We start from the raw sequence: 1,108,912 nt of genomic DNA on the forward strand, positions 1-1,108,912 counted from the left end.
CCAGGAACAAACACTTTGGGTCAGAATAAGTGGACTCTGCCTGACTGCTCAGTGGGAGAAGCTGTTCAAAATGGTAGTTATCAAAAGGTTATTATCAAAGTACAGGGTAATGAGGAATTTCCCTTTATCCTCTTCACCCTGCACCTGCCTTCTCTTTGTCCCAGGGCATTGTCTGCCAAGTCTAGAACTTCTCACCTTTTTGGTGGAGCTTTGCAGCAGTGAAGGACTGGTTTGTGATTCAAGTGACTCTTTTAAATGCCTTGATTTTGTTTTACAAGAATTCAGATCTGAAACCATTGTTGAATTTTGTAAAAACAAAATTATTAATTCAAGGCTGAGTTTTGAATAAAGAATTTTAATGAAGAGATCCTTACCCCCACAATCTCCTGCATGGGCAAGCGTTTGAATATTTCATAATCAATATTAATAACTTTTTAAGTTGCTGCAGTCTCATAAGAACAGAACAGATGAGCTCTTGATAGAAGTGAACTGTCAGTCTGAACACTGTGACATTAGGAAATAGCTCCATTTCCAAGTCTAGCTGTGTGAAATGTCCTTTCTTGCCAAGGGAGCAGCAAAGTATAGTTTAAATGTGCCTTATTATGACATCTCATGAGTATAAAAATTGGGAAGGGTATTAAAGATGAATAATTAAAAGTGGAGACTGATAGATAATGGCAAATAAAAAGCAGGTAACTACTGCACTCCCACTGCCCTTTTGATTTGCAGAGATTCAGTGCTAAAGACCAAAAGCATGTTTCTCATGGGCCCCAGCTAAAATTCAAATCCAATAGACTGACAGTGAAAAATACTGTCCAAAAAAAAGCTGTCAAGTTGTATCAAAATAAGTCATAATATTACCTCCCTTTATCTGTCAAAGACATTGATTATTTTCAATAGAGGAGCCCTCTGACAGTTGTTGAAACTGAAAAATCCTGTGTTGGAACGTTTTGGTTGACACATGTCACTATTTCTTAAACAGATAAGTCAAATATGTTATTTTTGACTCTCTGTAGGAAAAAGTGTATTTATGTAGTAGTTTATGAAGGATAAATAATGCAGAAGGAAAGGAATATGCATTAGCACTGCATTTTCTCAGCTATTTGTATCAGTGGATATTTTGTTGCATCTTTCAAAAATGTTCTTTGCATAAAATAATGTCTTCCTTTGGTGGCTGTGATACATTGCAGGGATTTTGTAAGGTACCCTGAAGTAATTCAGATAATCAGTGAACCATATTGGTGCTGTTCTTGGTTGCAGCTGTCAGTTCACTGTTGACTGGGCTGAACTTGAGTTTCCCACCAGCCACACGTCCCTAGCAGTGATTCAGACATGAGTGTCCTGCCAAATGCCCGCTTGCATTGCACATGGACAAACTGAGAAGGGCAAAATAAGGACTGCATCTGGGATTTACTGCCAGTTTTTGGAGTGAAACTGAGGCTGAGCCTCTTCCCAAACTCTTTCTGTGCCCGTCAGTTTACAGGTGTTGGATTTGGACAGCCCTGGTTTACAGGTGTTGGCTTTGCAATCCTACAGGGCGTGTTTAGCAGAAAGGAAAGTCTGTTTTCCAGCTCAGTTCTTATGTTTGGAAATAGGGGCCTCTTTCCAGCTGAAACCTTAGCAAATGGAGAATGTTTCCAGTATGGTCCCAGTGTTGAGTGGCAGAGCCATTGTGACTTGCTAACACCATCAAGAAGGTGAGAACTGGCTGAGGCAGCAGCAGCAGCCAGAGACAGGCTAATACCTTGGTAGACAGTCTTTATTATTCATTAGCACATATTGTACTTCCTCCTAAATATAATTCAGCCTACACTTGTATCACATTAAGGTAACACTAAATCTTTCTGTAATTTGAAGGAAATACTACTCCCAGCTGTTGTTGCAGAAGTGAGCTAAACAAAATCCGAAGAGGTGCTAAAGGAACAACCATAAAACTCCAACTGCATTTGGCACACATCTCCTTTGGTGCTGTTTATCACAGAAGTGGTTGGAAGCAAAACTCTACGTCTGCGAACATGACGATTTTGTGCTCCTGGCATCTCACACCTTGGGAATTACTCTGCCAAAATGAAGCAAGCTCTCAGACACCTCAGGTACTTGAGCACTTTGCTGGTGTGGGGGAGTGGGGTGACTGATGAACTGAGCAGTGAAGTTCCTGGAGCAGGTTCTTTGAGGGACACAACAGTCCAATAATTTGACTGCTGGTGAAAATAAGGTGCACAGGGACTGAACTTCAGAGACATCTGGGTGCCTAATTCTGTCTCAGTGTAACAGAAGTGGGCCCCTAAACTCCAGGGATGAGCTGGCCTGTGCAGCCTGGCTCTGCCTGCACCAACTCAGCCTGAATGAAGGCCAGCATTTAAACAGCTTCTCTGCTGCAAGCTTGTCCTAAGAGCTGTAAGCTCATGTCATTTTGGTTTGCATTTTTACAGCATTTAGTGGGATAAGGTTCTTACCCATGTGGCTGCTCAGGAGCTGTCAAGATGAATTACTATTAATGGTAACAATAATAAAAATAAACAAGTGTAAATAGGGATAGCGACAGGCTCGGAGTTCTGACAGACCTGGAAAGCTTTGATCTTGTGTTGGTAGAGATCAGGATGTGCTGCCTCCCCAGATGACAGGCTTGGATGGAGGAAAGAAAAAAGAGCTGTAAACATTGCCTGTAAATTGTGCCTCCACCATCCTCCTCAGACTCCCTCCCCATTAGCTCTGATGATTTACTAAGAGTGTGTGTCTAAGTACCAGCAAAAAACCAACTCTGAAATTAACCCCAGCAAACTTACAGTCTCACACCTGACCCCAGAAGTGTGCTGTGCTGATCATCCAAGTGGTAATAGATGGCTCAGTGTAAAGCAGAGGAGAAATGTGCCATTAAAAGGGAAGCAGGGACTGAGCTGCTGAGTGGTGACAGCTGTGACAAGACACAAACCAGCGTGGGGTTCTCACAGTGTGGGGAGTTCACAAGATAGAGAGGCAGAGAGAGGAGAAAGAAAAAAAGGGGTGTCTGTGCATATGGCCAAAAAGGAATGGTAGCATAAACCAGAAATTACAGTGTGTGGATGGGCTGCCTCTTGGGGTGGGAAGCACCAGCCTTTGGGGGCTGGCACTGGCCAAAAGCCTCCTGGATATAAAGGGAAAGTGCTGCAGGAATCTGACTGGCAGCAGGTGCTACCCACTGTCCATGGATTTCCATGGACTGAGGACAGGAAAGGAGCCTAATTTACAGGGAAGTGGCAGACTATAATTTTTGTCTGTGTGCAGATTTGGTTTCTGAGCAAATCAGATTTATGCTTCTTTCAGACAATTTTGCTAATAAGCCAATGACTCAGAGCCTACAGCAGATGGGATTCTTTAGCTGAGGTAGAAACTATTGCTTTTGTCCTAAAAAGAAAGTTGCTATTTTTCCTTTCTAGAAAACTGATCTCTGGAAAATGTGATGATTTTTCCTTCCTATCAGAAATACAGCTTTTTAAATAACATCCAGCTATGCTTATGGATTCTTATCTAATATGCAGAAATTCTCATTAGAAGAAAGTTACTTGTGACAACTTAGTATGTCATATGCTGGGGAAAATATTTTTTAAAATAAACTCCTGCAATTAATAATATCCCAGAAGCCACTGCCAACAGGCACAGCACTAACTGGTGATTTGTGGTGAGCTCTCCAGGGGTCTGAACAGCAAGATGCCTTCCTGCAGGAGGCTGTTGCCAAGCACTTGGGAATATTTCTGTGGTGGGAAGAAGGCTCTCTATCTGCTTCCGTGCCCTTGGTCACTGACGTGACACCCAAGTGGAGACCAGTGAGGAGTGGAATTCTTGAAGGTTGGTGCTGAAGCCACTGCTGTGCAGTATTCCTGTTGGCTGTACCTCTCCTACAAAGGCAGGCTGAGAGAGCTGGGGTTGTTCAGCCTGGAGGAGGTTTTGGGTACCCAAAGGGTCTATGGGGAAGTGGAGGGGGACTTGTTGCAAGGATGTGTAGTGGTAGAACAAGAGGAAATGCATTTAAACTGAGAGTGGGTTTATATTAGACATTAGGAAGAAGTTCTTTCTGTGAGGGTGGTGAGGCATTGGCACGGGTTGCTCAGGGAAACTCTGGATGCTCCATCCCTGGAAGTTCAAGACCAGACTGGATTGGTGAAAGGAGTCCCTGCCCATGGCAGGGGGTTTGGAAGTGGGTGATCTTTAAGCTGCCTTCCAACCCAAACCATTCTATCATGAAATCCTTGGAAAGGGACATCCATATAGATGAGAAACTGCTGAAGATTCCCTTCACTTCTCTTCGTCCCCCTGTAGATGTTCAAAAACTTGATTCCTTCTAAAGTAATTCAGCTTCTTTTTTTTTTTTGACAGAAAAGCATCCACTCTATAGGAAGTTTCTGATGGATGGCAGCAAGCATGAATATATCATTATAAAAAGACATTCTGAATTCAAAACCCTTATGTAGTCTGAATTTCACTGAGGGGTATCTCTTTTCACAGGCTATAGAAGTGTTTGGTACAAGGGGTGGTGAAACCTTTCCTGACATTGTTTTGTTTAAATCCCTTTGAAGACTGTCATGTTCACCTTTCTTGAAAATTGTGTTACAGCAGCCAGAGGAGGAGGGTCTGTTTGGCTTGGTGATGTGCATGTGAATGCACCCTGGGAAACGACAGAGGCTTTACTCCTTCCCTCTTTGTAGACTTGTGGTGCAGGTACAGAAAGTCAAGGTTTGAGATTTGAAAATGCTTTAAAAATAAATTAGGTTTTTATTTATGTTATGATACATGCATTCTTTGAAAATCATGTCTCTGTGGAGAGCTTCAGTAATTACATATACAGACATCTGTATGGCAGGCACCCCTTGAGCCTGTACTCAGTCTTTTATGATCTGAAAAAGTAAGTAGCAAATTGCTGAAATTGGATGCTCCAAAATTTAATCAAATCTAAGTGTGACTAAGAATTTCCTTTGAATTTATCAAAGCTGTATTAATCAAAATACTGATAATAAAATGCAATGTGAGTAAAAGAAAGTATTACTATTAATTGGATGGAACAGTTGATTGTCTAATGGGGTGAGTCTCAGAACAAAAAAATATCTCATAGAGCTCAATGGAAAACATCTGCTGAGGTCTGAGCAGTGATCAGGAAAGCATAAATATGAAATGGCATGACATTAATTTGTTGAATAGAGGACAACACTGAAAATATGACAGTGTTGTTCTAGAGATGGTGATGTGGCCTCACCTTGAGAAGCATGCTTGGTTTGGTTACCCTAATTAAAAAATGATAGAGCAGGAAATAGAAGAGGTTCAGTGAAGGGCAGAAAACCTAATCAGAAGCATAGAAAATACTTTAGAGGGAAGATTTGCATGCAGCAGAGACTGCAAAGGTTAAGTCTGTTTATTTTAGGCAGAACAATACATGGGAAGTGCTACTGAGAGACAGGCCATGATGGATATAAATAAAACACCAACACCATGGCTTTTTCCTCTCTTGGAGAAGAAAGAGTGACAAAAAATTAAATTAGAAGTCAATGCATTGAACAGCTTTGATAGGAAGCACTCTTAACCTAAGTTTTAATTAGCCACTGGGACTCCACAAGGTGGGATATTGAGACTGGCAGATTGGCTTTGTTTGTAGGATTGGCAGCATCACCTCCAGCTGGGTGGGGATGCAGCTCCATCCCCTGCACTTTGGGCTGCCTGCTGCACACAGCTTATCCCCCAGGCACGCTGGTGTACAATTCTCCTTTATGGGATTTTACAGGGCCTTTTGAAGCAGCTGGCACATGTTGGTCTCTAGGCCATTGCTTGACTCCAGGACTTTGAATTCTGTGTTAGTGACAAGGACTGGGTAATAATTCCTGCATAAAAATAAACAACTGCAGAAATTTGGATTGTTGAGGTTTCCCCCCACCTCACCTTTTGGACTTCCCTGTGAGTTGACTGAGTACATCAGCTTTGAGGAGAGATTTTGGCTTCCCATGGAAGGTGTCCATTTGCCCATTCTGGATCGATTTATTTCGCTTTCTTTGTCCTCTTAATAGCTTGCATCCCTTACAGTCTTTAATTATTGCACATTTTGGACTTTTTCACTCCAAACCAGCTGCCATCAATAAACTGGTCCAGTAATTATTTCTCTGGCTTCAGAAAATGGCTATCCTGAAGTCAGAGGCAGTAGGAACAGGTGGGCTGCAGAATGCCTGTTTGATTTGGTAAACAGCATTAAAAAATTGGCACTGTGACTTCCTCCTGTAACAGACCAGTTCTACAGCTTTTGTTGATCACATGCTGCCTGTTTTCCAATGCCACAGCATACTTTCTTTGCCATTGCAAGACATTAATTGCTTTTTTGGTTTTCTTTTGAAAATGTAGAAAGTTAAAAACATATTAAATATCCATGGGATGGAAATCCTTCAAATGTACATTGGTGTTTGGTTGGGGATAGCCCTTTGGGAAAAGGGGAGGGTGCAAATGGATTGACAAAGTCAGAGCAGGCTGAGCCTGGGGTACAGCACCAGCACAGATGCTCTGCTCTGTACAGCTCCAACTCTGTGCCCAAAACCTGTGCTCTGAGGCACTTTGTGCTTGTAGGAGAGTTTAGCCTAATGCAGAGCTGGTGACCTGGCACACAGGAGTCCTGCAGTCTGTTCTTGGCTCTGCTCAGGCCCCCTCAGTGAACTTACGGAAGTCACTGCAGAAACCTCAGTTCTCTCCAGGATGGGGATTGAGCACCTCCAGTCCCACAGAAGGGCTCTGTGAGCTGCTGGGGAACAGTGAGACTAAATTTGGGCTGAGCTGGTTCCTGCCCCTCCTGAGGATGGGGCTGTGCATGGGCCATGTTGGGGTGCAGTCACCCCAGCAGCCCCCAGTGCTGTGAGCTGCCAGCCTTCCTGCCCCTCACAGCATCACAGTGCAGCTTCAAATAACACATCTGGGCTTCTTTGCTCATCTCCTCTTCCTGCAGTCTCACATTTTATCCCATGTAACCCCCAACAGTCACATTTGGAATTGCTGTTTTCCATTGAGGCTCTCTGTAACGAGGTCCTCCTTACGAGCCTTCCTCCGTAACGAGCAAGGGCTTTGTGAGGCAGCTGATACTGAGGGGCTCTGAGGGGGCCATGGCTAATGAGAGAAACTGTCCTGTCCCTAAAAAAGATCTAGGGGACTTCAGTTCCCTTGCTATCCTCTCCACATTGCCTGGAGAGCAAACTTCATCCCTCTGGGAGAGGAGGCAGCAGCTGCTCCTCCTGAGAGCACTGAGCAAAATTCATTCTCCTCTGCAGGTCACAAAGGAGCAAGTAAATAGATTCCTCTATTATTGTCCCCAGGAGTGGCTGAAAGTGGTGACAGTGGATTTGTTCCTCCTGCCACTGCTTAGAGCACATATGTGGGAATCCTGAGCCATAAAGGGTAAAGAAAGGGGAGAGAAGCTCTTGGGGGGCTCCTCCTGCCCACAGATAAGAGATTTGCTTCTTCCTAGCACAGCAATATGGTGATTCTTTATCTTAAGGGCAAGCTAGATGACAAAAGTGGGCCCATACCAGCTTTGTATGAAACCTGGTGGATTTTAAACAGAAGAGAGCTGTGTCCCTGCACACACAGACATCTAAAGATCCTGTTGTTGTGCTTCCCATGCCAACAGGGCAGCTGTTAAAGCTCTGCAACATTTTTGGACAAAGAGTACAATGTTCCTGTGAGATTTTAAAAATGAATTAATAGAACATTGATTTAACTTACTGGCTTTTTGCAATGCCTTTGTTTCCAGGCAGTAAAAGTCTACTTGCCAGTTGTCCAGCCAGAAGCCAGTATCCATAAAAACCTGCCCCAGGCAGTTCGTGGGGGCCTTAGTTAATTAAGATATGCATTATCATCTCTGCTTTGGGCTGCTTGTGAGAGAATGTAAAAAGCACAACTAGACAACTGTCTTTTCCTCCTGTTTTGAGACTCATTCTTGATCCCACTGTGATTGCCAGCAGCAGACAAGGAACACAGCCAGAAGAGTGAAAATTAATAGTGGTGACATCTGAAATCTCCATCCGTGAGCTTAAAAGCAATGCCTGCTTTAGATTGGGCCTTTATTTGCAGGGGGCAGCAGCTCATTCCCCTACTATGAGTGCTGGAAAATGTAAAAATAGAGTGTGAAGACCCCTGCTGCCATTCTGCACAAGGCTTCAGACAGCACGTGGACTTCTTTGTGATCAAAAGGGATCTGTCCTGTTGTCTGTGTAACTGTGTCTGTTCAGCCATATGCATTCTACAGAGTGGCTGTTCTTAATACTCAAGGGTAAAATGTTATCCTGAGGAGCTTCTCCTCAAGTAGTATAGGTGTTGGGTTCTTGACACACAGTTTTAGTGAATGAGAAAGCAGCAGTGCTTTGTTCTCAGGCTCCATCTTCCCCTTTGCCACCTTTCTTCTCTCACAGGGACTCTGCTTCCCTCCCTCTGGCTGGTTTGCACTAGGGCATAAACCATCCTTGTCCTCCCCAGGGGGACTTCCCCTGCCTGCACACCTTTTCTGCTGCTTGCCCAAAACCTCAGAGTGCCCAAGGAAGATCTGCTTTGCACATTTTACATTCTTCATGTGTGGTGGTGTTTGCAGGGGTCCCAGAATGAGGGAAGAGATAAAAATCTTGACTCCGTGTTTCAGAAGGCTGATTTATTATTTTATGATATATATTATATTAAAAGAAATAATAAAAATTTATATACTAAAACTATACTAAAAGAATAGAAGAAAGGATTTCATCAAAAGACTAGCAAAGAAAGGAATGGAATGATAACAAAATCTTGTGACTGACCAGAGTCCGAGACAGCAGTGTTGTGATTAGCCATTAATTAAAAATGATCACATGAGACCAAAGATGCACCTGTTGCATTCCACAGCAGCAGATAATTATTGTTTTTCTTTTCCTCTGAGGCTTCTCAGCTTCTCAGGAGAAAAAAATCCTGGCAAAAGGATTTTTCAGAAAATATATCTGTGACATTCATGATGCAAAAGTGGTTGGGAGGCAGCTGGCCTGGGCATGCAGCAAGCTCCCAGCTCCAGCATTTCACGTGCACTCTTTGCTTTGGAGATTAATGTATCAGGAAAGGTCTGCTTGGGTATGGGCACGTGGTGCCAGTGAGATGCTCACTACCTCTTTCCTAGGCCATCAAAACTTGTCTGGTTTCTTCAGCCTGCTATGGTTGAGTTGTGTTTGACCTAAAAAGGGGTTAGGGAGGGCTCTGAAGGCAGTCAGCAGCTTCCTGAGCCAGCTGTTCCCCAGGGAGGAAGGAAAGCTCCTAAGCCCTAGATAAAACGCTCATCACTTAGACAAATGTGCAGAGATCCTCAAATCCTCCCTAGAAATAGGGGATTGCAATATTAAACATAATTATGAAATGTCTATAGAGCTGCAGCCACAGATGGAGCTTTATGAGTGGTTTGAAGTAATGCTGCACCAGCATCAATTATCCCCAGCAACTGCACAAAGATATTTTTAGGGTGATATTTTCATTGTACAGCAGCACTCGGTCACTTGCAGCCACCAGCCAGGTGCCACCTCACCATTTGCACCCCAAGCATGCAGTGAGCTCAGCAAAGCCTGGCCTGTCCTGTTCTCTTGTCTCAATAATCAACAGCTCAGATGAACATTTTCCACTATCTTGGCACCTCTGCTGTCAAAATTGCTGTGAATGAGGGAGCCTGCCTCTCTTTTCCTGCAGCTGTGAATATTAGCTACAGAGTAGCACTAAATCTTGTTTAAGCTACAGTAATTCCACCCAGTGATGAATGTCACTACCTGAATAATTTGGGTAATTTCCTGCAGCTCTAGTGTGCTAGCAGAGAAATGAATGTTAATTTACTGCTAATTTAGTATACTAACCCTTAATTAGCAATGAGCAAGTTCTGAAATATTTGATTCTGAAAGCTCATCAAACTTTTACCAGAAAAAAAGAAATTCTCCCCTCCCAGCTGAACTCTTCACTCTATTTGAGGTTATTAGCAAAATGCTATGGGTGTGCCATTCATTACCTCTCACTAGGATATATGTGGCTGGGAACACCCCCATTTTCCACTCTTGCTGCAGAAATCCATTAAGGAGATTCTTGCTCTTATGCAATATATTCAGCTGTTGTAGGGTATTGCTGTGTGCAGAGATGCTGCAGCTTTACTGACAGCCAAGATTAATCATGGAATCATTCAGGTTGGAAAAGACCTTTAAGATCATTGAGTCCAGCTGTAAGCCTTACACTAATTGCACAGATTATCAATGACTGGTGTCTAAAGAGGTGAGAGAAGGGCTGAGTGTGCCTAATGGGCTGGGCTGGTGCTGCAGGAGGCAGCACATGGCTCTGTGCAAAAGCTGGATGTGACATGACAAGATCATCTCCCACTTTTCTCTCTGGGCTGTTTTGCTCTTTTCCAGTCAGGTCTGGTATATCCTACTCAGTAGTTCTATAGATTTTAATTTTATTCTTTTTGTGGCATAATTTGCAGAATAAGGCACAGCACAGGCTGAAGAGGGGCCTGTGTGAGCAGAGCATCACAAGCAGCCCTGGCTGTGAGTGGAATGTGTGCATGGGGTGAGTGGTGGTGGAAGGTGGTGGGGCAGCAGGAGAAGGGACTTAGGAAAGGAAAGCAAAGAAAGATGTGCATGTCAGCTGAACTGCTGAAGCCAAGCCAAGCACTGAGCTGGGCAATGGGCCAGCACATGACTTATCTGTGTTGTACTGGAGGAATTTTTTCTACTCTGTGTTGGTACTGGAGGATTTTTGCAGATGAAAGACCGAACTGTCAGGTGAATTTTGCTGTTGCTGGAGATGAAGTCGAGCAAAGCCCCATAATGCTGGGGTGCTCTGCTAATTGTCCAGCAGAAATTTCCCCTGCTGTGCAGGATTATTGGTTTGTCATCCAGCCCCAAAGCTCAGTGATGAGGGGAAGAGATTTCAGTGGTGAAGAAAGACACTGTGTGCCTTTCCTGTCCCCAGAAAAGGTGGAACAGCCTCAGAGGGGAGAGAGGGTGGGAACTGCTCATGGTGTGGTTTTGTGCCCTGACTGGGGACAGGTTACCCAGCACCCATCACTGCAACTCAAATTCCTATAGCAAACAAATGAACTTTCCTGTTTCAATCTTTGCAGATCTATCCCTCCAAAGTGCACTCCTGGTGTGGGCTGCTTTGAAGTTTCTGCCTGGGACCCCAGAATTTATAAAAATGTCCTCTCTAATACAGGGTTCACTGAACAGCTTCAGTCAAATCTTTCAGGAAATATTGGAAAGTCTTCTCCTGGAAATGACCAGTGCTGGATATTCAGAGAAGTGGCCATGGCAGATAAGCTCCAGTTTATCTGCTGTGGGGTTGGGTGTGTGCAAATTGAAGCCTTTCCAGCTGGGCCAGGACTGCTGCAGCTCCAAATGGGCCAAAACCACCAAACTGCAGAATTTCACAGCCTTGCCCAGTGCCTGGGCAGCCCCTGGCAGGACACAGCTCCTTGCCCTGCATCCATAATGCCATGTTCCACATCCTCCCCACTGCCATGAGACCAACTCCAGCTTCCTTGAGAGGAATTCACAGTCAGACAAGGGCAGAAGAGCTGTGCTGAGAAAGGAGTCCTTTCTGAGGTGGGGGAAGCTGTTGGATGACAAGCTGATTTAAAATGTTGGCCAACCCTCTCCTGACCACATCCCTCTTCCCTTCTCTCCCTCTCTTTCCCACTGTGTTTGTTGCCCCTCCTCAGGTCTCACCAAATTTCTCTGCAGCTGATGAACAACACAACACTTGAAAATCCAACACTTTTTTTTCCTTGTGTAAATGTCCCCATTCATGCCAGAGGATACATTTCACCCCAAAGCTGACACCAGCACATGGATGACTCTCTTACTCTCAGTCCTTCATAGAAGTGCGTGTTCAGGGGCTGACATACACAAATTTATGCAAATTCTACATCTTCCTCACAGAATTCTCACCACTTTCTGTGCAGCTCATGTAGCTGTTTGGCAGGATAAACACCCAAATGCCTGGTGTAATCCATCAGCATGGCAGGCACACCTCTTCCATGTCATTTTTCTGAGATGTTCTCTGTCTTTAGGAGATCAGCATTGCTCCATTAGCTGCTCCTCTGCCCCTGCCAGGAGGAGTGGGGAACTGTTTTATTTGCATATTAGGAAAAACAGATGAAAAATGGCTGTGTGTGCCTTCCATTCAGCTTTCTCTTTAAAACTTTTTTTGATTTGTTGAGCCTTTCCTTCACAGACTATAGTTTTCCCAAGGAAAATTTTGTCATTGCTAAATGAGCCATTCCACAAAATAGAGAAATGTTGCTAGACTCTGATCTTTTCCTGCACCTGTAGGCAGAAAATGACTGTGATCTTCTTACACAGGTGAGAGAGATACATTCTGCACCCTCCTTGGTGCTGCTGACCCTGTTGGAGAACCAAAAACCATCTCTGTGTGCCTCTTCTTGGGAGGGGCAGGTTCTACCCAGCTATTCTTTACTAAGTCTGAGCTGGGAGAACTCCTTACTCACTTTTGTCTAGTTAGAGGCATGTAAGAGCAGAATCTGACACCAAAATTAGCACTTAAAATATATTATTTAAAGAAGTATGCACTTCCATATTTATGTGATGGGTGTTTTACTGCTGGAACACTTTAATAAGGGCATACATGATGCTTTTCTTATCTGCACTGTTTTATTTAACTCAAAGGCTGAGACTCACCTAACCTGATGTAGTTGTGTTCATCTTAGTTCGGACATGTAGTTTCTACTACAGTCAGTGAGAGGAAGCTGGTACTTTACAGATGTCATTTATCATCCAAAAAATAGATGTGTAAGAGCAGAGAGATGAATCCTAAAAGCACCTTTTCCACTCTGTTGATCACAAAGGACATTTTGGGTTCTGGGCCCGGATGGGTCAAGTCTGCAGTGAGGTGAATTCTACCCCACACCAGAGTCTTCTGCAGAACTCCAGGAAAGAAAGGGCCCTGGTGGACTCAGGAAGAGAAAACTTGAGTTTAACATGTGAAAACTCTCTCTTTTTTTGTGTGTATGTTTGTGTTTTTTTAGTTGCTGTTTCATGTAACAGATATTTTTAGAATCTCTTTTACTGCAGCCAAAGAGGGACCAGTAGTCAAGTTTATAGAGTGAGAATTGCTAACCCTGGAAACAGTGATTAAAGTAAAGTTTAGAGCACAAGTTAGATAACCTCAGGGATGGGAGAAAGTCCAATGCAATGTTGTGGTCAGAAGTTACAGAGCAGATAATTGTGTATGTTAACAGGACTCTCAGTGAATTGGTGCTGCCCTAATATCTGTCACTGGGTGCAACCACATCCTGAGCTTGGAAAGCATGATGAGATGGAACAGCCCCAGAGGACCATGAGGGAGCTCATGGCCTCTTTTCATTCCCATTTAATTGAGAAAGTCTGGAAGATCACAGCCCTAGTAATGAAAACTCTCTCACCATCTGTAAGTTCCTGTACAGGGAGCAAGGCCTTGCCAAATTGCCCTTGATCCAGCAGAAGGGAAGGCCAGCACTGGGTGGAGCATGGAGCTGAACACATCAGTGGTGGAAAGGAGCAGGGCTCTCAGTGGGAGCCCCTGGTACAGCACACCCTGATGACAATGGCTCCTGACTCACTGCCAGTTTTATAATCAGGATGGGCTGTTTTTCCAAAAGAGCTGCTGTAGTTCAAAGAGGAATTAATTCAGGGGAGTTTGTGCTGTGCAGTAGGTCAATATAGCTGATCACAACAGACTCTATGGGAAAAAGGACTTTGTCTCCATAAATCATGGCTGTGGTTTTGTCCAAATGGTTTGGAAGCAGGCTCTTGTTTACTAAGCTGTAAAGTCTTTAAGCAGAAATTTAAATTTTCTTTCTGGAAGCTCTTTAAAATTGATTCCCACAGTAAACCCAGCTTCAGGAAATCCGGGACAATGCCAGTTAATTAATTAAGGCAATTAACAAGTAAACTGGTGCTTCCTTTGACTGTGGGCAAGCAGTTGGTATTTTAGCAAACTTTTTCCCATAATAATAGAAATTCTTCTTGGGGCTGTCACACTGTCCTCCCCCACCTCCACCCGTTCCCAATTATGATTCTCTTCTTTTGATCATGGAAATGTTTTTTTTTTTTATTTTTTATTAATCTAAAATATGCTGCTTAGAGATGACATTTTGTGAAATGTTCATTTTAATTATACAGGGATGGTTATCACTGCAGGGATGTTGGCACTGGCTTTCGATGCAAAATCCTTCTTTTTGCTGATTATATTGAGAAAGCTCTGTGAGCCTTAGGCACCTGAAAATTGTAATGCATCATTGTTCACTACTGAGAGCAGCAGGGAGCAGAAATTAAAGCTGAAGTGGGAGGGCAGTGTGGTGGCATCTGGATCAGCAGTCCGTGAGGACACTGGGGAGGCTGGCATGCAGGTGTGCTGCTCCTGGGGACTGTTCCCTGTGCACACACCAGGGGACCAGGGTGGTGGTAGTGCCCACCTGTAGAGGCCAGAGCCACGTGTCCCTCCTGCTTTGTTGGCTGCTAAAAGTGAGGGAGGAGTGGAGCCATGAAGGTTTTCCAGCTGGAGGAGCTGGAGGAACACTCCCCAGTGCAATGGCTGCAGAGCTCATGGCTGGCCGTGGCTGTTTGGGCAGGGGTGTAGCACCAATCTTGGGGTGTAGCACCAGGTCCCCAGACAGCTGCAGGGCACAGCCCTGTGCCCCAGATGTGTGTGAGGAGGGCAGGTCTCCATCCTCTGCTTGGTGCTGCCATCAGCCCCTCTGACAGTCCCTGGCAGAGATTTGCCTTGCCAGCAGCAGGCTGGCACAGAGCTGATGCTGGGTAAGGAGTTGCCCTCTCAGGTGCAGCAGTAGAGGTTTCCTCTTCAAAAGACACTCTTGTGGCAGTGGTGTTTACTCTGGGCCAGCCTGCTCCTTCCTGCATATCTAATACTTCTTGAGGCTTTTATCCATCTCAGTGGGACTGCCTGAACAGCAGAGTGCTCCTTGACACAGGTAGGGTGGTGTGATCTAAGCAAGCAGCAGCACTCTCCTCAGCTTACAGCTTTCATGAGCAGATATGAAAACAAATGAGGCTGGAGCAGTTTTTCCTGTGCTATGCCCAGGGCAGACATGTGAGAGCTGCCCTGGGACCCAGGCAGGCAGCTGTGCCTCTCACCCATCCCACTGGATCCAAAACATGAGCTGTGCTCATCCTGGGCATGACTTTAAAACAGCATTATTGCAGCTCTGGGAGATCCCCCCTGTGTTCAGAGGAGTTTCCTTGGTGTCATTGCCTGGGTTTAGGTTTGGCCCAGGTACCCACATTAGCATTCCTGCTTTAGTGCCCAGCCTGTCTGATGGACCCCAGAGCCACGAGGGTTCTCCTTGCACACTGCAGTATGGGCTCACAGGGAACTGAGACCTGAACTTAATGCTGGACAAACATGTGACTAATGGCAGGCCCTTCCCTAAGGACTTCATCTTAAATAGATTCCTCTTCATATTACTAAAACTTCTGGTTTGCTGCTCTAGGTGAAGATAGAGCTGAGTAAATCGTGGACGTTTTGGACCTGTAGTAAAAAATGAAAAATTGGCAAGGTGGAATAAGCAGCTATAGTTGAGTGGCCAAAAAGAAATACTCTGTACTCTGAAAAAGTACTTAGTTTAGTTTTAGTGCTTTAATTTTTAAAACTGTCCTGTCTTTTAAAAACCCAGCTCAATATTTAATTTTCAAATGGCATTTTAAAAATTAATGGTGCTGACAGTTTGTTTCCTTTTTGGGGCAAGACGAAAGGCAAGAGAGTGACAGAAGCAACTCATTGCAAGTCTTTTTTGTCCTTTCATTTCTGCTCTGCAAGAAATTTAATATTGAGAAAAATTAATAGATCTCCACTGGAATAATAACATAAAATGAGGCCTGTCTGTCTAATGCCACCCCACTGTTTTACTAGCATGGAAAAGAAATAATGAATTTCATTCATAAATGTAACAAGTGACTGTAAGTCCTTGGTATAAGCTACAGCTGTTGCATCAGGCCACACAGGCAAATCAGCTATTAACTGAGATAAAGCTGCACTAAAGGAGGGGATCATTAGAAGATCAGCTGAAACTCCTTCATTATTAATGAAAACTACTTCTACATGTTAAAGACTCCAAACACCTTTTTAAGAATGAAGCATATATCACTTGGAGAAGAAAGCTGAGAAGTGAAAAGGTAACTCTAAACCCTTTTTGTCTTAACACAAAACCCTCTGGATTTCTTGTGCAGTAGGATGTTTTGCCTGACTGATATATTAGAGTGGGAGCGGAGTGGGCAGTGAGGGAGCTGCCATCACACAGCAGTTCCAGCTGGGCTTGCAGGAGAAACACGTTTGCAGAAAGGTCCAGGATGGCAGAGTGCAGCTCCACAGGCTTGAGCAGGAAGGGCAATGGGAGATGCTGCTGCCCTGAGCAGGGGATTACAGGACCCCTTTATACTCGAGGGGAGTGGGGGAAGAAGGGCTGGTGCAGTTCAGGGCCTCATCTCAAAGCCCCTGGTGTCAGTGGGAGCTGCAGAAGAAGGGCAGAGCTGCCTGTGCAGTGCCCTTTCCTGCAGCTCCACAGCTCCTGTGACTCTGGTTTGTTATAAAATGGAAAAGAGCTATTATCTAACTACCCGGAAAACTAATTAACCTATTGTAGCACAAATCCTGGCTTTACTGTTAATCTCATTCAAGGATTCCTTCTGTCCTGTTTGGCCTGGAGCTTAACACCAGGAGCAGCATGAGCTGGAAGTGTTCAGCACCTTTGAGAAAGAGACCACATGCAGGTAGCCTGCATTAAGGGATGCTGGAAAATAATCCCCTGGCACATTAGCTCATGGCTGTGTGTGTTGGCAGAGATCAAGCCAGCAGTTCATGCTGAGCATCTGAATTCACAACAAAACCCAAATTCTGTAAAATAATGCTGGCTTTTTTTAAATCCATATTTATTTCCTGCTTTCAGGCGCTTACCTAGATATTGGTCTGATCAATGTGAGTACCCTTTTGGACAAACAGGCTTCTTAAAATGCCTTAAAAGCTTCATTATTAGGATAATGGAACCAAAGTTAAAAACAAATCAAACAATGCACGTGTAAAAGGTTTCCCCCAGACAGCTTGAAAATAAATTGAAAACAAATTCAATTAAAATAACAATCAACCTTTTTGTTCCTTCAGTGGTATGATTTCTCTGAGGCAGGTATACAATGATAAGAGATTTCTTTGAAATGCTGAAGATAGCAAACCCATAGGCAAGCTATGACAGATCAAAGCAGTATTTGTGCTAAAGAACAGCCTACTACCATTAAGTTTTGGGGCTGCAATGTTTCTTTTTTTTTTTCTTCTATTTTTTTTTTCCTTTTCAGTCCCAGATGCTTTTGCATCTGTTACTGTTCTTTCCTCATGCCTTTTACTTCACTGAGCCAGGCCCTAGATCTTGACCCAAAGGAAATGTCTTGTCAAAATTTCCTTTTGCATCTAGCATTGTATTTTCTGTGTTGTACATGACCGGAAGTTTCCTTTTCTCTGCCTACTTTGTTACCCTTGACCTGGGATTTCTGTGTGCCATTAATCTTTTACACCCCAGCTGTAGTGGAAATGGGGCTGTGCTGGGAGCAGTGTTGGCAAGCAGTGTGGCAGAGGCTGGGCTGTGCAGCAGGGGCTGGTCCTGCCTGGCCCAGGCTGGTGTGCCAGCAGCACTGGGGCACTGAAAACAGCCTGCCAGTTCCTGTCACGGTCCCCTTGAGGAGGTTTTGCTGTTGCACACAGAATTACAAGCGGGCTGAGGTTTTTGCTTCTCTTTTGTTTGGCACGGTGCTTGTGACCCCACATCTGCAGCACTGTGTGCAAAGGTGAAAGTAATGAAGGCAGCTACTGATGAGCTGGTTTTTTTTGCAAATGATTGTGCTGTGTTTGCTCAGAGCAGTAAGGACATCCAGTTATTTACTGTTTTGTATGTGCCACAAAGCACCTTGGCCTTGCAGCCATCCTGGAAAAAACACATTTTCTGTTTAAACCAAGACCTGGCGCTGCAAGAACCATCCTTGTATTATCCATTGATTAGGTGCCCCTTGGGGTTGCCTGTGTTCCTGTAAAATAGGAGCCTCTCAGCCAGGCTGGTGATGCTTTGAGTAAATTACAGTGCTGTCTACAGAGAGCACCTGATGCTGTTTGCAGGAGAAACTTCCTGGTTTTGTTCACGCTTTTTGTTGCAAATTTTCTTGATGGCTGCTCTTCTCTGCAAAGAACCTTTTAGTCTTGAAGAAGCTGATGGGCTTTCTGTTTTGAAGATCCACTAAAATGAGGTATGAAATACTCCTCTATTATGTAGTGTGTGTTGGGACATCATGTTCCCAGTGCTGTAACCAGAATGGGTTTGGATTGGTGCTCTGCACAGGTGAGTGTTCAGTTCCCTCTGTTGCCAGTGCACTGGTGGGCAAGTAAGGACCTGTTACACTCTTTTAGCAGAAGCAGAGATTAGAGGGTTGAGGGCCATGTCTTCATCTCCTTGTTGCTGCAGAAATACAGCCTGCTCCAAGAGCACCATGTTAGACACTGCAGCAAAGTGCTAACTGGGACAGTCTTGGATGTCAAGGCAGGGCTCTGTAGTTTCGTGAAAGCCAGGCAAGGAGTTGGTTTTGCAACACTGATTTCAGCAAGCATTTTTAATGATTCAGGAAAGCTGTTTCACCTGCTAGCTCCATGTAGTGGCTGGGTTCAGAGCTACCTCTTGTTTGGCTTGAAGGAGGGCGTCACAGAAGTGTGGTTGTGGGCAAAGGAAGAGCCTGCCTTGTTCTGAATGCAAAGTGTGTTCCTTGCTATTCCAGGCACAGTCACTTCCACAATCACAGATTGTCTTTGGAGTCCTCAGAATTGATTTTTATGCCCACTAATTACTGCCATGTCTGTTCCTGGGAAACCATGGGCAGTGAAGGCGCAGTCCATGGGCATTGGGCTAGGTACAGTTTATATTCGGATGAGTTAATACCTGGAAGAATATTTGATTTTAAATAGCTGAAGAGGTCTTGCAAGGTTGCTTTGAAAAATACTATGGTTGCAGTTACTGTTCTGCAACTTTGCTGTTTCTTTCCTCTTCACTACATTATCCAATCAAACTGCAAATCAGCTGGCACCAATTGCATATTACTCCAGCTCTATGTTTTACTAGTTTTGCAGAGGACTCCCAATAAAATGGGATTTTAAGATAATTTTGGATGATGTTTCCTTTCTGTTGACTCTTGTCAGCAGGCCTCCTAGAATAAAAATATGAATTTGGGCTGGTGATGGATTTAGAACTGTGCTTGGATCTATCAAAGAGTCAGAATATGGCACTAGTAGGGTGAAAAAAGTCACTGTGCTGCATTCTTCTGCAAAAGCAGCCAAATCTGCAGGATGCTCTAGAGTACCAGAATAAGTTCTGGTAATAGGAAGATCTTGGTAATTAAACTGGTTGTACTGGGTGAGAATCCAATGGGGATATTATATGGGTAAGATACGTGGTGGGGGTATCTGGTGGTGATATCTGTTTTATGGCTGCAAGGCAAAGGGAAGCAAAACAGGTATTGGGTTTATTCTGCTTTCAAACAAATTTAATTTTTCCTAAGACTCTGTTTCCACACCTTCTGGAACATTATGCTCCTTTCAGTGATTATCAAGCCTTTCTTTTTGAACATGCAGAACACAGATTTATATGAAATTGATGGGAGCACTTGTGATTAAGAGATAAACCCAGGCAAGCCAGCTCTTAACAGAGTCTTCTCTTTGGTTAACTCAAATCTTTGGACAAGTTTGAGATCTGAATCTCAATCTAAATTTCACAAATAACCTTTCCTTTCAAGTGGCTGAACCAATGTTCCAGGTCCTGCAAGCACTGGCTCTGAATATCAAAGCTTGACCCCATCTACAATGATGGAAAAGAATCAGTTTATCCTTCTCTTGAGTGTAGCCATTCCTGGGTGAAATGGCAGGAGGCTCTTTTTTAACAGCATAAAGCACAATTTTATGTGGAGAGCAAATGATTTCACAGCCTACTCTGAAAGTAATTAACAGAAACAGGGTGTAAACACTGGCTTCTGTGCTCTCTGAAGTAAACAAAATAAGAATTTATGCTATTGACCTTGTTAAGTAACTAACATTTTTCTCCTCTGCAGTAGCTTTTGCTTTCTTCCACAGTTCAACCCCCCCGAGCCCAAGGCCGCTTGCTACACCAAAATGTTCAATCCCACATTTGAATAAACTGAATAAATCCAGCCATACTGCAAAACATATGGTAAGTAATAGCATCATTAACAATAGCATAGTGTGCATTTGACAACTGAAGGGATTTGGCTGCTTTGTGCCAGAGGAGTGACAGCAGAGGAGCAGTCCTGGCTGCTCCTGCCATCCTGTCCTGTCCCTCCCTCTGCCCCTGCCTTGACCTGCTTGACAATTTGAAAAGCTGCCCATCTTCTTACCAGGGACTTGGGCTCTTATCTTACACTCTCAGCTGTGAGGCTCCATTTCACCTTAAGTGTTGCTGTTTATTCTGCCCAGGTGGAGATGGGAGTGTGGAGAGGAACAAATAAATACCTTAAGCATCTGCTCAGGGTGATTGCTCCAGGGATGCCTTGGCCCTGGCTGTCCATCCATGGCTGAGCACTTCTTGTGACATTCAGACAGACTGTGACACTCCAGGGAAACCAGAAATTCCAGCTACTGCAGCATAGGGAACTGGCCCATGGTGTGTTCTCAGCTCTGAGCTAAGGGACTGGCAGCCTGGGCCATGTGGGGGGATTGTTGGAGTGGTGTGTGCTAATTTTGAACCTGTTCAGGAAAAAGCACATCTCTTCCTTATACCCTCTCCTGGAGGCACAGGGGCTGTTGTGGCAGTAGAGCCCCAGAGGATGTGCACAAGTCCTGCCTGTCCTCTGCCAGCAGTGCTGCTGGTGGCACCCTGCTGCAGGATGCAGCCTTGCTCATGGGTTTGTGGGGTGCTTTGGCCCCCAGAACCTCAGGTGTCAGGATGGGTTGGCAGCCACTCTCTGTTGGCTTGTTCCTGTTCTTGCTGCAGTCACTGGTAGCACCCCATGGCCCCTGCCTTCCCTGCTGCCCTTTCCTGCCCTGCTCCATCTTTGCTTCTCCTCCAAGATGTCCTTGACTTGCTGTCTCTCATTTCTCCTTCTCTCCTTATCAGATTTGAAGTCCATCAATGCATCAATCCCAATCCCTGCCCATCTGTAGACCCAGGGAGTTACCTCAGTTCTTGCAGAAATACCAGGCTGCTGCATTCTGCCCCTCCAAGGGCAGCTGGCATTGCAACTGTCCCTGCCCATCACCCTGGGCCTCAGCAGCAGGCTGCCTTGTGCATTTGTTTCAGAAATGATTTTATTTTGTACCTCCATGCTGTTGCTAGTCTGGTGCCTCATGAAAACACCCACAGCCATGTAAAACTTTTCTCTTTTTGATAGCCAGCTTTGCTAATTCTTTTGGACTCCTACCCCTGGAAACAGCAGATGGCTTCTGACCAAAAAGTCACTCCATCAATATAATGCTTAATGCTAGGGGATAAGACTGCTGCTTTACTATGCATCCTGGGTGCATAAACCCAGCTCACTTCATCATCTCTGAGCTCCCTTCACTTGCCACCTGTTATCCTGCTCCTGTGGATCAGTGTGCTCCCAGGGAATAATCTCATTTTCCCAGTGGTGAGGTGGGCAGAGCTGAGCTGGCTCAAGGGGCTCAGCAGAGGCTTCTGCAAATGCTTCCTGCTGCAAGAGGTTCTTCCCAAAACTTTGTCTGGCAATATTCATGTCCCAAACTTCTGAGTTTAAAGCCATCCCTGAATGTTACAGATCAGTCACCAGGTCACCCAGTCCCTCTGTTTTGGTAGTGCTCTCAAACCCTGCTGGCTGCTGAGGTAATAGAACACCTCCAGAAGTTACATTCTTTTGCTTCTTTATTTTCAGCAGAACATTTTTTTTCTATAAATCAACGTCATGTTGCAGCATTTGCAATCCAGATGTTGGTGCTTTTTGTTAATGAAAAAGGACACTGAAATTAATTGGCTGTAAGGTGATGATATGTTAAAATGTAAAAACAAAGCCAAGAAGTCAGTTCCTGTATTTTCTGTATTTTGCATTGGCTGAGCTCTTCGAAATGCAGGAAGAGAATAAAGCACAGTAAAAAGAGAAGTTAAATGCAAATGTCTATTTTTTTTTTTTACTTGAATCATTGAATATGCTCTGAATAATAATCAAGACCAGGACATTTTTTTTTAAATAAGAGGTTTTAAACAGATTGTTTCAATGCAAAGCCATGCTATGTTGCAGGGGAAAGACACCATTTTATTAATCTAACTCTACACTTATTTCTGAAGGAGTATGAGTGTGTAGGGGCAGAGTAAGATACCACCCAGGAGCACTGGAAGGTGTGTTTGGATGTGCCTCAGGTCTGTTTGTCTGTGCAATTTACTGTGTGTATATGTGACAAACCAGAACAGAGAGCAGGTAGTGGTAGAGACTCCCTAGTAATAGTTGAAAACTATTGATGCTGTGGGCTGAAAGTAAAAGCAAGATTTGTGTGCCACCAAGAAACAATACCAAAAGGAGGTTGTTGCAGAGGGGTTGTGATTCTCAGCAAGGAGCCTGGAATCTGTGGGAACCTGGAAATGCACCTGGGCAAAGGTGTGTGAGCTGACACGGGAGGTGGTGCAGGAGTATTGGGGAAGGATGAGGAGTGCCAGGAGGGTTTGTGTGCAGCCTCTGTGCCTGTGCAGCCCCCTGTGCATCCCGGCGGCCGCCCGATGGATGAACGGAGTGCCCGATGCCGGGGCCACAGGCCTCGCATTTGTGGCTGGAACTGGGTGTTCCTTCAGCTCCCACCCTGCCCTTGTCCTGGAGCGGGAGCCCAGCAGATGGAGCAGTGTTCCTGCGCTCAGGGATGCGGGGCTGGATGCGCCTCATGGTGGGGAGCGGGGCCGGAGCAGCGCTGTCAAAGGCAGTGGGCTTGAGCTGATCGGCTCCTGGCATCTATAAAACACAGAATGAAAGCTTCAGGGTAAAAAAAAAACATGTTAAATTCCCATTTTTGGTGAGGGGAGTGCTCTGTGATTATATATATATATATATATATATATATATATATATATATATATATGTATATATATTACATGATATATATTATAATGATTATATATTTTATCATATATATATATATGATTAACGTAAGAGTTTGTATAGAAACACATTATAATTTCCAAACTTTATATACTCTATTGTAGATTGTTTTTACCTGAGCTCTAATTTACAGTTGAAACTTAGACAAGGGCATAACAGAATAATCCTTTTGATCACATTGGTATTTTTTGATAACGATATACTTTATTATTTTTTATAAAGCACTAGTAGCTGCTGTTAGCAGTATTCCCACAGCAGCAGCCATGAGTTCTGGCACAAACAAGAACAGAGAAGCCTTCTCCATCTCTTTTTTTCTTAATAAATAATTGAAGGAGAAAACGAGAAAAATATGGTGTAGGATCCAAACAATAAACAAAAACCAGGGTCAGAAAGCAGGGCACATGCTTTCTTCTCTTTTAAACCTAACTACCCATATTTTTTTTTCTTACTGTGACAGAGAAATGTACTCAGCTCTTTTTGTAATGAATTGTATCTTCAAACAATATTTTTATATATGGCAGTGCTGAGCAGCATAACAGGTCTAATGGCATATTTTCATCTGTATTACTGAGACAGCTCTCCTGCCACGCAAAGCACAGCCCTGCTCCAATTATCAACTCGTGGCTGTGCCTGCCCTCAACTACCTGCTGCTCATCAGAATGGTTGTTGCACCCAGGTAAGTTTGGAATAAAAGAGGTCAGCATTTGGCCCCTGCAAGCTAATGGGAATCCAGCCCTTTGTAGATTTTCTCATGTTTCTCTTAACGTCACTGTTGGGGCAATAACACCATCAGTGCCTTGCTGTGTCTGTGCACCTCCTTCCTTCCCAGGCTTCCTTGCTCCAGTGCATGTCCTTTGGACATTTCCTAATTTTCCCCTCCGACACTGCACTGTTCTGTTGAGATCTCCCTCTGCAGAGCCTTGCTGTCAGTTTGTCTCTGGGTACAAGATACCCAGGCTTCAGTGTTAATTCTGCTGCATTTCAAAAGCATTAGAAGTTTTCAGTTGCAAAGCAGACCTAACAGGAATGTAGAAGTTTCCTCTGAATGTAGGTATTTTACATTAGCAAGGCACATCTGTTTGGCAGGCTTCCCTCCATTTCAGGAGGACTAAATTTGGCTTCTTTTCAACCATCCTACCTGGTTACACAAGGTAAGACGTAGAACTGAACTTTGGATTGTTGTCCTAACCATCCTGTATGCGTTTCATTTGCCTGGTATCTGTATTTCTAGTTTGTGCCACCCAAACCAGTGGTCCTTATCACATAATTTCAACTCCCTTTAAAAACTAATGGGAACTGCTACAAAATCTTAGCTAACAAATAGATTTAAACTTCAGTTTGACCTCCTTAGCCAAGAAAAACAAAAGCTGAGAAGGGATTAGTTTTCTGTGAGCACATCAAGGGGCAAAAGCCCAAGCGGGTGGGAAGGGCAGTTTCAGCTGAGGATAATACTTGCAGGAGAACAAAGAGGGCTTGATTTGTCCTGAATTAATTTAGAATGCCAGAAGCTCCTTCATGTCTGGTCAGGGCAATTCTGGGACAATGGCACAGTAGGAACATCAGGCAAAACCAAAGCTGCCTTTTTAAAGGAGAATCCTCAGGGTGTGAAAGGGATTATGGGGGTGAGTCCTGCAGAAGCCCAGACTCACTGCCCAAGGAGTCCTTCACAGTCCACTCGTGTTTATTCCTGTGTTAAAACCATTTAATGCTCCATTTGGAATTACTCTGAGGTATAGAAAAAAACATTTCTTGTGGCTGCATTGCTTGGGAAGAGCTGCTGCTGAGCTGGGAGGAGTTACCAGCAGCTCCCAGGCTGTTGGCAGATAGGTTGAGCTCATGTTTCTGCTGCATCTGGTTCAACCCACTGCCTGCTCTGAGCCCTTTCTTGCCTTTCCATATAATACTTCTGACTTTGAGAGCCACTCTGTACTCTGTCCTTGCCTCCCTCTCTGGAAATCTTACCCTTCAAACTCATGCACACCCCAGCTGCCTGTGATCTTCCCAGGAGCCATGGTCTGTATCTTTCATCTTCAGGGGACTCATTTGGACCCACAGCTCTGTTCTTTAGCAGCTGCTCCTCCTCTGAGTCTCCCCCACTGCAAGCAAATGCTGCACACCTGGAATGCCTTGATTTCCTTCTTCCCCCTGTGCTCTGCATCTCCTGTCCCTGTGCTAGAATATCTCACACCTGCTCTCAACAGGGTTCTGTGGACATTGGAGCCATCTGAATGTGCCTGGTGGAGCATTTTGAGATGGTGTATGCTTGGGTCAGTGTTGATGACACTTGCTCAGAGCTGCTTTGCTGAATGCATCCCTAGCACTCAATTTAGTTACTGAGTGCTCTGTTTGAAGTTGGGAACAGGGAAGGAACTTAAATCAGTAGAATTGTGGGTGTGATGGATGTGTTTTCTGTGAGAAGGTCCAATTAGGGTATCAGATGTTTCTCTGAGCCTCTGTCTTTGATATTTTATCAACTTTGCCAGCAGTTGGAAGCCATGAGAGCAGATAAGGCTTGGTTCAGAGCAGTTCTCTGTAGGGTTTCTGTGAAAGTGATGCTTCTCCCATGGTTTCCCAGTGTAGTTGTTGTGCCTGAGTCTGCCTGTGAGCGTCTGTGGGTCAGCAGTAGCCTGGGACAGACCCATGGATCACCAGCCCATGGAGCACTGGTGCCATTCTGCAGGGCAGAGGGGACTGTTGTGCAGTCAGGCACTGCAGCAATTCTGCATGCAGGGCAGAAATGTATTCCAGCTTTGTACTGCTGAAATGGGGGGCCAATCTATCTGATCCATCTGCTGTCAAATTAATGTCCAAAGCTGCCTTTTGAATTCAGGTCTTTCACGAGGAGCAGCCTGAGTGACAGCTACGGGAAGAATACAGAGACGTGAATTTCCTGCACTATAACTCTTGGAGACTAAAATAGTTGGTATTCATAGTTCAGCTTAGCTTTGGCAAGATGCTCTGAAATCATAAGTTACACAAAGGAGAAACCATGTGTGCTCACATACACTAGATCTTTTTTTATTGTTATTGTACTAACTCTTCATTTCTAAGTAGCTGCATGCCAGGTGCATGCCATTTCCCATCCCACTTTACAACAGAATTTTAAATTATGAAAACATTTTTTGTTTGAACTTTGGCTAAAGGACATCTAAAGCTCCATGAGTATTGCTGGTCTCCTAGAGACAGAGTCAATAAAGTTCTGGCACTTTGCAAGTACCACAAAGTAATATTTTACTTCATTATGAAGCTTGTGCACCTTGCATTAATAGTACTAATACCTCAGAGAATTTTTAGCATTTCATTTGCATAAAGGCTGAGTTTTTTACCTGTTGAATAGGTACCCTGGGGGTCCTTTGATTTGCTGTGGAGCTCTGTATGGCATGGAAATAGCACAGGAATCAGTAGCATTAGTGGAGTCTGGGCACTTTCTGGCTTGTCAGAGTAGTGCCACTCGAAACCCATTGACATGTCTCCTGCAGCTTAAGTGGCTTTGTGAGTTTTTTTGTAGTGTTGCTGATTAGCCAACCATTAAGTGCAGAGAGAAACCCCTGATTTCAAGGCAGGCTGTGGACAAAAGTGCATTTGGTAGCAGGGTGCTGTGAGCCCTGGTGTCCTGAGCCCCCAGACTGGATGGGCATTCAGCAGGTGAAAAAAAATTGTTTTGTGGGCCTGTCTTAGAGGAAATGTGGACCAGAGAGGGAGTTTCTCCATCGTGCCAGGCAGCACAGCAAGTGAGTGAGCCCTGGAGCCATTTAGCAGAACAGCTCTCAGTGCAAGATCCCAGCCAGGATGATGTTGATGGCCTGGGCAAGTTCCTCAGCTCTCACTGGGGCTGTCCAGTAGGAAATATGAATTTTTGTTGGAAATATGAATCTCAAAACAGTATTCTATTGCTTGGTGCAATAAGCTAATCACAAAGCAATCCTTACCCTGCTTATCTGCATTAACAACTATTCCAGCATGGAAACAGTGGGCACAATTTGTTCACCCATGTGCAAAAAAGAGTTACCATGAATTTGTTCAAGAATCTTTGCTACATAAAGGAATGCAATATCTGAATAATTATTTTTTAGTATTACATGTATAGTTTGACACTTGCAAACCTAAAAAAAAGAGGAATGTGTTGTGGTGACATAAAGGGGAAGTAATGAAAATTAAGTAGATACATACATTTAAAGGGAGCTAGTTAAGCTGCATTTAACCTGAGTGTGAACAATCATTCAGAATTAGCAAACTCTTCATTTGCTATAATTTACTTTGAAAGTGGATGAAGGCAAATTGAATTAAGGCCTCTTTAATTTTAAATAGATGCATCTACATAGTGATGCAATTAAACTAATATGTTCTGAGGGTTGATTTGAATAGCAGATCCAGACCAATGAAAAAGGCTATGGGGCACTTTGAAGAATTCTATTAAGATGGGCATTGGAAAGTATTCCTGCAGAGATGCAGGAAAACATCCTTGGAACAGGTTCCCCCTGTTCTGAGCCACGTAAGGACTCTTGGACATCATCTGCAAAACCTTTCCAAGCCAACTCGTGCCCCTCAAGCTGTGGATGCTCTGAGCTGTCTGGCTCTGGGCTCCTTTCCTCATGAGCAGAACTCAGCAGTGTCTGGTCACAGGGCTGTGACTTCAGAAGCGAACAGAAACTCAGAGAAGGTGGCTGGTAAGAGTTATTTCAACTTTTCACCGAATTTTGAATGACTGAATATGTAAAGTTGTCCTTCTCTGGTTGCAGAGCACAGAGTAAATGTTTGCTTCTTTCAGCCAAACTTTTCTCTGTATTCCAGCCCAAGAAGGAGCACACAGGTGCAGTGTCTGTTCTGCTATAGACTGATAGATTCTTTTTTTTCCCCCCCAAAGACTACACTTGTCTTAATTTCCTCTCAATTACACTCAGGCATTAACTAATGCTGACTAACTATGGCCCAAAATAATTATTGCTATCTGTTCTCTTTGTAAATATAACTCCAGCGTTGAGCTAGAAGAATAATGGCATATTTACAGAAGGCAGCTAATTAAATTGAGCTTCAATTGCTTTCAGTTTGCCAGAAGGAGCCATTTTCACAGCAAAAAATGTGTGCAAGCCTGCATGCTTACCAGGAACAACTTGGTATAACATAATTCAGAGTTCCCAAGACAAAAATTCAGTTCAAGACAAATTTACACTGGCAATAAAAATCTCATTAAGGAAGATATGAAGATCTCTCTACTACACCACGACAGTTAAAAGAGGTTATCATTTTTTCAGTTTATTTAAGGAACAGTATATATTTCATTGTTCCAGAGCAGCTGTAATTGCAAGTGTCTTTCAAACACTGCTTGCAGTGATGCATTTGTCTTTTGACTGTAACTTCAGAACCTGCCTGTTGATGCATCTTCATCAGGACAAGAGAAAATGCTGAAGTTTCCAAATTCTCCAATGCTCTGCTTCAATTTTTCCCTATTTTCCAACCCTGAGTCCAGAAAAGTCTCTCTCCCTGCTATTATTCAGCCACCTGGAAAAAACTTCCAGTGGTCACAACTTGTCTCCAAGTGTTTGCACTCTTTTTTGTTTCTTTGAGATGTTCAGCAAAAACCATTCATGATAATGACAAAGCAGCATTCCTTTTGCAAATCAGATTTTGAAAGAACCATTCTTGCTGAAGCCTGTTGTTACCAGTCTCCAGGGCCTTTTCTGTTCTGCAAAAACAAGGAGATTGTTTCAGAGTGGTTTTTTCCTCTACAACAAAGATTGTGTTCCTCTTGTTTCAGTGTTCAGATGCAGAAGTCTGGCCCTGATTGTTATTTACAGTTTTCCTTGCTATAGTTCACTGCATTGCTGGATGGAAAGCTAATTTTCTTCTTCTGTCTGCACATCATTCCTCAATTTGTTTTTATCTGTTGGAAATAACAATTTGGCAGACATCAGCACTTTTCCCATGTTTAATTAATTCATTTAATTTTGTGGCAAATGAGAATAATGGGGCTTAATTTTACTATTTATGTATTGATTGATAAGTGTGGAGTTCACAGGAGATTTGGCTTTGCAAACCAAAATTAAGTGACCTCTCCATGAGGATGATTTGGCACATGTCCTTCACTCAGTGCATGGAAGTGGAGATGGCACAGAAGCAAATGTGGCTCTGTTCAGGTTACAGGAAGATGAAATGTGAAAATTTGTAATGTAAAACTCTTCTCATGTGAATGGAAATTAGTACCAAGTGGGAAACACAATCTGCTGGGCAAAGACTGTTCTGACCAGCTCCCCCTTTGATACAGCAGTGCTTTCCTGTATTGAACAGGAGCTGGGCACTGCTGTACCTCAGAGGGCCAGGGAGTACTGGAAATTCAGATAAATGGAATTTTGGATTGTAGGGGCTGTCTGAGCTGAGGATAGCTGGTTTTACTTTTTTTCCCCTGTTTCTGAACCACAGAAGACTTCTGTGCAATTTAGCAAGTTTCGTGGTATTTTTCCTGTCTGTAGTGTTGCATTCATAATATTTTTGGTCTACCTTGCCTAATTTGAGTGTCAATTCTTTGTGAAGGGATTTGGAAAGGATTTGTCATTGGAAGGATGTAATAGAGGCAGTCCTGGCTTCCTTAGGAGCTTTTGAAACAGAGATGGAAAACAACACCACAGGACTTGCAGCAGCATTTGGTGGCTGCAGTTTGTCCCTGGTGAGCCAGGACCTGCTGGGATGGAGATGTGGTAATGAGCCCTCACCATCCTGCCCCTGCTGGTGAGTTGGCTTGGGAGAAATGTGGAGTTTTGTTTGCACACTGAGCAATCATGGGCTGAGCTGCACCTTCCTCTCAGGTGAGTTTGCAGGGCTGGTTTGGCCTCCCTGGCTGGTGCTGCTGCTGGCCCCACACAGATGGGCACTTGGGCTCTGGGATGAGGCACAGTGGGCTCAGAACACAGCAAGACAGAAGAGCTTTTGTTACCCCCTGCCAGCAGCATTCATGTATTGAGGGATTGGGAAAAGCTACACGAGTTTCTTTGAATTTAACCTCAAAATCTAATTTCAAAGGTAACCGCTTTCAAATTTCCAACTGTCTTTAAGTCTTAGTATTGAAAGCCCCTTGCATTCCCCCAGTGGCAATGCTCAGCAGCCCTTGAAATTATTTCCAGCATGTATTTTAAGTTTCCAAAGAAGAAAGCACAGGGAAAAAATAAAACATCTAGATTCTCCTCAGTGATGTTGCATCAATACTTGGCTGATCTGTGCAATGTGAAGCACAGCAGAGCAGAGCTGAGCTACCAGGAGCTCGCTAACGAGAGGATTAGATGTGCCTGCAGATGGGCTGGCATAACTTAAGCAAGGGAGCAAACGTGGAGTAAAGTCAAACGGGCTCTGGGTGAAGGTGATACAGCTTTTCCTCTGAAGAGCATCTGCTGCAGAAGCAGCAGGCAGGAAAGCAAAGCAAAAGCAATTGTTTGGCCAGGGCTTAAAGGGCTTCTGCACTGAGTAAGTGCAGCTTTGCTTTGTTTTTTTTTACTGCTACTAATTGTATTTATGTTCCTGACCAGCCCAAGTGCTCTGAGGTTTAGATGTGATAGTCAAATCCAATCAAAATATACTCACACTCTCAAGTAGGATCAGTTTAACAAATAACATCCTCTGAGGTGGGCTGGGGAACAGGGAAACCAAATGGACAGCAAAGAGTTTTCAAAGCCAAGAAATAACATAGCAGTGCCTTTTCTCATTGGCCTGGGGAAGGGTAGGGATGAGACCCCAGCCTGGGGATGTAGGGGGGATGAGTGCTGTGGTCACCCTGCTGCTCAATATGGGGGTGGTCCTGAATTTCTTGGAGTTTTTTTGAGGCTTCCTCATTGAATTCAGATGATTGATTCAAAAAAATGTGGCTGCTCCAGGGGGATCTTTGTCAATTATTTTGATAGTCTGCAGAGCAAATTATTAAATCTCATTAAATGTTTATATTAAATATCTATTTAAAATCTGTTCCTGTTGAAATAGAAATTGTTGCCATGTCTCTGTAAAAGATGAACAAATTTTTCACCATTTTAAATATAGGACAGAAATGCTTGTAGTTTATTTCTGTATTTCCTGCATCATGTCTGACAATTTTTCCATCCTCATCTATTATGAAATTTGCAATCTGGCTAGGGTTTAATATCATGCTATTATAATAAATTTCCATATTTTTATTATTCTACAAGTCTTAGAATTTACATTGATACCTTTAGGTTCCTTTTTCTTAATGTCTGCTCTTCCTTGCTGCTGATCTATGTTCCTTGAGATCACAGCCATGACTTCTTCATTTGTAATTGCATTTAAAAGCATTTTTACAGCTTTCATTTTAATTGGGTATTTTTCCTTTTTAAAGAAACCTTCTTTCATGGTTGAAAGGGTTGTTTGTTTGTTTCTCTTGTCTCCTGTTTATTATTCACTCAGTTTATTTGCCTGAAAAGCATTTTCAGTTTCTATTTTGCCTTGCTGGTTTTCTGGAGTACCAGCAGCCAGCATTAATGGTCAAGCAGGTATCTGCAGAGCAGAATGAAATGTGGCCATGATTACTAGCAGAGAATCCATGATGAATATTTAGCTTGGTGATTCGTTCTCTTCATCTGTTTTTTTATCCAGGGAGATTGACTGCTGAACCACCTCAGTGCAAACACTGTATTTTTTTCTGTTAGAATGTTATCAGTTTCCAAAGTGTTTCCTGAAGTTGAGCCCCTGTGGTAATGTAATTTTTTCCTCATGTCATGGTGGATGTATTTCAGTAGGTCTGGAGGGGTCTCAGAGGGACAGCTCTCAATGCACCATGGTAGCATCCTATAGTAACTGGGTCTTAAATTTAAAGGAAAGACTCTGATTCTGTTTTCTTTATGTTTAGGAAGCAAATACAGCTGTTTTAGTCAGGACAGAGTAGGAATTACAGCCATGGGTGATAAAGAGGTAAAAGGTGCAAATTCAGTAAAGGACCAATAAAAGCTGTTGACTCAGGAAGGGCCAGGGGCTGAAATTAGCTGGATTACCCAGCTAAATAAATGATCTGGAAAATCCATCTGAATTAGCTCCAGTTGAGCCACGGTCTGATAAGTGGGCACATCACTCTCACAGGCTGGCAGGTAGGAGATGGACATGGGAGAGACCATCAGCCCTCCTGGAGGAAGCAGCAGAGGCTGAAGCTTCAAGCACCCAATTTTGCCATTTATGTATTGATAAATATACAAATGTGTCTATTTATCAATACATAAATATACAAAATATACAAATATCTCGTGCTGAGGCTGAGGATGGGGCTGGTGGGGGTTAGGGTTTGGCTGTGGGAGCAGAGCTGGCAGGTCAGTGCTGCTGTCTCCCTGCTCTGGGATCCAAGGACCTGCTCCCTGGGGCTCTGCAGGCTGGATGGAGCAGGGGAGGGTCAGCTGTGAGAGCTGGTGGTGGTAGAAATGAGAGAGGAAATCATAATTGCAAATAGCAGGTGAAAGCAGCTGAAATTAATTAGCACTGCAGTGCGAGGTGAAGGTGCAGAAAGGTGCACACAGTGCTGTGTGTAACTTCCTGCTGATTGCCACAATCTCTTTGTTTGTCCACAATCCCTCAAGGCAAATGGTAGCCCCTTCACATGAGGAGTTGGAGGAACAATTGTATTTTGGTCTCAGAGAGAAATTCTTGTTAACTTGAGCAAGTAAAGCATCCATGCTGCTTATTCTATGCTTTTCATACACTTGCTGGCTGTTAGTTTGCCATTTTACAAGTAAAGCCATGAAGAGATGACATTCTTTTTTCTTTTCACCATTTTTAAAATAAATTTATTCTTCATGTCTCTGCAGAAACCAAGCTTCCCCCCTATTGCTCTTGTTATTGACATTATACATAGATAAAGCAATTTCAGAAAGTATTTCTCCTAGTTAGGCAGAGCAGAGTTCCAATATACCATGGGCACATCTGTCAACATGATGCCCCTGCCTGTCTTTATTTTCTCAGTTTGCTTGTGGTCCATTTAAAATTAGATTACGACTGATTGGTTCCTGCATTCAAACTGCTTTGAACAATGCTCCATCCACAGGCATATAAAACAAAACTGAGGTGACTGGAAAGCCTGAGGGATCAATTCCAAATATCACTCTGTAATAAAAACTGTATTTCCTTAATTTTTTTATTGATTCAGCACTCATTCTCCTGTAATGTTGCCGTGGTAATATTAAAACCCAGTGACTGACACTGGCATCCCATAGAGGTAATTTAAATAGCTGTACCAGGGAAGAAAGCAGGCTTTGCTTTTGCAATGATTTTGCTCAGACTGGCACAGAGCAACTCCCTTGGATGGAGGGAATAGCCTGGGCACCTTTTTCCTTTGAAAGATGTCATTGGTATTTCTTGTAGCCCTGTCTATGCCTGTGAAGCCAACAGGATTCCTGCTGTTGGCACAGCTGGGTGCAGCCTTTGAAAGCAGATAGGAATTTTTGGGTTGTAGGTGGGAAGAGGTTATTTGTGTAGGGCACAGGGCTGCTGTCTGTTCAAACAAGCCCCAGCCTGTTCTTCATGTAATTCATGAGACAAAGCAAATGAAAAGAGCATTCCTGTGAAACTGAAGACCTTTGGCTAATTAATAGTCACAAAAGATGTGTGTCCTACAGGTGGGAATTTCAAAGGACCTCGTGAAGTTTGGATTCACAGAGCCAGTCAGTGAAGTGGGAGCTGGACCTGAGTCCTGCAAAATTCCTGGGAGTCCTTGCTTGCCCATGGAAAACAGGATGGAGATTTTGTTACATGCTGTGAACCTCCAAGATCTGTAACACTGCACTGGTGAGAGGCATTTCTCAGTCTCCACTGCCCATGAGGTGCTTGCTGGGGAAAACAAGGTATTCCCAGCACTCCAGCTTGGGCTTCTGCTTCCTGTGGACACACACAAGTAAAGGACATTGCTAAAAATGAAATAAAACTTGAAAGTAGATGTATGAGAGCTCCAGAGGCTGCTGGATGGTTTCTCTTTCAAGACAGGTTAGTTACCAATCTGCTTTCATAAGTGTCCCAGAACCATAAAAATGACATGTCCAGAGTCTGTTTCTGGTCTGGGAAAATTTTAATGGAAATAGTCTCCTGCAGGAGGTCCCCAAGCTCTGGCAGAGACAATATTTCATGTTGGGTTAGGCATAAATCTCCAAGATGTTTGTAGTCCACAACTTGGAAACAAAAAACAGGGAAAAATTTGATCAAAGCTGTCCAGTTGAGGTGTACTAACCAGAATGATTCCCAGAAGCAAAACTGATTAATGGGCATGTTTGAAATAACCCAAACCCATTTGGGGGCAATTCATGAAAGAGGACTGTGACAAAGTGTTTGCTGGACTGGGTGCTAGGAGCAAAGCCAAAGGTCTTCTGCCTTGGCTCAGCCTGGTTAAAAACCAAATCCCACCCACCCACCCACCCCTGAGCAAAGAAGGAGCTGAGGTCTGGTCCCAAATCAGCATCTCTGCACTCAAGAGGGGAAGTAACACCTGTTTGACACTGTTTCATTGCTCTGCAAGCTGTGCTTGTTGTTGCCATCAGATGCTAATTAAGAATGGAAAAAACACGGCTCAGACCTTGACTGGGTGGCATGAACGTCCCCTTGAGCTGTGCAGAGCCTGGGCATCTTTGCCTTGGTGCAGGACAGGTGGCAGTGAGCAGTGCCACACGCTCAGCTGAAGAGGGGGACAGAGCCCCCTCCACCTTCTGCCACACCAGGGACCTCTCCCACCCTGTGCCCAGCCAGGGGGAGTGCCCTGCCCCATCCCTGCTCCCCAGAGTGGGGGGCTGCTTCCTCTAGGCTGGTTTGCTGTTGGCTGAAGTCAGGCAGTGGTTTTGTTCTGGTGCAATGCTGAACGAATATTGAGTGTGCCTCTAAGATAAAGTCATTATTTAGGAGCTCATTAAAGTACTGGCCTTGAAAAAATTTCCCACTGCTAATATCCTCTTCCATCACTGTGTCAGGGATTGGAGCTGTTTAGAGAAAGTTCTCTGTGCTCTGTGGCTCTCTCCCACCTCTTACCTGGGGGCCACCAGGACCAGGGCTGGGATAAAACTTTTTTAAGCCTAGAGCTAAGAAAGGTGTTAACATGAGCAGTAAATTGCTAAATAACCCTGGCAAAACCCCTCAGCACCTTCATTTCCAGAAAAGATCCTGAGGCTGTTTTCTCTCTACTCCTCCCTTCAGTGAGCTGGGGCACTGCTCTGTGCTGTGGAAGCAGAGTCCTCCCTCCCTGCTTTTCACCCCCATTCCCCACTTTTCCTCCTCATGCTTCTGGAATTCACCTCTTGCTGTACCTGCAGGTTTTGCAGTGGGAAGGGAGAAATCAGCCCTGCCATTCCCACACATTTCTGTCCTGTGTGCTGGGAGAGAGTTGGAGCCCCAGGGGACAGCTCTGCCCCTGGGGCCACATCTGAGCCTGCAGCTTGGGAAGCAGCTTGGGGCTGTGTCCAGAGCTTGAAGGTTAACTTCAGAAAGGTCAAAAATGAGTTGCTGAACTTCACTGTCAAGAAATCGTCCCTCAGAGCCCCAGTGTGGTTTCCTAGGTGGGCACTGGCAGTGTTATTGCTGTGTTGGCAGGTCCCAACTCACTGCAGTGGGATTCAGGAGAACATCAAATGTCCCTGCTGGAGAGCCTGTCCACAGCCCACCTTTCCTCCATGCAGTGTGCAAAGGCCTGCTGGAGCTTAAATAAATACTAATTTGCAGTAATGATATTTAATCCTTTTCAAACCCTAATTTACAGTATCAGATTATTATCACAATATCTTATCTGCAGTTCCTAATGCTTTATTGTTATCCCATTACAGGGAGTTCTGCTGCCAGTGCATATTGTCTATTTCTCTTACAAATGTTCTACAGAAACCTTATTAATTATTAGTCTCATAAAACACCTGTTAATGTTACCATTTTAATAAATCTCCTCCTTAATTGAATTAGGTTGTTCTGATAGTAATCCTCTAATGTCCACTGCCTTTCTGTTCTCATCATAGTCTGATTGTAGAGTGGGAAGCAGCATTCAATTATAATTGATGTAGGTCATAATTCAGAACCAAATTATAACATATAAAGCCATATGATCATTGAGGAATATAATAGATCTCTATACTAAAGTGTCATTTGGATTGATTAGTGCTGTTTCTACAGCCTTGTTAGAGGTGAGAAAAGGCTTAATTCAAAAGGATCTTTTGTTTTGCTTTTCTTTTTCTCTCTTTTTGTCTTGCATTTGTGTACAGCAGCATCTAGCTCAGCTGCTCTGGGACAGTGCTCATGACTGCTTTCCCACTCTTTCCCACTGGTGTTTCAGTTCTAAAGCTGAATTTTTTTTTAGTATTTTGTAAAGGCAGACCATGTGATGATTTTATTTAATGATTTAATAAAACCTTTCCTCCTGAGATTATTTGCAAGAAATCTTGATGCTGATCTATTACTGCTGCTACCCAAGCATGAAAGTACAGTTATATATGATGCAGCAATGCTAAAGATACAAGAAAATACTTAAAAGTCTACCAGAATGAAGACCTTACCCTGGCTGTAAGGTTGGCACCAGGAAGGTTCCCCAGACTGGCTCCAGGCCAGTCCCTCTCTGCTGGGCAATGTCCCAGGGGAGCCCTGTCCTGGACCTTGCTGGTCTCAGCTCCTGTTTGCATGGCAGGCCTGGGCACCCCTCAGCCTTGGCTGCTTCTTTCCAGCTATCTGAGCCGAGCTGTGACACGTTCTGTGGCATTAGTGGTGATCTCTGCTCTTGCAGGAAACCCTGGGACAGAAAGCAGAGCTTTCCCAGCACCACAGTCAGAACCTGGCTCTCAGCTTTTCAGATATTTTCTGGGAAAAAAACCTTGTTTCAGTTGTTTCACTGTCTGCCTCTCCTCCCATCATCCTCATTTTCCTTCCTCATGACAGCTACAGTCATTTATTGCCCAAGAAAGCAATGTAGCAAAATGTTATCTGTGGTTTTGATTGATTTTATGTAATTTAGAAGCTCAGGTCCTTTTCAGGGTTTTCCCCTTGCCCATCTTCTACCTCCCTACCTCCACCTGCTCTCCTGTGGACTTCAGTATCCAGTCCCTGTGGATTTCACTGACTGCTGTCCTTAGTAGGATATTGGCTTCTTCTGGCCCCATTTAATGAGGTGGGTCCCATCTCTCCCCAGTTATCCTCATTTTTCAAGGGGGGATTCCCATGGCTGGAATTTCTGAATCATTTTTTAATTGACCAAAGGATGCTGTAGCTACTTTGTATGTGATCTGATCCTTAAAAAAACTCCCTTTCATTCTTCCTTTTAAAACTGAATTACACACCAGAAAGATTTTGGAGAGAAAAAGCTACAAGCTTCATTTGGATGATGCTGAAATGAAATACTTTACTTTTTAAAATGAAACATGTTGGTTTGTTTGGATTATTTGCCTTGTGTTTTCCAACAATGGAAGTATTTTATGAACTTTTATTCTTCATTTGCTTGTAGTTTGCTGTAATTGTGTTATTTTGATTCTTTCCCCAGTATTGGCTTTGGTTTCTCATTTGCTCAATTCCAGATCCATCAGTTCTGAAGTTTCCATTCCTGCCCCATGTGTTATCCACAGTATTTAAGATATGGATGCAGAAGGTGAGTACTGCAATCCCAAGTCATTAAAAAGGAAAAATAAGTGGAAATCCATGGAAAGGAGCTGTGGAATTTGGACTGTTAAGGTGTAGGTGTGACACAAGTGACTTGAAAAGCCCCAGGAGCAAATGAAGGAGTTGTTTTGGTACCTCTGACCAAATTGCAATCACTCTCTGGCATTTTTCCTGCTGCAGGCCTGCAGGGATTTTTAAGAAGCAGATTCTGCAGCAGAGGCTTGCAGTGAGGCATTGGCTCCTGGAATCCATGGTGGATCTTCCTGTGGGAAAGAGATGGTGGCTCCTGCTCTGTCCCCTGCAAAGAGCCCTCATTCACTTGTGCACAATGTGATAATTGAGAGGGAGTTTCCTGGAGCTGAATGCTGCCTGCCCGGGGTCAGCAGCTGCTCTTCCATCTTGCCTTCCTTTGACATCCCTGATGAAGCCCCAGCATGGAGTTGGAGCTGAGCTGATGAGCCTTTGTTGCTAAGAGACATCTCCTGGAAGAGCAGCACTCATCAGCTTGTTGGGAGTGGATAACAAACTGTGGGTTAAGCTAGTTGGAAAATACTTCTCTACATTAACTACAAACAGGAAAATTATCCTGAAATATGGGGTATTCTGGTTGCTCTTGAGCCATGGAGGTGTTTAAGCCATGCAGAGTGTGGCAGAGCCCAGCATCTGCTGGGTCCTGTCTCTGCTCTCTCCCATCACACAGAGACATGCAGAGACCATTAACAGGTCACTGTGGTGCTGCTCAGAGCTGTGTGGGGCCCAGCCTCACTGAACTTTGGTAGATGAAGCGTGGCTGCTGAGTTATAGTCCTACTAGAGAGAGATTCATTGCTCCTGCTAGGAGATAATGCATTTCAGGGCATTTTTTGGAATGTCACACATCTCTGCTGGGAGAGCGGAGGCAGGGCATGGAGTCACTCATCCCAAGCACACTGCCCTTTGTGCCTCACCCTCCCCAAATAATTCTTTGGTCCATTTAACATCAAAAAAATCATGCCTGTGAGCCCTTTGCAAGAAACAGCATGGGATTTGTGCCTGGTGAGGCCTCATCCTGCCAGGAACACCTTCCTGGCTGGCAGGGAGCCCCCTGGGCAGGGCAGCTGCTTCTCTCTCCTTCACCCCCGTGTGTTTTAGGGGCTTGGGAGGGGAGGGGATGTCTCCAAATGACTGGTGGGGCAGAACTGCATTGCTTCTGCTCTGGCACAGCACAGAGCACAGCACAGGGTACAGGGCACAGGACACAGCACAGAACTAGGCACAGGGCACAGCACAGAGCACAAGGTACAGGACACAGCACTGGGCACAGCAAAGGGCACAGGGCACAGGGCCCAGCTGTGCTTTGCAGTGAAGCACCTCTCCCACGTCCTGCACACTCTCTTGCTGCACATTAGTGGGACGTGGTGGAAAATTTATGTGCAATTTCTCTGCCTTCAGATGGAACAGAAATGCCATTCTGCCAGAGAAGTGGGCTGCCACAGAGCTGAATGGCTCAAAGAATGGTCCCTATCAAGGCTGATAATCTTCCCTGGCGATAACACAGTGGATTATACAGCGATTGGATGTTGAGAGTAGCTGACCTTAATCTCCCTTAACTTTGGTTTTCTTTCCCATCTGATAATAATGGAGAAAGTACAACAAGTGCCACAGAAGATTACACACATCCTGCCACACTTTGCAGATGGCTGATACAAAAATCAGAGACAATGCTGAAATAATTAAAAAGCTCACAAAAAATGAAACAGTGCACTCAGCTCCTTTTGTGAGGCTGTGGCTAAGGAAACAGCCAGCCAGCCTGAAATGGACAATATAAATGTAAGTAGATCTTATTAAGATTCTGTGTGGCTGTTAAATCATCCTCAGCCGTTTCTTCTAGCTTAGCATCACTGCTAATGGTGAAGAGAGGAAGAGATTAGTTTAGGCTACTTTGAGACATCTCAGATATATGTGGGAGGCATCCTCTGTTTCTTGAACTTGTATTTCTCTGCCCTGCTATGTGACGAGCAGAGTGCCAAAAATACAGAAGAGTTGGCACATAAAATCCACGTCTACTCTAGCTACTCTGTCAAGGCTAAAAAAAAAAAAAAGTCCTGAATGAGCCTTGGAGAGTCAACAAATCACTAAAATAGCAGCTAAAAGAGGAAGTTCAGCACGAGTTCAAGTCATTAAAATTCCCTCTAATGTATGCTCTTGCAGACCAGTGGGCTGAGTGTGATCCTGGGGAGGGGAAGGATGTGTGTGAGCTTCTGTGCAGGGGAAAATGGACAAGGCTGATGGTGCTGACCTTCAGTGTGCAAGTCTGATCATTCCTATTGTTTGAGATGGCTGGGTGGGAAGAAAAGGTCAGTGGGGCAGCTCTGAGCTGGAAATGGGGAGAAATGATCTTTAGCATGGCTTTCTTGGGCAAGTCCCCACCTGTGTGCAGAGTGTGGCACATTTTTGTCTTGGACTTTTGCTGGTACTTGCACAAGGTCTCAAGGGAAAGGCAACTAGGTAAGGGAATGGATGTGGTGGAGTGTAAACATAGATTCTTCATTTAGGAAACACTCTTTCCTAATGGTAATATTTGGCTTAGGAGCAGACAAGGCCTATTAACTGTAAATGTGTTCTTTTTATGTTCTTCCACACAGGCAATGTGGGGATAAGAAGGAGACTTACACCTGGATTGTCCATGTTAGCAACATTTCTCATTGCCTCCAGAGGGAGTTCTGTTCAGGAAGTGCAAAGCAGGCCTGGTAAATATATTTCCATTTATTCAGTAGTTCTGAGATTGAAAACAACGGAGAATGGGCAAAAGAACTATCAGGGGTATCTCATATCCAAGTGTTGCTTCATTAAACATCTGAAAACGGCAGTGAAAAAGCAGAGATAGCAGAATGAGATTACTAGGGAGCAGGATGATAACATGAAAGCTTCAGTCCTCTGCTTGTACAAATACACAAGTTGTCAGAAAAATAAAGGCAGCAAACTATCTTACTATATAATAGACAAGGATTTTCATAGCTGTTATTTGGGATGCATAGAAAGTGGAAAATGGCTTTACACCAGAGAGTCACTTGTTAACTTTGGATATGTGATATGTGAATGTATAGCTGAGATAAAAAATCATCTGGTTTCATCCTTCTTGTTAGGCAATATTTGCATTCAGAAGCTCCCAATGTAACATTGAGCAGCTAAAGAATAGACGACAGAATATTGTAAAGCTAACTGACATTGTGCAAAATAAATTAGTTTCCTTTTATTGCTAAAAGATTTGATCAGTCTTGGCCTTCTCAATAGGCAAAAAAAGGTGACTGTACCACAGATGCCTGTGCAGCTGCCTGAGGTCGTGGCAGCTGCTGGAGGAAGGGTCCCTGGTGGCAGAGTGTCTCTGCCACAGGAGAGCAATGTGTGACAGCAGCTTCTTGGGACCATGTTCTAAGAGCTGGGGTTTAAACCAGTTTTCCCACCATCCTTGCCAGTCCAGTGTTGGCATCATCCCTGGAGCAGAAATCCCTGACCTGTGGCACATTCCCCCCCTGCCCCTTGATGCAAACTCCTCTGAAGTCTGGGAGCTGCATCACCTTGGGAGCAGAGGCAGGAGCAAGAGTTGGACCTGTTGGGGACACTGGGGTGCAGGGACCTGCCCAAGCCATGCCTGTGTGTGGGTGACTTGTCCTTCAGCTCAGCTCAACCTCCCAGACCCAGCACTGCCCTGAGGGCTCCTAAACCAGCTCTGCTGTGGTGGAGATTCTCCAAAAGCCTTTTCCAGCAAGGGAAAATTTGTAATGTAAATTCCTATTTGCACACGAGTTTTTGGGGTTTTTTAGATTTTTTTTCTGTAGAAGCAAAGGGATATTTTTTTGGCTTGTAGTTGTTTGTGTCATTAGGTCCTGAGGCAGCAATGAAAGCTGGAACTCCAGCTGTGTGATCTGCTGCCATCCAGATGTGATGGCACACATCCCTGCTACCAAATCTCCTGAGACAAAGTACCTCCTTAACCAAATTCCAGCCCACTCACTCTCTGGGAAAGAGCTGCCCCTGACCTCCTGCCATCCTTTTGTGTCCCCCTGAGGGGCTGAGCTGCCAAACCAAGGGAGCAGATGGGGCAGGAGGAGTCCAGCCAGCACTGGCAGCTCAGGTGTTTGGTTTCAAGCCTCACCTGCTGCCCAGGTGGGCTGCTGCTAAAGCTGGGGCTTGTCTGCATCAGCTCCCATGTGCTCTTCACTGGTTGTCATCATTTGCCTTTTCATTTTCACTGTTTAAAGGGCCTTTTAAAATTAGGTTATTGATGATTTATATCTGTACAGCATTTCACAAGTTCCAGTGGTTTCCTGAAGCCCTTTGGTTTTTGTGGTAATTCTGTAGTTGCAGTGATGAGGGGGCTCTCCAGGAGCTGCCAGCCTTGCCAGGTCTCCCTGCTGGTGGCACCAGACTGGCTCTGGGCTCACAGGAGGTGAGAGCAGGAAGGTGAAGATGATATATGATGAAGATGATATCTCCATTCTTGCACTACCATCCAGCCTAAAATCAGGCTGGGCAGTAGCAGATATCCCAGTGACAGGGAAGCCTGCAGCCTCTGGAGTCCAGGTGCATTAGAGCCTGAAGGGAGCTGAGCTCCCTAATGAACACACGCCGTGGTTTTGAGCATCCTGCATCCTCTGCTGATTGTCTGCTTTCAGCCCTGGCTTCCAGCAGTGCTGGGCTTCCCCCTGCACACCAGCAGCAGCTCTTCCAAACTTCCCTGATTGTGTCTGTGCCTGTTGCTTGGTGCTTGAGTGATGAAATGGAAGGCAGCAAGAGTGACAAAGATTAAATGAGCAGCGAGAGGAACCTGAGCTGAATTTTGGGAGAGTAATTAGTGGTGCCAGTGGCTCCAAGCAGAATAAGGGGATTTGCTTTCTGCTATTATCTGTGTGGCACTGGAGAAACACCAGGCAACTCCCTCCTGATTCTCCTCTAATTAAAAGGTTTTTATGTGGAAGGTCTGTAATGTACGAGGATGTGATAAATTAAACGTCACAAGTTCCCCACGCCAGGCTCCTGCTGCCGCAGGAAATAGATTCTGCATCTCACAGCCAGGCCAGGGAAGAAACTGCTCCTTTCCCACTGCAAACAGGAGCTTGTGGCACTGCCAGCCTGGAGGCATCCTGCCAGGTTTGCTGTGCCTGGGGACAGTGGCCAGTGTGAGCCAACTGGCCGTGGGGTGGAGGAGCCATCCCTTGGCTAAAGGCAGCAGAAATGCTCTGAGTGTGGTAGGGCTCTGCTGGCGTGAGTCCAGGAGGGGAGAGCAAAGGCATTGTCTTCTTCCAGCACAGAGAAAGCCACAGTAGAGCTGCTTCAAGCAGTTGCTGCAGCCTCTGGGCTGCACTGGCCTCTTTCCCAGGGCACAGGGTGGAAAATGCAGCTTTTCTGCCCAGCTGCAGCAGCTCTGGCTTCTTCCTGATGGCTTCCCTCATGGTGGGCTGGGGAGCTGGGAGGAGACTGGCAGCCCAGAGGGATGGAGCAGGAAGGAATTGCATCCATCTGGCCCCCAGGGTGTGATATCCCTGCTGGGAAAGCTCCAGGGACCATCCAGGGGCTGCAGCCAGGAGACACCACCCTGTGCTCCCAGCTGCCCTCCTGAGCATTGGGAAAACAACCAGTGCCATGTCCTGGGGGGCTCCCAAATTTATCTCAAACAGGAGATGCACTAAAGCAAAATGCACACAGACAAAAAAGGAAATGCTTAAAGATGATCCTAGAGGATTTTTTGGACGTTTTCTCTGACATGTCAATGCTTTTATACATTTTTAAAAGGCTTGGTTAGATTGAAAGGGAGAAGGGAGGTTGTTTTCCTGTGGCTTGGGGTCAGTGGTTAAAAAATATAGCTGTAGGTGAAAAATAATTGCAAAACAAAATTAAAATCTGCTCCTCAGTGCCAAAAGAATGCCAAAATGTAACTTTTAAGGTTTTAAGACCAGGTTTTAAGCCTGACCAAAACAACTCAAGAGTTCAGTATCATGTTGAAATGAGTGAATCCAAAATTGTGTGTTCTAGAGAAAAAGCTTCTTTCCAAAAAAGTTCGTTAAGCTCTCCATAAGCATCACCTCCTGGCCTGTCCTTGCAGTAATGGTTTGTTATTATCATTCTGAAGGCTTCTTTTTATTTTAATAGGTAAAACTCGTGCACAGTGTAAACACACCAAAAAGCACACACCCTATTGAATTTTCAGAGACAGGTATTTTAAATCTGGCCTTTTTCAAAACTGCAGGCATGCATTATTTACACTGGAGAATTATAATTTAACAAAGCTGTATTAGATTAAAATTGTTCCATAAAATATTGTGATTATGATTTTTTGTAACTTGACTTAAGGTAAACAATTTATACAAAAATATGAATTATTTTCTGTTACAAAAAAATTATTCAGTGTGGGCTCTGTGTATTACAGTTATTAATCTTTCTATTTAAATGCAAATTTTTCCTTTCAACTGAGAGCTAAAGATACTTTTTATACAACTAATAAAACACAGCTCTGATCTTCTGATCCCTCATAAGGGAGATGGCTTTTTCTGCTGTGTTTGGGATGTCTGTGCTGGAACATGGTGTTCCTTTACAGCAAGGATGCTCTCCATAAATACATGGAGAGTTACCTGCTCAAAATGGAATTCTCATTTGTACAGCAGGGCGTGACTTGGACAATCCTCAGTTGTGTGGTTTTTGTAAAAAGAGGAAAGAGCTGAGAAGAGCAGTGACCTGTTGTGCCCATGTGCTGGGCCTGCAATCTAGGAGGGTCATTTATCCTTGGAAAATCTTGGTTTGCATCTGAGTGGGTTTGCTGCTATGAGAAACCTGAAACTGGGGTTTCTTTGAGAGGCTGGAGTCAGCTCAGGTGGGAGCTGGTTGGGTGCCTCTGGCAGGGGACTCAGGGGAGCTGCTCAGAGGAGTTTCATTCCCCTGTGGAGCAGTTCTTGAACATCTGCCAGGCTTTACAGTCACCACAGTGTTTGTGCTGTTCAGAAACTGCAGGGAGCCTCATTTCAGCCCCAGAATGCCAGATACCCCCAGTACCACCACAAACTCCAGGGGCATGGGCACAGTTTGCTCTGCATAAGTGTCAGAGGTACCCTCAGTGCCACCACTCCAGGGGCATGGGCACAGTTTGCTCTGCATAAGTGTCAGAGACTCTGTCTGAACAGCTCCCATTTGCAGGAGGGAGTGGAAGTTGTCCCGTTGGACCAGGAGAAGATTTCCAGTGTCTGATCCCTGGGAGCTGCAATCAGCTGAGGTTTCTGCTTGCCACACGTGCCTGAATGTGACAAGGAGAGAGGTAACTCCTATCTGGCAGCTTGTGTCCTGAAGCAGAAATCAAAGTTGTTTATGTGATTTCATTTTCGGTAACAATTTCAGGCTAATTTCTGCCAATTTTTCATCTGACAAAGTGCTTCTATTACCCTGAGCAACTCCAAGGACAGCTTCCTTAATAATGTTTATGTTGTTCAAATTTAGTTTAGTATTAGCAAAGGAAGTGGAAAACAACTCTGCATCTCCATCTTTCATCCTTGCATGATCACAAACCTCCCAAGCAATGCTGTTTCCTGCCAGTGGAAAGCTTTCTGAGGGTTTTCCAGGTTCTGCATGGTCTGGCAGAGTGTGTTGTCCCCTGGCCACCCCTTGGTCTCCCTTGTTAGTGGTGCTCTGACTCACCCTGGATGGGAGCTTGGCTGCTCCAGCTGCTGGAAATGTGGGTAATTGAAAAGGCTGAAGTAGTGAGTGCTGTTATAATTAACTGTCTGTATTAGGCATTTTACAGTTCTGACACTCTGCAAGAGTGGAAGTTTAATGAGAATGGAGAGAGCCTCAAAAGCAATCCATTTTCCCAGTAAAGATTGTAATGAAGGTGTGAAATGATGCACAGCTAACTAAACCTGTCTGTAATAGGCTCTCTGTTATAATGTAGTGATCTGACACTTTGGAAAAACAATACAGTGCATATGTATAAATATATATTATATCTATATCTATATCATCTATATCTAATATATCTATATCATCTGTATCATCTATGTCAATCTATATCTATATTTATATCTATATCTATATCATCTATATCTATATCTATATCTATCTATATAATCTATATCTGTATCTATCTCATCTATATATCTATATTTACTTCTGCATCTATATCTATCTTTCTTTGCAGTATTAATGTAATGTATCATGCAGCTTGACTGGGTGTGCCATGTGTAGGTCAGGTGCCAAAATGTGTAAAGAACTGATTGTTGACAAAAAATCCTCCTTTGCTGTGTAAAGATGAATGAAGCCCAAGGAAAGTCCTAGAAAATGTCCCAGAGAGGACATTCAAGTGGAGCACAAGGGGCTGTGAATGCCTGTGCCAGGGCCAGCTGTGGCACAGCACAAAGGACTTCTGTGACCCTTTTGCACCAGCCCAGCCTCCTCACTGCACTCCTGCCATGAATTCCTTGGGATCTGCCCTGCAGGGGCAGGAAGAGCAAAGAGAGTTTTCTCACTATTGCTTCAGAAGAGGCTCAAGGATGAAAGATGGAGATGCTGAGTTGTTTTCAACTTCCTTTGCTAATACTGAACCAAATTTGAACAATATGATAGCAATAGTTTTCTCACTATTGCTTCAGAAGAGGCTCAGTCTCTGACTGTCAGTTTAAAATCCAACAGCAGCAGTAAGCAGAGTGCACTTTCCCCAGCAAACCCCTGTAGTCTTCCCTGTCATTGCATCTCTGCATTTGGAGGAATGCCTCAGATTCAGGAATGAGGATGGCACACACCATGTGGCATCTGGTGGCACTTGGGAGTCAGTGGCCCTCTCAGGTTATTCTTGGAAGTGGATGCTTTCTTTGGGATTTTGTCTCTCCAGATTTCACCTTCACAGGTTTTTATGCCCTCCCCTGCAGGGTTTCACTCTCAGCTGGCGAGGAGCCCTCTGCACACCCAGGCTGTGGTGCATGGTCAGGAGGTCATTTCTGCCCACAAACTGGCCCAGAGCTGTGCCCAGCATGGAGCACTGAGGGCTGCTGCAGATGTATTGCACTCACAGGCAGGTTTCCTTTTGGATGGGTAAGTTTGTTTGTTTGTTTACCTGGGAGCTGTTTGTCACCATTGTCACCTGTGCTCTGAGGCAGCTCAGCATCCTCACCTGGTGGGAACAAGGGGCTGCTGCCAGCTCTGTGTTCCCAGCCAGGCTGAGGGCGCTGGGGGCCAGGTCTCTGAGAGCTCACAGGTCTGATATTTGCTGTGCTGGACCCTAAATGCTGACAGGCATGAAGGGCTGCTTCCATTCTGTGCAGCTCTTGCTCCAGTTTGATCCCAAAAAGCTTTTCCTGGCTGACCTGAATTACCTTCTCCTTTTTTAAATATGTAATTTCTATGACTGATATAAACGTCAAGCACATAGATGAAGAACAAAAATAGAGATAAACACCTTGTTAATTGTAATCATTATGGAAATACCTGAACCCATAAATTTCAATAATTAGTTTTACTTTCTTTTTTTTTTTTCTCCTTACATGAATATGGCTGAGCTTTCTCATAGCTGCTTGTAGGATTGAGCCTTGATTGCTGCACTACATGAGTTTTGTGTGTGGCATATGGTGAGGTCTCATGAAACATAATTGTGGAGCACTAATGTTCAGCTCTCCTGTGGGGAGTATCACATCCTGAAGGGTGACTCCTTTCAGCAACACCAAGATCCTATAGGAAAAGAGCTTCTTTTAAAGCTCTCAGCCATATGATTTATGGTAAATAACACTTGTATTCACATATTATGTGTTTCTGCTCTTGAGGTTTGCCCTTGTTGGTGCTCAAAATTGTTTTTGTTTAGCATGTCACAGGACTTGGAGCAATACAGTTTTGCCAAACTGCGTGGGAAGGCTATGTAAACACCATCCAAGCTTTCTATACTCTCTGCATCCTCTCCAGTAGGTTTAAATGTTCCAGCTATGCAGCTGAAATACACCCACTAATACAAGCTAATACAGAGACATGGTTATATAACGGAAGCACTTTAACTAGAATTTTATAAAGAGAACAAGAGGATCCCCTGAGAGATTGTTGTACAAATAACAAAAGACAGAAGCTCAATTAGTGGAAGCATGGAAGTGAAAAGTGAGACAAAAATAATGTAGAGTAAAATTCAGTAGGTATATTAGTTTGCAGAGTGTACTTTCTTATACATTAAAGGACTGCATTGAGGAATGAATTACCTGCTTTCTCTATGACAGGTTTCTAAACTGAGGTTGTCAGAATTTTTTTGCAGTGTTCTGACTCAAGATAGAAAAAGTCAATTCCTTAATTCTACTGGATGGAGGTGTCACTTTGAAACTTCCATTTACTTTTTTCATTACAAGAGAGCAGAAGTTGTCCAGATTTTTTTTTTTTTTTGCCATTTTGTGTTCCCCAGGGACTCCAACAATAACCAGTGATAGTTTTTTTAAATTCCATATTATTTGAAATTAATATTTTCCAAACAGCAATATCTAGAAGCATGAGACTCAACAGTTGGTTAGCAAGTAAAGCAAGAAAGGATTTGATTTACAGAAATAAATCTAATTCCTATTCTTTTTCCTTAGAAGCTGACAGTGTGTTTCCAGCAAGGTGAGACTACATAACAAAATGTTTCACTGTGGCCCATGCCTGCAGAGTTCTTTGGTAATGTGACTTCTGAAGGCCTTTATGCCTTTCCTAGAACAAAGCCCTGGTTTCCTGTCTGATCTCCTAAGAGAGCCCAGGAGCCAGCAGGGCTGCCTGCAGCATGTGCAATGTGCAGTTTGCACTGAGCTCAGACACTCCACAGCCTGATTTCATGCAGCCTCACATGCTTTAATCCTGCTCCTGTTCTCTCTCTGGGACTGCCAAGTGTCCACACCAGCCACTGGTCTCATGGGGAAAGTCCATTTGTGCAGAATCCTGGGAATAACTCTTGTAAAATACAGCTGCTAAGAAAAAAAATGAAATTATCAGTCAAAAGTGTTTCCCAATTAGTTGGTTCAAAATGATTGGTTTTGGCAACCTTCTTCTGTCAGTCACTGGTCCTGTGTATTTACATAGGGCTTAGTGATGAAACTACTTGGAAACGTGTGAAATTATGTATTTTGCAACTTAAATCACCCTTCACCAGCTAAAAAGGAAATCCAAGGAGAATACTGACACTGGGAAAAGCAGGGTTTGTAAGGGAACTTTTCCAGGGTGAAGCTGGAGCTGTCAGGACCAGCTCCTGGTCTGGGGTAATACAGTTGTAATCTCATTGTGCAGGGCAATGATATTCAATCCAGTTTTGTGGCATTTGGCTGCAGCCTCCACCTCTGTGTGCTGCTACCCTGGAAAGAGAAAAGACATTTTCAGAGCAAAGGTTGTCTGTGTAAAGAACCTTGGAAGAATGTTTGAATGTGTCTTTTTCTGAAATGGCAGTTTGTTTCTATATTGCCTTTTTTTTTGTTGTTGTTTTTATGTGGAATTATAAATTATACAATTCATTTGACTTCTTAAGTCACTGTCTTATTAAATGTTTCAGAACTTGAGCCACTACTTTGCCTGTCACTAAAAATTGGCAGCTCACTGTCCCCACTACAAAGATGCTGTGAGCCAGGGCTTGTTTTGATTAGGGTCAATATCAAATTTTAGGGGTTTTATTTTTTTAATTTTTATTATTTTATTATTTTATTTATTTTTTTTACTTTTAATTTTTTTTTTTTGCCAATGTTAGGGTTGGATTTGCATGCATGAAGACACATTCGTGTTCTGCTCTGAGCTCTGAAAATGCTGCTTCCCTATGCAGGACACCCAGAAATTTTCTCCCCAGAGGTGATGCACTGCCTGGCTGATGGCAGAAGTGAAGCAATATGAGCAGCATTGCTTGATTTAATAGCATGAGATCCTCACAATGTGTTTCAGTTTATAATATTCTGGAGATAAGAATCTTTAAATACTGAAGGAGCATGCAGTGTACAAGCATTGTATTGACATTTTTCTATGCTATCATAACCACAGATTCATCTGCTTGTCCTTATGTTAGCAATTTAATTTTAATCCAGGGCAATAATGAAAAAGTGCATTACTGGAGAAAAACAAACTCTTCATAGCCTGTGTTCCTGATATTTTTAGGGAATTGAATTGCATTTTCTGTTGACAATAGTAGGCTATCTTTAGGTCTTCTGTGAACATCCATGAACAACAAAAATGTGTCTGCTAGTGTATTGTCAGCCAGAGGAAAATAGAGCATTTGTAGCTCTTGTATTGGGGGGCGGATCTGGAGCCCCGTCTGTGCCCTTGGCACTTTTACTCTGCAATTTCCTGTGGGGAATGGGAGCAGCTTTGGGAGTGTGGGGAGGCACTTCTGGATGTGCTGAGGCTGAGCTGGGAGCCTGCCCTGCTCTCAGGTGTCTCTGCCAGCTCTGGATGGGGATGGAGCTGCCCCAGCCTCGGGGGGAGATGAGGGTCAGGGTGGAGGAGCTCAGGCAGGGGTGGCTGTTTCTGCTCAAATGGGTTAAAATTCCCCACATCTCTGAGAGTGATTTTAATTGACAACAGTGAGAGTCCATTCTGATGCTGTAAACCAGATCCTTTTTCTTATTCTTTTTTTTTTTTCTCTGTTTTTAGGAGCAGTTTGGTAGTATGGGTCTGTGACAAACACTGGCTGTTCAGGCACAGGTTTACCTTGCCACAACACAACCCTAGCCACAGATTTGTTAAAAACTGGGAGCAATCAAGTGCTCAAAAGTGTTGTAGAATAATTTGGATTCCATTTTTTAATAATTTAATGTATCTTTATATCTAGAGATAGAGGACTCAAAAATCCTACAAGAAGAAGCACAATATGAGATTTATTTCCCAAAGCTGTTTTTTTTTTTTCTAAGCTCTTGCCAAGAATCTTCTACTACAATTTTGAGCTTTATTAAAAAAAATCCTAGGAGAAATGTGTACTATTCTTCATCAAACTACTTAGGACATGTTCCTAAGAGTCACTCACACTCCCACACACACCTTTCCACAAGTGAGATAAATTGAGAATGTCACTATCTTTAATGTTAGAAGTATTTCCATCTTCCACTGCAAATATGCAGTGATGCATCTAGAATAGCACTGTCAGGGGAAGAAATCTTCACACCAACAGAATTTAGCTATTTGTGTTCTCTTTCTAGATGCACTTAGTGTTTTTTTCTTCAGTGGGATCATGTTGGCTGCAGGGAAATGGGGAAAGAAAATTGTTTCTTTAGATGTGAGCCTGTTCTGAGTCCTGCCCCTTGGCCAGGCTCTGGCAGTCTGCACCCAGTCCTGAGCCCTGCCAGGCTGTGGGAGATGCTGAGTGCAGGGCACTGCTGACACCCAGTCCTGATTCCAGCCAGGCTGTGGGAGATGCTGAGTGCAGGGCACTGCTGACACCCAGTCCTGATTCCAGCCAGGCTGTGGGAGATGCTGAGTGCAGGGCACTGCTGACACCCAGTCCTGATTCCAGCCAGGCTGTGGGAGATGCTGAGTGCAGGGCACTGCTGACACCCAGTCCTGATTCCAGCCAGGCTGTGGGAGATGCTGAGTGCAGGGCACTGCTGACACCCAGTCCTGATTCCAGCCAGGCTGTGGGAGATGCTGAGTGCAGGGCACTGCTGACACCCAGTCCTGATTCCAGCCAGGCTGTGGGAGATGCTGAGTGCAGGGCACTGCTGACACCCAGTCCTGATTCCAGCCAGGCTGTGGGAGATGCTGAGTGCAGGGCACTGCTGACAGCAGGGTGGGTGCAGGGAAATTGCTTTGACACGTCCTGGTGGGGCAGAGCCTGGCCTTCACCTCCTGGGTCTGCACAAAACTGCTGGCTCCACTGGGGAAGCAGATGGGAATGAGGACTTGAGAACTAATCTCCTGTCTGTGCTTCTGCCTCTGTGACTAATTGCTCTGAAATTTGCACATGTAATAGCTTTCACTTTTCCTAATACCTCTTACTAGGTTAGCATTTTAAAAAGATGTATTTTCTTGTCATTAACAGCACTAGATGCAAATGGGGAAGCAGATAGATATACATTGCTTATTAATTAAAATAGGAGCACAGATTTTGGGCAGTGCAGTCAGGCTCCAAGGAGTACCTGATCCCCTGTCCAAGGCAGGGGATGCAGCAAGAAATGCACCCCTGCACCTCCTCTGTGGGAACTCACAAATTAGAAATTTCAAGGGCTGTTGAACACTGTGAATTTTCACTGGGGATCAGCACAAAGTTATTTGGCATGGGAGGTTCTGGAACTGTGATACATTGGGAAAGTTCATACTGTGCAATGGCCCTAAAACTCACCCATCCTCCTCTAGTATGCAGAGACCCAGTGCTCAGATGTGTTTAATATAAAGCAGGTAGGAGATGAGCTGACTGGAGCAGTTTTTCTGTCTCTTGTTGCCTGTACATTATTCATCTTAGGATCATCTCCTGTGCTATTTATATTCAGCATAAATAATAATTAAACCAGGGGACAGAGGTGTGGTGTGAATGTGAAGAACAACTCCACGTCCCTGATGTTGCAAAGTTGGAAAGTTAGCCAGGGCTGGGGGAGGCCTTAGGAAAGGTGGTGTGTTGGAAATGCTTGCTTCCTACAGGAAAGCATTAACATGCAAGCACTACTCTTAAGTGGCCAGAATGTAGTGATTAAAGTGCTCTTGCTGTGTGATCTTGGGCCTCTTGCCCTTTCTGTTCCTTAATTAATTTCCTCTATGATTTATGTATTAATAAAAACAAATTACCTGCTTCACGGGAGGTGAGAGGGTTTATTCATTTATGTTTGCAAACAATGTTGAGATCCAAGGAAGGAAGGAAGGAAGAGGCTGCAGAAGTGAGAGTGCTGTATTTAGTGCATGAATGATATATGACAAGGTTTTATTCCTTGGCAGTCTGATAATTTGACATAGCAGTCAGTCTTTTTCCTTTCTATTGTTTAACTTTCTTTTTCTGACATTGTTCTATAAGGCATTACTTTTGCCTCTAGTGTGATATGTAAATGAGTAGATGTATGGACACTTTGATTTTGGGTTGATCACTACCTTTGTTTCAGCCTTCTTTCTTTCATGATCATTTATGGAGAAGGGCATTGCCCAGTGACTGTGGAATCATCTACCAGCAGGTCATGTATTAGCAAATAATGCTGGGATTAAAAATTGTTTCCATGTCCCACTTTCATGGAATAAACACAGATTTCTCTCCTGGAACAGTGCTCTGTTTTCTGCTATTACTAACAGGGTAGCAGCTCTGGGGGTTCTCCTGCATGGGACAGGGGTGCACAGACAGGACAGTTCCAGCTAGACATGGAGACCTGGTTCTTGTCTGCTGACACAAATCTCTACAACTCAGATTTTTAATTTCTTCCTTAGAAAATGAACTGGATCAAGCTCTTACAGTCTACATGCAACATAGCTCTGGGCAGATGCTGCCTGTGACAGTTTTGCTGCTGGAGTTGAGCAGAGGCTGATGCCTGCCCAGGAGAGAGAGAGCTGTGCTATCAATGGGTGCTCCTGGCACCTTCACTCCTGGTGAGTAATGCAAACAAACACAACATTTCTTCCTATCTGTGCAAACCAGTCTCAGGATGGAAGCAACATGAAAAGCCAGCATCTCTTCTCTTGTAATGTCTAATAGCAACATCTAATTCTGGATTTTCAAAGCTCTTGCCTTAAGGTGCTGCTGTGATATGGAGTGTGTGTGTGCCCAGGCAGTGCCGGGAGAGCAGCTCAGTGCAATTCTGTATGCAGAGAGCTCTGGGCTGGGCTCCCCTTGGAGTTCCTCAGCAGGCACTAAGGATGTGTCATCCTTTGAGTTATCTCTTACTTTTAACTCAGATTTCCTCCATGAAAGCTGTTTTGGTCTTGATTCCAAAACACTACACAGAATACTGCATTTCACAGTGTGCTGTGCCAGGGGAGCAGTAAGGAGATGAGAGCTGCCTTTGGGGCTGTGCCTGTCTTCACCCCTCACGTGTGTTGTGCCTTTTTCATCAGCAGTTTTCTTTGTGCCCCTCCTAAGTTTGCTCCTCCCAGGGATTTTAAGGAATGGCCACTGCCCTCTTGGACTGAGCTGTGTGGGAGAGGAAGCTCAAGTTGCTCTTGGGTGTTTGCAGTTTGCCCCTTAAATCTCTCCTTGCAGGAAGCTGCTCACACCATCTCCAATCTTGCATTGACCTGAAGTGTCCTGTTGCCTCTCCCCTCCTGAATGTGCAGGCTTTATGTTTCTTTTGTGCTTGTGACTGAGGTTCACCCTGGGGCTGAAACCTTTGTGGGGCAGGGAGAAATGGGACTCTCTGTTTTGCAGTGTGAGAGTGCTCCCAGGGCTCCCACAGCAGCCTCCCCTCATTTCTGGGGAAGATTTCCCAAAAATCAGGGTGGTGTCTCAGCCTCTGGCACTGAAACCCCCCTGGACAGTCTGGCTGAGGTGCAGCCCAGCTCCCCAAAGGCAGCAGGAGCCCTGCACTCCTCTGCCAGCTCTCAGGCCAGGACCCTGGGCAGCCTGGAGTGGTGGGCTCCTGTCACCCAGCCCTGCAGAGCTGAGTCCTGCTGGTGGTGGGTGCAAAGACCTCAGGCTGCTGAGGCCACGGTGCTGCTCCAGAAATGCTGAGCTAATTGCAGGAAAGGTAAAGCTCCAGCACAGCAGTGACTGATTCAGCCTCAGGCCCTACAGCTCATGGAAACCAAAGACCAGGCCTGTGATTGCAGACCCTTAATCCAGCTGAAATACCATGATGCCTGACCTCATTAGAAAGAAGTCACAAAACACAAAACTCCCTGGATTGCTCCTTGCTGTGTCCAGTGAAACAGTGGGAGCTCAGCCAAGCAGCCAGGCATCCCTCCCTCTCCTGCAGAGTGCTGTGTGTTCCTCTCTGCCTGGGAAACACTGGGAGATCCAGACTGAGCTCCTATAAGCTCATGGGGAAGAGAATTTATAACTTACTAATTAAGAAATAAAGTGATTACAGCCACAATGCTAAAGCTGATGCTGGCTGTGTAGGGTGAGGGAGAGTAAGGCAAACAATAAAGTCACATACAGTGTCTTATCAGGGGCCAGGAGAATTTTTACAGGTTAGGGTTAGATTCTAATATAATAGGGAACTTAATGCAGTGCCAGTGCACAGTTGCAGCCTTCCAGCTCAGAGTCTGGGATAGCCCCTGGCACAATTGTCCCTCCCCAGCACACCTGGTACACTTCAGAGCATGAGTTTGGGTTGCACATGGATGGGATGGACTTTGCAGGTGGCAATGCTGTGCCTTTGCTTTCAATGCCCTTCAGCTTCCCCAGCACAGACAAGTCCCTGCTGCTAACAGCAGACAGCTCCTACTCCAGCCTGTTTGGATGCTGAGCTCTCTTTGGATGCTGAGGTATTTGAAATTCATGTATGGGAAAGAGGGAGGAATACTGGCATTTCCATGCATGTATCTTAGTTCTTTACAGTGATTTTCTGCAACCCCTGAATCATGGATGAATATTCCTACAAGGCAGCTTGGTCTCTACAGAGGCTCCTCTGCAGGGAGCAGGGCGCTGAGCACCAGCACTGGGGCTTTTCCCTCTCAGCTCAGCACACGGAGGAGATCCTGGCAGTGCAGGGTAATCCTCCCTCTCCCAGCTGGGCTGCAGGCAGGGGATGGAGGCCTGGGGGTTTGGCTGCATTTGTGGGCTGAGGGTGACTGATGCTGCCCTGTCACTGACACGGCACCAGGCAGGGCCCTGGCGCAGCTCACTGATTTGTCCTGGTCATTGGCACGGTGTGAGGCCACGGGCTCCTGCTGGGCTGTAGCACTGTGGGGTGCTGAGCCCTCTGGGGCACCCAGGCAGCAGCAGCAGCTCCCCTCTGCAGTGCCTCTGAGGGGCTGGGGAGGGTGGATGGCAGCACAGCATCCGCTGGAGAATGATTGATTTCCTTACTTGGCGCTCTGCTCAGCAAAGATTTGGATCTGTGGGGCTTGGGCTTAATGAGAGCTGGGGAGATGAGGCTATTACAGCAGCAGAGGAAGCCATCAGTGCTTCAGGCTTTGCACAGCATGGCACTGAGGCATTTATTTAACCTGCTGCATGGCAGGAGCCCTTTGCCCTCCCACAGCCAGAGTTTCAGGTGCTGCATGGAGAGAGCTCTGGGAAGTTCAGCTTTGGAGGCTCTGGTCTCAACCCAAGCCTTACAGCAGCACTGCTGGGCTGATACAGACCCTCCTTGCAGCAGTTTCTCAGTTGTGCTTCAACTTTTGCTTTGCTGCAGTGCACTGGAGGAGGAGAGTTGTGTCATGGGCTTGGTGGAGGAGGAGGAGGACAATCCTGGGAGGAGAGTGGCCCTGTGTCACCAAAGGGGTACTGGGGACAGGCAAAGGTGATACAGAGACTCCATCATCAGAAGGCATGAAAAAACACTTTATTATTAGAAATCTACAGTTCTTATAGAAACAATGGTGGACCTAAGACCTGATTGGCCTTTAGGAATCTTCTCTCACACTGTTGGTGAACTATGACTAGCACACTCTGGAGAACCATATCTGTAAACACAGTTACAGGAAGAGAGATAATAATTGTTTGAATTCTTCTCCCTAAGTTTCCCACATCTTCTAAAATCCTGGGAGATCTATGCCTCTTTCTGTTCAGAGGATCTGTAATTACTACAGCCCTGGGGCCACCTTGCCAGCCATCCTAACCAACTTAGTAATTTGGGAGACCTGGTGAAATGCCTGCTAGCATGCCTCAACACTAGCTTGGACAGAGAGACCCAAGCTGAGTCACCCTGCAAACCTCTGGTGGGATTTGGCCCAAACTCCATGTCTAGGCTTTGCTGTGGACCCTCTGGATCCAGGGTTCTTGTCTGTCCTGGTCCAATTTGGTAGGAATTGCCAGGCCTACTCAAGCCTGTGCCTCTTGGGCTCTGAGAGAGGGAGATGCCCTGCTGGGAGTTGTGGAAGGGCCCGGGCAAGCAGCCAGATGAAATCCCTGGGGAGCTGTCACTTCCTGGCAGCAGTGTTTGGCCTGGAGCATCAGCTTTGTCTCAAGCAAAAATCCTGTAAAGCACAGTCATAAAGCACAGAAATTGTTAGAAAATCTCCTGTTTAAAGCACTACCTAAGGAGAGCAGCTGCTCCCCCTTTCAGCTGACTTTCCTGCATGAAAGTTGGAGCCATGTCCCTCCTCCTCCAGACAGTCTTTGCCTGGCAGCAGTGGCTTTGATGGGACTGCCTGGCTCTCCTGCATGTCTCTAGTCTGCCAGGACACCCTTTAGTTTAATTTCCTCCTCTGTGCCCATGTACCACCAAATTTGCTGAGACTGTTTCTTGGCTGCAGCTGCCAATCTGAGTATTTACCTGGAAAACCAAACCAAACCAAAGCTCACCTCTATTAGGAGTAGCCAAGTTGTTAATACAGACAGATCAGGTGGGGATTGTATCACCTGAGGGCTCAGTAGGATGAAGAACTTTGCTGCTTAAGAGAGGGATGTAGAATTGTGAGGGTGAGCTGGAAGGCAGCTGGAAAAGAGACCTTCATCTGTAGGATGATCTATCCACCTGTGAGAGGTGTCTGCAGTCTGCCTAGTCTGCTAATATCCCACTCATTGGGTGGGTAGGAGAAGAGAAAAATGAGTGGGAATAAATCAGAAAAGCTGGAAATGTAGGGTGTTATCTGGAAAGTGCAGGTGGAAGAAATGTGTTCTCTCTTAAAGACTTCCCACAGATTTAATTCCCTTGTGTCTTTTCTTTTAATGTCAGTGCTTAAAAATAGGACTGAAGAAGGAATATAACATTTTTGCTAGTGTTCAGATGGCAGCTAGTTAGTGCTGGCTACTTATTGTATAGGCCAAATTGCTCAGATGAGACCTGCTTTATGGAGGTGCAAAATGGCTGCTGCTCTCAGGAAGCAGGAAAATTGGGAATCTTTTATCTATTTTACTTCTTAGGTGGCACAGTGACCTGCAATGCCTTAGCTTAGAGTAATGAGTCTCTTGTATCTGTGCTTACCCACCAGATAACAGCAGGTCAGCGTGGCTCCTGGTAGAGCTGGGGAGGCTTAAATAAGGACAAGCAATTCCTCTAATGATCTCTGCTGCCCTCCTGGGGGAGGCTCACCTAGGATAATGCCATCCCCTGCTGAGTGACCACTATCATCCTTTATTTCCAAATCTGCCTCTTGCACTTCTGTGGTTAAGAAAGATTTAAGACCATTAGCAGAAGGCAGTGTGCTGTCTGGGAGAGGTTTGGCCCTGTGATGTGCTTCCTTCTCCGTGCTGGTTGGAGCTCTGTGCCCCTGAAATACCCAAACACAGGTTTAGAACCTCTGTGGGGAAGGACTCTGCATTTGGCAGCTGTTTGGTTTAGCTGCCTCCTGGAGCAGAGTCTGCCCATCACTTCTGAGGTGCTGGGCTGTGCTGGCTGGAGACTGGACATGCTGCTGCTTTTGCTGTGCATCTGATTTTAAGTTCAAAAGTTACTGGTTTGAGGGAGTGGTGTGACTGACTGGGTGGTTTTGTGATGGACAAAGGGAGCAGGAGAGCAGCTGGGGTCTAGCAGTGGATGTGCAGCAAGGTGAGCCTGGGCTCAGACTCACTGGCTGAGCTGAGGGAGTTAAAGGCAGGGAAAAATGGTGACATGAGGGCAGGTAGAGAAAATGGGGACACTGTGTCTCTCAGGGGCTCCCACCCCTTCCTCCACCAGTGGGTGTATTGGGTAAAGTGGTTTACCCAATAAACTAAATGGAATGAAACTAAACTAACTTAACTAAACTGATTCTTCCAGCCTGGAACCTTCCTTGGTGTGATGAGGAGCCCTGGACTGAGCTGCTCCCCTGTGCAGGTGTGTTCTGTGCAGTGACTGACTGGAGCTTGGTGACCCAAGGAAAGAGATAACAGAGGAATAAATCCTCCATGGGTGAGCAGTGCTTCCCTGCAAGGACAGCCCCCTCCTGTCAAAATCTTTAGAGAATTGGTTTCATTTTAATTTAAAATGCACTTAAAACTCTCAGTGAGGCAGGATGGGGTTCCTCTTTTCAGCTCCCTTCAAACCAGCTCTTACATCCTGCTGCTTTCCCATCGCCAGCATGCCAGCACAGATATGCTGCAGAGCACAGATCCCAGTGGCTGTGGGAGAGGCAGACAGAGCTTGTCTACACAGCCCCTGCTGTCTGCAGTCTCCTCAGGCCAGTTCTGGGCCAGGCAGGCAGCTCTGTTCACTGGTAGCATCAGGGCATGCCTTTTCCTCCTGCAGGCCAGGCACTGGCACACCCCATTGGCACCAGCAGCTGCTGGCACTGCCAGTTCAGGGGTGCATAAAAAACATTTGTGGTGCCTCAAGAAAATATATCCCTCTTTCTGAAAACTATATGAGATGGAGCAGCACCTTCTGTTTATGCTGCCTCCTGCCAGGCTTTTTAGCATTATTTATCAGCTGGAGAAGAGCTCAGGAGCCAGCAGCACCTTCCCTTGGAGCCCTGTCCATGCTGTCCCTCCTCGTGGCATGCTGCCCACTTGCCGAGTGTGTTTGCTTTGCTGTTCAGCTGTTTTAAGGCCCTGTCACCAGCTAGGATTTGGAGAGATTAATAATGTGTCTTTTCTGTACAATGTCCTTGACAAGCCAGAAATTCACCCATTTGCTGTTCTGAGCAATTAAAATGATGACATGGACATCCACCCCCATGCAAGCAGTTGGCGAAAGCGCCCTGTGCTGGAGCTGCAGAGCTCGGTGAGTGAATCTGTGCAGCCTGGCACACAACAGCCCTGCTGACTTCCCCAGCCCTCACTGCTGTGTTACTCAAACACAAACATCTAAACCCAGCACTGGCACTGCCAAGGGCAGCTGCTGCTGGTGGGTAATAAACCAGCACGTTGGGTTTGCTGCTTTCACTGGGAGCCTCGATGGATGGCAGGGCTTCTTTATTGATTGCCCTTCAGACCAGGATGGGTTCACAGGGAGGAAAACCATTCTGAATGTGCTGTAAGTGCCCCTTTGCAGGATTGGTCAGCAGGAAATGATAATGTGTGTTTACAGGGTGCACAGAAAAGCAAAAGCTGGTAAACTTGCTTGGGTTCCCCTTCCAAAGAAGAAATTCTGCTTCAGCAGAGATGAGGAAATACTTGCTCTAATAAATGTTCCTTTATTGCTGGGGTCTTACAGCAGAAAAGAATCTGTATTCTTACACAGAAGTTTTGGGAAAATTGGCAAGTATTTGAAAATATGAGGGGAAACAATAAACAAAAAAGGGAGATGGGGAGTTAGAGTTGGCAGAAATGGAAACCGTTCCTGTTGGCTCCTTCTTCCCTCTGGGCTAGTTTGCAAAAGGCATCAAATGAATGCTCTGCTCTTATTTCCTGCATAGCTGGGAAGTATTCACCAAGCCCAATGGCTGAAAGTGTCCAGCAGGGACAGGTTCCCCTCTCTGTAGCAGCCACAGAAGCATTCCCCTGAGCCACCTCTCACTGTGCCACACATTCCCATCCTCAGCAGCTGGTCTGGGTGGTGTGAGAGAGCAGAGCAGGTTCTGATCCCGTTTATCACTTTGTTGAGTGTTTGGAACTTCACTCCAAGGTTTTGTGTGGCTCTGGTGTACTTTTGAAATGCCTGGGAGAGTGGCTGAGACACTGATGCACAGATGTGCAATGAAAGTATAAAAGCTGTGTTGTCATTTTAGGAACGTGTGCTGTTCCCCTGGTTTGCCAAACTCCTACAATAATCCTAACACCTGCAGCCTTCCTGCAAAACAGCCCTGGATGCTTTTTTTCCTGCTTGCTCAGCTTGTTTCTGGCTGCCTGTCACCTGGGAGATGCCCTCCAGCACTGTGGTTATCGTTCCTGGAGCAGCTCCTGGGAGCAGGGTGGGCAGCAGGGGGGAGCTGGGATTATTCCCTGCTTCCCTGGGGCATTCCATGATCCTGGATGAAGGACACAAGTGGCAGGCACAGCCAGGGATTAGCATTAGTAGAAATGCTGAATTTTAGGAAAGCCTAATTTCTTTGGGACCCAATTCCTTGCAGAATTGTGAGTGAAATATTTGGAATGTTAAGGAAACAAGAAAGATGCTGGAATTTTGCAGTTTGCGGGGCTGGTGTTGGAAGGGCAATGAACTCATCTGCAAAGCCTGGTCTGTTTTATGTGATATCACCATCTGCTTGCTTCCCCCTTGTGTTTGTCCACCCAACACATTCAGTCAGAAATACAAGCAGCTTGGACAGGGGATGTTTTCCTTTGTGTTTGCAAAGCCTGGAGATCTTGGGCTTTGACACTAAAAGAGCCTGGGTGATCTGGTGGAGATAGAGCTGACCCTGAACTGAAAGATTATCCCTGAGCTCCCTGAGCCAGACTCAGACCTCAGCAGCCTCAGCCCTTTGCCATGCTGGGACTTTTGAGACAGGGTTGAAATCTCCCAGCATTTTCTGGGAGATCTCTTGGCCCACCCACACGTGGGTGTCTCCTGGGCCATCCACCTGGAGGCAGCTGCCCCAAATCCACCCTGTGCTCTGAGATGTGCTTTCAGGATGTCTTGGCAGGCCTGAATACACAGGGCTGGGCTGTCTCCACAGGGCTGGGCTGTCTCCACAGGGCTGGAATGCTCTGGTGAGGACCTGACCACTTCATTGTGAGAGCCACCAGTTCAGCACTGCTTGAGGAACTGGCCTTGAGAGATCTACACTCGGGCTTGGACCACCAACCACTTTTGCAAATGAGAGGGCTCTATTTTTGTTATCCAATCCTTCTTTGGGCAACATGAGTGATTTCTTATGCACACAGAGGTTTGTGATGCAAGTCTGCATTATCCACCCTACTTTGTTACAAATGAATCATAAAATAATGTAACAAAGCACACAAAAGTAGAGAGGTATTTGGATTTGCTTGGCTTGATGTTTTCTTTCTTTTTTTCTGTCTTTCTTTTATTTTTTCAGTTTGGCAAGTACTCTAAGGTTTTTATCCAGCTTGTTCCCTTCATGTTATCCCTTTAGTTTTACATGGATCACTCCAACATACAGAAGACTCATGTAAAACAAAGAGAAACAGACAACACTGAGGTGAAGACAGACCAGGTATATCAGGGTGTATTCTTCCAACCAATGTCTTTTGAACCCATGTGGGGGTCTTCTTGACAAAGAAGTTGAATTTCTATAGTTGTGGGTGATTTTTTCGGGGTTTTCCTTGTGCAGAATGCTTTGTTTTGACTGAAGAATATTGCCATGCAGCATTTGGGCCACCAGCTATGGAAGGCCCTGGCTGGGGGGCTCTCCTAGGGCACATCCAGAGCCTCTGATGCCTTCTGGTGGGCCCAAACTTATTTTTCTTAATGAGAAGCCTCTCAAGGGGCCACAGGAGAGGACTGTCTCACTTGGTGAAGAGAAGCGCAAATAAAAGCCACAAGAAAAAGGAATGGAGAATTGTTTTCAGGTCAAGTCTGCACTAGAAAAAACATTTGTGTTCCCTTGAAAATCAAAACCGCACTCTGGCAGTAGAGAGCCTGCTTTGGTGAGGCTTTCTTTCTGTTACCTCAGCAGAACAAATATACTCAGGGCATCTCTCACTCCATGCACCAGGTAAGAAGGCAATGAAACCATTTGCAGGTGACTTTTGATGCCTTTTAGCAGCAGCCTGGCTGCCAGGAGCATCGCTGCTGCCCTGCTGGGAGCTGAAGTGCTGAGTGCCTGGGGCAGGCACAGCTCGGCAGGCCTGGGCTGTGTCTGTGCTGTGTCTATCTCTGGGCAGTGCAAAGGCTGCAATCATGTAGAAATTCAGTCTGGCAGGGGTGCTGAGGGCTCTCAGCTTGCTTGAGCCTTCAGGAGGTCTTAGTCCCAATCCTAAGCACTTGGAAAGCTCTGTGCTGGGGGCCAAGCTCACTGCCCTCAAAATGGGTGCCAAAGGCAGCATTGATTTCAGAGGATGAGTGTGGTTATGTTTGCTGCTGCCTTGGATGCACCTGGGATCCAGCCTTGGATCACCTGGAGATGAAGCCTGGCCCCAGCGTGTCCTGGGTGGCCGCTCTGCAGGCAGAGCTTTAGTCTGGTGGAGCTGAACCTTGAGGGTCCAACCCTCAGCAGGCAGGAACAGATGCAGTTGTTGGTGCTTGTGGAAGAGCTGGGCCATCAATTATGGATGGAGCATGTGTACTTCTGTTCCAGGGGACCCAGAGCAGGAGGGCCTCTGCCTCTGTACAAGATGTCTACAGGCCCACAGTGAAACACAGCCACAGCTAAATGTTAATGCTCAGGATCTGATTTTTGGCTGTCTTCCTGCATTTCTGTATGCAGATGTGAGGGGGTTTTTTTTGTGTGTGTGTGTTTTTGTTTTTTTCTTTTTTAATTAGAAAAGAATTCCTGAGGAACAAAGAGCCTGAGAGCTCTGAGTCTAAGATCTGAAAGCTCTCCTAATCAGAAAGGAGGGGGGAATAATTTAGAAGCCAGCCAAAGAAAACTCAGGTGCCTATTACAAAGCAAACAACCTTCCAGCCACATTTGGAGTGGTCTCTTGCTTGCTGCAGAGAGAGCAGCATCTGTGTGAACCTTCCAGTACAGACATTGGAGAGTCACTTTTGTCCACATTGACCTAATGAGCAGGCCATTGGATTTGTTTTCATTATAATGGGACTTTGATTAGTCCTTCTCCGTGCATCATAGTGAAGTCATGAGACTTCTGGACAGCCTACAATGGTTCTTGGCTTCAATATGTGATTCTTGGATGGCTAATTGCACCCAAATACCACCCATTTAGAGTTGCTTAAAGGAAATTAAAGCCTGGGTAATCAGTGAAATAAGCCTTTTATGTACTCAGAGCAATGTAATGTTTGTTTTTTGTTATTACCTAACAAGAAACACAGCAAAACACATGGAAAATATAAATTGTTTTATTGCCCAGGCAGTTGTTTGACAACTTATGAGCAGCACTGAGGTCACACAGATGAGCAGTGGCAGAGAGGAAGAGCACATTCACCAGGTGCCTGTGGCCACAGGAGAGGGAGGCAGGGACAAGCCCAGCTGGTGGAGAGGCTGCTGGAGCCCAGGCAGGCTGGGGGTGCCTGTGCTGCCCTGCAGAGTCCCAGCTCAGGGTGGGGCTCATCAGGGGGATCTGGAGCTCAGCTGGGCTCACGTGTTGCCGGTGTGATGTCGTGGTTTGCCTCAGTTTCTCCCTGAAGATTCCCTCCCCAGGTGTGGCAGCCACCTCTCCTTTCCCCTGCCCAGTGCTCTCTGTCAGTCCTGGCATTCCAGAAGGGATTGGGCAGATTCAAAGGATGCCCCCTATCCCTGGGGGACATTGGGCCATCCAGGGGTCCTTTGTCCCTTTAGACCTCCTCTCATGAACCTGGTTGGTGGGATCCCTACCCCTTCCCTGTCCCTCTCCCCAGGGTTAAAAGGAACAGCAACCACGGGGTTTGGGAGTTCTGTTGGAGCTGTTGCTGGATTCAGAGGCCTGTGGGCCAGGAATAAAGCTCTGGATCCAAACCCTTTCCTTCACCATCACCTTAAACTTCTCCACCAAGGTAAACCTGAGCTCCTGCCAGCCTGGACTTGTCCCCAAGTGCCCAGCTGCAGCACCCAGCATAGCCAAAGGTGTCTCTGGGGTGAAAACACCACAGTGCCAATATTTGGTCAGCAGCAAGGGCCAGACAAGCTCAGGCACTTCCTGGCCATATTGGGAAATATTCCGATACTCCTGGGCCCTGGAGCACGCTGTGAGTGGACAGTCAGGGAGCCTTGGGATTTTCCAGCTGCTTTTGTGGAGATGGGAACCTGCCAGGCAGCCTCATTAATTGGGGATTTAGCAGGAAGTTACTTTTCCAGAGCATGGTGTTGGTGGTTCTTTTGCCCCTCGTTTGGATGAGTCTGTGTGTGATGGATCTCTGAGGCAAAGGGGGATGTTGTGCCTATCCAGCCAGGTTTTAACCCCCCCTGTCTTTTTGTGTGTATGTGATTTGTGTTTGGGTCTGTATGTGATTTGCTCCTTTCTCTTTTGTTTGTTTGAGTTTTTAAATTATTTCACTTAGTATTACAGAATGGATGCATTTGTATAATTTTATAATCAGAAGTGTCTAATTACTAGAAAACCACATGAGAAAATTGGGCTTTTGTCCCAACATTCTTATGCTAATGTAGAAAAAAGAATCATATTTAAACATCACTAACTCTAAAACACATTTAAATTGGGACCATTGAACTTCACCTCCTATTTGTGTCAAGGGCTCCTAAACATATCTTTTCTAAAATACAAGAAGTAACATAAAAGCCTAAGGCTTCTAAAAAGTCATCTCTGGAAAATAATCTGGATTTCAGCTGGAGGTTGCTAGAGATGCAGTGAACCTTTTAGCAATGAGCTAAGCAACCCTGAAAATTAGGTTTATAGTACTTGTATCAACAGATTTGCTATAGAAGTTCAACTTCATTATCATGGCAACATTTTACAAATAAGTGGTGGAGCTGTTAGAGAGAGGCTGAGATGGTGCAGTCCCACAGATGAGCTGGAAGTGGCTGGTGAGCTGTCATTGTACCCATTTCTGGATTAACCAAATCGCTGTCACATCCACAGGGCAAAGAAAGGGTCTTTGGGAAGCAGTGAAAAGCAGGAAGCCTAATCTGTAGACCAATAAGGCAGGCAAAACCTCTTTCCTTGTTGGCCCAAATTCATCCCAGGCTTGCATAGGTAATGTTTGATTAGCCTAATGAAGTGGGGAAAGACAGAGCAAACCTATTCCTCTTTCTGATTGCATTTTGGCTGGGAAGAAGCGTGTGAAGAGGCAGCACTGAGCCCCAGGTTTCCAAGGGGCTGCTTGGGTGACTCTTGCTCAGGGGTGGAACTCAAGAGCTGTTATTGATGTAAAATGAGCCATGCACCTGTCCAGGGGAGCTGCTGCCTGGGCCCATGCTAGAAAGCAATACAAGCTGGTGAGCAGGCAGGATGGGGAAACCAGCCCAGCATGGCAGCTGTGGTTTGGGCAGCTGCCAGCCCCCAGTGGGGATGGCAGAGGGGACACAGAGGGGCCACGGTCACCCCACCCGTGAGCAGATGTTCTGCTGCTGCCCTGCTCCTTTAGAGCAGCAAAGGGCACAGAACAGGACACAGCAAAGGACACAGCCTGGCACTGCAGGGCTCTGGGGACACATGGTGACGGTGCAGGAGCCACCAAGAGCCTGCATTAACAATTTCTCCTGCAAGATTCCCCCTTGCCTCTCCAGTCTTCAAGATCCAGATGGTCCTGAGCTGGGTTTGTCTGTCATGGCCACTGCGTTTTCCTACCTCTCACTTGGCCTCTGCCAGAGGAGAAGGGAAGTCCTGGCACAGGCAGCTGTGCTGTGCTGGGGAGCAGGGACAGGGGAGCCTGGCTGTGCTCAGAGTCTGCTCACACAGGAGTTCACCAGCTCTCAGTGAGTGTAATTGCAGAGACAAAGTAGGAGCAGCCTGAAAATCACAGGGATGGCAGAACATCCTGCCGAGGAGAAAAGGCCTTTCCGAGGTCCTGCTCCAGTGTCTGTGTGTGCTGTGTGATGTGTGAGCACTCAGCCACTCTGCTGCCAGGTAGAAATGAGAAATTTCAAGGGCTATTGAGCACTCTGTGAATTTTCACAGTAGCTCAGCGCAAAGTTATTTAGCACAGGTGTTTTGGTAATTGTGATGCATTGGGAAAATTCACGGTGCTCAATGGCCCTCAAACTTCCACCTGCTTGGTGTGGTGGTTAAGTATTAGTGCAGTGGATTACAGGATAAAATATGCAGGAGATACTTGCTGGCTGCAGGAGTTTTTTTAGTGCTGGTTGGACTTGTTCTACAGTGGGTTTGTTTATCTGATGTGTTCTAGAGGACAGAAAGTTGACTTCAGAAGTTGAATGTTTTACACCTGATGGATCTACACCTCCTCAAAGCCCAGGTGAGAGCTCTGGGGAGAGGAAATTGGTCTCTGGACCTCATCCCTAACTGTGCTCAGCAGCACCTCTGGAGATCAATTTTGGGGCTGCAAACACACAACCATGAGGCCTGGAAGGGCAGAGGGAAGGAGAGGGGCCTCTGCCCACACTTTCTAAATGTGTGCAACTCTACAGGGGCTGCAAGTGCTTGTTGTCATCCTATTGCAGGGGTTCCATGCTGTTGTCTCCTTATCACAACAGTTTCATAACTTCCTGGTGTTTCTTGTGGGCAGCTCCTCTGAGCACTGACTCTGCAGGGGCTGCCTTTCAGCCCCAGTGCCCTGGGCAGCTGGAACATTGTGCTGGGTGCAGCCCAGTGGCTGTGCAGGCTCACTCCAGGTGCTGTAAAAGCCACCAGAGGAGCTGCTCAGTTCTGCTGCTGCTGGAATCCTATTTGGGTCTGTGTGTTGCATAGCAACCCTAAATTATTAGAAGAACCCTCAAAAGGCTATTAATGCTACTTATGCATAAATACACTCTGTCTTGCTCATTTGTGAATTGTTTTTATGCTGTTTCTCAGCCAAGTGAAGGCTTTCATCTTCCTGAACAGTGAAACTCAATCTGTTTCCAGAAGGCTCCTGGCTCCTGCTCAGTGGCACAGCAGCTGTACCTGGTCTTTCCCAGGGCAAATTCCCTGGGTTTCATTATAAGCAGGACTTTCACTTGTTGCTTATTCCTCACTGCTGACCAGCCTTAGCTCCCACTTGTGAAATGGATTTCCTGGCAAGCATCAGCAGAGGTTGTGTTTCAGGTGTGGGAGTTTCCTGTGTGAATCCTCACTCCCAGATAGAAAGCACTTGCAGCTTGTCTGTCTTCAGTTCTTCCAGGAAAAATCGTCCCTGAAAGCAAGAGATGTATTTTGCCTTTTTCTCCTACACTTTGAAAACTGTCAGTACTAATTTAATTAGTTGATGCATAATCACAGGTTGTAATTTCCAAGTCTAATGTATTATAATATTGTTTGTACTGATTTGATGATGAAAGGCCTTGTCAGAGAACTTTGTTTCTTTTCAAAAAGAAAAGGTATTTATAAACCTTAAAAAAAAACCCCAAAACAAAGACTTTGTTGTTATGCAAATGAGACATACCAGATTAGGGAGGTTTATTTTACCTGAACAGGTAATTGCTCTGCAGCATGACCCTGTTTTGCACAGGGTGTTTCCCAGGGCTGCTCCCCATGCACGGCTCCAGCTGAGGGTCCCCAGAGTGCTCAGTGCAGGCACAGGGGGACTGTGGGACACAGCACCAGTGGGTCAGGGTGTAAATCAGTGTGTCCAGGGGCAAAAGGCCCAGTTTGGAGGCTGAGGGAGCTCTGTGATGATGCAGGAAGTGCTGGTGGTGGCTGTGACCCTGCCTGGCAGAGAGGGGCTGTTCTGCCTGAGCTGATGAGTCCTCTCCAGCTGCCCCTCTCAGGACCACAGAGCCACCAGCAGCATTTTACCAGAGTCCACCTTATTTCTCCAATCTCCTAGCAAGGAACATCTCCACTTTGCATCAGGGTTGGACTGAAGATCCAGCCAGGTGGAATGGGAGTAAGCAGCACAGAACAGGAGGCGCCTCTGCTCTGAGCAGGATACTGTGCAAACCCTTCTGTTTTGGGGGGATCTGCTTCATTTTGCATATGGTGTCCTCCAAGAGATGTCCATGGCTGCAGGCTGTGTGTCTGTTCCCTGAAAAAGCAATATATTTCTCCACCTTCCTGCTGGAGTCTTCACTGTCAGTTTTCTGCCACCGGGTGAATGACCGTGTGTGTCTGTCACCAATTGCACAGTCTGTTATTTAAATTACAAAGCTCATTCTTTGCATCAGCTTATGCACAGCAAGTTAGCAATCTATGCATAAAGTCCCAGCAGGCAATGATTGTCTCCTAAGGAAGGCAGAAGGAAAGGCAGCCCACTGGATTGACAGAAATATCACTGAATTCAGATTTGCTTCTGGAACAATTTGGTTTTCTTTCGAAGAAAGTTGGCATTAACACGGTTGTGACTGAGCATAGGTGAGCACAGTGTTGAAAATTAGGCTGCCAACACAATTACAATGTGGTGTAAAAAACCCCCAGTGTTATCAGCTTGTTTATGACCTCAGTAAAAAACAAACTCCAGACCTGAAAAATTATGCTAATTCTGCTTTGATTTACAGCAATGATAACCAGCAGTGTGCTGCCAGAGCTGCCTGATGTGTGTGCCCAAGGAACCTGCATGGATCTCAGGGGCTTTCTGCAATGTTTTTCCTTAATGGTTCATTAAGATTTGGGTTCTGGTTATCATAACTCCCACTCTGGGTATCTCCTCCACCCATGAGTGGTGTGAGCTCACTGACTCATCATTACTAGCAGGGTGAATGTGGGTGTGACCCAGGTAAGCTGCCAAAAAATTGTTATTTTCTTTAATTGCAAGCCATAGCAGGGCTGTTCTCTCCTAGCTTGGGCAGTGGCCAGGCAGGAAGGCAGAGGAGACTGTTGTGGCTCATTTCTCCTCTGTGGTGTGGTTTCTGCAGGACACTGCCAGCAGACACGTTTAAGCCGTGCTGGCCTTTCCCCAAATCCTTGAGCTGCTCTCAGACCAGTGCCCTGCCCCACCAACCTGCCTGGGAGTGTGGTGGAGTCACCAAGAGCCCCTCCACTCCTCCAGAGGGGCTGAACCACCTGGATCTTGGAGCTTTCTGTGGATAAAAAGGCTCTTTTCCCAGCCATCCCTATTTACACTTTCAATTGTTAGACAGGAGTTACAATTCAAAACTGACTGAGCCCTCCCAGACCTTTTCTAGGTGTCCTCCCCAGAGAGTTCTGAGGTGTGGCAGGTTAAGCTGTCAGGGACTGAGGTGTGTGTGCATCTCTGTCTGTACACAATGGGCAGGGAGGTGCCCTGGAGGCCCTGAGCTGTCCCTGGCAGCTCCAGGGAGGGCACTCTGGGCTGGGGTTCAGTGGGTCAGTCACCCAGCAGTGTCACCTCCTCCCAGCCAGCCTCCCCTGCATTCTTGCCTTGTGCTGAATTTGCTGTGCTGCCCTGACCACAGCTCATGGTCACCTCCCTCTCTGGGGTTCAGCTGTGTTTGCTCTTGCTCAAATAAACCAGAGGAGGCAGCTCCTGCCCTGGAGCTCCTGCCCTGGAGCTCCTCCTGTCCCCTGGCCAGGCTGCTGCAGTGGAACCCACTCACCCCCTCCACACCCTGGGCAGTTCTGAGCACGTGGACAAGACCCCCATAATATGTTGTGAGTAATTTCAACCCCTGGAGCAATTTCTGGATCCCTGGTAATGCTCTGTCTCCTTGCAGCAAAACGATTTGGGAAAGGCTGCCCTTCACTCTCAGGTTTCAAATGAGCTTTTTTCCCCCCTCTGACAGAGGGATAAAATAACAGAAATTAGTGTGATAACTTTTGTTGTTTGGGGGTTTATGATGCAATATCTATTGGCTGGTGTGACATTTCCTCTTGCTGGGTGGAGCCTCTGTGTGCTTTGCCAAGCAGTCTCTGAGCCATGGCCTTACAATGGCACATCTTAATCTAACAAGTTTAAGCACAAACAGTTATTATTTCTAAAGGAATACATGCTATTAAGTGCTATTAAACTTCTGTAGATATTATTATAACATTGGATGAAAAGCACTGGAAAAGGCTGAACTCTCACCTGCAAAGAGGCACATAATGCAAATCAAGAGAGCTGCATTTCTTCACTGCTTTATTGGCTGACAAACATGCAGCCTGTAGGAGTCCTTCAGGATGCCCCCCCCCTTCACAACTCTATTTATTTCCAAACACAACTAAAGGAACAGTTTTTTCCCTCAAGGTAATTGCATAACTTCCTTCTGTTTCACACACTAAAAAGCACCATGCACATCAGTGGACTGCAGAGAATGTTTAGATATCTCTTACCCTTCGCTAATGATGTTCAGTAGATCAATCAGGGGGAGAGTAATTTATTTTTTTTTCTTCCTTGTAGAGGATCTTGATCTTTCTCTGAGGGGAATGACCTTGACTTGATAATGCAGCTAAACTGGGAAAGCTGTTCTGCTATTCAAACTGAATTTAGACTAGCTAAATAAGCAGCAGGCAAAAGAACAAATCTTTTCCCCTAAATAAATGTAAGATATTAAGACCTGGCTTTGCAATGATTACAGTCTAATACACAGCTTGCTGAGAGGAGGTATTTTGCCCGTGTCTCTAACCCTGAATTTTCTATTCATCTCTGTGGAAATGCTTCCTTTTTACTGTACATATTGTGCATACAAAGAACAATTTAAAACTTACGTGGTATCAGAGATACCTAACTGGCTCTTTGGAATCCATGAATTGTGCTTTTTTTTTTTTTTGTTAATACAAACACAAAACAAGTCAGTGGCACCACATTAATCATTCAAGCCGATTGGAAAGTCTCCAAGCACCAGCTGAGTTAAAAAAAAACTCCAACAACTTAACAAAAACCCCACACACTTTGATAAGAGCCAACTGGGAATGAGATTCTTTTTTTACTCTAAGTTTCATAAAGAACAACAACAAAAAAAAAACTGTTCGAAGAATTGGCAAGCAAACAAATTGAACTATCATGGCCGGTTGTAAGGGCCATGCTTTGGCTCTGGAGAAACAATTCATAAATATTCATTAGCCTGGGGAAACATGAAAAACAGGATTAGACTTGTTCGTGGGAGTTCATCTTTAGGGTCAATGCTGGGGTGAAAGAGCCAAGACAGGCAAATTGCAGTTTTATAACGCATTTCCCGGGACAGACAAGATCTGCAGTCTTCTCTCTTAAAAACAAAAGGAAAAAACGACCTCAAAAGACAGCAAAAAAGCATTTTCACTTCCTCCCACAGCAGAGATGCTGTCTCAGCTCAGGCACACCCGGTGTGCTCCCCAGGTGCCATGGGACAGCGCTGGCTCTGTGTCCCCAGGGCCTGTCCCCACAGGCCATGGCACTGCTGCCATGCTGTGTTTGACATGACAGGAATGGTGGATTTGTCTTTACAAACAAGCTGTGGGTCTGCTGGTAGATAAAACTAGCACTGGGAAATAAAGGAAACAATGGGAAGGATTCCGCTGATTGATGAATGGAAGAAGATTTTTGCTTTTACAAATAAACTTTAGGTTTGCTGAGAAATGAAATTAGACATTGAAAGATGAAAGAAACAATGGGGAAGAAAAACCCTAAATTCCATAAGAATTAAAAATTCAAAGGGAGGGTTATACATTAGAGGGAAATCTTTGGTATCAGGCATATTGGGAAGTCTATATCAGGCATATTGGGAAGTCTGTACCTCTCAGGTACCTCAGAAATGGGGAAAGAGAGAAGGGAAATGCGGCCGGGAAATTGGGATAAAAAGGGAGGCTGCATCCTCCAAAAATTTGAGAGATCCCAGGGAAATGCCCCATGGCCTCTCCCTTTATTGGAATAAAGTAAAAGGACTCCTCTGTCTCCTTTTTTGGACATAAACCTCTGGTGTTTGTGGACTAATTTTCCTAAGAGACACTTGTGAGGTTCCCTTATCCCATATTCATTGCTGGCATGGGGGATGCTCCCAGGGCTCAGTGCCTGTGCTGTGCTGGAGCTCTGTACAGAAACTGAGGTTTCACTGAAGGAAAAGGCCCCATGGTTCTGGAGCTGGCAGGGTCACTCCTGGAGTCACACACAAAGTCAGTGCACAGCAGAGAGCTGCTGAGCCCAAAAGGCAGAGAGGATGGGAAGAGCCCACCGTGCTTCCAGGAACCACCCCCAGCTTGCTGGGGAACAGAAAGCTGTGACCTCTGGCAGGATGGCCAGGAGCAGGAAGGTGTCCATATGCCACCTGTCCCTGCCAGAGGCTGAGAGGAGGAGCAGAGAGTCAGGGAAATGCAGCCAGGTCCAGATGACAGCCCTGTACTGCAGGACTTGGAGCCTCTGCCTGCCTCTGCTTCCAGGGAAAGGCTGTTCTTCTGTTTGCTCCTGCATGCCTTGCTTTGGAAGGTGACATTGGTACTGCCTGTTGCCAAATGTGTGTGTAACTCCTTAGCAAGTGCTCTCCACTGCCAGGATGGATGGCTGTGTGCTGCCACGAGACACACACTGGCATTAGAGGCACCCCTGTGGAATCTGAGTGAGCCCTTGTGCTCATAGGAAAAGGAAAATACAACAGTGACTAGAAACAATGAAAAATCAGCCCCTCCACTTTTCCCTCCATTGCAGCATGCCAAGTTGATTGTGTTTTAGTGCCTCTAAATTGGGATTTTAGTGACTTTATCCTTTATCTGTTCAGGACAGATATACCGTTTGTGATTTCTACACTTAGAATCTTAAATCCTGCAATCCTATCAGGTCTGTGTGTCAAGGTTTTGGTAGCAGTGGGGCTACAAGGGTGGCTTCTGTGAGAAGCTTCCAGAAGCTTCCCCAGTGTCTGATAGAGCCAGGGCAGAGCTGCCACTGGCCAAGGCTGAGCCCATCAGGGGTGCTGGAGGCTGGCAGTGCCTCTGGGATAACAAGTTTAATAAGGGCAGAGAAAACCAAACCCCTGCACGATTGCAGCTGGAGTGAGGGGCGAGCATCTGAGAGAGGAACAGCTCTGCAGAGAGCAGGAGGTGCTCCAGGCACCAGAGAAGAGATTCCCAAGCTCCAGATATCCAGCCTAACACCCACCCAGCACAACATGAGGAAATTTCATCTTGTTGCTTTTTACTTGGGAGAAGCAATGAACCTCTACCTGGTTATAACCTCCTTTCAGAGAGGAATAAAATCTCCCCTGAGCCTCCTCTTCTTCAAGCTAAAAACCCCCAGTTCCCTCAGTTGCTCCTCATCAGATTTGTGCTCCAGGCCCTTATATTGCATAGGAATATGATCCTTAAACCCTGGTAGCTGGGACAAGGTGTTGGAGCCTCTCTGCCATTGGACAAGTGGCTGGAATTGCAAAACACCTCACAAAGTGGGGGTGAGGAGGTACAGCCTAAGAGTCTGTTGGAGTCAGAAATTGCACCAGTTGTGTTGACAAATAGGGCAAGGATGAAGCTGAATTTAGGAAAACAGTAGCTATTAATATTTTCTGCTTTGCTGTAAGTAAAAAAAAGGTGGAAGTGAATTGGTTAGTCTGCAGGATCCAGCTGTTAAACAGCAGCTTTCCCAGTTCCAGTGGGAAATGCTTTGCCTTGAGGTACTTGGGATACTGTAATATTGCCTTGCATTTGTTTTATATCTGCAGAGTCATTTCCTCCATCTTTGCAGTTACTCCTGTCATCTCTTGTTCCTTTTAATATTCCACAGTAACTCTCAGCAGAAGCACCAGAGGGTGAGGGGAAATTGGGCTTTCTCCACCAGAGCCTCTTTGTGCAGGGTTTTCTGTTTGCTGATTACTATCTTGAACAAGCAGAATCCTGACAAATGAAGGGAGGGGGGAAGAGGCTGCTCCCGTTGAGCTTTTGTACCTTTTCCAGGTTGTTTTCCTCTGCTTGCTGGGTTGCAGAGATACAATCACAAAGCTTTAATACTCTTGCTTTGGGGTGAGGGATTTCTAACTCTGCTAGGTGGATTTCACTGAGCTTGATGGTGCGGGCAGGCAGAGCTGCAGGACAGGCTGAGCAGGGCTGCAGCTCTTCCCCAGGGTGATCAGAGCTGATCACCTGCTGGGTGAGGATAACGCTGCAAGCAGGGACCAGTGCAATGCCAAACAACCCATGCACTGTTACTAGAGAGGATTTAAACAGCTGCTCTGCAGTGGGTCATCCTGAGTCTGGTTTTATCCCAGTCCAGGTGTCTCACAGGAGTTTGGGTACAAGAGTTCTGGGAACAGCACCCTGACTCAGCCTGATGGGAGTTGCTGGTTTTGAAGGGCACACAGCTGCTGTTTTCCCTTCATGCATGGTCAGGCATTCCCAGTTATGAACAGGGAGTCTGAGCCTCATCCTTCCCTGCTCTGTGCTTGCTTTAGTCTCTTGCTGTTTTCTTTTTCTTGCCCTGCATTGATGCTTCCTTCACACTTCTGCTGGTCTTCCATCACCAGCAGCCAGGGCATTGCAACTGTCTATATTTTAACTTAAAGTGAGTGGCATCTTTTCTCCTGGCAACAAGCTGCTTTGCTTTCTTTGCCTCTCCTTCAATAAAAAGTGACAAGTGCTCCTTCACAGAGCAGTGCAATCAAAGGAGCTGCTCACAGAGAGCTGTCAGGAAGTTGTGCACTCTCTGCAAACTGTTTCACTGTGGGACCGCTTAAATAGAGTTCACATCCTTCCCATCTCTCTCCCTCTTGTGACAGTGCCTTGCACCCTTTCTGATGATATCACAGCTTATCTCATCGTGGCTTATCTGAATAATCAGCGCTGGGTTTTTGAAACCACCTCAGAGGGATTTTTGTGGCTCTGCAAGGCTCCACAATATGGTGGATGCACTGAGAGCTGCACAGAGGGCTCTGCTCCCTATTCTGGCACCAGCAGGCTGCTAATTGCTGGGTCAATGTACAAGGACGATTCAGGATGCACTGATGTGCATCTTCAGCAGTGGTTCAGGCAATCACAGCCACTCTTTGGATGGAGGGTCTCATCTTGCTGAGTGCCAGCTCTGCCTAGCAGCAAAGGAGCCTCTCAGCAATGCTGCAAATCATTAATGTCTCTAGTTCTCCTCCAAATTCCCTGGGAATTTACCTCTCCCATCCGTCATCTCCAGCAGTGTTCCTCAGCCCTGGTGGGCACCTCTTACCCCCTGTCTCAGTGCCAAGCTCTTGCCAGTATGTGGTGGAGGCACCTGGGTTGAAAATGCTGCTGTTCCTGGCCACAAGCAGCTGAGGATCTGTGTCACCCAGGGCAGCCCCACTCCCAAAGGCAGAGTTTGCCAGGCTCCTTTTGGGCTGCAGTGGCAGCCCTGGCAGTGTGGCAGAGGATTCAGCAGAGACCATGGGTGGTGGGTATGGCTGTGCCCCTTTGCTCACCACAGTGCACAAGGGCAGGGCACAGGTGGGGCATAAGCTTGACATTAAATGAATGAATAAATCCACTCTGGGTAAGGCTGCCTTTGTTACCTGGCCTAGCAGTTGGGAAGGGGAAGGACTGCCAGAGCTATGTGTGCTGGCACAAACCAGTTCCTGGTGTGGAGATGTTGGCAGGAGAGTTTGGCACTATTGCTGACAGAACAATGCAAGGATGGAGAGTTCAGAGATGGCTTTTTGACTCATTCTTAGATCTGAGTCCAGCTAATTCCCAATAAATTTAATTTTAATTTGTTTGGACCAAGTGCATTTTAAAATGAGATTAGAGTTCAAGCTAGTCACAAAGTCTCCCACCTTTATGTGAGCAGCCATTTCATTCTGGTCTGTGTTCCCAGAGATGACCCAATAGGTGCACTGGAATCCAGCATTTCTAGGAAGGCATTGCTCTCAATCTTTCTTTGTTTTGTCTTGTTTTCTAATTTGTATCTACAGTATTGACACAGTTTAATCCCAACTGAGAACCCACAGTCACTGGTTCACTCCCTGCCCTCCCAAGTGCAATGGGGAGGAGACCTGGAAAAAAGGTGAAATAAGAACAGTTTAATAATGTAAAGAACTTTAATAGCAATATTAACAACAATAGTAACAACAACATGATGATGTTGTTGTTGTTATTGTTATGAAAAGAAAATAGTGGAATAAAAACCAGGATGATTTTATTCCAAGTGATTCAAAGGACAATCTCTCACCACCCACAGATGGATGCTCAGCCTGTCCCCAGGCATCAGCCAGTGGCTCCCCCAGGTAATGCCCTGAGCATGTGGAACATCCCCTTGGCCAGGTCAGGACAGTCCCAGCCAGGCCCCTCCCAGCTCCTCATGCCCCTGCTCAGTGCCAGGGCATGGGACTGAAAATTCCCTGACTCAGAGTCAGCCCTGCCTGGCCACAGTTCAGCCTTGGTGTTCTTGGTGTTATTCTCCTCCAAAATCCAAACACAGCCCTGCACCAGCTACTGAGAAGATAATTGACTCTATACCAGCTGAAACCAGGGCAAGTATGTTTCAGTGAGTTATTACCTTCATTCTTAGGTTATTTTTTTTATGCTGCTAATTTAAATGAATATTGCTTTATCGAGCATAGATGTACATTGGTATGAGCAGTAGGAAGCTCAGAAAACTACTTTGCAAGGATTCTCCTTCTGCTGCTGTGCTAATGAAACTGAAACACCCTTGCAGTGGTCTGTGCAAGATAGCTGGACTTTTTACATTTTGTAATTAGTTTCTAGATGATTATCTATTAATATTTCATGCTTGATTCTATGCCAATGGAATCTGCTTTTGGCCAAGGTCTCTTTTGACCATCTTATTTTGCATATTAGTACTAAGCTTCTGGTGAAAACACTGCTTTTACTGAAATCTGGGAGGCTGCACTTGCTGAGCAGACTGGGGTAGCAATTTGGGAACTTCAATAATTACTCCTTTGTTCCCAAAAGTCTGCTTATACAGCACATAAATGTGAACTAACCTTTAGGAATCCTCTGAAGCTCTGACACCTAATATCAAACTTACACTTTGCAACAGGACAGAGAATGTATAATTTATGAGCTAGTGAAGTATCTTTAATTAAAACAGTATTTTCTAAATTTTGACTGAATTTAATTCTAATCTAACAGAAAGAAGCAATCCAAGTCCAGCTGATGTTTTCCTTAAATACCATCCTTGTTATCTGGGAGACTTTGAATCAAGTAAGATAGATGGTTTTAATTTCCATGTTCTCAGTGTAACACTTGGGGTCAATGTTTGCATACTTATCATAGGCAGTTTACCACTGACAGCCACTGTAATTGTTCAACTTTTCCTTGGTGAAGACCTGATTGACTATTATGCACTGTATTTATTTTGTCTCACACTAAAATATAGAAGATTGATTATTCCATTATTCTATTGACCAAGGCTGTAACAAGGTGTGACAAATATGTGCCATTGCAGTCCATAACCAGCTGTGCAAGGTGGTGCAGTCAGGTAGGAGAATTTTAATGCACACATATCTCTGGAAAGCCTTAGAAAACTTTCAGGACACTTCATTTAAAAGATGTTACCTGAATGAATGGTCTTCATTTCTGCTAGGTACTTGCTAAGGATGAAAAAAGAAAATAACAGGTCCTGATCTGAAAAGCTTAAAATATGATTGAGAGTCCATGGGAGTCAGGGAAATTCTTCCAATGAGTTGCTGGGCTTTGGCAGGGTCCTGAGGGTAATCCTTCTGTTTACTTCACTGAGAGTTGTGTCAGCCCTGAAAAAAATCTCCATTTGTTAACTGCATTAAAATGTGCAGAGAAAGAAATGTCTTCTGTCACTGATGTGGCACATTAATGTGAATTATATGCACATATCAAGGGGAAAGAGAAAAATCCTGTATTTTAAAGCTCTTTATCTGCAACTTGGTATTTGAAATACATAATTTAATTATCTTTGAACTACTTTGTTCCTTCTTAAAATAAATAGTATTTAATTTTCCTTTTAAATATCATGCATTGATGGACACAGCACTGGGGATTGTGGCAACAAAATGGTGTTGAACCAGCCACTGGAAATTAGTACTAATAAACAATGCATTTGCTACCAGTCTGTCATATTAATTAGTCTTCAGGATGTGTCAGTGCTTTTCATTTGTATTTAACATTGCCTGAGCTTACTGCCAATTAAATACAGTGTTGTTATCAACTCACACGTGATTACACTGGATTAATATGGTTATTTTCTTTGATCCACTATAATTAAAAATCAGAGTTGTGATTTTAAACAAGTGTAAAAATACAATTAGTTTGTATATGCAGCTGCCTTTTCCTTCTAATATACTCTAATAACATTCACCTCCATTTAACAGCTGTGGAAACCCTGGGCCCTGTTTAGCAGCTCAGAGGAGACTGAAGCTTTTTGGAAGTGCTGGAAGAAGCCCCTTGCCTGTCCCTATCCGCACCCTCTGTCCAGATGTTTTGGATGATGTTTTGGAGTGAGACCTGTGACCCTTCAGCCCCCAAATCCTCCATGAGAACTCATGAGAGGCAAGCTGAAAGGAAACACTGCCTTAAAATTCCATCCTGTGTCCCTTGAAGGCTGATGGCTGCTCCGTGCCTAAACCCCGGGGATGGCTGGGAGCACCACAGGGGGATGTGCTGTGCATCCTCCCTGTCCTGTGCCCCAGCAGCCACAGAGCCCAGGGGCACATGGAGACATGGGCTGGTGTAAAATGGGCCACTGGGACTGTTGAGAGGATGTGAACACCTGTGTGACAGCCCCACAATAACCAGTCTAGCCCAGAATAACCAGTCTCTTGGCTTTGGAGGCTCCGGCGTTTCGCTGGGCTCGAATTTGGGACCTGCCACCCAGCTGGGGTAAGGACCAGACAAAATGCCACCACTCAAGCAGAAGGACACTGTTTCCCATCACTTCCCCCTCCTCTGCTGCTGACAGACAGGGCTCAGGCAGCGGAAAGGCTGGAGGAGGCTGCTCTTCTGCTGGAGCAGATAGAAGTAATTAGTCAAATCACTGCGGCGCAGAGAGGGAAGCTGGCCCATCTCCTGTGCACCACAAATGACTCATGGCATAACAACTTCAGCAAAGGGGGATTTTTTTTCCCTCTTCTACTTCAAGCAGGGAAACAGAGAGATGAGCTTTTCAAAAGGCCATCAAGGCTTTTGTTTGAGAGCTTTGCCTTCCAGGTCTCCTAGGAGCACTGAGAAAGTCATGACCTGGATAAATGTCATCAGCAGTCTCTCTGGGAGGCACGGACACCGAGAGCATTTCTGCCTTTTGAAGGAGCACAGCATGACCTGGTGAGCAGCTGGCAGATAGCTGGTGACTTGTTATCCCCCAGCCTGATAGGCCATTTACACCAGCACAGCCCAGCAGTGCTGGATCCTGTGGGAATAGGGCAGCACCCCCTTGTCCGTACCAGCCACGTGGCGAGGGCACAGCAAGGGCATGCAGCCCTGCAAAAGCACTGCTGGCTGGAAGAACATTTTCCCAGCAAGCAGAAACAAAGAGAGACTTGCTCTCTTGCTTTTTGCCTCCCTTCCCAGGCAGTGAGGAGCAGACAGTGCCGTGCCTGCTGAAACTTGCTCAGTTCAGCTGAGTCTTGCCCACTGCTGTGCTCCATTGGCTGCCACTGCGAAGGGCAGAGTCCCGCAAGAGGCAGAGTTTGGCTGTCCCACCATCCTCAAAGCTCCCCCCATGCCCTTCCTCACCCATTTCCAAAGCAGAGGAGCAGCAAAGAATTAAGGCTGAATGAGCAGAAGGTAGTGAAACATGAGCCACGCCTTGCTGGCCCCTCAGAAAGTGACAAAGAGTCCTGCTGAGGTAGTGCTCTTTGTGCACATATTGTGTAGTGTTCCAGTGAGATGAAACCCCAGGCTCCTGAATCAGCTGATATTTCTGGCAAATTGTTGACCTACTGCAGTTTATTCAGGATTTTTGTTGTCCTGGTAGAGTGGCTCTAACAGTGACAGATTTGTCATTCTGTTTCTAACAAATACGCAGCTTTTGTGACTCTGAAACTTGTACCTTGAAGCATCCTGGATAATAATTGCTTCTGTGTTCCACAGTAACACTCTGTGTTTATAGGCAAGGAGAATAATTAATTTAACATTAATTAATAAGATTTAATATAGCCAGTGCTAGCTTGTGTCATAGAATAACTCACAGGGACAATTTTAATTTCAGCTGATGTTGATATTGATGGTTTCTCTCCTGGGCTGGAACCAGAGGATGGAATTGCTGCACTCTGGGCAGTGAGAAGGGCAGCTCTGCTAACAAGAAGTGGCTGTGGGGAAAGGGTTCAGGAGAGCCAATTGTCACCTGGAAAAAATTTAAAGGAGAAAGTAGCAAAATGGCTCTTTTTTGGTTCACCTTGTGAAGGAACAACTGCAGAAGCAGTCTCCTTGCCCGGGTGTGATGCAGTGGGTTTGATGATTAAATGCTGCTCTTTTAGAATTTTCCCTGCTTTATTGTAGCATGAGCAAAAGGACATTTCTTATGTCACTTCAAGGAGGAGATGTGTCAAATCATAGAGCACCAGGCTGGAAGTGACCTCAAGGATCACCTGGTCCAACATTTCTTGGCAAAAGCAGTGTCAGACAAGAAAGTCCATCACCCTGTCCTGCTGAATCTTAGAAGTGTCCAGTGTCAGGGGATCCACACTTCCCTGGGGAGGTTATTCCACTGGCTGATTGCTCCTACTGTGAACAAATTTCCTCTTGTGTCTATTTGGAATCTTCCCAGAAGTAATTTGTAGCAATTATCCCTCCCTTTTCCCTGGGACTCCTGTGAAAAGGGAGTCTCTGTTTTTTTTGTAGTCACCCTCTAAATATTGGAGCATGGCTATAAATGCCTTCCCCAAGGCTTGTTTGCTCAAGGCTGAACAAACCCAGCTCTCACCCTTTCCTCACGTGGCAGCCCTTCCCAATCCTTGGCTCACCTCTGCAGCCTTCGTCTGGACTCTGCCTGGTCACATCCTTTTGATGTCACAGGCAGGACTGAGCACAGAATTGCAGGTGTGGGCCAGCTAGGGCTGGGTAAGGTGGGGTAAGGACTGCTTTATCTCTGCTGGTGATGCCCTTGGGGCTGGCACCCAGAGCCAGCCTGCTGCAGTGTCCCCTTGCTGCAGCCATGCTCTGCTCACTCACCCTGAGCTCATCGTGCAGGGACAAACCAAGTGCTGCCTTGTGCTTTGCCACCTGTCAAAGCCAGCAAGAGGCTCTGATCAAACCCCTTCTCTGAGAGCTGCTGAAAGGCTTTTATTAGCAGTGAGATGCAGCCTGCAGGGACCTGTCACAGTGATGTTTCCCTGACAGGGGTCAGAGATCAAACAAACTTCCTCAGTGATCTACGTCCAAGCTGTGTTTCATATCCTTTCAATATCCTTTGGCCTCACATTTCATGCCACATTAAGGTTTTTCCAAAATACTCATGTTTAAGATGAAACTCAGGCTGGAGGTTGTACCAGCCCAGAGGTGTGCCTGGGCAGTTTTACACTTTTTTGGGGTGTTTTCCCTGAAGTCAGGCAGTGCATCCTTGGCTGCCATGGGCTGGATCTCCATTGCAGCTCAGCCTGCATGAGTGAGGATGCTGCAGACAGCTGAGGTCTTGGGAATTGCTAATGAAACCAACTGCTCTGCCAGCAAACTATCCTGGGTCCCCCACTGGCTGTGTAATTAAAATGGGGACTGGTTGGGTGTGAAGTTAATGCTGTATACATAATGTATCTGTCCCAAGGTAAGCCTTCACATCTGCTCTCTGTACAAGTGTAAGTGCAGGGTATAATTGAGTGAGGAATAGTTGGAGTGGAGAGCAGTGCTGTCCACCTCTCTGAAGAAAGCAGTGAGTCTAACCAGCCAGAGTTAGAGCTGGCATAAAAACAGGCTGGAGGTGCTCCTGGTTAAAAACATTCATGTGTTAGTTTTTAAATTTTTCCACTTAATTTTGTCATTGAGGACAAAGAGAAACATCAGGCTGTAAATGCCACCAGTTCTCCATTTCACACTGATGTTCCCAGGGACAGCAGAACTGCCCATAAAGTGTCTGTCATCAAATGAAAGTTGGAAAAAAAAATCTTCCAGGTTTCTGCACACCTCTCGCTCGTAAATACATTGTTACTTAACCCTTGCTTGCCCACCTCCCTCTGCAGCTGGAGCTGGAGATGGTGACAAACTTTGCTCAGCCACCCTGCTCTTCTGGGTGTGGGAGAGCTGCTGCAGTTCAGGGACAGCTGCTAATGGCAGCAGAAACAGGGGGAAATACCTGTCCTGGCATTTTAGGACTGGAAGTGTCTGCAAGTGCATTTGTGGAGTCAGAAATGCTCATCCAAAAGATTTGCAGCTGTAGACAAAATCTGAACCCACCCAGGCTTTTCTTCCCACCTCTCCTACTTTTATTTTCTTTTTTGCTAAATGTCAGTTTGCTTGTCAGCCTCTGGCTGGGGTTTTCATGTTGTTCCCTCAGTTCTTTCAGTAGGATCCCTTTGCCAGAGAAGGAGAGAAATGTCACAGCATGACAGCTCCTCTGTCCCAGCTGCACCTGGGAGCGGGGGCCTCTGGCAGCAGCCAGCCACAGCACCTGGACAGACAGACAGACAGACAGACAGCACAGTTCCTGATGGGGGCAGCAGGACCAGAGAGGGGTAAGGGCACCTGTCACACCCGAAGGCAGCAGCCCATGGATTTAAAAGCGAGATGTGCAAATGTGGTGGCTGCACTTGGGTGGTTTCTCCTGGCACAAAGTGGGGTTAAACCAGATCCACCCTGGCCTCTTTTTCTGCCCCTCCATCACACCCCAGCACTGACTCCTCAGTACTTTGAGATGCATGGTCATATTAGGTAATTTAATGGTTTATAGTATATGTATATCTAATCATATTTATTGCTTATAATAATTTAATGTCGTATACTTATATAGATAAGTAAAGCATATAAATATATATATCCATATATAGCCCTCTAAAAGACCTTTATAAGACCTTTATATGTTTATATATTTAATATATATGTAAATATTATATAATAGAATATAGAATAATATAATAGAATATAATATAAATATATTTAGGAAGATGTTATACATGCATATGCATGTATTGATAAAGACCTTTTAAAAGGTCTTTGTGTATATATACATATATATACAAATATATATATATACAACCACCATATATATATATATATATATGCAGACATTTTAAACATTAAAAAGCATTGGAGTTTAGATATGTAAATATCTTTGTATATATAAATACCTGAAAACATTCTATATCTGTATTCAGTGAATATAAGCCTTTTGCAGAGGCTGTGGCTCTGGTGCTTGGCTCAGCTGTGCTCAGCAGTGCCCATCTCACCTGTCCAGAAGGTCTGGGGGAAGTCCCCATCTCTGTGGGCTGCTGCTGCTGCTGCCCCCTGTTCAGGGACCTGTGACTGAGTGCCCAAAACACCCTTGGCTGAGCTTGTGCCTGAGCATTTGTGTTTGTTTCTCTGTCCCCTGATGCCACTCTATAAACAATGAGATTTCAGTTCCCCCTCTGCCACCCCTGTGAGCATTTCCTGGCATCTGTCTGTGTTTAGCCTGACAAACAGGGAGTGTGCTGCCGTCTGTCCTGTGGGAGATGCACAGGTGTGCACACACCCAGGCTTGCTGTCTTGCCACTGTTAATTTTCCCTCTTGTTTTCCTGACAGTCAGTGTCTCAGCCTAGTCCAAAAGTGACTCTGGAGGGTGGCTGGGGACAAGGCAGAGCCAGGTCCCTGCTGCAGGGCCAGCAGAGGTGGCTGGGCCTTTGGACAGGACACCCAGGCTTAGGAAAGGGATGCTTTGCTTCTCAGCTGATGGATTTGACCAGAAATCTTCTGTTTAGTGTCTGTAGCACAGATACTGATGGGTTTTTTATCATCTGCAGCCTGGTTTACATGAGGAGAGGCTTGGGATTCAGTGTTCCCTTCCCTTCTGGTTACAGGACTCAGTGGGGCTTGCAAGTGCTGCTGGATAAATTCAGGATGGGGCAGTAGCTGGAAATGCAGCTGGGGCACACACACCTGGGCAGCTCAAGGCAGTGCAACATTCTTGCCTACATGCAGCCAGCCAAAGCTGTTCTGTTGATTTTCTGCTCCCTGGAAAGACTTTTCTTTTGGCCATTTTTTTGTTTATCTCTGGCTCAAAATTTATGAAGTGCTTGACCACCCAAGGAGCTTTGCAACTCCACCATCTGCATTGTCACTCAGCAGGCAGGTCCCACCTGCTCCTGATCACTTTAAAAGGAAAAAAAACAACATCTAGGAAGGAACTGGAAGCAGAATTGGATGAAAAATATGTTATTAAAAAGAACTAGAATTAGCAGAATCTAAGTGGCATAATGAAGGAAGCTTTGGCAATAAAGCAAGCTGTGTGAATAGGTCAGGAAGGGAAGGATGAAGGGACACTTGCTGAGATTTAGACCTTGGGAAGACTTTTCAAATGCTCAACTTCTACAAACACAGGGCATGAGGAGCACCAGGGAGAGCAGGCTGGAGGGAGAGCAGCTGGCTCAAAGCACAGGACAGGAGAATATGGTTATGTGGCTTCTTCCTCAAAGTGGGAAAAATACCTGGCTTTTGGATGAGGAGGAAGATTGGGAGAAAAATTGGAGGTTAAGAAAGATGTGCAGAAATGAAATCCCAAACACATGAGCCCATGCTGAGCTGGGTTTTATAGATTCTGATCAACCAGCAGGAACTTACAACAGGACATTTTGGAGGTATTTTATGTAAATAAAATGTTTGCTGGGTTTATTGGACACCTAAGGAGCAGGCTTGGGCTCCCAACAGCAGAGACTGGGCAGTCTTTCTCCTGCAGTTTTCAAGGTGGGTGCTTGACCATCTTATAAGCTCAGGGGTGGGATTTTGTACAAGCAGTGTGTCCCATGTTGTGCAGGTATTTAGGAAGGGCTTGCTGGGTCCAGTACTGAGAGCTTGGTCACAGTTTTCTGAGAGAAAGACCATTTACAGAGACATGAAGGCAAATGGGATAAAATGCAACATGATTTATCAAGCTAGATTAACCTGAAATCCCTAACTGATCTTGTAGATAAAGGAAATCCAACAGTTCCCCTCCTCCAGGATTTCAGTGAATCTCCTGCTTTTGTGCTCTGAATATCTAAGAGTGTAAGTCGTGCTGGAGAAGATGGGGATTAATTAAATAACTCAGAAATAAGTGAGGAATTGGCTAATAGGGCCCAGTAATGGTAAGGGAGCTTTTTCAGGGACTGGGCTGCAGCTTACTTTGATCATTCTCTATCTGCATTGAAGGCCTCAGCAGAGGAACAGGGGTGTTTGCTGAGGGAATCTGGTGGGGATGAATGGCAAACACACAAGGAGCTTTGGGATATTTTAGTGAAAGGACCTGGAGGACCATGAACACACAGGAGCTCAAAACCAACTGGTACAGCAGGGTAACAGGCACTCCACTGTCCCCACAGCCCCATGGCAGGAGGGAGCACACTCAGTTTATCCCATGTGGTGCACCAAGGCTCTGGATTTCCTCGTGCCCTGCTCCATCCCTGTGCCTGGAGGCTTCTGCAGCTGATGCTGGATGCTGTCAGATGCAAAAAGCTGTGACATAATCCAGCAATGCTGGTGGTACCATGCCTGGTTCAGCACCCCCTTGTTCACAGCTACCAGGGAAACCTGTCACAATCACGCTCTGGTTTTCCTGCTGTACTTCTCCCTGCTGTCACCCATCTCTCTGCATGCCTGATTTCTGACTAATGTAAATACACACCCCCTTCTTTAGCATAATTGAATACTAATTCCTTAATGTGTGTTATTTTCCACTGTATCTCCATTTCCCTGCTATCCGTCTTAAGAGTGCCAACAATTGCTATCACTGTTTGACTGCTGTGTGTATATAATTAGAACAGTTGGCTCAGGTAATTTCTTTTTTTCTTTTTTCAGTTCCTTCCTCTGATTTCCTCTGGTCTGCCTTTTGGGGTTTTTCTTCATTTCAGGCTTTTTGTAGGAGGTTTTCAAAGCAGGGTGTGTGGCTTTTAACTCTTCCACCCATTGGATTGGAGGCCACCAGCTGCTGAACCCTCTAAAACCTCTGAGGTTGTTAAACTCTCCTGAGCAGCCAGCTCCTCTCATTCTCCATTTCTTATCTCTGAGGCTCTAAGTGGAACTTTGTAAATGATGTTTCTGCAAGTGAATTGCCTGATTGAAGAAATTGCCTGGCTGGTTTTATTCCCCCACCGTTGCCAAGCATCTGCTGGTGTCCAGCTCACCCCCAGTGTGCCCAGGGAAGGGACGTGCCAGGACCTGGGTCTGCCCATCACCTCCAAGCCATCCTTCCTTCAACAACAGGGAAAGGAAAACACCCAGTGGAGACACAAGGCAAACCCACTCTGGAGAAATTCCCACTCTCTCCCCATGTCAGAATTTGTCTTGAAAGATTTTCTTTCACAGGGAAGTACCTGTTTAATTACAGCTATTGCAAAGACAGTTAATAGCTGATGAACACAGCAGTATATTTTAATTGAATATATTGAGCACTCTGAACAAAAAGCACAGCTCTTGACCTTTCTCATGAGTGAAATGTTAGAACAAGCTTCTCTACATTCTGAGCCCATGGAGAGCAAGGAGGGGACCACCCACTGCTGTTAACGGAGCCACCCATGTAAATCCTTTTATGACAGCTCAACAATGGGCTGCTGAATGTGCAATTAGTTTCATTTCATACCGTTATTGTTCATGTTGGAGGGTAAAAAAGTGGGAGGGATGCTCTGGTTAAAGCAGAAAGCTCCAGGTTGCTGTCTCTGGCCACTCCAGCCTCCGCCATCCCACAGTAACACTTTTGTTAATATCAGGAAGACTTTGGGTGGTTTAATGCTGGTGGATGCAGTTTGTCATTGCAGTGGGACAGATCTGTGAACTAACCACCCTCTCCTGCCCTCCAGGATCAGGACAAGACAAATCCAGATTTATGAAGGATGCCAGGATGCCAGGAGCTGTTGCCCCAGTGCCCAGCTGGGTGTAGGAGCTGCAGAGATATGGGACCCACACCCCTCCCTGTCTGCTCACCCCAGCCAGCTTCTTTATTGATTTCTAAGCCTGTGATTAAAGTCTGCTCGTGCTGTACCTTCCTCAATTGGCACTTGGGTCCTTACTCCAGCAAAAACTCCCATTGATCCGTGCTGGAGCTCAGCCTGAGTGAGCCCTCAGGGACCAGCTGTATATTTGCAGTGTGGTGCTCTTCAGACACATGACAATTTCAGCACAATTTAGGAACATTAAAACAGCATTACCAGTGTGTCTTTAGCTGGCCATAAATAGAAACCTTGACTTGTCTACAGTGGTTTGATATTCCAAGCTAGACAAGAACATTTAGTCCTGGCTTGCAAGCCATTTTATCACCAAAAAGAAATTTTGCAGGTTAGGAAAGTCAAGAGCTTGTTCTTGCAGAACTTCAGCCTGTGTCTGTGAGCTGCAGTGAAACTGTATCTAATATTCAAGTGCAGCAAAAAAAGGAAAAGCTCTTTTTAAGGCTCATTAGTGATGGCAAAAAGATACAAAAAGACCAACGCCATTTTACACTTGTAAAAATACCCCTAGCAGATTCTATTTTTTAATCTTCAGTACAAAAGCTCTGTAACTAAGGCATAAGTTCCCAATGACTAGCTAACCTTTTTTTCTATAGCCTCTGGCATTAAAACTCTCAGTGAAAAGACACTTTACAGCTACTTCGGGCAGTTCATTTTCTGTCAATCAGCTCTTAGGCTGGAAGTATAAAGGCAGCAATATGACAAGATTTCTATTTTAATATCTTTACTCTTGATAAGATAATCCTAGAGGAACGGTGGTGATCAAATATTTACAGGCAGTGCTCACTGACACAGTCTATTGTAAAATTAAATACATAAAATTATGTGGGGATAATGTTAATGTTGTGATAGAAGGACAAAAGGCAGCGTGCTCAAAATGAAGGTTGACTCTTCTTAATATATCCTCTGAGGCAGGACCAGTGCTGCTGGTGTGGGGAACAGAAGAGCTGCTTTCATTTCACATTTTGTGACCTTTCCCTGCTTTTCAGTAGCTTGTTTGCTATTTAAACACATTTGCTTACCTAATGATCTTGATTTTTAATATGTATTTGTGTGTGTGTGCTGGGTGTCTCTCTGAGATGCACTGCATGGCTAATGGGGCCTGGCAGAGAGCAGGGTTTGGTACTGAGGCACCCCCTTGGGAGCCCAGCTTTGGTCCCAGCCCAGGTTTGGGGCTGTGCAGAGCAGAGGGCACAGCCTGGGGGCACGGGGGGATCTTTTCCCACTCACTACATCAGTGAGGGAGAACAGTTCCCTCTGGGGAGCTCTTCCTATTGCCCTGCAGACAGGCACATGCCCCAGGACAGGTGGAACTGCCCAAATTCCTGCTTTTATTGACCTTGAGACTGAGCAAATGCACTCAGGGAGAAACCTTTGCAAATATAGTTGTTTTTTTTTTTGTCTTCCCCTTCTCTCTCTGCATTCTTGGTGGGACATGAGGTGAGCTGAAGGCCCTGTCCCTGCCTCAGCTGTCCCCAAGGAGCACTGGCAGCACCACAAAACACCAAGGCTCCTCTGCCACTGCTCCTTAATGGTGCTCCAGTGATGCTCAGCCAGAGCACAGGGAAAATGAAGTGCTGATTTAGGCTGAAAAGCCAGTGCTAGCTAATATGGGAAATTACTCCAGCAATCATCACTCTTTTCTTGTCACTATGGTGACAAAAGACATGACAAAAGCCTGAGCAGAAAGATATGGTGACACAAGTAGAGAGGGACAGGGCAAATGCTTGGCAGCTGCAGGTGGGTCAGGACAGATCCAGGAGGGCACAGGCAGAACAGGAAACCTGTGCTGGAGCCATTGCTACTGATGGATGCAGTTGTGTCCCACACAGGGTTTGCAATTTGACACAAGTACCAAACCCATGTTGCACCAAGTGTCACAGCCAATGCAGCTACCACAGACTAAAAAATATAATAAAATACAATAAAAATATTAAAAACTTATAATAACATGAGTCATACAAGACCTTCATGCCACAGCTTTAATCCTAATGCACTAACCATTGATTTTTGCACCACCTTCCTCTGCAGGACCTGTTTGCCACCTGCCCTGGGGGGGTCTGCAGCCCCCTCCCCACAGTGCAGCAGCTGAGCATCCTTAGAGGACACAGAGGGACTCTGCTCTTCCCAGCCAAAGCCATTGGAAACAGCTGCCTGCAATGAGTGGGAAAGCACAGGGGGCATGGCTGGAGGGGGCCCAGGACTGTGAGGAGCAGCTGAAGGGACTCTGGCTGCTCAGCCCCTTGTCTCTGCAGCACTGCTGCTCAGGTTTCCCTGAGGCCATCCCAGCATCCCCATTCTCACCATGCACAGGGACAAGGTACCAGCTCCCAGGTGCCCAAACAGCAGGCTGCTGTGCTGCTCAAGGAGAGAAATCTATCTCAAGAATGTCTTCTCAAGAAACTCCAGAGAAGAAACTGGGCAGTCGCAGCAAAATGTGCAGGTCCAAGGACAACTTGCTCAGGAGTCTCTGGTGGAGAAGGTGCCAGTGCAGTGACAGTCCAAGGCCTGGGGGCCAGGAGGAGTCACCAGCAGATCAAACAGCATCCAATGTCTTTGCCATGTCAAGCTGAATTTTTATTTTCTTGGAGTCAAAGAAGGAAAAAAGGTGAGGAGCAATGGGGGAGCAGAAGAGGGTTCTGGAGAGAGAAGTGGGAAAAACCTGCATCCTGAAACACACCCTCTGCCCCACCTCATCTTTTTTCTTTCTTTTTTTTTTTCAGGAGGGAACAGTGTATTTTCCAGCCAGCTCTACTCATGAGTGATTGTGCAGAGCTGTGCTAATGGGCTCTGCCAAGCTGTGGTCACCCTACGGAGCTATTGGCAGGAGAGGTGGCAAGTTGGAAAGGACTACAAGGGAACTCTGCATGATATTTTTTGATGAGCTGATTATTCAGAAATTCCACAAGAGCTGAAATATATCACTCTGTTCTGAAACTCACAGCCCTGCCAACACACAGGACAGCTTACATGAGCAGCAGCATTTTCTCCTTCACAGAGCTGCTGGCCTGCACGTCAGGATGCAGGAATTGGACAAGGCTTTTCAGCAGCCATCGACCACAGTGACAGTGAGAGCTGGGGAGTGGACGGGAGGACACAGAAAGCTGGCATAGAAATTATTTTGGAACTTTCATGGCTGTCACTCTGTGGGTATTTGGGCTTGAGAGTTTTTCATTAGCTCTGTGGGTACTGGGCATTTAGATTTTATTGCTTTATGGCTGGGTATGAGATCTCACCGGATTCCACATGGGTTCAGGTATTTTTATTTCAGGAGTGCTCAGTCCCTGGCCACATTTCAGGGTACTGTCACATGCCAGGAGCTGACCTTGACTCCCCCCACTGCATCCAGGACCTACTGTTGTGGCATCAGCCTGAGCCTGCAGCCCAGTCAGGCTCTCACAGAGCCAGCAGAACATTTTCCCTCCTCTCCAACATTACCTAAAAACCAAACACTGGCTTATTCGAGCACAGCATCAAAAGAGAGCCTGATACCTGGGGGGTGGGTGAATGTGTGCTGGGGGAGGTTAGAAGCAGCACAGCTTTTTGAATTAACACACAAAGTCCTCAAGGAGCTGACACAGCCCATTCCCAGCCCATTGATCTCTCAGCTCACACCCGTTTTGGGCTGCCTGGGGTGGCATCAGCTGTCCTGTGGAGAACCTGGAGCTGGTACATCTGCATCTGGAGCAAGAACAATGCTGAACTGCTGAAAGACAAATAACAAACATGCCCATGCTGCACTCACAGCCCTTGCTGAAGGCACCTGAGCTGCCTGGCATGGCAGTGGATGCGTGGGCTGATGTGTCCCCATCAGATCAAGCTCCCAATAACCCATCTGCTCTCCTGTGTGTGTCCTCAGACACCTCTTCTGCAAGTTCCAGGGCACTCAGGGGACATGTGGAGCTCCCAGGCTGCTCCTACAAGTCAGTGAGGAGAGCTGTGGCTGAACCATATCTGGTTTACTCATGGAAAAAGAGGCACACAGCCCTTGCAGCCCTTCAGAGGAACTGCTGCTTCAGGAAAAACTCTTTGGAATTGAAAAAATTAGGGAAATTTCCTTCTGTGTAAGGGTAGGGAATGAGGGTCTGAGCTTATGAAGCCACCCCACTGGGACCACTCCTCTTGTGCCACGTCCATCTGAGCCCCTGCACTGGTGATTTTTCCTGTGTTTCCTGCTTTGGGTGGGGGAGCTCAGCACTGCAGCATTGCCCAGCCCATAGGCAAGCCCCATGAGGGTGAGAGATGAAGGCTGAAAAGGACAAAGATGGTTACAAAGTTCACCAGTCTCTTCAGCACAGCATCTCCTCAACATTTCCAGCAACAGCACCTCTGCATATATCTCCTTGCCCATGGAAAATTAACTCTGTAAGAATATAGAAATGATCCAGACAGCATCTTCAAGGTCCATATCTTAAAAAACCCACTAGGGTTTACTCCACATACTGCTGCAGGATGTCATGTACCTCATGATCTGCCTTTTCTAATCTCTCCTTATCTCTCACTCCAATCCTTTCTCATGTCCCTCATCTATTGCAAATTCCCTTTTTAAGCTGGAGCGAAGCACATAAATATTTTCATGCTGCATAAAGAGGTTGTTTTGTGCATAATGTCACAGGAGGGCTTTTTTAAAACCAGGACCTTTAGTGCTGTGATAACGGGCTCCTCATTTACACAAATGAAATCTTCCATGGAGCTCAGCACTCATCTGCTCTGCAGCCCCCATGCAGAATGGCTGGCACAGAGCCTGCTCATCACAGGCTACAGAATTAATACAGAATATTCCATAATAAATAGGAAGCCATTGAGCAGCAGGTTTGAAAATGCCTTGCAAATGTAACTGATGCTGAGGTTTTTCTTTAGTGTTTCCCAGCAGCACAACCATTGTCTTCCTTCTGTGTGAAATCACAGCAACTTGAAATGCTAAAGTGCAAAAGGACAACCATTTATGTTGGCCCATTTGCCAGCATCTTTGACCATTCTGTCTGCTCACCTTACCTTCTCTGTTGCTTCTTGCTCCCTGACCTTCATTTCCTGTTTATTCAGCCCTTGCTCAGGGTCTAAAAAGTGCAGACTCCATCAAAATGGACTTTTCATTTACTCTGCACAGGAAAAGAAATAGTGTTACAATCTGTACAGTTTTTAAAAGGGCTAATGGAAGATACTGGGGGCCGGACTGGGTCATGGTAAAGTCTTTGAATCAAAGTGGTTTTCAGGGGCAATATTTAAATAGCATGACAGTAAAAACTGGAATCAAACATCAGTGATTTTGCTCCAGTATTTCTATTTAATTTTGACAAGCATAAAGACTTCAAGCCAATGGACTGCATGGCTCTGCAGTGGAGAGCAGAGAGAGCCTTGGTGAAAATGATGAGAACTCATCCATTGTGCATTTTCATACTGCTCAGGTCAGGCTGTAACCCTCCAGGACAGACTATCCTGGAGCAGCTGAATTTGTTCTGAGCATGATCACACTGTGCTGCCAGGCAGGGAAAGCTCTACCAGGCTCTGGTTTGGACCTGCTTGACCTCCTCAAGCCCTCAGGCAGGCTCTGCACCCATGGCCTCCCTCAGCATGACTCTTATTGAAAGAGGGCATTTTGTTTTTCATCCTGACTTTGTGGGACACAGAAAGCTTTGGTTTTTTTGCTTTCCTGCAGTTCCAGAGGAGGATTATGGGTGCTCTTTTCATGCACATCTTACAGACTCATTTCTTCTCTCTTCCATCTGTTGTTTGACTTCTTTTCCTGCATTATGTGTTAGCAATCAACAACTAACCCATGGTGGGTTTCTTCCTGTGCAGGGTTCTGAGCACAGCATTTCTTGCCCAGGGATTGCTCCACGTGGGAAGCTCCCACTCGTTGTTTGTGGCTGGGAGCAGCCATTCATGCCAGCCTAGCCCTAATGTGATTATTATCCCATGAGCAACTTCCCATATTAATTGTTTTACAGAAGTGTTTTGTGTCCCTTAAAACTCCAGAGGCCTTTTCATAATGCATTAAAAGAACAGAAAAAAGAAAGATCTCAGGAAGCTTAATATTTCTTATAGAACTCACCTGAAGAAAAAGCAGCTTTCCATGTTTATCTTGGCTAGTCTGTAACAAAGTCTTGGTTTGTATGAATTGCCACACTGCTAAAAGATCTAATTTTTCTATGATAAAATAGCCTCCATACAGTAACTGAATCAAAGAGCACAACATGGAGTAAACACTTTATAATGTACCTAAACACAGTAGCTACCTGATTTTCCTGGCACTTTATTTCTATTTAGGCCAAGGGACAATTTAAAAAGATTCATTCCCAAGTACACAATTCAGAAAAATATGAGTTACAATTCAGAGCAATATTTTGAACCAGTGCTGTTTAGTTGTCTTAGCTGGAATTCAACCTTGATGATATCCAAAGGTCCAATAAAATTTTTCATGGAAGAATCCCATATTTGTAGAACATAATAAAATTGTCAAGCTGCAGCTCCAGGGCCACTGAGAACTGGAGAATGAGGTTTTTCTTTCTGGGGACTTTCTGGTGTCATGGGACTTGTTCCAAACACTTTGTTACCTGAGAAGTATCAAACATAACAGATCATTACATATAATAGCAGCTTTGATCTTTGTTAGTAAGACAAAATGCGAGGCTGTTTATTACTAACGACTTAGGTGCTCATTAGTGTGTTCTGACAGGAGTCACTGACAGCAATAGGCAAAAGGAAATGTTCAGTGTTAAACCCCCACACAGCACATTGCAGCTCCTATTACAGCCCCAGCAACAGAGGAAGAAGAAAAGCCTTGCACACAACTATTTTAAAATTATTTACCAAAGCAAGAAAGAGATTTGTCCAATTTCTTATCTGCTTTTTCAATAAACCGCACTTGCAAATAATAGTAATGCCTGCCTTTCACATCGTGCTTTTCATTCCCAACTCACAAAGCACCCTTGGACAGAGGTCAGGATCATTTTACAAAAAACAAACATGAAGTGAGGCCACCTGTCTGATGTCCCTGAGTAAGGCAGCACAGTCCCCAGCTCTGCTGACCGCTCCTCATAGGAACAAAGGATTAGAAAGGGCATCTTGTGTCATCAAATCCAGTTTCTTACTCTTCAAATCTATTTTGCTGTAATAGCCTCATGCAAGACTCTTTGGGGCTCATGATCTCTTATATAAGCTCCTACAAATAATCTTTCAAGACTATCATCTCTTGTTTATCCTCCTCCATCCTGACCATGTGGTGGGACTCTGCCTAATGCCAAGGAATTACAAACCAGTGATTTGGGACCATCACCCAGAAAATGCCCCCAGCCTCACATGCTGGAGAATTAATGGGGCATTTCTTGCCATGTCTGCTCCAATTTTATACATCTCTTGGTGGTCCATCCTAGTAAAAGACCTGTAATAGGTGCCATGACAGATGTGAAGGTGTTCTTGAAGCAGAGAAATAGAAATGCTGAGAGCCTGAAGCTGTGGAAGCTGTTTGTGAAATCCCTGCACAAACTCTCGGCACAGGTGCTACTGCAGTGGTAGCTGGAGGCTTGCAGCATTCCCAGGTCCTGACACAAGTGGGGCACTTGAGTTTATCCCTGCAATTCCTCTGCTTTTGTGTAGAGACTGACATCCTGGCAAACAACAGAGCCTCAAGTACGCTCAGTCCAACATATTTCCAATATCCATCACCCCCTTCCCTTCTCAAATAACTGCTTACTGCAGGAGTTATTAATGCCTTTCCACCTACACAGCCTAGATACGACACTCACACAAAGGCAGTGCTGAAGCTCTGAGGTCATGTAGAGCTGCTGGTTCCAATGTCTCTCTGGGCAGTTCTATTATGCAGCAGCTACAGCAACGGGATACCACCATACAAACCTTTGCTTATAATTGAGCACGAAATAGGCTTTTGGCTTGGTATCTTCAGTTTTGTACCTTCACTTCAGAACATGTTTAGAGCTGGCTTCAATACTGGGGAAATTATCTCAGCTTATTAAGCACAGAGCTGTTACCCAAGTGTTAGATGAGGGCACGGCCCCCGAACTCGCTCCCGGGCTGCGCGCGAGGCTCGGCTCTTGCCGCTGTTGTGGCTGCAATTCCCCAGCCACCCACTCCTTTGTTTGATTGTCTCTCTCACTGAAACATATGTTTCCCATTCCCACGGCATTTCGAGCAACAGTTTCCATTGTGAGCCCCTCGTGAGTGACAGTTCGATGGCAGCCTGTGAATCACTTGGCACGGATTTTGTGAATCTGCTTCGAGGAGGGTCTGGCTGCTCGGGAGGAGCATCCTCTGGCAGCTTTGGGGGCAAGAGATTTGCACCATTTTAGCACAGGTTTGGGTGTAAAAATACCCGGTCACAGTTGATATCATCCTTATTTGAAGCTCAGCATTGTCCTGCACCTCAGCTCTTTCACCCCAGGTCCTCAATCAAATGTCCACCACTTATGCTCAGCTTCCCCCATTTTCCTCTCGGACAATGAGACACACCAAGCCAAGGATGAATCAAGAACTGATCCCACTGACAATATATGATTTTGACAGGCAGCCCAGGTAGGCATTCAGGCTGCTGGATGTGCAGGTTAAGAGAACATTTGGCTGTCAGCTTTCTTCACCAACAGAAACACATTTGCTGCTTTGCATTTCTGCTGTAAAATCGTGTCTGTGTCCCTGGCCCTGATGTTTCTACTGTAGCCATAATTACAGGATCCAAGCAGTGCTGTATGGAATTCATGTACTGGACAGCTGAATTAAATGGCCACCTATAGGGAAATTAAATACCTTTGTATAATAATGTATAACTTTCAGGACAGTGCTACTTTCAGCCTCAAAACAGAGCCCTGGAATGGGTGTGAGGAGGACATCATTGCCTCCCACAAGAGGATGACATTTCATTTATAACTCCAGCTAGCTCTCCTGTAGCTCTGTTTTCATAAGAAATAATCACATGCTTCAACCAGAAAAATAATCAACCTCAACACTGAGGCTGCTGTGCATTAGCAGAGCACATTTATTTGGGGAAGCCTTTTGCCCTGAGCTTTCCAGTCTGGGTGTCACTGCTGTGCAGTCACTGCACCACTTCTGGCTGTTTACACCTTGAAGAGGTAATGTAATTCCTGTGTAAACCTCCTCCCTGCTGCAGAGTTGGAGAGTCTGGATATTTTACACTTAAAAATTACCAGCAAGGGCAGATTATGTTTGTTGGATTGGTGTTGATAATTAATTTTCCTTGCATCCCATTGAAATGACAAAAACATTACTTTATATGTACTTACTGCAGAAAAAAAGAGAGTTTTGGGTGGAAAAGCACAGACCCTATGATCTGATCCATCTTCTCTTTGCTATTTCCAACTACTTAAAGCATAATGTCACACTGAAATGCACACTTGGAGTGCTGCATTCTCTTCTGACAGATTTTTATGATATTTTTCAAGGTGACCTTCATAAAATGTGTTTCTTTTGAAGCTTGTACTTCATTCCCAGGTCATAATAGTTTCACACAGGCAAGCAAACTGCCAGCTCCTGCTTTCTAATTAATGCTTCTTGGAGGCTTCTGAGTGGGGGATATAATTAATAGCACTTAAGTCTGGAGTGCAGAGAAATCTATAGCAGATTACTGGGATGTGTATTTACTCCAGGATTACACACAAATAGCTCCCAGACCATGCCCTCTGGGAATTGCCCAGCCCAGGCACCACCTGGCTCTAACTCCAGTGTAAGCACTCAGAAGGTTGCTCAGCTTTATCAAGTGAGGCTCTGAAAATACTGAGGGTTTCTGCTTGCTGCACCCTTGTCCCTGCTCCCATGTCCCATGGCCCAGCCTGCTGTGCTCCTCAAAGCTGCCCAGTGACTCTGCTTTGCCAACAGGCAGCACCAAGTGCAGAAAACACCTCTGGCCATGCCTGTGGTGCCCAGCCAGGGGTCAGCCTGTCCTCACTGCATCCCAGATTCACCCTGTGGATCACAGACACAGCCATTTCTTTGGGGGTTTATGCAGTTTAAAGTACCAGAAATGATAGGAGGGTTTTTCTTACAGTAAAACAAGCAAAGATGGGTGTTGCAAGTCATTTTGTATACTTGCCTAAATTTAAGGAAAGTGATGGGATTGCTCTGGTGTTCACTCTCATGCATGCAGCATGGATTGTCACACTCCAGAGGTGCTGGAGCAAAATCAGATGCAAGTCAAATTGCCAGTTTAAATTCCCCCCTGGCCAGCTGCTGCTATCAGGGGTAATTTCCCTGCTGAAGGCAATAGAACAGCATTTTTTCACACATGCAGAATCTTGGTGCAGAACAGGCAGCTGTGAGGCAGGATGAATGCTCTCAAAGAATGAGTGGGGGGAAAAAGGAATAAAATTTATACATTTTAGAAAAGCTGGAAAGACTATATTATCCAGAAACGTTGCCAGACTGGGGACAAGGGGGAGAATTGACACCAGAAATCCTGCAAGACTGTGCAGGACACGTTATTTGAAGGGATTTCTTCAAGAATTTGGCATGTTGCAGGACACAAAATATTCAGGTGGTTAAGCAATTAAAAGCTATTGAATATTTGTAACTCCAAGCACTTGGCAACAGAATATCACTGTCAACTTCTTTATGCAAAGGGACATTTTGACATTGTACTTAAGACTGACTACTTTTCTAATGGCATAAAAGTATTACTTCAGTTATGCACAAAATAGGAAAACTACTGAAACTTGTGCAGCCTGGTTCTTTCTTCAGAAATAACAACACAGAGTGAAGCTGCCTTTGAAGAGAAACATTTTTCACATACTATCTGAAGGTTAAAGTCTTTTAATCTTTAGCCTTTTTGCTGGCATGTGCAATTTAAAATGCTCAAAACAGACTATCAAAACACCCAGCTATACATAGCCAGAAAATTCAAGAGGCACATCTGAAAATAGGCTTGGAAATTAGGGTGCTGCATCAAATCCTGCTCTTTGAGTAGGGGCCTTTTCCCTGTGCATCCACCTCAAAAAGCAACCAAGTTATCAAACACAGCTGACCAGAGGACAGCCAACACAGAATGAGAAACAGCTCCCAAAGAGGCTGTAAAAAAGTAAAATCCTGGTGCTACTAACAACAGAGTGACTAACTGGGGAAATTCTATATTAAATATCCTCCCCTAGAAAGTTTTTCTTTCCTTTTCTTTCTCTCTTCCAGAGTCACATGAAGTTCTCCTGAGCTTTAGCTGTGCAGACACAGTTCTGTGAGCAGAAAGAACAAGTCCTTCTAATGAGGTGGGATACAGTGGCATGGGGACACCCGGGGGAAGAGCAGAAACACATGCAAAGCACAAATTCCTTCACTGATATTGCACACAGAGATAAAATATTTAAAGATAAGCATTTTCTCAAGGGTGGAACTTAGCAAGGCTAAATGTGTTCGTTTCCTTAAGCAAGTGGGTGGATATTTTGGGTCATCTGGGGACTGATGTAGAAGCACTTAACTGTAGTTAGGCAGCCAAGAGGGAACAGCACCAGCATGTAGGGAGAGAACTAAGAGCTGCTTGCCTTATTCAAGTATTTATTAGGAAAAAGGTACATGCAAGTCCTTCTTGATTAGATAGTCTCTAAATACATTTAAAAGGTGCTACTGGACCTTGTCCACTCATACAGGAGTTGTGGCAGGTGGAGAAGGGCTTGTGATAAATGTGAGAGTAGCTGGAAAAGCCCTAAACACAGCTCAGTCTGCCCAGGCTAAGCTAGCCAAGCTGGGCTTCTTTAAACAAAACAATGAAGTACAAAAATAATGCATGAAGCCTTAAAAATTGCTATTAATTGGCTGCAGAACACCCACATTCAGCTCTTTCTGACTTTCCCTATGCTGCACGAAAAAACCTCAAGTCAAGTGTCATTCAGGTAAACCCACAAATGGCAAAATAAATCCTTTGTAGGTGAAATGCAAAAATAGCTTCAAAGAAGGATGCATATAACCTTGTTAATTTGCCAAAAGTTTTCAATCTTCATGGCTTTAGAAGCAAGGTTAGGAGAGAAGACAAAGGCTGAGAAATGCAGAATGCATAGATACACCTTTATCTCAGGTTCAGAGCCTTAAGCTTCAGAAGCAAAATAATGTTGGGGAGAAGAGATTGACAGTGATGCCTGATGTTGGGAATCAAGGGCTGGAAGGACTAGGCACTCTCATGATAATGATGCCAGGAAGATTTAATTTACCAGTTTGTTCTAGGAAAGGTAATGACCTTAATATCACGGGAAACGTAGCAAGAGGTCATCCATGCAGACACACACTGACTCATTTTCATAATAAATGGAAATAGATGTCCAGCCACACCAATTTGCTTGCAGGAAAGGATTTATATCATCTGTCCAGCTTGTGTTTAATATCAGAAGAGATAAAGAACATTTTATTGATATGTGGGGATTTAATTCCAACTCCTTTGAGAATCTCTAGGAAAAAATGCATTTCCAATTTATTTCTGAGGAGACCAAAAAAAAATCCCCCCAAAACCTACCAAATCAATAAAGGGAAACAATATCACACTGGAATAGGGATGTGCCATTTTCCCCTAAGTACTATTCATTGGTTGCTGGGCCACAGATGAAGCACCACATAATGCCTCTGTTAGAGAAGAGTGCTTACACATGCATTACCAAGGATATGCTCTTCCTGCCTGAGTAATTCACATTTCAGCAGCATATTTCTGAGAAGGTGAAAAGTGGGTATCTAAATGCAACTCCAGCAGCCGCTGCAGAAATGTGACTGTGTAGGCCAAACCCTGCTGCTCCAAACCCTGGAGGTCCCAGCTGCTGGGGAGGAATTTCCTTCCCAGATGGGAATAAATGTGTTCCATGGCTTTTTCTGTGCACCCACAGAAGGGCGGGCACAGCTACTTTGGCTGGAGAAGACAAGAGCATGGTCACGATGCAAGAAAAAAAAAATGGAAGGGGAAATCTGCTGAACTCCAAATGGAGTCATCCAAAATGCCATCCAAATAGCATTTGAATTTGCCATTTGCATGGCACAGGAGATGAGAGCTGCCACCTAAGTGTGCCACCCATACAGTGTGTGGTTTAGCTCAAGATTTCTCAAGCCAGGCTGCAAGCAGTGAGTCACAGAGAGAGAGGAGAGTTATTTCTGGGATTTTGGTTCTACAGAGGGAAAACATGAAACAGCCAGAAATGACAGAGAAGTGAGAGTGCTGGATGATGGCAAACAGCATAGGGGAGCAGGGGAGAGGGAGATTTGGCATCCTTGCTGCAGTATTACCCCCCAGCCTAACTCACATTGATCTCTGGAGGCCAGCTCATTTCTGCTGGAAGAATCTGGCTCCTGGGACTCCAGGTACAAAATGAAAAACTCTCAATTTCTAGAGCACCAATGTTAGTGTTTGCCAAGTGTTTTCTCTTTTCTATTCCTCCCTGCAAATCTTTCTTTTAAGGTCAGTGAAAATTTAGCAGAACAGGCAGTTTTGCAGCAGGCTTAGTTTTGGAAGTTGAATGATCAAATAATTTAATACTTGACAGGTGAGGTTAGAATTTATGCCCACTATAGTCTGAATTCTGATGCAATGTATAGGTGCATATGCATATGTGGTTGTACACAGACACACCAGTTCTAGCTCTGTGTAGAGGTACCAGGGCTGTTTTCTGTCCTAAAAACAGTGGGAGGATATGTTAGGACAAAGACTCCTCTTCAGTAAATGCTGATGATTCTAATTTCTGGATACACCATTATTTTTGCTGTCTGGAAGCAAAATGCTCTAGGACGGGTGCTGATTTGTTCAAGAAGGAGCATGTCATTTCAGCCACTGTTGGAGTGCTGTGACCTTTCGGAAACAACACAAAACTAAGAGCTTTGTTTTCTTTTGTTTCATTCTAGATATTTGCCCTGTTGTCTTCAAGAAGCCTCTGGAGACTTGAGCAAAGGCTTGGGTGCTTCAGGAATAAGTCAATGGTCAGATCATTACCTCTAATTTTCCTGGAAATACTTCTTCAGAATTTCTGCTTCAGCTGCCATTTCTTCTTCTGTCCTCCACTTGTCAGGGGAATCATCTTTGTCGTGGCGCTGCAGCTTTTTGAGGGAGAAAAGAAAAAGTCAGTTTATTATTTTTTCAGTTTTAATGTCAAATTTAGGGCAATCAATCAAACTATTCCATGTGCCTTCAGGATGGATGGACCTGGTGATGAAGAGAGGAAGGGTGAAGGTTGCTGGTTTAGAGTGGTGACAGTGGCTGCATTTACAAGGACAGCACCAGGGTGAGTGACAGGCAGGGACAGGCTCAGCTCGGTGGGCTGATGCTCAGACACTTTGTTGGTAATTGATGCAAAGCTGGCAGATAAACCAACAGGAGAACACTCAGGTCTTTTGAAGCACCCACCCCACCAGAGGAGTGAGCTGGACACCTTGTCACTATTTCCTGTGAATTTTTCTCTCTGTCTTTTCCTCTGCCCACCTTTCCTATCAAAGACCTATTGTGATAAGGCCCTGTTGCAACTGCTTCCCACCAGCAGTTTATATTAATATTTTTTTCATTCGTTCTCTGCATACATCTCAATCCTTCCCTGCCATTGCTGAAAGCAAGACACATCTCTGGTCTAGAAACAAAACCTGTTATTTTAAGCATGATTATATTTAATTGATTTCTTGGGGGAAAGAAAAGTATAAGAAACATAATTTTTGTGTCCAACTGGCACACTATGCCCACAACCAAATGCAGTAACTGTTACATGATATTGTCCCAGACATGATAATTTCTTCCTTTGCCACTCAAGAAGAAGGGAGCAGCTGACAGCTTTGCTGCTTTCCTGAAGAGGGGAGCTCCACATTAGGGTAAATACTGGCACTTGAGTGACAATTTGTGCACATGTCCCTTCAAAGAACGCCTGACACTTGTCAAGTGAAGGCAGCATTTACACCAGACAGCAGAAACATTTACTTAACAGATCAAGTGTTGAGATTCCAGTGGTTCTTGAGGTTTAGAGCACAGCACAGACTGCATTAACAGCACCAGTGCTTCTAAGGAACTTCATAATACCAACTTCCTGTTAATGTCGCAAAAAAAAATTTGAAAACTAATGAATTTACACCTCTTATTGCAGGAAAAATTATAATATAGAAGATGAAGTGGTGAGAAAACAAAGATGAAGCCATCATGAACCTTCAAGCAAAGTGCATTACTGGATATGGAATGTTAGGATTGTTAGCACACCTCCAACTCACAAATACTTTTATTTATGTTATGTTTCTCCTACTCTGAATTTTGCTGCCAGCTAGAGTCCCATGTAGCTTTACACTCTGCAGCACAGATTTCCCCCTGCTCAGCAGATGAAGCTGCATTAGAAAACCATTTCCTTTCATGCCAATACAATGACAATGCAGTAGCTGTAGGCAAATTAAAGTGTATTACTGTTCGACTCAGAGAAGACTAATCTTCATTGTTACATTAGTACTAAGTATGTTATAAATCAATCTTGTAATGATGCCACAGAATGAGAAAGATTTAAAAGGCAGGGACTGGTGTGGTGTACACACTGTCAGCACATGCCCTGGGTCCACAGCTCTGCTGTCACCCTCTGCTCACACCCACAGGGTGTGGAGGCACCACAGCTGACCTGCCATGAGTTATTGGAAAGAGTTTCCATCACCCTGTGCTTTCTATGGACTGGGAATGCTCACACCTCACAGGAGAATGCACCAGGACAAGGCAAGGGGTGGTAAATCCGACTGAGGTGTGAGCTGTTCTCTGAAAAAAAGCAGAGTTTTGCTCATTCAAACTAATGCTGGTAGGATGTGCAGCAGGCAAAGGCTGGAAGGCAAGGAGAGCTGCCCCTGCTCCTCAAGGTCTCCTTGTTTAACCCAGAATTGCTTTTAGTGACATGATTTGGCTGCTGCTCTCCCTTCTCTCTCATTTCTGCACACTCCAGGTGAGGCTGGCTCCATGTGGACACTGGTGCAGTGGGGGTGGGACTGGTAGGTGGTGATTTTTTTTTTCCTCTTAAAAAAACCTGGAGTGAGTTGTAATAAGGAGGGTTAACCTGCAATGGCTGTTGTTGTTGTCTAAATTAAAACTGTGCAGTTACAGACCACAGTGACTTCTTGAAGCTGGCAAAGGTGAGGGTTTCTTCTGCTACATAACTGCTAACCTTTAAAAATAATCAATCTTTGAGGTTCAAACAGATGTATGGAGAGCAGCAATGAATCCTGAAACTTGCCTGGAAGCCCAGCAGCCCTGGCTGCCATGCACAGCCCCCAGGACACAGAGCAGCCCAGCCAAAATACTACAGAGACTGTCTTAATCTCTCTTAATTAAAACAAACAAAAACATTTTACATAAAGTACAAATTTACATAAAGTAAGATTTTACATAAAGTAAAAAAAAAAGTAAAAAGCAGCTTTAGCTTTAGCTTACAGAGGTCCTCATGGGGAGAACTGAAATGTGGCTGAAAAGTTGTAAAGCTGCTTTCAGGAGAGGAGAACATAGACATTTCAGTAATGAATTGTACTGATTCAGAATTCAGGTGGGGAACAAACATAACAGTTGAAACTTGTTTCTTAGGGACTTCTGTGCCTCAGAGTGTGCTCATGTTGACACATACACGCAAGTCCCAGCTGTGAATCTTTGCAAACATCTGACTTGTATTGAAAGTTTGGATTAAGCTGAGGAAGCAACACTCTCTTGCACCTCGAGAACACTCCAAGGTTCTGTTCAACCTAAAGGGCAAAACAGTGCCTCTATTTGCCAGATAACTATTCATAAAAATAGTGATTTATCCATCTTGCCTACCCCTGTCAGAGTACAAGCTGGATAAGCTGAGCAGACATCCTTAATCAGACATATCCAAACACAGACTAGCTTGAAGTTTGTGCTACTTTCTGTACAACAGTTCTACTTCTGCAAACTCAGAGCACACCAAGGCAAGGTGAGCCTATAAAACCTTTTCTGTAGGGCTCCAAATTAGTTACCATTTCAAAGCAGCTGATATTTGGCCTGTTTTCATAAGAGAAAGGTGATGCAAAAGCATTGCACCAGGTGGACAAAATGTTTTAGTGCAAAACTCCAAAAGCCCCAAATTCTCTGAAACCAAACCTGTTTGTAGGCATTTTACAGGAGTGTCTCTGAACCCTGAGCATCAACAGGAAGGTGAGCAACGCCCTCAGCAGAGCTTGGATAACTCCAAAAGGAGGGAACAGGATGAGAGAGCACGAGCAGCTCTTTTAGACAATCTCTATTATGCTAAATTTTACTTTTAATCTTCTGAACAAGCACTGGCACATACATTAGTCAGGTCTCTAATCACAGCTGCCCAGCAAATTACACACTGGATCTGCTCAACATTCCTCAAGCACCAAGGCTTGTGTTTATAACTCCAAACACCTTCTTGCCTTGCAGTACAAATAAATGCACTATTTCTAAGATATGCCCTTCTTCAAGCAGATCATTACTGATGTCTGACTTCTTGGGCTTCCTGATAAATTATCCTCTTCTTTCACCTCAAGCAGAAAATGCTCTTCCACTGATAATCTATGACTGTCAGTCTTGATTACATGTAAACAGTGCAGCTCTTTGAATATTTCTGCTTGTGAAAAGTGTTCATTTTCTCCCTCATGTCTCCCAGTGTGAGATGCTGGCAGACCTGACAGCTGTGCTTTATGTTATTTTATTAAAGTTGCTAGTGCTGCAGAATGGGCTATGTTTTTATCACTGCAATTCTTAAGGGAAACACAATATTGTTTTATAGCACATTCACATTGGGGGACCTCTCCTTCTTGCCCTTTGTGGAGGGGCCCAGAATTCTCAGCAGAGCAGACTATAGGGGACCTGGGTCTATGACTGGCTGTTGCTTGAAGTGATATGTATATTTTTTTTTTCTACTTATGCCATAACACCATCAGCAAAGCAACCTGTGTAAATACAGAGCACTAGCCAAAATTATTGGGAAAAAGCTTTTATGGTAGTTAGAACTATTCTCACTCCCCATGAATATTTATAGTTGATAGTTAAGAGTTTATAACCTCCAATGCATTTAACTAAAAGAAAAATTATAGTGATGGAGAGTAATTACACAAAACTGCAGCAACATAACAAAGCTCAGCTGCTTCAGCAATTATAAAATATAGTATTATCAAAACCAGTAGCTACAAAAAATAAAAAGAATGAATTTTTGCCAGTGGCTTGAATCAGAGATCAGGCATTACCCAGCTGCTGGTGTTCATTATTACCAACACACCTTGGGATATCCAGGCATCTTTTCCATAGTCAAATCACACTGTGGTGAAATATTCAGAGTGATATCTCAACATCAGATTAACACATGAACCATGAGGAGGCTGAAAATCTAATTTCTTCTCACCAGTAGCAACCATTTCCAGAGGCTGGAGACAAACTTTATCCCAGGGCTGCTGCTACACCTTGCTTCCCCCAGCTCCCTCAAGGCAGCAGAGCTGTGTGACCAAAACACTGCAGAGCACACCCCTGCTCCTCTTCTGGCACTGCAGCTGTGGGGAACCTCCACCTCATGGGGGAAAACTCCTTTGGTGATAGTGGGACGGTCCTGGTGATGGCTTCCAGCCATCTAAGCCTCCTCTGCTACTGCTTTTACAACTTAACTCCTGAATTGTTTCCTTTACCCCGCTCTCCCTGGTCTTGACCTCTTTGCTCTTTTCCCCCAGTGCTTTCTTTCCTTTCACTTCTCTTTGTATTTCACTTACAAGCTCAGAGTAAGACTTCATTTCCACCCCACTGCACAATGTGATTAAATGCAGCATTTACTGCTATTATCTGCACCTCCTGCTATGCTCCAGCCTTTCCTCACTCTCTGCTGCCTTGCTGAAAGGAGTGGGAGCTTTTTGGTAGGTGCCCTCCTCTGCCAGTCTGAGCCTCCTGCCTCCATCCCATTTGCCTTCAGCTGTGCCTCAAGTCCTGACTTGACTTGCAATGTAAAATGAAAGAATAATGGATGAAACACAGCAGTTTCACAAAGCAGCTTCTCAGGGATGCTGGAATCACATGCCCTTACACATCCTGTTCCACCTACCTGGGAAAAATCATGGTGGGGAATCATTGCAGCAGCTCCCAGCCCTGGGCTTGTCTCCCAGCTGAGATCACCCCAGTTCTGCTCAGAGCCCAGGAAAGGCAAGAACAAGGCAGAGACCAAGCCCAGCAGGCTCCCCCTTGAGCACACACAGCACCCAGCAGACTCTGTGTTGATGCAGTGCTGTGGGATCAGGACCCCTTTCCAAGCCCCTTTCCCACTGCTCCCCCTCCCAGCCTCAGCAGCTCAGGCAGTTCAGAGCTTTCCACATCTCTGGGCCCATCTCCATATTTAATTACAGCTACAAAACTGCTGTAATTTAATTGCTCTAATTTACAGTGAACACTGCAGAAAAAACCCACATCCTATAATTTTCTCATCTGCTGACTTTGCTTATGATTCTATATCATACAGATATCTGTGTTTGCATGAATCAGAAATCCCTGATTTTGGGGTGGGTTTTACATGCTGCATTAAATCTGAATTATTTAAGGAGATGGGAAAAAAGCCTAAATTATCTGCATTTTATAGGAGACAATTTTTAAAGTATCTACTGGAAAATCCTTCTCCAATTTTTTTACTGCTTCTGCATGAAATATGCTGCTACCTCACAGCTGCTGATATTGCTGCAAAGCACATATTCCATTGGAAACCTCAGTTTATCAAAAGTGTGTTTTAGAGAGTGGTGGTTCTTTACCCTCCTGTTGACTCTTTGTCCTAGTGACTGCAAATATTTTTCCAGTTTTATTGTTGTGCTTTGAGGAAAGACTTGAACCCCACACTTTACATATGAATAACTGCACCCTATTTAGCACTTAGATGAAGAGAATTTTGTGGAAACACATAAAGGTTAAGTAAAACCCTTAAGCATACATGTTTAAGTGCTTTGCTAAAATAAACTCTGCAAACCACCGTTTCTAACAATTCTGATAAAAAAAGACTAAATATGAAAGGAATCTTAAGAAATTTGCTTTTGAAAATATAAAAGACAAGCAAGCCACAAGCAGAACGACAGTTGCAGGTTTACCATCAGTGAAATATGTAGATTGCACTCTGAAGAGCTCAGATCTTGACAGACTTCCAGTTTGGCTCCAACTGAGATAAAATTCTTGGAAAGTGAGCACATTATAAAGAAGATACCTGAAGGAATATCCACTGGGGTAAGAAGACTTGCCAAAGACTTGGGGAACTGCTATTTACAACCTGGTTTGAATCCAGGCAAGAATCTATAGAAGTGTTTAGATACATTTTCACCATGCCCATTATTCTCCTAATTAGCAGATAATGTTACAAACACCTCTGTAGTCTTCCTCACCTGGGAAGAGAAGGTGGATTTTTGTGGGGAGCTTCCTAATGGCCTTGGCTACAGAGGGCTGCCTACACATGAGAAATGTGTCACACAGAGACCTGGCTAAGAAATGGCAATGTCATCAGTGTGATAATGTTGGAAGAAACCTTATCCTGCGTGCACAGCCTGTCATGCAACATTACTCATTTGGAAAAAGGCTATTTTTAATCAAGGAAAAGCACTTTAATCAAGGGTAGAGTCAGTGATTCAAAAATTTCATGCAGGTGCATGCATTACTTGACTGAAAGCCTCTTCCCAAGAGGTCAGAGCTGCAGAGAGATGTGCATGTCCCACTCCAAAAGCAGAGATAACCTCGAGGTGCCTGAATCAGGGTGATGTATTCTGGCTCCTGCTGCAGTGAATTTCAAAGTCACTACTTCCCTCAGTAATCTTCTTAACTTTAGACAAATATTTGCCGTACTCTCAATAAGATTCACGACATGCCAAGGAAAACACATGTGTGTTAAGGAGGTTGATTTGGTTTATTTGCTTTCTTTGTCTTTTTCTGACAGCACAAAGGATATCAGCTGCAGGTGCTGTGGCATTGGCACAGAGCCAGTTCACCACCAAGGGGAATGGGAGCATGCCCTCCTCTCCAGGGGGGAGTTCCACCTCTCTCGCCACATCTCTGGGATGTGCAGGAAGAGCCCATGGTGGACAGCGTGTATTTCTTCTTCTCTGGGGAATTTGCTTATTGCTATTAAAAAAATTCCTCACCCCTGCACCACTTTGTGAAATGAAGATGAAAACATTCCATCAGTGTGCTCTGGAGTAACTCATACTCTGAGTCACTCCCTCCACTGGCTGTAGGAGGATTTCAAGGAGACTTCAGGGTCTGAAATGACACTGTGGTGAACCACAGGGGCTTCACAGCCTGATTGTGTGTGTGCTTCTCAGGGGACTCCTCACTCACCAACAGACCTTCCCAGGATGATCCTGCCTGCTCTGCTTTCCCAGGGCTCAGGATCACAACGCTCCTGGATAAAGCTACATCCCCAGGGCAGCCTTTTCCCCCAGGCACCCCTCAAGTACTTCTCTGGCTTTCAGCCTTGCAAGGCTACTTCACCACCTAGATTGCCTCCCTGGGATTTAGGCAGCCAATACCCTCTAGTAAGTAGGTAGTAAAATAGGTTGAAGAGTAAATTGCTCTCATTTAACATTCACTCAAAAAAATATGGCTGCATTTATTATGCAGCATATTGTTTTATATACTGTTTTGTTATAATAAGTCATGTTTAAAATGTCATGACATTTAAATCAACAGCAGTAAGAGGGAAATGCTGAAAAAGAGCAAGGTGATCAAAAAGAATCTGGAAAATCCTGATGAGTCATTATGGGCCAAACACTCTCATTACAGTAAAAACAGTCACAAAAGAGCTTGAAACACACCTGTGAGAAACCCACTGTAGAGAAACCCTCCCTGCCCAGGCCTCTGTGTCCTTGTGATGTCCCCAGCTCTGTCACAGTGGGTGGTGGCAGCTGCCTGTGGCCAAGGGATTTGGGCACCTGCTGCCAAGTTCTCCTGGTGCTCTGCATCCCCTTGCAGGTTCATCCTTTCTCTGTGCTGCCCTGTGCCCCTGAGCCCCTGCAGCACTCTGGAAATCTCTTGGATTTCCACACACCTTGGACCTTGTTAATGCCACTTGGCTCAGTGAGAGCTGGGCTTCAATGCCCTGTCACATAAATGAACTTTACAATTTAATATAAAAAACTACTTTAATGTGGCTTCATAGCCTTTGAGGAGGCACAGAGCCTACCACATCTACTACTGATGAGCCACATGCACAATGGCAGATTTTCACCAGAAGGACTTTTAATGTTAAAAAAGAAGAGTGTGGATCAAAGGAGCTACTCTGCTCCTACAGATTCACTGCTCCTCTTTTCCATCAGGTCTGGGCTCATATGCCAGCATCCCTCCCTGCTGCCTTCAGGCTCCCTCACCCCCCTCCAAGGGAAAAAACAACAACAACAACAACTTCAACAACAAAACAGATGGCAATGCAACGAAACATTAAACTTGAGCCCAATACCTGAGCTGTACCATGAATATTTCACTGAGGCATGGGGTAGAAAAGACAACAAAATGACCTTTTCTACCATCTTAAGGGATATCTGACCTTGTAATTGCTATAGACACATTGAAGAAACAAGAGAGAGGCAAAGACTATTTGAAAGAAGTTGTGTATATTTTTAAAAACTACTGTCTCAATGTTCCCATTACATCCTGCCAATATGAATGACATTTACTTTTGCTCTGAGAAATGAAAGAAACTCTAAAATACAGACTGCATTAAGAATCTATTGATATTCCACTGACCTAGTGGGATAAGAACCAAACAAATTTTATCAAGGGCTAATGCTCCTGAGTCTGTGAATTCATTTCTTAAAGGGAAGAAAATCTTCAATACCTAGAACAGTTTTTAGACCCAGTGGAGGCTCCCATGTCTCAATAACCCAGTGGCAGTGGATAGTACCAGACCCATATATGGGAGCAGAATTGGAGATTTCAGATGGCCAATCCCCTCTTCCAGTTTATCCAGCCCATTAATATTGCTGTAAAACTTATGCAGGAAGTTGTCCTATTAAGGGGCATCACAGGAGGTTTTGCCCATGTAATTTTTTCCCTATTGTACAAACGTCACAAAGATGTATTTGTGTTGCAGTGTTGGCCTTCTGTTGAAATCCTTCTTCTGGGGAATAAGTTGTACCCACATAATGCCCATGCAGAAAAATAAGGATGGCATAATAGCCATGGAATAGAATATTCTGAAATTAATTTAAGTGAAGGGACTGTGAATTTGTGAAGAATTAATTTTAGCTGGATAGACTGGCAGTTAATTAAGGCTGGTAGCTTCTACTTGTAGAAAGGTGTTTTTGATGAAAATATATTGAAAATATTATTAAACTGCCTAGGAAAAAACAGTTGCTATTGCCCATGCTAAAACCTCCCAGACACCCCATGTTTCTATGTAGAAATCAAAAACTGATAGCATTTGCATAACAATTATTATTTAATATGTAGACTTCAGTACCATTGCTTTTGGACAAAATTAATATTAAAACCTTTGAGCACAGATATTTTAAAAATACGCATCTGAAAAGTCACAGGAACTTTTTTAGTTCGCAATATTTTTGCAAGTTCTGTTCTGGTGATGATATCCTGGCAGCAGATCACCACCTTCTCTTTGCATAATCCACAGGACATGCTCCAGAGCTACAGAAAATCCCACACTGCTTGGAGGGGGAGCACATCACCATGCAGGATGGAGGGTAGGAAAGGTACAAAGACAACCTAAAGCAACCCTAACACTCCCAATTTCCAGAGACAAAAAAGTAATTTTGTATGCTTTCAGCTCAATCAGTTTGTTCATGCCTTAGGAAACAATGAGATCAACGGAAATGAAAGCAATTTTCAGCAGATATGGATAAAACACGTGGCTCTGCTGAGAAGAACTTGCACGTTATTCCAGAAGCACAGTCAAAAACTTGTGGATTAAATGCTGAGAGAATGGATCATGCATGGACTTGCTTCATCTGAATTTACCAGACTAGGGCTTTGCAGGTTTCTCACTCCTCCTTCAGGATGGAGTTGATTGGGGAATCAGTTGTAAAGTCACACACTTTGTGGAGAACTTGCAAAATAATTTTATTTATTTAGAGACATTTTGAAATTGCAATACGAACTTCTTTCACAGGTCTTTTGTTACATTTCTCTCCTTTCTTTAGGGCTTTTTTATTTAAACTATCTTCTTCAAGCAAAACTTTCTTCTTCAAGCAAAGTTTAAAAAAAAAAAAGAGACCATGTTCTCAGTGTGTTTCAGGGTTTTCCTGTGCACATTCTGTGCGGTACAAAGGCACACAAGCTCTCCCCATTCATCCTGACCCATAATCATTATTAAACTTAATTGCAGAAGACACTGCATTCACAGCTTTATTTCTCATATGACATCTTGTGAATTGCTTTTAAGAAAAGCCATTTACACAACTTCTATATATATGTAAACTAGTACTCTAATGTCACATTCTTGTTTGCACATTCCCTTGTATTCATGTCAGCTAGCCCTAATGCTAAAGCAAGTGGCCCTTCGTGTATTTCAGTTAGGAAACAGTAGCATGGATTTTCATAAAACAAAAGTTTGACTGATACTGTGCAAAATCTGTTCCACTGAAAAATTGGCATCTTGCCCATCATCTTCCACAAAGTTCAGTATCTTTGTCGGTGCTCATCTACTTGACTTCTTAATTGTCTGTGTTCACTGGCTGTATCAAATGGAGTTTTCTTTTTGCTTTTGCTCGCTGCATATTACATCTTTTAATCGGGATATATAATTACTTACCACAATCTGCCATGCCAGATTTTCTAAGCATTAGTCTAATTAACTTAAGCTTGATAATTATGTTTCAGATATCATAACAGTACGCACAGAACTTGCAGATTATGCTATTGGTTTAGCTGTTTCTGGTAACACTTTTCTCCTATTCTTACTTTTTCCTTTTGCTTTTTCTCTTTCTGTACAGGGTGGGAGCACAAGCAGAAAGAAGGACAGTTTTTCTCTTTAAATGATTCCAAGGTTCTCCAAAAACAAAAGCTGTCTGTTTTAAATAGGAAGCCATCAAAAATAAGTCAACACAAATGAGAATAGATCCATAATGCAAAGATTTCCTCTTTTTATAAGAATAAAAGATAAATATGTCACTGAAGAAAGAACCTTGAGCTTCTGATAGCGGAAATTGTGGAGGATTCTAGCACAAACCTACAGCATTTATGGGCTAATTATGAAAGTACCCAGACTTTCCACAGGTCTCCAGCCTGAGCCACTCTAATTATCTGCCTGTTGGCGACAGGCTGCCGCCAGGGAGGCAATAAATAAGAGATAACATGCATGGGACCTGGCACAGGCACCTCTCCAGCACAGAGAGACCATCCTTCACAGAGTGATGCAGCCCATCTGGGCAAATGAAATATGCAAGCCTGAGACCCCAGGTAAGAGTAAATAGATGCAGAGGACACTTATGTCACAGTCATAAATAAAGGAAAGAAAAAAAAGAAAATCTGTGACAGGCTATGGGTTCATATTTGGGTTTCTGGTGTAAATCAGCATTTCTCTTCATTCCTGACAGCTCACCTTGGTGTTCTGTGGAGAATATATCCTGCATTATTTGATTTGCCTTACTCCTGGCTGAGGGCACGGACACTGTGTCTGCCCACATGAATGGCCTCTGCCCAGGGGACAGGGCCAGGAGGACCAGACCTCCTCTCCCTGCTTCCAGAGACCCTGGATCTGTCCTGCTGGCTGGCGTGCAACAGGTCCTGCTGGGTCACAAAGGCACCCAGACCACATCTGGGTACTCAGGCTGCAAATCCACTGGTGTCTATGCCAAGAATTGCCATTTGTTGGAAATTTGGTGCAATGGTATATAAATGCTGTCAAGCCCACACAGAGAACCACACCAAAGGCTTTGCATTTGCTCTGGAGGTGTTGTGAGGATTTCATCAGCTGTGAAACACTGAAGACTGCTCAGCTGCTCCTGTGTTTTAGCAGACTTCATGGATAGAGACAGGACAGGCAGCCCTTGCTGAAGTTCCCTCATTCAAGCCCTTATTTTCAGATGATTGAAGGGCTGTCACCCTTGACAGAAAATATTATCAGCAGTCAAGGAAGTAATAAGGGTGGCAAGTACATAAATAAGCATAGCATAAATCTGAATATTGGTAATTAGCATTTCATTCAATCAGATTAAAAGTGTTAGACCACTGTAGCAGTGATTCCTTATAGAAAGCTATTTAACATTCCAATTATCTCTAATGAATTAACCTGAAAGTATGGCTGAGGTGCAACACCCTAAGAATCCCTTTGCTCATCTACAGTCCACTTGCAACTAATTTCACTTCACAAGCCTACCTCAATTAACATTTTTCTGTATTTCACACATCAGTGACTGCAGTGCTGAAATACGCACTCCTTTCCCAAATTTAATAGCTGAGATACTTTCATTTTTTTTTGATTCTACAAATGAAGGAAAATCATTTCCTGCTACTATCTCAAACCAATTAAAATTCTTTTAATATTGGCTTTGCATCTTTTCAATACACATATGAACCAAAAAGTCCTACATTTTTCACATAGTAATTACTTGGAATTGATCTGCTATGCAGCAACCCAAAGACAAAGGGATTTACAATTAGCAAATTTTAAAGTTTAGTTTACATTTTTCAGCTCTAGAGCTTTTAAAGAATTCTTTTTGCTTGAAGGTTTTATAATAGGAAAGAAAACTCAATCAGTACAATTAAATTATTTTCATTTAAAAGAAAAAAAATGGAAAATACAGATTTATGGATAGGTCTGGAAGGAGAACAAAGTGCCTTTTAGGCCACTGTGGAACTACAATTACACAAAAAAGCTATTGTGAAATAGAAAGTTTTATCAGTACACCCTGTTGATGGTGTGGCACTGGTGGAAGGACAGATCTCTGACAGAGATCTCACAGAGTTATCAAATACCTCTGAGATAGGGGAGCCGCTGAGCAGCCTCAACAGCAGGGCAGCTGCTGGGCCTCATGGCCTTTCCCTTCTCCTTTCCTTGTTTTTCCTGATGAATTTTATAAAAAGACAGTGTCATTTAATATCATTCCCACTTTAATGGGGAAGCATGGTGAGGAGGCTCTTGCTCTGCATCACGGTTGTGGTAAAAGGAGCAGCATTTGTGAACAGATTACAAATCTGACGTTATTTTCCCTTTCACTCCATGTTTGCAGCATTATTTTAGAATTAAGAAAAATGAACACACATGTAAGATAACAGCATCCAAGCAGCAATATGGCATAGCTGCTATTCCTCTTACAGGCATCCAATTTAATTTTATCATCAAATACCACACAGCACCAATTCCTGTGTTCTATTCCACACTGATTTTAACCTCAGTGTAGAGCTCAGCATTTTGTGCTGTGCATATCATCTAGAGCTCCCTGTGAAGAGGAGCACTGCCAGCAGAGTGTGGCAGTGGGGATGCAGTACAGGGCTCCTTCTCATATCAGCAATGCTGGATTTTCCTTCCCAGCTGAAGCACCCACACGATGCCACAGAGCTTCACTGCCATTCCTTCTCTGAGCTGCTGAGCACTGCTATAATTAAGTTATGCAGATAAGACACAGGCATAATATAGCTTGCCCATATAGATACATAGAGTTTGTTTTGTATATTAATTTTTATAATAAATAGGGGCATGCATGGCCTATTTGGTTACATGAGCAAATCCGTGCCCTGAAAGATGATGTTCTCATTAAGAGAAGCTGCAAGCCCAAATCTTATCTGAAGTGCTGTTTACTTTGCTGGCAGAGCAGCCAGCATGCTGCAGAGCCTATATCTTCCACTGTGCCACTCAAAGTGAGAGCATTCCATAATAAATTCTGAAAGCTTAAAAAAAAAAAGCCAGTAAGAGGAAACAAATATTAAAAATCAATAGCTGCTTAATTTAGCTAACATTATAAACTAATATTTTTAGATGGAGTAATTTTTTTTCTTATCACATTACCACAATAACATTCTTCTCTGGTGTTTTATCTACTCTCAGAGAATACTGAATATTGTAACATTTTGCCCTTACCTGAATTTTTACCAGCCCTTGGTTTTTATCACATACAACACTTTGGAAAGTCTAAATAGTAGTTAAAAATAAACTCTCTGCTAACATTCTATTTCCACTTCATCCATTTATAACCAACACCACACTACATTTATGCATGAATCTGTTCTTATGTCAAAACCCGTTTCAAGCCTGATTTTACTCATACTCTTTGTCAAGTGTCTCTGGGCTCCTGGGGTGCCTCTGATCCCCTCAGCCAAAGGGGATCCTTCTCTCTCTGGGGAGAATTCTTTACATGAAATGGGCACTTTTATCCCTGAGCAGGTGTTCTGGACCAAAGCTCTGGTTGGTGCTCCACCTGAGCAAAAGCCCTCTCTGGATTCCACCCACACTTCCTCCTGGCTTTGGTGCCCAGCCAGGGCCATCCTGCCTCCAGAAAAGCACTGGCAGGACTCTCAGCTGCCTTGGAGCCAGAGAGAGCCCACAGGGCAGTGATTCACTGCCCCCTATCACAGCTTACTGGCACTATCTGAGCTGATAATTTCATATTTATTTCCTTAAGAGTTTGCTGCAGATGACAGTGCCCAGAAACTGGAGACATTTCAGGAGAGACAGCCTTGAGAACATTAGGAAAGCTGTAAATTCTCTCCTAGGGATTATTTCAGTGGCACAGGTTGAGTCAAGAGTTTTGATCCTTTGACTCATCTCTGGGGTTTTGGAACATCCATAAGAATTTGGATAAATCTGCTATTGAAAAAAAAAAATCCCAGTTCACACCTAAAGAGCCTCCTGAAAATTAACATTGAGAAGTATCTCATGTTCATTCTTTAATAAAGGGAGTGGGAAAGGTGACAATAAACTAAAGAAAGCAAAATAGTGTGTGCCAATCTGCAGTTTGTGATGTGAAGACAGAGCTTGTGCTGATTTTGGCGCCAGTAGGAAAAGGAAAATCTCCAACTCCTGTAATAGGATCCTAGGTAGGAAGGGCATTCTCTCTGGACAAATTTGCCAGTAAATATGAAGCTAATTCATGTCCCCATTCAGCAGGGCATTTAAGTTTTCTTTCAATGCTTAAGAGCTGTTTGAACTCACTTAAGCTGATCACTTCTTAAATGCTAAAATGCTAAAGTGGGATTGCACTGAATACCAGTAGGCACATCTATAATTAAAAAAACCCTTCTGAGCCTAAAAAGCAGAGCTGGCTGTGTTACTCATTGTCCACATGTGAGAGTAAGGACTCCTGCTTTAATTAAAGTGATCAAGTGAAGACATCTGAATGCTCACAGAGAAAGAAATTAAGTCATAATGTGAGTCAGAAAATTGCATGTAGGACTGTATTAACATGGGAAAAAATATGAGACATTAGATGAAATTCTTCATGAAAATATTATTTGCTAGTACAAACCCAAACATTCTAACAAATTTTAGGAAAACAACATTTCCTTCATTGTTAATGTTTCTTCTCTTGCATCTTCAGAAGTTTCTCTTATTATCACTCTTCACCACTGTCATCTTTCAGTTGTTGCTAATAAACATTTGATCTTTTTTATAAAAAAAGATAGGAAATATGCACGGTGCTTAAGGGGTAAAAAGAGCCCCAGCAAGGAATGACCACATCCTGCAGTGTTTACCCATGAGCATTTCAATAGCATGCCCTTTGACCTGCAGTGATAATTGGGGTCTGCAGGTCTTCCATAATTGTTTCCCTCAGCACAGGGAAATGCAAGGTTTAACACAACCATCTGGAAAACTGTAACAATCACTGCTAATAAAAACAGCACAGAAAGGGAGGAGCCTCCATTCATCCAAACAAGACAGCTTTGTGTATAAACTCAATATTGTGATTAACACAGGATAAATTAGTGGATCATAATTGGCACAATTTACATTAATTACACAATTACATTAATTTTGTGAAAATTAAGGTGAATAACACTGACTAGTATTTCCATGTCACTTTGGAGCTTCAAAAGGCAGTGTGAGAACAAAAGGGGTGAAGCAGGCCCCAGAGGAAGTGAAGAGAAGACTCACTTCTGCCTCAGATATGCAGTACCAGCCACAACTACACTGAGGCCAGCATATTTGTCAGACTATAACTGCAGCTTTTGAAGGAGATCCACCACCATCCTGACCATCCTTCCCTTCCTTTGTCTATTTTCCCATGCTCCATTATGATTTTCTTTTTCTCTCAGTTTTATCTGATGCCCCAGCAGATGCTGTGCAGCACAAGGTACCTAATCCACAATCCTAATCCAGAGGTGAGAACCATCAGGGCATCGGGTTTTTCAATGCAGGAAGCAAGAACTGAGAACCACTGATTCCCAATCAAGTTCTGGTGTCCACAGCATCGTTTCTTCTTGTTTCTAAAAGCATGTTCCTGTTAAACCCCATACATCACTTGGCACTGATGTCAGAATGACATGTGGAGCTAATTCTCTGTATCTGTCTGGGAGAAAAGGTGTATTGCTTCCATTTCTATCTGCCACTGTAAAGCTGCCCTGCAAAGTGAGATGAAGAATTCCTGCTGTTTCTGAATGCCTACAAAGCCCAAGCTGCACAGCTCTTCTCTTTAAGGACACATTTTTAGCAGGGTTGAACGAAGAAATGACACATTTGTGTATTTCCCCCAGCAAGCATTAGATCAGCCTTTGGCTGCCTGGGCAAGGAGTGAAATCATCCTGGGGCTGAGGGAAAGCAAACACAGCCCATCCTGCCAGCAGCTCCCCCTGCTCACGTCCAACAGGAGGCCAGGGCATGTCTTGCTGTTGGTTATTCTGCATTATCCAGGATCAGCCCTGGAGCCAGCACAGGAACTCTGGATTTGCAGAGCTGTAATGGGGCTCTGACCTCATGTCACAGGAGAGCCAGGGCCCAGTGGCAGCAGAATTTGACCCAAGCAGGGTCTGCTGCATTCTGCAGCATCCATTGGCTTCACTGGACGCTCGTTCTGTGCTTCAGTGCCAGCAGGGAAACAAAGCTCAAAAGGTCACACAGAGAAAACATAAAGGGGAAATTGTTTCAAGGCACAAGGAGCTGCTTCAATTTTTTTGTTCAAGCTGGTCTATCAGTTTGATTTTCAGCAGAGCACTGTGCTTTACCACGCAGGCTCCCCTAACTAACCAGGCAGAAGTATGATCAGCTTTAAAGAAAATCATGGGTTTGTCTGCAGACAACTCAATATTTCACTGCATCAGGCCCTGTTCTCAAACTATTTCTTATTGATCAGAATACCTCAGGCTATTACCTTTATTAATTAAATGATATTTTTTTTTTCCTGGTGAGTATACAAGGAGATAAATGTCTCACAAATAAACTCAGAGCTTGCAGGCTGAGTCATGTGGTGATTTAGAAGTCATTTATCTTTTTCTCTCCCCCTCAGCAAAAAGTAATCATTGTCACAATACTCTGCAAGGCTAATGTGGCTGTGAAATGTGCAACATAAAGAGATATTTTTCATTTCCAGCACAATTATACCAGGCTTTTATGTTGTACTAATTTGTAATTGCAATGCTAACAAGAGGATATGGATGGCTGCTAATCCATTTAAGCACAAACTACCACCCTGGTGAAGCAGGGCTGGATCTGACCCCATTGGCTGCAGCCAACCTCGTTGAGGCTGAATTTAGATTCAAGTTTCTCTGTTCTTCAAAAAAAAAAACCTGTTTGTATATGCCTGAATTTTCACTGCTATCTTGAGCCAGGCCTGAGGTTATCAGGTGATGCTCTAAAGATGAGACACAGCAGCTCCCTGAAGAACCTTCCCCCAGTGTTTTTCCCTGGCTGAATCAGTGCAGAGCACTTTGATGGGAAACAAGTGCCTTTTACCCCACCAGCAGCCCTATAGCAAGCAGAGAAGTTGATCAGGTGCCTGCTAAGCATGAAAATACCACATTTCTTGGATCAAAGCTCTAAGCAAACTGTGGCTGCCCATTGACACCAAATACAAGGGTCAAGTAAGAGCAGAAACTCAGAAAGAAATGAAAACCAATGATTTTTGCACTTTTTGTTCTAAAAATTGAAGCTTTCTGTCTATCCTAGAATGTGTCAGGATATTCTTAGAAAGTGATATGTACAGAGAAAGGGACATAGAAAAACAAAAGAATTTGGGAAAAATGTTAAACTCTTGAGTACAAGTCGGACTGGAGACTCAATCTTTTTTCCCCAGACCTTTTTTCTCTGATACAGTTTTGCCCAAGTAAAGACAAACTAAAAAGTCTTCAAGATTTGGCCCATACATTTGAAAACAAAATACTAAAGATTAGTTTATTTTCTTTAGGATTTACTAATCTTTTAAAAATCACAGTTTTACTTCCTGTTGATGGTACCCATGGTTTTTGGGCAGGCTGAACTAGTTTGGTCTAAGATAGTTTTGAATGAGACATTGCAAATCAGCCTAACACAAGAAGAGCCTTATCCTCCTGAGTTTGCAGTGTTGCTCTACCAGTTTGGAAGGGAGCTTTGCAGAAAGAGACAAAGGCAGCAAAGGCAATGTTAACAGAAACATACTTTAAAATAAATGGCACATCAGAAACAGGGAAGCCTCTGATTTTTCATTCTGCAAGCAAGCAGCTGTCCAAGCAGCAGCCCACAGGTGGTCAAGGTTTATCTGCAGCTCCCTGGGGAGGAAAGTGGCTGTTGCTCCAATAACAGTAAGCCTCAGAGACCCTACTGACATTTTCCAGCTGGAAAGCAGGGCACAGGGCTGGCAGTAGGCACATGTGCACCACATACAAGTCCTTTGGCCTGGAGCACAGAGACCGCGCTCTCCACAAATCCACAGCCATCACACAGCTCAGGCTGCTCCATGCACTCTGAACCAGGCTGCTTCCATGGAAGCACCTCAGGGGAACTTCTGCAACATCCCATCCTGCTCTCCAGAGCTTTTACTTACTGTTCCAAGTCAACATCTGATACAGATTAAAAGAATCATAAAGTGTTTAAAGAAATCAAGATCATACATGTCCTGTGACAGCTTCACTGAGAAGCAGTGATGCTGCACTGAGTGCTAGTTTGTCAACCTTTGCTACTTACACAATTCACAGCCAATTTAATTAAAAATATAACAGATCTGAAAGCTGCTAAAATGCTTGCAATGACTATCAGTCATTTGATAATGGTATGAAAGAGCCATTAGAAGTGAACTGTAAGCAAACTTTTTCAAGATTGAATAACAAGGGCATTTCAGTTCCAGCCATTAATGTCACACTTTAAAAAAATTAGCTGTCCATCTTGCCTTAAAAACTGAAGCATTTTTATCTCTCACACATTTACAATCAAAACATGCTTATAAAAGGTACAGTAAATTTCATAGTTATGAGCTGCACATTTTGCATTCTGAACACTGAAACAGCCTCCACTGACTCACTTCATCGTTTGGTTGATTTAATACAAAAGCTCTTTCCTCCCCTTTTCTGCTTGTTGCTATGATGAATACTCTGTGTTCATTAGTAATCAAATACAATGGCAAATGTAATATTGTTGCACAGATGAACTCTTTTTATTACCAACACTCTCATGTTTAAATTATTTTCTTTAAATAGTTGTCTCTCGTTATTCTAGTTTGGCTTATGAAGTTCAGACAAACAGCAGCTTGGACAAAGGATGCAAAATTGAATAAGTGAAGAAAAAACCTCAGAGAATCAACATATATTGGTTACACCATTAAAACAGTAATGTTTAGCCATACCCACAAGCCTTTGGCATTTCAGGATAGTCATGGGATGACCAGGAACAGGATTCTCTGAGCACAAACCATGTTCAACTGCTTTTGTCCCCTGAACACTTAAATACTGATTGCCTTTGCTTTGGGGGATGGATTGGCCCCAGCAATCCTGCTCAGCCCTGCAGGGCCCCCTGCCAGCAGAATGGACTCACGAGATCAAAATCCAGCATCCACAAGCTATGCAATCCTGAGGGTGTTGGAAAACCTCAGAGCTCTCAGAGGTTTGAAGGGGTGGAGACTTTCAGCCCCAGGAATGCACTACTGGGAGGATAGAACAGCATTAGTGCTGTTATTTGACTGATGAGATTTCTGAAAATCAAATTTTGAATTTAATTCTCACTTGGACAAACAAAGCCACAGGTATTTGTTTTATGAGGTACATTTCTCAAATCTGTCTTATAACTTGAGGAATTCAGATTACCTGCAAGAGAGACAAGCAGGTTCAGAGTAGCTCAGGTGTTGTGCCAACAGCAAACTCCAGCACAGAAGTGCAGATATAAAAGGCAGCCTGCACTCCTGGGAGCCAGGACAGTCAGATGCAGAGCTCCCCTGGTGAAAGCCTCAATTTTCAAAATTGTCAAAAAGATGAACCAAAGGAAATAGAAGAAAGCAATGGCTTCCTTTGATCCCAGAGCTCCAAGAAAAGAGATTTTTAACAATGCTGCATTATATAAAAATAGATATGTACACACAGACACATGTACAAATATACATTTAAATATATTATATATAAATATATATAAGTACATATTAAACATATGAAAAACAAAAGTTAACAAACCTTGTCTTTGACCCCTGTTCTTAAAGGTCTCGAGTTCTGTTTTGAAAGTCATTGCATACATCTTATCACTTAATAATTTTCCTGTTTAAAACTAGCCCAAATGATTTGCTTTGTTGAAGTATTGCAAAGTTAGAGTATTTATATGTATAGCAGCAGATGCTGCTGTCTCTCTCACAATATAATACAACTTTACAACTTCCACTGCCTTTCATACCAACTGCATTCCCAGATGGACAGCATTAAATAGAAGGAAGAAGTGAATTCAGGCAATGCACAGTAGATGTGTGTATTGTGATACACTGATGTAAAGTGCTGTCAAGACACTGTTTGATGAATAAATTAAGGCACTGAGCAACAAGGCCAATAAAAAAGAGTGAGAAAAAAAATTAAAACAGAAGCATACACAGATGAGAAAATCTACTTAAGATAAAAAGACAAAAGTTGAAAAGATGAGGAGTTGATGAGGCAGAAAGATACACTGAGGCTGCTCCAGATGGTAGAAACAACAGCAAGGGTTCCTAAGCTAGTATGGCAAGAATACGTACAAAGGAGCATGGCATGGTTGCAGAGCCTGCAAAAAGACATGCAAACGCTGCATGCATTGCTGAGATGCATTACTGCTTTTGGAAATAAGGAGGGACCCTGAAAATGCTGCAGCTTTTGCTCTCAGCATGGTCAGATTGCTTAAAGGCTCCTGATACTGTGGTTGTGAAAGGGTTCTTGAGGAGCCTCTATTTCCCCATTCAGGGAAGGGAACATGCAATTACACAGTCTGCCAGCCACTGATAAACAACTGGCACACACAGAAATCTCCATGAACCACACAAGGACTGCACATGCACACCAGGAATCACTTAAGCTACCACACAAACTCTGTATCAAAGTTTGCCCAGGTGCAGAGCTGACCTGACCTCTCAGCAGTTCACGCTGCACACATATGTCAGATTTGTCTTATGGGCTGCTGTATTTTACATACAGTGTAGACAAGTCCATCCCTAAACATACCCTGCTACCTGAGGAGTTTTCAGCACAGACTGAAATGATGCACGAGCATCACCATATTGTTTTATATTTTGAAAAGTCAAGCATAACTGCACTACGCTACACTGTTTTAAAAATATTAATAAACAAACACTAAACAATCTCAAATTTAGCTCTTGGGCCTGAAGCTATGATACATGAGTGGCAAAGTGGCATAGATGTGTTGGCCAGAAATTACTCAGTTCTAACTAAGTGGCAAGAGTGCTACTTGAAATCACCAAGCATACGCATCCACGGATCCCTTTCACTCTCAAGTTGTCAGTGTGAGAACAGTGCTGAAAATAAACATCCCTCCCTTGACCTCCATTAGCAAGTCTCCACAACCTTTAGGCTTTCAGACTAGCAAGGTCTAGTGCTCACACATAGCTCCCACAGTGGCATTTTCAAGCAGAGAACAACAGCAGTGACACTTTTAAGCCTTGTTCTTTTCCATATCCAGCTTTGTTTCCTTGCCCATCATCTGCAGCCTGTGCCAGCCCACTCCCAAGAAGATCCTGGTGTATCAAAACAGGATTTAGCCACAGTGCTTGTACATGTAGTCTTGCTCACCTCAGAACACCCAAATGTAAAAATGCTGCGCTTAACATTCATCAGACAGATCCAATAAAGCTGTAAATGAAAAGAAATTGAAGCAACTTTGTGGCCAGGAATAAAGTTAAATTAAGTAGCAAGTGTTTAAAAGATCAAGACCTAAACCTCAAGTGCCTACAACATGGAATCAGTCACTCTGGCACATCTGGGCATTCAGTGGCCAGAAATGAGCTTGATTCTTATGCAGAAACCCAGTAAATAACCTACAGGTAATTTAAAAGCTCTCAAGAGGGCACTCAGGAAAAGCCCAAGTCACTTACTGAATTACTGGTGGGACTCTGCACAGTGGCTCAGCATCCATCTCTCTGGTGTCAGCTGTGCAAGGCAGGGATGTGATCTGTCCAGAGTACCCAAACAAAACAGCATGCAAAGAACTGGCAGCAATATAGATTCACTTTGCTGGCTACCTCTTGTTTTATGCTCAGATTTGAGGATGATGGGTGATTACAAAGGACTTGCATTACACAAATAATCTATGATGTGCTACTGGCTCATACTCATATGAACATGACAGGCCAGAATATGAAATACAATGTGGATGGATTCACTGAAAAGTAACAAATCAAACCTAAATCATCATTCTTCATGTTGAAGATAAAACAGTGCTGTTTTATAAGAAATAGCCCTTGGAAAAAAGTTACATTTTTCATCTATAACCTACCTAACACAGACTTTAAATAAGCTTCAGTAATTATTAACTCAGGCACATTAATCTGTTTTGCTTTTACTTTTCAAATAAAATTCTCATTAGTGGACCACTGGATTGACTAATTAATGACACAGTGCTTCAAAGAGCACACAAATGTCTTGTGTGTCCAATGCCTGTGCAAGAGAAACACAAATGTCCCCAGGACCAGAAGAATTGTATGTTTTCATAATGAATTTAGGATACTGTCAGTCATGATCCTTTGCTTGGAATACCATGCTGAGATCCAGCTGAGATCCCCAGACTGAGCAGGGGCTTGGGCTGTCAGAGCAGACCAGATCTGAACCCTTTGAAAAGGATTAGGTCCTCCTCGGAGTCATGGGCAGGAGCTCAGTGCAACCCCTGAGGAAACCACAGCAATCTCTGTCCAAGCCTACAGAAAAAACAATTCTGTCGAAAATAGAAGCAAGATGCAAACAACCATGGCTAAAGATCATGCACAATTTCGTAAAAAGAAATCAGCCACCACTGTAGGTAAGCTAGATGCATTTATTCAATCTGATTGAGCAGAAAGAGCATTATTAAAAGAATTAACACATCCCATCCTGAGATTTATTTGTATGGAACCAACTTGTGGGTGAGATCATTTAAGAATTTATTTTTCTGCCCAACTTAAAATAGGTATGAGAGAAAAAATATAATTATTTGACGTGTCCAGAAAGTCTTAAGCAAAACTAAATCATAACTAAAATTCACCCAGTGCATGTATACGTGTTATCAAGGGGTGGTAAAAGTTGCTGTAATGGATAAATTATTAAATACTTTTTTAAATTTTATTTTAAAAAGTATATCACATATTTTGAAGACACTGGGACTAACATTAATTCATTTACTAACTAGGTCAATAAAAATTGCTGTAGCCAAGAGCTCTATTAAAAGTCCATAATGTTATCTTAATGGAGGAAAACTAATAGAGTTCTTTGGAAGTTTTCCATAAAATTAATATTGTAGAATTTCAGTGGATGTCTTAAATAGTTTAAATAGGCATTTTTATTAACAGACTTAATAATAGAATTAAAACAAATTAAAATCATTACTTTCTCTAAGAGCAAGTATTTACATTCCTAGCATCTTAATGGAATTTATTCTTGACAGAATGTAGAAACAATGCTCATTATTCAACATTGTGAAGTGGGAATTGGCTATTTGGCATCCACACATAGAAGATCTGCCAATTTGCAACTACTATAGCACTTAGTGGGAGCCTCTCTGTCTAAACCACTTTGCATGGCAGCAATCCAGGACCTCGACCTGCAATACAATCCACCTCCTTGTCAGGAGCCTTTCTTCTTGGAAAGTGTTAAACTCAGCCAGCAACCAAGCAACAAAAAATTAGTAATTAAAAAAAAAAAAGAAATCTGTGTAATACACAAGGCAATAACTGAGGAAGTTATTGTATCAATTATCTGCTCATACCCTGTTTCCCTGGGCTTTCCCCCTCTTACAATTATCCCTTTGGTTTATATCAGGTTATCCCATGTTCCTTATTTCTCTGGCTACTTGCTTATTGAAGGTCTGTGTACATTTTCAGCTGAATGAAATCTTCCTAGTTCAATTGCACTTTCTACCTGCTAATGGGGTTAAAACACCCACCAGGCCATGCAGATGAGCTGTGTGAGCCTTAGAGGGCTGTTGAGGTTGAAGGGCAGCATGCACAGTGCTGGAAATGACACATCCCACAAATCCAAGCACAGCACTGGAGGCAAGGTTTTGGCAAAGGGAGGGTGAAGGAAGAGCTGTGCAGCCAGAGGAAGCCCAGGGTCATGGGCAAAGCTGGTCTGGTCACCATCCTTAACTCCTGGTGGTGAGCAGAAATCATTAATTATGATACAGCTAATGTGGCCAGAAGCAGCCATGCAGCCTGTGCCTGGAACTAAAATCCACAGAATAACAGAAAAATTTTGCTTTGAACTCATGCAGGCATTTCTCAGGGAGCTCATGGAGAAGAGGGAAGCCCTGACCTGACAGAAGGGTACTGAGGCAAGTTTACTTTCCTACTGAACTCAGCAGATTTCCAGTTCTGTTCCTAAATGAAGAAACTCACGAGTTTCTGATGAAACCACTGCATTTAACATCCAAGCACTGTACAAAGGCAATTGATACTAATGTTTCTGGAGTTCTATTCACCTATGAACATTCTCAATGGTTTTGGGTTAGGAGAGTCCATTTTGCTGACATGCCAGATTTGATTATAAAAGACATCACAAACACCAGTTTTGGACAGCAGAGTAACACATGCACATGCCTTCCAAAGTGATCAGAAATTCATGTTCCACCCACACCTTCCTCACCTTCCCATCAGTCAGGGGGAGAGGAAGGTGACCATGAGAGCACAGCGAACACAGCCTGCAGGGGAGCCAGCACAGCCAGCACCAGGCTGGGCACCTTCAGTGGGAATTTTGAACAAGAGCACGTCTCCTTTGTGCAAGGGGTGGCCTGACTGCCATGAAAACAGGGCAGTGTGCAGAAGTTATTTGTCACTGTGTAATCAGCAGAGATAACCAGGCTTTGCTTCTCGTCAGGGATGTTAGGCTGGAACAGACAGGGGTAGAAGGTGTAATAATGCATTGTAATTGCTCCTAACACTGGAACATCCTCCCCCCACTCTGAAATGACTTCCCAGAGAATTAAAGCCCTTCCACAGAAATTGGCAGCATTGTGACATTCAGAGAGCAGGCCAGAAAACTGAAGTTATTTCAACCATTACCTTACCAGACACATTAAAGGACCAGATCCAAAGGCCATAAAAGTTCCAGGAAACTTTGTGTAGTCTATAATGAGGTTTGTATCAGGCTCCAGAGTCGCAATCAGCCTTCCCTAGTTTTGGTATTCATGTTTGCTAAAATTACAAAATGTCCTTTCATTCCAGAGAATCTTATCAGAAAATTGATCTCTTTATATATAAAGTCTTCAGCCAAGGTAAAGTCCTTTCAGGAGTTTTATGGTTTCCTATCATTCTTTTCAAAACCCTCTGGAAACTGGAAAATATGCTGATACTGTTTCCATGTTTAAAAAAAATGGTTAAATAAAATAGAAATATAGTTCTCAAGTGTTTGCAAATATCCAGCATTTTATACTCTCTTTGGCAAAAATGGCAAAGGTTAACAGAAAACAGGTAAAAAAAAAATTCAGAATTAATTTAGAATGACACAATTATTTACAGAAGTACCTATCTGAGGTGATGGGAATGAGAAGATTATCTCATTACCTTACTTATAAGACCTACAACTGTGCTCTATGTATTTAAATTAAATTATCTAATGCAAATGTTATATATGAACAGCTCAGCAAGACACTGTATTGTATCAACACACCTTATTTTGTGTAAAAGCAGATTGCCAGTCCTGGGATTGTAAACGTGTCAGATAATAATTTCATTGCTTTGCAGGTAGCAGAACCCCCAGTGTTCTTGTTCCCAAATGGTGATTGAGTAACAGCTTTTAATATTGTCTAATGATCACAAACATGTGGATCCTTGTGTTAACATCTGCTTTATGGGTAAAGTCGCACACAAAACTACTCACAAAACAAATAACCCCCTGCCCTCCAAAAGGTAGAATTAATAGAACAAGAACATGTTCTTTTATTACTGAAGAAGAAGTAGCAGGGCGTGCTGCAAACATTTATAGGTATGGTTTATGTAGTGCAACTAACTGAACAAATCACTTTGTTCAAAAAATTCTTAGAAGTCACAAGCTCTAAGGAGGGAAAAACAGTTTGTCAGGAACACTGGAGGAAGAAATAACCCCAGAACCAAATCTCATAATTCTGAGCATGGCAAACCTTTCACTGCAGACAAGGAGAGCTTTGCCTAAGGGCAGCCTTAGCCAGGAACATGTGATGTCCAGGCAAACTCGAGAACTTCTGAAGGTAAAAATAAAACCCCCCATGTCAGTTGTCTTATCCTTATGGCTCATTTTTTTATCAGTGAATATCACATAACAAATAAAGCCTCAAGGAATATTAGAAATCACCCTACTTGGTTACAGCTACTACAATTCTAGTTACAGATCTTCTACAAAAGTGTATTAAACAGGCTCTACTAAGGACTTCCCAGTCTTACCACATTTATTTCAATATCCCAGATACTGCACTCCCATACGTTTTTCGCTTCCATGGTTTACTTTGTTCTAGCCCAATTCTTTTGCCTGGGTGGACTTTTTCCTAGTTACCCTGCTCTTTCCAGATGTGAGTTCACAGCCCAGAGCCCCATCATGGTATGGCTTCCACAGAAATCACTTTGCCTCCAAGGCCTCTGCCCAGGGCTAGGAGTGCATGTGAACAAGCCCCTCACAGCTCCTTTCACAAACCTTAGGCCAACTTCCACCTCTTGCTGGGCTCTCCTGGAGGGGACAGGAAATGTCTCAGCCCTGGGGGAGCAGAAACTGCTGCACTGCAGAGATGCAGAGGATGTAGAGGAGTTTGCTATGATTGTTAAGGACTTTGTGGCCATTTTGCAGGCATTTCTAGGGAACCATCTTGTGTTCAGAAGATTGGGAAATCCAGCCTGCAAATCTCTTAGTACTGAGATGCAGAGAATGAAATCCCCTGAGCAGAGAGTGTACACAAGGGCTGTTCATTGCACACCCTCTGGTGCACCAGAGGTCTCACCTCAGTAACTCTCACACCTGGGCTGCAGGTGCATTGCAAGGATCCACCAAAGCCAGTTTAAGCACCAATGCCGACTTGGCTACACCCTGCAGGAAGGTACAGGTTCTCCCAGTCCCCAAAGCATCTCTTTCAGACAAGTTTCAGAAGGAAAAAGAAAAACAACAGTGTGAAGAATGCTCTGGGTAATAGAGAGAACAATCTTCAGCATCACTGAAGCTGCCACCACCCAGCCCGTTATTACCAGGATCAGCAGGGCACAGCTGCTCTCCCACCCCAGCAGCCAGCACCCCTTTCTGTGCCCTGTCTTCTGTGGAGGATGGCTTTTTCAAAATCCAAAAATTCCATAGCTGAGACTTGGATGAGACTCAGAATCTCTGTCCTCTAGACCCTAACATATGCATACATTCCCTTTCACGCTCTCACCCCTGCAATTAATTGAAGAGTCATATATTTTAACAAACCGGTTAATTGAACATAGCTAAGTTGCAAAATTTAAGAAATTTGCCACATTTACATACATAGTAATGAGATCAATTACTTTCAGCTCATGTAGACATATTGAGAACTAATGAGGTACTTAAAACGTGTATGGAGAAAGTCTACTTTCTATTTCCATGCAGTAACTTAGAGCTTGTTAGGGATTTAGCTCTTTATCAGTTTGAGCTATGGCACTTACACTGATAGAAGGCCTGTTAGCTGTGGCTCCCCACTGCATTAAAAAGCCCTTTAATGCAGTTTTGTAGTGGCATACATCTCATTACAGTGCAAAAATGGGCAAACACTGAAGACCACGTTGCTGGAAAATACTTTGTCTGAGAACACAGCAAGCAGAAAGCTTATCCTTTGAAGGATAACATCCACCTCACTCATAATTTAGATAAGTAATTCAGAGACCTTTATTATAAGAAATCCTTTATCATCATTTAAATCTATTGAAAAAGACCCACGAAGGTAAAGTGCCAAATTCTGGAACTGTTATCTTTATGGGTCACTTACAACAACAAAACACTCTTTCTCCCAACACAAAACACAGTGGTAATTTATTTCTTCAAAGAGATTGCACTGAGAGAACATCTACAGCACAGTACACTGCATACACTGAGCTCTAGGTTATTACATAGGAAGCCAATTTTCAGGCAGTGGTTTCAACATCTGAGCACAGCCCTGGATACAGCTCCAGGCACATCCCAGGTTTCTCATTAAGTTGGACATGCAATGAAAATGTTGGAAGTTGTTTAAGGGTGAGGAGAAAATGGACACCAATATTATAAAGGTACAAGAAAAAACAGAGACAAGCGGAGAAACCTCTGACTCTGGCATGGAGAATTACAGGTGAAGTGAGTCCAGGAGAGTCTCAGGAGGTCCCTGTGACTGCACAAGTGTGCTGGCCAACCTACAGCAAAGCTTTAAATCTTGCCACCTAGCAGATGGAACCAGCTGCTTTTTAACCATAGTTCTGACTATTTTTTCTGCCTATCAAACCCTCTAGACATTTTATTTCCCTGGCCCAGATATTAAATGACACCCTATGTATGCAATTGCCCTCAGCCATCAGGCTGAGGTCAGTACAATGCCTCTCCCCAGGGGATGGGGGCTCCTCATCCACAGGGGGAATACTACTGGCACATATCTCAGCCTGGCTCCTGGGGTCACTCAGGTTATTGGGGACACCTCTGCAGCATGACTGTGAGCTTCAGGCTTCCGAGAGATGCACAGAGCAGCTTTTTACAGCTTTATCAATCTGAAGTCTCCCCTTCCCTTTTTCAGTTAAAATGTCTCAACAACTTAATTTTCCTCCTGCATTTGTTCTCATTTGAAATGTCCATTTACAACGTGACAACTTCCACCAGGACAGTACCCTTCAAATGCCAGCTGAATCCTGGGTGTGAGGCTGAGGGCAGGAGCCCCAGGGATCACTCTGTGCAGAGATTTTCAGATCCAACCTTCAGCTGCTGAGGGCAGGAGAGAAACCCCTTACCCAGCCATGGCTGAGTGAAACAACCCCTCTAGAGCAGGAGAGCAGCAGCAAAACCAAAAGCTGCCAGAGGAGGAGGTAATCAGCTGTCTCAGGATGCAGCTGTGATCCATGGGGGTCACCTGCCTGCAGCACAAACTCCATCACCCAGCCTGGGTGGAAATGTGACCCTCTGGCACTAGAGGGTCACAACACTGTTGTTGTGAGCCAGAAAGCAGCTTATCCTCTGGCTCACTCCAGCTCTGGATTTGTCTGGGGCTGGTGCTCCCCAGCTGTGCCACAGCTGCCCCTGGCTTTCAGCACTGACCTCTGCCATTCCAGGCCAAATCAGCTCTGTGAGATTTTTTGGGCTGAGAGCTGGGCAAAGGGCCTGGCTCCCAGTTCACTGTGAGAATTGGGAGCAGGTATGGGGGTCCATCAACTCCTGCTGCCCACAGGAGATGAGAACCTGCAGAATGGAGGAGGAGACAGCCACAGGCTCCCCTGGCTGTGGATTTCCTTACACTCAGAATGCACGTGCTCATGTGCATTATGTTCAGCCCGAATATACTGCTTTCTGTGCCACTGATCATGCATTTGCTTGTCATTACAGTGCCTATAAGTAAATACAGAGAAATAAATAAGAATACTAAGCACTTTAAGCCCATTAAAGCACTGGCAAAGTTTCACATGAGATGGTCTTTAAAGCTTGATGTATGGCAATAAAATTAGTTCAGAAAGAGACAGCTGCATAAAAACAATGTATGCCTCCACATAAAACTGTGAAAAATATTTTGACTGGCACAGATTTTAAGGTAGGCTTATTTATTGGAGCTGTGCTTCAGTAATTTAGAAAATACAGAATGGGAAGAAGAGGAGCATGGGATGCTCGCAGAGGGGCAGTTCCAATGAGCACTCATTGCAGCTGAGGAGTCTGAAATCACACCAGGAGCCTGAAATCACACTTTGATTTTGAAATAGCAAAGATTTGTACCCAGTGTTGGGCAATGACTACACTTTACAGAAAACTAAGAGCTAATGAAGTAAAATTAAAAATAAGTGGAGTGGTAGGTTGAAAATATTATCTAAAAATAGAATACAAAAGGAATATCTGATAACTAAAGAGTAATTATGCTTTACAAAATCTGGGAGCATCAAGTTTGAATTAAAACTAATGCACATTTTTTTAAATTGTGCTTCTGGACTACATGTGTCAGAAAAAGCCCCATCAAATCTGTGTCTTTGATCCAGTTACCAGTAATAGAAAACATTTTCCCAGAGAGATACAAAAGAAAAACAGATTCATGAGAGCCTCTACTTCTTATTTATAGCTTTATGCAATTTTTATCTCATATCCTACTTCCTGTCCTCTAATTGAAAAGGAAAATTTATACCTAAGAGCAACAGTGCAATGAGAGATGGTGCCTGCAGATTGGATTTGAGTCTCTAAAGTGAACAGAGTCACATGAATGATGCAGTGTTCTAGTTTTGCTGTGCTCTTTGCTATCTGTTAATGATATCGTGAGACAAAGACACAGGACCAGCAGCAGTAGGCTTAGGTAGCTCTTTCTTAGCCTGTTTTAAAGTGAGGACTGTGGTGGACTCAATTCACACAGGCCAAGGAAAAATAGGACATCCTACTCTTTGGAAAATGTAAAATGAGACAGAAATTTCCTATTTTTAAACAAATATTAAAGGTTTATTTCTTTTGACAAGAACTTGGGCTTAAGAAAATAGATTGCTTTGCCTTTTCATATCAGATAAAAAGTTTCAAATAGTCAGTGACAATTTGTACTGGTTTTCCACTTAAGCCTGGACTACCACTGAGCCTGTCTCGCATGAGCAAGGTCCTATTCATGTATTCTCTTAGTTGTCATACAATGAATTCTCATTACCAGTTGAAGCCTGTGCAGCCACATTAAAGTCCATTTATGTTCTGATATGTACATAGGCATTAATTCAGATTATATCCCTCTAATTGCACAAATTAATTGCTCTCTGATGAATTTTACAACACCTCATTTCTAAGGGTTTCTCCTGAAAGTGGAGTGAAAAGGTCAACAACACGATCAAACACTACCCTGTTCAACATGCTTTGAAGATTATAATTATATCCAATTAGAAGTTTTTGCAGTTATCACATATTGTAAGTTTTACATTCTAAGAACTAATAAGATCCTTTTGTATTTATTTATCCTGCCAAATATGTGTGCACACAGCACCCAACTATGGTTTTTGATGGATTGTTTCAGCTCAGTGGGGACAATGGGATGTCACAGTTATTTGCTATTTTTCTCAGCAAAAGATCTTCTGCCTGGGAGGTTACCCCCAGTGTCTGCAGCCTGACCAGCACTCTTGGGACAGAAGAAGAATACAAATGAGCTGATATTTAATGTCACAAGAATTAGTAGTACTTCATGCCTGTGTGCAATTTTTTCATGGAAACATGCTAATGTAAGGAGAAACTCCCCAGTTATTGGGTTCTCCATGGTGACCACTGTACACAGCCTCTGAGCAAAGGAGAGGCACGAAACCAATGCATTTCCCAGTCTGCCAGAAGGCACATTTTTATCATTCAGAAGAGTACAGATAACAGATTAGTATTCCAGGTACTAGTTGATTTTCAGCTCTTCTCGGAAAGCTATGTATGCACTTGTACCCCAGAGAGCAATATAAGAGCAAGACTGTCAAACTTCATCTTTGCTGCAGACTAATTACAAAACCTAGGAGCCTGGTTTGCAAAACTGGGCTTCCTTTGCTGCCTCTCCATGCTATTTTATGTAACTTAACAGTATGGGGTTGTTTTATTATAGTAGCAGATATGCTCAGTTTCTGGGTCTCTTCAAAACAGCAAAACACACCAGTGCCAGCAGCAACACCAGGAGGAAAAGCTGGCAATGTGCTCAGCTTTCCTCAAATTAATTACCTGCTGAAATCACAACAACAATTAGTTTGTTGATTTGAATTTTACCCACAACACAAACACAGAAAGAAAAGATTACAAAAGCAAAAAGCAGGAATGGTGAAATGGAGGTTTGGTTGTCATCTCTTGAGAGAGCATCTCCCTCTAATGCTCCAACACAAACACACATGGCTGTGATTGAAAGCCCATGGCTCTCAGGAAGATTTGATTACTTTCCAAACACAAGAAGGAAGCATCATTCCTCAAAAACCTGTCTTCCACAGTATACCTGGGGCTTTCACATCACCATTAATTTAGGGTAGCAACTCTCAACACTGCCTGTCCCACGGCAGCTTCATATCCAACTTCATTTAGAGAATGGCTTGTCTCTGCTGGCTGAGGCTGCCCCAAACCTCCCAGAGAGCTAATGACTAATTTAATGAACAGATTTTAATATTCCTGAGCTGCCACCACATCAGCCTTTTTGCTGGACTGGATTCACACATTTCTACAGAGCCATTTCTATATCTATTTGTACATACTCAGGCACACTCTGTGCCAATTTGCTCACTGTCTTGGTTGTAATATCTCTTTGGAGCACAAAGACCTCATTATAAATATCAATAACAATAAAAAGCCTTTTATCTCTCTAGGCAAATTTCCTTTGAACCTAGATACATTTAGCATGTATGTGGGTTCCGTATTTCAGCTTGAAGAATTACAAATGTATTTACTGAGTGTTGGCAAAACTCTTCACATCAGTTTATATTCCTAACATGCACACCCAACAGAATGAAATCTCCTTTTGTGGAATCCATCTTCCTCACCAGCAAGGGAAAGAGGAGTCAGGTCTCTCATCAGAATTGTTTCATTAAATCCTTCCTAATTCTCCTAGAAAATTCAGGAAAAATGAAATTTCATCCATTGCTCAGCTTCAACCAACTGTGACAAAACTTCTAATTGAACTTGATATTTGAGAACTTCACAAGTTGGCAAATTACTAAGAGAACCTATAAGTCAGGCAGGTTAAGAAAAGTCAAATAGTGAATAGCAAGAAGTGCAACAGATCCAACAGTATGTAAATTAGGAATTGTATTTAAGCCAACATATTGCATTATGCATGAAAAGGTGAGTAATAGCAAATAGTTTAAGACATCTGTCTACAATTAATGAATCCTAAATAGCTTTATTAATGTAGGTCAAATTCCTTCTTCTTGTGGGAATTTGACATTTACTAATATGCCTCTCTGAATTATTCGAAGATATATTTCATATATATACAAAATTGTATTGAGTATGCTCTTCACAAAGGCTGCATTATATTTGTATTAAAAACCTATAGGGACTACTTAATTTCTAATCCAGTAATCATTAAATAAATAATATTTAAATCATACTCTAATATATCTAAATCCAAATGTTATACAGAAGTCTGCAAAATATTGTTTTATTTGTAGCCCATAGCAGAATGTCATCACCCATCACAGAGCAGGTATTCAAATTCTGATTTTTGTTCTTGTAAAACATAAACCTAGTATCAATTCCCATTGTGAAGAAAAACTGTGATTAGTAATTAAATTACAGTGCACTAAATTTACTTAGGTTCACCAGCTGGGAAAATTCTATGCCTCTGGGCTTAACAATAACTCCTAATCTTGCTGCTGCCTGTACCTAATTTTTTAACTTGTATTATAATTTTCTTTATTGGAATTTCATTAAAAATGGTAATGGCATTACTCCTGTTAATGCTCAAAACCAACACCATAATCCTGAATTTTAATTAGTAATTATAATTAATCATTATTCATTAATGAAATGTTTAGTTGCTAATTGTCTTTGAGCACCCCAGTCCCTAGGCTTATATGCATTTCACAACACATTTAATTTCTCACAGTTTCTGTTTAAGTGGAAGCATCAACCTGACTCACATTCAACAGTTCTGTGTGGTGCAGTACTTCTGGTCTTTTATCCCCTCCTTACAGGGTTCAAATGTAGGTTTGAACTCAGGTTTGGAGTCCTGATTCGTGTTCCATTAGGGAGAATGGTCTGACCACAAATCCCTCCAGCCCAGGACCTGTCTCCATGAGAGAGGGGAATTGGGACCCAAGAAAAGCATAAAAGAGCAGGCTGAGCATATGTTGGTACTTCCCCAAACTCTCCTCCTACCCTGAATTTCCTGCGTCAGGCTTTTCTAAGTTGCTCACAAAAGCCTAGAAATGGTTAATAGTTATTACATGTAGAGACATGAATATAATGCATGAGACATGGTCCTAAATACAACAAAAGAAAGCCTTAGAGATTATGGTGATAATTATTTTTTGAAGCTGTGGAGCAGTATAACAACTGGCTCCCTGATGAACAGATATATCACTGCTAACACTAATATATTAACCTTTAATTTATAAATGGAACTCTGCATGGAGTGTAGCCAGTTTGATCTGCAAAAGGGGCTGTGAATCTTACAGGGAATGACTGATATTCTGTGTCACCACTTCCTGAGTTAGGGTTCACAGATTACTGACAGCCTGTGCAGCCCTTGCTGGAAACCTGATCTGGCCCACAGAGACATAACACCCTTTGGGTATTTTAAATTTAGTGCTCCTTGATGAGTCTGCATGCTATCCCTAAGAAATTATGGGCACTGACTGACAAACGGATGCTGGCCCAAAAGGCTGGAAAGCAGAATTGTGGGTTTATGCTGGCATTGAACAGTATGCTAAACCAACATTCAACTCCTTGGAAAGTCAAAATCAGAATTAATCTGAAGCTTTGGTAAAAATCTGATACTTACACTTCTGCACAGATTTTGTTCCAGGAGAAGTTCAACAACAGAAACAAATACATTTTTAAACACATGTATTTTACAACAATAAAATAGTATTATCTTAAATTAAACAAGTTAAATATCTGCTTGTCTTGTGAATCCACAGACACACACAGAGCATTCTTGGTTGGGGGCATATTTCTGTAATTTATTTTTTACTTATTTTACTTTAACTGTTAGTAATCATTTGCAGTCTGTTACAATGAAGTACAAATGACATTTTCTCCTTTTTAGAACATGATTTTAGATGTTTGATGGCTACCCATGAGAGGGTCAGCAAAAGTGTCTAGAAATTTGGAGGAATTTATATATAAAGAAGTGCTGGATTTTGAAAGAGGCACCTCACTCAGCTGGGCTTCAATTCCACTGGCACAAGTTGGAGTTGGAATATTTGTCTTAGGGATGAAGGTTTAGAACAGAAATCTCAGCCCCAATGCACTCAGGGACAAGAACTTTATGAAGTACAGTAACAAAAACTAGACTTCCTACTGGTTCACCATCTGGACATTATCTAATTATTAATTAGGAGGTAGAGGACACGAAGGAAGCTCACTGTCTGCAAGGTGTGGTCTCCCCCCATGAATATCTGACAACATTTCCAAACCCATGATGTTAGCAGACAAGGACATCTACTTGAGATTTTCTTGGCTGCACAGAAAATAAACCTGCAGAAAGCCAAGAGTTGTTTCTGTGCTCTGGTGGCTGAAGGGTGACAGAACATCTCTGCTTGCTGCACCTCTAACAGCAACTGGGAAGCTGTGCTCTGTATGATGTTATGTTACTAATGTAGTACTTGATTCAGTGAGAGAAATCCTTAAAAGATAATTTTGAGGCAGATGGGGGATCAATAGTTTCCTGTACAGTCTGTACTCTCTATAGACCAAATAGTATTCATACATCTGAAGTTTAGCAGATGGTGTTTTTGCATTAATTTTCCAAACTACCAACTGTAGGATACTCTGTTTTCAGAAAACCAGTTGCCTTAAGGCTTGAATTTTTTAAAGTATTTCAAATGTTTTCATGTGTTGTAGGCACACCTCTTTCTCAGGTTCTTTCTCCCAAAGGTGCCGTTCTGATTTTGGATCTCAAAAAACCAAATGGGCAACAGGCTCAGCCGTGCAGGTTCACACCATGTTTGCAACAAACCATGGAATATGACAGCAGCATCTCTCTGCAGGACATTTGCTCCTCTCTGCTGGACACAGAGCCATCCCCTCTGCCACTGAGCACTTTGCTACTTACAAGGAAGGAAACCACACTGGTGGGTGGAAAGTACAATAGAACCATTCAACATTCTCACAAGATGCCAAGGACCATTTGCTTCTGTTTCAAATCAGTCCCCAAAGCCCACTCCACACTTGGAGCACCTGTTTTCATCTATCTGCATTTCTTTCCTGATTTAAATTATTTATGCAAACAAATAAACAAAAAAAAGTTGAGGAATTATGAGAAGGCATAGTGCCTCTGAATATTTTAAGGAGACTGAATTTTTTGGCCAGCTGTTGCAAGCAACATTGTTGAAAATTTGACTAGAGATGTACATATATCAGAGCAGAAAAAGTTGCATAGAAGTCACTATATCATGGATTTTGAGTTCCCAAAGAACCCCCCAAAACTGAGATGCCTTTGATCCACTCCAAAGGGGGAGTAAAAGAAAACTTCAAAGAAGAATGAAAATCCTGCTACTTTGCACCTGCTTTAGCTGCAGCCAGTGTGTATTATTTATCATCCTCACCTCACTCCTGCATTGCTCTAAGCATGCTGAAGTCATTCAATTTAGCTTTGCAGTTTGGTCAGCCTGCCAGCAAGGAGTAATCTTGCCTTCACCTTCCCCAGCCCTCTCCTGAACGCAAATATAGAGTGACTGCTAATTTGTTGATTTATACAAGGTTTAATCCACTGGAGTCATAAAATATTAAAGGAATCTTTCTTCAGTAAATTTACAGCTAAATAAAACTGTAGCTTTCAAGTCTTGCTAGAAACAAGAGTGGCATTTTATTTGCTTGAAATCCATTTTCTGATTCAGTGAGGTGGACTGACATGGGCAGCCTGCTTATTTAAGCCACAGCATGTGCAGGATGCTTGGGTGGAGTCTTTCTGAGAAAGGAAATGTTTTATTATTTCTCAGAATAATGCAGCTAATGCATTCATCTCATCTTTTGTTGTTACTACTAAAGAAGTGTAATGAAAGACTAGCTACTTTCTGCTACAATTGATGCAAAATAATTAAAAGAAAACCCTGCATTAGTGCAAGATGGAAGCTTGCCTGACATTGGCTGAAAATACATCCCTGAGCAATCTGGAAAAACTTGAAATAAGATCTCTCCCTTCTCCTCACAATTAACAACTAATGAAGTCAGCATCCATCCCAGCTCCAAAGTGAAGACAATGATGGAAATACCCAAAAGAGCAGATAAAGGTGATGAAGTTTCCTAGAATGCATCTTCAAACACTATTTCTATCACTGCATAATTGTGCAACCAGCAGCAATCTGGGCAGCACATCAAGCCAAAAAAAATAAAAAATTGCCCCCTGTATATTTCAGATTGGAGGGATGTCAAAAAAGGCATATGAAAAATAATTTTATTTTATAACTATCAATTTAAGTGTTACCCTTACCTTCCATTTTTATTTCCATGTTTTTAGGCTCTTCCATTTTGCTTTCCTGAGTATGTTACAGGAGGTCAAACAAAGCATTTTCATCTGTTAGCACCTAACACTGGAATTCCATTACACAGGATTATACACAGCCCCATTTAAAGGGAAAGAAATCAATATGCGGTTACATTTTCTTTTTTGCCTAACAGAGAATGGGGAAATGCCCTCTAGATTTCTGGATTTTAACATCCCAATAACAAGTTGGACCATAGGATGTCACTTGGGAACTCCAGAGAGTCTCCTATATAAGTGCTCTGCATATTTTTTTGCATTTTTTCTCCGGGAAATCTGCTTAGGCACTTGTTGTAAGTTCCTTCAGGCAACAATATTTCTGGGTAATAGGCATTTATGGAGATTCAGTCCCTTACTAAAATGCCTAAAAATAAGATTAAAGAACAAGTCAAGTACCTATATTAGATTTGTTGAAACAGATTATTCAAGAGTATCAGAAAAATATTAGAGAATTTATGTATTTAAATATGCAGTTTATCAATGGGAAAACTAACAGCTTCCATTTTAAATTATATTTATTCAACAGTCCATTTGTAAAAATTATTATTTTCAATAAAATCTGATATTCATATTAGAATAAAATGTCTTTGTAGCAAATATGATTTAGTTAAAAATCAGAATTGATCCTTAGCAAGGTTTGGAGGCCCTTACTGACAAAGTCAAAAAATAATTAAACATTTAAATCTTTATGTGTGGTAGACTGGCTTTGCTGATTTTCAGCCTACAAGGCAGAACACCCAGGACACCAAATTAACAAGCAATTCCCAAAATCCTGTATTTTCTATGCAATTTTCAGAATTTGTCAGTTTCTGAATCCACAAACTTTGCAGCAGTACTGAGGCAGATCTATTCAAAGTAAATCTGTTTTGCTCAAGATAATCTCTTTGATATAACAATACCACAACAGAAAAGAAAAAAAAAAAAAGGTCTTCTTTCTCTGAAGTTTTTTTGGAAAGGGGATTAAAAAATTACCATCTTTAGCTGCTCTTCTAAGAGCAAGCCTGCATCAGAAGGGATAATCTCCCTTGCTTCTTCAGCACAAAACACGAGTGTCTCCTTAAGGACACAGTGCAGTGAGTAGAATCTGATTTACAGAGGAGATCACTCCAGAGTGTACTCTAAGCTTTCAGAGCTTGCTGGACATGCAGGTAAAGTGCATTTCCACACCTCTGCAGGCACGGGAAGCCCCAGCCCTGTCCAGCTCAGCTACAGCATTGCCAGGGGGGTCCCCACAGCCCTGCTGAGTACAGGATCCCACATCCCTTGTTCTCATCCTATTGCAGGGGTTCCATGCTGCTGTCTCCTCATCACAAAAGTTTCATGCCTCCCTGGGGTTTCTCATGGGCATCTCCTCAGAGCACTGACTCTTTCTTCTTCACAAAGCAGCCAAATGACTCCAGGTCCCTTCTCACCCAGCCACCCCACTCTTTTATAGCATCTTCTTCTCATTGCTTACAGCTGTGGCCTGTTAAAGTCAGGCCTGTTCCTAATCTTTGATAATTGGCCCAGCTGCAACTCCTTAGGGGTGAGATTACTCTCTACACTATCTTTATTTTCTTATATTCTATCCCCCTACATCCCTCCCAAATCTGAGTCTTGCACTAGCCCTAAACTCCTTTTCAGTGACCACAGTGCTGGTTCTCCCTGAGGCTCCAGCCCCAGCTCTGTGTGCAGGGGATGGTGCCTCGCTCCATCACACACTGCAGCTCTCACACAGCTCTGCCACACAGCACAGAATTGCCAATACATATTTGCAGCACTGCTCAGCTGCTGAGGATCCTGAAACTCCTTAAAAATTTCAGGAATTCATTTGTCAATTGACATGTCCTCCAAGCACTGCTTTTGCTATCATTGTGCTTTTCATTCAAACTGGGATTTCTTTTTTCTCTCAGAGCCTTCCTCTCTTACTGCTGGAGTCACAGCTTGGTCTGACACCATTTCCATCATGCTGCCCATCACCTATTCACAAACAATATTGCAGCAAAGATTGTTGGAACATCCAGCATTTGGGTGTTCTTGCAACAGAATTTATCCACCAAGAGACAAATTTGATTTATGTGTTGCAGGCTTTACACCTTCCATTCTGTTTTGGCATTGGCTTCATACATTTAATATTCATTCCTTTCACTCTTATCCTGGCAGTTGTAGAGTTTATAAATCCTAATCTGTCTCTCTGAGATGGCAAGGTTGTATTGCACCTTGTGTGATTCTCTGTCTCTCTCAAGATTTGTACCTTTTCTTAACTATTTGCAAAAACATGAGATTGGAGAAAAGCTTTAATGCAGGGCCATGGATTAATCATGGTTATCAAAGCTCCTTTTTAAAATGGATAGCAACACAGCATATACACAGAGACTGCACTTAAAATTGAAACTGCATCACAAAATTCCTTTTTCCATTTATATATAAATTATGGATCTAAACAGAAGTGTTAATAATTTATTAAGTTGCTCAGCTAAATTCAGATCTTAATTAGTCTTTAGAATATCTGCAAAGTAAAAATATGTTGATTAGAACATGTAAATTTATTATTTGCCTTTTCAGCTCTTAGCATCAAGTAAAAATTTGGGGTTGTTTTTTGGGGGGGAGTTCAGGTACCCCATTCACCATGCATACTTGATATTTTGTTGCTATTTTCTCTTATAGGCAACAAACAGGAAAGAACAAAAAATATTTGAATAAATTCAGAATTTTACAGGTTTTGGACATGCTTGGGGTTTTCACTGTGAAACACTGAGTGAATAAAGATTTACTGCTATGGAACTGGCTGTGAGGAAATAGTCTGGAGCAAAACAATACAGCTGTATTAGAAGGACTAGGTTCAACAATGGGGAAATAATGATGGAAAAAAAGGCACTGAGCTAAAAACTGGAAAAGTATTTCAAAAGTTACTTCCTTTGCCTTCACAAGCACAGTTAACCCAACAGTCCCATGCTCCTTCTTTGCTCTCTGACCAACAAGAGATGCCTGGCTGCTTGCAGTGGACCTTCTTTTATTTAAATATCCCATGTTTCTAAGGGGTCCTTATTCAACTGAGTTTTATTTGAGGGTGGAGAGGGCAATAATTTAAATACAAATGCACAAATGTTGTGCTTTGAAAGAACCCAGGGATGGTTTAATAAGAAAGTTGAGAGTAGGCCCGCTCTTCTTAAGGTTAGAAAGTTGAGCATGGGGCTAATAACAGCAGGAGGCACTGACTGTGCCACTGCAATGTCACATTTTGGGAGGTCCAGCCACACTCTGCAGGATGCTGATGTGGCATCCAAAGGGGTCTGGGGACACCTGAGGGTGGTGGAGCACCTCAGCAGGGCTGTGGGTGGGCACAGCTGGCCCTGCCACCCTCAGAAAGGTCAGCTGGGAATGAATCCCCTAAGCTGTGACAATGGTGACATTGTCCCTAATGTTAACAGCTCAGCCAGGGGAGGCACTGGAGCCTGATCCTGCATCCCAGTCTAGTCCTGGATTCATTTTGCCTTTTCATTTGTCTCAGCTGGACCAGGCTCTTCCTGCTCCCCCTCCAAGAGGGACTGTGGCTCTGGGAGCCTCAAGTCCATTTTCTGTTTTCCTCTTTGCAGTCAGTGCTGCAAGTTTTCCTCCCTTGGAAGCAGCTTCTCCCACAGCATCCAGAAATACATGTGGGGTTTTGTTTTGTTTTTTTAACTTTGTACATCTAAGACATTTCTGTAGACTTGTGAGCTGTGTTCTCCAGTACAAAGAAAGTCCTTCTTGGTGAATTGTAAGAGCTTTTGTCTCCCAGCCCTGCTTCACCCACTACTGGTACTGCTGCACTTTCAGAGATTAATTTTTCATCCTCTGCTTCCACTACTTTTTTCCCACAAGTTTGATAAAGGCATAACTATGGAAAGTTTCTAGTTACTGCTCTGCCAGTTTAAAGGTATATTTCATCTCTTTAGTGCCTTACTTCCCAAAATGTAAAAATTATAGAAACAGCCCCCACATCCCTCAATAACCAACTTTGTGCCTCTGTTGAAGAATATGTATGTGTACACACAGAAATACATCTGGAGGTGAGGAAATGAGCTGCACTCATAGTGTGTGAAGATGAAGTTTTCTAGACTAAATTCTCTTTGACAGAAGTAGTCCTGCTTGAGAGAAAAAAATGTAACAGTAACTGTTAACACAAAGCTGTCAGGATTTCCATACAAATTATGAAAGAGGAAGAGCAACCATTAGCATCCAAATGAGAGAAATCTGCCAGTCTTCATCATCTAGAGACAAACTTCTAAATTTGAAGATTTTGCTAGGAAGTTTCCAAACAACAAATACATCACCTTTGCCATCCACCTTAGTTCATAATGTCTAGCTTCATGAATAAACATTCTGAAGTCATGAGATACCAATCATCCAGTGAGCAGTCCTGTGAATTTGCTGAGCTCCCACATTACAGTAAAATTCAGATGCAGTCTAACACTAGAGGACCTCAGCCCTCAGGAAAAAAAAAAAAAAAGCTACTTCTCCCAAATTACAGAAAAAAAGATAGGATATCTGCCTCATCAAACAGCACAGAGATCCTAGAGGCTGAGTTATTGCAGTTAATGAGGCAGTCTCAGAGCAAGTACCCTAACCTAAGAGGTCAGAAATTGAAAGTGAGCCTGTAATTTTCAAAGTTTTTAATTTAATGTTTCAATTTAAACCCCTCCCTCGCACATCTCTTGCAGGTCAGGGCACTTTGATCCCCTCAGAGGACAAACACGTGGCACCTCTGTTGTACACGAGCAGGTCCCAGGTGTGGCAGGGGAAACCTGGACCTGGGGAAGCTCCACTGCAGACACGTTCATTCAACAACCAGCGACCGTCCTTGCCAGGGCTGACAAATGTGCGACTGAAAGGTTCCCTCAGGAGGCTGCTTTGCTTCTTCTCCCAGGCTTAATGGAGGTGATTAACAAAAAAGTGGGGTTTTTGTGGCTTTTTCCCCCCAGATTTAACCCTTTGAGTGCTTCCCTGACAGCACTCATTATCCAAGGGTCAGGGACTTCCCCCCGAGTGCAGTCACAAAGTCTGTGCCACAGAACAATCCTAAACGAGCAGACAGCAGTTTGGGACTCAGTCCGTAGTTTGGGGGGCTCCTTTTCTCACTCTCCAAAGCTGAAGGAGAGTGAGGGCCCAGCATGGCCACCCCAGCACTCTGCCAAAGCTGCTCAGGGCGACAAATGTGAATCCTCCCCCACACAGGAGCCACAGCCACGGGCAGGGCCAGGAGATCCAGCACAGCCCCAGCACCGCTCCCACCCTGCACAGCTCAATAATGCAACACCTAATTCTAGAATTTGTATCAAATATTCTGCTTCAGAATTCCATCACATGTCCTGCCCTTTCTTCAGAGGAATAGTGGATAACCCTCTCCTACTCACCCTCTCCATGTTTTCCTATGATTTTTAGAGATATATTTCTTTCTTTTTCTTTTTTCCAGCCAGAGGACCTTGACCTGTTCACTCTGCCTTCCCAGGGAAGTCATGCAGATTCTCCTGAAGCTGTCTGGTTTAATGGATTTCACTGAAATTTCCCTAAATTCAAAAAATGCAGTGCTGTACTTTGCCCAAATATAATAAATGCCATATGCCCAAGAGGAAGTTCTGTTCATAGAAAACTGAGTTCTGGGAAGAAAAGGGAAAGAAGATTACAATGGATCCTGAATTTCAAGATAACAAAAATGTCTCTGATTTCTTCTGCAATTTTCCATCTTTGTTGTGTGTCCCAACCATAGCACTGTAATTCTCAGTTCTTCTACAGTTTAAATTAATATCTCAACCAGCCTTTTTTAATTAGTAAGAATATTTTTTTTCAAAAACTATTACATCTTACAAGGTTACAGTGAACTTAGCACTTGTGCAACTATCATCTCACCAAAATCAATGCTCTGGCCAGAAACTATGCTTTAGCTAAAGACAGAATCATTTGCAATCCTGGTTTGGGACACAGTAGTTATATTTAAAAATACTTCTGAATAAAAATTCTTGCTAGATTTAGATTATGAAAAAAATCATATATTTTTAAAATTAATTTGGAGGGATGGAACAGCTAAGATTAAAATTCAGGGTTAGGCACATACCTATGACTGATTATAATTTACATCTCCAAATTGTTTTAATAAATATGTAATGCCAAAGGAGGGATACTGTTGCTGGTCATTTAATTTATATATATATTGAATAAGTTATTTAAATTATTTACTAAAATTTTTAGCAGCTCAGGTATATCTTGTTCACATATTCTTTCAAATCCTAATCTTTTATAAGAAAAACTGGGTCTAAACATTCTGGAGACATCCACATAAAAATCTGGAACAGGAGGAGGTTTGAGGACAGCAAGTCTGGTTTGAGGCATCTAATTCAAGTGACATGTCCCAGCACCCCTTCCCCTGCCAGCAGGACAAGCTGAGGTCTCTGTGGCTGAGGAGGGCATGTGCCCACCTTGGGCAGATTTGCACGGATTAATACAAATACAACACATCACTGAGCCCTGTGAAACACTCAGAGACAAATGAGAAACAAGTCTAAGGATGAAACTGAGCCCCTTGCTTATTTGCTCACTCATTTTGTTAATTAATCTTTTGCTTTGCAGCCATGGCAGCTCCTCCTTCCCACAGGAAGCTCAGAGTGAGCGCACCCCATGCAGGAGTGAGCCAACCTTGGAGCCAGATCCTCCAGGCAGGACCCTTGGTCCCCTGCCACAGGAGTTTCTGCACCTTCAGAATTATTTCAGAAGTGCATTCAGAGAGCTCATTTTACCTTGAAGCACTAATAGGAGGTTATGATGCCATTGACTTCGTTTGCTGGGAGAGTGGATTAATTGCCTTTGTTACCATCACTGAGGAATAAAAATTACTCTCACTGCAAGTATTTCCTCCAGGCACCACCAAGTTATCTTACAATCTCTTAACTTGTTCCTTTAGTGGTAGAAACATCATCATTTTCCACTAATTTATATATACCCATAGATATTTTCTATATAGAAATATATATATATATTTCAGACCTGTAACAGGTATCTTGTCCAACATCTTGCAGCCCATCAGGGTTAGTAACAAGAGCTTTAAGCCATGGAAAACTACAAATCTTATTTTCACAGTAAAATATGGCTTTATTTCTAGCCTTGAAAGGCCATGAAATGATAGGCTATAAATTGCACGTTTTAATATCTATTTATAGGCACTTCCATGGAGCACATCTATGTATAAAAAAAACTTTCTGATTTCTGAAGTTCTAAAATATATTACTGTGCTCTACTTTCAAGGTCTTTTTTGAGGAAGTCACAGATTAAAGGAGTCATGGTTTGCAAATGGCAGGGATCCATATGCCATGGGTAAATTAATGCCAAAGTACCAAACTGCTGCCCCAGAACTACATTCTGTTACAGACATTATCCACACCAGCATCATTTTCAGAGTAATTATCCCATGAATATCCAAGGAAGCATTTCCTGGCAGGCTGTGCCTCTGCATCTCCAGCAAATGCTGTTCGCTCCAGCTTTGTACACGCTGCAGTGACCCAGGGTAGGGAGGGCTCCAGACAGCAACCAAACCACTGAGCAAACCTTCTCCCTGAAATCAATATTTGTGCTGTGCCTCAGGAGTTTCTCTTGGACTGGGGATCATGCAAGGCAGAGTGGAGCTGGAGAAGCAGAAATTGTGTGGGTGTTGTCAGGGCTGTGAGGAGCAGGCAGTTCCTTCAAGCCCCTTCTTGCAGCCCTGGTGCCCACAAAGAGCTTTCCCTGAGTCCCAAGGCTGCAGTACCTGGGATGAGCAGTGTGGAGCCCTCCAGAGATGGAGCATCAGCCCAGCTGGGCTGCACAGTCCCACCTCCCTTCGCTGGGGCAGCACCACCAGAAGCAATGCTGCAGCATAAACCAGAGAGCATTCCCAGAGAGCATTCCCCAGCTGCAGGGGCCACGTCAGCCTTTGCAGGAAGGCTAAAAGCCACCAGGAATGAGGCTGGCTCTAATGCCAGCTAATGAGAGCTGGGAACTGGGCTTTTATCCCTCTTTGCTCTCCAGGGGAGCTGTTGCAGGCCTGTGGCTGTGACCAAAGCAAAGGGCAGTGGCTGTGCTTGGCAGGACCAGGCACACCAGACAACAGATGCAGAGCAGACATCAGAACTTCAGATGACATCTTTTCCCCCATTTTTTTTTTATATTGACACAGGCCTGAGCAGAATGCTTAATGCTGGTACACACAGCTACCAGAGCAGAAGATTTATGATTATTTTCATAACATAGGCCTTGTCAGGGATTTTTGATTTGATTTTGGTTGGATTATCTATTGCAATGCCAATAACATTTCACAGTTTTTAGGATGCAATGCAGTCAAGGCTGGTGGAAAGCAGGGACAGACCCACTTAAATGCAATTTGTTAGCATCCTCAGTTCTAGGAGCTGCTCCCCAGGGGCAGCAAAGTTTGAAATGCTCTACAAAGGAATTTCTTAATATTTTTTTTCATAGACAACTACTTCCATTAATTATTTGAATAAGATTTAAGTGAGATGAAAGGCTGTGCTCTGCCTTTGATGTGAACACATAACTATCATTAACATTTCATTATTTATGGGAGCTGGGCACACACAGTGGGAAGAATAGATCCCCTCTTATTTTAAGCTAAAGCTTTGTCTCTTTTCTCCACCATTTCTTTCACCTCTAATAACTAACCCAAGCCTGGAACAGCTGGACAGGTGCCTTAGTTGTGGTGACAGCCACAACACACCCTTGCAGTGATGGGAAGCATTTGCCAGCCCCAGCACAGAGGGGGCAGAGTGACTTGCAATGAAGTTTCAGCTCTTGAGCAGCATCCCCATGGCATGGGGATCACATTTTGCCTGGCTGACCCCTGCACCATTGTATACCCCTTGCTGGAAAGTTTAGCTATTCATTTGGCTGTTATTTTTCATTCTAGAAACACAAAAAAAAAAAAACAACCCAAAACCAGACTTTTTCCTGGGAGGCCTCTTTGTTAAAGTCAAGTACAAGCTGCCCATCCCAACCTTAGGAAGCACTTATCCCCTGTGAAGACCTTACTCACAGGAGGATGTGGGACTATGAACATGATATGGAAATTTTCTGTATGAGAAAGCAACTTCAGGAAAAATATAGTCTAGAAAAAGATACATTGCAGTGGTATAACTATGGCAATGCAAGTATTTTACTACACTACTGCTGACAGACCTACAGGTGTGGACAGGCTTTGGATCTGAGACATGCAGAAGATATTAGGGAAAAATTAAAGAGTACAAGAACTGGAAAAATGATACTAACTGCATAAGTAGGGCTGCCAACTCAGGAGTTTGGTCAAGCCTTAAGCAAGATCCAGTTTCCTCCTAACAAAAATACATTTTCTCATTCCATATCTATTCTCCTGCTTCAGATAAGGAGATTGTGCTTCTTTCACTGAAATACCATGTGAGCAAATTAATGAAGCTACCAGAAACTTAACTTTTTCATTTCCAGACTATATCATTTTAACTGTCCTGATTTTATGGTGTATTAATGTTGTTGTTGGCATTTATATGGCATATTAATTACATTCACTCAGTTATTTTCTCTGCTAAACTTAAAAGGTCATATCCTTTGTGTATACTTTTCTATATGGAAATTTGATTTCTTTAGCACACCAAATAGACACTAAATCAAGGAAATAATGTATTTTCTGTGAAACGAGTAAATAGTATTCTGTGAAAGGACAGTTAATCTACAGGCTTGTTGTGAATGTGGGAGCAATGGAATAAATGTTTTATTCTATTTCCTGCAGGAGAGGAGCTGTGCAGCTCCTGTACACCACACACATTCTGCCAGTGCCAAGAATGCTTATTCCTGAAAGAGAAAATATGAGGGAGTTTATACAGCTTTCTGTGTGCATAGTTTAATGCACAGAATAGAAATACTTTCCCCAAGAAGATGGCAGCATAGAAGACATCTGATATACTACAGGCTATTAAGTTGTCACTATGTCTACCCTGTATATCTTCCCTCGAGTACAATTCTTGGATGTTTACCTTTAAAAAAAAAAAAAAGGTTATATTTTACCCCCAAAAAATTTCCTGCAAAAATGAAGATCAATGGGGTGAATGGAGAAGTGTAAATATCATCTAGTGGAAAAAGCAGTCAATGCATAAAAGTTTTTGACAACAGCTTGGGCAATACAATGATTTTGCTCAGAGATGAGGCCATTTCATCATGAAAAGTTTTTATACCAGGAAAATATTCATTGTGCTAGGGACCTGCTATCTAGCATTCCTCACAGATTTTCTTTGTCCCACGAGCTGACATGTAGGGCACTACAGTGAATTGCAATGATAATGTGCTTTTTGATTCTTAAATTTCAGAAGGTGTGTATGAACAACAGTGCTCTGCTCCTGGGCTTGGGTTTATTTAGGGAGCAGAGCAGAGGCCCTGGGGTCTGGGCACTAGGTCCTGGGAGGAATGACCCCCTGAAATCCACAGAAATGGTGTCTGAGGGAAGCGGGGTGCTGGCAGCTCCTATGGGGTGTCAGAGCTGTGAGCACAAACTCTGCCCAGCTCAGGGGTTGTGTGTGTGCCCCCATTCCTCCAGCTGCAGAAATTGCTCTCATCTACACAGGGAGGTATTTAATCAGCCACCAAATGGACAAGAACGTGAGAGAAACGCACAGGACAGCAGCAGCATGGCCAGGGGACAGCGTGCAGAGCTGCGATGGGACAGTGCAGGGCCAGGCTGCCTCTGCCTCCCTTCCCTTCCATTGGGATAATCCTGACATTCCCAGCCCCTCCAGGACCTGGGAACTGCCCCACCACAAACAAACAATGCTGCACCATAAACTGGTTACATCACAGAGTAATAACAGTGTGAGGCTCTAGTGGAAGCTGAGCTAAGTAAGTTACTGAGAGACCTGGTTTACAACTGCAACAAGACTTCGTACTATTTAACTGTCTGACTTGAGACAACATCTGATACACATTTCTTCTGGCTGAAAAGTGGCTTAATTTCCACCAGCCATAAAATATGACACTAGTGCCTGGTGCTTTGCAAGAGGCACTATGCAGCTGCCACTTACAGCTATTCCTGCTACTGCCCTTGTGCACTGCTCAGGGCAGCTGCTGGGTCTCACTGGGACATGCTCAGTACAAAAGACAGAGCTTGTACATGGAGAGCTGCCCCAGAGCTGTTGGTTGGGTGGCTTTCCCCATCATACACTTTTTTCAGGCAGTTTCAGCACCCAGCACTGTCACATTGTCAGGGGTAGGTACTTATGGAAGGGTGTCTAAGGCTGGTGAATTAAGGTCCTTAAGTTTTGCCTTTTTTAGCACCCATCCTGCAAGGCACAAAATTTCATCTTTTCACCACGAAGATGGGGAAATCAGGAGGGAAAAATTAATACCACAAACTTAGGTTTTCTTGTATCTGTTTTCCTTCTTATGACAGGTTGAGTAATTTGTTTTTCTATTTCTGCTAAATAAAGAGACATTTAAGGCTGCAATTAAACCCCAATTACAAATTAGAAAAGGAAACGGAAAATAATGACATTTATACTAAATATATATGATATTTACTAAAACCTTGGCAAGCACACTGAGCTTCATCATTCCTTCAGCACCTTGGGCTTTTTAAATATATATCCTTCAGAGGGGGTGGTTCCATACTATCACAACAAATATCTTGAAGGGCAGGGAACTGCCAGCAGTGGCAACAGCAATATATGAAATTGCTTCTCAATTCTTCATATCTCCAGTATGCCAGCAACTGTAAATCTAGCAATGTAAAAGCAGCCTGAACCTGCTGGGCTCCAGTTGTGTTTATTGTAGTGTGGAATGGCCAGAAACCAGAAGGGAATATATAACCCAGTGACCATGCTTGTGCCAGGCTCCTCCACTTAAATAACCAAGGCTCTCAGAAAAATTTGGGCAAAACATGATTGCCTTTAATAGATCCATTTGCTCCTTTTCATTCATTCTGCACTGGGAATTTATGTTTTGTTATGAGGCCAGCTGTTCCTCCACGATGCAGGGATAGGGGAGGAGAGGTCTAAAGCCTTCTGTTGCTTGAACTGGGGCGTGTAACAGGAATTTTCAGGAGGCATGACTCCCTCTGGGGCAATGCACCTCGTGTTACTGGGTTGGCCCTGGTTTTACCCCACATTTTGGCCATGGGGCAGCAACATCAGGACTGTCACACCCATTGGCTGCACCAGAAGCATCTCCCATTCTTTTCCAATTCATCCAGTCCTCGTGCATCCTCCAAAGATGCTCCAGAGGATTACTACATTATTCCTCCCAGCTGAGGAAGAGGAGAAGCAGATGGCAGGGGATGACAGGGAGAGAACAGCTTTCTTCTGGCTGCTAAAGCAGGGCTGTGACTTTCAGGGGAGATGGGAGACAGGAAGGGGGTGAGCTCTCCCAGCCCGCAGAGCTCTGTCCCTCCCCTGGCATGTACAGCCTGGCCTGCCTGCAGCAGGTGTAGCTGGCTCTAAATGCACAGGCACTAACTAGGTCTGCAAGGCACAGGCTCGTGCTCACACACATTTAGGAACAGGCTGGAGCCCTGTTGGATGCAATGAGACTTAACAAGAGCTCAAAGCTGCATCAGCAAAGAACAGCAGGCTCAGGGTCCTGCCCAGGCACTGACTCTGTCCCCACACAGCTCTGTCCAGAGCCACCACACACCAGTCCCTGCTCTGAGCACAGCCAACCCCACATTGCAGCCTCCCAGGATTTCAACTTCCTCAAAGAAATAAAGAAGAGATGATGAAATTAGAAAGGGCATTTCTCTTCACACTTCTGGTGGCTTATCAACAAGAGAAACTTAAAATAAATTAATAATACTAGATTAGTACTACAATGGAAAAATTAATTCAATCTTCATTTTTTTAAAAGTTCCTTTTATGCTGTTGGTGCCACTGTGATATGAACACTGCTGAAGCATGAATCCTACCCTCCATGAAGCATAATTGCATGCTGTGTGCTACCTATTCTATCCACATTGGAAATGCATCCTTAAAACATTTCAGCTTAAGCCTTGTCAGTGCTAATCCTAATGCCTGATGCTGAGATGTGTATTTTATTACTGTGTGTAAATGAAAATGGAAAACCTTCATGGAGGATTACAGGGAGTAATAATGACCTCCACAGCATTACAGCATGAAGATGTTCCCAGGCACCAAATGGGATTCTGGGATAAAAGTGACATGTGTCTATATAACCTTGGCACACGCTCCTGCTACACATGTACCTACCAGCTGTGGGATTGTAAACATATGTCCTTTCTAGTGAACTGAATTTTCATTTATAAGGAGGCTAAAAGCAAGGAGTGAGCAGGGGAGGTGGATTTTGGCTGAGGCAGCTAATGGGCTCCAGCTTCCCCCCAGCTGGGGAAAAGGCTGCTGCTCTTCTGTGCTGTCAGTGTGGACTGAGGGAGGGCAGAGAGTACAAGAAGAAATGGCAGGAGAATGAGAAAATCAGAGTTGAACAAAGCTGGAGTGGTAGGCAGGAGGAGGGGCAAAGGAAATAAAGGAGGGTAAAGGAGGAGGAGAGGGAGCTGGAAAATGCTGGGGGTGGGGGATGCACCTCCCTGCTTTCATGTCCCACCTCTCCAAGGGGACAGTCCCTCCTGTGCAGTTTAGGGATGCTCTGGAGATCAGCTGTGGCTGATCCAGCTTGGGCTGGGTCACTCCAGTGCAGTGCCTGGGATTGCTCCAAAGGAAGAGGAGGAGCACACGTGGGGAAAAGGAGACAGGGAAGCATGGAAAGAGGCAAGGTTTGTGGCATCTGTGCTCCCTTAAAACAGCCCTCACCGCCTTTTCCAACTGCAGTGAAATGGAAGTGAGATGCTTTGGAACCTCATTTTATTTGGCCCAGTTTTACTCTAATCTACCCTGGGGCCAGAAACACAGCTTTTCAATCTGCCAGAGAGTTGTTCTGCTGATCCTGAAATGTCAAACTGTTATAGGGGGCTGAATCCAAAATTGATTACTTCAGGGATCAGACAATAGCCAATTTTAGAGTGATTTTTTTTTAAGTCTTTCCTATGAACTTAAAAAAAAAAAAACCAGAAGAGAGAGAGAAACAGCCACTTAGCAGCAGTGGTTCTTTGCAGAGGAGGGGAGGACGCACAGACCAACCCAACATTTTCAGGAATGGGATCCCAGGATACAGCACACAGGGCAGATGTTTAACCCAGCACTGGTACACAAACACTGCTCAGGGGTGGATGCATGCCTTGGCTGACCTGCCAGCCTGTTTCCATCATGAGCTCAGCCCCTGCAGACTTGCAGAGAGATATGTTCCTTTTCCCTCCAGCCCACAGCAATTCCAGTGCTTTGGGACACATCCTGAGAGATCCACGGCTGCAGCAGCCACTGCTGAGCTCACGGGGAGAGCCTCATCCCTCTGCCAACACCCCTTATTCCAGCTCCCCTTGAGCAAGGAGAAATGCCCTCAGGAAGCATTTCTGTTCCTGTCTCAGCTATTAGCCCATCACAAACACCGTAATCTCTGTGTTTATACTGTAGTAAACAAGTGCTCTTGCTAAATCTCAGCAATTATAAGTGCTTCATCCTTTTCTTTAGCCAGCCAGCAATAGAAATACATTTAATTAGTTAACACCCCCTGCCAATTACAACATCTGAGGAAAGTATTGCTGAGATCGTTGGTCCTAATTATTTTAATATTCAGGAGAACCACTTTAACATAACAAGATAATTACTCATGGATAAGAGTTTATGAGAGCTGCAATCCTTTTCTTTATTTTCTACAATGCAAGTCTAGGCCTAGTTAAATTTCTGGACACATTTTCAATTTAAGATTAAAAATTGCAATTTGTGAGAAATCATCAAAGCGCCACATGCTGGAAGAAAAATAACTATATGCAATCTCAAAAATGTTAACACTATAGTAAAATACATAATGGATGCACCATGTATTACATGCAATTAATAGTGGAATCTAAGGGGTTTGTTTCTGTTTAAAAAGATCTTTTCAGTGTACTGAATTGATCAGCCACTCAGTTAGGAGAAAACCCCTGACTGTTCCTCATTTTAGAGAAAATGTGAGTTGCCCTTTCCTAATGCAGCCTGCATCCTTTTGTAGCCGTAAGAATCCTCCTTGCCTGCTCACAGTCAATGGGAAAGCTGAGCTCTGCTGCACATCTGAGAAACCCTTGGCTCACATTTCTGCTGTTTGCAGTGTCACCATCAATGGAGGAGTTTTTCAGTTGAGAAAACGTTGCACTTGGTACCTGTTATATTTTAACACTCTATCATACCCAAAGAGATATCCCACAAGGGTTTTTCACATGCCAAATCCCAGAAATATATGCATGTATTCATCAAAAAAGAGTTTGGCAGGGACTGTTGAACAATAAACTGTGTGCTGTTCCTTTCATGCACATTCAGAAAAAAAACCTTTCTTCCACGTCCCTAAAGACAGCTTCAATATATAGGCAGTGAAAGATTTCAGCGTTTCTGGTTCTGTATTTGTACTCATGGAAGTACAGCCTGTTCACAGTGGAAGCCCATTTTCAAAGGAAAATTTCCTTTAAGAAAGTAATTTGCCCATAAGTCTCACATTATGTATTTGCTTGGTCCCTTTACAATGCACTGGTGAGGAAAATGGGAAGATGAGAGATGAGCACCACCATTAAATGTCTCCATTTGCTCTGTGCATAAAGAAAGCACCTGGTGGCACAGCTCCTGCTTATGAGGACAGGCTGTACTGGCTTTTAGGTTATGCCTACCCAACCATTTAAAAATATACTCAAGAGATGAATAGCCAGGCACCAACTCAATATTCAAGATAATCATGAGTTCTGCTCCTCTCACCAATGCCACCATCAAACTTTAGTGCTAATCTTAGGTAAAAGAAGTTGGCTGTTAATTAGGTGTTTAAATCTTGAGAAATATTTTAGAATTTGACAAAACAAAAAACAAATGCCAGCACTACCATTAATTTTATTCTACGATCAAAATAATTTAAATTGATTTACTAGAATATTTGCTAATTTTACAGCCAGCTACCAGAGCACACACAGAAAAAACCCTGTCCAAGTAAATATGTAGTAACAGACAGGGAAAAGAAATCCATTTGATTTACTGAGGCAAACTTCGCCTTTAGCCCAACAAGTGTGCTTTAATTCAGTTGTAAGGATTATAAAAACAATGCATATCTAAACAGAGGTGATAAATTAGTGGAATTAATCCAAATAATAGGCAATGTTAGGAGCAACATATGTAGAATGACTGCAAAGTTAGATTAATTTAAAATAAAACCCTGGAGTTATGTAAGCAATTACAAAAATTGCATTTAGCAGTAAAAGAGCAATTAAAACAACAACAACAAAAAAATGCCCTAGCCCCAGACATTATGTGCTGGGGACAGGACAGGGCTCATAGAGAACTTGGAGATGAGCTGGAAAAGCAATTGAACAGAAAGTTTGTCTGATTTTACTCTGTTATGGAATCAATGTGCTCGGATATGGCCTCATAATACACAGATGAAAGGCTCATTTCTCCCCAGATGGGGCTCAGTAATCAGATATAGAAACAGCTATTTTTAATGAAGACCTGCAAAATCATAAAGGCTTAGATGTTGCTGGCTGGAGTAAAGCAATGGGAGGCAGACAAGGCAATTCACTAATCTGCCTGGTGGCACAAAACCAAGGCTGATCAACACATTTTTCACAGCAAATCACATTCCTTCAGTAAGGCTGGCCCAGAATGGCAGCCATGCCAAGCCAGAGGGGAGCCTGGTGCCAACTGGCACACGCGTCCCTCAGGTGGGAGAGCCCAACTGCATTACACAGCCTGGTACATTAAAAGACAGAAAATACCTGCTGGATTTTTCACTCCATCATCCTGACAAAATGCTCCCATCGGTTCAACTCTTTTTTGCTTTTCCCATGTATCTAGCCCAGTCTATTTAAAATCTTTCCAACTGGGGGTATTCATTGGGAATGCAGGCAGCCATCCCAGTAATTGCAGCAAAAGTGAACATCTCTAACTTAACCCCTTATTTTCTGTGTACAGACTTCATATCCTTTGAATACAACGCGCCCTGATATGCATAGCCCTCGATGCTTTTTAAAATTGAGTACTATCTCCTAGTGGTAAATATTTTGAAAAACAGTGGCAGAGAAGATTGACTTCTCTTTGCAGCACACTAGAATGCCAACCAAGGGCCACCACACCAGAGAAACAAGCACCAAATTCCTAATAAAAAACTTAGTGGAATAAACACAGTCTCAAGAAAATCAAATAAATAATTTCAAATGTGAAAAAATGTGTATTTTCACACTAAGCAAATCCCTGATTAAGTTAGTGTCCAAACCAAGTTGAAGTTTTGCATGAAAGGGCCTGCAGGTTCTCTGTGGCACCTGCAGACACAGTTTGTGCCCTGGGCACCTGAGATCCACCAGTGTCCCCCACCTGCTGTTAAAACACTTTGATAACAACTCTGCAATATAGAAGTGCTGTCAGATTTCTGGCAAAACAAAGTCAGGCTGGCCTTGCCAGGATAGAAATGAAAGCAGGAGATCCTGGCAAGGCAAAGATAGAAGCAGAACTCCTATTCTGTGGGAAAAAAACCCCAAAATCCAGGAAAAAACCTGGAAAAAATACCCTCAAAATTAAAGATAAACAAACAAAAAGCCAAACCCCAATTTTACAATAATTTTGGCAATGAAAATATATTCTGTGGGTTTGATTTCCTGACAAGACAATCTGGCACTTGCAGACAAATAATACCACACAGACATGGGCAACCACTCAGCCCATGCTACTGAGTTGCCAGCCCATCACAAATCAAAAAAGCAAAGATAAACCCCACAGTAGTTCCACAAAACCCTTTGTGATTCTTTGTGAATCCTTCCTAAGTTATGCCTCTCATGCCCACAACAACCTAAGTCCAGCTCTCCCAATGGAAGGTTTGCTTAGCAGTGGAAAACTGGAGGTGGAGGCAGGAATCCATTATATCCTCATTTCAGCAGGGCCATGAGTGCAATATTCCCATAATAAAGAAATTAAGAAACATAACTAAGTTTCATAGAAATGTTAAGCACTATTAGCAAGAAGTCAGGGTATGGACTTCTCAGCACAAGTGACCTCAGATCCATTAAAAACTAAACTCATGGCTGTGAGAGATGCAAGGCATTACAACACATCCATTAGCAAGGGCCAGTGAGCTGTGCTAAGTGGCTGTCGAGCCTGCAATGAGCAAAACTCAATATCTGTCTATAACCTCACTGGAGTTCAGAGTTCTCCTCACCCCCTTGGGTGAAAGTCTGGCTTTTGGACACCCTGTTCAGGCTTTTTCTGCTTCAGATTAAAACCTCCCTACTGATACTGGATGCCAGAAATAAAAAATCAAAACTTGCATACAAAACATTGTTTTGATGATGGCCTATCTTACTGTTGGCAAGATGTACTGTTTTAACATCTGCTGCTGCTTCCTTGTCAGGTACCTATGAATAAGGCTGGGGATGTGTGAAGGAGGAAAAATCACAGAAATCATGCTACTTACAGCTTTGTACTGAAATGATATTTACCTTTCAACTCTTGGTAAAACAAATAAAATAAAAAGGAGGTAATTTTAGTCCTAGAATACTGGTGATTAAATGAAACTGTGAAATTTTTTTCACAGCCTTTACTGTGAAATAAATGTTGGAGTAGCAGAAGCAGGGAGGGAGTGCTGTCAGCCAGGGACCCCAGCAAACTGAGCTGAAGTCAAAGAACTGTGTTGTGGCTGATCTCACTTTGCTGCCTGGAAATGCCAGCAGGGCTTCCCTGCCAGAACCCCCAGCTCCCTTTCCCTTTTATCCTGTACACACCCTCAAGGTGCAAGGGTGAGGAGAAACCCCAGCACAGCAGACATGGAATTGAACTGAGAAACTGAGAGGCACCCAACTGGATTTATTATGAGAGCAGTGTTTAATCTAAAAGAAAACTCCCTGCAAATGCAGAGATCCCCGTAAGGAGCCTCTTTCCTGGTTCTCTTCAGTCTCTGAGATTTTGATCTCTGTTCCCAAGGTGGGCTGTGGCTCAGCTTTATGCATATCAAAACTGCCAGGCAGTGCTACTGCAATTTTGGGTCATCACAGGATGGAGCCCTCACTCTAAGTCTGTAGCCAGGTTTTCCAGGCACCAGCAAGCAGTTATCCAAAGCCATCAAAGGCACAGATTTTTACTAAAAACCACCTTCTTTCTTGCTGCATCAGTGGTGCTGGTTTATTTTGGTTTGTGTTTATCTTTCTCAGTAGTGAAATGAAATGCAAGAGTAATGAAAGCTTTCCTTAATGCAAATTAGAGGACAAACATGTTTGTTCTTTGTAAACCCAAATAAGTTGGGCTGACTGAAAAATTCTATTTTAGAAACAGGTAAAACCTAAGTGACTGAACAGAACTCCTAAGAGAGTCACAAGTTGCAATTTGCCAGCTCATAAAACAAAGTCTGAGAAAACACTCTTCTGCAAGATCCAGCAGACTCCATGACCTGATAAAATTCAGTCCTCAGGCCCAGGAAATTCTTCTGTGTCAATGACAGCAAAAGAGAGATGCCAACAGCCCAAGAGTAGGAGTTCTGCCACTTAAGTGAAAAGGAAAGAGAGGGTTCTGCAGTGTTACATGTACTCAATGGAGAATTTTTAATTCCAGATCCCAGCCTAATGCTGAGCAAGCTTAGTAGATCGTCACACTGGTTTAACTAGGAATGGGATTGGACTCCAAGCAGCCTGTGTGAGCACATTGCTCACAACCACAAAGCAGGAGCTTGTGCTCTGCATTCCCACTGTCAGGCACTGAACACCCCATATGCTCTCTCCACCAAGAGCATTAGGCACCTTCAGAGTTCAACATTAATTCCTGATACAGCCATAAATGAGTTCCCAGCAATAATCTGCTCTTCTTCTTTTTTTTTTTTTTTTTAATCTTGCTCTAATTATTAAGGAGCAAAACACTGATGAACAACACTGATTGCATATTCTAGAAAAAAAAATACCACCCTCCAGCTGCTCTGCTAGTGAATCCCTTTCTTGCTGCTTGTTGGGATTTACTTTCAGCCCTTTGCATCTGAAACTAATTACTGCAACACCACCCTCAACATTAATTCCCTTCTTCTCTCTGGAATTAGAAGCAATATGGTACATTCAAAGATAATTTTTCATTTCTCTTCCTAAAGGAAAGATCTCAGCTGTTCAATGAAGATAATGGTAAATGAGTCACCAATTTCAGAAGGTGAAACTTTCTGACATCCTTTTATCAGAAACCATTGTCTGAAATTTCAGCTGGTGATTTAGGAAACTTTTTTATATGAATGTCACCAAGGCCTAGCAAAATCTGTCAGCTTTCTGTGTGATCCTAAAAACAAATTGCAGCAATATCTTGTCAACCAGCTCTGTTAAACTTACTTTGCTGTGTATTCTCCTTGCACCTGTTTCACTGTTAGCTTTTCTCTCACAAAACATTTTGCCCAAGTTTCTTCAGGAATACTTGCTGGAATTTTCATATTTTTATTCATTTTTAATGAAGACCTTTTGTGGTCAGTGAGGAGAAGCACTTACTAAGTGACCAGAGTTTTCAGGAAGTTGCAATTATGTTGCTGGACTGTTCAATAGAAAGATTGTGCCATCAGGTCCAATATATCTGTGAGATGCCCTGTCAGATTTGGTTTCAAGAAGTAAAGCCAGCCCTTACCCCTCTCCAGAGCTTACTCCTGTCTCCTATCACCTCATCATCCCCGTTCCTGTATCTGCTGCCCTGGGCCAGGCACCTGAGGAGTGGCTTTGTAAGAGGCACAGCCCAAGAGATACTGCTACAGAAAATGGGTACTTGTACATTTTCTGCTGTTCAGTGGGATGCTGAAAATAAAAGGAAATGAAAAATCAGTAACTCATTCAATTCAACAAGCAGATGCAACTTTGCCCTTCCACACAGACTTCCCTATGCTAAATATTAATCATAACAATTAGACTTTCTAGAAGATGACATTGTGCTTTCTCAAACTGATGCAGAACACTAAGACTCGTTCCTCAAGTTCTCTGATGCCTGAACTATTGCATTGCTATGCATAACATCAGAAGAATGAAACAATTCCAAACTATACTGCTATGACCAAAATGACACAACTGAAGCAGTGCTCAGCTTTTGTGTGTGCTCTCTGAGTACAATCTGAGCCTTTGTTCACAGCATTACAACCTGACAATACACTACAAAGAAAGTTAGAAAAGCAGCAACAAGATAAAACCAAACCCAGCTGAGGATCAGACCTCCCAAATCATTTAGTGAAGATGAGAGTGAAAAGCTGTATCATTTCAATTAAACTCTCATCCAAGTACTCGAGATCTATCTACTCTATTTTTTAAGCTATCTGGTTGAAATTAAGAACTGTTTGACCCCTGGTTTTTTCACTATGTTGACTGAGAGCTTACATTTGGCACCGGTCATTTGAAATAATGCAGCCAAATTTTCACTGGATAAAACTGAAAAAAACAATGGAATGAAAGAAACTTTCATGCAAGTCCTGAAATAAAAGCTGTTTGTGTAGAGTTTATTCTGGTTTGATCCTAAACTGAAACTTGAGTCAAACATACATCCTCTCTAGAGGCTTATTTAGATTGGAAATTAAGAAAAATTTCTCCCCTGAAAGTGTTGTCAAACAGGCTGCCCAGGGAAGTGGTTGAGTCACCACCCCTGAAGGTTTGTAAAAGATGTGTAGAGGTGGCACTCAGGGACATGGCTTAGTGGTGGCTTGGCAGTGCTGGGTTCATGGTCGGATTTGATGATCTTAGAAATCTTTTCCAACCTAAATGATTCTTTGAGTCTATGATTTTGTGTCAGTGCTGCCATGTTCATTCCCTTGCACGGACAAGCCCTTATTAATGCCATGCACAGAGATGGCAAACAACTCTAAATCTCCAACAGCAACATCCCACTCTTCTTCTTGTCCCCTTCCCCATGTTTGTGGGCTGTCAGGTGAGTCACTGGCTCTTTGAGGTGACTCTATTTCATTAGGGGCTGTAATTTCCCCCTGTGTAGCCACTTGTGTTGTGAGCACAGTTTTCACGCCCACACTTTGGAACAGGAGAGCTGCAGAGCCGACAGCCCAGCTGAGAAAAAGCATTGAGTGTGAGAATTAGAAGAAATTTGAAACGTTGTGTTTGCAACATTTTGTACTCCATTGTTCCCAGAGATAATGCCTTCCCTTTTACTTGCAAGATCTTTGTGTTCCTCACTACAATCAAGGAGAGGAAATCTGACTGTAAACCTCTTTGTTCTATATTATCATTTCATGTTGGTTTGGTGTGTTAATCAATGTGTCAGTAATGGCTGCAAAGAGAACTCATTCAATCCTCAAATGAAGAGAAATCTGAGCTTTCTAACACTGGCACATTTTCTAGTGGATAAGCTTTTTCACAGAGTAATTATTTCATTTTCCAGAAAGATTACTGATTACATCACATTGGAAAAAAACTAAGAGAGGGGCCCTTTATCTTCCCCATGTTTCTGCAATTCTTGTACAAACTTATACTTGTTACCAGGAAAAATGACAAATTTGCCATCTGATCAAAATGTTAACAAGGTAAGTGTCAGTGAGATGGATCACTGACTGTCACTGCAAGCCAGAACATGAGGATACATTGATATTTCTCAATATATTCACTGCTTCCCCAATGTTCGCTAACAACATTTCTACTGTGAGTGTAATAAATCACACAGAAATAACAAGCTGCACAGGATCTCTAGGATATGATAGATTTGTCGTAATAGCAGCATTTGCAAGGTAGAAAACAATTGGTAATGATCTATAGAAAGACCTAATCAACTGTCATTTGCTATAATGTGGCAGACGAAGCAAAGATATGAAATCCATAACACTTCTTTAGCCACTGCCCTCCCCATACACATACACACGTGTCAATTGGGGAATAGTAAAAAGAATTAATGAGCTTTGGGGTCACAGAAGTAGAAAAGAAAGTTAATAGCATGCCCTGGATGCAATCATTAAATTATACACTGCTGAACAAGGCAAGGGATAATCACAGAAGCTGCAGAGTCCTGTGACAGCAGTAAAGGCTTTTAGCAAGGCTGTGCCTCCTCCTTTGCTTTATTTCTTTTACATCTATTTCATTATTTTAAAAAATACTTTATGCCAAAGTGGGGCTGGATAAGCAAAGGAAAAGCACCCTCTAAGTTCACAGAGGACTGAAGTCTGTATGTGCCAAGGCTCCTGCAGCACAGGAGACCAAATTCAAATGTCTGTTTTGCACTGGGCTGTGCCAGGTCCCAAAGTGGCTGCTGAGGCTTTAGTGCTCCTTTGCCAGCTCCCATGGGGGAGGGAACATCCACCTTCCAGAACACACCAGAACACACCATCTTCCAGAACACACATACAAGATGTGCACCTTCAGTTTTCTGAAACATGAAAGTCTAATAGAACTGCCTTCCTGGGAGCTTAAGTGCTGCCTAGGGTTAAAGCCTAAAGTCATGAATTTTAGATACTGAAATATCCTCTCTGCATCACATCCTCCATTGCCACCTGCCTACAATAACTTTCAGGTGAAGAACTAACACTCACCTAGAAACCCAGAAGCTTCCAGAAGGTTACACAAACTGCTCTGTGAAGACTTTTCTTGCTAGCCACACCAGAAAAGGCTCTCTGGAAAACAAGGCAGTATAGAGCACGCAAGGGGAATCCTGGGTCTAAAATTTCAAAAGTAAAATTGTAAAATTCACTCCATTTCTATGAGGTTCAAATCAATATTTTGCTTTTTTTTTTTTTTTTTTTGGTCTTGTTTTGTTGTGATGGTTTTTTGTGTATTTTATTCCCCAGAAAGATTGGTAGAAGAATAATGGCTGCTTTGTGCTACTTTGCTTACAAACCACATTTTGCTAAGTGAATGCATTTCTGAGAACACAGGAATTGCTGTGCTGCCTCAGCACAGCAGTGCTCTGCCCCAGCATCCTGCCTGGCAGCTGCTGCAGGAGAATGTGCAGAAAACCTCCTAGTGGGCAATTATGGGAAAACCTGTTCAGATCCAAATTTTTTTCCAGCCCCTCTATCAGTCAATAAAATTGGCACATCTTGAAACGTGGAGGTTTTTATCTTTGCAAGCATTTGTTTCAAGTCTTTCCCAATGTTTGGAACTTAGTATTTTTCCACATCAGAGAGCTTGCTAAAATCTACATTTTCAAAAGTCCTTATCTTCCAGCCTGGCACCAAGCAAAGCTGGACAGATTTTGGAAAGGCTCAGCTCCTTGGTGAAATGGAACTGCTGAGTTCTTTTGCAAATCTGTCCTTAAAGGGTCACAACAGGAGCTGCTCTGTTTAGAGCAGTTTGAAAATCTTTCCTCAGTGGGAGGTGCTAAGCCTTCAGAAAGCTGGTGCTCAACACTTTTGATAATACGGGCCCCAAGTTAAGTATCAGGGGCCAAATTAAGTGATTTAGAGGCAGAAATACCCTACTGACTGCAGTGGAAATTTCCACTTGCCAATGAATGGCTCAATAGGATTCTGGAATAACAGAGCCATGAAAAATGGATAATACAACAAACAAACATCAAAGGGTAAGACTTTCCTTTTCAATCATGTCTGCCTGTGCTCTGCATAAAAGGACGGAAATATTCTGACATGAAAAAGGAGAAGGAATGGTTAACTGCACAGCCATGCACTTCCTTCTGAGATGAACACACAGAATTTCTTAGGAGCAGTGATTCCTTAATATTCATATGATATAGTTGGTAACAAGCATACCTGTCTTACATGATACATAAGACACCAGTGGTACATGAACTGATCTCCTAGACTAATTTCCTCTTCCTATCATAGAATTATAGAATGGTTTGGGTTGGAAAGGACCTTAAAAATCATCTAGTCCAATTCCTCTGTCGTGGGCAGGAGCACCTTCCACTAGATGAGTTTGTTCCAAGCCTCATGCAATATGGCTCTCAACAATTCCAGGGATGGAGGCATGCACCAAAGAGAAAACAACAGCCTTCCAGTTCTTTTCCATTCTGGGAGTGAAGCTTTGCCAGCCAAGTTTTTTTGCTTAGGAACAAATGACTTCCTTCTCTGTCCCTTAGATATTTTCATTCAGCCACTTCCATGCTTTCATCCATGATTTTGATCAAAAGTGAAGTTTGCACACAACCATTTTATGAGTGCTTGTGGCATTTTTGACAAAGAATTTCAGGGAAACTTACTGGTATCTTAAATTAACTTGGCCACCACTGGGCTTGAATCTCAGGCCATTTCCCCACATTCCCATGGCAATTTTGGTTGTCCTTACTAGCAGGATTAAGACTTCTGTCCTTCAGTTCTGATGGAATACCCCATTAACAAAGGTTTCCTGCATGTTTAGAGGAGAAGGCTTGAGCATGAAGCTAAGGAGGGTAATTATGTTGTGGGCTGGATGGAAGTGTACCATGTTTCCTTCATGGCTTCAGGTCTCTTCCAAGGCCCTGGACAGAATATTGGTATTTACAGCTCCATCTAACACAACTGCAGGGGTACAGGATTTTTGGGGCCATAGGAACAGTCTGTTCAGAGAAGCTGAAGACATCATGTTAGTAGGCAAGCAGGAAGGTATCAGAGTAGCTCATCAAGGAAGAAAACTGGGCACCAGACTGATTATCAGAACAAGGTTATTTAGCAAGTGTTAATACCAGCCTTCTGTTGCAGAAATTATTTGTCTTGGTGAAGCCATGAGGTAACAAAGAAGAGACTGAGACATGAAAGACACTGAACACTCCTTCCCCCAAAGGGAGAGAGCAAGGCAGAGGATGAACATTTTCATTTCACCAGAGGAAATCTGACTATCAAGATGTAATCTGTTAATAAATACTGTTCCATGTAATTAAAAGAAAAAAAAAACAACAAAAAAAAAAAGTGCCACAAAATAACTTGTGGACCAGCAGGAAACAAGAAACTCTCCATGGAGAGTGGCAATTCAGAGAACACCCACCATGTGGCCCACCTTCCCTATTCCCCCTCTAGAAACAGACCCATTTTACACATGGTGATTAAGGCACTAAAGCAAAAAGTATTAACATGATTCACATGTAGAAAACAAGGTTATTAGAAGTAGGGATCATTTCAGCATATTGTTCTCCCTAATAAGCATAGCAATGAGTAATTGAGTTTCAGGCAATCTCCAAGGTGGTGCTTTGTAGAGAAAACGGAACTTGGCATGATGTCTACTTTTCCTTTAATTACATTGCCCTAATGAGTAACTTTCTTTACTCTCAGCAAATTTATTTCTTGAGAAGAAGCAACAGTAATAAACACGTTAAAAGGATCACCAGGTAGCACCTGAGAAGAAACATCAGCAGCTCAAAATGACAAGAGGTTGCTAAAAGTGCTGGAAAAACACCAGATTGTTCTCAGCTTCATTATGCTTATCACTCTTTAAAGCAAAGTAAAGGATGTCAGTGGAGCACATTACCTAACCTGGGAAGTGTCCTTGCTCTGCTGTTATTTCCCTTTTGCACATGTTCCTGAGAACAACCCAGAAACACGAAGTGCTGATACATCAATCCACAACTGCTCTGCTCACGCAGCAGCAGAGGGCAATTCTGCCTCATGCCCTTGTGCAAGATGAAAAGAGAAAATCACATGCCAATAACATCCTGCTGAGTGTCGATATTGCCACTGCAACCTGATACAGAGGATAAAGGACTAGCTTTTCCAAAGTCTTTAAGGCATTCAGACATCTGACTCTTGTTGAAAGTCAGTGGCTGTTTTGCTTATCCTTTATTAGAAAACCACCTGAGAATCCACTTATGGCAAAGGACTCCCTGAATCTGCCTTTATGGAGACAAAAAGCCTGGGACATTTCATACATACGTTCATTCTTCTCATTTTTTCCCTAAGCATTTCCCTCCTGGTGTCCCAGGAGACACCATACCAGTGAAGATAGACCCCCTTTTCTACAGCTGGGTGAACATGTCACCTCTTGTTAAAATACTTGAGGTGCTCCCCTTCAGAGAGCAGCAATTGCTGCTGCTCACAGGCCTTGGCTGAATGAAGCCAGTGCACTACCAGGTCACAATCTGAATTTTTAAATGTCAGTAGTATTATTCTTCAGGGGGGAAAAAATAAAAAAACAAACCCAAAAATGGAAGCAAAATTCTCGAGAGTCATTCCAGTTTTCAATGTTGCTGAACACTGGGGAGCACATCCTGGAATATCTACCAGCTGTCTTAGGATCATACTTTCATACAGGGAAGCAAGGACTTCATATGTTGTATTACTCCATGTAGCTGTAGATGGGTGATCAGTCCACCTTTTGCTTGTTCAGGGATTCATGGATGTATCTGCACTCAGCTGTTTTGCCCTGACTCCAGAACTTCACAAGGTCTCTTCACCTCTCTGCATCAAACCTGCAAGTACTGTTACTTAATGTATTCACAGAGGCAGGAGGAAACTTCATTTATATACATTAAAAAATATACTTGGAGGTCTTCAAAAACAGGCTCTTCAGATGTAAAAGTGTGAAATGAAATTATCTTCAAATAGAAAATCCGAAAGTGCCAATGGCAGCAGACACTGAAGACCTTAAGTGTTTATGCAGCTTTATGTATTGTTATTTCTTCAGAGCCTGCCATGGAAATGGCAAGTGTAAGGGAAGAAAGTATGTTAGCACTTACAGTCTACTCATAAATGCATTAAATGCAACTATTTTACTGAGAAAAAAGCCAGGAAGAGAGCAGAGGCCCATCTCCTACGGAGCTAATCTCAATTACTGCTCCAAATCAAGCCTCAGCTGAAGAGAACCCTGCATAGAGCCCGTGCTGTACGGGACCTGGCAGTTGTGTGCATTTGCCCCTTCAGAGACATTCATGTAATGAATGAGAATAGATTTTTCCTTACAGAAAAAGAAAAAGGTCATCGTTCAAAGAAAAGAGAAATTCTAAAACAGGCCTTCCATTAAAACTCTATTTATTGCAAGACCTTCCCACTTCCACAGAGATTACAACCCCTAGAAGCAAGATACCAGTCCACTGAAGTAATTTATGTAGCAAAAGAGAGACACAAATGTTTAGCTGGATTTGCTTGTATGTTTACCACAAACCTATGATCAATTTCTGCAATTAAAGGCAGGAGGGGATTCTTTGGCAACCTCATACACCATGCTCCAGTTCTCTGGCCAAAGTGGGACAAAGGCTGCCTTACTTCCCTGTTTCCCTGTTTTTTGGAATACCTGTGCTTGGATAGCTATAATTGGGTTGTAACTCAGCCAAGTGGGATTTTGAAGCTTTCTTTTGCTTGGAGCAGTAAATGCCACTGCTTGATGTGGGCACCAGTTGTCACTTTCTCCAATTTGCAGGACACAAAAGCTGAAATGGGAAAAATGCTGCACTGTGCTACTTGAAACCATTCCAGGGGTTCCCTGCAGCATGGGGAGGCACAGGCAGCCAGAAGAAGTTGTAAGCTCACTTTGCTAGCTGCAACTCTTTAGTTGTCAGAAAGAGAAAAGTTTCCTGCACATGCGAAATAGCAGCATGAGCTGTTTTTGAAAACAGATCGTACATTTCTGGTAATTGAATTTTGGAGATGTTTCTCTTCTGGCCCCCAAGGAAATGCTGTTAGCTCCTCACTTCTGAGCATCCTGTGTGTTTTAAAACACACACTTAATTCCATAGAGAATATTCCATCGGGGATATCAGTATGTTAAAATTCTCTGAGGAGACATCACCCAGTGTGCAGTCACAGCTCTTTGCTCCCCCAGCCCCCACAGGTCCCTGTGGTTCAAAGCTGGGCATTTGGTCACCGTGGCACTGCTGGTCCCCACCTGCCCCTATGGCACCACAGAAACACTGAGCAGGGCTACAAACACTGTCTAATAAATCTGAGGGCTGGAAAACAGTAGGAGAGAGTGGAGCAGATTCTCACATCATCAGGAGGGAAATAGGCTTTTAAAAAGCTAGTTGTGTCTGTGCACAACAATGAAGCTTTATGTCTATATAAACTGACAAGTCAGATTGTCCTCCTGGGCCCAATTCTCAACATCAGTGCCATTTGAGGCGATGGCTGCCTCCTGCCTCTGCAGCCAAATGGCTCTGTCTGCCAGCAAGGGCAGGCAGGATGATTAAAATAAGCATTAACAGAATGGTTGGTGATTAGCTTCTCCCTCTCTCTTTTTTTTCTCTCTTTGCTTTCTCTTTTTTTTTTTTTTTAACATATAGCTTGGGCCCACCAAAGATTGCTAAAGCCTGTTCTTCATTAGCAGTGTACTTAACAAGTGTGAATTTAAAGTATTCATTTTCTTAAGGCCAAGGATTAAAGCAATTAAGGAAAACTGCTGCAAACTAGCACCAAAGTCAATCCTTAACACGGAAAAGAAACAATGGTGCTTAATGTATTTAAATAAAACCAAATTGTGCACAATTATGCTAACACTCTGTTAAACTAAATTCTCACTCTGCTGTAATGTATTATTAAAATTTCCTTTCTCAAACTGAAATAACACTTTCTTTGCCCCCAGTATTGCAACAGATCTCTGGTTACTTTGCATTGCTTTCCTGGCAAAACCACTGCAACAAAAGATTAAATCCATTCTCATTCTATCCTCATTTTACCATCAGCTTCTCTTCTCTTCTGGCCTTAATCCCTTGCCAGGTCTTCACTGGATTTTGGTGTGATTTGGTTTGTGCTTACCAACTACCTCCTCCAATATCCTGAACCTTAAAGAGAACAGGGGAGCATTTCATTTGAAGTTTAAGGCAGCATTTAAATTTGGCAAAGAAAAATCTCTCTCTAGAAAATTGCAGCTCCCTGATAGGTTTGTTTGCTTTCCATATCATCAATTCCAAAAAGATGAGTACCTAGGATACCAATGGGGATGTTCTCCCCACCAGAATGAGTTCAACCTCCAAGGATAAGCAGAGATCTGAAGACAGCTTTACCTCAGGGCTGGGAACACACAGGAAGCAGCTGAGCAAGTCTAAGCACTGACAGCATGATCGGACCTCAGAGACCATGTTCACTTTAATCTTCTTATCAGCAAGTTGTCCTTGGTTGGAGGTTTTTTGTCACAAAGTCACTTGCCAATGAAGCACCATCAAGGACGCAGCAGAGCAAATACTCCATGAGCTAAACACAACAAACATCCTACACAAGGAGCCAAGAGATCCTTTGCAATGGTCACAAAAATTTGCATCTACTATATTATAGATGAAATGTAAGTGGATCCTGGCAGCCAATGTCTTTTAACCTGGAAGGACAAGGATTGCAAAACCCCTGAGGCAGGAAAGGATAAGAAGCATCAAGAGCAGTGATGGAATGCAGAGAGACAGCCAGAGTAGAGGGCAATGAGGCTGATCCATGGTAGGTAAAATGCCAAATGCACGTTGCCTTCCAGACAAAGCCTAGGTGTAAAGGGCACGTGTGTGATCATGAGGGATGGCTGCCTTAATGGGAAACCTTCTACCACTTCTAATTCCTTTCTATAGCTGAGTTCTTTCCATTTCTCTAGATCCTATAGAAGATCTTCCATAGGATCTAGAGAAAAGAATGAAATGGCTCTTAATCAGATCAGATAATGATACCCTGCTATCTTAAAGTAAGTGCAGCAACACGGACAGCATAGAGGAAGGTCTCAGAGATTTCAGGTGTCAAATTAAGAAATACCTGACAGGGCTGGAAAGGCCAGAAATTGCCACAAACAGTGGGGGTTTCACCAAGGGAGATAAATGTGACCATAGGATGTCTTCCAGTATTGATACTGGGCCTTACTGACAAATTTGTCAGTCTTGCCTCATGTAGGTTGAGGACATGGAATAGGCTTGCAGGGCATACCAGCATTACCCAGGGGATTTCCAATCCTAATCAGACAAAATATTACGGTCCAGAAAATAAATTATCCTGTTTAAAACAAAAGGAAATTCATTTGATGGGAAAAAAAACATTGTTTCAGGTTAGCTAAAAATTTTTTTTTTGTCCATCCATCTACTAGATCAAAACCACAATTATTGGCACAGTTCTAGGTTCTATTGCAATACTCCCAGCTGGAAATATTCACACACAGTTCATGTGTCCTGCCCTGCTGGAATCACTAAAATATCACAAGACTCAGGAATCAGCTGGGAAGGGCTCATGCTCCTTGGCTAGGAGAACCTCCTCTGATGCTTGCAGTCAGAAAAAGCAGCATTGGCAAGACCAGGGTAAAATCTGAAGCCTACTGGGGAGAATTTATTTGCTGCTGCATCAGGAGATTAGGAAATAAACTTGTACCTGGGAAACTAGAGCTTTAAAAAACACCCCATAAAACTACTGAGATTCTGTGCTGCTTCTGTCCTTTTCTAGGGTTTAATCAAGCAGGGTGCAGAGAGAGCAGGGTCTGGCCCCAAGGGAGTTCAGACACAGCAGACTGATCTCCCAGCAGGCTACAATATGTTCCCATAAGGTACAATATCATTCTGAGGCCAAGGAACAGCCTATTAGCTCTGCATGCCATTAATTTTCATGAATAGTTCAATCTGATGTTCACAGGAGCTGTTGGGCATCTTTCCATTTTGTCTCACAGACCTGGATGAGGGCTTATTTATCTTTTTACTTCATTCCTTACCTTTAAGCCCTTTAAGCAGCTCAGTGCAGCTGTGCAGGTTTCCAGCCCTGTGCCAGGCTCAGTGCCCAGCAGCAGGCAGGACGCTGTCTGCAGCTCGGAGTGATGGCATGTCACAGTCAAAGCCATTCAGGGAGAATTAAACTTCAGGCTTGTTTGACTAAACTTCTGAATTCACCACAGTTCCCCTGTTTTGCCAGCCTGAAGAAACAGCCCAGCAGGTTCTTGACTCATATGCCAAAATGCCTCCTTCATCCTTCCTGGAACTGGAAATGATTACTAATAGGTATTCGTGCTGAAATGATTTAGCATAACATGCTGAATGAGATCACTGAGTCAAAGTACCTTTTCCTAAGTGAGTCTCTCACTGCTTGCCTGAATGCCAGAGGGGAAGGAGGATAGCATGAAGCAAATTCTTTTGCTGGCTTTTTACAAAATTTCATAAATTACTGAAGAACTCGCAGTAGGAAGTTTCACTCAGGTTCATTAGAAGAGATCCATGATGCAGGTCTGGCAGGCAGAGGAGGATGGAGACACAGGACAGGCAGAGGAGAATGGAGACACAGGGGTTTGGATTAACCTCTCTCTTTCACACTTTTCCCCTTTTTCAGGGCTCTCCAGTCCTTCAGTGCCCTCCCAATTCCAGCTGGGAATTGCAGGCAGGCAGTGCAACAAGGAGGGCACAAGAGCAAGGCTGGTGAGGGGCTGGGCACTCTTTGCCCTGTGTGCACAGCCCTGGATGTGCATTGCTGTGGCAGCTGCATCTGTTACAGGAGGCTGCAGGCACCAAGGGAAACACAGAATTTGGGGAGGAACAGGGGTGTGCACCACAAAACTCACCTCAGCATGCCAGGGATGCTCAGGGTTTCACTGAGAGGCCAGGCTGCCCTTACCCATCTGAGTCTGTCAGCCTCAAAATTAATTTCTTGAGGTCAGCACTCATAACAGGAGTGCAGAGTTTTGATTGAGTCTTCCTTTCTGAGAGAGCCCCATCGTCTCTGGCCCAGTACAGCTATTACCTGCCAGCCTAAAGGATGATGAATGTTATTTATATTGCAGTAATGGCTAACCACTCAGTGGAGACCAGGGACAGGCTGTGCTATGGACTTTTCAAACACCCACTGAATGAGGGCTGCCCACAGATGCCTGGAAGTGCCAAGGCTTTTCAGGATAATGTTCTTGAATGTCTTGGACACGATGACCTCCAACAACTGCAGTACTTGTGCTGACTGCAACAACACTGGGGGCTGCTCTACAGTAAAGATGTTCTTTCATACCAAATTCTTATCAGTCACTGTGACATGCCCTTATAATAGCAAAGAACTCATCTACTTCAAAGCAAGCAACTACTTCATAACAGGCTTTTAAGTTCCTTGATTAATAAATGTGAAATATAATCTCTTTCAAACCAAACAGAAAATACATAGGTATAAAGAGTTATTCTAAGAGCAGGTTTTCCTAATATTTAGCTGCTATTGTTCTGCTGTCCAAGAAATAAAGCATCAATGAATAAGAACTACTCAAGATGAAGATGAGAAAAGTAATCTAGCAATAGCAAAAGATGAAGAGCCTGATCCTATAAAAAATCCTGTAAGACCAATTTAACTTTGGCATGTGCACACTTGCAGGATTAGGCTTCAAATAATTGCAGAGAAATGTAAGAACTGATAAACTATAGCTTTAGCTTTCCACTACAGTGAGCCCAGAGAGTGGATAACTAACACTTCCCAGGAAATACCCTTCCAAGAAATAGCCCTGCAAAGATGTAGAGGAAATACATCTAAAATATTAAATGCAGATGGTTTTTTACTATTAGTGATTCTCTTTGTATCTTGGAAAAATCACACAGTGACTTCTTTCATATGCACTGAAGTAAAAAAACCTAAAATGTTGTGACACATTCTACCAAGGAGTGCCTTAGAGAAGGTGCTGTGAAATAAGTGTCAGACCCTGTTTTATTCCTTCTACAATTAATTTTCCACTACCACAGATCTAAAAATATATCCAGAAATCAGCAGACAGTTGTGTCCATCAGATACCTGATTAAAATACAAGTGCTAAGAAACACCCTTCCCTTAATTATACTCTTTACACTAAAAAACTGCATTAGACAGGGCTGTGTCAGAGCTTCAGAGCCAAAAGCCAGAAGATCTCAGAGCCCAGTAAACAGCCTAAGCAGGGAACAACCTGATGTGCTTTCTTCTGCCTTTTCCATCAGGTGAGTGGTCACTCCAAGACTGAATGGGAGAAACTAAGCACACAGAGACTGCAAGCACTTTCTGGCTGTCTCAGTTCTAGAAGGCTCCTAGGAGGAGTGATGGCTCAGCATCTGGGCATTCCTTGCACTGTCAGACACTAAGAGCAGCGGGATTTATCAGCAATCTGCTGAGCATATACAGATGACAACTGCAGAGCTTGGAGAGCTCAAAGGCACTTACAGATAGAAAAGGGTTTGCAAAAGACATGTTGAGCCAGAGCTGAGACCTAGAGGCTGTGAAAATTGCTCCCAATTGCTGTTAAACCTTTAGCTGTGGTAGCTAACCCAGGCACCCCAATATGCACAATTTATCTTCAGTGTGCTTTACAATTGCACAGAGTGTTTGATCAGCCTCCATGTCACATTTTACAAGGAAAAGGCCAGTGGGATGATTTTAGAAGGTGGTCTTTGCTGCCTAAACTACAACTCCATCTATCACGCAAATACATGGAAATGAAGTGTTTATGAAGGGGTTTTGGATTTTTGAAGTACAAATTCCATGAAAAATAGATTTAAAGCTCTCTCCAGCACCCACATCTCACCTAACGGTACTTTATCCCTTGTCGAATTCCAGCCTGTTGCCCCACCATGATCTACATATCTTCCTAAATCTTTTAAAGTATCTTCTTGTCAAAAGGATATGACTTACTGACATCAAACAGAGATGCAGTATATAAAAATGTTTTTGCTGTACTGACATAAGCTCCAAATTATTTCCAAAGTCAGCTGTATTTTCAATAATTTGTCCCTTTTTCATTTTTCAAAATAGCTTTATTCACCTGTGATAGCAAATTTCTTAAGTCTCTCCATCCTCAATCCAGACAGTGACAGAACTCGGTACCAAACTTTTTATAGCAGCAAATGTGTTTTTGTTTCCCTGTCATCCTAAAAAAAATTAAATCTTTCTTCAGCTACAGTCTGTACAAAAGTGTGTTAGCTCTGTAGTGTTCAAGAATAGCTAGTTAGACTCTGAGGCTATACATTCTTCTGCTAAAAGATGCATTATCACATCTATGTCTAAATATTTATGGTTCCTGTTTGCTAAAAGCAACACCTACAATTGCTGTAATTGGAAATGACAAAATAAAAAAGAAATTCTTCCCCAATTTGCCACCCTTTTGCATTTAACAACACTAAATATATAGTCTAGTTTATCAGAGTTTTGCCTGTTTCTGTTTAGCTATAACAAGGGAGAAGTAATTGTGTTAAAAAAGAAGCAAATGGAATTGTAAATATGACAGAAATGGAAAGAGATTTGATGGGTTGATGCAGCATCTGAAACCCCTTAACACATGTGAAAAGGAAAAGATCACAGAACCATACAATCATTTAGGTGGAAAACACCTGCAAGGTCACTGGATCCAACCATCAAGCCAGCAGTGCCAAGCCCATCGGTAATGCAGGGCCCTGAGAGCCCCACCTACACATCCTTTAAATAACTCCAGGGATGGTGACTCCACCACTTCCCTGAACAGCCTCTTCCAGTGCCTGACAACCCTTTAACCCTGCTAACTTTTGTCTCATTCAACTGCTTTTAACCACCACGCCAGCAAAGATTGCCATAATTTACTTCCATTGGATCTCCTTGCTCAGCAGTCTCATTAAGCTTTTACCCAAACTAGTGGAGTTTTCAGGCACTACACTTCATATAACCTGTCACTAATATGCTTTCTTCTTCATTTTTGCATATTTAAGTAATTGAAAAACTTTAAAACACTCCACCATTTTTTTTTGTGAGTGGGGACTTGTCATCATGTAGATATCACAAAGAAAAAAATACCAAAGCAGAAAATGTCACGATGTCTCTTTCAAGCAGATGGTATTGCAGTAGCACTGAACAAGTTTATATTAATTACTTTCAGGAAGAGAAGGAGATGTCATGTTTCAGAAAGAGGATCCTACCAAACCCACAAAGAACAAGCCATAAATTTAACAATAGTGAGATTTTTTCATAGAATCATTATGACAGCTGTCAAACTGGGGAAAACTTTTTGTTAATGCCAGTACAATTGTTCACTTAAACAAAAGCCAGTGATTCAGTCACACTGGAACAGCTCATGAGCCGAGCTCTGCTGCACAGTCTGCACACATGCAGATATTCCATCTATATGCAGAGTTGCTCTTTAGTTTCCACCTTTGGGGCTACAATGTGATTTGTCCAGGGCTGAGCAGAGCCCTACAAAAATCAGGCCAGAAGGCAGTTTGTGATTGAGCTGTAACAAGCTGCCTGTGTTTTCTCTGGTTGGAAAGGGGGAGGTTTGGCACCCCAGGTGAGCAGCTGGTGTAGGACACCCTCCCTGCATGCCAGGCTGACCATGTGGTCACCCTTTTTCCCTGTGCTGTCAAAATAAGAGACCACAATTATTTGTAGAGATGCACCCTGTGTGCAGTGACAGACTGAAGTCCCAAAGGTGTCAACTGTATCCTCCCACAGAGAGGGAGCTCACAAAGAAATCCCAGTATAGATTTTGGTGCTGCCACAGGATCTTTGCAAGCAATAAAAATGCAGAGATCCCATCCCTACATCCATGGGAGGGGCTGGACCACTAAAGCAGTTTACTAAAAGCAAAACCAACTCTGAAGAAGAGATGGAGTGTAAATCTTACCTCCTCGTAGACATCATCATTCCTGCTGAAGTCTCCAGCCCTCCTTGGCAGCACATGGACATGAACATGCTGAAAACGTGAAACAAAATAATGGCGATTATCAAGTTCATGACTTTCTTTTCTGAACTGTCAGCATTATTCTCAACACACACAAGTAACTGTGCACAGGCTCCCACAGCATTATATTCAGAGGAAAATACATTAACCTGTTCCATAACTGTATCTCAAGTCTTTGGAGAATATAAAAGATGAAAAACATGAGAGAGCAGCCCTGGTGTATTATATGAGCTTCAGAGTGAAATGCCTGGAAGTTTAGGGGCTCTGTGGAATTATTCATAGTTGTCAGTCAGAGACATATTTAGCCACAGCTTTGAAATAACAATGTCCCTTGGAGCTGAGTGTTGTGGCTTTGGAACAGAGGGAAATTAGAAGGTGCTGGAGATGGGATGTGGGGGCAGAGCTCGTGTGGGCAGCCTGGGCTCAAGGCTCCCTTCTGGGGACAGAACAGCTGCCATGCCATGGACAGCACGTGGGCAGAAGGGCTGGCAGAAGAGGACAATGCCTCTCACAAGGTTAAAAAGACTTTAATGCTTCCTTTCCTCCCTGGAGGCTGCAGCCCAAACACAACAAATTGAAACCTGTGGGGCACAAGCCTCATGCTGGGGACACACCTGCCGGGACAGAGTGCCAGGTGGCCCAAAACCTGTGAGGCACAAGGATTATAAGCCCAGTTTGGCAGAGCCTGAACTGTGTCCCTCTCCTGGCACAGGGCAATTGCCCACGGGGTAGCAGAGCTGAGCTGCACAGGCAGCTTTGGGTTACCCAGTTTGGGAAGGAGGTGAATGGTGATGTGTTTTCATCAAAAATGCTGATGAGATCTGAGGAATACAAACAAAATTATGGGCAAGAACACAAATATATGACTTGACACCTTAGTGTTGTGTCATTACTATTACCTTTTTTTTTTTCTCCCACTGTTCATACCATAAAGGAAGGTCCTCAAGACCCAAACTCTACTGGGAAAAATACTTTTCTGCAGTAAGTTCAGCTACTAACAACATTGCAATGCATTCTTTTTTCTTTTTCCCTTTGTCATTCACTCTTTAGTAAAGAAAAACAATAACTGAGAATAATTCTTCAGGGACAAAACCCCAACACCTCAGTGAGGAGAGGCAGCAAATAATCTGAGTGATAGATCACATTTATGCACCTTCAGATCTTTTTAGATGGTGCCTAAATCCTTTTAAAAAATGTCTGAAAATCAGAAACGGCACCAAATGGTTTGCAAAGAATTTAGATAGCTTGCAACTGATTCAATTTGATGAGGTAGAAATCAGCTGAAACGCCTGCAACTCATGGAAACATTCTCAAAACATGGCTTAAGTCTATAATGAAATATGAAATCAAAAAAGGTTTTCTTAGGCTATTTGTAAGAAAAGTCAAACACACCTATATTGTGTTAGCTTCTATCCATAATAACATTTGCTCAGTGAATAAAATGAAAACACAAGGATGTTTCAGTTAATGAAATATTCCAAATACCACACTATTTTTTTCCTCAGCTTTACCCTAGAGAAACCGAATATGTGATTTCTTATTCTTATCATTATCCACAGCTTTCAGTGTATTCAGACTAGAGATGAGGGTGAATCTTGAGGGTCAGAAACTGTGTTTTTGAGTAATATATCAGTGATAGTGTTCTGATAGTGTATTATACTAATATATCATAAGAGCAAAAGTGCTCCTGTGATGTATTAGTGCAATGTATCATCTGAACATCACTGCTCACATGATGTATTGCTCAAAATCACAAAGCAACTTTAAAGACAGTCTTCAGTAGCCCTAGGCCTGAAATTTCGCTTTTGGACAGACCTTCAAGAAAAATAAAAGTGTAGATTAAAGTTTGCAGGTATACTGTAAAATTTCACTACTGTCTCACACCTGTTGTTCTCATTAGATTTTAAATTTATTCATAAGAATAGAGCCAGTTCATCTGCAGTCAGTTTCCTTCTCTTCTGCTACAAGGAATGATAGTTTTGCTACAAGTATCAATTTACAGGAATTTCTCTTGATGATACATATAAAACCTAAAATCAGCTATCAACAACCGTATCCCCAGAAGTTTGGCCACCTTTAAGCATAATTTTTATCTCTGGTGCAGAATGCTCCAGGACACACAGAGGAGAAGATCTGTGTATACCCGTGACAGAGGATTTGGAATATCAGAAAACACGCAGGGATGAGTCCAAAGCTCAGAGCAGAGATGCTGCACTGCAGATGCACAGAGCAGCACAGCAGGTAATGAATGAGCCTAATGTGATCTTCTACCCAAAATGGGCTCTTATGATCAGTGTGGAAAAAAAAAAGAATAAAAAGTGTTTATGACAGCATATGGGCCACTTGGCATCGGTGGGGATGTTCTCACAGGTTAGTCACCTTTACTACAGGCATTATGTTCTCACACACTGCCAGCCTGCACAGCAGAATCCATCAACTGTATCACAAAACAAATGAATATTCCCAAGGTTTGAAATAACAACAATCAATTTAAAAGAGAGTAATTTTTCCAGTCATCCATTTTTGGTTTGTTTTTGTTTTTTGGGTTTTTTTTTTTTTTTTTGTTTTTTTTTTTTTTTAATTCAGTGTATGGCAAAGAAATAAATATCTGGATTCTCCCCACTGTTTGTATAACAGAAACAAACAGGATCAGCAGCAGTGTCTCATATATTTCCCTTCTATTCAGTTTTACCAAGAAATACAAGCAGCACAGAGCTGTGGCTACCATGCAGTCAGAAACACTGAACAGGGAGATTTCACACCTTCTCCAATCTGCCTTTCAGCTTCTGCCCTTCTCAACTCAGTGGCTGATACTTTGATTCATTAGGAGATCTTTAATTGATCATTTTTGCTCCTTAGTACTATTTGTTACTGCTAAACCCTCAATCCACCAAGGCACTTAAGCACCAGCTCCATTTCCAACCTGTGAATTGGTTCAGTGGGAATATTCACATCCCAAATGTTTTGTTTATGTCTCAGTGTTTTGCATCCACTGCTGGCTACGGAGAGGTCTCCCTAAATGGCAATAGCAAAAATAACTTCAAGGTGCCCACAAATTAAAGTTGTTTCCTTTAATTTGTTTTTCCAAGCAAAACAAAAACCTGCACATCCAAAAAAAACCCATTTGCAATTGACTGAAATATGTCAGATGCAAACAAAACAAATTTTGTTTTGGCAAACCTTCCATGAAAACACTGCTTGAACAGAAAACATCTAAACATTGACCAAAATTGTCAAAATAAAGCATTTTATTTTTTTTCCCCAGTTATTGTGGGGAGCCTCATGCCTGGTGGGTGGCAGACAGCCCCATCACATTCCAGCAGCCTGTAATCAGTCACTGTTGATGGTATTTCATTTTTTTTCCTAAAAAATTGCTTTTCCCTCATTTTGCATGATTTTGATTAATAAGCAAGGAAAGCAACACACAACAGCCAAGACATTTACATTAATGGACCAATCAATATCACCCACATCAGGGCAGAAAAATGCAGGCACACACTTGCATTGCTTAGGTCCATCCCCTGCTCCTCAGGCACTGATGGAGGAAGCAGGACACTTCCACAGTGTGTATGACAACAGTGCCAATGTGAGGATGCAGTAGAAATCCCCAGGTGGGGTCACTGTGTGAGTTAAAGATGCCTGAACCCTGCCAGCTGCTTCTGAAACTGGAGGCAAGATTTCCAGTCAGGGATATTTAAAACAGCAGTAGCTGGAAGGAGGCTGTGTGAGCTGGATTTTATAGGACCTTCAAAATTAAAATTATTAGACTGACATTTTTCTAGGGTAGGGACTGCAGCTCTCCCTGCTTTGCAATGTAAATAAAATCTCAGATTGAGAAGCTTCTAATGGTGAGAGCTATCAGGTGATGCAAAATCACTTGTAAGAGAAGTTTCTTCAAGACCTTTATACCCAGGATGACAGGAGCATTAGAAAATTTACTGCAAAGAACAGATCTGTAGCACCATGAGGAACTAATGAGCCAGAGCCAGGGTGTGAAGCCTCTGGCCTCCCAGTGCAGCAAGAGGATGCTCTGATGAGCTCCATGCATTCCAGGACTGTGGGAACACAGGGCTGCTCATGGGCACTCTGGCACTCTCATCCCACCACTGCCAAAGTCTGGCTGCATCACAGGCATTTGTGGGATTACACCACTAAAGCTGCTCTCCAGTGAACCAGGGCTGCAAAATGCTCAGAAAGTCTCAGCCAAAAGACCTGGAGCTTGTGTTGTTGGAGAAACAAGCATTCAGGTCAGGTGAGTTTTACTTCAGCACTCAAGGCCATGCAGAAAGCAATGTAACTGGTTACAGCTGGTTTTACACACTGAGTTATGGTCAAATAACCAACGTGTCGCCACTGCACTGGATTTAAAGTGAAAATACCAGTCAAAAATAGACAGTGAAAGAGATTTCCCAGGTAGACTAGAACAGTGAAGAGCAGATGACCCTGCCACACACCACTAGGGAGGACATGGGCGTTGCCTGCAATAATTCATGGACATTATGTTGTGTTCACTCAGCTGCTGTGCTGGTTAGCAGAGCAACAGAGCTCAGCTTCCAGTTGAAAGGAAGATAACAGTCTGCACACGAGCTGCTCAGCACCCAGGGTCTATTAGCAATACATGTTCTTACAGCATGAACACATAAAAGCTGGCAAAGAGTCATGCAACCCCTGAGGATGGGGGGCTGCCAAAATGTTGGCAGAGGAAGGGCTGCTCCGCACACATCTGCAAAAGCAGAGCGTGGCTGACCTGTGCCTCCATGCAGCAAAACCAGATGCTTTCAGCAGCTTCATCCTTTCCCTTGTTACTTTTAATTTTTTCTACATCAAAGCTTGGCAGCTGTGGGTTTCCACGGTCTCAGGGTGCAGCAGGACAGGAAAAGCTGTGATCTGCTGTGGTTGTGGCCAGGCAGGAGGAAGGGCTGGAGGGGAATCAGCAGCTCCAGGCAGCAAGACCAGCTGGCCAGGAGACTCTGACCAGCCAGTTCCCTGGGAAAAGGGATGGTGCTCTCAGGTAAGACCTCACTTGCTGCCAAGTGCCCTGTCCATTACAGAGACAGGGGCTTCCTATGGGAGGCTGTGATAATGCTTCTTCTAAACTACCAGATTAACTGTAGAAATTCCAAACTAATAACCATTCTCCAAGTGAGACTGTTAGTGGGTGATAAAGAAAATCAGCCATAATACAGAGATAGCCACATGAAAAATAGGGCAATTTTGTCCTCTCTGTAAACTGGGCTTCCATGGAGCCCTTGTTTGCTATTCTTGATTAACTGCTCAATTGTCCCTGTTACAAAGTTATTCCATGGAAAGCTCTGCCTGTATATCCACAGCTCATTAGCAGGAAGCTCTCCCTCTGCTGCCCCTGAAAATCCAGCATGTCACCAGCCACAGGCACACCTGCTAACACTGCTCTTTCTAGGCACTGGAAGCCCACTTCCAGGGCCCTGGACCTGCAAGTCCTGGCAGATATCTTTGTGGGAAAACAGTCTCTATTCAGTGAGTATTTATGAGTTCTTGATGATTTTCCAAGTCCTGAATTGGTTTAAGATGGAGAAACAAATTTAAAAAATTTTAAAAAGTCCCATCCAACATTAAGAAAAGAGTTTTGGACAACTAAACCACTCAATTTTAACAGCCTTTAAAATTGTCTGCATTAGTAGTGTTTTTTTTCCGTCATTTAAGGAGTTCTAAATTAGTCAAAGACAGACCACTTTAAAGGAGCAAATTTTTATAAAATAATAAAACATGACAGGAAACTGCTTGAAACCTTTCCTTTCCTAAAAAACTGCCCCATTTCTAGGAATCAGTGCTTTCTTTTCCAACTTTACTAAAGCCTTGAGCATGAGGCTGCACAGATGCAGGCCCTGGGCTTCTCCTCCCCAGCTGGCAGCTCTGCAGTGCTGGGGGTGAGGACTGCTCCAAATCCAGGGGGGCTGCATGGCCTGACACACCCCTGTAGCACCCCTGGCTCTGGTTTATTTAAACACAAACCTCAGGTTTGCTTTTCTGCTGTTGTGAGGACCATAAGGCCGTGGTACAGAGGGAAAGGAGTGGCACAGACTGCCAGGCTGGAGAGCAGGGTGTGCAGAGGAGCAGATTGATGGTTGCAAGGGAAGGACAGGGAAATCCATGCCTGTCTCAAAGGCCAGGGCAGCAGAGGAAACAGCAGAGACAGATGTGAGGATGGACTGGAAGAGCCACTGGAAAAAAGGGAGGGTTGAAGCTGTTGATAGAATGAAGGCAGTGGTCAAAATTTTGTGACTCAAAAATGGTGCTCAGAAAGAGACTGCAAAGAAGGAAAACAAGAAACTGGAACAAGTCTTGGGAGAGAAGGTCACACAGGCTGTCCATGTGCTACCAAGCTGGAGTGTGAGGGTCCTTTGTGTAAATCTGCATCACACTGTGCAGTACAGGCATCCTTAGGAGGAAAAATAAAGCTCTGCAATGATCCCTACCAACGCTTACACCACGGATTTGCCTCTGGAAGAGTAATTATCCAGATACTTGCACAGCACAGAAAACAGGTACTTTGGAAAGCAGCAAAATTAAGAGAATTTGCAAATGTCTCAGAAGCCAAACCAAGTGGGGGACTTGCAGCAGAGTACATCTTTAAACATGTAGGTTCAGAAATGTGCAGATTCAGCATTCTCAATAAATAATGCATATGTCAACTGCTATGAAGTTTAAAGAAATGAGCTGTGGGTGAGCTAGAAAAGGGATGTAGACCTCATGAAAACAAGCACAGAAAGATTTTTTTAAAACACTTGATATCTGGAGTTAGAACTTCCATGGCTGAAGGCAGCTTTTAGCACTTGCAAAAGAAGTGCCAACCCTGCCCCTTCAGCCCCAAACCAAGAAAACTGGCACAATAATGAGGGTAATAAGCCTGCTGGTTGGAAGTGGTAATCCAAATGTATATCTCTTTGAACATCTCTTTAAGAGATCCTCTTAGAAAGGCAGCAAATGGATAAACCAATTGGAAATAAAGATTGATTAAATCTTTGAACTTGTATTTCCTGACCTCTAAGCTGCTCTGCAATTCAGAAACGAGGGTCCATGCATGGTGGTGGGAAGGTCAGGCCAAGGACCATCACCTGCCTTTCCTCACTGTCCATCCCCTCTACAGCACTCACCTCGGCAGACCTGCAGGAGCAGCAACCATTACTCTGCAAAAACAACCCCAAACCCTGACAGTCCCCAGTCCCATACAGATGGGAATGACAAGTGAAGGTGCCTCTGAAGTTCTTGGAAAGTGGCACCTGCTCAGGGGTAGCTGGAGAGCACCTGCCTTGAGGCCCTGTGCCTTCCATCAGGCTCACTTTGCCCAGGTATTTTTGTGCAAATTTGGTGTTGCTGAGATGAAAACAGAAGCACAACTGCATTTCCTCCACCTCTGATCTTTACTTAAGTCTTGATAAATGCATATTGTTTGAATACTTGTGATATGTATAATTAGGGTTCTTTAATTTATGTTTCAATAAAATGTTCTATAATAAACATTTACTGCTCTGTGAATAAACATTTAAATGAAGCTCCTAATGGGGGTTACACGTTTCGAAGCAGTTCATGGCTTTGCTGAAGTCTCTGCCTATATTTAATGAGAGTCATTTCCATAATCTGTGCATTATTGCTTAAGCCTCCCTTTAGGAATATTTTACAAAGTAAAATTGTGTGAAATATTATCAGCTAAAAGAGAAAATGCTAAGAGGATTATCAAATTGTCCTGTTAAAGGGACAGCACAAACTTTCATTTCCCCCCTGAGATGCCAACACTGTAATTATATAAAATGTGCTTACTAATCATCACACCGGTGTGTTTTTACTGGGTTTTTCCCTCAGAGACCCAGGCTAAATTAAAAGGATAGGAGACCCCTGAAAGGGCTGATATGAAGGGCAACATAAAGCTAATTTACTTTCTGATATTAATAAGAGGAAGGACCAAATCCCCCAGGCAAATCTTACAGATGTAAAAGAACATCCGGCTCGGTCAGGGCGGGCTGAGTTCTGCACAAAGCTGAGCACAGCTGCTCCCACCACGGGGCCCTGCAGCCCCACAATTAACACCCAGGGTCTCATCCCCATTTTTCTGAAACTTCCACCCATTTTCTCTCTGACTCCAGTAATAGCAGGACTCAGTCTCCCACATGAGATATAAAGCACACTAGGTCAAGGGAAAGATTGTTGTTGGAATACAGAGGGTTTTCAATTCTCTGGAGTCTCTGCAAGAATACAAACACCTGTAAGGTACTTCTTCCATATGTCTGAGTACATTTGAGGAGAGCATAAAACTGAAATATATCTTCTCTGCTCTAGCAGGGAATAAGAGCATTATAGCAGCAATGGCCCACTCCCCCTTTAATGCAGGGAGTGGGGGAGAGGAAGAGAAAATAAATCAGGAACGGATGTGACAGGGGGAAGACAAGCCTTACATACCAGCTATTCTGAGAGGGAAATCATTATCTCTAATTTTTGTGGCTATTTTGTGGTCCTTTTAGACAACTGCTGCAATCTCTTCTAGGATGATGACAAAGTTCCTGCAGAATGAAAATACTGTCTCTGTCTCCTCTTTCATTTTTAAGGATGTGTACTGGGTTTGTATGGCCAGGTTTTGGTAGCAGGGGGCAACAGGGGTAGGCTTCTGTGAGGAGCTGCCAGAAGCTTCCCCCATGTCCAGTGGAGCCCATTCCTGCAGCTCCAGGATGGATCCACCACTGGCCAAGGCTGAGCCCATCAACGACAGGGGTGGGGCCTCAGGGAAAACAGATTTGAGGAGGGGAGAAAAGCCCTGTGCAAAAGCAACTACAGCCAGAGAGAGGAGTGAGAGAAAAGCCCTGCAGAATCCAAGGTCAGAGCAGGAGGGGCAGGAGCTGCTCCAGAAACAGCAGCAGCAGCTGCTGCAGCCCCTGGTGCAAAACATGGAGAGGGAGCTGTGCCCCTGCAGCCCATGGAGGATCACAGTGGGACAGGGGATGCCCAAAGAAGGCTGAGATCTCATGGGAAGCCCATGGTGGTGCAGGTTTTCTGGTCTCCTGTGGGAGGGAATCCCACACTGGTGCAGGGGAGCAGCATGAAGAGTCCTGCCCCTGTGGGGGAAAGGAGCAGCAGAGACAAGTAGGATGAATTTACCACTGCCCCCATTCCCCATCCTCCTGTGCCACTGGAAGGGAAAATCAGGAGTGCAATTGAGCCCAAGAAGAAGGGAGGGGTAGAGGGAAGGCGGGTTTAAGATTTGGTTTTGTTTTTCATTACCCTACTCTGATTTGATTGGTAACAAATCAAATGAATTTCCCCAAGTCAGGTCTGTTTGCTGATGACAGTAAATAGTGATTGATCTCTCCCCATCCTTATCTCTACCTACAAGCCTTTTGGTATATTTTTTTGCCCCTGTCCAGTTGAGGAAGGGGATTGACAGAGTGACTTTGGTGGGTACCTGGTATCCAGCCAGGGCCAGCCCACCACAAGATGGAAGAGAGGTGCTGCTGCACTGAGAAAGAAATGGTTTCTGATGATGGCAATGTGACCAAGTTCATAAGTTTCTGTGGAGGATGAAATGCATTCAAGCCATGCTGCCTCTCATCACAGAATCCATCAGTGCTAAAGGAGATTTCCAAGGCTCTGTGTCAGTACTACATACCCTTAAGAATACATTTCCCAGGAACTAGCAAATATCTCAGTGCATACCTGTGGCACTCACTTGACTGTATTTAGTTCTTTATAATATTAAAATAATATATAGCAGCTATGGGTTCCAAAACATGGGCTATTTCCCTGTTTTATTGCCAAATGTGCACATTCATCACTAAGGTTTAGCTGTTTCAGTTAAACCTTTTAAATGTAAATTATTTTCTGTTATAAAAAGCTGATTGTGGGAGTTTTAGTATTTCAAAGATGGTAATTTATGTGACTGGAACAAAATAAAACATTCAACAGAAAGAGAATTTTACTTGATCAGAAACACTTTTATGTTTCAGTATAGTTTTCTTTTCATATTTTTCTCCTGCAGCAGTGGCCTCTGTCTTTCAATTAGCTAGAAACATAAGATCTTACATAAAACCATAATTTAATGCTATTTGCATATGCCTAATTCCACAACTTCTTTGCCTCTCATTTAAAGTATTTTTAAGGTGTCATGGACCAATGCCTGAAATCCCTTGTGCAACCACCCAGGTGTTCACCCCTCAACAGTCCACAGAAGTCTCTGGGGCCACGGGGAATGGACCAGTCTCCAAAAACCCCTCAGCATTAAGTCTCCTCCCTCGTCACCTCAAACCATTTCAATGACAGTTGAAAATGAAGAAAGCAGATTTTCAGCCTGAATCTTATGACTGCAGGTCAATCCCACTTTTCTTTGACTTACTTCCCCCACTCAGTGTTGAATTTGGGATACAAAAAAGCCTCCTTGAAAATCATCAGACTTCACAGGGCACCTACAACATCACCCAAAGGGGACTGAAATCCCTGGAACAACTCCTTGGTTCCTGTTGGATCAGGCTTTGCAGAACACTGTGCTAGCAGCAGTGACACCTTTGAAGATTCTGACAACAACTTTTACAGACCAACATCTTCCCCCAGGCTACCAGTGCCAAAGTACTGTCCTTGACTTCCCAAATAAATAGAATTTTTCTCACCATCTTGCATAATATCCGGCCCTGCTTCAGTTCTCTTTCTGCTCAAGCCAGTGGCAACACACTTATTAATTTCAGCTGAAGTCCTTCCTGGTTTGACTAAATCTGGCAAACAGATGGGCTAATAATGGCAAAGGATATACAATAGTATGTCCACAGACTTCACCAAACTTCACCAATGGAGTGCAATTAAAATGCACTCCATTGCCTTTATTCACTGTGTGTAATTTTCAAGTTAGTTTAGAAAATGTACCAATATCCCTCTCTCAAACATTTTATTACGTTCTTAAGGTACTTTTGTAAGCCCTTGTGTGGCAGGCAACATTTGCACAGCTCCCACCTAAGTGTGGTGAATGGCTGCAAGGTCAACACTGATAAACACCCAGAAATGTATCTTCCATTGAGCACCTGCTAAAACAAGAACTCGATCATTTTAACTTACCAGTTTAATTAGAGAAATGTATTATTGATTCCATCTTTCTTCATATTCATGAGCTGGCTAGAGAGAAGAGTGAACTGTTCTGCTCAGTACACTTTCACCTTGATAAACATGAATTACCCTAATTGGGAGAGAAGTTATTTCAAAATTGTTTAAATCCACAGAATCCTTTCAACAGGGAACTTTGGTGGATTTGTAACACAGGCTGGTGTTTGCCAGGAGGCCAGCTGAAACCACCAGACTTGCTGTCCTGGAGACCTTTCAACAGACACTTTGTCCAAATGGACTTTGACTGTGACAAGCAGGGCCATATGGGCAGGGGGGAGCAGAGGTGAACAGTCTGTGATTAGTCCCTAAGTCATTTAACCTTCAGAATTACCATTCCACACACTCTGCCACCCAACAGGAGGCTGTACAAGCAGGTAAAAAGATAGATGTCTATTCCTAATGACTGTTTAGGAGACTGCTGAGCTCTAGTCTGTGCCCATGTTGGTTCAGTTCATTAATGTAATTAACCAACAATCAATCTTTTTAAATTAGTTACACAAAAACAGCTACAGCCAGATCAGCTGGCATGAAAGGTAGGTCACGGTCCATTTCTGCACAATTTAACATCCACACTGGAACAGAAGACAGGGCATGGAAGCATCAGAAACTGGAGCCAAATTCCTCTGAAGTCCCACAACTTCATTAAAGCGTGTAAAACTTGTGCATCTGCCTTGGTCTTGTTTGCATGGCCTTTGTGCTTGCAGCACAACACCTTGATGATATAGAAACTGCTCAGAAAACAAGAGGGAGGGAGGAAGGAAATGGAAGGAAATGGAAGGAAATGGAAGGAAATGGAAGGAAATGGAAGGAAATGGAAGGAAATGGAAGGAAAGAAATAGTAATGAAGGAATTTAAATAAATTTAAACAGCATAACTTTATGTAGAACTTGAAACTGTACTTGAACAACAGTCTCATGATTCACCAGTAGCTCTTCACAGAATAAAATGAAAACAGAAGGAGCTGCAGTCACCATTATTTTCTGCTCCCTTTCCACAGACTAGGAAAAGCCTAGCAGAGCAAGTTGGATTTTCACTGAGCACAAAGGTGACCTGTGAGGGGTTACAGCACAGCTCCACCGCCAGCCTCGAATGCTGATCTGCTGCCCTGGGATCAGAGCTGCGAGCAGCTTGGAACTCGGGTCACAACCTGGCTCCTTCCCCTGTTCTCAGGGGGCTGGGAAGGGATTTGGTTGGCCCAAACCCGGTGCAGTTCTCCAGGAGCGATGGCCGGGGGTTGCTGAGGTGACCGAGCCGGGGCCCTCCTGCGCTCCCAGCCCGGCGCTGCGGGGCTCGGTGCGAGCAGCAGCCCTGCAGGGTTTGCCTCGGGCTGCAGAGAGCTGCCATTGCACAGACGTGCCCTGCCTGCGCCATCTGAGGGCTGGGCTCGGGAGGTGCTGCTCAGGACCCTCGGGCTGTGGCTGCCAGGCCGAGGAGCGGCCCCAGGCCCCTCAGGGAATCGGGGTCGGCCCGGCCGCTCCGGAGCAGCTGCGAGCTCGGTGCGGGCGCGCTGTCAGCCCGGTTTGACGCTAATCGACAATTTCTTTCCCAAACCTTTAAGCTGAACCTGAACTAAACGGCTTTCAATTTCCCCAAAAGGCCAAGTTTGCAACTTCGCCGTATGTTTGTCCATTAAGAGAGCATCTGGCTTCTTTTAATCCCTTGCACTAACGGAGTTGATCCGATTGCTTCCTCCAGAGACGCGGCAACGCAGGCACAGCTGCTGAATGACTGCCATGAAACCGCGATCTTCCTCCGAAATCCACCATGAAACGGGTGGGCAAGAGGCTCCCTGCGATGCAGGAGAGCACAGCACTGCCTGGGCTGGGAGCCTGAGTGTTGGAACCCAAGAAATTCCTCTGGCTGCCCTGGAGGACTCGAGCCCCTGCCCAGCGGGCTCAGAGACCTTGGCACAGAGCCCAAGACCCCAATGCCTTTGATTTAGCCCTTGGAAAAAACAATTACCAACCTTTATATGAAGATTTACAAGTCAAGAGAGTTTAAGTAGAATAGTAGTTTGTAACGGGGTGAAAAATAGATTTTTGTGGTATTTAGAATGGGGGCTCGAGGTCCCAAGATGGAGGAATTTGGGCATACCTTGTCCTTTTTCCTTCTTCTTCCTAGCCTCCATCTTCTCGGTGATGATGGCATTTTTAGATTAGTTTAGAGTAGAAACTCACTGTCTAACATAGGCGGTAGGTATTGGAAAGTTATTGTAAATATTGTACATGTAGTTTTTAGTATAAAAAGATAACACTGCCCCAAGGACAGGCAGCGTGCCTCAACCCAACCTGCCAGACAGACCTCAGCGGGTCAGAGAAAGAATTTTATAGATAAGAAACAATAAACAACCTTGAAAACAAGAATAGAAGAGTTCTGACTCCTTCTTTGACTGCCGGGCTGGGAAAAGAGACTTTCTAATGCATCTCGGGGTCAACTCTGACCAGCAGAGATTCTGAGAGCTGAGCATTTTGCTCAGCTCCTTCCCTGCGCTTTGCCAGCGCAGCGTTTGAAGGTGGCAGGATCAGACCCACAGCCTCCCCTTGGCTGAAGTGTGAAACACTCACCCGATTTCCACTTCTGTGAAATCAGGCAACTCGGCTGGTGCAGCAGAAAAGGACTGGGAATTGCGGCAGATGGGGAAGGATGCCTGCTCAAGTTTCATTATGAAAACTGTGCGTAAATTAGCATGACTGGAGGGGAAAAAAAAGGCAATTCTAGGAGACCAAGGAGGAATATGCAACCTGTCATTTAACACTCCCCACCCTCTGCAGCGTTTCTGCCAGAAAACCACCAGAGCAGGTGCCTCCGGAAATGAAACTGAAGGAGACGTAAGTGAATTTAAAACTAATAACAGCAAGAAACTTTAATGAAACTCTCTCTGACTAGCTCAAGCTGCTTTTCTCATATAGGATTTTCTGGAGCTTTCATAACTCTGCACTCAAAAACCATTCTCAGAAGTTGCAGGCAGCATATTATCACTTTGTGCCTCTGTGAACACAAATGCACCTTTTCTGCAGCACACCTATAACAGCAAAATGTCAGGAGTCCATCACAGCAAACTCTTGATTCATTACCACAGCGATCTCTATTTTCTTGGCACATATGCAATTCTATGTCATTGCTCTAAGATATAAATGCTGCTAATTGTATTGGCTGCTTTTATAGCTGGAGGACCAGGTTGCAGGAGCTGGGGGAGTGGAGATCTTGCCCCAGTAAAGCTCCCAGTTTGGTCTGGATCTGCCTCATCCCACACGCTGAGCAGGCAGCCTGAGCTCTCCATGGTTTTTAGTATCCAACATTGCTGCCAGAGTCATAAGCAAGCTGCAATGCACAAGGAATACAAAATAGGGACCTAGAGGGCAGGCAAAACTTTCATAAAATCAGTTCATCTACCAACATTGAAAGAATTAGTAATCAGAGGAAGAAAGCTACAGAAGTGTTAACATTAATTCTACTCTGCTACAAGCCACGTGGTTAACACCATGACACCTTACCATTTACTGAGGGAGAGCTATTTATTTATGTAACCTATAGCTCACATTTAAATAATTAGTCTGCCTGATAAATTTTAGAACTTGCAATCTGTGTGCCACATTTGCATAAGCACAGCATATTTAATGCAGGTACGATTGTTTAACACCTCCAGCATCACATTAAAGAGTTTCATGTAATTAGCAGAGTTGGGCACTCCAACTTTCAGGCCAGTTACACATTAAAAAAAAAGGTGCTAGTTGTACAGTGTGAAGCTGCTGCTCCAGAAATGTAGTCTGTGCTCCTAACAAGGGATGTTCAGAGAGCAATATGTGCTGCCTGGGAATAAGCAAATCAGGTCAGCTAAGACTGGACTTGATCCAAAGCTCCCCTCAAACCTTCTGTTATCTCTGAGAGTCTGAAGCTCCCCAGATCAGTCTGCAGTCTTGGGTTTTCTCTCAGCTCACCAGGAGCAAAGGCCTGAATTTTAGAGGTACCAACTACTTGTTCCTCTCTCCAGCATCAGCAGCTCTATGCTTCCCTGCAGCCAGGTGCCAGAACAGCACCTGCAGACAGGCATTTTTACATGAGAGCACATTTCTAGAAGGTGAAGGGTAATGCTCCTGGGGTGCTGCTCTGCACGCAGCAGTTCTGACTCTAATAAGCAGCAGCAGCTACAGAGGGAAGCTCCTAATGAGCTCTATTTACTCCTCAGCAGAACAGTCCCTGCTTCCAGGAGGTGCATCAGGGATAGGCTTGGTCTTTATTGCTATTATTTTGTTATAGTCAAGTAAGCAAAACCCCAGTTGTGTGAATCATATCATGGCAGTCTCTTGGCATCTCAGCAGATTAAGAATGCAATAAATACAAAACCTCACAGTTCAGGTTGTAAACATAAAAATAAAACTGAATTTTAGCTTCAGATTTAAACACTGGAAGAACCTGAAGCGAAAGCCATGCTCACAGAGAGTGGATGCCATTGGCATTCCTACTACATAGGAATATGCTAAACAACATGAACAGAACTAGCCTCTGTGTTAGAAGTTAGAGTGTGCAAAGTGACAACTAGCAAGCAAAGTGATATTCTGAAACTCAAATCACAAATCAAGAAATTACAAATGCTCATTTAAGAGCTTTCCCTTGGGCATCTAACCTGAAAAGAAAGCAAAAATAAATCAGTTTATTTGCTTCTTAGGTAGCCATTGCTCTTAAGCCACATCATCAAACATCCAAATTTAAAGCCAAATTTCTAAACTCACTCAGCAATGAGCAGCAACTGACAACAACACATCTTGTCAGATTTTCAAAGCACTTCAACGTTCAGCACACTTCAAAGAAATTAGCCAGCTGCATTATTGCCAATCAGTTCTGAAAACCCTGTTTCATCTGTGTTAAGCTCTCATGAAAACTTCTACCTATATGTCTTTTTCCAAGCGGTGTTTAGGCGCTTCAGAAGCTATTCTTTGAATATTTTAGAGACACGTCAAGGCTCTTTTCACAGGGAATTATTTTCTAGTTCAATCTATCAAAAATTGTAAAGAAACTGGGATCAATCCCAATGTGTCTATTTATCAAAAATCTTCTATCATCACAGGACCTTCATCTCAGATAAGTAAAATGAAGACAAGCTTCAAGTTAAAAATAGGACTACACAGACTCCTCTGTTGGTAACTCAGCTGCTGGGAACATTTACCTCTACATTGTTCCAAACTGAGTCAAGCAAACAAACCTCCTCTTGCTACTGCTGGAGAGAGGGAGCAAGACTAGCTATTAAGAGAATCTTGATAACTCTGGGAAAAGAAGTTCTTGTATTTTCCAAGGAGAACTGCCACAAGCAACTCTTAGCAGGAGGTGTGGGAGAGCAGCACATGCTATATCCAGGGATATAAAATACTCTTATACTGGCAGAAGGAGAGCATAAGAAGATGAAGACAGGGATGAAGTATTCCATATTCTTAGTCATCAGAAAGGAAGAGGTCCATATTTGCAAGTCCAAGGAAAGGAGGTGCCTTTGGGGAAGCACCACACAAAATATGGCCAGGGAAAAAGAAGGACCCTCTTTCTCCACAAGGAAAATAAAAATGGAAATGAATTAAGTTACACTAAACTTAGCAAGAATTTTAAGTCAATGTTTTTTCCCAAATTTTAATGGGAAACAACAGTTTAACAACTTAAAAATAACTTAAATAAGTTCCCTCCCCTATTTCTATGAGGAAACAAACTCTCAATTTTGTACTTCTCCAAGCATGGAACCAGATCCTTGCCCCTTCCATAAGAGGGAAAAGCTGGGGAGATACAGGACAGGCAGGACAGACAATTCTCTTTGCCTCTTTAGAGAGCTTTTTCACCCAGAGAAGCAGGGACTGCCCTGCCAAGGAAGGAGGACATGGAGTGAGGGGCTGATGCTGGGATGGCAGCAGGATAATGAGCAAGGCTGAGACCATCCAAGCAGGGAAACTGTGAAGTCCAGCAAGGAGGAGCATCTCAATGTCACAAATCCTTCTCATGGCAAATCAAAGCAAGAACAAATATAATGGAGCAGGCTGGGAAATCATCCTTTGTAATCTGCAGCTCACAAAAACCAACCACCCAAGGGGGTATTCCAAAGCAGCTCCTGAAGCTGTTTGACAAAACCCCTCAATTTCTGAAATGCTAATCAGGGCAGAATTAGCTGATCAGGGAAATGCCAACATGGATGAGGACAGGAGGCCAGCAGCAGATTACAGGTTTAAATAGACTTGTTAACATCTGCTTAGGGTAAACTATAATTAAGAAATCTCGTTTCCTTGTTTGGGGGTTTGAGAGTTTTGTTTGTTTGGGGTTTTGTCTCTGCTAGTTTTCTGCCTTTCCAGTTCTGACAATGAGTTTCCTATCAGGACTCTGGGGAAGCAGAGCAGACTTTCAGCATTCACAATCAGCAGAAGCAGAAGATCATGGCAATGGAAAGGCATTTGAGTCCCAGAGTTGTTGCATTCTCTCAGAAGCTTTTCATCTTATGAATACAAATCTCTAAAAAACTCTCTTTACTTGCAGGTTTACTTCTTTGGGCAGTTGCACACCTAAATTTACACAAGCAAACAGTTGACCAGTTGTCCATACTCCTTCTACCACTTCACTCAGTTAAGAAATCAGTTAAAGACATCAATTCCTTCCATGTGTATAGTTAGAAGCAGGTGTCCAAACTACACAACCCTCAATTGATCACTTTTTCTCCTCAAAACTATGGAGTAAATCAAAATTTATGGGTAGGATACAAGTCTTCATAGTGCCCAAATACATTTAAAAGGGAAGATTTAGAAAGACAGATGTTTTTTGGACCATCCTGAGCAGAGGACATGCATTGTTGATAGCCAGAAAGCACATATTGGAGGGATAGTGGCTGATGTCAGAAAAACAGGCCACAGGTTCACCCAGACAATGTAAATTAGTATTTGTTTTTGGTAGGTAAATGTAGACCTTTCTAAGCAATTTTTAGGGGCCTACTTTGTCTTTAGACTGTTGAACCCAGTAGGTGATTTCAGCACAAGGAGTGGGATGGAGCTTTTCACAGGGAGCAGCTTGCTGGGACAGGAGGACATTATAACATGAATATCTAAACATAAATTCCAGCCTTTTCCCTCCATGGAAAGGAAAGCAGAACTCCAAAGGGTAGAGAAAAAACATATAATCCAGAGTAATTCTACAGGACTCAGTGATTAAACTGGGCTGGCCAAAGTGAGGTATCTGAGCCTAAATTTAGCTCCCTAAATGATCTGGTTTGATTTTCCAAGGTGATGAATGCCTCCAGCTCCTGTCGACTTCAGGTGCCCACATTTGAAATGTTTGGCCTTTAGTCTTCAACTTGAACTAATTGAAGGATTTAACATTTCAAAGCTAAGGGGTTTTATCCAATCCAAAGTGCCATAAAGCTGCAGTTCCCAGGCATGAGAGATATGACACACGAACAACTCAAAGGCAAAGCAGGAGAGGAAAGATGATTATTCCCCAAAGTGCATACACTTGAAAGACAGGCTAATGAGTTCTTAAATGACATCATTTAATCCAATGCTTCTCAAATACAATGCTGGAGTTTTCCCAACCTCAGTCATTACAGACTGCAGAAGGAAATTTTGACTGTGCTTCCTCTGCCCATTGAAATACTGCAAAAATGTGTTGCTCAGTTAAGTTCCCCCTGAGCTGCATAATAGATGAAATTAGCCAAAACCAGCCCTGCATCACAGCTAGGCAGGAAAGCAAGCCAGAAGGATCCTGTCCTCCCAAAGAGCAGAGACACTTTTTCACAGAGATCCAGGGCCACCAACACTGGAACAGAGACCTGTACAAGAGCATTTCCAGGGGTCACAACATGCTTAGAGACACCTCCAGAGAGGGGAAACTGGTGCACATGATCCTACAGAGGATTAGGTCCTTGAGGTGCTCACACCAGGGATGAGCAGAATTTCAGGAAAGCCTTGTGAGCCATTTAGCATCCAGTTCAACAGCTGCAGGGCAGAGGTTTTCACCAGGGGCTGTTCCAAGGAGACTCTGCCTACCAGGATCCACACTGGCTTTGAACCAGCTTCACATTGGAAAATTAAATTTTCATCAGTCTATATGATGACAAGCAATGCAGTATAGATGCTCAATTATCAGTTAAAACATTTAATCAAAGGCAAGAACAATGAAAATGCTGTTTCAAGAAAGGTGTGGTATCATGCAAGTTCAAGAGAGAGTTCTAACAGCAGACTGAGGTTAAGTGAGGCTTTCTGTGATATGGTCCTTGCTCTGTCTGGTAGAGGCATTTCAGAAAGCACAGCAAATTGTGCATGAGGCTGCCTTATTTAAGGATAAATCCATGGATAAGGTAATCAGACAGCACTTTATAGAAGTGAGCCTGTCCTTTTCTCTGCCACAGTTTTGCACCACTGGGAAAGTCACCTCAGCCAGAACATCTCACTGTTCACTGTTGGTCACCTTCTGGGCATCCACATGAAATACACTGGACTGCTCTGCAGAAACCCTGAGCAATGACAAGTTTAACTGTAGTCTCTAAGAGCCATAAGCTGAATCTGTCATTTAGGTTGCTAAGTATGCAAAAGAAATCAAGCTCTAAAGCTAAGTTGTCACCCAAAGAGAATGAGCATTACTTAAAGTATAAAATATGTGTATTAATGCTTCAGAGACATTCAGATACTCTGCTGAGAGGCTCTGTGTGAAAGCTCAGAGGACATTAATAACCTTGTATTCAGGGCAGAATTTGGATGGCATCTGGAACTTCACTGAACTATGCAGATAAAAATAAACACTTGATCTTGTCCACCCTGAGCACAGAATAAAGTAACAGCTTGTGATCGAGTTTTTAAGACTGTATCGCATTCATCTTCCAAATTAAAGCTACACAGACAGCCTTAATTCTGCCTTTTCCTAATCCCTCAGAGTTTAATTTTACAGTTCTAACTTTCTTTAAACATAGTCGTTTTTGCACATCAGTAATAATTCACCCATCTCTGGCAAGAATGATTTACATCCAGTATACTAGCACAGTAAATCCTAATGGAATGATCCCATGAATCATAACATAGCACTACATTTAATTGCTATATTCATTAAATAAGAACATTGGATCTTTTTAAAATTAGAAGTTTTGAGGTGCTATCAAGTAAGATTAAACTAATGAGATAAGATTTAATAGAATATGTAAGTTGTGTAAATAAGATTTTATGCTGTGCTCGATTCTAGCTCAATTTTAATTTGATTTAGGACATCAACATCAAACTTTCAGCCTTCAGATTTGTTTCAGTTAATCTCATGCTAGCTTTAAGAAGTTGAGTCTAATAACGATTGCATTGATATTATATTGATTTCTTTTCCTGTTACACATTTTCTGAGCAACATCACAGAGATGATGGGCAGGATTTGTTTAGTTGCTTATGATGAAGGGCTTATATGTAGAGCACAGGATTAATTTTGCAGAGATGTTTCTGAGGCATGTAATTGCAATTCTCACCTGTGTGCAAAGCTGCTCTAGATGGAGGCTCCTCTGGTGACAGCAAGAGTAGAGACAAGGTAGCTGCTGTGCACATTTGTACAGAATAACCTCTATGTTTCTTACCTCTCTAAAACAGTGCTAATAAATATGTGCAATTAGTGAGGGGAACTCCAACAAGCACCATTTCAACAGCTCTGACAAGCTTTTGCCTCTCTTTTCTGAAAGTTCAACAGCTGTTCACTCTGTTTAAAAAAAAATGACCAGAAATGAGAACACAGAAGCAGGGTGTTTCCATTATTTAGGGAGCTCTAACAGGCATCTGCAGGCTGTTGAATTAGACCTGAGTTACATGGACAAACAGTGTAGCTGAAGAACACAGGAGCACCTGAGGAGCATGAAAACAAACAGTGCAGGCTGAGCAAACCATTTGGGCAAGAGACAGGAAAACAGGGGGTCTCTGGAAAAGGGACTTGAAATGGTGTCTGGAAAAGAGACTTGCAATAAGCCAAGTGGGAGCAATCTTTGGCTGAATCCCTTTTGTAGTTGCAGGCAGAGACACTTGACACAGAACTTCAGAGGCATTAAACAAATGTTATCTCCAAGTCTGATGCACCAAGAAGGCATCAAACAGCAGCAAGAATCACAACTGAAAACACTCTCAAGATCATCAGCAGCACAATGGGAGCAGAACAGCACCATAAAGAGAAATAAATAGACAGTTTTGTAACTGAAATCAAAGCTGTATAGTTTGTTTTATGCTGATTTAGATTTTTGTAATTCATGTCAGAGAAAGGATGTGGCTTTTAGTAATGCTGAGCAATTGAAAGCAAGCTCAAGGACATATTCTTACTAAACCTCACTTGTTTATACACTCCTTGCAGGCACAGACTGAACAACAGCATCCACAGCCGGGCCTGCTATCTTTGTAATGCAAAATTTACTTTAGCACTTCCTGAGCTTTTTCACAGTGTTGAAATTGCACACTCAGATACAGACATTTGTAATTTCAGTAGATCCATCTGCACTTCTTAAGGACTATTACCCAGTGCTCTCCACTTTTGATCCAACTATGCCATCTGTAAAGAGAAACAATCAAACAAACCAACCAAACACCCTAATATTTTTCAATTTTCTGCCCTATTTATGTATCTTCAAAACATGAATGTGAAATCTGGACAAATCCAACGGCTCTAATACTGTTTCTTCCCCTGCATTCCTGGCATAGTACTGACAGAAAGGTAGAGGGCATTGGAGGAAATCTGAATGCTGATTAAGGTTTCCTCTCTTGCCTAATATATGTAGAGCCATAACACATACACTTTGTTACCATAGCTTATCAACCCACTTACAGAAAATAAGCCTTAGAAAATGCTTCTTGATTTGAAAGGAGAAAATACCTCCTGTCAATCAGGACTAGAAAACCCCTCATCCTCCAGCTTTAGGTCTGTCTACAGCCTTTTGAAGAATACAGGAGCTCGCTGTTTGCCTGTCCAGACAGTGGGATGCAGGCCAGGGTAGAGCCACGTACCAGGACCACAATTCAGAGAGAACCCAGCCCTGGTTTCCAGGTTCATTAACTGGAGTTCACCACGGGGCTAACACAGCCCCAGGGCTTCTGGCCCAGTGCTTCCCTGCATTCCCCTGAGCTGCAGCTCAGGCAGACTCCCAAGTATGTGGGTTTTTTTTAATTGGAAGAAGCTCTTATTAAAATGGAAACTCTTTTTGCATTTATACATAACTCAGCTATTATGTGATGTTGTCATCCTATTGCAGGGGTTCCATGCTGTTGTCTCCTTATCACAAAAGTTCCACACCTTCCTGGTGTTTCTCATGGGCATCTCCTCAGAGCACTGACTCTTTCTTCTTCACAAAGCAGCCAACTGACTCCAGGTCCCTTCTCACCCAGCCACCCCACTCTTTTATAGCATCTTCTTCTCATTGCTTACAGCTGTGGCCTGGTAAAGTCAGGCCTGCTCCTAATCTTTGATAATTGGCCCAGCTGCAACTCCTTAGGGGTAAGATTACTCTCTACACTATCTTTATTTTCTTATATTCTATCCCCCTACAATGTGAAGCTCCTCTAGATAACAGCATGTGGAGAACACAGACAATGAGATTGTTTGGCAACCTCTCTGCCATACAGAGTTATCTTGTCATGGAGGAGATGCACATGCTTGTGATAAGAGTACACAGAAGGTCATACTGATATTGAAGGTTTGATAAGTCCCACAGTGCAGAGGTGTCACTTGGTTGCACCATTAAACAGTCCTGGTTTTGTCTGCTAAACAGAAATTTACTTCTGTGAGACATTTCAATAGAACTCCTGGCCACAGGATTCCCTTATTGTTGGTTACACTGATTACTGCATGAGAAGCAGCTATTAGCCAATGAGAAGATTTCTTTCATCTTTGGGGAAAAAAATTAATCACATTCCAAGTACTTCAGCACTGCTCAGTTCATGATTTCTGGTTGAAGTTCTTGTGTGTTTTGCTGAGGTTTCTAAGAAAGCCCAGGATACACACTTTAGTTGTACAAGAAATGAAGGGTTAAACAAAACCAAAAAAGTTTATCCTAACTTTTTCATAGAGTTAACATTTATCCTTCTTGTCTGCATTCCAGATAAGAATGTTATCTTGTTTGCTCTCTATTGTCATTTTTCTGTTTGTGCAGATCTTCAAGGGCTGTATTTGCATAATCTACACTGAAGTAGCAGGAATACTTGATCTGTTTTGTGCAATATGAAAACATTTACAAATTTTTCAATTTTTTTTTTGTAACACTGCTGAGTATTTCACATTCTTTCATAGAAATCTCTATGGTGGTGGGTTCTGCCTCACTAACATTCAGTTTAGTCTACTCTTCCAGTTTATGTATAGGATTAATTTAAACAGAAATTGTTATTTAAAGGAGACCAACCTGCTGTTCATCCAGGCCACTCTAAAACTGAATACTACCTAACTCTACAACAGGACAATTTGTGGAATAAAGCAGCACTCACTGGAACTGTGGTAGGGTGAAATCCAGACCTTTGTACTGCAGGTTTAAAATGTGAGTATTTATGATCATTCCAAGCAAAATGAAAAATATAAGTGCTTCATTTTCTGCAAAGTAAAACCACCTTCACCACAATCACTACTCTAATAATTTGCCACTTGGTACTTTCCATTCAGGTGTAGGTAGAAAGAACAAAATTACTCAGTCAAAGGTGGCAAAATTCAGTGCAGATTAATAACTCTGTGAAAGTAAAGGAGGAAGATAATTACAATCTTTCCAGCACAGAACTATTCTGTGTACAGAACAGCTTTACCTAGTTTCAATCCACATATATTTTCATTTAAATACAGTCCTCTGCTAATTCTACCACTCTCTAAAGTTTACTGCAGGGAGCATGAAAAAGATGGTCTTTATGAACAGATGGTCTTTTCAAGGAAATGTAGTTACACTTAAATACAGACAAATGCACTGCAGACTAATGGTCCTGTTAGAATGCAAGTTCTGAAAAGGGAAAATATGGGACCACATAATATGCTAGCCCTTAATTACAGTTGTTTCTTTCCCCTTCTGAAGACAAACTAATCACTAATGAAGCTTAATTAGCAGTAAACAGGTACCAGTGTACAGTCATTCATGTACCAACAGATGTCTATTGATTGTATTTGACTGAATACAAATGTAAGTAGCTGTTGTTTAGGTATTATTAGTATAGGATGGGAAATTGTAACACAACAGCTCCCTCCTCTATGACAAGTGGACAGATTCAGTCTGTCAAGCACAGCTGCATTCCTACCTGAAAGGATCAGTTTATACCCCAACACCTGGAGCAACCTCTTGTGTCCAGCATGCTTTGCACTGAGCCTGGCTACACTTGGCAGCAGATGTGGAGAGATTTTACCAAGCCACAGCCCAAATGAGCAAAATGCTTTCTTTTATATACTTCTGAGACACCTCCTAATATTTGTTGTTTTCTGCATTTTGGCAGAGATCCTGCAATTTTGTGAATGCTGCCTGGGCCAGCCTGTAATGCTAAGTGCAATGCAGGAACAACTGGGACAGAAAAGTCTTTTGGGGTGGGTTTTTCTTTTTTATTTGTTTGGGACTTTTTTTTTCCTGACAATACGTGTTTGTCCTGGCTGTGTAGATATAATACCCTGAGCACATAATCCTCCACCTTTTAGTTCTGTGGCTGATCAGATATGAAATTTCCACTTGGCTCATTAGTGTAGGATGAAAACAGTAAAATACTGACTTACTTGAAGTCATCAAATGGGTCTCTGGCAGTTATTTCTGTGGAGACAAGAATGAACTCTTTGGCAGCTTTTAAGGAAATAATCAGCATTGGATTCAGCCTGTGCTGTAAATGCTGGAAGTTTAATTGCAGAAATCAGACAAGGGGAGATAGGATGATGATAAACACTCAAAAAAATATCCTTTTACTAAAAAATATACAATAACATCAATGCTTTGACCATTGTCATAAGAGAAACTTAGTTTTCTCTCCTACTTTAGAAAGTAAACACATAGAAAGTTAACAATGTCTTTAGAATTTTCTTATTTCCACCTGAAGAAACAGAACAGGACAAATTGATAGACATTATTTAAGAATCTCTAGTAACTTTGCATAAACTTCCCCTTGGATTTGACTTTGATTCACAAGTACCATCATTTGCACTGTTCCTGAAATAGGTGACACGTAGTAGTCCTGCACAATTTGAGGTTTACAGATTCAAGACGCATTTGTAACTGGTCCTGTAGCAGAGCCTCAGATCAAAGTGATGATTAAAATCTAAGTTCTGGTGGGAGTTCAATCACTTCAAAGCCTATAGATAGCAACATTAGCATCCAGCCATGCATAGTTTTAGTGTGTGGCTGGGATCAGAAGTCCCAGAGGGAAATGAGGCAGCCTTTCTGTGGAAGCAGATAACACTCACAATACTCAAAGTTTTAAATCTCAGCTACTGTCAAACCCTCCTTGATGGTGAGGAGTCCTTTTGTGTTTATCTCAAGAAGACCAGCATTTTAAATTTTTTTTCCATTCCTGAAATAGTAGCAACAGAATTTCCATATATGAGATTAAAAGCACTGCTGTTACCACACGAGTACAGTGCAATCTTTGCATCACTTGCAAGTAGACATCTGCTCTGGAAATTCCCCCCCACTATTTAAAAATCATCATTTTCTACTGCAATACTTAGGAATGTTCCCATTGTATTCCTTTGTTGTCTCATTCAATAATACCTCTGCACATAAATGGTACTAACACAATCAGTTTACCTCTGCTATTATTTATTATTCATGCTGTGGGAGCACATAGAAACCCCAGCCCTGGTGCCTTGATCTTATTTGTACTTGCTGAACAAATACATCCTAAGAGACAAGTTACTGTCCTGAAGAAACATTTTATTTTCAGCCTAAACAGACAAGACAGTCAAAGGGTGGGAGAGGAAGTAATGAGGGATGGCTTGTCCACAGTCACACCACTAACCACTGACTTACAGAGGACAAGCAGCAAGGCTCTGTGGAGCCCAGGAAAAGAGCCCTGGTCCATGGCAATGCTCAGAGAGTGGCACTGCCCTGCCTGCAGCCAGAGCTTTGATTCCATCTCCCTTTCACAGACAGAGCCCTTTCCTGGCACTCACACAACCCCTCACACCTCAAAGGCTTTTTGCACTGGAGCCTTGCAGAGCAGTTTAGGATTCAGGAGCTCCATGAGCCTGTGCTGACACAGCTGTGGATCAGCAGCACAAGTTCACCCTGAGAGATGCTCAGTTCCTCCAGCTGTCCTGCATGTCACACAATAACCATGGGGGATCCCTCTTGGGATCCCCCACAGAGTTACTGCTGAAAGTTTGCCTGAACAGTGCCAAAAGTGCATTTATTCATGCCTGTCTCAGTGGCATAAGGAGCAATTACTGCTTATGGGGATTGAATGAGGAAGTCTGCAGTGATTAAAGAGCAGAGCATGGAGAGCAGCTCGATCACCTTCACCCCTCCTGAAACACTCCGGCTCATTAGGCTCATCTGTTCATGCAGAACAATGTTAATTCACCCAAAAAAGGATTGTAGGAAAGGTGAAAGGTTGCTACATGTCCCCAGAGCTTACATATGGCACTGATAAGCTACAAGAGACAAAACCCCCAAACTGCAAATGAGTGGAAAAGGGCCTTGGATCACAGTGTGGCTGGAGGTGAAACATCTGTTACATCCAGCTATCTACAGAAGCAGAAAGCTCATTTATTAACCAACTCTCCATCCAGAGATTTCTATGCACAAAAATATCAACTAGGTGAATGATGTGAAACTGAATAGTTGCAGGTAAAAAAGGGAGAGAGACAAACCCTCAGCAAAGCTACAAGGCTGAATTTCTGTCTCCTGCTCTTCCCAGATTAGATCCCAGCCCTCTGTTCTGTATCAACACCAACATCCTGGGCAGGTTACGAGTGAAGGAGAAATACCTCTCCTAATTTATATCCCACTCTCCCACCTTTTAACCAGCCATCAGATTTTTCTTATGACCTTTTCCTGAGCTGCTTTTAAATGATAGCAGTGTATTTTTCCAAAGATGTGGCTCTGTTTTCTGACAGATGGAATAATTTTAATATATCATTTTACCTGCCTCACCAGGGAGCTCTGCAGCGTAATTAAAACACAGGACAGATGAAAAGGTTTATAGCACAGCTACATCACTGCAACATAATGTTCACTTGAGCATCACTTACACCCTGCTGCTTCCCAAGGATGCAGCAGAGAGTGCAGTGCTTGCTGTGTGCCAGCCTCCTTGGGCTGGGACTGACTGGAGGGCAAAACAAATGCAGTAATTCTGCCCCAAAGCTGCTGGGCACAGGCTCAGCACCTAAACCTCTGTTAGACACTGCCAACTCAAAATAACACCCACATCAGACAGAGCAGCTCTATGAAAGCTGTGAAAAAAAAAAGCTATAAAGTTCTATGAAAGATAAATCAGGTGACAGGACCTCACAGTGGAGACTTTGCCTCATCCCCAGAGCACTGACAAAGCAGCTTCACAACACAGGAAAGACAAGAGTAGTATGGCAAGGTTTTTTTGCTGAACAAAGAAAACAGGAAATTTGTAGCATCTTATTTTTTTTTAATTAGCTTAGAACAGAAATTAAGTATAAAAGCTTTGGTAAAGTCAGCAAATCACCAGAAACCAGGTATGTGGATAAAGCACGTGTGAAATACGTAATTCAAATGGGCATTAAGTAGATGACATTAAGTTAAAAATCCATAAAGTAAAAAAATAGTGGAACACACAAAGGCTTTACAGAGGGATGCTGTTACTGAGGTCAAAACCCAATTTACCTGGGCCCACTTTGATAACCCATCAGGATCACAGATATCTGTTCAAGAGTGTGTAGGCAACTGTAGGATCAGCAAAAGTAGAAAAAGTGATTGATTATTATTAAAAACCAGTTGACATGAAGTCCTCTGCAAACAAGCAGCACTTAGGACCAGAGATACACTCAAGGCTGATCCTTTAGTGGAAAGATGAAACACTAAATTCACTATTCAGACAAATCTCTCTTCTCTCATTTGCCTTGGAAGTATCAATATTCTGTAAGAATATCAAGGAATATCTTTTGTTGGAGAAGATACAGAATATAATTTATTCTGCTCAAATTTTAAATTTCACTATTGTCATTATAAAAATTTCTGCAAAGTTCTGACATAGTATTATAAGAAAGGGGCAATGCTAAAAATAAATAAATTTAAAAAAACTCTTTGTAAGGCAATATCCAGAGGAAGCAGAGGGAAAGGTGTGGTTATTTCTGTGTGTTAGCAAATGAAGTTAACTATGTTGTCAAGTAAGTTTTCTACTATGATTTTATTTTTAAATAATTCATGCTCTTTTTTACCTCCTTCTTTTGCCAATAGGCTTATGGTTCCTGGTTTTGTGTTTAGCAAAAACAAAAAGTGTATTTTCTCCTGTAAAACTAAAAACATTCTGGTGTGGTTGGTTTTTTGACATGCATCATGACATTTCCTCTACAAAAAGCCTTTGAGACACTAGGAAAGAAATGCAACATTCAGGGACAGATTCCTGTTCAGCTATCTGCAAAAATCAGATCTCAGCAAACCTACAGAGCAACAGGATTTCTAATAAGCCCTTCTGGCCATAAACATAGTTTATTGTAACATAAATATGATAATGTGAGGAGTTCTTGGCTGTTGTATTTCCAGCTGTCTTTTCTTAATGAACTCTCCTTTAAATCCTGCCCTTCTCTTGCCAATAAAAGTCAGTCTTCTCTTGGGTCACTTTCTACTCTTCGATTTTCTCTAAGTATATCTTTAGAAAATCTTTCATTTTCCTTGTCATTTTCTCTCCATGCTCTGTTGGATCCTTGGCTCCCTCCCTTTCCTGGGTAATGTCCCCATGCAGAGCCTGTCCCACTCCCCCAGGGACAGACTGCAGCTCATCCCTGCCCAGCCCAGAGCCACTGCTGCCTCGCTGGGCCAGGGCATTGCCTGAGGTCACAGCAAATTTCATCTCCACCTACCCCAAAATCCTGTAAACATCTTCCCTTTGCTGGTTATTTTTAACATCCTGCCTCTCTCTTTTCATCCCTGCATGAGTTCACTGTCTCTTCTTGATTTCACCAAAGTTTTTTCTCTTGTGAGAGACATCTCTATCACTTCCTTATTGCATTCTCTTCTGCTGTCAAATATTTTATTTTAAGATAAAGACAACATTTGTATAATTGCAAGCATGATTATAAGACTTCTGCTATGACAGAGGCAATGCCTGGCAATAATTTTGTTTTGCTTTTTAAGTAAAGGAAATGGATGTACTTATGCTTTTTAGTAAAGAATTAATTTCTGCCAACATTTTCAAACAGACAAAATTACATCAGCCAGGCACATAGAGAGTTCTGATAGGCAGAAGCTGAAATATCATCCATCTTCATCCACTGAATTTGTATTATGGAATATACTTATTCTGTGCTTAGAGGGTAACTCTGCATTATTTCCTTTACATATGACAGATGTTCATTCCTCATTCTCGTTTTAGAGTAGAAATTACTGAAAAATACCACTGAATAGCAGAATTCAACCTCAGATTTTGCCCTCTAAAACCACAGTGTGGCTTTTATCCTCATTTGTTCTAAAAATACAGTAATCCACTGCTCTCTAGCAGTAGAGGAATGTGGGAACAGGCAATCTGTTGCAGCCAGTTCTGTGTCAGGCTTGCTGGGTGGTAACAGAGCTGTCACCTGGGAGCAGCTGCAAGGTAAGCAAAACCACTCATCTCTTTACACTTAGCTGATGTGTAGGGGGGAAAAAAATGTCAGCACTGATCTGGTACTGCTTGATACTTTCCAGATATTATTTTGGCATTTATCACTAAATTTGGTGGCATAAAGCCTGATGCTCTTCTGTCAAGCTCTCTCCCTACTACACTGCAGAGTTACCAACTCAGCAGATGGACCTGTGTAGTTGCATGAAAAACCTGAATGCATTAAAGTGTGGTGGAGTGACCCTGGCTGGATGGCAGGTGCCCACCAAAGACACTTGTCACTAACTTTCCACAGCTGGAAAGTCTTGTGGGTCAAGATAAGGATGGGGGGAAATCAATCACCAATTATTGTTACAGGCAAAACAGACCTGGCTTGGAGAAACTGATTTAATTTATTGCCAATCAGATCAGAATAGAGTAACGTGGGTCTCTCGGAGACACTACCCCTGGTGCTGATGGCCTCAGCTTTGGAGGGCCCCTGTTGGAAATGCTGGCATTGGCTCCATCAGACACAGGGCAAGTTTCTGGAAGCTTCTCTTGGGAGCCACCCCACCCTGCCACCAAATCCACTGCTATTAACCAAGCCCTTATGTGATTTGCAAGAGATACAAGACAAACAGAACCAGCAGTGCCATGATAAGAATCCTCCCTCTGATCTAACAGCTTCCCCTTTTCATCTGAGATGCAGCAAAGAGGCAGCTCTGACTTCTCTCACCTTGAACACTGCTGGGCCTACAGGAGAAAGCTGAGGAGCATCAGTTAAACACTGCACCCACAGCATGCCTCAGCTAAATCATTTTTACAGAGACGAGCACATGTAAATTCAGCAGAGGCTTTGCCTTGCAGGGTGAGCTGGGCTCTGGACTGCAGAGAGCCCTAATTGAATTCTGCTGGGAGCGTGTGCGAGCGCTCTCTGCCTACCTCTCGCTTGGGGGGCTAAACCTAAGCATCATTAAATTGACATAAATGCAACAGACTTCAAATAGGAAGATAAGCATTAGGCCTAGAACAAAATTCTGAAGCTATCTTGTCTGGACCCCTACCCCTGCAGGATTGCTGCCTGTGGTATGCACTGAAATGCTGTTTTACCTGCTCCTGGTGTACCTTTTCTTCACTCTTGTATAACATCACCTTTTTAACATTCAAACAAAACAATATCCAAGGCCAATACTGAGTGCATTAGCAGCACCCTGTCCCAAGACACCACCCTGTTTGGAGACATTTGTAAACCTAAACCTTGATATTCCATTTTTAATTAACAAAGAAAGCTTAATATGCAATTTTTTTTTCATCCATCTGGCACTAAAGTTGCTGAGTTGCTTTGTTGCATTTTCGAGAAGAGTTTGGGACTATTAGAAGAAAATTACAATATATTTCTCTCTCTGTGGTTCACCTGTTTCAAAAGTAAAGTGTGTTTGGAATTGAGAAAATAAATGCTAGAGAAGATATTACCTATGCACATACTTTAATGCATTCTTTCTACTAGCAGCATAAAGGCCTTTTTTCCTTTCCATGTGTTTTATCTGTTCTGTATCAGGTCTTGGCATTTCCCCCCCATCAGATCTTAACACACAAGAGGACAAAAACCAAATCAAACCAAAAAATTGCTATTAATGCCTTGTCCATAGCTTGACACAGGCTCAACTTCTCTGCTCCAATTTAAAGACCCTTTTGTGGTGAGATAACTTAAAAGTAGAATATTTTTATCTTGCAATCTAGCACTTGTTCTCCTCAGTGATTCCTTTATCCTCTTGGGGGTATCTTCAGGGATTGTATATTGAGTTTTTAAATTAAACTCTCTCTGACTCTGTTCCTTCTGTTGCTTTTAAATTTGTTGGTGAAGGAAATGTTTTTGAGCTTTGCAGGGACTTCTATAGTACTTCTTGGTTGTTAAAGATACATCAAGTACCACATTAAAAAGAAATTCAAAGAAACCAGACACAACTTTGTCTCTAACTGAAAGCAGAGATGGAAGAACATATAAGGAGCATGTTAGGAACTGCTCTTTTTCTGACTTAGTTTCATTAGATATCCCGGTGGAAATATAATATGGAACATATGTTCATAAATAAAGTGAACATCTGATTAATTCTGTTTCTATGCTTTTAATTGATCCATTTCTCAATACATAATGCACAAATTACCATATCTATGTTGCACAAAAGAAGGAAAGCCCACATGAAACCCTCGAATATGCAGTGGAAGAGACTTCTGGGATTTTGTGGCACAAGGTAAGTTTTAACTAAGTTCAGACCCTTCCCTTGCTCCTTTCTGAAAGGCCTCCAGCACATCCCATTTTGACACCAGTCCCCTGAAAGGCACCACCCTGTGACACCCTTCACACCAAAAGTGCCACCACCCCCAGCCAGCCAAGCAATCCACCAGGACCAGTCTCTTGCTGTGGGACTGGCAATTGCCAGATGCTGCAGCAGAAGCTGAATATCTCTTAACAGCACATCTAATTATCTATATTATCCAGGGGAGAAAGAAGAGCTCTTTATATCTCCACATGGCAATCAATAGCTGCTGAACTTGGAGATATAATCCTTGATTTGACTATAATTTGTAACTTGTGCCATCACAGATGTCATGCTTCAAAGAGAAGCTGCCCAACATCAGATCCAAACTTCTGAGTTCATTACTGCAGCCACTGACAACAGCAGCAGGGTTTTCCTTCCCTGGTGAGAGGGGTGTGTCTGCACAGCTATCAGAGGCTGAGTGCTAATTACCGTCCCTCCACAGCCATTACTGCAGGACCAGATAGCTCCTTCTTTAAAAGAAATCAGAGAAAGAAGGAAAAGAGAATTTCAGCTCAAGGAGGTTTTGTTTTTCATGGTCTTTCATGAAAATTGCTGTGCAAAGAGCAAACCCACAAAACTATGGACTCCAAAGCTGTCAATAAATCTCCAAGATTTCTAGGATGTCCTTGAGTACCAGGGAAATTTTCCTAAAAATCAATTTATTTATATGAATTTCGTTGTTTATGCTGGGCCCCAACACATTATGATTATTTAAGTAACCCAGGATTAATTATTTCAGTCATTTGCAAACCAAATCAGTACGTTGTGAAAGAACGTGAAAGCAAGAATCTTTGTCTAAAAAAGCTAAAAGAGAAAAGGCTGCATATCTAGGCCCACTCCAGAGTTTGCTGTAACCTAATAAAAAAGGACACAAAATGATGCAGCATATTCCCCTGGAAACAGGAATTTAAATTTACATTCATTTAATCCGTACACTTCAAAAGGAACATCTTAGAGCAGAATGATATTCTCCAGTTCATATGGCAATTACTACAGGGTCATATTGTCCATTACTGTGGCTCTCCTCCTGCACTGAGTTTCCATTGCTTACTAATTACAGGAATGCAGAATCAATTAAGAGAAAATAATGAAAGGGAATATATAATTTCCATAAATAAAAAGAGCCACTTTCTTTAGGAAGATTACATAAGCAAATGAAGGAAAGCAGCTTTAATTTAACAGATGGCAATCCATTTGAGGACACTGCTCACCACTAACCCACACTTCCTAATTAAAGAATTCTGTCACTGTGAACCTTTATGTTTGACTGTGTTATGATCTCTCCTGCCTAATCTGCTTTGAAGGGCTAATTAATACTAACCCACACTAGCCAATACACACAGACCAAAGTAAAAAGAGAATTAGATATACATTATCTGGAAATAATGCTCACTCTCTGAAAAACAGCTAAAGAACTTTATTGACCTAAATTATTTAACAAATGACACTTAAGTAATTCATTGACAAGGCAGAACAATGGCAGGACTAAAAGCCTATTAAATAATTTTTTCTAACAGACATCACACTACGTTGGCTGTAAATTCCTGGTGTAATTAATTAATTAAGACTTAAATATTTCAGTGATTAATTTCTATTAAAAATTCATAAAATATAATGACACTTAGGGAAAGAGATTATGGTTACTAGCATGTATTGACTGGGCTATAAAAAAACCCAATCTATTTAGAAGAACTCTCCTAGTTCAGCCTCAGAACACCGAAAGCATTTATTGCAAACACTGTGAAAGCAAAGTGCTGATATTGCTCATACTTCTGGTGCATTTTCATTTTTCATTTGAGGACTGCTTTTAGCAGATGTTATTTAGGGACACTTATAGAACTCAACAGAAGCACACAGAATTTCCAAGTGGTCTGATCCCAGACCTACAAGGATTTGGCTTAAATGGTGAGGCACCTTGCCCAAATATCTCAGTGTTCCCTGCTGACCTCTTGCCACATCCAACCCAACCTGCAGGCAGGACCCTGCCACCCTCTCCCACCTAATCTCAGCTCTGTGTCCCCCTCCATTACTTTTGAGCCTCCTCTCCTCTCTTCTCTTCCCTTCCCAGCCTCATACTTCAGGTACTCCTCCCAGTATAAACTAAATTCTGTCTGCAACAAAAGGTAGAGTCCTTTTTCTTTAATTTTTTTTTGTTTGTTTGTTTTACCACCTTGGAGCAAACTACTCAGCTCAGCCTTCCCATAAAAACAAAGACAATTTGTTTTTATCCCTTTTCCTCACTGAAGCCCCAGTCACACCCAGAGGGACCTGGATTCCAGTGCACAGAAGCAGCAAAGCCACAGAGGCACACGGTGCCGACACAGAAACATTTCCCTCCCATCTGCAGGAGATACAGTTTTTACAGCCAGCAGGGGACACCAGATTACCCACACTGACCTCTGTTTTACAGCACATTAGATTCCTCCCAATTACCATTCCACTGAGATCTGCAGGTTTAGCCCAACCAGCTGACTTTGCAAGAACAGGGCTAACCTGTTCCATCCCACAGGAAGTTATAACAAGAAAAAGAAACTTAGAGGAGAATCAAAAGAAAATAATTTCCTGGCATTCCAGGCTTAGCTGTTATCAATGCATATTGCATTTCACTTTGTCTTCTACAAAACTCTCAGCATATTCAGCACCTTGATGGAAATCAGCATGGTAGAATGACAACAAACATACCCAGGACTCTTCAACCCTCTTGGCTGTATCATTCTATTTATCTGTTGTCTGCCTAAGTCCCTTTAGTGTAAACTCTTTCTTGAGGCTAAACATTAATGAGAGATATTGCTAACTCAAAGCTCAAGTTTTCTGCAAGCTCAATAGAATTTATAATCATTGCAAATGCTTTTTTATATAAAAAGCTAATATTTTTCATCTTTTTTCTTTTTTGAATTAAAAGCCTCTTTTATATTTGATGTAGAAACTGTATTAGCATTTGTTCTCTATGAATATCAAATATTGGTGATAATTATTTGCATGTTAATGCTTATTAGTACATCCAACTGGATGGGAACAATAAACAGAGAAAAGTTTAAAGTGCAAAGCACTTCACATCCTATATTTCTGGAAAAGGATGGGAAGCTGTAATTACCAATGGTTGCAGCCAAGCCTGTAATAATCAGAGTTAAATCTAAGGTGAATCTAATATGAAAACCTTAAAGTGGTTTAACATAAGGTAGAGGGTTAAATTAGTTTATTAAAATTGGCTAGAAAACAGAATAAATTTAGTTTCTTTACATTTCCTCAGGTACAGCAATTTGAGTAATGTAAGCAGTTAAATAACCTGTAGCCTTCCTTAATTCTTTCAATAAAATTCTCCTGGTTTTATGCTTGGATGGCTTTGCTTGTTTATTCCAAAAGGAAAAAGATTATTTGGGGTTGAATTTCTCCTGCTAATGCAGGAGAATCTTGCTCAGCTTGTTTTTTGGGGTCACTGTCTCTCCCTGTCCTTTCCTCTCAGTTTTCTTCCTCAGGGATGTTCTCTCCTCAGGGACCTCCCTCTCAGGTCCCTGCAGGGTTTCTCCTCCTCCTTCGAGCCCAGCACCATCCCACCCTGTGCCCATTGCCTGGCCAAAGGAGGGAGAGATGCCAAAGGGATTCCCAGCAGCAGGAGGGGCAGGATCCAGCAGAGCTCTCACCACCCTGTCCCCTTCCATTTACAGGGAATTCTCAGTCCTTTGGGACAAAGTCTGTGTGCTGGTGCCCAGGCTCAGACAAGGAGCCTGGCTCTGCATCCCACTGAGCTCTGGGGAGCAGCTGGTGCAGGGCTCACCCCACATCCACCCCACAGAGACACCCCAGCTGCTTGTTCCGCCTGGGAAAGGGGAATCTCTGCTCAGGAAAAAGGGGATTTATTCCATGCTGGTTGCTTAAACAAAAGCTGCTATGAGACAGTGAACACTTGGACTGCACCCAGTGGGGTTTGGGCTCCAGTTCTTGGGGGCACTGAAGAGTCTCAGCACAGCCCCAGTCAAACCCAGCTCCCTGGCCTGAGGCAGGACCTGACCCCACAGTGGCCCTGGCCCCAAGGCAGGGACACCAACACCTGCACTGTGACAAGATAACCTCCTCTTTCTGTGTGAAAGCTGAGTTTAATTGCAGTTTCATTCAAGATAATGACCTACATAATTTTCAATAATTGGATACAATTTATCTTTTCTTAATTAAAAAAGTGGAAATTAGCAAAGGGAAGGGATACTGGAAAATGCTTCATTTGAAACCTCTTCATTAATTATCACGATGTCTAAACACCATTTTGAGAACTGCACTTACAGAACCAGAATCCAAATAATAATTTTTTCGTTAATCTGAGTTTACTGTAATTCTCCAATTAAAAAACAGCACCTTCTTCTAGGAGATATCTGTTTTATTTGGGTACTGTTGGCTTCACTGCTACAATGAGCAACAAATCCACACATACATTGTTGAGCAGGTAGCACAACCACGAGTATAAATGTGAATGTACACTCTGAACTCATTAAATGAAGATGCTTAAAACTCACTGACAGTCTTATAAATTGCTTGGATCTTCCCAGAATTTTTAGTGGGCTTGGTATCAACCACAGAATTCTTTCAATCCTTATTTTAAAATTAATTATTATAATTCATATCATGTTTTTTATAACTAGATCTGGCACCAGCATTTGATGGATGAAACAAAACAAGCCAGCCTTGCAGACATTGGGTATCCCTGTTATGTGGTTGCATATGACAAGGGTTTATAAACTCAGTGTAACACACTATATTTACCAAGTCTCATTTTACATTTGTGGAGTTACTAAATTACTTTGACATATCCCCAGTTTATGTTCTATTACTGAAGAATAACTACACAACAGATGGCAGTGTGTTTGCATAACAATTTTGTTGGGCAGGTCAATCTACAAGGTAGTTATAGGGATTGATATATATTGGTGAACATGGGGATTATTTTTTGCACTATCAATCAGAAAGTCAGTCAACAGAGTAATTTCTATATTGCAAAGGAGAGGTTTAGCAAATATGTATCATTATGGACAATTCTTTAAAGAGCAAAACCATAGTACCAAGAGGAGAACCAGTAATGGAACATGATGCTTCTAGATAGAATCTTTTTCCTGAGGTACTTCAAACCTCCAAATCTTAAAAATAATGTTAAAATGACTATAAAATCATACTGGGATTCATTTGGTGTATGAATAAATATCTATAGCTGTATCTACTGCACTCTTCAGCATTAAACAAGAGATAATTATGGGCTATGTTGTGTCAAGTGAAGATAACATCTTACAAATAAGGTAATAATTATACAGGAAAGTTATGCTGCTCTGAGAGCCTCGTTATTTATTTATTAAAAAACAAAAAAGCAAATCCTAACTAAAACTCTGTAATACTGCCAAAGATATTTGAATCAAAAGTTGCATTTTCTCCTTACTTTTTAGTCTAAAGAGAATGAATTTGGTTGTCTTATGCCAGCCACCACTCTGCAATTCTACATAACCTGATGGCACTGGTTAATTCATTGGGATTGCCTGATCCTGGGTTAAGGTGGAATGACTGGAGAGAGGAGGTAGAAAATCAGTCAACCTGCACTTCAGGATGTCTGGCTTCAATTTCCAGTCCTATCCTGGTGCTGTGGCCTGGATTCAACTATTTGCATGTCAACAACTGGGGCAGTGATTCATTCTCTTTAAGAATGTAATGCATTATATCAAAGTGAGGAAGGGTTGTCACTTACACTTGATATACATTGTAAGTGGATATTCATTGTAAGGGCTTCTATTTTGTCCGCCTGTAAGAACTGAGGAGTGCCATTCCAACTAACATCCAAGGACACAATATTGAGCAATATTGATGACTTTGTGTCAAAGCAGTGAAACAAAATACCGAAAGAGTTAACAAAGCACTGCTAGCGTGTGTTCTTTCAGGGAACAATACAAACTCCTTATTAATTAGTGCATATTTTAAAAAAGAACATTTCTTTTGGCATCCTACTGCAATGTCTGGCTGCCATTGGGGAGGGCAGGGAACAGCTGTTTTCCATGAGAAATCCTAGCTCGTCTCTGTGGGTGAGTATTTCTATTTGTATGTACCCTGCTTAGTGCCAGACCACTAACTTTTAGTAATGTGTGCTCTGTCTTTGAGGCACAAAAAGGGTGAGATGGTGTAATTTGGAGGCTGAAAATTCACTGCTTGATGCCTCCTGTAGTAAATTTGACTCTGGAATATTAAGGGGTGTTAAAAAAATTGGACAAAGAGGTGTTTGGGGAGTAAAAGTGCCAGACACACTGCCATGAATGAGCAATTAGATGTTCAGGAACCAGCTTATCACAAATTACATGCCTACAATATCTATTACTGTAATGACCTTGAGAGTTGCCTCATATTCTCCCTTAACCTAATGAGCATGCTGTGTATAATCAATTACATCTGCAATTAAAATTATAATTTGTCTAACAAACTCTTCTTCACTTTCTGACAATTTTTAACAAAGTCTGTTACATACTGGTAAAAGATAAATATTAATTTTCTGTTGTGCTCTATTTTTTTTCCTTACTCTGTGCCTAATTTATTAAATCATATTACCGCTCTCCATTATTTTTTAAGTTTGCAGCAAAATTTATTTAAGTTTCAGTCCTGAATGTCATGGGATAATTACAACATTTAACAGCAATTTATCATTTCCCAATAGGGTTTGCAACCTGTCTTTGCCTGCTTACTGAAATTTGTTCGCTTGTTTCTCTCAAGGGTTACTGCAAATATTCTGCCTTTCACTTCTGCACAGATATTCCCTGTTTTACTGGAGTGACCAGAAGATATTCTACTGAATAGAGCTGACATCTGCTTGCCAGCCCAGACCTCCTGAGGTCAAGTCAACCCAACATCAGCAAAACACAGCCCTGCCCATTAAGGAACAGGATGTCATTCATTGCAATCTGCTGCTAATTACAGAGTCACCCAGGCAGGCTACTACAGAGCAACTTCTTTTTGCTCCTGTATCCAGGTGTTCAACAAATAGAAAGATTCATACAGAAATTGAATATGCTAATCACAAGAAAATGGAAAGACATGGAAGAGGGGTTTTAAAAATGGGTCCCTGCATTTCATGTGCTGAAGAAGCAAAGCAAACCCTTCCAGCTCTCAAGGAAGGACAATGTTGGCATTTCCCATACACAGCTTGTTCAAAGGGCCCTGAGAATTTTGAGTGAATCCCTGTATCCCTAAGCCATCCCTCCTCTCTCCACAACCATCACTGTTGTCATCTTATTGCAGGGGTTCTCTTGTCTCCTTATCACAAAGGTTCCACACCTTCCTGGTGTTTCTCATGGGCATCTCCTCAGAGCACTGACTCTTTCTTCTTCACAAAGCAGCCAACTGACTCCAGATCCCCTCTCACCCAGCCACCCCACTCTTTTATAGCATCTTCTCATTGCTTACAGCTGTGGCCTGGTAAAGTCAGGCCTGTTCCCAATTTTGATAATTGGCCCAGCTGCAGCTCCTTAGGGGTAAGATTACTCTCTACACTATCTTTATTTTCTTATATTCTATCCCCCTACACATCACCATGGGCAGAGCCAGGGTCCTGCCCCTGCAGCAGCCTCAGCCCAGGATGGGCACAGCCAGCCAAAGTCTCCAGGGTATCACACAAATAAAGCTGGAACATTGCTCTGCCCAACCTTTGGGCTCTCCTAAGCCCTGCCCCAAGCCCAGCTTTGGGAGCCAGCCCAGGACAGCACATTCCCAGCACACCAGGACCATGCAGATGTGCAGAGCCCTAGAGCAGAATAAGATCTTGTCTCCCCACCCCAGGCAAGTCCAGCAAACCCAAGCAAAATTTTTTCTTTCCTTCAAAAGCAAGAGACTGAAGAGTGGTTATGTATTGAAAGAAAATCCTGAGCAGCAGCACCTGATTCAAACTCAGAATAATTTATTTTAAAAATCCTAATCCTGAACTGCCAAGTTATCTACAGGAACTTCTCTCCAGAAAAAGCCAGGCAGCTGTGCTGAACTGCACCCATAGAGGCTGATTTCTTTTATGTGATCCAAAGCTGAGAAGAGACCAAACATCTCTAAAGCTGATCCATGAGAGGCAGGGTCTGCCCTGAAAGGTGCTGTAAATTCCAGAGCCGGCCAGGGAGGCACCCCCTGAGCCCCAGGCTGAGGAGTCTCACCCCAGGAGTTTGCTCACCAGGACAGCTCTGCTTTGGCACCAAGCATCGTTCATACAGAAGGGAATTGGCTGAAAGACTCATTTCCTGCTCCCATGATCTGCTCTTAAAGCTCCCAATTAAGTGAAAGTGTGTCAAACTGGAGAGCTTCATTTGCTCACTCTCCTACTCCAACACAGCCTTTCCCTGGGCTTACACACAGTTAATGCTGTGAAATATCGATGCCTATCCAGAAATGAGACGTGATGAAGCTGTTAGCTATACAAAATGAATTAAGGATCCCACAGAAATGAGTTTTGAGTCCTCCTGATTTTGTACCTTTGGAATGTGCTGCACCTGGATGGGCTCTGAAGGATGAGTGACTGCTGTGCAGGACTGCTAAGAGCAGAGGAAGTGGGGAAAAAAAGGCCCTTAAGGTACAGAAATACCCATGAGCCACTTCTCTTAATATGCAACAGATAATGAATAAACTACCCTGTATTTTGTATTTATTTTTGTCAACAAAATCTAATCAAAGTTCATTTTTTTTAGAAACTCAATAGTTACATTAAATTAGATTACATAGAAAATTAAATCATAAATCCATGTAACTAGACCCTGCCTCTGTCTTGGTTGCTCCAAAACACAACTTTGCTCTCTTGAGCACCTCATTTAATTCTGGGAGGCTGAGCTTCCAAACTAGTTATGGATTTGATCATTTAATAACATGAAACAAGTAATTGTGTGGGGGAAAATTTATGATTTAATTAGGCCTTACTGGTAATCAATAGCAATCTATTAATTCATTAATTTGCATATCCCTTGTTTTTTTGTGTGGCCACAAATTCTGTCAGCTTTTTTTTTTTTTGAATTTATGAACTTTTTACCTTCGCTGTGCTAAAGGAGGTGCTCAAACTGTATGTGTTGAGCAGAGGAAACAACTGAGCAGTGGGAATGCCTGTCTGCCCTATAGAACTGACTGCAGGACAAGATTTAGTACTGAAAACAAAGATGAGAAATAAAACAACAGGGCCTACTCTTCCCAGGATCCATGCACAATTCTCATAATTGTTAATAAAAGATAGTAAATGGATGTGCACTGAGGGGAGTTTATTAGAACATAATAAACACTGGTATTTTCCTTCTTTATTTGTATTTTCTTTTTACTTTATAGTTATTATAACTGAACTTCTCCAGGTGAAGTGAAACATATTTAAAGAAAAAAATAAAAATATTCTATTGAATTATGCTTGATAAGTTATTTTCTCAAAATGCTATTTTTCATTCAGAATTATTAGATTTACACACATCACTAATAACTGTAGGCTTAAATTATACACTATATGAAATCAAAATATTACTATTGTAGGATCAAAAATGTTTGTAAAGAAATGGAAAAAGCCCCATTGATTTACTTCACATGTTTCCACAAGTGAGTTGAACCATTTATACCAGAGAAAAATCTTGCCCCAGACATCAAGGTTGTGCTACTTACATCAGGCTCAGACAATCGAAGACAGGTTATAAATTCATATTCTGCTGGATCATAATTCTGAATTTAACTCAGGGTGGCCTCACCAAAAGGCACAATTGAAAGAATGGCTTTTGTTGAGCACAGACATGACTTATTGTCAGGCAAAAAAGGATTGATTAAATGCAGTGTGAACTGATCCACTCCTCAGTCTGGGCAGGCTGACCACTCCCTAAAGATAAATCCCCTCCACCTGAGGTGCTGGAAGGCCAGCTGAGGAAATTAGTGATATTACCTTTTCTATACCTTCTCAATAGGGAATTAATAAAGTTCATTCACAGATCCATTAAAAAAAGTGTTACCTCTGGGCATTATCTTTACTTCAAATACTAAAAATTATAATTGAAATCTGAGAAACTCAACATTCATGAAATCAGAGGAATTATTCATCATTAGAGATTTAACATATTTACAAATAAGATCAAGACAATCATTCACATGAGCACTTTCCATCTGGTCTACTTTATTTTCTTTCAGCCTCTCACAGAGAGAATTCTGATCACTGATGCCAGGCAGACGATGTGAAATGAAGATTTCATGGTAGCAATGAAGGTGGTATCTCTCAAAAAATACAACTTTCTTTTCTTTCACATTTTCTGTCTGTAATCTCAGTTAAGGAGACAGTGTAATTGTTGATAGATTAATTTTGGGTTTTTCCCCAATTTATGTCAATTGTGGCATCATTACTAAAATACTCAGAGATGCTTTTAATTTACAGAACTCGCTATGCAGAAGTTTCAGTGAAATTTTTTCTTTCCTTCAAAAGCAAAGGATTGAACAGTGGTAATGTGTTGAAAGAAAATCCTGAGCAGCAGCATTTGATTTAGACACAGAATAATTTGTTTTAAAAATCCTAATCCTGAACTGCCAAGTTGTCTACCAGGAATTTCTCTCCAGAAAAAGCCAGGCAGCTGTGCTGAACTGCACCCATAGATGTTGATTTCTTTTATGTGATCCAAAGCTGAGAAGAGGCCAAACATCTCAACCCGATTTTAGCAGGTTACTGCCTACATTTATGGAAGAATCAGGCTATGTTTTGTGACTGTTCCTTTCTCTTTTTAAAGGCACATCTCCTAACATTTGCTACGTGTGTGTGTGCACAATCCACTTGGAGGGAGATTTCTGCCAAAGAGAAGGGTTGGGTGCTTCTCCCTGCAGGGAGTGCTGCACCTCCCCTGCCTGGAAAAGCAGCACAGTGCAAGCAAGAGAGGATTTCTCAGGAGCCATCCCTGAAACTGCAAACCAGGCAGGCAGAGGGGAGCCCAGAGCTCCAAACCCCACCCTGGCTGTGCCCTGGGGAGTCCCCAGCTGAGCTGCACTGCACAAGGGCAGCGTTTTACCCCATCCCTGCGCACAAGGGAAAGCCAATGTAAAATGTGAGCACAGGAGCTGAGGATGAAGCTCCCTGAGACTGGACTTTAAAGGCATATTTCAAATTCTTTCAAAGGACAGCTTAGCTTTATGCAGTGAGCAGAGACCCAGCATATGAGTGGCCTTGCCAGAGGGCACCCAAGCAGCTTTCAGGAGAGATTGGGCAAATGAGCCTTGAGAGAAGGGTTTTGCTGTTTGCAGGAAGCTCTTGGCTTGTCCAATGTGAGCATGAACTGAAACACACTGCAGTATCCTGAATTATTGGCTTTTTAATTTTTTTTTTAACAGTAAAAATATTACCTACTTTTCACCCTGTCATCCTGTCTGGAGCTTGCTGAGCAAGTTTTATTCTATTATTTTAACCTTAGTTTTCCATTTCTAAATCACTTCAGACAGAGACTTTTCTCTAAGAAAGAAAGTCCTGCATGGGCTAAGACGGTGCTGCCAGAACAGACTAAAATGGGCTAGGTCAGATATTCCTGTATTTCAGATGTGCTTTCCACAGATTACAGGGCAGTGACAGGGTACTGGCTCTTTCATGTGGCACAGGAACACAGGGCTAGGAAAGGCCTCCATTCCCTTGATATTACATGCAAAATGTTACACACACTCCTTCTTTTTGACATTTTTAAGAAGCAAACTCCTCCAAGCTGTGCAGGCTCTTTGGAAATTTGCAGGGGCAGCTTTAAGTACACACTTTTTTCCTTTTCAGAAGAGGAGGTGACTTTCAGGAGAAAAAAATATGGAGCCATTTTTTTCCTTCTTGTTGCACTGACAAGGCACCCAGGACCCTCCTGAGTGGGCTGCCTTTGTCTGGCCAAAACTGGGTGAGCACCATGCACAAAGAACCTGACCCTGCCCTGGCACAGCATCCACACAGACACTGGGCCACCAGAGTTTAGCTCAGATCAGTCAACTGAAAATGCCTCTGGGCAGGAACACCCAATAAACCCAACCATGAACAGTTTAAATGTGGGTTAGTGCCTGCTTGTGGAAGGCACACACTGGCATGAGGCAGAGAAGTCTTTTCACATCCCTTCTAATCTGTGGTCAGCAAATGAATAATTTTCTGTGGGTCTTGGGAAAAGCAATACCTGGGAGGTAAGAATGTAAAGACAAATGTGCAAAATCACACAAGACCAGAGCACAGTCAGGTCATGTTTCATTTTAAAGCATTATATTACTTTTTAGAAAGAGTTAGTCTTTTTAAAACCTATTTAACTGAAATCTAGCTTTACAACACTTGCTTAATAAACAATTTTCACCTACTACAAAACACAGAAAAACATCAAGTTACATGTCTGAATAAAACTGGAATAATTTTGCACATTTCTTGGTGAGATACATTTTAGTCAAAAACAATGTTTTGTAACAGAATTGAAAAAAAAAAAAAAAGAAACAAAACAAAACCAAACATTCCCTCTTTGGTGAAGAGTTTTATAAGATACAAGACTGACAAAGAGAAGTATTATGGATGAGATGGAGCTTGAAAAGAAATTCATACACTAACCAGACAAAAATTAATCAGACAGCCTTGGCTGTGCTATTAATGATTTTAGACCTGATGCATGGGATTTCAAGAGGTTTTACATTTCAAGTACAATACAGTATTTGTAGGACCTGTACTCAAGAGTGGCATTTGATTGATTGAACCTACTCCAAGACAGAGAATGCTTTAAATGCAAAACATATTGCTGTAACAGGGGAACAAAGAAGTGAAAGATACTTTCTAATTAAAACAGAGGATTTTTGATCCTAATCTCAGTCATTGAGGGGCAAATAAAGAGCAGCATGTCATGGATTTCTCAACACCCCTCCCTCTATTGGTTTTGTTTTTTTTGGTCAAAACATGTCAATTCAATAAAACAGCATTTCCAAAGGAGGTTTTGTTATCACAAAGAAAAAGTTTTTGTTGTCAAATACTCAGTTATAACATTTTCAGAGGAAAATATTTCTATCTTTTCGCCAGAAATACTTTTTCATTTTGAAATGCAACTCTGTTTATTGAATAAAAAAAAAAAAGACTGATTTGTTCAAGATTCTTCTGTCATGAAAATTGCAAATATCTGAACATATACCAGGGGAAAAAAAATAAAAAAAGGCTATTTAAAAATCTTTTGTCAAAGCAGGAGCAGGCTGTCCTGGAGCTGCAGAGGGGCAGAATGCAGAGAGCCCTGGCAGTGTTTAACCCTTTCCTGTGGGAATTGATCAGGTCTCCCAAGGCGACTGCTGGGTTCACCTGGAGCAGCTGCTGGCAAAGCCCCTGGGCTCTGCTGAGCTGCCATGGGGCTGGGACAGGCTGGGACAGGCACATCACCCTCCCAGGGACACTGCTGGCAGTGCTCACTCCCCTCCTGTCCCACGGAGCTGCAGATTCCATGGTCCAGCTCCCACCCACCAGACCGGGACAGGAAAACCCCAGTGGCAGCTCTGGGGCTGAATGGGAACGTGCCCAGCCAGGAGGAGCTGGATGTGGCCAGCAGAGCTGCAGGACTTTAATATCTGCATGCCAAAGCAATTTAAACAAGCATTTGAACCCACTTACTTGCTTATTATAGTTTAATTTAGACAGTGTCAATATCTGTGACTAGCTCTGGGGATATTTTTGGAATTAAACTACCTAAAGAGAACATTCATCTAAGAAATCCATATGGCAGGAAAGAAGGGTAGAACTGCTAGCATGGAATAGTAAAATGTTCCTTTTCATCACCATTCTTCAACTTAAATCTCTGGAAATTTCATTTACTATCCTCATTTATACTGGCCTATTTTTAACAATGCTTTGTTGGGTGTTTGTTTTTTTGTTTGTTTGGTTAGGTTTTTTATATTTATAGTCTATAGAGACTATTCTGTGTTTGTACAGAGACAGAGGATTATATTGCTTTACAAGTCAGAGGTACAGCATGCCATGACACTCACTACTGGAAATTCATAATAATCTAGATTCAGAACTATCATAATTCACTGCTAAAGAGAATCTTTGAAAAATTTCAGTCCCCATCCCTTCAGGGAACTTCACAACCCAGTATTTCTAGATCAGACTTCATTATCCAGGTCATCATTTCAATTTATCAGTGCCTTGGGGCCTTTGGTATTCACAGCTAGGATGGTGTTATGTCCATCAATCACTAGGCTCTTTCCACATTCCCACTTTTCTTTCATCTTCTTCAGTCTTCAAAACAATCTCTTAAACTTTCCATGGGTATATGCTGGACACAGACACCTCTTACTTCTGTCAAATGTTACATGTTTGAAGTACATGTACAGATCAGGAACTGATCTGTACAAATTATGCGGGCCAAAAGAACTGTTTTCATTCTAGGCCATGTAAATTATTATTTGTTTTAGGGAAGGGTTTACCGAGTTACCAGTGCCTCTTAAATATAAGCCTGCCAAAAAAAAAAGCAATATGGTTTTTCTTTATTGTTCAGTCAAAACCTAAATGCTACATGTTATGAACAGAACTAAGGACTTTACAAAGCAAAGACTTCTTAGGACTTATGTCTGGCCTTAGGACCACATGTCTGGCCAAAGGACTGAAAGGAGATTTAGACCAACACAAGGCAGATTTTGAAAAAATTTCTGAAGGAAAGGGCAGGAATTATTATTTAGAGTGAGTAGAAACCATAGAGCTGGCAAAAGACTTCAAGGAAGCGGGGGAGAAACTATCTGGATGATCCTGCTGCTTCTCTGTCTCTGTAAGGGGCAGTATAATCCTAGCTTTGAAAATACACATCACTAACCCCAAACCACCCCAAACTAAATATAGTACTGAAATAGAAAGAAAATTTTGAGCTCAAACCAGACATAGCAGCCCTGAGACTACTGAATTTGCTGTACCAATTACCTGTCCACAATATTACATAGTCTCCAACCAAATACTATTAGTGTGGTTCTCAGAGTAATTCAAAGACACTGCTGCACTTCCTCACATCATTTTTGGACGTCACACAAGCTTCCAAGAGAATCATCATTCTTAAGGGTAAAGCACAGGAGATGATTTGTTCACATGTTTCAGTACAATCTGGTTTTCAAAAATTTGTTGCTTCCACATCTTTTTGTATCTGAGTTTTTAGATTTGTTTAAAGGTAAGAAAAGTCTTCACATTTCTCAAACACCAGCTTTTTTTTTGTTCTTCTAAAAGAGCAAAAGAGGGCTTCTAGTACTTCACTAAACCAGGGCTCACTTCTGTTGGTCTGCAGGGAAAGAAGGCTGAGGCATCAAAAGCATTGCAGTTAGTGAATTTAATCCTTCCGATGCAATTAGTCTGCAATGAGATCTGATTAAATTTAAAGACTCAAACCTCAAGTCCAGTACTTTGGGTCAAGACATAAATAGACAAAGAGGATGAAAGAGAAGTCTGCTGTGGGCTTAAATGAGCCCTGGGCTCCACAGCTCAGGCTAAGATTTCTGAGGAATGCAAGCCAGGTGGATTGATTTAACACAGCATTAAAAAACATCTGGAAAAGAAAAATATGTACATCAAAAATAATCATGAGACAGTCTTCTCAGTGTAAAATAACCAGTGGAATGTGTGACATATAAAATAAGTTTCTGCACACATACCCACACTGCCACCATCAGCTTTGCTTTCTCATTTATTTAGGGGAACCTGCAATTGGCAAACAGGCCCTTCCTTTCCCATGGATAACAGAGGAGGTGCTGAGCTGCTGGAGACTTCAACACTGCTGCAAAATAGAGGATGTGTTCATACCTGTTTGTGCAATGGACACTTGCTGTGCAATATTATCTTGTCTCTACAGATAAATTAGTTGCTTCATGCTCCTGCCAGCTTGATTTGTTTAGCCTTTACAGAGTACAGAATCCATGGAGTTTCTTGTGATTGAATCTCACGTAAAAGGTAAACCTGAGAGCTTATTCTACACTAAGCTATACATCCACCCAGGCAGCCAGAGCATTTGCTGACTTGATGATGAAAAGAAGGCTATAAAACATACCAGGGAAATCTTGAAACGTCGCTCACTTGACATAGCAATAAGAGCCCAGCATTAAGATGCAGAGCTGATTTCCCTGATCCATGAAATTACCTGGATATTTAAGGCATTCTCAAACAGAACCAGCATGAAACTCACCCTCCGTTCCTGGCACAAGGACACCGTGGGTTTTGTGTTCTCCAATAAAAAGAGAGCTCAAAATTGCAGAGATTAATAGTCTTTAAGGGAGCACCTAAACACAATTTCCTCCCTTTCTCAAATAATAAGAAATAAGTATTCAAAATCTCTTGAATGCTAAAAGAAGGTTTTGCTTGATGACACACTGTTCAGGTGCCTGAGATACTCACGTTCTCTGTTGTGAGTGGTTCAAGAACCTCTCACAATAAAACAGTGTGCAATTCTGTGGCCATCTTTGGAGAAGGACAATTGTTTCTCTCATAAACAGGTGACAGGGCTGGAATAGGTACAATAGGTGGAAAGCTATGAAAAATGTTATGAAGGAATATATTGCATTATTTTGCTGTCTGAGACTGGGGACATGGTTCAGAATTCCTTACCATGTGTACATTTCCAGCTGCTAAAGGGTGGGAAAAGACCCATCTATACTTACAAATATTGGTGAACTGAGGGTCAGGTACAATTACTTCCAAAGACCCATCCAGTGAAAACACACAGTAAAAGGGAATTTGCAAGGGCCATCAGCTGCCCTAGAACATTGACTGCAGGCTCTGCTACCTTAGATGCCAAGGAGGAACAGAGCACAGCAATAAAGAAACTAAGTTAGATCATGAACAACTTCCCATTAGGGAACTAGAAAGGCTTTAACACAAAATGCACATTTCACACCACCAAAAGGGACATGTAACACTGGCAGACAATCTTATCACTGATTTCTAGCCAAAATCACATGGAAAGGGTCTTCTCCTTCCAACCTGCTGCATACATTGCACATATAATTTTCAGCATCTCCATTGCTAAGACAGACCTGAGACGCACATTCAGGTTCAAGATTTTTCTTGTACATGGATTACCATTTCTTCTTGTGGACAAAGGAGAATTCCTTTATCTTTTTCAGTCTCAGCTTTTGTCTTCAGCTAGGCTGATAGCTCTTCCCATTTTGTAGTAAAATTTTGTAATGAGCAATTGAAAAGTCAATACTCCTCTGCTTCCTGTATTTCTGTTCCTCCATAACACATACAGTATTTATTTATATATTTACACAGGTATACAGAATTACAAAAAAATACAACTGGAAAAGACTCTTGAAACCATCTGGTATGTAACCCCATTCAAAGCAAAATCAGCTACACCTAATTAGCTCCTGAGATACGCTTGCCTACCCTACTTAAACAGTCTCCACAAACTCCCTTGGATATTTGTGATGTTTTGCTATTTTTACTTTTAGAATGTTTTTCTAATGTTTGGTCTGTTCCAGAAATTTTAATTAAAAGCTCTCTCAGAGGAGACTGGATTATTGTGGATTCTCATACATGAAAAGAAAACCCCAAATAAATCCACATCCAGAAACATGACACATTGAATTCAAGGTTCATAAATTATTTGTAGGTCACATAGGTGTTGTTTCAAGCTTTGTGATTCAGAAAAGTTTAAATGAAACCAGCTATTTATGTATCCATGCAATTGTTCACTTAAAAGAAGATCTTGATCACAGTAATTTCTTTCCTGATTGAAGTTTTGAAAGCTCTAAATTCTCTGAAGAAAATAGTTGTTGGCATTTTTGGATGATAAACATCCCAAAGCGATGATGATAAATTACAGTGTTGCCCAATGATGCAGAAAAGTAGAGAAATTTAAACTGATAACCTCTGATTTATGAATACACACTCATAATTGCAAAGTCTAGGGGTTCACAGTGTAAGCACGGGTCATTTTCATCTCAGTGTTTATTAAAAGTGTGAGAAGGAGGCTTGAAGGGTGGCTGCCATTTTGTAATGCACACTTAATGCTCTGTGTTTCCAGTACAAACCCAAAGCAAAACAGAACTTCCTGCCTTTTTAAGGCCTACATAAGCATTTGTTACTGTTCACAGTCACATCTTTTTACATCTTTGCTCACTCATATAAATAATTCTTCTCACATATAACCATTCCTATATACCTTAATAGAGAGAAAAACACTTGTCCAAATTATTAAAATAAATGCTCATTTTTTCATCGTAAATCATACTGGTGATAATAACAAAATTTACTTCAAAAGTATTTTAACTAATTATTTCACCTATCAACCAACGCTGCCAGTGAAACCCACACAATGCACTCCAAGTCATGAGTCAAGGAATCTGTTTTGTCACAGTACAGAAATAAATCATATTATATTCCTTCATCACATCCCAAGCTTGGTGATATTCTAATTTCTTCTTCTCTCTCCCTATTACCTCTCTGTTAAATATTCAAAGTAGGCAGCAAAAGGCAGAAGGAAAAATAAGGTCAATTCAGCAAATTGAAAAAAAAGTAAAATGTTCCTATCCACCATCATTTGGTTGTTACAGTTATCTTAATCAACTCAAACAGGTTCTCTGAGACATCTTATTTGATTTTACAAAGTGCTAACCCATAGCTATATTTGACTTTCCTCTGATTCCAAATGCAAAAATAGTCTTTATCTAACGTTGAGGCATATCATCTAACTACACATGCAATTGCATTTGCATTATGAGGCAGTGAAACATGGCTGGAGAGACATCTTGCATGTTATCTGTGTTATTACTCAAGTGGAGAATATAATCATAAATCCTTCTCTTCCCTTCCACCCCCCCACCTTTTTTTTTTGGAAGTACACTTAAAATCTGGTTTTTTGCTTCACTGGGCCCATTACATTTAAACTTCAGTAACAAGAATGTGATATGAATACACTGAGAGAAAGCATAGAATAGACAAAAGGTATATTTTCATAATGTGGTTCAGTTTAACTGTTCCTACAATTAGCTACAACTCATTAGGCAATAAACAGAAAAACAAAGAGATCCTGAATGGAAGGGCAATATTTTCTCCATAAAACAAACAAAAAACAGAACCAGATGCCTTTTTCATGAGGCTTTCCTTGCATAAATACACCCAGCAGCTTAGAAAAGATATTTTCTTGATTGAAAATTTTTGTCCAGGAAGAAAACATGTAAACATTAGCTTGTGCAATTTCAATAAAAAGTATTTACTGCTATTGTACACTTGGGATTTTTTGATCTCAAGGATAAAGTCACACTACAGCAATGCACTGCAGATGACGAGCTTTGATCTTTTATTAGTTCCTATAATTGTGTCTTAATTTGTATTCTGCATAATGAGCACGCACCTTCACTGTTTGTCCAGCTTCAGGGCCATCCTGTAAGCAAAGGGAAAAGTCTCAGGTTAGAGGATCTAACAAGGATTACACAGTAATTCAGAAATCTTACTCAACAGTCATTTACATCAATTACACTGTCTGTTAAATTAGCATATTTTTCCTCAGGACTATTCAACACTAAGTTTTTGGACAAAGCTCCTTTCCATATCACACCCCAGCAAGAGGGAAACTATCTCATATCACAAAAACAAGTTTCTATTTTTCATTTTTTCAGATTATATTTTTCAATAGCTAGCAATAGATTTCTGATCCTTGTGAACATAAATCCACACATGGAATAAGAATTTAATCAAACTGTGCTTGCTTAAATTCTGATTCTAATGAATGGGCTTAGTGTCCTGGTTTGCTTTAAACAGAGTTCATTTTTGGTATAAAAACACCCAGCACAAACAACTGAAAGGTCAGAATTTATAATGTATTTACATGGCTAGAGATCTCTGTCTGCATATAAATATCTGTGAGGAGGGATCACCTATCTCAAGTATGTACAGTGGGTTGTGTGTGCAACAGGGGCTGTGGCTGCCTTCTCCAGAGGTCAGCCCTGCCAACACTTCTTTGAAGGAAGAATATTTCCTGAAATACTCACAAACAAGCACAGCATTTGAGAGTGTTTGCTGGCTTTCTCCAAGGCTTTGCAGTCAGTAATTAACCACACTTTCCCACTGGTTTCCTCTTTAGATTTCTCAATGGCAAATCTGGAATACTGCAATGCAGTTATTTGGCTTCTTGTCTGTTATTGCTGTTATTTTGCATTTATTGCTCCTTGAAGTTCCTTTTGTGATTGGGCTGGGGGAAAAGGCTGAAAGCTTGATAAAACAAACCATTAAACCTTTCTCAGCTGACTGCTTTACCAACCTGGATGGAAAAGGTGAGAGAAGTGCCACAGAAATGTTTCTCCACCACGTTGCCGACCCTTTGTGCCGTACGGAACAAATCAGCCACTTCCTCGGGACGCAGGTCACGGAAACGCTCCACCGGCCGCAGGGGACAAACAAGGACATCTGAGGGTGGCAGTGTCAAGGCTCAAACACAAATCTGAGTGCTCTCAATCCCCAGCCTGGAACCTGGTTCTGATCAACCTTGAATTGTCTGAGCTTTTCCTCTCTGGTGACACAGCAAGAAGCACACGGCTAATTACAGGGAATTATATGATGCTGTGTTCAGAATTCTTTTCCTCAAATATGGACGAATATTCCCTCAGATTTGGACAAAATTACCAAGGCTCTTGTGCTGTACTGAGACCTTTAAGGGAAAGCAAATTTTTCACAGACTCAAATTTACCATCACAATGGAGAAATGCTGGTATTTATCTCCTGTGAAAGTCAGAGACATTTTCTTTTGTGATTAAAAATGGAGGAAAGCCAAAGCAATTTAAGAGGGTTTTGGATGTGTTGTCTGAGACAGGAGTTTACAATGCTTTTCCCCATATGTGATATATTTTTTTGAAAATCTTGATCTGACCCCTCTAATTTTAGGCACCTAAACATGACAAGCTGGCACTATGCTGATCATAGCAGATCACTTATTTCTACACATTATTTACAATTCACGAGGAATGCTCACCTGTTGTAACTATAACATGTATTTTTAAAAATACATTAAGATAATTAAGACTATTTCCTTTTAAGCAGAGTGTTCACAATCCTGTAAATATACTTTGATTTAATTCTACCTTGGTGACTGTGATTTGACAGTCAGTGAAATTAAGTTATAAAGTAAATAATGGAAGTACACAGATGCTGCTTACAGTCATCTGATCTGCTGTGTTCACAGTAATTAATAATTGCTATGATTCCTCACTTGAAAGTCAATTATGCAACATTACTAATGGTCCAGAATTCTTAGCAGAGCCTCAGTTGTGTAGATCCAACAAGCAAGTACTTGATTCTCATTTCAATTCCCTGCAGACAGAATTCTTTGCTGACTTACAGAACAGAATTTGCAGAATGAAGACCTTAAAGTAACCTTTAACACCACTTGAACTTTCATGACCAAAGGCTATGAAAATTATTTTTTCCAGTATTAAAATAAGTATTCAAAAGACTATTTGAAGAAAATTAAGTTCCATGCCATTGTATTACAGTCATCTTTATTTTTACTGCATCTTGAAGCCTGCAGGTGTTCAGGAATATTCTCTATAATCCAGGAAAGGTAACTAGGAGCTGCTCTGCAGTTAACAGGTTCACAAAAAGGTTACATCAACCTGATTGTCAAGAACTATGTGAGACATTTGAAATAAGATTAATACACGTGAAAGATCAATTATTTCCATAAGCACAGAGGCAACATGTTTACGTACACCAAGGTTATATTATAAAAATCACACTTATCATTCTGATAGGACAGAAAACCAGACATTTTCTCAAAGTAAAGATTTAGTGGCAGGTTTTGATTATTTTTCTAAATCCAGATGAGAACAGACAAGTCTGTAATGGATATTTGCTATAGTGGGAGCAGAATTGAGCAAGCTCTACCTGTAGCAGCTCCCAAGAGAACAAGAGAAGACTGGTCCCAGCTGTGGGTGCTAATCTGCTTTGAAAATCTGTCTCTCAGGGGTTTTTTGTACAGAATCAGCTATGCCACTCCTATTCTCCTTTTCGCTTGTTACAGCTTATGTTATTAACATTTAAGAAAGGAAAAAAATATATTTAGAAAGCAGGTACTTGGAAACAAAACAATCCTGGATGGAGACAAAACTCCTCATTTTGTGGGGTTTTAGTTCTGCAATGCTGTTTCCCTTGGTAAATTACCAGGCATAGTAAACCCCTTGTAATTCAGTTGTGCCTTCCCAGTGCATTGTACAGAGCACATCCATAAATGATGCTATTGGCTAAACTTGGAGCCTGAAGGAAGAGCTGCAAAGTTGATTGGCAGACCTGATTTCCATACCAGGAATAAAGGAATGGAAAAACTAATTAATTTTACTCATAAGAAGGAAATCCATGTCAACACTAAAACAGGAAAAAGGACATTTGTTTAATCTGAATTCATTTTTCCAAAGGAGAGAAGGGAAGCTTGTACCCTTAGGGCATCTGATACTTAAGTAGATAATTATCCTTCTTCTGCAGCACTGCTTTATTATCATGGCTCAATAAACCATTTATAAATGAAGAATTTCCCCTCACTTACCTCTAGCAAAACTGCTGCTTACATTATGACAAGTTTCCTTTTCTCCTTTCGAGTTTTCCCCAGCAGCATCTCACCCTCTCAGACTCGTGCACGTCTCACCAGCAGTTGTTTGTTCTCTACCTAGCTCAGGGCCACAGCCACAATTTTTGTATTAATGCTGGTTCCTACAATCTGATGTTAGCACTGTACTGTTTGCCACTGCAATGGGTTGTGGAAAACATGAGGCAAACAGTTCTTGGGAGAGCTTTTGTTCCCATGGCACATCGCAGAGGGAGCGATGGTTGGTTCTGGCCAAGACAGGGACAGGTTTTCCCTTAATTTTATCACTAACCTGCACTGCCATTTTGCAAGTTCTCTGTATCTCTCTTTGTCTGTCCTCTTCCATACATCATCTATCTTATCTGCTTAGACAGCACTTGCCAGCTGGTGCAGTGGAGGTTTCTTATTAACCAAGAACATCTCTGCTCATGTTGGGCCCCCAGTGCTCCTGCAGTACCTAATGCTGCACCCATGGCATTCTGCAAAAAGGACTTGCACTTCCTCCTTACATTACCAGAACTCATTTACAACTCAAACTAGATTTTAGCTATATTTCTGTCTTTGAATTTTATAAATAATTCAAAGGCACAATCATAGAATGGAGCATCTTCTCTGAACTTTCCATCATTTCAAAACAATTCTACAAAGAATAATGATAGAAATTCTGAATCAGAGCTACATTAACATGAGAATGTAATTAGGACAACATTCAAGTTATATTTAGCTATGAATATATTAAAAGGAAAATGTTAGAATGAATTCATGAATTAGAGGTCATTAGGAAAACAACCATCCACTGCAACTTTAAATCATAGTTTTAAACTAAAGTTTTTGATGCTAGAATAGTTTTTAATTTTATACCTGGTTTGATTTTAAGCTCTACACCTGTTCCATTCACCTCAGAATTCTTACTAAGTTTAAAATTAGATCAACTGTTCATTACTTTCTACAATAACCCACTGTAAACCCGGCTATGAAACCACTTCAGGTGACTATGTATTAAAATGTGAGAGAAAGTGAGTCTGTGCTTATGTTTATGTGCAATTACTCCTTAGACTGAAGCATCCACTGCCATCTGAGATGCCTCAGGGCATCCAGCTGCCACTCCAGAAGGGCTGGAGTCTCCCATATGCCCAACATCATAACACCATAACTCAGGTGGGACCCCTGAGTCCTCTTGGGCTATCTGAAATGGCCACAGGTGCCTGTGTGTGTCCTTTAACAGTGGCTCAGCAGGACAAGGTGCTGCCACCCAGCACAGACATGCTGCAGCACTGCTGGCAGCATTCAGCCTTCAGAAAGTTTGAACTTTAGCTTTCCTTTCTCTAAGCACTGTAATTAATAAGTTTTTGATTTCTTCATCCATTCTGAACTGCTACAGCCTGATGAAGTTTCTATTTTTAAGCTTTGATGTGCACAGCTGTTATTTCCTTCAAGTTCTCTGAGTCAGTCCACATCACTAGAGCACATGCAATTTAATATGTCAGCTTCTCCATTTTAGGGAGTGAAAAACCTTTACACCTTATTATAATCTGTAACAACACATTTCTCTCTCTAAATCTTGCAGAAGTCTCTCAACAGCTTTACTTCTCTCCCTAACACCTAAATATGCATACACAAATCAATCTGTGTTGGAAAAATCCCCCTTGGATTTGTGGATTGAAGGATGTGCTCACCCTGGGGATTTTGGGGCATGACTGAAAAGTGAGCACGTGCTAACTGCACGCTGGCTTTGAGCTGATCAGAGAGAGAAAAATCAGATTCTACAAGAAAATCAGAACTCCTGGCCAACATCTGCATGGTGACCACTTCAAATGTAATTTTCCTTCCACTAATACACACAGAGTGAAGGCTGAAATTCAAAGGCTCAGCAGTAATTTTTATTTGCTTTATATGGATTTTGACTTAGAAGCTTAAATTATTGTAATTGTGTATTTAAGGCCTAGGCCAAGCTCTCTGTTCACTTCAATGGGACTCCACTCAACCCCACAAAGTGCCTATTATAAATTTTCACACATAACTATCAAGGTACACATGTTCTGTAGTTCTGAAATGTTGGAAAAATGGCCTTTGGGGGGGGTCAAAAAAGAAAGAAAACCAAAAAAAAGAAATCCCAAAGAGGTTAAAATTCCTTTTATGTGACAAGCTTTAGAGCTGAACACAGCTTTTTCCTGGTTAAGTCCATTAATTTGCTATATAGAAACATACCTTCAGTTTTGACTCTTGTTTTATTCCTGAATTTGAACTTCAAACAGAACAATTCAAAGCTTTAAAAAGGAAAAAAATAAAGGCTCTCCAGATACTGACACTCTAACAATAGGAATAAAGTTCTTTTTTTTCTCTTTGTCTTTTTGAGGAACCACTTAAAAACATTAAAATTGACAGGTTTTCTTAATATGTTAGGCTTTAAAAGAACAAAATACAAGGGAAAAAAGGCAAAATATCTAAAAGTGAAAGGGTAATTGCTACTTTATGAAGCTCCTGGGTTTCACCAACGTTGTTAGCTTTCTATACCATTTGTTATAAAATTTTTTAACTTAGGAAAATTATTTATTTCCACACAGTCAGGAATTCATAGGTCACATTAGAATAGAAACATTTCCTGTTTCATTAAACAGTCTTCCCTCTCACAAGAGGGAGTGCAAGAGTCAACATCTAAGAAAACAACAGCAAATCAGAACAATAGCCAACCATATAACCAAACAGCAAACGACAGCAACCAAAACGCCTCACAAAAGCAACCAAAGACATATTTTAATGACAAAAAGTCAAAATCTCCAAAATAAAATCTCTGAAAGTTTAAAACAAAATCTCCAAAAGTTTTAACAGTTTAAAATTTCTATTTTTAGCATTCTAGTTTTTTTACCTAAAAAGTGCGTTAGTTAATACTCAAAATTTTCCTTAATGATTTAATTTTGGGAAACACCTCAAAAATTACTTTTTCATTAATATTTTGGTTTTGACTAATTGGTTTTCATTAAAAAAACTGTCCCAAGCTATAGAGACCTAATATTCCTGCATGCATTTCATAAACTTAGGTATAAGTAACTTAAAGCACAGCAGCCTCTGCTCTCCCTCCAGGCTGGAAACACCCCAGTCACTCACAGAGCAGCCCCCAGCAGGGATTTCCTCCTGCCTTGGAAATGGGGCTGTGCTCACTTTAGGGTCAATGCAGATTAGGTATTGCCACCATCTCTTGGTTCCAGCAGGAAGAACTCGATGGACATGGGCGATGTCCCTCGGGAGCTGCTCAGGGGCCAGCCCAGCCCGCAGTGAGCAGCGAGGGCTCTGCCTTGGGGGGTGCTGGGAGCCCAGGGCCTGGAACAACCAGCTGCAAAAATTATTACTAGAAAACTGTAATAAATGATTACTTCCAACTATTTCATGCACCTGTATGAAAGAACCCTTCTGCACACCCCTAGGCTGATGGGAATGCAGAAATAATGCGCCGTAGGGGGCAGAGGGAGGGATGGTTCTTTTCTTACAATGTTTTACATGAATTTGCATCAAGAGCCCCCAAGCAGAGAGAATCACACAGACAAAGCTTCAGGTATTAAAACTCACCACAATGTCCCCAGATTCAGCTGAGGAGTGTGGGCAGGGGTATTAAATTCATCATTGCATCTAAGCAGAAGTTTTCTTTGTTCAAAAGCTCTAATTGCTCAGAGAAAGAAGTCCCAGAGCTCTGAAAAAACACAGGAGAATGCATGACTAATAAAATTATTATAACTGAAAAACAACTGCCAGTCATTTATCTTTTTTCTGCCCTTGAACGATTCTTCAAATTTTGAAGGCTATGGGAGCAATTTCTCTGTGTGAGGAAAACAATAATGGTTTCACAGATGCTGCCTGTAGGAGGAGTTAAGAAGGAGAGAACACTGAAGTAGCACACACGTACACACAGAGGGCATCAAAAAAGCCTTTAAAAATTAATCAAATGCATATTTTGCTTCATTACAACAATGTGTCAAGGCACCCATTCAGTTCCCAGTAAAGCCACAGAATCAGGACATCCATAAACCTGTAGCAATGCAAAACCTGACATTTCCCCCAGCCCAGAACAAGCCTTATTCAGTAAGATGGAGGGACTGACTTTAGGGAGGAAATCTGTAGAGCTGTTTGGATTAAGAGTAAATATCTCATAATAGGAAAACATGAAGGAGAACTCTTTAATGGATTTTACATGCAGAACTGTATTTAAATATATGTTAGAGGAGTGCCTTGGTACAATGTGGGAAATAATAGTACATCACAGAGTTTGCTAGTTTGGGAAAAAACTCTGAACAATAAAGATGATTAAGAACCAATGCAAATGCAATAAAGTTACAATAAAAACTTAAAAATTGCTTCAGACTATTAAACCCACATACAACTTTTTTTTAATATATTGCTCTGCCACAAATTAGCATTAATAAAAAAAAGCCATAAAGATAAGACAAATTATCTAAATAATTTGATCTTGATAAGGCAGCTCAGTACATGTTTACACTAATGCAGAAGATCAGATTTATGCAGTATATCAGAGAACTAGTGGTTCCACTAGAACAAAGAGCAATCACTGCAAATCTTTGACATGGATCTCTCCACACTATGAGAAGTACACTCTTTGAAGACCACATTGCAGCTTTTATACAGAGGGGTTTTTATTCTACTTGATCTTCTCACCCCACTGAAAGGACTTAAAATAACTTTTCATGGCAGTGAAACATGCAATAGTTCCAAGAAAAGAACAATAAACATTACTTTTAAAAGTCAATACATCTAATTTAAATATAGATATGGCTTATTAATTTAAATATAGGTATGGCTTATAGTCTGAATCTTGCTGGATAGAACAGCAGAGTACAAAGTCCTGCTACACAAAGTACAGTGACTCCACAAGACACAGGGCCACAGTGGGGAAATGTGAGATTCAGAACTGCTCACTTTTCATTTAAACAAGTCTTTCATATATTTGATATTCCCTTTAAATGCCTTTAGGGTATGTCAAGTAGGTCAACTAAAAGCTCAGTTCCTCATAGCAAGTGGTATTTTACTGCAGGATTTGTCCTTTTCTGCTGGCTCCTGGCCTCAGGGACAGCCTCGGGCAGGAGCAGGTACCTAAGTGGAGCCACAGTGAGAGCAGCTGTGGGAGTTTGTGGCTCAGAAACCACCTCTGATCCAAGTCCCATTTGGTGGAAATTTACTCAAGATCTAAACTTACATTTGTAACAGGAATCATGACCACATTCTTAGAGTCACAACAAGCTTCTGATCTTGGAGGGCCCAAAAGCAATAAATAACCAGGGACCAACAGAGAAATGCAGAAATTCCAATATAGAAGGATGTCATCTCTAACTGCTGTGATGCTCTGGAACCTGTAAAGAAATCCTGCTGTACAGCAACCCATTTCAGCTAAGAACTACATCTTTATTGCTCCAGTTGATACATATCTTTTCTAAATGGATGACAAAACTGGTCACAATCACATGAAGCTATCAATGCCCCTATGGCAACTATAAATGTACAGGACCACTGAAACAAACAGCCACACCCAAAGGTGACAGCAGAGACCAAACAACATTTGGGGTGCAACAGTCAAAAACCAGGGCTTTGCCTTAAATATTGGAGTGATGGCATTTGTCATAGTAACTGATTTATTCATGCAAAGCTACTCAGCAGCTACAAGTCTTGTCCAAATGACCTGCACCACCAGAAAAATTCAATTTACCAAAATAACCCTGCTGGAATTACAACATTTTAACATGCCATTGCAATGCCTCATTTCAAACAGAGAAAGTGAGTTTGTGATCCAACCCCTCCACCTGAGAATATTGTGAGAAAATGCTTCAGCGTTTGGTCTTAATTAAGGCTGCAACACCATCATATTCAAAAACTAATGTGATCATTATGAAGCTATATTCTAGGTCATGATTCAGGAGCTATAATGAGGGAATAACTAATGACTAAATATTAGTTATGACAAATTTACTTTCTTGAAATTTACTGGATGCCATACACCAGACAATAAGTTTTCCTGGAAACAAGATTTTACATGGTAGAAAGATACCACATATGTGGGAATTAAGGTTCTGTACAAACCATAAGCTTTAGTGACATTTTTGTTATGGAACTTCAAAGTACAATATTTTTTCTGGTTCGGGCATCTATGGTGGGTGACAGTAGTAAATTAATCAGATTAATAATTGGTGAATCACCCTGGGATTTCTCTCACCTAATTTTGAGGGCAAATTGGTTTGACCAGAGTAAACCAGTGGATCTGGAACTGTGAAAAGGCAGATCTTTATTGGCAGTGTTGAAGTACTTTGCTGCTTAGGAAGTTTCATTTCATCCTCTTCTATTTTCTCCAGAGTTAAGTCAAGAAAGGTCCTGTTAGACCTGGAGAAGTTGATAACAGCTCTACTTTCTCCAAATACCTATCAATGTAATGATTAAGAGCTTTCCATGTACTCTTTGTAGCTCTGCACCAACTTTATGCTGAGCAGCACAGAAAAGACAAACCTGTAGTAGCACGTGGCAGACCAACAGTGCCTTCATTCTGTAACCACTGAAGCATCAGCTGGAGCAATGCAGTACAAGATCAATTACCAGAGCATCACAGGGGACAACAAACATGTCTGGATAACCAAGGTTTCAGGTAATTAAGGTAATTTTGAATGTAATTTATAGATAATGAGAAACATGAATAACAGGGAGTTTTGGAAAACTGAATTTGGATAATTCAGGCTATCTTACACTAAGTATTCCTCAAAGAATATTGTAATGTATGCTGGGATTTTCAAAGTTTTTAAATAGACTAAACCACCTGATTCCCATTAATTTCTAGGATTGGTTTTCCACCTGGTTCTGTTGGGGCATTCAGAAAACTGCTCCAATTAAAGTCAATGGAGAGCTGTGTTTGCCTTAAACTGGAAGTGCTCATGGCATATTTTACATGAGATGAAATTGCATCTAAAGCAACAAGGTAGGCTATGCTGTTCCAGGGAACTATTCCATGAGAGTAGGAGGAGCCTAAATTACTACACCCCTTGCAGGTATGGCTTAGCCCTCTGTTAAAGCATCAGCATCTTTAGGAACAGTCCAAAAAATGACAGAATCTTCTGTCTCCCTTGTGACAGAGCCATTCATAACATATGCATGACAGAGAGACAAACTATAATATCTCTGCCCTGCAATATCACATCTTTGATGTGATAAATGTCCCAGTGTATTTTCATCAGTTCCTTTGAATCTTAAAATTGCAAAGTCCATGATAATGGATGTGGATGTCTACTGCATTGGCCACCGTTGAAGTAGATGTAGTAGAGAAATGACTTTCCAAGTAAGAGAGTTGATTACTGGCTTTGTAAATGTAAATTCCCTTGCTGTTTAGCAGGACTACTGAGAGCAGCCCTGTTAACACCCAAAGGAGTTCTGCAGCATTCACCAGAGAGGCCCAGGTGCACACACACCCCTGTGTGTGTCAGGAGACCTTGCAAACATTAATAGCTGGATGACAAGGACACTGAAAGGGTAAACAAGGGAAAGGCAAGTAGAGGCTGACACAGGTACTTCAGAAGGAAAAGGGATAGAGCAATAGTCTCTTCTGTAGTTTATATCTCTGGGGATTAAAACCACGAGCGCAGCTAAGCAGGGAATCAGCCCTCACTCAGCTGCAGTAGAGAGAAAGGTGGGGTGGAAATATCAAAGACCCTGTGTAGCATTTAACCAGAGACTAAGAGGCAGCTCAACATGAAAAGAAATTATTTTAAGCCACTATTCTTTAGCTGCTTAATTTTGACAACTTATTTCATACCTGCTTTAACACAAAAAGCTTGGTGTCGATGAGAAAGTTCAAAGAGAGGGTGTGTGTCAGGACAAAATGCTCCCAAAGGTGCATTTTTCTTCACCTGCCAAGGGAGTCAGTTTTGAGAAAGTCATACTTAAGGGCTGAGAAAATGTAAAAGAGATGTGGAGTACATCTTCAACATGAAACTATCCGTGCAAAGCACTCCTTTTAATACAAAATAAAACTCAAGCAGAGATGCTAAAACATAGCTTACAAAGCACCGAGACAATGAAAGCTATAAAGGAGGGGGGAATCAGAAAGTAGGTCTCCTTCCTGTTTTTCACTTGCATAATAAGCTCTCTTGGATAAGGACAACAGGGCCCTGTGTCATGATTGCCTCTGTAGATGCTGTTCTAATGCTATTATTGTCATTAATGCACATTGTTCCCAGCTCTGCTGAATCGCTCCGCCACGCACGGTCCATAAATTCATACTCTCATGCAGAACTCCTGCAATATTCAAGAACACGGGAATGAAGAAGACAAACTAGCAGCTTAACTGAATAACCTTATTTTGTGTGAGTGTCATCTGAAACCATTACTTTAATGTGATTATCTGTTTTTATTATTTCCTTTCTGAGGACTTGGAATAAAGACACAACCGAGACTCTCTTAGACACGGTCATTGGCATCATTACAGTCTTTCTACTGTCAGCAGCAGAGATCTGATCTGTAAATCAAGTTAGACTGTAAGGGCTACTGAAAAGCAAGCACTCTTTATCATCCTATTACATACCCAAGCTACTGCTTCCTCTGGCTCACTGAGAAAAACAGACTGTTTTAGTTGCTTTACATAACCAGAGGAGTTCTTAATGCACAGATTATTGACTTAGTGGAGTTTTATCATGTCCCAGTGTACCAGGGGATTTTTAATCCAGGACTTCTTTACATGATCTATTTTCATGGCTCTTTTTATTGTCACAGTCTGTCATTATAATGATTTGCAAATCCAGAGCAGCGTATGCTTAGCTCTTTAACAGGTGCTCATGGAGGAGATGGGGGGGAAGGCATCTCCCCCCTCTCCTCTGCCCTCTGTAAGGGCCGAACCTCATCACATGCAGCACAAAATCCCTTCAGGGCCTGTGCAGCAGGAGCTGGTGTGGCTTGCTGCCCACAGGAGCACTTCCACTCCTGCCACTTCCATGAGCCCATCACCTCCAGGAAAGCAGCTGGGTGCAGATCCTTCTGTGCTGGTGTCAGCCACAGCCAGCTTTGTGGAGAGGCACAGGAATGCACACATTCCTGAGGAGGCAAGTCTAACAATGGTCTCCTGCACAACATCAGTTTCTTGTAAAAGCCACTGATGTTTTCTTCCTCTGTTGACACTATGGAAAGCAGCCAAGGATGTTCATGCCTAGCACAGGGTCACTTCTGGGAAAAACAAATGTTCCAACACACAAGTAGCAAGGGGAGACCCTGAATGTCTTGTAGTTGTGAGATCAACACAAAAATCAACCATACATGGGGTATGAAAGGATGTTTTCAGAGGTGAAATCTTCTGTGTTTATGACTATGGTTTCTGCTCTGCAGAAACTCAAATCTGCTCTCCTCCCTTCCACTCCCTTCTCCACTTTTTTGCAAAGCTCCAGATGGAAACACCCTTATGAACCTCAATACCTGCATGTAGCTCCCTGTAAGTCCTGTAGAGTGTGAGGTTTTCAGATACTTTAGGCTGATGCCCATTAAGGGAAGCATCTGGTTTTATGGCCCTTCAACCCTTACGTCCTACCTCACCCTCAGCAGTAGATATTTCCCTTTCCACTGCTGGAAACAGTGGAAAAAGTATTTCCCTTTCCACTGCAAGATCCCTGTGCACTCCAAATTAATCCCAGTCCTGAAAGTCTCACTGGAGCAAGATCTGAGTAGCTGTTAGAGTTCCACAGCATGTCTACATATCCCCAAAGATTTGGGCTGTGATCTTTGGTTTGGAATTCTCTGTGTTACCATAATATGAGCTGATAACAACAATATGTCACTGCACTTATTTCCAGTAGACAGTTCCCCGAAGGGAAGGAAAAAAAATGGTTTAAATCTGACATGCTATCAGTGTTAAAAGAGAAAGTAAATATATGCCAAAAACAAACAAACAATTGAAACAAAAAACCATCAAAGGTGACAGTATTCTAACTGCATCCTGGATGTGAGGGAGAAAATTGATGTTGAATTAGGTATCTGCATATGAATTTCCAGATTTCTGTGTTTCTTCCTTAAATTACAAGCACACAGCATATCTTGGGGGTTTATGATCACCATCAAAGCCATCTTGCTGAGAAATGTGAATTTCTTTCTCTTTCTGAAGGTCACAAAGTAGATATCCCATATCTAGGGGCTGAGAGAGCAGGAACATTTGGTATTCCTCCAAATGAAAGCATCTCCAGTGCCATTTGTTCAGCCTCCCCTTGCTAAGCTGCTGGATGTGAATCACTCAGCAACCTCCCAACATGTCAGTGATGGCTGTGTGCAGCTGGAGAGCTCAGTCTTGCAGAAGTGATGTGCAGACTTGCTGCTCTGGGAATTAAACATGTTCTCTACAGAGTCCCCTTGAATGGGGTGCCTGCATTTCACATGCAGCCCCATGCTGATCCTTACCACTGGTGTGAAAAACACTTGAGAATCATTTTTCCCTGGGCTTTACATTACTATCTTAGGATTCTTATCAGGCCACTCAGAAACTGGTGGCACAGTCATTACTGGCTGCATGTCACTGATAGAGAATGGAAGACACAAGAGATGCCTAAGCATAAGCAAGCAAACTGCAGTATAACTAAAAAAGGCAGAAAACACTGCTCTTTTTTTGGTTATTTATAGGAACTTCAAAGTTCTCCTCAGTTATAAATCATTCTGAGCTACCAGTCTGCCTAAGGATGGCTGTGCTTTTGAAGGTGAAAGCTGGAAGATCAGACCTTGGGTGATAAAAAGAATGTTGGTTCCACTACAGACAAATTCGATTGCAGAGGAGATAAAATGGTGCCCAAGAATACGACAGATGAGGCTGAGATGTTTTTGCCATGCAACCAGTCATCAAGAGATAAAAGTGCTTCTACAGGGTAGATTTTCAGTGGGAGAAAATTAACCTCTCTTAAACCATATTTCCCATCAGAAAGAGTAAATAAAATTTCCATTTGACTGCCACTATCTTAGGACAGTTGATTAGAATGGAAAGTTAATGAATAAAAACCCCAGCCTTTTAAACCAAACTTGAAAAAAAGTTAAACCAATAGTGAAAAATTTTAAAAACCCCTTGCAGCCATGATGCCAGATCCAATTGTATTTGTACTGCTAATTTATATGTGCAAGATAAGCAAAGTTATGAATGGAGATGAGAAGCCAAAGAATTGTAAGTGGCAAGGGAAATCGCTCTATAGCAAAACATGCTTAGGCTGTCCTCAAAAGAGGAACCAACAAGCAATTTAATGTTGTTTCAGTATCTTCTGTTCCAGAAGCAGACAGCACATCAGGCTGTGTATGAAAAAAAAAAGAGGAGTGGCTCATAAAACTTTCAGACAAACTATGTTTAGAAAGCGTTAAAAAACACAGCAGCAACAAAAAAATAAGCCTCTTCCTGGAAGAAAAGGATTTGTATGCAAATATACCCCAACATTTGTCACCAAAACTAAAGGATTTTGAAGTGAGAGAAGGATTTTTTGAAGATAGTTTACCACTACTTTGATGAAATGAGATGCCTGCTGCAAGGTTGCTGCTGTCTCCTTTAATAGCAATTGGGAGGCTGGGAGATGGAGCTGTGGCTTGTGCTCACAGGCAGAGCTGACACCACACATGCAGCACAATTCTGACACCTAAACCTCCAGTGGCAGCAGCCAAGACATCAAGAGGCCCAAGCTTGGAAGTAAAACACTGCACTTACTGGCAACCTCTATGACCTGAGGTACTACAAAATGCATGAAACACTCAGTATCACTTATAATAATTTAATGTTTTCCAGTGGGAGGAGGAATGGGGAACCAATGTTTGAATAAAGCTAAGAGCAAACTCTGCTGCTGGGAAGGAATGGTCGGACTCGTTTTGCTTTACACGCTTTCATTTTCCTTGTTTGTTCAGAACAGTGTGTTTGCCCTTGGGCAGTTTCACCCAGGCCTTCCAACCAGCAAGGACTGAGCAGGAAAGAAGCATCAGGAATTACATTTGGTAGCCATGCCTCCCTCCTTAAGGCCCAGGGAAGGGATGAGCCCTCCAGCACGCTTTAAAGGTCAACAGGAGCAGACAGAGGCCAAAGCCATGGGGGCCACTTAGACAATGCCTTGAGAGCAACTCTGTCTTACAGACTTTGGATTTGGAAACATTTGGTGACAAATGAATCCTCTGCATTTTCATCTGCACTTACAGAAATACTAAAATAATGAAATTCTGCAGTTACTCAAGCTTCATCCTTGAGTTATTTTGCCCTCAAAAAGTACGAGACCATTCAAAAGCCTTGCTCAGACTTAGAAAACTGTCCCTACTTCCAGATGCTATCACCACTGCTCTGCAATAGTCAATTGCTGATTGATTTCCTTTAAACTTGTGTAAGCTATAGATATATAGATGTGTACGTGCATTGAAACCCATAGCGTGTTTCCTTGTTCAGAACTCCAATATCAAAACATCTCCAATCTCCCCAGGTGTGCTCTAGGACAACCTACAGGACAAAAGGAAATCAGTTTTAACAAGGCAGGAGTGATTCCTAGGGTAATGAGCATCTTAAAATACAATTTTAAATTTTTTTTCTTGCCTTAACTCACATAGGCACACAATTGTGTTTTGGAGGATGACATTTCTGAGACTGCCACTGATCTATCACAAAACTTCCAAAATTTACCAACAACTAAAACTCTCTCTTGGAGATTTAGCTTATGTGCCTGCATGTTCACACCTGCTTCCTCTGTTTGCATGCTATAAACATTTTTCAGAAATAAAAGCCCTAATATGTGAAGGCCAAAGTCATTAAACATAATTTTGAATACATCAGAGCACAAAATGTTCCCACGCTGGCAAGTGCTATGCAATAGAATAGATCTGCACATAATGGCAAGCAAAACATTGTGGAAGCAGATGTCAGGAAAATTATTTACCTTGATTCAGATTCTTCAAGGAGAAGGATTTCAAAATATTTTTCTGAAACATGGTTTAGCACTGATGAAGAAGAGGCTGGGCTGAACAGCCGGGACATTTGCAGCCCCATTCTCCCATTACACCTGTGTGGGTGGAAGAGCATTGGGACCTCTTCCCCTGCCTGGGCACAGCAAGGGGAGCCCCAGGCAGGGCTGGATGTGCTGCTGGCACACAGGAATCCAAGGGCAGGAGGGTGCAGCACAGTGGGACACAGCCCTCACCTCGGGTGTCTCACCTTGGGCATCCTGACCGTGCTCAGGGAGCTCACAGCACAAATCCAGCAACAGAAAAACCCACCTGAAATATCTAACATTCCACATTATGTAGCTTTCACCACAAAAATAGCTGCATGCACAGCACAGGCTCCTCCAGAGCTGTCAAACAAGATTTGAAACCCAGTTCCTCTGGCATGGGATGCACAAATCTTCTGCAACAGCTATAGGAGATCTTGACTGACAGCAGGAGCAGCAAGCTGATATTGTTTGTTGTGCACTCAACACCACACAAAGCAGAAACAGTTTGGGGACTTCAGCTTTACAAAATAGTTTTACTGTTCAGTAATGCTAACCCTTGAGATACTGCAAGAAAAAAAAAATAGAAAAGCAAAAAAGTTTTCCAAAGTAACAACTTTTTTAGCTACTAGAATGCTTTAAAGCCCCCAAAAAAGTAAAGAAAGGAGTCTGGGATCCATACATCCTGCTGCACATAATCCCCAAACAGACTCTGTGCAATACGAAAAATATTATTACTTAATATTTTTGCCTTACATAATTCAGTACAGCACTGGATGTTGCTAAACCTTTTAACCCCTCTTTTTTTTTTTCCACTTTCAATTTCTACAAAAACTGGTGACTTTTCTCTAAGGAAGTAAGATATACAAGTTAATAAGTTGAGTAGCATTTCATCCTCACATGATAAAAATTCATTAAAAATTCTTTAAAAAACAAAGAAGGATGAATGGATGAATCCCAAAGAGAGGAAAATCAGTAGTGCTGAAGCTTCCATAGAGGGCAACAGAGATGGTCTCACTTGGAACACAGCCCTTCACTCAAAAGAAAAATCAAGGGTATCTATTGCATCTTGTACAAATGCACCATGGAATCCGCAAAAAAAAGTAACTGTAACACTATGCCAGGCAATGTAAATATGCAGGTAGGTGTCCAATTACTTCAGCTTTAAAGATCAGTGTAGTCTTTCTCTTTATAAGCAGAGAGGGTGCACACAGGTTTTGATACACACTCTTGATGTATTACCTTTGAAATCTGGCACTGCTGGGGACTGTTGTTGTTCAACCAAAGTGTATGCATGCAAAAGCTGGATCATTTTCATCATGCTGTGTGGTGTATAGTTGTGCTTTTCAGAGTAAATATCTATACTGCTGAAGAAAATGCCCTTTTTCTTTTGATGTAGCAGAGTACAAACCTCCAAGGTTCATTTCTTTGCAAAGACTAAGGCCCTAATGATCACAAGCAACACAAAATTACAGCAGCTCCAGAGTTACAGAGAATATATCCCAGGCAGGTCCTTGTCAATACAGCTCACAGCACATTGCAGAGAATAAAGTTGGTATAAACTATTCATTCATATGTTACTTCATATTGAAAGATATACTGGTGACCTTCTCCAGCTTGACTGTTATAATAGTAATAAAACTGAATCCTGGAAGATTGCACTTGTGGTCAAAGTAGTAAAATATGACCTTATGCTATTCAACATTGACATTTATTATATCAATTCAAACACAAAAACTGCATTAAAATGATGTTAAGTGTCTGGCTTTCAAGCAAAACAGCTGAGAAATTTGATCTGCCAGTAAGATTTCAATACATGAGACACATCATTTACCAAATCTGGTAGTTTAGGCTCTTTAAATAAAAATCTGCTTGTATCTCAGCCACAGGAATCATGGCAGAGGTGACACCATGTAGTGAATCTGCAGTGTTTATACAAGGCAGACTCAATATGAAAACAAAAGTAAAATAAATCCCCAGAATCAGGAGTTCATCTTTGCTCTCTGAGTGGAAACACAAAGGGCTAAATGCAAAATGCTGACCACCCGGTTGCAGCAAGAATTAAATTTTTCACAGTCATTTTTAATATCACAGCAGCACATCCATTTCAATCACAGAAATAAAACCTGGTCTCAGGCCAGCAAGGAAGATCGAGGATTCTGCAGCCCCACATACTCTGAACTCCCACTGGTTTCCCTAAAAATACAGGACAGAGAGCAGCATATCAGAGCAGAGATGTGCACTGCAGATCTCAGAGCAGAATGAGGTCTAGAGCTATTTTGGGATACAGTAAAAGTTGAAGAATAGAGCTATCTGGCATTCTTTTTTATTTTTCCGATGCAGTTAGTGATGGTTCACAAGTAAATGTTTTTCAGGGTTACAAAACAATGACTAGTTAAAAATAAAATAAAAGAAAAATTGAGATTCCAGACTCTAAGTGATCTCAGATCAGTCAAAAATATGGGCATTTGAGCATTTATTTGGAGCCTGGTAATTCTGCACAGAGACCTGTCTCCTGCTATGAGCATCCTGACTGTTCTGTGCTGTGTTACACACTCTCGGTGATTTTTAATGAGAAACTCAACAGCCATTTCAGAACAACAGACAGAAGCACATCAACCATTTTTTCTCAGAACAGAATTCTTACTTTTAGCCAGCCTAAATTTGAAAATGTGCTTAATTCTCAGAATTGAATGAGAACATTAATGCCTCCCACCATGCTGGCAAGTTGCGAATTTTCAGACAGTAAGAGAAAAACATTGGATTTTTATAATCCAAGTTGCATAATCTGTCAAGAACAATGATTTGCGTCTGGCAAATGCTGATACGCATTTTTAGTAGAGCTAAGCAACATCAGCTCAGAGAAGAGAGAAAAATCCCCCTGCCTTTGGGCCAGGCACTGCAAAATGAAGCTTAAAAAAAAAAGAAAAAAGAAAGGAAAAGTGGGTTTGTCATCAGGGTGGCAGACAACGACAGCTACTTCATTTCAGCTCCCTGGAATACAGACTTTGTGTTTTCAGGCTATGACTGACAGAGCTGCAGCTCCCCTGTAGTAAGGGTGACATCTCATTTGAACAGCAGCTTCACCCCAAGACATCCTCCAGGGTAGGCACCCCAGGCATCCTCCCTTCCCAGAACCTCCAGCTTTGCTGGAGCATCTCAATGGCACAATTGTGCAGGAGATCTCCTGTTCTGCCCTGGCAGAAGCTGCTCCTGTGGTGCTCAGTGTCTACACAGATCCTTTTATTTGGTTCCCTTCCTCTCTAAGGGGTGCAACTGGGTCAGGCTTTTTCTTTTTTTCAAACTCCTTTTGGACACATTTGAGCAGGTTTCTCCTCATCCACCCCATATTCCTGCCTCCTCTTCACACAGCGTGCTCTTTTAACAAAGTGTTAAAGATGCACAGCAGGCCCTCACACCTGGATACAAAAGCCGCCTTTCTTTGCTCTCTACCTCTTCTCCTACATTATTTGCATCCAACTATGATTCATTTCCTCTTATTTAAGAGGACAGAAACGTGACTAGTAAGGCATGGTATGAAGTAGAGTATTTCACAAAAAAATCTGCCAAGCCCTCCACGGCCAAACTAATTATAACTGTACTCTCTGCAGCTTGATGAAGCTAAATGGAGATCTACAAACTGCTTCAGTAAATAGAAAAACATGCAAGTGAAAAACATTCATTTGGAGAAATATGCATCCAACATTGAGGCTTCAGGAGCAGCAGTTTATAGACCCAGTTACCACTACATGCATTTTAAAACTGAATGCCTCCTCAGTATTCATGAAGTGTACCACAGTTCAATAGTTGTTTTCATGAGTTGTGCCTTCATTAGGTGAACAACATTAAACACCTGGGATACTGTTCAAACTAGTCCTAAGGGGCAAATTTTCATGACAAATGAGCTGAGATAAATTTTACAACTGAAAAAAAAATCTCATTTTTGCAATGGTAAATTTACTACTTGTTTCAAAGAAATAAAATAAAGCAACAAAGACACAAAGTTAATATTAATATTACTTCTACAAAATCCCACAGAAAAGATTTCAGTTTGCTCTGCACATAAGAACACTTTCAAATACCTGAAGGAGAGTAAATATTTATTGACACATGCTTTTGTTTCCCCTTTCAAGTTAATGGGGTTAATTCCCCACTATCTTTGCAACCTTCTGTATGTTCATTATCAGGATGGCTTCTTATGTCTTTATGGCATAAGTATCTTACAGATTTTGTTCAAATCTGTTCCTTTCTTTATTTCCTAAGGCCTGCAGCATGCTTGTTTCAATCCTTACTTGGACAGTGTACCACTGGGGATGTTAAATGTACATTTCTGTGCACCCTTTCCTTCACTTGTTCAGAACTGAGTAAGAAGTGCCTCAGTGCACACACACATCAGTCTGGCTCTCCCACCCACAAGACTTGGGAATGCTCAAACACAGCTGATTGCAAGGAATTCCTCTTGCCCTGCAGGCTGCCATGACTTCCCACAGTTCTGGCCATCCCACTGCACATGTGGGAATGCTTCATTCCCTCTGGTGCTGCTCTCAGGAGTGAAGAACAGTTTGTATTTGGGGTTTGCTTCTCTCTACTCGCAGCTGTCCCTGTCCCTTGACAGCTGACTGGACTGGAAAAGACTTGGAACGACTCAGACTGGGGGTCTGACACTCCAGGACTTGGTGTCAGTGCCATGGAGCCTGGCTGAGCCAGGGGATGTTCAGCTGTGCTGGGGCCTCAGGCCAGGCTGCTTCAGGCACCCTCGGTCCCACACCCTGCAGGGAAACACTGACATTGTCACCCTGTCACCATTGTCACCTGTGTCCCCAGCTGGCACTTGGGCCAGAGGCAATGAGGACACAGAGATGCATTTACAGCTCCATTTTGTCCAGACACCAGGGTCAGAGAGAGGACGTGGTGGGAAGGAAGAAAGGACAGGGAGAACCATCCTTCCACTCCTACAGCAGCTGGAATCCTGCACAGGAAGATTCAGCCTGTGGTCCTTGCATTTTGTGCCTTCTTGCAGGCACTAAAAGAGCTGCAAATAGGGAAAACCAGCTGCATTTTCAGATAATTCTAACAACAGTTATTATTTCCATAATCCTTTGTTCTTGCTTCTTAAGTCACAATTTCCTCCCACATCAATGACACCATCACAGGAAGGTAATATGGTCCAGTTGAGTAATTTGTATAGATGCACAAACATCCCTAGCACAGTAGAAGCTCTCAGAACATTTTCTTCTCTGCCTCTTTTTACTGTCTTTCTGGTTTATTTTACCCTAAACAATCCCCCTCTCAGGAGACCTTCCAGCTATCTTACAAGCAGGCACTGAGCCTTTCATACTTTAATAAAACATAAAAATTAAAGCAATGAATATTAGAAATATCCATCTTACTCAATTAGATGCTCCATAGTGGACTGTAAACCTTTGAATGTGGTTGGCTAATCCCATTAACTGGTCAAACAATTTTCTCTACTGCTTCCAGGAGCACAGAGCTCACTAGAAAATACATTTAGAACCATGCCCACCCTTTAGATTAGATTAAGCTGCCTGTAGAAGTCCAAAGTGTTTCCTTAAGGTTTAAGACCTATATATTAATCCCTGTATTTTTCACAATTCACTGGGTATGCACTGCTCCTAAAAATTACTACAGGCTTGGTTTCACTTAATGTTGACCTTCCTCCAAAGTCCGAGATACGGTGGAATTACAGGCCAAGGGAACAAGGACTTTCTTTAAAGATTAATAAAATTATATTTTTCCTCATAGTGAGAAAGAATTCCTCCAAATTTGGTTTATTAACAAATTCAAGGAAGGCTTAAAAAGGAGCAGTCTGGCTTTGGATTGCATTTCAAAACCTCCTGGCCCCTGTTGTACAGGAGGCTGCAAACTGTGACCCAGCTCCTCCCTGCTGGTTCCCATTTATAAGGGCCTGTGCTTTATTGCTGTCAGTTCACACTTCCAGCCCTTCCTGAGAGAAAAGGGAGATGAGAAGGGATACTCAGAGCCTGCCTCCTACATCTCCATGGTCACCAGGGAGCCTCTGGACATATTCCCCTTCCTTTCCCACCACTGAAGACCACTTCCCTCTCAAAGCTGGTCAATGGGCTCCAAGTTCCAGGGAATGCTTAGATCTGAATCCAGTTTTGCTCTTGGTTTGAAGGCAGACAAGGCAGATGGTTCATTATCAACATCAGTTTGTTGGGTTTTTTTTTTTAATCTGTGCTATAAAATCCCTTTAGGCCCCAAAAGCTAAACCTGAGGCAAGGTGTGAGGTCCTGCACAGATGTAGTAAGAAATAGTCCCTGCTCAGAAACCATGCAGGAGAGACTGGGGACAGGAAGACAGAAGGAGAAGAAGTAAAGCACACGTTCAAAACAGAGGTATGCAGCACTAGAATATAAATGCCATTTCCTAGGGAAACTGTGCTAAACATCTTCCATAATCTAACTCAGCAGAACAGTGCTGCAGATCACTAAAGAATCCAGCAGTGTTTGCAATGTGAACCCTCCTATCCACGTGGACTCATTTTCAAACAACATAAAAGCAAATCAGTACCAAAGCTTAGTTATTTCCATCAGATAAAAATGCCAAAAACATGTTATGTTACTTTGTATTTTATGTCTAAACAAAGGATGTTAGACAAGCAGAAGGAAGATATATAAAATCAGGAACTAGAAAGGCAAATTATTTTAATTTTAAAATGGTGGCATCTTGAAGAGTGTTTGAATGAAGGTTCATAAATTGGCTGGAATTAAAGCAGAGTTTAGCTCAGAATATTCTTCATAGTTGAATTATTCAAACAACATGAGGCTACTGAGAAAACATTGTCTGAGCTAAACCCTAATTACAACAGTGCAAAACAAACCACTTTAACTAATAGAGCACATCTTTCAGTGATGTCTGTTCTGAAAAATGCTACTTTTTGTAATATGTGTGAACTCTAAATTTTTCAGGAAGCAGTAGACTAATAGTAAATATTTGGCTGGCACAGCTTCAGCACACAGATCACATACCTGAGATTTGAGAGCTCTCAGACAAGAAAATGCTTCAGTGAATACTTAAGTTTGAGTAGTTACATATCAGCTGTCTGGCCACAGTTACTCCCCACAAGCCCCCTGCATGACAGCACAACCTAGCAGGCTCTGCTCCAGCTAAATTAAAAGCAGAGGATGCTGGAAATCATGAATACCTGCAGTGTCTGCCCTAAACAAGGATTTAAAGGTCCTTATTTTCATAAACGAAACATTCTCATAACTGATACACGAGTGAGGACTCATGCAGAAAAAGGATGGACTGCAGAAAATATGCCACATCATAGGTGTACAGGAAAATCAACTGCACCATTTGCCTGAGAAAGAAGACAAACATGGATAAGATTTTAATAATCTCCATGTGGTTTTTTAGCAGAATGATGCACTTAGAAATATGTAGGGCTCCTTTGAATAAGAAGGCCCATGTTCCCCGAAGTCAGGCCCAGCAAGCAGAGCACACACACAGGGTCACAGGCGCTCACGGTGCCGCGGCTGCTGTGACACCTGCAGCCCCAGCCCAGGCAGTGCCAGGGACGCTGGAGCTGCCAAGGCAGGGGCTTCTGTCTCCAAAGGCAGCTGCTGAGCACAGGCCTTGTCCTGCCATTGCTTCACCATCCCCTAAACCTGACAGCACCACAGCCTGGAGCTGTGCTCTCTAAACCTTGGTCACTTCTGGCCCAAAGAGTCCGGCTGAGCTCTGGCACCACCGAGGGTCCAGATCATGATGGGTCCTGGTTGGAATGAGGGGGATGGATGGAGCTGGTATGAGAAATTCTGGACACTGAGAGAACAGAGTCCATAAGCCAGGCAGAACACGGCAGCCACACCTTTTATCTGCTTAGCAGAGTTTGACATGTTAAGGGAGCCAGCACACGTAGAAGAGAGAATGCATTTCAGTCGGTGACATTTTCACTACAATAGAGTTAAAAATGCATTAGCAGTAACTTTCCATCTATCAAAACCATGAGGCAGGAAGCAACACTTGCCTGGCAAAGTCTAAGAATGCTATTAAATGTGCTGGAGACCAGACTCTGTCCTTTTTTATGATCCATTTGCATAAGTAGGACATTTTCATATAAGTCTACATGGCTTTAGGGCAGCATAACTTGCCACCTCTCTACTCGACTGCTACTTGCCCGACTACCAAGCATCAAGAGCTGACTAAACGTGGTTTTTACAAAACTCTTATTTCCAGACCCATACAATGTTTGCTCATTACCTGAGTTTTTAATATGTAAACAACAAATAATTGCAAAACTGCCAGGGACACAAAACTACCACACCTCAGCTGAATCACTGTAGCCATACAGCACATTCTAGCAGCCCTCAATGAATAGAAGGGACTTAGCTTGTGGTCAGGGAAATATTCCTGTTTAGCTATGAGGTGCAGAAAGCCCTTACATGCTGCTGTGTGTTCACCTCACCACAGTCCTGTCTTTGTTTTGCAAACCCATGAAGAACCCTGTCCCCCCTGCTCATTTCCAGTTACACAAAGTGCAGATCACTTGCTGTACCGCCAGAGCAGCTCCCCACTGGAGCAAACACTGCTCATCTGAGACCAGCAGAGAGCTGTGGATGAAGGGAAATAAAATACCACTCCATGTGGCATCTTGTATGGAGTCTGCCCAATGCACAGAGGCTGTGAATTTTGTCACAAAATGCTACAGTACCCCAAAGTTGCACCATCAAACATGGCCCGGTGCTGCCCATAAGAGTGGCCAGGGCTTTTCTGGTTTGGCTGCCAGTGCTCCACGTAAATTAGCTGCTCCTTCCCAGGGGTTTCTGTGTTTATAGAATAAACACCAAAATTCAGTATCCTGTGGTACACAGTGCACTCAGTTAACTTCCACCTGCATATTTAGCTCTCTACAGAAGACTTGTGTAAGAGACTTTCAAAGAAACTTCTTTGAAGAGGTGTAAGGTAGAAGCCAGCCACAGGCACGTTTGCTCCTGCTCTCTGTGGGAGGAAAGGAGGAGGACAGGAAAATACCCTCAGTGTCACTCCTTTCTCTGCTGTTCTAATGAACGTTCCTCACAGGCACCTTTCTGACAGAAAGCCTGCAGTTTCTTTACATAATGACTTCAGAATAAATTGCATGGGGATCAGAACAGAGGGAAAATTATAACTTGCAAGTACAGTTCCCCATCAAAGGCTTCTTAGTTACTCCCTTATTTGGCTCATTCTCACTGTGCTCCTGATGATACACAAACGTGTGCAGTGCCTTTACCACACCTGGGGGTTACTCTGGAGTCAAGCCACGTTTGTGTGGGCAGCATTTCAAGTAGCTAGGTGCCTAACTGTGAATAGAATAAAAACAGGTGTCCCTGCCATTTCCTCAGGGTCCCAAGAGTTAATCCTAAAGCCTGTTACCTGACACTGAATTTTAGACACTACTTGAAAGCAGCTCTCAACTTCGGGAGTAGCTAAACTATCTTTTATTTCTTCTTTAGGTGTCCCTGTTGAGTGATATACTCTAGGAATTGTTATGGGCTCCTAAGAATCTGGGCAAAGTAGGATCTTCCCAGATAATGTTCTTGCAGGCAGCGAGACAGTCAAGAGCTGCTGCAAGTGTTGCCCAGTAGCACTTGGAATGGCAAAGCTATTTCTGTTACTGAGGCCAGGGGAAGGGCCTGAGAGCAGTGGTTTAGAAACATTTCTAGCCCAGGCAGCTTCCTGCTGGTTCTCAAGATGCTAAAAAAAAAAATTTCTGTTCATGAATCCAATAGATGCTGCAGGGTGAACCAAGGGAAAATTCTCCTTGGGTCCTAAATATGAAAATACAGGAGTCAAACTTTCCCACTCATTCCATGCTAAACCTTTTGCTCACTTCACCTAACTTTAGCCATCTAAATATTAGGATAGTTTAAATGTGTGTAAATCTAGTTTATAGCCACCCCTCAGGGGGAAAAGCAAGATTTCCTAGAATGCAATTTTCCTGTCCTGTGGCAGCTATCTCAGGCAACCAGGATAAATTGCCTGCTGGAATCTGATTCTTTTCAGCCTGGATAGCTGCCAAAGACCAGTGCTGACCCATGGGGAAGGAAGGGCTGGGTTCTACAGGGTGTGAGTGTGTGAGGGGATATTGTGCCCAGCAAACAAACGGAGATTGCAGCCTGCCCCAGGAGGAGCAGGGTTGTGAGGGGACTCAGCCTGGCTCATGGCTTCATCCTAGGACTGCTTTCTGATCAAGGAGGAAAAGGCTGCCCCTGGCTCCTAAAGATCAACAGCCCCAGACCTTACAGGCTCCAGACAAAAGGGAAAGTCATCAGTTCCTGTCTCCCACAAACTGTAGTGGGGTAACAGCTGACAGCAGAAAGCAGAAATGGTGGTGGTGTCATGAGCTTGTGCTGAATTACAGTCAAGTGTATCGGGACAGCAGCCAGGCAGGCAGGGTGTGCTACAAAGGCACCAAAAAATCTGGGAGTAGGTCCTGATTTCTAACTCTTAGACTAGGTAGTGTGTCCAGGTGTGCTCAGTGTTAGGGAGTCATTCCCTTTGTTATTTGTGTCAGCCTGGTTGGTGTAATCTGCAAAACTGAACAGAGTCCAGTGCCTTCATCCCCACTACTGACAGAAATACCAGAACGACAAGTGAAGCCAAGTTAAAGGATACATGGAAATCTTACAGCAGTATTATCAGCTTTATCAGCTTGAAATCAAATTTAAGTCTGCCCAGCCAGTCCCACAAGAGCCATTTGCTCCAAATTTACAGTGATAAGCATCATCTTCTTTTCATTTCATCAGCATTATTAATTAAAACTTACATCAATCTCTCTGTTATTTTGTCAAAAAAGCCCAGCTTACAACTTTTAAATAGTACCACAACATTAGATTTGCTCTACTCTTCTGGAAATCAAAGCCTTCAGAGTCTTATTAACAGTCAACATTAATGGTCAATTCTTAAAAAGCTTAAGAATGTAAGCTACATGTTAAATGTAACAAATAAAACCAAACAATGCCTGACTTTTTCCTGACTACCAAATTATTCTGCAAAATTTCAAGTTCCTAACTGGTAATCCCTGTTCTATCATTATCATGTAGAAGTGGATGAATAGCACTACCAGGAAAACCTGTCCTTATCCTTCCCACATCACATTTCTACCAGTCTGAGCTCTGATTTACAACAAAATACCAAGCATTTAAAGTCGCATGAAATTTTGAGATAGTTTTGATTTTTCCTAATTATTTTGTCACAGATCATAATTTAAAGTTTAGAAATAATTAAATTTAAACCTTCCCCCCGTATTAAAGTCACAAAATTTCCATAGACACCTAGCTATGTTTTTAATCACTGGGATATAAAGCTTCAGGGAGGGAGAGCAAAAGCAAGGAAGCAGAATGGCAGATATATTTGCAGGAACCACATACATGTCTAAATTGATAAATATATCTGCCTGCATAGGCATTTATCTAACAAAAAGAAACGGAGATAAAACGTGCAAAGAGAAACAGTAATTGTAAATAACAGTCTCTCTGCTTTCATTTCTTCTTAAAATTAGCCAATTTGATTTCTGAGGTCTTGATCTACATTTTCTGTTGTGGGCAATTTATTCCAAGCGCAAGAAGTCAAAGCATCTACAAAACTTCAGTCTATTAACCTTGGGACTGGCAGCTTATTAAAAGTCATAGGTTGAGTATTCCAATTATCAGCCAAGGAGATAGAAAGAAACAAATTAAACATTGTGGCAAACAACAAGGGTCTTGTGGCCCACTGCAGGCAGTAAGATCTTGCTTTGTCTAGTGCCTATTATTTTGGAACAGAGTTCTCAAAGGGCTGGAGATTGAGAATATTGTGCTCTTATTCAGAGATTCTTGTATGTTTGTCTCTGTTATGTAAATCTCAGCACACACCAGGGATGAAAACTATTAATAGAGATCACAAGGACTGAGAAAATGGCATATTTCTCTTCCTGTACTACTTTAGACTTTGATTCTCTGAACACTAATGCACATTAAAAAAACCAAACACAAACTTGCAGTACCTGAAACGTGCAGTGTCCATGCCAAGACAGGCTGTATTTCCTACCTTACATCTCACCTGCTCACAAAGCTGGTTTGTTCATTTCTAACTTCAGACTTTTGGAGCATAGCATGGAAATTCTTGCTCTGGAAACCTGTCAGTTCCACAGGTCACGTGTCAGACCACTGACCCTGTTTCATTAGCTTGATAAATTGCAAATATTAGTTATTTAATGCCACATAAAGATCATAGTTGTTAGATTATATCATGTCTGTTATGGGACAAAAGTAAGTGTGCTTGAATATGTAAGAGAAAACTTCCAGGAGCTCTGTATTTTACAGCATCCTGATTGCCTTTTTATTACTTCCTATTCAAATCATCTACACAATTTTGTACCCACAATCATGCATTTATGCATGATTTGCTTTGCTTGTATCCAAACAGCTTACTGGTGGGACCACAAATGAAGCTGCTCCTGCTGAAAAACCAAGTGGCAGGCATGAAGAAACTGCAGCTCTTGCTTCCTCTTATGCCAGCTTTGGCCCTCCACAGTGAATTTGTTAAGCTGATGCACTGTGGAAAGAGTGGCATTTTCCTTTCCATGGAAGGAAATCATATCTAAGACTAAATATTTTTTATTCACCAAAGCTACTCAGAATTGCAGTGTGTTTTTTGGTTTTTTTTCCTACCCAGCATTAAATAGCTAGTTTGTTGGAAATGGTGCTACTACAAATAGGGATAAGATGCACTAGAGAGAAAAATCTGAGGTATGTTTATGCCCCTTAAGACCTGAGCAGAAAATCTAAATCAGTCACTCACCTGTTATCTACATTTTGTACTGATTTGCAGTGCACTATATTTCAGAAGCATTTATTCAAATTTCTGCTCAGGTATACAGTGGGTAATCACAATGCCAGATTGAGAAGAAAGAAATAGCCTTAGAATGAAATGGAGAACAGAATTTCCTGCAGAAGAATCCTCCTCTTACTAATTGGAAGTCAGAAATTACATCATCCAAGTGTAGAGAGGCAGTTCCTGTTCCCCACTTGGAACAGAAGCCCCACAAAGTTAGGGAGAATTATTGCACTGCATACAAATGAGCCATGGAAAACATTTGTATTACTCCTGAAGTGTCACAATTAAAATGCAGGAGGGTATAACAACATATGAAGAGTGTTATAAATGCATAGTTCATCATCACTCTGAAGATTTTTTTTTCTTTATATATCTCTTACTACTATTCCTGATCTTCAATTCTGGTATTAATTTCTTATAGCCAATCGCATTGCTTAGTGACTCAGAGAGAAATGATGAATAGTTCTTAAAATAGCCAAAAATCCAAGAAAGCACAAATTTTCTTGCCTTACCACACCCTTAAAATATGAAAAAAGCTGAAAAAGGATTGTTCTGCAAAACAAATGGAGGAGAAGCCCCCTAATGTGGAACAGCCTCACAGCACAACAGTAACAAAAGGAGTAATAAGATCTGAATGTCATCTCATAATATGATTCTCTACAGAAACAAAATACTTTATGAATAATAGAACATTCCCATTCAGAATTACAGTCTCATTCTTTTGTATTTTTAACCTCTCTTCTTATGTGATAAGGAAGGTACCCTTGACTGCTTTGTACTTCTATCCTCTTGAAGCTGAAATGCACTGGCACATCCTCTGTGAGGCACAGAAGAGACTTCATTAGCAATTCCAGATCCAGGATGCTATGAACTGACATCTCTAGTGTGCATCTCCTTGTCACTTTACCCTGCCTTAGCACAAAGAGAAAAAAACTCCTGTCAAACACTCTTCTAGACACATGAGTCTCTAGATGGAAGAGAGTATTTTAAAACAGAATCCTCTACCCAGAAAAGGCAATGAGAAATGTGGTGAGTGATGCACAGTTCTAATGCTCCACATTGATTATGAATCTTCAAGCCCAGTGGCATTGCTCTGAAGGTTTCCTCTCTTCCATACAAATACTTAAAGTAGCTGCTTAAGTATAAAGAAATCTATCTACAGAGTAACAAGAATCTTTATGAACAAATAAAACTTTGTGCAAACACTCGAGAGCAGAATTACACATTGGAGATGTCCATAACACCCAGGAAATCCATCACAATGGCCATTGAATAAGCTTTCAGTTCCCCCATTCTTTGTGTACAAAAATAAGCAGTTATTTGTTTATTGAATATCCTTCACTCTGGTACAAAGACAACTTATGTTGCCCAATCAATTCTTTTGGCTTTAAAATATATAATGGCCAGAACATAAACAAGAACCTGCTTCCTGCACCAGATGGGCTTCCTCCCACACTGAGCAATGCTGAGAGTGGCCCACCTTGCCTTGGAAAACAATCCCCATGGACCTGCTCTACCTACATGTACAGACAACTGTCAGTCACAGGAAGACAGGACAGTTCTGGCATTAAAATTATTGAAATATTTTAAAGAACTGGAAAACAAAATTTTCTTTTAAGGGAAAATTCTGGGTGTTCACCATTTGTTTTCACCTTGAATAGACAGAAATGAAAGCTCCCCCAAAATATTGAGATTTTGACACTGAGTGAGATAGTTTTTGCCTTTTAAAATAAAAATACAAACTTGATGGAAAGCCTGAAAAATGTAATCAAGCCAGATGTTACATGATCAGAATCCCATTTTTAAACATAAATGATTTGCAGTATGACATGGTAGAAAGATCTGTGCTTTTTAAATACCTTGGTCTGAAGAAAAATCTATATATAGTCAAGTTTTTTGAATTAAAATGTTTAGATAAGGGCTAATACTAAGCTTGTAACAGAATCTTTGCACTTCAGGTTTATATATTGCTCCTAACAGTTTCATCTAGAAGATAGATGGCACTTTGCATTCACAAAATACCATGCAAAGCATTAATCACATAATCTTCACTGTCTGCTCTGTAATACATATCAGAAAAAACATTTCACAGAGAGAGAAACTGAGCAGCCAGACAGCTTGACCACAAGAAAAGCTGTCATTTATGCTTAAGACTTTCTAATTCCACCCTTGACCCAGCTCTATGCCCCTTCTGCAGTGCCTGTACTGTGCACAGCCTTCTCAGTAACACATCTGCAACTTCTCAGTACTTACAGGCTCATTTCCAGGTAGTTTTGCTTATTCCAGAATAAAATACTTGAGAACAGAGGCTCAGCTAAGCAGAGCTGCCAGAAGGGTGCTCTGCCCAGCCCAGGAGCAGCACAGCACCCACTTGCACAGCCAGCTAAACTACCCAGGTATTTCTTTCTGCCAAAATTACAACCCAGGGCCAGGTTTCAAGAACCTGTAGCCCAAGGACTAGTTTGGAGGAACATTGCTGGGTGACCTTGGTCAAGCTTTACTGAGAAAACTGTTGCTTCAACTGGCATAGAGAAGATGAGCTAAAGCCATGCAAAATAGGAACAAAAAGATCAAAGTGTAATTGTTGAGTTCATAATTATTATCCATGCAATCAAAAGCATTGAATTGAAAATATATAAAACTATAAGAAATAAGAATTAAAAAAGCAAAAGACTGAGCTCAGCAAGCCTGAGGATCAGCCTCTTTGAAGAGAAAACAGAGGTCAAGCCTTCCCTCCTGCCCAGCCCCAGAAGCTCTGTGGCATCTCCTTGGTGGTGATGCATACTGTTAGCATAATGATAAATACTTCATGCCCACATCAATACATCTGTAACTTCATGAAGAGTTGAAAAACATTTGGCTTGAGGTGAGAGAGCAAAGAAAGATATTTCAGTAATGGATTTGAGGAGGTACAAAGAATGTACAAAGAATTCTATTTGGTAAGGCAGTGAGACTGCCATAGCAATAGGGGTCTGCAGCACAACATCTAAAACCAGTGTGATCTCAATCTCTTCAAATCCAGATGTGATTTAAAATGAAATTTATTTCATTACTGTTCTTGGCATAGTAGTGAATACCTTTTGTGCCAAGACTTCAGATCAAGAGCTCAAGTAAACAGTCTTCCAGTCAAGAAAAAGTGACAACACATTTTCTTTTACACTTAGATGGGGGTTTCTCAAGACAGCACACAAATTATCTAAACATCTTTTTAATTCTCTTTTCAAAAGCCAGAATGCAAACTATAACACAGATTTGAACTTAAAGCCTAAGATGATGAATTTCTAGAACCAATCTCAATGAAATTTAATTTCACTCCATATTTTGGGACTTTCTTTCAGCAAAATTAATCCATAGCTTACCACACTTCCCTGGTAGCAATATTGGGTACCAAGGCTGATTTCAAAGAGCTAGGGAATGACTACACAAAAGTGGGAAGAAGGCCAAAAAGCAATTAATTTTTGTTCTACCATTTCATTATATTTACACATACATGGAAATACAGAGCCAAATATCCTTCCAAGGTTTCCTTTAATCAGGCTAAACAAGCAATGCTCAGCAGATGCCTAGTGGGCAGCAGTCAATGAAAAGTCATGTTCTGGACTGAGGCTTTCCTGACTGCCCCAGATAATTTGATTTTTTTTGCCACACTGGTATTCCCAAAGTGGAATCCCTGCACACCTACCTAAGTACAGGTGTCTTAACTACTGCTGGATTCTGACAGCCCAGTCTGAGCTTTCTATTTAGTGCTTGATTACTGGTTTGGATTTGGTTTGTTGAGATTTAGTAGTTTGTTTTGGTTTTGTTTTTTTTTTCAAAATAGGGTATTTTCACCATTCTTACAATTTTCTGAGAGTTTTCCAAAGTCACTAGAAAGGTTTTCAGTGAATTTCCTGAGTTTCAGGCCAGGTCCTACAGAGCTTATTTTGACTAAAGAGTAGCACAGCTCCAAGCAACAGATGAAGAACAGGCAGTGATAGATTTCCTCTAGGGAATTGTACCTACTGATTGTAGGGGCAGGGGAGAGAATACATTAAATAGTTCCTGAAATGGTGTTACTTTATATGATCAAGTAGATAATGTGTCAGAAAATGGGAGTATAAATAATATGCCTATAACAAACAACAACTCAGCTGTTCATAATATCTCCCTGAAGCGAGGCAGTGAAATCTGAATAACAAAGTTATGCATATCATGTAAAATATAAATGAGACAAACTATTTTTAAAAAGTGCACTTCATATTTCAAAGGTTTATCTAAGTAACCTATTTCCTACTATGTACCTAATACTTCACTAACTGCAATGGCAGCAACATAAACTAGACTGATTACACTTACAGGAGAGATGTTTCCAAGAAAAATTCCACCCAGTTTGGGTGCCAGCAGCTGACCATTTCAATTGACTAAATTAGCAAAATCAAACTTTTGTCTAAATATTATAGAGGTCAAAATTTAAATAGCTTAAAAATACTTTTCTGAAAGTAGGAACTTTATATGAAATACAGTTATATAATATTTTTATATGTGTTTTGGGTTTTTTTGATTGCCACTTCTAAGGACCAAAAGAGAATGAGTAATTCATTCAGCTGTACTCACCATTAACTTATGGTAACTCCCTGTTTGGAATTAAAACCATTGGCTTCAGCAAAATTGACCGTAGAAGCATTGCGAGTCAAATTTATACCATGAAAGCCATTTTGAGAAACAATTATATAACTTATGGGGCTCATTTGAAGACATGTCAGACTCCTACATTTTGCAAAGTGCTGTGCCTAAATTTTCTGGAGGTCAGTGTCCAACATTTCTTCTTCCAGGTTCCCCCAAATTTAATCAGTTTTGGTTTAATCTGAGACAGTATTTTTTTCCATTATAAAACCCAGTTTGATTATTCCACCTCTTGGAGTCCTACACTTTTGTGGCTTTAAAGTGTTTCATTCTTAATTGCTTTCAGGCAGACTTTAGAAAGAACTCAGGATAATCCTTCACTGATGGAAAACCTCTGCTCTGTTGAGAGGCCACCAAAAAATGCACCTTTTTCCTTTTGCACCCAAATAATCAGCACACAGAAACTGTGTTTAAGGACATTCACATTCTTAGGAACATCCTTTTTGAACTTAGCTTCCCACTGGCATCTCCTGAGTGATAATTCATAGCTCAAGATACACTTCACAATACTGTCCTAAATAGTGTTAAATTGGTATTCTCTGCTCCACTGGGCAATCTATCTAGATGTGTAAAGAAAAATCAAGACAGTCACAATTATTTATAGTTGACAGACACTGGCAACATGAAATTGCACAATAACCCTTGGAAAGCTCTATACCTTGTTTGAACAATAAAAAGATGAAGTTTCACAGCAAATGGGTTATTATGATTAGAAGGAAATAATAACCACCCCAAGCCAAACAAGTATCTCAGCAATCAAGTGTCACTTAAATTGCTTGAATCATTTGACATATCTTTAGTGTGTAATACATATTAATAAAACAAATCAGGAATACCACTGAGATTTCAGGGGACAGCACTACAGTACAGCTGGAGAAAAATCAACTTAAAATGAATTTAGATCATGGAATCGATATCTAGGGATTTACTAAGGATCACTGAATCCTTCATTATTGATCCATGAAAATACCATCCTTTTACTATGCAGGGCACAATTATTAGTTATTTTTACAAATTCACACAATAAGAATCAACAAACTGTGTACTGATTAAAATTCAGTGCTGAATATATTACATAAGGAATTAAAGTCATCTCAAAAATGAGAGCATGCTACAAAATTCATAGGCTTCATGCTCTTAACTGGAGATATGAAATGCATGCTTGCTTCCTTGTCATTTCAGTCTTTCTGGGAGCTTGATGCTAATTGGACCTCTACATCTTCTAACATAGAAGGAGAATTTTAAATGAAAATTATTCAAATAAACTCTACCAAAAAAAAAATCACTATATTTTTCTACTTTATAAAGACAACTGGCTTGACTGTTTTCTGCTAAAACCTTGTAAACAGACCACATTGTATTTGTGTAGTTCAATCTCTTATTTTATCAGTGACTCACTGCATTGCATACAAAGAACACTGCCACTCAAATTGTATTGCTAATAAATTATATCATGCTAGAATATTTTTTAATTATATCATGCTAGAATATGTTTTTTTCTCTCAGTTTTGCACCTCACCCTCAGAAAATATTAAAGGGGGAACAAGAGGTACATGAGAAGAATTTAGTTTTTTGAAAACAGCATTAAACAAATGCTGTCCCCCATCAATAATTTTCATCTCCACAGAGCAACTTTCCAGTGCCAAAGAAAGTCTGGTCTTGCATTCAGGTCTCCAATGCCCTGGGTGAAAAAACATCAGGGCACACTTGAGATAAATCAGCCTAAAACCTTTCAAATCATGGAGGCTGCAACAATTAGCCACACTTTGAGAAAAACAGAATAAAAGATAATAATCTAAAAATCTACCACATGTACAGGAATAATAAATGCCTTATAAGGACATGACCAACAGGTTTTAAACAGGAATCTCTCAGAATATCTAAACTCTTTGCTATCTATATCTGAAATAATAATTATTGCTATTATATTCATATCAGAATCCCACAGGGATGTTTTAGTTGCCCATTTTTGTGCCAGTGAGAACAGTGGACTGTGCTACAAGTTATGGTTTGCACAATAGCCTCAACCAGAAATAGAGCACACTTTTTATGTCTAGTTTATATTTGTCTGTTTTCAAAAAGACTAAAAGAAATCTGTTGATATGTAGCAAATTTCAGACAAAATTGCATTGAGACCCATTACTGTGAAGTTTGTACAAACAAAAATATTTACACCACAAGTATGCAATGAAAACAAAACCCAAACAACACAGGAATGTTTACCCCATAATATTCTCAGCACAGTCATATATAGACGTTTTTGGTTTCTAAATAGATGCAATTCCAGAGCATGCAGTCAGTCAAACAACAGAATGTGCCAGGAAAAAAAAGAGAAAAAAAAAAGAGAAACCTAAAAAAACCCACCAAAGAACAACAAAAAAACTTAAAAAAAAAAAAAAGAGAGTGAGAGAGAAAACAAAGTCAACAAAGTCCAAGAAGTCAGAACAAGTTTTGGATAGCGAAATTTTCTCACATCCTATTTGTTAGAGTAAAAAGAATTAGGAACATTTCAAGTGTGCACAATAATGTCATCCCACAACATGGAAATCACATAAAACAAAAGTGCTTTATAGCTAATTATAAAAAATGGTAAATTAAATTAGGCAGTTAGGAGAGGCAAATACTCCCACTACCCTGCTAAATTATCATGCCTTATATGCAGAAATCAGCCTCCAATGCTTCTCAAATCTCACCTTGCGAGGCTCAGTTCCCAAAGGATGCCTCTAAATACAGCCCTGCTTTACAGCTTTCTACTCAAATAAAAGAGCTGTTGCATTGCAAGTAAATTTAATTTCTAAAATTTCATTCCCTACCACAATCCCTCTCTCTTTTAAACTTTGAAAGAAAGACAAAGAAAAAATAAATCATTTTGTGGAGGCAGTAAAACAATATAGTTTATAATTTTCCTTTTCCTGACCTTTGAATGTGTGCAGTTCTCTCTGAACTTACTCCAGCGAGCTGTGCAGTGGTTGGCATTTTTCAATTTGAAGCAGTAATGAAGGAGTGTAACTATGACTAATGTGCTGCACTTGCTTTGCTCTGTTCTGTCATTTCCTTCCATCCTGAACAGGATCTACCCTGCATCTGAGCAGAACACACAGAGGCCTTTCAGCACTGCCTGCTCCTGCTGTAAACAACCTGCCCTGATATCCACCAAGGAAAATGGGCTGTGCTGCACTGAGACAGGAGCAAACACAGGCACACCACAGGGACAGGCCACAGGAGCTGTAAACTTCTCCCATTTTTCTTCTGTATTGCTTTTACATAATGCATCTTTAATGTATCACAAAAGGTGCAACGTTTTCCAAGTCAATTTTCTGGGGAGGTGAAGGGCTGAATCCTTAACCGAGTGAAAATGCAGAAACTTGGAAACCTGTGCCAGTGTATTCCAACAGAAGGTCCTCTTCAATAGCTGAATTATCCCTGTAATCTATATTTCTTTACTACAGAAGGCGAGTGTAGCAAATCACAGCACATAAGTTATTTCTGTTGGGTTCCTTCTGGAGATTTCTCCATATTGGTGCCAGCAGGGTATACTGGGAAAAACTGATAAATTTAATCATGCATTATCATGCCAAATGAGACCTCTTCATAAAGGGTGGGCTAAAGGAAGTGAAATTACAGCAATATTTGAGTTTATCTTACCAGAGAAGAGCCCCTTAACTAAGAACGTTTTTTCCCCACACAGTTGGAAAGCAATCCCTAGTTCAAGACTACTTTGTATGTTAGCTCCATATTCTCACTGAAATCAACTGAGAATGTATCTTACTAAATAAATATTTCTTAAATTCAATATTATTAAATACACTATGTTTCAAGGCAGAGCAAAAGCACTTTCATAATGATCTCGCCATTGAAATGTTTACTTTCCAAGAACTGACCTTAAATGCTATTAAACTCCAAAACAACAAAATCCAAGATTTTTCTTTGTATGATTACAAAGCTGAATTCCCTTTAAATTATTAATGAAGAAATATGATTAAATAGTTAATGCTCATAAAATACTGTGAAAATGTTTTAAGGAAGAAGTGAATTCCAAAGGAGAAATCCTCACTGTCTCCTCCACCTTGGGTAGTGTGACATTTACCACTACTTCCAACAAAATAAACTGGGAAAACTCTAACAGATGTCTAGAAATCATGCACTGCTTACTTATAAGTGAAACTTTATTTTTCCTGAGAAGTTTTGTGGAAGAGTTGAACACTGACTATTAGTGTTAAAAGCCTCTCAAGAGAAACATGAATGAAATCTTCCATCTCATTAGAATTGCATCCTTTCCCCAAAGTATTTGGTCCATTTCTTTTGCCTGATAGTAAAGAAAAAGAGCAAGGTCCTTCCCTCAGACTGCAAGACTTATCTGAATTTTTTATGTGATCTTACTGCTAAGTGTGTGCTCTGGAGGAGCTGTAGACTCCTGATCTCCTCAGAGGAAGAAGCCCAGGCAATAAACCTGCTCTGTGTCCCTTGCTCTGGGCACCAGCCTCTCTTCCCCACATTTGCCATCCCCAAATGCCTTGACCTTCAGCAGTGGGGTTTGATACACCTCAGCAAGGAACACTCTCAACATAAAAATTCACAGATATCCCACAGCAATTGGCAGGAGGAGAAGAGAGTGTTGGAGATAACATCACACTGAGAGAAAGGCTGGGGACAGCAGCAGCCACAGCCTCTGAGAGCTGCTGGGGCTGCTTGGCACATTTGCAATGTCAGGGATGTTGGACAGGATGTGTTCTCCATGTGTTATTCCATTTTGGATCAGACAGCTGCTCTGAGAAGTTTGCAGTTTAGGTTTCAGACCGCAAACAGGAGTAGGGGGAGATGCAAAACATGGATCAGAGAAGGACCTTTCTAAACTCCCCCATCACAAGTTCTGGGTTTGGGAGAAGCCAACACAAGTGCCTTGAGGGCTCTAGCTAACCTGGAGAGTCTGAAGATCTAAAGAGAAATATTCAACACCCCTGGAGAATGGGAACATTCAGACTTTCTGAGAAAACAGGTGTGTGAGGAGGCAAAGTGCTGCAATAGCCCTCTTCTGAGAAAGGGATGCATCATCCCCCAAGCACTCAAAGCAACAGTAGCTCCCTAATTAGGACCATTAGAAAAGGAACAGACCACTCTCATTCCCTCTCTGATTTCCCTTAAAATGTCACATAACTGAAAGAAATTTCTAAAACTGAAACCATCATCCCCATTAGGCAGGGCCCACAGGGTGCAGCAAACTGCTGTTTGCTCATTGCTTGTTTGGAAGGTGCTGTACACAGGTGAGAATATTTGCATGGCTCTTGCTTTATCACAACTGCATTTCACACAGCACTGCAGCTCCCACCTTCCTGCACACTGCCAAAAGAGAGAACCCTGCATTTTGCAGCAATATTGAATAAATGTGTCTGAGCAGAGCAGACATTCTCTGGCCTCTCTGGTCAGAGCAGCTCTCCTGGCCACGTCAGCTCTTCACCCCACAGCAGCTGGGAACAGGAAAACTGTTTTATTTCAGCAGGGAGGATATTACAGCCTCTAATACTATTACCCAAAAGAGGTTTACTAGTGGGAATCAACATCTTGTCATATTTGCAGAGGCTTTTCTCATCCCCTATCTCATTTCCCTCTGGGCTCCCATTAAATGAATATATTAAGCCAATGTTGTGCCAGTGGTACTGGAAATAACCTGTGAGTACAACCTATTAATGTGGTGGTGCATTGCAGGGAACCTTGCTGAGAGTGATGACCATAAGAGCTGCCCTTCATTTGGGATACTTTGGGGGATCACTGAGCTCACTTACAGACTCAGGAGGAAAAAAACTGCAACAGGTTCCAGCCCTGGGACACAGCTGTGCCTCCACACAAGCAAAAATAAGTTTTCTGATCATTTGACTTATGTGTGTCACACATTTGAAAGACAGAAAGGTCAGAAACAGATTAAACAAAAAGCACAACCCAACACAGCTTCAGCGATCCTGGGACAAAAACTCTGGGGTAATTGCACCATGATCAGCAAATTTTTTTTGGCTGATTCCTTCAGTGCAGGATTGGATTCTTTTTTTTTTTCTTTTTTCTCTGAGTAATCTCCAATGGATCAAAGGATTCAGTGGATCAAGCACCAAATTTAGCTTCTAACTGAGATAACCTCTGGAGATCCTAAATTTAGGAAAAAAAGTTTGTCTCAAGACTACAAAACTGCTTTTCTTATACACTCCATTTATATAGCAACTCCAGAGCACTTCATTTATTAGGAGAATTGTCATATTTTCAGAAGTAACTGGCAAAAAATCCTTTAAATTTTGCTTTGGATGATGCAGATTGTGGATTTGGAAGTTCCAGAGTCTCCAATAATATTTTTAATTGCTTTTACTCTATAGAAAGTCTAAATGCTTCCAGGCCATTACCTATATATGTATATATATATATAAAACTTGCTAATAATTATCAACCTTAGTGAAAGAGCAGCATGGGACAGGCAGAGGGAAAGGAGAAGGTGTCTTGGCTAAAGAGCTGAGCTGAGGCACTGGAGAGCACATCACACCATCTCCTCATCCTTCAGCCTCCCTTGGGCTCAATTCCCAGCTCCCTAGGGATGGGGCAACAGGACCTTCAATAATTATCATTTTTACATTCCTTTTTCTTTTAATGGATTTCAGCTCAAATAACTGGGGACTTTGGAGGTCCTGCTCTAGTTTAGACAAAGTTTCCTCTCCATTTCAGCCAGATCCAACCTAAGGGTCCACACAGCATCTTACTTATGTATAATTTTATGATACATCTTTGAGTGTCTGCCTAACAGGCAGAAGAATATAGCTTACCATACTTTTTGAGCAGCAAAGCATGCTGTTTGTGCTCAGACTAAAATCCTTTATTATAATTTTTCCAACATTCTGAGTAGCCTGCCAGGAGATATTTAGAAGAATAATAAATCTTACTGGTGCCAGGGATGTGGGAGAAGGGCTCAGGACTAATGCAAAGATCTGTTTTATGAGTGTCATCTGTTCCTGTTCTGCCAAAGGAAGAATGGCATATTGAAATTACTCTGCTGTAGGCAAAAACAGCAAGGACAGCACATTATCCTCTGTTGGCACCCAGGGAGGAAAAAAAAAAAGAAAAGAAAAAGAAAAACATGGAAAACACATTGATGCCATTGATGCCAGTATTGGGAAATACAGCAGATAATGTGGTGCAAGTTAAAATATTAAGGTACTCAGTCACTGAAGCAGCAAAAATTCCAGGGAGTTGCATACTGTCAGGAGAGTCCATAGTGAGCCTGCTGTTCCTGCCTTTTTTATTTTTCTTCTTGTGGTAGGAAAGATTTTCAGTAGCATTACAGCAAATAAGCACAATATTATGTGAGCAGGAGAGTGGCAGGCACATGCTAATAAAACCAAAATGCCTCTCAATGTCTGCTAATGCAGGCAAAGGATCCTGGCATAGCTGAAGCAACCAACACATATCAGCTATCCACAGGAGGATGTAATGAGCTTGGAGAGAATTATTGCAAAATTAAAGAGATCTTGCACATCTTGGCAAAGAAATCACAACAAGGGCAGCTATTTCTTCCATGCTATATGTAAGAACATCTAGAAGATGTGAGCATTTAAACCTGTAAAGGGAAGGACAGAATAAAGTTGAGAACAGAGGAATTTTACTACTTCTGTTTATCATGTTTTGGTTGTACAGCACGTACAACACCTCTATTAGTGATGTTCATTTACAACAAGCAGTCACACATCAGTGACCACTGAGCTCTTGAAAATTTCTTCTGCCTAGAGGGAGGATGCTGAAGGCTTTAGATAAAAATCTTAAATGACATCACTGGTAATGGGCTAGAGGAACCTAAGGAAGGAATATAACAATCTTGAGGTATATGTAGATCTATTGCAAAGAGGAAACACTGTTTTGGTGTGTCTGGCCAGAAAACATAATGAACCTAAACTGCAACACAAAGGGACCACTAGAGAAAAGAAAATGTTTCTTTTGAGGGCTACCAAGTAGTGCTCAAGGGCAGATGTTTCTAGAGAGACTGAGGAATCTTGCACTGGTGATAAAAGCATAGGTGACAAGTCCTGGGACAGAGACCAGATTAAACAATACCTGAAATGTCTTTGGCATGTTTTTTATATAATTCTGGCACATGTCACATTCATCACGATGGGGAAGCTGTAAGATTTGGAAAAGCCCTAGCAAATGGTTCCCATAGCAAGGTGAGGAATGCATCAATTCCAGATAACACCAGATGTTATGAAGGAGAACTCAAGAGATGTTTCATTTTCCATTGAACAATTAAAACAATTTAGAGTCACTGGCTATAAAACAGATATTTGATGCAATGAGGTCAGATTGGTCTCATCATTGGGCACATTGTGCACACAGAGCTGCCAAGACAGCAAATGAAGTTTTGCCAAGTACAGAGGATAAACTACAGACTAGCACTCCTGAGACTTCCCTATGATTTTATCTAGGATTTTGGTCTTCCTTTTTTTTTTTTCCCCCAGAGACCCAGAAAGGCAGAAAGGAACAGACTGTTTTCTTCCCACTGCAAGATTTAGTACACATATTGACATGTTTTCCCAACTTCAAAAAGGTATAATTTCAGTCTGTAGGAACAGGGTTGGCTGGTTCTTAGGACAACCACATCAAGTGACCCATCAACAGCAGAAACTCATTTCCAAAGACATGGCTTTCAGCACGGCTTTCATCTCCCAAGGAGGAGAAGAAAGAGTTGTCTTTATTTAAAGATCTTAAACGCAGTGCCAATTACTTCTAAGATTCATCCAGAGAGAATCTTCAAGCAGAAGCATGGACACACAACAACTAATATATCAAGTGAAAATGTATCCTGTTTTGCTCAAGAAACCCTGAAAATTGGACAGCTCCATATTTTAATATTGTCCAGGGTGTGAAACCCCCAGATTCACAGGCCACTTTTCCCTGCTCCAATGCTCCGTTTTCACCACCATTCAGCTGCTTTTTTGTGCACCACAGAAACAGCACTGCAAGTGCTCCTCATACAAGCTCATTCAGAAAACAAAACAAAACCAAAGGCTTACCTGTAACGAAATAAGAAAAGGAAACAGCAAAGCACAGACAGGTGTCAGAAAGTTGCACTCTTAAAACAAAAAAACTCTATTTTTTAACATGACAAGGAAGTGATACTTTCACAGATTGAAATGGGATCAAATCCTCAGGCAATGCACTGTAGAAAAGCAGGCACCCTCACTGAAGCATTCTCATTAAAACACCCTCCCTCTGCCAATGTAACATTAGGGTTTTTTTTAAAAGGAAAAGGAAAATCAGCTTTCATTTTCAAGTGACCTTTTTAAAAAATCTTTCTTAAAAAATATTAAAAGCATTGGTGAATACAACAACTCCAATTTCTGTGCTGACAGAACCACGAGTTGATTACAAACCTTTGTGTTTCTTCCTGTATTAAGGCAGCATTGTGCAATCATTGCTGACCTGGGATGAAAGGAAACAAAACAAAAACATACAAGCATAAACTCACAGCTATCATTATCCATGCAGGCTCACCAGGCAGAGGCTGGGGTATTAGCTGGAATTGTGCAAGGATGAGAGAGGAAGGGACTGTGATAGATGAGGAGATAATATCACACAATGTCACCCAGCAAATGGTGAGCACTCTGCAGCCCAACAGCCACACTGATCCCCAGCAGCAACATAATTATATTTCAAATTAGTTTTCTGCAATGCAAAAGGGGAAATAAGAAAGATCATCTGATGTGATCATGATACAGAAAGAGACCTGAGTGATATATTAGGGTTTCTGGCCGATTATTATACACAGAAAATGAGGCTGTACAATCCCAGTTCATTTCTGAAGGTTCAAGGTCATCTTATTAGGAACAACATATTTACTGTGAGTCTGAAGAACCAGTATTGATTTGAATGTAAGTGCTTATGCTTGGTTTTGGGATCCCTCCTTTCCTGTGCTGTTTCCAATGAGCCATGAAAGGAGCCTCAGCTAAATCAGAAATGCCCAAGCATAGCTGGAATAGACCTTCTCTCTGTGCTATTCTTTTGACATCGCTAACATGGAAGGATCAAATTTCCAGCTCAAAGGTTTTCAGGAAGTACTGGAAACCAGCAAGAGGATATGGGAACACCAGGATTAATATGCTGCAGCAAAAAGCCTAACAGGGGCACAATCCAGGCCTGACATATCCACGTAATTCCAGGACCAGCCAGGTTTTGTGCTTTGTCTCATCCACCCAAACAGAAGAAAGCCTGGAATCAGTCTGTATGGACAGAAATGTTTTGCCAGATAATAATGTCAAGACATGTATGCATGTAGAAAGCAGAAAGAAGAGAAACACCTTAAAGCTTTTAAGTGCTAACATCCCAAAAGTTATGCACTAAGAACAAAACTGGTAATTTGCCCTGTGAGACCAGAAACAGAACCTTTGACTAAAGCCCTAACCAAAAAAGACTTGGCTTCACAGAGAAGTAGCCTTGTTATCTGCTGTCTAATGTGTCTGGAGAAATGGGTCACAGGGTGCTTTCTTTGTGAATAAACTTGATGGCTGCAAAGAAATCCAGTCTGGCTCATCAGCTTCCACTCCCTGAGGAAATAGTCTGCTAGACTCCAGGTGCTGCCTACCTTCTCAGCAATTCTACTGATTTATGCCTCTAGCTAGTTTTAAGCCCAGGCACTGTGCTTAAGTAGCTCACTAATGACAACTGCATGAGATAAAGGAGAAAATATATTTTTACAAATAATTTCCTTGTGTTTTGGTAGGGAACTGTTACGGATGCTAATGCAGAAATGCACGAATGCAAGCTACAAGGTGATGGTGCCTTTTAAAATGTAGGGGTTTTATCTACCAGGACCAGGCAAGCACTGAGGGCTCTACTGAGCTCATTGGCAAATCTGCTGCCTCCTTCCTGTATGCCCTGGTCAGACCTGTGCTTGTGAATCCCATCACACAAACAAGCTTTGCAAAATAACAACACAGGGCTGGCAGCTCAGGAGCACCATGAGGCCATTGGGGGCAGAAGGCTTTATTTCATTTCATTTCTGAGGACATCATCCTGTCTCCTTCTTTCTGCTTCCATTCTTTTTCTATCTGCCCAGAACCTTTCTGTCCATTTATTCTGCATCCCTCCCCATCTGTTTCTCTGCTGTCATCTGTCAATGTTTTTTGTCCCACCCTCTCATCTTTCTGTCTCTTCTTTTAAAGAAGCAGTAATCAAGGGTAAAAAAGACGATAAAGAAAAAAGGAAAAGGCATGGAAAAAATCTGAAGATTGCACTCACTCCAGTTTATAACTCATTTCTATGGCTCCCCCTGAATCCTGCAACATTTTCTAGTCACCAAGGAGTCACAGTAAAATACAACCCCTGACTATAGGGTGAGAAAAGCAAGTGGCACAGAAAACTTGGTAATTCTCATCTAAGGGCTGCAACTACCTATTGGCAGCAGGACTGCAGTGACAGAGTCTGATTTAGGCTCCTTACCAGAATCTACACTGGTGTTAAACCAACTGATAAAGAGTTGCAACAGAGATGTGCTAATTATATTTTTCCACTTGAGTGTGTACTGAACATTGTAAACTATCATTTAGTGTCATTATTTTAATGATATAGTATGTTGATAATACAATCTGGGTTAATTCCCAAAAGCAAAATCTAGGGGAAAAAATGCTTCTCTGATATTTTTAAAATGCAATTTCTCTTTAACCTTAAACCAGAAACTACTATAGACCCAGCTCCAGGAAAAGCCTTAATTTTCCATCAAAGGTAGCAACTATAATTATTATGGAAACAGTTGTCACAAACCAATTGCCAACTCTCTTATTTTAGCAGGGGAAAATACCCCAAAAGATAAAATCAGAATTTTATATGGTAAGGCCCATAATTAAGTGCCTTCTATTAAGGGATGTCTCATCTTTTGCTGAGAGAGAGCAAACAGTCAGCAGTGTATTCAGCACTAGACAGAAGGAGAAAATAGATGTATGCCTGTCCCAAAGGTAAGAGGATATCAAAGTGTAACAAAGTGAAAACAAAACACATCATTCTGATCATTCATCTTCCCCATCATTTTAAGCAGTAAAAGTCACTCCATACTTTAAACAGCATTTATCTCCCCTGGCCTCTTAGCCTGCAATTAGCAATAATTATTATCTCTGAAATTCCACCTGAATCAAGAGACAGGTCTTTTCTTACACATTTAGGCAATGACTCCAACCCAACCCTGGGTGTGAAGGACAGCTCACACAGGTATTTGTTTACTATTTTATACCTCATTGTCAGGCATCCCTGGATGACTGCAGAAGCAAGGAGCCATTGGGGGCCTCCCTGACCATCAAGTATTTCACCAGTTGTCCAAGGACAAGATGAAATGTTTCTTAGCCTGATCATCAAAACCGCATTTTCTTCAGACAAGTAATTTTACCTTGGTCTTATGTATTTCTGATTAATAGCCTCATATCTCTCTAAAAGAATTTAAAGATTGTATGTAAGATTTAAGCTTTTAACATGCTTGAAAGTCACCACAAAAAACCAACCAAACAAATAAACCTGTTAAAAGTGTATGTGTTTGAATGTCCTCTCGACCTATGAACAATGCCAAGAGCCTGATACTTACTTCCCTAACACTCATCAGAAAAAACCACCCTGAGTAACAAAGGGATCTGCTAGAACAGGCTATGCCAATAACAGAAAGTCTGAGATCTTTGGTATCTTCCTCTGCTTCCTGCAGAGGCAGCTGTGGGAGCACGGATCTGCTGCAGATTGGCAGAATAATCTCTCTGCTGAACCCCACACACCTTTTGTGCCAACTACTTGTTAACAGAGCCCAAACAGACTCATTCAGTGTTTATCAAACCACAGAAAAACAATGGTTTTCCTCCGAGGGAGGCAGAAGATTTCAAAGGATCACAAAGCGCTGACATTAACCACGGCTGGCAGAGCTCTCCGGGACAGAGAATGAGTCTTTGCTGCTGAAGCCACTAATCACTGGGGGCAGGTTCTTGTCCCCAGCCCTGGAGGAGCAGCTGCTCCCAGCAGTTATAGGCAGCCAAAACAGTTTGAAAAACAATAGATTTTAGAAATTCAATACATTGGAGAGTGATTAAGGCATTTTGCTATCACATCAAAGGCAGGGTTTGATTCTCACTTTGGACTGTCACGAGCTGACCAAAGCAAAAATAGACCCTCATCAAGGAGAGAGGCAATCCAAATCCCAAATCCCTCTGATTTATCCTGTGCTGTCCTATTTTTACCCAAAATCTACCCCAGCACAGGGAAGATGTGAGAACTTGCAGGTTGCACAAGGCTGTGTTTTCACAGTGCTGCTGGGTGCTGTGATGGCTATAATTGTGATACACTGAGAATGTTTGCAGCCTTCTGCAGATCTCACACTCACACTTCTGCCCAACTGGTGTGATGTGCTTGTGTTATAACAGTTCAACATGTTGTAACCAAAAGCTGTTGAGAATGCTGGTTCAAATGATTTCTCTCCAAGCACTGTCCTTTGTTTAGATCTTTATAGCAGTGAGTAGGGGATGGACACTGTGCTATTCACAGCCTGATTCCCTGTTGCAGCACTGGGAAATCCATCTCATCTGTGTCTCAGCGTCCTTGGTTGTCAGTCTGATGCACAATGCTCAGCTCAACAAGGCTTTGGAAAGGAAGGATCTGGTGGGTGCCACCTTTCTACAGATAAATTAACTATGTAAATCAGGTGGAGGTTTATGATAGATTAGGTATTCCAGGAAAATTAACAGTCTTAGTGATCCTGGTCATACTGCAGAGCAGTCAGCTGTATTTTCCACCAATTTTCCACCAATATATATTTTAATATATGAATAAAAAGAAAATGTTTCCCAGCAGCTGCACTCAGACAGAAGAGCAAACATTCTTAGCAGAAGATCCTGACTGTAGTGTCCAAACCATGCTGAGTCTGGAGAGGAACTAACAACAAATGAAATCTCTCAAAGTGAGCCATTCGTTTCCAGCTCAAAACACTGCTGGACTCACATATGTTGCCTGGGGGATGAAGCAGGGGGATTTGTTTGAAATTCTCTTGATTTGTCTGAATTTTTGCTCCCCTCAGACTCTTTGACCCCTTGGGAAGCTTCTGCTCTGTCAGGCATGTAATCAAGCCCAAAGGGAAATCAAATGGGCTCGCTCACACAGTCATTATTGGTCCCTAAAAAGCTCAAGGGGCTCATGCTTTCTGACACTTGTAAGATAAATTGGGAAAGGGTTATAAAATAAAGGAAATAAAGACAGGAGAGAAGTTGGAAGACTTGATTGAAAAGCCTTCAAAGAGGCACCCCACTTTTTGCAGCAAACCCAGCAGTCTCTGGTGAGATTTGTTGTAAGACAAGAGCCATGGGTGTGAACCATTAGTCCTTTGAAGAGTTTTTCCAATGTGCACCCCATGCATCACCTCAATGCTCCAGCTGCAGACAAGTCAGTGTCATTTTCTCACAAAACAGTTTCTCTGCAAAGTGCCAGGGGAACAGGCATAACCTATTAGAAAGGGCTGACAATAAATCCCTTATCTTTATTAAGATTCAAATCTTGCTCCACCCCACACTTATCCAATCTATTGATTTCAAAGTAAACAAAACCCTCTGTATAGATTGGCTGTACGTGAATCTTGGATTTAATCTAAGTGTGTAGGTACCATGATTTAAGCAATGGAAAATTGAACCATCACAACAGGCTTGGAAATCAGATAGAAGAATTTGCATTCAATCAAAATGTATGCTATGTATGTTATTTGCTATATTGTGTCCTTATAATTTTAACCCCTCATGACTCACACAGCTAAAGAACTGTGATACATTTGTACATGAAAATCTAGGAAAAAAAATAATGATGAGTTGATTCATGATTTGTTTTGGGAAAAAATTGTTATCCACTTGAAGCCATCATTGGAGAAATTGCTTTTCAAATCTATTACATCTCAGGCATACTAAGTACACTCTAATGAGTTCAAAAACGTGTAATGACACTGCTAATTCTATGGCTAGCTTCAAATCAAGACTTTTTCTTTTCTTCAAAGGAAAATAGGATTATTAAGTGCACTAGGAGAATTTCCTTAACATGATTGATAGGAAGAAAGAGTAATCACCTTTGAAGTGCCACTACGTATAATACCTCTCCAGTGTTCTCCTTCTCCTCCTGACACCCGTGAGTAATTGAAAGTAAAGAAGCTGCTTAGTGTGATCAATGAAGCCCAGATGACAGCCTGTTCTACAGCACCTACCAGCACTGCAGGGTGACAACAGCCTCATCTTTGATACTTTGGGGTTGACACAGGGCAGCACATTTTGAAGTGCCAGGCTCCAGTTTGGCAGGAATTGCAGTGCCACGATCACTAATGACTTGCATTAGGTGCTCCTCTGTCAGCATCAGGGGCCTCTCACTCTGCAGGAAATAATGCTGGAAGCCAGGCTGGAAACTGGGCCAGGCACTGCTGGGTCTGGACTCAGGCTCACAAACCAAACAGGATTCTGCTGCAGAGAAGCCTCAGGAGCCCAGGTTTGGGACTGTTGGTGCCCCTGGCTGCAGCACATCAGGGACATCACCTGGGACATCACAGGGCAGCAGCTCTGGCAGTGCCACAGGGCAGGGCAGAGCAGCAGTGGGTACTGCCACAGCCCCCAGAGAGTCACAAACACCAAGAGGCATTTTTCTGTTAGTCACAGATTCTGGGAATTGGAAAATTAAACAAAATTGCTGCACCCAAGTAGACTGCGGTTGACTCACCGCAGGTTTCTGAGGGAATAAATGATCTAAAAAAATACCTGTATAGATTGCTTCACATTCATCCATGTAACACTGTTTTGGTATTAACAGCTTAGATATTTATAATGAATCAATTTACAATTATATAAGGAACTAGCAAGCAGCTGTGTCTATTTTACTGAGTTCTTTGCAAAACATCAGGCTGGTCTGAGCTGACTTCTCTGAGAAAAATTCCCATAAAAGATAACCTAAAAATCACCAAAATGTGTACAAATTTGGCTTCTATCCTGAGCACTGGGATAAAAAAAAAATCTCCAACCTGCAGAGCATCTCTCTAAAAACATTAAATGCAATTTTATTGATGTTTCAACAGCTGAGATGAGTTCTATTGTTTCACAGTCCTAGGCATTGAAATTGGAGGTGGTACACCAAGGTTAAATCACAGTAGTGACAGTTTCTTGTGTCAGACACCTGTCAAAGTGTAATAAGAAATCCGTGAAAAGAAATAAGATGCCAAAAGCACATCACAACAGGGTTTTTCATTTTCATACTTCATGATTCATAAGTCACAGAAACTGTATACCAATGAAAAGAAGGTGGCAGCTACACACCAACACTTCCTGTTTGGCAGAAAATTAGACTGGGTAGAATGTAAAGACAGGTCCTGCCCAGCCATGCTTAAGAAAGGCTGCGTAATCCCACCCTGGAATAATTTACACAAGACAGTGGGCAGGGGACAATTTGTGTTTCATCTGATAGGCCCCTGGCAGAGGAGCAGAGATGACTGAAGTGTGGCCAAATCAACACCCCAGCTCAGCACCCCATAAACCCCCCAATAATAAGGGATTGATGAATTGTGGGCAGGATTTTAAGTAGGATTTGTCAATAGGATTTTAGATATCAGCAGGATTTTAAGTAACACAGGTGCAATTTGCAGCTAGACACCCCACACCTGCAGTGCCTGCAGATTCTCCATGGGGTCTCCCTCACACCTATTTTCCATGGGCACACACCAGAAACCTAAGCTCCCTTTTCGTTACAAAAACCCCAGTGAGTGTCAGACACACTGACACCAAACAATGAAATAACTTCAGAAAAATCAAAGACATCAAAACTGAGCCACACCAACATGCTCAAAAAAAAAAAAAAAATCTTTGGTTAATGCATTTTATAGGAGACCTATCAAAGGGACTGAGATAAGTGGAGCAATCACAAAGATGGACAGTTTCAAATCTGCACATGGGCCCATGGCCACAGGAAGGAAATGGGTGCACAGGTGTAGCACTGGCTCCTTTTTGTAAAAAGGGATTTTTAAATACCTGTTCTTTGAAATTAAAGGGCAGACTTTCACACAGATGGGCTGTCTGAATGTTATCCGTGTTATCAAATGAAGCAGTCACAGAATAACTTAGGTACCATGCACACCTCTGAGCCTGCAAGCCTGCTTAAACAAGTCCTAGCTTTACAGCAATAAGTAAATTTCAGTAAATCCCCTCTTCCCTCTTACATTACCTTAACTTATATGAGACAACTAATGGAAACAGTGGCCAAAACCATGCATACATTGAGGAGAGGCAATATTCATCTCCATGTAAAGATGTCTTTTCTTTCAGAGTCTGGGCAGCTTTTTCTGGTTTGTTTTTAAATAGCCCTACTCTGCAATATAGGCCAGTGCTGCATTTGCCTGAAAGTCTGCTTCTTGAAGCTGATTTCTTTAAAACTGTGAATGATACAGTCTGTTCTGAACTACCTATGCAGAGCTTTGGCAGTAACACTCCTACTAGCAGGAAGGGGAGTTTATAGCTGCAGCTTTGCAAGAAACAAATAACATTTTCCTGTGACTATTGATTGCCATCTATTTTTATGACACATCTGCGACTTTCAGTGACTTACACAAGTGTTCTGCATCAATAATATATCTGCTCCAGTTATTTATATATTTACTTGAGAAATTAAAAAATACATACTAATAAAACAAGTGTAAGGTTCTCCAGAGAGGAAAATATTAAATGACTGCTTTTATATGAAAGGCTACAGAGCAACATCCACTGAGAGACCCATTTATTTTCTGTACACACACATGCAGGCATGTCACAAATATCAGTGTATATACATGTCCCCTGCCTTTTCCTCCCTCCCCTTTAGGTGGTTCAGTGACCTGCAGCCCCTCCCTTGCCAGAAGGGCCAGCAGCTGGGCTCAGCACCTCCTGTCCCTTCAGGGGACACAGAAGATGAGATTCTGGGCCTTAGGCCTGACCTTTACCACAAGCGATGTGAAAGGGACAAAGTTACCAACAGTGGTCATTTCCCTGAACCTCTTCATGCCTTTGATATTAGCAGCCTTAGAGAGACCTGCCACAGAATAAATACTGCTATTTACTTTTTATTTTCCTGGCAATTTCTAAACAGCTAAAAAAATAATTAAAAAAAAAAAAAGTCTCACTCAGCTGGATGTGCACACACACAAAGTCTGTGACTCTCCAAAGCTGTATTGTGCTGCTTCTCTAATGGCAGCTGCAAGAGACAGAAATATCCCTTAATCAGAGTTATCTTAAAGTCATCTGCACTTTATAATTATAACATACTAGCCAGAAGGAAATGTTAGATTAACTAGTGCCCACAACATCTTTGAGCTGAGATTTATAGAGAAAAAGTAATTTTAAACTGAAAGATATTCCAATCCATTCTCAAGAGTCTGCAGAACATGAGGGGAAGTGTAAAGAGAATAGCCAGAGCTAGTCATACAGACTGCTACTGTCAAAGATGATGAAAATACAAAGTTGTGTATTCCAGTTTTTAGAGGAAAAAAGATTCTGCCTCAGCCTGCCAGATAACCCTGGAAAAAATTCCATCTGCACCTCCTATTGCAGAAAAATTCCTTATCTCCCCCTCTCTGCTCACGTGGATTTCCTTTTTTAAAAAAGTACTTTAAAAATCTCCTGGCTGTTTTGAGCCTGTCTTTGTGAGGCTGGGGATCCACATAATGGGTTGTAATCTGCCAGGAAAGTCCCTTGATCCAGGTCACCAGCTCTGCCACCACACACAATGGGTGGCTTGCAGTGGAGAGCAGGAACCAGGGCAACATCAAGGACAGAAACCATTAAGCTGTGACTAAATGTGAAACCACAGCCCAGCTGAAATAAATGGGGCATATTTCCTGTAAAACCATGAAGCAAAAGAGTTCAGCCGCCAAGCTGCCAAGAGGAAAGAGCAGGAGTCAAAGGCACTGTAGCATTATATGTGTATCTGAGTTGGTTTATATGCTTGTAAAACTGCCTACTTCTTTTCACCTCTAAAATCAGGCTCTTAAGAGAAGCCTCCTCATACTGGGTGACCTCAATGGTCTATTAGGAAATGCTTTCATCCTGTGGAAATGCTCTTGTGTGCCCACTGGCCGTGGAAAAAGCATTCTGGACTGAGGTGCTTTAACTCCACACCTGCTGCCAAACCAGATGAACCCTGAGCCCAAACATCCTCTTCCATATTCAGAGAGATGTTTCTGGTCATGCTATGGAAACCAGTGCTGTCCTCTACAGAGACTCAAAGCTGCATTAAATATGTTCTTTTACCAACTTTCCTCCTTTCAGTGTTAGGACCATTAGGAAAACGGATGCTGGCAGGCTTTGCTCTTGACCTCAGTTCAAGCTCCCTGTGTTTTTCTATTAATCCCAAACAAAGAGGTAAATGCTAAGGGTGGCTTACAAAACACTAAGGTCTGGGGAAAGAGTGAGGAAAAATGCTTATATTATCACACTGCACTCCAGTTAATAGATGCTGCACTTTGCATGTTATAAATCTGGAAGTTTCAGTTTTAAATTCCAAGGCAAATGCTGTTCAGCCAACCTTCTCTTACCAGCCCTTAACAACTGCACCTCATCCTTAGTCCTTCATAGCACACAGCTAGGAAAAACCAGCAGCTGCTGAAACTTAGTCACTGAGTCCTGTCTCAAAAAACAGGCATTTAACTCAGGACACTGCAAAGATGAATAACAGCAAAAGGAGAAGGGGTCAGTACTCCTTAGGTCCTTCAGTTTTAGCTCCTGGTTTTGAAATATATCTGCCTTTCTAATTGGATAGGGGCCTGCTGTTATTTTCTTAATTGTTTTACATATATCTATTCACTCTAAACAGATTAAGGTGAGAAAATGGATCACACACCTACAACTCCTGAACAGACAGCACCTACCCGAGTATTATTTGCATGCGTGCCATGCTGCACTGAAATCAAATGCATGTTCCATGGCATGTAAACTAAATCACTACAACAGAAGAAAAAAAGGGAGCTAATTAAAACACAAAGGTGAAAGACAAATAAACAGAACAAGCAATGAGCCAGATGACAGCATTCTTTAGGTCATTACAAGGAGGCTGCTCCTCCATAGTGCTTGGTAGAAGCACCTATCTCTGATAGAGAGATTTCTGTTGTTCTCTGTAAAGGCTTTTGCTTTTATTGGCACTAATCTCACGTTTCAAATGGACAATACATGGGTGAAATCCATTTTGGACTACTCATATAGCTTGTCTCAGTGAATGTTATGGGCAGAATAGTCTCCTGCTTCATCTTCCTGGAGTGCTGCTCACTGTTGCAACAGTTGGATTTTCTCTTTTGTTGCTGGGATAAATTGCTTTAGAATATTCCTGCTTTTACCGAAAATACAAGACTTATTTTTTATTCTTCCTGATTGATAAGAAAGCCTGAAAATCCATCTCAATGCACCCAAAATGTTCAGAAATTAAAACACAAACAATAGTAAGTCCAAGGTTATTCTTTCTCTTTCCTCTGAATCTCCTTATTACGTCAATTTTAGAATTTTCAAAGGCAAGCCCATGCTTCCTAGAACTTGAAGAATGTTATTCCCACTATTAAGCCCATTTAATAATGGTTTAATGGAAGCTCCCCTTTTGCAAAGGAATTTTCATGTTTTATCTCCGGATGCTCTGTGACCAAGACGAGACATTTCTCTACTTAACTTGAGCCCCAAACAACTTCACTGTGTTTTCTCATCTCTAGGGTTCTGCTCAGGAATTACAAACTGACTGCACAGGCAGGTGCCCCTAGAGCCTGGCACCTGTCTGTTCTCTCCTTCCCACAGGGTCACTGCAGCAGCCCCTTCCCAGCCCACAGCAGTGCCTGGCTCTGAGCACACCGAGCCTAAACCCCAGCTGGGGTCTGTAGGGTGGGCACTGAGCTCAGCCAGCCCCCAGCCCACTCCTTTCCACACCAGCTGGGGGAGGCTCAGGCTTTTTGCCTGTGTCGATGACTCAGAGCCATCACTGCACAATAAAAGCTCAGAGTTAAAAACACAGGAGTTCATCTTCCCTTGTGTTACCCATACGCCTGCAGCCAAACAGAGAGACTAAAGAGAGTTTGTCTCTTAGCTCTTAAATATTTAATCCACACCTTCTACATGATATTCTAGCTTCTAGATACAATCCTGTAAATCACTGAACATCTGTAAGAAGTTACACTATTCTAGATTTTTTAATATTTCCTTCTGTGGCACATCCACATACGATGTGAAGGCTGATTAAGTTATGACTTTACATATTCTGACAGTGCTCAGGAATATTTCAGGCAAGAGAAAAAACCAGTACTGAAACACAGAAACCTGCCAATTCTCACCTTTGCAGATAATCTACCTCAAGTCCATCCTAAATGCTAAATCCTTCAGCAGAACAGATGCAGGATGTAATTGTACAAGAGAGGTACAGATAAGAAAGAAAAAAAAGTGGGTTTTTCTCCTCCCCAAAAATTTTTGTTTCACTACAAATACATAATTGAAATTAAGTGTCTTTTCAAAAGAGAAGCACATTATACTGACAAATTAAGTAAAATGCTAAAGGACCTTACCCCAAGAAACCTGAGTCATCACTAGTGATGGCTTCTACAAGGACATTGCTGTGTCATTTTGTAAACGACATTTTGTTGTCACTGCATTTAACCACAGCTGAATAATAAGGGATTTATGAATTGTGGGCAGGATTTTAAGCAGGATTTGTCAGCAGGATTTTAGGTGTCAGTAGGATTTTAAGTAACACAGGTGCAATTTGCATCTAGACACCCAGAGAATGAAGGACAAATGTCCATTTTTCCTTTGATGCAGTTAAGGTTGTTTGATAATGCAAAAATAGGACTGTGTCCTGAACAGTGCTTTTGCCTATAAAAGATGTGAAGAGACAGGATGATGCGTTGCTTGAGAATAAGGTATGGCTGAGTGCTTGACTGCTCAGAAACTTACAGTCATTTCTAGAATAGTCCTTTCCAGAAGGGAGTTACCTACCATTTTCTATTGTGAAACAAATAGCTGCATTTTCCACTTTTGTTCCCTAGAGATGAGGTCCCCTTGTTCCTCAGAATGAAAGACTAGGCACATGTAGAATTTTAATTTTTGTTTCTACTCTTTTGTCTTTTTGTTTAATAGTAAATGCCCTGACTGCTAAATGAAACTAGAACCAGAGGATCTTTAAGGTCTCTTGCAGCCCAAGACTTTCTATGATTCTATGAATACGTAACCAAGCTCCATTGGCAGGGTTGAAGGAACTTTTGCTAATGTTAGTAGTCAGAGTTTTTTTTTCCACATTTATAACATCCTGCAATAGGTTTTCAGGATAAATTTGTTTATTAATTGAATCTGTCACACCAGGAACACAAAGAGCATTCAGACTGGGCCAGGCTGGATGGAGCTCTCAGCAGCCTAGTTGAGTGGACACTGTGCCTGCCCATGGCAGAGAATTGTAACAAGGTCTTTAAGGCCCCTTCCAACCCAAAGCATTCTATGATTCTGTGATTCCCTTTTAGAAAAAGACAGAAAAACCAATGTCACCTGCTGGCTATGGAAGGGAGAACAGAGTAATCCCCATTTCCACATTTCCTGTATCCATTAGACCACTTCAGGTCACACAAGTTTGCTGTCACACATTAAAGGAGCGCAGAAGTATCAAGGTACTAGAGAGCCAGTGAGTAACAAGATGGGTTCTAAGATAGGATTAAAAATTCCAGCTATATGTTACTTGCACTTATTTCAGTTCTCCTAGAGGGGATCTACTGTCTCCAAGTCCTAAAATTAAAAAGTCAGCAAAAGAATGTGCTGAATCCCAGATGTTAATTGCACAGACTCACTGCATTAGAACTTCAGATAATTAATTGCCGAATTTTAGTACAAGCTGAACTAAATGGATGATAAGATTTCCAGTAGGTTGTTCTGAGGTCCAGAAGGGGAAGATTCTTTCTTAAAATGTGAGAGCCCTAGAGGCCCAAGTAATCTAAAATGTCTGATTTCAGGAAGTTAGAGAAGCTTGGGAGACTAGTAGAAGGGCAAAGTGAGGATCTGTAATACTTGAGTGCAGCAGCTCAAGAGAGCTTATGTGCTGCTAAATTCCTTCTGGTGAGAAGCAAGCAACTTTTCAGCTTTTAGAAACTGTGAGTAGTTGTTAGCTAGGTTTCCTATAAGATCAGTTATACACAAAATTTTCTAGATTTTACATTAAAAAAAACAAAACAAAACCATGGAATTTGCTGTTATGATACTGTAACCTCATCATTCCAGTTCTCAGGAATTCAGTTTATCAGTTAAAACTTAGAGCAAAATGACAGTAGAATTTAAGTATAAACCTTTTAAAGGGAAAAATACCTACCTTTATGAGGACATTTTTATCTGGAAAGTACATGAGGTTAAAACAACAAGACCAATACACAGAGTAATTATTTTATCACCTGTGCAATAGAATACGTGAGAGAGTTCAGCTCTGATAAAAGCTACACTGTACTTCATGTTGCCTGCTCATTAAAATCCAAATTGAAAAGGAACAGCAAAAGTAAATTATGGGACAGGCTTTAAGACACACATAGATCAGGGAACTGATCCTCAGCCTCAAGTCCCCTGCTTGGTTTAAAAGCCACTCTTTTTGAACTCCATACATGGGAGCACTACCCCATCCCAAGTGGCCTTCCTGGTGTCTTCTCTGACATAGAATAAGACCTTTTAATTTTTTTTTCTCTCCAGAAATGTGCTCTGGAGACTCTCAGGCTGAAATTCACGGGTGCCTGCCATGTGTTCCTAGAGTTTTATTAGGAACTATGACTGAGAGGTATAATTTGAAACTATTCTTATACTGCTAAGGCCAGGTTTATTTTCCTGCAACAGGTGACCCAAGGAAAGTAATTTCCTGTTTGAGGAGACACCTAAATGACATTTAGCTGTGGGTATCAGAATAACATGCCCTACAATTAGATTTTTTAAATGCTGAGCTTATTTTGGCTGGTGCCTGATGCCTTTTGAATTTCACTTCATCCTTTGCAGCTCCTTTTCAAGGAAGTTTCAGAGTGTCTGGTTTGAAGGTTCCTGACCTGGAGGTCACCTTTGATATCAGCCCAGCTTTTGATTATCAGTTTAGCTACATAACAAAAACTTCCACGTCTGCAGAGGACAGTAAGTACAGCCACAACCAAGGCTGTCTCAGGAGGGTGCTAGGCTGTCATTCATGCTTTCATTACGTCTCAGCTGGATTATCAAAACACTTTGTTCACATGCCTTCCAGACCAGGCACTTCACAAACTGCAACACAGCAAAAATATTGAAGCTGGAGGGATAAGGAGCTGTCAGTGAGCACAACCCACTGCACCCATGCTGAGAGCTAAACAAGAACCTCAGGCAAGGCAGAAAACTGCAGCTCTTGTCTCCCAACCCACCTCTAATAATAGTTCTCCATACCTGCACCAGCAGCGAGCCCAAGAAACAGATTTGGCCCCTCTGGGTGTTATTTGGTTATTAATGACATGGCAGAGAGAGGTTCAGGACTTGTTGAGCACTGTGTGGTGCTCTAGACATCAGAATACTGATTTCCCCTACCCCGGGAAAAAGCAGATTTGCCTTCACACCCTCCCAGAGCCCAGGGATTCTCCTGTCAAATTCAGCCAACAGACCCACTCTTCATCTGCTCAAACCTATTTATTTCACTAAAAGGAAAATATTCAAGACTGGCCAGGCTGTCTCAATTCTCCTAGAAATCACCCAATTCACCCATGTAAATCCCAGCTCTCTAGTTTTGAATGAGAATCATTTAAAAAATTAATATTTCAAATTTCACCACTTTGATATTTTATAGAACATTTTTTTTAATGCAAGAAACTTTACTAAGAAGATGCTTAACATATTACTCAGTTGTGGGGTTAAAGATTATCTATCTGTATTAGCAGAGGGCTGCAGTGATTCCTCCCTAAAGTCAGCCTGGAAAAACAACTAAGGGATACCAAATACTCTTGGAGAACAAAAATTAAGACAAGCCAACTATGACTAGCACCAGGACTGGTGTGTTAACAGAGTCATGAGAGCTAATCATGCAGAATGTACTTTAACAGAGAGTTTACTCTGAAGTGAGGTGAGTCATAACTCACTGGGCATAACACAACAACTTTGGGATACTGTTAAACATGGACTAAATATATTATTCATCTGCATGTATTCACAATGGTATCTCAGCATCTCTTCCATTTAAGTACTACCTTGGCTTTCATTGTATAGTTTGTTAATTCCATGATTCTCCTACATGTGAAGGGCATTCAGAAGTTTCCTGTATTTCGTAATGTATTGGTATAATTACAGAATCTCATTAAGAAGGACTTTATTATTGATTTACTGGTTTTCTATTCATTAAATTTCACTGTAAAAAGGATTATTACTTTTAAAGTCAGCATGCTTAAACACAAATGGAATTATCGTAAGAGAAACAACATAAAATGGGGCTATTAATATTAAAGCAGCTATACTTTGAAGATTATTCATTTAATAAATCTTTGTGATATTAGCAAGATTGATGAGCAGTAGTACAAATGAGGGGAACATGGGAGAGATGATCATTTATTATCATTACAGAGATATAAAGTATGATTCAGTGTTTCATAATGGATGTTAAATTTGATTTAACATATGGCTGACTCATTCTCTGAAAACTATTCTTAAAGACATAAACTCATTGAAAAGTCAAATCCATTGTCTTAATAATACTCATGAATTATCTTTTGATAAGAAAATAAGTACCATGTCCTCAGACAAATCAGGCAGGCTGTGGCAGAGCTCTATGCCAGCAGTACAGAACACACACCTGGAGACACAAACACCACCTTGAGTGTGCCCAGGCAGGTGAGAACTGACAATGAGCAAAAATATCTCCTCCTTTTGCACACCCACAGAGCATTTGTGCTCTGCATGCTGCCAAATACTGCTTTTACCTGTGCAACAGACCAAGGCAACAGCATTTCTGATTGTGAACAGGGGCAAGGCCTCCAAGTGATGTCCCAGGAGATGCCCTGAAAATATGTTTAAACCCCATTCAGGAGTTATCTTGAAGTACTTGGTATGTACAGAGCAGGACCTCTGAGATAGGACTGTTTATTTCTAAGTCAAAACATTTGCACAATTCAGATATTACAAACCCCATGCCAGTGCTGAGCAACAGAATTCTGTTACCCTGTTGGCATTATCTATTCATATAAAATTGAATAAACTGGACAATTAGTTGTCCGATCATGTAAGAAATTCTACTGTTTCAAATACCCTATCAAATTAAAATATACATTTGAGAAACAAGACAGCTTAAATGAAGGACTAGTATTTCTGCTAAATCAAGGCCTGATACCTGCTCAGAAAATATCTATCTGAAAGAACTACTATCCAAATTAAATGTGGAGTCACAGAAAGTTCTGTGTCATGGAGATCTTTCTGCTAGGCAATCCTGGCCACAAAAAATTCTGAAAATTCCTTCTGTAGATCCATCATTATTGTGCCAGTGAATCCAGAGCAACCTAAATATCTTCTCCCCTACACTGCCCCCACATGCACAGGGCACAGATGAGACTGAATGAACACCACGTCCTTGGCACATTTAACAACTCTATTGTGTGCATTCTTCACAGAGGGCATTTCTGCTGCCTCTTTCTGTGCCTTTAGTTACCTGCAATATTTCTTGTTTAATTAGGAAAATAATTGAATCAATACCCCATCACCTCACTGTTCCTCTCCCCTGAGATGCAGCACTAACAGGATATATTCCTATATTTATTCATTCATCATCCTATTGTGATAGTCTAATCCTTGCTGCAACAGCAGCAGCACAAGTCCCAGCAGCATGGATTACTGGGATGTTCAGTGTTCTGGACTACCAGGCTCCTGCTTAGAAACCACCCTTATAAACAGACTCTGATGCTTTAATTTCCCACTCCCTCAGACTTTTACTTGTTTCTGCACTCTGTCTTGTGCTACAACTAATCAGTCCTGTGCTTTATGGAAAAGGAGTGCTGAGCTGCTCCAGTACCCCTTTACATAAAATACTTTACGTGTCCAAAGGAAAGGCTTTGCCCTGTTCTAACAAACCACAGCCCCACCGTGGAGCCTGCTGCAGGACCTGGCCTTTAACAACCGACATATTTCCCCTGCAGAAATCTGCCCAAGTACCATCCCATCTAAGTGAAATGTGGCAGACTTCAATGTACAGAAGAGTAACAGAGCCATAGAGTCTTTATTCTTTTAATATTAAAATAACGTAATCATCTGCTAAAATGCCCTGTTCACTATCTCTCCTCAGCCATTTGTTTATTTAGTAGGAATTGACTTTGCATACATCTCAGACCTGTCATACTTTGCTTGCCTCACCTTTTCTCCATCTCTCATGAGAATTTACTTTCACTTACGTAGCACTCCCCAAGCAAACTGGGTAGATGCTAAATGCACTAAAGTAGTGTGAGAAGAATTTTGTAACAGGATGGAAAGGTTTTAGAACAATTTGTAATGGATGGATATGCAGATATTCTACTGAGGCAGAGATGATTTTTAATAGGAAAATTCTAGTCTCTACATAGGTTTTAACTCACTCTTCTTTCTAATTTTACAGACTGACAATGGACTAAAAAGCTCCCAGGAGAAAGTGAGCATGCTGAAATGTAGGAGGTCTGGTAGAAAAATGAGCAATGGTGGTTAACTGAAATCTTTTGACTACATATTCTCTTTTTTGTTTGCTGCAGTGACTTTCTCTACTGCTGGTAATTGACTTCTGCCTGTTTACAATTAAAGGATAACATTCATGTTAGAATATACAAGTGAAAAAGTGCTTTCTGCAGGTGATTAAATGTCACAGAGAGATAAGGATGCACATTAGCTGTGAAAGCTGTTAATTGCAAATATACAGCAGCATTAGCAGTGCTGTCCCTCTTTCATTGTTCTCAGCAAATAACAGCTGAGAAAGGATGTTTGCATGCCCTTCTCATGCCTGTTGTACATCCACACGGAGGCAGGAGATGTTTTGCTAATTCTTTGCTGGACTACCCATTGATTCTCACCCAGTGCAGTTTCTCATAGGTGAATAACTATGCAGAGGTAAATCCCTGAATATTCAGTAAAGTGCTGAGGAGACAGAATACAGAAAAAAAAATCTTTAATTTCTTTTGCTCAGTTTGGAATTAATCCAAATTATGTCTTCTCTCATAATAACTTAGTAGGTATTTGGGAAAAATATTATATTTTTATCAGACACATATCCATGTTGGGTAAATTAACCAATGATGAAATAGCAGATCAGCCAGATCTAAATAGCAGTATTTTCCTAAGTGTATAAAAGTAGTAAAAATAACCACAAGATTTGCACTAAATGGCAAGCTGTTGCTTATATAAAGATCAAAAAGATAGTATTTATGCAAACTGTGCTTCAAGCACACTTTGTCCCAGCATCATTCCTTCCAGTACTGGACCAATCCCAGGTCATTATATCAGCATCTCTTTGTTAAAGTAAGCATGTTCTGCAAGGCTTGCAGTGTTTCACTGCACAAATCTGCCCCATCAGATACAGGTTCACCTTCTGCATATTTGACTTCATTTTCTTCAGTTTTATTTAGTATAGTTGATTTCCTTCCTCCACATGAAGAGAATATCTAATTCCAGAATTTTATCCTGAAAGTTGAAAATTTCAATCTTATTCCATCTCTTTGAGCATCCCTATATGGAACAGGTGTTATGTGAATATTTGAAGTGAAGAAGACTGGTTCATTATTCTGTTTGGAAATTCAAGTAATGTTAATATTTCTTTGATGCTCATCTTCTTTGGCCAAGTCGTCACAGACTTCTTAATTAGCATTCTGTTCTTTTACATCCACTGTAACTTTTTTCTACTTCTTGTTGTGTCATACATCTTTCTCTATATCTATTTAATATATATTTAGATCCAGACAGATATTTATATGAATTTCAAAATAACAACATTCATAATTTAATTTAAATTATCTGATTGTGTTTACAAGTTTTTGAGAAAGAAAACAACCCAAACCAGTTAGTAGGTGGAACACATCAAATACCAAGGATACCAAGTCTATAATTTTGACAACTGCTTTCTCCTATTGTCTCTTCAGTGGGGCCACCTTAACCTCCTGGCACACCCAGCCCTCAGCAGACTCAGGCACCCTTTATTTGTGGGACCCCTCGTTTCTAAGGATACTCAGAGCTGTCATTTTGGGTGAAGAGTTGAGCACATCTGCACCACTGTAAAGTACTACCAGACTATGAAAATGATCCCAGCCCCAAGACCATGAAGTACTGACATCTGAAAACACTAGACATACGTATTGTTCATTGTGTCTTTTCCTTCTCATAGCCCTAGCTTCTAAAAAGTCTCTCCAAATAGGAGGTGAGGATGTAAATGGGAGAAAGGCTTTTTCATGCAGCACCATGTTTTATCTGCATCTTTTCATTCTCTCCCAGCCAAGCTTCAATGCCATGTAGATGACTTTCACAATATATGGCTTGTCTGTTCTTTTTCCTTCTTGGGCTCTGAACGTGATGCTATTGTTGAGCCCTCAAAGGCTCTTTGTAGCCCAAAATAGCTGAACCAAAGCCTTTGCCGTGTTCAGTCCTTTTACCCAGAACCTGATTCTTATTCTGTGGAGTAGTGATGAGTCTTTTAAACCCTGCATGCTTTTGCAGGCATTTAAGGTTCAAAAGTCCCTCATGTCTAGCTAATCAATACTTTAGGAAGATCTTGTGTAATGCTCATTAAAGTCTAATGCACAGTATCTCTTCAGCTCCTCTGTGCTCCATGCTCAGAATACCCTGCAGCTTCTCTCCAGCTAAATGGCCTTTGAGGTCCTCACACAGCTTGTTGAGGTGTTTTCCTGTCCATTTTTCAGTGATATAGCTTAATATCTCAGATAAATATTTTGTCCTGAATCCTCCCTCTCCTATCAGCAATCCTTGAAGGAGCAGCGAGGAGAACCAACTTCTCAAGTGTTAATTCCTGGAGCTGCTGCTGTGCTTTTCCTCTGCAGTGAAAAACCTGCAGGCTGCTGAGCACACAGCAGGACATCCTCACACATTCCAGTCCACACAGATAAATGGTTGGATGTCTTTGAATGAGTTATTTTCTCCATCTTGCTCTTTGAACTCTCCTGTAGGCAAAGCTGATGGTGGCTACATTGCCTTCCCTTCTGTCTGCTGCCTCCAACACCAGACAAAGATTCCAGGCAATGTTAGCCCAAAGGAGGCTGAGTGTCATTTACCCTCTAATCAAGCCTTATCTCTTTTTGGGAAGGCTAGAATAAAGCTTATACCTTGCTTATTTACTATTTCTGGCCTAGTTAAAGTAAGGCATGTTCAAAAGTTTTAAAGTTGTCCACACATCCAGATTCCAGTCATCTGCTCAGACAAATATGTGCTGGATACCTGCTCAGGACCACAGTTCAGCCCAGACTAACTCCTCCTACCCTGAACCAGGAGCCTGAGCTGCCCACAACTGGACCAAGGCTCTTTAGCAAACCTTTCCTTCAGCAGTAATGAACCAGAATGACCTACCAGCAATAGCCACGCTGGGGAGGAGGAGGAGGCTGCCACAGAGAAGCACTATAGCACACAGGGGCTGCTTGGGCATCATTTGGCAGCTCGCTGGCTCCTGACTGGAGTTACACAGCAACCTTCCACATTACCTGAGAGAAATATGAAATAGGACAGCAAAGGAACTCCCTTTTGGCTGTAAAGTCAACCAATCTTTTGCTTCACCATGCTGAGGTGACATTCAGATGAACATGCTATTTACACCTTCTCCTTCCTTACCTTCTCCATAACTACATTTCTATTGATCAAATGAGATCATCTAAGTGAAAGTAAACAACACCAGAGAGAAAACAAAGACTTTCTGAAAACAAATTTATACCCTGCTAATTGAGAAGAAAGGCTTATATAAAGATTAAAGAAGGGGCTAATAGCTATTTAGACAAGTTAAGTCAGGATCTCCTAGTTTTATACACCAATATGGGTGGCTCTGTCTTAGCTAAAAAGCCAGGACAGTGTTTAACCTCAGGCTATGTGCTTGTTTTATAACAATCTGGGATGCACCAAGTAACCTAAACTGCAAGCTGCTGTCACTCTCATTTAAAATAGCAGTTCAGAAGATAACTATATCTTTTGCCACCATATCTGGAAAGCACTGTAAAATGACCACCTGCCAATCTCAAATCAGAGCTTGTGATCAGTGAAAATCTTATGTGTATTACCAGCATAATTCTATATTCAATTGATTTTTTCAGAGTAGATTTTATAGAAATAAAACTGGAATATAATCAGGCAGGTAAGAGCTTCACAATGTAATCCTGGATGCTTCTTGGTGTGTAAAGACACTTAATTAAAAGACTAGATGAGAACTGCAGTTCAGAACCAAATGGGTCTATTTTCAGATAGAGTTCACATGCCACCCCACGAGCCTGGCAGAACCTCCATCCAACAAGGCAGGCTTGGATTTGGGAACATGAAATACCTAAGTGCAATCTCTACTCCCACACACATCCAAAGCATTTCCCCAAAGACAGGAGAATTACCTCCATTCCACCTAATAGGTTTTTGCATTCTCTTCTTCTGAAAGATATTAATAAACTGATGTGACAAATTATCAGAGGGGAGAGAACAAAACAAAACTTGTTTTGCTAAAGATGCCTTAGTACCTTGAAATGCTCTGATTAAGGAAGGCCCAAACCAATGCTGAAAGAGGCACCTCCCCAAAAAGGTCAGTTGGAACCACACAGCAACACTGCTGGCCTTGGCACAGGACACAGCTTTCCAATGGCAACACTACTGCAAGGAGACACTGCCAGACCCAGGCTAGTCAGAACTGGCCATTTCACCAAATTAAAACACAGTTCTGCTCTGGTCTTGATGCCTGGAGAGGCTACCTAGAACAGAGTTAAAAGATAAACGCAGGTATTTATTGAAAGGCCTTCAAAGGATACACCTTAGGCAGTGCAGGAGTCTCACAGAGGCTGCACCCAAGATGGACAATGGTCACAGGTTTTTTGGACAGATATAAGTTTGGTCTATTTGTGTATCAGATGTTAACTGTCTAATTACAGCTTCAGGTAATGGAGTCACATTCCCCCAGTTTGCCCCCCTACTTCACTGTTGTTTACATTTTTGGAGGCCTGAGAAACTGAGGTGTCCTTGAGTTTCAGGCCTAGAGACAAACTGTTTTGTCTGAATAAAATGGAGAACAATAGCTGACAGGCTATGGAGTTTAGAGTTCTACACTAAAGCAGTACTGATCTGAAAAATATAAAAGTGGAAAACTGAAGGCATCAGTCTGACTGGCATTTCCAGAGCAAATTTGCTCATCTTTCTGCAAACTCAACCTTAGGCCTTTGAAAGTCAAGTTGTGCTCTCTGGCTCCCACCACAGAGATTGTCCTGACCAAATCCTGCCCTCAGCTACACCTGGGCAATCCTGGCTCTGGGAGTTTGACGGGAATACAAAGCAAGTACAAATGTGAGAAAGGCAGCACGAGTGGCTCAGCATGTACACAAGAGTGGTTTGTTGGCAAAGACATTCTGAGGTGATTTTTCTAACTTTAAAGCAATTCAATAACCAGCTATTTGTAGCAAGCAGAGGAAAAAACTGCTGCAGTTTGAAAAGAGAGTCTAAGTAAGGACTTTTAGATGAAGTCCATTCCAAGCTCCCAGCAACTCCTCTGGGAACACATTTGAACACTTTTGCTCATGCCTGTGAACACTGGTAAAAGGGTCCATCAGTTTTTCCAGTGCCTGGCACAGGGGAGCTGTGCACAACACTGATTTCCCTGTTTGCTGACACAGGAACAAATGGGGTGCTTTAATTCCTCTTCAGGCTTTTTTTCCATTTCAGAACATCTTAGTCATAAGACTCCTAGTGTTCATGGGAAGCAACAGCTGCCAATTGTTCAATTTATTTCCTCCTAAATTAGGTCTATCCATCCTACTGCAACCCAGTGTCAGGTGGAATGGGTACACCAAATCTGTGACATGTAAAGCAAGTTCCCAACCATCTTTGGTTTCAGCTTGGGAGAATAATGATGATTTCCTAAGCTAATGCTGAGGAAGGAAATGCTTAGACATGATTTTTTTTTTCTTCTAGGAAATGAAACACACTAAAACCCACTAATTTCTGAGTGCTTTGGAAATAATTGCTCTTTTATTTAGATGATGCTTCTTGCTCTCAGTCTCAGGGAGGTAAATCCAAAGCAACTACTTGAAATCAGTAGAATAACCTCTTCAATTTGACCCTCATTTTCAGAAGCTTAGATAAAAAATACTCAACTAGCAAAAGCTACAAATTATAAATAACAATCAACTACAATTTTAGTTTGACTGAGAGGAAAAGTTACTCTAATTTCACCTTAAAGAATACAAAATTAATCTTTTCCAAATAATGCCAAAAGTCAAAGCAACAATTGCGGTAGGAGCAGCAAAACAAGCATGGCCTCAGTGCTGGGCACAGACATGACTCTTTTAGAAAAGCAGAATCACCAGCATCCCACACAGCTCTGCAGGATGCACACTGCCCCAAATGACACAGAGCTTCCTAACACCTTACAGAGCAAGGAATTCTATTTTCTGTGACTGAAATGCTATCCTGTTACCAGCCAGGTGAACTAATCCCAGGCTCTCCTTTCAGTAGGATCCTGCCCATATCCATTTGTTTATTATAATGCTGAGCTTTTCCCTCACCTATTTCCATGACCTTCACATTTCCATGAGACAAGACTAAGTACTATCATCCTATCCAATTTCAATTTTATTACTTTGATATTTTGTTGCTCAAAGCTGTCAAATTCAGTGTGATTCCACTCTCACTGAAAGTAGTAAGAATGTCATTATCACTGGGAGAAAAGTTTTGAACCATCTGCAAAAAATAGCAATAATAATGAAATAAGCTTTTCCAAAGATGCCATACATCATCTTTGTTTAATATTTTTGTCAGTTCCACTTACAAAAATTAATGCCTTGGGAAAAAATAATTGAAAGTGTCTTCCTGGAGCACTGTAAGCACACCCTTGGGGTGTTTATTATTCTAACAATTTCCCGTTTTAAAATACACAGGTACTAACAACCAACAAATTATTACATTTCCTTTAACTGAACTGAAACAAAAAAGATAATTAACTAAGAGCATAAGCCTGCTTTCCATATGGTAATACACATCCCAAGGGTAAAGCACTTTTCTTTTAAGAGATTCCCCACAGAATTCTTATCCACCTTGTAAGGGTAATTAACAACCTCAAAACACAACTGAACTTGCTTAATGTCACAATATTTTGCAGTGCATTACTTTTTCATGATCTGTAAAAAAGAGCACAGGACCTTGGAACAACAGGGCATTATTTTCTGTCATGGACAATGCTGATGTAACTGACAGTGCAATTTAAACTCTGAAAAGGTGGTTAGAGCATCATTTACATTGAAGAACAATTTTGTGGGGAAAAAAGAAAGGAACATATTGGCTAAGAGGTATCTAATGTGTTAAAAATCAGGTTAGATAAGGCAAACTATACTTTTATTATAATTTCATAAGTGGAAGCAAACAAGACAGAATACTAATGCTTTCTTAGCATGCACAGTGCATACTAAAATTCAGAGGTATCTTGTCTACACTAATTTTTTAAGCTTCAAAGGTGTACTAGGCAACAAGCTTATTGTTACTAGGAACAATACAAGGAAGAATGAGGTAAATGGAATGAAATGAAAACTCAAAACCTAAACCCAGGGTAAGCACAGGGGAGCAGGAAAGGTAAAGAGATGGCTTTGGATTGTCCAGATCTGGGGTCCCCAACACAAGAATGACATGGACCTGTTGGAATGAGTCCAGAGAATAACTAAGCTGCTCACAGGGCTGAAGAATTTCTGCTGTGCAGGGAGGCTGAGAGAGCTGGGGCTGTTCATCCTGGAGAAGAGAAGGCTTTGGGGAAACCTTGAGGCCCCTTCTAGTACCTAAAAGGGCTCCAGAAGACCTGGAGAGGGACTTTCCACAAAGACAGGTAGTGATAGGAGAAGAGGATATTGCTTTGAACAGAAGGAAGGTAGATTTGGATGAGATATTAGGAAGGAATCCTTTCCTGTGAGGATGGTGAGGCACTGGCACAGGCTGCAGGCAGACCATGCAGTGATGAGTAACCTAACTCTGGTTAGTGGTCAGGTTTTCATATTTTATTATATGGCTTCAGTGAGGGATTTGACAGCTTACTAATGCTGCAGTGTGGAGCTGTTTAAATACAAGAACGTTTTACATGGGAGAAATCACTGAGCTGGAAGAAAGTGAATGATTGGCATGGGGCAGAAGCACTTTTTGCTTCAAGGCTCTGGCCTGTCGTTTGCTGGAAAATCTGTTTTATTAAATGCCATTCACACTTCCCAGATAAGTCACTGAGGGATATGCCAGATTCTTTCCCAAATACTGCTTGATACTCAGTGCTGATCACTGATGCGAGCACAACATCTCTTTTGATGTTTCTAAACACGGACGTGTACACATCTCCCAACACACCAAATCTTTATGAGGCTAAAAGAGAGAAAGATATCAACCCTTTGGACAGAGAAAGGGCAGAGGAAGCTGTGTTTATTTAAATACACATATCAGATACTTAGAGCTCAGGAAAACCCAAACCAGGTGCCATGTGCCCTGGGATTGTTTTGGCTGTTATAGCAAGTTTTACTTAAGTGTAATTTTGGTCAATCAAGTAAATATTGCCAGAGGACAGGATGCAAGAGAGTAACAAGGAGTGCTGTGTACCAGTGATATCCCAGGAACCCTCAGCGTGGCTCCACTCCTGTAAGATACCCCTCTCCAACCTGCCCATGCAGAGCAGGGTGCAGGGTCATGGCCAAAGTTTGCAGGTGACTTTGAAGGCCACAGGAGCAAAGAGCAGCTGACTTGGACACACATTTGGCTATAGGTGCACATAGATGCATTTAGCTGAACTAAGAGCCCTCGTTTGACTCAGCTGTTGTTTGTCAGATGTGACAGCCAAACACTGATATTGTCCACATCAGAGGCTACTTTTCATTTCTGCTGTACATATCAAATACAATAAACATATTCCAGTGACACCCAGCAATCAGGCAGATTCTTGGCATGAAATTCTACTCTATTCAGGGACTATACAAAATGTTCTCCTGCTTAGTCCCCTTCAATCATACAAAACATATTAAATAATTTCTTCAAAAAGCTCATGGGCTCAGAATTCCCTTAAAGAACACGAAAGTGTTCTTACATTGAAGTCCCCTAACTGATCATTTAACATACATAGTACCTACAGCAATAAATAAAGCAGATTTACTATTAAAGCTGTGAAAATCAAGGCTGCTACTATTGCAAGTCTATCCATCACCAGCACTTATTGCAAATAGCTTTTTCTGCAGCTTAGGCTTGTATAAAAATTTCTCCAATCAGGCACCACACAGATTCCAGAATGATATGCAATAGCACAGCTCTAACACTTATCATGCCTTACAGCCTGGTTTAAAAAAATAATGTGAAAATACCATCAATTAAGCCTTGTTGAGTATTTTTGTCTGTGTCATCTGTATTACTGTTTCAGTCTCCCTTTTTTTCCCCCTTTGTATCAAAACCAATGACAAACTGCATGCCCACACACACGTTATTGAGAAGTTTCACTACTAACCCTAATACATTATCCTATTTTCTACAAAGGAGTGCACTATGCTTGATAATAACCAGCAGCAGATCATTATAAATTATATTTACAAACAGTAGAGGCAAGAAACAAACACTCACAACACAAGCAAAGATAGGTTTACCTGTAGCACAACTCAGATGATGAGGTGAAAGACCTCTGATGTTTTCAAGATCAGTAAATGCAGTACATGGTCACTCAAAATACTAATTACCAGTTAATATCCAAGTGAAAATAATGTAACACCTGTGCTCAGCTGAAGGTTCTGATTCCTGACAGCTGCTCCATGGGATTTTGCTCATCTCCAGCTGAGCCCCAGTCCCCACTCACAAGGTCCCCTCAGAGTCCACCTGCAGTGAGGGGGATGTGTGGCAGATGCATCTCCTGGCCTGGAATTTCCCATTCTGCACAATGATATCACCTGTTTTGGGTACCAACATGTGCTACAGCCCCCTCAAAATCTCCAAAAGAGCACAGGCCACAGGCAGAGACATTAAGCTATTAGAGGGTATACAAAGGAGAGCCATGAGGATGGCTTCTGTTCTTTCAGTGTTCATCTCACCTGCTTGTCTCTATTGCTCTTTCACAAACCCAGACCTTATAAATGTGTTAGCAGTGTGATACCTCAGAACATCATAAAATATGTAAGAGGGCAGAGGATAGCAAAGCAAATGCCTCCAGAAGTAGCAAGACCCTTGGTATTTCCTGACTTTGGGGTACTTTTTATTCCAACTGTTGCATTAATATTATTTTCCAAGTGTTTGATGCAGTATTAACTAGCATCATGTTTTGAGGAATAGAACTGTAGAACACTGCCCAAAGGAAAGGGAAAATGCCTTGAAATGAAGTGTGTGATCATTTACAATGCCGAAAGCTTTTTAGCTACAGGCATTGTTTCACAGCCAAGGCAAGCACTCTCTCCTAGGGGTACAACTACACAGCTGCTGTTTAGAAAGGAAACTGGGCTTCTCTTTCCAGTCCTTCTTACATTCACATGGATGAGAGCTGATCTTCCAGCCCTGGAAGTAACAGGGCTGCCCCCAAACCAGGCCAGGAGCAGCCACAGGGGGGTTTTCCCCAGGCAGCCCCTCCAGCCTCCTGCAGCACATTCCCTGCACACAGAAGTGAGCACAGCTGTAGGGAAACCCACAGAGCTGATGGACACACCTGATCCAGGAGGCAGAGAGGGATATGAAATCCAGAGCTGCCATGATGCTGCTTTAAGGCAGCAAGGTGCCACAGGCAAATCACTGGAGTGAGGCCACTAAAAGCAGGAGAGAGAAGAAAGATTCTTCCAGAGTCCTTCAACCATCCCAGTAACAGCAAACCAGAGACCAGAACTCACCCAGGGCTGCAGACAGGCACAAGCACAGCTCAGGGCTAAGCTTAAACCTCAGGGCAGAAAGCTGAGAGGGTGTGGGAGGAGGTCCTGGGACAACTGAGCACAACCAGAGCCCTGGAGATGAGCTGCACACGGGGCAGGAGCCTTGGCAGGCGTGTCTGCCTGAACTCAGAAGGAAGGAGGAGCTGGCAGTTTTGAGATCCCTCTGTTCAAATATATTGTTAGGGCATGGGTTGGACTCGATAATCTTGAAGATTTCTTCCAACATAGTCATTCTGTGAATTCTGTGTGAAATATATTGTGAATTGCAGAGTCCAAACAAAAGTCTTCTCTAAGTTCTTCCTTTGGGCTCTCCAAACCCACCCCAGTTTGTAGAAGGCACAGCATAAGTGAGTACATGCAACACCTTCACCAGCTGGAGCACACAGCGAAAAAAAGGGTGAACATTTAAATTAAAGTAATTAAATGCATGTAGCATTCTCAGACTGAAAGTTTATTTAATTTCCCATGTTCCTTATCCCTGGAAAAGAAATTAAGTTTCATCTCATGAAGACTTGAAAGCTGGACAATCTCTGGAAAATTTCTGCCTTTCAAGAACACTAGAAATTGGAAAAATACATTCCATGCAGCATAAGTACACCTTAGCCAACAAAGAAGCTGCCTTCAGCTATACATATATGAATGTGCAAGAATATAATTGATACATACATTTATTAATGCAAGCTCAGAAGCTTTACACCTTGTAGTCTAGTTGACATATGATCTTTTTATTTTATTTTCCAATAGAAGAAAAAAGTAGTGAAGAAGTGATAAAACTCTTTGAGATTAAATTGGATTTTCCACTACAGAAAGCTGTTTGGAGACAGGTATTCCAACAGCTAGAGACAGTACAAAAAAATCTCTCCGAGCTTTAATGAGAGTGACAAGGGGAAAAAAACTGTCTCTGCTCTTCTAGAATGTAACTCCAAATGCTGTTTTTGTCATAAAATACTTCTGCTTCTTTGCAGAAACTATTTTCTTGTTGTTATTACTTTGCAGTGTTTAGCTAAAAGGTTGGAATAAGAAAGCTGCATTATGTCAAAATGTCTTATATGCTATTCAGCAAAATGTGACACCAGTTTTGGGTACAACACATAATAAACTCATAATGCACTGATTCAAAGATCTACACTCACTGTAATGAATATGAAATATTAGGGTTCCCCTGACAGAACCGAGGGGTTGGGATTTTTAGTGAAGTTACCATAAGAAATATGGGATAGCAGTGGGTCTGGCTCCATAGTCCGAGTTCTCTGCAGAAGTCCAGAACTTCCATCCCTGGTTTCCATCCCTTGCTCCACACTGATCTCCTGGCTGGTCAGGTCCTCCTTCCCCACACCACTGGGGCTGCCTGCAGCCCACAAACCCTCCTCCATGGCTGGGGAACAGCTTGTCCCTCGTCCTCTACTTCCTGGACAGAGACAGCTCACCATGTCCCAGACTCCCTCACATCCCTTCTGCCTTTTCACCTGTGTTCCTCTTCTCCCTCATGCCTTTCCTCTTCACTTTCAAATTTCTCTCTGCCACCAGCAAGGGTTTCTTACTCTCTCCCCAGAGACAATGTTAATTCCTCAAAGCACACTTCCCAGCCCATGCCAGGATCCCTCAGCCCTTCACCACACCTCTGCATACACATGCACTTCCTTCCTCTTCAGGATGCTTGTTATCTCCTGTTCCTCTGTGGTGTCACACATCTTTTACTCCATTTATCTTTCATGCTCATAGTTCTTGGATAAAGACAAAAGAAAAACCACAAATCCCCAAACCATGTCACAAACTGCAGGACAAATGAAAAACTTCCTTTCCTTCTATTCCCAGATCTCTGCAGTCTAGTAAGAGATTGAAGTTTAGACAAATTGAAGATCCCATTGAAGTTGTGAAGTCCCTTACAACCTGAATTATTCTGTGATTCTATGTGAATTTGATCAGCACTGGAGCTGGCAAAAAGGTAGTTGTGGCTCACAGGCAGCTGTGGTTGAAAAAGTGATATTAACATTTTTTTTTTCAGCCAGATCAGACAGTTCCAATATTATTGCATATGCAGAAAAGTTCATTCAGCCAGGGAGGTTTCAGCTGAAACACACTCAGCTGAATGAAGCAGCTTAAACTTTGTCATTTCACAACATAACTCTTAAGTCACACAGATCAAGGAAAACTTCAGGTCAAAAAATTGTGTGCAGTTTATGAGACTTTCCTGAAGTGCAGAAGAAGAGCAGGTTGTTGGTGCTACTACTAATGGAGCAGATAAAGGGAATCTGTCTTTCCAGGGAAAGGCATTTGTGGGCTGAGCTATCAGTTAAATCCAAATACTTCAAGTCTAATACTGAGGACTCAGAGAGTAAATACAGACTGGCTGTGCAAGCTGCTAGAGAAGGGATTTGTTGTGTAATTCACCAAAGACCCACACAAGCAAGTGCTGATACACTCGAAGTTGCAAACCCAGAATATATATATATATTTTATGTATAGACGCACACCATTTTTATGCAATGATTAGTCCCATAACAGACCAGTTTCTCCCAGCAGCACATTAAGCAGCTGGATTAAAACTGTTGTTTGTTCCCTGATGCTCTTTACAGTAGACTCTTCCTGGAGTTTTGTGGCTCAATCCATCACAAGCTCTGCAAGAGGGACCTGTTTGTGTGGGACATCCCTTCACAAGCAACATCCCACCAGGATGGGTCATGCAAGGTTTGCATCCCAATGGAATTAAAACCAGACACCCCACACTGTCCATTGCTTCTGCTTTGTGATTGGACCCGAGTGGCAAAAGAAGCTTTTCCCAGTCAATTGCACAGGCAATCTTAATTTCAGAATTTTCTAACTCCACTTCAGTATGTGTTTCTAAAATAACTTTGTGCACTATATAAATTACATAATGTTAAAAAAAATGAATTCAGGCTTTTGATGTTTGATAAAGTTGAATAGTTCAAGAAATAGCTATATTCAGGCAAAGGGGTTACCACCAAAGCAATGCATGCATATCATCATTTACAGAAATCTCTTGCTTTTTTGAGATATTTAAGTTATTTACCCAAATTACCTCAACCACTTTTTTAAAAGGGATTATCATGAAAATTCAGAGAAACAACTTCAATTACTTTTGACTTCTGAGAGAAAGATTGACTTTCTGAAAACAAAAGAAACCACTGGCAATAATTTATGGCAAATTTCCCCTTGACTTCTTGTCAGCTTACATTCAATAACCACTTTGAATAGAACTAACACATTATTCAGACTTGTTTTAGGCTTGTTAATCTTCAGTATTTCCTGACTTCTGAGTTGTTGTTATTATTACCAAAAGATGGATGATAGCAATAAACAACTCTTTTGGAGGATGTACTTTGGGGATTTCATTTCCCACTTTCAAATATCATTTATTTGTAGGTTTAAGGAAAAGCACTGATATTGAAATTAAAACCCACCTTTAAACTCAATTGAATTATTCTATAGTATATAGATACTGACCAGGAATTGATCTGATACAAGCTGAAGTCAGTAGAAGGCTGGTTATTGGCTTTTAGGTCATGGTCTGCAGAGAGTGAAAGGGATCTTAACAAAATTATAGTTAATTACCTATGCTGAGCCAACATGTCTGCATAGGTCTATAGCACACATTTGGCATATTTTAAGTGTGTGAAGCCTTTGTTGGAGGAAACACAAAAGGGTTCCTTGAAGCATTTTTCTGCCCAAACAGAAAGACTGTCCATTATCTGGGCAGAAAGGAAGGAGCAGCAGCTGGAAGCAGTGAGGTGCCACACACACCAGAGCATCATCTAAAAGGTTTTGGAAAAATTGTACTTCAGAGTAAGAACAAGAAGCACTTCTTGGAGACTGACTCAAAACTCAGAGACTGTCCCAACACTCCAAATTAATTAAAGCAGCAGAGGAAAACAGTCATGGATGTGACTCCAAGAAAAACTGTGATTTCTGTGCACCTAAAACCTGATTGAAAAACCAACTCAGAAAAGGCAGCTCCAAAATCATGGAACAAGCAAACTCCTCTATTTGCAGGAATGTCATTCTGGGTAAAAAAGTAAAGCAGGCAAGGAACAAACAATTTGTGATCACTGAGCAGAAAATATGAGTCAGCATTCAGGGCTATTATTTGGGTCAAAGAAGCAAGAGAAGAGGAACTGAGCCATGATGGTTTGGACACAAGTGGAATAAACTGCACCCAGTAAGGAAGAGAAATACTGAGAAGAAATTTGTCAGGTAAATGTGAAAATAAGGGGCCTAAGAGCCTTTCTACAAGAGCCATCCTTTGATAAACTCAGAACACAGTCACACACTGCCAGCAAATATTGAAGTTTCACCTGCTCTGCCACACTCTCTAACAACTAAAACAGGCTACTTTGCTGAAGTATTTTCTACGTAATGAAAATGCATAAGATAGTAATGTATAAACAAAGAATAGAACAAAAAACTTTTTACCTTTCATTTGCCTAAGTGGGTGAAACTCTAAACACAGTAAATCAACTTGACTTTAGCCTGTGCTGTTATTAAATCAACCATTTATCTTTTACCTTTATAGTTCTAGCTGGTCAATGAGATGCCTTCAGAAGGTGGAACAGATATAATTTTTCAGGGAATTAGGGTGTAAGATACATTTCATAGTAAATGTTCAGAACCTGACATTTGGGATCAGTTTATTTTAATTTGCCACCAAATGGAGGCCACCTGAAAATCTCCTTTCTTTAACTGAAACATGTACCAATTGTAATCCAGCACAGAGCATGAAGGGTCTCTGTTAGGAATACAAATTTCCCTCTCCATAAGTATTGTGCCTTATCTGGTAAAAACTTGCTTTTCCTACTGTTAGTCTGCCTAGTGCATACATTTGTTCAAATAATCCCAGAGAGAATAAACATGCAAACAGGTATTTCACTTGGCTACATCTGGAAGAAGACAGCAGCAGAAATTTTGGAGCACAGTATAACAGCTACAAGGGCAGTTCGGTTGGATCCACAATATTATCACAAAACTGATAAACTGGAAAAACATTTACCACATTCACATTAAATTATGGTAATTTTACTAATTTATATCAGTAACAATTAGTAAAAAAGTTTAACAAATTTGTACTATCAGGGATTGGTACAGACGTAGATTATTTTTTTAAGGTCAATTTCAGAATGTTTCTTGATCATGAGATTTTGGTATCTCTTGCTGTCATCACACATACAAAGAGAACCCAATAATTTCTTTTTTGTAGTAAGCATGTGCAGGCTTAATATATTCTATGTAATAAACAGAATTTATAAGCTGTAGAAATAGCATTTTTAATTGTTGCCTAGTAACAGTTACAGTTTTGTAACTGACCTTCAGCTAAAAAAAGAGAAAATATAAAAAAGAAAAAAGACAAGAAGACAGTATTGAACTATTAAAAATATTAAATTATTTTAAAATTATTTTGCTACCATTTTTAAAGGTTCATTTAAACTTCTTCCTATAAAATGCCTGGAAGAGTTAAATAATTCCCCTGTTAAGCTATTTCCCACTTCACCATCCAAGCTCAGATTTTATGAAGTGTTGCTAAAATACGACACAGAGGATGAGTCTGTCACCTTGACACCAAAAGTGTCCTGGTTTCTGCTGGGATAAAGTTAATTTTCTCCCTAGTAGCTGGTACAGTGCTGTGCATTGGATTTAAGATGAGAATAACATTGGTAACTCAGGGGTGTTGTGGGTATTGCTGGACAGAGCCGAGGCCTTTGCTGCTCCCCATCCCACCCGAGCAGTGAGGAAGCTGGGGTGGGTCAGGGGGGTGGGAGGGGACCCAGCTGGGACAGCTGATCCCAAGTGATCCAAGGGACATCCCAGGTCCCACAGGATGCTGGGGGAAGCTGGCTGGGGGCTGCTGCTCAGGAACTGGCCAAGCATCAGTCAGCGGGTGCTGAGCAATTGAACAGTGCATCCCTTGTTTTGTATAGTCTAATTATTTTATCATCATCAATTATTATCATTATTATCATAATCATCATTTCCCTTTCCTGTCCTATTAAGCTCTCTATCTCAAACCACAGATTTTACCTTTTTTCTTCCAGCTGTCTCCCCATCCAGCTGTTGGGGATAGTGTGTGTGGGGGTGCCTGCGTGGTGTTGAGCTGCCTGCCAGGCTGAACCTCAGTAAAAAGCCAAATTGAACTTTTGATGTCTGAGAAACTCCAAAGAATTACCTAACATAAAGAATTACCTATGTGTGCAGTGTTTGCTAAATGCATATTAAGTTTTGTTTTAACTGTAAATCATGTATGTATAAAATTTGCACTCACCAAAAAAAAGGATCACATTGTGGGGAAGTTCTTGCTTGTCAGAATCATCTCTGACATGCAACTCTGGCTGGAAATCCTCTTTTGTGTGACCAAACAAAATGCAGTCACATTTTACAAGCATAAACAATTTTACATATGGCACAATCTGACAAATACAAAATCCCAGACTACAGCTCCTCTTAGTTCCTCGACTATTCCGTTGTAAATATTCTATGATGTTAAAACATATAGCTCTATATACACAGTTAACAATTCTTTCCATGACTGCTGAGTATTTCAGCCCCGAAACAGATCCTTCAACATTCAGAGGTAGCAAATCTAGGGACCATTTGCAGCAATCCTACGTACTGAAGAACAGATTTCTCCAAAAAAGGTATTTCCTAGGAGTAGAGGTTAACCAGATATAGACCTAAAGGGCATTCCTTAAAGGGTTGCCTGTTTTCAGGTCAGTTCCCTTGTTTAGAAGGTTCAGCTCTAATTGAAGCAGTAAGTTAGCTGATTTTACACATTTGGATGGAAGAGGAAAATGGCTTTTGTGATGAGCATCTGCTGTTTTGTTAAAAATGTGGTTAAAGACATTAACAAAAGTGACATTACCAGCTGTTCGAATGTCAAACAGCTTAGTAAAACTGTTTTTTGTCAAATGACAACATATGACACCAAAATCAATTCCAAACCAATAACACTCTCTTAGTTGCAAAACAGGCTGCAATCTAGAAAAAAAATGTTAATTAAAGTACAAATTATACTTTTTTTCCTCTGGAAGAACAGAACGCCAGATTTGATGACAAAACTCAACCTCTTTTCTAAATTCATAAAAGGCAGAATATAATTTACAGTAAGTCCTCTGATGTATAAATAACACCTTATTCCCATAATACACCTGCAATAGCAATGGAACATGACAGGCTGTGCCTTGCAGGGTAATTAAACATGCCCCTGGTGTTTCAAGTACAGCCTTTGGATTGGAGCTAACAAATCCCCCTCCCTTTTGTGCTGCAATCATCAGGCCAGCACTGCCTGGTGTGTGCTGCTGCTCCTCCACCCCACGCTCCTGTTTGCATCATTTATAATTATCAGATTATTAGAAGGTGACACATTAGCAGCCTTGTCAGCTAGCATTCCTCCAAGGGAAAGATTATAGTCTTTGTGTGTTTGGGCCAATGGCTTTAATGTTCTCTAAAATATGATTTGGGAGCAAAGTAGCCATAAAATAAATTACAAAAACACAAATTTCTACCTTAAAGTCAGGCTTCAAGCAAAAGTGGTCAAATTTGCCTTCAGTGTCTTAAGCAACCTGTTAAGATCACATAAAATCCTAAATGCTGGTTGGCTCACACCTTATTTAAGGCTATACCCTGGGTTTTTTAATTAGGAGAAAGATGCTTGGGAAGTATTTGGGGAAATGCTTTCCCAAAACATACGGAGAATTACATGAGTGGAGAGACTCAAGGTAAGCTCAGTCCTCTGAGACAGCTTTGCTGCAAAAGGGATTGGTGGGCAAAGGAGGGAAACAGCTGTGCCTTCTTGTTAACTAAATAAAGGACAAATGCTTTAAATTGTGATCGATGTTTGCAGGCTCACAGCCCTTGAAAAACATGGAGGCTGGAATGCAGGAATGGTGGCTTCCAGATGGAATTGCCAGTGGTGCTTTAGTGACCAAGGTACTGAAGTCTGGTGACATCCATTGGACTCCATGCTTTTGAGCAGAAACCCAGCTTGTTCAGGACACATCATGGCAGTTTTCATTTCTATATTAAACACAGCCCACTAAAACTCTGGTTTCTATTAAAAAGATTTTAAATTAGTGTTATTTTCTATTTTGAACACCCAAACACATTTCAATACACATTTTTAGCTAGCTGTAGCAAAGAAACAGGATATGTAACATGTTTGTTGCTGTCCCCTCACACCACAGCATATGGTAGGTGAGTTACAGGCACTTGTGTTGCTGCTGCAGCTCTTGAAAACTAAATTGTTACATTAGAACCTTAGGCATATGCTATTTTCAAGCTGAAAAATACCTGCTTCCTTAAACACACAGATGCCAATAATCCCCATATGTCTTGAGAAGATTTTGAGGCACTTTTATTAATTGATTAACTCTGTGAAATGCAAATTTGAAAATGTAATGAGAAGAACATGAAAGAAATTTCTCACGTTTGTCAAAATTAACAGAAGTATCAAAACTAGCCCCCTTTGCAAGCTGAATTCATGTCCAGCATGCTGGACCAGGTCCTTTCAGCCTTTGTCATATACTCAGAGTTGCACTTCCCTGACAGAGGTACTATTGGTCTTCTCTATGGATGATTAAGTCCTAATTTGGAAATTGTGCATGATGTAGAGGATGGGGTGGGCCCAGTGCCCAGGAGAGGGGACACCATCAGGCAAGATGATCCTGCCTGAGGAAACAAAGAGGAAACACATAGGTGGCAAGAGTAGGGGGAAAACAAGCCAGGGAATAACAAAGACTGTGCTTGAGGAAAGAAGGAGACAGAGTAAAGCAAGAAATAAATATCCAGTGGCAGTGTGTTGTCATCTTATTGCAGGGGTTCCATGCTGTTGTCTCCTTATCACAAAGGTTTCACACCTTCTTGGTGTTTCTCATTGGCAGCTCCTCAGAGCACTGACTCCCATTCCCCTCTCACCCAGCCACCTCACTTTTTTATAGCATCTTCTTCTCATTGCTTACAGCTGTGACCTGTTAAAGTCAGGCCTGCTCATAATCTTTGATAATTGGCCCAGCTGCAACTCCTTAGGGGTAAGATTACTCTCTACACTATCTTTATTTTCTTATATTCTATCCCCCTACAGCAGTGGATGCTGATGAGGGAAGGAATGCAACTCTTGCACCAGCACAGGAAGCTGAGGACAGCTGCCCTGGGTTCCCCTTCAAGCAGCCCCTGCTGATCTCCTGGAAATTTCAGTAAGGGGGAGAATTGCCTGGTAGAAACCACAATTATCTGAATGCACTGTCTCTGCAGACCTGTTTGCAAGGCCTCACTTACTTATAAGCAAATCATTATGTACAGTAAATATAAGAGACTGAACTCACACAGTGCAGCCATTAATCTAATGCTCCCACTGCATCCACCTTAGCAATAAGATGCTTTTATTTCCAGCCATCTGCAGAGCTATGGATTCTCCTCCCCTAACTTCTTGCTTTAGTTTGCTCTAAAACATCACACGCACACAGACAAATCAAGACATACATATTCCACAGCAATTCATTAGGATTTCCTAGCTGCTATTATTATTGTTTACTAATTGTTTGTCCCTGCTGCAAACAGAATTTATATTCTGCATGTTAAAATGAGGCATTGCCCAGGAAACTGAGAAAAATGATGCAAAAGGCTGACAATACAGATCAAACACTCAAAACCAAACACACAAAGACAGCAGCAGACTGACTGCTAAAGTGTAGGATTAATCTGTAAACTTAAAGCTTAACCACTTTGCATGGTTTTATCAGGACACAATCTAGTAATAAAATACAGCAGCAGGCTACAATGCTCCCGAGTCTGCCATCTCTCCCCAGCTGTGCAGCAGCATGTTACACTGGTGAAAATTAGAAAGCAATGTAACCTCAGCTGACAGGTTTATTAAGACACAGAAGACATTACACAAGCCCCTTTGACATTATAATCACTAACTCAGTCAGGAGTAGAAACCTACTTGCTACCATTATTGGAAGTAAATGGTAAAAAGAAAAAAGTAGAAAAAAAGAGGAAAAGAGTAAGCAAACAGCCTTGTAAATGTCATGTTAATTATTTAGAATACAGGTGCTTTCAGGCACATAGATTGCATCCCATCTGTACTTGGGTGGTTTTCAATGATCAAAAGGAAAGACCCGGTGAAGGAGTGTACTCTGACCTTGCTCCCTTAGTTCAACTGCTCTTAGCTATGTTAAAAAAACAGTTTGTGCTCAAGGCTGCACCATTGCTACCAGTGCAAGTCCCAGTTTGCAAGGGTTAATATTTAAATTACAAAATTGCTCTAAGCTGAGACTTGGTCTACACAGCAACCACACAAATCCTTTAACTTTTTACTCAACCGAGTTGAGAAAATAATAATAATAAAAATAATTGAGTTGTCTAATATTGTTGTTTGTGTTAGGGAAGAAGAAAGATTTCATGGTTTTATGGCTTTCTGGACGTACCTATACAGATTTCAGCCCTTGGACTGATGTTAGAAAATACCAATCCAAGAGAGTCAAAATTTCTGGAAAACACTTAAGTAGCTGTCAGTCCTTCACCAGTGGGACACCATCCAGTGCAGGCAAGTAAAACCTTTTGTATCCCACATTTAAATCCCTGCTCATTGCCATTCTTCCCACGCCACCCCACTGCTGAAACCACCGTGGCAGGCACCAAATGACAGAAAAGCACAATTCCTGCTTTTAGAGTTTGCAGCCATCATACAAAGACCAGGAAAAAAAAAAACAAACAAAAAAACACCCAGGTCAAAGGCAAGTGCAAACTAAACTAAAGGAACTGAACTAAATTAAAATTGAGATCTGAACGGTCTGCTGAGGAGAAATCTTACAATTTTTTATTGGTTGTGCAGCCCTCTGAGAGCTTGGGTTGTCTGAAGAGTGGGGTGGAAGACTGTCTAGCTTTTAACCTTTTCTTTCTCTCCTCCATTGTTTAAGAGATTCAAACATTCATCCAACTATTCCCACAACTCTTGAAAACACTTCAAAACAAGACTAAGAGCTACATTTTCAGGAGTGCTCCGACAGTGCTTTTCTCACTGTGACCTCTGTGTGAGCACACATGGAAATGCTGCCCAGAATACCCTTTTCTGAAAAGCACCAGACAGTAATTTAAACATTTTCAGTCTCAACACATGTTTGAGCTTCTTTTGCTAATTTTTGTTCTGCTCCTCTGGGCAGCGCCTCTCATTCTCCCTGTGTCCTCAGAGAGCCTGGAGCCTCAGGCATGTCCTGTGTAGACCTTTTGAAAGTGCCTCTGGCTCAAATGAGTGTTTCCTTCTGCCCTCAGGCACAACACAGGTACCTGGCAGACACTGCAAAGGACAAAAGCTTTGTTGTTAAGGGGCACAAAGTGAAGGTGCTCACAGTTGCAGACTCCTCCATGGATTTCTCTATGACCCAAACCGAGTTCACTTACAACCCTGATCCAGAGAATATAGCAGAGCAAATCATATACTCATATACCAGAGAAATCAGACCTTAGTAAGGGCAAATAACAGCTTGTGAGTTCAAGAGCCCAGAGCTCCTCTGTTAACTTCAAAACAGGGGCCACCTTCAGTGTGTTACCGCAGGTACTTGCATGGCTGAAAGGAGATTTGAAAGTCCAGAGCAATGCACTCATTTTATCTACAAACTTTTCTGAATAACAATAAATGCAAAGCGAGAAAGCATTTACTACACTGGATTTCCCAGTTTCTACTAGACTCTGCCTCAAGGGTCCATTTAATACAAAGGAATTTCAAGAAAACTTGAATATGCAGCCTTTTGATACCAAGCAGCCTCTGTAAGCATTAAATGTTCAATATACCTACAAATACATCTCTCAAAGATGATATAAACACATGTGATGCCATGACTCAGCTAGATTTACTTTAAGAAATGATGTGAAGGCCTTAGATGCTCCCATCTGATAGACATGATAATGTTCACCAACCCTTATGCCCTGGGGGGCTTAGTGGATGATTTAATAGGCACAGAAATGCTTGTGTTAGGAGAGTCCTTTTAATATATTCATTTTGCCTTTAGAGCTTTCTTCTGAAGGATTCTCTGTGAAGACCTCAGGAAAGGTCATATTGCTAGGAATTTTACACCTTGTACAGAGAGTCCTCCAGAGAGCTCCCTGTGCCAGCAGTGAATGAACATTCCTCAGTGCTGTTTGCTCCCACCTTCCCCCAGCAGCCTGCGAGGCAGGAGCAGAGCTCTGCTGTCCCTTGCAGGATGCATGCCTTTCATTTTAATGACTGTGAGCTGAGACAAGATCTGCTTTTGTTTCCTCTCATTTCCAGCTGCCTTTTTCTTTTGTCAGAACTGACAACGTAGGGGACAATCAAAACACTTTAAGAAACCCCTTTTGACCTTACTGCCAGGAGTCTCACAAAATTCATGTTTACAGCTATTTATATGCATTGGGAAACTACTATTTCCCCTTTGAGTTTACACCTTTCAAAATGTCTTTTTCTAGCTCTCTGGACATCACCACACTTTGAGAACTTTTCACAAGCCATGATCTTTACTTTAAAAAACATACCAGGATTGATGAGAAATTGATGTTTCTCAAATACCCAGTGAGAGACTCTCCAGTCACCATTCAATGGGTTGATTCATTCTACACAATTTCAAGCATAAAACATTTTCCAAGCACACAGCTTCCAAACCCATCTGTATTGAACTGTATTTTCTGCTCCCAATCTATACCAATGCCAGTCATTAATCCAGCAATAGCTTCTATCCAAAACACAGAGGCATCCTCTTGTTTGTCTTCTTAGGAGTTACAACCCCACTGTGTTAACCCTATCACTTGGAATGTTTTGCAGGCCCAGCTTATTTTCCCAATAAAAGATTCTTTTTTAGTAGTAGTTGTACCTACTGACTATTCAGTTAAAAAAAAATCAAGAATAAAATAGAATAAAAAAGAATAAAGCAAAATGATTGCACACATTATTCTGTTGCCAATTAAAGAAGTATTTGTGTTCAACTTCTGTACATCTGTACTCTTTAGCTTATCAGTACAATTGGACAAAGTCATTTGAAATTTAAAAGTCAGAGGGTGCTTCTTTAACAACTGCTACTTTTCTCTAAGAAAAAACTCGAGTTTGATCAGTTATGTTCTCCCATTCCTTTAAAAAATAAAAACTGAATTATGTTTTAAAGCTCCTAAGGAAGAGCACCACAAGCCCCCAAGAAATTAAATTAGGAAGACCAGCTTGATGTGCTGGGAATCATCAAACAAACTTTATCAGATGTCCAGCCCTTGGCTACTGCTTGAAACTGTGCCAGGACATTCTGTAACACCAGGTAAAAGCATTGATGTGACCTAAACAGAGAAAAACAGCTTAATCCATTGACCAGGCCAATGCTAGACATCACCTTTTGACAGAAAGGGAAAAGGAATGCACAGATTTAATAAGGAACAGATGTCATTTTCTCTCTAGCAGGAGACTGGCATCAGGGAAACATTTGAAAAATTGTTAAATCAACTTTTGTGGCAGCTAAACATCCTTGAGTTTAGCCAATGTGATCTAAGCCCTCACAATGTGATTTGAAAATCCCAGAAAGCAACCTGGGCTGGAAATTGCAGTGAGGGTAAAAACACAGCTTCTAGGTCTTTGAGTACCAGGTAGAGATTGTTCTTTATGGTTGCTTCCTGCAGAGAAGGAGTTGGAAATGTGGGGATTGTGAAAGGAAGGCCTGTCAATCAAATGTTACAATTATTTTTTCAGTGGTTTATTTTCACCCCAAAGCAATGCAATTCACCTCAGCAGGAAAAGTGCCTGAAAATCTCCAGAAGTGTCAAAGACCACTTGGGTACAAGAAAGGTAGGTAAGATGTCATGTGTGTGCCATCAGGCTGGTAGTCAGGGCAGCATCAATACAAGGTGAATGATGGTAGGGATGTTGCTTTTTTATCCTTTTTTTCCTTTTCTTTTTTCCCCAGCAGTAGAGCCCCACAAGAGCCATTAGTGAGAAACACAGGTGGAGTAAAGACAGCCAGAATGATACACTATCAATGGATTGAAAAGTAAAACTGGATTGATTTTATAGACATGCTTAGATTGCTAAGTAGCAAATTGCATCTTTATAATGCCTTTAATTTCAAGTGCTTTTCTGACTGTACACAGAAGAATCAGGATAGCCTCAGGTAAAGTGCAGCCAGTTCACTGACAGTACCTCTTACAGAGCTTCCAAACCTCACAGGGCAGGGCTGCAGATCTTCAGAACAAGGACCAGAAAACCCACTGTGTATAATCTTCACTGGTTATATTCTTGTGTGGGAAGCTAAGAAAAATATGGTAATTATAGTGCAGGAGGAGGAATATAGATAAAATAGAATGTAATCCTGAAACTTACAATTTACCCAGGATATCACATTTTATACATTATGTTCTGTAGGCTTAGGAAGAAGAGCAATGCAATTTTCAGGAATTAGTGGAATCCAGGACATCCTCACTTACTCTACAAGACTGAAAGTCCTGGTCAAGCTTTGATTCCTCTTCATTCTGCAACAGTTGTCACATGTGAAAGGCAATTTCTGAGAAAACAAATTGTGAAGAAACCTAGGGATGCATAGAGCTGAAGGTGAAACCCAAGGGACATTTATTCCCTTTCCATCCTGCTGTCTCTAATGATACCCATGCATCCCTCCCATGGACTGGGCTCCACGAGGCTGCTGCTGCAAAGGATTTACAACATTCATTTGAACAGCAATATCACAGGGTAATTGTTCCATTGGATTTTGGTTAAATATTTACCTGTACTTTGAAACCACAGCCTGAGCAGGAGCCTTCACAGAGCCTGAGCAGGAGCCTTCACCTGAGTTCTCAGCAATTCTTTTAACTAGCAAGAACAGTATGTGTGACACAAGGATTAGGATTTCTCTTTCCAATCTCCCCTAATGGTTGGGAAAAATCTTCCTGGTTGTCTCCTCAGCTTTTCTGCTGCACTCTCTCCAAGCAGCATTTACACTTGTCAGAAAGCTGTGCTATTACTGTGCTCTCAAATTTTATCTTGCATAGCCAAAATGCTATGTTAGGCCTATCTGCAAATTTCAGCCCAGTGCACTGCAGCATGTTCATAAAACAGAAGTTCATACACACAAAGCCAACATTAATATGCAGCAGTTGAAAATGGATAATCTCAGTACACTGAATGCCAATGCTGTAAAACTGTGAGATACACTAAACTTGGATATACTGTCCTATTAAATCCAAAACTAATGTTACTTCAGTGGTGAAACAGAGCATTGGAATTACCAGAGCTGTGTTCCCAGTGTTACAGTGGGAATAATTACAGGGTATTGAATACATTATATAGGGAATTTGACAACGTGAAGCAATGATGTAACAAGGGAAGTGTTTCCATACAGTTTCTGCTCTTAATTCCTTTGGGTAGCAATGACAGAAAAAATAAAGAGGGTAAGAGACAGAGAAAGAACACTAAACTCTTTCTAATCACCTTAAGTGTACATTAGAGAATCTGACTGCAACATTAGTGAAATTACACAGCATAGCTCAGATCAGAGGGACTGGATTTAATATACAGAAACCCTTTCACAGGCTGCACTGAGAGTAATATGGTAAGGAACATTGGGCTGGAAATTTGCAGGTTGAAAAAACACACACTGTACAGTTTCATTAAAAGTTTGAGAGCAGCTGATATTCTCAGTAACAAATCTTTCAAGAAGCTGCACAGCAACACACAAACTATCACAGCCTTAAGCTGGTAGCAATTACACAACAGTTTAAATATAATACATGACTGTCCAGGAGAGGGATTCCATTTTCATAGACACTCTGGGAAGCCTATCTCAGAGACACCAGGACTAGTTTGGGATATAAATTATTGGAAAATTCAAAGATGATGACCTTTGACAAAACCAGCCTAGAAAGAACAAAGCACTAGAAATTGCTCAAAGCAGAATACCTGAACATGAAACCATGCTGACTTACATTGTAGTCCCAAGACCCAGACAGACACCTGACAACCAGCAGCTGCATGCCAGAAAAGAAGAAACATCTGGGAAGGCAGATGCCATACAGGAAAATGTGTGGTTTTGGGTAAGAGATGGGGAAATGTCCATGTCACAGGCAAGAGGCCAACATATCAAGTCTGGCAAGGAGGATCTCCAAACTTACCATCACTCCTCTCCATAACTTTCACCTCTTTCCACAATTATCAATAGGAAGAGAAGCACTGGATTTTCCATTGCACAGATGAGAGAAGAGACACACAAAAGGGTACAGCACAAAGGTAAATATGTGGAGAGAGGTGCAGAACGATGGGCAGCAGATAGGAGCAGAACATCAGTAGAAGGAGAGTTTTGTAGGGAAAAGGAGGAATTACAAAGACAAGAGTTCAAAGGAGCTGGAGGCTGTCACACAAGTAGAAAGAGTAGAAACACACAAAGAGCTGAGGAGGCAGCATTCATCTGGAATAAAAGCAGGCAATGAGGCATATAGCAGAGACACAAAGAGAAAATAGGGGCTGCAAGAGGAAGAAGTGTTTGCACACTTTTCCTGGAGGGTGAAGAGGGTTCATGAGCATACATGAAGGTCTGCAGCAGATGACAGACTGCTGAAACCAACATCTCCTTCTAATCCTTTGGTCCACATCAATTGACTTCTAAGACATGCTATGAGGCTGTGCTGCAGTTTCAGGTTAAGGCTGTGAAATGAGGAGAGCTGTTCACCAAGATGGAGCAGTATTTTATACCCTGTGGGAGGGTGTTGGTCTGCTGTGATGCACTGTGAGGTGTTTGCATTTACAGGAGTGCCAACAGCATAGACAGATGCTTTGTTAAACAAACTGTGGACATCTTAAAAGTCAAAGGTACATGAATGTGCCAACACAATGCAAATGCTACTGGTGTTTTTTCTAAGAGCAGAAAAAGCCCATTCACACAGATCAAATGTGGTTAAGGAAAATAAAGCTAAACTAGGCCAAGATTAAGATTGATACACTGCCTATTTAAGCACTTGCAGAAGAAATGCTGAGCTTCCTTCTCAAAGGGCAGTACTCACACCCTGGGCACTCATCAGAACTGGAATCCTGTATTTAATCCCCAGCTGGAAGGAGCCCTTGACACAATCCATCTCTGTAACTCAGCTGCTTGCCTGTGTCTCACCCTTGGCTGAGACCACGGCCCATCCAGCACACAGGCACTGGAGCTGATGTCTCTTTTTTTGTGTCAGTGAAACCAGTGCTCAGCTTCACTCTGCCAGGGTACCCAGAGCTAACATGGACATCCTCAGTCCTCCAAAGCAGGTCATGGGTAACTGGCATGAGCAGAGGTAAAGCTGCCCAAAGAACAGCTGCTGAATTGTTAGGAACACGAAGACATACAGGCTGATTATTTGAAGCAGGGCTGTCAATAAACCCTTCTCAGAAAGGGTTAAAGATCCAGGAAGAACCCAAAGGAATCTGCACATCCATCCCTCCTTGTGACCACAGAGGGGTCTCTGCTGAGAGGATGAGGACTGCAGCCAGAGCCCTGTGTCTTTCCTCACCTCTCTGTCTCAAGCTCCAGAGCAGTTCATAGATAATAAAGGCTCTCAAATAGGCAGCACTGCTACTTGAGAAAGGAAATTACTTCTGCCTACCCTCCTCCAGAATCCCTTCCTACACAGCTTGGGGAAGGGTCATGGGCCGGCACAGTCATCCACTATCTTCCCCTGAACAAAAATGCCCTGAGCAGCTGAGGGCTGGTGAGAGCACAGACAGGCAGGGAAGATCACAGAGTGTGATCTCTAAAAGTAACAGCGAGGGAAGATAAAGCATCAACTTAAGCAGATGTTGTCAGATCAAATCAGAAACACTGCTGCTCCCCAGCTGTGAGTTAATGTAGGTCAAGACACTCCATTCCTCTCTTCTATGTGCTCTCCCACACTTGCTATGTAGATAAATGCAAAACAAACTGCACTGTAAAAACAGGATGAAAAGCAAAAAATATTCTCAGATTATGGCATGAGGTAGGTAAACCAACAGGAAAGTAACAGCTCAGATTTGAGAGATGAGGTATATTCATATTGTTTAAGATGATTTGTTCTGTTGTCAGGGTACAATTTAATTGCTCTTAGTTGACAGGTTAGAGAGAAATGCCACAGTGTGTAATGTATTCATAATAAATATAGATATATATGACCAATGTAAAGCTTTTCAGTGGAATTTACAGAGGTGATAAAAAGGGTCATACCAGAAATGCAGTGACCACATCAAATTACAAGGCCTCTCTTGATAGCACATGCACTCAGGAACATATAAATTAACTCACTCTGTGACAAACCTTTCCTAAAAGATGCACAAGCCAAAAGCAGCAAGAGAAGCTTAGCTGCAGTTGTGTTACACTGTTATCAGTTAAAAGGTCTAATTAAATATATATTAATTCTAATTTTTACCTAAAGATAGAAAATATTGTGACACCAGTTCAGGCCCACTGCAGGAAAATGGTGCCTAAAAATAAGATGCATGGGGAGCTGTTTCTGATAAAGAAAATATAAAAAAAAAATACAACCTCCTGCCTCTCACCAGCAATGGACTTATCATGAAGTGACGTTGAAGCTTTTGGTTTGCCCAAATTAAGGACACATTTGTTCCTTTCTCATTTCCTCACCATTATGTGACTTGAGAAAACATAGGAGGAAGAACTACAGGTGCTACAGGTTAGAGCAGAAAGTGACCAGGGCTGTAAGAACTTCTGCTACTTTGTAAATCATCACATTATTCTGCTTAAGACCACCTTGACATGGGAACTTTTAAAATACTGATATTTGGTAAGCCACAGCTTCAGCACTTCAGTGTTGCTGACCCTTTTTCCTCTACAGGCTTCTCCTTCCCCTGAGACACTGCAGCCGCCTCTCTTGGGGCAATAACCTTGCTCAGGCAGAGTTTGAGAAGCTGCAGCCCAGCCTTAAGCTATGATGTCCCTGTGACCAGGCATGTGAGCACCCAGCTCCAACTCAGAGCAAAGGAGAACACCTCTGCTTAAATCATCTTCAACTATTTAAGGCCACCTTGCTGCGATTTGCTCTGGAAGAGCCCAGGCAGGCTTTTGATCCCCTTTCTGAGCAGAGCAGCAGCTCCCAGCTGTGGCTGTGATCTGCCCCAATGTGTATTTTCACATGATGTCACTTTTTCAGAAAGGGATGAGAATCCTTCCTCAGCTGTAACACACAAAGATTGGGACAACTGGCTTCTCTTCAGGCAAGCTCTAGGGCAGTGTCTCAGCTGAAATTATTCCACCTGGACCCTGCTGTGATTCCATTTGTTGTATGATACCAGGATCAGTGTGGCTAAAGATGGAGTGCAGGGAGGTTCTAGCATCACTAAATGTACCAAAATCTGTCTGGTTTTGTTCCTGGCCAGTCATCACCAATCTCTCCTGAAGTGCAGTGGGAAACAAACAGGTTTTCCTGACAAATTAATTGATGAAAGGGAAAACAACCCTGTTGAGCTTAAAATTTTCATACTGGAAGAAGAAGCATTTCAATGGTGAAGAAGACAAGGGAAGTATTCTAACACTGTATGTGTAAAGAAACTGTAAAAAGCCTTGAAGAGAAAAATAAGGAGCCTCACAGCTGTCTTTTGCAAAATACAAAATATTAGTGTTCGCTTACAAAGCATAAAACAGAATTTAAATGATGCACACAGCATAAAAAGAAAAAAAAGAAGTTCAGAAACGAGAGTCAGGCAAGGGGTTTGAAGTACTCTGCAAACAGCAGGAATAACTGAAAGCGATTTAACTGAGCTATTACCACAAAAAACAATAACTTACATCTTAGCATATTATTTTCCAGTTATACCAATTACACACAAATCCATTTTTGATGGTTAACAGGAGATGGTAAAAATATTCTATAATGGGATACACAAGCTACATTCTGAAGTCGAAAAAACCTCACACACGGCATAATTTTGTAATTTATTTTCAAGTAAATATCCCATGAATTTGAAATGCATAGCCTGGGCTGGAAGTTGACAGGTACCGTCAAATGATGAGGTACTAAAATTTTTAATTTTGAATTTTAATCAAATTTTCTACCCTAAACATCAAACAGATTTTATGTCTAAAACACCATGTAAAAATGACACTCTTCCCTGGGAGATTTATGACCTCAGAGCACAAACACAAAATCTGATCCTGCAAATGCTCCCAGATGGGTACCTCTGATACAGGTTGGGTCCCAAATGAGTTACTGGCAGGAATCCAGAAACCAGTGAGGCAAAGGTGGTGAACACTGGCACAACCCCAACTCACACCACTGTGGGTTGGAGCGTTTATCTCAATTTCTGCAGCATCAGAGCCACAAACATGGGTCCATAACGCAGCTATTACTCACTGCTGGACAGTGACAGTGTTGAGTTCCCTGCTCACAGGGACAGCAGCAGACAGCCCTCAGCCACAAGCAGAGCCTTTAATCCCATTTATGAGTATAGCAACTGTTTAGTATAAAATGTGGAGAAGGGAAGTAACTCCCCCAGTACAATATGATGGATGTGACTAAAGGGGAGATATAGGAAACTGCCTTGCAGCAGGAAATAAGAGGGAAGGACAAATCTTGCCCAACAGATTCATATTCTTTCAGTAAGCATGGTTTCAGAAAGGCTCACCAAAACAAGGCATCAGAAAACAGATTTAAACTGGAAACAAGATGCCAGAATGAGCAAACAGCATCATGAGAACAGGTTCACTTGGGATATGGAATGGGAAGCAGATGACAAAACCAGCTTTGGTTTTACTGATACAGCAATTCATCCCAAAATGAAGAGATCTGGAATGTGCACCTCCTCAGCGCTGGCCACTGACAGCCTTGGCCAATGGCAATACTGGAAGGTGCTGGTTCACTCTGCCTCCCCTCCTTTGTGTATAAACCTTTCAGTATTTCAGGATATCCCACCACTTCAAAGGCCTCAGTTAGAAGAAATGCAGGCTGTGCTAATAGCAGGAATTCTTTAAAGGGCAGGACCAAGGTGCCTGGAACTCCTGATTCCTGCTGTGCATCACCCTGCTCAGGACACAGGGCTCTGCTCACCTGACCTGCCCATGACCACTGTTCTCTCCTCTTGTTTGTAGGAAACAATTTTATAAAGACTGTGCTCACAGAGCCCCCAAAGCTGCTTCAGCTGTAAAACAGATGCTTGTCAAGATTTGTTTGGGAGTTCAGCAAGGGGTCCACCTGATGGACCTAAGCAGGGGGAGACTCACAGCCTTTGCCTGGCTCCCCATGGCACTGCAGAGGAGCAGCTTTTAGTGCAATGTGTTTCTTTCAAGCCATTCTCAGCACCAGCACTCCCAGGAAAGATGCTGAGAAGGTGCAAAGCAGCATTGGACAGTAACGTTGCAGATGACAATCCAATTCCAATTTCAAGCCTCACAGGGTGCTATTACAAACAGCAGGGAAAAATTACAGGAGGTACTTTGGCACCTTTAACTTTTAATAGTCATTTTAATCAGATGATCTTAACATCATTTTTCTGCCTGTTTGGTAATCTTATTTGCAAAACAGAATGAACACAAGATCATTTTGCAACATACAATAACATTTATTTTTTCCAGTACCTGTTTTTCTGAGCTTTCTTCCAGGGGAATCTTATCATAAATCAGTATACTCTGAATTGCTGGAATTGACTGTGTTGGCAGCTGGTGCTGATAGCTACAAATGTGAGTCACAGAACTGTAAATTAGAATATAGAGCATCAATGGATTTCTTTAGGCAGAGACTTTTTAACAGCATTAAAGGAGTGACTACATTTATGGCTCAAGTGGTATCTTGAGCTCTTTTCCAGCTTAACTTGTAAAGTCACTTTAGTGGCAATGAGACTTCAGCAATTTTTTCCCCTAAAATTTATGTTTACAAAAACAAGACAGTGAAAAAAAGAAAAAAAAGAAAAAAAAAAGCAGTCATTTCTTACTGGTGCCTCTTTTTGGGGAATTGAAAAAACCAGAATAATCAAACCAAAGCCCTCTTAAAAACCCAGATCAGTGGTATGGCCATACAGGCTTGGATTTTTATGAAGATTAACTTGACATCTTTGAGTCTGTGTCCCTTAGCACTTCAGCATAAAGATGATGAAACTATAAATAAAACTTCAGTGTACAGCTTTACCAATAAAAATACTTAGAACAAGTAACAGAGCTTTAGATGAAGTTGCAGTGCAAAATCCCAAGGATGATTTGACATCCCACACATTTGTCTCTCTGCCTTCTGGAGATATTGATGGGCCAAATGGTATGTTTTATATTTACCAATATTTTTGCCATGACAGCAGGACCTCAGAACCAGGTTTCCATGGGGTTTGTGTTTTTAAAAGCCCGAGAGAAAATTTATTCTAGATATAAAGCTATTGAGAAAAACTTAATTAGAATTAATATCCTTTCCGTGTATACTAAAATAAACTCTCACACATTAGAAGTCAGAGGGAACAATCAAGCCAGATATTTAGATCACACAGAATTGGAAAAAAAAATCCGAAAAAAACCAAAACCAAAAATTAACCCAAAAATCAACCAAACCAAAGCAAAAAAACCCCAACTATTAAAACTGGCAGATCAGAAATAGTGGGGAAAAGGTTTCTCTTTTAACAAAATTTAAATGTTACATATCAGTCTAAAACTTTAAAAAAATTAAGTAAAGAAGTGCTAACTTTTAAGCAGATGGTTTGAAAGAAACCCTATTCTGAAATAGAAAATATTTTATTTTAGAAACTGACAAAAGTAAATGTTTAAAATTATTTTGTTTTACATGCCAAAATGGACATATTCACTAATTGTTGTTTGGGCCAAATGAAGCTCTGCTCCACTACACCTGTTTCAGGTAACCCAATTGTTTCTTTATTCACATCAATCAAAATGTGTGCTAAGAGTCTGCACTACAGCAGAACTGCCTGCTATGAATGCACAGAGAATTAGCTGGGATGTGTCATTATACAGCACAGTAATTCCAGCTAATCCTCCCCAAAAACCTTAAAAAAACAGCAAGGAAAAAAAGAGTCAATTTTACTTTCTCACTGAAAAACGTCCCATCATTACCTTCACTGACATTAATCATTTTTTTTTAAAGATTGGATATTTTGAAGCTCAAAACACAGCTGGAATACAAGAAGAGTAGAGTAACTTGTTCTAATACAGATAAGGATTCCTCTACTCCTGTACTGACAGAAGTCTGAGTCAAGATTTGCTGTTTTTATCCTCAAAGTCCATTTAATGTAACTCAGGCACTGCCTTGGGAATTCAGGCTTCCTAGGCTATCCTATTCCTCTGGAATTCCTTTCTGGAATTGCCTCATGGAAAAGCCCAATGCAGCTCTGGGTCCAGTCTGCCAGCCAAGGGCAGCTGGAGCTCAAATCAAACAGACCTATATTTGTTAGATGCCTTTGCTCTGTGATTGGACTTGTTCATATTAGACCTCTGAATTCCACAAAAAATGTGTAAATTCTGAATGCAGGAACCAGTAAAATTGTTTCCACAGACCAGAATGTAGCAATATTTGTATCCGTGTTGTTTTTCAAGCCATTGCTCCATCTGGATGAAGGATAGCAAACCTAGCAGTAAGAAATTTTTTATAAATTAATATTTGGGAATTTGGATATAACAAAGATTAGAAATGCTATCTTATATTCAGAACACTAAAATTTAAGGAAACCAAATTTATCAGATATAAATAAGATTTCTTTAATGATCTTAGCAGGGTTTTTTAGTTTAAAGTCTGCCTGAGACTTAATGATTCAGAGGTGATATTTAAATTGTGATTTCATCTCATTTCTCAGTTTCTAAAAGTAAATCTTTTCCCTTTATTCAAGCTATGTGATCGTTTTGGTCTATTTGCCCCAGAGCTCTTGATGCTATTATTATTATTATTATTATTATTATTATTATTATTATTATTATTATTATTATTATTATTATTATTATATAAAATGAAAGTGATCATCATTACAGTCTGCAGGAAAAAATTAGATCCAAGACAAGGTCAAAGAAATGCTTTGCTGTCCCAGGGGCACCATGAGAAATGAAATGGTAGGAATTCTGAATCCCTTCCCTGTTCTCTCTGTGTCTGTTTACAGATGATAAAATAAAGATTTCTCAGTCATTCACATACAGAAATCACAGCAGCAAATCCATAAGGGACAAAACCCTTAATTCTGTCACTCTGGACTCACATTATTGCACATTTAGCCCCTGTTTCTTATGATTTGTAAAAGAAAGAAAGAAATAAAGATGGATCAAATTATAGATATCGTGAAAAAAGATAATCAAAAGATGCTGAAGTTGTGCTAAAAGGTTGTCCTTTGAGAACTGAAGTGTGTAACTTTGTAATTAGACTTTGGATGAGAGGACTATCATGTCTTAGTCTATTGTTGTTCTTATCAGTGGTCTCTGGAGACTGTGGACACCATCCAGTAATGATTGCAGAATTTGATCATGTTTCTAAATTAATTGTGCTGTGGCCTGTTGGGAGCATGCAGTCATATGCAGTGGAGAGGAAGGGAATGATATTGTATCATGCCAAATAACCCCAAACAGTCACTGTACTCAGCCTGGGCTGTGATCTAAATCAACTCAATTTACATTACCAAGCTGAACATATTAATTTACATAATCAGGTCTAAGTACAGAAAATGTATGGAGCTGCAGCACTAACATACATTTCTCATTCAGGATTTGCAGTCTATAGTGGTATTCAAATGACCTGAAGTTTTTAAAATTTCTACACAGTGTTAGCAAGACAAAGAAAGGGATTTACTTTGCTGAATAAGGTGGGGTTGGGAGAAAGATTAAAGGAAAGCAAACATTAAATTTTTTATGTTTTTAAAATTCCTACATGCCTAACCTGTCAGCACCTAATGAACAGGCACCTCAACATCTGTGACAACTCCAAACAGGATTCTTACAAGGAACCAAGCTGCTGTGGACAACCCAAACATAAAAGCCACAAACATATGCAGTTCTTTAAGTAAAAAAATAGGAAAGGACTTTAGAGATGTTGCAGTATTGAGCCACCAGAATTCTCATACCCATCAAAGTTTCACAGATTTCTAACTAAAGAACCAACTGCTACTTTCAGAAAAGGAGTGAGAAAAAATGCCATAGATTGGCATTTAGCAGAATGTGTCCTTGAACACAAGATACTGTAACCTCATCATCCAAAAAGCCTCCCAGAAGCCACACCAATATCCAGGGCAGTAGAGCTGTGTGCCCCTGGCTGCAGGTGGGGGCAGAGGGACAGGAGTGGCTCAGATTCAAGGGCTGCTCTGCCTGAGGAGATGAAGGGAGTGAGCACAAACCTTGGCTCCTTAGCAGCCCCCATGAAACTCTGGCTTTGGGCATTGCCCCCAACACTGATCTGTGCATTTCCCTTGCAGTTCCTATAAATCCTGGGTTAGGACACTTCCCCCTGTGCTCACTGACTCACCCTTGGACAGAGGCCAGCACAGAAGTGTCACAATTCCCTCCATGCTGCACACAGACTGCAGTTCTTAACCCATTTTTCTGCCCCAGAAGCTTTACCTGGGCTCCCTAGCTCTCTCCAAGTGCTCAATAAACTCATTTATTCCAAGCAGTACTTCAGAGAAGCTCTAAAATTCTTCCCTGCCTCTCTTGCTGAGCATGAACCCAGGGTGCAGCAGCTGCTTGGGCATTTGTGCATCAGCTGTGTGGGCCACATGTCCAGCCCAGGGCATCTGAGCTCTCCCAGTCAGCTCTTTGTCACTGCATTTCTGGGCTCCTTCTCATCTTAGCTGCAGGGCACCCAGGAGATGGTAAAAAATTGATTACACTTCAAGTGATTTCTGGAAAATACATGGCTGTTTAAAAAGTGAGTGCTCCCATTCTGCAGTTTTTTCATTAGAGAGAAAACAAAAAACAAAACCAAACAAAAAAAAAAAGCCTCCAAAAAAACCCCCAAAACCCCCAAAAAACCCTAAACAAAAAAACCCATAAACCAAACATCAACAAAAACAACAACAAAACTCATCCCCCTCCTCCCCCCCAAGAAACCAAAACAACAAAAAAACACCCACCCAGAAACAAAGTAAAAAAGAAATTTGCAAAAAAGCCACACAAATAAAAACTGATTCACTTACAGAGTTTCTAACATTTCCATTCTGGCACTGCCTTTGAAAGCCAGTTTGAAACAACCCCTACCTACCAAATTGCTGAGGAATTATTCTCAATTACAGCCCTCCATCTTTTAACAAGTATAGTCACTGATCACTGCTGACCTCCCCTGTGACAGGTCAAATGGATGAAACATTCTGACAGCCACTCAGCTTTCAAGTTCCAGAGAGAAGCAGACAGAGAAAGAAGGAGAGAAATAAGGTTTCTTTGCTCAATTTTATTTAAGGTTTTGGTTTTTTTTTTGTGAAAGTAAAACCACATTTGCTTTCTCTCTAGTGAATAAATTGCACATGGCAATGCAATTTTCTTTAAAGTCATTAGCCTAATGTTTTAATTTTGGTATCATTTGCAGAAATCTTCACCCAATCAATCACTTCAGCTTTTGTTTCCTAGCTCTGGACAGTTCTGCTGAGCAGCACAACTTTGCTCCCCTCTCTGTTCCAGCACCTATAGTACTGGGTTGCATATAAATCTGAGGGGATTCAGCAAAGTCACACTGCTGGGAGAGACCTGCTGCTGGGGACACCTTGCCAAGCTACAGAGAAACCCCTGAAAACACTCTTTCAAAGCAGATTTGGGTTAATTAAACTTGAATGCATGAAGAAAGCCTCCTTTTAAAACTGTGTGACATTTACCTGTGACTGCTCCCTCCAAGAAAAGGGTTTCTGTGATGGAAGAGACACTGACCTAATGAAAGGTAAACACAAATCAGTCTCACTGAATTCTGACTTAGCAAACTCTATATACAACCACATCCACAAGGTAGGGCTGTTAATTAGGACTGGGAACTACTTATAGAGCCGGGCTGCCACTTCTAAGGATTTAAAAAAGATTAAAAGGACTGAAGAAAGTAGTGTCCCCTCAGGAGCACTTCCAGCCCACATTTAGGTCAGCTCATGACTGATCCTTCAGCTCTACCAGATGTGTTTTATTAGAGAATGCTGTCTTCTGCTCCCAAATGAAATGCAGTAATTGAAGCTCACTGGAAAGAGCAAAACCTGGATGGTGCAGCCTGGACAGGCCAAAGAAAACAGGAAATTTCAATTACTGTGAAAGTCTTACAGAAAATGCTGATAGTCACGTTCATCTGCTACTCTGCTAACCTTTTGTACAACTTAAAAAAAAAAACAAAACAGGAAAAGGCGGTCTAGAGCTATTAAATAATTTCTTCTTGAGATCATTGTCTAAACAGGAGAAAAAAATAAAAACAAACAGAGAAGCTATAATTTCACAATGTCAAAATATGTAAAATGTGGGGATTTTTTTAAATTAAAACAAAAGCAAAAAAAACCAGCCAAAACATCCAATATGACACATCTTTCCCCAGGTTAACCAGAGCTGTCCCTTCAAGTCCTACTAAATGATTTCCAGGTTAGGATGCATGTGTGATGATGGAACTTGCTTAATTAAATCAGAATGATCTCAGAAGAAAATGTCATTCTAAAACAAAAATTCAAATTATTTATTTATAACATGTCAAATCTAAGGAATATTTTCCTACAGCTGTGCATGCTAACCATAGAAACGTTTCTCATTGACCATTTTAAGCAGCAGATAAGCTCTTTGTGTGAAAAAAACGAAAACCACAAATTGAGTTGCCTCTGTATCTTTGCTTAAAGTGGCATGAAACTATTTGGTTGTTGTTTCTCTCTTAACTAATTGTGGGACAAACTTTGACTTTTGTTACTCACAAAGACATGAGCAATGCTTAAGACATGAGCAACCCCATCTGAAGCTGGTCCTTGAGGGCTCTTTCTGCCTTATTCTTCTATACACATTACTCTCTTACACTTGCAGGCATTTTCTACATTTCTTGATTGACTATTATTCTTCTTTTCTGCAGTCTCACTTGTTTTTAATGTCCTTTGAGCACCAGAGCTGAGCATGGTATCCTAGCACTGGCCTCCCTGATGTGGTGAGTGAGAAAGTGAAAGGCTTTGGAAATCACTTCAGCAGCTCCACTGAGAGCAAGACTGCTTCAAATTCATCAAAACAAAAGGTGCTGTGGTCATACAATCTGCAGTTTATCCCCTGAAGTTAACAGGTTAATATTTCCAAGCTGAATTCTAGATATCAATTCCCCAGAAAAGTGATTTTAAAAAAATACCAAGCCCATTTCACTTGAAGTGAATTGCACGTGTAGGGACAGGAGAGATCCCATGGCAGGTCTCCAACACAGCAGTAGCAGGTGAAGCCCAGGGAAGCCTTGGTGATTGAGTAGGTGATTGTTCTTGCATCCCCCTGAAATATTACAGATGCAGATCCCACAGCAAGGACAGGTGGGGGCTGAGGAGTCAATCTGAGGACCAAGATTTGGCACCAAAACATCGGACCTGAAGCCTTGGTGTTCTTCATTCCTATGGTGATTTGTATACTCTCAGGAATGGGCAACTTGCCACTGTAGGAGATTTGCAGCTACATTTTGACCACAACTCCTTACAGACTTTATTGTTGAAGCCTGAAAGATGGATTTTTTTTTCCAGGTCTTACACATTACTTGGCACTGCTGAAAGATTTCCACATCTCTCCCTAGAAAGGATGAGCAAAGCAACTACAGCACAGCCTCTGGCATGCTTCACAGCCCACCTGCAGCTGTTGAGATGCTGTCCTGACCACAGCTAGCAGAATATGACCTGCATTTCACCCAGTCCTTGACAATAAAAGACAATAATTATCTTGATCATAATTGCAATTCTAATAATCTGACAGGAGACATAGCTCAGAAGATACTCGGGAGAGCTTTATCAATTAAAGTCACCTCCTCAGTCACTATTGCAACCCATGCAAGGTCTGCAGCACTTTTCAGCTTTGCTATCTTGGGTGGTGATAAATACACTTTTATGGCTTTCCAGATGTTAGTGTACAAAGTCTCTTTCATTATTCATGCTCCATAAACCCATACGAAGAGCTGGGCACAGATCAAGCACATGGGAAACCTAATTCCAACTATCTCACCATATTTTAGATGTAATTTAGCAACAGCATGCTCAGTGCCCTTATTTAGGAAGGTTATCTGCCTTAGAAATATATAAAGCCTCTGCTTGTCCTTTTACAGAAGTTTTTCACTCCTGAAGCTTGAAACACATCATGATAGCTTAAGTCCCACAAACAGCTAGGGACACAACAAAGCCTGATTTAACTGACAATCTCTGCTTTGAAGGTAAAGCTTCCAAGCAGCTTAGATGCAGAAGTTGACCTGAAGGCTCATCTAACAACAGTTTGTGTTGTTAAACATGAAGGAGTCAAAGACTTAAAGAGCCCAGGAAGGATCATGCAACCATAGTTTCAGTCCTCTTTTTTTAAAAGGATTTTTAGAGGTTTATTTTGGATTTTAGGAGACTGAGGATCTTAGTTTAAACCAGTTCTTAGCCACGTTTTACCATATTACACCATGAGCCTTCAAAATGGAAAAAAACGGGCTCTTGCTAGTCCACTAAGAAATGCTACCAAAAGATCTATTTTATACTGAGGCTGGCAAAAATGAAAATACTTCACAAGCTAAAAATCTGTATTTACATTTTACATGTTAGCAGCATGGTATCCCTTCTGGCAATGACTTCCAGCCCCTGGGATCAGAAATCCCCACACCAGTAGTGAGCCACAAGCAGAACAGCAGAGGAAACTTGAGATTCAGATGAGTCTCCCTCCCATGGAAAGGTGTCAGTGAAAAGCAATGTCCCAAATTCCCCTGATTCCCCCCTCAGGAGGGGCACGTGTGAAGGCAGAGGGACACAAATCACAGTCCCAAGTGACACAGGGCATGAGGAGTGCCCACCAAGCAAGGGACATTCTGAGAGAGCCAGAGAGCTTTGAAGACAAGGACTGCACCAAACCTGCCAAGATCCACAGGTGAGGATTTTCTGTTTGTTTTCTCACTCTGGAAGATGCTGCAAAGCAAACCAAAGGGCACAAGACTTTGGGGAGTCTCAGAGAGCTCTAGTGGCAGAATATTCTTTCTTGCTTGATGAAGGGTAGAGACAAAAGGAATTTCTCCATCTTAATTCACAGTGTCCCTTTTCCTCTGTGCTGAAATAAAGAGTGCAGGGAGTGTTCTCAGTAGAAAACAAACCAAAATCCTAAACTGCATGTATTTGTATGTAGGTGGTTGCTACCTTTTTTAATCATAGTGTTTCTTTGCCAAGAGATCATTTATAACATATGTATCAAATCAACACTTCCAAAGAGCCAACTGTGGGGGAAAAAAAAAAAAAAAGGGTTTTTTTTTCTCATTCCTTTAAGGGACACAACCAGAAAAAAATAATTGCAACCCTTTTTCAGCACTAAGCACCCATCCAGCCCTCTCCTCATCCACAGGTTGGGCAGTCCAGCTCAAAGGAGAGTGCCCCACTCAACTTTCTGGACTCAAAAAACTCAGAGAAGCAAATCCCCAGTGACAGCCAGTGTGATATCTGGCTCTCCATCCTCAGCTTGATGAGTGTACAGAGGTGAATTCATGGCTCTGTCCTCCCTGTATTGCTGACCAAGCCCCTCTCCCAGGCTAGGGAAATTGGGATCAGGGCTCCCTGGGACACACCACTGTGCTCTGCACACTCTGGGAAAGCATAACAAGGTCATTCCCAGCCCACAGGGAGGGCTGGATTTGCACCAACAGAAAAAAAACCGGTGTTACATGAAAGAGCTCACTTTGCTTTTAAACTAAACCAAGGTAAATTGGCTTTAATTTACCCCAGACATCCTCCAGCAGTCACCTTCCCTTACAACACTCAGCTGCAGTAACACTGAACTATCTTCTGACCACCTCACTTCAAACAATTCCTTGGAAATTATAAGCTTAGAGCTAAAAGTGATGAAAAGTTTAGATGATTTCAAGGTTTGTTATTCTGAAAAGCTCCAAGCTTTTGACAAACAGGAATTTCACAACTGATTCACTGGAATTAGGACCAAAACAAAAGTGTAAGGAACCCTTGAAGAAAGCATGAAATGACTGTACATCCCCATTTGTCATTCTATAAAATCAGTTCTGCTTCTAGGAAATCCTGCCTGCCTTTCCTGATGATGGATATAAGAAGTGTATAATTTGCCTCAGAGGCAAAGCAGAAATTAAAAATGCATTAATTCATGCAAAATGAGATCTGGGATATATCTGTTTTGTTTTGTTCTATTATTAAAATAAGAAAGTTTAAACAAGAGGAAAATTTGGTATGAAACATAATCCTTAAAGTCCTAGGGTCCACTACAATGCTTGGACAAAATTCAAATACATTTTATACAAAATATGGCACCAGCTTCCATCAAAAAATTATAGGTTCAGTCACAAATGGTTATTGTAAAATCTTTATTAACCTAAGTGCATATAAAATTGTGAATTCTTAATACAAAGCAGTATTTGACTTTTAAATTTCATTTTAAGCTTGCCCTGTTCACTTGGAATGTGATTACAGAGTAAATTAAAAAGTAATCACATGTGAATTACATTTCCTCATGAATGTAATGACTTCAGGAGACTGATTAATGTTAAGCAGTGCCTGTCCTACCTCATGCATACCTTCCCAGGTGAGATGTGCAAGATAGCTGTCGTGAGTTGATTTAATTTCCTTTCTCTGGTAGTCCAGTGAGAAATGTTGAACAGAAACCAATTCAGCACGTTCATTAGATCTGTATATGTTCACTTCTTTTGTCCACCCAAGCACCACCTGCAAAATGCTCTCAGTGTCAGCTTATGATTGTGAGCAAGACCCCAGAGACTTGGCTCATCCTGTGCCCTGCATCCCAGCCAGGAAAACTCTTTACATTCAGATAGAACAACTCAGCTGCTGCACAGAGCAACAGATACAGATGTGTCAGCAAATTAAAGCCTGATGAAAAAGAATGCCTTGTCAATAAACCAGGAAATAGGCCTGTCTAGGAAAATAGACACAGCATATACACACCCCTCTAAAAAGCTGCACACAACTCAAAAGATGCCTAAAACATTTTCTTTAAGATTTATTTTAAAATGAATGTAGGTATTACATTAAAATCCATTAAATTTATAGGAATAATTTATTATCTATGATTAAAAAATGGCACCAAATTCTGTCTCTAACTCAATAGCCACACAATAGTTTAGTTTGAAATTGGTTTCCCAAGAATTATTTTTAATTTAAATAAGAAATAGAGAGGATATTAGCCTTATTCTCAGTTTGTTTGGATCATTTCATCTTACATCTCATCTTTTCCAGGGAAAGACTCATATCTCTCTTGTATTCTTGACTTAAATAATAAATAGGAATCCACTTAATATCACAGCTCAAGTGAGTCACAAGAAATAAACCCAAATTTTTGCACAAGTTTGTATGTTTCTATCAATGGTTTCAATTCAGAGTATCGTAATTCTGGACCCTTTTGTAAGAAAACATTCCACAAGTTACAGAGAACCAGCAGGATGTTTAATGCATTTGAGAAGAGGTAAATGCAGAATGTCCCTGAAGCCAGGAAAGGAAAATCCATGCACAGGAAGCAACCCTACATGCTCAGCACTGGTCTCAAAGGGTGATACTGATGTTTTTCCAGTCCTAGATGCCTTGATGGGCGATAATGAAAGTGAGATGAATACAGGGACACCAGCATTTACAAAACAAATCTCTCAGTTTTCACAGACAGAAGAAAAATTAAATTTAAAAAGTATAGACCCAGCAATGATTTTAGCTGTATTAATTTTGCAGCTTAATTCAGCCTTGTAAATACTAAAGACAAAAGCATAGTCTAATTGTTCCAGAGCCAGTTCATCTCTGATGGCAAGAGGACTGTTCTGAATTCTAAGTGTGCTTTTTAATGGCATCATGAGAATAAATTCCAATATATTAACAAGGCTTCCTGCAATTATATATTCATATGTACATATATTCATTTTCATCACCTTATGGTGTCACTTTCCATTATCTCTGTATCCTCAGCAGTAAGACTTTCTCACTGATTTTCCTCTCCATCCCAAGCCTGCTCCATCTCCTCTTAGCAGTGCTCCCAACACAACCCAGCCCAAAGCTTCTCCTGCCTTTGCCATCCTGGTTTGATCCCAGGAGGAGCCACCCTCTCACAGCCCCATTTTTTGGCCGGCCTGGCTGCAATTCTCCTCCAACATCCAGCCAAGTCCAAACAGATCACATTTTAGATTAAAATTGCTCCATTTAAAACTCCATCTCTATTCTGATGCAGCAACAAAAAACCTCTGCAAGCTGGACCATCTCCTGGTAGGAATAAAAATCCTTGTGAGAACTATTTTTTAATCTATATGTGAAACTTCAAAATATGTAAATATCTTCCTAAAAAGAAAAGGTCACCTGTAGCAAGGGACAACATCACTATGTAGCTATTAACAGAACTCTGTTTTCAAAGGGGAGCCTTTGCATGTTGTGCAGTGTCATGCTCCTTTTTCAGCCTGTGGGATTATTTATTTAAACTTTCCTCTTGACACCCAGCACTCCAGTTCCCTTCATGAGAAGGGCATTTAATCACCAAACACCATTTTTCACAAAGCATAGGATGGTGCTCTCCTCCTCTCTGCTTCTTGCTATTTCATTGGACCTTAGGATCTCAAGAGACTATTCAAACAGACAGCAACAGACACTACTGCCCCAACTATCATTCTGTTTCTTCAATAATAACTGGAAATTAATTGGCATTAATTCACTTGTTCAGAGTTGTACAGAAGATGTTGCTTGCAAACAGCAGCCATGGTTGACTGATTATGGATAAGCAATTAATTTGGAAAAAAGGTATTGTCAAATAAGAATCCAGTATCATCTCAGCAGGTGTCACTGCAGTCAGAAGAACATGTCAGAAAATGAATGCTAAAGATTTAGATGGCCCTGGCATCACCTGTCCTGCTCAAAGGAAATATTTATTCTATTTACCTAGCCTCTTCCAGTTTTAAACATATCTTTAATCACAAAAATTCAATTCAGAGCTTAAGATGGTTGTTTGCGGTAATAAAGATCCAGAGGGCAAGCACAATATTTCTCTGCCCAGAATGAGCCTCCTGCAGCACACACTGCTTGTAATGACTATAACCATTGAGACATTTTTCTGCAAAATGTGTTTCCTGAATTATAAATGAAAATAAAATGAAACATCTAGCTTGACACAGGTTACTTCAGTATGCACCTACTGCCATTTTTCAGGGCAGGATGTTTTCACAAGCAATGCAGTGAAGGGGACAGAATGTTAGTGTGGATGTCAGGGTGCCTGAGTCTATTTGAGCTCTGCCATTCATTTACCATCTTCTCCAAACAACATCTTACCTCTGTCCTGTCTCCCTGCCATATTTGCTTCTCATACTTAGCTTTCAGTCTTTTCTAAATCGCTTCTTTTGTGTTTGTGCAGCCTGTAACTTGGGGTTCCAGCTTTAATTCAAGTCAGAGAACATGGTTGCAGCTCTGATGGAGCTGTGCCACGTTGTCCCACACTGGCTCTGCCCCTCAGCAGCAGCAAACTGGACACTGCCCACTTCAGACAACAGGGCTGGGGCCAGTCCTGTTTCTTACTGACCTACTGTTTTTCCTTCTTCACAGATTACATGATGTTCATAAAGAAAAAAAAAGAAAAAAACCTCGGTAAGCTCAGCACTTCTCCACTATCAGCACCTAATCCACAAAACATAAAACTACCAGGATTTTAATATCAACTGATGTGGCATGGCTGAGATGGATCTGGCAGCTAAGGGCAGTGTCCATATGCATTTTTACAGCCATATAATAGATTTTTTTCTGTTACAAGTTAGGTACTGCATAACTAGTAGCATTATCAGCCACTGAATGTGCCACTTAAGAAATCATAAGGCAGCCTAAGGAAAGCTTTTAGAATAGAAAGCCTAAAATTTTATCAAGTGTTCTACTAACTGTTTCCCATTCAATTTTGAAAGGGACCCAAGCAGAGACAGAATTTTAGAACATGTATTTACAAGGGACACATTTCTGAAGCATCTCCTCTCAAATAAGGCAGTAGCACAAAGAAAGAGGAAAAAAAGCCCAGCTCACATCAGGGTGTCATCACCTTCCTGAATTACCAGAAAGCACGAGCATTTCTAATACAGAAATATTCTCCAGCTTACTTGATATTATGGATTCCTACTGAAGATCTGCCCAGCTTCAAGCACCATCCACTGCAGAAGGTTCCTCATGCCCCACAAAAACACAGATCAGATACAGAGTGAGCCTGAGAGCTGAGAGGCAATTTTTGCCTCCTGACAACTTCCAAAAAATCTCATCCCTGGTGCTCTTTTCCTTAAAGCTTGGAAACACAACTTCAAGGCCAAAAGAGCAAAGAGGCAGTGCTCCAGCTGATGCCATGGATTTGCAGCTTGGACATGCCAGAAGACAAATTATCCCAGAGGAGCTTTGTGAGGAAGCTAAATGAGTTAAAGGGAGCCAGTCCCTCCCCAGCAAAGCCACTCCTGCTATGGAGCTGCACATGGGACTGTAACACGGCAGAGTGGCAATTAAATTCTCTAATCAAAGTCAGCTTGGACAGACCTCAAGGGATGGGCAAAACTGTTCATCTGAACACACTTCACTTGGAGAAACTTGTTTGACTGTTACCAGGGGACAACAGGAAACCACCACAGCCTTAATGGCCTATGCCCCATGTGTAGAACAAATGTATTCAGCAGGCAACATACTGAAATGAAGGGGAATTAAAAAAAAAAGAAAAAAAAATCCCAGAACACTCATTTAGGATGCAGAAAACCTAACTTCAAATCCCTTTGCTGTTTCTCTCAGTAGCTTGAACCTGGCTCCTGCCAAAGGAATGCCCTAAGCACTTAGTAACTTTGAAGTGCAGCAGATTACTTGCACTTGTATTTTGTAAAATCTCTCAAAAGGCCTTTTCATTCCAGTGAAAATGAAGTTGATTTCACAGTATCATGTTTTTGTGCACCTTGGAACTGGAGTTTTCCTTCCAGCCATATTAACATTCTACATGTCTTCATCAAGAATAAATGAAATTACCTCAATCTTCTCAAAAAACTTGAAGATAATTTGCGATTAATTTTCTCAATAGCCTTGATCTGAAGTACTCAAATATGGTTTGATTCATTAAAGTGTTAAGTAAATATTTCTTTAATAACTGAATTTATCTCAGCATTCTGCCTTTATCACCTATTGCAAGAAGTTTAGGTTCTACAGAAAATCAATTATTTTCAACAAAGAAGTAAAGACATCAGTTAAATCTCCAGTAGTTACAACAGAATAGTCAATTTAATGGATTGGTATTTTTTCCTGACTTTTGCAGTTAGGCCTCTGGCTTCATTCGTGCTAAAGGGCAGCAATGAGAGACATAACAGTAATTGCTCCAAGTGGCACCACAACCTTTAGGCATCATTAAGAAATCCAGCCAGCATTTTGGAAGATAGAAATTATACCCTTACACTGTAATTTTTAAGACAGTTGACTGAAATACCAATTCACATCTTGTGTCCTTTGTCTTACCAATAAAATAAATAAATTATACTCTACTACTAAGGGTAATAAGAGGTACATTTTCCTTTTGACAGAGATATAAAACTGTCATTAATATGTTATAAGGGAAGATTATAGTCCTAAATGTAGCTATCCTTTCAATTTCTGACATGTCAAATTAATCTTTGCTTACACCATTACATGAACTAGACACAGGATGAAAATTCCTGCCTCTGTAAAATGACACTGCAAGACCCCTGCAAGACTGAATTTCCATTGTTAAGTGAGAACATGTACCCCACTGCTGCCATGAATCTTATGTGCAAGAGTCAAGTATTTCTATGACAATTGACAATATAGCCTCCTAAAACTCTTAGCGAGGATACAGCAGTACAAGTGCAATCTTCATTGGCTGGATTTTATCTACAAAGTACAAATTACACATATAGTATATATTATGTATATTTGTGTTCAGAGTTACTAATTCATGATTCAGATGGTTCATAATGGCACAGAACTTGGACTGCATTAAAAGCCACACAGCAGATTACAAATCTGTTTGACTGCTCAAGACAGACCTAATCTTCACTTATAGATGGGAATGGATTCAAAGCTGGACTGACTAATTTTAAGATTAAAAATTAAATAAAGACTAATTTTAATAACAATCACAGTGTTTAAACAAAGATTGCCAGCTGACACCTCTTAGGAAAAAAAGCTCAAATTAGTTCTGTCATCTTCCTTTTGAACAGTTATGTGTTACAGTGATAAGAGGGGCGGCAGATTTGTTTTAAAAGGCGACTGCAGCCGTGTTCAGAGGACCCAAGCAGAACATTGCATTATAGACTCAAAAGGAAAACAAATACAGAGATTGCTCAGCACAATTAATTTTCAGAGCTTCCAACCATGGCCATGTAACCCCAATTCTTCTGTAAACACATTGTAAATTACAGGGATTCAGGAAACCAGTAAAGAAAGATGAAAGGATGATAACTTCCTCACAAAAACTTCAAACAACTGCATTGCTCCACTAGGCCTTGCTTACTATCAGAAACTTGAACTGTTCCGACGGTGGGCTCATTGGTAGCTCAGGGAAAGTAAATAAAACTCCACTGTATCTCTACAGTTTGTGTTTATAAAATATCACATTTTCCACATGAGGAGGAGATACAGTGTTAACAAACAACACCCCCAAGGTTTTAAGCCAGTGTGACTCCATCCAAAGGGGGATCGCACCTCTTGGTTAAAAAGTGCACTGAGCACCCATAAATGCATGGCATCAAAAATCTGGGGGAGGTTTTTTAGTACTGAAGTTCTTGCTGCCATCACAGGGTCCTTTGGCAGTCCTCAAGAGCGTTTGCGCAGTGGGCCCAGTCCTGGGGAGCCCCGTGCAGCACCCAGGTGTGTTCACAGAGGCACCACCAGCTGGAAAGCCCTCAGGGACAAAGAGTTTGCACAACCTCCCACCTCCACAGCTGGCTGGACGGTTTGGCAGAAGCTCCTGAAATGAGTAGCTCACAACAGCTATCCATCAATTTGCCTTACTTTGTTCAGTACTCTTCACCTTACAGCAGTGCAGCTGATAAATCTGTTTTCTCTGATTTTGGTATGGTTGATCTGATGCTAATCCAGAACTGCTGTGGGCCCTTCCTCTAGAAACAGAAGCCTCTGTGAATAAAGCTCTTTGTGACTATTTCTATCTCGCATGCCTGGTTGTGTGGAAATGACACAAAGTAATCTCTTTACATGGAAATGACACAATTTTTAATTTTCTCCACACCTGACAGGTCCAGAAAGATTTAAAAATTTCTGCTCAAGTGATGAAAAACTCAAGGTAAGATTTGGTGTGTTGGAAAACACAGTAGCCTAAAGTGGTCCCTGACCTGGGTTTCAGTACTACCTTTGAGCACTCAAATCCCTCACTTGGCTGGGAATGATGAAATCTCTGTGGCACACAGATATTTTCAAGAGAAACCCGACACAGCCTGCTACCAGACAGAAAGTTGGAGAGTATCCAGTGAGACAGGATATATACAGAATCTACCATGTGTGCATCAGGAGGGCACACAGAAAAGCAGAGGTGTGTGATATCTATAAATACCTGGATGTATATCAACACACACGTGCAGAGGCTGCTAAATTATAGCTGCTAAAATTATACATTCAAAGAGTATAGATTCCATCTGATCAATCATTCAGGACACATTTACCTTTAATCTGCATAAAGGACATGATGAGAAAGCCAAACATGTCACTGTAAAGATATGCTAAATCAAAGAAATTCAGAGTGCTTTGGGCAAAACCCCATTATTGTTAAATTAATCACATTCTTATAGGGAAAGTGATATAAATGTGTGCCATTGCTGGAAACCTGACCAATTTCTTTGATGTCTTGCCCAGCACGAAGTGAGCCAAGGATGCCCTGGAATCACAAAACATTATTTGTAAATTCACTTTTAAAAAATTGATATGAGCCTAGAGTGAAATTCAAAATCTGAAAGGGTACGGCAAAAGCCTGTTAATACCTAAATCTATTGAAATAAGAAGTTATCTAAAGTAGTAAGGGCACAGAAACTACAATCTTCACTTCTTTTAACTTGAACTGCTAGGGACCTTTCTCAGTTGGTCCTTTTCAGAGATTCTGAAGTGCCTTGAAAACTGAAATAGTGCCTTCATGTTCTCTTATAAAAAAAACAAATAAAAGCCTTCCTTAGACAGAGCAAAATCCAGCCATAAAACGACCTCCTGCACACCCACCCAGTGTGTTAGATTGGAACTGGGGAAAGCCCAATGTTACAGAAACCTATAACACAGCACAGAAAGCTGCTGCCTACCCTCTTGTTTAACTCCCTCTCCTCAGTTAGTGAGGCTATTGCATCTCCAGACTTTCAGGATGCTAAAAGGAAGCTAGCACATCCTCCTGGTGCCTCGGCTGACCTAGACAGTCTCTACACAAAATCACACCAATTTCCGTCCGTCCCAGTTTCTTGCAATGGGCAGGTTGGGCAGCCAATGGAAACCAAACTAGAGCGGCGTGTGGGTGTGTGTGCAAAAGAGGTAGACAGTGTACAATATACACAAGATACACTAGAAATGAACATTATCAGTGCCAATCCATGCCATGGATTACAAACATTAAAATAAGAAAGCAAAAAAGTGCAAAGACTTTCGCTTAGCAGAACTCAGCACTGGCTCCCACAATAAAATGTAACTAAATAAGGCCTCTTTGCCAAGTTTTGCAGTATTTTTGAATGGAGGCTGATGTCCAATTCCTGATGGACAATCAATCAGCGTTATTTGGTTTTCACATTTTTCTTTGTCTAAACAAGTCCTGTTCCAATTACAAATATTGGCATTATGCTCTGTCCCACTGAGTGCTTTTAGTTATGGACCGTGTGGTGTTCAGTGACCTTACAGTCAATACCTAAAAATGTAAATGCAATGTGTTCTATGTTACATCCCCACAGAAAAGAGAAAATGCCATTACTAAGATATTTGACAGAAAGTGAAGCAATCTTACTTCAACTTCTGTCTTCTGTCCTAAACTTAGCAATGCTGCATCAGCAAACAACTTTGTTTCTCTGTGCCTTCATTAACCATCCCTGTTAATGGTGTTTCACATTGCTGAAGCTATACAGAGCCTCAGAACCATTATTAAACATGAATTTCATTTCATTCATGAGGTTATGCATACTTCTTCTGAAATCAGTGCAGGAAGTCAGAAATGATAAAATGGGGAAAAAATCTGAAGGTAAATAAATGCAAAATGTACTGCACAGAGGACAATATTTTCTGTAATCATATAGCACTCCTTTGGCTAGCAAGAGGAGAGTTTTCTCTACCAGTTTCTAATGCTATATAAATACTTGCCAGGTGAATACTGGCACCAGCTTGTTTTGATTGTGAGGGATAAAAACTAGATAGAAATTTTCTATTAAAATGTGAAACTAAAGTTAGTAAATTTTACTAAAAAATATAGAAGTTGTCTTTTTTCCTTGTTTAAACCTGCTATAACTTTTTAAAAGATCTCACAATCCTCATGAAGTCAACCATCATACTTGACAACTAAATACAGCTTACTGCTACACATTAAGGCAACATGAAAATACATTTAAAAATACTGAATTTATAGAAGATTAAAAAATATTTGTCGAGAGTTTTTGGTAAATCTTGTCCAACATGGCAGCAAAGCAGTCTACTAGCAGATGGCAATCTCTCTAGGAAAAACATGATTTCATCCACATGACTGTGTAAATTACCTGAAGACTATAGGTAATTTCATAGCATTACCTCCAAGAAAATAAGAGTAATCTTCACATATTGCTCCAGGGAGGGGTCCTGATATTAAGGGGATGATGATGACCTTGAAATATAAATGGGCAAGAAGAGATGAAAGGAAAATTACCTATAATTTTTGTTCTCAACCACTGGTAAATCTAAAGAATCCCTGGGTGAGCTCCATGTCCTGTGTTTCTGGCAGAGGCAAAGCACACTGAGTTACTAAAATAACTCCCTGGTGATGGATATCTGCTTATCCCATCACCATGTCCTTTATAGGAAATTTCAACCAGTAAGTTTATCTGTTCTGCTCACCAATATGCAGAAAGCTTGTTAGAGCAAAGGCACACTTCAATTGGGTTTCTCTGAGAAATTTAACCTTTTTATTTTCCTTGGGCAATACAGTTACTGTTTTAAGAAATCAGCTTTTGCCAAGAGCTCTTAAACACTAAGTCATTGTAATTATTCCTTCCTTGAAATAAAAAGGAATAGTTACAGTACCTTCTTTTTTAAACAGAAGGAACAGTGCATTTTCTTTTTCTATCTGCTTCAATTCAGATATTAGAAAGACTCACATGGAAATACTAAATTTGAGCTTTCTTTGGTCAGTGTTGTCCTTTCTTTCCTTCTGGTATTGTTATTATGCAATTTTTTTGCCTTTTTTGCTCAAAATGGTGCTATCCTTAGAGACATTTGAAGGTGAAAAATGCACTCCAGCCAGTAGAAGGCATGGCATTCCTAGACCAACAGATAGGGCATTTTACATTCTTTTTATAGCCCCCAAGAGACTGAGTCCTGCTGTCCAGAGAGCAGTGAAAACATTAAATTCCAGTGTCAGCCTACTGCACTCACTGCCACATAAGAAATCAGGAAGCAGATGTAGAACCTGTTGAGGAGGTTAAAGAACACAGGTGATCCCTGTCACTCCATCATTATTTGAGCCAAAATAGAAAGTTCATTATCAAGCAAAGGCCACAGTAAGGGATGGACACAGCCCATTTTTTTGAAGGTATGGGCAGAATGAGACCCATTATTTCCCTGCAGATTTGGTAACACCTCATGGAATCATAGGATGGTTTGGGTTGGAAGGGACCTTACAGATCATCTCATTCCAGTTCCTGCCACCTTCCACTATCCCAGATTGCTCCTAGCCCCATCCAACCTGGCCTTGGAAACTTCCAGGGATGGGGCAACCACCCCTATGCCCCATTGTAACAGATACAGACACAGCAGAACCTTCCTGAAATGTGCCATGAGAAACAGAGGGTTCAGTGCAACATTCAGGCAGTGTACACAGAGCAGGCCAGAGGGTACAGGAAAGAATGTTGCATCTAAATAGCCAAATTACATATACTGTATTTCAGTAAAATTAATAACAAACTGAACTCAGAGGCACCTCATCTAAATTTGAAATGGAAATTTGCATCTGCCATGTTTATTTCATTATTACTTCATGAGGAGTCTATGCTTGTTTATGAATTCTTAAAGTATATTTAAGCAATCAAGCATAATAGTGGTGTAATTATCTCAAACCTATTGCAGTTCCAGGACTTTATGAGGAATCTAAGTGCATTTCATGTAGCTAGCTCCTAAGGTGTCTCACTCATGAGTTTATTCCCTGCTGTGTCTCACTGAAAAGAAGAGGCACTGACAAGGGAAAAAAAAAACCCCATACCCTGTTACCAGAGAGGGGAAGGCAACACATCAGTCCTGTGACACCACTGCCATAAACCACATCCACATCTGTCCCTGCAGAGCCTGGAGCCTGTGGCAGGGATCTTACAAGGCAGTGTTTTTGTGTTTTATTGGGTTCAAAGCCACCTCAGTGAGGCATTGCTGAAGCGGGCACCTGGACCTGGCAGCCAGCCTGCAATAGAGTTGCCACCTTTAGGGGAAAAGAATCCAGCTAGGCAGCTGGGATATAATGAAAATGATTGGAAAGTGGTTTTGCACTTAATAACACTGCTGCCATGGTGATCTCTTCCATTCTGATGCTCTCTGGGTAGAAGGCACTTGCTTGTTCCCCTTCACATGTGATATTAGCTCTTTTTTAAAAAGAGACAGAGGTGGTAATGCTTGGCAGCTTGCAGATCAGCAGGGCTGCAAAAAGCAGAAAAACTCTGTTGGGCCAAAAGAAACAAGCACTGCCACAGACCAGCAAAGCCTTTCCCTTCCTTCCAAACTGAAGCATCACAGCTTGAAAACTAGCTTGTGCAAGCCAGAAATTCTTGTTCAGGCTTGCTACTACCAGAGCATGTTTCCAGCAGTTGTGGGGTACTTTTCCTGTGAAATCAAATATGGACATAGGGTTTAGTTTTGGAGTAGGACTGAAACTGTCACCTTGTGCTGCAGAACAAATTATCTTTTGTCTCCTTAAAAGTGATTCAGCCAACTGAACTCTTCCCGTTCAGTAAAAGCAAACGGGATCAACATATCTAATTATTAATGATTTAAAGGGTGTGAAAATTGAGTTCCAGGACACATTTGTAAATCTTGCCAGGAGGTCTGCCTTAAACTCAGCTCCAACAATTGCCACTGCTCTAAATTCTGGTACACACCTTTGAACTTTCAGTCCTGCAGTGGTACATTCGAGACAAATGGGAGGTGACAGCTAAGTAGCAACAGTTCTTTAGTATAAACTGAAATTCATTAGATGAACTTTCAAAGGGTCTATACAGTGCCTCACACTGAAAGAGCAGCTTTTCTACAGCCTGTTCCAGACATCCAAGAATATCTAAGACAAGTCTGGCTGCAGTGAAATTTGTCAAAATATTCTGAACTGATGCAGCAACTGGATACATACTCATTGACAAGGATTAGGAGGTTTCCTTTATGGTGATACTATAAAAGGATTAGTTCTATGGTTTTACAGTATAAATCCCTAAAGGCAGATTTTATTTTATTTTTTTAATATATGAACTACAAAAATATCATAGTATTTCTTTGTGAGATATGAATTTACTGCAATTTTTAGAACACTCATCTTTATCTTTATTGCTGTATTCCAGTAGACAAACAACACTTCCCATGCTATCCTTACTTTTAGCTCCCCCTCAGCTTTATTAACTTGATCCATTTCAGCCCTAGTTCAGGTGATATTTGATTAATTTGTGATCACTGCTTCTGGGCATCATGTTCTTAAAGATACAGTATTGTCCAGAGAATTATACATGGGAAATAACATCCTTTGTGTTTACCTTTATAATCCTTTCTCCTTGTTCAGTGCCCATTTTTCCTTCTGTGCCACAAATACTGTATCTTACTGTATCACTGTATTATCCTAGCCACAAAGCTTTGTTCTCTGGTAATTGAAAAATTCTTTATCCATGCCTATCACATTTACTGAGGTCAAAAACTATGAACATCTCCCATGTTTGAAGTGCATTAGATTACACGGGCAAGTAAGTATAGAGTTGTTTAAAAGAATCATGCAAACTGCTTTTTAATCAGCAAAGACCCTTTAAAGTAGTTATCAGCACTGTACTATCAGGAACTGCTATTTAGATGCTCCTACTAAAAGCACAAAGATTATTCAATCTTCTTTAACCTAAAATAAACTTGGGTTACACGACACCAAAACATGATGTATACACATCGTTTAGTCCATACACTAGAAGTAGCTGGGCTCATAATTTCTTTTCTATTAATATAGTAGAAATGAAAGCATACAGCTTGTCCCTTTGAGACAGGGAAATCATAGAGATACTCTTGGATCCAATACTGCTCTATGTTAAAGGACTTATTAGAATTTAAATTACTATTGTGTATTGTTTTAATATGTCTTCACAGCATACACCACAACAGCTCCTTTGCAGCTATTACACTGTACATTGGCTACATCAATTAACAGAAATGCACATTATATATTATTGACCTATTTAATACCTCATACACTTTTCCACAGGCTGTTTTTTCTTCCTAATGTGCACTCAGAACACACAGCATGAGTTAGTTCAGCTAAGAAAGTCACACATCTGTGCACGGACTGCAAGAGCACTGAGCACAGAGATCTGAATACGGGCACTGCCTTGGAAACCTGACCTTGGGCACACCCGGGCACACTCAGGCACACCCCGGCACACTCTTACACACACCGGCACACTCATGCACACTCCTGCACACCTGGGCACACTCCTGCACACCCGGGCACACTCATGCACACTCAGGCACACCTGGGCACACCCGGGCACACTCATGCACACTCATGCACACTCAGACACACCCAGGCACACTCATGCACACTCCTGCACACCCGCGCACACTCTTACACACCCGGGCACACTCATGCACACTCCTGCACACCCGGGCACACCCGTGCACACTCAGGCACACCCGGGCACACTCTTACACACCCGGGCACACTCATGCACACCCGGGCACACTCAGGCACACTCCTGCACACCTGGGCACACTCAGGCACACCGGGCACACATGCACACTCAGACACACCTGGGCACACCCGGGCACACTCCTGCACACCCGGGCACACTCAGGCACACTCCTGCACACCCGCGCACACTCTTACACACCCGGGCACACTCATGCACACTCCTGCACACCTGGGCACACTCAGGCACACCCAGGCACACTCAGGCACACCCGGCCACACTCAGGCACACTCAGGCACCCCTGGGCACACTCGGGCACACCTGGGCACAACCGGGCACACTCCTGCACACCTGGGCACACCCCTGCACACCCGGGCACACCCACGCACACTCTTACACACCCGGGTACACTTCTGCACACCTGGGCACACTCATGCACACTCCTGCACACGCGGGCACACCCGAGCACACTCAGGCACACCCGGGCACACTCAGGCACACTCCTGCACACCCGGGCACACTCTTACACACACCGGCACACTCAGGCACACCCGGGCACACTCAGGCACACTCAGGCACACCCGGGCACACCTGGGCACACTCCTGCTCACCTGGGCACACCTGGGCACCCTCAGGCACACTCCTGCACACCCGCGCACACTCTTACACACCCGGGCACACTCAGGCACACTCCTGCACACCCGGGCACACTCTCACACACCCAGGCACACTCCTGCACACTCGGGCGCACTCCTGCACACTCCTGCACACCCGGGCACACTCTCACACACCCGGGCACACCCCTGCACACCCGGGCACACCCACGCACACTCTTACACACCCGGGTACACTTCTGCACACCTGGGCACACTCAGGCCCCCCCCTCACACCCGGGCACACCTGGGCACACTCATGCACACCCGGGCACACTCAGGCACACTCCTGCACACCCGCGCACACTCTTACACACCCGGGCACACTCATGCACACTCCTGCACACCTGGGCACACTCAGGCACACCCAGGCACACTCAGGCACACCCGGCCACACTCAGGCACACTCAGGCACCCCTGGGCACACTCGGGCACACCTGGGCACAACCGGGCACACTCCTGCACACCTGGGCACACCCCTGCACACCCGGGCACACCCACGCACACTCTTACACACCCGGGTACACTTCTGCACACCTGGGCACACTCAGGCACACCTGGGCACACTCCTGCACACTCAGGCACACTCTCACACACCCAGGCACACTCCTGCACACCCGGGCACACTCCTGCACACTCCTGCACACCCGGGCACACTCTCACACACTCAGGCACACCCGGGCACACTCCTGCACACCCGGGCGCACTCATGCACACTCCTGCACACTTTTGCACATTTGCGCGTGCTGTTTTCTTTCCTTTTGCAACATCCAAATCCCAATTTTTAAAAATAGGATATTAATACCAAGTTAGGGACAAAGCCCCAATAACTGGTACCAAGCAGCTAAGAGAAAAAAACTTTTGCAAGTTCAAATAACTTTATACATGTGAAAAATATCAGATCTAGGTCAACATGACAAGTGAAGTATATCTGATGTGTAATATTACTCAATAAACTGACTGAAAAATATCTAAATGCAGTTCACTAAATCAAGACAAAGTGTTGAATTGGCGTTCTTACAGATGACTGTTTCTAAAATCAATATTCTAACATTAAACTTCATATTTGTGACTGCCTCAGAAAGCAAAAAATAAAATCTTCAAAGCAGTGCTGAGAATTTAAATATTTAACTTTGACAGTCTGAAAAAAATATCCATTTTAAAGAATTTCAATTATGTAAATGAGAAGAGAGTTTATACATAACTGACAAAATGAACTGTTTCTTTGGTGGCCTATTAGTATTGAAATGGCTAAACCAACATCTCTGCTACATTGATCATAGTGACTAATAACCATACAATGACTTAATGGTAAAATATCTTATCTATATATAATGCTACTGAATGCAAAAGCCTTTATGCATTTCCAGGTCTGAAATGAAGCATACATATGCAAAGAAAAAAAGGGGATAAAAAGAAAGCTTTTCTAAACTTTATGCAAAGGGCTAAGCAGCTCTGGTTGCTCACAATAAAATAAAATAGTTCCTATTTCAAGGCTTCTGATTTAAATTCGGTCTGTGTTGGAAATGACCAAAAGCTGCTTAAATGTGACATGGTCTATGTGGAAAAAATCAGTGGCTTTGCAGGAGTGGATAAGGTCTGCACCTTGGAAAGTTTCCTCCCAGGCAGGAGGTCAGGGCCAGCTCCCAGGAGAGGCTCAGCTCTTTTCTGCAGGCTGTAACCCCTCCCAGGCACAGCTGGGGTGCCTGACACTTATGTTTTAGTGAACAAGTGTTTTACAGGAGTGCTTGGGCTCCAAACCCACTGCTCACCGTGGCTCTGAACCCACAAACCCAACTGGGTGAGGGTGAGAGACAACTCCAAGGTTCAGCACCAAGGCAAACTTTTTAGAGGTCTCGAGCGGTGATTTGAGTGCAGATGAGCTACACACAATCCTCTTCTGCCCTGTCCAGAGGACATCCTAGAGCCTGGATTTAATGTGGGTCGAGGAGAGTACAAAGAAAAAAGGATTGGGTTCATAATGCCTTCACAAATCCTTCTTTTTTCCCTTCTCATTCCCCTCCTTTAATGTCTCCTTTCATGTTTCTTTTCTTCTTTCTCTCTTCATGCCCAAGCAGTGGTGCTGAATGCTAACAAGACCTGACCCAGCCAGTTAGTCACTTTGGATAATTTCTTAGGGCATGAGCCATGTGATTTGCTCTTTGTATACCCTCCTAGACACCACAAGGTTGGATTCTTCATTGAAAGTAATGTTCTGGTATCCAATTTTCACAACCTGCCTACCTGATAGCAACCTCCTGATTCCATGTCTATTACGGCTTGGGCTCTCTTTAATGGAGCCTTTTTCATTTTCTCTTCACAAATGTGCTTCAATCTATCTTACATTTTAATTGAATCAAATTTAATTTAAACCAAATCAAAGGTCCTTTCAATACATCTACATAAGAAAGCACTTAATCTTAATAAACTACCATTTAAGATGGAAAGGGAATCTACAGTAGCAGTGAAATATATAGCAAATCAAAATTCTCTCTGTTCATATAAAGGAATGAAGCCAAAATAAGCTCACTCTACTGTTTAAACTGTGCTGCATGTAATGTGTAAGGAAGAGAAATGTGCTGCTAAAGTAATACACTGTGACTGTGAACTATTCGCTGAAATCTGAAAAGAATCCCATTTCCCAAAGCAGCTTAGAAAATGACATTTGCTGGGACCCTGTATTAATGAGATGAAGATCCTTACCCCCTTCAGATTTTATTACATTTCAGAAGACATTTCAAAAAGTCAAATAATTTACTTTGCTTAGGTGAGGAGGAGTTAACCCTCTGGGATTCACTGTCTCCTCAGCTCTACAGTTGTCTAGCATATGAATTTTACTAGAGCTGTTAACTTTTATTTCCTGCAATGCATGGATATGAAATAGTAACTGCTCCTCCTCCCTCCTCTCTGCCTTTGCACTGCCAAGTGTGTACAATTCTTCAAAACCAAACAGAGTATAGTCCTACATTAGCTGGCCCATGCATACATACATTATTTACTACAATTTACATAAGAACTAGCTCACACCAAAGAAAGATTTGTGATCTTTCAACAGTAGTGAATAAGAGACATTAGTTTATGGGAGACAACTCAATTATCTTTCAAAGTTCTGCAATAAGATCATTAGATTTCTCCTTCACAAAAGCATTTCTACAGGTGCTTAGAGAAAAAGAAAGCAGTGTTAGGTACAAAACCTTAAGTTAATGCACTTTCAATACCTTAAAATAGAACATTAGCTCTGGAAAAATCTGTTTAAGTTTGTGGAGAGGCGAGCTCCAGTGACACCTCAGATGGTTTTGTGCAGGGATGAGAGAGAAATCAGGCTCTTCCACAGCCTCTGCACTGAATTCTGGGTCACTTTATGATAATACCACACAACCAAAATGGTGTCATGTTGCTCTGAGTGAAACCTTGGGCACAACAATAACAGCACTTTAATTATCAGTGGTAAAAACACAAAAGAAGCCATGGAAGAGTCTGGATTGATAAAAGCATGAATGCAACACCTGCATCACAGCCTCTTAAGAGACCCTGCTCTGGCTTACAGGGAAATAGTAGTGAGAAATTTGGGGACTCCAGGGCACAGATGAGAGGACAATGCAAATCAGGGCACAATGAATTAAGAGTTTCCTCCACCCTCCACTTGTGGGGCACTGTTGTTAGTACAGAATGTCAAGGAAGAGCCCTGATGGTTACTGTGATTTAGCTGCTAGAAAAATGCCAGGGTGCCAATAGCACTTGGCTTTCCAGGGATAGTGGGAAGATTGAGGCACTTCTCTTTGTGGAGCAACATCCTCACATGAAAGAATCTCTCCCTAATATCTAATCTAAACCCCCTCTCAGTTTAAAACCATTCCCTCTTGGCTGTGTAAATAGTCTCTCTCTATTTTTCCCTCAAGTTCCCTTCAGGTACTGGAAGGACACAATCAGGTCTCCCTAAAGCCTTCTCTTTTCCAGACTGAACAATCCTGATTCCCTCAGGCTTTCCTCATGGCAGAGGTGCTCCCTCCCTCTGGTCATTTTGGTGGCCTCCTCTGGGCTTTCTCCAACAGGTCCATGTCCTCCCTGTGCTGGAAGCAGCTCTGCAGGTGGTGTCCCACCAGAGCAGGGCAGAGGGGCAGAATCCCCTCCCTAACCTGCTCTGCATGCAGCCCAGGATATGGGGTACATGGGCCTTTTGTGGTCTAACTGGTTTCAAATTTGAGCAGGTACAATATATTACACATTACTCATACATCAACCATCCCCTCTCTCTTCCTTGCCCTTTTTCTTGTTGTATTAAAGATTAGTCTTTTCCTGGGAAGCTATCACTGTGTTTGTTGAAGATATTTTTGTGTGGCAGCTAGAATGGAATTACTGTCTGGCATCCCCTGATAAGGTTATAGGTGAATACAAAAGTATAACTTTCCCTCTCTGTTACATGCTCTAATGGAGAAGTGTTTTGTTTTGCTTTCTTTCAATTCTTTCCATATCTCACTTATTTGAGGACTTGTGTGTTACAAGGAACATCAAAGACAGAATCAAGCATTTTAATAGTAACTGTTTCCTGATAGGTATGGTATTTCTGAGATTATAAATTTTATGGAAACCTCCTACACGTGTGACCCTCCACACATAGACTTAAATGCACTGATGGGTAAAAAACAGCCTTTCCTAATTCCCCTACAGCAATTTTTCATTTGAAGCACGTTCTAGCTGAAGAGAGAAGGAGAACATGCATCAGTAGAGTCATTGCTGTTCCTAAACTCCCCATTCCTAAAGGTGCTGCTGGCACTGCATTCCATTAACTTCTCAAGAGCTTTGATGCTCGGGCACACAAAAAGTAAATTGGGCACACACACTCCCAGGAGAAAACTCCACATTTATGTGGGGCTCAGACACCCAGCTAACATGTTCAGCAAAAAAAAAGGAAGCTTCCTACCTAGAAATATCTCTTCCCCAACACACACAGTACAAAGGAAAAATGTCTGTGGCACAACAACCACTCATGTTTCTCCATGGACCTGTCTCCCCATCACCAAGCAGGAGGCTCAACACAGGATTATGAATGGAGCTTATTCAGAATGACATCAAAACAATTGCTTACTGCACCATTCCCTGAAAAAACTGGACCTGAAGCTATTTGTTCTGATAGTTCAGGGGAAAGAAAAAAAAAAATAGAGTGGGTTATCTAAAGTGTTGAGGGTTGGCTCAAAAAAAAAAAAAAAAACCCAAGGGAAAGCAAGTTCTGATGAAAAATCAGTTTGAAAATCATAAGGACAATATCTGGTTGTACCTGTTCCCCTTTGCATTTCCAGCTGGAATTCAACTCTAACAATAAGGTAGCACATAAATCTCTCATTTTTTAGGTTTTAAAAGTGATCATGTTTAGGGTCAAATGAGATTTTATACAATGTACCTTCTACTGTCCTAGGGAAAGCACATAAAATATTACAAAGGAGATATAACAAGATACTGCTTATGCTTTTTTAATGGCTGGCCCCCTTCTAACTGGAAATTACCTTTATTTAAGCAGTTTGAAATGATGAACTGAGGCTTAAAAATGCCTAGAGATCCTAAGAGAAAGATGAGTCTTCCTTTTATTCCTTCCTTTCAGATGATTTTTCCTACACTCTGCATTAGTTTCTAGCTGTACCCAGTATTTCTTATTGTAGTATTACCCACCTACCTTATTCACAAGAACAAAAGTTCCAATATCTCCCTGAAAGATAGTAAGTTTAAGGCTCCTTTTGTGACTTCTGATCAAAGTACAACATGTATGGCAAAATTCTTCATTATGTGGCAGATACCAAATAAGAAGAAACACTTTAGAGATAAATAACATCCTATAAACTAGGTCAGTTTTTCCTCCTTAAGCTGAAAGGCTCCCTAGTACCTGTGAACCATCACATAAAAAATATATCCTTATTCTGCCTGACCAAGATGTGGATAAAGATTATAATAAGCCAGGGAAGATTTGAGCCAGAGAAAGAGCAGGTATATTTAAAAGCTTTCATTTGCAGACAGCTCTAATGGCTATGTCTGGCTTCACTTTAATCAGAAAGATGAAGAAGAATTCATAGGCTCCCTTCAGCAGAGTGAGGACATTATGTGGCAGCTGTTTGTTCATACAGTAAATGTATAACACCATGTCCTGATTATTAAATATGTATTTGCAGGTTTACAGGAATATTCCTCTGTCAGCCTTCAGCATACTTTATATTCAGGTGCAACAGCCATATCTTGTGTTAAGCAACCTCAGCATATTAAGCACACTTTGATTTTCCTTCAGTTATTCCATGACGCTTAAAAATTGATTTTTATCAATGAATTTTCTGGTTCTTTTGGGGGTGATTCTCCACTATCATGAGGATTCATGATGGACTTTCATGCCTGGTTGTTGTCCACCACTCCTCTGCAGAGCACATTTTTTATATACATTATCCTTTGAGAAATACTTCATTCTTTGTACTAGATTAATGACAAGCCCAATTTGGCTCTTTTTGACATTATTCTTTCTGTGCATCTTCCTGAACTATGGTTTCTCCTTCTTACATGTAAAAACTAATGACCAGGAGCTTGCTATACCTGATTACATTGCATGATAATGAATTTCCTACTTTAGTGTAACTTTATGTTACTGTTCCAATTACATAGGCCTAGGGTATAGATTTCTGCTTGCATGCACAATTTCTTTCACCAAAGTTTAAATAAAAATTGCCCAAAGCCTTCTTTAAAGAGATGTTGGTGTCATGCTCCAGCCTAGCAAACAAGCTCAGACCAAGCAATTTCTGTCTGAAGGGGCTACCATGGGTGTTAAGAGTTGGAGTCAATGATCCTTGTGGATCATTTCCAGTTTAGGATACTCTGTGATCCACCCATCTCTTGTGTTACTCAAAAGAACAGCCTATCTTTTCTTAAAGGTCCTTTCTAGTCTGAAAATCCAAGAATCAACTATGATTGCAGCACAGCCCTCTACATTGTCCCCATTATAAAAGGATGCTCAGCTGAGACACAAGAGCCTGGAGGTTCTTGACGTAGCTGGTCAAAAAACATTCCAGCAAATTATCCTGATCTATGGATGTAACAGAAGACTCACTGGAGCAGAATAATTTTCACAGTCCTATGCATACCCTGGGAAAAGAATGGGTATCAATTCTCATTTTCCTCATGGCTAACATATATCCATTTCTCTGAAAATTAGATGTGAGTGTATACAAATTAAATGTGTAAGCAAAACCAGACTCACCCTTCCCCACATGGGTAACCCCAAATGTAACAGCATTCTCAGTCTATTTGTCATCTCAGCCACAAGTGAGCTGAATCTGGCATCTGAACTCCTTTTTCAGTCAAGCAAACACCTATATAGGTCAAAGGAAAATTGCTTCTGTAAAGACTGTGAGAACTGAGCAAGGAACAGAGGAGCTGGTATGCGAGGAGCAGGATGCAGGATGCCACTGGCAGATTGCACTGTTTAGTCTCCATCTCCACTGTGCTCAGATCCCTCTCAGCAAAGGACACAGCTGCAGGAGCATAAAACACAGCCTGCACCCTCTGCACTGCTGAAATGCAGCACAAAGGGTCAAAGGCAGCTGAGGGAAGGCTGTATCTCATATACACACAAATGAAACACCGCGCCTCCCATCAAGGCAACGCAGCCGAATTAAAAGTACAGGTGGTGACTTTGGTTGGGCAACTTTTCCCCCTGTGAACACCTTTTTCTCAGAGGTGTAGGTGTAGTGCATGGCCCTTTCCTTCTTCAACAACATTAATAACTCAGTCATTATCCTGAAAAAACACCCATGTTGGAAACTGGGAATTACTTCAGGGGACATGTCTATTTACCTGCCTGGTTCTGCTGGTCCCCTTTTGGAACCTTTGATTGCTGTACCAGGGTTATCTGTGCTCCTTCAGGCAGAAGAGAGCCTAAAATGAACTTATCTGAGTCCCCATGCCAAAATAAGGGAGTATAACTCTAATGCAATAATATTGCAGTTGAAATGTCTGTGCAGCTTGCACTTCATATGAATTCTAAAGCTTTTTATTTATTATATGCATGGGGCTGTAATTATATCTTGAAAGTAATTGTAAAAAGGACTTTCACTTCCAAGATCTGGTAATAAAAGAGTGAGGAAAAAACATGAAGATCTTTTAGACTTATTTTCCCAAACATTAAAAACACTGAAAGGGAAACACTTCAGAATGACTCATTTGTAACCTCACAATTGAAAAAATTATTTAAAAATCCCCCAAACTTGACAGCCTACAATCAAATAAATCAAATAGGAACAGAACCCAGCCAGGAGCTTCTACCACATATTGACATCTAGAAAATGTGACTCTGGGAAGCCATCACTCTCCAACTACAATGACCTGAAATTATTTGGTAAACAACATGACTGCAATGTAAAGGTACAATAAACAAAGCAATATTAAAAATTCAGGAATGACTGCAGGGACTGTGGAAATTATTGCTCTATGTTTTTTGTTTTATTCAAGTGCCAACAATATTTAGTCATCTTTCTTTCTTATTTTTATTTCTTGCATTCCTTTCAGAATACATTTGTTGTAATGCATTAGGTTAACCCTAACTAAACAGCCACTGAACATGTAACTTGAACATCAGCAGTCTTACAGCCCTGAGCAGCCTCAGCACGTAGGTTTTAAAGAAAAATACATAAATAATAATCCATAGAATGTGCATTGATTGTACTCTATGGGGATTTTTATCCAAAAGTACAGACACAAACACTCATGCTGCTTTTTGGTATCAAGGGAAAACACTACGTTCAGAGAAAGTGCCTCCCTAAAGGCTAAATAACCTGCTCAGCCAAAACACACACCAAGATCCTACACAGACCCCACACTCTGAAGGTCACTGCTGCCCCAAACACCCTTTTTATTGTACAGGAAGAGTTGCATTCCAACAAGGTAATTGAGGCACATAGTCTCAGGCAAAGACTGAATAAACAAACCACAAATGGTCACTTGACCAAGTGCTCTCTGTGGTGGAACTGCCAAGCTGAAGGACAAGAGAGGCAGCAGGTTCAGCCCCAGCAGCTGTTCCCAGCCCCACAGCCTCACCAACACCAGAGAACCCACACTGCAGTGAAAATCAGCCCAGTTCAGCCAAGGACTGCAGTCAACAGGACCTGATCACACCCAGCTGAAAAGCTTGGAGACCAAAACACTGCCACACTTTCCAAGCTACAGCCAACACAGCTTCAGGCTTATTCTGCTTTCCACAATGACCATGGCACATTCACATTTTTGCTGTGGAAATGCTCAGAGTCTGGGCAATCAAAATCCACATGGATTAGGCTACAGTACAGGACAAATCCTCATCAAGGATACAAACACCTCAGTACAGCATGCCCCTTAAAAAAAACAGGCAAAATAGTAGCCTGTGACCTCCTGAGGACTTAAACCACCAGTTTATGCAAGCACAGTGCATTTCACAGAAGTGCACATACATGGTGTTAGGTTCAAGTAGAAGAAATGCAGGAAATCTTGCAAGGAAAAGATGACAGAAATAATTTTGCTTGGTCACAGTTGATGCATCTGTTGTGTGCAGCCTCTGTATCAGAGGGTCAGAGGACAATGCACTTTCAAGAAGACACAGAGAGTCTGGTTGAATTTCTAGTTATCCTTACCAATGCAACTTCTTTTTTTCTCTGTATTGTTATCCTTCAATAATGACCTTTCTAGTTTCAGAGGAAGACATGTGTTTCAAGTGGAAAGCCAATTCCTTCCCTGGAGGTCTACGGCAAGTGGAAACCCTTTTGGTAGATAAAAAAGGAGTGAGTGACTACCCTGCTGCCTGAATTCTGTTGTGTTAATTTTTCAACATGAGAAAAAATCCAAGCATTGAACTTCACCCTTCTGTAATAGGCCACCCACATGTTGAGGTTCTTGAGCTTGGAAGTCAGAAGCTTCCAGGTGTGCAGAGTCATCCCAAAGGGCAACGTGAATTGATACCTCTGAACTGAGACTCTGGATCCTGGGTTTCATTTGTCTGGAGTTAGAAGTAGGACCAGCCAGGAAATTCTATAAATTGCTCAGCTCTCAAACTCCAGGTTCTCTCATCCCAACCACAACGTAATCTCAATTTTAAATTATTATAATTTTCATATAAATATTCGGATTTTAATGAGTTTTATTAGTCTTAACATAAATTATTTTGAAACAGTTTAAATTAAAAAAATAATGTTGATTTAATAAAAATCTGCATTTACTTTCTGAGTGATAAACAAACTAACATGGAAAAACATTTGGACCATTTGAGACTATCAATATAATCAAATATCAAATTAGAGATTTTCTCCTAATGAAATTACTTTGTAGACAAAAAATTCACCGTTTACAAATCTGGCCATATCAGTATTTATATATCAGACCACTTCAGCATTGAGTTTTCAGATTTTTCCTCTAACTCATGTGTACCCTTCATGCACCTGGAATTTGTTTGGCTTTAATGGTCTTCATTATATTTTGTCAATAGTATTTTCATACAGTTCACTATATTTTCCTCTTATCGGTCAAAGGGATTCACACCTGCCCTTCACATCACTGCTACCCAGAAGTTTGACATTCTTGCCTTAAGTGACTTTTTCTATAATTGCTCCAAAAATTATTTTAGGATATATAGGCTTCATGGATACTCTGAATTATTCAGCCATTTTTATTCCAAGAAATTAAAAGTAAGCAATGGCTTAGATATAAAAATTAACCACGGGTAAGGGATTATTTCAGCTGTACAAATTGTTGTTGATAACAGTACTCAACTGACTGATTTGCTCTATGTATGTCATAAAGAAGTAGTCTGTGCATTCACAGCAGCTCTCAGTACAAACTACCAAAGCTACCAAAGGTATATTTGCTTTGACACACTCCCAGTATCATGACATTTTGATCTGAGCATGATGCTCATCAATCTAGCACAACAACCACCTTTTAAACTCAGCTGCAGTGTTTACACTTGGATATAATGAGACACACATTGTAAATTAGACAACACACTCAGCCAAGAGAATAGTTTTAAAAACAACAAAGACACCACAAACATCTCATCAAAAGCCACAAAGAAAATTTAGGTGACAAAGGCCTTTTCTTAGATAGCTTTATATTTTTAATTTAATTGAAATACTTTCATGCATTGGGAAAACGCTGCAGCCTTCTAGAAAGGATGAGTTATTAGTGACTGTCGATTGATCTGACTAAAGCCTTCATCATAAAAAATGTATAGCTTCATATAATTAAAAAATCCAAGCACTGTAAGTTGACTAAAATTCTGTGGACTTTTAAATAATTCAAATTTGTGTTTAGTTACAGCAGCTGTTTAATTAAAAGGTAGAAACTGCAACTAATCCACTATGGTTGAATGAAATATAATCTATAACAGAGTTTAATCCCCCTAAGACAGAGAACACTGATATAGATTCTAGAAGTCAGGGGCTCCATTTAATGAATCTCACAAAAGGGATCATAATACATCTGAGCCAGCTCATCTTTGTTTCTCTGATTATCCAAATAATGAATCATTTCCCAGCTTGGTGCTGAAATTATAATTCCTGTTTTTTAATATTAAATAGAAAGGTCTTTCACATGCATTATGTAAACTCCTCTGCTGGAATTTCTATTCAAAGCTCTACCTGAGTGATAAAATAGATGCACAAGGATAGAAGAAATGCAATTTTTGACTCCTAGACAACTACTTAATTGTTCATAATTAAAACATTTTGTAACAAAATTCTTGCATAAATGGCCTGGGAGAATTATTTGCAATGTAACAGTCAGCTAAGGAAACTGCTGCACACAGGAGGTCTGCAGTTGCCTGCTCTCTCTCAGCTGCAATGATTCAGGCATGATTTTAACTTTATATCAATTCCCAGAAGGATATTTCAAGGCAGGCGCAGAACAAAACATTTTTTCTTCACTTCTATATTTTTTAATTACAAAACAGAATGAACAAAGAAAAAAATCACCATGTTTTCCTCCTCAGATCCAGAGAGCATTCATTAGTTTGAGATGCCTGTAATCATTCTGAGTTTTGTGGACGCCAAGGCAAAGGGGATATCAAAGCAGACAATGTTAGTCCTTAATTAGAGAGGCCAGGTGGCACACAGAGTCACAGCACAAATTCCCCTCCACATCCCTGCCAGTGATTGAAAACTTGACCTCAGCAGCCATTCTTCAGGGGTGAAAAATAATACAGTCACCAGGTGGCCATCTCTTCAACATCGACAGCCATCTGCACCAAAATGTGCTAAATTATGTTTAGTTCTTTTTAATGTGAACCATTATCCATTAGAATCACAGCAGGAAACCATGAGGTCCTGTTAATTGAAACTTCAACTGTGACTTAAACCTCTGTCCCAGACAGGAGACAGACACTTCACCTGCTGAGTCCTTCAGCCTAACATGGGCAACATCTTTCCTAAGTGTCTGATCACATATAGAACAGTAAAAGCCTGCTCTGCAAAACAGGCCAGGATTTGGAGAAGAAATCATTCTGTGGAAGTGCTTTTTATAGGCTTCTCAGTGCTGTCTGTCAGACTAAAAACCAGTTTGATTTTGCACATCGCTGTTTATTTTACTAATGAGCTGACACACAGTTGTACTTGTGATTTGTCAACAAACAGCTTTTTAACCCCATCCTAGGGAGGCCCTGAGAAGATGAAATGCAATGTCAGCTGCCAGTGCCAAGACCTGTACAGAAAGAGGGCTCTGTCTCTGCCAGGAGAACCCAAAACTTGTCCTAGTCTGTCTCCTATTAGTAGGCACAGATTTGCTTCCTCGTCTGCTCCTCGAGTATGGGGAGACTGAAAATGTACACCCAAAGACAAACAGAGGGTGAACACATTGGGGGAAAAAAAACCCAGGAGCATTGGAAAAACGAGAGAAATTTTCATTCATCATGAAGATACTCCCTTCAATGCCCAATTTTCCCCAAGCACCTTGAGTGCTATATCCAGGGGAAGCTCAATGTGAACCAAGGTCCATCTTTACTAAGATCAGGGCCCTTCCTTGGTTGGCACACCCTGACACTCAGCAATATTTCCCCTTTGTTATTTTCACTGCCCCTGAAAGAGACCCAGCAGTGCCAGAAATCACTGTGAGGAACAGCCATCAAAGACCACTTTAAGAACCTGGCAGAAGGCAAGGAAATATCTGAAGGAGCTGGAAGCTTGGGACACACTGATCCAAGCCACTCTGATTCTGGAGGGGTGGGGACTGTGAGAATAGAAGGCACCTGTAACTCCTGAAATAACTCAATTAAAAGTTCACAGGCCCCTCAGAGGTTTGTGAAACAGAGTCATTGCTGAGTCACTTGTGATTTGTGCCCTTTGGGAGCTGAGCCAGTGCTCAGTGAAGTGTCTGCACTGCCACATCCCGAGCGCTCAGGCAGTCCCTGGGGCTGGGCAGGCAGGTCACAGCCAAGCACAGACCTTCACTCAGAGATGTTTTTACTCAATCAAATATAATAGTAAAGACACAAAGTGCTATGACTCTGAGCCTGCACATTAACAGAATCGTGGTTCATCAATTTTTAAGTCTGCATTTAGAGCTTCCTCCTAAAAGCCAAAAAGTGGCTACAATAGATCGTCTTGCAAAACACGGCATCTGTTCTCTTTCATTCCATGGTTATGGATAACCTTCATAAGCTGATTTGTTCATGACAATAAATTTATTTTCAGAAATTATACTCCTGATCTAATATGAAAAAATAAATAATTCAGAAGTTTCACATTATTACAGGGAATTATATTTAGGAGATCAACTAGGGATCTCTGTAATGAGAAACATTCACCTTGCTAGAAGAATGCTACTCTGCATTTAATCTTATAATATTCCCTTCAGGGTGTACAAGACAGCTTGCTGGAAAATATAATGACTCCTTAACTGTTTTCTGAAGAAAAAAAAAAAGAGTAAAGAAAACAGTGATATGGAAATGAGATCTACATTTCATTTGAAATTCCATATGCACTATTTTAAAGCCACCTTGTTTCAATATGGAGAAAATAAAAAATACTTTGATGGGTCTGTTATTTGGAAAAAGATATTAAACCCACAGAGAAACAAAAGGATGTGTGGTCATGGTAATATAAAGTCACTTGTATTTCACAAAAAGAAAAAAGCTGCTTCAGCTGTTTCTACTTTCTTGTTTGTTATCAGAAAGAGAAAAGTTGGTTCACAAAGTTCCCATTGGCGAAGAAGTGAAAACATCTGTTGGAGCCATGAGTGAGTTGCCAGGCACGTGCAGAGCACTGGTGCTGCAGCAGTGCAGCTCCACTGGCCCCAGAACAGTTCCACGGGCCCCAGCACTGCTCCACTGCCCCCAGCACAGCTCCACTGGCATCAGCACAGCTCCACTGGCCCCAGCACAGCTCCACTGGCCCCAGCACTGCTCCACTGGCCCCAGCACAGCTCCACTGGCCCCAGAACAGCTCCACTGCCCCCAGAACAGCTCCACTGGCCCCAGCACTGCTCCACTGGCCCCAGCACAGCTCCACTGCCCCCAGCACAGCTCCACTGGCCCCAGCACAGCTCCACTGGCCCCAGCACAGCTCCACTGGCCCCAGCACAGCTCCACTGGCCCCAGCACAGCTCCACTGGCACCAGCACAGCTCCACTGGCCCCAGCACAGCTCTATGGGCCCCAGAACAGCTCCACTGGCCCCAGCCCTGCTCCACTGGCACCAGCACAGCTCTATGGGCCCCAGAACAGCTCCACTGGCCCCAGCACAGCTCCACTGGCCCCAGCACAGCTCCACTGGCCCCAGCACAGCTCTATGGGCCCCAGAACAGCTCCACTGGCACCAGCACAGCTCCACTGGCCCCAGCACAGCTCTATGGGCCCCAGAACAGCTCCACTGGCCCCAGCCCTGCTCCACTGGCACCAGCACTGCTCCACTGGCCCCAGCACAGCTCAGGCAGCAGCAGCAGCTCCTGCAGAGAGCTGGGGGAGCAGAGCAGGCCATGCCATGCCAGAGTGCAGCCACAAATGAGCACAGCTCAGAATAACGACACTGCAACCAAGCATTGCTCTCTCCTGGCTGTCCCCTCCAACTGCTGTAATTTATGTTGGTCAGAAAAGGAAACTATCCACTTTTTCCAACTAAAACCAATGGTGGGTGTCTGCTGCATTCAGGGTAATGAATATTGATGTTTGTAGCCATCTTCCAAATGAGGTGACTAAACAATACATACATAGTTTCCACCCGTCTGGAGTCTCCAAGAAAAATCATTAAATTGTCAGTATGGATGATCAGCTCTGAAGGAAAAATAAGTATTATTGATGATGACAGCATGCTATTGTATCTCTGCATCATTATGCCAGAGGTGTACCTTTTCAAAGCATCCCATGAGAAGTAGACAGACAACACCAATAATTGCCTGTGGGATTGCTATTTAGATGCAACAGCCTGAAAAAACATGTCTAAATCTTCTAAATGTCTTCTTATTATTTTAAGCATGGTACATTCTACCTCGAGTATTTCAAATTATTCAGTGTAATTAGAAATCTTCTCCCAATTAGTTTTTTGGCAAAAAGGAAATCTTGAAGACTAGAAAGAGATAATTTGAAAGATAACTTGGATACCTCAGAAAGTACAGTGACACATAGTCTCCAATGGAAAAGAGTTCCGGGAACAGAGATCTCAAAAATTTCCATTTCAGTTTCCAACCATGTTATTATTGCACATCAAATGTCTATAGACAACTGCCATCACAAAAATTATTGGGCTAAAAATTTCTAGCGAGGCACTAATTTCAGGGTTTCACTATGAAACAAGGATTCTGACATAAAGAAAGTCTTACTGCATTTTTCTTTCCTCTAATAAGTCTCAAAACTCAGGTATGGTATGCAAATAAGGTAAAAGCATGCAATAACATATAGTGTTTTTGACACAGAATCAGGGTTCCAGTCCCTGTATCACCAGATCTCACAACAGCAATGCAGAGACACTGATGCCTGCCAACTATTTTATTTTTATTTTTGTTCAGTTTTGAGAGTTTTCCATCAGAGCTGACTTTATCAAAAACATTCACAACTCATCTTCTGCTTCCATTTTAGCTGTTTGGAGAGAGGGTTTAGTACAGGGGTATAATACATTGTAACCAGCCTAGCAAGACATGCTAAGCACTCCATGTGAAAAGGGACACTTTGAATATGGAATATCCTGATGTAGCTCCATCCATAAGTAGCCACATGAATAAAACTTTTATGCACTGCAAATCCTGAGGCAAATTAGAAAATGTTCTTTACCATTACCAAGAAATCCTCATTTCTCTTCCCTGGGAAATGAAGCTAAACTATTTGTTACAAGTGTTGGTGAACAGCATTCACTAGAAATATGTTAAAATGGAATATATTACAATTAATTAGATTTCCAGAGGAGTAATGTGGTATTTGGATTTGACATTAAATCAATTCAAGCTTTACAGATACTCTTGACAACCTCACCCGTAAAATCAATAGTAAAACCTTGTATCCCTCAGAAAGGACAGTGATATCCATGTGAAAATACAAATTTAAATAAACTTGGAATTGTCTGTAGCAGGTTGCTTTGGGATTATTCCAGCACTTGTGCAGTATTTAACATGCCTTCTGAGATAATCATATTCCCAAGCATAATACAGAGGGTCTTCAAGCAGTAATTATGAACATTTTTTGTATGTTATCATGTACATGGCACTTGTTTTCTTTTTCCCATGGTCAAAGGAAAGTTAAGAATTTTGGGATTAGTATAAGGTAAAATACTTATATTCTCATAGCATCTACTCTAACAAAGGAGCTTCACAAATCACACACTGATGGTGAGATTTTAAATTATCCTTATGATAATTCACTATTAGGACCACAGGGAGGAGGAGGCAATATCCTTTGCATGGAACAAGACTTTTTCTAAGATGGTTTTTATTGTTGTCACGACTCATCTTCCAGTTTCTCATTATGGTAAATAACAATATCAAAGAAAAAGTGGGTTTTTTCCAGAAGGATACCATAGACATCAGTCTAAGAACCAAGACCTGACAGTGACAGAAGGAACTGGCAAGGCATTTTCACAATCACTGAAAATACTCAGGCTTGAAATGGGAAACAAAATGAAAGAGTCCTGAAGGATGCAGCTACTGCAAAACAATTCTGAATTTCCCAGAGTGGAAGAATATAAATATTCATTGTGTTCAGCAGAGAATAGCACATTGCAAGCTCACTGCAAAATAGAGACACTTTAGTATATGTTGAGGCCTCATAACAATGGGATTTGCCAATTAAATCTGAGGGGTGTGATCATTTCTGTTGTGATATGGTGAATAACATGCTGAGAGAAGCTCAGATGAAAGGGGTTTGAATCATTGCAATATTCTCTTTCAGCCTTCTTTTATTTTTTTTTAATCCTGTGTGAATATGAGAATGAAACGTGGTAGACAAGCCTGGGGAGACTTTAAGGAAGGTTATTTTGAGGTTGTTTTTCTTTACTTATGACAGCTAAATGTTAAACTAATACCAGCTACATCTACTTCTCTTTTAAAGCCTGTAAATTGCATCTAATTAATAGACCCTGATGAAGTAAGATACCTGTATTCCTTCAGATTTGGGTCTAATGGAATTTTTCTGTTATGTGTACAGAAAATTAAAATCCTGGGACTGTTTTAAGCATATCTAAACAAATTCCCTTGGTTTCTTCCACCAAGTAAGTGTGAAGAACTGATGCTGGCCACCCTGCCAGTGCTGTAATTTTTATTCTTTTCACTGCAAGCAGCAAAACCTCCTCACTGTGGCTCTCTGAGGCTGAGGGAGGTCCTAATGCCACCTGGCAGTGTTTGCAGAGAGCAGCACAGAGGAGCTCAGCAGCTCCTGCAGGGTTCATGGCCAAGAATCCTCACAAGGAGGGCAGCAGGTTTCCTACCCCATCCTTTGAAAAGGCTGGGGCAGGTGAGGCCCTGAAGGGATGGACCCAAGCTCGTCACCACCCTCATAATTTACATTAACATAGAACATGGGAAACCAGTCACGAGCCCCAGAGTGGGAGCAGCTCAGGGAGGAGATCAAATCCTCTTCCATGAGAGCCTCATCATCCAGCAGAATACAGGGAACCCTAACAGAAACACACAACAAAAAACTGCTGTCCAGCATCTCCACAGCAGTCTCTAGCTCCTCAACAGCCTCTGCCAATAACCAGTACATTTGTGTGTATATTCCATTGAAAATGAGACATTTAAGGAGTGTTTTGAAGGAGAATCAACATCATCTTATGGGAGTACATTGGGAGTCCTTCTGCCTGAGGGAACAGAATAGGGTGCTGGAAGCAGGGCTGAAAATGAGGTCCATGAGCACTGCATTCACTTTGGACCTGAACAGACGTGAGGGTCACATGTTCCCAGTATGGTCATTGCTACTGTTTTATTATTATTTACAGTATTACTGTTTAACTGGCAGGCACAGACATTTAAAGAAATCTAAAGGGAAAATTCCTTCATGTATATCTATATTTAAATCATGTTTCACATGTCTTGTATAAATCCTCTCCCTATTAACAGCAAGCAGAGTACTTCAACCCTCAATAGGTTCTGTAAGACACTGTCTGTCATTTTAATATGACATACACTTATTTATCTAGAAAATAAAGCCATCAAAACATACAGCACTACCAAAAGCTTCCCAAAAGGTTTTGGTGTTAAATGGGTAGCTCTGTCTGGAGAATCATTTAGCAGAACTGAAACAAATATTTCCAGATAATAATAATAATAATAAACAACTTTTTGCCTGCTCTCATGGCACCTTCTAATGTGACAACTAGCAGAGAGTTTTCACTGAGCATGAAGGATCTTATTTCAGGTCATATCCTCAGTATACATATTTTGATTGCTACTCACCCTTATCACTATTTGGCAGATATCATGTAATCTTCATGCAGCAACATAAACTCTACCTGTGTTCATTTTTCTTGGTAATCTTATTTACCATCTCCCAGCAGCCATCAGCTTCCAATGTACATACAGCTACATGCTAAACCTCATTTTGGTTTCTAAAAATTATTGTCACAATTTCCTTTGATTTGATCCAAGCAAGACTTGGATTTGGCCTAGGGAATTTATCCCATTTATTTGCAAAGCTTTTGCTAAATTTGTAAATCCCTGGAGAAATGTTCATATCGCATGGAAAGAAATTTCTTAAATGTGACAGAGTTGATAAATTTCTCAAGCACAGAAAAGTTTGGAGGATGCAATTTCTATAGTCTGAGCAGTCATCTGGCACACTGGGTGACAGGAAACTGGTTAATCCAAAGGCTTCCTAAGAATTTTTTAAACAATTTCTCCTCCATCCTTTTAAATGTCCATACAACAACTGTCAGATTCTATATTAATTTGCATGATAGGGGCAAAGATGTGAATAAGTTAAGCAATAGTCTCCTTCCAGGCTCTTGCTGCTGATCCATAAGCCTTAGGATGTGTAGTATCATCATTTTGGAGGTCACACACTGAAGAGATTTCATTTTGCTTAGTTATCATAAGAACTTCATTGCTGCAAAATAATTCGTATCAGCTAGAAAAAATAAGCTCAGCAATCAGCTGAAACTTAGCTCTGGACTCTTCTTGTCGAGAGTAATCCAGAAAGAAGTAGAAGATAAAAATGAGTAAAGGGTAACGACAATTTTCATAAGCAAACTATGAACAGCTTCCCCAAGGTCAGTAACTGGAAAAATGATGTTAATGATCCTGCATTAGCTGGGTAACATGTTACTGCTAAAACAAATCAGCCCAGATTTGAACCATTGTGTGGCTTGACATCAGTACCAATTAAGGTGGCAGATGATGTATAAAGAGCCTGGACAAAGGATATTATTATGTTACAAGCTATATTGATTTTTACAAGGCTTGCTTGATTGACTGACTGATACTATCAAGTAATTAGCTTTAATCTAGGGTTACAATGACCAAAAGAAATCCTGAATCAGGTTATATTAGATCTCTGATAGTATTCTACTGATATAGAAAAGTGTTTAAACAAGGCAGAACTCTGGTTTCCTTTGTAAAGCCAGTGTTACACAAATGATCTGTGCAGAACTTGGCACACCCAGGAGGTGCCCAGGCTGCACACAAATTCAGGTCACGTAGGCAGTGGTCAGAGAAGAATGAACAACCTGATAAGAGATCCTGATAAGCACAGGAGTTGTCTGTAATTAGTTTAACATTTTGGCATATCTGATTTTTAAAAAGTGTAGATGTAAAATAGTATGCAATTTCAACATGCTTTTTTGTTTGCTCGGTTTTGTCAATGATTCTAAAAGACAGCCACAGGGGATGGAGAGGGGGAAGACGCCAAGATCACTTGTCCATTGTGGTCGCTTCTCCCACTGACAAAGCCAGGGCACTTCAAGAGCATTTACAAACTGCAAGCTCATCACCCATAAGAAAACCAGACTAACTTGGTGCAAGGAACCTGGTCCTAAAAGTGAGCTCCTCCAGTGGGTGCCTGATCCCAAATACCAAGCTAACACTTTGTTACCTGTAAGGAAATTCTTGGTGAGCAGTAGATCAGGTTACAGATATTTGCAATACTTCTCCTAGGAGTACTAATAGCAAAATGACTTGGTTTGGTCTTTATCAGCCACAGCTCTTCTCCTCCATTTTACATATCTGGCTAATTTTAGATAGTCTTTAAGAAACACTGCATATTTTGATCTCAGAGCTCCCTAACAGACCTGTTCATTTCCACACACATACTTGCCTTCCCACTATTGCACTTCCACACTTGGATTTGCTCAGTGTGATGGGTCACTCTGCTTTCTCAAATATCATCTCCATTTCTTCACACGTTTCCTCTCACCCTCCCATCCTCCTGAGCCCAAATAATTCAGCTCCATACTCTGGAAGGTCTCTACTTTCTCCCACTCATGCCTAACTTTTATATTTATACACAGATAGCCCCAGTTTTTCCATCTCTTCCTGAGCAGAGCTCCTCTACTCAAAGGCACCTAGTTAGGCTGCTCTCCTGTTCCAACTAATAAACCCAACAATGTGGGACTAAGACTGACAGGCAAATATTCCCCCTGAATTTGTTTGCCCTGGCTTCACCATGCCCTCTGTGTGATAAGCTACATGTGGCTGCAGTCCTCCCAACACACTTGTTTGTGAAGCAGCTGTCAAGCCTTCAACTGCATGCAAGTTGTAAATAGTACCATTAAAATACCATTGGAGGTCCTGCCATCAGATGTGCCATGATTGCCACAGCAGGCAGTGTCTCTGAACAAAAGCTCAGTGTAGTGCTGAGGGTGCCTATCTGTAAGAGAAACACATTTCTGCCACTGTGCTTGCCTTGCAGTAAATCCAGGCTCACATACAATTCTCTTTCATCAGGATAGTTTTATAGTCATGGTATTTAAACAGTTTGAAAATTAGCAGTAGTCTGAGCAAATCACAGCACAACTTATCTCTGCAGAGCTTTAGTGTAAAGTCCTGCTCTTGGTCACTGGGTGGGGCAGGTGTTGAAACACAGTATGTTTTCTTATGAAATCTCTCTTTTCCCCTTTTTTATTGATTTGCAGATCTCTGTTCCCAGAGTGAATTCTCAGTTCCTTTCCTGGTGACACATTTTGTGCATTGATATTTATTGTGGTTTGGCTATATATATATGTATGCCCCCGGGCTTCAGCTCTTATCAAGAGAGAGATTCAGTGTCTCAAAGCTGCAGGTCCTGTTTTTTCTGGTTCAACACATCCTTGCTCTAGAAGTTTCTGGGTTTGCTTGTCTCCTGAGAATTTACAAACTAAGACAAAAGTTCCGGAGCAAAGAGAAATGTCTGTATATGTGACAGCAAAAGAAAAAAGAAAAATCACAGCTGTTCTGATCAAACACTCTGCCAGCTCATTTGAAAACTGTACTAATTCAGACTGAACCAGCATAAGCTGATGTGTGCAGGCAGATGTTTGCAGCCCCCTGGAGGCCAGAACAAAGCTCCCACCCCCTGCTGGCAGCCAGGTGGCCTTTGGAGCCAGGGACAAACCTTGGCTGAGCTTTACACAGTCCAGCCTGTGCCCCCGGGAGAGAGAATGGGGGGTGTCCATTCTTGTCAAAAAAAGCATATTTGAGTTAAGAGTTGGCTGGCCACCACTGGCTGCAAGTCTGAGGGGACTAATGACATCTTTTCCTGCACAAGTAGCTTCTGTGAGTGCAAATTACACACAAAACCCTCAGGAATCAGGTTTGGGAAACTTGACCCCAGAGAAAAGGAAATTATTTCTTTTTTTTTTTTGAAAGTAATTTGCATAACCTGCCATTGTTTTTAGGATAATGGAGCATACTAAAAAGTAAATTTAAGAAAACAGTAATGTAGGCTGTTCCTTACACTAATTTGGAAATGTCAAACTAGTGCTGGCTGGGATAATGTCACTGCTGTTGGAGATCAGGGAATGGGGAGGATAAGACAGAAGGCATCAGGCACACAAACAAGCACATGCAACAGAGATTTTTACATCTCTCATGAAATCATCTATTTTCACTTTGAAAATTGTCCAGCTGGTGACACAATTAAGCCTTTTAATTTTATTTTTTCAGGAAGCTAGATGTGTGCTCTGGGACAGAGTTAAAAAGGACTTGGATTGGATCAAGGCTGCTGCCCTTGGGGACAGTGCAGTCAGAAATGGCCCCTGAGCATTCTCAGGGATTTCTTCCCCTTTCTTGCTCAATACTTGTTCTTTGCCAAAGAGAGATAAAATCTCCACAAAGCTTCCTACAATAACTGCCCTTTTCCTCCTGATGGGATAACAGTTAAGCTAATGGGATAGCCCTAGGAAGCAAGAATTCCACATGAACCAGACAGCACTTCTTCCCAAGCAGATTGCTCTGAAGCAGAAATAATGCCACATATTTCCCAAAACACCAGAAGCCTATGTCCAAAGTACCAAAAAACTAACTAAGTCCCTGATCCCTGAAACAGTTTCAGCCTGAAAACAGAGACTGCAGAGAATCCATGAAATCTGAGAACATGCTGCCTTGGACTTTCTGTGGAGAATGTTCAGATAATTAATATAACACACAGCAATATAAACCTCAAGACAAGGTTATATTTATTGAAAATGAACATATTTTATACTCAGCAGCAGGAGAATATCACGTGTTCCTCCCATTTGGAGAACGATAGCCAAAAAATTCTTTCCTGAAGTGGAACCCTAGACCCACTGAAATCAACAGCTGCATTACCAGAGCTGCACTATCACCTCAGTCTTTATGAAACAAAATTTCAAAGAAAGAATGCTATTTCAAAGCATCCTTATTCACTCTAATATACAGGCATGCACCAAGTAAGTTTTTTACTATTATGACAGACCTGACATTCTTTTTTTGGTCATATAAAAACATCCTTATCAGGCAAAGGGGGAAGGACAGGAAGGATAATGATAGCATAACAATGCTGTGTAGGAGGGCAAAATGTATTCCAGTGGGTTTGGGGAGTGTTCTTTTATCTGCTTTGCTGGAAAGAACTCTATCTTTTTGAAAACCAATATTCAATAACTGTGGTTGTTCTTTTTCATTCTAAAACAACCAAGACAAACTATAGATAAAAAAGAAGATATTAGATTTGCTTTTAAATTCTGGTTGTTGGGCTGGCTGTGATTTCAGACACAGCTGTAATTCAACACCACTGCAGGAGTTCCCCACTCCCTCTGCCTGCCCCCTAAATGATTTATATGCAGGAACAGAGACCAGGATGAGAAACAGCAGATGCCAGATAAAACCACACCAGCCACGTGCTCAGTAGCTGTGAAAGTACAAATGTAAAGGGAGATGCTGTGAATCACCAGCAGGAACTGAGGCTTGTCCAGCCCTGCCTGGGCTGGGTGCTGCAGTGCCCTGATGCCCAGTGGGGGCTGCCCCACTGCTCTCTTATGGCACTCGTGTCCCAGCCATGCCAACCACAGGTGCCTATGAACACTCTAAAGCCAAGACAGGTCTGGTGCAAGCTACAGAAGTGACTACAATATGGATGCTCCCAGGGACACTGTGTTTCTGTAAGGCCAGAAATCCATGAATCAGTGTTTTTCTTTTTTCAGCTGCCGTTGTCTCATTCCAGCAGTCAAGATTCACTTACAAAGTGCTTCTTTGAAGCCAAATGTTATTCCACAACATCTATTTTAAGAGCAGATACCAAAGAGTCAGCAGCATTTATAGCATCTTACAATGTCTTGAAATAGCACAAAGCCCTCTGAATATAAGAGAAAACCAAATGTAATTCAAAATCTTCCAGCCTGAGCAAGGACCAAAGGGCTTCCCCACATACCATGTGTGTAAATGAACCCAGCCACCTTTGTTTCCAGCTTCAGCTGAATCTGGTATAGATATACTTATAGAAAATATACCAGTAGAGTAATAGTCTTATTATTTTCTTTATAAAGAAGGCTTAAAATTAGAAAGCCTCTTAGCAAATTAGAACTGAAGTGCCTTTATTTAAGCAACAAAACCTGTTTTCCAATGTTTCAAATAACACTACGAATCCAGTCAACATTAATAATAATGACAGCACCCATTCAAGGCAGCAATTAAATATTATCTCCTGGGTTTTAAGAGCCACTTACTTAACAGAAAGGGACTTTATATATGCACTGACACACAGATGGCACTTTAGTTCTAGCAAAAGAAACAAATTCAAATACTTACAGAACCACTCAGAACTGAGATGGTAATTTTAGGATATTCCCAAGAGAATTTTCTGTATCTGAAGATCAATTATTAAGTTATGTGACGATCAGAACATGATAACATCCAGCATTTACAGTAATAAAATAAAACTGGTGCCTTAAAATAAAACCCTCCTCTGGCCTCCTGTTCACTGGGGGCCAGAGGAGGGTTTCAGATGGCAGCACTGTGTCCTGTGGCCCTACACCTCCCCTGGGACATGCTGAGGTGCTGCCATGGGCACAGAGAGAGGGGATGACCCTCTGGGCATGCCTCAAGTCCAGTCTCATTTACTTTTGCCCCTCAGAAGTGCAGGGTGCCTCAGAAACAAGCAAAGAGGAGGTGAGAGAGGGCTCCACAGGCCACAGAGCAGGAAGGCAAGGGGACATTGCCTCTGGATCAGCCACAGAAGACGACTGAGAAATAATGGGGGAGATGAGAGTTATCAGCAGAACAGTCTAAGGTCTGATGCAGCAGGTTGGTTCACATTTAATTACGTAAACTAAAGCCTTAGATTTGAAGTCTTTTACTATTCTCACCAACACTAGAATGGAGAGAGATGATGTAAAATTGACTTCAGGAACTTTAACAGCGGCCCATTACATTTTAATACTAAATACTCCTTATCAATTATAAAAGTCAACCTATCCTCAACATGAAACCTGAATGGAGTATTTACATTTACTGTATAAACCTGTGTACTGGCAGAAATCAAACATTTGTAATACAAATGCTTCCATCCCCATCTTTGGTTCAAATTCAGGAGTGACTGAAGGTTGTGACCATCTGGGGGCATTCACATGACCCCTGTTAAATTAACTCCCTACTCCACTCCATGTTTTTATGGACAGCTGTCACAGCACAGCTGCAATCTCTTGCCATTTTGGCAGTTCCATGGCTAAGCAAGATTCATGGAAACCGGTTCTGGAATAACGTGGGCCTGCTGTGCAGGTTGGTTTGGGCTGCACTGAGCTCCTCCTCTGGAACTGCTCATTCTCACCTCTAAAAGTGCTAAATCCACACCTGCACAGGCACAGCACAGACAGGTACAGAGGCAGTGGGAAAAAGCATTCTGCATGGCACAAAGAACAGGTTGTGCACTTTGAGAACTTGAAATGTTGCTTTTCTAAGGAAAAAATTCAGCTCATTCACTGCTGGCAGATGTAGTGAGCTTTCAGACAGAATAAAATAATTTTGTGAATAAATACTTATTTACTCTGAGCTCAGGGTTTCTCTGCCAGAGCATCTGCAGAGCCTCAATTAACTCAGCAGATGTAACTCTGCCTCCTCCACTGCCCAGCCTCACCACAGTGTCCCATTTGAGTTACCTGGGAGACATCAGAGAATCTGCAGTAAGAAAGCCAAGCAATTGGAAACACCAAGTCTTTAATGGATCAGCACAGATGCACTCATTTGGTTTAATTTTCAGTTTAAGTTAGTAATTGTCAGTTCCAGAAAAGCAGAGAATAAAACTATAGTGAGAAGTCAGTGTTCACTGGAACTTTTAATATTTCTGCACATCCCTCTGCCAATTTACTGCTCAACACGGGCTGCAAGCTATTAGGAGTGAAACATGCAGATTTTCAACTAAATAATGGAAATGTGATTGAGCCACGGTAAACCAAATGAGAGCAAGAGAGGATCTGGGAATATGCATATGCAATAAGGAATATTAAAAAGTTTCTTGGGCCCTGCAGTATGACAATGCACTCTGATGATCATCTTTATTAGATAGCACTAGATAAGGAGCCAATTCATTAAAAATTAATGGCACTGTACTGCCATCCATACATTATACATAGCCATAAAGTGGATGTGGACAGCTAAATGCTAAATCTGTTGGAAATAACTGCAAAGTGAAGTAGGAGAGTGTGTCATAAAATAGTAGGAACCATGTAATAAGAAGGCCATACAATAAAATGGGGAGAAAAGAAAGACAATCTCACTCTATGAGTCTGTAAAATCAAATGAGATTAGAAAAACTACAGTAAACCAAACCTCTATTCTGAAACAGAAAAATTATTCTCAGAAAATGTACAACAGCAAATACAAGAAGCTTATTAAAGAGTGAAACTGGAGGGTGGTAAATACAATGACAAATGGCAGGGAGATGTTTGATTGCAAAACAGCAGAGCTATTCATGAAAAGAAAACCATTTTATTGCATCTTTTGATGAAAGCTCAACAATGTGGGACATTAATATCGTTGAGGCAGAATCAGTAAAAGGTATGAAAACAGGCAGATAAACCTTTTTCATTCGATTACAAAATGAGAATCCTATTTACACCATGGTCTCTAATTAAATAAGATTCATTTTAGAGCAATTTAAAAATCCATTTCATTTTCCTAAAAATTCTTAAAGTTTTGATTACAAAACGAAGGCCTGTGACAAATTCCATGGTTTTGGATCAAAAGAGCTATTCAGAATACTCATGTGTGCTGGAATGATATTTCTAAAGTTTGTAGATAGCTTTAGTGTGGTCTTAAACTATCTCAAATAAGCCACCATTTGGTATGTTCAGCCCTAAAAAGATATGCCTTTAAGAACATTTACTATTCCACATATTTACATAGCAAGATACTTTCTGAAATGATTTTGCTAAATAATGATTCCTTCACAGTGCATTGAGAAATAGTGTTTTCTCATGGTGATGATGAAGAGGAAGAAGTGGAACTTCAAAGAAAACTGTTTAGCTCAAACACAGATGTATTTTCATAAACACTGTCTTAAATCCTAATATTCCCAAGACTTATTCACAAGGCACAAAATCAGGCATACTCAAACAATTCTATCTTTTGGAATCAAATTTCAAAAGGAAAATTATATAGAGAACCTACCTGCTTACCCCTGAAACTACCAACCAGGTTTGGGAACATAACACACACACACACTGGTGCGATTTCAGAGCCTGCACAAAAGCTGAAGGAACTACAATAGTTAGCACGAGGCCACTTTTGAAACTTGACCTGGCTGGTGGATGGGAAGAGTGGAATTCATATTCAGAATGCCATTAAATACAGCTAAACCAGGAAAAGCTCTACTCATTTCTACTACACTGAAATGAAACTCTGACCCTGCAGCTCTAGGAGCTCCCAGGCTGACAGTGACAGCAGGAACAACACGCTGTGTCATCCAGGAATGACAGGTGCTGGCATTTCTGAGCCTCTGTGAATGTCTGTGCCTCGTGTTTCCAGCACGTTCTTTGCTTTAATTGCCTTGTTGCACTGCAGCACGATCTCTCTGAAAATGCATCAGTGCAGCTCAGTGGAGCTGGACTGCCTGGACTGAGCCTCAGCCATGGGTCCCACCCTTCTGCTGTTCAGACCTTTCCCTAATCCAGCTGCATGATGCACATCTGGTTTTACAAAGTATTTATCATCAGGGTTAGTCTCTCTCACTTTGATACCTCAAACATAATTCTGCAGACTACTAACAACTTCTGATTTTAGCAGCTTCTAATGACAGCCCTTTAGAAGAAGCCAGACACAGACAAAGATAAGTACAAAGAGAGCTTGAAAGCAAGTTTGGAGTTTGGGGTAGGAAAGACCCCTCACCCTTATGGATCTGGAAAGCATCTATTCCATGCCTCAAAGATCCTTGTGGATTATAAATGTGAAAACTAAGAACAGAAAAGGAATTATTCACCACATTATTAAACATGACAAAAAGCTTCTGAATTGAAGCTTAAAACAGGCTATTTAAGATTCCAGCAATCCCTGGGACTTTGGCAACAAAAATGTTCAAAAGCCTTTTATAGTTGCTGTCAGATTTATGTAAAGCATCTGAGATTCCTGTGAACTTATTTATATAACAACCTAAAACTTGAAGCCAACTTGAAAGTCTTCCTATTCTAATTATTCGTATTGGAGGTGCTGTACAAAAGATACTCAATGTTCTTTGTTAAACATATCCTAAAATGGTGGCCAGGAAAATACAAACTTTAGGTGAACATTTTATGGGATGGCTGTTATTGTGGATGAGCTGCATCATTTGATAAAAAAGTTACTTGGTGATCTGTTTTCCTGTTTTCTGTTCAGAGACATGGGGGAGATACCACTGTGTCCTACATTCCATCCACATTCTGCCCCAATAATCTTGTGCCATTATTTTTAGGAAAATGCTAAAATGAAAAAATAAAATAAAATAAATAAAATAAAATAAAATAAAATAAATAAATAAAATAAATAAATAAATAAATAAAATAAAATAAAATAAGTTACCATCTCTTTTCAGAAATGTACCACTAGAATACTTCCCAGAGACAGGCTCAGGATGGACACAGGACATTACTGGGAGCTGAAGCTGTCAGCAAGGCACTGTCATCCCCAACCATTTGTTTTCTGTCCCACATGGACATTCTGCCATCACTCTGGGTCACACCTTCAGCTCCAAAATGGAGAGGGACATGAGCTGCAAATGCCTCCAGCACCTCTCCAACAGCACCCACACTGCAGGCAGGGACAGGAGGGACATGGCCCCACTGGGTCTGCAAGATGCAGCAAAAGCTGCTGTGTCATAAAACAACTCCCACCCCAAGAAGCCTTTCAAGCTTTATCCTTCAAGATCGTTTGAATGTGAATTTTCTGTTTCATCGCCCTCTCTCCAAAAGCTCTCAATGCCATTTCCCTTCTTCCCAGCCCCCAGTTCTCCTGTTTCACCATTTCACTATCTCAATGAGGTCACTCATTCTCTGCTATTTCAGATACTCCCCTTCCCCCTTCATGTCAGCACTTCCCAACCACCCAGGCTGTGCTTACTTTGAACACAGACTTGCTTGTCAAGCAGAGCTCTAATTACCTCACATGTCTCTATATTGATACTTCATCAGGGGTCTGCAGCTTCACAAAACCAGGGGTCTAAGAGGAAATAAATACAAATCTCAGAATATTAACATTCCATAAAGACATTATTGTGCATTACAGACACAACAAAGGGGCATTTGCCTGTATTACCTGGGATGTGAATTATCTTTTACAAGCACTGTGAAACTGGCCAGATTGTTTTATCCTACATGTCTCTAACCAATCAAGAACCAAATGAGGGAACCTACATAGAAATTAAGAATTTCTTCACTGAAAACATACAGTTCCTCCTCATCCTTGTTTCTTTCATCACTATGCAACAGTAAATACTAGCTTGTATTAACTATTCAAAGCAGGAGAAAATTTATAACCCAAATGTGACAAAAAGCAAACTACACAAGATCATAATTTCTTTCATTTATCATAATTTTACCACATCAATCAAGAGCCAGAAATGTAGCTGCAGCACACCCTAAAGAGAAACCCACACATGAACTAAGTACCACAAGCACTAAGGATGCCAACCTGTCTGGCTGGGGGTTTTGTGGTTTTGGTTTTCTGGTCTTGTATTTGGTTCATTGTGCTGATGAGCACAGTTTAACACCCATGCATTGTTATAAGTCAATGTGAATTCTCTCTCTTCCTGTTTTTCTTTCTTACAGGATTATTCCATAGACATTCTGACTGTGGAATTTTTATGGATTAAGACAGAAGCCAGCAGCATTCTTTATTCACTGCTTTTTGGCATAAAAACACCACTTTGATTGCTTTTCTTTTTTTCCTACTTAATCATATTTTATACAGACTGCATCCAGGTTTAACTCATGCCAGCTCAGTTTTCTCTTTTTCCCTTTAGCCATAAGAGTTACAGACAGAGGTTACAAAGAGCAAGAAAAAGGTAATTTAATATTTAGTTCAATGACGCCTGTGGAGGAATCTTGTGGACCTGTGCTGAGATCCCAATGAATCACCAGTGACTTACGGTGCAAAACCAGTGACATAAAGGGGTAAAATGTCTATAAAGTCTTTAGGACTCCATTAGCTATTAAAAATAAAATATTAATATCTCTATTATGAGCATCCTTAAGACATGAACAGTGAATTGCAGGCCCTGGGTCAGTCTTATCCAGTTTAAGCCAGTAGAGATCCCACTGAACATAAAGGTGGGAAACCCATTCATACAGGCAACACAACAAAATTGAGCACCCTTAATTTCCAATTTCCCTTGTGCTGCCTGGATCACTCGCATTAAGCAAAGTGAAGCCTCCACAACTTGTGCTATATTTATTTTATGAGCAGGTGTAAGAACAGTGCCAGCTGAAAGCTCTTTGGAGACAAAGCAAAACCCAGTGCCTTTTAGTTCTTCCAGGAGTTTCCATCACCCCGGGATCACTGCACATTCAAAGTGAACTGGAACTTCTCTCACTGCCATACAACTTCCCTACAAAATCAAAAGCCCTGAGAAAACATCTGAAGAGAAATCAACAAGGCAGGGAACAAACATCTCACTCTTCCTTGCCAAAGACATCTTTTTTCCTTCGACAGAGCAAATACCCAGAGCCAGGCAGGCACGACCTCCCCAAGCACGCTGATCCACGCAATAACTTTGCGCTTGCTCCTAAGCAGGGCTGCTCTCCTGCGTTTTGATCAGGACTTATTTCCTTTGGGGGATTGTATGATGCATAAGATGTCTGATAGGATGCAGAGCCTTTCACCTGCAGGTCAGTGCGCTCAATTCCAGCCCAGTGTCTGCATCTCGGTCTCGCACCACGCAGGGATGCTCGGAGCTCGGGCGGGGACGGGAGCGCTCAGCGCCGGGAGCTGCCAGCCCCTGCTGCTGACGGAGCATCGATCGTGCTGCGCCGAGAGACCAGGTGGAACGCAGTGCTCTTGACAGCTTTTTTCCTCTTACATTAATAAAAGAAAACACGGGGCTGCCCCATTTGTTGCACGGCATCGCGGTGGCAGATGCACTTCGACCGGGCCTGAATCGCTGCTGCTGCCCGCAGGAATCCGCTCCCAGCACCCAGCCCATGGCACATCCAGCCAAAAGGATGCTGTGAATAGCCACAGAGAATACAGTGGTTCTCCAAAACACAATCCTGAACCCTTCATAAACATTAAGCTTTTTTTTTTTCCTTGCTTTTTTTTTTCCATATAGAAGGATAACAATGTATTTTGAATAAACTGATGGCATCCAGCAGTTAGGGAAGAGTTACTTGCATCTGTGCAACACTTAGACCAATCTTTTCCCAGGAAATAATGAGCTGAATTCTAACAATTCCAGCCTCAGGTAGAGTGGTGGAAGTCCCCTTATCTGCATTAAAGTGCAGAACACATTTATAAGTGTCTCCATAACTAATTTGGAAATATGCTGCAACTAATTTGGAAATATGCTGCCCAGGATCAACATTAACAAAGTTATGTAACACAGCTGAACTGTTCAGTAACACATAATGCCTCTTGGAATAGAAATCATTAGAATTAGCTACAAAAACACGTTTTTTTCCCCAGAAGAAGCTTTAATGTTTCTGAGCAAAGACAAATAAGGATATGTTCATGGGAAATCTTTAACTCCTCTAGAAAGCAGATGTGTTTACCTTTGACTGAGATCAAAGTCACATGATACTGAAAATCAAAATTGCAATTGTGACTACAAAAAAGGATCTTATTTGTCTTTTAATCTCAAAAACTGACATTGGACTACCTTTGCAAGTCAAAATAAAGTTAGTTCAAAATCATAAAATCATAGGAACATGGAATGGTTTGGGTTAGAAGGGACCTTAAAGACCATCTAGCTCCAAACCCCCTGCTATGGGCAGGGACACCTTCACTAGAACGTTCTCTTCTATTTATTATTGAAAGAAGCCTTTTGACCAAGTAAATATTTTCAATAAACAGAAAATTTGTTTTGACAATATCATATTTTTGTTTAGAAAATCTCTCCCATGACAAATTCAGCCTGCTTTAAAATACCAGGGGGGGGTTGCATCTGCCTGTTCCTTCAGGGAAGAGGTGGCTGCTCTTCATGGCTTTCAGTTTTGCTGCCCTCTTCTCTGTCACAGAAACCCTCTCTTGGAGATGCCAGCACTGAACCTCAAAGGGCAGCTGGCATTCAGCAGTCCAATGTTCCTGTATAACACAGACATATGGCTGTGCATGTTGAAGTTTTGGCAGGATTTTACAGAAAAAAAGGCTCTCAGCAACCAGAAATAAAAATTGTAAAGAAATTGATTCATAATTGCATCTTTAAGTGGAGATATGTACAAGAAACTATTATGTAACTACACCATCAGAAAATACAAAAATACATATACAACCCCTAGCATTTTGTCAATTCTAGGCCTGTGACTGCGATATTTAAGAGCTTTCTGCTCACTGATATATATTCTGCCAGCTGTCACATTGCATTTCTAAATTGTTAAAAAAACCCCTTACCTATCAGCCCCAAAGGCATTCATTTTTCCCTGGACTTTATAAAAAGTAGAATATGTTTCCGTGATATTTCTTTTACAATAGAAGGCCTGTTAAAAACAGCATCATGAATATTCTAGTTATGACAGATATGAAAGGACATAATATCCAGGAAACAGTTCTTTCTTAACATATTCATGAAGAAGTCCTTGTCAATCACAGCCAGTGAATTGAATAAAAAAATAATACTCGGAGTCTTAGGAGGATACAGCTGAGTTTTACATGCTGGAGATATAAAGACTGGGTTCCACTAACAAGATTCCTGGCCTGAAGTGCCTTTGTGAAATTATTCAGAAACCTGCCAATAACAATATTTCAGGCTGCAGAAATCTCCATGTGGGTCCGTGTGCTGCTGCCACAACTTAATGGAGTCTCCCAGCTGGTGCTTTAAAGGAACGATGTCTGCAATCGTCCATTCATCTTGGAGTTTCAAAACAATTTGCTTTATGGCCCTGCTTCTTTTGAACATTAAAAAGCTTACATCTTGAAATATTCAGGAAATAAGAAATAAACTGCCAAATGCCTCAAGCAGGAGAACAACTTACAAGGCTACTTATATATATATTTTAAAGTATAAAAGCAATATTATTTCCTATTTATGCTGTGTTGCTGACTTGTTCAGCATAGATAATTAAACCAAACTTTATAATAAAATAGGTTTTTGCTGCCTTTGCTACTTTTAAAGCAGGTACAAAGCAAAATATTTAAAACGTACTACTCAAAAATACACAATATAGAGCCAAACCTTACTTGATTTTTTACATAAATCAAAAGCCAATTCCAAATATTTTAATGTACAGACACACAGTGGCAATTTGAAAAAAATGCTAGTTTACTGACATTTTCAAACCACATGTCACCTTCCCAAGGAACACCCCTTCCTGAAATAACAAGCTAATATAAATGGCTGTGTCCATTTTACTTCAAACATAATTACATGTCATGTAAAATTTATTTTCTATCAAAAGAGTAAAAAACCTAAATCTAAGTAGCACAGGTGCCTATATGAATTAAAATCAGTGAAATAAACCCAAAACCATAATTACACCACACCCAGGGTTTCACTGCTGACCACAATGTGGCAAACACCATCAGCAGAACTCCTGCAGCATTCCTTTGTGCCAGACTGCTTCCAGGACACTTAAAATACCACAGTGATTTGTCCAGGAAATACACACAGTTTCCTGCTTGAAGATACAAATCACCTCAATGCAAAACACTGGGGTAAATTTACAGCAGCTTTCAAATCCATAAATTGCATGGTTGAGATTAATCCATATATATGGCATTCCACAGCCTTGCTCCTTCATGGAGATGGAAAGAACTGTGCACTGCTGGACACCCCAGCCCACAAGGCAATATACACTGACAGCTTCTTAGATTCATTGTTTGCATCCCCTTCACAGTGCATCTGATGCCAATGCAGCAGGATTTATTTCCAAAAGACAGGTATCCATGCCTTGATTCCAAGGGAGGGTGCTGAGATTTGCCAACTCTTACTGCAAAGACATCTTAAGGCTCACAAAATCACTGCATTCTTTTTTCTTTTTTCTTTTTTAAACAGGAAACAAAAATAATGTAGAACAACATCACAGAACACATTGTAATGAAATCTGAAATATGGGTTACTGAAACCTTGAGGCACAATACCAAATTGCCAGAAGTCTGTTTCTGAAATGGAAATGTCTCAGGCTTTTGTTTTCACCTAGTTGTGGCAGAGTACACAGAATTGCAAACAGAAATACCCCAGCACATTTTGGACTCTGTGTGCAAGTACTAGTGATATGCCAGATCTGAAAAAAAAGCCCCCAAACCAATAAATTTGTCTGGCTGTCAAATATTAGGGATACCTACTACAGGTAATGTCTGGTACAACACCACATTTATTATGTGACTCACTCTTATGAAAACAATGACTACCTGAATAATAATAAAAACATTGCTGAATCAAACTGAGCACTGGCTTCAGAGCCTTCTCATGTTTTCACTAAAATAAACACACAGGTTTTCTGAGCTATAGTGGTGAGATTTAATCACGTTGGAAGTTAAAACCTGTGCGAGTTCAGCATCAGCATGAACCAACATGAGCACTGCAAGGACAAGGAGGAGCCACTGTTTGAAAACCACCAAAACAGAACTGAACTGCTAAAGGATGAATTTTCTGCACACAGAAGCTCAGGGTTTCATTTTTCCCATCACTCCACTTTTGGTAAACTTGATTCATTAGTGTGTTAGTGTATTAATTGACAGTTGCTTCCTGTTGTAAGTGATTGCTTTCTAGTTCTATTAGGTACTGTCAAACAGCAGCACATGATTAATTACAAATAAACCAGGAACTTTGCTAACAGTGGGCTGTTACAAAACCTCCCACCTTCAGGAAAAGAATTCTGCTGCTCACATGGCCAGGGTGCTTTGCAGAGCTCCATCTGCAGCATTTCACACACATTCAGCTGCACTGGCTCCTCATGAGATTTTAGCTGACATTCCAGGTTGATATAAATGGGTTACTTTCCTTTTGTGCCTTACAGACTGACCCCTTAAATGCACAAAGTCATATCCCAGTGTTGGTCAGTACACAAAACATCTATCAAATGAGAAATTAGATTTTATGGAGGATAGCAAAAGGCTGCATATGAGACACTTTGCAGACCTCTGGCATGAAGACCAGGTCCAACAGACAGCTATCCAAGCCCTGCAGCCTCACAAAGAATCTTCTGATCGATAGTGGGAAATTAAGATACTTCATTTTGCTGTCAATATAATTAATATGAACTCAACTTAAGTGATTATCTATGGTCTCCTAGCTCACCAGAAAGAAGTGGAAGTTTAAAGTGTTGCAACAGCACAGCTACAAAGGAGGATGGCTGGATGGAGACATCAGACAGGCTATTTATCACCCACCTCAGCACTAATGGCACGGGTTCATAATGATTAAGAAGATCCATTCTGCCTGAGGTTGAAGTTGAGGTGGTTTAACTCTCTCTTTCAAATCTGTTTGCAATGAAATTCCAGGGCTTTTATATGAACAGGTCCTTGAATTGCAGACCAAGAAGAAGTCCCTTAATCAAAATCTGAACTGAAATTTCTTCTTAAAAGTTCAAACCAGCTGGCTGCCTAGTTCCTGCTACTGGGATGAACTACAAACTCTTTTAATCAGTCACAAAGTTTCCCTCTGTCTATATTTCTTTTAGGTTTATCTGAAAATTAATTTCAGTAACTGACATTCTTGAAATTACAACTCCACAAGGTGAACCCTGTTGCTCTCTTTTGGAGCCCATCAAAAAATTGAAATCACCTATACTGGAGTAGTTTGTACCACACAAACTTAAAATATTATATTTCCAGAGGAATAGTTACTGTTACTTGGAAAAGCAGAATTCCACAAGTAAAATATTTCTTAATCAACTTCAATAACATTGAGAGAAAACAATTATTACTTTGTGGAAAACAATTATTGAAATGGAAACCACAAAGCATTTATTTTAAAGCATGGAACACAGAGGAATAACACATGTTCCTCTGACAGCTGTGGTGAATAGCACTGGTATGTTCATGGTTCACATTTTTGGACAGGTTTTATATCGTCTCAAGACTCAACTCTTAGGAACGAATGGAATTTTAAGTAGATTTCCTCTGCCCACAAAAAAAACCCCAACAAAGGTAGACTGTACATATAAGAAAAAATTATTTACCTTGGCCCATTATAAAATAGAAAATAGATGCAGTTAAGTGGACCCTTCAGCTGAAGCTGTTAAAATGCAAACATCAATCATCATCATTTGGGGGTAGTCAGGAAAACAAGAGTAATGAAAATTGGTGCTTTGATCATTTCACTTAATTTTCTTTGTAAAAGAAAACAACCACATGAACAGGCAAAATTTCAAAGTCAAAAGAAGTAATTTACGAAGATCCTCAGATTCTGAATTTGTAAGTGGCCATGATTTACACAGCCTCTTTTACTTTCTGGACATGTTTTTTGTTTGGTTTAAGCAGTTTTATTTAAATTAAGCCTACTTTGCATCTGCCAAAGACTGCAGAAACAGAGGGGCCTATATCTTTGTAATGCACAAACAAAATTATTTATTTCAGCTGGTATTAAGATGGAAAGATGAAATATTGTAGTATTTTTCACTTATATATAAAATTAAATATTATTTACCAAATTAGTAAGAAAAAATGATGGATACTTAATGGCACCTGCATAATCCTGTATTCATCTCTGTAAGCCTTGCTCAAGTATTTACAAAATGACAATGCCAGACAACAAAATCCCTGGGATGAGTTTCATAACTATCAAAGTTGAAGTTAAAAAAGCGAATGAATCACTTGTAAAAGCTTTCCTTCTATCAAAATATCCCTCTTTTTTTCTGACAGGATTATCTCAACTAAGTAATGATTTATTGCCACCAAGCCCTAAATACTCATCCAGAAAAAACCATATTTAATTTTAAGAACGTTGTCTGTTTTACCAGAAACAATAATCTAAAAAGTTTTATTATTATTATTCTGGAAAACACTCTACTTACACCCTTCTTAATCCATTCCTCCATGTGCTTTTTCTAATTCACAGATTATCCTGCTTTTGGAGTAATTCTCTCCAATCTCATCACACTGTCATACAGTGTCTCTACTTTGACTCAGATACTAAGTCCAATAAAGTTAATCAAACACCTTTCCTCTACATAAAGTACAGTTTTTCTAGCATCTTTCCTTCTCTGAGAGTTGAGATCTTTAGTTACATTTCCTAATTGCTGCCTTGCTTCCATGCCTTCACGCTCAATCTCCCAAAACCAAGAAAAGCTAAGGAGGGTGAGAGATTTTCTGCTGAGCAAATGAAGTGGGGCTCGTGGGTTAAAACTAATTGAATTCCATTTGTCTTTGCAACATATTCCAAAAGTAACAGAAGAAGGTAGACTGTGACATTAAATTTCAGAAGGCACTTACTCAGCATAAGAAACCCCAGCTGAGGAGCCTGAATACCTGACAATGATCCAGATAGCTCTCACTGGCTACAAGTCATGGAAAACTACTGTTTCCAAAAGTTACTTCAAGAGAAGTACAATAAAACTCCATTTAAAAAAATCAGCATTTAAACAAGGAAATGGCCAGCTACATATTTAGTTTGGCTGAAATCTTTCCTGCCTAATGCTTAGGCATACAATGGAAGGCTCTGTAATCCTTTCACTTTATTTCATTTTATTTTATTCATATTTTGCGTATAATCAATTTAAAAATAACTTGCAAGTAGAATTTAAAGAAATCACATCTTTTTTTCAAAATAACATGAAGAAATGAAGTAGCAAATATGGCAAATGATCAAACAACCATATAATATACCTGACAGAACTTTTCATAATTTTATTTCCCAAATCAGCTAGAAAACCTCACTTTGTGCTTTCTTAAGAACCATCAAGGACCAGAGAGTGAAAATATAAAGGACAAAGTATTGAGTAACTGGAATGGAACAAGGCAGTTGTTGCAGTGTGTTTTGTTATTAGGTTGGTTTGTTCCAATCCCCTTCTGTCTGAAAATGGTTCTGCCCCAGTTCTCCCTTCCCGCCTTTGGAGCTGTCTGTCTTCCTGGCTCCACCCCAGCCAACACTGTATCCCCTAAACTCCGCCCTGGTTTCCCTGGAAACCCTTGGATCTTTTCTTCTGACCCCTCCCCGGTACCCCGCCAATCACTCTCACTCCCCACCCTTACTGCTAGAATGTTCCAGCAGGGGAGTTCGATGGTTGGCTGAGGAACCGGGGCCCCTCCCCAGATGTTTCCCGTTGGTGTTGCCCACGTGTCAATCCCTCGGACCCCACTCCCCACTGCACCCCCATTGGCCCAGAGCCTGGCACCTCCCTTGTTCTCCCTACCCCTTAAAACCTGCTGTCAGCCCCCCCCCCCCCCCCGTCTTCTCCTGTCGGTCCCTCCGGGGTTCATTAAAGCTCGGATTAAGCCACAGTTGGAGTCCGCCGTCTTCTTTCCGCTGGCTGCAGCCTTTACCAGACTCCGTCCTGCCCAAGGTGTGCCCTACAGCCGCCAGCTGGGCACTGCCCTAGGCGCTATCCCGAAGGCAGCTCTCGGGAGAAGGGCCCCTCGTGCTGCCAGCAGTGCTGGAGCTAGCGGGACGCTGACGATTGAGTCGCACTGCTGCAGGCAGTGCATTTGTGTGGTGCAGAATCACCCCGTACCTTTACAGCTGACAGGCAGTGCTGGCAGGGAGCGAGCGCCTTCCACGGAAGGAGCCCAACAAAACACTCTGCATTCCTCTGGGGTTTGAATCCAGCTTTGGATACAAACCCACCAGGTCAAGCCCCCTCCTGGGACATTCTGTCAAGGACTTGCCCAGCTTGAGCTGGGAGCCCATGAAGTGCACAGAGCCAGAGTTACACCTCCTGCACATGGGAGCACCTACACCTTTCCAAGGGCACTTAGACTGAATTTCATGCAAATTAACACATATAACATACAGCCAATGCCTGAAATGGCTACACAATTCACAGTGTAATTTTGGTGCTGTTACACTAAGTTTGATCTGTTTTCACAAGTACAACAGAAACGGGGGGGGGGGGGGGGGGAACCCCCCCTTTTTTCTTTAGAACTAAGCAAAGCAAAGATAAAAGTCTAAACAGTCCCATCCTTTGGAATCATGCATAGAAAAATGACATTTGCCACAAAGGATTTCATTTTGCCAAGACTCTAAAAAACACAACAAGCAACTTGTCAGGAGAAAGATCAAGAAAAAGCCAGAATGTTAAACAGCATTGCCTATTTTCTTCTAAGTGCTCCACTTGTAGCATAAGAGCTTCCTTCCATCAGTAGGACACATGCATCTGGAAATTCTTTAATTTAAAAATGGCAACACCTGAATATAGAAATTCACAGGTGTATTAGAATCTGCAAATAATTGCACAGTCAAAAACTTCTCTGGACAAACTACAGTGCACTTGACCCCACGCTCATGTGACTCCTCAGGGAGTCCACTCAGTCTACAAAATCAGCACAAAAGCAGTCAAGCCAAAGAGCCTCAAGTCTGAACTACTTAGTTTCAGGACAGCTGCATTTGGCAGCAGTAGCGCGAAGCTCAGCATAGGGAATGAAGTGCAACTGGTTTATTTAAACCACAGAGAGCAGGATCAGCAGGAAAACCAATGTTTTCTAAGATCCCATGTTTAAAGCTATGTGGAGTCTTAGAGGTACAAAACCAACCCTCACCACACAAAAACTTTATCATAAGATCTAACCCACTCTAATGCCATAATGTAATTTTCCTCTATTTCCATTTCAACCAATCAGAAGTACTTAGATATTTACCAGAGCACCTCATATTCCTCCATTAGAGCATTCACTCGCCTCTCTAAGGCAAGGACTGTGCTACTTAACAGTCTGATAAATACCATGAGCAGATAGAGCAGTGCATAAATAACAGGATAAATTCAGGGACGTGTAAGGGACACTGGGCCCAAACAGCCAGGTGTCTTCCCCAAAAATCCATTACCATTGTCAAAACCCATGTGGTCAAGTTTCATAGGGCAGAGAATGTAAGGAGCAGATCTGTCTCTAGCATAACCTACACTTTTCCTGAGATGGAGAATAGTCAGCAGTGCTCAGAGACACATCAGCTGTCACCAGACTGGGGTGCAGGAGATGGGCACAGGAAGGACATGTCCTGGAAGCACCTCCTTTGTGGCTGCTCCTCGCTGAGAGGACGGGCCAAGGGACGTCTGTGCTATTTTCTGAACAAATATTGTTGCTGCTGTGAACAAATATTCTGTGCTATTTTCTGTGAGACTCAAGGCTTCATTTCAAGATTTTGCCATGTTCTCCCTCCCAAGGAGCCCTTCAATGCCCCCTTGGGCATTGTAATGCAACCAGGTGACTCCTTCACTGCTGTGTTACCTGATGGGTCACAGAGGGGTTTTGGGATTGGTGTCATTTGGGATCTTGCAGGCAGTACAGGAGATGCCTCCCAGTAGTGGCCTGTGCTGATGTGTGCTCAACTATTAGGAACAATTCCCAGGAAAACCCAGTATCCTGTGCCCTCCATATTGCTGTGGGAGCTTTCACACTTAGAGGGGCACCCACTGTGACTTTATCTGCAGAGACCATTAATCACAGGAGCAAGCCACTTTGCCTATTGTGCCATCCAAAGCAGAACTCCCATCCATTAGATGTGTTATGGAACAAAAGGTTCTTGTAGATTGATTTCCATACTAAATACTAAAGTAAAGCTCAGCTTCAAGTTGTCCTACAAATTCATGCTTTTGCTATTGTACTGCACCATTTTCTTGGGATACACAAGAAAATAGGCTTAGTAAAATTTTATAAAACAGTTTTCTCTTTTTTCAACTAGCCTTATTAAAAAAAAAAAAAAACCCAAACCCCTGCCCCTCCCACACTCATGCTCCCCCCCCCAAAAAACCCTACCACAACTAGAAAAAATCCAAACCCAACCCTTTGAGAAAACCCAAAAAAACCCCAAACTGCTTCTGGAAATTTCACAGGGCTGGGTTAGACACCTGGGAAACCCCCCCCCCCCGCCCCCCCCAACATGTCCCCAAATTAATAGTATAATTCTGGTAATTCTGGAATGGATTTTCCTGGAGATACTGTGGAGCTTCCATCACCAAAGATCTGTGGGGGAAAAGGATTAAACAAACATTTGAGAGGCAGAGCATCAGCATAAACCAACACAGGCTGGTACTGCCATGGGATGGCAGTGCACTGACTGCCTCTTGGGAGACTTCCAAGCCTATTTTCCTGTGATTCTAAATCGTGGTTGTGTGTGTTTTTCCCCACAAAATGCAAACCTACATAGCCCAAGAGAAAGACTGTGTTTAGTTTGAAGTTACACAAGAAAGTGCATCTCTAGGGGGGTAGAAGTGGGTAAGGTTAAGAACTTCAAACACAACTAAAAGGATAGTAATATTTTCAACATTGGCTTGAATATGTTTCACATTGCTAGAGAACACTCAGGTATAGAAATGATTTGTGAAAAAGCAGCTTGCTTATGGTTCACCCTGTACAGAAGATCCTGTATGTCAGAGGACGATTTTGACTTCAAGTTGTGTCTGTCAAAAAGAGGCGGCTGAGCAAATAAACATGGGTTTGTTTCTTCAAGTGGTGGTGGCATTTCTGCTTCTCAGCAGATCAGCACTTCCAGTTATGAGCAATCCATGTGCACACAGAGGATTTCACCTCATATTGTCCAGGAGAGCCCCCCTATGATGGCAGCTGATGCCCAGGACCCTGCACGTACTGCCCATGGCCTCTCCTAACCAGCTGTTAATATGGATGGAATAAAGTCTGCTGGAACAGCTTCAAAAGTTTCTCTGGGTGAAGAAGGAAGGAGGGAGATATGACAGGAATTCTCTAAGAGGCAAGAGGGTATACAAGGAGGTCTTTGCATCTCTGCCTTCAAGGTGTCTGTCAAAGCTTCCTACAGAGCAGAGGGGACTTTTCTCCCTGCACTGCAGTTAGTGAAGCACACAGAGAGGTGACCCCAGCCTCCACAGACCAGTGTTTGTTCTGGGACAGCAATTCCAGTGTTGAAGTCTTTCAGGCTAGTAACAGTTTAAGATATTATCCCTGTATGATTTCCAGAGCCAGAGACCTGTATAAATTAGATGTGTCATGAAAAATTTGAATGATGTGTCACATGGTGCAGCAGAGGGTAATATACAGACCTTTATTATGTAATAAAACAATTGTGTGCTGGGGTGATATTTATAGTATAATCCTGTATGTCTTCATAGCACTCTTTGGAAACATATAATTTAATACACACTGTATATTTTGTCTCTGTGTGTTTACATTAAAAGTAATGCAAACTTTATTCTCTAAAATCCCAGTAATATATCTGGAAAGGTTATTGCATGGCATACTGGTAAACACAACCATAAGCCATTCTCTCTTGAAAAAGACCACTTACTGCCTGTGACTCATTCTGCATATTTCTTTAATATTTTCCTTTCTAAATCTGAGCAAGCTTCTCAAATGCTTAATGAGTAGGCTCTAAGGCTTTAATTTTCAGCCAATCCTAACTTTATTACAAAAGTTTATCAAGCTATAAACACACTACTTCTCTACGCTGTCATGTTTTTATAAAGTAGTTTATAAAAGGTGACATCTGGCAAAGAGGCAGATCTATAAAAATCATGCTGGTGGATGTAGTGTCATTTTTTCTGCCATCCTCCCAGAAAGAGTAATATTATTTTGACACACACATTCATCCCCACTGTCAAGCTTCTATTTTTATAGTTAGCTTACTGCACATATCCTTAAGCTATACAAAACCTTTGGGCTAATGTAAAGAATGACATTTCTGCATATTTATTATAACACTTATTTTAGGGGTTGACTTTGCCTGATAGGATTTTTCCAAGTACAATGTCATTTTCGTGACAATACACTTCGTTTGGAAACAATAAATAAAGATGCATGAGAAGTCATGAAAGGCCAAATATGCACGGACAAGTGTACAGCACCTCAGCTTGGCAAGCCCTACATTTGTCCTTCTTTAATATTTTATCAGATGTGTGAACTGTAGTTTGGAGTTCAGCACAAACTTCAGTGCACATAGCATAATGAAATCTCTCCAGGACATTATAAGTTTCAGCAGGGTATAATTTTAATACTGTGGAGGTTTTAGCTCTGACATGTTGGGATATAATTTCTTTCAAAGAGTTCATTTTTTTCCATGTTTGTGTTGGCTCAAGCACAGCCAGGATATAAGCAAGTGGAAGAGCACTGAAATCAGGAAGCTGATGAAGCACTTTTGTGATTTAATTACAGCAAATAACTGATTAATCTCTGCTGTGTCGTAGCTTATCTGCTAAAGTAGATGATATGAATCGCAACACACCACAGAAAGGTTGTTTCATTTGATTGTGCATAATGACTTGCTCTTTCTCAGACTTCCTCCAATACAATGGATACCTTACTTTTTAAATGTGAAGTCTATATTATGCACCTCTGTTGAATGCTAGACCTCTAAAATATTTAGCTTTAAACCACATGCACTATTCATGAAATGACTTTTTAGTGCCTTTTCCAGTATTTAAAAAAGCAACAAAAGTGTGCATTCACACAGCAACAAGCCCAAAAATTAGAATTACTTAACTGCTTTTGAACATGACACTGATGTAGACAAAACCAGAAATAGGAGTCTGTTCACAGCATCATTATTCTGCCATCAAAAGGGTTCAATACTGGAAATTCCTGAGCCGAGATCATTATTGGCAGTTCACTAAATGATAATTTGGGTTAGAAGCAGCATTCTGCTCCTTAAACAGTGCGCTGTCTTTGACATTGATGAGAAACATTTTGCAGTGTATTTTTTAATGCTGAATTCAAACTACATAATACTACAGATCTGTTAAGAAACCAACATAACCCTCTGGATTTTTCACTATAATTGTGGTACAGATCAAGACTTGTTTAACTCGATTGTTCCAATTCTAATATCTAGTTCTAATATCCCAGTTCCACAGCTGCACATGAATAGCCAGATCTTTGTGTCTGTATCATGCCCTTAAAAGCTTCAATTACAGAATCAGGGACTATTTTTCTCTCTAAATAATACAACTTCAGTATGAGCCATAGGAGAGAAGGTCCTCAAGTGCACTAAGCCTGAGGATTTCTGACCCTAGGGGAAAAGGAAAGAAATAGGAAACCATTACAAGGGTGAAAGTAACAAAACCTTCCCATGAATCCATCCTCATATCTGCTGGTTAATATCTTTTCATCTTTATATGCAATGAGTGGTCAAAACCAGGTCTTCAAAAGTACCAGAATACATGCCTAATTGTGCTAAAATATATATATTTACACATTGCTGTGCCTTCTAATTTGCCAGCTACCTTCACAAGGTGCAGTCAGGGCTAGGTTGTGCCTACAAACTCCCTTTGAACACTGCATTATATTTAGTACAGAAATCACAACTTCAAAATGCTATTCTCTGTCTATGTTGCACATGTACTTACTGGGCACCTGCAACAATCCACCCTTTGGAATTGTCCTGGCATGACTGAGGGAAATACCTCCTTTAAGCAAGAGTCTCAGGCGGTGTCTCTATCTTCCAATACCATCACATATAAACCAGCACATCCCATTTGGATGGTGATAAGGAAAAGGGGCAGACACACATCAATGTGAAAAACAACACAGAGGGCATTCTGGAGAGCCCAGACTGAAAAATACCCTGTTGAAGAGTCATGTAAACATAATGCACTGGGAATGCTCTTTATAGTTCTGACCTGGTTTTGATTAGTTTTGTGGTATTTTGCAAGGCAGTGCATTGGCCTGTCATGGCAATCAAGGACTGCAAGTATTATTACCTGGAGTCAGCAATAATGAGAACAGTACCTCTAATTTCAAATTAAAAGATAACACATTGATTAATAACCATGGGATGATTAGTCAATCCAAGACCTTAATGCACAATGGAGAAATTTATCCATTATCTGTTCAATGTAATTCTTCTTTCCTCTTGGTGACTTTAAAAACAACCAAGGAAAATTACTGTCCCTCAGTAAAGGCTTTTGAATTTCATATGCATTTAATTAGATAACTGCCAGCCCAAGGACAGGAACCATGACAAATAGTTGTTCTTTTAAAATTAGAAGAATAAACTGTTCAATGAGCAATATTGATGTTCTCTTGTACTGAGTTATACAGGAGTCTGCTACTACTTCCTTTAATTTATCTAACCATTTTTAAGATCTAATGAGTTTTGTAACAAGGTTTTAGTTACATATGCTATTTGATAATTTTAAAAAATGTTGCTAACAGCAACAGTACCTGCATAGATAAATACATACCCCACCACAATCTTCTTGGAATTAGGAATGAAAGTACAATTTACTTAGAAAAAAGGGCATTTGGGATTAAGAGGCCATCTTTATGTTAGCAGAAAAACAACAGTTAATTCTGTTTAATCTGTTTAATTGCTTCAATAGCCATAATAATAAAGATTAGCTGGCTGTGAAACACTTAACTATAAAACAAAGGAGGATTTTTTTTTCCCCATTTCTGGTACTGGGTGTTGTTTTCTGCTTTTGCAGGATGAGGGTAAAATGGAGGAAGGGTTCTTTTTGTGATTTTGTTGTTTGTGTTTTGGTTTTGATTTTTGTGAAGCTTTTTTTCTAAAATTTTTGCAGCAACAGTCAACTATCTCCTTCTTCCCTACTACATATAGACACAGTCTAAAGGCTGCCCAGCAGATGAAACACAGTTTATTTATTACAAGAGCACCCCTCTCCTGTTCCACAGGGGGTTATGACTTGACCATCCTGAGATTGGTACAAGAGCATTTGAGATTTAAAAGGCCAATGACACCAGTAAGAAAAAAAGACCTGCAACACCCTCCTGAACTGCCCTTCCCAACTTCTCCCACTGCAGAGACAGGATTCCAGCTCCACTCTTGCTATGGACTCTAAAAACCTTCTTTATGACCAGAAGAAGCACAGAAGCCGTGTCTGTGCTAAGTGCTGCCTTCCCCACCAGCCTGGCTTTCTCTTAGAGCTTTCCAGACCTTGTGACCAGCCTGTGCCCACCTGGGCTGCCATGGAGGGGCACTGACCACCCCTGCAATTGGATTTGGCCCCAAGCTTCCCCAGAGCTCCAGGCACAGACTTTCTGCCTCAATGAGTTTAATTTTATTCAGTAATTACCTATCAGACACATCTGCCTCAAAGGAAACCCTTCATACATACCTTAAATACCAGACCTGAAATAATTTATTCCTGAAAGAGTTAAGCTCACAGTACATTTTACTTGGCAAGTAAAACAGTGTGCTCTCTAAATAATGACACCCAGCTAGCCAGTGACAAAATATTTCCCTATCTTTTTTACCACTTTGATAATTCACTGTGTGTATTACACACAATCAAGACATCCAGGTTTCAGAGGGATTCTGAGCACATCGCTCAGACTGACAGAGCAAGTATTCCAGACAATTGGCTCCCTGAGGGTCAAGACAGTGATGCTCAATCAGGATTCAAACGGGTCATAAACCCTTCATGGATCTCGCTCAAGTGGGTGGTGATGTCTCCCTGGGGCAGCTCATCCTTTTCTGCTACAGTAAAGCACTTGTCATTACAGACAAACTGCCCGTCACTCTCAGGCACTCATTTAATCGAGATTAGTGAGAACAGCAAATATTATCAGTGCCACAAAAGCCCTAAAGAGACAAATATATTAATCATAACTGCCGTGATGGTAATTTAAGACACTCTCAAAACTCTGCTGGTGGCTGGTGGTCCTTATACTAAGACTGCTTTTTAATGGAGATTCAGCTTTCCAAAACTGGGTGCTGAAATCAGGCACTGCCATTTGGGTTTAAGCTCTTCAAGACAAACGCACTGAGAAGAAAGGGGTGCCAGAGTACCCCTGAGCACAAAACTGGGAGTGTGGCAGAGCACTGAATGTTAGAAATCTTTCATTCAAAGCCCAGGTCAGGGTTCCATACCCAAATTAAGCACACAGAAGGAAACTGCCCTTCAAAAAGCTCAAAGTGCTTAGAATAGCCCAAAACATTTGCTTTTGCAACATTTCAGATAACCTGGCATATAACCAAGGCAGCTACAATAAACTACAAGCATGAAATGAAAACCCAACACAATCCTGGCAGCTTGGGACACAATGCTTTGATTGTGCTGTTTTCATATCTAATTATGCTCCTATTAAAAAAAAAAAAAAAAAAAAAAAAAAGAGAAAGAGAAAAACCCCACTGTTGTACACTACAAAAGTGTTGTAATAATCTAATGCTAGGCTTGGCTGGCTCAATAAAATCTTCCACAAAAGATTTGCTCCCTTTCTCTACACCATCCTACAACCACACAATTCCACACTCATACAGTCCCAAAATTAATCTAGCTCAGATTCTCATCACTGCTATAAACAAATAAAGCTTTTATGTTCAGCTCATGTTTTGGAGTCAGGCTGTACACATGATAATTAATTTCTTGGGTTGCTGTAACATGCAGAATGAACTCCTCACTCATTCAGCTGCACATACACAGGTGTACATTTGAGACTGGATCTTTTTTTATCCTCAGCAAAGGAATCAGCCAATGTAACAGTGATGTCATGTTCCCAGGAGGCCAAAAAAAAACCCTCCAGTGATATAAATCAAGTGTTCTTCTGCTACAACATAAAAAACTTACTGGAAAAGAAAAAAAAAGCAAAGCGGTTTCCAACTTTGCCTTTCCAGCTGGGTCTGATCCCTACACATTCCCTGTCTCTGCTCTGCCTTACAACTGCACTTCCCTCATTATCTGAGAGTTCCCTCTTGGCTTCCTGGGGAATTCCAGTGCAGACATACCCAGGTACACACAGGTGCAAGCCAATAAAGCAGGAAGCTCTGTCTCTGCCCCTCTGGGATGCCCAGTTCACCTGCCCAGCCCCAGGCCCTCGGCAGTGCTCCAGCTCTGGGGCTCCATGGAGCACCTCTGGCTCCAGCTGTGTTTCCCACAGAAAATCATCAGTCCTGCCTGTCCCTCCTGAGGGATGGCTGGCAGTCCCATGAGCCCAGAACTGCTTTCACACCAGAGAGCTGTGTTTAGCACCCACCAGTCCCTTTCACACACACACATCCCTTAGAGGTTTCATCTTTTGTGTTTGGAAACAGGCAAGTTATTCCTATCACATTGCTTCCAAACCAAATTTCTCTCACCATGCATATTTATCAAGCAATTCAGGAATATATAAAATACATTTCTACATAGCAGGTGGATAAAATATGTTCTATAAATGTAAAACTGTTTTAAGTTGAAAATCTTCTGAGTATATTCCAAAATATTAAAGCATAAATCATAGTATTTAGCAGGATAAACCAAAGCAGAAGCTGTATTTCAATAATAGGGGTTTACAAGATCCTTGTACTGTTTTCAGCACTAATACAGCAGCAGGATAAGGAGAAATGAGGCTCCCATGGCCATGGCTGCTATTATATAAGGTTCTTTATCCAAAACTCCTATATAAGGTTAACCAAAGCACTTTTCTTCTCAAACTTAGAACCTGATCAATACCCATAACTAAATAGGCCTGGAAATCAATCTGTGTTTTCAGTCTTCCATATTTTGTGAAAAAGAAATAAACTATTGCATGTGAAACAAGAAACACATAACCCCAAAGCAATCTGAAACCTTTTTACAATACTCAGGACAGATTAGTCTGAACAGATCCAGTGACCTTATTTGATAATAAATAATAATGTTATATACATAGTGACACCAGGAGGCTTTGAAAATAATATACAGTTAATCATAAACAACTAAAAATTTCATAAGCATTGGAAAAAAATTACAATATTGGATATTAAAGTCTTGTCCAGCCAAGTATACAAACTTTGGATTGACTTACATCATATTTGAGTAACCCCATTCACTGAAAAACAACTACTTATTAGAATAAATCTGAGCACATAATTCTCTTTGATTCTAATCTGGAGCTTCAATTCCTAAACCAGTACAGAGATGACCCTTATAAAAGATGACCCTTCTAAAAAATATCTTCACCAAAATGCCGAAGAAATTAAAAACAATCAAACAAAAAAGCACTCAGTTTTGGAAAGAACTGTAATTCAGTTGTAATCCAGTGATAAGAGTCCTAGAAATATTGCAAAAGTTTAAGCTGGCCAAGAATCAATCAGGTATAATTTGGGCTCCCTTTTGGCAGAGGGATAAACTGGATAAACTCTCAAGGTCTCTTTGCAGCCTACAAATTTTTGTGAAGTGATTTGGGATCTATAAAGACAAAATCCATCATATAAACATAAAAGGGCAAAACTCTGCTCTTTCTTTAGTGTGTGCAAACACAGAGGGAGAGAAGAGCTTTCACTTCAAAAGCATTAAAGGCTTTAGTGCAAAGCCCAGTGTCAGGATCAAAGGGAGGCCTGAGGTCCTGGATGGGATGGGGGAGAGGGAAGCCCAGCCCTGCTGTGCCAAGCAGGCAACAAGGGCCATCCTTACTCCTGCTGCGTGTCACAGGAAGTGTAATCACCAATATTCTTGCAGATCAAAGCAAAAGCAGCTTTCCAGCTGGATCCGTGCTGGCTGAACACTCCTGTGAACAACTGGGAAGGTGGAAGCATGGGCTCATCCTTAATACTCCTGGAAAATTCTAGAAGAATGCTGTATGTGAAACCACAGCCAGAGTAGGGATCTTCTCATTTTAAAATGACAAAGTCTTTTTCTACCCTGGGTTTTTCCTGATGCCTATTGTTTATGATATGAAACAACAACTCTTGGTCTTTATTTTCCATGTATTTAAATTCCTGTGTCCTGAAAATAAAGGAATAAAATATGCTTGCTTGAGATTTTACTGAAAAACTAAGAATGAGCATGAACTTTCTTGTGTCACCAGAATAGTATTTAGTACATTTCTAACTGCAAAGAAAAAACAGCACATTAGATTTACAGATGTCTTTTCAGAAACAAGTCAAACTTCTCTTGACTAATTACAATATTTTGGATTGATCCACACACAGCAGGATATCACTGTGTTGCAAAAACACAAGAAATAAGAATGCTTTAAAACATGAGCACTAAAATTAACACAGGAACGAGGCAGCTGTTCAAAACTCATTTCTTTAAACACGAGGTCTGTTAGCTTGGTGTCTCTACTGTAACTCAACACTTTTAACACACATTTGCTTGGGATCAGCTCCTTCAGGCTCATTTTTGGAGTGCACAGCAATAGTCCTGTGCTACAGGAGGGCCTGGCACAGTGCAGCCCATTTAAGTGGCAGCCAATTCATCCCCCTCACCATCAGGTAGAGATGACAATTAGTGACAAACACAACCAGAGCGTTTCCCTTGTTGGACCAGAGCAGCTCCTTCTGTCAGAGCAGTTGCACAGGCTCATCATGACTTGGTGTCTTCAATTAAGACTCTGACAAAAATGGGTGTGAAGGGCACTGAAAATTGCCATGAAAAGGCTAATTAATTAATGAAAACAGCACAATAGGGGTGAACACTGCTAATAAGTGCTGCTTAAACAGATCAGAATTCTTTCTGACGGACTTTCCTTCTCTTTCAAACCTTTTCCTTTTGTGCCCATTGTGTTTCTGAGGGTGAACGAGACATGGTGAAAAAAACGCTAATGCAATATCAGCAATTAGCTCAAGATTCACTTTGGAAATTGCCAAGTATTGAAGCCAGGGCAGAGAGAGAGGAAACAGTTACATTTGCAAACAAACACCCTTTTACTACCCATCTCAAAGCCACCATGGTAACTGAACCTCACTTTTTCAGTAGTGCAGAACACTCTTTATCTTTACAAAGAACCACTCAATCACCAAAATAAAAGAGCCATCTCTGTGAACTGAACTTCTTGAATGCAACATTTAAGTGTATTTGTCTTCTATATTAAGGACATACTCAAGATTTCTTCCATTTTGGATCATAAACACTTCTTTTCTGCCTGCACTGGGGGGAACTGAGGATGGCTGGCACTCTTATAACTTACAGGTTATATTTTCTGCTATTATCCTTATATTTGCTACCTGTATGAAAACTAAACGTGGGCAGTCATTGCTACTCCATCAAATGAACCCTGGCTATGAGTGCCTGGAAAGTTCTACTAATGTCAGGGAAGGTGAATTTTCTATAGGATTTTTCCTGAAGCAGCTGACTAGAACAATAACATATGCTGGAACACGTCCATGTAAATCCTGAATTTTTTCTATTTGAATTGAGCTTACTGTATTCTTCTTTGATATGAAATATTCATGGTAAAAAAGAGAAACCTCTTTAGTGTGGGGTTAAGCTTTTAAATACTGTGAAGAGTTTTAAAATGTCATGGCAATGTAAAAGCAAGCAGTATAAATATTATGAGTTTTCCTAAGTCAAATCTTTGGATTTTCTGATAGCAACAGATTACATTCAATATCATTTACACATTAAGGTTTATGGTTCTGGTAAATTCTACAAGTCTTTCTGAGTACAGAATTAGTGTGCCACTTCTTCCATTACAGAACCTCTTCCTCCTCAAGATCTTGTTTCCTGTAGGAATTGCACATGTGGAATAGCCAAGGAAAAGGCACCAGCACATGAAACTTAACTCACCACTTTTCCTTCCTGGCACAGAATCATCTGTAACAGTGAGGAATTTCAATCCAGCATGGGGCCACTCACATTCCATTCACGAGTTTAAAAGGAGATAATTCAAATTCAGAACTAGAGACATTTCCTTCTGGAGCTCACACAATCCCTTTATTTGGGAGATGAAACCTCTGCCATTTGACAAAGTGACAAGAGGAGGAGCTCCCCATAACTTGTGCCACTGCAGATCATTTTGCATTCACGCTCTACCCCCTCCTTATCCTTCCTCCTGTTGCTGGACTCCACACAGGACAGAATTATGTTAGTGGTTGTCCATTACCATATAAAAAAGAGAGAAGACTGGGTAAATAAGCTTCTTTTTCCCAGGCTGACCCCTGCCTCTGGCAGCGAGAAGATAAAAAGTTCAGTTACCACAGATAGAAATAATGGACATCCAGCAAGTCCCCAGCTCCTCACAAGTGACATCATGTGCTCATTTACAGCCTGAACTGATCTGCCTCTCCTTGCTTGCTGATAAGGTACAGAGGAGCAAAGAGAAATCCAGATTTTGTAATCAAGCTGTTTTGTACTTCAAATTAATATTTTCATATTTGCTGTAATTTAAAGATGTTCAAATCAGTACATATTACCAAGCTGAACTGGTTATGCATAATTTTAATTCTTGCAATTTGTCACTTGTTTCCCAGACAATAATGTTATGTTGTTTCTAAACATGGATCTCAGTGACTTTCTCACTTTATGGGTCCTGCAAATTGCTTTGTTTCACACAGCCATACTCTGTTATGTTTCAATTACAGTCACATTTTATAACTGACATTCTTAAAAGTATTATATGTTAATATATTAATTTAAGGAATATCAGATGGAGTGTGTAGACTTAGCACAGAACATATTCTGACAGACCTGACAAAAAACATGAAAAATGTGCGCTTTCTATCATAATGATTATTTTTCAGATAACACCAGCTGTGCAACTATTAAACCAAGCGACTGCTTTCCCACATAACACCAAGTACCAGCATTCAATCATGAAGGAAATATAAATCTCCATGGGCTTTTTCCACATGCTTTAAATCAGCAGCAATCTGTGCATTTGTATCTGCACTAAAAACATGGTAAAAACCAGCAATGTCTTCCAGCTGAAAACTCTTTGTTATTTTATTGATAGAGACTATGATTGGGATATGTACTGTTATGTTTATAGGATGTAGTTCAGTTTTAATCTAAGTTCCAAGTTAAATATTTCAAAATTCACTAGTCAAATAACTTGAGCAACTACAGGAATAATTAAATCTTTTATTTCATCCTCCCCATTATTTTATCACGGAAGCTTTGGATTCTTCACCAATGTCAGCTTAAAATTGTTCATATCAAATGCATGATGAAAGGTATCATTCAATCCCTTATGAAACTCCAAGCTTTTAGAAGAGTTTTTCCTTCTCCCCCTGCACTCAGCTCCCATAAGGTCCCACCTGGAGCACTGCATCCAGCTCTGGGGCTCCTGACACAGGAACAGGGACCTGTTGGAGAGGGTCCAGAGGAGGCTGGCGCACCTCTGCTCTAGAGTCAGACTGGGGGAGCCGGGGTTGTTCAGCCTGGAGAAAAGAGGGCTCTGGGCAGACCTTACAGTACTGGAAGGGGGCCAGGAGAGGTAGAGAGAGAGGCACTTTTTACATGGGCATGGTGAGGGCTAATGGCTTTAAACTGGAAGAGGGTGGATTTACATCTGAGAGGAAGAAGAAATTCTCTCCTTGAGAGAGAATTTGGGGAGGTCCTGGCACAGATTTTCCACACCAGCTGTAGATGCCCCACCTCTGGAAATGCTCAAGGCCAGGTTGGACAGGGCTTGGAGCAACCTGGTCTAATGGAAGGTGCTCCTGCCCTTGGTTGGAATTGGATGATCTTTAAAGGTGCCTTCCATGCCAAAGCATTCTGTGATTCTATGATTCAGCTGTTCTTGGGTATTACAAGATTCTGTCTACAAGCTGCACGTTCAAGGACAGCCTTTCTTGAGAGCTTTGCATTTGGATAATGCCATCCTACATCACATGTTGCAAGACAAAAACAGTCCTCTGCCTAATTTCTGCCCTCCTCTATGGAGTTCAGATGGGTTTATTAAACACCTCTAATTGTGTTAAAGACCTCTTAACACCTCTTTTGTGTTCATTTCAGTCTCAGAATCACACATCATCTCTGTATCTCAGATCCTGAGGAAATGAAAAGGAAACACAGTCATTTTTCTGGGTCCACTATTTTAGATGCGTTGAGCTATGAAGGCTCCAGGGCAATATCCTTTGGAAATCAGGATGTTTTGAACTGGTCTGTGACCCCAAAATGTTATAAATGGAATAGCTTAAAAATGTAATAATTACATTGAAGTATCTGAATCAGACTATGACACCAATTCTGGGGTTAAAACATGCATAAAATGCTCTATGTAGAAAGGTTATAAAGAAAGAAAACCGGTTTAGCTTGGTACTGCATGCACATGTAAGGCAAATAACTCTGGCTTGTGAGGAATGTGGCTCATAAAAGATTGGATCACACTGACTGGTAAGCAGTTGCTTAGGGCCAGGAAGAAGAGTAAGTAATCCACTTACATATCTGACACCTCACTAGAAAATCAGAAAATCTAAGTCAGCATAAACTTTGCGAAAATGTTAAAGCAAATGCTCTGAATCATCACATTTAGACATAAAATTGAATCAAGATGTGTCTAAAGCCAGTGGGTTCCAATGTCCCTATCCCTGAACTGGAGAGAACACAATACTTGTGCCTCCCTGTTAGGCACACAAAACCCCAGGTTTCAAGCCCTACTAGGTCTGCTGCTCTGTCTGCAATCTCTAACCTCCCAAACTCCACACCACTTCTCCACAGAGCCTTATAATGCTCTTTTCTATCTTTAGGGCTCACAATAAGACAAAAAATCCTATCAGAATTTTTTTTTTTAAACCAAACCAAAATAACAACAAAACCAACACAATAAATAACACTTATTTGAACCCAACCCAGCAATGGATGATTCTTTGTTTCTTAGGAGCAGTAAATCACGTGAACAGCTGAAATTATCTGCATTGTGTTGCCTGACAGATATGCCCAGAAAGGCCTTGAGATCTTTGCTTTCGCCCACCTGGTAAATTACCTCAGATGGGGGGAGATGTTCTATAGTCTCATCTCTTTATTATTCATTATTGTTCTTAACTTCATCAAATTGCTGCTCTGGGATGTCTAAGAACAGGGATTTCCCTGTGGTTAGTGGACTTTCTCCTAACTGAAAAATAATTTAAAAAAAAAGCAGAGCAGTGCACTGTCAATCAGTCACAGCAAGCATGACCTAAACAGCTGGATTATGCTTCTTGGGGTGACTTGACAAGCAAATATTTTAATTTCAGTTCAAGCACAGCTATTATTTCAAAATCTTTTGGTTTTGACTTACTGGACTTAGAAACATCCCTCTTAAGCAGCTGTGGTTCCACAAAAACAACGTAATGCTGAATTATTTACTTGCTCATCACTGAATCTATTAAATAACATATTAGTATATAAAATTACAAAATGGAGTGAGTTTCCTTGGAAGTGTCAGAGGGAGAAATGCTGGGAATCTTTAGCCATCTCTGTTTGGCCAAGAAAACAAATGGAGAGCAGCCCCTAGCAGGCTCAGCTGACCTGCTGTTATCTTCCCAGCCTGTGGGTCCTCCCTGCCTGTCAGGTCTTGTCAAAGGACAGCTCCAGGGAATTGTTTGTGGTCAATGTGCTGAGCAATGTTGTTCAAGCCCCTGCCACACATTTTGCACATACAGAGAAAACACATCTAATACCAGTATCACCTGCACACAGGAGGTGCTAAAGGCTAAAATCACAAAGCTGCCAAAGGAAATTCGTGGTTGCTGTCAGGGAACAGCCCAGCAGTCAGTGCTTTCCTGGCAGAGGGGGGCTCTGGGGACTGCCCTGGAGGCTCTTCACTCTGTGGGAGCAGCTGAAAATTCAATGGAAACAGCAATAGGGAACCAAGCACATCTTAGCCAAATGAATCAAGTTCAACCATGTCCCTTCTAATTCTCTTGATTTCCATACAAATCAAAGAAATTCACTATTGTTGGGAGAATAATTTTCTTTTCACTTAAGCCATGAAGGTCTTGAGGCTGATCTTTAACCTTGACCAAATCTGCTGACCCTTTAGCTCTTAGGTCTTTTGCTCTCAGTCATTCATGGACTTTGCACTTTCTGAAGGGATGATTTTCAGAGCAGGAGATAATCTCTTTCCAGATATTTAAATGTGATGAAATTCAAATACTTGGTTTAGACCATTACATTTCATCATGATATAAATAACAATACACATTTCCATGGTTAGTTTCTTTAACATCCCTTTTTAAAGAGGGATGCAGACAACCTAAGTTCAAATTGGAAAAAAAAAATAAAAAGCAGTGTATTATACAGTTTCTTAGTCCATGGTGCAGAATGATAAACATCTACAATGTCTGTGTGCACACACTGGCTTCTCTGTTCGTGTACAAACATTTCCATTTCTCTTTAACAGTAATAACAGCCTTTTTGAGGTATAGAATTACCATGGACATATTAGAGAAAGAGACAGCAAAGCCTTTAGCAGCAGGTGGCATGCTAAAGGAGAGCAAAGTGCTCCTTGTTGCCAAATAAACACAGCAGCCATCATGCACTCAGCAGCCTCGCCTACAGCCCTGAAAGTCAGTGCTGCTGCTTTATCAGAGTATTAAGTGATAGACAGGCTGTTAGCCAGAACTTCTTTATCTGCTCTTACTCTGAATCCTGCCATGCTATCTTTCAAATTTATCTAAACTACCATGACAAACAAGCAGACAAGCTCTCAGTTTCCACTGGCACCTCAAGGAGCTTAATCCAGAGCTTTGCAGTGTTTTTGCCTGACACAAGAGTGTGGCTGGGTCATTGTCCCCCATGGCAGGCCAGGAACACTGAAGTGCAATCTCTCATTCATCACATTTTTTATGACACCTGCTGTTTGCACATTCCCTATTTTGAGCACACCACAAGCACCAGGAATCATTTTACCAATAACATTGGCTTGTGAGGAATATTGCTCATAAAAGCCATAGGCTTTTCCATTTCCAAAGCTCTTCCATTGGCCTTGGCACTCCTCTGCATCCCTGCTGAGTTGTTGTCTCCTGCACTGTGCAATTCCTGATCAAGCAGTGGTGGCAGGAAACACCTGCGACAATATCACACCTGGCACCATGTATGGCAAATAAAAATAAATCCCAGCTGGTACAGCCAGCACTGGGATATTGGACTGATTTTCCACATCTAACATGAGACCTTCACCAGGACATTGTGCCTGAAGTACATTATTCCATCAGGTGTTTTTTCTGGATATGGGTTTCACCCTTCAACTCATATTCAGGGTAGTGGAGAGTCTGGCTAAAACAGTTCTAGATAATGCCCATCAATCCATTTTTCTCATCTTATGAATGCTTAAGGGAAGGTGGATGCATTTTTTTTTCCCCTCATGAATTCCTTTGTCCAGGTTTGACACAGGGAATGACTTTTCCAGGAACAGAACCAGCAGCCTAAAAAGGGCAATATCATGGATTGCTCTTGCCAGCAGGTTTAACAGATTGGTTTAATGGGCTGGTAACAGAGGAGCTCCATTTTTCTAATGGGTGGAGTTCTCCTTCACAATCTTCTTTTTACATGCAAAAACAAAGCCTTTTCTTCATCTTTTTGATAGCATTTCAATCATTTCTGTAGATCAGTAAAGCCACCTGGAAAATCTCTGGGGCTTCAAACTGTGTTATGCTTAACTTTCCTGCACAGAAATTATTTTATTAAGTGATTCAGTGCTCTGCACAGACCTCCACCCTCCAGAAAACTGGAGCTGTTGACTACAATAGATTTTTCAACAGAACAGTCAAACAACACAAGTGATTTGCAACATTGCAGGACCCAGTAATTCCCACTATTCATCTTTTCAGGAGAGCTATGAATCCAATGAAGATTTATAAGCAGAAAGTCACTTCATTCTCAAATAATGTACAACTGGCAGCAGAAGGCACCCAGGTTTAGCAGGCTGTGTTCATAAAACACTGCATCACTTTGTGCCATGGCACACTGTAAACTCTGACCTAATTTGACACGACAGCTAAAATTTAAAGGACATTTCCCACTTCACTTTCAAATGGGAAATCTGCAATGTTCCAACAAAAGCTGGCCAGCAGGAGGAGGGCAGACAGGAAAGTGTCCATGGTCTGCCAACTCCAAATTACAGTTAAGCAGTTCAGCATTTCTCTGGGGAAAAAAGCCAAAAACCTTAAAAGAGTAATTAATGGTCATTTAGGAAAGGTCCCCAATAAAGTGTATTTTTTGTCTTTTAAACATACATTCCAGTTTATCAGCAAATACCAAATTTTTCTGCACACACCCCTATACTGATGGCAATTTTAAGTTAGTAGCTTTGAACTGAATCACAAAAATATGGTCATTCTAAAACTCAAGAAAAGTCCTCAGAAGTATCTTAGTATTTCCCAACAGTTTCAGGGCTTTTTTTTCTTCCTGAGATGTTTGAATCCGATGTCTGGAGAGTAGGACACATCTCCATTATTAATGCATCTCCTGGCACAGTATCTTTGAAACTGTAGGATGTATTGTATTTAGACATAAATAAATAAAAATCTGAGTTTCATGGATTGCAAAAAAACAACTTAGGAATTCAGAGGTTCAGAAGAGTCAATTCAAGGAGCAAGCATCTCCTAACCAATCCAAAACTTCTGCATTGTGTGCTTAATCTGTATCTCTGTATCATAAATAATATCCTGGATGATTTCTTCTTTCAGGATATGCCCAGGACCTAACATCTCCATGCAGTACACAAGAAAATTATCAACCCTGTTTTAACTTCTTAACTTCACCTTAATTTCTCTCCACCAAAATGCAGAAGTTTTAGGATAACATTTCAATCTAATTTGCATCAACCTGAAATGCCACCTGAATTTGTATTTGTCTTTATTAAGTGCATTGTAGAAGGATGTTTGAAAAAAATTAAAATTCCACTAGTCAAAAGCTTTAAGCCAGAATTTGCAGCCTGACCTGTATTTCAATTCCCAGTCAAGAAGAGACTAGAGTTCAGAACAGTCAAAACCTAAGAAAAATGCCATTCAATCAAAGCAAACCCTAATCTGTGCAATTCATGATGGTAGGACATTTAGAAAATGGGATAATTTTCCCAAATCATCCTAATGTGTGGAATACATGAAAATTGCCATTTTCCATCACCCCTATGCTTTCCCTGAATGAATGCCTGAGGCAATCATGTTAAAATGCTATTCAAAAAAAGAAAGAAAAGGAGGGGCAGTAGAAGCATTCTTGCTGACAATGCTTGCCCTACACCTGCTCCAAAATTAGTAGTGATGTAGAAGACCTCATAAAACATTAATAAAGTCAGCTTTGATCTTTAATGGCAGGTACCTTCACAATGCTAGGGGAAGTGAACACTTGCTTGTGCCATCTGGCTTAAATCTTACTAAATCACTGGAAGTGCAAAGGCACTATTTTCTCCAAAAGGGGATAAAATAATAATTTTTATAGTAACTCTCATTTCTTCAGTGAATTAATAACATTTCAAAGAGGACTTCTGACCCATCCTTTCAACCTAAATTTTCCAGTTATAATTACCTGGTAAAATATTATGTCATTTCCATATGCGTGGTTAAACCTTGCCTTCTCATGACTAAGTCTGATTACATTCCAGAGCCGTAATTTACAGATTTTTTATATCCTTTGAGAATTAAAATATATTAAAAAATAAATCAAGTGATGTGAATCTCATTAGGGAATCATCTCTAGTAGTTCAAGCAAAGGTCTCATTTATAACTTATAAGCAGCTTGATTTTTTTATGCTGTTGGCACATCCCTAGAAGTTTTACAGTGACATTTGTTATTGATCTCTCAAGAACTCAAAGGAAACACCTCTTTTCATTTAGAAAATTCCTCATTTAGGATGGCAGGGGCAATGGCTTTATTTAATGGTTAAAAATTAACCCCTGCTATCCACCTTGAGTTATCACTGTAAGTTCTCATGTTAGAAATATTAAAAATAAGAGCTTGTCATAGTGCTAACCCTTGCTGGTTAAAGAAATGATGTTATTTATAGCCATTCATATGTAATGTATTCACAAAAGTCTAGGTAGACACATCCACAGCCTTTCCCTCTCCCACTCGGCAATGGGTCAAGCAGTTCCTGCTTTCCTAAACCCACCCTGGCTGGGCCTGGTCCTTAGCTGTCCTGCAAATGCCATTTGATGGCACTCAAGATGACCTGCTCCATGACTCTTCCCAGGATCAAGATCAGGTTGACAATTCCCTGGGTCCTCCTCCCAGTCCTTCTTGTAGATGGGTGTGATGTTTGCCAGCTTCCAGTTGATTGGGACCTCCCCAGTTAGCCTGGACTGCTGGCAAACCATGGAAAGTGGCTCAGTGAGCACTTCCAGCAGGTCCTCTGTGCCTCTGGGTGGATCCCATCCAGCCCCACAGAGCTCTGTGTGTGTCCAAGTGGTGCATGGAGCAGGTCACTGACCTTGGGCTAGGGAGGCTTCATTCTACTCCCTGTTCCAGCTCCGGGGGCTGGGTACCCACAGAACAATTGCTGTCAATTTGCTCTTAAAGACTGCAGCAAAAAAGCACTAAGTATCTCAGCCTTTTCCTTACACTTGGTCATGATGTTTTCCCTCCCATCCAATAAATGATGGAGATTCTCTCAGAGCCTCCTTTAGTTGCTAACATATTCATAGAAATATTTTTCTATGGCAATAGAAAAGGCAATAACCTAATTAAGTTCCAGTCGGGCTTTGACCCTTTAAATTTCCTCCCTATATAAACTCATGACACCCTTGTATACCTCCTGCATTGTTTGTTCCTTTTTCCAACTGTCATAAACTCTCCTTTTTTTTTTCCTGAGTTCCAGCCAAAGCTCTCAGTTCATCCACGCTGGTCTCATTCCCTGCTGGCCCCTCTTCCAGCACATGAGAACAGCCTGATCTTGTGCATCCAAGATTTCCTTCTTCAACAATGTCTAACCTTCCTGGACTTCTCTGCCTTTCAGCATCACCTCTCAAGGGACACTGCAACCAGATTCAAAATTTATAAACTCTATTGTATATAAATCATAGTTCAGGAAGTTCTCTGAAGCTCTTTGACTGAACCTAAACACAAAGATTCGCAGGCTGCCTAGAGCCTGAAACATTCTGGTCATGAAACATTACCTCCCCAGCATGTGATATGCCTATCAGCACAGAAGTGGTAAAAAAGAGCCAACTAACTTTATTTATTACATTTGTATTGCTTACAAAACCATTTACTTAATGGATGGGTATCATTAGCAGTCCAACCACAAAAAAAGAATACAATGATGTGTTACATGGGTTCATTAAAATAATATTTCAAAGCAATCATTAGAACAAGAAGCTAAAGATCCAAGAGACAGTAAGTTATCTGCAAATAAATGAGGCAGAACAAACATGTTTTGAAGTAAGTTAAGAAACATGTTTACAAATATAGTGCACCATAAAGAAAGCAGGGCACGAAGCTTAGAGACTGCTGTTCATGCAACTTATTACACAAAGCAAAAGGGACAACTAGTTTTGAACCAAGGGCTCTCAAAGCTTTGGTCAGTATGCTGTGCTCAGGAGAATGTGCCTGAACACAGGGAAAACAGAAGTTCAGTACATAAAGTAAAGGGAAGGTTATGAGGAACAGTTCCTTAGACTAAAGGCAGAAAACTACAGACAATGCCACCTCCTACTGTGTATTTAAAAAAAACAAAAACCACACAACAAAAACAACAACAGCAACAACAACAGCAAAAACACCATCAAAAAAGACTCCCCATACTATTGCAGAATCAAAGAACATCCTCATGCTCACAGGCTTCCATGGTGAAATTAAAGCATTTCCAGTACATCAGACAAAGGTTGTAAGGACTATGCTGCTGTGACAGCTGGGGAATCATAAGTTTGCCTTACAGTAAATTCAGTCAAAGAAACATGAGTGAAGGTTCTGGAGCATGATACCCATTTACTGGAACAGCTATTAGCAGAAAAGCAGAAAACAGAAACAGGGGGGAAATAGGCTTGGTGAAGCATAAAGGTAAGAAAGGCCAATACTGAAATCATGCAACCAAGTGCATGTTATGGACAAATGCAACCAAGGCAGAGTTATAGCAGAAAAACTTTGGAGGACAAAGCGCAAAAGTATAAAACCTACTCAATTTTTAATATATTCCTCTTCTCTCTAAAAAGGGACAGTGATGGTGATGATTTTTGAACAAAATTTCACCTAACTGGAGGGAAAAGAAATCCTGAATATTAGCATAAAAGCTGCCCTCATCTTATTACATATTCAATGCTCTACCTGATTTTCATTGTTTTTCTGATTGTTTAAGTTTTAAAAAAAATTGCTGTCAGGAATCTACAAAGACTAATAACCAGCCTATAACCAGCTGCTTAGAATTGTCAGCACATTTAATTTTCTGGGCCACCTTCTATCTAATGAAATTAAGAAAGCTGTCTTCCAGACATCAAAGCACCCAGCAGCTGATGGCCTGAGAGGAGCTCCTGTTCTCCCCAAAGCACCTCTGCCACAAATATTTTGTTATGGGCCAGCAGCAACACAACTGTGCCTGCATCAAACAGGCAGCATGAGAGAATGATTTAATAAAGAATAAACTGAAGGGGGGAGAAAAGAACATTATGGAAAGGAAGTAACAGCTCCCAAGTTAAAGTTGCAATCAATTCCTATTACAAAGCTCTCTTTTAGCAGTTCTATAATGAGACCTAGATTGGAAAAGGTGCTGAGCTCAAAAATTGTCAGATTTATGCAAAAGCAGAAGGGAAAGCTTAAACAGGCTTTGGTTCTAGCCTGTTAAAATATTGTCAGGTTTCAAAGACATCTATCCTATTCCTTAGTCCCATTCTATCTCAAAAAAAAAAAAAAAAAAAACCAAAAGCTTTCTCCAGCACCCCTGAATCCTGAAGCCTTACACAGTACTTAGCACTCCTTGAGCAGGTGAGCACTCACTGCACACCATGATAAGCAACAGCAGTTAATAGGATGCCTATGTGTTCTTGCTATGGATAGTTTGGATCATATCTGAGATATCTGGGAGCCTTACCATTTTCTTTCTTCTGAGAGACAAAAAAAACTTCTGAGAACTCAACGAAAACCAAGGGAAAACTAAAGTGGGTTGATCTTAAGTTATCTTCTATGACCAGCTTTTTAAACTAGTGTAGAATCCTAAAAGACTTCCACAGCCTGGAAAGTTGTGTTTCCATTTTTATCCTAGCCGAAATATCTGCTTAACCAACCAAAAATGTTGTATCTATTTTTTTAGGGAAGCAGCAAAGGAAGAGGTTATAGCATTTTACATTGTACTTAAGTAAATCTAAGTGACTTACCAAGATATATACAAGATAATATTAACTGGGCTAGAGAAAAGCAATGCTCATTTTTTAATTTATTGCCATACCCTTAAGTGTTTATTCAATATATCTCATTATTGGAAAACTTAGACTTGTTCAGTGTACCAGAATAGGAGCTGACAAAGAAATCTCAGGTGTTGTAATATCTCTGCCCTAAGGGATTGAGATGGGATAGGAAATGACAAAAGGAGGCAAGAACCTTTAAGCTAAAGGACAATGCAGGAAAAAAAGGTAAGTGTAAGGTAAGAGAATAAATTAGTAAGTGGTTGTTTGTTTGGTTTTTGAGTATTACAAAAAAAGGACAAAAAAGATCAGGCAAGAAGTGAACATCTTAGCCAAGAGCAGAATGATACAAGTGCCACCAGGTGATCCAAGTGTTGGCCAGGAGATGCTGTGGGTGAGGGCAGCTCCTGCCTGGGGCAAGGAAAGCCCTGCTCAGCACCCCCAGCTTTGTGTGCAGCTGCCCAAGGCTGCAGAGCTGATGTTCCTCATCTCAGAACAAGGGGGGCATCCTGGGTGTGCAGGAACACCCAAGGGTCTCTGCATAAATAAACCATGAAGGAGATAAAACAAGCGAGTGACCCACTTTGGTTGTGTCATTTTCACTGAGTCTGCCCTCAGGCTGATGCAGATTAATCTTTTTCTCCAATTAACAACATCATTAAAGAAAATAAAGTTCTCAAGAATGTGTGGAGTGTCAGCACCTGCACATTTGCACAAATGTCATTTTCTGGAGTAAGCAAATCCAGGCCAGTGTGTAACACATGGCACATTGACCTCTGTGCTCATCTCTGCCAAAGCAAGGACTGGACACATTTGACAGAGGAGCTCTCAGACTGCAAAACACCATGAAAACCACATGAGGCAAGTCATAAATTTGTTAATTAGTTACAGGTTTATTGCAGGTGAAAAAATGAATATTTTTTTACATTAATTTCCCTGTCACCCAAATGATAAGCTAAAATTTAATAAGCTTCATATTGCAAGTATACTACAGACTGTGAATTATTAAGAGGCACCTGTAACCTTTACTTGTGATGACAAATTCTAGAGGATTACTCATCACACATGAATCAGTCAACTTTTGCTCTTGAACTTTCAAGACCTACCTTACCCAAAGTATCTACTACAATCCTGCTACCCAGTGGGCTGTGAGGAGAAGCTGGTGACAATCACACATCACACAAAGCATTAGAAAAGTCTGAGTATGCCCTGAGATGACAGGATTAGTGCTGTCTGCAAGGGCCACCAAGCACTATGTCTATTTTTGTGCAGTGAATATCTAAGGAAGTATTTTACCAAGTATTATTATAAATAAAAGTGCTGGGACCCACTTAGATAAATTAATATATAATTAATTTTATAAGTTCTTCTATGGATCATATGAATTTAGAAATCAGATGAGCTTGTCAAGAAAGGTGTATATCACTTCAATAGTATGCAGGTTCTCACAAAATCAAATGCACTATTTTTTTTACTGCAGTTGTCACCCTTAAAAACTCATTAAACAGGCAAATATCCATTAAATACTAGATGGATCAACCCTATAAATATTAAGAAAAAAATTTCAAAGTCTTTCCTATCACAAGCATTGCTGAAACCCAGGCATGACTGAAAACCCCCAGCTTTCCCTGGGCAGCCAAGATGGGGACATTGAGGTAGTGAGGGGACCAGGATGACTCACACCCTGAATGAACAGTGGTTCCAGCAGCTTTTACAGCTTCTCAAATTCTTTTACTTTCCTAAGGAACAGCCACTGCTACCATCCTGCCCTCTTTGACCAACCCCCTAAATAATTCAGCTTGTCTAAGGGAAAGGGGAAACAAGAAAGGAAGAAAATCCACCTCAGTTGCTCAGAACCTTTTTCCATAAAATCACCTCCAGTGAACTCCCTGCAAAGCCAGTGCTGAAGAACTAAACAAAACAGCTCCTAATTTATTGCTTCTTTCATTCAGTGAGTGCTTAGAAAATCCAATATTGAATTCATTAATAATATTAAAGCACTAAATTCTCTGCTAAAGTTTACAGTTTCAATCAGCCACAATTCAACAATACTCAATTAGTGCAGCACAGCAGGTGAGAATTAAAAATTATGGTTACTAAACAAGAGGAAAAAAAAACCAAAAAAGGCTTTATTGTTGTGACACATCTCTAATATGCTTCATAGCTGATTATTGGTACTGAAAATATTAAAATTACTTAGTTATTTAATATATGTTAGTCTAATATATATGTCTAATGCCTACTTAAGGAAAAGATTATATTTTCAAAATTACTGATCAACAAGAAGTCTTACACTGAGGTCCAAAAAACCTTGGAGGCACTCAACAGTAAATAAAAAATCAAATGTGGATAAACACAGCTGTATGGGAGTAAATACAATTTCAAGTTTAAAAAAAAAAATCTATCTTCAATATTTATTTTGATTTTTATTTCTTGGGGATGAGAACAGGGTTAATTTCAGGAAGAAGGTTGAGAGTAAGTGATTAAAGTGAATGCACATGAGAGTCTCTGTGATATTCTGGCAAAAAAAAAATTATTCTTTCTTTTGAAGGTATGGAAAATAAAAGCGCAGAAATATTAAGTTTCAATGGCTTAATTTTGTATCAAGTTTATGTAACATCTACAGGAAACCTCAACCCTCACAGACAGAAAAATCATCATCTTAAGAAAAGAAAATCACTGTGATTGAGAAAAACCCACCCCAGACAACAAGAGCCAAGCCTTTACCCTCAGGGCAAGGACTGCTCCAGGCAGCTGATTTCACCAGTTTGGGCAGCTCCTGACACCCAGGAACCTCCGAGGGAGAGATGCTGGAAGCCAGAGGAATGGACTGATGGTGAAGTAGTGAATTTCAGGGCAACAAAATCTTTCTACAAAAAGCTGGCACCAACATAATTCTGTCAGCATAGAAGAATTGGGACTCTTCTCTCACTGAAAAAAAACATTAACAAAATTTTCAAAGAATTCCAACATTAAATAACAGATTCAGCATATGCCTGAAAGGATACAAAGTCCACAGCTAGGCATCAATGTGCAAAACTAGTCAAATTATTTAATCTTGGAAAAAGACAAATTTGTTGAAAGTTGACATGACAAATTCTGGAAAAATGTCCTAAACAGTTTAGTCTTGTCCTCAGTAGAAGCAATGATTTTCGTTTTAGTGTGAAATAATATTGTTTATGGGGTTTTACCACTGAGTTTTGGAGAGATGTTTAGGCAGCAGAGAAAAGGGAAATGCTAAAATGTTGGAAGTGATCACTGTACACTGTATGCAGTTGGATGTTGAGTTATAGAACACTAACATAGCAATAACAACCATGGCCACACAAAGCTACTTGAATTTAAAATGGAGGAAATTAGATCTGTCTTCAAAGGACAGAATATCAGAGGAACATGTTAAACTTCTCCAACTCAGACAAAAATCAGTGATATGACATTCCCATGTGTCACAATCCATGGTATAAATGGATTTATCCTAGGCTGTACACAATACCATAACATGGATAAAGGCAACCAGCTTCACTACCCTACATGGGAAGTAACTGGAATTCAGCTGTGCTTATCTGAACAACAGAGTTTATCTCATCTGCTATTAAAAATCAGAGCACCACCAACATTGAAAGTGTCAGTAAGACATGAGGACTGTGCCACTGCAGCAAGCCAGAAGTGAAACACTCCATTTCCACTTCCAGGCTGTTCTGCTTGGCTGTGCATTGAACACAAAACATGAGAAGCACAAAGCAGCAGACTGCTGTCCTTGAGAGCTCTGAGCCCCAAATGAAGCCATGTTTGCTTGCTCCACCTTCTAGGGCAAGAACTGTTTGACTGGAGATAGTTTTCTTTAAATTTATGTCACAGAGCCATGGCTATTGCTTATTCAATCCAGACAAACTTCTGAACTGAAATCAGAGCTCTGTTTTTTGGCAGCAAAACAGGCTTTGAGAAACACCAAGGAAGTTTATTACAGGAGAGCAGACCCAGCAGCAAGAACAGACAGGGTGAAGTGTTTTTATAGCCAACACTTACATACTCAGGTAATGCACACTCCAAGCACTCAGTATTTGTTGCAAGTTTAATTTCTGCTTAACAGTTGAGAACGAAGAAGAAAAATAACTTTAAAAGCTAGAAGCACTCAATATGGACCTACTGTGCCTCTCCTTTACCAGGAGTGTAAAACCTCCCTGACAGGAGAGACAGCTGAAGCATCTGGCCAAGCTTCCTTTTCCACGTGCCCCGTGAAGGCTTTAGGCTCTGCTTGAAAACTGGGGGTGCTCTGCTCCCCCTGCTCAGTGCCAGCCCCCAGCTGTGGCCCCAGCCTGCTGTGCCTCCAGTCAGGAAAGGCTCCTGGCCACAGCTCTGCCTGTGCACAATACACACAACCAACAAAACGCGTAAATAAAAAAATAAAAGCTCCCTGGCACAGCCCTGCAGGGTCCTCAGAGCTCTCCAACACTGAGAGACTGTCCCACAGGCCCAGTGGGGGCTGGGAAGGAGGAGAGCTCCCCTATTGTTGACTCCCACAGACCCATCTCAAGGCATACAAAAAATTAATTACTCCATGAGGTACACAGCTACAGCATCACTTGAAAGTATGTGACATTTTTGGATAGTTCCCAGGCATTTGTGGCCAACAGGTGCCTGGTAGTTGCACAATTTTCTAATTAGTTCATGTGCTGTACTTCAAAACTAATTACTGAAATGGCTGGATTATAATGTAGCAGGGAGTCGTTCGTGTGCCACCTACCATTAAGGGGAGGGAATTTTGTGAAGGTTAATTAGCATTTTTAAAGTACTTTGGAGATTAAAAGCTTTAACTATATGCCTAATAAAAGAAGTAAAGGTAATACCTTCTATTCAGTGGATTCCTTTTTAGATTGAAAGTGAATTACAAGGGTTGCTTTAAGTCCAAGAACATAAATTTTCATGTACAAGGAATTAAATCAACTCCCAACAGGATCAATCTGTTAGAGGGTGGAGACCTCCAGCAAGACACAAATCATCAGAGGTGACCACAGCATCCTGCTGTGAGAGAGGCAGCTGCTGGTTCCCAGGCAGAGGCTGTGTGCAACTAAAAGTGGCCATTTCCCTCTAACATGTCCTTGAACAGGTCCAAAAAAAATCAAACCATTATGAACAGGTAGCTTTTTAATTAAAATAATTCACAGATATTCTCCTCTTGGGACACCTGCTGGCTGTTCTCTGCTCAGAAAACACCCACTGGCCTCTCCAAGAGGGGATCTATGTGGATCTGAATCTTTACTGAAGTTGCAGCCTCAGCATTTTTCACTCTTCTTGCCTACTGCCAAGATTTTCAGAGTGACAGAGGACATCAGAAACTTTCTCCATAAACACAAACTTATTTTCTTCAGACTTAGAGTTATATATAATATTTCATGAACTTATAATTGCTTTATGTGAGCTCGGGAGAAGATATACAAATCATTATTAAGCATACATGTGTATTTTGTATTAATTCTGCTTCTTCACAACAGTAATGGGGGGAAAAAAGAGTTCATTAATTACAAAAAATACGTTCCAATTATTTGGTTCACATGATTACTATTTATGCTGTAAATCCAAAATTGTCATTGACTTAGAAAGTGATTACTGTCTCCAATAGAAAGATTATTTTAGTGCTACAGATGGTTGTCCTTTTATAGGCCATTTTAATGACTTGTTCTTATATAATCTGTCATGCATTATTTTGTTGTTGTTATAAACTTTTTAAGTTTCATATCAATCCATTTTGATGTTTACTAAACAGATGGTGTTACAAAAAAAAAGGGAAAAGCATAATAATGACATTTAGTTCTCAAAAATACTCCAAAAGCTACGCATTTATTTTGTCAAATATGAAATCCATGTCATTTGTTAAAAAAAAAAAAACTTTGCACAGAAACAAAATTATGCATGAGTTGTAAACTTAAACAGCTTAAAAAGCAGAGCATGAAATCAACTGAAAGAAGGTTTTTCTGAAAGGTTATTGAACTTCAAAAACGTTTGTCAATTAAGATCTATAAAGAACCTTTTTACAGCATTCCTTTTCCTTATCCAAAGCACCACTGTCAAATAACTGCAGTAATTGCTAAGTCATGTAGATAATTATTTAATATACAGGTGTGACTCAGGTCTGCTGCTTGAAATCTACTTGTGAGTTGTGGTCGTTATGTAAATACCTCAATTTACAGGAAGTTTTGCTTTGTCATTGTTATCTTTATGATTCTTTTGTTTAATCAGTGCAATGTCATCAGACACAAAGACTTGAAGAACTGAGCACCACAGCAAACAAAATTACACCTAAATGAACTTAGAGCTCTGAACATTGTAAATTCTATATTGAAACAATAAAACTCTTCAATCCCAATTCACCACTATAAGCTGAAAAAACTTTCCCTTCCCACCCACGACTTCTAAGACTTTGCAGAAATCCAGCTCAAAATGTGAATATCACTAAGTGAAGCATTCTTAGATGAGGAAATTGCAGAGTTCAGGATCCCTTAGCTCTACACATTCTATTCCTGTACTGCAATACACACTTCAGCTACAGAATAATCTTTCTCCCAAACAATTCCTCCTATTTCAAGCTGTAAATAATAGCTGCTTGTGGAGTTCATCTGATTAATCTTCAGTTTCTAGCAAATATTAATGTGACTAAAAGGGAATATATTCAGGTGATAATAACCAGTGGAACTAGAGCACTAACATCATAAAAACCAATTCCAGCTGATGAACCTAACCATGCTTTTAAATAGCCAAGGAAGTATCTTCTCTCTGCATTTTAAAACAGGAAAAGGAGGAAGAAAAATCAGAAAAATAAATGTTTTTTGTTCCAGGGATGGTCCTGTAGTAAGTTTTCCACAAGTTTAGGCAGTTTTATGTTTATGATAAAATATCATGAGTAAAATACAACTAATTAGCCTATGTTAATTGTGTTACCTCCTTACAGCATGCTGCAGTAGAATAGGTATTATTCTGTATCTGCTTTCTTATCAAGCCAACAGATGTGTCCCAGCAGGAAGTTCCTTTGACAATATGTACTTTGCATGGTGATAATTCCTGCAAAATTTGGCTTTCTCTTGACATAGGCAAAACACTGAAAAGGAGGTAAAAAAAGCCATGATACAGATGGACTACTCTTGCTGAGGGAAGTTATTAAAATGTGCAAATTTGTGCAATTGTTTCTAAGAGGAAAAGACAGAGTTACTAAATTCCCATTGTCCTAACAAGAACAAGCATCTGTTAGTGCAGTAAGTGGCTCATTGGGCATGACATGGGCCTCAATGTTTATATTCCTGGTATGTAAACTGGGCAAAATTTATCTCTGGTGCACCTCCATTTAAGTCCTTGGAATTCCACCAAGTCTACATTTGATTCAATGGTGATCATTAACAAGAAGCTAAAGGAAGGGCTATTATCAAGGCTGATGTCATTGCCTTTCATCAGTCTTCTACAGGGAAAAATTAGAGTTGACTTGAACTCAGGATGACTTCAGGGTTTTTTTAAATATATTTGGATTAGTACAGTATCAATTTCTCATTAAACTGAACTCATTCAGGCAGTGATTGCAGAGAATAAAAGTAAGTGTAAAACTTTCTACCTTCCTTAATAGTGTGTATATTTTTTAAGCACTGAAGACTCTCATTCATTAAAGAAGCACAACTCCAGCCATCTCTGAGTACAGTCATAAAAGTGACTGTATCTGTGGCTACAGGGCTATATTTAATGAATAACATTTAGTGTCCTGAACAGACAAAACCAAGTTGCTCCAACAGACCCTGCTTTATCTCCATCTCTTGCTCCATTTGCATGTCTGTTGTGCCAGCCACTGGGCTCTAAATCAGTGCAATCAACTGCCCAGCAGGAAAAAAAAAAACTACTTGAACTATCTTTTAACAAGATGAAAGGACTGGACAAAAGACTTCTCAGGGCCAAGCTTCATGTTACATAAGTGATGGCTTTCACTTCAAACAAGACTGTCTGCAAACACACTTGTTTCAAAGCACACTCATGGTTCCTGTGTTTAATCTGGCCTGTGCTGGGTGCCACACACACAGAGCACTCCAGTCTGGCCCACAGTGGAAGGCTAACAAGTCTCACATTCCCCTGTCTGCAGGCTGGGAGAGGCTGGGTATGTCACAGTCAAAGCAATACAAATGCTTTATCAGGACAGACACATCTTTAGGCTGCCATGTGTGAGAGTATCACCTGAAAGCAGCCAAGCAGCAGTCAAAAATCACAGCCCCAGCACTAGGCTGGATGGTTATGAGAAGCAACAGGTTAATGTGTACTAAAACCTCATCACTCCCCCAAAAGAGGCTCAAGAAGTGACCTTAAAGGATTTGTCTACAGGAAATTTCACCATGAACTTTTAGAACTATGTTTTTAAAAAAACAAAAAACCCCACAGGGTCTGCAGAGGCTTGCTGCTGCCTGATGCAATTCATTACAATTTTACAGAAAGGTTAAACAAATTCTGCTGGTTGCTTGATTTAATTCTGTACCAAATATAAGACCACCTTGCTGTCTGTAATTTTCCATTATTATTTAGCAAATTCTCTGTCAGGTCTGTCTATAAATATTTCAGTTTTCCATAATTCTGCGACTTTCATAGCCAAATCCATTAACCACTTTGGTTTTTTTTCCCAAAGGCTGTACATAGAAGCATCACTTGGGGTCTGAAAGTTATCTTATTAGGAGAGGTTGAAAGCACACAGAAATTGCAGAAAAAATATAGTAGATAAAGCAAGGCCTGGATAAAACTTAAACCAGCTTTATGAAAAAGCTTATAGCTTTTTTGCTACTCTAGCACTTCCATCAGTGAGAAAGGCTCTCCTCGTGCATCAGTCCAAAGGCATGATTTGAGGCATGATTTCAACTCCTCTTGCCCTTAATTTCAGTGCTCACTCTTCCTCTCCCTGTTTTTGCACCTTTATTTTCAAACAGAATGAGGAGTGTGAATGCTTGAAGTACAGACTGTTCTCCAACACTCTGTCCCTTAGGAGATGCTGACACAGCTCAGGATCAGAATTCCATGGAAACTAGAAAACTTTTTCAAAGGGAACACCACAGGAACATTTTCAAAAACATTTTCCTTAATTTTCTTTTTGGAAATAGATTAATAACTTCACCTAAACTTTGCAATATTATCAATAAAAAAGTGCAAACATGATGAAACCATTCAGTCTAAGATCTAAAATGTGTTTGTATCAGACCTTAGCCCTGAAAATAAAAAATCTGGAAGATCTAAAAGCAAATGAAAACGAGACATTTGAATGGGATATCATGGGTTTGGATATCTCTACATCAGTACCATGCATAAAAATGGCAATTTGTAATTTTAGAATAGTTTTCAATGCTATTTGCAAAGCTAGGAGCCATCATGTGAAGCTGCCACAAATTTCTGTTTAATAAATATTGAGCTCCTACTCCGTGTGGATTTTGCTACCTCAAAGCAATTTTAAAACACATCAATCAAATCCCTGTGATTCAGTAAAAGCAGATGCTGCTAACTGTTACAGGCAATATCACCTGAAGTTTCATTTTCTGCAGTGCTCAGTTAATGTGAAATGCATAGGAAGACCTTGGAGCAGAGACTGGATCCTGGGATTTCTGATTACAACTAATTTCCCCTAAGTTCCCCAATCTCTAGGTCATGGCATCAGTCTCCCCCTTCCCTCTCTCTGGTTGAGTGAAGCTTGAAAATATTCATAAATATATAAGCACATCCTCACTTCTTTTTTCCTTTGCAAAAGGCATGGAATACCCTGAGAAGATGAAACATCCCTCTGCAGTGGCACAGAGCCTGTCCTGATCCACGAGAGCTGAGGATGGACCACCCTGACCAAGGGTGCCCTTCCTCATCTGCTGTGTGGAGGAGGCACCATCACTATTCCCTTTCCAGTCTGCTTTCTAAGAAAGGGACATTCCTGGTTCAGCTTGTGATGGTACAGGTCCCCACCCTCCAGAGGTTCTGCTCTCTGCCAGAAGCACTTTACCCCACACCTGAGATAATGTGGAAGCTCCTTCCCAGGGCAGGATTTAAACACCACTCCCTCTTCTGAGTTCAGTGGGAATGAGCTCAGGTCACAGAGACAGTGGCTGCCACATCCCACTCCCCACACATTTCACTGCAGGAGCCTGAACATTAACTCAGCATCAGCTCCAAAGGCCAATTCTGCCCTGGGACAACTCAGCATCCCAAGGCCAAGTCACTGCAGATTTGGTCAATAGGGCACTGTAACAGCAGCAAATCTCCTTTCCTGCATATTTTGAAGAACTATTATGGGAAAGAACTGGGTAGCCCCATGTAAAATGAATATGTAAATGAAATCTTTAGTGGCAGAAGTGTATTGTGCCTTTAAGGCACAGAATAACCACGGGCCGCAAACCATCATTGGCTCACACACAGATCTCCCACTGCTGTCAGTGGGAATCTCAGGCACAGACCAAGATCCCAATATGCCCCCGAGAGTCTTTATTCAAATAAGAAATTTAAATGACTGGTGAAGCTATAGGAAAAAACATCAAAACCAAATCCAGCTGCTTTCAAAAATGGTAAATGAAAATCATGGTTCATACCAATTTTATCTCAAATTTCTTTTGATTTCATGAAAACATAGGCTCAATGCTTTCAGCTTTACTTACTCTCTCTCAAAAGCCACACTCTGACTGTTAAAATTATGAAGGATCCCTTCAAGAAAAGCAAAATTTTACTTTGGGCCAAGTGTCTGATTTTGCCTGCAGTCGAATTTTACTTTTCTAACACTAAGAAAAATGTTCAGTGACAGATTTGGCTCTTTTTCATATCAAATCAAGCTTACTAAATTTTATAAATTCTTAGCATTGTCATGAAGAATTTATCCTCCAGTGGGAGAAACCCAAAATAACCAACACAAAAAAACCCTAGGTAAACCAAAACAAAAGGAATCCCAGCACAAAAGGAATCACAGATAGATAAATCTCCTATTAAAGCCAGTTTTGCATGTCACAGAATAATTTTACTTTCATCAAGGACAGTTTTGCCCATCATGCAATGGGAGTTAAGCAATTTGCCAGCTATTCTAATAGGATAAAACCTTCTCCAGTGTAGACTTGGGGACTACAAGCCAATCAATTAGGCCTTAGTGGGGAATTACTGAGATGGTAATGAGCATTTGCTCTCTGCAAGGATGTCTTTATAAGTAGATGTGATCCAGAAAATGTAAGCTAAGAGCGAACAAATGGCTCCATGTGCGTGTGTGTGTGTCTAAGTGAAACAAGGATAAACTTAAAGCTAATGGGTATTTAAGGAACTCCAACTCTGAGTTGCCAAGACAAATCCCCCCTATTCTTCAATAGCAGGTCAAGGAGTAGTTGTGGGAATTCAAAATCTCTGCACTAAATTACTGGAATCAATAGGAGTGAATGCAGAAAGAAGCTAAGTACAGACCACAGCGGGCTCACGCCCAGCTAAGACTGAGCTCTACTAAATATTAACTTGAAATTACACAAAGTGGTAGAAAATTCACTGTGAGTTTAATCAATGTGATCTATACCAGCAACTTCTCACAAAATCTGTCATTACATTAAGATAAAGTTTATTGTTCCTTTATCTATAGTCGTACAGTGGGATTTGTATATACTAAATCTGACACTGAGGTAAAAAATACAAAATTCTTACAAAGGAGCAATAGTTTAGTAAGAAAAGTGTTTTGCAAAATCACAGAATGAAATACAAAAGCTTAACCTGTTCCATTAACTGTTAAAGTTATTTCCAGAATAGGAATTATATATATGCTGGCTTTTGTTAATCCTAAAAATGCATATACAGAAAAAATGGTGTCATGTTAGAAGTATTAGTAAGGTTAAATAATCTCACACTAGTGGAAAAGCTGATATCCAAGCTTATATCAAAGACTTACAAAATTCATAATCCATATTCTGAAACGAAAAATGTGACTTGTATTTCCCACAGTTTTGGTTTGCCCCATCCTTATCCTGTATTTTGTGCATCTCACAGAAGAGACCAAAGGTGACAGCATCCTTCCTCCCAATTTTTTACAGTCAGCCTTGCAGACCTGGAAACCATGAGTGTTATCTTTTACACTGAGATCAATTTTTCCTTTCAATTTAGAAGTCAGAGGTTTCTTCAGATGGCCAGAGTTTGAAGGAAAAGTCTGTTTTTCTCTGCCACAAGTGAACAGTACAGCAGGAAACCAGCAATCAAATGCCTGAACAGAACAAGTCCGAACTTAACATTTGTATTTATGAAAGTCACGATATGAAGGCAATTGCATCTGTTTATCAAGTTATTCACATGTCAGCAAAAAACTTGTGTGAATGTACAGCTAACCTGCTATGAAGCTGGAACATGAATTCTAGCATGAAGGAATATGGTTTGAAAAAATTATTTGAGAATAATTTTTTTCCCCAAATTCCCATGCAAAAGACTATTTAGGAAAATAAGTACAGAGGGATGAGCAGTAAAGTATGATCTTTGGTCAAAACTTATCTAAAATAGTACAGACATTCAGATACCAATAATTAAGACAAAAGTAAGAGGTCATAAAATGTAGCAAAGATATGCCTAATGCATTCTTCCTGTTAAAGGACAATAGTTAGAAGAGAACTTTCCTCAATCCCTCTCCCCTCACCCATAGCATAAGAAGCCTGTAGAGGGCACGGTGTCAGAATTTTGGTATAGCAACTTGGTGGAAACAAAAAGCAGATAAGGTGTTTCTGAAGCTCACAGTGTAGGAATTTTCCTTCCCAGCCACCACGTCAATCCATAATGCTTTAGCAGGTGAATTGTGTCATTTTCCTTGCAGCATTTGATTTTCAGCACTGTTAGAGAAACAGGATAATGGACACGACAGACCAGTAGCATGATGCTGTAAAGCAATTCTTGCACTCCCAAGACACATTAAAAGGATCTGTTAGTTCTTCACTGAAGCAGTGAAAGCACAATTTGTTTATCAGACTTCACACGGCCATGACTGATTAACAATAATACATACAAGAAAAATGAGACAGCACTACACACTGAGCAGGGGAGATGTTTCTGATACCAGTTTGGCAACTCAGTATCTTTCATTCCTATGAGGCAGTGAGAAATAAGATACTAATCATTTGGAATGGAGGACATTCTAACACCACATCCTCTTTTTAATAATGCTTACATTTAATGCTGTGAAAAAGAGGTTTTACTGTACTGGCCACATGTGTCCAGGGGAACAGAACACTCAAAGGAAGGGCTGCCTCTCACCTGCACCCAGCTCCCTCCAGGAACCCCAGCTTGGCTCCCATTTATTGCAGCAGCCCCAGAGCCAGGCAGGATGGGGGCTGGGGTGGGGACAGCAGCCACCCTGGGCACTAACAAAACAAAACAGATCAAAAACCCCAAAAATGGTATGGGATAATAGACCATCCCCAAGACAACTTTGTAATGTACATTATCATTATTTTACTCTGTCGTATTATACAGAGTGTCTTTCAAATGCAATAATAAAAATCCTTTGGGGATTCTCAACAAGCTTCATTTTTTCATATTGCCAAACTTTTGTAGTCAAAAAGAGTTGAACTCCAGCAGAAGATTATGACACAGGGTGGCAAGTGAAAAAGAGAAGTGGCCATCTGTCTTTCTGTAAACACTTACAATGAAGGGAAAAAAAAATTACATCCAAAAAGTGAATGTAAAAATAGTTCAAAAATCTTCAGCTCTTCTTCTGAGGTTACTCACAAATATAAATCTGTATCACATCCTTAGACAAGGCTCTGAAAACGTTAAAGACTGACAGCCACCTCAGCAGCATCTGTTGTTTGAACTCTAAAAAAAATTAACCATACTTGGGACTCTTAGGACATTGTAAATGTTACATATCCAGTGATTCCATGAGCCTTGAACAAACCCCAGAGTACTGAGACTTCCTGGAAACTCCTGTCTTAGGCATCTCTAAAATATATCAACTGCTTTTCTTGGATTATTTTTACATCTCTCAAATGCTCTCCTGAAACTGTAATAGTTCAATTACAGTTCTTAGTTCCACTCTGCCAAAGTAAAAACTGGGAGATACAAGATGCAAATAGGCTGCAACAACTATTTCAGCAACAGGAAATCTTGTTATGCAGAGCACATTGTTTGAAAGTCCACATACTTTTCAAGACTTGACCATGTCTTCACTCAGAATCCATAAAGATACTTTCATTTAAAAGCAATAATAAAACCATGTTGAACCTTAAAGTACATGAGAGATCAAAGTACAATACTATCTCCATTACCATCAGATTTAAACAAGGTGAGACAGAACCACAAGTGACCTATCACTCACCTACCAGAACAAATTAATTACCCCTTGGCATAAGGATAATTTTTACATACAGAGTCTGGCTCATAATGAGGTCTTTACTATGCAACCGTATTTCAAGTAATTGTCATCTTAAGTAAACATGTTTTAATTACTGTCACTTTTTTCATTATTCATTCTCAAGCCTACAATACCTGTCAGGGCTTAATGGATTGTCATCTCCTGCTACTTTCCTGTGGTAACATATGTCCCCATTTATTTCACCAACACACTAATTAAAACACACGGAGTATGCAATGAATTTAAGGTAATTCTGATGATGATGGTATTGCAGTTGTCCATCCTAACAATCCTTCAGAGCTTTTATTTGCTTCTCTGAATACTTTCATGGTGCTTTGTAGCTGGAAATAATGTTCTGTGTGGCTGCTGATAAAGTGACATTTGCCACAAGCACCATCACTTTGAAGAATATCCAAGGAGCAAAAAGGAAATCAATGCAATTTCCAGATAAAAACTTTAAATTTTCATTCAATTACATGGTACAGAATAGCATACTGAGAATAAATTCACCTAGTGGAGGGAGAAAAGGGCGCATTCTGGAAATAAATACTGCCCTTTTTCATATCTAAGCCTTAGTACCCTTACAAGTAAACAATTTCATGTAATTATGTAGAAGCTGCTTACTTGTATGTTGAGATGTGTTATTTATATTAACACCACTGAAAGTGGTCCATCAAGAACTTGAAGGCCAGTTAACTCTGCCACTTGAGCATGCTCCTAAAATGTTTACTATTTGTACTACAAATGAGGTATCTCAAATGTGCAAGTAGATGCCATATTCACACCAAACTACTGCTGAATCAACAGGTCCAGCAGTCCTTCAGCAATTCCTAACAGAGCTTTCCTAAAGCCCTGAAGGGAAAGCAAAAACTGAGCTGTTTAGTCCTGTGCCAACCCTTTAACCTTTCTATAAATAAAGCAATAATTTGACAAAACCACTTCCATAACACACTTAAAATGGAAGTTAAAAATAAAATGTAAAAGGGAGAATAGTAGCAGAAAGCAAAGGAAAAGAGACGAAAAGATATAGGGGCCTGGCTTTTGTCTACTTTATCCCCACTGACTACAGGGTTTGTACATCAGAGATGGTACTGGATACATCCTGCTCTTGAGCCATTAGTGCTGTTCAAAGGTAGTCATTGTGTGTCCAGTGAATCACATTTGATTCATTTCCAACATCTCTGTTCTGAAGGAAGACAGTAAAACTGCAGTGTCTGCAGAAAATAAATGCACATGCCTTATTGGTAAAAAATTATGATCAGCACTATAAAAAGAAAGTAATTTAATATTTTTAATCACAAAAGAAACTCAGTGACTTGTTTCTGTAAGTCACAGATACTTCTCATTTCCTTAACCTGACCTACAGAGAATTGTCTGCTTGAAAGTTGAGTTTTGAAATTAGCATCTGTCTGTTTTTACCTATCAAACACAATCACACTGGGCATGGCTGAAACTTTTATTGCTCTCCTGACAGACACCTGGAGCCAGTGCTGTCAGTGCTCCTCTTTGTTAGCAGTGAGGAAGTAAATGAGACGGACAGTTCTTCAGCAAAATGTTGAACAAAAAGCAGACTGAAGCCTTTTACAAGGACATCACCTTTTGCAATGCAGAAAGATTCCCTTTTTTTTTACTTTCTAGCACTGTCATATTTAGCAGCTCACGTTCCCTCTTCTCAGGCAGTTTTTCCCTATGATGAACCCACATTGTGAAGGAGACTAAGCTAATCACCAAAAAGCAGACAGAGGAATTCAGGTCGGGTTGTGAAGGTGAGGGAAGGGGGAGACTGTGCCTGAGCAGGCATTAACAGGTCCTGGAGCAGCATGGGCAGGAGCTGAAACCCTGCTGTACTTCTGAGGAGCACACACAAGATTCTTCTTCAGTTCCAGGGTCACTGGCACGGTGGTCAGCGCTCCCTCTTCACCTCCTGCTCTTTTTGGGACAACCAAGAATTACTCTGAGCAAGTTCTGTGGTAGTACAGGAAGCTAATAAAACATTCCTCTTTGTCCACCTGACACTGCAGAAACAGGACTGTGTTCATTCTGGATAAAAGTGCCCTGACAACACCCCCAGGCTGGCAGGCAGCTTTATGAGCTGGGGAGCTCAGAGTAATTCTGGTCCTGTTTGGATGCCCTTACTCGGTGTCAAACCCACTGTAGTGGGTTTTGTGATGATATTGCAAACATTCTGTAGCACCCCAGTAACTTTTAAATGGGTTCAGCCAAGTTCATGTGCTGGAGAGCTACTGCCAGCAATGTCCCAGCACAGAGAGGATCACAACACCTTGCTGCAGTATCATCACACCACAGAATTACACAGCAAAATGGCCAGCAATATTTTGAAGCTGTCCAGAGAAAGAGTAATTGATTCCTGACTATAGACTATTTCTAATCATTGCTGCCTCTCCAAGTGATAAGAAATATTTGCTTTTCTTCATCAGGAAGGAACAGTGGCTGTTGGAGCCATGGTGAATTATTTCTTTCATATCCTTGGAAACATATTATACAGCCTTAATTAAAAGAGATTTCCAAAAGAATAGCCAAACACTCCTAATGGAAAAAGGACATTCTGGCTTTCAATAGCAAGGAAAATAGAGTGCATTTGTTTACTTCCCTTGATATTTTATAAGCCAGGAAATGTTTTCTCTCCATATCTCACCTCCCAGTGCTTTGATTTGGTCTATTCTGCAGTATTTCACTTCCAGCAGCAATCAGGGGCTGTAACAGGCCAGCTTTCTCTTACAACACTTTGATTTAGTTTCTGTACCTACATTTAATACAAGACATTATTTAGAGAGGAGAATAAAAAAAAAAAAATCAGGAAAATGGGTTCTCCAAGGCATCAGGATCCAGAAGGGTGGACATCAAGCTCCTTTAGTAAAGAGACCAGAACAGACTGGTGACTGTCATCATACACTGATTTCACTAAACTGGAAAATTCTAACAAGACCCTTGAGAAGCCTTTTAGAAGAGGAATCAGAAACAAGGTACAGAGGGTGCAAGTTACACATCCCTAACTCACAGTGCTGTCAGATGATCCACATTCATATCTGGATTGGAAGGGAGATAACAGAGTAAAACTACAGTGCAAATAAACACACATGGAATAGAAGAAGTTTCCAATTAGCAGTAACTACTCAAACAAGACTTCTTGATCAGCCTTGCATTAAGAGCAAAGAGAATATTTCTTCTTAAAGTAAGCAAAAAATTCATGCAAACTTTTATTTGAGAAACTGCATTCAACTGAGCACAGGTTGAGACCCAGTGTCTAATATGGTTAAAAACCTGTTATTTCTAAACCAGCAAAGAATACTATTACACAGAAATTAAAAACAAACAAACAACAAAAATAAATTTATTTTAAATAGCTTTTCATACAGTGGGTAAATAGGGCAGTAAGCTACACTAGTAGCAAACATAAGACTTAATTTTCTTGTACTATTCCTATGACACAGCTCAAGGGTAGAGCATGATTACAGTCCTATCCCTGTCTAATTGTTATCTAGGCATTCCATAAACAAAGATGAAGCATCTCTTCACTTAATACACAAAGAAAAAACACAAATGAGAAAAGCCCTGTTCAGTGAGCAAACTGCTCCTTCTAGGAAAGCAAGTCTATCAAATCTTGGTATCGTTCTTTTCCAACTTGTTTGGAGACTTAGTACTCAGTAACTGTTCTTCACCAAAGCCAATCCACATAGAAATATCTTCCAGAATCTTATCAAATATCTCCTAAAGAGATATTTTCCTGATTATGTTTTCACTGAAAATTGAATAAAGGACAAATAAAATGAGCCAATTTGGGAAGAAATTCACACTTCAGGAGAAATATAGCTGATTCTCTTAGAGCCAAGATGCAACTCCCAGAATTTTTCATTTTTAACAAACAAGAAAATGTAACCCACTTGACACTGGGAATATGGTTTCCTGAAATCCATTCCAATTGCTGCAATTAAATGTGGCACATAAGCCAAGAACATGGAATTAGTTAGACTGTATCTGACACACATTAACAAGTTTAACCTTAAAAAACATTAATAATAAATTATCCCTTTGTAAAGTCAAGATTGGTGAGGTTAGATAATTTCTGCTGTTACTGTCCTTTCTTTAAAAATTGGGCACAGGTGGAATTCCTTGCATTTTCTTTCCATTTTAAATGCTTTGAAGGATGCTGCCAGCAAGAGAAGCACACAAGTCATGCTGCCCAAATTTCTCAACATGGAAATTACATCTTGAATTTTCTCACCAGAATACATGCAAGAGTTTGAATTGACCACTAACAGTGCTGATGGCAAAGAAAACCCTGTGGTTCCAGCAAAGTAACACGAACTGAAAAGCAAACACAGCATGGGAGCACCTTGACTTCTGGCCTTTTCTGCTCTAACGAAATATTTGAGGCTATCTCAAAGAAAGATGGGTGCAGTATTCCAAGTTTTCAGGAATGTAAGGCCCACCAAGTAAATAGCTCATGCTTAAAATATTAAAACATCAGAGCTCTTACATAACATGTTTGGGACAAAGTTCTTCAAGCCACAGACTCCAGAATGGCTCGTTGCCTTCTGCTATATTGCCCCAGCAGTTGCAGAAGAAAGGTACAACTATAGGATGTTCATCTGCCTGTGCTGCAGAAAAACACCTCCACTGCTTGTGCTTACTACAACAACTGCAAACAGAGGTTTTTTAATCCTAGATCAGAAATGCCCTCCCTCCTTGTGAGGCTGTTCTCAGGAGCCAAGTGTTACTGTAGCAAAGACAAAGCTTATTTCATTTTTCTCCCCAGACAATTGCCATCAAACAGGGATTTCTGAAACATATTACAGCTTGTCTTGCAGACATCTGGAGCCAGGGCTGGCACAGACTCTGCTATTCAAAAGAAAAGTGAAAAAGACAGACAGCACTTCAAAATAAATCAATTGCATTTATTAGCTCCTTTTGCTGATGTTTTGGGGAAGGAAGGAAGGAAGAAAGAAAAGAGAGGAAGAGGTTTTCAGCATTAAAGGTCTTATTTTCTTTGCTATTTAAAACTCCTATTAGTTTTAGTCAGATCAATGGCATTATGCATTTTCCAATAATTTGTCTGAGATAAAACTAGAGCTATAAAAGCTTCAGGATTTACTAAGGACATCTATTTCCATTCCAAGAGCTAAATAAAACCAGGAAGAAAAACAGACCAATTTGAGCCCAACATACTTGGGTTTATAGCTGAATTTCCACACACTGAAACCAAGTGTGGCTCTCAAATTTGCCTTGAAGTCCAAAAGTCAGAACATTTGCTTGCACAGATTTAGGAGTATAATTTGAAAGAGTTCACACAGTGCTCCTTCAGAGAACAACTGATATTCATGCCTTAGAAAATGTACTGCAGTAGGTGCAAGATTCTGGAAAGTGAGCCTTTTCCACCTAATACCAAAATCTAAAGGTTTTACAAAATCTATACAGAATGGAGCATCTGAGAGAACAAATACAAAATCTTCTAATAAAATTTACAAAATCTTTTTAGATTGGAAGAATGTGCCAGCATGCTCAAAGCTTCCTATGGAAGGCTGGGGTATCTCATACTGTTTGTCAAACCGAAATGAAGTCTTCTAATCACTCTATTGGACAGCAAAATAAATGCAATAAGCTGCCAGAATACTGGAGCTTTCTGAGCTATCTGCAATTGCATCGTCTCATTTCTCTAAAAATAATACTTGTCGGCACAATTAAACACAGAAATAGAAGAGCCAATTCATTAGATTCAGTTTTCCTTTACACTAACATAAATTGGGAGAGATGAAGTGAAATACACTGAGTTAATTCCCAATTTGTACTGATGACAATCAGAATCTGGCTTAAATATGATCATCTGCTAAAATACATGAACTATGAATTTCAAAACAAAACAAAGTCTCTTCCTACAGAAGGCAACTGTGAAAACAGATGTCTGTGCTGTAAGAATGTTCAGTTTGATAAGAATTATAAAAACCAAGATCCATGGAAGCTTCCTTCCTGTTGGAAAATATAATATGGTTCACTTCACTAAAACAAACAAAGTCTGGCATGTAAAAAAAAACCAAACAAACCTACACCCTACACTACTGTTGCAGTCATTAACAGCAGTTCCTACATTCCAAATTTCACTTGCTCTTCTCATAACCTGAACAAGGTCTCAAAATACTAAAATATTGTTTTTAAATATTTATGATTCTGCTTGGCTTCAAAAGCAAGTCACTTAAAAGTGATTTGGTGGATGCGTGGGAGTGGAATGGGAAGGCAAATACAAATACTATAAACTCATTTTTTGAGTACAAATAAGGAGAATGTGGTGCAGGGTCAGTGTTGCTGTGGGCATTGTAGTAACCACTGCAAAAGGCTGCACTCAGATACAGCCATGTAGGAAAAAGCTTCTAAAGCTGCTGACACTGAGCTCGAGGCAGTCCCCAAAACCATTCTGGAACAAATCCTGCAGTGCCAAAGACCATGAGTGACTTAAACACACTGAGAAGCAAATAGTAAAAGAGGGGAGGCAGCTTCTTGATTCCTGCAACAGCAGTCAGCATCCTGTGCCTCTCTGCCAAATAGAGTGGCTTTGAAATAGGCTCAGTACCACAGACTGAGCCACCTCCAACTTCCCCCATCAAGCTCTATGAATTCTCGTCTGGCTGAAGCACCACAACTGTTTTTCCTATCCAATATTTATTTCAAGAATTGCTCTCCCAAAAGACTTTCCAAAATATGCTTTTATGTCTTTGTCTTGGCTTTGAAGCTGACACCTGTCAGATGCACACCAACATACAGACAGAAAACAAGAGCCTTTTTCTCAGCCCTTGCTTAATCGAAGAGAATTCCTTTCCAGAGTCTCAGGAGCAGCATCCTAACCAAGATACATCCATTGCACTTTTCTCCTCTACACCAAAAGCCAGAACACTTGCTGCTAACTAAGCCTAGGGTGTTCTCTGCTTCCAGTTGTCTGTCAGATATCAATATAACCAAGGCAATGCAGAAGCTTTAGATTGGGCCATACAAATCAGCACACACTCCTGCCATAATTGATGGAGTGACTGGGTCTCAGTTTACACAGAAACTGTTACCCTTAGAAAAAAATTTTGGATCTTCAAACAGACCATGTTTAGAAACTAAAATTTATTATTTTCAGCAACAGATCCTGGTAGGAAAGAAGAAAGTTATTTTTGAACAGTTGATTTCTGCACCGATATCTATATAAATAGATTGATCAATTCACACAGACTTCACTGGTTATACAGTGCTGCATCTGTTGAATGAAAAAGCAGTCAATTTATACTTTTATATAAATAAACTTGTACTTTTAATTTATCCTAATACTAGTTTATACTTCATTTCTCTTTTGATTCATTAATAATACTGGGCAGGTTGGCGTCTCCAAAACAGAGTGGAAATAGTGGAAGACTCCTAAGATTACTTGAATAATCTTGAAAAGGTTTTATGGAAGCACTTTCGACATGGAGTTTCTTGTGATTGTTCTGATTTGCTGGTAGAACTGGAATAATCAAAAATACATGTTGCAGAAATCCAGGGGCATAAAGAACTTCAGTTTCTATTCCTGGCACTGAGAGACCAAGACATTATCCTTACGTACACTGCAGTGTGCATTTTGGGATCAGAGAACGACAACCTGCTGCCACACATCTACATTTCTAGTAATGTGTCCGTTACATACTTCTCAAAAAGATATCAAAGTCAAATTAATGAAGACCAAGTCCTTCTGGAGAAACTTGCAAAAGTCTGCAAAGCTCTGTCTTTGCCACTAAAAAGAATTTGAAGGTGATACACCACAGCTGTGCTGCCTTCTGCAGCTATTATATCTGCAAGTTAACCAGCAGCAAGGACTGGACAACAAAAATTACTTTCTGGAGCCTACATGACTACCAGTGATGTAACACACAGGACCATCTAACTTCAAAGAGACCATTTATTTTCCTGTATGAAATGAGATGAACAGACTACTCTGACTACTTACAAAAGCAATTTCACTATGCACTCACAAAAAGACAAAAATCATGTAATACTGCCTGTTACTAAAGCACTTTGAAAACAAAAATTTGAAGTGCAAAAAACCTAAAAAGGGAAAGAAAATATCACAAAAAATCATTTAAAACTTGCTAAAGAGTAACAGGCCTATGAAGTACTGAAACCTACTTAACAAAAGCATTTGTAGAAAAGACCTTGCTGAGGGGGAAAAACCACTGGAACAGTTTTCAGACATTTCCAGGAAGTGATTTATCTTTTGGAGCAAAGGTTAAAGGCTCAGAGGAACAGACAGGTTAATTTTGAATGCAGGAAAGGAGTCTAGAGAGGCAGTAGTATATATGTTGGCAAAACTAACATCAAGGGAGAAGTCCCAAGTTTTGACACCTATTTTTTTTTTATCCAGAGGGGAGACAAAGAGCTAAAATTTAATTTTGCTCTTTCTGAAAGTTAAAGGTGTCTTACTACCACAATGAAAGGAAGGCATCTTTATCCAGATGGCTTAAGATGGCGAACAGTTAAGCAGAACCATAATCCTCCCTAAGGTTACACAGGCCAATGCAGAAGAGATGAACAAGGTCTCAAAATTAATAAGAGAAAGGGAAAACCACATCCAGAAGCTCTAAAAATTGTTACTTGCAATAATGGCACAGGTTAATATCACTCTTGTGATGAAACTCCATGCAATTTCCCAGAGGGTCTTAAAGATCATAGCACTACAAACCAGAATTTTTAAATAAAATTGGATAAGTCTTTAATAGGAGCTGATCACTTTTCATACTTTTGAGGATAGGGGAAACGAAATATCAAATATCCATGTATGAAATGTGGCTATTTTGGATTATGGCTACTTTGCACATATATTAAGAGCTTTCCCAATGAATTTCACCATGCTTTTTAATGTACATAATAGACAGGAATGGCTCCCAATAGGGAAAACTACAGATCCTAAATAAAATAAAAACATATAGAAAGGCTACAGCTAATTAAACTGCCAAGCACAACTCCATACTGACAACCTTTCAGAAAAAAAATTACATGAGACATTAAACACAGCTGTTTAATGCTCCTGAAAAGGGAGCAGCGAGACACAGGTTCTGTGGCTTCCTGACTCTGCCCCTCCATTACTGCCCTGGGGATGCTTTCTCCCCAGCCCCAGGTTACCAACTGGTCCATATTCCTCTCCAGATCTTCTCCAGACTCTGCTCACCTAAAATTCACAGTCTATGCGATCCTCCTTCTCTTCCTAGCACAATTTCTGATTATATTCAATTTTCCTCCTGCTCTCGCTGTAGCTGTGTGATATCTTCATCTCCCTCATTCTGAATTCCCATGTAGTTATTCTGGGCTTGTTTCTCACCTCACTTTTTGCTTTATATTATATCAATTCTGCTGAGCTTTTCCTGACTGGCCGGGCGATAACCTAAATCTCCCGAGCTCAGTGGGAACTGCCTGCCAAGCCCACTGGATCAGAATTTTACTTTTCATGTAAGGAAATACTGCAGAGGGTTTTCTAATTCCTGTGATCATTTCAGGGATCTATAATCAAAATCTGAGACTTTAAGTCCTGTATAAATGAGAGCACCATAATCTCTCACACCAATCAAAAGACCCATGTCAAACACTGCCAACAGTAGAAATATTGCTGTTGCTTCTGCCAGGAATATTGATTACAACTTTGAATTATCCACTTGCTAGAAACACACTTATTCTATGGATTATGCTAATTATTGGATACACCAGCCCATGCTGTGCTGAAAAAGTGAATAGCTGGAAACATTGCTATGAATTTGATCACAGAGATACAAAATGACCAGTATAAATAAAGTAGACTATAAAAGAGCTCTGGAGCAAAATAGCCACAGATACAACATTACACAGGTTTTGCCATTTAATGGCAAAACAGATCTAAAAGCTTCAGACTTGGTTAGAAGCACAGAATTGCAATATTCACATGACTCAGCCTTCATTTCTACTTGAAGCATCACTGATTAATCTAGTAAGAGGAAGGAAATTAAAGTTTGAGTTACTTTTTGCTTTTGGGCAAAAGTTGGAAAGAGATGTACAGAGTACAGCAAATAAATTGAGGCAAGGTGATATAAAAAAATATGAAAACATAGGAAATTACTCTGTATTCTGACACAACACACAGAGAACACACTCAGCAGCACTGGATTCCCCTTCCCTGAACAATTTGATTGACCTACAGTGAGCCCCAAGGTGCTCCTAAGAATCAATCCTGCCAGCCAGCTCAAATGTGGCCTCACACCCCAAGCTGACACTGCCCACTTTGTGGACAGAATGCTGGGAAAAACAGGCAGCTTAATGGTCAAGGCAAGAGTTTATAGAAAGGCCAAAGTGTTGAAGCTGCTACTCAGTGACAATGGATTGCAAAGCCTGGAATTCTAAAATATGCAAAATCACTTAATACATAATAGGAAGTTGAAAAGTTCTTATTGCAGAGAGGTCTTGGAAATGACATGCTGAAACTATAATTTCCTACCACTTTGACAACAGTGCTCTATATGATCCTAGTTAAACAGCAGTCTAAAATGGATTTCATTATATTTTGGAAGGCAAACGGATATAAACATTGACAGAAGTTCAACTGCTTATTCAACTTAAGCAAAGAAATGCTTTCAAAGTAAAGAAAAGGAACATATTAATTGACAGCTTCCACTTTGGGAATTTTGGACTGATTCCTTATGCATTCCTGTTGCAAAGTCACCATCCTTTGATGTCACAGCACTGATGGAAGCATCAGGAAAATGCAATGCTGGATGTCACTACAAAGCATTCTGGGCTCCAACTGGCATTAGGTTCCCTAACCAGATTAGAGTGAGGTGGGTCACAGCAGATGCCCTGCCTCGGTTCATTACTCAACACCTGCTAAACTTGATTAACAGCCCCAGCTAATTAACTGTTAAGAGTAACTCATGCTGTAACAGATCCCAGAGGTCTGAAAGTTGACTTCATTTACATGCTTGTCTCCTCTCACAAGGTCTTAGTTAAGCATCACCAAAAATATCTTCCATAAAAAAAAAGGGGTCTAAATCTTTTATCCAAAATACCAGTGCCACCTGTATATGACCTATTTTCTAGTGTCAGATGTGTGCAGGGAATGCCTTACAACAGGACTTAAAATACTCAAAACACACACCTGCCCTGCAATTTAAAACTGTTTCCAGAGAATGTGCAATAAACTAGAGCCATGTGCACTGAAGCAGCTGAAACAGATGTCATGGCAGTCAAACAAAAAATGTCCTAATTTCAAATTCAAAATTCTGTGCTTTGGCAAGCATGATTTCCCTAACATAAATCAAAAGAAGTGATATTTCTCAGTGCTGAGTGCAATAGAGATACCTAACATAAATTCTGCTTGTAAACTTTGTATTTTTTACAAACAGTGGGACACTATGCATTAATATGACTGAAGCCACAGCCTAAATAAGACTAAAGGTATAATGTTCCAGCAGCATTTTATACAAGTGTACCTCATATGGAGAGGAGAGGTTTAGAACTCCACTATTGGCATCATTTAGGGTTAGTAGGGCCACAAAACTTCTTGTCTCATTCTAATGATAGAAGAAATTTCTGCATTTGACAAGAAATTTCTCAAACCATTCATGTGAACTTTAAGACATCACAGCAAAATTGATTATAAAAAAAAATATCTACCAACTCAGGCATTGAGCAGCCAATTCACCTTGTAATGAGATATTTATTCCAGCCAGCCACCATACTTCCTAAGCCTGAAACTGAAGACAAGTTCTGAAAAAAAATGAAAGTTGAATGATACTGTGCAAAAAATAAGGGAGAAGGACAGGCAGAGTCTATCAGGACACAGTGAGAATAATTGGACCACAACTAAAGAGCTGAAAACATGCTTCTGTCTCAAAATACGTTTTTCTTTTCCCAGCAATATAAATTGATCTAATGAAAGACTTCATTTCTTGCAACCATTACATTGTTTATGATTATTCCAGTATTCCTTTAGTCTCCTAAATGTCATATCCAATCACTTTTATCTCTTCTTACTCCTTTTATGTATTCCATCCCCTCTATACCACTGGAATCTACCCAGCCACAATCAGGACTGTCTGTTCTTCCTTTCTTCCTGCCTTTTTCAGGCCATGAAATAACTGGTCAAAACAGACTATAAGGAAGGATAAAAGAATAAAGCTGCTACAGTCATACTTCATTTTGCTGTATTAAAGAAAAATATTTTCTTATTTTCTGAAATGATACATTTTTTTAAACCAGCTAAACCTGAACAGTTAAACAAAATTAATTTATTCTATAAATTCAAAATCATTACTTGTATTTGATCTTTTTTCCACTTTGTTTTTCTATTTTTCTGGAAGAACTGCATATGCAAGGATATAACACAGGAAACAAAATAAATCACGCTACTATTATAAAGCCATATGTATTTGTATTTCATCTAGACTTCCTAACAGCAGCCAATATTAAAGTCATCAAAATATTTTTCTTTTCTTCAGACTGTCATTTTCAGCTTAATATTTATATTTTCCCCCTTTTCATAGTATATTATATATCCACATATTTACTAACAACTCTGAAATCACTTCTGTCCCTCAGCTATATCAGCACTGTCCTTGTTATCATTCTCATCCCTTACAGGCAACATCTTTACTCCACGATATTTATAATTTTCCCTTTTTTGTATCACATCAAGATATAGAATTGTGATTTAAAATTACATTATTATTATTATTAGCAATCTCAATTACAGAAAATTTGCTGTTTCTTTCAAAACCTGAACACTTTTTTTCCCATGCTTACAGCTCACAGTTAGCAAAGGGAAGAAATATTTTGTAGTTTGTCTGTAAACACAGAGATTGCACAGATTCATTTCACACCTACAGCAAGATCTTTGTGACAGTGCAGGATGCTCCAAGACATGTGTTCCTTTCAGAAATAATGGATCATAGAAACATAAAAAGATGCAATTTCAAGCTCTAGTGGAAGAAGTGAAATTATCATGTCATCTGTCTAAATGTAATCTTTATTTCACATCCTACCCCCAGCTTCCCATTCAGACTCCTGCAGGGGCCAGCATGACCAAGGGATCTGCAGTCCTTGTCTTCTTCATTTGCTGCTTCAAAAAAAGCTGCCAAGCATCCAGTCATTATCTCTGATTCAGAACAATGGCAAACTCTTCTTTTCATTCTCATGTTTATGAAAATAATAATTGTTGCACAGCAGGTATGTCTCTATAAATACACAGATGTGAAACAGTCCATAGTGGTAATACAGAAATAGAGAAAGCTCTTTTTCATCATTATTATGCCTCTGTAAGAGAAACACAAGGCAGCAATTTTATGGGCAATATTTAACTTGAATTCATATCAGAAACAAGCAAGAATTGGTTGTGCCAGAAAAGTTGCCTTTTAATCCTGAATTTCGTTTTTCCATATTAGCTGAAATAGACATATTTTGAATTTTTTAAAAAGAGAGAAGAAGAAATTTATATATTCCACTAAATGAAAAGGTTTTAAATTTTGCTTTTGATTAGGGAGCGTGACAAGTTTATGCACTTGTAGATGTGACACAACAAAGGGAAAATGGCAAAAAGTAGAATATAGATGTTGCTTTCAAAGAAAGTAAAGACTAATAAGAACCATGCTGATTTAGTTGGAGGATAGAACCAGTAGAAAGAAAGCACAGTTCATTAGTAAATACATCTCATTATTAAAAAAATTACAAGGATGGTCAGAAATATGGATTCATGTTGCCAAAATTTTTAATTTTCAGAAAAAGAACGCTCATTGCCTTTCACAGTTCTGAAAGTCATCATTCATGGAGTATCAGAGCTACCTGACTCATTTTGGCAGCCAGGGCAATGCTGGAAGCTTTTCACAGCTCATCTCACAGCAGCTTTGGGAACTCTGAAGCTCTACTGTAACCTATTGGACAGGCTGGTTCAGCCTTACAGGAAATAGAACAAAGAAAAAGTGGTAGAAAAATAGAATAAAATGGACTGCAAACATTGCAGAGGGAGGAAAAAAATGAACAAATATGAGAAGTGAAGAAGATGACCTGCTGCTCCCTGGCATCAGTCTCAGTCTTTAAAAGACCCAGATGCCACTAGCACTGTGTATCCTCCATGTCATTTCTTCACAGCTTGGATTTCAGAGGGGCCAACAGGAGAGGAATTGCCAGCTGAGGAAAATCAAATATGTTAATTTACCTGAGTGAAACTCATGTGCATATCAGGCACAGAAAATACACAAGGCATTAACCTGGCAATGAACAGGAACTGTCAAACAAAGGAGCTATTTAAAAAACAACCAAAAATCTACCAAACCCCTGTCTCAACACTGAAAAGAGGTAATGAAATAGAACTGTTCCATGAGGCAGGAGCAGCAGTTCCCTACTGCACAACCTGCCTCTTATGTCACTGGAGCACATAAGTGTTACAGGACAAGATAAATAAACAAACCATTTGTTATAGGCACATATGTTACAGAAAACAAAGGGTATTTCTCCTTTCTGTAGAATGTAAATGGGATCAAAATCTCTCAGAAAAAAATAGAGATTTTACTGAATGGATCAGAGAGTTAGAAAAGTCATAGACTGAGAGCAAAGGTGACAAAACTAGGAAGACAATAAAAAGGAAAACTAGTTACAAAGGCATGAAGAAAAAACAGGAGAATACAGTTACCCCATTGCTGCTATCCATAAAAGACAACCAAAATTATCAGCTAATTCACAGAACCCAACCTGCTCACTTTAAACTTTCAGCACTTTTTCAGAGATGTACCTGCTCATCTCAATAGCATCCTCATTTTGCAGTTTCAATTCATATTCCCAAAGCAGCAAAAGAGCAATCAAACTCAAAAATAGAAAATATTCTCTTTTGCCCACAGGCATCCCCAGGACATGAAAACAAGGAATGTACTCGATACCTATCACAGCTTGTGCCTGCTTGTAACCAATGGAACTGCTGCAAAAACGCAGGGAGGAGAAATGTCAGCACTCATCAGTTGCCTTCTGCATGAAGAAGCTGCTTGTGCAGACAGAGGCACTTTTTGGTTTATTTTGATTGTTTATCACTTCTGTTGAGGCTCAGGATGCATCAGCTTGCCTGTGGCTTCTTGCCAGGCCCACGAGAGACTGACATGCAAACCACAAACACCTTCTGCTGCTCAGCGCCAAATTAACACACAGAGTATGAGGAAGGAGTTTTCAATTCTTGTAGACACATTTCTGTACTGTGATGGATTTTAGGGTAAACTGGTAGGTTAAACAATTCCAGTCTGCAGCCACACATCAGATGCTGCACAGCTCTGGAGATTTCCAGCCCTGCACTGGAAAACTTTCTGCTTGTGACCAGCTCTCCTCTTCCACAGCCATTTTAACAGATGACAAAAATACCTCAAGGCAAATGGAAGCACATTATTTATACCTGCTGAGACTCTGGCTACTGATTTTACTTAAAATATAGTCTTAAACTGTACAAATTATTTGAAAGCTATAATGCATTGTTTCCTGCTGCTGAACTCTAGCGCATAGAACGAACTGCTATTCTGTATTTAGTGTTCTATGTCCAATCTTTGATTTTTTTCCTTTGCCCCTAATCTTTTTACATAAAACTTTCAATTCTGCCTATTTTATTTTTAGTTTTAAAAACTGCATCCATATTTTGTCATTTACATTTTATGAAGAGTAATGCACACGTGCATTTATCAAAAGCATAAAAATAAAACATTTTCATTTATATGGGTAAGGATGCATGAAGGCAAATGCCTTTCCCAACTTGATAAAGGTAAATTCACTCTTTTGGAAACGTAGTCTAATGATGATAAATGAAGATATAGAGAGTGTTTTTCAAGCACACTAAGTGACTGCACATCCTCATACATTGAAGTCATTATTTTTTCCTTTCTTTTTCCTGATAGCAACAGATTTTATTATGGTCAATATACAAAATACACAAGTTTCACCCTTTTTTATTTTTAATGGCTTCAATACTGTCTGATAAACAGCATTGAAAAAATATTTTGGCACTGCTTCTGAAACCATCATGGATTTCAGTATTGCAGTGGATCCTTTGCAAGTGAGCTAGGTCACAAATCAGTTCATGACTCCACAAGAGGAATAGTAGCAATAAGTGGTTTTCTGGCTGAAAGTTGGAACTAGAAAGTAAAAAAAAAAAAAAAAATCAAACACCAAGCAAACAACACACTGAAGAACCCCAAACTGCTTTTGATTAAGTTATTTCATTATTTATCTTGTTTTTCCCCAACAGACTGCAATGAAGTGGCACAACATTTTCTCAGTTCAGCACAACATGGTTAATTCAATCTGACATCAAATATTTATTCTGGGTACCTATAAGAAAGGCAAAGAGAAAAGAACCTGCTTCAAAAAATTTGAAGTGAGAGCCAGTTCCCTTTTTGTGGTGCAGCTCCAACTTAAAATGCCCTTCCCTAAGCCCAGAAATCCACGTTCACTTGCCCCTCTTTACTCCCTGGAGAGATATATCACATACCCTTGGCTGGCAGTCTCACAGTTCATGCTGCTCTACTGCATTCTCTGGAGCCAAACTGCTACTCCAGGAGTCCTCCACTGAGTAAGAACTTACTCCTTCCCTCTCCTTAAATGATTACTTAGTATGTTGAGCTGCACAGAACAGCTCTAGAAGGAAACAAAGGTGCTGAAATAGTTCCAGCCTTTATCTAAGCAGGATTTCAGCTCAATCATGATTGTAATTAGCCCAAGGAAGGGACTTGGGTTCCTCTTGCAGAGGTCTTGTAGAGCTATTCCCTGAAATGCTCTGCAGTGCTTGCAGATACTCAAAGTCCAAACTTATTCTGTAGGGATTTCCAATAAGAGTGTACACAATCTTATTAAAGCAAAAGAAGTAAAATATTGCTTTATATAGATTTACTTAGTAGCAATGTTTTTTCTGCCATTATGGAAAAAGTTGTGAAGCTACAAGAGTTTATAAATATATTCACACACCGAAAAACAAGTAATGAGAAAAACACACACATATTTACTTACACTGAGAAGCTCTAACTCAGAAACACATAGAAGAAAAATGTTACTGCATGTATCTTCTGAAGATAAATCAAGTTCTAGAAGTAGGAAACTAATTTCTGTCTTGCATCTATTCATCTGTTCAAATGAAGGCAAATTTAATAACTAGCTATTTTTAAAAGTTAAGTTTTAATGTGTGGTAGTTCAGCATTTTGGGCACTTAAAACATGAGGACTAAAAAATGCCTCTGACAAATTTTTGCAAATACAGTTAAGAGTGTCTCAAAATTCCTCATGACAAAGTCATTTTATTTAACTTGTCCTCTTAAAACCTCACAAAGATCTGCTTCTTTGTACAATACAGTTCAAAAAGTTGTTTCACGTTATTGTGTTTTTATAGAAAGAAAATCCAAAGTTGTTTATATGCAAAACTAGAGCAGCAGATAAAATTTGTGACTAGCAATTGGTAAGAAATAAATGGAGATGCTCTTCTCAAATACAATCGCATCTGCAGAGAGTAAAACCAATCCTACCTCATTTAAGATTTAAAAAACCACGCAGAGTCACTTAGAACAGTGATTAGAACAGGGCTAGAAGACACAATATGAGCATTCAGCTCATTTATCATCTAAATTTCTTCACAAACCTAGTTATTCCTTCAGTATTCCCACTATGGAGACCAGTCAATTGCAAAAAATATTTGATTAATGTTCCATTTCTCTTACCAAATAAATACAACACAGACAGCAATCTCCTGGTTACAGCCTAACAAAATGGCTCCTAGAAGAGCCTTCTGGACAGTCACTTCAAAAATAGGCAGCACTGAGAAAAGGACAGAGGGAAGTGCAGAACTTTGGTCCCATAATTCCCAAAGCAATGAACTTTATATCTCATCTCACAATATCATCCTGTAACATCACCAGGTATTTTCATGACACTCAAGACCAGCAATTTTACTTTAGACTTATTTTAAATAGTGTCTTACTTTTTAAATGCCCACTATGAGTTGTTTCCTGCAATTATGGAATCAGAAAATAAAATCAAAGTTTTAGATTTTCCATGTATCGTGATGAGTTAAATAACTAATATGCAGAGCAACAAGAGTATTAGAACTAATCCTCATTTCTCATTTAGAAATGGAAAAAACCAACCATCAAAACCCTAAGTGATATAATCTAAGGTCTTGGAAGTGCACTCTAAAAACCAAGCACCATACTGATATTTTTCCAGAAATTTTTCCCTTAATAAAATAATGCTGCCAATTTTCTGTACACTGTTTTGAAAATTCACCATGCACATAGACACTCACTCTCACAAATTCTTTTCCCTCCTTTCCACAGACACACACACGCACACGAACACAAAGCTTACAGTAAAGCTCACAAAGGGCTACATTGAAAGTTGCAGAAGCCCTGCCAGGTGACTCTGGCTGCCTGCTCTGCCCATCCTGTGTAAAATATCACAGTGACTCCAGGAATTTGCTCAGGAATAAAAATTCTAAGCAGATCTTTACTGAAGATTGATTTACTGACCAATATGCACTGACAAACTAGAATGTGCCTTCTGCAACAAAGAGGTTAAATCCAAGCTTTGTTGTTGTATGGACTCTTTTGCAAAATGGGTTATTTGTATACATTCACTAATCAAATTATTTTATTCTGCAGGTAAATATGATTCACATCCCAATTCTAAAGAAGCATGTACAATTACAGTACTACACAACACATTCAGCAGAACTGTGCTTACAAAGATCTATCACTTTTTAACAAATTAATGGTTATGACATTAAGCCTATACTAAAATGCTCGACTCAGTCATGTTCCTCAAACTACCAATTTCCAGCTTTTACACTGCAATAAAATATTTAATTTTACAGTCCTGATACTTCACTGGAAATGCAGGCATTCTTTATACTGTAGTCCCTGAATTAATGGATCCAGACCCTTCCAGTCCCAAACCCAAAGGAACCAGCATTGCCCACCAACTCCATTGTAAAAAAAAAAAACCAAAAAACAAAAACAACAACAACAAAAAAACCAAACCAAAAAAACAACCAGCAAAGAGCTGTTAAAAATGTGCTGCAGTTCTGCATGTGGCTCATTATCCAGCTAAATCCTCTTTGAATGCCCAACACAATTGTTTCCAAGCAGATGGCATTTAACCAACCTTTGGGGCTGTTTTGGTCAGTGGGCTTTATGGTGGATAACTTTCTTTTACCTATTATAAAGGTTTGGTGACCTTTTCTTTGATTACCCTCCTGCACTTTAGGCATGAACAGTGGGAAGAAGGAGCTCACTGGGCATCTGCCAAAATTCCTTCTGCATTTGGAAGTGCAATAAAGCCAGCTGGAGACTGCCATTCCAACACCCTCAGTCAAATAATTACATCACCACACAGCCTCCCTCTGTTGAGGTTTGATGCTTTCACAGCTCCTGGAGCCAAAGTAAAGGATCAGCTCTGCTCTTAAAAATCATCCCCTGGTTTCTTTTGCTCACGCATTTCTCATGAGATGCACCTGCTTGTACATTATCCCCACCACACCTCTCATGGAGGAACTTCTTGGTTCTGCTGCCATTAAAAACTGTTCCAAACCATGGAGGAGAATTCAACTAAGTGGTCAGAGTACACTTTGCAGCACAAAAATATAAGCAGTTAAGCTTCTTCATCCTGTTAAGAGCCAGAGACCAAGAGAAGAAGAGGTGAAGAAAGGAAAACAGAGAAGTGTGAAGACTTAGAAAATCTGGTCAGATAGCCAAGTGACATGAGAGAAAAGGACAGAGACCATCGAAAGGCAATGGCATAGGAGGATTGTGCCCTACCTAGAAATAAACCCTGCATGTTGTGGTACAATTATTGAATTGTCACAATTTTTAATTGTCATAATATTGAATTATTGAATTGTGTGGTTCAGATTTCTCATAGCTGCAAATAAAGGAAGATATGAACTTTGCATGAAACAGAGCTCTGAAAAATAATGACTCAGATTGAGTTTCCCAAATTAGCTGATGTTAATGCTCGCTGTTTCTCTATGAAGACAAATGAGCATAAAAATCATCACATGGTTTCTCAGCAGAGTGTGAGCAGAGGTTCACTACTTCTGTGAAGTACCTACAATTTGATAAGTGTCACAGGAAAGTCTATAAAGCAAATGATACTGCAGCTAGTCCTAGCACAGTGTATAAAAACCAGGGCCATATACTCAATCATGCAAGGAAGCAAAACTCTCAACAGCTGCTTCCGAAGCTTCCACCACTGTCTCTGCATACTGAAAGATGCAGAGATCTGAAAGCAAGAAATAGTTTGATGATGTAATTAGAGTTGGTTTTGTATTGGGAACCAGAAAACTGTAAAAATTATTTTAATTCTGCTATTTCCTAACTCCAGACTGACTTTGCAATATCTGTCTTGTTCTAGGTTTTCTGTATTTATAGAGAGACAGACAAGATTGAGTTATCTTGGAAGGATGGCACTCCTCTGCCTTGCAGTCTCCAATAGTTGTGTTTGGACTTCACACAGCATGACAAGCTGTGTCCAGCAAATAAGACATGTTATTTTCCTGGTAATAATAATGGCTTTACTTACTGAAGATGACAAGGCCCCTATTATTAAAGTGATTTACAGAATGACAGATATTCTTCCATTGACTGCATTGGGACAAGTTTCCTGCTGCTGAGATTACAATTACAGCTTTCAAGATTGACCTGGCAAAAAGGACTCTGTAGAGTTGTCATTTTGGGAAAACATTGTCATATTTAAATAAAACACTCTTAAATACAGGAATAATTTCTCAGAATGGCACATTTGTCTACTAGATATTAAAGTATTACCTGCAAGGATATCATGTGAAATAGAAATAACCATGACAAGAATGGAAAATAAGTTGAAAACAAGCTCAGATATGTAAAAGTGGCTGACCCTGAGGGAAGGCAGTTTGGGGATGTGGCATGTGCTTTTCCAATATGTGCTGTCTGTGGCTGCAGAACTAACAAAGCCAGGCAATGCTGGTGCCTGACAGCCAGCTTGTTGCTCCTGACATGCTTTTCAGGAAGCAACTGCTTTTTAGAGAAGCAGGTAGAGGGAGAGAAAAATATACCACTGGAACAATTCTACTTTAGACCTTTTGTTAAAAATGTTGTCATTGGTGTTACTTCAAAGAACAGAAACAGAAGGACAAGGGGGAGGGTGGAGGGAATAGGGAATGCATAGTCTGGATTTATTAATGCTCTGAAATGCTGTGTGAGGAGAAATTCCAGGAACACCATATGAAGCATTCAGGTCAAAGTCTAGAGGAAAGGCTGTGGATATGGATATTCAGCATGAAGTGAAGAGAGGAAAATACATGCTTTTCACTTTTTTTCAAACCTGCCATGCCTCTTAGGAAATTTGTAAACCATTATTGAGCCTCCTGAGCCTCCTCCCATCCAAAATGACCTGTCCCATTCTTTTAAACCATCACTGCTAGTCAACTCCTGTTTTGATTGTTTCAGCCACTCTTTTGTATATTATAAATTGATGCTTGTATTTTAAGAACTGATATAATATAAATCAGGAAAAAGCTTATGAAACACTAGCAGGGCAGCATGTTAGCATTTATTACCTGTAAGACACAGCTGAAACCACATGCTTATAACTTCTCACCTTCCCCACAGCCGTACAAGAAGTTTCTTGACAATATGAAGAGCTGTGTCAATCTAACTGAGGTCAAAGGCCAAATATCTTTGGAATAATCACCCCAGAAGCTCTCTTTAGAAGCAGCAGGAAGGGACAGAGGTGCTTTCATGTTGTTGAACTTGTTCTTCAAGTCAATAATGAACTTCTCTATGAAAGCATTAAGAGTACATATTTCATTAGGTACAGTTTGAAACAGTGTAAATTTACTGACTGCTCCCCTAAAAACCTCACCAAGACCTCACTTGATGCCAGGTAACACTGCTGAAAACAAGATCTTCTCTCAGAGAGCATTTTAAGATTTTTACAAAGTTCACTCTTGAAGTAGCTGTATGGTGTTTGTCTAACCCCAAAATTCTCTCTTTCTCCCCCTAATACATGCAATATCAGCATCCTGAAGAATTTGTCTGTTGAAATACATAATTCCTGATGAGTAGCACCTCTGCACACAAATTTATCTTTGATTCTTTTGCCAATGAGATATTCTGTTTGTTCAGAACAGAATACCACACACTGCCTGGATACAAGCTGCTGCTTAAGATAAGCTGACTGTAATTTCAGTATACAGTGGTATATTTCTTGCCCTAAAATAATCTGACTTTATAGCAGCTGGATGTATGCCAGTTTCTAATTGTTTGTCTCTAGACTGTTGGCTTTCTTCTAATTATTCTCTTCCTGGGATACTTGGCTTATCTACTCCCCATTTTGTGCTAAATATTCCTTATAAAGTTTTCATAAGCTTTCTTGCCTTCTCGTGTCTAGTATGTTCACTATGAAATAAATTCTTTAATTATTCCAAGCCTGGCAGTCGAACCTTTCCAAGTTTTAAAAGCCCATGCTATCTCATTTTTCTTCCTGTAGCCAACAGGCATTTCAGTGATTCCTTGGCACTTGAGAGCTGCCATCTTCTCTCATCTAACAAGTTGCTAGGACATTTTACAGTATGTTTACAAGGAAATCTGAGAAGCCTTGTTTGTCCAGCAGTGTCTCTTGTCCACTTTGATGCTGAGTTCTAGTAAATGAATTCATCTTCCTGGCACTCAAACAATGAATTGTCCTTCCATAAGCACTGGTCTATCCCTACCTCTCAAATCTGGTAGGGGAAAAGTCATTTTCTTTCAGTTCTTGTCTCTGTATCTGCAAAGCTCCATAAATAGAAAGGGCAAGGACAAATGGCATTTACTGTTCATACACACCGCTATTAAAGGAACCATAAGCAATTTGTGTATATTCTGCACTCTCATCCTTTTGGGGCAAGAACATGTTTTGGTCTGTGTTGTAATTAGTTTAATAGCACTCCTGATTTCCAGGTTGTGTCCCTAGGAGCCAAAGTATAACAAACAGACACTATTATTAAGCCTGGGAAAAGCATCAAGATTTTTTTAAACATGATGACTCTGTTGGCTTGTGCTAGTTAATTATTGGGCATCATGCTCACCCTGTCCATGACACAAAAAACAAAGCAGACATCCCAAGAGGCCAATTATAGACAGACCTCTGGAGAGCTACCAGTCTTCTTGAAGGAATCAAACTACCTGGTATTAGATAACTTTTCTTTTCAATGCAAACTGCTACTGGTATTTCATGCACTTTTAAAAATAAAACCTTTGTATAAAAATTTCAAAATATCTCTCTGGTTTCCAGAATAAGCATGTGTCTGCTTAAGATATTAACTAATTTTGTTCATTTTTTTTAAACCCAAAATATTTTTTGATTTGTCTATTAATTTAGACTAAAAATAGCCCCTTATTATACTTCATGCATAATAAGGGAGAGTCTGTCTCAAAAAGGTTACATTTTAATGAGTGCATTTTTAAAAACATGGGCGGGAAGTGGAACAATTATTCTGCTCTCGTATACAGAAACAGAGACACAGAGGCTTAGATTGTGCCTAATTAGCCCTCCTGCTGCTTTAGGCACACTCCATCATCCATGGAGAAACTGCCACTTCTTCCACAACATCATTTCAGAAAGTAATCTGAGTTCTTGGAGCTTTCAGTGACTGTGATTATAGTGTCACTATTGCTGAAACAGAGAAAATGAGGGAGGAAGAGGCAAAAATCATTTCAGCACCAGATCTGGTCGCTGAAAGACCAGAGACTTGACCTCGCATCCAGTAAGATTCAGTGCAGCTCTTTCTCCTATTCTACATCTTGATTCAAAGCCTTCTGAATTCAATGGTCAGACTCTTAGGAGCAACCTAGATTAAATCTTTTATTAAAAAACCTTGCAGTTACTCATTTCATATGATGAATCCAACGATAAGAAAGAGTGTCTTTAAATATCTTGAGATTTAATGGCAGAACAGTAGTAATTAATCACAAACCTTCTGAATTATTATTCTAGGAATATAATTACTTTGAAAACATTTCTGCAAAGTGAAAAATTGTTAACTGAGAGGGAAAAGCCCACATTTATATTTATAGCTCTTAAAATACACCCTTCTCATTTTTAAATGGAGCAAATGAGAGCACAGCATGAACAATAAAATCCATACTAGATTATTTTGTAGATTTCAATAAAGAGTCCAATGGCAATTCCTATACTGTACTTCACTGCAAAAAGTCATACTAACACATAAAAGTTCTGCAAAGTAATTAAAAACTAAAATAATTAAAGAATGTATTCATGTTAAAATAAAATCACTTCAACCCATATTCAGGCTCCTAAAACTACTGAGAAAATCTGGGAGAAGTAGGTTACTCTAAATGTTGCCTGTTTGTTAGAATCAAAGAGACAGATCAGAAGGTATGGAAACTAGTGATGGCATGATCAAACCAGTTCAGAAAAGCAGCTGTAACTTACAAAATTCCCACAAACTTCAAGAGGTTTCCTAAGTTTTGTGGTTTGAAAATAAACTCAAAGCAATTCCTCTAGGAAATGTTAGAATGGAATTAAACATCATTAGAGAGATTTTGACACTTTGCCCTCCAATGATCCAAATTACAGAAACAGGACTGTGTACATAATGATGTAATTACATGCGGTCATGGACAGTTTAATTACCACATGCCTGAGCAAACCTTTTTTTAAAAAAATTAGGGCACTGTTGGAATTTTCTTACTTCTATACCTGACTGATTTTAAGTACATTGATAGTGTAGTCTTAGATTACAATGCCAGTGTATAGAAATTCATTCCTTTCTGGAGCAGCACAACAAACAAAAAGCACATACACTCCATGGATTAAAAAGTCACCAACTGGCACTAAGTGACACTTCATATTTTTCTTCTTAGAAATATTGGCTGTGGTCAGACAGAGCTACAAAAGGTTTTCAATAAAAATTAATATTCACCAAAGTAATTTTGAAATTGTTGGATAGTCAGCTACATCTTTAGTGCTTAAACACTTCTTAAAGCCTATCCTTAGCTCTTACATTGCTGACAGAAAGTGTCACACATCTGATGCACAAAGTGTGTGCCCCTGAGAACTGCACAGTACTGCAAAAAAAGCTGCCAAGCCCCATTTTGGCACCTGCTGATGCAATGCTGCTCATTGAATAACTACACTGGGAAGACATTTGCATTAAAGAAAAATGTGCCTGAATCAATGGAGGGCTCCACACAGGGGAGGTTCTACTGGCAAGGCAGGGGTTGTTTCAATTGCACATTTATAAAAGACTCTAATTTGGATCACACTTTTAGAGGCAGGTAATAACAGTTTTCCCTAGAGATTTCCTGCATTTCAGTGGTCACATTTGATCTATAAATAAACTTGCCAACTTGTAGAGGGTTTTTGTAACCTTCTCATTAATAATTCTGCTGGATTATCCAAGTCCAGTGAGAAATCCATTTAATAAAATTGCCTAAGATACATGGGAAGGGATGACAAGGGATGAACCACATGACATTGTGAAGCTGGGAAGAAGCACTAAACTGTCTGTCCTTCATTATGATGAAATTCCAGTGGGGTTTGTGGTTGTTAACGGGAAACCAAAAGGGGGTCTTCAATTTTCCATTAAAAAGAAAGCATACCCATAAATTCCTTAATGCATCTGTACTCTTACACTCCTAACTAAAAAGATATCATGAGAAGCTTTGCTTCTCCTAAATATTTGGCAGCATTCGAAGCTACACTTAAATCTTCAGTATTTATTTCTCACCAATTAATTAAAATTCTGAGTCATGAATCTAAGCCCTTGCTCATCAAAATATCTGAAAATCTCACACAAACATCCTAAGAACCTACGGCTGCACTTGGCATTCTGCATTTCCAGCTACAAGTGATTTGAAATTCTCCTCCTTTCATGATGAACGTTTGCATCTTCACACAACCCTCCTCTGCCCCATGACCTCCAGAGGCTGGACAGTGACCTTCCCCAGACCTACAGCTGCCAGCCAGAGGGCAGCCAAAGGAGCCAAGCTAGAGCTGGGATGGAGAGTGGGTAGAGGGCAATTTAAACTCTAACCCAATAAGGATCTCTTTTGTTTTATTCTAAGCTTGGCTTTGCCTCAAGCCAATTCTCATTATTAAATGAAATCGATTCATCATTCCATAAGTGGGAATATGCATTGCCAAAAGGGAAAGCACCCAACTTTGCTGACCAGTAAATTGCTCAGACTTTTACAGAGAAACAATTTTTCCTGGAAAAAATATTCATTTTCTGTTCTTGATTAAAACAAAAAGATACCTTATACAACAATTGCTAAAGCCATGCTTCTATTAATATTAATACCAAAAGCAAAATATCTTTGAGATTGAAAGGAAGGCAACTCTGCCCTGGGAAGCACCACAGAAAATTAAAATTCAGACACCTTCCTCAATCTGGAATCACTTTAGACCTGCACAGTTGAGAGTCTGTTCAAGAAGTCCTTTTCATTCATATCATCAGTTTTTTACATTCCACTAATAATTTAATCTCTGCCCTGTATAGTAATTACCTTTAAATGTAATTAAAAAGTACAGTAGCACCTTGAAAATTCGTCCTTTGGGGGAAAAGCATCTCAAAATGGAGACTATAATTTTAAGAGGACAAGGATGGCAGCAGCCAGGCAGATGATGGAATAAGTGTTACCACCCCCACGTGCACGCCTGCCACTTGTTATTGCTCAGCATTTCACTTGGCAGTTGCAGGCAATTCACTGGAGTTCCTGCAGGACATGTTGGAATAACCAGTGCTACATCACATGGAAATGCAGATGATAACTCATGTCAGCTCTACTGGGGCCTGCTTTTAAAACATACTTTAAGACAACACTAATTGCAGAGAAAACCCTATTTACTTTAGATTTTATTTCCAAGGGTTCAGCTGTTTATCCCCCTGCAGTTCCAAACATTTACTGTACTCTGAGAGTTCACCATACTCTAGCAATTAAATTAATGGCTGCAGCAACAGCAAGAAATCCTTTAAACCCCTGTGGGCTTGTTCCTTTGATTAGACTAGATCAGAGAAGCTACAGCTATTTGCAGGCAGATTAGATAGGCTTGGGTTTTATTGCCATTTGCACTAGAGATTGAAAGGTCATGTTTGTTGACATCTTACCAAAACCCATCTGTGAAAGTTTACTTTAAAAGTTATTCTTCAGGAAGATTTTTAATTTTTAAAGAGTACCATATGGACCTAAGAGGAAGGAATGACCTAACCAGGGCAATACAAAGCAGAGCATTCCACTTTTGCAGCAAGCAGCAGAACCTATCTGGCACCCATACATAATTTTCTCTTCTTTAAGAGCAAAGTTCGAACAAATTATGAAATATCAGGTACTATTAATATTAGGCTTTGGGGATGAATCACAAGGTAGTTCAAAATCTGCATCTCTCTGATCTTGTTTTGGCTGAAGGAGTGTCCTGTCTGCCATGCTATTTTTAAATGCATCATGCATTTTCACAGTATTTAAGAATGTTTATGATGATGATGTCACACAGGTAAGAACGAGCCTGTCAGAGCATCTTACAACTATTTCCATTTGCAGTGTCAAATATCAGACGTTTTGGGATCAGAAAATATCTGCTCAGCCTTGTGGGAACAGCACTGCCATTCCTGAGCTTCTGAGACAAAGATAAAAGAATAGGAAAGGTACTGGCAGAGCTGGGAAGGGAATGCAGCCTTCTGCAGGCCTTACTGCCAGCCCTAACAGTGAGCTGATCACTCTGTCCCAGGATTTGCCCCTTTGCAGGAACACAACAGTTGTGCCTGAACAGTAATGATGCTTTGAGGACTTCCCCACCAACAGCAAGATGACCCCAGCAGTCAAACAGAAACCTATAAAAAGTGAGTACATCATATATTTGTACTGCTGGGAAACAGCAGTAAACTAATGGAGTTTTGATCAAAAATGTGTGGGCTTCCATACAATCAACCAAAACAACACTTTCCCTGAACCTACTCATTCCAGACACAGCACAACTCAGAGCTCAACCTACCAAACTGTTTGCTTGCTTTAAATTCAACACTAAAGTCAGTAATACTACTCAAAAAAAAAAAAAAACCAAAACAAAACTGTCTAAAAAGAAAGTGGGGTGTACTTTGCTCTCACATTATTTACACCACCAAAATTTTTTTTCTTTCAGATTTCCATTACTATCTACACATTTCATCAAAATAAGTATTGTGATAGATGGGATTTCCTTCGCCCAAATGAGATTTCTGTAACTTGGTTTTAAGAAAGATAGCAGATTTTGAGATATTCTGAGTTTCTAATACTTCTAATTTTTATAGTGAAATTTGTTTTAACACCTCCAGAGAAAAACACCAAAAACTAAACATTTTTTAAAATGCAAGTTTCACACCAATTTATTCTACTCCTACTGTACTGCCAGGATTAGGATTGCCTCGAGAAAACAAAACCTTTAATTAAACTCTTATGAGAGGATAAAAAGAAATTATACTTTACTTTTTTTCTTAGCCATATTAAAATCAGTCTCTTAGGCCATTACATTATAAGTCTGTAATCCCACTCACTGCCTGTGCTGCTGGTGTGCAGCAGATGTCTTCAACCCTGCTCACAAAGGAAGTGCTTTCTGTATGGATTTATGGCTCCTAAGGAGATGAAAGGTTTGTACATTTAATTTTGAAGGATGTGACTTCACCTGAAATGTTCAGATGTAAGACTTCTTGCAAACAGTAGAAGTATTCATTGCTCCATCCCTGTTGCAGCCCTAGAAATTCCAGTATTTCCCCCCCCCCCTTTTAATTGATGGTATATGGAATTATGATAGAACCATTATTTTAAAAAAATTGAAAAAAAAACCCCAAACAAACTCAAAAAGGATGTCTGTGACTATTTCCCAGCACTTTAGAAAGTTATCTTTATTGAGATATATTCTATTTTCTTAAAAAAACATATAAAAATTCCTCAAATGAAAAAATCTTTTCCTCAGTCAGTCAGCTCTTGAAAATTATATTTTTGCTGGGGGTTTTATTGTTTAAAATTTTTGAGGGGTGTGGAGGGTTAGAGAAGACAGAAGACCAATGCCACACATCTTCCTAAAAGGCACAAGATCAAAAAACTCCCTTGAAGTATCTTTCAAAACATCCAAAGGCAGAATTTCCAGACTGTTCCTTATGTGTTTCTCATTATCTTGGCTCCCCAAAAGAATGCCATGAACAGCCAGTGCTGAGTTGTTTTCAACTTCTAGAAAATACACAGTACAAAATCAAGCACCAATAGTTCTTCATTTCCACTTCATATTTTTCAAATATTTATATGACGCTACAGAAATATGTTCTAAAGTGAATCACAGAAGGTAATAAAACTGATTTTAAATGTCTCCCAATTTCAAAAACCATGAAGTTTTTTATGGCTTCTATAGCTGCAGCTTTTCAGTTCAATACCTGTGCAGGAATCCAATGAGAACAAGTACGTAAGGAAACCACAAGGCAGCAAGAAATCTGGGCTGTGACTTACCTACCTCCTGATTTCATCACTCCTTCAGTTCTTGACACCCTGCAGCACAACCTTTACTTGATCACAACTTTGCTAAGCAGTCTAAGGAAAGGTGACATTATTTCACATATAAGGCAGTAGCAACAAAAATAACTCCTAAACTTAATTTTTGTACATCTTTGCATGGAGAGAAAGCAAGAAACCCACTGGGTAAAGTTTCTGTGTTAGTTTTCAAAAGAACAGCTGCCTTCTACCAGAGAGTAAAAATTCTTTGCATTCAAGTGGAACACTCTAACTCTTCCCAAAAAACTCCACTACAGCTTCCAAGTTAAAATTACTTGATTCTCTAAACAATAAAGTTCACAAAAGAGAAATGAGGAAATGTATCAACTCTACAGAATCTTTGATTTTTTATTTGTATATTCCCTTTACACCATGCACTGGTAACAAAACAGGCAAGTTAATCATTCAGTCAACTGATATAATTCAATAAGCCACTGAACTTGAATGCTCATCTTGGGTAATAGCAATTTACCAGTTGCATGATTGGCACAGTTCTTTGGAGAGAATTCAATTATAAAAACGACATTTTATCTGCTTTTCTTTCTAGGTTCCAACCTTCATTTTGGGCTCCATAATAAAAATTAATGCCAACCACAGAATCACATGTTCATTTGTTTTTTCTCATGCTTCACTGTCTTTAAACATCAGCCATACACAACCCTCTTAACTCACAGTGACCAAGGAAACATGGATTGGTAACTTGAGTTTATAAAACATAAATATATGTTCATTGAATTCTTGCATATGCTCCAGAAAAAAAATGGCATTACATACCAGCCAAAACCCTTGGATGCATTCCAGAAGTGAACCCATTCCTTCTTCCTTTTTTTGTGCTAAGCAAATTTTAAACCCTACCAGCTGTTCTTTCTTTCCTCGGTTTGGAGTATAAGGCTTTATCTTAAGCTGGAAAGGAAGTTCTTACACCTAGGAAAGCCCATTTCCCATTATTTTGTAGTGACACAGCTTCCTAGAAAATTTATCAAAAGTATGACGCCTGCCAGATGTTACTTCTCAGTAGGAAGCCTTTCCAATTGCCTAGCAGATATGTTCCTCCCACAGTTTTTTCCAAATATTTCCCTTTTTTTCCCCCCCAGTCTTATGGCACTAAAAAATGCCTCAGCTATCTGCAAAATGAGAGAACTTGAATATTAAAATATTTAGTTACCCAGTCCTCTGAACCCTTAGGGTCCTATGCTGTCATTACAGTGGGAGGCAAATTTTTGTAATGTCTTCTGTACCAGATTAGCCCCCTAATTTTTCTAATGCTCTTCAGTCTAGAGCACCTTTTCAGATTTTACCACCAATTCAGGGAAAAGATGAACAGCATTTGAGTTCTGTAGCCTTCCTGCTTAAGGACACCAGAAAATTACAGTCAAGTTTCACACAATTGATATTTTAATATGCTGGCAAATGGGCAGATGGGAATGAGGTCTTATTAGCCATTCAGGCACAGGGAGGTGCAATTAAAAGGCTCTGGGGAGGGCAGTGAACAGGAGCAGGCAAACAGGTGTGGCACAACTCTGAAGGCACAGCAAGCAGGAAGGGTTGCAGTCATCCTCCTGCTAGTGGGGTTTTTATTTTCTGTTGGGGTTTGGTTGGTTGGTTGGTTGATTTTGGGTTTTATTCCGCAATGGTCACCAAACAATCAAAATTATAGCCAGTAAAGTTTACCAACCCAGGCAGGGCCTGCCAAAAAGGACTGTCTGTCCAGACCACTTCCTCTAAGGATTGTTTGAACCTGTCAGTACTACCACGGGCTGGTGCAAAAGACATCTCCCTGCAGTGCAAACAGGTGAATGATCTGTGATTCTGAGGTAATACTGAGGAAAATTTGTAGTTAACTGCAGTCAACACACTGGTTTTAAATTTAGGTTGCTAATTTGTCATATTTGAATTTACACAGTTTGTGCACTCCTGCAGTACCACCCAGAGAAACATCCCTCTAGAAGGACTTGGACGCACATGTGTTCACTCTTGTAAGATCACAGTTCATTGTTTTAATCCATAAGTTGGTTGTGCTGAGTGAGGTCCATTTTTGACAATAACAGGCACACTATCTAGGATAAGAGCCTATGGAGCCAGTCATTAGTGAAAGCACTTCTCAGAGGAAAGATTATCAACTCTATTAAATGCTCTATGGTTTAACTACAGTGATTTTTGTTACCAAAAAAAAAATACTGTCTAAGAATAGATACAAAAATACAAAATCCTGCAGATATTAAAGCCCTATCATGCAACTAGGTTCATGATAAAATACACTATTTATGGTCCCTAGCAGTCTGGAGCAGGGACTCCAGTCCCAACCACCTCACCTTGGCAAGTCCATCACTGGCCTTTACAAAGCCTTTGGAATGGGCCAGGAAGTGGCACAATATGGATCAAATTTGCAACCTGAAGAGTCTGTTTTCCCTGTGCCAACTGCAAACAGAACACACAGCAAACCACCACGGAAGAGGAGACTGGATCAAGCACAGCACAACAGCAGTTTTCCAAGAAGGATGCACAAGCTGTCCTGAGCACCAGCCACAGCTTGACAAAACTTCAGAACCATCTCAAGGAAAAAGCATTTTTCACAGCTATTGCCACCAAATCACTGCAAGTGTGACCAACCTGCCCTCATCCTGTCACCCAGTGTGGCCTCACTGGGCACAGCCTCACTCAGGAACAGGCTGCAGACTCTGCTCCAGTGTGACACACACAAATGAAGAGATATTTTATAACACAGACTCTTGAAAGCACAAGGATTAAAGTACAGCACTTCTGCTGACAGCAGAAACATTTATTTCTAGTCCATGGATACTATTTGGGGAATATTCTTTTCATATAATCTTTTATTTTCAATTTAAATGAAGCAGCATTATCAGCATGTTAAAGAGTTCATTCATTAGAATTAGAAACTTTCTTATAATACTCTAATACTTTTTTCTCGATAACAGCTTTTTAAATTTTCCAACTGCATATTTGTATACATGTACATACACTCCCTATGTTTCCAATTCATTATATTGAAGCACAGCACATAGATTTCTTTATTCCAATATTGGCAATTCATGGATTTCCAGTGTGTTTAATTCACCCCTACTGATAAAACTCTCCATGATATTCATTTCACACAGAGAACCATCATATTTCATGCAGTCCTTGAAACTCATTGGTAAAATCTGGGATTTTTTTTTTTTAAGCTTTTGTACATTTTGGATTAATAGAAAGTCCCAAACCCCTAAAGACATTAGTGTTCAAATTAATAGAAATGGCTTTTTGATCTTAAAATTGCAGCAATTATCATATCCCATAAATTGCAGGAAAATCGAGTGGCTTGAATAAACATTACTTGCTCCCTCCCAAAAACTGGCATCTACCATTTGCCTCATTGAATGCTAAAGCATACAAGAGAAAAGTCTGCATTTATTCTTCATGTTAAATTAAGTAGATCAAGTTTCATTAGTAATGTATGCATATTATTAAAAAACTCAGTTAAGTCTTGATTTTTCAGGAAAAGTAGATAAATCAGGATTAAGTCTAATTTTTTACCATCAATAAGACAAGTAAAAAATGCTGCACGCTTTTTAGAATTGCAAAGCTCAGCGATGAAGTCCCTGGGGCCTTAATTTCCCAGATGTCAAAGACTCTCAGGAATTTCAATAATGATTATTAATCATCTCATAGTACTTCTCCACAAGCATAGAACCCTTCCCCTATGATATGGTGTTGGTTTTAACCCCTAAATTTTAAAAATACAAGGCATAACAGACTAGAAATACATAAATTGCACATCTTACTCTCAGGAATTTTGTGACAGTCAAGACTTCTGCTGCTGCTTTTTCTCCCTCCCTATTGTGTCTTATTAATCTCCAGCACATTACTTTCCATGACTTGATAAAAGTTCCTTTCCTATTTGAACGTTCCATAGCAATCCATCATTGTCTCAGGCAGAATGGGTGTAAGTTATATCCTCTCCACAAAGAATAACCTCAGTGCCTCCTTTGATAGCAACATTCACGTTGATATCATCGTGACTATTTATGACAGCAGTGTCAGGGACAGAACAATGTTCTCCTCCATCATAATTGCTGAGGTGGAAGAAGTTACACAACAGAGATTAAGTTGAGTCAAAGTGCCAGGTACTCTCAAATCAGCAACAAATATAGACTGGTTTTAGCTTGATATCATGGCACTTTGTGGTCCAAACACATAATTAGTTGATCAAATCACATGACAAGTTTGTTTATTCACCATCTGTCAGCACCTCTAGGTAGTCACCTTCCAGAAGAGTATCTCTGCCTGCATTCTTGCTTTCCCAGATGTTGTGGTGATTTTTCCTACCTGTATCCTATCCATCAAAGCCATGTAACAACCTGCTGGAAGCGTACACAGCAATGTTGGACAAATTTTCCACAAAGCCTTTTGTGATCTGCTGGGAGGCAGCAATGGATTAAGCACAATTCAACTTAATGACACTAAAACAAGCTCTTCCAGCTGAAATGCTCAAAGACACACTCTGAGCATTATTAATTGTTTGGGAAAGCCAAAACAACTTGGAGATTCTCATTCTTCTGGCTTCTGCTCTTCTGGAGACTCACTGCCCTTCCAATGTCTAGAAAGTGCATCTGTCTTTCATTAATGGGCTTGAAGAAAGAGAAGGGAAATAGGGATGCTGCAAGGGAGAACAAATCTCTTCCTTTCCTCCCACTGCAAAAGGAGTGATGTGTAAGTTTTTCTCCCCTTCCCCACCAGTATTTACAGAGCACATGGGACAATGTTCTTACAGCCTGTCCTGAAGAAATGCAACGGCAGTAAGAGAGTTGTTTACAGACCTGAATGCTAAAAAGGAAGAGCACAAGGACATAGGAATAGAAATTCAATGCAGATGGCTTACTGGAATAGTCTGTCAGCAAAGGAAGGAGGTGAACACTCGCCCTTGAAGAAGTTCAAGAAAAAGTTCGTTTCAGCATCCCTTAAAAAGATATACTAAAATAGTGTTTACTAATATAATATTTCTGATTTTTCAGAAATACATGTTTTAATAACTGTCAGCTCTTACATTGAAATTATATTTGTGTTAATATTTCAACACAAATATAATTTCAACACTTTTATGTTCAAGAATAGAACAGACCCTTGTGATTGAATCAAAAGAAAAAATATTTGGAAAGTTTTCATTCTGTCCTCAGCAAAGAAAATAATAAGTAAAATATTGTTTCTACTCAACTGGCTTAAGCAGCACACATAGTTATGGTTGTTAAGCTCACCACCCAGCATTACTTTATAAGGTTTGACCAGGATTTTTGCTAGTTTTGTCTTAGTTCCTGACTTTTTCAGTCACCATATTTCTCTACCTAGATGTTTTACTAGGTCTCTTTTCATCTTCTAGCTTTTCAGCCTTAGCTTTGCAAGCAGGGATACAGGGCATCAAAGGAACAGCTGAAGCACCAAAAATAAGCAAGCAAGAGAAGGCAGCACCCTATGTGACAGGCTCCCCAGCATTTTTATGCTTATGTTTCCACAATTTCAATTCAACATATTGAACAAAAAAAGATCATCAAGCAACTACAAAATTTTACTTTCTGACACCAATATGGTTTGTTGATGAGAAAGAATTTTTTGAAGGCAAGCGTAAATTTGATTGGCAAAAACGTGATTTCTGCTCAGCTAGGTAAGTGTTGTTTTTTTAAGAGACTACAAAGACTTAATATAAATTAAAATTCAGTGTTTTAAGTTCTAAAGCTCAACATAAGTGAAAGGATTAGACATAAGACTTTCTAATATCAGTTCAATGTATCAAAGATAACGTGTATGGCAGGAAGCATTCTGGCACATCAAAGAGAAATAAGTTACAGACATCTTTTGTAATATTTATCAGCTTCTCAATCTAACATACTTCATACACATGTATCTTTTGAGCTATTTGGAAATCTTCTTAATCCATCCTTTCCCTGATTAATATTCAGCACTGCAAAAGCAAAGTTCATGGGATTCAGCCCCCCAGTTACACCAGCTTGGTTTGTCTCCCTGTGCTGTTCCTGTACTGCTCCAAGACACCCTCCAGTGCTGCTGTGCTTGGTTCTCTCAGCATCCAAGGCAGAAAGCAAACCCAAACACCTCAGAGAGCTGCAGGGTTGGCCAGTTCCAAAGCAGCACAATCTAAACCTTTCCAGTGGAGCTGCTACACAACAAGCATCCACAATAACACCAGGAACAAATATATATACCACAGGCAGTGTAATAGAGAACACTCAGTATTTAACTCCCAAGCCCTGACTAACCCTGCTGGGCACAGTGGGACTGGCTTGTTACTGTCTGTCAAGTGTGGGAATGTTTCATCCAGGGGAGAGAAGCACAAGGAAATATATCCAAGTGAGAATACAGCTGAGGGGAAAAGCCTGTAACACCAAATCAGTTTTTTAGGCCAAGGCAGCTTCTTCTACATTCAGTTACACCCCGAACCTTTTTATTTGTTACTTATATTTTATTTTTTAAAAATGTATCACTGACTACATAGATTCTCCCCTTATTTTAGTTTGCTACTTCTTACTGTAGGACAGTACATGTGACAACACTTCATCAAAAAAACAATAAATACTCCTAGGCTATTTTTTTAAGTTCCTTCTTGAAGAACCCTACATTCAACTCCCCTATTGCCTAGCAGAAGCCTGAAAATACTGCCAATGTTCCAACATCAGTTTCTTTAAACCTCATTCATTCTCCTACTAGGACTATGTGCAGTAATGCACATATAATCAACAATAAATACTTTAGCCTTAGCAAGGTGAGGTAGTATCTATCAGAGAGATGAAAAATATATGGAAGCATCTTGGGGTGGTGTAGGTTCCTTTTTTGAATCACAATAAGAGTGTTTGGGATTTGTTTTCATAAACTTTTAACTTCAAGCACTCTTAACTGAACTTTGACTTGATTTTTGCTTGTTGGGATATGAACCAAAAATGTTCTCTGTTAGTTTCTCATTAATTTCTCTTAGTTTATCTCACTAAACAACTACACTTTAATGCACTTTAAAAAAGAAGTTAGGTAAACAATTCAGAGTCCAGCAGATTCTTATGGAGGTCACTGTGTGTCGTGCAAACACCTGCCAAACATATGCTTTGAGAGAAACTTTTAATTCTCTGTTTATTTATTGGTAACAGTACTGCAAAAGAGCTGGACAGAAAAGCAGCATAAAGTCTGTTGAGAGGTGACTTCAGGGTTGCCATGGAAATTTGTCTGTGAGCATTCCTCTGTGTGTATTTGAGTGTCAAAAAATTCTGCATTGGGCAAATTTAGCAGATAAGGAGTCTGCTTTAGGCTGAAGAAGCTCAGAGAAAAAGCCTGCATCCCACAGCTAAATCACGCAAGGAAGCTGATGCTAGCAGTGCCTTGAAATTTCTGTGAGCATCTCACACCTATGAACAACAGATGTGTAAAGCCAAAAGCCCTGTGTCACCCTCACCCAGCCAAAAGCCCCGTGTCACCCTCAGCCTGCCAAAAGCCCCGTGTCACCCCCAGCCTGCCAAAAGCCCCGTGTCACCCCCACCCTGCCAAAGCCCCGTGTCACCCCCACCCTGCCAAAAGCCCCGTGTCACCCCCACCCTGCCCCGTGTCACCCTCAGCCAGCCAGAGCAGCCCCTGGCTGATGCTGGCTCCCACCTCTGGCTGGGCTCTGTGTGCTCAGCACCCTCTGGAGCTCCGAATGCTCGGATCACTGATCCCCCTTTAAGTAACATTTCCTACAGCCTCGGCCCCAGGGCTAATACAAGTGTAAAATGGGAAAACAAAAACTACTGCCTTTCAAAGAGCTGACATGTAGAAAACTCCCTAATGCAGAACTCTCTTAGCATACTTTTTGTTCCAGCCCTCTAAAACAGCCCTGCTCTGTGTTGTAGTTCTCATTGAAGAATGAATTTAACTTTTACCTGTGGGTTGAGATAAATAAGCACTGCCTTGCACATTAAAAGTTGTTCCTTTAATAAGACTTGCTTCTAAACAAGTCAGAATATTTCCTATAGAAGAAAGTGTAAGCAGAAATTTTCCACACAGGGACACTGAAAGGCATTTTGCAAAGAACTGGAGTTTCCTCATCACCTTTCTGGCAATCTGCTATTTCTAAGTAAGCCCTAACAGCCTGATTTTGTTTAGAAACTTGTTTTCTGTAGAAAAAAGACCTCATATTAAAATGGAAACATATTGCAAGAAGAGGTTGCTCAAAGTAACATTTCCTACAGGTGAATTGTTTAAATGAATTCTCACCTCATGATAAGCATAAAATATTTCAGCTTTATCCTTTTGGTTAATTTTACTTAAATGATTCTAAAAACTAAAACACATTCCAGTTGAGAAAAACCTCATACTTTGTATGAAAGATGAAATTCATCATCAGAAGATATTTTCATACTAGAGAAATTATATTTTCAAACCATAGAAATTACATTTTCCTTATGATATTGTATTTTTCTGAATGATTTTGAAATCAACCTAAGTTTATGCTGTGGAAATAATCAGATTCGAACTTTTCATTTTGATTTATTTCCAACTACTTTTTAATTTTTTTAATAAAGAGAAATTTTAGGTTATTGTTGCTATGTCCTACCAAGTTCTCTCCCTGAACAGTATTAAAAAACATTCTACAATGATTATCACATGCTAAAGATATACCTTATTTTCTAATTTGGGATATTTGCACTAAATTCACAGATAAGAAATGTCACTGAAGGCCTGACTATCCTGGGCAGGTATTACAAATATAAAGGCTGTGTTCATTTGTGTGTGAGCACACACAACCCCATATACACTTTCTGCAAATAGAGAATTGTGGTGGGGGGACCCTGGCTGGATACAAGTTGTCACCACAGCTGCTCTTCAGAAGTTAAAAACAGGTTTAAAAAGGTTAAAAACATTGTAACCATAATTGACAGGTCTGAGAATGTCCTCATGTTCAAGTTACAAGCATTGGAAGAAAAGGAGTTTGTGACAGAAATGCTGACAAAACATTATGACCATTCTAAACACAATGCTATAATTACATTCTTTGATTAACAGCTGGTTGAAAGAATTGCCACCCAGAACAAAACTCTGATTTCTAGCTGGGAACAGTCAATCAGAATTCCCAGATTATAGAAAACTCCTACAAGACACTATTATCTATACAGCCACAGCTAGAAGGTGTCAGGGAATCAATTCATATAATATGCCAGCTTAATAAAATCTGCATGCAAAATTTATGAATACAGTAATATTCCCTTATATTGTAAGTTATTAATGGTCAATTTAATGACTATCTACAGCTGAAGTGCTTTGGTTCTGTATGATATTTTAATCATCCTTAGGCATTTATTTAAATGCATTTCATTTTATAGCCATCAGCTCCTCACAGATAAGACAGCCATTACATTCATATGGAGACATGAGAGGTAGCTACTAATTCTGTCTTTAAGCTGTTATTGATCCCTTAAAATTTACTACATCAGGAAGAGAACTACATGTGCCATTACAACAGTGCTTGTTCTGCCTAAACTAGACTAAAAAGATATTTATGAGAAGTACTCAATGTGTAATCATTCTAATATCTCTATGTTTACAGTGCACAGCCCTACATTGCTGGAAAAGCAACATTCCCTGAAGATGAAGAAAAAATGTGGAATTTAAATACCAGTATCTTTAAGATGAAGCAATGTTCTCCTTACTCCATATTTACAACAAAACAAGACTTCTTAAAAGCTTTTTTTTTTTTACATTTTGTTGAAGGTATTATTCAAAAGTTCCTTTTGTTGCTCCCATATAGAAATAGTCATGAATATAAATAGCCTTATAATAAGTATGTGAAACTTCTGCTTGGATCTTTGGTCAGACAGGATGGAAAACTGAAGAAAGCAAGTCCTAGGAGACTGGAGATTTTCTTTATTATACAGAAAAACGGTATCTTTTAGATCAAATCTGATTGTTGATCCATTAAACTTGCTATAAGAGACCTGATAATCCCTACAAGACAGAAGAAAAGACTGAGAATGCAAGATGGAACATAGCAGTTGTTTACAATCAATGTGCAAAGTATGGGCTGAACACAGTCCCTGACTCCAATAACAGCCATAAAAAATTGATGAGATACAATTTTCCACCCTACTATTTTTTGAGGCAACTAGTAATCATTAAATTAGGACTTTTCTATTTGTTTGCTGTTTGTTTGTCCTGTACAGTCAAAGGAAAAGGAGTTGAGAGACTCTACAAAGAGATCAAGGACACCACATATGCATAATTTCCCCTCTTTCAAGTAAAATCTACAGCAAATGTATCCTCCTATGGAAAACCTCAGTCACCTTCACTGGAAAGGATAAAAGCCTAAATCTCATGTTTATTTTCCATATTATAACTCAGTTTCTCTTTTCATCAGTTTGAGATAAATATAACCCTTACAGAATTTAGATCTCCTCCTATAAGTATTATGGCTCACAAAGCTATTTCTACTTCATATATCTTATGAATACAGGTAATTAAAATTCATTAAAAACCATTTTAATCCATTACAATTTTCCCCATGTCATCAAGCAAGATAACATATGCACAAGCATTGGACTAAAGCAACAAACTAACCAGAGAATGGAATCAGCTAAATGAAATTGTACTAGTGCTGCAGCTTCCTGAAAATAAAACACATGCCTGATCAATGTTTGGAGTATCTGAATATACAAATTGCAGTCTCAGATGTATTTTAAGCCCTAATGTGATTACAATATTATGCTTAGTAAAATATTTCAAAGGCTTCAAGAGAAATGTGATTCTTAAATAGGAAGACATTCTTCATTTCTATTTTACTAATGATACAATAAACAAAGTGTTTCAAAAACGGTGAAAACAGTTTAAGAACCCACCCAAACTCAAACTGTTTTCATATGGATCTGTGCCTCAGGGAATCAGTTTAGTGTAATTTATCTACTGTCTAGTAAAAGGCAAACCCCTGTAAAATCTTTATTTTGGGTCACCATTAGTATCTCTTCTCCACTCTGCTGCCTACTTACTTTTGACATACAATCTGCCCCCTCTGCCAAATCTGGCAGGGAATTAACATTTCCAGCCTAAAGATAAAGTATAAAATGTAAATGTTATCATGCTACACACATGATAAATGTTCATATCCAAAATCCTTTATACTACTGTCCTTGCGAATTTAGCCCAAACTGGCAAGCTCAGTTAGGAAAGACAGTTGAATCTATGAGAAAACAATTTATTGACCCCTCATGTACATAATTCCTTTTCTTTAGAATAATTTATAAATGTGTAACCAAAGACAGTAATATGTAATAATCTTTTTATTATGATTTCATAAATCTTTAAAATTATGGTTTTGCTCTATAAATACAGCATCTGCTCCTAGAAAGTTCTGCTCAAAGCTAGTTTTATTAAATGGCCTCATTTGAATAAGTAGAAAGACATTAAATTAATAAGGACTATTCACACAAGTACACAAAGGTCAAATCAGCACCATTTTGACTGGTCTTCTGTTTGTTTTATTCTGTTCTGTAAGCTAAGTGCAATAACATAACAAAACATGATGATGAAAATCACAAAGGATTTTGTTTATGTTGTACACATGACTTGGTCAGCCCCCTTGGCTCTGGCCTGCAGCTTTCTGGCACAGGGATTTTTCTTGTGGAACTGCTTTGCAAGCCAGGATCCTCTGTATTCAGAGGAGCAACACACTCTGAATATGCACAAGGTTCAACTTGGAAGCATCTGATAAACACTGTCCCCAAGCCATGGCGCTGCTGCAGCTGCAGCCCCTGGCATGCAAGGCATTGCCCACCCAGCTGCTGGGGGTGAACAGCTGGCAAACCCCAACAAGGTTTTGTAATTGTATTCCAGTGCTTTAAAAAAAAATAAATATGACAACAATAACTTTTCTCTCATTGCCAGACTCTCCTAATCAGTACAGGGTTATAACTCACCATCTTTTGCATATCCAAGGATAGGCTACTTTTCAACTCCCTGGTAATAACACACACCTCAAATCACAAACACCATGCTCAAGGTTCCCATTTCCTGCTTGAGCAGCCCTTTGACAACTTGTGAAGTGGGAGTTCTGGTGAGATTGAAAACCTGTTGACTGAGGTAGAAGCCCAGAGCAGCAAGGAGCAAAAGAATACTCAGATTTTAACACCCTAAAAATAGGTACTGGAAATCACCTGGCCTTCTGTCAGCCCATTCAAGCACATTTACATCATACAGGCACTTAAGAGAAAATATCCTTCCACATAAATTCCCAAGCTACCAACTTCAGAAGGGTTTTACGACTTGCACAACATGAACAAAAAGTAAATTGGAGCATTAGGATTGCGATTTAGGTTTAATACACAAATCAAGAAGCACTCCAAATTACTGTCAGCGTATCTTCAGAGGGGGAAAAAGAGGGTAAAAAGAAGGGATGCTTCCTCTGAGGCTGTATACAAGTTTAAAAGTTACAAAATTCAACAGGGAAGTAAAATAAAAGCCAATTGTACTAAATTCCATGCTAAATTCTATTGTTTATGGTAAATCTGTAGGAGAACCTCACAAAGGCAGTAGTTTTAATATCTTCAGACAGCATGTGTTTACCTAGGCAGCTATAGAAATCAGGAGGATGGTTAGTCTTAGCCATCTACAATGGTCAATCACATATTTTTAGGCACTTGAGTGCTCCAAGTCCATGGTACTTCCTGCCCCAAGCCATCAACTTCCTGAGCATTTAAGTGACAGAATAACACCTTGTTGTGATTTCAGTTTAAATTCTCTCAGAACAAAGGTCTGGGTTCCCAAGGTAGGCTCTGAGAAAAGAGGGTGAAATTGCAGTTCTACTGTAAAGACTATGGAATTTTTCCTTTCTGCTGATCAAAAATAGCAGCCAGAAGGTAGTGGTTATTGATATACTTTTATGCTGCAAACACCTGTAATCTAAAGATGGCTTTAGTTTTCAGCAGAAGTTAAAACATTACCTGTAGTAGTTACTCTTAGACACTTAATACATGACGTGACCTACTGAAAGTACTTTACTGATATTACTGACATTTGTTTAACCTATAACATTAATTCTTTGTAGCTCAATAAATCTGAGTATCTTCCCCCTGTATCATCAAAAGACTGATACTGACAGAGAAAGTCAATCTGAGGCCCCCACAAAAATAATAGCTTTCTATTACATTTGCCATTTCACCTGAATAATTCCTGATAATCATGAATAATGATGTTATTTGACATTCTAATGATATCATGCTGTGCAACTTCAATCCATCAGTCACTGTCAGGAAGGTCAAATATTTGTATTCCATTACATTATGCAGAGTTCATTAAACAGTTAAATGACATTATACACCTTAATTATACTTCCAAATGAAACTAGCACATATCATTTAGATTTTAGAGTCTGTGTGATGCATCTCCATTTAAAAGAAGGATCATGATTTTGAATATTTGCTCATGACAAAGAAATATATTGAAAATTCAAACAGTAGTTTTTCAGCTCTAGCAAATCCTGATGTGAAGATGAGTTCACTTGCTACACCTAAAACCACCATGTTCTTCACAACCAAGTTTATCATATCTGCTGGTCCTATGGGTTACTTAGTGATCCTAACAAGAGCTCAAACACTGAGACATAACTACCCCAGGAAACTGATTGCTGATTAAAGCTGTCTGGATCCAAAATGAGAATGTAACATTTATGCAAGGAAATTTGTTATCAGTAATATTTTCCTCTTCTTCAAAGCAATGATTTAATGTTTCCCTCAACACAACTCAAAATCTGCTGCAGAGGATCAAAACCAACATCAGAAAAAGGAAAGAACCATATTTAGCTGTGGAGTTAAAAGAGTTCTATTTTATTATACCTAACATGACAAAACACTACACTCAGCCCAGCTTATCAGTGTTAATACTTACTACCAAACTACTACAGGAAGTAATCTAAAAGACTTGCTTTGCATGAATACAACTTTTTTTTTCTCCCATCAAAACTATTGTCAAGAAAAACGGTAAAAGGTTCTTAGACAGCCATTAAGCAGCTATCAGAAGCTATTTATTGATTTAAGTGGACTCTTTAAGAAATCCTTGTGACTTTATTAGGAATCCCCTTTCTACCACAATCTTCTAAATAAGACACATAGACAATAGGCAAAGACATGGAAAAATGAATACAAGGAAAATATGTTTAAAATCTACAAAAATTACAAGTAAGGACAAGACCTTTTTTGAATATTGTATTTACCAGATTGCAAAAGCCTTATTAAAATCCGACTTTCCTCTTAGCTACAAATTGGCTACTTCTGAAAGGAGTCTCTGAGTCTTAATATTAAGACAAAACCAGCCTTTTTATTACATTGTCTTTAATTTATTACAGTATTTTATGTATGGGAAAAGAAGAAAATTCATTCGATTACAGCAGTTATATCCTCCATCTAGCTTGATCCACTGATGGGCAATGTGCTTTTAAGTAATCAAAATCAACTCAGTAATGAATGAAACTGGAGAAGTTCAGCAAATTTCAAGAATCCTGTTGAACATGACCTGAGTTAATTATAGGGTTTCCTTTTCCATATTAGTACAGCCTTATTCACAGAGCAATGTATATCTGTTGGCATGCCTAAGTTACAGCTAAAACAACTAAACCAATACAGGTTTGGAGAATAAATGAAGACATTTTAATTGAGTAAAGAGCTGCCATCATATACAACTAGCTGATCTAAAGAGTTTATTTAAGTCTAGTTATCTTTCATTGCTTTCTGAAGAACTGGGAAAAAAATACTGTTTTCCTTCTGATAGCTGCCAAAAGGTATTGGAGGGAACTGGGTATAAAGAGTCTACCAGTTTCTGAGTTATTCCCTACTGTTTCTCCAGCTTCATTAAAATTATTTTCCAGTAATGACATTTTTCCAGTTATTGGGAACTACTTCCAAATGTCTTTCATTTGTGGTATTTTTATAGTCCAAAGTGATCTGAGCTACACTGTCATCTGCAGAGTCAAACCTAATTAATTACTTCTCTACTTCCTTTTGTTAGTGCCAAATGCACCATCACATCCTTATTACCAAATACTGCAGAGGGGTGAAGGCCAGGACCTGGGATTCAGTGTCTTAACAGAGCAGATTTAAAACCCTAAAGAAAACAGCAGCCTGTGTCACATCCTCAGCATTCAGTGTGCCCAGAACTCCAAGGAGGAGGACAGAAAAATGATTACTACCTTTTTTTCTTTCATATGGAATGGATATTTTAAACTCAATTTTCAACTGAATCTGCATATAAAATTTTAGAGTTAATTTAAGCTTCAACAATTTAAAATAAAAAAACATTTTAGGTCTAATATTTTTACATCAAAAGGCACAAAACAACTAATATCATGAGATGAATCATGAAACTGAAATCAATTTTAAACCTTGCTGCTAACTGGGCAAATTGAATTGCTTTCAGTATATGCAGCACACTTGTGCTTCCCTTTCCTTAACAAACAGACAATCCAACAGTCACTACAGGTAATGATATTTAATTACTCAATGGGAATGGCACTTTCACAAGGTTTATCACTGTGTTGCATAGAATATGTGTTTATATTAAAGCTAATTTTGGAAGTTTTCAGTTTCATTATTTTACAGAACAAACAAGGCTGTCATGGAATATAATTAGGACGTCACAAAGGACCTTCTTAAACAGATATTCAGAATTCTGTGGCTCTGACAGCAGAGGCTTTGCAGAGTGCAGCAGCTCAACTGACAACCAACAAAAATTAGATTCAAGAGTTGGAATAACATTAGTTTTAGATGAGTCTGCTGGCTTTCACTGCACTCCAATGCAAGGAACAAGGACAATGGGATAAGGAGCTCACAGGGAAGTGCCTCAGCCCTGCAATAGTGGGACAGTCAAAGGTCCACTGTCTCTCATAAGAAACACAAACACATTTTATACCTCCACACTGTTCCTCTTCTGTTCAGCATTTGTAGTGGCATTTTTAGTTTTTAAATAAAACACTTGTAAATACATCTTTTTAATGGTCACATCTTCCCAAAAATGTGAATTCCAACTGGGAATATTCTCAAATTCCTTATGTGTCAGAGTATCTTACTCTTAAAGCTATCTTCTACCCCTTGTAGGTAGAAATGAACAATTTTGGTCAGTCTGTGACTACTGACAAACTGGTACAGTGTTAAGAATAACAAGTATGCACATCTTGCTAAGAAGGACAAATATTAATCTTTTTAAAGTTAATGAAATTGCCCCTGCCTATGAGTGGAAACAATTATCAAAGGAGACCAGCAGCATGCTCTCAGCAATGGCTTTGAAAAATCAAAGCCACCAAATATATATGGCAGAAAAAGCCTTAAATACCATTTAAAACCAAAATACAAATTAAAACCAGAATCAGATTAGATAAATCATGATTTTTCTCTCTTCAAACCTGCAGGGATAAAGAGCATGGATTTAGTAAGTTATTGTTTTTCCTCTGCAAACCTGAAGGGATAAGAACACAGGAGGTGTCTGACAGGTGAGAACACTGTCATCTCCTCACAAAATCACCAACTTGGGAAATAGGCTTTAGAAGTAAGCACCTATCCTTATGTCATGCAGTAAATGGGCACAACAAACACTGGAGATCTACAACAGTCGACAATTTTTCTTGCAAAGATTAAAAAGTTTAAACAGGGAAGGAGAAGTAATAAGATGGGAGATAGTTATTGCTGCTGAATCCTCTGACAGATCAGATGACAATCTTGATTCAACTTTCATTATTTAAAAAGACAAATAGAGCATCTCTCTGTGCCTTCTCAATCGTGACAAAACACAGGTATCAAGTCACATTATTTCCTTTACTCTGATATGTTGTAGGCAATATAAAATGATCCCCCATGGACAACACTTTAGCTGAGGTACAAAGTTAAATTCATTCAGGTACCATCAATGTGATGGTTAAAGATCAAGGGGGATCTGAGAAAAGACTCAAATCTGGATTGCACATCACTCCCTTTCCCCTGCTCCTCACCATGCCCTCATGTGGAATAAATAGAATATCTCAAAAGCAGAAGATTTTTTGAATACACAGGTACAATAGCCATCTAACCACTGCACAGAAGAGGACCTTGCATTTTTACAGCTTAGTTAAAATAGTAATTCTTTTACCCTTTCATTTAGTAGAGCCAGGTTCTTTGTATCTGTTTCATATCAAAATATTCATAATTATGTGTGCTGGCATTTAAATTAGGAAGATCAAACCCCATTACATTTCCAAATAGATCCCATGTATAATTCTTACCTATGGCAGGTACAAAAAATCATCTGTTTAATTTGCACACAAAAATGCCCCTGGTTTTAGCAGGCAGTTTTGCAAACTGTCTGCTACACTGCAAGCACTGGACAGATACAAACGAGCAGATAAATCCATGGGCTTCTAAAATAGCAAGAAATGTAAAAATCAGTCCTCAACAAGAATAAAGAATCCACACCACACATCAAGGTTCCAGTAAAACAAGCAATGCTGCTGTGAATGCCAGATAAATAAACCAAATTTTTCTTGTTTAAGGATGAATAAATCCTGACCGGGACTCTTGCTGGAGGTTTGGATTAAGATTATCATTCATATGCAGAAAAAGAAAACTCATATTGAATTTGTGTCTCTACAGTTTAAAAAATGGTCAAACAAGCTTAAGATTTGTATATAAAGATGTAATAAATGTCATAAAAATCATTGTGCCCTTTCTTTTAACACCAAACTCTCATGTAAGAAGGATGTTTCGCCACATTAAAAAATTATATTCGATACCACAGGTATTTATAAATAAGTCATAATTGATACTAGATGCATTTAATTTAATTTGGTTAAGGAATATGAGAGAAAAGGGAAAAATTTGCATTGTTTTCTAAGCTAAAATGGCCTCAGCAAAATATTATGTTAAGTCAGCAATGCTCCATTAACATTGCTGATAAAAATAGAATTGTACAACTCCGCAATATTTTTGTGATGAACTTTCTCCAGGTCAAATTCAGATTTTTTTTTGAAAGACAAGCAAGTATAACTTATTTTATTAATATTGATAGGGTCATAGTAAGGAAACATTAATTGAGCAGAAATGTCATTAGTATGCTTCCACATGACTGGATACTAGTTAAGTGGTTTTCTTTTTTTTTTTATCCTGAAAATCTTCTCACTACCTAAGAAGGGTGTCAATTCCACATTTTGCATTCACTCAAAATGACTGTAGAAAAAAAAAACATAGCAATAAAAAACTTTCTTGCAATACTCTGCTAGTTCCTCTGCTTCTCAGTGTAAGCAGCCATGTCTCAAGTGTCTCACTAAATTTTTTTAAGAAGAGTCATTTGAAAAATACATTTATCCTATTTCAAAGTGTTTACAGACTTTTCACTCCCAACGTAATTTCTCTCCACCATAACAGAGCTATGCAAATTGAATTTAAAAGTTTGACTTCATTTTGTCTTTAATTTGCACTACCTGGAGCTAAAGCAATTGGCAGGGGGAAGAACACACAATTTCATTTTGAAAATATGCCAAAGTTTTATACAGAACACTGAGATGGGAGGCAATTGGCCCTAACAGGAAAGCATTAGATTGTTTGCAGTATTGCTGGTGGTGCTTGCACCAAACACTCAACAGGGAGGTAAAGCAGAGGTGTCCTGATATGTCCTCATGATCAGCCAGTAGAAAACCCAAACCAGACTTTTTTTCACATGCAGTTCAAATTAATTGAATTTTGCCTTACAGTGAATGCAATTCACAGAAGTGTTAAAATGTATAGAAATACAATCACTAATATATGAGTTACTATATATGAGTTATGCAGAATTTTAATGAATTCTAAATTAGTTATTAACAGATATTTAGAAATAGAGTAACTTTATGTTCCCTTTCAAGCTCCTGGCAGGAATATGAGGTTAAGAGGTCAATAAAGCTGCTTTATTTGTAATTCTCCCTATTATTAAAGTTAAATCATACCCCTTCAGAAATAAGATGCACTTCTCCTTTGAAAGCTTATCCAATTATGTTGGCTTCACTTCTTAACACACCTTCTTCCCTTCCTTTTTATATCAATCTTTCTTTTAAAGATGAAATTCCATTTTGAAGGCTTGAGAATGGCAAAAAAATGTCACAGCTCATTGTTGTCCCACTAACAGTCCCCATCAGTCAGAGAGTGAGAGAAAAAGAGAGAAATTGTTCTCAATTCCTCCATGTCAACCCAGATTCCATTATTATTCCTCCATACAGATATTAGCTTCTTATTAAAGAGAAGTTCAATCTTGATTTCAAAGTATCAGATAATAACAAATGTTCCTCATCTCCAGCAATTTGTTTCAGTCACAAAGTTTACTTTAAATATTAAAAAAAAAATCACTGCTCCTAGTTCAGGAATCCCCAGATTCAGATTTACAGCTATAGCTCTTATTAATGCCATTGTTAATCTAAGACTTCTATTCCTGGAAAATTTGTTCCCATATATATAAACCTGTTTCACCTTCCCCTTTCTCTACTTCTCCCTTCTTCCCCTGCTCCCCAAATCACACATGATTTTCAACTAATTAATGTCTCCAGGAATGTAATGCTTTCACAATTGGTCTCTAGGATTCTTCCCAGCCAGGAATGCCATTTATTTACTGAGCCAGGTGCTCACTATACTTTTTCCTCACCTTTATCTTCGGTGTATGAAGGTAGTAAAGTGAATTAAATCCCAAATTAGTTAGGCCTTACGCCTAAAACATCATTAATGAAACTGAGCCTAAGAAAGTGCTCCTGCAATACGTGCTCTCAGTGCCTGAACTCTGGCAATGTTCATTTCTATGGCATAATTTAAATATATAGTCTGTATCATATATTCTTTCTCTACAAGCAGGCAAATTCTATCTGGGAGTGACAGAAAAAGAAATACTGAATGAAACAATGACACATTTTTAAAATATGTTCATAAATAGTTCCATTTTTACATACACATTGGAGTAAAATCTTGTATTCTGATACACAAAGTTCATCAGACCAGAAATGTTCATCAGACCAATAAAAAAAATCAGACCAACAAAAAGCAGAATTTCCAAATTTACGTACTTAAATTCATACTCATTGCACACAATTTCTAATTCTATGAAGCAAATAGTAACAGGCCACCTCAATACATTCCCAATTACCAACAGGAAAAGATCATTGAATCCTGAACTAAAAGCAACAGCTCTTAGGCAGCCTCTTAGAGGGATCACTCATCTGAATGCAGTACAATGTTACACTGGAGCATCAGAAGAAGAATATTCAACTTTTATTGTACAAGATGAACATTTCTCAAGAGAGATCACTGAGAGATGCTGAGGTTTTCATGTTTTGATTAGAAGCAGTAGAAGTCGGCAGGTTACAAGGAGCAGCACAAGTAAAATACATTAGCAAATGAATAGCAGCCTGTGCACACTTGTGCAGCCTTAGAAACCCAGATATGGTATGAGTGATAAAGCGAAATACATCTGTATCCATGAATTATGCACTCCACTTCCTACTCTAGCCTCATTTTACAACAAAGCCTCCATTGTCTGCTATGTTGATATCTAACTTTACTCAAGACAACTTACTAAAACATAATTTACTCAATTACCTGCTCAGAGAAGGTGCTTGACCCTCCGCTGAAGCTCTGCAAAGCAATTATGGTGCCTTTTGGAATCACTGTACTTGATAATCTCATTTATCACTTCAAACCACAGAGGAAAACATTCCCTGAACAAAAGAAGGAGCACAGGTGAGCACCTTTGGACACACAGGAGGTGGGAGACCCTGTATGTGCTCCCCTCTGGAGCAGCCAGTGAGGGAAAGCACACACTGGGTATGAGTTATCTGCGCTGTGCACTGGAGAGGAGGAAAACAGGGAGGGAAGGACTCCACCCTACCTAAAAACAATAGAAGCCAGAGGAGCTGAAGCCAAACAGACTTGAGGCCTTGCATCTCAAAACTCAAGCTATTTTACACAGGTATGTGGAAGTCTAGTACTGTGTCAGAGCAAAGAAATTGTGCTTAAGATTTCCTTTGAGTTGCATCTGAAAAAATCTGTATTGGTGACTGGACTCTCTCCAGATCTCTGTACCTGCACTCATTGTTCATACAGTAAATTGGCTTTACCCCCAAAGACTAACCCCTACACCAGGCAGTCTGAAGAGATACAGATCACTCTATGCTCTGGAGAATGCACTAGGATGGCACATCACAGGGGCCTGTTCCTTCATTCCAGGCAGCATTTCTGCTTATCTCCCATTTACATGGAATGCCCTTTACTTCCCTCTTGGCTGCTGAAGGTTGTACTGGTTTGGGCTGGGGGGAGAGTTAATCTCCACAGGAGCTGCTCTGGGGCAGTTTGGGGTTTGTGCTGGAAACAGCATTGACAACTCAGGGATGTTTGCACTGTCACTTTGCTCCTCACCCCACCTTGTGGGGTGACACAAGGAGTGGAAGGGGACACAGCTGGAACAGCTGATCCCAACAGACCCAAGGGATATCCCAGACCATGAGGGGTCATGGTCAGCATAGAGAGCTAAGGGAAGGAGAAGGAATCCAAAGAAGATTTGGGAGGAAGAAGGAAGCCAAGGGGTGTTCAAACTGTTCCATGTAACAGGGCACTGCTCTCCTAGGGATGGCTGAACATCTGCCTGCCCACGGGAACCAGAGAATGAATTTCTTGGTTTGTTTTGCTCATGTGAGCAGCTTGTGCTTTACCTGTTAAACTGTCTTTATACCAAACACTGTTTTCTTATTTTTACCCTTCCAATTCTCTCTCTCTTCCTGCTGCAGGGGAACATGAAAGTGACTATATGGTGATTAGTTGTTGACTAGGGTTAAACCACAGTAAAGGTCCTCAAAATATAAGGAGAACAAAATGGTTACTTGTGAAATGATGAAATATCTTCTTTAGAATATGATTATGGTACATTAAGGAATATTAATGTATGTTTCAACAGAAAAATACCATATATTAGGCTCTTCACAGCAAGAAGAGATGACAGATTAACACTGAATCACTGGATCACCTCTTAGGAGTTGCAATAGGAAGTTCATGCCAGATGCCTCTCAAAAAATGTGTTCCTGAAGAAAACACATAGTTGTATTACACTGAATAGCACAAAATAGCCCAATATGCTGGAAACAATAAGCAATAAATGAAATTTCCAATTGACTTTCCAGCAAATCTATTCTCATTACAAATGGAGATTTTGCATGTATTGCATTACTTATGGTAATTGTGTGACATCTATTATGAATAACCATGTATTCCAATCATCTCTTTTAATTATATTCTGCTGTAAGAGCAAGTCATGCAATAGCTTGCCCAGACTTGGTTAACTGTGTGTGTGCTGCATATCACTTTCTAATGGCTATATTGAGGAAAAAAAGGTGCACAAACTGTAACAGGAATGGCTTGTAACTGTCATCTCCTTCATTAGCTAGAAACTGTTTAAATTAGTAAAAAAATCTGAACTTAAATCCAGTTATATACTGAGAGAAAAAACTTGTTTGTACTCCTTTCTTTTCTGAAATTCGTAGTAATTGGAATTTGAACGCAAAGCTTGTGGTTATCTGCTACTGGTGCAGGAACATAAATTTTCTATAGTGTCAAAAGTGCAACAGCAGCAAACACCTCCTTTATACTTGTTATCTACCATCCATTTGTTTATTTGGGTATTAATGACATGATAAAAAGGATAAAATTACAGGTTTGTTCAGTAAGTACACCAATTACAAATTTGCTCTCTACTAGACTAGAAAGTAAATGCTGGACTAGAAGTATTCATTATTTATAGAATCACAGAACCTGTTCAGGTTGGGAAAGGCCTTTAATCTCCTGAAGGCCAACCCTTTACTCAACACTGCCAAGGCCACCACTAACCCATATACCCAAGTGCCACATCTACACATCATTTAAATGCCCCCAGGGATAAGTGATCCTTCCATTGCACTGAGCAGCTGTGCCAGAGCTGAGCAACGCTTTTGACAAATACATTTTTCCTAATGTCCAATCTAACCCCCCCTCAGAACAACTTCAGGCCACAACTCTGTCCTATCTCTTGTTCCTTGGGAGAAGACACTGGTCTCCACCTCCCTACAACCTCCTTTCAGGTGGTTGTAGAGAGTGATAAGACACACAGGACTTGACAGTTTTTTAAACAAGAGTCCCCATTATTGTGTTAAACCTCAAAGGAAACACTCATTTAACATTTCCTGAGTCCTGCCTTAGTTTCCCTGCCACTTTTCATACAAAACTTTGCTACCACTTAAATTCATATCCTTCTACATTGCTTTGCTCTTCTGCTTTTCAAGCTTGACTTCTTCCAGCTCCTTAGATTGATGCTTTTCTCACTAAACATTTGGCCAGGTTTCTTGCTATGCTAAAATAAATTCTTTTACCAGGTATTTCTGTCACCCCAATGACAGAAATCTCAAACTAGATTCACTTCAGTTACTTGGAAACTAAAGTTGTAACATGCTTTGAAAATTGATAACAAGGGCAAACATGACAAAATGGGAGCCCTTCTGCGCATCCCTGGAGCTCATAAGGACAAGCAGTTCCACTTTAGAAGACACACATTACTAACACACCTTCAGAATTGGACAGTTGAGTGCCCCTGAAACACAAAGAGTAGTAGAGAGGTTCATGCATAATGCCGTTTAAGGCATTTATAAGTTCCAATCAGCAATGATGACAAACAGGTGAATAAAAGCCATTAGACAGAAATGGGAGTTTTTAGCTGAATTTCAATATTCGTTAGCAATGTAGTCAAGAAATTTAGTTGCATAAATCCAACCTATTATGACACTGCTTACAAGCCCAGAGATCTCATTACTCTCCACACAGTCAGGGTTGAAGGTTGGTTCAACACATAACTATTAAGAGACTGCTCACCCTCCACAGCCCTGGTAAGATGCAACAGGTTCCAACCCAGGAGCTGATGCCTCTCCCTTATGTGGCCTTACACAGTTTTCCTAACACCTCTTCCAATGTAGGTTGTGCTACAGCCTGAGAAATTCTTACCACCAATCTGCTGAATACATGTAAATAAGTGATTTAACTGGTAATTTATTCCATTTGTAAATAGGCAAGAGATACTTCTGACCATATTACTTTAATTTTTTTTTTCCTTTCTATTTACAATACTGGCACAAAGGATTTAGAATGGGATTTTCATCAATACCAGTATATTAACACAACTATAACAATGCAAACAGAATTGTATACCCTTATGGTGAAGGACATCCTCTTTCAACAGTCAGCACCTTCCAAGCAAGACAAGATTTGAAGGGGGAGAAAGCATTTTTATCAGACCAAATGAGACAGTTGAACTCCATCCCCACAAATAAGTCATACAGACAAGCCTTTGTGCACAGAGCCGTGAATCTCTTATCTTCACTAGCAGCATTTCTTAATGGGAGTCAAATACCATCCTTTTGTTTGTAGACTGCAAACAAAATGACTCCAGCCCTGAGATAATTAACTGGCCTCTCTACCACCAGCAAATTCAAGTGGTTTGCATACACAGAGCGGATCAGTCATTCCTTGGGCTGTTGGAGGAGAGCCCTTTTCCCAGAAGGGAGCTGGAGAGTACAGCAAATACTCTGTTGGCTTGGTGCTGCCAAGGGCACAGTCCCACTCATTGCCCTCTGTACAACGCAGCTTAATTTTGCTGAAAGTTATTGAGCATAGGAACTGTTTTTCTTACACTCATTTGTGCAAGTAAACATTATAAAGCATTAATAAATCCTACTTGAGGGATCAGTAAGGAAGAGCCATGGAACAGCTTTATTTGGAATCTGAGGTAAAAAAATTCAGGAGTTTTCACCAATACGCAACAGCTTCAGATAGTTATAATACATAAAGTCTGAATTTCCTCTGCATTCCTAATGAAGAGATATATTCTACACTTCCTCCCCATTTAAAAAAAAGATGCATCATTTATATTAGTTCTTCAGGAGGTCTTCTCTGCACAAGCAAATGAACTGCATCCTCCTCCTAATGCCCTCCTCTTCAAGAGTTATCACACATTTCGAAAAATTCATGTAAGTAACTCAGGCCTTATTGTACCAAACAACATTTTGTGTCTCCATTGTGATTCCCTTGCATCTCCAGCCTCCTATTTAAATTAGAAAGCCTTTACCAAACCCCTTTACTTTTATCTCTTTGCTAAAGAGCTAAATGGAACATGACTGCTCCTTAACATTGTGCTAAACAAACTAATAATAGTGGTAATGTATAGGAAGCTTATGTAATGAGAACTAAAGAGTACTTTCCTGCAAGATTAGATATCTCAAACAAGTTGTTGCAAACATGCAGTGCACATTATTGGAATATGTAGATATAAACATATATTTGGCAATATAACAAATTTTATTTTCTTAATCTTAGTTTTATGGTAAATATTAACACTTATTTAGGCTGAAACCCATAAAATTCATACTTACAGAGCATAGATATAGATATGATAAATGTTTAATGTACTAATAAAATCATAACAGCAATTCTGTATGTTTAGGAAGAATTTAAATTTCATATACAAGATAAATACCACAGTTTTCAACCAAACTTGTGAGAGAATACTACTGTTCTTTCTAGTGCGCTATCTTCAGTGGAAACTCTGTCAGATCTGAAACTAAATGAAAATTACTTGGAAAATATATTAACAATAATAATACTAAAAGACCATTTATTTTTAAGGAAAGCATTAGGAAAATATTTGTGGCACTACAGAACACATCAGTCTGAAGCAATACAGCCGTTGTGACAGCAGATGACAGGGAGCTCCCAGCCAGACAAACTGTGCAGCAGAGCAGATGCTGCTCTCACATTGCCTGACCCTGGATCCCATCCCACCCCTGCAGCAGACCAATTACACTGCAGCTCGGGGTGTTAGCAGCCCTTTGAAGGGAGCATCTGGTTCAACTAATGTTTTCTCTGCTCATTAATAACAGGAACAAGCGGCAGGAACTCACAGAACAGCACACGGCCTCGGCAACAAATAATGACCATTACCTCCATGTAGTGATGAAGGTGCCAGAAAACATCATATGCTTTGGGGTTTTATACATGGTCTATTCCCCACAATCAGAATACTTTCTGGTGGGAAAACTTAGATATCTATGAAAAGAGCAGTACAAAATAGTCCAGCGAAATTCAGTATGTAACAGTTAAACAGTCTTCCTTTTTTGTTTCTGTTTTGTTGGGGTTTTTTAGATGGAAAAACCTTTTCATAATCAATCCCATATGAAAATTTGTTGTAAATGGTTTATTCTAATTTATTACACACATACGTGCGCCCTTAGTAAGGGAGCCAAAGTGTCCACAAATTTCTATAAAAGTACTTGTTCCCAATAACCCTCAGTTTGCTGTTCCCAGCTGGAAAGACTGTTCCTTTTAATAACCAATTCAATAAACTGCTGAAAAATGCTTTGTATAATATAGTATTGCCATAGATCTGCTGTTTGTCTCTGTCATTACACACTGCATTCAATCAATTTACAAATGTTGCTGTGTTCCTTTTGTGCTAGTTCTTATGGCACCCTGAACACAAATCTAAAGATCAATACCTTGTCTACTGAAAAAAAAAATGGACATAACTAATGAATAATTTTATTTATAATAAAAAGTCCTAGTCTCCAATTGGATTCTGCTAATGTCAAAATTCATTTTTCATATTTAACACAAGATGAAAACAAGTACCCTGCACAACACCATAAGAAAGGCAGTGATAAAAACCAGTTCATATTTATTGAAGATGGGAGTGAAACCATGTAAAGCTCTGGTGCAGGGCTAAGAAAATATCAATAAAATGGTAGGCCATTCACAAGGTATCTGCTACCACATTAAAGCACAAAAGGTCCATGTCAAAGAGCAGATGGAATTTGTTTCAAACAGCACCACAGTTCTGCTCTATGGAAGCAGCAAGGTTCTGAATGAAGTAATTCAAGCAAGAAGCCAAGGAGAAGCTGAGCTCATGCTGCTTGCGTGAGCTGATTCAGTTTGTCTTGTGCCCTTTGTGTGACAGAAACAATGCATTTGCTGACTATAGACACATCCCTGCACTGCTCCAGCTATTGAATTGCTGCCTCCTCCAAAACAACCACAGAGCTGTTCAAGGGAGCCACAAGCGACTGCTTTTCACAATCACCCTCTGCAAAGCAGCAAGCTGACAGAACAGAGAGGAAACAGGGACCCCTGTGAAAAAGGGAATGGATACCTGTATAAGGTATCCCAGCAAGCTTCCAGAACACCCTGCTACCTCCTCCCCACTCCAAGCTTACAGCCCAGATGTGCACTGAATACAGTATTTGTGTTCCTACCCAGACTCTTGGCTCTGCAATAATGTCAGAAAGGCATTATAAAAGTACACTCCAAAATCCAGTACCTCATTAATCAACACTGTCCCCAATGCCATGTGCCTTCTGCTCTGATATCAGACAAGGCAAAGGCAACAGCAGAGCAGACACAGATCCTTATTATTACAAGCAACAATGTCTCCAGACAGCCTGTGGTCCAACACCTCTGAGTCTTTGCCTGCCAGGTGAGAGCAAAGGGACTGGATCTCCTGAGAGGAACAGGCACCATTCCTGCACCCTAACCACCTGCAGCTCTCCTCTGTCTCCTTGTGCCAGAAGAGGTCAATGCTTCCTACTGACCCACACATGTGCACGTTGTGGCTTGCACACTGAAGATTCCAGTTTAATGTTGGATATCCTTACTCAATAATAAGAACCCAGCACCTCCCTGTCCAAGAATCTGCAGTAATCATTTGAAGGAATCCCAATACAAACTGAGTTCCTGAGTCTGTGAAATCAGTGCACCCATTGGGCAGAAGTCTAATGCTGGGAAAAATGAGGCCGCTCTGTCCAGGAACAGGAAAACCCTTTCCTTACCATAAATACTATATTCTTACTCTACCTAATTTTGGACTTCTGGCACAATTTGCCTTTCAAATGTCAAGACAAATTCACAGGATTGGCAGCTCAAAATAAACAAAACAAAACTTTGCAATGTGTAAGTGAACAATGCCTGCTTTGGCATTGCTCAAGTCACACTGAACTCCACAAGGCCATTGTGACAGACTTTTTCCCAGAGAATAGTTTTATTTTAAAACTCTTACTGCAAATTCATAATTCCAACCCTATGTTCTGTTTCAAGATGGAATTTCAACCTTACTAGTTAATTAAAGTCACCACCTGGAGTGATCTGGCTTTCAAACTGATTTCCTTTGTCTCTCTAATTCACATACATTAATATTTTATTTTCTACTGAAAAAAAATGTCACACATGTGCCAAAGACAAGGCAGATAAAATTATTGCAATAAAACAAAGAAAATACACTTCTTACTGTCAGGTCTCCAGATGAATGCTGCATTATACAGACACTTAAAAAGGCTTACAACTGCAAATTGCTCTATTTTACATACTGTATTCTAGCCTTTACATCAAGATCTCTCCTAATTTCTTCTCATTGTAATGAGAGAGGAAAAGGGTTGGGTTTTTATTACCTGAACATTTATTCAATGGAGAAACAAAGACTACATTATATATTACAACACAAGCTATTAAAACAATGTGACACTATAAAATACGCTGCAAAACTCATTATGGGATAACAAAGCTAAACCCTGAGCAAATAAATGTATCTGCCAAAAGTCAGCAATAATTATACAATGAGAGTTTATAATCTTTAATTATTTAAGAAGAAAAGAAGCTTGTAATAATTAAGTTTTATAGGGTCCTTAACTTGTCATTACTAGGTGCTCACAAAACTTTAAAACAAGAATGCTTCATCTGAAACACTCTATTTTTAACAACAGATGCAATTGTTCACTTAACTGATTAATTTTTTTAAAAAGTCAAATGTTGTTTTTAAAACCTGTACTCACAGAACAGATAAGAGTTTATTTACTCTCTGATCCATACAATGCATACAGCAACTGCTCAGGCAGTTACAGGCCCTGCATCTCAGAGTGATCGATGTGACACTGCCTTTATATAGCTCTAAAAACAGTTTTTGTTATGAGAAATCTGTAAATCACCTTGGATTTACATCTAGAATTTCAGAAACTCAGAGATCAGAAAAACTGTTCATTTAACTCATTAAAGTATATTGGTGAGACAGTGACACCTTTAAAGTTTCTATGAAGTCTGTGCATCTTTGCCATGCTCTGACTTCTGGTACACAGAAACACCATTCAAAACAGGTGGAGAGAAAAGTTCAATATTGAACAATTATAATCTACAGAACTGGTGGGAGGAAAGGAAGGTTCCATACTTAAGAGGAAAAATAATTTGGGGTTTAAAAATCTATATTAAAATTCACTTGATTTTAAGTTATGAAAAAACCAACATAAAACTATAAAACTAACAAGAAAACTTTCAATAGACTCTAGACAACTTCCTTTTTTTCCCCCCAACACATTCATTCTTTGCCGGAGCTCCTCCTAAAATTTTATCATGAACCTCTATGGAAGAGGAGATCAGTCTTAATTATTTCTGAAAAATTTCATTTCCAGCCACTAAAATCAGCACAAATTACAGAGCAGCAGAATTTTGACTGGAAAATAACAGACTACACAACACATTAAATAGGTACATGGAACATCTTGTATAATCAAGTTACAATACAGTTTCAAACTCAAGAATTTTACTTATACCATGAGGCTTCATATTTTCATCATGAAATGTGTGCACTATACAGATGGCTTATTTAATCCATTCCCACCTAAATTAATCAAAGCAATCTGCATCCCCCAAAAAAAGTCTTCAAAATCTTCATACAGGGTTCTACCGGCATTTAACAAATGGTATACGTTTAGCCAGGAAAAGTTGAAAATCCTCCATAAAAGAGTTACCACATCAAAAAATAAGTGACATTATTAAAAGGGAAGTGGGATGTGTTATTTAGCATAATACGGAATATAAACAGTACCACCTCCAATAGACTTCAAAATGCTTTTAGTAGCACCTGGTTGTTTATATATCTTCTGTGGTGATAAGGTCAATAGAATTTCACCTCGAAGGTCACAGTTGCTAAGCAACTGTTTTCAGCAGTTCTGCAACACTGATCAAGCATCTTCTGATCAAGCATCACTGCCTGGACTTGGAATAAACCCATGTTGCATCCTACCTGGCCTTCCAAGTGTCCCGAGCATGTCCTGCCTTTCCCAGGGAGCAGCAGCATGGGAAGGATACGGCCTGGCACCACCGGCCTGCGGTTCACCAGAGCAAAGCACAGCTCTGTCCTCAGGAACACCACCGAGGGCTTGATGAGGTGCTGCCCAAATCTCAGCATGGTCAGGGTTGATCTTCAGGGTCTGAAAGAGACAATGGTTAAGATAATTAAGGGATTGACTCTGCCTTTTCCAAGCAACAGGAATAAAACAATCAAACTGCCTGTACAGCTTCCAGCAGAAAGTGCCTCCTGGGCTCATCAGTTGGGGGGTCTTGCAATGGTTGTTACATCTTCCAAAAAATGATCATGTCTTTGAAGAAGGGGTGGAAAAGGCTTCTTTCCAAAGCAAAAAATTTACATATAATTTCTTAAAGTTGTCTCTCATCATCTTGGCAGGGCTACAGAATTCTAGGGAACGCAATTTCTCCCTCCCATTTTCATTTGTCCTGCATTGTAAACATTTGGGTCATATGTTCTTTGAAAAGCGCAAATAGGATTTCACATTTTTTCTGCCACAATGCAAATCAGTGAACACAGGATGTATGAAATAAACCACATTTTCTTAATCTCTCCATTAAATACCTCAACTGTAGAAACACTGGCAAATTGAAGAAAGTTTATTTTGCCATTTTCCATCCACACTGTCTAGCTTAAGCAACTGGAATGTGAAGATGATCACTGCTACATTTTCTCTTATAGCAAGTCAAAGAATTCCACTTTCATTCACTAAAATATTCTCTCTTCGTGACAAGAATGAAAACCCCTCTTAAATAGCTAAAGCACAGTCCCAACTGTCTCTATTTTAGGTCTTTAAGCCCTAGAGTATTTAAAGTATTTAATTCAATCAGAAATATCCAAGGTACTGCAGGGTGAAAAATGAAGAAATGACAAATTTCATGTGACAATACTTGAGACACATCAGAAGCATTACCCAGTTTGAACCAAGTGACTAATCAGGAAATTCAGTTTCATATGTTGCCTGAGACAGGGAAATCTACTGCTACAGCCACGGAGGATCTTCTGTTGCAGTTCTTTACTTGCAAGATTACAAGTGTACAGTAAGACCTCAACTTGGTCCTAATCTAAGAGATTTATTCTGATTTATCATCCCACTTGTGTCACAGCATGTATCAGTTGAGATAGCCACAATACACAGAGTATCACCACAGAATTTCAGAAAGCTTTAAGCATTCACCCATACAGAGTAACACCTTACCTCATCAGAAGGCTGCAAGCAATGTGCCTTTCTTGTTCTTCAGCAGAACCTTTTACCCCTCCTGTTGATGCACTGCACCTGTGTGCCCTCTGTTCCCTTTGGTGGTTGGTCAGTGCCCCTGGGCACCCCCTGGCAACTCCCTGGTTGCTGTCAATGCTGCTCACCTGCTTTTCCCAGCTGCAGCCCATTAGGGTTGAGGCTCAGGCACCCAATTACCCCAAACTCTGTGCCTACACACCTGTACCTGCTCCCACATACAAATGTCTTTGAGAAATACTTGTTCTTCTAAAGGAACTTCTGGCTTTGTAGTGGTCTGATTCCACAGAAGAACTTTTAAATTAAGGGCAGCAGATGCATCTAATCAGGGTTTACACCAGAAAAACACATGTAAGTCTTAGTATAAGATACAGTAACAAATAAGATTACTATATTTCCATGTAATAAACATTTTCTAAGAAGCACCATGTCTTGTTTTATTTTTGAAAATCACAGATGAAAGGAAATGCTTCAACAGACTATGGAAGTCTGGAGATTTTAAGTATGCCTGTTTCAAAGATTTGAAAAGGTTCTACATTCTTTTCCACATAAAGACAACAGAAGATTAAGTGTCTGAGATGTGTCCCTTAGCATATATTAAACTTGAAAGTTGACAACATACAAAAAAATCAAGTCTCTTTAGCTACTAGAAGAATTGCTTAGCAGAGAAAACACCTGCTATCTTGTGCTGATGCTTGAAAAAATGACTATTAGGAACTTCAATCAATCTGCCTCATTTCTCTTAAGCAGTCCATCAGCAACCACCCATGGGGGTTTTTCATTCTGATTAAAACATGCAGAATGTTTTCACACAACTCAGTAAAGAGACATAGTTCTCTTTGCAATGAAGGAAATGCTTCTGACAAAGGAGAGAAACATATTCCATACCAGGACTACCCTCCAGTGATGAAATGGTAAGCTACTGTCTCCAGAAGCTGGAAAATCAAATGTACCACCTGCCCTTGCACTTGGCAATGCTATGGACAAAACTAAAAATACTACTGATGATTACTTGTTTTATCTTCCAGGACACTGATAGATAAAGGTACTGTCCAGAGGCATGGGACAGACTTAAACACAGAAACAAGGCTTCAAAATCACAAATGCTAAATGTAAAATATGATGATTTGAAATTTGACCTAAGGAGGGAGAGAACCTGAGATTTGGTAATCAGCTGGAGAAGTCTTCTGGCTGATTGCTGCCATAAGCAAAAAACAGCAAAAAGTAGCAAAATAAGATTGGTGGCATTAGGTTGCCTGTACTGTGTTTTCATCATGCACCTACCACATGATATTTATTTACTTGACTACCTGTCTTGTTTTTAAAATACCTAGAAAAATCAGTAAATTAAAAGCACTCATTTCATACTGCTCTTTGCAATAGTTTGAAGAATCACATTACAGCCCAAGTGGGTTGATCCAGAATTATTAGAACATTAAAAAATCTCACGCATAGAATTAAAGTATGTATTAAAACCCCTTCTGTTTGTTTACTATGCAAAAATGTATCTGAATAATGTATTTCTATCTTTTGATTCAGACTAGATAAATATGTTTCAAACTAACGTGTCAGTTGTACTGTTGTGCTGTGTAATATTGCAGACCTCCCTGTGCTACTCTCTCCAATTCTGCAAAGGGATTATGGGAGACTTCTTCTTAAACAATTATTCATAATCTATTATATATTACTTTAGCTGCCTTCTGCCCTAGTGATCCTCTGTGTTTTTCTGCACAGTACAATCATCTGTGCTCAGAACCAACACAAATGCTAAAAAATGCACTAGGGAAATAAGTAATGGGTACAAGTGAAATATCCATGACTGTGCAGCTACACACTACAGCAAGGCTGGAATATTCCAGAGTGCTGCCAGGCAGGAAACTGCTACTGGCAGAGCAAGTTTTTAGTCACCTGAACTCTACCACTTATTGCTTGCATGGTCTGTAAAGCAGCAGGAATCACTGAGCACAGGTGTGTGCACACACACAAGGCTTCCCAATTCCCAGATTGAAATGACCACCCTAAGTCTGTTCCTCCAGGGATTTCCATTTTTCACATAAAGAGGAGGTCAGTGCCAGACAAACTAGAAACAACACATAATTGGTTAAATATGTTTCCTCTTTAATGATGGTAGCCTTTCTAATCCTCAGTAATAAGGAGGACAATTACACAGTAATGTTAGAAAATGAAAGAAATCCATTTCTGATTAAATTTCAGCCCAGTTTAACACAGTTTCTATTCTGACTATTCAGATGAAAAGTGTATTTACTCTTCTTCATATTGCTGATATACATTACATTGCCTATTTCATCTGCCTCATTTTCCTAATTAAATTCCCTTCAAGCTGTGTTACTGCAGTTGTAGGTGGGAATACAGTATTAAAGGCTAACACAGCAAGTAGATTAATTTTACAGCCACAACAGACCTCAAATCTGTATAACCCATACTAGGGAAAAAAAGAAAAAAAAAAAGAAGACACTGGAAATCTACATTTCACCCTGAAAAAAGTGTTTGTAATTCCTTAAGTCTGATAACTTAGCCTAGTCCTGGTATTCTGTTAGGCCAGGAAACCAAACATCCTAAAGGCCTCACAATTAGGGGCCAGAAAGCCCTACAATAGCTAGAGAAACCAAGGCCCCCTCTAGAATACATCCTGTAAACTAAAATTAAGCCCATCTAGAAGGGAATACTTTGGGATAGGAAGATATCACACTGTTCATTCAAGCCTCTCATTGGGCATCTTTGTTGAATATACTAATTTGCAAGGTCTATAAAAGTGTATGCAGGATCTACCCTGAATGTGCGTTTCAGTGCATTCCACCTTGGCCAAATGTTGCACCACAAGGATCCTTATTAAATACCAAAATCAAAACCCTTTATCCCTCTACCATGCCTGGCTCTTAATTTTAGATCCAAGAAAAAGGCATCACAGGCACATGGCATTTCCCCAGTCTGTATAAGTACTAGTCATATATTAAATGTATTTTTGAGAGGAAATTTATACACATCTCACTTTTTCAGATTTATTCAGTTTTGGGGTTAGGGGCTTTGGTCTGTGCTTCAGTTTTTAAACAGCATAAGCTGTAGAATCATTTGTGTCAAATACACAGTGAGAACTCCAAACAGAAAATAAGTTCTCTTCTGGGCAGGAGGTAAGTAAGTTCACCTAAAAGCAGGTCCATAGGACATCAAGATGGGTGTCTGCTTGTTACAGATCATCACTAAAATCAGAGACCTGGAGAAGTGCTGGAAGTTTGCTGACTACAAGGAGTGATGGCAGCAGTTCTTTAATGTTCTCTCCCTGCCACCACAGACCTCCCCACTGGATGCTTAATTGAGATGGTGTTGGTACTCCAAAATGCCTCTTTTTTTTTTTAATGCAATTACTCCTCCTTAGAACAAGGTGTTGAGATCAGCACCTGCTGGGAACCAAGCTCAAGGCTTTTGCTGAGAATCCCCTGAGCACTGTTTTAGGAAAGCTGCACATCTGGTTGTAAAGGGAGAAGATGAGAATGCAAAATGGGGTGCTAATTTCAAATGTGTGTATTAAAGGAAACCAATTACAATACCATTATCTGTCTGTGCTAATAGAAAGGACTGTTTTAGAAACACTCCCAGGAGTATTCTTAAATTTTAAAGTTTATTTTACCATATTAACATCACCTCTTCATGAATGTTGACAGTCCTGATTCCAATACGCAATTTCATGTAAAACCACTGCAAATTTATGTGGCAAAACAAAGCTTCCTCCTTTCTAATTTTCTTTAAGGTCTTACAAAAATACTATTTTTTTTTTAATTCATCAAGATATGAAAATGTGTGTTACACACTGTAGTTAAGGGAACAAAGTATCTATATCCTTAAATTCCTATTTGGCATTGTTCCCTTTCAAAGGTTTGGTTATGGGGAAAGTGATAGTCCTACTTAGACATTGAATTCTGCACCACATTCAAGAAGTAATGTGAATGAAGACCTGCACTGCAGGCTACCTTCCCTCTTTTCATGTTTTGGAATTTTTTACTTATTCTCTGCTCTCACTGCCACTTTGTAAGGATGAAATCCACACAAGTCAGAATATTACTTATTTAACTCAAGCACCTAGCAATAAATGTGCTTGTTGCTAGCAGCCAGGATTTGACATTTTCATCAAGAAATACCTAAAAACACTAATAGAAAGAAATTGTTTTATTCTAAAATCACTTAGTTTTTCTACTGGCTCTATGTCCCTAGAACAGCTTTATCTCTCAGCACCCTTCACTCCCACTCTTGCACAAAATTTAACTACGTATTTTGTGTTCTTCCAGTTCCAGAAAATGGCCTCTAATTAAAAAACTGTTCTCCCTCTCAGTGAGCCAAAACATCACATACTATGCCATTTCTGTTCTGAAAAAGCCAAGAAGAATTACAAAACTAGAAAAGGTGCTCCTGTATCTTTGACAGCCATAGCCTAGATTCTCTCCATGGGGATGGTATTTAATGCTCTACACGATGTTGAAGGGAAAAGCTTGTGTAGATTATTTTTCATTTTCACCACCCACAAAAGCTACTGAACAGCAAGCCCATTAAATGTGATGCATGTAACCAATCCTGTGGCATTGACAAGGACCAATTCCTCCCATCACAGACAGATTATGATGGACTCAAATCCACTACACGTGGCTTCCCCTGCTTAATCTAGCAGGGAAGAAAACATCAAAATTATTACTGTTTAAATAGATAGCCATTTTCTTAGCATGGTCAATCAAGCTAAATTATCTACACTTACAATGAAAATAGACTGTGGCCTGTTGCATAGCACCTCAGCACCTTCCCATGTGTGATGCCACACATCCATCTGCAATCCCACAGCCTTTGCCTTGCAGCTCTGTTCCCTTTCCCCTGAGCTGCAGCAGCGTTTCCCAGCCCCCCCTGGGACAGGATTTTCCATTCTGCTCTCACAGTCTCAGCCCTGAAAGTCCCAGTGTTGTAGTTATAGTGGGTTTTCCTAGGTCATGACTGCGACCATCATGAGAACTGTCCCTTCCCCTGTCTGGCTGTGGCTTTTGGGTGGCAGCAGTGGGCCAAGGAGGAGACTACACAAAGCTCCCTGGGCAAGCAGCACAGGACTCCCTGAGCTCAGCACAGGACATGGATGAGCAGTGACCTGAGCTCCTGAGAAAAAACAGATAGTTCCCAGTTGTACTGGGTCTGACTGGGATGGGCTTTTGTTCTCAGGAGCCAGTATGGTCCTGCAGTTTGGTTTTGAAACCAAACCAGTGCTGATAAGACACAAATATTTTGGCTATTGCTTACAAGGCTTTCTCTTTTTCTCCATTCTGCCCATCACCAGTGAGCTGATGTACATCTTCACCATTGGCTCCTGACAGGAAAGCTGCATTGCCCCTAAACCTGCATTGTCTCAAAATACTTTCTGCAATCAGTCCAGCTGTCCCATCAACTTATCTAAAGCAGAAAACACACAAAATTCAAAAGACTATAGCCTATTTAAAAGCTACAGGTCAAACAAAATACCAGCATTCTCATTTTTTTGTGTACGAGCATACACAGTTATTTCTCAAAATTATCCCTTCTTCTGGCATTACACATCCTGTCTACTGTGCCTGGTCAGGCAATGTGTGGGTACACACAGGCAATATGTACACAAGTCTGTCCTTTCCAATTTTTTTCTGGTCCATCATCAAAACAAATTTTTTAAGACTTTTCCCCACTCCCAAAATCCTCACAACCACCCCAAAAAACAACTAAACAACTCAAACTTCAGATACCCAGAACCCAGTTGACCAAGAATAATGCAGACACCTAAAAGCAAGTGAGCAACCCTGTAGCAACACTGTAAAGCAATTGCAACTTTGACAGGTTAATCAGCAAATGCAGAATCAAGTTAGACATCAAAGGCGATATAACATCCATAATACATGGAGAGGGCATAAATATTTTTAAATGATGTAGATGTAGTTGTCAAATTTGTTTCTGCAGCAAGCATTTTGGAATACAAATTAGGCCAACTTGGTTTTTTCTTATAATTCAGGTAAAGAGTGCAAAGTTATAAACAATAAATGAAAAGGTTTATAGAGGCAAAAGAGTTATATAATACATTAAACTTGTAGAAAAATGAGGGTTTAGAAGAGTCCTGAAAGCACTAAACAGGCTCGACATTCTTCAAGTGTCCATGTGTACACTGTGTGCCTCTGAAGATGACTCACACACCATTTAACCATGCTGAGAAAATCACTCTGGCAGTGGAAGCCCTTGTTTGCCTCTGTGCTGAGGTGACAGCCAACTTCAAATATGAGGATTTGTTTCCAAACATCACTTTTTTGTTGTTGTTGTTGTATTGACATCCTATCTAGACCTGCAACTTTACTTTTTTTAAAAAACCTTTTACAACTATGAGCATGAAATGAGATTGCTGTCTTGCATTATCCTGCAGTAGGTTTGTGTCCATTTTATGCCAGAATGCACAAACTCAATGCACCACAATATTACAGAAGTTATCTTTCAAAGACTTGATCTAGAACTTCTCACAGTCTTCTCTGCTCAAAAACTGTGCCCATTTTTCTTCATATTAGCAGAGGTTATCTAAGATTATACCTCCTTCTATCCTTATTATCCAACAAAAATTCAGCAGAAATTCAAAGACAAGTCTGATAATTAATGAAACTCAAAATCCATGGACTATATCAGTGATTTTAAGGAGGATGTTCTGTGAAACAGGATAAAATCAATCAAAATCAACAATCAATCAATTCATTCTCAACAACTTTTACCAAAAGAACAAAATACATGCAAAACCACAAGTACCCCATAAAATAAATTATGTTCTGACTAAAGGTCCTTCTTTAGTGTTAATCTTCTGGAGAGGGAGGGAGGGGGGAAAAAAAGGCAAAACAAAACATAGAAACACACATTGAATTTCAATTTTTTTAACAACTTGCATGTACCACAGCTATTATCCTGATGCATGGAGAACTCAGGGGCTTGATTTTGCCTCTGCAAGTCATTCTGATGAACGAGACCTTTAGTGTTGTAATAACTGCTGTGAGTAATGGAACAACCAATGGCTTTTATTAAGAAGGAACACTGAATAATGTATTAGCAACACTAAGATCAAGGGAAAATACATTTTATTAGGGAAAAATATTCATATCAATCATGCTATTTTTTTTAAGCAGAAAGGTGAAAGGCAGAAAAGGAAAAAATTAATAAAATGCTTTACAGTATGCATTAAATGGCAGAAATTATACCATGAAAATCCTTTTTCCTAGTGTGGCTACCTAGGGCTACATTACATGGTAGAGGAGTAATAAAAAATTGTGACATCTCTTGAGATATATAAATGTAAGGGAAACTCTACCCCAGAAAAGGAGTGATGGGGGAGGAAGCTCATTCCTTCTGAAGCTACAGACTAAGAGAGCTGACATGATGGAACAACTAGGAATGTTCTTTTGCTGAACTCTTTGATGGAAAAAAAAAGGTGGCTTTAAAAATGGGGAGTGAAGAAAAAGCAGTTCTATCTTTTATTATTATTATTATTACTTATATTGCAAAACAAAGTCACTTTACAGGCTTTAGAAATACACACCAAGGCTAAGCCTTCCCCTGAAGTGGCTTCCTATTTCCTCTGAGTGAATGCAATTTGGACATCTACAGTGTTGGACAGCAGAGATGGGGCAAAGAGAGCTGCAGAAGACAAGCTGCAGGGAGTTAAGTGAAAAGATTCAAGGAGTAAAGTCCATTGGGAGAAGAGAGTAATGGCTCTTCCCAAACCTTTACGGTGGTGTAAACCAAAGCACAATCAGAGAGAGAGAGAGAGCCCAGGGTGTGCTATGGCAAAAGGCTGCTCCACACAACTCAGAGCCAAGCACAAGTCCAGGCAAAAAGAAATGTGGTATGAGCCAGAAATGTTGGATGATGAGTTTCCAGATACAGTCCAGAATTCTGTTATTTCTTCACTGAGAAATCAGCTACATCACTTCCAAAAGCTCTCCTGAATCAGTAAACACCTTTAAAGATTTATTTCTTGTATTTTATTCTTTTGTCCTTTTGCCCAAAATTTCATTCTGAATGCAAACTTATTATTATTAGGCCATGGCTATTTGGTAATACTATGAATTTGAATTTATTATATTTAGAGCAATTCCTGTGAGACCTGAGTATCTCTGCAAGCATTTCAGCTTGCTGAATTAATAAATGTAACACAAACATTCAGAGGAAAATGCAGACACCATACTTAGTCTAAAAATTCCTCAGGCATATAAATGAAAATAGACATTTAATGAAAATTTATTTTCATATTTACATTTATATCTAGCTAATAAGACAAGATAGTGGGTCCTTCACATTTATGTACAGCGCATTTATGTTTATTTCTAGATACTGGAATCCTTAAGATAAATCCCATTAGTTCTCATTTCATCACTTTATATATGTGCTTGCTCTCCAACATAAAACCACTTAAACCAGATTGTTCCATGAATGCTGGAATTAATGAAACATCATTTCAAAGGATTTATGTCCACATCTTTCCCCCACCTCCTTTTGTCCCCCCCATAATGAGGGCCCTCTGCCACAGCCCTGAGTGCATCCCAGGCAGGTGATGCCAGCAGGGCTCCCAGGGTTATCCTTGTGGAGAGCTGGCAGCCCGGGCTGCACCCTGGGGAGCAGCAGGAAGAAAAAGAGGCTCCCACAATGCAAAGCAGGTCAAGGCCAAAAAGGGAACTGTTAGGACAGTACAGGCTAATTACAGAGTTACCATGGTACACATGCATATCCAATGTATTAAAAAAAAAAAAAAAGTACTGCTCTAATGCTGAAATTTGACAGTTTTTTTTTTTAAAGTTCCTATTACACTCACTGGAAAAATGCAATTTAATGTGACATGTTCTTACTATTTCTGGTTCATTTACACGAGTCAAATTATGGACTGCACACAAAGAGCACTTTTCTAGGTTTTACTTTCCCCCTCTGCATAGGTTTTCCCCGATTTTCCTCAAATGCTTTCCCTTTACTTGACCATATGTTTGGAAAATGGCAAACACCATTCCTGCTTTCTGGTCATTTCCTTATCTTTCTCAAAGAAACCTGTGGCAGAAATCAGAGTTTTCTGGATTTTTGCACAGAGCACTATGAGGGTCCTTCCTGAACAAGGTAATGTTGAATGATAGCTGGCTTGCAAATCAATTGGAAGAATAAGCAAATTTTGAAAAAGGAATATTCACTGTCAAACCAGCATTAAAGCATGACAGGAACCTACGTACAGATTTTTGGTTAGATTAATCCTGAACACTATGACTCAAAAAAATGTAGGTAAATACAGGCAATCTTACATGATGTTTTTGTGAGAAGTTTCATATCTGGTTGCAGAAAACACAGTGATATTAAAATACAGCTACTTACTGAATATTACATTATGACTTCTTTTCGTAAGATATTTTCTGCTGAGAGAAAGTGGCTTGCAGTTCCTGTTATATAATACATGCAGACATTAGATTTATTCCAGTAGGACACAAAGCATGAGACGTTTGGGGTTACATTTTCACCTCAAGTTCCTCTTCAGGAATATTTTCCCACTAGACAGGTGCTCTTAGAAAATTAATCACTGAAATCTAATAAACAGTTTTTTTGACTTCACTAGGTTACTTTCAGAATCAGGCCTTAAGACAAGTCAGCAACTCCTTAGATTGATTTACAGAAGTAAGAGAAGTCAAAGATGATCTTGTCAATATTCTTCAAGTCAAATTTCAATATCATTGATGCAATAAAGCATTTTCTCCACTTTAATACTTGAAGCAGAAATACAGAGAAACCAAAACCAAATCTGATAAAGAGCCTAAACCTGTTTTTCAATATGCTAGCCTGCACTGTCCTTGGTAAAAGATGAAGAAATGCTTTAAAAAATTGAATAAACATAGGAGATTTAAGTGCTCATTATTTTCACAAATGTATTATTTTAATTTTCTTATTCATCTGATAATTACACATTTTGCTGTATCTGCACATCATTCTCCTGGTTGCTTTTTACTTCATGATTGCCAAATGTCCCGAAAAATATGCATTTTCATCTATCTGTAACTACCATAAGATTCTTCATGTTTTCTCCTTTTAGAAAACAATCTATATGATTATTTTTTAACCTAGACTCACCATGGAGAACTGCACGAGTCACATAATCAAGCCATAAACCAAGCAAATAGTTTTGTATGTTTCTGCTGTATTTCTGGCTCGCTTTCCGATGCTGTATCACTTCAGGCATCAACAAAAAATGTTTTAGTGTTCCTGCTTTTAACTTTTCAAGATTAAAAAACATTTATGGTCACATGGTGGATTGAAATAGCTGAGAGTATTATGTTCTCATTTTTCTGTAAACTTGCTAACATTTTAAACAAGAATTGGGTGCCAGATGACTGTTCTGCAGCTAATTGGGGAACAAATTTTTTGTACGATTTACTGAAAGGTCTTTGGGGCTCCTTGCCAGCCAGGGTTTCTAATAAGATACTCATGAGTAATTAGAAATCTATAGACATGATTAAATCTTAATCTGCAATCTGCAGGATAAATGTTTAGGCTGAAGTATGGCAAACTGGCAGAGACCTCAACCAGGGACCCGTCTGTAGCTCCAAGAAATTGTCAAAGCTGAAACTCTGATTTATTTCCGAATTCCTCTGACTCCCCTGGACAGGGAACTCATAAATTGGGCTGCCAGCTCAGTGCCACAGCCCTGCACCCACAGCCCTGACTCTCCCAATACTAGCATATTTTATAGAAGGTAGGCATAAATGGTTTATTTCCAATGAAAACTTTGGACTACCATTGCACTTCTTGAATAATGGATGCAATTTATTATTTAAAAGGTGATTTGCACAATACACATGTACTACCCAAGCTGCCCAGTAGGAAATCACACTTTAGTCAAGCAAAGTTCTCACTAACTTTCATTTTTTCCTCAATAGCAAGCAGTTGTTCTGTAAGTAATGCCACAGCAAAACCATAAAGCTCTGGGAATAGCTGGCTCTCAGCAGTCTGGAAATGAATACAACTGTAAACAAAAGAGACTTTGAAACTACTGAAAAATTAATTTTCTTGTGTTGTTATAAGAGATGTTTTGGCTTCCCTGAGTGCACTTCATAGCTAGGAGAAAACTCTCCAACTCCATACACACAGGGTAGTGTCTCCCAGGTCCACAAGAGGTAGGAACTTGGCATGAGGAATGTAGTCTAATGAAAAGCTTTGTAGGTTAACATTAAAAAGGTGTTTAAAGAAAGGGGTTCTCTAACTCTCCACATAATTCTATCATACCAGCCACTATCCTGGTAACTTTCTTGATGAATGTAAGAAACATTTCACTTCTCTAATCACTGCCAGCTAAAGATTTCAAAGAGCTTTGGGAAAATTTAAATAAATATGAATCTAACAGATAGGAAAACAAAGCAGAGATAGACTTTAAGGAGTACAAAATGATACAGTGAAATCTTTTTTCCCTGGTCAAAATGATGCCACCAAAATTCTTAAAAATGAACAGAAAGACTCACAAATCACTATGTTCAGCCATGGTGCAAATTTATGCTGCTGCTTTTAAAGAAGAACATTTGGAAAGATCCTCTTCATGTTTATCACAGAGAAGACAGTACCATCTTTGAGGCAATATGGTTTCTCAATTAATATTCATACTCCAAATTAACTGGATCACAAATTCCAATATTCCAAATTAATCTTTCTCCATTGCAAAAATCAAATGACCAAATTGACAAGGATGAGAATTCGGATGGCTTGTGTAAAGCCAATTTACGTGCAAGCATTAAGGAACAGTCTTTAATAATAAAGTCATATTAGAGTTTTCAGCAAGGCCCAGTGCCTCATTTCTGCAGGTGATTCACTGAAGTTCTGCTTATTTCAGAGAAAGCTCTGAGTGCCTGTGTGATACTGCCCAAGATATCAAATACAGGGTTTTCTTTAGTGGTAAGTAGTACCATTAAATGTTCAGTTTGCAGCCTTGAGCTGCTGGGGAAGTTATCCAGCAACAAGAAGAACACACCTGATGCTGAAGCAGCAAGTGGTGTTTTCTGAACACAGAACATCCTGTATGATCTGAAGGGCACTAAATTCCAATCTTATGTTCTAAAATGTACATCCAAATTTGGTGAATTTTTCTGACCTTAATCTCTGTCAGCTCCCCATCTGTAAAACAGAGATAATACCACATCCCTCACTGGGGCTTTGTACAGATAAATTTAATTTAAAACCTGTGTAGCACTTGGATACAGTAGTGATCAGAAAAGCCTATGAGGAAATTAATAATTCTGACGTCTGAGCAGGGTCTGAACAATGTGCTGGAAATAAGGCTTAGGGACACATATCAAACACTCAGGATAAAACAACATCTCTAATAGCTGCTCATCAATTGAGCACTGTCCATCTTGTGCACTGAGTAAAGAAGATGTTTTCTGGAAAATATGTGTTTGAGATAATTCTGATTACTTTATCAGGAAGTATATGTGTAAGAGAAGTTGAATTTCTGTTGCAATTCCAATCTTAACACTCTCTTCTTGTGCCCACTTGCTTTTGCATTCTTAATAATGTTCTCTTCATTAAGTTTATACATGTAACATTTATATTAAAAAGTATGAAATATAATCTCATTGTGAATCTCTGATTTCCATGCACAAGTGGTAATGAAAGAAATCTTAGTTTGAAAAAAATTCATTAGAAAAATAAAATACCACTCTTGCCTAGGCTTGGTAAATTCAGCAGGACTTTCACTGAATTTCCTCTTCAGTTGCTCGGAATGTTCCAAGTGTTATTTCTGTTCACACTTACTGTGCACTGCCATAAGAAACTTGGGAAGGGAAAACACATCAGGGCACTGTACTTTCAATTTCAACCCAAGGCATTAAATTTTAATTCTCAACAACAACAGCAGCTGATGTGTTCCCCTTGCTAGTTCCTGTGGAAGTAAATCAGGCAGAAATTAAGCCAGAACTGTACTTGGGAATGACAGAATAATAGAATCTCCCCAACATGCTCTCCAGTGCCTTCTTCCTTGTCCAAAAAAATCCCCTCTGCACTTGCAGAAGTAGGTGATGGTGCTTTTCTGGTGACCATCTCCTGCTCCAGAGTGCACAGACACACTGAAGGTGGTGGATACCACTGTGAGTGCCCTGGGAGAGCAGAGCCCTCCCAGAGGGAGCCCTACACAAACAGCTCTGCCAAGGCAGCAGACTCCAGCAACATGGGCAGCTCCCAGGCCTGACTTCATTCTGCTGACATCTAAGCTGCTCCTTATAATCCAGAAGAGTTACACCCAGAAATAGAAGATCAGACCCAGACCCTGCAGCTCAAAAAGTTTTCTAGAACTCAAGTACTAAAATAGCATAATGTAGTCAAACTCAAACTAATTTTGTTAATACAAAATCATACAAAAAAATAGATTTCCCAGAGACTACTTGCACAAACCCTTAAGAAAATAATACTCCCATTTCATTAATATCGTTTATGTATGATCAGTGCTCTTAAACATCCCCAAGAGAAGCAAAACCTGTTATATTCCAGCTAAAATATCTGTCTTCAGAGAGTAATTAACAGACTTTTTTTTTTCAAATCAACACCAAATTCATTTTACTTTGTGAACAAATCTTTCATAATATAAGAAATATATAGGAATAAGAAGCCAGAAGGTTTTCTATCTAGAATATGCCATCTTCTCAAAAAGGCAACAGAAAGCCAACATCTTTTAAATATTTAATTAGGACTCAAATCAAATTTACATAGTGATGTGCCACATTCTCAGCTAGTGATGAAGACAAACAGCTCTGTGTGTTATCAGTACTTGCAAGGGTAGTGATTTCTGTTTCACTTTGCTTACAGAAGGTCTCCAGAGATTTTCACACTGTTGAGCATCATTTCAGAATTTTTTTTAGCTTTTTATTTAACTAGCTCATTGTTGATATAAGTTGGGACATTACAGTTTCAACAGTAAAATATTCGGTACTTGATCAAAATTGAGATATGCTCTAAAATAGTTGTATTTGTCTTTAGCAAATACTACAATTGAGTTTTGAACAAAACTGCTGATTGAAGCTGATGAAAATTACTCCAGCTTGACATGAATTGACAGATGTGATACCTAGCAAGGGATTTCCCTGGAAATTTTCTAATTTTCTTTCACTAATTTAGAAAAGGTTTATTAAAAATCTGCGAGAATGTACTAAAGTACTCTGGCTTCTTAAAATGTTAAAAATTTATCCAGAAACTAGAAATCTTATAAATGATCTAAAATTTCTGGCAAAAGGAAAAGGAAAAAAAGAAAAAAAAAAACAAACAACCTATAATTTAATCACACAACTAAAAAAATGGACATACATTTCTCACCTTATGAACCTTTTGAAAAAAACAAAAGGGAAAAATAATTCCAAAGAAAGCTTTCTCACTTTTCTCTCTATTGAAATACTTAATTGCCATGTAACCAAATTTCAGTAAACAGCAACAAATACACAAACACACAAACACTGCTACAAAATCACTATGGAAATCTCCATGCATTTCAAGGGTATGACTTGTAAAAAGCTCAAAATATCAAACACAGATGTCATTTCTTGCTAGCAAATTTGAGTTTTCCAATACCAAAGTGGTACGAAATTAAAAACTTTCATCATTAATCTTTTAAAAAACTTAAAGAGATAAATTGGTCAAAACAAAGTAATAAACAAAACCCCTTGCCTTCAAACTTGACTTAGCTATTTTCTCTTTCTGACAGTAACCAGCTAAATTGTGCACTTTCCTCTTCCCCCAGCATCAGAAGATCAGAAAATTGAAGGTGAAGAGAGAAGGAGTAGCTCGTTCTGTTAGAACTCCTATACTATATAGAAAATGTTGGCTGGAAGGGAGATCTACAAGTGTCAACTCCGACCTCAGGACAACAGTGGGACCGTGGCAAACACTTGATCATTTCAACCATGGCTTTGGCCTGCTGGATCTCCAGGGATGGACATTCCACAACCAACCCCAGAAACAATATTCTTCAATATGGAGGGGGAAAAAATATAGATTATGAATGAAAACTAAAGAAAACAACCCTTAGGTTTCCACCAAGAACAGCACAAGCCTTATGGAGCAGCAGATTCTTATGTTAGATATGTATTACCCCCTTCAACTTGTTGGATGGAAAGAGGAATTCAACAGTTACACAGCAACTGTTCCAGTTCCACATAGATATTCCAAGCTGTGACTCACTTAGGTTAACCTTAAAGAATGAAATGTTGGGCCTTGCTCTTTTAAAGTGTAGGACTAATACTCTGTAATTCATTGTTTAACTGAAGAATGTGTACCGGTTGCCATGGCAATGGCTAATCCATATTCCTGCAGCTGAATATTTTATTCAAAATTATTAGTTTTACAAAGGACTTTGATTTCCATCTCTTCAGAATGTACAGCACCGGATACTGCAGCTCTAAATTTGCTCAGGTGCAGCCTCTCAGTTTGCACCTGTACCCTGGACATTTGCACTTTTAAAGCAGGCAAGGGGGCTTTGGGGGGCTCACTGCATTCCTGATAACAGCTACTCTGTGGAATCAGCAATTTGGGATAAAGGATCTCAGATGAAGTCACAGGATCTCACAAGAAATCCCTGAAGGAAATGCATCCCTTGAAACGTGATTTCAAACCCAAAGCACTGTGGGGAGCAGCCTCATTCCCCCTGGTGAACAGGTGTAGTTCTGTGCATGGGGAAAACAGTGCAGTGACCCCATTTTGTAGGAGATTCACCTTCTGGAAGGAGGGATCCTGCTTTTGCCTACCTCGTGCCTACTCAGGTGAATAAGTGACTTTGTTTACTGGGCTGGGTATTTTTTTTATCCTGCAATTTCTACATGTCCATAGAGAATGGCTTGGTAAGTTTGAAACAAAGGTATTTATAGAGAGAAGAAATATGTGTGATGCTCTTCAGAGCATCATACCCATGGGAGAATTCTGAAGACAAATCAGAGCATATCAGCAGTGTGTCATTTATTTTATGCACGTTTGCTGCACAAGTACATATATGCCTACACCCACTGAACAAGAAAGGAAAACAAGGCAGTTCCATTGCATGGCTTGTCATTATTTCTGAGCTGGAGAGGAACCTCACTAACATTCCTCCAGGTATTTGAAATGCCCTCTGTCCTTCCCACACACTGGTATTCCCCATCCCTACTGAACACACACACAGTCAAACATCACTGCTGCAGAGGAAACAAGTCATGGCAGCAGGAGGCAGAGCTTTTACTTTCTCAAGTTCACAGTGTAGAATTTACCCACCCCGGTGCAGGGTGTCCAAGAGAGCAGAATGACAGAGGGATCTGGACTGAGCAATCCTTTATTCCACAAACAGATCTTGCTAATGCAGATGAACAATCAGCATTTCCCCAGAGGCCATCCTGTCCCCCAACAAACCAAGGTATGGAGTCTGACAGGACAAATATTGATTTCCCCAGAGGAATTAATTTTTCCAAACACAAGTGAAGTATTATCTCAAATCAGCAATCAAACTGCAGCAGCAGTTTGCCTTTAAAGACATTTAAAACTATTATACTGCAGTGCATTTAATATGTAAACATTCAGGACAGCCTAAGTACAATATGTATTCACTTACAGACCTTGAGTGTACTAGATGTAAGTGTTGCCATATTTAATTATTTCTGAATCAACACAGTTTTAAATTAATTTCTCATTTTATGGTGGTTTAATTTACTAAAGGCACAATCCAAAGCCTTTTCACAGGAAGGAAAAATTATTGTAACACTTGAAATGACTCAAAATATCTTCTCAGAAATGCTACTTATCACACCAATATTGTAGGTCCAGCCTTCCCTGCAGATGTTTAGTGCCCCTTCACTTACAGAAAATTAATTTACGTAAATTTTCCATAATTTATTTTACTCTTTGAAAGAATTTATAGCCTATATATGCCCATTTCATCACTCAGTGGTATGGATCTCCCACAGACTCGTATTTGACCCATATTTAACTGACTTTAATAAAATCAAGTTACCCAAACTTGAAGAGGAAAAAAAATGGATTATAAATGGATATGCCTAATCCACTCAAGACCACTCCTATTATTTCATTCATCCCATTATTTCATATCAAAATAATATGAAATAATATGGAAACTGGAAAATGTATTTCTGAAGTGGTGCATATACAGTACTCTGACATTTCTCTGATGAATAAAGTACATCTACTATTAATCCCCTCCTAATTTATTCCATTAACTCATTGTCTATTTGAACAGTTTATTTGAACCACCTACTCAGGGCAAAGAGTGATTTCTGAAATCAAAGATAACCCTAAGATGATACAAGTTAATTTTCTGTGTCATCTGATTAACTTCCAGCAGTTCATATACTTTTTTACTGTTACCGTGAGCACAAAAATTCAATCCAAAAATTCGCTATCCTCAAATATCCTTTTGTATCAAGATGATTAAGGAACTGTTTTTTCTCAGGTAAATATTCAAGTGAGGAGAGAGAATAATAGAATGATTATGTTTACCAAGCTTAAACTCACAATCTGTGGATGGTATCGTTTCAGTATTCAATCTACCAAGTTCTACCTCAAAATCTCTATTCCAGATGAGAGCACTTGAACATTTCATCTAAAAGATGTGTCCTCTTACAAATAAATTTGTAGATTCCAGATTGATCTACCAATCCTAGACTAAAAAAATAAATTAATGTGATGGCTCAGCTCTTGGAAGAACATTTAGAACACATCACCCTCTTGCCTTTGCTTCCCCCTTCTTCAAAACTGTAAGATCAAGGTGTACAAAATAAAACTCCCCATGCAAAAGAACATACAAAGTGAAGTGACAGCAAACTAAGCCAAACTTCAATGAACTTTGCAATTATGGAAATCTGAATTAAAAAAAAACTTGTGAATTGTTCACTATAGAACTCAACAGAGAAAAAGTGATTTGGGTTGTATAAAGTTGGGCACTGTTTAAGAACAAGTTTCAAGCTCGTGGATAGTCCTAACTCAAACAGAAATTAGGTAATATTGGATTTTAAAAAAAATCAAAATAACCAACATGATTTAGATCAGTAGTAAAGGGCACATAATGAATTAAAGAAACTAAAGCCATTCCTAGCAATGCATATGAGTCAGGACTAAGCAATTGCATAACTGGAAAAAATGATCAAGGAAAAAAATATATTAAAAAAATGGGCAGCAGAGGACACTAAGAGATTTCATAAAGAACACAGTATTTATAACATGCTGGATATATGCATGGTTTGTGGCAGAAGTATTAACAGAAGTAATAATACAGAAAAAAGACAAAAGCAGTCACTAAGTATTGGTCTTCAGGAAAAAGTGAGATGATGCCATTCCAGGGTGAGTGCTTTCTACAACAATTATTAGAGAGGGAAAGTTAATTAACAGTTGCTGAAGTGAAATAGATCTGGATAATTTGCATCCCAAAACTTTGAGACAGCTAGCCAAGCAGCAAAAAGAGTGTCACAAAGAGATTACATTGCTAAGCTTTAAAAAACAAGCAAAACCAATATCCATAAATTGGGCAAGTCAGGCAAAATGCTGGAATGGTTCATGTATGACTTTACTAGTAAGCAAGTAAAATAAGGCAAAATTAATGCCATATGAGACAGATGTATGGGAAATAAAGTTAGCTACCTGGAATTCACCTTTATTTTTTCTTTAAATGCATTAGAAAGCTTGACTGATAAAAAAGGGTACATCCTCAAGATTAGGGTACCCTTCAAAAGGGTACATTTTCTAAAAACAACAGCACAGGGCATTTTCATTAAGAACTAGAACAATTCAACATGACATACACAAGACAACATTTTTTTAAATCACTAATAGACACTAATAAATAACTGTGAATTAGAATAACCTAAGTTTAGATGAACGCTGCAGAATTTGGCATTTAATTCCATACTAACATCATTACTGGTATTTAAAAGGAAATTAAAATCATTGCAGATAAGGCTTTTGTATAATAGACTGAAGAATGCTCTGACGTAGAGTAGAAGACAAATGTTCAGCAATAAAATCATTTGATGGAGAAAGCTGAGCAGAGAGAAGCAGAGGCTGTGCTAAACATCAAGTTATCAGGTATCTGTTGCCATATTTGCATATCAAGAGCACACACTGAGAATCAGGAGTTTAGAAGAGTTCTGGAGTCACTGAGATCAATGTCAGAGACTTTGCAGCAAAGGTTCAGCCTCATCACTGGACATGCACACAGGGAAGTCCCAAGCACACAAATGGATGCTAAATTACTTTATGCACTTGGCACCAGTGCAGCCAGAGCTGGAATAAGGCCTCATGCAAGGACTTATAATTTTTTTAATCAGGCAGATACATTGGAGAATATTCAAGCAACACAAAAACAACAAATCTATTAGAAAACATACTTTGCCAAAGGGCACAGAACTCCATCTATCTCTTGTTGAAGGGAAGCTTGAGGAATGTCTTGAGTGCAAAAGCAGCTACATGCCATGCAGAGCTTAGAAATTTAGAAACAAAAAGTTATAAAAGCTTCTATTGATGGAAAATGACAACTATTAAAAGATATGAGCTCAGAAAAAAAGTGCATGTTTTGTTTGGTACATTTCACTTAAGGATACCTTATTATTTGAACAAATTACCCAGATCAGGATCTTTCAGCAAGAGTAATTTTTAACAAATAAATTAGGATGGTCTGAAATATCTAATTCCAACATTAATTCATTTGGGAAAGTTGTATGGCTTTAACCAGTGACACGGAAGGCACTCTAAGTTGACTACACAAGTGCCAGCCCCTCCAAACTAGAAATTAGTTCCTTTAAGGAATTTTACTGCTGCACATTGCAGGCTCACAAATATCGTGGTGCTTTTTGTGTCATGATAATGATCATTGAGCAGTGTGGTAGGGGACTGAGTAAATGAGGTAATCTGTAATTAAAATTAAATGTAAGTTTAATTTCTATTACACCTTTAATTCTGTTATGAATTCTGGTCCAGTACTTACATAATAACCCACATTAATCAACATTATCTCTGTACTATTTTAAAAACGTGGTATGCAGCCTCTTTTCTAAGTGCCAAAAAAGTCTGCCATCACAAGCAGAAAAAGAGTGATTTACATTTACTTCCAAAATATAACTTAAGGAGTTTAGGATGACAGTTGGAAGGCTGGTTTTCACTAATCACACATATGTTCTATGTGCAATCAGGTAGAAAACTAAGGTTTAAATTTACAGTAAACTAAGCACAATATTTTCATTTGCAAAAAGTAAACAAATATTTGGCTTTTTCTCTCTTCAGTCCCTTATTCCAAAATTGTTTAGCTTGAACTGGGCAAAGCTAAATCAAGAGAAAACAAACAAGGCAGATGGTTAAATGTCTGTATGGTCTGGAATTCCATCAACTTCCAGCAGCTACCAGCTTACCACAAGGTACAACAGCTCATAACCAGTACCAGAAGAAGTAAGTAACCTCTGGGGAGTTCTATGAAGCAGCACATGGAAAAGTGGTCTTTTGTGTCCAGTGGCCATTTTCAAGAAAGTTCCTCTGGCACTGGAACTTTCTGCAATGTTCTGCTAGCACATGCTAACCACATCCTGCCTCCAGTTTGGATGAAAGGTGGATGCAATTCTTACAGACCTGTATAAGCCAATGCATTCCAAGCTAAGTCTAAAAACTATAAAAGGAAAATCAAGTTTCACAAAAGAAAATTAGCCTGCATACCAAGTCCAGCTAATTTCACCAGAGGAGGAACTCTTCCAACAAGAAAGACAGTTTTAAACAGAGGCTATTTCTTCCAAATAACCAAACCCTTTTTGACAAACTGTAAAATTCAATTTAGAGGTTACTTATATGGGAGTAACTTCTCTGATTCCAGAAATGTAGCCATCTTTGGATAAGGTATGGCAGCTACACCACCAATCCAGAACTGCCAGTATCTTCAGCTAGCAGGGATGAGCAGTAACAAAGAGGCCTCTGGGCTCCAAACCCCTTCCAGGGGTAGCAGAGGTACCACTACTAAATCTCTGGCAAGAAAACATCACTTAGCAGACTGCAGATTTTTTTTTTATTATCTACATGTCTCTATTTTCACCTACTCACTGCTTTCAACCTTAGGTTTTTGAGGGAAAAGTAAACCTTTCTCTAGTGCACAGAGCCATCTCCATCAGAATGCTCTGTGAATCATTCTTTCTTTATGCTCCTTTCATTGGGATGTGGAGACAAGGAACTCATTTCTCAGCACTACAGCAAAACTAAAAAAACTCTAAAATCAGTAATGCTAGGCAGCAGCTCCAGCATGAAGAAAGAAAAAGAATTTGCCATGTAATTTCAAAAGCTGAAGAGATAGATTCATAAACAGAGGACCAAGAATGCCAAATATCACCTCAGTGATAAGAGGCGGCCAGGTCTCTCAGAGCCAGGAAAAAGCTTTGCCCACATTCAGCAGGTGAAACAGCAAAGAATCCTAACACAGACACACACACACCCCCCCACAAAGCCCACACGCCTTCAGAATTCACAATTGTACTTTATCAGCCTCCCACTCTAATGATTCCAGAGTCAGGATAAGGACCTTATTTACTGTGTCTCACTTTGCCTGAAGAGAACCATTTTAATGGTTACAGCATCGTACAAGTACCTCTGGTCAGGGCACCTCTTCATTTGTTTAAAAACAGAAGTCTTGTTAAAATGCAACACACTTTTTACTACAGGAAAGAACATAAAAATAACTGCCTTAGCAGGAGGCCCTGTAGTCTTTAGGGATTGAAAAGCAAAGAAAAGAGCAACCCAGAAACCTTAGAGTCAGTATTGTGGCCTCTTGGAAAGAGGTTTAAAAGATCAAGAGCAAATAGATTAGCAGCCCTTTAGGCAAGGCTGGAGCCTTGATCTTATCTATGAAAAGGCAAGAACAAAAACCAGTGAGAAAGACGGAAGAGTGAGCCCTGTTTAATTTACATTTCTCCATTACTAAAAATTAGAAAGGTACAAGGTTCTTTAAGGGAGAAGATAAAATTCTGATTATTCAAATTTTAAAATTTAAATATATTCAACCTAAGCCCTGAATCCAGAACCGGAGTTTAGGATTTTTCAGTGAGAAAGAGGGGAAATCATTGATCTTAATATTCATCCCAGTGTGAGGGGAACACAGACCAACCACAGCAGCACTGAAAAGAAATGGCTCTTCAATTTTTAATGCACTTGTGTGGGTAGGGGGGGTCATGTGCACTGAGATGCACACACTTCTGGATTTTCTTACATCGGATATACTCACAGGTCACAGCAAAATCTCTAGAGACTGGCAAGAGCTGATACTTAAAGACTTGGACCTAATGTTTTTCACACAATTACCAGCTCAGTGATACTTGAACACAACCACTGTGCAAAGCATTTCTTTGCATCTAAAGGGTAAAGGAGGTTTGCTTCCACTGTGTAAAGGACATTGACACAAGACTGTTACTGCTTTACTTTTCCCCCTGAAATGATGAAATAATGTGATAATGAATGCTGAGCAAGAAGGTACTAACACACCCGTGACACAAACAGAAAACCCATGGGGAATTCATAAGGGATAAGCCCAGGGAAGGAGGAAATTCACCCTGACACAAACTGGTTAAGAGTAAAGAGACAAACTGTGCTTGGGGGGCTGTGCACATGATTTATTCTTTAATACCTTCTGCTGCAGTATTTTTGGGGCACATCAAAGAACAATATAGGATGATGTTGACAATCTCTCTCACATATAAAAATTTCATTATAGAGTGTTCAAGGCATCTCTCTGTATGAGAAACAGGAATTCATAACAGTTGGCTTTTTCTCTGTCCTGAGGAAACCCCTCACCCTCATGGTAACTGTGTTGGGTTTGTATGGCCAGGTTTTGGTAGCAGGGGGCCACAGGGGTGGCATCTGTGAGGAGCTGCCAGAAGCTTCCCCCATGTCCAGTGGAGCCCATTCCTGCAGCTCCAGGATGGACCCAGCACTGGCCAAGGCTGAGCCCATCAACAACAGGGGTGGGGCCTCAGGGAAAACAGATTTGAGGAGGGATGGGAAAGCCTGACACTGACTACTCTTGCCAGAATTTGTTCTGAAGGCCGCAGATGTAAAATACAATGAAAATCTTATAAATGGGAAAAGAAGGAAGAAAAAATAAAACGGTCAGCACACCACTGTCAGACCTGCAACTATTTTACATTCTAAAAGGTTTTTAAATGGTTCTTGTAAACACTTTTCTATTTCCTTCTGCAAAGCTTTCAGCATTAACTTTTACAGAGATGCCTTTACTCAATGTCTTTTCTTATAGAATCATAGCGAAACAAGTTTATTTTTCATCAGTAAGAAGTGCAGAGTTCCTTTCCCTCCTGTAGTTACAGCAGCTGGATAGCCTGAGCTGACTGAGATGCACCCTCATAATTTCCATCTCAATTCAGTGTAAAACTCTTTCTTGTTTCCAGAGCTAAACTCATGCACTCCGTCCTGTCTTAATTATGTGGCTGCCAACGTCTGCCTCAGGAATGATTGCACTCTGGAAACCCAGCAGCACTTCTGATGCACTTAGCACACAACAGACTTCAGAGTCTTCAGAAAGGATGGCACTGCATTTCTGGGCCTCATGAAAAAACATGCACTCTCAGTTGTTTTTCATATACATGGATGAAATTCAAAATCAGAATATGTAATAAAACCAAGAGATGAAATTATCCTCTCAGTCCTTCCACAAGCAAAATGAATTAGAGCTATATTTGATTTTCAGAAGTAAATTTACTTAGAATTTGACCCAAAATTCATATGGAAGATAACCACTACATGAGAGCTAGCCAGGAAAAGCTGCCAACAGTGCATCAAGAGTTTTAAACAGAGGCCACTACCTACTGCTGCTTTCTTTTCCAACCTAGAAAAAGAAACTGCTTACCAGATGCTGAAATCTTCAGCAGCAAAGAATCTATCATTCTCTTCTCATTACTGCACTGCACATGAAAAGTACCTTCCTTTGACTTCAGTGTAGTCAGATGACTACAGACTAGAAAGAGGAGACACAGTCCCTATGTTTTATTAAACACTTTAAAAATTGATACAAAGAGTGCTCCAGTAACAAGAGCTGACAGCTTTGATTAACATAGCTACATTTCCTCCCTGCTCCTGCATCACAGCCATTGTAATTTAAAAAATAAATAAAACCTTCTTTGTAAAGTACAAGAAACTTCTAAAAACAGCTATTTGCAAAGTCAAGGCAAAGAAGAAATAAACCTAAAACCTTACTCCCCACAAGTCATGCTACATAAAGTGGAAGGGTCTATACCTAGGAAGAAGCCCCTGACAGTATTGTGCAATTAACTCTCATTACATTAAGTTCTCAAACAAGTATCCAGAGTCTCTACATGGCATCCAGGCAGAAAAAGCAACGTGATCTCTGCCTCAGACCATCCCTGCAACAGACAGACTGGGGGGTTCACAGAGAGAAGTGGAAGGGAATGCAAAACTTTAGACAACATCACAGCTTATTTTCCTTCAGAGGCTACAGAGCATCCCCAATACTTCCATGTGACACCAAACAAGGTTTCTCATGTGGTAACAGAATCATCTTGCCCTACCACTATTCAGGCCTATTTAAGTCACATTTTCTGTTGTTATTTTTCTTTTTTTTATTAAAGTAGGCAAGAGCAAACAGCTTTATAATCATATTACCTACTCTCAGTCAACTGTTTGCCAATGTAACAATATAGCATAGTGGTGTATATTAAAGTTCAAAAGTTGGACTCCAAAGCAAAACCTATTGAAGAGAATTATTTATAACCTTTAAATCAAGCTGCAGGGAAAGAAGTGATAAGGGATTCTGGTTGACTGTTGGGGCAGTAGGGCACAAAATGAAACAGCATAATTTAAATCCTTCAAAATTATATTTTAACTTTTAAAATGTCTGTGTTTGACACAAATAAAATAACCACCCTCATGCATATATAAATATTGGCTGTGACAGCACTACTTGTGTAGCCTGAGTGCCAGGGCATGTGCATGCTCCCATGCCCCCAGCACTGGAAACGTTCTCCTTTTGAGGACAGAAATTTCCTCTTTTACTTAGTGACAACTATTAGTAGTCAAATTCATTTTAGTAGGATTACTTCCAGGCTCACCAACATACTGACTGTGTGCACCTAGAGAATTGTCTACTGTCTGCAGCATCCTGGCAGTACCAGAGCACAACCAAGATTTGATTTTCCTAGGCTCTCTGGAAGCAATTTAGTAAAGAATTATTAACAAAAAAAAATAGCACAGAAAATACAACAAAAGCTAATGCAAAAACTGAAAAGGCTAAGGGAGACCCTACAAACTGCAGGGTATTTTAGATTTTATGCTCAAACTGACTTGGAGTCATGGAATTCTTTTAATTTATGCTTCTGCCTTTGATGTAGCTGTTAACTGAACGTGTCACTGACCTTGGGTGGATGACAGAGGTAATCATTTCCCAAGGATGAATTGCTCTTGAACAGTTCTTCATTATCAGGCAGGCCTATGATTTCTTTTAAAGACTAGACATGCCTCTATTCTTCTCCTTTCTTTATTTTGATAAAGCAAGTGTATCTCATTACTAAGGAACATGCTAAAAATCTATTTTATTTCCAGCTTGTTGCATTCCAGAGTATAGATGATCTTCACGTGTTTTTTTGAAAAAGATCTGTATAAACATTAATGAGAATTACTGGATTCTGAACATTTCAGAAAACTCACAAGAGCAGTAGGAGGTTTAGTTATCGAATTTTTAATTTTCTTTTTTTACGCCTGGCCAAAAAGTGAAAGTATTGAGCAATCAAACCCAGCTTATTCCATGCCTAGAAAACTGTGGTAGACCTTATCAACCCTGTGATCTTTCATCATGAGGTAAAATTTATTTTTGATTCCAATTAGCCTCTGGATACCTCAAAATAGGAAGAAGGTCCCTGTGGAAATTGTGTCCTTTGCTCACAAAGGACAAGGGGACTTGCCAGTAATACCAATGCACATTTGTCAGTTTATGATCCTCCTGGCACCAGTGATCTGTGAATAAAAAAACACAGACCAAGAAAACCTAGTTTTTCTCATCCCTCCTTCTTATAATGGAATCTGCTTTTACCCATCTTTGTGATTTTACTCTTTCTTGCCCTTTCTTTAGCAATAACAAGGGAGGAATATCTTACATTAGTTTTCCAAAGTTTAGTATGCAGGTTGCTCAATATTATATGCAAATACTTCATAATATATTTATATGCTCCCCTTAATGTTTGCCAGTCTCAAAGGGGCTGAGACAAAAGGTTCTTAGGAAACTGATGCCAAGTATTTCCAGTCCTTAGTATTCAAACTGGAACGCTGTAAGGAAGAAAGATTTTTCCTGATGATCATTTTACTTAATGATCTTTACCCAAAGAGCTCTCCATGGACTCATCTCCTCTTTCAAAGCAGAGCTCCCTGCATTCAAACCACTCCCCATTCCCAGTCTCTTAATCCTGGATCCACATTTCAGCACTCCAGCCAGGAGACTGCCCCACTATTAACCTCTATCAACCAGAACAAGCTCCTGCAATTCTGCACAAACTTCCAATTCTTCCAGTTTGCTCCCCTTGCTGTGTGTTTTCATGTATCAGTAATTAGAAATAGCATGTCAAATCTGAATTCTTTAGTCATTTTCAAGTGCTTTAAAGTCTGTACCTGCTCAGACATTCAAATCAAACTTTCTGAGCTGAAAAAGTTACTGCTTTTCAAACTGAAAGTTTCTTATTTTATAAACTTGTAGGGTCATGGTCAATTGATGACTACCATAGAATACTACCTGAAAGTATGTGCTTTATAAGACAGCACCTGAAACACAAATTGCTTGATGCTGCCTAGTGCAAGCAACAATAATCAAAACCACAAATAGCCAGTTTATTTTAAAATTGCCATTACTTACACAGTAAACACAGCTCACTCTTTTTTATAAACATTTTCAAGTGAAACTGCTTACACTGGACAGTAATTTTAGCAAGCTCTCCAATATAATTTGCTTGACTTTTAATGAAATTTAACTGCTGGGAACAAAGTTGCCATAAAGCACAAGCCCTCACTCCTCTGCCTGTGGACTGAAGATCAAGATGAGCTGCTCAGAGCTGATCCATTGTTTCCACTGAGGCAGCCAAATGTGGCTCCCAGGAGAGGGACTGCAGTGAGTCCTTAGCAACAATCCATTCTCACACTTTGGATTCTTTAAAGGATTCAGAATTTATATACATGATGAAGAATTTCTGTTATAAACTCCTGGGTCAGGAAGCTCTCTACCTTGATTATTGTTTGTGAAAAAACTAAAAATACCGCCATCTTGTTTATAGTAACCAGTGAAATGAAGACAAAGGACATACAGTGTTGGTTCAAAACTCACCACCACCAAGTACCAAATCAATGCACAGCAGGAAGTCCTTGCTATACTTTCAAAGAATTCAGATACAAATTTGTTTTCCCAACAAATAAAATTATTCAATTTGAGGATCCTTATACTAGTATTTTGCAAATTGGGCTACATATGTTGCCAAATAAAATGGATTTCTTCAACTTCCCTCATTTTTCTGAGATGAGCTAAGAACACAGTCGTTACAGTACATTGTGAATTAAATTTTATAAACCTTCCATTTAACAGAGAAAAGAGACACTCAGATTTCAGAAAATGCTTTTGCTTCTAAAGTAGTTCAGAGTTATGATTCTGATCAGCCCCCAACTGAACTGGATTACCTACTGCATCATCCAATTCATTGTCTTCAGAAATATAAAAGTGCTACCAGTGTTAGCAGGCTTTGGCAGCACAAAGAACTTGGCCACTGTACTCACAGTGAAATGCAAAAGTTTGCAAAGATAAATTATGGACCCAGTATAAGGAGTGAGGGCACAAACATCAACAATATCAGCAAATAGGAATAATAGAACAAGTATATAAATCTGTCTGAATTTCACAAATTCTTCATATTTTTGAGATTTATTTTTTTAAAAAATGCAATAGAATACTCTACGGCATTTTCAGAGAACTTTATGGATGCTGTATTTTAACCTGTTGGGTAAAATACTTTGGAAAACAAAGTGCAAGTTAAAAGATTTTAAAGAATTCCAGAACATAAAATTTCAGTAGTTACTATTATCTGCATTATCATGTCAAATCCATTATCTGCAATTGAAGTTAAATCTCACATATCTACTGAGCAACCCAAGAAGAAATATCAGACTGTTTCAATATTGGAATACTTCAGTTAATAAATGTTTAATATTGATAATTTCTGGTATGTCCATTTCATATTTCTAATTGAAAGACTCATTTTTTCAGGATGGCCTTATGCAGGACTGATTTGATGAAATTCAAAAAGCTCTTACTTTCTAAGTGGTCATCTCTATTTCCAGGACAAATCCTCAAAAAAAATTAGCAAAATTTCCTTTGATGTCTGCTGATGGAAAATCAAGTTTTGTATGAGTAATTAGCACAGGACCAACAACAGAGGCCCTGAAAGGGGTAGGTCCTCTGAAAAGCCCTTTCTAAGCCCTCCAGAGGGCAGAACTGCCAGACTAGATGTCTTTCAACATTAAGCTTCATATTCCCTGGGAAACCAAGTGCAAAACAATCTTACAATGTTAATGAAATGCTGAGCTAGAATAACAAGTAGTCAGATGCAGCTAATATTAATCTTTCTCCTGTGGTTCCACTACTCTGATGCAGCACTTCCCAATTCCTTTTGCTTAAATACAAACACTCTTTTTTGCAAAGTTAAAAATCAATATTGTACAAGGACCCTGGGCCTAAGCAGTTAATACTTCAGCTAAAAATGAACAAACCTTCTGCCACACAGTGACACAGGCCCTCTGCACACAGTGGGGCTGTGTAGATATTTTATCATTCATTCATCAAAGTGCAGGCAAAAATTTTGCCCTCCGCTACAATCCGCTTGGATATTAGGAAAATGATGCAACATAAAGAAACCTGCTCTTCTGAAAGCAAAAATATCAACAAAACAATAAAATAAGAGAAAAATCTAACTTGAGATTTTTCTAAGAGAAAAATCTCTGGGAAAGATCTGATTTTATCAATTTGACTACAGAACCTCGGTATGTGGGAAAAACAGTTTACACTGAGAACGCTACCAGGCAGCAGGGGATTGACCTGTGACATGAGAACAGCCGGCCTGGAGGATGAAGACATGTTGTGCTTTTGCACATAGACTGTTTAGCTTGGGAAAAACAGACAGCTTGATGTTCCCAAAGAGAATCAGTAGTCTCAGAAGTGATCTAGAAAAACAAAAAAAAAAAGGCAAGATCCTGGCTGGAGAAATTATACTGGAAGCAAGAGCCTACCCATCAAACAGAGGCATGGATATTCACGCCAGGGAATTCCCAGGGACTTGCACCAGGAATGCCCATGAGCACTCACTGCAGGCAGTGGTGCAACACAAACTGGCTCAACTTTCATTCAACCTTCCCAGGGCAGCAGCAGTCTGTCCCAGCTGGGAAGGGAAGCCAAGAACAGAGAATACAGCAGGAAACAAGACTGATAAACCAGGAAGAAGGGTAAATCTCCAGTTTTGTTTTAGATTAAATTCCTAAACTAACTACAGACCATTTGCCCTGGTTAATGCATGTACTATGTGAGTCTGCAGCCACAATAGATAAAAAGAAATTGCAGTTCTGTTTCCAGAGAAGCAGACATGAAGCCTAATAAGTCTAACTGTGACACTGAATTGAATAAACTTGCTGTTGACCAGTCAGTACCCTTTCTGTGATTCCCCTTAATGTCTGATTTTTCAAATATTAGCAAAAAGATTTGCAGGTTCACATGGCTTAACAGAAATGATACATGTTTCAACAGCAACAATCCTCATTCTGCTTATTACAGTAGAAAAAGCAGGGTGGAAAACCAAAGAATTTCAGTTAAGTGAACAAAATCCTGAATCAAGTGAAGTACAACTTCAGCACAATTACATTCTCTTTCTCTGTAAGAATCAAGAGAAAAGCAGGGGCAGAGGTTTCAGCATCTTACTCACCTCCCCCTCAAACACATACTTCTCATGTGAGGAAACTGAAATCCCCAGGCTACTGAAACTCTTCTCTACGATGAAAAACAAAGAGCGATCAAGGAGCAAGTAATACAGACAAAGAATTAAAATAACTGATGCCATACCTTGCTGACTCCATTGAGAGAGGGCCAGTGTCAGAAGCAAACTGATAAGGGATGCTGAAGAAAGAACCATTGAGAACATGGGCTCATACCAGTGCTGCTGCATATTCCTCTTGATGGAAGATGTGAGGCATCCTGGGCATGGGCAGGACACATATTATTACTCTAAGCAAAACATTTATAGAGCAGCTAGCTAATAGCCTGCAGCAGTTTAAAGTATAACATTTCAGATAACTGTTGAATTATTTTTGAAATCACCAGCCAAAAACATCACTTGGTAGAAAACAAAGCAAAGGAACAGCCTTAGACCAGAAAACCTGTGATGGTATTTTCAAATAGCTGAAAAACAGGAAACAGTACCCAAGGCAAGTTGGGCTTGTCCCTTGAGTTGAAGCTGATGCACACTGAATTGTTCTCTTAGTTCCACTAACAGGTTATGTTGTTTTTTCTATACCCTTTTTTCTTAGCTATCAAAAGAGACCTGCAGAGATAAATACCTCAACTGTGGTAAATACTAAAATTCCTCTATCCCTAGAAGCAGCCACAGCACAGAAACAAACTACACCTATTGAAGGCCAGGAGATGTGGAGACTGAAATTTTAATAGGATGCCACTGTTCAGTCCAGAGACAACAGGGGAGGGAGAAATGCAGGTAGCCCAGATATGCACCATCTACCTTCAGGCAGCTCATGTTCAGATATCAATGAAGAGACAGATGTGCAAGCAGCTGGATAATTTAGGTGCTCAGCTCCTTTGAGCAAACAGTTATTTAGATTAGAAGCTTATTGTCAGCACAATGTAGTTTTAAAAAATTAAGATACTGAACCACTTAGAGCTAAAAGATGAAAAGGAAATGTGCTTGTTGCTCTTTCAGCCTTACTGGAGTTTACTAAAGATAACGATCAAAACAGAATGCCAGCAAGTTTAATAAAAACAGGACAACAATAGGAATTTTGAGATTAGAGTGAAAGCAATGTCTGCTCAAAGGCAGACAAAACCACATTCAAACACTTATTTTCAAATGACAGTCAACATAACCGAACTTCAGCCTTAAAAACTTAATAATTTTTCCCCACAGTTAGCAATAAGTATTACCTTGTCCACAAAGGAGATGTAATCAGTGCTACTTTCCCCTAACAAGATAACATCTGGCAATAACAATTATATTGATTATCTGATTCCAGCAACCTTTGCAGAACAAAACCTCGGCCATGAATGCATAATTCCCACCTCTCTATCATGGTTTATTATGTAATAAGATATTGATTGAACTGGAGGAGGGAGCTTTCTTGGGCCAGTCTTTCAGGTGTATTTAACAACCCCCTAGCTTCTTTTCCTAAAAAAACCCACAGGGACTGGGTAATTACACCTCATGCTATGTTGGCCAACTGACTGGGTTTTCAGGGCCCACTTACATTTTGCTCCTCCTGCAAAAGCAGCCATAAAACACAGCCCACATGAATAAACTGCTGAACTGCTGCAGTCAGAAACACCATGACCTTTTGACAGCAAAATTCTTTGCAAAAGAGACAAAGCATGAATGATCTTTGATAAATCACATTTTCAGACCTAATCTGTTTTATAGCTAGAAGGTAGATGAAACCATGCCTGTGGTGCGTGAGAAAAAGCAACTTCCCATCGTGTCTCTTGCACTTTCTTCTATTTGCCCATTACCAAAACCACTCAAACCCCCAGTATACCTTCACTATCAGCTAAGTGCAGGAGCCTAAAGGGAGATGTCTGGGCCAAAATTTAGACAGCTTGGCACAAACCTCCTGGCACATCCCACTATGAGAAATTCTCCACAAAATAATTACAACCAATGTCAAAAAATACATCCAACAGCAACAGAGGGTAATATGCAAACCATGTTTGTAATTAACCACTTGTTCGGAAAATACTAATATAATTTCATTTTGTAGATTCATTAATAGCAAATTAAACTAATTATTTATATTGCTGTACCATAGTTTGTGCTCTGTGCATTATGCAACTAAATAGCATTGATAAAACTACTACACTGCTATGCAGAATGTAATTAGAATTCCATTTTGCATATGCAATTGCTGCTGTACTATAATAAAGAATTAACTGATAAACAAGATTCAGGATACAACTATTTGTCCTCTTTCCAATCATTATATTTTGTAATGAAATGGCATTGCTCAATTTAGCTCCTAAATATCTTAACAGAGAATAATGAACTTGAGATGTTCTGGAAAGCAGGCTAGAGAATGCTGTGTCGATAACAGCATTGTGTTCCCATGACAAGAATGAACTGGGAAAGTATATGACATAAAAAAAGTTCATTTTGTGATAAGGAAAAACATTGTGCTTATGCTATACTGAGTTTGTTAATTTTCCTTTTTGTGCATGTGTCTTATTTCTAATGCATCATAGCTAAGCATTTGTGTTTTATTTCATCATTCTACAAAGACAAAGTGGGGGAAAACAAGACCAAATTGTACCACAAAATGGTCCATTCCTGAATTCCTGCTTTCTATTCTTTTACTTGAGTCCAATACGGTTTTTCTGTGGGCACTAAATACAAGTACAAAAAAAAAAAAAAAACCAAAAAAAAAACCCAAAACACACACAGAAAAAACCCCCCAACCAAACAAAGAAACAAAAACCCAAAAAAACAACAACAAAAAACCCAAAACAACCACCAAAAAAACCCCCAGAACAGTCACTAATTCACTGCAATGTAGTAAGAGATCACCTTCTGTTCCTGTGGTAGCAGCAGTTTTTACATAGGGCTCTCATTAAAACACCCAAAGCACCATCATTCCCCAAATCTTGCATGCAGGGGACAGACTTGAGAATGTTCTCTCCCAAAGGATCAAAGTGGTTTTTAGAACTGAAGTTCACCAGTAACACACTGAGAACAGCAATGCTGCCACACTGCAAGTTCTTCTCATCCTGAAAACACTTTACAACATTAAGCTAGCATCATTATCCCTTTTTTATTGAACAAGGCACAAAAGGATAAGTAACATGGCAAATGTCTTAACAGTGAAAAAGCTGGAGACAGAATTTAGATATGACATCCCGTTCCTTATCCTCCTTGCAAGGCTACAGAGCTTCATATTTATCCTATAATTTACATGAAAATACAAAGCCTACTAGCATTAGAGTATCTTTGTGCCAAAGGAAAGTTAAGATGTATTAAAAATACCATGACAGCAGCCTCCAAAACCTTCTCTAAACCGGCTTCTAGTACACACCAGTGAGAACATCTCAAGCTGACCTGTAAAATTAATTCCTTGTTCTTTTCAGATGAGTTTAGCTAGAACCAGAATTAGTGTTAATACGTTTTAACACAATTGCAATGCCCTATTTTATACTTCATTTGACAACAAATATGAGCAGCACATAAACCTCAAATATTGACTAGCTCCCAGCATAGGAGTGTGTAACATCCAAAATCTAAGTGTTGCTAAAATATTTTCTAAAATATTTTGGAAGGAAAACATGTATCATCCAAGGAAGTGGAATAGCAGCTCTTTTCCTAGCCCTTTCATTTGCATCATCAGATTAATCCCTAGAGTAATTTCACTCATTAGAACGGGTTTGGCTGATTATGTTTGACCTAAGCTCTACTGCTAGCACATTAGTGCTTGTTGATTTGTTAATTAAAAGTGCAAGTCCATCAAGCTAGTCACAAAACGCAAAACCTCTTCAGATATAGTAGTCTCTATAGCTGCTAATTTCTCCGTGCCTAAAGCCAGTTTAGTACACAGGAGAGCAAACTATAAAGGACATTTTTTGTTCTTTATGCAAAAGCAATGAGCAATGAGTAATAAAAGGTATCAATTATTCACATTGCTTCCCAGCAGTTCAGAATCTCAAGAAGCACAAAAAAAGCTATACTGCTTTTCAGCAAAGAGCAAAAATTATTTGGTGATATGCAGATATCTCTGTACAGAGAATTTGGCTAAATACATTTAGAACCAAGAAAAACAAACCCATCTTGATTCTTTTTTCTCAATGTTATTATTATTTGTTAATAATATGGGTCCTTTGCTGAAGTATAAATTCAGAATTTAAAACTAAGATGAGAGAAGCCACTGAATAGCTCATATTTGGCATTACCAAGCCAAAAAGTATTGCCTTGCAAGAGTTTATGCTTCTGAAAATGTTGAGAAACCACACTTGGCCCTTTGCCTCCTTGACTTGAATCAGTACTTAGGCACCAAGAGCTGAACATTCAAAGGAGAATTGCTTCCACGGTCACAGGGCTTGTTGATGTTGGAAACATCATGGGGTATATAGATTGTATATATTGGACAAAGCTCCCAGGGGGCGTTGGGTTTTTTATTGGTTTGGGGGTTTTGGGGAGTGTGTTTTTTTGCAGGGGGAGGTTGTTGGGTTTTGTTTTTTTTGGTAGTTGCTTGTTATTACTTTGTTTCCTTTAAGGGAAGAGGTAAGAAACACTAACAAAAGGAACATGAAAATATGAAGCATCAAAAATGCTTCAAAATGTTTCTTTATAGTCAGTGATTAAACCTTTGCACAGGAATGCAGGTTATGCATTTTAGAGTTAGTGTTTGTGTTAAAAGAGTTAATGAAATGAGCAGAGAATAAAAACCAGTGCTTTGTATTCAAGCCTTATGCATGGTCACCACATCCCAGTTTGCAAAAGCTGAGCAGCAAAGGCATATTGGCTTTCTAAGCTTTATAAAAGTAACCACTCTACCCATCAGGCATTTGATGAATTTGCTCATTACAGCTCTTCTTAACAGAGAATACTCAACAAAAAACTGAGTTTTGTTTTTTGCTTTTCCCAAAGTCCTTAAATTATTACATTACAGTGGTTTAGAATATTGATATCACCATGCATTTTCTAAATAATTAAATACAAAGAATAGAAAGGGCTAGCTTTGCTTTATGGTATTTTCTTAATGAACTCAAGAGGGAAAAAAGGATATCAAGAGTTTATGAAGTGTTTAAACATAAAACCAAGGAATTATAGATAAAGTTCCAAGCCATTAATCCATTATATACTGAGAATTGGACAAGCCCAGTGAGATATCCTTTCCAGAAATGAATTGAGCAAAGCCATCAGCAAATAGTTAACACTCTGAACCTCTGAAACACTCCTTGATTCAATTCAAGCTGCAAACCTCTATGTTTAGAAGCTAATTTACACTGGAATATGGAATTTAATAATATCTTCTCATGCATTTGAAAAAGGATGACTTTACTTCACATAGTCTAAATTAACTTTGAAATTTTGCTACACATAGTAATATAATATCTAGTCAGACATGCTGATCTTACCTTGAAATAAATTAATTGCTTGATTCATCCTCTTAATATTATCCTGATGTTGATAAAATTTCCCTAGGCAGCATTATGAGTGGCTCTGGTCTTTGTTTAAATTGGGTGGAATATATATATAGATATACATATAAAATCACATAAAAATCATCAGGAGTGGGGAAAGGAACAGGTTTTTTAGACAGGAGGTAAGAAGAGATGAAGGAGAAATAATTTTCTGTTTGATCCAAAGTTCACTGATTCCCAAATAAATAAATCAAAGGCCTTTGAAATAATTTTGTTTAAAAATTGTATTTGCAAAGTGAGGACATTGTTGAATTTTCCTTTTGCTGTTGCTGTTCTTTTGAAGTCAATAAAACCTGGTCCATTATTTACATAACACTTACTCCAAGAAGACTACCAAAGTGATTAGCTATTTATTTCTAAAAGTGCTCTGAAGAATCCTCTGGAAGGGAAAATTCTGAGAAGCCTAGATGTTCAGACAGTAAATAACATGGGAAGCTTATGATTTTCTTTTCCTCAAGGAACAAATTCTGCAATCAGTAACAAGAGAGAGAAAACCCATAATCAATATGAAGAGAGCCTTCCTATGCTTCAGACTGTATGAAGGCAGATGTGTTTTTTGATAAGAGTCCTCTAGCTCAGGAAGAAAAATGTCAAGTATTTGCTTGATCTAGTGGGTTTATTCTTGTTCACCATTTGAAGAGAACAGCAAGTTCTGTGATCCTTCTAAACCAAGGTCCTGACCTTCACAGAATCACAATGCAATCAGGCTGGCTCTTGAGAAAGTCAATCAGTGGGATGTTAGAATATGCAATTGTTAGTTAACACACTAAAGATTTAAACTGGTTTATTATCACCATGCTGGGCTCTACCAGTTCACAGGAGTTCATACCAACAGAGTTTCCACAGAACAGGATGTGAGAACAGCCATTTTTAGGGAGACTAAGAAATTGTCCAAAGGGAAACTCTATAGAAGGATATTTCACCAAAAGTGCCATTTATTTATTTACAGTCTATACTATTTCTCATTTTTCTTATTTACAACAGAATACAAAATGTTATCTGTATTAAGTCCTCAGTGATATATTAACCTACACAATAAGCAAAACAGTAATAATATCTGTAGACAGATTAAAATACCTAGTGTTGTAATCTTTCCCTATTTTTGGCCCTAAACATCAGCAAAGTTATGACCTTCTCTGCTTGGGGAAGCCTCAGTGGCTCTGCAGGGAGTCCCTGTACTCATCCACTCCAAGTTCCAGCACAGACATAGACAGCCAGGGACAACCCCTGACAGGAGTAACACTCTGAGGTGATGACCACACCTGCTGAAACTTTGTTCCTCGCTCAAAACATCCGGATTATCAGCAAAATTCAGCTCCTGGGGAACTGCAGTGCCTTCTGTGAGCCCCCAGCACTCAGGCAGGCAGAGGAAGGAACTGCACAGTGCCTCAGGTGAAGCTGGAGCAGCAGCAGGCAGGAGCAATGTGCAGCACTGGTGGCAGCCAGCCATGAAGGCATGTGAGATCAACTGCACCTTCCATTAGAACAGCAAAGCTGGGTTTAATTACCTTTAACGTTACTAAAACCATCAGAATCTGTAACTTTCATTCCATTGACAAACTGACCTCGGTGGCTTGTTGTAACTAATAATAATAAAGGAATGACAGTAAATTATGGGTGCTAATGCAGAAAAGTTTCTGTTTAAGTAATTCTAACTTAATTTGGAAACAAATATATTTCTGCCTTCAGGAAAAGAAAACTGAGAAATAACTCCAATAAGGAGATATCTGCTTTACTATTTAAGGTGGGGGCGAAAGGGTTTTAAGTTAATTTTTCAGGAAATATGTGTTACCAGAAAAGAAGGTTTCTTTTTTTCCATCATATCAAGAGGGATGAGAAAATATTAAAGTAATGGAGAAATTAGACATTTATTATTAAAACAAACTGATACTGAAAGATGTGAATAACACACACACACACAAAAAAAAAAATAACAGCAAAACACAAAAGCAGAATAGAAAACCACTCCCTGACCTTGAGAGCCAGACTTCTGTTCACCCTAAAAGGAAAACAGGCTGGAACACAGGTATTTGTCTCAATCCCAAACAGGTTTATTCATTCTGTGATAGCAACAGTTGCCTTTAATCCAAATCCAAGACTAAGGCATTCCTCAGCCAGAGCACTCCTTTAACACTTGTAACATACTCCAGATCTCTGAACAAGATGTAATGCTGAGATGTACAGCCTGGTAACATTAAACACCTTTGGGCTGAGACTGAAATAGGATCAAGTTATTTGTATTAGATAAGGTTTTCATCTCCAGCAAAACCAGCACACCACTTACAAATATGACAAACAGATGCTGCAGCAGAAAGATATTGAAATAATCAACTGGAGGTATGAACAAGTAAATATTCCATTTTGTCTCATTTCCAGAAGAAAAAATAAATTTAAATATCAGACACAACATGCCTCCTGGATAAGGCTCTACACATAGAGAGAATTAGCCCAAAACTAGCTGCTATATCAAAACTATAAAATAGTCAGCAGATAGGAAGAACAAGTGACCCTTAACCTTTGGTTTAACTGCATATTACACAAACCAAATTGGACAAGCAAAACAATTTGTTTTTCAGAATTCACACAAGAAAATGCTATTTGCAGAAGACTAAAACTGTTCTCCCAATATTGCATGGTATTTGGATTATCTATTATATCAAGAGGCAAAAAAATTAAACATCTTGAAAATCAGATCCACTTGTCATGGAAAAAAAGTTTGTGAGGAAAAATAAAAGAGGCTCTAAACTGAAGTTCATCAAAAAAAAACCCAATGCAATTGGTCTAGTATCAAAATTCAAATGGGAAAAGAAATGCAAGATACAAAGGTTCTCAGTCTGTTTCTTGTAAGTTAGAAATATAACCTTGCATGGGTTCTTTGCTGAATATTTGTGTGCAGCAAGGACTAGAAATATGAGAACATCAATCAGCATCCAACAAAGAATCTGTAAAGGATTGCTAGAAATCCTACCTGTGAGCTGTGATCCCTTTTGAACAGAAAGATAAACATGCTAAAGAAATTAAGAACTGGATTAAGCAAAGTCAGTATGGAAAACTCTGGAAGTTGTTAAGCTGCAGGAAGAAAAAGAATCCTAGCAGGAATATTTTCAACTTAAATACTCTAAAAGGAAACAAAAGTGGGACAGGTAGCATGAAACAGTTCTCTTGACAAAATTTCATACTCAAAGCCTGTCGTCATGTTCTTTGGTTATCTCACCTCAGAAATATATATTTTTTTTTTTGCATAGGACTCAAGAAGCTGTGGATCAGCTCCATTCCACATTTCCATCTGCCTGATATGCAAACAAAACTGTCACAGAATCATAGAGTGGTTTGGGTTAGAAAGGATTTGAAAGAGCATCACTATCTTAGGAGACTTCTCCTCTGCAAGAGATCTCTGCAGGCAATACTGATAGGGTTTCACTCATTTACTTCTATTGAAACTGGTTTAGAAAATAGTGGAGTTCTGTCCTTAGAAGACATAACAGCCATTCTTTGAAAATTCCATGGAAAAATCTAAGCTGCTCTCCATATCAATCAAAGTATCCTAAAAATATAATTAAAAAGGAGAGAAATCCCACTGCAGTAGAAGCTTAGAGGCAAATCTCACTTTGCATGGATTTTCTGATGTATACCTCCTGAGCACCACTGCAGAGTATCTGTGAAAGGTAAGACCACTTCAAACACACTTGTCCTTCTACTCCTTACCCCCACCCTCCTCCTCCCTGTCACAGTGCAGGCTCAGTTATGCCATGGCACTGTTCAACTCCCCTCCCTGGACTGAGCTAAACCTTGTCTTTGACACAGTTATTTACTGCAATGCTGCTGCTCCTCTAAGGCACAGCAGAAGTCAGGCATAATGTTTCACAGAGGCCTGAGCCCTGTATTTCACAAGCTCACAGGGAGCACAGAGCACCACCCTGTTTGCTGGAGGACCAAAGAGAGCAGTGAGCCCATCCCTGAGCAGCTGACATTTCTGCTGAGACACCAGGCCACTGAACACCCATGGGATGTGACAGGACAGGATTGCCCCTTTCCTCCAACAGGAAAATTAATTTCCTGTTTTATTAATACCTCATCACTGTAACATAGGGCAATTCCAGGCATGGAAATCACAGTAGGGAATAATGGGCATCTTCTGTCTTACAGAAAGGGCCCCCATTCTCCTTGTAACACGTGTAACTCTCATAAAACACAAGCACACTAACACAGCACATTAAACCTGGTGAACTGGAACATCCTTTATGAAGGCCAGACCTGTTATCCCTTTGCTGGGCAGTAAATCAGCCCATCCTGCATGCACCCACTCACTCACAGACAGGGCTGTCCCTGTGGCACTCAGAGGTTAATGCAGCCCTTCCTCAACTCCTGACATTGGGGGTACCATTGCACATGTCCCTTTATCCTTTTTTATGTTTGTGTCCAGTTAAAAAAGACTTCAGAACTAAGAGAGCCATCAAAGCCTCTCCTCACGTGTGAATTCTCAGGATTTCCAAGGTGTGATCACTGAATCCTGTCAAAACTTACTCATGGAATGCCAGTTGCATCACTTTTTGTTAATCACTTTGGTCCTTTAGCCCAAGGCCAGTATTTCTTTTGATCAATATAAATCTTTTCTGTCATCTTATTTTCGCTGTCACTCTGTGAAGTATCATGTTGCTGAGTCAAGATCCTCATTTATCCCTGGTACTGCAGTCCTGTTCTTCCTGACAGCTACCCTGTGAATATATCATTATCAATCTCCCTGATCCTCCCAGGTTTGCACATAAATTCACCTCTCAGGAATTGACTTCCATAAAGTCATAAGTCCCACCCCATTAAATGCTACTTGCAGCAACAGAGGCTTTACTTGAAAGCAGCACTACTGAGAGATGTGTTTGTTGTGTTCTGTGATGAAGAAAAACATTCAGCAACAACAGGAGTAAAAACATGGACCCTGGAAGCTCCAGCTAATTTTTCACACCCACACAAAGTGCCATTCAACCTAATATTTTGTGCAGCATCACCTCCCCCATCACACTGAACACCCCTTTATACTTTCATAAAAATACTGATTAAATACTTACAGAAAAAAATAGTTCTTAATTTTATACCCTTAGCAGACAGCTAGTATAAGACAAGTATTTGTATGCACAACCATGAGACCTTTGCATGCATACATCATGAAGCAGAATCCTTGCCATTTAAAACAGATGAAAATTGAAGTATTTTTCCTCTCCACTGCTATCCTGTATCAAAATCCAGCATTTTTCATATCAGTTAACCAGAACCCCAGTCCCCAGTCACAAGGAGGATAATGCACAGCTTTCAGAAACACTGCCATTACTGGCACAGATTCACTGCTGGAACAGACTGTAGTAATGCTGTAAGAGTATGTCACTCTTCATAGTGAAACAAATTTTTGACCAATTCAGAAAACACTTGAAATCTGGGGTCTTTCTGGGCTTTTTTCTCCTCCATTCTGCTTGTGTACACTCTAGAACATAACACATCAACTACAGTTATCAGCCAAGGAAAACATAATGAGAATATTTAAATACTAGTACTAATTAAAACTTCTTTCCCTCTCATTCCTATTCACTTGTTAACACTAAAACCTTTGCATTTTGTTCTCTGGGTAATAAGCCCACGTCCACAAACAGATACACACACAGGTATTTCTGTCTGTATTTACACCAGTGTAAGACAAACTGATTTTTTTTTTTTCCTCTCAACCATCCAGAAGGTGACAAAGTCTGTAACAGGAAACAATGTCCTACTCTTTATCATATCACCCCATGATAACAGGAAAACCAATTGGCCCTAATATGGAAACTGCCTTCCAGGTTTGGTAATTAAATCCAATATTTCCATTTCAAGTTATTCACATGCATCTTCAAACCCAGAAAAACATTCAGAATTACCAATCTGATGTTAGATATCTTAGTTCTTGGTTTTAGCTCAGCCGAAAACACCATCCCATTTGTTGGCATGGGCAGCTAATTTTCAGTACCCTTTCCTACATCTATCCCTTCAATTTCCTAATTATATCTAATTTTTGAGCAGACAACTGTATTACCATAGCAAATAACAAGGATAATCAATCAAATGCATAAGCAGACCAGAGAAGGATACTGACATCTATCTCTGTCCCTTGTGTGTGTGACTTTCACAGCTGCAGCCATTCAGGCCATCAGTAAAAAAGGAGATTGCAAGGATGCCCTCCCACAATCAACAGGGGCCTGGGGAAGTGTTTTGGAGGGGTTTTTTGGTGGAGTTATTTTAACAAAGACACATTTTCAACATGTAATTGTTCAATTCACCAAACTTTCCCAATCTCATCAAAATGCCAATTTCTTTGTCACCAGATGTGTTCTGCCAGTGGTCCTGCATAAAATCCCTTTTGATCCATATATGCCCAGACAACACTGTTTAACATGGTAGCTACACTTGATCAGTGTTTCAGAAGAGAAAAGAAATACTATAACCAATATCTATGGCCAGCTCATTAATGGTGGGAAATCTCAAGCCACATTAGGATATAATTAACAACTTATGGCTAAAACAACAGGTAAGCAGAAAGCTTCATTACTAAAAACACCTGTTAGGAAATGCTCTTGTTTACAGCAGCTACTTCTTTTTTAGGGGTTTAGTATTCTTCTTCTGAAAGCAATTTATCTTATCCTGCAAACAATGCCATATGAGTTTGGGGAATTTTTTTGTGTGTATGTTAACAGAAAATGATAAAACACTACTTCTGTCACCTTGTTCTCATTCTTCTGAAAAAATCTCCTTAGTCAGAGAGCAGACAGGCCCGTCCCCCACAAAGACCATTTGTATTTATTTATCCTGATAAAACAGATAAGTGCGTGATAATTCTAGGCAGAGACCAATTTGGATCTCATTATCTCCACACTTTTTTCAGTTACTGCATTTTTCCAAGACTGTATGTACCTTGGCATGGGATTATTCCTTTATTATAACTGGTAAAATATTTTATGTCTTCTCATATGAACCATGCAACACAAATAATCTTCACTTATTGTATAATAATAATATAGGCGTGCATTGTCTGGTACACTTCATTGCCTAAGTGGATTTTAAAAGGTAGATTTTGGGTTTCTTTAGTCCAAAAAATTCTTAATTTCTGAACTAAAATGCATTTTCAGAACATCAAATAATTTCTTGTTTTATTGATGACTATGAAAGTAGGCAATGATCTTTAATGTTAGCTCTTTGTACCATTTATTTTCTGAAGCATTAACTGATTGAAAAAATCAATCTTATTTTCAAAAAGAAATCAGAAGAAAATACAGCATTTATTTTCTTCAACATTATGTATTATTAATAAAAACCTGCAGTAATTCAGCAGAATTATTATGGAGCTCCCCAGTAAAAACCTGTCATAGGGAGAAAATAATAAATAATAGACTGTCCATCAAGCCAGGTGAGCCTTCACTATGCAGTGAAATGTACTCTGCAGCAGGTGTGGATCAAAATCCACTTTCTGGAGCACAAATGGATGAAAATATATATTTTTAAATCCTAATGGTTACTCATTCCAATTTTGTACTTTCCTCTGCAAAGGGAAGGGCTTAGAAGTCAGGTTTAGCATATTTCTTCTAGCAGCTCTTGCGGTGAATGAAATTTTGACAAAAAATAAATATTGAATGTTTGTTGAAATTTACAATCTTTGGAGATCATCATTAAAAGCTAGATTATTCTACTATTTATTATTTAAGGGGCATAATCAGTGAATGCCTTAACTGTGTTTAACATCTAAAATATGCAAGGATGTCAACAGAAAAAAAATTATTGGTTTAAATAGGACCTATTTTAACTATGACTAACTAAGAGAGTTACAGTGTTAATAATTCAATGTTGCTTGAAAACCACTCTCTTATGATTGATTTATACAGACTGAAGTAGGCACATGTTTTATGCTACAGGTGGATGTGAGGTCATAAGAAACCACTTTACAGTCTTCCCAGAAGTACAGTGTCAAAAAGGTCACCTGTGGTAAAGGATCTTTTGGATTAGTCTTTCAAATCAATGCATGAATTAAAAGCAATTTACATATAAATGGGCTAATACTCTGGCTTTGAAATTAGATGAATTTTTAAGAGATTTAAGAAACAGCAGAAAAGGTCAGTTAGGCATTAAGTATACATAATGCAATTTTTGAAAACTCTTTGTCTTGGAATTGCATGTTTCTGGTTTATTAATATTTTGTATTCATAGCCTGTTTTTCTCAGAAAGGTGCTGCCAGCTATTTGTGAGCAACTGCAAAAATAATCCATACCAGAGGGAGCAGATTTCAGGTAAGTATGGTTTCAGACATAGAGAGTGAAATTTTGTTAATATTTAAATTTTCTGAAATTTTTTTTTCTTTTTATAAGGAAAAACTAAGAAGCTGTAATCAAAATTAGTTAAGTTTATTATACACTGTAAAATAAACAAAATTTTATGAATACTTCCCATATGAAAGGCAGGAGTGAGGGTTGAGCCCTGGAAAAGGGGAAGGGGTGGGAGAGGGAGGAAGGTGGGTTTAACATTAAATTTCTCTTTAACTTGTTCTGACTTGATTGGTAATAAATTAAACTAATTTTCCCAAGTCAGATCTCTTTTGCTGGGATGGTAATTTGTGAGTGATCTCTTGACACATGAGCCTTTCATTCTATTGTCTCTCCCCTGTCCAGCTGAGCAGGGGGGAGGATGGAGAGGCTTTGGTACCTGACATCCAGCCAGGGTCAACCTGCCACAATCCTACAGTACTTAATAATCCTGGGTCATTAAATAAAAATACTGACAAACCAGCATGTGTTACAGACATCACCAATGCTGTTCTATGAAAAGATACAAAAGCATTTATAAAAAAGTTCATAATCCTTCCATGCAGCTAATTTTAAATATTACAGAATTCTAAAGAAAATATTATTATCTAATCAACCTTGCTGACAGTTTCCTTAGAAAGCCTGTTTTCTATCATGTTGCACAGCGCAAAACTGAATTTCATGTGATAATTACTAAATTGGTCCCTTCCCTTACAGGAAGGCAAAAGAAATCAACAGATGCTTGCAATGAGCCATGCAACAAACAGAGAAGCAAAATTGAGAAAATTTTAAACTTTGAGTCAATTTCAGAAGATAAACAATGAAGCTACAAATAGCATTCTGAGGCACATAACAGAAATCATTTGAAGACTCTTTTAAGCTTCTTTTTATTCTTTTTTCAATTCCCTTTTGAATGGTGAATTTATTCCTACAGAACCCAAAATAGCTTAAACCAATTACAGATTTACCTTGATAAATTTCCATTTTGTGCAAATACTTTTAAAGCAGGTATATGATTTTGTACAGCAATTCAGTGATAAAAAAGCCAGATTACTTTTGGTTGGTAACTGACTTCTGCTAGTGCAGATTATGCCCATAAATGGGGTTATTCTTTAGTTGTCGGTTACACAGAACCAATTTTTGAGTAAAAGCTATCCTGAAAAAAAGAAAAAGAGGATTCAATCCTATTCTATCGTGGGTTAAAATGCAATGATTACTTATTTATACAATTTTGAATGGTTTCACGTATGAAGATGCTGTTAGGCAGAGGAACATTATCTATTGCACAGGTATGAGACTGAAAGCACATGTTGAACAACACCTACATTTTCAATCACTGTTTTATGAGAAGAATGCAAGAAATAATGATATAAACACATCACTGAATCATGTAGGTGCTGGAAGATCTGTGATCATTAAAAAACTCCTCAGAGGATTGAGATCTAACTTGGAAAAACCTATTAACAGCAGATTTTGTGAAGTTACACAAGAATTTTGTAAGATAACAAAAGATATAGTTTATAAAGCTATAGAAAATTGTGTCAAACATAACAACAAAGGGCATGAACTTAAGCTAAGGAAGGGTCATCTTCAAAGGGAATGCTGGAAGAAAGGTTTGACACAGCGAGTGGTTGCGATGGAAAATGAACCGCTATGACAACCTTTGCAACAAGTGATATAAACTTTAAAGGGTGACAAGCATGGCAGAGACAGTTATTGTGCAAATATAGAAAGAGAGAGAGAGCTGTCTGGCCTTTTCAAAACTAGACTTTGCATCCATCCGTCTTTAAATCACCAGCATTTCAGCCCTATCTGCTGCCTCAGGAGTTCACTAAAAAGAGAAAATTGACACCAAACTGAACTGAAGGATCTAACAAGAAGATCCTGACAGTTGAAATGGGTCTTAGAGATTCCATCTACAAATGTTATTGCCTGAACTTACTCATTTCAGTGCAGGAATAAATCTTGCCCTATCTATTTCAGAGCCTTCATTTCTCTTGTAATGAGTCTTCACTTTAACAAGTTTTGATTCAATAATTTGTGTTTTATAAAACAAAAGCATAATCTTAAGTGACTACCCATTAAAAATACGCTCAAGTTACATACTAAAAAATCTTGAAAATTTATCTTCTGTCATCTGCACGCCACTTTAAATCCCACATCTTCAAACGTCAGAAAAACCCCTTTTTAAAACCATGCTATGAAATATCAAGTTGAATACTACAGCTGAATGTTACTTCTTAAGTTCAGCTGCAGAACAGACAAGGGAAACTTTCATAAAGCAGACAAGCTGCTGGGGAAATCCAGGCTGAATTCAGAACTGCATTCTCAGGAAGGTTCAAAAAGGAACTTGATGTCATCTTCATTACATATACAAGGGCACACAGAGTTTCAAAAGTAAAAAATAACTGATCATAAAAAATTTCACTGAAACAAATATATATAATCAAGTCAAGATGGCTCCAGATGCTCAGTTCTTCAGTGAAGGGATCAATAAAACAGCTAAAAATTACACGATTCCTTTAAAAATTAACTCCACTGTATTCTACCATATGCAAAGCAGGAAAGAAGCTCCACTAACCACAGCCACCTGCTTGCTGAAGAGGGAAACTACCTCTGGAATTAACATTTTTTATTATCTGTGCTAACAGATTCTACTATGAGATTGATCTTGGCTTACCATCATTCAATAATGTTGCTAATAAGAATAATTTTTATCATAATTACTGTATTTTAGAAAGCATAAATAAGTTGAATAGTTCTTTAATGATTTTTGGGGATTTTCACCATAAAGAAAATATATTAGCTTACCAGATGCCAGATCATGCAATGACCATTAAGGAGAAGGTGTTTTCTGAATACTTCCCAAATAAATACCAGCTGATTTGTTCTCAGGAAGGAGACAGTCACAAGCATCTCTTATCTGAGATACCAAACCAAAGTCAAACACATCATGTACTAAAATGACTAATGTTCATTTATAACTTTTTTTGTCTCAAAAGCAGTACATTATGTAAATGATCCTGCAAAGATTCAAAATGATTCAAAATTATTTTCAGATTTTAAAAAATATTATTCGTTTTGTATCAATTTTTAAATTCATTTAAATGGAAGAAAAATATATACTACTCCAGGTGTACCCTGATGATCTGGTTATGAGGAACAGCACATTTCCTATCTGTCAAGACATCTTTGAAGATCAAGATGGTTAAGAGAATCATGTCAATGGACTGCAAACTTTAAGCCACTGCATTTGAACAATCATCTCCACACACCCAAAACAGAGACTAAAAGCAACATACTTGGCTATCTGGTATTTTCTGTATATTTTAGGCAAGCCAATCCTGGTGCTCCCTGACTACCTGCTGCTGCTCATCTCACAGAGAGGCCCTGACCTTGCTCACCTCCAGTGTAAGGACAGAGCTCACAGCCATCAGTCTCACCTTGCTGCACTCCAGGAAAAAACGTTTGAGTTGTGCTTGCAGCACCTTCCAGCACCTTTCCATGAGAGAAGTAGAATGGGGGCAAAAAACCACCCACAACAAAACAAACTGCAGGGGAGAAAACCCCCTACTATTCTCAGCACTCCACTGTCTCTTTTTTTCTCCTCTGAGGAACAAGCTGTCTCTAACAGACTCAGTCTGGTTTTTTCTGCCTCCTTCTGACTCTAATTATAAAGCTGGGATAAGGGGAGACACATCTATTTGTTCCTTTCTGTCACTAGAATGAAAATGTCTCCTGCTATTTGGTCAGCTTTGAGTAACCCCCCTGCTGGACAAGACCTCATGTCGCTGGAGAAAAGCAGAGGTCGTGGCAGGAAAGCAAGAAAAAGATTTATGTAAAAAGTGTAAAACTTTAGATTTTATTTCCCCTTTGCAAGTGACATGTTTACAAACGAAAAAAATTCTCTGACACAGATAAGGAAGTAGAAATTCCTCAAATAAAGCACAAAATTAAAGAGCAAGTCCTTTTCCCTGTCATCAAAAAGCAATAGTTACTTCCATAAAGAATTAATAATGACCATGCAAAGCTTTGTACAAGAGAAGAGGGATGAATATCACATATGTGATAGCTGCTGGTTAGCAGTGAATAATATAAAACCAATTTACTAGGGATGTGTCTGCCAATACATCAGTTGCTAGATGTTCGTTCCACAGCTAAACTATTGCATGAGTAGCAATCTCAAAACATTTTTTTACAGAATGCAAATTAACAATTAATGGAGACAGTGCTTTTCAAGTAACAGTTTTCACATTACATATTTCATAATGGGGTTTTTTCATAAACTGACTGATGGTAATTCTTTGTCTTCATAAAAATACAAATGCACTTTTCTGCAGCATGTACATTTTCTGCCACTCAGTGAGTCAAAGGGCAAGCAAACAACCCTGCATGTAATCTAATTCATATTTTTACTTCTGGCAGGATAAACCCAGGTCAGGTCTGTATTTGCCATTTTACTCTGCAAAGGTGATCAAAGAACTCAGGAGCTGCAAGGGTAGCCTGACACAAGTTTTTTCCTAACCTATTCATATTGAGAAGATTATTGGGTTTCTGATCCATTTGCATGCTCAACTAGCCTTGTATTTCTTATCTAACCTCAAAATTTGTTCAAATATCAGTTCTATTTCAGCTGTTCTGTTTATTGCCTCTTGGCAACGATCACTTGTGTGCTAAACAACCTCAGTTCTTGGGAACTTGGAGGCTGAGAAGTATCAAGAAATGATAAACCAAGTGAGACTCCTCTTCAACCAGATCACTCCTATGTTAGCCAAGAAGTTTATTTACAGAGTGGGGATAGATCACACTTCCCCCCACCTCCAAAAGCTGAGACCACAGATTATTAATTTATGGTAAACCCAAGGCTTTGATACTTCAATACATTTTGTGCCACCCACTTACTCTGCCTCATGCTTTCTTGGATAATTTCCATTGCATTCCACTGCAATTTACCAAAACAAGCCCACAGCCCTGTCAAAGAGGGGCAAGAACAAGAAAATGAAGCCTAAATGTAAAAACCTTCAGTGTACTAATGTACAAACCTCCACTTTCCAAACCAGAAGTATCACGGTAGTTCCTTATAAGAAGTGGAGATTTATTAGATTTATAGTAAGATTTTTCTTTTAGCTTTAAAACCAGTGAGGTTTCTTCCCTGCAAAACTAACAGCTCAGTATTGAAAGGTTTTGATTTCATTACATAATTTCTCTGGGGAATTACTGTAACAGTTACCAGCTCACTTGCAGGGTCACTTGGGGTTCCATTATTGCTACACGCATTTGAATGGGGAAGACCGAAGGCTTCCATGTCTGGAGATATCCTGGCTTGATGAAACTTTAATTTCAGAATTCTCACAGGCACACCAGCTGCACAATTCAGCTCCCCATTAAATAACATTAGCTTAGTGAAGAATTAGAAGATGCAGAAGGCTACAAGTAGGAAAGCAGAGGAGAGCAGGAGAACAACATATTTCAGCAGAAAGTCAATCCCTCTCCAGGGGTCAGGGTGTACAGCTGGGCACTCTATTTACCAATGCCAAGCCTCTTGGTTTCATAAAATTGGCTTTTGTCGGATTAAAAATTTTTTGCAAGAGCTACAGAGGAATAAGCTCAATCAGAGATCATGAAATAACCACCACCCCAGCTCTGCCTGCTGGGGATTGGACTGTCCAGCCTCATTTCACATTCAAAAGAGCCTTATGTGCAGTTTGTCCTGAGTACCTAAAGCTGTTTCACATTACTGGATCTATAATAATCCTTATTTTCTTTCCAAAACATTCTGATTAACAATATTGTGCTCCCAGTTCAAAGACAAGGCACGTATGTAGACTAAGGGACTCACAGAGGTCAGTGTTACATGATCTAGCTGATTTGGGGTGGGGTTTTGTTCCCCAAAGGTTTTTGCAATCACTGCTTAAATAAGGACTCAATGAATATGTGTCACATGGATTTTGGTATTCATTTCTTTTTTCATTGCTGCACAACCTCGCAAAGAAATCACTGATGGTCTTATTTGTGTTTCAGCAACCAGAGCAGAATGCTCATATGAGAAATACATGCTTACATCAGGAGGTTGCAGGAGGCCTCTTCTATGTATTATTCTATCACATGGAAGAAAATAGAACTTGGAGGACTTCACTGGAGAGGGTCACAAAATTATTCAGTGGAGAAATTCAAGCATAAGTGTTTGTTGTGTGGGAAGAGGAGATGTACTCTCAATGGGAACCTTACTGGATTCCTCAGAACAGAACAGTTCAGTTTGGGAGAACTTAATTGGTATTTGATTTTTTTTTTGCCAAAAACCATAAAATCAAAATTAATTCAATAATCACTAGTATTTAGAGCATCAATCATCTGCTATCTGTTGAAGAAGGAGTTACCAAATTGACAGTTTAGTAAAAAGTTGCATGATTGGAAATCATTACCACCAATATAATATATTTTATGATAAGCTCCAAATAGGAATTCTGTCATAAAGCAAACTCTTGAAAAAGCTAATGTTTCCTTGGGGAAAAGCTTCAACATTACCTCTTTCCATTCAGGTTTTCTTTTAAGCCTCACTCCAAATATTATTTTCATTAGATGCGCTTTACAACAAGTCCCAGCTCTATCCATACAGATCACAGCTACAGCTAATCAAAATTCTGACAGAGCTACATTAATTGACATGAACTTCCCAAACCTATACAGTAAAGCAATGCATGGTCTGAAGATGAGGAAAAACAAAAATATTTCTCATTCTTGCACACTGCTAGGAGCTCCTTGTTAGAACCTATTTTAGCCACCAAGGATTTTACCTCCAAGCCTGAGAAAAAAAGCCTATACCATATAGCTCAGTGCAGAGCATGATCAGAGTGATTTTGCAGTGTGTAAGGAAGGGACAATATGCCCCTATGCATTTCACCATCAATTACACTGGTGTGCTATAGGAGAATGGAGATTAACATTCCTGTCATGCACAAGATCTATGCAGCTGCCTCTTATTATTTGGTGAAGGTCATGAGTAAGGCCAAACCTATGACTGCATTCTAGCTAAGTAATCCAGCAGTCCCTTCTCCAAATGTGATTTGATAATGAGTTATTAGGAAATATGAGCCTGGGGTAAGAAATATGCCAGTGTTTAGGAGACAAGATTCTGCAACAATCCACAGTTATTGCAAATTAGTGACATGAAGATTTCTCTCAGTGTAAGTAAAAAGCCACCATGAACAGAACTAACCTAATGTGGCATTTTGTCAGTCTACAGAGAGTTTAAAAACACTGGAAAGTGCTCTAAGTAGTAGTTCTATTAAATTAATGTTATTTAATGATTCTATTAAATCCCTCTATCCAGGTGCCACTCTATGCTTGCCAGTAATTTATCTATTGTTTAGTTGCCAACCATACAATCATTGTCATCCAATAAAACCTCTTTGGTTTTATAGAAGTAGCATAAGCCTTTATAAAGAGGAAATATTTTGTTCCAGAAATGCAATTCTCTAAATTGGGATCAATTATTGAATCAGAAGAATGGAGAAATTCATACTTGGTCTTCTATTCTTCCAAAGCATCATTCTAGGGGTAAACAAAAAGTTAACAACAAAAAACACAGCGTTAGGTATTACAACAAGTTAACATGGGAAAGAAAGGCTTGAAGGAAGGGAAAGTTCTGATTGGTAGGGATATGGGATTTAAAAATATCTACCTTAAGGACTCCTAAAAGGTAAACTTGACTGTTAGTAACCACACTAGGATGGTCACTCTAGGACTGGTGTTAAAACCTTCTAGTCTTTAGCCTGCAAAAATACCCCTATTTTTGAGCCAAGCAATTTGGCAGCACAAAGGTAACTCTAGAGGCCAATTTAGATAAATTTATTTATACATATATAAGCATGAGTTTTCAAGCCAACACTTTGAAGAGACTGACAGAGGGAATGTTAACAAAAAGCTCACACATCTACTAATTAAGAAGCTTTATTCTTGAACATATTTCAGGTATGTTTTAGAACTATACCAATATTTCAGTAATTTGACCTTCCTTGACATCACACACATTCACTCCTCAGCATCTCTCTTAGAATCATTATTTAAGACTAAAGCAGAGAGACACATGAAAGATACTTTAAAGTAACTGGCAAAGGTTATAGGCAGGATTTCAGCTCATTACATTAAAACTCCATCAGTTCCCAGTTCCAGGAAGGTTTATCCTGTGCTTTGACTATAAGTTTCACCATTTTGACTTCTTGGGATAAAGCACACAGAATCTAAATCTCAAAACTATAGGCTCAGGTTTACAGGGCAGAAACAAGGAGCAGCAAGAAACTTGATTATTTTGGTGGGCTTTTCATTGCAACCTAAAGCAGTAAATTAGTAATTATCATAAATTACCACATAGCTTTGAGGATGAAGAGAACTCAAAGAGAAATACAGGAACATCAGAGCAGAAAGTACAAATTTTATATATCTATCAGGAAGTTTTTCTAGGGATTTGGCATTTGCAATGTTGAAGAGAGAAGGAGGCATTGCTTTATCAGGGTGTATGGGAGGAGGTTCCTGAATTTGTCCTCTCAGTAAGTTCCACACTCACATCTATTTGCCCAAGCTGGCTGTTTCCAGGTACCACTCACAGGCCTTAAGCTCCCTGGATCAGAGAACTTCCTCCCTGTAGGTCTAAGGCAGCTCTCAAACGGGCTCCTGATTTGCAGCTTAATCACTCCTCACTAAAGTAATTCAATTTACAGGAATGTGGATTGTCAAACCTTTAAAATGTGAAAAATGAAAATAGATTGAGAAATTCAAATACTTGTAAAATTCTACCATTGTGTGGGAGTACCAGGAGCTTGGACCAATTTGAAAACACAGAACAGTCATTTGAAAACACAGAGAAGTTGTTTGAAAATTGAAATCCCTAATTTTCTAAAACCCATATGCACAAGCTTTTAAGTGGCAGTTGCTAAAAAAAAAAAGTAATTTAAGAGCAGCTTCCACTAGAACAGACTTTGGGATGGATAATTTTTTAACATGTACTGCTAGAGTTTGGTGACATTAGAACAATCCAAAACACAAAATTAAATGAGAAAAATCAAAGACCTAAAGTAGCAAGTAAATTTTGTAACATCAAGAGCTTCTAGTGACCTGCTTGAGATTTTTTAACGGGTATCTCATCAGTTAAATTCCAGACTCCTGGTAAATGGGACTCACTGGAGTAACACTGTGCTGAGCCTACAGGAGAAAAATGCCAAGAGGATTTATGGGCACATGGACTGTAATGTACATTCTGCAGAATTTAGTGTCTGCCACATCTTCTATACTGCTTGAAATCTTGTGTTTATCAGACATCTGGGGAAAATTTCAGATTGCTAGGAGATATGGAAATTTCAAAAACATTTGGAAGGACCTCATAACAATTTATTGCAATGCTTTGAGGTAAGGCTTTTTATAACACAGTGACTATATTTGGTCACTATGAAACCATCCTAAAATTCTGATTCTTGAAGATAATACAAACACTTCAGGAACTGAGTCTTTAGGGAATGCCATAAAGAGAGGAATATCAAAACACTTAAGTTTTGGGAAACAGTTTGTATCCAGAACACTTACATGCAAAATGTAGAGATCTGCAGGAGAAAAGCAAAAAAATGTTTCCAGCCTTAATCATTTTTCCAATCATAGAATCATGGAGTGTTGTAGGTTGGAAGAGACCTTTAAAGATCTTTCTTGTAGGCTCTCTTCCTCCCCAGGATTTTTTAAAAAATCTTTTATGAGAAGATAAAGATCTCTTGAAATCATGAAAGAAAAGCTTGGATTTGTTGCAATACTGAACAGTGCATTGTTTAAGGTACTCAGTTTGGGCTGAACTCTGCACAAATACTGAAGAATGCAGCAAATTTACAAAAACTCTTGTAACAAATGAGAGGGACAATTAACTGGTCTGATGCTTGCATTGACCATGGCACAGTTATTTTGCATTTTTATCTAAAATTCTTGCATTTCAGAAGTTTCTCTAAAGAAAAGTCAACAACACAAAAGAGCCTACTGAATTTACTCCCAATTCACAGCACTAATGTGTGAGGATGACAAAGTTTGGCCTGTGAAAACAACCAGCTTTCCTCTTTTTTTAGAGCAAGGCAGGACTTAGCTTGTACTTCCCAGGTCATTATTTTCCAAACAGGAAGGATATCAAACTGCAGCATTTTACAAGGAGACAGTACTTGGAGAAGAACTTTTTCTTCGAAAAATAGATATATAACTAAAGGAGATAGTCATACTCATATCCTCAGATTTGCTGCAAGTCCAAATGCCAGGAAACAGAGTAAACCCAAGGAAAAGAAAAAACATGAAATATTTATCAACTTGAGACATATTCATGCCCCATTTTCTCATGCTCCGTCAGTTTTGGGGGAATGTCTTGCTTCTCATTTGAAAGGCCTGGAACTTCATTTATCCTCTTTAAAATAGTTCCTCTATCTACTCAGTCATTTTTAGAAAAAGAGAAAAAACACCACCACAAAAACAAACTCACACAATACATCCCTGAGCATACGCAGAGGATAAAGTTTCTCAACCACAACTTTGTAGGCTGAACTTGAACCTGTAGCTCCCAGGAGTCCTTCTGAGTCTAACTCAGCACAATAAACACTTTCTGTACCTCAGCTTGCAGAGAGAAATGGGAATTTTCCAAAAGATGAATGCTCAGAATTCTGGCCAAATAAGGCAAAAACGTCAATGAGTCACTTTCTCCTGCACTTAAGGGTGGCTTTCAGCAAGTCCAGAGTTGTGTTTTAACAACACCTGGAAGTCTAATAGCTTGTACATCACCAGAAGAGAAACAAAGACTAGAATCAGCCAAAAGGAACCAGGCCACGGCCAAGAAAACCTTTAAATTTCAATGACTATTTGCCCAAAGGCTACAACTGAAGTATCAAGTCAAGATTTGATCTGATAACCTCACAGACACATGGATTATGTCAGCATGTCATGCCACACCCACTATTGTAACCCCATGCCTGAAACTGCCTCATGGATTTTGACTTTCATGCTTCTTTTTTCTTCTCTAAGAGCATGTCCATGCCAACCAGAGATTTCAGACCATTGTTTGCTACACATGATAAAGCAACAAACAAACTTCTGTCCTGATGTGAAATCTACAGCCATACATTCCCAAGCTCTCAAATACTCTGATCAGCCAGCCCCCTGCCAGGGCAGGCAGCTGCTGACCCGATGGTTTTCAATTTCACTTGGGAATGAGCCATAAAATGTTCAGGAAAGAAGCACCTAGAAAGATCCACTGTATTTTTCATGCTTATCTGGGGAGGTTTCTTCCCTGCCTACAATAATTTTAAGCAAAGGTTCACTATGCACGAGCTTTCTAAGAACATGTAAAGGATTTACAACAGATTGTTGGCAATGCCCTGATCGCCTTCCTGCATGTCTACAAAAATCTTTGGATTGAGAGCTGCCTTAAGCAGAGTAATTTTTAACCTTTTCCTTATTGCCTTATAATAAAAATAAAATAATTAAAAAAAAAAATTGAAAACCCAAAATGACCAAAAAAGGGACAGAAAACTTAGTGCCTGCAATCCAAATTCATTAGCTAAATGGGAATACATAGCCAGGAACTGCAGATCTAGAATCAGTGAACTTGCAGTAACTTCAAAGCAGCCCAGACTTCTCCAAAAGGAATGCACCAGAAGAATGACATCTGAACTCTCAAGGTTAGACAGAAAATATGAGCACAGTGGAAAGTTCTTTTACCCAGCAGCTCTCTCCAACTTTCCTTCCTAAGCGCTGCTGAAACTTCAGTCCATCCCCCTGGCAGCCTGAGGCAGTGACCTGCTGTCAGCCAGGCATGGAATTCTCTTCAGTCCTGGAAGCAACTTCACCCAACTCAACGAGTCAATACCAGTTATTGATGGGTGGACACACAGCCCAGAGACCATGTTCAACTTGGTGAACTTTCAGTATTTCAGAGAAAATATTAATAAAGGTTATTAGAGTCCTGACATTTGCTACTGGAAAGAGAATAAAAATTTTCAAGGGATGAATTAATCTGGTTTATAAACATTCACAGCAACAAAAGATGATGAAAATACTGACAAACTGAATACAGCACAGGTATCTTCCAGGCATCACATTCACCATGCATAGATTTTTAAATGCCTCACATCCCTAATTATGCTACAAATTATAATGGTGCTACACAGACAGGTGAGTACAAATCCCAAATAAAGTCATGATTAAAAACTGCATCAAAACCATAATTGCTCCAGCAGAGACCACAGTAACATGTGCAAAAGAGAAGAATAGGCAGATTAAAATTTGTATGTGCATTAAAAGTCAGTAACATTAGATAAGCATTTATGAGCTTAGATTTGAGCATGGATTAACAGTAAAGCAAACCCCATGCAACAAAACATTACAAAAGAAAGCAGTCACTGTAAAATTCACAGTTTTGTCTTTTTGCCAGATGATAAAAATTATTCCCTGCATGGAAATGAGATTCTTCAAAGTTACCATACTGAATCATTTAATTTGTCTGAATACTTCTAATGCCGTTACACACTGTTCTAAGAATTTGAATTTTAGATTAAACTAATGAAGGGCAAGGTATTCCTTTACACACACCATTAGAAGTCAACTTAATAGCCAGATGCAGCACAGCTTATAAAAACAAACAGCAACCCACTGCAATTTCATTTATCCAGGAAAATGATGGATGTATCTTTCACAAATATTGTCTGTACTTAAATATTTCAATTACATCCTTTTACATGCCCTCTGTGTGTAACAGTGCCTCAAAAGCTATAATTCTGTTTATTTAATATGTTTTTTTCATTATGCAGGGTAGGCCTTCCAACTGTAAAGCCTAAAGTTTGATTGCAAAATGTTTATCTAGAATTTGAGTGACAAAATCTCTTACTCATCTTAAATCGATCTTATTATTCTTAAATTATGTATTGCATATTTAACAACCCTAAGCAGCTCAGGCATGGCTCAAATCATTCTACCTGGGCCTTGTGTTCCACTTAAAAAAATTACCAGTAATAGATGTGCAGAGTAAAGTCTAGGGAAATACTTCTACGGCATAGAATAATTTATTAATAGTTTAGTTCTTGTTACCTTTTGTTGCCAAATATAATAGCCCATTAATGACATTAATTATAGATCATGCGAGCACTCCTTAAAAAACGTAATGCCATAATGCCACCTTCAGTATTTCTTCTAATTAAGAGTTAATACAAAGATTAATTTAGTGAGAACTACTCCATCTCTTTCTGGAGAAAGATCAGCTGTTAGATTTCAGTGGTCAGAAATATTTCATCAGCAGAAGGAAATTCCCCATGGGGGCCTAACCACAAGATCCACAGAACCAAGAGTTTGAGATGCTCCCTTCCCTGAAGGGCCACAGGGAATATAGGACCTGATTATGAACCACAAAAGTAAAAAGGCAAGATCTAAACTAGCTTCAGTCTCAAAGGTGAAAATACTATTATTTTTGTAGCAGAGTACCTAAGGAACTCACAGATCTGAAAGTGGTCTCTAAACCAGAGTGTTACTTTAAAAGTAAAATAAAAATTTTATATTATCAAAAATAAACACTCTCAGCCTTCATTACAATTTCAGCAAAGAAGAGCTGGATAAAAATATGCAGTGTTTTTTTTCAGTGCTTACTCTGGAACAACTGCCACTGTTAAATTCAAGTAGAAAATTCAGGCTTTTAAGGATACCTCAGACAAGCAAAAACCTGACTTATCTATTGATAGCTCAGCCAGATTCCTTAAATGGACTGCCAATAATTTACTGAAAGCTTTGTAAAACTCTAGATATTTTTCAGTGCAGTAAAAAGATAACAATCTTGAATTTCTTTTCCATGAGACGTTTCCACATCAGTGGAACTGTGCAGTAGTAGGCAAATAGGAGATGATACAGTACAGGTGATTGCACATAGCTTCAGAAAAGATACTGAGAATAAGTTTCTCCAAAAGTTATCCCAAAATGCACAATCCTTTCACCGTCTTGGGAGTTTGGAGATTGTTTAGGATGTTTTTATGGGGTTTTTTTGGAAGGGCCTAGGGGGCCAAGGCTGGAAAGGAGAGAGGTGAATTATATGCCTTTCATTGTGCAACAGCAACAACAACCACAGCTAATTGCATTCCCTTGCATTTAACAGATATGAAATCAAAGATACACATAAGGCACAAAGGGTTACTTATATTTTAGAAAATAGACCTAAATCTACTCCTAAATAAACTCTTCCCAGCCTACCAACAGGAAGGTAGTCCACAGTGATCCAACATGCTTAACTGCTGATGAAGAGGTAAAGTTTTATGAATCCAATGGATTTGTAACTGAAGCAAAAACTATTATTACATCCAAGAATTTGCATCTGAATAAAAGGATTTCCGATGGTTCAGTCCACTGCAAGAAATACCTAAGCCTTACATGAGGCAATTTGCTGTAAAACAACAAATCCATAAAGAATATAAATGAACTGAAGGTGTAGAAGTACACAAATAGGTGGGACAAGAAAAACATAAACATGTACAAAGAGCAGAAAGAAATATATTAAGTCAATAAAAAACTAATCCAGTACATACAAAGACAGCAATGCAGCCAGAGTCAGGTAGTATCATGATTATTTTGAGGTCATATATTGTTCTTGTCTTCAGCATCTTACCAAAAAGTACAGGAATTCCAAGTCAAGTATAAGTCAAAGTAAAATTATATTCACTTGATAAATAATTATTTTTTAAATTACACAATTTGGAGATTCTTGCCACATCACCTATTCGCCATTATTTTCATGCAAAGCTTCCCATTGAAAAGTCACTCATAGGAGTATAAGGGTGTCATTTGGGGACAAAAGCATAAAAGAAATTTGTTGCACGTATTAAGGACTGACTTTAGGTATTGCGAGTTCAAAAAGTTGGTATATTCCTGTAAGTCTGTTTGCTAATGAAGCAGATATGGATATGCTTCCATTTGGTTTATTCATACATTATTTATTAACAGCTTCCAAACTCTTACAATAAAAGCCACAACCAATAATCTCAATGAAGCAGCTGTCATCAGCAGACAGCAGGAAGTCTGAGAAAACAGGCAGTAAAATAAAATCTTTTAAAACTCTCTTTTACCACCTTCCACAATTATCTTAAACAAAAATGATAGTGTCCCCAGTGACTGCTCTAGGGCAGGCTTTATTTTTTCCTTTTTGCCTTTTCTCTTCTAATTCCCTTATTTAATGCCAAAAAAATTCCAAAGATCCCAAAGGACTTTGGAAGCCTGTATGTGCCAGTTCTCCCAGATCATTCTGACACATAGAACGTTCTATCCTATACAACACCCCTAAATACAGAAATGGCTAAGCCACTCCAAAGTACAACATGCTCAAATCACTTTACAAGAGTACATGCCTGATAATTCTTTAAAGCTAACCCATTTGCCATGCACCCCTAAAACAAGCACACAACCTTCAAAAAAGGAAAGCCAGCATTCAAAATTCAAGTTCGCAAGACCTCTCAAAATGAAGCAAATCAGACCAATGTTGAGTATTTATAATATTTATTAACCTTTATGTCCAAAGTCTTTTCTCTCAACTACCCTCTTTTATCTTAAATGACACTTTCTAAGCATTACTAGGCTTAGAAGTCTAGCTTAAAAAAGAACACAGATAATTGATGTGCAAAGTTTGGTTTAGACCAGAATTCAAAATCATAAAATCTGTGTATACATTAAGATAAGGTCTGCACTGGCCCTGCTATATCATTCATGAGAAATAAGGTGAAATCACTGATCGAACTTCTCAGCAAAGACAATTTTCATGGGGAAATCTCTCTTTTTGTAGTTCCCTAACAACACACTCCACATGTGCTAGATAAACTGTAGCAGCAACAGTACAGCCCTTGGTTGCATTTATCATAAGGATGATACTACAGCAAACTTTCTGTTATCCAGACCCACCAACAGAACAATTTAGAGCTTTCTAAGCTGAAATACCTTAACTAGTGCTGCAGTATTCACTTCATCCACCAATAAAAGCCACAGAACAGATATATTTTACTGATATAAATCAGTGTTACAGGATAGTAATTCCTAAGGAAGAATAATTACACCAACGTGAGAACTTTCAGTGGTACATCTGCATTCAGAAGAATCAAAGAAAGCTTTTTCCTAATATGAATATGCTGTCATAAGAAAAGCAGAAGTTGTAAAAATGTGCATTTCAATCCAGTGGAAGTAATGTCTCTACTTAACAAGATGCTTCTCAAGGGAGTTGTTTATTTGTAACACAAAGCACTACATTTCATGTTTCTATTATGTCACGTGTCATTTGTCTTTCTCTAAGAAATCTGTGTTGTCAATATCTATTTCATTGTTCAGTAAATTTTCATTACACATGCCATGATGTCTACATTCTGTTATCTGCCTGGTATACATCAGTGCCCCAAATCTCTTTGGTTCAGGGAAATCTGGCTTTGAGAGGAAGAGCAGCAGTGGTCTGGATCCATTTCTCAGACATGGGAATGACATCTGAACCATGTGAAACACCACAAATGAGAGTTTTGCAGAAACATTAACTTAAAAAGCACTCTCCATGTTTCTTTTGGGACAATAAAGAGAACCATCTAAAGAAAAAAAGTTTCTAATTCTGCTTATTCAACTTCTCTCTGTATGACAGAGCAATATGGGACATCTGACACTGCTCTATCTAAAACAAAACAACATAAAAATCATCTTTAGACTAACATATTTTTCAATACTATTCACAAGGTTCCTGTCTCACAAAAACTGAAGAGAACCATGCTAAAATGGTTTGTTGGCATAAAATTCTGAGCTAATTACTACTGTTTAGTGTCTTTTGAATTACCTCTTCACCATTTTTTTTTTCAAACTCTGCCACTCCAAAGGATAAACTTCATCAAATCATTACTGATAGCCTCTTGAGAGGAGTCTGGTTTTAAACAAATATGTATGGTATGTGTATATATATATATATATATATATATATATATATATATATATATAGCTTTAAAACACTCTCCATCCGTTCTGCCAGTGACATTCCTGATTTCCATGTTATTATTATGTCAAAGTGAAAAGAATTCTATTCAGAAATATTCTGATGAAAACATAGGCATTATAAAAGACAAGAATAAATAATTTCTACCATTTTGAAGAATGTTTCAGATCAGTACACATTTACAAGCGATCAAATTTCAGGATGTCATTTATATTCATATAGATATGGCTTTTGTCTTGCTTGATAAATACTTACTGTCTATAAACCAGATGCCTGTAAGAGCTGTATTTACTTACATTCTCTCATCCTGCCTGCAAGCCTGCTTCTATATAGTACTTAAAAAAACACTTATTTTGTTCCTGTTGAAATAAGTAATAGCATTAACCTCCCCCATCTTTGTACTTCCATACAAAACAAGCCATGCAAAGCCATAGAGAGGAAAGGAACTGTTCCTCCAGGAAGTGCTTTAATGAAGTAGAAAAAGGCATAAACATCTCTGTATGCCTTGTGTGGAAAATGGAGAGTCACACAAGGAAAAAATACAAGGAATTGCTTATGTGTCCTGTCAGAAAATGGCTACTACATAAAAGCAAAACTTACTGCCCTAAGGGAATCCTGCATTTACTTTGCTGTTTTTTGTTTTCCATCTTGCTTTCCTGCTAGAGTTACACTTCCCAGCAAGGCAGAGTGTCAAGAAGCTTCAATGCACAGAGGAAGATCATCTGACAACAAAAAACATATCCAGACTGTCAGATGGAGTGTGTACATTGGAGAGAATTAACTGGGAGAAAGCATCTGTCCAGAGATTGTGAAATTCTACTTAGAGGCAAATAAATCCTTCTCTCCGATTTAAAACCTTTATTCCATTCTAACTACTCCTTGCTCTTCAGGTGCCTGCTTCAGATGAAGAACGACACTTAAGAATCACAGAAACACACTCCCACTCAAATAGAAGACAGATGTGTGTTTGTTTTAAATGATTCACAAGCATTTGCTGTGAAACAGTGCTGCCTCTCCTGCCAGTTATCACTGGAAATTTTTTTAGCAGATTTTTCAAGTTAGCCAATATAAGGAATGTGATGTTAGTGATGGGATAACAAGAACCACGGGTGAGGCAGCTGCACTGGTATCAGGGCAACAGCAAAGGACATTAAAGCTTTTATCACACAGTGCAAGATTAGGAAGGTCTAAAATACTTTGGTGTGGTCACAAGAGAGACACAGCAGAGTTACTATCAGTTCATCTTCTCCTGAATAGCACTGGTGCAACAGGACTAACTCTAGCTGAAAGAAAAAGAAGTCAATGAAAGGAATATGCTTGAAACTATTTGACTGTAATGATCAAAGTATGATAGAAACAAGAGAATGGCAGTTCTGTATAAAAAAAAAATCTGTATATGCTATAGTTCAGGCTTCCTTTTTTGTCAGCACTTTAAACAACATAGCAAAGGTTGAGACAATTCTGTTAACATTACTGGGAAAGCTACTAAAATTGTATGAGGTTTTAAATATAGCTTATGTTTAATAGCCTGAACTGCAAACCTGCAACCAAGATACTCTGCACCACATCCCAATTTTCAGTGTATTTGGCCAAGTTAGAAATTCAGCAAACTAATGTAAAAGTCATTCTTCATGTGAGAGAAGAAAAAAACACCAGCAATTCTCAATCTCGCCAAGTTTCTAACTCTAAATTCACAATATTCCTCATTTACTATCAATGCAATTAAAGTGCAGCTATTAAGACCTCAGGAATTTTATTCTTTTCATAAATACTGAAGTTGTTTGATATGTTACCAAAATTGTTACAAATGCAGATAACTGCTGAAAATACTCTTCAAGACAAAATTATTGTTCAAGTGTTCACAGAACAGTCATCAAAACAATTATTTATTCTCATAAATAATAGAGAGAAAATAGTAATAGTAACTAGAGCACCCAGCAGACCAAAATGACTGGATTGTGTTATCAGATATGTGCAATTAACTCTTGCAAACTTCTGGACAGACCATCTTTTCTACTTAACTTCACTTGTACTCACTGCAGTGGAAATGATGGCTCCTACTCCTGCTGAGTTATGGACGTGGTCCAGGTAGCCTGAGTAAGGTTCCCTAAGGCTGGATCCCAGCTCAAAGCAAGAGAAACACCTGGCACAAGAAGTGAAACACACAGGGTGCTCAGCACAGCACTTCTGTACAAGCACCAACAGCCAGAGCAGCTGTCCCTGGGTGCCAGCCCCAGCAATGCCAGCCTTTCTCTGGGGATCTACCAGGACCTTCCCCACACTTGGCATTCATTGAACATTTTCTCCAGCACAGTGAGCAGTTTAGGACCTCAGTCCATTCTTCTTTCTTCTGAACGTCTAATCTGATATTTTTTGCTTTCTGTTGCTATAATAGAGAGCCTAAGTATAAGAAACACTTGTATTTCTACTCAGTATAATTAATCAAAATTTAGTGGGGGGATATAAAAACCAAATAGAAAAGCAGAGTTAGAAAATACAGTAAAGGTACTGCATACAGGTAATACAGTAAAGGTACTGCACGTAAAAACCTTGACTAATAATTGGGTAAAACTGACGCAACAATCAAATGGAGATACTTTCCACAAATCAGAAGACAGATATGTTAAATTTCAAAATGCTAAGATATTATTCAGGCAGCTAAAACATCATGAAATAAACACCAACCGTCTTTCAATACTAAAAAAGGAAGTCAGAGTAACAGTCAAACCCCCATGACAGATGAACCTTTAATCAATAAATAAAGCACATTTTTAGTGGCTTCTCCTTTTTGAGGAAACTCCTAAGCAATACCTGCTCAAAGTAAAATCTGGAAGGCAAGAAAATCCCCCCAGCAGCCACATGAATGGGATACTGCAGCCACCAAAACATTTTCTCTTAACCACAATCAGATTATAATTTACAGTGCAAGAGATTAAAAACCATTTTATTACTTCTCACGGCCATTCTGCCCTTACAGTGCTGTAATTATGACTGGTCAAGTAGATCTTTAATTTGCACACCTCAAATGCTGATTATCTGTATTCTGCAGACATCTACAAATACATACATCAAAGCTGCTGGCTTCCACAGAATGTTAACCAGGGCTCATTGTTCTTACATTCTTTTTAGAGTTGAATCCCGGTGCATTAGGTCTATAAACAGGTCCACTTAGTCATTTTCTTACAAGCTATTCATGTAGAAACTATAATGTTCTGTTCTCCCCAGAAGCTTATAATACATCACATGGATAATTGCATTTGAAAAGATTAGGCATGAAACACAAGAAACACCGATAAAATTCAAAGTACACCTGAGTCATCACAGGAGAAATACCATTATTTCTTAAAGACCAGGTTGCATGGGGTGGGGGGAGGGTTGGGGGAGCCAGAAAAAACCCAAAACAATACCAAAAAAACTAAAATTCAAGTTTCAAAGAGCAGAATCCTGTAAGCACTGAGCAAGCATATTAGCTTTCAAATTATACACACTGACCTGAGAAACAAAGCATGCCATGAAGTATTAAACACACAGTAGAATTAGCCTCATATATACCCAACAGGGCATAAATCTTCACTAAAGTCTCCTAGAACACACAAAACACTCACACAAATTATGTATTGAGAGAAGACATTCTCCAGCCTGGGTTCTCTGAAGCTAGAAAGTCTTTCCTAAAAATTAATGTCCAAGTCTGTATCTCTAAATAGTGACAAGCACTAAATCTGTTCGATCAAATGCAGTGTAACAGGAGACAGTTTTCCAAAATTGTTACTGAGTTTTGTGTATGCAATTGTTTCATATGAGCCAATGTATTTTGAAGAAATTACCTCTTTTCCAATCATGTTAACCATTATCTGTTTTGACACCCATTTAACTGGCAAGGATTCAAGCACTTACTAAGTAATTCCATTTGCTATATATCAACAGTTTAAACAGTTTTTTCTGTCTCCTATCTGAGCACCCTCAGGATTACTTCCAGTGTTTTTCCCATTTACATATGATTTAGAAAAAGTCATGAGAAAACAATGTCACTTTTGAAACTAATAACAAGGTGTCATTTGAAACAGTTCATTAAACTTGCAAAACATTCATTGCATCCTCCTTGTTGAGCCAGTATCTATATTAAAGGCAGTAAATCCAATTTAAAACAACTTTTAATCAAACCCAAGTGTTGAAGTTCTTAATATGGCAACTAACAGCATACAGAGGGTAAAGGGTACATTTCATTGTCAGACTAGTTCAAATTATTAATGAGATTTAAAATTAATTTTGGTATAACAACATGCAATTTTCCAACTACTACACTGATTCATTTAGTGGAAAATATTGCAGGCAAACATTTCCCAAGTCCAGTTCGGTAGACATTGTTATCAGCAGAAACACTCCAACTCAATCTTGGCCTCTCTGGAAGTATCCAGAAATCCAACTTGTCTATATTATTAACAACCAGTAGGTGCCAGCCCCTACAGAAGGCAGAAACAACCTGATTGATATGAGAGACCAAGGTCCTACCTGTCCAAGAAGCCATTTGTTTCAAGTATATTCAACTTCCCCAAACCAGAGATGTCTGCATCCTGTCTGACCTATGCTTGGTGATTTCCCCAAGCCCCTGGGCAGACACAGCTCTGTCTTAATCCCCTGTGTTCCACCAGCACCGAGTTACAAATCCCTTTTTTCAGAGCACAGATACTGCTAAATGGGGCTGTGGTGACTGGCTGTACCCCAGCACTGCCCTCTGTCTCTTCCAGTGTCACACACTGCAATGAGCTCCAGCTTCTCACTTTTGGCAAAGCTGAGGGCCAGGACTTAAGGATGAGGAGAAGACGTTGCCAACTCAGGTCATGGGTCTCTTCAAGGGTCACTGCTCTGCTGCCTATTTAAGCCTTCCTTGTAAGGCTTATCTCCCAGGAAACCCAAATGCATGAGCCTTCTACATTGAAACAGTAAAAGTGCAACAGTCCTCTGTTTATTGTATTTGTTTCCCTGTTATTCACCAGATAAAGACATTTTCAGTAAGAATGCACAGACTAAAGTAAGCAATGAATTAATAGACAATGTTAAGGACTTCAGACTCTTTCAAAAAACTCAAAAAAAAAGTTTATTTTTGAGATACCTTAATTAATCTTCCAAAAAAAAAAAAAAAGCCCATTCCCATTCCTCAGCACACAGCACAGTTCAATTCTTTTCAGCTCGGTCAGAGTTATTCCTGTTTGGTTTTGTTATTCTCCAAATTATCACAAAAACATCACTTCAGGATCTAGCTATTGGCACTATAATATTTCAGCTTCCACTCTTGTTTTGTAGCTGAGCATGTTCCACAGTTAATTCAACAGTAGCAGTCAAGCAACTAATGCAAAAATGCAACTTCTGTATTCCCTGTTAAAGACATGAACCCCTACTTCTTCAACATTAACAGAATCTGCACCAGTCATTCTTATCCCTTTCATGGAGCTGTTAAACATTGACTGCATTAACTAATTAATTTGCCATTAACTAATTTATCTACTGACCAAAGAAAAAGAAACTGACACTGGGAAATGATTAGTTTGGAGGTTAAATTAATTAAAAACAGTATAGTAGTGACAGAATTTAATATCATGCTTCTCATGAGAGCATGGAATCACTCACAACTGCAGCAATTTGTGATAAATCCATGGAGAGATTCTATGATGGGAGTGGAATTAATTTGTGTCACCCCTAAGAGTATATGTGCTCATTCAACAGTACCTGTAATAAACAATATTAAAAATACACAAATTGAGCAAACCAAATGAACTTGTTGTTTGAGCCAGCACATGATACATGCCCTTCAATATCAAAATACATTAATTTTCACCAATAAAATTCAGGGGATCACAGGAGTGGTCAGAATGACCAGAATATTCTTTGCAGTCTGTCCTCATCTGTGTGAATGTATGTGAGAAAAGAACCAGCAACGCACAAGGGTAGTGAAGAGTCACTGAAAATACCCCACCAAGCACAACCCCCCCAAACCCAATCACTACATCACTCTGGAGACTACCACCAGCTCACAAGTACAACAGAAGAGGGACCTCTGGGCCTGAATGAAGAGAGCAGTGATGAGATTCCCAAATCCTGTGGCAAAGAAACAACAGAGAGAAGCATGAGAAGGGGAGGATGAGCTGCTCCAAGAGCAGGGAGTCAGGCTTCTGCAGCAATGTGATTCCTGCACTCAACTCTTTTCTGGACCTAGATACAAAACAGGAGCCTGAACACATGAGCCCCCATCAAAGCAAGGCTCTAACTATCCAAGAAACTGTTTTGGATGGAAGATTAAACAAACACAGCTTGGAAGACTCTTCTGTTATTGGCTCTTAATAACAGAGTACTGGTGACAGAACTTGTCACCCCATTGAGGTGCAAGGTACACAACCCTACAGCTCAAATCAAGAGCTGCTTTTGCAGTTATTTGCAGAGAATCCAAATGGCTTCAATTTGAATCCCAAAAGAAGCAGTGACAATGTGGTTGTGGCAGCAAAGTCTCCAGCATGCATTGTACAATTCTGCCCAGAAGCCAAGGTAAGTCCTCATGTTAAGCAGACCATCTGTAAAAGGGAGATAATATTTTGTCCTGCTTTTGGTATTATTGGCAAGGTATCTTCAGTGTGTGAGCAGGAAGTTGCACTGCAGCTTATGACAAGAAAGACATTCACTAGGTGGTAATGTCAAACAAATAATAGTCATGCTAATAACTAAGGGAACTATCAAGACAAATCAATATCAAAAGAAATTACAATGCTTATGTAAAACATTATTGTCTATTCATTGAAAAATTACAAACCACAAAATACAACTGATCTAGCAATACAGCCAAATTGTTATTGATTTGCATTACGAATTTTTCCCTACTTGACATTTCTAGAATTTTTATATAATTGTATATTAAGGCTCATAGTGAGGATGAGATCTATTATAAATTCCACACATCTGCTGAGAAATGCCATTCTGAAATTAACTGTCTTGAAACTTATATTTAGAGCACATGAAAGTAATTCAATTTCCCAATATTAACTCTTCTTACATCAATACCAGAATTTAAGGCAGGTTGCAATTTTGTTCATGTTGTAGAACAAAACCAAGAGTCTCTTTTCTGTGTGGCCACAAGAAACAAGTATTTTTTGCAAATCTTTTTAGAGGAACAGATTTAGCTGAGGCTAAAGGCTAACATTTGATAATGACTGAATAACTGTGACTTACATTCTAAATACATGTAGGATGTCATCAAAACTTTTGAAGTTCAAGTCATGAAAATGTGATGATTAAATACAAGTTTTCATTGCTACTAACATCATTTTTTTTTAATATAAGCAATTTAAGGCTGCTTTATTAAGTATTTTGGAATACAATACAGACTTCTAACATTCAAAATAGACTACTGACCTTAGGGATAGCTACTCAGCCCCACAGGTTGATCAATTCAAGATGCAGGCCGGCATCTCTGAAAATGATACCTCTTTGTGCAGACTCTGAGTATGGAAACAAGTAAATTAGTCTGGAGAGAAAGTTACAGTAATGGGGGGATTCTGGAGAGTGTTACACACCATTATGATGGAGTTATCAAACACTAAGAGGCTTGTTTCAAACAAAATTCATTACCATTATTTTAAAAAATTACAGTTATTTTCTCCTATGCTGCTATAATTTCCTTTTGAAATTAAAATTCCTGTGTGATACCAAATGCTATCTGACTATTTGACAGAATTCGAGACATACATTGCACATGCTATTTTCCTCACTGAGCTTCACATGAGCCATCCTCAAAACTCAACAGTGATCTAGTGATACTGAAATGAACACCACAACTATTATTTTTTTTTGTGAGGGAATTTAACATTTAAGCTTCACAAACCAGCAAGCTACTTCCCGATTACTCTAAGTCCTTATCACTAAATGAATTTATCATGTCGTTTGTCCTCCATTGTTAATCTCATACTTCCACACAAGGAATTAATCGAGAGCAACAAGCCAGTACCTCTGATATCTGATATCATTAATGACATTTCTTTATTAACAAGAAAAGAGACTATTTATCAAAGCTCCAGCTTCAGGTTTTACAAGCAGCTGACGGAACAACTGTGGGTCCAGCTTCAGAAACAGAACCACGCTGAAAGGGCTCAGAAAAACATTTCTGTTGATCATTACCTGATAATCTTCATAATCTTCATCTGGACAATTCTAGACTCACACTACTATCTAGCTTGGCCATCTATTTGCCCTGTAATATTTCACCTGCTGTAGAACATTCAGGTTGTTGAAGCTGCAGTCCCCTGACCAGGAAAACACTACTGTGAGAAGAGGACCCAACACAAGCCAGCCAGCAGAGAGGACAAGGCCTGGGCAGACAGGCTACAACTTGGCAAGGGAAAAAATTAAATTATCCTCACAGAACAGACAAAAAAACTGGGTCAAAGCAAACAATGAGGCATTCTGGGGATGACAAAGCATAGAATTTCCAAAAGGAAAAAATTGCAGTGGGCTTTGCTAAGAATGTTGGGGTTTGTTTTATTAAAATCATCAGTATCTTTGGTTAGACAGGCTTTTTTTCCCAAACTGCTTTTAACATAAAAAGTAAATCATAAAAGACCACAGAATGATTCTTTCTTATAGCCCCCTCTGCAAACTACCTGAAGTTAGAACAGAAAGAATTAAATATTATATGCTGTAAAATTCTTTTTATTTTTATCTGACACTTCACTTGATACTCAAGGAGAAAATTGTGTGCTACTTTGAAGATGCTCCTAAACTAAATTTCCTTGTTCAAATTAGAAACTTTGACATTTAAAATGAATTTTAATAGGGTAATAAACTCAGGATATTTCATAACTCCATCCAAGATATGAGGCATCTCTGACCTACTGACAGCTCAGACTGAATGAAAGTCATCATTAAACACTCATGAGGCAGCACACCAACAGACACTTTGGAGTGAGTTATTTGAGTGGTAATGACAAATATGAGGGGGAAAAAAAAAGGCAGTTCAGCCTCTATTAGAACTAAATTGTGATATGGCAATTCCTAAACTCAGTACATCCTACGAGATGTGTTATAAATTGTCCCAAAGCAATCAATAATTCCGATTTCTGGGTGCAAACTGGCAATTAGGAACATTTACAAAATCTTCCTAGAAATCAGGGCAATGTAAAAAAGAGAAAAAGACTTCTTATAAATCACACAGAAAAAGAGAAAATATGAAAAGTTCTTATTACAAGAAATTCAAAAGTTCTTTTTCTAAAAATTATAGAACTGCTATAAATCAAGTACGAGGGAAGTGTCCATGCAAACTACACACCAGTGCAGCCTGGGTTTATCGGCACTGCAATAAAAAAAAGCCTTATAATCAATTTTTCTATAGGCAACAGCCAGCCCTGTTGCTTAGCATAGGAAAGTTTATCCCTTCATCCCCATTCCAACAAAAATATTAAGTTGCTACAGTTCCACTGATCTCTACCAGTAACAGAGGAAGATTCCTGAAACTACAAAATCTCACACGTTCTCACTGATAAAATAAGACAGGTTGGTAGAGATTTACTTGGTTTAGAAACTGAAGTAATTTTCTGCTTTATCAAAACTGGATTTAAGCAAGCAGTTACAATAGTTTTAATGGAACACTATAGCTTTATAACAAATTCAGAGTTTATTGTGCAATAAGATGGTGCAACACTACCATTAAAAAAAAAAAAAACAAACAGAAAAAAATGAGGCTCAAGGAAGAAGGAAGTGAAAATATTCCAAGAGAAAAGACCTTCATTAGTACCACAAATTGCAAACAGGTTCAAAGCAACTGTACACCAAATAAATCAATCTGATCTGTACCTTGCCCAGAATATCCATCAGTTTGCCATTCCTATAGCCATGCTTGGAAGGGAGACACACACACAGTGCACAAAACCCATCACATTTGATGAGACTTTTTAAAGGTCAGGATTTTATTTAAGAAAGTGATTCAGTGCTGGTTACTGAGTTACTGGTCAAATGTAGAACTGATTCACTCCTGTATGCCATAATTCCCATGATGAAAGCAAATATGGGAACTACTTGCACCTGACTTTCTATGGAAGGGATGTAACACACAGTGAATTAACTACAGTCAGGAAAAGCCTGGGATAACACAAGAAATAGAATACTTATTTCTGCAGGTATCAATAATGTAGTTATCACAAAAAATGTGTTACAAAATTGGTTCTTAAAAACTGAGATCCAAAGCATAAGTTGATAAAGGATTAATCAAATCAATTGTCTGCAAAGCGTTTCTAAATGTTTGCTCTGTGGGTGACCATGAAAGGGAATGTGTTCCCTAAATGCAGGCTTTTGAGTGAAGTTCAAGCTGTGCATGTTTTCCAACAAATCTCATTTCATAGAGATTTAAGATAAAAGTCAGACTCTCAAATAACTAAATTCCAGGCTAAGTATCAAGAGAGGAACTTAAAGCCCTTACTGAGGCTTGAGAGCCAGGCAACCCCAGTGGGCCATGACATGACTTGTGCTTTGACTGCCTGTTAGCAGGAACTCTGCTCACTTCCACCTCAAACAGAGGATGGGACAAGATTGGAACAGTAAAATTTACAAACAGGCAGATAATAAAACCACCTTTAGGAAATGATAGGCTGCAATCCCCTGGCCAGCTGCGGATAAACAGTGACCCTACAGTTCCTCCCCTCAACACACAAACAGTGCATCCTGAGGTATCAAGGCAGGAATCATTTGGTCAAAAGTTGTACCTAAAATACCTGAATTAGCACCAATCATGCACCAGAATGCTTCTTTCTCTCAAGTAATACTCCTTCCAACTCCCCTAATTAAATCTGCTTATTCATTTTACAACAGAACAACAGATTCTGACAAAGTAGCAGCAGTCAGGATTATTGAATTATTAAAATTTTTTGGTACATATTGATAACTGCATGTTCCCAAATTATTTTTCAAGACAGAAGACAGAGTCAGGTACATAGGGAAATACTCACAAGTATAAAAATACAAATATGTGCACACAACCTGTGTGTAAGCAAGGGAGAAGCCACACCAGTAATAGTGAGGAATTCAGACTGCATCACACGAAAAATTTACCAGACAACCCTGAAAGGAAATGTAAAGTAACTAAAGGTTTTTAAATTACTAAAATAGGCATATTACAATCTATATAAGTAAAAACATCACAAAGGATTAGATCCAAAAATCAGAATAACATTTTTCAGTTTGAATTAAATACTTGCATAAGCTTAGTTTGTAATTAAACACCTTCTGGCAAACCAGAAAATATCCAGCAGAGAACTATAAGGAGACATGATACTCATTTTGAAGGCAATATCAGAAAGAAATCTGGAACACAGCACAGATGCTGGTGCATTAACAAGAATGCTGGTTCAGAGATTCAAAACCTTTATCAAACTTCACATCAGCTAAGTAAAATGAGTTTTTAATCAAAACTTATTTCTCAATTTTGCACATTTTAATTGAGTATAAACACTCTGCAGGTATCAATAGCAATAACACTACAGTGTAGCTGTTTCCTCATCATTTGACCAAGAAGTAGAATATTAAAAGCAAGACACATTGAAATGAAGAATATCTAAAAATAACATTAAGAAGTTTTTCAACAGATGCCCTCACTGCTTGTGCACCATGAAAGTTAATTTTTAAGCAAATGACATGAATTTTAAGAGCCAAGGAGCAGCAGAAATGCTGCCCCATTCCCATTGCCCTGAACATCAGAACTACACTTGAGGAAAGTGTTTCAAAACAAACAGAATTATTTGATTTACAAATAGGACTATAATGTGCTTAGAAAACCAAAACAAATTCTTGCATTCTTGAAATAAAGAAAGAGGGAAAGGTTTAAAACAAGAAAATCTGTGTATTTTGTTAAGAAAACAAAATTTGCATTCATAGATGTTAAAGTGGAAAAGCAACCATTAAAGACATGACCCCTGATAATTGTTCATGCCCGGTTTAACTACCTTTTTTTAGTGGGTATTTAATTGAAAACTGAACCATGAACAAGACAAAAAATAGCATTACATACACACCCAGCATAATTCTACAGTATCTGTCTCTTGTTTTGACTTACTAACCAGATTAGTGATTTCAAGCTTAGCATTCCAATTTTTTATTGTCAAAAAATATCTGAATTTGAAGAACTGAGAAATAAGCTAACTTAAATGCTATAAGCTAACTTAAATGCTATTTTACAAACCATGCCTATGGATAAAATACAATTTCCAGATTTTCATAATTCACAACTTTTTTTCTAGCATTGCCTTTTCTATTTCTTGAAAAGACTCTATTAAAAGTTCTCTCAATTTAGGAAATTCTCATTTTGGCTAAAATACGCCTTTGTGCTGCCGCCTTATTATTATTAATTAGCAGAATCAGCCTAATCAGTTTGGGAATTCTAAAGCTTTTATAAATGCTTCAATTACTTGAATTTTTTTTAGTAAGCACTAAATACCAAAAATTGCACCTTTGCTCAGCTAAGCTGAATTACCTCTTTACCCCTCATGAGGGCAAAATAATTTCATCCAGTATTAGGCAAACTGCACTGAAAAAGCCAACAAAAAAATAAAAATCTAGAGACCTTTTATAGTCTCAAATCATTAATTTGACATGCACAAGGTCGAAAAAATTGGTTAGAAAAAGACAGAGTTTTGTAAATTAGGAAAGGAAGTTTGTGTTAAATTGTTACTGAAGGAATTAGACTTTAATGGCCAACCTATGCAATACTTTGTAAATCAGCAGCAGACCCTGGCAACAAGAACATACTGGCAGGGGAATTCCCTGCCTCATCCTGCTAATTGAAAGGACCCCCCCTCACCAGGGTCACACACTGCAAGCTGGAACAGCCTCACTGCAAATTATCACTGCTTTGCAGCTGCCCCTGTCTGCTACCTGTAAAGGCAATGTAACTGAGCATGCTACGCTCTGGTGATTAAAAATGAACGTTTTCCCAGTCTACATGGATGATAGAAGCTTTAGAAACAGAAAAACTTAAGGTAAATGGGTTTTTGCCTACATTTCAAAGTTATTTGGAAAATTAATACACTGTTCCAGGTATCATGGATATTGATATTCAAGTTTGACCTGGAGCTTTCTGGGAGGTGACAAGTTTGCAAGCAGGGATGTATTTACACAGCATCTACTCAGTGTTCCAAACACTCTTTCTATAAGTAAAGGCAAATTGCACAAGAAAAACAGTGAAGTCAATAAAACAACATCAGCTAAAAACCTGACCCATACAAGAAGGGGTAAGAAAAGAATCCTATTACATATACTTGAATGTGCAATTTTAGGACACTCAACCCCCAAGATTTCCTCCCCATTCTTGATAAAAACAGCATTCCAAATGTATATAAGCAAAATATGTGACTGCTGGGAGTAAACTTTCTGTTCCCTGTAGGTCCTTTTCCACTGATAAAGATACATTCAGCATATGTATATACTGAAAATTCTACATTGCTGTTCTTGGCATGTAATTAGGGGCAAAGGAAAATGTGCAGGACTAGAATCTTAAGTGTTGGTTTAATAACCTTTATACAGCTCATTTCTGAATGGTTTTCTTCCTCTCTGGAGAGGCTTCTAATGTCAAACACTGGTATTAAGGTGAGTCATGGTTACAGAGAGGCACAGAGAAGGCACATGACAAAATTATTAATTATGGGGAGGGAAGGAGGTAGAGAATTCTTTTTACTCTGTAAATGTCTTTGTAAAACAGAATATTTAATACTGAAGTCAAATACAGTTTCAGTAGTCAATAGCCACTAAAGCCTTACTGCTGCTGATAACAGTTGGGAATTTAAGAATGCCATTTAAAAACTGTTGCAAATGTGATTTTTAGAAGGCATTGGAGATTTTTGAGAAGGCAAAAAGATTTACAATTTTTCAACTATGGTAACAGGAATTGGGCAATTATTCAATATCTAAGATATCTAAGCTATCACTATCCAAGCTAGTGAGCTAAACAGATTAATAGAGTAATTTAAAATACACTTTTTCATACTGCTGGCACTTATTGTTCATTTTTCAGATTCCTTCCTTTCACACCAAGTGGTAAGAATTGTACCAAGACCAACAGGAGAGGTGGTCAGCACTATTTTCTGCTAAACTGAAATCTAATAATTCTTATTCTAACACCAAAAGGTTTATCTAGAAATAATACCTTAAAGCAACAGGACAGGTAAAGTTTGGGGTTGGTTGTTTGGGTTTGGGGTTTTTTTGAGGGAAAGAGAAAAAGAGTAAAACCACAATTCTTTTTCTAATTCATTTTATCTTTAGTAGATTACCAGAGTTATGGAAACTTAATTTTTCCAACAACTTTCCAACAATTCCAACATAATTTTCCAGCAATTATGTGAGCAGGCTTCATTAGGAATTGTATCTTTGAACTAATATTCCAATCATAATTTAAGCAGGAATGTAGGAAAAAGCACAAAATTTTAACAGATCAAATATAATTTAAGCTTTCAAAGTAAAATATTTTCATTAAAACTTGAAAATAATCTGATGATGTTTTTGTCTAGGAAATACTTTTCCTGCATTCTGAAAACTCTATAGTATCCTGCATTCAACTACTTAAATTTTTTTTCCTGATACAATCCTACTTCTTACAAACATCAGAATAGTTCACTCTGCCAAGGAATTGCATTTATGAAAAATGCATGTTGTGAATGCCAAAGGCCATGTTTTTAGAATGAAAAAAAATAAAAAATCCAATACATCCTTTAAAAGATGACAAATAGTCTTTATGAAAGCCATTCCTGCTCTTTCCATTATGGAAAAAGAAATCACAGTGGGACTACTAAGCTCAGCATATATTTGGCAGCTAACTGACCAGACAGGCTATTAACTATATAAAGGGCTATTTCTGAACATTTTTTTTTCCTTAAATAAAGTTTTGATTTTTCAATGATTGAAATGCAGTGATGAATGTAAGTGCAAGCTGCTTATTAGAAATAGTAACTCATCATCCCTGCACTCCCTATTTTACCATATCTCCTATATCAAATGCATTTCTTCTGTACATCCCTTCAGTCTAAAACTTCCTTCACATCTCTTGTTTCCAGGTATCCCTCTTTTATTTTCTACAGCTTCCCATCACCTGGCTATCTACTCTTCCACCATGTCTATGTTTAAAAACCTGTTCTTAGATCCTGAAGCCTCAGCAAGTCTCCTTCACTGCCTTTTTAGAGGCAGAATTTGTCAATTCAATAAGCCACCTCTTCTTGTGTCTCCCTGCAGAAGCAGTCAAGCTCCTCCTTTATGTGACACCAATCACCTCTGACCTTACCACCAGGAGACAGTTTCTTGTGGTTTGTTGGGGTTGGTTTGTTGGGGTTTCTGTCTATATAACAAAAATATAACAAAAATGAGAGTGAGAAAAGGTTTTGTTTTTTAAACAGTGGAGCAAAAAAAGGCCTTGGTATTTATGATGAACCCTCTGCTACCAGCTGATAGCCAGCAGCACTCAGATGGACTGGGCTTAAGGTGTTTCATTCATTAAGCATATTAGAGGTATGTGTCCTATCAATAAATGAAACCAAGCACCTCAAATTTAATATTCTGATAGCATTTCCCAATACTGAGTCATGTTTGATACCACTGGAAAAGGTTCACTGAACTGGAGATATGAACAGAAATTCAAAGTGACAGAACAAAGTATTGTGCGTGGTCACTTATAAAAGTTTAATATCTAAAAAAAAGCCCAGTTTGTCCAAGAGCACACAACATGACCAATGTAAAAACTCAGTTGAGATATTACTTTTTAGGATTTTGTTGTTACTTAGCTTTTAGTAATTTGGTTTGGAAGGAGTGGAGAATATGGGGAGTCTTTCTGCATTTCACTGGATGAAATTTCACATACAAATTCTTTTTCTTGCACTATCTCTTCCTGTTTTCTCCATCTGTATTCAGGCAGCCAAGGGACCCAATGAGCAATTTCACTGAAAACAGAAAGAACTGAAAAAATACTACATTCTTTATATTCTTTTCAGCCATCTGTCTCTCCACAGATGTAACAGAGCAAAAGCTTAAATCGACTCTACTCTGATAAATACTGTTAAAACAAAACAATCTACAGGTACGTTATTTTAAGCTCTTAAGAGAAAATAAAATTCAATTCTTTGAAAGTTCATTTTTGCTTCCCTCCCATGACACTATAAACCAATACTGAATTAAGGTTTTAAAAGCAACACTGAATTAAGGTTTGAAAATAAAAAAGAAAAATAGTGTCAAAGTTGTATCCTAAAGTATTTTTTGCTGATCATAAGTAGTTAATTTTCTATAGTAGAACATTCAGATTAAGAATGCAGTATTTTCATTTGCTTTGAAGACAACCTAACTCATTCAGAAAGGACAGGGTGTGTGGAGCTAAGGCAGGAAAGACTTGGGATTTGTGAAGATTTTACAAACAGCTAGTGAACACGTTATTATGAACATTGTAAATTCAGGGCAGATTTTTTCTGCTCTGAGCAATCATTTGGAGTTCTGCTTTCTGGTTTGAGTGAGAATGCCCCTGACTCCTCAAGGAGATACTGACACAAATAACAGGACATGCACCTCTTGTCAAAGCAGCAGATAACGGGGGACTAAGAGTCACCCCAGCCCAGCCAGACTCCAGAGCTCATTCAGAGGATGTGGCCTTGTCTCCAAGTGCTCAGTGCAGCAGACAGCTCTGCACAGCCCTGCACTCCAGGCTTCAGGAGAGCCAGGCATTAGGCAGAGCACACACACACAGCCCCCCTCAAGGCTTCCTTCTGTTGTAAGAACCTAAAGCAGTGCAGCTCTACTGCCTGCACCCTGCTAACCTCTGATTGAGATTTCCTAGCAGAGGTATAATTTAGATGAATGAGATCAAAGATTCGCAATTTATTTCCAATGTCAAGGGAACTCAAAGGGTTTTACTAACTTATGTACATAGCGACCCATTATTTCAAAAGGATAAAAACTTTTCCTTTCTAAAAAAGTAACTATACCACCAAGTATTGCAATTATTAGATAAGCAGTACCTCAGCATAAATGCAATACATAAACAATCCTAAGGAAACAATCACCTTTCATAAACGTAACCTTTTGGATTGGATACCATAGAGAGCAGCCTCCTCTGGTTGGCTTGATTTGCAGAGGCAAAAAGGATCCAACTAGATGCTCCCTTCCACAAAGTATTTCCACTGAGTAAGATTACTCTCCAAATCAATTCTCTTCAGAAGTGGATCTTTTAATTACCAATGAAAGCTAATTGGACCTCAAACACCACCCACAAGAAAAAAAAGTTTAATTCAAAGTTTCTTCCATCTCAAATTTCTATAATATTGGGTTTTAGACGCAAAACACAGGACAACATCCATATTAAGTCGTCAAGATATTAGAAGAAAACCTTTTTCCCCATGACTTCCTTTTCAAGGATCAGCTGTCACACTCTATGTGACTCTTCATATGAAATGATACTACACAAGTGATAACGTATTTGAATTATAACAAAACCAATGGAAGGTTTTTATTCCATATTTTATTGCTTTCAATATTTCTTTAGCAATCATCATTGCAGTCTGTCTAAACAATTCTCTGTGCACTGACATTCACAAAAATGTGTTTTCATCAGGAAGTTAGACACTGTCATTAGGTTTCATGAAAAGCTATACTTTTCAGTTCCTAGCCAATTTTTTACACCTCGCTGGATCATAAGGATGTGAATGCAACAGTTTTTACATCTATCAGGTTTAGTTTTATTTACTTGAATACAAGCATTAATAACAGATTACTGGCAAACCATAGAAAGATGATGAATTAGTTATGTTCTTATTATCCAACACTGGAACAGGACCAAGAGAGGAGGGTTCACCACATTCTCTGCTAAGAGAAAACCTATTGATCAGCCACAGCAATCATCTACGAAGCTCGGGAAAGGCAGTGATTCAGGTCATTGTTTCAGAGTCTATATTTTACATACCAAATCTGGGAATACTTTTTGATTTCCTAGAACTGTTTGGTAAGAAACTTGTTTGATTGTCAACAGCTGCAATACCATGAGATACAAGTAGAAGACATACTTAACCTTCTCTAAAGCCTAGTACTTTTCATGTTCTTCTACTAGTTTCCACAAGTTCCAAATACAGTTTTTCACACCCTTTTATATTCTTGTAGAAGTAGCTGTCTATGCTGGAACCTTACAAACAAAGGAAAGTGTTGAGGAATTTTCATCATACACCTTAAGGTGAATTAAATAGCACACAAAACGTTCTGTCCCCAGTGAGGATCATCACCTCATAAGGTTCTATCAGGAAATAGAATCACCTGAGGATACTTGAATAAAACAAATCTGGCTCCAGCACAGGTGGAAAAAAAAGACATGTTATAGCACAATGACATCACCCCAGCTATTAAAAAAACCCCATATATATATATATTAAAAGACTGTAAGTCATGACTATGATAAATAATAGCCCCTTAATTTTAGAGTTAGTTATACTAAAACCAAACTGTAGTTCCCTCACACACAGTTACATACAGAAGATATATGTGTGTAGAGCTCTTCATCAAGTAAAGCTATTTATATTTCAAAATCCATGTACTAATGCAAGGAAGCTCTCAGGTAAGAAATATGAAAGAATGTGGGGAAATGTTATGAATAAATGTTGTCTTAAGGTTTGCTAAGTCTCAACCAATTCTGCATCAATTGTCAGAGTGCAAGCAGCTTAGTAAGCTTCTCACAGACAAGAGAAGTGTCCTCATTTATTCATGTCATTGGTGAGCTGTACTCCAGGGACAGCTGCAGTTAAGAATCCCCACATTCAGCATCAAGAGTCACTGCTATGTAGCCCAATTCCTAAAATGTTCAGAACAAAAAAGGAAGACTTTGAGCCAATGAGAAAAAGGCATGACAAACTGAACATCAGAAACCTGAGAGCTGTGGCTTTTTCCTCTGTAGTTGCACTGCTTATTCTAATGGTCATTGGTAAAGCCTACACAGACAGTAATAAGGCAGATCAAACCCAACCACAAATATCTGACACGAGCTTTTAAAAGCCTAAGACTAAAACACATGAAAGATCAAAACATTACTAATTGCATTCTACATATAGACTGAACAGGATCATAAGAGTTTTGTTTTAAACTTATCTTTAGTTCAGCTCTCCAGTCCAACCATCCCCACACACCACTGCTGGGATCTGCAGGACCACATTTATTCCAAAGAACTCTGCTGGGATTGCAGCACAGGACCCTCTGTCCCTGACCTACTCACTGCCTACTCAGCAGCAGAGCACAGCAATCTGTGAGAAGGAAGAGCACAACCAGCTTAAAGCCCTGCCACTCTCACCACTCTGCCTCTATCTATTTTTCTTAGCAGTTCACAGGAAAAGAAATACTCTTCCAAGTGCTCACGTTTCCTCATCAGCCTTATATACAAATCACCTGACATGGAAGTGTTCATCACTACAGTTCACAGACTAATACTATTGCATCTTTTTAAACAAACAGATCAAACATGACTCATTTTTCTTGCAAGTATTTTCACATACCCACCACTACTTAACAACAGGTATTCCTAGAGTCAAGCACAGAAAGGGGAAACTACAACTTGAGCATCTTTTAGAAACTCAAGACAATTAGAAAAGACTCTGGACATGGTCTCCACTAATTCATGACATTCATGTTATTCTGAATGCAAAGAGAGCAAATAACTGGGTTTGCTTGCTAATCTAAAGCAAACCAGCATGGTTTTGAATCAGTGGAGTCTGGTTCTTTTAAAGGCATTCTAAATGCAAAGACCTACAAACAACAATTCAGAATCGGGAGTGCACAATCAGAGGCTCAACTGCTGCTACACTAAATCATGTTTCTGTTATGTCACATTGTTTTCACAGATCCAGTATGCCTTATGTCTGTACAAGTTCAGGAACAACTTCAGCTTTAAAGCTAGGAATAATACTAATTCCCCTTGCTATGCTCAAGCATAGTTTTCCCTAGCAGGTAGATAGCTTTTTACTCTCTGTATCTTGGAGGGAAGAGGAAGAAGGAGATGGGAAGAAAAAAAAGAAAGAAAAGGAATCTTCAGGGACAGGCTGCCAAGAAGCTGAGAATCTCAAAGGCTACATTAATCAAGGAAAATCTATGCTTTCAATACTTTGCAACTTTTGCACTAAAAAAAACTCAAGAGAACAACAAAAAAAAAACACTCTTCCCAGGAATCTTGAAGCCTATTAAAGCATCTTTGTAAGAACAAAAAATCTACAAGAAACAATATTCATAGATAAACCATTCTCCTTATGTCACATTCACTGCAAGAAGAAAATAGTCTCTGGAAAAGAGACACAGTGGTCAACTGTCAAAATGAAATGTAATTTAGCACTAACAATAGGTAAGGATTGTTAGTCTAAGTGCCCAATAACAACCAGGAAGACCTCCTTGAATAACATGTTTTTAGCATAAGTTGTATCTAATAAAATTTTAGATGTTTCTCTCTGCAAAGAAAGAAGTACTACAGAATATCTTAATATCAATTTTAAAATATGAAAGTAATGAAAATTACCATTTGGATTTTCTCCTGAAAATTACAGTTTTCCTCTATTTTTCCATATATCTTCATAAAAGGTACTGGGCTTTTTCCAAAAGTAGATGAATTGTCCGAACGTTCACTTCTGTGCAGACAGCAACTGCTTTGTTTAAATTGTGCAGATATTCATCACAAAAAGCTACTGACTGGACTCTGAAAGTAGTTTGTGAAATTTGAAATCATTATTTTTATTTTAATATTCTAAATCACCTTTCTTCAGCTAAATTATGTAAGCACTTAAGCTTTTTAAAAAACATTCATGGAGCTGAAACAGCAGAAGCAGTTTACCAAGTCACTGGATCTCTCCTAAAAGGTCTCTGTTAGAAGCTCCTTTTAGGAAATAATCAACCTTGAAGTAGTAGAAATGCTTTTGCAAAGCCTGGGGCATTCCACTGATTTAACCCCCATGACCTCACCCCAGCTTGGTGGAGGTGCCAGAAGGAAAAAACTTTAAAAGGCTAAGAAGCAATTATGAGTTTAATTCTGAGAAAGCAGAAAACAAGAGTGTGACTTAGAGAGCCGGGGCTGGAAGGAGTGAGCAAGGCTGCCTTAGCAAAGCTATTTACACTCAGAGCTAGAGAAGGAAGCATGAGTATTTTTCTGGAACCATGGAACCTGTGCCTTGTATCAGGATTTTCTCCTGTCAGAACACAAAGGCCAACCCCTGAGTCAGGAGATGCAGCAATTGAGAGAGACAGACCATGCTGTATGCAAGCAAAGCCAGTTTATTACACTAATCACCAGAATTTAGAGTTCTCTTACTTCCACAGAAAATTTTCAACTCAGAGCCCCTTGCCCCTGTTCCCTTAGCAACATAATCTTTTCAGTTATCAAGTCCTTGTTAATATCCTCTTGCACCAGAGCAATCAGACGTGATGTCGTCACTTCTTGTTCTTGCCTTGAGTTTATCTCTCCAATGGCTTCCACTGTATCAGGGCCAGGAGGTCTGCAGTGCTACCCAACTCAACTTCTGTAGCTGTCTGATGTCCTACATTTCCCCCTTTCTGTTCTACAATCGTTATTTGTGTTATTGATTTATTAATCAATCTCTGAATACATTGAATCAAGCAAGGCAGGTATCACTATAATTAATAGCCTCCCATTACACACATTCCCATCTTAATTAAATTTTTGACCCATCCAGTGATCCCCCAGTCTCCAAAAAGATTGTTAAGCCAATCAGCTCCAACTACTGTTTTTAATTTGGCTACATTATCTTTTAAAGCTTTAATATGCACAGGAATAGATTGTGGGTGATCAGAAATGTTCATATCAAGATCTTCACATACATGTCCATGTGCTAAAAGCAAAAACCCAATAGCGGCTCAATTCTCTAGTATAACATGTCAAATCAAATCAATATTGGTTAACAATCCTGTTAAAGCATGTGAAGCATCATTAGTTTGTTGAGCTAACCAGCAGTCTAGCTGGTTTAACAATCCGTGTCTTTGCAGACGCTACTCCTGGAGCAAAAAGGAGACAGCCCAACACTGTTGTAGTGACCAGAAGTCGAGGTTATCATCATAATCAGGGCTAAACACATGAATACTGTGCTTCCCTCCCCGCGGAAATTTATGTTGTAAAATCATGGATGTGTTGGGTGTCAACAGCGAGAGTCACCCTAAACTGCAGGGGGCTCCCTCAATATGCAATGGAATAGCAGCCCAAGCTCTGTCTCCACAAATAAAAAACACTCCTGCTGGTAATGATAATGGAGCATTAGTAGAGTGAGAGATATTGGTGGAAGTGTAATTACACCAGGCACTTGCAGTCTTGAATACGGGTTGGCTTGGAGAAATATCCCATGCTATAGATTGGCTGGTCCCAGAATAATTAAATTTAACACAAGGTCCATTTTTACAGATCCTAAAAGTTCTAATTCCTGAGGCTCAAGGGCTGCACGAGGCAGATATGAGACCCATTGGTTCCACGCATCGGCATTATGAGCTGAAGGGGGACGTGGCCTTGTATCTAAAGGTAAACCAACAAGACAAGTAGTAAATGGGTTTTCAGGAGAGGCTGTAGCCAAGCATAAAGTACCTTTCCCTTTTAAATTGGCTAAAGTTATCCATACATTTGTTTGTGGCTGATTAACAGGCCAAGTAAAAGTAACAGGAGGAAGTACTAGTACTAGAAAAGCCTTTGCTAGGTGTAAGCCAAATACTAGCTTGAGGCAGTGGTGATAGAGGACTCCACATTGCTGCTGTGGGAGGAGTTAGAATTAACACTACAAAACTTATTAACAACAGCAAGCCATTGCTCACTTGATAACTCCTGATGTTCAGGCAAACCATACTGATGCCCACACACCAGCTGTTTAATTTGTATATTATTGCGACTGCTCCTTAAAGGGTCACAATGCCGACAGTCAGCTCTTCTTCTATGAGATGCACAATACCAAAGGCACCCACACCTTTGACACTCACAGAGAGTCCATGCTTGATGATGCCCTGTGTGACAGGTCAAGCAGGGAAAGGAAATTAGCAGACCTGCAGAAAGCTCACTTTCAAAAGACGTTACAAACTGGCTGGGATCTGGATGTTGCCAGTCTAGAGCAAGAAAAAGGTCATCAAAAGGAAAGGGAGCACAGTACCGACCACCTCTGGACATACGATCGACCGGCTCCCCGAGGACAGAAGACTTGTCTTTTATGACTTTGACATCTCTAGGAAACCCAAACCACCTCTTCAAAGGCATTAATCCTTTTCTGTATTTTGATCAGCTGGTTGTTCGATGAAGGGTCTGATGTTCTTGACTGGAACCCAATGAGGACCAGTATCTGTGGAAACACAAGCATAACCCATTCCCCATGTAACGAGGGGAAATGGGCCTATGATCTTCCCACTTTCTGGGTCTTTTACAAGGACTCGTGCTTTTTGCCCTAAGTCTAATAACATTTCTTTAGAAGTAGAAAAGTGCTTTATTATAGGGGGAGCTTTGCTATCAGGATAGCAATTTAAGAAGTTGAAAACACACAGTGCTTTATGTAGCTGTTCCATTGGCATACATCCCTGCATTCCCCCTTTCTGTTGAGCTAAAAGACACTTAAGAGTTGGATAAGCACATTCAATAATTGCTTGTTCTGTGGAGGAGTGAGGGATGCCAGTGATATGAGAGATTCCCCATAGGGTGAGAAAGGAGCAGAGTCATTGAGAAGTGTAAGCAGGACCATTATCAGATTTAATCTGTTGAGAAATCCCGAAAATTTCAAAAGCAGCCAAACGATGGCAACAAGCATCTTTGGCAGTTTCACCTGTGTGGCACGATGCAAATAATGCACCTGAAAAAGTGTCAATGGATGAGTGAAAATATATTTGTCTGATCTCCTACAAGGAGACCAATGCTCCAGCTCAGAGCACCCCAAGTTCTGGTCAAGTTCAGGACTTCTGAAAGCTGAGAAGAAAATCCAATAACTGGGATATCATTTTGCTTGAGAAATTCCCATAACACCGAAGTCACTGCTGCTCAGAAAAGCTGCAATGACTGTTTGAAAGAACTACCAGGAGGACTGCCATTCTGCAGAGATGTATAGCTCCAAACTTGATATCTTTTAGTTCTGTGCCTTAGGGTCAACTTCCATTCAGGTGGAATTACAGTCACTTCTATTTTAGGTGGATTTCAAGAAGATTAAACCCTATTGACAACCATCGTGCTTTTCATCTGAATTTTCACTATAATCCTCATACTTCATAGGAAGGAAAAAAAGAATCAGTTATCCTCTATACACTGAGGATCAGGCACACATCATGAATAGTCCCTGAAATTAGATCATGTTCTCTTCCCTGCTCCTTTAAATATTACTACATACTTAAAAAGTTAAATAGAGGTAGAAGCCAGATTAACAAAGGTGAGTTCACCTAGAGACAGTCTATATTAATGAAGAATTAATATCATAAATCTGGTGCACATGGAAGTGTGAACAAAATGTCAAGTCAAGAGAATGACATCTCCTTCCTACAGGTGGATTGCACAGGTGCAAACATGCACAGCAGCTTTCTAAAATCCATGGCATTTTCAAAAACCTTTATGCAGTAAACTACTCTGCTCCTTGGGTAAGTTTTACAAGAAAAACTGAAGTATCAGAGCTACAAAAACACACATTTCTCTACAAGTTCAAAGAAAACAGCTTTTACACTGCTCTTTTTCACAAGCCAAAAAAGCTACATTACAAACCATTGTGTAAGCAAAAAGAGCTCCCCAGGCTTTAGATAATATCAAAATCTATTAACACAAGGGTCTTGATATTATTCTATGCACAACATTTGTTTTTTTATTTAGGGGCAAAATAAACAGCTGAGGACCTTACATCAGAAAACCACAGTCTTTTCTAAAGCAAGTTCATTTTGTCTGGGTTTTGATAACACCAGATGTTTTCTGATGCTGTACAAACAGAAGTTGTTGAAATTTATTGCTGAGAAAATCAGATACCCTTCTAGAATACTTAATATGGAAAATTGAAATATGTCAATTAGATTGAATCCTAGCATTAAACTGGAGCTGAAAACAGAAAAAAAATACTGCTACTCTAAGACATTTTATTAAGAAACAAAAAAGAGAGTAAAAATCTGTGTTTCATAGTAAATGCCTAGATTTATTCTTGGAGTTTTATACTGAGGAAATGGAACTCACAGCTTTACTGATTAAGACTTTCCTAGAAAACTGACTTAAGACCTGTGACTTCCAGGAAGGACAAAGAAAATCCAAAGCTAGACAGGACATGATCTGTCCCAGTCAAAGGCTTATTGGACATTCAATTTTTTTCTTACAACCTTAAGTATGAGAGGTGAGCAAAAGACCAGAGTGAAGCCTCGTCCTCCTTGTCTAAGCAATTAGTTAATTTCCATCCCTTGGGAAAGCTTCTGCACGGATCAATTCCCAGGTCTTCTGAAAGATACTTGAGTGGCAAAACACAACTACAACCACCTACAACTACCATCCCCCTCCAAAAAAAGTACTTAGGAAAAAAAAAAAAAGCACCCTCTTACAAGTCAAAATTCCACCATTTCTTTGGAGATAACTGTATCTTCAAAGGTATCAGAGTGTGTGTGTATATATAACAAAGTAATTCCTCTCTAGATCAGAGGCCCAAGCACTCAACAAGAGTCGAAAACGTTTTCTGCACTGTGTTGAAGCAGCTGCTGCTTAGGGTAGCTTGCACATAAAGGGTAAGGACATGGCTGGGATAAGTTTTTAGCCAACCCCCTAAAAGTGAGCAACTCTGATGAGGAAATTCAAATTGTGTCAAATCAGTTAAATAAACACTCAAAGGCCAGGCCATATAACAGCACGTGGGTACAATTATCATGTCATTTCTACCATGGGAAGGCCCAATGCAAGCCTGGGTAATCAGAGCCAGCAAAGTTTGTGTCAATGTACTGAAATACAAAAAGATCACCTTTAGTGAATTAAATTAAATGCACAATGAATCAGGCAGCAAAGCCACACAGCCACTACAACTTGTTGAACTGTCCCTTGTATGTAACAGTTAAGGGGGAGGGAATCTACACCCTCACTAGTTCAGCAGAGCCCTGTCCTATTCACCCTCCAAATGAAAACCTCTGTAACCTTCAGTTTCTTGTGACATCTATGGGATTTTAGACTTTTGAACTAGATTAACTGAATGTGTATTTCCTAATAATTCTACCAATACACAACTCCTGGAAGTACTACAATAATTCTATTACCTGACACCATTAGACAGGCTCCCATGTTGAAATCCTCTAAAAGGTTTTCAGCCTTATCACCAAAAGGCTTGAGCATTATCCAGCAGCACTTCTAATTTTTGCACCAATGACCTAGACAGCACTACATCCTGAACTACAGCTTTCCTAAGAAACAGTCAACACAGGACAAAACAAAACTCCTCCGCATCACCATAAGACTACCACTTATTCTGTTTCTAAAAGCCTTCATGTTTTAAATCTCTTCACAAACTATTAAAAAGTTTATATCTCTTCTCTAACTTTAATGATTTCTACATTGAAAAATAAATGATCCCATAGGTGTCAATAAGCAAAGTACACCTTCATTTTGTTCTAAAAAGAAAGTGGCTGGGAAGGCATCTTTTGAAACAGAGCAGCACAGGTTGGTGGGCAAGGACATGACTGAAATTGTACCCTTCCAGTCAGCACAAACAACTCCCTATTTCAGTCCCCAGGTTTTTATGCATCATCCAGGTTCATTTTGATTGGAAGTTATTTGTCTTCTGAAGACACTGAATGCATTCCCACACAACTGTAGGAGTCACTAAGTCTCAGGGAAACAGTACTTCCTGGAATTCTTGACATGCTAAGAAGTCAGAGTTACTCCTATTGCTCCTTGCTGACAGCTCTTATTATCAGTTCTGTCATTAACTTGGACTGAAATCCAATTCTGGCCAGCCCCTTGACAAGGCATTTAAGACAACCAAATACTTACAAAAACTCTTCTCATACTTTTTGTATCTGGGAAGTTGAATTCTTGTTGCCACTTGGTATTTTGTTGTTTTGATTTTTCTACTGGAAATCTAAAACAAAATATTCCTCCTTGGAATTTTAATGCAGAGACTACAGTGGCATGGACATTTTGCATAAAGAATCTATATCCACCAAAACTGTATTACAGTGCTTTTTTTAGAGGTATGCTGAACATCAGCCTAGCTAAGAAATCTGCTGACACAATAGAAACTTTTACTGTATTTCTGTACAAATGCACCAAGAAAAGTGCTTTTCACTTGCAGTTTTCAAGACCTTGAAGACTCTTCAACAGCCTGGTGCACTTTTATGAATGAAACCCCTACAGCCATCTGTGAGTTCTGGAACTCTCAGAATGTCCTATTGGGATGGTGCTGCTGGTGCAAGAGACCAGTTCCCCTGTTTGATGAACATAACATAAAATGAGATAAAGGAACAGAGTTATCATCATCTCTCTCAGATGGAAGCAAAGAATGAAAGGTAAAATTTTTCTAAATAATCTACATTCCTTTTACATTGTAAGTCTGTAGGAATAATGAAGACAAGCCTCAAAATACTGGACAAAACCAAAATTATTTTACCACTGTCAGGAATGAAGTCAGGAAGGAGCAAGAGTCAAGAACTGAACTCATATTTGCTGAACTTAAATCAACTTCTTTCAACCCAAGCTTTCCTTTATTCTTCAGCACTAATGTGATATTTGCAGCTCCAGGACTAATTTAAAGACTAGAAATAATCTTCATTTTCAAATAGGTGTCTGTCACATTCAATAAGGGAAATGTATTCCAAAATGCAGGTTGAACTTAACCAAAAAAGAAATTTCCCTGCATTCAATTTAAAACCTTTCAGGAAAAACTTTATCAGAATTATACTGTGGGGGGAGGGGAATGAACCACCACCCCAAAAACCTTCCACTAACAGTATTGTTAATAGGCAAGACATCCTTCATTCTTCTAACAAACCATATAAATTTATAATGTGTATGTGTGTGTATTTATATATATATGAAATAAGAAGACTTTCTCCTCCCTAACTATTTGCAAATAATGGAATGAAAGGAGAATCAAACCAGGAAATTCTGAGCTGCAATGAAAGAAAACTGAGGGATTGGGGGATAAGCACTTTTTTAATTTTGGGGGCTTGGGGAACAGTGATGTGAAAATAAGCAACCAGCAAAAAGCATAACTGAAATTTCCTCTAGGGAGAAGAGCTGCATAAATCTGTCCAAAAGATTGAAGAGCTGCTTGACTGCAGAGAGAAAATGGTACACAAGAGGATTCAGAGGTAAAGTGACATACAGAATGCTTCCACCTGGCAGAGATATTGACTGATATCCACAATATAACTACACAGACTAACACGTGGAAAAAAAATTACAGCAACTAGCAACAGACAAGTAGTTTCAAGATGCTTTAAGTATGAAAGACAGAATTTGGAAGACAAAGACTAGGATTGATCAAGTCCACAGTTCCTAAAATTGCTCAGGGAGATTGTCATAATATGGCAAAGGACTGTACAGTCTGAATTTGTATAATGGAGTCAGGACTCTCAACAAATGCTACTTGAAAGAAACAATTAGGGACTGGCATATGTCCCAAATCAACAAATGTAGGTAACTCTAAAACAGAGTATAACGGTATAACAGAGTCTAAGAGAATCTAAAATGCCAATAATTGAGTCCTGAACATAGCTGGTTTAGATGAGATACAGCTTTAGAAATTCTACACACCAAATGCCCTAGCACACATTTTAATCTATTATCACTTCCTCAATAAACTTGACACACAAGCATGCTCTTCTACCTCTGAGGAAAAAACCCAATCTGCTTCATCCTGGTATAGACTGAGCTGCCAGTGGTTGCTCAGGGACAGGCTGGGCACCAGTGGGTGCTCAACAACTGTACCAAACATCACTTGTTTCTCTCCATTTTTAGACCTCACTGTCTCCTTTTCATCACAATTATTACTACTATTATTATTGTCACTGTTATTATAATAATCACTATTATTATATTTTTTTTGTTTCCATTATTAAACCATTCTTAGCCCAGGAGTTTTATATTTTGTCTCCAATTGATTCTCCTTGCCACTGGGGGAATGAAGGGGGAGAGTGAGCAAGGGGCTATGTGGTACTGAGACACCAGCTGGGGTTAAACCGCGACATGTATAAAAAACAAAACTGTTATGTTCAACCCTCGTTTTAAACAGCTTAACCTAAGTTGTACTATAAAAAAGTGAGCATTTAAGTGCAAGTTTGCTGAAGGCTAAGAATGCTCCTGTGGTAGGAAAAAAGCTTTATTACAAACTAATTCCCATTATATTAAAGGTATACTGTTCCTCGATGCAAGCACATCATCCATCATCTCTTAAGTGGTAAGCAAAATGTCTTTAAATCCAGAAAACATTTTAAAAATCCACAGAAAAAATCCAAACCAAAAAATATTGTTAAATATATCTCTATTTTATATTTCTCCTCTCCCAATCAGTTAATAAATGTATTTTTTGAAGCCCCTGGAGAACACATAACTCTTATCATAGGATCCTTCCTGGGGCAGCCTGTCCCAGTACCTCTCTCCTGTGAGGGTGCTGGAAAAGGCTGCTCAGAGAAGTTGGATGCTCTGCAAGATTGGATGGGGCACTGAACAACCAGGTCCAGGGAAAGGTGCCCCTGCCCGTGGAGGGCTGCTGGAACAAGATGATCTTTCAAGTCCTTTGCAACCCAAGCCATTCTGTGGTGATATTTTCTATACCTCATCACATAAGGAGATATTCTTTAGGCAGTAAGCATGGCCACAAAGGAGGCGGCCATGTGTCACCTTGTTCCAGAGTGAGCCAGGTCCTCCAGGGCATTGTCACACTGGGTGAGATCTCTAACACTGAAAAGTTCTCAAGTAGCACCAAATAAGTCATTAATACATTCAACTTATTTTTCCTCCACCGGTGCTTTTAAGTTGTCCACAGGCTACTTGGAGGTTTAATGACTATTTTTTTAATTTAAACCACTTGAGCACCAATGGTTGCTAAGGCAGCACTGGTTTATCAATATGCCACCTCAATATATTCACATACAACTCTTTTTGCTCAATTTTGTGTGATTACAGGCAAGTCCCCTGGAAGAGAGCTGGAAGCAATCAAACTACCAGAAGCAATCAAGACCCAGAGTGATAAGCACAAAATGGAGCTAAAAAGCTTGTTCCCTCAAACTGGTCACCCTGCCCAAATGGGAAGGGCTGCAAGACTTCACACTGTGAAGCTGCAAAAGAGGGCAGGTAAGGATGGTTCAGTCATCACTGTCAGCAGCAGCACATTTCTGTTGCAAATAAGGAAATAAAAAGGTTTAAACAAAACAGAAAAATTCAAACATTTATGTGAATATTTCATCTTATCAAACACTTTCATTCCCTTCACTTCACTTTCTCTGTACTTAATAAAAAAGGAAAACCCCTGTACTTTTCATTTAATTCATACTTCAGTAAATTACTGTTCTAAAATATCTATTACCACATATTAAAAGACACTGAAACAACTGAATTTGGCCTCCATATCAAGATTACAAGGAACATGAACCACAACCGGAACTGAATTCCATTTCCAATGGCCCGGTTTTGATTCCAACATTTTTTTAATCAAAGTGCCTTTAAGGAGTCAATTGTATTTCACAGAATTAAACACAAGTAGCGGTAAGGTCAGGATGACAGAACAACTACAGGAACCAGCTCTGTCTACTCGTCCTGTTCTTAAGAGATTGTGAACATGAGATCAAATCCCATTTGCAATAATCAAAGTACTGTGTACTCTAGAGCAAGCCTAATTGATTCTTTTCCCAAAAAAGAGGAGCATTTCAAACCATTTCAGATTGTATCCCCTCCTAAAATTATATTTGGCACAAAGTCTTTTTTTCTTTTTCCTTATATCCCTTAGAAAAGAACACAAGGATCCAGACAGACTATTTCTTTGTGTCATATTTGCTGTGCTTCCAATGTAACTTTAATAAGCAATTAGAAGAAGGGAGACTTAAACAGAAATTTCAAGGACATAAGATAGAAATTCTGAAAATTTATGAACACCATTGGCAACTTCTTCTTCATAATTTCTTTAAGCAGGGTTAAAAGGAGCTAAATTGGTTGTGTAAATATGAAGCAAAACAAAACAGCAGCTTTTTCTTGATTTGACACAAGATATTTGTAATAAATGAGAAACATTTACTATCCATGGATCATTAAATCCACAAAAAAAATTTACATTAACCAAATTGTACACTCCAAGGAATATTTTTAACATCTGCCAGTATAATTTCTTAAACCACAACCTATATAATCCATTTGATTTTAATTTTTTTTCTGCTCATTAAGAATCTTGTACCTTGGGTATGCCAGAGAGGTCAAGACCATTGGCAAAATGAAACGCATTAGAGCATATATTTCAACTGTTTTTTCTTTCCAAATGAATTAGTTAATAATTAATTAAGGTTTGAGTTGGATTTATTTTGCTTTGCTTTTGTGGGGAGGAGGTGGTGGTTGGGGGTGTGTATAATTATTTTTCATAAAGCAACTCCAGAACACCCAACACACTTTCTAGTAATTGCATTCCAATGGCAAGACTGATTAATTTTAGAAGGCAGGGCACATTCAGTAAACTAAAGTTTCAGGAAAATATATAGTCTTATGAGTTCTCTAAAGCTAAAATACCTATTATAAACTGGAATACTAGATATATAATCTATTGTTATATAAACAAATTTAACAGATAAAAGGCCTCCATATTCACAGGCCTAGGGTATTTACTGTGACCTCAAATTTAATTATTTTCATAGTTGTTTGGGTTTTTTTCTGATGTTGGATTAGAATGACTTCATGAAGCTTTGTTGTTTCTGCTGGGTTTGGTTGCCATTGTTTTTTAAAGAGATCCTTGTATCTAAGTGCTAAAGAAGAGAGTCATAGAATAGCAAACTCAATTCAAGGTCTGTCAACAAAAAGCTCAGTGCAGATCAGCCTCAGGCCTCTCCAAACCCCCCACAACGAGTTTCTAAGTGGAAACCAGCAAATGTTTTGGTGGGCTCTGATTGCATCAATCAGATTATCTCACAAACACATTTCAGAGGAGGAGAGAGACAATGACACCAAACAAAAAACTGAAAAACAGAGTTTATATCCACATAAACACTTGAAACTTTAAACCCTGCCTTCCTTAAAGACATTAATCTGTTACTGAAGATCCAATCCAGACCATTAACAAATATGGTACAAATCCAACACCCTGAAGGGCATTAGCAGGATCCAAAATCTGTGAAGCAATCCATTTATATTTGCACCAAGTTTGGCTTTTTAACCGCTCAGATACTTTTCTTGAAACAAAAAACAAAGCTAAAAAAGACAGAAATAAAGACTCCAACCAAATACTATAGCAGAGTAATAGTACAACCAAATTTTTCTACTTTTATACGACTATTTCTGTAAATTCAGATCAGAAACAGAATTAGCACAAGTGTAGAAAATGAACTTTACATGTTTCATGGTAAATACAAATTCCCGAGCACACTGATATTTTACTTTAGCAAGAACAAAAACCTAAAATGACTGTAGAAAGCATAGGTTTATTTTGAGCAAATTTATCACAATATTTGAAGTGCCACATAAGATATTCTATTTGCACTCAGCTGCCAATTCTGCAAGCACTTTCCTACTTGCTTTGGATACCAAGCAGTTCCCCTGGGATGAGTCCATAAATGCTATCCCTAGCAGCATCCCAGAAGGACCCTTCCCACCCTTATCCCTTTGCCTGTCACCACAGATTACTCTGCTCTCTCCACTGGCGGAACTGCAAGATTAACTTTGAAGTCCGTCTGAACATGTATTTGAAAATATAAAGGAGAGGAAAGAAAACATCTCCCTTATGGTTGGGTGCTATATATAAGATGGAATGAAGAAATAGAAATAATATCACATTTAAAGAAAAAGAAAAATATTTTTCAGAATCAGTAATGGCATCTTGTGCTTTGAAAAGACAAATTAGCCCAGGGCCAAAATAGATTTCAATATGACTGTGCACTAATGAGTTCATTAATGTATGTCTTAGAAATTGCATGTATCACAACTTCAAGTAAAATTTAGTCCCAATAAAATTTAACTAAAAAAATTAATTTTCTTTTCTCAAAATAAATAATTAGTATATTCTATCACCAGTAATTCATTCCTTGCACAAAGGAACAGTAAAATTTAGAGTGGCATTTTGCATCTTATGTTTTTCAATCAAGTTATGATCAAAGTATTTCCTGCCAATCAAAAGAAAAGCTATTATCATCAGTTATTTGAGTCAAAGGTTGGAGAATTTTCATTTTTACTTCAGACCAAGAACTTCAGCAATCATTGAAAAGACACTCTTTGCTCTTTACTACTCTTCTCCAGGGGAAAAAGAAAAACCAAACCAGGAAAAAAACCACAATCCAGCACATTCAGAACAAGTCTGAGCATCACATCCTCTGAATTGCCAGAACTCAAGTTTTTTTGAAGGAGGGAGATAAAATAAGTCACAAGTACTGATCTCCCCAGGTATGCAAAGTCTTATATCATGCTTATTCTGTGAATACATTAAGTTGGGACATGCTGCAAATCTGGGCAGAAGTGACCTCAAACCCCAGCGTTGATGAGCAGTTTCTCTAACTAAAAAAAAAATATTTCTAAAACAAGTGTCAAATTGTAATAAAACCTTATGAGTCTGGTCTTAAAAATCTCACTTTCCTTGCTTTACAACAAAAATCAAGTCTGGGACATTAAAGCACGACAGCAACCTGTGTGTCTTTAGTCATGCACAGCTCCCTTTATGGTCCCTGGAGGCAGCAGAGCCTGGTGAGCTGTGCTGGAGGTGCTCAAAGTCACACTCTGCAGCAGATTCTCCCCCTCCTGAATGTGAAAGGAGCCAAGGACAATTAGTAAACTCTCCCAGGCTAAGCATTGTGCCTAGAAAGAGGCAGAAGTGTTCAGACTCTTGATCAAAAGACATGGCATGATAGATGAGAGTACCAAAATAGTCACATAGCAAAGTAAGAACAATTATAAGATAAATGTAATTACAGTCCTTTACCAAGACCCTGTAAGCACACAAGTTTTTTTTGCCTTCCCCCTTTGAGCCAGGGTTACAGAGAGGAGAAGAAGCAAGGAATAGGAGATCCTCATTAAACAAACATTCTCAAACTACAGGATGTGCAGGGATACACCCAGCTCTGTCACAAAAAGAACCACAGCAAAAAAAAATTTACCTTAGCACTAGCAAAAGCTACATTTATTTTATCTCCCTCCTTCAAAAAACTTAGAAAGTGCCATTGGTTACGCAGCTTCTCATAAAGCTCATACAATTTCCCCTGCCATAATTAAATTATAGATTGGTTTACAAAAACAGTAAGTATAGAACCATAAAAAGTTTACCATTTTGCATTTAATGAAATGCTCCAGTCTTGCAAAGATTCATGCATATACTCAATTTGATCCAGGTGAGGCATTGCACTGTGAGGGCTGTTATGTTAAAGCAGCAGCAGGTATAAACCAACATTAATTTGAAGCTCATAGTTATTATAATAGCTAGAAAAGGTTTTCATTTGTGTTTAATATCACTTTTAGGCATGAAATACAATCTTATTAGCACAAAGTAACTCCCACGTTAAGCTACACGTGCTGCCAGAGCACAGGAATAACACCTTTGTGTTCATTTTTACTGTCAAATTTCTGATACATGGTTCTTATATTCCAACTATAAACATAAAAAGAAGTCAGATGCATCTCATCCCTGCTTTTCATTAGTTATTTCTAAATCCACTTTTTTTTTGTCTTCAGCTCTCAGAGAACCACACTGAAGTATTTAATGGAAAAGTGCAATAGAACAGTGGAAAAGTGCTGCAGAAAAGTGGAAAAAGGGCTATGGTGAAAAAATGTTGAATACAGACATAGAAACACAAAAAGAGAAACCAACCTTTTGCTACAACTTCATTTTCCTCTTAAGTCAGCTAATAACATGCTCTGTCTCCTATATTAAAGATTTCTGTATATTATACTCAAAGCAAGTCAGTGAAAAAAATCTTCTAAACATTTTTGCTGTTCCTACATTACTATCTTCAACAGTCATTTGATTAGGCACACCTTCAGCACTGCGGTCTACCCTTAAGTTGAACTAGGCTATTTTCCTTGTTATAAAGACAACAGGAAGTCAGTTTTCCTCCAAAATTTCCACTTGTCAACATGTCTTTTTAGTAGATTTTTTATGCTTTTTTAAACCCTTCATAAAATCATTTCAGTGTCACTAGACAGAACTACAACAAACTTGAGTATTAATAAAACAATTCCATTTATTACATACAAGACTTTTGAAGGGAAGAATTCTTATGCTCTTGACATGCCACAGGCATGTGTTAGAAATAAGACTGAATGAGAAAAGATAAAAAACTTTCAGAGTCAGCATTAATCCATGGTCTCTTTGATGCTCATTCCCTTGGCAGCAGGTATTAGCTTTCCCAAGCCCAAGTGCTCAGAGGAACTACATTACTACTACATTACTAAGTCTTATTTACCAACCAAAAGGCTTAACATGAGGGAAAATATGGAACGGTTCAAATACCTGTGAAAACCCCGAGGGCTGTAGCAAACATGGGGGAAAAGAAAACTCCCAGACCCTGCCAGGAACTGTCAGTCCATAAATCCCAGCAAACTGTGACTGAAGGTATTTAACCTTCAGCAATTGCAAAGAAATATGAAATAAGTTACCAAGATCTACCAATAATAATAATAATGAACTCTTTCATTTCCAACTTTGACAAGGCATTCAAACATATCTACACAAACTTAGAAGTAAATTCTCAACAGCATCTAACTGAACTGGGACACAATGTCATATTTTTGGGGCATAGACAACACCAACTCAAAATATTTGAGGGCAATATTAGGAGAAAACATTGACTGTAACAAACCTGACCCTGTTATTAGGCAATACACAGCCAATGAATATTTTCCTACCCAAAGATGTACAGTGTTACCTGAACATCTATTCCCTCAACAGTGGCACCGTTTTTTTGTTAGTTTTTTTATTTGAGAATATCACACAAAATTTATTTCTGTTCAGGAATAAATCAACAGAAGAGACTGGACTTCCATTCACAGAAAATCTGGGTGCTATTCTCAGCAAGTTCTGTTCTCAGCATGGCCAGGTACTCAGAACAATTTTCTACCTGACTGGACATTTCTTTTACAGTGAAGAGCATTAGCTGGATGCAGGTGCAGATCATTAAGTCCCTTTGCCAGAGTATCCATATGTACAAAAAGTGACAAATAAATGCTTTCAACAATGCAGTTTAAGACCGAGACTACAAATACTAGGAAGTTAAATACTCTGGTGAAACATAACTTTATTCTTTGTTGTACAGTACAAATATAATTAGACAAATCTTCACATATGCCTTTGGCTGGCACTCTGCTTTCCTTTGCAACATGTTTTTGAAGTTTAGGAATTGTTTGGCTTGGAATTTAGTTTGTATTTATGTACAGCCACTTTTCATTGAGGCTCTTTGCCTTGAGGGTGCAATCACTTTTTGTTCAAAAAATAGTCTGACAAACACAGAAAGCTTTTACCTGCTATAAATTTAACATCCCTGTAACTGAACAATTCTGTCTGCTCTCCCAGACATCTGAGTGGCAGCAAGACTAAACATTCCCTGGTCAATCGACTTCTAACTGAAGTAATTTTCTGCACAACACTAAGAGAAGGGAACTTGAAGGAAACATGAAAAAGTAACCTATGAGATGCATTATTGAGAAATCTCAACTTTAACACCAGCCATATTACAGCTGTGCCTACTTTGAGTCCCCAAGTAATTATATGTAATGAAGGACTAATGTGTTGGATGAACATTAATTAAATCAAACTCTTTTTCCTGGTTGGCATGTTGCATTATTTATATTATATTGCACTTACAGGCCACAGTGTCCTTATGGAAATTAGATACAAGTGAAGAGACAGATCTTTGCTGTCAGCACTAAGTAGACCACTACCTTCAGAACAGTCTTAGAAATCTTCTCATTGCTTGGACAAAAATATAAAGAAAGAAACTGAGGGAAGCTTCAGTTGGTGAGCTACAAATATATGCTGGCCTTCAACAAAATCAAGGAATGTGAAAGGAGGGATAATGAGGAAGAAGTACCAAAAGGCTCATTGAACATCTAATTTCTAAAAAAAATATATCTCTGAATGTATTAACCTAGATGTTAAAGATTCACTGCATTTGAAGATGCAAAAAATTAGTTTAAATTTAGCACTCACCTATGCCTTACTGCAGTACCTTAGATGCAGCAAAGAAAAGATCCACAACTGCATGCCCTACATAGGTGTTGCACTACAGGTAATCAGCAATTATGTGGAGACATTTATGTGGCATTTTAAAAAAAAGATTTATGCCCTAAAATACTTCATTAAAAAAACCTTGAAAGATATAACTATTTTAAAATCAGGCATTCTGGTGCATAAAGTCAAATGCTGTTGACTTAATTAATTAGGTGATTAATTCAATTCTTCTTCATTAAACAGAATTGCATTTAGCTGGGCTTTACTAGACTACACCTAAAGTCAAAACCAAAGATCAGTCCATTTTGAAAAGCTTCCCATGTTTTTATAATAAAATTAATACTTTCCAAATCAAAACATATTTCAAACTTTGAAAGCACTTCACAATCATTATGCCAATTTTGTAAACCCAGGAACTACATTAAAAGCAGTTGAAATGACCTGTCAGAGGATACATAAAGAGTCAACAGTGGGAGTGTGAAGAAGTTGCAGGTTTCTTAAGACCCAAGCATCAACAATTTTACAACCAGATTTGCATACTTGGGTAAAGAACCAGGGAAAATGAGGCTATAAATCAAGAAAAATAAAGTCCTCTCCTAAATGACTTTCTTTCCTACAAAGCCAACAAAGCCATAGAGAAATATTCTCCCAGAAATAAAGTTTTATAGCTTAAAACTAATAAGTTTCTCCAGCTGAATTTGTATGTTTCATTAATGAAAGTGAAAACACTTAACAGGAAACTAATTCTTATGTTTTTTTAAAATTAAATGTGGTGGCTATACAACTGAAATAATAGAAATGAACAGGTCACATGCCTGATGGACTTCTAAAGTTATTTGAAAAATGTCTTTTCCCCTCACTTTTCAAATGATGCTATTTCTGTTAAACTAGACTAAGTGAAATTATAATGCTTCTATTGAAAGCTCAGACCAATAAGGAAGATTAATTTTACTTGGTCCTTTGACATAAACTAGCACAAATTTGCATATTAAAAAAACTTAATGCCAAGTCTATGCCTCTATTTACCTGGTTTAAATTTCTTTTAGATTAAATCCAGCTCAAACCCAACTCCATTCAGTTGGAATGTACAAAGGTAGAGTTAAAACTGATTTGGTCACTTCAACTCAATTTTGTGCATAGACAAAGCTTATGGTAACTTGATAATAAGCCAAACATTATTTGCAACCACAAATAATATTTTGGAAGCACAACCTAATGGTTGAACCATGAGATGAAAAATCCATTTTTAAATAGAAACCAATTTCATCACAGACCACTGAGTGACTCTGGGCAAGTTAATTAACCTCCCTGCAATCTGTGAAATTGGGATAATACCTGGCTTGCAGTGAAGCTTATTTCATTAATGGTTATGAAATGCTGAGAGATCTTTAGATGGATATACTGTAGAAAGAGAAACAAGCTCAGTATTTCAAACAGTACTTTGAGACATAATCCCTATTTGAAAACACACCTCACTGTCAAGTAAAATGTCACTTCATAAGCAGTACTCAAGTGACTTTAGGTGCACTGAAACTATACTCCACACTATATCAAAAATCACAAGAAAAATAACAAAAAAGGCCACATATTACATCTCTTCTTTCAGCTACATAGAGAATTATCACTATGCATTTATAGAACTCATATTCTCATCACAAGCAGCCACAAACATTGCAATCAACTTAGAAGAGCTACTCAGTCTGCCAGTTCACCAGAATCCATAACACGAAAACCACTTCTGACTGCAAAGCTGTAAACTTCATTTCCAATGTAGCTCCACTGCAAATATTGAAATATTTCACTGTACTTTTTATTATTTTGCTCCCTGATTTTTATCTGCCTTCAAGAAAAGATTGCAACAGGAAGGCGCTCACTGCAAAACCTACAAGGTGAGAGATGTTACAACATTCAGCTTAAAGTACCAGCCTACAAAGTACAACCTATTTTGTTTGTGAAATTCTTGTACATGTCATTCTTCCTAAAGAAAATTATGCTTCAGAGACAATATTTCTGTAGTAAGTATTTACATAACACATATTGACTACACTGATGACCACATTTTTCCCCAACCACCGAAGCCAACAAGGAATTTCTATAACTTACATACTCAACAGAAATGATCCCTGTTGTTTGCACTCTGGAAGTACCAATTCACAGCCTTTCCCACACCCTGAAAACAACAACACAATGCTGCTGTGGCACAAGCAAAGTAATTACCACTCTCTAGGGCTTGATGACTCCTTTCTTGGTGTAGTGAAACAGTTTACAGAAAACTAATTTTCTTAGTGATTAAGGAACCTATTCTTTCATAAGTCAAGAGTTACTGAATACCTAAATACAGCAGTGATTTATTATAAATACATAATAATGATGTCTCAGCCAAAGACAATTGAACTGCAAAAATGCATCATTAAGACTTGGGATTTTCTACGTCAACTCTCTTCTGCTGGAAAACTGTTCCAAGCAAATTAAATACTTGGCCTCCTCTTTTTCCTTTCTTAAGTACTAAAAAACAACAAACTTAAACTCTTTGTTCAAAAGACAAGTATTCTGGGGATTTCAACTCATAAAAAGGAAAGTTTTTCAAAAGGTGCTACCATTTAGTTGAAGGTCCAGCAGATAACATGAGTAACAATGATAAGCAATCTGTAACAGATAAGCAAATCCTGTGAACCACAGGTAGAGAGGAATTTTATACAATAAACTCAAGGGAATAAGGAATGCCTTGACGTGATTTAAAGGTAGAAAGAGTTTTCTGAAAATAGCACTGTTAAAGGAAACTATAACCTTAGCTTGTTTCTTTGGGTATCTGTATTGCAGCTTTAGAAAGTTATTTCAAGTTTCATGGAGTGTGTGGTGCTGAACTGTGCCACTATTTACACTTCTCCCTCAGCTCCATGTTACAGACTCAACTCTTTCAAATTCAGAAAAAAGGCAAAATCCTTTGGGTTCAAACACATTTTTTCCCATGGCATTTTACACAAGCTAGGATTACAGTTTAGCAAGATATTAGAAGCAACTAACTACTCATTTTGATAACAATTACTGTAACTCTGGTGTAAGTTAGGACAATTGTGTTATCATAAAGCCAACTCAGGGGTATCATAGTAACTCTTAAGTAAACCTAAAAGTAATCTCATTTTCCTTAAAACATATGCATATTAAAAACTTTAGATTCACAAATATAATAACCTCTTTCACTTTCGCTGTACTCTACAATCTTCTAGTATACTAGATCATCATGTAAACATCTCTCAATATAAAAATTAAGATTCAAAACTCCAAAACCTGTTAATACTAGTAAATGAAGCATATGTTTAGCTACACAAAATACTCCTCTGCTAGAATTACCTTGCTGAAATAAGTGAAGACATAACAAAAAAAAAGGGAATTTTGACATTTCATATTTTGTTGAATGCCATTGCTGCACAGGCAATCACTGTCTCTTACATATAAATTAACATCCTACCATCTGTCAAGTGTTCAGATAATCACAGGGTTTAATGCACAATATGGTTATTAGAATGTGACCTGACAAAAAGAAAAAGAACACAACCTAATTTGGACTACAAAATCTACACTCTCACTGGCAAATGACAGTTTGACAAGCTATTATTCTGCATTTTGGCTTCTCCAGTAAAAGCAATTTTACGCATATGTAATTCTATTAGTCATACAGTCAACTGCCTGTGGAAGATTACTTCAAACTATAAAATTTGCTTGGTCATTCAGGATTTTGAACCTATGTAAATGTTTGCACCATTAATAGAAATTTAATGATCTCTATATACACATACCTAAGAAGAAAATACAAGTCACTATGCAAAATAATCCTGTGATGCTATCATCAACTGTAACCACAGACTTTCTTCAAGAAATGATGCAAAAAGTCATTAAGCCCATTAAATACTTATTTATCAACTGGCACTGGCTATTCCAGAAGTAGAGTGTAGAGGACAGCTCTTTCTCCAATCTGTTTCACATACAAACGTGTCATCTGCTAATAAGCACCATCATTATTATCATGTATTACCTACATACTCTCTTTATAGTTTATTCTACTCCCAGTGCCTTTGCCAAGGTAAACATTACTGACAGTTGTCTCTACTAAAGACCACTAAAAAAAATCCTATTACTACCACAAAACCAGGCAAGCCTCATGTGCCCATGGCTCCCACATTTTTCAGTGACTCAGCTGCATTGCTAATGCTCCAATAAAATATATTGCCAAAGGAAATACTCTAATGATAACTTCAAAGGGTAAAATACATGCTCAGGAAAGGTGAAATTATGCCTTCAGAAAAAACAAACAAACCAACCATTTTAAGAAAGTGACACAAGAAAAACAAAGCACACACAGCAATAACAGAAGTTCAAAATAGTTTTACTACCCGCAGAAATGAAGTTTCCATTTGGTACATTTTGTTAAGATCTAGCTACACTACTCAAGGACCTGCCTCAATAATAAAGCATCATGATCTTGCTTTCTTGCCATGGGGCAAGAAAAATCAGCTCTTGGTTTATGCAAGGCCTGTCAGCATTTCAAAGTGTACCCCTACTTACAGCAACATAAAACAGGTCTTGTCTGCCAGAGGTCTGCTACTCTGATTACCAGTTTCTTCCAAAAGGGAAATAAGGAAAAAAATAAGGAGAAACCACAAGAAAAGAACATTTAGATTACTTTGTTCAGGTTCAGTTTTAAACACAGTAAAATATTTTCCCTAAAATGCCAGAAAATACCAGTTGTATAAGATAAACATCAAAAAGTACCATTTTTCAAAGTGCCTAAGCCAATTATGTGAGCTTGGTCCTCCTTTTGAAAGATCACACAATATAATTACCACAGGTCACCAAATTCTCACTGTATAATAATGCACATAGTGGAATTTACAAGACATGCTCAGCTGCATCATCCAAACCTGTAACTGCTTTGTGAAACCTGTTCCTCTGTACTAACAAGGCTCTAAGACTCTTTTTCTGGGGAAGTTACTAGGATAGACAAAGGGGAGAACAACCATGACACACTCTACTGATTCCCTGGATGTCTGTAAGTGTAAGTTGAGGAAGTGCAGAGAAAAACTCTACAAATATTTACCCAGGTAATAACTACAGAGAAACCACCAAGCAGCAAATTCAGTATCTCTTACTGTTCACTGAATTCATGAGATAAAAAAGTGTCCACCTTATTCAAAGGCAAGTCTCTCCCCAGATTGGAACATAAACACTTCAGTCAGTTGGGTATATCTTTTTTTACCCTTAAATTTAAGCACTTGGGACATTACTCCTTCATAACAATAACTAATAATTCTAAGCAACTTCAGGCTTGAACTGGAAAGCAATACCCAGACTATAAAAGTTTAAAAAAATTAGATGGAGTTGTACTTGCCCAGTTCAAGTTGTTAGTGCTGGACTATTCAGGGCAGACTTACACTGAGAGAAGCACTGAAGCCAGTCTGCTCTGCTGGCTACTAGTTACTGTTCACACGACTGAAAGCAGATTTACACAACCACAGCTGCTACATCACACCTGAACTCACACCTTTAATGCTGCACCTGACACTTCCAACTCAATGTTGTTGGTCAGCCTCAAATAACCACACTGATGATTAACCTATGGAAAGGTTTGGTTTTAAAGATTCAGTTCATCACCTTTAATTTTTATTTTTTTTTTTCCATAGAAAAGAATATTTTCACAGGAGGTTGATCAAGCCTTTGTGGGTTTAGGTCAATTTGCAAATTCTTTGGCCTATGCTACTCACCAGGGCATTTATATTGTAATGATTCACTCATCTCACCTGTCTTATATTGTCTTATGAGAATGAAATTGAATACATCAATAGCAGATTAATTAAATAATATGAAAAGCAATGCAAGTTTTTTTACTGAAACATTTGAAGTAATTTCTCACTAGGCCAAGGTCAGGAGAAGATAAAAATTAACATTAGTCCAATTAGCCCAATCAACGAAAATATAGCAGCTGATTTAGAGCAGTATAGCAGCTGACTTAAGGTAGTGCATTACAACTACCAAAACAAGTGGCAATGAGAACACACTTTTGTGTACTGTGTAAGGAAAATACTGTGGGTGAGGGGAAAACAAAAAAAAACTTTTAAAAAATACCTTTGATAATCAAAGGAGCTTCTTAATTCTCTATCTCACAGAATATTCAGTGAATTACGTTCGCTTCTCTATAATAATTTCATCCCTAACAAGATCAGAGAAAATGATTTATTCCACCCCCAGTCTTCCTACATTTGTACGCCATCCTAGGGGACACCGCCTTTCTGAACACTGAATTGCTTTTGGCCATCTGATATTACATTACTGCAGTCTTCTGCAGAAGGAGCCAGAAAAGAAAAAAAAAGAGAGGAAAAATAATTACATTAATGCTGGGAATCAAAGTTTATTGACTTTCCCTTGAGCTATAATACCAAAAAGCTGATTACAGAAGTTGTCAACTTATTTAATGATACCACCAACTTCTCTCTGAACTCATCAAAATATCTTCTGAAAAATTTCTTGAAAGTTTTTCAAGTAGAGGAATACATTATTAACTCTATTTCATCTTACTGAAGATAACTGTATTTTGCCTCCGCTCCTTCCACCTCTTTGTGTCTACCAAAACACTAAAAACGTCATCATTGTAATAAAAAACTCCAGGATGCTCTGAACTGCATTCTCAAGCAAACCAACATCTCATTTTCACATCCCAAGTACATCCTACTTATTCTAAAAAACCTAGGGAAAGCCTTGACTAGAATACAGCTCTAATAAAAGTGAACATCTCATCCTTACCCATGGCAGCTTGCCCTGGGAACTCAGGCTCAAACATGGCACTCTGCAGCATGGACACTCCAGTGTACAGAGAACCCATAGGCCATTATGGGTCCCCTCCCAAGAAAGAGGGCTGTCCATACCTGTATTTGTTCCAAAAGTTCTCTTGAAGACTGTTAATGCTTCTTCCTCCTTTGGAGAGCAGATTTCTCTACCAACACTTTTTCTCCTAGACCAAGAGTGTCAACAGGAACATCTTCTTTCCCACACTTTTACAAAATGATTTTATTGTACAATGTGCATAGGGAAATACTTAATTAGGCAGTTGATAATGAGAAAAAATGACCAGAGGTGTCTTTTTTAGCTGTTCCATCAGGGTCAACAGTGCAACAGAAGGTACCACTCTAGCAAAAAAATTGTCCTTGTATCATTTACAATACAGCTTTTTCAAAACATACAGGGGAAAGTACAATACAACTGTTGTCAAGTTTTCTGAACACTAACAAAACTTAATTAGTTCAACAAAGCTGTAGCTTATCACATTCTCTTTCAATACAACTGTGAGCACACCATGCAGAGTTTACAGTAAAACTCTTCTGAACAACATGCAATTAGAAGACCCATAAAATATAGTGAACAAAATATATTCCAAAGTAAAGACAGAACTTCTTCAGAAGCCAATGCTCCTTCAGCAAGATGTGCCTTAGTCAATCTGTTTCTTTAATTCACATGAAGGAGACAAATCAAGTTTGCTGGTTTCATTACCTGGTGATTGAACAAAGGTATTTATGCTCGAACACTCCTGCCAACACACGGTACACCTGCATGTCTGCAACAATTTAACATGGTTTAGTCACAGCAGGTAAAAGCCTTTCATGTTGCAGTGAATGGGCCCTTTGATACTCATCCACAGTCAAACGCTGCAGAGCAGATCACTCTGCAACAGAAAACTGCTGTGAAAGTTTGGCTTGAACACAAGACTGTTCAAGAACACTGTTCAAACAGGATATCATGACATGACAGATCAGAAGAAACAGCTTTCAATAAAAGACAGACAGGGCATGCTGCTTACCTTGTGCAAGGTGATTTGTTCAGTAGCATTAGAAGGGACAACATCAGACAGAACCAACAACCCACACAACTGAATTTGTGTCAGTGCCTCCCATGACAAGAACAATCTCTTACATTTAGGCATCTGTCAGTCCTGTGAGGAGAAGTTGAGATATATCCAGGGAGCAATACTCAGTAAATAGGACCAACTTCCGTACATTTTGAATGTACAATCTGGTTGGCTTAAATTAGCTTTTGTGAGGTAGGAAAAAAATGAAAAAAAAAAAAAACAGTTTCTAAGTTAGAAGAGGGAAAAAATGCATTCTACTACTCTCCAATTAAATTGGAATTCTGTATTAATCACTAAATTTTTATTCTTTTAATGAGTCTTTAAACACGTAAGAAATGGGCAAGTCCTTTTTAGGACCTTTCAGCATTGTCCAGGCTTGGCAGTCAGCAGAGATTTTCCTGGAAGAAATTCAGTTTGCAAAACTATTTAAACAGTGACAGCAACAAAATGCTTAGTATTACTATTGCATTAACTACAGGAATCTACTGAAACAAATGTTTATAAAGTATTGACTCAAATAGCATAAAACATAATAGGTTCAGATTACTGCTGTCTTATTCAACATCTCATTTTCACAATAACAAGAATAAGCAGGTTCACCTACCTGCAGGTTAACAGGTTTGCCTATTATTTTAAATTGTACGTGTGAATTATGGTAAGGATTTATGTTCCTCATGCAGAATACAGAATGCTGACATTGGAAAAAAGAATCAATTGGCTACTGCAGCTTCTGTGTTCTAACCTTTAGTACCAACACTTGAAAGTCCAAGAAGACAACTCATAACAGGAATATGGCCAAAAGTCATCCTCACTTTGTGGCACTGAACCCAAGTTTGAGTTTCTGCACAGTGAAGCCACTCCTGAACACTCTCTGCAAGCACTCAGCTCAGCTCACCTGAGACTGAGACAGACACCAGACACAGTATTCTAGGACAGCAGCTGGAACAAACAGGTTATTTTCCACCTTCCTTGCTCACATCATTAGTTTGAGAAGATTGGCAGAGATTCCGAGAAATTCTTTGAATAATTTGAAAATGTGGGGTTAAAGATGCATTTCAGTAGCTCTTCTTCAGAAGTATTATCAATAAAACAATAAATACATGCCAGTTTGGGATCTGCTTTTGCTCACAAGACAACTGAATAGCTTCAAACTTTAGTTTTGTTTTTACCCTGATTACACTAAATCTTCTTCGTGACTTCAGTTCTCTGCAACTGCCTTTGAGTGCCTTTAAATAAGCAATTCCCTAAAACCATACTTCAGTCTTAGTGCTCTCACACAGAAGTGTGGGTTCACTTTTTAGTAGTTAAAAGTGTACAGTGAAGCCTTGGACATGTAGGTTTCATTAATGGACAATTTAAAGCATATTAAAAAATCCTTCCACTTTCTTCGAGTTCCTCATTAAATGCAAACCCTTCCAGTGCAATATATATGCAGTATGCTGTACAAAGACAATGCTGTCTGCAGTGTCAAATAACACACACTTACCCAGACCAAGTTTTTTCATTACTGATATTCTTTTAAAAAAAGTTGCACCAAAAGCTTTAATTGAATGATTAAAGTTTAATCTCTTACCAACTATGATTAAGTAGAGTCCCTATAACTGTAATCAGAGCACCTTTTTGCCATTATTGCCCAGCAGCTACAGCTTCAAGAGCCACACACAGTACAGAGAGAATTTTGTTGCACATTACACTTTAACCAAGAGCATCAAGCAGAACATCAAGCATAATGCATTTTTCATGTTTAGCCCAGTGAACAAGCCTTTTTTTCAAGACTGGGAAGTTAGCCTTTAACAACAGCAATCCAAGGCAAAAGGATTATAAGAAACATATCAGCATTTCCAACAGGCTTTAAAGCAATCTAATTAGGTAGCCACATGCTATGTTTTGTGAGAAAACCAGCAACCTAATAACTGGATTGTCATCAGAAACAAAATGCTAACAGTGAAATAGTACATTTTCCTCCACCATCTGCATCCTATAAAATCTTGTCAGTATCTTATTGGGCTGATAGACTGTCTACTAAATAGCTTTAAAAGTATCTGCCCGATTTTAGGCTTAGAACCACAATGAGAGGCATTCAGGTTTAAGCACTACCTTCCAAAAGAAAAGGATTCAACACCTGTTATGCAGAATTTCAACTTTACAATGAAGTAAAATTTTGTGAAATATTTATGATGAAACAAAATAAGATTCATTGATAGAACACAAGATGTCAGTCATCCTCATTCAAAACTTGAGGAATATATTATCATAAAATTTGTGTTTGTAGATTTGCTAAGTCAATTATAGGTAGCAGTTTACACCACTAAACCAGTTTCAGGAAACTGAACTTAACACATTAGCCACAATTTACACCCTATGAATGTTAATTCCTTTGTTTTGAACCTTACGCACTACTACTTCCCTTTCACTTCCTTTCTCAACCATTCATCTTACTGACATCCAAAAAAAAAAAAAAACCTGCAAATAGACAAATGTTCAATTAACGTAATGATTTAACTTACTGTACTGTGCTACAGTATTTTTATTCCTTCTCCCAGCTTTCAAAGAACACTGTTTACAGTGTGAAAACCTACTTTCCCCTCAAGCACTCTATTTTAGGAGTGTTTTGTTCTTGTCCAAGTTATTTAAAACTATGTATTTGTTATCAATTCAGAGCAAAGCTCCCATTGATGCCCTTTCTAATACTGCTATAGTTACCATATACAGCCCAAATGCAGCACTGCTTTGTTTCATCTGCTAAATGATGTGTCAGTGTTTGAACAATCTATCCTTAAAGCAAGAGCTTCAGAGAAACAGCTGCTTAATAGTAAAAAAATAAGTAAAATAAGTGTAAAAAATAAAAACTATTTAAATACAGCATATTATTCAATACAGAAAAAAGTTCCTTTACTGTCTCATTTCTGAGAAAATATATCAGAGACAACAGAAAATACAGGGTTGATATCAATTCAAAAAAAGAAAGACAATCCTTGATTATCAGCATCACATCCAGTCCTTAGTTTATTCCCCAGGTCTTAGTAAAAGAATAAAAAGATTTTTCTCCCCTTCCCAGGAAATAGATTAGGTAGGCATGACATTTCCCCACTTCACCGTCGCATGCGGTAATAAGCTTTCCTTTTGTAGCATTTATGAATTCAAACAGTGCTGGGGTTAAGCCGGAGCAAAGCAATTTGGCATGCTTGCATCTGCTTTTATCAGGGAAAGGAAAAGCAATCCATGAGGTCTGGACTGACCTTAAAGCACAAGTATTTATTTGGAGATTCTAAGGGCTTACCAATTGTGTTTGGTAAGAGGGAGCTTCAATTCGATCACACTCCTGCCCAATGTCACCTTAATTCAGGCAACCACCTTTCAGTTCTTCTGCAGGGCCAATAAAGTAATTGGTATTCTGGTACTACGAATATTCTCTTTAAAAAGGACACATTAACTACACACTCCCATTCTACCATGTTTCTTTCTACAGGACATAGCAGGTTTCCAAAGTTAGGTGCTTCCAAATTCAGATAACTTACTTAAATTAAATCTATGCTGGTCAATGTAATTATATTTTCAAAGTCTATGTATATAACCCTTCGACGCCTCTGATATACAATGGTCCCAGAAAAATATTAAAGTCAATCATCTTACAAGTAAACAAATACTAGAGAAAATTATCTTAAAAATCTCAGACATATGAAAGAGCTGGTTTGGAAAAAATGCATTCAGGGAATACACTTCTTCCTCTAGGAACTCAACACTCTTGTTTTATTTCAAGGCAACATTGCTCCAGCTCTTTCATGAAATCTGAGCAACTTTCAATGTTTCCAACTCTCATGTCCACAATAAATTAAAAGAAATGCATTAGAAACAATTAGTGGGGAAAACATTTATTGCCTCCCAATGACAAAGATACTTGATCAAATTTAGACCCACTGCAATGCAAGCAGTAAAAAAATGTGAATACATAGTGTGCTGCTTTGCAAATGGAACTTTTCCATCTTTCCACCTAATAAATAGTACTGTTACCGCCAGATTGTGATGTGCCAGTGATTAAGGTTTTATTATTCTTTTTTTTTACTTTATTCACTCTTCCTCCATCTGGAAAATCTGAGACTATTTTAAAACTGACAGTACATAAAATTAATTCTCAATGACATGATAAGCAAGTCCCATATTTCATACATTCTAAGTACACCAGCATCCTATATTCAAATGCAGAATGTGCAGATGTGGCACTTAGGGTCATGGTTTAGTGGCAGTGCTTGGCTAATGGTGGGACTCAATGATCTTAAAGGTCTTTCCAACCTAAACGATTCTAAATATACATTCCACATTATAAAAATGACCAACAAGAAAGAGAAATGTTGTAATTCTTATTTCCTCTGATGATTACTTGAACTGATCATAGAATTACAGAAGGAGAGACCCTTCATTCCTTTCTTCTCTAAGTTCCATTCAGAGCTCCTGTTTTCTCTGTCTGGAGCCAGACTAATATCAGCTCAAACACAAACATGCCCAGAGAATCAGGAATTCAAGCCACATATTTTCACAAAGAGATAAATTGATTCAGTTCACCAGGGCTGCTCAGGGCTCAAAAGCAAAGCAATCAGGCTCTCAACGAGCCACAGAGATCACCACGTGCAATTGCATTACAGCCAAGGACAAGGTTCTGCAGTCCAGACGCGTCACTGCCATTTTCTGCTCACCCAGCCCCTGTGCTTAACATCCCACAACACACAAAGGACAGACCTAAACTGCCTCTTCAATCCGAAGAAAAGCTGCACAATTCTCTTAATTTGACATCAAACCCAGACCAGTAGCCAATGCCAAGGGGCAAATCATAGCAGCTTGAGTTGAACTCAGAGCTAAAAGGGTGAGACGGCAGCATCAGGACGGAGCTGGCTCGTGTTCACCAGTTCACAACAAAGGTTTGGTGAGTTTCTATCCACATGACTGGAGCATCTAAGAAATGTGCTCATTTGAGGGCAGAATTAGTCACCACCTCCTCTCCAGAGAATTTTCCTCCTGCCAGGATTTCTCCAAGGAAAAGCAAGTCGACAATGAATGTGGGTAACAGCACCTGACAGCAGCTGTGCAGATGTGCCACCTAAAGGATGCAGGTACTGCAAGGGATCGAAAGGACATATTCAGCCTGTTCCCAAATAAAGAGCAGGAGAAAGAACTGGGTGTGTGCATGTCTGAGTATAAAATGGAAGCCAAATCTATCTAAATTAAAGATAATTATAAGGAGGCTATTTGGTTCAAGATCAGCTATGGCAGGCAAGACCACAGTTACCACAATAACTTCAGGTAAAAAGAAGATTAGACAGGTACAAACAGCTGTAAACCCACAGAGTGCTGCTGCCACATACAGACCTCCACTTTCTAGCTTCTCTTAAATGTTTTCCTTTGAAAACACTTTTATTTATTAGAAATATTTACTTGCTCCAATATCTTTTTCCTTATATTTTTTTATGTATTAACAGCTCAACTGCCTATCTATATTAAAAATTAATGTACCATGCCATAAAAGGCAAACATGATCAGGAAAAAAAAAGCAAATTCACACCACAGCATAGCACACATTTGCTTCTTCTGGGCTATACAAATCTGGTATTTAACTGGTCTTTAAACAGTTGATAACAGTGATTTACAATTTATAACAACACAAAATCATATCAATTTAAATTTCACTGCATAATGTGACTATCTTGAATTTCTACATCTTTCTTTTATGTTGCAGGCTGCTTTAATTATCCTAGTTCAACTTTCTGAATGTGACAACAAAAAAAGGTGACGTGAAAAATGAAAAGATGAAGTTGCTGAAACAAATATAAGCTTATGGGATTCCTGAAACTCAGCAAAATAGCTGAGTTTGTACCATGCCATAAAAGGCAAACATGATCAGGAAAAAAAAAGCAAATTCACACCACAGCATAGCACACATTTGCTTCTTCTGGGCTATACAAATCTGGTATTTAACTGGTCTTTAAACAGTTGATAACAGTGATTTACAATTTATAACAACACAAAATCATATCAATTTAAATTTCACTGCATAATGTGACTATCTTGAATTTCTACATCTTTATGTTGCAGGCTGCTTTAATTATCCTAGTTCAACTTTCTGAATGTGACAACAAAAAAAGGTGACGTGAAAAATGAAAAGATGAAGTTGCTGAAACAAATATAAGCTTATGGGATACCTGAAACTCAGCAAAATAGCTTATTGATGAAAATGGGTCTTTGTCAGGCTTCCTGATATAACATCCAGTCTCTTTTTAGCAAAAAAGCCACCCTATTTCTACTTTAGCTATTAATCAAAGAGCAATTATGTTATACGTTTATGAGCAAGTACAGAATGCCGAATTATCTTAAAAGACTAAAGTTATTGTGCTATTATACACACAGACAACTATTATGCTCTACTACCTAAATTTTAGGTATTTATCCACTCAATACACAGTGAAAATCCACAAAGTTATGCAGCCTTATCTATCTTAATTTCCTGCTTTCTCACAGAAATCCTTGATGCACACTACTACATAAGCAAGCCTCATGCAAATTCAGAAGAACCATTAAAAAGTCACTTTCCATTTTCTTGGTTTTCCCACCTGGCATTATTAATCAAGGGAGCAGACGCAGGGCCAGTACATTTATTTTTAAATACACTGGCATTAATCTTTGCAAACATCACTACACCAGCACAACTTAACCACTGTGAACAAAGCAGAAGTCAGCACTTATTCTCTAAGATTTGGAGACTCTCAGCATATCAACTTCCAGATATCAACTTTCTTTACATTTTCCCTTTATCACTCACCCTTTTTTTCTGACAGTGAAGCCAGGTGGCTAAAGAAGTTGTCCTGTCAGCTTAATCTTCAATCTCTGCATGCAGATCTGTGAATTTAACACAAAGGGTGTAAGGCGATGCTTGTCACTGCAATGTAAGAAATACACTTACCTTTAGAGTATCCTCTTTCTGTAATTTGAGACTACAAAGGGATAATAAATCCATGTTTGGCCTATACATTAATAATCATGTTTATTTGGTACAGCTACTACTGTATGGAAAAAGTCTGTACAAACAGATGTTGCTTCCCTCTACTGCTTTAATGACCCCACTGTTTGGTCACTAACACTGAACTCATCCAGCAGTCCTGTACATGGACAGGGGAGCCAAGGCTGAAGCAATTTTGGCCAATGCCAATTTGTCACAGAAATTAAAAGGGACTGCCCTGAATGCCAGCAAGACAACTCAACACAGACAAAAGATCAACTTGTACAACCCCAAGTTTAATGTGGAAGATGATTAACAAACAGGTAGAACTAACTACCAAAGGAAGTGGGCACTGAACCCTCTCAGTATCTCCAAATGAAGAGAAGCTTTCCAGCAGATCCACTTCAGCTGAGCCTTACCAGCCTCCATCGAGGGAAATGAGAGACATTTACATTCCCCATGCAGGAGTTCAAAGGAAGAACTTCAGTGATCTCTTCTGATCTGTACAACTATGAATCTCTACCTCATAACACTAGGTACAATTTTTATCTAAGTTTAGCACAAAAAGAAACACAAATTTCTGCAAAACCAAAATTGTTTGAGTCTTTCCTTCAGTTTTCCTGGAAAATTGATGGAGAATTACTTCTTGTCTGCACTTTGTCGCTGCTGCCAAAAAAACTCCCACTTTCACCCTCTTCCCTCCTTTCATTTCAGAATTGCACCTAAATGATAATGATTCTTCACATCATTTAGACTAGCAAGAGCTGGCTACATAAGGAGTAAGATATCCATTCACACAAAAACAGGTCAAGTGAAGGAACAAAGCAGCAGATCTTTTAGCTAGGAACTTCAGAGTTAGAAATACCACCACAGATTTCAGGTGCTTTTGTCTTCTCCACTGCTGAAAATATTTAGGGAGATTTTAAGTGTGCCTATATACATTATATATGCATGTTTTTATCAGCATGCATTTGGGTTAGTCCCTCAGAAATCCCTCACTCTTGTCCACAGAAAATCTGATTCAGAGTTCTTACTGGGAAAAGAAAAACAATATAGGAAATATATTTTAGCCTTTATATGTTACAGGTTTTGTGACAGAAGCAGCAGCTCTCTGCTGTTTAAAATGTTCTTGTTCACTTGCATTTCTTCATTTTACTTCTAAGTTTGTTTTGGATATTCTTCATCTGTGACATTGCCAATGATTTATTCTGGTCAGATATCATAGGATTTATTTCTGTTGAACAAACCAGTGAGCTTTCTGAATGAATTATCATCAACTTCTTTCTTTTTTTTTTTTTCTTTTTTTTTTTTTTTTACTTTTTTTTAAGGAGACCAAGAACTACTGGTTTTCCCAACTACCTGCACTCTGGGAAGTTCACTGCACACTCATTCTGGTTCTGTGTCATGCTCTCAATGATTATTTAGTGTGTCCGTGCTGTCTATAATGACCAGATGAACAGAATTCAGCTGAACATCTTTATCTAATTTTTCAAACCTAGAACATTATGTCCCATTTCATTTTCATGAGACTTTTTTCAAACTTTTGCAAAGAAGGTCTTGGGTACAAACGTGATGTTTTTGTTTTTCCCTTTCCATAGCTCTCTAAGGCACCCCCAGAGCTCATCAGATAGAATGAAATCAGTCGTTGTTGAGCTTTACAACAGTCATATTGATTGGTATCTCCCAAAGGCACATTGTCATCATTTTACCACTGATGGGGTTATGGGCAGACACACACTTTGACATTCCCCTTAGATGTGATAAATGCAATCCTCATTTTCTCAGATCTTGTGCAATTCACCACAAATCCATCGATCACAGAACGACCCTTTCTATTCCACTGAAGCTGCAAAATCCAAAGGTATAAATATCTTCCTAATTCATACATTCACACTACACATTCCATAGTCCTATTTTCCATTAGACTGGGGTGATTCAGCTCATCATTTCCATGATGAAAATTCCAACTGGTGTGTTCCTTTTGAATAATGTTGTACAGCATCCCTCTGAATAAAACATTATTAACAGGTTTCTCCCCAGCTATAATCTATATCATTTTTGAATAACAGAAGGCATTCCTGACATGCATCACTTGTGAATCATTTTGTTTGTGGACTGCCACAATCATTATTATTATTATAACAAACAGAAACCACTTAGTAGTTGTTACTGGCTGAAGTTTTCTTTGGAAATTTTACTCTAGTAAAAATATTTTTAAAACTGGACATAACAGGCTAGAAGAATTTCTTCCTATGCTTAACATAGGAAAAAAGACTAATCAGCATTTACTAAGAATTATGGTTTGTGCACCTTTTGCCAATATTCTCAGAACAAGTAAAAATTGGTCATTGCAACAATAAAGCAGTCAAATCAGTCACATATGAACTTCAAAGAGCAACCAGCACAAACTCAGTGCCCTAACATTGCTCCTATCACAGAACTACAAAGAATGTAGAGATTATGGCAAGATTTGGCCTAAGGTACAAAATTCTAGAAGCACTATTTTGGGAAAATGTAATAAAATCTCGATAAAGGTTTGAACACTTCAAATGCTAAGTATGTGCTTGTGATGAAAAAAGAGATGCCTGTCACTGCCCTACCAAATTATAAAACTGTTCTTAGTTTTGGGTCTTAAATATACAATTAAAAGTTTCCATCTCTCATTTCAGATAAGGAAATTGTAATTCTTCTTTGGAAATTAACTTTCCTTCTAGTTCCTGTACATGCTTTTTTTAATTATTATTTTTGAACCACATGTCATTTAATTATTAAATGTGGCTTACATTTGCATCTCTGGAAATAGTTTTTTTTTAATTCTCTCTTCTTCTACCATTTCATTTCATGTGAGTGGGGTGTGAGCAGGTTGCTGACTATGCTGATAGGCAGGCAGCAGGGAGAAGTCCTCGCTCCACATTTCATTCAGATAACAGAAAGCTGCAAGCTGCTCAGTGTGACAGATGAGCTCTGTGAGCTAAAGCAACTTGTTCCGCCTGTCAGGCTGCAAGAGCCTACAGCAGCAAGATACAATTGTGATGACACCGCCATCGCCAAACTGGGTCAAACATACGGTCACTTTAAAACAGAATGTCACCCCTTCTTTCTACTTGAGGAATTTGATTCAGTGACACTAAAAGCTGTTAGATACCATTAGCTTTATATCCAAGTTCAACATGAAACTGTTTCTCTGACAGTATTTGAAGGATCCTCTTTGCCATTAAAGTTCGTAGGAATCACAAACTGTCAAATAATGTCGCTATTGCCCAGAGCGAGCGGGTGCTTTATGAGCACAACGCTCTCCATGTTGCACCAGGGGAGTGGGGCCTTTGGAGTTATAGCACCATTATGGCCTTTGTGGATTAAATGCATTAAAATCATCACAAATTCCAAAGAAAATTATACACATATGTTTTCTTTAATTTCAGGAATAAAAATGAAAGATGCCTAAACTCATGCCTTGCATCTATTATTTTTAGATCACCACCTCATAGAAAAATTAACTTTTTATTTTTAGTGAAATAAAAGAATAATTAAGTGAATGATAATTTAAAAATGTAAAGATAAAAAGTCATATTTAATAAATTGTTCAAATTATTTCCCCCAGTCTTAGAAGATTTACTCACACCATACTGTGATGCTGGAATATCCCATGCTATATTACAAGCATGTACTGTTCAAAGATTAAATAACTGTGGTACACAGGTCCCACCACATGCTGGTTCTAGATAAGATTTGGAAAAGCAGATAATGAGATGAAGACAGTTCTGGTCATACTCTGATATTTGATGATCAAAATCTTGTATGTATTAAATGATGTGTAAAGCCATCTTTTTTAACAGAATTACAGTATGTATATGTTTCAGCACGGATACATTTAGTCCAAAAGTACTAGAAATGTAGACCGAAACAGTAAAGGTCTGAGACATCCAAAAGTAATTTCCTTCTCAATATTTACCAATTTGTGTTGACAGTCTGAGTCAAGTTCAAATCATGGACTCAGGCCAAGTAAAAATTCCCAGCCTGTTAGACTCCACAGTTTAATTTAGGTATTTCAATACAGCATAATGAAGACATTTTAAATATTTCAGGTTTTGATGTATCTATTTGTCTGGTTTATGTTACATACTTGCCTTTCTAGTTCAACGCGAAAATTTTCAGGAAAAATATTTTCAAGAAAAACTTCTCATGAAGCCATATCATTAAGATGATTCATATTTTTGTGCAGTTAAAAACTTATATAATTCTTAAAAATGATTGCTTTGATTTCTAAATGTCTTTGATCTCATTCATTAATATTCATTAGACTTCTGATGTTGGACTAATGAGAATCTTACACATTTATGAGAAGTTACTTAAACAATGCTATCAAATTTTTTTCTGACTTATGTTTTACATCAACACTGACAATACTTAATTCTTTGTATTCTCCAGTTTTTCCTTCAAACTTCCTGAAGACATGGTACACATTCTCCAAAACAAAAGGGAACTTAACAAATGCATAACTAATTCAGCCAATTTTGAGCATGGAACCCTAAGCAGATAACAAGACAAACACATGATATATATGGACAGAATGAATAATGCTCAAAGGAAGAATCCAGCCACAACTTTTCAGCCTCAGGAGTTTACAGGCACAAAAGCAGCAGTGCTGTCGCCAGAAGACAAGAGCAGCCACTGATATTTGCCATCCCAAGTGCACACACAACTGCAGAACAGCGAGGCACTTGTGTGCTTTGCATTTCAGAAAACATCAGCTGTGCTCAGATTGAGTTTCCACTGTTTGCAGTGCATATCCACAGGAATCTGAAAGGAAGAGTCCCAGAATGCTCCCGGAATCACCTGCATTGCACACACAGAATAAATGAGAAGCACCCAAGGGAACCAAAGCAATCCAGCACAACATGGCCGCAAACAGATTCAATACAATATATCAAAATTAATACGTACATATATATACATACACATATATATATATATTCAGATAAAGCTACACCAGTTTGAAACCATGCATTAGAGAATTCTACCTAGGAAGTAGCTCCTACACTGCAAGAGAAATAGCCGTTATAAGCTTCCTAATGACAATAAAATAAAATAAATGTGCAAACGCAGCAAAGCACTTGATTGTGCCCACAATAGCACAGTCACACCATTCACCAAATTTCCAAACACAGAAAGCCACTGCTCTGGTCTCAGTATCCAATAATAACAAAAAAATTCAAGGATAAAGTATTCCTAATTCTAGGATTCCAAATTTATCTCACAGGATGCTTAGTACCTAATACCTCAGAATCTACTACCAACGCCAAACTTTTCAAAAGAGTTTATTTTTTATACAAAAGATCTCCACTGTTTTAAAAACAGATGTTTTATTACGTGTAAGTATATGAAAATGAATGTGATTCTATATCGCAACACAGTTCTGGAAGAAAATAATAAAGTAATTTTAGAAGCTCTAAGTAGCATCCAAGGTATTAATATAAGCCAGAATCCTGATTATGTACAACACCAGCCCTTACATATCACTCCCAAAGTTAAGTGTTATTAACCTTCCTCTAAAGAACACTGTTTCCACCATTTCTTCCTTTCTGTTCTCTGCTTCCCTGCATTCAGACCCTGACACTCGGTCAGCACCCTCAGCTCTCCTCTCAGAGATGTGCCATCACAGCATCCATCACACTGGGATGCTGCCCCACCTAAGCAAGTCTTCTAAAAACCAGCCATGCATCAGAATTAACGTGACATGAAAAGTGTTAATATCACAATACTAGAAGGCAATTTTTTCCCCTGACACCTGAGAAAGTGAAAAACAGGATAAGATATTATTTAACAGAAATTTTTCCAAGTAAGTCAAGTATACACAATACTTGGAATTTTGGGGTTTTTTGTTATAAAATGTATTCTAAGTTCTAATTCAAATATCCTAAAATTCCCAATTTTATTTTTTTTAATTTTTTCTTAAATTACACTGTCAAGGCCTAACAGCTACAGCTTCAGCTGCAGCACTGGGAAGGCTACATCTCACAACAGATATAAAACACTGAAGTTAATTAATGGAGTAGGATTCAAACAGCAAAACTGAGGAAAAGCTGACACAGAAATCTTTCTCATTGAAAACACTTAAGTAAAGAAAAATGACAGTGCCTGCTACCAAAAATAATGAATCAGTGGAGGAAAGCTTACAAATTATACTAATTAGTAAGAAGCAGGCAAGAAAAATAAGAGCCTCAAAGCAGGAGCAGCATCTTGGCAAAACCCCCACAAGCAAAGGCACAGTTGAGGCCCCACCATCTTCTGTTCCAATGTCTGCCCTATGAAATTAGAGCCAACCAGCCTGGGCAAATGCCTGACTTGCTAAAGCAATTTTTTAAACTTTTTTTTTTTCATAAACTAAAACGAAAACAGTGTGTTGCTACTGATGGCCAAGCCTGGTTACAGCCACACAGACTGAAGCAACTGAAGGTTGAATACCCACTGAACCAATCTTTGGCAAGGTAGACAAGTGCTCAGTTTACAACAACATCTGTTACTTACTTCTGAAAGCACCACAACTGCCCACGAGACAGAATTGCCCACATGAGATGTATATTCTTTTACACATAAGAAGACTCAAAACAATTTCCTTAACCTCTCATATAATTGCACAATTTGTCCATCCTTCCAGTAAAATGTGCATTAAAACACAGAATGCTGTGAAGTTTTAGTACTGTGTTCATTCAATCAGCATGTTCTGCCTCATTCAGATTTCACCTCCTTAAATCAGAAAAGAAAATGTCAGAATGCTCTTGACAGGAAAATCTGATTTGGTTAAACAGCTCAAGACTTTTCAAGTGAATGTAAACTTTGAAAAATATACTCGTTTTTTAGTGAAAATCATTATTATTGTTTTGAAAATTTCTTCATTCCTACAAGTATCATTAATTTTTTTTTTTTTTTTTTTTTTTTTGGTGCCAAACAACCCCAAATATTTCAACCATTTTAGAGACAGAACTGGAATGCAAGACTGTTATATAACAGTCTTTTTTAGGACAATTATTAGGCTCTTGCCATGCAGTTCCTTTTGTATTTAATAGAAGCCCAATTCCTTACTAATTGTCACTGTTTCTGTGACTGAAAACTGCAATTAGTTACACTTCACAAGACACACACGAATCCTTTTGTGGTTATACTATTCAGCCTGAACATTAATAGCAGGACTCTTATATATTCTACAGGAATTGCATCACCATGCCTATTTTATTAAACCATTTGTGGCAAGAGACAGTTAAAGGCTGTGTATCCTTTAAATATATTGTTCTAGTTGATAAAACAGTCTATCAGATGAATTAAAGAAGCCAAGAAACCAAAAGCAAGTAAGACTACAATTTAATTTGTACAAAGAGTACTTAATTTTTAAGATCAAACAGTACTTAATTTTTAAGATCACATAAAATACTAAAAAAATAAAATGCATTACTGATACTGTCTTATTTTCAAATAGACTTCATAGTTACAAACAAGTTTCACCAGAAAAATAAAACTGACAGCAGAACAAAACCAACAAAGGAAAACAATTTTCATCAGTTCAAATGAAACTAACCAGGGCTACCAGCAGTAAAAAATCCAACTTATTTTAAATTCCAAAATGAATCTCCTCTCCTGACCTTTATAGAGCTCAAGATGCATACGTACACAGAATAAACAAAATAATTTGAAAGCAAATTCACTGAGTGTGCCTGACCTTTGAAACAGCACAGATAATTTTAATCAGATTTGCACAATGTTAGTCTGTCTCAGGTTCCTTGTAGTAACACAAAGATGACAAAACTACTTAGGGAAAGAAAAAGACAACATTTTACCAAAATAAAACCATCTTTAAATATTTTTTTAAATGTCTCTAAGAGTCTCAGATTCAGAAAATATTTCTCTGAAATTCTATTCCCTCAATATCAGGCTAAGTTGCAGAACTCAGCTCTGGACAGAAAAGCCCTTTATGCCAGTTATGCAGATTTCTTCTCAGTTAAGATGAAGACTTGACATCAAAAGGGAAAAAGAAGTAATTTACACAAATATTTTAAAAATCAGGTTTTGTAGGAGTGGCCTGTAGTTACCTCCTTGATCATCTAGCATGCAATGGCTGCTTAAAGGTTCTCAGTCACATTGATTATCTTAGATTTTTCAGCGCTAATAACTAAAAAATATCAAGATCTGCAGCATAAACCTGACAAGCAGTGCTGACTAGTAAAAAGCCTCTAGTTACAAAGAGCATAAGTTCTCAGAAATACACACAAATGAGCCTTAGCTGAAGTAGCTGGCAGCACCTTCCTTTTTGGAAGGACAGATGTTACACCAGGAGTTAAAGCTTATATTTTATAGAAGCCCCAAAGCAGGTCACTGCAGGTGCTTCTATTACTTGTGCCTGATGAAATGAGAATTATTAGCATGGGGAGCCAAAAGCCCTGTTTAGGTTCACAATGTTCAACCTCCATCAAATCAGAACTTCCATGCCAACAGCAACAAGAGGATTCTGCCCAAGCTGGAAGAGACAGCATGAGAGTAAAATGCAACTAAACAAAGACACTTTAAAAGCTGAAGTTTGGCATTGGTACTTTTGAGAAAAAGCAACAGTGAGCAGGACAGAGATCTTCATTAATTATTTGCCCAGCTGGGGGATGCAATATGACAACATAACTTTGTCAAATAATGCACTTTATCTAACACCACGAGTCCAAATTACTCCTGGCCTAGTTGCTTTTAAAGCTTCACTTCTTAGCATTTACAGGGAGATGTTCAGTTTAATAGACCACTCAGAACAGCTGGAAAGCAAATGTAAAGTTAATACTATTAACTACATGAATTTATAAGTATTCATGGCTCACAAATGAATTTTCTATATTGGCTGTTTCCTTGTAGAATCTGTACTACTCTTGTAATTCTTATGAGCAGCAAAATGAGTCAAATGTGTTTCTAAGGAATTTGTTCCCTTTATCCACACTCAGACCATTGTGAGCAAACCTGGTACTATTTCCTGTGGCCTCTGAGACAGTAAGCAAGAGAACAGCGTTCTGAAAACCAGCTTTGCTGAGAGCTAACACATGTTGAGGTGGGATCACGAACAACACAGCTTTCCAGAACAGCATTCCTCCATTTGTGTGTCACTGATTCATTCTCTGAAACTGCTGCAGGCCAGCCAACCCTTTCAGATTATGGCAACAACCACATTTCTCTTCTGCCACACTCTTCTGGTCTTCTTCTCTCCCCTTTGCTCACAGAGAATTTTACAGCTTGTCTGCAACAGCTATCTGATATCCTCATCTTTTCTGACTAAGGAGTTTAATTTATTCAGCTTATCAGGAAGCTGAGAAGGGAGCTGATCACTGTGTACAGACACTTGCACAGTCTGTCAGTGTGAAGCATTCTGACCTTGCAAACAGAGTTACAGAGGCCCTGGCACCTGGAAATAAATCACACTGAGTGCAGTGGGTGGTTCCTTACAATATTGGCAAATATTATTGATAACTGCATCATCCAGTCTCAATACACAGAGAACCTGTTACAACGTGTTACAATAACTACAAAACATTTAAGAAATAATGTAGAATGATTCTATCCTTTCTAATGCTGCCTTCGTATTCCTATTTTCAATATACAATGAATGCTCACACATAACCAAAAAGTAACATTACACTAGAAAAAGAAAGGAAAAGCAACTGCCAAATGGACTAGAACTTTTGGTTTCGTATTTTCCTTTCAAATTTTTAAGCAATTTTCTACATCTTTAGACAAACAAACACATTTTAAAAAACTTGTTTTCCTCAGAAAGTAATTTTTGTTTATTTGACTACTCCTATCAAAATACCTACACTAAAATGAACTCTTTTGTCTAACCTTCGAGTACCTCAAATTATATCCTGAGTAAATTCTTTGCAGTTTTTAGCTTCAATATCCAACCCTCTTTCCTGATTCAAATGCTCTCATAGAACTTCAAACACTAATCCTGATTTTTATTACAAAGTTGCAGACAAATAGCAATTCCCAGCCCACAACTATTTATTATTCCCCACTGAACAGTCCTACTGCTACAGTGGGGGTGCCAAGAATACTGTCTGTATTCTCCCTTTTCCAATTCAGTCCTTAGTAGGACAACCCATGATAGCTACACTTATAAAAACTTCTTATATTTATAATGTAAATACATTTAATAATATAAATATTTTAAAACTACAGTTTTTAATAGGAAAATAATCTGTCTTACACCAGTCTATGATGACAGCTGAACACCTTAGTTGACAATAGTTTGCAGCACCACACAAACAGGCACAGCAGGTTGACAATCACCACTTCCCCAAACAATAATATCACTGCAGTTTAAATCCAACTCCTACAAAGGCTTGCAGAGCAATGGAAGCTGAATTCTTGGGTCCTAAATTTTCTAGAAAAATATTAGATAGAGCATTAGGTCTTCATTTGAGCTCTGTTTGTCGGCATTTTGGTTTTCTGATGATTATGCGAATCTAACCATATTTTTAAACAAGACTACACATTTTATTCAGCAAAACATCTGCCTAATCAAAAATAAGACTTAAGAGACTCATAAATCCCAGATTTAGGCAAGCTCCCTTCTGACCTTCCCCCCTCTCGTTCTAATATTGAATGTTTTAAAAACAAATAACACCTGAAAATTTCTCTGCAATGAACCAAATTCTGCTCTTCTGAAATAGGATTCATCACAACTATATAATTCTTAAATATTTAATAACACAACATGCACTAAAAAGAGACTGAAAGCCTGAAATCATTAGATGTCACATCACAAGAAATAAAAAGGAGACACAGATTTCTCTGCAAGTGCAATTTCAAAGTCCTTTCACAGAGGGATCTAAAGACTGTCAGCAAGGTTGCTCTGCTGCTGTATATTAAACAAGCAAGTAATGAAGCTATTGGTTTTGATTCATAAAAATACCAAAAAGAATCATGGATAAAGTATACAAAGTTAATGATTTTTCCTTTTTTTTTCTCTTTTTGAAAGGGAAGTATCAGGAAGGCAGCAAAAGTCAGGTAAAGCATCAAAACTGGCAAAGTAGTGACAACAGAAAACAACAAAATCAAGCACCTTTTTATTTTAGTGACCATCTAGAAAAGCATCACTGCATTAATGCTACCTAAAAGCTATTTCAAAATCCAAAGTCCCTATGAAACACTTTACTTCCTACAAGCTTAAGGAATCATTATTTTGTTTTCACTAACAGAACACTGATGTTCATTCCTAATGCCAGCTAAATGCAAATTTGAGCCTCATGTGTTACCTACTGCTTTCTAACAGGCCTTCATTATCTCTCAGTTCTCAGTTAAGACTCATGCACAAATCCAGCACAACAGTTTAGAAGGTACTTAATTTTCAGTATTTGCATAATAACACTGAACAGGATAAATAATATGCATACTTAGTGCCAAGCATCAGCACTACGCCAATTTAAAGCCTTATTCTTTAACATTTCAGAAATAACTTGGAAAGCAAATTAAATGACATATATAAAGTATTCCAACAAGTCAGTATGCAATGACTTCTGAACAAAACACCTGCCAAGGCTAATACCGACCAGACACATCAGATTTTTAGTGATTTAAGACCTTGCTAAATCTCAGCAAATATTAATGCTAAAAACCCTCCATATTCTGAAGAATTGATACAAATGATTTTGGCTCCTCATGCAGTAAGACAGTGCATTATTTTGATAAAGTAAAAGGCATCACTGCAGTGCCAATATAGAAATTCTGTACTTTGAAGTAGCTACAAATGAGAAGCAGAAAAATGCAGCTGTTGTTATGTGTTACAATACAAATCTGATGAGCTACACTGGGAATATTCAGTATTGCAGTGCAAATTGATGAGAGGAGAAGCACATAGCCTGAATAAAATAAAAAGGTTTATTTAAATCTCACAATTAGGACATTTTCTTTAGTATTGTCCAAAAGATTAAAACCAGCTTTTTTTCCCCAAGACCTCTTTACAATTTTTCAAATTTGCCACTAGAATAGCCATGCCACTTTCAAGAAGAGTAGGTCTATCAATTTGAAAAGTTCTATCCTCTTACTCTAACAACCCTCAGGGACCTATGCAAACACCTGCTCCCCTCTGCAGGTATCCTCAGCCCTCCCACCCTGACACATCCCCCTCAGGGATTACAGTCCTAGGAACCTCCACTCTGGAGCCTTTCATAGCTTGGGATTCCCCCTCACAGTCCAAGCACTGATGGAGGAGAGCTCTTTCAACAATTTTCCAGTCTGTTCCATGTAGGAATACAGTTAGCAGACTCTCTTGGAATTTAAGGGAAGGGAGGAGGAACTAGTCTTAATTAAGGGCTTCTGCAGAAACCCTTTCAAGAGCTGAGTCACAGAAAGCACAAGTGAAATCTAATTGCACAGTCCCCAGTGACACTGCAGGGACCCTGAGGCCACTGGGTTAGGCACAATCAGGGCCAGATCCAACCCTTTCCAACAGGAATCATATTCAACTAATGCAAGTTCCCTTTTTACCAGTAAAGCTTTTTAAATGCTGATGATGAAGCTGCTTTTCCCATACAGCCCAATTTTATCTGTAGTTTGTGTGAACATTATTATGTGTAGAGGTAACTCCTTCACTACAAAAACTTACATGCAAAAGTGAATGGTTTCTTATTCTGACATTGACTGTTTACCATGGATACTCAGAATCATCCTGTAGCTTTAGGGACAATCATATTTCCCTCCTTGGTACCCAAAGGAACCCAACAGGCATTTTATCAGCAAAAAAAACCCCAAAGGTTTGGTTAGGCCTTAAAAAGAAATAAATAAATAAAAAGCAAACAAGCAAAGAAAAAACCACAATTACATATGCATTTGAACACTGCACTCAGAAAACATGAGTTATAAACTGCAAGGATGTACAAGGAACACATTGCACCAAACATGTCTGAGAGTTTTATTTGATAAATTACTGGTGGAGTTGAAAAAGACAAGAAGAATGAATGTAATTTATTAAGATTTTCTTTAAAGCGTCCATCTCCCCCTAGAGCTTATGGAAATAACAGAGCAACAAAACGATGTAGCCCTGTAAGAATAACTTACAGAATAAATCTAAGTGATAAAATATCTGGAGGAAGGCAAAAAAGACACTTGAGATATTATTTTAATAAGGAGAAAATATGGATGATACTGGATCAACTGGATCAACTTAAGACTGATGCACAAAATTAAACATTGCCTACACAGCACCAAAATGCTTGAAAGTAATCAATTTGCATTTTGTAATCATTCTCCTGTTAGGATCTGAGCTACAGAAGTCAACAATGCTTTTATTGGAGACTTACTATATCAACATTTGGCCCTCTGTAGTAAGCATGGCCAATTTGTCTGAAGCTGTTTATTTATACACTAAAGACATTCTATACACAAATCAGCTGACAAAGTTGGAAAGTGACAATATTTTTAACCTTTGCAGAAATAGGCAAAATTAGAATATAAATACATGCAATTGACATAATTGAATCTGCAGATTCTGGAGAAGAAAGAATGACTGACATGTATGAAACTGAGTAATTCAATTTTCTGCAAATTCACAAAAGGATTCATGTGACAGATGACAAAACGACTGAGAGGATTATACATTGTAACTACAAAAAGGCAAATCCTATAAAGTACATACATAGTTGTAATATGCAAGACAAGTGGATAATCCCATGTTCAGTGTTAAGTTACATGAGTTGACCCATTGTTTCCAATAGCATCTCTAGATCCTCCAATTTTCCCAGCATGTAAAAGTATTAATTTGGTCACTAGCAAAGTCAATGGAAACTGAAAACACACAGTTCAAAGGCTGTCAAACTAAAATATATCACTGTGACTCCAGGCTTTGTGTAACATATTCTTCTCATTGCACTCTAAGACTGAGACATAAACCTTAACAAAGAAAACAAAATTATAAACTGAATAAAAGCGTCAGAAAAATGGATTAAATGTTTAATAAATAAGTGAATGAAAACAAGTACACCTCACAGCTTTCACATATTGCCTTATTTCTTCTAAGTTTTCTCAAAACTACAATGCCAATTAAATTAGCATTATTACAATAGTACGTTTCAAAGAGATTGAATTAGAACTTACATTAGAATTGTTATACTTGAAAAAGCAATAGTTCCCACTTAATGAAACTAGCAGCACCTCTGACAAAATGGCCCAAAATGGAAAAAAAAAAAAAAAAGGAAATCAAGCTGAAGGAAATAAACAAAAGGTTTCACAGTAAGTGGTGAAATTGGCAAGTAAACTAAATTCAGCTTTTCCTGGCACTAAGGCAAACACAGGATAAAACCAGTGTGGGGTTTATAGACTAAACCTGCCTCAACATCGCTGCCCCCATGGCTTTTTCCTTGGAATCAGCCTTAGCCCAAGGCTGCATTTACTGCCTAGGGTTAGGGTTAGGGTTACACCAAGGGTTATGCTTCTGAAAACCACAAAACCCAGAGCTCCAGGCACACTGCAGCTGCAAAAGGCGTCCCCAGGGGAACACAAATCTGCCCAAACACGGCTTCCTCCACATCTTTCTCATTTGAACCAGCCTTAGCCCCAGGCTGCTTGCAGTGGTAAGAGGAGGGTGTAGGCTGCTATTCCCAAATTTACCCAAACTCCAGCTTCATGGAAGTGTGAGCTGTCTGCATGGTTTCCGTGCACAGCTCAGTGGTTTTGTTGGTGCTGTCTCCTTGTCCCTCAGAGGGCTGTGCAGGAAGGGTTTCTATGGGCATGGGTGAGGTGCCATCCCACCTAACTTGAATTTTTCAGTGCACAAAATGTAACTTTTAAAGATAGGAAAAGTACTCTCCTGTTGTTCAAATACTTGAAATTATTCAGAATGTCTAAAACTGCATTTGAAAGGAAATGTGAATGTAGGTTATGAAATACGGGGACCTGCTATTTATTGGAGATGAGACATCGTGTCCTGAGAAAGAAAGACAAAATATTTAACGCCATTTTTCCATTAGACATTTCAGTGACTCAATTTAAAATTAACATCTTAGCACATGCTCTGTAATGTCTTATCTGAATCACTAGCAGCCAACATTCAAAAGTTAAGTACTTTAAAAACTGCTTACAGGTGGACATACTGTGCAATTGCTCCTTGAGCTGAACTTTGTATTTTACTCTTTTTAAGATTACACTACACCCTCAAAAAAAATTAAACCTAAAATAATTCTTTGTCTCAAAACTTTTAGCTAAAAATCCCTGAGCTCACATTTTAGGTTCCATCCTACAGCCAAGAACAAGAAAACTATTTTAGGGAGGGGGCAGGGAGTGGGGATTTTTCTTGTCCTTAATCTGGATTTTATTAATTTCTGAAATGGGTTACTAGGAATCTTCAATGTTAATCTATTCTTTGGACACATGCTATCCTCAAAAAACATAGCTACCTTTATCTAGTGTACGGTATAGTCATGCAGCCTACCCAGGTTCAGCTAAAATCATTTAGGAACTGGTATAAAGCACTTGATCGATCACTTCGACAAAGCACGCAAGGTTTCTGAAATGTTTTAAGCGTTACTGCCTTACGCAGAAATTTAAACTTCAGCGACTGCTCAGTCTCAGTGATCCAAGCATGGGTTGGCTGTTGCAATGTCTGTCTTGCGTTCTGCTGAGCATGGGAATTAATAAATCTGCTATAACACACTCTATTTCTGCCGCTCACCGAGAGACCGCAGCACCGCCACGAGGGGCAAATAAAACAATTTTAATTAGCGCGAAACGTCCCCACGAGGGTATTTCAATAGCCGGAGGGGAGGGACAGGAGGATGGCGGGGCCGTGAGGGGGCGGCGGGCGCGGAGGGCACGGGAGCGGCGCCGCCACCGCCACCGCCTCAGGGAGCGGGCAGCGCTGCCCCGGGGCTCCCCGGCAGCGCCCGCCGCCCGCTCCTCCCGCTGGAGCGCTCCGCAGCGGGGACAGGGACACGAGGGTGAAATTAACACAAAATGGAGACTTACAGTCCCGCGGTGACACGCGTGCGCAGCCCCGCCTGGGGTGGCGCACGGCCGGGAGGCGGGGTCGCCGCGATCTCAGGGCCCGCTGGGACGGTGGCTGAGGGGCTGCGGCCGGTTGTGCTGCCTACGGCCGATTTTCCTCCTTATCGCCTGTTTTCCTCCTTATCGCCTATTTTCCTCGCTGTCGCCGGTTTCCCCGCTTGTGGCGGGCACAGGGGGATCGCGGGGCGAGCGGCTCCTTGGCCGCGGTGGCCGCCCCGGCGGTGCCAGCCCTCCCGGAGGTGAGGGACACCCGGGGCGTGCAGGAGCGCCGTGCTCAGGGCCAGCCGTGCCCGAGGGGAGCCCGCAGGGAAAAGCCTCACTCGTTAATTGTGTGGACGCTTCCCTTGGCAGTACGAGTGGCTCCCACCATTACAAGTGATGTTACAGTGTGTGCTGTGCTTGTGCTGCTGCCCTGCATATCTGGTGTAGACCCTGCTGGAGACAAGAGTTGGGATGATACCTTCCATTTTGCTCTGATCTTGCCTTAATTTTTAGTTCTATGTAGCAACAGTGAGACTATCAGTCTGTGCTTCTATGCAGGCAGTGCTGAATTCCCTGCACAGACACGGATGTTGACGCTCCTTCAGTTCAGTATTGGAGACACAGGGCTCTTTGTAGCAGCGGCTCCTTGCCAGAGCAGCACGTCCAGCACCATCATCAGCTTCTGCCATTAAGTATTTCTCCTTCCACCCTTTTCCTAAAGGAAAAAAGCATGGTTAGTGTCTTGCTTTTGTTTAGTTGGACTGAGATTTTTTGGTGAAGACAAGGTCTTATAGCAGAAAGCCAGGTTTCCAATGGGTCTTTGGTTTGTTGAGAGTCTTGTTTGGTACCCAAGAAAACTCTCACACAGCTACTTTAGTGTATATCCCCTGCTGGGGAACGAAGTTGCTGAACATTACTAACAGTACTTCAAGCAATCAGAGATGCTGAGCTCAAGCCCAAACCCTGAACTTTATTTTATGTACTAAAGAACATGTTGGATGTATTTGCTGGAGCCAGTACCACTAAAAATTAGTGCAAGGCACTTCTACTGCTGCATTAATGAACACTGCCACAAATAATGACCAGTACTGCAGTTGTCATAGTTTATCCTGTAAACTCACATTGAAGATGTCACCAACCCATGAATGTGGCATCAAGTGTCATTACTACTGAATGCCAATAGAACACCAAGACTGCCTTTTGATGCCAGTGCTGTGCATTATGTCTTAGTGTCTGTACTTCCCATGCTGCAAAGTCCCTTGTCTAATCCCAAAACCACTCTGTGCTGAAGTGACAGCATCAATTCTCCCTGCTGCTATACATTTTGTCAGCCCTTTGTGACACTGCACAGCAACAGGTCCCTTGAGACATTTGTCTGCAAAGCTACCCTGGATATGTCCCTTTTACAGTGTGTACACCTGTCTTCTAGGATTAAGCAATTGAGGATCCAGTAGTGGCTGCTCCTCCTATATGCACTTGATCCTGAGAAACATCCTGACCACTCATTTTGTTTAGAAAAGCAAACACAGTGGGAGCAATTCCCTTACCTAGTAAAAGTGAAGTTTTTTGCCATCACAGGGTCACTTTCTTTCTTACTGATCACACTTTCCCCTTCCTGGCATGTTTTACTGTTGTTAATTGTTAAGGAGACCATATAATTAGTAAAAGCAAAGACCATCAGACTTGTATATGCACAATTTCACTGCCATTTGCAGATGGAAATCCATCCAAGTCAAGGAATGCTTTGTGAGATGATGTGCCCATCACACCCTCATGAAAAATACACTTTTATGTGAGTTGTCTCTTGTTGACTCAACATTTTAAAAAAATGTTCAAAAACATTTCCTCTTTTAAGGTCAACATGAAAAGATAAAAATTTAAGGCAGTTTTGTTGTTCCAAGCACATGCTTATGATACTGTGAAAACACTGTACTGAAATATATGCTGAGAAAGCAGACACTTCAGTAAAGCAGCACATCAGAAAATCTGCTTAAATATGTCACAAAGTTTTAAAACCAACAGAAAAACACCGCCAACAAACAATCCTGAATGTTATTCAACACTGTTGAAAACAAACTACAAATTCTAATCTCTTTGAATAGCTCTAGCCATAATTCTCCACTTCTACCTCTGCAACCCCTGTCTTTAACCAGAGATTATGTATTAAATAAATACTTGCAGCTGCTAAAATATGTGAGAGACACACAAAGAGGTGGGCTACTGCTACATCAGAAGCATTGGCTTACCAAGAAAACAGCTTTAATATTCTATTATTAACAGGGAAATGTAATACATAAGCAGAAGTGAAGTGTGTTTGTAGATAATCTGCTTCTAACATTCAGCTGAGCATGAAATCTCTTGAAGAAAAGCCTGATAGAGATCCCAGGAAAACATTCCTTTAGCTCACTGCTGCTTCTTTGTTTGATGGGGCAGTTCACTTTGTTCCTTTACACTGAGCTACTTTATACTAGCACAGAAAGTATTTTTCCTCCCTCTAATCCTAAGAGGAGCACGAGCTCTTAATATCTTGACTTTGCCAATTTCAAAGTTTCAGTAAGTCAAATCCTTATAAAAGGTGTTTTACCTGCAAAATAATACATGAGAATCTCTCTTCCTCTGTGATGCATGGTAATTGTATTTATTTTTTAATGAATTCTGTGCTTTCCAATATGGACTGTCTTAAATTATATTAAAGTAAAAGCCTTAATATGTGGTGTTACATAGCATGTGTTTTCAATCAAACTTTCTATTGTGTTTTGCCTCAGTATCTGTTGTGTATCCAAGAAGTAGGAACATAGTAGTTCTGAAGAAGTAAAAATGGTATAAGTAAATGGAAATCTGCAGTTTTGTCATAAAACAAGGTGATTCTTCTCATAGTCTCTTTCTGCTGGGTTGTGCAATTTAAAGTGTGTATTTACTTCTTTTGTGTGAAATTATATAATTCACAATCCAAAAGCTTCTGTGAGATCTCAGTGTGTAGAATCAGAAAATCAGCAAACTATCATAGGATTTTTAAAGAAGCTTTCACTCCTTCCTTTAGCATTCAATTCTAAAGCTATCTTTTGTTGGTTTTATTTAGGTGGGATGCAGAGATTGTAATGTGTGGGATTAGCACTTTTCTAAGGAGGCTGGCCCTTCGGTTTTCATGCACAGTTTCACTTTCGTGGCAACTTCTTAATTACTGATGCAGGCTTACTCTCATGAAGTATCTTCTTCAAGCCACAATGTATTTTCCACTGGTCAACACATCAGCTACTTAAGACCAACTGGCTGCTCCTTCTAACTTGCTTTTAGTCATTTTTTCTCAAAACCAGGAACAATATTCATGTATCTGGCAGAGTAACAATGATACTGCATCTAACCAAAACAGCTCCTTCTGAGAAGTTGGCCATTAATTCCTCTCTGGTAGCTTGTCACCACCAGATGTCTGCTGAGTTTACACCCTGTGTATTTCCCATAACTGCATCCACAAGGCATCCACAAGAGACTGAATTTTCAATAATAACACCACATCCTTTTTGGACTCTCCTCTTCCCTACCTCAGCAGCTGCAGCTCACCACAGAACTGCAGCCTCTCTTTGTGTTAGGTGTTGTACCTCTCTGTGGAGTGAAGGACTCTACAAACAGCACAAGAGTGTAAGGTTGCTTTTACTTTCAGAATAAGTTTCAACACTCAGGGTTTTGGGAAGTGAGTTTTTCACAGACAGTGATGAGAAATAGTCTTCATTCAAAACAGAAAAACATTTCCGGGTTTATACCAACAAGTACAGAATGCTCTGTTTTCCCATAAGAAGCAGTGGCAGTGAAGCCTACCCCTGCCAATAATGAAACACATCAAAGCTCTATCTAGGCATGAGGAGTGGAGGCACATTTCCCTCCAGAAATCAGCACTCACTGAACCTGCTCACCAGCTGTAGGTGCAATTAGCTGTGTCCAATTTACTTTTGGAACACAAGGACCAGCTTTCACAGCACACGCTTAAAACAGCAAACACAACAAGCTGGGGTTTGCCAACACAATGCACAGTTTCTCTGTTCAATGGGAAACTTTACAAAATGTATGTGCAAGGTATAATTACAGCATGCCACGAATAAAATTTCAAAAGGATAATTGAAACAACACTCATATCTTGGAAAAATAAGCTGGTTAATTGTTGTAGGTTCACAGATGTGTCACAGCACACAATACAATTAATAAAATATAAACACCAATTTTCAAATCAACACAGCTTGATAATTTGAATTCAAATTTTAAGAACAGAAGAAAAAACCCTAAAAAACACCACAAGTCTTTCTTTCATCTGTTTGCTTTTTCATGCTCTCTGTGGCCATTGAGACTATTAGGAAACCAGCCAATTTAGTCAGAAAACTTTGCAACATAGCAGGGAGCTTCATTTGTCATCACATGCAATAGCAGCTGTCTCCATCAAGAACGAAGTTAATCAGTACAGACTAAATAAATTAGGTAATTCCTTAGATTGTTAACATTGTACTTTTGAATGAAGACCAATCTTTGTCTTCTGATGCTGGAAAACTTCTCTTTCAAGTAAATCAATTTTGTGGTTTGAAACTAAAGAGCAGTGAAATTCCTTAATGTATTTTTTACCCAAATATTTTTGGTAACTGAAGATATTCAGTTTACACAAGGGACACAAAGTGTTAAAATTTTAAAGGCAGAAAAGCAAATAGGTTTATACACAAAGACTTCAGTATTTACTTTACTCTTATGATCACTTTTTCTAAAAACAACAGTAAATATTTTCACTTTGTTTCTGGTTTTATTTTAGTTTTTTCTGCGATGCTTGAAAACAAAGATGGTACATGGTGCCTATTTAACTAAAGGAGCAACAAAAACCTTTAGAGCGTTTTAATACAAAAAGAACTAGATCTTTATCACCAAAAAAAAAAAAACAGAAAAACAAAACAAAACAAAACAAAAAAACCCCACCAAGCTTTCCTGTACAACAGAAAACTTATTTAACCTTAAAAATCTGCTAGGCAATTTTGTAAGGAACCAGAGCAACTAAAAGACATATTACAATAGTTAAATATAAAAGAAAAGGTTGAGCATCCCATACATTACCTACAGAAGTTGTTAAACAATAGATGGGAATATTAATGCAAAGAATATTCATATTGTGACACTATCAAAGGCATACATCAAAGTGGAGTACATTTTTGCAAAGTCAAGGGAAAATTGCTTTTGTTTTGGCACTTGGTTTGACATGCCATGTCCAAAGAAATTATAAAACATTTTCAAGATATACTGAGTATATTAAAGTTTTGTGTTTTACTAGGAAGGAAGAAGCTAAAGCAGGAGAGTTGCAGGACAGGCACAGTTCTTAAAACAGCACAGGTAAGCATGGCTACAATCTTTGGTCTTTGGCAACCTAGGCCTAGTCTTACAGACAAGCTCGGGGTGAGAAATATGGTCCATAGGGATTTACAGAACTTACATAAAATTGAAGATTTTTTACATGAAGGGGTTTCATTTTGAAAGCTTGAAATTATCTTTTTCTTCTGAAGATTTGATAAAGTAAGTTGATTTAGAGCTCTGTTTTACAGAGAAAAAGGCACTAAATTTGTCTTGTAAGCATCTCACTGGAAGTAACAAAACCAATCACAGGTTTGCTCAAATATATTTTAAATTGCTTGGCGGACTAATGTTGAAGGGCTCAGTATAGCTATGGAGAAATGCTGCTAAAATTTCCATATGTCATGTACACAATGTCATTTAAGGAACTTTTTTTTCTAAATCACATAAACTGATTTAAATCAGTTACTGTTTTTAATCAAATTCTGCTGGCCTATCTTAGAGCTTGTCCTTTGAATCCATAGATTACCCAAAGGAAATTTACCTTGAGAACAGGATGATAAAGTATTGACAAAAATGTAACTTATCCTTTGACAATCCTTGTGCTTGTGAAAAACATTCAGTAGTTGAAACAGCTGTGCCAGCAGCTACTGAAATGCAGTTCCAATCTTGACTAGGCCACAGAAAACTCAGAAAGCTATCCACACTCCTGATAGCTTAAATATTTTGTGTTTTTCTTGTTATGCTCTCTTTTGAGTAGGTAAGGGATATTCCGATATTTTTAGATTTATTTTTGTTTGATTTCTCTGGAAAATGCTTTTTTCAGGGGGATAAGGGGATTTGAAAGTGACTGTAGGTTTCATAAACTGTGTCTACACCTACCTCTGGGAGCACCTATGCAGTCAGCAAAGGAGAGGAGCTAGAAAACACAGGAACAAGTTTTAAACTGTTCTAAAATACCCTGTCATAGTAATTTTTATTGCAGCATACTCTGACCTTTTAAGTCATAAGGAACTGATATTATTACAGTACTTTTGGTAAATGGGAGTCATCAAACCAGTGTTCCTCAAGATCATTGGGAACAGTTGCAAGGACAGTTGATCCTGGAGCTGCAGGTGGGGAAGGAGTGCACAGAGCAGCACAGTCTCTCCCTGGCCCTGTGCCATGCTGCCCGTGTCAGATAAGGCACTGGGAACAACTGGCAACAGTGATCCTCCCCTTCTGACCTGGCAAGCTGTCTCTGTAAATATCCTGGCACTGCTAAGAGGGCAGAGTGAGCCTCCACACTGGAGTTGCCAAATACCCAGTACCAATTCAAACTCAGTCAGTGTAAATGACTTCTGCAGGAAGAAGCTTCACATCAGATATCACAATTATGATTTGGACATTAAGAAACTTGGGTTTGATGCCACTTCGTAACCAACATAAATCACAAATGTGGCCTGGAAAATTCTTTATTTGTCAGCAGTAGCCAAACAATTTTCTCAACCCTGTTCAGAATGTGTCAAAACTATTACTTTAAGCATTACCTGGACATCCATATGCTTTTTGTTTTCTGACATTGGTTTAGGATCACTACTAGTTCAGGTAATATGTCTTCTTCTTCATATTTGGGAGTTTTAATAAAGCACATATGACCCTGTCTTACCTTTCTTTCAATAAGAAACCCAAGGAGTTTTGAATAGGTGTTCATTGACTAAGAGAAGACCACGATCATTTTTCTCTGGCATTAATCTGGGAATAAAGTCTGCAAGTAGGAAGGCAGCACTAAAAGCAGGCATGGCCCTGTGCAAAGACTGACAAAAATTCACAGCACTCAGTCTCACTGTCTCACAGTCTCAGCACAGTCTCGTCACTTCATTCTCAGCTGTACCGCTCCTTTGGGGAAAGGAAGGCATTCCAAACTGGGTTATCAGTAAAGTGCCACTGCTGCTGGTTGGAGAGAGGGAGAATCTGAAGGGGTCTGGGTTTATGGAGGATTCACAGTAAGTAACTGAAGGCTGCCACTCTGCTGACTCCTTCATCAGTACACCGTGGCTGTGGCTGCTGTGGGCTCCCTAGCAAGTGTTTAGAAGTGAGCTGAACCAGCTGAGACTAACCTTATAAAAATACAGGCTGCATGAATGAATCAAAAGCTATATTGCTAGATTCCAGGGAAAGACCAAGATATTTGAGGTTTCAAATTAGTCCTTTATATGCCTCCCAACTGGATTCATTATGAAACCACTTGTCTTCTAGAACATAATAATTCAATAGAGAAACACAAAGATCTGTAAATTGTTGTTTTGCTTTCATACCTTTTTTTTTTTTAATATTAGAGTACAAAGCAAAAGTGCATTCCTATCACAAGAAACTTCTAAGCAAAGCAGAATTAGCATGAGAGACAAATAGAGCAATACAGAGAAAAATGGTGCTACTCAAGAAACAGACAGTACTATTAAGATCCCTTAGTTGGCAAGACAGCAAGCCTGGACTGATTGCCAACAGAATGGCAACAAAAACGTTCAGATAAATTCCAGTCTCAGTCTCACAGACGTGAGGCCACACAGGAATATTTAAATGCAATGTAGTATGCTTCCCTAAATAAGTGGTGGGGAAAAATCCCTTCATTTTGTTAGAGGAGAATTTTATATTTGGTAGAGGAGAATGACTATAAGATATAGGCAGAATTTTAACCTAGATTGGCATTCCACTCACACAGTGAGTAAGCAAAAAGGCTTGACTTAGCTGATATATTTTATGATTCCTGTAAGATGGGGAAGGATGCTCTGGTCCTCACTCAGTCCCCAAAATGTACTCTCTGCTTAAAAACAAAGCTGGATGCAGTTAGATCTAGTAACACCATAGAATACAATAGACAAATTGGGAAGAGGATATAGATAATAGGATATCTAGAAACTCAGTAAAAGACTATTCCATCTTGCAGCTGCAGTGTTTGAAAGAGTGCAACCCTATCCTTGGGCACTGAGGTGAAATTATAACCATCTCATTGTGCTGAAAAAGAAGGTTGCCATGTTTTTTCCTAATACCTTCTTCTCAATTCTACCCTTTGTTATGATCTGTCTCCACAGAGAGCAGAATCTGGCTCTGACTGCTCTAAAATTTTATGCAATATTTAATAAATAGCTCTTGGTTTCAGTCTCTTTACCACAAGACATCATTTGAATTTTAATATATTTAGCATAAAATGTAAAGCCTATCCCTGTGCAGGTATTTTTGCTATTACAAAACTGCAGACATTCCACTTGAGTGCTATGGGGGATTATACCTGAAGAATACTGAGATATGTGAATATTTGTACAGTGACATCAACTTAAGCAGTGCAGAAAACAAATTTTACTAAATCAAACAGAATCTGATGAAAATTTTCAAGATTTAGAGTAAGTTCATATATCTGTACCATGATTTCAGTAAAATAAACCAGTGAAAAAGATGTTACTGGAGTCTGAGGGATAAATTTGACCTGGATTTTCATGTTAAATTCACATTCAGCTTTTTTGGACTTAGAATATGTTTTGTACTTAGAATATGAAGAAGCCTTTTAAAGTATGTATTGCAACTCACTTTAGGAAATCACCTTTCTCTGACATATCTAACATGGTCTCCCATGAATTAGAGAAAAACCTGAATAATTTCATGCAGGAAGGAGATTTTCATAATTTTGTGCAAAACTGTGTTCAGTATCTCATGTAACGAGCTGTGCGTAACACCTCAAGTGAAATGAGGGTTTTAACTTTGAAATCCATACTCTGTTTCTGTAATCAAACATGAATAGTATTAAATATCAGAGAATGCTTATCATAGTGAAATTTTCCACTTTCAAATAAACATCGAATAAATATGGTGCCTAGTGCAATTTTACTGCAGAGCATAAATTGTATCTGCTTTGTATTTAGTATTCAGTAAGATACAATATGAATCTGCAAGAGAAGGTTTGTAAGAATTCAACTGCATCAATTTCTCCCCTCTTTGCTTAGCAATGAGACATCTCACTTTCCAGGGGGAAATGGATGGATGTGAGCTGAAGAAATGATGGTCCAGAACCAGAGCAGAGTGTTTGATTTGAGGTTTTAAACCTTATACTCTGAAAAAGAACCTGTGGCAGAGGAGCACCTGGTAGTGCAGGCACCATTTGGTTTCCACTCCTTCCCCTTATGGGAACAGAGAATCTCTGGCAGCTGCCAGGCTTGAAATTCAACATTAATGCATTGCCACACTGGAGACAGTCATGGAGTGAAAGCTGCACAACAGTGGAAAAGTAGTGGGGATTCTGTTCATTTTTCATACATGTTTATTTGTTAATGGTGGGGGCCATATTGGTTGATTTACTTGAATAATGCTGCCATTTTCCAATAGGCCTTTAGTAAATATTTAGGAATATTCATTTTCTATTTAGTTGGACCCAGTAATGTCTGTTTATTACTTTAATTATTCTTGGTATGAACAGGCTTTTATATACTTAAGAAAGAAGACAAACAAATTGGAAAGTGTCCTGCTGGCACGCCAGCATTTGGGAGAGGATAAAGGCAATACATCCTTGGACATTTATATTTATTTCCAAACTACAAACCAGCTAAGATATTTTATTCTGAGCAAACACTGGCAAGGGATCAATATAAACAAAATTATCCCAGATGAGCAGCTCCAGCTCATTGTTATGGCCATTTCTCCTGCAACTGCCTGTTTTAGCTATTGAACAATTGCTGGTATTTCTGACTTGAAAGTATCAGTTCCTTTCCTGTGAAGAATCCCGGAAGCATGGACTAAGTGACAGTGGAAAATTGTATACTATCATGTTATAAATGATAAAAAAAATCATGGGGTTGAGAATAAATCTTTTATTCATAACTATAATTTTCATGCTGTTGCATCTCTATTTATCAGCCTTCATTGCATGTCAGTTTTCACATTCATTCTTTTAGGACTACAGCTCCGAGCAGCTCTAGCCAGTAAGACAAATACACAAGATCTCTATCTAAACTTTCATTTTCTAGAGCATAAGTTAAAACCAGATGGAATCTGAATTACAAAAATACAGTAATCTCAATCCATATTAATAACCTGTAAAAACAGACTTTTTTGAAATGTAGTCTGCATATTGTCCTTTTATGTAGTGTCTGAAGAGCTTGTTTTATTTGTCATTATTGATTCTGAATGAAATAACTAAGATAGCTTTTACAATAAAAAAAGCTACAGCTAGAACTCTGATACTAACAACAAACTGTGGCTTTGGTGAAGTTAAAATAATGTCTTTTTTTCCATGCAAGCCTTAATTTTTAAGAAATTCAAAATTTTCGTGTCTGTTGAGCTGGCAATAAGAAACTGCACAAAGAACTTGAAAGAGTGAGCATTCTTGTTGTTGTTGCTATAGAGAGACTTCTAACTGCACAACACAAGAAAGCAAATTCCTTACAAACTCATGATGCAGCTCAAAGAACTGCTCACACCCAGTAAATAAAAGTCAGATGAGAAAAAGGTGCCTGTATTTCTAGACCAGCCTTAAGTGCCAAGCCTGCAGCCACGCACTGTGCCATAGTCCCACCATGGCTTTCAGCCACACTCACAAACATGAATCAACATCAGCTGCATGTCCTGCAGAATTCCCTACAATTAGAAAACCTCCCCAAGCACTAAGTTTTTTGTGATACTCCAAATATCTACATGATTCAAGTTTTGATTCTGTGGAGTAATCACTGTTTAAAAAACACTTATGCACACACACACCCATACTGTGGGAGTAGTCATATCCTAGCAATAGTAATTTTAGGCATTTTTGTAAGACTTATCCCAGACTTCAAACATAGTAACCTGTATCAAGTCATGTCAACAATAAAACTGAAGGACTGAAGTCCTTCCAGTTTTGAATTATGGTTGCATAATGCCACAATTTAAGGATGTTTTTATTTCTTAATGATAATTAAGAAAATATTGTTTCAGTTGTTTTTTGAAGAATATTGTGGATGGAGCACTGCAGGAAAACACTTATGCAAATAGGACTGTGACTATATCAGATATTTTTAAATAACAGATTATCCATAAATATTTTGATACTGTTTTTTGAGCAAATGCACAGGAAGGATTCACTCAAGTTGTTCATAAGCTCTAAAATAGGAACATCTTCATTCTACATGAATTTGTTCTTTGTGTGAAAACATTTCTTACCTGAAAAATATTGTCCAGTTCAGCAAGCTCTTAAGCAGAGGAATCATGTTACTGTGTTGCAACTTCTGCTAAAGGCATCAGTCTAATTCTGGGTTTAAAGTTAAAGCTATGTACAAATGCAGAATCCAAGTAAAATCCTAACCCAGCTGAAGTCAATGGCAATTCCATAGGCTACATTGATGCCAGTATTTAATCACACAGTTTTCATATCCAAATACCTGCATCCATCAGCCCTCCTTAAGTTGCTACTTCTAATACCACTATTTCAAATTAGCAAAAATGAACAGGCACTATTCTTCTATAGCTGCATATATGACAAATATATAAAGCACATATTTTGGTATTTTTATGAGACAGTCTACAAGTTCTACACAGAAAATCCCTTAGTCGTAAATATGGCAACACTGTCCATTTACAAACTGACAGAAGGCAAAGAACACAATAAATGAGAGCTAAAAATACAAGCAGCTACATCTGTAATACAGAAATGTAGAAATAATAAGGATGGGAGAGGACAAAATAGAATTCATGATAATGGAGTAACCTGGGAGAAGACATGAAGAAAATAAATACACTATGGATAAAAGAAAACAAATATCTCCTAAATCAAAAGGAAGGTCAACTGATACTGGCCAGAGAGAAAAAGGATTGCTCAACATTTACATTTTTTCTCTATATTTAATAGAAAAGAAAAGGAGATCATGGAGCTCAGTGAGATAAATATTAATGAGGTTTGGGAATATCTAGCAGCAGAATTAATAAAAAGCAAGTAAAGGAATATTTAGATAATTTAAATATTTATTATTCAGAAGATCTAAATCATATTCAACCAAAGGATCTTAAGGAACTGACTGAGATGCATCTGACAGACATCTTTGAGACCTCACCGAAAAAAGGTTAGGTACCAAAGGATTGAAGAGGGATAAATCCTTGGAAGCAGAAAAAGGTAAAAACCAGAGAATTTCAAGCAAGCTCCCAGTTTTTTCTGCCATACAGGACGTGACAGCACATAATGTAACTAATAGTGTATAATTTAATGCACAGCAACATCAGAATACTCTTTTGAGGCTCTAAATTCTGTCTCTCTGTCCATCTCTGTCTACCTTGTTAGTGTCATTCAGTCTTAGTCATTGCTGAATAAAATCAAAAGTTAATGGGTGTCAAAAAACTGAACCCAGATTAAGATTTGGAAGTAAAAAGATTATTTGCACAATAAAACAGAATATTTAGCTATGAATTTATAGAAACTGAAAAGCTAAAGAACAAAGATTATAAAAAGAAACAATCAAGAGGGGTGCAAATAAAATTACTTAGAATTACACATTTGTTTTAAAGCACAGAAGTCCTGGTATACAAAAGTTCATCCCCAGTATAACTCAGTAAGATGGAAAGCGATGCCAGTCCTCATACAGATGATACAAGGTGTGACATAAGTCTGTCTGAATCACATGACCAGCTGACAAGATCGTGGATCAGTCACTCAGAGGTTAGTTAGTAAGATCACGGTTCAAAATCTGTTATGGCACGGGATCACAGCTGGGATCCAAATGGATTCCCATCCTGGGAGCTGCCACCACTATCTCCTGTTCATCCCACTGACAAAATGTTCACTCCCTGTTTCAGAGACCCTGGGTGTTTGACACTGATTCCTTTTGGAAGTTGTTCTGGTATGTCACTCCTGCAATGGCCAAAATCTCCTAATTTTCAGCTACAACAAATGCATTGCCAATGTGAAGCTTCCCATTATTGGTAATACTTTTAATTTAAATGTCAGGTGTTTACCTCTCTTCGTTTTTGGCAGGCATTAAACAGAACCTTTCCAGCCTTTGGATTTTTGACTAGGCAAATGAAATTCTATACATTTTCTTTAATCACATTATTAATCCTGTTCTTTCAGGCCGTGATTCTCAGTCATATTCAAGATCAGGTCTTACATCACTGTCTAAATGCAATACTGTTTCCCATACCTTCCTGATGCATCCTAAGATGAAGTTTTCTCTCTTCTATTTTGCATTAGTCATTACAGTTGTCTTGTGGTGTCCCTTTGTAGACTTTCACCAGTTAAAAGCAAAAATTCTCTTTTTCATCTCTGAACTCATGACTTTGCAGTGTGGAATATTGAATGCCCTTCTATTTGTATTTCTGAGATCATTAAATCATCTAAGTTGACCCACATGTTATTCTAGTCCTCTTCTACATTGATTATCTCTCCCAGTTTTCTGTTTTGAGGAAATTTCATTAACACATTTTCCTTTCTGTGTCATGGTCATTAATGAAAATATTAAATGAGTCTTTGAAGAACTCCATTAGCATGCTCTTTTCATTGCAATGCTTTCCCTTTAAATTGTTATCCCTGCTTTAGATACTTCCTTGCCTACTTTAGATTTCCTCTACTATTCCCCAGCTTCTCTTGCTTAACTGGTAATTTCCCAAATGGTATTATATCAAAACCTTTTATGAAGTCCAGATGAATGAGACCTGCTTCATTTCCTTTGTCAAAAAATCAGTTACTTTATCTGAGAAAAAATATCAGATGCTGCTAAAGTTACATTTTGCTGGTGGTTTATTCTGCATTCTGATGAAACAGTGCTGTGTTCTCAATTTTTACAAAGACTATATGCTTCACTTATCCACTATCTTCATGTTTCTTAAATTTTCATGAGAATTTCTAGTATGCAGAGGCAATACTCATGCTCATCAGCTACATTAACACAATGGCTCTTTTGGAGACATTACAGTTGATCGTGCCAATGGTCCATGGATTATATACTTTTCTAAGGTCTGGTGCACTTGCAAACAAAAGGGTTTTTTCTATTCTGTTTCTTTAGAGACATTTTTTCTTCCTCCCCAAATCATCCTTTAATATCCACGCAAAGCAGCCAAACAAAGGAAACCAAGACACAAAACTACTAGCTAAGATGATGTGATGAATACACTTAATCCTAGAGCAGAAAAGTAATTTCTGTCTCTGATGCAGGCTTTTTGTGGCTGCTTTTCTGTTGTGTGCTTCTGTAGCCTAGAAAGACCCTGACCTGCTCTGGGGATCATAAGCACACATGAAAATTCAGTCCCATTTTTAACCATGCATCCAAGAGAGAAACTGTTCCCTGAGAAGTGCAGTTGTGGTTTTGTCTGTTTCATATCAAATGTTGCCAGTTATCTCTGACTCTCCCCATTCCCAAATAAAACTATTCTGAAACAGATCCATGTTTGCTTCTGACCCTGGTAGCATTGGCCTCTGGACCAGAAAAACCCCTGCAGATTCAGATCATGTCTAACAATGCAAATTATTGAAGGTGTTTGGGAATTTTTTTGTCCTCCCTAAAGGTCATTTTCAGGCCATGCTCTAAAGCTGCGACAAACCAGGAAGGGAATACAAGGGAATGATGCCATTAGGCAGCTTTTCATGGTTGTCCTTTGGTTGTCCTTTCCTAATCCTAGTGACATCTGTGATTGTGTCGGGGAAAAGGCCATTCTAGAACCAATTGAAAATAATCCTGTGCTGAGTGGAAGGATTTAATTAGCATTAGCTGCACTTCTGTGTTGATTCATCTCAGTCAAAGCCTCCTCATTGTGCCAACAATTTACACACTCATTTCTGACCTAACCCTGGAGAAAACCAATTCATTTGCTGGACAGGGAGACCCTAATATAGATTAAAGGGCAGTGTTGCACTGTAACCTCATAGGCTGGGGTAGGGTTTACTCCTTCCACTCAATACAGAGCTCAGTGGGAACTCAGTCCACACTCGCAGTTCATCCCAGGTTTAGTGCAGGCTGCACCTGCAGCATGGACTCTGCTCACTGGGTGCACAAGCTGCTGCACATGGGGAACAGAATATCCATATAGCTAAGGTCATTGGCCAGCAACAGGGAGACAGGGAGCTTTTATAAAAACACAACAAGAACATGGAGGAATTCAGGTAGGCTTCATCATTCACAAACCCAAAAAATCCCAAACTCAGTTCCAGCTCGATAAAAATACAGGTACTGAATCTGCAATGATGAGTCTGGAGATGATTAATTAAATCATAGAAGATTCCAATAAAAAGCCCTGTTGTAAGTAGCTTAAAAGAGAAATTGTGGTTTAACAAAAGAGCTTTTACATCCTTGCAACTCACAGTTCATAGACTCCTCACCAAAGAGTGAAGGCTTTGTTTGGAACACGCCTGTGCTGAAGACCTCCTGTGTGACCACAGGAGTGTATCTCACTTTCCCTCTACCTTTGTTACTTACCTATAAAATGGATAATATTATTCCTTTCTCAATCCTTTATCTCATCTGTTTAGATGTTAGTTTCTTTAAAGAAAAATGTTGCCTCTCACAGCAAGCAAGAAAGAGTGTAGGCTCAGTAATAATAACTCTGAGACCTAGACATTTTCTGACAAAGTAAAATGGTTTCCTCTTTGTCTCCTTGCTCATCAGCCAGGAGTATCAGGATGTGCAACTCTTATGAGTCCATGGATATATAATGGAAGGCTGCATAGCTGGAGAACCACAGGGCATTCACAGTCTTTTACCAAGGGATATGAACTGTATTTGAATTAGGAGCAACTGACATTCAGGGTCTCCAACAATACAGGTAATTTGGACTTGTATAAGGAAGTAGGAAGTACCTATTAAAAAGAGAATTTGTGCAGAATACTGACCAGAAAAAGAATAGATAAGGGCTATTTCCAATAACTACCTGAAGTCATCATCCCAGTGAATTGGAAAAAAACACACACTTGCTAAAATGTATCCACAGGAAGAGGAAAATGCCAACACAGAAAATACTAATGAAAAGACATAATGTATAAAATCTAGTTCCACCTGCAGTATTGCAGTCAGCTTTGATTACCTTATCAGATATGGGATGCTATCACTCCTGGAAGGGCACAGTGCAGGAAGTCAGGGTAGTTCCTGCTTATGAGAGATGCTTTGATGCAGAGCAATTATGAGGCATTAGGCTTGTTTTCCTTGACATGTTTCAAGGACACTGTAATAGAATGGAACTCAAGGTGAGGCAGGGGTTTTAAAGTTACCTTTGTACTCAGCTAGAGACAAACAGACTCCTCTGGTTTCTCCTCCCATAGAAACAATCACAGTCCAAAGGAGGGGCTGAAGCGGGGAGCAGGAGAGAAACTTTCCACAGGAGCTGTCCCTCTCTTTTGGGGACCCAGGTTACTGTTTGGTCTCTCTTGGAGAGCTGTGTAGCTCCATTGGCCACTCTACTGATGAAGGGAGCTCTAAGGGAGCATTAAAGTCACTGAAACCAATTCCCTTTATAGAAACAGTACACTGTCAATATATAAGTTCTATAGTTTTATATTTTTTTTTTGGTTGCTGTATAGTAGCAAGACCAGGAGACAGAACTGTCACAGAGGCATTTAAAATCCAGGTTATATGAGAAACAAATAAAAATTATTTTCCTTTGCTAAGCAGATAAATTCTTCCTGTGCCTGATAAATAGGTTATAATAGGGGGAGTCTGCTAGTCTGAATGTTAAAATCTCACCAGTGGCCTCTTTTTGTCTATTTCTAACAGCCCTCAGCCCAACAGATTTTTTTTTTTGTGCCATAATTTTCTACACTAACAAATTTTTTATTTTATATTCCAGTCCTTCTTAGCTGGATATGTGTCCTCTCAAATATGTAACCATTACAATTTCATGTGTTTGGTGATTGACATGAAGTTGGTAACAGTAAGAAAATATGTATTGCATCCTTGTAGACTTGTCAAGACTCTGGAATGAACATATGCTGTTAGGACTGATTTGTCTGGCAGTCCAAAAACACTGATTGTTGTGGCAGGCTCAGATTCAGCACTGAGTTACTTCACTATCCTTGCTCTATCAAACCAGCAAAATTAGTAATTGAAGCCTCTTTGAAGGGGAAATACATTTCCATGTTCATTTTTTAAATTTCTGTGAAAGGACTATAGATACTTAAGTTTTATGGAATGAGAAAAGGTAACACTGGAGGATTGGATTTGCTGATCAGTACCTTAGAATCCCACTTGCACAAATAATTTAACTTTCACAGCTATAAAAGTCAGTACTGTTTTGTAAAGTTTTAACAGACTTCAGACCTTCATTGCTCATTAAGATTACTGCATTTTTAGTCATTGTTCTAATTATAATATATTAAAAAGTTCAATAATTTATAATTCTCATTCTACAGATTGAATTGAAGGTGTCCCTCTTTTGTCAGCTGGTACAAGTGGAACTATTGGATTTACTCATACATGGCTTATGAAAAGCACAGAATTACACTTTTTTACAGACCTAATTTTTCACCTGAGAGCAATTCAGCAAGAGCAAGCTCTTCTAAAGTGCTTACACTGGCCTTAGACACCTCTTTAGAGGTGACTAAGAGAGAGTTTAGACTCAGACCACATTTAATCCTCAGAGTCACTCTTCAGTTACCACTTGGAGTCTATAACTGCAAAACTTGTCCAGCAGTAATTGACCATGATCATAAACATCCAAGAAGTAATTGATCATGATCAGAAATTCCTTTTGCCAGTGCTGAAGAGTTCAGAGTTTGTCTCAATTTTGCTGAAATATTTGAATGCATGAATTGGAGATGTGACAGATCCATATTGAGTGACTCGACCCTGCAAATTCCGTCATGTTGTCCTCAAAACCCAATTATTGATTATTCTAAGAGAGAATACTTGTCTCTTGAACTCACAGCACACTGCACAGAAAAAAAAAGATTATTAATTGAAAATTCAATATATTTGTATTAAGAGAGAGGCTTAAAAAGTCACTGCAAATGAAATCTCTCTTTTCACTTGGTAAATGAGGAGTCTTGGATGCTTTCTCCAATGACTTTAGATATTTGAAATAAGTATATTAATGAAATAGAAATTAAAGCAGTCAAAACTGAAATCAACTCTCAAAATCAACTAGGCTTCAGGAAAAGAGAAGGATGAAGATCTGTCTTAAAATCTGCTGAAGCTAAAATGAAATTTGAGCCTGTATTTTTCATATCCTTCCTGCTCTAACTGTTGACCGCCAGATAGAAGGTAGTAGCAACCCCAGTGCTGCTTCTCACTCTATTTTGTGCAGAGGGATTTGAAGCACAGAGCCAGCCCGACATCTGCAATGTTCTGAGGGGGGGAAGTGTCAGAAGAGAATGGAGATTAAGAAATAATTTTTTTCTCTCCTTGGCATTTACCATCAGTTACATTTGGCAGTGTCTAATTCAATAATGTAGATTTGGAAAATATCTAGTTATTCCCTGGCACTGGCGTAGGGACACTGGTTATTTCCTCTGGTAGGGAACAAGAAATTCCCATGCTAAGCCAAAAAAATACATATTGCATGCTGAGCCTAGGTCACCTTTGTGGAAAACTTATTAATTATTTAGTGTTCAGGGGGATTCTACCAGCTTCAGTTGTTCAGATGAATTTTTAATAAGTCACTATTAACATAAATGGAAAGTATAAATTGCTTGCATTATCCTCTATGCAGTGGTAGCAATGAGAGACTTCTGCATTAAGGTCTAAGATGTGCTGTTTACCTAACAGGAACTGACATCTGAATGATCCCATTCTCCAGGGAATGGCTTGAAAAATAAAACCAAAATCTTTTCACCATAGAGGAGCTCTATTTTACTGTAGCCAAAAGCACCTGAAGCAGTTATCTGAAGAACTGAAGAGAAAAAGCAATACCTTAGTGGTGTGCTCAGAAACTTAGTTCCTGGAGATGGAACTATGTTCTAAAAGAAGATTTATTTGAGCCAAAGCTCAACATCTGGCAAAAAACCAATTTCTGTTAGGAGAGCATGTCTTTTCCTGAAGCATCTTATTTACTGTATATATTTTTCTCAATACAATTTGTTGTTCTTAAAAGAAAGGTTTAAAGACCAAAATTTTAATTTAATGGTTCATTATCATAGAGAATTTCCAGTACTTTCTGTTTTCCCAAGAAATCTGACAACATATAATAGGTGTTTGCATTAAATTAGGTTGCCTTCATGCTTTTTATTTTTTGACTGTTGCCAGGACAGTGAGTCAACCAAGCACTACACTTGATGTGCCTAGACCTTCAACCTAGTGCAGACAGAATGGTTTTAAATTCAGAAAAGCCAACATTTACTTGAAGAAAACCTGGAAGTGAAATTTTTTTATTAAAAACTATTTAAAACAGCTGGGGGAGACAGAGCTGCATTACATGTTTTGGACACAGCTGTCCCAGGTCCCTCTGTCCTTGCAGCTGGTTGGGTGCTCCCAGTTAACTCCATGACTTCCTGAGTCACTGAGGAAATTCTGTTGTTGCTTGGAAGGGAGCACCTATTGTGAGATTTGCCTGGTTTCACCCTCCTCATCTCTGCAGTGTCTTTGCATGAGCTTCAAGCCATCATCTTCATTCTGTTTCTCTTTTACTGTCCCCATGAAGCCTGGAATTGTTGCTGTCTCAACACACTCAACAGCTTCCCTGAGGAAGGAGCCTGTACAACCTCTCTGCAAGACTCCACCCAGACAGGCTTCTTGAAAGAACATAAACACAGTTGTGAAGACATAAATAAAACAAATACCATCTGTCACAGCTAGCATTGCCCCATATGTGTAACCACCTTTTCTTAGTTTTCTTAGATTTTCCGACATACCCAAATACACATTTGGCTTATTAGAGCATTTTAGCACCTTATGGATGCTATTCCCAAACATTCTCAGTGCAGTCCATGCAACTACCAAAATAATTCTGGATTTTTCTTGTCCAACTACAGTAATTTCTACTTCCTAGTCAACTGTACAGTTAAGCTACTTTCATCTGAATTATCTGGGATAGTTTTAGTCCTTTCTGACTTTGTCTATTCCCTTACCCCTCACATGAAAGAGAAGTGAATGGGGAAATTTACTTTGCACAATTTTCCTGAAATCAGCAGTCTTTCAGCATACATGACTTTTCTGAAATTTTTTGCTTTGTGTCTACCAAATAAACTTTCAAAACTACTCTTAGTCCTTAACTTTATCGGTGTTCCTATCTTTGTAAAAGTCCTGTTATAGATGAGGTTAATTTTTTTTTTTTTTTTTCTACAAAGGATCATTGACTCCTGTTGAGTAGTATCAGAATCACAGATGCCAGAAGAAAAAAGACAGAATCCCATTTGCACCAATAGGTTTCAAAGCCAGGGAGAATGCATGAAGGGTAAATTGGTGTCCCACCACTGTGCTGCAGTCCACATGGGCAGAACTGTGAGGGAGATGAATCAGAAAATGAAACTGCTCAGTATTTCCCAGGTGTGATAACTACTGTAAAAGGCATCAAAATTCCTCAGAGTTGAGTAGTCATGATCTTATTTCGAGGCAAAAGATCTTGGTATGAAATACAGATCAAAAGGCAACTTGAAAACCTGTTGGTTGTGTAGCACAGAGGTTTACAAATTACTGTAAAATACAGAAAACTGCCACTGCCACAGACTACTTGTGCAGCCTTGGACAGATCATTTAATCTCATGGACACCCAGAAGGCCTGACTAGAATGAAGATTCCGCTTTTTCCTCTCTTTTGTCTGTCCTGCTATTTACATTTGCAAGTGTCTCTGCTGAGGAGTACAGTAGAGTCTCTCAGCAGTGCTGTAAAGCAAGTCCATGAATGAAGACAAAGGCTGTACTGTCCAACAGTGTGGATCCTAAGACATTAGAATTTATCATGCTTGGATAGCATTCTTCTTATCATAATCTTATTAATGTGATAAACTCCTGATTCTCATGATGGAAGTGCAAATGGTAACATGGCCTTTCTCTGCATTTTGGCCCTCTGGGGCCATAACTGGCAGTTAATCAGCTTGAAGCTGATTGACAGCTGAAACTCCAAGAAGAACAGCAACAACAAATTAAATGTCTGCCCTGAAGGACAAGAAGCCTCCTACCTAATTGGCCACAGGCAGAGAAAAGATAGAGGCTGTGAGGAAAAGAAGACCAACTGGATGATATTTAGGTAGAGGAGGCTTAACTTTGCCCTCATTTTTACCAATGTCAGTTGGTCTTAATGCCACAATGGTGCTGTATCAGTGTTAAACCAGCCAAGGGGTGGAAAAGTGAAGCTCAGACTCAGTTGCCATAGGCAGGCACATGATCAGCAGAAGTGCCCAATTAATTCCCAATTACCACTGAGCAGACATGAGATACTTCCCTTTCTGCCATCGCTCATGCGGTTTTTCCTGTTGTGTACTGATATTTTGTACTACTGGCACTAATTTCTCATTTATTATTTCAGTATTAGAACACATTATAACATCAGATCATAACATGGGAGAATGTTTGTGTTTCTCTCAAGCATAGCCTTGGTGCTGTGTAGGGTGGGAGGGGAGGCAGAATGACAGTAAATAATAAGTAAGGGAAATAAAAACATATTTGAAAGCATGTAAAATTCTGGAAAGATAATTTTTTTATAGCCATGGCTTTGGGGAAAATTACTTTTATGGCCAGCTTTTCAACAGGCCTGCACAAATATTCCTGTAGTGTTCGCAGGTGCAACCATATGTATGCAAGGCATGACTGTCTAAAGAAAAAGCTTTCAGCAAGCTGAGAGAGTTTCTTTTTTATTCCTACTTGCTTTTAAAACACAGGTCTTCTAGGAAAGAAATAACAACCTCCAGCTGAGCTCCTCAAGGTATGTGGTTGGAAAAGTGAGAAAGGCTCAGCACCTTGGGTCTTAAACTTCCCTGAGAAACCAGTACTGAGCGCTTATGAATGTCACGTTGGATGCAACTGGGTGCAGAAGATTGAAGAATCTGGCCTGAGCTTCTAGATCATTCCATGGAACTTAGCTTTGGTTCCTCTTTCCTGCTTCTCACTCCCCAGTTTACTTGCAGACATGGGCAAACACATTCATGTGTGTATCCACACATGTGGGAGTTTATACCGGGACTTGGATATGCACAGACACACATACAGAGAGCCACAGATACTGTGTACTTCAAAAAATGCAAATCTTTCCTATTTAATCATAACCTGCCTGCAAGCAATGTGTTTAATCATGCCAGAAAAGATACAAGTTGATAATTGTATTCAAATGAAGGAATTGAACAGAATTTAGAGGTTAGAAATCCTGAAGGCTGATTGCTAGTGTTGAGAGCATATATTTATAAGCAATTAATGGCATGCTTGGGTTTTTTTTTTCTCCTACACATTTTTTGCCAATGATAAAGTACGCCCTGTATGGTATCAACCAGCTCTATTATCAAATAGAAAGAAATAGATGAAAGAAAATCACAAAATCCTGTAATACACTTATTCTCTGCCCACACACAACTATTCTCTCCTCCTTTTCTCAGTGGGCTGTAATTTCTCCTTACCATTTGAAAGAAAGCAGAATTATAAGAAAAGTGGTAAACATGTTAAAGAATTGGTCACAAAATGCTAATATATTGTATTGCTGTTGTGTCACCACCTGTATGTGGTGCATACCTACACATATGCAATAGCACTAATTATCATGGACTGACCAAAGGTGGAGGAAAGCACTCTAATAATTCAGGACAGGACATGTGCACCTTTAAGAAAGGACAGATAAGCAGGACAGGGGGGTGGTTTGGGGGGGATGGGGGGTGGTTTAAAATGTTACACTGAAATGAAATCCACAGTTTTTCCTCTTTTCTTTTTTGCCACACAGAAAACTATAAATCTTCTCCCCATCTGTTGATTGGAAAAAATTTGGAAACAAGACTGTTTCTTGGAAAAGCAGGGTTTTCAAAAGCAAAAGTTTTCACAAGAATGTACTGCTTTTTTTGACAAGCAAAGTCTTATGTTCAGAAATATATGGGAAAGAGCAGAGGAGAGGAAAGAGACTGGGATTGATCTCAGAATATCCTGAAGGTAGAGGGTTTGCACAAATATGGGAGACCATTCCAAGACTTCATTTGAAGGAACAGTCAATTACTTCAATAATTATTCTACCATGAGAGACCCTTCTCCTTAGAGTCTGGTGTAGAGCCCTGTCTTGTGGCACAGGAATATTGACTTACTCTTAAATCTTCCTTCTGAGGGGGTGAAGAATTAATGTAACTAAATATTGTATTCATTCAAACTCAAGGACCACAATAACTTAAGGAAGAAAGCTGGGATTGAAGAGGATCTCAAGAGATTGTGTATTCCACCTCCCTGCACTGAGCACAGGAAGTGGACTGGATCATAGAAGTTTGGAGCAGGGACCTGTTTGTGTGGTAGCCCTCTTCTTTCTCATTTTGGAAGAATAGTGTAACTTAGAGTAGAGAAAAAGAGCAGAAAGGAAGATTGTTGTTTGCGTCGACTCTCCAGAATTAATGTTCATGAGATTGAACTCACAGGTTTTTTTCTCTTTGTTATCTTTAATTTCTCATTAGAACATCTGACAAAAGTATTTTACCAGAAATCTTGAGTGTGTCAAGAAGTGTACATGAAATAATGACAGAATTATTGGTGTTTTCCATCCCAAAGCATCCATCAGTACCAGTGTTCTCTAGTCTTCCAATGTGTACTGGTCTACTCTATTCCTCAAGTTCCCAGATCAGCACTGAGAAAGGACTTCTGAAACTAAAGCATCAGAAGACATCTGATCTCAAAAGGATCCTAGTTTCTTCTTATACCAAATGTCTTCCTTAGACTTTTGGATTTAGTAGCCAGGTCTGTGTTTTGGCATTGACGGTTGTGCTGGCCTCCATGTTCTCCCACTTTCTGCTTTACTTGTAGAAACACCAGGAAAACATCCAGCTGCAGAGCAATCCAGTGCTGGTGAGGCTTTTGTCCTGCTCAGTAGCACAGACATCACTCAAGTTCCTTCTCATCATTCATGTTGGATGGAGAAGTCCAAAGACACAGAAATCCCAGGTCATCTTGTCTCCATGGGGCTAATCCTAAAATTCCTGAAACCTGTGTCCCCAGGAATTCTTAACCCATAGCAAAATACAGGTTCCTTCCTGGATGTGTGTTGCTGTGCTGTCATCTAGTGGCAAGGATGAATTGGATGTCATTCAGTGACAGTGGATGACAAGGTGTCCCTTTGCTGGAATAAATGCTCAATGCTGGAGAGTTCTAAGTGCAGCCCCAAGGCAGAGGTCCCTGCCTTGGTTTGAGCTCTGCAGGGAATCACTGTGGAAAGGGCTGAGCAATGGACATCTGGTTGCAGACAACAGGCTGTACAACACCATCGCATCTCCTGCCATGTCCTTCCTCTCCATCTCCTGCCATCCATCTTGGCTGTTACTGTTTGCAAATACTTGAAGCTGAATTTCCAGCAGTGATTGATAGTTTCTTAACAAAAGCCATTCGGAGCAGTGTCAGCTAATGAAATGAGTCATTAAATCTATAATCATCTAAGCTCAAGAAGATACTTCTCTCAGCAAAAAAGTCCTTCCTCCTGCATTCATGTTTTAATTGACTCTTGGGGAAAAATTAAAAGTGCCACAATGCAATTTTCCAGAAGAAACCAGAGAAAACCAGCTTTCAGAATGACCCACATTTGGTTTGGTGTTTGGCAAGCTTGCTGATGTCAGCAGACAGACTTACTGACATCGATTTCTGAGAGCTTTCACTCAGATTGGGAATTTCATATGCCGGGTGATGTTACACTTGCTTGTGCTTAGTTTGGGTTGGCAACATTATTATAAACACGTATAAACATTTACAGTCCTGAGTTTATTTTTAAACTTCAACTGCAATGCTTGGTTTTATGTTTTGCATTAATATCTGTAAAATGATTATAAAATTATGTAGAAAGTAATAACCCTTAACAATATAACTGGTCACAACTTTTATAACACCTCTTTGGCATCACCTGCTGAACACTGCTGGGCTTGGCTGGATTAGGTAAAACAGTTGTAGAATATCCTTTGCTTGAAATGCTGATCCCAAAACCATTTTGATAGGAACCCTGAGAGCTGCTTTCCAGAACTTACCACCACAAAGGCGGGCTCTTCATAGGTATCAGACTCTGGAAAGAAAGACTCAAGAAGCAATCTGCACTGCAAAGCACCATTGTCAAAGCAGTATTCTTGTATAAAATCTTCTTTCATCCCTGCTACATGAAGTTCACAAATATTCTTAAGATTCCTTTTCATGAGGAAGTTGGAAATTGTGTTTATATTTCTGTCTTACAGTACAAATTGTGCTCAATCTCTGAATTTAGAATTCAATTCAACCAAGTACAATAAAAAGATACCTGAATCTCCAAGCAAAGGGAAGGATGTGATGATGTTGTTTAGTGACAAGGGACATTTAAGCACATTCTTAAATAACTTGCCTCTCTGAAGACTTCAGTAGATTCTCAAAGGAGTGAAGGAATGATGCTCTATTTGCAACCTTTTTTGTCTTGTCCAAGTCCCAGACCTCTATCCCTATAGTAAAGAAAAATATTAATGAAGGTAAGAAACATTCTGTTTTCCAAATTATTATAATTAGTCAGAGGCAGCAAATTAATGACATTTTGCATTGGAGTATGATAGGACATTTCTTTATATATTCCAGAAGAGGTTTGGTTTATTTTCGGCTCAGAATTTCATTTCCTTGGGTGCTCTATAGAAAAAAAATTGCATCTTTTTAATTAAGAAATTGAATGACAAGCTGTAACAAGGTCAATCAGGTTGAAATAGATGCATGCTTATTATAATGTAATTGCTTCTTCTATTGACTTATAATATCTTGATATAGTAAATTTTATACATAAATAAAGTGTTAAAAAAATAGAAGGTTTAGGTCAAATACAACGAATGAATGTGTATGTGCTTGTATAAAAAAAGGAGGGCTAGGCCTTCATACAGAAATAGAAAAAAAACCAACTCTTTCTTAGGAACAGTTAAGAATGATTCAACAAGTATACATCAAAAATAAAAGTGGAGAAGATGTCTCAAGCATTCCAGTGTCACCTTGAAACAGTTGGTCAGGGCGTTTTGGACAATCACACTTGAAATAAAATTGGGATAAAAGTAGCATGTGGAGAAAGATGAGAGCTGTACCATTCACTGGCATGGTAACTAAAATGCTATTTCACCACTGAATGTTGCTTTTCATGAATGACCATTTGCACACGTTTTACCCTTTTAGCAGCCATGCTTTATGTGTTCCCATTTCTTTGAGAGGCGGCCCTTTGTGTCTGTTCACATATCTAAGCCATGCCCAAGGTCTGTTGTTCACAATCCCCACACAAACAGGCAGAGATTGGCAGTTCTGACACTGGATGGAGGAATGTCTTGTGAACCCTTCTTTTCCATCACTTGTAAATTTGTAATTTCCTCTTCGGAGTGACAAAGGGCAAAAAGATGCCAGGATATCTTGAGTTTGACTTGATTGTTTCTCCATTTGCTTACTTGTGGAAATAAAAGCATAATCATTCCATATAATGTCATAATCCTCTCTCAGCCTCCTACTTGTATATTTATTTCTATTTGTCTAAGCATGGAAAAAGGCCCATAAAATTCTATCCTTGCTAATGATACTTTTGTATTGATAATCCTTGTTTTGACTTTGTTCTTTCTGAAGATGCTCTTAAAATGCAGATCACAGATAATGTTACTTGCTGTATGAGGCAGCTTTCAAGTTTTCTTTCCATTTTACCTCTTTCTGAGCATACAGAAGATTTTTTTTCCAATTCTTTTCAGTTGCAGAGCAGACATTAAAACTTTTTTTCTTTATAAACATATGCAGCTTGGGCTTTGCAAACTTTCGGTCTTTGTCCTACAAGAACATCACCACAGAACTTTTCATGTAATCTATGCATTTTGGTTGAGCTCATATAATGGTTCTCTTAAAATGTATTCATTATGAGGATGATTATTTTTAGTACTCGGAAGAAAAAAATTATATATATATGTGTGTGTGTGTGTGTGTGTGTGTGTGTGTGTATGTGTGTGAAAAGACTGTCTACTTCACATAGATGAATTTGGTTAAATTCCAAGAAAATTGAATTTTCATATATATAGTTTCCTTTATTAGATAAGTGTGCATTCCTACACCCACAGAGAATCTGTACAAATTCATCTTAGTTCCTTGGGTGTGCAAACAATACCAAAAAATAGTCAAAGTTAGCATATTCTATATAAAACACATTTGCATCTGCTACGCACAACTTCCTACGCTCTTCATCTTTAATTTAGCAATGGCTGGATGATGAAGTCATCGAGCCTTAGGAATGTGCTCAGGTCAGGGTCTGAAGCTTTATACTTCATCCAAATACCATTTGGTTTGGCCCCTTTTACTGAGATGCAATCTATTGTGCTGCAGAAGATTTAAGTGAGCACCCTCAATAAATCAAGCTGAAATGAATTTTCCACTATGAATTATGTTGCAGACAGCTGCAAAAGCTACATGACTGGCTTTTTTTTTGTAAGTTTGAGGCCAAATTGTGAGATTAAGGATGGAGCTAAGGTTTGTGGCTGTAGAAAGGAATCCAAAAAGATTTTGCATGCATTAATATGATGAGAACTGAATCTACACAAATACTTTGTTTCACTGCCTTTGACAATAGCTACAGGAAAGACTCTTCTGTCTCAGCCTATGATTTGTGCATACTTAATGCAAGTCTGTCTTTGTAAGTAACAAGGCTTTTTACTTCAGCAATCGATCTGGGCTGGTTCCACAGCCAGAGTCAATTCTGGTCCATGCCACCAAGAAGGCTGTGCTGGGGGTGACTGAGATTCTATTGCTCTGAAAGGCTGATGAAAATATGGAGCAAAATTTTTTACTCAGAGTAATTAAGCGTAGCAGTATTGACTTTTTGAAAGTTATTGTAAGCTACCACAGCCAAGGAAATGGCTCCAACTTTCCATCACATTGTTTTTATTTTGCAGTGGCCTCCATGACTTTCAGCAGCCTCTTTTCAGGCACTAGAGGAAGATGACAGCATCCAGCATTTCTTATGGAAGCATTTCAAGTTAGACGGTGACAATGTCTCCCAGTGCATCAAAGAGCCCAGCTTAAACAAATGACCAGTTTGTCTGGAGAGTTCTGAGAAAAGGACACAGCTTCTAGGTGGAATTCTTTGGAAGGCTAATTCCTTCTGGAGTTTTCTCCATCTTTCCTGGCAAATCAGGAGGCTGTGAGTAGGGATTCCCATTGCTGCAGCAAGAAAAAAAGTAAAAAAGGATTTCAGCTCTTGGTATCAAACTAACCCAGCATAGGTGGCATGTTCACTGCCAAATACTCAGAGCTCTACACCATCAACTGGAAGGAACAAATCATTAATGTAGAAACCTTGTAACATGCCAACAAACTCAAGGCTATAAACAGGACAATCAGTTGTGCCACCTTTAAATTTGCAACAGAAAATCCCAAGTCTTAACTGCTTAAACTACTTAAGTTTGGAACTTAGAGGTGTGTGCTGAAGATAAAGAGGGCATAGCATTAGACACACAAATAATTTGAAGATTTCCCCCTTGGACATGAAAACTTCTCCATTCTCTCAGTGATTATGTCTGGGGGTTGGTTGGGGTTTTTTCCAAGCACATATTGAAATACAGGTCACTGTATCAGGTACTCAGGTTGTGAACACAGAATTGGAAGAGGAAAAAGAAACCCGCAAACATCTGAGAAGTGGATCAGCTATTATTTGTCTGTGGCAATGAAGTTGTGTATTTCAACATCAGTCAAAATTTACATTTTTCTTCATTGTAACAGACAACCATTTAGTAGCTATTTGCCAGCAAGTGTGACTTGCTAATGCAAGATTCCTGTATTAATTTAATGGGAATGTAATTGTGTTGTAAAATACATAATCTGAAGTAACCTACTATGACATTTACACTTGATTACCATATCAATGCATGCAGATACCTTTGCATTACAGATATCTTTGGAGGTGTTCTTTGAAAAGTGCACAGACTTAATGCAGTATGCTATATTTCAAGCAAAGAAGTCTCCACTAGGAAGGAATTAGGGTGGTAAATGGCTCTCCAGCACCTTAACTGGGATGTTTCACTATTTTTTTTCCTTTTTTAAGCAAAGAACAGAGATAATGCTTCACAAATTATTGTAGTTGTTTCCTGCTGCTAATGTCACAGACACGAGAGAGGAGTGCTGGAGCAGGCAGCCAGGTTGTTCTGTGTTCCACCTGTCTGTAAGTGCAATATGACCTTGTAGCATGTATGTATTTTTTAATATTCTTATGCTTTATGTCATGAGATTCATAGTAAGAAAAAACACAGCAGGCAATGTGCAGATGCTAGGGAATGCTTTTCATTAACCTAGAACACCAGAAATAAAGGTAAATTAGACTTAAATATTTCCTGAAGCACCTTGTAATCATTATTTTGGGGAAAATTTTCATTAAGAGACGTTTCACATCAAATACTTTTAGACAATCATCAGAGAAGTTATCATTTTCCATGTTTCCTGTAAACTATACATTTTGTCTTTACCTTAATATTGCCCAGAGGTACCTCCAGACATCTTCATATTAGTCAATTCACTTTAATTAAATAATTATTTTACGTCAGCAGAACAATTCTCTGAATATAGTGATGTTTCCTGTTCTCTTTTTCCAAATTAATAGTTCTTTTGCAAGCAAAAATGCAGTATGTAATGGTGGGATGGAACTTGTGCAAAAAATATTTGCGTTACATAGCCTGTTCTATAAAGAACAACTTCAGATGGTGGTAAAAGGCTGAGATGATGAACAGAGTGTCTTTAGGAATGAGTCTGCATCAGAGGCCCTGTGACTTGCCTGTTTCCTACAATAAGACAATGACATAAGCTTTTTTTTCCTTTCCATTTCTTAGAGTACCCACACATTCCACGTGAAAATCAGGACCCCATGGTTTCATGGCACATGGTAAAGCCTCAACCCTAAAGAACTTAAAGCCTAAGTAAATGAGATATAGAAAGCTTAAAACAGAATACAGTAGAAAGAAGTGCACAAAGTTGAGCAGGGAACACAGTCCCTGAGTCCCAGTCCGGGGACCTTGCCTCTAGACATAATTCCTTTCTTTTGTATTAGTCAGATGATAACTTGCCCCTCTCTTGAAATTAAACACTTCCATTACTGAGGCAGACAACTCTCCTGATATCTTGTAACATTAGGAAAAGGTTACTTTTAATGTTTTCTGAACTAGAACATGACAAGGAACAACCTGAAAGAATGAAAGGCAAAGTTGAAACCAATAGTTGAAAGGCAAGAATTACATAAAATCACCTAAACCTAATTCCAAAAAATTCAGGAGTGTTTCTTGCTTATTAGACAATTTCTGAAAATTATCGTCTTTGAGATACAAAGCAGGGCAGTCAGCGACCGGCAATCTTATGATGCCTGAGCAAGGGTATTTTCCAGGGTGCACCCAAGGACTCCTGTGTCCACAAGGAGGGACAAATGCCCTCTCTGTTTTGCACCAGGGCAGCCCCAGCAGGGCAGGAAGCCAGGCTGCAGCCCAGCTCTCACTTGGTACAGCCCCTCCACATCCAATGGCCTCACACAATTCAAGATGTGTGAAACAGCTGCCTGGGCAACAGAAGAGGAAAACCCCACCAAGGATGTGGCTTGGGGTTTAGATGCTGCCCTGGAGGAAACCTTCTGCCACCCTTTTATCTTTTGGGTGTTGCCTTTTTGGTTATAAATTTGACCATGGAGGGGAAGTCTGGGCTGCCTGTACCTGTCTGAGTGCTGCTGAGTCATTCCCCAGCTTCCACCCATGTACAGGAGTAAGGAGACAGAGCCTAATGGTTTTGCTTCTTTGAGGATTGAGAAGTCCTGTGCTAAGGAAATTTGTAACCTGCTAATAAAAATGTGGCTGTTGCTGTTAAACACAATAAAAATCACTCTTTCTGCACCAAAGGAAAGGCATACACACACACATAACCATGTTCATGTCAGCATTGTTTAATGTACGAGTTTTGTGTATATGTGGCTACATTTACTGATAAAATGTAAATTCATTAATCAGAGTTTGTACAGTATTACACTAAGTAATGATGCACTAATCTGTTATCAAAGCTGGGCTTTTATGATATTCAAAATCAAACTATAGGAAAGCTGTTGAGTTATACCCATGTCATGGATCTTTGCCAGCCCTCACCTGTCCAGCTCACTCAGGCTTGCATGCCTCACAGAATCCATTAGCTCCATGAAAAATGAACCTAAACTAAACTACAAATAATGAGATGCAGTATCTTGGTCAACATTAAAGTCTTCAGACAGATGATACCAAGGCAAAAGCATGTGCTGTGACATGAGTTTATGTTATTTCATTGGTTTTGTGCTGAAACAACTAAACTTCAGCAATCTGAAATAGATAGACTAACAGAAATCTCTTGGGAGAACCTCTAGCAGCACTTTATTGGAAATAAGAGACAGATCTTTACTTCCATTTTATCCACAGGACCTTTTTCATCTTTTTCACCTGAATCTATTTCTTAGGAAATTGTGGCCTTTTTTCATCTCATCTGTGACCTCACCAGCTTCTTAGCACATTAGCATCTTTTCAGATTTAATACAATTTTCACTTGAGGTTATCTGATTTTTTCCCCCTAGTCAGAGAAAAGCGGGACTTGCTTGGATACTCACAGTAACATCACAGAGAAAAGTATTTGGCAGTGCAATCAGCAGTTATTGACCTTTGGGCATAACTCTGAAAACCAAAAATTCCTTTCTGATTTGCGTTCTGTTAAATTACAAATATAACACTTGCAGCAGATGATTTTCTGTCAGAGAAGCAATAGATTGAACAGTGGGAATGCTGTGCTGCTGGAGGTTAGGATTTTTCCTTTTTTTTTTTTCTTCCTTCTCTCAGGGACTTTTGTCCTCTTTGTTGCCTAAGAGATGATAACAACTGGTGCTTAAGAGAGACAAAAGAAGTGGCCAAGGTGGGGGAAAGGGGTGCAGCTGACTGCAGCCTGTTAGTGGGAGCTTGTCTCTTGGGAATAGCAGAGGTGTCTTCCCTGACACCTGTCCTTTAAACTAGGACATATGGTTAGCTTTTAGGTTAAGTTAAAATGGAAAAAGAGTTAGAAAATCAGTACAGCATAAGAAGAACTTGGCGTTGTCTTTTAATGGTAATGGTAAAATAATCTGTGGCAGTGATGTTTAGCGTATAGACAATGTGAATTTCAATGTAGTTGAAATACACAACTTTGTGATAGTGCTTTTTGAAGATCCACCTCATCTTGCAGCTTTTTTCTGTTTCAGGAAAGGGAATCTCAGATATAGAAAACTAATATTTTAATCTGATTACTCTCAGGAAGCAGATGATTCAAATCATGACAAAGCCTAAGCAATGGGAACAGAAGGTGGCAGGGGGAATATTAAGCAAAGTGTGGAGCACACAATGCTTCAATCTTATGGTATCACAAAAAGCTCCTTGTTTCTCAGAAGTACTGACAAATTTAGTTCTTGGTCTTCTGAAGGAAATTACTGAGGAGCAAGAGAAGATTTGCAGACAGTAAGGCAGCACCTTCTGCTTTCATGGGAGGAGCAGGAGGATGGTGCTGCTGCCACATCCGGCCTGCCCTGTCCTCTGCTGTGGCATCAGAAGGAGCTGTGGCTCAGTGTGGTGCTGGAGTGAGCAAAACAGAGGTGCCCCACAGCCAAAGCCTGGCAATTTTGACAGCAATGATCGGGATCCTTGCTGTCAAAATCAGCAATGATCAAGATACTTGGGATATTTTTGCCCAAGCCCAATCTGGATGGTGCTGTGAGCACCACTGGATACCAGAATAAAACAGAGTGAAACTGGAAGGTAGATCTGTGGGCCAAGATAGTAGTCAAAGATCAAAGAAATTAAAGCAAATTTACATCTTTGAGAGGGGAAGCAGTAATCTCTGAACAGGAGCTTAGCAATTCAGACACATTTGGAAAGCAGTGGAAGAGATGCACATACAAAAACAGACACCAGAACACAAATCCAATGTGAGATAACTCTGCATCAGATCAAGGTGTAAGAATATAGACAAATACAGAATAATGTATTCAGCAGAGGTATTTTGGGGAGAATTGTAGAAATCATCACGGGATGCTGGGACTTGTCTAAGGATTAAAATGATGAAACCAACTTATGAGAGCATTCATAGAGCTGGAGTTCCAGCAATGACTTCCAGTTGGCAAACTTTGATCTATCACGTAAGATTTAAGAATCATGTAAGAATTAGAAGTGAAAATTAAAAAGGAAGGTCAAGGTTGCCAATATGTCAGAGTAGCAGGGAAGAAACAGGAGGAAAATGTGAGTTGCCTACATCTCTCGTAAGCAAAGGCAGTTCTCACTGATGTCTAGAGAAGTAGCTTGCACATAACTGAGGGCAGAATGTGCCCAGGAGTCATCCTCTGAGGCTGTCAGCTAAGCACCTTTCAAAAGCATTAAATACACATGCTGTGATATATCCCTAGCTGCATGAAGCCATTTAGCAAGACTCAAATGACAGATCCTGGGAATGCTTTGCAAGATCAAAATCTAGACTGCTATGTCTCCATTTTTTCCCATTTGGAGATTAATCCAATGGTGAAAATCACTTCCAAAACACTTAAATTGGGAGAACTGAATTGTCAGATCTGTATTAATAATGAGGGTCTCCCTGAGCAAACCAAATTAACGTTGCCTGGTTTTCTGTGGAGTTTGCTCAGATTGCCTCTGTGTAGTTCCCAATATCTAATAAGGCATGAGATGTAATAGAAGTTTTTCCTCCTAAGCAAAAACATTAGGATCACCTCTTTCTACTCACTGCCTACAAAATGTATAGAAAAGTCTTAAAGACCTCCATCCCTGTGCCAATTCCCACAGCTGCATGATTCCAGGAACTCAACCTGAAACATTTCTTCACTATGTTTTGGACATCACCGTCCTGTCGTGTGCTGGTCAATGGCTTTCCAGTGGACACGTTGCAGTGGTCCCACATTAAGTCACCACATGTCCAGAGCTGCTGTTATTTTAAGAGTTTAAGCACTAAATGTTTAAAAATTAAATTTTCAGTGTGATGACCTAGGAATCATTCTAGGATACCAAGAAAAAGATATTAATTGAGAGAAATCTTCAACATCACTACAGAATTTGCAGGGCTGTTTCCTCTTTTTGGTTTCTTTTATGTTCATTTCTTTCTCTGTTTTAGTTTTCTAAGTGTTTTCATTGATTTCTTTTTCATTTTCAGCACAAACTGAACACAGTTAATCAGTAGATACAAAATGCATCCTGCAACATTGCCAGTAGCCCAACATAAGTGGATTCAATTGCTGAATTGTCGTAAGATTAGACCTAAGCCACAGTATAAGCTTCATTGATCCAAGCCCAGCAAGATGTCCATTCAATAATATGTGTTTTAGCAAGGTTTTTCACTTGTAAAAACTTCTGCAATTTAGCGTTCATCCAATATGCACCATAAACACGGAGGATCAAATCTCGTATCAGTTTAAAGAACATCCCACTCCTTAGGAGGGAAGCAGGGTAGCTGGGTGTGTTGTGTAAGCAGAGACACACAGGGAGTGAAGTTCACTGTCAGAAGAGGCTCATCTGTGGAAAAGGGACACTGGGCTTCCTGACAAGCTCTGGGAGGACAGGGGATGAAAGCAGGAATGAAGTGCTGGTGTTGATAAAGCCGTGGGCTCAGTGAAGCTGTTGTTGTCACCAGCTGGGTGGCTCTTACATGGAAGGGGAGAGGTCACCAAGAGCTGCCTGGCTCTGGTCGCTGTACAGTCCCACCCCTGTGAACTCCTGAGTGCTGTGTGTCCCCTCACACTGTCCTGCAGTGGGACACTGCTGCTGCCATGCTGTGCCCATGGAGCTCTGGAAAGGACTGGTCCTGCCTTGGTTCCCCACCTCTTGACAAGAACATTGGATTTCAATGGGAAACAGGGTCTAATACCACAAGAGGTAAATAATGTGGGATTCCAAATTGCTCTGGGGTGAGGAAAACAGGGCTGTGGGTCACCAAACAGTGTTGCCAATACCACTGACACTTACCTGTGGATATTAAGGGTCTATATAGCCTTCAGCATGGACACTGATTCTCTTGGGACCACCCCTAACCCTATGCTGATTTATGTGCCTAGGGTTAGGATTAGGGTTACACCTAGGGTTAGGGTTTTTAAACCAGGCAGCCCTGAGCTCCAGGCACAGGAAAGCTGCGAAAGGCATCCCAAGGGGAGCGCAAAACTGCCACCACATGGCTGCCTCCACAGCTTTTTCCTTGGCACCATCCCTAACCCTAGGCTGATTTACCTGCCCAGGGTAGGGTTAGGGTTAGGGTTATGCCAAGGGTTAGGGTTTTTAAAGGAGAAAGCCCCGAGCTCCAGGCACACTGCAGCTCCAGCCCTCACTCCTCCCTTCACCCCTCCCAGCACGCTCCCTGCTCCATCCATTACTTCACCCACAGCCCACGTGTGAGTCCCCTCCAGCACACATGGGAGCCTGAACCCTCGCAGGACAGTGCAGCTCTCACATTTTTATGTTCCAATTGGGAACTTACAGCATATATATATATATATATATGTTATTCTTGGTGTTGCTGGAGGAATGAGTCATTCTTATTTCCACTGAGAATTGCCCCCAACTACTTTAGTTTCATGTAGGGAACTGTATTATTTTGCTTAATTACAAAAAGATTTCAGATCACTAGGATTTTATGTTATTAACACAAACATCAAATGATTTAAGCGAGTTCCTAGAATACCTCAGTGAAAAAAATCAAAACAAGTGCCTTAGAGGAACTGCTTCTTAAGGTTTGAAAGAGTAGGCAAATGAAAAAAATAAGTTAGTCAAGAATTTTTCTCACAGGAAAACTAATAAAGAGAAAGGCAGGGATATCTTCCTTTCCAGGTGAAGCCTCCTGTGGCTAATCTTTCACATTTTTATTTAGCCTAAATCCCCACCCTGCAAAAACATAACAGATCTTTAAATTTATGATCTTGAGAACTCTACCCACATGAGCTTTTGCAGGATCAAGACCTGAGAGAATGATTTCTGTTCATAAAGCACTTTTAAAGTTTTATGTGCCAAATTTTGAGAACAATCTATTTTCACCCACCCACTCTGACCTTATTTGCTCAGCAGGCACTATTTCTAGACCTGCCAGAAACCTCAACATGGCTGCACATTTTGCTGTCTACTCTTGAGGAGATAAGGCCAGTGTTTTCAAATGCTTTATGCACTTAGGCAGCTGCTTGAATGGTTCCTCACAGACATGCTGGGTACAGGGTTTTTCAGCGAATGCAGATTCAGGGAAGCCCTGCATAGGTCTATTAATTCCATGATTACAGTCCTGGGACAGATTTCCTTTGAATGCAAAGTATGGCTTGCCAAGAATCAAAGTGGGGAAAATGGCCTTAGATAAACTTTAGTAGAGCAGAAACACATGAAGATCTCATCAGAGGGTGTCTGGTTCCCCCTCCCTGTCCTGTCTCCAGGAGAACCAGGTGGTTTTTGTCACAGCAAAAATCAATCACACTTCTCTCTGCTCCCACCTAGTCACTGTGTGTGAAATAAACCCTATTTCTAGGGTTAAAGTAGGATAAAAGGGGAAAATGTAGTTTGCTTCAGCCTATGGATAATACACAAGGTAATAATCTAGAGCAAGATCCAGATTTAAGGAAAAGATCCTAAATATATGCTTGTCCAAAACTTCCTACTTTTTCTAGGAGTTCCAAGTCTGTGAGGCAAGACACTGGCCTCCCACCTCCCTAAACTCTACTGTAATACTTGAAAGGCATCAGTTAATCACAGACTCATAGAATATCCTGAGTTGGAAGGGACCCACAAGGATAATCAAAGTACAGCTCCTGGCCCTGCACAGGACACCCCAACAGTCCCACCATGGGCCCGAGAGCATTGTCCCGGTGTTCCATGAGCTCTGGAAGGATTTGTGCTGTGAGCACTGTTCTGGGGAGCCTGTTCCAGTGCCTGACAGCTCCCTGGGTGAAAAAGCTTTTCCTGATATCTCACCTAAACCTCCCTTGACACAGCTTCATACACATAGCTTTGTCTTCAGTACTTTGTGCTTTACTATGCAGTATCTTGAGCTTCACACCAGAAAAGTTTCTAAAATATAATTTTGCACTTCATGGTCAAAGAGTGAGAAGTGAGTAACTCCATAACTGGTAATGGAGTTTACAGGAATGTTCCTTCATCCACGATTGCTTTCTTCTCTTCTTCTCCTGAAAGGTGCATTCACTGTACAAACTGGTAGATGAATAAGACTGACAGTGTTTGCTTTGAAATTCATCCTAGTAGCTAGTTATTAAAGATAACCGCTTGTCTGAACTTCTTAATATAAGAAAGCCTTCCTAAAAACCAACTCTGATAAGCATAATAGTTTCCTTGCCTTTTAAATTCAGGGGCTCAACATTGTCTTCAGTGGTAATTCACTTCAAACAGGACACTACCAAAGCCTCTGGTTAAATGAACTGTCACATTAGTAACATTCAGCTCTTGATGTTTCCTTTATATGGATGACAAATGCCAAATTAAAAACTAAATTTTGAGCATATAGTCTGTGGGATTATTCCTACAAGTAATCACTACAGAATTTAGCACATTTCTGGGACATACTGGCAAGTACCATGACATATCTATGACACATAATATTTTGAAAATATCCTTTGTAAACCCTGATAGGGTCACTGGATACCGTGTGGAAAAGGATATCTTGGGACAATTCACTAAGGCTTTTTGTTGCTCAAGCACAGGTTAGGAAATCCAGGACATGCTGCACAGCACACAGCATGACTACAGGATAGATCACAACAGGCTCACATTTACAGATCAATCCCAGTTGTACTGTAAAATTTTACAAGGCTCAGGCAGACCCTCTGTGGTGCCCATCCATCCAAATTCATACTTTGCCAATGTGGGCACTCAATCTGGTTTGGGTGAGCTGAAATAGCTGCAAGAAAACACAGAATGTGGATAACTGAGTCAAGTTAAATTTTCTCGCATTGGTTCCTCCTGCAGAAAGTGGGAGTGTTTGGGCTACAGCTAAAAGCTGAAAAGAGAAGCTCAGAGGATTAGAGAAGCTCAGTTTCAAATTCCTGGCTATCTAATTCACCAGCCCAAATTAATTTAAATATTTTAAAACCTGATTTTAAAGTAATATAAAATATTTATAGATTGTAATTACAATTGACAGAGTTGGTTAGTTCAGACAAAAGTATCAACAGACTGGAGTGGGGAGCAAACACCTCCTCTGGGGGTGTATAGCTTGATAAATATTGATATTGAAAACCCAGAAGCCTTTCCTTTGCAGCTCCTGGGAACAGATTATTTCCCAGGTGTACGCCACTGTAGGGATTGGGCATTCCTTTAATGTGTGAGCAGCTCAGCAGAAGGTGCTGTGCTGGAAATCTCAGTGCAGTGACAATCCCTCTGCAGGGCATGACAGAACGAGCTGCTCTGGGAGGACTCAGCTCTCACATCCTGCCAGCCCAGCCCCTGGGAGAGCCTGTGGCTCCCATGGGGAGCCAGCAGCACAGAGCTGCTGGGGGCTGGCAGTGGGATGGGAGGGCTGCTGAATCCACATGAGTCAGGGAATGGCCTGAATGGGGGGGAATCCTCATGAATCAGTGAATCAGGGCTGGCCTGATGTCACAGTGCGCTGCTCTGAGCCTCAGCATGGGTTGGATTGGGAGGGATCTTTCCTAGTTAAGGCATTTATACCAGGAAGAAAAAGAGGACAGTATTGGTCCCTTCATCCCTCAGCTGTGAAATACAGATATTTTCAAACAGGGACTTAATCTGCAGGAACCACTGCTTGCAACTTGTCCAAAGAAAATCTACACCTCTCTTGGTGTAATTGAGCAAGAAATATACAGTGTGGGCTCTGACTTTGATGTCTTGCTGCATGAAACTTAAAAGCTATGATGTCTTAGAAGCAAGCATCAACACCATGAGTTTTCAAAATGAAAAGGCATCATTCAGAAAAGCAGAGCTCAAACTCCAAACACCCTTAGATACCTCTGATAACTCACTTGTGAAATGGACATCTGCTGCTACTGAGACTCTGCTGGATGCCCCACAATTCAGAACTCTGCTGAAAGCTTGTACCATAAAGGTGGGAGCAGTGGCCAAAGTCTCATCAGCAACAACAAATAGTTGCCCAAACATTACATGATAGGCACCATTATAAGAACATGGAAAAGAGGAATGGCTTTAGTGGAGATATAAATAATGCAGACTGGCACAAACACATAGGCTGTGTGAGCTGAGAGAGGCTGCCTTTCTGGACCAAACAGAAGTTATTTGCAAAAGGGCAGAGGACTATGGATTATAAAATAAGTGTTGAAAAGCTGGTACTCCATAAATATGGTAAGAGTAGTTTATCTGCAAGAGGATTCAAAGACCAAAGAGAATTTCACATGCTTAGATGAATGTATTCCTGAAATTCTGCTTCTCAGCTGTGCCTTCCCTCAGTGCAAAAATTGAAAGCAGAAACTTGATTTATTTATCAATAAATCCACAGTCTAATTGAACATACAGAAAAAAAAATAGCGCCTGAGGATAGTTAAAGAAATATTAAACTACCCCCCAGTGTTTGCTGAATCTGCCACTTTTGTCCCAGCAAATCTCTGTGTTGGGACACCCATGTGTGGGGAAGGAGCTTTCTCAGGGTGGGGGAGGAATCTGCATGAACCACTCTCTTGCTTTCCTCTGATGCTGCCTCTCCACATCCCCTGGGCTCCATGCTGGGATGCTCAGTCTCAATCCACGGCTGTGTGGGGCTAGACAAGAACATGGAAATGCTGGCCAGGATGTTCAGAGTCACCCTTGGTGTGCTCCTTTCAGCTCCAAATGAGTTCTTGGTCATGCAGCTCTGCCTGGACTCTGAAAAAGCAGAGAGAAGAAAAAAAGAGAACCACAGCTTCCCCTCTCTTCCAGGAGATACAATACAGAGTCTTAAAGGATGGGTAGCAGAATTGTTCTTGCTATTTCCCAATTCTGCCTTCCCACCTTCAGCATCCTCCTTCTTTGTTTAAGTTCTGTATTTCTGTTAAAACACAGCTGGATTTGGAATAATCAGAATGAGCAAAAAGATACTGATTTGTTTTACTCACCTCTGATCTTTGCAATGCCAAGAACCACCTTCTCCAGTTCCTTTTTGCATTTTTTTATTGATTGATTTTGCATCTGTTTTTTATTAAAATTTGTGTTTGAGTGCAACAAAAGTGCAACTACAGCATTTCAGGAGCTGAGGAAGTAGGGCTGACAAGGAGCTTAGAAGATGTTTGGTGTAGCCCACCTCTGCTGTGGAATGTGGATCAAATATATCCAACAAGGCTGACAGCTCTTTTATCTAATCTGGTTTTTAAGACTCCAAGTAATAGAGTTTCTACAGACACTCCAGCAGCCTGTTCCAGTGTTTACCTAGGTTTATAGTTAGAAAGATAACCCAAATCTTCTTTCTTGGAAATTAAAGCAATATTTCTTGTCCTAACCTCAGAGGACAATGGATTAGTACCTCCTTTTAGTGGCTTCTTATGTGCTGGAAGTCAGTTATCAAACCCTCCTCAATTGTGTACAGGAAACAAACTCAGTTTCTCCAACCTTTTCTCCTAATTTATAGGTTTCTATTTATTCCTGTTCCTGTCCAGTGGGACTGAACCTTTTATTTAAAAATATGGTACTTAAACCACATTCTGGGTAAACTGGTAAACCTCCAATACTTCTGAGCACAGCAGAGTAATGATGTTTGTCATGTTACAAGCAGTGCTACTGGTGGTACATTTTACAAGATTTGCTTTCTTATGAGTACATCTCACTTCTCATTTACTGTGGATGTTATCACCTTCAGATCTTCCAGGCTTCTCCTGCCTTTTTGGTGTGCAGAGATTTGGCTTCTCCTGCCTAGATATAGCTCTTTTTATTTCACTTGAGTGAATGTGACCCAGTTAAATTGGAATCATTCCCCTGGTTTACCAAGAGCACTAGTTCTAATTGTGGTGCTCTAGTATTTCCAGTTCCTTCCAAAATGCTGTCACTTACAAATTTTACAATATCTAATTTATTTTTTCCAGTTATAACCTGCTGAAAGTTAGGCTAAGAAATGCATGGTTTCTTGAGAGTTCCTTTTTCCATTTTCTTGAAAGCAGGTACTATATCTGTCCTCCTCTGGTTTTCTGGGACTTGACCTATCCTCCACAAGTTCTGAGAGATGATAACTAATAATTATGAAATTGCACTGGTTAATTCCTTAACCACTTTTGGGAAACCTGTCTACAATAAATGTAACTTAACTAAATCTTCTGTAATTCTTTCTCTATTCTAGTTCACACTCCTTTGCCCTGTTAAAACAAAATTATCAAGTTAAAATTAACCTTTTTTGAGGAGAGACCCAAAGATAGCATTTAATGAGTGAGCAAAATTGTCACCACAACTTCTTGGCCCCTTTCCCTCTTCAAAGAAAATCCCACAAAGCTTTTAAGAGGCAGAATTAGCAAAAAGTAAAGTAAGAAAATAACAAAAGCTGTTATGGCAACGTGAACTCTTTCCTGTTCATCTCTTTGTGTTGTTTGCTAGACTTCCCTCTTTGTTCTAATTAATTGACAAACTCCTGCTAGAATCATTCATTTCTCAAAACTTATTTATTTTGCCTCACAGCATTTATTTGCACAGCACTACTGTTGTGTACAAAGATTACTCTTTAATGGAGTTCAGAACACCCTGGCACAGCATGTAATTCTGTTCAGTCCAAAGAATACAATACACTGTATACTGAGTCTGTAACTTCAATTAATCTTATTTGGTTTTACTCTGCTTGATTACTCTTTATGTGCTTTCTTAAAATCATGTGATTTTTACTTTTTATTTTGACTATTTTAGTTAGTTGCTTCCACACAATATTTGCAAGGATATTCCACAGCTCTTTTCAAAGCAGTTTGCATTAACTAACTGGAATAGATTCGCTTTTGCAATAACAAAATTAAAAGAATACAATCTTTTTAGATCTCAAGTATGTATTTAAATAAAAATTACTCAAAACCTGTAACTCCATACTTTAAAATTTGAGACACCAGATAAAATGCTGGCATAGTTTCAGCATGTCTGGATGTGAACATACCCCTAGTGGAGGTCTGTCTTAGAGGCTATCTGTGCTGCAGCCACACAAAGCACAGCAGGAAGATGCATCTGTGTATTCCTGGAGAACAAATCCAGATGACTATTGGCAGTGCTGATCTGAACCTCCACCCAGGTTTGATCTTCAGAGCTGGCCTACAGACAGTAACAGGAAATAAACCTGCAGGACTTCAAGGGGAGTAAGCATCACCTGCAGTAGGACTGAGCTCTGTAACCAGAGGACATCAGTACCATTGACATCAGTGCCATTGACATCAGTGCCATTGATGTCAGTGCCATTGATGGTGCAGTCAGCCCTGGGCACTGCTGGAGCAGCACCCAGCCCCATCTGTCTGGGGCAGGGGGAATAATGAAAGGCCTTGCAGAGCCTCCAGCAGCTCCTGGCATTCAGTCAGGCTCTCAGGTCAGCTGCTGTCAGTGCCCCAAGCAGGCAGGACAGGCTGTGCTAACTGTGTGCTCCCAGGGCAGGCCCAGGCTCAGGCACAGCTCCAGAGCCCAGCACAGGCTGAGGATCAGGGCCAGGTGCTGCCCTGGAGCTGCCCCAGCCCTTGGCAGAGCCTTGGACCTCCAGCTGACACGGAGCCAACACGAGGGCTCTGGAGGGAGTGCAGCTGCTGGGAATGCCACACAGACTCTGCTGGCCAAAGGAATGCACCTCCTGTACTCTGACTGTGCTGGGTGTTTCCCTGAGGCCAGCAGGAGTCCCACGGGGAACAGCCACGAAGCTGTGGTTTGGATCTTATCATTGTTATTTAAAGTGACTGGTTAAGCCCGAGTCTGTCAGTGATAGATAGAAATAACACCTGCCTGATCTGAAAACAGGAGCCTCAGTGACTTTGCCATGCACTGCAGATAAGCAATATCTTGCCTGGTCACAGATGCCCGTGTTAACACTGCTATTGCTGCCAGTCTCTGAGAGGGCAGCTGCCTCCATCTGCACATCCAACAGATGCACAGATGCCACTGGTACCTCTGCTTGCTAGATAAAGCCAGCCAGCAATATCAGCAGACCCCAAGCCAGCTTTATGTAACCAGCATGGGCACTGGTGACATGTGAGGGCATGCAGAGCTGCTCTCACAGACTGACTGTGACACTGTCAAGTGCTCAGTTGAGGGTGGGGATGGCTGCTGCCAAATATTTCACATGCAGAAAGAAAGCCAAGTTATTTATCTCACTTTATTTACAGTAATAGGGGACTGTTGAACAGCATGTAAGTGCACTACAATAAAATCAATAGAGAATATTAAAAGCAGAAATAAAGATCAGCCAATATAAGGAAACTGCTAACTTGAATGAAAGGATCTAAGAGGAGGGAACACTGAACAGCTCAGGAAAACCAACCCACCAAAACAAAAGAGAATGATTCCCAGGTTTCACTAGATAAATCCTCAGCCTTTCACTAAAACAAAATACCCTTGACATGATGGTTTCTCTGAAGCCTCCAAAAGAATTTTTCTCAGCCTACTTGAAAAATGTTCATAAACAAGGACTTGAAAATCCATAATCTCTGCTTGGTCTGATCTCAGGTGACTAATTCCAGAAACTGATTTACCTGCACTGACACTGCGGGACTGGAACCAAAAGAGAGCACTTAACAATTCAGAAGTCAGTCTGTCCATTCTAAGGTCAACATGAGTTTTGCCATTGGTCTTAAAATAGTGGCAGAAATTCTTACCCCATGTAGAGGGATGCTGGATTACTTTCCTTTCAGATATAAGCAATAGATGGCTGGTACTCTAAGCATGACTAAAAGGTTTCTCTTTGGTAAATATATTCAGATTTTGAGACAAAGTTTAATAGGCAAAGCTCAAGTCTGACTGAAAAAGCTGTTTTCTGGATCACTGACCCAAGTAAGTCCAGTTTGTGAATGATCGATGTGATAATGTACCAAAAATTGTTTTAATAAAACAAAGTTGTGTTTGCTGTCAAGCCGATTTTTGCTGCTTTGACTGGACTTTGAGTGAGAATCACAGACAGCTGCCCATTAGTGGAGGTTACAGCCAAAGCCACCAGTGTCCTTTGCTGAAAGGCCCAGCAGCCATTGCCTGTGAGGGCTGCATTGGAGCAGCTCCCTCAGCTCTTGCTGCTGTCATTGCAGCACTGCGTTAGAGACAGCACCTGGCCTCCTTCTAACGAAAGACTGTGGAAAATAGGGAGAACAATATAAAGAAGAAAGTTACTAAGCAAGTTGAAATCTTTTACCTTAAAGTGTATTTGATCCACACCAATCCTTTTGTTTGAAGCTATAGTCCCCTTGAAAGTTTCTGAGCTTTTCTCAAAGGTAGAAATTTTGAACTGTGATTGTTTGATAGTGGCTGGTTTTTAACTGTTCTTTCCTTCATTCTTTTCTGCCACAGAATGTCTTAAAATGAATGGTTTGATGGTTCCATTCTTTACTTTTCAATTTTTCTACTTCACTATTATTAATTTGTCTTATTCTTCTGCTTTTCAATTTTTTTCCCCTCTGGTAAAGTTAAAGGACAGAATGAAATATCAAAAAGAACTATGACAATCACTTGGCTGGTAACTAAAGGGTTACAAATATTTTCAGTTGCACATTCCAGCTCCACAGAACCCAAATTATTGTCCAGGTAATTGTATTTAAAGTGGTTCACATTAGTATTCATAACTGCTAGGCCTCAAAAAACCCGGAGAGCAATGAAAAATACTGTGGTCATTTCTCATACTGAGAGTGGCCTCTGCAGAGAATGAGAGGTAGCAGGGGGTTCAATAAGGAAATAATAAAAATCAGCTTCAGAAAGTTTTTATTAACACTGTAAATAAATATTTTCATAGAAGAGAGAAAGTCTAAAAATATGAACACACAAACACACTTGTGCATTTAACAGAATGCTTTGATTCCATATTGTAGTTCAGCTAAAAATTCTATGCCACAGACAGCAGTAATTATTTCAGCTTTGCATATTGTAAACCTGGTCACTGTCATTCTTTCTTTGCCTCCACATGCCTCAATGCCATTTTCTACAATCGTGGGGAGATTGCCTTGGCTCTCACTCAGCTGGCTCAGCTAATGCAATTCACAGGCCTTCAAATGTAAGCTTGTAAACTATTTAGTTCTTTCTCTCTCTAACAGCTTGTCTATTAACAGCTCATTGAATGGAGGAGGGAGAAGAAGCTAGTGAGACCTCTCTTGGTATTGTTCAGCAGCGACCCTGGCTCTCTCGGATTGGTGGCCAGTGCTCACTGAGCAGCGTTTGTCAGGACGCGTTGTTTTGCTGGATAATGGTGCATTGTGTGAGCAGCCGTCTGGATTAGAAGCAGGTAACAATAAACTGAGAAAGTAAGTCTCTTGTGTGATATGGTAAGGTCGTAAGAACGGTGTATAAAAATCCAAGGGAATGTTGGTTAGGATGGCCTGAGTACTGCAGGAAAACCTGTGCCATGTTGGGAGAGCTCGGTCCGAGCTTCCCTCTGTGCCCTGCTCAGGACCCTCATCACCGCTGTGTCCTCCTCCTGGGATGGACCTGGGGAGTGAGGATGGTTCAGGATGGTTCAGGTGCGGGATTTGGAGGCTGTGTGTCCGCTGCTCATGGCCTGTGCTTACTGAAGGTGGGTTTTGTCAAGATCATTAAATCCTGGGCCAGGAGCATCAGAGCCTGTGCCCACTCTTCCTGCAGCTATCGGGTGGAGGGAACCCTTGCAGTGAGAAATGTGATGATAGGGCTGATGATGGGGCCCGGCTCCTGCTCCAGCGCTGCTCTTCCCCTGCCACTGTGAGACTCCGTGTTGTCCTGTCACCTACGAGCCTGCCACACCCTCTGCTTTCCCAATGGGTTACACAAAATCGCTAGTGTTTCATTACTGATGGCTGAGATTTCTTTAACTTTTCTTAGTGCTCTGCATGGCATCACCAGGCAAGCTGGTGGCTCAGCGTTCAGTAAAGAGAATCACGCTCGGCACAGATTTCTCCCCCTCCAAAAACCCCGACCCGCCGTACTCACACAAGGCCGTCCTGTTACAGAAACACCGCGTTTCCAGCTTTGTGTTTTGCTGTGCTAAGTGTTGCAGATCTCGTGTTATCTCCCAGACAGACTGACAAGGCGGCAGCACGCAGAAATCAGGTTTGCAGGAGTGATTGATGAGCGCGAACCCGGCCGTGCGCGCATTGCGACTCCCCCGTGTGGCTCGAAGCCGCCTCGGGCTCAGCCCCGGGCCGGGGCTGCCCGGAGCTCCGGCAGCAAACGCGGCCCGGGGAACACCCCCGAGCTCACCAGCGGCCGTGGGCTTGCCATTAATATTGGCCCCGAGAGAATAATGTCATTCTGTTGTGTTTCTGCTACAGGGAAAAAAAAAAGAAAAAAAAAAAAAAAGGAGGAAAAAAAAGGTGTAATATTTTACTAACTGTGATGCTGCCGTGGGAGGAATTATGAGGTCTCATATTCTTTTGCTATGAATTAATTGTAACAATTTAATTCTCAGTTTCCTTTTCCCCCACCAATGTGTCTTAAGATGATACCTTTAATAGATGCTAAAATCTATTTGGACATCATAAGTTATTTTAAAATTGGCATTATAAATTTGCATGGACTAAAACAACAGTTCAATGTTCTAAACACATGTTAGTTGTGCTCCTCTTCAGGTCACTTATGATAAACGTTCCCCCTTCCCCCTTTCCCCCTTTTTGGCTTAGCTAGGAAAGCCTAGTTTTCAGTCCAAAACTAAATATTTTTACCCAAAACCACAAAACAAACAAACAAACAAAAAAAAAACACCCCAAACCAAACCAAAAAAACCCAGTTTCTACCACTTATGTATGTCTTATGTCTATTTTGTATGTCTTATGTATATTTTTTTGGGCGTGGGCCAGAGGAAGCAATTGTCTTCTTCCAAATTAAAGGGTTTGACTCTGTCCCATGTTACACTGTCACAAATTACCTGTCAGCTGCATGAAGAGAGGTTAGACTTACACCAGCATGGACAAAGGTAGAATTGGGCCCAGCGTTTATTGTGTTTATTAAAGTGTTTACTGTTTTAGGGAATTTGGCATCCTCTTCTTCCATTCATCTGAAATCAACAAAAAGAGATGCCGAAATTCTAAAATGTTTTAAGCCCTCCAACACTGTAGCTGTGAGCAGGACGCATTGTAACTACCAGACCTTGATGGCACGGAGATATGCATCGTGAACATGAAATCTGGGGAGAAAAGATAAGCCTTGCCACACTCCCACAGTAGCAAAACACTGCAGAAAGTAACAACTGCATTTTTGTGGTATTTGGTCACATCCCTCCTTGCACTGGCAAAACTTTGACTTGGACCCAAGTAGGTGCAGTTCCAGGAAAGGGAATGCCCAGTGGAGTTGTGCCCAGCTGCAGTGGGTCTGTATTTGATGACAATTGAAAAGATGAATGAAAATCATTTCGGTTGCATTAGGGATGTAAGCTGTCAGGGATTTGGATTACTGCTTATTCAACGTTTTGGATGGCGTCTTTACGCTTCCAAGAAATCCTTTTTAGTCCAGGCATCGAGAGGAGACAGGATGAACTCCAAGCAAGAAACTGGAGTTTGCAGACAAGTAGCTCATGCTCCTGACACTGGAGAATAAGGGAATGGAAAGTAAAACAGAGAAAACAAAGGAGACTTTGTGGGTGTGCTGTACTGCCAAACCTCAGTGGCCTGGATGCATTGTTGTTGTTTATCTATCTCCATCAGTGCTTATGGGTATGTATTGATCTGAATAACTCATGTCTGAGGGGTCACTGGGGCATCTGATTTTATCCCTTTCTTTGGGAGGTTTATTAATATTGACACTTCTTCATTTAATTGGGGCACTGGCTATGGAATCCTTTTTTAATGGAATCATATTAGCTAATGTACTGCCTGTCCACACTCAAATCCAGAGTGCTTTACACAAGTCTATATTTGAGTAACTGCTAATGTTTTAAGAAAAAAATACTCAAACACCAAAAACACAGATATCTGAAACCAGAGAGGAATAGCAAAAACAGAGCTATGCTGTCATCTGCAAGCTGCATTTCTCTGTTGCAACACAGGGACCTAAAATAAAGTAACAGTTACTTTTCCTGTCCGTCACAAGTGTTATTTCTTTCCTTGTTCTGTCAAGGCCATTCCTCCCCGCACTCTCCCACCAGGGGCTGCATTAGTTTCTGGAATGTAATTATTCACATCTGTACAAGCTCTTGTAAGACATTACCAACTAAAAAAGATAGCCAGAACATACAAGTTTGCACATCACCCTATTCCTGCAGTCAAAGAGAATGTATCTCTGAGTGAACACGGGTATGGCAAACGTTGCTCTTTAACTTTCTCTTCTTTCCTTAAACAGATTGGGAGTCTGCTTCTACCATTTATAGAACAGATTTTTGTTTCTTGAAAGTGCTCTCCTGGGATTGACTAGGAAAGTGCTTTTTGCAGTCTGCCTGATTGGTCTTCATTGTGGAGCAATTTCGGGGGCCTGGCTTTGGACACCATTGGCAATGGGTTTACAGCAGAAGGTCACACATTGTTACAGAGCCATTACTGCCTCTCCCCTTGGGACCACAGCTCACCTGTGTCCTTACCCTTCACCAGTAGCTTCTGACACATCTTTTTGACATCTGTGCAGGAGGACAGGGACCTATCACACTAACTTCTTTGGCAGAAATCAGCAGCGGAGTGAAAGAGGGGAAAGGAAGAGCAGAAATTCCACCTTCAATGAATTTATTCATTCTCATCAATTTTGTCTGTGTTTTTAATGATGTTTTGCTTGTAATGCATGAGGCCTTTAAAAGAGTAGGTATCTCATTATGCTACTGGCTTTGTGGACTCCAGGGAGAACAGGGGGCTGGAATGTGGACAAGAAGATTGCTCATGGTAACTGTGTCTGTAACATGTCTGGATCCAGCACACCACACCCCTGCTGCTCCTTACAGCAGCTTATATTCAGCCTGAGTTCACATTGCCTGCAAACCCTGCCTGTCCTTGAGTCAACTTCACTGTGTAGGAAAACCCAACAGTTGCAGTTATCTCCCTGGCAAGCTGCACGAGAATGGAAAAACATCGAGCATGGATAGAGCCTTCTCAAAGCATTTCTGCTTCTCTGCAGCTGAGGATCCCAAGGATTTCATTGAACTCAAATAGTATTGAAACCTACAAACAATTTTTGCACCAATAATGGAAGACCCTAAGTCTGTTGTCTCGTTAGTTTCTACCTTAAATTCTGCCAAGGCAGTAATTCCACTGAGTCACAGACATGGTCACAGACAAGCAGGACAGAAAACTGAGTCTTTCATCCCTCAGCTCTAGTCATGAACATGCTTGCTCTGCTCGCTGCCACACTGATGATAGATTTTTATATTCTTCTCTTAACAGGAGAGGATTTGTGAATTAAGCACACACTCAGGGCCCCAGCAAGGTCGTACCACAGGACTCTGAACTACAGCTGCTTTTGAAAGAGAAACTCGCTGCTGATCAGTCCAACCCTCCACACACACTTCTACAAACACAGCATTTTGGGGCCGTTTCGGGAGACAAAAGAACTGTTTGACTTCAAGGTTAATTCGAAGTTTTCAAGTAGGCATCTCAGCGTGTGACCAGTGTCTGTTCTGAGTGATTTAGCCTAAGGCTACCCTAAGGTGGTGGCTCCTTTTTTAGAACACAAGAAAATAAATGTATTGGTCTTCCAAAAAAGCTTTGTGCAAACCCTGTGGGACACTTCCCAGCCAGGACATCTTGGAGTATCTCTCAAGTCAGTGCCCATTCCTGTCATGCTGGTTGAGCTGTGGATGTGCAGCCTGTGACACTTGCAGCAATCTCTGACCCCAGCCTGTGTCTTAGCCAGAGTTTGCATCACCCATTAACGTTTTTCATACCTTTTGCTTTACCTGCACCTCTGAGTTCATTTATTTTTATGTCTTCATAAATCAAACAACACAGCTCATTGCTATGATTATATTGAAATAAAGCCCTCTCTTTTATCACAGCACTTTGCTTGCCCTCCACCTCTGGTTCTCAGCAGGTTCTCAGATGCCTTGTTAAGACCTTCAAAGCCTCACAGCATACTCTGAGAAGAATGCATCTGTCCTGAGGCTTCGAGAAACTAATTCTGCAATAGTATAATTTAGGAAACTCAGCATCCTTTTTTTCCTTTCCATGCAAAGCTGAACAGGAACTAGGGCTGCTGAGTTAATCTGGAAGTTTATATATCACACTGCTTATAATCTGACCCGTAGCTGCTTCTTTGTACTTCATGTTGAATTATCCTTTCAGGGCTAGATCCTCACCTGGTCTTTTCCCCACAGATAAACCATTCCAGTGAGGCTGGCTGTAAATAAAGGCAAATTCATCCCTTTCTTTCTAGACACAAAACCAAGTGTAACTTGGTGTATCTGACTTTTTTCTTTGATTTTTATTTCTCCAATCCTTTACATAGTCATTATAGATGTTAAGAAGCCTGTTTTGGAAATGATTAATGCTATTAATAATTTTCTAATTCAATAAAACCTCTCATCTTTGAACTCCTAGCAATATTTTCTGCTTTCTTCAGCTTTTCACTAATTCAAACATATGACAAATACAACTCTTCCTTTCAGTTTTCTATTATTTCTCATGTCTGATCAAATAAATTAACAGACTTTCATTCCTTTCCCAGGAGTCATACCCATATGTTGGTGAAGACAGCATAAAAATATTACCTGTTCAAACTAGAGGGGGGGAAAGAAGGATAAAAGTTATCTTTTATTCACAGTTCCAAGCAAACTGCTGGTCCCATTCCTCTCACCTTGACATCACCTGCTTTGCTAACCATAAATATTGCAAGGTTTGCAGAGCACCCATTGGTCTGGTTTAGCTGCACTGGGTTATAATGTCCCCTCTCAATGCCTTCAATGGAGCAGCAGTTATTTTAATCACACCAGCCACGGTACTTCAGTCCCTGGGAAGAATCAGCTGTCCTGTCAGATGTGGCTGCTCCACAGCCAGGCAGCCCAGCCCAGCAGAGCAGCATCCTGCTAATGCACTTTGCTGTGCTTGGGTAGGTAAAGATCCCTCTGCAGGCCAATTTGTACCTGTGTATTGTTGATAGACAGCGTGCCTCGGGCACAGAGATACTGCATGCAGGAAATGGACTCTCATTTAACCGTGGTTAATTTTGTTCTCTGCATCTCCATCATCCATCTTTCCATTTCTCTGCCCACCCAAATTGCTAATGCTGAAACAAAGCTACTTCAGCCACCAGAGCTCCTAAACTGATGTGTGACGATGCAATGATTGATTTCCCACTCCAGGAAAAGTGGGTCATTGTACATGTTGTACCACAGCAGGCTGAACCAAGCTGGTCGTGCTGACATTGGGCTTTTACAGATTTGTTTTAAGAAGTTCAGACCTGAGGCGACTACTGTGAATATCCAGCCCGAACACCTCTGGTTTTTGATGGGAGCTCTGCCATTCTAAAATCTTCCTTAGCAGCTTAGAGAGATCTGAAGTCATCTGTGCTCCTCAGGAGACAGAATTCAGAACACTGATTATGCATTTTATATCTTACTTTCATGTTTGGGCCAAGAATAGAAAATGCAAAATTCCTCCAATTCCTAGATATGGGTCCAGTTTCAGGTTTGTCATTTTCCAGGAGAGAAAACCCTAAACTAATTTAAAAATATGTTTTAAATCTAAAATGGTGCAATTAACAGCTTTTGCAAAGGATTTTGAATTAGAGAGAAAAAACTAATTCAAACTGCTCTTTGAAAAAAAAATCCACCGCTTTTACTCTTCTTTTGTGATATTGCAATAGTGTGTAATAACTTTTCTCATGTAATGAGACTTGTTGAAACCCACTTTTAGATTGAAACACCTTAAGATTGCCTCTTGCAATACCAGGGAGACATCACTTGAAGAGGCAAGTCTCAGTATTGGTGTAGAACTTGCCTCTCTATCTGCTGAAATAGAACAGCAAAGTTGCAATCAATTGCTGAAAGGGGAATATTTTCCAGGTTTTTCTGAATAGCCCAATAAGTAACGGAGCCCAGATGTTATGGCAGAATCTGAAAGGTCAAGGCAGGTGGGGATTTGATTTTGATTTTCATCGAACAAAAAAAATCTAGAAAATTTAGCTCTTAACATTGTATCTTTGTTTTTTATGAGAGTTGAAACCATATTCTGGGAAATGATTTAATGGACAAGTTGGAAGAGCCTTTCTCCAGGGCCTATAAATTTTTGCTTTGCTTTAGACAAACCCTTACACAAGTACCTTTCCTAATTTTTGCACACCCCAATGGGTAGTGTCCTCAAAGGCAGAGAATATCTAATCAGGTCCTTAAATCCTTAGACATGAAAAATCCCCACTGGGATGAGCAGTTTTGGCCAATAAGGACTGCACTTTTAACTTCCAACTGTGATTTTTGGCAGTCATGACCTGGAATGTGGAGAGAAAGTCAAAGAAAAGGCTACACGTGTCTCCTGATGAGGGGCTCTTTGGATGCAGCATAATCCACTGCCTTGGCATCTTGTGATGAGTGGTGTAAACCTGGATGGACACAAAACCACTTGCAGACAGTGCTAATTACCTGAGGGCACTGCTCTAGTGACCCCTGAGCTGAGGAACGGGGAGAGAAAATCACTGCCATTCCACAAATGACTTCTGAATTTTCCTACTCCCTTCTTCCTCCTGCCGACCATCTCCTCTGCTCTGGAAACACCACACATGTGGACGGTTTGCAGGTAAGCAAAGAGGAGCAGAGCAACTGACAGAGCCAGGGCTGAGCACACTACTCGCTGATAAACCTGACCAAACCCTTTCCTTTCTGAAACAGAATCCCTGGAATGGATGTAATTAACAAAGAAACAGACAAAAACTACCACTGAATGAAATTTAAGCATCAGCAGACCACAGCACAGCCAGGAAATACCAAGTACAAGCAACCATCCCTTCATCCTGAATTCACACCATTTTCTGCTTCTGTTTCCTGTGCAAAATTATCACTCATTCAGAAACTGCTGCCGGGGGGGTGTGGGGGGTGGATGCAGAGTGGCTTGGGACAGCCTTCATCTGACTGTGCAGAAACACCAAACAATTATCTCATTTTGAGGTGGCTCTCTGGAAATATGCAGTATAATGCACAATACTGGGGGAAAAATAGCAGTTTTGTGGGATGCTTCCAGCAATACCCAGAATGATGAGTATTACTGGGGGAGGAAAAATCTATGTGATTTTAGGGGTAGTGGGGGTGGAGGTGTCTTTTGCAGTACCCAAAAAGATACGTACCACCGGAGAAGAACAAAATCTGTATGATTTCCATGAGGATTTCTGGAAATACCCGGCACGGCACTGAGCTGTGTGATTCTGTGGGGGACAGATTCGAAGGGGATGGGAAACCGCGTGGGTTTGGGGCGGGGAGGGGGGCCGGGCCCCTCTGACAGCACCCCGAGTGATGCGCACAAGTAGCGGGGGGCCCACGAAGGACCGAACCCCCTCGCAGCCCGCACCGGGGGGCGGCAGAACGAGACAAGGAACTCCCGGCAGACACCGCCGGGGCGAGAGCGCGGAGCCCGAAACTGCGAACGGCGAATTTCCGCGGCTCGGTGACACACCGGCCCCAAACCCCGCCGCTGCCGGCGGCGTCCTGCACAGATAGGCGCACACAGGCGGCAGCGGGAGCGTGCACGGAGCGCGCCCCCGCCCCGCCGCCGCGGCCGCTTTAAGGGCGGCGGGGGCGCGCCGCCGGGGCGCCCGGCGCGCCGCCGCCTCTCCTCTCCTCGCCTCGCCTCGCCGCCGCGCCGCGCTCTCTCTCCCTCTCTCTCCCTCGCCCCGCTTTAAAGTCTCCGCCAGGATCCGGGCTCGCCCGCCACTTCCTGTACGGCAGGATGGAGCGCGCCGGGGCCCCGGCTGACCGCCGCCCGCCCGCCCGTGCGCGGAGGCGGCTGTGAGCGCCCCGTCCGTCCGCGGCATGCGCGCCCCGCCGCTGCTGCCCGCCTGAGCCGCGCCGCCCCGCGCCCGCCGAGCCGCGCGGGGGGGTCCCCGCGCCCCGCCGGCGCTCGACTCCGTCCTCCCCCTGCCCCGCGCTTGGGGCGAATTTTTTTTTTTTCCCCGTAGAGGAGGCGAGCAGGAGCCCCCCGCTTTCTCCCGCAGGAACTGGGGTGCGGGGAGAAACTTATTTTCAACAAGTTTTTTTTTTTTTTTTTTTGGTCCCCCTCCCCCCCCCCTTTTTTTTTTCCCTCCCCCTGTGTGTTAATTATTTTAGCCCCTTTCCCCTTTCGATGTGCGGCTTTGGACATGCGGAGGCTACTGCAACCGTGTTGGTGGATCTTTTTCTTGAAAATCACCAGCTCCGTGCTCCATGATGTGGTGTGCTTCCCCGGTGAGTGAGCGCGGCGGCTGGGGGGGCTCCCGGTACCTCGTCCACACGTGTCCGCGACCCCCGTGGGGAGCCGGCCGGGCGCCCCGCGGGCGCGGAGGATGCGCGGGGGGTCGCGCGGGGCCCCTTTGCCGGGGCGGCCCCAGCGTTGGGTCTCCTCCCGCTCCGCAGCACTCTCCCGGCTGCGGGCAGCGCTGCCCGCGAGTGGGGCCGTGAACGGAGCACGGGCTGGGCTCCGCGCTCCCGGCGCGGTGTCCCCGCTCTCCGGTGCATTGCAGCGCCCGGCGGCGCGGGGCCGGGGGGGGGTCCTTGCGCGCTGCTCTTCTTTCGTGGGGCTGCCTGGAGCTCCCTTTGTGCTGCGGGACCGCCGCTCGCCGCCCCGAAAGGCAGAGTGACTCCGCGCTCCGACCCCGCGCCGCAGCCCCCCGGTTCCCCCGCCAGAAACTTCGCGCTGCGCGGGTCCCTGCCCTCCCCACGCCACTCGTGTCCCTGGTGGGGGTCTCGCCGTGCCGCGTGCTGACCTTGGCAGCGCGGGGGGCAGTCCCGCGGGGCTGCGCGCCCGCTCCGCACCGGGGCTGGAGCTGTGCAGCCACCACCGCGCACCCGCGGCAGAGGGGTTCCGCGGGCGGGGGGCACTCGGCGACCGCCGTACAGTTCTCCCCCCACTTCGAGCCCCGCGGCCGGCGCCTGCGTATCGCTTCTCGCCCCGTGTCGCACGGCGGGGCTCGCGTGTTTCGGGGCCGGGTGTGCGCTCTCCCGCCCCGCAGTGCCCCGCGCTGGGACGCGCGGTCCCGCCGCTGCCCCGGCCCGGGGGAACTCGCCGGGCTCGGGCTCCCTCCCGCCGCCTCCTCCGCAGTGCCCGCGCTGCCCGCCAGGGGCGCTGTGGGGCCGCCGGCGCCCCCGCGGGGCGCGCGCCCCTCCGCCGGCGCGCAGCGCGAGCCCCGCCCGGCGCGCTCCCGCCCCGCGCGCGCTCCCGCCGGGAGCCCCGAGGGATGGCGGGGGTCGCTGTGCCCGGGGCTCCCTCCCTCCCTCCCGGCGGGGATGGGGCTCCGGGGACAGCGCGAGCCCCTCTTCCAGGGATCTGCCCCCTTCCCGGGCTTCTCCCGTCCTTGCCGTGGGCTCCTGAGGCTGCCCTGCCTGTTGGCCCCGGCCAGGTGTGCAAGAGTCTAATGAAATAATTAAATTCTGGAGGTTCTATAGGAGCTTTCACTTAGGCGTTCTCATTTTTTTTTCCATAAAAAAAAATAATTTTCCTGGAATGCTCTTTTTTCCTAACACCAAATGCAGAGCTAAGCAGATAGACCCATCCCATTCCTTCCAGTAGCTTCTCACATGGCAAAATGATTTGAAGCAAAAAGAAACTAAGTTGGGGAGAGGGTTAATACCTCTGCAGCTTTTGACGAAACATTTATCTTCTCTGTATTGATTTCTTCTCAATTTCAGCCTTTGGAGTGATGCCTTTCTCTCTGGTTCTGATATATATTGTATAGTAATTACATCTAGAAGGCAGGCTCCAGGAATGCTGCAGGAAAACAAGCCCTGATGTTGGTTTAATACGACAGCATTGTATGACTTGCTGATTTAGATCAGCGGTGTTTGAACCAGATAATATTTGCATTATGGAATATGAAGATGGATGCAAGCAGAGGGTAGCAGGACGCTTGCAGAGTGTTGGTAAACTCTTTAATGCCAGGAGCCATAAAACAGCTGTGTAATACTCGGGAATGTTTCAGGGCTCTTCCTTGCTAAAGCTTTGCCTGGAAAGCAAACTATTCTCCAGAAAGGCTTTTATGCCTTTAGTTTTTGTACCGAGCTACCATGTTAGACCCCGGTGCCTGCTCGCTCCCTGAGCTTTCCTCTGAAGAGCAGCGGTACCTGGTGTGCAGCGAGGGCTGGGACTGAGACATCCTGAGAAACGGGAGCCTCCGACTCCGATCCCGCACAGCAGAGATGCCCGAGGCAGGGAAGCTGCAGGGAGGATCTCTGTGGGCTATAACAGGACATTGGTGCTGACAACATCCAATGGCAAATCATCGGAATTTGTGTTGGCAGGGAATCCCGGCCAGATATTAACCATTTAGTATCTACCACGAATGCTTCTGTACCTTTTCATAGCATTTTCTAGAGAGGATTAAAGAAGTAAGGTATTTGTCAGCTTGGTTTCAATTTGTAAGCATCCTTCTTCCCTCTGTTTCATATCTAGCTCCCTTTAAATGGAAGAGAGGTCACTACTTGTTTTCTCCCCTGCAAATCACTTTACTTTGTGAGGAAACATAAGGCTATTCTTTTCTTTGTTCAGTAACAATAAATGAACCGTGTAGAAAATAAGTCTTTGCAGTATTTCTTTGTTAGTGGTGTTGTAACAGGGTTTCACTGTTTAAGTAGGTATTTTTGTTGTTGTTCCTTTGGTTGCAGTAAGAGAAAGGAGTCACTCTGGCAAAAAAATATGTGGGTAAGGTTTTCCTCTTTCTGAACTGTTTAGTGCATTTCTCTGTGGGCTTGTCACTGGTAATTGCATTGGTTAATAAATCAAACCAGGACAAGGTAAGAGAGGTTGTTTCCATGGGGTCTGTTTGCTCATTAATCTAAATTCACAGTACCAAACATCAGTAAGACATAAATATTAGTGTTAAGGCAATATTCTTACTATCTGATTTCTTGGTGCTTTGCCAAGAGAGAGTAAATTTTTTTTGAAGTAAAAGGTACACATTTGTGCAGTTCTTAGCTCTTTGACATTCTTGTCATCTAAGGAATCACAATTGCTGCCATTATCTTAGGCTAGATGCATAAATAACAGTAATTTTCTTGAGTCTGGATTAGCTCTTTGGTAATGAATCAAATTATTGCTAACCTGGTAACTGCCTAAATGGGATTTTGGATTTTGAATCTTCACAGATCTGAGCTGAGAGTTAATTTTGCATGTAACTGTCTTCTGCTTGGAGGAAAAATTATACTGGGAGCTATGCCTTATGAACTAAGTAAATACCACTTCAGAGATTTCTAAAGGTACAGAGCAGACTGGCTTTGTCTAGTGAAGGTTTTACAGAGGAAGGTGCATTGTGCACGTAGAGAAATACGGAATGTACAGGAGAGGGCCCTCCAAGACTTTATTTAGTCCTGTGGCTCTTATGAAGATGACACTTCGTACATTTTAATTATCCCTTATTTTCAGTGCTGTTTCAAAATATGTTACAGGAAGTTGCTAATGGAGTCCTTGCAGATAAAGATGGTCAAGTGAGCCTTCCCAGGCTGCAAGAGCTGAGCTTGTGGTTTGGTTTTGGTGGGGAAACTCCAGGGAGAGCTTTGCTGTCCCTTAGGCTTGTGGTTAACAGGGCCTGGACCCAGCTTGCAAAAGTCTTCAAGTGGTCACAGGAGCTGTCTGTGCTGGCAGCCAGAGGAAGAGCTTCCTAAAGCTGGGAGGGAGGAAGAGGCATCACAGAAGAAAAGGATTTTAATACATTCAAAAAAAAAAAAAAAAAGAAAGGAACACAATTTGAGGGTAACTGGAATTTCCTCACTGATATTGCAATACCTACAAAGCCTGTGTCTAGGCTGGGGATGTTGCTCTGCTTGGAAGAACAAGGAGGACTTTTTTGCCTGTGTGTATGAGTTAGGATTTCTTTTATTGCTCTCTTATCCCCTATACCCTCTATATTTTGTCTAGGAAAGGAGGATGTGAGGGGTTCTGATCCTGGTCAGGAAAGGGGTGTCTTAGAGCAGTGATGGACTTCTGTGAGTCAAGCAGAGGTGTCGTGGCCTTCACCCATCCCATCTGCATCCACACTGGAAATCGTAGTGGAACACATAGATCCTGCTTGGTACCATAAAAAATCCCTGGAAATCACCTATTGATTGAGTAGGGTGATGGTTTCACTCCCAGTTTCTGGGTCTTTGCAGGGACAAGCATTGGCTGCACTGTTATCAGGTTCTGTAAGTTTAATAGTTGGAATTTGTTTCCAATTACAGAAAAGACAGCTAACAGCTCTATCCATCTTATAATCAGGGCTCAAGGACTAACATACTTACACTTTTCTGAAATAAATGTTATTACAGTTGACTCTAATTTAAATGTTCAAGTTTCATGGTTAAATTAAGGAATGACTTCAAACTATTAATCTCAACTGTCCTTGGAAAAAAGTGCTAATCATTTGGTTGCTGCTTTTTAGCAGCCAAATGAACATGTGGCATGATGTGCTCTGAAGCCTAAGGGTCTAGTAATAGCACTGTACTTTAGCTAATATACAACTTTAATCAGAGAAATTATGAAAAAAAGAGCCCAATTTCTTTTTGCCCAAGTTATTGTGCTTCCATTTTTATAGAGCTGTTCTTGTGTGTTGATGAAATTGTAGTTATTTATGTTTACGGGCTATGCTACTTCCAGTTTTATTCTAAACAACAATTCTTAAGTATTTTAGGAAGTGAAGCTTGTCAGACAAATGTTTTTAAAAATATTGAGTCATCTGAGGATTTAGCTATGCACTATATGGGTTAATTTATGGTTTATATATTCCTTCTGGGGACTGCTTGCTGCTTTAGGTGTCTAAATATCTTTATCAAGTTTTTCCTTCTTCATGAGGTAAACTTATGTCAGTGTTTCCTCCAAGTGAAAATTGTGGATCTGCATTTTCTTGCACAGGTTGATGGGAACATAACTTCACAGATTGCCAGGTACAGCCCAGTTCCACCAGGGAGTATCAGTTTTGTGAACACATGCATGGGTTGGAAGCAAAGCAGAGAAGGAAGATGTGCATTAATGCTCCCTTTCATCCTGAGCAGAAGGGCCTGGGGTGTGGCCAACTGGAGGTGCCCAGCTAGAGAATAACTCTTGATGAAAGCAGCTAGTTTGCACATTTGTGTGTCCATAAACCTTTAGAGGAAAAAGAAGAGCACAGAAAAATGATCCTTGAGTGCTGTTAATTTTTCCATTCCTCAGAATCTCGCCCTGATGATCATGTTATCTGTTTTGCAGGGTACAGATTACTTGCCCCAGGGCAAGTCAAATCGGTTTCTTCCTTTCAGTGCTGCTAGCAGGTCCTCCAGTGCTCCAAGGTGATCTCAGCCCACTTCACCGAGGACCAGCGTGCTCTTGAATGAATCTGGGCTGCACTGGTTGTGTCTCCAAATGCTTGCATTTCAATGTGCTCTCATCTTCTTGAGGCACAGCTGCCAGGACACAGCAGATTCCAGTTTTAGGCCTTGAGCTGTCACATATTTGTGGCCTAAGCAGAATCTCTTCCCACCCTGAAAGTGAACAGATGAATTAGGGAGCAGATTGCAAGCACAGCAATGATGCTGCTGAGATACTCCATGGATATTGCTGTTCTTGTCTCATTTTTCCTTTCCCCTGATCTTAGTGGTGGGAATAAAATCCTTGCTGTGGAGGAGGAGGAGGAGTGAAGGCACAGACAGGGCACTAAGGGAGCTCAAGAGTTCGTGCAGTCACTGTGTTTTCTACACTGAATGGCTCACTTACAGCAATTTGAATTAGTATTCAAGTGAACTATGGTTAAAGTAAAACAGTTACTGTATGGCCTTCTGTTTTTTTTCATGTGGTTTTTATTATGCATCTCCAAGTTTGCTTGGGAGTTGAAATACTAGTGCTCTTAATTATCAAGTCATTTGAATAATGATGAACAATTTTCTAGAACTTAAAACATGTCTGCATCATGCACCTGCCAGCAGTACTGGCACATAAAATCTCAATTGATGTGGGTGTTGCAGTTTTTCTATGCATAAATTCTGCAGGGATGCCTGAGAGATGTTTATCCTGTCCAGTGCCTGCTTTGAGGGACTTTGCATTCGTAGTGTGGGGGCCTTTCTAAAGAAAATCTAGGTGTTTTGAGACTTGGATGCTTGGCTTAGGAAAGCTCCTTTGAAAAATCCTTTTCTCTGCTTGCAGCAATGTAATGAATGAAACCTTGAGCCCTGAAGAGCTGCAGTGGTATTTAGGAGCAAAATGCAGGATGTTATTTGGTCTTGTGGCAGCTGCTTTGTTCTTTTTTTGAAATAAAATGTGCCTGTCTCTCTGACAGAGTGCTGTTAAAAGTTCTGTTGGGAGACAATTTATTCTGCTGACAGCAAAGGAAAGCTATCTGATAACTTCTCACAGGCAAAGTGAAGAGTTGTTCAGTTTTCCCACACCTCACTCTTTCCATCTTCTGTCCTTGCAGGAGGCTTGCAAGAGGCACAGGAAATGCTGTAATACTTGCTTTAACCAAAGCAGCCCTTGCCCTTTTCTTGCTCCTATAAAAGTATCTACTTGCACTATTGCTTTTTAACAGTCTGAAGTCTTAGACCTGGAGCTCCTTGGAGAGGTGTCAGGCTGGGTGATGACCAGTGTTGGTTGTGGGAGAGGACTTCGGTGTAAGAAGAGGTGAGCACTGAATAAGCAGGAAATGATGATAATGTTGTGCCAATGCACTGTAAAAGTAAATTTTCTACTGCAGAGGTAAATAAAAACATTTCTGTCCTGGCCCATGTTGATGGTCCTCAGCTGAAAGCACATGACTTTGTTTTGGTCTGTACATTTCTTTGGAACAAGAATGTCCCTGAAGTAGCTCCCATCCCTGAGAGCCACTCTCTGCCTTTGTGTCAGTTTGGTGTGCTCAGAAATGCTTCCCTGCATAATCTGTTTTCCCTTTCCCCACTTCCCCTCTCCCCTTCTGGATTTTGCAAGAATTTGGTTTGTATCTTAGTGAAGTTTGTGATGCACGCCTCAACATAAATAGGTTTTGACAAAGAGTTTTTTAGGGCAAGTTTAGTGAATATTTTTTTAGACATATGTTCCTATTAAACCTCTGTTTAGTGGCCTCAGTGTGAGGCTTGTGTCCAGCCATCCCTCCCCATTCCCAACCCCCTGGAAACAAGAGATACCTGGTAATTTTCAAATAATTAAGTGCAGATCTACATTGCTATCAAAATTGAGTTTAAGGATTAATTTTTTATAGACTTTCATTGACATTTAGATTACTAAGGTGCTTTTAGACTTCTGGAGATTATGGTATAGATTTACTGCAGTCAGAGCAGAAATGAGGGATTGTGCAGCATGTCTGTCTCAAACATTGCATCCATTCACTGGATGGGCAGAGAGAACCAGCTGAAAGTCTCTTCTTCTTGGCCTCCATTCTACTTGTAGGTAGTTGGCTTATTATTGTTACAGGGCAGTAGCTTGTGTATTTTATATTTAAATCCATGCTTAAAATGCAACTAAAATTTGCCTGTTGACAGCAGTTGCATCATATTTTAATTGGTGAGAAGTGCTAATGGAGTGTTCAGGTTCTAAAATTAGTTGTTTATTTTTCCCTCTTTGCCCAAGGGTTTTGCATCAGATTATATGGTTTCTGTATAACTGTTTGTGTTCTGAAGTGACACCTTTGTACAGTTTTAGCTATTTAAGTAAGTGTTAAAAGTTTGTGCGCAGTGACAGCAGTTTGAGAAACTGTGACTTTTTAAATTGTTTCTTACTACATTGTTTATGCATTGCAAAGCGCTTCCCTCCTGTTTACTGTGAATTAATTCATTGTTATAATTGCAAGCTGGGGGTGCAAAATGTGCAAGTTCTGTTAATTTCTTCTCTTGGTGCAAAGGCAGAGCCTCAGCTGCTGCACAGCATCATGGCATGACTGCTGCTGCTGCAGCTTTCACCAGGTGAGGGTCTGTGCCATAACCCTCGTCATGACATTATTCTGAAATACAGCTGCGCTTGTTATTGTCAATATTCCCTCTGGGGGTGGCCTTGTGTCAGAGGGGTGCTGTTTTAACAGTGTCTTTGTACTTCTCTGAAAGTTTTTCTTTTACTGTGTGGTGAAATGCAAACCCACCTCCTCGTATGAGTCTGCCTGTGGTGAAGCAGAGATGTTCAATCTGTCCATTAAAATTCTGGCCTTCTGGAGGATGCTTTATCATATGTATCAGTCCTTGGAACTGTTGTCATTTGTCTCCTTTAAATCAATTATTTGTTTGGTGCCCATTTTGAAATTATCCAGACTTCTTTCTATGAGCAAAGTAGTTACCAAAATAAATAAGCCACCAAAAAAAGTGGTGCCTGAATTACTGAATATCAAGCTATAAATATACAACTACTTTAACAACTGTCTCTTATCTGTTTCACTTTTCTCTACTAGTTGAAAGAGCCCTCTGATATTTTGTTACCATGAGAGTACTTGCACATTAGGATAAAACCGTGTTACAATGTCCTGATTAACTCAGTGACCTGAACCTCACAAACCCTTTGTCATGAGATTTTATCCAGTCCTTGAACAACTTTTTGTCAGTATTTTTTTTTTTGTTTAGCTTTTCTCTAGATGTTTTTTCTTTTTCTTTAGAAAGGTGCACACCAGAACTGAACACTGGACTTGTTCATATTATGTATGTGCAGTGCTATTGCCCTTTCTGTTTGTCCAGGGATTTTCAGTGCCCTATTTTTCTGGCACAGCAAGGAAGCTCATGTTGATTGTTTGCCTAGTATGACTTCTAGATCATTATTGGAGTCAGTGCTGAACAAAAAACTCTGCGGTTCAGTGAATGTGGCCTGGATCACTGATTCTTAGGGTTTCTAACTTTATTTTCATAAGCTCTTCAAATTCATTTTCTCTCCCCTTTTTTATTTTTATTTTTTTTTAATGTGGCTTGAATGCTGCTATAATGGGAATTTTAGAAATAGAAAGAAAAGCTGAAGTCCTCTGCAGTCTTGGTGTCTCAGATAATTTCTTCTGGCTTTGTTTGTTTCCTTTTTAAGCCCAGCAGTTTTTAAGGGAGTAGCAATCCGTGCATCCTCTAGCAGTCCAGGTGATGTGGAGCTATCTAAAGAAGGTAACTCAGGCTTTGACTTCTGTCAGACATTGAAGGTTTCACACAGCTCCAGATGTGCCCATTTATCGCCCTGGAGTGATGCCCTGGGTGTGGATAAGAGATGAGCTCCATCAGGCACCTGGAGTGGGCATTGCAGTGTGGTGCAATCCCAGGGAGGCAGGGAATTTCCCAGGAATGTGGGGGAGGCTTTGCCATCCATACCCTCACCCTGTTACTGTTAAAGGTAACAGAAGCAGTTTTCTTTGGTAGAAAGTGTTTCTTTTCTTCCTCTGCTGGAAGTGGGTGGGGGGGCTGGATATTGAGCTGTTTGCAAGAAGTTTGTGCTGCACAGCAACAGATTGAACTGAGTGGATCCAAGGTAGCTTGGGAGGACTCTGGGATCTTTGTGGGCAATGCTTATTGTGCCAGCAGATGTCTTCAGGGGTCCCAATGTCTTGCAGTGCTGAGTATGAGTACACAGACAGTGAAGAAGAGGAGGTGTGTGTTCTCCAGGGAGGTTTTTATTTTTCCCCTTTAATGGCTTGAGTTCCTTTTGGACACACCTGTCTTATCAGACCATGCTACACTTGAGAATAAAGGAGCCTTTCCTCAGTGTTATCTTAGGTTCTCTGACCAAGGGGATGCTACAGCTGCACCTTTTAGATCTGCTCTGTTCCTGTGACTCTGTGTCCTTTAGGGGGGCTGTGGGCACAGAGTTTGGGGTAATTGGGGTGGGGCTGTGGCCCAGCCTCATCCCCAATGGGCACAGCTGTGAGCAGCAGGTGAGCAGCACTGACAGCAACGAGCCAGGGAGTGCCCAGGGGCACTGAGCAACACCAAAGGGAGCAGGGGGCACACAGGTGCAGTGCATACCCATGAGGGGATAAAAGGCTGGGCTAAAGAACAAGAAGGGCAGGTACTTGCAGCCCTCTGGAGTGGTCTGATGTTACTCTGTCTGGGCAGATGCCTGAAGCCTTCTGATGAGGTATGCTGTTACTGTTTGGGGGAAGGCTTGAAGCTTTCTCAGATTGTGTGGTGATGTTCTGTATGGTGGCCATCTCAGCTGTGATAGGTGGCCTCTCTTGGATGCTTTCAGCTTTTTACCTCTGAAGTTGTCATAGCTGCCATCACAGTTTCCCTTTGCTGTGGAATTTTTAGTTCATGGACTTCTCCAATGTCTTTGATTTGGTGTTTGTAAAGAGATGACACAGAGGGAAACTTCATGGAAATCAAAAGGAAAGGAAAACAAGTTACTTGAAATCTAGTGAACAAACTTTGACACTAAATGCTGAAATAACTTCAGGTGCTGCACCAGCCTATTTTTGTGGCATTGCAACTGTGTTTTTCCTCTATTAAGTGCTTTTGGGTTTTTTTTCCCCACGGAGAGACCCATGCAAGATGAAAGAGACACATAAAAAAATCTCATAAAATGGGTAAAATACAGCATGAACTAGAGAAAAAGTACCAAGTTGGTACAAAAAAGTTGGTACCATGTATCAAATGGTGAAAAACCATTCCCTTCTCCCTGCACTGATGTTATCTGGGAAGAGCCTGGGGTATGCAAAGGTATGTGAGAAAGTGGAGAGATATTTATGACTAAGGAGAGAGGGAGACCTGCCTTCCAAATATAGGAACCTTCACAAAAACTGCTTAGAAGACCTGATATGTACCTGCCAGGTAATGCTGGCTCAAGTTCTGGTGTGCTGAAAGGACCATAAATCATCCTTGACTGATCCTGATGCTCTGGTGTGCTTCAGGCAGGCCCTGGCAGTGCATGCTGTCTGGAGAGCAGAGGAGAGTGCCCAGGCAGTTTGCCAGGAAGGTTTTAATTAGCCTTGAACGTGCTGGGCTGGATGGCCATCACCAAAAGTCCCTTCTAGTGCAGTTCTGTGCTGCACACACTGTGCAGCCTGAGCCCTGCTCTGTGCCTGTGCTGGCTCTGGAGGCTGCAGTGCAGTGGCTCAGAGCTGCTGCAGCCTGGAGGAGCAGCTCCTGTGCAGGGATGGGCAGAGTGGTGCTGATTCTGGGACCTGCTGGAGCGTGAAGCCTGTGAGTAATGGCAATGGGAACGTATTTCAATTTGTAACCCACTCTCCTGTATCAAGATTGGACTACTTCTATTCTGTTCCACATGTGCATCACTTGGGGAAACATGCTGATAGTACTAAACATTTAATTGCTTCTCTTGATTTTATTTGTAAATTAGAATCTAGAGGATCTGCAAGGAAAAAAAATCCCAGAGCTTAATTGGACAACATTTTAGAGTCGCTAAAGAAAAGAGAATGCAGCTCTCCAGCTTTTGGAGCTGAGACAAATGCAAACTTATTTATTGATCCATACATATGATATCATATTTTAACTACTGTCTAAACTGGAGGTCATCTCTATACTTGGTTGCTTAAGAATCTGTCTATCTTATCACATCTTGTACTCATTTATAGTTGTTTCCATTTCTGGCTTTGTTGGAGAGACAGCTAGTGTTTCAACCTAAATTAAAATCAATAAGAAGCAATTTCGTTTGTTTTTTAACTACTAGAGCAGACTTTTTTTTTTTTAAGTGAGTCTCTCTGTGTTCAACTAAGTCACTTGGTTCTTTCCATCAAGATAATTGCCAGGCCTCATTAATTCCTAATTTTTGCATATGTAGGAATTGGTTTATTTTCCAATGTACCTAACAAAATGTCAAATATGATTTAAAAATAAGTACTTACTCTAAGTCATCGCTGAGAAATAAATGCAGTAAAAAAATCCTTGGCAGTTAGAAGTAGTTTAAAAATATCTTGGGGGCTGTAGTGAATGCTGAGACCCTGGAGTCCTGCACTGGCAAGGTAGCTCAGGCTTTCCCTGGCACATTTGGGCAGTGATCTGCAGGAATGACTTCCAGTGGAAAAAGCAGAGTCTGGGTCTCTGTGCTTTCAGTCTTTGGCTGGGATATTTCTGCATTATGCCAATTCATGTAAGAAGCTGTTGTGTGTTGTCAGCTGGCTTTTACCCCACAGCCAGCAGATTGCCAGCAATAACAATTACCCTGAGTCAAATTCAACATGGAATTCACACTGCAGCAGTGCTGGGGCTTCCCAGGTAAGGCAGTGGTGAGCATCATGCAATATTAGAGAGAATTCCTGAAGGCAGTGCTCTGATGAAATGTCCAAAAGAGGGGAAGTGTTGCTGCTCTTGTGAGTTGATCACAGGGTGATCAGGGTGACAAGGAAATCATCCTTGGTGGTTTGCTGGAAAAGTAAATGCCTGTGTTTTTATCAGGTGGTTCTTGGGCTTGCTGTGATCTTGCTCAATGCTTCTTGTAATTTAAGAAATGTTGAAGAATTCCTGGAATGCTTAATTCTGAATACAAGGACCTTTTGCTTGGTCTAAATCTCATTTCCTGTTTGACCTTCTTTTGAAGTGCCTAAGTGTTATGAGATACCTGTTACTTTAATTTCTTGGGTTCATTTTTCTCTCACCTTTTCTTTTCCTTCCTCTTGCTTTGATTCAGATACATTCATGAGTTAAGGAAGGGGGCAAACCAAGGGCAAAAAAAGGCTGATCTGGCTCCCCTGCTAATCAAAGCAAGAGACTGTTCTCTTAACTTAACAGCTAAAGTAGTGTTTTGTAGGAACAAAACATAATTAGTAACTAGATGACATGATGAAGAGCACATTTCCTTCACCCTTGGAGGCAGCATAGGATTTGTGTGTGAATTTCTTGAATTTGGTAACAAAACAGCAAATTAGTTAACTAGTAACTTAAAACCACACAGCAGTTCCTGTTTATGTGCCAAGAAACCAGCTGGGTTTAAAATCCATGAGCACACCTGGGATCCAGGGATGGAGGTAAAAGTGACTTGTCCACACACCAGTGACACCCACCTTAAGTGAATCCCCAGCCATGGCTCAGTGTAAGGGGTAATACATCACAGCACAAACAGATGCTCTGCCAAAAAGGTAATTAATACTTCATGTCAAGCACTATCTGCATGTACTGTTTTCCCTATTTCATGCTATTAAGCAGTGTGACCTTTTCTCTTTCAACAATTTGTTTCCAAGGTGAAAACCAGCTTAGGAGGAAAATGAACTTTTTTCATTGGCTCTGTGGAGTCTTATAATTTCACAGTAATCTCGATTACACCTTCACACTGTGCAGTTCTGACTTCTGTCTTGATGAATGACTCTTCATTCCTATAGTTTGAGGCTGGATTCCCCCCTTCACTCCTGTGTTTCGGAGACACGATCAGGCATTGTGGGTGCAGAGGCAGATGAGGTCTGTAAGATGCTCACTGTCAATGAGTAACAGCTCCAACTTGTCTCATTTGCACCCTGTTAGTAGCAAGTTCACTTGCTAAAAAGCTGAAGAGCAGGGCAGAATTATTGATGTGCCTGACAGTTTGCTTTCAGTTGAGCTGAGGCTATGAGCACTTCATTTCCATAATGAAGCAGTGCTCTTTCTTTACAAAACCAGGTGTTTCTAACTCTGTACACTGAGACACAGGCCTTACTTACAGTTTGATTTTTACAGTCTCTTTGCTTCTGATTTGCCTTTTTGCTTCTCTTTGTGTAGTAAAGGCCATCCTGGAGTTTGCTGCTTTCAGTTGGAATCATTGGACATTATGTTGAAGCATGTGGGCCTTACTGGAAGTGTTGTTTCTTGGTGAGGTGGACCTGAAATACGTGGCTTTGGTGAACACATTTCCCCTGGCTGGCTGGGGCATGCAGTACTGAGTGAAATAAAGGATCAAAGCCAGGGGTAGTGTCCTGTCTGCCCTGGAAAGCTGATGAACTATCCAGTGCTCCTCTTGGCACCTTTCACTGACTTTTGCTGTGATTGATAGAAGCAGCATCAGCAAAAACTGGACCTTTCTGCCTCCCTTGCTGTCTGTAGACATGTGCTCTGTAGAGGCCTGCTCACTGTTTGTGTTTTATGATGGGACTCTGCTGTCCTGCCTTCCAGGATGGCACTGCAGTGGCTGTGAAGGAGCTATTGCTGTGAGTTGGGATAGAAAACCAAAAAGAGCCCCAGAGACCTTTCTGCTGGACTTCTAAGGATAATGCAGTGTTAGTGTCTTGAGTATTTGCAGCATCTCATAGAAATACCTTAGACTGAAGGATTGTATGTTATTCAGAACTATCAATAACTTCAGAGAGCTGCTTTGCTATTTCTTTGTCCTTTCATCCTTGTCTATCTTCCACTAATGGCTTGTTCTGATGGTCATGGCCCTGTGGTTCTTCTGATGGTGTTTGGGCTTCTGGAGTTGTTCTCCTTGGCTGCAAAACCAAAAGCCAGCAGGATGTGCAGTGCTGCCTTCCTGAGCCCCGAGCTGTCCTTGCTGTCCTCTCACCTGCAGGAATCCTCCCATTGGGACTGGGGGCTCCTTTCTTTGCCCTGTCCCTCTCTGGTGTAGCTGGGCCTTGACACTCAGCAGGGTTTGCTGCCCAGCCCTTCGGTGGGCTGCAGGAGGAGTTGGGGTTCCTGGATGCATGGCTGTGGGTAGCTCTGTCATCCCTCCCCTGGAGCTGAGCAGCTGGAGCACTTTTCCAGACACCTGGACCTGATTTCTCAGGTATTTATCATCTCTGGGAAGGAGGATGCTCTGATGCTCTTGGGTCAGTCTGATACCAGAATGGGTTTCTTCCATTAGTAAAGCAGTAGGTGGAATATGGAATAGAACAAATATTCAGCAGATATTGTACTAGTAGAGTAGAACTGACTTTTCCCTGGGGATTCCTAATGTGTGTTTGAATCCATGATTAGAGACACCATCACACAATCAGTTTGGGTTTTTTTTAAGTATAGTCCTGTCCAATGAAGTAATGAGGCTGTTTTATAGGGCAGGAAACCTCTTTGGTATGTGATACTGCAGGCAGATGGCCTTGTGGTTCCTTTGGCTGAAGTGTTTTTTGTTATTACTTTTCTGTTGACTTTGAAGCCAGAATTGTAAGTGTCCAAATAAAAACTGGTAACCCCTGTTAATTTTGCACCAGGGTCAAAGTGGTGAGAAAGGCTGCATTACATGGAAACAGGTACTTGGTTACACAGGACTATTGGTTTTGGTCTTGAAAAAAGTCCCCCTTCAGGCAGTGGAGATTTCTACCTTGAGTGTGATGGTGCAACCTCTGATGAAATCTGACTGGTGAATGATTTATTGCAATGTTGACAAGAAAAAAACTTATCTACCACAGGCTACGTTGATAGAGGACAATGATATTTCATTGCAGTTTCTTCCCTGAAAAGCTACAGTGGCATTGATGTTTTATAGTTTACATGTTGCTTCATCAGTTTGGGCAGCTCGTGTCATGGAAGGGAAATGTGTGGAGATTGCTTGTTTTCAAACACTGATGCCTATGGACACATTTTTTGCAATGAGGGAAAGCAGTGAAGAAACAAGCTATTTGGACAATCATGTTTACAGCCAGATTTCTCCCTTTTTCTGTCTAGGCTCTGTTTTGCCAGCTATGTGTTTTCTTCAGTGTTTCAAGAAAAAGCAGTAGAAACAGTGGTAACAGAGTCTATGTAAAATACACTCTGGTGTTCTAAAATCAGTTTAACATGTATTTTAATCTAAACTTCAGCTGTATTTTTCTTTGCCACTCCTTTCCTAGTTCCTCTCTGTTTGGTGCTGTCTCAAGGGTGTTTGTGAGGCCCAGAATTCTCACTGTGGAATATGGGAGAATTCTGCAAGGGACAATTATAAGGAAATTGCATGGCATAATATACCAGATATAGATGATTTGCTCAATCATAAACAAGTTGAAAGGACCTGATGATAATTTTGTGGAAAAAAGACTGAACCCTGCCACGATTGGGAGATTTTGTATTGGAAGATCTTAAACACAATAGTTTCTGGTGTCCTGGTTTGAACAGGTTTGAACTGTGAAGAAAGCACCCCTTGAAGAGTGATGGGCTGTGTTCCCCTGAAGATCTCAGTGTCTCCTGATGTTCCCATATCCCTCAGAAGGGCACCAGTGGACTGGGCCATAGCTCTTTGTTGAGATGATGAAGCTGAACAAACATGCTAAAATACCCTCTTAAGTTGGCTTGTGTGTAACCAGCACTTCTCAGAGGACAGTCTGCATTTCCATCAGTTCCAGGATGTTGAACCTGGTTGAATTTCTCTAGCTTTTATTTCTGGGGTTGGATCTGACAGCTACAGAACAGCTGAATGTGATTCCCCCATCCTTGCAGTGAAGACCAGTGTGAACACATCACACAAGCTGGCAAGCTGGACTCCTCTGCTCTCTGTTGACCAAAGCCACTCCTGTTTAGAAGCAATTAAATTTAATTAGACTTGAACTATTTGGACCATGTTCTTCACAGTATACTCATAAAACAGAGCCTGTTCTGGCTCTCTCTGCTCCTGTGTCTTGAGTGTTGGGATGAGAAGCTCTGAGTAGGTGGCTGTGCTTTCTCCCTCCCAGACTCTGGCTCAGCAGGGTGCTGGCCATGGCTTTGGTGGTGCTTTCAGGACTTGCTGCACAAGGATGGAAGAGCAGGTGTGTGCCCAGGTAAATGCAGCCCAGGCTGACTGACCCAGGGTGGCTCCTCACTCTTGTGGCAAGGGAGGAGGTCAGTTTTCTGTGCTGCAGCTTGTTGTGCTTAGCTCAGCTGAGGTGTCCAATAGCCAGACTTGCTCCTGCTTTAACCTGGGTGAAGGCAGTGTGAGAGCAGCCAGGCCTTCTTGCCCTGGCACTTGACCCTGCAGGTGTCAGCCTGCCTGGTTTCCCTGCTTGGGAAGCAAGACAAGGAGAAGTTTGTGCTGCACAGCAACAAATTGAACTGAGTGGATCCAAGGTAGCTTGGGAGGACTCTGGGATCTTTGTGGGCAATGCTTATTGTGCTAGGAGGTGTCCTTAGGGGTCCCAATGTCTTGCAATGCTGAGTATGAGTACACAGACAGTGAAGAAGAGGGGGTGTGTATTCTTCAGGGAATACTCTTTTTTATTTCTTTTTTCCCTTTAATGGCTTGAGTTCCTTTTGGACACACCTGTCTTATCAGACCATGCTACACTTGAGAATAAAGGAGCCTTTCCTCAGTGTTATCTGAGGTTCTCTGACCAAGGGGATGCTACAGCTGCACCTTCACCCTTTCAGCTTCTCTAAGGCTGGCTGCAGCATGAATCTGGTTTGCTCTGGAGGTTCATAATCATGAAATCAGCATTGATACTGAGCTGGTGGAATTTTTCAAAGAGGACAAATAGCAGTAGTCTTTCCATTTCTTTTTAATCAGATAACCTCTTCTGAGAGAGGCTGTGAGTGGGTAAACTGATATGCAGTGCCTGAGACAGATCAAAAATGATACAGCTGTGAATTACTGATTAGTTTCTGAAAAAGCAGTTCTTTGTGGTGTGTAAAATACATTGTCTCTCTGTGATGGTGTTGGGATGCTGTTGATCATGCAATAACCATCTTCACAAGGCTGAGTTTTCATTTAAAAAGGCATCATTGTTTGTTAACTATTTGGGCATTCGTATTCCTCCTGAGTTGATCAACTATTTGAAATGCATTATCTCACAGAGCTGCCACAATTAAAGAATGGCATGCTCAGGTGAAAGGGTTTGTCTGTTTCATAGATTGGAGAGATATGCTCAGTGAAAATGAACATCCTCCCAAGGTTAAATTAGCCATTTAAAGCTCCTCCAATTACAATCTTGGATAGAAGGATTTTTTTTTTTTTTAATGTGGATAAGAGTTAGCAGAGGACAAATGACATAATTGGAGGGGGAGATGAGACTTCATACGTGCTTTCTTCTGCAAGAGTGAGAGGGAATAGACAATGCCAGGGAACTGCCTCAGATCTTAGTCCCTTCTGGTTGCTGCTCTCTCAAACAGTTCTTGCAGGTTGGGAAAGAAAGAAAAAAGAGTAAGTGCTTGTGTAAAAATGTCTTGTGACTTCTCCCAGGTGTGCAATGTGGGGCTTGATGCTATCTGGTCTTTTTTGTAAAAAAGTGACTCTCCTGTTGGGATATATAAATAGTCTCCTTTTGCTCACAAATAGCACAGGAGAATGTATTAGCTAGTGAGCTGAAGTGACATGTTCCTTTGTGCACAAATTATAACAACTTAAATGAAAATTACACTCATAGAAAGAGAATGCACTCTCTTAAAATTAGATAAGGAGATTATGACAGAAAAAGATCATTGAATAAAGGGGGTTTTAAACTAGCCACTGAAATAAATGCATGACTTCAAACTTTGTCCTGCCAGAATTTATTAATAAAACACAATGAGGCATTTGGAATGCAATGAAGACCTCTTCCTTTGAAGGTTACAGTGTAATTTGTGTAATTGTGTTTGTATAATTTGACTTCAAGAACTGTCCTTGTAATTTGGTAAACTGCAGATCTTGCTGCAATCTGCTGCATTTTTCTTGTGCCTCACATTGACACATCTAATTGCCTCATAAGTATATACTCTGTTTAAAGCCATTGCACTGCCCTCTGGACCTTGAAAAATTCATCTTCTGGTGTGTAATGATAATCTGTGTGTGGATCTTATCTGTGCAGCATCTGGCCACCTTTGCTTGCTCCCTTCTGAGCACACACAGCTAATTGCCATCCTGAATAAGCTCGGTTTACGACCACACAGCTGAGGAGAGCTTTACTGGATGATGCCTTAATTTCTCCCAGCTGCAGAATGCCTGCTCTTGGCAGGGGAGCCAGAACAAGGAGTCTCAGGCATCTTCTTGGAGCTGGCTGATCCTTGCTGAGAAATCCCCCTTTATTTTGTCTGTGTGGCACAGTTCCACCTGGTCCTGTGAGTGTGAGTGGCTTTGGGCAAGGTGGTGATTGGTGTCGGTAGGATGTGTGTGTAATTCTAAATATATTATTCTAATGACACTCTTATTAAGTGGGTTTAAACTCTTGGGTTTTCTCAAGGTGTGGACTTTGAAAAAAGTTGCCATTTTGTTGCTGAATTGCTTTGAAATCAATAGACTGTAGGCAAACAATTCATGTTCTAAGGCATTCATGCTTTGGGTTTGTTCACTTGGAGAGTCTGAGGTTGCTCTTGGCTGATGAAGCAGGGAGAAATTTTAAATCTGGGGTAAAAGTTCAAAACACTGCTGAGGGAGATAAAACCAAATTGGATAAGAGATGCCTGTGGGAGAGTCGAGGGCAGAGAGTCGTGTTGAGGAGTTGAGTCACTGAACTCTGAGTGCAGGCAAAGCTAATTTAGAGATGGGGTTTTGTTGTGTTACAGTAATTTCTGCAATGGCTTTACAGAGCAGGGCCTGAAGAAATGGCTGTTGTCAAAACCACTGGAAACTTAACATGTCTTTGAATCTTAAAATTACAGTGGTATTTTTTTTTCTAATTATTTAGGAAAGACACCTCTTCACATATGTATTGATTCTTAAATGAATGGTATGAGACTTGAAAAGAAATTGTGTAATTTACAACTTATTTCTGCGTCCTTGGATTGAAATATGTGTAGAGTTCAGAGCAGAAGATGTTGAGTGAAGTTATACAAGCTTAATAAAAATAAACCTATACATGACTTTGCATAAATGGAGGAAAAATCAAAGGACTAACGAATTTGCATAGATAGCATTTGAATTGTTAATTCATATTGCACTTCATTGCAAGGATGTAATTTTTAATTAAGAATAAAATGTGGTAGATATTTTAAATGGGAAATGATTATAATTGCAGATGGAAATTGAGGTAATGAGAACTGGTTTAATTAATTGTTAACATTTTTCTATTTCATTTTTTTTAAGGCTTGTGGTCTGTGGACATGGCATTTGTTTTGTAGATGTGTGTATTTAAACATACAATGATTAAGGCATGAAATCTTGGCACCAAACACAGTTTTGGTCTTAAGTTGTATGTGTTGCTTGAAAGTCTCTGGGTGGTTGGACATTGGGGAATCTTGAATCAGACTGATTGGGATGTTTGTAGGATGGATATGAAACAGGTATAAAAACTATTTCCAAAATGTCCTTTTTAAGCCACCATTATCTTTCACTGTGGCTTTCACAGGTGGTACAAATACTTGACTGGAGAAATTGAGGTCGTGTTTGTCCCCAGTAACCTTTGCCTTTGAAGTTCCCCATTGATGAATATGACAGCACTGACCTGAACTGAACTCCCCAAGCCTTTGTGTGTGGCTCTGCTGTGCTCAGTCTGTGATGTCCTGACATGGCCCTTCAGGAAGCTGTGGGCAGCTCCTGGAAGAGCTGGGCAGATCCTGCCTGCTGGGCAGGGAAGGGAACCTGAGCGAGCAGCTCCTGACATCAAAAATCCTCCATGTGTGGGGGAGGCTCCCTGCAGCTCTGCAGAGCAGTGTGAGGCAGGGAAGGAAGGGGAATGCTGCTGCTGGAGGCAGAGGAACTCCAGGTGTGTGCTGGAGCTGCCCTGCTGCTGCTGGGGTTGTGCCCAGGGGTGCTGCACTGCTCTGGGCACCGCTGGGTGCTCCCACTGCTGGAGAAGTGCACACCAGACTGTGGCACTTTATCATTTCTTCTTGTCAAGGTCTCCGAAGATTTTCACCCTTTGTTTTAGGGAAGTGAAGCATGAAAACTTGCAGAACAACTGTTTCCTATTCAGGTAGCTGTGACACTGAGGTAAAGGAAAATACTTGAGCAGATTCCTTAGAAGAGAGCTACTTCTGCCATTTGAAAACTTGGTAAACTTATTTATCAAGCTTAGAGCTCTGCGTTCAAAAAGGATTTTGAAGTGAACAAAATTAGTGTTGCCACTTATGTTAAGAAGCACATATGAAGTCCCTGTCATCTTTGGTTGCAGAGGGACTTGGAGAAAACTACAATTAGCACTAATTGGTGTGCTGTCTGAATTTTCTGTCTGTTGGTGTGAGAATGGACCCTTGAAATGATTGGCAGGAACTACCTGCCTGCTCCAATTCCCTCAAGAGCTGTTCTGTTGCATTGCAGCCCATCACAAATGAAATGAGTGTTTACCAGAAGCAGCCAGCTAACACGTGCCTGAATTATGCATGCAGCACAGATGCTGAAACTCAGTGCCAGTTACTGAATGTGCTGGGTACTGGTACCTGTAATAATGATGGAGTACATTTTTTTTTCCTGACAAGTCTAGAGTTTTGACTCCTGCAGACATCATTGCTCTGTGATGCTCCACAGAATGTGTGGAAGGGATGTGGCACACCAAGCAGTTGTTTAACCTTTTCAGTATGTGGGGGTGTTTTTTTTAATTTTGGTTTTTTTGCCTTGTCACTTGGAAAGCAGCATTTCACCTGAAATCTGGCTTGTTATCCATGTTGGTCATGGGAAAAAAATTGCCAAATTAGATAAAAACTACATATGTAGAAAGGCCTATCCCTGCTTGGTTTTGGGTAAATAGAATAGAAACCTAAAGAGTAAACTAATATTCAGTAAAATGATAAAAGAATTTACTTGAATGGCCATGTAGTGGGGTTTTTTTCCCCATCTGAAGTGTGCAACCAGAGATATGAAGTATTTTAATGTCACTAGGGTAATACACAGCTGATAGCAGCGCAGTCATTTGCATTTCTTCCCTTTCCTTGTGTTTCTTTTTTTTTCCCCTGAAGCACATGTGTTGGGAATTGAAAATGCAGCTTGCTGATTTTACACTGGCAGTAATCTTTCAATTTTTTTAATGTAAAAAATGAGTCCACAAACAAGAGCAGCCGCTGATGTATGGGGCTATTGATGGAAATTGAATTTGCAAAGGGAAAATGGGATTTGGTTGTAGTCTGAAATGATAATGATGTAGCCCAAATGGATTTGTAATGGTCATTCATTCATTTTTTTCTGCAATTTTGTGGTTTGACAAAACTTTTATGCAGGTGGCTATGAAAGTAGTCCAGGTTCACTCTGTGTGGGAGTAACTAGCTAATGGCAAGTAAAAGTATGCAAAGTCTGAGCTTGAGCCTGTGCCCACAGACTTCAGTAGTGGAAGGATGTGATGCTGTGATTTATTTTACTGAGAGGACAAAAGTGGTTGGGGTAGTGCTTCTTTGAGACCTAAGAAATAATGGAAGCAAAACAAACCTTGACATAATTCTTAAAAATGTATGGGCTTGTAGGATCAACCTAGTGAGTGCTTTATGTAGCACAACAAATCTATGAGAGACTTTGCCCTGTGGATAAGCACAGACCTGGCCCTGAAGAATTTCCAGTCCACCTGTGCTTAAACTACTGTGCATTACATGGAGCTTCTGGGTAAGCTGTACCTGTGTGGCAATCCCCACCAAATATAGTCTGAATTGGGGCTGCCAGTGGACTGCAGAATTTCTTTTTTATTATTTATATCCTGGGTGTAGTTTTGTGCCTTATGATAACATCTGTATTGTTCTGATTTCAGTGGAGCTCTGTCTTCCCTCCTGTGAAAGCAAAAGAATGACATGCCAGTGTTCATATGGTCAGAATAAACTGGTGGTGACAGGAAAATGATAATTTAATGGTGTGGATGGATTTTTGGCTTTGTTTTCTTCTTGTTTCTATTTTTTCCTTCTTTTTATAGACCAGTGAACGTCACACTTGTAAACTGCCTTCCATTTTAACCAGAGTATAGTCCTTGTTAAATGTTGTATAATTTAAAAGTATGAATAGAAGTAATTATGGAGTATGGGAAAAAGTGCTTCTGGCTTTATAAATATATCCTTTTTTATAAATTCTTTCCATTTAAAATCATTGCAGCCAGTGGTTGAGATGCAGAGGCCCATGTGTGCATGCCCATGTAATGGACTCTGATGGATGCCCTGGTGCAGAACATTCTGTGGATCTGCTCTGCAGCTGCAGGAGACAGAAAGGGAGCACGTGGGGAAAGCAGGGCACTGATTCACCTGTAATTAACATTGCCCCTGTTTTCATCCTGCCACTGACTAAAGCTGGAGCATTCTGGCCAGCAGCTTGGCTTTAATGCTCTGGAGCCCTGGTAGGGCTGTGCTGGGGGGAGCAGGGCTGGCTGGAGCTGCAGGAAACCACCCATTGTGAGCAGGATCCCTCAAGTATTTCCTGCAATGTAACTTTAGCTGCTTTGGATAAGGGCTTTGCTGCCTTTGTATTTTTAATTTTTTTTTTAATTTTTTTTTTTGTAACCACTCCATGAATGGTCCCGATGCAGAAAAGGCTCTGAGCATCATAAATCTGTTTATTTTAATTGGCTTTGCTGTGCTGAGGAGCTCAGGGCAGAGCTAGGTGGCTCAGAGGGCTGTGGGTGGGGTTTAATTTGTTTAAATTTCAGTATTTGGAGTCTGCTGGTTTGTTGTAGAGCCAAGCAGGCTGGGTTGGTTGGACATCCCATTTGGGTGAACAGTTTGGGGCAGAGACTGCTCCCCTGTCAGCATCTGCAGACCCTCCCAGAGCCTGGAGTACTGCAGCACCATAAATAGCATTAAGGGACAGCACTTCTCCCTATCTCCTTCCTCTGTGAATGACAGCAGCTTCTTTTTGTTGTTGTTGTTTTTCATAATTTGGGATTGACTGCTAAACAGGCTGATTTCTTCCCATGATACATTAATTCATGTTTCTGAAGCAGAGGTGTGAGACTATCCAGACTGTGATATCACAGAATGGGTGAGGTTGAAAGATTTGCACCTTTGACAAAATTAATCTCAGAGGGAGGTGACGCCCTAAAAAGTCATTTTGCAGTTTCACCCTGGTGCAGTGAGTGCTGTGAAAGGCCAGGTGCCAGCACTGTGGGGTGTAGCTGACACAGGGTTTGTGGGGTCCCTTCAACAGCAGCAGAGTTGCAGGCACTGATGGATGCCATGAGCGCTCACAGGTAAAACCAGCCTGCAGGCAGCCTGTGTGGCATTTTGAGTTTGTGCTCAAGACACAGACCAATAAACATGGGTAGAACCCTTGTGTTGTTGACTTTGGAGCAGGAGCTCTTAGCCAGTGTAGGAGAGACTCCCTCACACTGCTCAGTTTGGTGCTCTGTGCCCAGCTGGGTGTGTGAGGTTGCAGCTATCAGTAGTTTTGGTTTAATGATGTGCTCTTTTTATATGGGCTCAACAGCCCATTTTTACTTCTTGGCTTTAACTCAGGAACATGCTTAAACATGAACTTAACTCTTGAATTCTTTAAATGTATTATTGAATTGGAGCCAAAATGGTGAAAGTGAGAAGTTTTTCACTAAGCAAATAAATCACTGGGGTTTTTGTTTTGTTTGTTTGTTTTTCAAAAACTATAAGTAAATTTTTTCTAAGCCAAGTAGGTGATTTATTGCTTGGTGTTTCCCTTTTAATTTGCAAAATGCTTATCTGTTGCTCTTACAATTTGCTGCATGTACTGCTCAAATGTCCTTTCCTGCAAAGACAAGGAAATTGGTGCATTAGTGCATCCAAATTTCCTTGGGTCTAAGTCCTGTGAAGTCTCTGAGTGAGGCTGGCTTCTCTCCTGTCTCCTGCAATTCTGTAGAGGCCCACACTGCTGTAGCTCTATTATGAAATGTTTTGCTGATACTGTATTAATAAGATGGAGTTGTCAAATGTAGCCCAGTCATGTTTCAGTTGATCAATGGGAGTATTTTTTATAGTGTATCTATGGATGTGCAGATGTTTGATTTGATTACTTTCATTCAATACCCTGGGTTTCAGTTGTTTTACTGGAAGTACCAAGTATTTTTGTCTTTTCCTTGTTTAGCACCCACATAAAACATGATGTTAATGAAACATGTATGGTAGCAATCCATTAAGAGGAAGACCAAGATTTTCTTCTGAAGAAAATCTGCAGAATGTCTTGCTGAAATGACCCCTGTTTGCCAGCTGTTTTGTGTGCATTATTGCTGCCTCCCAGTGCAGGTTGAAAAGGTCCCTGTGATGTAATGCAATGATAGCTTGGTGTGCAAAGCTGCTTGGAAGCAATCTGAGTCAACAGGAAAGCAGCATCCTCTTAAAGCTTGGGACATATTAGTTTTGTGATCTTGGGTATGAGGGAGATAAAAAGGGCAAGGGTTTGCTGTAGGCTCTCTTAAAGGCATGTGGAGTTCTTGAAGTAGTAATAAAAGGCAGATTGAAATTGATCTCAGTGAGATTTCCAGTGTTAACCAGTGTTACAGAAGTAAATGACTTCAGGTTTTTGGCCACTTTATCAAATGGATCATGTTGTGTCATGGTGTCAAGAAACAGCTTTACCTGGAAATTGCAGCTTTTTCTGGGCCTTTCTGGAGTGCCTCTAGAACAGTCAGCTAAATGTAATGAATGATTGAATGACTATTTGTGCATATAAACACACACACATCATCCTAATAGAAGAGATAATGTTCTTGAAGACAGGATTAAGGATTCAGAGGAGCATTAAAAGCAGAAATATTTCTTTCTAAGTGAAGGGGAGATGAGTATTTATTATTAAAATGTTAAAATAATAATTAATACTGCTAGGAAGTGGTAGAAGAAGAACTGTCTGGTTGAGCTGGTACAGATGAGCAGCTTTAAAACCACAATGTGCAGTGAATCACTTCCTTCAAGTGACAGAGTTGCCTGGTGTGTTGCTGCCAGTGATGTTCCTGTTGGCTTGGGTACCTTTCAGAGAACTAAGGGACAGATGTGTTTATATGTGCTCTTCCACAGTGGAGGGCAGCTGACTTTGTGGCTGCTCCATGGACCTGGTGATGGGCTGAGATAAGCAGCTCTTTGAATACAGAGCCTTGGTCAGATTTGCCATCAGCCTCAACGGGCACATTTCTGCTGAAATCAGGGTGGCTGTGCCTGCTTTCGCTGCTTCAGTCTCTGGCAGGAAAGGTTGTAAGAAACAAACACAGGGGATTTTTATAAACTGTGTTTTCAGATGTTTTTATTTTTACTTTCTTATGGATGGATGGTCCATATGAAAAAAAATCTAATAGTCATGCCCAGCACTATTATTACCCCAATAATAGGGTAATATTTACCCTATTAATATTACCCCAATAATAGGGTAATATTTACCCTATTATCTCTTTCCTGCACTTGAGTTTTTCACAGGAAGGCTCAGAGGTTTAATCTACTTGTCCTGACAATCTTTCAGAGAACTCTAATCAAAGCTTTTTTAAAATGTATGATATACTAAGTGTAGGTTATATGTTTTGCTATGCTCTATAGTTTCCAGAGGAAATAATTTCAATTTTGTCAGTTCCCAAGTGCTTAAAATGTCCAACATCTGATGGGGAAGTGCTTGGTTTTCTGGGGAAGGATAGAACTGTAGTGTATTATAGTCTATGGATGAATAAAGCTGTTCTATTTTTGTTCTGCACTGGTGTTAAATTCATGAAATGCAAATCTGAAGTGTATGTACTGTGCATATTTGCCTTACCCCTGGAAAAGAATAGCAGTTTATTACTAAGCACAGGACAATTTTTCAAGGTGTCAGTTTGCATTCCTTTTGCTTACTAATGAACTATGGAAATTGGTTACTAATGAGCTATAGAAATGGAGATTCTGCCTTCTCCCAAGAATGAAAGTGTTCTCCACACAGTAGGTAAAATGACTTGTTACAGGTTGTGGAGAATACAAGCTGTTCAATATATTGCTTTCATGTTCTAGAGGGTCAAAACACCACCAGCTCCCAACTTTGCTGTCACTGCCTGCAGTTTTCTTCTAATAACTCTGAAAAGTTTCTTCTTTCTTCATTATCAATGCAAAAATCCTCAGCTATTTTCTAAGCAGATTCTTGCAAATAGAAATAATAAGCCAAGAGATACTGAATCAAAATGGAACCTGTGCTATTTAGGTTGGCTTGGAAATGCTGAAATATTTCTAAACATCAGTATAAATATGCTTTACATCAGTCCTTGTGTGCTGTGTGACACATGAGAACACAGGTACTCCAATGTCTGGTTCCTTTCTTTGAGTGCTTTGAGTACAAAATTTAGGGAGACAAGATCTGTGGAGTCTGTAGGAGGAGGTAGAATGTAGATTTTTCCAGCCACCTGCAGATCTGCTGGAGATGAAACTCTCAGCTTTGAAAAGAGATTAGGCAAGAGCACCTCTACCTGTGTATGTGAATCTCAAGTCTCATGAGCTTGAAGCCGCTAAGTTTATGTACAAATCAAATGTTAACCCACCTTAGAGACACTGAGTGTGTGTTTGTATACACACATGCATGCAGTAATACACAAAGGCTTTGGAAGGATTGTTATTTCTCTACTCAAAGAGCCATGATATGTTTGGTGACTGGGAAGAAATTAAATGCAAACAGAAAGAGATGGAAACCATTTCAAATGCCTTGTTGTGCACCCTTCAAAACCAAACATTCACGTGAATGTATGTTTTTTTCAAGAGAAAATTCCTGGCTAGGGGGACAAGAAAGTATAAATAAAAAAGGGAGACTTACAAGAAAAAATACAAACAAGTCAGCAGCAGTAAAACTACTCATAAGGGAAAGTAATTGTCAGTTAAGAAGTACTGGACAACTGATTTACATTTAATAAGAAGAAATAGTTTGAATTCGTTGAGACAAACCAAGTATGAAATGTTATGAGGGAGAATGGTAAATTTGCCAATATTCAGTCATCTATATGGTTCTAAATGAATGTCTGTTTTGTAGGAATAGGGGAACCAGCTGCTGTGTTTCCATATTGCAAAAATAATGGGCATGACTTTTCTCCAGTCTATTTTAAGGCACTGGAGGTGGTTAGAGAACAATCCTTGCTTTTAGGTGGCTGAAATATGGATGGTAGTGATGGTCTGAGATCCATTCCAGGCAAAATAAGGAAAAGTGGATGTAGTAAGCAATAAATAGTGTGAATAGAAGGCAATAATGCAATTTCTGCAGACCATTGCTGTTCTATGGGAGCCAGTCAGGCTTCCTGCTGTGGAGCTGCACATTTGACTGAAACACAGTGATGGGATACTCTGATTTCTGTATGACATTTGATTTATTTCCATGTAACAATTTGGAAAAAAAGGTGTGGTAGAAGGTGAGCAATGGCTATAATGGGGAAAATACAGTTTGAAATAAAGCAAGAACACTTAGTCCATGTATCCCTGCTGGGTTGTAACATCTGGATGCTGTCCTGGGGCAGCAGGATGAGATTCTTCCCTAGAAATGGGAATTAACAGGTTTGTTTTGCCCTGTCCATGAGCAGAAAGAGTTGTGCAAGAGGAAGCCAGGGCCAGTGTGAGCACCATGGGTTTGTTTGTTTTGCCAGCATAATACTGTCAAAGCTTTATTGAATGAGCTGACTTCAAGCTGTTGATATAGTTCAGACCTTGGCAGCTCTCTAATCTCCTTGAAGCTTTGGTGTTTGATTGCATTGGTTTGCCCTGCAAATAGTCAACTGTGTAAGTTATCTCAAAGTGAGAATATATTTTGAGCCTGTGTTTGTAATGGACAAGGTTCACAGGAGTGCAGAGACCTTGTAAAGCACACGAGCTTGTTTGTGAATATGCAGTGAAATATCGAGTCCTGCTTCCTGAACCTATCAAACCTTGTGGTTACAAGAATCCTTTGGACACTTAGCTTTAATTATTTAATGGTTTGTGAAATTACTGTCTGCCTCTTGTTGTCAGGTCACTGCTTTGTTTGATGGTGGTATTGCATGGTGGTGCTCTATTGGCTTTACGTAAAACAACATTTTTTGTCATTGTTAGAGGAGAGAGAGAAGAGATACAGGATGTGTGTGGGGGGGTATGTTTTTGGTTTTTATTTTTAATTAACTGGTTGAATTTTGTTGCATTCTTTCACAGGCAGGGTAATGTGTTCAGGGAAACAAATGCATGTAGTCTGTTCCTCATTGATAAAATATTTGCTTTCAACTGCATGATAGCTGAGGTACAATGTGACTTCTGCAGCTGAGGCTCTGTAAATAGTTTCATTCTGAATGTCCCTTCCTAGGGCACTATATCTTCTTTTGGGTACCAATTTGACAAATCTGTGCTTAGAGTAGAATAGCATTCCTGAGAATCTGGGTAAAAATGTATTTGCTGCTTTTTGACACTATAAAAAAAAGTGAATGTTTTAAGAAATGCAGCTTTTTATTCCAGATGTTTCTGTTCCAGTCTGGTGTGGGGCACAGTTGTTCAAACTGCTGTGCTTAAGAGTGGGAGAATTAACTAATGGAAAGGTGTGGGAGGGTATCTGCTTCCAAAAGTCTAAATGGAGGGTGCAGTTAAATTTGTGGTTGTTTCTCAATCTGCTGTAATAGGTCATAAAAGCTGCTGATCAATAGTACAAGCAGGTGATTAGCAGTTTTAGCTCTCTACACTTCCTTTAATTTGGTTGATGCAGTGTGCTGAAAATAGGATGCAGGACAAGGGTATTGGTGGAATGAATGAGGGAAGGGAAAAACAAGATTTGGAGTATTTTTGTGAACTGAAAGTAACACAAAAGGCATGTAAACTGTCAGATTGGAACTTGTTGTGTTTTTATAACAAAAAAAAAAAAAATCACTTGGTTACTGAGGATCATTGGATATGCCAAGATCAGTTGATGTACCATGAAAAGAAATATTCACTGTTTGAAGAAAGTGATTCATTGCACCAGATTGTATAAAGGAATCATTATCCCATTGATGACATTTTCATCAAACAGCAAGGATTTAAGTTCCTGCTTCATGCCTCCTGATAGTGCCATTAGAAATTTCTTCTTTTCAAGCACTGTGTATGTGTGTCAAAATTCAACTGGAAAGGTCAGAAAAATTAATTGAAGAGAAGCAGTAACGTGAGGTCTGTCAAGAACGAGCTTTCTAAATTGCAGCACAACTTGAAACAGGATTGGATTGACCTGCTAGAATATTTTTCTACAGGTGTAGAACCCAAAGATAGTTTAGATTGTGGTGGTGCATTCTTCAGTATTTTGCAGTAATTTTGGCAAAAATCTTTTAAATATATATAGAATTCATCTGTAGACTATGGTGCCATGCAAATACAGCAGGCTAAAAAGCCCCTTTTGTCCAGATTGCTTTAATGTTGCCTCTTGAATGTTTCAGTTTGCAGCCTTAAAATAGCTTTCAAATATAGCTTTTTGAATGGAATACACAAATAAATGCACTCTTCCTTTCCCAGAGAGGCAGGAAGGGTGTGTGTGAGTTTAACTATTTCATAATTCTTTCTCAGATGACTTACTGACACAAAGCAGTACTTCCCCCATACAGGAGTTGAAAGAAGCTCTTCTTGGTGGAACACGTGGTTGTATCCTGAAGTGATTCAAGACTAAGTTCAAAACTCCTGTTTTCCCCCCAGGGAAGTAGAAGTTCAAATTACCACTGAAAGTTTGGCAACTATAGAAATGCAGTAAGGCCTCAGGAAAGTTCTAATATATTATTAACCTGTTTCAGAATTGCAGTCCTGTCCTTACCTCTGAGGCCATTCCTTCAGCAGCCTGGGAGGCAAATGTGCAGACCCTCCTGCTGAATGGCTTTTCTCTCATGGCATTTTCAGTACTGAAATCCCTGGAAGTTAAATGGTTTTCAGAACATGTGAATTTCTGCTGCACAAAAATAAACTAAGCAAACATAAAACGTTGATTTCAGTTTTGCAACCACGATTTATCTGGTAACTTTCTCCTTTTACCTTTCTCTCTTCTTTCTGAATGTTCCAGTTTGTTATTACAGACAATTTAAATTCCTTTCCCTCCTAATAATCTCTCTCTTGCACATACAAGATAACAGCCATATATATGGCTTTGCTGGATTGCTAAATTGACAAAGCACCAGAATAAACAGCAATGTGTTGCAAGAAGAATTAGCTGGTGTTTAACCTTCTTTTTTAATTTATTCAGCTTCTTTTGCTCTGCCTGGCTCTAGTGAAAGCAGCCCAGTTGCAGCAGATCCTTTGGTGGCATGCAAAGCGATTCCACCAAGGCACAGGGTGAATGCTGGGTGTAACCAAGAGAGCCTAGAGCCAGAACATTTGCAGGATTTTTTCGGCAGGCATCCAGGAGGAACCTGTTCAGTAATCTGTAAATGTGTAATCCTTTTAATGCGTCAACTTTGTTAGAACACATTAGTGTCAAATGTTAAGTGTAATATCTTAGTCTGTGAAGCATATTGCTGAAACAAAATTAAACTGGAAATGTAATGTGATGATGGTGGGAGGAAAAAAAACCTTGTGGAATTGTTTGGAGATGGATCTGGATTAGCTTTGTTAGCTGTTCTCCATCACCCTCCAGATGGAAGTGGCATTACATTTCCATGAATGTTTGCCCTTTACCCTCTTGGTGGCTGCAGGAGACCTTGTCCTGGTGTGAGCTAACTGTGCATTGCCATAAGTTACTGTACTGGGTTTTCTTGTTCATCTGTTAATTCATATTTAAGTGTATTCTGATCTATTACCAATAGACATTTGACTATTTTATGGTGGTGCTTTGTTGTTCAAGGCTTCACTTAAAGGAATGTCCTTTTCCAGTGGGGTGCAAGGGAGCTTGAGGGGCTCAAGCTGTTACAGCTCTTTTGAACTGTGTGCTTTCAGCCTTGTGTGGCTTTTGGAAGCGAAAAAGAAATGTTCTTCTCAGTCTGCAGACCTTTCCTTCCTCTGTAATTTTAAACCCATTTCCTCCCCTTTTCTCCATGAACAATCCAAAGTGCGGAACTTTTTTTTTTATTTTGGTTTTATTTCCCCCCTTGGCTGCAGGGTGGGGCTGGGAACGTGGGTGATAAGCTCAGCACAAGAGGGGCAGCCAGGGGCCAGAGCCACCTGCGTCACCAGTGTCCTGTGCTGCTCCTGGACTCAGCTCCTTCTGCCCCTTCCTTCATTTATTGAGATACCCAACTCTGGGCTGAGTTATTGACAGCTTTTATACAGGCTGAGGATGCTTGTCCCCACCAGGGCATCCTCCAAGAACTGAGGAGGGGTCAGATGGACACAGCATCTTTAAAATCAGAAGGATTTAATATAAATCAAAGCTTGCTTGGATTTAAGTAGCACGTTGGGTTGAGCCTCTTTAATGCTGCATAACTCAGCCCTGGGCAGACCCTGTAAATCTCCAACTTGCTTCAACTGCCTTGTGCAGCTCCTAAAACATCCCAACATTTTCTCTTAAACTTATCAGTGCTTTGACATTAAATATTTCAAGAGGGTTTTGTTGAACAGAGTGTAGCTTTTTTTTGCGTGTTTTTCTTAAAGGTTACTTCTTGTTGGAATGAAATCAAAGGTTGGGAGTTCTTGGCAGATGTTATGATTAAATCTGACTGGTTGTAGGTTCTTTCCTCCCCCAGCTCCCAAATGTAACATTTGGGATGATGAATAGCAGAATTTATAAGTGATTTTGGTAGCTCTAATTGTTCAGGTTTTGTGTGTGTGCACAAATAAACTTGTTTCCTGTGAGCAAAAGCTGCAAAGCTGATGGTTTTCTCTGGCTTGTAACTGTATTTAACATGGCCATAAGTCCCCTTCATGTGAGAGTGTTCGGGTAGTTGTGAATGAATAGTTTAATACTTTAACATATGACTTCAGTAGGCTTAGCTGGAGAGAAATCACATAAAGGACTGGATGTGTGTTAAGTATTGTCTTTTCTGTATATCTGGTGGATGAGTTTTATGCACTTACACCTTTCAGCTAGACTTTGCTCCTTTTAAGTGCAGGAACTAGATATTACTAGATCTCACCTTTGAAACAGTGTGTATTTCTATTTATTCTCACGGTGAAATGAGCTGCTATCAGGCTAATGTTGACCTAGATGTCTAATATGTGCCTGTTCTGCCTCTGGCTCTTCAGCCTTCAGTCTGTATAAACATTGTTAAATAGAGCTCTATTGAAACCCTGAGTACTCCACCAACTGCTAATACATAATACATTTGATCATCTTTCATGTATTTGTATACATCCAAAGTTTGCAGGATATTGTGGAGAAATATATTTTTCTTCTCTAGTCTTTATAATTTAATTTTAGGTTTTAGTAGCAGTGCTGTGTAATGAAAATTAAATCAATTCCCCTATGTCTGAGTCCTAGAAATAAAACCTTATTAATATACTTAAAAACAAGACTTCATGAAGTTTTGCATGTGTGTATAAAGCTTATACATTCAGATAGGTGAAAACTGGGTTGTTCTTCCAAGGAAAGTCCAGGACTTTCAGATTCTCAAAATTGAGTCAGACTCTGTGCATTAATAACATTTAAGCCTACATAGACTTAAAGGCCTCAAATACATTGTGTTTTGTTTAACTCTTATTTTCAAAGATAATTGCACTTCTTTCATGTGATACAAAATCCTACCAGTGTCACTCATGTGAGTGTAGTGTTTTGGGTGGCCCAAGGTGATCACAGAAAATAGCAATGTGGTTTTTTACTTCATGAAGTCCCTGACCTCCTCCTCCTCCTGCCACTCAAGCCAGGGAGGTGAGCAGGTATCTCATAATGGTTTTCATGGGTTTGGTCTCATGCAGAACCAGCCAAGCTGTTTGCAGCCACTGCAGGCAGTTCCTAATGCCAGCAGAGATTTCTTGGGTGAGCTCTGTGGAGAAGAAACCTTTAGCTATGTTCTATTAACAATACTATACTCTTGCAGTAAAAGGAATTATTTGGGGCAGAAGTCCATTATTTCTGGAACAGTTTCATTTAAAGTTACTTGTTCACCTTTGAACTGCTGTTCATTGCCTGGTGGCTCTACAAAGGAGCAGCTAAGGCTTACTGCAACTTAAAAATCAATTAAAAAAAAATCCTGCATCTCCATTTGTGACCTCGAAGTGGAGAAGGCAGGCAGATGCCAGATCGATTCAATTTTCTTCTTGGATAAATATTGATACTGAAATATGCCTTACAAAAATCCGCTGAAATTCCTAGAAATAATGTCTACCTACAATGGATTGTTAGTGCCCTGACCTAGCAGAAGATAAAGTATTATTAACATATTATTTACATAGGAAAAATTAGCTGGCTGGGTACAGCAGATTCCAATGCTGTCTCTTTGCCTGGAGCACTGCAGAGGCTGCTGATGTGACTTAAATTCTGCTGCTGCCACAGTCCTGGGTCTGACAGTCCGAGCTGAGCAGGATGTTTGCAGTTGTCACAATGACAGTAGACTCAACATTGCTTTGTCTTTTTTTATACAGCTACAGTCTATATTTAGTGATCTTGAATCCTAGTTAGCAAGCAATATTGTTTAAAAGAAAAAAAAAAAGGAAAAGCTCTGTTCCACAACTGGGATAAGTCCTGGCCTCTCAGTGCTTTCCTGAGCTCTAGAGTGAGGCAGGTAAGCTGAGCAGGGTCAGGGCTGGTGATCCTTGTTTCAGAGTTTGAAATAGCAAACAAAAGCCCCTGAGTGATGAAGCAGGATTCCCAGCTGGGGTTGATGATGTTGCAACTGTTCTTTCTCACTCAAGTATTTGTTTAGCTTCTAATTTCAATGGTTCTAGGAAAGTAGTATATTGTTTTTAGTTATTAAGTGTGAGGTGGAAACTGTTACATAAAGAGGAGATTTTTTTGTTGCCTTCAATTGCTTTGTTTCTTGGTGCTGTGTTAAAGTCTGTAAAGAAGATAACAGTCTCTGCTGATGGGCACAAATCTCCCCTGTGTTGCTGCACATGAAGCCTGCAAGGAAGCTGCCATTTTAGTGAGCCAAACCCATCTGATTCTTGTTAGAAGGATGGCCAGAGCCTTCCTATGTTAATGCTGCTTGAAATGGCTCTGTTCTTCAGGATGCAAAGGATGTGCTTCTGGGAACATCTGGCTGACTGTTTAGAAGGTGCCAGTGATCCAAGAGCTTGAATGAGATGTCCTTTTGGGTAAATCTGTGCTCATTATTACTTTAATATTAATAGAATGAGACAATGCATGAAATCCTGGCTCCAGCATCCTGGATGGCAGAATGCCCACTGCTTTCTGTATGCCTGGGCTTTTTTCCTTCCATGTCTTGGTTGCCATGACTTCTTTTTATTCTGTCGATGATGCTGCAATGAGCTGTTCAAGGGAAGGAGAAAGCAAGCAAACTCCACAATTTAAGCTGTCATCCTGCATGGCAGCTGGGGGAATGTGACACTTGAGTGTTCATGTACCTTGAAGGTGAGCTGGGGCCCAGAGACCTCTCCAGGAGTGTGCTCAGTCAGTGTTCATCCCCAGAGTTCTGTCATTCTCACTTCCCTCCTGCCTCTGCCACTGCAAATTAGAAATTACTCTGCTGAAGTTAAAGGAACTAAATCAGTGTTAGGTGAGAAGAGATTTAAAATTGGGCCTCTTGATGTTGAACTAATAAAAATAACAAAACAAAAGTGTGCTTTGGGTTTTTTATTTTAACAGAGTTCTTTGAAAAAAATAACAGTTCTGGCATTTGTAACTGAGAATAGAAGTTTTCCTGTAAAGCTAACAACAGGCTTAACTTCACCTCCCTCAGATATCAAGTATTGTCAAAACTGAAGGTCAGAGATCAGTGACATTTACAATAGGGAGTACATAGAGTCTGTATTAATGACAAAATATGCTCCATCCTTTTTTGTTCATGTGGGCACATGTGAGAAGTATTTGGCCTCAATGAAAATTGCTGCAGTGCAAAGCTAAATAGTTTGAAGTCTTTGCTTTCATCTGTTATCCATTCAGTTAACACACTTTTGTCTGGGTTTGCTGGTCTTTCCACTATTGTGTGATTTTTGAATGTACTTATTGCTGCAAGTAAATGTAGGCTGTATCAAAACAAAAATGTATAACCTTTTATTAACTTCTAACCATTGGAAATAATGCAAGATGCCAGTGTAATATGACCTCTGACTTCCCTTGGAGCATAAAATTTGGAACCTGCACCTCTTGCTGCTTTGCTCTTTATTATTTGCTCTTTGCTTTTTATTTGTGTGGCAAGTTTGCACATCTAAGCTCTGCTCTTTGCTGTAAACTATATTGAAATACCAGAACCAGCATTTTTAAAAGTTCACAGGGATTCAGCAGTAGAAAGTTTCTTTGTGTGTGGAGCATGGTGGCAATCACTCAATGGTAGCATTTACTCTAATGATGCAGACAAATTGTGCTTGCTCTTCCCTCTGTATATACATTTATATTTCTTCCCTGCTGTGCACAATTTTAGTGCCTGATTTATCAGCTGCAATTACAGTGGTAGAGCTTGATCTCTTTTCCTGCATCACTTCTGTATGCAGCCAGATGGGTGCATTGGCTGCCATGTTTTTTAAAAACCAAAAACACTCAGCAGCCCATCTGGAATCTCGGTTGGCGTTGGGTAAAGCCAGCACTGAGCAGAGATTCCAGATAAGTGCCAGCAGCAACACATTTCTCACTTAAAAAAAAAAAGGCATAATTTTCTTTCAGTTCTTGAGCTGCTGCTTAAGCTGGAATGAAAAACTGTGTTAGGTCCAAAAATACAAAAGCATTGCAATGTTAGAGATGCTTTCTAAAAATTCAGGGGCTGCTCTACAAATGTGCTGCAAATCCTGCAGCTTTTTGAAGACGCTGCAGTTGTGCTGCACTGAAATCTGGATTGCAGAATGTGCAGGAATTTGCACTGAGCTCTGGTGAAGCGAGTGCTTGTACCACTGAGAATGAACTTGGGTAGTGTGGGCTGCTGTGTGGAATATGTTAGCACAGCTGGGAATCTGCTCACAGCTTTGGGTGGCTTCCCCAAAGTGAAAATTATTAAAAGTGAGGGGGAGTATGCCTGAAAAGTCTGACCTTTTAGCTAGAGAAGCAGTTGTTCAGTGTGGAGCTGGAAATATCTTTCTGCTTCCCAAGTTACTGACAGCATGTGCACAGATTTTTAAGGCGATATAATAAGCAGTGCCTGAATGGGAAGTCAGACTATAGGAGGAAACCCAACAAAAAATCCACACACATCCCCCCCATCCTGCATGTGGAGTAGATATCATGTTTATCCTGGACTCTCCCCGTGTGCTAGGAAGAGCAAAAAGCATGCCTTGACTTCTTAATGATTTAAAAAAAAAAAAAGTACTCTTTGATTGTAGTACTCTTTGTAATTTCTGCAATGTCTGCAAAGAGACATGTACCAAGAGTGGGAGACACTCCAGGACCTAGTTTTGAATTTCTTTCTCCATGTTTTGCTCTTACTTTTAATGTGAAGTAAAATGGGAAGCTTTATTTTGTAGATCAGTGGAGAAAAACTGACCCACCTGAGAAGGAACTCCTCCTTGCAAGAGAGGGAAAGCAGGGAAATTCCTCCCATCCAAAGCGCAATTACTGTAGTTGTGTTTTTATATCTCAACAGACTACTACAACATGATTTTGGAGGGAAAGAGATGATGGAGAAATTTAGATCAGTAAATAGCTGTATTAAGAATTCAGATTCCTGAGTGTGGTTCTATCTTTAAACAAACAAAATAGCTAAACCCAAAAGCCCAATAAGAGTGAGGATTTTGTTTCCTTCTTAAAACTTGAGCCTTAATTCTAAGTTGTTCCAGCTTTGTATCCAGTTTTTCAACAAGGAGTGTAAATTTGTGAATATGTATTTTTTGGGTACACTGCAAAGCCTTATTATCATGTGCATGGGATTTTTAAGTTGTTTCCATTTTCATCCATGATGAAGTATTCAGAGACTGGGAGCTAACACAAGAGCCATAATAAAGTTAGATTTATTTACATGCAAGTGCCAGGGTGTAAGATTCAAGTTAATTCATACTGCTTTGCTGCATAAACTTCTTTCCATCTATCCTCTTTACGAAGCAAGAGTATTTTTGTTTCTTTAGACTGGAAAATTACTTCTGTCTTTCAGATGTAGAGAAGAGATGGAACAAGCTTCATCTGTGCAGATGGAGCACTGCTGAAACAGTGCTATCCACCTCTCTGGCTCTGTTAATGATTTGGATTTTTGGAGCAATGGCTTTTGCTGTATCCACTCTGAATTTTCCCTTGGCTGTCCTCTTACACACTTCTCACTGGAAATGCTTGCATCTAAGTGAAATGCAATGGTAGACACTGAACAAATAGCATGTAATGTGATGGTGTGGGTTACCCTGCTGTGTTTAGTTAGTGGGGATGAGCTGGGGGAGCCCTGCTCTGCCATGGGGCTCCTTGGTCAGCAGTGGGTGTCCCTGGCGCGTCAAGGAACAGCCCTACCCTAAGTGCTTTCTTGCCTTTCATTTTCCCCATGTAAAGAGGGCACAACACTGATCAAAGTGATGCCTCCCACTTAAGGGAGGCACTGGTTAAAGGTGGAGTGCTGGATTTCTGTGTGGAAAGGAGATTTTGATGCATGGGAAGTTGAGATGCTGTGGGCAGAGCTGGGTCCTGCTGTCCTCAGTCACTGTTTTGGGAAGTGCTGTCACTTGAGCAGGCTGATGTGAGGTGTGACAACCCACAAGTTCTGGTGTCTGTGATCTGTGACACAGGCTGGGCTCCTGGGTCAATTTGTGGTACAAGTGGTTGCTGCCTGGTTATTGCAAACAAAGTTAAGCTTGGAAGATTTTGGGCTGAACTTCTGAAACCTGTCTGGCTTGCTCCCAAAGGATGCCACTGATATTAGATGGTTCCTTACCCTCAAAATGTTTTATTGTTATTGTCAATGCTGTAGTTTAAAACAGTACTACAAAATGCTGTTATATTTATGTCTAACAGTCCAATATTTATTTACAGTTGAGGTACTCTGTTTTATTTAATGTTCTTTGCAGTCTGTCCATTTAGAGTGGTATTTGTAGAATATATTTATAGAAACATTTTTATTGTCTATTATGGCATAGCAGTATCCTGATTAAGTTCTAGTTGGGCTTTGGCCCTTCTAATTTTCTCCCTGCATAACCTCCTGATATCCTTGCATACATCCTGAGTTGCCTGCCCTGACTTCCAAAGGTCATAAGCTTTCCTTTCCACCCTGGATTCCAGCCAGAGCTCTGTTCAGCCAGGTCAGTGGTCTTCCCTGCTGACTTCTCTTTTGGCATTTGAGAACTGGCTGGGGCTGCAGGAGCACAAATAGGGCCAGAATCTTCCAACTTGTGTTTTGAATTTTCCAGATTGTGTTTCTTTAGAACTTGAATTAATGTGAGCAGTGAGAAAATGCAAAAGCTTTAGCATAATGATGTGTGGGTGTGGTGCCAGGAACTGTTATTTCCCTTGAGAATATTTGTCATTGTTTGAATAGGATCAGAAATAGATTTGAGTGCTTACTACTATGAGTGTTTCTTCTTGGTATTTATCTTATTCTTTTGTTAGGTGCTGTTCACCTTAATGCTTCCTCCTCCTCCCAATGCCTCTTACCCCTTCTGTGTGTTTAGTCTCCAGCTTGTCCTGTCTTCCTTGTGGGTTATGACTTGTCTTGGCCAGGAACCAGTGAATTCCTGGAAGGGAAGTGGTGTCTCTTGCTGTTCCTCCTGCACCTTGCAGGGCCCTGAGCTTGGGAGGCATTGCTCTAATGCAGTGCTAAAGATTCCTGACAGCTCTTCTCATGTGTTTCTCATCTTCTCAAGATGATTTTAACTTAAAACCAAACAAAAAAGCCCCCAGAAGCAGCTCCATACACTAAAAGTAGAATATAGCCCCTGCCCCCTGCATCCTTGCTGAACATGATGCCATAGTTAACCCTGGCTTCAGCATCCTAAGAGGGGCACAGTCTCAGCTGGGAGCCTTTGTGGTAACCTCTGAAACCTTCTCATCACCTGGGCTTCCTTAGGTGCTGTTACCAGAAGGGGAATTTGACTCCCAGTTTATTTTGGTTGGAAGGAAAAAGGAGAGTGGCTGCTCTCAAATTTATTTTAATCCGCTCTAGGAATTTAAACCTAACCCATGTATATGGTTTAATCAGAATTCTGGGCAGAATTCTGCCATTAGCACAAATACGCATGTGGTGCCTCTTCAGATCTTGTAGGGTGTTTGAGGTGACCCCTCAGGGTCAGCAAAGCTGACACAAGACCTGTGGGACACCCAGGTCCTTCTGCTGCAAAGGCACCACCTAAAACCCTGCTGGGTCACCCTGGAGCATCTTGGTGGTGTGTGCAGGAGAAACTGCATAGTTCCATGTGGTTTTGGCCCACATTGATCATGTGGTTTCTGGATTTTGTGCTGATGGAGACAGGGGTATCTTCATCTGTACATGAGGATGAACCTGGCACAGCTCAGGTACCACATAAGCAAAATTGAATCTCATCATCCATAGCTCATTTTTATTGACTTTGGTACTGATAGCAGTACATCATAAATGGGAACAGCATCTCATATCAAGCCAGCTTTCTCTTCTGCTGCTCAGTTGATGGGATCTGGGTGGCAGCAGGCCTCTAACTCAAGGCATAATTTTCCCTAATTCAGGAAGTACTGTCAATATCCATGTTTTTACTGGCCTTTTCTGTTTACATGGGCACTTGTTTCTTGCATGTGGCAGGCTGCTCTAAGAATTTTCTTCAGTATCTGTACTTTCAGTGTTTCTTTCAAGTTTTTTGTTTGCTTGGTTTTTTTTTTATTATGAGGAAGGAATACTCTTTGTACTTTATTTCTGGCAGGATTGTTAAAATGTGAGCTTAATTTTTTTGCTGGTAGGGTGTTTATTGCTGTCTGCCATGGTAGAGTTCCTTGTTCTTGTATATATCTCATTGCTTTTATTTCAGTGTCCCAAAGGAATTTAGAATATGCAGCAGTTAATCATGTCCTATTTTTCTATGCAATTATAATTTTTCAGCTTGTCAATTTTTTTGTGTGTGTGTACATTCCCAATACACTTTTTTGTTGGTATTTTGAGAGAGGGAGTGTGTGTGTGTGTGTATTTCCATTTGGCTGTAGGAATTTACAGAGACCTGTAAGAGGCTGGTTTGCATATCTGGAATTGGAATGATTCCTTGCATCAGTACAATTTGTTATCTGTAGAGAACCTGGAGTGGTGGTGACAACTGCCATCCTGTGTGGCCAGGATAATGTGCCTTTGTTCAGTGTAGTTCCCTGTCTCTGCCCAGTAATTAGTAGATGGAAGAACACTTGTACACCATGTTTATTTAAATGTGAAAGCTTGCGACGATCGATAGGCAGACTTCAGCACAGAGGTCACATCTGCAGTACCCAGCAGATGTAGCCATCTCCTGTAGCATGAGGATGCCAGTAAATAAGCACAAATCCCTGAGAAAATGATGCTGTGTTTGAGGGGATGTGTGTTATCTCCTTTTATCAGCCTCTGAGCTGCTGCTGTTGTGCTCTCTACATGGGATTAGTAATAGTGGGATTAGTAATAACATACTAGAACCAGGCAGAGGGAGGGGAGATGCCACATTCTGGAGCTGCAGAGTGCCTCCAGGAGTTGCTGTGATTGGGAAGAGCTCAGCTGTTTGGGCTATGTTTGGTGTGGGGATTTTATTGAGGACAGAAAGGACAGCTGTTGCCATTGACAGTTGTAATAAAAATTGTAATAGGCTCATTTTAAATGGCCAGTATTTGTTCCTTCACCCTTTTTCCCTTCTATGAGATGCTGTATTTTCAATATCTGCTTTCCCCAGTGATTTGGGGAGGGAAGAGGTTGTTTCTTAGAGCTTTTTTCTTGTCCCCTTTGCTCTTCACCTTAACCTTCAGGCAATTTCTTCAATTCACAACTAAATCAATGGTAGCTGAGGCTATCATCTCTGTGCAGATTTGTAGAAGTGTCTCTGTTCACTGCTAAACTTCTGCTTTTTCGATCTTGTATATTGGCTTGTTTCTGTGAAATGCCTTACAAATGTCTTCTCAGAGCAAGCAGAGTGTTCCAGAAACGTCAGCATCTCATTTGGCTCAGGACCACAGCAGACAGGTTATTCTGAGTTTTCTCCATTTCTCCAGGGTGTTTTCTTGTTCAGGCATTTTCCTGCTAACCTAATCTGATTAATATATATTAAATAAATCTGTCTTCTCAGTCCTAGTCATTACTCCTGTTGGTCCAGCCAAAACACTTGTTCTAACCCACTTGTTCATGCATTTCCCTTCTAGAAATCCCCTGTAAACTTCACATCCAGTTATTGTGTCTGATGGATACTTCTTGTCACTTGTGAAAGCTATACACAGCTGTGACCCTCTCCGTTTAGCATCACTTGCTGGGCTTGCTGAGGTCCCTTGTCACTTCTGCTGTGCTCTCTGCTTGTCAGATATTTCATGATGCATCTTTGTGCTGCCTTCTCTGTGACTCTGTGTATGTTAATTTCTGACCTCCCTGCTTTCATCTGCACAGGTCTCTGTCCTGTGTGCTCAGTCCCTCCTGAGGACCTGTGTGTGCCATGCTGCTCAGTGAACTGAGCTGACAGACATACAAATTGCTGACTGTTCCCTGAGTCAAGGTTCAGGAAAGTGTTTGGAAAATGCTTGGCATCTATATTTGCTGGCAGCACCCACAAAGCAATAATACTTGAAGTGGAAATCAGTCTGACTTCTTGGTACAGCCTCTCCACTTGTAACTCCTGGCATGGATGGCTGAATCATCTTTGTCTAAATAGACAGTACTCTGAACAGATGGTAAATAATTTACAAAAAGTGAAGCTATGAGCAGCCCTAAGATTGAACTTTGTGTCATTTCTTTCTTACTGTCGTAGATGTAGGCTTGCAGATCTGAATCACAGCAGACTATACTCCATTTATAAGATGAATTTTAAATCATTCTGGAGTAAATGAGACAAAGCTGAATTTCTTGATTTAGGCTAATAACAGGCAATGATCCTCCAGAACAAAGGGCTGTGAAGGGACTGAAAAAATTGCCAGAAATTCATCTTCTGCCTCTACCCACAAGCCCTGGTCTAAAGTAATGCTGAAGCCACTTGTCATTTTCACTTCAGCTGTTCCAGTGACATGTTCAAACCCAGCACTAGATGCTGTCACAAAGTTCCTTCGTGTTTGAAAAAATAACATTAACTGTGAACTCAGAAAGATACTGCAGGAGGAATAAATTCAGAATTTGAGAAGTAAGGGGCCATGTTGGTAACTGTGTGTTACCTCTGTAGACATGAGGTGACGTTGATAAAACCCTTTAATGTCCAAGATCACAGCATCTGCTTCAAGAGACGAGTGCAGGGCTAAATTACAAACCTTTTCCTGGTTGGGATAAGGGGACTGCAAGTACTAAATGATGTTATTCCTGAGTTTATTACAGGTAAACTTGTAGTCATGTGGTTTTGGTTGGTGTGTGGTGTGTCCCCTATCCCCCCCAGTTTACATAACACTGATTCTCTCTAAACTGTTTTAGAGGAAACAGAGCATTAGGACTCCTTTGATATCATACATCAATATGCAGAGCACAAATAATCTTTCAGTCCTCATGTGACTGTTTTGAAGGCAGAACCCAGGTAAGAATGAAGGGCTGCCCTGGCAGTCAGCAGTGCATGTCTGTGGATTCCCCACTGGAAGCTGCATTGTCTCAGTGCCACACTCCCAGTTCCAGAACTGGTACCAGCTCTTGCTGAGAGTTGTTCTGAGCCAGCATAACAGATCTTGGGGAAAAATAAAGGAAAGCCAAGTGGTACTTCTGTCTTTTTGATCAGTCAAGTCTGCCCAGATGTTTTGTGTCTCCCACAGCAGTTAAGGTATTGGCTGGGAGTAGCTGCCCAGTTGCTCCCTGCAGCAATTGTCTGTCAGAGGATGTGTTGGCTGAGGATGCCTGAGCTCCTCTACATGAAAATGAGTGTATGGCTGCTGAAGTCAGTAAGCTGAATATTGACTTTTATGGCTTGAAGTAGTCACTGCTCCCTTGAATAATTCCCTTTTCTGGAAGAGACCATGACTGACCTTTGGAGGATTCTGTCGCTGCTCTTCTCCTGATGTGGACCCTTTTCCCAGCAAAGATCTGATTTTTGGCCATGCCTCTGGATTTGTTGACAAGAACCATTGCTTGGTCAGTGCCTTGTAGCACAGCCTGCCAAGTGTAGCCATGCTTTGTATCAATACCTGCAGCTGCCCTGAGTGATTTGCTGACTTTTGGGTATATGCAAAACAGGGGGTGTGTTGAACAAGTGCTTTTTTATTTACACAGCCACAGCACCCCAGAGAAAAAAATAGCTGGTAATGTTTGTTAGGAGCCCAAATGGTATCTGACATACTGTAGTCAGTGTTTAGCTCTGAGATGTCATCACAGAAGGGAGTTTTATGGTGATTGATATGTGAAAAATCTGAGATTCAGCTGTGGATTACACACTTTTTTTTAGATTGTTTCATAAATATTCTTTGAACTTTAAGTTAATTAAAAAAAAAATAGTGGTGAGGCTGTTCCACACTAGTAACACCAGTTCACTGGTTGTGAAGACAGATTTCAGCCAAACTGATAAGTAGAAATTTTGTTTGGAAGTGATAATTTTGTTTAAGTAGTGATAATGTAGACATTTTATCACAGAAATGGGAAGTCTTTTTTTTTTTCTGTTTGGTACAACGTGGATGCTTGTTCCTGCACAGAGTGAAAGAGTGTAGTTCTACCAAATAAGTAGTTCCATGACTCATTACAAGGATCCTTAATTTTCCTTATTAATTTTTTAGGAGTAATTTGTGAAATCTATTAAGCATGGTAGCCCCAATGAAAACAGTGTGATCTGAAAATCACAAAAATTCTCAGAATTATTTTTGAGATGAGTGCTATCCTGTGCTAAAAATATGTTGTGCTACTGCAATCATTTTGTAGCTGGATTCACTCCATCACACAAGCTCTTTATCTGAAATTGCTATAAGCCATAACATAAAGCTTTTTACTTGCTCACATCTAATTGAAGGAATATTTATTTGGTGCATATTAAATTCAAACTGGCCTACTTCTGAAGGAATATTTATTACTTTAAATCTCAGTGCTTTGAAGACAGAAGTTTTAGAATGACTCTTAGTCATATGACAAAATAAATTAGAAGTTTGTATTTCAGTTCCTGTAATATTTGAAAGGGAGTAGTGTCGTGTTTGACAGATAGGTATAGTAAATCATGATTTGTTGACAAAATTAAACTGTAAATGAAAATTTAACTTTTATTGTGCACATTTTGAAACAGTTTCCAGGATATGTATGGAACTCCATAGACAAATCTGGAGTGTTATAGCTCAGAGTTTATAATGCAGGAACGTCTATCCTGGCTTTTACAGCTTTTCATGCATTATGGATACAGCGGAAAATAGGGACATGTTCCCTTCCCTGCTGTTGGCTTGGGGAAGCAGCATGGCTAGAAATCCCAGTGTCTTTTTATAAACTCTTGGGTTTTGTGCAAATGGAGCAATGTCAAGCACCAAAGCTGTGTCTCAAATATTTATTAAACACAAGCCAATGTGTTAGCTCTCTCTTTGTCCCTGAAGTTCTGCTGGTGATCCTGGAGCAGATCCTGGAGCACAGGGCCTGGCTTCTTCCATGGGGGATTTCCCAGCTCCCTGCCATCACAGCCACCCGTCTCCTCCTCTGCAGCAGCAGCACTGGGTGTATTTTGAGAGAAAGCCATCTTCCAGTCAACTCTGCTCTCTTGCTGATGAGAAGGATCAAACTTCCATACTAAAAATCAGCAGTAATGAACAGCAATTACGGGGCAGAGTCAGCTGTAGTTATGTGCAGCACATGTTTAAAAATAGGTGAGAGAAGTAGTTGGTTGATAAGTTACATAATGTGGCAAACTTTGGATGCTGCACATCTTCCACAGTTGTGTTGTACTGAGCTGCTTGTGCCCTGCTCAGGGCTGTGCTTAGGACTCAGAGCTCTTTGCTCTCTGATTGCAGCTCCCTTCCCCCCAGGTAGGAACTTTGAGCCCTAAGTGTGCAAAACCCCAAATGGTGTATTTGGGATGCTACTCTTTCATGGTGGAATGGGTTTGGATGGAGGCTTCGTGCAGCTTATCCTGAGGAGTTGTGTTTGAGATAGATCACTTGTTAATATTTTCCCTAATTTATTCTTTTATTTGCTTGTAGTGTTTTTAAAAATGGCTGAAGTCTGAAATAGGTTCCTTGCTGCTGCTGATGTTCTGAAAAAGGATTTTTGTTTCTTCTCAGTAAGCTGGACAGAGCTCAGGCTTCAGTGTGAAAACTCTAATTATTTTATCTAGGCATGTCATATGTGTGCTGCTCTATGTGTTTTTTCATGAAGATTTGTACTTCTCTTTTCTGTGATGTGCACATAATGCCTGAGGTGTTGTGAGAGGTCCAAGCAAGTTACAGATATGTGATACCAGCTACCATCTTGGAATGGGATGTTGCCTCTTTGAACCTGCCCAGGTGCTGCTGAGCAAATAGCAATACTCTCAGCTCCTTTTGTTCAAAATTAAATGAAAGCTCTTTCATTTAATTTTGAACAAAAAGAGCTGAGGGTATTTTAAAGAACAGAAATCAAAGACCACTCTTGACCCACTTAGGAGCTAACACAGGCCAAGGAAAAGATGACACTGAGATAGAACCTGCTTAGACCATCCAAAGTCTTGACCTTGTGTCAAAGAGCTCTGGAGTATCTAGTACAGGCTCACATCATGCTCTGAATGTCCCCTAAATTATTTAGAGGTCATTAATATTTGTTGGACATATTTGAGACTGATTTTAAATATAAATGTAATGATTGAAAATGCAGTGGGAAATAGGATATGAAACCGAAGTGAAGGTTAGAATACATGAAGGGAAGTTTGGGGTAGAAGGAGTGCAACAAAAACCCCAGGAAAAATGGACACGTGAGAGTCTGGAGCAGTGTTTGTGCCAGCCTGTTTAAACATTTTGTTCCTGGGATTTTTTTGGATATTTTTCTTCCTCTGGTTTGGTATTCTTGAATTTCACACTGCAGTGGTTCAGCTTACAGGCTACTAAAGCAGAGCCTTGCATCTTGCAATGAACCATCAAGATGATTTCTAAAATGCTGAAAACCATATGCTTTGAGGAGTAGCCTATCACAAGTAACTGGAAGGTGAAAGCCATACAATATGTTCTGTATCTTTAACTATGAAATCACAGCAGAAATGGCTCTGCTGGTAAAACAGATATCCCAGCAACAAATTCAAGGAGCCTTTGGTTTTTTTGCTATTTATTTTAAAGTCATAGTTGAATTCAGCCTCAGACTATTATGGAAAAGGGAGCAGTAATATGGCTCAGTGATCTCTGCAGGTGGGAGAATAACTGAAAGTAGCCAGAGAAATGCTAGTGAACCAGCCTGAGCTGCTGAATAAGTGAAAGAAGAATCACCCTCTGAATGTCGTTAATGGCAGTATCAGTTTTTTGGTACAGGTTTTTTAGTTTATCAGAGCAGGGGATGGATTTCTCTTTTCTGAGTAAACACTGGCCATAACTAAATGGGGAGCAAACAGGGGAAGAGTAGACCTACTGTGGAAGTATAGAAATAATGTTTGGCTTAAGTGAAAAAACCCACTGATATTCCTGAGACAGTTACAGACTTCAGATGCTGAACACATGGAGTTCACTGACCTTGTGCTTTCATTACTGACCAGCTTTAGCCCTATCAGTGGTTACAGCCAAGTGCCCTCCAGGTGTTTATTTTTCAAGTAGGAAGTTGTCCTCAGCTCTTGTTACATCCCACTTGTTAAGGCCCCTTGTTTTCACTTTGTTGGATTGTGATGCTTGTTGTATGTCTGGGTCCTTAGCGTTAGCTGTGAAGTCAAAAGTTTCATAAATCAAAATAATAAAAGCTTATCTTGGTTCCAAATAAGCATCAGTCACTGCTAGAGACAGAATGGGACTTAGAAATGTGGGTGTGTTCCTGGAGCAGTGTGAGGCAGAATGGGATTGGTGATTGCAGTCATGCGAGTGCAAACTCGAATATTCTGCCAAGGGTAGCTTGGATTTTTTAACATAATGTCACTTGCACAGAAGTTGCTTCTCCAAGTTACAGAAGGTATTTGAGGTGAAGGGAATGAGGGAACGTTAGACTGGATGTTACACCAGTTCTATAGCACACTGATCTTTTTTATAAAAAATTGACTCACTGGAAGATCTGCTCAGGGCATTGTTCAGATATTCCTTTGAGAAAACTGGGAGATGAGAAAGACCCTCAGTGCAATGGCTTGCTTCTCATGGAACAGCACTGTTTTTCAAAATTGCCTCAGTCAGGACTGGGCTGTGTTTGCAGATGAATGTGAGCTCAGGCTCTGCTTCCAGCAGCTGTGGCTGCTCTGGGCTCTAACAGGTAGCGAGCTGTGGCTGTGAGTTAACACAGTGGATTATTGGCTAAAGTGAGGAAATCCAGTTTGGCTGCACAGGCTCTGGTCCAGGCAAGCTTGGATCTGCCTGCAGAAGACTGTGAACAACCTGTGGGGAAGAGCAGACTTCCCTGCTGCTTCCTCATCTCCTGTTCTGACAGCTGCTGCCTGTGCCGGGCGCTGCGTGACAAAACTCAGCAACAACTCAGCAGGTCCTGCCAGGACAGCACACGTGGCTGTGCAGAGAGAAACAGCTCAGAGAGCTGCATCCTGGCACCTCTTAACATTCACAGTCAGTCTGCACTGGAACAGGCAGGTTGTGAGATCTTGACCCTCCTAGGAGTACATGGAGCTCCAGAAATCTAGCTGTCTTCAGTGGGATTATTTGTGCTGTAAGGTGGTGTGTAACACAAGTAAGGGGTACCACAATCTGTTGCCTTAAATTAGCAATCTGTTGCAAAGATGAAATTAAAATCAAGGTCAAATTTCCTTTCTCCCATGCATGTATTTGGCTGATATGCAAGTCACCAAGAGTTCTGTGTGTGACTCAAGATATGATTTGGCCCAAAATTAATTTCATTACTAAAGCTGAAACTCAAACATGGTGTGAATGAGACATCTGCTAGTCTGCTGATTCATGTCTAAAGAGAAATGTCATAAAGGATTTTTAGAATGCAATGTTTCATATGAGGCAGCTGCACTGACGCTGCAGATCAATCTGTTTCAAATGGAGTCTTAAACAATAAACCCTTCTGTGAACCTTTTTGCTGTGAATGTCTTGGAAAATGCAGAGAAATTCATGTGCAACAGTGAAAAGGAGGAATGTAATGAAAAAAGAAGGAATCTTCCCACTAATGTTGAACCATCAAGTAAATTATCCCTGTAACCAAACTCTCCTTAAATCCTCTTGGTGTTTTCTACTTTTACCTCCTTGAAGAGGAGGGCTTCAGTTGGGTGTGGCAGTGCACAGTTGAAGAAAGTCATGTACTTGGGAAATACTAGCTTAAAATTAGTGTCTTCTTGTTTTAGCTGACTAATCACAGATTGATTTGGGGCTGGAGGGGAGCTCTGGAGATGATCTAGCCCAAATCCTCGGCCAAAGCAGGTCCATCTAGAGCAGATTGCAGAGCATCTCATCCAGGATTGTGCATATCCAGAGACTACCCAGTGTCTCTGGGCAGCCTGTTCCAGTGCTCTGATCTGCCTTTTCCCTTCAATTTTGTCATATCTGTTTTGTATTGGTACTTTTTTCTTGTTGGAATTGTATTTGGTCCTATTGAGTACTCACATAATCACAAACCTTCACTAATGGTGACAAAATGTTATTTATTTATGTTTATTTGTTTTTTTATTGGCTTTTATAGCATCTGTTTCCTTTGGCATGTGAGCTTCCCTGCTACTAAAACAGGGATTTCAAGAACGTGAGCTGAAACTGTATTGAGGTTGCATTTAAAACTCCCTTTAATTTTCTTTTTTCTTTTCTTTTTTTTTTTTTTTAATGGGGGCCTGGGTGTGCAGGGATGGCAGGGGTAGGTAACATGCCTCTTCCAGTGAGAATAAACAGTAGGAACACAAGAATGTCAGAGCAATAACAATCCTGTTTTCATGCAAATTTCCCAGGAGTAATAGAGGCATATTGTAGATGACACATTAACAGGCTTGTCTTTAAATAGAAATTTTTTCCCAAGTCTTCCTGGGGGCACCAGTGACTGTTCAATGCAACATTAATGGATGCATTCTCCTGGTAGAATAACAAGGATTTGGAGACTGAAAGAGACACTAAACTTGTCTCCTGCCAGATTTTGTACAACTGTTTTTCCTCTAAATCTGTAACTGGATTGAGGCCTTGCTGTCTCATAGCAAGGGAAAATCCACCCAATGCCAGTGACCTCTTCCAGCAGGACTTGTTCTGTGGACATTTGGGAGATTGTGAGTGACTGGAGCAGGAAGGGCAGCTGCTCACACTGATCTGGATCAGGAGATGCACATTCCCAGGTGAGGATGAGCATGGCTCATGGTGATGAAGAGCCTGTACAATAATGCAGTTCTGGAACCCACCAGTGCTGTCCACTGGATCAGTTCTGCTCCAGGCTGCAGCAGCCTCAGAGCTCCCAGGAGCTCATGCAGTGATGGAAGTGAGAAGAAAATGCAACTTTGGCCTTATTTTGAAGAGTGATGTGTGTTTCCTCTCCTCTTTCCCAAAGGAAGTTTCCCTCTTGCCCCATATGATTAGTCAAACAATTTAACTTTCTTTTCCAAAATATTTCACCATTTATCTAGTTATCTGTTTTTTCTCTTTGGCCTTGCTTTCTTTTTATACCTTTCAAAATTGGGAAATTTGAAGGTGTCTCTTCACTTACTGAAGAGGACACTGCAAATCAGTTTAGGCACAAAAACTCACCCTTTCACTCATCTCTGATTTCCTCTGTGTTGTCATTGCATTTCCTCTGTGTTGTGTGCTCTCTGATCCCACTGTGGGAAGACTGCATGGAGTAGCATTTTAGCATCAGCAGGGTTTCACTGGTTGTGATGATTTGGCACAATTTCCATCTGTGTTATGCATGATTTCCAGGTCTCTTTATGTCAGAGGGACAAGATGTGTTTTGTGTTTTGACAGCTGTGTGTTGTTTGTGTTTTAATTTACTTACTGGGATGAAGTCCTCAGCTTGTCTGGATGAAGGTGGCAACAGTCAGCACATCACAGATTGGTACAGTGGTGTTCCAAGGACATGAAATGTTTCAAGCCTATCAAATATGTTTTGTGCCTCTCCAGGTTAGATCATTTGTTAATTTCTTTCCACTGTATCTATTTTGTATTGGTGCTTTTTTCTTGTTGGAATTGTATTTGCTCCTATTGCTCCCCACTTCTGCTTAGTTTAAATACTCATTTTAGCAGAACCTGAAATTGAGTTCTTTCCTCTTGCCAGTTTTCTGCCCGTGGCAAATTATCCAAGCACCAGACAATTGAGCCTCTTTCTGATACAATGAATATTTAAATATTTTATGCAAATATTTGCTATATATTATTTGAGAGCAAGTGAGCAAACAAGAATATCTCCATATGCTGATGCCTGGTACAGTTTGCTGGTAGTGGGGGAACAGGAGCTCCAGCACATGCTTTTGCAAGTTGTTGTTAGGCAGAGGGAGTAGCTTTGATGTGGGGTTGCCCTTAGAATATCCTGTAGCTGTGTAGTGTAAGGACATGTGGTGAGTAGGAGATCCAGATCTGCCAGAAGGGAGGTTTCAACCTGCTTGTCTGCAGGTGAATGTTGTAATTACTTACCTAAATTTAAGTTCATGAGCAATTTTTGTTCCTTAAAATGGTATTTTTGGGTTTTTTTCGATTCTTGGAGGGAGGAGGAGGAGTGATTCTTTTTTTTGTTCTGAAAAGGACCATTTTGGATCTCAGCTTATGCTACAAAATCACCTATACTTCTGAGGCTGTCCTTACTTCTGCAGAAAGCCTGCAAGAGTTGGGCAGTGCTAACACAAATCCCCAAAAAAATGAAATGCTTCAATACACTCCAAGTACTCATTTTTAAGAACATGAAAATTAGAATGGACCATATATGATAATTTAAATTACATTGCTTGTTTCATGACTTGGCATCTCTGAAATGCTAGAACAGCCTGAAGAGAGTCATTTCAGCCATTGATTTCTTTGTCACAACCCTCTTCTCTCTGAAGTACAAGTAGCAAGAGGAAATAAAAGCAACTAAATGAAAAAGGAGTGAAGGCTCAGCTTTTTTGTTTTGTTTTATATTCATAGCTGATATGCAAGTAATAATTAATGTTACTGCTCTGTGTTGCAGTATGTAGGTGTGTTTAAATGTCAGTCTCCTGTCACAGATCCACCTCTGGCTATTCCTGAACTGTTCACTTAGAGTGAACAAAAAGGCTTCTGAGGAGAAAGGTAACAGAGCAAAGTTCTTGTGTGTGTGGGATTTTGTTTACCTTGTTCTTCACAGAGCTCTGAGACACCTGGTGAGGGAGAGTGCATGGCAGAGCACACTGCCAGGGGCTCCCTGTCCTGGAAAATATCTTGTTTGTATAAGGAGGTTGCTTGTCTGTGTTGCCAATCAGAGTTATTCTGCATTGAATGATAGGGTAGAGCCTTCTGATATTTTTCACTCTAATCTTGGACTTGCAGGATTGAAACCTGTTATTTTACTGTCTACTAATTCTTGCTGTTAATATGGTAAGCAGTGCAGACTTTTTTCAGCAAATAAGCACATATCTCCATGAGCACACAGGTCTGGCAATCACATTTGCTAGCAGAGCTGCAGGAAACAATAAAACATAGCAGTAGGAATATCACTTACTGCATACCATGGAATTCAGCTCAATGGCTCAGACTCACCCCTCACTGCAGGAAGGTGCTGATACCTTTGCATAGTTTCTATATCTCCTGCTGTATAAAAAAAGACCTGAAGAAAACTTGCTCTTCTGAAGACCAGTTATTTATCTTGGCTGAACCTAACAGCAGTTCTGATTTGTTCTGCCAAGATGGGGGTGGGAAAAAGAGGACACAACAAAAACTCTTCCCCAAACAAGTATCTAATTTAGTGGATTTGTTTAAGCTGAAAGAGACATTAGAGCTGGCAAGGTTTGAAACACTGTTTTTTCCAGCTTAATAAAGCATTTTCTTTTAAAATGAATTATTTCCCAGTCCCAAGTTAAACTCCACCTTCAGTCAAAACCAGAATTCTAACAAAACGCTTGTATGGAGCTGGAGCAGCTGCCATGGTCAAGGACTGGGAATTTTTTTCCTTTATCTTTTCTTCTGATCATCCTCCAGAAGGTAACCTAAAACATTCAAACCCATGAAGAAGCAAGACTCTCCCATAAGTAGTCAATTATGTGTTGACAGACCATGTTAGTTATTCAGAGGATAATCAGGAGGGCTTCTCTATGGAAGGGGGAAGCATTGGATTTCTGTTTTCAGCTCTTTTGCTGGATGTCTAGTACAGTTGTTTGACCATAGTGAGTTAATTAAAAGGAGAACTTTTAGTAACCTGCCAAAAGTCAAGAACTTTTGAGCATCTCTAAACTTTTGAGCAACTTAGAATCAGATGGCAAAGCTGCTTCATTTAAATGAAAAAAGCCTTTTTTTTTAAATTAACAAAAGTCTGAAGATTTTTTTAGGTCAATGCTTTTAGGAAGACTTGTTTTGCACAGTTTTGCTAGTGAATTTTAAGAACAGTTCACTTATACCACTTTAGAATGCCTTTAGCACTCTTACAGGACAGTTTTGAGATATATTAATATTCAGCAGTATATGATATAATCTCACAAAGTAATTGATAAAATGGCTCTGCAAATAAGAAAGCTTAATTTCCCCATCTCTGCTAAAAGCCTTGAAGCTGTCATTGCCTGCAGTCCGTGCCAGTGTGGGAACTGGGCTGTGAACAGGGCAAGAACAGGGTCAGTCACACTGCAGCTCCAGGTTTAGTCCTGCCTTTGTATCACCATGTGATGATCTGCTGCATCAGAAACACCTTCCTAGAGCAGCAGAGAGTTCTGAAGCTCCAGGTTTGCTGCTTTGCCTTTTTTCATTCATGCCTTACTATTTAGAGAGAGATCTCCATCCCAGAGCAGAAAGCACCTGGCTTTGGGCAGTGTCTCAGAGCTTTGGAGCTCAGTGAGGAGGGGAAGCTCAGCCTGGGGCACCTTTGGGGTGAAGAGCAAGGTCCTGAGCTGAACATGGCACTTCAGACAGGAGGCTTTGCGCTCCCAAGGCTGCTTGGGCAGCTTTGTGCCACTGATTGCAGGTGCTCTGTGCTGCTGGTTAAATTAGCCCAGGAAACCGTGGCACTGAGGGGAGGTTTTGAAGCGAATCTCAACATAAATTGAACATTAAAGATAAATGGATGTTTGAGCAAGCCCCAGGTGTGCTGGAGCAGTCACACAGGATGCACTCAGCAGTGGCTCAGGGTGGGGGATGAAGCAGAGGTGCCTTTGTGGGACAGCATAGTTCATTACCCAGTAGGTGCAATTTAAAAAGATCTGAGGGAGAGATGGCAGATGCATGGAGAACTTATGTCCAAGTAAGGTCAGTTCTATTTAGATGCCCTGGTATATTTGTGTTTTGAAGTGTCTTTTTGAGAAGGAGCAGTCTTAAAAGGAAGAGCAAAGCCTTGCCAAACAACATGCTGTTTGATTTTACATCAAACCTTTAAGACAGGATAATATTCACTTCAGGGAGGAAGAACAGCTAAATAAACATGTAGAAACTTAAAAGGTACTGGGGTTTGCAGTAATCAGTGTGCAGTGTCCAGTGATGTCTACTGAAATTTCCTAAAACAGCTCTGTGAATTCAGTCAGTGGAATTTACCCTACTCTGTAATTACAGGGTTTTGCAGAGGCAGTTGCCTCTCACAGGTTTGTATCAAAGTTTCTTGAGCCTATGTTTTTTTGGGTTTGTTTCAGTGACCCATGACTCTGCCCTTTCTAAGTCATCAGTCTTAACCCCCAGCCAATATTAGCAAACACTTTCAGCAAGTCCCTCAAGTCTTTCTTTTCTCCACTGCTTTTACATAACTGAGCTTTTACATAACTGCATGATGGGGTCTGCTGTGCCTCCTCCCTCTGGCATCTTCACCTCTTACCTTTGCTTCTAAAGAAGAGAAGCAGCTCCTTGAGAGGGCACCAGAGTGTCTCTGTGGCTGGCTAAGACTGAGCCTGGTGGATTTCTGGTCATGGTCAGGGCCTGTGAGCTGTGATTTAGTGTTTTAAGAATGTACTTTATTCACTAATGAAATAACTAATAGGAAAAAAAATCCTGATGGAATGAAAACAAGTGGCAAAGAATTAGAAAAATACTACTGGGAGAGCAACAGATGATCCTTCTGTGGTTTTCCTTGCCAATTTAATATTTCATAGTAGACAGTTTGGGGTTTTTCCCCATAATGCAAAATTATTGGCAGCCATGTAATGAAGTGTTAATTTTTAATGCAGATTTTTTGGTTTTGGGGTGGGTTTTTTTCAATGTTCACCTAGGTTTAGCCTGTCTGGCTGTTTGTTGTGTGTTGGTGAGTTTTTTTCTAATTCATATATAACCTAACTTATGCTGTGAGGGACTCTCAAATATAAAGAACCTCCCCCTCCCTGCTCATCACTGGTAAATCCTTGTTTACTGCCTTAGGTCCCTGGCTCAGTAAAAGCCAGAGTGGGTTTTGCTCCTCTCCTGTTGTCCCTGTGACCAGTGCTGCTCTCTGCCAGTCTGGGGGAAGGTCTGCAGGGCCAGCAGCCAGTGGTGAGCAAAGCTCTCCATCTTTGCTATGAGCCACCAGCAGGGATCCCACACACTTCTCTTCTCCCTGCACCCCCTACATACAGCTCATTTTCTGCTGGTTCTGTGTTCAGTGTTATTTGCCACATGGTGCTGCTGCTTCTTTCCAGTCATGGAGACAAGTTTGGGCCATCCCTGGTGCCAGAATTGTTGCACATCCTCCTGGGAAGCCCCTGGTGTGGTGTTTATGATTCCACCCCACGCCTTTAGAGCAGAGCCATTCACAGGAGATGAACAGGACCCAGGGAGTGTAGGGAGGAGGCTGTTTCAGGGCTTAAGGACCTACTGTGGCTTGGCTCCTTTGGACTGGCAATTCCCATTTTTGTGATATTTAATCAGAAACCTAGGGTACTGCTTCCCTGAAAGCCCTGGGTCCTGGAGACACAGGATTATACGAGGAGCCTGTCTGGGTTTTTTATATTCATGTGCGAGTTGTTTGCCTGTTGGTGGAGACAGAATCCTTGGTCCTTAGAGAAAAACTTCAAAAATGTCACCCAATAAGGTTCTAAACCCAAAGCAAAGATTAAAAAACTAATGTAGTATTTCTGTACAAAACACCCAACAAGGAAAAAAATCCCTCTGCAGCTCTTAGGCTGTTTGTGAGCAGTCTGGGCTATGGTGCACTCTGGGAAGTGAATGTGGAGAAGACCTTGCAGATTTGTATCCTGTGTTGCTTTTCCCATTTTCTGAAAAGAAACAAGATGAGGGAGAAATAACAAGTCTTTGAGGAGGAATTGTTCTTGAGGAGGATATTGTGGATATCTTAAAAAGAACAATCCTCTGCAAACAGCTGCTGCTCCTCTTTTAATTTTTAAGTAGCTTTAAAATCAGGAGCTTGATAGTGGGGAGGGCGGCATCTTTGCCTACTTCTAGCTCAGAAAGGAATATTTAGTCGTGTAGAAAGGGTTTATGAAAGCAGATTCCCTTTGCAAAGATGATTGTCACAGTAGCTTAAATTGTCTGTCAAGCATCATAATGGAGTTTTACTACTGTAGGAAAACAAAAGCAAAAGATAAGCCTAACTCAGTGAAACAAAAGAGAACAAAGGAGTGAGACCAGCAAAGAGCCTCGCTGATGACAGGAGAGCACAATGATTTCCCTGCAAGTAACAACTCAAAAGGGGCTCCTAAAATTAGGTTAATACACTGAACAGCTGCAGAGGCTGTACCAGGACTAACACAGTGCAGTAACAAGCGTGGGCAAACAGGTTTGGGGGCTCCAGAGCAAAGCCTGCTCTCCAGGGGAGCTCTGAAGGAGCATCATCTCAGGCTCATGGCCATCTCAATGCTTTGTAGGGCAGAGAAGGAAAGAAATTCTCAAGTGGGAGGAATCATGAAGTGATGAGGATGTGGCCCAAGACAATTGCTGACAATTTCTTGCCATCCTTGTTCCAAGATGGAACACTTGGATAATCTTGCCCTTCTCCTGTTTTCAGCTGTACTGGAGGCATGACTTAGGCCAAGGGATTATTTGGGAGATGGTGCCTGGGTGAGGCAATGGGAAATATTTGCCTTTGAGTTAAGCAGTTATGAGGCAGTGGCACTGTCAGGAAGCCAGAGCTCACTATCAGTCTTAAAATGTCAGGTATAGTTTCTGCCTATGCCTTGCAGTCTCTGTGGCTTCCTATTTTGCTTGCATTCGTAAAATTTAAAATGTTTATAAATATTCATTATTGAGTGTGAAATGAAGGACTGAATATCAACCAGGTGAGTAGTTCCCAGCCTGTAAGGCATACTGTCTATTGGGATGTGGCAAGCAGTCTTGGTTCCCAGAAATTCAGCTCTGATCCTGCATGTGCTGAGACATTTAGGCTTTCTGCAGTGAGTATTTGTGTGTCTAGACTTAAACATGGGACATGAATCTGTGTGTTGCACTGTTATGCTGAAAATGGAAAGACTTGCCAGGACTGTACTGTAGTTCTTAATGAAACACCCCTAGAGCTTCACTTTCCCTATGAAAATGGAAAATATATGGTACAAAGCCTTAAAAGACTAAAAACAGCTTGACCAGGCTACTTCTTCTTTTAAATGTTGTGGTTTTGGTGTGGTTTTCTTTTTTTTTGGTTGTTGCTGTATTTTTAAATTTGCATATTTTTACATATGTATTGAAAGTAACTACTAGCAGAATGGCACGTGTGTGACAGATGTTCACCCTGAGCTCTCCTACCCCATGGCAGTGGGTCAGTGAGTCAGTGGTGATGCTGCAGGCTGGGGATTGGATGCTTGCACCTCCTGTTTAGAGTTGCAGAATTCATTTATCTCTCTCCTTGAAAGCAGATCCCTAATGTTCACTCCAGAGCAGTCACGGTCAGCTGCTGATTCTGCCCTTTGCCACTGCCTGCCTGAAGGACAGGGATTAAAGGGTTCATCAGGTGGCTCCTCAATGCAGAGAGGCCATCAGGAAGAGCTGCAGGGCCTGAGTGGCCCTGGCTGCTTTTGGGAGACTTGTGTGAGCAGCTTTGCTTCTGCCAGTTGTCATTCATGTGCATTTTCAGAGTAAGTAATAACCAGCTGATACTTGTACTGCAGTTACTGTGCCTTGCTGGTAATTTGACAGGTACACATCAAATTTGCTCTACAGTAGGCTAATATCCTTTGGAGATAAAGGAGAGGCAATTTTTGCAGGTATTGACATCAGTGTCTTGCTTGGGTGTTGGATGCAAACCTGGCTAGATAATGGTTGTGAGAGTGATCAGAGGTTACTTATCAGTGTTTTTTTTCAGAAATTTATGAGATAATGTACTGAGCATGGCTCAGAAAAGGTCTGTCCTGGCACCAGCTCAGTTTAACATTTCTGTATTTGTAATGACTTGGATGATGCAGAAGGGAGTGTCCTTATTAAGCTGGCAGATGATGTGAAGCTGGGCTGGGCTGTAAATACGTCACATAAATAATCTTTTTTAAAAAAATGGATGTGATTCATTGAAGAGAAATGTAGAACAATGGCTTGGATTTGGGCAGAAGGCTTCCAGAAAAAGATCTGGAGTTGTGGTGTGTCACAAGCTGAACGTGAGTCAGCAATGCCATTGCTGCAAGAGCACTTTGCAGAGAAATCAGAGCTCCTTGTTGTGAGGAGCAGCCATCAGCTCACCTGGTGTCATCCTCCTGTTCCTGAGAGCCATGGGAATCCTCTGTGCCTGGTTTGGGGCACTGAGCTTCAAGGGACGGAGTGGACTTGACTTGAGGCTGGTTGCCCTGAAGAAGGTTGCCAGGAGCTGTGAGAATAGGCTTCAAGAGAGAAATCTTGCATTTCTGGCGCAAGGAACTTAATCAAGCGGAAAAGCTGACCAGAAAGGCTGGGAGGATTTGGGAAGACAGTTTGAGAGGCTGTGGGATGTGTTTGACAGCCTCTAGGAACAGGCAGGTGGCGTCTGTTGGGCTTAGGGAGCGCTTTGGTGCCTTGTTTCCTATGCATTACAGTGGCTGCTCCAGCCATGCTGGGGTCCAGCCTTTCTGTGAAGGAAAGGGGCACCATCAGCAGCTCTGGCTGTGCTGTGAAGCCCAGGCAAGGGCTCACTTGGCCTTGGAGCTCAAGCAGGATGCTGCAGCTGTGATGCACACTGAGATGGGGGGAATGTGCTCTGTTTGTGCTTCTGTGCAGCCCCAATACAAATGGTTGTGTGGAAAGGCTTTATAAAATCCCCATGTCTGTTTGCTCCTGCTGTTGTGCACATCCAGGGATGTCTTGGTGAGTCTGTACCTGTGTGCTGGGGGTTGTGTTTACATCTGTGATTTCTCTGAGGGTCAGCTTTTGTATTGAGAACTTGTCATGGCTGGGACTGGGGCTATGAAGCTGTGCATGCAGGGAGCTCTTCTCTGTGCAGGAAATACAGACAGGAGTCAGTCACATCTGCTCAGAGCAGGGTGTGCAGCCTTTCTGATATGGGGGCAGTGCATGTTCCCTCTGCTGTTCTCTTGTGCTGGCACCATGGGATGTTTACAGGCCCCCAGAGTGACCCCAGTCAATGAAATGAGCTCAGCTAAACACAACCATTAAAGAAAACTGTTATTTTGCTGAAGGCTTTTTTTGGCTGAAATGTGGTTCCCCACTTGAACCCACAGACAGCTGCACCAGCCCAAGTGGGTTTTTTGAGCAGGGAGAGGAATGAATGGAATGGGAGAGCTTGGAGAATGCCTGAACTTTTTCTTGTGCCAGGAAAGCAGGCCTTGCTAGAGCCCAAAGGCTCTCACACTCAGAGCCAATGGCTCAAATCCAACTGCTTTGGAATCTGTGGACTTCAGGTGTGCCCCTGAGGCTGTTGCACCATGCAGGTGTAGTGGCTGTCAAGTAGCAAGCATGTAATTTGAATTCTGTCGCCTATGTAAGCATTAAATTACATGCTGTTAGTTTTGAAGGAAGGTATTTAAAGCCATCTAAACTTTAATAGAAACAAGATTTCAATTATTCTTGTAATGAGAAGGATGAAAGTTTTCTAGTTTATCTCGAAGAAGCCCTGTTCTTTAATGAACCTCCGTAATTAGGAATTCACTAGTCTATAACTGAATTTCTAATGAATAATCTATACATTTAGCAGCTTCTGTCTTTTTTTTTTCCCCTTGCCCTTTATAAGAAGTTCCCAGTAAGCTACATAGTTCCCACTGTGCAGCTCACAGAGCATGCTACTGTCCTGCCATATGGTTGCTTTCCTCAAGCAATTAATAGGGCTGCAAAGGCCCCTGAATCTTTGGGGACTGGGTCTTTGCTTGTGGTCTTGTCAGAACATGCAGCATTTTGAAAGGCAATTTCTCACATATGTGTCCACTGAATAACAAGTTGCCCAAAAAACAGTGTAGTAGAACTTAAACAGACCAATTTGGTTTATACAATAAAAAAAAGGTAAAAAACCAAACCAGAGTCGCTGTCTCATTTCAAGTTTCTCAGGTCACATTCAAGAACTAGTTTTTATGGCTGGATGCACGTTGCATGGATGCATGTAATCAGATTCTTGGCAAGTGTATTTACAAGGACATTGTTTACAGTCATTTTTCCTTGCATTATTTAAAAATTTATATGACTCCAAACAAGTAAACTTGAAGAAATCAACTAATGTTTGTAGCAATGTAGTAAGGGGTGGAGGAGGAAGATTATGGAAACAACAGTCAAAGGTCCCTATTTTAAAAAGGGAAAAAGAAATTGCATACCATTGTATTGAAGTTGCACTTTAACCCAGCTACATGAGCACTGAAGCATTTGAAGAATATTTCAGATCCTTTCCACACAGGTTTCTTCCAGAGATGAAAACTATAGGCACCTTTAAAGAACAATCTTTGTCTGAATCATCTCTTTCTTGTGCTTCTGGAGCCTACTTAGGTGACATTTGGAAATGGCTTTGCATGATTTCCCCTCGCTCACGGCTCTTGTGCATCACAGCAGGAGCAGCTCTGCTCTGAGAGCCCCACAGTGTTCAGGGCTTGGAGCTGCTCTGTGGTGGAGCATCACCAATGCTGCCATACCCAGCTCACTGGGATTTTGTTTTGCAGGATCTCCAGGAAGTGTCTGACAGGAGGGTCTGACCGAGGCTCAGTGAGAGCAGTCTTGTGTTCTTGTGCAGCATGGGCTGCTCTTCAGGAAGGAGGTGTCTCAAGGGTGAAAATACAGCTCAGGTGCTTTAATGGAAATCTGAGAACCTGGGCTTGTTCGTAGCTTTTGGGCAGCTCTGAATAAGCCTCTTGCTTTAGAACTATTTAGGCTGTAAACTTGTGGAAGCTGGGACATGTCCCCTTCTGCATAAATTACTGTGCCTAGTGGAAAGGAACCTTTTTTTGCATCTCTAAGATAATATTAAGGATATCTTTTTGGCCAGAGTTTAGTCCAATATTCTGGTGATTTGAGGGCTTGCTTACCTACCCAGCCTTCAGGAGATTGTTCAAACATCATTTTTTTTCAGTATATCAGGAGAGGGAGGCAGAGAGAAGGATGATGGCAACTAATCCTCTTGTGGTGCTGGAGATGCTGGCTTTATTAAACCTGTTAGGTTGCTCGGGTCTGCCTGGAGACTGGCTTAGGACAGGGGATTACAGAGCTTGAACCCACTGTCAGATGTGGAGCTGCAATGCAGGGCCTTGCCTCAACTCCTGCTTAAGGTCAAGGCAGCTTTGTGTACAAACCTTGACTCAGGATACCTCCTAAGCACCTGGGGAAAAGTTCTCCCCACACCTCCAGCTTATCTCTGAAAGGTCAGCATCTGTGTTTTTCCCTTCTTCTTCCACTGCCCTGCATCCTGGAATGGAAACAAGAGTGTGTCACATTCAGCTGTGCCCTGTGAACATCAGGTAGTTCTGAGCAGATGCAAAGGATGCCAGGGAAATTTCTCTCTGCAAACCTGTTGAATCTACATCAGAAAATTTGGCCAGGGATTTTATTGCAGCAAATATAGCTGTCACTCTGTTGTTGCTGTTAAAGATGCTTATATGATCTGATAATGTTAAGGAGTGGGTAACATCAGCTGAGTCTAAAAAGCTCATGCTCAGGAAGAATATATTAAATTTCATGGTTATGGCCACATTTTGCCTTCTTAGTTACCTTGATGAGGAAAGAAAATGATTTATTGTGAAGTAACCCAAATGAATTTGGAGCAGTTGATCCTTTCCCATTAAATGTCTTCAGGTAATACCTGGGCTGGAAGTAACTGGAATGCTGTGGTGCTTCAAGAAAAGGCAATGTGTTTATAATTATATCTGGTGCAAGGATATCAAACAGCAGACGAGTGAATAGGAGCTGTACTTTTATTTTGGGCTTTTTGGCATGTGAGTGGTGGGGAGGTGTCAGCCCCCTTCTATGGTGGCTAATTACATTTCCCACATGACATTTCTCTCTCCTTGACATATCCCATCATTCGCATCAGTGATGATTGTCACCAGCCCCCCCGGCATCTCCTGTGCTTGCTTGAAATATGAAGCCATTTGTTTAGGGAAAAAAAACTCCCAGGGTTTTTTTTCCGCTGTCCTAATTTTCTCACCAACTTACTTGAGATATTCTGTGAAGGTTTTATTCTCATAAATAAGCTTATTCTCCAGATAGGCTTTTTACAGATGTCCCAGCCCAGTTAGGTACCTTGGTTTCCATGTGTTTGTTACCTGCAAGAGGAGTGTGTTTGACATGGTATTTTTGTAAATAGAAAAACATATTTATATTCCATACTTAATAGAATACAGCTGTTCTGTGTATTGAGTCTGAGCTGGTGAAGCTTTGTTTAAGAAGGCATTCTCTGCATGTCTGAGTGTCCAAACAGAAATATTCTGTGTACATAATGTATTAAAAAATGACACCAGCTTCTTGTCTTCTGGAGGACAAGAAGGTTTTTATCATTTTAAAGGCCACTCAAGGAAATGAAACAATACAGTTCTAGTGATTTATTTATGCTGCTGCAGTTGTACCAATATCCCATTTAAATGGTCTTATTCCAGAACAAGAATCCACACTGGAGGTAACAGCAATTGCAGTAGCTATTCCAGGAGCTGTTGTAATGGAAATGAATGCAGTGCAGCTTCTTGGGAAGATGCTGAGCTTTAGGTCTGGTACAGGGTAACCCTTCTGCCTGGACTTCCACAAGTGAAGTCCCATAGGAATGGGATCAATGCTGTCACTTGGAGGAGAGTGCTGCCTACTTTTCGTGACTTCAGCATGAACATTGCTAAAAGCTGCTCAGAATCTCTGACTTTGTTTTTATTAATGAAAATAATTTCCCTATGATGTTGCCAAACTATATTGAAAAGTTGTTTCCCCTTTACTGAGGCACTGCTGTGCCAGCAGATGTCCAGTTCCTGCCTCTCTAATTGCCTTTTAAACTCTTCTTCATTAACTAACTCCCACCTTCGTAAATATTCCAGGATATGTGAATCTTCATGGGTTTTTTTTTACCTTTAGCAGTCAGGACTGAAACCTGGCCAAGGAACACAAAATTAAATTTAGACCTGGGAAAGGGTTGCCTGTGCTTCTTACAAAAATGCATTTAATGTTTACGTGTGAGCTGGAAAAGGGGACAGGGAACATTGCAGAATTATTTAGGCTGAGCTTGAGGAGCAGTGGAAGGGGGTTCAGGGACAGCTGGGAGGGAGGGCAGAAGGGTGGTGGGTGCAGCACAGGAGGAGTTAAACCCAAGGCTGAACCTCACTGACTCCTGATTATCAGGAGTCTCATGATGACACAAGGCTTGGACATTAGGTGAGCTGCTCAGTCCAATGTGGCAGTGAATTCTTGATGACAATTATTGATTCAGGTCTCAGAAACTGGCATATATATTGGATTTTAGAGGTGATATGTTGGGCTATCAGAGAGGAGCAGTTTTGGCTCTCTGCCTGACAAGTGGATTCAGTCATAAGACCAGCAATTGGAAGACATTAGGCTTGAAAGGATCTAACTGGCTGGGGCAGTTAGGGTGGTGCTCTCCTGGAGGGTGAGTTTGAGTAGGGAAAAACTCTTTGGAGGCTAGAAAAGCAAAAAAAAAAAAAAAAAAAGAAAAAGCAGAACCTAAAGCCATTCCAGTCTTTGCCTCTTGCCAAAGGCACTGCTGAAAAATACAGTAAAGGAAGATGAGGGAATGCCTCATATATGTATAAAATACTTATAAATATTTTTATTTAGGGGACAGGAGAGGCAATTTGAAAGGTTGTTACTCTTGGAAGCACATAACACATCTCATCTCTTGAACTGGTAAATTGATGCCAGGTGAGCTCCCATGTATCTCTGAAGATCTTGCTCCTGGAAAAGTCTGTCAGCCTCCTTCTCTTGTAGTGACGTGTAAGATATGTGACATGCTGCATATCCACCTTAATCTTTTTTATTCCTAGTTAAACAGAAGTGTTTTGAATGTGCTCTTAGTCTGTCTGACCTTGGGCTCATGTTCCCAAAGGATCTGTGCAGCTAGTCAGAACTGGACCTGCATGGTGGTCAGTGCCTGATGCTGTATCAGGGCAGTATGCTTTGAACACATTCTGAAAGTGAGTTACAGTTAACCTGGAATGTTGCAAGTACCAGGACAGCAAAGTTGCCCTGGCTGTGATAAATTGGTGGCCTCAGGGACTCAAGATTTAGTTAATGAAAAACTCTGTTGTTGCCTTCTGCTGTTTCCTCAACTGACATTGAATGCAAAATCCTTCAAGACTTTGAAGAGGAGCCTTGGGAAGTCTGGTATGTGCAAAGGTAGAAGGGCTGGAGGTATGGAGGGAACCCCCAGCTGCACTTGCAGTCTGTGACATTTTACATAATAAGGCACAGCACTGAAACATCATTCAACTGTAATGCAGTAAACTTTGACTGAGGTAGAGGGTTTGGGGAATTCTGCTCCTAATGGTCTAAATGTGTAGATTCAGTTGGGGTTATTCTGTTTCAAAATGGAACAAACTATGGTCTGTTCCTCTGTTTCTTTAGAGCTTTGCATATTGGAGCACTCAGGATAAATCACGTTGATGTCAGTGGCAAAGCTCATGCTTCTTCTGATGGTGTCAGTTTTTATCCATCACAAATTGCTGAACATTTTAGAATTCAGTCAGATGTAATCAAAACATAAATGCAAATCGGTATCATCTCATAATGTAGCAAATACAGGGGGAGTCTCTTTCTCATGGTGGTGTGAAAGACACATCTGTGCATATTTTTAACACACCTATGCTGTGATGAACAGATTTAGATACTATGTCATTATGATCACAGGGGAGAGACATTTCATTGTCAGTGACTGATTGCTTCTGCTCGGCTCTCGTTCCTTCATCGTAAGGAGTCTGGGGATTATGATGGACAAGGCAGAAAAAATTATGTAGCTGTTTGCTGTGATTTCAGATGCTGGTGACCTTCTCTCCACCACTGGGATGTCGTATTCACAGAGAATGGTGAGAGGCAGTGGGGTTTCATTCCTTGAGAGGAGGGAGAAAAAGTACCTGTGCATTACTGGGGAGTTAACTGTGATGATAAAATTACTGAGTGCTGATTTCAGTCCTGTGTGGATCTCCTTAAATCGCTGTTATACTGGATAGGGTTTTGAGATGGTTTCTCAAAATATTTGAGGTAATTTCTTAAAATACAAGGAATATTTTCAGAAGCTTAATCTGATTTTTCACAATGCTTTCCGGAGAAAAACTTCTCAGAACATGATGTGCTGATGGTGGGATTTAGGTTCTTTACTTGGTACAATCAGTCAATTCACTAATTAAACTCTTCTTGAACCTTTAGGAAAATCATAAGTTTAACAGAATTGCTGTTTTAAAACTCAGCCTTTAAAAACATTGAGGGGGAAGACTACTTCTTCCAAGTTATCTGAGTCAGCATGGGAACCTTTGTTATCCAACGTGATTCATGTTAGGGAATGCAGCTTGTGAATCAGAAATGGGGCTAGGGTGTTAAAGAGGGGGGGGGAACTATCCTATTTTATCTCCCAAGCAAGAATTTTAACTTGAAAGCTAGCTCTTTTCTCTGCTAATATAATGGGACATAGCAGTGGAGGAGAAGTATGAAAAAGCTAGTTGGCAGAGTTGTAGGCAAGTTGGACAGTGATGAGATAGTTTTGGAAATGGTTGTGTGAAGTTGCATAAGAAAATGGGATCAGCCTGTTCCTTCAGCATGGGCCAGTGTGCCTGGATGGGTTGTGAGGAGGAGTGCAGGTGGGGTGTGCAGGCACTTTGGGATAAAATGTGCTATATATTTGTGGTCTTCTATTTAGGAAGCTTTGATTAACAGCTCTCTGTGAGGTTTCACAGTCTGCTCAGCATTTCTGTCACCAAGTATTATGGGAATGAGGAGAATGTTCCTGCTGTTAAGGCAGTCAAAAAAGAATGTGTAAAGTAAGTATTCCTGGTAACATGGTGAGTCTCCTCACCTGGGGTTTTGAATTAAATTTCTCCATGAATGTGTATGGTGGTCAAAGCAGAGACATCTGTAAGACTTTTGAGAAAGAGCTAATACATCATGCTGACACCTGTTAGAGTGTGACATGAAATTCCTTTCATGCTCTATCACCATGGCTAAAGGTGTTCCCTGCCTTTGTAGTGGCATTTGGAAGTTAACCTGGAGATAGGAGCTTATGTCTCCTTCCTGTTATGTAAATTCCAAGTGCTGCTGGGGGGCTTTTAATAGTTAACTGCTTCTATTTCAATGTACTGAGCTGCAGGGTGTCCCTTAGGCAAATGCAAATTATCCTAATAATAAATTTCTAAAATATTTCATAAGAGTGTACCTACACCAGCAAGATGGAGAGTGGGGAGGAGGAGAAAAAGGAAGGCAGTGGGGTTTTGGCTGGGCTTCTAATGAAACTTGTATAATTGAATATGTGCTAAATGAGAGCAGCATCTAATGAGAGTAGATGAGCAGAATGACAATTGAGGATATGTACTTCAAACTTAAAATCAGCAATGAGGGCAGTAAACATACCTGGTATTAGGTAGCCAGATAACAGAAAGTTTAAGACTTAATAAAAATGAGCAATGTTCTTCCTTCAGGAACACAAAAAAGATTCCTGTAGCATTGTATCATGTCCTTTCTTTGTCCTTAATCAGCTGCAGCAGAGGCCTGGAGTTCAATACATATTGACTTAAAGCATATGCTGAAGTCTGAACTACTTGGGTTTCAAAACTTCGATTGTCAGGAGCAGCATACTAATCTTGGTTAAGTTATCTGTTCTTTTAAAGTTAATTCTGCAGTGTAGTCACACTTTTAATTCTAGCATATTAAACTTTGAGCTGTTTAAAAATCCATGCATCCCTAGCACTGAGCAGCCTGTTGGAAGAGCAAGCATATAACTTATTACAGAACTCTGATTGCCTTGGGAGCAGCATTGCCTGTGTCCATTAATCTCAGTAACATTATATACACATAATATATTGATAAAATGTTAATGACCTAACTTAAAGCCAATAAAAGCTGGAAATGAGGGTGTAGGAGTTCAAAGTGTAGCACTCTTTAGCCTTCAGTCATTCTGGTTGGTTTATTTGTTTGCTTACTGATTAGTTTTTTAAAACCTCTCCCTTCCCCCCCCCGCATTGCCAGCAGACTGTCCACAAAAGCACAGGTTGTGCCCAGATTCTAAACTAGCTCTTCACACATCAGAGGATGAGAAATGTCCTCAGACTGGCCACTGCACAAACATTTTGATATTCTGCTCTCCTTTGGCAGCCTGTGCAGTTCTTTGGGCCCCGCGGTGCTCGTTGCGCCGGTGCCTGCGCCAGGAGCTGCTGCCTGCCCAGCCCTGGCTGCCACCTGAGCCTCAGCTGCCTCCTGGCATGCCAACCACTTAGTCCTGACTTAAAAGGCAGCTGGTGGAGTAACAGGCCTGCCACTGTGAGGAGGAGCACCCCAAGTGCACCTCCAACCCCAAGGTTTGGAGCCTCTCAGAGTAAAACCAGCAGCAAACGCTTCTCAGTTTCTAAGCCAAGCTTTGCTGCTGGTGCTGCCGCACCGCTGGGAAAACTGATGGATTTCTGTAGCTGGAACAGCAGGAAAAATGCAGCCTGGGTAAGGTATTAAGGCTTCCAAGTATTTCAATTAAAACTTAAGTCTGAACTCTGCAATGCATCGAATGGACGGAAGAGAAACACAGGAACAAAAATCAATATAAAAAGTAATTCATGCTAATGACATTTAACAGCCCTGCCCTGCAGTGTGTGATTGTCTGGGGAGGAGGCTAGTGTGATGGCTATTGAAGTCTTACATAATGTGTGATGTGGAGAATGTGTGCTGGAGGGCATCAATATAAATCTCATAACATATTTTGAATTTTCCCCCCCTCCTAATTAAATCAAATGAAGCTTATGGTGATCTCATAGGCTATTTCTTGAGAAGAGGGAAAAATAAACTGAGTCTAGTCTGTCTGTTGAAGGTTAATTCTAATAAATCAGAAAGCAAAGATCTTGTAATAGGAAAGTGTTTTCTGCACTCACCCAATTAAATGTTAGAAGCTGGATAATGGAATAATTGTAGTTAGTCAATTGCTACAAAGTCATAATAGCTTCAGTACAACTAAGACTCCAAGGCAGTAAAATGCCAGTGGTAAAATAATAAAACCATTATTTCAATAATAATTTCAAGTTAATTAGAATAAGGCAGTGCAATGTATTTTTAATATTAGACAAAAACAATTAGCATAGTACTTAGTAACAACAATATCCTTATTATCTGAAAGACAAAATAGGATTAATACAGCAGTAAAGCATTGAAATCATATGTCAACAAAAGAACACAGAGGGAAAATGACTTTTTAAATAGCCCGAGCCCCAGCACAAGGAATGCAAACTTCCACATCCAAGGAAAGGAAAATTTGATTGTAGCAGATGTATGGATGAGTTTCTTAATACAAGTATGGTGTTTTCCCTGTGCCAAATGTTTATCTGTGTGGCTTCTTCACAAAAAGTCTTGAGTATGTTCTGATTATTCCTCCCTCTTCTTATTCCTGACAAGATTGAGACATGATATATTCCCACATGCCTGCCAGAGTACAAAATAACTAAAAGTTAAGGCTAGAGGGATTATTTAAATTATGATTTGACCTCCTGCAAAGCACAGACCAGAGGATTCTGCCCTGTTACTCCCATGTTATCAGGCTGACATTTGAAGCAGATGTGTGTTGTAGGTGCCCCAAGTTTCAGGAGTCTCTTACAGCTCGTGTCAGTCAGTACAGTGACCCTGTCACTTCTTAATAGGGTGAAAAACTGCAGTAGATTTTGTTGCAGTTGCCCTGGTGGAGATCTGGAAGGCTCAGAAAACATTAAGCATTCAAACCAAGCCTCAGACAAGGGCTGTAGCCAGCCTTCCATGGGGACGTGTGAACACAGGCTTTCTTTGCAAGGAACAGTCAAGAACAAAATGCTGGGTTTTGTTCTTAAAGCCTTTTTAGTTGCTTTCAAGATGATCTCCTCAATGTTGTGGCACTTTCATTTTGGTGCTTTGGGTCGTTGTTACATGTTCATGTTTAGAGGTGGAGCAGACACTCCTGCTCAGCCTTACCTGCACCTTTACTCCTGAGGAAAATGAGGTTCTCCTTCCCCAAGAGGGAAACACCAGTTCAAGTCCTCTAAGCTTCACTGTCCTCCTGCCTCTGGGCTGCAGAGGGGGGACCCGGGCTGAGTTGGAAATGGTGACCTAAATGGGAAAATTCTTGTGGGTTGTGGTGTAGAGAAGGGATGGGGAAGGGGCTTAGGGAAGGTGAGATCCTGCAGCTCCTGGAGCCTCCTCACTGTGCAATAGATCAGGGGTGATGGATGCCAGCGAGATACAGTTCTTTGAAAAGAAGATCTTCCTTGAAAACCTTGATCATTTTGCTCTCTCTGTGTGTTTTACTCGGAAATACATGCTTGTGTTCTGGCAGATGCCTCATTAGTACCAGCAGAAGAAAGGCTCTTTTTTTTTGGAGCAACTTATCTGTTCAGAGAAATATCAAGAACTCCTGCACAGCTACCAATATCTGCATTATAATATCTGCCACGTTGCAATAAGATTTTGTAATTTAAGCCCAAGGATGTAAATTCAGGAACTGCAGTATAGTCAATAAACTAAAAAAATTGCTTGGTGTGGATAATTATGGCACTGAACTTGCATTACATTTTAACCTACATGACACCCTGCTGACTTGACAATGTTAGTTACTTCCTTTTCTTGTAATGCACGTTACACTGCTTTAGTCTAGCATAGTGGCCAAAAAGAAGGCCATGGATCTGTTCCACTGTGTCCAGTCCTATTTTACAATCCAGCTGCTTAATAACCACTCTGTTTTACAGTACAGCTATTTGATAACCACCAACTAGTTTGTATTCCTGGAAAAATCAGGAGATGCACTGTCGGAGGAAATGCTCTCAAAGCATAACTTCAGTTTGTTAGAATTGGCTGCATGCATTTTCTTCCTTTTTGTTACCGGTTAAATTTTTGCTGTGAGTTGTGTTTTCCCCTTGGGTTTTGGCATTGGGAATAATGCCTGACATTTTCTTGGGGAGCACAGGGTGGTGAAGAAGGTTAGGAAAGTTCCCTGTTTCCAGTTGTGGCAGTTTCTGGTTTGATCTAGATAAAATAAGAATCTTAATGAGATGTGTCCTCTGATTAATTTGTAGCATTTTGCCTCCTGTTAATTATAACCTGCTGTCTGGGCAATAGGTAAGAGAGGGTGAAGTCTCGCATAGAATCAAGCATTTGAAAGAATCAAAAATATATAAACTAATTTCCACAAACCTATCTCAAAGCAAGAGGCATTTCCCAAAGGCCTTTTACACAATGGGAAAGCTCCTATTTTCTGCAACATCCTCATGTTCTGTGTGTTGAGATTTTCATGATGCTGTCAGCTGCTGCAGACATATGGCTCCAATTGATTTGTCCTGACAGTAACAGTTACCAGCACTCATTTCTCCACACCAAGAATGAGGCACATCTGTTATAAATTTGTTGACTGTCAAGGACCAGTAAAGGCCTATCTGAAGAACGTCCTGTTTTGTGCTTCTCCCACCGTCCCCATCCCCTCTGAAGGGTGGTTTGTGGCCTGCTGTCCAAGACTGGCTATTTCAAGGTCATTTCCATGGAATGGTGTACATCATGAGCATTGATTTTTATCAAGACTATATTGCTGTGAATAATTTCTAAGCACACTTTCTCATTTTATTCTTGGAATTTTTAGTTATTCAGAAAGGATTTTGGAGTCTGGTTTGGTTTCTACTCAGATGGTGGTGATTCTGCCCCTTAGTCCCATTTCAGGCTATAGGTGATTATTTTAGTGTGTACTTTTGTCTTTGAATGCCTAAAAAAGTTTGTTTTATTTTGAGTCTGGGCTAGAAGATTCCTGCCCATATATAGTGGGAGCTAATAGAAATGAAAAAAAAAACCATAATCTTTTGCAATATGGCAAATATACTAAAAATGCTTTTCCAGGATAATGTTACTCCTCTGCCACCCAAATCTCTTTGTTTTGTGGGTCTCTTCTGTGGTTGAATTCCTGGGTGCACCTTCTGACTGGTGCAGTCTGTGAAATTCTTTTATCACCTTGGGTTTAACTTTGAAGGACAAATTGGTGTAACTGCCTGGATGGAATATTCCACTGGCACTCAGGTCTGATCCTGCATTTTAATTCTGCTTTGACTGATGGCTATCAGATGATACCAGGTAATGATTTGTCTTCTCTGCACCTCTGTTTTTCCTGCCAGTGCTGACTGTCTTTGCAAAATGCTGTGGTATCTCACATTGTGCAGGACTGTGTAGGAGCAGTTTTACCCAGCTGTGAGAGCTCCACGATGTGGTGGGAGCCAGGGAAGGGAGCTTTCCACAGTGGGCTCTAATGTGTTCCTGCTGCTCTCATTCCCCAGAATCAGAAAATACAAATACCTAACAGGTATGGGAGGTTTATCTCTGTTGGCACTGCTAGCAAGACATTCCTGCCTTCCAGGTGGAAGGGTGAGAAGGATGGACAGGCACTGCAGATATTTTGCTTCTTCTCTGACTGGCACAACTCATTTGAGGATGATTTCTGTTCCTTTGCTCTGCCCTTCACCTGCCCTAGGGGTGGCTGTAATAACACAGAGCAATGGCATCTCCTTGTTACCTTCCCCTTCAGCAGGGGGAATGTGCACCTTGGCTTAGGACCTTTACCCTTAGACTATGCAAAGATGCAAGTTTTGGCTTTACAGGTCTGTGTGAGGCTTAATGAAGTTTAGTTTTGACTTTCCTTTGCGTTTGCATAAAAATGATGAAGTTTCCTTTCCTGCCTCTCATTCAATAGCACAAGCTGGGATTCATAACACTGCAAGGGAAATATTAATTTAAAAGAAAAATCCTTTTCCTCCATTTTAAATTAAATTTCAAATGAAGAAAGACATCTCTATTCCTCCCATGGTAATCTTTCTTTTGTTTTTAATACAACGTATTATAACGTCATAAATAGAAATGTAATCTTATTAAAAGGCGTGCTGCAAGTGCTACTTTATTAAAAATTTTTTTTAAATAATCACTTACCAAGTTGAAATATTAATGTAGCTGGCTGGAAATTGCAGACTTTTTACTAGGGCATAGTCATCTTTTAAAAAGCAAATTAAAGTAGATATATTTTCAAGAAGTGAAATTTCCGATAGTGACAGATTTTTATTAGCATATTCTGGCACCACTGTATAGTTTTAATTTTTTTTTTTCTTAAAGCATTAATATTTATTCATATGTAAAGTTAAAAAAAACATTAAACTATTTTTCTGCCCCCTCTTCCCGCTGTATTCTGCATTGTCTATAAGTGGAGTACAAACAAAATTATCTTAAATCTCTATTTGAATGTCACTTGGCTTTTGTACAGTATAAATAAACTTACATCAACCCAGGGCCCTTGCCTGTGAGTGACATAAAGAGTGTGTAACACCTTCTCACTTACCTAATTCTAAGGGGCAGAAATGCAGAGTCTGCTGAATATCTCAGCTGCCTCAGACCTCAGTGGCAATTAAGAACTTGCAGCTCTTTCAAGGATTTCTTTCCTGACTTGATATACTCCTTACTGTGACCTGAGAAGCACCTTTTTTCCTTTTTCCTTTCCTTACTTATACTGAAAATAATGAATAGTTATTGATCACATGTTGCTTAATGGGCTCTAATAAATTTACACTTAAAATAAGATTCTCCAGTGGAGTGTTCCCAGCTAAATCAGGGCCTAGTTCCTCTGCATTAACACCACTCTGGTGCAACAGAGTGCACAAAAATTGCACAAGCAGCCTCCTGCTCCATGTTTTTTTTTGTTCTTGTAGTGTTTAGACTTAGAGAGTGGGTTCCTGGTAAGAAGATTGTCAGTGCATGGGCACCCATCCATGCTGTGCACATTCTGTGGCTGCTTGGTTTGCCCTGTGCTTGGGTGCTCTCCTGCTTGCCCTGTCCCCAGGGTGCCCTGGCATTGCTGCTCTGCACTCCTGGCTCCTGCCACTGCCCTCCTGCTCCAGCTGCCTGGAGCCACAGGCAGGACAGTGTTCTGTCCCAAAACATTCTCCTTTTGTGAGCAGTGCCATGGTCCTGCTGACCTGTCAGACCTGCCCACCTGAATGTGGTCTGCCAGCCAGACCAGCCTAAGTCTGAGAATTTTGTGTTCTTTCTGTGTAGCATCCCTCAGAAATGTTCCCTGCTGCTCTATTCCCCCACCACACAGCCCCCAGGATTCTGGGGCAGGGTCTGTGCTGGTCTTGTATCCTTTCAGAAAACTGATGGGATGATTTGTTTCCAAGCCTGTTTCTTTGAGTCTGGGACTGGTTTTCTCTATTGCACCAACCACCTTCACCTTCCCTGTGGCTCAGTCTTGTCCCTGATTCCTTCTCCCTGAGGCTGGCTCTGCCCCTTGCTGCTGTTCAGTTTGGAGCTCATACTCTTTTCTGTGTATGCTGTGGGATTATTTTGTTGTTGTTTGGTTGGTGGTTTTGTTGTTTTTTTTTTTTTTTTTTGTATTTTGGTGATTGTTTTGGACTTCCCAAATCCTGGCAAATCCTAGTATCCATCTTAACAGGATAATGACTTGAGCCATCTCAGTTGGAAGCTAAGCTTCTTGCAGTTTCTTGGTATCTTAGCAGATCTGCTTAAACTAACTTCTTATCTCGTGTTTGTATCTGATATTTCCCATCAGGGCAGTGCAGTAAACAGAGGGATGCAGTCCATGTGAGCAAAGATGATATGTGTATATGCTGTGTTAAGATGGATCATATCAGTTGCCAAGTGTGCTCTATGTCAGTCTTTACATTCCTGCACCTTTAAACCTAACCGCATTCAGTAGATGCTATTTTCTAATCATTGTTACATTTTTATAGCTATTTCAAGTCCTGTGTTCAAACAGAATTTGGTTGTCAGTTGGCAAGTAGCTTGGGTGTGTGGATGCCTCTTTGTAATGCATCAGTTTGTTCATCAGAGAAAATTACAATGTCAGGAGTCCTCTTCCTCCCCCTCCCTGAAATTTTGATGCATGTTTTGCAGAAGTCATGAAAGGATTTAAATCCAAAGCTGAAAAGCCTGACTGGAACTGATTGCTTTGAGCTTCTTGTTTACAAAATATGAATTGGGGGTTAAGAAAAGAAAGACAACAAGAGGTTTTCTTATGAATAGACTTACTTCTGATTTCTCTGGCAAAGACTGTGGTGTGTATGGAGAATGTAAAAAAGAATAGCAATAAAAGTATATTTAATGGTGAGCAGCTTTTTTTTTTGAGGAAAACTCATTTTTGATAGTCTGTGCAGTATTGATAGAAGTTCTTTGTAGTTGTAAGATGCAGCTTTACTGATCCCTGTCATGGATAGGAGTCATGTTGTCACAGAGCAAACACTGATATGTTGTCAATATTTAATGCACTTGTTATTTAAAAAGTAATTTCCTTATTTTAATGTGTTTTTAAATTGCTTAGAGTAAGAGAGGATATCTGTTTTGATATGAATATCTCCTTTTTGTTGACAAACTAGAACACAGAATATCGCCATGAAGAAATCTTTCTAAGTATTGCATATAAAAGGGTGAATCTGTTTTTCAACATCAACACTGGCTATCTGGGAGATGGAATATTCTTACAGTTCACAGTGAAAGCATAAAAGAAGCACAAAATACAGAAATAACAACTGTGGAACACATGTGCACTCTTTGGAATTAACTCGCCTGGGGGGGGTTATTTTCTAGAGTAATTAAACTTTCTGTGGGTATTGAGGACCATTCTGGGGCTTTCTGAGTCAAGTGGGGACTAAGTACAAAGCTGTTTTGTAATTAAATAGCCAAGCAATCTGCCTGGGAAGTGAGAACCTGCAGCAGTCAACAACCTTGTTTCCTGCAGGTGGGCTGAAGTCTTCACGTGGATTCTCATGATCCTTACAAAAACAATTATATTTGTCAGGCTGCAGGCTGTACACCAGATTTCTCTGGCCTTTCAAGGCACAGTGCTTTTGTTGTGTTTTCCAGTAATGGAAGTGCTTGTAACGACTGTAGGATTAGTAGCACTGGGGATGGGAGTGCTGCAGAATGGCTGGGATGGGAGCAGAGTTCTGTGCCTCAGCCTCCCTGGGAAGGGATGCTCTGGGAGGGCAGAGCTGGTCCATGGAGGGGGCAGCTCCTGGCTGGTTTCAGAGTGTCCCCCCTGTGTCTGTCTCTCTGGAAGCCCCTCAGGAGCCCCAGCCAGCCCCGACTCTGCAGACACTGGGGGGACACTCTCATGCCCCGAGGGCACTGAAGGCAGCCAGGCTGGTCCCTGTGGGAATCTACAAAATTAGAGGGGTTTGGGAGAGCTGCAAAAGGCAGGCTTCAGGGGAGTAGAACTGTGTTTAGAGCTAAGCAGCAGCCTTGAGATAGGTCAGCAGAAAAATTATTTAAAAAGTAGAAAAGCAAGGACAAATTGAACAATGGTCTGTGTATTAACGCTTGTCTAGAATAACTCTCTAAGCTACAGAAAAGTTTATCTAGCAAGATATTAGGAAGTGTGAAGCTTAATAATGGAGCTCTGTGCATTGTGTTTTAAGGCTTACAAGTAGGTATTGTATTTGAAATAAGCATTGTTTTAACCAAAGGTACGTGTGCTTATAGTGGTTGGCTAGAACTACTGTCAATGTGCTTTTGCCTTGTGTGACTGGTCAAAAAACTTATAAAGTGAGTTGTAACATGAAGTTCTTTGTCTGCTGCCCAAGATGTGAGCTGGTGGCATCTTCCCATTGTCATAGCCACGTAATGAGACTGATGCTGGAAGATAAAACAGCCCAAGGCACGTTCCACAGCAGCCCCATCCCGTTTGTGATTTGTGCACAGCCCCCGGCTGGCGATAGTTGCCTTTGCAGCACAAGAGACACCAGAGACATCAGTAGAGGATAAAAGGGCTGACCCTTAGCAGGGGTTAATCCAAGGTTTATTGGGAGCTCAGGGAGCCCCTACACCTCAGGGGCCTGCTGCTGAGAGCCCCGGGAGAGGTGCCAAGGTTACATTTAAAGGGAGGTGGAAACCTAAAGCAGATAACTCTACTAATGAATTAGAAAAATTAAGTTGTGGATACTGGGAAATGGGCATTTAGGTCAGCATATGGAGAAACACTTGGGGGGCTGACCCCTGGCCTCTGGCTGATCACTCTGTGTCCTGGATGGAAAGTTCTAGGTGGAGGGGATGGGATGCTGAGTGACTGACAGAGAGCCAGGGTGGGGATTTGGGGCTGATCTCAGCAAAGGAAAGGGATTACACCGGTAAAGGGAGGGGGTACAGTCTGGGGTAAAGCATTTGGGAAAAATACAGGGATACAAAACCAAAACTATTACAAAGTATAAAAACACACCACAACACACCCGTGCCACGGCAGAGGTGTGTCCTGCTGGTCTCTGAGGCTGCTGGGGAATGCTGTGTGCCCCTCTCTGCTGATCCCTGTGCGCTGCTCTCAGCCGCAGCTGATCTGCAGTGACACTCAAGCAAAGCCTGTGTTGTTTCCAGCACTTGTGTGCACTGAGCTCCTCCTCTCCAAGCTGCCCCTTGCTTACCTAAATCGTGGTGTTCAGCTGAGCTCCCCTGGGCCTGGCAGAAGGTGAGAGCATCCCTTTGTTCCTTACTGAGCTCTTCACCTCCTCCTCTTTCGCTCTTGCGCTGTGAGGGCATTTCTTGCCTGAAGATCACCATTTCTGAGTGCTCTAAAATCTAGCTCTTTATGAGGCTTGTTATGAAAATTGATGTATGAAACAAGGAGGTGGAGGGTGGGGTGAGGCACTGGAGAGGGTGACAAGGAGCACACCAGGACATGGCCAGGCAGGGCTGAGCAGCCTGGGTTGAGGCTGCCCCAGCCAGCACAGAATAGGAGGGCGCCAGGTTGGTATTAAAGGTGCTTTGTTCCATTTCATGTGCCATGTGTCATCCCCTGTTGTCCCTCCCTCCCCTGCCCCAGGTCTTAGATTTTTTTTTGCTAAAAATGAATTTTACTTTTTTTTGAGTAATAGGCCTCAAACAGCATGTGGCACTGCAGTGACAGGCTTGCCAAAAACTGTCTAAAACTGACTTATTGCTTCCAGTATCTCTGTGCATGTGGCCCAGGATAGCAATTGTCTTTTTCTGCAGTGGTATTGCAGCATGAACTTTCATCTAATTCATTATCCACCCTAATACTCAAGTCTTTCTGCATTACTGCTTTCTAAACAGCACTCTCTCACTTCATTCCTGCACTGATTATTATTTCTCCCCCACTGCATAGCCTTCCATTTATCTTCAGTGGAATGTCTCACTTACATCAGCCCATTTCACTGAGCTTGCCAGGCAGCTGAATATTTTTGAGCCATTCTTGCTGGCTTCTCCTCCTTTTGGTTTAGCATCATTTACATTTATGGACTGTGGGGTTGGCTTTGTCCTCCAGATGGCTTGAGTTGGTTGGATAGGAAGGAACAGTGACCCTGTGCCCTTTCAGGCTGTGCTGCATCCCACCACTGTATCATCATTACCAAGTGACCCCACTGCTGGTAATTTTGGTCTGTTTACTTCATCTGAGCCCTGTTACTGCTTTTGTTTGTTTGTTTGCTTTTGGTTTTGTGGAGGGTTTTCTGTGTGTGTGTGTTTCTTTGTTTGTTTTTATTTGGTTTGGTTTTTTTTTGTTCCTGTTCTTGCTGCCAAAGGCCTCAATGTTCTTGCTCCTGGTAGTGTGAGGTTCTATGTCAGGATCTTTATTGAATTCTCTGGAGACAAATGACCAATGAACCAAGTATTAATTTGGGATTCTAAACAGCACCAGATCTTCCTGCTGGGAAATTTCCAGAAAAAAGTCTTGCCTGGGTGAAAACACTAATGGGAAACTGAAAAGCCAAGATGGAAGTTTGATTCAGTTCACAGATCAGCTCTTTAGTATTTGGTGTCTTCTCCCTTTGAACAGTGCAACTTATTTGGAAGGAAAGGAGGGAGTTTTCAGAGTGGTGGGTCATGTTTTTGGGGCATATATCCCAGACTAACAACTCGTTCAGTCAGCACAAAAAACCCCCCTCTATTTATGTCAGTTTCCACTTCAGATTTATATTTTGGGAAATAAGTGTGGATGAAACCCTTTGCTACAAAATCTGTATGTAATGCAAGCTGTCAGCATAAAAAAAAAAGATGAAAAACCTTGTTTTGTGGATCATAAGCCAAATTAAAAACATTTTCACACAAATAAAAATGAATGTTTGCCTGCTTGGTTCTATTCAGCTTTTAAGTTTGATCCCAAAATAATTTTAGTGGATCTGGCTGGAATTACTGTCACATGCTGGAGGCACTAAATCTGGCTACCTGGGCACTACTGATCTGTTTCAGCACAGAATGGTACAAATCTCAAGTTATTTCTGCTCAGTCCAGGGGAGCATGCACATTTATGCTCTTCCATCTTTCCTCAGGAGATTGTGCAGCTGTAGGTGGCCATACCTGACTGCAAACTGAGAGGAAGACATCTCACAGTGGGACTAGAGCATTTCTCCTTTCTTTTCTTAAATAGTTCTTTACTGAGCTTTCCACCTTCAGCATTAATTTGAGAGCCAAATAACCAGGAAGAGATTGATGTAGCCTCACTTTATTTCCCACAGTCGATAAATTGTTAAATGGGCCAAAGGACACAGGTTAAAAAAATCATTTTGTATAAAGAAGGAGGGATTTTTATTAGACGATGAGCCCCTTTCTGTGAAAACTTGATAGTGGGGCATGTTTGATCTCATGTCATGCAGTGAAGCAGCTCCGTTGCCTTCATAAAAATGAAGCCTCAGTGGGACTGAAATCAGCCCTGGGCCCTGCATTTTCTGCTGGATGAATGCTGGGTGTGCTGCTCCTTCAGAATGGAGGAGGATGGTGAATTTGGGGGATGCCTTGGGGACTGTGAGCCCCAAGAGCAGGGAGTGCAGAGGGGAAGCTCTTGCACAACAGCAGTTGTCCTCTGGGGACTCTGCCTAAGTTTAGCAAAAACCCTGGTTTGTAGGTAGATGTTTGTCTCTACTGATGGACTCCAAAGGGGCTTTTAATAGGATGAGAAATGAAATTATAGGTTGCCAACAAGGAGGCAGGAATATGTCTGGAAAGATGGCAGTGGGTGGACAGAAGTCATGCACAAAGCAGGTCTGTGTCCCACGGTCCTTACTATGGTTCTTTGGATGAGTCTAAGATTTTTTTTTACCAAGATATTTCATGTACTTGGGGGAATCCATTTTGAAAATGTAATAAGGCTGTACTGCCACAAATGCTGGCAGTCGATGCAAGCAAATTATTTCTGGAGCAGAGAGGTGGAACTGCTGATTTTGCATAAGTTTGTGTGTTTTTGTGAGTACTGCTGGATTTAGTGAAATGATAATGGTATGATTCTGCATTAAGCAAGGCACTGGAAGTACAAAATACTCCATTAAGGTCATGTTTATTTGCTATTCAGAGGGTGCTCTTTTAGCACTGTGTGTGCTGCAGCACCTGATTATGTGAGAATAAGAGGGAGATGGGTGGTTCCAGCCACAGCATTGTCTGTTGCAAAACCCTTAAAGTTTGGGCACTTGCAATAAGGCAAGAAGTGAAATAAAGCTCCCTTTTGCAATTGTTAATGCAGTTAATCCAGTACAAACTCCATTGTCCGTGTGTGGTTTATACATTTCCCAGATAAACCATGCCATGAATGAAGAGACCAAAGCAGCCCCTTCTCAGAGTGCCTGGGCTCATGGATTCAAGTCCCTTCTGCACAAATAAACTGAGCTGCCACTGGATTCCAGCTTGTTCCAAGCTTGGCTTTGAGCTTGTCTTTGTGGAAACAGTGCAGAGGTGCTGGAGCTGGCTGTGTGAGCAGTGACTTTACCCCAATATTTGGGTTTTCACTGCCTCAGCTCGCTCTGCCCAAGCTACCCGAGGTACTGGAGAATTGAGTTGATCTGTTTTCTCCCAAGTACCTGCTGTGATTCTCTCAGTACTGGCTGAGAGAGCATCAGGTGCCCTGTGGAGGTCAGCCTTGCATATGAACCTCTGCTCTGAAGTTTTATTTCTGTGTTTGCATCACTCATTACTACAAATAAAATTCAGAGGTGACAGGACCCTTGTGAAGTGCAGTGGGGAGAGAAGATGAACAAGGATGAGGATTCCTCCTTTCAAGAAATGCAGATAATGATGGTTAACAGGAGTCTGAGGGACTGTGAAGGATGCACAGACCAAGAGTTTTCAAGGTTACAGAGTTTTCAGGTGCTCCCAATTATTTTTCTGTCTGACTGCCAAAAATCGGAGGTGTCTAAAAGGACTCCAGTTTTTAGAATATAATGTGCTTTAGTCTTCTTTAAGGTATCTCAGCTTAGATGCCTAGAGTACCAGTCTGTTTGAAAACTTTGTCTTAAAGGTAAAAGGAGTGTATTTCTGTATTCTCTGGGAAGTGTCAGAGAACAGCTTGGAATAAGGGTTTTACAAACAGCTGCTTTTGAGGTGTCTGCAGTTCCCAGAGTTGGGGGATGAGTGTGCCTGGGATGCTCAGACTTCATTTCTTCAGCTGTGGCAGTGGGACATGAACAGCAGACCCTCCTTCCTGGAGGAGCCCTGCAGTTGTCTGGGCTATTTTTTCTGCTATTTCTTCAGGGGGGAAAATACCAGACTGGTTTGTTTGGTTCTTTTTTCATTACATGTAGCTCACACATGGGTAGATGGGAGCTCATGTTCCACAGACTGAGAACCCTTAGTCTCAGGGTATTCTGCAAGTTCTCTGGCAGAAGCTTTGCTGCAGGGCACCATCCTCTTGGCAGGGGCAATGTTGCAGTTGGTTTTTTTTGTGTGGCTTTATCTTGAGGTGGAAGTTGATGGCACTGTTTGTTATCTGGCTGACTGCTTATTCTGAGCACAAGAGCTGCAGGTGATGCTGGTTGACATCAGTGGTCCAAATTTACCAGCTCTGTCACATCTTGCACAGCTGATGCCAGCTAAGTGTAAGCCATGAAAATGCAAAATCAAGCCCTTTCTAATCATCCAGCAGCATCTGTCTCTTCCTGGCCTCCCAAGCTTCATTTTCTGTCCCCTTAATGGAGCATCATTAATGCAACTTGAAGTTGCCTCACTGTCTTGCTAATGAGCTTTGCTCATCTGGGTTATGAAGCCAGGCAGGCTGAGAGCAGGAGCTGTGGGAACTCCTGGCTGAAGAGACTGGATTGCTTCTCCTTGGGAGGGCACCTGCTCTGGGGGAGAGGGGCTGATGGCCCTGGGCACCACAGTGCAGTGCATGCCCAGGGCATCAGAGACTTCCTTGGGGCCCTGAAACTCCATCCCTTGTAATACAAGGAAAAGTCTGTGCTGCAAATCTCTTTTCCATTGCTTGTCCAGCTCTGCTGCTCTGGGACTTTTTGCATTATGTTGATACACTGGAGTATTACAAAACTGCACTGCATTTAACTCATGGCATTGAACACAACAGGTTAGCAAGGGGCACACCTAGTGACTGCTGTATTCATGTTTGGGATAAGGGCTTTTAATTCTGCCAGTTAATTTAATCCCCATAGTTTGACAGCGTGTTCCTTGGACTGTTTTTCATCTTCAAATTGCATTCTGCTGGTTAGTTCCTGTAGAGGCCTGCTGTGCTCTGCATTTATGTTCTTAGGATTTGTGCTGTTACCACATCATCTATCAGACACGTGAACTGCAGAGAATGAATGAATGAATGGTGTGAGAAGTCTCTGTGTCAGTTTTACCAGTGGATTCCATTGCACAGGAATTAAGGGGCTGTCTGGGTGACTCTCATCTGGGAAAGGGACAGATGTCTCTTGGCAGATGTAGCATCTGGGTATCTGTTATTTCACTTAAGTTGCGAGGAACTCATCATTTTTAACTCCCATATTTCATTAATGGAAAGCTCTGAAAATTGGCTGTGTGTTCACAGGAGAACAGATTCTGACTTTTATCTGATAATGGGAAGAAATCTCTGCAGCATTATCAAGGGATGAAGTTGCATTCAGAATATAATTTGTTGATGCTGTCTGACCACTATATGCTGTTGTAACTTCCATCCCTCTTTGGCAAGATATAAAATAATCTGCAAAATATGGAGATCCATGTCTGAAAAGTCTGTTTAAAAGTAATGCACTATCAGAATGGATTTGCTGTGCCTGAAATATTTCTAGATTTATTTGCTGTCAAAGGGTGGTAAAATATTTAAGGCAAATAGCCTAGTTGTCTTTAGGAATTTTACCACGAAAGAGCCTAGGGAGATGAATTTAAGTATTATTTATACTAATTGTGCAAAATATTTTAATTGCCCAATATTATAAATTTATTATCTATCAGTTTCCTTCCCTCTCTTTTCTTCTTTCCTTCTGGCTCATTTGGCAACGTTTATTTTAAGAAATTGCCCGGAAGCCTGAACTCATTTCAGCAGCGTGTGTGTTACAGTGCATAGCATTGCCATGTCTCCAGCTTACCTGCTTCTCTTTAGCACAGTCCAATTAAAATACAGTGAAGGCACCTAGATAAAGGTGCTGCTTTTTGCTGGTGAGGCTTGCAGATGGGTGTCTTGGATCACTCATCTCTTTATCTCCATTTAAGAGATGGTATAAAAGCCCTTCAAGTAATGTCTCTGTGCTTTCGTGCCTTTTTAAAATGCAGTGCTGTGCAGTCTTCAAGAAAAGAATGGTTTTCTTAGTTTTGAAAAGTTGCTTTTCTTCAGGCATTGATTTGATACAGCACTAATTGCTAGAATACCTTATAATTTAGTGCTTTTTTTGTTGCACACTAACAAGATCTTTTCTTTAACTTCCCTGCTTGAAGTGTTGTCATAGTGTGACACTACTCCAGACTCCAATAGACAAGGCTCTGTCTCCAAAGGCTGGCTTGTAGCTCCGTGTTGAACTACTCAGTTAAGAAGTTCATGCACATTAGGGACTAGGAATAACTGTGATTCAGCTGCTACTATAGTCCACGGTGGCTAGTCAGAATGATTATGGCATGGACAATGTGTGTACCTTTGAATTCGTCCCATTTTAATCCAAAACCAGATTTGTGTGCAACTCTTGTCTTCAAAGAAAGCTTAAAAGAATGTAAGTGTGGCACACAATCTAGTTAATCTACCATTATAACTAATGATTTCACCATTCAGACATAATGTATCGATCTTAAAGGATTTTTCTTTCATAGCTGATGGCTTGATACCTTTTAAACACTAATGCCAAGGGTATAATCTCTCTGAATACTGTAATAGCTTTACATTTAAGGTAGATTGGGGATAAAATTTTGTGTTTTCATGTGAGCTATGAATACCAGTAAGGTACTCAGGCAGGAATTACCTTATCGTACCTTTGAGGGCACTTATCAAATAATTTTTATTGGAAAGTTAATCTGTTGAGTCAGAGTGAATGGAGGGCTGCTCAGGATGCTGAGGGTAGCCAGCATTGCTTTTGCTGTCTGCAGATCTGTGGCCCAGGCTGATTCATTTAGCACATCATCGAAAATCATGTAGCATTCAGTGCTGCTTAAAATGATATGAAATGGTGTGTAAGGGATTTCTCCATGTTGGCTTTGAAGGTTCCTCTGCTCCTGGCAGGGCTCAGCACAGCTCCACAGGCTGTGGGTGTTCCACCCTGCACGCACCAGCAGCCCGGGGAGCTGCTCAGGGTTTAATTTCACGCTTGTGTATCTGAGTGTGCAATCTCTCCCTTTCTCTTTTCATCGTGTATCTGCAAGCCTCAGACCATGTATTATGGTGTTCATTTCCCCTCTGCAATCAGCACTGGCTTGATGGATCAAAGGAAACTTGCCAAGCAAGGGTTTCTGCTGTGCCTTCTCTTCATCTCTCCCTCCTGCTCTGTGTCCCTCTATTCCACCCTTCTAATTTGGCTGCTCCGTGTTGAGCCTTCCTGGAGTATGTGCCTGCCCCTCCTATTGTCCTGATTTCCACTTCCCCAACTTTTGCAGGGCTCCCAGAAGAGAGGAGCCTCTCCTGTTTGCTCCCTGTCAGAGCAGCCTGTCTAATTGCTGGCTTTTCTCCAGCATCCAGCTCTGCAGGAGTGGAGCAGGAAACCACTTGGCTGCTCCCTGTTCTGGAGCTGTTAACTGTCTCGCAGCTGAAAAAAGACTCTTGGAGTCCTGTAGTGATTGGTGCTTACATAACCAAAATATTTTCTCAAAAACTTAAACTTTCATTGATGTCAGGTTGTTTTGGTCAGAAGGTACATCCCCACCTCCCCCCCAAATCTGGACAAAGTAGTGATTCTACCTGAAACATAAGATTGTTTTGTTGTGTGAAGCACTTCCCTTTTTGAAAGAACTTTATTTGAATGCTTTGGCTCTTCCAGACTTTTATCTGAAAAGCCACTGTATGCTCTGTTCTGTACCTTGGGCCCCTTGAGGATGAGAGAGCCACTGACCCCAATTAACACTGAAGAATGGAAGCACCATGAGATTGAGTCTGGTTTTCTGATGACTGTACCACTGTGAGATATGGCCAGATATCTGTTTGTTCACTAGCACAACAATACCTGTGTTTTCTCGTGTTTCTGTGGCCTCATGAAGAAATGCCTGGTTGTACTGTGAGCTGGCTGAGGGAGGAAGGGGATGTTGTGCATGATTTTTGTAAAAGCCAGACCATTGCCTTTGCAGTTCACAGCATGGCCAGAGATCCTGAGCTATCCATCATCCTTTTCCCAGAGTTTCTGTGATCCTTTTCCCAGAGTTTCTGCAGCTACCCTAGAAGTGTATATCTGCTCTAAATTGCTGATGACTACTGAATTACTGCATGTTTATAGGGGGATTATTATTGAAAATAATGTTGGGCGATCTAGCAGTGGTGCAGGATTTTATTTAGAACAGGATGTTTCTTTCTCAGTTTGTTTCTTTTTCAGTCCTACAGAATCTATTTAGCAACTATCAAGTCTCTTCCCCTAGTCCTCTTGCAAAGTACTTGAGCTCCCTCCTGGTTTGTAACATCTTTTGTGGTGGAAATAAATTTGTGTACAGCATGTCTCTTCATCTTTTATAAATACAGATAGGTGCACAAACCTATTAAGTATCTCTGCAGAAAACTAAAACTGCATATTTTCATAAGAATATCAGGTTTATAATTGCATGAATTACTGACAGAAGCAAATGTTCAATTTCACATTAAAGTTAGGCATTCATAAAGGCTTGGACTTGCATAATTTAATTTTCTGCACAGAAGACACTGAAAATCAGTGGCATGATTCATGGCCACACCATGGTTACTGTGAGGCTTTTTGATGGCTCCAGCTACAAGTACAGAGGTGTTTACAACCCGAGATGTTTTGCACTCACTCAGACCCCCTGTACCTTCAACAAATACAGATTATTTAGACTCAGTGCCTTTCTCTGGATGTAAAGGCACACCTGCAGGAGCACCTTGTTCTTTGGAGGAGGCAGTGTCCAATCTTCCTCCTGCCTGAAAGGTTCAGACCTTTTCAGCAAGAATAATCCCACAGTTACTTCCCCTCTCTGTAGAGGATGCTCAGGAGAAAGATGCTGTCTTTCATTTTGTAACAAGGAGAGGCTTTAGGTGTATTTGTCAACACATGTGATTTTTAAGCTGGCCATTTTTTTTTTAATAACCTTTCCAGCCATCTGCCTAGGCTATTTCATTGTTCTCTTCCCTGGGCTTTTCATGGTCTCTTATCTTTGTTCAGTTTTGTGGTTTTTTGCCAAGAATGTTTGGGTCTCCACATCCCACACCCGTTCTTTCCTGCTGAAATGAGTGCCTGTTAACTCCCAACCACGTAGACATTTAAAAGTAAATAAAAAGAAAAAAAAAAGACTGAACTAAGATGTTTAATTTAGTATTTTTAGAGAGGAAAACAAAGTATGTGAGGTCGTGTTGCCTACAAATCCTGGTAGCATGATGGTGTTCCAGTGTTTCTTGTTCACAGCCTAGGGTGAATTTAACATTTAGAAAGTTGCCAGGGAATCTGGGAAACTCATTCAAATGGCACAATTAGTACCTTTGCTTGCACAAGAGATGATTTGGCAGGGGTAAACCTGTGCTGCCTTTCCTGAAATTGCACGACTTTTCCTACCACTTCAGGGTTCCAAAACGTGCAGAAATCCTCATTGCAGAGGGAAGGTTGTACCCAGAGCTGGGGAGCACTCATGGATAACCTGGGGCACAGCAGCCTCTCTGCTGCTGTGCTGCAAGAGCCTCCCAGAAGCTTTTCCAAAGGGAAAGAAAGGCAAATTCTGAGTTACTGGTGCATGATGTTCAATAAAGTCCTGTTCCAGGCTTCTCTCCAGCCCAGCTGTAATTGGCTTGGGAATAGAAGGGAATGCAGCACTTGGTGACTGCATAGGGGCAGCAGTGCTTCATGGGGTTTTCTGAAGCTTTAATTTGAATTATTCAGCTCGTTTCTTACTGATCAAATAAGCGGTTTGGGAGAAGTTGGGCTTAAATTTCCATAAAGCCATTTGGTGCCTACTTGTTCCTCATTCCATGTCTGTGGAGCTAAGGTGGTTTTTTGTTTGTGTGCATTTATTATGGTGCTCTGAAAAATGTAGTTGAATTTACTACAGACTTTCTGCTGACATTTGTGAATTTACACACCTCCACTTTGGTTCAATCAGATGCATAGAAACAATAAGCCAAATGTGCACATAAAAAGCCCAAATACCACACATCATCATGGAAGCAATTCATTCCTTTACAAAAGAAAAAATAAAAATTGTTGGAGGTATAAAAGAAAAAGTCCTGGGATGGAATGTGGGTGGGTAGGGGTAGGATGTGGGATTTTTTTTCTGGTTCACTTGAATTTAACACCTTGTGGCTTGTGGAGTTTTACAAAGATTTCTCCATTCCTGTTCTCTCCCTTTGATGCTGTAAGTCATTGGTATGGCACAGTGGGTGTTTTGACAGACATAGTTTGGCAGTCATTGGCAAAGTAAACTTATCCTCTGGGTCTAAACAGAGAAAGTTTGGTCATAGGTCAAGGCTCATATTGTTTGTTTGTGTACATCAGAATTTCCTTATGGAAATTACTGGAGTTGCACAGGCATCCAGACCAGAATAATGGTGAGGCAGTGAGTCCTGGCTTCTCCTTTGGATGGGGGAGGTTTCAGCCTCTTAAATTCTTTTAAGCAGTCCCTGGTTTGTAGTCTCTGCTCAGCAAAGATTGAAGCTTCACTCTGCAAACTCCAGGGAGCCAATACCTGTTTCTTTACAATTCCTGCTTCTTTCCTTGCAGCTCTGACTGAAGGTTACGTGGGCTCTCTGCACGAGAACAGACATGGGAGCTCTGTGCAGATCCGCAGGAGAAAGGCTTCAGGGGACCCTTACTGGGCATACTCGGGTGAGTGACTGCTCCAGAGCACCAACACATGAAATGGCTCCAGAATCTAATTGTTCACTTGCTTTTTATTACTACTGTGCTCAGTTTAAATTAGTTTTACAGTGTATTTTTCTTCTTCTGCCTTCCTTGCAAATTCCCCCCGCACACATGCCTGCCTTTCTTGCATTTCTGCCATTCACCTGCAGGATTTGCCTTATTATTCTCCTCATCCTTTCAATCTTGTTTTTATTTCTTGACATACCATTGGTCAGGCATGCTCCCAAACTTCTCTTTGCTCTTCTGGTCTAATCAGTACATTTCCAAGCTCACCATTTTGTGCCTTCTAGGAAGACTGTAAGCATCCATATATATATGTATATCCAGAGTAAAAAAAAAAAAAAAAAAAACCAAACCAAAAACCAGCACAATTTTTACAGTTATTTGTTTCTGTGCACGTATTTTTGTGGTAGTGTATAATGACAACAATGAGACTTGTCAGTGCATCAAGCCAGGATGTGTGGTGCTGAAAAGATAGGATACTGGAAGGATATTTTATTGTTTGTCCCACTGCTTTCATGATGTCCTATGGAAGAGCTCATGTACCTGCACAATTTTGAAATACCACAAATAAAAATGCACTTCAGAATGATGTGCTGGTTGAATGATTTGCTGGTTGCTGTGTTCTAGAAATGGTGTTAATAGCTATGTTGACTCTGTGGAAGATATCCAATATCTAAAAAGTTTGTAGGAAGATTTCAAGCATTATATTGAACCTGTGTGTGCTTTTCTGGAAGATCTGAGATACTTTTCAGACATTTGTTGTTTGTCCAAGAGGGATGTTGTGCAGGGCCAGTTTTAGCTGAAGGAAAAAATATTACTTTCTAAGAGGTCTGAATGCTGATATAAATATGCAACTGTTACTTTTTGACTGCCAACACCCCTCTTTTATCCAGACCATTTATTTCATTGGGAATGAGTGATTATAGGTAAGTGTAGAGGTTTCTTGCATCAATATACACAAGTTATCTCTATTAGATGTCAAAATACAATCTATCTCATTTGCAAATGGGGTCAGGCAAGTAAAATAAATCTAAACATTTCAGTAATGTAGGACAAATGACCACTTTTGATTTTCAGCCAGTTCAGCCTCTCTTATCTGATGCCATTTTGTTCATATTTGCTCACTGAGGAGACCAGAGGTTGTGAAAATGCTGAGCTTCTGTGTTTAGGTTGAAAGTGGGAATAAATGGTGGGTGGCAGAGCCCAGATACCAGACAGATGTTTGTTCCTAGCTGAGCACAGTGAGGAGGATGATCATGTTATCTCTGTTTCTTTCTCCTTGCTTCCTCATTCCCCAGAATATTTCCCAGGAACCCTGAGCAGGGCTTGGCTGAGCACTTCATGTACTAAGGTTTGTCCTGTGGGTAGGGTTTTGGACACGCCTGGGAAGTTTGCATCCAGTGAGCCTACAGAGAGGGGAAACTTCACTCTGCAGTCAGCAATTAGCCTGTGCCAGTGGTTTCCAAGCTCTTTTACAGCCATTACCTGGTAGGCTGCTTCCCTTCCCTCTCCTCAGATGGTCAGGCCAGCTCCCCTCCAGTTATTTGTACAACAGCTGCTGGCCTGGCCCAGCAATTATGGGCAGGGAAGGAGGCTCTGCTGGGCTGGGGGCTGCTGAGCCTGGAGTTCCTTCTAAGGGACTTTGCCAAAGGGAGTAAACAGGACCAGGATAGCCCCTGACAGCCATCAGTGGCAGCTTCTGCTGAGCCCCAGCACACACCATGTGTGTGAGGCTGAGCTATGGCTTTATGCTGATTTCAGTTGAGTAGAACTGATTTACAGCAGCACAGGTCTCTCTCTTTTTATGGCTGTGCCTGCCTGCTCGCAGAGCTTTTGTGTTTTTGGGCTTAAGATTTCTATAATAAATCCTGAGTTGGGCGTGGAGAGGTCCAAAAGCAGGCAGCCAGTTGTGGTTTTCCTGCTTGGGGGTGGGAAAAGGGCACAGCCATGTTGCAAAGAGCCCTCAAATATCCATCTTCCACAGGATGTATCTGTCCTACACTGTGCTTTTAGATTATTTCCTCTGTAGCCCGTAGCAAACCCTGGTGCTGCTCTCAGCTCTTGTGGAGGGTGAATGGTCTCGGGGCTGGCGTAAGCTCTGGAGATCAGGAATTTTCCAGCTTTATGAGTGATCTATAGCATTGCCCTGTGCTGCCTAGTCATATTGATCCTCTCAGGCTCAAGAGTTTAGAGAGGAGAAACTTCATTCATTGATCAGGTGTTGAACAACCCTGAGACCTGTAACATTTGTATGAGGTACCCACATCCCTAAAGGTGCCTGCTATGGGTACCTGTGAGCTCCAGTGCCCTGGGCACTGAGCTGCACCACACTTCTCCTTTCACTGGAAAGGAAAGGATTTTAAGCCTTGTAAAATAACCCTGTCTACAGACACAATTCTGACTATAACGTTTATTCTAGTTCAGAAATAAAACTTGCAAAAGTAAAGACTAGATAATTAAATGAAGAAGGCCCATTTTGAATGGGTTCTGTCAAAAAGACAGCAGGAAACACAATCAGCCCTTTACAAGAAACTTCATTAAGTCTCTGCTAGCAGCTCTTTAAACCAAATTCAGAAGTGAGCAAAAGCTGCAAACAGAAGACTAGCTTGTCTTTAAATAGGAACAGCAAAACTGAACGAGACTGACATCTCCTAGATGTTCTTTTTAGGATTTTTTTAAAAGCTCAAATGACATTTCCAGGGGGAATTCTCTGTGCATGTGTATTCATGTATGTTTTGGCAAAGTATTTATTGTGTTATTTATAGTATTATTGTAAGTTTTGACATGATTGTGTCTTAGAGTTTGTCAAAGACTTCCTGAACTGGGACTGGCCACATTACTTGTAGTGCAGCAGAAATGTGGAACAGGCACAGCACAGTCACAAGGAGCAAATGTGGATCCTGAATGTGTTTCACTGCACTCTTTGCTTTTCCAACTCATCTCTTCTATTAGGCTGACCACTGAATGGATCAGTTTGAAATTATTTTTAGCACACCTTTATAATTGCCACAGAACTCAGTATGTTTCTAGTACCCAGCATAGTGACACAGTAGCAGTTCAGGTGCTTTTTCATCAGTGTGGACATATTTTGTAAATACGTAAACGTTTTTTTAAACAAAAAACCAAAACAATACTTGAAACAAATGCCCACAGAAATATGCCACTAAAACATCTACCAGATCCAGGGCTTTCTGACTGACCCTCCCTTGTGTAGTATATGCTTCTTCACAGAGCATAATATTCCAGACCTTTAAAGATGCCTCCCAGTGTCGAGTGGTTCATCTGTGAGTGCTCAGAACACTTTGCTGGTAGTCTGAGCAGGCCCTAGTTTGCCTTGCAGTAGCCCAAAAAAATGAGTAGCTTCAGGGTCAGGGCCTTAGGAGGGGATTACAGTGTGAGATGCTGATGCAGATGGTCGTGCCCTAAGTGATGGTAGCCCTGGAGGACCTGTATCTACTCATACCCTGTTCTTTTGAAAAGCTGCTGTGCAAAATTAATGTGACAGTCATTGCATGAGATTGTGGAAAACCAGAATTAGGAAGGGGCTTACCCAAATCAGCAAACTCCTTTTTGAGTCTTCAGGTAAAAGATGTGATGTCTAATTATTCCCAGTGTTAATTTTTGTGATTAATGGGATGGGATGGGTCTGCCCTGGTCTGGGGCAGGATGCTGTAGATGATGTTGCTTTTGTCTCTGCAGTTCCCCAGCTGAGCTGGGTGCTGGCACTGGCAGGACTGGTGTGCCCTCCTCCCCTGATGACTGTTCTGCTGATCAGCTTCAGCGTTGTGAGCTGACTCATTCAAGAAATAATCTTCTGAGTAATCAAAACCATTTGGGCTTCTCAGAGAACAAAAAAACAGAGGTTGGCTGAGGATGTAGATGTGTTCTTTTTAGATGTTAATCTAAGTGTGGCTTTGTAAAAAGAATCCTGTGTAAAAACTCATACAGTTGTTTTTTTCCTATAATCTTATGGTTCATTCAAGGCATCTCTTTCCTCTTTATACCTTTAGTCTCTCCTATTCTGTGTGAAATTATTTGCACCACTTACGATGCTTCTGTTATTTGTGCATGTTTTTTCTGTCTAAAATGTTGAATCCTTTCTCTCCAAGATTCTGTGCAGCTGCTGTGAACATTAGAAGTTAATAGAAGAAAAATAGGCTTTACAAGAGTAGAGATGACCCTGAGAGTGGGGAAAGGTGTCCATTAAGAACAGGAACTTTGGCCATGCTGTCAAGCTAGTGGACACTATCAGTGTGTGAATGCTTTGTCCTACAACACTTAGGCACTTATTGCTGTCCTTTAGGATGCTATTATTTAAAATATAACCGGTGGTGAATGTAAGAATTGAGTGGTGTTCTCAAAAGCAATTGCTGGCATTAAAGCAGGAATGATGGGTAATGGTTATTTCCTGAAAGAACAGCAAATGGTGTTAACTGTGATGGAATGTAACTTGGCCATATCCTTTGTAAATGTGTGAATTTCTCTCTTTGCTTAGATTGTTCTCATTAAATAAGCTGCTAATGTGAATTGGACAGGAAATAATCAGCACATAGTAAGGAAAGCATCAAGACTTATTGAACTGAGAGGTAACTAATGGGCTATTTGCTGTGGTCAGTATTTCACTCCTTCAGTCCCTCAGAATAATAAATCTTGGTATTGACCAAAACTCTGGCACACCATGTGTTCAGTTATCATTCCTCTGTAAAAGTACTCATCTCCCTTAAATGCAGGATAGTCAAAATGGGGAGGTTCTGGCTCTCTTGCTTTCTCACTCTTTTGAGCTGACTTTCTAAAGAGGAGCTAAGCTGAGAGAAGTAAGAAAAACATTCCCATTAATATCTGATCTGATCAGTAAACTGAGCTTTGAATATTTTTATCTGCATTCATCAGAGATGAATAGTAGTCTTCAGTGAACCCTGCTGGAACCAGCTGCAAGGCATTCGTTTCCATATGCATCTTGTTAGTGGAACAGTTGTTCCAGAAATCAATGCTACACCCTTTCATAAGGGGAGCACAGGAAACCATAGCTGGAGAGTTTGCTGCTACTGTCTGAGCATGAACCCTCATTTTGAACGTGCACAGCTAAAGCAACTGCTGTGTGTTTTCCCAAATAAACAGGAATTGCCATCTGTATATTTTGATTGTTTGCATTCTGTTGTTTCTGGTTCACGAGGCTTCACATCCACGACACTGTACAGATGTGCACGAGGCACATCTGTGTCTGCAGAATCTGCATCTAAATGTGCCCATACCCAGAGCATGTCAAGGAGAGTTCCTTTTATCCTTCCTTAGCCATCCTGCCCCTGTGAAGGAACCAGTACCAAACACTATCTTTTGTTTCTGTTCTGAGAATGAAGAAATGAGGTGTCACAATCCTTTCCCAGAGAACAGGATACATCTTCCTAACCACAGCTTGAAGCAGGAGCTCACAGTGATGCTTGTGTTGAGTATTTACCATCAGCAGTTCCCTGAGGAGAGCCAGGAGCAGCCCAAGTAGTCTCTATCATTTTTACTGAGCCATACTGCTGGGGAACACAGCCCTGATTGAGAGTCTTGTCATTTACTTTGTTTGTCTATTGGCAAGTTTCTAAATAATCTGCTAAGGAAACCTCAGATAGTAATTTAGTTTCTACTTAGACACAGACACGATTTCATTATTGAATACCATTAATACTGTTTACTCTCTCTCTTGCCACCTTTTCTTGTGTGCCATGCTGACAGTTTATTCCAAGTACTGTCATAGTCAATCCTGGTATATCCAGTCTATACTGAAATGCTTGGCTGGATTTTTAGAAGTTGCATGCAGATATGGTGAAATTCCCTTTTTTGTTTTTTGTTTTTTTTTTTTTTTTTGGTAAGGTTCTCACTAGAATTTGCTTAGTTTTCATGCTTAAGTGCATTAAAGCAAATCTCTGATTTTTGAGTGTTGTGAATTTTTTCTTTACTGTTTCTTAGCAGATAGGCCACTGGCAGATGAACAGCTTTGAGAGGCTGAAATAGGAGATGTGCAAGGAACCAGTCCCCTCAACTTTCACTCTTTCATGAATGATTTTCCCTAGCACAGCACTGAAGTATAAAATAACAGCAGCAGATGCTGGATGAAATCTTCAGAGCTTCAGATACAGTTGTTGCAGTAGTGCATCACAAGCATTTCTACTTTGCACTGCTGCAGTCCCAACTGTGGTGACCTCTCCTCACATGAGGGAGCACAAAGAGCTGCTTTAGCTGGGGAGGGGAGACCTCTCACTTCTTTAAATGTACTGTGCTTTTTGTTGCATTTTCTTTCAATGTGAACACTGGGACATTTGTGGAAAACCTCTGGAATTACAACAACCAGTGCACTGTTTCTAAGGACTGAGAATGTGCTAAAGTGCAGCAAAAAAGTTGTCAATTTAGTTGATCTCTAGGCACTGAAATAAGCAACAGGACAAAATATTTAAAGTTCTTCAGACATAAGAACACATGAAATGCATATATTTTAAGCAGGCAAAAGAAAGATGGATTATTTGGGTAGCAGCTGTGATACAGACTCAGCAAATGGACTGGAGAATACTCAGAAAGGTTGAGTCTGCTGTTTTTGAGGTCCTTGAATGATTACAGTGCTATATTGAACTTCCAGTCTTGATTTCATATGTAACTGAACACATATAGGAAGATAACAGTGAGGAAAAAAGTATGTGAACAGCACGGATACTTCAGTGAGAAACAAAGCAAGCACGGAAGCTCTGAATAGTCTTGTAGTGTGTGGTTAAAAAAAAAAAAGTAGCTTGGCACAAACATTATTGCAATAGTCCAAGCATGAAATAATCAAGGAATGAATGAGAATTCTAGTTGCAGGATATAAGCAGAGCCTTTGTATGAAATGGCTGATCCAGGCCACTACTGCAGTCTATGCAGTAGATGTAGAATTATTTCCATTATTTTTGTTATGTCAGAGGGCTTCTATCTGTCTTTCCAGTCACTACTCAGAAGATAATCTTTTTTTTCTTCAGTATCCCTGCCCCAGGAATTGCCCCATCTCTCCCCTTTCCTAAAAAATATCTCCATCTTGCAGAATGTGGTATTGCAGATGTATGGTTTTTAATCCTTGTGATCCTTGAAGAGCAGCCCCTGCCTGCCCAAGGAGCAGCTCTGCCACGCTGGGCTCCCTTCAGGGGAGGGGTGAGAGGGGCAGGGCTGCCATGGGATCCAGGTGCCACGTGTTTATTCTGTGTCAAAAGGCACATGTGTGCTGGAGAAAGGATCCTTTGGGAGTGCAGAATGAGTGTTCAGCAGCTGCAGGAGTTCTAATCCTTACAGGGCTCTGAGCTGGAGGTGTTTGCAGGGGGGCCTGAGGGACAGGGCAGTGTGAGTGACTCCTGCATGCACCCCATGCCATGCACAGCAGAGTGGGGGATTCAGCGCCAGTCCCAGGGCTGTGCTCTGTCTCTGAGGCCTCACATCCCACCTTATCAGATGCTGATTGAAGCTGCCTTGGTTGCCTGGGAGATTGCCTCCTTTGGGGAGACCATGTTGGCAGCACAGCTGCTGTGGAGCTCCTGAGCTAACAGAAGGTCTTCTGGAGGTGATCAGGCTATGGAGCTTCATTCTTCCTTCATCGGCAAACTCGATTTCTCCCTGTGCTGGTGCTTTGTTGAAGCTCTTAGTCTCTTTGATGCTTTCAGTTTTTTCCAGTGGGTTTGAGGAGGATCACATTTTTTTCCTATTCAATACACAGAACATTTGGCTTTAAGTTACAAAGTTTTTTTTAAAGACTGTATGTGCCCAAAGAGTTGGATGGGCACACTTTTAACTTGTCAAATTAAATAAATATGAAATCCTGCAATGGAGTGCTGAGCTGTGCATATAAATTACATCCTTAAGCAGCACTTGAGTGATTTTCTGGAAATGTTTTCAACCCTCCTCTGAACTTTTAAGGGTCATCTCTGTAGCCTTTCTATCTGAGGGAGGCTATTGGCACTGGAATGATTTATTGAAGAGGTATGTTGCTCTGCAGTGTAAAAATAATGTCAAGCCTCACTGAGAACCTGAGTATCAAGCTTCTGTTTTTGTAAAGCTGGGAAAGCAAGTGGGTTTAATTCAACTGAACCCTGAATTAATGTTTCATAAGTGTGTGTTCCCACCCATTCCTGTCTCTTTACACTGCCCAGTTGTGAGAGGAGTGGGACTGTGGGATGATGATATTTTCAGGCTAATTAGTGGGATGAGTGGTTTCATTTGTGAAGCATTAGGAACCCCTTGTCCCTGTTGCAGAGATACAAAGATTGGCACTTGACCTGCCATAGTAAGGCTTGGTGGGTATTGCTTACTCATGGAGCCCTTGTGGTTGAGCTCTCAGTAGGGTGAGATACATTTCAAACACACAACTCCTTTAAAAATACCTAAGACTTGGCCAGCAGGTAACTCTTCCACCAGAGGAGCCTTTGCTGCCGGGAGTATTAGACCTTCCCTCTTCCTCCATCTCCCTCCTGCCTGTTTTCTTGCAAAAAGCACCTGCCAAGTGTAACCCAAGCCAGTCTGTTCTGGCCATGGCTGAGGTAAACCCTCTCCCCTGCATCCCTGGGTGAATGCAGTCTCCCTCCATGCACGTTTTCTGCAGGCTGCTGTAGGGTTCCAGCCTTGCAGGCACGTGCACAGCTGCTGAGAGGGAAGCTCAGGCTGTGAGCACAGCTGTGGAGACCAGGAGGGCACAGGGAGCCTGGGTGCCATGGCTCATCACCCCACTGGGCCTGAACTGAGCTCTCTGAGGCTGGCCCGGGCTGCTTTTTTTAGCTTGATGTAAATTAAAGCATTCAGGTCAACGTCTAAGGTGTGCTGCTGGGAGAAAGTGTAGGAGGAGCTGTTCCACGTGGGGTTCTTGATTTCTGACTCTCTTGAGAGGTTTTCTGAGCTGTCTTGGTGTATAAATTTCCTCAGAAATGAACAAAAGAGGAACAGTCCCTGCAGCTGAACGCCTGAAGGTGATGAGTGTTGGCATGTGACGACAGTTTCTGTTGCTTTCCTTATGTGGAGTAGTGAAACAAATGTTTCCTATGTGTCCCAGCTCCCCATAATACACTCAGAGCTAGAACTGAGGCGACAAAAGTCCCTTAAATGTTGATCATTCGCTTTTGTTCTGTGCTGGGTTGGACCTCCCAGGGCCCTCTGCTGTATTTCACATCACCTGGTCCTTGAGCCCTGGAGCCCATGCTGTGTGTCAAGCTCCTGGACAAACAAAGCACTAAATGGATGGGCTCAGAAAGAAGAAGTGCAAGGGGTGTGATTTGCTTTGTGTTTGAGTGAACGCATTTCCCAAGTACAGAAATAAGATTTACCCAGAGGTAGCACAGCAGTGAAGTCATGGAGAGTTGAGATCACTTCATGTTCAGTTTTACATTCTGTCTTGTGCTCCTCAGCTGTGGTGGTGTGGCTCAGGCTGCTGAGCTCAGGCTGCTGCTGGAGCCTTCTGTGGCCCCTTGGGGTATGAAAATTCATTTTACGTGCCAGATGCTAGTCTGCTCCTACCCAGAGGTGACGTGAACTTTTCAGACAGATTCCAACTTGGAAGCTTCTGTGGCACTTCAGATCGTGTATATTTTAATTTATATTTCTGTTGCTGGAGACGTGAACTTGAGACCACTTATCTTCATGATACACTATTAGCATCTGCTGATCTCTGAGGAAGGGGATCTGCTCTGTGAAGGTGTTTGCAGAGAATTGGATGTGACTTTTGTAAAGAAGGGCTCAGTGCTTGTAGTTCAGTTACTGCTTATGTTGCACAAGGGCTCCCCAGATGCCTGAGGGGCATAACTGCTCTCAGTGCAAACACAGAAAAGTTACCTCTACCTTAAATTTGTGCAAGTCATCTGAGAGGTGGCTTGGTGTTAAATGCATTGATGGCTGAAGCAGTGTGCAGTGAGGTGAAGACTATGGGCTGGAGAAGGCACTAAGAACTTCCACACCAGAGCTGTGCAGCTCTGTGAACAGTTTAGTGCTTCATATTCCTGTGAAAAGTCTCCAGTGCCTAAGAAGCTCTGAGCTTATTTCATGGCCTCCAGTTGTGCTGTGTGCCACTGTTCCCTGTACTGCTGCTTGTGCATCACTAAACCAGTGGCTGTGCTGTATCTGTAAAGGTCGCCCCTCAGTGTGGGTCAGGGTTACCCAGCAAATTTGAGAGTTTGTGCTGGGAGGGAAGGGGAGTTGATAGCCCAGATGCAGTAGAACTCTCAAACACATAAGCCTATTTCTTTAGGAAATTAGGCTAATCCTTGATGGGCCCCTATTCAAAATGGCCAGTGCTCCCAAGTAGCTTTTCAGAACATGAGCCAGTAAAGTTCTGCTTCTGTGAGGAGACCCCTGTGAGTGTGGCAGATGGGTTCTGAAGGCTGAAAAATGTCTGGGTGGTTCAAGTGATCAAAATATTAGTCATAATTCTATCCTGTTGTGCTAAGTGAAGTATAACTGTTCAAAGGAAATAGTCCAAGTGCAGCCTTTCCATTTGATGCCCTGATCAGACGTGCCAATGGAGGAGGTCTGCACAGGAGCCCTTGGAAGAGGGATTTGTAGGCAACCATCTGTTTGGCATTAGCAGAAGACCTTAAATGAGGGAAGGTGTTGTGGTGTGGCACCTGAACTCATCATTCAGCATTGCAGCTTATGATTTCAATATGAACAGGAGTGTACAGTATGGTAAACATTTTCAGCTTTTTTCCCCCCAAAGTACTATTGGAAACTGTAATAAAAAGTAACTGCTGGAAAAGTAGTTTTGCTGAGTTGTGCTATTTCTGAAAATGCATAATGCTCCATAGGCTTTTAAGTGATACTGGGCATATTTAACATTCTGTGATGTTAATTTCCTGGCATATGGACATCTCTACTTATTAAAATAAATAAGTACTTTCAAATTTAATGAAATGATGGAGGAAATGGCCTTTTTTCACATTCACGTCCGCTTCACTGGATAATTTAATGTTTTAAAATGTAAGTTCATATTAAAGTTTAAAATTCAAGTATTGGTTTTTGAAATTCTGTAATAAAAAGGTTTTGCTGTGGGAGAGCTGTATGAATTACTGAGCATGATAACACGATTAGCAAAGTCTAGCTGGTGATTTCTCTGGTACAAAATGCGAGCTGTAAATCTTCCCAGGAGGACCTGCAGCCTTGGTCTGCTGGTGGGAACTTCTGGTCCTGATGACTGATCCATTCCTGGGGCATTACTCTGCAGCCTGGCAGACTTGCCAGCTGCCTGTATTCCAGAGTGAATACAGCTGTGGAAAAGGTCTCCTACATCATTGACCTTTCCCTCCCTCACACACACATTTTACTCTCTCTTGGAGCCGACACTTTAAGCTTCTTGGGGCAGAGATGAGCACATGTTAATATTGGCTCCCAAAAAGATCTTGCTGTTTTCTTTTATTCTAAACATGTATATTTGCTTCAAAGGTCTCTGCATCTAATAGGAATGATTTTCTTTATAGTTGTTACTGTGTTATTGTTAAGTACAGGGAATGCACTTTGGTCCTCTCTCCTGTACTGAGGGAGAGCAGGAATTCCCTGGAGAATAAGTAATGTTCAATGTAATTGACTGGATATAAATATTTGAGTCCTAAATATTTAATGGGAATCATTGTGTTTGAATGTAGCAATGTGCAGTTGATGGAAGTTTGCTCTGTGTCCTGCATGTCTTGAGAGACTGCTCACGTGCTGTGCTGATGCCAAGGGTGGCTTTATTTCATTTCAAGGCAGACTAGAAACTGAAGAACTTATTTTCAGGAGAAAAATGGCAAGAGACCCAAATGAAAAACCTACTCAGCTGAAGCAGAGGTGACAAAGTTCACTGTGATTATATTGATTTTAAATTACTGTGTAGGGCTGGGACCAGCCTGTGTCTAGTCCTGCTCATGATGAGAAGAAGAAAAGAAAAAGGCATGAATACTCTCCTCTCTCCTTCCAAATATTTTGTTACCAGTATGAAAATCTGAGAGCAGCCTTGTCCTCCTGACATTCCCAACAGGCAAAATAAAGGTGTTCCAGCATCCTCAGTGGACCTGAAAGGGGATAAGAGGCACAGTGAGATCAAAACCTGTTTTTTCTCCCTCAGCAGCCTAGCCCTGTGCCCTGGCTCCTGAAGGGAGGACCACTCTGTGCCCTGTTCAGTGTGTAACAGATGCCTCCAGTCTGTGTGTGCCCCCAGCTCTGCCAGAGATGACGTTAATAGGAAACAGAGCATGTCTTGAGTTTGATGCACTTTTGGTGAAAAGTACTGCAACTGCCTATGCCACAAATTAAAACTGAGCTGGAATTAATAGCAATTAACAGCATCTAGATTCATCTGCTAGAAGTTTTACAGAAGAGTCATTACTGTTTAACTTTATGTAGTTTGCATCTGTTTCACTGTCAACGAGAAAATTATCCAGTCATTTAGAGTTAACCATTCATTTTAGACCAGTCATGTGTTTTAGTATCTAATGTGTCTTTGGGGAACGAGAATTTAGAGCAAATAAAGCTAATTGTGGTGAAAAATGGATATATTATTATCAGTAGTATATATATTATTGTAATGAAACTCTTGGTTGCCACATGACTGAAGGAGCACAGGGGTCTGTCCTGTACCTGCAGTAAATCCAGGGCAGTTCTGATGGGAGGTGTTGACCCTCCTTGTTTGGTGTGATGGAGAGAATGCCTGAGGCACTTGGGTAAGGAAGAGGACTATTTCTGTTCCTTCCCCATGGTTTTTCAGCAGTCTGCCATAGTGTGCATTCCTGGGCCCGTGCCAAGCAGAGATGCGGCCTCCAAGTGCGACTTCATTACTTCAGTTGTAGATGATTAATTTTGTACCAAACCGTATGGGCCTGATTAACCCAGAACACTGCAATAATGCTGTTTTAAAGATCTTTAGTGCATCCATTACTTCTGTTTCCAGTCTGCTTTTTCACTAGAAAAAGAACCCCTTGTTTCTTACCATTACATTTTAAAGTAGGGTCTGGTCCGTAAAAACCACACTGAGCTGACAGTGGCTTGTTATGTTTAACATTCTCTTCATTGAGGGAATGTCCAAGATGTCCTTATCTGTAGCACCTTTGTAAGGCCAGAGGTTATTGCTCCCTCCACCACTGTAAGGGAGAAAAGAAAGCCATTATCTGTCCTGAGCCATCCAGGAGACTCAGGGAGCAGAGACTGGGGTCCAAACCAGGGTTTGTAGATGTGCTTCATCCCTTTCAAGGCACAGCCCACTCCGTGTGTGGCAGCACACCTGTCTGAGGTGCAGGTGTGTTGTTCTCTGACTGGAAGGCTCCAGCTCTCTGGACCAGGCTGTTCTTGCAGTGCAGGAGGGTGCTGCCTGCCTGTGAGTGTTGGATCTGTGTGAGTGGAAGACTTGGGGTGGCTCTGCAGGCAAGGCAGGATGCTTTTGCATTCACAACTGTCTCACCTTTTTTAATAAGATGTTTCAATATCTTTAGGGTGTGCTTGTTGGTTTTATATGTTTTCAATTTTAAGCTGAAAAGTATTTTGTAGCTCCACTGTAGAAGTGCAGGTTAAATAATCTATCCATATTTTGCAAGTCACTGAACTTTAATACCTTTATCTAAAAGCATTTTTGGGGCACTGCTTGGCTCTTAGAAACCTGCTGTGTTTGTTAAATCACTCTTTAGGTTTTGTATAGTTGAAGCCTTTAGAAAATAAAAATAACAATCTTCTATTGTCCCTGGAAAAGCCTTGTACCCTTATCAACATCCTCCGGCTTGCCTGGGGAAAGCAAATCCACCCCCTCATGCCAATGGCCATGTATGGACACAGCCTTGTATCATTTCTGTGGGACTGTGACTTCTGTGACCTCTTGCTGTGGAGAATTTGCCTGAATAAACCCTATGATAATGTGCTGCTGGCAGAATTTACCCACACTGGGGGAGCAGCGATGCTGTGGAGCAGGGGGAGCAGCCATTCAGACTCCTGCACTTGGTAAAAGAGGCCTTTTCTGCCAAATCTGGAAGAAGAAAAACAGTGTTTGTGGGAATCACTTGTGTTTCCCAGCTGTGGCAGTTCTGCTTTCTGCTTCTCTTCAGGCCAGGCCAGTCCAGCTGAAGCTGGAGGTGATTATCTCATTGGTCTCATTATCTCTTCTCATCACTCCTCAATTTTCTTGCCTTCACACATCTTTCTTCCTTGAACATCCATAGCAAGACAGAACTCTCCAGCCACTTAGACTGCCCAGTCTCTCCCAGAAACACTTTTTGAATAATTGTGCCCTGTCTCCATAGGACTTGCTTTCACAAAAGGATCTGTTGCTGATTTTTTTAGACTCCAGATCACATTATCCTGATGCATACACGTTGTCTCTCTAAATGAAAGGGAAATTACTTTAAATCAATGAAAATATAAATGCTATTCCTGTATGGCTTTTAACCCAAAGTGCTGGAAACAATCTGACCATGGCCTGCCAGTCAGCGCCTCTGAGAGGTGTTCCTCAGGCAAGCTGCATGCCCAGGGGCTGACAGGAAAAGCTTGCTTCTTAAAATAAACCAGTTCCTCAAAGTCAGGTTTTGGCTCCCTGGAAGCCTATATTTTTGCAGCCACCTGTCCTGGCTGCTTCCTGGTGTGATTTAAAGCTGTGCAATCTGCCACTGTGTGCTGCTAGAGATTGGTGTTCAGGAGGCTGGGCTGCAGACCACGTCAGGATGTGCTCTAGGAGCATTTCACTGCCTCCTCTACGTGGAGGTGGGCAAAAAACCCAAACCCCTGAGTTGAAACTCCACATGGTTTGTATGAAGCTGTTAAGGCTGTAGACTTCAATGGCAGAGAGATTGAACTGCCAGAAACTGGGTCCATCTTCTCTGAGAAAAAGGAGAGATAAAGGAAAAAGCACTTCCCGCAGGCAACTTCCATAAGTGGAATTTTACTACATGCAGACCTCCAGACAAGGATTTTGATTCATGAGATAACAGTTACCTTTAAAACAGTGAAGGCTGGATTCAGGAGAAGGCTGCTGTTAGATGAATGAGTGTTGATGGGATTGACACAGGTCTAATGCAGAATTGCTGCAGTGCATGGCAGTCACAGAGCCAGTGGAAGCACACTGGGTTAGTTGTGTTGCTCACATTGTCTCTTGGGGCACAGGGGACATGCACAAACCTGGGTGAATGTGGAATGAGGTTTTCTGTGTTTGATGCTCTGATTAAGAACTAAATGCCTCTTCTTTTTAGATATATCTAGGAAATGCATAATCAATTAATTTAAATGAAGTTCCTCCTTTGATAGTCAGTTTCTTGCCTCATATTCAGTCATTTCTGTTGGTTTATTTTACTGAATATGTATCTTAAAGCAAAGCCAACTGACGGAAAAGAGGAATATATATTCCACAGCATTAAAATAGATTGAGAGTTTTGTCTTCAATGGCTTAAGAAGGCAATTTCAAGAACTTGCATTCTATATAAATTCTGCAGACTTAAAACTTTTTCTTTGCTTGTTCAGTTCAAAATGATACCAGTATCTCCTACAGAAATTGATAATACAGAGAAAATGGACTTCATTTTCAGGGAGATGAATTAGGATGAAAAAATGCTACTGGAAGGGGGAATTTGGGAGAAATCTTAATAGAAATCTCCAATTAGTTGAATGGCTGGTTATCTGTGACAAGACATAGTATTTACTATACACTGCAAGCTGCATGTATATTTAGAAAGAAAAATGTAAAATAATATTCAAGTTTGTGTTCTGTGAGTTGTAGTATGTGGGTGATCTTTGCAAGGCTTTATGGCTTAAATAAGTTTTTTAGAAAATATTGGGAGAAACACATTAGTGGATTATAAGATTATGAAAACGACTGTGTTGGGATACCTTGTTAAAATCTTTATCAAACAGCCATTTTATTACACTTGGCTTTAATTTGATAAGCAAGGCCAGCAGAATGGGGATCTTTTATTTTTGTTAGTAAAGGCAGTTCTATAAAATAAGGAGGAAGAAAATCTATCCCTTTCAGCACATAAATAAAAAGTGGAACTAACTGAAAGCTAGATGGTAAATGGTCTGAAGTGTGAACTCTGGAACTCCTTTCATCAAATACTTCGAGTTTAAAAAAAAAAAAAATAAAATCCCACTGGAAGTAATTTTATGAAAATCACAAATCCTATTCTTAGTCCTGGAGATCGTTTCAATCTTGCAGTGATTAGTCATAGGTGTGAGGATCAGGTGAAGTGTCATTAGCTTGTTTTTAATTGCAAGGGATTTTATAACCTAGAATGTCTAAATGAGACTGCAAATGCAGAAGAGAGAAACAAGGTAACTCTTGAAACCGAGTGCTGCATGGGAAGTGAGCTGCTTTGTCCATCTCTGGCAGTTTTTTGCAGGTAATCTGCAAATCATGTGTTGGTTTTCAGCAACATTTCCTCCTGTCCATATTGTAGTGCAATATTAATTTGGGGGTTTGTGTGTTTCTACATCTTGGGTTTTGTTTTTCAGTAGAGGTGGAGCCCCATGGTGGCTTCCATTCTGCTGTCGTGATGATGATAATGTTTTCACTGTGAAAATGGAGGACATCCAGGCCTTTGAACTGATGTGGAACAAAACTGGGGGATGGAAATGAACCCAAGCTGCATCTTCTTTCATTGTTGAGGTTTATTTCTCTGCTGAATTTTGAATGTGCCTACTTCCCACAGGAGTTGGGATGTGAGTGTCCTGGGAGATGCTCCTGCAAAGGGCTCAGGTCACTGCCTAACAACTGTACAAACCCAAAGATTGGGGGAAATGGGTGAGAATTATTTTTATGGTTTTTTTTTTTTTTTTTTTTTTGCAGTCAGAGAAGAAAATAAGAGGTTGTTGACATGATGGCCAATGACTAATTATCACCTGTTGCTCCCACAAAAGCTGAACAGGGGATTAGCATTCCCTGTGCTCCCCCTGCTACTCCTGCCCTAAATTGGAATTTTTTTCAAACCATGTTTCAGATGAGAATGCAAGAGTCTGGCATGAATGAACACCGATATAGATCTGTCTAAGCTCCTTTCTCACTTCAAACTCAGTGATAGTTAAGACAGGATTATAAAGAAGCAAGAAAATTCAGCTCAGAAGTCTTGAAATCAAAGCAGCTCAGTAAAACGAAGGTATTCTCAAACCTTTGTGCCAATTAACATTGGGCTGTGACAGCAGAGTCTCTTTTACCTCATAAAAATTCTAACTTGTGCTTATTTGGGTGGGTGGATTTAAGCAGGGGAACCTATAAGGCTTACTTTTGATTAGCTTTCCCCAGGCACTGGGTCAGATCAAGCACTACTTGACAGTTGGATTTTTATCACTTCAAAGAAGAAAATATTTAGCATGATATAGAGATTAGATGCCCATGCTGGTGCTGTTAACTGTGCTGAGGACACCTTTTTTCAGCCAAATACATGTCCCAGATGAGATATTTCTTGCTACCCATCAGAAGCATTTAAATTTGAAAAAAATTCTACAGGTTTTGGTTCAAATCCTACCTACAGGGAATCAATTCCAGAGCTCAAGTTTTGCAGTCACTTGAACAATCATGAAATTTGATTCATATCAGTAATTCTGTAAAACTATACCTGGTGATTATGAATTACACTGCATATATCCTCTTAATATAAATGTCAGGACACTGACATCCAACTCTGCATGAAATAAATAAGTATAAATACTGCTGTAATCTTCTTCAAGCTTATTTAAATATTTATTCAACCCAAGTAACATCATTACTTATACAGTAGGTATTTTTATAGTGGACCTTTTCCATTTTAAAATTCAATTAATCATGGTATGGTGTGATTATTTCTTTTTTTATTTTATTCATTCCAGGGAGAGAAATAGTTGGCTGCTTTTGCAAAGTAGCTGCTTTAAAGAAAAAAAGTAGCTGCTTTAAAGAAAAAAAAAATCCAAAAATCAAATAAGAACATTTTCCAACTACCTAGGATCCCCTGAGAGTAATTACGTTACAATATACAGAGTTCACTCCATGCACAGCTGAAATGTGGTCAGCCAATTCCACAGTGAAATGAAAGAACCATTTAACAATGCTTAAGAACAGCACAGAACAGATCAGCACATGGAGTGAGGAATATTAAACTTCACTAAAAGTTTTAGGCGTTTAGAATGTCATTACTAAAATGGAAATTGTCAGGCTCCTGGGATTAATACCTCTGTACTTACAAAAATTGCTGTATTGTCAATGACCACAAGTAGTCATGACCTTGGTTCTATTTGGAGGGATTTTAAAGGTCTCCCATTGACCTTAAAAACCTAATTTCCAACATTTTAGGTAAGCCCATTATTGCAAAGATAGGAACACAGAAGGATCCATGCTGGAGCAGCAATTAGGTGCCTGAGTTCAGTGTTACTGCCCAGCTGTGGCCAGTGGTTTGTGCTGGTGAATTTTTTATGAAGTAGGAGCAGTTGCTACCTGGCTGCAAATCCCCTGTGTGCTGCTGCTTTGTGCAGTGCTGGGGCTGCCCGTGGAGTTTGCAGAGAGAAGGAGCTGTTGCCATGGGAATTTTGAAAGCTGTCACTGTTTCCCCCTTTGCCAGCAATTGTGGAGAAGCAGGAGTCACTGGAGCAGATTCTTCCTGGGGTGGAACTGCTCGGCCGTGCCGAGATGCCTGGCAGGTGTGGAGGCTGGGACGAGGAGGGGGAGGCTCCTTTTCCCTGCCCAAACCACTGGCAGAGCTCACAAGTGACAGGGCACATTTGGAAGTTCATGAGTACTGGGCTTATTGGGCAATCTTGTTCTTTTCCCAGGGCTTGTGCTTCTCCAGCAGTCTCCAGGAGGAGGTTTTCAAAGGAGCTCTCTATTGCTATAGAAATAGGAAAATGTGAAAATGAAAAACTCTTTTGTAAAGGTCAGCCCGAGCAGGGTGCTGGGTTGACATTTATGTCTTTCAGAAGTTCCTCTGAGTTGTTGCTTTGTTACACACGATGAAGAAACTTACTTAGAGGGCACTAGGCAATTTTGGTTTATTGTTTTGTTTACTTGTCATTTTTTTGGTTCTAGCACCTGTTCAGTACCTCTCTAGGCAATACTATTATAGGCAGCTGCTCTTGTGGTGCAAACCCAGATTTCCTGGCAAAATTCTCTTTCAGTCTAACGCTTCACAAGCTTTTCCCAAGCCAGAGATGAATGAATACTCTTGGAAAGTCTGCTAAGATTCTTTAGCCTGCTATTTTCTGTGCTGTCTAAGAATTTAATCCAATAACCATTTCTAGTGGCTGTGTCAGACTTTTGGATCAGACCCAAAGCATGCCAAGAAAAAAAAAAAGGTTTAGATGTGTATGAGAAACATTCTTCTGTGGCAACAGGATATTGGAGCTATGTTTGAGTGTATCCTCCTATTTTCTTGTGTTTCCTACATGTGTTCAGATAAGTTTGAGTCTATTCCCCTAATTTCTTGTATGCCCCTTAGATCAAAAGAGATGGAAAGGCAACACTACTTGTTTTCCCTTGCCTGTCACCTTTGGTCTCCTAAGAAAGTAATGGTTTGACTTCTTCTTTTGTGCTCCCACTTTTCACTTTTTTTCCTTTCACTTTTTTTCCAGTTTGCTCGCTGCCACTAGACAGGTGGTGTAGTGAGGCATGGAAGTGATTCCCCAGTATTTTTATTTAAAGCTTCTTGCAGGTCTTTATGAACCTATTTATCAGGCTGCAAATGGATGCCATCACCAAGCTGTTTGCTAGATGGTTGATACCTGGCTCTTGTCCCATTTTCTGTGACTTTGTGGCTGGATGGAAGTTTTGGGCTTGCTATCAACCCGTCCTCCATGTGAATTCAGAAACCAAAAAGAAATCTGAAGCTGTGTTTCCTTATGCTGCTGTCTTCTTTCTTATCTACAAAGTATTTGTGGCAATGAAGTTAAGCAGATGAAGAGCCTTATCTTTCATTAATCCATGAGAAAAGGCAGAGCTGTGCTTATGAAAACTTTTGCCCACATGTGCCTTGGTGAGGAAATCAGCGCCTGATCTGCTAATTTTACTCGTGTACTTAGTTGCCCATTTACTTTCTCCCAAGTGAAAGATGACTTCTTCATTGAGGGTTGTTTTCTCTCAGTTATCAGAGCACAGAATAAAGCAGCTGTTTGTATTGATTTCTTTTACACTGTAAGGATCATTTAGGATGCAGGAGACCAAAAACTTCACACGCACCACAAGAAATCATGTGAGTCTAATGATGCCATTTAGCAGAGAGTGTTTTTCTTGGCATAAATTAAGACCCTCTCAGAAAAAGTTTATAAAAATTGAAAGAAGCTGTGTTTTCTGAGGATGATGAAACAAAGGAGTGAATTGAGGAAGACAGTTTATTGGCTTTAAGAGCTGATAAATCTTCGGCTGAGTAACAAATTTATGCTACCATACACTGAAGTTCAAGAATTGCTGTTTTCTCAGTTGAGATGAAGTTCTTCTGTTTATGCAGAAGCATTAAGGAGAAGATGGTTTTTTAGTCTAGATTCTTGTAGTTCCAGGGCATTGACTTTTGACTCTTGACAGAAGACATTGCAGAGGAGGCAGTGTCTCAATTGAAAGAGCTTTTCAGAAAGCAGGTAGGAAGAATTCATATTTCTAATACAGACACACAAAATACGCGTTAAAAAGGTTGATTAAAGTGGCTACCCACATAAACGTGACAGCTAGAGCTCTGTTGTGCCTACAGCCTGAATTTTTAATGGGAAATCCCTTTCTTGAGTTCAAGCTCTCTTTTTTTGTAGGTGTAATTGACTGATGTTTCCATTGGTTTTGGTTCCCCACTTCACTGGGCTGTCTAGGATTTCAAGAGGTTTCCCACTGCTGTCACAGGCAGCACCTTCTTTACAAGACAGTCCTCAAAATCTCTCTTCTTAGGCTGTCATTCAGAGCAAAGTTAGACTGATTGGGGGATTTCTTTTTAACAGTAACGTCCCAGAATCCCATCACTTATCCTTCTGGCATCAATTACTTCTCTGTTAACTAGGGGGTGCTGTTACTTTCAGCACATCTTAAGAACTTGTAAAAAGATAATTGTTAACCTAAATGCCAATAGGACTTTAGCAAAGGCTTGTTTAGAGCTCAAAGGTTTCAGCAGCAATCAATTTGATAAAATATTGGCTTCTGCTCCCATGTGGAGATATTTCAGTCCATTCAGTCACTGTTTGTTGAATGGAGGGAAATAGTCATCAGATCTATGGTCAGTAGAAGATGCTGACCAAGCCACAAGCAATTGTGGCTTGTTCCCTGTAGTTTGCATATTTGAATCCTTTTCATTCTGGAAGTGAAACAGAAGCAGAAATTTTGTGTAAATCTCTCTTGGTGTTCAGCTTCTCATCAGAGCATTCTGTGCCACATGTTTCAATTCAAGAGCATACAATTCAATTCAAGAGCATATAATTTATTTTATTTTATTTTTTTACTAAGATTTCACTGTTTAAACTCTTGACAGATGAAGGTGCTGGCTGTACTCAGCATGTTTTAAAACCTGGCTCTAATTGACATCTGAATGTTCGTGCACAGCTCCTGCACAGCCTGTTAGGGACGGCTCCACACTGCCGTGACAGCCTGCTGTTATTATACAATTATCTGCAGTGGCCTGCACAGGTAGGAGGGCTTGGCAAGCCAAGGGGGTGTGTATCTGTATTTAAGTGTGCTATTGTCACATCCCCTGCATTAAGTGGTGATGCTGCTGCTCCTTTCCCCCTTAACCCTCCTGTTACAGCTGAACACTTCCCTGCTGCTCTCTGCAAGCAGCTGGAATTGCTCCAGGGGGGTCTGACGTTGGTTTGGCTTTTTCATTTTAAATTCATGTGTTGTAGTTTGAAAGATAAAATATCCAGCTCTAGCTAACTGCCAAAAGAGTGTATCACTTGCTGTAAGAAATCACTTGTCTACCTTTTAATTTGTGAGGAGTGAGAATGCTGAGATACGATACCAGGCTGGGGACTTGCTAAAAGATTTGAGGGAAGCAAACTGAAGGAGAAGGCTTTTTTCAGCTTCCTGTTCTTCTTTCAGTTAGCCAGTAATGTGTTGGGAAACAGTTTAATTTAATCTTTCCCTTTTGCACTTAATGGAGTTTGTTCTTTTGTTTGGGACTTGCTCCTGAGAGCAGAGGTATCCACACATTGGGGGTTTTTCAGTGAGGAGGAGTGAAATGGCCATGGGGCCCATATTTCTGTTTGGCAGCACAGCTGAGCTTTCTGACCCACAATCAGGGATCAGGGGGAGGAAGGAAGCACAGGAACCAATCACTCACCTGACATTTCTCTCTGCTTGACTACTCAGGGCCAGGCTGTGACCACAGGCTGCAGAGTCCTTCCAGATTTTTAATAGCACAAACACTTTTTTTGCAAATTCTACTAATACATCATAGTTTGTTTTGACTAAAACATTGTCAGGAAAATTTACCATCATAGTGTCTATTTCTGTGATGTGACAGAGAAGAGTTTAATAGTTTGAAAATGAACGAATTTAAAATGGATATTTGAAGGTCAGAACTTACAGTGATAACTCAGCTAATGTAATATTCATACCTTGGTCTAAAATAGTGCTGTATATCAATATGTTGTCCCTGTCTGCCATGATTATCTAGGGTAGAAAGACATTTGTGTACTGACAAATATCTAAGGGAGAAAGAGACAGGGTGTTATACTAACAGCGTGCAGGAAAATTCAGGAGTGAGTGAAGTACCTGGAAGAATTCATAGGCCACAAACCATTTGTCTCTTCTGACTAAAGCAAACTGTATTGTGTATGCATTAACCACTGTCAATACTTGCCACAGTAGAATTACTTGGGCCATCCTTCAGCTGGTTCTATGCTCCAGATTAATGACTTGTTTTTTTAGAAAGCACTAAACTGGGAAGGGGGAAAATATCTGATGTGTTTCTCGCCAGCCTAGTTCTCAAATCAACAACGCAGCCTAAGAACTGAACATTATTCCTGCCTCTCCAATGCAAGGGACAAAATCAAACAGGATGCATGAGATATGGATGCACTAACACCAAACACCAGGTCAGCATTCAGTCTGTCCCAGGTCTGAGAAGCAAAAGCTCATGCAGGGATGTCTTTTTTAATTTTTGACATTTTCAAGTTTTACAAGGTTTGTGCTGGAAAGGATTTCTTGGACACTGCTTCACTGCCTGCTATCTCCCACTCTCATCTCAGATTGCCTGGCTAGGGAATTTTTCAATGTGCTCAAAATCTTGGTTATCCTTTGTCATCCTAAAGTAAAAGATGTGATGTATTTCATGAATTGTTACCCATTGCTTGAATAAGAATGATCTGCCTCCTTGGCTTTAAGAAAAGGAGCATACCCTGCCCTAAAGAGGCATAAAATGAGACTACAGACAGGGTCAGTTTGGATCCCATGATGTCCAGACAAGGATTAGGAGGAACTGCATTTACTTGGAGAAGAATATAAAAAAATCACAATTTATCTGCAAACTCCAGTGAATTGCTGACCGTGTAGACTTAGCCCTGAATTAATTATGAACACTCAGCCTGCAGCTGGGCAAATGAACCTTCTGTGTGCTTTTATACTGTTCTGCTCCAAAAAGAGCTCATGGTCCTTTACTCTTGGTCTCACAAGCAAAGGTCTGAACTGCAGAGCTGAAATCTCTTGGGAGAGAAATGGAGTGTTTGAGAGTTGGATATGGTGGGATCAGGATTTGATATCCCCTCTCTGTGTGCTTCTAAATATTCAGGGCAAAAGTTGAACTTGTGCTAAAGGTTTTCTGTGTTGGGTGTTGGATGTTTGGGTTCCTGTTTGTTTTTAGTGAATGTGAGATGACTTGGGGTTTCTTTAAAATCCAGTCTCTATGTACCATTCTTACAGGTATATTGCCAACCTCATTAGTGAGGTCATTGCCAGGCTGGGAACATGACACCTCTGCTATCTAAAAAAAAGAGTGGAGTCTGTAAGAGCTAATCCACTCCCTGAATAGATGATTTATTTTGCCTGACTTTCAAAAGAACACTTTTTACATGAACATATGATAGAGTATCTTCTGCAAAGGAGGAGAGGCAGTTACATGCAAAATGAGAACTGAAAAAAACATAAATCTTCAAACAAGTTAGACAAACCAATTTATAAATACAAGTGTTCTTCCTCTGTTCCTGTTACCAGTTTTCTCAAGAGTCAAGAAAAATAATCAAAAGTAAGCCTCCTTAAGAGGATATTTAAATAAATAAAGATTTTTTTTAATGCACTTTGTATTTTGCACAGATTTCTGGTTTATAAGCCCTTTTAATTCCTGAAATGGGAGAAAACTCATTGAGATACTTGACAGGTGGTTGCAATAATGATCAAAAGCTGATCACCTGTGATTGTGCAGCGGTAAAGGAGGGGATGGGTGTGCTTTCATACCATCACCAACACTACCGTGGATTATTTGTATGAATATTTTGAAAAAAAAATTAATATGCTGTATTTTAGGTACAACTAGAGCAATATGGTCCTTTCTTTTTGAAAAGGTTGCAGTCAGCTACTTTAAAAAACAACATTTAAATTTATAATAATCTCTAGGGGTTTTTCTTCTGGATTTATAGAAACAGACCTCTCTGTCTTAAAAGCTTGTTTCTTATGCAACAAAGACAGAATTCAGATAAAAACAACAGATTTATTAAAGTGTAGTTTGCAAATTGTGGTGGCCAACAGAGAAAGAAGAAATCAGACACTTTCTCCCAGATTGTCTGGTTTATCAGGGTATCCTGTCCACCCTTTTACTCCCAGCCATGGGAAAGCTGTGTATGTGATTTTGGGTGGCTTGATGTTCTGTTTGCCTTGGTTGGAAGCTCAGACTGAAGCTGTTGTCATCTCCCTGTTTGTTCACTTGGTCTCGAATGGTTCCCAGATGTCCATCCAGGGCTTGGGAAGTTGTACCAATAACTAAAGGCAAGGAAAGATGGTTCCCATAGAGAGCAGCTGTCTGCCCTGTGGCAACAGGAGATGCTAACTCCAGCCCAACAGGGAAAAGTTCACTGCAAGAAAGAAACCCTTTGAATAAGGACATTTATTTTTCCCACTTGCTGTGAGGAATGAGGGTTCCAGCTCCATCTTCCAGTGGGATCAGTGTGATGTGGCCACACTGGAAGGAGTTCAGCAGTGTCCCCGCTGTGTGACCAGACTGGGGGCGCTCTCCCAGAGCCTTCCTGGTGCTCCAGAGGGGATGCCCACAGCCCTGGAGACTCCCAGTGGCAGAGGAGCACCCCTCCCATCCCAAATGCCATCCCCTCCCTGCAGGGCAGGCTGAGTGCCCTGGCCTTGGAACTGGGCTGCTGCACCTGGGGGCAGCAGGGAGCCGCCCCAGGCTGGCACTGTGTGTGACATGCTAAAAACACCCTGTATGGCTGATGCTTTTCCTCTCTGTTACCAACCCAGGTATGCAGAAATAAATAAATAAATAACTAAACAAGCGACTCGAAAACAATTTTGTGAATTTATTGTTGGCAGTTGCATTAGAGAGAGTGTAGCAAAGTGGGAGATAATACTTTTAAACTCCTAATGGATTTTTAGAAAAGTTCTTTCTGTTTTTTTAACTGCAGGCTGGGAAGTCACTGCTGCAAAATGTATTTGAGAGCCATGAGATAGAACAGATAATTTTCTCTCACATAAAGCTTTAATGTTTTCTTTTTCCTAAAGTAAATAACACCTTGCTGAGCTGTCTTTAAGTACACCAATTTCTCCCTGGAAAGGAGATTGCAAAGGTGTTAATTACAGTGAGCAAACTAGTTATTAGTGGTATTTTTACATTCTTGCCATCTATTGGTGGCTAAAGGAGGATGGGGGGAAGAGGTGCTACATTTGTAATACAGGTTCCTTTCTACCAGCAGGAAAAGGGTAGTGAGAACAGAGAGGGGTTTGAATTATTCCGTAAGGGTTAAAGGAGCTGACATTTGGGCATGGATGGCTGGCTCATAGAAGTTCTGAGGAGTTTGCCTTTACTGCCTTTCACTTTAGTGACCCGTGAACTAAAGTGTCCCCAAGTAGGATGTGACACAACAACCTGTGACTCGCTCATTAAAGGCTCCTATTAGGGCCTGTCTGGAGCTCTCTAATGCCAGCTCACTGAGGCCATGGAGCAGAACAGCACCTCTGGAGCCCCTGCCATCCCCTAATGCAGCTCACTGAGGCCATGGAGCAGAACAGCACCTCTGGAGCCCCTGCCATCCCCTAATGCAGCTCACTGAGGCCATGGAGCAGAACAGCACCTCTGGAGCCCCTGCCATCCCCGCTGGCACTGCCTCCAGCTCTGGCTCATGGGCACAGTCTGCAGCTCTGCTGTCCTCTGGGGCTGCTCAACTCTGCCCTCAGAGCCCCTTTAAGATGAAGATGATTGATACAATGGGCCTAAGTTGGTTAATGATATTTTTACCAGAAATAATCATCAGATGGCAATAGAGCCATGAGCTGATAGGTGTTATTGTAGCAGAGTAATGCTGTATCTGTAATTATAATCTCCTGACAGTGAAGTATGGCCAAAATAGGAGTCCTCTGAAGGACTTACCTGTCGCAGACATCTTTTCGTGAAAATCCTTTCCTTAGGATTTTTTCCTCCTGAGAAGCTGACAGGCCTCGGGAACAAAATGTAAACAATGGTTATCTGCTGCTGTGGAATGCAGCAGGTGCATCTGGGATTGGCCCATGTTGGATGTTTATAATTAATGGCCAATCACAGCCCAGCTGGCTCAGACAGAGAGTCCAGGACAGCTGCCTTTGTTATGTCATTCTTTCTTATTCTATTCTTAGCTAGCCTTCTGAGGAGAACCTTTTCTTCTGTTCTTTTAGTATAGTTTTAATGTAGTATATATCATAAAATAATAAATCAAGCCTTCTGAAATACGGAGTCAGATCTCCGTCTCTTCCTTCAACATAAGACCCCTGTGAACACCATCACACTTACCTGTATATTTACCTTATATTGCTGCTACATAGAACCTTGGTTTCCCTCAATCTTGAATGCTCTGTGTGGTTCTAGTATTTGCACCTCAAGAAAGGCAAGGCACTTACTAAAAGAACCCACCTGTGTTAAAGGGAACGCACTGTATAACATTCCTCACTCACTTTTGTGCCCTTCCTGAACATCTCCTTCAGCTGCTGCTGCAGCAGAGAGGAGAGTGGGCTGGCTGGGCATCTCTCTGAGCCACCAGCACACCCCCTCTGTCCCCACAGCCCCTTACAGTGTGTTCTGCTGGAACATGGTCACAGCAAAATTTGACCAAAGCCAAATGAGGCCAAACAGCAGGGAGTAACTTATGCTTGAACATTAGGCTGCTTTGATCATCTCTGTCATCTCAGGGTTTTTGAAGGTACAGTTGTTTGCTCAGCAAATGTGACTGGCAGTGTCATTTCATGCTGACAGAGCACAGAATACAGGCTGGTTCTACTGGGAGGCCTTTTTTGGTGAACAGGTGTGACAGAACCTTTGTGGGTACAATCAGTTATTTGCTCAGAACAAATATATATGGCACTGTCTCTAACAGAAAATGGTTCAGTCATGTGCTGTAAGGAATTCTATTATATTACACAGAGATTAAATGTGAATATAGATATGTTTTGAGGGGGGTTGTTCGGGGTTATTTGGGGGGGGGGGGTTTTGTGTGTGTGTGGCTATTTTCCTGGATAGCAGCATGGATTGTAGCATTTCTGTGTTAGCAGGAACAAGGAGAATCACTTACATGCAAATTTAAAGCTTCAATTGCATTATATCTCTGCTGTAGGTGTATGTAAACTGTGCATGTATGAGGAAATCTCTCCAAATTGCTGCATATTCAACACCTCCTCAGGCCACAGGTAGTTGCTGGTAGTGAAGGAACAGCAAAGCTCAAAGCTGTTGTTGCAAGAGGAGCACTGGAAGTGTTGAACCTGCCTTGGGCAGCACCGGGTGAGCCCCTGGAGCTGTGTGGGGCACAGGCACAAGGGCTGGTCTCTTACTGGCAGGAGGTTTGCTAGGTGGAGAGTAATTTGGGGGTATAAAATATGTATAAAAAGGGATTCTGAAGACTGCAGTCCTTAGTCTTGATTTCTTGGTTTGAATGACAAACATAGTGAAGACGTATGTTGTATTTCAGTATTTGAGGAAATTGTGTTGGTTCAGGATCAGAGTTCGCCATTTACTTATTCTGCTGTTTTTTCTTGCCTCCCCTAATCCCTCAGAGTTTTGATGTTTTCTCAGTGGTTTTTTAGTTTGTTTTGTTTTTTTTTTTTTTCCCAGCTGCAGCTATTCTGGTTTGGCCCTGTCTGTGTGCCTTAGCATGTGTATTGTTTATTCCTGTGCTGCTGTTATTGAATGGTCATTGGTTTTGATCCCTCTTATTTTCTTAAAAATAGTTATTACTTTGATAGTTATTGTTTGGTGTTAGTTAGTTAGAGGTTGTTTAGCTTTAGGTCTTCCTCAGAGACTGTGGGTCAAACCCTGAGCTGGGTAAAATCAATGTAATCAATAGAGCACTGCTGATGCACATCAGCACAGATGAGCCCTTGTGTAACATCAGCTCAGCAGAATCCTATTCAAACCTTTCCTTTATTTCCTAGTTCAGCTTTTGGAAGGCATTTATGGTCACAAACCACTTGTTTTCTTTCTGCAAATCCTGTGGTTTTCAAAGCATAGAGCAAACAGTACTCAATTAAGAATAATAGCTTTCCATCAGGCATGTCAGAAATGTACTCTTTTTTCTGTACAAATAACTTGAAGCTTGGAATTTTAAGAGGAAGAATTGTAATCTTTTCCCCAATGACTGAATGTGTTAGTTCACCATTCCCATATTTCAGGCATTTGCCATATCATGTCACTTCCAAACAGCAGTATCTTTCTTTATGCAGAGGACAATTAAGAAAATACCTGATGCCTTTTTGCCTTTGTCTTGGCAGTAAATCCCACACACATTTGTGGGAGCAAGGAGAGCCAGCAGTACTTGGCCAGCCAATTTCTCAGGACATCAACCAGCAAATGTTCCTTTTGCAATTGGTGTTCCACAGCCCAGAATTTAAAACCACGGCTCTAAATACATGACCCAGCCACCACTAAAGAGGCAGCAGAAGGCTGCCAGTGGAGCCCAGCAGTGGTGACTTTCTGGCTCCTTCTCTAACCTTTATATATGCTGCCTCTGTGTGTCAAGAGACAGTAATACATCTTCCCAAAGTAGATGTGGCTGCAGGATGTTTTGGTAAATTGGTTGATTGACAACAATGAGCAAAATCATCAAGAGATGGTTGTAACCAGTGTCCTCATCCTGTCCTGGAGCATCTTCATGGGCAGTTAAGACTCCAGCAATCTTCAGTGAATTTCAGAGATGTGGCTTCTTTTTAAAAATGTCCATTGTCTGCAAAGGAAGCTGTTAGGGTAGAAAGGGAAGATCTTTCAAAATGTGACAGTAATTATGATTTGTTCTTGATGAAAAGCCTTTCTACTGCTGGGTGGGTACCCTGGGTGGGTTGCTGTGCATAGCACACCCACTACCTGTCCCTGTTTCAAAATAGGAAAGGCTTAAAACAAAGAAGGGAAGAGCACTGATTGCCAGGAAATTGCAGCACAAAATGAAGGAACAGCAGAAGAAAATTCTGTTACAAACAGGCCTCCCTTCCTGACCTGAGCTGCAGAGAGTTACAGGTCACAGCACAGAATGTAGTCTTCATCTGGATGCTGCTGGGGCAGGCTGGAGGGGAGCTTAGCAGGTTTCTTCTGGTGGAGGTCATATGCCAGATGAGGTGAACTTGGCACGGAAGAAACGAAAAAGCCAAGTTTGAGATGTGAGAGATAGAGACAGCATCATATTAAATATTTGTTTTGCCTCAGTAAACTCCGAGCTTCCACCTTTGCAATCTCCTCCAAAGTCTTTGTGAGAAGCAGGGCCATTATTTTCCCAAAGCACTTGTGCTTTTGAGCACGTCTTCATAGGCTTTGCACATGCAGATGGAAATCTGGGCAGAAAAGTTGCTTCTCCTTTACATGACCTCGCCTTCTGCCTCAACCTGGCCTGTTGTCAAGTTTCCACAACATTTTTTAGAAATCCTGCATTTTCTCTTGGTTTTTCATGGTCAAGGCTATGTTGTCACCAGTGACAGAGCACCATTACACCATTTACTTGATAGCTTGAGAAATGAGAATAGGCTCATCATTTACAGAAAGCAGCCCAACAGTTGTACAGAACTCAAGGCAACATTTTCTTGAATGTTTAAGAAAATGTTGTATTTATTAGAGGCAGCTGGTAGCTTCTTCCGAGGCTCTGAAATTTAAGACTATTTTGTAATTGAACAACTAATATGTAAATAATAATTAAGTGTTTAAATACCTTCGTTAATGTAACTGGGTTTTTTTCCTGTTTTGGAACATTTTCCTTTTCCTTGGTTCAACTCTGAGCTTTGGTCTTAAGTGGTGCCACATTAAAGAAATTTTTCAGCTTTAGAGAAACCACATCTTCCAATCTGAAAAACAGCATCCTAGCTTGTATTTCAGATCTATCTTTGAAGATACCCTTGATGTAATTCATCAATACCTTTAAGGAAATAGAAAGGAGACTGCTCTCAGTTAATTACAGAAAAAAATATCATTACCTAATACCTAATCATATACACATAGGAAAATTTCAGAGCTTTCACTGTGATTAATCATATAATGTGTAATACTTGGCAGTTAGTCTAGACTGACTTTAAGGAGTTCTATGTCACAAATTTTAGGCAGAAAAAAAACACCACTTGGTTGTTTTTTAGTTGTCTAATATTTTAAAAAATAGATTTGTTTACTTATTTTAAAATACTCTTTAGAGCTCTTTCGAGTGCCTGAGTGTGTGTTACAGACCTGCCAAGGTTCTTCCTGCAGTCACACATTCACTTGCTAATGACTTTGTCTTAATCAATACTTTCTCAAATGGAGATGCTCAGATATTTCAAGAGTCACCTTAAAAGACCTCTGGCAGATAAATAATTAAACGACCTGCTGGCTGCCTTCCTGCATGCAGAGAACTTCTGGTAGAGACCTAATTGTTTGATTTCAAAAATCAAAACCTGCCAACCCCTTGAAAAAAAGGCAGTTTTAGCTGTTTGAAGAATCTCACTGCTTTTAACAGGTCATTGTAGTGATGAGCTGCAGAATGAAAGAAGAGATACTTTTGTTCATTAAATTTTGTAGCTTGCAGAAGAGAAGTAGAACGAAGAGGGGAGTGTTGAAAACTAGTACATAAAATCTCATCTTGTCAGGTTGCTAACATAGAGCTTGATCCTGGAGTTGCTCAAGTGTCAGTTGTGTTGAGAGCATTACACATGTGCTGAAAAATGAGACAAAGGAAATCTGAATCCTCTTCTTTAATTGCCCTGGCATTAACTTCATTAAGTTCAATGCTAATAGGGGAGTCTGAGCATTGGGGCTGGTTGTCTCTCTCCTTTATGTCCTTCTGACCAGTGGGGCCTCTGCTCTGGCTGTTTTGAGCTTGACAGAAATAGCTTTGACATGGTGACAGGACGTGTGCTAAGCTGCACAAATGTGCATATTAATTTGGTAATAAAACAAGTTAGTATTTGTCATTGCTGCTTATTAGATTGATGTATTATCTATCTAGACAGTACCCTGCATCTTCTGGAGGCAGTGCTCGAGGATGGCAGCTGCCAGCACAGAGAAGGGGGGGAAATGGGGTCTCAACCTCTTCTTCTTCAGGAAAAAACACTTGCCAGAACTACTCTGTTAGTAGCCTTTCTGCATTCAGAATGTCCTGTTTGTAAATCATTGCAGGCTTAGACACCCCAGAGGGTAGATTGGGAATTTAATTATGTTATGTTAATTACGTTACGGATATTGGATTGAATATTAAACTGGACTGTCAGATCCTTTGGAAAATGTGGTGACTGGTTCCTTGAGGAAGGAAGGAAGATGTGCAAATCCAGATTGTTGGTTTTTAGGCAAGCAGCATCTGATGTACTTTTGACTTGAGGATTATGTGAATAAAGCTTCCGCTGCTTTGAGAATGTTCTGAATGCCAAAGGGCTCTGCTGACACAGGCAGGGACCTGTGAAAACTGGGGCACCTCTTCCTCTGGGTGCTCATGTTGGTGACAGATCTTCAGTGCCATGGCAGAACCCTTCCATGAGTGGGGCTTGTGGGAAGTCAGGTCCTTGGCCTTGCTGGGGTGCAAATAAGCCATGTTTGGGATTCACTGGTGAGCTGTGGAATTCAGTGGGATCAGCACAGCTACGCTTAGCTTGAGCAGGGGGGAGTCAGTGGAGATAAATATGTATTAGGGAGCATCCTTTGTGCAGATTGAGTTTTAATTTTGGTTACCTCTTTTTAGCTTCTTCATTCATGTGTGTTCGTATCACTTCTAATGTGGTACAAATATTGATTTTGCTTTACACTGAAGATCAAAATAAAAGTGTCTCAAGGAACTAAAAGAATAATTTAGCATAATATTGGGAAATAAGGAGTTTGACAATCTGTTAAAAAAAAGTAATATAAAGGATTATATCATGCTGAGTTTTCAGGGTCATTGTGGTTCATGAGTAAGGGTTTTTTAAGATCATCAAGATCTTAAAATTAGGAAGAATGCAACTCTTTTTGTATTTTTGGATCATGATTCATGTGTTATAATATATACAGTGTGTGGTCCTCCTTCCTCTGATCTATCCCCTTTTCTGTGTACTTTAAAAATGGTGTGAGGATGCTTTTTCTGTTCAGCTCCCAATTACTAAGTTTGTCAGATAAACTGCATTTTTATTTAAGTGGTCTAGAGCTTGATGTGTTGAGCTCCCTGCAGTTATCAAGAGAGCCTCTTGGTTATAGCAGCACAACGTGTACCTTGTTATTTATAAACTTGAGGAGGTTGAAAACCTCAAGTCCAGCCATACTCAGCATCTTTAAAGCTCTTTTTTCAAACATTTTTGCCATTAGCAAGAAAGCAGTCACATCAGACCTTTCCTTCTTCCCTGGTCAAGACAATTCTACTTCAGACAGAGCTGAGACTTGAACAGGGGAAAAGCTTTTGCAGTCTCCTGTCCAGTTTTCTGCTGCAGTTTGATTCTGTGGAAAAGCTCCCAGATCCTTCAGTGATGAGATGCAATAGCAAAGCTCATGACAGGGATAAGGGTAATAAATGTTACTTTATTCTGCCCCTTTTGACAGAGAGGAATGGCACTTAATGTTTAAATCACAAAGATTCACTTTGCATGAGCTTGATTTTGAACCCTGCCTTCTGTGATATGCAGAAATGTAGTTGCTGTGCATTGAGAACAGTTTTGTATGTACAAGTTGCATTCTCTGCACCCTCTAAAGCTTCCCAAAGCATTTTGTTTGTTCAAATTTCAGCAAATAATGCTTACAAGATCACCCTCTGAACATGCCTTAGGGAGCTTCATACTTAAAGCTGATGTCAGGGTTGTTTCACACCCTTTCAATCTGACATTTGATATTCATGACATATTTGTCACTTGACAACTGCTTGTCATTGCTTGTAGGAGGAAATGTTTTCTGTCAGGACATGGCTGAAACACCCAGCTTTGTCCTCTTCTCTTCTGTGATGGGCCTGCAAATGAGTATTTTTTCCCTAAACCTTGGAATTCTGCCCTCAGCGATGCTCACTTTGAGGCTGCAGTGTACTCTGCTGCAGGACCAGTCAAAGCAGAGGCACAGGGAGCCCTCACTGTTTCCTAAGTGATGTTCACTGCTGCTTGGGATGAAGTCTCTTGTGTTCTCTTCTTCTGAGATAATTTAGATAGCACTGGAGTCTCCTGCCATGTCCTAGGCCTGTCTGTTCCCTTAGGTACTCATGGAACTAGAGGAATCTTTGCAGACCTGATAATCCCATAATGAAGGTGAAAAATGCCTGAAAATGTTCCTCCTTCTAGTATCTTGCTCATCTCTCCAGTGAGGCTGGAATTATTCAGATTCAGGCAGTTCCCTCAGCCCTAATCCTTGAAAAGCCCAGTCAGGAGATTGGTATTAAAACCCATACTATTGAGAGGAAAGAAGAAAAATAGTGCTCTACGTTTTTTCTTTTGAGCTGCTCTCTAATTCTTTTTGGGTGGCATTTATTTAGCTTTTCTGTGAAACCTGGAAGGATTGACTTTTATTTCCCATGCCCCATCTTCTGACTGAAGTTGGTAAGATCCTCCTGTAACCATCCCAGATGCAGGCACATACATGGCAGCTGATTTTCCAAAATGTGGGAGGCATTACCTTCTTGAGTTTCATTTGCCTGTCACAACCTTGAAGAGGAGTTACCAAAAGTCCCCATCCCCTCTAAAGCAGTCAGTGCATGGCCATGGCTGCTGCCCTGAGTTTGGGTGCCTCAGACCAAACCCTGTGGGGAAGCTCCACTGTGCAACTTGGTGCAGTCCTCTGTGGATGCAGCCCCAGGAGGAGGGAGAGGGTCAGTGCTGTGTGAATTGGGGGCTGGAGGAGCTGTCAGTCTGCTCCATTTCTGCCCCCATGGCTGCAGGGTCTGGCTGCACCTCCCATCCATCACTGTGAGCTCTGCAGGTCACGATCACCAGCCATGCTCCAGTGAAAACAGTCAGGTCTAGAAGGCTCTGGCTGTGGGGTTTTCTGCTAGATGCCCCACTCAGGAGGAGACATTCAGACCATTTTGCTTCTTTCTAAGCAGATTTTTGTCTTTCTTTGGAAGCCTTCCAGGAGAAGATGCAAATAGAGTAATGATGGAGAGCATGTAACACTGATTAGTTTTATTCTGGAAATGCCATACACATGATCTCAGCTAATCATGCTATATATATATTTATAAAAAAATATACTGTTTTTCAGTAGGGAGAAGGGGTTTTTCCTCTAGAAAATCAATTTTTAATTCCTTATTCTTACTGAAAAGGTGGCATACAGTCACAGATTTAATTAAAGGTATAGCAGGCTTTGTCAATCAAGGGATGCAGAATTGTACTTTGGTTACTTTCCAAAATGGCAGAGGCTTAAAAGCAAAACTAAAAAGCCTTTCCCACAATGTGTTAACACATTTTGACCATTATTACAGCTCACGTTTGTTGTTGTTTTGCTTGTGCTGATAAGAGAATATCATTATACAGAAAATCAGATTGAACAGTTTCCAGTCATTGCTGGCTTGGTGCTTTAAATCTTTCTCTGCTTCTCTGTGTAACTTTAATTAAGCATTAGGTCAATCTTGGAGGGGGCAAAGCCTTTCAGAAAGTAATATGTAGGGAATAGTATAATAGTATTTCTTTCCTTTCAGCAGAGGTTTCATTTGTTGTCAGGGCAAGAGATGCATAAAACTAATTGCAAGACTGCCAGGAAGAACATATCTTCTTGTTATCATAACAGAACTTTGTTTACCTGACCTTCCAATTAGTCAAATGTGGATTCTTGTTTGTATCCTGACTGCCTGATCTCTGTGGGTTCAGCTGGTTCAGGTACAGATGCACTTCAAAAAAAACCAGAAGAGCAACCCCCTCAAAGTTGATTTCCTTCATCTCCCACCCCAGCTCGTGGAAACAAATAAGATTTCAGCGTGATATTAATGAAAAGTAACAGAGTCAGAATAATTGGTACCCTCCTGGTTGTGATTAGGATTCAGGGGAGTTACTTAACAACCACTGTTTCTTAAATATGAATTCTGATTAATAACAGAGGTCTTTTTCTCTCATCTACTGTGCCTATAACTAACAGACTTTGTAGCTGCAGTACTTCAAAATTATATATTTCTTTTTATGCACTACCATGTCTTGAATTGTAATAATCTCAGTAGGAAGTTTTGAACAGCATATGTCTGTGTGACCCTTGGTTTATATTTTTTGTAAAATTTTTCATTTGTTTATTTACTTTTGCCTTTATGATTAAGGATCACGCTGGTGCTGTTTAAATCCTCTTGTAAGAGATACTGAGATAAAGGTTCTTGGTTACCTCTGGCAATAAACATGCTTTGAGAGTGGCTGTTATGTAAACACAAGGATGCTGTAAGTGATTTCATTGTACTCACTGAGTAATTAGACATGAACTGTTAATGTCACAAAAGTATCTTAGGAAATAAACTTTATCGTGGGAGGGGGTTTGTATTTGTTTGTTTTTGTTTTATGGAGGCCTCACAGCTCAGGAAGAGCTTTGGCAGCAGCCCTGGCCATGTGTGCTGCATTAATCCCAAGCTGGCTGCCACATCCCATTGCTCCCTTTGCTGTCACAGTTTGGTGCATGTCAGTCTTCATTAAGTGACTATTTTAGGAATCTCCAGCCATTCCCAGGCTACAGCTCATTAAGAGCATTCTAGTGAGAGGAGGGCAGCAGGTCAGATGCTATTTTATGAAGTGCAGTTATGTGTCCAGCAAGCCTCCAGCTGCTGCTCCAACGTGTTGTGCTGCTCTGCAAATCTGCGTGGAGCCAGGGGAATGAAAGACACTGTCAGTGCTTTTATCTGCCCCTTTATTCCTGGGACATGCTGGGGTGCTGGACAGAGCAAGGAGCTGCAGCAGATTTGGCTGTGCATCAGACTTGTCGGTGGTCTGGAGTGCCAGAGCTGTTCTGTGCCTTGGCTTTTTAGAATTACCTTTGAAAGGGTTTGAGGAAAAAGTGCAGCATGGAAAATGGATGTTTCAGGAGTTTGCAGCAGTATAGTAAAATTTGCTGTAAAAGGAGCAAAGCAGTGGATTTTTCATGCCTTTTGAACTTGCTAACAGGTTTTCATATAAATTTAAAAATTTCCTCACTGATGTCAGCAGCAGATATTTCAGAACTTACTAGGTCAGTTACAAGCAAGAAGCACTTACTTAATAATAAAGTATTAATATTTATGGGGATTGCATATTTATTCAGGGATCTCAAATTGTGTTACAGATTAAACGAATTACTGCATACGCCACAGGTTGAGGTGCAGAGAAGTTAAATCAAATACAAATCATCCAGGCTTGGAGCCGGTGAGATTCTTCAGGGAGTGCAATAATTTTTTTCCACAGGCTGAGCACTTGCAAGTGCCTTGCAGAATCAGGTTTAGAGAGTCACTGGCAAGGCTGGGAATGGAGTGTTGCAGTCCTGTCTCCCCAGCCCATGCTCTAACCAGCAGACCATACTTCTGCACCTTACTTCATCAAACAGCAAATTCCACTCCAGATTCAACCAGGTTCTGTTAGGTAGTTTTTATTTCTAAAAAGGACTGGAAATGAAAGACTCACTCACCCAAATCATGTAGAGATGACTCAGATAGAAAACTTTTTAAATCCTCAGGCCTCTTTTTTAAAAAAAAGAAAAGAAAGAGGAAAGAAATCTGTGAACAAACTCCAAAGGAGTATCAAGAGACTTGGGCTGAAAGGAAAGTGTGTGAGCCATTCAGAGTACCATTAAAAGCTGGTTTTATGCCAACTTGTGGTCCAGCACTGCTCTTCAGTGTAATTTATTTTACTCCTAAAACAAACCAGCCCCACTAATGGGAAACAAAAAAAGCTTCTTTCATCCAGGTTTTGATTGTTGAATGAAAGGATTTTGGAGTAAGCAAACCTAAAACCCACTTAAATTTCATGGCATGTGCCTTCACCCAGGATTTTTTGTGTGTCTCTGTTAACTTCTCCACTCTGTGCTTGTGTTGCTGTGACAGTGTCATTCAGATCAGAGTAATAGCCCAGAACCTAATCCCAGTGTATCATCTGTGCCTCACCTGGGCACTCTGGCCATGGCTTGTCAAGGGGATGAATTGGCTCACCCTCAATGGTGTGAATAAAATATTTGTGGTGATTGCAAATCCCATTGAACCAAGGGGGTCGCTAAGTCAAAGCACATATTTGGAAGGATGAAGGGATCAGTCCTCTCAGCTTTGCCTGAGTTGAGAACTAAAAACTGAGTTAAATGAATAAATGTAATTCTATTAGGATTCATGTTTAACAGTTTATTTTAAAGCAGAATGCCACCAAGATGTTCAAACTCTTGAAAATAAATAGATTTGTAAAAGAAGTGTGAAAGCTCAGAAACTTTGCAAGACCCTGAGGGTGTAGAAATTGGGTATGAAATCAGTATTTTGGAGTCCATAAACATCCTGTTCAGCAATATCCTGAAAGATAATTGACCTGAAGTTTTCTAGAACACTATTCTTTTGATCCAGAAAATCATCAAAATTCGTATGGGTGTTTCAACTTCCCTCTTTTAGCAAAGATCTGAAAACCAAGTAAATACACTCATTAAAGAAGGTTTGTGCAGGAGTATGTCTACAATTACTTTGGGGGGGAAAAAAAAGAGGAATTTCGTTCAGAGGAATTTTAAGCAAGGTACAGGTTAAAGTAATTTCAAATTCTGCATAAGTGTGTCGCTTTCCATGCGTGCTGTTGGCATTGTTTGGTCTTTTGTACCCATGTAATTTACTCCCACACAGAAGCCATTTAGGCTGCTCTTTGCCCTTTGGGAGTGGTTTAAAATGATCTTAATGTAAATGAGAGCCCTTCCCTGAGGTCCAGGCTGCTCCCTGCATCTTACTGCCTGAGGTTACTGCAATTTCTGCAATCAATGTGATTGCAGAGTGGGGATCAGGGCTGCAGCTCTGACCCCCAAACTGCACCTCTGAGAGCTTTTCAAAAAGAAACTCTCTGAACAGTGTCTCATTACTTCTGCAAATCATTTTTTTAAGCAAGTGAAAGGAAGATCCCTTGTAGCCTCTAAGGAATCTTCCATGGTCCAACCACACAAGAAATATAAATCAGGCATTTACAAGAAAGGAGACAGTTCAGGTGAGAGACCCTGAAAGCTGCTCTGCATTGTCTCAGTGCCATTAGGGCTGGGCCCAGAGATTTGTTTCCCTTAAATAATGAGGCGGAGGTTTTTTACACTTTAGAAGTTTTTTGGGTTTGTTTTGTTTAACTTTAACTTGTCTGTAGCTTTCAGGTGTCAAGGAGATTTGACGGTCTTTTTTTTTTTTTTTTTTTTTTTTTGGAGTCTTCAATCTCCTGACAGGTAAAACCTTTTCTGGGTGACTGGTCACATAAAAATAATTTCACCCCTGTTCTTGTTGCTTTTCCCCTGATGTTTGTACAGCTTGATTTAAGGAAGGCAGGAGGGGGGAGACATTTCAAGAACAAGAAATACTTTGTGATCTTACTTGCAGTAATATGTATGTCCTAGAAAATGTCATGTTTTGACTTTTCTTACCAGTGGATGCAGAGCCAGGTTTCTCAGCTAAGGACCTGAACTGGAGTGAGCAACACTCTACTACTTGTACCTGGACTAGGCAGGCAGATCTTGTGGGAAAACAGAGCTCCCTGAAATTTAGTTTTTGTTGATGGGATGAGTTTCAATTAGAGAATTTTCAGTGTATGTCCCCATTACCTACCCAGGGCCCACTGGTTTGGGGATTTGTTTTGGGGTAGGAAGTAATGAATTTGTCACTGTGATATACTCAATCTTGTTATATTTAAAATCTGTGGAGCTATTCCTGCCTTCTGCTCTTTGCTGGTGTGGTTTGACCCTTGCAAAGGGATGGCTGCATTGGTAACAACAGCTCCTCTTGCAGCTGGACCCACAAATTTCCTTTTGACTTCCAGTTTATCTGACTGGATACTCTGTGATGCATCCACATTGCCTCAGAAAAGCAAAGAAACGTGCTGGGGAAAGGGGGTCAGGTGAGAGGTCCTGGCCAAGTGTGGAGCTGGGTGGGTTTTGTGGTCGGATTCTGCTGTCAGCATCGCAGGCAGGGAGCTGGGAGAGTGTTGACAGCATCTGTGCTGGCCTGGGAAGCTGCCCCAGGAGCTGTTCCCAATGCAGCCACCCCTTTGTGCAGGACAAGGCACACTGGATACAGACGCTCAGACTCCTCAAAGTCTGGTGCTTTAAAGCTGAATCTTGCAATCATTTCCTTCTTGGCACTAAGGTCCAGCTTTCAGGGCTGAAAATGGAGCTGGAAGCCTCCATGTTTTGGGCAAATGTTCTTGGAACCTCATGTTACAGCACCATTTTCAGAGAGGTGCAGAAGGGAACCCAGGAGAAAAAAATATAATAGAAAGTCTTTCTACACAAGTCTTTCTAAAAGAAACCCCAAAACATATTTATGAGACTTATCCAGTTTTGTACACCTGTGTACATGCACACACACACAGAGGTGCTGTAGCAGTATATCTAACATATATGTTCTGCATATAAACAGAAAATTATATAGCTGCCAGTAGGTTTTGCAATTGTACATTGTTTTTCAAATTTCTGTATAATTTCCACATAGAACTAGAAAAATATAAACCTATCAGAAAGTAAGCAGCTCTGCTTTTCTTTGTGTTAGGAATTTTTTTTATAGAGCTTGCTTTGCCTTTAGCTGCAAAGCCTGAAATTTAAATTGCTGCAGGCTTCCTTGATTTCCATGGTTGAAATAAATGCTCTGTATCATTTTGCTATTCATGTCATTACTCCCCGTAATCACCACACTCATCCCAGCACACTGTGGAGTGTGCTCAGTTGAATATCTCTGACTTTCAGGAGGCTTCCTGGCTGGCTGTTGTTTGTTTCTGAAGCTGCACAATGACATACTCTATTGGGCTAATTTGATAGTTTGCATTCCAGTTGCTGTGAGTTACGACTTGTGTTTTCTGTTTGCCATGTAAATGAAGAATTGAAATTTACAGGGAATCATTTGCTTCTGTGGTCTCTTCACCTGAATTTGCAGATTGTGATTAATGATCCAAGTTTGGTGAAAGTTCAAAACTTTCACCCTTTTCCCCTCCCTCCCCACCTCTTTAAAAGTTAATTGCTGCTGCTGCTGCATATTCAGCAGGGAGCTGGGATGGAAATGCAGGAGAGTTAATTTCCTGCTGAACATGGGAGCACATCACTGCTTGGACTCTCTTCCTGTGATCAGATTCATGCACTCAAGCGTTCATGTCCTTGATTCATGGGGTGACCAGTTAATTTCCCGTGTGTGTGGCTGGAGCTGCTCCTCCTGAGCAGGGTGAGCTGTCCCTGGGAGCAAACAGGGCTGGGAGCCAGCAGAGGCTGCAGCATCAGGCTCAGCGCTGCTTGAAGTACAAGCAGTGTTATGGAAATGGACACATGCCATTAGGTGTTAAAGTACAAGCAACATTGTGAAAATGCACACATGCAATTAGGTGTTAAAGTACAAGCAATATTGTGAAAACGCACACAGGCAATTAGGTGTGTTGGTGAGAGAAAACAATTTTATCCCAAACGCTTCTGAACATCCGTCAGGTTTTTAGCACGGTTTGATAAAGTTACTGCCCACCAACCCCTTGACTCCTGCATTGCCACAAAAGTCTCAGGTTGTGGCACAGATAGCAGAAACTCAGCAAGGTGAGGTGTTCAGAGGTCAGTATAGCTGGTAGATTTGTAAATTAAACTGGTGTAATTACAAGGGAGTGTCCGTCTTTGTGCCCCTGCAAGAGAGAGAAGGCACAAGGCAATGCAGATGCTCCCCTGTGCTTGATGCTGGACAAAGGTTGAAAAGCAGAGAATGTATTTTAGCATATTAACTTTCTGTGGCTGTGATTTACTTCACAAACAAGGTCTCAAATGTACCTTTATTTTGCTAGGATCACTTGGGAAGTAGAATGTTTCTCAGGGTGATGAGAAGTCAGAGTCTTGTGTGGCTTTTGCAGGTGTTCACATTGTGAGAGTTGGGACAATCTGTCTGTCCCCCATGTCAGAGCAACTCAGCACCTGCCTGCCAGGTTTGAGCTAACAGTAAAGCCTTTCATACTCAAAAGGAATTTTATTTTATTTCAAAGATCAAACTGTACTGGCAGGATCTGCCCGTCTAGTAGGGATAGGAGGGAAAGGAAGCCATATGTGGATGCTGTTTCCTTTTTTGAAGTGATTTTTATAGCAATCACTGAGAACTGACATCTTCAGAGTTTCCTGACCAGGGGCTGGCTGACTAATTACTGTTTCTATTACAATCCCGAGGTCCACATTGTGAGAGATGAGAGAAGTAAAAATAAAAGCAAATGTGCTTGGATCCTGTTTGTTTTCTAGTAGATGAGACAAATGACTTTGTGCTCTGCTTGCCATAATCAAACAAATGGTTTTAAAAATACGTGTGTGGGTAGATGCACACACACACACACACACACACACATATATATATATATATATATGTATATCCATACTTGGGTTTATAGGTTTAATCCAGAGAGGTAGGGGGGTCTTTATCACAGAAGCCAATTTTAAATAATTATATTTAAAGAGTAACACAGGGGAAGTCATGCACAGCCACGGAGCAGAAAGGCTCAGTGTGTATTGTAGCTCTGTAATAGCTATTATTTATCACAAATGTGCTGTCTGTTTGTTCACACAGAGTAATGAATGACCTTTCTGTTTCCACAGCTAGACCTGTGTAGACTTCAGCTGATGGGGGTGTAGTGCAGGAGCTATTTATCATGCTTCACTTATACTGATCACTGGTTTAAGCTGCACCACCAGGGTAATGTGTTGGACTTGCATTATGGTTTTAAAAAGTAGCTTTTATGGGGTTAACAGCTAAGAAAAGCAGCTACTTTGTGTCCCTGTTATAATTCAAAATTGACTTTGCTGAAATTTGAATCAAATTACTGCCAATATTGTCATAAGCAAATTTATCAGCCAAGGACTTGTTTACTGTGTCTTAGAAATGCAGGGCCTGATTTGATGTTTTGCTTTTTTCTCTTTTTTGTGTGATTCCTTTGTAAAGCTTCAGTTTCTTACATTGATAAATGAGGTAGAATACATGAATGAGAAGAAGGTAACTCAGGAGAGGTAGTGCATACACATTTTAGTGCAGAAAAGTTATATTTAGGTATATAATATAAAATAATAGGTACATATTAGTGCAGGAAAGGTATATAAAGGAAGTTACATTTTTAGCTCTTTATACTGCTCAGAAATTAATAATGTAAAGAACAAAAAAGATTGTGTTTAGGAGAGCAGGGGAGGGGTTAAGATGGGGTGGCAGGGTGAAGTGACTGAACCATTCTCAGGAACAATCAAGGTCTCCTGGTTTGTTCTTGCAGGTTGCCCCAGTTTGTTATATTTTCCTGATGCAATCCTTGGATGTCAGAAGTCAGTCTTTTCCCATGTGGCATGTTAAAAAGCAAAATGCATTATTAATGCTTGAGGTGGGACCTCTGCAACTGTGGTATAAAGCGTTAAATGACATTAATTTAGACAATAATACTATCATCACACTGCTTTACAAGCCAATAACCCAGCTCTTGTTCCCCCTTGTAGTTTATCTCAAGGAGGGAAGTGGATTATTGCCTTATAAAACAGGCACAATGGTGTAGGTGCTGTTCTGCTGCTATTACTGCACATGTTTCAGGAATACTGAGCAAGAGAGGTGGCTGAACAAAACTGGAGAGAGGTGGAAAACTGCAGCACTCACCCTGTGATGTGAGCTGAAAACTACAGGATGCATTCACGTGTGTAAAGCCACGATCAGGAATATCTTCCTGAAATGTTCCAGTGTGGGAACATGGCCCAGGAGTCACTCACATTTCTTTTACAGTGACCATTGGATGGGAGAGAGACTGAGAGAATTTTGGCCTCAAGGCCAGGCCTGCAGTTGCAGCATCATGCTTGGTGCAGGCTGAATTTGTGCACGGTTAGGGCAGATATTAAGTTTGTGCTACCTGACTATGGGCAAAGCTCTATCATCCAGCTTGTTCCTGATCAGCTTTTGTTATTCTAAATAACATTTACAGCCTCGATCCAGCAAATTCCAGACTCTGCAGGGTGTTTCTGAAGGACAGTGTGATGCTGAGACCAGAAAATTCAGCACTTGAGGTGACGCAGGGAGCCTTGGTTTTGGGGATGCAAAGGAAAGCTGGTGGGCTCTTACCCTTGGACGTTGTTCTGGGATTTGGAGAGCTGGGTAGGTGCTGCTCTAGCTTCTACTGCTGAAGGGAGGACCTGCATGGTCAATTCTCCAGAGGGGGAAATTCACTTTTCAAGGTACAAACCACTTTTCTGTTGTCTGGAAGATGAGCACTATGTGGTTTGGCACAAAATACCTTGTAGCAGTGCTTTTCGTGTGTGAAATTAATGGTCTCTCTTCTCATTTGATCTTGAACTCCTTTTCAGTAAAAGCTTTTCAATAAAAACCTTTACAGTATTCACTAAGATAAGTGGTAAGACAGCAGCATTCGATTATTTAACCTTCCCTGTTATTTGGAACATGGTCGTGTCCCCTGACATTGGTTAATTACTCTGAAAATTACCTCGGTTATCCAAAACCTCAGCTCTCCACACACATCCTGTGTCTCTGTGACATTCACACACCCAAGGTTGTTCTGTATTAGCATAAACATCTGACCAGCTCCCAGAAACTAAACAGGGAGGTTTTGGCTCTGTACATTTATGTGTATTTCTGCCAATCTCAACATGTCTGCTGTTTTATATTCATCCTTTTAAACTGGTGATTTTTGTATTATACTTAGAGCTACGCTGTGCTACATATTGCAGAAAATCATAGTATTATAATGCCCCCACCTGAATTTTCATCCCATCTACCAGTGAACCCTCTTTAATTCATTTGTCAAAAAAAAATCCAGATTATTTTCCATTTGCAGTATTTAAAGTTAAATTGTATTACTGCTAATACTACAGAAATGTACAGGAAAGCTAGATAAGAATGAGAAACTTAAAATGATTATTATTTGTAATTTTGGAGTGTGTTTTAAATGGTCTTACTTTTATTTTGAGTAACTGTTATTTGAAAATTATTTCTGCCTTGTTTTTCAGTAAAAGCATTGGATAATGTTACTAGTCTCTATTTTCAACATTGCTATGGTTGTGTTTTCAAAGCCACTGCAAACAGTTCAATGACATTTTGAATTGATGTCTAGGAAGTGTTTCCCTTATTACACCATTCCATTTAATTGTGAGTCAGAAGAAATAGGGAATTAAGAAGAAACAAGAATATATTGGTATTGCTAGGTTTTGTCTCAAAAATGTTGTGCATTTTGCAGTTTATCAAAACATAACTCAGGGTATCTGAGGTGGTTTGCATGAAGCAAAATACTTGACTTGTTTTTTTGATCCCATCAGAAATTACTCTAGAGAAAGTAACATGCAAGATTTGTGGGAGAACATAAAGCATTATATTGATGGATCTGAGGGTGTGGGAGGATGGAGAGGTAATTTGGAGTGATAAAAGATGAAAATTTTATTTTCAAATCTCAGTATGATTGGAATGAGTTCTGTATTTCTTTCCCCATAAGTAATTATAACAGCAAAAATACTTATGTGCCAGGAGGGAGCCATGCAGCTGGTGGTTTGGCTTATTGGAATGTTTGGGGTTTAGTGATTCTGTTGCCTGTTCACACCCAAGCCACTTAATGCTAGAGGTGCCTCTTCTTGTGAAGGTCACACCCTATGTGTGCAATTATACTTTGAATAATGTATCTTGATTGTTAAATGCACCTTGATTGTTATTTTTTCTCCTACTGGCATAAATAATGAACTGGTAATCTATAAATTTGTTGACTTAACAGCAGTTAATAAGTGTTTTATGTGGATGAATTGGGTTGTCCTACAATTGATGCTTGGATATGTAAGTGGGTTTGGAAGTGGGTTTGTTTCAAATGAATTAAAGAACATGGGGCTGCTATGTTTCTGATTTTTTTTTTTTTTTGTTTTTTGTTTTTTTTTTCTTTGTAGGACTATAGTAAATAAGCTGAATTCTCTGGAAATACATGTGCATTATAAACATGGCAAGCAGCTCAGTAGATTTAGAACTATACTTTGACATCCTTGATCATAGTTATTTTAAAAATAGTTTGAAATCAAGGGAGCTTTTAAATAAGGAAATTAACTTATATTCATGTTGTATAATTTAGGAGGCAGGCTGGTGTTACCACCCTTGTCAGAATACAGAGAACATAAATACCACTGGATCTTCAGCAAGGTGTCCCTGCTCACTGCCACATTCCTCTCCCTCCTGTCTCACAGCCGGGTGGCAGAGAAGAAGTTCTGGAGCGGCGGCAGAGGGTGGAAACCACTGCTCTCACTGCTCTGGCTTGTGGGCAATTGCCCAGACACCCTCCCTGAAGGAGGAGATGAGAGCTGGAGGCAAGGCAGCCCCTGCTGCTCTCCTGCCAGTGCTGCCCAGAGCCGAGGAGGGCAGCAGGACTGGTCCCTGGGGCCGTGCCTGGCAGCCGCGCTGGCGTTTGTGCGCAGCAGCCGAGGCACCAAGCACAGCTCCGGGCTGCTGGCCCGGCCCATCCTGCCATGTCCTCCTGCAGCAAGCTGAGGGACAGTGCCATAACATCCTCAGCCTTGCAGGAGGACACCAGTCAGAGCACAGCTCTGAACTTGGCACTCTGGTGGTTGGGAATGAGGATGTTCCAGTCTGCCTGCTGCAGATCAAAGAACCTCCTCTTCCTCCTCCTCCTCCTCCTCGCTCCTTCCTGAGCTGAGCTCAGGAGTTCAGTTACTCGTTGCTGAACAATAGGACAGTGAGCATTACACGTCATGTTTTTTGCTCTTCCCACGTGGTCTGTGCAGTGAAATGTGAGAAGGTGGTGGGGATGGTTAGTTATTTCACAGAGCCAGGAGAATAGATGAGGAACAAAGTCAATTCCTGCTGTGGTTCTCTGTGGGAAATATCACTTATAAGCAGCTTAGTCTTGGTCCTAAGCAGCATTGAATGGGACCTGTTACCACAGTAGAACCAGAAAGGAATCCATTACTGAAAGCAAGTACCTTTGTTGTATCTGACAGCAATGCAATGAAGTTGCTGTGTAAGAATGAAAATAACAAAACATGATAGTTTCTACCACCTAGTAAAAACACCATGGAAAAGATAGTCTCCTAAGATGAGTAATATATTATGTTTTGGTTTTCTGCTTTTCTCTAAATCACCTACAATTTAAAAAATTCTTCATCTTTTTGAGTAGGTGGTACCTATTAATATTTTAATTGAGGTGAGGTTTTAACTCGAATCAACAATATTGTTACTAGCTAAAAATGCCTGATGGAGCACGTAGGGTCCAGGAAGAGGAGTTCTATTCCCTCAGCCTCTGTGCTTTTCTTTACAGTGACTCCAGGACACCCACGCTCAGCTTTCAGATGAGGAGCCATTAGATGGGCTAATGGGGCATCGAGATAACCTGAGGCAATGTAGTAGGGAACAGCCTCTCTCTTAGCATCTGATTAGAACTCCCTCAAGTATAACAGGAGGGTAGAGGTAATTAAGCTAAAAATGCAAGTAAACACGATGTGACCATTTTTATGCCAAGTGACCAGCTAAAAATAAATATCTGCTTGGTATAAGTTGTTTCCATGGAGCAGGGTGAATACCAGTTCACTGCTTGTGGCAGGGTCGTGATCGCCTGCTGTGGCCCAGATTGAAAGGTGAAGATTCACAATATTTATCCTTTCAGAAAGTGTCTGGGGTCCTGTTAGAGGAAAGAGAAAAAGATGGACAATTTGGTCGGTTGCTCAAGTCATCTTCCCACATTGGGCCAACTGCAGCAGAAGGGGGACAGCCATTATCAGTGCTGGCCCTGTGAGGACAGTAAAAATGAATTTATGGCTCTACTCCAGTTCTTAATAGAGCAACTTGTTCTAATTGTGCCTCTTTGTAGGCTCTACAGAGGAGAAATGTTTGGCAGAACATAGTGGATTAGCTACTATTATGCTGCTGAAAATCCCTGACTCTGAGGAGAGCATGAGGAGCACGTTTCAGGCAAGACTGTCATGCAACAGCTTGTCTTCCAAGCTCAGCATCACTTGAGAGAGAAATCAGTCCATCAGTTTTCACAGGCAATATGGCATTATCCTTAAACCTGGTCCTCCAGACACCAGTGGAAGTTTTGCCACTGGCATCCATGGTTCTGGAGTTTTAAAGAGCTTTCATTTTAGTCATCACAAAGCTGCTGATCCTGGTGAATGAAATCACCTTGTGAGCCCGTCACGAAAATGACTTCATACATTTCCCCTCTTTGTAAAATCCTTGTCCTCTCCTTGGGTCTCTAAGGATTACAGTGCTGATGGTGAGCTAGTTTCTTACTGCATTGGTGTTGAACAGGAACAGTCTTCCTCATAGCTCAGCCCTTTCCTGAGCAATTGAAAGAGCTGTGCAATATTTCCTGCACTCACGCTTTCTCTCAAGCATGCCAACTTGTGATTTGGGCAAGTTGTGTTTACATTAAATTTCATTCTCTCAGGAGGTTTTTCATTCAGCAACTGTCTAGCACAAGTTCACAGTAGAAATTTGCTTGATGCCGAGTGCCCTTTCCTCATGTTGGCTTTAAAATGACTTATGGGTACTAAGCTTCTTGCAGGATCATGTGCCATCATTTATTTTACACAACAGTCTGTTTTACATAATAAGATTTACAACATCAAAGACAGAAAGAATGTTCTTTTTAAGAAAGAGAGTGTGAACCCCTTACATGGTTAGGAAAAACATTATTTCCTGTATGTATTTTTCACATACTGGAATGCTTGCCATTTAACAGTGTCTAGGGATTTAAATGAAAGCTGACAACAGAAATATCCCAGACATACCTCTTTTTTAAATACCTTTAACTTCTTTTAGCTGCCTGTCTTCTGGCTTTGCTTTGTCACAACAAAAGCCAAAATCTTAGAACTAGTTTGTTTACAGGATTTCCAGGGTATTCCAAATAATTTCTGTGCCTGGTGGAACCTCAATAAAGATGTACAAGAGCACTGTCAAATATGCACCAAGGAGAAATATGCACCACAATCTGGCATTGTGGGTTTTTCCCTCTCAGTGAAGCAGTTGCACTGCTATTGACTGGAAATCAGGCAGAACCTGGCCCTTTTTTTTACAGCCTTTGCCCAAGGAAGGAGCCATGGAGCAGAGACTGTGCTTCACTGATCTTATGGGTCCTGCTGAAAGGGCAGGGGCACCCAGGGATGCCTTTGGAGGGCAGAGACCTGCCCTGCATCGCCCCTGTGAGCAGAGACCTTCTTCAGTCCATTTGTTCAGATGAGCCTTTCTTGCACAGCAGTGCAGAGGAGGTTGAAACAAGTCGAGGACTATGAGTAAGATACTTGAAGTGATTAAATACACCAAGTATTAGATCCTTCTCTCATTCCCAAAAAGAAGACAGTGACATACAAAGGGTGGAAGAGGTGGACTTGTAACCTCTAATGTCAGTGGATCAGGGGGTCAGGAAGAACCACTACACAATGCAGGGATTTTTATAGGTTTTTTTAAAGAGCTGGTTTGGTGAGTAGTAAGAGTGAGGGGTTAAAGTTAAGTGCAGAAATCAGACCAGTTGATTAAACCAAATAATTATCAATATATTGCTCTCTAAAAATTTTAGACTTCCCATTCACTGCCGTCCTTTAAAATCCTTTGCTGTTTCAGTGTCCTCTATCCTGCTTCTCTTAACCTTGTGAGATGGGCTGGCTCTGCAACCTGAACAGACTTTCTGGCAGCTGCAGTACCCCAGAATTGTGCATTTTGGGATTTTGTAGCAAAAAGAGATCCATGGCAAGAAATACCTTAATTTTTTTTTTCTTTCTTTCCTAATTTTAGACCATTTTAGTGTAAGAAACCACTTAGTCTTTCTACATCGTGCATAGTTGTAGGGTTAACTAATTTTGTTAAGATCTAGAATGTGCTTTTAAATGTACTCTGGAGAAAAATTTTGCCATGGCAGGCAATGAAGATGATGAACTAATCAGTTGTCTTTGTCACCAGTTTTATGATTCATTTTTTATGGTGCTCTGTCTTTATGAAATCATATGAAATGTATGAAATTGTCCTTGTTTGCAAGACTCTTTTAAAATGTTTTGGAATTCTTATTTGCGAGCCGTGTTTCAGCTATAAATACATTGGCAGATTAGAATTTCATTGCTGCAGTTTTTCCTAACTGCCTCAAGCACAATCTTCATGCAAATGGAATAATCCCTTTGCTCTGCAGTCTCTAGGTCAGAGCTGGAAGAATGCTTGCAGGGCCCTGAGTGCCTTTAGCTGGCTCCTGGAGGGGAGCAGGCAGACACTCCCTGGAACAGCTCGTGACATATGTTTGGCAGCAGAAGCTCCCCTGATTCCACCTTCCAGATTATACTTCTCAGCTATGGCTGGCCCTCTTCCTGGGCACTCATTAGCTTTTCTTTTAGTCATTTTACACCCAACAGAGGTTGTCTCCTTCTGCTGAGATTTTCCTTTTATCTTTTTTTGTTTGTTTGTTTTTTCTTTTTAGTGCAGAAGATATGACCTCTCCTGAGCAGTGGTGGGAACGTGTTGGGGTTCCCTTTGGCTGAAAGGGTGGCTGGCAGGAAACAAGTACATTTATTCTTAGCAAAGAGGGATGTGTGAGCTGGGGGGAGCAGCTCAGGAGGAGTCTGATGTGTGTCAGGAGTGTTCCTTGGCATAGGTGCAGCCTCAGCTCTGCCTGCTGCTGTGGAAGTCAGGACTGTGTCACCCCTCTGTCTCAGACACCCATGCAGCCAGACCCAGCCTCTTGTGCTTGAGCAGCAGATTTCTCTAGGTCCAGCTGGGTGCTGGCCCCTTTCCCACCTTGGGGTCATCTCCCATTCCCAGCTGCAGCATCCTATTTTTCTGAAGAGCAGGACCAGGATGATGAAAACCACCGAGGGCATTGAAAACCAGAGAACAAATAGCAACAACAGAAACCTCAGAATGCAGAGAGGTGACTGGCTGAGGTAATTTAAAATAAAAAATGGCTCTTGTCTAGCAGCTCCTTTATAACACATAGTTACTGTCTAGAATATCTCAGGAAACCATTTTGTATTCTGCTAGTGTAAACCTAGATAGCAGATTTATCTATAAAGATTAGGAGTTATTTGGGAAAGTTTCATTTCATTGTTGTATTAAAACCAGAACATTCCTGTCTCTTTGTCATCTAACTGTTTTATATATTAAACTAATTACTTTAGTGAGGCTAAGTTAAACAATTATTAGTCAGACTGCGTATTTGAGTCTCCTTATGGCATCAAGATAAAAATCCAGTCATCCCACATTATAAGCTCTTCCCTTCTCTTCCCTCAACTCCCCCAAAAAAGGTTTAGGTTATTTGGTTGTTTGTATTCTTTGAAGAATACGAAGGTTTTGCACTTCAGACAAGCCCATTTCCTTTTTTAATGGGAAAAGCTCCAAGCACTGCTTTTCAAACAGAAGGAAAAAGATTATTTTTGCAGACTTCTGTTGAGCAGTTTTAGACAACACCCTTTAACAGGAAAGCATGGATTGTCCTAAATTTCTTCAAAGTGGAGACAGATAACCTTCCTGTTTTAAATTACTTGCCACAATTAATGGTTTGAGATGATGATAGTAATGTATAAGTTATTTTATCCTTTTACCCTTTCTATATGAATGAGTTTAGTGCACTGTGCCACTTGGAGTTTTTTTTTTTAACAAAGAGGGGCAAAGACACCAACTCCTCATGTTAAAACATTTAAAGGAATGGGCCCAAGAGCAGACCCAGTGTTGAGAGAAATGGATTTAAGCATAGGTTAAAAGAAGGCCAGATCTTTTCTGTTAGAGATGATTGCCCAGGCCCTTAAGGACAGAAGTGATGGAATTAAAGGAACAAATATTTAGTTGTGCTGCACAAAATGTTTTGAACTTTCTCACGAATCTTTTAATTTTGTATCTGGTGATGAGTGTAGGTCCTAAAACTATTTCAGGAATGCAAACTAAACATAACCACAAGTTTACAAAATACCAAAGCATTTTTGCATGTGGAATCATGCAGTGAGGTCTGGGAAAGGATATAAATGCCTACCTAATTTCTAAACCCTTTAGTTTAAGGAGTAGTAAGTACTAAGTACATGTAGGGCACACTGATACATGGGGCATCCATGTGGTATTGCAGGGGCAGAGGATCTTGTGTTTCTTCTTGCTGTTCTGGCTCTTCAGAGCTGTGCATGATTAGACAGGGATAGAGACTAAAACCTCCACCTTTGCCCCACTATGATGATAAATAATTTTGTGACGCCTTTTTCACAGTCCTATGTGAACAATGTGATTCAGCACTTGACCAAATTCCCGGTATCTGCCAGTTTGGCAATTTTAATCATAGTGATGAAGGATGAGGTCAAGATTGCAAGACATGCAGAGAGTGATTTGAAGATAAAAGTGCTGTTATTGAAAATTTTCAGGATTTCAGACTTAGAGGAAATTGTTTTGTTTTATTAAGCAGAGACTGTTAGTTATATGGGCCAAGGCATCCAGAAAGTTCTTCCTAAGAACCAGTTCTGGGGGAAGTGAGCTTCGCCTCCAGCATGTTCTTGGTTCATCGTATTCCATGGATGATTCATCAAGGAAAGTTCCTGCTTTCCGTTAGTTTAAAAAAGAAAATTAAACCTCCCAGCATCACCACCATTAAAATGTGTTACATGATTTTCAGATATGCATGTTTTTAAAAAGAGCGTATAATTTTTTTCTTGATTTCTGGATTTTCAGAACCTAATGCTAACCTCCTTTCCCTTTCCTTTCCTTTTCTTCTCTTGTTTATTTGAACGATGAGCGTGAAGCAGAAAATAGCTTTCTGGCAGTAAAGGCTCTCTGGCATTGGAAAGTATTTGATGGTTAAGTTAAGAATGAAAAATATGGGGTTGGAATATGTGGTGGTTGAGCTGCTCTGCTGGCTGGGCACCTTCCCGGATGGCCAGACGTGTCTTGCTGCCACAGATTTATAATGTGGCATTTCTGCAGAAGGGGGAAGAAAATACTCTGTGTAAATGGGCAAGGGAGAGGCTTTGAAAAAGAGAAGCTGGTTTTGCTTTGGGTTTTAGATGCTTTCTGAAGTCATCATTCATTTCTTGCCTAAAAAACACCACCACTGAATAAAGGAGTGATGCTTTGCATGGCACTTCTCCTGCAGAGCTCCCTGCTGTACCAGAGCTTTCCTCTTGCATGTTTGGAGAGAGTCTGGCCCAAGGAAGCCCAGTGCTAATGGAGCCATATAGGCACAGGACATTAATAATATTAATGCCAAGCTCCCACAGCTGTGTTATGTTTCCTGTGCTGTGGAATTACCCTCTTAGCCAGATAAGTGCCTGCTTTCCACTTTCCATTCCCTGCAAAAGTGAGATTCGTTTCACTGCTCAGTAGCTCAGAGAGAGGCTTTGAACATGAATTTCTTCTGCAATTGCCACAGTGGGACAGCCCCTGCATGCCAGTGTAATTTGCATTGCTGTCTGAGGACACTTCCACGCTTTAAGCACTTCAGGAGCCACCAAAGCAATTTATGCACTGGGCAGCCAAGTGTGCTCTTTGCTGTACCCTGCTGTGCAGATCTCCCTACAAAGCAGAAACCCTGTGTACTGCCCCACCTTTCTCCTTCAGCCTCCTCCCCAGCTACACTTGACCCTGGAAACAGCTTTCAAGCCAGAGCTGTCTGCAGAAGCGCCCTTTGCTCCTGGAGCAAGCTCACCCTCCTTGGGCAGCAGCTGGGGGTGTGGGGAGCAGGGAGAGTGTTCGGTCCCTGTCTGTCATGATGGGTTTAGTGCACACTGGGAGCTGGTGCTGAATTGTGCTGGTGAAACGCCAGTGAAAAGGTGCTGGAGATGACCTTGCACTCCCACACAGGCAGCCTGACCCAGAACATTTCCCACGGAACAAACTTGTACTTAATTTCAAGTGTCAATGTAGAAACCCACCATCTCTTTGTTACTAAACACACAGCTAATTCCACTGCAAACTTGGTCTGTGTTTTGGACTCAAGTGCAGCTTTTTTTAACCTGAAACTGACTTTGGTGAAGAACATCCTTCTGCATCAGGCTGTTTGCAGAGCTATGGCTGAGCAGCTGGAAGAAAGAAGAATTTGGTGTTCCCCATGAGTAACTGCAGTGCCAACAGGAGCACTGCTAGGGACCACGATACTGTGGGGCAAATTATAGCATGTGATTTGTTTGGTAGGAGAAAAGTAGATTTAGCAAAAAGAAAATAAAAGTAAAGGTAACATTGGTTTACATGGAAATTGTGTCTTCTTATTGCATGATAAGAAGACTAGCTTGGCATCTATTTTATAATAATAGATGCCAAGCTAGTGCTTAAAGCATGGATAGCATGATTTATATTCAGGGGCTTAGCAACTGGTACTGTCTTAGGAAGAAAAGGCATATGCTTTTAATATGTTAAAATGTGTCTTTGGCAGCATAATGGTTTTAAAATACTATTGCTCTTCACTGTCTGTGTACTTCTCCCATATCTTGTTTCCCAAATTCCACAAGATCCAGCCATCTGGCCTTCTCATTATCTGGCCCATTGTATACTGTTAGTCTACTCTTCTCTAAAGAAGGGGAGAAAAAGAAATGCATTATTAAATTTAGTGTAGCTATTAATTCCCTATTTGGAGTTAGATTTCAGTTCAATTTGTATTTCTTTATGTGTTTCTTGGTTCTGCATGGTTGTACTGTGTTAGTGCCTGGGGATGGTTGCTGGCTAAGTGTGGAGGAGAGTCTGGGGTGTTAGTTTTTGCTTGCTGGCTAAACCTGGGCGGGTTTAACCCTTTGTGCAGTAGGGACACATGGCTTGTGCTCAGATTCAGCAGCTGCCAGCCTTGGGGTAGGTCTCTGTGTGCAGCCACCTGTTCATTTTCAGGAGCTGTGAAGGAAGTGCCCAGAAACTTTCCTTGTGACTCCCCTCTGCAGGGACAAAGCAGGGCCAGCAAGTGCCCGTGCTGGAGGCTGTGTGACCCCCCTTTAGTGCAGGGAAGGGGAGCAATGGCTGTGATTTGAACCCTTCAGAGCAGGGATGGGTCCTGGACTGAGCCCTCTGGGTTGATCCTGCTGGTGAGGGCTTATCAAGAAATCCAGAAGTCTACTCTGCTTTATTTTACGTGAATGTCTTGAACATTCAAGTGTTTTAGAATCTGCTTGTGGGCTGGGTTGGATGAGAGCATCAGAGCAGGAGTCAGGGCAGAGCCATTCCTATCTCTGAGCATCTGAGCTCTGTTCCACATCAACTGGAAGGGGCCCTGTCTCCTCAAAGAAGCACAGGAGTCAAGGACTGGGAGAAGTTAGCAAAATCCATTGATATTAATCCAAATTAACCTTTGAACACCTCATGTTTTCTGAATGCAGTTTTTTAAATGGCAGCAGACAGCGGTAAATGATCTTGTTTAATATCTCTAGCTTCAGTGAATGTGAAACATTAGTATGAAATCTCTTATTGTTATAATAAATATCTGGTTTAGCCTGATAAGAGGTGAGATGGTTCATAAAATGCTGGATGAGTAAGCCTAAAGAATCTTAATTGAATCTTCTTTCTTACAATGTCAGAGTAGTCAGAAATAGAGGTCTGGGGAATTGTGGTAAAAGGCTGCTTTGGCATTTCCTCATTGGTCAGCTGGGTGATGATGAACCTGATTCCTGTCCCCAAGAAACCAGCTGAAGACAAGTCACTCCTAGCAGCAAATGAGGCATTTTCATCTAAACCTTTACTGTATGAAAATGTGTGTGTATGAGTTGGGAGGCACATAGCTTAATTTCATAGGTCAAATAAGGATGTGAGGCTGAATTTAACCATGCTGTCTGAAGTAGCAGGAAATGTGTTTCTTAATGTCACCATTTTTCCTTTTCTTTTAGGAACTGTTAGATTGCATAGGGAGGATTTAGCAGCTGTGTCTCTGAATCCCTGTTGTTTACTGGTGTGACCTTTTATAGCGTTCAAATGTGGTGGGGATTTTTTTTCCCTACATAAAATGAAGCTTAAATTTAAATTTCCTTTACCATTCACATTGGCATGGCTTTGTCTTACACAAGCTGAGCAAGTATCCCTGCCTCAAATGAGTAATGTGCTGAAGCTAGTAATATGAGAAAAGGCTCTGAAAAAGGTTAGTACATGCTACATTCAAGTATCCATATTGCATATACAAGACCTTTGGTTTAGGTGACAAAGCAAGAAGAGAGAATAACAAAAAAAAAATTAGCTATCAGGAATTTATAAACCCTAAGCACTTCAAAGGAGGTTAACAGATAGCTAAGGGGATCATAAATCTTATGCCTAGGTAGTAAATACCCACATTATACTCACCAAATACTAAGAAATGCTTGTTTCTTTGCATAGGTCTGAGCTCTGACCTATAGATTTCTGAGAGTTCTTGGAAGTGACTTCTTATTTTATGTCATGATGTTACTATTTCCTGCCATGCTGCAGCTTTCTCATCATCTGGGAAGAATCACGTCAAGTTGTCAAACAGACTAATTGGTTTAATATTTTGCAATTCTTTCACTTGAAAACTGATTCTTAGCTGGTTATAAAATCACTTTTGTTTTAAATGTTAGTGCCTTTGACAGATAGAAGTATTAGATACTTTGATAGGATTTTCAGAATTGCCTGTGGGTTTTGGACATTTAATTCCCATTAATTTCAGAGAGGTTCTTTGCTTCCCTCGGGACACTCTCAAAATCTCAGCCTTTGTAAACCTTCTGGAAATGGCTGGCTTTAAAATCTTTTCATTTCATTTTCAACTTAGTGGCAAATCTGTTTCTCACCCAGTTTCTACAGCTATAAATGGAAGGTGGGGCTTTTTCTTGGAGCACTGGGCGAGGGAGGCAGCCAAAACAAGCAGAAATAGGATCATAGTGACAAACCTGCCTGAGATCCTGACGCCTCTCTGGGAGGGAGCTCTGTTTGCTTTTGCAGCCCTTTGGGCAGAGTGCACATCCTCTCCTCAGCATCAGCTGCTTCCCACCAGGGCTGGGGGCAGCAGGGAGAGGCTTTAGAGGCACAGGAGTCACCCAGAGAGGGCTGCTGTGGTTCCACTGCTGTGCTGCACCAGGGGGGCATGCAGAAATTCCCGACGGTCTTGCTAAAATGTGGTGGTGGAAGAACAGGGGTAGAGCTCAGTTCCCTTGATTTGTTATGTTTTGTATGTTGGAGCACAAGCCCCTGATAGAAGGACACTCAGCTGGAAGGCTGCAGCTCTCAGGAAGAAAAGTCTGGGATTTGCAGCAAAACCTCCCCTACGGTTTAGTCTGGAACGTGAAGCTTGAGGAGCTGAGTAAACTCTGGGTTAAAAGTGGTGAGTGAATTCAGAGGCAGACAATATGGCCTGTGAAATCTGGGCTGGTAACTGTGAGGAAGCAGAACGTGTAAAACAATGGGGCTGGAGGCAGGCTGGGAGCACGGAGCCAGCTGCGCAGCCTTGGGCGAGCCCGGGAGTTGAGATACACGTGATGAAAGCAGCCTGGTCCAGCAGGGAAATTCTGCCTGAAAATTTCACTCCTGCCCTGAAATCATCAGCCTTCATCTCTGTATTGCTGACATTTCTTGGCTTAACGGTTTGACTTGTCAGTAGCAAAAGACAATGTGAGAAAAAACATCTTGCAATTCATGTTGTTCCTTTGCATTCCTTCAAAATGGCTGCTGGGCAAGGGAGAGAAAGTCTTTTTCCAAAGTTTTAGAAAGGGAAGCACAGCAGAGTGGCCCTGGGTCATGCTGTGTAGTCTGGCTGTGCTCAGCCTTAGCACTGATCCTCCAGGAGTTGCTCTGGAATGCCTGAAGCTCCTGAATGTTTTCCTAAATGGGCCTTTTCCTCATCACACGGAAGGGTGTGGAGACAGGAGTGACCTTTGAAGCTGTGTAGGGGTTGCAAAAAATACATTGCTGTTGATCAGAGACATTGTAAAAATACAGAACTTCCAGTGGTGCTGTCTTTGTTTTTCTGACTTGCATTTGTCTGCTGGTAATAAAGTCCCGTCCTTTGTCTTCAAAAGCACCAGAGAGATGTGCAGTATAAAAAGAATGATCCTGAGGCCACCAAAGAGTCCCATTTTTTGTTGTTGTTTATACCAAAGTATTATGTTATACTATTGGCAAAGTAATTTTCAGCTCCAAGTGAGACAAGATCAGTCACAGTGGTTTTCACAAGATTGATGTGAAGAGCTAGAGTGGCGCTAATTAATCAGAGATGGGGAGAGCGTGTGCCTGCATACTCAATTAGTGTAACATTTCCTAAATTGGAACGGAGCTCTGCCATACAGGAATACTACAGCAAAGCCTGGAGGGTGCAGGGATACAATTCATAATGAACACCTGAACTTGTTACTTGAATTCTTGCACCCCCAGACACCCCTGAGTGCTGAGCCCAGAGTGGTTTTCTGTGGTAGGAGCTGCAGCGCTGGGAATCACCAAAAATGCTGGAAAGGCAGCATTTCCTTTGATTTAGATGATGTTATATAACTAGGCTCCTTAATTATATTTTTGCCTAAACAGAAAGAGGACTGGGTGTTTGTTACAGTAAATCATCTTTGACATAAACAATACTTAGTTACGGCTGCTTCTCACTGTTCTTTGAAATCCAGTCTCTTTTAAGAAAAACTGCAGGTTGTGAGAGCTGCTACAATGCTATAAATAACAATAAAGTGGTAGTTCCAGATTTGTTTCAATACTGCACATGGAAGCTTAAAAATGAAAACTGATCTTTAATGCAAAAAAGTGTAGATTGTAAGACAGAATGCTTTCTGTGCTTGATATCTAAATCAATTTCACCCTTAACCTCTAGTATTTGTATTTGTTTGTTCTTAAGTTACAGCAAAGGTATTTTTTATCCCTATAGGTAGAAAAATCTGTAAGCCATTGTGACCTAAAGTAGCAGAAGATTTTTCTTAAGCCTTTGAAAATAAACTGATTTAGTGGCATAGCACCTTTAATTTTATCCAGATTTGTAGTTTACATCAGGCACAGCTGTTGAGTAAACCTGCAGAATGAATTAGAAATGGATTAATGAAGGTCTAAGACAAATACATCAGAATATATTAAACAGTTCTCAAGGAAACAGTTTTATTTAATTTTAGTCATGTAATGACTTTATACCCTGAGAAAAATAAAGTAAAACAATAGACCCAAATTCTAAATTGACAGCTGACGAATAATTTTTCCACAGGCTTTTGAAGTATGCAAAACCATATAATTATTTTCTGACTAGTGATATTGGTTCATAGGGTTTATGAAGAAAAGGAGCCCTCCCTAACAAGTCTGGTTTGTGGCAGCTGGCCTGATGCCTCCTACACCATTCCTCTGTCTGTAAAACCAGAGGGAACAGTCCAATTCCACTTGTAGAAAGTGCCAGTTTCCATCTGGAGAAAGCTCACTGGTTTGTTCCAGCAGCAGAAACCCAAGTTGCTTTTCCTCTCCCAGAGTCTCATTTCAGGCCACGTTCAGTGCCATGTAGTGTGGATGAACTGTGTCTGATATCTTTGATCTCTAAAGTCATGAGTGGGTCACTGATGTTTGATTCCTGAAGGGAAAGCACCCAGTTCAGCAGAGGGGGAGAGGAGGGCGATATCTGCTGATAGACTTGTTCCACTCAAGAAATCCTTCAGCTGCTCGTGTGCCTTCTTGAAATTTCTGCCTTGTTTCTGCTGAAACAGGCCTTGAAAACAGGAATTTCTCCCAGGTTTGCTGCTGGAACCTGGGCACCAGTTTCTCTCTCACTCTGTGGTCTGTTCTGGTCATGTGTCACTCCTGTAGCGTGGCTGACACAACAGGAGCTGCCAAGCAAATTCAAGAAAATGCCAGCAGGTTTATTGGTCTTAATCATCCTGCTGCAGTTAAACTGCTGCAAATCTCTTATAATTCAGAATATCCTCCTTTTTGCAGCTTGGCTGAAGTGTTACTACTCAAGAATTTAATTTGGCAGGAGGAAGATTGTACCTGTGTGGAAGGAGTGTTGGCCTCCCACTGACAGACAATTTTGCAGTTGCTCTGGAGGATGACTGTTGAAGCTGGCTAGAGATGGATTTATTCTTTGTTCTGCTTATTTGTGGCTTGGTTTTGTATGCTTGCTCTACAGTTGAACCTGTTCCTGTAAGAAGTAGAGAAGGGATCAGGAATGCTTAACAAAAGAGCAGGTACTTGGGAATATGGATAGAACAGTGTTTGTAAAAAATAATTATCCTTGCCTTACATCAAGACAGACAAGGTATGTTCTTCACCTTACCAAACATAGGTCAAACTGAGCTTAGCTCACTCTTGAGAGATGAGAAAAGCCTGTGCATGTAGTTAAATTCTAATGCTCTGGAACAAATCCTCTGGTTGATGTTCCAGAGTAGATTGTTATTCTAAAACTGCTACTGAAATTAGAGAGTAGATACAGGAGACTGTCTTGGCCCATCCTTTCTTCAAAATTGGTTAAGTTCGGAATTGCTGAGAATTTCATGACCTTTGGCCATTGAGCATGGCTTGTCTGGCTCAGAGTGATCAGCTCCATGCCCTGCAGAATCACCTGGAGCAGAATATGCTTCTATTTTCTCATTGCAGTGACTTGGCTGTGCTTAAAGTCAGTGTAAGTAAAGAGAAATAAAATTCAAGTCAATAAAATGTAATAAATAGCATCCCTGATACAGGTACAAAATGATACTGCTGTACCTCAGTCATGCAGTTGTACAGCAGAAAATGTGACTTAAAAAAATCCTGATTTTTGACAATTTGGAGTATGTTTTTCCCATTTCTCTGTGACTTGATGGTTTAGTCTAAAAAAGCTCCTGTTCTGTCTCCTAGACTATAATTTGTCAGTCTTTGTTCCTACTGCTTTGAGTCCTGTAATCAATCCCAATTATCTCCATGTCTCTGCAATTGATTTCAAAGGATGGTCTCATGCCATACCTAAAGCCACTGAGGTTACCAATTAGAAAAAATATTGCTGAGTGGGTTAATGTATTAGCAACCTTTGTTCAAAATATTTTTGTGAAGATAATGTGAGTTATTAAATGGCTGAACAGGGATGCACCTTTTGTTATTTACTGCAGCTGACTGAAAATTGAGATGGGTCTTCTAATTGCATGGACAAACATCCCTGGAAGCTGTTTCTATTGAAGCCATTGTTCTTTGATCAAAAGCAGTTTGTGGCAGGGATTGTTGTTTTTTATGAGATGGGAAATGTGAGTTGTATGAAACGTGTTACCTTAATGTCATTTGTTATGTATCCATGTTTCCAAACTTTTCAGACTGAAACATGATCCCACAGTAGGCTATAATCACAGGGTTGTATGGGGTTTTTTTTTCTTTGTATGGGAGTCACTTATTTCTTGTCTTTTTGTCACTGGTTTAATTTTAGCCTTGGCACTAGCTGTGCCATTCTGATGTTTTCAGTGGCTTGTGTGAACCAGGGGGATTTAGCCCTGTTTCTGAAGGAGCAGGCAGTAACTTCTCATGAACACAGCTCTTCAGGAAGGAAACACCTCAGGCCTTTTGATCCGTGAGAGGAGAAAGAAAGCCAACATGCTAAAGTCTCACAAATGAAAAATATATTAAATCATGGACCATTGGCCTGAGCATTTCACATGTTCCCAAGTTCTGATGCAGTCTTTTCAGGAACAGCTGTGTCGGAGTTCTGGATGCTCCTTTTGCTGATGGATGCACTGAAGGATGGCCAAGCATGGAGGAACTTGGGAGCAGTTTGCAAAGTTTCCTTTCATGTACAACATGAGCTAATTCATGTTCAGCAGAGCTGAGTGTCCCTTCCCAGTACTTTTTAGGCTTAGAGAGCCAGTTGCTGTTAAAGATCATTTGTGAATCCCCTGAGCTAATGAGCCTCCTTGTGACCCAGTGTTACCCAACCTGGACACATGAGCTGTCTGCCTGATGGAATGAATGCCAAAGTCCTGAATCAATGGTAGTATCTGCAATTTTCATTCTCTGTTTACCAGCTGGTCAGCAGCTTGACTGAAAGGCACAAATTAAAATCTAAAGAGAGCTTTAAAGGAGGGCCAAGCAGATGGAGATCAGTGTGGAGACTGGTGAAGGGCTTAGAAAGACGTGATACAACTTGTACTGTTGCCCTCAGGCTGCATCTGTTATTGGAAATAAAACTTGGGGTTATCATTATTGTCACTTGTCAAAATGTATGAGCTGACAGAAAGCAATGCTCGTGTCTCTAAACATTTTCATGGTAATGCATCTGCTGTTTCTGCATTAGGACACATCTCTGTGCTGCAACCTCAGCTGTAACACAGAACTGAACTCATGAGGAATTGTGTGCAGTCACACCCCTGTAGAACATCATGCATTTGCTGTTCATCACAGGTGGATTGTATGCCAGGCCAGCTGTACATTAAATTTCTGCCCTCTGTCTGTTTGCAAATAGCATGATTGTGCCTATTGAGTCATATTATGGATATTTTATTGACAGTAGCTTTCTCATAGCCTTATACCTAGGGCCTTGTGTTTGAGTGGCTTATCAGTGGCTGCATATCCACAAAATAAATTCAACACAGATATTTATAACAAAACTACTTTTTAAGCAAAGCAGTGAAGTGATTATGGTACTTTTAATAAGGAGAATATTTAAAACTACTATGGTTCCCTTTTATTTTGCAAGTGAATTAGTATAATTGTATGTTTTAATTACTAAAATAAAAAGACAAACTGCAAAGAATGTTTTTATTCTCTTAATGAACTCTGCTAAAGTACTGAGTCTTTAAATGCATCCTACTAAGCAGGAAAGGATGAGGTTAAAATTAAGAGAGCAGGCAAGACAGATGTGGTTGAAAAGAGGTTGAATTGGAAGCTAAGACACCCAACAGTCCTTGGATAGGAGTTTTGCACAGTAGAGTCTGTGTGCATGTACACTGGCAATCTAATTAGGAGTGCTTTTAAAAATGGCTTTTTATGCAAATTGCTGTTTACAAAATGTTTATTACATAAATTCTCTTCTGCTTTTGATTAGTGTGTGGATGTAAAAACCTTATTTTATATGTCTTTTTATAACTGTATATAGAAACAACCAAAACCTGAAAGAATTCTGCAGTTTGTATAATAAAATAGTCCTGATGGTCTTAATTTGATCGGTAATTAAAAACAAAGTTAACTTGTACTTGATTGAGATGTAAAGATGTTGATAATTCAATGTTTCCCTCTCCAGAACAGTAAAGTTTTGGAGGTTTGGTTTATGTTGGCATTTCACAGTCATTCCAAGATGTTGAATCTTATGTCTATGGGGGCTTTATTTATTTTTTTGCCTCCTTTGGATAAATGGATTTTGATTTTTGCAGATAGGTGACACAATCCACGTAGATCTGACTGTGTTTATTGTGAGTTATGCAGGATTCTATATAACTTTTTAAATCTCTTGTAGCGGGGGTCTTGGCATTCTGGACTAGATGGTTGTGAGTGGTTGTGCAGTGAATTCCACAGAGCTGGGTTGTTGCATGAGGGACTGGATGCCAATATCTTCCCATTCATGTAAATTCCAGGGGTGCTGCTGGTGTTGCATAGTCTGAGTTCCTGTGTGGGACAGGCATAGAAATCTCTCCAGTCTTTGCAATGCCAAGAAGTCCTTGCTGATGTTTGTCCTTGGCATAAACACAGGCTGACCTGGCAGAGGTTTGGGTTCTGGCAGGTGAAGCTGATTTCTGCCCAGCCCATGCGCTGGATGTGGTCCAGGAGCTCTCAGGCTCTCCTGGTCCCCCTCTGAGCAAGGAGCCTGCAAGGCTGACAGTTGACTTCTGCCCTATTGAAATGAAAAACAAATAAATAATTGCCTCAGGGTGACTGTGTATTGTAATATTAGTAATAAATCCATGGTAAATTACATTTCTAAGGAAGCAGGGAGGCGCCATGTATCTTTGGCAATTTATGTACACAAACTGCCAAGTTGCTGAGCTAATGGTAATTTGTGGGAGGTTATCAACCTTGGTCTGCAAGATAATTTAGATTAGACCTTGTATGATTCCAGTGCATTCACATGGAGCTGGGGAAACAATAAAAATATTAATAAAGGAATTAAAAATGGAAATGCTTATGGGAAAGAAAAGGCCCCATACGTCACTGAATAAATCTTGTCCCTTACAGGCTGATTTATTTCTCAGTTCTCATTCTATTCTAGGATAATTTCTATAGTTTGCTAGCCTGTGCTCATCACTAGGGTTTTTGAACACTTTCAGGTAGTCCATTAAGTAACATGTTCATCAGATCATTATATCCTGTCACTGGGGAGAGGATTAAATAGTGATACTGGATCTATTAATCTGAGAAACTGTGCTTCAGTTGCAGCAGACTGGAGAATAAATGGAGATGAGTTTTATTGGCATATGGCCTTGATAGAATATTGGTTCTTTATCTAAATTTGGGGGTTTTTCCCTAATGTATTTGACTTTTAAAAAAATAAAATTTGATAATCCACATACTTATAAGGAGAATTACCTGTCTCTTACTAGGAATTATCAAATTACATGTAATAGCTAAATAAAAATGTTAGAACCTGTCTCTCCTGTCAAGGAGAAAAAAAATAAATCATCATTATTTAAAAAACACTGAACAAGTAAGCAGTCAATCTCCAAGGAAGAGGTGAGGAATAGAAAAATTACTGAAATGTATTGAGATATGAATACATCTGGTGTAGGGGAAAACAAACCAGAAAATTCCATCTCCTGCTAGTTAAAAAGGAAAAAACTCCATCTGCCAGCACCTGAGATTGAAGGGAACACAAATGAACATCGACTAAAGTTATGATAAAATATTAAAGAAATATTTTAAGCTATTCCCATGCAGCATTCACACTTCACTGCTACTATGTGCACAGGGACACAGAAGACCCTGGATTATGTTAGCTTGCTGGAGCAAGATGGAAAAATTCAGAAGTTACATAAGGATTTTCAAACACAGATCCTGCATCCTGGCAGGAAAACCAACTGTTGGGAATGGTGACATGTGAAGAGTTAGATAAATTTTTAATTCACTAAATTCATTAGTTTTTTGAAGGCTTTTGACTACATAATTGAAAGTTTTCCAGAATGGTGGTGTTATGCAATCGTTGCCTTTTTAAAAATATAACAGATTTTAGGAAACCAGCCTGCTAAAGATACTTGTCTTCATCAAGTTATGCATTTTTAATTTATATTTATTTTAGAAGCAATCATTTAAAACCTTAGTGGGGAGAAACTAGCAAAACCTGTGTATTCAGCTGAGAGAGATTTGTGGCCAGAGTTTTCCTGGTGATATTGATAATACCAGGTTTATAAGAGGAGCCAAGAGGTCTGAAATGCACATCCTGGGAGGACTACTGCAGCAGGAGGGGCATCTGCAAAGGCTTTGCACCTGCTTGGATGTGGCTGTTCCAGAACTGAAAAGGCACCAGTTTAAAACAGGAGATTGTCCCACAGTGTACCAGGCTGAATGCTGGTTCTGTAATTCCTGTTCCAGAACTGAAAAGGCACCAGTTTAAAACAGGAGATTGTCCCACAGTGTACCAGGCTGAATGCTGGTTCTGTAATTCCTGTTCCAGAACTGAAAAGGCACCAGTTTAAAACAGGAGATTGTCCCACAGTGTGACAGGCTGAATGCTGGTTCTGTAATTCCTGTTCCAGAACTGAAAAGGCACCAGTTTAAAACAGGAGATTGTCCCATAGGGTACCAGGCTGAATGAATGCTGGTTCTGTAATTCCTGTTCCAGAACTGAAAGGGCACCAGTTTAAAACAGGAGATTGTCCCACAGTGTGACAGGCTGAATGCTGGTTCTGTAATTCCTGTTCCAGAACTGAAAAGGCACCAGTTTAAAACAGGAGATTGTCCCACAGTGTGACAGGCTGAATGCTGGTTCTGTAATTCCTGTTCCAGAACTGAAAAGGCACCAGTTTAAAACAGGAGATTGTCCCACAGTGTGACAGGCTGAATGCTGGTTCTGTAATTCCTGATGCTCCTGTAGCAGAGCCAGCCTGGGAGGGGAGGCAGGAGCACACTTGGGGTTGGGCTGCCCCTGCTCTGCTCCCAACACCTGGAGTTATCAGAAATGCAGGAGCTGGGGTTTGGCAGGAGGTGTTGGGAGGGAAAGCAAAAGTTGATGTGGAATGTTAGAATGGCACCATGGGGGAATGCAGGGAATAAATGGGATGGCATTTATTGGGAGCTTTGTGTGTGCCTGCTCTGCAGCAGAAACAAAAATATAGAAAGAACAAAGTGTAAGCTTAGGAAGTGCATTTCTTCAGTGCATTGCTCTGCTACCTCTTTCATTTATTTGTCTAAAGAAACTTATAATTCATTTATCTTCTGGTTTCACTGCAACAATTAGCTCGGCCCCTCTGCTCTCTCCAAGGGTGCTTATGATGAGCAGTTAATTAGGAAATTACTTTATCACAGATTTTAAAATGCAGTTTGTTGACTGGCCAATGACAACATACAGATGATTACCTCTAACTCTTTCTGATTTATCTTGTTTTACGGTGAGCTACATTGAATAATACCAACCTTGCTTTGCCTCCAGTCCTCTAGAGATTTGTTTCAGTCATCATGACTTGCAGATACAGCTCATTTGTGCCCTGATTCACACCCATCAGCCCCAGAGAGGTCACACCTTTCACATTTATTTTTTCCATTTTAAGCAAAACAATATGTTGATAGAGAATATGAAAATGAAGCACTGCAGAATTTGTGTGTGAAGGCTGCCCTTGGGAACAAGGACTTTGCCTCTCAGCTTCTGCAGAGTTTTCCTCAAGGGAACACTGCTGCCTCTAGATGATAGAGACAACTTTCCTTCTGCCAGGTGATCCAGTTTGGCTGAAAACTTGAAAAGCTGCTTTGGACCAATTTCCAACCTGAAGCACAGATCAGGTTGTTTAATTGCTCAGGCTGGTGATTCTGTCCCGACAAAAATCTTTGCACCTGCTGGCATGGCTCCTGAATGTCACAGGATGGGAAAGCAGGGTTAGGAGTGTTCAATACATTGCAGTTTGACAGGTTTCATGAAAACCAAAGGCAGGGTAGAGAAGCCCAGCTCTGTTGATCCTGTCCCTCAAAGGGGTGGTGCTGCAGGGACTGTGCTTTCATCAGACACCAGCAAATCCCTGGGGAAGCAGCTGCTCTGGGTGCCTGGACTGTGGAACAGGGGAACCTTAAATCACATTGCACACACTGTTAGATACTGCTGGAGATAACCACAAGATGCAAAATCCATCACAAATCCAAGTCTCATTACTTTGGTACCCAGCTTCCCATTGTGCGTGCAAGACTGTGTTCCTGTGAGATGTTAAACACATTTTGCTGCAGAACAGTGATCACTTGTCTTTAGTTTCCCCAGGCCCTTATGGGGATTTAGAGGGTTTTAGGTTGCATAATCAAACCTCTTCCAAGTAGACATTAGTGGAGAGGAAGTGGGAAATCATCCTGTGATGAGTTTTAGTGCTGAAATTTCAGAGGTGCTCCTGCCTGCGTGTGCCAAGTGAGGAAAACTCTCTCTATTTACATGCATTGTCTCTGGGCAGCAGTGACAGAGATAACTGACCACTGGGCTTTCTGGGAAAGAAAGGGGCACTATCAGGGAAGATACTGGAAAAATAAATTAGAGTACTAAATGAGCAAATATTTTACTGTCATTACTTCAGCGTTCCTAGGGAAAGAGATAACATTAATTGCCTATCAGAGAAATGGTGGAGGATTATGACAAATGGATATATGGGAGACAGGATGAACAGTCAGATATGGGAGAAATAAGCAAAACAAATAATAATAATTTGTGAATGTGTGTCGGAAATAGTTGAAAAATGTTAAAAAAAATTAATTAATCTTGTATGTGTGAGCATGCACATGCATTTTTTTATTGGATTAGCAGGGACATCTTTCAGAATTATGAAATACAAGCTGTATTCTCCAATACTGAGAGCTCTTATAATTGTCAGAAGTACAGTAAATGTCCCTATCATTCTCTGGGTTTAATCTCAGCATAATTAGCTCCTTGCACAATAGAGTGTTTAATTTGAATGGCTGCCAAGGCTCATTAAGTGAGAGAAGTAGTTCCTGAGATCTCTGTTGTTAAAATTGGGATTCTCATATGAGAGAATTTCCACTGAAGGTGTCACAGGGTTCTTTTTGATATTCCAGTAATAATTTTAGGCAGGAAACTAAATTTTTAAAGAGATACTGCTGTATCTTTCGATCTGATGCCATGAGTTGGACTTCACACCCTTCTCAGAAAGGAATCTGTGTTCTAGCATATTTTTCAGAGCAAACTGGGAAAAACCAGTGTGTAATCAGCACTGCCATCAGCAGGGAAAGAGAATATTTTTCTAAGGAGGAGAATCCATTTTTGCATGTGTTAATTGCAAAATAAAGATTCCTCTTAGTTTGGAGGATAGGAACACTTACAGTGAATATGACTGTGATTTATTTATAAGAATGAAATCCTTTCATTAAGTATTTTCAGTTGTATTTTCCTTGACTCTGATTATCTCTGTTCTGCTTCCCTGAGTTGCTTTGCCACTGCAAAAAAACTATTTCCAATGCCTGCAGTGGGACTCTGGTGCTGACTGAAGGCAGTTGTGTTCCTCCTGTTACCTGACAATTACCTGTGACTCATTCATGCTGTCACCCAAATTATAGCACTGCTAGACTGCATTATTGTGATGGATCTCATATTTCTGGGGTTTTTTAGGTTAGAATGCTAACAGTGCTACTTTGTGTCACCTCTAGATTGTTTGAAACTGGATGTCAAAGGCTGTACCAAAACTTTGTGGAAAATATCAAAAGCCAGCTGGTGCTTTTGTGGAGTTAGAGGGGATTCTGTGCACTCACATGCTGGTTTACACCTTTGGGACCTTGTCTGTGTTGCCTTTTGCTTAAGGAGTAAGACAGCTATGTAAATACAAGCTGATGTGAAGAAGAAAAGCCTCTCAAAAACCAGCTGACATGTCTGTGGACCCTATTATTTTTCTCTGAGTTTGGATATTTTGTTCTTTCAGAAGTCTGGGGTTTTTTTTGTTGGTTTTTTTTTTTTTTGAGTAACAGAGCAGGCAGTGTATTTCTCTATCATGTGCTTTGTGATAGACTTGGGACAGTAGAAATTCTATGATAAAATAAGGGGGAAGAATCAGACCCCTCAAGAAAATTTTCTTTAACTGTGTTCATTACTGACAGTGCCAAAGTCTGGAACTGCAGAAAGCTGTACCAGATGTCTTTATGTACCCATCTTGCATTTGTTGGTCGTGATTTGTGCTTCCTTTCCCTTGAGGTTTCACAGCACTAGCCCACGACCTACTGGACATGGTTTCCATTTAAATTACCTGAAAGATACAGTAAGGTTACTCTTGGGGTCCATCATGATTTATGGGTATGTGAAATAATTAAAAATATTTCTGTGGATCATGTTTCTTCAGCTGTAGCACGATATCTGCATGAGATTCTCAAATGCTTTTTCACAGTACTTAGTTTGCCCACCTGGAAAGATCCACTCTTTTCTCTTTTTGAGACAATCTGGGAGAAATGCATAGACATTAACTTAAAGTATTGAATTCTGTTCTTGAGGTTCTGGTTTGGAGCTGCCTCATCTCTGTTTCCAGTCTTCTATGATCCCTGTGTTATGTTTTTTTAATGTTGCTGGCTCTGTGAGGCAAGAACTTTCTCTTCCTCTGTTTGCAGAGGACACAATGGGACTCTGTGCTCAGCTGGGCTCTAAATTCTAGCAGGGTATCAACATAATCAGTACAAGCTTCAGACTGCAGAGGATGTGGAGGATGAATTATTTGCTTATTTAAGAAAAGCCTAAAGAGCTTAGATGGCAAAATTTGCATGAATTATACATTGCCTCAGAGTGGCTCTTTAAATTTTCTGCTTATTCCTGTGCAGGTGATAGAGCTTTGGATGTCACTATTTTTAGTGTGTGATCCCATTGCACCACAATTAAATGTCTCAGCTTTGTAGCTTTTCATAGGAAAATACAAAAATGGCCATAGAGGTCTGTTTAGCCCAATATTTTGTGGGTTTTGGTAATTCAGTAAGCTGGGCTGTGATGAGGGCAAATGGGGAAGGCAAAATATTTGAGACCAGCCCTGCCAGGCAGTGATGCTCTGGGCTGAGGAGCCTCTTCAGCCTGAGCTTGTATCTGTGTAATTGCTTTAAACAGCCCTTGACTGGATTTTCTCCAATGTCTTTGCCTAATTGATTTTTTGCACCATTTAAATGTTTTTGGCCTCTGCAATGTCCTGTGGCCACACATGCCAAAGGAAGGAGCATCCACTTGATGCTCTGGAGCTCTTGGCACAAAGTGTGAGCTCTGGTTCTGTGCTCATCTCCTTCATGCCACTCCTGATTTTTAGAGACTGCTGGTAGACTCCTCTCTGTCCACCCTGAATAATCTCTTTTTCAGGCTTGGATTTTTGTTTTCCCTTTTTGAAACACAAGCCATTGCATGCCCATGCTCATCCTTCATGCCTTTCTTGATCACTTTTTTGGAGATGAGCAAGCAGAAATGCTGTCAGTATTCAGAAGGAGAGTTCCTAAGATGGCTGTGATGGTGTTTCACTCTTCTCTAATTCTTTAATAGCAATTCCTTGGGTTCTGTTTGCCTTCAGAGCCTCGTGCAGCATGGAGGTGACACAGAGAGAACTGCCAGCCTAAGTGATTACTCTGAAGTCTTCCCTGAATATTAACAGCTAATTTCAAGTCCATCATAGTATATATAATTAGCTTTGATTCTGCATTGATTGTCATTGAATTTCATCTGCTATTTATTGAGCAGTGCTGTGAGATCTTTGTACACCTCTTTGAAATAATTTTTGGTGCATGACAGGAGTCAAGAGCTGCTGGTTAACAGACTTTTATTTTTACTCAATCACAGAAAATTTTTAAATGTTTTTCCCTAGATAAATTAAGATCTGTCTGGAGTGGGAATCCCTTCAGTGTCAATTTCCTTCTATGGAAAACCTGCCCAGTTATTACAACAGTTGCTTTCCTTTTTTAAAACAGGGTTGTATCAACTTAACATGCTATGCGAACATCTTTTATTTTGGTGTTTTAGTTCTACCTAATGTTAGCTCTTTTGTGTAAAAGTAGGTTGTATTGTTGCAAATTAAGTAAAGTGGGAACATGTTTAAGTTCACCCTTGTTTATAACCTGCCAGGGTGTATGTACCAGTTTAATGCAGATGGATTAGAATTTAAGTTGGTACCGTAGTGTGTGAGAAAACTTTGCAGAAATGAGCTTATGTGGAGCTGACATTTAAATTTAAAATGTTCAAAAAAAGTCGATAAAATTTGTTTTAAAATAATTTGGGGCCTTAAGGCTGCTGTTTAATCTATAAAATTACCACTCTGAATTTATATCCTCTGAGTTTTTCTGAGTCACTGAATTCAGTTAAATATTTCAGCATTTAATAAAGCCCTACCATATATCAGAAGCTGTCATTTAGGGATCTCTTTCTCTTCATCAAATAATTAAAATCAATGAACTACAGCAGCCAATTTTAAAGTCAGGACAACAATAGTGGTTCTATGTTGTTATTTTAAAAACAAAACCTAATTAAAATAGCCAATGATACAGAGGTGCTTAAAATCTTCAGCTCTTCCTGCTTACAGGCTCTGAGTAAGAGCTGACTGTAAAGTGAAAGCTGACTGGATCTAAAAATGCTGGGGAGGGAAATGAAAGGTCCTCAGAGGAATCGCAGAAGGAAATTGCAAAGTCTGAAGTCTTTGTAAGTTGAGTGTGAAGAAAATAGAGCTTTCATCCTTCCAGCTATCATCCTGCAGTCTGTAGAAGTGTAAAACTGAGTCTCCTTAATTCAGTCCTGTTTGGTACATGTGGCAGTCTTTAGAAGTGATGCCCAAGGGTGGGGGGCAAAGAACGACACAAAGAACTGGTTGTCCCATGTCCCCACCTCCAGTGGATATCCTGGCAAAGAAGGCTCATTTAAGCAGGGAAGGAAATTCTTTTGTAGTAGCTTGGATTTAGGCATATTTTTAATTGCCACCATTGAGTTGTTGGAAAACATGAGAAGGTAAATGCAGCTCCAGGAGGAAATCATAGAAGTTTGGATTTGCAGGCCTTTTGCTCCACAGCTCCTTGTGGGAAACACTTCTGGCTGCCTACAGGCATATAAAAATGGCAGGATCGTGTGATAAATTGCACTTGTGCCATAAATGTTGGTGTGTTATATTGCAGTAGGGCTTATTTTGGGTTATAAGTATTTTATATTTGAGGGTTTTCATGTTTAGTTGGGAGAAGCTGCCTGCGGCATTGCAGAGGTATGAAAACCCCAAGGTGTAGGCAGAGCTGCTCCTGCCAGCACAGTTCTTTTTAATCATATTGTATGTTCCTTTTGCATCTTTGTAGAAAGCAAACAGAGCTTAATGTGACCAGGGTATTCTAGCAGAAAAACAGAAGTGGGACTACTGATAGTCTGTGAGGAGAATTTTGTCTTTTGCTAGAAATGTTCTTCAAACCAATGCTGTGACTGTTCCTCCATTAGCCCAGCGAGACAACACAAAATATAATATTGATTGGACATAAAAGGGAAAGCATGGCCACAGTCCTGCAGTTCTGGGCAGACAAATCCTGCTGTTCCTAGTGCTAATGGCTAAATTATGACCTCAGCCCTGTCAGCCCAAATGTGGCCCTGCAGGAATTAATAATGCAGTTGGAACAGAGCTATATTTTGCCTTTCATCTCCATTAGGTCTGGGGGTTGACAGTAGAGTAGGAATTGGCAGTTTGCCTCAGACTACAGAGATGGCCAAAAGTATGAAAATAAGATCTTGTTGTTCACTCAAACAAATGTCAGCCACAGGCTACTGAATCTTATCATACTTGTTTTGCTTGTGAAATATTGTTGAAACTGGAGTGATTACTCATCCACTCCTTTATTTCCATTCATATTTTTTCTATATCCTTCCCAAAGGAGGAGGGGAGTTAGTTTATGCTTAATTAAGTGTAAATAAGTGATTGCCGGTTTCTTTTTTTTTTTTTTCCCTGAGTTTTATGGGCTTTTATTTCTTTATTTACATGTCTGCCTTTGGTCTGTGCTAGAAGACTGATCTACAGAAGGTCTGGCCTCTTTTAAATAAGTGAAAGCTTGATCAAAGAACTGATCCATCCACACATGCAGTTCCTGGGTGCTAAGTAAACTAATGAAGTGCTGTGTGTGCCCTGCCAATAGAAGGTGAAATATGGTTCGTATTTTCCTAATATTACTCTTGGAGCTTTGCAGCTGGAACTAAACTGCCACTTTTCTTGTAAATTGAGTTGTAAAGTGCTTGTGCCAAAATGACAAGGAGTTGCTTGAGAAGTTGGATGAATGGAAGGCTGCCTTTGGCCAAATTACTGGGCACCCAAGTTTAAGTGCATTGTGAGGGTGAAGAATGTATCTGTTGTGTTCTCTGGGTAATGTGGACTGTGTTGGCCATGAGCCACTGAACTCCACAAGGGATTGTGTAGGGTTGAGATTTATAGAGGAATTGGAGTCTGAAAAGAGGTTGACGGAGAAGGTACAGCAGAAATTGGAGACCTCTTCACTGCTCTTTTCTGACACTTTTTAATCATTTTGTTTCTGGCAAAGAAATTGTGAATTCTTAAGGGTGCAGTCGTGGAGGAATATGGGAAACAGACACAGGCTGCTTGGCTGTAGATGCATCCTGTAAGAACTAATGTGGTATTAAATACAAAGTCTTTTTATCTTCTTACTGATTATTCCAAATAGTATTAAAATAAGGGAAAAATACCATTTAAAAATTCCTTTAACTTTCTCTTCTCTAACTACTTATGTCCAAATTCTTCACAGTAGTTTTTTGTGAGGTTTTGGGTTTAGGGTTTTTTGGGTTTTGTTGGCTTTTTTTGATGTTTGTTTTGTTCTGAAGTTTAGCATCTGAATCCTGTTCTTTGACTAGATTTACTGCATAAGTATTTTCATCTCTTTCACTAGAAGCAGTGCACTTATGCGAAGATCTTGATCCCTGTGTTTTGCAACCTCTCACTTCTGAATAGCCAAGTGACTGTACAGGAATGCAGCTTTCCTTTTTAATACAAAAGTAGTTTCCTGGCCTTTGGCTTGAAAAAAATAAATGCAGTGTAATTTTAAATTATGTCTTTTGGTAGTCTCACAATCATATTTTTTGTTGGTTTTGCTTTGATGGAAAGTCTGTATAGTCTATATAGCCTGTATAGTTATACAGGCTGTTGCTGCATGTAGTGGGAGAAATTTAACACGAATGCTCCTGCATTTAAAAATGGTAATTTCTTCTTTTAAGGGTTTTTGGAAGTGAAGGCTAACACAAATGGCTTTAATGGGGTTTTTTGTGTTACTAACAAGTACTGTTGTATATATATATACATTTCAGATATGTCATGCTGCAGGTTTTCCTGCTGCACAGGTTGTGGCAGATCTTTTGGGTTGTTGTGGCCTCTGAGTTCCCTGCAGTATCACAATCCTTCCAGAGCAGCTTTTGCACAGACAATTCCTTTGTGCATTCCCTGGATGGCACATAGCAATGGGGGAATGTGGCAGTTTTTCTCTTGTGAAATCACTGGGGAATTGGGTGCTTGCAGTTAAGTCTGGAAATTGCCATGTCCTGGGTTTTGTGTCAAGCAGCAAGGAGCTGCCAGTAGATAGAGCTGAGCTGATTAATGCCATTGTCAATGACATAAATTTTTATTTCTGTTCTTCTTATGTGTCTATGAGCTTAGGTCAGATCAAGGTTAAATCTCTTCCATGCAATATCTTGGGCATATCGGAGTTTGAAACTGGTACTACAGAGCCAACTACAGTAACTGCAGCTGGCTGCATTTTGGTTGAGTCTTACCAGAAAAAAAGAAAATTCTGCAAGTACCTTTTTTCTTAAGGTACAGATTTGGAAGTTCTTTGTGGGTTCTTGTTTCAATCCCTTGGTTTTGGAAGGAGCCCTGATGACAGATATAGGTGTGTTTTGGGTAACTTGGGTGAGGCTGGAGCCAATTTCCTTTGTGGGAAATGAGGCTGAAGCAGTTTGATCACAGCTGGCTGCCAGCATCCTCCCTGCACCCTCCCTGCCTGGGCAGGACTGGTGGAGATTGGCTCCCAGGGAGCAGTTTTCCACTCAACAGCATGGGGGAACTGCTGCCTAATTACTACAGCACTAACAAGACTGGGAATAGCTGGCACTTCAACATGGAAGATACTATATTTGTGTGAAGTATCTGTTGCTGCAATTTATTTTTTTTTAACAGTATTATCCCTCAATTCTAAACATTATTGTGGTGCAAACAGGTAGTTTTGTGTCTGTTTATGTGTTTGTTTCAAAAAGACTCCTGCATATGGTGGCGGGATGGAAAAGCGTTATGCTGTGCCAGGTTCTGCCTACCACCCACAAACCCAATTGTGAGACAGTAAACCCAAGTCATGAGTCTTTGGAAAAGTCATATTCTTTGGGACATTAGAGGTTCTGTCCTGCCAGGCATGTGAAGCAAATGGCAAAGCAAATAATTTTTCTTTTACTAAGACCTCATGTTGCTGCAATATACATTTGTGTTTTTAAATTTATTTTTTAAGGCATTGCACTTTCCTGACCTTTCTGTGCAACATTACTCTGTGCAAGCAGGTGCTGGAAAGAGAAGTGTTTTGTGTGGTTATGTCTGTTATCATTGTAATTATGAACAGAGAACTCAGCCCAATTAAAGAGAAAGGGAGTAACGTGGGTCATGATTATAGCACACAACACTTCTTAATTTGTGTACGTAGTGGTTTAGTCTCCTGCTTGCTGAATATGATTCTAAATTGTTTCATTCTTGTAAAAGAAAACTATGACACATTATCCTGTGCTGTTTAAATTACTGGGCTATGCTACTGCTTAACCTATGTCAATTAAAGTTTATTACAATATTTGTGTCCAATGTTCTTAGCTGTTTTGTCTAAGGTAGCACAATTTACTTTTCTCCAACCTTAAGACAGAATTCATAACTTGATTCAAAAACTAGACAAAATGGCATTCATTCTATGTTAAAATATATCTGTTTTGTTCATACAGAAACATTATAGGATGTAGTTTTATAGTTCATCATGTGTTAAATGGATTTATGGGTTAATGCTGATTAATAGTGAACAGAAGGTGTAAGAGGGTAATTAAAAGTCAAATTTTATGTGTTCAAAAACTATGTTGCCAGTTTCCCAACAAAGGAGTGTAACAGATGTTTTCCCATTCAGACTTTAATCTTGATAGGTGACAAATCATTATCAACAACTGTTGATTAAAAGCATTTAATACTATAGGGACATGTTGATGTAGAGGTGAAGAAGTGTTCACTGAAGACACTTCCGTGTGTGCTTAAAATTGAAAAGCTATCATCTGAGTTATTAGGACTGTTTTCTTCCCTTTTTTCCCTTCTTTTCTTCCTTTCTCTCCCCCTCTCCCCCCCCACTTTTTTATTTTTCTTCCCAGAAAAAGCATGTGTGTTCATTTGGATGAATTACCAGCACTGGAAAATTTTACATAGTCATCTGATTTTGGCATGTTTGGTAAAATGAAACGTTCCATTCAACTTCCCACATCATCCCCAAGTCTTTTATATTTGCAAGTTATCATGTGAACATGGAAAATAATGAAAACTTTGTTGTATATTTTGCTCCTTTTTGTAGATGTTAACTGTAAAGTATTTTAAATGGCTTTTTCTTGGTTTCCGATGCAGGGATGTGGCTCATCACCTATTTTCTTAATTTTGATGCAGTGCAAATAAATAATGATCAGTGACTAATTTGTAAATTGAACCACAGTGCACAACCTTGCATTTTCTCAATGAAAGCCTTTGGCCTAGAAAACCTAGACTGTATTTCAGGAGCTGACTTGGCTCTGGTAGAGCACTAACATGTTGCCTTGTTGATAGAAAACCATGCACAGCACTCTGCTACAGTTTGAGTTTTGGACTCTGTGACATTTACAGTTCTTGCTGATGTTGGATCTCTAATGGATGTTGGGATATGCAGCAAAGTAGAGGGAGTAGCTGAGGAGTGCTCTGTGAGAAATGCTGTAGCTCAGGGAATTCATTAAGCTGGTTTTGATCATCTTCAGTTATTGAAGAAAAAAGTGTATTTTATTTTTAAAACTTCTTTTAAAAAGGAGCTTTATAAAATTATTGCGGTTTATGAAGCATTGGCTTGCTATTATGCTGAACTCCTCATGTCTTAGTTATGTGTTTTTGCTTGTATAAGGCATTTAAGAGAGCAATATATGACTGGGTTGATGCCTATAAATTCAAATAAATCCTCAACTGAACTATTTAGGGGCAATAGACACAGCCTGTTGGGGGAAGTGGGACTTCATTACATTTCTGAATGCATTTAGATACATTCAAACAATGTTTAAAGTTTTGTTTAAACTGATAGATGCTGGAATATCTCTGAGTCAAAGCAGCAATTAGGGCAAATAGACTGTGTGGAAAGAGATGTGAATCCCTGCAGATTCAGATAAAATCCAATTTTATGACCCCATATACTGCTGTACAACTTTCTGACCTTGTGCAGATGAAAAATGATGCCAGAAGATTAATTCTGCTGCTCTGGCTTTGGTTCCTACACGCGCTGGATGTGGGACATGGGGAATTTCAGCCTGTGCAAAGCCAGGCAGGTGCTGAGCTGTGCCTGGGGCTGGCAGAGCCCCTGTGAGCCTGGCTGTGCCCCGTGGCTCCCTCAGGCAGGGACTGTCCTTGAGCCAAGAGGGGTCTGAATGCTTTCCTGCCATGGATCCAAGCTCTTCAGCTGGGCGTCTTTGTTGGGATAAGTAATGGAGGGTGGCAGTGGGCAGAGAGGGAAATGGAAGGAATTGCCCAAATCACCAATGGCTTGGTCTCCTTTTCTTTTGATGCCCAGGGTGCCTTACATGCTTTTGTGCCTAAGAAATCAGGGGTGGGGGAGTGTGGGGTGTAATCTCAGTAATAACAGTACTGAATTTTTTGTGGGTGTGATTTGAGAACCTGGCAGGAAATACTTTATTGAAGGACAGGAGCAGGTGAGCAATGAGGACAAGAGTCATTCCTTTTTTTCCACTTGTCTAACACCTACAATTTCTAACCCTTTATAACCTTTGAGGTTGCCTTCCAGAACCCATAGAGACATTATGCTGATGAAACAGCCCTCTTCTCTGGCTGCAAATTTTCAAGTGAAGCAGTAAAATCCATGTTTCAGTTTTTAAGGACAAAGTGTACGTGCAGATGTGTAGTACATTCCTGCAGAGTTCCTGCAGCTGTCTGAGGCAGCAGAACGTGGATGTGTGTTCTTGGCCTCTCTCACATGTGAGGGTAATTCAGTGTCCAGACTGAAGTGAGCCCTGCAGCCCCAATACCCTGCAGCAGCTCTGGCTGCCTCAACAGAGGGGCACTGTGGATGGCTGCTTCTCATTCATAAAGAGCCAGTGTGCTAGTAAAGCAAATATTGAATTAATATTTGTCTTCTTCTGGTGTCTAGACATTAACCTGATGTTCACATCCTGCTAGAGTAATACTAACTTCCCAATTTAGGAGAGTGAATCCTGCCCAGGTCTTCCAAAGAGCAAGGTTTGTGGCTAATTCCCTGCCCATAAACCACTGTGAAATGCAGTGAGGCTGTGCTGGGGAGGCAGATGTTGCTGTGGTTGGAGTGAATTGGCTGGAGACTCTGCCCAGGCTGCTCCTTGAAGAGCTGTTGGCCAGCTGTGCCTGCTTATTTGTGCCTTAGTTGCCAAATGTTATTCCACTGAGGGTGACTGGGTGATTGGCATGTCAGATTCACACAGGGAAAAAATAGATCTTTCATCTTGACCTAAGGGGCTGTCTGAGTCCTTAATGAAAGGAAATTGCTTCTGCCTTAGTGGAGAGGAAAGTAAAAGCTTTTGGGTCTAGCATCATCTCACAGCAAGAATTCAGAAATCCTGCTTCAGCATCCCTTAATTGAGCCTTTAGAGTTTCCTCCTGAAGTGCTTACCTGGAAGAGTTAAATTAATCACCAAGTCCTTGTGCTGTAGCTGCTCTCCTGTTGTTTTTCTTGTGCTGGGAGATGATTAGTTGCCTGGACAAGCTTGGCATCTTGAAATCTGAAACTGCCTCTTGGCATTTTTTAATGCTTCAAAATCTTGGTTAACATTTAGTGTGTACTATTAAATATTACTATACCCCAGTGTTCTAAAAATTGATAAACTCGTTAAGAGAAAGGCAGGGCAGGTGAGCTTTTGAATAATGGCTTCTCAGAAACATGAAATATAATTTATATATAGTGGAGACTGTGTTTTTCACTTGGTAAAACTCTGTGAATGATTTTGTTGACATACCTGTTTAACTGTAACTCTGTTAGTAATACATCTTCATGGGAGCTGAAGTTAACATTTTAATTAAGTGGCTTTTAACTGGCTCAAAGGGCAAAGCTGCACTCCAAATGTTTGCTTAAAGAATATACATCCTCCCCTCTTTCATAGTTAAGAAGTTCCAGAAAGCAACAGTTAGGAATACACTGCTGTGGTTTTCCTTTTATGTACCTATTTGTTATTTTATTCCCATCCATCACACTAAAACTCAGTACAACAAGTACTAAATTAGCTAGTTCTGAAAAAAGGTTATTTCTTTCTCAAAATATTGAATAAGCTTCTTCTATAGTTATATTTGAATGTTAAGAACTTGGCTATAAAATATTTGCCCACTGTTATCAGCACTGTACTAACATCTTTGGGGTTTGGGGTTTTTTAAAGTTGGTTTACATCTCAAAATTGCTTTCTTGTTTTAAAGATGTGAGTTGAATATCCAGTTAACTTCAGTGATGTTAATATTTCATTTCTTAGAGGTGAAATTTTTGGAAAGTTCTTTTTTCAGCAGATTGCATTAATATACATGACAATTATCCTATTTGCTAATAGTTACAAAAGTGATGAATTCTGTGCATGATTTTGAGTAATTGAGGTATCAAGGCATGTGCCATTGTTATTTTCCTTCAGTAAAAGCACATAAATTTTATACATTTCCATATATCTTGTTATGACAGATCAAAGTGAGACTGTGATCCCAGAAATGCAAATAATGTCTTTCAGCCTGAATCAGAGTAGTTTCAGATCTACCAGCTCCTGCATTGCTCATCTTGTGGCACTGAGTTGATTTCCCAGAATGTAATTCTCTGTCAGAAACAGCCAAGTGTGGAGGGAAGGACATCACTAACCCAGCCTGTGTGGGTCTCATCCCATGGTCTGTGCATCCCTGGGATCCTCTGCTGTGGGTCTGTGTAAAGCAGTGCTCACTGTTCTTTTAGTCATAAATTAAATTTGGGGCTTGCCAGTTATTGAGAACACTGCAGGCTGTAGCAAGGGGCACAGCACAGACACAGCTCCCTTCCTTTCCCTTTCCCTCCTTGCATTTTGTGACGTATTCTAAAGTCCAGAAGGCCATAACTACTGTTAGACCAATCTTCCAAAGCACCAGGGAAAGTGTGAGCTAAAAATGGGAGCTTTTAAAGCTGCATATTGTACCAATAGTCCTTTTTTTTAATGTAGCATAGGAGGTCTAGATCTTCTACTGCGTGTGGAAGCACAAACGAATAAATACTACAGATTTATAAATTATAGGTTTCTCAGATGTGATTTTTGAGTTAGTCAAGCATCAGTATTAATTTTTGTGTTCTCCATAAGTGCATAGACATATATTTATGCAGACAGTCAGAGCTACATGGGGTATCAACCTTGCTATTTATCCTACAGAGAGATGGCCCCTCTCTGACTTCTCCTTACTACCACAGCCCAGTACTGAGTGCTGAGCATCGATCACAGAGAGCAAATAGGAATCAATTATGTTTTATGGGGTTAAATGGACCGTAATGAAAAGTCTGTTGATATAGCATATATTTATTATAATTAATCTACCTAAAAATGAATGATACTGATATAAAAATTATTGTAGCAATGTCAGTGTGACTCGAATATTAAACTCCTGTTGAGGTCATCTCGGGCAGGGATGGAATAGTTGTGTGTGTATTCACAAGGTCTGCTGAGGATTTTTGTATTTGTGGGGTTATTCATTTAGGGAACTCAGCAGGAGCTGCCCAACATTTTTGTAGTAAGGCTTCTGTGATTTCTGCAACATTTCAATCCTCAAGATGATGTGTAGAGAAAGCTCACAAGGAAATGTGCCAGATAATTTAATTGCTCTGGTAGGTGAGAGTCACTCGTTCTGTAAGGGTTCAGATGCTTCTTTATACATTTTATTTTTCATCCAACATCTTCAAGTAACTTTATGGTTCCAAGTTTCTTAGGGAGCAGCATCTTAATTTTAAAATACGCTCTGCTGTTCTCCCTTTCACTCTTTTCAATAAGATTTATAGGTGATAGGAGCCTCTGGAAGGGAGACATATGTTTGCCAAATTCCAGGTTCCTCCTGACCTGGGAGTCACACTAATGGCCACCAGGAACCGTGCACTTAGCAGAAGAGCAAACTAATTTGATTTTGTGTGCTGTAAAAATGCAAACCAAGCATAATGATAATAATGCAAAGTGTAGCAGAAATATTGTATTACACTAACCCTTTGACCCAGGGGCATTTAACTCTCCAATATTTATGTATTAATGTTCTTCGAGAGGTTTCCTTCAGTATTGGAAAGCGATGTGTTAGGGGATGAATCTGTGAACATTTTCATCTTAAGGGAGAATAAATGTTTACAGCAGAATTTCATGCTGCTTCTGACTACCTACCAGCTAGTGATTATATTTATTGGTGCTATTGTACAACTAACAAAATAAATGTTTAATTTTGGTTTTTTTGTTTGTTTGGGTTTTTTGAAATTATTTGTCGGTAAAGCAAATTGATATTTCATAGACATCTTTTTCTTGCTTCCATTTTTTAATTAAAATGTAATTACCAATTCAGATTTAGGAGTCTGTCATCTTTTAGCATTGGTTTTTCTTTATTAAACTGTAACCACAGATGTCATATAAGAACAAAACAATTGCCCTGTAATTTCAGATTATGGATTTTTGTCATTATGATTGACTTGAATATACAGTATTTGAATATATATGAGATATGAAGATGCTTGGATGTTTGTGTTTTCTTTTAAAACAGTGCCTAAAACACTAAAGATAATTTTCATTGTTTTGTTCATACCCTTAGCATTAAATCAAGACTAGAAGCTTTAGAGACAAATAAACATTCTTTTTTACTGCTCAACAAATCATCCTAGATTTGTGAAGTTCTGAATCACTGCAGAAGCTGGTAGAGCATACAGTCAGAGTGACTTCTGCAATGCAGAATATAATGGAGGTTCTTAAACAAAATGCATAAAGATGTGGGAGTCACATGTGGATCTGATTTTTCTTAGAGTTATGTTTAGCTAAGCTCTCAGTCACCTTATCATTTATTCAATACACATTGTTTATTAGCATTGGTTTTTCAGTTACTCTATCTCTGTATGCTGTTACAGTTTCTCTTGGTGTTAAAATTTTCTTACTATGTGCACAGCCATCTTCATAAAAGATACCCTTAGCACATTTGATCCCCACCAGTATTTAACAGAAGGGCTTCTTCAGAACTCAGGCTGTGAGTGCACAAGGAAATGCCCAGGTAGAGTCATCTCTGGCTTTATTTACTGCCCTTAGAGTAACCATGGGGTGTGCTTGGGAAGCAGAGAGGAGAACCTCTCTGCTTCTCACCTGGCCTCTGAGAATGCTGTAAGGCTGGCAGCTGATGTTTTCATCACTGGCTCACTCTGTCAGTGTTTTCACAGAATCAAATAATCTAATGGCCTGGGTTGGAAGGGACCTTAAAGCTCATCTCATTCCAACCCCCTGCCATTGGCAGGGACACCTTCTACTTAGGCCAGGTTGCTCTAATCCCTGTCCAAGCTGGCCTTGGACACTTCCAAGGATGGGGCATCCACAGCTTCTTCAATGTGTGTGTCCCTGCCCAAGATGTATGTTGGCTAAGCTGCTGTCTGACCTGTTGCTACCTGCTGCAAACCCTTGGTTCTGCCATAGCCAATTTGGGTACATATTGCAGAAAAACTGCCCACTTGAAGCATTGCTCCTGCTTTGCTGAATGTTTTTGCTGTTACCTGGGGAATGCACTTTCCTTTGGAGAATTAATAATTGAGTGAACAATAAACCCCCCCTTGCAGTGTACAGGGAAGAGGAGTGTGGAAGGGCACCGGGCAGTTTCTACCCAAGCTTTGTGTTATTACCTGCTGAATGTACTTCTGGAATGGAATATGTTGCATGCAAAAAATTGACTGTCCTCTAATGGCCTGATAATAAGCAGAGTCCTAAGGGGAGCTTATTCATATAGTGTAACAAGTTAATCTTGTTAGTGTGAGTTTTATCTAGCTTCCTAATCACTGAATTTGGTCATTTCCTCTTGGATGCTCTTCTTCCTCCTGTTCTGTGCATGGTCTGCAATTCTGTCGCCCCTTTCTGCACAATTCACAGCTGCAAAATTCTGCAGGAGGATTTCAGGATTCCTGAAATGGGCTCTGCCCTGTCACCTTCTAATGATAATGACATGCAGAATAAGGGTTTTTTGGGTTTTTTTTTTTTCAGTGTAGAGGTGTCTCTAGTCCTTATGGCCAAATTCAAAGTGGTGCCTTGTGCCTGTCCTAGGATCCTGTGTGCAGAGAGCAGCTCTTGGTGCTTTCCCCTCTGCTCAGGCTGTAGCCACCTTCAAACCCCATTCTTGGACTTTTCAAGTTTAAGTAAAGAGAAGCAATGGAATGTTATTGAAAGTGTTAGCTTTTTAGCATTATCACAGTGGAAAATAGCTACCAAGAAGATCAGACCAGGCAGCCAGACCATGATTCTTAATTGCAATACTTGGCTTTTCATCTTCATTTTAAAAAGGTAGATTGATCCATTAAAATGTACATTTTAATTTTACCAAGAGTGCTAGTTGCAATTAAAGAACCACTGAAGGTCAGTGGTAAAAGGCTTGGGAGGTTGGGAGCCTGAGAAAGTTGAGATTACAGCTTCCTGCAGTAAAGCTGTGGACATTTAAAAGGAGTGTAAATAAAAATGTATTCTTGGCGGGCCTCTTTCAAGCCAGGCTGTTGGATTCCTCCCTGGGGAGCTCATTATCTCCTGAGTGTGCTCATCTTTCTGTGGGCTTTGCTTTTTGACACTGGGCTGGGTCTGGGGCTGTTGCCTCACGGTGCTCAGCCAGCCTGTGAAGGGTTGCACGGGCTGTACACACTTTTGGCAGCATCTTTTCCTACTCCTGCTAATCTTACAGGAACCTGTGGCTGTGACAGTCCTCAGGCAGCAGTGAAGAGTGAGCTCCCAGCTGGGAGCTGTAATAACTGTTGTCAGGAGCATCCCAGAAGAGGGAAGAGAGATGGATTCTGTTTGTTTGTCTCTTTATTTCTGTGGGGAGGGGCAAGCAGTGAAAGCCTTTTTTTAATATCATCATTTCCTCCTTTAGTTTTCCCCCAGCATTTTAAACGAGCAAACAGAAATAAGTAAAAGATGGTTGGCTGCCCTCAGGGGTATTGTGTAAATGTCCCTCCTTGGGCTACTGCAGCTACAGAGGAGCTCTGTTTGGGAAGATAATTAGTATTTTCAGTGGTGGTTACATCTACAGCAGTGAGGACCTATAATCCCTGTGCTGTCCCATGCAGCTTGCTCCTCGGAGGAGAGGCTTTTGTGTGATAAACAGCAATAATATCAATCTGTAGATAATCTAGCCCCCTTTGCTCTGTTCCCCCTGAGGGAAAAAAAAAGCAGCAGTAGCTGCATGTCATCTGCATTTCTTTTAAAAGACAAAACAATGATCTTGAACAAACACAGTGGAAAAGAAAAGGCTGCCTCCCCTTATTTTTCTGTTGCCCTCAGCGTTTCCAAAGAGCAAGAGAATTTCTTGATGATTGGTTTGAGAACCTGGAGAATTGTGCTGAAATCCTGATTAATGCACAAGTTTTTCAAGCCTCTCTAGTGCTTTCGGTGTGAAAGGAAATGGCATTTGCAAGAGAAAGAATCATTGTTTAAATAGCAATGTCAAATTTCATATTTATCTTATTTTCACTGCCTTCATGATTCAGGTGAATGCTTGAAGCTTGCAGTCCTCAATTTAAGTGTACTCTGAGCTTTATGTGACAAATGAGCAGCTGAGGCATTCTTTCCTTTTTATATTTTAGTGAAGGAAGAAGTGGCCTTGATTCTGTAATTCTATGATTGTTTTTAGGAAAAGGAAATTCATTTTGAGCAAGAAAATGAACCTACCAGGAACCCATTCGAAAGTGCATGGGATAACACTGTCACTATTTTAATTTAGCATTCTATACCCTAACATCTGTATCTAGGGGAACAATAGAGGAAATCTTATGCAATGACATTGAACTGCAGCCAATTCTGTTTGCATTTACTGCCCCTAGCTGAATAGCAAAAAATAATTGCAGCCAATTCCTGAATTAATGTTCCTGTGCCTCTCTGGATTAGAAAATATGTGGGAAAATAAAATACAGTAAACTGCTCATCTAGTGGAGTTAATTCTAATAAATCCAGAAGCCAAATAGCAAAGTCAAGTTAAGGCAGAAGCTTTTAATAAATACTTCTGTTCAGTAAATCAGATGATGCATTCATATGAGATGTTGGTGATTTAAGCATGTACCATCACACTGACAAGTAGGCATGATATTGGACAGAATGTATTAAAATCCATCATTTTTATATCAGTGGGGGCAGATAACTTGGATACAAGCGTTCCTGCAGAGCTGAGGAGTTGATTTCCACTAAGGATGAATGCTGCTAAACTGTTTTGAAGGAGATGCAGACCCAGCTGAGAGCCAAGATGTGAGGCACTTATCTTCTATGCTGAGGCTTTTCTCTCTCAGCTCTTTGGGACTGGAGGTTCAGTGTTTCAGGAGCAAGGTTTGGTGACCACAACTAAGGTGTACAATTTCTTATCTTGTAAGTGTATCATGGTTTGACACTGGCCCAATGCCAGGCACCCACTACAGACATTCACTCACCCTCCCCTGTCACAGCTGGGCAGAGGAGAGAAAAATTTAATGAAGGCTTCATGACTTGAGATAAGGACCAGGAGAAAACACTCCAAGGGCAAAACAGGCTCAACTTAGAGGTACAAAGTGAATTTATTACTAACAAAGTCAGAGGAGGATAATGAGAAGTAAAATAAGCCCTTAAAGCACCTTTTCTTCACCTAACCTTCCCCTCCTTCCCAATGTCAGTGCAGGGAGACAGGGCACGGGGGTTTGGTCAGTTCATCACTGAGGGTTTCTTTTGCTGCTCTGGAGAGGAATCCTTCCCCTGCTCTGCTCTCAGCCCCTACCATGGGCACACAGCCCTCCAAAACTGCTGCAGTGTGGGTCACCCTTCCATGGGATGCAGTCCTCCAAGGACAGGCTGCTCCAGCCTGGAATCAGGGCCCTCTCCCCACCGGGTCTCCACTGGATCCAGCCTCCTTCAGGCACCCACCCACTCCAGCATGGGCAGCTCCCCCTCGGGCTGGGGATGGATCTCTGCATCCCTGGGGATCCCCAGGGGCTGGGGGTGGATCTCTGCATCCCTGTGGATCCCCATGGCTGGGGGTGGATCTCTGCATCCCTGGGGATCCCCAGGGGCTGGGGGTGGATCTCTGCATCCCTGGGATCCCCAGGGGGCTGGGGGGTGATCTCTGCATCCCTGTGGATCCCAGGGGCTGGGGGTGGATCTCTGCATCCCTGTGGATCCCCAGGGGCTGCAGGGGCTCAGCTGCCCCACCATGGTCTCACCATGGCTGCAGAGGGATCTCGGCTCTGGTGCCTGGAGCACCTCCTCCCCCTCCTTCACTGGCCATGGTGTCTCCATGTTGTTTCCCTCACATGTTCTCACCTCCTCCTCTTTTCTGGCTAGGGAAAAACTGTGTGTGTCCTTTGTTTTGATTTTCTTCTTAAATCTGTTATCACAGAGGCATTACCAGCCTCTGTAACTGGCCCAGTTTTGGCCAGCAGCATGTCCATCCTCAGAGCCATCAGGGACTGGCTCTGCTGGGTATGGTGGAAGCTTCCAGCAGCTTCTCACAGAAGTCACCTCTGTGGCCCCCCACTACCAAAAACCAGGCTGTGCAAAACCAACACAAACTGCCACAATAAGCACTGCTGTTTGATTCTAGACTTTAATTGGAAATAGCCTCAAGTCCTCTAAAATTCTCTACTCCCAAGAGAATTCTGGATAGCCTCTTCTCATGACTGTAGGAGAATAATATTATATTAAAAGTTATGAACAGGAGTCATGGATTACTTATTTTTTCTTTAATTCCATTTTGCGAATTGTTGGTATAATCTGAGACCTAAATTCAGAAGAGCTTTACTTTCTCTTCCTTGCTAATACAGTGGTATAGTTTTAATACATTTTACAGTGAAATGTATGTAGAAAACCACTTTATACATAATTACTAAAAATAATTGTCTTTTGAACTGTGCAGTGTGTACAGGGCTAAGCATTAACGCAGGAGTCCTTCATTTGCATTTGTAATTCATGCTGCCGTAGTTGCACCAGCATAAAACCTAAAGCTTTAAATGTCTGTCTCTTCCTGTCCCTTAAATCTTTGTGAATAGATGTGACATTCTTACCCTGATGACAAAAGTACAGACTCAAGTTGGTTAAATATTTTAAAGCTTGTGGTTAGATCAATATTTCACAGCGCTGTGCAGTGTACGTAGGATGTCATCCGCACTTAGTCTCTTTGAAAGGCAGCAATTAGAGTGATACGGACTTTAAAGGTGTGTTCAGAAAAATCATCATCTAATCAGGTGTGCTGCCTGGCAGTGGTTGCTTCTAGGTCAGAGCATTAGTTAATGCTCAGTGGGCACACTGCAGCTGTTGGAACAATGTGAATTTGGTTGGTGGAGACATGCCAAGCAAGACTTGCGTCTCATTATGCTTCAGGAACTGGAGCTTTCAAGAAGCCTTCTGCCCTGCAGTGGCTCAGATCATTGCATTGCTATGTCATGCTGAATAATTTGCAGCATTTAGCACTTAAATTGGCTCATTGCAGACAATCCAATTAGAATAAAGTCTATTATCATTTTGGAACCTTGGGATGAAATAGTGTTTAAGCTATGAGCCGCCTGCGCTTCCCGTAGTTCCTCAGCCTCGCAGGCCCGTGTGCTGTGCTGAGGTGATGGCGGGGTGCTCCTGCTCAGCCTCTGCTTGCAAGCTGAGCTTTCATCTGAAGATGTATTGGAAACCTCCAATCTCAAAAAGGGTTTGAAGTGCTTCACCTTTTTCTCTGCTCATATGTAAAACTTTCTAAGCATTTTTCTTCTCGTCAAGGCGGACAAATTAAAATGTTGATGCTGTGATATGAGCCTGATGCTGTATGGCTGATGAAATTTGGTGTGGCTGCTGGCCTGGCGAAGTTTCCCATCCCAGGCTCAGGAGGCCACATACTCTGCTGTGAATTTTGCTGTTCATCTTTTGTTCAGACTCTAGAAGCCAGCAGAGGCCAAGTTCGAAAGAGATGCAGTCAGATGTGTATGCAAATTCACAAAAGCACCCAAAATGACTTAGGCGTTTAAATTCCTAGTTGGAAACGGCACCTGAGCTGCAGAGGTGCAATTTATGTCCCAATTAGATATGTTCATAGATGCGTTCATCATTAGATATGTTCAACTTTTGGGTTGTGTGCTGGGCCTTTAGTGTCTCTCTGCTTTAGGACATGGGGTTTTGGTTGTATTTATTGGAGACAAATTGACTACAAATGTTTTTTCCCCTTCCTCCCCCCAGCTTGTACCCAGCCACATGCATTCCTCTTGTGCCATTTTTTGAGCTATGTAATGAGCTGATCTGGGAGCTGTCCCAGGTTAAAAATAACTCTTTTCTTCATTAAACTTCAGCAGAAGCTGATGTAGCTAATGCATTCAGATGGTTTTGCTTTTATTCAGTATAAAAACTGTAATAAGGTAGATGGAAAACCAAATATGAGCAAGTGTCTATGCTGAAGTGTTGTATATAAGCTAAAAGACTGACAAGAGAATAATACATGGATATTGCATTTTAATACTAATATTGGTTCCTAATGCTTAGATAAGTCTCTCAGCACTCAGGATGCTTTAGCAAGGGGAGATAAGGGCCAAATCCATTAGCTCTGGTGAGATTTGGATCTGCTTACCTTTGGATTTCATGAAATCGGGTGCTTACATCCTGAGCAGCTGTTGTGCTGGTTGAATGCAGCTGTGCAGGGCAGGAGCACACAGAGAAGCAGAGCAGGGAAATCAGCACTGAGAACATTTTTCAAGCTGGGAGATCAGATGTGTGTTCTGTGTATTGTTCATCTTGTTGAAAGGTTTTTATTTATGTACCTTAGATCTGACTGTGTATGTAAACATACATGCATATAACATTTTCTCAGCCCTGAAAGATGTAGACTGGGATAGATTTTTGTGGTGCTTTGTATTTAGGCCTTTGCTTTGTTCCTCAGTGACATTAATTTGTCCACAGAATAACAGTAAGCACATTAATCTTCTATCAAAGAAGGTATTTCATGCATAGTGTTTGGCATGCAGTAGCTGCCTATTACCAAAACCACTTTGATAATAAAATTCTTCTATTAAAAAGAAGAAAAAAAAAAGAAAAGCCAAGTGTAAGTATTTATGCAAGATACTTGTATTCTGTGACATATTGAAAAGGAGTGTTTTAATATACTAATTAAAAAGATGCCAACTCAACATGTTAGAGTACCCCTGAATCCTGTAATTTAAGCAGCTCAAGATTTGTGGCCAGAGATGGCTGGCTGATATGGACAAACTAACTTTGCTGCAGAAGATGGACTTGTTTTCTTGCCCAGTCTCATGGTACCTGTGGTACCTGAGATGAAATGTGTAAGCTTTTAAACCTTAAATGCCTAAGTGTAGCTGAAACATGCCTCCTATCCTCTTTTGGTCCATCAGTTGCAAAAGAGTGGTTCATTACATCCAAAAGCTTTTTTGTTCTGTGGGAAGATTTAAATAATTACCTAAGAGTCACAGTTTTGTGGTGCACCTGAGCCAACTCAAGATTGCATTACCCCTGGAAATCACAGTTCTGTCCTGGGTCACTTGCCACGTGCTGCTGCCTCTCCTGGGCTCTGCTCATCTGACCCATTTGTAGTCTCTTTAGGAAGAATTCAGCCCAGGAAGAAAAGGACTAGCTCCAGGTCCGTGTGGGATCAGCCCAGCAGCCAGAGCAGCTGAGGGGTGGTAGGTGCATAAAGGAGAAAGGTCCCATCCTTGGAGCTTTGAGCAGCAGTCCCTGCTGAGGACGGCTCCACCACGGGGCTGTGTCTCACCCTCAGGCACTACTGCCCCAGGTCTGGGTATGTTGTCCTGGCTGATGTTTCATCACTGTGCTGGGAACCCTGTGGAGTCGAAGGTTTGTGTTCACAGTGTGAATATTTGCTTTGTGTTTCAGTCAGAATAATGCTTTGAGAGGAGCAGGCAGGACCAAGGAGCAGCATTTCTGTAGCACAGCCTTTTCTGCTCTCCTGACTGGGGCACAGCTCCATGAGAAGTGGTGAAAGCTTTGGTGGATTGCATGAACAGTAGTTTCAAAATAAATTTAGCAGCTGCTGCTCTCTTCCCTGCTCACCAGTGTTGTCCAGCAGAGTGTGGCTGGTCAGTCCTGGTTCCACCCTCGAGCTGCAGGAGGTTTCTGCTGAGGTCGTGCTTTGTGGCTGCTTTTAATACACCCATTGCTGAGAAAAGAAAACACTACATGTCTTCTGAGTACACATTGCTGTAAAATGCAGGAAAGAAGTGAAGTTTGAGTTGATTAAAAAGCCTCTTTGTTTATTCAACGGTGATTAGCTTCAGAGCAGTGGTTGGGTTTTGTTTTTAATTTGTACGTGCAGAGTGTCTCGTAGAATAGCCAATTAACGAAAACATACAAAATGAACACTTCTTTTTAACTGTCCTAAAAATAGAGGTTTAGATTGGAAATGTTATCTCAACTTTAACTAAACAGTAGTGTAAGCCATAATAATGTGGTAGTAGTTGAAGTTGACACAGCAGGTAGTGAATCTTCAATTGGATATGAACTTTATTATCCAACGTATAGCTTCAGCTTGAGACTGTCTCTTGTTGTCACAAGAGTAGCATTTGCATAATTAAATAAATGATCTTAAAACTGTCTGCCCCTGTGTGGCTGTGAAATACAACACTTCTTTCTGTCAGTGCTCAAGCTCAGACTCATGGATTATTGGAAAATGCATCACAGAAAATTAACATCAAACGTTTGTTCTTTTATGAAAGGACATCCTGAACCAACAGCCTTGGTTTTGTTTCTCATCTCAGCTAATTGATCTTGGAGCAACTCTTCATTAAAGAGAAGAATTGAAAGGGGTATTTTGAGGGCCTTTTTGCACTGGCTAAAATTTAAAAAATGACATGTCATGGTAAGGAAGACTGAAGGCATTAGGTAGTTTTGTAAGGTGGAGAGGTTGATACGCTTGTGTTCCCTTTTTTAATTTACTTTCAGTTTTTCATGAAGCAGATTATGCTAAGACTCATAGCATTAACATCAAAAGGCATTTCAAGGGTGTAGCTTCCTCTGCCTTCCTGTGTGGGCTTTCTTTTATTATTTATTTTTATCCTGTTGTTGCTAGGGACTACATTTTCCTTTTTTAATTGAAAAATTCAGTGCACCCATGCACTGCTGTGTTCCCATTGCAATGTCCATGGAGATCATCAGCCTGCCATAGCTGTGCTCCAGAAGTGTTGGGGCTTTGGGTCAGGATACAAACCTGTCATTTTAATCCTGCAAGTCACCACTTTGGTCCCTTGTTTTGTCCAAAGCAGTGTGAGAAGCAGAATAGTATCATCCTGCCATTTTTAAAAATCTGGTTTCTTTTTGTTGTGGTGCTGACTGTGATCAGTTGTAATAAGGTGTAACCTCAGGGCTGTCACTGTCAGTGTGTCCTCCTTGCCTGGGAGATCCTTGGGTCTGTCTCCTGCAGCTGGTGGAGAGAGCTGTGCTCTGTTGGTTTAATTCCTAATGAGGCTGGCAAAACACAGGCATGAAAATATTCCCACTTAGGAGTGGGAACATCTAAGATTGGGAAAGAGACTAGGATTAAATCTGGTACCTCACTTTGAGGTACCTAGTGTACAAACAAATCCATGCTATGGTTTTTCCTGGTGGCTGGAGACACCACTCAGGTCATGGCACACAGCAAAGGAGCTGCCTGGTGAAGCAATGTCAGTGGCATTGATATTCTCCTTCTGCCTCATCCAGCACCAACTAAATCCCATGGAAGACCTGCAGCAGGACGTGCAGCAGGGGCTTGTGACACTTGAGAATTGTTACACAGGCATTGGCACTTCCCAGGGAGGAAAAGAAAAAGAGAAAGAAACATTGCTAAAATGCCATATATACATTACATTTCCAGGCTTTGTGTTTCTGTAAAGGTGTCAACTGCACCATGGTATTTTTCAGACATAATAGAATGTCATAGTTATACCAGAAACTTGATTGCCACTATAATGAAAGCCAGTGTACCTCCATGTACACATTTTAAACTATTTTTGCCTTTATGCTTTTCTTGTTTAACCTGACATTTGTGATTACTTTATCTTGGTGCCTAAATATGTCAGATGTTTATAGCACATAGATTCCCCCCCACCCTTTCTTTTAATAGCACTAATTCTATGTGAACCTTCAATTTCTTGAAGGTTTTTCTCCATTGTAAGACAATGCTCTGTTAAAAAAAAGGGGGGGGGATGAAATACTGCTATGTGGCTTGTGAAATGAGGACAACTGATTTATTGCAACAGTCCATTCCTTTTTTTTAATCCATTTATTGAATTCAGCTTGTTCATCCTGAATTTATTTCCCAAGACATAGAGCAAACATTTACTTGAAAAGTGAGTAGCTTATTCCATTTCCATATGTTTTTAATTGTCCAGTTCCTCTGAGAAAAGGCCATTAACTGAACTAAATTACAGTTTGGATGTGAATTTTTCAGCATGGATCTCTGCCCAAAAGGTGATAAATTAGATGCTAAGCTGTCTTTGATAGTGACCTGAGAGATTAACACAAAACTGTTTTGAAAACAGAAGGAAAGATTTGTTAGCCAGTCAGTGACTGTCAGGTTCAGGCATCATAAATTCCTGCAGTACTTGCTTTTTCTGAAGTGAATGACAATAAATAGGAAAATTTCAAGCAAACTTAACCCTTTGGCATCCCCATAAATTTTGAAATTAAACCTGAGCAGCAGTGATGTTGGAATTGTAGGCAGACAAAAGCCCTGTTACTGTTTGCTGTTTGGATTTTTGGTACCTTTGGTGCTGGAGCATGTAAAGGGCTGATGGGAACCTGTAAAGAACACAAGAGCTGTAATCCTGAGGTGGGCTTCAGGTTACAAATAAAGCAATAAAAGCAGACAACCAAACAATTAAATCTCAGGGCTTCTGTGGCTTTAGTTCTTGTGTTTTGATTTTATGCAACAACACAAGTAAGAGAGAGGTGTGTTTTTCCTCCACCACTTTTAACAGCCCTCGAGTTAAATGAAAAGTGTTTAGAGTGTTTTGTGCAGCTGTGTTTGGTACATTAAATGCACAGACATGCTGGCTGTATTGACCTGAAAAAGGAGAAGATATGCATTCCTGTAATTTTAGCTGCTTTGTGGTCATTAGGAAAATGTCATCATTTTTATGCTTACAGCTGCTATTTGGAGATGACCTTTGGTGAATGCTCCCAGTCCCCCTCATCCCATTAATTTGTGTTGCTGGGTAAGGCAGGGCTTTACTGCAGCCTGGCCAAGGCACAGTTCATCTGCCTGGTGTTGGTGGAGTCTGCATGTGCTCACTGTAGGGCTCTGACTCCCACTTCTCTCAGCCAGCTGTGCTTTAAGAGATGCTTGCTAAGAGGGTGTCTGTAGGTGGATCTTGCTTCCAGGATTTGACTGAGGAGAAACTCAGTTCTGAAAGACCCTTGTTCTCCTCTGTTAAACATTTTCCCTCTTAAAATGTCTCCTCCCTCAAGGGATTTAAAGAGAGCCTGGGCATGACATTGGAGTGGATAATCTTTGCAGCTGCCTTTCTCAGCAAACCTCTGGGGAGAAGGGGGTGAAACAAACGTCTGGGAAGCCAGAAGACAGAATATTTCCTCAGACAAGTTGAGAAATAATCAGGGGCTATGGGAGCTTCTTGGGATGAGAATGAAAAGGAACAGATGGATTCTGGAGATTACCCAGTGGGATTTAGTGGCCATGTCAACATGCAGGGTAGGGGGAGGATATTTAGTTTTAAGAAGTTTTCTGATTGCTTTTATTTTAAGGCAGCCCTAAAACAAGTCATAAGGCTGATGCTGTGTGATCCTTGGTGCTGCCACTCGCTGACAAGGTTTTGACTTGGTCTCAAAAAATATGGAAGTAGTAAAAAGAGGGGAGCTGCCAGTGAGGAGATAGTACCTCTTACTTTTATAAAAACATTGAATGTGCTAGGACAGCTGGAAACTCACATTTGTATCTTTTGTTTCCACTGGGAGATGGTTGGCATTCAAAGCTTGCACCTTTCTTCCAAGTCCTTTTTTTCTGGGCTTGCATTGTTATAATCCCTGGATTTGTACTTCAGTGTCTTGGTCAGGTGTGAGAGCAGCAGGTCTGGAGCAGTGTCCCTCTCAACAGGCAGGTTAATTCAAGTCAAATGCCACCTTATCTGCTAAAATGAAAGAAAGAGCCCACACTTTTCTGATACTTGATCAGGACAGTTATAATACTTTCCTTTGTGAGGCACTTTTTGTGATGACATATTCTTTTATTCTTTAAAGAAATAGTTAACTTGCTTCTGCAACAGAAAGATGATAAAAAGCACCAACTAGCTAGATTATTTCTGGTCTCCCCAGAAGAATTGAAAATGCTGTATTTTAAGGCAGATTTTTTTAAAATAAGTTTAAGCTCTAATATGGAGACATAACTATCAAACATTAAACAGCACTATTTTTGGGCTGTCAGCAAAGACATGAAGGACATGAGGGCACACATTTATCCTTTCCTCTTCCTGATGACCCTATTCAATACAGTTGTGGGATTCCTACATTTTTTTCTACTTATTTTTAGACATGGTTATTCTTTTGTTTCTTGTTGCTTGGCAAAGCCACTTGAATGAGGCAAATCTCTGCAGAAAAATGATTGTAATTACATAGAAGCAAGTGCCTACAGGGTGATGCTAAGAAATGATTTGAAATGCTTGCAAAATAGTTTGAATTGATTGGCTGGATTGGTAAGTTACTCTAAAAGTATAATGAAGAGCAAATGTAAATAAAATAGAAAACACTATTCTCCAAGGGCAGGTAGCACTGATGTCCATTCTGCTCAAAATGGACTGTAAAAGGCTTGTAGCTTTTTGTATAAATCATGCTCCCTTCAGCTCTGTGAAAGCTTTCAGTGGAGCTTTTGAATCTTAAACAGGCAAAGCAGTCATAGCAGATGCAGCCTTTTTTCTTTCCTTCTCCTTCCATGGGGCACACAACAGTGACCAGATGCAGTAGCAGAGGCTGGGCAGAGAGCTGCAATCCCCACTGCCCCTGCCACCACTGCTGACCCATTCTGTTGTGTACCTCATTCTTGTCCTTTTCTAATGACCCATCTTCTGTGTTGCTGAATGTCATTTTCAATCTGCAGGAGCTGCCTTTTGGGTTTTCTGTGTTTATTTCCATTGAGAACGTCATATAATAGATACAATTCATTGTGAATTTCAGTTCCCCACAGGACAACAGCTGGATTGAGTGCTGAATGTGTTTATCAGGTTGGCTTTTGTAGCAGTATTGGTCAAAATTTGGTGTAGGAACAATGAAATGTTTAGATTGAGACTTACATCTCAACCTTGGTACTAGACACTTTTACCTTACAAGTCTGCATTTGTAGCCTGATTTTTTAATTTTTTTTTAATGAACTGATAGCATTTTCTGCTGAAAAACTGATTTAAATCAAATTTGGTCATGTGGCTGACAACTGTGTGGAATTGACTTTTGTGGCACTAGTGGCTTTGAATGAGTGAGTGTTCCCCCCTCTGAGCCTCCTTGTATATTTATTAGCAGTTTCTAAACCCATTGCAATTACTGATTAAACACATTTTTCATCTTTATAAACTGCTGGTGCTCCTAAGAAGCTTTCAGGCAGTGTAATGAAAGAAAAAAAGAGTCCTTTATTGTTGTTTGAGGAAGACCAGATTCTTTGCAGCAAGTACTTAATGATAACCCGGAGGACAGCAGCATTTTGTCCTGCTCACTATCCCATGCTGGTTTCCTGTTTAAATCAAGATTAATTTTGATGCAATGTCTATTACAGTGTTCTGTTTCCTTCTCTGGACAGTTAAGTTTATATGAACTACTTATCCATGTCCTTACAGGTACTGTTAGGTTCTTATGTTTTAGATTTAGCTTGATTTTTATGGTGGATTTGGAAACAACTGTGAATTTCACTGGGAATGTCATCATCATTCTTATTTTACAAATACTAAGGAGAAGAAACAAGCTCCACTGTAGTGCACACATTGTGGAATCTTTGATTTGGAACTACAGTGTTTGGAACAAACTTCTGACCTCAGTTTTGCCTTGTGGTTTTCCTTTGCTTTTGTAATTGATACATAATTTTGATCTGAAGGGTTGAAATGCCTTGATTCAAAACATTAAAATCAATTGATTCTACTTGTGCAGAGAGAGAAGCTTTATTCCTCTGCAGCCTCCCCTTGACTGCTTCCAGTGAAGCCATCTGCCAAATTCATCTCAGCTGGTGAACACTTAGCCCCCAGACGTGCTGTCTGGGCAGATGTGCAGGAGCCAGCTGTTTGCAGCTCTGCAGAGCCTGTCCTGCCAGTGGGGTGGAGACCAGCCCTGCTTTCCCTTCATCTCTAGGGAAGTCATGGTGCTGGCATTGATATGGGGTGGTCTTTGTGGCTGATGAGACTATTCTGGGGTCCAAGAGCTGCCAGGATGGAGGAGATGAACGTGAGGCCTGTTCATTGTACGTTAGGAGGAGGGTCTGTTCTCTCAGGCAGCCTTAGCTTGGAATTACCTTCTCCTGTGTGCCTTGTCATCTGCTGGCATTTGGGAGACCATGGTAGGCTCATCTGTCACCTGTGCTGTTGCTCACTGGGCTGATTGCAGAGATTGTGATAAACTTAATGGAAAGTCTATTTCCCCTGACATTGCTGAATAAACCGTAGATAATCTTGTATACAGGCCTGCAGAGCACATGGGATAATGCATTTACAAATCCCTAAATAGATGGCCTTAAATGTCATGGGCACTTTTTATATACATGGAGGCTGTAGCCATGGACCTCTTTCAATGCAGTTTCTGCTGCTCTTTGTGTAAAACCCACCTCATTTCACTTCTCACGTCTGCTCTTGGATGGCACAGTCAGAAGTAACGTAGCCCAAAAATACATTGACTCAAAGTGTGCCTCAGTCGTGCTTTGCTGCCTCCCCCTCGGATTCCCAGAGTTGTGTGGGCTGACTTGCTGTCCCTGGATGGGTGGATGGTGGCTTCATCAGAGGGATCTCTGCCAGCAGCCCAGGAGCCACTGTGTCATCAGCTGGGGCGTGAGAGGAGCCTCCCCTGTGGTCACATCTGCTGGCATCGCCCCTCTTGGGGTCCAGTCAGGGAGCAGGGCTGGAGGGAGGGTGCACAGGTTTCCTTGTTGGGGAAACCTTGGTGGTGTTGAATTCCTGCCTCTGTAGAAACAAAGGTGGCAGTGGAGGTGATGGTGTTTTGCAGGAAGAGACAGAACATGTCCGTGACAGCCCATGGGGACAGAGAATGCTGGGGAGAAGGGATGAGTTACCGCAATATATTTGTATACCAAGGAACTGTCTTAATATATCATCTCTGCCATGTTGTGTGACTTTGTTTCAGAAGCTTCTCCTTTTTCTAGTTGCTTTCTAAATGCATAAAGCAGGAATGTTTGCAAACCAAGTGCTTGCAGTTTGCGCAGATCCCTCTCACACATTAAGCATTCGCCAGGACCGCTGACACATGGCTCTCCAAGCAGCCAGCTGGCCACTGCCATATATAAAAGTTTTGGCAAAATTGTAGAAACAGATTTTGCTTGGGAGAGAAAGATGTGCTGGCTTGAATATGTCTGATGAACAAGGTGGAGTCACTGACACAAACCCCAGCACTCCTGTCCCCATCTCTCCCTCCTTCCTTGCATCTCAAGCCTTTTTGAGAGGTGCTATAGTTGTTTTAGTAACTCCTCCACACATACAAATGTGTACATGTACAAGCTTGGGGTGTGTTTGCTTTCCAGCACTAAGGCTATGAGGCTTTCTCAAGATCTAAGGTTTAATACTATGTGGTAGTGCACCCTTTGTTCTTGTAGGACAACAAAAGGCAGAAATTATCTTCAACAAGAAAAAAAACAAAACCCTAGCTATGGAAGGGACTGGTAGTGTGAATTTATGGGACTATTTTATGTGAGCCCCAGAACCTACAAAAAGCCAGACTGACAGATTGGATTGTGTGCTTTTCTTCTGCTATGAACCTGCAGCTGGTGGAGGCAGAAGTGGCTCATACCAAGGTGTACTTGTGGGTATGAGCAGTTACTGTTTGAAAAGTGTAGACTAAAAAAATAGATATCACTTGTTTCTGGATGAGGATTTCTTTCTCTTTTCCTACCAACATGTGCAAGTATGAGCTGTATTGTTTTCAGGTAACCTTTTTTTCCTTTAGAACACAGAGGATTCATCTCAGAATCTTCTTGGGGAGAATTCCTCATGACATTTATGTTGTGAAAAAGGGCCTTATTGCCCATCTTCAAAGTCATGTGATGTTATTGTGCTACCTCTGTGAGACTGAAAAATATAAACACTGGTATGAATGAGACAGTCATCACTGGAGAATAAGCTGAAAGATTGGAAAGCTGAGATGAAAATAGAGCTCCCAAAGGAATGAGAAAACCTCCTTGGCTCCTTGTCTGGGGCAGATGTGTTTTGGGTACAGCAGGGAGGTAAAAGCAGGACTTGGGGGTGTGGTGCTTTATCCTGTGTAACTCAAATGAACAGAGAAGAATCCCCACAGGATCACAGACTCATTCCACCTGAACTTCAGCATCTCTCCCATTCTTGATGGTGTCTCCTTCCCCACCAAAACAGACTCCATCCCCTCAGACCTCTATTCTGGAATTATCATCATCTTCTGCATTCCTGTGTTGCAAGTGTTCCTTCCCAGCTTTGAAAGACTCCCCTTCTGCCACAGTCTGCTGGCTCTGTTCCTAGTTGTCTACCAGCTGTGCAGTCTGCCCTTGGTCCTGCACCCCAGACATTTTCTTCCTTTTCCCTTTAAAGAGAAGGACATCACTAAGATGCTAAGAGAGCAGTACTGCTCCTGCAGCCTCTCCCTGTGGGGGGAATCTTAAACAGGAGTGTTCAGCCAGGCTGGAGACCTTGGCTGACCACTGGCAGGGGGCTTTCGTGGGGCTCTGCTGGCTCAGCTGTGATGGCAGACTGCCACTTGAATTACTTGGGCTCAAAATGTTGAGCAAATTTATTCAGTTTCAATTAATCTGCAGAAATACCGTAGGAGCTTATGTGAGAATCAGAATCTGATGTTGTAAAAGGATTTCACATGATGACTCTTGATGCAATAAAATGTCAGAAATCCTCCCTGTTCCTAAAGAATGTAGGTTCCTGTGTGAAATTGGAAGAGCAGGAGACGTGGACAGTGACTCTGTCATATCAGTCCTCACAGGACTGCAAGGAGGGAGAAATGGGGCCACCTTCTCTGATTGTACCCAGGCATGAAGTCAACTCCTCTGGGTTACTTTACTACCCTCTGAGTATATTTCTGAGAATTCAGAACCCAGATTTTTGTGTGTAATAGAGTTTAGGATTGTTTAGGGACAGAAAGCTTGACTGGCTGTGGGATCAGTTTCATCTTGATTCCCCAACAGTGTGCTAATATTTTCCTCTAGTGAATATTTAAGTAGCCCAGTGATTATTTCTAAGGAAATGAGATCAAACTATTGGTAATGGTGGTGAGGAATAGAAAGACAGTGTTCCAGAGTAATTTCTTCAGGTTGTTTTTTATTGGAAATCATGATTATATAAGTTTCACTGTAAAGCATGCAGGGAACTTGCTGCTAGTGATAATTTTTCACTTGTTACTTATTTTAGATCTTGTAATTTGTGTGTTGATTGGATTCCCTTATTGATACTGAGTTATTACAGTAAAAATCTGTGCATTTTTAGTGCTGGACTCGTGTTTTGGGATGAGGGGAAAGGCCCTGGCTGTTTTGCTGCTGGTTGGAGAAGTCTGTGGTTGGGTCAATGGGAACAAGGAGTGCAGCATCCTCAGAGTGCAGCATGTGTAGTCTCCTACTCTGCTTCCCTTCTGTAATCCCTGACTTTACTGGATGTTTTCCATGGGATTTTTGTTTCCTTCTTTTTTTAAACATTAAGGCTGTTTAAAATGAATCCATTGTAATCCATGTAGCAAAGCTGTGTAAGTTCCTCATAATGCCTGTTGGGCTGTTTTTTGAATGAAAATCCCTAATCTGTTATCTGTCTCTGTCTTTAGAATAATTTTTTGTAGCTGGGATTATCTCCTCCCTGGGTAGTTATGTCATAGTTCATTTTTGAGACAGTGGCCAAGCAGCAAAATAAGGGAGAGGAGGTGGAGGTGGGAAAAGCACTGGATCAGCCCTGAAGGAATAATAGCATTTATTCATGCTGAAATGTAAACAGGCCAAAACTTTTTCAGCTAAACAAAGCATTTCTTTGAAGCATGTTCTTAATTCTTTTTCGAAATATAACTCCACTGCAAAATGAAGTTTTTCTTCAGAACAGACAAATAAAATATTTATTTTGCAGTTGATCAAAGTGAACATGTGAACTTTTCAATTTTTTTTTTGCTGAAAATGCTCCCCATATTAAACTAGATTAATTCGATTTAGACTGGCCTTTTTAAACAAACCCCACTGACTAACTTGTGTGTATCCATGGCAAATCCTGCCACCTTTGTCTCCTCATGAAAATAAAATAACATTTAAAATGGAAGAAAGAAGTTCAAATTGAATGGTACAGTGTGGGATAGAGGGATTCAGCAATCCCATGTTTCTAATTGCAGATCAGGAGGAGGTGGTTTTGGTAGCAGGGTGGAAATATTACAGTCAAAGGGAGCCATCTGTTCCTGTTTTAGCAGGAGGGTTGCAAGAAATGCCTGAAATAAGGCATCAGTCACTGTCTGCCAGTGGGTGATGGAGGCCATGGTTGGTGATGAGAACCAGCCCTGGCAGAACAGCTCTGCAGAATTTGCTGGCATTTCTTCCACCTCTGAACCTGCCTCTGCACTAAGGTCAGGGCCTAACAGCACCATGTTTAGAAAAGCCTCGTGTACAGGAGGAAATTGTTCTATTAATTGCCATTGAGGTTTCAAAAAACTTGTACTACCTTGATCCAGGGAGCCGGGTGGTGTTCAGTAATCTTAGACTGCCCTGGAGAGCTGTCTCAAAGAACAGAAGCCATATAATTAGATATAATTACATTTCTAGATAACTATTTTTCCCTTTCTTTTTGGTTGTGCTACAAGCCCAGTAAAAGTTTTATAGGCTTCATAAACCTGACTGGCACATACCTTTCCCCCAGCCTGAAGGATCACTGTATATTACAGTGCTGGGCAGTGATCAATGGTACAGTAACAGCACTCACAAAAGGCTTGAGACCCAAAAGATGCACTAATGAGAGAGAGCACATTTTACATCTTGAATATGAATTATTCTCCTGCAGCCTGAGTGCTTGCATCATGTCAGACACAAGAACTGAGGACTGAGGTAAAACTTTCACTGAAAAGCTTCTTTTGAGGATGTTTTCAGTGTAGTGGGATTGCACTGTCAGTGGGTGAATTGGGGTCAGGGCTTGTTCAGTCCCCAGTTTGAATGTTTTGCAAAATTTTTGGAAGCTGACTTTCCAAAAAATCCCTTCACTGTGGATACTTGAAGGTAGGAGCTGTCATCTGTGATCTTTGAGCAGTGCTGTCTAGCTGGGGCTAGATCTAAACTCCCTGTGTGTACCCATAGTAAAAACCCTTTTGACAGGAGAGGGCCCTCTTCTGAACAACAACAGGTATGTGGAATGGCATTGGTTGAATTTTGGGAAATTTCTTCCAAGATGTCAAGTCGTGCGCCAGGGGTAATCCAACCACTGGCAGTGGCACGGTACATGATGGAATAGTCAGACTTTGAATGCTGTCTTGTGCTGAGATACTCATTTGCAACTTTAAGAGAAGATTCTTACCAGAAGAAAGTTATTTAAAAATGCTATGAAAATGTTTAAGTAATTGTCAAGATAAGAATTTGCTTTGTTGCAAGCAAATGATATTGCAAAACGTTTTTGCAAAGGATTTTGAACACCTTAGCTAGCAGGTTGTGTCAACCTTATCTTATTTCATACTAGGAGGGACAGTTTCACAGACATCTCGTGGGTGTTATTTTGTTTTGATTTGTTTGTTTTAATTGAAGTGCTACATACTGCCTCTTTTTTTTTTTTCCCTTGCCGAAAAATATTAAACTGAATGTTGAGAATAACACACAAGCTGCTCATTTCACAAAACTCTGTGGCTGAAAAAGATTCTCAAAAGTGAGCTTATTTCTATTTGTGGAAAATACCAATTTTCCTTTGGTATTTGAATATCAAATCTGAAGGAAGCTTAAAGCTTGCTTTCAGCATATTGCTGTCTTCTGGGCAGCAAGCTGTTATCAGCATAGGTATTTCCTCTTTAGATCCTGTGGTCTTGCATGTACTGTGCAGTCCTTGGAGAGCAAAATGAGGAGTTAGCAAAGTTGTTTCATGCCTCTGCCATCTGCTCTAATTTTCACTTCTCTGCTTCTTTTGTTTCTCCCTCTTTTTAGTATATTTGGGTTTTAAAATGTCAACCAAGAGAAAAAGACATTTTTAATGGGTAATTACAAATACACCTAGAGATCTCCTTGCAGTTAGCTCTGCAGTGTGTTTGGGACAGACTTCCATGTATCACCTCTTTCTGGTTCTGTCCCTCAATGGATTTCCCTATTGAACTGCACATCTTTTTCACTTTGCTGGTGAACTGTTTCTCCTAAAGACATTCACTTGGATTAATGGTCCAACCCATCCTGATGTTCACAGGAGATATTTTGCAGTTTTATGTTGGTTGAAGATAGCTTGTCTGCTAAAGGGTAGATGCAGAGAAAATGGCTTTCTGTATATTTTTACCTTCCATTTATTTCCAGCAGTTTTGCTAATATGGACAGCCTGCACAAATATATTTGTGGGTATGAATAGGCTTGGTGGATATCTAAAATTTAAGCAATTTTCTAAACATGTGCCAGGAATGAATGTGAAAACACCAGATTTGTCTGGATCTTAGAGGGCTGTTAAGAAAACACTTTGTCTCCAAAACTAGGAATTAATTTGGTTTGGAATCTTCTTAGCCCCATTTGGCTTATGTGATAAATGGATGTATATAGATGTAAAAGAGGCCTATATAATGCTTGCATACATGCACAATAGCAACACATGCACATAAACATTTACAGTGTGCATTAAACTTCTGATTGATTCAGGCTTCAGAGAGAAGCCCAGGCTATGGATTTTTCCATGCTTCTCACAGTAGTATTTCTCCTTTTGTGTGGGAGGAAATAGCCACTGTAAAAGCAGGACTCCACTGGAATAATTAAAAGCAATTAGGTCAGTATGTTTATAAGTAGTCTAACAAAATGTCTACTGAAAAATAATCAGTGAAATTCTGGTAGTTCTGCAGGGGAACCTGTGAGGAGAATGAGTACACAGGGGAGCTCCAGTCGGTGAGATGTGCAGTCCTCTAGCACTTAGCAAATCAGCTGACAAAGGGAGCTTGGAAAAGAAAATCAATTTAGGTAAAAGAAGGCATTTGTCAGAGCTTGATTAATGATGCAGAGATATCACTGGGAAAACAAAGGTTTTCACCCAGCTGTTTCAGAGTGCTGGCTGTGCCCAGGACAGCTCTGTGTGTCAGGGTCTGTCTGTCCTGCAGCACGGGACACGCACAGAGCACCCTCAGCCACCTGCCCAGGTTTGGGCTTGTGCACCCTTGGGGATCCAAGGGTTTGCATGAGGAGTCCATGAATGCCATCTAAGAAAAAACCCAATTATCTGTGGTTTAAATCTGCACTTACTGGGCTGTGCACCCACCTTGGGAGGTGTTTGCAGGGTCCAGCTCAAAGAGGCTGCAGCCCCCCTGCCTTACAGCCTTTGCAGCAGGAGGAAAATCAGAAGCTGCAGGATGAGGCACGCAGCCCATGTACGTGATCCTGTGTATGTTTATGTTCTTTCTTCTCTCCTCATTAGTCTTCAAACCGTGGTGGGTTTTGTTTGATTTGGTTTTTTTTTTTAAACCTTGTTCTCAAGAGTTTTGTGACCCCAAGAGTTTGCTATTGTTGCAAGGAAATGATGCTGTCTTTTTTTTCTTTTTTTTTATGAGCAGTAAATGTTAAATAAATTGAATTTTAATGTTTACTATGGTCCCAAAGGAACCATACCTAATGGTGAAACCATTACCTAATGACCATAATGATGAACAGATTTTATTTACATTTGGAATAATACTTGATCTGCTGTGCTATTAATGTTGATCCTGTTTAAAAAAACCCTCTATAAATATAAAGGAATAAGTGTGATTAATGCAAGCAATATGAAGTTGAAAGTGATAGAATCTGTTTGAACTGGAATTTACTTCTGTGCAAGTCTAGATGCTGAATCTATTCTGTTTGTAAAAGCAGAATAGCACATTTATCTCTTCCTTTGGAATATTCTTCCCTTAAGTTTATCTGGGTGATAGAAGGGATTAGTAATTATCACAGAATGATCTTCCAGGATTTAAAATTCATAGTTTTGTGCATCAGAGGTTTGGGATTTTTTCATTGAAGGGATTTCAAAATCTACATCAAAAATATTTTAATGATGTTTAAGGTCTAGATATGTATATCTTTTCATATACGATCACAGAGGAAATCTCCAACATTTCATTTTTCTTGAAAATTGTTTTTAATTGATAAAAATATATGTGAGGTTTATAAAACAGAAAAGCCAACTACTTGTGTGGTGTCAGTTCCCAAAAACTGCTCAGAGAGATCTCGTTCACATGAGTTTCAGAGTTCCAAAAAACCATATTTATGTACTTCTGTGTAGGACAGAGGCCCTGGGCCATGCCCATGAGGTTACTCTGGTTACAGATGATGCAGAAAAACAAGAGTGCAGCAGATCTGGGCTTGGTGCTCTGGCACTTAGAAGACCCTCCCTGATCCCTTGGGCTCAGAATGCTGGAATGGTGCCAATCTCTCATGCAAAGCAAGGATTTGCAGCAGACCCTCTGTGCTGAAATCTCATTTAAATCTTTTTGTGTGGTGCTTGGGGCTGGATGCAGCTTTCAGTGCTGGTGTAAGCTTCCCTGGTGGGGGATTGAGAAAAGAAACCTGGGTCACAGGGGCCTTCCAGGGTCCCTGTTAACATCTGGAATTGTACATGGAAGGAAACTGCAAGCCCATAGAGGCTCTGGAGAACAGCTGGAGCATGTTTCCCATAGTTAAAGGGGTATCATTATCTTGAAATACAATCAAATTAAATAAAAACTGGCCTAAAAGTTTTTACTGTTTCTAACCTTGGCTGTCCTGCCATTACTTGTTTTACAGCCATGATTTATGAGAGAATGAGGTGATATCACCAAATTGGTTGTACTTCATGTGGGTGCTGCAGATCCCAGTCAGATGCTGATGATAAATCCAAAGAAATTTTCCTTTCATCTTTTTTAGCATTAGTGAACCTGGGTGCTGTTTGGGACAGGAGTGGTTGGGGCACTCTGTTACAGCTTGATGTCCTTGTGACATTGGTGAAGGAAGCTCTTGGCTCTGAGATGAGGCTGCAGTGATGACCCAAAGCCTTGGAAGTCTGCAAGGGAGAACTGACCTGGGCCTGATTGTGCCTTGCAGACTCCAAAGCATGAGGCTGTTTACCCCTTGAAGAGGTGTTGTGCCATGTGAATCTGGAAAAAAAGCCCTGTTAGCATGGGAACTTTTCATCTTGAACTTCGGTGGAGCTTCTCATGGTGAATTTCAGGGCGAAGACTTTCCTAGCTCAGCACTTCCATTCAGATTTTTTTTATGTATCAATTAAGCTACCTCTTAAGAGACTCTTTAAATATCCCTGTGAAGAAGTACTGAGGGTTGAAAATGTTGCAGTCTCTGGTAATCCTCTCTAATGTCACCAAAATGTCCTGGAACACCTACAGGCACTGGGAATCCCTCATAAGAAGATTCCCAGTGGGGTCTGTGTTGGAAGGGCAGCCACAGGAGCAGAGATACTGCTCCTCTGTAAATGTTTGCCTGTGTTAACCTGGCAAAGAAAGCTCAGGACATCCAGCTGTAAGGACTGTGTGTTAAAAACTGAATTAATACATTGTCATACAGATTAGAATGGAAAAACACACAGCCAGATCTCTAATGTCTTTTCTTTACTGTGCACATTGAATAGCAATTATTTTATGAAGATAGTACATGGTAAATATTTATAAACAAAACAGGCAAAAAGTGAGACCACAGTGAATAACTATAATATTGGAGTCCTGCTTCAGAATAATGTACAATTGCATTCCTCACTATAATAAAGTTCCTTCTTACTTTCACAGGAGTTATACAGTTGTCAGTGTTCAGTTCCAATGGGGTGACACTGGATATGTTCTGGCTAAATTTTTGTTTAATATCAAGGTAGTATTCTTGTTCTATGCATAAAAGCAAGTAAGCTCTAAATACAGATCTTTTTTGGGTATAGTAATTACTGCTTCTTCACCAACTGGAAGAGCAATTAAGCCCCAACTAATGACCAGTTTTCTACACTGTAGTTATTATGCTATATCTTAATAATAGTTATCTCATCAAATAGCTTTCTTCCTTTGGAAAAGAAGTGTCTAAATTCATTACACATTTTACAGCTACTGGTCAGAAGAGCTTAATCCTTTTATCTTTTCAGGCAATTTTAGTTTCTTTCTGTTCTCAGATGCATCTGGTTCTATTTAGATTTTTTGCCCTCTTTAATTTGTCTTCTCTGGCCACCTTAGAACATAAACCTGCTTTACATGCAGGGCTTGAGCTGGGACTTTCATCTGAAATAATGACTTAATGCCAGGCAAGGGAGATGTTCTGCTCTGAGGGCAGATGCCTGTAAAGTGTGAATTTCATTCTTTGCCTTTTAATCTAACAAATTTTGAGAACTGGCTGTTGGTGAGTTGGGGGTTTTTGGCATTCCTTTCTCTAACAATTTAAACTACCATATTTTGAAGCATCTAAGCAGTAGCTATCAAAGTAGAAAGGGACCCTGCACTGTGTGGTTTGGTGGAGAGCAGCTTGGAATAAAAAGGGGCCCATAGGGGTGAGGCAGCACTGCCAGGTCTGGGAGTTTTATTGTTGTTCTCACAGTATTTGGTGTTTTTCCTTAAGTCACAGCAGCTGGAGTCTTCTAATGAGAGGCAAATTCATCAGCTTCCATGTAAAAAGGCAGCAGTGGTTATGGGAGAGGAGCTTGAATGTCTGTTCCTGGTATTGCTGACGGGGGGGGGGGCGGGGAAGTCACATAAAAAGACCCCCCAGAAAGCTTTGGTCATATTTTTGTAATTAAATATCAACTTTCAGAGATGAAATGCATAGTAGGATTTGGAATGCTGTAAACAGAGAGGCAAGTTCTCCATCCAAGGTGATCCCTTTTTCTTCCCCGTGTGTTGCTGCAGCCCCTGTGCAAGACCATGGCTCTGTGTGACATATGGGCTGAGAGGAAAAGCCCCTGCAGGGGTAGTTTTTACGCACCATATTTTTATTTTTTCAGGTTGGTGTGTTTCTTTGTTTGTTTTTTTTATTTATTTTAGAAGCAATCACATCTTCTCATATGGGTTGAGAAAAATTAATCCTAATGCTTTGTTAAACCATGTTGCCACAATTGTAGTCAGGGCTAAATCAAGGTAGAGATATGAGAGAAATTGAAGTAAGTCCTATGGTTACTTTTCCTGTTAAAAATTCTTCACAGTTTAGAGCTGAATTTGTAGAAGCATTATTAAATAAACTCTGGCTGTGGCATGTTTGCTTTAGAACCTTGTTTAGCAAAGCACTTTAGTAAATACATAACGTGAAGCCCATGAATGATATTATATCTGTGCAATGGATAGAGCACACAAGTGAGTGCTCAGTGTCCAAGATATGAGGAGCCCTTGAACTGGAACTATTCACACAATAGAAGTTAAACATTTGCTGAAAAGACATTGGATTATTCAGCTATTTAAAGGAAAGCATGTGCTTAAGTACTTTGCTGAATCAGAGCCTATAAAAAGAAATGTTCAGAAAAACATGTGAATGCTGAAAATGGAAACTAATGTCTAGTTAGCTGATATTGTGTGGCTACACAAGTGAGCTAAAGCTGGGTGTGAGACCACTGTTGGCTGGGTTAGCTCTGTGCATCTCCCATCCAAGCTCCAAGCTGTGAGCTCTACTCAGGAGTGTTTGTGCTGGCTGCCTGGGGTGAGTAAAACAGAAGTCTATTCTAGGGCAATAAATCCACTGCTTAGTTTGCAAGTCATCGTACCAGGAGCATTATGCTACATGATATGCCTGCTATAAAATCCAGGGCTTCTCTGAACCACTTAATCGAGGCATAAACTGGAGCTGTGAGGTAAACTCTGGAGGCTGAGTGTGAGTAATGATCAATAAGATGTGTCTCAATAACTCTTAAATTAATAAACTTCTACTACTGATTTACTGGCTTCTCTGTGTTAGTGGAGGTATAAGTGGTTACATCCAGAATTTACTTCGGAATAAGCCCTGCTTGCTTTTTTTTTTCAGGTGAGAACCTGAAAAGACCAGTGAGACCAGAAGTAAAAGACAGCTAGTATCAGTCACTGATAGTTAAAAAGAGACATAAAAGCACTGGTGCAACCACTATCACAAAGTTTAACTATTTGCATGAGCTTCTGTCCCTTAGAAAATAATCTCCTCCCAAAGGTGTGCACCAGGTTGTGTGTCTGAGAGGACAGGACATCACAACTGAGGAAGAAACAGAGTGCTGTATGTGCTTTTAAAGCACTCATTGAAAAAGGCCTGGGAAAGATAAAAATAAATCCTATTTTTCCAGAAAAAAAAAAATAAAACCAACAAAAAAACCACCATGTTTTTTGTTGTTAGATAGTATGAAGTTTATAGGTGTCATCTAGAATGTAGGTGTCACCCCATTCTGAGATAATAGCAATCCATGGATTTTCATTTGCTTATAAAGACAATGGAAGTGGCTCCAAGCCAAGCACTGAAAGGTGTTTGGCCCTTGGACACCCAAGTGGATCCATGTCTATTAGCCCAGTTCCTGATATTGATGGATTTGGTTTCTTTTGTTATTCCCCCTGGATTAGATTCTTTTTTTGTATTTGTCAATAAAGTCATGTACTCTGGAATACTGCCAGGATCAGTTGCTCAAAGGTAGTGAGACTGAACAAAACAAATCAGGGGAGATTGAGAAAAGATTGTAATTTTTGTGTGTGTGTGTGTGTGTGTGCACTTCCAGATTTTCCTCTGAAACCACAGACCCTGGAAAGTTTCTAGTTAAAAATGCTGGACATAATTTATTCTCATGAGACCAAGACTTCAGCCTCTTGAGTCCACCAACTATGGCCTTGATAAAGTCATTAAATTGCTTAAGACATGCTCTATAATCAGGACGGTTGTGTTTAATTATATATTTTGGTCCTTGTTCCCAAATACTGCTGCTGTGGTTGCCTTAAAATACTTTGGATACTTCTAACTTCTTCCTAGACATTTGTACTGGGAAGAAATTCCAGTCATGGACTGAAATCTATTTTGTGTTTTACTTTGAGCAAAATATAACCAGAAAGTCTGTCTGCTCCTCAAAAGGCTCCTCCTGGATTCAGTGTAAGGTCACAGATACCACAGGAATACAAACAAGTACAACAGTGCATTGCTCAGCGCAGTAGGAATTGATCTTGTCCCCACAGTGAGCCAGTCAGTATCTGGATTTTTGTAGATGAAACAAATAAGGGTTGACCCGAAGGAAGAAAAGAACAGTTTTCAATATTTTGGGTTTGGTACTTAGGCTAGATTTGTTGATCTGTTCCCCCCCCCCCCCACCCCGAATTTTGCTTTTTGGATACTGAAAGTCCATTGACAAATTCCATCAGAGCTGAAAGAAGGAATCCAGGCTTTTAGAGAATATCTGTGATTTAGAGGAGACAGGATTCCTTTACACATTTCTGATCCAATAAATATCCTCTAATTAGGGCAGGGGAGGGCTCTGTTTGGGTCTATTCTGTGTTATCATTGCATCCCCAGCCTGGCTGACTTCTCTGAATGATAATCCTGGGCAGTGGGTGACCTTCCCTCTGGAGAAAAGTTACCCTGCACACCTGCCTTTACTGATGAAGACCCTCTGCAAGTGTCTGGATTGAGAAGTCTGCATCCTCCATCAAGGGAAGATGCTGTGTCCTGAAGATCACCTGGAAGGCAAACAAGGACTGGGCTGGACACCTGCTGGGCTGGTGTAGGATGTAAGCTGCAGATTGAAACTTGGAGAGCAATCAAACATGGCAACAACCTTTAGAAAACAAAGCCAAAAAGCCACACACAATGACTACTCAAGATTTGAGTTCTTCAGTACTCAATACCTCTCTGAACAAGGTGAAAACTGTTTTTAAGGCTCTGAGAGCTGGCTTTATGAAGCGTGGTGACTCATGCTTGTCATGTCAGTATGTGTTATCCAACTGTTTATTCTGGCATGAAAACCTGTTAGTTTTCACTGATACTGTAAGAGTGGAAAACCAAACAAAACCTGAGATTCCTCCCCCTGGAACAGAGCAAGCTTCAGCAGTCTTTTGGAAACATTACAAGGCTTTCCTTGATTAAGTGAACTGTTTACAGACCTGGGTAACTATCAGGGATGCCAGAGGTTAAGTGAGATAATTTATTTTTGATGAAAATCCAAAAAAACAAAATCTGGTTTCAATTCTGTGCATTAACATGCCAGTTTAGCAACTGGAAATACTGTTCAAGGAACATCTAGTTCATAAATGAATAAGGATTTCAGGCCTGGAGTAGAGAATCTGTACAAACTGTGCAGCAAAGGCTGCTCTGTTCGAGTGTGTGGTTTTGCATAACAGGTGAACTGAAAATGATGGGTATGACAGGAGCTATATTTAAATGAGCTGAGTTGAAAGCAGTGCAAGAATAGAGGAAAATGATATACACAAATCACGGTGAATTCTGTCCTCCGCAGATCTATTTCTTTTGTCCCAAGCAAAAATTGCTGTGATGGAACACGAGGAACTAACTTTTGTGACCAAATGAGCCGAAACAACAGTCTGAGATTGGCAAAGGTACATGCCTTGTGGCATGTGAAGAGGAAAGAAACAAATGTCTTCTGCAAAAAACTGAGGAAAAGAAGAGTTTCATTTTCCAGGACTTCAGAAGGATTTTTAAGGATTTTTTTTCCTTATGTAGAAGGAAACTTCAAGGTCACAATTACCAGTGTTTTAGGTCAATACAGTCATTGAATTTCTGAAAGGTCAAAGCTGGAATGAAAACTACTGTGAATGGGTCTTTACACAACCAAGTTTCTGGGTTTTTGTCAAGTATTTTTGCATATATTTTGGAGTTTCAGCTACTATTGGCTTAAAGGAAGGACCAGCAAAGTGTAGAGCAAGTGATGTTGTTTTGTACACCACTGGCTGGACTGCATCAGTGTGGTGTGAGGATCTCATGCTTCCCAGCCTCTGGTACTAGAAAAATACAGTGGTGTGATAAAAATCATCATTTAGGGTAGGCTCAAATCAGAGGAGAGCTCCAGAGGGCTGCAGTATCTTTACATTCTCAAAGGAAATTCCTGGTGTTATCAAACTCAGTGCCAATCTTGTCACATCAGTGACACCAGTCTGCACTGGGGTTTGCCCATCATCCCCACACTGCTTCTGTCCTAAGTCACCATCTCTTTGTACCTTAACCTTAAATACAGCAGTAATTTTACTCCAGTTTTACTTCTTGACATTACTGAAATGACGTAAATATTTCAAGTCATGTTCCTCGGTGGACTCATTAGGTGGGGCATACAATAAATTTCATTTTTTTTTATTTAGGGAGTTTTCACTGCCATTTCTCTAGGCTTAAAAGCACTCATGCTTTAAATAGCAATTTACCTTTTTTATTTTGCTGTAAAAGTCGAAATGTGCTGGTTTTCCATACTTTCAGACACCTGTAATCTCAGCTATGCTGCATTGAATTGAATCTCCTATTTGCATTGTTTGGTTTTTTCCCCCATTTTCTTTTATACCATGTGAATCCTGTGTCTGTCCTTGTTACATCAGGCTTCCACAAGTGACAGTCAGGTTGATCTCCAGGCTCGTCCTTTCAGTGAGCATCTACTGCTTACCAGGTTTATTTCCCCCCTAAAGAAATTTTCTACATGTTACGCAAAAATGGTAAAAATTATACATTTTTTTGTTACTTCTCAAGAAGCTCCTGCTGGGATGGGCAGTGTGCTGTCTGTTAGCATTGTATCAGAAAGAGCTGCATTTTTCCTTAAAATAGCTTTGTTATGAAGTTCATTTGACTGAAAATATTTTGCATGCTTAACTACCTGCTCGTGAATTTTTCTATGCCAAGTAATGTGTCAGGAGCTAGCGGAGCATAGTAAGTTAATTACTTGTGTGCATACTGTGAAGGAAAAGCAAACAGCAAGGCACCGGTGATAGGAAGAATGAGACTTCATTTCAGTCACCAGAGATTGTGTTGTTAATGAATCCACTCAATCAGCAGGGAATTGGTAATGTAGATAAGCCCAGGTATGGCTGTGTACCGATAGGAAGATTAGTCCCTCAACCAAAACATTGTTTTTAGTGAGAGTTTGCTAATATTGAATAGTTTCTCAGAAGCACTGGTGAGATAAAGTAACAGCCTGAATAATTATGGCTGTCTCGAAAAGACGTGATGACGCTGATGATCTTCTAATGTGCTCTGCAGACACCATATAAATCCAATATCTTACAGATTTCACAGTGAAGTGATACACTCCAGATTCCATTTTATGGTGTGTCTCACCACGGGCTGCCCAATCGCTGCTGTGACTGCAGAGCACAGGGAGCTGTTCAGAGCTGGCTGCTGCCTTCCCCACACCGGGCAGGGAGGGCTGTGGGAACACCTGCCCTGCTTCCAAGCATCCTTGGTGGCAGCAAGTGAAGATGCTCCCGTGGGAGGCTGTGGGAGCAGCAGGCAGTGGGGTGGAGGAACAGGTGATGCCCTTACATTGCCCTGGGGAAAACTCATCCTGGGAGCAGCTGCATCCCAAAGCCTGCAAGCTGCACTCTGGGGTGACCGTCCCTAAATGAATGGTTCATGTGGTGCTGGAGGAAAGAACTTTTATCCCAGCTAGGGTAGCTTTTGTTATTTTTATCTAACTTAGCGTCTAAATGTGCACCACTGGTACTGTGGAAGTGAATCTCCTGCAGTGCTCACCGTGACTCCACCCATCACAGCAGTTCCTCGCTGCCAGCTCTCTGCAGCAGCTGGTTTTCCCCCAGAGCAGCTGCTCAGGTGTTTGTGTGCATTTTCCTGCAAAGGGTGGGGCTGACAGAAGGGACGGGGTCTGGGGCAAGAGAGGGGCTGCCGCCAGTGCCCTCCTCCAGCACTGATGGGTCACTGCCTAAAACTCATCTGGAGAGAAGGGGTACAAGCAAATAAGATCCACGTTAGGAACATTAGGTCCCTTTCATGACTTTGATTTGTTGGGTTTTTTGGCTTTGTTTGGTTTTTGGGGTTTTTTTGGGGGGGTAGGTTTTTATTCCTTTTATCCTGACTCTGGACGTTGCTAATGGAAAAGTAAAGCTGGTTTGGAGCAGTTTAAGCCATGTAGTGTAACATACTGGAAAAGACAGATGTAGAACAAAAATGAGAGAGCTGGTTGCAAATGTTCTCTGTCAGCCACAGAAGCAGTGCCTTCTGATGGAGTACCTCAGGCTGGACACTAGGGCTGCTTATTGTCTTCCCCTTCATTCCTCTTAAATTAATGGTAGAAACATAGACTGAATGGTAATAGAAGTTGAGGGCAGGGTTCATGATGTGTCATTAAGTAAAAGCTAGCAATCTCCCAGCACTCTCCTGGGAGCCATTTTACTGGTGCATATTAGTGACAGGGACAGCTGGATTGAGAAGGCTGTTGGAACAGAGATGCCATTAAGAACTTAGTTGGGCAAAAGTTGATTTTCACCTAAAAAGGCAATATCACAGCAAAGGCCGTATTTGTCAAGATTTGATGAGTGGCTTTGGGCACGGTAGTGTTTTCTGTGATGTGATTAAAACAATGAGGTCCTAATCTGGTGGCTGTCTCTGGTCAGGTTAGGATCAACAAGGGGTTTTGAAAAGCTGAGGGTGACATGTTTCAACAACAGATAATTTTATCTTCCTGGCTTTGTTTTTTAAATCCACCCTCCACTTAGGACACTTCTGTTTTTTGTAAACCTCAGCCAAAGCAACAAGTGAAAATCATTTTTGTAGTAGGTTTCTTTTGAAAAGATGAGTACTTTCACCAGTGCCTCTGGATAAGCTTTATTGATATCAGCCCTCCCTCCCTTTATTCCCTTTCTATATTGCTCTGTGCTCTCTGTGGGTGTTTTATTAACTTGCATCCTGCAAAAATTCAATAAAAATATACAGTTTTTCCTGTCTTTCCTCCTCCTTTTCTTTTTTTTTTCCCATGCTGGCTCTCAGAGACAGAGCTCTGGGGAGGGCTTCTTTGGTTAGTTACGAGGAACAGATGGGAATCAAGGAAAGGTACTTTCTGTTCCTGTACCCACCCAAATTGGAGGTAATTAAGTTACAGTGATGCATCATTTACGTTAGTAGTGTCTTTGGTGAGATCAAGCCTATTAAGGGTACATGTGAGAAGTAATAGAACTCAAGTCTGTGGTGCTTTGAGAAATAACTGGAACTGGGTTTTTTCTAAATGTGTTTGCAGGTATACCCTGGCACCAAGACCTGTAGTGGGACAGTTGAGTCTTGCACAGCTTTTTATCTCCATAGCTCTCTTGAGGTTTTGAGCAATCCTTGCAGCTGCTCTGATGAGACAGGTGAACTTCTCCCTTTAGAAAGGAAGGGAGTGAAATGGAGCATGTAGCTCCTGGTGGTAGGAAGGAGACGAGAAGCAAGATGGGAATTTTAGATTTCCTGACGTAAATGTCGCGGTTGTATTACTGTCACTGCTGTTCAGTGCTCCTGTCTGAGCCCCTGGACAGGTTCAGCAGCATGGCAGCATTGATGCTTCAGCAGGGTCTCAGTCAAGCCCATGATCTCTGGTTCAAAACCCACAAAAGGGTTCCTGAGCCCATCATGTCTGTCCTTGCACATTTTCTCCTTGCCTCACTACTCCTGCAGCCTCAGGTGTGTCTCCCACAGTTTCAGCTCAGCAAATGCTCCCAGGGCTGCTCCCCAGTTTCAGCTCCAGATCCTGTGGGGACTATCACCTGCAGTGCACTGGTGAGATCACAGGTACAGAGTGGCAAGCTGGCTGCTTGTCTTCCTGGCTTTTGCCTGCTCTGGGTGTTGGCAGTGGTGGCTGTAGTTAGCACTGAGCCAAATTCAGGTCCTCTTGCTTCCTTTTCTTTCAACAAAGTCTCGCTGAAGCCCCCAAAGCCTCCATCTGCATCCAGCAACTCTTGGGTGGGAAAGTTTCTTGCCCATTTTCTTCCTCTTGTTTGCTCAGATTTATTTTCTCAGAGCTTTGTTCATGCTGTGCGTTCTCCTTGGAGTAGCACAGATGGAACCATGGTTTACATCAACATTATATGATCTTGTGCTTTTTCATATGTTTAATTCTGTGAAATGCCAGGCTCATTTCTTCTTTTATCTTTGCTCTCTGCAAGAAATGATGTTTTTTTTTCTTTCTCATGGAAAGGTTGATCACCTTTCTGGTGTGTTAGTGCCAGCTCTGGAAGATGGCCTTGGAGAAGAAAGCATGAAGCAAGGTGTTACAGAGAAGGGGAGGTTAGCCCAGGGGAATGCATCTGTTCAAGTTTGAGATGTTTTATATTGTGTTTGTCTTATGTTGTTCAGTTTAAGCTTTTTGAGGCAGCAGCTGTTTGCTAGTGAGGTTTGGAAGAATGGAGCCCCTCTTCCTTCTGCTGTATTGTGGCACTAGAGCAATATTAAATATCCCTCCTTTCAAGGTCCATCATCATACAGCTATTACCCTGTAAATGAAAAAAGCATAGTTGAAAAGAGGGACCCTTCTCCAGAGAAATTTGGCCTGGATGTGACCTGTCCAATGCACCCATTACTAAAATCTGTGTCTTCCTCCCAACAACATAAAGTGCTCTCACTCAGCTACTGCATTGATTTGCAATACATCTTCATTCTGTAATTTCCATTAGGATTTATACTTTTCAAAATTATATTTAGGAAAAAATCTATTTTTATGTCTGTCCTAAGTCTTCACAGGGCTTTACTGAACTAGTATAAGAATAGAAGAAATATAATTTACGATGCCTTCATATAAATTAATCTCCTGTTTTTTCCTTATATTGTAAGTTATCACCTCGTTTATTATATGCAGCTCAGGGTGAGCAGTTTTAAAAGGCCTCTGACGGTTATGAAATGAATGGTGTGAGATGTCAGATACATTTATTAAAAATGTAGAAAATGATAAAAAACAGAGGATGTAGATATACATTGTCTCAGTCACTTGCCACCAGCAGGCACTTTCAATACCACAATTTATCCTCCCACTCAGTGAGTTCTGCATAATAATTTTATTGATATTGTTGTGCTCTGTGCTCAGTATAAATAATTTTGAAATATTAGTTGTTAAATTCATTAGGCAAGTCTATCTAGAGTTTATTATGTGAGACACCCCTGAAAAAGCCCCAAACTATTTTGCCAGCACAGCTAAACTTAGTACCATTTTCACTTTTGTGTGGTGGTAAATTATTCAGCTCACAAATGCTGAAACTTGAAATGTTTATGGAAAAAGCTTGTTTTAGTAATTACACTTTCTCCACTTTTTTTGAGCTTCCTGCAATGTTTGTCCTAAGGTCCTGGTGTTTCCTAATGTTGGATATTTATCATACATTTTGCCACTGGCAGGTTGATAGGTACAGTGGGAGCTTCATACAAGATTCATGGTGGCTTCATACTTTTTTGAGGATAAAAATTGGGATGCAGAAAGTCTGTATATGAGGGGGGATATATAAAAAAACCCCACTGCTTTGTGACTGTGTAATAGAGAATAGTTCACTAAGGAATGCAAAGGTTGAAAACACATTCAAAACTTCTCCAAAGGTAATTGAAGGTTAGGAAGTTTAATTAAAAACCCAGCAATAACTGTAGCATCTGTGGATATGAAAATTTAAGGAGAACATGCATGGCACTCTGTCTTTCAGCTTAAAAGCTGCAGACATTATTGGATAGTTTATATTTAGGAGCATGATTTAAAGCCTCTCTTTGTGATTGCCACATCCTGGCAGTGTGACAGTATCACTGACACGATGGGTTCTGAAGATCAGCTTTCCTTCCCCAGCCCCAGGGCTGGACAGTGCTGGAGCTGCAGCTCTGGTGGCATTGGTGCTTCTGTGCTGCTGGTGGCTCAAGGGTTATTTAAATCCAACCCCTTTTTGTTCCATCTTCCTGGATTCTGTGTTTGTTCCAACAAGTACTGGTTAAGATACGCCTTATTGGGGATTGTTCATGGGGGAAGTTTCTTTCAGATTTTTTGACTTCTCAGAAAACTGTCCCTGGTTGTTTGCATCTCTCCCAAGGCTTGCACACCTTCCCTGTAGTGAGCTTGCAGATTGCTTGGACCTGTTTGTGTCTCAGCAAGCTCTTCAGGATCTTGCCCTTGCTATTCGGTCTCATTTTTCAAGCAGTAATTGGAATTTTCTGCAAGCACGAGTGTCTCATGTTAAACAGAGTGATGACAGAGAATAATAAAATGAAAAGCCCTTTTCCCCCAGGGCAGGAAATCTTTGTTCAAAGCAGCACTGTGAACTCTTAACTACAGGCTCTCCTTCTCCATCCCTTTGATTTTGGCATGCCATCACTTTAGAGCAAGACAGTATAATTTCAGCAACTTTCCCCCTAATATAATGATTTAAAAACGTGGCTGCTTTCTCTGCAATGGGAAGACTTCTGAAAGATGCTACTGATTTTTATCAAGGCTTTCAGGGATTTTTATACCTTTACCTCTGCAGCCTCATGCTAAATCAATCAGCAAGAGATATGTCATTCAAATCATTCTTTTCGGCCTTGTATCTAAGTGCAGTCTTTAGGCTTCATCCTACAGATTTCACTTTATTTCTGCTTCCCTGGAGGGGACTGCAGGTGAGAGGAGAGGGCAAAGGGAGGCTGATTTTTCAGCCAGTCTGGATCTGCAGTACTGCCTTGCTTCCTGTCACTATTTGCATGGCTTAAGCATCTTCCTGGACTTATTGATAGAGCTCCTTTTAAATGGCAAACAGTGATGATGAGAGCTTCTGGCATCAAGTAACAGCTTCAGGTTTTTTGGTTCCAAATAACAGAGAGGAGCCCTGGGACTGAGATTTCTGAAGGATCTTAAAGTGCTTCACTTCTGTAGTGAATTTCACTGATACTTGTTTGTTTAAAACAATTTTTTCCTGTTTGAAAATCCAGCCTGCTATTGAAGTTCATTACTTTGTAGCTGAGCAAGGGCACCTCTTCCTTGTTCTTCCTCTGTGTGGAAGAAAGGAACTGATTTTGTTTGCTGATGGTGACATTTCAGTGTTTCTTGAGATTTGGCTCGCGATGGAGCAGTTCAAGTAGGGCAGAGATTCAGATCTGTAGTGTTGCTCAGCTAAATGCTGGAATGCTTGTGCAGGTCATAGCTGCCAGTCCCTGAAAAGGGAAGCACCTCCATTTATCCAGAGCCTGTAAAATTTACAGAGGTTTTTACCTGTCGTGATCCTTGAGGTCTGTAGGCTGCCCCTCCAGAGCTGTGCAAGCAAAGACTGGGACCTCTGTTTTCATTTGAAGAGGAAATACTAATTTGTTCTGTCCATCCCTAATAACTGGTTGGATTTCGTTCTAAGAGAAACACTGGAATTTTCTCCCATATTGAGATGATGGGATAGGATGTCTCCATGAAATGACCAAGCTAATTGCAGAAATGAGGGGATTTGATTGCTTTGCAATCATTATTACCATTCTCAGTCAGAAATGAAAAGTAAAGAGGCATTGAGTACAAAGTGTTATCTGAGGTAATTCTGTTAAAAAAAGGACCCAAGAACAATTAATAAAAAACCTCCAAAATTAAAGCCTCTAAACTAGTTCTTTCCATGTCAGGCCTAAGATTTAATATCACATTTTTGTAAAAATGTTTAGAAAACAAGTGAAATTAAAAAAAACAAACAGTTTATACTTCTGCTTCTTTATGAATGAGTGATGACAATCATATTACTCAAAATTTGCTAATTTCTGTTAAACTATATCTGTGTAAAGTTATATCTGTTACAGACCAGTTTATATCCGAGTAGCTGATCCATTAATTAAAAAGTTATGCAAAATCAAGGAAATGCCAATGTTTTTAATAACAGATGTTTTAAACAAACACCTTCTCTGTGTGAGAAAAACAAATATATTTGATTTTTTTTTAAGTGGAAGTTTTTATACAAGCTTTAATTAGATTTTGGCAGAATACATTACTTTAATGGTTTTTCATTAATGAAGACTGCTCATTTCTTTGTACAGTAAAAAGAAGAAAAAAGTAATCTTGGATTATATTTAAGGAGCAGACAGTGTATTAAAAAACTATTAAAGTTACTGCAGTCATTGACAGAATGATTTTGCATGAGAAAAGAATCTAGGAAGCATCAGGTAATTTCAGACAAGGATGGGTGATAACATCTCTGGCGTGAAGTGTGGGTTGAAATGTGTGTGAGACCCCAGCTCTCCTTCCAGCCTGGGGAGCCCTTTTGTCTCTGGTTGCAGCAGAGGAAAGTTCAAGTTCCCAGAGACCTGGCTGCCACCCCAGCACACCCTGCTCTTGCATTTGGGTGATCTGGGGTGGGTCCAGCCCTCCTGCCCCAGCTGTTGGACCCAAACCCATGGTTTCCTTTTCAGTTCCTGCAGATGCCAAACATTATCAGTTATCATTCTTTCTGTGCTGCCTCTGCATCAAATATTCCAGCTCTAGGAGGAGGCTGCTTGTTGTTTACCTTTGCCTGCAGGTTGTCCCACCATCTCAGTGGAAATGTGTGTTATTTGTTAACACAGGTGTGGGCTCTTAACTTGGCTTCTGAAAACCGAATTATTTATCAGCCTTAAAAGGCCAACTCAAATTCATTTGAAATTTTATTTGATTTAAGTCACCATGCTTACTGTTGGAAAAATGAAATACAAATAGCCATAAGTTCCTGTGTTTCAGATGGGTAAATGTCACTCACAAAATTACAGGATTTCTTTTTTTAACTAGGTTTAAGTGAAACAGAGTCTTTATTTAGTGTCATGTTTTTATTTAAAAGCATTTATTTAAAGTTCTAAAAAACAAAGAATTCAATAAAGCAAGACAGGTGTAACTGCAAATGATTAATGATATAATTCTCAGTACTTTATAAAGTGTCTAACGCTGAAGAGATTTATACAGTGCAGAATGGCAATTGTGCTTTGATGGAAGGAATAGGTAATCAATATCTGCAAGCTTGGAAAAGTGTTCTATTTCCTCCTCTAATGATATAGGGCTTTTTTGCAAAGCAAGGATGTCTGGAGCATGAGACACTTGGAAGAAGAATTAATTTGAAATCTGTAGTGGAAGATCAGTTTTAATTGAAAGTGCACTTGAATGTCCATGGAAAAAAACCAGGCAGTTGGGCCTGAACCCTTCTGATGGCCACCTGGGAATTTGTGAATCACACTGCACTATTCTTGATTACATTTTATAGGTTGTTGAGTGCCTTTTTTTTTTCCTGGGTAGGAGCTATAATTTATTTAGTTTTGTTTCAAGCTCAGAATTTTTCCTCTCCCCTCCTGGGCCTGCCTTCCCCTTTCTGTGGTCATTGTTAAAGCTGGGGCAGCCCCAGTTCTGCACTGCTGGGAGTGGAGGTGTTGGGCTTGTGGCCCCTGTATCTGTCTCAGTCTGCAGCCATTATGGTGCAGGTCACATTGCATGTAGTCATTTACATATCAAAAACCTGTGAAAGAAATTAATGGCAAGCCCAGGCATTTATAAAATCCTGGGCTGATTTTAACTAGCAGGTCTTGAACCTCTAAATCAGAGCTTAGCCTTATGACTGTAATTTGTGATGTCAGGACTCGGAGTCACAGCACCAGCACTAAGTTGAGGTTTTGAATTGCTGAGAGAGTTTCATTGCATTAGATTTTTTTTTTCTTTAATAATTCAGCACGAGTATGGAAACATTTTATGCATGGAAACTTATCCTGTCACATGAAAAAAGCAGATACTGCTAGGCTTTATTTTGTTAGATTATAGATGTACAAGCAAGTGAAGCTATTGTGTTTATCAAAAGAGATTTATTGCTTTTAAATTAATTCAAGCAAGTTAAATTAATTTAAGAAAAAAAAGAGAAGACTTGTCTTTTAAAATGAAACAAAGCCTTCAAAAGTCTCTGAAACACTACATTTCATCAAGAGTCAGTTCAGGTACCTAAGTCACTTGAGGTTTTAATTCAACATGGTGGTTTGTTTGTTTACCCTTATGGCTTATTTTATTCATTTTGACAAGGCAGTTTTCACTGCAAATAGGTTGAGAACTGGCTATACTTAAAATAAATAAATAAATAAATAATTGTGACATGGAAGAAACCCTACAGTCTCTGTTAAAATAAATCTGCCTACTTAAAAAAAGGAAAAAAATTCCTCATTGACACCAGAATACTTATAAAAGAAATATTGGAGTGCACAGCTCCTTTTGAATGCACAGCTGAAAGCACTGCGATAGCCTCTGTGGGCAGAGTGCTTTTGAAAAGCTCACCCCTTGTTTATAACAAAGCCAGAAAACGAGGGCTGGCGGGTTTGATTATGTGTAGTGCTAGATATTTAAAGCAAATTCCCAAATTTCATGGGGTAGATGCAAGGTTATATGTAAAGTAAATCTGAATTTCCAATTAACTCACTACAGACCAATTACTAAGAGCATCCTGATTGGAGAAAAATAGCTGTGCTTGAGTGGAAGACATTTGGTTTCCATTATGTAGGGGTTTTAATAATTCTGTTCTCCTTGGTTGTGCTACATTGGGAAGTAGCTGAAAGCAGCTCTTGCTGACAATATAAGTTGAAGCCCGAGATAAACAAAACTGATTTTTAACCTGGGCAGATGATGTAAATGATTTTTAAACTATATTGCAATTTTGTCTAATTGTACTTGAAAGTAAATTTTTTTTATTGTCATTTGGGTACCAGGCAGCATTTGTGTGTGATGAGTATAGCAAAATCTTGCTATTGATTAAATGTCCTGCATCAGCTCACAAGAAGACAGCACTAATGCACTTTGCAACTAGACAGATTAAAACCCAGAGGCCAGAGAAACTGGCCTTCCCAACTGCTGGGTTTGGATGGCACTAATTGAATATAGGTATGCTGCTCAGATGCAAGGGTAATTAATGCACATTGGTGCCTCGTTTCCTGCTGGCTGCCCACTGAACAGACCTGCTGACTGTGTAGTTCAGAGGTGTGACACAGGTGTGACATCAGGACTCTCATGAGAGCACAGTTCAGCTCTGGCTTGTAACTTGATTTTAGCACTTGGGCTTGGGCAAGTTGCTTCCCTTCTCAGCCATCAACTTCCCTGTCTTTACATGAGAATAATGTGGCTGATTCCTGCTGTAAAGCACTTAAAGAGCTGTGAGCAACAAGTGCTTTACAAGAAATCTATGCTGTCATTTCAGGAGCTTAAACCACTGTTTGCACTCATAGGAAGATAAGCTCTCAGTCTCTGTTAATACAACTTAAAGGTTGGAGAGGCAGATCATAAGAAAAATTTGAAATTCATTTTAGATCCTCCTAAGAGTGGTGCTGAGGGTCTCTAGTGTTCTAGTACATCTTGGGCTGGTATGTGGTGTGGATGACAAGGTCTTTGCCTCAGACCTTTCATTTATCCATTTTATTTTAATTGTTCATCCAAACCAGAAAACTCGTGTAAGAATAGCAACAAAATAAATTTTCTGTGTATTCTTGAGAGGTTATTGTCCTGTTTACTTCTTCCAGAGTAATTTTTTTTCCATTGTTGTTTTCTTCAAATATAGTAACATACATTTAGTTTAATTCTTTCTTTTATTATTTTCTGGCTTCAAAACCTCCAAAATAAATGAAATCATTAATAAAGATCGTATTATCTAAGCATAGTATTGCAAGAACACAAGTTAATGTGTGTCTGTTACGTTATTTGTCCATAATGAAAGGATAAACTATACAGTAATATATTAAGGCTGGAGCTTTAGGGAAGTTCCTGGAGCAATGTGGTAATTGATAACATATGCACGGGAGGAGCTTGGGAACTGCAGAAAGTTTTATAGAATAGTTGTTTTTTAAAAAAGGCCATCGTTCATTACTGCCAGAGGCAAAGTTGGAACACAGCACAAAGCCAAAGGATTTCAGTCTCCTCATAAGTTAAAAACTCTTAACCTCTTTCAAACGTGGGAATTGTAACTGTGGTGGAGTTACCTGGGGAGCTTAAGTGCTTCATCCTCACACTTAAGAGTTCTCCAGCACTGTGGAGCCACTGGGATGCTGACACTGGTGTTTTTTCACAGGTACCTATGGTCCTGAGCACTGGGTGACGTCCAGTGAGAAGTGTGGGGGGTCTCACCAGTCCCCCATAGACATCATCGACCACCTGGCCCACGTTGGAGATGAGTATCAAGAGCTGCAGCTGGATGGTTTTGACAATGAATCTTCAAACAAGACTTGGATGAAAAACACAGGAAAAACAGGTATGTTCTCTTCTGCTTGTCTCCATAGCCTGACTGCAGTCAATTAGAAATTCAAGCCATGTTCCAACCTCCTCCTTTTTCATTGTTCTGTTGTTTGGGTTTTTTGTCTTTTTTTTTTAATGTAATTTTTCAGTAGGAGCCACCTACCTCTGCCTCTGCATTCTCTGCAGAGCTAGTTCTACAGATTGATTTTAAGGGGTTTTTTTTAAGGGCTGCTTTTTTTTCGTGGGTTTTTTTTTGTTCTCAGTCTAAACTAATTCTCTTGGTAGTCAGTTATTCCTCAGAATAAAAGGCAGTGTAAGAGTTTCAAGGTGTAACCTTGAATTATCAGCTTTGGGAGGCTGTAACACCTAATCCAAAAGAATGCTGAGATGCAGGGCTCAGGGGGAAGGAGAGGGGAGGTCTTAGAAATTGGAAGATTTTAGAGAAGGAAGAGCAATAACTGCTCAGAGTAGTGGGGGTTTATTAATGTTTTTCTGGTATGATTATAGCACAGTGTTCTTCACTGAACTGAATCCTTTTCTGCTCTGTCTGTTCTGGCTTTTAGAAAAAAAAGAGCAGGCATGAGTACTGCTTATTTTTACCAAAACAGTTCAACGAAAGGTCAAGGTTGATTTATATGCAAAGCTGCATGCATTTGATTACTCTTTAATTCTAAAAACGTAAAAAGCAGAAATTATAAGGCCACCCTCTTCATTTGACAAGGTCAAGTATTTTTAGGGAATTGGATTAAACCACTAATTAATTCAATTTTATTTATTGGAAGTATATTTTTATCTTTATTAACATCTGACATGCATCTCTACAGTGCTCTCTGTGCCACGTCCCCTGTCACAGGTGGGCTAGCTGGACCCAGGGCACATACCTGCTCTGGAGCTGGTGGCTCAGCTGTGTACACAGAGTGACCTCAGATACACCCATCAACCCCAGGGCACTTCCCATCTGAGCTGCAGTGTATGTGCAGCAATGTTACTGTTATATGTAAAGGACAGCATTAACATCCTTCTTAGAAGAATAGCACCATCACTTTCTTCAGGTCTTTTTAATTACATTTATTGCTGATTACCACAAACAGCCTCTCTGACCATAAAGGGCAGGGTCCATAACATGAGTAGATTAATTAAGCACCAAATTTCCATAGCATTCAACCTTGCCTGAACCTCATGCTGCTACCAAGGGCAACCAAGTCAGGATTACAAAGCAAACAGGAGCACTTCTCAGTGAAGCTGGAAAAAAACCCCAAGTAATGCAGCAAAACCCCCAGCTATGCTTGGTGGTGGTTTATGTTAACTGGATTTGCTTTGCAGTGAAGGAAAACAAGCTACAGTCTGCCACTCCGTTTCATCTGAGAGGCAATAACTCCTGCTCAGATCCTGAACTGCTGGAGCTGGACCTGAGGCACTTGCTGCAGCTTCCTTTCAGGGACTTGTAGAGAGCAAGAAGATCCTCCCTGAGCCTCTTTTTGTCCAGGCTGAGCCCCCCCAGCTCCCTCAGCAATTCCTTATCAAACTTGTGCTCTAGAGCCATCCCCAGCTCTGTTGCCTTCTCTGGACACACTCTTAGCCCCTCAATGTCCTTCTTGTAGTGAGGGGCCCAAAAGTGAGCCCAGTGCCAAGTGCAAGGGGACAGTCACTGCCCAGGTCCTGCTGGCCACACTGTTGCTGGTACAAGCCAAAGCCTTGTTCTGTTGAACTGAAAAGTGTCAGCAGATTTTCTGGTCTTGGCACAGTTGGCAATGAAAGCTGAAGCTTCAGTCTTCTCTGCTGGGTAATTTTAACACTGCTGCTATATTTGATTTCCTCACCCATTGGGGTATGGATTTTTGCTGACAAGTTATTGCTTCTCAGAGCAACAGTAACTGTCACTTTTCCTGGTAACTTATGGCCTTTTACTGGTAACGTGAAGACTCTTTTTGCCTTGCTGTCAGCCCTGATTTCTTCTGCTGAGCTCCTAACTCCTCCCTTGTTTTATCAAGTCCCATTCCTTTACTTGGTTTTCCGACCTTTTGAAGAAACTTGCCTGGCTTTAATTTTTAAGGTGGTAAGTGGCAGAGCAGCACACCAAGTAGGATGTTTTGGCTTGTGGGTAGAAGATAGAGGCCGACTGTGCCATAAATCGCGATGCATTTTGGCAGCAGAGTCTTGGAGCAGATGGCCACACAAGACCTTCATATTGCAGACTGACAGAGACAGTAAACTAAATAACTGTTTAAGAAATGGTGATGGATGTAGAGGGCATTTCTCAGCAATTAATGTCTGGTTTAAAGAGACAGGGGTCCCTGGGAAAGCTAAAGGCCCTTAACCTTAATGCTCATTAACTGGCAGGAAATATGCTGCTTGGGTTATTGTTATGGCTGTAAGACCTAGTAATTTTTTTTTAAATGATTGAACAATGAATTATTTTTAGGCTCTGAAAGGTAATTCTGTTTAGATTTGTTCTACTCTTTCTTGTTTATGTCCCCCTCTCTACCAGGTAAAGAGCAGACAATGTACAGAAAACAGTGTTTCATTCAGAAAATATCAATGGATTTTATAGGTCTCTGTCTTGACTAGAAGTGCTTTTGTGCACAATTACATTGGCAAAGGCACTAACATGGGTTGAATTTCTTCACTAGAGTAGCTGACCATAGTATTAAGTGATAGAGATCACTTGGAGGATATACACATTTCATAGTTGTATTTGCATTAGTTATGGTCATACCAAAACTAAAATGAGGAGAATTCTGCTTAGAAAAACTTACTAAAATTTCTGCCAGAAATGTTGTTTGATATCCTGTGTAATAATGTGCATCATTCTGGCTGGTCCTGACCATCAGAGCTGCTCTGCTAGGGCAGGGGAAGAGCTACTTCGAGTTCAGGTTTGTTCCTACACTCACAGGGGTGATGGGCATCCAACACCAGCCCTGAACCTGAAAATGACATCACACAATTGTGGTCCTGGTGGCTGCACACCACTTTCTTTGGGTTTTTAATCTCAATTATATAGTATTTTAAGTCAGTGGGCTTTGGGAGTTGATTCCTTGCACTCTACAGAAATCTGGGATAAAAGCAGTGGCTCCCAAAGCCCAGTAAAGTGATATTTGGTTCTTTCAGTCCTGAATACCTGGGGTCACAGAAAAAGGAGGGAAGTTCGTGGCAGTAAGGGGATGCTGCTTAGCTGAGAAGGTGATGGGAACATGTGTCATACAGCTCAGCAGTGTAAGAAATACTGTAAAATGAACAATTAGATGAACATTCCAGATTGTACATCCTCCTAATTATCCTTTTTAATTATTCATCTAAAACAAGTAAAATGACCCCTGACAGAGCCATAAATTATTTGGGAACTATCAAATATTTATTAGATGCAACTGAATCTCCTCAGAGGTTTTTAACAGATGCATGCGAATCTGCTTTGCTGTATTCCTCATCTCCTACAATTTCATCTATGGAATTTGTAACTAACTGATTGAATGAGATTTTTCACCATTTAAAATACTGCTGAGCTCATTGAGAATTTTTGAAGGGAAGTAGGGAGCAGTGGTGCTTTCAGTCACTCATGTTCCAGGGATTTGGTGTAAGCAGACAGTGACTACCAGCAGTACCCTGGCTGACACAGGCACTGTCCTATAGCCACTTCTGCACCACCCATCCTCCTCCACAAAGCACTTGCATGCAAAGGGAGTGCAGAAAGAAGCAGAAATCCAGGAAGAAAACAGCCCCATGATTTTGCTGGCGCAGTTTAGAAACATCTGAACATCTCATGCAATTTGACATTAGGATGGTTTTAACACAAACTGTTTAAAGTTGAGCTGTGTGGAAAAATTGCACCTGAGATGATGCTGCTGTGGGCCCCTGTCAGGGGAGGACACAAAGCCTGGCCTGCAGCACTGAGTCACCAACAGAGAAATAACTTTTATTTCACAAGTAGCTTTCTTTTGTTTTTTTTTCCAGTGGTGAATAAAATCCTCCTTCTTACATAACAAAATTGGATTTATATTAATGTTCCTGTTGTGATGACACAGTTGGCTCAAGAACACAGAGAAATCCTTGTGGGTTTTGCTATTTCCATTAAAAAAGAAAAAATCTCCAAAATCAACCCCAAAACTTAAATTCTAGGATTCTGGGCACAGCAAGCACTGGTCTGCAATGACTTTTACAGAAACAATATTCAAATTTTACTTCTGTTTTTGTGAGGGATGAGAAGAAATAATTTTGTGGGGAGCAGTTTTTAGGAATGGTATGTATTAAAACCAGGAGATGCTGGAAAGAAAGGGGATATTGTAGTGAGAGTAGCAGAAAGGAATTTTTTGAAAGCTGGAATCAGTTCTTGGTTGGACCACAGGCCTCCCCTGGTAACATATACCAGGTTCCACCATATGATTCTGCCCTCTGTTTGGACCTATGGCTTTTATTGTTACATAAAATACAAAGGCTTTTGGAAGTGAAAAGAGAATACAAAGAAGATCTTTCTGACCCTCATTGAATCACATAATAATAATATCAGAGTTACTGTAATAAAACACAGTTTTGAGACATGAAGATGTCTCATGACTAAGTCTCAAAAATGTTATTTTGACTCTCCCTATTTTACAGAGGGGAGGAGCAGGGAGGCTAAGGAAAGCACCCAGCATGTCCAGCAGTAGAGGTGGGACAGGGCACAGCGTCCCCACCAACAAAAAAGAGGAAATCCAAAAAACAGGAGACCCATTCTTTTCTTAACTTATGATCTACAGACCTTGAGGGGTTTATAAGGGCAGGGACCATGGTCAGCCATTACCCTCTGGAACTACATTAAACAGGTTTTGATGTAGTTTCCATTTAAATTTTAATCAAAGTCCAATAAGGAGGGCAAAATGTCCTTGAGAAATTTGGACTTTGGGATTTTCTCTAGTCTATGTAACGTCATAATCACTTCCAGAGTTAGCCAACATTACTTGCAGACCTGATTTTTAACAATCCCCGTAAAGAGGAAAATGATGATCCAACGTTTTACATGCATTAGGAGAAGTATTCTGACATATAATGAGCAAAAACTGTAAGTGTTTCAGAGGAACTATGCTGAGTTTCTTTCTTGTTGTTCTGTGTGTGCAGTTGCTATCCTGTTGAAGGACAATTATTTTGTCAGTGGTGCCGGGTTACCGGGCAGATTCAAGGCAGAGAAAGTGGAATTTCACTGGGGCCAAAGCAACGGATCAGCTGGCTCTGAACACAGCATCAACGGCAAGAGGTTCCCTGTTGAGGTGAGTGGAGAAAAAACAAAATCAGAACATATTGCTGTAGTCCAAGGCAACTGTGAACTAGGGCAATGTTTCTTTCAGTGAATGTATCACTTTGCAGGCCTTTCCGGCCCTCACAGCACTCTATCCATCATCTCTCATGTGCTTCTGCAATGTCAGCTCCGAGCTCTGCTTTGCTGGCCTTGCCAGCTCTCATGTCCCATGGGTTAAGTTGCAAACAGCCACTTTTCTCATTTGTCCCATAAGCTTTCCATGTGTGGGAGGATCTGCTTACAAATATCTGTCGAGTGACCTCGTTGTCCTCCAAACTTTTCCTTTCCCATGACGCTTTCAAAGAAATAGCAGCAGTTTGGGAGCCATCGTGCTGAGGCCACTGTCTGTCAGCGGAATTACACACAGGACCTGACCTCTACCTGGGCTCAGCTGCTGTCCCCTGCCTGGCACTAACAGGACCTCTCCATAGATCCAGCTCTGTGTTTGTTCTGCCTATGTTGGAGCCAGCTGGGCCCGAGCCAGCCCCAGCCAAGAGCGGCCCAGCTATCCCAGGAGTGAGGGACGGCCTCAGGCACAGTGCCCTGGGAACACAGCCCTGCTCAGAGCCAGGGCCAGGCATCTGTGAGCAGTGACTGCAGGGACATGGCTTCAGATGGGCTCAGAGACAGGGCCAGGCACCTGAGTGCAGTGACTGTGGGGACATGGCTTCAGATGGGCTCAGAGCCAGGCACCTGTGAGCAGTGACTGCAGGGACATGGCTTCAGATGGGCTCAGAGCCAGGCACCTGTGTGCAGTGACTGCAGGGACATGGCTTCAGATGGGCTCAGAGACAGGGCCAGGCACCTCTGAGCAGTGACTGTGGGGACATGGCTTCAGATGGGCTCAGAGCCAGGGCCAGGCACCTGTGAGCAGTGACTGCAGGGACATGGCTTCAGATGGGCTCATAGCCAGGGCCAGGCACCTGTGTGCAGTGACTGTGGGGACATGGCTTCAGATGGGCTCAGAGACAGGGCCAGGCACCTGAGTGCAGTGACTGCAGGGACATGGCTTCAGATGGGCTCAGAGCCAGGCACCTGTGAGCAGTGGCTGCAGGGATGTGCCTTTGGAGGAGGGCCCTGAGTGCAGGCAGGGAGCTGGGTGCTGTTGGGTCTTGGATTGTGAGCAGTAGCCCCAGGTTGCTCTTTCGTCACTGCCATGTTTTCTGTGTCAACAGAGTTTGTTGATAGTTTTCACTTGATAGTCAAGGTTTGCATGGTGAGATAAACAAGAGGTTATCTGGGATTACCTTTGCCTGTGGGTAAGCAGATATGCAGTTCCCAAGTGTGGCAGGTGGATCCTGAGCAGGTTGCAGGGAGCTGTGCTTGCTTTCCCAGAAAATTCATGGGTGAGCAGAAGTGGTGGTCCTGGGACTTGATTCACCCCCCAGCTTGCCATAATTCATCACATGAGGTTTAGCCAAGTCACATTTATCAGGAGGTGGGAAGAGGCTTCTAAAGCTCAAAGGGAGGCTGTCATAGACTGGTGCTTTATCAAAACCTCCAATTATCACCTGCCTGTTCAAACTTCCCCATCACACAAGAATTAGAACCTGGTTTTTGTATCCCAATTGTGTACCTGTATGCTAGATTTTCTGAGAGGCAGAGATTTTATTTTTGTCTTCTTTTTAATGAGCTTTTCCATTATCATCTCCTTGATGTAGCTGTGATTTCTCACAAGGGGCCACCCCTGAGCAGATGGAGCAAAGGCTCAAACACTGTCATGCCGCCTTGTCTGTCTCAGTTGGCAATACTGGTGTTTGTAAACCTCAGGATGATGCACTCAGGAAATCTATAGAGCAAATCAACTCCTCTTCTGAAATTTGGGGGAGTGGGGGAGGTGAAAAAACCTAGGCCTTCTTATTTGGGTCAAAAATAGTATTTCTACTTCAGAAAAGCTTTCTTAGGATTCCAAGGCTATTTGATGGTGGCTTGATGAATGGAAGTTCTTGTACTGTGGAAATAAGCAAGTTTCTAAGAAATAATTTTCTTATGGTCTTCTTATTCGGTTGTTTAGAATATTAACTTGAAAACTGGGGAGAGACTGCCTTTGTTTATGTTATTTTTGCTTGTTTATGAATGCTGAGCAAAATAAATTGCTGGATCAGATAGTTTTAGTGTTAATCCTAATGATTTCTAAGTCATTTGTGTTTGTTGCAGTGACAGGGACCTCTGGCCTTCCTTGATATGATGACATTAGCAGAATTCCCACAGCCATTCCTTTACTTTTTTTTTTGTTGTTGTTAAGGAAGAACAGTTTCCAAATCAAGCCTTTCCCTGTTGTGTTGCTATCTACCCTACACAAGAATTCTGATTTTCAATTGTGTGGTGCAAAGGATTTCTGTGGGTGGATTTTGGAGGGCCCAATAGGTCTAAGGTGTTAAAATTGAGTCGTTACTGATGATAGATGCAAAACCTGTCTAAATAGTTGGGATTGGAGTTCTCAAACAGTAACTGTACATGTATTCTCAGGGGGGCTTTTAATTTGTAATGCTAATTGTGGTGCAGCTTGCAACTGTCTGATGCAACCCCAGTTGCCTGATGCTGGGAGGTCTGTGCCAAAACCACACTTCTTCATTTGAGAAGTAGCATTTCTAGGGAGGCTGTGGAAAGGATAAACCAAAATTCTGTCCTACAGAAAGCAAAGCCTAAACCATTCTGATTCTTCTGATTTCTTCTGGGCGCAGGAAAGGCTTACAGCAGTGTGCAGGTATTGGCATTCCAGATCTGCAGCAGTTACAGTGGCAATGCAGCTGAAAGGAAATGTTTTCTGACTCTTTATTTTGCAACCAGATGTGGACTATGCAAAACCCATTAGTTCCAAAGCACATCCCAAGGGAACACAGATAGATCAGCTTCATCCATAGAATGAGATCTGTGCACATTAAGTTTAGAAGTTTTTTCCTCTGGGAAACAAAGTGCTTGCTGGTAGTCTTTTTTCTTGAAGAGGATACAGAAACTAATTAGAAATGTCAGATCTAATACAGAGCATTATTGTTTGACCATGTTGTTTGGTCTTTATTATTACAACTAATGTGTCAGATGGTAAGGCTGTCTACGTTAATTGGTTTCCTTCACTGAAGCCCATCTGGATCATATTTTTTTATGATTTATATGTTAAATTAGTTAGTAAGATATATGAGAACATCCTTTTGTTTCCTGCTTTAAAGGCATGTTGGATCAAAGGCATATTATCTTGCAGTACTTTAATGTAGCATACTGTGACTTCTTTTAAACTATGGCACATGTAATGGTATTCTTTCATTATGTGGTCTTGATTGCTTATTTATTGATTAGATTTTCCTTAGTGATACTTGATCTTTATGAAGCCATTATGAGTTTGGCTTTCTCTGAAGCAGCATTCATGATCAGAGATGTCCGTGTGCTTCAAACGTCCACGTACGTCCAGAATGATACCAGGCCTGGCATTCACTAGAAACTTCTTTTTCCCCTCTTTCTTGCCACTTTGCAAGCAATATCTGGGTGAGGCCAGGAAGTAGTGCTGTGATGCTGCATTAAAGTGATACCATTAGTGTATTGCTGTGTAAGTGGAGTGTGAATCCTAATGAGCACATGGGCTCTGTGCCAGTTTAGAAAAAGGCTCTCTTTTTTTTTTTCCTTAGAGTTAAGAAAAGTTTTTAATGTTGCATTTTCTAAATTTTAATGAATTGCTGACTCCTTTGTATTTTGTTATTGTTCTTCTCCACTATAATTCCTCAGGTTATTTTTTTCTTTCTGAAACCGCAGCAATATAAGTGGACATGCAAATGCTAGAAACCACTTAAGTGGAAAAGTGACAAAATTAAAATAAAGAAGATGAGCTTCCCTCAGGCCAGGAGAGAACCCGGGTTTCCCTCATTAGAGCCAAGAGGAGTAATTGCAGCACTTTAATCTCCTGTGCCACCAAACTGGTTCCCAGCAGCAGGCAGGGCTCACTGTGCTGGCTGGCTGCTCCGAGGGAAACCCCATGCTTAATATTTCATAGCAAGTGAGGAGCTGATGTGGCAGTGCTCTCTGTGCTGCTGGAGTGAGGTACCACCATCCCAGCATAACCATGGGGTTATTTTTTAATTTTTTCTTATCTGCCTCCTAGTAATTTTTATGCAAAATGCCGCTTATTTCTGTGAAGAGCAGAAATCAGAAGAGTGATTTTAATCATGGTTGTGTTAATTTGATGTGAGCTTTGGCTGTTTATGAGCGTTCTCTTTAATGGTGCTAATTGTCAGTTATAATGTGAACACCATTATACAGTACTATACAGTAATTTATTTAGTAAATGAGTATCTTATTCCAAGGACCATACTGCAATATGCCATAGAGACCTCATCCTTTTACTCTTACATGAGCAAACTTGCACTGTTTAGGCTAAATTGCTTCTGAAAGAGCAATGTGATTCTATACCCACAAGTACCAACATGCATGTTTTTGGAAATCTCAAGTTCTTTTCCATTAATTAAAAAAAAAAACAACCAAAAAAAAAAGAAAAAAAAATAGGCAACCCCCACAACCAAACAAAACAACCAACCAAACAAAACAACCAAAAAAACCACCACCCTCACAAACCATCCCGGCAGAAAATGAAGAGCTGACACCCTCTTATGTCAATTAACAAGCTTTTACGTTATGTTTATGTATTCACTTTATTAAGTTATTATTACAAAACAATCATTTGCATTAAGAATTCTTGCTGCTCTTCAAGTGTGTTTATTAGAAGACTTTCCAGGTTCTAATGGTGTCTTTGTTCTTGCTACTTCTTTGATTTTCTTCTTTTTCTCTTTGAATCTACGTACTGACATATGTGTGGACTAGATCTACAATTAGTTGCTCTAATTTGAATGCTCAGATAACCTTGCCAGAGTTTATCATTGTGTACTGTTCTACCTCTCATTATATTACCTAAATTCTGATAGTATTTATTATCACAGGCTGATCACAATCAGTGTTATAAAAGTAGAAGAAATGAGTGGTATTCAGTGCACAAAAACCTTTACTACTAAGAATAGTAAGAATAGAATAAACTAAGATTAGTACTCAGTTTACTAGGTTGGGTGTTTTTTTTTGTTTTATCCTGAATATTAAGACTTTCTGTCACACCTGGAATAACCTACAGTATACATCCAGCCTTCTGTCGACCTATGAATGGCAGGGAATATTTACTTTGTAATGTTAGAAACGGGACCATTTATGTTCTGTAATTTTACTCTTGGTCCAGCTGTGACTCTGTTTAGATTTGCACACACTTTATGACATTAAATGATGAACATACCACAGCATGTTCTCTCCCTATACAGGAGAGAACTAACACTCTGTATTGCAGCTGGGTTTATTATTTCTGGCATCCAGCATATCTGGTAATTGTAATTTTGCAAAGATCTCTGGTGCTGATTTCAAGCACAAGTAAAGATTAATTATGAAACAGGGAGCCAGTGTTGGGTTTATTTCCTTATATTTTGTTTACTTGTTGCTCTTCTAATTTCCATACCTCCATCTGGCAGGATGTAGCAAAGTAGAAGTCAAAAAATTATAGGAGGACCTAAAAAGGACCATTGGGAATATATCACAGTGAGATACTATGACTGTCTGAAGTAATTTTAGTGCAATATTCTCTCCAAGGACCAAATCCACACTATAAAGGGATACTTAGAGCTCCCAGTAACTTTGATGGGAGATGTGCTGGTGGAACTCTGGTTGAGGATTTGGCTCCATGCTCATGCTGTCTATGTTGTAGAGTGTCCAGGGAATTTAGCATACTCTGCTTATTCCATCTGCATTTCTTACAGCACCTCTGACTTAATCATTCGGACAAGTAAATGGCTTGGGGATTTTCACATTTAATTTCTTTTTCTTCAAAATGACACAGTATGGGGGTTTTTTTGGTTTTCTTACAGTCTTCTCTCTCCCCTTTCCCCACAGTCTTCAAGAGTCCAGATAGCCATAAAATACTCTAAACATACAATGTGCTAAAAAGCCACATCTGTGTCTCTGCCTTATCTAAAAAGCCAAATCTACATCTCCATCTTATCTCCTAGGATATAAAGATTTATTCTAGTCTCTAGGCTTTGCTCCTTCTTGCTCTTCACTGCTTTTAAATCTTGTTCAAGTTTCTCATTGTCAGGAAAGCAGTGTGTCATCATTTTGAAAACATAAAATGGATGGATATATTGAACACATCGCTGAGTTTCCGTCTTGTTTCACTGTGAGTAGTGGAAATTAAACACCATCTTATCACTGTCTGGTTTACTGTTTTATTTTCCTTAGTGTAGCTGCTGCACTGCCTCCTCTCAGTTGTCTTTAGTGTCTCCCATATACTGACAGAAGAGTCAGTTGAGACTTTAATTAATGACTTTATTGTAATCAAGGTTCCATTTTAGTGCAGAATGCTCCATCTTATAGTAGTGAAATATTTAGTCTCCATCTGGCTGATCTTTTCCGTGAATGTCCCACGATAATTAAGAAGAAACAGGAGAGGATGGTCTGAAATTAAATCTGTTTAGTGGAGGGGTTAGTGTATCCTGGGACTGTTCATGTAGAGGCTCAGACAAAATTTAAGAATAGAACAGCAGTTTGGTTTTATGGCTGCATCTTCCTGCTGTCTGCCAGGCCCCAGTAATTTCTAGACTGAATTACAAATGTTATAATGCATCTCGAGTTTTATTTTGAAATAACTATCCAGTAGAATCAGAGATAACCCTTTTCATCATGGCTGGGAATGTCCTGCTCTCCCCAAAGGATTTCGACTGACTTGTTGAAAAGGTCAGAGGCAGTAGCACTACACTGCAATTACAGTATATTAATGATGAGCTAAGAGTTCTACATTCTTCTTAACATAAGTCCCTGATTTTCTACATGATTAATTGGAATCTGAAAAGACTGACAAGGAGAAGGAGGATCAGATGGGGTGAAAATAAGAGATAAGAGGCTGACAGGCAGCTCTTGTTGTAAAGGAGAGTTATTTTGAATAGGAGAAAAAAATCAATACAAAGGTTGGAGGATTTTACAGAGTTGTAAGAGCTACTTTAATGAAAGGTAGCAGATTCAATAGGATTGTTACTTGAAATGTAGTATTGTCTGAGTTAGAAAAATGGGACTGTCTCTCCCCAGCTGTAAAGGTGAGCTCTGCATGCTGAGCTTCCTGTGTACTTAGTCCCCTGGATTTACTGGCATTTGCTCTGGGCATTCAGTATGATAAAAAAGGGGGAAAAAACGTGGGAGAGCTTACTAAATTCTGCTCTTCTGGAAAAGTTACTTGATTATGGGAGGAGAAGGAAGAGGACAGCAGGTGGTAGCTCTTTCTGCTGCTTCAGCATGTTAGGTAGCTGCCATGTGAGAGTGTCTAGCAGTCTCCCTCAAGGAAAAGGGGTTCATTATGAGGAGGTGGCTTCATTTGGCCCTGACTGTAACGAACAGGCCAGAACTTTGGTCAGCTTGAAAGGATGTTTAGCATGAACTGTTCTCTTTACACTTGTGTCAGGTTCCTTTCCCCAGCAGAGATTGTGAGAGGTGAGTGCAGGTAGGGAGGCTGTGCACTGAGGCTTTCTAACCTGGGTTAGAGGTGAGGTGAGGAGTCAGCTGAACCTCAGCATCAAACACATCTTGGACAGAAGCACTTAGTCTGGGTAGAAAAGGAGGCTTCAGCAGTGCTGCAGAAGAAACTTGCTCCTTCAGCTATTAAAGGGACTGGTTAATTACTCTCAGTAGAGATGGCCACAATCTTAAACAGGGAGCCAAGTTTTCGAGAATTGCTCGTAGCTTTTGAAGTTTGGGAACCTAAATGCCAGAAGGCAATTTTTTCAGGTTGCAGTGCACAGCCACGAAGCGTGTGAGGCTTGCAGGGAGGGGAGCTGCAGCTCCCTCAGGTGTGTCTGGGCTGTGGGCTCTGAGCACTAGAACAGGTGCACACTCCATGCTGTGCCAGGCTGGCTGCCCATCAGGGTCCTGGCATCTTGGTTAGGAACATGTGAGGCTTGATAAGTGCTCAGCACAGCCCCTTTCCATTGGGCAAGTCCAGCAGTCTTTGGGATGTCTTCCCCTGGAGATGTGTGACCCTTCAGGATTATCCCAATAGGCTCTCTGGAAATAAAAAAGAGGGATAATATTTAGGGGTGTGAAGGATAAAAGAAACATTGCACAAATATGTTGCAACAAAACCTTAATGTGGTTAATGGGCTGGCTGGTAGCTGTCAGAAAGTATTTCCCGTGGAAGCCATTTCACTGGGACTCAAACAATCAGAATAGATTTCACTAATGTTAATCATGATTTAAGGCAGCAAGCAAGAAATTATTTAAATTATCTATTATACTGGTGCTTTACTGATTGCATTTTACTTCTTTTGGGTTTTGTTTGGGGGTTTTTTCCTGAAGAATTCTAAACAGTTGCTATAATTTTGTGCCAAGAGAATAAATTACGTCAGACATGGGTTTTGCTGTGAAAAAATTCAGTACATTTATTCAGACACTTCTTTTTTGTCATTTTATCACGTGTTAAAGAACTGCATTATAAGGGATGACTACCAAAAGCTTGTGTAAACCAGAAAGGAGGATGCATCTTCTTGTCTGGTTATTTGTGTATCCAGAAAGGTTTTTCATCAGAACTGATTTTCCGATGCAGGTCACCAAAAGGTTTTTTAATTCTAAGGGGGAACAGGCAGTGAAATATATTCATTGTGGACTGTGCTGATCAGTAGTACCATAGTTACCTTCTTGCCCTTCCACCTGAATCCCTTAGCATTTTCTTATATTGAATCTAAAAGCTCTTTGGGATAAAGAACATCCCTTTGGTGGGTCTGTGCAGCACCTGCCCCAGAGGAATTCCTGCTCCAGGATGCAGCAATCTGAGCTTAATCCTTGTTATTTTCCCAGTTCAAAGACATTGTATTTTCTGACAGGATGGGAGGGTTAACTAAAGTAGAAAAAAGATCTAAAATACAGCTAGAATTTACTGTCTGGTGGAAATGAAATAAAAATCAAGTAGCTGAAAACAAGAAAAAAATGTACGTGTTTGCTCATGCTTTGAGACTCTCATCTTTCCATACAGGAAAAAGAATTTGTTGAAAATAGTTGTATCCCTGAATATGTGTCCTCTGCTTCCTGTTTCTCTATTAGCTTAATAAGAAACATTCTTTTTTCCCTAAATAGTTGGGCTTTCCATCACATTCTATGAAAGGCCAGTAATGTCCTTTTCTGTCGCTGTCCCATCTAGGCTGGCTGGCTGCAGAAGGGGCTTTCTTTTGTCCTCTGGCTTCAGAGAGGAGGCAAAGAGGGTTGGTATTTCCAGGAAATGGCTGCAGCTACCCTCACTGTTCTCTGCCTTTGGTAGCATATCCCACAAAGACACTTGGCTATTGTTGGTCATTGACCATTCAGTAAGGTTTTTTAATAAAACATAGCTCTGATCTACACATGTGTAAGAAAGCTGCCCACTGGAGCTAGAAATACCATTACCAGGTGGGAAAGAGCTGTTCCCCCTACAGTGGGCCAACAGTTTGTTAATGGTTTCTTCAAGCACAGAAAATGGCACCTGGTCTACTGAAAGAGGATTAGTTTCTCCAAATGGGATTGTTGATTGTCCAGGAAAAGTAGATTGAGAGTGTTTCCTTACTAAATTAGGGATGAATCATTCTTCTCTGGGACTGGGGGCAGATTTGACATTTTTACAGAATTTTTTGCAGACTCTTGAGGACCAAATGAAGGGTGGAGAAGCAAATTTGCTCACCCCAAGTGGTGAGTGTAATTTGAGAAATAAAAGCATGCATTAGTACAACATCTCTCACACATTTGTTATGAAAGGGAGAGAGAGATCTTAGGGATTTGATCGTGCCATAAATGGATGAAATTTCTCTAATTTTGTAATTTTTGCCCTTATATACGTTTTTACTGCTTTCTATGTTTTGAAGTTCAGAACTGCAGTAGTGCTTGTGTTTGCTCTTTAAGTGAACCAGATCACTGTAAGGGTGATTTTAGCTATTTTTTATACCTACATAAAGCCCTTCCATTCCTTCAAGGCAGTAGTGCCTACAAATAAGATAAATTTAATACTCAATGCCTGCATGCAGTGCTCAAGGGGTTTTCAAAGGGTAGAAGGTTTAGCTTTTTTAAATGCAAAACTACCCTCAGATGAGTAGTCAAAATTACAAAATTCATTTGAAAAGAAGAGGAAAGCCTCTTTTGCTTCATTTCTCATCAACTTTGGTTGAGTGGGGAATCCTGTGCTCCTTTCTCTGTGGTCTGTGTCCTCCTAGGGCAGGTTGGTGCTCTTGAGGGAGAGGGTGGCTTGCTGGGAGTTGAGTGACACATTTGATCCTGAGGTGGCATGTTCCAGACAGGACAATAATATCTCTTGAGAAAAAAAATTGTCATTACATCCAGTTCAAAATAGGAGATGGGCAATAACAGGACAATTTTGAAAAAGATTCATTTGAAATTCTTTGCCTTGAGAGTTCTTTTTCTGTTTGGGCGGCAGGAATGTGAGCACTCACTTAATGAGCTACATTCAAAAGATAAAATTTCAAGAGAGTAAAAGTAAAACTGAGTATTTCCTGAACATAAATTGAGTCACCCATCCTCAAATCCATAGTTATGTTCTTCTCTTCAACCTCATCTAATATTCCCCTTGGTTCCTGTTTAACTAGGAAAAATGCAAATGCCTGAAGTAGAGACCTTCATACATACCAGTCACTAATGTTAAAGCATGAGCTCTTTCCTCGGTGATGCTGGAAGCTACAGTCTGCTGTTGCTGGAATACCATTTCTGAAAGCCTGGTAGCCCTCCCACTGAATGAACCATATGCTGATTTATCAGACAGTTTAGCAGTAGCAAGACCAAGACCCAAGCTGGTCAAGTCTGAAAATGCATATTCCTTCTGTTGCTTCTGATAATATGTTTCTGTTCCTTGTGTGGCATTGTGAACGCCTGCATTGAGCTGTGTGTTCCCTGGAAGGGAATTGCTGTATTTCCAGGGTATGGGATTACAGTGTTACAAGTTAGTCTTTCAAGAAAGTGAAAGCAGCAGTTTCTGGATTTTTGCAGCTGAAATGGCTGTTGTGTTGGTCCATTTTAAAGAAAAGAAATATGAAATATATGAAAGCTCAGATGCAGCTCTCATGAGACGATGTCAGAGGAAATTAATATTTTCTGTAGAAAAAGAGCAAGCTCTCATTTCAAAGAAAGCTTCCTAGCAAACCATTTTGGTTTGCTTAACACTTGCCACACATGATCTCTGACATAATATTGCTGCATTATTAGCAGAGTTAGTTCAGATGTTTTCCCATCATACTTAAGTGAGGTAGCAGTGGAAAGCATGCTGGTAATGCTACAAAGAATAATTTGGCAGCAGTCAGAAGCTGGAACTGAAAAAAGGCAGTGGGAGAGTAATAATTAGTAAGGATAATTGTCAGGCCTTGACAACCTGGTGTGTCTTTGTAGCAGTGAATGGATTCACCTGACACCTAGAGATAGCCATCTGATAATGGCACTCATAAAATCAATACATCGATACTTTATCCTTGAAACAGTATTTAAAGTCTGTTCTTAGATTCATTTCTTTACTTCTATAAAGTTATAGCAATCTGGGATTTGAGTTAATGCATTAATTACAGCCTTACTGGACCTTCTTCATTTGCTGTATTTAAATGCATTTATGGTGATTGCTGAAGAAGGATGCCCAGTGAGCTTAATCTGCTTATGCTTTAAAAAGAAAGGATGCTGAGAAGATTAAAATGGGGCCTCATACTGAACAGGTTTAAGAGTTTGCAGTGCTTACAGTGGCAGTGAGTTTTATACAAGTGTTTTTTCGAATTTAGAGTTTCCCTGATGCTAGCTCTGCTGACCTCATGGAAAGGGGAGGAGCAGGAGCTGGGCACAGCTGAGATTTTGCTTTTGTAGATTGAGATTGTGCACAGGCCCTAATAATACCAAATTGTTTCTGGGTTAAACATGATGCTGCTTCTTTCTGTTAATGTTTCCTGCTTGTCCATGTCTTTTCTCATTGCAGAGAACTATTTGTGGGATTGTAATGCACATCCCAGGACACAGAAATAGTGTGTGCATGGTTGAAATATTGCCCATGCAGTAAGTAACTTGTAGATAAATATCGCAAGAGATTTAGGTCTGCTCCTCTGGGTGTACTCACCAGATTTCCCCAACTGCATGTGTGTTGGATGAATTGAAATGGACTGGAAATTTTATTTTTGATGACATCTGGTGTGAAGGACAGGATACATTCAAGAGTACAATATCACTTCCCTGACTACACCACATATATGTGTCGTCTCTAGCAAGGCAAAAGCTTATGTTGAAAGCAACCTATTTATCTAACAACATTAACAAAAAATCATTTTTATGATAAAGGCTGTAAAGATCTGTGGCTGCCCTCTGAGTGCCTGAGAGGAATTATTTGTAACTCTGCCTCCTATTATTGACGGGCGCTTCATTGCAGGGCCGTTGCTGTCCCCACTGTGCCACCACCAGCTTCACTGGCAGGTGGAAAATTCAGCACTTTCATAACCAGTGGGTTTTCTTCATTTTAAGAAGATTATGGCATGAAAGATGGAGGAGGATATCAGAACTGGCAGGAAGCTGTGATTTGAATAGGACCTTCAATTTGACACATGTTATGTCCTTAAGAGAGGAGTCGGTGCCTGGTTTTGTTGACAGGTGTGGCGACAGCTTTGAGGGATGACAGGCACTTCACTGAATCACTAAATTGATCTGATAATCAGTAAGTGAGTTTGCTAAGAGCAGGTATTACGTGCCTTCTTTGGGGCTTGGTTAACTTAGTGACAGCTTCTTTTAAATATACTAGGAGGCCGTAGTTTATTTTTCCTTTCTTTTCTGGGAAGAACCCCACATAGACCCAAATAAAAGAAGCCATTTCTCTCCTTTGGCTCTAACACCAACTTGAAGATAACCAGACCTCGCTTTTTCAAAGAAGCTGCTGTCACAGGTTAAGCTACCTCCATTTTCTCCAGATAGTAGTGACCATCATCAGCCACAAGTGTTTGTCCTCTCAATGTGGCTACAGCCTTTCCACCTCCCCTGCCTTCCCTAGACAGAGGGCATCAGCTTTACAGCAGCCTTTGACTCGCTCGGAGCCTTGATAGCAGCCTTGCTCCCATTTCCAGCTGCTCATTCCCAGCTAGCCTGGTAACCCATGGACTTTTTCTCCTTTGGAGCACAAAGAGGAGGTTATTCCTTTCCTTGGGGGCATGGTGGCCCTGCCCCATGCCAGAAGGGCAGGCAGGTGCCATGCCTTGAGGTGCAGACAGCAGTGGCTGGAGGGGATCTCCCTCAGCTGTAACCTTTGGGCTGTTTGTGAGCTCATGGCTGGATTTGCAGTTGCTTCCCCATTAGTTCTGCTATTTACTGTGGAAACTTGACACAGGACAGGTTTGTCAAATTAAAATGTTCTGCCTCCAGCATCAGGCATATGGGTTAGAGTTTATGTTGGTTTGTACTGGAGCTATTCAGAATGGGAGTTTTGCTTCAGGAGTTTTCTAAAGGCGATAGAATATGTAGAAGTTCAATATGGATTTATTTTATGATGCCCCAGCAATATCTGTATAGTTTGCTTGGGTTCAGATAAAAACCATTTGTGGTCAAGGTAAATATTACAAATCAGAGATTTTTTTCTTATGTGCATTCATAGTTGTCCTCTCTTCTTAAGACATAAATTGAATTTGTGTTCTTCGTACCGTGATGTCTAAACAATTTCCTCTTCAACAAAGAGTACGTAACAAAGGTTAAAAATTATTTTTGCAATCCAAGCATTTAAGTATACATTACTATCTGTTTTAAGGATGGATAATCAATGTAAAAAATGATACTTCTGTGTATTCCTAATAGGTCACTTTGTAAATATCCATAATGGAATCGATCCCCTAGGTTATGGCAACCATTAGTACAGAAGGGGTTTCACAATTAATGTATCAGACATTTGTCTTTCCTACTTACATGCAAAATGATTATTTATTGATTATTTTCAATGCAGGTTAATGATGTTGAAGAGGTTTCAGTATCTCAATTTAAAGTACTTAAAGTGCGCTTCAACAGAAATATTATATCCCTTTCAAGAAGTTGTGACTAATATCTGATAAGTGATTTTCCTCTGCATTCTCTCTCATTTATATATACATACATATATATAATTCATAAAATAAGGATGTTTGCACACCTAAAAAGTCTCAGTGCCATGTGAATGAATGGTCATGTGAAATGATTGTATTTTCCCTGTTACCTGAGAAGCATGTGTGAAACCAAACTGTATGCTGAAAGACTTGCTTGCATGAAGCCCTTTGGCAATAATAATGAGCAGAGGGAAGTATATTAAAAATGTGTAATAAGTGACTTAGGGACCTGTGTCCCATTTGGAAAGGGACCTGGCTCATGGCTCTGGATAGTTTCAGGTCAGTACATAGTGGCTTCCTCAGTTCCCAAAAGTCAAGCCCACAAGCATCAAGGTAATTGTTGGTCCAGGAAGAGCTTGTTCTTTGCTCCTGGCCCCATTGGTATGTGTCTGTGTAAATACCCTGCTGTCTTGTAGAAAGAGGTCTCTACAAAGAGAAAGTTGCCTGCCAGGTAGCCTGTCCCACCACAGTCAGAAGGGACAAAGGACTGGCCAGCTGAGGCAAGCACAGTCTTGCCTCAATTCTATTAAAAATGGTGGACATTGTCTTCCTCTTTGGAATCCACAAGATTCCAAAGAAACCAAGATCCAGAAAGTCCATTTCAGTTCAGAAGGGCGTTGAGCTGATGTGTTTGCCTCCACTTGCCCGTGCACACAGGCAGGGGGTGGAGGCTCAGTGGCAGCTTGGGGAGGTGGTGGCCTCACTGCAGAGCTGTGGATGTGGTGGGAATTCCCTGCTCCATTCACAGGCAGAGCTGCTTGTGAGCTCTGAGCATAGGGCTGACATCTGCTTTGCAGTGAAACTCTGCACTGGAAGCTGACATCAACCCTCTCTGCTGCTTTAAATTCATATTCTCCTTGGAAAAAAAATCTAATATTTCAGTGAAGGTTTGATTTTTTTATTATTATTTTTTTATTTGTGACTCTCCTAGTCATTTTCCTGATTAAGTGTCAGCCCTTTTTCAATGAGTTTAAGCCTACTGACAGTAGACTGACTTTTCTTAATTATCTTTTCCAGACCCCTTTAAATTAGTCCCCCAGGGGTCTGTGAACCTCATATTGAAAATGACAGCTTTTATATTTCCTTACTAAATACATACAAAGAGTTGTCCAGGGATGCTGACTCACATAAGATTGTTAATTCCCCCTGGAAAACAAAATAATCTGATTTTAAGTGGCAATACATCTGAGAGACTGGGGCACAGTATGGAGGGAGAGGAGAATGGCCATCAGATATGGCCATGGCTTTGTCCATGCTGGAAAGAGTGTGGGAGGGGAAAAACCATTTGAAACCAGTGAACTCATGCATAAATGTATAGCTTTCAAATAGCTAATTTTTTATGTCATAAAAGAAAACTGGCTAGGGCTGGTTCCTTCTTTATAGCCCTGTCATAAAATCTGAAAAATGAGGTTTATAATTTATGGTCTGAAACCACCTTAACTATTGCAATACAAACAGCATCACTGTACTGCAGTTTATTTCTAAAATGCCTCCGGTGAAAATATTGCAGTGCCATAATTAACTAATACCAAGATCCTGTTAGCTTCGCTTTCTCTCCTTTCCCCAGAATTATGCAGTTAGTATAAATCCTCAAGGCTTGGAAGATGGCTTCAGAATAATCTTACATCACCATGTCAGTTAAGACAATCACTAATAGTGTTTCTGTGGCTCATAGAGTCTGCCCCATCACTGGTTGCATTTATAAGGAGTGAGTTACATAGCTTTTATCTATGTCTATATGTGCATGCATGTGTCTCTGTCTACAAAAAGAAAAAAAGGAACTAAAAAGAAGTGCAGAGGAGAACAGCATGCCTGCTGTCTCCTAATTACTTTGTTTTTTGATATCTCAGCAACATTGATCTTTCAAAATGATCTCTTGCTGGTGGCATCAGTTTTATGTTGGAAAATATTCCTGCAATTCTGGCAATGATAAACTAATTACAGACTATACATTTTTAATGATTTAATCTCCCGTCATATTCCTAGAGAGAAGTGATCCTGATTCCAAACAAATCTCCCATGCATGACCAAATACTCATCATGAAATGTATGGTTTTCATTAAACCCCGTTGTTAATAAAGGCTTAGGATTGTTTTGTTAAAATGGGGAGAGGTTGGGGAGTAAAAGCATGCTGAAAGATTGCTGTAATAATGCTGCAGTAAGCTCTTTGAATCACACAGAGTTCCAGCAACATTCCACTGCCATGTGCCTCCCATTACAGAGAGCTCCTGACCATGTGTAATGCTGGAGCCACACGTGGCAGAGGGGTTCCCATGGGTGGTGCTTAGAAAGGTGCATTCATATTCCTTGTTCTGTGCCAGGAATCCAGGTTTGTGTCACTCACCCCCATCTCTGTTAGTGTCTAGGCTTAGGAATGATGATTAGTCAAGCAGTGGGTCAAAAAAACAGCTTCAAGAGATGCCCTTTTTTAAGATATCGAGGTCTCTGCTCGGTGACTTGCTGTTACACAAGTGCACTTTATACCCTTGTGCCACTTTGGCTCAGTGCTGTGTGCCTTGGTGGGGATTTGCTTTTGAACTTTGCATAAAGACTAAAGGAATGCACCTTGGCCTCTGACTGGGGTCAAGGGTGGTGCTGCAATGGGGGAACATAAAGTGATCATCTCCTTTGCATCTGCTGGAGGGACTGGATCTGAAATGCCCTTCAGCAGCAGCTCCTGTAATTTAGCATCAGATCCAGAAGTAAAAGAGGGTCGTGGTTCTCTCGAGAGCACAGATGTAAGAGGTGTTGGAAAGATGACAGAGAAAAACAATTGTTAGAAACTTCTTTTACCTATGGCAGAAATGTCAAGTAATTTCAGTGAGCTGTAAACATTCCTGCCATTTTTGCTTGCTTTCAGGTACTTTTGCCCCTTTCCCAGAGAGCTCTTTTGTTGATTTTAATGACTCCAATCTTTGGGAAGTCTGAAGATAAGAACAGCATTTAGAGAAGGCATTTGAAGCAAATTTTGGTATACCTGCACTGATTGTGTGCGTGGTGGTGCACTGGTAACAATCTGAGTCAGATGCACACACATTCCCACAGCTAATAAAAAACAGGGCCTAGAATTACTCAGCCTAGAGAAGGGAACATGGGGAGGGTGAATTAAGGTTCCTGTGAACTTTTTGTGGATTTCCTGGCAGTGTGACGATGAAGCTATTATTATGAACTAGAACTCCAATTTTATTAATGTTCTGAAGTATGGAAGGAAGCAACAAATCTGATTTAAGAGAAGACATTTGTCTTGGCAGTGTGATTTACTCCAGGGTTGTAAATTTGACATGATGGAGACTAAAATGTACTGAAACTTAAATTTCTCCCATATCTCACTCAAAGTCAAATGATTTAAATAGCAGAATATGAGAAATGACATGTATCCTTGGATGCAAATATATTTTTGGTGCTGAAGATTTTAATTTCATGCCTGAGGAAATTTATCAATTTGACGATGAAACTTTTAGGAAAACAAAGGTCAGAATTTCCAGGCATGGTGTGGGGATGCCATGACAAGTGCATCACTGTCTCCTGCAGTGAAGGTTTCCTGCCTGGTAACCTCCTGTAATGGGTCCAATAATGATAAAACAGATACTATGGAAGTGAAATCTGCTTTGCTGACACAGATCCTGCTAGTGCTCCTGTCCTGCCATGCACACCATGCTTCTCTGGCACTGTGCCTGCCCTGTCTCCTGTGCTGTACAAATGTGTCCAGGACAAAATACTGTGACATTTTAAAGTACCAGGTGTTAGCAAACCCAAACATAGCTGGTGTGGGGGACTGAGTTAGTGTTGCAGCCAAAGGGCCCCCAGCACAATCCAGCATTGCTCCTGCCTGCTCTCAGTTTGGGGGGAATTCATTGCTGGGATTTTGTCCTCTTAGGATCAGCTTGGGTAGATGGACCAAACCTCAGTCCCTGCTTTGGACTCTTCTCTGTGGTTTTCCCCTCTGTTCAGTTTGCACTTCCTTGAGGGTCACCAAACCCTTGGGATCATTTGCCCTCTGAAGGGATCCTGTCCTTCCACTGAGGATGAAGGGAAGTAATGGTGTTACTCCACTCCTCACTTTCATACATGTCAGAGGTGCCTGAAGTTTATTTTCAGGCTTTGACCTCTTGGGAATCAGCAGATAGATGCTTATTCCCTGATGAGCATAAACTTAACCCAGTGGCTATAAGATCAATCTCTCAGAGCTCTAATCCTCCTATTCATTTCCTGAGTAATGCCTTTTAAAAATCTCCATATTCTGGAAGTAAAAACCAGAGCTTAATATTTTTTTTACTATTTTTTAAGATAAACCGGTAACTTTTATGGCCTTACTCTGTGATTCCATGAAATGGGATTAATTTCTTAGCAGCAGTGGACCTGCTCTGTTAGTTCAATAAAAGTAATGTGGACAATTTCAGTCTATTACTTTTAAATTAACTCAGCCCATATGACTCTTCCTAATACACTGCCACCTTGTGAAAAACAGGGTTGCATTTTATTGATTCATGTGATAGATGAGAATATTAAATGTTCCCTGGCAAACAGCACCCCAAACAACACGAGGCTCTTAGGCATGCCAGGACTGGGGAACTAATTATGCTGAGACAGAAGAGGTTATTTTACTCATATGCTGTAAAATGGAAAAAATATTAAAGTAACTTTATAGCTTAAAAAAGAAAAAAACCCAGCACTTCTCCTTCATCTCCCCCACATCCTGGCTGTTATGTTTTTTTCTTGCCATATTTTCAGTCAGTTTCTGAAAATGCAGAATTGAAGAAGGTCATTGGGGAGGGAATAAGAAACTGAAGCAGGGAAAAGCTCAAATCAGTGAAGGTACAAGGAAATGAAAAGAGGTCCTTGTAACACAGCACACCTGATATGTATGTAGTAGCCTTGCTTCCACAAAGTCAGAGAGATGAACAGGTATTGCCCCTTCAGAGATCCAAACTTTTCAAAAAGATTGCTTGTTAAATTTTTACTTGGTGAAAAATGAAGTCTGAAAAAGCTGGTGTGGTGATCCTTTGAGGACATTCTAGAATAATTGTAATAATGCATTAAAATGTCACTAGGGGAAATGATTAATTGGAATTGCCTTCATTTTTCTCCTCCATTTGCTCGCATTCCTGTCCTTAGTTCCTCATATAAAAAATAAAAATAGTAACATCCAGTGCTAGCACTATATGTGAAGTCTTTTCTTACTGCACAGTGACATACATGAAGCCTTGCTACTGACACATGGAGTTGCATGTCTCCTACTCCAATTGCTTTATTCATGATTTGGCTTTCAGCATAAAAGCTAAAACACTGAAAACCACTGTAAATTTCTGGTCATGGCAATGACATTTGTCATTCTTTAACAAAAAAATGTGGTGGGTTGTTTGCTGGCTGTGTTGGTTTGTTCTTTCCACAGCAGAGACCCTGATTTTCAGTTATTTTTCTCTCTTGTGCTCATTTCACAAGGACTAACCCAAGCCAGCACACTGTGCAAAGCAAAGATCAGTGGTAGAGGTGACTTTTGTTCTCAAGGCTCTAAAACACAAGCAAAGTGGGAGTAAATGGCAGACAGATGTAACAGGAGCAAGAGAAACTGGGAGCAGGAAGTTTATTTTCCTGAACTCTTGCCTGTGCCTGGTGGTTCACTCCTCCAAATGATGAGCTTTAAAATAGGCTGCTGGGCCAGCATCTGAAACTTGACCTTGTGTGGGTGCACTTTCCCTCTGTGTGTTTTCCTACATAAATACTATGTGGTATTCAGGATGGGAATCTCATCCAGTATTTTTTTTAAGTGTTTTTTTTTATTTCATTAAAAGAACTCAAGGAGAGGAAAAAAAGCAGCATCACAAATAAGTAAAATAAGTAATCTGATTGTTGCTTTAGGTATGTTTCTGCTCATTTTAGTTTGTTGTCATTCAGTTTGATTCACTGAACTGATTCAATTTTAATGGTTCACTTATGCATGCAACTACCTGGAAAAAAAGATTAAAAAATGCCCCTAAAGCAAATCTTACTGAAATTCTGGTCAAAAAAGGATCATAAATAAGCAGAAGTAAGAGCAAAATCTAAAACAATATGCCACACATCAAGTAAAAGGAAAGTACAATATGTGAAGTGCAGAAAATAAGCATGAGCTACAAAATAGAAGTTAAAAAATAGTACCTAAGGTAAAAAAATCAAATTCAATATGTTTTACAATTACACAGGAGAATGAATTTCTTCAACCTTTAGATTCTTTCTTTATTCAGTTAATTTAAAGACAACAAGGCTGGAAGGGTATCTCTTCCAAGGCACCAGCAGTTTCATAGAGCCCTTGCTGAATGCTGGAAAATTTAGCAAGGAAGAAAATTGCATATACTAAGAATATAACATGATGAATATGTTGTGTCACATACATACCATCTGTGAGTTATTCTGATAGACAGAACAGCTTGTCTGCCAAACCCTAAAGCATGGCTTTGATTATTGCATACATTGTAAAATAATAATCTTGGGGACTTTGGGTGAATGGAATTATGACCTTGAGTTTGTACTGTAAAGGTCATGCCATCGAGGTCTGTAAGGGTAACTCTCTACTGCTGTAATTAGGTCTTTTGCTAATGGGTGCTGTAGAACAGAATTTTCACAAATGAGGCTGCCAGCAGTTACCAAGGAGAGCAGAAAAACTTCAGGACATAACTCCTAGGGAACAGGGACGGTGGGGTGTTTTTTCCTGCAGTGGTTGTAAAAGAAGATGTGTTGTATCCAGCTCTTGATTCTGAGAGAGAGTAATGCAAAGGGGAGTTTTGAACTTTCAGGGATTGCAGCCACTCAAGGAGAGGTGGCCTGTGCACAGTACTTTGTTATTTACCTGCACAGCTCTGTAAATCCTCTCTTTTTGTGCTGGTCACAGTGTTCCCCACTTCTTGGCCCCATTGCAGGGTGGGAGAATGATCCACAACTCACAGATTTGGTCCTTGCTATTCAGTTCTTTACTACTGTTGAAAGTTAATTTCATATGCTATCATTTACTTAAAGTTGTTAAATGGTAGCCTGAGTTTTAAAAAACCCTCATTTTTGTGCAATAACATGATTCAGCTGCGATGGCTGCTGCAGTAAATGTCTTATAAAAGAGGTCCCTTCCTGAGCTATAGTGCCCATAAATATTAGCTTTATTTTTATAAGTAGTTGCTTTTTCAGCAGCAAAGTAGCTGTAACCATAAAAATGCTTAATAAGAAATGCTTTCTCAGTCGCTGTTTATATGTTTAAACATTTAAAAGAACCATTTTGTATTTCCTGAATAGCCTTCAATATTAAATGTAAGTTCTATGCAATTGTTTTTCTGTAGTTTGGGGATTTTCTGCCAAATTACTCTGAGCATAAGGCTTCCTATTTTTTCCCCTTTTCTTTTTTCTTGTATTTTGAAACTGTTGAGCTGCTCTGAGTGTTAAAGATCTAGATTTTGAGAATGAAAAAACTTAAAGGAGACTTAAATGCGCATCCTCTCTGAGCAATCTGTTCTAACACAGACATCACCAAGTGAAATCGAGGCCATTTCAAAACATTTACTCACTGTTCCTAATTGGTACCTGTTCTGAGTCACCCTGACTCGCTGTTGTGGTTTGAAAATCACATTTTTTTCCTGTCATTCTCCCTTTCCCACGTTGCATGAAAATAATAGAGAAAACCAGTTCAGTCTGCTAATTATATGGAGTGACATATGAAAGGTTCAGGTGTTTTAGGTGCTTTTCTCCAGCAAGAGGAAACAACAAAAATCCTGGCGTGTCAAATCCCTCTTTCCTTTCTTAGTTGTTCCATGGGTGGAAAATCTCAGCACCTTTCTGATGCTCTTTGATAGGTATAAAAAGCTGCAAGCCTTGCTCGTGCCTCTCAGGAAGCAGAGCAGAATCCTGTTAAATGATTTGTGACTCATCCACTAGCACTTCTCCATATTTAAGAGCTACCCAAGCCAGGAGAAACCTTTTAAGTGTAGCAGACTTCAGTGAGTAAAAGCAGCCTTGCTAAGCTCTGTCATTTGAGTCCAGTCCCAGGGTGTCTTGTGCTTTTCTGGAAAAAAAAAGGAAATGCTCTGACTGAATCCTCTGAACAATTATACCCCACCCTGTTCTGTGAGAACCTCTGTAAGCTTTTGCAGAGAGAGAAGGAAATTACTCCTAAAAGTTTCATTCTGTGTGTTGGAATTGTTTATTTTGGAGTCTGCATTGAAAGGGAATAAAAATGGTCAACAGCTAGGAACTTATCACTTGATAACCAGAAGGCATAGTGAAACTGCAAAACTCATTTCCATTGTCTGTTTGATTTGATCCTATAAAAATCGTGACAATGAACATAAGCAAGCATAATATATTCTTTCATTATGCTTCTATATTTATTTTGTGTAATAGGCAGAAAAATAAGCATGTCACTAGCAGTTGCCCTTTTTGAGAATATTATTGTTGATTGAAACATTTTGAACAACATTTTGAATCAACATTATTGTTGACTGAAACCTTTTAAAAGCTGTGTATAGATAGTGAATTTTCACTTCAGAGGCTTCTGTTTTTACATATTCGTGTTTTAAATCTACATTATTTTCATCGAAGGTTGTGATATTTTCTGAATAATACCATTGAAAAACAACTTTTCTGGGTTTCCTTCAGGCACCCAGGGAAAGTCAGTAGCTGTGCTGAACAAGAGATGTGATTAGAAAAAAATAATTTGTGCTGTGCTATTAGGTTTCATTTGCACAACACCCATAAGACCAGCACATAAAAGCTGTGGTTGCTTACGTTTTCCGTGGTGAATTTTATAAGATCACATCAAATAGCGTGAGTGTAGGTTTTGTGGTTTCATGGATTCCATATTCTTCCCCTGATTTCTGTGCAGGGTGCAGTAATTGCCATAAATTCTGCAGAGAATTTGTGATCAGCTGTAACAAGGGGACCCACCTTGAGTGTGTTTGCCAGCAGTAAGTGTTGGTAGCAAGTCCTTAGGGGAGAAGTTGTTCCTGGGCAGGAGAACAACTCTTAAAATAAATAAGCTGAATAAAAAAGTGCAGAAAAGGAACATTAGGGTCATATGGCATAAACCAGTATGAAATATGCTACAGCTGTACCTCTCCAAATATCTTTTAGATGCTGCCTTGGCCACAGTATGGTGTAAATGAAAATAGTGGAGAAGGTTTTACATATTCCAGTTGCTTCATCATGGGAACTGTGAATTTCCACAGATCCAGTTAAAGTTAGATCTGGTTATAGCGGACACCAGTTCTGTGGAAGACCATGTGTTAGGAGAAAATGTTCCAGTCCAGAGTCAAAAATCTTTCTGAAACTATGTCTTAAAATATGCACTAATCTCCAGAATAGCAGATGCTCTACACTCCAGATGCAATGTATGGGAAGAAGTCTGCATTTTTTTGGTTGCTGCTAAAATAATGTGTATTGCATTTCAGATTGGAGACACTTTGCAGTTCAGGAAGAAGTTCCCCAGATGGAAGGATGTGAATTATTTATGCAATGTTTATCTCAGGGTTTACTTCCCATCACAACCAATTAAGGCTATTTCATTGCATTAAAACTAACGTTTTCACATTGGGGAAATCATTTATCTAAGGAAAGCTTATATATAGTATCCACTACTTAAAAGCTTGAAAGCTTCCATCAATCATGTAGTCTCAAATTCATTTAAAAATGTACAAGATGGGAAAGTAAAGATATTTTCCTATGTTAGGTCTTGCCAAAATGAATTATAATTAATTGAAATTTAAGAAGATATTATATTCATGTTTTTCTTCCTACTCAGTAGGAAGCAATGGCGTTCAGTAGTCCCCTATCACCTCAATGTAGCAGTCACTGGACAAGTATCAGCCCATTTTAATCTGTATACCTAGAGCAGAGAAGAAGCCTTTGCTCCCACACAATTATCTTAAGACTTTACTTGAATAAGCAAAGATTGAGATCAAGCCTTACAGAAACAGAATATATTATGAAATAAAATTGTCTGCTTGGTCTGTAACCCTGCATTTAAAGTGGCTGTATTTGTGTGACAGTGAAGAATTTGCTGTAATTCTTGTCTTTGTTCCTGTCCTGCTGCCAGAGTCCGTGTGAGACTTGGGCCAAGTGTACCAATAGATAACTGTGATAGCCAAGGCATTAAACTGAAAGGTCAGCTTATTATTAATTTTAGAACTGTTTTCCAGTTGAGGTACAGCCAGGACTCACCAAGGTTTCTGCAGATCAGATAAGAAGGGCTTGTGTATAGACCTGCTCCAAATGAATAAAATCAGTCTTGGAGAAGGGAGAAAGAGAGGCCATTGCTGTCACTTGACAACTTCATTTCAGTCCTTGCCCCCAATAATTAGAACTCCTAGGAAAGCCAAATTGTGGAATCTGGGGAGTTAAGTCTGGTCAAACAAATCACTGCTTTTTAAAAGCCTAGACAGACCAGGAGGCCAATCTGTGAAATATGCTAGGAAAATACAGACAAAAATAACCAAAATATCAGGCACAGAGCTTTATCTGGGTGTGTGATGAGTTGAAAATTACAGAAAATGCTGTGGCTAACTTTCTTGGTGGCTCTTTTGAGGTGTGGATCAACAGTATCACAGAAGGAATGTTAAAATAGTGGTGTTGGTTTTTTTTTTCTTCAGGCAGGTGATATTCCTGCATAATCTCCATCTTCTCTGGGGACAGGCATTAACAAAGGTCTTTGGAAGTCATTCAAGGCTAGTTTGTGAACAGCTAAAATTTCTTAGAGTTTTGTAAGTAGACTGTGTGCTGTAGTGCTCTGACAATCAATTAGTGCAATTTTATGCATTTTAGGGAAAATAAACTTTGGTTTTCACAGCATCCTGCTGAAAACAAATCTATTGCTTCCCCAAGCTTGTGGGCATACATGTGTGCTTATTTATGTGGAAGCCCTGAATCTTTTAAAAACATTTACATATACTATTTCTTGGTGAGATGTGACATGCATGTGATAAAGGGCATCTACAAATGGGGGAAATTTCTTTATATCATGGATTTAGTAAAATGCCTGACATTATTGCCATGGAGGCAAGTTCATCCTTATTGATGCCTTGCTGCTGTTAACATGGAAAAGAGCAATAGTGATTACAAACTCAGATCTGAATATGGCTGTAATCAGGTTGTGATATGGAAGGAAGGAGGAGGAAATCTCCCCTAAGTTGGCTCCAGTAGTTTATGTTATGCTATACATTGGGTCTTTGTACCACCTTCCCCCAGAAATGTTTGCATGCTTAGATAGGCCAGAGACAATCCAAGGAACTCTTGCCTCTTTGTTAAGGTTCTTTGAGCTCAAAATACTGGCCTGTGGTTTGCTGGCTTCTGTGCTTGTAGCATCTTTTCAACCAGGCTTCATGTTTGTCAGGCTGGATCCTGTGCAAGCACCAAGCAAGGAGGCTGCTCCAGGTCTGAGCAGCGTACACATGGGTGGCTTCAAAGTGAGCCTCCTGCAGCGAGGGCTCCCTCTCACTGACCTTTGATTTGATTTGATTCACAGCATCCCACTTCTGAGATTTTTCCCTGCCTAGCAAAGGACTGTTTTAGCTTGTTTTGTCTGTGTGAGTAGGTAAAAAAGGAGTATCTACCTGATACAATTTAGAGTATGTACCTAAACTTACTGATTGAGCTGTATTGCTCTGCTTGTAACTCATCTGGCACTTGTCAGGTTGCACTGGTCAAATGCTTTACATTCTGAAGAGGTAATTTAATTGAGTATAGGTATCCATGAATACTCCTGAATTTGTCTAGAAGATTAAATTTGGTACCACATACTTATAGATATCCTGATTTTTTTGGTCTGGAGAACATTGGTGTTATGAGGTTTTGAACCTATACAGATGGCTTCCTGAGGAATGATGTGTAGATACAGAAATCCTGGATCTGAAACTTCACAAGGGGTCCTGAATTCAGAATAATAGTCACTATATTTATTAAGGACATGGGCTTCCTTCATATCCTCTCTCACTGAACTATCACTAACTGAAGTTAGCATCAAAGGAGGGCTTCATCTGTATAAACTCACAGCAGAATACACCAGAGCTCTGTCCCAGCAGGTCTGGATGCTTCTGGCATGTAAATTCTGAAAATTATTGTATGCACTTAATAAATCTCAGTTTTGGGATGAGAAGACAGAGGAAGTTGCTGCTTCTGTTTCTTTTCTGCAAAAGGGTTTAGCAGAACAGGCACGTGGCTTTATTTAGTATTCAGCTCTGCTTCAATTGTCAGTGAGATACTAATGGAAATGTATCAGATACTGAACTCAAAGTGACATATATATATGTGTGTGTGTGTGTGTTAAAATGCTGTAGGTTATTGCATACATAAAGATATCTTGCTGTCCTTACTTTTGGAGATTTTTTTTATGTAAAGCTCCCAGTCATGGTTTAAAATTTGCCGCTTCTGTATTAGTCTTTCTCTTTTTTTAATGGTAACTTTCTCTGTTGAGGAGGGAAGTACAATGGAAATTTTTGGCCAGCAAGTTTTCAAATCTTTCATCTTGTTTTCAGTCATCATTCAAAGTGGAATTAAGAAGAGGAGCATTTAATGATTCTCTGATAATAGATGATGAAACTACTTGATATTGGTGGCTACAAATTGGCTTTATTGCAGTAATTTTAACTTTTACTTTCTGTTTTAAGGAGATGGCCTCTATTGTTGATGGCTGGTTTTGAAACTATATCAAGATGTTATGCAATAGCATGAAGGTAAAAACAATCTGACATGGTTTGCTTTGGAGAGCTTATTATCTCTAAAGGCTTTGGAGCACTCCTGAGACATGAAACGATGTCAGGATGAGGAGACAATTATTTTTATGCATTTTTCTTCCGTGTTTTTACTCTTGACCATGAAAAGACAACCTTTTCTATGGAGCAGCATGCTGAATCACTCTATTCACAGCCCTCTGGTGACCAGAGAATGCAAATTTCTTTCCTCAGACTCTTTTATTAGTGGTAAGTAATATGCAAGTGGGAGGAGTTTTAGGAAAAGCATCTTAAGGGATCATTAATAAAGGCCAATGTTTTATTTGAACAAGAGGTCTGCATTTGCCTGATATTCTAGAGCTTTGTGTGTTATATAAAAGCAAGTTTGTCTGAAAACTCTCTCTGTAGTCATGCCTTGATTCACTGAAGTTTGGACTGAATACTCTTTCTATTCTCTACTTTTTGCTCAGCAATTCTTCCCTGGAATGGCAGAGGGATGTTCTGGGGGGACAGACAATTGTTCCTTGCCAGCCTATCTGTAAGAATTTTGACATTCTCAGGAGTTCCCACTCAGCTATCCCATCCAGTTATTCTTCCTCTGATATGTTTTGCTAAGACAGCTTTCCTTGTGAGTCTTGAGTGCTAATTTTGCTCATAAGGAGTCTTTGCTGATGTCTAGAACAAATTTGCATACCCTGCTTTATTAGAGCAAACAGGGGGCTACCTCCTAATTTTCTAAGGAATTCTCTTTGAAGACCAACTAACAGGTGAGAAAAAATGTCCTATTCCTCATCCACATGAAAACTAAAATGGAGTGTCAGATATTTATCACCATCTTTTTTTATGTTTCTGAGAGGTTTAATAGTGCCCAGAATAATAGCTACGTGCTGTTTAAACTGAGGCATTATTTAGCAATTGGTGCTGTCTCAAGAGGATAATTACTCAGAAGTATCTATTTGAAAATTCATCTACTGCTAGTTGTATAAATGTCTACAGTGCCTGAAGTATTTAAATACTGAGAGGCTTTATGATTAAAGTTAGCATACTACAATATTAAACAGAGTGGTGGATTTCTATTAATATTATGTGTGCTTAGATTGAAATGCTGGTATTCTCTCAGTGACTCAGGGGAATCTGCACCTACTGATAGCATTCCCACTGAGCTATCAAAAAGAAAGAGGGTACATTGTGTGACCTATAACATCCCCAGGTGCAGAAATGAGTGCTCTCAAGTTGAAAAAGGCCCAGGTTATCTGTGTGCAGATTGCTGAGTTTGGAGGGGATGTGACAGCCCCTGAAGTGTCTGCTCCCCATGCTGGGCATGATGATGAAGTGCTTTGTGAAGGAGGACAGGGAGCGTCTTCAGTATTTGATCCATACTTGTGAAACTAATGGGGTCTCTCTTTAGCTTTGCTACTTAACTGCAAAGGCACTTCAGTGTGTGTCTTTGAATAGTTGATACCCCAAGTGAGCAGTTGGGTTTTGATCATATTGGTCAATGCACTCTAAAATTATTATAAAGGTCTGACACCATCATATGCAGACACACACACAAAGCAGGATCATAGAAATCTCATTTTCTAGTTTAACTGGGTTATAAGACTCTGACTTTGCACAGAGAGTAATGAACATTAAATTAGTTATTGCCACTCAAGGAAGTGTTCCTGGAGTCTTTACAGAGAGCTGTCTGAACATGTGAGCTCAGTGCTCAGCAGCAGCAAAAAGGCAAAGAGTAAGATTCAAAAATATTAGGAAATTAGTGCATGGAAAAATCTTTACTCTGTGGTACATATGAATTGAGTGGTTCTGCCTGCCCATCCTAAAAAATGCTGGGTATGTCCAAAAAAATAGGAGGCCTTTGGTGACAAGAAAAAAAGATAAATAGTTGTTGTGACATCTTGGCTTGGAAAAGGTGACTCTGGGTACATGATTACACAGGGCTGTGAAATTTCAACAAAGTTAAATAAATGTTACTTGCTATGCTTCCCAGTGTAGCTAAGGTTCTGAGTCCAGAGAGACAGAAGGTGCACAAAGGAACCCTTTTCCAGCAGTGTATCCAAGTGCATGAATTGTGGAGCCCCTTGGGAAATGAGTTTCTAGCAGTCAGCAGTAAATACAGGTTGGAAAGAAGATTTAACAGAGCTCTGGGCACACCAGTCAAGGATGGTCCTTGTGCAGCTTCCGGGTCACAGAGGCCTCTGAGGCTTGCTGGAAGCCTCAGGAGAATAGCTAAGGGAACAGTTGCTCTTTGTCCATGCCTTGATTTACTTTCTATTAGTGCCTGAGACATGATACAGGGCCTGATGCATCAGTAGCTGTAATCAAGTGTTTTGTGAGGGCTCTCCAGAGCTGTACTGCTGCAGCCTGGAGTATCCATGGCCACACTGCTCTGCACAAGATCTGTGTGGAGCATTCTTAAGAAACTCAGCAGAAAGAGGGCACCTTGAAATCATCTAAAATCCATCGAAATACCTTCCAAGCTGGAAATGGAGCTGGAAATTAGCAGATCAGGCTGGTGTTTTGTAAAAGATTGGTACACATAATTGATAGATACGCTGGTGCCACCCGTAGCCCTTGGCTGGCAGGCTGTGTGATGGGAGATCTGGGAGTGAAAGGGCCAGATGATAATGGTAAAGGGAAGGAGATGATCTGAAATACTTGAATTTTACAATCTCCTGGGATGTCAGGAGCCTGTAATGCCAACCCAGCAACCACTGGGTGTTCAAGGAAGCCAGTCATGATCCTGAATGTGTTTTGAACTGCTCAGAGTCGCAGCGCTGCCAGAAGCTACCAGAGCTGCCACTGATTTCAGCGAAGTCTTAGCAGCCCTTTGGTGTGAGAGATAGGGATGCTGTCTTTTCTTTCTTTCTCCCTTTCTTTCCCCCATCTCTGTTGTTCTCCTTCCTATCTCTTTCCTCCGTCTGTTCGACACAAGCCTGGCACAGGGAGCCCAGACACACTCGCTTTCACAGCGCTGCTGTGATCCCGTGCCTGGCAAGGCAGGGAAGAGCTGTGTCCTGTGCCACCTGGCAGGAGTTACCAGGTGTTGAAGTGGCTGATAACAGCCATTTTCATTGCCTGCTTTCCACAGTAAGGAAGTTGCAAGTATCAGTCGCAGAAGCTGAGTTATCTGGCTGTGCACTTCTTTTCTTTTTGCTGTTACATGTATTTTCCTGCAGAAATTAGAAATGGACTCCAGACCTAGATGTAGCCTGTCTCACCTGTTTTTCTGAAGGAGAATGTTTTTCACCACATTTAATACCATCCATAGATTGTTTTTGTAAGAAAAACCCATTTGCTTACAGAGGTGGGGATAAGGCACAGATGACTCTAGAAGACTCAGTTGTTTATATTTGAAATTCTTGATTTTTTTTGTACTGTTCTCAACTTTTCTCCTGTATCTTCAATTAAAAGTTATAAAGATGTTTAAATCATTAGTGTTGCCATGGAGCTGAGCAGCCTGGGTCTGTGCTCTGAACTCAAACCAAGTTTGACTGCTCAGCCTTACAGACAGGGTCATGTTAACACCTTAACCTACGATTCTTCATACTCTGTTTTACTGACACGAGTGAGCCAAGATGTTGGATGCTTTTTCCCCAGGAGTCACAGGCCCTGCTGCTGGAGGGCAGGCTGAGGCTCTGGGTCACTGGTGAATACTGGTATCTGAACAAGGTAGCTCAACTCTCTCAAGATCAAGCAGGTGACATTACAGCTGTTGGATTCAGGTCACATTCACCACCTTTTCTCTACAGCTAGAGAGGAGATGCATGCATTGGTTAAGTGAATGTGGAGATTATTGAGTAAACACAGGCTTTCTTATGTAGGGCTCTAATTACAAACCTGCAATATTTCTGTCATAAATTGACCTAGCAGACTTCTCTTAGTGAAGTGTTAGCATTAGCTGCTGACAGCCTTTGGAGAGTGTGTGTGTTTGACAGGGGATGCTGTGGAAGGAATCTAGAATGTTGGATTAAAGAATGAAGCTAGCCAAGGTGGAGGAGGAAAGCTGAGCAAAAACTGAAGGAGGACATGAACCCTCTTCCAGGGACAGCAGACCCTTGCAGCAATCACTGCTGCTCCTGAGGCCTTGACATGAGAGTCAGGAGGTGGTCCCTGGACCTAGTTTAGGAGAAGAAATACTGCAGAGGGAGTGTGACCTTTGGAATCTGCTGGGGCAGGATGTTTTGTGCTCCTGGTGAGGTTCTTTTCCTGAAATGCCCCCAGTAACAAACACACATACTAGCGATGTTCGCTTGCTGAGCGAGGAAATTGTTATTTTCCTTACAACTGAACATTTTTGAATAATTCTCTGGCTCTGCACTCTTAGGTGACTGATTATGATCAGGTCTGTATGGTTAGAGCACATTTGCACCATTTCTTGTTACTGTGTATTGTTGACTTTAAAATTGTCTTTGAGATACCTTTCTGGGTTTAATCTCTTTTCAATATTTGAGTGCAGCATATGCTCACCTTTTTCTAAACCTTCACTACAATATAGGAAAGTTTAAAATTTAAATTAGAGTTTTAACTTTAATTCTGTTTCTTGAGCCGTGATGCATGTTTAATAGATGGTGGTATATTTGAAAGATCTGTTTGGCAAAATCTTGCTTACCAATATTGAGATTTATGCAAATAGTTTTATCTCAGATTTGTGACTCATCATACATCTTGTTATAAAAAGGTTAAATAAAAGAAATACAACTTTTACAGAACATAGTCTATAAACAGACTCTTGAATGAAACAGTGATTTCTAGGTTAATATTTGAATTTTTAACTTCAGTGCCACATTTTTAATATATTTCAGGTCCCTTGATCCAAAGCTTACTTTATATTCTGAAGGCGTGCAATTGCTGTAATCTCAAGAGAAGATAAGCATGACATCTGGTTCACACCTGTGGTTTTAGGGATAAGAGCATAGCTGCTTTATGTATTATTCAGGGCACTCTGTTGAAACTGCAAGGAATTTGACTCTTTGAGGCCCTTTGTCAAAAGGTTTTTGTGCTTGTCTAAAGTAAACATGAAATATAGAAGTCTTCTCTCAGTAGGTATTGAGTAGACTATTTATTCCAACCTGCCTGCTGCCAGGAGGGAAATCAGTTATGCAGGTTAATTATCAGATTTATGATAAAGACTTTACTGGTGCAACTCCCATATTTCAAAAGTTCCACTGAGGCATTTTGTGCTGTGACAGAACAGCACCAGGAGAGGTGAATGCACCAGTAGCACATACAGGTGTGGATTTGTGTGGCAGCTGGTACCTGCCCAACCTCTGGGCAGCTTGGGGCAGCTCTCCCTGCTGTGTGATGGGAGAGGCTGCACCAGTTTGGAGTGTTCCCAGTTCCCATTTGTGTTCGCTGGTGCAATCCAAATATCTGCTGCTGGTGGCGAGAGGAGTGGCATGAGCAAGAATTAAGTTGGTTGGGCACCTTTACAGCCAGAGACACCAAGAGAGTGTCTTCTGTGGAGAGAAGGCAGCAGCTGTCACACTGAGAGCCAGAACTTCTCTGGTGTCCATTACACAGGTGAATTGTTTGAGTGTGAGATGCTGAGGCAGTAGAGATGCTTTCAGAAATACACAGGTGTGACCCACACTGGAAATGTGACTCTTGGACATGCAAGTCGTTTCTATGATCAAAATACAGTCGAGGGAAGGGATGAAACTGCCTCAAAGCCTGGTTGAGCAGGGACACAACTTGCCTTGCCTCCCACCAGGAATGTGTTCTGAAAGCTCTACCAAACCAAAGCCTGTGAAATTTGGACTCAAATGCCAATCTGATGGCACTGTTGTGTTCTTTGGGACTCCAAAGTTCAGTGTTCTTTTTTTTCAACATCAATGGACCTGTAAGAAATTGGAAGTGTTAAAGCTGAGAGGTTGTTTTAGTCACTTTATATAAGGCGAAGCCACAAGTGAGCAGCACATCGGAGGCACCAGGGGAGTCTCAACATGTTGTCTGCAGACAGGTAGAGCAAGGGAGGGGGTGAGAATCAGAGCTGTGTTTCTGTTTCATAGGCATGGAAGAATAACTTTGACATTTAGCAAAGGACCATTACAGAATGTGTTTGCAAATGGGTTTGCAGCTGTGACAGTGGACAAGGGTTTATCTTTAAAAGGCTACACAATTTCCAGCACTTTACTTTTCTGTCAGTTTTGCTGCTTGCCTGAGTATTTTGCTTCTTGCTGTGCTGAAGTCTAGTTCTTTTTGATTTGTTAGTGTAAATCCAGAATCATGTCCTTAACACACTGATGCCATTAAGATGGCACTTAGCTCTCTGTGTGTGTGTCTGTGTCTGTCACTTAAGAAAAGAAGTTCACAAGTTTCCTAACACTGCACTCCAGATGTGTGCAGACTTCACTTTCTGCTTGGAAAAAGAGTAAGAGGGTAAGGGTAGAGAAACCTAGAAAATTAGAGACAGAGTATAGTGATATTACATGTAATGGAGAATTTGGCTAGGCAGCCCATGGTGGGGAAGGATTTCAATTTGAGGTATTTTCAGGAGATCCTGAGTTTTAGAAAGGATATAGTGTACTCACTCCTTGCATATTATACCCTTTTGAGAATCTTGAAGTAAAACACCCACATTAAGCAGCTGCATTGGAAAAATCCCTCATGTTCCAATGGGACAGCTGTGACAGAACCAGTGCTGTCCCTGCAGCACAGGCTGTCACACATCCCTCCAGTAATCTGCAAGTAGCTACTGAGAACAGTGCTGAGCACTCTGTTTGCTCTGCCTTTGGCATTATGATGAGGGCCTAGATAGAGGTGTATTCTACAAAATATGAGAAAAACCATTATTATTTTTACCCTCCAAGTAAGCTCTTGTCCTGGCCTGGTTCTGCTCTAACTGTCCATCTACTTCACAGTTGATAAATAAAAATAACTCTGCCAGTGTACAGCCTGGAGGATTTCACATCCCCTCAGAGATAGGAATGGCCTTTCGCCCAGCAAAATGCTGCTGAAAACGTGCCCCATCTGCTGCATAGCTTTGAATCCAGAGTGAAACTATAAATACCTCAGAATTTGTTCTGAGGCATTTGGAAGTTCATTAAACCTCTTGGAAGACCTTGCCTTCTCCCACTGAAAAAAAAAAAACAAAAAAGAGAGGAAAAAAACCCATCATCAAGAGAAAAGACCACACACAGAGGACATTTTGAATTCCACAGTGCAAAAAGAGGAATTTGTGCTAAGACATGAGCTCTCAGAGGAATGAATACTTCTGCTAGTGCATCTTTAAAGTGAATGGGATGTGAAATTGTGTTAATCACAGATGCTAGGAAAAGTAGCCTTTTGTGGGGTTTATTCTTCAACTGCAGCTCCTTTGTTTTTCCTGAAGAGCGCTGGAGTATTTTTGGAAGGAAATCCCAGTTCTCTCCATTCTGGCAGCACTTCTTGGTGTTTAAGAAAGTAAATGGATTCCTGAAAGATGATCTGAAGTATGGGCAGTTTGGATATTTTGAAGTTTAAAACTCTTCAGTAGCCATGTTTTTTCTTTTAGGGAGGCCATGGGAAGCAGATGAAGAAGATATCTAAAGCAGCCGCTTTTGGGTGGAGTTCAGAGCTATTCTATTCATACAGTTAGTCCATCCAGCTTGTTTTTGGTTCTGTGTCATTTGGTGCTTAGCCACTTTCCAAATTGCCTGTTTCAGGTTTTCAGCCATGACAGCACTAAGTATTGCCTGTAATTTTTCCATTTGTGCAGTTTTAGGAAGCCACATTTGCCTCAGTGTTGTGTGTTCCTGCTGTCTTACTTGGAATATGCCACCATTAGACAAAGCCACTGTGAGTGAGATTCAGAGCAACTCAATAAATACATAAAAAAGTCTCTGATAGAGGAGGTAAAGACCAGTGAAAGACACCAGGAGCCTCCCAGAGCCTGGGAAGATGCCCCTGGGTGTGTGAGTGCATCAGTTGTGTAAAAGGGATGTGATCCGCATGGCATAGAATGGTTTGGGTTGGAAGGAACCTAAAAGATCACCTGATACCAACTCCCTGCCATGTGCAGGTAACCTTCCACTAGATCAGGTTATCCAGATCTGTCCAGGCTGGCCTTGAACACCTCAGGGATAGAGCACAAACAACTTCTCATGACATCTTCTCCTGTCTGTTATGAGCTGGTTGAAGTTGGTAGCAGTATTAAGGAGGCAATAGACTCTCTCCTTGAGGTACCTGTGTGACTCTTCCTTATTGAAATATCAAGCAGATGAACAGCAACCTCAAAGTGTTTTCCTCCAACAATACTCCATGTGGCACTTAATTTCACATGGTTTTCAATTGTGTGTCATTCTTCCCATTAATTTCAAAATTTTCAAACTTTTTTATAAAACTTCTGCTTAAAGAAGGGATAGGCAATGACCACATGAGGAACCAAGGCCCAGAAAAGGGCAGTGATCAATGCAAGATAGCAGATACTCTCTAGTAGCCTTTGCAGTCCAAGGGCTAATAAGTTGCCACTTCTCAAGTTACCAAAAGACTTGATATTTAAGAAATATTCCTACTTCTACACAAAAAAAAACCCAAAAAACCAAACCAGAATACTGAACGTTTCCTCTCTCCTTGCTTTCATGGGCTTCTTAATCTTTTCAAGAAGGAAAGAGCTTTGCATTTTCTAAGTTTTTCTTCCAGGCATGAAGGCAAGAGCCACAGTGATTTTAAAATTGCAGTGAAGGTTCTCCTGGAATCACATCATTCCAGTTCCTTGCACTTGAAGTGAAATACCATTTGTCAGGAATCCTCTGATGGAAGGGTAGAAATGAGCAATAGTGTGTGGGGGAATCTTTTAGCCTTTTTTTATTTTTACCTCCTCTCCTTGGATCTCTTCCATCCCTTGGACATGTGGTTCACATCCCTTTCACAAGCTGACTGAGCACCCTATTGCACCAGTTACCACCCACATTTCCAGAAAAAGAGCCTCCTAAATTTGTGTGTCTAACAAGATGCTGTGATATATCTGGATACACAGGTATAATTACCACAGGATGAAGACATTTTGAGCATTTTTAGGAGATGAGAAAGAAAGGTTCAAAAAAGCCTCCTGCTCGTTATGCTTCAGTTCTTGCTTATGTCTCAGTATTAAAGTGTTAATGTTATAATCTCCTGTGTTTGGAAGGAGGTCAAATATGAAACAACACTTGTAACGCAGAGGAAGGAGGATCAGAAACAAGAGACATTGCACTGGGAGGTAATAACCACAGCTTTATAATTCAAGGGTCTTGTGCATTGTGAAAGAGAAGACTTACTGCTGATTTTTTTGTTGGTTTTGAATGATTTATAGCATTTCACTTGTGGTGGAGTGTTGCAATCTATGTTGTCATGGAAATTCTATTGAATTTATAGTTCCATTTATCCAAAACGATTTTCCAGACTTCATTTCATGGTGAATCATATGGCTGTTACTCGGAGTACAAAGCAATTGCAAAAAAGTTTCGCGTTATGGAAAGCATAAACACTGACACCGTTATTTTCATATTAGGGTAATACAAATGAATGCAACATGCAGCTTCTTAGCATCAAATGGGCCTTCCTTGTGTAATGACTCACTGTGTGCCCACAAGATGGATTTTCGTGTTAGGGATGGGAGCAGGCCTGAGGGGTGTTTATTTCTGGCGGTAGAAATCCGGGAATTTTCTGTCTTGGCAAGGTTCTTCTCTCTTAACATTCAGGACTTAAGACACTGAGTGATGTAGCTGTGATCCAACAATGCATGGGAGCCCAGGCTGATCCCAGGAGCACTGGGTTTTCTCCCTGTTCTACTGAACTGTCGCTGGACCACTCACAAGTTTAAATGCTGTGCAGACTTATGGGCAGAAGGTGCAACAATTACCACCCTTCAGGTTTAAAAAGACTCTTGAAATTGCTTTGTCTCAATTTATAGCATAGGTACACCTGCTGCATTGTTTGGAGACAACAAAGCAAGAATTCATGCTTACTGTTAAAGAAGATGAAAGGGAAATTTACCATGCTTCTGAGGGATATGAACGTCTAAATTGAGTTAAATTCTGGTACTTCACTTGCATGATCTTGCTCTTCCTGTGTTTCAGCTCCTTTCATTTTTTTTCAGCCTAGCATTGTATTCATTATCAAGTTGCAATTACATTGGGACAAAGTCCCTGTCTGACTCTTTGTTTTGCAATTTTACCCAGCACACTTTTAGGCACTGTAGAATACCAAGTTATGACATTCAAGATACATCTCTCTACCTGCCTAACTATAGTTAAAAATTCACTGATGAATAATAGACTAGGCAGGAAAAACATGCCATTATCTGCTCCTGTTCAACTTTATCTTTTCAAAAGAATGCAATATACTCTGTGTTATTACTTCAAGCTCTGGTAGGAGAACTGGAAAACATCACGATTCACTCTTCCCCTGCCTTTCCTAAGCAGATTTTGAATATGTTATAAATGATAAGTTTCATGGATTTTTTAAAAGAGAATATAATGAGAAATCAAACATTAGATTTTATTGCCCCAGTGTACATCTCACACTCCAGTAAACACACACAGACTGCAGGACAGTTATTTTGAATTTTTAGTGCTGCAGTGAAGATTACATTATGTCTGTAGAAAATTTTTATTCTAGCCAAATGGATCACATCATCCAGTTCACTGGAAATCTATGCACATATTTAAAGTAAAAGTAAGTTACATGCAAGCTTTCAATTAAGAAAAATCATGTATGATTCATAATCTTAGCAGAGAATTAATTTTTGTGCAAAAGGTTTTAAATCCAGTTGTAAAAGTGTCTGAGAATAATTTATTCTTACAATGTAAGTAGCAAAGACACTAATTAAGAATTACTGTATTCAGTGTTTAACTCCATCATTTGAAGCAAACATTTCAAAATTTTTGTTTCACCACTCTGCAAAGAGTTGCATTCTACCTGTGTTGCCTGGCTGTTGTGCTCTTCTGAAAATACTCTCAGTCTCCAAAGCAGTACATAATAATCCACATCACTGCTCCCTCTCTGTTCTGCTGCCTAATTCATAAAAAATTTGGCTGGTCTATAAAACCTTTTATTTTTTTATGCTTTTTTACCATGCTTTAAATTGCACTGTAGTCCTTGGATTGCTGGAAGGAAATGAGCAGAAAGATAATTCTGGTGATCCTTTCCCTTGCACCAGAATTCCTGATTCTATTGAATATTCTGTACTCCACATCTGTGACAGCACAATGAGCCTTTGTTCATTTTTTAATCTAAAGAGAAATCTGCTGTAGGAGGTTGCACAGGGTGATAGCAGCCCAATTTAAAAGTCTCAATTATTTATTTTTAAAATACTTGGCATCTGTCTATGGAAAATGTACTTGCTTGGTTCCCAGTCTCTTAGAATTGCTTTGAACTCACATCTTCTGGGATCTATCAAATGCTCATTGTGGCTTTTCTCTCATAAGTGCTGAATGAGTTTGGCCATGACAGTCTGTATTGGATGTAAACTTTCTGTCTTTGTAGTGGGGTAATGACAGCAAAGAGATGTCATGCACGGGAATGGTGATTTCTGTCTGGATGCCTGTCATGCCAAGCAGAGAAACAGAGCCTTTTATTTGTGGATGGGTGGCGAGGGGAGGCCATTCATTGGAAGCAGGCTCAGCTCTTGCAAGCCAGTGACTTTTCATAATGAGGGTTTAGTCATTCAGAGGCAATTGCACTTAATAAAATCAGAACTGGTCTCTGGTGGGCAGTATTTCTCAGTAATGCACACATTTTGGACAGCCTGTCCTTACAACATCAGTGAGGTGGCAGCCCAGTTTGGCTGGCTGATGCCATCAAAATCTAAGCGCAGACGTTTTGCCGAGTCTGGGTAACACCAGATTTCTGTAGAGGCTGAAAGAACACGGTTGAAGGAAGGTGTTCCTGCAGGGATGTCCTGAGGAGGAGGCAATTTCCTGCCCCTAGGGCATGGTGGAGGGGTAGGAGCTTGGAGGCAAAGGCTCTCCAGGCTGGAGAGTCACCCACATGTTGGATGTCCAGGGTGTATTCACTTGTCTGAGTGTTCTAGGCTGGGAATAGAGCTGGAAACTGTAATGGTTGGCCAGTGGATCTTCCTGGACAGCAGAGACTGGAAAACATGACGTGTTTTCTCAGGGTGACCGGTGATTATCTCCTGGGTTATGGCAGAGTGAGGGCTTTCTCCCTAATCCTCTGTTCTAAGGCACTTGTAACAGTCTGAAGATTTTGCCCTCAGTGATATTTTTTCAGGCTTAAATCTGTGCTGTACAGCAAATCTCTCTCAAGTTTGAAAACAATTCTTTTATAGCTTGAAGAGTGTCAAAGCATGAGGTTTTCCCATTAAAAGCAAGCTCTTGCCTTCTCCTTGCCTTGGTAAAGCTGCAGTAGTATTCGTGTTAGCTTTTTAGGATGGAGAGTGTCTTCCTGCAGGAAAAGTACCTTTGTTTCACTAGGGATGGTTTGTCTCAGCTTGGCTTTACCAAAATACTGAAAATTTCAAGTTGCTTGGACGCACATGGTTTTTATGATACCTCTTTACAAGGTAAATGCAATTGCACATCAGAGATTAAGGAAGGCCATGTAAGCCTTTCCCAGCCTTGTTAGTGGTAATGGGGCTGGATGTGAAAGCCTTGTTAAATCTCATCTATTGTGCCATAGAGAGCAGGACTCTCATGCCCTCCTGGCCCTGTGCCATGGGGAAGGCTCTGTGGAGCACAGTCAGCAGGGATGTGTGGAGCAGAGTTCTGACTGCACACAGGTACTGTCACACTACAAAGGGCATTTCAGGCTTTACCGTAGGATTCTCAGCCTTGAAATTTTGTAATTTTATGGTGGAAACACATGCAAAAATGTGCAAAAATGCTGTTGTATGGGGCTGAAATCAGTCAGTGCCATAAATCAGGTTGGTTGTGTAAGCTTGGGTCATTCTCCATTCTGCATTTCACAAATAGCATATTATAATACGATCCAAATTTTCTTTAGCTTAAAAGCCTCTTTGTTGCATTCTGTGCTGCTGCCTTTTACATCCCAGGCAGAGACAGTAGAAGTCATTTATATGCAAAGTGCCCCATATATTGTATACACTAATTATATAATAAGGAGTAATAATGAAAATTTTCTAGCATGTTTAGGCCACTTAAGTATGCGGTGAAATTAATTTTACAGTTAACTGTCTTATTCCCACTTTGTACATAAAGAACCTTATCCCACCCATAGAAAATATTAAATTAACTATCTACTGATAAATGCATTCAATATTATGTATATTATGAATAAAAGAACAAAAATACATTGGATACATTTGCATTTTATTGTAAATTGGGGAAAACTGATGAGGCTGTATTATGGAAGAGAACAATATGTGATCACATAATTAGAAAATTGCCATAATGCTAATGCTCAGTGGTGTCCAGGTGTGGTTTTATGAGCAGCCTGAACCATGAGGCTTTGAGGGTGTAACTTTACTGTCTTTTTACCATTGTTTTTGCAGGGTATGTGTGTGTAAATTATATAATAGCAACTCCTCAGACATTGTATTCCTAAAATGTTCCTTCTAGCTGTATGAGCACATAAGGAAGTTACTGCATGACAGATGACAATAATTTTTCATACAGGACAGTTCCCCTTGACGTGATGGATGCAGAGAGAGCAGCCACGCTCTCTGGAAAAACACCAGGGAGCAGTGGTAAAATGCTCCAATGTGTATGGTAATCAAGGCAGAGTGTGGTTCTTGATTAGGCTGTGAGATTAAACTGCTTAGACGAGGGATCTGAATGAAAAACTCTTTTACCAAAGCCCTTTGCACTGGTATGCAAGAGTGCATTGTAAAAATTAATTTCCTTAAAATGCCGTGAGCAAAATTGATCCAAAATGATTTTGGCATATGCTGAACTCACTCAGTGATGCTTTTCTTCATAAACTCCTGTGAGGAATATATTGTGAAATGTTTTATGTAAGGTATAGATAATTTTAGACTTTATTTTAAAGAGGAGCAAAATGTAGTTTGTGAGTGTTTTGCCAGGTTTGGTCTGTGCTGGCTAAACTGAAGTTTAAGCAATTTTTCCTGAAACAAACTGTTTCTAATTTCTACATCAATGAATGGCTGGTACCCTGCTCTGCATTTGTTCAATGCACAAGTTGTCAGAATCTGGAGGCACTGCCACCTTTGTGAGATATTGTCAGCATCTGTGTGTGTGCTATGAGTATGCTGGGAATAGGAAGGCCATAGAAGGGGAAGAAAATTGCTTTCAAATTTTATGAATCTAGTGTGAGTGCCAATTTTTTTTCATTTCTTTGTGGGCTATTTAGAGTGTGGTTTCCTTCTGCTGAAAAAAGTACCTCTACCTCTGAATGCTCTGACCTTCATGTTGGCCTTTTCCCTGTGTGGTGATGTTTTTTTAACTCTATAATACTGGCAAAGCACCCATCCACTACAGACAGTATATACAGTCAGAAACCTGGGGATCAGTAAATGTGAGTAGGAATGTACCTGTGCAAGATAAAAGGGTATAATCTCTCTTGGCATATACAAAATATGGGGAAAATAGTGCATTTGTGAATATAGTAGGATGTGTCGTGCAGCACTATTTTGGAAAAACCCAAACAATCAAATCATGGCTGATAGAGATGGACTAACACTAGGGGCTTCTTTTGGAATGGAGGGGTTGAGCAACTACTGGAGAAGCAGCAGTGTGTTCAGAGAACTGGCAGAAGTGGGAGCTCAGCTACTGTGGGAAGTGGAACAAGAACCTCCCTGGAAATTGAGAGCACGAGCACCCACAGGCCCTTACCCATGGCATGTGTGTAGTGGAGTGGGATTATTTATCAGCAGAAGGCATACAGGAAGCTGTTCTTCATCCTCTTCTATTTGTGTAACTCTAACACTTGCTAGTTTGGGGTAATCATTGTTCTCACCTGCTCTTACTTGGGGTTTGTGTAATTATTCATATTTATTATTCATTAAAAAATTACATCAATATATCTGGTTTTTTGTCATGCTTTTTGCAGAGTACTAACGCTTTGGAAATAAAAGTCATGAAATTTAACTGAAGACAGGGAGAAGTGTGACCTTAACTGATAGACCTGAATAACAGAGGCTCATAAAAATGCATTGCTATGGAGACAGACTTTTATCTTACAAATTACTTTAGGAGTAAAGGAATAACTCTAAACATCGAAATCCTTTTCAAAATTCTCTATGGATTTTGAGATAAATATGTTTAGCACATTTAGCAGAGCAGGAGATGAGCCTTCAATGTGCAAAGAAATGAAGAGATGCTGGCACAAAGCACAAAGTTGAACGTCTGAACAGGCTGGCCATACTGTTTACCTTTGGATTTGGTATTAAAATGCATTGCACCAACTCTGTTCCCTGCTTACTGTCCCAGCAGGGCAGTCATGCTATTAATCAAGATGCTGGTTAAACAATTGTTCAGCAGAATTCCTTTATCTCAGGTTCATAACACTGGGTTTACATACAATGTGAATGCATTACATCATGTGAAAGCTGTATGAATCTGTAACGCTAATGTGATTCTGTTGTTGGTTTTAATTTTTGCAGATGCAGATTTACTTCTACAATCCTGATGACTTTGACAGTTTTGGAACAGCAGTTCTAGAAAACAGGGTGGTAGGAGCCATGGCCGTGTTTTTTCAAGTAAGTTAAAACAAAGACTATATCCATAAACCAAAGTGTTCACTGAGTACTATCTAATTCATTGAATTATTTCAAGCTTAATGGATGCATCTGTTTTCTTGTTCCCACCTGTCTAAGTGAAAGATATTTCATATTGTCTATGTGTGATTTAAAATGTAAATAAGTATATTTAAAAACATAATGAAAAATTTTGCCTGGATTGCTCTGACTTTATAGCTACTCTACAGATGCAGACTGGAGAACACATTTATCACGGAACTTCCTTTGCTGCTGAAGCACATTGCTGCAGTCCCTGGAATACTAACAAACCAACACCAACTGGTTTTGTTTAGGAAAAACTTAAAATTCAAATGTAGCTTGAGAGAAAATTAATCAATACGTTTCATCAATCTTATCTGTAGCAGCTTCTTCTAAATTGTCATAGTAGCAAGTTCTTGAACAGACCAGATTTCCAAATGAGTGAATTTATGCATCCACTTGTTTGAAATGCATCCTGAGAGATGCAGATCTGGGGCTGCTGGGTGAGCTCATTTGTGGCTCCGCATGCTCTGCGTGGGGCAGGGAGCTCTGCTGGTGATGGGAGTGTCACCTGTGGCAGTGGCATTCACCAGTGTGAGCCCCTTGTCACCTCACATCAGAAACAGGCTCTTACCTTGAGGGTGAATTGAAGCGAGGGAGCTGGAGCCACTGCACACCACCAGACTGTCACAGGCACAGAAGTAGCTAATGAAGATTTGAAATGTCTTGGGGTATTGCTTTTCAGAAGAGAGGAAAGATGGGAGGGAAGAGCAAGGAAAATGCTGATCCTTTGTGAGGTTTCACACTAGTTTTTACTGAGGAAGAAAGTGATCTTGCTGTTATCTTTGTGAAGCCAGATAAAAAGGAATATGCAAGTACTCATATGTAAATACCTCCCTTTTTCTTATGATGTTAGAGTGACAAGCCTGACTCTGCTGCTCAAATTAAGTAAGGTTGTCTTTTTGCATGACACTGATTTTGATCAAATGCTTTGATAAGGAGGAAAGGACAGATCCTTGTATTGCATAAATTGCTGTAACTCTGCTGACATCAGGATAGTGGAAGGAGGCATGTTAAATTCATCACTGTTTGATTCTGAGCAGTTCTGTGGCATTTCATATTAGGGCAAAATTGGTGGAGCCGTGATAATTTACAGTGGCATGGCATGATGATGATTCCCCAGACTTCTTAATCTCAATGTACTACGGGAAACTTAGGGCAAGTTGAATTTGGCCATACAAGACAGAAGTTCAGAAGCAGAGCAGCCAAAGGCTGGTTCATACCACAGTGAATCGTGGGTTTGGTGTGTGTGCCATGTCAGAAGGAGCGTGGGTTTGTGCCATGGTGTGCACCACGTGTTGTGGCATCATCTCTCTGGAATTTAACTCCTAAATTACCCTGATGGGCTTCACATCAGCCACATCACACTGCTCCATGTCACATCGCTGTATTCCCTAAATCCTTTTTTTTTTAATAGGATCTTAAAATTGTGGTGGGACTGTGTTTGGTATTCCCCACCTGCAAAGCCTAGCGCTGCACTTGCTGTAAGTCTCTCTTTGCACAATTCCAAGGGAGCCATTAAAATAACTTAAAATAGTGTGTTATGCTGTTAAAAACCCCATCTTTGATTGTCAGAGACCTCAGGCTTTTCAAGACCCCAACTGAGTGTTGTAGTCCCCTCAGGGAAGCAGAAATCTACACTACTCATCATTTCCAGCCCTGCTGGCTGCAGGACATGAGGCTGTAAAATCTGGGCGTTGGTGCAGCTGGGCTCCTCTGCTCTGGGAGCTCTGAAATCCGAGGCCATTACTGATGAACACCCTCTGATCTTTTCCAGAGAGTGGGGTCAAGGTAATTCTTTGGCAAAGTGACCCAGGGATGACCTGTTTTGTGGCTGCAGGGAAATGATTTGGGGGTTCTGGCATATTTTCCTTTTTTTTTGGGTTGAAATGAGAAATCAGTGCTGTGTTGTTAAACTCATGAGTGTATCAGGTTTTCCTTCTGGGCAGCTTTGCTCCAAGACAGGGAACAGTCGAGGAAGATTTGTAAAGCCCGGAGGCCCCAGTCTAGAAGGGCACGTGCTGAGTTCTGGCACCTGTAAATAAACTTTAGGGACAGCAGTGTGACAGCTGCTCTTTTGGCCATCATGAGGACTTTCCAGAACTAGTCCCACAGGGCTTGAATTGTTGTACACAGGGTTATTAATGGATGATGATGATCCTTTTGCAGATCCCTACTGTGTTTGACCAAGGTGCTGTTTTAGCCCTGATCAGCTGCATATCATGTGCTGGGCTTGGTGATCTATGACTTGGGAAAAGCTTTTTCTTGAGAAATACTTGCTGTTCCCTGAGCCTTGCTCCCCAGGACTCCATGCAGATAAACTTGCCATGGCTAGTATTTCAGGCAGCTAATTTAAAGCTGTCTTTTAAAATTGATCCCTAGTGACTTTTGAATGAAATGTCCCTAAGATGTCCATGGTCACATTTTGATTGGCAGCTTATGTTGTTCAAGTACTACAGCTTTCTATTTTCCAGAGCTTTGGTCCCATCTTGAACTCATTTACCTAAAACACAGCTTTTAAAAATCTTAGCAGAGAGGTCATACTGTTTTTTTATAAATGCATTAGAAAACTGTATCATGCATGCTTTTCTCTGTAAATATTTTAACATAAATTATTGGAAACATTTGCCATTAAGACTTGGATTTTTGCTAATGTGGTCGTGCTGTGTTGGAATGAATGTGCATAACACTGGCTGAGTTTATAGTCTGGCAGGTGTTTTTTGTTTGACTGATGTTCATAAATGTTCCTTTGAAAATCAGGTTCTCCAGTGAGTGAACATTATACTGAACTATATAATTATTGGTGAAACATTAAATAATTAAGTACCCTCTTTCTTCCTTTTTAAATAATTTAACTTGGAGTATACAAGAATTCTCCTTATTGAATTCATTATTTCAGGGGCAATTTCCAGGTAAAGTACATTGGTTGTGAACTTGGATAATTGAAGCACTTGGAATTTTGCTGTAATTAAAGCTGTGCTTTTCTCATTACTTTCATTTTAAGCTCTGTTGATAAATGCTATTTCTGTTTGTGTGCTGCTGGTTAGTTGATCTGACAAAAAAAATTTACAAAACTAAGAAACAATTCTTACAAATACAAGCTGCTGTAACTGCTCATCTCTGTATCTCATTGTGGATAGACACAGGGAGGGTCTCACACAAAATAGCACTGTGGGCACCCTATAGCAGGTATTGTCAATTTGCAAATGAGATGAGCTGGCCTGAAATCTCTAGCTGGATTTTCTTTGTTGTTAAAGAGAACTCAGTTGTAGTTTTAGCAAAAATCAAAATCCCCTGGAGACAAAGGAGAGAATGCCATGACTAATGAGACCTTGCCTTCTGACAGGGTTTTCAGGAGGACACATCATGGCCATTCCTTTCAGTGTTGCAGTGATGTGGTGTTTCTCAGAGGGAAGCTGGTACTGGTAGGAGATGTTCAAATTGACAAGTCCATCACCTCCTGCTGCCAGCACCCTCTTGGCTGGCAGGAAAGGCTCCTGGGCTTGCAGGAAGGATAGTGATGGACCCAGCTGAGGGGCCCTGTTTTGTGGCAATCCTAAATGAGCCTCCTAAATGAGTTCCACCAACTGCTGGAACACTTGCAGCAGGTCCCAGCCCAGCCAGGCACCTCAGGCTTGATTTAAATGATCCTAACTTGAATAGTTGGTGCTCGTGTTTCATTTCAGCCCACGTAAGATTCAGCTTGGAGTTAATGATGTTCTGGCTCTGGGCCTTGGTTAATTGTCAGGCTGAGCTAGCTTTGAAGCAAACCAGGGGTGGAAGGCAAGGCCCAGGTCTCTCACGGTTCCCGAGTCATCCGTTCATCATACATGTAATACATATTTATAAGTCACATTTAAAATGAGTAGTTACTTGGATTAAATGCATTCAGACATATTGCACAGCTCTGTTTTAACCATCTAACAATATAATTCATTGCATACTTCACTACTTGCTTTATTAAAGCCAAACTTGAAAGTGTTCAAAACAAACATATTGCTTTTGCATTTGAAATATTCATCTTTTAGTCCTGCAGTAGATTCATTATGGCAGAGAATACTTCATTCCTTGATTACTGCTTTGAAAAGGCACAATACTGATTCCCTAAGCACTCATCAAATATTCGATAGCTCGGAAATTCAGGAGGAGGTGATGGAATTCTTGTTCCTACTGGGAGGGCACATAAATCTATTTTATATTTGCAGAGAAAACCGTCAGTGATTAGTTACTGTGTCTCAGGTACTCAAACAAATCATCTCTAAAGAAATTAAGTAAAAATGAATTTTAAAATAACTTTTAGCAATGCTTTCATCATTAAAATTAGCTCCATAATGATGAGTGATGTTGATACCTCGATCACTCAAGAGCTTCAGCAGTGCAGAGCTAGATTTTTAAAGGTAATTAGGTACTTGGCAGCAAATGTGCAACTAGCAGTATTTTTAAAAGTACATGGAATAAAAATCAAGGTTTTATATGTCTTTAGCCTGAGTTGCCTTCCAATGCAGACATGTCTTTATAAGTTTGTCGAAATAACTACTCTGTAGCCCTTTTAACTTTTAGAGCTATATGTGTATTATTTGCATGTAAATGCCTTTATATTTACTAGTTACTCATGTATCCAGGGATGTGCTCTTCAGTAAAATGCATGTTTGTGGCCTTGCTGTTTGTGAGATTTTTTGGTAGTAGTTCTTAGTCTGCATCATCAATGTGATCAATCACTCACTTTTCACAGGGGCCTAAATGAGCTGAACCCAGAATAAATTGGAGGAACACCATCAAAGCTATTGAATATTTGTCAAAAATATGCTTTTTAAATGTATGTTTCTCGAACAACATAATTCAGCTTTTAACTTCCCTCGGAAACCTTTTGTTCCCTGTTCTTCCCTTTCATTAACTGTTTCATGTGTTTGCCGCCTTGACAAAACAGATTCAGTGAATAAATGATTTAAATATGGTGATTATGTAGGAAATCACATCCAGTAGGAGACAGGGTCCCTCCCATGTCCCCATCTCAATTCATGGAAATTCCCTGATTCTGCCTCTCTTTTATTCTAATGCTTTTTGAAAGTCTGAGCAAAATTAATTTGATTTAGACAATAAGAATGGAGAGAGAGGTGTGCACTTCTCTTGGAACATTATATCCACCCACATGAAGCATAATCAGTACTCCAGGGTTCAGGCAATATCTTAAAGGTGATTTGCAAGAGTGAAAATAACACATGGCATCATTAACATGCAGAGCATCATCTAGAGTCATTGAGAGACTTTTCATTTATTTTAATAGACTTCAGATAGATGTAAAGAACTTAAAATTGAATTACAGTATTAATTCTTTTAATGGTTACATTAGAACCCATGGGGTTTTATTAATAGTAGCTCATGAATAAAAAAACTGTTGGTATTGATTAGCAGTGTTATTTAGTATCAGTACAGGTGTATTTTTATTATCTTCATACCATGAAGATAAGTACATCTCCTTATTCAGTAGCTGTATACCAATAACTCTCCATGTAAGTGAAGACAAGCAAAACATTTTGAAATGTATTTTTCTTCATTAAGTCCAGTTTTGCTTCATTTTGAAATGTTGCAGTTGTTTGAAAACAGTAGTTGTTACTGATAAAAGCAATACTAGGGCCTTTAAATGGCTTTTACATAGAATAGAGGTACAAAGTAGCTACCCTGACGCAAAAAGACACAGAGCAGGTGGATGTGGCCACTGCAGCACCATTTTTCTGAGCAACACCTTGTACTATACATGCCAGGGGGTATAGTGACATAGGAAGCATCTCTGGAGCAGAAAAAGAGTGTCCTCATTTTCCCCAAATAAGTTGAGATAAAATTGCCAAAAGTGATTTTGCGTCATGGAGAATTTAAATACAAGATTTTGTAAGGTCTGTTGGATTTGAGTAGAGTTCAGTGTGTCAATGGCACAGACCAACCTCCAGAGGTGTTTTTTAGCCAAAATATGCAAGTTTGGGTGCCTAATAACAAGTGCTCATGCTGATCAAGTTCCTCTGAAACCATTTTGATTGGAGGAGGCTTTGGGTAGAAGACAAAAATTCATGGAAACTGTTTCTAAAAAAATCTATTCTACCCTTTCCATTAAAGAAAACAATTTTTTTTTAAACTAAGCTCAAAATTCTGATTTTTTATTTCAACTTATGTTGAAAGTTTCTTAGGGAAATATGAATATTTTTTGAATATTTTATGTAAAATAAGAAAGGAAAAGGAGAACAGATGGGGAATAACTCTGAGAGTAAAATATATATATCTATATATCTCCAATTTTGGTGCTTTTTAAATTTCCAGTGCTGAACAATGAGACTTTCTTCTGATCCAGAGCTCTGCCCAGATGAGTCATGTTTCAAATGACGTTTAATAGTAAAACTACTGTTTACAACAGATTTTTTTATTTCGTCTTTAAATGAAGGTTTCTTGTAGTAATGTTCTTCATCCTTTATTTTGGTACATAAATGAGAAGGCTGACTCTTGAGAGCACTAGGCAAACAATCCTGATGAAGTCTTGAGTTTAGTAGAGAAGCTCCAAAAGGTTTTTAGTTGTGAAGGCCGATGCAGTTGTGAGAAGGGCGGAGCTGCATCCCTCGCTCAAAAAGGAGGGCACATAGAGGTAAGGAAGGGGCAGATGCGGTGAGCCCTGGGACCTTACTGTGAGCAATTTGGGGAGCACGGGGAGCTGGAAAGGGTCTGTGAGCCCAGCAGTGTTCATCATTCAGTGCTGCTGCACTCAAGAAACTCACTTTTTAAGTGAGCTGTATTGCACTGAACAAACAGTGTCCCTTTCACCTCTGGGGGTTTTTTGTACCAGATATGCTTCAGTCCTCCAAACTCTGAGTGCATTGACAGCAGCACTGAGACACAGCTTTGCTGCTGGGTCACTGTGCAGAGCCTGGGATTCCCTGGTGTCACATCCCCTGCAAACAGGAGCAGAGTTTCTGTCTCTGTGCAGGGTGCTGTGGGCTCGGGCTCTCGCTCACATGGCTGCACACTTGTCATGGCTTGTCATGAGAAGGAGCTCATGTGGCTGAATCCGTGAGTGTGAAGAGCAGAGGTGTTCACACAGCAGCCTGAACATCCTGAGCAAGCCTGCTTGGAGGAATGAGGCACAAATGTGTGAGCGAAAGGGGGGCTGGGTTTGGAGGCACAGACTGACAGGGCGGCTGAAACAGATCGTTCTTGGAAGCAAACACATCGTTCCACTTCTGCTTGCCTGTGTTCTGCCAAGAGGCATTTGCAGTCTCTAGATCATGATGGCTGCAACCTGCTGTGTTGAAACTTTCTATCCACAGGCTGACTGTGCAGTGTAGAAGGGTAATTTACCTTATGTGCACTTATCTTCTTCAGAGCCCAAGCAATCGTCTTCCTTTCTCTTCTTCTCCTCATTCTGTGAACTTGTTCATGGTATTTTCCACTAAGGCAAAAAGTCTGATGACCTCCAAAATGCAATACTTTCAATTAAAGCCGTTTGTTAGATCGAGTTTTAAAGGATATGGGCAGTACTGAAAGCGGTGCCATACAGTTCTTTTTACAGTTCAGAGCAAAATACCAGAATGCACATTGAGTCTTTGGCTTTTATTTTGTTTTTAATCTCAGACATACCTACGGAAATGAATTTCCAAAGCATCTAAAAAATCTAATTGAAGGTAAAAATTAGAATTAGATCCTTTTTTTCCCCAAATGCACTGTCAATGCTTTCTTAACTGCAAAGTCGGAGCCCACAACTCACAATTTGTGCTGTCTCTGGCTTGGATGCAGCAGCAAAGAGGGGGGAAAACAGTGGGGATGGGTTACCAAGTGACTTCTGCTTTTTGTGATAAATCACAGTCCTTTGGTCCAATTTATTTAATGGAAAAATCACAATTATTGATGTTAGGAAAGAACTGCAAATGTCCTTGTTGTTGAGAGGACTTGGACTCCAAAGTTCTGCAATGCTGCAAATACGAAAAACGCTCCGCACATTTTATGGGGTTTGTCCTCAATATCTTGAGCTATCAGTCATAGCCATTAATGAGACCTGGTTGTGTGTGTTGCATGGGAATAGATCTCTCTGCCCTTCTGGTTTAATGCTCATTTGAATGTTGACATCACTGTCTTTCAGTTTACAGCATTGTAAATGTTTTTGACCTGCAGTTTTTTTTTTTTTGCTTTCTGAATGATTCTTAATTGATTAATGTATTGAGATTAATCCCAAGCAGGATGCCATTATTAAGTTGCTTCATTAAATTATATACCAACCTGTTAGCATTAATTCTCATAATGTCCCCTTACATTTTAGTGGTTTTATTTTAATTACTTGCCTTAAGAACTTGATCAGCATGGGTTTGTGTATTCTTTTCTTCCCTTTCCTTTCTCTCACCCTTGATGTTCAGAAGTCGAATCAGTTTAGGAATATTTGTAGTGTCTAATGTCAGCTTCTTAAACACAGTAATTTACTTCTCAGTAATTTAAAAATGTCCTATTTAAAGAAAAAAACAAAACAAACCATTTTGTAGCCATGCCATGTAAATTTTTAAATGTATTAAAAATGTCTTGTGGAGTTTTCATTACTAGATTCCTGAAAATGACACTTACATGTGTAATATGTAAAAATTACAGTTGTCAGCCTATAATCTCACCCCTTCTGTGGTTCAGGAAGATTGAGACTCAGGAAGTTTACTGATTATAAGCATTAGACTAAAAAACAAATTAGTTCCCTAACTACAGTAGTAGTTTGTGCATTTTGGTCTCTGTTGTGCATTGTTGATGCATCACTTGGTCACATTGTCAAACATCACAAAGCAAACGTGGAGCTGGGGCAGCGTGGAGGGACCCCCAGCATTGCTGCAGGCCCCATCACTGCTGTAGGGCAGGGACAGCAGCCCCTCTTCGTGTCTCAGAGCACTGAGAAGCCATCAAATGGGGCTTGTTTGTGACTTTGTGATACCAACAATTGCTTTATCCCTGTCCTTCTTACATGTCCCAAATCTGGTGGATTTTTACTTGACCTTTTATTTAAGAAAGAGAGAGAAAAGCTGTAAATAAAGAATCTATTTTTTGCTATCTAAGTTTTTGGAGTGTTTTGCTAAAATTGATCTTAGTTACAGAATCACAGGAGATGTAAAGATATACATTCATCTCCTTTCCTCTCCTCTCTCCCAAAGAGAACACTTGCCTCTGGGAAGCCCCTTTTTTCTTCCAGTTTTTAAACATCCAGCCTGGATTCTAGGAAATAGTTTTTTATGCCTGTCTGCACACCTCATTTAATTTTTTTTTAATTTTTATTTTTTCATCAGGCTCTGTATTCATCTAGCTCTCTGATCCATTTGTCTGTCAGAGGGTTATAATAGCAAATGTATTACATTCGGTTTGCATTCATGAGATGTAGATGGAGAAATGTAAAATTTCAGCCAGGAGACTCCAGTTCTGCAGTCTACAGTTGCCCAAGTATGCAGGATTTTGAACAGTATTTGTGTAACCCTTAGAAAAGTTACACCTGTTTTTGCCCTCAGTGTCTTCCATGAAACTGCAAAGTCTTCCTGTGTCTCTGGTTACCAGTTAGTGTTATGGCACATTTTAAGCAAAGGTGAGCACAGGATCTATTCATAAATGATTGTCTAGTTTCACTTTGTGCCATAAAAGAGAGATTGGTTGTAAAGTCTGAATATATAAAATAGATGGGTAAAATTGGGGCTTCCTTTCCCTTTAGATCTTCTGGCTCAGATGAAAAAGTTATTAAATACAAGCTGTTCTGCCTGAAGAATTATTACTGTAGTTCTCAGCTATAACAGCACCACGTTTCTCCTTGTATTGGCAAGAATAAACAATACAAGCTTCAGACAGAATTTCCTGGGTAGCATACCAAATGTTCTGGAAAACCTTCTCGGACAGCAGCTGATACATTTTTAATACAAATAAAACATAATTCTTTAGTCTCGTTACAGTTTGATCCCTAAGGTGGAAAAAGTATACAGACTATGCATAATTGATGTATTTGTTTGAAGTGTTTAGCTGGATACTCCATTCAGAAAGTTTCTTTTTGTTAATAGGTCGCTGTGAGATGTAAGAATCACTTAGGGCTCTCTTTGTACAAATAAATGGAACGTGTCATTTTTGGTACAGGCACTGAGGTGGTTGCACAGTCATCCTGACTGTGTCTTTGTGCTGCCCACACTGTTCAGCCTTAGTCAAATCACAGAGCAGGTCTGGCTGAAATGTCAGTATTTTCCCAGATCAGAAGTGATGGGAAAGCATGAAAGCATGCAAGGAGAGAAGAGGATGGTTGGGAGCTGTCAGGGTCACATGGATTGGTGTCAGGTTGGTGTGTCCATGTAAGCACCACCCCGGCTGTTACCAATGAATGTGTGGTTTCTTGGCAATTCCTAAGTGTTACACATGATGCAGAGCAAGCATGCAGGAAAATATCCCTCAGTAATTTAATTATCGTCTGTCCTAAATTACTATAAACCCAGTGTTAAAGGTTACTGCCAGAGGGTTGAGTTGTTGCTGGGTTTTGTCGTCTGTAGTTTCTGTGCTGCAGGATGACTGTGGGAGAGATGATTATTGAGGGCCTTCTGAGCCCATGGTTTTCATTCCAGAGGTCAGAAAAAATGCAATGAAAGTAAATTTTAATCTAGTCTGTTCCCTTCTTGATGTCTTTGTACAGATTTGTAGACATTTGTATGTATAACTGATGGTTTAGCTGATAATGCTGATGGCAGATCACCCCCAAAATAATTCTGCATGGCAGCTTGCCCAGAGCAATCCTAGTTACCTGATGTTTTACCTCCTATGAATCTAAATCAGAAATCTTCAGGTTTATAGGGTGGAGTTGAGGGTGTCAGCCTGGGAACCCTTTTACAGCATAACTTTATAGTAGCTTTTAGGGGTATCTTCTATATCTGAGATTCACTGAAAAGCACACTACTTTGACTAAGGTGATGAGTTCCAAATGAGCTCAGTGGTACTGGTTCGAGTAATTTAAAGCTCCCTTTGTTTGAAGTTCAGGTGTGCTGGTGTCAGGTTCCAGAACAAAACCAGCACAGAAGCTGGGATGTGCTCTTCTGCTCTGCTGGAGATAGGTGAGAGTCAAGAATGCTAATCACCATCTTATTCTATGCAGAAAAGTGAAATGTGTTAAATAAATTGCTTAAATCTGTTCAGCGCCTCTGATCAGTGAGTTTTGGTGGAGCAGGATTTTTCCTATGAGCTTATGGTGTTTGCAACTGCTTCACAACTCTGAGGAGCCAAGGAAAAGCTGTCTGGCTGACACCATCAGAACAGTATTTAGCTGCTGATTGTAACTGTACCCTTTCTGTGCATCAGAAATGCATTGAAATGTGGTCGTTATCAAGTCTAAAGAGACTTTCTTCAAGAGGGTATTGGTTTTGCAACATCTCTGCTGGATCAAATGAAGCCTAACTGGAGATTTGGCAAAGTGTTCTTTATGAGTAAAGTAAAATGATGTACCACATTAGAAAGGAGCGTGGTTATTAGAAAGCTCAGTCTTGCTCCTGATGAAATGGATTTTTTTCACCGTAAAATTCATCTTTACTTGCTGCAAGAATATTGCTAAAAGAGATTAACTTTGGATCTCAGTGTATTTTATAGTGTGTCTCACGTTATTTTAAGGCTGTAAATATATTAGCTGATCTGTAAGCTTCACTTAAGTTACTGCTTTCTGGGTTTTGGAAGAAATAGGATCATGGTTATGCAGGAACCATGAAGATTGAATTAAATCACCCCTTTTGATATTTATTTTCCCTTGGGAACATGATATCAGATCAATATTTAAAAACAGCTTTATGGGTAAGTGTTGATTAGAAAGCAAAGCTCCATAACCTTAACAGCTAAGCTAGCAATTTTTTGGTGCATTTTATCTCTGGTTTGTACGGCATTATCCATATGCCTGTGTAAAAAGTAAGAAAATTTCATTATTTTCTTACTCCTTCCTCCCTCCTGCCTACCTTGCTACCTGGCAAGCCTACTTTATCATATCTAGATCCTATAAAAATATCTAACATAATTTGAAATGCTCTTGTGTGAAACATGATTAGACTGCATCAATCACTTTTCAAAGATTTTTTTCCTCATCATTTTATATTCTAAACTGCTAAAATCACACTCTTTTATATCCTCCTGCATTTCATGGGAGGCATGAGCAGACAGATAGTTCCCCATCTCGGGTGAACCAGTCTTATTAAGTACTCTCCCAAAGTGCATACCAGTCAAATTAAGCTTTAGGTTAACGTTTTGGAATGCTCTCCTCTTGCCAACTCATTACTAGTGATATGGCAAAGCAAACTGTTGCCTTCTGCTATTCCAGATATCTACAGAGATTTATTACATTTCAGATAATAAGCTTACCTTCCTAATAGCACACAGCCCACCCCACCTTATGGCTTGACTTGCCTCTGCTCATAACTTCAGCAGAGAATTAAAGGCCAGAAGTAAAGCTGGCATTTAAACCTGTCTGGGTAGAGCCGTTTGGGCGTCCCTGTGTTGTGGATGGGAACATCCATCATTTTGGAGTCTGGACTCAGTCATTATCCAGACCAGCTCTGCACTACCCCCAGGCTGGTACTGATCCCTCTCTGTGGACAGATGGTGGTGGGAGAGGAGGGTGATGCCCGGGCGGGTGGCACCACCTCAGTGTGCTGCAGGGCCATATGGACACTCAGGTTTTAGAGAAACTTGGTCTGTGCATGCAGTACAGCTGGCTGCTACCACACCTGTCTAATAGAGTTGTTGAAAGACTGTCTAAATTCATGCTGAGCTGTGGAGATTATCTCTGTCAGCTGTTCTTGTGTCAGAAGCAATTTTTTTAAAATGCTGTATTTGTGTCCTAAGTGCCCAGCCTGTGTCTGCCTTTTAGAAAGTGCCCTCTTCCTTCCTTCATGACTGCTTGCATTGCATCTGACACATACAACTGAGACAAATAGTGTCTTAACCCTAAAAAGATGAGATTTTTTAATGTCTTTGTTATCATGCCGTATCTATTTGCTGCCCCCCTTAAAATCTGAGTGTAAAAAGAGCAGCAAGTGCAGGTGCATCCTACCAGTGTGCTGGGGGTGCAAACCAGACTCAGGGAACATGGGATGCTCCAGCATGAAGCTGTTGGGCTGTGCTGCTGCTCTGGAAAGCCTCTCATCCTCACAGCAGCCAGCAGTGCAGTGCTCCTGGTGAGCTTGTTCCAGCTGGGCTGGAATTCCAACTGTGTTGGGTCTCAGGCACGTTGGGCATGGCTGGCTGGGCAGCCTGGCAGTGAAGATGTTCCTCAGTGCCAGCCCTCTGTGGATTGCCTTCACAGAGCTTGGCTCTTTAGCTCCCTCCATAACAACCAGGCTTTTGGCAGGGAAAAACCTGATGCAGCTTGTGGTGCCAGTTGCAGGTGGTTGTATGAGGGTGGTGATATCAAGAGACCATGAAGCCTGGCAGGTCTTAAGAGGAGAGATAAGAGACTTTTCTAGAGGTGGACACCAAAACTGGGGCTGTGGCAATGCATTAGCCAGGAGCCTGGATGGTCCAGCTGACCTGCCACAGCACTGGGGATCAGATCATAACCACTGCTCATGAGCTGTGGACACCCAGGAGTTACAGTGCTGGGTGTGAGAAGAAAGAAAAAATAATAAGGAAACACCTCAAATTAATAGCCAGGTTTTCTGATGAGCAAATTCAGAGAGGAGGAGATGAGATGGAAGAATCTTCCTGAGAGCATTCCTATGTACGTTCACCTGCAGGAAGCATCTTCACTCTTCTGGGTCAGGCTAGACTTGTTCAAAGAGCACCTTTTGTTCTAACCCTGTTTTAAGTTTTGTTTTAAATCCTGTTCAGTTGTATTTTACTTCTTCTCTCATAACTTTCCCTGAGATTTTTAGATTTTGGCAATTTTGAAGTTATACCCTGTGTAGGAGGAGGGCTTCCTGACCAGAGACAGAGCTTGAAAATGCCCTCCATAGATAGGTCACGCTCCACAGGAGCAAAGGAAAGCTCTAAGAAGCCCATGGAGCAGAGGCATGAAGGCTAGAGAGTCCTGAGGAGTTCTGTGGCTTTAAGATTATCACCTACTCACTGTGATTGAATAGCATTCACTTTGCCACTGCTGAAATGTAGAACATCTTGAAACAAGCACACATGTCATGTTAGTTTTTGTATTTCTTTGTATTTCAAGAGGAAGAAACTGCTGCCACAAACTGAATGTTTGCCAGGCTTTTAATGCACTTGTGTTCTAAGTGCTGTTTTTCTGCACAAAACTTGCCCATTTGTTCTAAACATGAGCCATGATACTTGTTGAAATGTTTTTTTAAGGAACCGAGTGAGTTGTTGGGTCATGCTAACCAAGAGAAAAATAAACTTCTTGACATATACTCCTGACTGTTTCTGTCTGGTGTTACACCAGATGAAACAGTGGGGTTGAGCTGTTCTTCTGTTGCTGCAGGAACTCGAGCAGTTTAGAAGCAGCTGAGGAAAAAATAAATGCAGGCCACATCCTGCTACTCTTAATTCAGTGGCTTGAAGAAGATTGAGATGGACTGCCTCAATTCTCTCCCCTGCTTCTGGGAGTTCTGCTGCTGTGACTGCCCAGGGACAGCTCTGTGCCTGGCTCTTGGTGCACCCACACTTCAATCCCACTGGCTCTGCAGCCCCTGGCAGTCCTGGAGCTGGTACCCTTGGCACCCTGTCTGCTGGCACCCAGGATGCCCTGGACAAGCCCACTCAGCATCCTCAGCAGCCAAAGCCACTGCTTTCTCCTGCCTCCATAAAGGACATCTCAGGGCGTGGAAGAGCAGAGGAACTTCCTTGGAGAGGCAGGAGGTGGAGAGGAAAAGGTGGGAGAGTTGTGGAAGGATGCTCATGGGGGTATGTGGAGGGGAGGATGCTGTAACATTTGAGGAGACAGGAACAGCTCACTGGGTGGAAAGAGACAGTGAGGAGGATGTGGCAGGTGTGTGAGGGAAGAGGGAAGCTACTCAGACATGAAAGTGGAGTCAGAAGTGAGGAAACTCTGAGGATTAGTAGGTGCTTTCTGCCTTAGGTACTGTGAGCACCAAACTGTGCAAGTTCATAGCATTTTGCAAAGATGCACACACCTGCAAGAACTATATGACACTGAAAATTTACAAAAAATATAAGTAAAGAGGGAAGAACTTGCTTGAAAGAAAATTACAAATTCAAGACTGTATCGTAGTTGTCCTTTTATGCTGGAAAGCATTGATGAACAGCACTGGTTTAACATGGGGTTCTTGTACCACAAAGATGCCTGGAAGCCTGAAAGCCCACCCAGCCCATGGCTGCTGCTTTAGAAATGGGGAATTTGGTGTAGCAAAAATTCCTGCTGCAGTTTTGGGAGGCCAATTTACACCAACCTCCTTAGAAATGAGGTAAAAGGAGCGGCAAACAAACTGTGCTGGAATTTGACTTTTCAAAGCATAACATTAAGGAGAAAAAAAAAAATCTGCCCTACAATAATTTGTTTTCACTGGGTTTCTAATTTAATTGTGAACTGAGGTGTGGTTGTCATTAGGGAAGTGACTGTGTAACTTAATTGACATTTCTGCATCCTCTGTGTTTGTGACTCAGAGATGCTGGCTTGAGTCATCTGTACTGCCTGGCTGGAGGGAGCCCAGGGCTGTGCTGGGAGAGAAAAAGACAGGACCTTTCTTGTAGAATGGATGAAAGATACTGGGAAGCTGAGACGATTCCTTTTCCTTATTTTAAAGGAGAGATTGATGTGACCTCTCTCACCAAAATCCTTTGTGTTTGCTAGAAAAGAGGAAAAGGCTGAAAATCTCTGCTGCATCCTAGGCAAGCTTAGCTGGAGCAATTAAGTTAACCCCCTGCAAAATGCTGGAGTTCCAGATGTCCATCTGAGCTGTTCCTTTTCAGACATTGCATTTTGCCCAGGAAATTCTCCTGTTTAGCCAACAGATTTCACTGCTTTATTTTCATTAAAAAAAAAAAGAAGAAAAAAAAAGAGCTGGAGATACTTTTTTCTCACTTGCACAATTTTGTACCAAATTCAAGCTAGGAGCAGAAGAAAATGAGAGCTAACTTCCATTTGTGGTTTCACAGTTTTGAGTTTAGCCTCTCCAAATGTGTGAAGCTGTACATCAAGGAGTGGGTGTTGTAAGATGATCTGGCTGTAGTGCTTGTTATATTTTTTCATTACACCATTTCATTTTCCTCCCTACTTAGGTCAAAATGGTTATTTTTACCTAAAAACTGTAAATTGAGCAAATTGAGAAAACTCTTTTAAAAGACCCAACTCTTTTTTTTTTTTTGGCCCCTTTTTTTATTTTTTTAACTCAGAGGATGAGAACAGTTTATACCTGATGGCAGTTTTTATAAAATAGCCTCCATCCTGATAAAATGTTACCCCCTGGTGTGTCATTTTTCCAGCTGAACTGCTGGTAGGATTGAGAGATCTTGCACACTGCTGCTTAAATAAATAGACTACATGCTCTATGAAGAAATCATATTATTTTCTCAAAGGAGAACAAGTAGGCTCAGTGCACTGAAATTGCTTTAAATAAACTTGCAGCTACTGTGGCCCTTTTTTGCGCAGCTGCAGATGGGCAAAGTCTATCAATCAAGCTTTCCCAGCTTTGAGAAGCTGCCACTGAAGCTGCCTCTCCTCTGTGTTGCAATTACATTTTTGTCTTTTACAGGACTTTGTATCTGAGATATTCTATTGCTCTAATCAGATTGTTCTTTTGAGCTGAACATATCTTTTGTTTTTCCTTAGATATATGTGTATTAAGATCATTCAGTAATTTGTTAATTGGATGTGCTATTCACTTGCAGTAAATTAGCTGAATTTGTGCAAGAATGCTTTGGGGAAATTAATTCATTTAGCAATGGAATAAGTCAAAGTTTGGGCGAAAGAGTGCCTTACAAAAAGAAAGGAAAATACATTGTTGTTTCTTGCCATGCTGCAGGTTGCAAATCTTGTGATAGTGAATGGAGGAAATGCTGTGGAGAGGGAGCTGCAGAGTTTTCCTCAGCCTGGTCCTCCAATCAGCCACTGCCAGCAGGTTACAATGCACGATCAATGTTCCTCTCTACTAACAAAGGAGCTCAGTGTGCACAAACACAGAGCACTCTGAGCTGAGTTATTAAGCAGACTTAACTCTTCCTCCGAGTCTCATGGTCTTGCTTTTTTTTTTTTTCGAGACAGTCTCTTGTGTCAGGACGTTGCATCAACACACAGATTCTCTTCAATGTTCTTCTGTGGTAGCCAGTGCTTTGCTCTTTCTGTGACACTGGTATTTCAGCCAGCCTGTGGTGTAAAAGTGACTATTTATGCTCCTTGTGTTTTCAAGCATCCCTGCTGGACATAATGAAAGGGGAAGTTGCTGATCTATAACCTGCTTTGTCCCATCCCAGGCCCAGAATGTGCAGCTCGGGTGCAGAGGCAGCAGGTACAAAGTGATGCAGGGGCTGAGTTAAAGGCTGTGAGGAGCAGTGGTTGCAAACAGCTTCACTGCACTCAACCAGAGATGAGGGACAGCCAGAACACCTGACCCCAAAGTCAGTTCAATAGCTTTTAAAACCATTGTGGATTTCAAAAAAGTAAAGGCAAAAGTGCAGCCTCCTCTTTGGCACTGCTAGTTAATATACCCTGCTCGTAGCTATCCTCCAATGCTGTTGTGAAATATGAAGTTCATATATCACTACCAAGCTTTCAGTCAGAATGATTTATTATTCAAAGTGGAATTAGCTAGAAGGATCAATGCACACCCATTACTCTATTTAAAATAATCATTGGAAGACTCATTAACTTTTTTTTTCTCTTCTCTTGAAACAACATAGTGAATGAGACATTTAGGAACACTCCCTCCTCCAGCATAAGTACCTCTATGACTTCAGAATATTTTCATTCATAGCAGGATTATTAACACCTGAAGGCCAAAACCCAAATTTAACTCAACAGAGTTTGCCTTCAAATCCCTAAACCTGAAACCAGTTGCTGTAGGCAAAGACAAAATCAGCTCTAATGCACATTTTTAAAAAAATCAAAGGTCGTGGTAGCATCTGTGTGAAATAGTGCATGTGCCACCTTAAGGTTCAGTGTCATATCTTGCCTGGGTACCTGTTATTCTCTCTGATTTTACACATGAGTAGAAAATTGAAGTATTAAGGGGGCTGTTTCCATTTCTTGTTTTCTCTTACAAATATATTCTGCAGGATACTTACTTTGGGCAGTCCATTCATTACACAGCAAATGCCTTCTGCCTCCCTGCTCACCTCTGTCAGGCTGCAGGCTTTTGGCCAGATTTGTCCTTTTGCATCAGCTCATATGGGAGATGTGCAATTATAGCTTATATGGGGGAGATGGAAGAAAATATCATCTGTGGAGAAGCAGGAATATATCATTCTTGGATCATTTGGTGCTTGTGAAGGTGAAAAACTTAAAGCACCAAATCTAGCTTATCATTATGTCGGGAGCTCTGTAGGCCTTTTCTTGGCTTCATAGATAGCTCAGTGTGCTATTGTGTCAACCAGTATCCCTTCTCACCCATCAGCTCTCCTGGAAAGCTCCAGATAAATATTTCCTGCTTTATTTCAAAGCAAAGCACAAGTAAACTTTTCATATCTGTTCATCCGCATTCCAGATCCGGCTGAGATCTTTCACTTCCTTTTATTCAGTAATGTTTAAGAAACTAGATATTTATCCACAATCAGATTTTACAATGTGGACTTCAAAAGGGAGAGAAGCAAGAGGTGGGACAATGGAGTTAGTGCAGAGCAGAAGGGTGTGGACCACAAAGCCAGGATCCTTTCCAAGTGCTGCAGACTGATGCAGGTTAAAGCATCATTGTTCAGAAGGATTGGGAGTAGGGCTGCCCAAGCTGATAGCTGGCCCTGGAATTATTTGGCCCAGAAGACATGGATTTGAAGAGTTTCAAAAGCAATATCCCTAGTGCTTTCCCTTTAGTGAGAAAAGAATGTTTCTTTTGATGGTGATTATCTTGGATTCTTTAAATTCTGTTGCTGTGATGTTAAAATACGTATTGTGTGGCACAGTGTTCACATTAAATGGGATTCTTCTAATTTCTGTTCTAACCAACTGAAAATCAGGTCCTTTCCCACAGAGATTGGGGACTGGCATCTGTCCAACATCACTGAGCTGATAGAAGAATAAATTGTTTAATCATGTTGATTGTCCTGAAACCCTACAGGACAATTTAATCTCTGCAACCTAGTTAATTCATAATAGTTTTCTTTTTCTTCTTAGCTGTTTGTACAGAGTGCTTGGAGCTTAGGTTTTTGGCTGGTGAGTTGTATATCTTAACTGCAGGCTGTATGGGAGCTGAAGGCACACAGTTGGGGGAATATTACCCCTGACTTTCAGTGCTGTAATTGAAAGTAGAGTTTGACACATTGGCATCTTTCTGTGTCAGCCATTGTCAGTGGCTTCAGCTGCCACGGTTAAGTATGTAGTCATTCATCCTTGGCAGGCAGCGTCCTTTGCAGCATGAGAGGATGGTCTCTGGATGTTAATGCTCAGCACTCTGGGAGCAGCTGGCTATATCGAATTCAAGGCATGCAGATTTTCTTGGCCATTTTACTTAGCAGATGGGTAAGGCTTGATAGATGGAAGATTTAGTTTCCAAGTCAAGGGCCAAATGTTGCAGTGGGAGAGAAAAGTAAATTATATCACTATTCAGAGGGGAAAGGCTCAGGTACTGTATCACAAAATTGTTGCCATTCATTTTCCTCTGCCTTGCACAAAATGCATGTCATTTCACCTTTCAATATAGCCGACTGTGGCATTCTCCTTCACTTTGAGATGCTTTGCAATACTGTCTGTGAGCCCATTTAATGAGCTTGAAAGCAGTTGCTGCAAATTTATGACAGTTTAATGTCTAAATGCCAGATATTTTTTAAGGTGGAAATGAAAGAGAAATTTGTATTTTGTATCAACCCAAATAGGTGAGTTTTCTTCAGTTCTTTTTTCCCCTCACCCTTTTCTTCCAACATATTTTTAAAAGGAAAGTGTATTCCTTACTCCTGATCTGTTCAAATGATTAATATTCACCTACTTCTCACAAGGTCGCTGGTACCAGTGGTCATTAGAGAGCCTTCTGGTGCTCCCTCCAGACCTCCTGGGTTGGTGGGAGGATGATCTGGGTTTCAGAGAGGCTGCCTGGAGCTTTGGGCAATGGGAGTGTCTGGTGCTTTGGACAGGGGTCTTAGAGTTAAGGTCTGATGTTGCTGTGTGTCCTCTCTAACTGCCTCAGTGTGTATTTGGGTGTTTCCCTGTTTTTATTTGTTGGTGTTTCTAAAATAAGCATGGTAAGATCAGTATGTTTGCCTGAGATCTTTTTTGCAGCTTTATAGAACTGTTTCCAGCAGAAAGACAGGTCATGGATTACTTACATGACTTTAGCATGTGGCTTTAATTATACAGCATGTGGCATAAATTTTAACACTTTACGAGTCTGCTGAGTTTTGATGAATCTGGGTCTTCAGGAGGTTCTGAGTTTGTCCTATAAAATAATCAGATGAACAGAGAGCTTTGGCTGCTCTACAATAAGTGATAGAAAAGGAGGACAAGCTGAGCTCAGTACAGCTGTAGCACAGGGGTGGTACCTTGCCCAGTAAAGTCTGTTTTCATGTGCTATGGCTTGGTGGCTGAACTAGCACGGTCAGCCTGCCTGAGGTGCTCTGGTCTGTCCTCTGCTCACATTCCTGCTTTGCTCAGTCGCTGGAATTGTCCTCTTTGGAATATTAATGTTATCTTGAGAAGGGGCTGAGCTCCTCCCTGGCCTGCCTTCAAGGCTACAGCTGTAGAAGCAGCACTTTGAAGCACAGGGACAACACATTGTGCTGCTGAGAGGTGTTAACAGTGCTGTCAATAGAGCTCATGGCTGATCAGCCTTGTTCACTGAAGGAGCTGTAAGTAAATCTAACCTGTCTAGAGTAAGATTTCCACCATGACTTCATGTGAAGAACATACCTGGTTTGTGACTGCAGAATGGGGTCACTTGTGCCTTGCCTTTTCCCATATTGCAAATATTTGTCTTGTTCATTGCATTAACATCAAGCCACTCTTTCTATTCAGAATGGCATGTGCACAGGTACTGAAGCCACACAAAGGGTACAATAAACAAGAGATTTTGCTTCTTCATGTAATGTTCATCCCATATTTACCCTATGGTGAGAGCTCTGTTAGCACAGGAAGCTGCTTAATGATATCTCTGTGTTTGTTTTTCCATTGTGCTTAGCATGACAGTTACCTATTTATTTCTGCTGAAGAGGATTACAGGCATTTTTCAATTATAAATGATGCACACAAGCCTTATTTCATCTGTTTACTGCAGACCTATAGAGTGTTAGTCAGTTTTGAGCAAAAACATCTTGTACAGGAAGCAACATTTGTAGTAGTGGTACCGTGGGTATTTTAGGGCAATTTCAGGATGCTTTTCCATCTGTCTGTTAATACTCACTCTGCAGCATTGTAGGCTTGTGTTTGTGCCTGGAATTCCTTGTCATTCTTGGTGTTTCTTCTGGTAAGTTCTTGAAGGAGTAGGGGGGAAAACTCACACTTCTTCACTCACAAGAGAAGCCTTGCCCAGCTTAGGCAGGCGTGTGTTGGGTGAAGCCAAAGTGCCCAGACCCAGTTACAGACATGTGATCTTTCTCTAAGGTACCAGCAGAAATGTGGAATGCAATAATTCCAATCTGAATAATTCATTGCTGTTGTCCTTCAGGATATGTTCATAAGATAAAAGAATACATGTCTGGAAGAACACATATTATATAACAAAGGAAGTAAAAAACAGTTTGTAGAAGGATATAAGCTCAAGCTTCATGACATGGAATCATAAAGCAGGTCAGAAGGACACTTCTTATTCTGTAGATTTTTTTTCCGTTCTGCTTTTTTTTTTAGTTTTTTTTTTCTTCCCTTCCTTTCTTTTAAGTATCAGCTGTTATCAGAGACAGGATTCTTGTATGGGTGAATCTCTGATCTCAACCAGTGTGGTAGCTGCAGGCCACTTAAACCAGAGATGTGCAGCAGTGAGGATAGAACTTGACATTTTGGATTTCAGAAACCTGATTTCCTCTGTGAACACAGGCAGAAAAAGGATACAAAGAAGTGAAAAAAAAAATAGAGAGATGAAAATCAAGGTGGGTTTTTTGGGTTGTTTAAGAATTTGAGGAAGAAAAAGATGTAAGAAAACTTTTGTTCTGAAGTCTGAAGCCTTCCACAAAATGAGAAACCTTTTGATCACTTTTCTAATGGTCTTGCCAAGATCCTGAAACAGTTGTACTGAGGTGTGAGAGAACTGTGTGTGAACGTAAGGTAAGAGGAAGGAAAGCATCTGGAAGGAAAATAAACCTATATCCCATGCAGGTCTGAACTGACATCTCTGCAAGTGGCACTTGTTTGAATATGATTTTTAAAGAAACATGAGAACCTGCTCCCCATACCCCTGGAGACAACAAGATTACAGATGCATGGAGCATTTGCCTTGCAGCCTGCACAGAAATCCTGTGCCTGTTGGTTTTGTGCTGCTGAAGAACGCAGCACATTGCAGAGTGTGCTATCAAAGGGGCTGCAGGGCTGGATCTATACAGCCACACCACCTCAGATTAAAGGGGCGCTGCCAGGGCTGAGGTTAAGGATTGATCTACTTTGACACAAAATCCCAAAAGGAAGAGCTCTAACCTTTATGATCCTTTCTGTCTATTTGCTTTTTTTAAACTGATTGCAGCTGTCACCAGAAATAAAACCAAAGTAAACACAATAAAACTCTTTACCACTTATAGTTAGGCAGCAATAAATAAAACATTGTTTAAGTCTAGAGCAATATTTTCTTATGTTCTTGTTCTTCTTAAATGCTAGTAGCATTTTGATGATTTGTTTTTTCAATGGTGCCCCTGGTTAGAGAAACCTGGATAAATGGAAAAGATGCAGGAATGTGTCACATAACAGGCTCTGTATTTTTAGTGTTTCTTTTTGATTTGTCAGATGTCAGAAAGAACCTACAAAGTGGGTAATTTGGTCCACTGTCCTGTGATTATTATTTATACTGGATCCAAAGTGTACAGAGCACCCCTTTGGGCATATAAAAGTTCATGCTTCAAAGAGCTTGCAGCCTTCAGGGTAATGGTGTTATGTCCAGTAACATCTGAGCTGTATATATTTCAAAGCTGCTTTTGCTGCTTTGATAATTTTATTGCATTTCTTGCCCTAGATGATCATTGCAAGTTCTGGAGTACTGTGATGAGGAGAGGATTTTCAATTTCCATTTACAACACCAAACTATTTTGTCTCTAGAGAAGTGCATGAGAATGTGTCCTGAACACAGCAGAGTAGTTCACAGGGCAAATGAACAGAAAAAGAAAAGTGGTTTGTTTTGGTTTATCTCAGTGTAGTTGGCTGAGAAGATAATGAGGTTTCTAAGAATCCTAATTAGTTATGGGGAGGAAGGACAAGATGAGAGGCACTTGTGCTTGTGAAACTTGGGCAGTGAATTCCAATTTTCTTGTCAGGCTATTAAAATTTGTGATATTATTACAGCACATTTTTTTGGATGTGCTGTGGTCAATGATGTCCTCCTCCTAAGAGCAGCTCCAGGCTGGTTCTGCCCTTCATTGATCAGTGTGTTCCCTGCTGGGCACAGGGTCCTTTTTCAGGGTTTTCTTCTTTTGTCTCCACTCCTTTCCAAATACATTAATCCACGGCCATAATGTGATTAAACTCTATTTTTCCTCATGGCATTGAGGTCATCAGCAGGCAGTAAAATACAGGGCAGCTCTTTTGTATCTGATGTGTTGCCCATTAGGAGCTGTCCATCCAGAAATTACCAACACTGCTCAGGTTCTGAAGCTGGTGGGGAAAAGAAGGAAGAATGTGCCCCATGAGTAAGATACATTGCAGTATTTATCTCCCAAAAGTAAATTGGCAAGTATCTCAAATAGTGGAAGAACTCACAGAAATTGTGAGTTATTCCTACAATACCTCTGAAGAGGCAAAAGGTTAAAAAAATTGCATTATTGGTTGTGAATTCCTTGTCTGTGTGCAAGTAAGTGACTGAAATGATGGGTTTAATTTGGAAGTTGTGGAGCTCAACAGGGTTAATCCTTCCTGCTGCCTTTCTCTCCTCTCTCTGGTGGTGGATCTCACTGTTGTGGAGGACGTGGGCAATTTTTGAGTGATAGAAGGAATGTTGCAGGTTTTGGTCTAGCAGTGCGGGCAAGTTCACTGTCAAAAATTGATTATTTTTTTCTACATCCTCTCACAGAGCTATTTTGCCTTTCGTTTGTCCAAGTGACACTAAATTAAATAAATTTAAAAATATGAATAGCAATGAGATGCCAAGGCCAAACTCCATTAGGGCTGAAAGGGATCCAGCTTCCCTGACTGCAGTGGCAGCACCAGATTTATGGCCTTGTTGGTAAGGAATGAACTGGTCTGAGATGACTTCTGTTTATCACAGCAGTTCTCCTCTATGAAAGCAAGAGTAGATGGAGAAAAATCAGCTCTGTGTTTTTAGGCTTTGCAAGGCTGATAATTGGTTAATGTTTTAAAGAATGCAGAGGACACTTTTTGTTTTTATTTAACCTTCCTCACTTTATTTTGTGACACCATGTACCTTAGGCATTTGGTGAGGGTCCATTGTAAATGTAAGAACTGAGCAGCTTGTTAGGTAACATCTTTTTCTTTTTCCCTTGTTAGAAGATTAAACTGAAACTGTTCTGCCTAATGCCAGAGTAGATGTAACCAATCCTGTATCCTTTGCATGTAGGTCAGTCAGAGGGACAATTCAGCACTGGATCCCATTATCCATGGGTTGAAGGGCGTTGTACATCATGGTAAGTAGCTGCTTAAACTTTCTACTTGTTGGGAAGGGGAGAGGGGCAGAAATATTGTCCTTAAGGGATCAGGTCACCCCTGGAAGGACACAGTGAGCCCACACATTCCTCATTCACTGATGGTTAAGGGCATCACAGGCATTATTTGATAGGTAAAGATCAGAGTCATTTGTTACCTGAGAATGGTTTGGGGTGAACAGTAAACAATTTGTTTCTTTTCAGTCAGTGCTCCAGAATGCATAAGTTATCAATCACAACCTGCTGCAATCTATCATTCATATTAGAACTTCGAAGGCAGCCTGGATGCTTCACTCTGTTATTTGTCTTCTGTTTGCTCTAAAAATACACCTCTCTGAAGTTTCTATTTGTAAATAAATTATTTGTCTTTCAAATTTAGGGAACTGATAATGAAACAGAAAATTAACTATCTATGAAAATTAATTAAACTTTGCAGCAGATGAACATCTTTCTAATGTTGGCATAAATATGACCATTCAGCTGTTCTGATGCATATACCTATTATCCTTGAACTTATAGCAGGTACTAAAATAAATATTAATATATTTTATACTTTCATAACCAATTTTTTACTTGGGAATTTTCCTGAAGCCTTACCATAGGTAATGCATCATCAGCAATGACATCAAGATGCTCCGGTTCCCAAAGTACTCTTGTCAGGTTTTAAAATAATGATTTGTAAAGTTTTAATAATCTCATTGTAATTCAAAAGCCATCTGCTGAAATGGTACTCAGTACAATAATAAATCTCTGTTCCATCTATAGTGCTGTGATAAAACATCTTTGTACCTTTTCTGAGGATTGTCTTTAGACATTAGGTAGTGCTGTAGAGCTTAACAGACATTTTTTTTCTCTTGACTGCAAACCTAAAACTAGTTGACAGTGTTAGATTAAAACAAATAGGATCTTGGATTAATTGTTCTCCTTTCAGAATCATTTAACTTTGCAACTGGGAAGGCAAATAAATCCAAACACAGTGAAAAACGGGTTAAAAGATAACATACCATAAAGTCCTTCATTTAGAGAATTTTCCTTAGGTTTTGCTGCTTATAAATTGAAGTGTTCTGCTGTGAAATAAAAACAACACACTGAGCTGAAAAACTGGTGTGGTTTTCCACAAAAATAGAAGTTATTACTTCACTCCTGCTGGATAACAAAACAGGCCAGCAAAAGCAAAGCTGGGATGTGTTAGGCTGCAAGGTTTTTTTCAATGTCTGTGTAATTTGACACTGCAGCCAAGCTGCCATTTAACTGGACTGGGATCTCTTTTTAGTTTTGTTCTTTACCTGCTCTCTATTCCAAGACTCCAACCCCCTGCAAGCACACAGTGTTTGGGCCACCTCATCAGGTTTTTCTGCTCCCTGTCTTGCTCCTCACAGACAAAACAGCCACTCATGGATAATCACACCAGTGTCTCCTTAGAGGAGTCTTCCATTCCCAAAATTAATTGTTTGGGTAGGATGTGACTCGTCCCCAGGCTGTGATTCCCTGGCCACACAATGATCAGTCCATCTCCGTGCTGTCTTAACCCACAGCAAAATCTGGGTGGATAAAAGGGGTTTATTTTTGTTTTGCACACAATGCACAGAAGTCTGCTAGTGTTTCAAGTAAAGGAAATCACTTGATATATTTCAATAGCTTGTTTCCTTTTCAAAACATTAAGGAAGAAAAAGAGGAAAATCATGCTTTCCTTCCTGTTTCAAAGGCCCTGATTAAAGGCCTTTTCTAAGGTTCTTTTGGTGGTTAGAGTAAAGGAATTTCCTCCTGCAAAGCAGTTGTTGAAAGAGATCATTCTCTTTAACTTAAATATTGATAGAACACTTCAGTGAAGAATTCTCATATTATCTCTCTTTTAATGTTATTATATAGAATAATAGTAAAGATGTGAGGGTTTTATTCCAGATTCTTACATTTCTTTTCTTGATGTGGTTTACTTACATCTTACATGAGCACAGTTTTATGAATTTATCTGAAAAGCTTCTTCCTGCTTTCCATTTGCCTTGCATTCAACTGAGACCCTAAGGCAACAAGGACTTTTTGGCTGAAACACAGTGAAAAACTCTTGTGGCTTTTGAATAGAGTGGTTGGATCAAGCAGGAATCTAACAAAAGAAGGCAAAATTGAAACCTTAAGTTTCTTTGCATTTTATAACATTTCCATTACATTACCGTGTTGGTTTTAGGTGGTTGTCACAATACAGAGGCATATACATATAATGTAAAATTAAGAATACTTACAAATGCTGAGGTTTTCTTGTCCCTCTCCCTCCATCTGGCAGAGCATCTTTCCTGGGCTGTGCTGCACACTCATTCAGTTCTCAGCATGGGAATGGCACACCCACACAAACCCTCATCATCCTCATTTTGTCATTTACTAGGAGGCCTGGCCCTGTATGGGGACTCCACTCAGTACAGGGCTCCCACATTGGCCTGTCCCCACAGGGTGACAGCCCTGGTAACACTCAGGTGGATACACAGATGATACTCATGTATGATCAGATAGTCTTGAAAAAAAAAATTGTATCCTTCTTTTTTTTCTGGGAAGTTCTTGTACTCTTACATTGCCCTTCCAGGGGTATGCAGACATTTCCAAAGTCATAAGTACTTTCTGTAGAAGTGAAAGCAATTTTTGCTTGATATTTCATCAGGGATTTGAATTACTTACTAATTTGATGGAACATAAATAATTGTGCCCTTCACAGTGTCACCAGCTTAGTAACAATGATAGAGAAACATACACATAAAAATCAATACAGGCTTAGTTGCTACTTAGTTGATTTTGTTTCCTCATCTCCAGGCATAATTTTTTAGAATCTTAATGGTGACATTAAACTTAATTTTACATGAGCAACCATATAAAGTTTCTTAGCTGGAGGGGAAATCATGGTGTACCAAACTGCCAGATGATGTCTGGATCTATGATAATGCTTTGGGGTCTGCCCCATGTTCTTGCTGCTGAACAGGTTGTTCCCACACCTCTCCCCAGCTCCTGCATCTGCCCTCCAAGAGCAGCCCAGGATCACTGAGAAGGCTCTTACAGGAGCTGTCAGATGCTTGTTGCTGATTTTGAAATGGCTTTTGGGTTTGTGCTCTGCCAAGGATTTGTCTCACCTCCTGCCAGCCAGGTGCCTGCTCTTCTCACTGCTGCTTCCCTGCCCCGGGGCACGTGGGGAGCCCGGCCAGGAGTGACAGCCGGGAGTGGGCAGCCCTCCCTGGGGAAGGGATGGGGAATGAGCAGGTGGGCTTTGGATTTTCTGGGCCTGACTTGCTCTTTCAGCTCTGAATGCTGGGGGTCTTTTTTAGCTCCTCTTTTAGCTCCTCTGCAAATGCTCATCTCATCATGAAAGCTGGTGGGAAGGGTCTTCAGCAGTGCTGCTGCTGGCAGGACGGATGATGCAGGTTGTTCATGTTGAAGTTGGATCATAGGTTAAAAAGCCACTGGTGCCTGGCTGTGAGTGCAGCACACATGGGGCAGTCTTGGTGCTGCACATCTGACTCTTCTGCCCATTTTGCTGCCCAGGTGCTCAGCTGGGTGCCCTGCCCTGAGCCCTCTCTACTCCTCATCCTTCTTTGTGATGCTGAGGATTGCAGGGCAGGAAGGAGCTGCTCTTGTGCAAGGGCTGAGGAGGTTGCTGAGGCCTCAGAGGGAATGATTGTGCCCTTGTGGGAATAGGGACTGAAATACCAGGTTATGTGTTATACAGTTGATTTGCATTAAAATGGCTATGAAAGCTTTTGCCTGCCACACATTCCAGCAAGGTCTCAGAGGAGCACCTGGCAGGATGGAACTATTGCACAGAAACATTGCTTTTCCCACCTTTGCTGTCTTTGATTTGCCCTTTTTTGGTACTGTTTTGCATGTAAGCCTCTTAGAGAAGCCTTTACCTTGTTTTTACCAGAGCCTTCTTCCCTGATGTCAGTCCTGGGGCAGCACCCAGTGCTGGAGGCTGTGTGACATTCGCCTTTTCCCAGCCTGGCATGCTGCTCTGCACAGGACCACAATCCTGTTTTACTGTGCAGGCAAAGTGTTGTCAGAGGGGACAGCAGCCCACACTACTCCAGGCCCCTGGAAAAGATTTCAGGGTGATGGAAACCATGTTTTTGTCACTCTGTCCTGTTCTCTGTGGCTGTCGTCAAGAATCTACACTGATCAGCAGAAAATTATTATTAGAGCACAAAGAAATTACCACAGCAGAAAAGGCTCAATGTCACAAAAATGGGGCTCTTATTACCTTCCTTGTCAAAAGTGAGCTCTGAAAATCAAAGCGCTTCCAGATCAAAAGCTTAGGTACAAAGTGAATCAATGGCATCTGTTGCTTGTTTGTGAACATGAGGTGGGGTGAGGGGAGGAGAGGAACCTTGGTTTATTTAAAAAGGAGGTTGGAAAAAATCTTAAAAAGCTGTAACTGGAACCCAGCTTGGAGCAGAGTAAAGCCTTGGATCTCCCTTGAGATGGGCCAGAAGTGGGCAGGCAAGGGATTACTAAAATTTCTGGTCTTGCTGGGGAGAACTTAACCAAAATACAGTGGAAACAACTGCTTTAATAACTAAAAAGGATAGAGAATAAATATGTTGCACATCTCTCCAGTTGTCCTAGGTGAAAAATGAGTGAATAACCTGTTAAAATAAATCAGCAGTAAAAAAGAAGCAATCTAGACAGTGTTAGTTACCCTGTGGATCTATCACACCAGAATGCATAATAACAAGAAAACACCATTAGCACCATGACACGTTTTTTCTTTTGTTTTGAACTTCAACCATAACACCTGACAAGCTGTTTGCCTTCTACACAAAATATCATGGGGCTGTAGAGAAGGGTGGGGGAGAGGGGTGAAGGTGAGATGTGATACCATGGGACCTCATCTTTGAAAGAAAGACTTTGAAGAAAGCAGCAGCTCAATTTGGAACAAGGAAGGACCATCAAAGGGAGAGCAACACCGTACGTTAAGCTGAGAAGGAAACGTGGAGGAGCATTTTTTTTCCTCAGGGATGAGCTGGATATATTCTTTTGTTTTCTGATCTGTTCTTGTGTTCGCAGTCAGAGTAGCCCTGTGAAAGGGGCCAGGACACGATTGCTGTGGAGCAAAGGGGAGGAGGAGGGAAGTGGGAAATGAAGATGAGAGCAGAGGTGATAAGTTCACACCTTTATATAGGGCAGCTCTGTGCATAGCTGCAGGGGTCTGTATCATTTAAAGGAATAAATGGTGGAAGTGTTGGAAATCTCTGGTCCTTCTCCTGTCTGCTCTGCAAAAAGCAGTGCTGGTCACAGCTGAGTAAAGATCAGCAAGCTGACAGAGAATTAATAATTGCACAGAAAAACTAACTCAAACTAACAAAAAAGATTGCACTTGTAAAAGTTAAGAATTAAAGCTGATGCTGAATGTGAACAAATCATCTGCAGGGAGTAGGATTTGAGTCCTAGGCTGGTGGGTTTTGGGGCTATTCACTGAGAAATGAGGAGTAGAGAAGTCTGAGAACATGTGGTATTGCTCTGGCTCTGCAGACACAGATGTGAACAATCCATGCTCCTCTGGGCACTTCTGCTTCACTTCAGCCTCTGCCAGGGTCCAGCTTTTGCCAGGGATCCTCCTCTCCTCTAAACTTTGTCATAGTTTCCTTTTCCTCTGATGGCTGGTGCTTATTCTGTATTTCTTAGTTCCCTTGCCTGTCCAGCCTCATGTACCTCTGCCTCAGGTCAGGTTTTGTGAAACCTGGAGAAACCTCATCCCAGTCTAGAATGCCAACAGCTGCTCTGCATCAGCACTGCTGAAGCATGAAAGGTTCAGAATAACATTTTCCTTCTTTAAAGAGTTAAGACCTCTTCTCTGCAGCTAAGCCTTTTCCTCCTAAGCTGTTTTAAGAAAGGGAGTGAGAAAAATTAAGCCTGAGACCAACACGTGGCATGGAAATGTTTTTTTGTGAATAAGAGTCTTGCCTTTTTTATTCCTTCCTCCTGTTTTTTTGTTCCTCTCACTGGTTGTCTCAGATTAAATTAGTCTGCAGGACTGTGTTATTATCTCGCTCCCTCCTCCCTGCCATGCTGTGCTTGCTGTGTCCTTACAGATCCTTACATTGCTCAGCAGAGGCTCTTTTTGAAAAAAAATTAAATAAAAGTGAGAAAAATAATTGCACAATAAATGGCAAGAATTACCCTGAGTACAGAGAACTGTCAGATACTGCTCTTCCTGCAGGATTTACACAGCAAGCATTCATCTGATGATCCTTTCAGTTAAAGTAATATATAACATTTGTAATCTCATCTTTAAAATCACCCCCACGAGTCTGGTCCTTGGCTGTGCTTTGCTGCCTGCTTTATCTGGGAAGTTCTGGCTCAGTGGGTGTGCAACATGGTGTCCTTTTGATTATTTGTGTGTGTTTGCTTTTTAAAAGTTTGAATGCAGAAGCTTTAGAGTGTCTTGGCTCATTGTGAAAATGAAATTGGCAATAACATTGTTTAATAAATTTGGGAGACTTTCAAAGCTCTTCATATTGGTATTGCAGATTTCAGTTATTCAAAGTGTAGCTGGGTACCTATCAGGCACTGCACATACGTTAATTTTGGAAATAAGCTCATTTTAAGATGTGTTTTCAATGCAGCCAAGTTCCTGTTTTCTTACAGAAAATCACGATGAAAGTCCCAAAGCATTCCATGAGATATAAATGGACTTGGCATATAGCTATTTTCTTGTGATGTCCAATCCAAGTTCCTGTTAGATTTAAAAGAGTTTTGATCACAGATAGTTGTGTGCTGTTTACCTGCATATCTCAAGAAGCCTCTTACTCTAGTGATTTGGTTAAAATTCAGGTCTATCTTTTTCCACTGATTTACAGACTATTTTTAGCAAGTCAGTCCTCGAAGGCAAAATGTTCAACCAATGGCTCTTTCAAAATAATATTTATTGGCATCAGCTTCTGAAAACTGCAGTAGTTAGTGGAGATCCACTGCTGGTATCTGGTTTAAGATCTGATTTTTTCCTCTGCTCAGTAAATGATTGTGCACAATATAGTATTAGTTCAGACCTAGTGATGGTGACTGGACAAGGAGTGTAATTAGGTCAGGCTTTTAAAGCATGGAGCATGTCTGCAGTTGCTCTGCCTTTGGGTCAGGTTGTGCAGATAATGGCTTTGTCCCATGCAAAATGCTGTGGAGATTTCTCAGCTCAAACAAAGAATATGCTGGGTGTGACTTTTCACGTTGCTGTTGTGAGGCACAGACCAAGAGGCAGATGTGAATGGTGTATCAGAAGGTCAAATATGTTACCAGCTGGCTCAGTTAATTGTTTTTTGTGAATGTAAGAGTTGAAATACAATATTGTCCTTTCATACTGTGGAACACTTAGTATTTTAAATGCCACGTTCATTGTCTTAATGGTCAACAATGAATCTGTGGTGCTTGCTATTTTTACCTTTGAGGTGTTAGAGTGAACCTGTTTTTCCAAGCATTGGTGCTGTAAACAAAGCATTGCTGTTTGTTGCCTGTGGGTAAAACTGCATTAGTGGGGAGATGTTTTGGGTACTGCTCTTTGCTGCATCACCTGGCAGGTTACTGCTCTCTCCAAAGAGAATGCTCAGTATTTCCAGGGCCTGTCTTCAGGGTCTGGACCTCTGCTTTCCTGGTAGTTTATATTTCTGTTTGGATGCTCAGATGGGAGGAGGACAAGGAGCAGCAGAAGAGAGCATTGCAGGGCTCTGGTTTACATGTGAGAGTGAGTAGGTGGCTCATGGGTCAGTTCTGCAGCATTGATCTCAGTGATTCACAGGTGTTTGCAGGTGAACACATTTGCTTTGCTGTCTTTTATTGCTTTTGTCTGCCAGTTATTTCCTGTTACCTGTCAGCAAATGCTGTCTCATCAGTCATGTAGTTTCCAGCCTTTTCCACTTTCTTCCTCCTAGAAACTCCTCACTCTACTGACTCTCTTCCCAGCCTCCTGGACACAGTTCAGGCCCATCCCAGGCACTGTAAATGGGAAACAGGAGCTGGCTATAAAAGACAGTGAAGAAAGGCTTGATATTATTTCCAACCTTGTTCTTTTTCATTTAGTAGGAACTATGTATACATATACACATGGGCATATGTATATATATGTATATATTAAAAATATTTCTATGATAATCAGTGAATGCTCTTGCTTAGCCTGGAAATTATTCTCCTTCCAGTTTTACCAACAACAATAACTGACTTAACGTTGAAATCTTTGAAATTATATGACTTCAAAATGCCATACTCAAAACTGTCTCAAGGTCTTAGGAACTTTAATTTCATGGCATTTACTGTTTCAATATGCTCTTGAAGGATATGGCAGGCAGGCACTGGAGTTTCAAAGTCCCTTTTTCTTTAAGCTTCATGTGAAGATATTTGTGACTCTGATTTCTAAAACTCTGCACCATGCATCTAGATGGCAAGCGATACAAAAGAATGATATGTTTTCAAAGGTGTTACATTTTTAAAGCATAATCAATTGATTATCATCTATTTTAGTAGTCATTTTAATCCAATTATATGTATTTTTTATTTTAATCTTTGGCATTCATTAATGAAAACTTAGAGCGTTGCTTGTAGCCATGAAAAATTAGATCAAGTAAACCCTGCCCTACTTAAACTGTGTATTAGCAAATACTTTTTCCTTGAGAAATATTCTTTTTCACAGCTGACTATGACTTCCCAAGTGCTTAGGAAAAAACCCTCCCTAATTGATAACCAAAAATTAATCATAGTCGGATACTTCCAGTTTGCATTCAAATAAGGTATTTCTCTGTCTAAATAAGCTTCCTTTCCTTGATTATTCATATTGTAGTTCAAAATGTTTAAAAATGAAAGACAGAGTTGGATGAAAATGTAGACTACTTAATACAGTGTGTATTTAATATAAAAGTTATGCATTATTCATTTTTGCAATTTGAATAACTTTGAATTTAGCATCCCTGTTCTTCATCTTTTCCTTTGATGAACAATTAATTATTAAAATATAATATTGTCAGCATATGGCACAAAAATCCTTGAAAGTGTAAAATGAGCTTCCTTCTCCTGCCATCCTTTGATAAAGGGATACCATATTTGTGGTTTTTCAGAGTCTTTATCCAGCATCTTGAGTGATTCCATCATTGTAATAAAAAGATTACAGAAGTTAGAAATAGTTAAATTGTTAATTTTAACTGCAACATTTTTTTTTAAATTTGAGAGGAAAACACTTTTCAAAACGTGCCTCTACCTCCCAGCTCTTTCATGTGCAGTCACTGGGTGTTAATGAAGTGATGTATTCAGACACTCTTTGGGATTCATCGTGGCCCACTGTATGCTGAGTGCTGATACAGAGAGACAGCTCTGAAATAGAAATCCAGTGTCAGGGTTTGTGTAGTGCATTTGGAAATCAAGTCCTGTGACTGAGTTTCTAGTTTTTCTAACCAAGTTTTTTCTGCATAAAAATGAGCCAATCAAATTAAATGCGACCTTTTGCTGTGATTATGACTTCTTGATTAGAATGTCTTTGAACTTTGGCCAATCACATATATTTTAGTATTTATTATTTAAGCACACTTTTTCTCACAGAGGTATGCTATGACGGGGAAAAAATGTGGATTTTTATTTGTTTATTTCCTTTTTGGAGGTGCAGATGTGGTCAAAATCTACTTGGATTAGAAAGAAAGGAATTGTTCACCAAGAGTTTGCAGTAGTGCCTTGACTTTAATAGAATTACTCATATTTTGGAATGCTAAAAGTTATGAAAACATCATAGACCTGTTGATATTGTGCAGAAAATAGAAGATACGTGAAGTGTATGTATCATTGGCATCGTGCAGCAGCAGTGGAGTTAAGTCCCCCAGTTATCAGACTGCTGCTAAGAGGTTTAGGCAATTCCTGATTTGATCAAGACTTATAGAAGACTGTGGGATGCTGTGGAAGTGAATTCTGCAGACTTCATCCTATTTGGAAGAGGTGTGTGTCAATCACCAGCCCACTGCTTCTCCCTTCTGTTGGGGCGGGAGGGGGTGGTGCTGGGTTTGCTCAGCAGCTCTGGTGAGACAGAAAAAAAGAGTTCCCTGTGCCCAAGTGTGGGCTCCTGTTTGAGGCATGCAAGTAAGGAATAGAGATGTCCAGGATACTGAAAGTAAGGAACAGAGATGTCCAGGAGAGCCCCTCATGTCAGCCTGCCTGAGGCAGTGAGCACCTTTGCACTGAGGCTGAGAGGGCGCCTCGGCCTCTGAGTCAACATGAATTGCAGAGCATAAATGCTCAGGGATGGCAGGGAAATTGCCTTGCCTGCAGCTGTTCCCTCCTTTTGTTTGTTTCTTTTTCTTCACTGCTGTTAAATATTACCAGCTTGTCACTGTTACTTGCAGGTGAATGCTTCCAGTGCTTAGGTCTGCATTTCAGGCTGTCCAAGGAGATTCTCAGATAAAAAAAGGTTTGTCCCCAGACTGCTGGACCCTGGGGAGGACTTTCTTGGATTGGGGAGAAGGGGCAGCAGTTCTGCCTGTGAGACCTATTTGTGGTGGAGTGCAGGCTGTGTCTGGCAGCACCCTGGCAGTGCCCAGTGTGGGTGGGTGCAGGCAGGCCTGAACAAGCACTGCTTGGATGTTGCTTTGAGCACCACGCTGAGCTTCAGCAGTGTCCTGTGTCCCTGCTCCTCAGCCCAGCTGCCTGGCAGCTCCCAGAGAAGTTTGGCTGAGCAGCATGGCTCTGCCTCCTCCATCTCAGCAATCCACTGAGGGTCTGACTCTGCTCCTGCATCCCTTTCTGCTGCTGGCAGAGATGGGACAGATGCACTGCCTGGTGTGCTTTGGTCAGGCAGCAGCAAACAGGACCACTGGGCCTGGCTGTGTCCCGCTGGGTTCTGTCCTGCTGCCATCAGGCTGGAGAGCCACTGAGTGCTGGAACCACTGACTACAGCATTATTTCTGTACTGACATAAACCAGTGGGGAAGCAAGTGCACTTCACACCTGCACACGTTCAGATTAGGAGGGTGTGTGTTTGGGATGGGGCTGACTAACATTTTGGCTGCTCTTTTAATAAACCACATGTCAGCTCTTACAGAGGGTTTCCATTTTTCATTACATATATGATAAAATATGTTGTTGCCATTACACCTTGTTAAGCTGCCTAGCGATGTGATGTCTGTTTTAAAGACACATTAAAAAAAAAGTGTAATCCTGCTTGTCAATCTTCCCTGCAGAGAAGGAGACCTTTCTGGATCCCTTTGTGCTGAGGGAACTCCTGCCAACGTCTCTGGGGAGCTACTACCGCTACACAGGGTCCCTGACTACTCCTCCCTGCAGCGAGATCGTGGAGTGGATCGTGTTTAGGAAGCCCGTGCCCATTTCTTACCACCAGGTGTGTTTGTTTTGTCAGTGAAGCCCACCCCTTAATTTGCCCTCCTTAAGACAGTGTTGTTCAGAACCCGCCAGTTTAATTTGGAGAACACAAATGTTTCTGTTGACAAAAAAGGAAGTGTCGGTGATTTTTTTTTATTATTCTCTAAAGTAATATTGTTTCTGAACAGGAGCCATCAGTCTTGAGAAGACAGTACAACATGAAACCCAGTTTCCTTTCAGTGATTTATTTCATATTGTTTTTGTTAAGATTAAATTAAGCTATGGTGTAAATAGTTACATAGAGTTCCCTTTTATTCTTTTTAATTGAAACTTTCTTTTCAAAGTAAAGTGAGTGATTTCAGTTCTGCTCAGATTTAGTAATTTGAACTAATTACATTAGAAAATACATCTTTCCATTAATTCTCCATGCTTAACTGTTTTTATAACACAGTAAAGCTGCCATTATGTGCTCAGCGAGCTGGTGCACAAATCTTAAAAATTAGCATATAGCAGCTTTTAATGTAAATAGACACAACGTCTGGATTTTGAAGAATTATCCTGATAAGGCAATGTCTAGATGAAGTCAAATGTTTGACAGTTCAGTGTATTTTGACATTGTAAGACTGTGGTCTTTAGAAAGCCAACCTGCTAGACTTAGTCTTGCCTGTTATTCATCTGTTATAATCCACTGTAAAAAAATGTTTTTACATTACTAATTCTGTCAAGTGCACATGAACAGCTCACTGGGTGATCCTGACTGACAGATGTTGTGCTCAAAGGTTTCAGAAGTACAGAAGACACTTGCCATACCCCTGCTCCAGGCTTTTTTGCCTGTTTTCTAGATCTCGATGCTTCTCCCAAAGATTCTTTCATCTTTTTTTTGACAGTCTGTGTTCAAAATCAGTTGCAGTGCTTCAGCTGAGGCCCTCCAGAGGCTGAGGGACACATCAGGATTCATGTCTCAGCCCCCCATCCTGGTGTTATTTTGCCTGTTTCACAAAAGTGTGATGGTGCTGCCTGTGTTCAGCTCCTGGTCAGCAGGAACCCTTTTGCTGGAGGCTTTCCCTGGAGCTCTCTGGCAGTGCTGAGCACACTGTGCCCCCAGGCAGCCCCCAGTTCTGGCTGGAGCCTGGGACTCTGCACATGGTCCTGTTTGAATCAGACCCCTTGTTTTTTTTCAGGCTATTTCTCTGATTGTCGAGATCATTTTGAATTCTGTCCTTGACTGCAGGATACTTGCAATCCCTTGTAGCTTTTCACTACATCAATAAGTTTACTGTTTATTATTTGGTGGCTGCAAGGCCTGGCCCATGCTCAGTTTTATACCCTGTGTGCACATCAGGTGGGTCATGACTTCTTTTTTCTTTTTTAACAAACACAAATAAAATGGTAAATATCAATTTCAGCTGTCGCTATAAAGGTACTTTATCCTGGAATAGCTCCTTTCCTGTGCTGTACAGAAGTAACTGTTCCAAATCAGGCCTTTAAAATTTGGCATTGTGCTGCTCTGTGCATGTGCATGTGGTTGAAGGGCTGGGAATTCTGTGTGTAGACAGACTTTCATTGATACTACAGCACATGTGGAATAAATAATAGCACTCCCCCCTCCCCAGTAGCTCTAGATGTGTGTGTTTCAAGAGCCTGCCACCCTGCCACCGCTATGATTATTATTTGTTCCTCTAACAGAAACAGTGTAACATAATCCATGGCCATAGTTTAACCTTCTTTATCACAAACCCCATGAAGCAGCCTGTAATCCCAGGGGATGACAGTGATACTGTTTAAGCTTTGTTGCTGTTCCAATTAAATTCGTGCTTTTGTGTAAAATACCTTGCTGGAAAAAGGACAGTAGTGAAGTGGTCCATTTGTGGAGGCTTCTCTATTTTATTTGCAGTCCTCCATCATCATCATCTTCCCTGATAATTAGACAACAAACCAGGACAAGCTGTGTCACCCTGTGGCTGCATTGTAAAGCTAAGTGCATTCAATGACCCAAAGCATGGCATTATCTCTCGTAATGCATACCTCAGAGTAGCTCATTGTGCTCACAACAGTTTCAGTATTTTTAATTGCCATTTGTATATCCAACCCTTAGAAAACTACACATCAGGCTTTAATGGTTTGTAATTGCATGACTCAAGAGTTTTAGATCAGGTTTCCCTGTATCTACAATAGTCTTACAAGAGCTTTTAATTTCTTCTTCTGAACAGGAGCTCTTGTACTCCTTGAAGAGCATGAATGTCGCTCCTTGACTGCAGATCTTAGAATATTTTTTTTTCCTGGCAGCTATAGATAAATTAATTTCTCATTTGTCGTCGATAATATTTTTATAGTGAAAGTGAGGTTGAAATGGCTTATATATACTTCAACACATAAAAGGTGGAAGGTTAAAAATCACGTTTGAATTGGCAGTTATTAAAATGCAATTATACCTCCCCAAGGTAGCATGGCAGAAGAAAATATTTTAAAAGTTCTCTCTGAAAGTTTAAAAATTCAATTAATGTCACAGATGTCTAAGCCTAGAGACTTGACTTCAGAAAAGGAGTTACTACCTAAGTTCTTGCACTTTTATAAAGTCACCTTAAGCCCTGTTAGCTGGCTTCATCAAAACTGCTTCCAGTGCATGAAGTGCAAAAGGTCTGTAAATAAGCACAAGAGTTTTGATCTGTGCTTTTATAGAAGGGTGTAGCAGGATCATCTGTTGGGGGGGGGGTTACAGACAAAAGTGTAAGTCAGTCCTTTCACCCCTTTTTTAATCCATCCTCCTATGCTTTTGAGGGGGTCCTGCTAAAAATTAGGAAATGGTTTTTGAAATTTTTCAAGATGTTTCTTTGAAATAATCAGAACAGAATTGTATTGAGAACCTGGGAATAAATTATTCATGTAAGATACAGGGGGAAAAAAAAAGGGCAATTCAAATCCCAGCATCCACACCTGCAAGCCTGGAAGTGGCACCTGAGCTCTGGAAGCAGCACCTGAGCTCTGGAAGTGGCACCTGAGCACTGGTAGTGGCACCTGAGCTCTGGAAGTGGCACCTGAGCTCTGGTAGTGGCACCTGAGCTCTGGAAGTGGCACCGAGGCTCCCTGCCTGTGATGGGAACTGGTCATTGGTGGTCACCCCTCCCTGCTCATCCCCTGCTGTCCCTCTGCTGAAGGGGGCTCAGATTACTGGTTTGAGAGGAAATTAAAGAATGGTAGTAGGTGCCTCATGAGTCAGTAGATGATGCTCAACTGCCCTGTTACACACTTCTTTGATTATTTTTATCAGCTTTATCAACTGAGGAGCCATGATAATTCTTCCAGTTTTAAGATTTGGGGCTCACATGATTCTCCAGAGCTTTTAGAGCAGACACACTTAATGAAAAGTGTGTGAGTTTCAGTGATTAAGCTATGAATGTTAGTCAAGTCCCTTTTTCAATTCCTGGGCCAGATTCTGTGCTCCCAAAATCCATACTATCAATATGTGTAACTGATGTGATGCAAACAATATCAGGACTGATTCCTTCTCTGCTCTGTCTTGCTCAGTCTTTCCAGCAGCGACATAACTAATTCTAGTTTTTGTCCCGAATGATAACAAGGTAACAGTAAATACTGTACCTGGGAGAAAAATATTAGCTGAAAATATTTTCTCCTTAGTTTGCTAGAATTTTTTTTTCCTAAGAAACACTAAGATACAAAGTAACAGAAAAGTTTTCCAATTACAGTCCTTTCTTACAGGTTAATACGTTTTCTTATAAATAGCTCAGATCTGAATCCAACAGAAGAACTTACTCCCAGAGGAGTATTTGCTAGCTGTGCCTAAAAGTGCTGCACGAGCTGTCTGTGAAGCTTAGCCTGGCAGCTAAACTTGGTGAGGTATTCAGAGATAAGGAAGTGTTGCCTTATCCAGGAGAAAGCTCTCGGTGTGGAATGACCTGGAAGCACTTTCTGATGCAATACTGTGAAACAAAGCAGTGCCAGTGGTGAGGAGGGTTTGGCAAGGCTGTGTCACACACAAAAGGGATCTTAAGGGCAAATGTTCCTTTGCCAATGACAGATGTCCACAGGTTCTAGAAGGCCTTCTCCCATGGTGGGCAGGATAAGCTCTGTGCTGAGATAAGGTGGTTGGCAATAATTTCAGTGGGCAGTCTGACTTCCCATGTGCTTTTATCAGTCTTGGCATCAACATTTTACTTCCTTCCATTTTGCTGTCTTATCAGCCACCCGGATTTCACCACATTGTTTTTCTAATTAACATCTCTTCTCTCCCCTGCCATGATGGCTGCCACCAGCTGGAGGCATTCTACTCCATCTTCACCACTGAGCAGCAGGACCATGTCAAGTCTGTGGAGTACCTGAGGAATAACTTCCGACCAGAGCAAAGGCTGAACAACAGGAAGGTATCCAAGTCTGCTGTGAAGGATGCTTGGAACCAAGACATGACAGACATCTTGGAAAATCCACTCGGTACAGAAGCTTCCAAAGGTAGATTATGCTTTTGAATTTTACACCTGGCTAATAGGAGAATTTTTTTCTGTCTACTTTGTTATCAAATGGTATTAAGAACAGCTGTGAGCTACCAAAGAAATAATGCAGGTTGTGCAGGCATTCCTTGTTGGTAAGTGTCAATAAATTAACTAATTCTGCTTATGCTTTAGATATCTGTAGAACTCACTGTCACAAGGTGCCATGACAATACAGCCTTAGAATATGTGGGTCTCAGAGCCACAAAAAATGAATCTCAAACTGGCAATGTCCCTGGTTCTGCCAGCTGGCTGTAGGGCCATGGAGATACCAGACAAAAAGGGAAAACCAAAGGGCCAAGGTCAGAGGTAAAATTTCAGCCCCATTAGCACTGAGGCATTGGGTGTTTGAATGAAAATAGAGTGTCCAGATGTGGTTATGGGATTCATTTCTCCAGTAACAAGACTTCTGAAAAACTGCCAACCTTTTAATTCAGCGTTTGTATCACTCTGTTGGTAATGGTGACAGGAGGAAAATAATCTCTTCCTTTTAGGCAGGTGATTTTCTAATGTCTTGCTGAAGTGTTTCATGTGCCTTTTTGTAGAGCAGCTGGTGCTTGCTTCTGTCAGACACCAGATAATGAGCTGGAGGGAGGTTCCTGTCGCACTGGCACAGGCAGCCCTGGCTAGAGGAGCACATCAGAAATTCTGAGAGAAATGTGTTCTGGATAAAATAAGACTAGAAATAAATATCATTTACTACTTTTATTTGCCTCTATTTTACTGACTGGTGTTATTTATAGGTAGAAGAAATCACATGTACTTTCCAGTCTTCAGTCTTGCGAAGTGCTTGGTGCTTAACCAGTAGAGGTAAAGAAGAGAGGGGCAGTTTGCCAGAAGGAAACAGTGAAGCAGATTTACAGGCTTCCCTTTTTTACCTGGCATTTTCACCTGGCCAGGCACAGAAAGTGCAGATTTTAGAGGATGTGAATCATGAAAACAGCTGCGTTCAGCAACCTCACCTTCCCAAGAGAGTGCTGGGAGAGTGTATTTCTCAGGGCTCATTATTCTCTGAGTGTGCTTATTTATATATATATAATATACACGTACACAAACCTCATGTACCAGGCAGCCTTGGGACAGAGAATTTACATCAGAAGTGAGAAGGAGATCTTGGGAATGAAGAAACTCTGCTACGCTCGGATGCTCTGGCCTGTAGTTTTCAATCAGTGTTGTAACAGCAACATGTGTCAGTAATTTCTTCAGTTATATCCTCTGTACATATTATTTACCCACAACAGTGATGAAAGTTAATGAGTTACATTATGCTAAAAGTGACAAAACTGACTCGTTTTTCTTGTGAGTGCAGCCAAGGTACCTCTGATATAACATTCAAGGAGATGTAACTGCTTTGGCACATGCCTGCATATTCCTCCCTCACTGGATTGTTTGTAAGATTATAAAGAATCTTGGGGTGGTTTTCACCACCACAGCAAATAACTGAAACCTGCAATTTTGTCAGAGCATTACAAACACTAAGGTCTGTAGTTAATGGGCTGATCTTGAATTTGGAGCTGTCGAGACCAAAGGAGCACCTTGAATAACCAGATTCACCATGACTTCGATCTTTAAGAACCAAGCACAGGTGGCTTAGTTATGAGTCAGGCAGTCCACAGGAGCAAGGGACCAGCACAACCATGTTCATGTTTATGTGGTCTGGTTCTTGGGGACTTGTTTCCTGAGCAGGTTCTCCATGGGTCCTCTGCTATTATGTTCAAGTACCCTAATGCTCTGTGTTTTTGCCTGCCTGCCTGCCTTGAATTTGTGACGTGAGAGACCCTCAGGTGGGGGACATGCATTTCCCATGGTCTGACAACATTCAGCGGCCAGTGATGAGGCTGGAGTTGCTGATTTCTTCCTCTCCTCAGCTTTTTGCTTTAGGAGGCTATTGGCTGGGCAATAGGCTATTGGGTTGTTTTGTACCAGCTCTGTTAGCTTGTCACTTTCTGGGTTGTGTGCACACCAGGGGACACTGAAAATATGTGCATTTTTTTTCATGAACTTAAGATAAATAGGTTGGCGCAGTGTTGCTAACACAAAATGTAACATATCCTCCAAAGGTTACAGGGGTGAGATATAGTTGTTCCAGAAATATAACAAAGTGGATGGTTCTGGCCCCTTTTTTGACAAAGCTGAGCAGTGATGATGTACCCGGTCCACTGCACATTCTGAACTACTGACATATAAATAAAATGAGTTGAAGTCCTAATACTTGAGTGAAAGCAAAACCTGTTGTTTATTCAGCTAGTGAATATAGTACCACTTTATACAGTGTCATTCATGCAAAAGGACTGAGGAACAGAGTGCATGAAGTGCTTCCCAGCCAGACAGTCTTGCACAGAAGAGTGTGAGGTTAACATTACAAATTTCTCTTATGCAGATTCTCCTCCATACCTCCTGGTTGCACCTCAATGCTTTCCACATTGCATTAGGCAATGTGACCACTGGCTGTCACATGGTGACTCTTGTCTGCCCTCCCTGTTCCTGATTTGTGTGTTCTAGGAAAAGGCATGGTCACGAAAATGTGTCTTTTAGTTGCTGCAAGGTGATATGGTTTGTGATGGTCTCCAGCTCTGCAGGGGAAGTTCGGGTATGTTTGTCGGTGTGAATTTTTGCAATTTGTTTCCTCTGTCACACTCTATTAAGTCTGTGGGCAGTATTGCTAATCTGGAAAACAGTGTAGCATTCATTATGTAAGCCTTTCGTATTTTGGAGGAAAATGTGCCCAGAACAATTTGCATAATGTTCAGAATAATTTTCAGAATTCCCTGGTGAGTAGGGAATTTCAGATCAACACAAAGCAGTGGTCCCTTGGCAAATGTGCCATCCTGAACAGTTTGGGACCAAAGGGCTCTCAGCTATTTCTCTCAGCCATTAAAGCTATCTCAGGTCACAGAACTGTGACCAGTAGCATAACCTGCAGATACACTGGAGGAAAACTTTCTCACTCTGTACCAGTCCTCTGAGTATTTCCTTAGCAAAGCCCCAGAAGTGGTGGCACTTGGTAAACAAAAGGTCTTCTGGGAAAGGCTGTTTTAGGTCAGTGCTCTTGTATACAGTTTGTTAACCAGTGTGAATGTTACCAGCCTTTTGCTTTGCAGTTACTTTCCTCTCCCTTCTCTTGTTTTAATTCAAAAGAGGCAATGAAGAGAGGGGCATTGTTTTCAATCATCAGAACACAAGATGGTGAAATACTTCAGCTAATTTGAAATAGGACCAATTTTTCACTTACAAGTGAAAACTCCAGATTTTTTTTTGTGTCAGAGTTTAACAAGAAGAGTTTTCCTTTATTCCATTATCTTACTGCTTCCTCCTATTGGCAAAAGCTGATTTAAAACAGTTCTCTTGAGGACTACTTGTATGCCTGGAATAAAAGCATATGCATAACACCTTTGCTGAATCAGAGCCCATGAGCTGAGCTTAATTTTTAAGTTGACCCTGGAGCTATTTCAAAAAACCATACAGATGATGTTTAAAGATCTTATTTCTGAAATCCACCATCCAGGTTAAATACTGTTCAGCTATGTAATTCTAGCAACTAGTGGGTTGATAATAAACCTTTGCACAGTGATACTTTTTAAGAATATGAGACTTTCAGAGATCCAAACTATACAGTGGATTATACTGTTGAATGAGGCATCATTTAACAAGAGGGGCTCACCCATGTTACAATACTAATTTATGTAAAGTTTTGAAAAGTTAGAAGTTTTCTGTACAGACATTCTAAGCCAAGAATGCATTTGTAAAGCATTAATCAGATACTGTAATTATCAGTGCCTGTGGCAGTGTCTGACTTTTTGGACAAGACAATCTCAGTTAAAAGTCCTTCCTTTCTTCTCTGGCCTGTCCTCTGTGGCTCAGGACTATGTTGCTCTATCACATCATATATTGTGCTCCTGCATCTCCTGGGCTGCTTTCAAGCAGCTCTGGTAGAGGGATTGCTAATTATTTATTGCTTTAATAGTGTACATTGATCATCAGGGACAAACAGAATTCTTACATAAAGGTCCATCCAGTTCAAGGATCTGGGTCTGCAGGGGATTCTCACTACTTTCACATGTTGTCTCATCAAGCAGAGCTGTATTTACAAAACATTACCTGCTTTAGTAAAGGTGTAGGCATGGAAACTCAGGAGGAAAAGGTGTTTCATTTCCTTGTTTCAGGAAGTACCCCATGTGCAACAATATTTGCCCATTTTATTTTGCTGCTGATTACATCAAATGTTGTTTCTTTATTATTTTTTTTTAACACTCAAAGAAACCCTTTAACCTTTCTACTCATTAAATGTGCTGCATGCCTTACAACACTTAAACAAGCATCCCATGTGAGGGGCCCTTGACATCAGAGTTTTCTTTCACAGATGCCTGATTACTTTCCCAAAGGTGTCTGATTACTCTTTGCTGGAGTCTCAAACGATGCTGTTTCCCATCAGTGGGATTTCGCCTCGGAGTACCATCTGTAATTATGATCCTAGGCTAAGTTAAATAATGAGCAGTCATAAATTCACTCCAGTAAAACTTAGCTTTGGACTCTAAATTAACAGCTGGGACATTTCTCTAGTACTGTGCAGGTGATCCTTTTCCTTACTGTTATGTGGTAGTAATTCACAGTTTGGAAGTCCTTTTAACATAATGCCACTAAAACATGGATAGAAGATATTTGGATTTTCCTCCCTGCAAGCCTTGTGCTGGAAGCATGGCTCAGGGAGGGGCCTGCAGCCAAAGGTGCAGGCACTCAAGCAAAGCAGTTTAGTTCTTATTCACCATTTCATGGCTCCTGATGTCAGAAATGAGACTACAGCCTTCTGTAAAGGTGCTGTCTTTCTGCAGAGCATTGGAGTGCACCTGCCATGCAGCAGCATCCAAAGGAGCAGAGATTCAGTGCAGTGACATCAACATTGAGGCAGATAGTCTAGAGCATTGGCAGCAGTGTTTCTGAATGAGAACAAGTTATTTGTCTCATTTATAGCCTCTGTTATTACTCCCAGTAATTTGGTTTTGCTCTCTAAATGCCCATGTTTTATGAAAACTGTCTCAAAAGAACTTTGCAGTCTCTTCATGCCCTCAGGTTCTCTCTGGGAGTCCAGAAGGAGTCTTAGGCAGAGAAGTTCTACTCTTGCAGGATGTCATTTTTATGTTTTAGTCAAACCTAAATTACTAAAAACGCTCCATAGTAATATGTAACATATCCAAAACAACAACAAAGTGAAGGTGAACTTTAAATGATTCATTATTGAAAATGTAACTCAGGATGGCTAAAGCAAAATTTAGCTATTTATTTTCTTGAAATATCACAGGGGAAATGGAAATAAACAAGAACCTTTTAAAGTTAATTTACAGTATGTTTACCATTAGCATTGATTCTTTTTTTCCTTTGAAAGAATCTTGGAAGATTTCTTCATGGATTAATAACTCCTTCCTCATTTTCGTGGACAACTGGGCTTTTCCTATTTGCTTTTTGATTTCATTTTGCTATGGAAGTTATCATTTCCCAATCCTATTCCCCTTTAATCAGGTCAGCACCCTACTAAATGTGGTGCAAATGAATTCATGTCTCATCATTAGGACTTCTGCTGGTGTAGCAGCCTGGCTTGGAGGAAAAAAGGTCACACTTGAGGGTGGTGACATTGTCCTTCTCATTGCTTGTCCTGCATCTTGGCACTGCAGACCTGTCTGTCTGCCACTGCCTTAGTGCTCCAGGTAAAGGTACTCACCTGCAGCTGCAAGAGTCTCTTTTTGAGCCTCAAGTGGCTGCTGAAGGCACATTTTAGACAGAAAGCTGTGTGTTCCTTCTGCATATTTCATCCCTTCCACCTCAACCCTGTCTTGCTGTGCAGCACTGGCTGGGTCCTTGTGTGTGTCTTGGAGAATGTCCTGCAAGAGCAGGAAAGGACAGGCTTCTGCCTTCCAGGCACTTTCAAGCCAGGTGGAACACAAAGCTTTTCATTAAAAAAAACTGACCCATTTTGAGGGGGAATCAGATGCAAAAAGATGTGGTACTTAACCTTGACATAGACCTCATGCTTCCCTTGCAATGGCTCTGTTCTGTGGGGTTCTGTTTTACACCTGTAGTAACTTCTGTGTGGTTTTACTGTGAGGAGTGTGTGTGTCTGGGCCTGAATGTAGTGAACAATTTATCAATAGATTTATTAATAAGCACTAAGCTACTGCTTACACTTCTTCAGAGATTATAAAGGGTCCAAACCAACAGAGCAAGAGGAATTCAGTGTGAAAGTGTAGGTAGGGTTTGGGTTCACAGCTGCCACTAAAGCTGGAAGAGCTGAGCTTGATGATTTATTCCATTTACACCTGGAGGGAATTCCTTTCTGCACTGCCTACCTGCTGGCCCAGCTGTTCAGCCCACAGAAGTACTAATTTTAGTTTGAACCATGAGTCCCTGCAGCTCATCCTTTAAAAAGCTTCCAGAAACTATGAAAGGAAAGCTGCTTTCCTAATCTGATTTTGAGCATCCCACAGGCATGTATTGGGAGCTCTACCAGCCCTATTGCTGTATCCTTCCTATGCTCCCCAGGCCAAACAGCCCTCACCAGAACATTGGAAAGGTCAGCTTGGCTAACAGAGGAGATATGTGTCCTTCTGGCAGGAATTCCTTCTTTCTCCCATTGATGCTGTTTGTGCCACTGAATGTGATCACACGTGTGGCACAAACACACTGTGTCAATAAGGGCACAGGTGTACATTTGAAACACAAGTCACCCTCTGTGTGCACACATGGATGTGTGCAATACAAACACAAAACTTGCAGGGCAGGTCCTTGTTGGACATCAGTTTAGCCCAGCATGGCATCTGATGGTCCATGCCTTTCAGTAAAACAGGATCTGTTGCTGTGATGCCATGGAAATTTAGGTGCTACAAAGCCATACAGGTATTAATCCAAATGCTGGTTGTGTAAAGGGCCAGCAACAGAGGGGCAAACCCCAGCTTGTCCAGATGCCCTCAGTCAGAGGGACCCGTGTGCCCATTTGCTCATGAGGTTATTTCACAGGGCTCATAAAACAAGTGTGGGGTCTGTGCCTCACACCTCAACAACCCTGTCTGTTTGAGGCATAGTGGAAGGTAAGAGCAGGGAAGATAAATAGTCTGTCTCCTAGCTACATTCTGCCTGTGGATTGAAGTAGATCAACACAAATATTTGTGTGTACAGCATGCTCCGGAGCCTGCCAATGCCTGCTGGCAAAGTGCAGGCAAAGGTAAAGGAAAAATGTGTGCTACTCTTTAAAGCAATTATCCTTATGTATTAATAATGTCATTTATAAGCACTCTGAGAAGTCAACAATGTACACTAAAGCAAAGCTGAAAAACTGCAAACATTTAGTAAAAGAAGAGGGAAAATGTTATAAGTATGCCTCTTAGCACTTTCTGATATATTAAAGCCTGTGTTGTCTGTGCATATGATCTTTATAGTTTATTTGTTATCCTTTGGGAGCACAGCCCTTGCTGAACTCTGGGATTGAATCTGACAGCCCAAAGCATGCTCTTGTTTGTTATGGATTGGTGTCTCTTGCTGAGCACCTCCACTGAGTCACACCAGTTCAATGGAGCTGAATCTGCCCCTGTATCACTTCCCTTACCATGGCACTGAAAGCAAGTGTGAGTTTTCTCATTTCAGCACAACCCATATTTTTGCATTTCAGGGTTTATTTGAAGTTTTGAGGATCTAATAATGAGAAGGAATATATATGTGTGTGTGTATATAGGTATAGATGTAGTTGAAAGTATTTTTCTTCCCTTTTTCTGTTGGTGGCATTGCTTTTCTCTTGTCTGCAGTTGGGTTCCTGGGGGTGACAGGTCTCAGTGAACTTGGTGCAGTGTTTTGGCAATAGCACAGGCACTGAGCACAGCTTGCAGGCACTCTGAAATCATCTGAGATGCCTGTGGCTGAGTTGGGTGTCATTACAGCAGCAAGTGGTGCATCTGTCCTGCAGGACTGGCCCTTCCAGCTCCTTCCCAGGGCTGGGGCAGAGGGCAAGGAAACACCCTCTCTCCCCCAAGAACTTGGCCACCAAATTGTTTGCCCCTGTGGTGAAGAAAGACTTGAAACCCCCATACTGACCTCTCAGTTTCTCTTCTACTGAGCATGGGGGAAGAAATGCCCCAACTACCTTCATTTGTGCTCCTGCTTTGTAAGGGAGAGACAATGTTCCCTGCCACTCATCCTGTTGAATGAATCATCCTGCATATCCAGAGTAGTAAGAAAAAGAAGTGAGGCCTCTCTCACCTTACAGCCAGGAGCTGCCTCCCAGAGCAAGACAAGACCCTTGTCCCTGTCATTTAATTACCACTGAGCAGCTCTGAGCCAGTAACATGCTATGGGCACATCCTGGTGCTCATGTTTCCCCTGCTATGTATGAATTGCCTTAGAAGATGCCCATTTCACCACAAGGGATTCAGGATCTCACTGTCACGTTGCTTTTCTGTGCTGAAAATTGTCAGGGCTTCAGCACACAACATGTATCCCACGGCACCAAGGAGAGGAAGAGCAGTTTTGCATTGCTGAGACATTCAGCAGGAGGTAGAGAGTGGGATTTTTCAAAGCAGGGCATAGCACAGCTAGAAATAACTGCCTTTAAAGTGGTGACATTTTTATGCATGGACAAGCTAACTTAGAACATTTTTAGAGGATTTTATAAATCCCGCTGAGCCCAGTGCAACTAGATTCATCATATGAAGACCTGTTTTACAGGGAGAAAGTGTACAAGCCATAACTGAATACACATTTCTTGCACTCTCACAAAGTTTCCCTAAATAGGTCGTTTCATAACCACAGGTAGCACATGCAAAAAAGTGATGAAACCCAGAAATTTTGGCTGGTGTTGCATTTCTGTCTTTGAAAGAGAAATACAGGCTGCTTTTAAGGAACAATATTCATTTTAAAAAGCTGCAAGATTCTCTTACATGCCATTTCTGCATTCATGGGTGTGTCTTAGTATCAGCAATTAATTTTTTCAAAGCAACAAGCCCCTTTTTTTGTCTTTTAGCTCACTGAAATGGAGCTGCCAGGAGCTTTTGGATTAAGCTTTATCAGGCTTTCAGTTAGGAAAGCCTCGTGGAGGTTACGTAGCCAAATACAACATACAAATCAAATTATGGAAGAGATGAATGCAGAGTTGTTAAATTAATTTTGTTTGTTCCAGCCCACTGGAATGTTTTTAACATGAAGAAAATCATTCTCTGCTGTATGGCTGGCCTGCCCAGTATTTATGACTGTATCAGCATGCAGCATTCATCTGCCAGTGGCAAACAGGTTTTGTCCAGGCTTGAGTGAGCCCTGGAAGATGAGGCTGGCCAAGATGCTGGATTCCCCCTGCCTTCCCCAGTGGGCTGATCTGCAGAGAAAAGCCTGGGTCAAGCTGCTGGGCAGCCCCACACATGGCCAGCAGCTGGGAGAGCCCCTGAGTTGGGTCAGAGGGGCTTCCTCCAGATGCACCTGTGCAGTGCTTCTGCCTCTTCAGGGCCTTTCCAGAAGGCAGGAGCTGGCTTGTTTGCCAGGTTCTCCCAGTTCAGGTCATCCCTGTCAGCAAGGTGAGGGTGTTTTTTCACTCCAGGAGGCCCAGGGCATGTCTGTGCCTGCAGTGGGGCATGGCCATGGTACTGCAAAGGCTCTTGCCTCTTCAGTGCCTCTGAGATGTGGCCTGGTTGTCCCAGCTTGATCTCCACAGGTCTTGGCATGGGGCTGCCAGCCCAGGACACACAGTGGCTTTGGTGTCCTGCCAGACCTGTGCAGGTATCTGCTCAGGATTGCACACACCACAGAAAGGCATCCTGAAAGCCCCCACAATATTTTAATATCCCTCAGGATCTGAATTTTAAGCAGAGCATTAGTAATATTTTTTCTAAAATTATCTGAGGTGCTATTTCAGTGTGGAATAATGCTGTTTTTTGGTTTTGGGTCTTATTTTTTTCTCAAGAAATTGTGAATTCACAGGCTTTTCTTTCTTTTTTTTTTTTCTTATTAAGCCTGGTTTTGTTAAAAAAAAAAAAGAAAAAGAAAAGCTTGTGTTTCTCTTTAGTGTGTCCTGATTAAACTTCCCCTTCACTGTCCCAACCTCTTCCTGCATTTCTATCTCTTCTTCAGCTGCACATTTTGCAAAATCAGTAGAGGTCCTTTATCCTGTGATTCTTTTAATCTTCTTTGAGAAATCCAAGGCACAGAGAGTATTGAAAGAAAAATTAGATCTCTGGGAAATGCCAGTTGTTTTATAGATGGTCAAATCATTGGACTTTTTTCCTTGCCTTTCAGACATTCACTATGTTATTATGTATCACTTTAATTAAATCATCAAATTGAATGATTGGATCAAATGTTTCTTTATTCCATTGTGTCCTAAGCAGGCTTAGTTAAATTAATAAAACCATATGTTTCATTTTATAAAAAAAAATTATTTTTTGCCCATTCATAAGCTGTTTTAAAAAAATGCAGTTGAACAGAAAAGGTTGGTTAATACTAAATTACTCCAGGTTTTTCAGATACTGCTCTCTGCCTTGGAGTAAACTGAGCCAAGTCATACTAAGTCATGAAAATTTTGTAATATTTACTGAGAAATCAGAGTATTGTAAATTCAGCCTCATTTTAGCTGGCTGTGAATGAGGCTTGTCCTCAGTGAAGTCATCAGAGTCACCCAGGTGATTCAAAGGGCTCATGACCTCCTTGGATCAGGGGCCTGGGCCAGGGAGGGTGTCCTGGCTCTGAGTCTGAGGGTGTCCTCTTTATCCTCGGGAATCCCACTTCTCTGGCTGTTCCAGATGCCATCCAGGCTGGCTGCAGAGAGTGGCACAGAGCTGGGGACCTGGCAGCCCCCTCTCCCTGGGGTGGCTTGGGCTCCTTGTGTGAAAAACAACTGGCCAGACAGCACTCAGAGGGCTGCTGCAATTAAGGTGGATCTCTCTGTCTCTCAGGAAGGTTACCTGCTTGAATTATTTCTAAAACAATTCGATGCATGATTACTTTAAATATATATATATATATCTCTGCATGTCCTCCTGGAGGACAAGGACTGGGTAAGAGTTTTAGGTCTGGGTAGTGCTTCACCCTGGCTCTGTCTCTGATGGGATTTGATTAGGTGGAGCAGTAAAGGCTGGCCTGGCATTTTGAAGTGTAATTCTGTGATGACAAAGGGCGTCAAAGAGGGCAGTTATGATTTATTGGTGCAGTTATCAATAAACAGTGATGTCAGGGAGAATTGATCTGACCATCTCAGTGGAAAGAGGTGAGCATGGAGCGGCATACCAAGGATCAGGGAGCTCTGTAAATAGTGATAACAGAGGTGGATTTTGGCTGTCCCATCTCATCCAGGTCCTGGCCACCTTCATGCTGTGCTTTGGGGGGCCAGGAGGGAGCCAGAGGGAAGCCATGGTGTGGCTTCTCACTTTGTGGCACTGACAGCAGCATGCTGCTTTGATCCCTTCAGCTTGGTGTAGATAGAAACTCACATACATTTATCCAAAGGTATTGTAGGGTTTGTATGTTTTGCTGGATCATGCTTCTGGGTTGAACAGAAGGATCTACTGCAAAAATTCAGGATTGTCACCTCTCATGGCAAGAGCAAATATCAATGATATTTCCTGCCCAAGCATATTTCTGTAATTCATGTTGTGTTTTCCAGCTAGCTACAAAATGTGAGTTATAACTGCACAAAGGCATTTGACAGATATTTTTCTATAGTACTGGTAATACTGGTGTTTAAGGCATTTAATCATTTTTATTTAAGAACTGTAGCTATTTCAGTAATATAACAGCAGTGCTGCTTGGCCAACCTGGAAGTCCAGGCATAGGAATAGACATTTTTCCCTTTCAGTGCTGCCAGGACTCTTTAGAAGTGAAATAATGGCCAAATATACATGCAGTCACATACCTGCAGAGTGCAAACAAGCTCAATGTGTTGGCTTCAAGAGGAAAAGTCATACTGGGAAAAATAATTCTGCAAACAGTGTCAGCCTGATGGGCTGGGTGACACTTTGCCAGAAGAGACCAGCTCCTTTGCCATGGCACATGTGCTTAGTTATCATTGCAAGTGATTTTCTTTGGTTCAGGGTTTATACTGAGAAAGAGAATGTGAGAATCTGCCCTGAATTGGGTATTTTAAACGTGATTTTTAAAGCTTGAGGGAAAAAAAATCTAAACTCTTTCTAGCTGGGAAGGGGATGATGCAGTTTTCCCACAGCATGTGAGTGCCATCTAGTGTTGTGCATCCCCAGCCAGAGCTTTCCAAGGCAACTCCTTGAAAAGAGTTCCTCAGTGCTGCCAGGGGACTGTGCACACCCCACTCCTCCAGGAGCCAGGATCATCTGTGCCTGGGCTTGGTCTGCCCTGCAGAATGTTGGGTTTGGTACTGGAGGATGCAGAAGCCATGTTTTTTGGGTTTTTTTCCCAGAGGTTAAGCTGTCCCTGTGCTGATGTCCCCAGTGACTTAAGCAAGGCTGAGAAGTGATTTGTGCCTCCAGGCTGCAGGCAGGGTTAGGAGGGCAGGGCTGCCTGGGGGTTCCTCTGCTCAGAGGAGATGGCCAAGGCCATCAAAGAGCCACTCTTCCCTGTGCTGGTAGTACATTACTGACAAGCTGTTGAGCATCTTTGAAGAAAGATATATAGGAAAAAGAATATAAAATAACTGTAAAAATGTACTAGGTTAACAAGAGAACATTTACTGACCCAATGGTGCCGCATTTTCAGAGGTTTCAACTCTTTCCAGGGCCAGCAGAGCACACTGGGGTATTTACCCCTTAACAGCAGGAGCGTGGGGATGAGGGAAGCTGGGGATCAGGTCCACTGTATTTCTTAATGTTGCAGTGCAGAGCTCTTCAGTCACCAAGTTAAAGAGTAGGTGCAAATGTCAGGACTGAGAATTAAGTGGAGAGCTAAGCAACCTGCCTGCAGAGAATGGATTCTCTCACTCACTTTACTCAGGAGAGCAGAAAGCAGCTGCAGGTGGTATTAAATCCCATTGGTCTCAGTGGATTGCAGTCTAAGCTGTTACTGCAGGCCAGGGCATTAAAGAAAAAAACCTAGCTCTTAGAGTGAGGCACTGTTCATTCTGTTTGTTTTCTCTCAGTTATTTAGAAGAGCTTCATATTTTCTCCTTCTGTTTTTCAGCTTGTAGCACTCCTCCAGTCAACATGAAAGTGCAGCCTGTGAACAGGACAGCACTACTGGTAACCTGGAACCAACCAGAAACCATTTACCACCCTCCAATCATGAACTACATGATCTCATACAGCTGGACTAAAAATGAAGATGAAAAGGAGAAGACTTTCACCAAGGATAGTGACAAGGACCTGGTAAAAGCACAGCATCCAACCCCAGACATATGTATCAAGCCACCCTTATATTGTTATTTTCTTGGTAGAAGTGGGTAGAGCAGGAAAAGCAGTTGTTTGGCCCTTGATGAATTGCTATTTAAATGTTCAGCATTAGCTGAACGTTGCCTAACAGGCTACCCAAACACTGGAGTGTGAATTTATAGTTTATGTGAGTGCATGAAGGACTGAATCTGCAGACACTTTTTCATGTAGTGTTACTGAGAAGCAGCTGGCTCAGGAAATGGTGAGGCTCTGAATACCTTTTGGCTTGAGTTCAACTTACAGATTTTCACATTAAAAGTCTGATCCCCCAAAATCTGTTCCTGGGCTCAGGCTTTTCACTGTGCATAGCCCCTTGTAGGCTTTGGAGCAGTTTCTGGCAGCAAGTGCTGCCAGAGGCAGGAGTTGCATAGTCAGGGCTTGAAGATTATTTTGGAGTGGCCCTGTAAAAGCACTGCCTACATCTGGCAGTGTGAGAAAAAGAGAGAAGAGAAAGACAGTTCCAGCACAGATGGAAACACTGCTCTATCTCCTCCATTTAGGATTTCATCTGCTTGTCATTCTTGTCTAAGTGGAAGCAAGTATTGTACTGGTCCTTAACATTCTCTGCATATAAAACCAGAGTGACATATTCAGGTTTGAAAGGCCTCCATTTATTGTTAATCAAAGAAAGCCTCTAGAATAATGAAATCAGTAATTGTATATGCACATGAAAAATGCAGCAGCACAGTGTTATTCCTAATGACTGTTACCATATTTTTTTTTCAAATACACAGTCCTCTGGGCCCATTCAATCAGTTATACAATAATACTCCTCTTATTCCCTTAGATGAAGCTTCTTTTAGTTCATTTCCATTTATATTTCCAATTTCCCCACTAGACATTGTTATCTGGGTCACATTAGGGAACGATCTGCCTCATGAAATCAGAAAGGAATCCATTGAAAGGCACCCAAGGTTATGATGTATTGTAACCTCTCTCTTGTCATAATTTCACACTCTTAAGGGAGATTTTTTAATCAGGTATAAGGAGGAGAGCCTTAATCAGCAAAAAATGAGGTGGGCACCATGAAAGCATCCTGTTTAATGTAAAAGAAATAATTACAAGTGCAAGGGATGTGATGGAGTGATAGTTTGGACATAAATTGCAGTGAGACCTTGTGCTGTTCAGCAGAGCTTTGGCTTAAGAAAGCAATGACATCTTAGTCTATTTTAGGGGCAAGAGAAGAGGAAACCCATTTTCAGAGAAAAGTGCAGATTGTTTTCAGTGCTCTGGCAGATACAGTTGGGCTGTCCCATCTTGAGTCAGAGCTAGACAGTGTTTTTGCTGTAGAGATAAAAAGTATTTCAAGTGACTCATGTAGCTTCTCCTGTGAACTGATGTGATGTGGAAACTCTCAGGTCTAGGAGTAAGCAGGGATATCCCAGCCCAGGATGCTCAGCCATCATGTTGCACAGCACACCAGCATCAAATTGTCTTAGCCAATTTGTTGCAAAATAGTCAGTTTGAATATGCAGTGACTTTTCTGGGCTTATCCTGTGTTTGGGTCATGGATCTCCACCTAAAAAAATCTTATTATAATTGCTGTAAACGTGAATGACTTGAGTTTTAAGTTTTTCTGAGGAGAGCAGAGACATTGAAGCATGAAGACTGTTATGAGAATAGATGTGGGATGTGCTCATTTCTTTCTCATGGGCAGAGTCAGCAGTGTCTGGGTGCATCCCTTCAGCCTTCAGCCTTGCCCTCCCCAGGGAACCACTGAATATTTCTGTATAGAAATATAGCTTGTCTTACATGGCATAAATGTTCTGTGTTAGCACAATGCTTTATATGTTTCAAACTGATCTTGGACAGTACTGTGGGGGTAAAAAACTGAATAATATCTATTTTTTTTAAACAGAAGGCCATCATTAGCCATGTCTCACCTGACATCCTTTATCTGTTCAGAGTTCAAGCAGTTTGCCGAAATGAAATGCGTAGTGACTTTAGCCAGACTATGCTCTTTCAAGGTAAAAAAAACACATACAAATTTTTATATTGAACTATTCTCTGTTTGCTTAATGTTTTCTTTGCAGAGTGCAATGTGGTGTGAAGTTATTTCAGAAGATACTTGAATGCATGTAGACAATGCTAATTTCATATTGTGACCGGTGACTTGATCTGAATCTCATTTCCAGTGAGGAGGGCTTGCCTACACCTCTCACTGTCAGGTTTTGTCAGGTTTTAGGAGAATTTAGAGCTTTTCTTGGTACTAGTTTTCTGAAACAAATTCATCAGAGACTGCTTATGCATCAGAGGCACAGCTCTAACAGAATGTGAGTCTGATCGGTGTCTGTTGTATGTAAAGAGGAAAGGAGATCAGTCCTACCTTGACAACCACATGTGGAGACATCCAGGTTTTACCATGCACGCAGCCTCAGTGATTTCCAAAACATACATATTTAAAGAAAATCAAAAGAACTAGATGATAAGCTGTCCTTTGTCATAGATTTCCTTTTAAGTTTATTGGAGAAATCTGGTAAAGCTGAGATTTGGTAGAAGAACTTGATTATTTTAAAGTTTTTTAAGTGCTAAAGTTTTGTTCCTTCCTGGGAATTTATTAAGACATTTTTTATTAAGTAGGGCAAATTTGACCTCCGATGAGAGCATTCCCTCCCACTCCAGCTTATAGATGCATAAACCTCAAAATGGGTAATGGAAGAAGAAATGAGTAGAGAGTTAAAAGTTTAAATCCTTAGGATGAAGCAAAGAGTTGTCACTTGGATCTGATGCTGTATATGGAACAAAATAATAGGGGCATTTTTCAGTGTCATTTTCAGAAAGTATGGGGGTTTTGATCCTGCTTTGCTGGCACTTGGTGTCTGAGGGATGTCAAGCTACAGACATGGTTTAGTTCTCCTGTGGTGGCAGAGAGAGCAGGATCAGACAAGTGTCCTGTCCAAGTCACAACTCATGTGGAGCTCTGTTCTTGTACCTCAGCACGGTGTTTTGGGCTTCACTTTTAAGTGCTAGGCAGAAGTTAGAAACTGATGTATCGTTTATCTTTTACTAGATGATGGAATGGAAAATTGTTTTAAGTATGACTACAATAACTGTTTAATCACAGTTAGGAGTAAATCATTACTGGCAGCTCTGTAGGAGATTCCTTTGGATACTCTAGCCCAGTATTCAATGCCATGAAAGTGATACACACATCTGCAGTGGGAGCAAATGATGTGATTCCTCCTACAGGTCCCCAAAAAGGAGCTGCTATTCTAATCTCTGGCTGTACCCAATATCTAACCTAGAAAATTAATCCACTTGAGCTTTCAAAACATTTATCAGAGCTTAATGGTAGTTGTAGTTCAGATATATAGCAATAAATAATGATAATATTATAAGGACAGAAAAAAAACCTGTTATCATCAAGCTACTCTTGCTTCCTGTGTAAGTCAGGATATTTCATCCAGCTTGGGGTTGAAGGAGAGAATTTGTTTTCTGTCGTAAGCCAGCACTGCCAGGCCTGAGTAATTAAAGGCAAGCAAGTCTGTGTTTAGACACAAGTGCAGAGTGAGTGAGGAATGCCCAAAGAGCTGAGTTGCCTTTGCTCCAGGCTGAGCCCTGTACCTGTATTCTGCAGCCCATGTTTAGCAATTGCTCCTCTGCCTCCTCCCCTGCCCTGACGTGCTGCTCTTCTTCCCTCCCCAGCTAACACCACTCGAATTTTCGAGGGGACCCGAATTGTGAAGACAGGAGTGGTAAGTGATGAATTTAGGGAATGGGGATTTGGGGACATTTCCCACCAGGTGGCAGCACGATGTTGGAAATCTGCAGCTTTCCTGGGGAAGGGGTGTCCAGACCTGTCACATAAGGGTTTATAGCATAAAATGCAGTTCCAATATGAAATGGTTTTCTAGCTTCATGCTCTGAGAGGCTTTGACCACTGGAGAATCAAGTGTTAAAAAGTTTGCCTCAATCTGTATTCAACCCGTTTAGAGGAGATTTGTAAAATATCAATGATGACTGTGGAAATAAATTTAATTTATTTTACTGTATAGCTGATATGCAACAGAAATAAGGCCTCACACACAGAGAACATCTTTGCTCATCCAGTGCTTTAAGGATACCTGTTACTGCGTGAATAAAGCCTGAAAAATGTCTTTGTTTTATTTTAATTCAGGTGAGACTGTACCATGTCACTGAGGCCAACTTTTGTGTTCCAGAATCAGAAATGTTGGTACATTTACAGTAAAAATGGAATACACTGTTTCAGATTTGAAACCATCTTATTAGGTTGTTTAATATAAATAAACTATAAAGTATCCATAACCTAAATTTCTTGGCATCCATTGTACTGAGTTGTTCAGTCAGATTTATGGGCTGGATTCATACTATTGAATTTACTCTAAGTACATTGCTTCTGGTTTTATTCTGATCCAGTTTGATATACTCCCTAGTAAGGAAATAACATATACAAAGCTTGCATTTGAATGATTTATGTTTGTTTAATGATGTATAGAGGTATTCTAGATACATAAAATCTGCTGTCAAATTTTAATACTCAGTCCAGCTTTGAGACTGTTCATGCCAGCAAAAAGCAAATCTCACAGTGCCTTAGGGATTCAGATTGATAAGTATCTGAAAGTTTAGAGGCTTATTTAAAGTTTTGGCTTGAAATCTCTAAAGCACAGGTTTTCATCTGAGATCTCAGGTTTTCTGTGATTGCAGCTGGTCAAAAATAATGTGAGAAAGCAGCCTTGCTTGGTTTGCTGCAGCATTTCAACTACACAGCTTGACTGAACCCGGGAATTGCAGAGAGATGCAGAAATACTTTAAGGTTACAAATTTCAGTTTCCAAAATAAACATTTTACATTTTTTTTCAATGTTCAGCAGCACCTATTTAACCCTTTTTTTGTCCTCATCTGGTGCATATCTTTCCAGCTAATGGTCCTCCTGCTGATGAATTCAGTAATGTGAGACATTTTTCAGTAATTCAGAGAGGGAGAATGGTCAGGCTGTCCAGAGGAACCGCTGACACAGCTCTTCCACAGAATTATTCCTTGTCTTTAGACAGTTCTCTTCAGTCTCTTTTTCCACATGTAATTCAGGACTAGTTCTTTATGAACAGACCAAGGTTTAGTTCTTTATATGTGTACAGAGGGGTTTTATTACAGCAGAGCACACACATGTGTGCAGGACACTCATGTATGCAGTGGGTTGACATTAGAATAATATTGGCAGGGTGCAGAGGATGCAAAGTCCATAGTTCATCACCTTCACTTTTCTCAGTGAAGCAGGCACTGCCAGTCCTGCCTTTCATTCACTGGTGCTGGCCAGGGAGAGTCCTGTGGATGTGGAAAGCATGGGTGTCACAGCCTGAAGGTCCTGGCAGACTTGGTGGCGGCTTGCTGAAGGGCTCCTGATGCTCTCTGAGTCCTTCAGGAGGGCCCAGCTGGCCATGCTGCAGTTCTTTTCTAACAAGAGCAATGCCTCACAGCAACACCAGTCCTTATGAGAATAATCCTAATGGGTAAATTAAGGAAATAAAAATAGTATCCTTTGAGGCCCTCACAATGTGCGTGGGAAGAGCCAGAGTTCCTTGTCAGAGCAGCCCCACCAGCCATGGATGCTCACATTGGCAGCCTTTATTTTGGGACAGCCGTTATGTAACACAGTATTTTTAAACTCCTGTCTTCTGAGGATTAAAGCACTGTGAGTAATGCAGCTAAACTCATTAAACTCCTTTACATTCTTCTCACCCCAAGAGGAAATGTTACTCACAAGTCAGTAGTGATGTGGGAGGAGAAGGTCTTGATGTAAAATAAAGATAAGGATAAAGAGGGTTTTAATGATGATGTGGTGCAGGCAGGGAGGTTTCCTCTCTTTGTGGTTTGCTGGTAGCTCTGTGGCACGTTCTGTCCTGGCTCAGCCTTTCATCCAGCTGGTGTTGGATCTCTGGTTTTAGGAGACTAGCACGTGTGTGAAAAGGGAGGGAAAAGCAAGAGAATGACCCCAAGTGGTATGTTGGGCCCCTGCTGATGCTTTCTGCTGTGTTTTCTTCCCCTGTGCTGCCGATGATCTCCTCAAGCCCACAGCATCTCCTGCCTCCTCAGCAGACATGGCTCCCATCAGCTCCGGCTCCTCCACCTGGACCTCCTCGGGGCTCCCCTTCTCCTTCGTGTCCATGGCCACAGGCATGGGCCCTTCCTCCAGCGGCAGCCAGGCCACCGTGGCCTCCGTGGTGACCAGCACCTTGCTGGCAGGGCTGGGTTTCAGCGGCGGGGGCATCTCCTCCTTCCCCAGCAGCGTGTGGCCCACGCGGCTGCCCGCGGCCGCTGCCCCCAGCAAGCAGGCCGGCCGCGCCGTGGTGGCCACCACCGAGGCCGCCGCCGCCTCCCCCGGGCCCGAGCGGGACTCGGGGCTCACCAAGGATGGCGAGGGAGCCGAGGAGGGGGAGAAGGATGAAAAGAGTGAAAGCGAGGACGGGGAGCGGGAGCACGAGGAAGAGGAAGAAAAGGATGCTGAAAAGAAGGAGAAGAGCGGGGCGACGGCGGCCTCGGAGGCACGCAATAGCACAGAGCCCAGCGTGGCCGTGGCTTCCCCCAACAGGACTGCTGAGGAAGAAGGAAATAAAACCCTACCGGGAGAAGTGCCAAAGGAAAATGTTGCCCCCACGGCTGGAGGTGCCGAGAAGGAGAGCTCTGCCGAAGCCGACACTCAGCCCCAGCTGCTCCCTTCCACCCAAGTGCCACCAGCGTTCACCGACGAACTGTACCCGGGCAAGATCCCAAGAAGACCAGAGACTACAAGAAATCCTCCTCCAAAGATGGACAGGTTTCCAGAGGAACATCCCTCAGATAACAAATTCATCACCATTAACCCAGGTGAGTCATCTTCTGGGAAAACATTTTTACTACGTAAGTGTTGAAAAACAACACGATCCAAACTCCTTACTGATTTCCAGTAGATACAGCATTTTTGTGATCTCTGGCTACATGTGATTGACAGGTTGTCTCAGGACCCAACCCCACAAGTTGTTACTGGGGGGAGCAGAGTGGAAAGGAATATCCTTTAATTGGGACAGATTCATGGTCCTTGTAGCTTATTGGAAGAGAAAATCTGGAAAAATTTTCACTCCCAACATGCTACATCACGAACTTTATTGAAAAGAAAAAGGGAGGGGAACACAATGAACTATAGCTGTGAAATTAATTTGAAAGAGCGGCTGCTGTGCTGAACTGGAATTTCATAGGAAGTTTGGTATATGTGCTTCTAGCTAATTTAGTTTATCTGCAGGATTCTCGCTGACTGAGCTTTGAGATATTCTCCCAAATCAAGGATCATTGCTGGTTTATTTCTCAACACAAAACCTACATTCTCTGATCTTCCAAAACAAGGCACCTTCTGGGGAAGAAAAGAAAATCTTAGCCAGGCAGAGTTCACATATTTTCTATTTGTCCTGTTGAGAATTGCCAATGCTCCTGTACACTCCAACTCTGGATGTATGTACCAGCTCCACAGTGTGTGCACAGCAAATAGAACCTCTTGGAAGCCTGCCCAGGAGATCTGCATGTGCACCAAGCCTGGTGTGGTCAGGGTTTGCTGCACAGGCCTCTGCAAGCTCATGGTCCCTCATGGTGCTCCCACGGAATGTCCACACGTGTTCCTGCTTGGGGAGCTCCGGGCACTGGTGAGGAAAACTGCAGGAGGCACATGGAGTACATGCATGGGGATTTATTTAGATTTATTTATTTAGATTTAGCTTGATATATTTATTAGACATTTATTTGAGTGATTATCTGTATTACCACAGCATTTATGAGATAGTGCACTTCTTTGTTTGTTGTTTTCTGGGGGTATTTTACTACTATCGTTTGTTTTGCTAATCTGTAGAGTGTTTTATAATTTTCATTTTCCATCAAAGCTGCTCTAAAGTAGTGTGGAAAAGCCTTGCATATTTATTTTTCCCTACATTGATAAACACAAAAATGCAGATATTGTGCATTCAGTAATAGTTCAGAACCAATTTAAAAAACAAAGCTAAATCCAATCTTTAATAGCATTTGTTACAGAAATGCTGACCAGTCTGTAATGCTATGAATCATAAGTGTTCTGTCAGAGATCAGATTAACAATGCAGAAGCTGAGAAACCTGCAACAGGTTGTGCTGATTTTTTTTTTTTTAAATACACTGCTGTTTTTCTTACTCCTCAGCTGGAAACCCTCAAAGGCCAGTGCTCCCACTGAATAAGTCTGAGATGCCTGCCAGGCAGTTTTCAACCTGCCACTTGCTCTAATCACCTTTGGGTTAGGAAGGAGGCCTGTTGGGAGTGCTGTCCTGTCAGAAGACACTTGGGAATGCAGGAGAAGGAGTTTTGCTCCACGCTGGATCTAGGTTACCAAAGACACAGGCTGGTGAATTAGACTAGTACAAAGCCTAAGACTAGTAGCTTCAGCTTAATTGTTTTCCCCAGCAACATGGAAATTTGCAATTCATACAGACAGACCTGACCTAACTCATGCCAGGAGTTGAGTTCAGTGAAACTCGAGCCATAACAAGACCTCTTCCTGTGAGAAAGGGCCTTAAAGGTTTTCCATAACAAGGTAAGCCTGAAATCAAGACAAGTGAAGCCAAGGGGCATTGCCAGAAGTGTCTGAAAGGATTCCTGAGCAGCAGCACAGCCAAGACTGTTAAGGCCACTTCCAAAGTAAGCAGAAAGCATCTGTACAGTTTACTCTGTCCCAATGTGAGGACAGAAACATTTTTGGATGTATCTTTTCTTCTAGCATCTTTTCTCTTCTGCATCTTTTAAAAGCAGGTTTTTAAAAGCTGTCAAGGTTTCAAAAATGTTTTTGTGAGTAGAAAGTTTAATCATTTTAAAGAGTAGAAAATTGTTTCATAACAATGTACCTTTGTAAAATTAATTATATAGCATCAAATTAGCAGTTGTAAGGAGATAACTGAAGAGGGAAGTACTCATGAGTGTGCATGATTAGAGGAGAACAGGGAACTCATGAGAAATTACAGGGAAAGTGCGAGGCCAATTAGTGCAGCAAGGCTCATTTTCTTTTAGTGCTTACTTCACACATACATACACACACACACCTCTCCTGAGGCCATGTCATTACTTTCCAAATGGCACTGGCCTCTTTCTGACTGTGGTATTGGCCAATGCTAATGATTGTCTTCTGTCACTGAATGCTTGCCTGCATTCTTCTCTTTCATTTCCCTGATCATCTTTTTCTGTTTTGGTGCCCACATTAGACTAATTGTACTTTTGAGCTGCAACTGTTACACACACAGCTGCTCAGCATTGTCCATGTCTCTGAAACCTGAAAATCAGAAAAACAGCAATTAAAATTATACTCTCACAAAAGAGGGAGGGGAAAGGAAAAAAAAAAAAAAATAAGCAAGGGAAAAAGATGAAACCCAGGATGATTCAGTTTAATCAGGCTAAAGCAGATACTATCCCACAGAATTTTTGTTGATTGTACCAGACAGTTAAATAGGCCTTTTTTTTTTTTTTTTTAACTGGACAACAACTAGACTGTTGTAAGCAAAGTAATAGCTGTGGGATAGGGGCAAAAGCCTGAGTGGTGGGCTGGCACTGAGGACAGAGAGACAGGTTTGACTCCTCATCCCAATTTCAGCCAGGTCCTCCCATCCCTCAGTGCTCACTCACTTCTGCTGAGTTCCTCCCATGAGAGGGGAGTTTAGAGACAGAGAGATCTTGATGTGCAGGGTTAAATTTCAAGCCTGATGTATGCATTGAACAAAGACTGAATATTGGATTTTACAGCAGTCTTTGCCAGGTCTGAGGTTACAAAAGCCTTTTAGGGATTACCTCATTAGCATAATTAAACATCTGTGTAATTCTTCTCCATCTGCAGCAAGGATTATTAAGCTGTATTTTCATGTGGCACTTGAGCCATTTTCACACAGAATCACAGAGTGTATAAAGTTGGGAAGGACCACTGGAGTCAGCTAGTCCAGTCTCCTTGCTTTAGAAGGGTTCCCTATAGCACTTCAATCAGGATGGTGTCCAGACAGCTTTTAAATATCTTCAGAGATGTACATGGTAGCTTACAAGAGCAAACAGCAGAATGGGTTGAAAATAATTGAATTATTTAATGCCTGCAAACTATGAATTTCAGATATAGGATTAAATATGATTGGCATCTGTTAGAAGGCAGTGAAAAGCCATGCTTAGTAGTGCATAGCCTGTAAGCCTTGAAGAAATAGGGGGTAACAGCTGCACCATGGTACAAGCTGGTATCAAAAGTCATAATTCTTTAAGAAACATGGGTTTACCTTTTCATCATTTAATAATATGGCCAGTATTATTTTCCATAATTAATTTATACATTTGTATGAGTTCATAACTTTATTTACTCAAGGGAAAGATGAGCAAGCTGACTTTCTCTTAGGAGACCCTGTGGTCTGAGGCAGTTCAGCAGCAGGGCTTTTCTTTGGTTAATGGTATCTGAAATGGTACAACAAACAGAACTTTGTCCTGGCAGTTTGTGCAATGGCAAGGAATGATAAAAGTAGATAGGTTATATAGTACAGCTGTGGTTGCTTATTATAGCAAGCAGTGTTACTTAAGGGAAATAAACATGTTTCTTTTCTCAGGAACTGTTTTCCAGGAATACGCAGGAAAAAAGCACATTTCACAAACTCTAGAATGCCCCTTTCTTACCTTGACCTTTATGCAAGAATTGCACTGCCAGAGCCTCCCTGGATGCCTGATGCCATCCAGTACTCCCTGTGCCAGGGCTCACCCATCCAGTGCCTGGGTGGAACTGCTGAATGGGTGGTTCACAGAAGTTATGGACTTTTCCAGACGCAGGAGTAGATTTAGTAGTGCCAAGGCTTGTATCATGTGGGACCTCCTGAAACAGATATGCTGTAATAATTTTTATTCCTTCCTACTGGGATGAATTCCAAGCCAGTAAAAGGCAAACTGAATTAATTCAACGAAGGCATATGCCACTGGAAACTGTTTACATTTCTTAGCAAAAATGGAGTTTCCTAGTCCGTTTTTTAAGCTTCCCCCATCCCCTGCCAAGTACAGCTTATGGTGGGCACTGTTACAAGGATATGCTGTTGACACTACCAGGGCTTGACATTCTTGCTTTGGAAAAGAATGAAATGGTGACTATTTTTTTATTTCCTACTGTTTTGTTATATGGGAGAACAGGAAACTGTAGAGGCCCAGATCTGTCTTTTTATGTGTGTGTGTTTTCATTTCATCTTTTTCCAAGTTATCCAGCATGCTGGCTTTTCCTAGGCTGTGCTGCCATGACACTCAAGACAGACACCAGCTCTCCAGCTGCACTGCTCTACCTCTGGCCCCAGCTGCCATTCTTGTACAAGTTTTATTGGCACTGGTTTGCTTAAGCTCTCACAACACATTACTTAAATAGTGGAAAACACCTTAGACATTTTCATCAAAGCCAGCACAGGAACTATGTCTTTTCTTCTGAAGCACATCACTGCTTGGGCATTCCCAACTGGAATTTCAGCCATCAGCATTAGGGAATGGCAGTTGCTATTCTGGCACTCAGCATACTGAGCACTTTCTTCTCCTCACATCTGTGGTACAGGGAGTTGGCAGGGGCACATTTGTGTGTTCTCCACACTAGACTGACTAAGAGGAGCATCATGAGCACTGCAGAATTTAACAGTGTGCATTGGGACTCCAGCCCACGCTGTCCTTACAATGGAATTGAATTTTCTTCCCATGCAAACAGAAACATATCGTTTTGTGTTGAAAGATGTGGAGGTGAAACTAAACAGAATATTGTCATTGGAGAGAACTGAAGCAACATCCTAATGGATATAAGGTGGTGAGACTATTTGGCTCTTCTACAAAGTTTCATTACATCACATGGTTTTTTGATTTGTTCCTTTTACTATTCTGATTAGTAACACCTCACAGGCTTACTTTTTCTCCTGCTCTTAAATGATTTGAAATGCACTGGTAATAACTGATGCCTCAAGACTTAGCATTTAGTAAGTTTGGCAAATACAGAGAATAAGCCTTTGCTCTAATTTGGGAGTTGCTCTTTTCCTTATTCTTTGCTAGTCAAGGAATTCAAAGATGTTCAATCAAAGTGCACGTTCACTTCCCCCAAACATCCTTCTGATTAGCACATCATTTAGGCTGCTTGCTAAAGGGCATTACCTCTATCAGCCTAGTTCTCAAAACTAGGAAGATTTCTTGCTGGGCTTGCAGCAGCCTGCAGCCTTGCTCTGTTTTCAGCAGTCAGGCAAAAGCATTTACAATTAACCTTTACTTCCACGTTAGTTGAATTTTACTCCTGCCTATGGAGGAGTATAATCTAAATGCTATTAAAATAGAGTATGACTTCATGTTATGTGACATCTGGTGACTTCCAATTATCTGTGTTTTGCCTGCCTATGGTGAAAAGGCAATTATGTTCTTCTGGTAGGATTTGCAGCAGTTTCAGAAGCTATGATAATACAATATGAATGAGGGCAAGGAAGCATGTTGGTAAGGAAAGACTCACACAGGCTTAAAAGTAGAAGTCAAGTGTGCATGTTTCAATCCTCCTTGAAATCTGAAGCTGTTTGTACTAATCCTTCCCCATTATGTCCTGTTGACAGGTATTGATAAACCATGGCCTGTTTGTTAGGAAACATGAATAAGATATGGAATCCGCTTCTGCATTTTTCTTTTATCATTCTGTCTAAACCAATTTATTCATCAAGTCTACATGAATTTGCACAAATTAGATGTCTTTTGAAATACACTGGTGCAGTGTCTATGCTCATTGGCTCCAGTACTTGCAGAACTTCTAGATATTCATCTTATATATGATACAATAATTTTAGTGAGATGTCATGCAAAAAGTGAAGCAGAGTTAACTCAGCCAGATCTCAGGGTATTGACGAACTTTAATTTTGTTCAAAAGCTGTGGCATAATGATTTCTTCTGTCAGTTACAACACATCCTATCCATTCATTCTTCCACCCATCTTGACAATCCATATGCTAAAAAGTGCTTTCGTATGCAGTAACCCACCAGATTGTGACAATTCTGCAAATGATGTGACATGACACCCAACATGTTGAAGATTTTTATTTAAGATAATTACCAAAAAATTTATTTCTAAAGCTAGGTATTACACAGAGCTTTGCAAACAGGGCTGTCCTGCACTGTTGAGAAACAGAGTACATTTATGTGCAAACACTGGTGACAGAGCACAGCATTGGCTCAGTGGGATACTCTGCATCTGATAATAGGTGCTTGCACGAAAGAGTCCTAAAAGTGTCTAAGAGACCATAATTACAGGCAGTAGTAAAATCCTAGCCATATGTGGCAATAAACACCATACTTCTGTGCTCTCATGTCTCAGACTGAAGACAAATGGAGTCCCACCCTGCAGTTAGAGGATCTCTGCTCTGTTTACTCATAGCATGTAAAAGGGATAAGCTATTGTTTGTTTACACATTTTTCCATACAGTAATTCTGTTTTCCCTCCAGTGATTGGTTTTGTTATGTGTTTAACACACAGCTGGCAAGAACAGCTCCAGCATGGCCACGAGACCTTCTCCTGGTAAAATGGAATGGATCATCCCACTCATTGTGGTCTCAGCACTGACCTTCGTGTGCCTCATTCTTCTCATCGCTGTGCTTGTCTACTGGAGGTGAGCCTGTTTCCTTATCACTGGAAAATGATTAGGATTTGAAACACATTCCAGGTGTTGTTTTTAATGTGGTCCTGTGTTTTGTTATTTTATTAGAAGCTACAGTGATAGATGCATTAGTTAGTTCTCTGGGTGCTAGAAAAGCTTTGTTGGTTAACTATTCAGATGTCTTAAATACTGATTTTTATGTCATGAAAATGAGCTTGGTAGAGCTCTACTAATGGAGAGCTAGCTGTAATGGTGACAAATATTTTCAAAATTAGTCCCTCTAAAGTAGCTATAAAAGATTATCTTTGTCTCAGCCTTCAGGAAAGGTGGTTGTGGTAGAAAATCCCAGTTAGACTGGCCTTGGTTTCACGGGTGTCTTTGCCACAAACCTCCTGTGTAATCTTATGCAGTTCTTTCCTTCCTTTGACTGTACTTCAAAAAAGTGGGGTAAGCTTGTTTCACATTCCACAGCTTTGCTCTCTAGCATTGGTGAAGAGGTCAGAAGTGCAGCCTGCAAGGTCTTGAAAGTAAAGATTGCCTCTTAGAAAGAGACACTGTCATTCACACCAGTGGGCATTGGTTCAGTGGTGGAGACCAGGATTAGCATCAACAAATCCCTCTCCATTTGATTTAAAGTAAACTAAAACCTGCAGCACCTGCTCATGTCAAAATCAGAACCCAGAGGCCCCTCATTTGTCTGGAAGTTAACATTAACCAGGGATGAGCCACCTACAAGGTATTTAGGAATTATTTCAAAATCTGATTAGCTGGGATAAAGTAGCTTTGATGGGAAATACCAGCCCATTGATCATTATATTTACAGAATCCATTACAAAGGTACCAAGCTATTTTTCAGTACACAATTTGCTGACAATTAGTTGGCCCAATTGTTGAGGCTGAGAACATTTGAAAGAATTAATAAGTAAATGGCAATAGTCTTGTGAAAATAATTTCTATTAACATTTGTAAGTAATTGACATCATTGCAGTAAGATGGTGAATAAAAATTGCAGTGGTATATGCACAAAAGCTGGAATAGGAAAGGTTCTAAAGATCCCATTGTTTTTGAATATATATTGTCTATCTGATTTACTAAACTTGGTCACATTCACAGGCAGGTCCTGTGAAGGATATGGTATATCTCAAAACACTGGGATGAAGGATTAGTAGTATTTATCTAGTGTTGATACAAAATGCTCTTCTAAGGCAGAAAGATTTTGAAATACAATGCTAACAGCTATTATCTAGAAGAATGTTGGTCCTATCATTGTTTGCAAAACATTTCCATTTCTTTGCAATTTCACTAGTGGTGCAAGAGAAATAATTGTAAAATTTGTGTTTAATTTACTCAAAGAGTAACAATACCATTCCTGAAAAGATATTAAAGTTGGTGGAGATTAAAAATTAATATAGACATTAAAATTATGTCATGTAGCAGTCGAAGTTTTTTGATAAATATGAAGCAAGAATAAAGGAACAAACTTGAGGACATATGTATTGCCTTCTAATAATCTGTGTCTAGTTCTGAGGATTTTTAACAAATGCAGAGAGTGTATTAAAAATACATGTGTGTTTTAGGATAAATCAACAAGCAACTAGAACACAAATCATTCTCAGTAACCTTCACATTGTGCAGACCATGTCACTGAAGCAGCAGCACAGCATTTCATTTGCAGTGTGATTGCCTTTCCTCAGGAAAAAAATAAACTGTTTACCTCTGTGAATGTTTTAAAGTAAGGAAAAAAAGAGATTTTGAAGCACTGCAGGCTCTAATTCAGAAGTTTGAAAGGAGCAGTAATTTGCATTTTCAGGAAAAAATACTTAGCTTAAGATGTAATGGGCAACATATGGAATAATTTGCTGAATAATGCCATCAAAGCGAATGGCATGAAAACGAGTTTGAGACAGATATTTCAGAAAGGGAAACATGGTATTGAAGTGCACAGCAGAGAATCCTTGTGATGAAAGGATAACCCTCAAGGGGACAGGCGTGCTAGACCAGGGGGTCTTTTCTTGCACAGCAGTACTTTGTTTTGGTGTTAGAAGAAAACATTATAAATCAAAACCAAATGACTAGAGGAAGCAGAAGAGACACAGTTGCTCTTGGCAATGCATTGTGAGGGTAAAACAAATTTTATTTTTGTTTTTGCTTTTTTGAGCATTTGTGGAATTAGATGGTTTGAGACCAGTGGTGACATAAGTGGAACAATGAAGCAGAGCCTTCTGCTTGTTTCCATCTCATCAGTACCCTATTATCCAAAATAAGGAGTTAGAGAAGTTGCTTGGGAAGGTTTGGCAAAGCATTAATTTTGTTTGGTCTCTTTGTGGCTCATTCTGCAATACAGCAAAGAAATAAGTTTTGTGAAGAAGACTTCTTGTAAGGAAGCTTCATTTTCTGTTCCCTTTATTTGAAAAGGAGACTGTCATTGTTTGATGAAGATTTCCTTTTTCCATCTGTTGAGCTTCCATGCTGTGTTTTAGAGACTTCTTGTAACTGAATATATTTGGAAATGATCTGTGCCATTTCTGAAGAAGACTCGCTTATTTGCAGAGGTAATTTGCTGTTCTCAGTTCCTTTTTCATGTGGATCCTGGACAAATGGTGAAAGAATATGACTAATGTTGAAGAGAAAGGGTCACTTCCATCTTTTTCGTGTGGTGGCTATCTCAATAATGAAAAGGGATGGGAACTTGCAGGCAAGCAGAGCTCTGAATTACCTTTCTACTAAAGTTTCCTGGATTCACTACTTTAAATGGCACTGCTGCACAAAGAGACCCGTGTGATTTTAAGTTGGTAGAGTGGAAGATAAACTAGGTCAGCATAATGAAGCTGCAAAAATTGTGCTGCCTTTTATCCCAGAAAAATGAGGAGAGCACAATCACAGGGTGACCACGAGCCACGACATCCGCTGTGGGCTGTTGGTAGTTGGGCTCCCAGGGCAGGAGGGACAATGATTCTGCACTTTCAGTTTGCTTCTGTGCATCTTTGATTCCTCTTGAGGAAAGGCTGGCCTGGCTGATCCTTGAGCTGTCATGGGCATGATGAAGGGGACTGTTGCTCCCAGGACCTTTAGTGCTTAAATTGATTTCTTTAGCACCAAGTTGAGAATTTGAGTCTTAGCAGACAGAAAAGGTGAGGAGACCCAGATCCTTGTTTTACTCACCATATGGATTCACCATTCACTTTTACAGTGGCACAATGGTGCTTCTTTTTCTGCTTTCTTTCCTTTCATACCGGTTCCAAAAATTGTGTGCTGTAGGGACAGCAACTGAGTGTTTCTGAAAACTGTGCCCTGGGATTTTGGGACATTCACAGGAGCACTGCTAGCTCGTCTAGAGCCCATTAAAACGTGGGCGTCATGAGGTGCTGTTTCCCAAACACTTTATTTTTGCATTTCTGGGCATTTGTTTTGCATCTGTGATTTTATACCCAGACTCAGTATCATGAGATCCATCTGCAGATCTTCAAGGTCAGTTTAAAATCTGACTTGGATTGTCTGCAGTCTTTGCCACTGTTACTCTCACAGCCTTTGCTATGAGCCCCGAGAGCTGCAGGGTGTGTTTCGTAGTGACCTCCAAACTATTTAGGGATTGAGTGTGACTTCAGTTTTTTTGCAGCAAGATGAGTTCCTACAGTATGCTGAGCTGTAATATGGCTTGAAACATGTCTTTTCTAGAACTTCCACTATATTCTGTAGCAAACTGAACTAGTCCTGAGTATTGACACTTAGGGGTAAACCCAGGGTCAGCGCCACTTTCATCTTCACACAGGTGCAGGAGAGTCAGGAAATCAACTGAAATATTTTGATACACAGCAAGTTCTGTCATTTGGGAGGAAAATAACATATTTTAGGAGAGTGCTGTAACCTTCCACTGTTTGTTTTTCATTCTGATTTTTAATCTAAACACTACAATTCTATAGACTATGGTTTCAAAGGGAAAAAATAAGCAGAGAATATTAAGAAGCAATTAAGATTTTAGAGTTTAGCCAACAGCAACTTTTAAATGAGAACTAAATTATAGCCATTTCTCATTTTCAGCTAAGAGGAAGAAATTCATTCACGACTATAGCTGGAGAGTTTTCTTTTTCTTTCTTTTGAACAGATACTATAATTCACCTTGAATTATTGCCACAATCAACATCATGATCCCAAAGACAAAGTGGGAATATTGTACTGCATTTGTTATTAAATCAAGCTGTTTATACAGTGCTAATATGTTTACTTTCGGGGGGATTTTTGGAACAACGCAGCTGCTGCCTTTCAAAGAGCAAGCAAGCTTGCATTGCTTGTTTTATGGCTGTGTGTGTATACGAGACAGCTTAGGAAAAAGATGTCTTTAATTTTCCTTCGGCAAAACCCTATAGAATTTTGCAGACAGAGAGAGTTTTCTTAAGTTTTTCTTAAGCATCCTATCAAATTGAACTGAATCATTGGGACAAGTCCTGTGACAGAGCCTTGTACTTCTCTGGCAGTACCTTCCTGTGCAGGAGAAATCACCCTGAGCACCAGGAGATGTGCTTTTTTTTCTGACTCAGTCATTGATTTCTGTGGGACCTCAGGCCAAGTCACTTATGGGTTGAGAGTGTTGTTGTTGAACTCAGTGGCAAAGATCTCACTGGGAGCAAGCTCAGGTGTTCAATATTTCAGCATCTGAGTTCTGACACTGATGAAATAGCAATGAAGAAGGTTGGTCAGCTGTATTTGTAAATCAACTTGTAATATAGCAACAAAAGCTGCACTATAAAGAACCCTCATATTTACCATGTCTAATAACCATGCCTCAGACAACTACCTTTTGGTGTTAAATTCTGGGGAGCTTGCACAGCTGCTTAGCTAAGAGAGTGTTAAAACTTAATTGGGAGGGAAAAAAAAAAAACTTCTGCCTGTACCAGGTAGTAAAAAGCGCTGAAATTGTTATTTGAACCTATCTCTAGGTTCTATTTTATGAGTACACGATGTGTTGTTCATCTACTGTACTGATTGGAAAAGGAACATTGCAAATTTACAGACCATTGTAAAATTGTTTGCTTACAATGATAAAAGCTTCTTTCAGCTTACTCTAAAATGTTTGTGATTCTTCTCATTTTCTCACCCATGGAGGATGTTGAGTGGTAACACTTTCTAGACCCTGGGTGTTAATTTTAAGAATGCCTCAGATGCAGTTGCCTGAGTATTTATTTCAGCAGCAGCAGTTCAGGCAGGGTCCTCTGTTCCTGCCCTTGTTCTGCCCTCTGTGATCCCATTGCAAATGTTTGTACAACCATGTGAGGAGCTGGATTGCAAAATAATCTATGGTGGTTTTTTTTAAAAAAAAAAAAACTTTTAAAAAAATGAGAGGAGTTTTCATGTCCTGATTTAAACCAGATTAGCTCTCAGTCTGGTTCATGTAGTAACAGGACAGAGCTGTAGCAGCATAACTGAGGGAGCAGCACAGGGCAGGAATGAGAAGGATGGATGGGGATGCTCACCCCAGCATTGTCCTCAGCGATGCCTGAGGAGCACATCCAGGCACCTGCACTCATCTTGGCCATGGCAGTGCCCCAGAGCTTGTGTCACCACAGGCACTGAGGAGAATTGACAAGGACAAGAGACTTCCCTTCTCCATAGAGACAGGCAGCTCCCCAGGGAGACAAGGGTAAACGTGGAGGTGAGTGGCATACCTGAAACTTCTTGCAGCTTCCATCTCTTTTTTTAGTGCCCAGCTGTGCCTTGCTCATACTGAACAAGGCATGCCTTTGTTTTCCTCTTGGAATGGCCACATGAGGTCTTATGTGTTGAGGGATGGGGACAGGGCAGATCACTGCCTGGTAAATGGGATGCAGCCTAGCCTGATCTGGAGTCCTCTGATCTGCTCTCAGTCCAGGCAATGCAGGAAAAGCACTTCAGCTCTTACTGCAGAAGGTCCAGGTTGTGTGAGATTTTGTCAGTGTCAGAGGTAAAGTTACTGACTCTTAGGCCATTCTGTGTTTAGTATCTCAAAATGCTGCTCATTTTCATTAAAAGGGAGCAGGGCCTGTGATCAGCTCCCTTTTATCCCAGTCTGGGATCCAACCTCATCTTCTCTGCTGACATCAGGCCCTCACTTTCAAACTGGATGCTCAGGACAGCCACTGGTTGCTTGTTCTGGCTGTTGGGACCATACTTCCAGCACTCATCATTCTTCCTTTATGAGGAAAATCAATATGAAAACTTCTCTGGCAGCATCTGTGCTGTTTCATCCAGCAGGACACAGGTGGAGCCCAAGACCAAACTGGAGTGTGTCACTGCTGCCCTTCATGGTGTTGGCTCAGGGGCTTTATTGTCCCCTCCTGCAGGGGAGCTGAGCCCAGCTGGTCCCAAGGCTGGTGGGACACAGGGCTGGCTCTGTGTGGAAAGGGCTGAGGCAGAGGAGCCCAGGACCTGCACCTGCAGCCATCCCTCCCCATCTTCTTGTTCCATGAGCATTTCCCAAAAGGCTACTTTAGGGCTTTTCAGGAATCAGGGGAGTTGTCAGTTGTTATGGTAACAGATCCCCTGCTGCTGAATTGGCCCCAGATGCCCATTTGGGCTTTTGAACAGACTAACTCAGGCTCATTAGACACAACAGAGAGAGAGACAGATTTGCAGATGGAAAGTTGCTTTTTAAGCATGCTGGATGATCTTTTAAGAGCTTGACTGTGGAAAGGGGCATGTTCTCTCATTATCTGCCTGTTACTTTTACTCTTTTTTAATTAACACTAGGTTTAATTTTTTTGTCACAAAACAGAATTCTACAAGATCCCATTTCCTCTCTGGTGAGGCCAATAGTAGCCTGCCACTTTAGAAACCAATATATTTTGTCTTCAGAAAGGAAACAGAGTTTTGCTCAGCTTAAATAGAGATCAGTGGTGATTTCCAGAACTATCAGGATATTGACAAAGCTCAGAAAACAGTAGTTTTAATTCTAATTATAGAGCATCAGGACCAAAATCAATAAGCACATTCCAACCCAGGAATGTCCCATTTCAAGGAAATGGGACTGTCTAGATTTTGCTTCAGACCTGAGCCATCCCCCTGATGTTAACAGAGTGATTCCTGAATAACTTCTGCCAGCGACAACAGAATTTGCCACTGTAAATTTGAGTCCACATGACTGAGGAACCTGTATCATCTTAAATAGGTTCTCAGGAGTATGTAATTGCAGTATCAAATTGCTTCTTGCCAGATATTTGAAGCCAGCTTCTTCCTGTATCCCATATGGCCAGCCTTCATCTGAATTTCATGAATCAGTGCTCTCCTCTCAGCTGTCCTGTAAATAAAAAGCAAATACAGTTTTATAGCAGGCTGATGTATCTCCAGGTATAAATAAGAGAGGACTCTGGGTTTTTTTATGTGATTCACCTTTTCTGCAGGGAAGATTGTGGGACAGGCAGGGCTGTTAGCAGACAGAGGAGGCAAATGCTTGAGTACATGGAAGGGGTCTGCAAGGAATCCATCATCTTTGGGCCCCCAGATATGAGGGACCCTTGGCTTAAATTACAGCAAGAGGGAAATTTCTGTTGGACATTAGAAACAGGAAATTATAGGAAAGGCAATAAGGTGGTGATCTGTAGAATCTCAATCATTTCTAGGTTTCAGACAAGGTTAAGCAGCTCCAGTGAGGATGCACCACAGGAGTCTGATCCCTCACAGGAGCTTCCAGGCCTGTTCTCCACAGTTCTACAGTGCCAGCTTTAAAGCACACGTGGAAGTGTGAGAAAAGAGGAGGGCTGGTACAGTGTGATAAATTGCCCTGTAAATCACAGGCTAGGAGCCTGCCTGTCACTCTTGAACTGAAGCTTATGGGTCAGTTGTGTGAACATCCTCCTGCAGGCACTTTAATGGAGGTGGCCTCTAAACTCAGTGGGAGCCTAGATGTGCATCACCTTAATTTGGAAAGATAATGTCAAGCATGCAGTCATGAGTCACAAAACAGGACAATATGTGCTTTGGGTGTGGAAGACTAGAATTCAAAATATCATGTTGGTGACCTTGAAAACTCTCAAACACAAAAAGTATAATTTTTATTTTTAATTTGCTGTATGATGTGTCCCATAAGAGCTGAGACATTCATGCTGTACTTTGCCCACAGGCCATCCTAAGGGGGTGAAGCTTGTGCAAAAGTCTTGGCAGCAAATTGGAAAACTGCTGTTGACACCTTTCCTCAGTGCTTTGTTTAGAGGTGTAGCAGAATTTCCCCAACATTTCCAAAAATACCTTCTTCTGCAGAGAGCAAAGGAGAATGGGCAAGGGCAGCTGAGGTCAGGCAAGGAGGGATCTGCACAGCTGCAATCGATCTTACTGCTTTGTCTCTGTGGAACTAATTAAATGGATTAATTGCAGACATTTTTTTTCCTCTGGAAATGCTTTCCCCAGTACTGTTGTAATAGTGAGGTCTGGGAAAAAAAGAGCAAGATTTTATCTCTGCAGTTACTGGTTAAATAGTTTTAACAAATATTTTTAAATATCAAAAATTCTTTTAAATATCAAAATATTCTTATTAATTTCCATTAAGAACAGGTTTTTAAGTGCTCAGAAATAATATGCCATGAGGAGTGTGGGTTTTCTCATAACTACAGTGGTAGTGGATGCCAGGTACCACTGGCATCTCCTACTCATCTGCTGGGTCTGTTGTAAGTTACTGTAGAGGAAGCTCTTATACAGCTTTAAAATTTTTGAACTCTGACTTTTAAAGCTGTGAGATATTTTAAAAGAGAAAAAATTTCACAATTTTTGTGAAATTATATCACTTTATAAAAGAAGGCTCTATTAAGAAATTGATGCACTCTTTTTCTATTCCCTTTCCCAGCTCAAAGAAACAATTTGCATCCTCATTGTCAATTGATCTGTTGCTAGTTAATTTCTTTTCTATAATATTCTTAGTATGTAAGAGTATGTGTTAAAGTGTATGCAGGTATCTCTGGAGTAGATTCACTCTCATAAACTGGTAGGTTCAGAGCTAGAGCAATGTCTCAGACAAACTGTGAATGAAATATCCTATAATACAGCTAGATGTACCCTGAGGGAACAGTATACCTCTGCTGTGAAACTGTGAATTAACCACAGCAACCGGATAAATTATATTTTTTCTCTCTCCTTGTAACCATAAAATATAGCTATTGAAAGGCCCTCTCCTGTCCTCAGTCCCATGGCAGCATTTGGACTAACATTAGCACCAGCTATTTCACAGCAGAATGTAGTCTGAGTGTAAAATTATAGGGTAGGAATATTAAATCAATTTGGCAACCTTAGCTGCTTGGATAAATACTGGGAACCAGCAAACTAGTAAAACAATAACAAGCAGGGGTGAACTTCATTTTACTCTTCTTAAAACCTGTGCAGTTTGGAGAAAAACAAGACTTTGGAATGCACAACACGCTGTGCTGCTGTTACAAATGTTGCAAGTACAGGAATTCATTCAGTTTATCGTAGAATGCTGAGTTGGTTGGTTTAAAAGAAAACAATTCCTCTATTGCTATAAACAGCATGTGTTTTACTCTGTTGACTTACAGGTTAAAATCCATTTGAGTTCCAAGTTTTAAGCTGAAACAGGCGTAGGCGGCATGCCTGGGTCTTGATTGGTGGGTTGGGTTGTTTCATATTTTGGAAGCCCTGTCTTTTCCAAGAAAGAGCAAAACCTTTTTGAATTATCCTACAAATTTATAAAGTAGCAGAAATGAGCCAAATTTGAATTGTAAGAATATTGTTAATGTTAAAAAAAGTAAAATAAAGACAGTTCCAATTAATGATAAATGTTCTGTTCCCTGAAAGTTCAAAAATGTTTTATGTTTCTGATCAAATTATCAGTTAAATGGGTGGATTTCTGTGCAGTGATTCACTCTCCACAGCCATTTTTTAACCACCATCTGAAGGTTTCCAGTGAATGCTGGTAAAATTCCTTACATTTTGTAGGAACCACATCATCATTAAAAATGATGATCATTTACTCTCCAGAGTCTTAAAAGTTTCCTAACTCTCAGTGTTCATCTGTAGCAGTGACTGGTATTGCAGACATGAAATGAAAGCCTGGAAGAGCCAGTGCTCACACCTGCCTTATTATTTCAATTTATTTTGTGGGCTTTTGTTTTGCTTTTTAATAAGAGCTTGGGACATAAATGTTCCAAAATTTTCTGCCCATTTATACAGCTCCTTATTTTTGAAGCATTCAGGTGTGCTGTTTCAATCAGGGAGTAAATGGGTTTGCTTTGCAGGCTCGGAAGAGCAAACTGCAAATGCTGGTTTAGTCAGTTAAGGCTGAATCTGGACTTTATCCACAGAACCAACATTTAGACAACAGCAAAAAAAATATTCTGCTGGCCTAGATATCATTGCAGGCTTCATAATAATATGAATGAATGAATATAATATTTCCTCACTTTAAGAAACAAGCCTTTTAACTTAAAAGTGCTTTTCCTGCAACCTGTTTATTTTTCAGCAGGCTTTTCTATAGGTCTTGTGTGACAGAAGTCATGTTTTCTGCTAATACCTTGTCTCCCTACAACTGTACAATTGTCCTGTGTCCTTGTTCTATTTTTGGGGACCTGGAGGGGAAGGGAGAGAATGATGAACAGCTTTTCAAGCACCAAGGACATTTACTAGGTTTACATCTACCACAGTTATTCTGCACATGTTTATGGTATGGAGTGGTTTATAAACTTTATATTTATTAGCAGTAATTCCTTATTAGAAAAAAAATATTTAATAATTAAAGCACACCATTTGCATGCACAAATCACCGAAGTTTGACTTGGGTTCTATTTAATACTGAATCTATCTAGGCAAAGCAATTGTACCTCTGTGGAGATCAATCCTAAAGAATAAAAGAGATAAAAGGATTTTTAAATAATTTGAGCAAAGAAAAGATTGTCTTCTTTTTCCTGAGACTATGGAAATAAAGTTTCTGCTTTCTAAAGGAAAATATAGTAATTAGGAAATTTGCAAATGGAAATTAGCCTCTGTTGGTCTTTGTCTTTATTTATATCATTAAATGCAGTCTTTAATTAGCATATATATTATTCATGTTTCAATATAATCCATTTTATAAGTCCAGGTTCAAATATAAAAATCAAAATGGGCTTGATGTACCCTATTGTTCACATGCAAAGCAGTTAACATAGATGTAAAGATATGAGGTGAATTGAACATCCATATTTCATAAGGATGCAGTCTACGTTTTCTGAAATTATGGCTTGAACTCTTATTTTTAACTTTTTCTCATTTGCATACATATTACTCCCTGTTTAAATGATGTGTTAATTCTATTCATTAGACTTCAGTGGATGCTTCTGACTCTCCTGATAATCGAGCACAGGTCCCTGGAAAGCAAATTATGGACTTTCATGTTGCAAAACCCATTGTAAACGTGACATTTATCACTGCAAAGCCAACTCCTGTGGAGCACTTGGCTGCAGCCAGGAGGGCAGAAGCCTTTTTCTTCTGCTTATGGCAGTGATTGTCATCTGTGGATAAGGAGCTGGCACCAGGTCCCCAATGGTTCTACAGGAGTGGTTGGGCACTCCACAACTGCTCCACAGTCTCAATGGTAAAAATGCCAGTTCAGTTCTTTGAGGGAAGAATTTGACTCAGGTCCTCACACAAACAGCTTCAAGAAAATGGGTGGTGAGGAATTTTCTGTTCCATAATGGGATGGTAGAGACCAGGATGGGGGGACCTGACCTAGATGGGCTCTGTACTGTCTGAAGTGTATTTGGCTTTCAGAACTAGAGCTGTGGCTGGGGCTTTGCTGTGCTTCCAAAATATGTTTGTACTCCAAAATCTGGAAGAAGAGAGCCCTGAAAGCAAAGCACAAAGGTGACAGCAGTACAACAGGAGTCCTTTCTCCTTTCTCTGGTTTTCTGAGCCATACCCTGTCGTGAACATGGCAAGAATCTGTGGGAAGAAAAGGGCCAGTGAAATAGTATTGGAGTTAGGTGTCTGCTGTTACATATTGATTTTCCAAGGCCCTGTCAGTTCATCTCTTTAATTTTAGGTGCAAAAGCATTGTTATCCCAGTGGCAAACCTGAGGTGATCATTTTGGAAGGTTTTATGCTGATGGGGTGAGCCCTTAGTGGTGCCACGCAGGGAGTTGCCATGTGTGATCTGATTAATAAAAAAAGTTGATGTGAAGAAGAAATATTTATATTGACATCTCTGTGAGGAAATCCTTGACATCTTTAAAAGCCCACAAGTATAGTTTCCATCTGGTTTTTTGCAGAGCCTGGACCTTTTCAAAGGCGGTGCTGATGTGCTGCAGGGAATTAGTTGAGGTCTTTGTGATAGCAGAAGGTGAGAGTTCAATGTGTGGTTTTGTTAGCCACAGAGCTACAGAGAGCAAGTCCCCTGTTGTATAGCTTAAAGATTCAGGTGGAGACTACTAGAAAGAGACCTGTTGTCCTGCAGCTTGGTTTTATTCAAAGTGCAGAGAATAAGAGAGCAGAAGAGATCACTGCATTTGATGCACATTCTCAGCTGCTGCTTCATCTCCCTCTGTCTGGGTGTGTAATCTCACTCTCAGGATCTTTCTGCATGAGGAAACAGCTGGGCATGGCTGAGCACAGGAGAAATGATCCCATTTCAGCAAGCTGCAGCTGGGCCCATGGGGCAATGCAAAATCTGTGTATTAGTGAGTTGCTGTGCTGTCTGTAGGGTCTGAGCTTGCACTTGGATCCTCTCTTTCCTTACCAGTGCTTCCTTGTGCTGTGCAAGGGAATCCCTGAGCTTTACACCAGCATTTCTGAAACACTTAAACCCATCTTCAGCCTCTTCTCTTTCACTCTCTGGACAGTGAGTGTTGAGTCCAGTGGGGCTTCTGCACTGTAAAGCTGGGACAGGCTGTGCTAATTTCCTGTGTGATGAGCACAGAAGAGGATTCTGAAGAAAAGGGACTTTAACCTTAGCCCACAGTTTGAGGTTATCCACAGTTCTCAATGTCCTGGTTTGGGTTTTGTTTATGTTTTATAAACGTGGAAAGTAGGCAGCTCACCTCTTTGGGGAAATGAGGCAGGGGATAAGCATTCCCCTTCCATCCTCTTGCCAGAGTTTTTCCCTTGGTGTGCCAAATACAGCAACTTCCCATCCCAGAGAGAGATGTATTGGCAACCTCACTCTATTTTGTTCTGGTGTCTGGATTAACATTGACGTTGTCATTGCTCTCCAGCAATCTTGTTGTATTTACTGAGCTTTCTGCAAAGAATGAGTTAAATACATATGGGTTGAATGCTTTCTGTTACAACTCATGTTCTGTCTTGACCTTCTTGGCTTCACATATTTCCCCCTTTAAAGTTACTAGCTGTATCTGAGATCTTAACATGAGTGGGTCATTTTGTGAAATTAATATTAATGAGATGGCTGCTGATTGCATTGTGTGGGTAGAAACAAATGTTTTTATAATAAATGGAATTTAATATTAATTGAGTGGTTTGGAGTTAAAACAGGATATAAAATGACAAGCTCATGGCACAGCAAAATGCCCTTTGCAGGAATCCAATTAGAAGAGGGAGCAGTAAATTCTATGCAAACTTGCTATGATCACACAGGGGCAATACAAGAGTGGAGCATAATTTGGAACCTGGGACGTGTCCCCTTGAATGTCTCATAATGTCCATGAATCAACATTTAGCTACTATGTGGTGCCAAGTTTGCATTTTTCTGCTTTTTCCTGACAATGCTGCATCCCATGGCTCCAGACCTCCCTCTCCAGAGGGAGACAGTATGTTTTGCAATAAAGGACACATCAATTAATGCACGGTCCTGCTACATATCTGCAGGAGAAAAATGACTAATTTGTTAGCCTGCTGAAATTACTTTGCACTGAAAATCTTCTGCTGATGTAACAAGCTTTTGCCTGATCACTTGAAGCTGTTATCTTTGCCATTTCCTCAATGAGGATGATCAAGAGTTGTCCCCTTTCCAAATTGCAGTGTTTATTCATGATTTGGAAAAATAGAAGCTTTGCTGAGATGTGCTGTAGACAAATGGCTAAGTCCTGTCTCAAGAAACCAAGTGCAATTATCAGATATATCTTGTGTTATAAAGAGTGATGTAAAGTATTCATTGAGTTTGAATTGTTCAAAAATAATTTCTCTAAATATTATGTATTGTTTTCATCTGGCAGATGGAGTTGCAGAAGCTGCTATAGCAAGAGTTTGTTTGTGGCATTTCAGACAACCTGGGTATTGTGTGAAATTGGCTTAGCAAGCCTCTAAAAGGAGGGTGCAGAATGTAAAGTGAGGGTGTAGGAGTGATAGCCAGGGCAGTGCTTCCAGGCTGATAAAGAAGCATGTGGGAAAAAAAAAAAAAAAAAAAAACCACACAAGGAGCAAGTCAATTTATCCATTCTGTCAAAATGGCTGTGATCAGCCAGGAGGCAAATGAATAAACGGATCAACAAGTATTTCACACTTGTGTGTTCTCGACAGGAAATCACAGATCTGAAACCAAATGGCTGGGACAAAACTACCAGAAATAGTGGCAAAATACTCTGCTGTTTAGTCTGCATTTTCAACGTTTTTAGCTCACAAAAGTCCTTGAATTAAAGCACTAGAATAAAGCAGGAACTTGTTACTACATTTCCCAGATATAAGCAGAGATGAAAATATTTGGGGTGGGTCTAAACAGCAGGAGCTCAGTCCCCACTGGAATCTCCCTTTGCTGCACACCTGGGTGTGTCTGGCTGGCCATGGTGATGGCTCCTCTCTTTTCTTCTCCCAAGCTCACAGTCTGATGGCAACCAAAGCACACCAAAGATCACATCAGAACATGGAAATGAAATGCATGAATACAGCAGGAGGAAAATTATGTGGATTGCTAGAGGTGCCAGATCTGAACAACTCACCTGGGAGCAGACATCTAGTATGTTCCTCCAGGACACTGTGTCTGCCAGAGCAGCCCCAGCCCTTCATGAGCTTCAAGAAAGGGAAATGCAGAGCCAAGAGCTTGTTTTTAATTACATATCTGCTTCTGAGCAAGTGCCTTGTGCATCCAGGCACATTTCTTCATACCTCAAGAAACACATTTTTCCTATGATGTGAACTGCAGTTCTTGTGAGGCTTTTTTCTCCTTTTTCCCAGTCCCACGTTTATCAACACTGAAAGGTTATCAAGCACTTAATAAAAGATAAGTTTAAGGTTTAGAAGTAGTGCAAATAAAGAGAACAGTCCATAAATAGAAAATATATTAAGCTGTATCTGGTGTTAAGGGCTCTAATAATTAACACAGGTTGAGTGAATTTCTCCTGTTTTGCTTATCTGCAATGAACTTTTGTCCTGCATCAAAATGTTCTGCTCCTGTGGTTGGTAGCTCTTTCTACACAGTGATCAAGACAACAGGAGAGCAATGTTTTATTTGCCTGAGTGTGTGCTTAGTGCAAAAAACTTTGTCATGAGGATAAAACTCGTTTCTAGTTTTCTGTTTCTAATTTTCAAAATAATTTCAACTTATTTTTTTTTAATAGAAAATCATGTCTGTTATTTTATGATTTTTTTGAATTCTTGGCTCTTCTATGTAATTAGAAGCCTGTTAATAGATATTGTGGTAACTTTTCTGACATGCCTCATACTTGGAATCCTTTTTGGCATTATCTTGGCATTTGTTTATGTTGTTGTTGATGACGATGCTATTTATTTTGTGGAACATTCTCACAGAAAATACAGTGGTTTAGGACAGATGCTACTGGGAGAGTCCTGCTGATGTTGGGGACTTTTCACTGTGCTATGTTAATTGATGTGGGTCTGTGGTGGCTGGTGAAGGGAGCCCAGTGGGGATGTTCACACCACGCTGGCTGCCTGATTTAACCAGAAACCCCTTCAGCAGATGCTGCTGTGCAGCACAGCCCTGTTAGGGCAGAGCTGTGCCCAAGCCCAGCACACAAGGAGTGCTGGAGCAGTGGAAGCTCTCAGCACCTGCATGGCTCCCTGGCATCAGGGAGAGGTCCCTGGGTCTCACTGGGTGTCTCTCCAGAGTGAGGTAGGGATGAATTCCTCATACTGCAGCACAATACACAGCACACCAACTCCCAGTGGCCTGGTTCAGTGCTTGGCATTGCATTGCCCCATATTTGTGTTTCCTTGTCACATTTGTTAACCTTTGAATGCAAGAAACTCATTAAAGCAATTCCTCAGATGCACACTCCAGGCTTCCCCAGAGCTCTCCGCTCAGGCCCTGATTAGCATCAGCGACTGCAAGAAGCAAATCTCCAAATGGGTTGATTGATAGTGAGATTAATGATCCCCAAGATTTCTGTCCAGGTTTATTATTGGGAGGCTTACAAATCTTTGCTTTCAGCGAGATGGGTGGGGAGGAAGGACCAGCTGGCTGCCACCCAGTCTGTCTGTATTAGTGTGATGAGGTGATGGATGTAGCCCTGTTTGAGCACCAGCACTAGGCAGTGTATTTTCAGTGTTCCTATTATCTACCAGGTACTAAATGATTTGCTCCTCTGCTCTTGGTGCCAGCTGCTCTTTTCTTTTCTTGTGTGCTGTGCTTCCAAAGGTGTAATGCCATTCCTAATTGTGTTTTAAACAGAGAGACCATGAAATTTTTAAAGTAGCTATTTCTTGTTCAAGTGGCCAGTGAAAAAAGCCCACTCTCCAAATACTCAGTGATTGAGAGAGAAAGGAAATAATCACTCTTTTAATATTTATCTTGGCCCCAGTTAAGCTAAACATGAATTATGTCCAGCAGTGTTGGGAATTTTTCCTAGTTCTCCCATGCAGTTTTAGTCCAGGTGCACATGGACACATGTGTTGAGAAAGATGAAGCTTCCCACTGAGCATTTCATTACATTTAACAAACTGGCATTTCTGCCTGAAGATGGGCAGGGACATCAAAACTGAGGAACAAGCTGTGCTTAAATTTTTACAAGAGTTTTGTGTTAGATTCCAGGCTGAGCCTTGGGATACCTAACATATCTGTCAGTTGAATGTCCTGATGTCCCATTTGGAGGAAGAAAAGAATATTTTTTGTAAAGGCAATAGCAGAGCTCTTCTGTTTTGAGAGTAATTAGGTGGGAGCAATTAGGGACATTTATGTGAATATTTCAAAGAGAGACTGCTGTCTCTCTATTTCTGTTGTAGTCTCCTAGGTTGGATCATCTCTGTCTTGGTTCTATTATAACACTGTGTCCAATCCAGAGGAATTACACTTTGCATTTAAAATTACTTGCATTTTAATGTCCCAGTGTGTGACCCTGTTTTTATTCATTCTTTTCCTAAGATTCATCTTCCCAAAGGGAATTCATGCCCTGAAATGATAATATCAAGTATACCAAATTTTGTGATCTTGGAGGTGCTACTAAAAGTACCTCTCTATAAGAGGCAATCTTCATTGATTGCTGTGGCTCTTGTGATTATGGAACAGCTCTTCACTTGCTTAAATACAGCTTTCTTTTATCAGAAAGTTTTAAGGCTCCTTTTTAATATTACATGATGTTCTAGGCATTGGAAGCACACATTTTATAGGAAGTGCCTGAGGTATTATTTGATTGGAAAAGGCATGTCTTTGTTTCCCTCTGTAATTTTCTAGCCTTTGTTATGAATGTTGCATTACATAAATACTTGGCTCAGGGAGAAGAAAATTAATATGGTCAGGCTTTCCTTTGGTTTTTAAAGCTGTGCCTAATGTTAAACCATTTTAAGATACCACCTAGAGGTACGTCTACTGGATTTTTGCCTGAAGACATGAACGTTCTCAGTGGTAATACAGATAACCAAGGAGCTTGTTCTCTTGCAGTAGAAAATACTGATGAGTAAACCCATTCAGTCATCTGTAAAATTGCTGAGTGCATCCAAGGCAGATGTTGTGGGTATTGATTAAAGCAGGAGCGGAAGGTTTGGTACCTCTGGCCCTGTCAGAGGTCACCAGGAGAGTAATTAGCTACCAAGTGTCACAGGGCCAAGTGTCATCACAAGTAAGGTTTCACCATTGCCTTTGCTGTTCTCCAGGGACACCAGGGTGATGGGACAAGGAAGCGTGGAAAACGTTTGTGCTGAGTTAAACTAAGACTTAACACATGATTTGCAATTAAAGAGCTTTCTGAGTGCATTTCTGCACTGGCCACCTGGGTGCTCTCTGGTTGTGCAGCTGATGAAGGGGGAGGACATGCAGGCAGCCCATCTGTGGGGGTGTTGTCATTTCTTAACTGTTTAATTATTTGAATGCCCTTCTGAAAATAATGATGTCTCACATAATACCCGAGTTCAGTACTGTATGTTACATAAATGAGTGTCTGGGCCCTGGTGCAGGGTAGGATCTCAGAGGATTGGGAGAAGAGGATTTTTAATTTTGTGGAGAGCTGTGTAGTCAGCTGGCAAATTTAGGCCATAAATATTAAATTAGCTGTCCTTTTGTGTCAGAAATCCCTAGTCTTGTTTGCAGATCAATTTTTCAACTGGACAATTTTACCAGTGGTGCATTCTTCTGCACAAATGCTGTCTCAAAGTTTTGTCCACCTTCTTTTTTTTTTCTCTTTCCATCTGCTGTTTCCTAGCCTTTTTCCTGTGTTTATTTCCCTACAATATTACAAAATATTGTGGTTGGACAGGTGATTAGCGTTTGGAGACTTTTGTGGATCTGTGTGAGTCAACTCCCTAATGTGAAAAAGCACTTCTCCTTGCCCAGAGGAAGTCCCCTGAAAGACACAGTCTACTTTGCACTGTTCTGTCTAGGATAACATGCCAAGGGCATGTATGCCATGCACTTCTGAAACTACCCATTACCATCCAGACCTCTCCAGGTGCCATATCTGGGTGATGCTTAACACTGCTCAAGAATATTTCAGGCAGAAACTGCTTTGTGGAGAGAAGGCAAATGGTCTTCAGGAGGGATCTGCTGGAAAATCAGCATTACTGTAGGGAAGTTTTCCTTCTTTATCAGCTTTCCTTTATTCTCCTGGGTTTTATGCATCCTCCAGCAGCTCCAGTTTGGTCAGCATTCAGTGCCTCGCTGCTCCAGCATGGCACAGGTTCTTTCATAACTTGGCTTTTGAATTCTGGTCATTAAGTATTAAGACCTGTGAAGGAAAATAACTGTAGAAAATTAGGGTAATATAAGCCATTTTCTGGCCAAAAATAATAAATGCAGATGTCTCTCTGATACAATGAATGTAATATCACTGCTCCATGCTGGTCACTTATTCATATTCATAAGATCAGCTTTTTTCGTGTGGTTTTCTTTCCTCTTTTTTTTCTTAACGCTTGAGTCAGTTTTATTGCTCATAAAAATCAGTGAGTGATGACCCCAGCTAGAGCAGTGCAGACTGCAGACAGCTGTTGTCCAGGCTCCCATCCACTGCTCTGCTGGTGACATGGTCATGATTTGCAGCACTTCTGTTGTTCTGAAGTCTGTGCTCTTTTCTGAGGAGTCATTGCCAATTCTGACAGTGACAAATGCTTGCCAAGGAATAGTGAAGCTAGTTTAAAGTGCAGAGCCATGTGTTACTAGTACACTTGACTGCATACATACTCTGGTTTTGGTGCCAGCAGAAACCAATCTTAATTGTGTCTCCTGAAAAACATGCAAAACAGTTCAATGGGAATCTGAAGCAGCTTTTCTTCTATTGAAAGTGGGAATGAATGTACAGAGGTAGTGAAAGGGGGTCGTTTCCTGTCTTTACATCCTTGTTTAGGAGTTAGTTGCAGACACCCCCATGATGGAGGAGCGTGGGGAATGAATGCCTGTATCCAGGTTGCATTTGGTAAAGACTAAGCCATGTCCTGTGCAGCCTGGTTTAGAGGTCCCTTACAGATCCTGGTCTGACTCTATTCCATCTTTCCTGTTCTTCCCACCAGCTAGAAACTCTGTGTAAAGGTAGGATGGCTGCAGGACTATTGGCCTCTTTGTTAACCAATACAGATTCTGCAGAGGTTCTGTCTGAGAGGCTCTTTCTGCATGAAGGGTGCCTAAAGGACAAGATTTGCCCTGCTCTGACAGCAGTGAATGGGCCTGCAGGACCCTCTCAAGCATCTGCCCCCAAATTGGTCATGCTTTAGCAGGTAATGACCCAGGAAGAGAGCCTAGAGCTCCTAGATGCTAGTATACAAAAATAAATTAATGTAAATCTGGCAGGCTGTTGGAGAGGGAATGCACACTGCTCCAGCCAGCATCAACACCTGGGAGGACAAGTGAAAAAGGAGCAATGAATGTGCTGGTAGCTTCAGCACGAGGCAGGGCATGGCTCTCGGGTGTCCCCAGAATGTGAAACATTCCCCTTTGGATTTCCTGTCTTCAGCCACTGCCCTGGTGGCTCCAGCCAACCACTACAGAGGTGATTGCTTGTTCCTCACCATAATCCTGGCTCCTCCTCTCCCTGCCCTGGCTGCTCCAGAGCTCACAGCTCGGGGGATGCTGCCTGTGCTAGCCCCAGTATGGAGGAGTAAAGGCCAGGCAGTGCCCTTGGAGCAATTCCCAGCACTCCCATTGTCTGTGGCTGAGCTGTGTCTGCATTAACTCTGAGGCACCACCTTCTACACAAAAATGAAATGCATCCATACTTTCAGGCCATTATGTGAGCTAGTTCTCCCTCTTAGAGAGGGAGTATACTCCCTTATAGAGGAGTATAAGGGAGAAGCTGCTTGAGCTTTAGTAACCAATAACCAAGGAAACCTGTTTGGAGTGTCAAAATCTCACAAGGCATTTCTTCTTATAGAGAAGTTAATCTGGTATTTTGCTCAGCAGAGATGCAACAAGCATTTAACCCAGCTAATCAGGACCATCTTTTGGCATATTTTTATGCTTTCATCATAGTAATAAGGTGCTGCTGCTCTGGACTTTGCATCCTGTTAATTTGCTTTAGTAACTCACAGCCAGTATCTCTGCAAAAAGATTCTGGGCAGGGGGTTGTTCTCCCTCACATTGTCTTTGCATTCCAGACCCTGCCTCTGCTGCTTCTCTGGGGAGATGCTAATCTTGCAGTGTTTTACTTCTGCATTTGGGTCCATATGTGACAACTGTGTGTCTGATCACCACAATCTCACACAGGTTATTGTACCCCAGGGAAAGAGAGCCACAAAAACATATGGGGCTAGAGAAATTGGTGTGCTTCACTGCTCACAGGCATGTTTCAGAGACAACAGACTCTTTGGTATTTCACAGAAAAGATATGGCTCCCCAAAATCTTTTAGACGTGAGTCAAGGTTGGGATTTGTTTTTCTCAACCGGTGCTGCAGAAATGCAATAACTATTCTAAAATTAATGTTTCAGTTATTAAGATTTTAATAATCATTTTTGCCATGACAAATCCCAGTTGTGCATTCACTATGGACTGCTTCTATTAGGAAAAAAGGCCCGTTATTATTTTCTGCTGATAGTGTTGGTTTCTGGGGGAAATGGGCACAGATATGCAAACACCTGCCCATGTATACACACTGGGGTTAAAAGTTACAGACTTGTTCTTTTGTGAAAGTAGGTGCAGATTTGCACTTTGTCTAGCCCTGCATCCACTCCCCTCTCTCCTCTCTCCAGTGGCTCGAAAGAAGCAATTTCCTGCTCTCATCCTTTTCCTTTATCCAGCCCTCCCCATATACACACTCAGATTTACTGCAGCCTCTTGTAGCCTTAGCAACTGCTGCCACTTAAGGTTTGTATCTGGAGGAAAAGGTAATGGGGAGGGGAAATGCCAAGGGAAAGAAAGGAGCATCCTAAACTGGAGGAGGAGGCAAATACTGAATTGTCTGAAATGCCTCTCAGTAGCCTGGTTGGCAGCTATCAGTGTTTGTTACTATAAACCAGACGTGAGTTTCCAAAAGGCTCCACTTGGGGCCAGGTGTTGTCTTACTCAGGAAGAATGGGCATTATCCAAACTGGAGTCATCTGCCTGGCACCCCGAGATGTGTTCCCTCCTAGAGCTGCACAGAGGAAAGATGCCAGAATGGGAAATAGACCCAGCAAGCAGAACTTGCTGGAAAATTCATTCAGCGAATTTGTTAAACCCATAAAAGAACTTTTAAAGATCTGAAACACAGAAGGGGTCACCGGGACAGGGATGCAATGGCCTGTGTGCAGTAAGCTCAGCTGTAGAGGTTAAACTTAAAATATTTACAGCTATTATGAACAAGTGGAGGGAAAAAAAAAGTTTGAGAAACAAGTCTTCATGTAACATGCCAGTAACCAGTATTGTAAAGTAATGAAAGTGCTGCATTGCATATATACATTTAGAGAAGAGTGCGATGTTTGTGACTTGAGAAAACCTTTAGTCAAAGTCTAAGGTCTTTGCAAAAGAGCTGCAGAAAGTCTTCCAGGACTAAAATGTAGAATTTTTAATTGCATTAATGATTGTAGCAAACTTGACTATGTGAAATATTAATTCAATACATTGTTAATCCAACATTGTGCTCAGCAGAGTTGTGCTGGGCTGGGTATTCAGCTATTGCCATCATGGGCCTTAAAATATTGCACAGTGTGATTATCTGACACATTTACATGTTTTGAGGCTATTAAGAAAAAGCCATCTTATGACTGTGTATAAAAACCTTAATGCCAGCCTTTCAGAGCCTCTGAGAGTATAAAATAACAAATTTAAAAAAAAAATTGCTTTTCTTCAATATCATCAGCTTAAAAAAATCCTGTAAATCCCTGCATAAAGGTCTGTCTTTTTATCAAACACCTTTTTAAGGCCTTCATTACCAGGAGAAGCCATTCAAGGATTTCTGTAGTATTGACTCAAGGGAAAGAGCCCCAAATACATCAAAATCAGGAACATTTTGCCTGTTTCATATTCATAGTTTCTTCTTTATGTGTGACTGATTTATTCTGCTGTGTGCCCCCAGGGTGTTCATTGTCCAAAATAAAGGCTGCCAAAAAAAAATGAGAACAGGGAGCAAGTGGTGAGGCGGGGGGAGTTCAACCCATGGTTTTAAATGCTGTGAGACTACTGCACATCCTGCATCCTCGTGTGTAAATTCACCTTATGCTGTTTCTTAACAAAAGTATAGTCACTAAACATATAACTTCTGCAGAATGCAAGCCATCATGCCTGAAAATAGAAAGCTGCTCCCAGACAGTGACTGCATGCTGTGAAATCCACGCTCTCCTGCTTCTGTATTGTCTTAAGTTGTACTTGTGCTGCCATAGCTTGTGCTTGCATTACAAAGCACTGTGCCTGTGCACTAGGAAGTGCAGATGCATGGAAAGCAAACACCTGTGATAATTTTATATCCTGGTTTCACCTAAGAGAGTGGTTTGGTTTTCAGTGACTTCTTTTCTCCCTGGCATGTATGGATGTTGGAAACAAAGGCACCACAAATGACTTTGCTCTGACGATGGGCTCTGCATGGAGAGCACAAAGCCTGAGTTGCAGAGCAGCAAACTGCAGGAACTGCAAGGCAGCAGCCTGGAAGCCACATGTGCAAATATGATTGAGCAAGGGAACCTGCAACTTGCCAAAGGCACAGTTCACCAGGCCCCCACAAACTTTGCCCAGGTGTTGAGGAGCAGTTGAAGGGTGACAGTGAGGGGGATCTTTCTGCACTGGGGAGCTTTTGTTTAGCGCCTCGACAGATGAGAGCAGACCCTTCTCCTGCCACAATAGCTGCTCACACCAAGCAAGGCTCATTAAATATTCAGTTCCAGCCTCAAGCAGCTCATTAAGTCAGCAATGAGCAGTGACGCTGGCATTGGAAAACCCTGCCTCAGTTAACATCACCATGCAGAGTCTCCCTGGATCTCTTGATGTTATTCTACTCAGTACCTTTTCTGTGATGACCAGCTTGTGCTCTCTGCTTTGCATTAAATACAGGTAAAAAAAAGAGTCAGGTGGATTTAAGTTCTCCTCTTCATTGTAGGCCTTTTTAGAGAGGAGTCCTGGGGCCCAAGGGAAGTGTCTATTGGATTTTTGTGTACCAGCATATGTAATACAAGTTTGAAGGAGGAGGATGGGATGAAGGTTATATGACATTAGTGTTAAAAAGCAAACAAACAAAAAACCTTAATGTTTGAAGGATAACTTTCATAGCAGAACATCATGATATGAAGCAGTTACAGATGCTGTGGTGGTTGTTACACAGCAGAAACTTTTACATTAAGTGTATTTTCCCTGGAAATTGAGTGTTCTAGGTGGATTTTGGCTTGAATTGTATGCTGAATGTGTTTCTTGTGTGCAGAATTACTCTCTGAATTATGTATATGAAACCTGTTTTGCAGCCACTAACTTTTATTATTATAATTTCATATTCTATGGTACTTAGCAATAATGTATAGAGGCATTTATGATGTGTGGATGTCAGATGTCAGTGAATTAGAGCACATCAGAATCTGGAATAAGAATTGTAATTGTAGAAAAACATGTTTTCGTGTATCAGTGTTTTAAAGTTATCTGAAAGTATGGAACAGAAATGGAGAAACAGAACATGTGCAAAAGTTTTTTAGAGAGCAATTTTTCACGCCCTGAATCTATTTTTTTTCTTTTTTTCTTTAACAGAAAGTGTTTTCAGACTGCTCATTTCTATGTGGAGGACAGCAGTTCCCCCCGTGTGGTCCCCAATGAAAGTATTCCCATTATACCTATTCCAGGTAAGACTGCCTTTATCTCCTATGTTTGTGCTACTTGGAGTCTGGATTAATTACATAAAGAAGGGAAGGTTGTGCTTGTGATAAATCATGGGGTTTTGGTAGAAATTTGTTCTATCGGTGCTGCTTCATTTAATTTAATGTGCTTTGTAATGGGGCTCCGAGTGCCAATGCTGTATTTTTCCGTAGACACCTCTCCCACTTAGTTTTAATAGAAATTTCAGAATAACCTTTGCAAAATGTCAAAAACATGAGTAACAAGTCTTGAAAACACTGAGGCATTGCATCCAGGGTGAAGCCAGCTGCTCCAGCAGGGCAGGTTGCAGAGCAGGGATAGTCAGTTCCACTGCTCTCTCGAGACTGGGGGCCTTGCCCCCACTTTCACCGTGTGTGGAGGTGGAATCTGGGGCTCTCAGAAAGGACAGTGAGACACAGGGATAAGCAAACAATCTCAAAGTCCAAAGCCATCTGTTAATTTGGTATTAATAAAGTTTCCAAAGGTCAAATTCTCCTCTCAGCTATACTGAGAGTGATGCTGGAAGCAGTGTATAGTGCTATTCTCTCTTCATGAGGCATTTCCCTGGGGAATTATTAAGTGCAGGATGCAGCTGCCATGAAGCTGTGATGACAGAGAGCAGCTTGGTGTTACCGTGGCCTTTGCAGCCGCTGCCTTGTTTGATGATGGTCAGGCTCACAGGCAGAATTAAGGTACCAAAATGTTATATTGACCTCAGTCTGTCAAAGGCTTGTACTTGTTTCTTGGAGGTGTTTTAAGTTTCCTTGTCATATTCTGTATCTGCATCATCGATCTGGGTTTCAATCTGCAGCTAATTAGGTTCATTTTACAAAAAAACATTCAGAGCCTTTTCTGAGACACTGAAGAAACTTGCTTCCTAGCAAAGTGAAAGAGTCCAGTTATATTTTCCTTTATTTTATTCAGTAGACATGTGTGACTTATTTCTAGAAAGAGTCTTTCAAAGTACCCATGGGAACTAGTAGAAAAGGTCAGCTATTACATTCCTGCAGAAAGTGTTAGGCAGTTTGCCTTGCAGTCCGATGCTGTACCACTGAAAATAAAGAAAACCTGCTATTGTCCCCTCTCCTTTCTGTTGGAAACTAAAATGCATGTCCTGGCTACCTCACATCCTTAGCAAGAAGTCATCCTTCTCCTTTAGGGTAAAGGAGGTGACAGGTTTTAATCTTAGATCACCAGTGATTATTTTTCACATAAATACTTAAATAGCTGGAGAACCCCATTCTTCCTCTTGAAACCAAGAGGAACAAATGCCTGTTGGGGGTGCTTGTGGCAGTCAGTTCAATGGTCCCACCATGCCTGCTCTCCTGTGGTACCTCCCTGGAGCTTGTGGGGAAGGGCAGGCTGGGCTGAGCTGGACTCTGGCACAGCATAAACCCGGGGGATTATGTCTACAAGGCACTGGAAGGAGAAAAATTCTCCCTTCAGACAAAAACCCCTTTGGCCAATGTGTAGTATTTTTACTGTATAATTGAGACAATTTTTTTCTTAGATATAAGAAACCAGTAGAAAGCTCCATCTTCTCATGCTGCAGTGTGTGTTGTTGAGACAGTGGTTCTTCCCTGTTGCACAGAGATGTTTTGATGGTCAGTCCATTAAGACTGGAGTGCATTCATATGAATTGTAGTGTAGGCTGAGGAAATTCCATTAAAACCAGGCAGGCAGCAGGTACTGTCAGGGCAGCATGTGCACCAGTGCTTCTCCAGCAGCCCTTCTGGCACATAGCAGAAAGTGACTGGGAGCAGAATGAGGTCTTTTGGGGACATTTCCCATGACTAGAGTAAGCCAGGCAATGGGACCACAGCAGCTTTGTGAGGTACATGATGCTACTGTCACTGCAGTGCTCCCTGTGGTGTGCTCAGCCTCAGAAATGCTCACCCCTGATAAGGGGCACTGCAGATTAAGGCATCCCCTGAGCAAATGCTGCAGGACACCTTGAGCAGCTTTGTAGTTAAAAATCTGCAAGGATTGCTAATGATCCTTAAGGGACATCAAGAACTGGGCCTTAGAAGGAGGTTTAGTCTAGTTGGTCACAAGAGTGAATCCAACCCTTGAATTCCCAATCTAATGACAACATTTTTGTGGATATAATGGGTATAGAGAAATACCTGCATACAGACATCCAAATGAAGAGACCTTAATCTGAAGTTGAATGTTGCCCAGAAACACTTAAAAAAGAATGAACTGGTGAATTTGAACATCCTGACACTGACATTAAAGCTATTTAGGCCAGCAAAAGCCAAATTCCCTCTGTAAGTGCCTCCCTCTGTGTGTATTATTACCTGTACAGGGATAATAGTTAATACATGGATACTTTCAGCCATGAGGCTCTAGTTAGTAGAGAAAAATTCCAGATCTGTTGGCTTTTTCCAAATATGGGAGATACTGCCTTGAAAGATCTGGAAGCTCTCGGAGGCATTTGCCTTGTTTGGAGCTGTAGAAGTGGGCTGGTTTCCCCCATATACCTGTTGCTACATGACAGTCTTCCCTGACGTCAGCTGCTGCTCCCACATAGACAGCCCACTGAAATGCCTTAAGAACATGAAATGACAAAATTCTCCTTTAAACTGATGGCAACTGATGAAATGATAAGCCTCTGAACTTTTCCTCTGGAAGCTGCCGCAGGGTGTGAGAAAGTCTTACTTGCCATGTTGATATTAGAAGCAAAATGTAAGTGGCATTTTCACAGAAAGAAGCTTTTTAAAGTAACCTTGTTAGATTGTGAAACCCCATCTTTACAGGAGGAATTTGCCTAGGTCCCTGTGGGACTGTGCCTCTACCTCCTACAGTTCAGTGGACCAAGTTCCACCCCTGGTGCAGAGCAAGCAGCCACACTGCTGGCAATTTAGAGCAGCAGAGGGGCTGAAGGTGTCCAGCAGGTTTGCCAAGACCCATCTCAGCACACAGCGAGCTTCTGGGCAGAGGGAACTGAGGGGGTCTGGGTTCACTGGTCCTGGCCCAGGTGTGCCTGGGGGGCAGGCACAGCGAGGTCCTGACACAGCTCAAGGTTTCAGAAGGGCACTGGTGTTTCTGTGTGCCACTGCTCTGCTCCATGGCATTGGCACAGTCAGAGGTAGTGTTTGTGTTGATTTCTGCACCATGTCCTGCTCTTGGTTATGCAAACCCTCTGTTTTCTCAGATCTATGACCTCTAAATCAGACTGCCAGCTACCTGCTCTAGGCACACAGTGTGACTTTTCAGGTGTGACATCTAAAAAATCTTCTTGCAGAGGAATCATTTTATCCATTTTCTATTTCACTTCCCTTGGCTACATAATTATTGTGCAGGAAGCCACATCACCCATTGGTGTGTGCCTATCTGCAAATTCTCCCTGAGATCCAAATCATTATCCTTATTCATAATTATCTGCACTGCTTGATCTAGAGAAACACAGGACAAAGGAGTTATCATTATCTGAGTCACCCACTGGATATTACATCTGAGGTATGAATCTCAACTCACATAAGCCTTGCACCTAATAGTTATGCATCTGTAATCAATGGCAGATTTCTGAAAACTCCCCTGCCATTCTGCCTAACAAAATTAATTCTCTGTATCTTCTCCCTTTGTCTCCATGCTCAGGTAATTTTAGCATACACATCATCTTTGCCCGGATCTCTTCTCTAAAACATTTGCTCTTGCAGGATCTCATTCAGCAAAGCTGCTCCTGCTTGTGTTTGTTTGCTCTTCCTATTGCTGGGTCACTATCTGACTGACTTTCTGGATCTTTCTGGACTTGATCCTTTCCAGTAGAGTCAGGAAAGTTAACAACAGCAGTATCACTGCTGCAGACCTGTGTGTTTTGCAACCATGAAGCCAAAATGCATCCACATCTCTTGGCAGTTCTCCTTTCTTCTCCTAGCAAGACCTGCTCCCCAACAGCACTGCAGAAGTGCAGCTCTGTGCAAATTAGATTATATCAAACAGTGACATGAATAAAAATTCCACTTCTAACCTCCTCCTCTCCTTTGTGTCAGAGTTTTCCTGCTCTTGGGTGGAGCATTGTTCTGGATCTTGCTGTGACTTTACTGCTCCCTTGCCCAGCCCATGGGCACAATGGATGCTGTAGCACTGATGTCTGTGGGACTTGAGGTGAGGTCAGTACAGAGCTACTTGAGGCTGGACCTGATAGGAAAGCTCAAAACTCTGTGTAGTTTTGACCACAGTCCAGAGAGCACAGATCATAAAGAACAAAACAGCTGGCCAATGCAGCTGATTCATTTACCATATTTTCCAGAAGTATTTCACATCTTATATTTTCAGTATAAGCAAAATTTCTCAGAGGTGATGCCGATCATTTCAGCTGTGTCTAGACTACAAGACTTAAGAAACATTTCCCAGTTGTCAGATCATGGTATGTTCACTTTTAGGTTTAAATGACAGTAAAATAATTTTTTAACTTGTCATGGAGTTTATTAATAATGTATTTTTAAAAACTACAAAATCTGATGGAGAAATACTCATGGTTCTCCAAGAATGTCTCAGTATGTGTGTACAAGTCCAGGAAATACTGGAATAGCAATGAAAAGGTGCTTTGCCACCTGACACACACCAGGGTGGAAAGGCCAGAGCACTCATGACCCTCTTTCTTCCTTCTATCTCTTCATGGTTACAAGGAGTCCCATCATGAGTCCATCCTATAATTCTTAGCTCTTCAATAACTTGAATAGTGCCTTGAACCTTTCCTGACAAATGCCAGGGGTCAGACTTGATGTGTTTTTTACAGGCTCAGCTGCTGTGTTCTGGTAGCATCCACCCTTTGACAAACTGTTTCTGTTCAGAGACAGTAATGAGCATCTCATATGACGAGGAAGCTGCAGGTTCCCAGCACAGGTATCTTAGTGTTTTCTGCTAAGATGTGGCTGTCTCGAGTTGCATCCCCAGAGCTGAAGAGCAGAGCCCAGGGTAGACAGTGGCAGTGCACTGAGCACAGTGAGCCTTGGGAGGAACAGGAACTGCAGCCGAGGGCTCCTTTCTCAAGGGCATGAAGCTCTTCACTGAGCACAGAGGTGGTGCTCTTCAGCTGCTTAAGACTTTCTTTCTGCTCTCTGCTCCCTGTGGATTTATGTTCCAGCACCATATTGTGAATTGTCCCTATCTTCAGCTTCAATTAAATTCATGAGTGCAATATGGCAAACACAGCCGTCCTCTGAAGCCAAGAAAACATCAAGGTATTTTAGGGAACATCCACCTACCTTTTACTCTGGTACCTGCCCTGCTCCTGCAGTAGTACTGTAGAATTTATGGAATGATATCTAGTTGTGGTTCTTCTAGTGGAGGCTTCAGGGGTTGACTACAACACAAAAGAATGTGTTTTTATGGTGGCCATGTGAAATGCAGATAGATCCTTTTCTGAGAGCTGTTACACTGGGAGGCAGAGCCCTGGGGTTGGATCTTCATGAGCTCAAATATAAGGCTTGTGTGTAATTGAGGGCAGGACTAGGACCTGAGGATGGAAATGTGTGAGATAAAAATTGTGTTCCTTAGCTAGCAGTACCAAATAAGATCATGTTTAATATCTGGGCTAAGGAAAAATTCACATTATTTCATTCTCTTGGACTGAAATTGACTTTTTGCTTAAAGGCAAGAAGTGTATTGCTATTACATTTATAATTAATGATAACCTAATCTTTGTACAAGCAGATTTAAAGTGAGCTCTTATTTTGACATGTATAAAATTTTATCATTAACATCTTTATATTCCTGAGTGACACATGGCTAATAGCATTGTAGTAGATTAAGTCATGAAGCAAGAGAGATGAATGTAGCTTCAGAATTGCACAGGTGGTTTTTCATATTCTGCTTTTTCATATGTCTTCCCATTATCAGAAGCCTGCCCTTGTGTTCATTTGACTTGATTATAACAAATAGATAACAATTATCTTGCTGAAAGGACTCCTGTTTTTCTTTCAGCATGCCCATCTTTCCAGGACTTTCAAATGTGTTCAAAGTGCTTTCCATGCCTTTTCACTTTGAAAGGTGCTTTTTATTAAAAATAATACTTCATAAACACATGAGTACAAAGAAGTGAACAATAATGAGGAATAGTGCTCACAGTAATCAACTCTTAATGAGTTCTTATTCATCTTAATTCATTTTAATTTATAATTTGTCTTAATTATTGAGGTCAGTGACTTAGGAGGATGCCACCCTTAAGAGATATTCAGCAGGTATTTTGATGTCCTAGAATGAAATCTATTGCATAGTATTTATGGAGATTTGATCTCCACAGAAGGCAGACACCTTCTCAATTCTGAGGCTTTTTAATGACTTTGTTTTATCATAAATTAATTTATACTAACATTATACAAATAAAACTTATTATATTTCTGAAAATTTTTATACAGCAAGTAAATGCAATCAGTCAGAAAGATTAATTATTGCAGTTGAAATACAATGGCTTTATTTGCATTCTTATTTTAAATAGTTATGCAGGAAAAGCCAGTATACTGCAGAATTAAAGGCTCTGACAATATAATTCAACTGCATGAAATCTGAAATGGTTTGAAGAAAGCTGGGTACTGCCCTGCTTTATGTGTGGAATTACTGGTAGAGTCCAGTGTTTGGGTGACTTAGGGCAGGGGCTGGCTATTTCTGTCTGCTCAGGCATTTCAAATTCAATCTGTGCCAAAATTTGAGCAGTGTGTGAAGTTTCAAGCCCTTTTAAGTATGTGCACTTTGGAGTGGATGCTCAATCTGCAGGTTTATATCATTTGGTCTTAGCTTTTCTCTAGAGGTGGACATTTGCGTTGATGGGAATTTTTAATAATCTCTGCTGGGGCAGAATTTTGCCCCAGGGTGTGCTATTCATTCTTGCAGTATTCTGTATGCTCAGCCACTCTTGTAGAGACAGAATATCACACTCCACATGGTCATTCCTGCTGCCATAGCCCTGGCAGCCTTCACTCTGGTGTGTATTGTATCTTATGCAATGGCTCTTAGATTCCATTTTAAGTAAAATGCATCCTAAATATTGACACTAGGTATTCCAGCTGCTTGCAGAATTTTTCCATCCTGCCTTGTAAAAAGTAAAAAACCCATGAAACTGAAGGTAGTTAATAATAAATAAATATCTTTTAAAAAATTATTGCATTCAGTGTTCTTCCTAGAAATGGAGAGCAAGAGAGTGAAAGATGAAATAGCATCCCAGGGTTTAGTGTTGCTGAGAACAGAAAGGTGCTTGTTTGCTGTGGGTATGGGAAAGCATTTTTCATATATGTTATTTTTCAGTGAGTTAAGAGATCAAATCCAGTCCTGTTACAATCCCACTGGTAGATATTTTGGGAAGACTTTTTTGCAGAAAATGAGAACTGCAAGGATACACTGTTCATAGTGGATTCTCTATGTTCAGGATCAATGTCCCTAACCATGTCACTAGTTTAATGATCATCATAAGCCAAGTTAGGTTTGTGCTGCCTTCAGAAAGAGAAGTTTCTCTGTCACTTCACTATTTGTCATCCTAATGAGTAGGATCAACCCAGCTACCCCACTAACAAACAATTCTTCCCCTTCCCCACAACTCAAGAAATCCTTTCTTACAGTCATCAGCCAGCTCAGCAGGTGGATTCAGATCACTGCTCAGCCCCCCAGGCAGGGAGAGGGCAGTGGGAGAATCCCTTCATTCCTTGGCTGGAGCCAGCTGTGAAGAGCACACTGAGGATTGATGGAGGTGCTCCTGGGCTGCAGAGATGGCACAGAGCATTCAGAGGCTGCTGTGGGAGCAGATGGACCAAGGCACGTGACAGCCATGGCACATGAATCCAGGTGGCTTAGTAAATGAGAGACTGAAGAGCAGGGAATCACAAACCAACCAAATAAGCTTTCACATTAAGAATAAGGCATAAGATGCAGGGAGTATATTGGATTTAGGAGGCTGGCTAAGGTAATAGCTGAAGAACAAAAAGCCTTTAGAGACAGAACAAAAGACATGGAGAATTTTCTTACCAAGACTATTTCATGTGTCAAACATCTGGTGTTCAGAAACACCAAAACTCCATCTAAATAAAGGTAATATGAGGAAGCACTTTGGTTTTGACCTTCTTCATTAATTCCTGACCCAAACCCATCTATTCTAATACAATGCCACTAAACTATCTGGTGAGCTCTCAGACTATAAATGAATCAAAATGAATCTGAGACCCTATTATGTGGAAATGTCATTTCTGATAGGATATCCTATTTTTCTTTGAAAATTGGCCCCTATTGCTTTAACATTACAAAGGCAGCTTATTAAGTAGGAGCTATGGGAAAATCCTTCCTGGTAGGATTACTAATTATCCAAACTTAAAATGTAACCCTGTTCCAACCTTATTGCTTCTTTATGCTTTGGGCTTCTTTTGAAGGTGTCTGTCTTATAAAGGAATGTGTTAAATATTCTGCATTTGCAATTGCCATTTCTTTAAAAAGGAGGTGTTAGTGAAGGTTTTCCTCTACAGTCATTTTTTTAAACAAACATGATTTTCTTCTTGGCATTGTCTCTTTGTGGCAGGAAATGAGCTGCCTTGTGCTCCCCTTTGGGTTTATTTGATACTCCTCTCAGGTGCTTGACTTGGGCCAGCAAGTCAAGATCAGAACTCCACCAATATATTCAATATTTAGCACAGAAATTAAACATACCCCACCACATGTCAGCTTTGGTAGTATCTAATTATAAAAAATATTACTAAAATATTGTCCATCTGAGTATACTTCTTTCTCTGTGTAACACAAAGGGTTAGTACGTTATTATGGTGCCACATTCAGCTCATATTTCACAGTGAAGTAAATCCAAAATCACTTTATTGACACTGATAAAACAGATGGCTAAACCCAAGCTAGACAGAAATGTAATTATATCTGCAGTGTTAGAGGTGAAGGTATGTTATTAAACCACCTCCCTCTTCTCTTTGAATAATGTGTAGGTCATTCATAACGTAAGGATTGCACTGACAATATCAAATGTCACTCCAGCTTCTTGATGGGAAGGAGTATATAGTGTAAAAGTGAATATGCACAGAACAATGGAGAGCTGCTAATTAGCCATTATAGGATTCTATTAATCTCTTCAATCAACTAAAAGAGTTACAGTCATTTAAGTCTGTTTGCTGTAAGATGGAAAGAAGGCTTAACCAAAGCCTGTGGGCTGACTATAGCTAAAGGAAAATCAGATTCTGTGCATCTAGCTACATCTGTTGGTTTTCCTGGAGAAGGTCACAGCCATCTCCAGACAGCACCAGCTCAGGCCATTCCAGATTGCAGGGTGTGTTAGCACACATTCTACCAGAGGCCTGGCAAGCTGCCCATGCCCAAGCATGCCTCTATCCAGCTAAAGTGATTTGTGTTCCTAGCAGGAATTTGGAATTGGTTATGAATAGAAAAATTCCAGCCCAGATTGCTTCAGCATTTTCCTGATGCACTGGTTCATGTGATAGGCTCTATCTCCTGTGCAGCTGCCTTCCTGTGGCCATCAGCTGGAGCAAGTGGCTGTGCAGAGAGGACCAGCCACATCCCACCCCCCTGTGGGTTGCCCATCCCCTCAGGGCTGTGCCATGTTACCCCACCAGTTTGAAAGCTGGAAACCTTAAACTGTTTTTTAAGTTTCTAATGTTCACAGTCCTGGTTTTAATCTTTCTGATGTGTAATAATTATATTTGCTCCAGCGTGATTTTCCTGAGATGATGGGCACCTTGATTTCCCTCTGACCCAGTGAGCTCATATGTCAACAATACTTCCTTTTTAATTATTTGATGTGTAATTGTTACCCATGTCATCAAATATGGTGAACAACTGGGGTTAAGGCTTCTGAAGGGAGTTAGAATGAAAATGCAGAAGAGGAAAAAGGGAGGAGAAGCACTAAAGGACAGTTAACAAGAGAGAAGTGAAGTAGCAGTGGGGATAAAGGTGGAGACATACTGCCACCATGCAGTGATGATGAGAGAAAGAAAACTAACCACACTTTGCCATGAATTTCTGGTGCAGACCCATCCTTGAAATTGGTGGGAATTCAATGAACTGGAGAGCATGTTATCTCTAATGTATTTTTTGGCTCACAGATCACAATTAAAGTTAAATTCTGCCTTCTGCAAAATTAGCTCGGACACACCGGTCTGCTGCAGCCAATCCTTTACCTTGGTTGGTCTCAGTTGAGCTAAAACTACGCAAGGAAAAAACCCAAATTATAACATTGGAGCTTCTCTTGTGGGATTAAATGCAATTGCTATCATAGCAGAAGCTATTTTCAAGGAAATCTAGGATGTATGGGTTACTTTTCAGAAGAGAAAATACTGTTTTACAGGTTCTTTCTATAGATTTCTATGATTACTACAGATCATTCTATTCAAATGTCTTAGCTGTGAAAATATTGATATAAATGCTATGAGATTATGATATTCCAAATATTATATAGAATAAATGTTACCACTGAAATATTTTTAAATTCCGGCATTTCTGCAGGCTGCAGCATTTTGCTAAGAAGAGCATACACTTGTCAAATGTTTTGAATTCTGTATTATTCAGTAAATGAGCATGTGGTTAATTAAAGTAGCATTACTATACTGTGAGGTGACCAGATTGCAAACATATCTTTAACAATTGGCCCTTGTAAATAAAATAGAAGAGAGCTGATTAAGATCTGAAAATGTCAATAGATGCAAAAAGCCACCTTAGAGCATTAGCTTATAAAATAAAAGGAGAGAAGTAATGACATGGTCAATATTAACTGCCATCAGCTGCAAAGAAATCAGATTGTCAGGGATCTATAAAATTCTTGCCAAAGTAGAACCTCATTTACACATACAGATCTTCATACCCTTTGCTAAGAAAAGCATATGTGACAGCTTAGAGGTTTTAGCTGCCAAAGATCTTTCACTCTGAATACAGTAAATGTCACATCTATTTATTTATCGTTAAATTTTGCTAAGTATCTGTAGAAATATTTGGATTTTTTCTATCATAATGTAGATGTTTAAAAGGAAAAGAATCCAGATTATAATGCAGCTGTAGCACCAAACCATATGTCTGCTAAATGGGAGCAAAAATACACCACTGAATTACTGGGAGTAAACATAACCTGGATGCTATCTTCAGAAGAATAATAAATGGATTATATAAATACAGGGTATTGCCATAAAATCACACAATCAGACAATAGTAGCCATCAGGCAATAGATTATTTCATATGCTGAAAGTAATCACAGTTGTATAGCAATTTGCATTTTCTAAATGCCAGATGGAAAATATTAACTGGTAAATCTTGGCAAGCTCAGTTTTTCTGCCAACTGCAGTGGTGGTCATAACAATATCCAGGGCTTTTTTAAGAGCTAAACAGAGGAATAAGGCAGCCATCCTACACCCCAGCTTTATTAGAATCTGCCTGGAGTCCCAGGTGCTCAAAACAGTCTTGTTTGTCTTCAGTTTGAGTCTTCAACTTCTTTCTTGTAAGAAGACATATAAGGGTGATTTACTGGTATATTAGGTGGCACTGCACTGTGCTGTGCAAGAGCAAATGGTCCAGTGGGATACTCAATAATATTCAATGTTATAAATAATGTTTGGCTTGAGAGAGAACTCAAATCAGAGTGGCTGTTGTGGTTGCCTGCTCTTTTGCTTAGAAGCAGTTTCATAAGTCCGTTTGGATTCTACATTATTGTGTGAAAGGGAAAAAGGTTAATAACTTTAATCAGAAAGGCTTGTGTGTTTGCTCAGTCTGGTAAAACTTACTGGGAGTAATTGTCAACTGAATTTTCACATTGGGGGGTCTCTTCTGTTCTTTTTATATAATGTGAAGGAGAGGAGGTTTCTTCATCCCATCCACAGCCATCTTCAAACTGAGCAAGAGCTGATTATCCTTGAACTTAAATTGTTTGTAAATCAGCATCCCAGGGAAACAGGCTCTCAGTGTTTATAATTGTAGTGCTTAGAATTGGAAATACAATAATTTGTTTACCTCAAAACTGGCCAGATTTATCAAGATTTATTACTGCATACTGAACTAGCTCTGCCCCTGGGAACTCTGATCTAAATGATATCAAGTGAAGACTTCCTCTCCTCAAATTTTATGTATGAAACAAAGAGCAACTCTGAGTATCTCTTTTTTTTTGTTCTACAGATGATATGGAAGCAATTCCAGTCAAGCAGTTTGTTAAACACATCAGTGAGCTGTATTCTAATAACCAGCACGGGTTCTCAGAAGACTTTGAGGTATGATTTAATGACCCACCTATAAAATGTTGTTTTCCTAAAGTTAATTGTGTATTAATAATTGGGGACCATGTGACATCTGTGTGAGGCTGTCACGTCAGGTAAATGCAGTGCTCAAATGTATCAGAAGAAACAGGATGATACCAATTTTCCACCAGCTATGAGCAGTGTGGAACTGGACATTTACAGATGCTTTCTAACCACCACAGATTTGGTGCCTTTAAGGGGGAGCCCTCCTGGGTTTTTCTTAAATAGGAAAAGCTGCCTGCAAGCCCCCAGGAAAAACATGAAGATACAAACAGTCATTTTTAACTTGAGGGTTTTCTTACAACTATTTTACTCTTCTTGCTCCAGAATTTGCTTCTCTCGGTCATCTGAAAAGTCATATATCCCTCCAGTGAAACAGTGCTTGCAATGAATAAAATAGTAGAATTTGGTCTTTGATGAAAACCCAAACTGTGAGTTAGTTCCTTGAGTCCTTGTTCATGCTCTGTTCAGACAGGAGAGACTGCTATTGAAGCCATTTATTATTTTCTTCCAGTAAAACCAAGGAGAAAGGACTTGAGGTTTAGTTGGTGGTATTTACCTAATGTGACTATTTTTAAATTTTCATCTTGTTACATGTATAGAACAGATTCTGACCTATAAACATGCTGTCATTTGGAGATAATTCCAATGGAGTAAAAGTAGTTTTTTACCTCTGGGTTACCAAACCCATATTATGCAAGCCTGGTAAACATCATGCAGCATAAGACAGCAGAGTCAGACTTTTCCTTCACTCAGTCTAATCAGTCACTGCTGAACATTTGCAAGTACTGAGAAACAGGAGAAGCCCCAAGAAACCACATGGAGTTGCACTTCTGGCTTCTCCATGAGCAAAAGAAAGAGTGTTTGCCTGCTGCCTGTGAACCAGAGCAGCAGCTCTGCTTGCAAACAAGGCACTGAACCCAAATAGGTGGCCTTATATCTACAGCTTCTTTGCTTACTGCACTGTAAAGACAAGATTGTATGCAGGAATTGTTTTTAATGGGATCATTTAAAACGTTTATTGTTGCTGTTTGGTTACTGTCTATAAAGAGTGTCTGTTTTGTCTGATGCCAAAAAAGCGTTGTGTAAGTTAGAAACATTTTGTATTCATGAGGAAGGCAAATGTGTAAGGTGTTAAAGTGATTTAGTTCAATTGACTGCTGGCTGGATGGCTGAGCAGGAATATTGAGGCATTTAACAATGTTGATGGTATTCAGGACAAACATTTATTCTCCAGAGAGTAGAATTTGATCAGGATGATCAAATGCAACTCACTCTTCTCAATTATTTATGAATTGTGACCCCAGTGCTATTCATCACAGCTGGGTTTTACACCATTTAATTATTCAAAATAATCAACAACACATCTGTAAACTTGGTCTGGCTTTAAGCAAGCTTTGCTTCAGCTGTCACAGAATCACTGCTATTAACAAATGTTGGACACCTTCTGCCTGTGTTTTAGCAAAGAAAAACACTGCTCTAATAGCCTTATTTTTTCCCTTCCTCCTGGAGTTCCCTGCTGTGAGTGCTGTGCTGTGGCAGGTAGTTGGAGAGAGCTTTGGCCAATTAGGCCCATTCTGGGGAGCACAGGGTCCCCTCCAAAGAGAAGTTAAACTCCGACTGCACTGCGTGCACCAAATTCTATTCTCCGTGCTGGCTTAAAACTTGGAGTGTCTGCTTTGAAGTCAGGATAGCTACTCCAGATTCATTTCTCCATAGCTGAGGGCTCAGCTTCCTAAATGTAAATGAAATCTCCTGCTGGAGTAAGGAGTAGCAATAGGAACAAGGTGATCTCTGTTTGGGATGAACCTCCCAGCTCCCCTTCAGTGCTGGTGTTCTGCCCTGCTGAGACCTCGTGGGCCTGATTTGAAACGCAGGATTTTTCACAGAACCTATATGTAAAATGTTTCTCAAGTGCCCAAACTGACTCAGAGGTCAGAGCCCCAGCTTGGACAGTGGCTGAGGAACAGTGGACCCAAGGTTACATTTATTCAGTAGCTGTTGGAGTGGCTGCAGTGCAGCTTCTCACATCCAGTCAGATCCATGGTCCATGTGCTGGAGTTGCATCTGCCAGCTATGAGGAAGAGTTAGCTAATGCTTTATGGAGAAATAATAAGATCCCAGCTAAAACAGATCATGCAGGGCTGCAAGCCTTAGGTGGAAAGCACCACAGCCATATCGTGCCTTCATGCCTGTGGAACTTTTGAAAAGAGGTGATGGATTCTGCAGTCATACAAAAAAATACAGCTAAAGGGGGAAGAAAAGAGGATGGTGAGGAAATGCTGAAATAATGTGATCAATACTGCAGAATAAATAAAGGCAGCCACTGCATGAGATTTTGTTTAAAAAAGAAAGAAATGGATCAAAAATCTCCTCAGAAATTTCTGTGGCAGGAGGTTTAAGGTAGAAGCTGCAAAAGGAAAGACTAAGCTAGGCACACACATACACTACCCAATGTGGAAGGTGAACATCCTCCACTTGTTTGTTGCTAGATTTTGGTGTCACTTCCTGTGTTTTTGGCAGCATATTTAGGGCTGTGTTAGGTTGGTTTTTACAGGAAGATTCCTTTAAAAGTAAATTGTGTGAATACTCCCTCCTCCTCTTAAATTGAGCTGTAATTACAGCTAAATATTTTGTGAATGTGCTTAGGAAGCGTTTTTTGTGCAGAGGAAAAAAGGACTTTGAACTCACAAATCTTCCCTTGGAAAGTGCATCTGAAATGAATCCTTATTCCCTTTGGGTAATCATAGTGCAAGTAGCCAGCTTTATTGTCTGATGATAGCTGGGCTTTCTTGCATATGGAGAATTTTAAAGATTTCCTTCGAGTCCTGTGTATTTTCAATTTTTGATATAAACTGGAAATACAGGACCCAATTTAATATTGAAAAACAAATAGCTTTTTAAAATAAAGATCCTGCATCAACAGTGCTGGTCTCTGACATAACTCTTTGTATTCAGCCTTGGAGTTGTTCAGTAGTAGACTAAAAACATTCAGGGAAGGTTTTTGCTTGCTCTCAGCTAGCTCCAGCACTGTCTTGCTGTGGTGTACAGGATGAGGTACCACACTTTTACAGGGGCACTGGGGCAGGAGTTCAGGGCAAGACTGAACAGAGACTGAAAGGCTTCCTGAGCCACAGATTATATCTGTTCCTTGTCTAGCCAGAGATTTTCGTGGCATCATTACATTTAACAGTCTTTGACAGACCTTTCTTCAATAAATTTCTAATTGTCTCTTGAACCCTTTTACGCTTCTGGTGTCCAAAGCATCCCATGGCAATGAATTCTATAATTTGTTCCACAAGAACAGACTTCCTTTTGCTTTTAATTCATATTGAATAACTTCTCTTGGTGCCTTCTACTTTTTACATTACAAAGTGCATCCCTGTTTACTCACATGATCCTGTCTGCCTTTATATTCCCTCTTAATAATCCATTTTTAAATCTGAAGAAATCTAAATTATTCATTTCATTTTTTGGGGGAAGCCACTCCAGACTTGCAATGAATTGTCCCTTCTGTACCTTTCTATCTTCCTTTACCATAACCTTGTCAAGATGGGAAGACCTCAGCTGTACACAGAATATGGCAGGTGGTTTTAATGCAGAATTCAGTGATATTTTCAGTTTTCTATTACTTTTCTCCTTCCTAGCATAGTATTTGGTTTTTAAAAACTACTGAGCACTCAGCTGACACCTCCAGAAAACTACTGAGTGTGACCCCAAGGCCTCATCACTGTATGGCAATAGCAAATTGGGAACCTGTCAGCATGTATGTATAGTTAGGGTTGTTTTTCTCCAAGTACATCACTTTGCATTTATCAACATTGAATTTCATTTGCCATTTTGTCACTCGGCCACTCGGTGCTGTGAGATTGTTCAGCTTCCCTTCACAAATAGCTTTCATTCTAATTATCCTGAATAATTTGGTATTGTAAACACACTTTGTCTCCTCTGCAGTCCACTTATGAATAGGTGAGGTCCCAAAAGGTCCCACCAGTGAAAGCTGAACACTGGAAATTCCTGGGCAGGTGAGTCCCACCTCTACCCTGGTAGTGCACAAAGGAGAGTTTTCTTTTTGCTCCAAAACCAGAACAGGTTTTTAAGTAATATTTTCTGAGAGGCCTTTTCACACATTTTGGAAAGTGATATGCTGCTCTCTTTTAGGCAGCCTGTAAACTTCTTCAGGGACCTCTCCCCAATGTGTTCAAGGCATTCACTAGCTCTGCTCCTCTACTGTGGAGTCTTGCAGTTTGCCCCACAGAGAAGTCAAATATAGTGGGCTGCCTATAACCCCTTCTGGATCTCAATTTAAAAACTGATGTCACATTTGTCATCCTCTATTCCCCTGATAGCCTGACTATATAGGACATGTGCCCTCCAAATTCCTGTATCAAAAAGAGTGTGAAGTGCCACCTCCCACAGCAGAGCTTTTCACTCCCTCCCCCTGGCCGGTTACTGGAATAACACAGTAAGTTTTTTTGAGTAATCATGTCCTTTTGCTCTAAGAAAGGAACACTAAGCCAAGAAATCACCTTCCATCCCCAAAGCTAACTGTGAATTTTTACAGTTTAATGCAGCATTTGGATTTCTGAGATCAGGGAGTTTTACTTCCCTCCTCTGTAATTCTGGAGTGGGCTGGTCAGTGCTGCTGCAGGAGCAGTTAGAGAGGGGAATGCAATCTCTGCAGACCTCTCCTGCCTGTGGCCATGTGAGCACAATGATTCATTGCCAATTTGGAGTCTGAACAGGCTCGCTGAACTCAGAGGCAGGCTGTCTAGCTCCCTCATCACATAAATTGAAAATATCTTTATACTCCAGTGGCACCTTCTTCTAAATGGCCTGAAATGTAAGAAAATAACATAAATCTATATTTCCAGCCATGTGGCAGGGATTTGCTAATGTTATTCTCATGGTTGCTGCTGCTCAGGGCAGGGGTCACTGGCTCTTTTTAACTGGGGACCTCAGAACATTAGCAGTGGGCTGCATTGAAAACAGATAATGCTGCACTTTGCACACTTCTTGAGATACTAAAAACCCAGTGCAGTTATCCAGGCATCCCTTACAGATTAGACACAGCTCACACCAGGCACATGCTTATAGCTGCATCTATACCAAGGAATTTGGCAGCAGAAAGATGCCATTTCAAAAGCATGCTGCTAGCAGGCAATACTGCATTGGGCATGTTTTATAACCTGGCCCAAAATTACCTTAATTAGAGGTATTCTCATCCTTTGCATTGCTGTACTGGAACCAGAGGGAAGCAGCACTGTGGAGCTGGAGGAGGAAGGATTGCTGCAGAACAGGGCCTTCCTGGAGTTCTCAGTTCTTATCTCAGTGCTTCACCTACCCTGAGAAATTGGCATCGTGAATTAAGAGATGAAGAGAAGCAGTAAAAGAAGTTCAGATATCTGGGGTTTCTATCACTAACCACAGCACCACAGCCATTCCCAAGGGTTGTGCCTGGAAGCCCCCCTTGGATGAGCCATTGGCTGGGCAATGCAAGGTTTTGGTCAGACTCTGACACCTCTGCCCCACCATCCTTTCCTCTCTCATGCATTTTGCAGGAATTTTTAGCTGTCTATTGATGTTATTCCTGTGTTGAGTCCTCTTGGTTTGTTTATTTCCACCTCTTTCTAGGCTGTCCCCAAGTCACCTCTCTCTCTCGTGCTGTTGGAGAGTTTATACCAGTGCTAAATTATTACAGAAATCTACACTGTTCCTGGGGGATATCTTCAAATACTATCTGCAGTCTCTGTTGGTATGCTGTCTTCATGTTTGCTGTGATAAAACAAACAGAAAGAGCACTACCACAGAATTCTTGTAATTTGGGATTAAAATAATAGATCAGAACTGATATTGGGGGTGGATGCTTCCATGCTGAAAAATACCAACGTTAATATCAAAATACAGCTATGGATCTTCTCAGGTTTAGTTGCTCAGATGAGGATCCTTTCTTTGCTGTGACTCCTCATTGCTATTCATAGGCTTTCACAGTTCAGCCCCTGCCAGGACATCAACCTGAAGTAATGGGAAACAGCAGCAGCAGTGCTTTGTAAGGCCAAATCAAGAGACCGAGTTCCTGCTCAGCCACTGTAGCAAAAAATCCTGCTCAGAACCTTCTACTGCCAGCAAGACACTGGAGCAGTTTGATTTTACACTTAAATGGAAATTCTTTGAAGTTTAGAAGAAACTAATCTGTAACTTGTTTCAGAAAGGCAATTAAAATGGGTCGTTAAACCTGGGTGTATCAAATTCCAATTAGCATTAGCATGGACAATATAATTAAAAGGTAAATTAGCCATAATAGCATGGACTAAAACACTTCTTACAGTAACTAACAGTCAATTGAAACCATGTACTTTGGTTTCTAGGGTTGTCAATGATTAAGTTGAAAGGACAGAATAAAGCCTGTATCCATTCATCCTGGGACAGTAATGTGTTCTGGGAAGTTAAACATGAGGAGCAGCAGTGTGCAAGCCAGCCATCATTAAAATCAGTGGAGGAGACTAAGCAGGATTAAGGAAAGCCAAAGGAAATATTCTAGAGATGAAAAGTTTATGGATGAATTATGAATGTGGTGATACAAACGCTATGGGTCCTACTCCAAGGTGCCAGTAAGAGTTTTGTGCCTGCTGGGAGAGGACTTTGTTTAGGCTGAGCTGCAGTGAGCAGCCATGACCTGGTGACCTGCCTGCAAACGTGGGTTTTAGTAGTAATGCAATCATGGTGATGTTTTTAGTGCAACTGAAGGACCTGGTAGCCAGTAAGGTTTAGAAATCCCAGGGTGTTCATTGCATAAGCAACAGAAAGTGCTGGGAAAGTAAATATGTGATATACATAAATGTGGTAAAATGGCATAATTAAGATGGGGACTTTTGGAGACTTTCTCCAGGGTGTTATTTATTAACACTGGGGTGTCTTCTTCTGCCAAGGGGTAAATAATACTCTGGACAGAGGCACAGATAACAGACTGCAGCTAGTCTTGTCTCCTTGCAGCCTTCTTTGCATTGATGAAAGGCAACCAGCCCAGCTTTAATAGCAGAGGAATGTGAAGTTATGCCTTACTGGCTGCTGGGGGGAGCCTGTGGTTTAGTAATTTGCTGTTAGGATTTGGAGAGATGAGCCTCAGAGGGTAGGAGAGCGTGGATACCCACCCTCTGCTCTCAACCCCATCTGAGTTTTGGCACAGCCAAACCCAGGCCAGGTGGAGCTGGAGGATGTGCTCAGTCCCCTTCTCATTGACAGCTTCAGTGTCCCAAAGCCTTGGCTGTGTCCTGGACTGGAGGGGAGGGATGAAGACTTCAAGAAGACAAAAATAGCTGAGGTATATTGGCAAGGGGGAAGCTTTTCTGTAACAGTCTCCTTTTGCTATGCTTCTGCATTGTGAAGATATAGGAATCCACCATTACAACAGCTTTCCAGAGTATTAAAAACCATTTAGAATGCTATGTGTTAAGAAAAGCCATTTGCAGATCATCAGCTCTCACAGCATCAGACCTCCTTTTCCACTGCTGTGTTTTTCACCATCTTAGCTTAATCTTCCTCTTCTATTAACGTTATATTGGCCAGCTGGGAACATGTACAGCTGAGGAAACAGTCACCATCAACATAAAAAGGTTAATTAAAATGATTAACCTCCCCAACAATTCCCTTATGGAAAAATCCTATAGAATTTAATAGAAAATGATACATTTACTATGTAGTATTTAAACTGTCAGAGAAAATTCCTTAGCAGGGAGGTAATTCCCTATTAAATTCTATAACTTCTCAGAGTATTCTCCACAGAACCTTATTGGATTAATCTGTATTAAATTCTACAGCATTTGGCATAAATTTTTCAATGCCAGTAACTTCCAAAAAATTTTTATAGTGATGCAGGGATGTAGGGTTTGATGTGAGGCTTTTCAGAAGCAGACAGGGTATTTTTTAGTAGGAGTGACCAGTAACAGTACAGCAGTGATGCTGTATGATTTCTAAATGAAAATATAGATAAAGCAAAATTACATTAAATCAAGCTAACATGTAAATATCGCTGCTCTTCCAGCCATGACTTAGGCTGATGTGATCCTGCCTATTGTGTTATCTGAAATCCCTTGCTTACTGGAGCTGACAGGCAGAATTAGGGGAAGAGCACACTTTAATATGGGTTTTTTTATTCGATAGAAGTGGAACTATGAAAATTCCATTAGGGCCAGCTGAGAGTTTTGCTTGATTCATCTTTGTCTTTGCTCAGCTCATCTCCTTGAGCACAGTATGTTTCTCCCTGTGGAGGGTTGGGAAGAGAGAGAGAAGCAATTGTTATTTGAGAGTGTCACATGGATATAAAAGCTATAAAACATACAAGGTTTTAGTATACTTTGCACTTTTAAAATGTAAATGTTGGGGAAGATATCAAAATTGCTATGCAAGTCCTTGGTGAAATGTCTGCATAATGCTGAACTCCTACATCTGCTGTTTGTATAGCATTTCTTGTGATAATTTTTCTCTGTCACTTAGCTCGTGATCTTTGTAGCAGCTGTGAGCTCCTAATGACTTTGCCTCTTAGGTTCTATACTGTTATTTTTAAAGTCTGAAGTACAAAGTAATTTGGCACTTCCTCACATATCCTGGGGGGAAATTGGTTCTGTTTGGTGCAATTTCTGAGAGTCACAAAAGATTTGAATAAATATAATTTCTTCCACAACTTCGTAAACTTCAAATTTTAATTTTTTTTTAAACTATGTCTTTAAATGAAGAATATTTATGCTAGTGATAAAAAGAGTGTTCTCTTTTTCAGGAGGATTATGGTTAACAGATACTAAAAAGGTGTATCTTGGAACTGAAAAGACTCCTGAGTGCTTCAGTTTGTAGGGCAGTCTCTGATGGGTGTAGCTCTCTAGGAGAGTGGCTGCTTCACTTTAGTGTCAAAAAAAGGACCCTCCATTTCCTCATTTCAACAGCTCTGTATTCTGTTGTTGAACAGAGGAAGGGGTGGGTTAAGAACTTAAAAATTCCAAGGGAATTGGATATTTAACCTACAGCCCCAGCTAGACAGACATCTGCATCTCTGGCTTCATGAGCACCCTCTGCTTTGTAAATGCACATGGATGCAACCTTCTCTTCACTGGATCAGGGCTGTTAATCAGCATCCAGGCAGTGGTATTTAAAGCCCTCATTGTTATCTTCAGAGATCTCTTTTATTTATGCTTTACAAAAGGCATCTCTCTGCAGAGAACTAGCAAAAGGTCAGTGCCAAACTTAAATGTCAGAAACCCCATTTTGAGAGGTTATAAGCAGATAAGTTGTCCAGCCATCAAAAGTCTTCTGTTGAAATGGTTTTTGTTCTTAGTTTGTTACACTGCACCGCATCTGAGGGACCCTATCGTAACTCCCCAAGGAGGGAGAGAGTGAGGCATGGCAGGAGATGCAGAAGGTGATGGACTGGTGGTCAGAGGGGACAGCTGGGTGCTCAGGGTGCTCTCAGCTGGGTGCTCAGGGTGCTCATCTGTCCCCAAGCCTGTGGAGAGGAGCATGACCAGGGGCAGCTGACACAGCTTAGTGTGAGACCACACCATACAGGACAATACTGAAAGACTCTGTGTTTAACCCAGCAACTAAAATACTGATACTTTGAACACGGTTTCTATGAGCTGTTGCAAAAGGAGAGAAAGCTCAGGTTTTTTTTTTTGGACTGACAAATTTCCCATGTGAATAATCTTTCTGCCTAGGAAGTGCAGCGCTGTACGGCTGACATGAACATCACTGCAGAGCATTCCAACCACCCCGACAACAAGCACAAGAACAGATACATCAACATCCTGGCCTGTAAGTAAGCACTGGCCTAAGCACAATGAATTACCCAAAAGGGCACTCTCCTCTTGCAGGGTGTGTGTGTGACTAGGACAGGCAGGTGGCCCAGGGTACATTATTACATAGGGTGTAATAAATATGTGAAAGTGTGCCTGGGAGATCCTTTCCCTGTTAAAGGCAGTGAATGTTTTCACTTCTCTGGGGCCAGGATTTCACTCCAGCTTTTGTTTTGAAATGTTTCACAGTTTGAATGTCCAAGCATAGTTGTAGAAGTTTGGTATGAAATTTTGCAGAGGAATAACTGGGATAAATCAGAGCTCTCCTGCCTGCTAATGCCTGAAAACTGGACTAGGGGAAGTGCATGGAGGAGCAAAGAGTTTTACTGATGATTCCTGGGATTACCCTACAGTCCCAAAGGTGCTAAATCTTACACAGTGTATCTGCTGCATTTCAAACTGCTTTAGCTCTGTGTAGGATTTGGACAAATAGTGATCTTTGTAGCACAGAGCAGGCTTTGCCTGTATCCCTCTGAGAACTGCAAATCTGGACTCTGCTCTAGAATGCAAATTATCTGGAATGGAAGTGCAGTAACTTTTTCCCTGTTGTTCTCTTATGTGGAATGGATGGCAGATGCAACTGTCACTGTGGTTTAGGAACAGACATGGAGAGCCCACTGGTAAAAAGTTCACAATGTTCATAAACGTTGCAGTAAATCTTGAATGCTTTTGATGGCATAGGAAGGAAATGCATACCTCTAACAGATTTTCAGTAGTAATCAAGGTACTGGTTGAGGACCAATTCCCAGTCCCGTGAAAGACTTGCTGTGTGGCCTTGGGCAAAGGCATTCATTGAGCTTGTCCCAGCTCTGATTTTAGACATAGAAATCTCATCTCTCTAGGTACAGAGATATGACATTGAAGGAGAATTGAAGCAGGCATTTCAGTCCTCCAGATTATCACTGGAGGATCCTCTCTCTCCATTGGTCCTCAAGGAAGGCAAATGAAACCAGTCTTTATGCTTGAAGTTGGCTCACATGTCTCATCTCTGCATGATCTGGAAGCATCTCACAGCCCAGTGCTTCTGCCTAGGAGCAGGACTATGATTTTTTTCCTGCTTTAAGGTGGAATCAAGCATTTGAGTGAAACAAAAAGAGGAGCTAAAGATCACAGCCTCAAGTCTGTCCTCATGGTGTGATGATGGTGGTGAAGGAGTGAGGACATTCACTGAGCTCCCAGAGCCAGCAGAGCTGTCTGAGCCCAGCACTGAGGGGAGGATAATGAGCTGAGCCAAGCAGAAGCAGCGTTTCACAGCCCTGTGGGGTGCCCTGGCTCTTTGAATCTCACTACCCTGAGTGATGTAGATGATTCTAGAAATTGTGCTCCTGAGGCTCCAGTGCCCTTTAAAGAGGAGCTGTCCCAGCATGAGCCACGTACTTTAAGGGATGTGAAGGCTGCAAACCTGCACATGAGCACACGACCAAGAACAGATACTCCCATCTCCCTCTTGACTCCAGTCCAAGGCCAGTCTCTTCTGTGTATTAGTAAGGGCAGCCCTGATACCCAGGAAATGCAGTTCTGCAGCATGTTTCCCTAATGTTTCTCTGCTCTGTTTTTTATCCTGCAGATGATCACAGCAGGGTGAAGCTAAGGCCTTTACCAGGGAAAGATTCTAAGCACAGTGACTACATTAATGCTAATTATGTCGATGTAAGTTGTTTTAATGGTTTTTATCTGCTCTACCTTTGAATCCTTCCACAGGAAGGAAGTATTGTCACTTGTGATGAGATTGCATTTTCCAAGTTCACCTGATAATTTTGCAATAAATTCCTCACTGTTCTGAATTAGAAAAGCACCTTTCTTGTTACCTCTAAAATATTAATTTTTCTGCCATGATACTGCTTTCATCTCACTTAGCATTATGGTTTTCTTTGAAGGGTTACAACAAAGCAAAAGCCTACATTGCTACCCAGGGACCTTTAAAGTCTACCTTTGAAGATTTCTGGAGGATGATTTGGGAACAAAATACAGGAATCATTGTCATGATCACGAACCTTGTTGAAAAAGGAAGAGTAAGAGATTTTCTCCTTTATTAGCAGTTGCTCCTTAACACTTCCCCAAATCACCTGGGCAGAATTTGTTTTAAATGGCTTGGGGTGATATGTACTGGTGCATAACACATAAGTAACACAACACAGGGACACATCCTATTGTATTTGTGGAGTGCCCAATGAAGGAAGGAATGATGACTCTAACTCCATGTTCTCAGAAGGCTAATTTATTATTTTATGACACTATAATATAGTAAAGAATGCAATACTAAACTATACTAAAAAAATACAGAAAGATGCTAAAAAGATAATAATGAAAACTCCTGATTCTCTCCAGAGTCCCGACACAGCTTAGCCCCAATTGGCCAATGAGTGAAAACAATTCACACCAGAAACCAATGAAACAATCACCTGTGGATAAACTATCTCCAAACACATTCCACATGTGAGCAAAACAAAGGAGAAGCAAATGAGATACAATTGTTTTCCTTTTTCTCTGAGGCTTCTCAGCTTCCCAGGAGAAAAATCCTGGGCGAAGCGATTTTTCAGAAAATGTGAACGCCACAACATCCTGAGCCATGATTTTTTTTCAAAAAGCTCTAGACACAATTAAAAGCAGCAGCTCAGGCCCTTACCCAACTCACCCATCTGTGTCTGTGTTCAGAGGAAGTGTGATCAGTACTGGCCCACGGAGAACAGCGAGGAGTACGGCAACATCATCGTCACGCTCAAGAGCACAAACGTCCACGCCTGCTACACCGTGCGCCGCTTCACCGTCAGGAACACCAAGATGAAAAAGGTGAGCCAAAACTTCACTGCTCCCATCCAGGCATCTTCTGGCTTGGGTAGGATGCAAGGCGCACCAGAGCAAAACTCAACATTTGCATAGGCAGCCTGGAGAGGCAGGTGGGTGGGAAATAAGTAAGTAAAGACAGGATTACAAGGAACATGTTGCTAAGGTTTAGCCTGTATTTCTTCTTCTCAAGTGCACTGCAGCTTTGGTGTCCTTGTAATTGCTGTTATTAGCTCTTCCCACATGTATTTTTCCTCAAACTCTGTCTCCACCCATCAGCAGGCAGAGCTGCAGGTTTCTTCTCTCAGAGTCCAGCACTTTTGCAGCTGAGCAAGCCAGAAGGGACTGACGATATTTTTATGCTTCTTTTCCCTCCTCTCTCTCTTGTCTCTGCGCGCCGTTGGTACCCAGGGTCAGAAGGGGAACCCCAAAGGGCGGCAGAACGAGAGGACTGTCATTCAGTACCACTACACCCAGTGGCCTGACATGGGCGTGCCCGAGTACGCCCTGCCCGTGCTCACCTTCGTCAGGAGATCCTCGGCAGCCAGAGCCCCGGACATGGGACCAGTGGTGGTGCACTGCAGGTATGGTGCCTGTGACCAACCACCCAAGTCAAGCACAGAGCACAGTGTGTGCCCTTCGTGCCACCTAACACGAACACTGCAGGTTACTAACACAGCAGCAGTGTGTCAGCCCATGGGGTGCGGGTAGACACAAGCGCTACTTTGCCTGCCTCTTAAAACAGCCCCAAAGCAAAAGCTTCCCAGTTGATCCAGGGTTTTGCTATAGCCATGATCCTGAACTTCTGAACTACATTGCACTGGAATTGGAAAGCTCCTTGGTCAAAGGTTGTTTGTAGCCTGCCAGTTCAGTGCATGGACAGGGCAGGATCACCTCTGCTGGGAACCAGCATGGACACCTGGGAATGCAATTGCCAATGAACCACACTCACCCTCACCAGCACTTGCAGTCACAGCAATAGATCAGTCAATATACTGGTTCAGGGATGTGGTGTTCATCACTGTGTGTGAGGGGGCTGCACAGCACTGTATCAAGGAGGAGAGGATGATGGGGGTTACAGTTCCTTCCTCAGCAGAAATGGAGATCTCTGAAGAGCTCCCATCTTTCTTGGGCCCAGGACTGCCCTCATTCACTGTAAGAAGTTCTGGCTTTACAGGATTAGCCCCCTTTTATACTTTCCCAAAGTGCTGGTACCACTTTCATTTCCAGCCCCACTGTGCAGCTTAAGTTTACCTCAAGGTTGAAGGCAGCTTAAGTTTACCTCAAGGTTGAAGGCAGTTCTGGCTTTACAGGATTAGCCCCCTTTTATACTTTCCCAAAGTGCTGGTACCACTTTCATTTCCAGCCCCACTGTGCAGCTTAAGTTTACCTCAAGGTTGAAGGCAGCCAGAGCCATCTCACAGCCTGGAGTGACCTTGGCAATGCAGCATAGCAGCAGCTTGGCAAAGGGTGGACCTCTGTATGGCTTCATCCAGCCAACACCAGTAACTAAAGCAGTGGAAACAGGAGCCAAGTGTGAACAGCCAGAGTGTGAAGTCCAGGACCACAGCAGCCTTATCCTCTTGCTGCTGGCACAGGTGTGATGGCTTGTATTGTGTTCAGCCTCTCTTGAAGCACAGAAATACCCACAGAAGGGAGGAATTATATACCTGGTAATATTTCCAGAAACCCAAAATATTTTGCTGGGAAACTTTAATGGTTGAAGCTAGGAGGAAAAGGGAAGCCCATGAACAGGAATATGTGTATATTTGCTTAGTTCTGTTCTAGCTACTTCTGCATTTGCTTTCATCTGTCTATATTTCATGGGTTTCTCTTATGTTCTCTGTAGTGCTGGTGTTGGCAGAACTGGTACCTACATTGTGATAGACAGTATGCTGCAGCAGATAAAAGACAAAAGCACAGTTAATGTCCTGGGTTTCCTGAAACATATCAGGACGCAGCGCAACTACCTCGTCCAGACAGAGGTAAAAAATGCACTGGGGTTGAATTCAAAGCCTTGTTCATTTTTGCATTGTAATCAAAAAGAGAGTAGATTTTTCCAATTACTTCCCTGTAAAAATTGATTATATTACTGATATTTTTCTGCACTGGAATATCTCTCTCTTTTTAGACCAGAAACTTCAGATTTTGGTTTTGGCTTATTCAGAGTTGTATGTGCTACATTTATAAATATTTATTCTGAATTTGGCAGTATTGGCACGAGTGGCTTGTTTTGCACACCCTTTCCTTTAATGTGCACTGCTCCTCAGACAAAGACATCCATTTGAGTTATTTCAAATGTCCACCTGACATGCTGATGTTTTTCTAGGAGCAGTACATTTTTATTCATGATGCCTTGTTGGAAGCCATCCTTGGGAAGGAGACTGAAGTGTCTGCAAACCAGCTGCACAGTTATGTTAACAGCATCCTCATTCCTGGCATAGGGGGGAAGACACGGCTAGAAAAGCAGTTCAAGGTAAGGCTAAAGCACTGCCATCCAGAGGCACCTTATGTTCCTACCCTTTTATATGGCCTGTCTTCACTGTCCATTGTCATGGCTAAGGAACCAAACCAGAAAACTTGACCAGCACAGCACAACATCTTGAGAGGTTCAGTCCTATAGAGTCCTAGCTGCACTGCTGGAAATCAGTGCTCATGCTCTTCAGTCAGAGGTGAGAAGAGGGACAGGGACACTGGCTGGGACTGTGCTGCTGGTCTCCCTGTCCCCAAAGGGCCTTGGATGTTCCCAAGTCTGTGGTTAGCTTGGCTGGAAGTCTTCCCCCAAACTGTGCCTCTCATGCATACAAATATGGGGAAAGACAAGGGATGAGGTTCCTTGCACCCCCTACTATTTCATCAGTGTAGATAAGGAATTACAAATGTTTTAAGACCAGGAAACACAATATGCCTTTCTCATTGCTAATCATGATGCTTGTTGTGTTTTCTGCTATGCCATAGCTGCTTCCTTCATGGTCAAAGTAATTTCTTTTTCCCAGATCTCTTATTTGAAACCTGAGATTTTCTGACTGCACTTTATTTGAATACATTGTAAAATATTTTGTGAGAGTTTGTATCATAAGGAGACACATGACATCTGTTTTCACAGCTAAACTCCCTCAGTTAATAACTACCCAATAACTACCCAAGGAACTGAAGCTGTTAAATTACACCAGGTGCAAAGCTATTCAAAAAATGAATCGGAATTCACTTGTAGGAATCTCAGTATTTCTCCATCAGTCAAGACATTCCAGATGCTTAATTACTAAATTAAAGGAACAAGTACAAGAGCACGCACGCCCACAGAAAATGCAGGAGGAGGCAAAGATTGGTTGTTTTAAAAAGTGTTGCACTTTTACAAACAATTCTAAATTATATGTATAAATTATATGTTTTCTGATGACTCGTGCCAAAGTTTAAAAACCCTAAGTGCCATTTTCAGAAATTACTTTCTCTGACAACATTGCACAGTTATTTAGAATCCCCATAACTTCTAATGGGGCTTATGCCAGTGCACAGATGAGTTGAGTGCTATCTTGTTTAGAGTGCATTTCAAACTGGGATGTGACCAGCAACAATTATTAGATCTTTCTCTTGTTTCTGTTGCTGCCACAGAGCTGGCAGAAAATAACTTGTGCTCATGCCCCAGTAGAGCAATTTACATTCAACCATCTTAGAGTGAAATGACACTGAGTATCAAGGTGTGAGTGCAGGAGATGTGAAAGCCACCTTTGCTCTCTTTGCTCTGGCAGAGTTTCCCCATGTACTGGGGGAGTATTCAAATACAAATCTGCCTTTCTTTGTGCCTCTAGGCAGCCCAGAATGAACATGGCAGACCAGAGAATGTAGCCCATGGCCTCAGATCTCAGATGCCAGTGTGGTGGGTTCCCCAAAGGCCTGACAGAAAGAGACATTCTTCAGGAATGGTCTGGCTATTATTTTGGGAAAAAAATAAAATGCAATATTAAAATTTTGTTGCTCTGTTTTGCTAGCTTTTATTCCTCAAGCCCTGCTTCTAACTAAAGATATCTGAAATTCTGTGGAATATATTCTCAAAGATAATAAAACATAGTGTTCTGTGAAAATACATTTTGATGGAACTTCAGATGCAGGATGTTGCAAAGCTGAGAGCTGCAGAGATCTTTTTATCTATTAAACATGTTGTATGAAAAGGATGATTTCCATTGGAAACTTGAGTACTTTAAACAAGTTTTAACAATGCAGTTTATTCTTCGACTAATGCATCTTTGCAGGAGTTGGCAAAGAAACCTTTCTTCATTTAGAGCGCTCTGAGGGCTGACTTGCTACTTTATTCTCTTTCAGCTGGTTACACAGTGTAATGCAAAATACGTGGAATGCTTCAGTGCTCAGAAAGACTGCAACAAAGAGAAGAACAGGAACTCATCAGTTGTGCCATGTAAGATCACATCTTTGGTTTGATTACTGCCTAGCATAACTTTTTGTACCGAATTCTCCCGGTGTTATGCATGAAAAGACATAGCCACTAGGAAGGGGAAATGTAATCTTTTGTTCAGCCCAAGCTGTCTTGTCTTTCAGTATTACCCTGATGAAACAGAACAAAAGGAAATAGTTGCAGTGTCAGCCAGATATACTGTCCAAGTGAAATGTTAATTTGAAGTGCTTCAGAATTTGAATAATTAGATAGGGGATAAATCTATGGAATACTGAGAGATTACTTTGATACCAGCTCCCAGCTCTGGTGAGATCTCCCAGAGTGATTGGCACTAGTTGTTTGTAATTCAGCTACTGCACTGGTTTCTCTGTGTGAGCCACCCCAGATTTAAGGGTATTTAGTGCCTGAGGACACAGTTTCACAGTCATTAAAATGGAATCTGTGTGTGGCTGTCAAGCAATATGAACTTGCACCAGACCAAGCATGGGCACAATGTCATCCCCATCATATAATCCAGAGTACAGACACAGAGGACAGATGATAGCCAAGCTAGCCAAGATAGTGGCACAGATACAGTCCATCATGAAGTTTGTTAATAAAAGGGGAAGTCATCAGAATACATGAAAACAGATGGGAACACACCAGAAATAGGCTGTGTGATCTGGCCCTTTGTGTCATGCAGCTGCACTGATTTCAGTTTGGCTTTTGGGGGCTGCCAGAGGGTTTGAGGGTGATGTTGAACCCAGCCCTCAAACACAGGGAAGCATGGATCAGCAGAAGAGCACCCACTTCTGGGAGGTTCCCCATTAGGGAAGATGTTTGTCTCTGGAGGTTCTCTCACCCTGTGAAAGATGGCAGTGCTGCAGAGTGGTAGGGAAAACAAAATAAATCAGCTGGGTTTGTGTGCTGCTGGAGACAAATGGAGCACTACACACAAGAATTACCCAAAATCCCCTGTTATCACTACATATACTGTTATTTGGTAATTCAGCCTGCTGTGAAAATCTTTGCTATAGTAAAATTTGATTCCTGAAATTACTTTGTCCTTGTGGGAATATTGTGCAACATTCTCTTTTATATCCTGTGTTAGCAGGCAGTGCTTTAATGCAGTTAAAGTGCTGGCCTGCTCCTGTGGGAGATGGGAGCTGCACACTGTTTGCTTTGTTAACGGCTGAGAAATTCTTACTTTCTGCACTGTGCCATGATCAAACTTTGATCTTTTTTTTCTCTGTGTTTGTTTTTTGTTGTTTTTTTCTTATTGTTATAGCTGAGCGTGCTAGAGTGGGCTTGGCACCACTGCCTGGAATGAAGGGAACAGATTACATTAATGCCTCTTATATCATGGTGAGGAAGCCAACACCTAATTACAAAGTAAAATCAATTCTAAGGTGCTAAATACCAGATGCCTGTAATTGTCTTAATTCTGTATGTAATGGCTGTGTATTAACAGATGAGATTTTAACACCTTCCCCATAATGTAAAGCTATTCACCGTGTTTTATTAAAGATTTTTGCCTAAAAAAATTAATTACAAGATGTATTTAGATGGAATGTGTATTTCTGTGAGATACAGTCAAATAGATACTGGGATTTAAAGTAAATTAAAGCAGTAGGGACTCTGTAGAATTGAAATAGAGTTAAGAAAATATAGTCCGTGTGAAAATATTGTGGTGTGAAATGAAATAGGGTCATTACATGTCCCCAGAAATTAAATCAATGCTTTAAAAGTATGGGAGGCAGTAAGTAACTGTGTGTTTGTTTTGCTGCCAAAGGGCTACTACAGGAGTAACGAGTTCATCATAACCCAACATCCACTGCCACATACAACTAAAGATTTCTGGCGAATGATCTGGGACCACAATGCACAGATCATCGTCATGCTGCCGGACAACCAGAGCCTGGTGAGTTCCTGTGTCTCTCCCTGCATGGTGCCACTGTCACAGCCCAGCTGGGCACAGCACAGGGTCACTCAGCAAAGCCAATTTTTGAGCCACCTACTCAAACTTTGCCATAAGCTGGTTACAGACAAGATAAGTTCGATGATGTAGGGGCTGTTCTTTTGCTGTTGCTTTTGCACTCACCTGTGGACATCCAGGGCTGGGGGGACCCCAGTGCTCACAGATAGCACAGCACACCAGTGCTGTCAGCATCTGCAAGGCTCCTGAGGGCTGCCTGGCAGGATGCAAGCACTGAGAGTATGGAGAGGCTGGGGTTATGGGTAAGGACTTTGAGAGGAGCAGAAATGCAAGGTAGGGACAGGAGGATAAATGCTGTGAGCTTAAGCCTCAGGCCGTGCAAGAGGAGGAGTGCAAGGCTCCACATGCCATTTTTAATGAAAGCAAAAAGCAAACAAGTATGTTAATTTAAGTGGAAATAATGAGTCAGACAGAGAGATAGAATAAGGAGACACAGGTGAAGTGCTAATCACTACTTCCAGATTTACTAGCACGTCTCAAGAGGGCGTGTTGAAAAGGATTAGGAGCTAATCGGTTCGTTTCTTCATGCACGCATCACTGAGGTGAACAGACAATTGTAGCTGAAAGTGGAAGAGAAACCACCTTCATTACAGCAGGAAAATAGCAGTCATGAGGGGCTACTAAAGAGGCAGCAGTCAATATGCTGCTTGTGTGTGGGGATGAAAGGGAGTGCAGCACTGCAAGGAGTGCTCAGAGACATTCAATCAGATCAGAAAGTGCTTATGAAATGAAAGTATTTCAGGTGGAAATGAAGAGGTTGATCTTGTCTTCACATGTACATGAAATAGCTCTGCAGAACTGCCGTGATCAAAGGGTAAAGGTGGAATGCTGGGCTCAGCCACAGTGCTTTCACCCTCACCATGCCCAGGTGGAGGTGGCCAGGAAGGCAGTGGCACCTGGCCTTGGTTCAGTGGTCAGTGTGGGATGTGTTGGCCAGCAAGAAGGGGTGGCACGGGATTCAGACAGCACCAAAGTGCTGGATGTGCAGTGCCAAAGGACAAGACAATAATGGAAGATACCTGTATGAGGACCTGTCAGGTGGCAGGACAGGTCCCTTGCCTGGCACTCAGCCATATTACTCTGCTTCCCAGTACTTCTGGTCAGAATTGTAAGGATGTAAAACCTTGTCACATATTCAGAATGAACACTGACAGCACAAACCTCAACAGTATCTTGTGTATCAGAGCTGCTGACCCACAGAAATACATTTGGTTTAAGAGGCATGTACAAGGCCATGGCAGGATGACATCAGTTCATAGTTCATGTTTGCTCATGAGTGAGAGATGGGATGTCCAGAGACATGGGTTGGCTCTGTGCATGTGACCAGGGCAACTTCTGTGCTCATGCTGCAAGGACATAGACCTTGGAAGCCAGGAGAAGAAACAGACTTTGCATGTAGGTGGTGACAGACCATAATTTCCTTTTTCTGCAGCACATTAGGAATTCACAGTTATTTTTTAAAGAAGGGCTTTCACAGCTGTGTTAAGGAACAGCTTTGACTTACATCCTGCCAGTAGGCTACTTCAGCACTGAACTTCTTCCAGCCTTCCCAGTCTCACTGAGGCTTTACAGTGTCCCTTCAGTCGAGGTGTTTTGCTGGAGAACTTGCATTAAGTTTAGCCAGTGTTTTTTCAAGGCTAAGAATATTTGGGGTTTTCTCTTCCTCTTCACTCCTCTGCTCACTCCTAAAAATTCAAGCCCTACATAAGTATCCATCAATCTCCTACCTAGGCCTGATCCTCAGACCTTGAATTTTGGATTAGATCACAATAAACACAAATTAAAAATAACAAGTCATTAATTTTTAAAGGTCAATGAGTTTTTTCTAAACAATTATCTGACTTTCAAACAAAACTGTGTAGGCAGGAGGTCATAAAGCCAGGGATACAATACCAAGGTTAAGTATGAGTGAGCTAAGATAACCATTTCCCTATGAAACCAATTAAAAAGCAGATGTTACCTGTTTGAACACACAAAGGGAGGATCTGGCAGGTTTACTGCCTACTCTAATAGTAAATTTGTTTTAGACAGAAGTGTTTTTTAAAGGTCAGTTCCTGATCATCTCTATTTATCAAAGCAATTTTTTGATGCACTGGATTTTTCAGTTACACCAAGGTGTCTGAAAGGCTGCAGTAGTGTGTTCTTTCATTTCTCCAGGCAGAAGATGAGTTTGTGTACTGGCCAAGTCGTGAGGAATCCATGAACTGTGAGGCCTTTACTGTGACCCTTATCAGCAAAGACAGACTGTGCCTCTCTAATGAAGAGCAAATTATCATCCATGACTTTATCCTTGAAGCTACCCAGGTAAAGTAAACCTTCAGATGTGAGTCTTAGCTTTTCACCAAAATTATACTGATGCTATTTAAATACAGAAGAAGAAGAGTTCAGAAAATTTTGGAAAAGGATTTACTTGTAAATGCATGTGGATGCATGTTGCTCTCAGGGTAAAGATATTCTCATTGGCTCCTTCTCCCTCTCACATCTTCTACTTCCAGGTAGATTCCTGTAGCTAGTAAGGCTAGTATTAACTGTCTTGCTTGAAAGTGCAGACATGATTTTACCAAGGTGTATTGTCTTATTTCTGCTTACAAAATTCATCATTTATGGTTTAATTGTTTGGGGGTCTTAACTAATCATAAAAATGTAAGCATGTTTCTTTTGAATTATAAACCTGCTTCTAGTTTGTTATCTGGATTGCAGCTGGACTTTGCTGCAAGACATTTGTTTGCAAGCCCATTTAAATTTGACTTGCTTGCTCTTGCTTGACTTTTGAGCCATAAGGACTCTGAGAGAGGTTTGCTATGAGCCCTGAATTCAAAGACAAAATCTTTTATTGATTAAACATTCTGTCAAACTTGCATTATTTTAGGGTGTTCGCTGTTACAGCGATGCTGGAGCTGTGTGTCCTCTGTCTATGTAAACTGTTTGGAAGAAGAGAGTTCCCCTCCAGTTTGCAGTGAGGCTCTTTGCTCTCTGTCCCTGGGGGGCTGGCTGGGAAGGGGAGCTAATGCCAGGCTGGTTTGTCATTGCAGGATGACTACGTGCTGGAAGTCCGCCACTTTCAGTGTCCCAAATGGCCAAACCCTGACGCTCCCATAAGCAGTACCTTTGAACTTATCAATGTAATCAAGGAAGAGGCCTTAACAAGGGATGGCCCCACCATAGTTCATGATGAGTATGTCATCACTTTTCTCCCATTTGTGTGCAGATGTACACTCAGCTGAAAGACACTTGTTGGGACTGATGTCTGTTTCTGCATGGAGTACACGGGGTTTAATAGTCCAGGAGTAGGGGGGTTTAGTAATCCAGGGAATAGATTAAGAATATATCAACTTCCAAGGATGAGTTTTCAGTGGGCATCTGAGGCCAAATACATTTTGCTTAGTGTATTTTTTGTGTTGGTTACAATCTTATGTTCTTCTGCTCCTGGAAATATCCCAAGCAAATCCTGCAACCTGTTTCAGAAGCCAGCAGAGCTTTGATTTAGATAAGGCTCTAAGCAGCCTAATCTGGGCTGATGGAAACAACTTTCAAAACAGCCCAGGCTCCTCTCTACCAGCTCAGGTTTCATGTGCCATGTAAGACAGAACAAGCTTGGCTCAGCTGTGTCTCATGATGAGCAGCAGAAATATCCTGTGACAAAGGGCCCAGGTCTTCTAAAAGCAGATTTATTCTTCCTCCTTTTGCTTCCCAAAAAATATTCCAAGGAGCCCATAGAATGCCAAGTGGGAGGGAGGGGGCCCACTGACTCCAGGCCAGCATGCCCCAACACTTGCCTCTTTTGTAGCACATGGTGAGCATTGTCTCACCAGCTATGCTTGAACACCCAGTTATAAAGAGTGCTAAATACTGCATTGCATATTATTACTTGCACACATTATGGAGCTGCAGAATACCATCACAGTGAGGCTGGAGCCTGGGTCTGACCTGATTTCCTTGGAGGGAAAGAGCATTCCTGGAGTCATTCTGTGCTTAAAATCCCAAGGAAGCCCAACTTCTGACACTGCTCATGCTGTCCTAAGAGCGAGCACCAAGCTAGCACAAACTCCTGCTCCACCTGCAGCCCCCTGCACTGCAGCCCTTGCCACAGAACAGCATCAGTGGGAATGTTCTGGGAATCTTTGCAACAGCCTCACTGCCACGTTCTGGTGTGTCAGTGGTCAGAGCAGGCACTGTGCTGGTGTCCCAGGAGGACATTGATAGCCACTGGTGCTGCCAGAGCTTTCCCTGCAGACCCAGGTGTTGCTGCTGCAGCAGGTTTTCCCCAAATGACTCCTGCAAATGGTGCCCTGGGCTGCAGCAGGTAGTTTTTCTCCCACCACCTGGGCTGCAGCAGGTAGTTTTTCTCCCACCACCTCCTCCTGCCTTGCTTATGCAGACTTTAAGCTCTGCTGCCTTTCACCAGCACTGATTAATTCCAGGCTGTTTTTAATATTCATGCTTTGGGTAGTCTGAAGTGAAGTTTTGCTGCTCTTGCAGTATTTAAGATTATGTTTTACAAAATTAGAAACGTTATTGATTTGGGCATTTCATTGCTAGATGAAAAAAGAAAATCAAAATTGCATTCCAAGCAATGCTGAGTCATTCTTTCTGTACATTGCTTTTTTGGTTTATTTGTCATATTCAATGATTTTATCTTTACGCCTAATACATAATGTGGATTCTGCTTTTAATTGGAGTCTAAGGAAATGTAGCTGAAAATGAAAATTTCCCTTTGCTACATGCAACAGCTATATCACATAATCTACTAATAATTACAACTGCAGATTAATTCCAAATATATGAATTTGCAGATAACTAAATTTATGTGGTATTTAGGAAGTACATGGTGGGATGAACTTGCTAACATTTTTAAAAGTTCAGAAATTCCAACTTGAGACAGTTGTCAAGATTTTTAAATGTAACTGCCCAAGTGTAGGCAACTATGTAAAGATCTGCTGCATAATTTTCTGCAAGAAAAGTCTTCAGATTGTTGGGATCTGGAAATTACCAGCCCAAGTGAAAATTATGCTATTACACCCTCAGAAGGATTTAGTTCTGTCCTGTCAAGTACATTCACTGGGCACTTTGTCCACTGTCCCTGAAGATGAGTCACAGCCATCTGTTTGGTGCTGCTGCTTCTCCTCTAGACCTTACATCCAGTAGAGCACATCCACTGTGATCTGAGTTCTGTTTCCCATTTCTAGGTAAACTGAGCTTGAGTTTGCAAAAATCATATAAAATAAAGTCAGCAGATGTCTTGATTTCCATGGGAATGCTGTACAAATCCTAGTGGTAATTTTGCAGTACAAGATGGTATTGCAGCATTTGCTGATTATTTCAGTTTTCATCTAAAGCTCTCAAAGTGGCTTAGAGTGCAGGTCAGCACTGATGACCCTATTTACCAGTGGGAACATTTAAACACAGACTTTATCAGAGTTACAGAGCAGACCCTTCGCATTGCCAGGACAGAATTTCAGTCTCCTGAGTACTGAGAGAGCAGAGTGGAGGCTCCTCAGAAGCTGTTGGGTAGGGTCCTTCATGCTGTGCCTCACACCTGCACCTACAGCCTGAGCACGCCCCAGGCTTGCAGCAGTGAGGTTTCTACCTGACCAGTATCTCAAGGAAATCTCAAGGACTGATGTGTGCTCCTGAGGAATAACTGCTGCTTGGGATTTTATTACAGGACAACACAGCTCAACTCTTCAAAATCTGTAATGTCTCCTGGGTGCCTGGCTCAGGGATGTTGCCTTTACCGATGAATCAGACCTAGGCAGGACTTTGAGATGTGCCCCAATTACTTGTGAGCACCACAGAGCTGTGTTCATTTTCTGCAATTGTCAGATGTGGAGGTAGAGGCAAAGTCTCATTTCTTTCTAATCACTCATGTTTTGCTTGAGCTCCCACTAATGAATTTAAAATACACTCCACTGTAATGCAGATGCTCTCAGCCCATGTGGTGTGGGAGAACTGATTTCAGTGTTACGGTCTCCAGGCTGGGTATTTTGGAATGGCTCAAGTTCTGCTGCTGATACAGTTCTGTGTTTAATAGAGCAGATACCTGAGATGGTGTACGATCAAATTTCTTCTATGAACTAAAATGACAAAAAATTAGCCACTCTAAAACAAGCATTGAGTAAATACAAAGAGGAACTACAGTAATGAAATAAGATTATAACAACACTTTCATGACTCTGTGTCAGTGCCCTGGTGTGTTTCTGAGTAACCCTTCCTGTTGGTGTGGTTTTCCAGGTATGGAGCTGTGTCAGCAGGAACTCTCTGTGCCCTTACCACTCTGTCTCAGCAGCTGGAGAATGAAAATGCTGTCGATGTGTTCCAGGTGGCAAAGATGATAAATCTTATGCGGCCTGGAGTATTTACAGACATTGTAAGTCTTTTTGAATGGACTATAAATAGATGGTTTACAAGGTTTTCATCTGAGACCAAAAGTATGAACTAAAACATACATTGTGTATGTTATCAAGTCCCACAGCATCTGCTACCAAGCAGAATTTGCATTTGAACTTTTTTTGTGTAGTTGTCATTTTTTTTTAACCTCAAAGCCACACTATAAGTCTCTGATTTGCACTTAAACTTATTTCTCATACTTTGGAGGGAAGCATCATACAGGCAAGTCCTAGCACAGAAGGACCTTTCAGCTTGTCACCATCTGCCTGCCAGCCCTGTGAGCTAAGCTGTGCTCTTTAGATCTGGCACATTGTGATTTGAAGGGGTGCTCAGGGCAGGTGAAGCTGCAGGGACATGAGGCTCTGAGCTGTGGCCTCAGGTTCTGTCCTGCCCTCCTGAAGTGTTTAACAGTACATCATAAATTACATAATCCACCCAAAACTGGAGTTTGGGTTGACAGGGTTAAACTGGATGAACAGAGGTAATTGCTCTATTTCTTTGCTATGTGTTTGCTTCTGGTCATGAATGCCCATGACCTTCCCTGGAAATGCCAAATTAAAGTGCCACTCATTTATGTACACTCAAAGGATTGAAATAAGTTGTTCTTTCTTTTCCAGGAACAGTACCAGTTTCTTTATAAGGCAATGCTAAGCTTGGTCAGCACTAAGGAAAATGGAAATGGTCCCATGACACTGGACAAAAACGGTGCTGTGATGGCCAGTGACGAATCTGATCCTGCAGAAAGCATGGAGTCTCTTGTCTAATTGGAAACCTGAAAAGGCACTTAATTTGTAGAACTTCTGAAGACTGAGTGAACTTTTTTGAGGCCTTTTTTGCCAGACTCTAGGTTATACAATAACCCAATTACTTTTTTACACTGATAAAAGTTTTGATATTTATTTTTTGCCATTTTATGTCTTAATGGTATCCTACTGAGCATTTGCACCTCTGTTTATTTCACACAGTGAAACGCAATTTTATCTAGTTTGCACTATATGATCAGTGTTACTGCCTATAATATCCTAATACAAGACAAGCCCTGATGTGACATTCCATGACAACAAACATATGCTTTTTCTGTTTTGTTTAAATGCAGTGAAGTTTTGCTAACTACAGTGACCCTGGAATCTTAAATCTTGAATGCTAGGCCAGATGGATTCTTTCTACAACAGATACTGTACCCCTTCATACCATATTTATTATTTAGTGATCATGTCAAAGTTTTGGTAACGGTGTTCTGCATTCCAGTGGAGTGGATGAGCAGTGTTCATCCTTTCTTGACAAAATGTGGCAGGTGATTATTAGCTACAGTGAAGGTCCAACAGCCTTGTGGAGCTGAAACAATTATTTCTGTATTGTTTCAAATTGCTGTGTTGTACATTTACAGGCCTGAGACTTGCTTCACATGGAATATATTAATTACATACAAGATAATTATAAATTAGATGCAATTCATATGTGGGATGCAGTGATAAGTTTTGAATTTACAATTTCAAAGTTTCCCCATGTATTCAGGAAAATGTTGATTTTGGTTTTTAACCAGCCCTTGATGGGAAAGTATTTTGGTTTTATTTTCATCGGAGCCAATACAGTGAGAAATCTACGACAACCCAAAATCAGACCAGTTTTCAGATATATTAAAGGTAGCAATATTTTACATTACTAAGCTATTCAATATTTTAAACACATCTAATTTCCTTACTCTTTCTTGAATATGACCTCACACCTAATGGTATGTTACATGATGACAGGCGTTTCTTAATTTCATAACTGTTAGATGCCATTTTTACAGGTGTGTAATTTTCATACTTTAGTGCTAAAACATAAAGTACTGATCCATATTTACTGGTGAAGCAAACTAATAAAAAAACTACCTATAAAGTTACATTCTCCCTCTTTTTTTTTTGCTAGACTAATTCTTTAGCAAAACCTTAGTTTATTGTGTTTTCCCTCCCATGCCATAGAATGGTTTCCCCCAGATTATGTCAGTAATTATTGTTTGGAGCATTTAAGTTTACATCCTCACTGGCTCCCTCTTCCTTTGTATTTGGTTGCAATTCAACAAGGTCAGTCCCTGTTTAACGAAAGAAGTAAACACATGCTTAATTCTCTTGAAAGGTAGAATTAGTTGTGTCCTTTATAGCTTTGCTGAGTAGGGAGGGGTTCTTGAATCTGTCTGGAAAAGGAAATATGTGATTTCTGCCATCCTGACCCTTGCTGTACAGTTAAAGGCACTGTCCCTTATATGTGGCATTAATTTCTTCTAAACTACAGAAAACATGCATTGTAATTTTTCAGGACTTGTCAAAATACTACAACTTCTTTTTTTTTTTTTCATTTAAATGTAAACCTATTAGTTTCTACCAGTCCAGTCTTGCTGAAATCCAGACATTTGGCAAGGTTCTGTTTATTTTCACTCACAAGGAAGATGAAAGTAAAGTGCTTAAAAGGATATTGAGAGTAGATATGTTGGTTCAGAACCTCTTGAAATGCAAACTGATACAGCCTCACTGAGAGCACAGGAGCTGTACAAACTGGTATGTGCTAACATTTGGCCTTTTATCTTAATAAGAGAAAGATTCCAAGTATTCAAGGATTCATCAGCAACCTTTTACACAGTCACCTTTTACTTCTAAGTTTGTTGAATCCCTCCATCCAAGCAATCCCAGTAATTCCAAACAATTTAATAAGCCCATGGTTTCAGTAAGGCAATCCCATGCCCAGCAACAGCTAGTCCAAATACAATATCAGCAGAATGTTTCAAAAGATTGTAGTTTGCATCCCCATTGCACTGCATGGAGGTGGGAGTAAGTAGGAGTTAGGATGGCCCTCCAGTCACTACACCCCAGTAACAGAATGGTTTAAGTAAGTTCTCAAGTGCTGCTCCCAGCAAGGGCTGGAGGGTTTTGCTGAGTGGTTTTCTGGCCAGCCTGCATCAGCCTCAGAGGCTGCTGAGCCCCCCTGTGCCCCCAGTCCTGAGCCTGAACCCCATCAATGCCAGCTGGTAGCACAAAGGGACTCATGAGTTGGATCAGTTCAGTCTAGAAGTATTTTAAGTTTCTGGGGAGATGTAGGGAGAAGTTAGAAATTCAAACCTTGACAACTAAGTGACACAAAGATTACTGCAGGCATCAAAAGGGTGGTTTTGTTCAGTACTTTCAGGTGATTACTTTTCATTTCAGTGGCATGATGGAAGATAACTGTGGTTTGTGACACACTGCCTGAATACCCTTGGTTTAATCCCTTACCTTCTCACAAGATTTAAACATCAATGAATGAAGGCTGCGGGGGTTGAACTTTGGTAGATGCTTTGGAAATCCATGCATTTGCATTTTCCAACACCTGAAATACTTGTTTGGGGTTTAATCCATGGGGAAATTATATACACTGCTGTTCTATGAGTTCTCCATGGATTATTTTGTAAGGGAGCTCCAGCTGTAAGTTAAGTGCTGTGCTGACAGCCAGGTAGCCAATAGATAGTAGTGATGCATGAGGCTTGAAGGGGTGAAGCTAGAAATTGCTTGTGAGGGTCAGGATTAAGCACACAGAAGAGCCAAATCTATCCTCCTGTAAGCAGCTGCAGTTCTGCTCTCTTACACAGGTTTGCACCCTTTCCTTGGGACTGAGTGAGTGGCAGAAGGAGCAATGTCTGCTCAGAGATGGGCACTGATAAACCCTCCTGATGCTCCCACGAGTGTCCAGCCCCAGTCCTGCTCTGCAAATCACCACCTCTTGCTTTTGGGACCCCAACCCCTCGGCTGTACCCAGCTCCTGCCATTCAGTCAGGATGTCTTTCAAGTATCAAAGGTTCCCAGGCAATGTGCAGGTCTGCAAATTAAGAGAACCTGAGAAAATTCCTATATCAGAGTGTGGTCCTCAGCACCAGCCCTGAGAAATAAGGAGCAGAAGGACTGAAGCACACACATGTCTACATTTAGAAAATCCCATTTCTCCATGTCTTACACGTGTCCTGTGCCCACAGAGCGTGTGAAAGACGTGAACTGTGTCTTGAGACCATACGAGCAGCCAAGCTTTCCAAGTGGGAATGCTTGGAAAGCTTCTGTGTCATCTGAACATCTGAAATAGGTGGCAGGCTCAGAATCATCCTCCACATACTCCTGTGTGTGAGCTTGGCTTTGGTAGGAAGGTCTGGGGGAGCTGGTGGGACCACTCAGACCACTGAGTCCTCTGCAAGATCAGTGTCTAAAGAACATTCATTTTAAACAGCATTTGTCCTTAGTATTTCAGTGTCTGTTTCCAAATGCTAATTTAGAAACAGGGGAAAAGAAAAATCCAAACCCCTTAAACTTGTCCTTGTAAGTGACTGTTTCTGTACTGTGGGTCTGCTCTAGGTTAGTGGAGTCATTTACAGGATCTGCAAAATTTCACTTGTGTTTCCAGTTTCTGACTGCTCAAATTGCTTGAACACAGTGTGATACATTGGAACATTAGGAGAAGAATCTTTCTAATACAGCACAACTGCCTTCTCATTAATCTTTTTTAAAGCTGATGTATTTTATTTAAAAGCTAAAAAGTATAGATATGGATTCTACCAAAGATACATGCTACTAATTCTCAGCAAAACAAAACCAACTTAATTTAAAAAAAACTGTAGTTGTCTTGAAGATTTAGCAGTCTTTCTCAAATTCATGTCTTTTGACATCAGATCTTTTGTTCCGAAGTTTATGTTCAAATGGTGCCAGTGAACTTTTATATGAAGGGAAAATGCCTATTTGTTAATCTACTGCATTGCTTTTCTTCTTTTTCTTTTTCTCTCTTTTTTTTTTCAGATGTAATTCACTGTTACCCTTTGCTCTTCTTCTCCTTGTTGCCATTCTAACAATGTGAACTGCATTGGCTTCACTTATCAAAGGAGAAGAAATGCAAAAATAAGGAAAGAGAAGAACTGTAATAAAGAGATTTGGCCTCTACTTTGTCTTAGCTGTTAAACTGTTTTTAGTGTTTTTGTTAACTATTTGCAAAGGGAAGCATTTTCTACAGAGGATAATTAATTTCAAGAAAAATGTCTTGAGTTTTAAGAATAAACGTCTCCAAAAGAGGAGATAGTCAATTTTATACAATGTCACAACTCTCCAACATTTGGGGTAGTGACTTTTTTGTTTTGTTAGAACACTTGAGACTAGCAAGCAGCCATTGTTTCTAAAGACCGAAGCATTCATGTGTACTCCTGTTTTCTTTTCCTTCATTTTTAAAATAGCAATGTCATTAAAACTGTAAATATTTTGTTGCTTAGATAAGCATCTTCTGGGAACTTTGTATCTATGGTATATAATCATAGAATTTTATATTTTCATATAAAGCTAATTTTTTTCTAGTTTCACCTCCTTCCTAGTTCTGTGGTGGTTATGTGAATACAAACCTTCTGTGTTTCAAGGTAGTGAGATGCCATCATCACACTCCAAAAAAGATTTCCACACATGTCATTTCTTTGGGGCAGTGATTGTGAAAGTTGGATTTTTTTTTTTTTTTTTGATTCCACTGTCAGTGTGTGCAACAGGATTTAGACTTAGCCAGTCACTAGATACGTTTGTCTCATTGATCCATTCAGAAGAAAAATAAAAATGTGGTGTTTGGTTTGGGGAGAGGGTGGGAGGGAGTATTTTGAGGGAGACTTTTTGTTCATTTTGGGTTTTTGTTTGGGGGCTTTTTGTAACTTGAAGAATCTTCTTTTTGTTATGTTAAACTATATCAAATCATTCTATTATAGTGTTATTTAATATGTAAATTGTATTGCTATACATAAAATAAAGTATGGTTTTTGATGTATTTACAGACTTCTTACTTATTTGCATAGAGTACACACAAGGAACAGATGCTGGAGTCAGTATTTCATTGTCCCAGGCATGCAGGAATGATGAGATCCAAGGCCTGCTTTAATTAGATCTGAAATTTCCAAGCAGTACTCAGCTGGGAACTGCCGGTGACAGTGGAGTTCACTGTTCCCTTCTTAATTGTCTCCAGCTGTTAGATAACATAAATAACCCATCCCTTTCCACCAATGCTCCTCCCCAGACAACTGTGACCCATCAAAATCCCTTTTGGACAGGGGACTGTCTCCATTCTGAACAGGACCTCAGATCCTGAGCTTTCCTGCCAGCTCCTTTGACATTTCCTTCCTTCCATCTACTCTGCCTTACCAGCCTGGAGGAGCAGGGGCTTCCACCAAGCCACCATCACAATTTACTGTGATGAATGGCATTGCTCACTAACCCAGCACTGTGGCAGGAAAAGCAAAGTACTCATTCCCGTCTCAGACAGACTGGGGGGACACAGATGTCCCAAATCCTAGAGAATGCAGCAAAAACCCCCCTATGGAATGTGTTAGTAGTCACAGCTCCTTGCTGCTCCAGTCAGGAGCTGTCATTGAGGTGGACACACACACGTGATGCCATCGATGCTCTTGGAGTTTTGCAACAAAACCTTGGCAGCTCCAGCGCCACCTCCCATTCTGGTTCTGTGCTCAAGGCTGTGTTACCTATTTTGTTGTGCCTGGGGAGAAGCCACTCAGGTTTGTGGACAGATTTTTGTTGCAATCTGCTGCTGGCAGTGCCTTCACAAACACAGCAGCACTCAGCCTCCAGAGCAGCACCTGCATGGACAAAAACATCAATAAGTCAAACTGCTTGTTGATGTAAAATTGCTGATAAAAATCAATACACTACATCTGCTGCCTTTTGTGTTGCTTCATTCTCACCTGTAAGATCTGTGTTCTGGTTGACTGGGTGGATCCTGGAACGCTGGATGGGGACTGTGATCAGCAGGACCCTGCACAACAGCCTGATGGCCCTTGCCAAGCCCCCACCTTGTAGGGTGCTCCCTCCAGCCCCTGCTCTGGGGGCTGCCTCCTGGATGAGCAGCAGGGAGCTGCTTCCCAGCCTGCTCTAGGGGATGCTCCAGCACCTCCAGTACCCTCTATAACTTTTCCAGACCACAAAAAGGCACCCAGGGGAAGCTTCCTCTGCCCAGCTTGGCTGCTTCACCTCCATGGAGAAGATGGCAGCCCCTGCATGCACAGGTAGGTGGGTACACAACACTTCACACTAACAATATGGGAAAAGAGTTGTGTAAATCCTGCTTGTCTGGGAAGTGCCTGAAGGATGGAGAACATGGCAAGCTGATCATGAGCCAACCCCATGGGCTGCAAAGTGCAGGTCTGGCAGGTCTACACTGGGACCAGGTAAGGACACCTCCCAGTCTGCTCACAGCAGGGTTAAAACCATCACATTTTGGGAAGGGAGAACCATACAAACAAAAAAATGTAGCCCCACTGAAGACAGACAAAAGGAGAGCAACGGGGATGGTCAGTGAGCAGGAAATCTTCTGAGCCAAGACAGGATGAACTGGGGCATTGCCTGGTGAAATGATGGAGGGAGAGGGCCTGGAAGAGACAGGAGCAGACAGGCTGTGAGGCTTGTTTCCTGAATCACCACTCCTGAAGGAAGGCTGTAACTGTTCCTACATTTTCAACAGATATGACAAAAACCAGAGTTTGGCAAGCCCCAAGGAAGGTAGGGGTCAGGCAGTGGGAACATGACCTGGGGCAGCCACAGAACAAGAAAAACATCTCTGTAACAGCTACAGAAATCAGAACACCCCAAGGCAGCTCCTTAAATGAAAAACCAGCAGTTTCACTAGACAGCAGCACCTCTGAGGTGAGCCCCCAGCTGCTGCCAGCCAGGTTGTCATTGCACAGACAACAAACAGGGCAGAGGTCCCTGCACTGCAAAGGTGCAGGAGGCCCTTGATCCTCCTGGTGAGCAACAGAGGCAGGAGTGGAGGACAAGAGAAAAGACAAAACCTTGAGAAAGTACTTGGATTCCATGCTTGGGAATGAGGTCTGGCTGAGACCTGTATCAAGTAGAAAGATGTAGTAAGTAGTTCATTAATACTTTGGCAACAGAGATATGATTTACCAGCACTTCCCACTACTAATAATTTGCCTGAATTAATTGGTGGTATCAGGAGATCCCAACATCTTCTGTAATAAATAGCTAACAAGTTTAGCCTTTAAGGCTTCCAGAGGCTGCTAGCAGTCATTTTAAGCAGACACAAATAATAGCAGCATTTTTATTAAGTGGATTAAATTGCCAGAAGGTTTATTTTCAAGACCTTTTACAACATAAAAATAATTTTGATCAATGACTTGGTCCCAGTCCTATTACTTGAAGCCCCACAAAGTGCTTCCTGCTCTGACATGCCATCCCCACCTGCTGGCAGCAACCTTATTGATCACTGGTGATTTCTGCTCCCCTTTGCTGCCAGTCAATGGTTTTGATGTCTTTCTGACTTTGTAATGCTTTAAGAAGGAACACTCACAAAGCAATCTTTCCTGACACTGTGTTCAATCAATGTGACAGTCACTGGGCTTGCTTTTCTTTTCTAAAGTTGTTATCTTCCCTATGTCTGAAATCCTTGTTTAGGAGTCAACGCCTGCTTCATTCGTGTTTTATGCTATGGTTTTGAATTTTGAAAAGATTCTGCAATTCAGTTCCATGTCTCCTATGGGAGCTGTTTCAAATATTTCACATTTCCCTGTCTCTGTGTCTCTGAGCCATGCTTTTTGCACAGCTCATCATTTCTGTCACTCCCCAGTTCCAACCCTGTTGGTCCTGTGTTCCATATCACAGGATATCCTTGCAATACATCTAATCATAAATACTTTGTTCCTTTGTCTAAGGAGCTGCTGAAAGAGAGAGTTTTTGGGTCAACATCAGAAGAAAGGCAGAAGGTATGTGTCTTTTGTCTTGGGAGAAGGCATTATTGGCTGGAAGCCCAAGGCTCAATATAGGGAACATGGCAGAGCCCCCCATCATCTGTTTCACTGGGGCTTTTGTTCTAAAATCGTGCCCTGTCTGCAAGATGAGAGCAGCTGACTCTGACTGCTCAGGCAGGGAATGAGACACTGAGGCAACAGTGGGAACCTGCAAATAAATAAATCTAGTACAGACTCTTTAAAAATATTTTCACATCAGGATAGAGAAACAGTGACTTCTCAGCCATGCACCACAAAGACCCCCAGAGTCTCCTAACGTGAGGTTCTGTCAGTCAGTCTGGAGTTCTGAGATGCTGCAGGTCCCTTCCATGAGAGGGAAGGCTGTGGCTGTAACCCTTTCCAGTTCCTTGCTGAGAAGGAAAAGCAAAGGGAGAGCTGATGAGCTTGATTTCAGGATAAAATGAGATTGTTATGCTTCTCTCAGCCAATGCATGGGAGGGAAATTGTGATCTCCTAAGTAAAGCCTGGCTGGTTTTTCTGTGGGGTTGCTATGGGGTGCACAAGAGGGATGGAAGGGAGGTGTCCTGTATGTACTACATAAATGAGCATTTTTCTGTAACAAGGTGCTTATTGTGTTTCATCAGCACACAATCAAGCAGAACAGAAAACCATAGAAAAACAATAAATCGAGGCCTTCATTACATGCAGCCTGATGGGACCACCAGCACCACACTCCTTCATTCTCCTAGCAGGTTCAAATCCTTACCTTCAATGGTGTTGGCTCAGTGTCAGAGCTGTTGGACAAACTCTGAGTCTAATCATCAGATGAACATTTTAATTTAAAATATCATTTAATTTCATTTAAATTTAAATTAAGTATCATTTCACGATGAATCTGAATACAGTGTGCCTGTGACCAAAAGAGGCTGTTGGCTTGTAGCTGTAATATATGTAGCTGTATAAAAATGGTGACACGGAATAAAAGGTGACACTTTATTTATCTAAGTATAGAAAGGTTATCACACTTTGCAAGTAGCAAGGAAAGTCCTTAGTGCTGCTTAATATTAGACTTCAAGCTGAAAAACACCTTTATTGGACTGGGGTGAAATCATAAAAACTCTTAAAGGTTCAGTACCTTAGGTTATGAAAGGCTCTGCCTTCTGAATTTTAGTGCTTTAAATAAGCTTCCTTATAACTTAAATCCAATTTTCTAGATAGCTTCCTACTTTGAGCCTCTTAGACATATGTTATGCCTTTGCCTGAAAGTCTCCCAGTGACCTGTAAATTGATTGCACACTGTGAAATTGGCCATAAGTAAATCTTTGCACCTTTCTCTTCCTCCCCTGTTTTCTGAAATAAAAAGGGTGCGGGTGGCTTGTTTGCTCTCAGGCTATAGATCCTATATGGACTTCAGAAGCACTATTGACCTCCCAGCAGCATGCACTTGGAATAATAACTGACTCAAGCTAATCTGGGCAGATGAGCAGAGCCCTGTCACAACACAGTTTTCTCTATTTGTCAAAATTCTCCTCCAGTTTCTCCATGGGTCCCTGATCAGCCAGAGCTCAGCACCTTCCAGTCCCCAGTGAAGATCTTTGATTCATCAGCTTCAATAGTTTCTGAAACACCTTGTTGTGCTGGTATCCACAACAAAGATAAGGTATGTAACTGCCGAAAATAGATATTAAGCTGGAATTTTGTCACATAAAAGATAAGACAAAAAGAAATAGAACAAGCTCCAAAATGACAAGCAAAAAAGAACATGGTAATTTAATATAAATTATATAAAATTGCTCAAATTACACCAGAGTTCTTACATATGGAATACTAGTATACCCCCATTTTTTATGCCTTTATTTCTTTCTGGTTTTATGTGACACCTGTCACTGCATGTAGCTGGGTAAAAAACCAAAATGATAAAGCAAATTTTGCAAATGGCCACAAAGCCAGAGACACATGGCACAAAATGCTGACCCAGTCCAATGCCTTCCTGGTGGTTTCCAGTTTGTTCACAGAATTGTTTTGGGGCAGCTGCATCCCCACAGACTTTGAGCCAGATCAGGAAAGTCCATTCTGTCACAGATGGCTTAGAACCCACCACTTTGGGTGCTTTGAGCAGATATTTGTTATTGCCAGGTATTTAATGACAGCCCCAGCAATGAACAGCCCTGAGCAGGATTGGTGTTTCTTGAGCACACAGCTACCCCTTCCCAAATTTTCTGCTTGAATCATGTCTCCTCCTCTTTTCTTCCTCAGACTATACAGTGGTCCCTACCCAAAATAAAGTCCTATTATGTCATTTCCTTCTAAGTAAGTCCAAAAAGCATGTCCCAAAAAGGTAATACCAACTTTGGATTCTTTGCCTTTTGGAGCTCCTTCTCCACATTTTGCCTGCACTTCAATTTTTATTGATTTTCCTCTGCCACCTCTCATCCTTCCTAGGCAGCATGATGCATTAACTTTCCATATAATGAATTTTCCCATTTGGTTCCGTACTCTGAAATACACCCACCTCTAAATGAGATTTCAACACTCTGCACTGCTGATTTCCAGGTGTGGGCCATAGCCCTCATTTTTCATAGGTTGGGAACACCAAAAGAGCCTTCAAGACCCAGAGGTCTTCCTTTTAACACAATCACTGCTGTACTGGGGGGAAGGAGAGATTTTATATTTTTATACTAGTTCCAACAATGAAGTTATTAAAGCTATTTTCCACCCTGCAAGAAAGCTACCTGATGATAATATTGTGCCTGCCTTTTAAACTAATTTTATTTTAATATGGTGCATTTGCAGGCATCATAATATTATTGGTGCATGTTATACCCACTTAGTGACTGAAAAGGTTTTTGTTTGGGGAATGGGTTTGTTCTGAGTTTTGTGGGTTTGGAGACTTCTCTCTTTAATTTTATCAACTGCTAAAATATCAGAAACTAAGCCAATTCATTCAATAAAATCCTTCCTATCCAATGCTTTATTGACTTCAGTTTCCTGAGAAGGATACAAGGTACGTTTGCAGAGCAATATGGAGAAAGATCTACAGTTATTCCAGGTAGGATGCATCCACACATGTTTTTAATACAAAACATGGCCATAATAGGTATATGTACACTATGAGATCCCTTTTCAACACTTTTTTGTCTATCCCAGGGTCTATCCCAGCCAAGGTACAGAGCAGGAAGTATATTTGTAGTTCAGCTTCTCATAGAAGAGGAATACATTTATATATATATTTCTGTAGTCAAATCTTCCCCACTGGATTTGGAAAATTGTGTCACTAAATCCACATCCCCTCTAGGGTGGCTCCTCTGCAGCACTGGGACATCACAGTCTTCCTGACCTGAATGGCAGCAGACCTGCAAATAAAGGATCCCCGATCTTTTATTTTCACTCTTAACTACGTACTAGATTTTAAAAAATTCTTTTCACCTTGTGTAAACCAGGATTGGTTACAATTACTACAGCTCACACTATAGCCCAAAAGCAGTATTTTGAGTCTCAGACTTGAGGCATTTTAGAAAGTAACGAGATTCAGGAGAGGGGAATTTTAGCCTTCCTGCAATCATGACGTTTGTGTTAAGAACACAAACTTTAAAGTCTTTTTCAGACACCCCCAAGAACATGAGATCCAAGGTGGGTACGAGGTACTCAGTGACCAGGTAGGCACAGGAGGACGTTGTCCCCCTGAGATGTCCAGCTCTGTACCTGCCACTGGATTGACATGGAATAGCTGCTACCAGGGGTGACTTCAGAGGACATCACGTCACTCAGCTGGCTTTCACAGCTGTCCCATGCTTCCATTTCCCCCTGAAACCATCATTGCCTCTGCCCAGCTCAACACCTGAGCTCCCATTAAGAGGAGAAATACATCTCCCTCTCCTCACAGGTGAGTTCTAGTGTACACATTTCCTACTTATAGAAGGGTCTTGGTAGGCATAAGCAGGTGCTTAAAGACAAAAAAGTATTGAAAAAGGGATCTCATATTGTACATATACCCATTATGGCCATGTTTTGTATTAAACTTCCCTTTATATTTAATAGGAATTAATAGATATTTTCACAAATAGGTCTCAAATGTTATAGGCGATAGCAGAGTTCAGCAGGTTGATTATTACTGCTATAGAGCAGTATCTGCTGATGAGCTTGTAACCCATGCTATCCTTATCTGCTAGATGTTCATATTATCTATTAATAATTTAAAACTAACCTCATTATAAGGCTGTAGTATCAACTGCAACAGATTACAGCAAAACCACACAGGACTCAGGCACTAAAAAGTTTCTCTGTGCAGCTAATCCTGGCTTTATTATATGTTCCGATTGAATTTTATTGTACACTCTTGATATTCTGGAGAGCTCCACCTCTTCCTAGGGTATGGTTATCAATAATCTGTGGGCTGCATTTTCCCACATGGCAGCTGATGGCTGTAGCAGAAGCTGAGCTTTTGCCATTGTGCTGGTACAGACAGGTTTGGGAACAGGACCAATTGAGGATTGTTCACTAACAATCCTCAGGGTGAACAAAGCTCTACACACTGGGAGCCTGAATCTGAGTGCAGCCATGAGGCCACGGCAATGCCCATCCCTGGGTTGTTGCCTTCAATCTTCCTGTCACAGGAGACCTGTCTGGTGTCTTAGGGCACAGCTTCACCAGTGCACTAAACTGTGCTTCCCTTCTGGGCCCATGCTGTCCATAGATTTAATTCACTAAGGTGGTCACAGCACAAAGTACTAAACCTACAAGCAGAAGCACTGGCTGTAAAATGGATGAAAAAATTCCCAAAGGACAGGGAGTGGTTCTTTCCCTGATTTGTGTGTACAGAAGAGGGAAAAGCTTAGAGAAAAAAAAAGTGGTATATGCTCAAGTCTTTAATTTTTCACAACAGTCACTTTCCAGTGCTATCTAAATAGCAAGTCAACCTCTTTTTTTACAAAATCCTCTGCACTTGAATGTTTTCTGCCAGTCCTCCCTCTCAAAGTGGCATAAGAACAGACAGTCACAAGTGCTCAGCTGCAGGATCTGGCTTTGTGAAAATGAATAGCTAAGCTGGAAAGAGTAGTACAGTCATCCACAGGGCACACATGCTTGTTAAAATCCATTGCTCTGAATACATGACAGCACACCTTTCCTTGGAGCCCCTTTCGGCAAGGGACACTCTCAAGACATCCAGGAAGAGCAGCTGTCTGGGCAGACTCTCAAGGCAAAAATCTGGACTTTACCAAAGCCATGGGCAAAGTTCATTTTGACTTCAGCAGAGCCAAGAATTTTCTGTCACCTTATCACTACATTTCTTGGCTTTCAACATTACTGAGTATTTTTCTGAGCAATTTTAGGCAAACCTATCTTCTGACAAAGATATTCATGATGAATAGTAATTATTCTGTAGTAGTATCCTGGGACCTTAGCTGTGGACCCACGTGCATCCACAGCAGCAACATGAGGATGCATAATAAAGAGACAGGTTGGGTCTTTATTTATGTATGGCACTCTTTACCTTATCCTCAGACATTGACAGGAAGGAGTTTAAACTGAGAAGTAAACACAAAGATGTGGATAGAATCCCTGGTTCAGGGTGTGCCTGGTTTACAGACTGCCAAAGCCTGCTAAGAACTGATGTCTGCTGCTCTTTGTCACCTTCCCTGAGTATCTTCTATTGTCCCTTCTTAAAAACAGGACACAGTCTGAATTTTCCTATACTCTCACTGATGGTGATTTTTCAGCCTCTGTTATGTTGGGAAAATCTGTCAGGAGCACCACTGGTGTAGTGGCAAACAAATCAAAATCCTGCACCCTGACAGCAAAGGGATGGTTCTTTCTAAAGAACTCCTATGATGTTGCCTTGTTTTTCCATAAATGGGCCTTTGCAGAACATCTTTAGAGTTCACAATGAATGATGCCATTTCTAACTTAGTGTTTCCACCGAGATTAATCTGATTTTCTGCATAGATTTCAGCCAATAAAGTAGCCAGTAATCTAAGTGCCTTTTAAAAATCTTACTCAAAGTAAACAATTTTCCCAAGCCACATTTATAATAAATCTCAGTCTTGTAGGCTGTGAGATCTTTCACTGTCTCTCTTCCTCCTCACCCCCATATCATGCTGAGTCATTTTCTAAAATTAGTCCAGTTGCTTTTCTATGAGCAATGAATGAAATCTCAAGTGAATGAAACCTAAACATAGACTAGACCAGGTAGATGAGGAGAAGGAAGACCTGTAATCATAACTTTCCAGCCTTGCCAGAGTTGTATTTCCTTATAGTCCTGCGAGCATATGAAATGAGACAACAAAAAGAAAGAAAAACCATGAGGGAAAAGAAAAATTCCCTTTTTCCTCAGATATGTATGTTCTTTCCACTCTATTCTAAACACAAGCAATTGATTGGAAATTATCTTTTACTGGCAGAGATTATCCCGTGGTGATGTACCTTGCTACCTTCAGCATACTTTGTGGGATTTAGCCATGGATCCCAGTGCTTTCATGATCTCTCCTACAAGTAACACTCACATTTTCTCACACATGAACAGACATTAATAACCATTTCTACACCTGCCTACATGTCTTTTAGTGCAGAGACAATTGTCCCTCCTCAGAGTCTGTAACAAGTCTAAGACAATTCAAAGTATATAAAACTTACACACTATGTTTTTCAAATATAACTGGGAAAGCATAATTTTAATCATCCCTGTTTGATTACTGCAGTTGGCACAATGTGTAAAAAGGTATCACAAATTATTTTGAGAGATTACCCAATTACAGAGAGACATTTCCAGAGAGGAAATTTAGAGCATCTCAGTAATGGCTTGATTAATACACCAGTCATATTTTAGCAACAGTTTGATTGCTTATATGAACTGGTTTCATTCCACTTGCTTTAAATACAGAAAAATACTAAGTAGCTGTGCAGCTCTATGAACAACAGAACCTAGGAGCCTGGTTTTCTATAAATTTGAGTTGGTAGGAAAATACCCACATGAACCCTCTGACATCTTATAAATTTTAAGCCTTACTTACCACTTTTCTTTTTCTCTGAATAGCCATCTATCTCAAAAAAACTTTAAAACTTTGATGTCTTTGGGACTAGTAAACTATTTAACTTGGTGTTAAATTTGACTGCAATTGGTCAGCTTCAAAAATGAGTGGAAATAGAGATATGTGCATACACATGTGCACAGCTACATACCCTCACACACAGAGAGTATAAACACATAGGCCACATTTAAATAGAAAATCATTCCCTTTAAGAAACTGATATAAACTGCTCTAACTCTACAGCTTTTGGCCATCATACCCATTTTCAGAAATTAAACCACCAAGCATCAAGAGATATCATTCTTTGATAAGGTTTAATGAAGAAAATAAATGGTACTCCCTAAGGAAAGTAATTTTCTCATTCCTTGGAATGTATATTTTTTCTCATATCTTTACTGCTTCATCTTTCCAGAGAAAGTACTACATTATTGCAAAGCTGAACCATAAATGACAGAAAAGCAACCATTGACCCTTTTCACATCAAAGGCAGCACTGACATTTTTACCCAGCTATTCAAAGCCTTGACTCCACAGTGCTGTCCATAACTCTTATCATAAATAGAGTCTGGTTCATTAAGGCCAAAGACAGTCAACTGTGCAAGAAAATCTGAGAATGTTGTTAGAACTTGCTGTTATTTAAATATTTTAAACTGGCAGTATTTGAAAACCAACTTGAAAGCTAAAATTTAAATTCACCTGCCTTTCTGTGCCTTAGGCTATGAAATAAGTTCAGACAAACAGCCAACCACAAATAATGTCATGTAGGACTTTGTAATGTAAAGCTCATAGTGAGATCACAGCAAATAGAAGGTTACATTAGGAAGCCTACACATACAGGAAGATTTTCACAACACAGAGATGCTGTGTTCAAAACATTCTCCTCCCAATGCCTGAATGGAGTAGCACTGCCCTGCACCCCTACATAGCACAAATATGTCACAAACACAGCCTAGTTGGCAGGCAGAGCCAAGCTGACTGCACAAGTTGTGTATTGTGTGTTTCTTTACAGGTTTTCCCTCTGCAATATTATCCATAGCCAGAGGCACAGAGCAGCAGGTGACTCAGAGATTTAATTTTCAAGTTTTCTCTCAATGAAGACCAGCAGCTGATAGCAATACTGACACTGGTGGTGGGATTCTGGTATTTCACCAGCACAGATCAACTGATCAGGTCTTCTATGAAAACCTTCCCATGGGAAAGGCTCTGCAAGTCAGGCTTCCCTCCAAAGGTCACCAGATTCAGGCTCCCAGTCACACACATGGGAGAAGGTCCATTTAAAATGACCCCATTCTCCCTCCCTCTCTATTCTGTCTAGAAGTCACCTGTCTGATGCTTAAGCACTTCCCTAAGACTTCTCTGTTCCATAGAAGGTTTATTCTATGGAATAAACCGTTATTCTTATTTATATTATATTAATATAATTATATTATTATATATTTATAATAATATTAAATATTATTAATATATTTATATTGTTCTTATTTATATTACAGAATCATAGAGTGATTTGCAGAGGAAGGGACCTCAAAGATCATCTAGTTCCACCCTTCTGGCCATGGGCAGGGACACAAATGGGTTACACCCATTTGTTCTCCTTGTAGCACTATAATTTTGTTTAAAAAGCTTTTTTTCACCAATATTAATATTATCATTCTATTGTTAGTACTAAACAATCAGATACTCTTCCTGTGTCTGTTTTGATAAATAAGCCAAATACTTTAATCTTTTCTCACAAAACAAGTTTGCTTCACTCTCTTGATCATCCTGAAAGCTTCTTCTACACTTCATTCCTCTTGAACTCAGGTGACCAGAAACTCACCAGATCCATCACAGCTGGTCAAAAAAGTAGAATGACCCATAACAGGTTAGCAAGAAGCTCAGCTGAACAATTCTCTCAAAAGTAAAGAGGGGTGAGATAAATAATCTTTTCCTCCATTTCCTGATTATGGGTAAGCCTGAGGGGAAGGGGTTAAATTGCAGGATAGAATATGACCTGTAATTTGGGGTTAGTGCAGGTTGTTTGTGTCCCTTGAAAGTATTCATTAATTGTGTTTTTATAGTACTTGGATAATTCTTGTCTCTCTTCTCCTTCCAGTTCATTCATACAAAGGAAATATGATACATTGACATTTATACTTCACACAGTGTTATAAAGCAAAGTTGATTCTTTTTATAACATGAGGCTTGAGCTACATAGATTCTGTTTGCTTTTCTTAGATTTATGTGATCATACTCTTGCTTCTCTGCTTTTAGGATGGTTGTTAATATTCTAAAGGTTTTGTTACATTCTTTCACACTTTAAGACATTTCCTGGAAAGAATTGTTTATCAAACCAGTATTTTGTGTTTGTAAGAAATGTAACTTCTCTCTGAAAAAGGAAAACCACAACCAACAACCACATTTCATAGAAACAAAATAGAGGAAAGAGATTAGGCAAAAAAAACAAACAAACCAACCAAACAAACAAAAAACCCCATATCTTTTAAAATCTGCTATAAAAGCTTTTGCTGAGGCCTTTAATCTCTGGTTACCAAACAAGATGCTATTGGACTTTTATTAAACCATTTTAGCAGGGCTAAGGGTACTGCTCAAAATTATTGAAATTGCAGGTCTGAGGACTCAGCTGCTCTAAAAATCAGGTCCTTTGTGGGTCAAGTTGGTCATTTTCTCTGAATGAGCTACTCAAGAAAATGTTGGCTTTCAGCGAGTTGGTTTAAACTATGAATCCACTCTGGCAGAGATGGGAACAGAACTCAGGTTTTCTGACTGACTGATCAAATGGCTCAACTGTGCTATCACCAAGAAAGAGACTTTAAAGAATGACTCTGAAAGGTTATATTCATTGAATTGCTGAGTACATAAAATGTGTTGAAAGAAAGGGTAAAACTTCTTGAAAGGGTTTAGAAACAGTTATATTTCTAATCTGTTGTGGTAGGATTTTCAACTCCAGTGTTCAGCGAACCTAGACTGACAAATTTATTATAGTTATAAGGCTGAGAAACCTATTAGAAGAAATATAATAGAAGGTACATTTTTGTGAGGCTTTAATAGGAACAGAAACAATTCAACAAAAGACTAAATTCTGTAAGGTGGGAAAAGTCATTTATTAAATCTTTCTAAAAAGATTGACTGACCTTTCTTTAAAAAGTGGGGCTTTTTTGTAAAAAATGAAAAGCTCAAGCTTCATAACAACAACCCAGTAAAAGGGTTTATTAGAAACTGTCTTCCTGCACAAGTTCAGTTATTTTTATTGTCAGTATATGTTGGTGTTATGCAGCAAGAGAAGCACTGTTGCCTCTCTAATTTCTCTCTGGAACTGAAGAAATTCATAATAAAAGCACTCAAAATCTAAACAGAAATTTAAAAATAGAACACTGCCGCTCAGGTTTGTATGGCAAAATCCAGAAACAATGGGCTGAGAATTCAGCTCATAAGGAAACTGTGCCAGAACTGTGAAGGTGGTGTTATTTCTTCTACCTTTGTTTACAGTAAAAGTCAAGCTATTAATATCAGGGATCTTGACAATCATATAAATGCATGTATTAAAATTCAAAGTACTTTTTGCTGCTGCAGATGTATCATCATTACAGAGTAAGACAATTTTAATGTACAACCAGATGGTAATAGCATTACTTAGGGTGGCTAAAAGTTATAGGGTGACTTGTGCACACAGTGCAAATGGCCTGAAACTGAAGATGGTGTCCATCATCATCCCAGAGCACAAAGCTGAACAGTCCAGTTTGTTTGAAGCATCGTGTGAATGCAGTTGGAAGAGTGTTTAAATAAGCAGCTGTACCTGCATGTGATTGAATTCACATGAAATTAGCAGGCACTGACCTACTCCTCAGTAAACTGACTGTGGTTTCAAACAGGAATCTCAAAGCAGGCCAAAGCTGACAGACTTTCTATCTGTGCAGCAGGCAGAGTCAGTCCTGAGGAGCTCCAATGAACCTCCACAAGGGTGTGAAAGACGTAAGCTGGGAATGGTTTGGAAGCAGATGGTCAGACACTGATCAGGTACATAATTACAGGCACCAATCTGAGGAAAGCAGTTTCTCAAAGCTCCCTACACAGCCTGTAAAGAATGATACCTCTGGTCCTTCAGAGCAGCCCCAAATGATACCTCTGGTCCTTCAGAGCAGCCCCAAAGCTCAGCCTCAGGTCTACACTGTGGCCAAGGAGAGCTGAGCTCTCTGCACTGATTAGGGAGGGAACCAGGGAAAATCAGCCTTCCCTTGTATAAACCATCTGACATGACTTTATGAGCCAAAAAGTGTATTTCTGTCCCTCTTGTTCACATGCACTTCTTATGCTCTCAGGAGGAGCTTGCTGTCCACGCTGGGGAAGAAACACCCAGCCCACACAGGTAAGAGAAGTGCTGGTTGAAGGATCAAAGCTAAGCACGTCCATTCAGAGTACCACAAACAGGAACAGAGAATGGTGCTTCTTCAAGAGGTTTTTTTATTGTGTTTCCCTTGTGCAGTTTAGTGAAAACAGACAACAGGAGCTGTTTGAAATAAGTTTTAATTTACTATCCTAACATGCTGAGAAGCAATTAGATTCAAGTTAATTGCTGTAAATAGTTATTATAATTACTTGTAAAGCATTCAACTACCTGTACATCTGTTAAAGTTAGTGGAGATCTGTACTTTTTTTTTTTTAAGAGAAGGCTTAATGTTATTACTTAAGGGCCAAACTACTTTCATGAGCTCTTCAAAAAGAAGTAGCTATACCATAGACACTACTGATGGAGAGCACCTGTTGGGGCATGTATGCCCTTGACAAGACTGAGTGGGTGTATCAGCAGCAAACTGTCTGAAGAATTGTCTAGTCTAGCTTATATTTACAGAACCTTAAAGAACTTTCCTCAAAAGAAAAAAGAAATAAGAAAAAAAAATTGCAGTTGAAGACTGATTTTCTTAGATTTGTTTTATTTATCAGGTTTCTATCCCTACTTGTAGCATGAAGAAAATATTGTCCTGTTAACATCTTTTTATCAAGAACAGTATTTCTTTCTTTGACACTGGACAGAGTCTGGTCTGGCCTGGTGCACAGTTTTATACCACATTTTGGCAGGCACACAAAGCAGCTGGAGTTCCACCCCGTCTGTGCCCTCACACACACACTCTTGGTTCTTCCTCCTCACACAGGTCTTCCAACTCTTTTTCTGAACTTGGCCCAGCTGTCTCTGGTTTGGACTATTTTTGCACCAGCTGATGGTTGCTGAGCCCATCCTGCTGTTTGGGGGGTCCTGATGTCTGGGGGCAATTCCAACAAGCACACACAGATTACATTAGTTTGTCTAAGCATGTGTTAGAATTTCTTTTTCAACAACACTTGACTTCCACATGTGCACCAGTGTTTCCCACACCAAATACACACCTTTAGCTACCAAAAAACCCAAACCCCAAAAACAGGAATGTGTTGTTGAGTTGTCCTACCATTTATGAGCTTCATCTCAGCTCTAATATCACAACTACAAAGACAACAATTTGTAACACAGGACAGGGAAAGGTAGGGGACCTGACAACAAAAAGGTTGAGAGCTAGTCTCTGAATATTGGATTGTGAAAAAGGAATTAGAAGCCTGTTTCTTACCCTCCTAAGTTTAATACTTTATTAGCTCCTGCTCTGAGAGAGCATTTCTTTGCATGCCTTTACCTTTTAGCTTGTAGTAACTTAAAGCAGCTTTGCCCAGGGCTTGTGCAGTTGATTGAAATGCTGCTGAGCGCCTCTGCAGCTGATAGAGAACTGCCACAAGCCAAGGTGATGGCCACAGGCTGCTCTCTGACGGGATTTCACAGCTCTCACACTGTCCCATAGCCCTGCTGCATTTTACCAATGATAGCACCCAACAAATATTTAGATAGACCTCAAAGTGATATTCAGCTACTGCACCAACAGAGGTGTACCTCAAAAAGGTAAGGCAAGGGCAAAGTGGAAAGCAAAGAAAAAAAGCAACTAAAATATGTGCATTTCTTTAAAAAAGTTTTAAAGTGGTTTCATATAAGAAAACTCCTTTCCTACAGTTTTCCCTTTGAAATACTGGTGTCTTGCAATCCCAATATATAAAAACATTTCCTTTTTTAAAAACTGACATATGGCAAAAATTGGTAGCAGTAAATAAACGCATATAAAGCTAAATCGTGCCATCCTAAATGTTAGTAAAAATGACAAAATAAAATACTATCTATATAAACTATGCACAGGTGTGTAGCATATTACAAGCAAAAAAACCATATCTTGCAATTATGAGCCCACAGTATTTATTTCAGTTGTCTGTAATTACATTTTTTATATGTTTGTTTAGTAATATCAATCCAAGACATCATTTTGAGGATATAATTAACTGCATGTTAGAACAGGATGTGTTAGACTGTTTTTGTGTGTTGAAAGAGACAAAAATCTCTGTTAGCTGTATTTAAGTGCCATCTAGTGTCTCAATCCACCAATTTCACTCTGAAAACCCTCAAAGCTTTCAGAGCAAAATTAAGTTGCAGGGTTAAAAAAAGAGCAAGGGTCACAATGTTCCCATTTCAGCACTAACATGAAGTCCTTAATCTGTACGGACAGTAAATACCGATCTCAGGGTCCCACTGGCAGACATCTAGTTTTTCAAGTTTTTACAGCCTAAAGTTTAAAGCTTATATTCTTGACAACTTCAGAACCATTCTAGGTTAAAATAAGTTTATAGCTGAGTCACATTGTCACATATGAAATTAGCCATTAGAAAATTATGTCTTTCATCCTGTCTGTTTCCACAGTACTGAACAATTGATAGTATCTGTAACTTCACTAAAGTGCTCTTGGCGTGCTCGTCATAAATGGCATCTCTAATGGTCTATGTAAACTTCAGTTTGTCTCTTTTCTTCCTGAAATTCATTAAATGCTACAAAGAAAGAAAGATCACAGCCATTACAGAGAGCTGTTGTAGCTCAAAGTAAAATATGCAAAACACTTGGGCTTTCTGCTGCAGTTAGTGCGACCATAACAATTAGCTTTGGCACCCTTAGAAATGAGGACTGACTCCTACACCTCTGAGACATTCATTGGAAAGTCTTGTCTTTAAATCACAATGATAAAAATAAATTAAAATAACTTTTCAAGTACTATTTATCCTGACTGCTACAATAAGCAAGGGTAAGTTGACAAGTACATCAAAGAACTTCTACTTATGTCATGAAGTGAATTAGTGTGAATTTGTTTCAGAAATATAAAACGGGAAAAAGAAATAGAAAATATAAAGATATGAAAAAACACAAGAAACAGCTTCTGATCTGCATTAAGAAAGGCTTGTGATGAGGTGTCTTAAACTAGGATGAGAGAATGCTTAGATGGAAAACATTTAGGCGAGACAAGCACATTCAGAGCAGCTTTTAGAAATCTACAGCTGCACACGTGCATAAATCTATTGGGCACAAATGAAATTGATAAAAAATCATTTTTCAGCTTTATCTAGCTTGCAATTCTTTTTTCTGTTTTCTGTGAATGACAAAATATTTACAGAAAACAAAAAAGGTGGATTGTGGTTTTTTATTTGATGTATATTTTGACCTAAGTTTGCTTATAAAGGACGAGACGCGGTTCAGCAGCCCTCCAGCCCGGGAAGGAGCTCAGGTCTGACACACGGGCAGGATCCCACCAGAAGCTTTGGAAACCAGGTGGAGAAGCGGGCTGGAGCTGCCGGGCGCTGCCCCGGCTCGGACATGGAAAGCTGTGCCTTGCACAGAGGGAGGAACCCTTGTTTTAAATGCAAATCCCGGCAGGAACCCCGGGGCCTCCGGGATAGCAGCTCCGTGAGGGGAAGCGCACTCCGTGAGGGGGAGCGCGGGCGCGCAGCACCCCCGCCCCCGGGCGCCTCTCCCCGCGCTCCCGCCCCGGGCCGTGATTGGCCCGGCGCCCTCTCGCTTCTCCAATCCCAGAGCGGAGTCCGTTCCCGCCCCCGCCTGATCCCGCCCACCGAAGCGACAGCTCGGCTCCACCTTTCCGGCCGTCTCCATGGCAGCGAGGGCGGGGGGTTTTGAGACGTCCCGGAGACCATTGCGGTTGGTTGCTTTGCTTTTCGAAGCCGGCGAGGCTAAAGGTAAACTAGCTAGTGTATTTGGTATTTTATTTTTTTTTCCTGACTTATTGTCCCGTAATCATACGGGATGGTACCTTTCAAAGAGATCGTAAATCCATCCTCCCCCCCCTTCCCCAATGGTAGGGCGCAGGCGGTGCGCGGCCCCGCTGCGGCCGTGGCGCTCCCGCCCCGCTGGGGCCGCGGCCTGAGGCGGAGTGGCCGCGGGTCCTGGGGCGGAGGTGCCGCACTCGGCCCCAGGGGCTTCCCTGGGGCTGCTGGAGATCCGGGGACTGCCCGTGGAGGTTCATCCCGGGCTGCCTCAGGCCAGGGCAGCGGTTGCCCCACGGTGCGGCGGGCGGAGGATGCTCAGGCCGGTGCCGGTCTGTCACGCACGGTGCTGGTGCTGGTTTATCGCTGCTGTTGTCAGCTATAGGCGCCCTTAGAGACAGCAGGTACGGGCGGCGGGATGCTCTGGCTTCCCCTGTCCCCGGTAAAGGTGTGTCACAAAGAGCACGAAGTGCCCCGGCTGAAGGAATGAGCACGGAATGGATGTGCTCCGTGTTAAACGGGGTTAAACATTAGCGACAGGCCAGGCGGACAGAAGTGTTTTCAGAGTGTGATAAAACATAACACCCCTAGAAGATGCACCCCAGTGTCAACAGAGGCCACATGTAAATCACTGATTTCAGATTTAGGTGTGACACATGATAGTGAGGAGGCCTTGACTAATGTTGTCTTAATGAGCTCTTTTAGTTCTCCCACCCTTTGACATTATCAACACGTGGCAAGTTACTAATTTTACTTAAAGTAAAAACGCAGTCACCTCTGAGGTGAAAAAAAATAGCCAAAATATTTTCAGTCTTCTGAAAAGTGTTATACGATCTTTATTTGCATCACTGGGCAGTTGATCTCCTTAATAGCTCAGAAAAAAACATTAAGTTCTAAACAATTTAAACATAGTTTCCTGTGAACAGTTCCCTGTATCTGTGAGAAGTAGTTTACAAGTATAACTGTGTTCAGTGTAACGTGATAAAAGCCAGAAATCAGTAATGTAAACAGTAATAGTCAATTTATGTAAGCACAAAGTGTGTGTGTGGTTGTAAGCATATGAAACTCAGAAAACTCAGTGCTGAATCTGAAACTGAAAAACACTTGGTTTTCATAAATTACTAGAATACAGTAGCATTTTCCTAAAACATATTGTGAGCATTAGTTGTGTGAATGTATTCCAGGCAAATTGTAGCAGTGCCTTGTGGCAGGTTTTGTGTAGATGGCTGACATGTATAATGTGTGCAGCTTTTTAACCAGAATTGTTTAATACTGGAAAGTGTACATTAACGTACATCGTTAGAAAATTTTAATTTCACTTGGCTTTCCTTTTATAGAGTACAAAACTGGGGCAAACAACTGAAGATGTCATCCTGTTTGGCTCAGGAGGTTCACCTTGCTAGAAGACACGAGGAGATGTGAGTAGTTGTGCTCTGCCTCGCAGCAGTTCGTGTTGGGTCTTGTGATTTTCCCCCTCCCTGCCCACGACCCTCGGTGCCGGTGAAATCTGAGCTCTGCACAGCACAGTGGTGCTGCAGCAAGGGGCTGGAGTTCCAGGAGGTGGCACTCTTCCTTCAGGAACCACGGGAATTAGCATCCTTGCCTGCCGTTTAGGGTATTTAGGTTGATGAGGTTTTTGACTTCCAATGGTGGTACTGGTTTAAGATCTCCATTGTCAACCTGTCACTGTTAAAATTCCTATTTGGGGAAGGTAATTGGATTCTCTCACTCAATGCCTCAATTATAGAGTTGCTGCTTTGTTGCCCTGTAAACTCAAATTGTGAGGCAAATACAGTAGTGATTCAGGAAAATTTGCTTTTCTTGTAACAACTAGTACGTGCCAACGAGCAAATGTGGTACTGATCAAGTGACCCCAACCCACCCTGTCTTTCCTTCTGGGGGAGATTCAGTGTTTCTAAGCACCTCAGCATTTGAGGACTGCTGCTTGCAACGTTACAGCTTTGTACCAGCACAGCAGGTGATGCCTGTCTGTACCTTTTCCCTCCCCCAGCACACCCACCCTGCAGCCGGCTTAATTAGCCCCATAGTTTTGAGAAAACTGGGTAAGGTAAAAAGGTTATTTTCTAGCTCCTGAGCAAAATGTTCTACCCACTTAGCAAAATGTTTTCCTTTGTAGACTGTCTCAGAGATCAGAGCTGCTACAGCAGATGGAGACTTATCTAAGAGACAAAAAGACTAAAAAGACATGGCAAACTCAAGCAGCTGATGCAGCTCATAAAAGGAATGCAGCACTTTTAAATGTAAGTTTCTGCAACTACCAGGAACCGTATCAAAATGTCACGGTTATGTAGCTTAGATAATTAAAAAAAAAAAAAAAAAAGAGAAGTGTTTGCTCTATATTTGCTCTATAGTTGTCATTTGAATTCTCTTCTATATGGTTCCCTCTTCTGGAACTTGACCAAAAAGTATTAAATGACAAGTGTTTATTATCTGATGGCATCACTACCTATTTCCCGTGCCCTTCTTACAAAAGCCTCGTGGTGGCAGCTGCTACTATGTATTTTTATTTTTTTTTGAGCACATGTAGTGATGTAACACATGCTAGTACATGTCTGCCTGAGAGAACTTAGGGCTCTGTCAGGACTCACAGCCCCTCTGCGCTGCAGGGATGTTTGGAAATGGACTGACCAGGCTGCAGTGCTTTGGGCCAAGGGTAGGAACTGTTCTCCTGCTGTGGTTAAGTTGTGGAAGAGGTGCTCAGTTTAATATTTCTCTCTAAAGAGGTGTAGAGTGACTTCAAGCATTTTACTTGCAAGTCTGTAAAAGCAGACTTCATAGGGGTGACACCACTAATAATGTTCATTCCTGTTGTAATATTCAGGTAAAATTTGTTTCCTAGGTAATTAAAAAGATCTAAGTTTGACTGGAATACTGAAAGGCTCCTCTGGAACTCCTAGCTCAGGCATCTGAGTTTGAAGAGATGTGCTTGACCACTGACATGATGCATTTGAAAAATGTGTGTTGCTTTTCCAGGAGGCAGCAGAAAACTGAACCTCCTGTCCCTTTTCTTTAATCTCCTACTTACTAAGGGTCTATAATGCATGTGTTGTGTTTATTGAAAAAGTAAGTTTTACTCTAGAAAATTACAAGATTAATTTGTGTCACCAGAATTTCTTTGGTTTTTTTTTTTCATGCAGAGCCTGGTTCAGATTTAAAATGTTCACATTTTGGGTGGGTATAATTCTATTGCATTAGAGTGTGCATTTAAAAGAGATGTTTATTTAGAGAAGGGCAGACAAGAAGAACAGTTAGCTGGGAATGCCTTCTTAACTATTCTGTGACAAAGAAGATTTTTCAGCTTGGGCTGGTGAACTGGTACATTCTGGACAGAGGCAATCAAGCCCCTCTTTATTTGGTATACCAAGTGTAGGTGCTTCAGTGAGAGGCTGAGGATAAATGGATGGTTTGGTTATTTTTTCCATAACTCCTGCTCCGTTCATTTAGTACTTTCAGCTGTTATGATTCCTATTTTCCATAGGCATTTTAGGTTAGATTTTTACTTTATAAATAGAGGGTTTTATAAATTATTTGTGTTTATGAATGCATTCTCAGTTTACATATACAGGCAAAACAATAAATGCAGAATATATTTCTCCATCCTGAAAGCTATACTGTAGTGAAAATCGTAACAATAGCTCAGACATATACAGAGTGTAAATATTTCTGCAGTTAAACAGATATTTGCTATCTTCTGTCACATCCTCAAAATTGTTCCTTTCAAGTGTCAAAAATGTTGGTGTTTGTACAGAAAAAAAGCAAAAACATATGTATCAAAACAAATTCTGTTGCAGGATAAAATAGCATAAATCAATTTAAATCTATTAATTTTATCCTAGTTTTAACAAGCATGCACTCCTGCAGATGCTTTTTGATAACAGAAGAAAACAGGAAAAAAAATATCTATGCAGCATAATATATGAGAAGCTTGAAAACAAGACTGATTAATGTGCCAGATTCAGAATATTGTTCCTGATACCAGGCACTGTACATTTCACAGTTACCATGTGGAGAGTTGTTGATTTGGCCTACTCAAAAATACATGGACATGACGAAGTGTTATTTTTTTATTTGCATTTCTGGTTTTCTGCGTGTAAGCAAAATCAGTTGTTTTCAGTAATAGATCATAGCAAAAGCCATTTTTCTTTCTCTGTGCTAGTTGGAATTTATGCACAGGAAAGATTTTAAAATTAATTTAAATTCTAATCAGTAGGAAGCAAGGAACTAACCTTTTTTTTTTTAATTGAAATTTTGACATTATAAGCATTTGTTCAGCATTTTAGCATAATTATCAGAGTATTTTCCTCAATGTCTTTAGAGGGAGACTGCAGATTAGGGAAATCTGTATCATTTGGTGCTTATATAATGTTGTCGTAATAAAAGCAGAAATTAGACTAGTATTTGTAATCTAATTTATGACATTTGTTTCTCAGTGATATTTCTTGTGTTTAGAAATATGTATTACTGTGCAACAGCTTGTAACATGAAATAGAAAAGAAAGAGTATGCTGTATAGTAATTAGTACTGGAAAGGTAATTTAGAACAAATTTGCTTTCCTTCCCAGGCATGCAATTCCAGAATTATTTAAGTGTGATTGTGCCAGACTGATATCAATATAAGTGACAGCTGAATTTGGTCCCCTAAAAGCAATGTATGTGTCATGCATTCCATTTTACCTCTGGGGAAGGGTCTTGAATTGTTTTTGTTCCAGTCCTTGTGGTTTTAGGGGAAGCACTGTAAGATGCTCTCTTTTTTTCAGTACAGTGACATATTAGATTAGCTGTTTTTTTTCCAAAGAAGTTTATACTGCTGATGTATTTATTTTTATATTGATGACAGGGATTTATTTTTCTTATAAAGCTTACCAGTTGCATAGAAACACAAGTGCCATCTAATCTTTGAGTAGTTCTATTTATTTTCTAAAGCATACTACACCTTCCAGCAAAAATTTCTTTCACTGTCTGTCATTAAGTCAGTATTCTGAATGACAATAGACTGCACAACACAAACTGGAGTGAGCAATGAAAAGACACATCCAATATCTAGGCTATGCCAAAGTGACCTTCTCTACTAAACATATATGCACAACTGCTGTCTCCTTTCTTGCCTGAAAGACTTTCATTTCCTGTCACCATAAACATTCCAGTTACTTGGCTGAGTCTATAAAGAAATAATGATTGATATTCTTCTTCCTCCCTGTTAAAACTCCTACAGTAATTAGGAAGAAGGAATCAGAAAGGAGGAAAATCCAGTGGAAGAATATGAGGTGACCATTACTGTATGATCCTTTATTCAGTCTGGTTTGTTATGGGGATAACTTCTCCAGAGTTGGCCTGAGCCATTCTGACACGAGCTTCATTTGGTGCTGTTTGTTTGTGTCTGTTCTAAGTATGTGCAACAGAGAAATTCTTTGCTTAAGTCACTTAGATCTGTGTTGGCCTCTGTTATTTTGACATCAGGATTTCAAATGGCCTATGTCCTTTTTCCTATTCCCTCTATATGTTTATTCCATTAGTCTCTTCTTACCTGAGAAGGGGCAGCCATTTGCTGCTTCTGAGAATTTGGATAAATCTGAGAATTAGTTTACTCTTTCTCAGACATCACAGTGGTATGGATTTTGCTATAGAAAAGGGAGGAACAATTTTACTTGGATTAGGTTTGTTAATTATGTACAAGAGAATATTGTAAAATGAATTAATGAAATAAAATAAGATGAACACTAAATTGAACAATCTGACTGTGTGTGTCACTAAGTTAAACTTCAGCAAGGCTGGGTTTTTGCTTTTATTAATCATACTCTACTGAACTAAACTTGAGTTGAGCACTGTTTACTTATTGATGTGTTCAGACTGGCTATTATTCAATACGAGTAATCATGTTTGGTCTCTCTTGTGGATATGCTCCTCCAGAATCTCACTCTTCTTTTCAGCAGCAGTGGTGGTGAATATTTGGGAAGTCCCTTTGGGGAATTTCCTCTCTCATTTAGTTTTTCTGTTGTACTCTTCACACCCGCTCTCTGCTCCCAACTCTGCCATCTGCTATACTTTCTTTCCCCCTCCACTCTGTTCAGCTTTGGCTTCTTCACACCCCACTCCCACGTCCCTTTCTGTCTCTCTTCATCTGCCCACCACTCAATCTCTTCAATGTTTGGGTATGGAACTAAGCCCACAAGAACAGGTCAGAACTTTAAAGGGGGAGGGTGGTTAGTTTGGGAGCATGCTTTGATTTGTTTGTTGCTGTTGATTTTTTTGGTTGCTTCTTTTTTATAAGATTTATTTGGGCCTGTGTGAATCCAGCACACATCCACTGGACAAGCAGAAACCCAAATACTGATTTTTTTTTTGTAGAAAACTATGTGAGGTGCATTGTCATCCAAGCTTGTCTGGTGAACAGCTTGCTGCAGCTCTACATTTATGTGCACATGTTATGCATGCATATTAGCAAGTCATCTTTGTCTTGAGAAGTAAAGATCTTGCACATAATTTGCCTAGTTACTTTACAGTTACAGTAGCTAGAATACATACTTCAGTCTTATGCAGCACAGAGAAAGATGTTCCATTCCCCTCTATTTCCTTAAGTTTTATACAACAGAATTTAACTAATTTACCCTGGTGTCCAGAGAGAATAGCAGTGTTTACAGCAGAAGTCTTACTTGGTTGTGAAATGTATTCTTGTGTGAAATAGGTGCAGCAAACACATTTAGCAGCTGTAGGGTGTTAGTCTAAGTAGTACAAGTTGTATTTCAGAGTGACTAAACAAATATTTGAACTTCAGTGTTAATTTTTGAATGCTGTTTAGCTGTAATGGGTTTATTTAGTTAATATAAATGTCTTTATGTGTGTATTTTTCTTTTAAAATTCCCAGTGCTTGTTTTTAAAATGTACTTTGCTTGTGTTTTAGGATATAGAAGCAGCAGAAAAAAGGCTGCAAGAAAGAATGTATTTACTTCCACATCCTGATACTGTTAAGTTAGAAGTAAGTCCTAGAACTCTGTCTTTTCATTTGTTTCCATTTGCTGTTTACCAAATATTTTGCCTTTTTTTTCCCCTGAAGCATGTTCTTAAAGTGAAAATAATTGATTTTAAAATCCAGTGACTGGTATAGCCAAAGGCCTTGCTACTGTTGTAGCAAGCTGAACCTAAATTCTGGGACAAGGTCCCTAGATTCTGGAGCATTCTGGTGGAAATATTTAGCAGCTTTCAGATCTATACAAACTTCTATTTAAAAATGAAGTTAAATATAAAAAATCAATATTGTGAATACTAAAAGATTACTTTGTTTACTGTGTCAGAGCTATTTAGTTTGTTTTATATGGTCATCCTATTCTCAGTTTACCACAGATTTATCATCTTTACATTTGAGGGTCAGCAGTTTCTATCAGCATGAACAGAGAAAATTTCCCATCAATTATTTTAGAGTTGTATGGAAGCCTATGAAAAGTACTACAGCAGGAACACTCGGTTCTTTTTTTTTTTTCTTCTCAACCTGCAGTCCCTAAATCATTATTTCAAGATAAAAATGTGAGCAGATTCCCATCTGTTTCTTGCCCCAGTGGTTTGTGTTTGTGCTGTGTGGTGGCTTGGTTCCCAGAGGCACAGGAGCAGAGTGTCCCGTGCTGGTTTGGGTGCCGGGGCTCTGTCAGAGCAGGGCTCAGGGCCAGGTTTCAGCACTGTCAGCTCTGAAGAGAGGTGGATTGTACCTCAGCTTCACACCTGCTGGGCAAGTGTTGGCATGCTATGGCTATTACTTAAAGGAGAGGCATCACTTCTTGTTCAAAGTTTTCATCTGTCATTGCATTTTGTAAATAGCCTGCTGTGGCTGTGACAGGGGGCACACTGGCTATGCCCCTTCCGTGGCTTTTTTATTATTTTTAGACATTTTTAGGCAAAAGGGTACATCCTTTCCTGAATACTTGTACATTTTGAATGATGCTAAGGAAGATGCCAACCCACTAATATTAAACATTAAACCTGTCTTGACTGTGTTCAGAAGTAGTTTCAGACTCTTCAGTGACTTTAGAGGCACCTCTCGAGGTGTTTGGGTCAGTTAGTCCATGGCAGGTGTGAAGCTGCTCCTCCACTCACGTCAGCACAAATTGGAGGCTGCAGAGCAATTGCTCGTGGCTGCAGAATGTCTGCACTCTGCAGCAGTGGTGAAATTTTGGAGAGAGCAGAGTTGCTATTTGAAGGAGAAGATCCTATTTCAGCTTTTTTTTTTTTTATGCTTCTAGAGAAGAGTGCTATAAATAGTGGGAAAAGAAAACTTTCTTTCATGGTACAAAATTCTTGTGTGTGCTTTGTTCCAAAACACTTCTGAGCATATTTCACTCAGCCATATATGTGTCTGTATTAATATACTCTGAAAGTTATGGCTATAATGGATCCCCAGCTTGCTGAGTCGGAGTAGTTTTGTGTGACAGCACATATGCTTGTCAAAAAAGATTCTTTGAGTAAATCTGTTGAAGAAAATATTTTTGTAAACCTGCAAGAGCCATAGTTATATCTGAGTTGCATGTAAGGATCAAAATGATTAGCCAGGAATCTAATACTGTGCCGGGAGATCTTCAGTTTTATGCTGCACTTCTCCTTCATTATATACTTAAATAAAGAAAAAAGGCTCACTAAATATGTATCATAACTGTTTTATACTGCAAAATTATATTTTTCTGAATGGACATCAATGGCAATAAACACTTACATACATGGATGGATTCAAGTGCTATCTTAGCACAACTCTTAGATCATGTTATTTTGTGGGGAAAAATGATACCTGACACTTAAAATATCCCTGAAAATGCTACCAACACAAAAATGATGAATGAGTAATAACACAGATAAATAATATGTTAAATTTATTACTCAGAGGCACAGTGTAAAGCAAGAGGAAAGGTTAGATGATCCACAGTGATTCTCCTAGACCACTCGCTAAATATGCATCACCTTTTGTTATTATTTTAATTTGTGATCCAAATACTGCATATGATTACTTTATCAGTGAATTATCAGGTCTAAAATTTTACTCAAATATTTTGACCTGTAGTCCTGTATAGTACTGTAAACTTTTCTAGAATGATCAATTTACATTGGTAAAGGGGCAGCCTTCATTTCTAACTTTTTTTCCTCTGCAAAATGAGATTCCAGTAACATACATACTTAAATATAAAAGCTGCTTTTGGAAAAGTATATAATCATGGAAAATAGTTTATTAAAGGTACTGTAAGGTCTAAACTGATGTGTTGCTTACCACAAGAGGGCACATTCAGTCACTTCACAGTTTGTCCTGCAGAATGAAATATTTCCAAGCTGATATTTTGTATCATACAAGAGATTTAAAATTTCATATGTTAAGTACGTTGTTCTTTTCTGAATTGCTTTACTCTTAAAGTAAGATTTAATAATGCATTGCATTTCTATATTGTTTTAAACTGGCTGACACAGATTTTGAAATTAAGTTTATTTCTTCTTATATCTTTCTCAGACTCTCTATTGGGCATCAATAAAAGAATCTCTTCCCAAATGGGAAGAGTTTCTTTTAGGAAGAGCAGAAGTTCCTATTGGCTTTAAGAAAATGAAAGCTACAAAGCAGAGCATAAACTACCCTGAAGAAGATTCACAAAAATAAACATTTTAGTTTCATTTTGTTTTGTAATTTATCACTTAAGCAGAGAAGATCATCCAGATATCAACAGACTATCATGCCATTAAACTGAAATGTAAATCATTTAAATTAAAATTAGTTCTATAGGATTATTTAATTCCATTGTTGCATTGTGTACGATTCCTTATTTTTATTCTGTACTAGAGAAGTAATCCTCAAATGGGCTTTTAGGATCAAGAATGAGAAACATTTGTGTATAGATTTCCACCAAGGCAATTGGGTTTTCAGTGTGAGAGGAGTTTTATGTTATTTTTAATCCTCTGCTTCTACATATAAGTGCGATAAGTAAAGACAGATTCTTGCATTATCTTTCTTCACTTCAGTCATCTGTGCTGCATGCCTGCTCGTGGATGAGGCAGAAAGGAAGAATTTACTGTTAGCAGAAAAGGCAGACTGTGCATCAGAGTAGCCTTGGTTTAGCACCAGGAACCTGTGCAGGAACAAACTTGAATTTCTGCATCTGGTTTTCCCTGGTTTTTTTGTCATTGCCACTTTCATCACTCATGCACCTCACTCCAGGCAGCTTTTCCCAACCTCCTTCTGCCTACATTGTATTTGTTGTCTGACGGGTGGGCAAACAAATCTGTAGGGCTTTTTGCTACTTCTAGGCTGCTCTTAATTCTATTTTCTTTCTGCTGATATAATCTACAAGTGAGAACTTTTTCTGAGGCATGGAAAGTTTTGAAGAAGCAAACAGAAAGGTAACCGGCAGTGGCATTCCACGAGTTGTTTCCACTAGTGGCTTTCTAGAAGTTGAAGATGTAATATTTTCATTTTCAGTCATTGAACAGCTTCCCAGGTTCCTCCTACAGAGGTGCAGTATCAGTGAGTTTTAATTGTACTGAGCTAACTTGGTATGAAAAATTCACTGGTACAGAACTTCTAGAAGTGTCAGTTCAGTGGAAGATCCTTTCTGATGACATGCAGGTGTGACATGGCCTGCAAAAAAATTTCTTTCCTAAGCAAAAGAAGCCAATAAAATATTAATTTCTTTTATTAAGTACCTGGACAGGTTAACAGTCAATATACTGTTAAAATTTAATCTCTTGCAACAACGTCATTCAACCCCCAACCTGGAAGTAGTAGGAAAAAAAAAGTACCTCTGCCAGTGTCTGAAGATATGAAAACCTAATGATTGCAAATATTATTAGTCTGCTAATTATCTGAGCTATGCATCTTCATACTACATAGAGAGAGACTCCACCATTCAAAAAACATTATATCCCTATGCAGCATGAAGAATCACTGACACAATAAAATCAAAACTTTAGGTGCAATATTAAATTGTGTATTTTCCACAGGATTATTAGGAGTTCATTTTAAACTTTTTCTATTGAAGTGTCCATTAAACTGATAACTTTTTACAGAAACTGCCATCTTAGAATTATCCTGTTGAGTGGGTGTTGGTGTTTGTAACAATAACGTTGTTTTCATAATATGTGATGGCAGATTAGCACGCTTCTCTGCAGTGTTGTTAACAGTTGTAATTAAGGAATAAACAGTAAAGGGTGTCAGTCCGATGACAATTTCATCTATAGTGTCACAATACAAAATGTCACAAAATATTAGAACTGTTATATAACTACAAAAATATCAAATTAGGCTTTCATCTTACAAGCTGAGAGCTTAAAAAAAACTTGGCATAGAGACCATTGCAATTTTATACCTACTCAGTGTTCTGTCACAAAGACAACTTGGTAATATTTTCTTCTGTAAACTCACAATGTGATTCTCAATCTGATTTAGTGGGAATGTGTATAGATCTTACAGTTGTATAGCTCACGTTTAAAAAGCAAATAATTGGAACCATTTGAGCACACAAGAATGGAAAACCTATTATAGATGATACTCAGAATGAAGGGATGGATGAGCAGTTACTAACAAAGAATGGGACTCATTCTGTTCTTTGCATCCAAAGGGAAATCACCTCAATAAAAATCTGGGCCCCTAAGTACTTTATACATGGAATAATCTGAGCCTTTATCTCTTCTGACTCTGCCTAACCACTGGGACACAATGCAGGTTCTCACTCTCCTTGCCCTGGTGCTTTTCCCTGGAAGGAGATCTGGCTGTGTGGACATGGAGTGCAGCTCCATGGGTGAGAGTTTGGCAATGTGCATGAAAGGCACCTGCAAGCAGGGTTAGAGTGCTTACCCTGCTGCAGTTAGGTGCTCACATAGCATGCCTGAGAGTAAAATGAAATGATCTTCAAGGAAGGAATTTAATTTCCTGCAGCATAACTTTAGAAGCAATAGGGCAACTAGTTCAAGGAAAACTATGTAGGAACATGTCCAGGAAAATAACAACTGAATAAAGAGAACCATTTAAAGCAGGAATATGTGTAGGTGACTGTTCTCAGAGACAAGGGCCTTCATGTTGGCTTGTGGTTTGAAACAAATAAATGCAATTGCCCATGACTGTGAAATAGCACAGTAATAGGGGCAGGGGCAAGTGTCTGCTGAGTTGGGCCATGCAGGGGCAAGGGACCATAATTATATGGGATCTCCTGTTCTACTTAGATTTGTTGAGTTTAATTTGCCATGGCTGGGCTAGCTTGATACTTGCCTTTTTATAGATACAGATTTGAGAAAGCAAATGTAAAATTTTGGTGTGCTGTAAAAAAACTCAAGAATCCCCCTAAGTGATTAGTACTGATACGCCTATGAGATCTTGAATGGGTATTCTTCACCAAGTCAAGGCAGTCACTTCAAACCTATTGATTCTATGTAGTTATACCTATCTTATCCCAAGCATTTATATATATAAAAGAAAATATAAAATATAGGAATTACATCATATATATCATTTTTAATTTCCTACTCATCATGAGTAAATTTTTTTCTCAAAAAAAACAAGCTCACCACATCCCCCCAAAAGAACAAAAAAAACCAAACACAAACAAAAAAAAAAGCCAAAAAACAAAAAAGCACCCCCCCCCCCCCGCCAAACTTGTTACTCTATAGTCTTGACTTGCTGCTTGCCCTTTTGTGTTACAATATATGTATCATAAGGTGCAGTGGTCCTCAGGGCCTGTTGCTTCCTGTGCTTTTCTGTTAGGTGGGGGACAGCAACTGAGTAAAGAGCAGTGAGAAAACCCAAAGGTTTTCTTGTTTGTAAGTTAATCTTTTAGTATCTTGCAAGAAGAAATAATTAATCATACTTTTATCATACTTTTCTAGGTTAATGCACACATGAATAACCCCAATACTAACCCAGGAGCACAGCCTGTTTACCCATCTTGTCACCTCTACCATCACATTCCCAAGCTTTTTACTTTCTCAGTTATTCTGGCTGTGGGGGCAGGAGCAGAAGGCAAGGCATGTTACTTTTCCCTAACATAAAGAAATTTCTTACTCTGCAGAATCTTCCACAAGCCTATTAATTTAATTTGAGAGTATATTGAAATAGTAAGTTGGTTTAGATGCATATCTGACACTATGGTATCCTCTTGACTGTATTTATTCAGGGTCATGTTTTCATAGAAGTTGGGAGTTAATTTTTAGGCTGAGCTTATAGTTCTTAATTTCTGTCTTTTTCATTCACATAGAGCAGTTTGGGGATGTACTTGCTCAGTTTGAGCTTGTTGGTACTGAAAAATAAGAAAACCAAATTTAAAAGGGAATGTACTTTTAGAGGTTATATCTGAAAGAAAACATTATTTACTCCATAATGGTAATTTTCATAATATTTTAATACTTGTGTTCAGATACAACTTGACCTTAAATATCACCCCAAATGCAAGCTGTTTTAACATATTTGTAATGCTAAGGTCTTCATTACTGTGATATTCTCTTTGCTCAAGGATTATAATCCATGGATATACTGTGTTATAGTTGAAATAAAGCTTTGATCAGTGTTGCATTCCATGTATGAGTTGGATGTAAGTTGGTGCCTGCTGCAGCCAAGTGTGAACAACGAGTAGGCCAGTGATAAATAACTTTGCTTAGGTATGGTGTTTGTTTTCCTCTGACTCTGATATGCAATATTAATCTGCTGAGTGAAGATTAAAGTCTCAGAAGTTTACTGATGAAAAATCCAAATGCAATGAATCCCAGATCGATTATTTTCACTCTTCCTATTGTTTCATAATGTGTAAGCTAAATTACTTGAGATATGCGATTACTAGGAAGATGTAGATACAGATACTCAAACCCTTGCTAAGGAAACAGGTGGGGGAAAATGGTTCTTTAGTACATCCTCCTGCTGTGTGAAACTCTTTGTCTTTGCTATAAATAGGGTGATTTAATTTGGGAATTTGCTACTCCTTTTAAACACAGTTAAAACAGCTCTTGAAAATGCGCTAAGCTGTACCCGCTGTGTTTGTAGCCTTCCAGTTGTAGCTTTTACATTTGGCTTACTTTGAATACGTGTGTTTTTAACGCATACGGATAGAAAGTATGCTCATTTCTTCCCATAAGTTTTATCGCTGTGATGATAATCTTAAAAATAAATGTGTGGTGTTCTTTCCCCTCACTCTCAGTCGTATCACCTACCAGAAAAGCCTAATAAGCAACAAAATAGTGTGAGACAGTATTTACATCACACTTTTGAAACAGATTCAAGCAGAACCAGCTGCTGTAAGATTATTTTACAAATCTATTGTAAATTAATAAAAGGGAAAAATTGCCTTCCTTTAGGTAAATTACAGTCTCCCTTACTAATTACCGTAGCTTGAAGCCGCAGTAAATAAGTACCTGCCTCACTGCGGTGAATGGGAAATGAGAAATGTAATTTTGGTAACCAGACTTGCCTTTCTTTACCCATTTAGTTCGTATGTGTTCCAATAGCTTCATTCACGGAGCTCTGAGTGTTGCTCAGTAAAAGCTTCCGGAGGATAATGTGTTCAAAGTGAAGCACATGCCGGCAGCTTTGTTCAGCGCCGCCGAACCTGCGCGCTGCGCTCCGCGGCCGCGCTCGCCCCGCGCCCCTCCGCTGCGGGCTCTGCCCGAGGGGCAGCGCTGCTTCCAGCCGGGAAAACGCCGAGCCAAGCGGCTGTGGGAAAGGGAGAAAGGAAGGGATAAAAACCCCGAACGAACCAAAGCCCGTTTGTCGGTGTTTGCCCGGTGGGAAGCGCGCTCGCTGCGCGCGGGGGAGGACAGGAGGTGCCGGGCGGTCCGAGCGGGGCGCGGGCACTGCGGGAGCGGGGCGCTGGGAGAGGGAACGGGGAGCGCATTGTGTGTGCGTCCTCCCTCACTCAACGGCGCCGAGACTCCCAGGAAAGCTCTGGGCAGCGGGTTTGATTCCTTGGAAACGCTCGTAATAATAATCTTAAGGGTAAAAAACGTATCCGTAAATCCCTGGGAAAAAGGCTCGTCTATGTGACCCAAAGTGTCGCGGTCCCCCGACAACTGGAATCTGTGTTTAGAGGATGCTTAAACTACTGCAGCCGCTTTGCTCTATTTCTCGGACGTTTCTTTGTATTAAGTTTCCGGGTACACTTGTCTTTTTCCTCTATAATTAACTTTCTTTTGCTGGATTCATTGATAGATACGATAATCCAGTGTTGGTAATATCTCAATTCATTAACATAATGAATCAGAAGGGAGAGGCTGATAATAAATCAGAAAGCTTCTATTTATGTGAAATATCTTGGCAACTGGCAGCAGTGAGAAGGCAGTAGAAGGAGTATCAGACGGTTAACGGGACCTCGGCAGCGGCTGCAGGAGGTCTCAGGTGCTCTCTGCGGTTTCAGCGCCTGAGCCCTGCACAGGACAATCGTGTCCATTGCAGTGGCGCTGATTTGGGAAAATACCTGGCTCCCGTGGCCTCGGTCTCCCAGGTGGTTCAAAGCGCCATCCCCGTTGTGTTTGGGCTCCCGGCCGCCCTGCGGGCTGGGACGGGGGATCCCACTGCTCCCCGCCGCTGCCGTGGCCCCGTTTGTGGCATTGCCCGCGGGCTGGGGCGGCCCGCAAGGGGCCGGGGATGCTCCGAGAGGCTCGGCGAGGAGCCGGGAGAGGAGAAGTGGGTCCAGCGAGGTCCCCACTCCTTGTCCCATCGGCTGGGAGCACTTCTGCCCCCGGATCAGATCTCTTTTAAAGTTTGTTATCAGCCTGCTTCTTCTGCCAACGCAGAAGACGGCAAAGATGCAAATACTTGTAGAAGTCAAGTTTTGTGATGTTTCGGGCTTATACACCCAGAATTCTGGGAGCGGACTTCTTCTGTGATCTGTGTCTACAGCGTTTTGTCCCCATTTGGGACAAAAAGGTGCTTCGGTGGCTAAACACGCTCTTACCGGAGTCACTTTAAAGCAGAGTTTAAGATCACTGGTGACTTGAAGCACCCGCACTGAACTGCTGCTTGTGCTCCTGGGGAGCACGCCCGAGGCTCCCTGAGGGCTGAGCCACATGGCCCAGCTGCGGCTTCAACACCTTATGAGGAGAAGCAGCCCGTGAAACAGAGAGCACAGAAGTCTAAATGTACCCTTTTCCTTTTTCTTTTCTTTTTTTTTTTTTTTTTTTAATTTTTAATTGAGGGCACGTGTTGCCCGTAATTCAATCAATTAAGCAATTGCAGTAAATCAATGAGATAAATACAAATAACACGAGGCTACGGCTTTGAGCTAGGCAGGGTTAGCAATAAGAGTGAGCTGGGGGTGGGGTTAAAAGCTGGGGCAGCGTCATTTGGAGAATCAGGGTGTGTGGTGGAAACCAGCTAGTAAGGGAATTTCCCCCTCTCCCTTACGTATCTTCTCTGAGGTGCTGTGGTGACGGTGTTGGCCAGCACAGCACCGAACCTGTGACAGGGCTGCTGGGAAGGTGGAGGGTGACTGGTTAGGACTGGTTAGGGCAAAGCTGGCCGTGGTGTGGGGTCTGAGTGCAGGAATCCTCAGGAGAGGATGGCCATGGGGTGCCTGGCCGGCCATGGGGTCGCTCCAGGATGGCAGTCCAAGGGATGGGTGCCTTTCCCTGCCGGTGGCTCCTTCTGCCTGCCCAGCCCCAGAAGGGACACCCGCCCCATCTGCATGAGGTTCTGGGTTGCCGGGCAGGGAGCCTGTAGCCCTCGCTGTGGCCACTGTCGGTCCCGGCTGGAGGGAATGCCTCCGCTTGGACCCGCCGTGCCAGCTTTTCCCTCAGGTGCCGGGCAGCCGCTCCTGGAGCCTCAGTCTCCCCACAGAACTCAGCTGTGGATGGCAATGAAGCCCCGGCTGTCTGGGGGTACCCAGGGTATAAATTTGAAGGGGATAGAGGGGACCTGAGGAGAGAGGCGTGAGGAGGTGTCGGGGGAGTGGGCAGGAGCCACACCACGAGGGCTGGGGAAGGAGCACGAGGGCTGGCAGCAAGAGCCTAAAGAACAGAAGTGCCCTGATCGCAACCCTAGGAGGGTGAGGCCCATGAAACCCGTCCGTACCTCTACGGACCCTCGTGGATGGCACGCAGGGGTGGGCTGGCACCGTCGAGGCCCAGCAGGCTTACTTAAAAATCATGCAAATACTTCCGTAAAACGGCTTAAAGAGGAAGAAGGACAAGTCCTACGGGCACCTGGGCGTCCTGGGGGACACGGCGGTTTGGGAAAGGCATGCGTCAATTTAGCCCTGGTGTTGACTTAAGCGAAAGTGCTAAGCCATTCCTAAACCTAAGTCAATACAGACTTAAGCCAAAATTGTTATTAACGAGCTCTAATCTGATTTAAGAGCCTCCGAGCGAGCCGTGTCTACAGGACGCGCGTTGCCTTGCGCCGCGCTCCGCGGTGCCCGGTCCGGGGGGGCCGCAGCGGGAGGGGTCGGGCTGATGCAGCCCCGGGGAGGAAGGAGGAAGGCGGGTATCGGGGAGAGCCGGGCCGCCGTGATTTGGACTGGCCGGTGATCTCCCTCCGCCGGATAACTTCTTAAAACTGTACCCAGCTCGGCTGCTCTGGGGCGGTTCGGGTCTGTGCGAGCGCCTCGGGCCGGGGCTGCCGGGCCCCCTCTGCCGTGCCCGCCCGGGGTAGTGCCGAGCGCCAGCAGCTCCGCTCGCTCCGAGAGGGACATGCCAGTGCATTTCTTCCCCTGTCCCAATGGGGCAGTTGAGCCCTCCACTCCACCCCTCACTGGGGGCCTTTCTTTTCTTCCCCACCAGCTTTGAGCAGCGCTGTTTCAGATTGGCCTTTTTATGTTTGATATAAAGAATAGTTGTTGGCCAATTCCATCTTTTCATCGCTGCTCTCCAGGCCCGGGTCCAAGCGGCTTGTCAGATGCTCATTAACTCCCCCTTTGGCTCTTTCCAGTGTGTCTCCTAAGCTCATTGTGCCAAGAACTAGCGCTTCTTTCTTTTTACATGGCTCCCTTTCTCTGCTCCATCAGGGAGACAAATTACTTTCCAAAAGGGATCGCCAGGGATGGTTTAATGAGAATTTCTCCAGCGCTGGCCGTGGAAATCAATGTAGTTAACATTCGGTGCACTTAATTGGACTTTTCTCTTCTGCCTCCTTCAAAAAAACTCTGAAGCTATCCTGTTAATCTCTCATTTGTAATCAATTGTGTTGACTAAACAAAAGTCTAGGTCGTCCTTTCTTCCTGTCCCAGACAATCCTTTGTTGCCTCTAAATGCCTCATTCTTGAGTGCTCCTGGTCGTGTAGATGGGTCCGATTTTTGACAGTTCATTATTGCGCTTTTGTCCATTTAATCTCCCTCGCTGTGTTTTGCATGTGCATGCCTTAATGAGCTCCGTTGGCAATTAACATGTTTCTAGCAGCAAACTGGTTGCTCAGACGTTTGGAGAGCGGAGTGCAGGGAAAAGGGCAACGCAGCTGCCTGTAGGTTGGTCGCTTCCCGGTGCCCGGCGCGGTACCGGGACGCACCTGGGAGCCGCCCGGTGCCGGGGAAGCGCCGGGCTGGGCCGGGCGGGCCGAGGGGGAAGCACGGAGGCGCTGGCACGTCGCTCTCTGCTCAGAGGCACCTCTAACCCTCCCCCCGAGGCACCGGCACCGCTCAATCTGTTGTGTGCGCGGTTGCGGCGCCGGGAAAGGGGTTTTTGTGCGGGTTTTGTGTTATTGAGGCTTGCTGGCAAGAGTGCCGAAGTGTGAGCAGTCGTGGACAGCAGAAACATCTTGTGAGGGAGAAGATAATTGGAGTCTCTGGCGTGTGTGTGTCTGACAGAGCCGCCCCTCCCCCGCGATCTGCGGCTTGTGTGTGCCGGGATCCGGGCGAGAGCCGGGGGGGGGGTCCGGGGCCGGCCGGTGGCGAGCGCGGTGCCGCGGCCCCTTCCCGGAGCGTCCGAGATCGGGGCAAGCCGGAGCGACAGCGGGTCCGGGGAGGGCTGCCCGGCGCCCCCCAGGAGGGGCCAGGTGACCGAGCCCACCGGCGGCGGCGGACACGGCGCTCCGGGTGCCCCCGCGATGCCCTCAGCCGTGACGGGGATGCCGCCCTCCCCCCAGACGGCTCTGTCAACAACGCCGCTTTTTATAAAAATGCGATAAGAACGCACTTCCTTAATTCCCTCCCTGGGAGCGGGTTTCGCGCTGCTCTCGCCCATCAGGAGAGCTGAGGAAGCAGCCTGCGCGCTGTCTGTGGGGCCCGCAGCCGCGCCTGGCTCCCGCTTTCGGCTCCCGGCTGGCAGCCCAGACCTCTCCCCGGCGCCCGAGGTGCCGAGAGAGCGGCGCTTCCCCCGGACCTGGCAGCGGCACCGGCTCCGTGGGCGCCTCTCGGGATGCGCGCGCCCCGCTCCCGTCCTCCGGGACCTCGTCCTGCCGCGGCCGCCCCCGGCACGGTGTCCTCAGGGAGAGAGGGGTCCCTCCCGCTGTCCCCGGCCCGTGGGTTGTCCCGCCCCGTCTGTCGCGGCGGCGGGAGAGCCGGGCTCGGCTCCCGCCTGCCGGGGCTTCAGCCGCAGCCCCTTCACTTGCGGGACCGCTTCCCCCTGACAGGGTTTCCGGAGAGGTGACGGGGTTTGCATTTTTTTTTCCTTTTTAAAATTTTCCCTTTAGTCTAAAACTCTCCCAATTTTTTTTAACAAATTCTGTTACGCTCTTTTCCCGCTGCCAGGATCACTGGACATTCTTTTTCGCTCCTCAAACCGTCAAAACGCTATTTCAGACACTCGAAAATGCAAACCCCGAGAAACTCTAAAATCGCCCCGTCTCTACAGCGGGAGCGCGGGGTCCGGAGCCCCGGCCCCAGCCCCCAGCCCTCTCCTTGGAGAACATCGCAGCCTAATAATGAATCCAGAAACCCGGAGCGAGGGGTTGACTCCCGTTCCTGCGCTCGGCGGCGAGCTGTGCTCGTCCTCGCCTCCCTCTATTTAACCACTCAATTAAGCGGAGGAAGGTGAGCTCCCCATTACGCCGTCCCCAGGCATTTCAGTGCCTCTCTCGTTCCCCTCTTCATTGGCAAACCCGGCCCGAGCAGCACGCACACGCCCGGCCTCCTCAATCTCCTTTCTCCGCTAGAATAATATTGTTCCTAACGACGTGGCCGGAATAGACACTTGCGTATTAAAAGTGAGGGAGGGGGGGAGATGAGAAGGGAATATTTAGTGTAATCCAAGTGCTTGATTATCCATATTCTGATCACAAAGAGTTTCTGAGGCCTGCTGGGAGTGATTAGATTAATGTAATGCGGTTTGAAGGGTCTGTGTTTTCTCTCTTAATTTGGGTCATTACTCGGAAAGCAAGCGTGAGATCATTTTATCTGCATGCAAGGAAAGATAGTCATTCAGGAGCGGTTTAAACACGCCGTAATGAACCGACCCCGAAAAGCGGCGCTGGGAAACTCCGAGCCGCCCTTCGCGCTGCCGGTCGGGGCCGCGCAGCCCCGCCGGGGGTCCTGCAAGGGCTCTGACCCCGTTCCGGGGGACGGCAGCAGCCCTCTGAAGCCGCCCGGCTCCCTCCCGCCCTCCTTTTGCTCCTCTGGTGCCCGCGGCGCTCAGCGGGCCCCGGAGCGGCAGGGCCCGGCTCCGCAAGCCGCGCTCGCACGGGGGGACAGCGCCGTGCATCCCGCTCCCCGCTCGGGCCGGGGCCCAGGTGGGAAATGAGACACCTGCGAAGGGCCGGTTTATTGTCCCGTGATAGATATAGATATAGATATATTCCTCACTTATTCGAGCGTACATTTAAAATGGAGATTTACAGACACGTATAAAGAGCGCTGTCCTGGCGCCGGGCGGGGGGCGGCCAGCCCGGCCCGTCCTGGCCCGCTCCGGCGGCGCAGCGCGCCGTTAAATAAGATTCCTCTTATATACAACTGCGGCTCGGGGTCGCTTGCTACCGGCGGCTGAGCTCGCTGGGAAAAGGACAGAGAAGCGAAGGCTGGTTTGGATAAATAGTGCTGGCCTGGTTGAGCAGGTCCGAGTGTGGCGGCGCGCCGGGCCCTTAGCTCTGCCCGCTGCGCCCAGGGTCCCGCGGCGGAGGAGCGCTGGAGACGCTGTCGTGCAACTTTCGGACGTGCTTCTTTAAATCAAAGTTTCTGCAAAATCCTTTCCCGCAAGTGACACACGTAAAGGGCTTCTTGTCATTGTGGGTGTGCATGTGGAAAGTCAAGTTATAGATCTGGTGGAAGGCTTTGTTGCAAATGGTGCACTTGTACTGCTTCTCTCCGCTGTGGGTCAGCTTGTGGTTCTTGTAGTTGCCTGCGAAAGAGGAAAAAGATGGAAAAGGGAGTTACCCGAGGGTGCCCGGGCAGCACGGTGCACAGGTAAGGGGGGCTTTAGGAAGTGTCTCCACCCGCACCCCCGTCCCACTTGTCAAACTCGGTCCTCGTCAGCGCGGAGCAGCGCGCAACTGGCACGGCACAAATGAGAGGCAGGGTCAGCCCGGTGACCCGCGGCAAACGGAGGGCTCTGGATTAGGACCAAGGCCCGGCACCTTTCATTTAAAAAGCATTTAGGGGGAACCGTCAGCACTGCCCGGCGATGCGGCCCAGCCTAGAGGGAAAGTAATTGGGAGCGGCGGCGGATCTGCCCGCGCCCCTCGCTTTCCCCAGCCGGGCAGGGCTCGCCGCGTTTAATCCCCGCTAATGATGGGCGAGGGCCCCGGCGCGTCCCGGCTCAGCTCACCTTTCTGGTGGAAGCCCTTGCCGCAGAACTCGCAGACGAAGGGCTTGTAGCCGGCGTGGATGCGGATGTGGGTGTTGAGCGTGGAGCTCCTGTTGAACGCCTTTCCGCACTGGTTGCACTTGTGGGGTTTCTCCTGCACCGGGGTGCGAGAGGCCCGTCAGTGGGGGCTGCGCGGAGAGCAGGGGCGGCCGCCGCCTCCCGCAACCCGGCCGCCCCCCACCTACCTGGGTGTGGATGATTTTGTGCCGGCACAGGGTGCTGGCCTGGCGGAAGCCCTTCCCGCAGACCTTGCAGACGAAAGGCCGGGCCCCCGTGTGCACCGGCATGTGGCGGGTGAGGTTGTAGTGCGCGTTGAACACCTGCGGGGAAGCGCCGGGAAGGCGAGGTCAGGCACGGCCCCGCCGCCGCCGCCGCCCCCGGTTCCCCCACCCGATGCCGGCGCCCCCCTTACCTTGCCGCAGACCTCGCAGGTAAAGTTTTTGGGCTTGCCCTCCGCCGCCCCGCCGCCGCCGCCCCCCATCTTGGCGTGGCCCTTGGGGGGGCCGCCGCGCTCCGCCGCCGCCGCCTCCTTCATCACCTGGTCCAGGTGTCCCGGCAGCCGCTCCTTATGGGCGAAGGGAGGCGGCGGCGGCAGCTTCTCGGCCGCCAGCCCCGCCAGCTTGGCGTTCTCCAGCAGGAAAAGCTTCTGGTGGGCCGAGAGCCCCCCCGGCGACGGGGCGCCCAGCAGGCCGGCCGGGAAGAGCTGTCCGTGCAGGAGGTCGGCCGGGTGGTACGCGGCGTCCAGGTAGTTGAAGTAGTAGAGGGAGCGGGGGGCGGCCGGAACGGCCCCTGCCTGGTGGATGACCTGCGGCTTGATGAGCCGGCCGCTGGGCTGGCCCAGGGCGAGCTCTGCCTTGCAGCACACGCCGCAGTTGGCTTTGCAGAGCCCCGCACCGCCCCGCAGGCTGCTCTTCCACAGCTCCGAGTAGTTGAGAGTCTTGGAGGGCAGCTCGTAGCCCAGAGGCGGGATGGGGATCACGCAGGGCAGGGGCGAGCACAGGCTCAGCGGCTTCTTGCCTGGCTCCGGCCCCGGCCCGCCGTGCCGCTCCTCGAAGGCCGGCTTGGGCTCCGACGTCTTTGCCATGATCCGCTCGATGGAGAAGGCCAGGGTCTTGGAGGGGTTAGCGGTGGCGGCTCTGCCGTCGTGCCGGGGGCAGGAGGAAGGCATGACCGTCTCCAGCGACCCCGGGCTCGCCATGTCGCTCCGCCGTGCGGGAACTTGGTGTGAGCAGCGACTCGCTCCCGCGCTCGGCTCTGCATTCCAGAAAAGCCAGGAGACAAATCAATTTAATAAGCACCTTGTTCTCCCCCCACCCCACCCCCCACCGGCACCCCCTCCCTATTTACATTCAAATGAACATATTCAAGAACAATGGCACGTAGGGTACCAGATTACTGCTCATTAAGCGGAACACGCTAAAGTAACATGCAAGCTAGACCTTGTTAGTATTAAAAAAAAAAAAAAAAAAAAAAAAAGGAAAGAAAAAGAAAAACCTTCCCCAGCCCGATGCCACCCAGCCGAGCCCCAGCGATGGCCACGGTCCGGGAAATGCGGGAGCAGGGGCGGGGGGCACGGCGAGGGGCGGCGGGGCTCGCCTTAGGACCACTTACCTTTGCCCAGCTCCGGCGAGACTCATCCAAGCAGCGCAGCGTGGCCACAGTCACATTTTGATAGCAAACATCTTCCTGAGCGTCAGATCACGGTCTCGAACATTTAAAGCTGACATCATATGAAGTCACTTTGAGCAGAATGACATGGGGATGCCACCATGGATCTTCCCCAAGCCGAGGCGCCGGGCTGGAGCGCGGTGGGTTGGGGCAGAGAGAGGAAGACGAGCCCCCCCCTCTCCACGCACAATTTCCTTCCAGTTTAAGACGCACAAATCGCTCGTGTGCGAGCTGGGTTTTTCCTCTCTCTCTCCCTTCTTAAAAAGCAACTTGCAAAGCAGAGGAATCGTTTTGCATGTGGCAAATTAGAAGGCAAGTGCGATTCACAAGTTGGGTGGAAAAGAGTGCTCCAGTTCTTGCTGGGGTTAGAAGAGCCACTCCGAATGAGCGTGAGGATTTTTTTTTTTCTTCTTCTTCCTTTTTTTTTTTTTTTTAAGAAGGGGGAGAATGATTTTTTTTTTTCTAAAGCAACTACCACGCAACCATGCTCGAGTTATTTTGGCAACCCATCTGCAATCAGCTCCGTTGCAACCGAGCTGGAAGATAATTAATAAATTGTCACTTATCTGCGAGCCTCTCCAGCATGTATAAATTAATAGCCAACCCATTAATTAGGACAGTGTATTAATGTTAATTAAACTAAGTTTAATTCCAGCCCTCTCCCCTCTCAGGGTAACTGGTGATTAGCCTTAAATAAATGCGGAGGGAGTCGTGTCCAGGACTCGAATTCGCTGCTGAAAAAAAAATTTTAAAAATAATAATAAAAAAGACCCGTGTTCAGCAAAGGGAAGTTCTGCAAGTTGTCACCCCCTAAAGGTGTCCGCTGCCCCGGGGGGCACCCGGCGACTCTCCCTTGCCCTTGTAGCCCTTGTCCTGCCCCCCCATCACTCCCTCCAGCACTTTCTTCTTCCCCCTTTCCCCCCCGCCCCCCCAAATAGGCGACGCTACATTATAGCGCCTGGATGCCGGGGTTTCTTTCCTTCCTCTCTCTAATTAAAACACCGTGATGCGGGAGGGGAGGATTTGCAGAAACCTCAGATGCGAGGACGCGGTAATTGAGAGAGTCCCGCGTACACCTGTTTGGGGGGGCCCGGCTGCAGGGCAGCACCCCCCGGGCTCTGATTAGCCGCCCCGTCCCTCGCCGGGGCTATTCAGCCGAACCAATTTTCCCCCGGCGATTCAGGGCGCTCAATTCTCTTTCACTTGTAGCCACTATAGCGCTGCGTGGAACCTGGTTTTGTGTGTTTCTAAAATAAAGGGGAGGATTATCCGGGGGAGAGGGGGGGAGCGAAGGGTTTAGATTGAGCCTGGCCAGAGGTAAAGCAAGCAATGAAAAGGCCCCTATATATATATATTTTTCCCCCTCCCTCGCGCGTCTAAGAAAGTTTAGAGGAATTCGGGGGTTTTGTGCGGCGCTGACAAAGCCGCGCCTCCTCTCCCCGCCGGGACAGCTCGCCGGCGGCTGTTTGCAGACAGGCTTTTTCACCTGCGAACCACAACACGCTCCAGAAACAAACTTTAAAAGCGGCGGCCGTCCCGGGCTGCCTGCGGGCGGAGGGGAGCGCCCAGCCCCGGGGGTTCACCCCGCCTGGAGCATCCATCAGGTGCTGGCGCCCGCCCAGCGCTGCCCGCCCGGAGCTGCCGGGTCAGCGTGCGGGGGAGCGATGGAACCGTCCCGCTCCCGGGGGAGAGGCTGGGACGGGACCGCGGGGAACCGCAGGAGCCGTGCCCGGTGTCTGGGCTGCGGGAGAGCCCGGCTGAGCCCCGGGCAGGCACGCTGCACCCGAGCCGCGGTGCCCGCCCAGCCCGCGCCTCCTCCGGGCAGCGGGAGCGGGCAGGCGGCGGCTGCGCTGGGCTGGACTCCGCTCACTGCCGGGGCTCGCCGGCTTTAGCGAAGTATTTAATTAGCCTCCACAAACTTCTTTTCCTCGCCTGCAGATTATACTGAGTGGAGGGTTGGGAACTATTTTACACCTTGCCACTCACATGTTAATTAATCTCTATCTAACCCTAATTGCAGTTTATTCAAGCACCGCTCAAACAGCTCACCCACACAATAAACACTGGGGCTGCTTTTATCCATATTACTCCCCGCTCACACGTTGAGTAATTAACTCCAGTACCAACTAATAGTGCAAACAAATATTTTCTGTAAACGAGATGATTTCGGGCAGGATAAAAGAAGGGCTGCGGAGCCGGGACCGGGAGCTCGCTGCCAGCTTCCCCGAGCCGCCCTCGTCCTTGCCGGGGTGTTTGCTGAGCCGGGTCTCTCCCTCTTTCCCTCCTTCCCTGGCCAAGGGGGCAGCTGGCGGCTCGCTGCTGTGCACCCACCGCCCTGTTCGGGGCAGCGGGTCCCGCAGGCCCCGGGGCTCCTGGGGGCGAGGAGAGGCAGGGGGGCCCTCGCCGAGCCCCGGGGCTGCCTCCTTCCCGCATCCCGAGGCCGGGTACCGGCTCGGGCCGTGCCGCTGCCTCCCGGCCAGCTCCAAACCGGGTGCCGCACGCCTCACGCATCAGGGCGTTGAGATCCCAGCTAAGACCCGGGCATCAGAGCTCAGTATTTTAATTGAAATCGCAGGTTTAGGCACAGCTGGAGGCCGTCTCTATCGATTCGACTTCTGCTGTTCCGGCGAGCATATTACAACTGACTGACTTTGAGACAGCTGCCCCGGCCCCGCCGCCTGCCCAGCACCGAGCCCGAGCCCCGGTGCTCCCGGAGAGCCGGGCGGGAGGGCTGGGGTGGCTCTGGGGGGGCCCAGCGGCCCAGCCCGGCTTTGGGGGGCAGCAGCCTCTGCACGTCGGGCGCGCAGCGGGCTCCGGGCTCGGCCCCGCGTCCCGCCTCTCCCGTGGAGGCAGCTCTGCCGTGGGGTTTTAATCCTTTACCCCCGACATTTGGAGGGAGAAATGGTTTGCGGATTTTTCCCAAGAAGGCGCACGCCGCAAAGACGTTCCCATTGCGGACGCGATCGCTCCTGCGGTTATTTTTACGCCGCTGACTCCCCAGAAAAACGAGTGCGGTGCCCGGGCGGGCCGGGCCGGGCCCGGGCGGGACACGCGGGGTCACCCGGGGCTCCTCCAGCGCCCGCTGCCCTCGGGGGTCCCGTCCGCGCCCGGCAGCCCCAGCCCCAAACCCTCCCCGGCCGCTGACATCGAAAACCGGCGGGGGTTCCCCTTTCTCTCATCCACAGCCAGCCGCGCTCGGGGAGCGGCTCCCGGCGACTGTCCCGGGTCGGTCCCGGGCGGGCGGGAGCGCAGGGCCCCGCAGGCTCGGCCCGGCTCCCGCGTCCGTCGGGCCGCCTCCGCCCAGGCAGTCGGCACTGGGCATTTCTGGTCCACTGGAAGATAACTTAGGATCCTCCTAGTTATTTAACTTGGCAGCTGCTTAAACTCTGCAGTGGAAGCTGCCGAAAGTTATTAGCATTATGCTTCAATCTCCCCGAAATGGTGGCTTTGATTTCCATGCTGCTTTGCTTTTTATAGGTATTTTTCTAAATACTTTTTTGCCCAATTCTTTTCCCTATTGTTTTTTACTAGAAGGTGACGGACTGCCGGGTCAGCCACCGGCCCGGGCAATTTGGATGGGGCTGTCTTTGTGAGCCGAAGTGGGGGAACAGCTCTTCCTGCGGCTTTGCAGCTTTGTGCAAGGGTGCGCCGGAGGGGCCCAGGGTTGGGCTGCGAGAAGGTCTGGGCTGCGGTGCCGCCCGGCCCTGGCCCCACCGCGCTGCATTTGGGTTTGTCTCCGTGCAAGGCAGCGATTGCGACCTCGAAGGGTCAGCCCAGGGATGGTCCCCAGGTGTTTGGCCGCAAGTGAGTTTGCAGTGGTCAGAGACTGGACAAAATAATGAGCAACGAACAGAGAAGCCAGGGTAGCGAAGTTTGGGGCAGAGGTGAAGTGAGGGTTGTTATCCATGTGAATCTGTCAGGTTATTCTTTTGAAACTTCGATACTTGGTCCAAGGGAGCAGTGCCCCTGCAGCTCTGTGTGCCTCAGTTCCCGCGGGCAGTCCATCCCATGCTGCAGAACCCACAGCATTGGGGGTGACCCTGCTTCCCTGTCACCCAACAGACACAGCCACACTGGGGCAGGAGTAGTGCCTGGCAAGGCCACCTTGGATGGAGCAGTGGCTTTGAGACCCTCCCAAGGTATTTTTTCTTTCCTTTTATTGAGTTATGGACGTTACTGCCTGACTATAGGCAGATAATTTTATTTTATATTTTTAGATTTTTTTTTTAATTGGGGACCTAAGTTTTTGGAGCACTGTAGAGGTTCCAGAGGAAGTGTGGTTGGTGGGATGTTGGAAGCAAACTGGCTGAGTCCTTGCATGGCTGTACTGGTCTATATTGTCAGTGATGGCAGGAGTAACATCGACATTTTCAACCTGAATCCAATTTTAAAAGCTGGTATCTGACCTGCTTCTAAAACCGTTTGCAATCTAGTCCCACTGCAAAGCAACCGGCAGGGCACCGTGGCAGGAGCTGCACAGAGTGCCTCGATGGCAATCAAATGGGCTTATGTAATTCTAAAAATGGCAACTCCTTACTTGCCACATCTCTTTCTGTCTGTGCGGAGAGTCCTGCAGAGCTGCCAAACAGAAGCAATTGAATGAACTCTTTTCCCGGCTCATTCCTCCTTCCGCAGCTCGGAGAAAGTGAGCCAGAGCCTATTCTAGTTTGCCTGTCAACAGGAATGGTAACTAACGGCTCGATCCCAGCCAGGCTTTATGCCCCAAAAACGCTGCCTGCCTGCCTGAGAGGAGCAGAGAGAGACATCCTGAGGGAAATCGAGTTCCTGGTGTGAGACTGGTCTAGCCCGGGAGGCAGGTGAGGAGTCCTTGGAATCCACACCATGTCCAAAGCCAACCTGTCCAGTAAAGCAAGGAGGAAATTGTTGAAAGGGTGAGCTGCTCTTCTCCATCTTCATTGTCAGAAATAGTCATCCTTCGCATTGCAGTAATGGAGCAATGCTGCCTTTCATTTCTGAACACTGAAACTGAAAGATGTTCCTTCCTAATGTTTTGAAATGTTGTACTTTTTTTTTTTTTCTTGACGGAGTGGGAGCTTTTAAGTTTTTCTGGGTTTGTAGGGGTTTTTTCCCCTTATTTTCTATTTAGGAGAAAAGGTGGGAGGAAGTAGAGAAGGAGAATATAATGGGGGGATGGCCTTGTTCTCACTTTCCTACTGAAAACGTTTCAGGAAAAGGAACAAAAAACAGTGAAAATGGGTAGAAGCCCACTTCAGTTTCATGTTCCTATTCCTTCCTTTTTTTTTTGCTTGGAAGAAGGAAGGCCAAAAAAGTAAGTGGGACAAACTCCACGTGTTTTGAATTATTCTCCCCTTAATGAGATAGAAAAACATCTCATTTTCAAAATTACTTCCTTTTTAAATGAAGAAAATCAAACAGAGAAAGAATCCTTCCAAAACCAATCTTTCCACTGTCATTTTGCCACTCACTCCTCACTCAGTGCTGTCCGGTCTTTCTGGTTATGCCACACCAGGTTGTTGGAGGTTTGTATTTGCCATTTTTTGAAGTGTTGTCACAGATGTTCTTACCTGCTGCACAGCTGGACTCCATGGGCTGCACGGTGTGGAGGTGGCAGTGGGTGGCAGCACCTTGTCCCCTTCCCCTGGGGAGGGTGGGACCGGCTGGACTGCAGCATCCCTGTCCCTCATGGTGGCTAAGGCAGAGAGAGCCTGGCAAGGCTCCCAGATTGACAAGTGAAAGTGTTGCTGTGCTGCTTGGGCACAAGAAATGGGTTGATTCATGAAGACATGATCTAGAAAAGCCACTAAAAATCCCCCCAACAATGAGAGCCCAGACTAAAAAAACCAGACCTCATTACTGGAGGAAAAAACTTCAGTGCACAACCCAAGTATTTCCTGAATGTTCAAGAACACCCACAAATTATGTAAAAATAGATGAGAATTTATTTATTTGATTTAATTATGAGCCTAGATTGTGATTTTTGGGGTGGGACTGGAGATAGTGATATTGAAAAAACAGTTGTGCAAAAAGCCAGGGCAGGTCATCAGCCCTGGGGCACAGAGGAGCTGCTTCAGCTCTTCCTCACAAAACACAGAGCACTGCAGAACCCACCAGGAGCTCTCAGACTTCTTGGGTGTGGAGGGTCTCACCAGGGTAGCTGTTTCTCCGTGGAGCTCTAGGCCTTTGGTCCCACAGTCCGTGGATGAGGCTGGTGCTCCATGGCCATGGCCAGTTTGTGCTGGAGGGTCGGGCTCATTAATCCCTGCTCATACACCAAGCACATGATCAAGGGTGGATCTGTCATGGTGAGCATTAGCTGCCCTGGTGGGTCCCATCCCCACTGGTTGACTCCCAGAGCTGCTGAACATGGCTATGGAAGATGTTCCTGTCCCTGCTGTGAGGGTCTGCATGGGCTTGGAGGCTGCCACGTCTCTGCCTCTGACGTAAAACCAAACCCTCAATCTTTCCCTGTTTAGCTGGATAGAAAAATACCTTTCCTGTTACCAGAGTTCATCACCACCACATTCACCACCAGTCTTTGAGCTATTTATCTCCTCCTACCTCCCTTCCAGTGCGTGCTTCTCCTCTCCAGCTGACAGCCTGGGACAGCCCCGACATCAGCTGCTGGTGGAGCTCTCTGTGCAGAAAGCCAGTCCTAAACGGAGTGGCCTTTGCTCCCCCCAGCTGTCATATCCTCCAGGATCTGCAACAAGTCCTGATTTTACAGACCCCATCTTGACAGTCCCCAATCTGATCTGACCACCTGGTTTGTTTTTGAATCGAGCACTTGAGTCATAACATTTCTGTTTATTTCAACAACTGTATTCCTTGCATAGGAAATGAGCCAAGATGGTCTAAGGCGGGGATAGCAAAGCATGTCATGGCTGTAATTACTTTTGCTCTCCCAATATAAAATTTTACAGTATAATCAAAACCTTATTTTCGTAGCACTGGACTCTGTTATTGACTTAATCTTCTTAAGTGCTCCTATTATTCCAGTGATTTCATCGTTGTATGTTGATTTTAATCTTTTGATCTCCATATTAGCTACTGCCTGCAACTAATTTGTTGCTCAGTGTTTTTCTTTGTTTTGACCTGTGAGGCATTTTCCTCATGGCACACAACTCTGCTGGCAGATTGCATATAATCTCTGCACTTTTTTTCTCCCATATTTTGCATAGTTACAACAAATGCGGATTTATGACTCGAAATGGAATATGTATCTTTCAGAAAGGCTGAGGAAAATATCACTTCAGGTTTAGCTTGAAAGCCTAAACTTGTTTGATTAAAGGAAATAGAATGGAATACAGCTCACCAGAGAGAGG

At 41.0% G+C, this 1,108,912-nt stretch overlaps 3 protein-coding genes and 1 long non-coding RNA gene across 5 annotated transcripts; 2 read left to right on the forward strand and 2 right to left on the reverse strand.

Moving 5' to 3' along the window:
• Positions 1-93,248: 93,248 nt before the first annotated feature.
• FHIT (fragile histidine triad diadenosine triphosphatase) lies at positions 93,249-611,873 on the reverse strand. Of its 2 annotated transcripts, XM_036391301.2 has the most exons (8): positions 611,803-611,865; positions 595,645-595,721; positions 481,584-481,705; positions 227,493-227,638; positions 226,587-226,616; positions 175,131-175,199; positions 100,942-101,045; positions 93,249-93,586 (listed from the first exon to the last, which is right to left on the reverse strand). In XM_036391301.2, exons 3-7 carry the CDS (start codon positions 481,681-481,683, stop codon positions 100,944-100,946), a joined length of 447 nt encoding a protein of 148 aa, XP_036247194.1. In that variant the 5' UTR covers positions 481,684-481,705; positions 595,645-595,721; positions 611,803-611,865; the 3' UTR covers positions 93,249-93,586; positions 100,942-100,943. The 2 variants fall into 2 exon arrangements, with proteins under 2 accessions (XP_036247194.1, XP_054372072.1); XM_054516097.1 differs by lacking the exon at positions 595,645-595,721 and having other exon boundaries at positions 611,803-611,873.
• Positions 611,874-665,992: 54,119 nt separating this feature from the next.
• On the forward strand, positions 665,993-1,060,182 carry PTPRG (protein tyrosine phosphatase receptor type G). Its single transcript, XM_036390782.2, has 29 exons — positions 665,993-666,544; positions 753,464-753,568; positions 876,756-876,935; positions 882,008-882,156; positions 924,485-924,580; positions 949,411-949,477; positions 960,667-960,824; positions 965,077-965,269; positions 978,415-978,599; positions 980,521-980,629; positions 982,308-982,357; positions 984,689-985,484; positions 992,142-992,274; positions 1,016,670-1,016,761; positions 1,028,878-1,028,969; positions 1,038,701-1,038,797; positions 1,040,406-1,040,488; positions 1,040,716-1,040,850; positions 1,041,494-1,041,628; positions 1,042,034-1,042,206; positions 1,043,472-1,043,607; positions 1,043,952-1,044,098; positions 1,045,943-1,046,036; positions 1,047,301-1,047,377; positions 1,047,805-1,047,933; positions 1,050,166-1,050,312; positions 1,051,041-1,051,183; positions 1,054,240-1,054,375; positions 1,055,013-1,060,182. The coding sequence occupies exons 1-29, from the start codon at positions 666,460-666,462 to the stop codon at positions 1,055,157-1,055,159; spliced, it is 4,269 nt and encodes a 1,422-aa protein (XP_036246675.1). The 5' UTR covers positions 665,993-666,459; the 3' UTR covers positions 1,055,160-1,060,182.
• Positions 1,060,183-1,080,409: 20,227 nt separating this feature from the next.
• LOC118691543 (uncharacterized) lies at positions 1,080,410-1,087,773 on the forward strand. Its single transcript, XR_008508559.1, has 4 exons — positions 1,080,410-1,080,523; positions 1,083,495-1,083,546; positions 1,085,181-1,085,255; positions 1,087,758-1,087,773. It is a non-coding gene; the product is annotated as an uncharacterized LOC118691543 (long non-coding RNA).
• An 11,127-nt stretch (positions 1,087,774-1,098,900) lies between these two features.
• Positions 1,098,901-1,102,069, reverse strand: FEZF2 (FEZ family zinc finger 2). The gene is made up of 5 exons (XM_036390763.2): positions 1,101,552-1,102,069; positions 1,100,353-1,101,194; positions 1,100,126-1,100,260; positions 1,099,902-1,100,034; positions 1,098,901-1,099,475 (listed from the first exon to the last, which is right to left on the reverse strand). Exons 2-5 carry the CDS (start codon positions 1,101,136-1,101,138, stop codon positions 1,099,219-1,099,221), a joined length of 1,311 nt encoding a protein of 436 aa, XP_036246656.1. The 5' UTR covers positions 1,101,139-1,101,194; positions 1,101,552-1,102,069; the 3' UTR covers positions 1,098,901-1,099,218.
• Positions 1,102,070-1,108,912: the final 6,843 nt, after the last annotated feature.

Source organism: Molothrus ater, chromosome 11 (genome assembly GCF_012460135.2).
Source record: "Molothrus ater isolate BHLD 08-10-18 breed brown headed cowbird chromosome 11, BPBGC_Mater_1.1, whole genome shotgun sequence".
NCBI lineage: Eukaryota > Metazoa > Chordata > Aves > Passeriformes > Icteridae > Molothrus > Molothrus ater.

Coding starts and splice junctions, on each gene's coding strand:
- FHIT (XM_054516097.1), bottom strand. CDS start 481,683: ATGCTGAGATTTGGGCAGCACCTCATCAAGCCCTCGGTGGTGTTCCTG. Junction 226,617..227,492: donor CTCTCACCTTTTCCATCCAG/GTTGGTAAAGCA, acceptor CTTTGCTTACAG/GATGGCCCTGAAGCTGGACA. Junction 175,200..226,586: donor AAGCTGGACAAACAGTGAAG/GTGCGTGCTCAT, acceptor TCACGTTTTCAG/CATGTTCATGTCCATGTGCT.
- PTPRG (XM_036390782.2), top strand. CDS start 666,460: ATGCGGAGGCTACTGCAACCGTGTTGGTGGATCTTTTTCTTGAAAATC. Junction 1,040,851..1,041,493: donor ACCTTGTTGAAAAAGGAAGA/GTAAGAGATTTT, acceptor GTCTGTGTTCAG/AGGAAGTGTGATCAGTACTG. Junction 1,046,037..1,047,300: donor GAACTCATCAGTTGTGCCAT/GTAAGATCACAT, acceptor TTATTGTTATAG/CTGAGCGTGCTAGAGTGGGC.
- FEZF2 (XM_036390763.2), bottom strand. CDS start 1,101,138: ATGGCGAGCCCGGGGTCGCTGGAGACGGTCATGCCTTCCTCCTGCCCC. Junction 1,100,261..1,100,352: donor CCTGCGAGGTCTGCGGCAAG/GTAAGGGGGGCG, acceptor GCTTCCCCGCAG/GTGTTCAACGCGCACTACAA. Junction 1,100,035..1,100,125: donor ACAAAATCATCCACACCCAG/GTAGGTGGGGGG, acceptor ACCCCGGTGCAG/GAGAAACCCCACAAGTGCAA.